The sequence below is a fragment of the Lepisosteus platostomus genome, chromosome 8 (assembly GCF_059453375.1).
Source record: "Lepisosteus platostomus isolate fLepPlt1 chromosome 8, fLepPlt1.hap1, whole genome shotgun sequence".
Taxonomy (NCBI): domain Eukaryota; kingdom Metazoa; phylum Chordata; class Actinopteri; order Semionotiformes; family Lepisosteidae; genus Lepisosteus; species Lepisosteus platostomus.
Genome location: NC_142618.1, coordinates 42,320,211 through 43,473,643, shown reverse-complemented (window position 1 = coordinate 43,473,643; position 1,153,433 = coordinate 42,320,211). Strand labels below are relative to the sequence as shown.

Below are 1,153,433 nucleotides of genomic sequence, written 5' to 3'. Positions count from 1 at the left end.
CAAGTTAATAACACAGGCTCATTCATTTCAGACCTGTTCCATGATGTGCTAACAGTATATTGTTTTTGAGTGGTTATATACTTTGTATACTGATAATGATCAAAAAGGGATTTTGCACAGGACGTTTGAGAAGACTAAATAGTGCAAGATGTGAAGTATACAGTATAACATAAAGTGTATTCAAGTATTAATAGCAGTATATCTTATACCAATAAGATGTGAATTATCAATAGCTTTAGAGTGGTGCATGAGCATTGTTCTTACAGTAGTTAAGAAACATTTTTGCACAACTGATTGTGTACATTGTGTACATGCAGATGTGGACTGTGCAATAGCCTCAGCAGCTGAAGGTGAAAAACAAGTTGTAACAAAGAAGATATTGCATTTTTACAAATAAATATGTGCATATATATATATACACTGTACTGTACATACTGTAGGATACACAATCTCCCAAGATGTTGTAAAGTGAATGCAAGCAGCTTCAGACTTATTGAAAATGTGACTTTGGCCTGGCTTTCTTATGTTGTACAGTATATACGGTTTATATAAGACCTTACAGACATAGGTTCCTTCCATTTCTTATGCAAAACATTATAATTTTCTTTTTTACTCTCAGAAGTTTATGAAGATGGATGCTACAGTATATATATGTGTGTCGATCTCTAAAGGAAATAATATTGTTATGTACCAAAGACCAGCAATAGAAAATATTCATTAAAGATTAAATATTCTTCAAGTCACTTACCATCTGTTGCAGTATTTTACTGCCAGCACATGGCTGGAGCAGACATTGTAAGTTGTTGTGCTTGCATGAAATCTTTGACATTTATTAAAAGCAACATAGAAATTATTCTGCTCTTTGCAATTCATTTTATTTACAAATTCTTTACCTTGGAAGACAAATGTGCTGGATCCATCTTTCACTTGATCACTTGATAGATACAAATAGTAAGTCTCTTTAACAATGATTACCATAATGAAAATCTCTACTCCGTATCTTTAACATATACAGTGCACCTGCTTTTTTAAACATAAAAGAAGAGAACCTTTAAAAGGATAGTGTGATCACTTCCTGATTGTCCAAGAAAAGGAATGGAGGAAAGATCTATACAGAAACGGGTTATGGTTTTAACAAAAAAAAATCAAAAGGGGCAAATCAAAAATGTAAAGGACTCATTAGGGGAAACTTGTCCACCACTAACAAAAATGTAGCGGAAGGCAGTTTGAACTGCATTGTTACCATTATCAGCACAGCAGAGCCAAATGGTGAGTTGCTAATTGGGTTGAGTTCACTGGCGACAGTGCTGGGCTAGAAAATTCCAGCAACTCTGTTACAGAACCTGCTTTGTGTCTGTTGTTTGTTTTTGAATGCTGTGTTAACAGTTATCTCCTGTTTTTTCCCCTCCCTCCATGGACTCCATGAAAGGATTTTTCGCATGAAGCTTCCCAGTTTGCAGCTTAGCTCCCATGATGCTGTGTTCTTACAAAGACAGCATGTGATGATTCCAGACTTCTACGTAGGCTTTCTGGGTACTCTGTGACAATGCTCGTGAACGTTGCCCCTGCTATGTCTAGACATCTTTGAGGAAGAACTGGCCGGACTGAATCTGGAGGAAATGGTGGATAGCTGCTGTGCCGAGGAACTGGAGTGCAAGATCTGCTACTGCCATTACAACCTGGGAAACAGGAGGCCCAAGGTGCTTCAGTGCTGTCACCGCTTATGTGCCAAGTGCCTGGTCAAGATCTTGGACCTGGGGGAGTCCCCCCCAAATGCGATTGTATGTCCTTTTTGTCGGTATCCAACCAGCCTCCCAGAGGAAGCAGAGGGGAGTCTCCCTGACGACTACAACATTGTGCAGGCCCTGACTTTCAGGGTGAAAAACAAGAGGAACGTACATGACGGCTCCACTGAGTTGCTCCTCAGTCCCAAGAGACTCAGCTCTTTTGTCAGCCCCTCATCCTGCAGCTCCTCCAACTGCCTGGTGATCACCATTGTGGATGCACAGCCGGAAGCACCCCTACAGCCTCAGAGCTCCGCCTCTCCCATAGTGGAAGAATACAGGTCCTCTAGTTTTGACTCCATTGCTTCTGTGTCTCGTCGCTGGACCGTATGGAACTGCGCCTCCATGCTGTGCCAGACCTCGGCAAGGATACTTGTGTGGATGCTGGGCCTGTTGTACTTCAGTTCCCTGCCACTGGGGGTTTACCTTCTAATCGCTCAAAGAACCACTGTGGGAGTAATCTTGGTCAGTCTGGTACCTTCCAGTCTTCTCATTGTCATGGTGTATGGCTTATGCCAGTGTGTGTGTCATGAGTTTTGGGATTGCATATCTTCATAGCAAACAGAGCATGATGTCCAGGAAAAAGAACAATTTTCTGTGAGGAACAAAATTATCTTAATGCATAAGAGCTGTAACTTAACTACAATTAGGCTGTTGTGTTCCTGCATGGACCACTAGGCACAAGTGAAGATTTATTTCTCTTTAAAATATCATTGTCCAGGTTCAGAGAGAAGTTTATGCTGTTATGTTTTAAGATATTACACTTAGAAAAAAAATGGCATATTTAAAAAAAAATGTTTAGATAGTGCTGGTACATTGTGATATGTCCATTAACATTTTCAGGTCTTTATTCTGTTTAGTTTATATGCTGTGATAAGTGTCTTATCCAGTAAAAAGACTTCTGAACCTGGTTGTGAAGTCTACAAGGTATACGAATCAGTTATCATGACTTTCGGCCAATTTTGTACACCTAATGTTCTTTCTTAAAATCAGGCTCTTTCTCAGGTATTAGAACTGTGTAATACTATGCATTTCAGACAGCAGTGGGATGTGCACAGAGAGAAGTAGAAAACATAAAAAATGTGGATGATGTGCACAGTTCATTTTAATCTTTAGGAACTGTTTTGGAATAAGGCATGTGAGATTTAAGAACTAAACAACTTCCTGTCTAATTGTGATGAAAGAAAAGCTTTGGGATCTTTCACAATTTTACCTACTTTCAGATTAAAAAAACAATCATCTATAATTATAGAAGGTATTTTTGAGGTTCTCTGCTACTATTATTTGCAAAAATATACTGGTCTCTTCTTGTGCTGTATATTTTCTGAATGGATATGTTTTTGTGAGTCCTTATATGCTTTTTTTACTGATTTTGTTTTCATTTGTTACTCTATATATTTGTTGAACTCAGCAGCTAGGATACTATAAATGATTCAAAACTACCAAAGTAAGAGACTTATTCTTGACTAATTCGTACTTGTTTTGAAGAATATATACATGTGGTTTCAAGGTTTTGCATGTTAATAAATTCAGTGATGCTACCTACACAGTGTAGAGCAATATGAAATGAATATGAATATTATTTTATGAGGAATACCATAAATACATGAGAACAATTTTTGTTGTGTACATGGGGAAGATTATGTTAAAATGCCTTTTTGGGAATAATGACAGCAAATCACAATTTCAAGTTGTATCTGTAGTGCTTTTGTTTTGTCTAGTCCAATGTTTCCTGTCAAAATGCTGCTTCCCTGTGTAACTACACATTGACAAAGTCAAGCCAGTGGATTTCTTCCAACAGTAAATCACGAAGCAGAAAGCAAGTGGAAACTGCATGGAAGTGTATTGAAAACAGGAGGCACTTTTTTACTAAAAGGGTTGTGGGAGTATCGAAAAGCTATGTTGTTGAAAATATTGCTCTGGTTTCTTTCAAGAAATGCGCTTGACGAATCTTTGGATAAATTAACTACTAACTACCAAAATAGGCTGGCTAGACTGAATGCCCTCCTCTTGTTTTCTTCTAACTTTAGCTTCACTTTCTGTGAAGAATCTGCCTGTGTTTCCATGTACAGCACCTTATTTGATTTAGATTAAACAATAATATTAAACACTGTAACTTCAGCTGTTTCAACCTGTCCTTTTTTCATTCAGATCTTGAAGGAGCTATACAGTATGTTATTTTACCAAACACTGAGGCCAAAAAGAAGTCGCTCACCAATAGTCTAAGGTGTAGCTGTTTTTCTGACCTAATAAACCTAATAAATATTTCATGGAATAAAACTGGATGTTAGTATATATACATTCAATATTTTTTAATATGTAAAATTAATGTACATTGTTTTAAAAAATGTCTCTCAATATACTGTAAATAAATTAGTATACATATCAGCATGGACATACTTATTGGTGAGATTCCCGGATGTATTCTTGTTGAAGACAAGAAAACTTTAAGGTGTGATTAACCAGACCTGAGGTGCAATCTGCATAGAGTTTGTGTGGTTTTCCTTCTGGTGCTCCATCTTCCTCCTACAGTCAAACTATGTTATGATAGCTTAATTGGCTTCTGGGAAAACTGGCCCTGGTGTAAGTTTGTGTGTGTCTGTGTCCCATCCAGGGTGTATCCTGCCATGTGCCTGTTGCTTCTCAGGTTAATGAAATGCATAAAACTTTGATGAATAGAATGCTCTGAAGCCACTGTATTCATCAAGTTTGTTTCTAAATAGTGAACTCTTTCTTGGAAAAATATCTCAAGACATGTTTAAGACTAATGGATGAATCAAGAAACTTTTAGGAGAAATCTACAAAAGGTAATTTTGACTAGTGTAAAATTCCCATTTACATTAAACCTGTGCATGGCACACTTCATTTAGTATGATGCAAGATTTTATCTTTGCAGAAATGGTGCTGCTAATGAATACAGAGACAAAGTTACACTGAATTTTTCCCTGTGGTTTTTCATCACCTTTTCTTCCAGGTTGCCTTTTGTAACAAAGTAAAGTGCCGGCACTAGCCAATTCATTGTGGCCATTATTACATAAGGGATATGCATTGAGCAGATAACCTCTGGCATTAATCTAGTAATTATTTGGGCTGCATTTTATTCTGCATAAGGCTTGGCAATTTACCCCCACATCATCTGAAAAGCCAGCTTTTTAATGACTGGGTTAACTAGAGCGTGGTCTAAGCTAGCTCTCAATATTACTGAGCCATCCAAGAAATCGGCAGCAAGAATAAGAGAAAGTTTCCAATAAACTATGCTTGACTGCTGTTTCATAAGAGTAAAAAAGAGCTGCTAGCAGTCTTTCTTTGTGTTTTGGACCATTATGCAGAACTGTTGCTCGTTACATTTACTACAGTAGCTGTGCTGTTGGCAAAGAGGTTATACTGTGAACCCAAGAGCTACTAGGAAACTGAATATATCTACACTGTATGGGGAAACCAATATACTAATGCCTTAGGACCAGGGAAATCAGTACAGTTTTTTTTTAAATATTTTTTAAAAACCTTTTATGTAAATTACAACAACAGTGGGAAAGTAAGATTTGGAACAAATTTGTAAGCCACATTTTTAGAACCCTTTCAAAATACCAATATTTAATCATAATAACTTACACATAAAGAAATATATTTTCATTAGCACTTTTATTAGTATTTCAATTTGTGTTTATCCTGCAGAAAAAGTCTTAAATGCCATTTATTTAAAGAATAAATGAAAAGATAGCAGATTTTGGATGCCTGTCAGTGCCAAATCCCTGATTTGAGCCTATGTTCCTTCAACCATTTACAGATTTCACTGTAATCACAGTTTTTTTTATCTATGTTGTCACATAGAACAAATGTGGGTGCTTATACCACACCCTTAAATCAAAGGAAATATAATGTATATTGTTTTCATTTTAAAATGTATATTGTTCAATTCAGCTTCAGAAAGTACATTTTGAAGCAAATAAGTTTAATGGCAATTGTTTAAAAAGGGTGAATTGTGTCAAAAAGCTGGGAAGTAGTGGATTCCTACATAGCAAGGATAGGGTGATATTTTGCTTTATGAGATTTATCTTCAGATGCTCACAGCACACCAAGAACAAAAACAGCAAGTGCCTGTTGCAGTTAAAAGAAAGCATATGTGACTCAGAGCTGTTGTAATAACACCCTCTACTGGCAAAAACCTTAGAGAAAAAGAATATCTTATACAAGGCAGCAGCACAGACTGTATGTTCAACCCTTTTTGTTTGTTAGCTGTTTCAGGTGTTGCCAGTAATGGCCCTGGAAAGCCACTGACCAGCAGGTTGTATAGGTCACCATCAAATCATTAGTGTCTAAAATTGTGGGTATATCTATTATCTGTTATTTGTATAACAAAGTAATTAAAAAATGCACTGGAGTGAAGACATAAATGCCTTTCTGCCTTCGAATTTCCATGACCAGAGGTGTCCACACCTGCCTTAACAAAGTCCATGCTATCTGAACAAAAACATACTTTCATCACAAGCCTTAAAAAAAAAACGGCCATTTAGGGTGAGTCATTATTACCTGTTGCAATGGGGTTTACCAGAACTAAGATGCCTCCACCTCCAACCCTAACCTTTAGTTTCATTTTTACCTCTGTAGTCATGAGACCCAGCACTCTTTTAAACAATATCCCATAATTGTGCAACGTACAGTACCTGGAAATCTACATATAACTGCTCAAGAAGGAAACACTCATGTCTTCTCCCAGTTCCACAGTTTTTGGTCCTCGGAGTTAGGCATGAATTTCCCCTCTTTTGAAAGTCGCACAGTGATATTCTGGATTTCAGCTATATTTTTTATTTACAGTATAATGATATCCTCTCTGCTACTATTCAATAATGGTTTTCTCCTACTTGACTCTTCATTGCCTACCCATTCTCTAATAGCACCTCATTAACTGAGTTAAAACATTTTATATAATCAGCAGGCAGCTGGACTCTGGTTTCTCGCAGTGACATCAGGTACCCTTTTCCCTGTCTCCTGTTCTCCAAAAAGCATACCTATGCCCACAGAGGACCAAATAAAAATCTTTGTGTTTTTTTAACAACAAACTTGCCCAGTCATTTCCAGGTATAGAAAATGTTTACATACTGTAAATGTTACTTTCTGAAAGTCATCGTCAGGTAAAGGTGAAAATAAGAGGAGTATGGATTTCTTTCTAGTTATAACTGCTACAGTTATTAGTAGTACTAAGGTTTATACATTAACATTACATCCATTTTGTAATGTACTTCTTCAGTACAGGGATGTGAAGGAAGCCAAAAGCAACAGGCACAAAGTGGAATATACCCTGGATAGGATATCCGTCCATTGCAGGGCACAAACAGACACAACATGTACAGTACACACTCACACCAGGGCATTTTTTTTTATAGCTATCAATCTACCAGCAAGTCTTCAGACTGTGGGAGGAAACTGTGCACCCAGAAAAAAAAAACAGATAAACATGGGATGAACATAGAAACACAAATAGAACCCCAGGAATTGAACTCAGGGCCTTAGAACTGCAAACCACTGTGCCACAGTGCCACCATATCATTATAGATCCTTTCTTATACACTTTCAGTTTAAAATAAAATATAAGACATAAGATTTATTTGTTTAAAAATAATTTATTATTTTTACAAAAAAAGTTGACTAAATGGTATTTTCAGAAGAACTTTTCAAATGATCTCATACTAGCAAAACAAACATTTGTAAGGAGATGTGAGAAGTACTCACATGTACTGTATTGTAGGTGGATACTGCAGGTACAATCTGATTGGCTCCAGCCAGTCACTTCAGCAGTGAAATCTAGTCCAATCCTTACTCTATATTTCAGATCACAAGAGGGGATTATTTCACACTGTCCCTAATCAGGATCGACCTCCAGGCACAAGTGTGCTAGATTTACCAGTAAGCCATGTTATATATTGCTGTAGGACAGTAAATGTCTGAGCAAATACAATGGCTTCAGTGTGCAAATGGTGTACACAGCCATTTGTGCATGAAAGTCACTGTGTGACACACCTAAAGAATACAATATAAAGGAATGAAACACTCACTGAATTAGAAAAAATGGATGTCTTCAAAATGTCATTTTATGAGTTAAAAATTAGTTTAATATCATACACATTTAGTTGCTTATTTAGTTGCATTTAGTCAGCTTTCATATGTTTTTATGCTATTTTTTTGTACCAAACTTTTGTGTGCAAAAATGATCAGATAAAGAGAAGCATTGAGGAACTAGAAGTCAGGAAACAAATTACTATACCATCCAGACCTCTGTCTAACCACATTACCTGATATGATCTAATTTAGAAACGGACCAAGGATGTCTGTGTAACACTATTATATTTTCTGCCATCTAGAAGCAACTGTACAGTATATTGCAGTTTTACTTCAGTTAAAATATTGAAAATTAAAAAGCAATCATTAAGGTTAAAATTGTCTAATATACAGGGCCTAGTGAACCATATGAAAATGATTAAAGATCATTAAAATTAAAAATTAGATTAATCTTACTGTAGAATAGTTTAGCAAATGTTTTTGTTCGGAACTGATTTTTCATAATGCAGCTTTCTTCTAAGATACAGTATTTGTGGCACAGACCTTACTCAGTTGTCTTGAAATTGGATATAATTTCAGTATTTTATGACCCATGTGTTGTGAGTCTACGATTTCTAAAATCATTCTGATGTTATCCAAGGCTGCTGTAATGGAAACTGCACTACATCATTAATAGCAGCCTCAAGCACGAAAGGTACAGTTTCATATGCAGTTAGGAGCTTGTCCTTAGAGTTTGTGACATGTTCCTTTGAAAGTGCTTTTTTGAAGAAATCATGGCCTGTGGCATGCAGACTCAGTTCAGACTGTTTATGCTGTTTATAATGGGGCTGTTGGCTATCTGAAGAGAACACTGTGCTTACATAAATAGACACCTAAATCTGTGAGTACACTTCATGGGTACTTTTAAACACTAATTCTGAGGAAGGGAACTACACTTCTTTTTCAATAAATGACTTATTTCAGTACTTTTGACAAGGTTAATATGGATAGGTTATTGATTACTAGTTGCAGTTGTTACTAGTTACTCCTTGTTAAGGTCTTTGAGTATTAAAGTGATCTACACATTTTTTTTCATAGTCATGATAAAAGATGTACCAAGTGTCTATTTGTATACCCCTAGACAGGAATTGATGTTCCTGATACTAAGACTTTCAGAGAAATCTTGGGTTATATTTATCAATCACAAGCACAATCATAACTTAATCCACAATGTTTAGAATATTCACAAGTACAACTTAAAAGTCTGATTTATCACTTTTACATTTATTCAACCATACACACAGTTTTATATAATATACCCTGATGAAACTAGAATTTTTGGGGGCTCTCAAGATGAAATACAAATTCCAAGACTTCTGCTGCTTGAGATAGTGGATAATTCTTCATTATGACTACAAAGAACTTTATAAAGGAGTTTATTATACTCAGCAGAATACAACAACTTAACTTACTAATACAGTGTTGAACTGTTGTTTCTGAGGCAAACTAATGGTGTTTTAACTCCAGCTAAGAAATCTTCAGACTCATATCACAAGTTAGCAACCAGCCAACAAACTTTACAAGCACACACAAAGAGCACTCACTTAAATATGATGGTAAAGGTCAGTACTCGGTCGCATCCAGCAAAATATGTATTTTGCTTGCCTACTCTATTACAGGTACAACAACACTCTCATATGTGTATAGATAACAGTGGTACAAGGGAATGTAGCAATTCACTACAGTATCCCACCCCAGATGTGCTGGATCAATACAACAGCTGAAGGGTAATTTACTCTTAACCATAGAAATTACATATTAAGAAAACAATTTTAACTCAGGCTGTCCCATGCAGGGCAACCCATCCAGTAAGCCTCAGTGAAACAGTACATTGCATATTTATTTTTTTAAGAACAGACAGGGCTAACAATCAGTCAGGAAAGCTAGTTGACTCTTTAGCAGATCATCCTTTCCAGATGTACTGTGTGCTCAGTTCACTGTCCACTAGTCCAGAATAACTTGATGACTATGCAGGTCTTTCCTTAATCTGACAGTTACAACAAACAGTACAGTTGGTTGTATTTTGTTGGTGCTTATTTAGGCAAAGGTCCTTGGACTTCCTGTTGGTTTTTTACAAATGTTCAGATGACCATAATATAGTGCCTTGTGAATGTATTCACACTGAGGGTGGAGTACTTCCTGTACAAGTACCATGCAGTTTGTAGTGACTCCAGTGGCAGTATGTGGTAACTTTGTTATGCTACAGCGTGTAAGAGTCTTTCCATTTATCCATTTTTTAAGAGCTTTATTCAATTCAGGGTCATGGGGGAGCTGGACCCTATCAAACAGCAACAAGGTGTGACACAACCTGGACGGGATGCCAGTCCATTTCATGGCAGACAGAAGCATTCATTCACTTAAACCAGGTTCAATTCTTCCAGAAGCCACTTAAACTACCAGTATGTAAGAGTCAGTGGTTATCCAAATTCTTTTGATGCATCATCATAACACCTGGCCATCTGGAAGAGGGTAATGGTAAATCTCTGTATATGGTGATTTGAAGAGAGGTGATCCAGGTAATTGTTGTTTAGTTTATATATACTGTAACAGGCCTGGGACTTGGGAGAAAACATGACTGGAGTCAGTGAGGTTCTAAAACAGACAACGATCTTACACACCGATTTTTGGCTTTTGTTTCAGAATGGGAAATTAATATAATTATATATGACCTAAAAGAATGTAAAGGGCTGTTGGGTTAAGGGACTATTGTTTTTGTTAAACCAATAACTTGAACATGCTGCATACTGAGTTACAGTTGTACAAAACATAATTTCTATAACTGACCTTTTCTTTTGCCGTTTGCAAAACTTTGTCTGATGAAATTGACGTGACAAAGATTTATTCTGGAGTTTAGTGGAAAAATATTTTTAAATTTAAGTTTGTCACACTTCTAAATGTTTGCTGTGCTCACAGTGACTGTTCTTAATCTTAGTCTCTGAAACTGTGAAGAACTTCAGAATGCACAGAAGACAAGGACAGGAACTGTCTGAATAATGCAACCTCCCTTTGCAGTTCCAGTCCAAAATGACTAGAGATAAAGAGAACATAGTTTCTATGAATGATCCATTAATGTAGAGAGGTTTAAATGGAATTGGGGTGCAAAGGCTTCCCGGTATACAGTATGTATTAGAAACAGAGACGGGAAAGAAAGATCGAAAAGATACATTTCATGATGTTCATCTGTTCAGGCTCGGGAGGAGAATGCTTGCCAAGTAACTGTAAGAGATAAGCCCAAATGCACAATGAAGCCCACACTCGCTCTGTTATAAAAGACGGTGTCTTAGTTGGAGGCGTTTTCATCAAACAATGGGCGCATGTTCTTCAGCTGTAGATAATAAGATTAGCTGCTCCGTTCACCCTGCGTCAGTCATGGCATTGTGATCAGAAGGATTACCTTTATGGCTAAGGACAGTACCGTGGGTCTACCTTATTTACATATTTTAAAAACACATACAGTTTATATGTAGGGTCTTTTTTCGCTGGTCGTTCATTTTAGACAAAGAAAATATTTAAACGATACGCCGTCTTAAACTTTTTTTCTCTTTTTGCGTAATTACTTCACCTTTAGTTGGAGTTAACTCATGCTCACCTAGACAAGCGCATCTTGCCATGGCATTCCGTAAATTCAGGGTGAAGGCAAGCCTGGAATAAGCGGTGTTCGCACCACTCTTCTGTCCGGAAACATTTCTGCGCTGCGAGAGGGGTGAGGATCTCACAACCCCAGAAAGAGCCCCCATGCCAGTATCAAACAACAAGATCGCCAACGATGGGAATGCGGATTCAATCAAGTCTCGGGAAGAGGCGAAGGCTCTTGTTGAGGCATTAATTAAGGTGAGAGATGCTATGGGGCCAATTATAATAAAAAAAGTTACTTAAAAGCAGAATTAGTACTGGTACTTCAATACTTGAAGCGCAGCTAGGAACTGAATTTCCATTACCCACTAATTCATTCTAGCCTGTTTCTCTCTCGTTTAAAATTATTGTTTTATCGCTGAAGCTAGTGCAAGTTTTTTTTTTCATAGAAACAATGTGTACTGTCAGTTTTGTTGCATCCTTTGAGATCAAATTTTGCCAAGTGACAAAAAATAAAAGAAAAGCTTTTGTAGTTAATAAGGTCAGCTTTTTCACTGATGTGAAGCATTTATCCAGTTTTGATTCAAAGCGGAAAAGTAATTGCTAGCAGATTTCACACTAATACTTGGTAAGCTGATGCTTAAATTAAATTGCTCTTTTGTATTGACTCCACTGCTGCTCATACTGTAACACTGACTGATATTGTTAGATCTATGAAAAACCGTTTGAATACAGAATTAGGCGCCATCACATTTAAACCATCTTTATTTAAAGTTTTTTTCTGTTCAAATTTCTAGTCGCTTACCGATGATAAATTCCTTGCGTATTTAAAATGTTTTCTTTTTTTTTATTTCGATCTGGAAACCAATTCTTAGAGAATGGATAATATACCACAAGGAGCTGTTATACATTCTCGTGTCTCACTTATATTTTAATCTTGCTGATATCTCAGCAACAAACTATAACAAAATAAGATGTATTATTTCCTCTATTATGAAGCACACGTGAATGAATAATTAAAAAAATAAATAAGAAAAATGCCTAGACATTTAGATAGCAATAAAATGTTAGCTTAATTTTAGTTATTGGCTGTGAAACTCCAGCAAAAGAATATGAGGCAGTGAAACCATTGAGTCATACATAATATTTTTAAGAAGAACAAAATGTTGTCAGTTTCTCCAATCTTTCAAATATTGGGACTTGTAAGAATGTAGAGATTCTAAGCATGAAAACATGTCAAATGATTTCTTTAATTTAATGCATTCTGCCAAAATGTTCTGTTGTGTAAATGTGCTGGATAAAAAAGAAATTCTTAGTGGAATCCTGTTTTTTTCCCTGTATTACAAAACTCATCACTTAATCAAATTGGTAGAATACTGGCCCCATGGAAAAATACTTATTTTTAATAGGTAATAATTACAACAATTTACACTCAAGGGCGCTCATCACTCATCAGAAGAATATCCTAGTCTTCAAAAGTTCTTTAAATCTCCTTTTCCTAATTCCTGAGTCAATAAGTTATTTATATCTTTATTATCTAAGTTCTTACCTCTTACTCTCCATTATCATTTGAAACTCACTTTGTTACTGTTAACAAAAGTAAATGAGGAGTAAAATTAATCGTTCTATTTCTTCTTTTGTTGATGTTTTGGATGTTTTTGTTTTATGCATTTATGAGATCCTGCTAGACTCATACTGTACCTTGCATGGTATCACATGCTACTGTTAAAGCATTGTTTGGTTTAAACATATGAGCACATTACTCTGAACTATTAATATTCTTTTGTTTCTCATTGTGTAGTCTCAGTCATGCCTACTTTGTTGAACTGATTGCTCATTATTCACTTGTCTATATTCTCATCTTCTTCTGAGAGCAGTGCCTTGAAGTACAACTATTTCTGAAATATTAAAGTGGAGAGTGATGACTTACCTGTTTGGTTTGGCTTTTAGATGGTGTCCTTGACCTCTGTTTCTGTGTTGCATTTTGTAATTTTACCATTGGTTTTATACCATATAGAATTTTTATGAAGAGTTAGTAATTAAGAATAGAATTCTATTATTTAGAGTATGGAAATAAATTCTGAAAGAGAAAATATAAACATATTTTCTGTTATTAAAAGTAAAAGACTTTATATGGGTTGTTTAGAAACATACTAAACATTGAAACTGAGGCAGCACTTCCATAACATTACAGTAGGTTGGATGATTAAGAATCAAGTAGCTTTAGGGCAACTGAAAGTTGCTGGAGAAATTGCTGCCTTTTTTTACCTTTTATTTTTATCAGTTTAAACCTCAACCCTGCGGCAGAGAACACACAGAAGCAAATACAGATCAATCCATATACTGTACACTTCTTCCAGAGTTTCACAATGTGTATTACAGTGTTTTAGCTGAAAAGCAAGGGAGAAATGGGGAAAAAAGAACAGATCCATACTTAGACAAGGGACACGCAACATCATGTCTGAGCTACAGTACTTGATCAATGGCAGTGTCCAAGCCACCAACATAATGACAGAGGCTAAGTGCTGAGCTGAACACCTCCAGAGAAGCAAAACATCTTGACCAAATAAAGAGAAGCAGCCTTGATCCAGGTCTGTTGAATAGTGCCCTTTGCTGCATTCACTGCTGCTTGGAAAAAACACTTGTCGAGCATTGAATTGTTAACTGAAATACATCAAAAAGTACCAGCTTTAGAGGATTATGGGGGAATATTGCTCAATACTGCATTTAGCCCAACACACATCCCACATATTTTCTCAACAAATTAATTTTGGGACACTTCCAAAATATGTAAATAAATGCCCACAATCACAGCTGCACACAGCTGACGAGAGCTTTTGATAACCTCATCTGAACTCTCCCTGTTAAGGACCTATGAATCAACTTGAAATGGACAAGTAGGTCTGTCAAGTTTTTCATAATGCAGAAACATTTTCCTAAATCACCTCCCTGACTGGCGTAAAGTTCCACGTTACCAAATCTCTTTACCAAATTCATATCAAAGGGAGGAGGTTAATATTGTGACAGCCCCTTTTTTCAACCAAACAGGAACCATAGATGTAGCCATAATATACAGTAACCTGTGCCCATAAATATAATATTTTTGTCCTGTTGTCCAGTTGTGCTGAGGTTTGTAATGACTTTGTTTCTCATTGACAAGCATAGGATCTGTATGGGACCTGCCTGTTCCCTGGAGAGTTGTACTCAAATACTGCAGCTAGTGTGTTAAGCAATATTAGGGTCAGAAAAACCCCTAGGATGTTACATGGCATTGAGTGTTTATAGAAGGTCCCACTGGTGTTTTTCCAAGTTTTGACTGAGCTGTGATTAAAGGTTGACTCCCCAACATGGTTAGTGAGGGATTCATGTGTTTAATGTAGAGCTAGTGATGTTCAGTCTGATACACTTTTAGAGTGCACCTTAGTGCATAAACAAGCTAAGAACATTAAAAACATAATGCCTGAGGAAAGGATTCAATACTATTGCATGAGTGAATGTTGGAAAAGAACACTGTATTTGTGTATTGTATTTTTTGCTTTAGTACATCCATCCATTTTCTAACAGCTATATCCAATACAGGGTCACGGGGAAGCCAGAGCCTATCCCACTAAGCAACAGAATGTCATTGGATTTTGGGAAGAAACCATGGCTCCCAGAGGAATCCCATGCATGGGGAGAACATACAAACTCCACAGAGATAGCATCCCAAGAGATGAACCTAAGGCCCCAACACTGTGAGGCAGCAATACTAACTGCTGCGCCACTATGTTGTTAATTTGTTTTATAATAATAATCCTTATACTTATTGTATCTAGGACTTTTATGAACACTCCACTCACAGTGCTTTACAGATAATGGGAACTCCCCTCCACCACCACCAATGTGCAGCCCCAACTGGATGATGCAACAGCAGTCAGTATGCAAAGTTCACCAGTGAACTCACTGCACATCCGCTATCAGTTGGGAGGAGAGTAATGAAGTCAATTAAGAGATAGGGATTATTAAAAGGCCTTTATTGGTAAAGGCCAGGGGAAATTTGGCCAGGACACCAGGGTTTACACCCATACTCATTAAGAGAAACACCCTGGGATTTTTAATGACAACAAAGAATCAGGCCTCCTGGTTTGCATCATATCTGATGGACAGTGCTCTTTTTTACATTATAGTGTCCCCGTCTCTATACTGTGGCATTAGGACTCACACAAACCACAGGGTGAGCGCCCCCTGCTGGCCCCACTGACACCTCTTCCAGAAACCTTCACTTTCCCAGGAGGTCTCCCATCCAGGTACTGGCCACAGGCTCACACCTGCTGAGCTTCAGTGGGTTATTTGCTAGTTGTAGGGTTAAATAGCTTCTACGTGAATATTAACTTCCCAGAGTGAACACACACACATGTTTGGGAAAAACAACATTTGACAGCAGCACCAAGCAATATTTAATATTTAATATTTAATATTTAATATTTAATATTTAATATTTAATAATCATTTTGGTTATTTAAATACAGAGACACTGCATTCCTTATTTCAAATTGTTTAAAACTGCATTTCATGATGAAAAGCTTTCATGTCCTTAGTGTTGAAAGAGTAGTATTTTGCTTCACAGAATGCTGCCTATCACAGTATTCTGTATTAGAGTATTCTCTAATGGCTTGGAAGCCTCTCATGTAAAGCCCTAGAGCTTATCTAAGAATAGCTTTAATACGGCACCAGTTATCATCAATAATTACCAGATTTTACCCACTGATAACCAAAGAAAGAGACCCATAAAATTAGTTGTAGGGGGTAATAAAGATTATATTGAGGTTATAAATGGAATTAGTGTGATCTGTAATCTTATTTTTTATTCTGTTATTTTTATGGATATTCTTATGTCAGAGCCTTTAGTGTTGGCGCCCTAAAATGTACGTTATTGTATTGCTACTATCTAGGAGGTTTTAATTTTCTTGGCTTGTTCTGTGATCTTAGGAATTGTAATTGAATTAAAGAGAATAATATTTTAAGTATATGATTTGTTCGCTTTTAATGTAGCTCCTTTCATTAAGGGGAAATGTCAAGACAATAAATGCAGCATTATTATAATTAAATTGGCCTCAGTTTCTGAATGAATGCATCCTGATAGGAAACACTTTCTTTGCTCTGTTTCTAACAGCTATTTTAACATATGGCTGCGTGTCTAACTCATTTAAGGTATGCATCTTCATTTTGGCTGCATTTAAAAGACTGGCCCTAAGTTTTAAAATAGTAAAAATAAGATAAGATAAGATCACTTTATTAGCCATATACAATTTCTTGCATTAGGAATTTGCCTTCTCGCATACCCCAGCTTGCTCTCCATGAGACACACAGTAATGGACAGTGTCATTCACAGTAAAATATTGCTGTCAAACTGTAAAGAGCCATTGAGATGTCTGTCAATGTGACAGAGACTGACAGTTCTGATTGAATATAATTCCTGGTACTTTCACAATGATAAATGCAAAGATTTGTATAGTGCTTTTTTCCCAAGGGACCAGAAAGGTGCTTCACATACTGTATAGCTGGTAACCCACATCAACCATCACAGATATGCTGTTCTCACCTGGGTGATGTGCAGCAGCCATTGTGCACAAACTGAATAACAGACGAGTTGGAGAAGGAAGGAATGTCACAAATGTATCTCACCCATTGAATTGAGGGTAATTTAGGAAGGTCAGATTGTGCAAATCCAAAGTCTAATTAAGTCAGAATACCAGGATTAATTCTCTACAGTCAGAGCCTTGGTATACTTCCTTTCCTACAGTATGGTTTCAAGGTGGTAACTCTGCTGTCTGTCCATCTCTCTTTAGTTGTGTTAGATTGTACTATGTTCTTCCTGGTTAGAGGGTGGGATTTGGGTCTAGACAAGGGAACTCTGGGGGCTTGCATACAAAAGATTTTTTCATCCTTCAAAAAGCTATTCAATGTCTGGCTCTTGCTGAGCCCTAACAATTCAGACTCACCTGCCTCTCTAACATCAACCAGTAAAGAGCAAAGGAATCATTTCAGGAAAACATGATTATTACATTTTTAAATATAATATTTCAAAGTCCATTGAACTCTTGTTCATTAGGATACACATTTATAAGAAACCAAAGGTCAAATAACGTTGATTGTTTATGAAAACAGCTCCACTTACTGTACACTTACTGTACTTTTAGGCCTCTTTGAGGTGTATTAGTGGTCAGTCCTAGGTGTCTTGGTCAGAAAGGTAGATGTATATTGATGGACTAATATAACTCACTCCCTTAGTAAATAATATAAAATAGTAGTACTGTATGTATTATGTCTTGTGTATGTGTTAGTTTGCATAATATATAATTATTTAAAGAAGTTGTGTTTCTTTAGTATCAAATTGTTCATGAAAATAAGCCATGTGAGCTCGCTAGTGGGGGATAGAATTTAATTTTAACAGATTGTATTTAGCCAAGCTGGTTCAGGATTTCAGTATAATTACTTTAAAAAATTATACAATATCCTTAAAATTAACCTATAAATTAAATTCATGACTGTCAGAAAGGTAAGACTTTCTAAATAATTGTTTTAACAGAATGCATTAGTTGTGAGCTAATATCCTATTTCAGCACCTGTTTCTTACCAGTCTCCTAAACGGCCTGAAACCACGTGGTTACTTCTGTGAACTTTTAAATTTCAGTTGTGCCATAAATATGAAAATACATTTTTTAGGTATAGTAAGATGTGATGCAATTGACTATTCTAGTTAGTATGCATCCAAATTTCAGTTACATTTCTTCTTTTTTTTCAATGAAGCCTTTGCATTAATGCTTTTTTTTTACCCCAAGCAATGTAAAATGCGTATGTTTAGAATTAGGAATCAAGACAAATAATAATAATTCACACTTATATACACTTATATAGCACTTTTCTGGATGCTCCACTCAAAGAGCTGTACAGGTAATGGGGACTCCCCTCCATCACCACCAATGTGCAGCCCCAACTGGATGATGTGACAGCAACCATAGTGCACCAGTATGCTCACCACACATCAGCTATCAGTGGGGAGGAGAACAGGGTGATGAAGCCAGTTCATAGATGGGGATTATTAGGCGCCAATGATTCGCAAAGGCCAATGAGTAATTTGGGTTACACCTTGAAAATTATTTTCGAGAAATGCCCTGGGATTTTTAATGACCACAGAGAGTCAGGACCTCAGTTTTACGTCTCATCTGAAGGATGGTGCCTTTTTATGGTATAGTGTCCCCATTTCTGTGCTTTTCAGAAATCATTTGTCTTTTATCAGTTTGATTGACCATCATGTTAACACACATTTATGCTTATTGTTATATATAAAACTTTAAATATAGAACTAAGTGGGTAAAAAAAGAAATAATCGTTTTAAGTTTTTATTAATTAGGTATAAAATGTGTCACTGGTAGTTTACTATAGTGGTTAGGATGAAATTGTTTTGACAGTCTATGCTGTAGCTAAGAAAAAAATAAAAACTGTGGTTTAGTCCAGTGTCATCAGATTCCTACTTGACAAGTATCGGCAATTGTGTGGTTTTCTAGGTGGTGGCCTGCTACAGGCACTTGGCAGCCAGTGTTGGAGGATCGACAGATTCCTCCAACCTGAGAGATGAGCTCAGGAGGACCAGAGAAAAAGCCCAGGAACTGGCTGTGAAGAACAGGAGCAAGCTGACAGCCAGCCTGAGAGACAAGAGCTTGCTGAAGGAGGAGCGAGCCGAGATGGAGCGCCTCTGGGTGGTCTTCTCCTCCTGTCTGGAGCTGTTCCATTCAGACATGTGTAAAGTCTTTGAGATGGGACAGACCTTCTCTCTGTCTTCCAAATCAGACCCGTTTGTGCAGACTGGGATGTCGGGTGAGTTTGACAGCACCAATTATAGGTTATACTAAACCTGTCTTGTAATTTCCACTTTTACTATTTGGGAACATATTCTTGCCGAGAGTGGCTTTAATAGAACATTATATTTTGTTAGCTAGGCGAGCTGTTTCTAGGGGAAAAGGAAGATAATACAGTTTATTTAATACATGCTAAAGAAATTCTTCACTTTAAATGTTGTCTGAACTGCTGCCTGAACTCTTCTTCAATAAAGGTTAAGGATTCTACACACCATCAAAACAAGGGTTGCCCATTAATGGTTTTCTAGGATTATGGCCTCTTTATCTAAAATAAAACTTAAACTGCATCCTTCTTAAACAATCGCCACTTGTCTCACAATTCAGAAATGAACTCACATAATTTTCTTGCTAAACATTTTTTGAAGAAAAGTCATTGATCAGACCTTAAAGGGAATATAATCTGTACTGTGCCTGTACACCAGAGGTCTCCAATCCTAGTCTTGGAAACCCCCTGGTCAGATTGATTTAGAGATCATGTGAAATCATAAATTTCTCAACACCTGGAACAATTTAACTGTGATCAATAAAACTGATCACAAATTTCTTAAATCTAGCATTACTTTGAATCACAAATCAAAATACTTTCCTGCCTTTAATGGACGAAAGTTCTTTATTTATTTCATAAATCAATAACTTTAAAAGTTGTTGTGACATACTGTGCAAAAATAAGTCAATTTAGAGTGACCTATTGGACTAACCGCACTAGGGCTCTCAAGGGATGTAGCCACTTTTTGCTAAATACAGAAAAATAACAATTATAGACTATTGATAATGAGACATAAATGGAGAAATAAGTGAAAGCTGATGTTTTTATTGTAAATATATGATACATACGTGTACTTATTCACTCATATTTCATATCACATTAGTCATTACAGTGACTAGTGAGCAGGAAGGGCTGCTTCACGTCACAGTTCTCGTGAACTCTTGACAACAAGGTGACTATACAGTACTTTCACAAAATTCATGACTTTGTGTTTAATTTGAACTTTGTAAAATGTTGCGATAACGTTAATTAATTTAATTTGTTATTGAGATTTAATAACCAGTCTGAGAAACTGGGACTGCAGTTCCCCTTTAACAGTTTAACAATTTGCAATTAACAGCCAATAAGTTGCATTATGCTTTTGTCTGGCTGAATGTGTGGAAAGAAAGAAACATTGACCTTAGCTGTCAGGGCACTAGACTGTTGTTTGTTCATGACAGGAGAAACCTCTGATGTAGCAGCTCGAGCCCTGAGCCTGCAGACCCTCACCCACGACGAGAATCTGCCGAGTATAGATCGGCTGGAGCAAAATGACCTCGAGGCAGAGATCGCCAAAGTGGACAAGATGATTGACAACATGGAGATGAAGGTCAACGTGCTCCGCTGGACGGTGGAGGCCAAGAGCCCACTTTATGCTGACCCGCTCAGCACTGAAACCTCCTCTGTCGCTCTCCTCTCCCTGGACGAGGAGGATGGAGGCCGCTGTTGTGATCGGAGCCAGTTTTTTGTATCAGTTGTTCTCTGTGGTATCGCCATGGTCGCAGTGGTGTTGTCTGTGTGTGTGGTGTACCTGACATGAGAGCTCCTCGATGACCCATTGATGAAGGAACTACTTTCTACAAAAAGTAACTGTAACAAAACAGCTACGCTGAAATGATCCTGACAGCCATCTTTTGGGTTCTGGGAGTCTAAACTAGCTTGAGACCACTTACTGTACATTCGCATTGAAGCTGCCAAGCCATTTGAACAAATATTGTAAAAGTATAAAAGATTTTTATTTATTTACCTTTTGTAGGAAATAGTATTGGATGGAAATAAATACAAGTAGAATCCATGTAACCTTTTGGTCTCAAATGATTTTCTGAGAAATTTACAGAGGGGTTGTACCATTCTAGAAACTATAGGGAATTGTTACTCTTTTGGTAAGCAGGTGCTCTGCATATCTTGACATATTGAAGGGAAAACATTCAGATTTCAAATGAGGTCAGCCGCTCCATTGTCGCTATTACGATTTTCAGCATGCACATTGTGTAAAGCTTCATTTAAATAGGGAAAGACATAGAAATATAGACCGTGAATACCCAACAAATCTGAAGTCCTTCATTTTCAGTTTTATCTATAATGAATATTATACATTGTGAAAGCAGAGGCAGGGTGGCAAAATGGTTGTCATTGCTGCCTTAAAGTGCTGGGGAAGTGGGTTCAATTCCTAGGGTGCTATCTGTGTGGAGTTTGGAGGCTCTCCCCATGTTTTTGTGTGTTTCCTCCCATAGTCCAAAGATATACTGGTAGATTCATTGGCTTCTGGGAAAATCGGCCCTGGTCAAAGTTTGTATGTACAGTATCTGTGACTATGTGTGCCCTGTGGTGGACTTTGGTGTATTGAATAAAGCAGTTAGAAAATGGATGATAGATGGATTGTAAGAATAAATGTAATTGTTTAATGCAAAAAGATAGAGACAATAATGTCATTATAGTTTAAGCATGGGGATGACTTTTCCCAAAGAGAGCTGGAAGAATTCCACTGTGACACGTTATCAAGTCACTTATTTCTTTGTGCACTGAGATTCAGAAACAGAACAAAATGTTCTGCTAAAAGAAAAAAACAAAACAAAAGTTTGGTTAATACTGGGTGGATGCACTGGATAGTTCACACTGATGCTTCATAGCACTGCAGGGGGCCAGCCAGGGACAATTCTATGTAAAATCTGAGGATCTTCCTCCTGGTCTTTCTTGCCCAGCTGTACCCTGTGTTCAGGAGCCGTGTTCTATATCTGGGAGCAGCGCTGCCCAAATACCCTCTCTCTGTGAATAATCTGTATTGGTTTATACAGCAGCTTGATTTTTAGCTGCAATCCACTGCATGCAATACAGGACCCACAACACATGATTCACATGCTTATAGTATGTTTAGCATGAACCTGGTTGCAGAATTTACACCTTGTTAAAACAAAAGTCTAAATGCATCTGGCCATGATTAAACAAGCCATTGTGAATACCACCATGTTTCTAATTTCCCTGAACTGTGACTGCACTACATGAAGCGATAGCTAAAAATAAAAGCATAATTTAATAAGGATTATGTCTTCTACCCTTTAGTACTAGGCATGTACTTAACATTACATCACTAACAATCATAGTCTCTTAATTCCTCATATCTGTTATCTCATTGATTTTATGTAAACATTTATGTAAAATTACATAATTACTGTAAGGGTTTGGAATACAGTAGGAAAGCAAAGGGCAGACACAGAACCAGTTAAATGAAGATTTTGAGTATAGATTTGAAAGTGCTAAGGGAAGGTGACTCTCTGATATCCTTAGAGATAAAATTCCAGAGCTTTGGTGCATAGCTAAGCATTTGGGGACTGATAGGAGGCCAAAATTAGATGAGCGAAGGTTGTAAGGTAAAGATAGTAATTCAGACAGGTACTGAAGTGCCAAGCCATATAGAGCCTTATAGGTGAGCGTGAGGATTTTGAAGTCAACAGAAAACCTGACAGGAAGCCAGTGCAAGCTCTCAAGGGTAGGAGTAATGTGATCACTTGCACTAGACCTGGTCAAGATTCTGTCTGCCGAATTCTGGACATACTGAAGTTTCTTCCGTGTGGATTTTGATACCCAGGCAAGTAGGGCATTACAGTAATGAATTTGAGAGAACACGAACGTTTTGACCAGCTTTTCAGCAGCAGTCAGCGACGACATAGGGTGTAGTCTGGCGATATTTCTGAGGTGGAAGCATTAATTTTTCTTATTTTCATCATTTCTACAGAGCACCATCTTTTAAAATAATCCTGCAATGCCTAACATAATTCTTAAAACAGATGCACAAGGGACAGAATTTAATCGTGTGGTCACTATTTAAAGCTTCATAGACATTTCTAGGCTGTGAAAATGTCAAGAGAGGGAAATGAAAACAACTTCCACTTTAAAAATTGTAACATAATTTTAAATAAAAAGGATGTTTTACTTTTGTCTGTGTTGAAACATTGTCTTTTTTATTCATTTTCAATTATCTAATACATTGAACAGTACTAGTTTTTGTGAATTGCCTTAGTTATTTACTGTACTCATATTTTTAAAGCAGACTTTGCATAAACCACTAGATATATCATCATTACCTTTTCCCTTCACTTAAAGTTTTTGTTGTTTGTTGGAGACTCTGATACTATATAATTGTTTTTTGCTTTGTTGAAGTAATAATATTTTTTGTAACATGATCAGGTTTACTATTTCTTTGTTTTGGTATGTTTCATGTACAAATTGCAACCGCCAATCTAAGACACACGAAATAAGTAGGATATGGGACCTAGTCTCCTTAAACAATTTATCTAGGACTTTTCATCATAATGGCACCATGCAAACTCAACACAAAATCCTAACGGCAATAAGTAAAATAAACTCCTACTGGATTCCTACATCCTTACAAAACCTTGTACTTCTCTTTCACATGGGAAGCAACAGAACACCTTTCACACTTGCCTTTAAAGGAGAAATGTGGGGCTCCTATGGGAGATGTGAAGGATAGTTCAGGTGAAGGACACTCACTCAGTTCCAAAAGTGCTTTGGGCCCTCAATACTGCCCATTTTACACCTGCATGCTATCTACAATATTCTTCTCAGGAATCATTTTATTTCTGTGTATCTGTTTGGCTTCTCTCATGCATGGCATGCTGAAACAGTTTTATACTAGTTACATACTATACCAGGTGGAGTTGTAAGCAACCATTAACCTATTAAACTACAGCGAAATGTAAACAGCTCAGCAAGTTTCAGTTGGAAAAATTATTATAACTTGGGCCTGAAAATCATCAGTCAATATGTACTTTGGTCTAGCAGTAGTTCCTTAGCAAGATCTTTGTTTTCTCATGTCACTGCACAGCTAAAGAGTGACTAAAGTACATGTAGTTCAAGTAGGTGGCTGCGTCAGCATGCGTAGGCTGCAAAGGAACAAGTCAAGGTTTATTCCATGCTGAAAAGAGAAGAAAGGAAACACAATGTTTCGGCTGTGGAGCCTTCTTCGGGTGTGGACCAAACCTTTACTTGTTCCTAAAGAGTGACTAGATTCATCAGACAAGAGAATCTGTTAGTGCTCTTTTCTGCAGTTTCTCTAAGGCACCAAACTATAACTTTTACAAATTTAAAATATTGTTTAAAAATGCATTAAATTACAAACACAAATTAAATATAAGGCACTTTTGAATAGATATATTATTTTACATTTCTGAACTTATAGCTAATAAACTTCTATAAGGTATATTTTACAGAATATAATGAGGTTTTAACAGTTTGCTACAATAAGTTTTTAACATTCACAAGCTGTAACACTTTGGAAACGGTTGACCAATCATTCATTACTTTGAAAACAGTTGAGTTGGTGCGTGTTGGAATGTGGATGATGTGGGTTCTTTCCTATATGTACTTTGTGATCCTTCCCAAAACATGAAAAGTGCTATATAAATGCATGAAATAATTAAATAAATGTGTTTTGGGAGCTGTATTCATTACTATAGCATTCAGTTTTGCTATGCTTAATCAATTTATAGTTTTTTATCTCTCAATGAGATACTATTACTTAGAAGAATTTCTCAGTGAAAAGCAAGTGTAAATGTAAAATTTCATAAAGGTAAGCACATGGGAAAGAACAAAATTTTTAAGACCCCAAATTAAGATGGGTAATAGAAATATTTAAAAAATAGTTTACCACAGCATCTGTTAAAGTTGTTAATGATACTGTTTAAAAATAACAGTATATATATATAATATATACTGTATAATAATAGCGGGAAAACCTCACATAATCAGCAGATTATTGTCTCTAAGTGTTTTGATTTTTTTAAACAAATAGTCCTAGAAAAGAATTTGTGAAGAATGTAAGATACAACAAATAATTCTGAAATTGATTTTTCAGAAGCGTGGCAAATAGTAATTATGGAAAAAAAGATAGTGCCATTGATCATTATCAACTATTTTGGAGTATGGATTAAACATTTGTTACAATTAAAAGTTTGAATCTCCACTTTTTGTTTCTTTACTACAGAGGACTGAGGTATAATTCTTTGTCAATAACCGTAAAAATTAGAACACATATTTAACTGTGAGCTCAGGTGTTTGAGACTCCTGATTTATGAGAACATGTCGATGCTACAATTAATTTATTTTTGTTTTTTAAAGAAGTCTATTGCAAAAGAGATGAATCAATTATGCTTTAGAAAATGTACTTTCTAAAGTACACTTTAATCATCTCTTTTGCAATAGACTTCTTTAAAAAACAAAAATAAATTAATTGTAATTTAAATTGTAAATTAATTGTACTTTAAATGTAATCTCTGCTCTCCCACTATCAATCCCAGTTTGAGAGTGTCTACATTTTAAAACATGTCAGAGTTAGGTGGCTGTGGTCACTTAACTTGCTATTATTATTAAATTACATTACATTACATTAATACTTTTAGAGTAGTGAGACTCACTGCTGGACAGCTTCAGTCCAACAGGTTTTATGGGCAATATACTAGACTCAATGAGGAAAGAACTGGAAAAGATAGCAATGCTATTGTGATCATTGAATACCTTGAAATATTGGGTTTGAGTGACAAGTTTTATTTCTTCTCAATTGGGAACACAGTTTTAATATAAAAAACAATAAAATACAAATAGGGAGGTTATAACACAGGGTTTTGTTCCCTCTCCAACTTACATCTTACAAGCTCCCCACTTTTATAATAACAGCTATAGAACCCCACACTACAAACAAAAGAGCAGCACACACACATCCCAGCTTCCAGTCTGAAACTCTCGAAATGGCTGGATGGGTTAATTATTGGAAGCACAGCGAAAACAAAAGCCAGCAAGTGGGGGTTTCAGGAACTGAAGCTGAAATCCTTGGAAAATCTGTGAAAAAACTAGGATATGCAATCCAAAATATGATTCAAACATAAAAACAGAATTATAGATAAATGTTTAAAAAACTGCATTGCTTCCTGTGGTTTTTCCTTTTATGGCAAATAAATCGTTTGTGTAATTTTAAATCTGTAATGGCTGACTTCCATTGCTCTTACAGTATAAACCTTAAATCTGGTTTCTGTAGCTTTCCCATGCTTAGTCTGTGCCTCCTCATGGGTTCATACGTTTAGGTGATAATTATGTCTCTCTTTTTTTTAACACGATTCCAGTGTTCTTTCCTATACTTTTACCAAAAAAATCCCATTACTTTTATAACTTATAATATAAGATTAAAGTTATTTTAGACCAATACAGGTAAGATTTATTTTAAGACTTATCATTATAGTTAGTAATATTCCATCAGTCATTTGCTGAAGAGGGAAAGTTCTTATTTGAAACAAACGGAAGGTAAATACTGAAAACCATACGAAATGAGAAAACCCAACACATCTGGCGTGACGAAAATTATTCGCACTCCTGCAGCGAGCACGCTCTCGACTGCTGCGTGGTGACGTCAAAGTACATCGTAAAAGTTCGGTGCTGCTTCACTGCACAAGCGTGTGCGTTTGGCGGCCACGCGTTTTTTGGAGACATATGTGTGGACGATAAACTGATTTTTGGGGGGTACATAAAGAAGTGCGAGAATGCAACTAAAACGGCATTGGAAGTGTATAATTTTGAATACGCGGAGGGGATATTTGGGAAAGAACTTTGCTCTTACAGCTTCCGACGTTACACCCAGCACTGCTTTCCGGAGGCTGGGGACTGGTCAATGTGTTTTACCGGCTTTTACAAGCGGAGTTGTGTCAGGACGGGGCCGGGGTCACTCTGAATGGTGGACGCTGCCTTGTGTTGGAGTGGATCCCTGGAAAGGCCGGAGTGTGTCCTGTCCCGGGGAAGGGAGTGTGTCTAGATCTGCAGCCACAATGTTGCGGCTGACAAGCACAGGGAGATTGCGCTGCAGCGGTCGCACTGACCGGAGGAACAGACCTTGGCACAAAACGGACATCTTTGCGAGGGTCGAAACTGCTCTCTCGTTTTTTAAACGCACACGATTACTAGTTAGAGGTACGTATTGTCGTAGGACCCCTATGTTAAAAAATGTGCTTAACACGCTCACACTCAAAATCGACAGAAGTGGTGCTTTCCTGATCAGTCCCGGTAGCAATTAAAATGACTTGTCTGACAACTCGAAAGTAGTGTGCATATTAACATGTTGTGAACTAGAAACTAAAAGTAAAATCTACATTGTTAACTCTAGCATTTAATAAAATGTATATATCACGTTAAACGCTGCTAACTTCCTACTTCGCAGGGCGGATAGCAGTGGAAAAGCTGCCCTGGGTCTCTAAGCCCGTAGATTTAAATCTATCTAACGCCATAGATCTGGTAAAATAATGACAACAGTGTTCATTTCCATCATCCAAGTGTTCGGTCTTTTTAGAGCGTGTAACTAAATTGGCCACATTATTTGAATTGCGGGTGCACCATGCATACAATAATTTGAAGGATATACACCAGTGTTTTTACACGGTGACTAGAAGAGACCGGTTTACAGGCAGCACACGCTGCTACTGTACAATTTGGGTTTTCAGAAACGGACACCAGAAATCTTAATCGTAAAAGTGTTTTGATTCTGTATCCAGAAAAAAAATATCTGCTTTTTGTCAAAAATATCTGCTTTAGAAGTAAGTCGCACATACAGTTTGTGCAAGCCATTGAAAACAATAGCAAAGACGTTTTGGCTTATGATGTGGCAAGGTTTGTATTAACAAAGGTGTGCGAACAAGGTGAGGAAAAATTAATCGCACGATGCAGTGATGGCTTTCATAACAATGTGTGAATTAACTGAAAGGGAACAAACACATTGGTAAGAGGCCTTCATATAACAGTGAGAGACTGAAAACAATTCACTGGGTCATTAATTTCAGTATTTATAAATGTAGATGGCAAAGCTTAATTGGGACTGCTGAAGTCTGATGAACCCTCAAACTGTTATTAGCCTACCCCTGCCCAGCATTAAAAAATCACGTTTTCAAGGAAAGTTTTACAGTTTAGATTCATCATGAATACAGTAGCTGGGTGGTCATGGTCTGTTATGTGGAAGTCTGTTTAGGCCAGTGGCAGATAAGAGACAGCTCTGATTCTCAAGCCTGAGGAGAGGCCTGTCATGTGCATTAAATAATTGTATTAAAATAATGTAAGGTGCATCATTTTCTACTGTAAAATAAACATTAATTATAAAATCTTTTTAAACAAAATGCATCATACAATTCAGAAACATTTCTGTTTTCAAGTGTGCAATAATGATTTTATGCAACGTCTTTTTAAATTGTTTACAAGATAATTGAATTATTTTTTTCATATGACTTTAGAGCATTTTGAACCAGGTAATTGTAGATATAGGATATATGGTGAAACAATTACACTCACTGAACTGAGAAACAATACTTTTTACAGAGTATCACTGCAGACCTATTGTGTGTAAATACAAAATTATCCCAGTACACAATCATTTCTGGGCCATTCCCTTTTTGCCCTAGTGTTTATTGGTGATATCATCAGTGACAGGTGCAAACGGGTTCCAAAAGAATAATATCCGGGTGTTATAGGTTAAATTATTCCTGTTATGTTAAATATCCTGTTTCCAATTGGGGATAATGGACATGCACAGCCCAGTAAAGCAGTGATTCTTCTCTCAGTGTAAATATGTAATTAGATTAGATTAGATTAGATTATTCTTTATTGCCACACTACAATAGTTGGTGGAATTTGCTTTTGGTACAGCAAGGAACACAGATGAGACATACATACAACATATACAGTACACATTTAAATAGGACAGGAGATAAACAAACATTGTCACATACATATGTAAACAACTATCCCTAATTATACAATGAAATTCAAAATTCAACGCAAATTCAGAGTTCATATGGCAGTGGGAACGAAGCTGAGGTTGAAGCGAGCAGTCCTTGAGAGGAAGGATTAGAAACGTTTTCCAGAAGGGAGAAACTGAAAGAGATTATGAGCTGGGTGAGAGGGGTCTGAGATGATTTTCTTGGCACGACTGGAGGTGAGAGTTGAATAGAGAGATGAAATGGAAGGGAGTTCACAGCCAACAATATTTGCAGCTTTGGACACAATCCTTTCCAGTTTGCCTTTTGAGTAGTTATCCAAGCTCCCATGCCAGACTGTAATAGAGATTGTCAGAACACTTTGGATTATGGCTGTGTAAAATAAAAGGAGGAGTATCCGGTGTTTTTTGACTTGCCTAAGAAAAAACGTCCTCTTCTTAACTATGTGGTCATTGTTGGTGCTCCATTTAAGATCACTGTTTATGTATGTACCCAGAAATTTAAAGGAGTTTGTGGTCCCTTTAGGAAGATCATCAATGAAGATTTGGAAGTTTTGTGTTCTGGATGCGTCAGATGTCAATGATGATGTCCCTGGTTTTAGAAGCATTGAGTAGAAGTTCATTGTCCAAACACCAGGCTGTTCCCAAGTCAGTCTGTTTTCGGTAACAAGTCTCATCATTATTCCAGATCAGGCCGACAATGGTAGTGTCAGCTGCTTATTTGAAAATCTTGACAGTCATCCCGAGATGTGAGGTTGTTTATGAAAAGGGAAAAGAGCCAAGGAGATAGGACACAGCCTTGGGGATCATATATGCTGTTACCAATTCATACAACTGTGTTCTCTTTCTTCTTTTTTTCAGCATGGAATAAACCTATTACTTGTTCCTTTGTAGGAAAAAGTCATACAACTTGCATTCTTTATTTTTCTAACATCTTCTCCTCTATGTTGGGTGATATTTCCTCATATGTTTTAGTGTTTACTGAATTGTCTGAGTTATTTGGAGATAATGTTGTGCTGAAATAGAGATCTTGGGATGCTTTGACAAAAATGCAGATACAAAATTCTATATGTTTGAGTAAATGAAGATCAAATCTAGTACAAATATTATGAATATAAATTATTCATAAGATACAAGTACATTGTAAACCTTTGTAAAGTAACTATGCTGTAACAGTAAACATTTTGATTTCAGAATCCCAGTCTATGGGATCTGAGTTCATTCTTGATATTCTTGGGCAGTAGGTATGCTGGAATGCCACATAACAACCAGTTGACATTTTTATTTATTTGAATGTTGTGTCTGTGTACAATATGATTCTTCTTTTATGAAGGTGCACATTGCTAAGCAGTCAAATGTAAAGGGAATGTTTTTAAATAGCTTCCAAATGATTTAACCTCTAAGTCCTTCAAATGGTTTATGCTGAATCTGAAATTTCCCTAAGAGGATTATTGTGTTGTAGTGATAGCAGACTATAAATAGGGTCTTTTCCACTGGATTATCACAGGCGAAGTTGCCTGTTCTTCATGGGCCAAAGTGTAAAAGAGTGAAATCACAGTGATATTTTCAGCTCCCATGTGACACTGAATTGGAAGTGATTAGAAAAAGGATAGATGTTGGCATAGTTCACTTTCTCAGCAACATAATGCCCAGTTATAGTTACACTCACAAGACCAGTTTTACATATGTTCCAAAAATGAGTTTAGCTTAACATAAACATTGCATGACCATATCTATAATTAATGACAATTAATGGTAACAGCGACAGTAATACACCCTTTATAACCTTGTTTACCGTTTTGCTTATACTTTGTTGTATTTCAGTGCACGATAACAGACCCCATTTCCCGGTCAAGTTAATGATTTGCATTTTCTTCGCAATGTGAAGAAAAATGAAACATTTGACACCTTACAAAAATTACAAGAAAAGAGCCGAAATTCACGTTCCACTCCAATGGCATGTGGGCCACTTTGTTCTTTTCCAAGGATCCTGGAATTGCAAGTAGCAGCCAGTGGTTACAAGAGGGAGAGCTGATTAGGAGGTTTGCCAATGGGCTACACATCAGAAGTTTACAAGAAGGGTTGTTCATTGTGTATTTCTTGAACACTGGGAGGGTGTTAGTTTGATGATAGCATTTAGCAACATGTTGATTGCATCGTCGGCCAGCAAATGGCCTGAAAAAGGACTCGATAACAGAGCAGCTTTGATTTTACGCCAAGATGGGAATTAATTTTTCAGCTCATTTTTACTCACAGGTGGAAGCAGGTCAAAAATATCACTCTGATAAAGGCACTGCACATTTAGTGATCAAACATTAAACTTCAAAATGGGGAAAATAAGGGTGGGTGTTTCTCCTTAACCCAAATGAAAATGGATGAACATTCTTTTCATATTTCCAAATTATCTGGGTCATATTTCCTTGTCTGCTGTCAGACAAGACTGTAGCAGTTTTATTTGTACTGTATGTTTTTCTGATCCAGTAAATGTTCTGTGTAAATCTGTATCAAATTGAAATTTTCTGATTGTACACCTTTACCCCCCAAGCACAGTACCAAATCATAAAACAGTTCAGACAGATGCATATAATTCAGTATTTTTTTACTTGCATTTCTTAGGGTTTTTCATTTTAGAATTGTGTTTTTCTTTTGTTTCAAAGCAGTCATTTAAAGGTTTGATTGTTAATTTTATTTTTTATAGAAAGCATTCCATCACATTCATACTGGAGAACAACAGCCTCTCTGGATTAATCAAACCTAGTTGAACATTGTCTCATTTTTATGAGACGTTTCTATAACATAAAAATGTTTAATGTTCTCAGTTTTCATTTGTGTTTTATCGTTTTTTCTACACTTACGAATACTGAAGCCCCGCTGTATTAGAATGAGCAGCCTTGGCACAGAAGCCCAGTAATAACAGGTGACAGAAAGGAAGTCAAGCCCAAAAGAGAAGCTTGATGTTAAGCGTGAAAAGGTTTTGATGGACATGAATGTTTTGTACAGGCGTTATGAATTAAAAAATTGACACCTTCCCCCATTTCATGCGTTGTCTGACTTTATTTTTTTATCAGGGAGTTCTGTAAAATTTGAAATGTAATAAAAAAATCTTGATGTCAAATATGCTTTCATCTCTTCTAGCTAACTCATGCATGTCTCTAGTCATAATTATGAACAAGAAACTGAGCATAGTGTGCTCGTATAACACCATAAATGTAGTGAAGAACAGAAAGTTGTTCAAACTCTGATTGGAAACGTGGTCCAGCTGTATTGCAGTTTAGAACCTTTTGCTTTAATACGTATGCACATAGCATGTATTTTATTTCCTTTTTCTTTGGTCTGTTTAGAATTGAACACTTCGATTAAGGTCTTCCAGTATGACTTGAAAAACGTGGAAGCAGCAAAGTCAGAAAGCAGGAAGTTCTATTTTGACACCCATGCAGTGGTTCGTCTTCTGGAAGAAAAAGGTGGGTCATCCCTGAAAACTATTTTTCTTAGTTCATTTGGTGACCAGAATAAAAAAAGACCCCAGCACTTCTACACACAAGTTTCTAATTCTTCAAAATATTTTTATTTCTTACCCTCCTTTTCCAGTTACAAATGTATTGAAGGGTAGCACCACATTTTGTGACGTTTGTAAGATGCAAATTCACTAATGCAGCTGCTCATAAAACATTTAATTTCATGTACATGTAACAAAACGTTCTTCAAGCACTTTGTCACTGACCTGAAAAGTGATAATGTAAAGTAATTAAGCCTGTAGAGATTGTTACATTTGTCAGTCAAGTAGTTTTTAAGGGTTCTCCACCCTTCTTATTAAATAAATAATGACTGACTTCAGTTTACATAAGTAACTTCAGTATTTTTTTTTATCTTATGCTTATAATATGTAGTTACACAAAGTTAATTATTGGGTTTAACAGACACTGACATTACATAAAAAATCTATAGTTAAACCTCAGGACCCTCCATACAGAAACATTTGTACGTCTATATTGTAATTTAATAGGTAGTGTTAACATTCAAGGGTTCTGACACCAGCTTATATGCTAACAAATAATAAAGATAAGCAATTTTACCTCTGTAAAATCTGGAATTGCAGTGTTATAAGGCACATGTCCCTTTTATTCTCCGTCACAGCTGTGAAGATGGATTAATAATTAGGCCCAAACCTAGACAAGACTTTACTATTAGCAATAAATATCTCAACTGTAAAACACAGGATTGTTGTTGCACACAAATGTGACAATAAATCTGTTAAAAATATATAACAACAAATAAACAGGTATTTACAATTGGTGAGTTATACAGTTCTGCTTACTATAGATCTAGAGAACTCCACAATTCTAAGACCATAGAAAACACTAACAGGTCAGCGAGAGAAAACTTTTGTTTTAAGAAAAGAGCATCCTTGCTAGGTCAAAATCTCTAAGACATGGATGCCAGCAACTTTATGAGAACCAATTTCACTATTCTAAAAATCCATCATTAACAAAAAAGAGTACATTTCAGGAAAGAGATCAGAATTTCCTAAATTAAATAAGACAGTAAGCTATCTTATAATAATGTGTAGTGTCAAGTACTCTTTTCAGCCTTCAAATTGGCTGGACAGAATGTGTTTCGTTGTCTGGTTTAAACAAAGGAGGTCTCCCAGTGTTCAGCTTCCTTTCCTGAACATGCCTATTTTGTCTTTATGATGTGATCCATTCCTTGGGAGGCTGGATTAATCATACTGTATATGGTTGTCTTAATGATTTACAGTGAAGTTAATTGACCAGGAAAACCATTAGGAAACACCCTCATCATCTGTGATTTCCTCCATGCTGGCTTGCCTTCAAGTGCAAGGACAGCTAGGTACTGAAAATACCACCAAGCAATAAAATCAATATACAACTTTCTAAGTAAGGAAATGCAAATCTTGCTACCCTGGATGAAACTCCGCTGCTCCTTCCTCAAAGACATCATCACAATATTATACCGTTTCACTGTGAAAGTACAAATGAATAGAGAGAAGAAGAAGAGAATTCTACTTCTAATTCTAAATGAGAAATTCTCATTCTAAATTCTAGCCACTGCGAAGTTCATGGTGTGTTAAATCATGCCTAGTAAAAAATTAACAACATGCTGAGCTTTAGGCTTGTGATGATGAATGTCCTTATTTAACAATGATAACTGATATTTCCACACGGTCTTTTTTATATATTTTTTTCAGGGTTCAGCACTGAACAAGCAGAAGTGCTAGTGACTGCTCTAATAAAAATTACCAATTCCAACATGGACGTCATTTACAAAGACATGGTGACAAAGGTTCAACAGGTGAGATGCCTTTGACTCAAGACAGTCTACATTATATATTTTTACATCATTGTATCCTTAAGGATAAAAGCACTGCTTTTTTGGATCGCAGTGCAGTCAGTACAACTATTTATTTTATGCAGTTAATTGCTATTTATGGATGACGCATAGCATTTTTATGGCTTTCCTTTTGTGAATTAAGGTATACAGTACCTTTATTGGGAGGAATCTTAGTTTTATACTTCTCTAGTCATGACCATATAGAAAACAATGGAACTAAGAAAAAGAAAAGCCTCCTATGAACCATCACCATATGTGTGGTAACTTTTCAGCAAAAACTCAGCTATTCTCACTAATTGACTTTCAAAGAAATTATTATTGATATGATCATTTTATATTTTATATATATTCATATATAATGAATATATAATTATTCATTATATATATATATTTCACACTGCAACTATGAAAATGTATTTTATTTTTCCATCAGTGTTTTATATATCAAGATCCACATATCATCACCTAAGACGTGGCAATTCATTTGAAATGTTATCACTGTAATTGGCAGGAGATCATGCTTCAGAAAGTGATGTCACACATTGCTGCCGTGAAGAAGGACATGATAATCCTGGAGAAGAGTGAGTTCTCTGCGCTGCTGGTTGAAAATGAGGTGAGCTAAAGTATCATAAAGATATAGATGGCATACATTTGAAAATTCAGGAACACTAGAGTCTAACTTTTTTTTTCATTTTAGAAATTAAAGCTTGAGCTACAACAACTGAAGATACAAGCAGCTGTGAGTATTTTTTAATCCTTTTAATATTAAGGATTTAGTTTGTATTTGTAAGGTTTTTCTGTTTTTCCATTACTTCCCGATTTTCCGATAGGCCGATAGAATGAACTTCTTCGTGATTGTAGAGGTTGTTTCAGGCGATCTGCTTGAGTAGCCCAGGTCATTTAATACAGTTGCTTCCCCTGCCACACACACAGACCTCCTTATACTTCGGTATATGTACACAAAATCCAATTAGGAATATTATTTCAATGTATAAATATCTTGGCATAGGGTGTGGTCAGTCAAAGTGAGGTATAACATTTACGTTTGGAATGGCTTTTTAATGGAAGAAAATGTTCATCTTTTGGTAGTATTACTGCTTATCCTGTTTAAAGTTTGTTCAGTATTTATTTTCACAGTTCCTTACTTTGATGTATAAGTTCAATGGATAGGATTTGCCTCTAATCTTAGTCTTAAATGTGATTCAGGAATGTGTCATTTAGAGAGCTCTGCGTGCACCAAGAAAACAACCCAGATTTTGATCAGTCGTACTGCATGTGTCCATTCTGCATTCTGAAATAAGGAATGGATGTGACACATCTGTTCCAGTTCTTAATTTTCTAAGACGTGTGAAATTTTGGCAATTAATAAATGCTGACTTTGCAGGATGAGATGAACAAAATACGTTCAGATGCAATCCTGGAATTGAACATAGAAAAGAGCAGGGTGAAGGAAATGGTAAGTCTACATTTTGTTTGTGCCTTTTACAATTTCAGGCAACTCCTTAAGGAGTTGTTTACAGCTTATAGCCTTTTAGCTAAATAGCACCAACTACAATGTTTGTGATGCTTGCAAGCCCATTAATTCATTTGGCATTTGATTGTTCCGATTTTCTTAATCAGGATGGTTTTATATGTAATACAATACAAATTAAAAGAGCAGTAATCTTCCCATAATTTCTGGGACAATCTTTAAGCACTTCCCATTAAAGGGGACCTGCAGTCCCAGTTTCTCAGACTGGTTATTACCTCTTGTAACAAAATAAAATCATTGACACTAGAGAAAAAGTTTACATATTTCGAATAAAGTTAGAAATCATAAACTTTGTGTAAGCACTGTAAGTCGCCATGTTGTTGTCACGGGCAAGAGCGATAGTTCCTATGAATTGTGACATGATGCGGCCCTGCCTGTGATAACTTCCTGTAGTCACTGTAATAACTAATGTAATGCAATGTACGAGTGAATTAAGTACAGGTTGTGTAGCAGACATTTCACCACAGAAATATTCCAACATGATCTGCATACAGAGTTAAGAAGTATGTAGTATGTCTTGGCAAAACTGTCTCGAAGTCGAGAGCAATATTTCTATTGGATTAAAAGAGATGTATGCACAAGCCTCCTTCTTTACAATGTAATGGGGCTGCTTCCTGTCACTGGAAGTTGTGTTGCCTCGTTCTGAATAGCAGAATATGGCACAGCACATACCTGGAAAGTTTGTCTGTTTTGTGGTGTAAATTGGAGGTTTTATAGGTTACTGTGTACATTTTACTTTCTTTGTGGTTTGAAATGCACTCATCAATGCTGATTCTTTCTAATCCCAAAATATAAAAAATATTGTTGCATTTCCTCTTTAAGTGAAAATGTCAGTGCCTTTCTATTTTTAGTGATAATGCTTAAGGGAGAATAGTACGTAGTGCTGATTTTCATTTTGTTACTTCTTATGCAATAGTGGTTCTAAAAATAAACGAGAGGAGACATTTAGTCGTTTACCTTTCTTATTTAGTCGCTTTCATTAAACAACAGGAAATTCAGTTAAACGAACGTGCCTGAGTAGATTGTTCCACCTAGTACCACTCTTTGTGTAATGAAATATATTTCCATTCTCAGTATTAAGTGCACTTCTTCTTAGTGTGCACTTGTTATTTTATATCCCAAAATAAGTCACTAGGTTATCTTTGCCAGAACATTTAAGAATTTGAAATATTTGTATAAAATTCCTGCGTAATCCAGTGTATTCAGTGATGAAGAGATTTGCTTAATTTAAACTGTGTATGGTATTCCGGTTTAGAGCTTGAATTAATGTTGTGTTTTATGGTACACTTATTACAGGTAAAAAGAGGTAGCATAAGGGAAGCCACCAGAGCCTGAGAAGTCATTTGTTTCAAACCCAGAATAGAATTGAACTTTTGTTTGTATAATAAAGATTGAAAAATCAAATTGAAATGAGTCAATGCTAACGAAAACACTGTTTTCAGTACGCCGATCATGAGAGGAAACTCCTGGAATTGAGGACTGAAACGGTTGAAATGGTAAGCGAGTTTGTAGACTGTATGAAACTATGAAACTACAGTCATTTGAAAAACTAAATATGATGTGACTGTTTTTCAACCTATGACACTTGCTTAAGTAGAAAATGGAAATTTTCATTTTAATTTTAAGGTCATTCTCATCTTTCCACTCCATTCAGTTTTCAAATTGTGCGTGTAAAACATTAGAAATAATCATAAAACATACACTATCTAAAACTCTATATTGTTATCACTGACTGTACTTAAAAAGGCCTCAAGGCAGTGTGGCCACAGTATCGTGTAACCCACCCATCCATTTACGTCTAGTAGCTGTTTAGTCCAATACAGCATTGAAGTGAGCCCGAGTCTATCGCAGAAGGCACTGGGTGTTGTATTCAAGAATTTGCATGCCGCTCCTTCACTTAACATTTAGACCAGTCATGTTTTCTTTTATGTTTAATTACATAATTTATTTCAACAAAATTTCAAATGCGTGATGAATAGAATAAACTTTTTAAACGTACCTAATGATAAGCAATATGACTAGATTAGGGCACATGTTACAGAGATGCTTAAACCTCTATATACGAGATATCTGAAATTGTTGGGATAGTAAATGAATGTTCAGAATGCCCTATTTCCACATAGCCCAATATCTGACAGCCATAGCTTGTGCCTGGGCATGACTAGAGAATAGTATATGCTAGATTCCTCATGAATATGGATCTCGATCAAGCTCATAGGGAGAGACTGGAGCAATGTCTCTGACCCTAAGGTTCTGTTCCATTGTCCTGTTTACTGTGCAAGTCTGTGTGAGTGCTCACATCTGACTTGAGTATGCCTGCATGGTAAAAGTGTTGATCACATTTGCACACCGTGAAGGGCTACCAATAGTTTGCTCCTGCTGAAGATCTTTTATATATTAATTTTTGGGGAATCTGAAAATAAATAATATTGTCCCTGAATTAATTGCATGTCAGGACAAAGCATTTGTGAATATCCTTTGGAACAAGAGGTTAATTTACTGTACTGGTCTTGATGTGCATGTAAATGTTAACTCAATTACATAATCATTCATTTTGCCCAGCATTCAGAGCAGGACCGTGCTGTGACACAGACTATTATGAAAATAGACACTGAAGTTGCAGGCTTGAAAACCATGCTCGAATCTCATAAGCTTGACACCATCAAATATCTTGCGGGTAAGTAGTCTTGTTTTAATTGTTGGAATTCAACTATTTCATATACAAAAATCATGACTGAAATCTTTGATTCATCCTTTTTTCATTTGTGAACTGGAAAGCCAGACACGTCAGCATCTGCATGTCAAGTGATAGGTCTCTAAATCATGAGTTGTCTTAATGAATATCCTTCGTTGTTAAATGCCCATTACCTTGTCATGAAACTGAATTGCAGTTTTAAAATGCAAGCTTCTCCATGACTTACCATTTTTTTTGTTTCAATAGAAAGGTACCTTAATATTTGATGTGAATTACTTATTGATTTGTTTTTGTTTCATCTTAGGTTCAGTCTTCACCTGCTTGACAGTAGCTCTTGGGTTTTACCGAGTCTGGATGTGAATCTATATCTTTGAAAAACATTACCCATGTGTGCAGTTAACTGGAAGCTTCCCACATCTCTGCTCCACTGCTATCCTGAAGAGGCAACAAACCTGTGAATGTGCTTTCTATTGAATTATTTTCACTCTATGTTACTGCAACATTACCACTTTTGAGATGTGCATTTTAAACAGGTGATATGTCTAAGACCGACAGGTTTTTGAGATGGTAAAACATTAAAAGTAATATTTTTAAAATGTTTCCAAAGATCATGCCCACAAAGCTTTATGAATTGAGAAATTGAGATTATTCAAGTCTTAAATAACACTGGAAGTGATTGTGGGTCTTCTGCCACGTAGGTGAGTATGAGACTACTGCATCACACAACCATCAAAAAACTCAAAGGCAGCCCTTTGCATACAAGGCTGATTGTCATCTGTTGCACCACTGCTTATGTCCAGCTGAGGTCACTGTACAACCATGTCCTGCCTGGAGGTCCAATTTGTTAAGTTTCAGGAAACATAAATATTTACTGATAAGAATCAGATGTCTTTTACATGTTTAAGTGATGAATCTATAGAGATGTTTTTCAATAATGGAGCAAGACCAAGGAGACACCAATCAACATGAAAGCATTATACCCTAAAGTGTCTCTCCAGTAAACCAAGCAGATTGAGACACAACATCATATTAATCCTTATTTTTACTTTCTGAACAAACACCCTGAAAACTTGTATGGATTTCTGTAAGTGGGTCCTTTGAAATGTGGTTCACATTACGCATGGTATATGTGTAGTAAGCGCATGGTATGTGCGTATACAGACTTAAACAGTATATGAATATAAATATGTATTCATATACCTATGAACAGGTAAATGTTCAGGCTGAGAGGTAAAGAAAAGAAACATATTGGCTGTGGAGAATGTCTCTGGTTAAGCCATTTGAATAACCCAATGATCAGTTCAGATGGCATTAATTGCATATAAAGGCAAAGCTTTGAGTATAGCCTTTCTATAGCTTGAATATTTTAATCGGGTGCCTGTGTACTGTATGCTTATGTGGTATAAAGAGGTTTGGCTTGTTTAGAATTTTTAAGGATATTTGCTTTTATCCTTGCAGATAAGTCATTGCCACAGCTGCAAGGATAAATCATGCATCTCTGAAAGGTTATCATCTCTCATGCAGAGAATGTACGCTCGTACATCATTCCTGGACAGTTTGTTTCTGTTATCAGAAACACTTCTGTTATCAGCAATACCATTTTTGTGAGGACCACCAGCTGAAATATAGAATTTGGCTGCAGTCTGTCACATGGAGTGACCTTCAATAGCTAAGCCTTTGATTTCTTCATGCTCCTTGTATGATATTTCCTCCCAGAACCCGTAGTTTTAACCATGCATTCACCACAATCCATTTGTATCACGGCCTATTTTAAATTTTCATGGTAATTTTTCTTCTTCCTGTATGGGTGTGGAACTTTCTGATTGCTTACATGACTGCCAGTCACAGTACACTGTCAATATATCACTGTACAATAGTACATTGTGCTTTTACACAAGATGGTATTCTGCTGTGTTATTTGTGTATTACACCCAGTTTCTTCAGTGTTTCTTTAATTAGTAGTAGTATTTTATGTGTAAATATATACATATATATGTGTATAATAATTTCTACAGGTCTCTTCCTGAAAAAGGACCTATTGTCAACAGGCAGTGCTTCTGCTGTAAGCCTGTATTTTTAATTACTTTGACATTTCTTAATTTGACAAAATAACCTATTGATGGTGATATTGTCATTAAGTGCATATTTAAATCATAGATGCCTTGATTTTTCAGTAAGATATTGTATATAACATAATATTACTGAGATGTACAGAAAAAAGTTGTAACTATTATTGCATTATTAAAATATCAGCACAATATTTATATTTATACTGTTACTTTTATATAATTATATTACTTAATATACTGACGGTATGATTAATAAAACATAAAGGAAAATACAGATGGCTTGTGATGAATTTTGCCATGACTTTAAAAAATAGGTCGTTGTAGATTTCTTTGAATGCATTTGTCAAATCAAATAAATTGATAATCGTGAGGAAAGTAACATCTCAAAACTTGAGAGTCCTGAAGTAATGAAACCATTTCATGAGGTTTATCACCAACTCTTTTCTTATGCTTCAAAGTGCAAGTGTCTTAATTCTCTTAGTAAAGAGTTTTGTATTTGTAAATTGATTAAAAAAATGTAATTAATTCCCTCTCTTCCACAACAGTGCATTATTAAACAGAATAATTTGGAGAAGATCACTTATAGTGGATAGCACAGCACTGTCATCAGGTGGGGAAGATGTCTACCATTCAGGGTCACCAAAATGTCTCTAAGGAGATTTGAACCAAGAGAGTTGCAACTTGTTATATGCTTTTCACTTGCAGGAATGACCACAGAGGACACTAGGAGCTTTGGAGTATGGTGGCCCTATGTCCCATGGCAGGTTTCAAAAGGCATACATGACTGACATGTACAGTAATTGCTGGTGCATTGTGTTGCTACCAGTGCTTTAAGAAATATTTTAAATGGAATATTGCATTAGACTGTATACTGTATGTTTGTTGATAAAAGTACCTTTAAATATTTAGGAATGCCATTTAAAGGTCTAAACATTCAAAAGAAGAAATAGCATTCACATAGCAACAGCAGAATCTGGAATAAGCAGTTTTTTAAACTGTCGTGCTTCTAAAGGAGAAACCCTGGCATCTCTCATTGTCTGCAAATTCCTGTCCTATGAATCACAACATATGTGGAATCCCATGGGGCAGTGGTGCAGAATGGCCTATCCAGTTCTTTGTCATCAGCCACAATATCTGTATTCTTGCTCTGAAATGGAGGGGACATGTTAAATGTCTTTTTTAATAAAGCTATTTTTGTAGATGGGCACACAGAGCTCTGAAGAAGGTTTTTTATGACTATTAGAAATAGTTTAATAGTTTTGTATTTATCGTGCGGTTTTGATGGAGCTGACATATGCAATCAATATTTAATCACAGCCCCACCTAAATATTGGAGAAGGGTGTGTTCTGGAAGAGTACATTGAACAATATGTGGTATCTACCATGATACCTGAGGATTTTTTAAAGCATTAGTAGCAGGCATATGCCTGTGGTGTATCACTGGTGGTAACAGCTGACCTGGTTAATGTATTCATTCCAGAAAGCCTGAAGGTACTGCAGGCAGGTATCAACATATACAAAATCCCACAGACAGAAAGCACAACTCATGCTGTAATAAGCCTATTGAACCACATGACAGATGTTAGGTTCTATACGTTATGAGAAGACCCATATCTTTACGGACATCTGGGAACATTAAGTGAAATGAGTACTGTGATCTGTACTCAATGCCAAAGGTGAGCCAGAACACTGTTGTAGGTAAGGGTTAAACTTATGTGGTAGGGTGGTTTTGTATGAGATGTTTTTACACCCATACACACCCATCCATTTTCTAACTGCTTCTTCCAATTTAGGGTCACGGGGTATCGGGTGCTTATCCTGGCAAGTTTGTAAGGAAAAATACTTTTTTTTTTCGAGAAATTGTTGGTATTTAAATAAATAGATGTGTTTTAGTGCAAGTTGAAGAAGCAGAAAATGTCCAAGAAGAAAAACGTTATTAAAACAAGCACAATAAATGTGATTACTGAATTACTTCCTCAGCATTCTTAACAACCCCACGGGTTTGATGTTGGCAAAAGGATGTTTGTGTTGTGTTGTGAAAATTGTTTTCCAAACTTCATAGCCTAAAAAGAGTAACCTCATGTTTAACAGTAATTGTGAATTTGCTACTGTATGTAAACTATTGGAAAGCAAATTGCACCACACAGGAACCCAGCGACCTGAAACTTACGAAACAAGATAATGATCATGACATGACTTGAGTTTCACTCCTTTTTATTAACGATGACATCATTTCACTTAATCAAATTCCTCCTCCTCCAAAACATAGTCTAAACATATACCACAGTACAGCACAAGTAAAAGATGCATTGTTCTGAGAGTTTTTATTTAATGGTTGGATAAAGTATCAGTTTACATTTGATAGAGGTCAAATATGTAGGTTTTAGTTCTTGAGAGTTAATTGGTAAAATTGCATCTAACAGGTAAAGACATTCTATTTCTTACCCAGGCCTAGGCTTTAAGGCACATATAACATACTATCTCCTACAGTATGTCCTGTGTGCTGGTAAGGCAGAATTGTATGTTAATAGAGAAATACTGAAGCAACCCCAAAGACACTTGAGATTTTAACTGCTTTTGGAATGACAGCTCATTTATCTTTGCAATGAAGATAAATTATACTGAAGTGCCCTACAAGAAGGTGATTATTGATGAAAATGGGTGAACCCCAGACAAATCCTTTGGGAACCTGGGAAAAGGATTTATGTGCAATTTGTTATAGCAAAAACTGACTTTTTTCATTGTTTGCTTTAAAAGAGAAAAAGAGTAGCTTTAAATACAGTGAGGCATAATGCTAGTGGGTAGTGCAAACTCATTTTATTTTTCTGTGCGAGGGTTTCAGCACAGATACTCTAATGTGCAATTGGGACTTTAGAGCCATATGTTAGATTTTCAAATAGGAGTTCGGATGGACTGCAAAACAACAAAGCAAGTGTTTGTGTTACTCTGCATTTAATAGTCAGTTTGACAAAACTAAACCAAAATTAAGGAAAATGGCATTGTGTGAGAGCAAATATAAAAAGTCACAAAAGTCATTAAAATTCTCAATAATATCAATAAACTGTATATTAAAAGTGCATTTTATTACTTTTTTAAAATGGACATTTACCAAATATATTTACATCTTAAATTCATGGGAAAAAAATCAATTGAAAAACAAAACAAAATAATGGAACATTTTTTGGAAATTCTCTCATTCAGTCCCTACTGTCTATCAGTGTAGAGAGAATTTCCATGTTTACAGGTGTACTGTTTTTTCTGATTTTCTACCACTTTGCTCACTTGCATATTCAAACAATTCCCTGTGGTTTGTTTCAGATTCTGCTCTCTTCCGGTGAACCCATTATCCCATCCACTGTATTGATCCAGACTTGGCCACACTTGAAATTTGTGATGCTTGGGTTTTAGCCACTTGTCTCTTTATGAATCCACACTATAATCCTTATGAACTCAGTAAAGCAGTTTTCTGTGCTCTGCGTTTACAACAGGATACTGAGAAGTTTAATTACATTTTAAACTGTGAAAAATAAAATGATAAAGTGTGAATGAGGAGCTCATATGGCTATAAGCAGTAAAGTTGTGCAAAAGGTTTGTTAACATAATCTTCAATTCACTATTCTGAAGACTGCGCATTCCAAGTTCAATTTCCTCTTACGTACTCATTGTGACTAGTGTCAATGTTTCAATTTCTTCTTCAAAATTATCACAAAGTTAAATTTCAATTTAAAATGTCAGCAGCTATATCTCCCTACAACTCACAACTAACAAACCACTAAAGCTAAGCATGTGTGAACCTGGCAAGTACCTGGAAGGGGGAGACCTCCTGGGAAAGTTATGGTTGCTGAAAGAGGTGTTAGTGGGGCCAGTAGGAGGTGCTCAACCTGTGGTCTGTGAGTGTCCTAGTATAGTGATGAGGACACTATACTGTAAATAAGGCACTGTCATTCTGACGAGATGTACAGTAAAACTGAGGTCTTGACCCTCCTTGGTCATTACAAATCCCAGGGTGTTTCTCAAAAAGAGCAGGGTTGTTAACCCTGGTGTCCCGGCCAAAATTTGTTTTACCAATCATGGCCTCCTAATAATCCCCATCTATGAATTGGTTTCATTACTTTTTTCTCCTCCCCACTGATAGCTGGGGAGTGTGTGGTGGGTGTTCTGTGAGTATTGTGGCTGCTGTCACATCATCCAGGTGGGGGCTACACATTGGTGGTGGTGGAGTATTTTTTGTATTATTTATTTGTAATGGACTCACTGTATTGCAATATTTAATTTACTTTTTCATGTCAGTTCCTCCACTTTAGTCACCATAGGGCTCTGCAAAAGTCTTCATGTGACAAATGTTTTCTGTGCACAAACCACAGCTGATAATTGTACAAGTTTACCATGACAAGTTTGTATTTTCAACCTAGTTTTGTTTCCATTTCACTTACCCTATGTTTTTACTTATTGTACTTACGCATAGTACAATAACATAGATGCTAACGTTTGCTATTCATTACTGGCAAGATACCATATGTTTGTGCAGAATGTCTACAGAAGAAAACTGTAGCTAAAATTTGAACTTGCTAACTTACCACAGAGTTTCAGAGAAGTTACCCAAAGCAACACCGAATAATGTAGAAATTGAGAAATGGGTTCATTTTACCTTTAAACACTTAATTACAGAAAACCTCTGCAATATGAAGCAAGGAATGTTATGTGTTTAAATGAATGGTTACCATTGTAAATCTAGAAGCTGTCAAGAAGGAGAAAAGGAATTCGAACACCTGATATAACATAAATGTTTATATAATAATATAATTCATATAATTCTATATAATATATAATTAATTCTCTAAAGCAGGGCTGCCACACTCAATTTCCTCAAGGCTGAAGCATCTTCTGGCTTCTGTTATAAACCCTTACTTAGTTGGTAGAATTATTTGAACATTTCTTTTTCAGCTCGGAAAGATGCAGATATATTTTAATAGGAACAAATAAAATAGGAAAACAAAATACAGTGTTTCTCCTGTTGAGCCATCTTCATTTGCGAGTCAAAAGAAAAAGGATCAACAGCCAAAAAGTTGTATTTTGTCTTTCTATTTTTCAGTGTGGATTTGACCTTTATTTGTTCCTTTGCAGCCAACACACACTGATGCAGTTCTCCACTTGATGTATATCATATATATACAGTGCCCCTAACACATAACTTCTGATAGGAAAGAAGGTGTGTGTGTATCATTTGTAATCCAGCAACATTTGAAAAGCTGTAAAGGACATTGGAGCAACATTGGAGTGGCTCAAGAATAAAAAGCTTATGTCCTCGAGTGGCTCAAAGTCCTGACCTACACTCCATGGAAAATCTATGGTATGATTTGAAACTTGTAGTCCACAAGCACTATCCAATAAACCTGAATGAGCTACAACCAATCTGCCAAGAGGAATGGGAGAACATCAGGCCTAACCAGTGTGCAAAGCTGTTAGACATCTACCCCAAATAACTTAAGGTGGCCTATGGTGGCTCCACCAAATATTAATGTGTGGGGTCTGAATACTTATGCAAGCAGCATAGTTCAGTTTTTGTCTTGCTTTGAGATATCGGCTGAAATTTCTAAACAAATTTGAAGTAAATTGTGTTTGAGCATGTGAGTGTGCAATAAAAATGTTGATTGAAGAAGATGTGTATTATTTGTGATCCAGCACTGTTTGAAAAGTTGTTAAGGGTCTGAATACATTTGCAAGCCACTGTACACATACTGTACATTCTGTCAAATCTATTTAAAAATATAAAAATATATGTATGTGTACATAAATCATGCTATACCTTAAGCTGCTTGGAGTAATGGAAGATCTGTTTATGAAAAATAATAAAACTGCATATATACATACAGTTTTGTGATATATCTAATACTGTATATTGAACTGAAACTATTTAGTGTTGCTCTTATACCCAGATGGTGGTCAGTGAAAACAACCTTCAATTATTTCTGTTTCTCCCTAGTGGAGATTGCAGTTGGTGTCAAATGACCCCAACCTGGTACATGTTGGTTTAAAATGCTCACCAGTTCACTCGCTAAATTTTCATTAAATTGCCAGAAGAATGTAAACTGTATCTTTAAAACTGTTGCTGTAATGTATCTCTCCCTGCTGGTTTTGGACTGGAACCTTTTGCCTGAAATTGCAACGACGGTGCTAAGTAGAAGATTTAGTGTAACCACATTTTAGTTTTCAAATCACAGGCATTATACAATAGTGATATAAAATAACCTCCTTGTTATTACAGCCTAATTATGATGAATTATGTGATGTTGATGATGACGACAAAGATTAATATTGTACTGTTAGTAAGCATTCGTTTCAATGTCACTTCTGAATTTATCAATGCACTGTAATTTAATTTGAGGAATAATAATAATATATTTTATTTAAATCTGCTACTTATGTCTGTTCTGCTTCTCGACTATTTTCTTCAAAATTAGGGGGGAGGGGGGGGATCGCGCAGTGGAGCATTGATTAGTCGCGCCTGGCAGAGGGAGAAGTGTGTTTTTTTAGTTTGACCGGAGCTTGTGGGCTCCAATCAGATCTGGGGATCATGCACTAACAACAAACAAAAGAGCTATCTGTCCATGTCTGGTTTTAATTGTGTCCGTCAGATTATTTGCTTTGTTTTAAACTAGTAGCCCTTTTCCCTCCTTCTTGCGGCATTTAGTAAAAATTAATTTATTGTTGTAGTTGTTATTGTAGTTATTTAGTATTTTTTTAATAGACAAAAACAATCCCGATCGCCATGTCCGGGCAGTCATCGGGCTGTGGGTTTCTGATGTCGGTTGTGGTTCATGGGGACTCAGCGCTCAACGAGCAGGAAAGGGAGCTGAACCAGCGGCTCAGGCGGCTGTATCCGGCGGTGAACGAACAGGAGACCCCGCTGCCCCGATCCTGGAGCCCCAAGGACAAGTTCAGCTACATCGGTCTCTCCCAGAACAATCTCCGGGTGCATTACAAAGGTACGGCGGGGAGGGGGGCTGCGAGAGTGACGTGTCTTCCAACAAACGTGTACTTTCCAAACGTACCCCAGGCAAAGATTTAATACCCACCGACAAAGAAAAATGGTAATAAAAAACAAGCAATCCCCGCATCAGGAAGGGGTACAAAGACGCGGCCTCTGTAGTCTATAGCTAACAAGCCGAGACATCTTTGGTGCAGGCCTGAACAGCAGCGAAATAGTGCCTGCGATCGTTGTAAAATAACCCGTGTTATTTTAAATGTCACGGCAGCTTTGGCTCGTTGTTACTGTGCTATGTGTAATATATATAAACAAAATGTGATACGACATTATTTGGTGTTATCATATATTTTTACTTTTTTTCGATCAGTTGTCGAGTGGTGATCTAAAAAAAACCTATAGATCGTGTTTTCCTGTTGCTCATATATTACAATGAACTCTGGGCCGTAGAGGAAAAACAAATACGGGATGGTTCTTTAGCTACCGACTACTGTACTTGCCGTAAGACGCAGAGCAAGATTGCTCAACCCAGTTTTTCAGGATTAGTTACATAAACATGAACAAAGCCAGCGAAACAGCTGGGAGAGGACTGCGCAGAGACTGTATCTAAGTTCAGATGTTCAGAAGGAGTCTGATATTTGTTCTGTTAAAAAAATATATATATATCGTGTCTGCCCTAGAACACGTTATTGTCAAACCGATTATTTTTAAGCATCTTCAGTTGTCCTGCATTTGCCGCAGTTTGCGAGACAGTTGGACAGGCCTGTACACATGTGTAACTACTGTTCGTTCGTAATATACACACATTTCCCGAATAGAAGGATTATCATAATACATGTGTGGTTGATCTGTTCAAAAGTGTCAAACTAGACATTGTGTTCTCATGAGAATTTATTGTCTTGCTTTTAACCAGAAAACCACAGACGATGTACTAAGTGGTTCTCAGGACGGTTTGGAGAGAGTACACACAAGCAGAGCAGTGCTAAGGGTTGTACAATGAACTGTATTGTTAAGGATGTTGGGTGTTACATGAGTGTTAAGAGCTGCACTAGGCCTTGAAACAACAGGAAGAGAGACCAGAGTGTGTGAATTTTCTCATGCATAGTCCTCTGAGATGAATAAAGCTGACCAGAGTGGCTCTTATTGTTACTGTGAACACAAGAAGCAGCCTATCAATTTCACTGAGAGCACACAGATGCTATAAATAACCCCTCTTCTTATAAGTCTTCTGATTGTTAACAGGTGTTGCTTAATTTTCGTTTGTCTTTGATGTAGTTATTTTTTTCTCTAAAAAACACAGATATTCTATATTTTTGACAGACTTGGGGAGGAAGGGGTGATACTATCCCCCAAGGATTTGTGAGAATGTAGATTTTATGGCTAGGGTATCGAACTCGGGGGCTTGCTCCTTCTGTAATCCATTTGAATCCTTTAATTCGGTAATCTGTTTATTTTGTCACATTGAACATTATTCAGTTGTTTTTTTAATACTTATTTTATGCATATTTTAAAATAATACATGGCAAGGACCAGCCTTTAATTTAATATACAGTAGCTATGAAGTGTTTTGAGACTTGAAAATATTTTTAAAAATGACTAGTTAGCAAAATACCTGGGCCATTTAAGTGATAGGAAGTACAGAAGATTGTGTGTTCCTCTGGGATTTGGACACTCATTTATCAAGGTGTTTCGTATGTACAGTATAGTAGAGGGTTGCATACTATACATGAAAAAATGATTGTCATTTTAAAATGTAGAAAACTGTATTAAAACATTTTGTGGCAAGTCCATTTAGGAAGATTGGGGAGGTGGCTTTAACAGATTGGTAAAGACAGATCCACCAATGACAGGTGTTATTCCTCTAACACAATTTTAGCATTTAATTTTTGAATTTGATATGGCATGACACCAGCATGATTCAAGCATTAGACATTTAATGATTTTTTGGAAAAAAAAGGTCTTTCAATTATTTTACTTCTGTTTTTTAACTGCTTTACAGGACTTCATTTGGACATTTTCATTAACAGGGTGTAGTTTCTTAGGGGCCAATTTCCTTAATTTCTTTGAAAATGACGTGAAAACACAGACACATTTCATTTCTTTACATTCTACTTTAGAGATTTTTTAATTTGAATTAAAAAACGATTTGAACTAATTGCCTTAATTGCACAATTTAACAATGTAATGAGCTCTCTACACATTTTAGTACTGAGGAGGAAGTCTTTGATTTTGTATTGCTTTTCAGAAGAAAAAAAAGTATGCCGTATTTTACCTTTAGGGTATGCAAAATATGCAGATGTATTTTTCTAATTTATACCAGGAAATTGGCTAATGTCAAGCTAATTTAAATATATCATTTACAGAATGTCAATGTATATATCCATGCTCTCATTGCTCTGATACATTGGTGTAAAAAAGTTTTCGAAGTGTGACAATCAGAAAACTGAAAAGTGTTGAATTTCCAAATTGAAATCCACAAAAATTGGTGTAGTGTAATTGGATTTTGAATTTTGAAGTCTTGTTTGCCAGTCAGTATTCACATAGTTTAAGACTCCTCAGCATTTCACTTGCCTCCCAACTTCACCAGCTGCTAAAGCGGTGTTGGACTTTAACACTTCAGATTCCTGTCCAGGGTCTCCAAGCTCGCACATCTGTCTGCATCCTCTTGTCTGTTTTAGAAATAGCCTAATGACTGGTCATTTCATTCTTTTCCCCTTCAGGCCGGCTACTTGGTCTGTCGGTTGTATTATTTTTAATTATTTTAAGATTTGGAATGGCTGCTTATTTTTCCATTTTGCTCTCGCCTCAAGTCGGAATGGTTGTGGATCAGCTTGGCTCGGAACTCTGACCCTCGTATTCTTAACTGCATGGGAGGAGTTATGAAATGCAGGCTATGCTCCAAAACATGTGCTGTCGGAGCCACCTGCCATATTTTGCACTGTGAGTGCCCAGAGGACTGTTGCAGCTCTCCCTGACAACACACTCTGTACTGGCAAGCCTTAGAGTTTGCTATGGCACCTCAAGCTATGGGTGTCCTGCTCAGCTCCAGCCCTCTAATTCCCAACAGTACACAGGAGGCATTTCTATGTAACACTTGGCTAATGACATAGTCTGGTGATGGCTGGACTATAGTGCTCAAAATGCACTGCTTTTAAAATTTGAGTGCTGTGTTGGTTTTAAAGTACAGTATCTGAAGGAGTCCTTCCATTTTCAAACCACTTTATCCAATGCAGGCAGCTGGGGCCTATCAGGGCTTGAAATTCATTTTTGAAAATTAGGGGGAATTCCCCCTTTACATGAAGCTCATGGTTGGGGGGGGATTTCAGCAGCTTGGGGGGCAAAAATAGTTGACTAAGGAAACAAATGTATCGAAATAATTCATACACGACACGAGCTTCCTAAGTTCATTGTAAATACAGACCTAGCTTGGCAATCTGTTTTTCATTGCCAGCCACCTCTCCATTAAAGGTACAAGAACATAACTTAGGGGAAGGATGATTATTTTTTTATCCTCTTCCTCATCAAGCAACCCACGTATCTGCTTTTCACGCTGTCAAAGGCAGGCTTTGGTGGTATGGCCATCGTGTATAAATGGCGGATTTGCGGGAATAGCTCGAATTGTGCGGCATACCCGCCACTATCCCGCGCCGAAATTCAAACCCTGGCCTATCCTGGCAAGCGACTGGCTGCGAGGCAGGATACATCCCAGATGGGATGCTGTTTCATTGGAGGGCACACACAGACAGAAACGCCCATGCTCCCACCAGTATGTCCTTGGACTACGGGAGGAAACCTGAGCTCCCAGAGGTAACCCATGTGAACTCTACACTGATGGCACCCAAGGAATTGAACCCAGGGCCCTAGAGCTTTGAAGCAACAATGAGCTGAAAGAATCAGACAATCCAAAACATTAACTGCAGGTTAATTCCATATTGAAAAGTAAAAAGAAGAGGAGTGAATCATCCACAGTTGAATTGTTGTGGGTTTCCCTCGTTCTCTTCAATTTGTACTTATGAATTAACCTTTAGGTGTAGTTTTTTCTCTGCAGCCACTGCATTGTTGCAGTTGCCTACTCGAACCCTTTTCAGAATACAGAAAGAACACGCGGGGGGCCAGAAAGAAAGATGGGAAGCTCTAAAAAGCATAGTAACTTTCAAACGCTTTTGCGGTTAACATTGTCACGTATGCGCTCCTTAAAGTTAATAAATATAATCTGCAGCAAGAAATAAGTAGAATGAGTTAATATATTGTTCTTAATTCAGTGGTAATTAGTGGTTATCAGTGATCAGTGGTATTTCTATACAATTAAAAAGAGTTTTAGTGTTTGTTTTACATTTTATGAAAATGTTTCATTATTTAATGATATATAAGTTAAAGGATTATAAAAGTGACTATACACCTCAACAAAATGGTGACTGGCAAATAATGATTTGTTTTGCTTCAATCATCTGCATCTAGCTTTACTTCATCTCTGCTTATTTTTACAAATCTCTGCTTCTGGAACATGGTATGAATCCTGAAAGCTTATGTTAAGCGGTGGCAGTTGGCCTATGCACTACTGTTCCATATAAGTTGTACATTTCTAGAATGTTTAAACAAGTACACTGTGTTACAGTCCTTGTTTGTTACCTGAAGCCTTGCAGTTGAATTTAACTGCCTAATTATTATGAAATATAGCAGAGAACACTGTGTCTATATTGTCAGAGCACGTGGTTATTGTTGAAGCACTTTGGTACAGCTCCATAAAGACATAGGACCAGTGATCCTCTCTACAAACTTCAACACAATAAGGCTGCAGACGTTTGGAAAGCTATGGAGCCCAGAAAGATTGTTGACAGAATGGGTTGGTACAGTACGTAGAGTGTATAGGTTTTTGGACAAACAAAATGAAAACACCTGGGTACATGAGGTACACCAAGTATATTGGAAGCAAGGGCTTTCACATGGGTATGGCACATTTGTTAATGAAGTAAATAACATCCCAGCATGCTTAGGGTCATGTATAAAAATGATGGACAGGCTTAGTTGCCTATAATGGCTGACATGGCTGCATAGGAGACCTCAGTGACCTTGAAAGAGGTGCTCCTGGGTGGACGTTGGGGGCAATTCTCGAGATGGCTTAACTTGTAATGTCTCATGTGCAAAGTTGTGTAATAATAATAATAATAATAATAATAATAATAATTGCTTACACTTATATAGCGCATTTCTGGACACTCCACTCAAAGCACTTTACAGGTAATGGGGACTCCCCTCCACCACCACCAATGTGCAGCATCCACCTGGTGATGTAATGTGATGTCTTGATGGAAATCCAAGAGAAAGACAATATCAGAAGAGAGCCAACAGTGGGCAGAAGCATAAATTCCAGGACTGTGTTATCTGTGCATTAATTTTAAACGTTGGGGTTAGAAAAGTTGCCACTTTTTTACATGGGACACAAGCAGCTAGTTTTAATCAAAACCAGTCTGCCAAAAACTCCGCAGAGCAGGACACCAGCGTAGAGATCACTCATCACACCTGAGCTTACATGTTTTCCTATCCAGTGCTGTAAAGAGCACAGGCAGTGGACTACAGACCAGTGGAGAAATGTGAGCGGGCCAGGGGAATTGACCTTTTACCGTGTTCTTGTGGCACAGACCTAAAGGCTTCTACAGCCCTGAAGGTTCGCTTCCAACAGTGAAGAGTTCTAGTAGTTCTGTAATGTTGTGTGGCCCAGTTTTGTGGCATGGTGTGGGTGCATCTGTTCTTTTAATAGGTAGAGTTATTGCTAACTGCTACTTTGTGGTACTGAAAGATCATCTCCATCTCATATTGCTTGCCAAGTGCGTCTCCCAGGATGACATGGGCGCTTGTCCACAGAGCACGTGTCACCCAGGGGTTTGATGAACATGATACTGGTGTTATCAATGTGTCATGGCCTTCTCAGTCACTAGATCTCAACCTGATCGGGCGTTTGGGGGATATTCTGAAAACGACGCCTGAGACAACAGCACCTGAGACCTCTGTCAAGTGGGTTAATTGACTTTCTGGTGGACAAATGGTGCTGCATCCCTCCTGCAGAATTCCAGATGCTGGTAGGCTCTATGCCAAGACTGGGCGAATATGAGGGCCCCACACCCTATTAAGTGACTTGACATTGATGGTTCCATTTTTTGTTCACTATCTGTATATATATACAGATCTGTGTATCCATAAATGTCTCCATGTAGGTAAATACACCTAGGACTCGTTCTGCTTATTTGTTTTTATTTCCTCTTTTTCTCTTGCTGGGGGATGCAAAGATCTTTATCTTAGGATGAATGTTCTTTGGTGTACGTGGGTACAAGGATTCTGAAGCCCTGCAACACAAGATGGATCTTTCTCTGTCCTGTTTTCCGGATTGCAGCAGTGGGTCACAGAAGCAATGAAAAAAAACAGATCTCAAAGTTAATGAGCACATGTTGGCATTTATATACCGGTGTGATGTGCATCTACGTGCTTGCAGCTGCTGTACCTAGACGGTTCTCTCATTTGCATTCTGCCCAAAGATTATCCCTGCGCAAAGCCAGCAGTAGAGCCAGCACATCCTGATGCACTCTGTTAGCAAGACTGAAATTCCATTGCTCTAGGCATCATGCTGTCCAAATCTACTTGCACAAAATCTATCCGCTAAAAGAAAAAATGCAAAATGTATGCATTCCTGTGTGGTGCCTGCAGCAGTGTATAATGCTTACCGTAATGTGTTCTGTGACTTTTTTAAAATGATGTAGCAACAAGACACTACTGTGCTGTGCTAATGATAGAAGTCTCATAGCCATGTGATGTCTGCATGGGCTGCTGTGAGGATTAGGCATTAGGCTTTTTCCTATTTTACTGTTGGCTTACTTAAGAAAGCCTTTATAACTATGAGGTCTAAAAACTCTGTATTCTGAACGCGATAGATGTTCGATACTCCCATTGATTTTTTTTTTAATTACTTGTGTTAGTTTGATTTTTATGTGGTGTTGTAAAATAAAGTTAAATTATACAACTCTTCAGAGGGTAGCCACATGGAACATGATTAACAAGTTGTTTCATAAATGATTAAGCTAGACAATGTGGGGAAGCAACAAAAAAGGACAACAGATTGTTTGCTGTTGGTCTGTGGGTAAATGCATAGTATTTAAATGAATTCAATAGTAAGACCTTATTTAGAATGTTGTGTGACAGAAACTGTACCATGATGTCAAAATATATTGCTCCTCTGGAATCATTTGGGAGAAGAGTAACTGTAACTATTCCATTTTCTAAGGAATGGCCTGCTTTGTCACAAGTACATATAAAATGAGAACTACGAGGCTACCTGATTTAAATATTCAGACTCCTGAAAGGCAATGACCAAATTTCGCCACTACACTTAATCCTGCTTTTAACCCTAACATTCTGTGGCAACAGCCCCACATCTAATTCATCAAAGTTGCCTATCTGCTGTTGGTTTGGCCTACAGAAAAAGTTTTGTTGAAGACATACTACAGAGAGCCCGACATTATAACCTTTCATGAAGTCTCTTCAGTATTGTTTTCTGTTCATAATGAAAAGAGTCTGTGATGGACTGGGGTCCTGTCCAGGGTGTATTGCGTCTTGTGCACGTTGTTTGCTGAGATAGGCTCCGGCTCCCCAGCGACCCTGAATTGGACGAAGCATTTAGGAAATGGATGGATAGAAAAAAAAACCTTTAAAGCTAAGGCCATCGTGTCTTCTGGATTAAAATATTTGAACCAAAACAAGTCCGTATGATGTTTTGACAGAGAAGAATTGCAGTGTGAAACTGAAGAAGGCAACGCAACCGAAACGTTGTGCCTGTTTCTCGTTTCCTTTCAGCATGGAAGAAGCCTTTACCCGTTCCACTGTAGCGTGAATACAAATACGTTGGAACACAGGAGCATAAATGCTGTGGTGTGCTCAGCCCATTAACTTCCAAGGTCAACAGGAAATTCTTCATGCCACCTAAAAGGTGCAGTTGACCAGGTCAGAGTTTGAGGATGAAACAGGTTTTGTTTCGAGTTCTCTGATTTGATTGCTTAGGTTGAAGTCTTAGAAAAAAAACTTCTGATCTCACTTTGTTTTGAAATCTGTGATTATAAATAACATTTCAAGCCTTTTGGTTCGTGATGCAAACTTTAAGTACAGCGTTACTTCTGCAACTGATTTTACTAATACAGTGCCATTTCTAAAAACACAGCAGGCAGGAGTGATTCTTATTTCATTCTTTGTGGAAATAATCTTCCAGCCGCCTTTTTTAAAGATTTGTTCAGGTGTGCAAATGTTTTTACGGTATTGACTTTAACCTGGATATTTATGTGTGCTGCGATCCCAGAAATTGACAATTTAATGTACAAAGGGTTATTAAGCTACAGGGTGTGCTATATTGAGGTCAGAAAAGACTTGAGTGAACAGAAAAGATTAACTTGCTGCCTCCTGGTGATTACCTTTTTCTCTAAAATAACTTTATGATGTTATTTTAAAATGTGTTTAGTTGTCCTGATGAGGAAATTAAAACTTTTATGTATGGCATCATACCTTCTATTCCCACAATAAACTGGAATTTCACAAAAATGTTATTTGTAACCAAAATGTCTGTGGCAGGTTTCTGTTCTGTGCAATGTCCAGTGTTCCGAGATCAATCACTAAGTGATCACTGATACCACTTGTATTTAAGCCCCATTTATTAGTGTTTCACTTCATTAGGGAAAGTACCTTGTGAATTCAGAACAACCCAGCTTTCTAAAAAATAATCTTTGCCATTTCATCCTGTAATGGGTTTAATGACAGATGTAGCTCTCACCTCAGCAGAAAAAGAGCCAATTTCCCATCTCTGCTTGCCTGTGATCTGAAGTCAGATTAGTCTGCTTTGAAGGACCTTCTCTTCAGATAATTCAGCAACCTATTAGATGCGCTCTGGAGCTATTTGTATTCATCTAATTGTCACGGAGCCTGTGATTTAATCAGGCACTTTAACACAGTCCCTAGGTAAAATCTGTAATCACTCCTTCTGATGACATATCCTGATTGGAATGAGACATCTTTCAGTCCCATCATGAGCAGGTTTGTACCGAATTGTGTCGGTTACCTTAGGTGTGTGTGGCTGGAGGTGCTGTAAAGGATGTGTGTGATGCACAAGCCATAACCATGTTTCACTGAGTAGTTTCAAGGGGTGAAATAGGCTTGTTTCACTTCCGCGTGTGCATACTTGTGTAATCTCAATCCTGTGACCTCTGGCTGATTGTGTATCTCTGAGAAGTCCTTCTTAGCCCCGTCTCCCACAACAGGTTTTTTTTAAAGCAAATACCTTGTACCCTATATTTGCAGTCTCTCCCTTGTTTTAGTCCCAGTTTATGTAGTTAAAATACCCTGCCATGTCTCTTGAGCGAAATATGAAACTGTCAAATGGCCCTTTTTAATATAGCACTGCATATTTTCAGATTGCTTTGTGTAGTTATGTTGGAGCACATGCAGAGAAAAATAAAAACCTTCCTCACCTAAGCTGTTGTTATGTAAGCAGCTTTTTATTAAATGTGTAAATTAGTAGACGGTGTTCAATAAAACAGACTGTATCACCAGAGGATGTTCTGTTCCTCTTGATATTACGTAGCATTTTTGAAGAGGATTTTGTGGTCAGAAAATGTGCAATTTCTCCTTATAAGATGCAATTTTTACCACACTCTATTAGTATATTTATTATTAGTAAGAGAGCAGTTGAATCAAATAGTGTTCTGAAGTGTATCATTATGTGAAACATTAATTCTAATTTATTGTAGGGTCACTTAAAATTTCTGGTATTGATGTTTACAGTTTGTTTTTTAGGAATAGTGACATGTTACTGCACAAAACTGTCATTTCTCCCTTTTTCCTTGGTGAACTGTCAAAGAGTTTTTCAACTAGGGTTTTCATCTTCTTTTTTTGACATTGCTGTCTATATAACGAAAGTTGTAGTGGAAGTTGATATAAAATTAGAGTAGGCACCCATTCGGTTTCTACTGTAGGTTTACCTTGTGGGTTATGATTGCCATTTCCAAAGATGAGATGCTAGGGTTTGGTGGTGTTAAGCTGGTCAGGCTGTTTCCTGCTTGATGTGCGGCTGTGACCAGTGAACCCCATCTGACCTAGCCGATGTGAACCTTTTGGCACTGCAGGGTCCTGCATGGTTTACGTTCCGCACAACCTTATGTAAGATGAAATTAATGGGAGTGGGAGCTCCAATACAGTCTTACACAGTGTGCGTTTCCCAGCTGTCATTGACATCACCGTTGTTATTATCACCGTACTGTAATATACATTTACATTAGTACAATATCAATACAGTACTTTCACATAAACCAGTACTCCTCCCATTTTCAACAGCTTTGCCAATTTGTGTTCTGCACATCTGCATCTGCAGATCTTCAACCGGAGTGCATCGGTCTCTGTAATAAAGGTGTAACTTGGTTAACAAAGGGTTAACGTGTATATAGCATTGTATAATGGGTTATGCCTTAGTTATTCAGTTTCCCTCAGTAAAGCTTATGATGTGTGCTGTGCGCAGACATTAGTACAGATAAGTGGAAGCTTAACTTCTGAGTGAGCTACACTGACTGAGCTGGTAAACACGTGAACGGTATCTGAATCCTTTTTTTTAATTTAAACAAAAAACAACTGACTAGATATTACAAGGAACCTTGATGTAATCATTCCTTTTGAGGACATATTTAGGCTGGAGGGGTGGCAGTGGAATTTGGCGGGGTCACTCCTTCTCTGAGTTAGCATTTTCCAAAAGCCAAACCAAGTTTTTACGTGGAATAGCGAAAGTGGGGGGGGGGGATGCGTACAAAGTGGAGAGGGAATTAAATTTATTCAGGAGAGTCCCTATATGGCATTTGGGCCCTTCGAGTTCGTTTGGTAGCCACGAAATGAGTCGAGGACCTCATCCAAAGAGAGCCGTGGCAGCTTTCGACCTGCTTCTTGAATGACTCAGTTTTAAATGCATTTCCCCTTAGTTCCAGCTTGTGTCCTCTTCTTCATGGTTCACTGATGCTTCCTACAATTTCTGCTGGCAAATGGCATTTGTCAATGCCTTTGAGGCTTTGAAATGCATGGATCAGGTCCCATCTTGGTCTTCTCTGCTCAAGACTGAATAGGCTCAGTTCCTTCAGTTCAGTTTCTTGTCATATGCACAAGTGCGATGAGATGCTTATAAAAATATTCTTGATCCAATGTCCACATGCACTTGTCGGTCCTAATTCATTGCTGAAAAGACAGATGATACAAAAAGCCCACAACACGAAACGGACAAAGACATACAGATGAGAAGCAACATGCAGCACGTCGCCCCTTTCCGACGCCATGTTGAAGTGGATCAACAGCCCATCGGTGCAGGACGTGTCCTTTAAACCTGGGCACGTATCTCGTCGCAACTCTCTGGACAGATTCCATAAGCAGCAGTGTCTTTTTCTACTGCGTGGTGAGCAGAATTAAACACAGCATTCTATCTCACTAGTGCATTGTGCACTTTTAAAACAACATCCCTTGACGTAAACGTTCTGCTTGCCTTTTTTTTTTTGCTTGCCCACATTGTTTAACAGATGTAAATGATGTGACGACATAAACGGCTCCTTTTCCCCCAAGTAGCCTAATCAAGCTCGGCGTTTCCCATTTTATAGCTGTACTTCCTTTTGGCTGCCTGCAGCTCCTTGCGTTCCACATCAAAGCAGGTCGAGCAGTCCGCTGTTTTGAAGTCCCACGAGATGCAGATGACACGAAAAAACACCGAACTTGGAAGAACAATCCTTTGTCGCTGGCGCCGGCTTCCCAGCCCTCCTCTTTTTAGCGGTGGCCCGTGGTGAAAGTGCACCAAAGCCTTTTGATCACAGACGGAAGCTCCCAGCTCTAACAAGTCGCCTTCCGCTCAAGTGTTCTGCTTGCCACATCTGTTACTGGCAAGAGGAACTCTGTGTTCCAGTGGCGACGGGGAATCAATACCCTCACGCGTCATTCAGATTCTTGCAGGAACTGCTGAAAGAGACAGGGGTAATAAAAATCCATAAACTGCACCTTGGGTCATTATGCAAGTGTGTTTCCTGCTCAGAGGGCTTTGTTTTATACGCAGCGCTTTTTGAGTCACTGGGTGGATATAATACTTCTTTTGATGGAAAGACGTGTGCATTTGGAGAGACCTTTAGGGTATATAATGTCTTTGTTCGCATTTTAGCCACATGCATAAAATGCTATTGAGTGAAACTAGAGAATATGCAACAACCAGCCCCCTGCACATTGAGCAGACGCTGGGTTTTCCATGCGCCGGATGCAAGGCAAGCAACAAAAGGAATGATTCAGAGGCTTTAATATCAGGAGAAAGTGTTACAGAGATGAGATCGATTTTTTTTTTTTTTAGAACTCTGTCGTCCAGGCTTTTTTTTTGGTTTTTGTTGTTTTTTTGCAGTCAGAGAAGAGTTCTTCTCCTGCAAGGGGAAAAGATAAAAAAAAAATGTTTACTGGCACAGTCTGCCTTCCTTCTTCACTTCTTTATTTGTTTATTCATTCGTTACTTCTGGATAAAGGAAAGGGCTATTTTTTTAACGCAGCGTTCTATCAGAAAATCCAGCAGCATTCCCATTAATCATATATTTCTTTCGGTGGAGGACAGCCTGAGTGTTATTACCCACAGGTTTAATCCCCTTTTACCTTTGTTTACCAGTTGAGCTTGGTACAGGCACTTATAGGATCCTTTTATTGTTTTCTAAAATTGGCTTGGGGAGTTGATCATCTGTTAAGCTTGATCACAATGGCCACAGTGGCAAGACAGGGGATTTTTAGTTTCTGTACAGTTTTTAAGATTAAATAGGTATAATGACCTTGATCCCTGGCCTGGGATTTGTTCAACGAACTTTGTTGAAGAAGGATTAATGAGAATGTTTTTATTTCAGTGTGGTGTGCGCCCTCTCTCTAAAGAATATACAGTTGAGACAGAAGTTTGCTATAATCTACCAATGTAAACTGTGTTAGGCTTATACAGCACACTTATCCAGAATGACTTGATTCGGCCTTTTCAGTATTGTTATTAAACTATGAAATATTTTCATGTGAAACGGGGGTATTTTTAAATTGCAAACTGTTGGAGGACAGAGAAATCACTTTATGCATAAATCACGAAGGGTGTTTGCTGTGATAACGTCTTAACTATTTATCACTGTGTGTTTTTAGCACTCCTGTGCCCCGTGATGACATTAGAAAACTCCTCTTTGATATTGTACTATAGCTCAAGTCTTTAAAGCGCAGTACTTTTTAAGAAGGTTTTTTTCTTGGCTGACAAAGCCTATATATTTATCACACACAGTTATTTTCTGTGCTTTTCTTTTTCTAATTCATTTTTAATGGTATTTTGTATGACTATTCCTGTTAAGAATAACAATTTGAATGACCTCTGAAGAAAATGTATTGGAAGGAGACTGGCCATCCTGCCTACTTATGAGCCCATCCTTTTATATAGCATTAAGCAATTCTGACCCAGCGTCAAGCTTAGTTTTGAGAGTTTGTATTTTCTCCATCGTCGCACCACAGCATGGGTTAACCTTGGTGTATACAGCCTTGTATCCATCTATCCATTTTTTAACCACTTTATTCAATACAGGGTCACGGGACAGCTGGAGCCATACCTGGCAAGCAACGGGCACAAGGCAGGGTACACAGGCACAAACACACACACTCACACCAGGGCCAATTTTACAGAAGCCAGGTAACATACCAGCATGTCTTTGATCTGTGGGAGGAAGCCAGAGCATCTGAAGGAATGAGGAAGAACATGCAAACTCCGTTTAGATAGCACCCCAGACATTGAACCCTTGCCTCTGTGCTGCGAGGCTGCAATTCTAGCCAATACACTGCCATACCACCCCTATGTCCTAGTAATCAGTGTGAAATTGAATTGGAAAAAAAACATATCCCGTTGTGTTCCATTGCTGAACTTTAATTTTAAAGACTCTCTGCAGCCTTGGATGTGTTCTTGGCCATTTTGTTCAGAGACTGAACTGGACTTTTGTTTCTCCTGCAGGACATGGGAAGACGCCTAAAGATGCTGCCTCTGTACGCGCAACCCACCCCATCCCTGCTGCCTGTGGAGTGTACTATTTCGAAGTCAAGATAGTCAGTAAAGGACGAGATGGGTGAGACATACAGATTTGTGGGTCCTGTGATGTATTGCTAATTGGGTTTTTGACAGTGTACTTTAAGCCTTCCAGGATAAACATGTAAAAATCTCTCTTTTTAAATTTTTTTGTCCATAGATATTTTGTGATGTTTTGTGTTATAGCTGATATAAAATTAGATCATTAAGCTGTCCACAGCTTGGATTCTTCGAGTCATTGAAAAGATAGTCGTTGGCCATGTAATTTTAAGGATCATTTGACCTTAATTTTAGCAGCTGAGAAATCTCTTGGACGTTTTGGGGAGTGGCTGTCGTTGACAGGGGAAATTCAGTCAGGATCCCCCTTTTTGAGATTCGTTGCAGTTTGTCATAGCCCAAGTTCACAGTCTGTGATCAGAACTGCTGTTTTCGTGCGATCTTGAAGAAAGGTTGGCAACAGAATTAAAAAAAGTTATTTTTTCTAGGTAGTCAGTGGGTTGATATTGTTCTTTAACTGGCCAGTGAGAGAAGAATTAGACGGAAGAGAAGTAAATTGTTTTCTTCCACATCTCGGGTTTTTCTTTAGACTTCTGCAACTCTGGCGTCTTTAGAATATGAAATGCACGTTAACCCTGAATATATACCGGTTCTCTATGTTTGATCAAAGGAAAAAATAACACAATGGTGTCATCAGCAATCCAAGGAATCATACAACACCATTGCATGTTTCACTTATGGCAATAAGGGAACCAGTAACCTCCCAGATGTGGATTCGGGGCGGAGTGGTGGCTCTGTGGCTAAGGATCTGCACCTGTGGCTGGAAGGTTGCCGGTTCAAATCCCACAGCCGGCAGAGGAATCCTACTAAGAGCAAGGCCCTTAACCCCAGCTACTCCAGGGGCGCTGTACAATGGTTGACCCTGCTCTCTGACCCCAGGCTCTCTTCCTATCTGTGTGTCTGTGTCTCTCATGGAGAGCAAGCTGGGGTATGCGAAAAGACGAATTCCTAATGCAAGAAATTGTATAGGGCTAATAAAGTGATGTTATGTTAGATTGCCTCAAGAAATGTATAAAATTTAAATTAAAAAAGTGACAAAGAACTGGATGTAAAATGCCTTCACCTAAACATTCTGTACTTGCAATACATAACAGAGGACATCCCATCAACATCAAAATGAAACTGAAAAATTAAGCATTTTGTTTAACAAGCTCAGAATGGGAGCTCCCCATTTCAATGCGTTTTGTTTCTCAAAGAATATCACTGTCTTGGTGAGATCATAAATTCGTTTTTTTCCTCAGTTTGACATCCCAGAAGTAAGTTTATTTGTGTGAAAAAACGTGAATCGGTTCTCACATCAGTTCTAACAAAAACTCCATAAAAATGCAGGACCTCCAAATGTGGTGTTATTAACATGTGCGTGAATCAGGTTTAAGACAAGTTGAAGTTCAGAAACTAGCAGAAAATGATTCTTTGCTTGTAGAAAAGTAAAAATTGGAAACAATTCTTTATAGTGTTGCATTCCTTTTTCCATGTTTATCACAGATATATCATACCCCAGTGTACCTCTGAAATTGCTCTATTTTAATCTAGCTACTGACTCTAGGATAAATGGTGTGGCTCTGGTGCCAGTATAGTCAACAGCAGTCTTCAGGTTCTGCATAGCTAGCCCGGTATTTTTTCTATACGTCAGTGAAACATGATGGGTAGCTTCATCCCCTAGAAATAATCTATTTGCCTGTTTAATAGCTACAGCTATTTCATGTGTGCTGTCCAACAAAAAGTAATATTGAAAAGCTGAATCTGGATGTATTTATCTTCTCAGGTACATGGGAATTGGTCTTTCTGCTCAAGGTGTCAATATGAATAGACTCCCAGGTAAGCTTTTCTTTATTTTTTCCTTAAACTGTTTTTTTTTCCAGGCATGAGCAAGATTTTAAAGGTGGGTTTCATTTTTGTTCCTTGGGATTAGGGCAAAATATTTTATTGTTTATTAAACTTCTTAAACTACCTTTGAGATAAACCATCTCTTTTATTAGGTGTTCGAGAGAGGTCACAGGATGCAATAGACACTTACTGTATATCCTGTGAGAGTTCTGTAGACAACAGTAGAAAATGCATGAAACTTTTCTGTGATTTCAGTGCACTGACAACAAAGAAGTAAAATGTGCTACGGCAGAGTGTTTATGCATGTTTTGAAAATATTTTGTAAAATATATTTGTTTAGTAGTTATAAATCCAAAATTGTCATCGTCTCATAATGTAAACGACAGAGGATTGAGTTGTGTATACACCAGCTATTTATGGACAGTTCCCCTGTTACCAGCGTGCTGTGGTTAACATCAGTATTCAGCGTGAAGAGCAGCAACTGGTTTGTTCGTGCTTAACGGCTGAGTTGTTGTGGAGCTTAGCGTCTCTGTCTCCGACAGGCAGGAGTGTGAGGAGGCACAGTGCTACGGTGCAGATGTTATCAATCAATTGTAAAAACTAAACTGTGAGGAAAGGCAAAAAAAAATCCTGATGCTGTCAACAGGGAAGGGGGAAGCAAAACTGGGTATGAAGCCCAAGGCTCTTTGGTCTCGTCCGTCATCTGAAATACACAAAAACATTCCATCCTTGTACTGGGAAATGTAGCGTATCGCTTCAAATATATAAGCAGCCTTCTTGTTCACCGTTTCATTTATATTTCTTCTTATTAATGGCATTTCGAATGGGCATGATGTGTTGTCTTTGGTGTTTTAGGTTTTGAATGCGATTCTCCAAGGACAAACAAACCACTGGAGTAAAACAAAATATCTCTGAAGAGGCAAAAAAAAATAGTTACTATTTCTTTAAAATCAGGAGTTAATAGATTTCATTGTTTTTAAAGCGAGGGATAAGCCCTCCCGCTCTCTCTTTAAGGTTTAAATGCTGTTATGTATGACCTGTGAGTTGTTGATTTGGTGATATGAAAATGACCGCTTAATTAATTGCATTAAAAAAACAACTGTCATTTTTATTTTTTAACTTCTTGTTTGTGACAAAAATATGTATGGTTGTAAAGGCGCTGATGCCAAGAGACGTACCTTAAGAGTTCTTGCTTACATTTACAGTACTGTACTAGTACAATAAAGGTATTTGTGATACACTACTACGATATTTCAGACTTTTGCCATTCCTGTGGTTTTTGTATATGGTGGCCATCTGGAATTTCATCTTTTTGATGTTATCCTTCTTTAGGCTGGGACAAACACTCCTATGGTTACCATGGAGACGATGGGCATTCCTTCTGTTCGTCAGGCACTGGGCAGCCCTATGGCCCAACGTTTACAACTGGTGACGTCATCGGCTGCTGTGTGAACTTGATCAACAACACCTGCTTCTACACAAAGAATGGTCACAGTCTAGGTGAGAAAATTAACAAAGGCAGGCTTGGGTGGAGCTGTAACACACAAGCACACCACTCTTTTATACTGTACTTGTGGAGGAATAGTGTTATGGCACAAAGAATACAAATATGCCAGCAGGTTTATTCGAACATTGGAAGTGCCCTGTTTTATTTTTAACAGTTGACAGTGAATACACCTGTTAGATAGCCATTTGGACTGAGGAGTTTAGTAAGGCTGTTAACATATTCTTGTACTAAAGACAGTATTTAGAGTCTCAGTAATGCCTTCTTCATCTCCAGTGCAAAAAAAGTGGGAAATGTTTGGGTAGGGTGTCTTACAAATGTATTCACTGGTGATGTTCTGTTGATGTTGTTCTGTTTTGTTTACAACTGATGCATACACATTTTTTGTAAGTGAATGTTTTTAATCAAAACTTGAATGCTCCAATTGAAACCTGTTATGAGTAAAAGCCATTATATGTCAGCAAAAACTGCAAAGAAAAATCGAAAGCTAAAATATGTTGATTGTATAAGTATCCACCCCTAATGATATGGCAAACGTAAATTAGTGCACAAAATTACTTTGACACGTCACACAATTAGATGCATGGCCCATATATAGTGATTTACATAATGCACCTGTCTCTGTATTGGGTGCCCCAGTAAACTTGTGAATTTCAAACAAGGATGAGGTCCATGAAGACCAAGGAGCTTTCAGAGTAACTCAGGGTTAAAGGTTTAGAAAGGCACAAGTCTGGAAAACGGGATGCAAAAAACCAAAGACACTGGCTATTCCTTTGAGCACAGTGAAGCTGATCATCAAGAAGTGAAAGGCAACGCTGCTTATGTCAAGCTGTCCCTCCGAACTGAGTTACCAGGAAAGGAGAAGACTAGGTAGGGCTGTCACCATGGGGCCAGTGGTGACTGTGAAAAAGCTACATTCAGTGGCTGAGATGGGAGAAAATGTCCATGAGTCACTCCACAAAGCTGCACTGTGTGGCTGAGTGACTAAAAGGAAGTCGTTTCTGAAAAACACCCACCAAAGCATTAAGCTGATGCTGTAAACATGTGGCAAAAGGTTTTGTGGTCAGACGAGACAAAATTGGAACCTTTTGGTCTAAATTCAGAATTATGTCTGGTGGAGCATCCAGTGAACGCCATCCCCGCTGTGGAGCATGGCAGTGGCAGGCTTACATTATGAGGCTGCTTCCCAGCTGGAGGAACTGGGAAACTTGTCAAGTTTGAGGGGAAGTAGATGAATCAAAGTACAAGCAAATCCTAAGAGGAAAACCTGCTAGAGATCTAAAACTGGGAAAAAAAACGTTTCACCAGCACAATGACACAAAGCACAGGACTAAAGCTATACTAGGTTTAGCAAGAAGGAACCACGTCTTTGAGTTATCTTTGCGACAAGACATCAGTAATGCTGTCCAACAGTGATCCCTAAGCACTTTACAGAGCTTGAGGGGGTGAATAATTTTAGTTATGTAAAAAACAAATCACTGTATATGCTGAATACATTCTTTGAATTCTTAACCACCCAATATAGAAAAAGTAAATGAAGGAAATAAAAAAACAAGATGATCAAATTCTTACATATGGCACGCATTAAAATGCACGTATATCTCATCGCTCTGTAAAAGAAGAAAAGACCACATTCTGCAAATGTGTGAGTGCATCAGTTTGTATCTTGAAACAGGTTTTATCTTTTTCCAAAGTAAACTAATTACTGGTGGTTCAGAGCAAACATAATAAATGTTTATCACAAGGACTGGCCATTGAGTTAATTGTAGTTCACTTCTATTCACTTGTGAATGAGAACAAGGCTCAAATCCCCGAGGCTCTTGTACCCTTGAACACGTTACTTCACAAAAATTGCTGCAGTGAAATATACAGCTGTTTAAAAGGGTGCAAAAATAAGTCACTTTGGGTACAAGCATCAGCAAAATAAATTTGTAGCAGTTGCTAAATACTCTCAAAAGCAGTAGTATTTGTCAACTCTCTTAAGAGATTTCACTTCTGAGTGCTACATTTCTGTTTTTCTTGTCTTGCAGGTATTGCTTTTACAGATTTACCGGTAAGTGTAACACTGAAATAGATATCTGGTTGTATGTTACAATGCCCTTGAATACTAAGACATATTGCTTTGCATTATGAAGTCCTTCAGCTGGACAGATTTTAATTAAAAACTAGAAAGACAATACTTGAGCTGCTAAAGCTGAACCCAGCAAAGATTTCCTGTGAGTACACCCTCTCTCATCAGTGTCATCATTGTCATTGTCAAGTGAATAGTGCTCTTGGCAGTATTATAAGCTAGTAAATGCCAAGTGTGTTACCAAGTAAGATTTGTTTTCTCATGTTCATTCCAAAAAATGATAAGTAAACTTGTTTAGATTAATTTGAAATTTCTCTTTGATATAACAGTGTAGGGGATGTCTAATATAACATCAAATTTAATATGGAGAGAGGACTGGCTCAAGATCAGTCTTCCAGTAGAAGTGAACAGTTAGCTCATGTGTTAGACGTGCACAATATCCTTGAAATAAATAAAGAATATTACTGCCATGTCTTTTCTTCTTTTTTCTTTTTATTGATTTTGTTTTGTTCCATTTTGAGATTCTTTGCCCAAATCACAGGTTTCGGCAGAGTCTCCTGCTGAGGCAGTAGTTTGACTATCTATCTGTGGGTTAAAGAACAGTCGAAGATTAAAATTAAAACTTTGACCCACCTTTCAGTCAGGAATTTCCCTACAATTAGTGGTGGCTTCTTGCTTGCTTAGTGGCTACTTGTTCCTGTTCAGTTGAAAACCGTAGTTGAGTATTGGGTAGAAAATGTACTTTGGGGAGGGGGGGAGTTGTTGTGAAGTGTGATTTGTCTCAGGCCTAAATCTGAAACCATTGCAGATAGTTTTGTTTGGAGACTCTTGCAACATGCAGAAAAGTTGTGCTCTTTATCTTCAAAGAGCAAATTGATTTTTAGTATTCCTCAACACATTGTGATATTGTGAGTCAATGTATATATTCTGAACAGCTGGGACACAGGCTTTTGAGTGTTTTTTAAAAAACAGAAATTTCAGTGTTTTTTTTTTTCCTGACAAATTGATGTTTTTTTCCCCAATTAAAATAAGTTTTCTTGCCAGCATTTCTGAAGACTTTCAGCTCTGAAGTAGGTTGTAACATCTGAATCACTTTACCAATTACTTTTTTGGACGAATAGATGCACTGTTAAATGTGGTTTCACCAATGTCCATAAAATATTCTGAATACTTCTTGTTTCGTGGTCTTGGATATTACACTCAAGAATGCCTTTTTTTGCATTGGTGTTGAGTTGATCATAATGTGCATTTAACAAGGAACATCACAGAATGATTGTTTCACCGGAAGATTGCTCAGGAAACTTTTGTTAAGCCGTCTCTGAGCTGTAAACCCGAAAAAGTACAGATTTAGAGCGATTATGAGCACAGAAATCAGTCATGTGGTATCTTTACAAAGAAAGGGAAGGGGTGAAGTGAAAATTCTCAACTGAGTCCCAGACCTTTGAGTCACTTGTTAAATCCTCACTCTTCTTTCACAGCCCAATTTATACCCCACAGTGGGTCTTCAGACACCTGGGGAGGTAGTGGATGCAAATTTTGGTCAGCACCCATTTGTCTTTGACATTGAAGACTATATGCGTGAGTGGCGAACGAAGCTCCAGACCCAGATTGACAGATTTCCCGTTGGAGAGCGGGAGGGCGAGTGGCAGACAATGATTCAGAAGTAAGTTTGAAACGCCTGGGTGCCTTTGTTAAATGGAGAGAGCAAGGTCTGAGGGCAGTGGAGAACCAGATACCCTCACTCTAAATGGGTACTTCCTGTTTTTTCTGTGCGTGCTTAATTGCATTGTTTGCTAGTACGTCTACGTGTCCTGCAGAAACTCATTTAACAGACTGCCATGACTGACTTCAGTCATTTAAATCAAGTCAGGCATGCCGGTTCTGCTTACTTGTTGAGGATATATGAGATTTATGATGAGCAAGAGGTACATATCTGTTTTCCCTCCTCTTCCAGAATGGTTGCGTCTTACCTAGTTCACCATGGTTACTGTGCTACGGCTGAAGCCTTTGCCAAATCCACAGACCAGGCAGTACACGAGGAGCTAGCCTCCATCAAAAACAGACAAAGTAAGTTGGCTTGGATGCGTGTTCATTTACAGAACACTAAAGGCTGTTTTTTTTTCGTCTTTCTATAATTATCTGAGCCAATCCCTGCTGGCATACCCAAGACGTGACATGGAAGGGTATGGTTTATGTGTCATGCTGATTTAATTTAGTAGTGCTGATCAGTCTTTAGTACTGCTAGAGGGTCCTAGAATTTCATGTAGTAGCATGTGCTGTATATGGCAAAGCTGATGTGTCTAGGACAGTTGTGTTTTAGTTTTTGTTGGAGGGTCCCTTGCATTATTATCAAGTCAGAAGTAGTAATACCAAAAATAAATACATTGGCATAAATTTTACATTCGGACTGCTAATCGGCTCATTTTTTACTGTTTGTTTTGCACATTTTAGTCTGTATAATTGATACAGCTGTACATATGTGCTATTGTAACTCATTCTCAAAGAGTCTTTTCAGAAATAAGTGTGGATAGACCAGTTAGATAACAAGGTACAGTAGGAAACATTCTTTGACAAACCAGGAAGTAACACAAAATAAGGAGAACAACAGAGTTTCCCATGGATTCAGCCACTAAAGGCTGAATCTTTTAAAGATTCGTTTGGAGTGTAGGTTGAGCACCATAGTCCAGTTGTGTCATTAATGTGTTGTGACTAGGATTCTCTGAACTCTGCTACTCCCAGCCGCTGCCTGGACTGAGTGGACTGAAAGGGCTCTGATGTGCATGTTATAAAGGAAACTATATGCTGTGCACAGCCTTCTCATCCCAGTACTAGGGCTGTTGAGGCATTGACCAATGTTTAGCCATTTTGGATTGAGGGGTACAAGGGCGGAGCGGTGGCTCTGTGGCCAGGGATCTGCGCCTGTGACTGGAAGGTTGCCGGTTCAAATCATAGCCGGCAGAGGAATCCTACTCCGTTGGGCCCCTGAGCAAGGCCCTTAACCCTACCTGCTCCAGGGGCACCGTACAATGGCTGACCCTGCGGTCTGACCCCAGGCTCTCTCCCTGTCTGTGTGTCTGTGTCTCATGGAGAGCAAGCTGGGGTATGCGAAAAGACAAATTCCTAATGCAAGAAATCGTATAGGGCTAATAAAGCAACATTATTATAAAAAGAAAACAATTGGTAATTGGATTTTACCAGTTTTTAATTGCTAATTCCAAATAAAAAGCAAACAGGAGACAGGTTCATAGCAGTTAAAACATTGAAACAAAACTTTTTAGAAACATTTCTGCTTATGGTAAATTAATATGGTGTTGGGCGATCACACCTGTTTGATGGAGATGGAAAATATGGTCTATGGCATCATTCTTAAAATATCCAATAAATGCTATATTGATGGAAGAAGGCTTCGACATCTGAATAATATCAGTGTTATGTTCATAAAAACATTGGGAGACCACACACCTGATTATTACTTCTGGCTCTGTGGAGCTCACAGTGGACCATTTGTGATGAAACTAGCTGCTCATACCTCATCTTGAAATTTGCAGTCACTTGAGCTGCAGCTGCAGTGTGTCGTGTTTTGACCTGTGTTTAATTTGATTTTAAATTAATTTTAAAGTGTTTTGCACTTTTAATTAATGCATGGAGGTCACAATTCCAGAGTATGCTCTTCTAGCTTCTGTTTCCCTTTGCTGATGATGTCGTCCTTCCCTCAGAGTTGACATCACCTCAGATACCGTTGCTCATGAAGCGTCAGCAAGTTGAGCAGTCTTGATCAATGAAGTTCCTGCCTAACGTGCCCCAGCTGTCACCTCTCTGTTCAAATTCACTGAGGTCTCCTAAACAGCCATGTTAGCTTCTATACTTGACCCTAAGCATGCTGGGATGGCATGACCACACTTTTCAGTATATTTGGTGTCCCTCCTTTATCTAGGTGTTTCTGTTTTTTTACATTACCTTATATGTTACGTCAGATAAAAAAAAATAATTAAAGCAGGCATGGCACACTCAGCTGGGCTTTCTGTATCACGTGTCACTGAATCTCACAGTTTGTTCCTTGAGCTATAATGACCATTTGAAATTGTTAGAAGGCCTTCTGCCATGGGCAGTATGGAATTTAGAGATGTGTTAATTAAGTAATTAGAGCAGTTAGGATGACGAGTGTGTGGGCGGAGCAGAAGCCAGAAGGCACACTGGACCAAAAGTAGCTGCTGGCGTCACCCCTGGTTAGAGAGCTGTGTTTTGCACAAACAAAAACTGTTGCTAAGAGACGGCGATTTCACTGATGCTCACGCTGTGGAACAGCATCGGTGTCTGCTTTGCTTCTGATGTCCCGTTCCAAAGACACAACTGAACTCTACATCAGCCTCCAACAGTAACAGTGTTGCTGTCTTCTGTTCTCTGTGGTCGAAGTCAACGAATGTTAATGTATGATGTGAAAACAATTTTCAGGAAAAGCGAACTTTCATTTCGAATTAAAGGAAGTTGGTGTACACATCTGACATTCAACAACAATGTCAGATCTTGAATAAATCATGTAATAAAAGTAGAGTACAGTCCAACAGATCTGAGTTTTTTTCAATTAAGGCGCATTAATCCTCTTATCATTCTTCTGTTTCATTCCTGCATTAAAAATCTCATAATTGTTGCATCTTTGACAAAAATGTTAACCTAAAGATGTCTGAGAATGTCCTTTTTTTGTTTGAGCAAAATCATGGAGTTATCTGTTGCTTTGAAGCAAGGTTGGTCATTTTGTTGAATTTCATTTCAGGATGTACTCAGCTATGTATCAGCCTTAATAGCCCCATGTCAGGCTACAAAGTCCTTTATGGTTACAGTAAATCACATCCTGTTATTATATGCTGAAGTTATTTATTTCTACCGTTCTTGTTCATTGTCTGTTTTTTGTCTTTCAGAAATTCAGAAGTTGGTTTTAGCAGGAAGAATGGGGGAAGCGATCGATACAACACAACAGCTTTACCCAAGTTTACTAGAAAGAAATCCCAACCTCTTATTCATGTTAAAGTAAGTTCTCTGACTTCCAATGACAGCACATAGCACATAAAGTTTGTAAATAACTGCTTAGGATGAGAACTTTTCTAGTCACCAAGCATAGTGTTGCTGTGCTAAATCCTCTAAAGTTTCAAACAACATTCAAATCATACCATGAGAGACACAACACAGGTTGCAAGTATATGAAGCAAACTGTCCACATTTAAGTAAATGGTGATAGTTTACATTCTTAATTAATGTTATTTCTTATTCTTACTAATTATGTTTTATAGAGTGCTTTCTAATATTGTTTATTGGTCTTAAATATACTTTTTAAATATTTTTGTGAAATAGAAATACCTGTCTGAAAAACAGAGTTGCTATTATTACTACAGCTTGAGTTCTGGCTCTTGTGGAATTATAAACTTTTCTGCTTCTGCTAATGCAGAAACATCTTCAAGGTTGTAAGATGTAAGTTTTTATACAGTATTTTCACAGCCAAGAGTGAAAGTCATCATGTACTGTACTGTACTGTGGTTTATTTCTGAACTGTTATATGTGGTCTGTAAATGACTACTTCATTATAAATTTGTCATTCAAACCATGGATATAACCTGTTTCTGGGCTGCTGGTACAGCCCTTTCTGTGACATTTCAATACATTGTCATTTACATAGAGTTTCACATCCAGATACGTTGGTCAATGAATTAGCCAATGACCAGATATTGCCGCTTTTGGAAATATGGTTTGTTATTTATTAACGCATTTACTGTATCCTTATCAGTTCCACGTGTCTGCCTGCCATCGGATGGCAGCATCCCACAGGGAAATGAGAAGAAGCTGTCACTGATAAATGAAACAGTGATTTAGTATAAGCTCCCGTTAATGCTGTCAAGTGAAGAGGTGGTTTATGTCCACTACAAAAAAGCTCTTCTGATGTATTTATCACTTGTTGAGAGACATTGATCACTTTTTTTGATCCTCATGAAGAGCAGATAGCTGGCGATTACCATAATTGAAGTACAACTTGGAGAACAACCTGGTTTCTAAACGTGGACGTGTATGCCCCGCTTTAACAATAGAAGGGCCCTACGAGAGATGTACAATTAAAGACCTCAAAGGCCAGATTTCCTTTAGGATTTGTAGGTTTTCATTAGCAAAATGAAAAAAGCATGCCTTGATTTTTACGTCCAATTAAGCTTTTAATGTTGTAGTGCAATAAAAACCACAAGATCCAGTGGCCCTTGAGGACTGGGTTGCTATACTTGAAGTTTACTTGAAACAGGATATTACGTAATACCAGACATCAAATTATAAGTTGGCTACAAATTCTGTCAGTAACATCTCTTAAAAAATCTTTTTTGGTGAGGGATCTTTCAGCTAAGACTGCAGCGCACAAGTGTAATTATTGTCCATGCTCTCCTGGTTATGCACCAGCAGCTGATCTCCCATCCAGCCTTTTCTCCCTGTAGAGATACAGATGCTGACGGCATCCTCATTCTGTTGGGTAGCATGAGGCACGGAGGCTGGTGCTCCCGAAGCAGCCCTTTCACCTCTCGGTCTCTCGCAGGGTGCGGCAGTTTATAGAAATGGTGAACGGGACGGACAGCGAAGTGCGGTGCCTGGGGGGCCGCAGCCCGAAGTCCCAGGACAGCTACCCGGGGAGTCCACGGCCCTTCGGCAGCCCCAGCACGAGCCCCAGCCACAGCGCCATCATCCACAGCCTGGCCTCTGTCAAGCCCAGCGGCTCGCACGGGCACCTGGCAGGTAAGCACGAGTCTCCCGCTTCGCCCGCGCACACGGTCCCATACACCTGCCCGCACCAGAGCCTCTCCGTCACTGCTGCTCACCTGTACCCGGGGTCTGACTTCTGTATTACCAGCTCTGACGGAGAAAAGCTGCCCTCTTATTTACCAGTCTCCTCCTAGTCAGTGAATATAATGAAAAAAAAAATTGATAAAATGTGTTTATTAGTAGTAAATCTAAATTTCTAAGCATCAGCAGTAGGGAGACAAGGCCCGACCCTATATGCTGGAGTCTGTACACAGACAGGCAACCGGTGAGAGCTCTGGTTAGGAGCTCAGTTTATGTCAAGCGACAGAGCTGTCCTGATGCTGCTCAGAGCTCACGGGTCTGGAACTGCATGTTCTGCACCTGCGCCAGGAGGATCCCACGCGTGTCAATGAAGCACGGAGCAGTGGCTATTCTGTTTGAGTGGAAATCTTTGCCACCATTTTCAGCTTTCAAATGTTTTTTGTTGTAATGCGTCGAGCGTGCTCAGATTGTCAGACTGTAGGCCCAAGGCTAGTTGAGATTCAGATCAACGTGCCTTCAGTGGGGAAGAAAGTTTAAATCATCTGCATTGTAGAACACTTTATTGTAGACTCTGTGGAGGTCTGCTCAATTGTTGAGTATTGTTCTGGATTTTAACTCGCGTTGAAGTGGCTCATGCCTCAGTTTGTCTGCTTGGCTTTAATGGTCACGGAACTTTTATTCTTTCAGAATAATTAAAGGAAATTGATTTAGGTCTACTTTACTGAATTGTTTCTCTTTCTGAGGGAAGAACAGCTCTAGGTATTTTTTTCTTTTGCACACAAGTTCTTGTCCACTAGCTTCTTACAGGATGTGTCAATGGTTGTGGTTCCAGACTTGAGCTGGAACAAAGCAAAGATCGCTTTATTAGCTGCCTTGAGATATTAATCAAAGTGATCTGTTTCTTTGGTGATTAATGGCAGTTGTCAATAACTTTGTCCCACAAATTGTATTGTAGAAGCCAATAAAGCTTTAAAAAAAAATCTCACCCATGGGAAAAATTATCCTACATTTCATAAAAAGAGAGAAAATATTAGCTTCAATATTAAATTGTTAATTTCAGTTAATTATTGAACAATTACAGATAATAAAACTGTACTGATTGCATATATTATATTGAACTTGTAAATATGTTGCTTAAATTGTTCAGGCCTCTGAGAACTAAATGAATTTAGCAGCATCACATTACAGTATATGACTGTTTTACTCAAAGACATCTCACATATTAAATGCCCCAAATGTTTGGATATATTTTATAGCATAGGTTAATTTAATGTCTAGTGTGTACTAGAACTTTTGTGCAAAGGCATTTGATGAATTCAGTATACACTCATATTTTCAATGTATTAAACATTATATAATGAAATATTAGATACTTTCATATTATAAGATATGAGATACTAGATTATTAGATACTTTTTTATCTAATATTCCAGATTTTTATCATTGCTATTTGAAATAAAGAAGTGGCAAATCATAAGTTTTGTGTTTTTTGATAAGTCAGAAATACTACTAGCAGAGTCTGTCATCATTCATAAATTGTCCAATAGTTATCCCATATGCTTACACGTATGAACGAAATAATTGGGAGACATTAAAGCTGTCAACCTGCCAAAGTATTAAAAGCATTTAAATGCATTTTGCAAATGTTTTTTTCTAAGTATTTAAAAGTTTTCAAGTACAGAATAAATAATGTAGGTTGCAAAGTACTCATAATGTGTCTTTCATGTTGAGAGGTTTCTAAAGGCATTTACTGTATTATACATACAGTATGTATTTTACGAAGTAATGACTGTTATACAAAGACGTAATTGAACAGAGTGGCACAGCACTTAGTGGGCACAGTAAACTTCAGTCAAAGAATGCCATAATAAAGTATTTTAATTGGAGAGATTTGAAGTTATTGTAAGCATTATTTTAACACTAGTAATATTAGAGACTGTAGTTTTGCACTTTATCCATTCTGTTAATTTTTGTGAATAGATTTCAAGTGATTTTTTTTAGCAGCATAGTAGTACAGTGGCTGTTACTTCTTCCCTAGGCGTGCTGCCGGGGTTAATCGGTGTCTTTAAATTGTCCTGGTGTTTGCGTGCACAGAATCAAAGTAACTTCTTGGAAAAAAACCAAAGATGGTATCTTTTGTCAAGACAGCGGCCGTTAGCAGTTGTGTTGCCAGGATAATGAAAGGTGTCTGTGGGGAGTGAATCATTGTACTGCTGATTCTCCTCGAAAGAGCTGCACTGAAAGTTAAGAAATAGCCACCAACTCCTTAAGTTGCCTGAGTGTGTTGTAGAGGGTGACTAAAGAAACAGTTGTTTTGGAGAAATTGCTTTCTGCCTGCCACCAATCACGTCTGCTGTTTTTATTGACAAGTCGGTCAGTTCCTATTGTCATTCCAATCTATTTTAGGCTATAGGCTTCAATAAACCTGAGTTTTGAAACACTAATTTATTTCTGAACTGCATGCCAAGGAAAATGGTTCGAGGTTTTGAAATTGTGCTACACAATTTGAAAATGACCATTTTATTTCATGTACCTAACTGCTGTTTGCAGGCATGGCAGAATAAATTGGGGACTGTTCACAAAAATGTTTTTGGAAATGAACACAAACAAAAAAATATAACTACTGTTTCTCAAAAGTCTTGAATATTTTAAGTTTTGAACTTTGCTTAATGTACCCTACTTATATATATAGAAAAATAAGAACATAATCAAAGACTTGTAAGTATTCACACCCTATGCTAATACGTGTAAGATTAAAAGTAAGTTCAACTGTCATGTTTATAACTACGGCCATAACATGTCCTTATGTTGGGTTATGTTCCTAACACTGGATGTAAAGGTGATGTATGCATGAAGTGAAACATAATTTCTGGCCATTTTTGGTTTGTAGATTTATTGGAAGGAAAAATATTGTGTGCCTTTGGCTGTAATTATGTTTTATTATAAATTATCTTTTTTTTTCTTCTCCTTTAGTAAAATTTTGCTGTGGAGGGCTGTTCCTTATCCAGTGTGTAATTCATTAACAGTGCAAATTGGGCTCTTACTGAGGTGTATGTGCTGTCTATCAACTTCCTTTCAGAGTGTGATTAATCTTGGGTGTGAAGAAGCGGGCCCCAGGGCCTCTTTATTCTCTCTGATCACACATCAGAAGCTTTCGGCAGCGTTGTTAACTTCAGTACACATCACTCTGAGAGCACGGCTGGTAGTTTTGGAACAACAGGCTTTAAGCCCTGAATCATCTTCTTAATCAACTGTTTGCATAACAAACCATCTGCTTAGACCACATTTTGTTTACAGCGTCAATATGTGCATACGTGCACGTTTCGTGTATACCATTGAGTGATAAAGAAGGTAATCGTGGTTAGACTGAATCTGTAGTAAAGCTTCAACGCATGATGAAAACATGGATAGGAAAAAAACAGCAGTTCTCATGCTAAATCTTAGACTGCCTTACCTAAGAGCCTCAAGATTTTCTTCTCCATTTTCTGATGGACTTTTTGGGTGTTCTCTCTCTAAAGTATGAACGACTGTTCTAGGTTACTTGCGTGTGGTGTTTTGCATGTGGTTGCTTTCCAAGGTTTATCATAATCTCCTGCTTTAGTTTATGATAAACAGTGCTCGCTTCACTGTATGTTCTCTTCTGTTGGAGATTTTCTACCCTGTAAATCTACTGCCAAGCTTCTCATATGGGGAAAATCACAGTGCATCCGAATTCCTGTGTCATATGGAAATATTTTATAAGCCACGTCTGCCAGAGTACTGTGTTCCCTGAAGCACTGAAAAACTCAAACGTCTGTGAAATAACGGATCTAACCAGGTGACAAACTTGAACGCAGTGTGCGCTGAAGTCTTTTTCTTTTACTTCCAGTGCCTCTGTGCTTTTTCCAGGTTTCGACAACTGTACTAACGGAGTGATGTCCAGCAAACCACACCAGGGACCCCACTGTCACAAGCACCCGGCCTCCAATCTAAGTAATGCAGAGCTCAACAGTATAAACAGCACCAGATCCCAGCAGTCCAACAGCTACCCAAGGTAAGGCTTAAGCCAAAAATCTCTTTGCTGCTACCCTTAAATCAGCTTCTGATTGGGGGGGAAAAAATGGCTTTGTAAGGTAAGGTAGACTGCAAGTTTAAGAGCCTGGAGATCACTGTTCAGATTCCAGACTGGCACTACCTGCAGACTCCAGCATGGAGTACTGAACAGTGGCAAAGAATCGCCCACCGATCACTGGGGTTGTGTGAAAACATAAGAACCTAGGGGCAGTTACTAAAGAGACACCATTTGGCTCATTTGGCTTTTTGTCTCCTGGTAGCTAATAGATTAGAGTAGAATAGTTCTCAGGGACACTTTGTGACAGAGGAGCCTGTCACATGCATTGAATTGGAGAAATGGTTTGTTCCAGAGGGGGAGGGGCCTGCAAGCTATTTAAGCTGGCTCCTCAGCCTAAGAGGGAGTTGGTTGGTGGTTGTTGGTGTGGTTGGAATGTCAGGTAGTGTGACTGAAAACGGAGAGAGAGCAGTGAGAAAAGGAGGGTTTATCTTTATTTGAAGAATTAGTTTCATTTCTTTTTGGGGTTTTGTTTTCTGGTAAATAAACTGCACTTATTTTACTTGAGTGCCTTTGCGGCGGAGCCGTTCTGTTATAAAACGGACCTACTTTGGCCTTCCTCAGGCCATTGTGTGACACACTTCTTTAAAGAAGCCAGTGTATCTGATTCATTAACATGGCCGTGTTATTGAATCTTGTTCCCTTCCCTCACAAACCCTAGTTTAGCAAATTGTGTTCTCAGTTTTAGATGCACTTTCCAGTATTTTCCACTTGTCTTTGGATTCATTCATTTCAATGTTGAGTCTCAGTAAATCTAATAGCTTTCACTTTTTTTATTGCAAATGAGGTTTTTTTATTGCTTGTATCAGATTTCCTCATGGTTTTCTGTGTTCAAGATTTAGAAAGCTCTGTTTCTCTTAATAGACTGTTGGTTTAGAGTTCAGGGAGGTATATTGTCTGCTCTCTTAAGGAGAGATTCATTTAATACTATGTTTTTTTTGTAATTTGGTGCCGAATATTGTACACAGATTTTATATGAAGTGTTACCAGTGCATTGTACAATTGTTTAACAATGTCCCTTGATTTGAATTCTATACCTTTTTATAGCCTAAAACTGTTTTTGTTGGTTCCTGACTGTGTCTAAAAGATTTAATAATGTATTTACAAGTAATGCAAAGTCTTTCCAAAAGTAACTTCTTCAGGCTGAGTGTTTCCCATTTTATATTTGTAGTTTTTATTTTGTTCAGTATCAGTCAGGTTTTTGCTGAAATTCGGGACTTTGGGTATGATCTATAATCCTGACTAGTTTGCGCACTACACAAGAACCTAGATACTTGGTATAATTTAGAAAGAACGATGGTCCTGGGACAGATGCCCTAGATGCTACAATCATTGCATTGCTTTAGTATGATTCACCCCATATCTGTAATCTTCATTTTGAATTCTTTGATCAGTCTGCATAGCAATTAATGGTTTATGAGGACATTTGTGAAAAATCTTTTTAAAATCGAAATGTGCACTCTGCCTTGATTGACCTGCAGATGTTGCTTGTTTAAAGGCCTATAACAAGTTAAACAAAGCCTACGTTTTCTAAATCCATTTTGACTATCTCTTATATTCTTATTTCTGTACAGATGACGCTCTAGTTAATTATAATTATTGTAGGCACTACATTGGCAATTGTCCAGTCACAGAGCACATTAACCTTGTGTTGAGAGGCTGGTGGGAGGGTTTTTTAATGATCTGTGAATAATATCTCTTGTTACCAAATGCATTTGGCAAAATACATTTGGACCCTAAAGATGTTGTTGATCCAATGTGATACTAGCACTTGTAACCCCCCTTGCCTGTTTAATGTTGTTAATATTTGTAAAGGACTGTGTGTTTGCTCAGCCATGTTGTGTTCCTTCCTTGGTAAATACCTGAGCAATGTTATTAATTTCCTTGTCATCATCTAAAAGTTTAGTTTTTTTTCTCCCGAGACATTTTACTTCATCCTTGTTTTCGTTTAGCTTTTTTTTTTTTGCTTTATTCCTTTCTACTTCTATCTTGGCTTTTCTAATATCCTTTTATCCCAACCTGTAATTGCAGTTAATTCTGCTACATTTCTTTCACAGGATTCATGTTTTTTTTCCTTCTTGTTATACTTAAAAGTGCCAATCAAATGTCTACATACCTTTATTGAAATTTCAGGCATTGTATTTTTCCTGGAAATTATCCATTTGTTGTTCACTTGAATATTGTTTGTTACAAGACCTTGACATGACTGTCTTGATTTCAGCCTTTCAACTGAATTTCAGCTGAAATTTCAATAAGGGTGACGAGACATTTGATAATCATTGTATTTAACTATTTGGGCCACTGCTTTCTTGACTTTGGGGAGTTGTGGCTTGCTGATCCGCAGTGACCCTTGTCACCAGACCAGGTCATGTAATAAGATTCTAAAGCTCATCATCTGATTTTGTGTCAGCTACTGTATTGTAGTACCAAACCTCTTCCTGGAAGTCCACTATATGTGCTTTTTTTAACTCTAAAAACTGTGCTTTGCTTGATTGGAACTTATTTCTGGATTTGTCATGGATGGTGGGTTCGAAATGCAGGAATAATTCCTGCTTTTCTAGCCAATGGCACCACCTAGCAATTTAAAGGGTGGTAGGACTCTTAACAGATTCTTTATCTGCCAGAACCACCAGTGAATCCACAGACCAGTCAGGACAGTTCACCTGCATAATAGCCCTTTTTATTCTCTAGAACTTATCTACCCAGCACACAGAGCCCATGACGCAAAAAAAAACCCTCCAAGAGCCACACATTTTAGACCAACACAAGTACCCCACATACCCCAGTTACCAAACCCAGTGTCCCAGAGGCAAAGTCCAGCAGCGTTATTCTCCGGAACCAGTTCTGGTTGATGATCTAGTGTATCTCTTTCTTCCACTCCAAAGACAGGGACAGAACCCGTAGGTAGGCATCCCCATCAGTCTGCCTGTCCCTAGCAATGTGATCCCTGATGCTCCTCGGCCTACCCTGATCATGTCCGAGTCGAGTTTCTGGGTAAAAGGGGGTAGGAAGACGATACTGGGGGGCCGTCCCCTGCTGTATTCTGTAGATTCCCAGCTCTCTGAGTCCTCTCTTGGATGGTATCATGCAAACTCTGCCTTTTTTTTACAGCTTATTCTCTGTGTGTTTTCTTGTTGGGATTCTTAGATTCTTATAGCCCCCCATGGCTATTGGGGGGTGGAAGGTGAACGTATCCCTTTAATCAGTTCAGTTCACTTTATTGTCATTCTGCACTTATACAGATGTACAAGAGAGAACAAAATATGTTTTTTCCTGGCCCAAGGTGCACAATACACTAGAAACAATTAGCATAATGTCACAGTACAACACAAAAGAACACACATGAGGAGGGGACCGAGAGTCATCAGCAGCTATTGAGGTAGTATTGGTATATAAGCAAAAATAAAAAGATGTAAAAAGTAGATAAATGGGTGTTTACAGTAGTATCTGACAGACAATTAGTGCACTGTTGTTGGTCCCGTGGTAGCGCACTGCCATTTTGGAAAGATTGATGTCTTAGCTGTGGTCAGAGCTAACTGCTCAGGGCTCATTGACTGATTGTAGACAGAGGGCCACATGTGACTGTGCATTATGCATTCGTACCCTGTTCCAGAGCCCCCCTCCCGGTCCCGGCACAGTTAAATCTGTCTCATAACCCCACGTTTCTTCTGAACTGTCAGTTTTAAGAGGGCCTTTGATCAAGGGGAGGAAGCTCAGAAAACAAGGCGCAAACTGCATGAACACTTGGGGCAACACTTGCCCTTCAGTGTCAGCCCCTGACACTTTTTGCCCCACACCATTTTTTGTCTGGGACAAGTTCAGCCCTGACTTCCATATTCAAGGGCAGTTTTTAGCTCCACATTTTTTAGCAGCTTCGTCTCAACTTCCTCACCCTTAATTCTAACTAAACAATTCATGTAGAACACAAACAGGCAGGCACTCCCACAATGAGTCAGACTCTTTTCCCTTCTGTTGTGGTCTATTTAGTTATAATTCAGGCAGCCCACCTCAAGGAGGGCAATTTGGAAACTCAGACATTAATTATAGTCTCGTTTAAACTTTTAAGAGCTAAAGGTTCTTGTGCTCCAATAGAACACTGACATGAATTAACCTGCAATTAAGAACACGGTTAAGCAAAAACCGTGTTCTTAGAAGAGACCGTGCTTCCTCAGGACCAGGGTTGGGAACGTCTGCTCCGTAGTGTACCTCCCTACACTACAGGTATATTGTCCTGTCTGTAATTGTACTGCTGTGCCAATCCAGTGCAATGTGGAGCAGTACAGTAACAAGGAAGGCACATACTCTGTTCAAACAGCCAGGTTCACTTTCGCTTGACGTGTACGAGAGACTCCAAGGATATTCCAGACATCATACAGTCTTGTCGCTGAGAGCTGCTTCACTTCTGTCAGTGCTGATACCGCTGTGTGCACAGAAGCAACTCGGCTCAAACAAGTGGGCTTTTCAGGGGAAACTGTTTGATTGTTCAGGTACCCCTAAAAACAAGTACCCCTAGTTCTTAGGGGTACAGCTTAGGAAAGGGGAGAAACTAAAAGAAAAAACATTACCTAAAAAATGGCATGAACTTCCATACCTCTCTGAAGAAATAGAAGCCACGAAAGAACCAAATTACCCTGCATTTCCATACATTAAATGATGGGTTGATAGTATATGAATGACTTCTGCAAGAAAGGGAAAAGTTCTTTAACTTATTTAGACAGTGGTAAAGTACTTTCAATGTATTACTTCCAGCAATGATGTTGACATGGAGATGGATCACTATAGCAACGGGGTGTCGGAATCCTCATCCAATGGCTTTCTGAACGGCGGCTCCAAACACGATCTCGAAATGGAGGACTGCGAGTCTGAGATGGGTAAGGCAACATTTATCTAGTGTTTATAATGGATACCAGAGGGAGAATTCTGTAAAGGAAGGTCAGTTTCATGTGAGAAATATTGTTAGGTTTTAGGAAAAAGTAGTAGGATCCCTAAATGGTGAAATCCCTCTTGTGAAAGAATTCTTGTTTTGCTCCAGGATATCATCAGATGTGTCAAATCAGGCTGCTAAGATCATTTGTATTCTAAGTATGTATTTATTTGTATTATAAGAATATAATACAAACCTAAGCATAAAAATACTACAATAATTAAGGAAAAACTATTTGTTATTCATCATGTGACTTTTCTTTTACGTGCACATATGTATTCAATGCAACAAGAACTTTCCAATCCTCTGCAGTTTAACAGCTTTAAAAGTGATGCAGCTTAGCCTTCTTATTGGAGAAGTGAACATTCACAACATTCATCAGAAAGAGTTGGCAAAATTACCTGTACGAAAGCAGGGAAACATCAGTGGACTGGTCAAGCTGTAAGGGAACTGCAAAAACATGGGACAGGTTTGTCTGGCATCTTGCACGGCCTTCAGGCTGTTCTGTTTGTAGCAAAAACAGACGTTTGAAAAGAAGAAAGTCTATAGAAAGTGGGGAAACTAGGCCCCTGGCAGCAGTTCTTTACATGGGTACTCAGCTGAGCTCTGCCATATTAACCAACACCCAAAGCGTGCTTCAGTATTAGACAAACTCCCTCGCCAGTGGTCAGTGTGAGATGAGGCGCAGGCCCGTTCGCTAACCGCGGTGCCCTGTCTGGGACAGAGGTGGACTCCACCCAGTTGCGGCGGCAGCTGTGCGGCGGGAGCCAGGCAGCCATCGAGAGGATGATCCACTTCGGCCGGGAGCTGCAGAGCATGAGCGAACGGCTCAGGAGAGAGTGTGGGAAAAACTCTGCCAACAAGAAGATGCTGAAGGTGAGAATCGGGTCGCTTTACAATACCCCTGTAGCACAGCTCCATATGTGGGTACAGCTGGAATGATAATTGGACAGACTCTCAGGTTTCAGCACTCGGGTCTGTTGGATTTAATCTGATGTTTGAAATGTACTGGGCACTCGAGCCGTAGTGAAAAGGGTAAGTCTGGGGGTCAGTGAAGTAAATTTGGTCATTTTTGCTGTGTACTAGAAATTTGTATTTCAGATCAAATGATACCTTTATTTTTTTGTCTTTACCAGATTCTTAGGAAATCTTTGTACTCAAGCAGGGTATAGTCTTATCCTCGTTTTTAGAACCAAGCAATATAATGATACTAGTGTAACATTCTATAACGACCCATGTGCACAAATTGGACAGGTTGGATCTTAGCACTGTGCAACCCGGATTTGGCTGGGTCAGCTGCCACGCCAGTCTCCACCAGCCCCCTTCACCAGACTCCACGGGCACTAGGGAACTAGAAAACCCACTCAAGTTTGGTTTGTTTTATCCATTCAACACTTTTTGGCCGAAAGAATCACAAAACACAACACATACAGCTGGGCCCCCCTTCACCCACCACTGGAGAGTGCATCAGCCAGCTAGGTGGCATACTCCAGTCATTATTTTACTGGTTAAAAAGATAAAAACACAATTTTACAAAAGAATAAATGAATAACTTCTAGTTTCTCTGCTTTTGCCAGCTCCTTGGATGGTCTTCTTAGTGGTTTTGCCTATGGCCTGTTGTCTGGTCTCTGTTTTTCCTGCACTGCCTGACTCTCAGTTCTGGGGGCCCCTGTCACCGAGTCCAGGCATCTGTGGTCCTTTCCTGGCTACCTCACACCCCTGTCAGTGGGAGGACACGTTTTAATAGAAAGGAGTGCAGTCAAGTATCAGGAACGTAAGGACTGACCCCTCCCTACTCTCAGACAGCAGTTTGGCTGACTGCCTGTCACACCCCACTATACCACGTATCAGTGGGAAAAGTGAGAAATTGCTTCACTGTCTGAATAATGGTCTAGCTTTAAGTAGGCCAGATTCTGCAAGCAATTCTACACGTTGTCAGGATGTCATAGGAAGGACGGCATTCCCCGCAGTACAGAGCCCTCTTCCAAAGTGAATGACCCACTAATGTGACAATTCTGGCCCAGGGTGAAGAGTAACGCTTACTAGTCTGCCAACACGTACAGGAACAGCATGGTTTCCCCTGGAGGTCTCACTCCCGGTACTGACCAGCTCTAGCCTCGCTTAGCCTTTTGAGATCTGAGGAAACCAGGCTAGAACAAGCTACCACTCCTATCAGAGGTTGTTTAGGTCTGTGATGATCCAATTCTAAAAAAATAGGGTATAAAAATCTGGAATATAAACCATGTAAGAATTGTGTTATGCTTTTGTTGTCCAAAATGCTTGACTTCTGAAAAAACCTGACTTTTATTTTTGTAGGATGCATTCAGTTTGCTTGCCTACTCAGATCCATGGAATAGCCCAGTAGGATATCAGCTACTCTCAATACAGAGAGAACCAGTGTGTTCCACTCTCAACAGTGCAATATTAGGTAAGTGGGTACTATACTTGTTTTTCTGCAAATAAGGAAAACATTTTAGCCAAGCGCTTCTTCTGCAGTAGTCTAAGTAGTATATTTTGGATTTAGAAAAGATAACAGGGGTTTGGATACTGTTGGACCTATACTAAATATTTTGCGAGTATGTATTTTTTCAAGTATGACGTCTTACAACCTAGGGGTCAGATATGTAAAACTAACAAAAATATAAGTGACAGTTTAGCAGCAATTATACTGTATGTGATCTGTTCTAATGGCATATTGCAGCCTAGAAATTCAACCTGCCAGCAGCCAATGCAGTTAATAGCTTTTTTTTAATGTGGCTAATCACTTTTCAGCATTTTCTTGCATTTCTTAATGTATATGTGCCAAGCTAAACCTCTCGTGCTTTGTGGAATATAGCATGTCAAATACACCACTTGAGTTTACCGGAGACCACAAAGTTTAATGTAAAGAAACTTATTATAAATGAGTAGGCCCAGAATGTCATGGTAGTGTCTGCAGTAGAAATATTACCTTGTGCATCAGGCCCTGCTGGGTTTAAACTGGATATTATGGCGGACATATTGCTTCATCAGTAATCATCAGTGGAGGATGGTGTTTTATGTAAACTTGAAATAAATACAGCTCAGTATGTATTCAATCTGGATTTATTTGATAAAGATTCCTGAATAATTCTGGTGTTGGAGGGTCCTCAACTGTCTGTGGAGAATGAACAGTTGTTCCTTTGGTTTGTTGATGAACCAGACAGTGATCATGCAGACACTGAGGTACCATATTCTATGTAATACGAGGACCATGTAATATCAGACTGTATTGAGAGAAAATGAACTTGCTGTACTCCATGACATTTGAAAGATTAGAGGGTTAGATGGACATATCAGAAGGTGCATCCAGTTGGCTGTATGAATAAATGCCCACATCTCACAAGTTTTCCCTAATCCTGCCGCTTGTCTCTGTGCTCCATCTTTTCCAGAGACTCACAATCTTCCCAAGCAGCCTCCTCTGGCTCAGGCGATCGGCCAGGCCACTCAGTGTCTGGCCCTGATGGCGCGCTCCGGGAGTGGCTCCTGTGCTTTCGCCTCAGTGGAAGACTATCTGCACTAGCTATGCAACCTGGAAGACGTCACAGGCACGCTCCATCGACACGTGTGATTCAACCTTAGGGACATTGAAACCAACAAGACGTCTCACTATTGAGATGCCCTTGTTTTGTTTTTTGTTTTTGTTTTTTAATTACTTACCTACTGGGGATAGGTTCTGATTGTCACTTCTGTTTCCTAGTTTACAAGGCATGGTGCAAATGACAAATATTGTTACTATTCCTATTAATATCATTTGCCTAACTTGCATATGAACGTTTGTTCTCCGTGTGAGAACTGGCAGGTGAGCATTAAAGGGCTCACTGCCCCCTTAAAATCACATCCCTATTAGTCACGTGGTGTTCCAAGAACAATTGTTTTATATGACCATATGCATATATACGTTAAATACGGCATATGCGTATGTGTATATATATATAAATATATATTTAAAAACTTAATTGAATTATATTAACAAGAAAAGTTTAAAATATTTAGCTACCAAAAATAAGAAAACCAAAAAAAAAAAATTTTATTATAGGAAGACGCAGTCTTTTGTGGGGAAAATTTGAATCAATATTCAGTGTAATGCAAGCCTGTATAGGGAGGTAGCACTGATTGATTTAGGACTTTTTTTTTCTCCTGTTTCTGCACCTCCCAAACAGCACAAACACCTGGTACAGGTTTGAAATGTGGCTTTAGATTTTTTGTTTTAAACTTTGTATTCTTTTCAAAGCTTGTCCTCGTACCTTGAATAACTCAGGAGCTGAATGCGATCGTTCATCACTGCTGAAGACTTCCCTGACCTGTCCAGCACCCAGTAGATTTGTTTTCGACATTTCTCCTTTTGATTTTTCCACCCGACTCGGATCTTGGCAGACCATTCCATTGTACACTCACCCTTGTAAAAAGTTAACAGTATTGTCAACAACACTGTGTGGTAATGACATTTACAATAAAAAAACCAAATATTTAGGAAGAAAATGTCTTAAACTTTGTACGTCCTCTGCATTTTTAAAAATGCTTGAACGACTACTTCTACTTGCAATAAAGAAAGTGTATCAAACAATTAACCAGCTATTAAAATTTACTTCCACAGATGAATCTGTAATTACCATACACAACTGTCCCATTTTATTAAACAGCCTTCCTGCAGAGATGTTACCATACCTTGTTTGCACGTCTTCTATATTTTTTTCTTCTGTTTTGGTATGGCACACGATTCATTTTCATAATTAGTTATTAAAAAAGGCCTTATTTCCCCAAATTTGACATCTCTTCTGCTCGCTTTATATGCAGAAAGACTTTTTAGCACATTTTACATTGTATTCTGTTGGTGAAAAGCAGAATCTAATGTGTGGATGCTTTTTCTTTATCTCAGGAAGTTAGGAGTTTGGCTGGATTACTACTGGGTGCCTGTAATGTGGGGCAAGACTCCTTTGAGGAAAGATGTTGTACTGTCTGATGACCCACACTTAAGGCAAGTCAACAGCTACCTCTAGCTCTGAGGCTTATTTCGTGTTATCCCCAGGAAAGGAGAAGGGAAAGTTTTCCTAGGGCTTTCAATGACACCCTTAAAACATTCAGAAATGATATTTTTAGACTTTTCTGACAATTAATCCTGACCACATTGTCTGTACCTGGTTATATAAGTTATATTTAACCATTATATTTGTTGTCTTGCAACATAAAAATGGATATTCAGCACACCCCAGGACCTCGGTGCCTCTCATCATTCTAAAACATGCTGTAGTTGGGACACCGTGAAGTTCAGCCACCACAGAGTTTGTAGTTTGAATCTGGTTTAGAAGTATTACTTTAAAGGGACCTTCACATGGCCTGACTTGACCTCATCAGTGGATTTAATAGTCGCATGTGTTAAGAACCCCGTTTAAAAAAAAAAAACTGCAGTGAGCCTTTTAATGTTCACAGATTCTTGGATGTGATAAGCTTGAGTTTTAAAATAGGCTAGAGCTGCTCATTGACAGTCTCATCCTAGTTCTGCAGGACTCTATTTTACAGCATGGAATTAAAAAAAGAAACTTCAGTGTTTTGTAATAAAGCTTTTGAATACTCTTTTCAGCCCATGTCACTCATTCCATCTCACTGAGCCCTTCTCAAGAAATCTACTTAAACTGGCTAGGTGTTTACTGTCTCATTTACTATGGGTTTGAATATTGACAGATCTGAGTGGTGCATTTATCGCAACACCTTTCGAACTGCATGCCATTTAGATTAAAGCTGATGTTTAAGGGTGGGGTATTTCAGATCAAGTTGTTCTTATATCTGCACTTCAAATGACAAGCTGTAGAAAGTGCATTTAAAACAAATGTAGGATACTGGAATGTAGACCCAGCCCCCATCCCATAAAAATAATAAAATATTTACCCTATCTATTGGAATCTGCATTAACAGTCTTGAGCATGCTCTCCTGTGCCATTTTGCACTCATTTTGATGAATTACTACAGTACATCTGTAATTACCCCAGGTTAAAATAATTACAGGGAGCCCTGCCACAGCAACCCGAATTAAAGGCACCCAGATAGGATTTGAAATAAGGGAAACTTCTTTGTTTATTTTTTCAAGGTTTGGATTCATTAATCATAATGTTGTACCAGTGCTGTCATAATGGGTTTTGGTGTTTAGAGTACAAAGCAATTTCCAGATGTAACATCTTGAAAATGCATGGGCTGCAAAATCATATTTTCCATACTTTTCACTATTGATAATGAAAGTGATAAAACAATGCACAAGGTTTTGCCTGTTCTTATGTGCTACAAGAATGTAATTCATAACCTTCTTAAAGAATTCCATTTAATATCTTTTATTCTGGATATAACCAAAATTCCATAATTTTCCTGGGCTAAAGTACACTAACCCTGAGTTATGTTTAATTTAAATCACACATTTATTGGTTATGGGAAACATGAGGCAGTTAGTTTAATATCACAGTGTCCATCTGCTTTTAGTTTTCAAGGCTGTGAATCATTTTTCTAAAGTTAAACAATTTGCAACCATGCAATGAAGTGTTATACACTCTAATTTGAATTGGCTTCATTACTAAACTATTCTCCTGATAGCTGATGAGTGAGTGTACTGGCAGGCTAAAGCTGTTCTCTCATCATTCATTCCATCCATGTGGTGCTATACCTTGGTGGTGATCGCGAGTCCCCACTGAATGAAGCGCTGTGAATAGGGTGTCCAGGAAAGTGTGATTTAAGTAAGGCATTATTCATCTAAGCATAATGTTCAAACCAGTGTTTGATTTAATAAGTCTGCAACCCATTAAGCTCATCAAATTCTTTGTGGAATCAGGTGAGATGCTTTGCTGTGAGCATATACTTCTACAAAGTTAGTTTTGTTCCAATATGAAAGAGCAGATGAATAGAATCATCCATGAATACAATGCATATTGTATTAATACTAATCTGATACTCACAAATGTAAAATGCATAACTAAAAAAAGTTTTCATTGCAATCACAATAGTTTTTTAGTCACCATAACCAAAACTCTTTAAAAAAAATCCATGCTCTGTGATGCAATCAAAAAAGCCTGCTAAATGTTTTTAATTCTAACTTTGTTGCCTTTTGGTTGATGGGTAAAAAAAATATTTTGTAATTTTTAATTTATGTATTGAACTGTCATATGTGAATCCTCATGTAAAATTCTCACAGTGCTCACTCCTGAATTAAATATTGTATGTATACACTGCTTTCACAGTTGCATTAAAAAAAACTCAATATTTTAACAACCTTACTTGAAAAGAAAGCTTTAAAAGAAATCGGTTGACCCTTTTCAGGTACTGAGAATTCCCATAGATCCTCAAGTCAAGGCTTCAAGTGAGCAGCAGATCTTGGCAGAGTTAGTGAAAAGTCTGTTCAACCCACAGTTCTTCAGCAGATCAGGATGTAAAAAGTGGGAATAGCTCTTCAGTGCAACTTTGTCTTTACTCAGTTGGCTTCTGCTCTCTGCTTGTGAATCCACCTCTTTTTAAACAATTCTGCTTTCCCTTTCTCCTTGGAATCTACAAAGACAAGATGAGACACTTGAGCTCTTTCTTCCATTCCTGCAAGTGACAACAGGACTGCCTCTGCAGTGTAAACCACAAAATGTAAGATTGCTTTTAAGAGCATCAAGGGGTATACACTTTCACAATGCAGATATTCAGGAAAAATCAAGACATCAACGTTTTCAAAAGTTACATAAAACTATGACTCGTCTTACAGTCATTTGTATTACTCTTACTTTATTGCATTTAACATTCATCTAAAACATTAGAATATGTAGGAAACAGTCACATCTGCAGTGCTTTGATACTGTAATTCAAACTTGAATACTGGCTTGTTTTTTTTCATCCCACATTTTCAAAAGTGTTAAAAAAGTACTAACCTCTGTAAAGGTGCAGTCTGCACACTCTTCTACAAAAGCTCACCACAATTCCATTCACACCCAAACATTTTTACCCTTTGGACAGCTGAATTTGCAGTGGCAGTGCAATTATGTGTATCCTAATAACATTCATTTCTGTACTATGAATAGCAAAGTGGTTCATTTTAAACCTAAAGGCTATGAAGGTAAGTTAGGAAGCTTTCAATCTCACAACTAATGCTCAACTTTGTCACTAGCCTGTGTTAAGTGTTCCCCCCTCCCTGTGAGAAGACTCACTGCATACTTCTGCAAGAACCAGCTGAAGAATTACATGCACAAACACCAAGTAAAGATGATTTCTGTATGCCAGTCCTGCAACAGTACTCCATATTTATTAGCTTACCCCACTGCTTGTCGATGAACTGCACAGCTGCCCTTTTGTTCTTCGCAGTCTTATTTTGGAGAGAAAGGAGCTGGTTTGCTATAAGAGTACAAAACAAGCAGGTTGGTCTCAGCAACATGATTAGGGTTTCTAGATTAATTAGCTATCTGATGTTAAATCACATAGCCCAGTGGTTTCAAATCCAAATCATGAAAAAAGCTACTCCTCACCGGAAAGGTTTAGGACTTGCCTGCAAATTATTAAGTTAAATACTTCTTGTGTTACCTTAACATACCCTGTACCAGACTCATTTATGCTAATTAAGCTATTATGACAAGTGCAAAATGCAAAAGCATAAGTTAAAGCAAAATAAGGAGCTAAATTATATAACAGGACTGAAATGGATCTTAAAAAGGTTCAGGGAACACAGTCATTTGTCAAATGCATTCAGATTACAAATCAATCACTATTGTAATAAGAAACTAAAATTGTTTCTTAAATCAACAGATGTGTGTCAATGTTACAAAGTTACTACAAGATAAGTTAAAGGAACAGCAAGGGATCCATTTTAAACACCTGAGAGCAAATAAAGTAAGAAGAACATCCTATTAACATGTTCTTGACCTCGCATCCATGTAATTTTTAAGGCTGTCAACCCAACAACACGGGGCCTCCCACCAGGATGTGTTGCTACAATGTAGTATGGCTTCCTCCCTGCACTTGATTGAGTGGAACTCGTACTTTTGTGCAGAGGAAGGAAAAGCACTGATGCAGAGAAAAAGTCCAACTTACTTGTGGTTCTGTTGCTTCCTGAGCCATACAGCCGGGATGTGATGAAATCACAGGCACTTGTTTGCTGTGCTTTTGCCAGAGAATGATCCTTAACCCTCTGGACTTTGTAGTTTTGTTTCATTCTGAGGTGTCGAAAAGACATTTACAGTTACTAACAGGATAATGGTTGAAAAGCATTCTGCCAGTTATAAGCCTCTAAATTGTAACATGGATTGTATGTTAGACATGCTTTACTCTTCCTTCAACATACAGAAAAACATGAATCGAACAGAAACATTGTTTTAGAATACTACCGTTTCTGTAGCACCCGTGCAAGGGAAAAATGTTTTTTTTTCTGTTTCTTTTACAGTTTGTAAGACAAGCGCATGGTGATTTTATTACCTGCATTGCTCATTTTGCTCCACCTCTGTGTCCTCTTCCTCAAACTGCCCGCTCTCTCCATCCTCTGGGCCGATGTCCTCCTCACCTTCCTCTCCACTTTCGTCATGCTCTAGGAATATGAAATTAATGGAGTTCATTCCATGGGATGTAAAGAGAAACGCAGATTACAGAGAGATACCTCTTATTGTTTTCGGTACTTTCATTTCCGTTCCACACTTGAATGCCCTATCATACTTTAAGTTCTCCCCCATGTTAAAGGGTTAAATGCCAGTAAAGCTTTACTTGTACAATATATCTGGAAGAACAAAAGTCAATCGCCCCTGCGTTAGAGCTTAATTGCTGTGAAATCAAGGTTAATGTGCAGAGCTTCAGCAGAACAGCTCTCAGACAGACAGTAGAGGAACATGTGTGAATATTGCCTTTTGAAACTCAGAATATTAGATTTTCTACTGGCCATGATTAGGAACTCCACCGAAAAACATATTGGAACTCTTCAGGCAGAAACATCATGCAAGACAGGAATACAGCAGTATCGTCACAAGGTTTTGAGATATGTATAAGGGCTGCTTTCAGCTGAAATTGGGAATAGGTAGTTGTGCTTGGGACTGACTTGTGTATTTCACCAGTTCCTCAAGATTTCAAAGGAATTAAAGTCCCTCTTTTGGATGAGAAGGCAATGCAAATCTCGACTCAACCACATGTACTGCCACTGAGACATAAGGTATTCTGGGGGCTCCTAATATTTTGGCCAGTTAGTAAAAGTACTCTGACAGTGTCAGTATTTATACTGAACCATGAAATTAAAAAGTGTTTCCTATTTTTATGGCACACTAGAATTAAAAAAATCTGTTTCATCCACTTGAGATATGAACTCACACATAAACAGATGTAGAGGAAGCAAGTGACACTTAACATACCTTGCACTTCTGATGTCTTGGGCTTTCTAAAGGGAAAGGAAAAAAGGTTTATATTGTAGGCGGGGAAAAAAATGAATTGGATAAGGTTTATTCAGTATTTCATTGACTAGAAAAGATAAAAAGATAAGCTAACTGCTGCTGAATCAGTTTGGTAACTGGCTCCTCAAAAAAAAAAACAAGAGAGAACACTCAGGAGCCAAACAGACTTGTCATTTGATTTTCAGTAACACCAGACTGTTTTCTGTAAGGATTACTGTACGATACTGAATTGCATAGCTTGTTGCAATTCTTTTCATGTGAGGTTCATGAACATTTACATACAGTATACAGCAGTATATATGCAAAAATACTGTTACATTTATATTTGCTGCTATCATTTAGAGGCAGATAAGATTTGTATATTTGCATATGTATATATATAGCATATATATAGTTTATGAAATGATGGTTGTTATCAGCTTACTTAAGTGTTGGTCTATGAATGTACAACGGGAATATTTTCTCACCCAGGGACAGAGGATTCAATTTCTTCTAGCACATCTTCAGGAAGAAGTTTTCTTTTCTATCAGGGGGTTTAAACATAAGAAGGAGTCACCAACAATTACCTGAACATACGTATAATAAAACATCATAGCCAAAGACTTGATAGTTTGGGTGGGTCTGATATAATGTTTAGGGATGTCCATCCCACCACAACACATCCATGGAGAATTGCAGCACCTAATAATTTTGTGTTTCTGTTAAACATCCCTGATATAAATTTAATTAACATTTGAATTCAAATTAAAATTCAGTTCCTTCTCCCACAAAGTAACCTAATTTAACAAGGTTGTGAAGAGAATAAGTATGTAAACAGTTAAAACCCATAATTTTGCAAGAACAAAGTACCTTTCTTTCTCAATTACCTGGATTCTTGGAATGGAATATAGTTAATACTGTATCCCACTACTTTTGTAAATATATATATATGTGTGTGTAAATGTTGCAATGAAAAACCTGATTGTCAAAACCCGATTATTATAAATTTATCAACAAATTAGTTGTTATGGACAACATTTTAAATAAGCTTTGTACTACTGTGCTGCTATATATTGGTCAGAACTTAAATTGTGGAAAATTAAGTCAGAAAGATTGAAACGAAAAAAAAATTTAGAATGTACTGAAACTGTACACAGATAGCAGTGGAAATTCTTATAAATACTGGCATCAATCCTTAAAATTCTCAGATTCACATTTTTTTAATACTGTGTATCAACAATCGGCTCATTGTGGCTTCAAATCCCCAAGTTTAAGATGGGAAAGCATCACTAAAAAAATTCAGGAATATTGAAACACCCCCTGTCAAATATACACTGTACCTTCTGTTCCTTAAAGAGCTCCTGTCTCTCCCTTCGCTTTTGTTTCAGCTTCTCCTTGTCTCTTTAAATGAAATTTAAAGCAGCGTTAACCGACATGAAATAGCGATCTGCAAAGCAAATGTGGCAAATATGCAGGATCTCTTCCCACATTTTCCGTACTTCCAATATATTGTCCCACAACAATCAAGCTAGACCGTAGACGACTTCATAATTAGTCCACTACAGTTAATGACTTATTTTATATCTACATACACTGCTGTACGCATTTGTTTCAATATTATTATCTTTCCTTTAGAACACAGTCTACAATCCTATTTTGTACAACTCGTCTAGGCAGCGTTGTAAATTTTAATTCACACTTTAAAACACACACACATTTAAAAAAATAGTAAAAAAAATCACGTTCTGCCTCTGCTAAGGTTAAACGTTAATTTAGACGGGCAAATGTCAAATTTAATGTGTTGACCAAAAATGTATCATATAATAATAGCACCTCCTGACACTCTCGATAGCATTTCTCACTCTCTGCTCAGCGACGGCTTTGGCTGCTTCAAAGGTTACTTCTTCTGGAGCTTCTTCATCCTCGTCACCACTTGACTCGGCTACCAAATTCAGCATTTCCTTCTCTGAAACCTTTCTAGTCCTCACTTTCGCCGAAGAAGCACCCACCGCTCCATGCTTTTTCTTCGCCATCTTTAAAATTTGAGTTCACAAAGTCACCTTTAACCCCTCAAAAAAGACTATGTAATGCCCCATACAAGGACGCAGAAACGTGTATCGCCCCATGTGGCTTGGATGACTTATAACAAAAACCACTTGATTTAGTTTACTGCACGTTCACATGGAAAATTTCGCGTGTCTCTTGCTGATATACATTACATGACACATTACATGAATTGTTCCAGATAAATATTAATAATATTAATATCTTAATATATTAATATCTTCAGATTAAGAGTACAATAAAAAAAAGAATTTCTCACATTTCGGCACAATTTAAAAACAGGAAAACAATTGTGTGACAAATTAACACAATCTCTCATGATCTCAACATAATAAGTATTAGCATATTTGTTATTTTCTGTTCCCAGGTCCCATGTTTGTGATGACAGATAGCTGTGCAAACATGCACAGGCCTTTACAAGATATCACATTGCTAATGAATTTAGTTAGCTGGGTTGATAAAAATAAAAAAAGAAATGCTATATTTATGAAAAGTGAGCAAAACAGTTTTGTGAGTGGTTAGAAATCTAAGGAGCAGAGTTACACTGAGATCTGTATGACTATTAAAACAGGAAAATTAGAAACTGAGATTGGTCTCAGAATCTAGTACTCTTTGCAAATATGATATTAGAGCTGATGTGCTTGCAAAGTGCCCAGCAAAATCTTCAGTAAGCTGACCAGCTATTTCTGTTCATATATTCATTCATTCAGCTACCTGGCAGACACATTGATCCCACTTAACCCACTTGGTCTATTCTAGGTTTATTTTAAAATAGGGGTATAAAATAATACAACCTTTTTGCATTGTAGAATTCTAAAATAATAATAATATAAATTGTGCTATAAAAAGATAGTTTTATTTTGTTAGTTTTGGAACAACTAGTTAGAACAAAAATTTTAAACAAAATATGAGAAAGTTTCAAAAGGTAAAGGCAACTTGTAAATAAGTGTATGATGGACTGGAATACACATTTCTGTTAGTTTCTCAACACATTCTTTCCAATAACACACAAGTGTCTGGATGTTTTCCTGGTTGAAGATTTTTAATTCTGCCACATGGGCACCAGCTGTTGGATCTTGTGATCACTGCCAAATTCCTAGCTTCAGAGAGTATGTTTAAGGCTACTGAAGTGGTGAAAGTTGGGTTAAGAGAGATCTGGACTTCCGTAAACTTTAAGTACAGAATGTTCAAAGTATCAGAAGGCACAGAAATACAAAGTGGTAGTAGTTCAGGTGGGTAGCTGCGTCAACATGCGTAGGCTGCAAAGGAACAAGTAATAGGTTTATTCCATGCTGAAAAAAAGAAGAAAGAGACAGACTACTGTTCTTTTAAATTTTCTCCATTCATTGGAAGTTTCATTTCACACCTCTCTACACCCATTCTGACTTCACACCTCTTGATTGGCCTCTCTTTCTGTCCCCTGCTCCCGCCTCTCACTCCTCCCCCCTCCCAACCTTTGTTCTCCCGCTACTTTACCTTTGCCTACTGCCCTGTCCCTCTCACACCTGAAGAAGGCACCACGGCCGAAACGTTGTGTTCTCTTTCTTCTTTTTTTCAGCATGGAATAAACCTATTACTTGTTCCTTTGCGAAATACAAAGTGGTCTGTTATTGCTCTGCTGCAGCAGAACACCTCTCTTGACATCCTACTGCTGTTTTCTACACAGGTTAATCAGAACAGCTGGTTTCAGCTGGTTCTCATGCACATCACAGGGTGCTGTTCTGGTGACCATGAGTCCAATCTCCAGAAAAAAAGCGAGGACTGGTGACTGGGTGCCCATCCTCACTCCAAACAAACTGCAACTGCATTCTCTCCACAGGCAGGACTGTCCCACTATATTACACCTTTCTTGGAAACCCTGAGAGATGGTCTCTGGGATAAGGAATTGCAAATAATAATAACAACAATCATAATAATAATAATTCAATAAACGTACATAGGGCTTTTCTGGATACTCCTCTCAAAACAGTTTTCAGGTAATGGGGACTCCCCTCCACTACCACCAAAGTTTAGCACCCACTTGGAAGTGTGCCAGAAAACACACCATACATCAGCTATCAGTGGGGAGAAGAACAGAGTGATGAAGATAATTCTTTGTTGGGGTTTATTAGGAATAGAATAATGTCTCCATTAATATACTGGGGCATTAGGAACCACACAGACCACTGGGTGACTGCCCCCTACTAACCCCACTAACACATCTTCCAGCAGCAAACCTAGTTTTCCCAGGAGGTCTCTCATCCAGGGACTGACCATGCTCACATCTGCTTAGCTTCAGTGGGTTAGCAGTTGCAAGTGCAGGGTAGTATAGCTGTTAGCTTAAAGTGGTTGTGATCACATTTAAGTGGCAAGTGATCATGAAGTCAAATAGTATGTGCTCACGCAGCAGCTAAGAGGTTCCTACTCTGATTCTATCAAGAAATGGGTAAATTGCTTGAAAGCCAGCTTATGCCAGTTTATGCCAGTGTATTGCTTATACCAGCAGCCATATCACTCTGCAACTCACAACTGGCAACCCACTGAAGCTAAGCAGGTGTGAGCCTGATCAGTACCTGGATGAGAGACCTCCTGGGAAAAACAAAGGTTGCTGCTGAAAGAGGTGTTAGTGGGGCCAGCGGGAGGCACTCACCCTGCGGTCCATGTGGGTGCCATGTGGGGGCACTTTGGCTGCCATCGCATCATCCAGGTGGGGGTGCACATTGGTGGTGGTGGTGAGGAGTCCCCATTACCTATAAAGCGCTTTAAGTGTAGTGTCCAGAAAAGCGCTATATAAGTGTAAGTTATTATTATTATAAAGCATTTTCAGCTTGATGCAGTTCGACCCGGTTATTTGCATTAATTATTTTTGTTTTTTGAACATCCATATTCAGTTACTAAATAATTCAATGTAGTACTGCAACAAGTATGGCACTGCTGTGGACAAAAGAGGAAACCAAAGCTGACAACATTTCCAACAAAATCCTGCTGGGGAAAAAATGTTGATCAGATGTTTCTAAGATTAACCTACAAATTCATTATGAATACTGACTGAATTGTCCATTCTTCTGAATTGTCTGTGCTTTTGTAAAGAGTTCTTTATTAACATGTCCAGCATGTATTGCCACCTGTGGTCTGTAGGCCTCAAAACTGCAATGCAATTAGAGTGCAAAGGAGCAATGGTGGGCATTTCCGCAAGCAAGTAAAAGATGGAATGATTGTCTTGCAAATTTTCTTCACTGACAACAGGGTGTTTTTGCAACTTGGAGTAATGCTAAAAAAAGATGTATTGTTAAGCTGTTACTGGGGCTTTGTCTGGTCTAAACTGTTCTTATTGCATGTTGGAAAAGCCTGAGCTATACAAGTGGTCATACTCACTGCTGAGTCAGTTATGCTCATGCTAATAATAAAGTCATGAAGAATATATTTGATTAATTTTTGTTTGTCTGTTACAGTAAAACTGTTGCAGTAAAACCTCCTTAGGACGGCAGTGTGCTTTATTGAATCCTGCTGAACGTCCCTCTTGCACTTTATATTATATGATTATATTAATGAAACCATAACCAAAACTAAGTGAACCTGTGCTAAAAAAGGTTTGAACATCTTTTTACTGTGGCTTTTGTGAGTTCCACAGGAGTTATCAGCTCCACCCCTGTCTACCTCATTATTGAAGCGGCATCTAAAATGAGAATATGTAAACCAACACACTTCCTCCTTTCTGTTGTTGAGTTCATCCACTGAGAAGGACAGACTGGTCTCCACAATTCTCTTGGTTTTTTATCCTCCTTGTAACACTCATTGGATAACATAACTACTAAGGTGAGCTTTTATTCCGTTTTATTTATCTTTGTCTTGTTCTTACACAAAAATAATAACTCCAAGTTTGTACCAGGAAACAGCAGATGGATGTTGCTACTGTGCTCTCAAGATGCTTTGCTGAGGCAAATTAGTTGTCTTTGCTGGTAAATGACACTGCACAATATGAGACCACAATACAATAATTTATAATGTAATGATCAGAAGCATAGGATTCAAAGATGATCATTAAATGACATTAAAAGACAAAACACGAACAGGAAGTTAGAATTTGAATCACAGAATGTCAGTTAAAGCCTGTTTAATAGCTATAATTTAACCATCAGAAGTATGCTTTGTGGTACATTTTAAGTATAGACTCTTTGGACATTTCGGGATATTCGTTTTTTATTTGTTTAGTTATTTAGATATTATTAGTTTAATATTGGGCTGAACAGTGACACAATGGTTAGCATGGCTGCCTGGCTGGGCCCGGGGTTTAATTCCTGGGGTGCTATCTGTGTGAAGGTTGTATGTTCTCCCTGTGTTTGCATGGGTTTTGCTGGGTGCTACAGTTTCCTCCCACAGTCTAAAGATATACTGGTAGGTTAATTGGCTTTCAGGAAAATAGGCCCAGGTGTGAGTCTGTGTGTTTCTGCATGTCTTCCTTGTGATGGAGTGGTGTCCTGTCCAGGGTGTATCCTGCCTTGCGCCCGTTGCTTTCTGGGATAGACTCCGTCTCCCCAGCAACCTTGAAATGAATTGGATAAAATAGTTGAAAAATTGATGGATGGATAGTTTAAATATCAGAAGGATGCTTTGTGGTATATTGTAAGCAGAAACTGTAATAGTTGCCGAAAAAGGTATAATAGGGAATTATCAATTTAAATTTAAACTCTGACCAAATGTTTCAGACAACACGTCAGATCATTGAGCATCAAAAATCTCTCCAAGCTAATAGTTCCATTTTACCTTTCTTGTCTTCGATTCCAGAACTCTTACTAGAGAAACACCAGACCAAAAAACCTATCCTTAAACTAAGTTCACACATTTTCTCACATATCAGTGATGAATGTTTTTTCTTTCTAAATTGCTCCATTCATTTACAGATTTTAAACTTTCAGACTTTACCTAGAATTCACCTCTCAGATTTCTATCTCTTCTGTCTTTCTATCTCTCACCTCCATTTCCCATACTTACATTCTCGGTCCTTATACTGCTTACAAACTCCTTCTTGGGCTCATATCCCTGCTCCCTCCCTCATTCTCCCTCACAGTAGAAAAAGGCTCCTTCTTTCAGTGCGGAACCAGCCTTCTCTTATCCTTGTGCAGCGTACGCAACAACTGTATGTAACTCTGCACTCAAACTGCATATTAGAATTTTGCACACTGACTAAGAAAACAATACGCATGTCTTGTCATCTGCCTCTGTTGCTCACGTTATGTGTAGAAACAAAAGCAGCAGGAACAACTTAACTTTTTTATACAGGAATTAGGGCATGGGGATTTTAAGTTAAGTGGTGTAAAGGCCTGTGGACTTGGAACACTTTTTATTCTTTCCTATGTTTTACATAATGACTCAATGGAAAACTAAAGATCATCCACCCATCCATTTTCTAACCCCATTTATCCAGTTCAGGACTCTACTGCAAGGAACATGGATACACAGGAATACACCCTGGATGAGCTATCAGCCCATCCCAGGTCGGGCACACAAACACACATCCTGGAACACACATCCTAATACCAGGGCCAATTTTCTCAGGGGCCAATTAACCTACCAGGATGTCTTTGGACTGTGGGAAGAAACCAGACCATCCAGAGGTAACTCATGTGCACACAGGGGTTACGAGCACAGCCGGCACCAATTAACTCCAAATGATTCAATCTTCATTCCATATCCTTTCCAAACTATTTCGCAACTATTTAAACCCTCTACTCACTGCTACTGGTGCTTGGTATTAGGATTTCATCTGCCTCCTGAGCTTGCCTTGCCATCCTTTCCTGAAACCCTCTCTACCTTGTCTGGATCTCCTCACCTACCATTCTTTGGCTTTGGACTTCTCGCTACCTCTCTCGTCTCGCCCCTCTAGGATCTGTTTGCCTGACTTCATTCTGACTAACTGGATTTGACCTCGCTTGGAATTACTGACCACTGTCTTCTTTGCCTGCTGTCTTGGATACCTTGGCTTTCAGATTGTGCCTCGAGACCTGCACAGGGTTTGTTAACAGGGAGAACATGCAAGCTCTGTACAGATGGCAGCCCAGGGTCAGAATTGAACCCAGGGTCCCAGTGCTGTATGACAGCAATGCTAACCACTGTGCAGCACACATTAAAAATCAAATGCGTTTTTTTGTACATGTATTACAGTATATCATATTTTGGGTAATTCGCTGTCTTTTGTTCCTGCAGACTACTGAGAAATATTTAGCTATTTTATCCAAGGCTGATTAGAATGGTCAGATTGCCTGAAAAGGCACAAAGAGATGTCATTGTGTCTGTAGTTTAGGACCTCTCTTTTTGTACAAGGTGTAAAGAATACTTTCTTGCCCGCCAATATCTCTGCAATCAAATGGGATCAATTAACCTAATAAAGGCCATTTCTTTTAGTATATGAAGTATTAAAACCATTATATTATCTTTATACTTTTAAATAAAAAGCCCAAAGATAAGAAAAGCAGTGAATCTTTGGCATCTCTTCCAGAATTGTTAAATATAACATAAGACAGCTCTGGACATTTTTGAAAGTCTGCATGCCCACCTCTTTCCCATTTGAGGGATGGTTACCCAGATGCTTTCTGTAACATAATGAATATTATAATGAAGTGGTAAGAGAAATGTCTTCAGCTGTACTAAATGACTGAATTTGATTTAACTGTCTGGCCAGAAAATCACCTTTACTGACAATATGTTCAAAGAATCCCAGTCGGTTCATTAACACCTGATGGACTACATATCTAAGATTCAGTCCAATTAGATTAAGAAACAGAGAAGTGATACAGTTTGTCATATTGACTAATTAGAATAATATACCACTCAGAGCTCATCTTTGTGGTGCAGTATTATTTCCAATTTCAAAAATCTATGAGCTGGGTATTTGTGAAATAGGTAAATTTCCCATATGCATTTAAGTTGATGATATGCAGTTCAAGATATCTATCTGATAACTTCTTCTCTTTCCCAAAACCCATTATGTAGTACAGATCCTGACCAGTAAATTGGAAAGGTTGTCTGTGATTGTGTGTTGGTGGAGGAATTATAGACATGGTCATTCATTTTTTTTTCAGCAAGACAACAAATACATCTGAGGAAGGCTGAAAAACACGGAAGGAAATATATGAATTATTCCGGTAAGCAAAAACACACTGAAGCCAAATTTTATTTTATATCTTTTTACTGTTCAGATAATGTTCATTTTGTGATTTGGAGAGATTACAGAGGGAAGAATACATTTAGCTAAAGATAACTTTTTTTAATTTCTAGGTTGTTCCCAATGGTCCATTTCTTATTTTACCTCTCAAAGTCCAATTCCTATTATAAATCAGAACCTATTTCAAACACAAACCCAAAAGGTGATTAAAAATAATTCAGAGTGAAATCAAACAGCACCACCAATACAAAAGTAAGTGTATAAGTGAAGCATGCCCTTCACTTATTCAGAATAATAAAGGATAACATTACAGTCTAGTTTGTCAAGAAAAGTTAGGATAGAAGTTGTGAGAAGGGCATCTAAATATAATATCTGACTACAAATCATGGGTTATTGTGATATTTTCATGTAATCAAAAATATATACTACAGTATGTAGTCCTGCAGGCAGAACAAAACACAAATAGCTCCATGATAGGCTGCTGCTTCTGCATTTGTTTTTTTTAAATTACTGTACTATCCCCCTGTTCTGCATGTAAGCTCTGAAAAAATGATAATGCCTCACAAATACCTTGAAAGAAAAAAGTAGAAAAACCAAGGCTGAAAGGAACTGATGGAGATTCCATCCTATGCTTCCAAATTTACACACAAATTTAATCGACAAAATGTCAACCTTATCTTATGCTTACAGAGGTGATGATAAAGGATTCTGACGTTGTATTCTCACCGGAATGTTTACAAAGAGAAGACTGTCTCCTTTGTGTACAGTAGGACACAAACGTCTTTAAACGTCTTCTCAAATGGCCCTGCATGGATTACAAACTAGTATCTTAACATTACAATAACTTTAAACACAATAATGTTATTGTACGTCTTACAGTTGATATTAAAGATCCATGCATAAGCAGTAAGATTTTCTACCTAAAAATACATAACTGTTGGAAAATTTTATAGAATAGCTTTCTTACTTCTTATTATATTTTGTTGTAATAAAAATACCGGTAATTGATTTTTTCTAATGCGCTTGTAAAAAAGTTATTTTTTGTTGACTTGAATTCTAACAAACAAATAATATATATAAATATTAAAACTATATATTTTTTAATTTGGTTTTGAACTTTGGCTAACATTGGAACAATCTTGTGCAAAGCAGAATGTATGTTAATGTATGTTATCTGATACTGTATATAGTGAAAGTGGTCTAGTCATGGTTTCAGTGGACACCTTGGGTATTTCTATGGAAACATACACACATTTAACTATGAATTTCACAGGAAGCCAATAAAAAAAAAAACTAAAATAAGTGCATAATCTTATTAGGTTTTCCACTGAATTCTTTAAAGGTTATTGTTGGGATATTGTGAGGTACTGCTACAGTTAATTCAAAATAATGCAAAACAATTATGAGCACAGGAAAAACTGGTAATTTGGTAATACACATTTTACTAAAGAAACACAGCTTTTGATATTACAAACGCAAACAGCAAAGAACACAATTGGATTGAAAGTATTATTTAATTATGTGTTAGACCAAATCTCATTACTATCAATGAGCAAACATAACAAACCCAAAGGTGACTAACATTTTCTCATTCCAGTAAGTAACACTTTAACATTAACAGAACCAGAAAGCATTACCCCAGAAATAGTAGACTTCAACTGTAAAATATTTTGCTATCCATACAAACTTTACAAAACTCCACAAAAAAGAGCATGTCACCCCACTGGACTGTTTTCAGAAGACTGAAACTCAAACCAGAGGACACAACTGGAAGAGTTTTTAAAACTTAGAACAAGAGGCACTTGTTTACACAAAAAGTTGTGGGAGCTTGATACAACCTGAAATCAATATCCTGGCTTCTCTCTTTGGAGTAATTAGCAACTAACAAGCAAATTGCCTCTGCCTATTTGTAACCCTTTTCACATTCTTAAGTCTTAACATGGGAGGTTTTTACTAATATCTTCTTGAGCAACCCATAATATGAGAAAACCACAATGTGTCTCAGAGTGAAATAGGTCTTTTACTGGTTCTGTTTTACAGATGATCAGACTAATGGATAACAGCACTGGAAAGAACAATTCCTTGAACTTCGACAATTCATCCTACATTCTGGTCACCATCTATAGCATCACCCTGCTGGGGGGCATAATTGGCATCTTTTTCATGACCATATTCCTGAAGAACAGCCAGAACAAACTTTCAATCACTACTATCTCCATCATCAATCTCGTCCTAGTGCACGGTAGCTTTCTGTTCTCTGTTCCCTTAATCATGGAGTATTATGCCACTGGCAGTTGGAAGCATCCCTTCATTCTCTGCAAGCTGGTGAGCATCTCCCTACACACCCACTTGTACTTGTCCTTCTTTTTTTACGTGGCCATCCTGGTGGTGCGCTTTCTTTTATTCTTTGGGAGAAAGCCGAGAGACTTCTACAGACCGCTGTATGCTTTCATCGCCAGTGCAGTGGTGTGGATAGTCATCTTTGTCAGCCTGTTCCCACCCCTGCTGATGGAGTACGGAAAACATCAAAACTACAACAAAACCAAATGTTTCCAATTTCAGGCTGAATTTAAGAGAGGATTCGTCATTGTATTCAACATGGTGATTGTGGCTGCCTTCATCTTAGTCTCCTTGCTATTGGTCTTGGCCCAGATATTCATTCTCACAAAAGTGATCATATCAAACAAGACTAATTTGCGGTCGCGTCAAGAGTTCAGGGCTCAGCTGAAAAACCTCAGCTTTATTATGATCTTGATCATTTGTTTTCTGCCTTACCATATTTTCAGAATTCATTACGTAAATAAGATCGCCGTCAACCCTTCTGATACGGGGCTTAGCCAGAAGAATGACATTTATTTGTCCATCACGACTCTGTGCTGTTTAGACCTGTTAACATTGTTAGCCAGAGGCATTAAGTAACCCTTGTCTGCTGCAAGATTGTGGTTTTCTCTTTTGTATTTCCAGTCTAAAATGTAACAAAAAAGCCAAAAATGCACATGTGAGATGGTTGTGAATATTTCTTCTGCACAGATAGATGTTTCATTTAACCTTTTGTGGGCAAAAAAAATGAAAAATCAAAAGGAATGTTAACCAACTTTTGGTATTTTTAGATTTGTGTCTTTTACTAATCAATAATGATATTCAAAATACTAAGGTGGAATCGCATTTGTCAGTGATCCCACTCACCATAGACATTGTTTTGAATCTTGTCTTCCAGGGGAAAGATTGTCATGTACAGCTCAAGAAAAACATATCTCCCTCAGTTATGTCTATTCTGCTTAAGGTGAAACTACATGTAAAAAGAGTTCCAGATCTTGACATCTATTATAAGTTCAAAGCAGAAAGATACAACCTGTAAGGAGGATAATAATAATAATAATAATAATAATAATAATAATAATAATAATAATAATAATAATAATTGATTACACTTATATAGCGCTTTTCTGGACACTCCACTCAAAGCGCTTTACAGGTAATGGGGACTCCCCTCCACCACCACCAATGTGCAGCTATGGCGACGGCAGCCATAGTGCGCCAGAACGCTCACCACACATCAGCTATCAGTGGGGATGCAGAGGTTTTCCCATCTATAGTTGATCAATTCAAGACATTGCTGTCATTACTGTGAAAAAGTCTTAAGACTCGTTAAGGTAATCTTGTGTACCAAAATATGTTTGCCACAGCAGAGGATCTGAATACTTAAGTCATTGTCATGATCAATTTTTATTTCATATCGATCAAATATTTACTTATGTTTGTTTTTTGCTTTCAATATGTGAAGCATGTTGTGTACTGTATATAAGACATCAATTTCTACTTCAAAGTGTCCTGACTGCAGTCTTTAAAGTATCTAAATGTGAAAATGTGTAAGGGCCTGAAAACTTTTGCATAGCACTGTACATCTTGCAATATGTATTTCTTCTCATTTGAGGCGACAGTTAAGTACACAAACTATGTCCCAGATTACATTTCCAAGTAGTAGTTTCCTTGGGATAGATGCATGAGAATCTTGGCAAACAGAAACATGCCATCATGTATTTATAAATTAGCAAGACGTTTAAGTGTTGCGTTTCAGGATTCAATGTGTAGCTGTGGCTAGAAGTTTAGATTTCTTAAATGAAGGGGAGTTCAGATCCTGGGTGGGACACTGTTGTTGTACTTGTGGGTAAGGTGCTTCAGTACAATGTTATGTTGTACAAATGGGTACAAACTTACAACTCTTTGGACAAAAGCTTCAGAACAATAAAAGTAATTGCCTTTTAATATAAAGGACTGGGCTCAAGTATTGAAAATTTGTCACTTTTGTGGAAAATACTGTTCTAGGTTACAGCAAACATTGACAATGATATAAAATGGATTTCTGCATATGTACAGGATGTCGAGAACTATAAATTGATGGAAAAATTTAGCAAAAATCATTGTAATCTATTCACTACACATTATACCACGCTATTTTATTTTGTGGATATCTCATTAAATGTCTATCTACTGTATGCATCTAATTTTTCTTTCTGTATATTGTATGCATCTATGCTCAGTGTAACATGGCATATAACAAGAGATCCTTCAGATGTGTATTAATTCCTCAATAAATGTGAAAAGCTGAACAAAACAGAAACTAAACAAAATTATTCCTAATACTGGACCAAAGTGCTTAAGCAAATGAACACGAATGAGCATGGCCAACATACTACAGTAGATAAGACACAATTACATTCCTTCTTCTTTAGCAGACACAGAAGTAAGCTGTTAACCTATACCTGCTACAGAAAGAAAGTCAAAATACTCAATCATCCATTCATGTCTAATTGCTTTTTCCAATTACAGGGTCTTAACATTTGCTAAATAAGTAAAACAAAATGCTTTGGTACAGTACATGCAACACAATGGTAGCCCACCTGATCTACAGTACATTAACTATAAATTACCCTAGATCAGGAAAGGGTAACTTCAACCTTTAATAATCAAAGTATTTAGTATTATGGTTTTTAGGTATATTTACCAAATAAGATGTAAAAACAAGAAACTTAACCTTTAATTAAAAAAATTAGTTCACTTTATTAATATCAGACATTAAATGGAAATTCAAAAACCTTGCAGTCCTCAAATATTGGAGTTATCCCTAACACAAGATATCTAGTAAGGAATTAATGCCAGACTTAATAGAGTGAAAATGATAGTAAGTTGCACTCAATAGATATCCATTAGTGTTAATAAGATATTATGCTCAATAGACATTCACAAAATGTTCTCTCCCATTTATTTGTATTACTGTATGTCATGTACACTGTATGTGTAGTCTACAGCAAGTATTAGGGAAATTAACAGCTCAAGCTCTTTTAACTATGGCTATTTGTACTTCTAGAAAGTTTTAAATCATTGTTTGCTATATTTATTTTTTTGCATAAAGAAAAACAAATTCCCCATAAGAGCAAGTCAGTCATTTTAAATGAAATTCCTTTACTCCCTTCTTTGATAGGGAAAACAGCAGCCTTCTTTTCTTTTGTTATGTTTTTAACATACATAAGTAATATTACTGAACGTGGGTATACATTTGCAATATTGTGTATTAAACAGAAATGATGAACAGTATATACTATATAAAAAACTGTTATAGCTCTTCAATTTTAAAAACGGTGTACAGTGAGTTTCAAAATTTAAATTAAGTAATGTTTTTAATATATTGCTACAAAAAGAAATGATCTTAAATTCCTATAAATATAGCCATCCTTATTCTAAACATTTTGTCATTACTCTATTAGTGGTGGTGGTGCCAATTGAAGCTTAAAGTCTGGCTGCTCAAAGATTCCAGATTGTCTAAAGATGTCAGCCTCTGGCTTAAAAGAATCCAGGCTGGCCGAGGTATGCCTTGTGAGCTCCATCAAGACGGAAATCTGTTTAATAAAAAGGGAAATGCATTTTAGAGAAGATCATGATGCAAATAAACTGGCCTGAAAAGGTCTGAAATCTTTAAAACTGCCCATGACAAAGAAAACAAACAACACAAAACTGTTTTTGACAACACAATGTGCAACATCTGCACTGTAAGACAGGAGAGGCAACTGTTTTGCAGTAACTGGAAATTTACAGAACGTGTGGTCATGCATTCTCCAGAACACGGCGACTACATGCGGTCAGGCTTGTTTCTTTCTTTTTCTTTTTAAACTGGAAGATAAGTGCTGGTGCCGCTGAAGTTCCCCATCTGTGTCCCTTTGGCTTTTATCAGGTATTAATTAAGCCCATCTCTTCCTGCAGTAAGAAGGATTCTTACCTCACCTTCTCCCACTGAGCCAGTGGGCTCTCCCTTTCACTCTTTTGTCATGTCAAACAACCAGAAAATAAAAATCCAGCCTTTCAATCCAAGACTGACACCATCACTATTCTTGGAGATTCTTCTTAAATATTTAAACACATCAATTTATCAGTGCTAACCTCTCACACTGGCAAATGGTTTAAATACTTCTGTGTGTGAGATGACATTTATGTAGGGAGTTTTGCAGATACTGCAGATTAACTGGTTTCCATACAGTATGTTCTATATAAGATACAGTACACAATTTGGAATATACCCCCATTAACTGCCCTCCGAGACATGAGTAAGAGTTCCATTTCGTTTTTACTTTATTGAAGCCCCCACTTCATTTACAGCAAAACCATTAAAAAGTACATTTGGGCTGTGGTGCAGAATGTAGTCAAATTATTTATAAATTCAGTTTCCTCTATTTTTTTATATTTTAACACTTCAAACTGAGAAGCCTGCTGCCAAAGCAAGAGATATGTACAAGAAACCTGAGTCAATGTGATGAAAACTTGCGGAACAAAAAATACCACAGTCTAAAGATGGATCTGACTATGGTCCAGGGAACTTTCAACACCCAAGATATGTTTTTATATCTCTGAACAGGTCTATGTCTGCTCACAATTCTATCACAGAATTGTACAGACAGCTCCTTGGTCTTCACGGCAAAGTTTCTGCTCTGAAACGCACTGTCAACTGAGAGACATTATACAGATGGGTGTATTAATTATGAAATGACGTCAACCAACAGAACTGGCCACAGTTGGGCTCCATTCAAGTTTCAGAATGATCCCACAGAGAAATGAGATGTGCCTGGGCTCAATTTGGAGTGTCATAGCAAAGGGAGAAAATAATTAAATCTTGAAGTGAGAATAACAGTTCAGCATTTTTTAATTGCATTAAAAAAGTTCCAGAACATTTGGCATTATAGATTCATATTTTGAGCTGTGACAAGAAAAAAAAACAATAATGTATTTTTAATAGAGTCTTCAAATCATAATTTGTGAAAAAAATTGAGGGGGGTGAATACTTTCTAAAGGCACTGCGTTCACTTCCTTGTATTCACCTCCTTTCAGAGTTACAATGTGATCAGAGCTTTATGTGGATCTTTGTGATATATAAAAGGAGCCCGAGTGAAATAATAACATAAACGTTTGTTGGGGCTCTGTGTCCAGTTCAGTGGTAGGTGAAATGAAATTCTTATGTGGAATGAAAAGTCCCATATACTATACATGTACTATTATTAAGCTTTTACAAATGAGACCCTATATGGCACCAGCAAAGCAGTCAAACCAATGACTTAGGCATCTAAAGAAATGAAAAGATTACCAGTGACTGTAAAATATATCACCCCATCTGGCAGTATCAGCACGACCAAACTGTTACCAGTGTCATACACTGGTGTACTTGAAACTAAGGTCAATGAATACTGCTCTTCATACTTAGCCTTTGTAATCACCACTTCTGAATCCTAACATGGACATTACACAAATTAATTTAATTAATAATCATTAATAAACAGAATAGGGAAAGAACAAAACATACCCTTGAAGGATTCTTAAATGTTCTTTTAAAACAGTCAGCTGCTTCGATTTGTCCTGGATCCATTTTAAAGCACTGAGAAGTAAAACCACAAAATTATGTCCGTATGTATTTTCATGGCACTTCACTCTGATAACCAAGAATACTTTCACATGGTCAGTCACAAATACATTTGACAAGGCTGATAGGGTTTTCATTATTGTAAAGAGAAGTAACACCGAAACATGAAGACGATAAGCCTCTAGCAACTAACTTATTTTAAACAAAGCCAGGGATCTCAGCTTTTTGATGCAAGAATTTTTAAATACAAAGTAATGCTAGTGTCAACACGTAGGCTAGCTGGGTTTAGGGTGGTTAAAAAAAAGAATAGTTCCAAACTTGTTCACTACAACTTGTGCTGAAATGAAATGCCATTTTTTTTATTTCAGAAAAAAAAGCAGCTTTGATTGTACAATTGGTCTAACGGTAGTCTAACATTTCTATTCAAGGTTGCTCATGTGGGTTCAGACAACAGCAAGTTTCCATTTCTGGACCACTGACCAGCTTTACTCAAAATTCTATTATGGAGAGACTATAGATACTGTACCTCAGCAGCCAAAATCACCTGAAGCAATAAGAGACCTGTAATGATTCCATCTTTAACCTCTGCCATTGGCGATATTTATTACTGTATATCCTACAGCTGTAGAACAAAATGGTATACCACTCAATTTCTAGAATACAAAACTAAGCACAAAATCACTATCAATTCACATATAAGTGTTCTCTGATCTACGTCAAAGCCAGCCTTCGAATCAAGCTGCCTGTCCCCAAAATCTTTAAGAGGATATTGTATCTAATACTAATGTATCTCTGTGGTCCCTTTACTTACAAACAATATTGACACAGAAAGAAAGAAGCCATAGTGACACCCACACAACACTTACTCAAAAGAAGCCAGAGGTTGTTGAAACGGTCAGAATCTAGTGTGACTACACTTAATGATCTCATTGGTGTTGAATTCTTGTTTTGTTATTCACAAAAAATAGCACAATTAAAAACATTTATGTCTGAATGCACTGTCAGAATTAAGAAGCAGATGACAAGAGAAAATAAATTTAACAGATAAGGATTTAGTGTCCTTGGCTTGGAACTAGTACATACAGAAATAATAAAGACTGCCTATTTACTAATTTTATGGGCATACTGCATATACATCGATTTCACAATTACATGAAACCCAAATAGGGTTTATCAAATTATGTGCAAAAGAAAACTCTCCTAGCAGAATTTTAAAACTGCAATGAAACTAAACTGTTTTTAGCCAGCAGCTATATCACCCTGCAACTCACAACAAGCAACCCACTGAAGCTCAGCAGGTGTGAGCCTGGTCAGTACCTGGATGGGAGACCTCCTGGGGAAAACTGAGGTTGCTGCTGGAAGAGGTATTAGAGGGGCCAATGGGGGGGCACTCACCCTGCAGTCTGTGTGGGTCATAATGCCCCAGTAAAGTAAGCCTTTAACGATCGTGGCCTCTTAATAATCCCCATCTATGAACTGGCTTCATCACCCTGTTCTCCTCCCCACTGATAGCTGATGTGTGGAAAGTGTTCTGGCGCACTATGGCTGCCATCACATCATCCAGGTGGATGCTGCACATTGGTGGTGGAGGGGAGTCCCCATTACCTGTAAAGCGCTTTGAGTGGAGTGTCCAGAAAAGAGCTACTGTATACAAGTGTAAACAATTATTATCAATGCTTGCAGAAGTCTGTACCTGGGAGCCTTGGTTCACACTCCCAGGTGTGATGGAAGTCCACCTCTTGTTAGGAGACAGGCACTTGAAGCAGGCCCACTGTTCTGTCCATCCCTCCTGTTCCCGCAGACTGCTCTGCAGACACGCTGAGTGATACACATGCCCACAACTGTACAGACACACACACAGACAAGGGCTGTTACAAGTGTAAACAGATTTTTGACAATCCTTCTATTCTCATAACATTCTCTAGGTGTTCTTTTGTTCTATTGGGCTCTTTCCACAGCACTAAAATTTGCTAAATTTTAGTTTTTGTGTATGGAGACTGCTCTGAGGCTAATCACATAGAACATCCCAGGGTGATGCTTCTGTTCACTTCTCTTCATGTGCAAAGGAATACCTGTTTGTGACAAGAACCAAGTTTTGCTCTGAAATGCAGGGAGGTGAAAGACGGGAGACCTGAATGGGCATTTGTTCAAAATTCTGTTGGACTGAAATTAAAAGAATTCTATTCCAAATGTATTATTACACAAAAGTATATAAATGGTATATACTATAATGTTAACTCTGTTAACCCAGTTATGCCTTCACTACAGTGACCAATGCAGTTTGGGTTGGGGCTCATGAGATATAGATTCGCAAGTGTATGCCCACATTTACTTCCTTACTTCGCAGACCACAAATACTGTAGGCAACACTGGTCCATTAATGTAGAATCACTAAAGCATTCACATGAATAGGTGAAATGGCAAATGTAGAACTAGTGAAAGTCGAGGTTTGTAAATAAATTAGTTTCATGTTGAACAGAAAAAGTTCATTTTCTGCCACAATTGTAGCTTCAACACAGTGGCACAAAGTTGAGCATTGCTGCCTCATAGGCCTGGGGCCCTGGGTTCAATTCCCTGGGGTGCTATCTGCATGGAGTTTGCATGTTCTACCCATGTTTACAAATGCTTTTCCTCTGGGTGCTCTAGTTTCCCACCCAAAGTCCAAAGACTTAGGTTAATTGGCGTCTGGAAAAAAATGCCAGGTGTGAGTGTGCACATTTACTTCCTTACTTCGCAGACCACAAATACTGTAGGCAACACTGGTCCATTAATGTAGAATCACTAAAGCTTTCACATGAATAGGTGAAATGGCAAATGTAGAACTAGTGAAAGTCGAGGTTTGTACATAAATTAGTTTCATGTTGAACAGAAAAAGTTCATTTTCTGCCACAATTGTAGCTTCAACACAGTGGCACAAAGTTGAGCATTGCTGCCTCATAGGCCTGGGGCCCTGGGTTCAATTCCCTGGGGTGCTGTCTGCATGGAGTTTGCATGTTCTACCCATGTTTACAAATGCTTTTCCTCTGGGTGCTCTAGTTTCCCACCCAAAGTCCAAAGACTTAGGTTAATTGGCGTCTGGAAAAAAATGCCAGGTGTGAGTGTGCACACACTGGCATCTGCTTTGCACCCAGTGCTTCCTGCGATAGGCTCCTTGCTATGGTAAGCCCTGAACTGGATAAGCAGTTATTGAAAGTGATGTGATGTGAAGTAACATATCTGGTCAGACCCAGAGTTTCAAACTACTGTACTAGGCACATCTCTGTGCATCTGATCTGCTCCAGAAACCTCAAAACAAAAGACTTTTGTTTTTGCATATGACATTTGAATACTCCTAGGAAATCCAGGGACTGAGATTACCATAATAATCATGGAGTTTGACCTGGATTAATAGGTATCAAGCAATTTGATCCAGGTCAATGTGATATATGTATTCTGACAATGGACTTAAACTACCAGCACAAACACACGTCTGTGGACCTGTGGGAAAAAAACATATCCTGATATGGGCATCTTCAGAGATCTTCAGAGATCAAGAGAGTAATATCACATTTGGTAAAAGGAGACCTATTTCACAAAAAATGTTCTGAATTGAAACGTTGAGACATTTGGTGTAAAATACCCTCCACTATTGTAATGTCTGCTGAATTACAGTACATGATACACCAGGTGTGAAATAGGATGCTTCAGATCTGCTTATGAGGGCCTTTTTATTTAAGAAGGGTTAATGAATCACCTGAAAACAAGCACCCCGGACCCAGCTGCTCCATGACTGTAGGGCTGTGAACACACCGCGCACTTCTTGTGTGCGGGAGTCAGGCCGCGGCTAACTGTGATCTTCAGGCTACATAGTGACGAATGGAGATCTTGGCTCAGGAGGCTTCTAGTTGTCTCCAACAGGGTCTGTGAAGGCGCATTAAGAAACACAATGTAATCAGAACGAGACTCATGCAGAAAAGTAAACAGCAAGTAAAAAACACTTTCCTTGTGTAGCATTACATTCCGATTTCTCTTTTTTTGCAATTGTTGTTCTTGTTTTAGTTTAAGTCCTCTGACCTAAAAGTCACCTTTTTGTAAGCTTCCCATACTGTGATAAAGTTTAAAATCTTAAGAAGGATAGTTCAAGAATTTAATTTATACGTCTCATTCTATTTGAAGTGTATTGATTTAAATCTTCCCATAGAGGCATTTATCAATCTAAATAAGTGACCTTTTTCACTAAAAAATTACATATTTTCAGGACGAGAGAACAATCTTTTTACATGTCATGTTATCAAAAAGTAATCCATTTAGAGGGAAGATAAAAGACAACTCAGAATCTGCACATTTACAAAACTAGGTTTGTAAAAATAAAACTATTAATTACAAAATAGTTATAGATAGATACCTAAAATTATCTATTGTATCAATTGATATCAGGGGCAAATGGTGATTTATAATAAAGTAATAGAAGTTTAAAATACTTTGTAAGCAATATTAAATATTTCCAATCTGATTACAAAACTAAAATTGTAAACTCAACTTCAAACTAACCTTGAATAGCAGGCAAATGCTGCTTAGGAAAAGCAGTTATTTTTTTCAGAAAGCAAAAAAAACCCAAAGTAACATACTTGGTAAAATAATCTTGAAAATAAAATGGAATCTCTGTAAAAACACAGTACAAAAATATAACCTAATTCATTGCAGTGTGGCTCTGTGTTCAAGAGAAAAAATGTATTTACTTTCTCATAAGTGTAAGCATCAAACATCTTAAAGATTAGGGTCCTTATTTCTCCATAATTATTAAAGGTGTGAACTGTATCCTGCAAAACAAGATAAAAGAAGATGCAGATAAAAGAGATGCCAATACCAAGTTTACCATGGTGATAAAAATGGAACTAAACTGTTATAGATTGCATTAAATCCCTCATGTACACAAAAAAACAAGTTTTTGAATTTTTGTGAATGAAATAATAGTTGAAACTAACTACTTTAGTTTTAATACGTAAAAGAAGTGCTATAGTCTTTATGAATCTTCAAAATTGATAAATTAATTATACAAAGATGATAAGGACAGAAAGCCAATCAAACCCAATATTGTAAACCTTAAGCTTAAACTAGGACCAGAGCCTCAAATTTCTCTTGCTGGCTAGGATGCTAACCCACACAAAAACTAGCAAGATGGAAACCTACAATGCAGGCTGACTCCATGATTGGTATCAACCTATTGATAACAAAAAAAACTTTTCACCAAGAAAGAACAGCAAGAAAATAAACACAACAATTAACACATACAAAACACAGGAGCTCACTAATGAAGAAAGGAAAGGAGAGGGGAAAGGTAACTAAGCAGGTTTTGAAGATTTCAAACTTCTTGCATTAGCAAAACACAACCACACCTTCTGGAGGAACAAAGTCAGTGCGTGAATTCAACCATATGCTTACAGTATCTAAGAGTATCTCAGCCTGTAATTAGACCGGCCAGCAAAAGACTGTGTTCCACTTTATCCGAACAATAAAATAAGAGATCAAATTTGAAAAATAATTCAATCAGAAAGGAATGTGAAGGAAAAGTCTCTCTCATCACAGAAAGTTAAAGAGCCAAAAAAGCCAAAGAAATCCAGTACCTGCATAAGCTTTTGTAGAATATCCATAAGAGGAATGTATGAAGTCATTGCTTCCAAAACCTCTTTAGTCAGATCTTTGATACCTACAGTTGAAAAAAAAAACATTATTGCAATTCACACAAAGGGTGATAATGAATGGTTTTCCAAATAATGTACATCCATAAAATCATACTGTACACAACCTCTTAAAAAGCACCATTTAGAATAGCCATATTCTAAGAAATGCAGATGAATATTTCTTATGAACTTATTTCAACTTAAAAAAATAAGAACAGGTTAATATTTCTAACAAACCTTAATATAAAACAGCTTGGTTATTTCAAAATTAATAATTTTTCTTGACAGAACTAAACTGTTTTACCAGGGAGGGCTGCTTTAAGAGACTGTTATTGGAAATTAGATTTTTAAAGGCTTTCTTATAATTCCTCTTTCAATACATGCAATTCTTAAAAAAAAACATTACACTGAAAGCAAAACATTTTATTTGGATTTTGATATAAGGGCATGAAGTAGGAGCACAGACTATAAAACAATCAGTAAAAGAAAATTTCAGTGACAGCCTTGTGATTAAAAACTTGGAATCATTACTGCACTCAACCAAAGTTCTAGATTCTTCAGTCTACAAAATGCTGCATAAATTTCATGAGTGAGTCTTGATGGTAAATAGCTTAGGACTGGCTGAGGACAGCTGCTTGCTAATTTGCAAGTCTTCCATGGGATTCTGAATCAAGTTAGGAATTGTATCTTCCATATGGAATGGCTCAGTGACTATAAGGCATTTTTTCTTTGGTACTGTTGAACACAATAAATAAATGGCTGCTTCTCTACCACCCTTTTAAAACAAGATTCTACGTAAAAAAAGCCCATCCCACAAAGGGTTGTAAAAGCAACCAGTCACACAGGAAATGCAAATTCATGACACTTCTACTTATGCAGAACTACTTTTTTTAGATGAGGCAAACAGAAGGTTCTAAAATATCACTTCTAAATTAATCCATCCTCTAGTCATCAAACCATTTGTCAAAGCAAATTCAAAGACTTTGACTCTGCTCTCACCTCTAACAAATGCAAGTGGAGGTTTCGACATCAAGTGCATCGTAAAGTCTAAAATGGGAAACCATAACTCCTGCCATTAAAAAAAAACAACAATTTCAGAAAAAGACTGTTCTGAAAGTTTTGCAGAGAAGCTAACACCATTTGACAGTAATGAGAACCTGAGCTCAGAGCTCTCTTCTCTCTACTATTTTTGTGTTTGTATTTGACCTATTGTTTGATTTTTACCGATTTTCCCTCCTGACCTATTTCAAATCATGGGGACCTGGATAAGATAAGGACTCCTCTCCTGCTTCTTCTTTAAGAAGAAACTGAGAAGACTTTATTTTTCCTAAACTGGCTAAAGAGGTCACTGTGCTCCTGGAGCCAATGGATCACCAAACTGCTGGTAAAAACTGAAATCGAGCCAGTGACCAGTTTGCAGCAATTATTGTGTACACACTCAGATGACAACTAATTCAGCAGCTGGTTTCTATCCTGTAATTTGTCTTGGATTAACAATACACTCAAAAATAATATTGAATACTTGTGAAACAAAATTGGGAATTGGGAGCAAAATGTAGCTGAGCTGGAAGATCAAGACAAAACAACTCTTCAGGATCTGAGTGGGATGATCCAGTTGGGAATCCTGAACAATGAAATCCCAACATGGTTTCCAGAGCTGGTACAGAGACACTTAGTCGTGGAGTGGAACCACAGAACATGGAGATTATAGATCTGAAGAAAATGACAGGGCCTCATTTTCAATTTTTTCCAACTTTTGAAAGAAAGCAGGCAGTCTAGTCCTCTGCATTGGTAGGATGGATTCATGTTGTGCTTCTACCAGATTACCCAAAGTCCAGAGGCGATGTGCTTTTGCGATAGAGAGGAAATCACTGAAGCTGGATGGATGCTAATTTTTGAATATATACAATAATTTTTTAGTCATGTGATGTAAGAACTATTTTGATGCTTGTTGACTGGATTGTTTGGGAGAACATCAGTGATATAGGTTCAGATCATAACTGCGTCAATCTCACAGATTTGACAAATGGGGGTTCTGCACCTCCCATGGGGTTTTCTCTTTTACAAGGGGAGACTCTTATTGCCGAGCACTGGGATGGGTACTCTGTAAAAGAGAAAGATTAAAAACTTCTATAGGACACACCTATAGTCTATACAGAGAATATATATATATTCTTTGCTTTTGTGAAACAACTGCTACAATTCTTAAAAGACCTTTATTCCTCATTGATATCAGATTTTGTTACTGCTAGACATGGCTATTGTTTGTATTTGTCCTGAATGGTTGAGGGGTAAATTATCCCCACCAAATTGGGATCCATGGTGATATTGGCAGGGGACTGCACAGACTTGGAATGCTGCAATGGGCTTTCGCTTTAGCTAAATGTCTGTATTTTAGGGGTCCTTAGTTTGAAAGGCAAGAGGTGTCACTGATGGGCTCTCAGTGCTGTATGGACAAGGTAGCACAAAACTTTATCAGCCATAATCCTTTATGTTTCTCAATCCTTAGGTATCTCTGCTTCACATTGTTTTCAGAGCTCACGGTGACAGAGAGCCCTTGCTGTTTCCAGTAACTATACTTAACTATGACCTGCAGTACTGCTTTTCTAACTAAAATAAAAAAAAACTAAAGAAAGTCACCATCAATATTAAAAGCCCTTAGAGCTCCGAAATTATGATTGAAATTGATCTTTCAACTGAAACAAATGCAGTTGACCAATATTATTACCTCATGTACTGCAATACATTTTAAATTGTACTTCCCTTGGAAAAAACATTTTCGCTTACGGCACTGCCATTTTGCAAACTCTGTCCTGGTCCAGAGAGGTATTGATGCAAAGCAGGATACAGCCTTTTGCACAGGTGAGTAACTCAGCTATACAATGACTATCTGGATAATATTCCAGCTTCCACATGTAGGTGAGCACAGCTCAGTAGCAGTCATAGAATAGCAATTCATCAAAGACTATCAAATAATACAATATCTTACCATGAAGAATTCAAAGGCTTCTTCCAGAAGCAAAACTGTTTTTCTTTGGGGACTAAGAATCATGGGCAGCAGTGGTTAGCATTGTTGCCTTGTAGTGCTGGGGTCCTACGTTCAATTCCTGAGATGCTATCTGTGTGGAGTTTGTATGTTCTACTCACATCTGCTCTGGTTTCTTCTCATAATCCAAAGACATACTGGTAGGCTAATTGGCTTCTGAGAAAATTGACCCTGGTGTGACTGTTTGTATCTGTATCTGCCCTGCGATGGACTGGCATCCTGTCCAGTGTGTATCTTGCCATTCTCCCATTGCAGATCTTACCAAGTTAAGTGACTGCACTTGCAACCCTGTACGGGTTAAGTTGAATAGGAAATGGACGGATGGACAAAGAATCCTGCTTGTATTTAGAACTATGTCATTTAGTACAGATGATCACAAGTTAACATTAACAATTAATTTAATCGACACTAAATCAGGAACAGATAAATCATTCCTGAAGTTGAATCTACTGAACTATATGCCATCTCTCCTGCAGATATAGATATAAATAGCTTAATCAATTATATTAACAAGCAGAATCCATGTAAAAAGTGAGGAGAAATTTACAGTACCCTTATATTAAAGGAATTACTGTACCATCCATACTAGAAATGAAAAGCAGCAAAGCAGTGTGACTGAGCATATTGTTCAAATAGAGTTTGGAATACTTTAGTAAGTTTAACCTTTCTTATTTCCTTGAATGTCTCATCTCCCATTATCTATTGCAATTACTGAATGTAACAAATACAACAATATATAACATACATACAAACCACATCAACAACACAGCATTCCTCACCTTTCTCTGTTTGATATCCAGAGTAACAGATGCCCGCTGACAGAAAGCAATAAGGTTCTGCACTAATGTGTGAGCTGTGGACAGCAATCCAGACTCTTCACTGTGGCTCTCTGAAAATGAGAGATCACAAAGTGATTGACTTGAAGATTAAAATATGCCTTCTTTAATTTAATGGGCAAATCAACCTCCCCCAAACAATGCGGAAAATGTACTGTATTTAAAGCCATCAAAAGCATAGACAAAGAAAACTGGATTAGATGGACTAAATGGCCTCCACTCTTTTGTACATTTCAATATGTTCTTACATACTTGAGCCCTCTCCTCCAGAAAAATATACAATTAGATGAATAGGCTAGTATGTTGTGCACACTGACTCATTGCTCACAATGAAGTCATCATCTGATTTAGGATGCAATAAACTATAAAAATTAATTAAATAATGTATAAACTCATCATTATTAAAGCTGCTTTAAGCTGTCCAATTTGGATCAGAACATCTCACTGACCACCTATTTATGTCTTAAGTTCAATAAGTTGCCTCTTAAAGTGTAACATTCTTTAAACTTAATGAAAAATTTACTGTACAGTAGACTATCTGGCAATTTAGAACTCACCTTATATTTAATTCAAAACTTATATTTTAAACTATATTATTTATTTTTTTGGATCAGCAATTGTTTTGAATTTTAATTCACCTAAGATATGGGCATTAACTGAATGAATTATGAATAAATAACTTCTTGTTAAAAGTTCAATGAGCTTTCTTTGCAAGATTTCCAATGGACACCAGTGTTCTCTTTCTTCTTTTTTTTCAGCATGGAATAAACCTATTACTTGTTCCTTTGCAGCCTACGCATGCTGACGCAGCTACCCACCTGAAATATTTACTTTACGTTGCATTGCACAAATATATTGCACACACACAATTCTGGTTTAAACTCAGAGGTATATACTTTACATAACTAACCTGTGCTTGTTTCAGCACATGTGGCAGACTGTGTCAAATTGTTGAGGCTTGATTTCAGGTCCTGAGAATGAGAAAGTAGATATAATCAAAACCACAGTCCTACTTAAATCACATATTTCTTAATATTTGTACTTTAAAGAACTGCTACTGTGCAATAAAGACATGTGACATTAAAGATGCTTACTGTTCACAGACAATTTAAAACCTTTACAGCTCTCATAAAGGATACAGAAAGCCAAACAGTCTTGCTATGACATATTCACAATGTATTATACAATGACTAATAGGCTAAATGTTGAAGTAGTATTAAGATTGCCGTTCTTGGATTTAGGACCTTGTTTTTGTCCTGGAGAAAAATGAATCTTCTATGGGAAGATTGTAATGGACAATCAAAACAACAGTACACTCAGGTTTTATACTGAAGAATTTAAATACACAGTGAAGAAATAAAACCTGATAAATTATTGATATTAAGTGTTTTTTTTAAATAATCATTTATATACAAATTGGGGAAACTAAAGACCCTGTGGCTTTTCAGGTGTATATATCAAAGCTTTATGGGGAGCTAAAAATATTTTGTCTATGTTCTTCAACGAGGTTAAGATTATTTCAGTTAACATTAATGGTTAATCTGCTGTATACAATAAATACAAATAACTATTCCAACTGTAATTTTCAGAACATTTCCTGTTAAATTTGGATGTGAATACTCTTAGTGTTTTGGTCCTGATACCATCTTTCAGCTCCGACTCACAGTGTTTCTTCACCCCATTAATCGCTTACCTCAAAGAGAACTGAAAAAGCTGCCTGTGTATTTCCTTGGCTCTCCAGTAGGTATGCCAGTGAATCATAAACTTTGTATTTGTGGACAATCTAAAAATATAATAAACATAATCTCACAACAATGTTGATTAAACAGCAATACACAAAACAACATATAATAAAAAAACAAATAACAACGGACTAGTACCAGTTCATAAGGAATCTATTAAAAAGCGTAAAATGCAATTGTATTTAAAGAACCCTTTTGATCAGATACACCTGTAACATTCTAGACAAAAGGCATGTATTGTAACTTCTGAACTAATGCTACTCCTAAGAAATTTAGTAGCTTTGATCTGTCTTATTTATTGAAAGGGGATTTTAGCACAGGCACATAATGGTAACACTTTAGGTCAGGGGATGTAAATGTCATTTTAAACACTTTTTACATGTAATATAAAGTATTAATAGATTGACACAAATGTGATTGCAATTACTGACCTTTAAAGCAGATTAATCTGGTTTAATCATAATCCTGAATATGGAGTGAATCATATCCTTAACTTTGGAAATCATAAACAATTCATACATTCCCAATATACAGTAGAGTACCTACAATCAAAATTGTTTGAAAATTGTCTTTATATTTTCCCTATACTGTACTCTGTTTACCTGAGACATTACGGCACCAATTCAGTCTAAATATTTTTTTTTCCATATAAACACTTATTATGCTTAAGCTTTGTCTTGAAGCTGAAATCACAATAGTCAGAACTGAATTTCAATAGTAGAAAATATTCTACAGTAAAAACATGCACTTCAATGTACAGTGCACCAGTTGATGCACAATAAAGAGTCATTCTGGCTCTTGTGATAAAATACATTATACGCCTAGCACCATTCAATTGACTGTTGTTCTTTTTTGCTGCTTTTAATGCTTTGTTTTATATCACTGTTTCAATCTACAGCCCACATCCTTTACCAAATATTGTCTTCTTTCTGTGTCCACAAACCTTACTACCTATACAAGGAGATAAAGTCACATATCACAAGTTGCCCACAAAGGATGGCAATTTAAATCCCCAGTATTTTGGATACCTCTGCTGCCTGCTCAGTCCTGTACGAGTCTGAGAGTTTGAGAAAAAGCAGGGCTTGTTCTGGATGGTTCTGGCACAACAGGTCTAAGTACAGCTCATGCACCTCGTGGTTTAGGAGACTTGAGTCTTTATAAGGCCAGGGATCTGCTCTGGAAGAGATAAACATAATAAAGCTGAATTAAATTGCTATTCTTCTGCCAACAGGCCCATCACTATAGTATAAGTATTATTAAGACTTAATGCTGCCTGCTTTTCAACACTCCTTGATAACTTTTCACAGAAACTGAATTTACACTTCTTAAATGTGTTACATACTAATACTGAAGATGAAATACACCTTAATGTACTCAAACCATTTAAATGTAGTTCATTGATTTCAGACATACAGTAATTAATTTATATTTCCCAATCCAGGTTGATATAATCAACACACCACTTCGATAGGCAAGTGGCAACAATGATCATATTAAATTAAGCAAACTAAACAATTGACCAATATACTGTATATCAACTTACAGAATTTCCAAAAACATATCATGAATGTTTGTAAAAACACTCATAGAAATTACAGTATTTCTCTTTTTGGTTTTACATAAGTTTTTTAGTTTTTTACCTGGGGTTCAATACTCCATGAAGGAAGTCAAAAAGTAACCTAGAATCCTGAGATGACATGAACAGAGATTTTTCTTAAAAAAATATTTTATTTTGCTTTTCATAATGCAAACACAAAAACTGTACTTATCTAATATGGATTCAAATATGGGTTCATAATCTCACTGTACATGTACATTTAACAAAATCAGACATCTGTTTTCAACAATTATCATCAAAAAGCCCTACAGTAGAAAAACCAAAAGCCTAGTGGCAGAAATTACATAGATTTTAATTTACCCATAAATGTTAAATTTCAAACTCAAAATCTGCCACTTCTTCCTACCTGCAAACTCTGATCATACATTTTCTAAATTACTTGTTAAACAAATGCATGACAATAACAACTGCTTCTTTGATATCAATGATTGGGCAGTACACGTAAAGTGAGGGCGTGCTGTCAGGGTGGCAGTGGGGGAATTTACAGACAGAGAAGTCCACAAATACACACTGAAACCCTTCACCAAAGGTCAAATCTTAGCTTGTCTTTTTTTCCCCATCCTCCTACCTCCTAATTTAGTAAAATAATGTTTCTTAAGCAAGACTAGCTCTTTAATAGCAAATTAGAAATCTGACAGACTGTTAACCATTATACCACCTCTTGCAAGGTTTCTATGATGATGGGAACACTGTCTTGATAGTGCCGCAGTATTAACACAGACGTCTGGTCTGGGCTCAGTTCCAGGAGTTCCTGCAATAGAAGAATGAGTGAGAGATCTTGGGTTAAACAGCATGCATACATCCTGTGACTCTAGTATCTATTTTTGGTCTAGCTGTGAGCCTCAGACTTGTCTGAACCCTCAACTCACATTTTTGCTAGTCTGATCATTTACTGGATTTCAGCTATTAAATGTCAGGAAATGTTTGTAAATTCATTTCAAGGAACTTAAAATTTCCATCTGCATTCTGCAAACAATAAAGAAAAGAAGTTAGAATACTATTTAAAGTTAGTTTTATTAGGCTATTGATATGTTACCGCATATGTATCTTTATTATCATATCACAGTCATTTTTATTATAGTATTGTTGATGACCTGGAACATGCCACATCTGTAGGACAGTGTCACTATTTAACCAACAGAAGTAGTCAGCCAAGTACTAAAAATGCAAATAAAACACCAAATAAAGAGCCAAATAAGTGCAGCTTTAATAAATGTAAACAACTCAAGTGCAAACGAAAAAGAAAGGGCAAGACTCAACCACAAAACTGCTATACCACCAAGTACAGGGTATACACCATAAGCCCCACCACTGATCCTCTTGAAGGACAGGTAAATGTCCACTTAGACGGGTGGATCAACAAGCTCTGTAACCTGATACAAGACCATGGAACTGACCAGCTCAAGACAACATCGTTGATCCAGTAACGACAACCAGTAACACACACCAAAAAATTCACGAATACTCAAAAATACACGTAATACAAAAATAGATACTTATAAATACCAAATACATACAAATGTCCTACGTTGGCAGCTGCTCTTTTGACATGTGACAAAGGCCTAGCACAGCCCTTTATCACTTCTCTCTCTTCTGAAAATGAGAAGTCATTTCAAAAGAGTCACACATGACTGACGCCAGACGGCCAAACATTAGTCTCTAACAGTCAGAACGGACAGAACAGTCAGAGCTCCCTTGGTTTCCACAACCCTTCCAACCTTACTTGCTCCTCGGAATGATCATTGTCCAGGGTTGGGTGTTGAGTCAAAAAGTCTGCTACCTGAATGGTAGCACCAGGGTGATGAATAATGTTGAGCTTGTGAGGTTGCAGCAAACGAGTCAAAAAATTAATTGATGTCCTTCACACTTTTTAGCCATTGTAAGGCCCAGTTACCTGTGCCAAGTATGAAAGATCTTTCCAGCATTCCTATTCTTATTCAAAAGATGCAACAGTCAATAAAACTGAAAATACTGAAAAATGCTTGAAATTGATTCCTTGAATTCACAGAACTCTAACGCTAATACCTGAGACTGGAAAATAATTTTTCAGTGTCCATTCAGTACTACTCCATCTTACCTGTATGTTGCAGAACAACTCATTTTGAAACAACACTTTTTCCTTCTCTGTGAGGTCAGCACGTGCTGCAATCTGACGTATGTAACTAAGTACTTGATCCTGTTGACATAAGACAGAATAGGTTGGAAAAGCATAAGTACAACACGCAGTAAGGGAAAAGTGGTTTCTTATTTTCAATTGATTTACCTTTCTTGCAGCATCCTTTAGGTAGCAAGCCAAAATTCTGTGATAAAGACGCTTTTCGTGAAATACAAACTCACACACCTGGTAGCTTTGGGGATAAAAATGGAAAAAAACAGCCCTGAGGTTACAGAATGAAAGAAACATGGTCCAGACTCCTGTTGGTACCAGGAAGATTAAAAAGTGTTATTTATAAATACTGTTACGTACTATCCACACACTAACACATTCAGTATAATGAACTGTTAGGAAAAATTTCATTTCAGATCTATGAACAGGTTTGACTGCACAAAAAGCAGAAAAACATCTTCCACTTACAAGGTAATAAAGAATTAAGGAAAGCAGAAAAACACAGAACAACATGTTCTTCATCTCAACAAAAGACCAGTTTTGTACAGTATGTTATATTACAAATAAATACAAATATTATAATAATAACAAATAAATGTATAAAACCATAAAAGGTCTTAGAAACTAAATGAATAAAACATTGAGAAACATGGGGTGAAGACTGGTCACAAGCAGTAAGGTATACTTGTTAAACAAGGGCCTGATTATAAAATATGACAAATTCAAATTCATGGAATGCTCAACACCAGCAGTTCCATGAGCACAAACACCCAGCTTTCTTCCTTCCTGCAGGTCAGCTTGTGAAATTAAAATAGAGCTGCATGCTTACAATTGTACAGACTCGGCCATAGACAAAAGCTTGCTTTCATCAAAATAAGCGGAACCCCCTGCCTGCAAAAGCTCCAGTAAGGCCTGGAAGAATAAGAAGCAAAAAAAAAAAAGAAATTGGATCACCGATTAGAGGAATAAACTCTTAACACTGCTGCTTCTCACATTGCAATGATCAATTTACAAAGGCAAATTCAAGATCCTACTGTCGTCTGCAAATACATTTCTGTAAAATTCAAAATGATGCACGATTTCTAGGTCACTTAGCCAGTCATGCATTTCTTCTCATTTAAATGATGTACAGTAGCTCTGCATTTCAGACATGCACCTGCACAATTGTGGTGAAGCCTGCATGGTTTATTTCCTCTCTGCTTGCCACTTCATTTAATCACTGAAGCACGTGACATTTTGGGCTTACAGTTTTAGTTATTTATTTATTTCCAAAACTTTGAAAAGGTCCCATTTATGGAAAGAAAACCCACAACGTTGAGGGGCGAAATGTTTGATATCAGCAAGCTCCTCCCTCTTTTGACAATTATTTTTCTGACAATCAACCTGAGCACCTAAATGCGATTTTTCCCAAAAAACATACAGTATACAGTATCTTAGCATCGGATTAAGTGAAATTCCTTCAGGAAATACAGAGTGCTAAACTAAATAATGATATTCTTTTTGTATTAATGGTGAAGACAAAAAAAAAGCAGACAGATGTGTGCCTTACAAGGTCACTATAAAAAGTGTGCATCAAAAGGGGACTGTTTTAATGCAATATAAGCAACTAAATATAAAAAAATACATTTTTTTTTAAGTACAAAAAGTAGATATTCTTGTGTTTATATAAGTTTAATACAGTATTTTAGCCTTACTAGATTCAAGACACCATTCTCCCATTTCTTTGATGTTAAAGATTGTCTAATCAAATCCTTTCCTGATCTTATTCGTTCACAAAGGGTAATCCATTTTTTTTCAGTTTGTGTTTTTATTTTAAAACCATTAAGTAAAATTGTTTATTTAAGCCAAGCAGTCAAACAAGAACCGATGGAAACTTCCACACAGGTGGAAACCACATGGAAGTGCATTAAAACTGGGAATCAGGGGTACTTCTTTACCCAAAGGGTTGTGGGGGTATGGAACAACTTGCCCAGCCATGCTTTTGAAGACAACACCCTGGTTTCTTTCAAGAAATGGCTGCATGAAATCCTTGGATGAATTACCTGCTGGGTCTAAAATGGCTCTGAATGGCCTCTTCTTGTTTGTAACTTTTATTATGTGCTTACATAAGATAAGATAAGATCACTTTGTTAGCCATATACAATTTCTTGCATTAGGAATTAGTCTTCTCACATACCCCAGCTTGCTCTCCATGAGACAGACACACAGAAAGGGAAAGAGGTCAGAGCACAGGGTCAGCCATTGTACAGAGCCCCCGGAGCAGTTGGGGTTAAGGGCCTTGCTCAGGGGCCCAACGGAGCAGGATTCCTCTGCCAGCCGCAGGATTTGAACCGGCAACCTTCCAGCCACAGGCGCAGATCCTTACCCACAGTGCCACCGGTTCGCCTGCATTCTAACAAATGCACTTGCCATAGAAGAAGCAGCTTAACATTGGCAGAGAAGGGTACCTGCTGTCTTTCTGCATGTTGTGTGGTGTCATCTGGATTGCAGAGAAAATCAAGGACCTTTCAAAAAAGGAAATGCAATCATAAAAAAAATCTTGTGATAAAATCTCGGTAACAAAATAAATTAATTAAAACCATCAATGAAGTGTAAAATTGGGAGCTCTGTGAAAGTACTACAGTATATGGTTGCTACAGTATGTTGTCACAGGCAAATGAGAAACTGCTGGTCTTGCCATGGGCGACAGCAAGAGTTCACATGAATTGTGACGTGAAAGCAGCCCTTCCTGCTCACTAGTCACTATAAGCAAATGAGAAACATGGTCTCCTAACAACATTAATTATTATGAGTGTATTTTAGTTTGTTGACAGTTTACAATACTTTAAAGTATCTAAAAAACTTGTCACTTTGTATGCGCCGGTTTTATTAAAATAATTACTATTAACAGAGTAGCAAAATTCGCTTGGTCTGAAGCATGTTTACAATGTAAAAGGGTCGCTTTCATATCATCGGAAGTTGTGTTGCCTCGTCCTGAATCACAGACAATAAAGAGAATATGGTGCTGCACATGCATTAAAATTTCACCTCCTTTGTGATGTTACTGTGTACTAATAGTTTCATTGTGGTTTGAAATGCAAATGCCAATTCACTAAAAGCCCGAATGTAAAAATAGAGTTTCAGTTAACCTTTAAGCCCTTGTTTGAAGCTTTGTTACTCAACTTACAGGAAAAGTGTTACGAATAAAGATAGAATACACAGAAATTAATACCTGAAAATATGGGGTCTTATTTAAACGTGCGTATTATTGAGAGTTTACTTACAAAATAACTGCATTTCATTTGCGCAATGAAAACTCTTTCTGTAACATTCATACAAAATCACAGAAGCGCAATGCATCACATCTCATAACGTCAACAAGAACTAAGACTTTTATGAACTGCTAACAACAAAAACACTGTGTACTGTGTATGGCTGTTCAATAGTTGTGACACTGACCTGGTGAAACAGACGCCTGTTCACAAAGAGGCTGTTCTCTGCTTTGGCTAACTGTCGTGCCAAAAAAGTGAAGAGACTGCCAATCTGGGATGGAGTGAAGTCGGCACTCTCCAGCATTACCTAGAAGAGCAAAGGTAGAACCCTTTTGTGGACCAAGCAATGAATAACATGTTTCAGCACATGGGACATGTTCTTCACTTCCTGGGATAATGGAGGGGACTGGTTCACCTAGCGGTTTACAAAAAAAGCCTGCATACTACCCGTTTTCTCTAGTTTGAATGAGACATAAAATCAAGGGCCTTGTATAAGTAGTAGTTGTTTGATGTTTGTGCTATACCTTCTCTGTCAGTCACTTTAAATAAAGGTGACTGTGAAATACCTAATTATACATTTGGCATTGATTTAATCTACATTTTCTGCTCCTTTGTGTGTATGCCATATTTCCAAATCTAAACTTTTTGCCCATTTAATTTTTCTGACTTCGTTTCCATTCCTATTTACAAAGTAAACAAATAGTTCTAGCAAAACCATAAATAGAGCTTATGCAAAAACTGTGCCTTAGACCACGAAGTTTAATGGGCCACCTGCTAAGCTAATTGCGTTCCACAGACATATCTAAGAAGCTAGGTTTTGGGAGGGCTTTCATAGAGAGATAGCACAGAAAAGCTCAGAAGCAGAAAACAAAATCAAACAAAACATAACAGGATATACAATTATACTTGTTGAAACCACAGAACTGTTTTTCCAAAGCATTCATATTAATTTCACACACACTCACCTGGAGTAAGATGTCTATAATTCTTTGGTGAAACTCAACTGCTTGCTTATCCTGCTGCAGATCTTCAAATGTCTGCAAAATATGTGCAATAAAAAAGTAATTTGACATTCATTTAGAAATAAAGCTTTCATTGTTGGGAAATCTGCTTGTAGGTAAATATCAAGTATAACAGGATGATCTCTCTTTAGAGTTCGTGTTACAAAAAAATGATAGGAGATGCAGCTCACATAAATGCTAAAAATCCCATTTTTAGGTCAAATGAAACAAAGGCTAATTTGTATATTGTTAATCTTTTATAGAACACAAGTAAGGATACTTACATTTCAACTTGTATAATTTCCTTTTGTATAATCAAAGTCTTGAAATCTATGGAGTTTTATTACCTGCAGAACAGGTGTACTATTAATTAAGGCACTGTCTGGCTATGACTGCACGTCACCTGTGTGGCGATACCTTCGGCCACATACTGTATATACACTCGATTTTCGAAGTGCTCGGATTACTGTCACAGTTTGTGCTTTTCAAAGGTTTGACTGTTTTAGTTCACCTGGCATCTTGTACTCAGTAGTTTCTCTTGCTGCTAGTCTTACCAGCGCCAAAACATTGAGGAATTCTCGAGTATTATACTTGAGAAGAATGCGGATGAATGGGTAAGGGTCTTCCACTGGGTCAATGTCTTTGGAATGTACACTTGTAAGACACATGAACACCTGAAAAACAAATACCGGTCAATGAACACGCAAACAATGCTCAGTAAAGGTGTTTGTGGTTTCTGACATTTTTCCAGTAATTGAGTTTGTATAAATTATGTTGGCCATGGCTCTTGAGAGTCTCAACCACACTCGGATTCTGGGAAAAGCTTTTTAGCATGAAGGATGAGAGGATAAATCTGATAGATGAGCAGATAATTCCCACGGTTGTTTCTACAATTGAATTTGTGCCCTTTCCTGAAGATTGTCACAAATGGGACATCCTTAAAAACCATTTGGGATTACCTCTTCATTCCAAGTATGGTAAGAGTTTAGGAGTGTGTAACATTAGTTTCCATCCAATGAGCTTAAACATTTCAAAGAGAATTACATCATTGTTGTTCATCAGTGTGATGCCTTTCATCACCTCATTATTTGTCCAGTTCTAAACTCTCCTTCTCCTGTTGGGTGTTGACGAATTGAACATACTATCATTAACAGCATGTTCTCGATTAAATCAGTCTTAAAAATGATCCTTGTAACAGGCTTTGACAGTCTCCTTATCTTTACTCTGGTCTCCTTACATCTCAGGTTCTTGGGTCACGGGGGCGGTAAGAAACCATTGGTAATATATGTCTGCACGTTGTTGAATTTCCTTAGCTTTCTCTGTCCAGTATCTGTTCTTCCTTTCCAAGTTTTCTTTGGCCCTCTGCCTTTACTGGGCGTAGAACAACACACTTCATCTACCATGTGTAGAAAGCCTTGCACACGTGATCAATAAACTGAACCATAAAAAGAAAATGCTCACGTGATCATTTTCATCAAATCAATCCTGTATTTCCAAATATTAAGAAACATTGTTGTTTTAAACTCTGTTCATGGCTGTTTTAACAACCTAGGTTTTTTGTAGCAACAAAATCCTACAATATATTTAAAACATTGCTCTTGTGGTTGTGGTTGCTCACATAAAAGGCTTCTTTTGTCAATATCAAAACATAAATCTCACCTTGCTCTTCACATCCTGAACCTTGGTTTCAGGTACAACACCAAGAGGATATTCTCTACCAGTCAAGCAGCAACTAAATTAGAGCCAAACAAACATTAAATTCAGTCATTTACCAGTACACATAGCCATGAACTTGATAACCAATTTGTAGAGACAACTATGTGTCCTGCAGGTATCCAGAGATAAGTTAAATTTGAATTAGTTTCAATTCAAACTTTATTGTTCCATTGGGGAAATTGTTTTGCAGCACACTTCCAACATAACACAATGACAGACAATTTTATTAACCAAGGCGTCGGTGCAACAGTGTTAGAGCATATATGTGAACTGTGGAGACCTAAGACTTGACCCCGGCCCTCACCAACCACAGACCAAATCTCTACAAGATGAGCCTCAGTGCTACCTATTACTGGCTTGGTTTGATAAACTTAACATTTTACCCAATTCCTAAAATCAAAGGACAGTACCTACAAAGCCGAGGAGGCCTATATACAGTAGAAATGCAATTAACATTTATATTTAAAATACAACAGAATCATCATCAGAGTATAACTGCCTCTGTGACTTCAGCTATATATTGTTTCAACAGCTGAAATGCTATGCAAAAGAACAGATACAAAAAACAAGTTAAATTAAATATCTTGTAATAAAAACATCTGCTTGAACCAAACTATAATACGGCTCCATCTGTAACATAGAAAATAAAATTAAGGTTTCTTGTTCAAAAATTAAAAAAATTACCTTATGTAGACCAGAATCGTGTTGCCCACAGACACAATATCATCTGTGAAATTCAAAATGTGACATTACTTACTGAATAAATAAACACAGAAATGCATGCTTTTCTTACTGAAAGTTCCAAATAAGTAGTAGCAGAAGGGTTAATTGCAGGTAGAGAGGATCATTTGAAAAGAAAAGCAACTTGAGAATGGTAGTCCCTGTCTTGAGGGGAGCTAAGTGGTTTACCATCTTCAAATGTGTATTTTGTACACATTGTTTTTCTGAAAACTAAAAACAACTGATGTAGACATCAGGAAAGGAAAGTGACAAAAGCAGTACCTGGTTTCTTGCTTCGAAGAGCAACTGACATAACTTGAGTCATTTCCTGTCAAGAAAGTAGAAAGAGAAAAGTACCATGATAAACAGGAGCACATTAATACCAATATGTTTACATTTTCCATTCCATTTTTACAGGAAATATGGGTAGCACCAGCTGTTCTTAATGACGCTGTAAATCACTGAACCATAGTTCTTGCCTTAATTGCTTCCAATGCATACAAATAAAGCCTAAAAAAAAACCCCAGAAAAGCTCAAAGCTACAGCTGGATAACTTTGCTCCTATACAGCAACGTAAGAAGCCTGAGTCTGTTCAACTGTCACACTGGTGAATGCTAAATGCTCATTCTGAGATATCAGCTCATATATACTGCAAGAACCTTAGTAAAAAATCATAGTTTAATAACTTCAGGTGTTTCAGATGTGATGTAACCCACTAGTTTAGTATATACTATGTGAAAAATATGAAAACATTAAAAAAGGGTATACAATTAAACGTAAAACGTAATTCAGAGCTACAGCTTTCTTTATGGTACTAAGTTGTTGACTTAGTTTGGTTAGCATCTGAGAATGGGAGTCAAATAAGATCCTTTATTTGATTTTACACAGTCCCTTCGATTATCAGCTCTTTTGGGAAATGGGAAGTACACCCGTCTTTTTACGAAGGAAATACGCACCCAGAAACCCTTTTGTATAGCTAACATTTGTCAAAAGTAAAAGATATTTCCATTCATTTTAATAGGGTAAAATTAACATTTCAGACCCCAAAAATGTCACCACTACATTTACTTTTTTTCTCCAAGAAATAAGAAAATGAACAACAATACTAACATGCATACTGTGGTTTGTGTTTTTGGTCATTAAAAACTGCTGACCTAGTTAGAAATCATTAATCATACCTCAGTACAGTTCTGTTCCCTTTCATTAGCTTTTTATGTAATTACTGTAATTACTGTTTCATTTTTTCACACCTTTAGGGTCCATGATAAAGTCTAAACAACCAATTTTCTTACACGAAAAGTAAGAGCGTGCACAACAGAGAACAACACGTGAAACAACAAAGCAGTGAACTGTGTCACACATGTCTCTCCTGCCACTGCGCAGGCTCTGTGCTAGCTCTTACCCATACAACTTAGTGGAATGTGATGTGTACACTCGATATAAAAAAAACAAGTCGTATGATGCCTTCCTCCTCACTCTCTGCATTTCGTGGAGGTTTCAACATTTTTTCGCTTCTTTGTAGTTTCAAAGTTCGCTTTCGTTATTCGAAATGTGAGAAGTTCACATTCTTCGTAGTATTGAATTTTCATAAACAGAATATTCGTAAAAAGAGGTACGGGTGTACAAGCTGTGTTATTTTTACATTTGCTTAATAAATAAACAAACCTACCTCAATGGGAGTTGTGTAGTCATTCATTCCTTTGTTATAAACATAGATGAGAGAATCGCACAGTTTGAACGTTCTTGATAAATTAACAATCTGAAAAAAGCAAGCCAAAACTCATTTAATTCTGGTAGACAAACCTACGATTCAGAAATAGCTGTTATTAAAGTATCATTGACAATGTATTTATACAGTCCTCTTTTATGGTTTTATACAAAGCCTCCACCTTGGACTTGGTTGGTCATCAAGAGGCCACCATTTTGGCTCAAAGTCAGGCTATAACTTGGCACGGAGCTGAAGAGGATCAAGCCGAGTACTTGAGAATAGGGGTGTTTTGTTGAGCTAGATAGACCTAGTTTCATAAATGGGGGATAATCATGGAATTCCCTGTGAGGGTGAGAAAGGCTCCCATGGAATGAGCTGCACCCCTGTAATCAATTAGGCGGACTCAGAGTGACGTATAAAACCAAATGCCCTTCATGTCCAGGATTGCCAGTGCTTCTTTAAGGTTTAGTGTATGTGACCAAACAAGAATTTAAAATCCTGTTCCTTCCAAGACCAGATCCAATTACGAATATGGCATAATGTTCTAGTAGAGCAAAGAAAAGGAGAAGAAAAGAAAATTTAAACCAATTTTCTTTTCTGTGCTTTCCCCGTTATGCCACTAGAGGCACGTTCCCACTGCTGTCACCAAATGTAGCAGATCCTCCTACTCATCTAGCATTTCTACTTTACCTGTGGCTATAACACTAATAGAACCAGCTGTCTTGTTGTGCCGCGGACAGGTATTAAACCTGCAGTATTTCTGCCACTTACACAGAAGTAGATGTTATTGAAAGATATTGTTGGACTTCAGTTAAAACATAATATTTTTGCCTCAGAGCCTACAGACAGTTCATATTTTGTTTACAGTGAGCTAAGTCTCATTTATAGCAGAATTTATAATTTAAGTCTCATAGCTCACTCACAGCTGAATCCAATTCCTCCATTATTCTCATGAGGAATGTGAACCCTGACGCATTCCTGCTTCTTGGTCTAGGGGCTGTTTCTACACTTCCCCATTTCAATGTCCTATGTACACCAGGTTCTGGCCCTAGAGAATGTGTTGCTAGAAAACAGAAGGTGTAACGTACTCTATAGTCACCCTCCGTTCACCCTGCTACCTACATGCAGGATCTCTGATTCCAGACTCACTTGATGCAGATCCAAGGTCATGATATCCAGGTGTGGTATGAGTTTGTCCAGGACATGCACCTTCCCCTGCTCCTCATAGTACCCAACCATGTCTTTCATGACCAGTGGTGGTATGTTATTCTGTTTGCTGCTCAGGATATGTGGCTCCAGGCACTCAAACAGGACCCCCAGGGCAACAGCATTGTGGTTCAGTTTTTCATATACCTCCCCAAAAATCAAATCACTGGATCGGAAAAAATAGAACAGAAAAACAAACAAACAATAGATGACCAAAAAAGGTATATATAGACTAGACAGAGGTGAGTTTATTTCAGTCTTGGCAGGAAACAGCAAATGTTTAACTTCTATGCATGAAGGATGTTTTTCAGTTACTAGGTTTGGAAATGGTCCATACCAGAACCACAGGGGCTCACTGAGCCTCATCTTATCCTGGTTTCTGTAGCGTTATGAGGATCAGACATCACTCCTCCACTGGAAGGGACACTAGTAAGGGCAGGGATTACCCCCTCAACAATACTGCTCCCTATTCATACAGCTGGGTAGACTGGTGCAGCTGGGTAAAGTTTCCTGCTCAAGGTACAACAACAGTGTCTGCAGTGCGGACTCGAACCCATAACTTGTCATACCCATACCCAAGACATACCCACTATTCAATGCTGCCACCCCCAGCAGACTTGTGGTAGAACATATTAATTTTCTGGCAATTATTAACACTCTGAATAAAAGAACAACCGTAAGAACGTGCATCGATTATTGACCACTCTGGGAAAACTTGGAAAAAAAGTGAAAGGAACCGTTTCAAATGGTGAGACAACGCAAGAGAAAAATTAAACATTCTCATGTTTTCAGGTGTTGTATGTTAGTCGTAATCATCTCAAAAACAAATTTTAATTAAAACAGCAATTTACAGCACATAGAGGAAAGACTACAAGAGTAATGCATTTGTGAGAAGGAAATGGGGAAAATAACCCCACCCTATTGAGTTCAACCATTATCTGCTTGGCTTGTTATCCAGTTTGTAAACTATCAGCCATAATCATTCCCATAACTTTACAAATAACAGAGGCATGATTATTGGCACTATAGTTTCCTAGTTCAACTTTGATTTATTTTCAGGAATTTTGGTTACATGTGTGTCATTAGTAAGTGCCATATAAAAATATAGTGAAGGTATCATAGTTGTCTATGAATAACCCATTAACTTAAGTACAATTAAGAAAAAAAACATAAGCCACTGACAATTTAATAATTCAAATATACAGCCTAAAATGATGTCATGCAACACAAACACCCTTCTAAGCTGTAGACTATGCAGTTTAAGAATTTGTTATCATCACACATACAAAAATATTGCCTCCATGTCACATCAATATCTGTGATCACATCAATGTCTGTAATATATTTCAAAAGAAGACATAATTAGTTTCAGAAAAGTGCAGATATTAGTAACCTTGCTAGCATTATATGATCAAATATGTATATTATAAAAGAACCTGAGAGAGCAATATTGACAGTGAACAATACTGTTATCTCCTTAAGTCTTTCTATGCATAGTGTGTTTCAAAACTTTTGAACACTTTATATGAACAAAAAGAGTCTAAAAACAAAAACAATGAAATTCTATAGACTGTAATACATATAAATGGCATGCAGAACATAAGGCACTCACATTCTGTTGAATTTAAAACAGCAAGTAGCACAGAGAGGAATCATCCCCTAAATGTAAAAGAAAGAGCATGTTATTTCATGCAAGCAATAAAGGTTGAACATCTAACAACAGTCTTATGGGATTCTGTCTTACTCCTCTTGTGCAGCATGTTCACTGGTCTCTGAACCCTAGATACTTTGTGCTGCAACGTATGTAACAGATGTTCAGCAGAGCTCAGTTCACTCAAGTAGAGTAACCATGTCAAAACAGTCATGTTCTCCTAATGCAAGGCAAGAAAGCCACTTTAGCTTTAGCATGAGAACATACAGTATGTTGTATCCATTGGATATAGTAACACCAGGATGAGGACTGGGCAGAGGAAGTGAGTCACAGAATTCGATGAGTAGTGATCACGGTATGTAGAGCCATGTTGTCAAGCTGCCATCAATCTCTACAAGCAGAGCTCTATCTCGACTAGACACTACTGCTCAGACCATCTCACCTTGATAAGGTGTTGGTTTTGGTGATGGTTTGTGACTTGTGATCTCCCTGGTATAGCCTGTAATTTGTCTTTCTTTACATTTTTGGACAAAAGTATACTTCATCGTCATTTCAACAATACTGATAGATAAAGGCAATGTCATTTTTCAAAGTTATTTTTTTAAATTACATTTTACACTCATTTGTACTACTAAAATCAACAGAAACGCAATATCCTTGTGTGGAAAAAGTTAGTACACCTCTACCTTTATCGTTGCATCAAATGCCTAAAATTAGAATCAGGTGCACCAAAACAGGTGCAAATGATTAGAACATCATTAGAGAGTAATTTGGAGAACACTGCCTTCTATAAACATCAGAAACCTGTGGTCTGGTTTGGTTTTGGCAATTGAGGTGGTCACGCCAAGATCAAAAGAGCTCTCTGAGGCCCTCAGAAGAAAGATTGTTTATGCCTATGAGTCTGGGAAGGGTTTTAAAGCCATTTCCAAGAAAGTTGTAGTCCATCACGCCACTGTCCGAAAGATCAACTATAAATGGAGAAAATTTCAAACCACTGGCAATCTATCCAGGCCAGGTCGTCTCACCAAATTCAGCCAAAGAGCTGATGAAAAGATGCTGCAGGACGTCTCCAAGAACCCCAGGATAACATCAAGGGATTTACAGGCAAGTCTTGCCTTAGTCAATGTCAAAGTGCAGCCAACAATCCAAAAGAGACTGCACAACTTTGTCCTACATGAGAGGTCAGGAGGGAAGGAAGAAGCCTCTGCTCTCAAACAAGAATATAGATGCATGACTGAAGTTTGCCAGTCAACACCTAGGTGAAGATCAGGACTATCGAAACGATGTGCCTGGACAGATGAGACAAAGGTAGAGCTGTTTGGCCACAATGCCAGATGTTATATTTGGCAAAAAAACAAAAACTGCCCTTGACCAAAAGAACCTTATACCAACTGTAAAGCATGGTGGTGGAAGCATTGTGGTTTGGGGCTGCTTTTTTGCTGCAGGGCCTGGCCAGTGTGTTATCACAGAGTCAACCATGAATTCCACATTGTACCAGAGAGTACTTGAGGAGAATTTGAGGCCATCTGTCAAAAAGCTGAAGCGGAAACGTAAGTGGACCTTGCAATAAGACAATCACCCAAAACCCTCAAGCAATTCCACAAAAGAATGGCTCAAAAAGAAGAAATGAAGGCCCAAGTCAAAGCCCAGATCTTAACCCCATATAATGCTGTGGGGGGACATGCAAGAAAGCCCTCAAACATCACACAGTTGAAGGAGTTCTGTAAGGAAGAGTGGGCATAAATTTTGATGTAGGCAACTGACAGAGAATTACAAGAAACACCTACAAGAAGTGATTTCTGCCAAAGGGGGCAACAACAGCTATTCAAGCTAGGGGGTGTACTTATTTTTTCCATAGCACACAATTGCATTTCTGACTTTTTATGTTGAATAAATGATTGCAAAGAATAATTTTCGTTGTTATTTGTTAAATTAGATCAACTTTATCTATCAATATTGTTGAAATGAAGAGCAAATATCCATCCATGCAAATATGTTGAAAAACACACCTTTTCATGGGGTGTACTTACTTTTTCACAACACTGTATGTTGTTTTTTCTATACAGGATGGTATGATCAATTTTGTCAATGTACTACAGTAAGTTACATGTCCGTGTCGTGGATACATGTTCTTTACTGTACGACAAAGAGCTGTGCTGACAACTGAATTTCCTGTGTCGTTCTATCAGTGACTGAATCAAATATTACATGCAGTATACTTATTGTAAGGAGAACATAATTTACTGTTGGATCATTTTGTTAATTATAAATCCAAATTCCCCACGACCATGAATTGGAAGAAACGGTTAGAAATTGATGGATGGACAGACAAACCAAACGATATGTCTTTGTGACGCATCTTTGATCAGGTTATCTTATAATTGGATCTTTGGAAAAATCTTAAGTTATACATCTAAAATACACAAGAATACAGAAAACCTGATGGGTACATAAACCCTTTCGCTGCACTGTAAAGAGATAACTGTTGCCTTTCTAGAGAGGGGAAAATCATCAGTTCCTCTACTCTCGTGGCTAAAAGCTCACAAAGACCCACCTTGAAGTGCTGCTCCATGACCTGGAGTTTGCCTTGCTCAGGGCATCTCCTCAGACACAGTTCCAGGTAGTCCAGCAGTATGTCAGCCACCTGCAGGACCGACACCACAGAGTTTAGCCAACACCATTGCTCTGGATTTATGAGTCTGGGTACAAGAAAAAAGGTTAAGCAGAGGCATAGGACACAATGGGCAAAATCTCTGAATCGGATCTGGAGGACAGCCTGAGATTATCGATATCAAGATTACATTTTGATTAAAGTTAATAACAGAGTTTATAGTGATTCCCTTCCTGCTATGGTTAAAAGTTGATCTTTTTTACAGAAGGGAGCTGCTAGAGTGCAGCGAAAACATGAAAGCGAAACCCCATTGACACATCATATCTACATTATTCTTTTTCAGCTTTCTTCCCTAAGATTTTGGTTTACACAGACCCAATTTGGAATCATCTGTCCCCCCAACACAAGCAGCTTATAATATGTACTTCTCTAACCTACATTGCCAAATAATATTAATATTTTAAGGTTCTACCTGGTTCATTGCCATACACACTTGTTTGGAAGAACAATATGAAATATAATTGAGAAAGTGGTAAGTTTATCTGAGATAAGGTACTGTACCTACTGACTAATATAACCAAGAGCTTATACTGTACAGGCACACAAACACCTCAGGACAACAACATTGAAACCTTGCTATTTTCCAGAACTAACTGACTAAACATTCCATGGTACTCTGACACTATTTGAAACATTTTTTTTTTCATTGTGATCTATTCCTTTGCAGACTAGCCAAAACCGCTATCCGATAGAATGGCTTACATAGAACAAGCTCTGCACACATTTATAATAATGTTCTTCGTTTTCAAATACAATGTGAACATAATCTGGCACATGTCAGCCAAATACTAATTTAAATGATAATAATAGCAACAACATGGGAATATTACATTATATATTTCGTGGAGTGCAAAGTACATGTGACAACGACAGAAAAGCTGCAGGCAGCACAGGAAATTGGCCTGATATTGTGATATACTGTAGAGTGCCTTGCAAAAGTATTCAGAACCTTACACCTTTTTTTGCATTGAAGCTTTCGTTTATGACACCTTGAAGTAGCAATTAATACTTGTTACAGTGTATACTGTACACAACCTAGTAAAAAATTCAAGGCAAAAGACAAAAAGAAAGTAAATATTAATATAAAAGTAAAATGGAAAAGTCATGACTGAATGGATATTTAAACCCTTAGCTGCTAAACATGAATTAATGTAGGTGTACAAAAGTAACTTAACGAGCCATACCATTTATTGAGTCTGTGTGTAATGATGTTCACATAATTTCAGAATAAATCAATGTCTTCTTCAATCACTGTCTTGATTGACTATCAGGTTTATCTAGTTTCCTACTTGTCGTGCTGCTCAGTTTAGTGGGACAGCCTGGCAAGGAGAAATCTGGTTAGGGATCATTAGGTGAAGCCAACAGCCACTTTGAAAGAGTTACAGAGTTCACAGGGGACAGGGGGGAAAATGTTCATGAGTCAAAGCTGGCCCGAAGGAAACTATTACTGAAAACAAACATCTCAATTCATGTTTGCAGTAAATGTTTTTTTGCAAATTTCAGACAGTGCAAGCATGTGTAAAAAAGTTGTTTTGTGGTCAGATAAAGTAAAATTGGAACATTTGGGCCTAAAATCTATTCCAGTACATCTTAAGCAAACAACACAATGCATCACCCAGTCAACAACTCCCAGTAGTGTATGGTTATGGTAACATTATGTTCTAATTTTGCATCTCATCCACAGGGACTTGGAAGCTGGTCAAGATTAAATGGAAAAGTGATGGAGAAAAGTACAAGCTATCCTACAGAAAAACCTGCTTCAGTCTGCTAAACACCTAAAACTGGGACAGAAAAATAATCTTTCAGCAGGACAGTAATTCAAAGCATAAGGTCAAATCTATAATGGAGTAGCTTTGAAATATGAAAGTTAATGTCCTCAACTGGTCCAGTCAAAATCTGCATCTGCATGTTACTGAGAGTATGTGGAAAGATATGAAAACCAACGTTCATAAATGATCCCCTAACAACTGGAGAGGGTTTGAGCATGTCTGCCAAGAAGAACTGGCAAACATTACACCAACCTGGTGTGCAATATTGGTAGAGATTTATTCTATAGACTTGTGGCTGTAATTCCTGCCAAATGTGTTTCCACCAAGTATGTACAGTAATTCACAAATCTTAATATTTATGCAATTGACATATTTACATTTTTCTCTCTAGGCTTACATTTACTGTAATTTACCTTACCTGTAGAAGTCTGTTTGAGCACTCAATATTTTATTTAAAACCTGAACAATTTCACAGATTGACAAAACCATAGGAAGGGTCTGAATACCTTTGCAAAGTACTGTATCAGGGGACTGCCAGCAAGTTTGGGTCAGAGAGTTTTCCGATGCACATTAACATTAAAAGTTCTTCTTTATGTGCTTAGTTTTGATCCTCCACATGAAACCAAAATAGATCCTCTAACATTTCAACAGTGCTTTACCAGTGACTTTCTCTGCAAAGTCAATTATTTGAGCACCACCATTAAACATTATCTTAAATCTCCACTTACCACTGAGCACAAAGGAAACCAGGCAGAAAGTCAGTTCAGCACATTGAGGGCTCAAAAATAGTTTCACAAATTACTTTTTAAAATTAAACGATTTACAATTCTATTGCTTCATTTTTTTCATGGCCTTCATGACAGACTAGATCCACACATGAAGGTTTTACACAATGATGATAATTTACCATAACCATAATTTAAGATAAATGTAACTAAATTGCATTTACCTAAACTAATATTTAAATACTTAAATTTAAATATAAACAAAACACCCAAACATAAAAAGTACTTTTATTCTGTAATATTTACCTTCTTGGCCACCGCAGCTTTCTTTTTCTGTTTGCCCCCAGGAAGACCTTAAAAACATTTTATTAATAAAATACTTTTAACTATAAGACGCAATAAAATAAAGGCTTTAAGCAACAAAAGGCTGTAACTTAGTACTATAGTATTGTATGTAATGTGATATCTGTATACAAAACAGTAGCTACACTAATTCATGAAACTGCCTGTTAACCTGTAGTGCACTACTGTATATTTACTGGACAAAGCTATGGTGGAAGCAGGAACATTTCAGCCAGCCACTTACTAATGGGGGCAACGTGAATTTGAGAATATAGTAGCTTCTGATAATTGAACAGCATTTTAAGGGTTCTAACACATTTTTTTTTGAGAAACAACAATAAACTGTCTCAGCACGTCAAACTCGATTTCTCATCTTTTCATCTTTTAGATTTTTTGGTGTTGTGAGAAATATTTATATGCTTGTTCACCATCAGTGCACATGCGCCGTTTCAGACTTTTGTTTTATTCAGGGATTTCTCACACCCACCACACCTCTCAGTAATGTGCATCCCACCCCTGACAGTGTGCAGTGAAGAGTGGAATGACTCCGGCCCCAAGTTGCTGGAGTGACCTACCAACAACAGCTTTGGCACTTCCTTCCGAGAACTTCCATGCCAGCGCCAAGGCCTCTGCATGCCGCTCCTGCTTCACCAGGGAGTCGAGCCTCTGGACAGACAAATCATCGGCACCAGATGAGCATGAAAACCAACCTGAACCCCAGTAAGTGTCCCTGACTGCAAGCTAGCAGAATCTCACCTCTGCCCAGGTTCTCAGCGAGACAGTTCGCACAGACTGTGGAAACAGAGAAAACAGGGGTTGATTCTGGCCTGGCCACCACCCATTCTCTGCACAGCTGCACAGCCTTTCAAAGCCTCTTATTCTACAGTATGTCACGCTTTGTTTCATAACATTTTAATTTCAAAACCAAATTGAAGAAATAAAGAAAAACAAAGTTCACCTTGACCCCCAGCAAAATTGTTTCTCCTCCGTGACTGCCGACTGACTGATAGGTGATCTTGTTAACCGTTGTAGCCTTCAAAGACATAAAACAGGACTTGGAACTGCTTGCAGGTTAATACCACATTAAAAAAAACATACAATAAACACAATGGTGAAATCATGCACATACTGTACACATTTCATCTTCTCCAAAACATGACATTTATCATTTCTGTGCCATTGCTGGAAGCATAAGCATCACGTTCCTTTTTCTTTATTAATTCATTTTGGGAGGAAAAATAGGCCATGTTTTTTAGGCTCACTTCACTTTCATGTCAAGCCTCCATGTGCTACTGGTACCAAAGGGAATTAAAGTTATGGTTCTGAATGTGAGATTACAGGGAATTAATTACCAAACATTGACAGCTAGCTTCTGTTAGAGGTTGAAGTGGGATATATTGTTTTTTCTTTCACCATGGGAGTTAATTTCATGACCTTAAAAGACTGGGTTATTTCCCCTCACAGAATTCCAAACCTGGTGATTTCAGGCAGGATTTCAAAGACTTTATGGGAGCCACTGGAAAAATCAGGTCCATTGCAGAGGCAATGAGTAGGGGATAGATCCCACACATACATCTGTCCCAACAGCCCAATCCTTGGATGGTGAGCAGGTGTGTACGAGCTGCAGGTCAGGCAGGTCCAGCAGCTGTAGCTCTTTCCCACTCTTCCTGTCTAGAACGTGCAGCTTCTCCACAGAATCAATGAGAAGGAGCGTTTGCGTATTCATCCACTGAAGTACACACATGCAAAGAAACAACAGTGACAGGTAAGGTAAGTACGTATTTGTGTCTTTTTGCTGTAGAACACCAGTAGCAAAAAATGGCATCTGCCATATCATGGAGCAAAACAACAACCAAACAAAGAAAAGCAAATGAAACACTTCCATACAATTACGGAAACACCTATATTAAACCCTTTAAAGGCACTTTTTAGGGAACAAATGAACAGGTAAAGGTTATTCCATGCTGAAAGGAAAAGAAAAGAGACAACATTGTAGAGCCTTCTTCAGGTGTGAGGGAAAGAGGGAAACTGGCAGTTAATAAAGCATGGGAAAACAAAAGACAGGGTAGTTGGGAGGAGGTAGGAGAATCAACACTCTTGGAGAACTGGAAGAGAGGCATGAAGTCAAAACCTGCGAATGAAGAGAGAGGATTAGAAGGAGATGAGTGCGTCGTTGAGAGAAGGGGGAAAGTGTGTTCCTAGTTTCAAGATAATTTTGGTTTCAGATGTCTTTCTGCAATAGTTGTTCCGAAACCCCTCTGTGAGGATGTCCACGGAGAGATCAGTATGATCATAGCCTTTAAAGGTGAAATGGATAAATTATGGGGTTAGAAAGATCTTTGATCCTCACAGACCTGACATGTTCCCTGAAGTGGTCTAATTCCCATTTCACCAATGTAATCAGCTGGGTATTTTCTTCAAGAGATGCAGTAAATAAGGTTGCTGGAAATACATTATGTCATCTGGGTGATCCGAAATTGTCCAGAGGGGCCTTGAATGAGTGTTGTATCGGATATATGTTTACAGTGGATGCAGCAAGTTCTGTTGTAGGGGAAAATGCCTGGTGTGGATGATTGCTGTTGGAGGTCAAGAGAGCTGTGAACAAGAAGGTTACGCAGATTAGGTGGACGGCGAAATTTGATGATGGTTAGAAAAGAGTTTACGAGTGAAGGGTTCATCCTGTAAAATAGAGAAGTCGTCATTAATGGTGCTGGGAAGAGAAAGGGTGTTAGGGTGGTAGGGAAGCATCAATGGAATGCAGTGTCGAATCTGGCAGTTCCTAACTGGGTTGATGATCCGATGGCTATTTTTGGTTTGGAAGAGGGCCCTGTCAATAACATGACCCATATTCATGACTTATGTTAATTTCAGCCTGACAGGAAATGTTCATGAACTTGAAAAAATATTACACATTCTTTTCACAAAGTTTTGCTTATTGAAAAGATGCGAGAAAGATTGTTCCCGGGTTATTTCCCATCATTGAGGAGAAACAGAACCGAAAAAATGAGTGGAGTAAAGTGTTCGTTCTTTAATAATTTTAGGTTATAAAGGTTTTATTGAGCTCCTGAAACATTGAGGTTAGAAAATTATATCAGAAAAACCATTAATTTCATTAATGTGCCAGACCCGTGCTGTCAAAATCGGGTTTATTCTACTTTTTTTTTTTATTCTCACTGTTGCAAATATATATCCTGACTTTATTAAAAAAATGTTCTAAAGACTGCAACTATAGATTATTTAAAGCTCCTTTTTTGATTGTGTCCATAAAGTTATAAAGTGAATGTTTGGCTATACTGTAGGTGAGCTGGAAATATAGTACTGCTCACTAAGATGTACAGTGAACATATTAGAAGTCTACTGTTTGTTTCAAAAAGGATTCCTATTTTGTGCCTAAAAACTGCCAGTTTTATTTATTCAAATCATATATATAAGAGAAACTAAAAAAAACATTTTTGGAACAAACATCCTCAATTAAGAAAGACAGCAATAGTTATTTCACAAAAGAAAGCTATCTAATTTTACTTGATTACGTTTACTTCAGAAAAAAGCAGGCACTCACCTTAAAATTAATAATTTCAAACTGAAGCTTAATTTCCCTTATTTTGACAACTGACAATGTTTCACTTGTACACTTTACCTGGAATGAAAACAGAAATTAAGATACTATTAATATCTATGTCTTTGGACAATTAATCCAAGTCAAATTTTCTGTAAATAAAATAATTCCACCCAGAAATATATTTTGCTTTAAAAACACATATTTCAGCTCCATAACACCAGTGACAGTTTGTCAATGTATTGAATTACCACAAGAAACGCCACCAAACAAAAAAATCACAACTTACATGAAACATTGTCATACAGGAACTTTGGCAAAAAGCTAAAACAGGGTCAACTGATTCCTGAATCCATAAAAAATTCCAAGCCAGACTGGGAATACAGTGAGCATCTGTCTGCAAAACAAATTGTATCACATCAGTCACAACTTTAACAGGTTTATTATAACTTGTAAATAAAGCTTGAAAAACACTGTGTAACTAAACAAGAGAACCCTATCATATGACTAAATTTCTATAAAGATGTTTCCCTTATTGTAACTGTATGGCAGCATGGCCTATGAAAACTACAGCACTTGCATGTATTTTTCACATTGCCCTTAGCTAATTATGATATTTTTCAGTTTAATAACCAACATACTGTATGTTCATGAATTAGTTAGCTGTTGCATATTTTCGGGCATGTTGTACAAACACTTGTCTTCTACCTGGACACCACCCTCAGAGGTCTTGCCTCAGACAGGTTTGTAGCTAACTATAAGCCAAAACACAGAATTGATGATTCTGAATCAGTCGAGTATGTAAAAAAAAAGGGCAATTCTAAACACGTAAAACAATCCGATTTTAATTGAGGTTTACCTTCACAACCGGGGAAGCATAAACAACCTTCAAGTCAGGTTTCAGGGTAATAATCAACACCTGTCAAAAGATGGCAAAATAGAGAAAAGAAGATATGTCAGATAAATCGAAATCGTGTTTAGAATTTAAGGTAGAATTTAAGAACATATTTACCTTACAGCACTCATGAAGTTATTGTGAGCAATAACTTACTGGCAATTACCACAGGCACTTACCTGGTAAAACAAAGGCACAAAAAACCACTCAACCCATTAAAGACTTAAACACAGCACATGCAGCCTATACCTTTCTGAGCGACACCATGGCCACCAGTGAGTGCTGGGCTACAGAGTGGCCTGTGAATGGCTCCCCGACGTTCAGAGGCTCCACACAGTAGACTTTCCCCTTGTCGCTGCTGAACAGACAGTGGACTTCGTGCGCCTTCGCCCCCAGAGATCTCCTGCAACACATGACGAAGGAAACCAGCTGGAACTACAGTCCTACAAAAGTTATCTTAGGCTCCTCTCAAAGCTTCTGTTTGCACACAGCTCTGCCCAACTAAAACCACAAGGAAATGTATATATATATATGCGACTACATCAAGAACAAGAAAGCAGTCTCAACCACAGACTTGTGTCCTGGAGGGATCAAACACATACAGTATGTGGGCGGCTGAGAGGTGCTGTGAAAAAAAAACATTATAAAAGGGCCAGTTCAACTATGTTTAGGAGAGGATGCAGCTTTTAGGCAATGTCTTTATTTCCTGATTGTTACAAATGGCTGTGATGTTGAACTAAGTTCTTAATAAAGTAACTGAGTGCTGAATTTTGAATGGTTTTTGAGAATTGTAAGGCTTTCAGTGAAAAGCCTTACAATTTGTTCTGAGGCCTTAAGAAAACTGAAGTGACAGGAAGGTCAGTGTGTGTTGGTAATTACTGCAACCTATTGATTTTCATGATGTTGAAATATAAATGAAAGAACGGAATAAAAATATGCAAACTTTTAAAACACAATCTGATGTAATGCTCTTGAGTGATAACTGGACAACCAAACATTAGTACTCATCATTTCAATCATGTTTTAGTTGGAGTTATCAGGTTTAACAGTAATGTTACAGTTATGTTAATCATCAGAAGGTCACTTAGTTGGTTGAGAGTTCAGGCAAGCTGGAGCATAAACGTACATAAAATAAATAATTGTAAAGAACAAACGGCAGTCTGACAAAATCACCCAAATCATCTTAGTCATTCACGTACTTGAAATGAAGTTCAAAGACAGAACCAGCACTGTCATTCCACACAGCCAGAGAGGGGTCATCTGTGAACTGAGAAACGGAATAAAGATTCTGAAATCTTTATTTACAAATCCTAAACAGCATTTAAAAAGAATCAAGCTTGTGAAAATCACACAAACTAAGAATAAAGATAATCTTAGTTTCAGCGGTGCTTCATCATTATTCAATTCATGTTGCCACTCCACTATTCGTCCCGGTTGCCTCCAATGGTGCAAAACCTAATGCTGACAATACTTTCCCAACTATTTTACTTACTATTATACATAATTATATACAGCTACCCCACCCTAGTTAAAGGTGGCCCCACAGATGTTTATCAATAACAGACACAGGACCCAAGATTAAATATCTGCACAGGAAAAATGTGCAATGCACTGATTTACTAGATTGCTTTTGTCCAGTGTGTTAATACACGGACATTTTAACATGTCTACAAGCAGTGCAATGAGTGTGATGTTCAAATCCAAGTCCTCTCCGTCTTGCTCAAGTAGAAGGTATTTTTAATGGGTCAGGATGTTCAGAGCTCTCCAAGAGGACTTGTTTTTGAGACTGTTTGAGACAAGTTTTGGAACACATGCTTAATACGTGTTGACATCATACATTCTCAAGTAGTTTTCTATAGCTCATATCCGTTTTTTCACACCAAATTTCCCTTTAATGTGATGACAGATAACAAAAGGTTTAGAGGTCAAAGGAAACATTCGGCTGCTACAGTCGTAGATCTATTTTGATAAGCCTTACCTTGATATTAACAACTGCATTACCAAGCGGAATAGCATTTGCAATGGTCCGTAGCAACTTTCCGGTTTCTAGGTCCCACTGCAAAATCTCAAGATCAAACAGCCTTAAGTGTTTTAATTAATAGAGCAATGACTCAAAAGGCACAAATCACTGAGACAGACATTTTCTAAATCCAAGCATGTCCTAGTTTTAAAAACATATGATCCCCATGTTTAAGCATCCATGAAGGCCTTTTCATAAGCTTCCATAATTAGGTTGTAAATTGTTTTAAAATCTCATTTCCTTTAACTGTATATGAGATATATATGGCTCAGGATGTTGATAGTAGCACATTTGCCTCTTAAAACCAGATCATAAATCAAAAGTTCGCTTCTATATTGAGTTTGGAAACTGCTTGATATTTATTTTTGCCTCTTACTCATTTTGCCAACATTGAAAACACTAGAGCGGTGTAATCCACATTCACTGCCTTCTCAGTACACATCAGTTTACAGTATTCTCAGAATGTGCTCAGAAATGTTTATCCCAACAGAGGAAATCTCAAAACCACGACAATTAGACCCATGTAAACAGTTCTAATAGTGCAGAAGTTACCCCAGAAACTTGACCCTCCGTTCAGATGTACTGAGACAGAAAGAAATTAGCTGGTAATCAATAGTGTTCATTTTGGGCCCTTTTCCTTGAAATAAAGAAAGAAAAAATGCTTTCCATGCTCAAACTGCTTAGAGAATAGAATCGGCAGTAAAACATAATAGTGAAAACAATAAAAGTGAGTGAAAGCCTGAAGAGGGAAGCTTGGATACCCATGCAATAATTCCTTTCAGCCTCTGGATCTTTATTTCACCGAGCCCATCTGCATTCTTTACCTGTCCATTCGCAAATCCACAGAGAACATGAGTGCAGTTGCTGTTAATGGCGAGTGCTGATATCGGGCCTTTCTCTGCACCAATAGCTGTGCTTCCCAAACACAGCTTTAGAACCTGGCCTGGGTCTGAACACAAGTAGACACATCCTATATTAGGCCACCAGAAAAGCTGCATTTCACAAACATACTTCAGATACTGTCCTTCAAAGATAAGGTATTATATTGTGAAGGAGACTAGCTACTCTAGTCAGATTAGCATTTTCTAATGTGTTACTATTATATAAATGTATAGGATCAAAATGCATAACAAGCCCCTGAACTGATCACCTTTTAGATGAATTATTACAAAAACCAAATACTAGGTTTAATTTGAACTCTTTAATTTTAAAGTTTTTAAAAATGAAGGATACTGTCTTCTAACTAGTCAATTTCTTAACTTAAATTCTTCAGTCTTTGACCCAAAACTACACTTATTTTCTTCATAACGAAAACTTTAACCATACAATTTGTTGGTTCCATAAAGGATTCGTTTAAGTAAAGTTCTCTGCTGCAATGAAAACAAGCTGGTGTGTGGATCTCCAGGACTGGAAACCCCTGCTGAATTATCTAATTAAGAGAAACATAAAATCTGATACGAGAGTACAGTATGTGGTTGAAATACAGTACACACTGTAAAAAACTCTTAGTTATTTAACACTGCTTTACTCTTTCCTATCGGTTTTGAAATGCAGAAGCATCTCTGTGCTGATGCTCTGTTGAAATTAGCAAATATGTTTTACACTAACAGTTAATCCTAATTGATATGTATTTTGTAGTACAAAACATATCTGTATAGATTCTTCTTTAACACATTTTGTTAACAACAACATTTGTTAAAGAAGAATCTTAAATACTGTAGCTAGTGCAGGGTTAAGATTTCAAACCACTAGTAGGTTGGTATGCTACTGTATGTATTAAAATGAAAAAGGTCCAATTAACACCATACCATATGTAAATGAAATATCAAACTTTGATGTTAAAAAATCCAGTTTCTGTACTTATCATAACAGAATAATAATGAGAATAATTATCCTTGTCATTATTCTTGTAAAATTCACAAAAATAAGTAAAAAATACTTTAATATGAGAGGATGCAAAGAGGGTGAACTTATCACTTTCTATTTATAAATGTATCTATAAATTAACAAAACATTCTCTTAATGTATAAATAAATCTAGAGATCTATGTATACAGAGCCACACTTTTAAATGAATACTTACCAAAAATCAGTAAGAGACCATTTGATGTTCCAATTGCTATAATGCCACAGACAGCCTGGAAACATAAAAGCACACAGCAGTTATTTTAAGACGCTTGTAACTGAACTCTCTTCTCAAAAGGCATCACTAATGCATCTGCCTGCCTCCCATGCAGAACACACACCTCAGTGAACAGATATATGCACAAACCTGTCCATCAGTTATTCAAGGGAGGAAAAAAGAAGGTACAGATAGAAAGATGGCTGGTAGTAACATAATGGCATTGTTATACTTGCTTACAATTGGTCTATCAAATCAGAATTCAATTTTTAATACATACTGAGCATCAAAAATATTTATCAATTACAACTGCAACACATGCAAAGCTGTCATCAAGAAAATGGCAAATATTTTCTTTAGGCAGTGAACTGACAGTTTACTGAAAAAAAAGAGAAACGGATAATTCCCCATCAACAGGCATCTGGGTTGCAGATGCTGTTGTATCAGCTTCTGTCGTTCCTCTCGAACGAATAAGTATCAATCAGACAATATTACACATTTTCCAACTCAAAGCATTTTTGTTGTTCTGTTAAAAACAAACTGCAGGTAAACGACTAAATAGAGCAATGCCTTTATGAAGAGGTTCCATTTTGCAAAACTGCTGCTGAGGTTCAGGAAGTCTTTGGACGACAGAGTAACTTACCACTGCAGTGGGCAGTCCTGCCGCCACTCGGTCCTAAAAGCAGAAAACAAGGGATATACTACAATTCAGGAATATCTCTCCATCTATTTTCTGAATGCTTCTTCCAATTCAGGGCCACAGGGGAGCCAGAGCCTGTCCCAGCAAGCAACAGGCACAAGGTAAGGTACACCCTAGATGGGATGCCAGTCCATTGAAGGGCAGAAAGACACACACACTCACACCAGGGGCAATTTCCCAAGAAGCCAAACCTACCAGTATTTTTTGCCCCCACAAGAAACCCAAGCAAACAGGGGGAGGACATATGAACTCCAAACAGATAACACCCCAGGTCCAGAACTGAATCGTGGGCCCAAGCACTGCAAGGCAGCAATGCTAACCACTGTGTATTCAAGCTGGCCCAAATCAATAACATACATTTTTCAATTTAATTAGACACAGAGGAGGCATGTTTTTCTTTAAGTGAGAGAGTAGTTATCAGGAGGACAGAACGGAAGGAACCCTAGAACAGCTGCAAACTGTCGTTACCCTTTATTGTTTTCTAGAATTTACAGCTGAATGCTCCGTGACGTCTGTTACAACAAGAAATGGGAACTCCAGAGAAATCCACCCACCGCAGCCGAGACGATCTGCGTAGAGACTCCTCTGAGAGTGACACAGCGCAAAACTGCATCCTGCTCGACATCGGGCAAGGGCGGCTCTTTGATCCTAGGTAGTGGGAAAGAAAAAAAAAAGAACAAATATGGGCTTTGCAGAATTATCTCATCAGACTACTGTATGATGCTTTGACACCCATCTGCAGTGAGCAATAGTGGCGCTGTCCTTGAAGTCTACACACACCAACCAGAAACAGCACAATAAGTAGAAAGAAAAAGACTAATTAAAATTATTCCGATTATCTAACTAAATAATTTTATTTTAATCTGATAAAAACATCAAAGTGCTGATAGCGTCTCAGTACTCTCCCCTGGGTTGAAAGATATGTCCTTGGGATTGAAGGTTTCACAAGTCATAATGCCCTGCTCTCTTTATTTTTCCGATACCCCTGAGAATATAAAAATAACCTGTCTCTGTGAAACCTGTCCATACACTGCTGTTTATGCAATTGGTTTTTACTGCAATTTTCTGCAAGCACCTTTCCCACGTACAAAAATCTTTAGCTTTTTGAGGAATTTTGTTTGCGATGCAGCAATGACTACATCCTATGTGTCAGCAGCTCGCAAAACTGTGGGCGTCCTGTGCATGTCATCAAGTGACACAAATGGTCTTCTCAGTGGTCTCGGAGCAAGAGAGTGCTTCTGGGCATTTCCAACTCCTATAGACCAGCGCAGCACTTAGACTTCCTGAGAAGCAATTTATTAAATCTATATTCAGGCAAGAACAGTAAGGGGGAAAATGTTCAAGTGTTTTTTTGTTGTTTTTACCACGGAGAAGGGGAGGTCTGTCTTCTAATGCTTTCATCAGTCTGTTGAGTACTGTTGTCTTCTTGTCCTGTCTCTTCTGTCGACAAGGTAAACTCATCCAACAAGAAAGGATCAAGATTGTCTTCAATGACAGAATCCTGTAATTGATAGCATTTTTTTAACTCCCTGAATTCATGTAGAATTACCAGTTCAACAAACTAGACTTTTCAAGCTAAGACATCAGGCTATCCTTCTGTATGACTAACATATATTTAAACTCTTCTTAATTGTTCTTCATCTTAAAGAAATTAAAGATATTAAAAAAATCTTCAAATCCTCAGTTTAAAGTAATCCTGCTACCTAACATCACACCAAACAATGATTAAACATTTATTTTCTTTTGATGTGGTCGTAAAGTAACCTTGAAACGTTGGCCCCACCGTAACTAGTATTAGAATATTAATTTTAGAGCCTGCATGTCATGATGGACTACAGAACACACCCAGCGACACTTATGTTATCACATTATATTCCGCTAAAGCTATGAAATTCACATTTGTAAATAGTTCTAAGAAATGCTGTTCTAATAGAAAGCACAGTCAGAAACAATGTCATAAGGAAGATGTTGTAATGTAAACTGCACCTCTGTTAATATGCTCTCCAATGTAGGTGGGATCTCTACAACAGGGATGTTAAACTCCTTGTCATCCAGCTGAAAGTATTAACAATAGAGAAGTCAGGCACTATTAAAACAGAACATCAGAACGGTGTGGTGGCTCTGTGGCTTAGGATCTCCGCCTGTGGCCGGAAGGTTGCCGTTTTGGATGGGATGAAGGCAGGGAGGATTTACCATCTGAAATTTTAACCTTTTTTAACTTTAGGTCTCTACAGTACAAATAATTTCTCCCTTTGCAGTCAATAAACCTTCTCAAACCAGGAAGAACACACACATGTTTTGGCATTCCAAGACAGAAAAAACAGATTACACCAAATAAAAACACAGGATATTACTTAACATTTGATGTGGAGCATTTGCAGTTCTTCTCCAATGCAGTGAAGAAAATTAATTTGGAAAGATCTTACAAGGATTTATTTTCTATATTGGGAAATATAGGAAGAGGTGAGTTGAAGTGGTGAGTGTTAACATTAAGAAATGGGAATTGTTGCATATAGAAGAAATCTGAATGACTGAATATCAAAAAAGTCAAAGAATTATCATAGATACACTTTTGCACAGTACAATACATTGTAGTAAAGGTAGCACTATCACTGTGGCAGTAGGTGTCTTTTGGCTTTGGATGCAAGATCAACAATCAAGGACTTTGAACTTGTTGAGCTTTCAAAATTCCAGGCTGTACAACTGTAAAACCTGCCTCACTATTAATGTTTTCTATCTTCCTGTTCTCTTAATCCTTAACCAGAAAACCCAATGAAAGCTTTATATTTTTCAATGAGTTATGTAATTGTCAGCCTTTAGCAGAATTAATGCGAGCACATGAGCCAAATGGACGTTTTATTATGCAGTTTAGATCTCTCGGATATAAAATGAAGGCTAATTGACTTAAAGGGAATTTATAGTGAATTACCAAAGACTAAAAACACAGTATATGTTATTTGCTAAATTGCTGAGTAGTAAACTAATATGTATACCACAACAGAAATGCTGTGGGAAATACTAGATAGAATTTCACCGTTTTTAGGGGTACTCACCTTAGTGGTGAGGCTCAGTGTATATGAGAGAGAGAAAAATCAGACTAAATTCTGCTAATCACACTTTCTGATCACGAAAGCATTTTTCAGGAGATGTTAATGGAACTTCTTAGTATCACTACTTAACGGATTGTCGGTTCCTGTTACTGGTTCGTAAATATATATAAAAATAAAACATACATTTAAAAACTAACAGACCTTCCGAAAAATAATTTATTTATGGAGGCTGCAGTAGTTGCAAAAAGCCTTTAATTACTTTGCATATCCACCCTCTGTGTTCCGAACGATCACACAATCTTGGTTTACACACTGGAAGCGCACAGCAATGTGATAACATTTCCTGTTTTGCACAGATGTTTTTTTATTAATGTCGTGTAGGACAATCATGCCTGGGTTAACGTTTACAGTGATTCTCTTAGAGATATATATTTTTATGAATTTAAAATTCACAATCATGACGCATTTCACTACGCAAATATGTGCTCAATTACCCTGATGACAGCATCGATCCTTCTCTTTGGAGCTACTGTATTTAAACTTCTGCAAAAGTCTACCGAAAAAAATAATTTTAAAGAATACCTAAAGGTGTTCAATCCTAAATCATGCAATTTTAAAGCCTGACCTCTTCAGCCTCTGGAAGACTGATCCCCAGGAACAGTCCTGAACCGGTCACGGCTTCTCTTTCATTTTCAGACATCCTGAAAATGTGCACCCCAGAGCTGATCTATCATATGACCCCCAGCACGCTCACGTGACATGCCTGCGCCTGTGTGATTTAGCCTGAGACTGAGACGGAACTGTCCGATTTTACTGTTATGGTAGTATACTAACATTAAAAGCTGTACATGCAGGGCACTATGTAGCACTTTCCATAGTGAGTTTATGCTTAGACCTTTCCCGTTTGTATTAACTTATTAAACTCATGTTAATATTTTAAATATGCTTTATTTAATATAACAGTTTTGTGTGAAGTATTGTGTTCCAGCAATAGGTTTTGGTCACTTTGCATTTAAGTATTCCAAAAGTATCAATCAAGTATTACTGTTATAATAAATTAATAATATATTCTTATTTAGTCAACAGCTGTTATTGTTCTAACATCCATTTTGATTTTACAGCGCAGGATGTACACTACAGTATACCATAGTATCTGCTTCACACTATTATTATAATTATATAGCTATAAGGATTAGAGCTACTACTAGGTGGTGCTCTTGGCCCGTGAAAAACACAAAGTACAGTACCAGTATCTCTACAGTCAGTTCTCTGTTCTTCCTGCTTAAAGACATAACTTTGTATTTACCTGTTCACAATCTCGAACTCTGCCTTGATACATTTTGGTATCTGTAGGTATACAGTTTAATTGCAAGTTTAACATCCGCTACACTTACACTGTTAACATAAGCAAAGCGTCATTATCTTTTTGGTCCTGTTTATTTGAGTATTTTATCTGAAAATCATATTTTCAACAGTAAAGATATTACCTATCGATAACGTTTTTGTATCAGTACAATAGTTATGGATGACATGCAGTTTTAAGTACTGTAGTTGGGCTTTAGTTATGCACATCTTATCATTTGTACTAGTTTGTGGTTAATTGATATTTGAATAAACCCCGCGATATCCCATTGTCATTCAAATTTCAGATCCTGAAATCTGGTCGTTGCGGGTATTTAATACAACAAGATCAAATGCCATTTAACGTGCAAATAGTATTTTACCACCATGCTTCGCTGTCAAGACATGAACTGTAAGAGTTCAGACGTTCCAAGCGGAATTCAAACAGTTTTCAAACCGAGTCAGTTAAATTTCGTCACGAAGAGGTTTTGCTCTTATTTTTTACTTTTTCGGATATTACATTCCAGATATACTAGAATAACTTTACGACCCCAGGTACGTTAATATTGAAGTTTGTGCTGCCAAAACAAGGCTTTGAAATAAGTTGAACAAAGCATGACAGCAAAATAAAATGGCAGGCAGAAAGAAGGAGGTTCAGATACAGGTATGTATGTTGCCTAAACAGTTATTGCAAATTGCTGAGCTCTGCAAGAAAGTAGTCTTGAATGTAACTTAATAATAACGATAATAATGATGACAATGACAACAACGAAGTCTTAAATCACAACAGTCTTGAAAATGACCTACTGTATATATTATCATGACTCTACGGTATATCAGAAATATCATAATTAAAATAAATAGCAAATAAATGTTGCCTCACAGCGCTGTGGCCCTGGATTCAGTTATCGGCCTAGGGTGCCTTCTGTGCGGAGTTTGCATGTTCTACCCGTGTTCCTCTGGGTTTCTTCAGTTTCTTCCCCCAGTCCAAAGACATACTGGTAGGTTTATTGGCTTCTGGGAAAACTGGTGTGGGTGAGTGCACATCTGTGTGTGCGTTGTGATGGACTCTCATCCATGGAGTACTCTGCTTTGCACCCAGTTGCTTGTCGGGATAGACTCCAGCACTCCTGCGTCTCTGAATTAGACAAAACAGTTAGAATATGGATGGATATTTAATACAAAGCTTTAGGTCATCAAGCTTACTAATTTTGTCAACATTCTGTCTTCCTTTAAAAGGAAATGGACCCTGAGTTTTCAGACACAAAATCATTCTCTTTCAATGCTTGAAGTTCATTTGATTGTAGTATTTCTGGATGACTTTTAGGGTACAGTCAGAACTAGCTTAAGTGGAAAAGAAATGCAGGTATTATCCATTTTGCTATTTTTCAGTACTAAAGCATGGAAATATAAAAACATTTACTAAGAATACTGAATGGTCTACATAAAAAACAAAAATTCAAATGGGCTAAGGCAATTAGTCATCTCTTGTAAGCTGAAGAGTATAATTGTAATAGTTTATCCTAACATTATCTGTTTCTTAATTCCTACTACTACTTTTTACTTAATTGATCATATACAAAATAGGTTAGTGATATACAGTATGTCCGACTTCCAATTTTTTGTTTTCCATAGGCCGAAATTACAAGCCAGGAACAATGGAATGAGGCAATGTCTGCTCCAGGTCTCACAGGTACTTATTTTACAGAACAAAAGTTGAAGATTTTTGTAGTTAATAGACAGTAGTGTTACCACCTTGTAGTCAGATCTTCTTAGATCTGTTAAGCAAGGCTGAGCCTGGTGAGAAGTAGTTCAAGCAGGTAGCTGCGTCAGCATGCGTAGACTGCAAAGGAAAAAGTAGAGGTTTATTCCATTCTCTTTTCACCATGGAATATGCTGCATGGAATACTTGTTCCTGAGCCTGGTCAGTACCTGGATAGGAGACCATTAATGAAACCATAATTTCTATTCTATTCAAGCCAAAGCTCCTGTATAATGATGGGGGACATTGTGCTGTAAGAGGTGCCATCCTTTGGATGAGATGAACAAAGGTGTTAATCCTGCTGTCATGGCTAAATTCCACTCTAAACATGACAGGTCTTGGTCATGAGTTAGTTTGGTTCCCCTGAAGTTCCCCTTTAATTTCATTGTTCTATAATTTCTAACATTTCAGTTTGGCTAGTTTTGTAGTGACCTGTCACATGTCTCTTATCCCAAAGCAATTTATATGTAGGAGGAGCAATACACAAATCCTAAGAATTGTAACCAATAGTTCTAAAAATTCATGCTTCTGTCTTTAACATTTTCAAATCAACTCACTGAATTTGTTTTGTATGTTTTTTTATTTTAGTTTTATATGAAAATTACTTCTAGGTACAATAACAGAATAGCCCCTGCCCAGCTTCATTCCAGTTTAATAAATACAGTATACATTATCATATAATATAATTAAACAGTGACGTCACATATTTCATTTGCACATTGAGAATTCTAGTCAACGTCATTTTTCTGACTTCTGCACAGATGTTTTAACAAACCACGCCCCAACCTTTTAATTATTACAAAGCTACTGTACAAATGTGCAGTTTATCACAATTCAGTGCTTTATCACTCCTGTGTTCCTTACTATGGTTTGTAAATGGGAGGAGAGAATAAATAATTATCATTATACCCAGGTGTTTTATATTCTACCAGCACAAGAAGTATTCCACTGTGCCAGATTAATAGGCAGTGTTCTGTTTTGGACCTGTCCCCTAAAAGATTGTGCAGCATTTGAAAACAAACACCCCCGTTCCCCTAAGTGTTAAAATCCAGAATTGCAGTTTTTGAATCAGTTAATTAACATGACTGGACCATTCTTCTACTGTTATACTTTGCATGCACTGTAAATTACTTTCCTATGTTTAGTTGTAGATGTCTATCAGAATTGGTGTGGGCCATGCAAAGCAGTCCAAAACCTCTTCAGAAAAATAAAAATGGAATATGGGGATGACCTCCTGCATTTTGCTGTTGTAAGTCAAATATCAGCCACAGGATGTTCAGTTTCAAGCCAGCAGCACCTCCAATGACATACTAGTACAGCTGACAGTTTTTCATTTTAACTTCTCATTTGGGACATTCATTTCGTATTAGTGTACAAACATTTTTTTTTTCTTTTAAGACAACATTGGTGAAACTTTCTCATGTATCAGTTACTACATTTTGTGGTGTGTCTTACCCTTGCGATTTATTGGATGATCATATTATAAAAAAGGGGAAAAACACCAGACACATTTTAGTTTGTGTTGGAGCTGTTTTAATCTGCCATATGTTGAAGATTGTTTTTCCTACTTACATTTTTATAACATTGACAATGTCTAGCTACATTGGAATGGTAAGAAGTTCTAAGCTATGTGGAGCAGCTGTGTAATGTAATGTCTACCTGTTCATTAAATTCAAAGGCTGAAGCTCAAAGTGTCGAAGAGCTATGTCCGTTTGAAGGGAAATGTGAACCTGTCTTCCTCTTTTATTCTGTAAGTGTGGTTCAGAAATGTCATTATCACCATCAGAAACTAGGAATGGTTCAAAATCATAGGAAGCCTTCTTCTCATCTAGCTGATAATTAAGTGCTAATTGTTTAATTCTTCCATTCATCCACAAACGCCTTCATGGAAAAAATGCCTCCCGTTAATCATGTTTCACTATTGTCAATGACTCTCAGGAGTCTGAGTACTCAAATAAGGTTAATTCATAGTCGTCTCTGTTCAAGACTAAAAAGGTTAAGTTCTTTTAGCATATCAGGGTAGGATATCGCATTAAGCCCATTCAAGTATAACTGGCTGTTTTTCCCTGGGCTGATTCTAGAGCAGCAGTATCTTCTATTGAAAACAACATTCAAAATAAGATATTCATAGTACATTTCATTCTTGCTTTCAAAGATTTTTCCACATTCAAGGTAAACAAAAGAAAGAATTAAATACATCATTATTATTAAAGAAAAATGGAAAGTTCTCGATTAGGTAAATATTCAAACCATTTGTTGTGGCATTTCTAAATACATTTAAGTGCACTTAAAAAGACATATACAAATAGTTGCATGGCCACTGATTTTTGTACAAAAATAGTGGAACGCACGGTTTCACAATAAACCCACCCATCTCTGTAAGGTCCCTCAGTTAGGCAGTGAATTCCAAGCAAAGATTCAACCAGGAAGACCAATGAACTTCCAAAACAACTGAAGAATAAAGTTGTAGAAAGGTCTGGATCAGGAGAAAGTATAAAAACAATTAATAGACCTTAAATATCTCTTTGAGCATGGGAAAGCTGATTATTAAAAAGTGAAAGATCTACAGACACTCCCTAGATCAGTCTGTTCCCCAAAACTGCAGCCAGGCAAGGAGGGCTACCTCCTAATGCTAACAGCGACTTTGAAAGAGCTACAGAGTTCAGTGGCTGAGATGAGAGAAAATGCCCATGAGTCAGCAATATCCCAGTGAACCCCCCCTTGGAGTTTGCAACAATGTATTTAAGTGATACTGCAAACCTGAGACAATGTTAAGTATGGCTGTGGCAGTTTTTCTTCATACGTAGAGCATAGATAGAAACCTACAACTTGCTGAAAATACCCCTTCCATCACAACAATGATCCAAAGGACAAGGCCAAAGCTACACTGAAGAGGCTTAAGAACAGGAACGTGAATATCCTTGAATGGCACAATCCAAGTTCTGTCTTGAATTTTATTTGAGAACGTATTGAAAGACTTGAAAACCGTGGTCTTTAAGTGATCCCCAAGCAACTTGAAAGAGCCTGTGAAAATCTGCCAAGATGAATGAGCAAGTATTGTACCATTCCTGTGAGCAATTTTTTTACGGACAAACCCAAAAAGACTTGCGGCTGTCATTGCTAGGTGCTTCCATCACATATTGAGTGGAAGACCCAAATATTGGGTCTGAATATTTATGCAATCAACATATTCCAGTTCATTTGATTTCTTGATATTTACAGTTACTTATCTTATCCTTAGAAGACTTCAGCTTCAACCTCCAGGGTTTGAATATGATAGTAAGTTAAAAATGTGTATGTATGCTTTTGTTATTTAGCAAGATGGTACCATAGGAAGGATGTGAATAGTTTTGCGAGGCAATGTGTAGAAACTACTCTTCAACCCCTTTGTTTATTGCACTCATGCAGGGTGGCAAAGCAGTGGGAATTGTGAGGGGAGTGAAAGGACCTCTTCTGCAAAAGACAATTTTAGATAAACTGGAAGAAGAGAAGAAGAAACAAGAAATGGGTTCAGAATATGTTCCTGAAGTACGTGTATTCATCGTTTTTTTTTCTTCTTTGTAATGAGTATATCAAGAGCTTAAAGTACATACTATTTCAATGGTCTTAAGGTGCATAGCAGCCAGCCTTATCTTTGTCTGTTTGGTATTTTATGCAATCTTTCCATTAGATATACAGTAGCACTGTAAACTAAGAGACGCCATCAATCTGAAGTTGTTTTCTGTATGGTCTGGAAAAAAAAACACAAGAAAGACTGTCAACAAAAGAGAGAAGGCAATTTGGATCAATCTCATTCAGCCATTTTTTGCAGGATATCAGCTTTCACAACATGTCTGGATAGTTTGCTGCAGACGCTCGCAAGACTTTTGTGTGAAGAAATGCATCCTGTTGTTAATGCTCTTCCCCTTAGTCATCTGGGTTGACTTTTTTGGATTCTGAATACTTCAACTAGGTCTCCTGGTACTTTAAAAAGCTGTTAATGCCAATGTCTACAATGAATCAATTAATCTGCCTCTGTCAAGGACCGGGAATAATTATTTTCTGTTTGACCATTATGTGAGGTGAAAACTATCAACTGGAACTTTTCTTAATTTCTCAAGCAATAGGCATAGACTTGTAACTTTAAATATTCATTCTCACCTAAGGTTCAAGATATTTCTTTTGAAGAAGAAACAGGAAAGCTTGAGAAAATGCACTCAGGTGAAACAAATGAAGATCAAAGTGGTGATAGTTCATTTCTTTTTAAAATGGTTTATCTTAAAATGTCATTAAATTCTATGAGTTGTTTATCTGTTCACAACTATTATTAATCTTACAGTCTTACCTTTATTGAAGTTTGTATACTATGGGGCAAAGTCCATAGTGCAAACACATTAAAGTAAAGTAAAGTTGAGTGAAATTGTGTTCAGAGCATAGATATGACTCAGTTCATGGGATACCATAGGAAAGCATGGTACAAGCATGGTTAAACAGTTCAGATTAATTCTGGTAATTCTTTATAATATTCTGTCTTTCTAGATTAGGATTTCACTTCTATAAGTATTAAAATAATCACAGTTCACTAGTTTCTTCAAATTTGTTGTAGCCATATCAGCATATTTTGGTATTAGTTTATTCCCATTTTCTGCATACAGATGATTTACTTGATGTTTTGTATTCCTTTGATGTTTCACCTAGCTTCCTACTATGTAGCTATTATCAAGCCAGATGCTGTAGCAGCTGGTAAAGTGGAGGAAATCAAGAAAACAGTAAGTTTTTTTTTCTTTCATATGTTTTATTCAGAAGTAGCATTTTTCCCAAGTGATCTGTCTTTTGTATGAGCATTAGTTCAACTACAGTACCTGATTACAACCTCAAGGTAACCTCATGACAATATGGGATTATTGGTATTGAAATGATATTCCTGGCTTTGAGATCACTTATTATTGTAATTATTGTGACCATTTTATGACATGCATATATTTCTGCTTCTTTGTTCTTTTTAAGAACAGACAAAATGTCCACTAGTAAAGTAGACAGGATATAAATATGTATAGAATATAACAGTCAACATCATAACCAACTGATTTACATAAATGGAAGGATTCACAAAAAACATTGAGGACAATTAGGATACAGAGCATATGAATAAGATCCCACAGAGTGGCTCAACTGACAGCATATTTTTCATATTTCCAGGCTATAAAAGCAGGATTCTGTCTTGTTGCTGAAGAAGAGAGAATACTTACAGAACAGCAGATCAAGGATTTTTACCAGGCCAAAGCTGATCAAGTGAGTTAAAGCTAAAACTTATCATAGAATTTAGGCTGTGTAATGGTAAATGTAAATGTGACAAAAAATAAATTAATGTGAATCAGCCTTTATCCAAAGTGGGAAACAGAAACATCTTATGGGTATGATCAACCTGGGGCCAGGTTGATGCTAAAAAGCCGCTATTTTAAACAGAGTTTTAAACAAAACAAAGTGTTTTTGAGAATTAAGATTTCCCAATGCTTCTACAGTACAGTATAACTGTCTGATTTGTAGCTTCCCATCTGAGTCTGAGTTTAGAATTAGTCAAATGTTTGTTTAAGTCATATAAAATCTGTGTTAAGTGTTATGATTAAATGCCAAATAAATTACCAAAATGCTTTTTTTTAAGCCACAGTTTGAAGAGCTTGTGCAGTTCATGTCAAGCAAACCCATTCACGTGCTGATATTGAGCAGGAAAAGTGGAAACAGCGAAAAAGATGATTCCGCCTGGGCAGAATTAATTGGTCCTGCAGATGTTGATGTAATTAAGCCACCAAAGCGGTTTGTATCAATTAATTTCTCTAGTTAAGCAAAGCTTAGTTGTTGACACTTGTTAAATAGTTTTTTTGTAAATTCACCACATTTTGTAAATTTAAAAATGCACAAAAATAATGTTATGTGCATGCTTTAATTAAAAAAAGCACGTTTTGAAATATCACTGTATACCAATTTGGGTTGTGATTAAATATCTTGTTTGGGTTTTGGTTGTGAAAACAAATGTTAAAGATTGCTGATTGAGCTCTGTTGCCAGATGCCAACAGTGAATCCTGGGTCATGCCACTTGCCAAATGTGTGCTGTCTAACCATTCCAGAAATCAGTGACTTCTATGACTTGCTGAGAAACTGCAGGCATACAGTGATGTCAGTATGTCACATTGTTGCTCCAATTACTTATTTGTCAGGTTCTGCAGAGGCTGCGCCATGAATCCATGAAAACCATAAATGGCTCTTCAGGTGTGTGTCAAAAAAGCATGCCTATATACTGTACCTTATACTTATTCTCTCCTGATTGGAAAGATACTGCCAGAAAGCTGAGTCTTAAAATGATTTATTCCAAATTTTGTGTGTACATATAAAAATAAGCTATTCCAAATTAAAAATAATACTCTGAAGGTTGTTATAAAGCTGTATCCTAGTTTAAAACAGTCTTACTTAGCATAATAATTTTATTACCTTTTTTAAAACAGTCTTACTTAGCATAATAATTCTATTACCTTTTACCTAAATTCTTTTGCTCTTTTCTACTTTAAATCTGGAAAATAAGATGCTTTCAATTCCAAGTAGATGTGTATTATCATGCTTCCAAATTTCCATGTCTCATCTTTAGACAAAAAAAGGCTTAATCTTATGCCACATATCTTGGAAATGCTGTAAATGTAAAACAGCTTTGGAATCAGATGGGGACATTCTGGAAGCAGATTCCAGAACATACACACCAGCTTGTTTTTATGGATCTGACACAGTGTATTTGACAAGTCAGTTTGTGGTATGCCAGAATCTGATGCATTTTCACCAATGTGTAGGCAGCATTTTGTGCCGTGCGATGCAAAATAGATGCACAGTGGTCTCTAAGTAGAAATGCTCTTCAAAGCACATTACAAAAATAAAAAAAAAACTTTCCAAGGAAATGAATAAGTTACTGGAAGAAAACTCAGTATATTGATAAACAACCTTCTTTAAACCTTCTTTTTGAACTTTTTGTTTTAAATTATGTACCATTACTTGGGTTATTGTAAAGTTTGTTTTGTTTTGGAAAATGTTTTTTTCTAAAAAGCTGTTAAGATCTCCGGTATCCATTGCATACTAAGATCAGTGTTAAGTATGAAAACACCCGAATTAAGTATATTATACATTACAGCTAGTGTAATGTAATACTGGATAATTACATCCTTTTAGTGTTTCAATTAAAATTGATTATAACCCAGAGCTTAGAGTGAAATTCCATCTTTTTCATTGATTCACCGTTATTCAGAAAACAATGTGTTGCAAACATTTTAAGTGGTGGTGGTTATTTAAACTGCCTCAATTATATCACTGTCTGAAAATACTAATCTTGCTTTGGATAATCTGAATAATTTCTAATCCATTGTGGAAGATACCCAGCTTTGGTGACACATATCCAGTAACATTCACACATGAAGCATGGAAAAATAGGCAAACTTTCGAAGTCCAGGAAGTTCCTGGAATTTATTTAAAAATAAAAAAGCCCTCTTAAGATAAGCATAATTCTTCAAAATAAATACCATAAATGGTTTTAGAGTGAATGGCTAACACCGCCTCTCTACTTCTCCAAAAATACTTTATTGAAAATACAAACTAAATATTTCAGGCACTCAAATTCCATTCCTGAAGACCTACAGTACAACAACTTAACTTTACAACCACACTTTAACTCCTAACTGCTCAGTCACACACACTTTTATACACAAGAGCCATTAACTCAATCTACAGTATGTGAAAAAAGCACTCTCTCAAATTGTCACTCTCTTGTGATAATGCATCTTAGTCAATTATTCCATAATACAATTAGAATTTTAGCCCAGGTTAACTAATTACATGCATGCAAAGGCCCTATTAGGCAGCATTTAGTGGTCTGCCCATTAAAATAACAGGCCTTCAATGGGACAACCTGACAAAGTGATACAACATATACTGAATGTATAACTGCCTTTTCCTGCTGAGATATTAGAATGTGCTGTTGCAGTGCAACTAATCCTCTTACTATACAAACATTGCAAACCCATTCAATCTGACAAATATGAAACACTGAAAGTGCTCTTGCTAAAGTTGCTAATAATCTCTTAATGGAAGCAGATTCAGATATACTATCTATCTTAATTCTCTTACAGTATATCCCAGTGCTATTATATATATTTATTTAATTATATGCCAATGCATTTGATGCTGTTCATTATAAGATTTTGCATACCTGTTTCTGGCATTGCTCTTCTGGTGAAATTCTGCTATTGCCCTTGAATGGTTTAATTGTTACCTTGGTGAGTGTCATCATTTTATGTAATACAATTGCAATTGAAATATATGTTTATGAGTGTTATATTTGGCAGAAACAAAGTGAATGTCACGTTGAGAAAACACTCAATACCAACTGTGAAAAATGGCAGGGGGTCTATTACCCTTTTGAGCTTGTTTTGCATCTATGCATTCTTGAGCCTTTGCCTCAGCCAAAGCTCTAACCTACTGTAACTGAAACTGGGCTTTCCAGCATGTCATTGATCAAAAGCCAACATCCAAATAGACAAAGACTTAAAGTAAATGCTCTTGCAGAGCCATCTTAATTTCCAGACCTCAATCCATTTAAACATTTGTGGTTTGAATTAAAAATGCACAAGCAGGTAGCAAATGGAAGCCATAGAGTCTGAAGGACCTAGAGCAATTCTGCCTGAAGAAATTGACCAAAATCCTCCTGCAGAAATGTCAGCACCCTGTAAAACAAGGAGGTGTTTTGTTAGTGGAATTCATGCCAGGGGAGTATTTACAAAATATTAACTACTGGGGTGTGAAAAAATGTAACATTTGTGTTTTCTGTTAATTATTTAAGACAAATATTACTTTGCTCTGTGCAATGCTATTAAGATTGAAGCATAACAGGTTTTGAAGGAGGGCACTTTATTCTATCTATAAATATTCCTGTTTCATTAGGAATTAGAAAACTGAAATTGTGTATTCCATGTCATATTTCCAAGACAAGCAGAAACCTGGCTTTCCCCTCCAAAGATCAGAATGTTTGCCATATTTAAAGCAAATTTTGAAAAGACTGACTCTCAAAGCTTGATTTGCTATCCTGGCCAACAAGCTCAGTTTTAACTGTGGGTATTGTGCATGAAAGCAGATGTGGTTGTGGGAGAACAGCTTTGGATACCACATACTGTATTTGAAGGCTTTTAATTTTGATTGTCAGAGAGCCCAGGAAACTGTGGAAGTTCGTAATTAAGGTAAATTGAGATTTTAAAGAAAGCTGATGTTAATGCCAGATTGTTTTCTTTTGTTTTGCGATTTGGTAAATGGGCCATCAGACTGTTTAGATACTTGTTATTCAAACTTTAGGCAGGACTCCAGACAAAAGGTTTGGAATTTATTTTGATTGTTTTGTTTCTTGAATGTCTTAAATGCATGTTCACTGCCTTGCACCACTGAAACTCTTGGCAACATCATTAAAAGTCTTCCCTTTGTGGACACTCATTCCTTATGCTCAAGTCTAGAAACGCCACCAGATGTGGTGATTGGCAACTCCAAATGCCACAATATATGTATAGTTTTATCCACCAATAAGAGATGTGAGATAGAATTGTTCAATTGAAGCCTCCTCATAACAAGAACACCAATTCAAACTACAAGGTAAACAATACTCATTTCATATAAATATCTTCATAATGTGAAAGTGGAGCTTTTGAAATAATAATAAAAAAACCTTCTGCACAACTATTTTCTTGCCAGGAACTTACAAGAAAAAGCAAATCAGGATTGCACAAAGCTTAAAAATCAATAGCTGCAAATACTTCCTACCTCTGAAAGTATCTTTATAAGGTAAAAATATTAATGCCATGAAAAATAAAGATCTTAATTCTTGTAACAGAGCATTAAACAAGTAATGAATGCATTGGAAAAGTTCAGAAGACAAAGTTAATTGATACAAAAGATTTACCCAATGACTTTAAACTGCAAAACCATCATTCTATAGCAGCATTGTGTTTCCAAGCGTCTTGGTTTGCATCTGAGACATTGACAGCTACTATCTAGAACTGCGTTTGGTATTTGACAGGCATGTCAATATTTGACATGGATGTAATCCATGGATGTAATGGATGTAATCCAAGCTTGGTTGTAATCCAAGTCATTGCAACATTGTATGTTAATTCTGAAAGGGCCAATTAGGCGCACTCATTCTAAAACCATGTTGATGTTTTAGTCCCAGGTCAAGCCGTGACATCCAAGAGAAACTAGAACTGTCAAGTCATGACAGCAAGGAGCTTGCAAGCAGGGAGTTAGCATTCTTCTTTCCATCCTTTGGTGAAGATGAAGGGAAGCAAACCACAGAAGGAGGGTACAAACCCAAAATCCAAAAAACTCTGGCTCTTATTCGCCCTAGTCTCCTCAGAGAAAAGAAAGGTAATCGTAAATGATAGGTATAGCTAAGTATATGAAAAGATAGCTCTGTTGGCACAGAATTTTAGATCTTCCTGCTCATTCTCATAAGATGCTGAGAAGTGATGTAAAGACCAATGACTACAGTTTTATCCCATGGTCCGTGGGGAGACTCTGTTTACAGTTATTAAGTCAAGGCTTTTGAATTGACTGTGTCTGTTAGTAATCAAACTAGACTTTAATTTGCTTAATTGAACCCTTAATGAAACCAGTATTTTTTTTAATAAATCTTTTTGGAACTGCTTCACTCCTTAAAATATGATGTTTTCAGACTACTTGAACAATAAAATATCTGACAGTTGTGGAATTGGAAGCAATTAAAAAGAATGTCTATTTAGGAATGTATCAATTTAATTTGGGGTTCAATAAATAATAAAGAGTTTAGATACATTGTCAGAATGGCCTGAATTGCAAAACACAGTATTAAGTCATTTCAAAAGAAAACATCCAGATTGTGAGGCTACATACTGTATCAGAGATTGAGGGGAATAGGTAAGGAAATCACAATTATTAGGTGATTTTGAGGGAAGACTAACACGTTAAGGACAGTAAACCCATGATTCATAAAATATTAGTTTAATACAAATTTACAAAAAATGATACAATGAAATGTGCTTAGTGTTAAAAATACTAATATACACAAATGCAAATATACAAATTTAATATTGTGCAAGTCCCAATAACAAAACACTTCAATACTGCAATAGAAGCACAAACCCACAGCCTCCCTGATGCTGAGCAAAGCCTGCAGCACATGAAGCCATTTCTAAAAACCTTGAATTTTAGGTCAAATGCAATTAATACACTTAGTCTTCATTTGTTCTAATGCATTGTTATTCTCTACAATATACTGTATATTGTGTGTTTTATATTTGCAGGTTGCATAACTCTGCAGGTTTCTATATTGTACTTTTGCCAATGTTCCGCCTCAGTAGCTCTGTCTCTCAGAGTGAAACAAACAACATGTTTTATGATTCATTAAAATTCACTGTACAGTGAGTAATTATCTCACATTTTAAAGCAGTTATTTGCATTATGAGCAGCTGTGGACATACTGTAAGCAACATTATTCACTTACAACCTTTGTGCTGTAACACTAAAGTTAAACATACAGTGATCCTTTTCTGTCTACCACCAGATGAGATCCTGAAGACAATTCATGAATCTGGCTTCCAAATTGCAATGCAAAAGGAATTGACCCTAACAGAGGAGCAAGCGACAGAGTTCTACAAGGATCATGCCGGCCAAGAGTACTTTCCGAGTCTGATAAAGCATATGATGAGGTGACAGAGAAACACATCAAGAGTTATAATGTGGTCCCTTACTATTGCACTCTTTGTAGGGCCTAACATTCATTCTCTTGCAGTGGTCCTGTTCTGGCATTGGCTTTGACCCGAGAGGATGCAGTGCAACACTGGAGAAAGTTGTTGGGTCCAAAAACGATCAATGAAGCGAAAGGAAAAGCACCTGACAGGTAAACACATTTTGTGGAATCCAGGGTGGGAAGTTGTCAAATGAGATTAGAGTTCAAGCTGTTCTTTTTTCCAGGCTCAACAAATTATTGAAGTATTCACAAAATATTGACTATAAAGTGTTGAAGTCGTTTTAAAATCATTCTATGAGCAGTATTTAGAGCTTTAAAAGCTTTGTATAATGCTAAACCGATGCCTTGTGCACTGTCAAAAGTTTAGAACATTTCTGAACTGACGCTTAGCATTTTTATTTGTGAGTGCATGCTGTGTGACTGGGTCAGTCTTTTGTGGTTTTGCTCACTGGAGTAATTTGCTTGCAGCCTGCGTGCTCAGTTTGCTGTTGACAATGTGCCAATCAACCAGTTGCATGGCAGCTCATCTCCTGAGGAAGCACAGAAAAATCTCAACTTTTTCTTCCCTGTTGAGCACACCCTGGCTGTTATTAAACCAGATGCTGCCAAAGAACACAGAGGTAAAAATGTTTCCCCTGATGAACATGAGTTCGTGTTAAACTGAGAACATTATGGTTTTAGAAAGGCGAAATACATACATATACAATATTGCCAGCAGCATACTGTGATTATTTGTGAAGGTACTGTTCTTGTAGCCGTTTCATATGGTACTTGTGTATTTCAACCAAAAAACTACTGGATTTCAGATATCAGCAGAAATGGAAAATAGTTTAAACAGCAGGAAAGTGGTACATTTTGTTTAAAATATGACAAATGTACATTTTAATTTTGAAAATTAGAGACTACACATTACTGTTGGCCTATATATTTACATTAGTCTAAAGGTAAATCAGTCAGACTTGTCTGAATGCAGGCAGCACGTTGGTGCAGTGGTTAGCATTGCTGAATTGTGGCACTGGGCCCCCTGGTTCAAATCCAGATCTGGGGTGTTATGTGCTTGAGGTGTGTATATTCTCCCCATGTTCACGTGGGTTTCCCCTGGATGCTCCAGTTTTCTCCCACCATCCAAAAACATACTAGGTTCATTGGTTTTGGGAGAAAATCAGCAGTGATTTGAGTGATATCAGCACATCTGTGTCTGTGTGTGTCCTGTGTTGGACACACACAGACACAGTCCAGACAGTTGCTGTCCAGAGTGTACCCTGCCTTGTGCCTGTTGGTTGCTTGGACTGGCTCCAGCTTACCTGTGACCTTGAATTAAAAGAAGCAATTAGAAAATAGAGGGATGTTTAAGTCCCTCTGTGGATGTCTAGAATGTCTGAATAGTCGTATTCAAGTGCAATGGTGGTTGATTTGGTTATGTATGCCTTAATTACAAAGGTGAGAAATTGGGAGAAAATATGAAAAAGAGTAAAAAGCACAAAATAAAGAATCAAAAATTTTTCCAAATTGTGCCCAGACATATTAGATGTTGAGCATGTTTTTTCTTTAAGACAACGTAATCCACTGGTGCATCGGTCATGTTTAAACAGTAATCTACTTCAGACTGACGTCTAGGATTTCAGATTTTCAGTCTGTTTAAAAGGTAGCATGAATATGGTACAGCTTCCATATATCAATCTGAAAGGATATTTATGATAGTATACAATAAAAAAGTTCAGGTGGGTAGCTGCGTCCGCATGCATAGGCTGCAAAGGAACAAGTAATACGTGAAATGCTGAAAAGAAAAGAAAGGAAACACAACATTTCGGCCGTGGAAAAGTTTTTTGCCAAATTCTCAATGTTGAACTTACAACTTTAATTATTAAAAATTCATAGTTTATTTAGAAGAATTTTAAGAGTTGTAGTTTTGTAAATTAATCAAGTCCACATTTTTTATGTTTGGTTAGTTCTTCCCTTAGATGTACTAAAAATAGATGTGTCCTGCATTAATTTAGGCTTACGCTTTAATTTTATTTAAATAAATAGATAAGACTTCATTCAAATGTTTGGATCATATTGGGCAAATATCACAGAACAGTTTTTTTTTTCAGATGATATTATCAACAGTATCAAAGAAGCAGGGTTTTGCATTTCACAAGTAAAAGAGACCAAGTTAACCAAAGAAATGGCTGCAGAGTTTTATAAGGATCACCAAGGAAAAGTGTTTTACGATCAGCTCGTCGATTACATGTCCCAGTGAGTATGTTGCACACTTACTGTATGTGTTAGCTGATTCAGAAGTGTTGAATTTCTAAGTGGTGTGAAGGTGAAGTGTGATTATTTAGTCATTTCCTGATAAACAAATGCCTGTTAACTTGTATGAGCCTCAAACGTGTTCTCACCCAACAAGTGTGCGCACAACCATGTAACATCACATAGGGAAGTATAATTCTATGCATTTTAACGACCTTAATCCATCCATCCATGCATTATTTTAAAGGCTTCATCCAATTTAGGGTTGTGCAGGAGCCAGAGCGAGGAATGGGTACAATGCAGGATACACCCTGGACAAGATGCCTGTCCATTGCAAGACACACACAGACGCACAAACTCACACCAGAGCCAATTAACCTACCAATATGTCTTTGGACCGTGAGAGACCACTGGAGCATCAGGACAAAACCCACATGAACACAGGGAGAACATACAAACTCCACACAGATAGCACCCTATGTCCAGAATTGAACCCAGGGTCTCAGCATTACAAGACAGCAATGGTAGCCACCACACCACCGTGCTGCCTATATCACATTAAATATACAGTGTTTCACTAAAACTGCCTTTTCTCCTTAAATTATTATTATCTCCTATTTTATTGTTCGGTAATCTTTTCAAATGAGAGTCCTATTGGCTATTCCGCTGGGGAAGAGATTTGAATTGGACTTTGAAATAGGCTTCTAATAGAGATCATGTTACTTTTTCTTGCAGGGGTCCATCCGTGATGATGATTCTTAGTAAAGAGAATGCTATTGAGGAATGGAGGAACACGATAGGCCCTGTGGATCCAGATGTAGCCAGGCAAATCGATCCTAACTCCCTTCGAGCTCAGTTCGCCAGAAGCGTGCTGGAGAATGCACTTCATGGATCTTCCAGTGTGGACCATGCTAAGAAAAACATTCGATTCATATTTGGTGATATTGACTTGAAGTGACAGAAAACAATAGATGCCATTAGTAATCAAGGGAATGAAAATGAATTGTATCAAACTATACATTCTTTGACTTTGAAGACAAAATTATCATTCCGCTTGCATAAACTGCAACATAAAGAATATACAATGCATAGTAATAAAAGTTAGCTAACACGTTATTGCTAAGCTCAAACATAAATTCATAAATAAAACAATCGAATACACCAGGTACTCTATATTTATACTGTAGTTGTTTTTTTGTTGTTTTAACTGTTGTTTTCAACACACAACACATTGAATTGTTCAAGTATCATTCATTTTAATAGAAAACTATCATTGAGCTGATTTCCAAGCAAAAATGATTACATAAGCAAACACCTAATACCTTTCACAATAACAAGGATAAAGACAAAGAAATACATATTTAAATATGTTAAAGAGTTCCACAAAGAAAAAAGGATCTATACAGTATTCCTAGAAATACAAGGGCAGCAGTTATTGGGAATTAAAATGGTCAGAGTCTGCTAAGGCAGTGCATGGTTGTTAAGGACAGCCAGCTTCAATGTATTAGAACAAATCTGAATTTCCTTTTATCTCCCTTTCAGTTTGTTACATTTTCACAATTTCCCAAGTTATATGTAATAACGTCAATACTTAAAAAACATTTTCACGATACTGAATGTTTTGTGAGAAATATGGCTTATACAAAGCTTTAAATATGATAAAACTCAATGTCTATAGGTGCAATTGCTGTGCATTCATCTACCCATTTTCAATTACATTGAGTCCATTAGAAGGTGATTGTGACCTGGAACCTAACCTGGAAGCCAATGTTTGCAAAACAGAATACACTCTATGATGGCTCACCTGTCCATTGCAAACTCACAGAGCTGAGGGCTTAGAGACACAAAATAATCAACATATTATGTCTTCGAACTGTGAGAGCAAACCAAGCACCTAGAGTGGTCAAACGTGGTCAAAATGAGGACATACAGACTCCCCACAGAATGTCACCAGACTGGAATCAAACCGAGTTGTAAGACAACAGCACTAATCTCCATGCCATTATGGTCCCCAATTCATGTTAAAGTAAAACCAAATACTGATTCCAAAACATTTTACATTATTTGTAGACAATGTTTCCATTCTATTCACTTACACACATTGATCAATATGTATTCACAATGTTGATAAGTGGCACAGTCCAGATAATATCCCACAACCAGGTCAAAAGCTGTTCAACAAACACAGTAATATGTTCTGACTAGGTACCATTGATTCAGTATTATGCATTTACTGTGTGGCCTTTTAAACTCTTCTGTTCCTAATGGGCTTTCATTAGGAGTTCTTGACCCTTTATATAAGGAAATGTCTTGAGAGGAAAGGAATGTTGTGTTGTGTCATGGCCATACAGAACATACAGCAAACAAATAAACATTTGATATATTTTAGACAGTTCAATAATGTCCCAGTATATTTATTAATCCTAACTTTGAAAAATGTCAGTAGCTAAACCCATATCATAGATCTGCCTAGTTGTACATGATGTAATGTTATTTACTACATAATTATTTGCTTAGCCGTGATGCCTCCAGTCTATTACATCACTGCAGTCTTGAAAAGTCTGCCTCCTGGAGTGGTTTATGCAATGATTTCTGTCACTTGATTTACACTAGCATTTAAGCTCTGCTGAAGTAATAGGCTGTTAATTTGTTTTAATTGGTTTAACATTTTTTGTTGCCAGTGGAGCTGTGAATGCTGAATTTACACATTTCCATATTTTGTGAATATTCCCATTGAGCACATACAGAAGTTATTGTGGCAAAATAGTAATTCCAGTTTTACAGTAACAATAATTGAAATGCACATGTAAATGTTGTACTCATATCATGATTTTATTGATTGCATTGTAAATAGAAATATCTTATTCATGATTTTTTCAATATATCTCAACTACTACGTCATGAGCAGACAGAAATAGGTACAGTATGTCAGCTAGAAGCTTAATTTTCTTTTAGACACATGTGAGATTCATATTTGTGTGCTGACAGAATCTTTGGCTAGTATTCTGCCTACATCAAGAGTCTAAAAAAGTTGCCTTGTTTCACTAGTTTTGCCGAAAACACACTTTTGTCAATGTGGTGTTTGTTAAAAAAAACACGTAAACCTGATTTAGCTTATACAGAATTTTGACCAGATGATTTCACTGACATTTATTGGGTCATAACAATGATTCAAAGTCCACGAGTTTGAACATAAAAATTCATTTTGGAGCCAGAGTAATACATTTTGCAGTGAGCTGTAGCTGACATCTATTTAGTTGTGTTGTTCCACAACTTTGAATCTTCAAAATCTAGAAACATTCCGAAGCAATTCTTATTTAACTAAAGAGGCAGGGAACATTTTCATTACTTTAAAGCCTACAATTCACTTTCAGAATTAGCTTAAATAACTTCAAACACATATTCATCATCAAACAAAAATGACAAAAACATTATTTTACAAAGGCATAGGATAACTAGGGCGGCACAGTGGAGCAGTGGTTAGCATTGCTGCCTTGCAGCTCTGGAGCCTGGATTCAATTCTAGACTTGGGGTCCAATCTGTGTGGAGTTTTCCCCATGTTCTCATGGTATCACGGATGTCAGAAGGGACAAGCCGTGGAATGGCAGGAGAGCGAAAAAAGACCATTGCGTAGCGGCGAGATGGGTTTTAGCCCGGGCTCAGGAGGTCAGACAATGTTGGGTAGAAACCTATGCCACAGACGTAAGGTGACCTGGTGCTAGGCGGGTCTCAAGACATCCGAAACCTCAATGCTGAGTGAGGAGGAAAGCGTGACACCAGTGGGAAAGAAAGAGAGGGATTGGGACCTGTCATCAGCACTGACTGGGCAAGGACCAAGACACTCAAAGAACCAGCAGTGCAGTTAAGGTACCATGGGTAGCGAGGATTGTAAACAAGGACTCGGCATGGACTGGGCAGCATGTTTGGATGTGCGTGGAGGGCTGAATAAGATCAAGAACCAGGCAGGCCCTGGCAGGACAGCAGCACAGGAGAAGGACACAAGACACAGACATTGCAGAGGCTCTACATCGGTGGGTAGGATGCTAAATGATTAGAAGGGAGGATGGAATACAGACAAGAGAAGGGAAGACATATTGGTAGGTTAATTGGCTTCTGGGAAAATCATCCCTGGTGTGAGTGTGTGTGTGTTTGTGTCTGTGTGGACCCTGCGATAGCTCTCCAGGATCTCCCCTGCTTTGCACTCATTGCTTGCCAGGATAAGCTCCAGCTCCCCTTCGACCCTCTATTAGGTAAAACAGTTAGAAGATGGATGGACAGATGAACGACTGAACACTGTGTGAGATGGAAGTGTTAGATATTAATCTACATATTGTGTAGTTCATATGTATTCCTGTACTCTGTTACAAATTTATATTTAGCAAATCAATGCAATGGTGACTAATGCTTATCAGACGTATGATATTGCCATGGAAAAGAGTTCTAGTGATACAGTATATGACACCATCATGCTCATAGAGACAGACATGGGTCTACATGGGTCCTTATAAGTTTGATAGCTGCTGAGAAAGAAGACACAGTGGACATCAGATGTGATATATTTTATTTCAGAGGAGGAATGTTTACCTCTTACATTTTAAAGTGTGAAGGAATGCTGTACATTGTGGGATGGCATAATTTTTTACAATTGTTTTCTATGGATTTACAAAAAAAATTGCTTTAAAAAATCGGTTTAAAAAATGATGTGGCAGACATTTAAAAAGCTGTTCCAGCAGTCTTGTTCACTTGTTATAAAACACCGAAGCATGCAATAAAGCCAGCTTTTAAAAGAACAACAAAAAAACAATAGTTATAACAATAATAAAAGTATTGCACCTTAGGGAAAATAGGCAAAAGGAAAAGAGGTTGCACACAAGTCATCTTGTGGAGATGCAGATTGTGGAAACTTTTGTGATCACGATAAGTCACAAAACTCACTAAAGTGCTTTCCTAAATCCATCTATTACACAGCAAAAATGAAAGACTCTCAATGCTTTGAGACCAATACATGTGTAAGTCTCACAACTGAGTCTTCTTTTGCTATGCAGTAATGTAGCGAAGTGGAAGAAATATTTCAGTGTGTGTAGTCACTTTTGTATCAGAACCTTAGGAAATACTGTATATCAACAACATTAATTTGCTTTTAGGCTTAGAGAGGAAAAAATATAACAAACTTCACATTTACTGACACCTCCACAGATAAGTCTTTGGCAGTGAACTTGGTCAACTTTATGAATTAACAAGAAAGCGCAGTGTTCACAGTCAAAAGACAATGAGCAGTTGTCTGAAGTGATGCACAAATCTATCGCATTTCTTAAATTAAATGAAACGCTAATCACAGGCCCTTTCAGGGCTTTATTTATGTTTAATTTCCCTGCACTCAAGCAGAGACTAATACTGAGAGTGTTAGTTGTCAAGAATTATAATCCTGTGTGCAACACAAGTCACTTTTTGTGTTTTCCTGATCCTGTAGTAGGTTGAGATGTTGAGTTGAGTTAACATACCATAAAACATAAGACAGAATCAGGTTACATACACTGAATGTTCTAGAACAGGGGCCTGCAGTTTTTTTCCGCCAGTGTGTTACCATATTTCCCAGACCTTTTCTTACTGACTATTTCAAATCTCCCACTAAAAAGTGCAGGACTAGGACTGCAGCCCCCTGAAAGAGATTATTATTACATTTCATTCACAAGAGGATTCTGGCCATGCAGATTAAAATTCTCTGTTAAAAAAGAGACACTGCTATAATAGTACAATGTTGCTCTTACATCTATCAAGCAATAAGCTGCATATTCCATTGTGTCCTAATTGCTTTATAATTGCAAGTGATTATATGAATATATGTGCATGGGGGAACCATGTTTGAAAAGCAGGAAGCTGTTGAAACATTACATTTTCGTTGATTTCAGTTTAAATGATTCCCAGGATGGCACCACAAATGGAAAAGATAGGAGTTTTCAGACTGCCACCATTCACATATAAAGAGACATTGCATAATGGTGAAATATAAAAAAATAACTCCTATTTTCCAGCTATCCAGAAGCCTACTAGCAATGCTCATATGGCCTTTCAATGAGTATGAGATAGTCCAGCTCATAGCACTAGCTCTGCCCTGGTTCTGTATGTCAGTCGTGCCGAACTTTGACCATCTTCTGAACTGACAACACCAAAATGCGTGTTTTTTTCAAAGACGCAAAAACTACAGTACATCCTCATGCACACTCAAGTAGTGATCACATGGTAGGATATGCAACAATACGAAAACAGGGAAAGCCATTTAACAATGGAATAGTTCTTATTTTGACAACTGCAGAAAGAAAAATGAATACAACTATTACACATGGTAATATGGCATACAAAATATAAAATCTGAGAGGAAAGTGCAGGTGGGGAACTCCTCTTTTTACTCCACTAACTCACTAAAAGTGCCATAAGAAAAGTAAGTTTATGGGTTCTTAAAAATACAACCTCTTAAGCAGATGCTGTTTTCCAGCTGAAAGCAGAGGCTGGATTTGTGCAACAATTTTTAATAACACACTGCGATAGGGGTGACATTTCTATCACATTCATGCCTGTCACCTCAGTCCTAACCCTTCCCCTATTTGCATTGCATGAACTCTGTGCACAATTCCCTAAGGAACACCACTATTCATCTCTCAATAATTTTTAAATAAGTTGAAAACAACAGAAGCCAGTCTGAAGTATATAATACATTTAAAAAAAAAAGAAAAAAAATCAATATATGTAGAAACAATAAAAAAACGTCAAATCTACTTAGTTGCAAAGTTTTTTTTGCAGCACACAGGAGTGTCACTAACGCATAACCAGATGCAATCATGAAGGGCAACACTAGGTGGTGTCACCCTGGTTAAACACAAAGGAGCTTGAGAAACAAAACACAAATGTAGTGCAAAAATGTTGGCACTGTACGGTGAGAGAACTTGGCAGGTAGCATAATAGCCACACCCCCCCTCCCCCCCAAAAAAGAAAACCATGGAAATATTGTCAACCATTTGCCTGGCTTGTGAAGCCAGACGCCACTAGTCATCATGCAGAACCCTCCACTGTAACATCATGTAATAGAAATTTGGCAGCTTATGATTTTTTGGGTTTCCCATCCCTTTGGGTGTTCTTGCTCGTGGCGGTCTTTTTGGGGGTACCGGAGGCTGAACCTGTGCTTTTAGGGTTCACTTTGGGGCTGCCGGTGTTGGGGTTCCTTTGTTGCTCCTGTAGTCTTTGCTCCCATCGCTAAGGAGAGTAGATTATAAGTGTTAACACACTAATTAAAATATATATTTGTTTTTTATTTTTGCCCATTGTCATGTGCTCTTCTTGTTCGTGTGCTATACATTTCCTCATAGTACCCATCTAAAATATAAAGGTACTGAACATTTAACAAATTGAGATTTTAATAGCATAGTCGCCCATGTTGATTGTGACTTTCTGAAAAGTATTTTTAAGTTGAATCTACAAAGTACACATAAAAGAAAAACATGTTTCAATCACACTGTCAATGACATGAGTTGTCAATGACATGATAATCTTATGAAACCACCTGTGTACAGTTTATGTGTCCTCTGTACTTTCCTGGAAAAAAAAATTAGTCAAAAACTAAATCAGGAATTAAGTTAAATTCTCTTTAGCTGTTTATGATACTGGCCAATTGCCTGTATCTCCAACAGTGTGTCTGTTATATAAGACATTCTCAACCTTGTTAGTTCAATTTTAAGACATGCTTTGTTGTGATGTGATTTATAGTTCCCATTAATGCACAAGCTAACACCCACAGATAATTTATGCCTGGCTAGTGCAAATCAGTCCTATAAATTATCTGTGGTGACCTAATCCTTGGTCTCGTCAACCTTTAATTGTGGCAGAATCTAAAGTTAACCGTTATCTTGGCGTTAACATGACTTTAATCTCTTCATGTTCTTCAATATATCTCTTCATATGTAACATTGTGTTTCACAGCCCTGCCACATTCATTCCCACAGGGAAGAGAAATAGAAACAAAACATCCTGCACAAGTACATTTTAATTTACTGGGAGTAATACAGTATGTTTGAAAAAAAACAATTTAAAGATATTTCAATATGTAAAGAAATAGATTTTAAAATTATACCAGAGTATAACTTATTATAAACATACTGTAGATGCAATTTCAAAATATTTTCCAAATATGATCAATATTACAATATAATGCTTTTTGAAAGCATTTACTCCCTACCAATGTTGTCCTGTTTTGTGGTGACGAATTCAAGTTGACAATTTCAAGCAAAGCTTGACCCATTGAGACAAAGGATCATTCAGAACAAATCAGGGCTAAAGTGGTAAAAAGGTACAGATCAGGAGAAAGGAACAAAAATACTTGAAAAAATCTATGAGCATGGGGAATTAGGAAATTGAAAGTTACACTGATTAGATCAGGCTATTCCTCCAAACTGAGCAGTCAATTAATGGAGGAAACTGGTTTCAATTTAAAACTGGATATAATTAATTTAGACTGGATGTTTTTGGTTTAAATTACAAAATGTCAACACAGAATATTACCCAGTCAACACCATTCCTACTGTCAAGGAGTTTAGTAGCAGAATTGCATTAGAGGGCTGTTTTTCCTCAGTAGGGACCTGGAATCTTGTCATATTTGAGGGTAAAATGTATGCAGGTAAGTACAATCAATATTTGTTAGAGGAAAACTGGGACAAAAACATCTGTATACATCAAAGTGAAGCATCATTGGAAGGGAGTGAATAACTTTGGAAGGCATTGTATATCTAAACCATACTTTAGAATGTGTTTTTGCCAACTTTTTCCTGTACTTTTCTTGAACATTTTCTGCTTTGTCATTCCTGGTGTCTGAAATCAAATATTTTCAAAAAAGTAAATAACACTTTTAATACTATAAAATATGTTCGCAGGGGTGTATTACCCCGTAAATGCCAGTAATGATTCTTGAATTTTAATGTTTTTAGTAAAATAGGAGTACTATACGAAATGAGAAATGAGTACACGTATATAGTTAAAAAGAAAATGGACGTACAGTATTTGTGAAGCCAGTGAACTCACACAGATTGTGTGTTCAAATATTCACTGAAAGAAAATAAGGGTCCAATAGGCATCTCACTTTATAAGAGACCATCATATCACTGTACAGTATATACCATCTACTGTATTAAGGAATGAAGACTGTCATGACAATGAAAATGCATATGAAAAAATATTTAAGCAGTGCTTGTTAATATATTGAGATGATTTAAACTTTCACTAATTCAATGAGACACCTACATCTTCTTCGGTCTGTTTCTTTTGGCAGGGTTACTCCCATACCTTCATATCACATAATGTGCCTAACCTAGTCTGCATCAATATCCCAGGAAATTCCAAAAAAGAACTGTTTTTTTATTTCGGAAAACATATCAGAAAAGGTTACGATGCCCTTCATTTCAAGTAATAACTGATCCTTATTGTAACAAAAGTTCAAGAATTGATTTTATGAATGGGTACAAATTCATAAGACGAGGCCGTTAATCTAGCATATTTCCGTCACATTTCTGTTTTTTTTCTCAAATTTGAATATTTGTTTATTGAAACAAACATGCATTTATCATGACTTCAAATTCCTGTTTGGTATTAACTTTGAGAGCACAAAACTGTTATAGCATCACAGTTGATAAGGCAATAATATGATGAAAGCGAACATCCCATTTTTGGTGATTTGTGTTAGCCAAGGAAGCTTGACATACAGTATCGGCCAACACATTCAAAACTGTGAAACTCTTAAAAAAGAAAGAGACTCTGAAAACAAATTGATAAATAACACCCATCAATTTTCCAAGCTAGAAAAAAAGATGAGCTACAGTATGTGTTTTCTTATGGCTTGTACAAGACTTCAAATTCTTTAACAGATGTTTTACACTTGAGGTCTTGGAAAAATGGGACAGGAGGAGTATGAAGACTGTGTCTGCAGGCACTGCTTACCTTATATCTCTTTACCAACTGGTCTTTCCACCTTTCCACAAGGCACCCCTCAAGCAGCATCAGTCTGAAAGGACAGTGGAGAGCTAAGCGCACTGCTGTTCAAAAGAACAGTTTCGCAAATGTGCAACAGTCAGTGTTTTCACAGAAACATTTAATGATGACTGAGATGTGGTACAGAATGCCCTCCAACTGGACTAAAATTCATGGTTATTATGAACCTCTGCGACACAGGAAGGGAAGGTCTGAATCTAGCCAGTGCTTTGTTAGAAAATCTTAGAAAACTGAATGATTGTCATTCAGGAATTATTTTTTCGCGATGGCTTTGACGATACTCTATGTACAAGCCACACTTGTGTTCCCATTAGTTCTTTAACTCTCTATTAGATGGTTCACATGAACTATTTTCAGCATTCGTGTGGGGACAGAAGCAAGGCTGGGAGTTGGGTTGAATTAAAGTAAACGACACATGACACCACTGGTCCTTTTTTGTGTAAAGAGTTGTGTTTTTCAAATGTGACTCTAGGTATTTTGGATAAAGTAGCTTTCATCATGTTGCTAACTTTAGTGGTAAGGTAAGTGAGCTCTCAGCTCTTACAAAAAGATAGCAAATGTTACAGAAGAGAGGAGGCCATTAGATCTGAGGATCTAATCACATCCACCGTTGTTTCTAAAGAGGTCCTTCCAGCTGATGTTGTCACTGCCTTTCAAGATTTTGAATACTTCAGTCATATTACATCAAAGTCTTTAAAAGATTCAGCTCTTTTAGCCCGTCAGAGTAGAATGTTCCTTTGAGCCCATGAAGGTATCCTGTCACTCTTTTCTGATCTGCTTTCTTTGTGTGGAAAAATGTCTCCTGTTTCACTTGTAAGTGTTGTTCCATGAAGTTTCCAGTTTTGTATTTCAGTGCAGATTCTGAAGACGTCCACTGAGTTGGCTTTATTAAGGCCTTTGGGGGTTTTGAATACATGAATCAGGTCCCCACAGATTTTTCTGTTCTGTTCTGTTAAAAAGGCTTACTTCTTTAAACCTGTCCCTAAATGTGTCTTGAGCAGCAATATTTTTAATAATGTAGGAACAACAATTGCAAACAATATTCCAAAGGTGTTCTTACTGGTGCACTTTTTAATCTTAACATAATATCCTTTGAATTAAATTGAATGTTTTTAGCAATGTAAATGATGCTTAGGTTGACAAATCCACCTATGAAATAGGTTCAATACTATCATAGTTATATTTTTGCCACCTGCGTGCAATATTTCTGCACTTCTCTACATTAAACATCACCTGTCAGATGTATGCCCAATATTCGATTCTGTCTAAATCTTTTTTACTTTCTTTGGCAGCTTCAACAGCATTTGCTTATGAACATCAATACATGATGAAAACAATGAACTGTCATCTGGGCTATTTTGCTATTTGTCAGGGATTTTTTTTATCTTACTCTAAACTGTTAAGGATATATTAGTTTTCAAACATGTGCTTCAAATATTCATTTATTTCTTACATACATAGCTTAAGGTTGTTTTTAAAGTAATAAATTGGATCAGAGATTATTTTTCCATTCTTTAAAATGCTTTTTTTTTTGTATTTATTTCATTACAGATTTTTGGGTATTTCACATATTTTATGTTTTTCCTCCCTTTTCTTCTATAAAAATCTGAATTTTGTCCATATACAGTATATCGTTATAAAACTAGAAATTATTTTGGAAGCAAGATGAATTTTACTTTCAGGACTCCATGAAAATATGATCCAGCCAAAAAAAAAATATTTTGTATTTTAGTCACTAAATGAGCAGAGGCAAATTTTAAAGTTGACCAATTCTAAGAATTTGTTATTTCATTTTCAAAGTTTTAATGAAGTTAAATGTTCTCTATAAGTAAATATTACGTATACATTAAACAATGTAGACTATCTCTGGTTTTTGAATTCCTCAAGTGACAGCTGAAACTGTGGAAGAATAAAATAAATGTGTTCATCAGCCATTTTTGAGTTGTCTGCAATTTCTCTCTGTGTGCTTGAGCTATTTTTATCTGCTAATATCTCATTTGATTAAGGCAACTGCTGATACTTTCATAACATTTTAAGAAAATAAATAACCTCAAAAGAAAATAAAATAAGATCTAGGGCAGATATTAAATCTAAATGCTTATTCATCTGTAAAATACAAATTCCTAACCTGCTACTTGGCAGGCGTTTTCCAATGTCTTGAAATAGGAAATCTCTAGCAAGCTGAATGCCTCTCATGCTATTGACAGGTGAGTCACAGTTTTGATGAAATCTTGGCTTTGGTCTAAATGTGGCTAACAGAGTCCTGACCTGGAAAACTCGTCATACGGCCATGGTCTCAAAGAATAAAAATGTGTAGTTTATAATCAGCTGTTGAAGCTGTATGCTATGCAAATAAAAGGGTTTAATCATATTCATCTGACTTTAAAATGTGATCTGTCACTTAGATATTTGTGAAAATGTCTGGTCCCTGACAAACAAGGAGAAAAAGTTAAATGCTGTCCTCAGCCACAGTCTGGATGAAATAAACTAAAACCCATGTAGGCCTCAGCCAGACCTTCCTCACTAAACTTGAAGGTCTACATTGTCGGGTGGATTTTGTTACCATCCAGCTCTGTCTTACACAGCTGTAACCTTAACTGGTTTGGTAACAGGATTACTTTAAACCCGTGGTTAAATGGAATAATAGGGGCAAAGCAGAGTCCGTTATTTCCAAATGACTGGTAAATCAGTTTTTGCAGCCCAGCAACACACTATTATACCGTATGTGCTTATTGTATACATACTGTATACCATACAGTATGTATGATTCTGGATCGTTTGACTTATTTATAGCAACTGCAATCAAGACAGTCAATGAAATTTATTTCTGTGCAGTTTTATCACAAATATACAAGCTCTTTTTCGTATGTCGTAAATATAATGTATATGAAACACTCATTATAAACTTCTGACCTACGCTTACGGAGCACCATTGATATTCCTGAATTTTAAACAAAACTTCGTCTTGTTATTTGCTTTTCCGCGTTACTGCGGGAAGGTCCTCTATTTCAGATTTTCCAGATAACATTCCTCTTTCGTGGATTTTGGAGTTAAAGGCGGAGTCCATTAAACCGAGCATTTACAGTAATTGCAACTGCTTGGCTGTCTCAGCTGTTTTCAGTATTTTAGAGGTTGCCTTTTTTTTTTTGCATTCCACAATAAAATCCCAAACGTCTGAGTTGAAAAAAAAAACCCCTAACATGATACTCTGTATGTACTTCGATCCAGCAGCTTGTTAATTAAATTCACATTTGTGTTAATGAAGTCCTCGACAGCTACTTGTACTACCGCAGGTGCAGCATGACGTTTCTAGTTTAGAAACTAGGAGCTTGGAGCTTACCTTGAGCGCCACTCGTAGCACATAATGAGCACCTCTTGATTCAGCAGCGGCTGCGGGCACGGGCAGGACGAGTTGGTGATCAAGGGGACGTGAGCGCGCGGGATGGGCTGGGAGGACTTCAGCGCTTCTTTCACCTCCACCACCGTCGTTATCTCATGGCAACCGCTTCGACTCACGGCCTTGACTTTAGCGTGAATAACTGCAAGGCGCGATTATAATGCTGACTTTCTGTACGGTGGCACTCATGAGAAAACCCTCAGCCGAGGAAGTTCTTCATTGCCAATTCTATGTCATGGAAACATACACCAACACACAGGCGTGTCGTTCCTACTGTAATGAGGAATTTACTGTATTTCATCAGTCTAAACGTTATTATCGTTATGATTTAAGAAACAGTTGCTTTTTGGAACTGTACAGCACTTGCGAATACAATGAAAAAACCAAAAGCAAAACCACAATTTAATGACTTACCATAATTGTATTTTTTTTCCATGTATGTTGACAGCGTTGGTTTAATTTTTTTGCACCTGCAGCGATCTGCACAAAAATAAATTGAAAATCTAGTAGTGATGCAATTTATTTACATATATTCACTCCATGCTAAACAAAACACTCCATCCTTTATAAAAGATATTTGTTCCAGAAAATTAGCATTAACACTCACCGGAATTCCAGCTTTTACAATCTGACGCATGTGGTTTTTCTAGCATGACATCTCGGGAAAAATCGACCCACTTCACATCTGGGACAATACAAGCATATTTTAAAATACAACACATAACTTGGGGTGATGGTTGTTTCAGGTTGTTTCTACTAAACCAAAGGTCTCCAAAACTTTCTTCTAAAGAGCCCCATTCAGAAGGATATTTGACATCGCCTTTAAATATCCACTTTCTGACAGTTTTATTGTAATCAATTTAACAAGTGATTTGTTAAATTAAATAAATTAAGATAATTTGGGACCAAATAAACATTAAGTACGATTCAACTCTTTGAATTAGACTGGCTCACTTCATGAATTTACGATTAACTGTTTTGGAGCTATCAAGAATTAGGGTGGGAGAGGCCTTGCTTAGCAATCTAAATACCAGTGGGTTCCATCCACTCTGGTGCGATTCCGAAAATCAAATATCATAAGGTATTTTATCTATGTTAAAATCATAAAGATATGTTAGCAAAAAGTAACAAACCGGAAGTGAAATCCAATTAAGCAAGCTACCTAACAGAACTGACATTACACATGAGATGGTAACATACCTAACTGGAGAATTTGGCGTTCAATACTTCCAGTAACGCGGCGGGGCACTGTACAAATTAAAAGTATTAAAAGTAGAAACTTACCTTCAGGTAGGTCCGTAACTATGGCTTCGGGAGAGATGCAGACTCCCCGGTCGTACACAGGTAACTCGTCACATGCCAGGCTTTCGGGCCAGCTGTGGTTGTACCGCCTCATGATGGGCTCACACCCGTCCCTCGCTCGCTGGCACACCGACTTGCACGGTTTGATGGGGTCGTGGAGGAATTCCAGGGTGCAGATGGGAGCGTACATCGCGCAGAGGAAAAAGCGCAGCACTTCACTGCAGTTGATGTCCACCAGCTCTTGGTACTGCTCGATAGCAAGGATCGCGTTCTCCTGCGTGCTGTGGTGGAGGTGGTTGGGCATTCTGGTTATGTTCCACGGCATGGTCCTACACATGGGGATATTCACCGGCTCGCAGGGGGCACCGCAGACCACCACTGCGGCACCTATCCACAAACCCAGTACTGCAGCAACTACTGCGGGCATGTTCAAACCCTAGTCTTCAGGGATCACCTGTAAAAGAATTCCTTTTATACGCAAGTTTGAAGTTCAAGACCACGTACTGTATGCAGGAATAATTCCTCGGCTGGACTTTGACAATAAATCCCCAAAGTTCTTGTCCAACAAGACTGATGAAGTCACAGTAAAAGGACGCATATAGATTTTTGTCAAAATATGTATTTATCAATATGGGCTGTCCGTTTGTAGACTGAGCCACAGGAACCCGTTCCTTGAAATTATAGGACTTAATTTAACGTGGGATGAATACCAACTCCACAAGTGACGCCGGTTCTTTCCATTTCTTTTTTGGCTGCATCATTTATTATTTTCCAGACTCAGTGACATCATCCTCATCTCCTTTCAATTCCCTCGACAGCTTCACTAAATCCTCTGTCCCTGTAAACGCTTAGCACCGCTCTTCGCTCCTCGTATCGAAGGGCCAATCTACCTGTCTCAATCAATGTGTCAGCCTCAGGGCTACGGTCGAAATTTAAGAGGAGGAAATATGAACGGTCTGAACGCCCCCTCCCTCCCCCTACACCCACACGCTCCTTATCCAATAATTCATGATTTCTTTTCAAGTTTAGTTCTTAATGCAGCCTTCCCCAGCCCTTAGCCTGTATGCACTGATTGTAACCATCCGAGGACTGATTTGCTAACCAAGGTCTGCATTGCTAGTTTAAGACACCAGGAGCAAGAGCTTGTTACTCGCAGGTATTGTAGTTCTTGGTAGTCGATTTCATTTTCCAGCTATCGGTACTGTAGGGTATCTGTAGACCTGAGAAGTTTCCAGCAATTACATTTTTCAAAAGACACGTGCTAAAAATATAGTTAAGATCTGCAGTGCGTATTGCGCTTAATATTCAAAGCTCAAGTCTCTAAGGAAGTTGTATCTACTTCTAGATATCTACTTCTTTTAAATCCGCATTTGTATTTTAAAGTTCTCAAAAAACTCGTTTTATAGAATGCGACAAAATTGCGTAAGCAAAGAACCTGATAAATACTACATTGTCTACATTAATAATATTAGTTGATTTTTATTTATGCGTTTTATTCATTTTGGAGCCACATAATAAGTGACGGAAATGTATTATAGCGCCTGGAAAACACGACGCTTAAATAATTGCTGTCGTTTTTATTTTCATAGTATAAAGTCATATGGAACTTAAATTACCCTTTGCATTTGTCATTTAAATATATTGATTGGTTGCCGTAAATTGTCCAGATTCTAAATTAAAGAAGAAATACGGTCTCATCAAACAATAATAAAATATAGTTTTCAATAAGGCTTCGACAAATGTGTAGTTCTGTCTGATTTGTTGTTTAATTTTCTATGCAATGAATAGAACAGTTGATATTCTGTTTCAGAAAAGAAAGAACCGATGACACGTCGGAAGAGATTGAATCAATCTACAGTACATTCGACAGCAAATCAGTGCTGAAGGTTTCAGATGTATTTGCAGAGAATTTCAAAAAAGTAGAGTCTTGCTGGCGTTTTTTTTCTTTTGAAGAACAGTATGTGCTGAGCAATTCTTCCTTAAGTTTAACTGTCAGACTTGTCATGTAAATACTGATGGACTCGTATGATATGCTGTCCCTAGCAAAGGTTTCTAGCTTATAACAAGGATAACACACTGATACCCTAAGTGTTGTAGAAGTCTTTTGGTTATGTGTTTGTTTTTTGCACCACAAGAGGCTCAAGATCAGCGATTTATGATGTGGAAATTAGTGAATTAGCCTTGGTAAATTTACTTCAACCCTTGCCCAGAATAACATCAATATACAGTGTGGACCATTTCGCTTGATTCGGTATTTTTAAACTGATAGATTTAAGACCTTTAAGAAAAAGACGGATATACCACGCTACAGAGGAAAAATAATGTACATTTTTTCCACATTTTGCCATAATGAATAATTTGACGCACTGAAATTTTCATTCGTCATAATTTATTGGAACTCACAAACGACCCTTCGCAATACACACATCCCCACTAACCGAAGTGAAATAAAAATCCCAATTCTAAATCATTCACAGCATTAGGTTCAATCCACTGCGCCATCAAAAATCACACTTGAAAACCTTTGACCAGTGCAGTTTGACAAATATTGCTATTACGAGAAGACGTAAAAATAAACCTAAATGCAACTGAAAGCCGAGCCAATGATTCAGCATTTTATCGTCCACAGGGCGAATCGATTCCTCTCATCTTAAGTTTCTACGCACCACACCGACTGCATCAGAGAGCTCGGCTGAGATGAATTGCCTACAGTCTGCAGTTCAGTTACAGGACACTGCTTAAAAAACAGTACAAACGTACATTTTAATACACGCAAGCCTATATTTAACAGGATCAGGTGTATTGTAACGATGTGCTTTTATCTGTTCATTGCTGTGCTATGTCTGTCCGCAGCGGTGCGTTCGCTGGGCCGAACTGCGGCTGGCGGGCCCCCGGCTCAGCCGTGCCAGTCACCGGTGCAATGGGAAGGCAGGACGGTGGTGTATGACCACAGCACAGGGAGGAACAGCCGGGCCTTGGTGTCGTATGATGGACAGAACCAGCGCATTAGGGTCTTGGATGAGAAGAAAGGACATATACCTTGTAAGAAGTACGTATCTATATTACTGTTACACCGTGGTGGCACAGTTACAATACGTGTTTACTTTTCTCTTGTGATGCAATTCAGAGAAAGTGAACTGGAGCTCGTTATTGGGCGTTTTACTGGATTAGGAATTTCGCTATACAGTAATAGATCTGTTGACTAAACAAAACGCATTTAAAATAAGCCTATGTTGAGGGTTATATGTAGACTATGCGTTCATTGGTTTGTACTGTATAAGAGATGCCATGTTACAAAAATGATCATGTTGATACACTTGCATTATGGGAATTGTTGTTTTGTCATCTTGTATGACCGCAGTTGCTGTCATGGGAAATCCTCGACTGAGGTGTGGTGGGGTTATGTGGGCTGTCTTTTGTACCCATCGCTTTTGAGTGTGAGCATACACTAACTACTGCTCATGGTAATTGAATTGATGTTATGGAATAAATGACCGTGGACGGTACTATTAAAATGTTTAATTAACTTGAACTGTGGCTTGGACGTGTTTTGAAAATCGCATTCGTTTTTACAAAAAGAATTTAAATCAAGACTGAAAGGCCTTTTTTTCTGAATCTCAGCTCAATGTAGTGAATTTAAATTATAAATTCACTTCTCCCTGCCTCCCTGAAGGTAGCGTAACATGAGCCGCTTGCTGAACACCGTAAAATCTGTTTCTCATGTTATTTTCTATCGGTTTATAAGAGTTAATTTACAAAAAAGCCAGCATTTGATAGCTAGTTCAATGTAGTATATTAACCCTTTTCAGACCTTTTTGAATACATTTTCTGAAATATTACACTGTGTCCACCATCTCAGATATAGTATTGGCAAACGATCAAAGCTGAATGTGGTATGATTTTTAGAGGAACTTGATATGGCCCCCCAAAAAAATATTTGATCACACCTGTACTGTAGCATGACAAATGATCAACTTGCAATTAATTTAGGTGGGTAGCTGCGTCAGCATGCGTAGGCTGCAAAGGAACAAGTAATAGGTTTATTCCATGCTGAAAAGAGAAGAAAAAAACGTTTCGGCCGTGGAGCCTTCTTCAGGCGGTCACGGCCGAAACATTGTGTTTTCTTTCTTCTCTTTTCAGTATGGAATAAATCTATTCGTTTATTTATACTGGCAAATCGATTTGTGTAGGTAAGCAGCAAATACAACCACCAGTAGCCAAACAGAAATAGTCAAGAAAATAAAAAGTTATGAAGGAGAAGGTGAAATGCAGCATACTTTCAGTGGTTTATTTGGTTGCCAGTTGGCAATTGATTTTAAAGATCTCATCAAGCCATTTCTTGAAAGAAGTCAATTTTTTCAACCACATGGTTGGGTCTGGCTTGTTCCAGTCTCTTCTGTCAGATGTTTCAGGTATCACATACAGTATAGAAAGCATCATTCACTACTGCTTCTGTTGCACATACTGTACACAGAATTGCAAAATAGTAGGAATTGTGAGATGAGGGGATGGCAATCTTCTGTAAAGTTAAATTTTTTTTAGAGACTTTTGAAGGAAAAAAGTCACAGCCAGCTGTGAATTCAGAACTGTTCTCAAGGTATGATAAGAACGTAAAATTTGCAGATGGAGATCTGAAGATCTTTCCAGAAAATTCATAAAGTATAATCACTTAAAAGAAGCCATTCTACCTTCTTCAATAACATACCTGTAGCTGGGTCGATTTATACAGTCTCCCCAAACCTTTTTTGACTGTGTACAAACAAACTGTGTACTTTTCCTAGTTTCAATGCACGTCTCTGTAGTTACAATTTGTGTTCTCCGGTTCATGATTAAGAACATAAGAACCAACAAGCAAGGGGCTTTTGGCAGTTTAACCCATTTAGTAGTTATAGTAGCAAAGTGATTGAAGGATCTCATCCAACTGTTTCTTGAAAGAAGCCCATGTTTTGGCTTCAACAAAATGTGAAACAGAACCTTGTTCTTCAGTTGTTTCTGAAGATGTCCTTCCAGTAAACTTGTCTTTCAGGAGTTCAAATATGTAAATCACTTCGTGTCATGGTTTCCTCTGTTTTAAGACTTAAAAGGTTCAGTTCTTTTATCCTGTCAGAGTAGAACGTTCCCATAAGCCCATGAGTGTATCTTGTCACTCTTCTCTGCTTTGGGATAGCACAGTAACAGTAACACATTTGCAATGTGACCAACATTGTGTCCAACATTTTTAGTCTGATATTGAGTTGAATGCACTGAGAAATTTTCATTCAAGATCCCTTTATTTAAATTTTGGACTATATATGCAATACTAACATTGTTTGCCATTTTATTGTTTTACCTTATTTATTGCTTCCCAACATGAAAATGATCTGCCAACATTTACATCTCATTCTTTTTCATTGTTGCAGCCAACCACAAGATATTAAAATACTGTAAACTGAAGCATTTTCCTCTCAGAAAGTGCTGGTAGTCAAGCCAGGATTCGCTACAGATCAGTTTGCTTGATTGGTTTGGTGACAGGCCACAATCCTGATTCACATAAGTACCTCAAGGCTAACATAATGAAGTCCAGTGCAACCAAAAAACTGAAGCTTTGTTACACAGCTCCTCACTTAGTTTTTTATGGAACTCGGAATGTACAAAATACAAAGTTATAAGGCTCTGGGCGGGCTGTGCTTGGAGACTAAACTTTAAAGCATACCGGCAAATATTTTAGTGAAAAACAAGATAAAAGCTGAACAATGTTTTATTGTTAAAATATAATATTTTAGTATTTGTAAATATTGTTTTTAAGACATTTACTAAAACAATACATTTTATTTCTGTTGTACCAAAATATATTTTGGTGCATCCCATGACTTAACTTATTTTGAGTATCAGAGTAAAAGGATTTGTGAATATTTGGCAAGCCCTAAATGCCATAGCATGTTTTTCAACCGCTCATAATCACATGAAAATGTAGTAAATTCTATTTTATATACTATTTAGCTTGCAGGTGAGAATCCCAGTCAGATATTTAACAGTAGATTTTTTTCATTGTTGCTGGGTTTATGTATGTATATATATTTATCAGCCATGGTTGGTCAATCATTAAGATGCTTAACAAATCAATTATAAAGCTTTTAGGTTTTACTTTCTGAGGAGACCAAGAGCCAGCCTTTGGTATATGAAAGCGCCTGAATTGAGAGGTTTTGTAAGTATTAGCTCTAAAAATAATGTGGCCAGGCTTTTGCTCCTATTGTACTGTTTAAAAAACGCATGCTCCATTCTTAGCTATTTTTGATGATAAAGTATGCGTGGGGTTAAGCAGAAGTCGTAAAACCACAATCAAGGGGTAGGTGTCCTACTGTCTGCATACCTGTGTGTCAAGGCTTACACTGGACTGATGAATAGCACCATATGGTCAAAGGCAAATATAACATCCTTTGCTTTAGTGGTGGACAACCTTGTAGTGCCAGAATCAACAAATTGTTACCACTCCTCTGTCTGCATTTTGGACGACTTGGTTAAATGCATTTTTAAGCTAAGATTCATCAATCATTTTTAATTGGGTAAAAATTGTACCCTGAAACACTGTACAGTAATGAAAAATTAGGCTTGATCTGTTTTTCGCTTTTTCAAAGAAAATACTGTATAGGATAGTTTCTAAGAATCTACGTTAATGTAACATGCAAAGATGTAATCTTCACTGTTTAGTCATAATTACTCATGTCTGAAAACCATGTACAAACATTTCAGGTCTGTAGGTTTTGTGAATCATTTCCTTTGCAATTTATTCATGTCCACCAGTGTGTCTTTAGTTTCCCTCAGAAAAACCGATGCAGGCCAGCACCATGTTGTAAAAATAAGCTAGTGTGGGAAAAGTTAAATGTCATGAGCTTGCCCTCTGCCTCATATGCTACAAGTCTAAGTGGAACATTTGCTAGGAATCAAGATTTTTGATGATTGTTTATCATTTTGTTTTCGTAATTGGATGCCTATTTTATCCAGCGGAAATTGTGAATGTTTATAAATCTAGGGGGTGAGCACCCCCTTATAATAGCAAAACTGTGTGAATTCAAAGCCATTACTGAAGTTTTAAAATGCGTGCTTGTTGGCATGTATTGGCAGTGCCTTAATATCTCAGTGGTTAGTCACAGTAAACAGTGTAATGGGAGTTGGGTCCATTCCTGGATAAAACATGCAACGGCCATCCCAGTGCAACCCAAGACAATTCAGGGTTCCAGAACTGTCCATTTCTAACTGCTTTTCTGGCAAACTGCCTTCATTTTCTGACAGCTTTATCCATTCGAGGGTCTCAGGGAAGCCAGTGCCTATCCCAGCAAGCTGCAGATGAAAGGCTGGATACACCCTGCATGGGACGCTAGCACATCACAGGAGACGAACAGAGTCGCACCTGGGCTAATTTTTCCAGAAGCCAATTAACTTACCAGTACTTTTGGAGGAAACAGGAGCACTTGGTGGAAACCCACGTGCAGGGCTTACAAGAGGGGCGGCCAGCAGGGCCACTTGGCCCGGGCCTCAGCTCACAAGGGAGGCCTCACCGCAGCCAAGGGTGCATGGTCCTCCACTTTAACCCTTTGGCTGTGTTTCTCAACTTTAGTCAAATCTGGAACTTTTACCATACAGTATACTGTGATTCTCAACTCACGTCCACGGCTGTGAAAAACACGTCCCCCTTTCAGTGCTGAATCTTTAGGAGTTTCAGAATGCCCGCCTTAATCTTCCCATCATGCCGTGCTTTACCTCAAAAGATTTTTTACCCCTCTTCCCACACAATGAGGGGGCCTCACAATGTGAAATGGATCGGGCCTCATCTGAGCTCTCGGAGGTCCTGCCCACATGAACATGAGAACAAAGTGCAAAGTACACTCTGATAGCATCCTAGGAGTTGACCCCAGGGCTACAGTGTCGCAAGGCAGCACTGCTAACCACTGCGCCACTGTGCTGCTTCCCAGATATCCTTTATAGTAATTTAATCAAATGTTGGGTGTTGGAGAGATCAAAACAAAGAGAATTACAAGAAATATTCTTTAAGTGCTTGTTAAGGAGATTAAAAAAAATCCAGTGACATGACAGTGCTTGGATTTTCAGCATTTTTTACACTGTTATAATGTAAATGTCTATGTGCCCATGCAAACTGCACTATGGATTACAGTGACAGCTCTGTGTGGATACAGTCAGTATGGACTGTAAAATGTTGTAAATTAACTGCGGTTTTCTGGTGTTACCTCTATATTGTTTTAGACAGTGACATTTATTTATTTTTCTAAAATAATTATGAGACAGTATTGAAGATTTACAGTATGGCTTTCACTTACATGAAAAAAAATCTTCATTGTTTGGTATGTCTTTCAGTGCAGTTTCCTTGTGGGCTTAAGACATAATGAACCCTCCTTGATCCAGCATTCTTTGATATATTTGCCAACTGTCTGCTGTTTGTGAGACAGTCCTCTCGGATTCCACCCACTAATCTTATCTGTCTGTTATTTCACCAGCCCTCCTTCCAAATGAGCTTTCAAGTTTAGAATAGCTTTGCAGCACTGTTCTTTCCTTTGATTAGGTGTAAGAGTTGAAGATAACTCATTGTCTTTGATGTTTCACCGTTCATAAAGAGATTGCACCTGATCCTCCAACCCTTGAACAGTAAATCCTACATAGCTACAGTATACAGAAATGTTCAGTTTATATATATTTCTATTTAGTCTCTTCATATCAATGGACCTATTGTTACCAAGTATTATTTCCTGTTTCCTTTACCTTCATGGAAATGATTTGCGTTAGTACTGTTTTCTGATATTGCATAACTTTGTTTGAACCTACACTTCGAGCTTGCTTGTGTTTTATTTCGAGATGGAGTTGAGTTGTCTTCTCTTCATTCTTCTGGTTTGGTCACAAGGGGAATCCAGGTTTGGACGTATAAGAAAGGCATTTTAATCCTGTGTGTTGGTGTAAAAAATAAGACCTGCTGTCGAATTATTATTCCTTGGAGCCATTTCCAAAAGCATCTTAAATCACCTCGTGTTGACATATCAGCTGCACCATGGCCAAACAGTTTGAGTGTGAACGTTTGTATCCGTCTGTCAAGATCACGTGAACGAGTCTGAGAACTGGTGCTCAACAGGTGTGCGAGCATGGAAATATCCACAGGATTATTTCCCTTAATCACTTCCCTGCTGGCTTTCAGCAGGAGGAGATCTGTCCTGAGATGATCTTGAGTGCAGTATTAATAGGTCTGCTTCAAAAAGACTGGCTAAGGACTTGAAGGCCATACTGAGTATATTTTTAAGTCTCAACTCAAAGTCAGTACTAGGGTAGAGGGGGGTAACTTTTTGTTAAAAACTGTTTTAAAACCTTTTAATTTTCTTTCCAGCCAATTGAGATAAGATGCTCCATTTTGTTTCTAATAATTTGTGCTGTCTTATTCCTAATCCTAGACAAGTTTGCTTAAGTAAAATTGAAAAAATCCATGACTAGTTTTAAACTTGATCTGTATAAAACCAGCTCTTTGATTAAACAAATGTTGCTCAGACTGATTTTTGTGTGTGTGTGGCATCACTGGACAATGCTAGCCCACAAGTGAATCACACCCAGCCAGTGTGCCTTCTTAAATGACAGTCGAATGACATCCAGTGTGGATGAACTCTATTGGCCCTAATTCTGGAGTCATACTGTATCTAAACACAGCCAGGACTGAAACCCCCAGTGCCCAGGGCACACAGTGCACAGTGGCAGGTCAAGTTGATTCAAACCTTGGAATCTCCATTGGGATACTTCTCCCTAGCAACAATTGTGCCTTTCATATCCATAAATAAAGCATATTTATTTGCATATTTACAAAAAAGGTCTCAGCTATTTGCTTATCATTTGTGTTTTTTCCTCTTATGTAGCCTTACAGTTCCCAAACAGTCTGTTCTTGGTGCAGAATTTGATGCATTAATATTAATATCAATATTATCAAGAATATTACATTAATATGAATAATACTTATTCAATACTGGGGAATTATATTAACATGTTTGCTTTTGAAACCAAACTTGGAGGTCATGTAGTAGCAAGCATCGATAAGTGCAACTGCAAAAACTGCAACTGCTGCCGATTTCCCTAATAAATTGCTTGAAATATGTTGGGAAATACATGTTCTAGTTTGAAATATTCAGCTCGGTATATTATGCTACAGCAGCATGTCAGTGTTTCACGTGTGATGCTTACAATGCAATATTTTGACTGACAGGACATCTTCGATGCAGCTCGGTCTATAAATAAGCTATTTGTATTTTTCTACCTGTTGGCCCGAGAGTCCTTGGCATGCACTCTTTGTCAGAGGAGAAACCACAAACTTATTCCTGTCAAGCCTTATCAGCATGGGGCCATCTAAACATGTACTGACCTTCTCCTGTGCAATGGAAAACTCTCAAACAGTGACAGAGCTGTATTTTTATACCCGATATTATTTACAGGTCTTGTCCTTCTTGGTAATGATTCTTACAGGGGTCCGTCCTTGACAAATAATGTAACTGTAGTCCTGACAAATCTGTCTGACAGCGACGTTCTTCAGATCTTATGGGGATTCCCTGTTTGACAGGAAATTCAATGTAGGTTTTTTTAAAGATTTAAAGATATGCGTTTTCTTTGGGGTTTCCCTCTGCGTCTCACATCACTGCCTTTAGCTTGCTCCCTGAAGTCATAAAGCAGTCTTGTGGTTTCCTCCACAATGCAAGTTGAACTTTCCTAATTATTTTCAGTATCTTTGCATTTAATCAGGGGATTCACCTGATTTTGAAAAATTACTAAATTGTTCTGAATAAAATCTTTTCAGTTTATAATTAGTTTTATAGGAGAACTCCAGTTTGTGCATTCTACCTGAGATTATTTATTTTCCTGTCCTTTCCCTCTCCCAGTATATTCATAGTGTGGTCTTGCCTTATATTTCCTTTACCCTCCTTAATACTAAAAATGTTCAAGTTTAACTGCTAAAACTTAAAAATTGTGGCATTCCTGCTTAAGGAATAAATGCTGTTTGTACTGAAAACATCTGAATAGTTTCAAATGGCAGATAATACTTGGGCCTTAAAGTTGCTATAATTCTGATACGAACTCTTAAAATCTGTGTTTATTAAAGAGTTATTAAAAATCTTTTTTTTTTGTAACCAAAAACCATGTGTTTCCAGTATTACTGTGGCATATATATTTAACATGATGAGCCACAGTATGATATGAGAACATTTTGAAAATGTTTGAGTTCTGACGAGGCAGTAATCGATCCATCTGCTTTAAATGATTTCTGGGCTCTGATATCTCAGGCAAGTGTTTCGTGCCAGACCTCCCATTGAAGTTTGTGTGAAAAGTACAGCCAGCATTATCTCCAAAGTGGCATTTCTTCTCACAACATCTCACTTAAAAATGATGTGATTTGATTTCTTTGTAAAACAAATTGTTTTACATAAAGCTTAGACATGTGTTTTTGTTTAATAAATATTTTAATAAAGTTTGGAGAGAAAAGAAACTTTTATGTTTTTCCAGGGGAGTCAAAATGTTTTATATTCCTGTAATTGTTTAGGAAATTTATTTTTTAAGTCTTTGCCATTCAGTGGTATGCACATTGTTTTCAGATGTTAGTAGAATTTAAACTATGTAACTAAATATTTCATGAACGGGATGCATTGTTAAATATGAATTTGAAATCCAAAGCTTTATTTTTACCACCATGATCTCTGCAATCTGAGCAGTATGGCAGATTCAATATAAAACATTTCCATCTAAGATGATTTTGCAGCTAAGTAAAATAAAAAGGAACAAGGCTCACACTTGAAGAAGGCTCCACGGCTGAAATGTGTTTTCTTTCTTCTCTTTTCAGCATGGAATAAACCTATTACAGTACTTGTTCCTTTGCAGCCTACGCATTCTGACGCAGCTACCCACCTGAACTAAGTAAAATTAAAGACCTGTAATGTTTTATATCTGATTTTTTTTTTCATTTTGATTTAAAATTATTAAAAAGCAAGATCTCAGCTCAACTCGACATGTTTGCTCTGAGCTTCAGCTACATTGAGGGGACTTAAACCTGTTAGTATTTATTTAAGAATTATGTCAGTATTATTGAAGAATTCAGTGTATAATACCAAAGTAAGTTTGAACACTATTTAAATTATCTGTATTCATTCCAGTAGCAAAATACCTGTCACGAACACGGACTGAGATCCGTGTCAGATCTTGTAGTAGACCCTATGCGATGCAGTAAGAGTTGGAGAAAACAGGAGGCGTGGTAAAAGGGAACACACAGGGGTTTAATAGTGCATAAAATAGGAGTGACAGTCCGTGAGACAGTGAACGGGGGAGACAAAGAACGGCATCCAAATCCAAACGGGTCCAAAGGCAGGTCAGGGCACAGTCCGAGAGTCCATCCTGGGACGCGACAAGATTAAAATCCCCAGGAGGGGGGAACACACAGAGAGACAAAACATGGAGGTCCAAGGGTGACGGGGCGAGATCCTCCAGACCCCGGGCTCAGGAAGCGGGAGGTGTCGGGGATGAGGCCTATGCCCTCAGAAGACAGACTTAGGGTTTCCTGGTGCTAGGCGGGCCTCGCGACATCCTTATCCTAATGATGAGCCCCGAGGACTGGAGGAGCTAGTCTTTAAATAATAAACCTAAAAAGGTACACCTGGGGAGCTTAATCACAGAAACAATAACGGGAGTAGTGGAGCGCCCTCTAGGGAGGGATGTCGGGCGTGACAATACCAGCATAAAACTGCACCTGAATAGTCAAAATCACAAAGGTTTCAGAAGACAGCATGATATCTCATGCCAATTCTCCATACACTCACAGGCCATCTTCTTTTTCACCTGTGACCATACAGCCCTAAGCGTGACAAATCGAGGATACTACAAATCTACCCAATGCCAGTAGTGATTGACCATTTACTCACTGCCACTAGGGCAAACCCAGTCACAGCTTTCTGCCAACACAGAGCCATATTTACAGTATAGCACAACAATCTCTGGACTATAGGACCCTTTAGTGGTGCAGTCAGTTGCAAGATCCTGGTTTTGAATACTTTTGATCATATATGTGTGTCCTATTTTGAACATGTACTTAGGGGACACTACCATTTCTTAGCGTCAAGATGGAAGTCGTTATTTTATATTAAATGTATGTCTTTGGAACTTATAAGACGTAAAAACGTCCGGCATTTTGATGTCCCATGTGTGTCACTCTCGTGTTTTTTTCAGGTTCTTTGAATACATCTACCTGTACCAGAGCTCAGTGCTGTTCCAGATTGAGCAGGTCACCAAGCTGTGTTCCAAGATTACTCTGACAGAGCCGTGGGACGCCTACGATATTCCCGACAACTCCACTTATGAAGACCAGTATTTCATTGGGGGGCCTGGTGACAAGATAGAGGTGCAGGAATGGTCTGACAGAAAACCTGCCCGCAAAAGTAAGTATTACCTGTTGACTTTTACTCAACAACCCACAATTTCACTCACAAAAATTCTACAAATAATGTTCCGCTGTTTTTACATGTAGTCTTTCTTTTGGCATAATTGCTTGTTATCTCCAGGTGAAGATTATTCATTACAGGGAAGAGCAATTGTTTTTGTAAATTTCATTTTCTAAAATCTCATGAACAGGAGCTGCATTGCGTTAGTCAAATGCATCTGCCTTTAATGTTTTAATTAATGTCCAACTCTATATTTCTGTCCCTTATGTCAAAAGCAGTGCCTTTATTAAATACAATAAAGTTCTGGTTCTGCACTGAAGTCTGTGTCTGTTGACACATGTGCTCTACTCTGTTATTGCTTAGACCTAAAGTCATCAGAGACTGAGCATTTGAAGTGTTGGCACCTAAGCAAGTGTCAATGTAATGTAGAGGGTCCAGTTGTTTTAGATATGATTTTAAACAGTGATCCTGTTTGTTTTATAATAGTAGAGGCCCTGCTGTCAACAAATTAAGCAGCTGTCCCTTTTGCCAGGTAGCATCAGGATCATATTCTGCCCTGATCGCTAACATTTCACAAAGCATTGCATAAATGTTATTCTATTTGTTTTATTTTTGTTTTGTTTCCCACAAAATGGGTAATACCATCCCAAAGACTTTTAAGATGGTGTGTATTTACTGTATTTCACTTTCCTTTCTTTCTGTAAAACAGAAAAACGAGCTTTCACTGCAAAGCTTCTCACACACATACCAGACGATTAGTGTTAACAATCATCCAAGTTTTCAGATTCTTTTCAGGACAGTTTTGTGAAAGAAAAAAGCCAGGAGCTAAACGTAAAAGCCAGGAGGTAAACGTATTTGCCAAGGTGTTTACACATGTATCTATGCCACGCTTTCGCTTATGGAAGTTAATCGATTTACAAAAGATTTAATGATGGAAGGAGGCCAGAAATAATCTCCTGTGACAACAGAGCCAGGTCCTGGGGGAGGAAGCTGCCCTTGGTTACCACAGTGTGATGCACCCGTTGCTAACACAAACAAGGCCTGCTCATGTACTTGCAGATTGGGAAGGGCATCCTTAGGGAGTCTCAACGCCTACTTCTGTGGATCGAATTGAAAAAAAAATGGCTCAAAAGCTGGTCAAAATGGACACCCTGGGGTACCAGAGGAGAAGGGATAGCAAGCGTGCCTATCCCAAAACCTGTTCATCGGAGAGAGTATGCAGGAATCCAAGTCAAATGTAGTAGGCTGAGGTTGGCTTTATCATCCATGAGATAAAATCAAAACAATTTGAACAGATTTCTGTAAAGTATACACAGGGGACTGGATGTTTGTTCTCTTCATTGAGGAGAAGACTAAAAACAGCTGTTTGTTTTTTTAAAAATCTGTTTTTTTGCCAAGGAACAAAACATGTAACAGGAGAGTAGTTGCAACCCTTTACTATTCTCTGTTGGCCATTATAGCAGGTATTGATTCACCTTAAACAGGAATGCTTTACTTAGCTTCAATTCACCAGCACCCTTTGAACACATTGATTAGGAATTAGAGTGACATTAACTAGGATCAAGAGATGAATAATCCAGTGTACATTTAAATGTTCATACATAACTTTTGAATTAGAACATAACTAGAATGTTCTAATACCAAGAAAAATGTTTTTAAATGGAGCTAGGTACAGTATAAATGCTGGTATTTTGCAAAAAGATCCAAACAACAACAGACTATTAACAATATTAATATTCTGTACAATTGGAAATATTGAGGCGCAGTGGTTAACATTGCTGCCTTACAGAGCTGTGGCCCCAGGTTCAGGTCCCAGTGCTCTCTGTGTGGATTGTACAGTATGTTACAGTATGTTCCTCGTGTTCCCCCACTGCTTGCGGGGATAGGCTCAGCAATCCTGGCTCCATGACAAGGTATTGGATGAAGCAGTTACAAAGTGGATGAGTGAAAGAAATATTGTATTGTTTTCCAAATAAATATTACAAACATTACTTTTTTCCTTAGAAGTGACATTCTTTCCTACCGTGCTGTAGGGAAAATTTACAAACACAGGGTTTGTAACTGCATACTGTAAAGAGCTTGTAATGCAATAACATGTTCTGATGATCGCTGCACCTGGAGGGGTGCTTGTTCTTAAGCTGCCATTGAAACTCCACTGTTACAGAAAGAAGGGATGGGTATTGGGTATTGATGGTGAGCTTCCCAGAATATGTCTCTTTCCAGATACAGTATGTGTGTTCAGTCAACAAGAGAAAACACAGGCATGACGTTGGGCTGAATATGTTCTAAAAGGCAATTCAGCCCATTTTTTAAAAACAGTATTTTTAGCTCTCTGACGTGTCACAGCTCTAACAGAAATGCTTTGGTCCGTTACAGATGAAGCTTGGGTTGGAGTTTACACAGTCCAGGACTGTTACCCGGTGCAGGAAACGTACACAAGAAACTACAGCGTGACAACCTCCACCCGCTTCTTTGATCTGCAGCTTGGGATCAGTGACCCAGCTGTGTTCACTCCACCCAGCACCTGTCAGACTGCCCGCGCCGAGAGGATGAGCCAGGACTGCTGAGCCCGGTGGACTTCTGGGCTATCCACGTCATCACCGACACGCACTGCAGGAAGAAAAATAACAATCTGAGCAAACAGGACCTGCAGTCATCCACCGCTGACACGCGAACTGACTTTGGAAACCGCTTAACCCGCTTAAAGATTTTCATCTGAGGTTAGGGCTGTTGAGAGAAAGCAACAGACTCCATACTAATTGTATTTCGGGAAAAATGAAAGGCAAAACCTTTAAATTTAACTGCAGGCAGACTTTCATAATATGTGTGCTGCTACAGTAGTTAGAAACCTTTAAATATGCTGCTCAGAAAAAAAATGTTATTTATTATTAATCAATGAATGCATCAGGGGAATATTTTGGGAACTGACAAAGCATAAGAATTTATTAAGTTTGTGATTTGTTTTACTCTTTGAGAAAAAACGTGAACTAAGCTAGAATTATGTCCTGTGGAGTTTTTGCAGACCACTAGTTTTCAAAGCTATTTTGTTTACATATTAAATAGAAGAGACTAGACAGGATTAAAAAATATATTGGAAACATAAGACCACAACTTCTTTGGAAGGTATGTGGTGCTTTATATACATAGAGTTGTACAGTAGGTCATTTAAAAAAACATTCAGGAAATAAAAAGCAAATAAAAGTGTTCATTAAAGGGCATTAAGTCATGTGGTTGCAGGTCATTTTCTGTTTGCTTAGAGACCTGTGGTGGTAGACATTGTTGGGCACTTAGAAACAGTGACTGAGACGAACCTGTCTCAAAAGTAGAAATTAATATTGTGTTGCACTTCTCCTATATGGCAACATTAGTGTCAGTTTAGAGAAACTGCTGTAGGTGATGCAGTGATGAAGAATCTTAGTAAACACCTGGGAAGTAAAGTTACCTAGTTTTGTAACATTGATTAAAAGTGAAGCATTGTAATATGACACAATGTTTAAATCTAATGCTTCAGAGACATAAAATGCAGATCTGATGTTACGGAACTACAGTAGATGCAGATGCTGCAACTTGCTTTCAGTTGTTATTTAATTTAAAATTGTGAGATGTATGCATGTGCATAATTAAAGTGTTTTTTTGAACTTTTCTGTAGTCCGCCTCACTCCAAAGTGAAAATAAAATTAAGTGCACTGTATGTTTGCATTATTTGCACTGGATCTTTGTAATTCTTTTTCTCATACATAACCATACAGTACACTGACACTATGTTTAGCACTGCATTTTGTTTTTTTATTCCTCTATTCCTCTATTCCACCTATTATAGTTTTGTAAATTGTAAATGTGTAGCATAAGCAGCTTTAACCATTTTGTTCAGAAAAGAAAACTAAGTAAGCTTTAGCCACTAGAAGGCTATTGTAATTAATGAATATAGCCAGGATCTTTGTTCTCTCAGTAAACATTTAATCGTATACAGTATAATGAAAATTTTGGAAACCTAGTTCTATTACTCATTTAATGCGTTTGTAATTTCTCTCAGTACATAATGAAACAAATGTAAACTTATAGTAGATCAGTAAATGAAAGATCATTCAGATTTTTGTGTTAAAAAAGTATTTTAAAACATGGCACTTTCAAAGTACGCAAATAAGAATACTTGTTGAGAATGCTTGAAGCAGGGAGTATGAATTTGGAGCACTGATTTCCTGGATCCTACAATGTACACTGAAATGCCTCTGTTCTTTAATTTACAGGAATTGATGCTATTGGTTTAATGCCAAAAAAGCATTGCAAACGTTGAATTTTCAAAATTTCCACATGGCAACATGCAATAACAGTAATGCCTCCCATTGAGTGAGGTATTTGGCTTTTTCTCCCAAAAACAGTTTGTGGTCTTGCAGTACTACCATTTCTGAACACGTTAATACTTAATCAACTTATTAAGCAGATTTTAAAATCAGAAAAAAAGATGGTTTTGTATAAAACATTTTAAGTGGTGCTTTTGTTCATACCACATGGTTTCAGGCATTTCACATAAAGCTAAAGAAAAAAATGATTCAAAAAACAAGATGAAAAACGATTAACATAAAATACTGAATGCAGCTTTAAAATATCAGTGAATCAGAATGAATCGAGATGGTTTACAGAAAAGTTTATAGAGGATCGCCTATATGGAAATATGGAAATTCTAGGAAATAGGATGACTTTAGCAAGGGTTTGTCTTGTCTCATCTACTTGTAGAGTTCTTTGAGCAAACAACATCAGTAACATGAATACAAATACTGTAGGTTATAAGATATTGTACATTTATATTTTTAGAATTTTGTGCTAATGAGCCCCATAAGAAATCAATTGTCACATTATGGGTGGTAGGCATACCTGAGAATTGGGTATTAAATAAAAAACAGAGGGTACAGGTGAGGGGTGAAACTCACAGCAAACTAATGATCCTTCGGAAACATCATTTCAGTCATTAGAGTGGGAAATTGACAAGAAAAGCAGCATGAGGCCGAGAAAAGATTTTTTCAGTGTGAAAATATAAAACCCAGGAAAGTCAATCTGATCTTATTTGTGGTTAAAAAAAAGAGGAGATGAATCTGCAGGAATGCTTAGGGAAATACTGGGACCCAAAACAATGTTTTTGATGAATGTAAGTGTCTGTTTACCCACCCTTAGCTAAACACTTACAGCTGAACAAACTGGCAAAAAAAGTGAAATCTGAATTGAGTGGGATTCACCATTGGATGACCTTTTCCAGCCTCTTCACTCCCAGTGTTGGACATTGCTGACATCTCTTCAAGGCTGGAAGAGAAGATGGAGGATTTGACTGGCTCTATATCTGTATTTCACTAGGGAATCAGATGCTTTGTGAATGTTTGTGTTTTTTAGTGTATTAAGACCTGGCTTAGGGGTATTTTCTTTGATGTGGCTAACTTAAAATGTCCTTCATAATACACAATTCAGATTAAAAAGTGAAAAAGAAAACTTTAAATTAATATACAGATTAGCCATGTGAGTTACATACCTCTACAGACTTCATAAGTAAACAGATAATTAATATAAAAGAAAATTTCATGATTGCTTCAAATTTAAACCCTTTGCTGGTAATTCTAAATAAATTTAGGTGCACAAAAGTACGCTGATGAGCCACACTATTAGTTGAGTGGCCTCTGTCTGTGTGCAGTGATTGATGTTTACATGATTTCAGATTAAACACAGCTGTCTCTGTAAGGTCCCTCAGTTAAGTAGTGAATCTCAATGATTCACTAGTGAAGGTTCAATGATGAAGACCAAGGAGCTTTCAAAACAATTCCGGGATAAAGTTGTAGAAAGGCACAGACTAGGAAAAGGTTATATACAGTACACACTCCAGTGACTCTAATTCTCTTTGGGCAGTGTTACATCAATCATTAAGAAAAAGAAGGCACACAGACACAGCTTAGATCAGGCTGTGCCTCCGAATTGAGCAGCTGGGTAAGGAGGAAACTGGTTAGGATGTCACTGTGAAGCCAACAGGAGTTCAGTAGCTGAGATGGGAGAAAATCTCCATGGGTTAACACTATCTCATGTGTGTTATGGAATAAAAAAAAAAACATCTCAAGTTCTGCATGGTGTTTGCAACAAAGCACCTAATACTTGCAAACGTGGCAAAAGAATCTGGGGTCGGACAAGACACAATTGGGACTTTTTGGTCCTAATGCAAAACATCTCATCTGATGCAAACCCAACAGAGTGTATCACTTAGTTAATGCCATCCCTGCTGTCAGAAACTGTGGTGCCAGCATTATGCTATTGTAATAGTTGAGCATCAGCAGGGACTGGAAAGATCGCCAAGACTAATGGGAACATACTGTAGATGGAACAAACTACAAATCTGAAAGGAAATCCTTCTTCAGACCTAAAACTGGGACAAACATTAGCAAAATACACCATCACAGGAAGGGAAGGGATGCTTTTGCAAGACACTGTATCATAATGCCGCAGAACAGAGGCACCAACTATGAATGTCAGCATTTGGTTGCTTGTCCATCAGAATGTTTGACTGTGAGTGATGCTTGGTCCTGCCCTGCTTTTCTGAGGTTATGGGTATTTATTCTTAAAAAAATCATCTTAAACTATAGACTGTTTTGTATTATTGTGGGACTTTGCTTTTAATATCAGTTTCGTGATGCATGATGGAAAAATATTATTAACCTGGCTCAGTAATTTATGTCTTGGCCTCACAATGTATCTTATCATTTTCTGGTGGACTGGATGCAGCACAACAAATTTCCAACAATCTGCAAGCCTGATAATGTGGTTTAAATTATATCAATTCTCTCAAGCCACTTGGGTGTTCCTGTTTTGACTCAGAACTGGCTGTCTAAATGTTTCTGGATCGAAAGAGGACTTTATCACACATTCCTTTAGCCTGGGAACAGATATGAGATACTGTATGCCCTTGTTTCCCTTTGACACCAAGTTGAAGCTGAACATTTTTTAAAAATCAGTAAATTCCCGTAAATTTTCTTTCAGTTTTTTTTTCTGATTTGGATTAATTGATTCAGCTCTGAAAGCCTTGTGATGATATGGAAAGGATGGTCATGCATGTTTTACCCTAGAGCCTTAGCAGTGTTGCCCACTGTTTTCTACATTGTGAGCCCCACAACAGCTACAGGAAAGGAAGTGATATTTGTGAGAGTGGTGCTGCTCTCAGTTTCAGCAGTGAAAACTACCACGTTCCCCAGGTAACCATGGAGCTCTCTGTGGGATGTCTAGGACAGCCCCATTGGAGGCCAGCAGCAACAGCAATACTGCATGGGAAACCTACCTTGGCCACTGCTGGCTTCTTACTAGGCCCAGATTGAAACCAGGGATGTCTGGATATTGGGGTCCACCACCTGTAAATATGTACTGTACCAGTACAGGTTGAGTCACTTACAGTAGGTAGCCATGCTGAATCAGCAGGTTCTAACTTTGTCGAACACCACACTGCCATTTCCAATTGTTTCACTTGGTAATTTTTAAAAGAAAATATTGTTAGTTCTCTCATTATTTCCACCTCTACATTAACTTCATATATGAATTACAGTGCTGCACAGTCAATGATTTTTCTAGTTTTTCTCAAAGCAGGTGCAGGATGTTTACCATTTTACAGATACCACCCTGTTTTCACTGCAACTTTTATCCTTTGAAATCTGTCTTTAGTCTTTCCATCTGTGGTGATCAAATTGTGCAGGGTTGTTATAGTATGGCTATGAACTGAGTTTTTGCAGCTCTAGCTGATTGAACATGACATGCATAAATCGCAGTTCTAGGGCAACTTGTTTAAAACATAAACCACACAGTTTAAAACAACATAGAACTGAAAACATTCTATTTAAATCAAAACCAGGCCAATTCTTTTTCATTTCTTTCAGTTCTTGCGTGTAGATCTGTAATATTCCAGTGTTGAGATCACTTTAGTTTTAAAAAAATGTTATATTTGGCATTTGAGGAGCAGCTAATAAAGACCACGGCTCATCTAATGCTTAATATATTCCTGTGATCATATTTCTAGCCATGGTCTCTCTATAGTAATTCTGGAAACATCCTCTAGATGGAAATAGTGTTCAGAAGTAGTTCAAGTAGGTGGCTGCATCAGCATGTGTAGGCTGCAAAGGAACAAGTAAAGGTTTATTCCATGCTGAAAAGAGAAGAAAGGAAATGTAACGTTTTGGCTGTGGAGCCTTCTTTGGGTGTCCAGAAGCTTATACTAAGAGTACATGAGAAGGACTTGAAGCGTGTTAATGGTGACACCGCTAACTTTAGATCTGGATTTGAATTCATAAGTATCACACAGGTGCAATTTGTAAATGAAATTGTATCTAAAAAAAACCAGTTTCGATTAATAAGTTGGAATCTGCTTAACAAAAGCTCACAGTGATGAATTGACCATTTTTAGCAATTTTACCATGTTTCTTGCCTTAATTTCCTATGGTGCCCTAACACTGTATTTCATTGATACATGACAGTAAGTTTTCCTTAAAAACCATGCTAGTTTACAATATCTAAACCTTTAATAAATGACAAATTCAGAGATCAGTATGAAATCTGCACAGCCCCATAATAAATGTGTCATGAAGCTGCAATTTAAAAACAAAGGAATAAGTCACATCAGTTTGACACAGCATCCACTCACTCACACTTACTGTGATGAAGTAAGTCCTTACTCAATATCTGTATATTTTCTCTATCTGCCCATTGAGAATAGCTGCGGTTGAGAAGCAATCATGTAAACCATAGATACACTGTTTCTCAGGATCCCCTACTTGAAACTGTTCTTGCCTTAGCGCCAACTAGTAGTTGTGATTACATTCATCGCGGGAGTACTACACCAAGCAGTGATGCTGTAGTGTTGTAAACCAGAAGGAGGTGGGAAACTTCACCTAAAAAACTGTTTTTCAGGGGCCAACGTTCTCACTTAGTGTTTCTCATAGGGGATTACTGCCTGGGAATGCTGTGTGGAGTGAGGCATACTTTGGTCTTTTTGTTTAAAGTTTTTTACTGAGCAATGATCAAAGACACTGGGAGCTATAATGTTTTTATGGGTGGTTTACTATTTCTCAGAGCACGGCTCGGCTTTGGTGTGTGGTGTCTGTATTGTGTGGGATGGGTCATATGACTTAGAATAAAGTTACAATGGGGATTGGTCTTCCAAATTGAGTGGAGACAGTGGTTGAAGAGATTATGAGACTATGCACCCAGAGAGGAAGAAACAGTTTAGTTCAAAGAATAACTGCTACTTAATATGTTCCTTTGTGGCACTGGCTTGCTCAGAGGTTCAGTGAGCCAGAATTCTTATTCTTGTCCTCATTTTAGACTCTGAGGGAATTTAGTTTGCCTTAAGAAGATTGTAAATTAATTGCAGACTAATATCTCTAGCCTGACTAGCGTGCAGTGTGATTAATCGTCATTTTACCCCGTTTCTTTAACAAGTTTATTTTACCCCTTTTAGCTAATTTCAATCAATGGTAAATCTTCTGTGGCTCCAGAGGTCTTCCTTGCTGATGTACATTCTTACAGTTATAATAATTATAATTACCCTTTCAAGGTTTCTTCAAATAGGAAATAAAAATATATTGCCTGCAGTATGCTGTATTCTGTCACAATATATTGCCAATTACACGGTGATACCATACTAATTACAAAGACATGTTGATTAATCCTGATTGGCTACACTAAATTGTTCTCTCAGAGTTAACATCCATGAGGAATACATCTAGACCTCCCAACTGATTACTTGCCCATGAGCATACTGGGACTGCTCATGGGCAAGCAGACAGCATGAGAGACTTTGGTGTTTTTTTCTTTCCCTTACAACCAATCCTAGTTATGGGACCATACAGATTGGTCTTACTCGCATCTTGCCAATGTGAGAGGAAACAGCTGGATGTTTTCAGAACACTTTTTGCTAAACTCTTTAATTGCTTGTGACTGTTTACGTACTGGTTAATTGCATAATTAGTGATTAAGAACAGTTACATTTTTATGGTGTGCTAGGCAGGCATATATTCTACATACAGACCTCTCAAAACATGACATGACTTTTTAATTCCTGCCACTAGGACTTTGCTGAAGGAAGACCATCTCCTGTCTCGACTTTCACCCCCTCTCACTCCTCTCATGTGCAGATTGTAATTTATGGACAAAAAATAACCTTTCCACATATACTGTATATATATATAAGTATTCCCATCCTTCATGTGCTGTGATGTATTGTACCTCACTCCAACTTCTAATATGATTCTTTCAACAAAACTCCTAAAAAGAAACAACAGAACAAAAAATATTAATGCAAAATCTCTTGTCTGTCATTGTCTCAAATATTTTTTCCAACCTGTTTGTGCCATCTCCTCCTTTCTGCCTTTCTACTTGCAGCCTCAACCACTATTTAAACTCAGATTTAAAGAGTGTGTGTTACAGTTCACAACCATTCTTTGTGCTGTTGTGCAGTGATTGTGTAAAAGGTTTGGTATCTTGCATGATGCGTTTTCGTAGTGTTATTTTGTTTGAACATATTGTTTAGAAAATAATACCTTGTTTTATTCTGTTTCTTTGCGTGTCATAAAATACAATGGTCTCTTTTGTTTTATCTTTTTTTATTTTGAATATTTTTGTACAGGAGGGCGAATACTCCTGTTAATCAAATATTTACTGATCAAAAAATGTAACTTGTATTTTTTTAAATGATTAAGTATGAAATTATTCTCTGATATTATAGGATAATTTTTAAATTATTTTATTAACTGTAATAATAAGTATTAAATTATTACTTTCCAAAAGTGAAATGAAATAGTTAAATGAATAAGTCATGAACTCTTTCTTTCTTAAAGAAGATATATAATCATTTTTAGAAATCCTGTATTGCGTCTCACTGTTTTGCCAGCTACTATCTACAGTCTGTAAACAGTATCTACTTTTATTTGTGCCTTGCAATTTCTGTATTATATGGAAAGTGCTCTATTTTCTGGTGCCTTACATAATTACAGATGAAGAATCCAGTATGAAAATACCCAAAGGCTCAATATCGTAATAACCTTTCATTCTCTTCCACACAATTGGAAAAATGTCAATTCATATCACATGGTTTATGACAAAGCAACATTACAGCACTGTGCAACAGTGAGAAAACCCATGAGCCACTAAAAGGATATTCTAACAATAATTCTAGCAAGTAGTGTGCAATTTTTAAAGCTTTGAATCTTTAAAGCTATAGGCATTACTGGAAGAACAGTCTAAAAGAAGAAATGATGGGTACATCTACAGTAGGTTCGTTGTTATCACCCTGTGTTGCACACTGGCCCAGGCTAAGACCATCAGGGGTCAGTGTACCCCACCTTTCCTCTGGTTCGAATTTGCTGATTTCTAAATCTGCTTAGTCAACTCCAGGCCAGTGTCCCTAACTAACCAATTCTCTTTCCCATCACCTGCAGGGTGAACTAAAATAATAAATACTGGGTTTTAATTTAACGGGGCCCTCACTTATCACTTATTACCTGGTAATGTACATTGGTTGCCAAAGTAACACACATGGCTCCTTTAAGGATGAGATCACATCGATCTAAAAATTGTAACTACAGTACGTTATGCATCCAGTTTAATGGACAGGAATAGCAGCAGTAGGACTTTCCATTATATCCTGCAGGGAGATCATCATTAGGCGAGGTGTAGATGTCCATATGGAGGTTTATAAAGAGAAAAAATATGGATTACAAAATATATAATTCTTATGAAACGTACAGTAGTTATATCTATAGGATAAGATCACTCTATTGGCCATATATAATTTCTTGTATTAGGAATTTGTCTTTTTGCATACCCCAGCTTACTCTCCATGAGACACATAGACAGGGAGAGAAGCTTTGGTTCAGAGCGCAGGGTCAGCCATTTATACGGCATCCCTGAAGTTGGGGTTAAGGGCCTTGCTCAGAGGCCCAAGGGAGTAGGATCCCACTGCCGGGAGTGGGATTTGAACCAGAAACTATCCAGCCCAGGCGCAGATCCTTAGCCACAGTACCACCGCTCCACCCAGTTGGAGCTGCGTCTGATACCACTTCCCCTTTGGGAGGAGCACTCAAAGTGTGCTATGCATGCGGAGTGCAAAAGAAGTGTGCCCTTCTGCTATCATCATAGTATCGGAACAAACAACTCCCTGTCAGTGTGACAACTGAGTAATCACACTGTAGATTTTCCACAAGGCCAGCTGTGACTAGTTTGGGTCCCACAAACAGGCACGTCAAAGGCCACTTGTGGTCAAGTAGGTTGCACGTTGGTAAAAAAAGAGGAAAATTCCAGGAATAAAAAGATAAAAACACACTGAAGTGTGTGTTTTTGTAAGTGTCTGCACGACAATGAGTCACCAGTTACAAAAAGGAAAAGTGGGCTATTTGCAATTGTTTGTAAATCAAACATCTCAACTTTAATCTGAGGAAACACCTAACACCAATGTATTATTTAATTTGTTCAATTGAAGGATTTCAGTTTTAATTAAGACATTGTACTGTACACAGGACTGCATTCAGTGGTGGTTAATGTGCTGCAGACACAACATGCTGAGGATCAATCGAGCTGGCCTGGGCTCCAAAAAGATCTATTCATAACAAAAAACAATTTTAGACATCCATCCACATTGTCTAGAGCTGTCTAAAACACATATCAAATGGCATAAAACACAAATCAAAGTATATCTGAGCTGCCAAGGAATTCACATTAATCAGAATGTCAGTTGTTCATTCCGTTTAAAAGTGTAGCAGTATAACTGGATGAACATTCGGGCATAAGAATGACTACAAACCAGACGGGGGCATTTAGCCCATCTAATCCGCTTGGTAGTTAGTAACAAATTGATTCAAGCATCTCATCCAGCTGTTACTTGAAGAAAGCCAGGTTATTGGTATAATGTGGATAAACATAGGACTATGACTGGAAATGACTATTTCATTAGTGTGACTATGAATTAATTGACAAGTATCATGACATGCTGTTTTCTGTATCCTTCTTCCTTTTTTCTTTTTGTCTCTCTAATTCAGGGCCCGATTCCCCTTGTGTGGTATCTCCACACCTCACTGTGTGGTGATTGACAAGTGTGTTGACAACAGGCTGTTATTTAAATTGTGTGAAGGTTGCCAGCAGCCATGCTCAATTCTTGTCCAAAACATCACAGTAACCATGGTCCTTCTAAAGAAAAATCACACAGGGAGATTTTCTTAAAGTAAAGAGGGTGATAATATCTTTCCCAGAGGAACTAAAATTGCATCTGAATCATCATAGACCTAATAAATCATGACAAACTGTCAGTGATCTTAGAATCTAAGAAGTAATGTTCAAAGAATCAGATTGCCAATAAAAATACAATACGTCACCCTCTTATTATGCAATTATATAAAAACATAATTGTATACTATGACCTTTCAGAAAATAAATTAATGATGAAGAGTTCAACACAGTGTAATTTTATTTGGTTTGAGTGTAGACCTGTGTCAGTGTAAGTTGGCAACAAATGAATAAGTAAAGGTTAATTCCACAATGAAAAGTAAAACGAATAGAAAAGAGATTTTTTATTTCTACTTTTCAAAACATTTCAGAGGCGTTAACCTCTGCTTACTCCAGAGTTTTATTTCGGTAGCTGGGTCAAATTCTAGTAAATGTGATGCTGAAATGAAGTTAACGGATTAAAAAATGTCACCTGACTGAGGAAAGGGTAACATAACCACAAGGTTGACAGAACCCCAAAACAGGTCATACTGAGGTTTTTCAGGACAAACTCCATGGCTCACAAGTTTGGATACAGGTGGGATAGGATTTGGAATCCAGGAAAGATGCAGAAGATGCTGCACCACATCTATTGTCAGTGAAGTGGGATTTGCTTTTCCAGGTAGGGGGAGTTGGGGCCAAAAGTGGACGCCAGTGGGAGGTGGGGAGAGGAAACTTGTCACCGCAGCGACCTGGGCCATGGTGAGGGCAGAGAGCTAGGAACCTGGACAGGGCCCAGACTGACACTGTTTGCTTGTTCCTGCTGGGTGGAATGAAAATCACTGACTGGGAAGGCTCCTCTACAGACAGTAGGAAAAAGAGAAGGGGAAGAGACAAGATTATAGGAGATACACTGGGGCTCAAGATGGGTTGGTTTGGACGCTTGACGATGAAGATGAAACGGGACATAAAAAGGAAAGAAAAAGAGAGATCGACTGGGGATTGCAGAGGGAGAGAGGAGGAGAGAGAAAGGGAGGATAGGAAGAAGCCAGAACTTCGGGTGGGGTGACAACATTGGAAAGAGTTAGAAGAAAAGAGTCGACATTGTGGAAAAAAAACAGGAAGATGGATGTTTTCTGCAAAGTGTGCAGGATTAGATGTCAATGTATTGCTTGGCTGAGGTAGGGTGAGAAGGCAAATCCCTGCCTTTGGCCGGGAGAAGGTAACTGCTGGAAAGTCCACCAGGTCTGGCTGTGCTAGAAAACACAACAGGAGCACGGAGATGATGGGGAGGGAGCTGGGCGATGGTGCCAACTGCTGCAGGAACTACAAGATGGAAGGATTGAGCATGGAGAATATGCAGAAACAACACAGGATGGAGATGAGTATACTGGGGGGTGTAAGGTCTGTCTCTGGCTAGAGCAAATGCCAGAAAAGATGCAGACAAAGGCTGCTCAAGACGTGAGACATTTCTATGTAAGAGAGCTGAAGTGAGAATGATTAGACTTTGACCTCCTCCCAAATTTCTGTTTACAAACTCTTTTTGCTTGTTTAAGGTGTTGTGATCAAAGAGATGTGGAAGCATATAAACAGGAGGATGAACAAGCAGACTAACAAAAAGCAGGTTTATGCAATTTTTGTTTGCTAGCTTAATCACCTTGCTTGGGTTTTAAGTTCTAATGTTGGAAATTTATCTCAGCCAAGGCAGTTGTTTATAGTTTTAGCTTCATCACTTGTCTTGGATTTCCAAAATACACATCCCACACCTTGAGCGAATAGATGGGAGACCTCAGGAATTCCCCCTAATAATGCTGGTCCCCATTGATACTGGTGATTGGGGCAAATGGAGTTAAGTACCCTGCTGAGGGGCATGCCAGCGGTCTCTGCTGTAGGTACTTGAAACCATAACCATGAATCCAAAGACCCACTATGCTATCAGATAGGAACAGTGTTTGAAGATCCATCTATCCATTTTCTACTTTATCCAATTTAGGGTCAATGGGGAGCTGGAGCTTGTCTCGGCAAGCTGGGTACACACTGGACAGGAAGCCACTGCATAGCACACACAGACACAGACGTGCAGACTCTCACACCTAGTGTCTAGTGGCCCTAGAGGCCCAGAAGCCAGTGACAGTGGGAGAGAAAAGCATCTGGAGGAAACCCATACAAACACGGGGAACATGCAAACTCCATGCAGATAACACTGCATCAAGGTTACAAGGCTGACTACTGCACAAACATGCTGCCCAGTACTTGCAGATAAATATTTTAAATATTTCTAACCTGGACAACCTGCAAATTCACACTTTTTTTTTCTATTTAGGATTTCTGCCTTAGTTCTCTTGCAGTCTTAAAGCTTACTGTCTTATTTTTCTCCCTTTTCTGTGAGTGTTGCCCGACCACACAATCGCTTGCATTGTAATGTTTTGCTCATTCCTTTAGAAAACGGATGCGCTGGCTTGCCAGTGTGATCAGTAGGACGTGCCTGCCCACTACACGAGCTCGTCACATGTTGATGGTGAAAATGACAAGGTTTTGTTCATTTGCTTAACTAAAAATGATGTGAAAAAGATACCTTGCTAACTCTTATTGCAGACGTATAACCCCAAGATTTTTTACAAAGACACGATTTTTTACAAAGACACATTTCTGTCTTGGTTAAACAGTAATTTTGCTGGCCCTGTTTCAGAAAGCCATCATCTGTACAGTAATTGCCACAGTGCTGCATTATATGACACCACCACAGTGGAACACTTTATGCTGTTATCTGTAACTAAGATATCTACTGTTGAAGTACATCAGATGAAGTAGACTTGCCAGACTACTTTTCTTTGGGATGCACTATGTAATACTTTTTAAATTTTTATTGCTAAATTGTAAAATAGAAATCTCAAAATTTAAAAATAGCAAAATGAAAGTACAGTATATTTTTAATAATAATACAATGGTTAATTGCTGAAGATTAAAATATGTTTTGACACTTAAAACATATCTTAAAATTATTTTCATCTTATGTTCCTGTTGCTTAGTTTTTAAACTCACACCAGGGTCAATTTTCCCAGAAGCCAATTAACCCTACCACTTTATCAAGCTACAGTATATCACCCTGCAACTCACAACACACTGAAGCTCAGCAGGTGTGAGCCTGGTCAGTACCTGGATGGGAGACCTCCTGGGAAAAACTAAGGTTGCAGATGGTAGAGGTGTTAGTGGGTTCAATAGGGAGTGCTCACCCTGCAGTCTGCGTGAGTCATTACTAGCGAAGGCTAGTATGTATGGTGAGACCTCCACTGGATACAGTAAAAGTTGTGCACCTGTGATGCATGCATTGCACCATAAGGCAGATGCTGTCATACAAGAGTCTGTCCCATTTATCTTTTAGAGCCTTGACAGTAATGAACCTGTTCTTGTTCTCTGAGCCCTGGATGCCACATGTCTTTCAAGCTCATCCAGCAAATGAGGAATGGGACTCAACTCTAATAACACAACATACTGTCACCTTCATTACTGCATTCTGTGTTATTCTTAGTCTGTCTCATTACTGCAACATTTTTGCAGAAAGTCTGTTACCTTGATCGCATTCACTGCCAGGGCTCCCATCATGTCCACAATGCAGTTAAATCCTCTGTATCCCAGTGTGAGATACTGTAGTTATTAATTCTTCATTCACAGACGATAATATCCTTTACCTGATTAATAATAAAATCTTACGCAATTAGAAAACATTAGTTTGAGGATGTGAATATTTTCTTCCCTTGCCTTTTTTTAACAAAGGTTAATGGATGTTTTGACATATTTTATTTATAATATTTTTAAATTAAAACATACAAAACATATATAGATTTTATAATTGATTGTAAGCAGTTAACGTACACCTTACCCATTAGCATTAGTTAATAGTAGACATTGCTTAATATCTATTATTTTCTTTTAAAAAAAGGTTGAAGTAGATATCTTATACTTAGTGCTATCTTACTTCTGTCTTTTTCCACCCAGTCCTTATGCATTTTTAATCCCCCCCAGAGGAATGAAGCTGGCCTATTTCACTCTTACAGATGTGGATAAAAAGACAGATGGTGCTTGCAGGAAACACTTTAAATGTTAAGCCCAGTGAGAATGCCATCGAGTTGCAAGGTAAGTTAGATTTTTTTTTCCCAAGACACCTGTCTTGCTCTTCAAAGGTTTTAGAATGAGGTTACTGCATGTACTGACAATAATCTGACATCTCTGGGAACATGAAGGCTCTGTGTTCATGCCAGAGTCATGTTCGTCTTACCCAATGAGCCCTTATGTTGAATGAAGAGCTCTAGGGATTGCTTTTTTAAGAGCAGAAGGAAATGTTGGATCTTTACCTCCATAACATACTGTTACTTAGTCAGCCAAGAGCTGTCCTGGGTTTGCCAAAGAAAATATTTGTCGTTGTGGTCTCCTGCCTAAGGGTGGGTTGTGTTTCCACAGCATCTGCTCAAAGACTAGCTGTTAAATGACTTGCAGGAGGCACAGGGAGGAGAGCAAATGATGTCTGCAAGGACAATATCCATTTAATCAGGTGCCACATAGGTCCACCTGCTTCCCTTACTTCCATTCTGAAAAGTGGGTTTGAATTATAATGTGTTTATCTACAGTATTTTGAAAAATTGTTCAATATTAAGAGGAATTGAGTTAGCTTTGGTGGCTTTATTCTAGTCCATCAACCCATTTTCTAACTGTCTCTTCCATATCAGGGTCGCAGGAGAGCCAAAACCTATCCCAGCAAGCAACAGAGGCAGGGCAGGGTAACAGCCCAGATGGGACACCAGTCCATCACAGGGCAGATGGACACAAACACCAGGGACAGTTTTCCCAGAAGCCAATTACCCTACCAGTATGTTTTGGGGCTGTGCAAGGAGATCGGAGCACCCGGAGGCAATCCATGTGAACAGAGGGAGAACATACAAACTCCAAACAGTTAGCACACCAGGTTCAGAACTAAACCCAGGACATCAGTGCTGCAAGGCAGCAATGCTAACAATTGCACCTCCATGCCACACTTAACTGATTCCAGTGGAGGATATTTTTGTAATACCAGAACATGGATTATTCATACCGTGAATGCAGTATTGAGTGAGCAATTTTACTCCTGGCAGTTCCCAGCATGCCCTTATCCAAACAACATGAAAAAGTGTGAATTGTCAGTGAAACGCTGCACCACAGTTCCCTGGGGTGGTGCAATGCTGGCACTATGATAAAGTTTTGGACAAAGATTTAGTTCTTGTATCAATTGAAAAAGACACATTATGGTTTTTGAGCTGTGCTGTGTTTTTTCTAAGATTAGAGAATTAAAGAAGGAGCTGACTATAAATTTGTTGTTTTAATTAAGAAAAAAATTTGGTCTTTTTTCATCAGGGTCATCTACAGTAGTTCCCCAAGTAGAATTGGCTCAGAAGTGTTGGAGGTAGTCGGCTAGCAAAACAGAGACTGCTGTGATCTGGTTCTTGCAGGTTGACAGTGATGGTGATGAACCTCCTGTCCTCTTGCTGAGGATCCTGTGACATGAAGATCTGGGCATGTTGACCGATAGGTAGGCTAGGGAAAACTGCACTTCCTCATTTTCACCATCTAGGCTCAAAGGTCATTGTCATGACAACACAAAGACACAGTTGATCATTCCAAAATGGACAGTTACTGTATACAATAAAAATGATTTGCAATTCTTTTTTTTAAGATAAGTTATTGTGTTAGAATTCACATTGTGTTTTGCTTGTCATATTACTGTAGTCCAAGATATGTTTTGAGTTCTTTCCATGTTTCAAAGTGTATCTTTAAATTTGATTAATTATGGATGTGGTTTGCATGTTCTAACATCCCACATGACTGAACTAAGCTTTTCTGAAATACTTTAAAGCGCATTGTTTAGTCTTACTTAATGAAGTATTAAAAAGATGCAATCTCACGAAAGCATGAAAAACATATGACAATTGAAAAATACCTTGTGGCAAATTTGGAATGTTTTCCCTTGGGGTTTCCATAACTGGTGTTAATAGGTCAATGAGTGACATCTAAAACTATGCATTGCTTGAGGTAGTTTGCTTAGTTGGCTCTAACAGAATGTCCCATCTGCTTGTGAGCGCTGGTTCTATTTTGATGCTCCTTTGTAATATGTCCTGGATCCAGAATCAGTCACTTGAAATTTCAGTATTATTATTAACATCCCTTTTCAAGACACTCGCTAACAGAGATTTGTCTTTGAACCTGCTCAGCACTGGCAGGGGTTTGGCCAAGTTAAACACTTAATGCATCCCTGGGCGAAGTCTCAGCAGCTGAGTGTGAGCTCATTCGCTTTTTAATCTTACATCCCAGTGCTGTTTCCACAGGCCCTGAAGATGGGCTGAATTTAAGAAAGCAGTGTAACATGTAAGACTTGCTAAAATACAAAGGGTTTTAGTTTCTTTCATTCATTTTTTTTTTCAGCACAGGGATAAATCAGCCTCTTTTCCCAAGAACTCTGATGACTGTAATTGGGTGGCTTCACTCAAAAAGAGACACTGGGGATCCCAGAGTGACTCAGCTAGCAGAGGCACAACTATCCAGGATTAGTTGGTTGAGCCCAAATCCAGACACATCTTTGTGGAGTCCATACTATACCATTATCTGACTTTATCAAGGAGCCTTGAAGCACAAGTTTCGTAACAGTTAAGCTGAACTGGTTAATAACTGCTGATCCTAAAGTGAAAGATGTGGAGTACAATGCAAAGAAAATTATCTATTACCTGTTTAAGAAAAACACTTTTTTGCAGGGGAGAGAAATCCTTACTTTAATCAATAAAATACAGCTTTTTTGTAAAGCTTGCTTATATTTTTAAATTACTGCTCAAGAGCACACTTTGCTTTTCTACCCCAATTGTTTCTTTACAGAACCACATTAACATCACCATAGAATACATTTAGACTTATCTATGCCCAGTATAAAAAATAAGGAGAAAAATTTGATATTGAGATAACCATTGTGAAAGTTAACCTTTGAGTGTACAGGAGTCAAAAAGACAGTGGCAGATTTATTGTAAAGAAATTGCTCTTTCTCTTACAGAAGGGTGCATATGAGCGTAACAGTAATAAAGAGGTCAAGAGTTACATTATTACAGTTAACTGCATCATGTGAGGCAAAATGTGGTTTGAAAGAGACTACAATTTAGCCAATTTCTAAACATATTTCTTCTTATCTCTGAACTTGTTTATAATCACATCAGCACTGTAGTTTGGTATGTCTGTTTTGCAGATTGTAGACATTAGGTGTTACCTAATTTATTGTTGTTGGCACAATCTTCCTTAGAGCAAAGATTCAAACCAAAAAGATAGAGGGAACCTGGTATTGTTTATATGACATGTCAGAGCCAAATTCCAGGCAGCACAATGAGAACAAGGCTGATAATCCTGGTGTGAGAACCAATGTCAATGCCAGATACTTATTGTGAATATTCCAATATTTCCATGAGTTCTCTTATGTACTGCACAGTATTCCTCTGGCTACCTCTATTAATCAAATACTTTGTTTTACTGCACTTTCCAACAACAAACAGCAACATGAGAAAAATAGGCAAATACTAATTCCTCTTAATGTTTTTGCTATTATTTTCTACTTCAAATAAACCCCTTAAGTAAGTTCTCGACCGTTGACAGATCTTGAAATTCTGTAAGACACCCACACAGTCTGCAAATGTTGGCTGTGGGATGAATGGTCATTTTGTGGAAACTCAGAAACCCAACCACTATATACTCAGCATAATTTACTTTTTTTTCTATTTGGGCATAAGAAGAGTATAGATAAATATTTACAGTACAGAAACATTTTAAAATAAGCAGTTTTAATGCACAGAAATTGTTTTATGTGACAAAACTAGGCACAGAAGCCTAGTACAGTACAGTAAACACAGAAGAATAGCAGCTTGGCCCAGCTGGACATAAATGTTCATGCAAAGTGCTGTTACCTCATGGAAATAATCTGTGTAGTCCCTCAATGGAAGCACTCAAATCGATATGGATGGGTCCTGTAGAATTAGGATTTCATTTTTTTTTCTATTTTCTATTATCATTATTCTAACATAATGTTTTGGCATGTGGTCAAGTGTTGAGGGGGTTTCAGCAGACTGGGCACACAGAAAAGTGTAGTCTCATTGTAATCTATCAAAGAGGCAATTAATTTCTGAAAAACACCAAGCAAGGGTTGTCCTTAAGCACATATCACATTAACAAAGTGTAATCATTTGTTAACCTGTGGGATGTCATTGTGTGCATGTTTTTTTATGTGAGTGCAAATTAGCCAAACAAGCTTGTAAAATACTGGTATCTGCACCATATAAGAGGTTTGTAGCTGGAAGAAAGAAACAGATGTGGAACAAAACGCAGTTAAGTATCCTTGCCATTAGGAAAGACTGATTTTTTTGGATGTTGTTCAGTGAGGAAAAATCCAAAAATGATGGATAAAAAAAAGAATTATTCTGGGTAAAATCCTTATAAATTCTAGAGGTATTCAAAATGCAACAAATACTATTATATCCAATACTCGATATCCACATAATTTTGGACTAAGGAACAGGTAAAGGTTTATTCCATGCTGAAGGAAACAGACAACATTTCGGCTATGAAGCCTTCTTCAGGTGAGAGATCTTGGATTAGCCGTTTATGTGGGTTTTTTTCAAGTCTCACCTTGCAGCTACAATAATTATTGCGCCAGAACAGTCACCACACACCAGCTATCAGTGGGGAGGAGAGCAGAGTAATGAATCCAATTCATAGAGGGGGATTATTAGGAGGCCATGATTGGTAAGGGCCAATGGGAAATTTGGCCAGGACACCAGGGTTACACCCCTACTCTTTTCGAGAAACACCCTGGGATTTTTAATGACCACAGAGAGTCAGGACATCGGTTTTACATCTCATCCGAAGGACGGCACCTGTTTACAGTATAGTCCCCGTCACTACACTGGGGCATTAGGACCCACATGGACTGGAGGGTGAGCTCCCCCTGTTGGCCCCACTAACACCTCTTCCAGCAGTAACCTTACTTTTTCCCAGGAGGTCTCCTATCCAGGTACTGACCAGGCTCACACCTGCTTAGCTTCAGTGGGTTGCCAGTTGTGAGTTGCAGGGTGATATGGCTGCTGGCTAGAAGCTAGAAGCTAGAAGATAGAAGATCCAACTACAAAAATGCAGTTTAAATCCAACTGGAGTGAGCCAAAGCAGTTGTGAACAGACATTGACAATCCATCATTGCAGGTCATCGAAAGAGCACTTATTTACTGCATATTATTTGCATGAGTGTAAAACTGCCAGCACAATTCCAACAACAAACACTTTTACAGAACATTTGGGGAATTGGATTAAATTGAACAATCATGTCATCATCTAGCTATTTGTTTTCATTTGGAGCTTCCAGTATTTACCACATTGTTAGGTCTTGCAAAATCAGGTCTATGAATACAAATTCATTTCCTCAATCTATTTTACATTCTCCTGTCAGTGCTATCCAATTTGTCCTGAGGACTCCATAATCCTTTAGAAATCCTCTCTACTAGAGTAGTCTCATTTATGTGTCATTGCTCCTCGGTATAACAGAAACCTTCACTATATGATATCTTATGGGCACAAGGAAGGATGCAGACCTCGATGTTAATGTCATATGCCTTCAAACACCACCAATATTTCTATAGGACTGTATTTTTCCAGAAGCCCAGAAAAAGAACAGAAAAGTAATCCAAGAGCACAATTAAGAACTCCAGATTTGATAACTCTACTCACTACTCACTACTCACTATTCACTATTCATTTTTGGATCACCTTTATTTAATACAAGATACTGTATCTGTTACACAGAGGCATCAATAAACGAGCTGAACCCTATGCGAAGCCAGAGTCCAAGAACGCAAACAAGTCTGTGAGGCATAGTCCAAAAGAACAAAATCCAGGGGTAAAAATCCAAGCAATCGTTCAGGTAAAGCACACCTTAAGAGAAAGCAAGCAGCAAACTGACTAGCCTGACAATCAAAATACCAAGTGAGGAAGTGTGGGGACAAGCAGCTTAAATAGTGAAGAAAAAGGGACGTGATAGGATAATGAGGTAACAAGTGCAATTAGTGTGGACAGGTGTGGTGCATGGTCATAACAATATCTAATACAGGGTCATAAGAGAGCTTGATTCTGTCCCAGATAGCAACAGGTACAACGCAGGATACAATCAATGGACATCAGTCTATTGCTGGGCACGCTCAGACACAAGCACATTTACACTCACACCAGGGCCAATTTCCTCAAAACCCAATAAATCTACAGTATGTACCAGTATGTCTTTGCACTGTGAGAAGAAATCAGAGCATCCGGAGGAAACCCATGTGAACATGGGAAAACATACAAACTCCACACAGAAGGCACCCCAGGAAATTGAACCCAGGGCCCCAAGGTACAAGGCAACAATGTTAACCACCCCTACCAATGAATTTATATTTTTTTCACTATAAAATTGATAACACACGCCTTAAGACAGCTTACTGTAAAGCTTCTTGAGATGATATGTCATACAATAAAAGAAGATTATCGTCATTTTCTCCAGTTGGGTTGTGTTATTGCTAATGAGAGGCACACACATACTGTAGCACACGGTTCCACACACCACCACAATTCTGAGGCTGTGTCAATAATAAAATTAATCTCATTAAGTTGTCAATGAACTGTTGAACCTCGTTACAAATCAGTGTAGAAAATTCATTATTAAAACTGGTCAATAAAGATCAAATTAACAGAGACGAAGTTCAGCCTGCCTTTGTCTCTGCTTTCTAAACAAGATCGTAGACCCGAGTTGCAATTCCTAATCAGGATAGCAAAGCAAAAGATTTTTTCCATTTTCAGTGCACGATACATAGCTCATCACACTCAGTCCTTCCATGGTTCTAATTTAATACACGTGAACACAAATAAAACAAAGGTCATGTTGGGAGAGGAAAATGAAAGGCAAATGCTCGCTGTCAGTGGGGAAAGGGGTTACGTGCAAAAGGAAACCATACACACAGATTAGGGCAGCTGAAGCTTCACTGGACTTGTCATTGCATGATCTGCCTCTTGAACAAATGAAATTGTCAGCGTGACTCCTAGTCCCCCAGACAAAGCACATGTTTTCCTCAGTAATAAGCTACAATAACAGATGTAGAAGTTCTCTCCGTTATTTTTGTTTTGTGAATCATAATAAGATGGTTTGTTCAGGCAGCCAAAATATGGTTTTGGCTCGATGCTCTTTAACAAAAAAAATAAACTGTGGATGTTAGAATTATTGTGAGAGCAACGTATGGTTCCAGTTGGTGCTTATTGTGTGAGAAACATAAATAAAATGGTATATTGTTTCCCCTGGTTCTGATTACCCCAAACCAATGGAGATAGTGTTAATGTATGTGTTAGTTATTAAGAGAAACGATGTGCAAGTTTCAAAAAGCTAAGCAATGGTTAGAAAACTGTCAAGCTCGAACTTCTGAGCTGCTGCTTGGTCTTTTTTTCAAACCCTGTCTTGCCCTTCAGGCACTTTTGTTAGAAAGGGTACACATGTCCATGAAATGCATTGGCTTTCTTTTGGTCTCTTGCCCAGAATCCCAAACTTTGTGAAGAGTAATTATAAATATGGGCGGCATGTGGTAAGCATTACTGCCCCATAGTGTTGGGCCCTGGGGTCAGTTCTGGACTTGGGATGCTGGGTGCTCACTTGGGTTTCCTCTGGGTGGTCCAAAAACATACTGGTTATTGGCTTCTGGAAAAACCTGCATCTGCCTGCTCTGCAATGGACTGGCGTCTCATCCAGGTGTACCTTGCCTTGTGCCCATTGCTTGCCAGGATAGGCACCAACTCCCCCACAATCCTGAATTGGGTGTGATTAGAAAATGAATGAACGGATTTTTAATACATAAAACAATGATTTTGTTCCTTCCTCCAGACCCTCATATTGTGTTTATTTCACATGTCTCTTTTTCTCCCTTTCAGATATCCTCATTTAAAAAAGTTAGTGACTGGCAGGAAATTGAAGTGTCACAGATGCAATGAAGTAAAATGACTGTCTTCACTGGACTCTAATCAATACCCTTAATCTGAAAGTTACATACAGTATTAAGTTATTGAGTGTAATCAAGTTTTGTTAAAATAAATTAGTCAATGATATCTCTGTCTAGTTTAATGAACTCTCACTTAATTTGGGAAATATTTTAGTGGATGCAATTGGAAGACATTTGATTAAAGGAATCAGAAATTTTTTTTTATTAAAAATCAAAGTCAGTTAAAGGTTCTGTTCCAGGGAGTTGTGTGATTCACTATTGTACAATTATATAAATGCAAACATGTAACTCAATATTTTAATAAATACATATTGTAAACCAAGATCTTTCAACAGATCTTTTACACTTCCTGGAATTACCCTAGCACTAGTCCGAATGCCGTGTAGACTAGTATATGTTTTTTGGAAACGAATCTTGTGCTATTTTTATAGTTTTCAAAAAGTTTTATAGTTTTCAAAAAGATTCCACTTTGTGTATATATACATACTACATAGCATAGATTTGTGAATATTTTCAGACACACAGCACCTGTAAGACATCAAACTAATGGTGACTAAGACAATGTCCTTATCTGCACTTTTCAGAACAGCTGCAAAGCTCATCTCCAGAGGTGTCTTAATTCACTCTGACAGAGCCATAATATCTTTGATAAACGACAACGCTGTTTCAATTTGTTAACATGAAACACTGAAACACCAAACCAAGAATAGCACAAATAATCTACAGGAAAAAAATAGTTTCTCTCTGAAGTGTTTAGTTTAAGAGATTTGTCTCGTTTCAGTATGTAAGGTGCCACAGAAACAGAAAAATGTTATTAAACTCTATGGAAACATATGTTTAAATACGAATTTGAATAAGATCTTGATTTATCAATCTATTTTCTAACTTCTTTATGTAAAACAGCATTTCAGGGAGCCAGAGTCTATCTAGACAAGCAATGAGCAGAAGGCAGAGTACACCCTGGACAGGACACCACTCCATCTCAGGGCACAAACAGGCCCTCATACTAGGGCCAATTTTCCCAGAAGCCAATTAACTTACCAGCATGTCCTGTGGGAGGAAACTAGAGAACCCAGTGGAAACCCACAAGAACAGAGAGAGGACATTTAAACTCCACACAGATAGCACCCCAGGAATCAAACCCAGGTCCTCACAGCTGCAAGTTAACAATACTAACCACTGCAGCGTTTCCCCTGGGAATTGGACCCACAACCAGTTATGAGACCAGAATCAGAAATCCTTTTATGAGTTTATCACAACCTTTTCATTTTAATTGATAGTTTTTTTTTCCTTTTGTTGTATAACTAATTACATCATGATTCATTTTAACCTATTGCTGTGGGAGCACACAGGAAGCAAAAGCAAACAATTCCTAAATCATTTTCCTATGTTTCTGAGCAAATCTGTGTTTTGAAGCATTTTAATTTTTAAGCATTTTTTACCTTGTTACTCAATAGCCTTGTAGCTGAATTGTTACAATAACAATTGTGTTTTCATGCTGATCTGTGGAACAATTAGCTGTTTTGAGTATGATGGATAAACAGAGTGATTTAGAGCTATCACCAGCTTTTTCACAAACCAGTATAGGGACAGAAAAAGTTCTCTTTAAGTTATTCATAGAGGTATTCATGGAGGAAAGAAAAAGAAAATAATTTTGCTGTGACAGAGAGAAGAAACTGAGATGCTATCATTACATATTGAATCCTGGGTATACAGAGCACTTTCTGGAGTAGTTTTCTGATTGTATCAATGATGGAGGACTGGCGTTTCTATCCATGAGCACTGTGTGATCTGTAACTTTGGGGATAACTAAGGTATTGAGTGTTCCTGCTGTTGTAAAGGTAGTAACTGAGCACAAAGTTTATTTGATTGCACTTTGGTTGCACCCTGTAAGAATTTATTTACAGAACATGGTTGTAAAAAAGAACATACTGTAACTGAACTACGAGGACTATGTGTCAAATATAAAATAGTGTGTGAACTTCCAATATTTAAGGATAATTTCAGCACTATTTTGGTGTATATTAAAAAGATATTGCATCAAAGTGAAAGCTGCAAATTACTATGGGGATATGTTCTTGGTATAAGCCTTGCAAATCTCACAGACACACTACCACTCCTACACTGACATGGATACTGGTTGTTACTGTACTTTGAATCCAGAAACAAAATCATAAGGAACTTTTCTTCAAAGAACATTCAGATGTTTAAAATTTAGAGACAACAAATGTGAAATTCAATTTTAAAATGGAAGGCTATTTCTTTCCATTGAAATTTACACAGCATTTCTAAAAGTAAGAAGATGATGAACCATTAGCTATTTTATATGTGTAGTGAAAGTTACAGAAATGGAGACAATGGTGTAGCCACGTTTTCCAGTTTTGTCAAAATGCAAAAATGACCAAAAGGCAAAAATAAAAGGTGTGAGATAATACAAAAGTTTCTAGTGAATTGCTATACTTCCCATGGTTTGAATGTAAGCCAGCCCCATCCTCTGTAAAAAATCAAACTAAATGTACTGTTTTGTCTCAACCTTTGCTGCTTTTTTTTTAAAACCAGTTTTAATCAACTACCTCTTTTGCTGTTTGACCACTGGAGACACTGAGACAAAGGTGCCATGTTGTATGTGAAATTTTGTTACATGATTCTTGTGCACAGCTTAATTTGTTCCACAAAAAGGAATATGTAGCCTTTGTGCCCCTAAAATATTACTTGCAGTGCAGATTTTGAAATCTAAGTATTATTCACTGCACATGTGGTAAATGAGGGACTTTGTGTTCTTTTGTCTTCAGAGAGGCTTTGAATATTTTATTTTTTCTTACAAATAGTGGCCAAGATAAATATATCTTACCTCTATGGCTCAAAGTAGAAATGTTCAACAAAGAGTTGCTTTGTTACAATAAAATGACCAAGCGGGACCTGCTTACATTATATAAGATAACTACGGGGTATAAGGGAGACTTCAGCTGGGCCAGTTCACAAATGGAACTATATCTCTGGTAAGCACAGAAAAATGGTAACCACATAATATGGAAAGATTTAGTAGAGGACCCTTGGGTAGCACTTTAAGTCTTTCAAGGGCATATTTTTTCTATAAATGTATAATGTAACATATACATTCACTTACATATACTGTAAATGCAAAGCCCATCATTGCTTAAAAACACTTTTGTTTATCGGTATAATGAGTTCCTGTCACTCCAGGTGTGCCTGCCCTGGGGACTTGAGTGACCAATGTGGTGGATTTGTCATTTCCACGGCTGGTTGGGTAATCAGACCCTGGTGTATGTACCTTAGGATTAGTTACAGTTCTGTGAGCGGAGAGTTTGTTGTGGCCGTTATGTCTGGAACACATTTAGCATTATGAGGAAGGCTTTGACCAGAATTAAGTGTTCTACATTCCCCTTTTATTTTGCAACTGCCCCCAGTCCCCTTCCAGATATTCTTCATGTCAGTAAATGGATTTCAACAAAAAACACAAGTTAAAAGCATAGTTTGTGTGCAAGCATTAAACTTAACATAAGTGCAATGTGATGAATTATGCTCTATCAGCAAAGTTTTCAGGGCTGCACCATACCTTTCTAATACAAAGGTGTTCCTGTCTCATGCCTATTATGTACCATTAATATGTGAACAATGTTTTTTGTGATAGTTTTGTCGTTTTTTGATGAAGTAAACCCTTCCTCTCAAGGGCGCTCCAGCCCTTCCTTGTTTGTTATTCATCCCCCGCACCTGCTCCCTGTTCCAGCCCCTTTTCAGTTCCCCCTTAAAAGCCAGACGCTGACGCTAATCCAGGCTATGCATTGGTTTCCGTGTCAGGCGAGCTTGTATGTTCTCCCCATGTTCGTGTGAGTTTCCCCTGGGTGCTCTAGTTTCCTCCCACTGTAGAAAGACATACTGGTACAGTAGGTGAATTGACTTCTGGGTAAGTTATCTGTGGTGTGTGTACATTGTGAATCCCAATTGCTCTAAGCTATACTACTGTATAAATAAGAGCCAGCAGCCATGTCACCCTGCAACTTACAATTGGCAGCCCACTGAAGCTAAGCAGGTGTGAACCTGGTCAGTACCTCGATGGGAGACCTCCTGGGAAAAACTAAGGTTGCTGCTGGAAGAGGTGTTAGTGAGGCCAGCAGGGGGTGCTCACCCTGCGGTACATGTGGGTCCTAATGCCCCAGTATAGTGACAGGGACACTATACTGTAAACAAGCTCTGTCTTTTGGATGAGACGTAAAACCGAGGTCCTGACTCTCTGTGGTCATTAAAAATCCCAGGGTGTTTCTCGAAAAAAGAGTAGGGGTGTAACCCCGGCGTCCTGGCCAAATTTCCTATGCCTCCTAATAATCCCCCTCTATGAATTGGCTACATTACTTTGTTCTCCTCCCCCCCACTCCGACGGCAGGCGGAGCGACACGCCAGTTGGAGTATTTCTCGGTCGCATTTAATGGCAACTTCAGCTCAAAGATTTGGTTCACACCACCAAATGGAGATGGGCGTGCCGACAAGCGGACCCTGCTGATGCGGGATTAACGCTAGGATGAGAGAGATACGTACTACTGTATAAATAGATGCAACTATTGTCGGGTGTATCTCTGCAACGACCTTCATGAGTCATGCATTTTATATCTTAATACATTAATATTACAAAAACCAGAATAAACTCTGTCAAAATGAACCACTACACTCAACTGCAGATTTAAGAAACACAGACAGAATGCACATTTTCCCGAAAAGTCTCAGATGTGATTCAAAAGATGTATGTTGTCTATTTCAGATGTGGAAACATCGGGAAATCTGTACTTACCGTACAGTATACACTTTTTTAAACATTATCCTTTTGTTGTTGCAGACCACTGGTTCCCACTTCCTACTCAGGCTGGCCTTAACTACACTTCTCTTGAAACTGCTTCTTTTTTCACTTGACGTCTAAGAAATTCCTCTTTTCTCCTGTAGCACCCCTTCTAAAGAGCCTGTGAACAGGATATACAGTTCTGTACTTAATTGAATTGGGCTATAGTCACTGAAATGGGGTGTTAAGGAGCACAGAACTTCAGACACCTCCATTTGGCAGTAGTACTGCTCCTTTTCAGTGGAATTAGTAGGGTGTTGTGGATTTTCTAATGCAGTCCTTTCCTTTTTGTCTTTTTCACCAGCTGTTAATGAAATACTAATAATAACTAAATAATTTGTCTGTATCCTTCACAAAGGAATCTTCTGTGGTCTTCGGATTATCCTTTTGTGCTGTTGTTGACATCTGTTTAAAGCAGTTATTTGGCAGCTGCACAGCTTTGTCAGTCTTATAAGTTACTTTACTGTCTGATTCAGACAAGTTATCACCCACGCTGCCACCTTCAGCCATGTCATTAACATTGCTTTCACCTCCCTTTTTAACCTCAAGTTTCACTAATGATTTGGCCCACAGTCATATCTCATCTTGCTCTTTCTCATAGTCATACTCTGTATCAGGGACAGCACAGTTGTTTTCAGTAAATTCAGCTTAGTATTTACATTTATTTCAAGGTCCTGTACTATCTCTGGACACTCTGTTGACTGAAAGTTTGCATTTGTTGCTGTCTTTATAATAACTATACTTTGTGGTTGTAGTACAGATATCCTAACTGATTCGTACTGATTGTTATTTACAGAATTGGATTCCATATTTTTTCCTTACTTCAGTTCTAGTTCAAAGCATTTTTTCCCTGAGACATACATTCAGTCCTTGTCTCTTTTTTGACATTTTGACTTTTTCGTCAGAGTGACTTTCCAGGTTTACCAGTGGCAAGTTTTCTGGGCTTTCCCTCAACCTTACTAACAAGAGGACAGGCAGGAGCTGCTAGATGCATTTTGATGTTATTTGAAAGCAGGCCTTTGGGGATATCTAGAGGCAGACTAAGTGACTTGAAGGATTCAGGCATGATCCTTTGAATGGTAGATGACAGACCCTACTGTCGTTGGAGCTTTTCCTCTGAATGTGAAACTCCAGTTTCACCCTCATTGTTGTGGAAGGTACTGCAGTATCACCCACTTCAAAAGGCACAGGATGTTTGTTTAGTGTAGCAGGTTGAGAGGTTTTTGGGGTCATTATCTCCACAGACTTTATTTAAGTTTATATTTGCTCCTGCAAATTCAAAATCATAACGGGTTAATGGTGCTTTAACTTCCAAGTATATCATTTGATACATTCACATAATACTGTATACTATACATACTGTACATTACCATTAGCCGCATTTGATGTTTAGGTCTTAGCTACTATTGAAATCTAGCTTAGGGAAGCTGTCTCCAAGGACTGAATCCTGAGATAAAGGAGGAGATTTGGTTAAACACAAGATGCATTTACTGTAATTTCTCCTGTGTTGCCTTCTAAAGATGTACTGACAGGCATGAAGGAATGTACTGTAGATCTGTCTACTCTGAGATAGCAGAATTACATTCTGCAGAAGAATCCTCGGTATGACAAAGATTTCCAGTAAGATATTTTTTCCGCATTAAATATTTTTCCACGCACGAGTTATACAAATTGTCTTTAATTATCTAAACCATTTTTATTCTTCATAAGAATTTCATCCAATGGTTCACTGAGATCACTAAAGCATTCAAACAAGTCAATCATTACAAAAGAGATTTAAAACCTAATATGGAAGAAACAGTCATACATGTAGCTATCAACTTAAAAGGTCCAAATGTGATATTTCTATTTCTATTCTGCTCTGAGAATACAAGGCTTTATGATATTAACTTACTGAATTTTACATCTAACCCTGTGCTTGTTTGCAGAAGAATTATATAACATATAATACCTTAAATACCTTTTATAACATATAATACCCATAAATCTAGTATCAATACACACTATGAAGTGTAATTGTGCAACCCCTAAATTAAAGTGATCAAAATAACTGGAGAAAGCTTATAATGAAAGGTGACAGAGCTTAAAGGTATACTATCTAGCTTCTGTAAATATAATAATAAAATCAGACAGCTATGATTGGTGGCCATACAATGTGTCCCTTAATTGTTAAAAGTTTTGCATTTCATCTTTTAAAAAGGTTATAGTCACAATTTTGGTTTCTTATGTGTATAGTATGTATTCCACTGTAACCATTACTGTATATGCACCCTGTAACGTACTTACTGTATAAGAAGATCTTAGTTACAGAAGATCAAAGCTATAAAAAGTTGCCTGTGACATTTACCACAGGTCAGAGGTTACAGGCAAGGTAATTTTTTCGCAGGAGAACATAAGGGTTCCTATTTCTGTTCCTGACAAATCTTTCCCCTCTTCCAGTTTTACCCACACCTGAGTTCCAGACCATCCGCTTACTTCAAGTAAACCAAGGAATAACTAGAACGATACCACATTTGGAAGTGAAATCCTTTTCAAACAACAGAATTACAGGATGTGTGTCAAAGGCAAAGAAAAAGAAACAGCCCAAAGTGGCCTTTTTATGTAGTCATTCTTTTCGTACTAGTATTATATCTATAAAGTCTGAAATTAATTGGCTCAGCAGTTGTTCACCAAGTTTCTATTCAATCAATGTGGTGGTTCATTAGAGGATTTAGCAAATGTTTTCAAATACACACATCAGACTACCATGTTGTGTGGGAAGAAATGTTTCATGAATTGAATTAAAAGGGGGACTTTAGGACAGATTCTGCTAACCTTTTCTGGAAATTTGCTAGGAGAGCAGAGTTAATACCCCTGTGCTTTTGAAATGTTTTGGGACCTAATTTATACTGAATACAGTACATCCAAAGGATTCCACCACCTACAGTACAATGTCCTCAGTCACCAATTGTTTAAAGAAAAGTGCGCTTAAGTAAGTGCACCACCTACAGGTCCACCAACACCACTTGCATCAGCAAACTGGTTTTCTTTAAAGGCCCCTCATCTCTCCTTGTACTGACAAGGTCCAGCCCAGATGAGCTTCTGAGATCTAATAAGATCAAGTTACAGGAAGATAACATTGCTTCCTTAGACAGGTATTACCCACAATGTACATGGTCTGTTACGACTGATAGCTGGGGTTATTTAATAGCTTTGATAGATTTGGAACCTACTGTAGTTTCCATACAACAGTGATTTAGTGAAAAAGGATTGAAACAAAATACCAAAGTAATTTATCTAAAATAATATAAATGCTCTGACTTACTTCTGGTTGAAATAACAATACTTACTGTAATTATTATAATTTCATAATTTAAAAGCAGAAAAAACGTATGAAATATGATAAAGATGATACAACAAAGATGATACAGCATACAGTTTCAATAAAGGTTCAAAACATGATTTGGTGAGTTAATAATGAAATGGCCAAGGAGGTGTTCTGTAATATAAAACTACTTACAAAAATAGTTAACCAAGCTAAGCCATCTTGGGATGAAAAACAAAATTGTAATCTTTCCTGCACTGTGTGTGTGTCCTCCAAGGACACAGTTTGCTTAATTTCAGATCAAATAACCACAATCAGCAAAGATGTGTTTTTGAGAGATCAGATCTGAGAAGCAGGGAAAGCAGAAATACAGAGAGAGGGAGTTACTGTACAGCTGACCAATGCTGGATTTCTCTTTGATGATCATCTTAACCGATCAGGTTTAGGACAGAGAAATTCACTTTCCGTAGTCCCCTGCAAATTAGACCTTCTTTATCTCACGATGCTTGGTCTACTAGTGTTCTTAGAAGCCGTACCAGTTACAGTCACAGCTACTCAGGAATTCTTTGTCACAAAAAGCCCATTCTAAATTAACTGTACAGCCCACTGCAGGGGTGCCTACAGCAAGTGCTAGTTCTGGCTCTTGGTTTGATGAACTTAGAGGAAGCTGGGGACATCTTTGTCGATGTGGCTTCATGACAAGTGTAAAAGTGGTGAGTATAATGCTGTTGGTGTCTATGTACAGTACATACAGTATTGTACCTGTATTTGTGTTGTTTAATGAGTGTTATCATGATGTTTATATAATTGGATAGAAGTGATTGTGAGCAATGCCACACATCCACACACATCATCTCTGTGTAGAATTTGTATTTGAAATCAAGTGACTGACTCAGAATTGACTAAATAAACAAATGTATTTTTACATGCATAGAATACACAATATATAGAATGCATATTAGAATATGATATAGAATATTAGAAAAAAAATAGCATTTAGCTGAATTGAGTCATGGTACCATCATTATTTAAAGATGATAATTTAATTATCTTTTATCAAGTGCGGTTTTAATAACTGGTCATGCTGGCGTCAGGACCTGACCTGTTTTTAAATTTGAATTTGCATTGTATATTTAATCTATTTACTTGTACTCATTACTTATAGCTATTACAATATTGAATTCCATATCAAACACAATGTAATGTCAATAGGAATTCATTGACCGGAAGTTAGAATTAATGACTAACGGTTATTTAATAAAGATTACCCATCACAGTGATGGGCTGTGCTTAGAACAGCTGTACATTTCAAAAGGCTTGTTTTTGTGTCTTTATCAAGAAAATTTAAGTCTTAAGACGCAAATTTTAAATAAGAGTGGAAGAGCGTGAAGTAATAAACTTCTATAAGCAATGGTGTGTTTTCTACTGTATTATTCTATGGTGGTTGAAATAGTAATAATTTCGGCTGTACCCTTACTTAAAGATACTTTATTGGAGAATACATTCTATTTAGCCTTCAAAAATATCACAGTACATAATTTAAATAAAATAGTGTAACGCTTACGGCGACAGGTACTGTGTAAGAGCCGGCTTACCTGAGCAGGTGACGTCACCGCCCTTCCCTGTGATAGCAGGACTACAGCTACTGGGCTGTGAAGAGATCTCTCTTTGGCTCACCAGGCTGGGTCCCTGTTGAGTGACGCAGGAGTCCCAGGTTCAAGCCCCCGACAGTGTGGGGCTGACCTAATGCAGCAAGGGTGCCCACCTGAACCCCTGTTGTGTTACAATACGTATGTTATGAGATCTCCATATTTGAAAAGTACATCTGTTGATCTTTGAGCCTTATATAAAATAAGTAGAGAATCAAAAGTTTTATGTCTTTTTCTTTGTTTCACCATTCACTGTCTCTTGAAAATGTGTATTGACATAATGACGCATGGCTTATTATCACATAAGAATGCATGTGCTCAACTGCATTCATTTAAGCTCAGTGGTGTGGGCGATGGTTTGGGAGCACTGAGTATAGAAAGAGTTCTGGTAAACAGTATTCAGATGAACATAGAGCTTGTTTATTTTACTTTTTGTCCCAAAATATGAATGGTATAATAATAATATGAATTTAATAATATGAATGATATACTGTAAGTTACAAAACATCTTGTTAAAATGTCTTAATCAGACTGAACTTAAATTGCTTTTCAGAAATATATATTGAGAAATCGTCTTTTCTATTGGTCTAAGCACTTTAAGAACAAAAGTAGATGCTCTCCAAATTTATTAACAGAGGAATCAAAAGGCCCCATTTTGAACTGCCATTTGCTGAGGGAGTATCATCTTTATGTGTCCATTGGCAGGAAATTCCTGCAAGCATCAATACTGGGAATGAAAAGGAGAATGTAATGTGAGGAGGTGCTGCAAGTATGAACTATTAGTGCGAAATTTCTCCAGTTCCCAGAAACAGAAACCACACTGGCTTCGGCTATGAGGGATTTACTGCTCTGGCTCAGGTCAGGCCCGGAGGAAAGATTTTGAAAGTGATACAGCTGTCATGGAGGGGGCACAACATTCTTAAAAATCGTCCTCACTAAAATGTGTGTGTCGCAAACTGTGGTGTAATGGGATTGGTAATGAAATGTAATTTAAAATGTGAAACAAAGTGTGTTCAATGATTCTTCTATGGAGGTTTCCTTTTCTTTTGTTCATATAATCAATAATAATAACTCCTGATATTTATATACTGTAGTGCTTTTCTGGAAAATCCACTCAAAGCGCTTTACAGGTAATGGGTACTCCCCTCCACCTCCACCAATGTGCAGCATCCACCTGAACATTGATGATGCAAAAGCAGCCATAGTGCATACCACACATCAGCTATTAGTGGGGAGGAGAACAGAGTGATGAAGCCAATTCATAGATGGGGATTATTAGGAGGCCATGATTGGTAAAGGCCAATGGGAAATTTGGCCAGGACACTGGGGTAACACTCTGGGATTTTTAACGACCTCAGGGAGTCAGAACCTCAGTTTAAAGTCTCATCTGAAGGACGGCGTCTTTTTACACATCACTATACTGTGTAGGACCCATAGAGACTGCAGGGTGAGCACCACCTACTGGCCCCACCAACACCTCTTCCAGCAGCAAACTTATTTTTTTCTCCCATCCAGGTACTGACCAGGCTCACACCTGCTAAGCTTCAGTAGGTTATCAGTTGTGATATGGCTGCTGTATCATATAGGTACAATTTTACATCTGTTTAAAAGATAATAATAGTAAAAAAGACATGCAAGACATGCAAAGAACAAACTGTGGAGACTAACAACACGATAAAAAATACTGCTATTTTTATTTCTGTTGTTAATAAAGTGGCACACCCCATTTTCACCCATTGCCCAAGTCTCCAACTGCATGGTATAATTGTATAATTATACAAATTGTGATGCTATCAACTTGCCAAACATCAAGAAAATGATTCAAAGATATGTGGTAATATAAACCTGACTTTAAATATCAATTTACCACCCTTTTCTCACGTTTTCCTCATTGGAAAAATTGTGCTGTTCATTTTCTTTTAAGGCATTGAGCAGCATCTTTCCACTCCAGCTACTAAATTCCTTAGATATTAGAGAATAGTCAGTGGAAGCATTAAAATTCAAACTTGTTAATGACCAAAAGTGGCATGGCTACAGCTATTATTTAGTTTCCCGGCCAGACTGCGAACACAAATCAGGAAGTATAGTTTTTAAGAATGTTTGGCTTCTAGGAACCTTCCCCTGCTGGATTACTGCTCTAAAAAAGCTCCACACATGATTAATATTAAACTAAACCTCATCTTTCCATTTTTAATGATAAATATTTTACATTCCATAAGAGCTATTTCTTTTTAAATAGCTCCATAGTGTTGAAACCTGAGATACATTGTAATTAGGAACCCCTGTGGCCTTTCCTGAGGATTTAGTCATCTGTTCTAAATGACATTCTGTAAAGACCAAAGGCAAATTTCCGATCCCCTACAAATTAATAAAAAACATACTCCTTGGCTTTGGAAAATATATTACATGTCCCCATGAACATTTTATGGTGCTCTCAGAAAGCCACAAGTGTGACTCCACTCTAATCTCAGCTCTCTCCAGTACTGCTTTGACTTAGAACTTCCTTAGCCAGTGTGTTTGACCTACAGTAGAGAGGGTAAAGAACGAGACCGAAATTCCTTAACCCCCCCCCATCTCCAACAGCTTAATGTGCCACGGTGCTTCTTTAATGAAGCATTGAGAAAGTGATTTATTTTGTGAGACACTTGCCATCAGAACATTTCCCCTGTCCCTGATCCATCTATTCTCATGGCAGCATTCACCATACAGACACTGACATGGAAAGACGGTGTTGGTAATTTGTGAAGTAGGAAATTGACCTCATGATATTTTATAGGGGGAATTTCCTGTGACGCAGTAAACTTGGGCACTCATCAGCAGCCTACACCCAGAGATTGGTGAGAGGAGCAGTGTGTCTCAACTTTGCTATGCCTTTACCGACTTCATCTAGCATCTAGCCATTCACTGCACCACCTGACTAGGGTTTCTTCCTACAGGAATACCCTACACTAAGGAAAAGGTATCCGTATATACTCCATCTAATATTTACAGAACCACCATACAGGCAGTATGGCAGCCTGTTTATGGACCTAATCTAGGTTTGCTTTTTATATCTGACTGCAACAATGTCCAGGTCAACAGTTGCTTTCTTATGTGGAGTTTGGTTTTGATGAGACTCCTGGCTTTTTTCATGAGACCAAAGCTGCCCTGATACAAGTTACTCTTTTTAACTTCCTTGGAGATATCGCTCTCCTTCTTATTATTCTCAGCAGGTATAGCTGGGTGTGGAGGTTTAAGTTCTTAAAATTGGGTGACCTCAGCATCGTAATGCAATTTTATATCTGTATAATCAGACTCATGGAGGAGTGCAATTGAACCCCTGCATTTCTTCCAACATTTTTCCTGCTGTATGTGCAGATTAAAAATTCAACTATGACATAATCCCTTGCAAAAAGTCACAGCCTTGTAAAGCCAGCTATTGTGATTAGAGGTCATTTGTTAGTTTTATTAAACGGGATAAATCAAAAAGGCAACTAATGCAAAAATCAATCTGAACAGGAACCCTTTTATGGTCATTTGACTTTAGCCTGACTCACAACAATAAATAAAATCTGAGAAAAAATAAGGATTCCAAGAACGATGTGACTTTGTGGTGTTGGCAGGGCTAGGGTTTTGGGCAGATTGTAGATCCACTGTGTCAAGTATATCACTCTAACAGCTCCTCTAATGAGCACCAGGCGCAGGATTTACTGTGCTGATAAGCCAGTGAAGCTTGCAGGCTTCATTATGTCTAACGAGCAATAAATAACTCACTATCAGTGGCACAGGGTCTGCAGCACATAAATCTGCACAGAGCAAAAGCAGTGGTGAAGCGGTTATTTTATTGGCAAATTCGCACACTGAGAACACTCAGGGTAGTGTTTGGGTGGAACTGCAAATCTTGAATGTAGGTCTCCAGGGAACCCTGTACACATTCCAGAGCTCTCAAGGGCTAGAGAGGGATAGCCAGTGGAGATTGACTCTGCTTAATTCACTGTCTCAAAGCTAATCCTGTTGTGCACCCGTCCAGGCAGAGTACAACACACCCTGTTCATTTCAGCATAAAAACACTGCTATACTCAGACGTTTGTGATCACTAGGAGGAAAAGAGTATTTAATGGAGTAAACCAGGAGTTTACCACATTAAACTTTTTAGTTACACAATTGAAACCCTTAATTGATTTAATCATTGGATTAATTACAATGATTTGACTGTTTCCACCTTCTTAAGGCTGTCAGACATTGCCTTTTAACTATAAACGATTTCATTAGTAGAATAAGATCTTAAACTTTGAATAGAAAAAATGTGCAACTTCTCAGATCAACTACAGCTTCAATAAGTTATTTAGGCTCAGACAGAATGAAATAATCAAGTAAATGTGTGCACCTCCACTTGGAACCCCTGTTCTGAACACCAGGATTGGAAAATAATGATTTATTTTTAGAATTATGCTGACAGTTCCTATGCAGATAGTTTTGGTGAAACTTTGATGAAGTGTATTGAACAAGAAAATAATGTATGAAGAGCATTATATTTCCCATTTCAACAAAAGAAATGTTAGCGTCTTTTAAAACTGATAAAAACCCTTCCCTGAAGTCATAATAGTAATGTACTGAATAATGAAGAGACTTTAATAAGTTACAGCCTCATTGTTATTTAGTGCAATGGACTTAAATCAAACATTTCGTTGCTGACATGGCTAAGTGGCTTTGTGGTTACCATTATGGGGTTAGAATGAGAAAATACGATGGGTTCAAACGTATTATTCACTCTGTGCAGATCCAGTAATCACTTCTGGCAGTTCAGGAACTGACTTTATCATCAAACCTATAATGGCTGGCCTGAAGTAAGGATAGGGAGATTGGAATAATATATATAATATAATAGTCAAAATAATATATTTCCAAAAGGTTTATCGAGGCACTTACTGTAGCATTTTTTCAGAAAGTTGTCATCACTATTACATTAATATGTCCCACAAATTAAGTATTATGTAATGACAAGAAACAATGCGGGTGTTAATAAATAGTATAGTAAATCTGATTTGGGACATGTAACATTATCCTGGCAAAACACTGCTGATAATGTTCCAGTGAGTCTAAAATGTCATTTTTAAGCCCAAAATGTGACACCTGTATATTTACTTACTGTACCATCCCTCAAAATCTGACGAGTCTGAAAGGACATATTTTATAGGGTAAAAATGCTGGGTAGCAATTTTTCTCATTAAAGTCTTTAAAAAAATATATTGACATAAATTACAGTTGCTTTTATAGAAACAAGCTACTGCCTAACAGAAATTAAATATAGATGCTAGGGTGAGTCTCCATCACTTTTGTGTTTTTTAAAATACTGTAGTCTCATGTTATCCCAGCACAACACACATTTCCTGTGTCATTTATTATTCCTTAAAGACAGATAAAAATTAATTAAAATATATTTTTATGTGTTTAAAGGAGATAAAAAGTCATTCTTGCCAGAAATGCGGTGTTCTGCAAGATTGTATTGGTTAAAATAAAATACCTTAACAAAATGAAAATTGAAATCTCTTGACTTACACTTTAATATACCTTTATACCTATTTTTTGTTACTCTTAAATCATACAATTTCACTGTAAATGTATGCACACAGCTACCATACATTATAGAATGATATGTTCTATTTGAAATGTGTCTATTTAAACAGCCTCAGGCAGTGGCTAGTACAAGACAAAACACCAGCAGGGAGCACAGTTCAGGGCACAAAAAGCTACTCAACCACTACTTACTGAACATGTGACACTAAGCTGCACCAGTGCCAACTGCTTATGCCTGACAGCTCTCTTATCCAACGAGACATCTGTGTGCATAAAGTTCAAGTATAATCAATACTGTGATGTGCTGTAACTGTACTCACCAATGGAAGCTGTCCAACGTGCTTTACAGTGCCTTCACATTATAAAATGCAAGGCCCTGATTGGGAGCAACATCTGTTTTAGTAGTCTGTAATGTGACAATAATTAAATTGCCCATAGAAATGAATATTTGGTAGCATGGCATCATACAATAAAACAATAATCTAAGTGAATACATGAGATTGTGATTTACTTTGCCCCTGTGTGTAGACACTTTTAATGTAGCTCTTGTGTAGTACATGACAGAGGTCAACTTTTTGGTAGGTCATTATACAGTAGATATATTCCTAGATGAGTCTGATGGTTTCATGTCAATTCCCTGTGGCTTTCGAGGATGAAGACTGAGCTCACTTCTTGGCATGATAGTCAGGAAGGCACCAATACTGACACGCTTCTCTATATGCCATATCTACAGTATAAGCTGAATATGGTCACTGTTAAGAGCACTGAAGATTGTATGAGCCATAGGTATCTGAAACTATAAGAATTTTACCGTATCCAGCAAACAAAAGTATTAGCCTTTCAATAATAATGAAGCTTAATTGAAAACAGGACAAACTGGTGCTAAACCATTGAACATGAAGGGAAGAAAACCAGATGCAAACTTTAACAATGTGCTGAAACAAATACAAGTATAAGACGCTAAGCAAATGTTTGGCAGGATTTCATTCTTGGGGGCTTGGGTTATGGTTGTGACCCCCTCTCACCCTTTATGATGTCACCTTTTTGCTTTGATTTATGTGCTTCTTCAAATTGGGTTTCTAGCTTGTTTTCCATGGAACTGGCATAGAAAATGTGGTTAACCAACAACTATGGTTTCTGCCTACGAGAAAATCCTTTTAAACCTAGTACAATTTTGAATACTCTGAGATAAAGTAAGTGTAATGTAGAAGAGAAGAAGCAGGGTCTCAAACGGAATGAATGGGCCCACATGACAGCGGTTTGGGTTTTTGTGTGCTCACCCTTTTACATTTAAAGCTGTTTAAGATTGTTTTCTTGATAAGTGAAAATACACAAGGGTGGCACAGTGGAGCAGAATTCGATGACTCTTGGAAATTGGATTGTGAGCAGAAAATATTGTTTCTGATAACAAGCAAAGAGCACAATAAAATGGAGTTTGATGTTGAAGGCAGATTACATTTACTCTTTAGGCTAAGTTTATTTTTTATATCATTGTAAATCTCCAAAGGCCTGAGCTTTGTCATTTCTCCCTAACTCACTAACTCCATAACCTCATTTGGGTGGTCTTTGTTGCATCAGTGTTGTTTCTGTATTTGAGAATCTCACCTGTTTTTACATTTACAGAGTCAGCAAACCACTGGAGCTCCATAAACAAATCCCTACAAGATGTTAACTTTGATTTAAAAATGAGCAAAAGGAAGACACATTCATCCAAGGCAGCAGATGACAGAGCAGTCACTTCATCTGGGTGGATGAAAGATTTTTGGGTAGAACATAGTGTGCATTATGCAGTGGAAAAAAGGCATTAACAAAATAACTGTGTTGACCCATAAGGCATCAACATTATAACAAGCATGCCCATTTCATTGCAGAAGCATTTCATGTGAAAGAGCACAAGTGTCATTCAGGTGGCTAGAAAATCAATTTAAATATGAAAATGTGGGAACAATGTGCACTGACAGCAGACCTGTATTTTGGAGTATGAAACAAAATAGTCCCCTCCCTTAAGCACTGTTTGGTTTTCCATGAAACAGGTTGGTTAATTCACATAGCAGATTGTAAAGGGTACAGGCATAGGGCTATTGGTTTGGTGTGATATTTTTTTTGGCATAGGAGAGTACACTACAACACCTGTCAATTACCATACAAACAAAACCATTCAGCATATATAACAAAGTAGGACGTACAGTATAACATGGTAAATGTAACATTTCCTATAGAGTGGAAGATGTGTCTTGTTTAAATCTACATTGTTCTACTTATCAGCCTCGGGTGGGAACATCTAGAAGTAGGTTTTGCTGAATGCTCCTGGGATATGATTGGGGCAGGCTCAGGGTTGGGAAATCTTTAGCTTGTCATGAAATGGAGGACCACCCTGCTAACGTGTATACACCTGCTATCTGCAGACAGTATCGGTGGTGGTTTTGTTGATGTCCCATTAACAAACAGGCAAACTTGTGTCCATAAGAGTTGATGTGGCTGTGTATTTCAATAATTTTTAATTTCTTGCTACATTTTTTTTTTATAAAGTAAGTTACATGTTTTGAAAACAAAAGGTGAGGCAGACTGAACACTTTTATACAAATTATTTATTGAAAGTGTTTTAACAGACAACCTCACTTGTTGGTTTGGCAATACAGTTCAATGGAATGTGCTGGGGAAATTACAGTAGATACGAGATACAATAAGCACAAAATTATTGGGCAAATCAAACCTAAACGCCCTGTACAAATAGAAACTTTTAGAGAAGGCCAAGAGCAATAATCGCTCATCTCCATCCAAATTTAAACTGTTCCTGTCTGACTTAACAGTAATAGACTTTCATCTCCACCACAATCTCACTGTCAAAAAATGTAAAATAACTCTCTTATCTCTAGTAGCACTGTTTTACTTTATTCTTTGTTGTTGATTTGATATTCTATTGTGTTGGGCCCAGCCGTAAAACTAATTTTACTCAGGGGATATATTGAATAAAGTATTTTGCGCTTTTACCTTTGTTCCCCTTCAAGTTTGTGCTCAGAGTTTTATAATAATAATTATTTACATTTACAGTATGTAAGTGCTTTTCTGGACACTCCACTCAAAGCGCTTTACAGGTAATGAGGACTCCCCGAACCTGCAGCACCCACCTGGATGATGCAACAACAGTCATAGTGCGCAAATTAAGCTCACCACACATCAGCTATCAGTGGGGAGGAGAATGGAGTGAAAAAGCCAGTTCATAGGTGGGGATTACTAGGAGGCCACGTTCGTTAAAGGCCATTGAGAAATTTGGCCAGGACGCTGGGGTTACACCCCTACTCTTTTTCAGAAATGCCCTGGGATTTTTAATGACCAGAGAGAATCAGGACCTCGGTTTTATGTCTCATCTTGAGGACAGCGCCTTTTTACAGTATGCAATAATATACAATTAATACAATAATAAGTGAGGGATAGTGCAGCTGTAGAATTTGAACCTATCAGGTAAATTAAATAACTTTCCTTATTATTATAAATATGTTGAAACCTGTTTACTTTCAATGAACTCTGCAGATTCTCTGTAATTGATACGTGTATCTGCCTGGAAGTGTATCAAAATAGGAAATGATTAATACATCTTCAAAAAGTATGTCCTGCCTCTCGTAAAAAGTGTTTATTGCCCAATAACATTAACAAACTAAGTCTGTGCTGCCTAGCACACTGAATGATGGGGTAATGAAAGTGTTTTTTGAATCATCAGCAGTGAACACTGCCATCTAGTGGTCTCAATCATGAATGAAGATAATTCCTATGAAGAACTGTGCAGAAGCAAATAACCATGTATTTTATTCATTAATTTTCCTTAATTATTGTATGCCAGTGACTGTAAAAGTTGTTTATATCTTTATTACACAAATATAATGCTTTATACATATATTGCAGGGCAACAAATGAAATTCACCAAAAACAATTCTACATAAAGCCTCTTTTGATATAAAACTATAATAATCAGGACATCAAACAAAAACGTTTTTTTCAGCAGGTGCACTGACTTAATATCGAACAGACATGACATAAATACGATAAATTAATTGATCTACAGGGTGTCTACTGTGAAACCCACAGGTTAATAGAATGTGTGGCCACTGCTGGAAACATTACAGTCTATAAACATGCTTTGCACCAGGTTGTACAGTAGACCCTGTCTCGTGGGAATCTGTCTCATTTCTCTTGCAATGCCAGAACGAGGATATTGCACAACGTTTCAAAGGGGCTCAAGTCTGACAAGCAGGGCTTTCACAGCATTACTGTCACATTTTGCATCAGAGCTGTTGCTGCAGGGGCAGCTTGATGCTGTGTGCTGTCCTGCTGGAATGCCGAAGCATCAGGGTGAGGCAGCAAGTGAAGTCTCAGGACTTGATCAATGTAGCAGGCTGCCATCAGTCAGTAACAGGTGGAGTTCTGTATCAACCAGACTCTCCTAACCCAGCGTTGTGCTCATCAATGAGCATATCATTCTGCACATCTGTGCCACACTCGCTGAGGATCACCTAGATGGTCGACACAAATCCTTGATTCGTTGCTAAATGAATGGTGAGTGATGAATGGGACTTCTGCAGAGTTCACCAAAGGTTTTTTGCCCACACCTCTGCATTCCGTTGGAGCACTCAGCTTTAGTGAACACCTTGTGTGGCTGTTTGGCCTGAAAACCAGCTGATCTGTTGATCCTACGATTTTTCAGACCGTATGTTTCTGATGTACTCTAAGTGCACAGGCAATTAGAAAGTGAAAGGAATGAATGACGCAGCATGATGATATGTCACTCTTGGCAAGGGGTCCTAATTCAAAAGGTCTGTAGATCACAGAGTGTCAGTGACTGTGATACTGTGGCGGAAGAGTCCTGCCAGGTGAGAAATTGCCAACTTTGAACACCCCAGACTGCAACCAACATAGCAATTTCATGAAAGCTTTGTTCAATTAAGAAGCAGAAAATATCGCTTCCTGTCTGTGATTTTTACCAGGATTGACATTTAATCAGTCCATTGCTTGTGTCCAGTCAGCTCTCTCACTAAGGAGGTGATTTAGCACTCAGGCCTATGAAGCACTCAAGATCATTTGAGTGTATCACAGCCAAGGCACAAATGATCAGTTGATCAAATTGACATCAATATTTTTAATTAATACCATAAAATAATATCCATCTACTATATTTTCTAACAAAAATCAACATATAGTGCATACAGTACAGTACATAAAGTGATATGTTTTTTGAATGCTCAGTATATAAAATATTTGCTAGAGATCAAATAGGATGTCTCTATACTGCTTTATTATGCTAAATGCCCCCCGATTAGGCACATCAGGATGAACACTTATGAGAGATAAGAAAAACTTTCAAATATATGATTTTTATTATAGTACTTGATAAATATATGTACTGTATGTATCTGAAACTAGAATGCTAACATGTTCATTAATTCACTTCACTGAGATCTTACAAGTGAGAAATCTAGCTCTTCATCCTTAGACATTTTGTTGTAATTTTTGTGCCAGTACAAGTCAATGTTTTTTTTTCTATAATATAAATATAATATAATATATTCTATCATAAAGCCTTGCACATTTGAAATATTTTTACATTTGAAATGTCAACGATAGATGGCGATAGACAACTAAAATTGAAAGACGCCAGAGCCTTGAAAATGTTTGAGTGTTTTCTACAGATGGGTATGTAAGGGTTTGAGAATACCAGAATAAGAGAATCAATAAGTAAATTATACATTTGTGTATACATCAACAATTTTCTGTTTACACCTTAATTAACTTTTCCAGCCTGGGTGTGTATGATTTATCTCTTTCATACAGTACATGAACGTAAGGCAATACAAAAACATATCATTATTTTTTTTTGTAATAACGCAATTGTCATTTTGGTGAGAGCTTGATAATAGATTTGGAAGAACTTGAAACAGAACTGTGGTCTGTCGTATCATCAAATATCTCAAATTAGATCATCATTGACGTACTGTACAGATATTTTAATTGGAGAGTCTGTATTTCGTTTTTGACAAATGATACTAGCCTGGTACTGGTATGTTAATATTATTACTTTGGTTTTCCGTTAGATTGCTAATACTATTTTCATAACTACATATCCCATGTTCCCTTGAATCAGATACGAATGTTATTTTTGTTCTCCTGTGTTCCTGCGTTTCCTGTCCGTCAGAAACAAAGTGCTAACCAATGCTTACTCACATTACCCTGTCTTTGCCGTGAACATTACAACTGGGACCTGCAGATAAATTAAAGGACACATCTGGATATTTAATCTTTTATCTGGAGGCAAGGAGTAAGTGATTAATCCCTTTAATTGAACTTTTCCTTACCTATAATGCTAGTCGTGAAATTAATTATTTTAGCCATTTTTACCTGAAGTAAACGGCGTCTTTTCTGTGTTTGCCCCGTAAAACAGCTCGTGTTAACGTTCCCTGCAATACATCACAAGACTTATAATTATAGCAGTGACCGTGTGCTGGATTTGTGGGTTTTGTTAAATTGTTTTATTCAGCTGGCAGAATTTCTCATTTCTGTGTTACAGCAATTGATTCTTCCCGTAAAGGAAATAATAGTGACGTCAGTACAGCAGAGTACAGGCAAAGCTAACTGGCGAGCTGCACCACAATTCAGATCTCTGTGCTTGCTAAAGCATCGGACTTTACATTGTAATTGATGGCATTCTTTTAATTAATCCATACTGTACCTGCTGGCGCGATATCCGTGGTCAAAATGCAATGACCTAGGTTTGTCGAGGGATAAAATGCCACACGTTAATTATTTTTAATGCATTATATTTTTGAGTAGAAAGTACTTTAGTAACCTACAGTATATACAGTAGCAACATGTACTGTACGTATAGTAGACTGGTGGAGGATATCATCTGGAAGAACAGCACTTTTGTCACTGTGTGATTAGAACAGCTGCCATTGGTTAATGCTCTAGCATAAAGGAGACATATCGGTAATAGTAATTATTTTAATCTGATATCCTTGTGATACTGTATATGTTGGTGGAAAAAAGGTTTCAATTACTTAATTACTAACGTCTTGGCTTCTTTCGGAAATGACTAGTTGAGATTCAATCATAACTTGATCAATGAAGCAAGAGGGAATTACTTGTTCTTGTACTTTTTAATAACTTTTTTTTAACATTTGAACTCGCCCCCTTGTTTAAAGACAAAGTGCTAATTAAATTACTTAAACATGTAACATTTAACATTTAATTCAAAGACGTTAATTAAATGTGATATTAAAGTAAAAAAAAATGGAAATAATCTTTAAGGCCTGAAGGTAAAAAACAGGTGGAATACACATTTCCTGAAGTCTTCAAGACGATAAGATCACTTTATTGGCCATATACAATTCCTTGTATTGTAGTGTCTTTTCGCATACCCCAACTTGCTCTGTATGAGACACACTGACAGAGAGAGAAGCATGGGGTCAGAGTGCAGGGTCAGCCATTTACTGTATATGACACCCCCGGAGCAGTTGGGGTTAAGGGTCTTACTCAGGGGCCCAACGGAGTAGTTTTCCTATGCCAGTCGTGGGATACGAACTGGCAACCTTCCAGCCACAGGTGCAGATCCTTAGCCACAGAGCCACCACACCACCCAGTTGTATGTGTGTGTCTCATGGAGAGCAAGTTGGGAACCTCACAAACTACAGTTTGAGACCCCTGCTCAACAATAAAGGGTGTTTTAAATATCTTAGTGAAGCCTCAGTTGAACTAAAGTGTTTCATGGTTGGAATATTTGCATTTTTTTTTCAGATGTTTGGCATCTTATTTAACTTCCACCTGTTCAACACAGTTGTTAAAAGGCCAACTCCAATATGTTGAATTAATCAAATTAGTAAATATGTTAAGGGTTCAAACTGTGAGAGCTCAGCAGGATTGGGAGACCAGGATTGGGAACTCTGTGACATCATACTGAGCACATTTTCAGCTCTCTGAGACATGCAGACCAAACTAAAACGTTGTAGCATGTAGTCAGAATCCTATATCTTCTTTTCTTTACTATTGTGTAATCTTTATGTTCTTTATCTATAGTGCTTGCCCTGAAATATGTCTCCCAAATGCATTTAATCTAGTTTCATCAAGAATTTCAGATGAGACTGGTCCAGAAAAACATTGATTTTGAATCATGCCAAGACTTGCATTACTTTCACACACTACCAGCTACTAGAAGCTAGAAGCCAGTTTAAAGAAGGTACCGTTTTCTGGAACGTAAACTGTGACAATGATGGCTGTTTTCAGAATATTAGCCCTACATGTATAGAAAACTTAGTCCATCATGTATTTGTCCACATGTATAAAACAGGATCCTTTTCATCATCTTGTGGGATGACTTGTCAATTTATGCTTATTAAACTGTCTGGTTTTTGGATTGGCATTAGTAAGCATTTTATTCTGTTTTCAGTACTACTGATTCTTTTCTAGACTCCCCACCCCTCCTCGACTCAGTATGTTTTTTTTAGCACAATTCACACCATAAAAACCATGAACATAGAATGGGATTGCTCCCTCCCTATTTTCCTTTCACACATTTTACTTCTGTGTATCAATGGTGTGTTCTTCTCATAAGCCATGAGAAATAGCAGTTTTTTCTATTTATTGTCTGGCAACAAAATCAATGGCAGACTCACTTTGTGAGTTTGTACCTTCTGCATGTGTAAAATCCTTATCTATTCTGCTTTTCTTGATAGTCAAATATTGTGGTGGCACAGTGGTTAAACTATAATAATGATAATTCCTTATCCTTTTTCACTGGGGTGACACCCCTACACTTTTAGAGAAATGCCCTGGGATTTTTAATGACCACAGAGAGTCAGGACCTCGGTTTTACATTTCATCAGAAGGACGGCACTTTTTTACAGTATAGTGTCCCTGTCCCTGTGGTATTAGGACCCACACAGACAGCAGGGTGAGCACCCCCTGCTGGCCCCACTAACACCTCTTCCAACAGCAACCTTAGTTTTTCCCAGGAGGTCTCCTGTCCAGGTACTGACCAGGCTCACACCTGCTTAGTGTGAGTGTGTTGCCAGTTGTGGGTTGCAGTAGATATGGCAGCCAGCTAATGCCTCCTAACTCATAAGACTTGGCATTCTCATTTGTTTATTATTATGCCTTGTCAGTTACTGTCGTTGTGAAGAAAAAGTTATTTTTTTACTGCTGTTATTATAATGACTTTTGTACCTTTGTATTCCAGGTATATTCCAAGAGAGGTTGGTGTTGTTGTAGAGCTTCAAGCTTATTTGAGCTCAAAAGATAAGGAAGTATTCTTCAGATTGTCCTTTTTAGGATTTTGTAACTGTACTGAATTGTGGTTAGGGCAAAATACCTCTGTTCACTGGGAGTTGTGCTCTGTGCAGTAGATTCTTTGCAAAATGCGATAAAGTTATGCCATATGTGTTTAATCCAAGAGTAAGCAATACTGCAGAGTATTTAGTGGATTATTTTACTTTTTGTAGGCCTTATGTTAAGACAATGCATACAAATGCACTTTGGCCTCTGTAAGAGATGGTGTATCACACTTTACTTAGTTGTATTATTAACCCCAAGCTGCAGGTTGGTGAGAAGCAGAACAGGACTCAATACTTCTTTGGTCCAGTATGGTTAATGGTTCATATAGTCTTTGATACCAGGTTCATAAACAAGGGTTCAAAGAGGAGGTTGTTAAAAAAGTGTTTTATTTCCGGTGTTGTGGCTTGGGTGAAACTGAAGACTGGGGCAAGGGAGGGGTGGAGACAACAACAAGTATTTCTGTTGGCAAAGTTGCAACATTGGTAACTGATATAGTAAAGCATTTTATGTGTTTTTGCAGAACATATTTCATGCGCACTTCTCTGTACATTTGCTCGTGTGCCAGTTATCGAACTCCTGAATAAGGGAGGAGGCTTTTGTGGAATTTCCTGCCATCGGCATTGTGTATTTTAGAAATAATCAGCCAATCTATTAGCAGCCCTTGAAAATGGAAAAGATTATATAACTTTCAATTAATTCCTGTTGTGTTTGATAGTTGTGATATATCCTGCTAAGCTGTATGCTTAGTTACCTTATCGTTTGCTTGCTTTCCATTCTACAGTACAGTCATATCCCAAGGAATGGAAACACAATGGGGGTGTACAGTATGTCCTTGTGACACACATTCTTTTTTCTGTAAACGTTTCGCCTTGGTGTTATCTTGATGATGTGCTTGCCCCACAAAGTTAGTTTAATGTCTTTACAACAGGGTTCAGTTGAGCTGTGGAAACAGTGGTCTCCCATGTGTTCAGCTGGCATCAAACCTGGTGAAATAGCTGGCCAGGGAAAGAGTAAAATTTGCAGTAGTCAAAAACATTACCTGACAATGTGTAGGGCTGACGCTATCCTGTTACAGTTCATGACCCATGATATTGGAGCCATTACCTTGTTTCTTTTAAGAACTAGCACAGTGAGAACCTCAGATCATTTACAGTAACTGCTAAGAAGTGGGCTGAATAGCCTTTTCTCTAATGTTACCCGTCTTATGTTCTTAAATCTCATATAAAGTTTTATAGAAGATGTATGGCTGAAGATGTGGTCACATGAGACAGAAATTAATTTTTAGTCTCAATTCACAAAATCTAGCATGAGTCCAGTACTGCACATCACCTCATCACAGCGATGAATCGTTTGGGTGCAAGAACCATGTCAATAGGATACTCCTCATCAACAGGCACTGGGAAGATTGTCAGGATTGATCCAGAAAGAAAATAGACCAAACCTAGTGGAAAACTAAATCCTAAACGCCTTGTCACCCACGAATCTAAAACTGAGTCAAGGCTTTGCATTATTAGCAGTGACTTTAAAGCATGACGCTGAAGCTAGAGTGTAGAGATCCGACAAGGAAAGAGGGAATATTTTTGAGTGGCCCACTAGGCTTGATGATTGCTGTTCATCAACTATCCCTCAAAAACTTTTCCGGGAAGATGGATGAATTTACACCATTCCAATGTACAAAGCTGGTAGACCACAATCTAGAATAGCTCATGACAATAATTTGCTACCAAATGTGGTTCCACCACGCATTGATTTAGAGTACTAATGCAATCAGTAGATTGGGAGCCTTGAAAACAATTTTTTAAAAACATTTTCAGTTTCAGTATTCATATGATCATCTGAAACAAGGGCACTCAATTATTAAACTTTGGCCACAATGCAGCTTAAATTATTATGCAATATTCTGTCTTCAAAGGGAAGCAGAACAAATATTTGTCCAGTTCAATTCTTGAACTGGTTTCACAGCTTCTAATTTTGATTGGTCACCAGACGTAAGAACTAGATCTAAGATGGATGCTTAAAGCTCATGGGTTAAGAATTGTTAGAGTTTCTTTTCTAGTGTAAAATACAGTATACCCACAACATTTCTTACTCATGTAAATAGGACATTTTAAGTTTAATAAAAATAAAGTTCCCTTTCTTCCAGCAGTAAACCTAAATCTTTTCCATGTTGAAATTTCCCTCTGATATATCTGGATTTATAGGTTTTTCAGATACAGGATTCATTAAACTATTATGTGGCTGAAGTGGTTTTGGTTGAGGAATAGCAGTTTAGGGATTTAAATTTAACTAATGAAGAATGAAACAAGAACACAAAAACCCTTATAGTTTATGTGAATTATGAAAATTAACTAGAGCTTGAATAATGAGCTGCTTCAGAGTCACTGAAACTGGGAGATAGTACTGAAATAGACTGTATCTTGGCTGACGCATTTGTCTTTTTTTGTATATCCCGTATCTGATCAGAATGTAGGCAGGTCATGACTGCAAACTGTTCTTTCCCTTTCCTCTTGTTTCTGCTAATATTGAATTTGTTGTGAAACTGGTTTGAATTTGAGTTGCTTATTAAACATGCTTTTGTTACAGTATGTGGGCTATGGAATGTGGTGATAGGGCAAACTGAGGCACTATTGCATTCATACAATCAATAGACAAACATTTGTCTTCACCCTCATTTCTCCTATGCCCTGTGTGAATTGTTTCCAATCTTGCCTTTTATCATTGGATGTGCTGTGTAGGGCTTTTAAAGCAGCTAGTTTTCTACAAGGATCCATTAATGTGTTCTTAATTCTCCTCATGACCAAGCCTTACCAAAGCAAGACATTGTGTAATAACCCCTGTAGTGTAACAAAAGACTTTTGCATTAACACAACTCCCCAGAATTCTTGGACCACATTACTGGATATTACATAGGCTAATCCTAGGAAGGATTAATCATTGGTTGAGAAAAGATAATACACGAATACACATAGAAGATATACATATATTAATGCAGATACTACAGAGAACTGCAGTCTGTTTTATTGCCTTAGGAATGTACATTTGCCTTTTGCAGGCTAAAAAAATACCCACACCAATTTATATAACTTTGCAGTATTCAAAGTCTTTCATTGCCTGAGGATGGAAGAAAACCTGTTTTGGTGCTACACATCCTATTGTTCTTTTGCAGCATTTGCCTAAAGTGAACCCTTTAAGTAAATGACTGTACTGTACAGGTATATAGGTACTAATGCTGTCTTTTGCTTCTAACATCCGAATTAAAAGGTTATAATTTTGTATGTCCTTGTTTATTGTAATCCTGAGGAAAGTCTTCATCCTGTTGAATCATGCTGGATAGAAAGCCTTAATATAAAATGAGAATAAATACCACCTTGTTACAATATCCCTTCTTATCTCTTTTTCTCAGATTGGAAGTTTCTGTGACTTGGCTGCTTTCTCACTGGCAATGGTTGAAAGACTAGTCTTGTGACTGGCTCTGTAAGCTTCTTCACTTGAAATGGCACGGCTTTAATTCAGGGACCTGATTTTTAACTCGACTTTAGTTGCATAGAAGAAGGTTTTTGTGTTCATAGTTAATAATTTGGCCAGTTCAGATTATCTGCAGCCGTACTGCAAAGGTAAAACTCACTGCTGTGTGCCGAGGGGCTTAACCCTTTGCTGTATTTTGTTTTTTACCTTTAAAATGTGCTAAAGTAGTTGTTTCTCCTTGGTATAATTATCCAAATTCATTCTTGAAAGTAAAATGACATTGTTCAGTCTCTATAGCACCTTCAAATACTGTCAATTCTATGCAGAGGAGTTTCATGTATTTTTATAAAACTGGTATGAAGTTATGATGGTAATTTAGTGGTCTAGACTTCTGGATCCAAATCTGTTTTTCCTCTGGGTTTTCATGAAAGTAGCATAAAAAGTGAACTGAAGCTCTGATTGAGGCTCAGGCATTTCTGATTTTGTTGGCTGTGGCTGGTGAACCCCTGGGGTTCTTGCAAAGCTGGTGAAGATCACCAGTGGCAGGACAGTCTGATGCCCATCGTCCAGGACCTCCTGCTTTGAAACGATCTGATGCTTTACCCATCTGTCCTTTGTCTGGCAGTTTGTACACCGGTTTTCTCTTATAGTTGCAGCTCATCTGTGGGGACAAGTGTATTTTTATACAAGGTCATTTCGGGTTTTGAAGTACAAGTGAAGTTGAATGACAGGAATACTAGCCTAGATCTAGAAGAAGTGTGACAGTCGGCTGCTCAGGGTCAAGTTGGTTTACTCTAACAGATTTACCTGATTTTTTTAAAACCATCCACTCATTTACCTAATCCCCTTAGCTTTTTTTTCTAAATTGTTTCTGTGTATTTCCAGCTGGAATATCTTAATGTTTTATGAAGAAAGTGGTCTGAAGCGATTTAAATCCTTCTAAATCCTCTGTTTTTAAAGAAGCATAGCCAGAAAATTCTTTAAATGTGGGTGCTCATTTCCGGACTTCCATGACGTAGTGAAAGAAATGATGTTACAGTGTTAATTGTCTTTTTAAAGGTGGGGAGAAGGCAGAAATAAAAGCTGTGTATGATTGAGCTGACCAGGTTAGGCAGGGGTCTTCCTGAACCCGTGTGTTGATTCAGGAGCTGTTGTGTGTTGTCAGACATGGCAGCTGTGAGGGGGTGATGAGGCCAGAGGCTGTGAACTGTGACCTGCGCGACCGGGAGTCAAAATGGAGAGTCGTCTGAGTGGCAGCCTGGACTCCAGGGCCTCCCTGCGTGCTATCAGCTCCATCAACACGGCCCAGCTGGCCTCCAGGCTGGACTCCTACGAGACCGGGGAGAAGAAGTGCATCTCTGATGTCAGAAGGACCTTCTGCCTCTTCGTGACCTTCGACCTCCTCTTCATCACACTGCTGTGGATCATTGAGCTGAATGTGGGTGTTTGTTCACAAAGTTTCTTATTTTGCTGATGATTTTCTTTCTATTTTTGCCTTCAGTTTCTGATGGCAGTTGTAAAGGTGTAAAGGCACAGATTTATAGAGTACAAAAATACAGCATACAGTACACTGCACATTAGGGTAAATGTACATTTTTTAAAATATTACTAATAATAATCAACTTTATTTTATAATATCATCCAAAGTGCTGTACAATTAATAAAAAAACACATTTAACAAAATAAAATTAAAGAAAATTACAAGTCAATTAAACATAGAAAATAAAATAACAAAAAGTCTTTATGAAAATGTAAGTTTTAGGCTAGACTGAAAATCTTCCTATATGACAGAGTCCTTGCTTTCTTTTTTGATGGTATTTGCAGTTTGGAGTTTTTGGGCAACAAAAGGGCCTGTCAAAATTACTGTGAGATACTGTAACACCTGGAGGCGATTGCTAATTTACGAGATCATTATGCACTGTTGGTTATGTAATAAAAATAGCAGCAAGTGATTTTTGGAACACTGGAAACATTGCCTCGTAGCAAATATTTCTGAATTTGTCACCCAGACTTATTTAATTATCCTGTTCATAAAGGGTTGATGTGTTTATTAACAAGTTAATGTGCAAAACAGCTTTTTTATGTTGTTGGCCAGCATGTAATAATAGGTAGACATAACTTCTGATTTTACTTTGCAAGGCAAACGATGAAGAGGGTTCTTAATGTCGTCTAAGTATTTAGAAATTTCAGTCATGTGCCTTTTTGTTTGTGTGTTGTTTATATAGGCTAATTTATCTTCTGATATTTTGCAATGCCTTCTGCTTGCTCAGCTTCAGAATCATTGTGGGGAAGGCTGTCACAACAAGTGTGAAGTAGCAAGATTAGAATGTGAATGAAAATATTAAAACTTTAGCTTGGTTTAGAATGCAGCTTTACTTTTAGTAGCAGTATCATATACACCATAGCTCTGGAGTTATTGAAATATTTGACTTGCTCCTGAAGTCATTCACAGCAATTAATTATGTGCTAATTACCCAAATACATTTTAACAGAGATATCCTTTGCATTAAAGCAATGAAACCTCTGTCCCCCTAAATTATAATTTCTCACAGACAGAAATGTTACCCCCCACAAAAAAAAGTTTATTATTATATATTTGTGTTTTTCAAATCTTACTTTTTCAGCCTTGTTTTTTGTTTCACTCCATACAAAATCTAATACACATAATAATGGTTTTATGCCAAGTTGTGTGCAACAGATCCAATATTATTCCAGTGTAAAAAAATATGATTTGATTTTTAAGTTTTAACTGTAGGATGTCTGCACTAGGTAACAGTTGTATTTACCGGTAACTCGCGGTAGACTGCGTACAGCGTACCGGAAAATAATGCGGTATCGCCCGCGCATTTTGAATGGCTGCATCTGTATGTATTAACACAGACAAGAACGTGGACACTTGCGTCTGACTGTTGTGTTGTGTCAAAAGCAGTCTTGTGTTTTTCTTTCATCCATTTTTAGTGACCTCAGGCGTTTGTTTGAAATGTGAACATTGTACTACAGCAAGCTTGGTGGCGGAAAGACTTATTTTAGATAAATCAGAATTAATAACCATTCTACCAGCTTTAGTTTTGAATGGATAATGTTTATCCCAGTTAGGAAGAATTTTTCTCTTGACTGTGTTTAATCCTTTTCCAAGGTCTAGAGCAGATGATATTTAAAGGAGACACAAGAAAATGTTCTGGATTGTGATCCAGAGATGGTAAAAATACCTTTGATGCTTCATTAGCTTCATTGATAGTCTGATGTGAATTATGTTGCACATCTTTCCAATGCACCTTAAGATGCTCTTTTATTATTTTTTCTCCTTTTTTCAGGCATATTAATTGGAGCAAATTTATTTATTAAATTATTCTCAATAGTTTATTATTCTAAATCTAAATCAATCTTTTGTCCCACTTTAGGTAAACGGAGGTATTGCAGAACAGTTAAGCCAGGAAGTTCTTCATTATGATTACCATGCTTCTTTTTTTGATATATTTGTAAGTATTTTTTAATTACCTTTAGTTTTGAGCCCATAGTACAGGAAGATCAAGGAATAAAAAAAAATTGTATTCACATTCACAAGTCCATTCAAAGGTATAGCCATGTTATAATATGCATAAATGTAAAGTTGACTGCAACATTATCTTACTTAAGAAAAAAATGTAGTTCTCTGCATTTTAATAATGCACACAGAGCCTGATTTCTTTTCATTGCTTTATCCATATTTTTATTGTTCATTTCAGTCCACCAGAGGAATGAAAGTCAAGTTTGTATACAGTAGGCTCCAAATAAGCTGGATTTTCTTTTCCTTGGACAGAAGGAAAATCAAACTTCATACTATGAAAATAAGTGTGATACATTTTCCAAATTTTTTGTATGCCTTAGAAAAGTACAAAAGCTCATAATGTCAGAGTCTCAGTTGATGTGCATTTACAAATTTCTGTGATTTCTGTGTGTGCACTTTGACCTCCAGTGCTTAGCAACCCCTTCACAGGATCTTCTAGCCATCATCAGAGCCCACTCATAGAGGATTGAGAAGTGCTGAAGCAGTTTTAGATTATTTTTGTGTTTCACAAGCAGCACAGCAATGAAAGGGTTTCTAGAGAATCGGTCAGTTTAAAAGTAGCCTAGCTTCAGGGACACAGCTTCCTTCGTGCTGTATTTACAGTTTATATGCAGTAGTTCTCTCAGTTGGAGTTTCACATCAGCTGGAAATAGAAGTCAGCAGATGGGGCAGCATACAGCTTTAACCAGGCTGTCTGAACAGCAGGGCTGTCCAGAGTGGGCACAGAGGATCTCATCCTTTTATGTAATTAGTGCTTGAAAAAAGCAAAACATCCTGTACTACAAGGGCTAAAATATTAAATTGTGAGCCAGATAATATAATTCTGTGCTTTGATTCTGTGACTGGAATTATTTCAAGGTATGTTATGCTGAAAACCAGAATGAAACAATTTAAGGATTAAAAAATAACTCGCTTGCACCCAGAGCAGAGCCATAATTGGAAGGTGTTGCAAAGATGAGTGAAACTACTACTAATAAGATACTACCCTGTTAACATTACTATGATAATTCATGATAGCTAGTGTATTCTCTAAGTGAAAGTAACAGTGAACCATTAATGAACTAGCATGGGGACTTTCCAGTATTCTCTCTATTTTCTTCTGGTTGTTAGTTGTTTTTTTTTTCAATTAGGGCTCTTTTTTTTCTGAAGTGTTTCCTATGATTCAGATTTAATAGGCTACCTCTCAATGGGTATTTTTGATGCAGGAAAAAGAGAGGTGTTTAGGAAGATGTTTTTTCTACCTGGAGGAGTAAGTAAAGTCAAAAGGTTAAAAAAACACATTTGTGGTCACCCCTTTCTGCATTTTCTGTCCCATCTTCTCCTAGCAGCCCTGTGTGAGGAAGTGTATATTTTTCACTCCTGACTTAGTCGTTTCCCCTTTTCCTTAGTAGTATTGGAGTTTCCCCTTTTCTTTTCTTCCACACAGATACTCGCAGTGTTTCGCTTCGCCATGCTGATCCTTGCATACGCCGTTTGTAAACTGCAGCACTGGTGGGCAGTAGCGGTAAGCTTACAGTGACACTAGCATGCGAGGCTGTTTCCTGTCACAGTGTAAGAGAAAATTCAGTGACCTCACTTTTGAACCAAATGAGCTGACAAGAAGAAAAATGTCTCGGCTCCAGCAGACGACAACCTCCATGTTGACATTTTTTCTCTCTCTCTTGTCCAAATTCATCTCTCATGAGATTGGATTTATTTTGGCCAAATGTGTTCAGTAATCTGTAATATTCCCTAAACAGCAATGTCTGATTTAATATGATAGAAGCTCATTTTCACATACATTTTGGTTCTTAATTAGATTTTAGTTTGATATCAGATACAGTTATGGGGCTATTTTGCTGTATACAGTATATCTTTTAAAATGCCATTTTGTTCTGCATTCACTTCAGACACAACAAATATTGAAACTTCAAATTGTCACACACTGACTTTGAGAAATGAACAATTTCTTCATTTCCAGATAACAACAGCAGCTACAAGTGCCTTCTTGATAGCGAAAGTCATTATTTCCAAGGTATGTGTCTTGCATTGATCTTCTCTCAGGTCCACTCTTGTTTCAAATGTGTTTTTGAGACCTGGGCCTACATGTTCGCTATTGTTTGCATTGCAGCTTCTCTCCCAGGGTGCATTTGGTTACCTTTTGCCTATTACTTCCTTCATCCTGGCTTGGATTGAAACCTGGTTCCTAGACTTCAAGGTCTTACCTCAAGAAGCAGAGGATGAAAACCGTAAGTCTGTTCATTCGTTCCCTACTAAGCCCTAACACATCTTTGTTTGCTCTCAGAATTAGCTCTCAATCCAAAATTGCAAGTTGAGATGCGTTAAAACTTGTTTTATTTTCCTTTCTGATATGCTAGTAATAAACACCTAGTCTCTTGTGCTGTACTGAAGCACCTGGCGGTTAAGGTTGCGAAGTGCTTGGAGTACAAATTCAGTGTCTGAAATTCTGTTAACATAAAAAGTAGGGTATATTGTGTGTTTGTGCTGTGTTTTCTAGGTTTTGTCTTATTCTGTTGAAATTCTTAAATAGTTCATGAAGACTTTCGAAACAGTTCCACTTACAAATAAAGAGGCTAAAGAAATCTGTGCCATATTAGGACTAGATGTAAAGTTTGTTTTCACAACTTTTGCTGTATTTTACCAACAGTATTATAATTTCAAATATGGAGCTTTCCAACTGTTAAACCCACTGTAGCTCAAAATTCCAGCTTCTTGTCTTTTGGTATGGGTTGAAATGCCAGGAACCTTAGAGAAAGACTCTTTAATTCTTTAAAACCTTTTCCTAGCTTTGTAGCTAGTATTAGTCTTGCAGCGACATGCAGTCTCAGCTGTTTCATACCCATCCTCTTTTATTTTTGAACTGTCGGCGCACTGCAATTTTCATATTATCCCCAAAGTGACACAGAGCGTGCTGTCGGTGTTATAGACCGGACAAGTTAGAATTACCAAGCCTGAATTCAAATAGGAGGTGACAGAAAAAGTTGTAGGCAATTAAATCAGTCTCTTTGTCCAGAAAACATAGGAATTTTGTTTTGCTTTGTTCCTTTATCGATGCTCATGGCTGTGTGGCCTGTTGTCTGCCACAGGGCTTCTGTCTGTGGCGAGTGTGTCAGAAAGAGCACCCCTTATCCTGCCCGGGCCTCTCTCAGATGGCCAGTTCTACTCTCCTCCAGAATCAGTTGCAGGTAAGGGTGGCCATGTCAAAGCTCAGTGTGTGCTGGAGTGGCCCTGATGAGAAACCAGGGCACTAAAACAGTTTCCTCCCATCCGTTAAACTGGCCATTTTCTGAAGATTCGAAAGCGGCAATGGGTTTGTCACTTTCTGAACTAAGAGTAAAATAACTTACATGTGAAGCGTGGGGGCACAGTTAACTTATGAACTTAACTTATGATAGTTTCATTGGTTAGTTAGGATCCCAGGAGTTTTTGTTTAAAGAGTGAAAAGATAAATATAATTTGAGCAGGCCTAGGTTAGGCAGAAAGTGATGCAGTGGTTAGCATTGTTGCCTTGCAGCTCTGGGTCTTTGGGTTCACCTCCTCAGCTGGGGTGCTATCTGTGTGGAGCTTGTATGTTCTGCCTGTGTTTGCTTGGGTTTCCTCCCACAGTCCAAAACATACGGGTGTGCTACTTGGCTTCTGGGCAAATTGGCCCTTGTGTGAGTGTGTGTGTCTGTGTGTGTGTGCCCTGAGATTTATTGGCATCCTGTCCAGGGTTATCCTGACTGACCCCCCCCCCCCACATCTGTAAATAGTTAATATCTGTGAATTAACTATTTACAGATATATCTATTGGAATTTATTGACTGATCGAGCAGGTACTGTTGCTGTCGGCGGTTCCTTCATGTTAAGATTGAGCCACACTCTTGAAGTTTCCTTTCTTTTGTCCGGTTAATTGTAAATATAAAAGGGGTAGTACAAAAGGCCAGTGTCAGTGAGTTCACTTCCTGGTTAAGTAAAAGAAAAACGCTGGCAGTCAAATATTATTAATCTGTTTTAAAAGGTGAAAAATGTGCTAAAAAGAAAGAATGAGGGGAGGAAATCTAACTACAGTAATTGTCCTTATAGAATGTGAAGCAAGATATTTAATAAACTCTGGTCCTGCCTTATTCTGCCTTCTGCCCCATTATTTTATAGCTGTTAAGTCAAAAACATGGGTTGGTTGTATAAGATGTATAAGAGCTGTAAGTTGTTTGTCAGGAAGCCTCCTAAACATTTAAACCGTTTCTGAGAGTGTGGCTCTCCCTGCTGGTCAACTAGGACATTACATCTCACCTTAGATTCTACAGTGTGACACGGTACGGTTTCAAAATTTCCCAAGGTTTGTAGGTCTTTTGAACATTGATTCATATCACTTTGATATTATCAGTGTTTTCTTCATAGTGAGAGACAAACAAAGCAAGCACTTATAATATTATTATAAGAAATTAATTATATCAATTTTGCTATTGCAGCTGGCTGAATAATTGTCCTTGTTCTTACATTAAAGTTTAGGGAATTGTGAGGATATTTTTATTTTTTGCTGTAACATTTAACATTTTATCGTGGAGTTTGAATGTTTTCAGTTTCTGGTGTTGGGATGTTCAGTCATTTTTTTCCTTATAGATGTTTTTTCCCCCGTGAAGTTAATGTAAAAGGGCTTAAATGCTTTACTATTTAGACTCTAAGGTAATCAGTTTTGTATATTTTGAATAAATGCTGTATTTTTAAAATGTTCGTCCTTCAAATTGTATGGTTAAGTGTAGTACTAAAAACAATTCTAAGTACATCCCCAAACCACACTCTTCAAGACATATTCTGTAAGCTAAATTTTTGTATCTTAATACCATATTCTGAAAGAATTAATTACAACTAGAAACCTTCATATTGTCGAGTACCAAAACAAATGGCCAGAATAAAAAATCTGAGCTGACAGTTAATATGGAGAAGGCTGGTTTTGGGGGGTAAATCCCCTGTATTCATGCCTTTTGATTTTTGTGAGCTCTTTAAGGTAGAATAATTTCTACCTTAGATTCTCCCATTTAATATAGTGCTTTTCCTGTATTCCAAGGGTTTTCCCTCTATAGTAGCATTTCTCAGAAACTAGGAAAATGTTTTTTTAAAACGTTTTGATGTCTAGAAATGCAGTTGGTTGTAGAAACCACTTCGTCTTTTAATGCAGGTTTTTCGTACGACACCTGAATATGGCTTTGTGGGTTTTTATTTTTATTAATTGAATGGCAAGCAGTCTGTTGTGGTACATTTGACCAGTTTTCCAGTGCATTGTTTTAGCACTACCAGGTACTCCAACAGTTTTATGGAGCTGTTGAACCACACAAAACCAAACGAATTATCATCTGGAAAATGTGTAAGTTGTACCACCAATGAGTTTCTTATCTGTGGGAAATTCAGCTGCAAATTACTGTGGGACTGGTGTAAACTGAACACCCTACTGCAGTAGATTTCGGTACACAGGTGTGATTGTTTCCATTGAAAACTTTCTCTCAGACAGCATTTTCTGTTTCTTTTTGATTTTGTTTGTGTGTAACTGTCTAAAATAGCCAAGATACTCTCTACATATACATAAATATTTGCACTCTTTTAGGGTTAAAATTAATTCTCTGTAACAAAGTTGTGCAAACATGCAGTACTACACAGTCCAGCCAGAACTAAATAATTTGCAGGTTTTTCAGTGCTGCTAGGAGCTGCATCCAAACTACTACCTTTAATGTCGTTTGTAACACTTAAATTAAAACTTCTAGGATGAATGAACCTTTTTGTTTTTTATTGTTACCCAAATCAATAAAATTAATTTAATTTTATGCTATTATATTAAAACACTTACATTTGTTATGAATCCACTCTGTAAAAAATGGAACGAACAAAACCACTATGCAGATAATCTATACAATTTAATTACAAACATGTATAGTTTTAACTTTTCTGTTTAAAACCAGGTACATTTTGTACTGTATTAATTTGTTTTTTTGTTGATACTGTATATGTCAACATTGTAAGTCAGTATTCTTTTTTGTAGCTTTTACTTATAAATGTAGTACTTTTTAATGAAGACAGACATGCAAAAAGTGACACTTACTGTTCAATGTTTCCTCTGTTACAGAACAAAATCAAATGTGAAAGAAAAAAAAGGAGTTCAGCAAGAAGATTTTGAAAATGAATAACAGATTAAATGAATATTGATCATACTCAGGCAGCAAAAATGTGCACGTGACATGAAGTCTGTCATAGACAGCTTTGAAAGCAGGAAATTAATTTTTAAACTTAAGTTTTTGCCCAGTCCGTAAAACTTTCATTAGTTAGTTAATATTGTTTTTATTTTTGTAGTCCAATATAATGTTTAATTTGTGTACACTTTCCATTTACAGACCTACGGGATTTCTCTATTAGAATTTTGTTGTTTCTTGCGCAGTGAATATAAGACTAGCGCAGTCCTTTTTTCCCTCTGTTTTCAGATTCTGAAGAGGATATAGAAGAAAAACATGACAGTGAGAAACCGGTGATTTAGCAGGTATTGACGGTATTATATGCAATACAGTATTGTAATATAAGTTATTGCTGTTTTAAAAAATCTTTTTTAGCTTTCATTAAGTGCAATTGCAATAATAAGAACCTGCACCCTTTAATAGAATTAATGGTAAATTAACTAAAACAGCATTTTGAGTTAGAACATTTGTGATCCTGCTACCTACAGCTGAGCTCGTATCCAGTCTGATTCATTACAATACAAGAAACATTTATTTACCTGAGTGCAATGGTGTTCTGTTAAACAATGATGGGTTTTTTTCATTGAAAAAGACATGAGCATTATGATAAAATGTTTTTTTTTTTGTTAACAGTGCTTGTTGAAAAGTACCTGTGGTCTGTCAAGGCATGGATAACCAGACTTCCTGAATCTGCTTGGCGATCTGGGTATCGGCTGGTACTAAGCTGAGGTTCTTATCGTTGGGTGCAGGTGTCTTGGCACCCTGCTCCCACTGTTCTTCTGTGGAATATTACACTGCCTTATAACTGCTGAGCTCGCACTCATCGCACTGAATTCAATTAGAGTCGAGTGCGTTTTTTTCTGAACCAGAGAAAATTATTCATCCTACGTTATAATGAAATGACATTTAAAAAATATAACTACGGTATTAGCTGTTCCTGTTTAATTGATGTATTCTTCCTCTTCCAAAGCTGAGGAGCTCTAAGGTGATTGTAGTTTTATATTTCACTGATACTGTATACTGTACACATATGGCACATGGAGAAACGTTCAATACACCATAGAGCAAGAAAGACCCTCATCTAGTCTTACTAAAACACAGTCTGTGCAGGCTTGGTTGCAAGTTACGGCAGTCCAGTCCTTTGCACCGACATGACAATGAGTCATTTTATTTTTATTTTTGTCTTCTTTAATTAAAAATCTGTGTCTTACTTTGCAAGATATCATGATAAATCATAACATTTGTTGTGTGTACATTTCCCATGCACAACATTGCAGCTAACTAATGTGTTATGTATAAAGTGCGAGGGCAATATCCTTCCAAAGAGAATGTAAGAATAATTTTCTCCTGACATTTTGGTGCATAGTTCTTATGATTTCGCCATCTCAGCTTGAGGAAAGTATGCACTAGTGAGTGAAATCCAGTCCAACGTCTCCCTGGTTAACCCACCAGAGTTGGTATAGAGTTGGAAGGACCCATTCACCTTTTTAAGACAATTAGGAACTTAGTCTTAAAACCACTTGGAACTTTGTTATTATGTTGAACATTAGGTTGTGTAAGTCATATATTTTTTAGATAAATTACAGTAATATATTCACATGATATACAAAACTAAAAATGCACTGCAGTGTTCAGAAAGACTGTAACTTCTAATGCAGGTCTGCTGATTTTTATCACTATTACTGAAATTTTGTAAACAAATATTTCCGTGGTTGCTCAGTATTCTATGTATCTACATGTACCAAATATAAGCATATTTATAAACATATACTTCTGTTATATGTATACTTCATGTTACTGTATATATTCAGATACCAGTGAAACAGATCAATCATTTCACATTATTTCATCCAAAATACTTTCTTTAAGCAGTACGATAACAGTTTCCCTCCCTTATTGTTGCCATTTTTTTTAACTCCAGAATTTTAAGATTTTAGATTGTGTTTTATCTGCTAAGGCTAATAAGTCTTCTCTAGGTTGTACAGTGTACATAAAGGTTGCCACCTCTCATTTGGTGATTACTAGACTGTCAATAATTGCCAAATTATTGCTAAACTCAGCAGAGTTGTGTAAGAAGAGCACGAGAGACCAGGAGCGTTGATCTCCTCCAACATCTGCATGCCGGCTAAATTTGTTCTTTCTCCTCTGGATAAATTGATATTTAATGATACTAGTCAAAATGAGTATGAATGAAGCATGAAGAGAATGAAAGAAGATTCTTGTTGAATGGAGAATTTGGATGTACACAGACTTCATAGGCATGGTAATTATCTTCTTTACCACTCAATCCGTAAATATGATTTTGCGTTTGCTTTTTAATTCCCCCTGAAGCGATGGTCTTTTAGATCAATCTCATAGACCTTTCTTAAAATGTACATGTTTCCTGATTTGCCTTGAATTTCCATTAAATAGTTTCATAATAAATGTACAGTGCTATAAACACTTCATCTGCACTCTGTGTACCATTGATTTGACTTTTATTTTTTGTTCTCCTACTGTACTAAATAAAAGAATCCAGAATCTATCATTACTGTATTACTCTGAAATTATTTATGGAAAATATTGTATTATTGTAAACATTACATGAGTAACTAAAGTGATCACTGTTAAATTGAAAACAAAACAGAATAAGTTCTTAATCTGAAAAGACAACTTGTTTTAGCACGAAAGGCGTCACTTTTTTTTAGAACTTAATGGCTTAATTTTAGAAATGAATTGCTCACCCTTATTTGCTACTGAATTTGTAATTTGTATCCCTGTGAAATGTTAATTGCATATGTGTTGGTGAGAAACACATTCGTCAGAACAGTTAGATTTTTTTTTAATGGAGAAGCAAAGCCATTTCTGCCAAATACAGCTTTTTAATTTAGCGGCATAATCTTGGACAAGCTAAATTCGAACAGTCTCTCACATTTTTTTTGTCTGTTAGTATGGAAATGGCAATAATGCAATTGATCAGTTATGCTGGTCAGTGTTAACCAGGTGATTTCACAGCTGACGTCTTTTGCTTTTTATAGCTTTGTCAAAATACAGTTGATAGCATTTCAATCCAATCCATCAATTGCAAAAAACAAATCCTGCCATTAGAATAGCAGTTGTTTTGTAAGCTTAGTCTCTTTGCTTGTACTCACTGGAAAACTACCATAGAAACCTGGATTTCTAAATTACAGTTGGCAAGCAGGTCAGGTTGTATTGCTGGCCTTAAACAGATTCATTGGAACCTCACAATTGTATCACACAAAAGAACCTGCAAAGATTTAGGATTAGAGTGTAAATAACAGAGCACTGTTTTATCTTTTTTTATCTCTTGGCCAATGCTGTGGTAAAAAAAATACTGTACAAGAGGTAAATTGCCTATTCTTTCAGCATGAAAGTATGTGCTGTGTCCAGTGCTTATCCCCAACCAACTTGCCTCTGTTCATTAATAAAGTGTTGCTGCCTTGCTGTTGGTTGTCTGGGTATTTTTTCAGATTTTTGTGTGTAAAAGTGTGTTTCTGTAACTGGAACTGGTGTGTGTCCTACCTAATTGCTCTCTGATGTACGGAAGGAAAAGACCAAATGTTAATTAAACAATGATTACAATATAATTGATGTGTTTTGACTGTTGCTTATGACAATTACTCTCATATTTCAGTTCACATTTCTTCTTTGGGGAAATCTAATTAGCAAGAATCACATCTGTTCACATAATGCTTTCTAACTGGCTTTCTCCTACTGTAGTATAAAAAAATAACTTTTTATTTGCTACTTTTTGGTGTGCTAATTAGGTTTTAATTTCTCCATCAATTATTATTAATTATCATTAATTATAAGTAAATGCTTATATACAGTATATATGCTGTATTGTTCTGGTATAATCTGTTGAGTGTTCATTTTCCAAGTTAATAATGCACCATAGTTGTTCATAAATAAATGCTGTAACTAGTGCCAATATAGGGTAGCAAAAGATGTCATGACTTTGATGAAGCTAATCAAGATTAACACGCTTTTCCGTTACGACATTTTTGGCCCGATTCAAGCGCGTTCTTGTGAACAGACTCCGCAGCCTACCCACAAATAACAGTAATGTGCCAATAAAAAAACATCCGCAAACACATTGCAACGACTAATTAAGCACACCCAGATCAAAGTGTGGTTAAACTGCTGTATTATCTTTCTCATCAAACTCAAGCGATTGTGTGCTGAGCAAATTTACCACATTTTCCACCACCTTGCTTGTTCAATTCGCTTTTGCAATTGAAGCAAGTTAATCGTCTCTTTTAATTTTTATGGGTTTTTTGGGGGGGTGAGGTGGGAGGTGAAGAATGTATTTAGAACACTTTAATAGCAGAGAAAGATTTTCTTCTTCATCTTCAAATAATTCAATATTCTCACAGTCCTAGCACATTTAAAGTTTACAGTATTATTTACACTTACTTTAAAGTACAATGCTCATTGTTCTGATATTTATTATCTTAAAACCTTGGACATAAGTTTTCTATTGTTCACTTTTTTAATATGTATAATCGTATAATTGCTTTTAACTGACTATTGCAGTTAATTTATACAGTAGGTGGAAAAGGCTTAAAATGTGTATATCTGTATTAGGGATTTAAAGTTCTTTGCAAATTAATAATTATTTAGTTGAGTGTTACACAGGGCTGTATAAATTATTATGTGATTATTATTTACATATAATAGAAATTGTATGAAAAGTGTGTCATTTTATCCTGTTACTGTGAAATCAAACCTACTGTTCACTCCCATTCCCATCAAGGTCAGTTTCTCCATAAAACAATTAACCTACTGTACCAGTATTTCTTTGTAAATCGGAGCACCCGTTAAATTTTTTTTTTACAAGTGACACTTTTATGCAGTCTTATGCATTGCAGCCACAGAAATAGTTAAAGCTGACAAGAATGATGATATTACAGGGAGGAAAACGGAAAATATAATGTGTATAGTGTGATTTCCTTGCAGTTCATCATCTGTTCTATTGATTTGCATTTAAGTATTTTTATAAACATTTTTCTATCTTCCTAAACACAATGGTATATAATTAAAACTGAGTTTAATACTTAAGATCTTGTATTTAGATTTTGGCAGGAAATCAAACTGTGGTCGTTATAAAATTAAACTGAGCACATAAAAAAAATGAACGAACATACTTTATGTGGCATGTCTTTCTCTAAGGACTATGTTCATTAATATTTTTTGTAATCACTCAATTTCCATTGTAAACAGATAATACAACACATCCTGGGTGTACTTTGTTACAGTTATGTGATTTACTCTTCTACCATGCTATTGTCAAATCTCGGAAGTTAATGCTAAGCCTGTCAATTACTGGGGTCAAAGGCCTCCAAGGAAGATTAGGTTGGTGCTAGAATTGGAGGACCTGTAGGTATCGCTCTTTCCACTGGACTTCAACTTTGAAACCAACACCCCAGTAAGGTGACTCTCTATGGTGCTGGAAATGACATCCTTCAGATGAGAGGTTAAATCAGTGTTCTGACTACTTCTTCATTAAACGTACTGTTAACAAGAATACCCCTTAACTCAATTGGTGGAGTAAATTCTTACTTCTACACCCCATCTGCTGCATAATGGGGCATCTGGTGCCTAATGGCTGCTGTGTGTCACCCAGGTGCGTTTTAGTGGTGGATAGTCTCCTCCTTTATGCAAAGCTTTTTGGGATGAAAGATGATATAGAACGTAAATGCAAGGAATAATTATTATTATGTATTGTGGATTGAATTTTTCAAGTGCATGGCTTGACGTTTTAAACCAATTCAGCACCTAGAGGTGTTCCAGCTTTTTTCCGGGGTGTATTTTATTATGCTTTCTGCTCAGTTTAGATTCATAAGAGCATAGAAGAGGTTACTGATGAGAGGATGTCATTCAACCAATCCAGGTAGTTTCTTATTGGTCCCAGTTATAATTAGTAGCTGCTTATTGATCCCAGGGTACTGGCTTCAACAACATGATTGGGTAGTTTGTTCCACATTCTCACCACCTACTGTATTAGATAAAGAAGTGTCTTCTGATGTCAGTTTTAAATGCACTACCGTGTATTTTACACTTGTGTCCTGGGGTTCTTGTTTCACGTTTTTGAGGAAGTTCACTGGGAAGACTGTAGATGCCTTTGAAGATTCCAAATACTATTGTCATGTCCCCTCATACTCTGTTTAAAACTCAAAAGGTTTAAACTCCATATACTGTAGGACATTAAGCTTATGAATGTATCTGTGCTTTCTGCTTCAACTTGTACAGTGGAAGTAAACAGCATTATATGTTTTTAATCATTTTTAATGTTTAACCACATTACTGAACTTGAGAATAATGAATTTAACTGTCCAGCCAGTAAGAAACTACAAGTTCATTTTCACATAGTACCTGCTGTAAATTTTACTTGTTCCAAATTTGAGGTTCTTCTGTTTGTTTTTTTCTATAACACATTGTAAGCTCTTTTGTGTGTGTGAGAGACCAGCTAGTTTCAGAAACAGTGAAATTAGGTGTAACAGTAAGTTGGGAAGGCAAATGTTAATTTTGATCAGCTTTGAATTAGCAAATTAGACCTTCACCTAATATAATTTGTAGTGAGTTTCAGCAGTCATATGTTAATAGGACAAAAGCTGGAAAATGAAGTGGAACTTTATATAGTTTATAAACAATTATTGGTTTGAAGCACAATGCCTATTTCTTAACCAGTTAGTTCCTTCATTTCTAAGACCTTTGTGTATTAGAAATGTGTCATTGCTCTTGTAGTGTGAGATGTGCTAATAATGTTTTGTGCAGTTAAAACTATCTAGCCCTAGCTCAATTAAAGAGAACCAGAAGGACAAATGTGAAACAAAATACCAGACTTTATTTGTTTAAATCCATAAACATTAAAATGTTAAATAGAATTCATTTGAAAGCAGTGCATTGTCGCTTGTCAAAGTCAAAGAAATTAAATTGCTCTTTGGAGTAACTGATACTACTACCTTTACATAATAATTCGTCTACATTACATTATGCTATACTAATATATGGTTGCCACAAGATCTGAATAGCAAATATAGCTTCTTTAAAATAAATGTTATTCACAATGTCTGGTGTTTGAAATAAACAAGCTACGTTAGAAAAACAATACCAGATAAGGTATGGAGAACATTCAAAATGTATTTCAAAAAAAGAAATTAATCTATTCTCTGAACATTAAAGACTGTCCAAAATATAAATGAAGCTGGGCACTGCAAAGTTATTTCTAAGCATATAAAGTGAATAAACAAAGTACAGTGGCTTTCTTGTCCTGTCGCTGGCTGTTCAGTGTGGTTTCTGTCTCACGGCACACCCTTCCGCGTGGCCATTCCTGCTGTAGACTTCATCTGATACATGAGGAACGACACTATGCCGCAGTACGCCACACTCTTCAGGATCAAGAGGCTGTAGGTAAGCGTCGCCATGTTAAAATTCCCCGTGAATTGTAAGGAGTCTGAAATAAAGGAAAAGATGAAAAGCAATATTCCTTTAGTTTTTAAACAGAAGTTCAGGAGAAGGTCATATCCTAATCTCCCCATCGTCTGCTCTTCCGCATATAAATATCCTGTATATCATCACTGAAGCTACTGTATTTGCACCCCTCCTGGCACCCATCTTCATCCTTGTAGCAGCTCTCCAGCAAATTCTTCATGAAAAGGGAGGGGGTGGGGGGGGGTTCTGTCAGCCAAATCATTCGAGTTAAGCTGCTTATTCCTCAGCCAGGCAAGATAGAACAACACTGCTTTAATACATTTTTGTCTCAATGTTTCTTTCATTAGGATCTGACCAAACTACTTAAAGAGCTATTTTGAATATACCAGGTAAAAAAATAAGGCCTATCACCAACATAGTCTTTTCTCTTTACTGAATTAAGGCTGTACTTAAAAAAGCAAGACAGCATAAAGCAAGCAGAACAAGAATCAGATATGTGTTGTCATTTTAGATGGTAAATTATGATTGTTTATAACTGCAGAGGGTGGCACAATGACGCAGTTGTTGGCATTGCTGCCTCACAGCACTAGGGCCCCTTGTTTCAGTTGCTGGGGTGTTATCTGCGTGGAGTTTGAATATTCTCGCCCCGTTTATGTGGGTTTCTTCTTGGTGCTTCGGCTTCCTCCCACTGTCCAAAGACGTGTTAGTAGGTGGCTTCCTGGAAAAACTGGCCCTGGTGTGAGTGTGAGTTTGTGTCTGTGTGTGCCCCTGCAATGGACTGGATTCCTGTCCAGAGTGTGTCCCTGCTTGCACCCATTGCATACTGGGATAGGCTCTGGGCCTGGCACCACCCTGTACAAGATAAAGTGGTTAGAAAATAGATGGTTGGAATTACTACAGAGAAAGCTTACCATAGGTTGCAGTGTCTGATGTAGCATTGCTTGGTGGGCATTCATTTTTTGAAGAACCTGAACTTTCAGGTTTTTTATCTTGATCAGGTTTCTTTTCTAGAAGAGAAAAAGAAAAAACATTTTCTCTGAAACACATATTTTTGTTAATTCTATCCATATTCTTCTGTTGGGTCAAATATTTATTTATTCTATAGTAAGATGCTTAGAATGTTTCAACTTTCAGACATACAAGACAGCGTGATGCCAGGGGAGAAAAATAATATTTACAGGTATAGGCAAGATAACTGATCTGAGATGGTTGGAACCTAGCTCTTCCATCTTTACTGTTCACTGGGTCACCAACAGAAAATATTGGAAATGAAAATTAAACTTATATATTAAGTTAAATTAAAGTAAATTAAGTAAAGTTAAATTAAACTTAACTTTCAGAGGGCTTAATATCATCATACAACTCATGCATGCCTGCCCTGAACAGCACAAAGCACATTAACGTCTTTAATGAATTATTAAGTATGTCTTTTATCTGTCTTGCAGAGGCAGTCATGTTTGTTTTCAAAAAACAATTTTATGTATTTTTAGAATCAACAAAAAACAACAGCTAGCCATTCACTGCACTGTAAATGCCCTACAGTATATGTTTTATTTTTTGTGTAAGGCTTAATCAACTACACGTTCGATATAACATTTCTTGAGAAAGTGTGTTAAGCAAATTCTATTGTTCTGAGAAAATGGCCAAAAAATTCTAACCACTCTCAATTCTGGAAAAATATAATAATGGTATACCATACCTGCAGACTTCTTGACTTCTACTTTATCAGTAGGCTGTTCATGTTTGACATTACAATAATATTTAACATTATTATTATTGATACGTTCTTGTTTGACTATCAGCAGACTGATGACAGTTTTATCTTTGATCTTCATTTGCGGTATTACTTCTTCATTGTCGTTGTCTTTCACAGATTGTATGTCGCCTTGACCCTCCTGGTTTTTCCAGTCAAATTCCACAACATCTGGGAACATATTACTTGCCAGACAGAGCATTGCTGTTTTGCCATTTTCCACAGGTGTAGGTGGATAAACCGTGAGGTCTGGTGCTTTTGGCGGATCAGCTGCAATATGTTAATATAACGTTATTAATAATAAAATTATGAACATCAATGTAGTGTAGAAAATGGACACTTTTTGCACTTATCTGATTTGAGACAGTTTGGTTGATTTTAAGTGCTGATCCTGTACAGTATATGCACAACAAAAGAGTTTAAAATATAGGAATACAAATCTAAAATTAAAAATAAATATAAAAGTAAACACTGTGATGTTTACGTTTATCTTTATTTGATACCTGAATGCATGTTGTATTAAATCTTTTTGAGTAGCATGTCATTTTTTTTACTTCATTTTAAAGTAAATGTCAACTAAATCAACAGCAGTAAATTATGTAAAATATAAACACCTACATTATTGAAGTATTGGATATTTAGAATGGATCTTTGATCCAAACACTTGAGCACTTTACACCAAATCACAAAAGGATATTTGAGAAAACGTGTTATCAAGATAGACATAAAATGTTAGGTCTTGGGCGTATAGACCTAAACATGTACTTGATTTTGGTTTTATATTCCAGACAAACACTGAAACAAAAACTAAAGCAGAAGCTAGGGGTAAGTTATTAGACATGTTATATACTATAGTCTATAAGCAGTGGTAATAATATACCAATAGATATTTTAGGAGCCAAATGTTTCCCAATTTTTCCAGACAAAGGAAATGGAAATATTAAGAGGAAAGTTTGACTCTAAATCTGATTCAGGGTTTTATTTTGCTGTGTCTGGCTGTTCTTATTTTTAGATAGCTCATGGAATTTACATTTTAAAGTAAATGTAGTGAGCTTTACCAGATAAGTAAACATTGTGCACAGCAATTCATATTCCAAACAATTATGGTCTTCATTGTTAGGACACTGAATTTCTTTATATTATCAGTTCAATTAATATACTGTATATTGGCACACATACCGTACATGTATACATATTAACCTTCATAATCTGTAACATATTGAGCTTGGTGCTATACAAAGACATGTATTTATTTATTTACTACAATTTGCAAATTCATCTAAGACGAAACCAAGTCACATCTCATTAAAACGCAGTTTAAAGTTTTGTTGCAACAACGTTATTTGTCCTCTTCAGTCAGCTTCTTCCCCAATGGAGTAGAATAACTAACATACATTGGGTGATCCATTAACTGCTAGAAACCGTCCAACCTCTGGAAAGTAAATGACTCAGGCATTGCCATGGTGTTAGCTGTTAGATTTACAAATAAAATGAGCAACACATCCATCCTTGCATTTTCGTCCAGTTCAGGGTCATGGGAGAGCTGGAGCCTATCCAAGCAAGCAAGTGGCGTGAAGTTGGATACACCCTGGATGAGATGCCAGCTCAACAAATGGCATACACTAACACGCACACAGTCACACTAGAGCCACTTTTATCTAGAAACCAATTAACCTCCCAGTATGTTTTTGTATAGTGGTAGGAATCCAGAGCACCTGATTAATTCCACACAACACGGTGAGAACATATACAGTATACTCCATGCAGATACTGTAGCACCCCAGGTGCAGAGCTGAACCCAGTGTCCCGGTGCTGTGAGGCAGCAATGCTAACTACTGCACCACTATGGTGCCCGTAACATATTACAGTTATTATTAAAATTAGAAAATCGTTTGTTATTTGACAGATTTCTAAGTGCCATGTTCAAGAAAGCAACAACTGCAAACTTATGCTATTCTATTAGATTTGCAGGTTAGTTTTTATGTATAGCTCATTATTCCTTAACTATAGTATATATTAACTTAACTTTTAACTAATGTTTATTGACGAATCCCGGAACATATTGCAGGGTGCTCTACTACTCCGTAGTTTCAAACATTTGCGAGCTCCGTCTCTTAAGCAAAATGTTTCTTTGATGTCCTTTGTTTTGACAGCAGTTAGTTTAGAATGCAAAACAGCGTGTGCTGATGTCTGTTATTGTAGTAACATCTTGGAAGACTATTAATTTGGAAAAGGATTCAAAGGCCAGATCTTTACTTAGCAATTAGGAACTAATTTGTGTAACTAATGTGTATGCAAATATGAGAAAATAATTAACTAAATTCTGTGAATACTATAGCATAAATACTGTGGCAAATTTCCCCGATCAGACTTGCAAGGTAAGACTAGTTAAAACATTTGGGTAGTTTAAAAAAATCACAGCAAAATCTGTATCTTTTAATTTGTACAGTTAGGTTGGTTAAAGTTATCACTAACACTAAATATAGGCTATACTATGCCTGATTGCAATTCTTATATTGAAATGGGAATGAAACGCGTCCTTGCTTTTTTTTAAAAAATCTATATTTCACAAATAGGAATATTAATGTATATTCAAAAACATTAAAATTGCACAAACAATAAACATATATATGCATTTTCTTCCAAAAACAATTTATGACTAAATCGCCTTATATGCAAAATAGACTAAATCAAAGTTTATGCAAATTGAAAATAAGGCTACATTTAAAAAGTAACAAAACACTTTAACAAGATGGGTCCTTAACAAGATGTCAATTCAAAAGGACAGAAAACAATAAGCAATGCAGTTTTAATTGTCTGCCTGTGTTTAAACATGGCAAGCAGAGACTTCTAGGTGCATATAATAAATTAATAAATAAAAAACATAACTAAGCATCTATTCTATAAATGTAGTTCAGGTGGGTAGCTGCTTCAGCATGGGAAATATTATATACTGTACTTTGTAAGTTATACTTTCAAAATATATTACACATTTAATACTGACAAAACCTTTATATTTGCTGTCCTTGCGTTAAATGCTAGTTTGTTAATGACAAGAGCAAATGTGTGCTTATGAGGTAAAATAAAGTGTTGCTTATTTGACACTCAAAAGTCTAGCACTTTTGAGAAGGCTAAAGAATTTAAGTTATCCATCAATCACACTCACTCTAATATCATACAAGTTTTACACTGAGTATCTCTATGTTCTAAGGTACTGTACATAATGTGTTATTTATATGTGTGGTGAATAATACCTTTTAGTCTGCACTTGAATATTTCCTACAATTTCAATTCTGAAAAAGAAATGGAGATTTGTTCACTTTTCACTACAGTGAAAATATTAACAGTATTTTGGCATCTGTTATTGTTTTTTTATTTTTCTTTCATCCTATATAAACACAGTAACTGCTAATATTGGAAAATAGTTTCACTAATTTGTACAGACATAAGAATTAGTATAGGGATCAAATTAATATTAAGTGTTAAGTACTGTATTTAATTACAACCTTCCTGGTCCAAAGATTTTCTTCCCTGTTCTCACAAGATTACAATGTCTTTAGTGAGTTCTACTGTATGCACTTAACTGTTGTAAATTCCCAAAGAATTGATCTATTAATGACAATAATCTCTGTCTAGAAAATACAAATATTAAGGGGTGCAGCCCTTAGCTTGATAGCTTGACACTTTTTTTAAGAAGGGATATCAATGCTTTTTGGTAGTGCTCCATTATTCAATAAAACGTGAGAATTGTTATAAATACTCAAAATACTCAAAAATTACTTTCAAACTAGACATAGGTACAGTTTTTATATAAGCTACTGTACGTTGCATTATGTTTGATATGTTTTCATATAAATCGATGATTTCGTTTTCTAATTACATATGGACATTTATTATTTCTAAAAATAACAGTAGGTGAAGGAGGAGTAAACTGTTTTTTACAGTAAATTAATTGGTTTAGATGTACTCTTAATTTGATACATTTATATTTGTTCAGATACAAATAAAACAGTACTGCATTTCCATATTACATCCTAGTAACATGAAAAATCTTGTATAGAAATAAAGTGCACAAAACATATAATTTACATTTTGGAATCTTGTGAAAAAAAACACTATGAAGGGGAAAACATACCTGATACCACTAGCTGAGTTCCTGAGCCGAAAACTTTAACGAATACTCCTTGGATCCCACACTATTTGTTCACTGTACAAAAACCATTGTTTTTGAGTGAAATATCATAATTTTACATTGTTATGGCTTCAAAAACTATAAGATATTGTACATTCAAATTTGATTTCTAGTTACAGAATTTAAAGTACCACCCAGCTTTAATACCTAAATATAAGGAGATTCACAGTTGAACCTATACCTGTGACAATAGGTTTTATGCCAGAGTCAGTGTTTTATTTGTCCTACAGTCTCAACATATAGGGCAAAAACTGAACCCTGCATGTGCACAGTACCCCTGAATATTTGCTTGAGATTCGAGGTCTGGGTTACTGATATACAGTATGGGTACACAGCTTCCCTCTGCCTCCTTAAGTTTAATTAAATAAATTAAGTTTAAAAGTGTTGTCTGCAAGTTCCATTGAGTGGAAAGCATGTGTTTTTTTTATTACAAAGAATATACAAAATCAAAGTCTTTGTCCCTGATATACCTTTGGTATAGTGGTTGTTCAGTGCTTTGGGTGTTACATACTGTACAGTATGTACATGTAGTTTTTAACAGAGATGCACTTTGTTCTAAAAGGATTATTTCAATGGAATGAAGAGATTAGTTCTACACTTCAAACGATCTTCATTAAAATCTCAGAGACTCATTCAGCGTTTCAAAATAAATACTTATATCCACACAATCTCAATTATGATGTTTCTCTGGGACTCTGGGACCAAAGTACTTCAAAGTAATAATAAAGGCAATATGTAGAATCTAATAGTTTCACAAAGGTAGTTCTGCAGCTTACACATTCACTCAGGCACACAATCTTCAAGTGTCTGATTTCATCTACAGTATGTCTAAAGTTCCAGTCCCGGCATAAGGCACATTAATCAGATTGAGATCCATGAACTAGAACTTCCATAGAAATCTAAGTTTCTTAGATTATAAAAAAGAAAACAAAGTTTAGGAAATGCTGCATTTTTCTCACTGGTACTGCAGATACATATGTGATGGCACTGAATCAAATGCATTATAATGCCTTTGTAAGATACTGTATAAGTACATAGATGTCTAGATTTACTATGTTTAGTTTAGATAAACTAAGTCAAATTTCAAGGGCTTAATAATACAGCTGACTAATCAATCAACAAAAAATACGTCACAAGTTTTAAATTGAATTTCTTAAAGATAAATCACATTATTAACAAATGTCCTAAATTTCCAACATCACCGCCTGTTTATATATTGGAACAATTTACGGTGCAAATATACAGTTATCGTCTTTATCCATGATTAAATTTCCATTTTCTAAAAACAAAGCAAAAAAACGTTTCCAGCAACCCAGAGGTTTATCAAAACATGCATCACGTTTGCCTTTTCATATAAACCCTAATTATCACAAAAAGCAGAAACGAAAGACAAAATCCTTAGTCCAATATTTTGTTCTCTAAACTGACACTTACCAGCCACAACAAGCTTTGTACCGCTTCCATAGACTTTTGGATACGGCCAAGCTTTTACACAGTGTTTCACTGCGTTGCAGGAATACCTGACTGCTCCCAGTGTCTTGAGTCTTCCCACAATTTCAGCCTGCTAACTATTTGCAGAAATTGAAGTTAAAAGTAATACTTACAACTAACAATTAGTTTTGTTCCAGATCCAAAGACTTTGATGTTCCCCACAGTGCTGCACTCACTTACAAAAACTATTCAAATAACGTGAATGTTTACGCTGTTCTGAAATTACTGGGACGTAACAGAAGACAGAAGTTGACAATAACGAAGACCCAATTACCCAAATTGTTTTTTCCCTATCCTCTTGAAGTTATTACCAGTAGCCTAAAGTACATGCTACAGTATGTGAACCTTTGTTAATACAAAAGATACCACATAACATCAAACATCAAACATACCAAAAGTGCAACATAGCCTGAAGTTCTTTGTAAAATAGTTTAAGATGTACTATACATAATTATCTTGTGCAAAAAGTCGAAACAATTAGAAACATCTTAATATTTATGTATATCACTTCACTTAATTAAGTACTGTACATCACTTTTAATCACTCCATCCTGTACTTCACTTTCAGTCCCTTTTCATAGATAAGCCTACATCGTACATTCTCTAAGCGAAACGCTATATTCAACGGTGTTTATAATTTTCTCTTTGAGATTTACACCTATTTCTTATGTTTGACTAGGCAGCTTGAAAAGTGCAAGCCTTAAAAATTCTAGCCTACCACCGCATCCATTCGGAATTGTGTTAAATGCAGTAATTTATTTCGGCGACAGACCTCCTGGTCATTCCAAGTTAATCCATCACCGACAATACGGACTGTTGTGAATGTACAGTAAGTGTAACTGGATCAATTATTGAGTATGTTCATATCAAAGATGCGCAGAAAAAGTAAATAAGGCAACTTACCGCTGACAATAAGCCTGGTACCAGATCCAAAAACTTTATAGGTATAGCCACTACTAGCATCACACGCTAGCTAAGACCTTTACAAATACCACCCGATTTTGCTTGCCCTTTTCCCAGTCATTGCAGAACTCGCTATTTCTTCCTTTATTCAACGAGATATGTACAGTACTGTACGTGTAAGTGAATTAAGAACGCAATGTTTCTGTCATCACAACACGCAGCATTACAAAAGTGTTAACGTTTATAGTCCCTTACAAAGTTACGTGCGGATATTTTTGAAGTGTATGTTATAATATTATAGTTCCTTATTCACAGGTACGGTTCAACAGTATAATTTTGGGTTAATTTTTGTCTAAGGAGATCATTTTTAAATAATACTGACCCAATTAAAATAGATACTTCACTTTAACCATCTTAACTAAGGCAGACGCGCATTTTTGGATCTTTCCCAATCAAAATATATTACCTCACTCAATACCGCTGCCTTACTCCTGAAAGATTAATGGATGTACAGTACGTACCTGATACAATAAGTTTTGTCCCAGAGCCGAAGTGCTTTATACCTCCCACAGTACGCGCACGCAGTACAAGAACTCAAGAACGGTATTTGAGCTGAAGGTAGTACAGTATATTCGTTTTGACTGATGCTTATAACTTTCTAGTTGAAGTTGGGTATAACAGTACACCTATTTCTTTCACAAGGACTAAGAAGATTTAAAGTCAAAAGTCAATTTACATGTAAGAGTAATTAAATGTTAAGAATCTGAAAACGCATTCTACAGTTTAAAAGCTTCAAAACTTACCCGATACAATAAGTTTTGTGCCAGAGCCAAAGTGTTTCACCCAGCCTGAGCCTCACGGTACATCAACACTGCACAATAACATACTGTATCAACTCTAAGGTCTAAGGTCATTAATACCTTTGGGCAAGGTGGTTTTATCATAGCACTGATAAATTGTAAGGTATGTTTATTGGGCATAAACGAAATCGAAAAAATAATGTTTCTTCTCCCAGGCACGGAGACGCTGAATAACTACTGTCAATAGTTAATCGCAGATACTGTAGGTAAACTCTCTAGGGCTTCACTGCCTTCAGTCTTTGAGTTGGTTCTGTCTTAATTTTACTGATTTAATTATCAGGATATAATTATTTGTTAATCTGTTAATTATAAGGATATCATTATCTGTTAACCTTTAAGAGTTCAAAAAGTGATTTTATTCTGTGCTGTATTTGCTATTTCAGATATGAAATTTGCATTATCATCCATAGCGGCATTCCAAAATTCCTTTTTATAATACACTACTCCATTCAATAAATCAAAAGCATGTTAAGGTTGAAAATAATATTAAAGGCTACTGTAATTTTACTGATTTTTAATGATTAAAATAAAACTCATCAAACCCAATGTTTTGTTTCTCTGCCAAAACCTTTGGAATTTCGATGAATGCGAGTAGCCATTAACTATAATACATTCATCATGTTTTTAAAATTAATCATATTTGGTTAGGTACAGTACAGTATACGGCTATGATATGGGTGTGTGTGTGGGGGGGCTGCATTGCCTATAGACTATAATTATTTTAGATCACAATGACGTATCAATATTTTAAAATAAATAACTTTTGACATATTTTAGGAGCATAAATGTTTTTTGGGGGGATTCACCGAATAGCATATATGCCACCATGAAACGGATTAACGGATTAATTCACATTTCTCAGTTGTAACGAGTAAATAGAAAAACAGTCTTACCGCTGACTATGAGTTTGGTGCCAGATCCAAACACCTTAATCCAGTAGCCACTGCTGTCACACAGTGACACGAGGCTATACAGAAAAGGGTATCTGGCACAATTCTAAAGGTACTGAAGAGTTTACAATTGAACTCAACAGCTTCGAAACACTGACTGTAGACAGACTTACTGCACGAAATGCAAATTACACGAGAGAACTCATGTCTACCACATCCAAAACCTTAAAAGCATACCCATAATCATGCGGCTGTCAGGACATTTACAATAACAGAAAACGACAGCAAAACAAATACATCCATTTGTCAGTTATTAGAAGGGTATATAAAAGTGTAAACATAGTATTAAAATGGATAGCCAATTAGTCACATCTTGAGGTTTCTTCCCTCTAGATTAGCTGCAAAAACCACTGTACTTACAGCGTTGTTCCTCTGCGTTATTTTACGGTTGTCATTTTTGTCATATTATGTCATATTTTACTGTTGTCCATAGGCAAACATTTTCACTGACAAAAGACGTTTAACAGATTGTGTTCAGATTTAAAGATTCTTATATTTTGTCCCATAAATGGTTTCAGAAATAACATTGCACTAAAACCTGTCTCGTCGTGTTTTGGTTTCGGATCTCAGGATGTTTTCTATTCTAAATTCCTTGTCAAGATGCACTCTTAATATAGATTAATTAAAAATATTTGCGAATATTTTTCAACAATAGAAATTAGCATAGACTAAATATAGATGATACAGTACTGTATGAAGCCTGTTTTCTTTCTGTGATCATTGCAGCCTGTCCACAAGATGGTCTTAAGACAGCGTCGACAACTCAGATAAAACCAAAATATCATTGATTTCTCATTTCTCATAAACTGATAAAGAAACTTACCGCTGACTATTAGTTTGGTGCCAGATCCAAAGACTTTAACCCTGTACCCACTGATATCGCACAGCTACACTTAGCTGTACAAAAAACTGTAGTGCTACATATCTTTTAGTACTAAAGTGCACATTTCTAATACAGAGCATAAGCCAAATTCTAAACTTGGATAATATAGACTCAATAAATGAAACTGACCTGCGACAATAAGTTTTGTACCGGATCCAAAAACCTTGATATCGTATGCACCAACACAGTTGCCAATTCCATTACAAAAAGTACCGCTCGATTCCACGGGTCTAGAACGCCTCAGAAAATCGCACCACTCCGTTATTTTCAATTCAGTTGTTAAGACATTTAACAATTTTGTTGTTGACCAAACGAATATGACAGGTTTATGAAATTTCAACCTATTAAGAATCGAAAATCAGCTGTCTCACTCACAAATGTATTGAAAACAGGCAGGAGAAAATTGTACTGTACAGTATGTAGAGCTATTAGACTTCTTTTCAAATTAAATACAAAGCGCTTAACAAAATATAGTCTTAAACTGATGCTAACAAAAACGCGGATGTACTGATGCGTTTAATTTATAAAGCACTTAGGCTGTTTCAACACAATATGCTACCACAATTAATTACTAAATGTCTAAAACGTAAAATCGTGTTTTAAACATATTCCAATAGTAAAAAAAATATTCTGAAGTTTAACAAATAGCACCAACTCATTATTGCCGCGTTAAAGGATCGTCAAATAGATCGGCGTTTTGCATATTCACGCGGAGTCGGCAACTGTTTCTCAATTTCAGCGTAATCTAACGTCAAAATTCCACAAAGAAGTACTGTGTCGTCGGAATTACGATTTCAATGTGATAAATTACCTGCCACTACCAGTTTGGTCCCAGTTCCGAAGACTTTGCCAGCTCCCACACTGATGTTAAGGCATACAATAACTCTGACTGCACTTCAGAAAAGCTGGTGTCTACTTCACCATATAATAATTACAATAGCTACAGTATAATATTATTCTAGTTATAATAATTCCTCGGGATGTAGAGATGCAACTTTATGGGGCTTTTTTAAATAATAATTGGTAAAAAGCTTAATTTAGATCATGGATAGCAGTTTCCATTGATTCCGGCTCCCACCCTTCTGAATGTCCTTATTTAATCCGTAGTCGTAGTTTATATGTTTTTTTTAAAGTAAAAATAACAAATAATGAGTGTTTGATACAGTACCTGACACCACAAGCTTGGTTCCTCCACCGAAGACCTTTATAAGATAGGTGCTACGGCCCGATTGCACCCCACAGTGAGATAATTTAGGGCAATAACCGTCAGCACCGCTCGAAATTACTTATTTCTAGGTCTATCACCGATTGTAAACATGCAGTACATGCCGTCGTTTTATCCCCGAGTCGATCAAACGATTCGTTCTGATACGCAATGATAAAGTAACTACTCATAATATTAAATGCACTTACTTCATGATTGTCCTGATTTTTTACTAGCAGTGCATCGGTTGTAAAACATGGTAATATGAGAATGTAGTCTAGTTGTGGTCCAAGAGAGACAAATATGATCTTTAAAACAAAAATCCACATCTTTTCTAGTATGACGTGATTTCAAGTTCAAAAATCATATAAATAAACGTCTGTGCCCGAGCCTCTAGGAAGTCTGCAGTGCCATACTGTACCTGTACATTACCAGTTTAGTCCCCCACGAAGACATTGACTTCTCCCGCTCTGACATACAGTAAACGACTACCTAACATGCTGACTGTGTCTGTTGGATATCACTCACATTAACCCCGAACTAGAATGTGTACAGTCTATTTTACAACTAAATTATAATTTAACAAGTTAAGCGGTCACAACCGAAAAAATCCTATTGGACAGAACATACGTCGTGGTATTTCTTTTTCTTTCTTTCGTTAGTTGAAGAATATTTACTAAAATGCACACGGATAATGACAAAACACTTAATACCTGAGACCACCAACTGGGTTCCTTCTCCAAACACTTTTACTCTGTAGCTGATACCTCCAGATGTCAATACACAGTGAAATACCCCAACGCTTTAAACAGCACCCGAAGAACGAACAGATTTGAGTCTTTCATATTTCACTTTTACAACGGAATACATTAAGACGAATATTCATAACTGAAATGTAGAAAATAAATTGTAGCCTGTCAGCAGGTTCCCATATGCTGGTTTTTAAACAATTGACCCATTAAGGTGAATGCAACATTGAGACTATGTTACCGGGATTATTTGTAAACCACTAATTTCGGTTACTTTTAGCTCTATACAGTACTGTACTGTATGTACAGTATCAGTGGTCCAACACATACTGAAATGCTCCCTGCGCAATCTACATTTTACAACACACCGTGTTCTCTTACTTGGAATACTAGCAAGAACTCAAGTTGTGTTTTCAGAAAGCTGATTTGCTCTTTGTGGACTTTAAGTAAGTAGTAGGCTGCAAACATAATTCCATAAATTTTCTTTTTGTAGTTTGCAGATCTTATCGTATCATACAAAACTCAGTTTTCTGTCAATCAATACATTAAACCTTATACTGTAGTTACACGTGCCATTCAGTGATTAAATCAGTTTCTTTTTTCTTTTCAACGATAATTAATATAAAAAATATTTTTTACCTGCAACCACAAGCTTGGTTCCTTGCCCGAAGATTTTTATATAATAGGTATAACCACCCTCTCTCACTCCACAGTGGTATATCCCCGAACAATAATGATGGAAGTTTGTTGAACAGAATCAGAGTCTCAAAGCCCTATGATGATGCTGATGATGATGATGATGATGATGATGATTATTATTATTAATAATAATAATATTCCACATGTTAACTTTATTATTGTTTAGACAACATGTTACTGTATGTACTTGTTCCCCCGTACTAAAGCATTACACACAACGGTTTTAAATTTTGTGCTGAAAATAGAACAACTATTTACAGTACCTTTGTCATAATATCACAATTTCTACAGCACATTAATACGAGTACGTCGTATAGATGTGTAGAAGACCTACCTGATACTATCAGTTTAGTTCCACTTCCAAATAATTTACCATAGTCACACAATGAAAAAGGCCTTTCAATTAACTGCCGATTAAAAGTAAGTCTCTTTTTTCATCAAATGATCAGATTTTAAAACAAATTTGAAATGAAACATATTTTCAGCTGTGATACCAAAACATACTGTAGTTGTGCAGTGTCCTTGAGATGAAATGAAACATATTTTCAGCTGTGATACCAAAACATACTGTAGTTGTGCAGTGTCCTTGAGAAACATAAAATTCAAAATAATTGCTTGTATACCGAAAATTTTGCCCCAAGCCCAAAAAGCCTACTTTTTAACTATCTCTTCCGACATCAAACGTTGTCTTCCAACAAAAACACTTTTAAAACCAACAGCAATGAAAATCCATCTTAATACAGCAGACCACCTCATACTTGATTTTAGCATATAATACATAGACAATGGTATCATGTTAAAATAGTTCACCTAGTTTTTTAGAGGAAAAAAAAGAGGTTGTATTAAATATATACTGTATATATAAAAATACGATAAGAACACGAAATTTACAGCTATTCCCCGCACACAACATAAGGCTGATCAAGCGATTGACTGCAATAAAGACCAGGAAAAGATCGCTGATACAGTACGTAGTGTAGCAGATTCACATAGCCCGACCAACCACCAAACACGAAAATGAAGAGGGGCTGTGAATCAGGCTTTTGACAGTGTATTTTAAAAAGTTATTTTTCCTCGGGGGGCGGGGGGAGGAGTACTTTTTCCCAGCCATTGTTCAAATGAGATTGCGAGGCAACACTATATTTAGTTTGAACTGAAATATTTCTACACTGATCTGCAATGCATTACAACTGCCAGATAATAAAAAGAGGACCGAAGATCAGAGAGGTACTTCCGATCTCTGCAAATACTGCTCATCCACTGATCCAAAGGGTGTCTTCTTCATCATTATAAGATGAAATTCCATTGCATTTCAGAATGTTTTGCTCTGATATTGTGTCATTAGACATTTTTTTAAATGGATTTAAACCAGATTTTGCCTTGAGTGTTTCTGAATTGACACTAACCAGAAAGTATCAGGTAACACAACATGCACTGTAGATTAGGTACTGTATAAGACCACAGGGCACAAGGGAACACTTAACACAGAACAAAGAGGTGTCCACCCATGCCCTCTCAGGTGTTGGAATCAAGCGCTTACAAAGAATTGTTCAACCACGCTGGACAAGTCACATCCCTGTCATAACCAACCCTCCTTCTTTCCACTGCATTCACTCAAGAAAAAGACATATCAAATGTGGCACAGCACTGGCCTGTAAATTAAGACGGCAATTGCCACACATCCAAATCTCTAAATACTGGTGTTTGTAATTAAATACACAAGGAGGAATTACCATACAGTCTTCAGAAACTAGGGATAAAAAATGTAAAAATGTGTGAGTGCATGTACTGTAAGAAGGAAATAGGGTTTTAAGTGCTAGAGCACAAAAAATATTTCTGAAGCCTTTGTGACAGAAACGTTACATGGTTAACAAAGTCTGATATAACGTGGACTCTAAAACCTTCAGAAAATAAATAAATGAACATTTTTATAATTTGCCTTACATGGGATGTTAGCAGAAAGCTGAGGCATTTGATTTCAGAATGCAAGGTGAATTGTTACGACATCATTGCTAAATTTCTTGAAAAACTAGATGCCCAAGAATGAGCGTTAAAATGTGCCTTTAATTTTGGGTATCCATTAAACTCTGTTATAGAATAGACTTGTAGACCTGGGGGAAAAAATGATTTTGTAAGAAGAATTAATGAATTGTGAGAAGAAATCTGTTACAAACCTGTAACAGATGTGTTGGTGGTAAAACCGAGGTTTTTCTCACAGTATTTCCACAAAATTTCCAGGAATCCAGAGGTTATGTTGCTGGTTAAATGGAATGCAATTACAGACAACTGTATTAAATATGAACTGGTCAGAGCATAAAGTGATCTCCTGCGTTAAGGTGTCTGAGCTTCATTCACGTCTCTGTGCTAAGACCCAGTGGCAGGTTTTTGTACAGGCAACCTATGGCATCTATAACACTGTGAGAGTCCCAGTAGGCACAATAATAGGTGGCAGAATGGTCAGTCTGTGTTGGCCGTATGATGAGAGTTGACGTCTGAGCAGTATTGCTTTTTTCTGCACTAAACCCTGAATTTTTGAAATCCTCATCTGTAGCAGGGTTTTCTCCAGCTATGCAAAGAATCCTTTTGAAAGCCTGTCCTTCTTTCTTCTGGTACCAGTGGATGGAAGCACTACTGAGGTCCACGCCTTTGACTCTGCACACAATCCGAGTAGTTCTGCCTTGATTCTTTGTCAGCGATGTGTCCTGTTCCAAGGTCACCGCTGGTTCTGCCACTGGTAACAAGAACAGAGAAATGGCATAGATTGAGTCGTGAAAGAGGAAGGTCAGAAATGTGCCTCCAATCTCTGCAAATACTGTTCACCCACTGATCCTAAGTGCTGTATTCGTTAATTGGCATAAAAATCTTATCTTCACTTACCTAGAAATAGAGAAGACAATGTGATACATGAAGCTAAAAACATGGTTTCGTGTTGGTTTAAGGTTTCTGCATGTAGGGGCAGAACTGAACTTCCTTAGATGCTTCACTATTTTAATGGAGCTCAGAGAGGAAATGACTGATAAAGCAACCAATCTCTGAGCGCCACGGTTTGCTGTTTTTGTCAGTTTAGGACCATAACTCAAATCAGATCTTACTGTGCAGATTCTGAGATGACAGTATGAAAAAATGTTACAGTATTTCAGGGGTCCTGATGTTCAGTGCACGTTAGAAATGCAATTGTTTAGATTGTGCATTATTATTGTACAGTTTTGCCATTTTATGTTTGCATATCATATTGCTCATATCATGTGGGATTCCTTTGGGTTCTCTGGTTTCTTCCCACAGTTGAAAAAAATACTGGTAGGTTAATTGACTTGTTAATTAGCTTCTGGGGAAACCGGGCCTGGTGTGAGTGTGTCTGTGTTTGTTTTTCTGCCCTGCGATGGGCTGGTGTCCTATCCAGGGTGTACTGCACTGTGCCCATTGCATGCTGGGATAGGCTTTGGCTCCCCCACCACCCTGAAATGGATGGATCTTGTGCACATTTTGCATTTAGCTTGAAATCAGAAGGTGGTTTGTAAACGTTGTGGAAGACTGAAAGGAAATATTAATAGAATTCCTGTTGTTACTGGAACTGAAGTTTTAATTACTCTCTGAAGATCATCAATATTTATGCTTTTTTCTTCACTTAAGGGATTATAACTACCACATGGCAACCATTGTCAGCGCTGTGATCAGAGATTCTAAGTTACATTTGACATCTACTTTAAGTCCCATAACTGATTATTTTATAAACTGTTGAAATGTACCAGGTATTGCATTAAGCAGTGATATTATTGATTTCATGTCTCCATATGCATAATACAGTATATACAGTAGGTATGGCTAGTAGCCATATCATATAGCTATAATATATATCATATAGCCATGGTATTTCAACAATATTTGAAAAAGATTGCCCTTGCTTCTTAAAGGAGGTTCACAAAACTTTGGGTGAGGCCCAGCACTGGGACAGAACCACAGCATGTTATAATCCAGGACACAGAAATGCAATGCAAATGTAGCAACTGCCTACCAAGAAAAGCCTCTTGAGGTTTTAGTATAATCAGGCTTCTAAGCATAATGAACTGACTGAATGAATCCCAGTTACTACTATTGATTCACAATTCTAATCAACACTACAGTACCTATTCATCTGGTTATACAGTAGATACTGTATTATCTGATTCTTTAACACATCAGATCTGTGAAAGAATTTCACTATCTAGAAAGCTAAAATCTTCTATTTTCTTGGTTAAGATTTTTTTCCAGTTTCCAGCAAGTTCTAAAAGTATTAATTACAATACTGTACTGCAGTTCTCTGTAGACCTCAGGCAGTTCAAAGAGGGTTTGTGTAAAACAACAGATGAGACATTCTAAGAGAATTGTCCCATCAACTTGTAGTCACTCTTTCAGGAAAGGACAGGTGGTTTGATTAACTTTTCTCTGCTTGCTTTTGTAAAGGGAGACTTGAAAACAAATAGCCTGTTTACTGTATGTTCCCTCTTTGCAATTTTACAGCTGGTTAAAGCAATCATGCAAACTATACGAGAAATGAAAATCTGAAGTTCAAAAACAGATTTTAAAAGAATTAAAATCGCAGAAATGCACCTTTAGTAGGATAATCTCAGGATTAGTCATTTCATTAATAATGAAAGACACGTGAAAGTGTGATAACAGAATGGTTAATGAGTCAGAAAACATTTGTAATGTAGTTTTCACCCTGTGATCTTTTAGAATCTAATGTTTCTGTTGCTGATTCAGTGAGAAATTAATACAGATGTCTGTATTAACAAGCTTTCATAGATTTGAATTTTCTGGAATAACTGCGTTGAGCTTTTTGACTTTGTTTCATATCATATTATTAAAATGGAAGTGCACAGAGCACAGAGTTTTTGTTCAGGCTGCTTATGGCACCTGCGTCACTGTGAGAGTCCCAGTAGGCACAATAGTACGAAGCAGAGTGGTCGGCTTGTGCTCTCTCTATGATGAGGCTGCAGGTGTTATCGTTGCTGTTCTTGTCTGCGCTGAAGCCTAAGTCTGAGAATTCTGGGTCAACCTGGATTTGTCCTTCTCCAGGCACATAGAGAATCCTCTTGAAAGCTGCCCCTTCTTTTCTTTGGTACCAGTGGATATATGCACTCTTGAGCTCTGTTCCTTCCACTTTGCACCCAATGCGGGCGGTTTTGTCTTTTTGTTTTGTCAATGTTAATCTTTCTTGTTTTAAAGTCACCGCTGCCTCTGCCACTGAGAAAAAAAAATGGAGAAAAGGTATTAAAAGCTACGTTGCAGGCTCTGTGCATTTACTAATGTGAGAAGTGTGGTCTTCACTCACCTAGAAAAACAGAAGATAATGTTACACACAATATCGGTATCATTGCTTCTTGCCTGTGTAAAGTCTTTTCTCTAGAGGTAAACATAATTAATTTCCTTACAGGCTCGTATTTTGACTGAACTCAGACAGGAAATGACTACTAATCTGTTAACCAATCTCCAACAGCCACGTTTCGCTGTATTGTTATCAGACCCTGAAGTAGCTCAGATCGCACTGTGGATTCAGGGCAGGCAGCAGGTATTTGAGTGGTATTTGAGGAGCTTTAGTGTTTAACAAACACATCAGTGGGATTGATGATGAAGTTGTTGGCTTTCTGAAGCCACTCTCTTTTGCATTTAAAGTTTATATATATTGCTGTTTTCTCAACATCCAAATTACATTTATTTTAGTACAATAAGGTTTTTCTTAAGATGCTAGACATTGAAGACACATCTGAGGGGAAAACGGTTTTAGGAATTATTGTATCTATGAAAAGTGTCAGTTAATACATTTTATTAATTTAAGACAATAAAATATTACATTTAACTTTATATTAGAAGGAACAACTGTTCATAAACATATGTTGGGGATGACAGGATCACTTATAATGCTAGTGGAAACTCCTTCTAGTGAATGTTTATTTTAAATTTTTACATAGAAATAATTGTTTGCTTACTTGGGTCAATGACCAAGTAAAAACTGTAATAGAGATCATATTCTTATGTTTAATTTGAATGATGTGATTATTATTATATTGATGAAGAATAGCATTTGACTGAGACATTCACAAATCGTATATTTAAAGCACATCATGTGAAATTGGCCTCTGCCACTGAGGAAAAAAACCCAGAAAAAAATAATGGAAATTTTTGGGTTGATCTCAGCATCATTCACAATTTGATTTGCAAGAATTCTGTCTGTTGTGTTCTATAAATTGATGCTGGGATTTACTTGAAATTATAAAATTAAAGAACACCCAAATGCTTGGATGATTACAGTATCTAAAATTTTGAACTTGGAGGTGGAAGTTGGAAAAAAGATGTGTGTAACTACAGTTTTTAATTTACTTTTTGTAGTCTCAGTTTTGAAATAGATTTAGGGCAACTTTACAGTGTTTTCATGTTCTATTAAAAAAAGTAATAAAATAAAAGGAAACTTGTCACATACTGCACTGTATAAAACTTTGATGCAATTTTACATTTAGCAATGTAGGAACTTGGTTTTTCATGTTTCTTTTAAGTGTGTCTTCATTAGTATTTTAGCAGCTTAAAAAGTAACTTTTGATTTGACACCTGCATGAAAAGCGATATTATGTCAGATTATTAGCATAATCTAGATGTATTTTGCTTAATTTAAAGGTAAACTGAGTGAAACTGTAACACTCAAGAAGTGATGATTAATTTGGGTGAATCTGGCAACAGATGGGTTAAGAAGCTACAGTACATTACATCTTGAACAAACCTGTGGTTTCTTCACAGTGTGCTTTCCTGGATTCCAGATGTTTTTATTGTGCAGACACAGGCATTTGATGATTGAGATTTCTCTCAAATGGATGTGTAAGGTCATGGAACAACTGTTAATGATTCATATCATATTATTAAGCTTGAGGTGCACAATGCTTGGGGGTGTTTTATGTGCAGACTGGTTGTGGCATCTGTATTGTTATGAGAGTCCCAGCAGGCACAGTAGTAGGTAGCAGAGGCTGTCATTGAGGTGTCCTGTGATGAGGCTGGAGGTTGTCACAGCGGTATTCTTGTCCTCACTAAGGCCCAAATCCCTGAAATTGGTGTGAAACACAGGTGCTCTTTGGTATATAGAATGCCCTTCAGACCTGTACCTTCTTTTTTCTGGTACCAATGTATAGGAGTTCTACTGACGTCACTGGTGCAGTTTCAAGGTCACTGCTGCCTCTGTCACTGTGAACAAGAGGGAAGGAGAATAAAGCTGTAAACTGAAGTGCTTAGTGAAGCACAAAGTATTTGGAATCTCACCTTTGCTTACTTAAAAAAAGAGAAAGCCATGTCGCCAGAAATATGATTTCTTGTTCATGTAAGGGCTACAGCCAGACTTAAAAGTTAATTTCCTCAGATGAGGTTGCGGTATTTGGTTCAGATGAGGTATTTGGTATGAACTCAGAGAGGAAGTGGCTGATACAGTATGTTAACAAATCCCTAAAGGCCCTGCTTCACACAGATTCAAAGCTAAAAGCACAGTGAAAAGAAGTCTTCTGGAATGTTTTTATTTTTGCCTTGTATTTATTTATTATTTATATCCTACAGTTGCAGTTCCACTGTCATTCAGTGGATTTACTGTGTTTGAAAAGAAAATTGCATTAATCTTTTTCTTTACTTGCTACACACGAAACCTCTTTTTTATTTTGCAATGCTTACAGTTTTTTGACAATTTGAGATATAATGAAAATACATAATACCCACCCAATATCTACACATATATTTGTGAAGTTCCAGATTTAAGAAGGAGATGAAAAGAACAGTGGTAAATATGGGAAAATGAGAGGAAAATGTTATCCCTCAGTCTCAAGACAGTACAGTAATGGTAGGTTAATTGGCATCTGGGAAAATTGTCCCTTGTGAGTGTATATATCCATTTGTGTTTCTCTGCCCTGCGATGGACTGGTGTCCCATCCAGCGTATACCCTGCCTTGGGCCTGTTGCTTGCTGGGATAGGCTCTGGCTCCCCTGCAACCCTGAACTGTTAGCAATTGGATTGATATAATAACTTACATCTATTTTACTGTTGCATCCAAAGCCTATTTATTTTGCACAAAATTATTACAAAAGGATTCGAAGTTCAAGGTATTACTACAGTAGTTTCATATACTGTACAATAAGAACTATTCCAAAAGAGTGGCTACAAGTATAGAGACTTCCTTTAACTTCTCTCGAAATAGGGGTTTAAGTGCTTGAAATCTGTGAATTCTGTGTGGAGATCTTTAATAAAAAACATACTAGCATTAATGTAGCAACAGGCATTGGTGTGATCATAATGCAAACTGTCTTAAAACACCTTTTTAAACACAATGTATTCTTATTTGGAAAATATTACAGAAAGTAACTTCACCAATCTGGCACTGTTGCTAGAACTAGCATTTATAGCTGATTCATAGCATTTAATTCAAGTCAAAATAAAAAAAGAATAATGTGAAATAAGCCTTTTCATCTGCCTTGTTGTGATTAAAGTTAAAAATGTGACTGTAATTGCTAAATGTCTCTTATTGTTTTCAGGAGTAATGTAGCAACATTGTTTAGGAAGACAAGGGGACATCAAAAATAGTTCTGCTGAAACATACTACAGTACGTACAGTATATAAAACAGTCACAAAGCAAAAATGTGGACTTATTATCTTTCTATACAAACTGTTCTATTTGTGTTGCTATAAAGTTATTGGCTGTCTGCTTCTTCTAATGCTCTAATAGTTGTCCTAACAAGTTTACCTGTATGTGATTTGTTAGAATGTAAGAAATACAGTTTAATCTGTATTTGTTCTGAGGAACAAAAAAACTAACTTTCTATGTTCAAAAGCACCTAAAGGACTTCTAACTGGACCAGTATAGCCCATACTGTAGCAAGTACTGGATTAGGAAGCACACTGGATTAGTGAATGTTGGTGTTGGGGAATATTAGGGATTTTTTGTGGTCTGTTGTGGATTTTCTTAGGACCATGATGGAAGCTTGATTCTGAAGGAGGGATAATGGTTCCAAAAGTAGAGAGGGGTTCCAAAGAGAGATATATCGGGGAAAAAAACTAACACCGTGTTGACAGAGTGAGTACTATGGAATATAATAACACCTCAGAAGTTACAAATAGAAAAAGACTGTATCTTTCCTTCAAGATGAAGTAGCCCCATTATCCTGGCAGCTCTTGAGTTAAAACCAGAGAACACCTGTAACTTTAATGCATTGGAAGTCAACAGGGTGTAATAGCAGACGTGTTAATCAATTATTGAGTACTAATAGAGTGTAAACTATTGCTGTTTCCAGCTTTGAGTCAAATCATATTAATACGCACCAGACACACAATTTTTTATAATGATTTTTGTACAGGCTACCTTCAGCATGGCATTTATACAGTATGATTGTGAGAGTTCCAAAAAGCACGGTAGTAATTTCCAAGTTTATGATTTTTGCCTTTATTATTGTTTTTTTTCTAGTGCTGAATCCCAAATGTCGGAAATCTTTGTCAGCCTCAGGTAAATGTAGAATCCTCATGAGTTCTTTGTTTTGTATTTTTTAATACTGTTGGATAAGGGACTTTGCATTTTATCTGAGCATTTTGTCCTTCATTTTCTGTTGATGTACAGTAGTTTGTTTCAGAGTCACTGCTACCTCTGCTGCTGAAAACAACAGAGAGAAGATCAGATGCATTAATCTCTATACTCATGAACACTCTTATCTTCACTCACCCAGAAACAGAGAAAACAAAATTACACATGAAGCCACAAACATGGCTTCTTCTTGAGGTACAGTACAGTAAGGTTTCCACAACCTAGATATTGTTTTCTTTGGAGGCTGAAGTATTTTGATGTGTCAGTCCCTGAGGGTTGTGCTTTGTGATTTTATGGTTAGGATAATAAATTACATCAGATCTTGCTGTGTAAAATCAGATCTGTCAGGATAAGAAAATATCAATGTAGGGGTCTTGGATTTCAGTAGTCCATGTACTATACAGCAACTCTTGTTGGCTTATATTTGTTTCATTCTAACCCAGCAAAAATCTCTTTAAACTGATTTTTCTACATTTTTATATTTGATCAACATTGTTTTTCTTTCCTTGCCACCCACATCTACTGTACATTTTTATTGTTATTCTGATAATTTGAGGGAAAAATGAAAATACGGTATTGTGCACTGGGCATGCAAGTATGAAGCTGCAGGTATTTAAGCTTTGTGTAGTGAGAGCACACTCTAGAACTCACTGTTCCACAATAAAAGCATCAATATTGTGTGCTTGTCCCTATATTGGATTCAATAGGCTACATTTAAGGAGCAGGGTACTAGACCCATTGCACACAAACAATATTGAAACATGCAATTCTGTCCATGTTTTACTGCATGCATTTTTAAGGTTTTACAAAATCTAGAACACAATAAGAGCCATGTAAGCGCTGGACATCTTTTTTTTTTCAAAACTATACATTGGAACATTTAGTTGAGAGATATTTCAATTTGTTCAGGGAGACGCCAAAATGTTGTACTTAATCTTGGTAATAATCTCTTAATAATCTTGAAACTTTTGCTTTGAGGCATCGAGGTACCTGGTTTCTGATTATGCATCCAAGAGTCAGCTGGGTTTTTTGTACAGACCGCCTACAGCATCTGACTTGCTGTGGGTGTCCCAGCAGGCACAGTAATATGTGGCAGAATGATCGCTCTGTACAGCGTTTATTATAAGCTCGCTCTCGGAGTTAGTATTTTTATTCGCCTTGAAAAGCTCTCTGTCACTACCGTCGTCATATCCCGGCTGCGTACCAGCTTTTTGTATATAAAGAATTCGTTTCATTGCTTCGTTTTCTTTCTTCTGGTACCAGTGAATAGCAGCGGACTCAAAGTCTGAAGAGCCTGAGAATTTGCAGGTGAAGCGGGCTGTTCTGCCAATCTTTCTCGTCAGAGTGGGTTTTGCCTGTTCCAAGTACAGCGCTGTCACTGTCGCTGCAAAACATAATATTATTAGTAGTTAGTAGTAGTAGTAGTAGTAGTAGTAGTAGTAGTAGTAATAATTTCTGAAGCGTTTTAGTGATAAAGATATGCATGTGATCTATTCTCACCTAGAAAAAAAGGAAGAATAACAGTGTGTGGCCTCGAGAACATTGTTTCTTCTTGATTTAAGGCTTGTGTGATTAATACTAAGCGCTACTTGGTTATTACTTGGTTTAGGCAGGAAATGATAACGCTGCGTTAGCCAATCTGAAGAGACTACAGTATGTTTCGAAGGATCATAAACGCCACCAGACATCACTGTAATCAGAGAATTTAGCTTGCTGCTGTATCATTTGATTTTAAGATGTATTAAATGAGCCTTTGTAGTTAAGTTTTCATGTGTGGCTTTGTGTTATTCATTAATAATATTTTGTTTTTGCACATTCAGGTGAAGTTTTGTATGAATCCACGTGAGCGGTTTTTTTAAAGATAATGTACAGTAAGTGTAAATCTCTACAACGGAAGTTTTCGTTTATTGGCATTACTTAAGCGAGTTTATTGAGTTGTTAAACATAAGTAACATTTTTATAAATGATCCTTGTACACTGGAAATCTGTGTACTTTAAAAAACGTTGTAAAGAGATAGTAATTGGGTTAGAAATACCCACTTACGAAATGAAAATGTATTGATTATGTTTTATTTACAGTTATTTCCAATTGGTTGTTTTTAGTTGCATTATTTGTATCATTAACAAGATGATGTCTGTTACTTTAATGCGAGCTGTTTCTCTATTCAGGCTAAAAGTGTTTAGGTGACAGATATTTAAATACTTGGTATAAACTAAAGTGGCCATTCTTCTGCTTACAGTATGTTTTCTTACTGGAGACGAGACTCAATCTCTTAGGACAGTGGTTCTCAAACGTTTTGGACCAAGTACCACCCCTAATCCAACCAAAGCATCCAAGTACCACCTAAAAGTCACTATCTCATAGGAACCCCAGAAATTATCAATGACCAACATGAGCGCATGTGCACACACACTCACACATACATATAATAAATATTATAATAATAAACTTTGTTTGATATATTAAAATGTGGCTTCTCAAAGTGTTTTACAGAAAAAAAACAACACATAAAAATAAAAAAGCACCATTTCTGTGAGAGGGGTGAGCCTGTTTAGTCGAGCAAAGCAGATGTGAATGAATTTTTCGAGCCTTGATACAATTCACAACAGTCTAACAGATTTTAAATCGTCAGGCGTTTTCTTGCCGGCAAAGGTCTCGCGGTGGATGTTGCAATGAAACCATTAATTTCTGGAGCAACCTCTCTAATTCGTGCAACTACACCCCTGTGTCGGCTTGTCATTGCTCTACCACCGTCTGTACAAACTCCGACACATTTTATCCAGTCGATGCCATTCTCTCCGATAAATTCATTCAGAAGCTGAAATACGTGCTCTCCTGTAGTTCCTGTTGGCAGCGGCTTACAGAACAGAAAGTCCTCACGGGACGTACCCTCAAACTCGTATCTAACGTAAGCGAGCAAATTGGCCAAATCGACTACAGACTCATCTAATTGCAGTGAAAAACATCTGCTCATCTTAACGCGCGCTGTCAGCGTACTTTTGATATAATCCTTCATTTCAACAATTCTATGAATGACTGTGTCTTTCGGGAGAGGGGGGGGCAGCAGGTCGAGCTGTTCAGCAGCTTTTTCTCCACACACAATATTGTGGGGCTTACCTGCTTTAGCAATCCGCAAGCTTGCATTTTTCCACGTTTCCGTTTTTATTTCAGTGTTTAAGTATTTATTTCATGCGCATGGGAGAGAAACACAGAGACGCTCGGTGTATTTTTCTCAAATTAACTTCGAACAGTTCTTAAATATTTTTCTGTTATTTTTCACGCTTTCCTGTGCTCACAAGATTACCAGCGTTCGTTGCACGCATTTCTATGCATTCCTGTGTTTGCAATCTTGGCATTGTTCCAAAATCACGCAGATTCTCCTTTCTCCCTATTTGCTGGAGATACAGTAGCTTTTTTAAATACAATTGGTCACTTGCGTCCGTAGCACGCATTCCTATAGAGTGGTATAGAATTACAGAGTATCTCTTGTGTCCACTGAAGTATTAGCGCGCACTGTATCGTAGTACGTAGGCTGCGTATTCGACACGTATAAAAATACAAAATATGAAAACCCGTCCCGATGTTTTCAGCGCACACAACACAGTTCCAGGGTCATTTGGCGTACTACCTGGCGGCACGCCACGTACCACTGCCGGTACGCGTACCACAGTTTGAGAACCACTGTTTAATTGAATCAGAGGGACAGCGTGACTCACCTACGGCACTTCAGAGCTCTTGAAACTATTCTTTGGAACTCCACTACTCACTTTTAGTAGGACGGAGGTGGGTTTTCTTTACAGGGGTTAGAGATTTCATTGCTCATCGCTCACACGAAGACCTAAACCAAGGAGTCAGTGAAAAATATCTACAGTATGTGGGACAACTGCTCATTCAACTCAAGTATTCTCCTATTAAAATTATATTAATGTATTTTCTAATTTGTTACATTTTATTACAAACTGAAATTTGTTTTTCAGGTCCTTTCTGAATACTCTACATTTAGAGATTCACAATAATAAAGGCAAGCAAACTGCGGGCCAGAAGCCTTTTTAGAATCCACTGCAACGAAATTAAATGTTGAACCATCAAAATTTTTTAATTGTATAAAATCCAGAATTCTGCTATTGCTTTTAAATGTTATTTGTAATACCTTTGGAGCTGTTCTCCAACTAAAAGACACCTTTAAAATAGCATATCACAAATGTATTAATATTCACCTGCATTACCACATTATACTTACTGTATGTACTGTTCAAGCACAAAGCAGAAAGCAGTAAACAGAGCATGTGATTACTCGGAACCAAGACAGGGTCACAGAGAGAACCCATGTAAAACATGGGGAGAATATGCCCTCTGCACACAGATACAGTACAGGCCAGTGCAAGAATCTCACCTTGGACCTGTAAGCTGTGAGGCAATAACACTAATCACCATGCTACTGTGCCAACACAACCTTAATCACTGAATTTTTTATAATACTGTACATACTGTATATATGGATATGGATGAAGCATAGTGTTCATGTTCAGCATTACCATCTCATAGGTTGATCTTGTTAGACGTCAGAAGCTCAGCAAGGTAGGGCCTTGTCAGTAATGGGATGGGAAACCTTCAAGGAAAGTTAAGTTTCTCCTGCAAATGGTGCTGGTGGACCAGTAGGTGGCGCTCTTCCCTCTTTGAATGTCCAAACCAAGGCCCCAGGGTGGTGCCAACAGAGGTCCTGTGCTTTGCCAATAATCAACATCCCTTGGCACTGATTGTTTGATTCTTTTTTTTTTTTTAAATAAAAAAGGCAAACCCAATATTAGGCCACATTGTTAAATGTGTAGAATTCAAAACAAGGGATGTTATGTTGTCAAAATTCTCAAAGACATTGACAACGTCAAGCCAGAGGACTTCTTCACAATGAAGGGCACCAGAGGGCACAAGTGGAAACCATGTGGAAGTCTATTTAAAACCAAGTAGAGAAGACAAGGGATGTGATAGTATGGAATAAGCTATCCAGCCTTATGCTTGAAGGCAGTACTTTGGTTTCATGCAAGTAATGGCTTGATGAGATCTTTGGATCCATTAGCTACTAAGAAATGGGTTAGATGGGCCAAATGGCCTACTCTCATTTGTAACCTTTCTTATATTCTGATGTGAAATCGATTGTAAATACTGTATGCTTTAGTGCTGTGTGCAATAACCAAAGGGTAGCTCTGATAAGACTGCAGTCAAGGGCATTGTAACAAGTGAGGGTAATCAGTTGAGGTTATCAAGGGGCAGTCTGTTACCTGATCTATAAAAATCATCAAATACTGACTTTATGTACAGTAATTCCATGAAGAGCTGGTCTGAAAAATTGTGCCTAAGACTGAATGGGGAGAGTGTTGGTAAGAATTTTGCACTGATATGTGTATCAAATATCAATCTTAATAGAAATGAATTAAATATATGAATTTGTCAGCTTCTTGGAAGAGTTTGCTTTATTGCATTTCAAAATGGCTTTCTTTCTAGCGAAAATTAATGAAACTAGGTATAATACATTTGTCCTTATAGAACTGTAGATTACATGCTTAGTGTTCTGTCATGTTACTCTTAACGAATTTCTAATTCCGATTTCTTCTTATTGCAGAACAAAAAAACTTTGTGTTTCCAACAAAATGATACATTAGGGAAATGGTTTCAGTTTCAAAGCAATTTGTTCCAAAATCTCTTCAAAATAAAAAGAAATCCTAGAAGAAAATGAACATTTTATAAGAAATTAAAAAGAATCGGAAATCATATTTTATGTCACATATCATATGTGTCTTGGAACAGGAGGGTTAAATTGCCTCAGGAAGAGATCAGTCACACACAGTTGGTTGTTTTTGTAGAGACCGTCTGTGGTGCCTGTGTCACTGTGAGTGTCCCAGCAGGCACAATAGTAGGTGGCAGAATGGCGGTCTGCCACACTTGCTACAATGAGATTGGACTCTTCTTTAGCAGTAATTTTGTCTGCGCTGAAACCTGCTTTTTTGAACTCTTCTTCAATTGTGGGGTTTCCAGTTCCAGCTATATAAAGAATCCTTTTCAGAGCTTCACCTTCTTTCTGCTGATACCAGTGGATATACTCTCTTCCAAACTTTTCTGCATTTACTTTACAGCTGATCCTTGCAGTTTTGGTTGTACCTTTAGTTAGTGTTACTTGGTCCTGTTTCAAGGTTATTGCTGTTTCTGCCACTGAAATACAGTAGAAATAGTAGAAACATGAAAATCATTAACTTGAACCTTCATACAGTAGCTTTCAAAGTAAAGAAACTATCACTTACCAAACCAAAAAGTTAAAAAACCAGTGCAGGTCACCAGAAACATGATTGATAGTTTCTACCGTAGGTAAGTGTGTACAGCAGTGACAATGCTTTGTCACTGGTGTAGTTTGTAGTTTTATGTGACTGTGAGAGGGTTTAACTGTGATGTTGACGACCAATCACAGGGCCCCCGCAGCTTCCTGTTGTATAACAAAGTGGTTAACTAAAAAAAAGACTTCACTGTGGCTAAGGGAAAAGACACACGGATAAACATTATGTAAATCTGGGTACCCGAGAAAATGAAAATAACTATGGAAATACTATATTATTATTATTGTTGTTGCTTAACAGCAGTATGATTCTGCATAAGAAGGACGTTCTGTACATGCTTCATAATATAATAATTTTGTGTCTAATATGTCTTATATCATTGTCAGTTGTATGTCCAATATAAGACAGAGGAAGATGAGCAAAAAATCAATGAACATTTGTCATGAGGGAAAAACAAAGTTGACTGATCAGTGAGGAAACATTGTTAATCAAATCGTTTCCCAGGTTCTACAATAAGACTTCTTTCATCTGCAAGGAGGCAGACAAAGAGAACTAACACAGAAGGTTCTATATTAGATACTTTAATAAAATGAAAATAGTAAACAGGTTCTTAGAACGTACTGTATCAGTGACTTTTAACCCATCACAGCAAATAAATAACTAAAGAAAATCAGTAAATGGAAAGATATGTAGATTGCATTGGCTGTTTTCAACTGCAAAAGTAGTGTCACATACAGTACATGTGGTGCCATTTCCTGGAAAACAACTATTGATGTTTCTGGAATTGATTTAATATACTGCCTCTAAGAGTCAGGCTGGAGTTTTTGTACAGACGATCTATGGCACATTTTTCACTGTGGGTATCCCAGCAGGCACAGTAATAGGTGGCAGAATGGCTGCTCTGTGCATTAACTATAGTAAGCTCACTCTCAGAGTTGCTGCTTTTGCTTACTCTGAATACTTTTTTGTCTTCATCATTGTCATAAGTAGGTGTCCCACCAACGCTTTGGATATAAAGAATCCGTCTCATCGCTTCGTTTTCTTTTTTCTGGTACCAGTGGATAACGGCAGAGTCAAAGCCCGAGTCTTTGTATTTGCAGTTGATGCGAGCAGTTTTGCCAGAGCCTTTTGTAACGGTTATTTTATCCTGTTCCAGAGAAAACGATGTAACTGGCACTGCAATGAAAAACAGAAAAAGTAGAAAAGGAATACATTTAGATTTTTAATCGGTGCAGCCTCAAACAACTTTATTACACCAAAGATCACTTACCCAGAAAAAAGGAAATAATAGCAATGCTTCGACCCTGCAGCATGGTTCCAACTCATTGAAAGAGTTACTGTCTCACTTGTATGTCCTGCTGTACAGTATCATAGCTTTAAATTATTTTAGCTGAGCTCTGACAGGAAATGACTGTGACGCAGAAACCAGTCTCAAAAGAATGTGATTTGCTGTCATTTTCCGAGCTATTAGAAATGTCATCCTTGATATGATCAGAGAGCACTTTGACCCAGAGTTGCAAACATTTGGAATTTATGTTACAGAAAATGAACAGGAATGTTTCCACCTACCAGTTTTGTTCATCATACAGACTGTTATCATATTTTAATCCTTCACATACAGTTCTGTTCATGATCATCAATACTGTCTTTCAATCCATTGCTGATGCTTCACCAACTACACTTAGATGCTAAAAAGCATTTGTAACTTTTTTAACTTCCTAATAAAATCAATAAATTAGAAATTATGCTTCAAAAGCGAAATCTTGTAGGAAGGTGCTGGTGGAAGTGTTGTTTAAACTAAGGTCCTGCATACTTACTGTTATATACTTCTGTCAAGTGTCCAAAATCCTAATGCGTGAGATTTTCTTTAAAAAATTGTATTTACATACTATTTGTATTTAAGGTTGATTTTATTCAGATACAAAAAAAAACACATCAAATTATTAAGAGAATTTATGGCACAATGACTATTGTGGTTACTATTTACCTGTAGTTTATCTTGAAAAGCTGTGAATGAAACTATGAAAAATATACAGTAAGAACCATGTCCCTTGAATCTAAGAATTCTAAGAAGTATTTGTGTATAGACATGGTGAATGGTAATTAAGCTGTTCATGAACATGGTTTGTGTTCTGGTAGTTAGAGTTATGGTTTCATATAGATGTTAAACGTCTGAGGTCATTACTTTGATTTGAAATTCCTTACTAGTGATGGAATGAATCATTGTTTTGAACAATTGTCTTATGTTGCCACATTTGTAAAAAAAAATACTTGAAACACCATTTTATCCATTTTATTGAAAAAGTGTAATATCAGTTGCACGTAAACCAAATTATCCTTAGATATAACTGTCAAAAATAAAACCTTAGAAAAAGCAAAGAATAGAAAGACGTGTCGTCAGAAAAGTTTGGATTGTTGGCTGTGGTCTGTAATGATTATCAGGTGCTAAGACGTTATAATTTCCTGGAACGTTAGAATTTACTGTATAGTGGTTTCAGTTGATCCAAAGCTTTGATTAATGCTGTGATATAGAAATTGTTGTTAGGGTTTTTGTACCAGCTGCCCCAGGCATCTGTATCACTGCGGGAAACCCAACGGGCAAAGGAACATGTGGCAGAATGACTGTCCCTCACAGCGGATATTTTAAGATAATCCTTTCCGTCAGCCTCAAAATCCGAAGAAGCAAAGTCACGAGCAGCTGCACCACTTCCAGTACTCACATAAAGAAGTGTCTTAAAAGGTTTGTTTTCTTTTTTGTGGTACCAGTGGACGCAGCTCTCACCAGGCTTCATGTCAGTGAGTTTACAGTTAATATTTGTGGTTTTGCCTCCCTTTTTCTCACCTGTGTCTATTCCTTCAGAGGGTGTGACTGACTGCAATAAAGAACAAAAAAAAGAAAGTTGGCTTGCGTGATCTGTTCACTCACGTGGTTTCAGAAAATAATTCTGTTGCCCCTCTCCTTTGGGGACCTTGTTTTGGTAACTGTGGTCCAGGGGGTTCTAGAACAGTATTGTGAGTGTGTCCCACATGGATAATTTGTCTCATGTGTCCTGTGGGTCAGGTGGGCACTGATGACAATTGCAGTGTTATGGTGATAACTTTTGTGTGAGGGGGAGAAGGAAACACTGTCATGAAATGGGACATTTCTTAGGATGACTGTCTTGATTTGTCTGGCCTGCGGGTGCACTCATGGATCTGGGAGTTAAAAAGAGCCTGTTGTGAGGAATAAGGACCCTTTAAAAGTGCTCGGTGCCGTAGTATTCTAAAAAAAGTCCAAATTGTCCTGAATTTAGATGTTACTAAACAGTTACCAAATGTTTCATTTTTGGTGCCACTGATTTGGTCCAATGTGGAGACCAAATTTGTAATCCCTAATGGCAGGGGCCCCGTAGCTTTCTGTTGTGTAAAAAAAGTAGATAAATAAAAATAAAATATATAATATGGCTATGGGAAAAGACACATGAATAAATATAATGTAAATCTGGGTATCCATTGAAATGAAAAGAAGGATGCAAATATTATTATTATTGTTGTTGTTATCTGATTTTTATTTTGAGCTGTCCTGGCACCTTCATTATCTGGGCCAAGAATTCCTTATAAGCTTTATTATTAATATGTGAGCTTAACCAATTTTTATGTTCTTGACATCTTAACCAATAGACCAATGACCAGAATGGTGGTGTGTATATTTGTACATCCATTGATTTTGGTTGTATGTACTGTAGGTGTTAAGACAAGGTCAGACACAAGTGTGCATAAAAGAGTTGTGCTTACCACTTCATAGTCTGCCCTAATAATATTTTTCTAACATTTCTGAAAGATAGAAAAATGTATTCTGCACAATAAATGGAGAGCCCTCTGTACATGCTTCATATAATAATCATTTTATATAAGTCTGATATAATTGTATGTTGTATGTCCAATATATGACAGATAAAGATGAGCAGCAAATCAATGAACATTTGACATGAGGGATTAACAAAGCTGACAGATAGAAAACACCACTGAGGAAACATTGTTAATCAATTCTTCCCAGCTTCTCAGTAAGACTTATATAACCAGCAAGTGTGCAGAGAAAGACATATAAAACATGGGATTCTACATTATATTCTTAAATAAAATAAAAATTGTAAAGGGGTTCTTAGACTGGATCACAGAGTTTTCAGCCCATCACTGCAAATAAATAAGAAAATCAATACACTGGAAAGGCATGTGAATTGCATTGGCTCTTATCATCTGCAACAATAGTATAATATTCATGTAATAATATTTTCTGGAAAAAAAGTATTGATGTTTCTAGAACTTATTAAAAGTACTGCCTCTGAGAGTCAGGCTGGAGTTTTTGTACAGACAGTCTACAGCACATTTTTCACTGTGGGTGTCCCAGCAGGCACAGTAATAAGTGGCAGAATGGCTGCTCTTTACACCACCTATCATGAGTTCACTCTCAGAGTTGCCTTTGCTTGCTGTGAAAACATTTTTGTCGCTGTCACTGTCATAAGTAGGTGTCCCACCAACACTTTGGATATAAAGAATCCGTCTCATTGCTTCGTTTTCTTTTTTCTGGTACCAGTGGATAACGGCAGAGTCAAAGCCCGAGCCTTTGTATTTGCAGTTGATGCGAGCAGTTTTGCCAGAGCCTTTTGTAACGGTTATTTTATCCTGTTCCAGAGAAAACGATGTAACTGGCACTGCAATGAAAAACAGAAAAAGTAGAAAAGGAATGAATTAAACTTTTTAATCGGTGCAGCCTCAAACATCTTTATTACACAGAAGTTCACTTACCCAGAAAAAAGGAAATAATCGCAATGCTTGAACCCTGCAGCATGGTTCCAACACGATGAAAGAGTTACCCCCTCACTTGTATGTCCTATTGTACAATATCATAGTTCTAAATGATTTTAGCTGAGCTCTGACAGGAAGTGACTGTGACGCAGAAACCAATCTCAAAAGAATCTGATTTGCTGTTGTTTTTTGAGCCATTATAAATGTCATCCTTGATACAATCAGACACCACTTTGATTCAGAGTTACAGACTTTTGAATTTAGATCCTAGAAGAACAGGCATGTTCTTCAAGAATAGAAAGTTTAGAGTTTTTTACTTTATACATACTGTACTGTCTTCATATTTTTATGCTTTACATACAGTTTCGTTCTTGATCATCAATATTGTCTTTCAATCCATTTTTGATGCTTCACATTTGTACACTAACTAGAATTCTTAATGCAACAAGTAATAGGTTTATTCCATGCTGATAAAAAGAAGAAAGAAAACACAACGTTTCAGCTGTGGAGCCTTCTTCAGGTGTGAGCTGAAGAAGGCTCACACTTCAAGAAGAATTCACGGCCGAAACATGTTTTCTTTCTTCTTTTTGTCAGCATGGAATAAACCTATTACTTGTTCCTTTGCAGCCTACCCATGCTGACGCAGCTACCCACCTGAACTACTAGAATTCTTAATGTTGAAAAACATGGACTACAAAACTTTTAAGCATCCAATGAAATCAATAAATTGAAAAAGTGTACTATAGGTTTATCATGAACAATATTTTCCTAAAATATATCTTTCAAAACTTAAAACCTTTAAAAAAAAGAATTGTAGAATTAATTGACTCATATAGAAGTCGTCAGAAAGGTTTGGAGTGTTGGATGTGGTTTATAATGATTATCAAGTGCTTAGACGTTATAGTTTCCTGGAACTGTTATACAGTGTACTGTAGTGTGGTTTCAGCTGATCCAAAGCTTTGTTTAGAGCTGTGATACAGTAATTATTGTTGAGGTTTTTGTACGAGCTGCCTATAGCATCTGTATCACTGTGGGAGACCCAACAGGCACAGTAATATGTGGCAGAATGACTGTCCTTCGCAGCGGTTATTTTAAGAAATTCCTTTCCATCAGACTCAAAACCTGAAGAAGGGATGTCCGGAGTAGCTGCACCACTTGCAATAGTCACAATTAGAACTCTCTTAAAAGGTTCGTTCTCTTTTTTCTGGTACCAGTGGATGTAGCTGTTACAAGAGGTCATGTCATTGAGTTTGCACTTAATACGTGCAGTTTTGCCATCCTTTTTCGTGACTGTTTCTAGTCCATCAGAGGGTGTGACTGACACTGCAATGAAGAACAGAAAGAAAGAGAGGTGACTCGAGTAATCTGTTCACTGACAAAGAAACATGTGTAACAAAATCTTCACTTACTGAGGAGGAGTACGGAAAGAAATGTGATGACTGAACCCAGAACCATGGTTTATTCTCTCAGTTAATGCCTTCATGTGTGTGAGCACTCGACTTTTTTCTTTACTGCCTGGTTACTTTTACTGAGCATCAAGAGGAAATGACTGTGACGTTAACCAATCTCGGAGGTCCACACTCCTACTGTGGATTCTTTGAGGGGGTATGAGTTGTATATGAGTCCTCTATGATCAGGGGATTATAAACTGTCACAGTGAATGAAAATAGATGGACTGTTGTTAAATGATTAGATTCTTTGCAAAAGCATTTAAAACTAGTGGAAAGGAGGACAGGTGATTATTGCTAAATTTAAAGAAAGTCTAAGTAGTCCAACTTTTGCAAACTCATCTGCATTTATTATCAGCTCCCTTAGTCTCAGTTTTGTTCTGGAACATTTCTTTGCATTTTACATTCTTAAGTGATGAAAGATCATGTTACAGTTTTCTTTTTTAAAAGGCCATATATATTGAAAACATAGTGTGATATCAAATTTTATTTGAATTAACAGAAACTTGTCAGAGTAATGAAAAAAATGGATGTAAAATACCTTATATATCTGTATTTCACTGTAAACTGTAAAAGTTGAACAAGAGGAGAAAATACAACGTTTTGGGTTTGATTATCATACCAATGAATGATCCAGGGCTTTTTTTCAGTTCAAGGTTTAGGGCCAAGATTTTCTCAACCCTTATTCTCACAAGAGGTGCCTTTTGAGACTTATACAGTGATGACTGAAGAGTATTGTATTATGTCACACACAGCGTCCATTTTACGATGCTGTTGCGCTTATGTTTTGGGGCTACTGTGTTACAGCAGTTAGGTGCCTTGGTGGGTTTTTGCCTGGCTTTGTCAGTTCCAAGACATGCAAAGTAAAGAGCAGATGTCTGCGGAACCTGTCCGTCTCAGTTCCTCTTTTTCTGTGGTGCAACATATTGCTTTATTTTGCTTTTATTTTATTATAATTGAAAATGGCACAGCCTATAAAAAAACTTTTTCAGCTCCTCTTAGTACTCTGTCGATGTTCTACAATTTAAATGAGATGCGTCTTGTGAAAATATTCTGAATATTAGTTTATGGTGGTGTTTTAAAAGCCACTTCCCCTGTACAACTGAAGCTGGTACATGATTAACTTTATTTTGAATTAACATACAGTACACTTGTTGTTTATAGTGTTTTTCTGGACACTCCACACAAAGCGCTTTACAAGTAACGGGGATGTTTAGAACCCACCTGGATGATGCAATGGCAGCCAAGGCGCACCAGTACACTAAGCACAAAACAGCTGTCATTAGAGAAGGAGAAAAGAGTAGTGAAACCAATCCAAGATGTGGATTATTAGGAGGCCATGATTGGGATTTTTGATGATTATGGATTGTCACGACCTCAACTGAAGAATGGTGCCAATTCCAACATGTATTGAGATTTCTGACGTTGATTTAAAGTACTGCCTCTGAGAGTCAGGCTGGAGGTTTTGTACAGACAGTCTGTGACACATTTTTCACTGTGGGTGTCCCAGCAGGCACAGTAATAGGTAGCAGAATGGCTGCTCTGTACATCAGCTATTGTAAGTTCACTCTCAGAGTTGCTGTTTCTGCCTGCTGTGAAAACTTCATCATTGTTTTGGATGTAAAGAATCCGTCTCATCCCTTCTTTATCTTTTTTCTGGTACCAGTGGATAATAGCAGAGTCAAAGCCCGAGCCTACGTACTTGCAGGTGATGCGGGCAGTTTTGCCAGCTTCTTTTGTAAGTGTTATTTTATCCTGCTCCAAATAAAACGTTGTAACTGGAACTGCAATGAAAAAAAAACGAAGGAATGAATTGATCTTTTTTAATCGGTGCAGCCTCAAACATTTTTCTTAGACCAAAGTTCACTTACCCAGAAAAAAGGAAATAATAGCAATGCTTGAACCCTGCAGCATTGTTCCAACTTGTTGAAACACTTAACACCTCACTTGTACAGTATGTCTTACATTATAGTATCATACATAGAAATTGTTTTAGCTGAGCTCTGACAGGAAGTGACTGTGACATAGAAACCAATCTCAAAAGTCTCCACTTTGCTGTCATTTTCCGAGGCATTATAAATGTTATCTGTGGTATGATCAGATACCAATTTGTTTCAGAGTTGCAAACAGTTGAATTTACATTTTTATGCTTTACTTACATATCTGTTCATGATCATCAATATTCTCTTTCCATCCATTGCTGATGCTTCACAAATGTACTATGCAGAATTCTAAATGCTCAAAAACATTGACTAGAGGACTTTAAGAATCCAATAAATTTAATAAATTAGAAATTACACTTCAAAAGCCAAATCCTGTAGGATTGTGCTAAAGGAAGCACTGTTTAAACTGAGGTCCTGAATACTTACAGTATGGTTATATACTGTACTTCTCTCCGTGGTCCAAAATACTAATGTTAGTGTGAGGTTTTCTGTCAAAAATTGTGATCACATACTATTTGTATTGATTTGATTCAATTACTATTGAATTACTCAGTAACTATTTACCTGTAGTCTGTCTTGAAAAACTGTGAATAAAACATAAAAATATAAGAGTCATGCCACTTGAATCAAATAAGTCTAAGAAGTATTTGTGTATTGATATGGTGAAAGGTATTTAAAAGAGAACTGCAGTCCCAATTTCTAAGATCAGTATTAAATCTTGTTAACAAAATAAATTCATTGATGGTATAGAAACATTTTCAAACTAAGCACAAAATTGTGAATTTTGTGAAAGTACTGTAAGTCGCCACATTGTCGCAAACTAGCATTTGAGTTCCCACAAATTGCAACATGATGCTGCCCTTCCTGCTCACTAGTCACAGTAATGACTAATTTAATTTAATGTATGAGTGAATAAGTACAGCAAACATTTAATTGCATAAATGTTCCAATGTGATCTGCATACAGAGTAAACAAGCAAGTAGCATTTCTTGGTCAAACTGTCTCAAAGTTTACAGCAATATTTCTATTGGATTAAAAGAGATGTACTGTATTCACAAGCCTGCCTCTTTACAATGTAAAGAAGAATAGAATAGAATAGAATAGAGTAGAGTAGAGTAGAGTAGAACAGAATAGAATAGAATAGAATAGAATAGAATAATAACATTGCAGTTCCCCTTTAACAAAGTGTTGAAAGGACATGCTTTGGGTTCTGGTATTTAGAGATGGTCTTATGTTCTCAGGGTAAGGTCTTCAGTTTCCTATAGATGTTAAACTTCCAAGGTCATTACTTTGATTTCAAATTCCTTACTAGTGATGGAAAGAATGGTTGTTTCTAACAATTGTCATTTGTTGTCACATAGGTGAAAAAGTGACTTGACACACCATTTTATTGAAAACAAATATCTGTTCCTTACAGACAAAATCATCCTAAGATATAACTTTCAAACAATTAAAAAAGAATAGAGTTCAGCAAAGAATAGAAAGAGTCTCACAGAAATGTCGTTAGAGAGGTTTGGATCGTTGGATGTGGTCTGTGACGATCATCAGGCACTTAGACGTTTCCTGGAACTGATATACTGTACTGTGCTATTTCAGCTGTTTCAATACTTTGACAGTTACCTATATTATTGTGGGACACCCAACAAGCACAGTGATATTAGTAACTGTGGTCCAGGGTGTTTGGTACAGTATCGTGAGTGTGTGTCCCTTGTGGATAATTTGTCTCATGCGTTTTGTGGGTCAGATGGCCACTAATGGAAATTGCAGTGTTATGGTGATACTTTTGTATTATGGGTAGAAGGAAATATTGTCATAAAATGGGATATTACTTAGGCTGACTGTCTTGATTTGTCTGGTCGGTGGCAGGAAAGGGCAAAAGGGTCCTAGGATAGTTGGCATAGACTTCTACAAAAGCTAAAATCTTCCTACATTTAGAGGACAATAAACATTTACCACACGTTTCATTTTTTGTTGCCACAGATTTGGTTCAGTGTAGAGACCATATTGATAATGACCTGTTGTGTTGTAAAATAATTGAAAGATGTAGCATGGTGGGACAGTGGTTAGCCACATCTGTCCTGTTGCACTGAGGTCCTAATTTCTCCTTATTGCGTAACATAAAACCTCTGTCTTTCCAACAAAAAAAGAAAACGGTACCTTTTTCTGAAATGATACATTATGGAAAAGTTTCCTAGCAATTTCTTTTCATAATATCTTAAAAATAAAAAAAACTAGAATCAAACTAACATTCTATAAGTAATGAAATATTAAACATCAGAAACACCAGCTTTGATTGTGTCATACTTTTGCAAAAAAAGTTTGCATCACATTAAAGTCTTGTGTGTTGGAACAGGAGATCAGTCACATATTTTTGTAGAGACTGTCTATGGTAACTGTGTCACTGTGAGTGTCCCAGCAGGCACAATAGTAGGTGGCAGAATGGCTGTCTGAAACACTTGCTATGAAAAGATTGGACTCTTCTTTAGCAGTAATTTTGTCTGCGCTGAAACCTGCTTTTTTGTACTCTTCTTCAATTGTGGGGTTTCCAGCTCCAGCTATATAAAGAATCCTTTTCAGAGCTTCGCCTTCTTTCTGCTGATACCAGTGGATATACTCTCTTCCAAAGTTTTCTGCATTTACTTTACAGCTGATCCTTGCAGTTTTGGTTGTACCTTTAGTCAGTGTTACTTGGTCCTGTTTCAAGGTTATTGCTGTTTCTGCCACTGAAATATAGTAGAAACATGAAAAGCATTAACTTGATAAAATAAAGATTAATAAAACCTTTCAAGGTAGAGAAAATATTAATTACTTACCAAACCCATAACTTAAAAAAACAATGCAGGTCACCAGACACATGATTGATAGTTTCTACCAGGACTCTGTAGGTAAGTGCGTACAGTAGTGACAATGCTTTGTCGCTGGAGTAGTTTGTAGTTTTATGTGACTGTGAGAGGATATACAGGATATACAGTAACTGTGATGTTGACGACCAATCGCAGAGCCCTGCAGCTTCCTGTTGTATAACAAAGTGGGTAACTAAAAAAAAGACTTCACTGTGGCTAAGGAAAAAGACACATGGATAAACATTATGTGAATTTGGGTATCCATAGATATAAAAAGAACAATTAAAATACTATTCTTCTTCTGCTGAGCTGTTCTGGTATCTTCATCATGTTCATTCTTTAAGACCAAGAATTGATTATACTGTAAGCTTTATTGTTCATATGTGAGCTTAACCAATTTTTATGTTCTTGACATCTTGGATGTGCAACATACAATTATATCAGACTTATATAAAATGAGTATATTATAAAGCAAGTTCAGAGGGCTCTCCATATCTTGTGCAATATACATATGTCTGTCTTGAAAATGATATGAAATGATAGAAAATGATAGAAAACTATTATTACTCCAGACTATGAACTCTTTTATGCCCACTTGTGTCTGACCTTGTCTTAACACCTACAGTGCCTTGCGAAAGTATTCGGCCCCCTTGAACTTTTCAACCTTTTGCCACATTTCAGGCTTCAAACATAAAGATATAAATTTTTTATTTTATGTGAAGAATCACCAACAAGTGGGACACAATTGTGAAGTGGAACGAAATCTATTGGATTTTTGAAACTTTTTTAACTAATAAAAAAATGAAAAGTGGGGCGTGCAAAATTATTCGTCCCCCTTGCGTTAATACTTTGTAGAGCCACCTTTTGCTGCGATTACAGCTGCAAGTCGCTTGGGGTATGTCTCTATCAGTTTTGCACATCGAGAGACTGAAATTCTTGCCCATTCTTCCTTGCAAAACAGCTCGAGCTCAGTGAGGTTGGATGGAGAGCGTTTGTGAACAGCAGTTTTCAGCTCTTTCCACAGATTCTCGATTGGATTCAGGTCTGGACTTTGACTTGGCCATTCAAACACCTGGATACGTTTATTTGTGAACCATTCCTTTGTAGATTTTGCTGTATGTTTGGGATCATTGTCTTGTTGGAAGATAAATCTCCGTCCCAGTTTCAGGTCTTTTGCAGACTCCAACAGGTTTTCATCCAGAATGGTCCTGTATTTGGCTGCATCCATCTTCCCCTCAATTTTAACCATCTTCCCTGTCCCTGCTGAAGAAAAGGAGGCCCAAACCATGATGCTGCCACCACCATGTTTGACAGTGGGGATGGTGTGTTGAGGGTGATGAGCTGTGTTGCTTTTACGCCAAACATATCGTTTTGCATTGTGGCCAAAAAGTTCGATTTTGGTTTCATCTGACCAGAGCACCTTCTTCCACATGTTTGGGGTGTCTCCCAGGTGGCTTGTGGCAAACTTTAGACGAGACTTTTTATGGATATCTTTGAGAAATGGCTTTCTTCTTGCCACTCTTCCATAAAGGCCAGATTTGTGCAGTGTAAGACTGATTGTTGTCCTATGGACAGACTCTCCCACCTCAGCTGTAGTTCTCTGCAGTTCATCCAGAGTGATCATGGGCCTCTTGGCTGCATCTCTGATCAGTCTTCTCCTTGTCTGAGCTGAAAGTTTAGAGGGACGGCCAGGTCTTGGTAGATTTGCAGTGGTCTGATACTCCTTCCATTTCAAGATGATCGCTTGCACAGTGCTCCTTGGGATGTTTGAAGCTTGGGAAATCTTTTTGTATCCAAATCCGGCTTTAAACTTCTCCACAACAGTATTACGGACCTGCCTGGTGTGTTCCTTGGTCTTCATGATGCTCTCTGCGCTTTCAACAGAACCTTGAGATTATCACAGAGCAGGTGCATTTATACAGAGACTTGATTACACACAGGTGGATTCTATTTATCACCATCAGTCATTTAGGACAACATTGGATCATTCAGAGATCCTCGCTGAACTTCTGGAGTGAGTTTGCTGCACTGAAAGTAAAGGGGCCGAATAATTTTGCACGCCCCACTTTTCATTTTTTTATTAGTTAAAAAAGTTTCAAAAATCCAATAGATTTCGTTCCACTTCACAATTGTGTCCCACTTGTTGGTGATTCTTCACATAAAATAAAAAAATTATATCTTTATGTTTGAAGCCTGAAATGTGGCAAAAGGTTGAAAAGTTCAAGGGGGCCGAATACTTTCGCAAGGCACTGTACATATAACTAAAAGACCAATGACCAGAATGGTGGTGTGTATATTTGTACATCCATTGATTTTGGTTGTATGTACTGTAGGTGTTAAGACAAGGTCAGACACAAGTGTGCATAAAAGAGTTGTGCTTACCACTTCATAGTCTGCCGTAATAATAGTTTTCTATCATTTCTGAAAGATACACATACAGTATGTATTCTGCACAAGATATGGAGAGCCCTCTGTACATGCTTCATAATATTATCATTTTATATAAGTATTATTGTATGTTGCACATCCAATGTACAATGGATGAAGATGAGCAGCAAATCAATGAACATTTGACATGAGGGAATAACAAAACTGACAGATAGAAAACGCCTCTGAGGAAACATTGTTAATCAAATTGCTTCCCAGCTTCTTAGCATTATTATTATTATTATTATTATTATTATTATTATTATTATTATTATTATTATTATTATTATAACTGGTCTTTATTCTAAAATTTATAGAGAATTCCCTCAGCATTATAAATGAGATTAACTCACTTTCTTATCACTTATATGTGAGTGTAAAGTAATGACATGCAATGATTATATTTTTCTAACATTTCTGAAAGATAGAAATATGCATTCTGCACAAGATATGGAGGGCTCTCTGTATGTGCTGCATAATATAATAATTTATATAGGGCTAATAGAATAGTATATTCTTTTTCCAATGTAAGATGGAGAAAGATGGACAGCAAATCAATCAACATTAGACATGAGGGAATTAAAAAGCTGTCAGATAGAAAAAGCCGCTGAGGAAACTGTTCCCTTCCCAGCTTCTCTAGTAGGACTTCTTTCACCAGCAAGAGGCTGAAAAAGAGAACGAACACAAACGATTCTATAGTACACTGTATACTGTACAGTACTTAAATGAAATAACAATAGAAAAGAACCCCTTTTCAAACCATCACTGCAAAAAATCAATCAATGGAAAGACATGTTAATCGCATTGGTTTTGTTCGAATGCAACAATAGTGTCATACTCAAGTGGTGCCATTTCCTGGAAAACAAGTATTGACGTTTCTGGCTTTGAATGTAAAGTACTGCCTCTGAGAGTCAGGCTGGAGTTTTTGTGCAGACAGTCTATGGCACATTTTCACTGTGGGTGTCCCAGCAGGCACAATAATAGGTAGCAGAATGGCTGTTCTGTAAGTTTTCTATCCTAAGTTCACTCTCAGAGTTGCTGCTTTTGCTAGCTTTGAAAATGCTTTTGTCCTTGTCATTGTCATAAGCAGCTGTCCCACCAATGCTTTGGATATAAAGAATCCGTCTCATCGCTTCATTTTCTTTTTTCTGGTACCAGTGAATATAAGCAGATTCAAAGCCCGAGCCTACGTACTTGCAGTTGATGCGAGCAGTTTTGCCAGAGCCTTTTGTGACTGTTATTTTATCCTGTTCCAGTGTAAACGTTGTAACTGGCACTGCAATGAAGAACAGAAAAATAATGAAAGGAATGAACTGACCTGTCTAATCAGTGCAAATTTATCAAACAAATGTGTTACATCAAAATTCACTTACCCAATAAAAAGGAAATAATAGCAATGCTTGAAAGCTGCAGCATGGTTCCACCGTAGTGAGACTTACTACCACACCTGTATGTCCTATTGTAAAGTATCATAGTTATAAGTTGTTTCAGCTGATCATTCACAGGAAATGACTGTGACACAGAAACAATCTGATTTGCTGTAATTTCTGAGCCAATATAAATGTCATTCTTGATATGATCAGATTTTTGAGAGTTGCAAACGTCTGAATTTAGATTCTATAAGAAAGAACAGGCATGTGCTTCATGAATAAAAAGTTTCAAGTTTTTTACTTCATACAGTTATCATATTCTTATGCTTTACATATATTTCTGTTGATGATTATCAATACTATCTTTCAACCTATTGTTGGTGCTTCACGTATTGTACTGTATGTACTAACTAGAATCCTTAATCCTAAATAAAATAAATTAGAATACTTCTTCAAAACCACAATACTTCCTATTTGTGGCATAGTTTGCAGTTACTATTTACTTATAAAAGTTTTCAAACAGAGAATATCTCCAGTTTCAGGTAGGATTGTCATTCCTGTAAAACAGTGAATAAATTATACTGTATATCTAAGAAACATGTTTCTTGAATCCTCTTATTTTTTGGCTTTTTCCCCAGGGCTCAAGCCTCACTCTTTTCTAATAATTTCTCAAGTGTTCAAAGACATGCATTGTGTTGCTTAGAGTTAACTTCCAAGGGCATTACTTTGAGATTCCTCATAAATGATCGAATGAATGGTTGTTTTCTACACTTGTCAAATGTTGTTACAAAAAAGGTTTGACCCACCACTTCACTGAAAAAGTATACTGTGAGCTTGTCGTGAACAATAGTTTACTATGACATAACTTTAAAAGTTAAAACCTTAAAAAAAAGAATTGTTGAATTAATTGACGCACAGAGAAGTCGTTAGGAAAGGTTGGAGTTTTAGATGTGGTGTGTAATGTTTATCAGGCACAGACATTGTCATTTCCTGGAACTGATATACCTGTACACTGTACTGTGGTTTCAGCTGATCCAAACTTTGTTTAGGGCTGTGATACAGTAATTATTGTTGAGGTTTTTGTACGAGCTGCCTATGGCATCTGTATCACTGTGGGAGACCCAACAGGCACAGTAATATGTGGCAGAATGACTTTCCTTCGCAGCAGTTATTTTAAGAATGTTCATTCCTTCAGCCTCAAAACCTGAAGAAGGGATGTCCAGAGTAGCTGCACCACTTGCAATACTCACATAAAGAACTCTCTTAAAAGGTTCGCTCTCTTTTTTCTGGTACCAGTGGATGTAGTCGTTACAAGAGTTCATATTAGTGAGTTTGCACTTAATACGTGCAGTTTTGCCTTTCCTTTTCATGACTATTTCTGTTCCATCAGAGGGTGTGACTGACACTGCAATGAAGAGAAAAAAAGAGAGTTGACTTGAGTGATCTGTTCACTGACAAAGAAACATGTGTTACAAAATCTTCACTTACTTAGGAGAAGGACAGAAAGAACTGTGAAGATTGAACCCAGAACCATCGTTTAGTCTCTCAGTAATGCCTTCATGTGTCTGAGCATTTGATTTCTTTGATTTTCTTTACTACTTGGTTACGTCGACTTATCATCAAGAGGAAATGATTGTGATGTTAACCAATCTCAGAGGACTGCACTCTACTATGAATTCTTTGAAGGTATATATAAATGGTATTTGAACCCACTATGATCAGTGGATTGAGAAATGTCACAGTGAATGAAAATAGATGAACTGTTGTCAAATAATTCAATTTTTTTGCAAAAGCTTTCAAAGTTAGTAGGAAGGAGGAGAGCTAATTATTGTTGAGTTTAAAGAAAGTCTAACTAGTTTTGCAAGCCCATCTGCATTTATTATCAGCTTTCTTAGTTGGAGCATTCATTTGTGTATCATTTGTTTTGCATTTTACACTCTTAAGCAATGATTTCAAAAGATGTATATTTAAAACATGGTACAAGATTAAATTGTATTTGAATCAACATAGATGTGTCAGAGCAATGAACAAAGATGGATCTAAAAAACTTTTATTGAGTAATGAAATACTGAGTGTCTGAGCTGCTGCATCTGTATTTCATTGTAAACTGAAGTTGAACATGAGGAAGCATAAGGTTTTTAAGTTTGATTATCATACCAATGAGGGATCCAGGGGTTTATTCAGTTCCTGTTTTAGGGTCAAGAGTTCTTTCAACCCTTATTCTCGCAATGTCTTTTGTGTCTTTTGGGATTTTTTATTGGAATTGAAAATGGTGCAGACTATAAAAAATATTTTTTGTTCATATTAGTACTATGTTGATGTTCTTAAATATAAATCAGGTGATTATTGTGAAAATATACAGAAGTATTAGTTTTATGGTGATACTTCAAAAGCAATGTCCCCCCTATACAACTGAAGTTGTTTTTATCATTATTATTATGAGTAAGAGCATTAACAGCAACTGCTTCTAATGTGTTTACCTACTATTCCCCTGTATTCAGGACACTTTATACTTTACATAATGAATGTCCATCCACTATTAAAGAACAATTTTGTGCTTGACTTCTGCTTTTTAAAACCCATAATAATACATGTACAGTATTTTCAAGAGAATTAAAGTTAACTGACTGTCTCTTTCAACTCACTGCAGATGCTTCTCATATGACACTGCACATTCTCCCATTCCATACTTTTTGGCTGTAATTCACAACATATTTCCAATCATGTGTTTATTTCCTGAGTTATTATCAAAGAGTGATATAAAGGGTTGTTAGACCACAGGTGTCGTGGGCTGTGTTGACTTCAGGTTTCCAACTGATGGCAAGTGTCTCCACAAGGGTGGTGTATTTACCTCCCCTTGTTCTGGGGCTTCCATTTGATCAAAGGTCCTCCTTGTGTAGACACTTGTTAATTAGCATACAATTCAGAGATGACATGTGGGATTGCGAGATAGGTCTAACTGGGCCACAGAGTGGGAGGAGGTAACTAGCTCAAGGTTTAAATAAATAATGAATAATTCTTACACATTTATAGTGTTTTTCTGCTCACTCCACTCAAAGTGCTTTACAAGGAATGGGGGCTCCCCTCCACAAACATCAATTTGTAGAACTGACATGATGACGGCAGCAACAGTGCACCAGTATGCTCACCACACATCAGCTATCAGTGCGGAGGAGAACAGAGTAGTGAAGCTAATTCAAGATAGGGATTTTTAGGAGGTCATGATTGATAATGACCAAGGGGAATTTGGCCAGGACAACAAGGTAACACACCTACTCTTTTTGTGAAACATGTTGGGATCTTTAATGACCATGGAGAATCAGAACCACGGATTTAAGTCTCATCTGAAGGTTGGTGCCTTTTAACAATATAGTGTCCCCACCTCCATCTGCCCCATACTGGGGCATTAGAACCGATACAGTCTGTAGTGTGAGGGCTCTTTACTTGTCCCACTAACACCTCTTCCAGCAGCAACCTTAGCTTTCCCAAGAGGTCTCCCATCCAGGTACTGGCCAGGCTCTCACCTGCTTGTGAATTGCAGGATGATACTGTATAGCTGCTGAATTAAATACACTGTGCATCGACTGACCACACCCAAGACATCAAAGAAACACTTTTACCCCCCCCCCACTCCCATCGAGAATGAGTCCCAAGCCATGGTAACTGGGAAATTGAAAACCCCAGTGATGAGAACTCAATGAGACACAGAGTGAAGGAACTGGAGGAAACACAGTTTGCACCACAGCACCCCTCCTGGTTTCTTTCTTTTTGTTGAGATCCAGAACATCCTGAACAAATGCTATAGCTTAGTTCACTTTTTGCCTACCTTATGAATCTCAGGAAGACAAACTATGCACAGACTGTTTTAAAGACCAGAGTAACCAAGACGCAGAGCTGCCCCACCCCCTTTAACCCAAGCTGCTACAGAAACCCAGCCCAGCTTGTTTCTACCAGCACAAAGTCAGGGACGGTTGGACAATGGATTGTTGAGTATAACTTCATTAATCACATAAGCCTCGAGAACTGTTATTGCAAACGCACGTTTGATGATAAGTTCATGATAGTAAATTTATATTTACTTGTGTCAGAGAATATAAATGTAATTGACTTATATGAGACTGATAGAGCTTATCAGCTAGGCTGTACCATGTTATACAGTAGCCGATGTGTGTTTTACTCTGAAGCAATTAAATCCGATCTTTGTAATCCCTGAGTGAACAGTCAGCAGGCCGTGTTCACAGCAGATCGTTTCACAGATATATATTCTGTTATGTTTTTGTTGGTTATGCATGTCTTGAGTATATCAATGAACTGTACAATGTATATTTAGAATCTGTTTGTGAGATTGTAAATTATTATGTTTGATTGGCTCCTAAAAGTCAAGTAGTCTCACAATTTCCTCTTATAATTTCTGATTGTTTACAGCAAATTAAAACCCCCCGTCTCCTACAGGTTTTTAGACAGCATAAATGACTTTTCAACCTATCACTGCAAATAATTAACTAAATAAAATCTACAGTGTATTAATGGAAAGGCATGTGAATTACACTGACTCTGATCATCTGCAACAATAGGGTAATATTCATGTGCTGCCATTTCCTGGAAAACAACTAATGGGGTTAATGATGTTGATTTCAAGTACTGCCTCTGAGAGTCAGGCTGGAGTTTTTGTACAGACAGTCTATGGCACATTTTTCACTGTGGGTGTCCCAGCAGGCACAGTAATAGGTGGCAGAATGGCTGCTCTGTGCACCAACTATCATGAGTTCGCTCTCAGAGTTGCTGTTTTTGCTAGCTTTGAAAACTTCTTTGTCGTTGACATTATCATAAGTAGGTGTACCACCAACACTTTGGATATAAAGAATCCGTCTCATCGCTTCGTTTTCTTTTTTCTGGTACCAGTGGATAATAGCAGAGTCAAAGCCTGAGCCTTCGTACTTGCAGGCGATACGAGCAGTTTTGCCAGAGCCTTTTGTAAGTGTTGCTTTATCCTGTTCCAAAGAAAACGATGTAACTGGCACTGCAATGAAAAACAGAAAAATAATTAAAGTAATTAACATGTCTAATTAGTACAACCTCAAAAACCTTTATTACACCAAAATTCACTCACCCAGTAAAAAGGAAATAATAGCAATGCTTAAACCCTGCAGCATGGTTCCAACCGGGTGAGACTTACTACCACATCTGTATGTTCTATTGTACAGTATCATAGTTCTAAATTCTTTTAACTGAGTTCACAGGAAATGACTGTGACACAGAAACCAATCTCAAAATAATCTGATTTGCTGTCATTTTCTGAGCCAATATAAATGTCATCCTTGATATGATCAGATTTTTTATTCAGAGTTGAGATTGTCTGCGATTGATTCTAGAAAAAAGAACAGGCATGTTCTTCATGAATTAAAAGTTTCAAGTTTTTTACTTCATACAGACTGTTAGCATATTTTTATGCTGTACATACATTTCTGTTAATGAATATCAATATTCTCTTTCAATCCACGGTTGAAATGATTAAGAAACTATTACTAATAACATGTTTTATTGTAAAGGAGTTCAGAGAAGAATTTTGATTAGCCGAAATCTATAACCATAAGCACCTGAAAAGATAATAAATTACACCTTTAAACTAGAATACCAACTCAGTATAGAACAATGAATATTGATGCTAACCTTTTCTTGTTAATTAATTCAAAACAGAACATTTCATATTTCATATAGGACTTCTGCACGCCTACAGTATGTACAGTATAAAAGTCTCGAACCCAGGAATACCCTTCACATATCTCCCTCACATCTCCTTCACTTTCCTATCTTCTCTTGCAGCAAACTCCTTAGCTCACTCCTCACAATAGTGAAAGGAGGTTTGGGCAGCGTATCCAGGCTTGGATAGGTTGCCATTCCCTTAGTTAGGTGCACCTCTCCAGACATTTTTCATTCATCTCTCTCTCTCGCATTCATTAAGATCCACTGAAACCACTGAAGACATATTTGTGTATTAATATGGTGAAGGGTATTTATGGACTCGGGGTGAGGCCTTCAGCTTCCACCCATCCATTTTCTAACCACATTATCCAATACAGGGTCACAGGGGAGCCAGAGACTTTTTTACAGGAAACATTTTTTACAGGAGCAAATTAATGTAGCAGTATGTCTTTGGACTGTGGGAGGAAGCTTGAGCACCCAGCAATAACACATGCATACAGGATGAAAACATACAAACTCCATGCAGATAGCACTTCAAGTCTGGACCTGAACCCAGAGCCTCAGCACTGCAAGGCAGCAATGCTAATCACTGAGCCACCATGCTAGTCTCTTATATTGAGTTAAACAGCAATAAAGGATGTCTCAAACATCTCCTTTCTCAGCCCGTTGCTGCTTTTAAAAAAATCAGAAAAATTAGTGTTGAATGTGGTCTGTAACGATCATCAGGTGTTCAGACACTGTAATTTCTTGGAACTGAAGTACTGTGGTATTTGATCTGATACAATGCTTTGATTACTGCTGTGAAACAAAAGTTCATGTTGAGGCTTTTGCACCAGCTGCCTATGGCTTCTGTATCACTGTGGGAGACCCAACAGGCGCAGTAATACATGGCAGAATGACTGTCCTTCACTTTAGGTATTTGAAGATAGCGTTCATTCCCATTTTGCCTTGCCTGAAAGTCTGCACCACCATGATTGGTGTCAGAAACTCCATCTCCACCACTAAGACTCACATAAAGAATCCTCTTTGAAGCTTCTCCTTTTTTCTGGTACCAGTGGATGTAGTTCTGGCATGAGCCGACATTGCTAATTTTGCAGTTAATACGTGCAGTTTTGCCTTCTCTTTTTGTGAATGTTTCTGTTCCATCAGAGGGTGTGACTAACACTGCAATGAAGAACGGAAAGAAAGAGAGGTGACTCGAGTGATCTGTTCACTGACAAAGAAACATGTACAACAAAACCTTCACTTACTGAGCAGGAGTACAGACAGAAATGCGATGACTGAACCCAGACCCATGGTTTATTCTCTCAGTTAATGCCTTCATGTGTGTGAGCACCTTACTTCTTTTCTTTACTGCTTTGTTACTTAGACCATCAAGAGGAAATGACTGTGACCAATCTCAGAGGACCACACTTTTACTGTGGATTCTTTGAAGGGATATACAGTAAATGGCATTTAAACCCACTACAGTCAGTGGGTTGAGAACAATCACAGTATATGAGAAAGTATCATTATGTGGAATTGTTCTGATTCTTCGGGAAAGCTTTTTAAGTCGAAAGGAGGTGAGGTGTTTATCATTGCACTTGCAGTGTGTCTAAGTTTGGTAGTTTTTTTGTCTAATCTCCATTAGTAATCAGCTTTCTCAGCTTGAGTATATCCAGTGATCTTACAGTTTGTCACTCCTGACATTAAAGTGAAAAAAGCGTTGATTATCTGAACTGTTCAGTTATGAACATTTGTATCCAAGCACAGAATTACATAGAAGAGAATATGTGTTCTGTGACCTGAGTCACGGTTGGTATGACATTTATAACTAAGTCTGGCCTAGAAAAAAACTGTGTCCTTTCTCTTGGAGCTTCCTTTCATTACATTTTGTGATCAGTAGACTAAGTGTGCTTAAAAGACAAAAAGAACACAATTCACCTTCAGGTTTCGTAAAAAGCCTGACATCCATGGTAGAAACAATTCTTTTTATAGTGCAATTGGAAGACTGCAGTTTTGGATTCAAATTTGTGTTAGCCTACATTTGTCGTTTCCATGTGACTTTTGTTCTCTTGCTTTGCAATGTTCTAAGTTTATTATACCCTGTCATTTTGTGGGGGGGCATTCTTCAAGGATTCGTGAAGTTTCGGATTTTATTTAACACAGCACTGGAAAAATGTAAAACTGTTTGAGACACAGTGGGGGTTTTTGGATTTTGTTTATCTATCAAATTAATTTAAATATTTAATTTGTTTTGCTGACCTGTTCGAGTTTTGATTGTTGGTGTCACATGAGGAGCTCCTCATATACTGTATGATATCTTCCTATCACTCTCACTTTCTGTCAATCATTTTTTAAAATGTTCTACCTTATTCCACCTGACATCCCTGTGATCCACAATTTCAAAATTGCAAATATTTCAATCCAAAAATGTAACATATCCCAGATAACTGAATTTAACATGTTTTACACTTTATACTTTATTTTACATGAATATCTTCATTGGACTGCGCCTGTTGAAAAATATGTTCACGTTTAACCTATCAACAATGTCAGGTTAAAAAAATAATTATTAGAAAATGTAAAACAATATTACATAAATCAGATTATAAAAAGGATCATTGCTGGTGCAACAACTGCAAACAATACAATTAGCTTTTCTAGCTTTCCTGCTGTAGAAGTTTTACACAGTCCTTCAATTATTTGATACCCTACAATGCAGGACAAAATAATAGCTGCAGCTCATTGAAGAGATGTTACAGTGCCCAGTCCTCAGCTGCCTAGTGATTTTCACATGCAGAAGGTACCCACTGAAGGTCATCATCAAGTCTTCCTTTTTGAAATGATGCTTCCTTGCTACCAACTGTATGAAGGGAAGATTTGTTTCCTGAAATCATGGAAATTTCATAGAAAGCTTTGATGCAGAAATTCTCATTGTGGTTTTTGTGCGAGCTGCCTATGGCATCTGTATCACCGTGGTAGACCCAACAGGCACAATAATATGTGCCAGAATGGCTGTCCTTTAGTGTGGGTACTTTAAGGTTGTACTCAGAGCCCTTTTTCTCAGCTAGGAAATCTGAAGTTTCAGGGTCCCGATTGACTACCCCAGAATCTATGCTTATATAAAGAAGTCTCTTAAAAGCTTCTCCTTCTTTTTTCTGGTACCAGTGGATGTAGCTCTGGCAAGAGCCGATATTCGTTATTTTGCATTTAAGACGTGCGGTTTTGCCTGCCTGTTTTGTGAGTGTTGGTGGTTCATCGGAGGCTGTGACTGACACTGCAATGAAGAACAGAAAGAAAGTTGACTTGAGTGATCTGCTCACGGAGAAGAATACAGTACATACAGTATCTAATAAAATTGTCACTTACCTAAGAAGATAGAAAACAATGTAATAGCTGAACCGAGAACCATGGTTTATTCTTGAGGTAAGGCTTTTTCATATGAAAGTGCTTGATTTTGTTTCATTACGACTTGGTTATTTCATCTGAGCCCTGAGAGGAAATGACCGCAAAATGTTAACCAATCTCAGAGGGGCAAGCTGTGCAGCTCCTCCTTTTATACAGTAGATTTTTCTATCCTCTCTGCCACGAGTGACCCAGTACAGTAATAATAAATGAAATGAGGTAATTATTTGACACCCTAGATGCACCATGAACCATTTTAAATCTCAGGGAGAAAAAAAAACATCGTTTTATTTAGCAGATATACTAACAATTTTCACATTGAATTATTGCCATCTGTTTATGTGGAACTGAACATGAGGTGAGAGCATGTTTTTGTTTGTCAATGATTGTGAGGATCAGACGACAACATTTATTCAGACGGGCTACTGTGTATTCTGTTTCTTGTTACATTTTGTCTGCATTAGTTGCTTGTTCTACAGTAACTCCTATGCCATTCCAGTGCCCTTGTTTTGTACTCTCCTGCAATATAGGGTAAAGCTTATCCTTAAAGATGTATTTTACTCTCCCATTTATAGTGCATGCCACATTTTTATCTGTTTAGTAACTCTTTGCTTATTTTAAATAGCAGTAAACGTCAATGAATATGAACACTTTCAAGAGGAAAACTAAATTTAGGTGACTGTGTAATACATCTCCTTTCTCATGTTAAGCTACAAATGTCTTTAGTATAAATAAGGTTGGTGTCAACATTTGTGTAGTTAAGAATTTAATATTGTTTACTCTACCTTTGAAAGGATTGGACCATGATTCCTTGTTTTGTGTAGTCTGAATAATACCTTTTTTAGAGTTAGATAAGATGTGTTAACAACATTCATAAGATTTGATAGCTGTTCTTCCAAACATACAAGATAAAATGAGTTCAAACTCTACCCTGACTTCAATTCCATCGGTAATATTACTCATAACTGTAAGCATGAGTCTAAAACACAATGCAGTATGTGCATGTTTGTCACTCTAGAAAAATCCAATAATGGTAAACATTGCTACAGTTCCTCGCAGTGCTAAGGCCCTGGTTTCAATTCCAGACCTGGGGTGCTGTCTACATGGACTTCTTATGTTCTACCTGTGTTTAGGTTTCCTCTAGGTGCTCTGGTTTTATACCACAGTCCAGAGACATATTGGCAGAGTTCAGAGACACATAATTATCTTCTGGGAAAACCTTCCCTGGTATGAGTGTGCATGTCTGTCTGCCCTCTGCTGAACTCTGCTGGGCTGGTGTTCTGTCTAGGGCATAACCTGCCTTGTGCCCGTTGTGTCCCAGGTCAGGCTCTGGCTCTCCAGTGTCCCTGAATTGAAGGAAACTGTTTAGGAAATGAATGGATGTATAATACAACAAAAGTGCTGTAGCACAATAGTAAATATTAACAGATTTAATTTAAAAAAATGGATGACTTGGGTGCTTTACAGGAAGTTCAAAAACATCCAGGGATTTAACAGGCAGAGAAAGTTTTTTCCCTGCCAGGGGCTTATCGGCACAGTGCAGCTGAGAACATCGTGTGTGACTGTTTTTTCCTGTTCATGGCGTGACTCTTTATTCTAGGGGTTGAAAATCATATTTTACAAGGGCATAACAAACACAGTTGGTAAATACTAAAATAACCTTTAATAAAGTATTCCTAAATGGCAAATATCTCACTCCTATTAACTCCTATTAGCAATTATGCAATGTACATTCTAAATGTAATCCTAATATCATGTTTACTTTTTTATTGCTTCCCCAAATCATTTGGGAGATGTACATATACAGTATATCAACATTTAAAGCTGGGACATTTTCATTAACAGCTTAAACCTATTTTTGAGGAATTGTAACCATCATCAAAATTGTAATTTCCTGGAACAAAACTCTTGTGGGCTTGGTGTCTGATTTAATCAAAGATGTGCTGCAGACATTCTTATTAAGGTTTTTGTACGAGCCACCTATAGCATCTGTATCACTGTGGGAAACCCAACAGGCACAGTAATATTTGGCAGAATGATTGTCGTTCACTGAGAGTATTTTAAGTTTGTACACATTTTCCAGTTTCTCAACCTGGAAATCCGAAGCGCCGGGGTCCCGAGTAACTGCACCATTATCCTTTTGTATGTAAAGAAGTCTCTTAAGAGCTTCATTTTCTTTTTTCTGGTACCAGTGGATGTAAGTATTGCATGAATTTAGATCAGCAATTTTGCATCCAATACGTGCAGTTTTGCCTGTAAGTTTTGTGAGTGTTTGTATTTCATCAGGTGAAACAGCCCCTGAAAGAAAAAAATAAAACAGTAAGAAAGAGTTCATTTCTGTGATCTTGTTCATGAGCAAACATATCCAACAAATTGTTCCTTTACCTGTGAAGAAGACCACAAAAAGTGCAATTGCTGAACACGAAAACATGCTTTCTTCTCAATATGTGTGGGGACACTTGATTTCTCTTCTTTACTGCTTGGTTATTTTGACTGACTCCCAAAAAGGAAATGACAGTTACATGGTAACCAATCTTGGAGGACCTTGTTCTGCTGGCTTTCCTTTGAAAGGACATAAATATCTTCTGAATGTCTCTGTGAACAGTACATTCATCACTGTGAAATTAAGTCAAAGTAGAAGCAGAAGGTCATAGTTCAGGTTAGAGACAAGCATATTTTTATTCAAGATTTGCACTATAAACAGCTTCATCAAACTGGATGTATTGCGAGGCATCGAGCAATTCAAAGAAAGAAAACATCTATTTTATTTAAACAATATGCTGATGCTTCTTCTAAACAGCAGTGAACAAAAATGAATATGAATTCTGAGTCCCCATGGGCTTTCAGAGAGCTTACATTTTGAATAAATTGCCACCTGGGTACTCTGAGGTATCTTCATTGAAGATTTAACCTGAGGAGTCTCAATTACAGTTCAAATGGTCTATAGATGCTGAATAGTTTAAATAAAAAAAAAAAAGGATCTTATATATTTATTGTATGTATTTACTTGTTTTCATGCATATACAATATGTAGAGAGAAAGAGAGTGAATCAGCTAAGAGTCATTATTGATGGATTTTGTAAGCAGTCACTTACTGTATATGGTGCTTTTCTGGAAACTCCATTCAAAGTGCTTTACAGGCAATGGCGGCTCCGCTCCACAATCACCAATGTGTACCACCACCTGGATGATGCGATGGCAGACAAATTGCATCAGTACACTCACCACACACCAGCTATCAGTGGGGAGGAGAACAGAGTAATTAAGCCAGTTCATAGATTTGGATTATGAGGAGGCCATGATTGGTAAAGGCCAGTGAGGAAATTTGCCAGGATGCCGGGGTAACACCCCTTCTCTTTTCAAGAAACGCCCTGAGATTTTTAATGACCATGGAGGGTTGTATGTCTCTTCTGAAGGACATCACCTTTTTTACCATATAGTGTCCACATCCTTATATTATTAGGACCCACACAGGCTGCAGGGTGAGCACTAACTGCACTAACTACTTGTCCCATAAATACCTTTCCCAGCATCCACCTTTGTCTTTCCTAGGAGGTCTACATCCAGGTATTGTCTGGGCTCACACCTGCTTAGCTTCAGTGGGCTGCCAGGAGTCAGTTTCAAGGTGATATAATTGCTGGCTAATACCTGCAAAATATAAATGTTAGAGATGATTACTATGCTGTTAACACTGACATATCAAAGCCATTTGATTTTTGATTTTACATGTGCATGTTTTAGTAATGATGTAAAATTAGTCTCTTTCTTTCTCAGCCACTGGCCTTTCCATATTTCAAATTACAACAAAAAGTGCAAAACATTTCTCTTAAACAAAGGAATTAAGGTTTCATTTTAAAACCATATACTGTACAAACTGTAGCTTTCATAACGCAAAATGCTTTAATCTGCTAGGAAAACAACATTTGGTTTACCGATTTGGTCTTTAACGATCATCATCATGTAATTTCCTGCAAACAGAATTTTGCGGTGTGTTTTCTTCCCATGTTTGATTAAAGCTGTGATATGAAAAATATGTCAATGTTTTTATAACAGCTGCCTATGGCATCTGTACCACACATCAGGCACAGCAATATGTGACAAAACAACTGTCATTAATTTTAGGTACTTTGATATTGTGCTCATTCCATAGTTTTTCTGAGTTGAAGCGTGGATTTGAGCAGTGTGGAGTCACACACATCTCTCTACCACCAAGACTAATATAATGAGTCTAACATATAATATATATAGTAATTCCTCTTTAGGACTTTTGCTGCTAATACTCAGAGTGTTGCCTGCCAATTTTGTGAATGTTTCCATTCCCTTAGATGCTGTGACTTCAGGAGAAATGCAGCTGAAATTAAGGAAATTTTAACAGTTTAACAGGGATTTTTTTCCCTGACTAACAAACATGTCCATCTTGTCCCTCATTTACCTAGGAAGACAGAAAGGGTTGCAACCTCTGAAAGTAGAGCCATAGCCTTTATGTGCAGGTGGGTTTGTACTGGATTTCAGTTTTATTCCATTGTTGTTGTGATGGATCTGAAAAGGAAATTACAGTGACAACCAATCTTAGAAAACCATGTTCTTCTGTGTCTCCTTTAAAAAAATATCAATGTCCAATTACATTTTGAAATTAAATCAGAAGAAATAAATATGTGTTATCTTTGCATTTGAGTTTTAGTTTAGAATGAAGTAATTACAGTATATTTCATGTCATTCTTTTATTTGGATTTCACATTTATGAGCACTGAGAAAGAAACAAATGGATTTGTTTTCTGAAAAAATGATCACGTATCTCTGAAGCCTTGGAAAAGATTACTTTTTTTAGCAAACAGGGAGAAAATATTTTAGATTTTGATCTTGTCTTACCAATAAAAGGAGCGTGATAAAGATGACCTGTAGATGACCTACACAGTTCTAATTTTTATTATTATTTTTCCACAATCTTTACTACACATTGGCTAAACCCAGAGTGAAAGTAATGCTCTCAGTTGTGTGAGTATTTTATATCTTGTGTGAATCAGTTTGTTATTTTGATTGAACATTATGAGGGGTATTAACTAAGCATGTCGATTCAAATGTTTAGCCTCATTCAGATCAGAGAGTTCTGAATTGTTCGAATGTACAAATGGTTCAAATGGAAGGCCATTTGGCCTTGACATGCTTTGCCTTGTCATTTAGCACCCGTGAATATACAGTAAACATAATATGGAGGCAGTGGAAGCTGAGCAAACTGTTTATATCTGAAACTCCTCCGTTTTGCTTATTGCACCCACATTAGATAATGTTAAGAAATTAATAACTTGAGTAAAGATAACAATATTTCTGAGCATTTATTTTGCATTCATTAGTAATTACAAGGAAAGCTAATGTAATATTTAATATTTAATAATATTAAATGTGATTTCCAATGATAAGTATGAAGAAGTAAAGTGTTATCATTTGTACTCTTTGCTAATTTCCTTTTGGGGGGAGGGGGTATGATTCCAGTGTTGGAGTGTGTTGTTTTATTCAAACAATCATAAAATGACTGCTTTAATGGAAATATAGCCTTTAGGTATGAGATGGTTTAGGATAGACTGTCATCATGTTTAGGATTTCCAATTTTCAAACATTCAAAATTGTCTGAAATTCCTAAAGGAAAAAAAATCTTCGACGTGTTACTCATACAGTGAATAACAAAATTGAAGTTTTAGATAAAATATGTCATTTACAGTATGTTAATTGTGAGATGGTATGGAAAAGACTGTTATCACTGAACACCCTATACTGTAAAAGTGCAACAATCATGTTCATAATATACAGTATAGTGATGTAAAGACAATGAATCAGATGTCTGCAGAAAGAAGAGTTTTTGATAGACTACAATATTGTGTTTTCAGAGTTTATTCTAACCTTTCATTGAAACTGTGATACAGAAATTAGGTTATGGGTTTTGTAACAGCTGTCTGGGCCATCTGCATTGCTGTGAGAGTCCCAGCAGGCACAGTAGTAAGTGGCAGTGTGACTTTCTTGTGTACCAATTACTGTAAGATCACTCTCAAAATTGGATTTTTTGTTCGCTTTGAACACATCTTTGTCATTGGCATTGTCATGTGTGGCGTCTGTTCCAATTTTTTGAATATAAAGAATCCGTTTCATCGCTTCATTTTCTTTTTTCTGGTACCAATGGATAATAGCAGAGTCAAAGCCCGGGCCTTCATACTTGCAGGTGATGCGAGCAGTCTTTCTTATGCCTTTTGTAAGCGTTCTTCTTGGCTGGTCCAGGGACAGCGATGTCACTGCCACTGCAATTGAAAACAAAAAAAATAATCAATTTTAAGATGAATTATTCATTCTGTCTTAAAAAGCATTTGGTGCACCAAACTTTACATACCTAGGTAAACTGAAAAAATAGCAACCTTCAAATGCAGGAGCATGGCTTCTTGTTATTGAAAAACGTTTCCTTGAATGTTCTCTGGTACAGCAGTGTGCTTCCTAAACATTTTAACTGAGCCTTGACAGGAAATGACACTGATACAGTATTCTCAAAATTAACTAACCTCAAAAGGCTCTGATTTGCTGTTGCTATGGGGGGGGTTATGGGGTTATACCCATAAGTGCAGACATCATTTTGATCTGTCATTTTGAAGCTGCAACTATTTTAATTTAGCTTGCATGATAAAAACAGTCTCATCTTCAGTTATTGGGAAGCATAATATTTTTCACCACTTACACCACAAAATATTTGAATGGTTCTCTTGAAAATCATGCACCAAAATAAATTAATGTAGATTTATACTGACTCCAGAAAGATGTTTCTCATGTAAATAGACTCACATGCTGCTCAAGAATTTAGTTACTGGAATTAAATACTCTGTGCTATTTTGATTAATTCAAAGTTTTGATTAAAACTTTGACACAAAACTTCTCATTATTTTTTTCGTCTATGGACCTCCTACGGTATTTGTGCCCCAGAAAACACAGGACTGACTAGACACATGCATGTCTTTCACGTTAGCTGCTGTCACATTGTACAGATCAGACCTACAATTCTCAGTCTTAAGATTTTGGACTCCTGTGAGTGGGGGTCAGTGGCTATCAAGACTCCTGCAATTTGTTTTTTAATCTTCACCTCCCTTTTTTTGTTATGGGCACCTCTGCGATTTGTGCTCAAGAATATTATTGCAGTTTTGTCTGTTTTTTCTCCCCATATCTAGAGTTCTTGCTAAAACAGCAGTGAAAATTAGAAACAAAATCGACAATGAGTTGAGCACCGCATGAGGATTCATTTCCAAGCATTGAATTTCCCAGGAACAAAAACAGCAATGCCTGAACCGAGTCATACTGTACATACAGTCCAGTTAACATGTAGTCTGTTACAGGCATGCAGAAACATTGTGTTTGTTCTTCTCTCTATTATTTAACATGAAATAAATCTCTACTTCTTTTCTGTTGAAATAATATTGTAATTTGGTTATTTTGGTAGAGCTCTGAGAGGAAATGACTGTAATGTGGTGTTTTTGCATTTAAGGGAAATATATTAGGGCGGAGTGGTGGCTCTGTGGCTAAGGATCTGCGCCTGTGACTGGAAGGTTGCCGGTTCAAATCCAGCGGCCGGCAGAGGAATCCTACTCCATTGGGCCCCTGAGCAAGGCCCTTAACCCTAACTGCTCCAGGGGCACTGTACAATGGCAGACCCTGTGCTCTGACCCCAAGCTTCTCTCCCTGTCTCTGTGTCTGTGTCTCCATGGAGAAAAGCTGGGGTATGTGAAAAGACGCATTCCTAATGCAAGAAATTGTATAGGGCTAATAAAGAAATATTAATTAAAAATTAGTAACCTTTCTGAAAACAGTAGATTGAGATGTGCCTAAATGAATATATATATATGTATCATAATTTGGCATTGCATTCAGGTTCCATAAAACATTTGTATGACTGTAATAAAACAGTGTTTACAGTTCATCTGTGTGACTGTCCATTTTCTGTATTCACTTTGATAGCTTTTACTACATTTGCAATAACATCCATTTCTTTTTATCTTTATCTTGTTCTAATTTTATTTTACTCGACCACTGCTCTGGCTTTGTTAGTTTGCTTGCTCTGCTTGCTATTTCGCTGAATAGCAGTTGAAAAATCCAATTTGATATTTCATTTTCAAGTAAGTACAAAAGTCCCCAGAAATATGGAACATATTTTAAATAGAGAAGGCCATTATTAATTTAAAGGAGAATATAGTTTACAAAATACAGTTTTTAATTAATTGAATAATTAAAGAGAAAGAATCCTTAGGATAATTCAGAAAATACATTTTATTTTACAGAATAAAATATGAATCTTGCCTGGGGTCTAAAATGTGGTTTATGTCATCACCGGGAGCCACAATACACGTCTGTTCCTGAGTTTTATCAAAAGCTTTCATATGAGCTGTGACATAGAAACTTAGGGTTTTATGCCAGCTGCCTGTTGCACCTTTCTCACTGTGAGAGTCCCAGCAGGCACAGTAATATGTGGCATCAAAGCCAGAGTTTACTTTAGGTATCACAAGGTTGTATTCATTCTCCTGCTTTTCAGCCTTGAAATCAGAAGCTGTGGGGTCCTGAGTAACAATTCCTTTGTCAACAGTTATGTAAAGAAGTCTCTTAAGAGCTTCGCCATCTTTTTTCTGATACCAGTGGATGTAATTACTTGAACCCACATTGGAGACTTTGCAACTGATGCGTGCAGTTTTGCCTGGCATTTTGGCCAGGGTGACCTTCTGATCCAGTGTCACTCCTGCTGCAGTCACTGGCAAGAACAAAAAAGGAAAGTTAACCTGTGTCGTCTTTTCACTGACAAACAAGTAAATATGACAGAATCTTCCTTACCTAGGAAAACAGACCAAACTGCAATTAGAGAACACAAAATCATGCTTGCTTCTCTGTGTAAAGCTTGTATTCGTGTGAGCCATTCATTTCTTTTCTTTGCTGCTCGGTACAGTAATTTTGATAGAGCCACAAGAGGAAATGACAAGAATATGTTAACCAATCTCAGCGCTCTGTTCTTCCTTCTTTCAAGGGGTATAAATACCATCTGGCTTCCCTGTGATCAGTTAATTAAGAACTGTCAATACAAAATCATCATTTCTGCAATTTGAAATTTTGTCAAATAGAAAAAGGGTCTTCCATGAAAAATTTAATATTGAGGTTTTATAAAACTCAGCCTTTTGAACATCAACCTACAATTAAGTCATTTTTTGTATGACCATGAAACCTCAAGGGATGCTTTAATCCCATATTCAGATTAAAACTCAAAGTTACCAAGAAATATACAGCTACAGTATTCCATGGTATTTAAAAAAAATATTTCAGATCCATTTTCATTGGGGATACTTTTACAGGTGTGCACTTGATTTCTTTTCTATACAACTGGTTTATTTTAACTGAAAGAAAATGATTGTTTAATTCTAAGTGATTTCTCTTTCTGCTGCAGTTCTACTCCATTATCATTAGCCAGCAGCCCTGCAACTCACAACTGGCAACTGACTGAAGCTCAGCAGCTGTGAGCCTGGTCAGTACCTGGATGGAGACCTCCTGGGTAAAAACTAAGGTTGCTTCTGGAAGAGGTGTTAGAAGGGCCAGTAGGGGGTGGTCACCCTGTCTGAGTTGGTCCTAGTGCCCCCAGAATAGTGACTCAGACACTATACTGTAAAAAAGAAGCGGTCCTTCTTATGAGACGTAAAACTGAGGTCCTGACTCTCATTGGTCATTAAAAATCCCAGGGTGTTTCTTGAAAAGAGTAGGAGTGTTACCCTGACATCCTGGCCAAACTTCCCATTGGCCTTTCATTGACCAATCATGGTCTCCTAATAATCGCCATATTTGAATTGGCTTTATCACTCTGCTCTCCTCCCCAAGCACTTTGAGTGGAGTGTCCAGAAAAAATGACAAAACACTGTATAAGGAATTATTATTATTGCTTACACTTACATTATATAGCACTCCTCTCAAAGTGCTTTACAGGTAATGGGGACTCCCCTCCAGCACCACCAATGCGCAGCCACACCTGGATGATGCAACGGCACCCATAGTGCGCCAGTACACTCACCACACATCAGCTATCAGGGAGGAGGAGAACAGAGTGATGATGCCAATTCACAGATGGTGATGGGCATCATCACTCATAGGAGGCCATAGGAGGGCAGGATTGGTAAAGGCCAGGGGGGAAATTTGGACAGGATACCAGGGTAACACCAGATTTTTAATGAACACAGAGAGTCAGGACCTAGTTTTACATCTCATCTGAAGGATGGAGCTTTTTTACAGTATAGTATCCCCGTCACTATACTGGGGCATTAGGACCCATACAGACCACAGGGTGAGCACCCCCTACTGACTCAACTAATACCACTTCCAGCAGCAACCTTAGTTTTTCCAAGGAGGTCCCCGTCCAGGTACTGACCAGGCTCACACCTGCTGAGCTTCAGTGGGTTGCCAGTTGTGAGCTGCAGGGTGATATGGCTGCTGGCCATATACTAAACTAGGGGCAGTAGAATCAGAATTGTCAGCCTGAGATGGAGGAAGTCCTTAAATTCTCTTAAAATCTTAAATTACATAAAAATAAAGCAATAGATGCAAAAAATTGGAAAATATCCTATCTTATAATTCAGGGTATAATCTTATGATTTATTCCTTAATCGATCTGATCTGCACTGTTGGTAATTTACAGTATATCAGTTTTAGATTTAATGTTGCTGACATTATTCTTATTCATTTTTCAGCAATTTCAAGAGAAGCAACTGAAATGAGTTTGTAATTAATATATAATTTGAGCATAGCGCTTGTTCAAATTCTCAGGAAACGGCAAACTCACACTTTATTGAATACGTTGCCTGGTGAGTGTGGTTAGTGAAGGTCTAATAGGATCAAGCAATCCTAGAAAGACACCAAACCTTTTTATGATATTGATTCATGAATCTCTCCCATATACTGCAGATGCTGCTTGTGCAGAATTGACAATTCTTATTACTTCTTATTCTAACTTACTGTATTTAGGATATTCAGGTTCTTCTAAAGTTCTTACAGTACAATGTATTATATATAATGCAATATAAAAGGTACAAATTTTTAAAGCAAATGTAAGACTACGGTAAGCAATGAGGAAAGAAATATTTAAATTTGGATTTAATCTTTATGTTAAATTGTGTAATTTAACAGAAATTCGGGAGTACGTCAAATTCAAATCTCACACTTATGCTCTCCTACTGTATGTATGCTCACTGGCTGCCCATAACTCTTGTCTAGTGCTCCTCCTTTAACTCCAGCTTCACCCTTGCAGCTGCCCCTCTGGTTCATTCCTCACAAGTGAAGAGTGGTGTGACAGTGCTGACATTCAGCCATTTCCTTAGGCAGGTGAGTTAACAAAGTATTAACTATGCTTTTAATATGCTGTCCCTTTTTGTTCAGTATCTTGATTTGTTGTTATTAGAATCTGACCAAATTACTGAAGTGTGATTTGCATAAAGTGTGTTGGTATTTCCATTAAGACCATCGAAAGAGTTTCTGCTGGAGAGAGCTTATCCAGGTGTCCAGATGTGAAGTAATTAGAAAATACTAAACTTCCACCTCCAGCTGAACAGGACACAAGTCTGTCACAGGGCAATGTTAGCTCCCATTTACAAAGCTGGGTGGACTGGAGCAACTGGGGTAAAGTACAGTACCTCATTCTAGACACTACAGCAGTTTATATAGTAGGAAATTGAACCCACAACCCACTACTTATAATGATCTTATAAAGTGACCTACCCACTACTATTTTACTGCAGCCAGGGTGATTGGGGCAGACAAAAATATTACAAAAAATCACAATGCTGAGACAGAGGCAAATCCATTGGGATTGTATTTATTACTTGAAATGGTTTTGATTCATTCACTTACTGTATCAACACTTTCAGTTCTTTTAATTTGTTTTACAGAATTCACATACATAAGAAAAAAACATTTGCTAGAAGAAAATATAGTCACATCAGATATGGGTTCTCAGACATTTCTGACTGCTTTAACCCATTTCAGTGCTTGTCTTCTCCAAATGATCTTGAAGTTCAACATACTGTAAAAGCAGTTGAAATTAACTAGAAATCATGGCTGAATATCTTGATTCTCATGCAGGTTTCACATACGGTCCTTTAATTTCCTGTAAAGTAAGTATTGAGTTTTCTGATTTTTTTGTGTTAAATTTGTGGTTTTTGTTACAACTGCCTCTCACACCTGTGTCACTGTGGGTGTCCCAGCAGCCACAGTAATATGTGGCAGAATGGCTTTCTTTTATTCCATTTATTATAAGATCCACCTCAGAGCTAGATTTTCTGTTTGCTTTGAAAACTCCTTCATCGTCCCTGTTGTCGTAAAAGGCTTGCGAGCCAACTTTTTCAATGTAGAGAATGCGTTTCATGGCTGTGCCGTCTTTTTGCTGGTACCAGTGAATAAGAGTAGAGTCAAATCCCCACCCTGTATACTTGCAGGTAATACGAGCAGTGCTGTCAATTCTTTTCAGCATTATTTGTTTTGGCTGTTCCAAAGACAGGGCTGACACTGCCACTGCAATGGAGAAAAAAAAGGAAAGGGCTGAGTTGAGATGGTTAAATTCTCATAAACACACAATATAGACCATGTTTCACTTACCTAATAAAAATGAAAATTCAGCAATGTACACGCACAACAACATTATTTCTTCTTCAGTAAGGTGAAGAATTGCAGTAACCAATCTCAAGAGACTAGAACTTCCTGGACTTCGTGAGGTGTTATAAATACTGTGTAAGGTACTACTAGACACTACTGGGTCAAATGCAACGAACTTCCTGAATTAGTACGCAGCTGCATACAAAGTTGCGGCTTAGTTAGTACGGTACTTTCTGGAGATCGTCTCCAGCTCGGAGTTCAATTGCACGTTCAAAAAACATGCGGAACAAAGTTGGAGTTCAGCTGAATTTGTGCTTAATCTGGTTCCCAGGGCTCGGTGTTGTTGTTGTACTAATTAATGCAAAGGACTGTGCATCAGAACATTTCAATTAATTTGATTAGTGGATTAATACGTAGGCCACGTTAATATACAATTATTACTTTGTTTGGTTCTTGTTTTATATTTAAACTAAATTTCCCGATAAATTAATGTCAGTTTTTAATTTAAGATTTGCATTTAGTCTACAATTCACCGGATGGGGGTACTGTATGTAGTTATTAATTAGATACTCAATTGCAATTAGTCACGAAACAAATGAGAGCCGCGGCTGCGCATTTTAAACAGATCGCTACGGTATTAATTCGACACGCCAGATGAACAAGTGGACAAATCGCTATTGCTAAATCATTACAAAAGACATCAACTAAATATAGCTGTCCTACTAAAATGTTAGAGATGTACATTCCATAAAAATGGCATCATCTATAGGAATGACCCACTCTATCCAAAACAGTGGTGCATCAGGTTTGGTTCCCAAGTTAACCTGTGAGCAACCTGAGAACTGGTTCTTTATTTTATTTTGGTGAAGACATAGATTCCTGTGTTCCCTCACACCTGAAGAAGGCTCCACGGCTGAAACGTTGTGTTTTCTTTCTACTTTTTTTTCAGCATGGAATAAACCTATGGAAGCCCGTTTCCGCCAGGGAGTAAAAAAAAACGCGCTATGGTATCTCAGAATTCCGACTTAGTATCTCAGAATTGCGACTTATCAACTCAGAATTCCGACTTAGTATCTCAGAATTGCGACTTAGTAAGTCAGAATTCCGACTTCGAAATAGCCATAGCACGAACGCGAGGCACGAACTAGGGTGGGAGCGGCGAGGGCACAAGCCCTAGAACCCAAATCCGTTACAATAACAAAAGGACAGACAATGAAATATGGCTATTTCGAAGTCACAAATGTGAGATATAAAGTCGGAATTCTGAGTTACTAAGTCGGAATTCTAAGTTGCTAAGTCGCAATTCTGAGATACTAAGTCGGAATTCTGAGTTGCTAAGTTGCAATTCTGAGATACTAAGTGGGAATTCTGACTTACTAAGTCGCAAATCTGAGATACTAAGTCGGAATTCTGACTTACTAAGTCGCAATTCTGAGATACTAAGTCGGAATTCTGAGTTGCTAAGTCGGAATTCTGAGTTGCTAAGTCGCAATTCTGACTTACTAAGTCGGAATTCTGACTTACTAAGTCGCAATTCTGAGATACTAAGTCGGAATTCTGAGTTGCTAAGTCGGAATTCTGACTTACTAAGTCGGAATTCTGACTTACTAAGTCGGAATTCTGAGTTACTAAGTCGCAATTCTGAGATACTAAGTCGGAATTCTGACTTACTAAGTCGGAATTCTGAGATACCATAGCGTGTTTTTTTTTACTCTCTGGCGGAAACGGGCTTCCATATAAACCTATTACTTGTTCCTTATAATGAAATCTGCATATTTCAGCTCTGCAATTTTTTTTCACAGGAGTTATAAATGTAAATTCTAAATTACAAATAACAGCTTAAAAGAGTTTAAAGAGTTACATTATTTCATTGGATAAAAAATAATTGGCGACTTAAATGCATTCCTTTAAATTTTCAAGAATGCGTTTACATAGTTTCTTTTTTATATTGAGTACTAAAAAATTCAGGTACTGGGTCTAATAGCATTTGTTGCATTTTTAATTCCTGATATTGTAATTTGTTTATTCTGTTTTTAATTTATTAAGTTAGTTATGATTAAGAAAAATATTTTCTGAAAAAAGTAATTTAATTTTTAACCCCCAAGGATTTGTTGTAGTATTAATACGCTGTAGGTTTCCCCTAAGCTTTTTATACTAGTATACTGCATAATATGATAATGAGGTCAATAATAGTTTAATGGTGGAATGTCCTACACGTTATCATCACTAAAGAGACCTAGGTGATTGAACACCACAGAGAATAACCTTTATGTTCTTGAAAATAATAATACAACTGCATCTACAGTATTTATATATTTTTTTCACAGTGAAGTCTCCTATTATGTATCGTTCCTTACCTATTGCAATTATATTATTTTAATGTTGTGAAGGATACAAGTAACTTGGGGATTTAGCAGCTACATAAGATGATATGCTAATGAGGATTTACTAGTTAGAGGGAATTGCTTTATTTTGGATTGCACTTTTGTGTTTTTGAGTGCTCTCTAGTGAAGGGGTTTTCAATATCTCTGTCATGTATTTAAAATTGTAGTAAAAGTCACACATATCCAATCCCTCCCTACAACATAACAACAAAATTATCCCTAAAACAATTCTGAAAAATGTAAAATGTTCAAAATATGAAATTCTGGATAGTCTCAAAGAAATGGAATCTACCAAGCTTTAATCATTGGATGTTGGTGTGTAATGAGTTTTTGCAGAACTTGTACTAAAAACATTTGAAACTTTTTAGTCTAAAAGGCAGGAAAGCAACCTCCCCATGAGTGCTATGACTACTTGCAGAGTGTGGACAAACCCTTCTCCAATAATGTAATTAACAAACTGACACCCACTAAGTCTATTTACAATAGTTACAGGAGTTTTGGCGGCCTCTGGGGGTAGATCAGTTGCTACTCTAGTCCCTTCAACTACAGGCCTCACACTATTGCAGAGAAATTTTCACTAAGGTTTAAGTATCACCTGCTAAGGAAGTCTTTATCACTGTGGTTGTCCCAGCAGGCACAATAATATATTGCAGAATGATCGACGTTCACGTCTGATATTCTGAGGTTGTACAGGTCAGACTCAGGTTTCTCAGCCTTGAATTCGGAACTTCCATAAGTGGGGTCAGCAGTGTTTTTTGAACCATCCTGGGTCATGTAAAGTATTCTCTTGAAGGGCTCGCCCTCTTTTTTTTTATACCAATGAATGTAGTTATTGCCATAAGGTATATTGGAGGCTTTACAACTTATAAGCACAGTTTTCCCTGCTGTTTTTGTCAGTGTTGTCCTCTTCTGCTCCAGTGTCACTGCTGTCACAGCTGCTACTGCTGCTGCAATGAAGAACAAAAAGAAAAGCAGTTAAAGCAATCTATTAATTCTTAAGGAAATACATTTGAGAAAAACGTCCCTCACCTAGAAAAATTGAAAAAATGGTCATGGCCGAAGGCACAACCATGGTCATGCTCTTGCATGTGTAAGACTCTACTTCCTTTAGTTTACTGCTGAGTTATTTTAATTGAGCCCTGAGAGGAAATGACAGTGACACCTGAACCAATGACTGTTGTAGTGATCAGCTTTAGAACAAATATAAATATCTTTTGACTTAACTGTGAAGAGTAGGTTCAGAAATGCTCAAATGAGAATGACACATTTATTTGTATACATACAGTATGTTACCAGTAGTCTGTAGTATTTGGGAAGGTTAATTTTAAAAAGCAATCCGTTTAAGTAACATGCTACTTGCATAAGGGATTATGTTATAAAACTTAAAATTACATTTCGGAAAAATATTTTTTTAAAGTCATCAGATACAATAATCTATGTTATGTGTTAATAACAAAAAAATTAAAAGCTATTTCTAGAAACATTTTGTTAGTTTAAAAAGTAACATTTTACCCATATAACTTATAACTGTGATTAAGTTACTTTTTAAAACTAACTTTCCCCCCCAAATAGGCTGCTTTATTTGTTAGCTGGCTTATAGTTCAGATGTCGCCCAGTTTTACATTTCATTTTAGATAATTTTAGTCTCCTCTACATTTGTCATTAGGTCGACCTGATTGGGGCTTATCAGCTGTTCATTTCCTTAAAATAATGTGTATTTGAAACAGAATCCTTTTAACTTGTATCTAAATATTAACCTTAGTTGTGATCATATCATAATTACCCAAAATGGAAATGGCAGTCCTGGCTTTTAGTGAAATATATATTTTAAATATATGGTCTGTTGAGTGCTTTAGTTTTACAGTATTTGTGATACAATGAAAAGCTAACCTGAAGATGAAGTTAGCACATGATACATTTTTGATTCAGTGTAGGCTGTCTGAGATGATGAAATGAAGATTTCTGATTAAGCAGTCACATTACAGCAATTGAGTGATGTAAGGGTTATCCAACGAGGATGCAACAATATCATCACTGTTGCAATAGTTGAAAAAAACATGACATTGTGAAGATGTTCAATTTGGAAGTGATTAAGATCATTGAGAGGTCCAATAAATGACTCCCACATACTGTAGTGCTTTGTAGAATTTTATACAGGAAAATGACAGCATACAGTATGTGATTTTGTTTCAGGTTATTTTTTAAGTGAATACATGGAACACTGAGACATTTCATAGTAGTTTTTTATTTGGTGTATTTTTCTTTTTTGTTCTGTTTGCTAAGTCAACAAAATAATCTAAAAATTTCTTTTAAAAAAACATCCTAATTATTGGAGTCTGCTATACTGTAGTTTATTCTGCATTTACCATGATGGATATACATTAGTAAAACTTCATGGAGAGACAGACTAAACTTGTGGGAGAGGAACGGTATCTTTAAAAATGTATATACCATATAGACCAAGTCATATAACATATAGAGCAAGGACTTAAAAAATCGATCTAAATCAAACCATTTCTAGAAAAAAAGGCTAAATAGGCTAAATCCTATTGGTGATAACTGCAACTGTTTCAGCATTTCAGATCTTCTCTGCAAAGTTCATCTTCTGCAGAGTTACTGTAATTTCCTGAAAATGCTTTGTTGAGGTTTCTGCTTTTTTGTTCAAAACTGTAAGGTACACAAGTCTGTCTGCTGTTTTTGAACATGCTGTTCATGACTGAGGCATCACTGTGGAAATCCCAGCAAGCACAGTAATATGTTGCAGAATGGCTGGGTTTCACAGAATTCACTGCCAAATATCCCTCAACAAAACCACCTGCAGGGACAATGCCAGCCATGAAATCTTTTGCATCATTTTTGTTGTCATACTCAGCTCCCTTCTCTGAAACATAAAGAATCCTCTTCATGCCTTCGCCTTCTTTTTTCTGGTACCAGTGGATAGTAGTTTTGGCAGGATTTGTTCCAGAGACTTTGCATTTAATCTGGGCTAAATTGTTCATCACTAGGGTGAGTGAGATTTGTTCCTGTTTCAAAGTAACTGCCGCCTCTGCCACTGTGAAAAAGAAAAGAGAAGGGATTAAAGTTCAGATGCTTGATTGATTCCCGGTTTCACAAGCTTCATATAATTAATCTGTTCTTACCTAGAAGAAAAGAAGAAAAAGCAAGGAGAGAGGGCGGAAACATGGTTGTTCTTGATCTAAATCTTCTTAAGGTAAGTGGATCTTTGTTACTTGGATATTATACTCGGTCTTAGAGAGGAAATGACTGCAATAGAGGGACCAATCTGTGAAGACCATATCTTTTGTTTTTGGTATCATGAATTTCACCAGTTCTATATGTGGCTGCATAGTGTTCACACTATGAAAAAAGTACTGATTGTTGATACATTATTCTGAAGTTTTAGTAATGCATATTTAGTGTGTGTGGAAAGTATTCAACTCTGTTTTCTTGTTCAAGCGGTGTTGTTGTCTACTCTTTTTTCACAAAGCTGTGAGAATAAGGAAAGTAAAGTGTGAGAAATGTGCTGCTGGTGACTATACTTTAGTGTGTTACATGTAGACAATGAGAGCTGTCTTTTTTTCTTTTTCTTAAATTAGTGTAGCAAATTCTGTCTCCTTTTTGCTTCAGTATGGATTGTGTCTGAACTGGACTCGTCACTGCAGGGTATCAGCTACCAACAGAGCTGTAACTAGCAGATGATGGGAAATATTGTCAATGATGTTGATTCATCGTATCAGACCTCTGAGGAGGTCAAAATAAAGAATTAAATGAAATAATTTAATATAAATTATTTTTCCTTTCTGTTTTCCATTGTAATAGCAAAATTTCTGACATTGCTAGCAACAACCAACATTTTATTTGTCTTTGCTGAATGTTTAAATCCATTAAAAATTATTTATGTTGTTATTTTATTCTATTATTTCAATTTTGTAAGATGCTATGTGAGAATTTGACTATGGGGCATATTCAGTATGCTTTAGATGAAGAGTTTCTGATTTCTTTTTATACATTTTTATATCCTTTAACATGTTAGCAGAATATTAACTCATTACAGAATATCTAGAACCCAGTATGAACTGACCTGTGCTAGTAACTAATTGCATATTTATTTCAATTTTTTATTTACTACTGTGCACTTAGACATTTTAGACATAATCAGGATTTAAAATACTGTACGTGAGCTATGATTATCAAAAACGTACTCAAACTTTTTACTTACCACTCATGTTTTTTACTATTATGACCATTTTCGTCATTCCTAATACATCTTAGGTTAGTTGCCATATCACAATCTTTACACTCTTTACAACTCTCAAAACTTGATCACAACAACTTAAGGTAAACTGTATATAGGGACTGTATGTGCAGCCAACACATAACACAGCTCAGCCAACATCCTGAGTAAAGATGTAATATCTTAGCTCAGGATTGTCCATTTCTGGTCATGGAGGGGAACTGTGTCTGTGAGTTTTCATCCCGAAGCTGTTAATGAACTAGACCATCTGATTACTTGCTTATTTGAAGCAATCTAACAGTTTCTCCTAGCCTTTCGGGTACTGCTGCTTTAAAGAGACCTTAAAAACCAACAGAAACCCTTTCCCTCCAGAACCAGGACTGGATAGCCCTGTAGTAGCTAATTTATCAATATAATAGCTAACATTTACCAATCAAGTGTGATGCCCATCATTAACTTGTTTTTTTTTCTCTCCACACATCTGTAAAACTACAAGGTTACTTTTTGTACTATAAAATACAAATCTACAGAGCTTAAATAGAAATAAAAACAACTAATATGTCAGTAGAAGACCGTAAAATAAGACTTTGTACATAAAGCAGAAAATCGGTGAGTGAAAAGAGTAGAACAATTCGAAATGCCATAGATATTTTTATTTTCTTTGCAGCGTACTTTTAACAAAGTGTGGCTTGCAATACAAAACATACCAGATTACCTCTTATTCCTTCATTTCTACAGTTTTTGAAAAAAGGGCATTTGGATTGAGTTTTAATTAATTGGATTGCTCAAACATCAGAAGTTTAATCAAGTTCAATCAACAGATGACCCAAAACCGGTCTTGTTTTATCAAAACCTTTGAGGTGTATTTTGAGACAAAGATTTTTATAATCTCTAGTTAGAAAGATTATAACTTTATAACTGAAGTACCCATCAAGGCCTAAGAAAAACAAATAAATGCAGTGTTAGCCTGTATCTTTAAAAAAATAACTCTAAGTTAGTCTAAATAACACCTTAATATATGAATAACACATTTATAAAAGAATAGCAATTTTAGCACATGCCAAAACAATATCAAAATAACAATCCAGGTGATTAATTCAAAAGTGCAGAAAGCCTCTTCATAAGACATTATGTGTTGATGACAAAAACAATTACCTTTAGATTACCTTCCAAAGGTGAGTTTGCAAAGGAACAGCACAGAGAGACCCCAAAACAACCCTTTAGCAAAAAAGAAAGGGCTCCAAGCAGCACCATAAGAATATTTGTTCTCAGAAATATTTTTTAAGGCTCATTAATGCTGTTCTTAGATTAGATTAGGTTGAAATAGAAAAGGCTTTCAAAAGACATTTTTATAGTTTCTCAAAGAAAGAATCAGAGGCAGGGAAACTCTGCTGTGAGTCAGTTTAGAAACTCCTCAGTGCGTCTGACTGAGAGGAAAATTATGCACTTACTCTGCCTAACATTCACAGCTGCAGACAGACTACACTGAAAAATAGCTCATCTTGAAGGGAAAGTTTACAAAGTGGTGTAAATTCAATTAAATTTCTGTCCCTTTTGAATATTTTGATAAAAAATATTATGTACAGTAGGTACTGTAGATAATGTCCATCATCTAGCCACACTGACTCCTGATTTCCATGGCATTAAGTGGAGTAGAGAGCATGTGACTCCTCTATGCCGAACAGGATGAACTAATTTTTAGAGCTGTGTTCCTGAGTAATCTAAATGAAAATATGTCTAATCTCATCATAAGAGGTCTTACATTTCGGGACAGGTGCCAAAATGAAATGCATTGTTATACTGTAAATCATGGCCCTAGAGTACATTTGTATTACTGTATGTGCTTCAGCCAAAAAAAACAACATTTTGAACGACCACAGTATCTTTACATACTGTATACTGTACAGTATTTGCACAGGATTGTTCAGCATTACCCAGTTTTTATCCTGCTTGTAACTCACATTAATTTTCTTCACAGACCTATGATTTGTCTCATTCTTCCAAAACATTTTTTTCTGCGAGTCTTGTGGTCTTTATTACATTTGAACGGATTTTTCAATGTGACATACTACAGTAAAAATCTTTATATGGAAAAAGACAAATCCTACTGTATTTTGTGTTTTATTTTTGTTATTTGGAATTAGCTTTAAAAATCTGTTATGAAAAAAATGTACATGATTTAAAAGCATTAAAATAAAGTCCTATATTATCGAAAACATTAATTGTCACAATGAGCAAAAAGCAATTTGTAACATCCTATTATCACAAAATTCTGAATGAGGTTTCTGAAGTTTGTTGGAAACTGTACAGTGCATTATCTGTAAATCTTTTTGAACAGGTTGTCTATAGGGTTTAATTTACTGTGGGCGTCCCAGCACGTGCAGTAATATGTTGCAGAGTAGCTGGATTTCACAGATCGTATTGCTAAGTATCTCTCGGTGAAATGTTCTGCAGGAATGTTGCCCACCACAAACACATCTGCATCTCTTTTGTTGTCGTACTGAGCCGTTTTATCAGCTACATAAAGAATCCTCTTCATGACTTCACCATCTTGTCTCTGGTACCAGTGGATTGTTGCTGTGGCAAAGCTTGTTCCAGAGACTCTGCATCGGATCTGGGCTATTTGGCCATCAGTTTTTGTAAGTGTTATTTTTTCCTGTTGCAAAGTCACCGCTGCCTCTGCCACTGCAAGGAAGAAAAGAAAAAAAAAGGCTAAACTTCAGACACACGCTTTGTACAATCACAAGCATAAAATAACTGGTCTTCCCTTACCTAGAAAAAAAGAAAAATAAGCAATGATGGAGGCTGGTAACATGATTTGATCTCAGACTTCTTAAGGTAAGTTGAGCTATACAGGCTGGGTATTATAATTGAGCTCAAAGAGCAGTAAGAGTTCAAAGATACATGATATGATGCAGCAGCCAATCTCTGGAGACGAGTCTTTTCAGTTTCATTTTAGAGAGCTTAAATACTTAAGGTCTCGGTGTGGATATGCGCAGTGTACATGGTCTGACTCCATCAACACTCTGCCTCAAGCACACCTCCGCTTTCCTGACCCCTGTAGCCCAGACATGCACCAAACACACTGTGCCAAAAGGCCACCCCCCTGCCAAGGAGGAGTTTGGACTCCCTAGGGAGTGCTGTGAAGTGAAGACACTGTGTAACAGTCTCATCTTACAAACTAAGACCTTTCAGACTCTCTCATTCTTCACGCTGCAGTAGCCCACAAGATCACGGGTCTGTGGATGCAGTCAGGTGACCATCCCAATTGTCCCAACCTGCTCCCAACCTGGAAAATGAGTAATGACTAACACGTTTTAGAGTGCTTGCCACTATACTCTCTCGTTTTATGACATTAAACAACAAGAATGTAATGAATTTCCACTGCATTTGTTAGAATTTTCACTGTTTTGAAAGGAATTTGTACACTGAAGTCTCTGACTCCTAATTAATGGGAACAAAAAGATATTCAAAGTACAGCAAGAGACTGTATTTTGTGCAGAGGGCAAAATGAAACAGATGTCTTCCTTTTAGAAAGAGCTCTAAGCACTATGTGACGCTTTATTACAATACAGTAGTGTTTAACCAATTTGTAACAGTAACTGACCTAAACAAATAATACTGTGGCATATTCTCTGTTTATCTGGCTATGTAAAAGGAATATTTTGCTCCATAAAATATTATACATACAAGAATAATTCATTAAGGCGTTCCAGAAGGTAATGTGAATGTATGAATATCCTAATTCGCTTTTGTATTTTTTGTCTGTAAATTAATCTCTAAATTAGTATTTCTTTCAGGCTTAACGTCACCACCAGGAATCCTCCACACTGTTCATAACCCAATGGAAACAAGCCAAGTGCTAGAAGCCCTCATTGCCTCACAGGTAATAGTACAAAAACATTTCAATGGCCCATGACATCACAGTAACAGTATGCTACAATATGCTATACAATATACAATATTGCCTTTATACAGTACAAAGCAAATTATCCAGCTTTAAAAATAACTCAAAAAGAATATTGAGTATTAAACAATAGAGGATCGATTTGAGAGGAATGCTGTGCCAAAGATTGTCATTTATTAAATCTATATAGTGCCTTTGTTACCAAAACATTATTTTAGTGCCTTTTGATCAATTTCATGTTGGTTATAAGGATTGTGTTAGTGAGTGCTGCTGTTATTTAAAAAAAGAGCTGGGTTTCCAAAGAACCTATCCATGGTGATTGTCACATCACAGGGTTTTATGACAGACATTATTCCAATAGGTCTAGCTAAAAGCCTATTCAAAGGCTGAAACAGACATATCAAACATATATCGAACAAAACACACAAAAACATATTTTAAAAATTTCCAGATTTATTTAATACTCAGTACAGTTCAAGAATTTGTGCATCATCACCACCATTGCAATTGTTTTGTTGCAGATATTTCTGTGGAACAACATTCTTCCTGATTAATGTACAGACGAAAACAAAGCACTGTTTCAATGATAACCTGCTATGACAACTAAGGTAATCACTAATGATGGTCTAATATTAAGATATGATGTTATGTTACAGTAAAAACACAAAAGCTCACTACTACTTATTTTTTCTTAATTTCATTCCATGCTGTTTTTAAAGTTCTGCACACACCTGGGTTTTCAACAGCCTTCCTGTTGATAGCCTCTCACTGTGAGAATCCCAGCAGCCACAGTAGTATGTGGCAGAATGGTCGACCTTCAGGGAGTTGATTATGAAATCGCTCTCAGCAATGTCCTCATTTTGACTGGCTTTGAAAATTTCTTTATCGTTCTCATCATCATAATGAAGCACTCCATCCTCTGCACGTATGTAAAGAAGGTGTTTCAGAGCTTTGCCTGCTTTTTTCTGGTACCAGTGGATATAAGCTTTATTAAAGTCTGTTCCAGTGACCTTACAGCTAAAATACACGGTTTTGCCAATATTTTTTGTCTGGGATATTTTTACTTGTTCCAAAGTGATTATTGCCTTTGTCACTGCAAGGGAGAATAAAACATATATTGAGCTGAAATCTGAAGGTATTACTGTGAATAGAGACTCATGATATATTCACTCACAAACACCAGAAAAATTAATACTCACTTACCTAGAAAAAGAGAAGAAACAGAGATACATGAAACCAAAAACATTGTTGTAGAGGAAAGGTTGTATAAAATTAGTAAACAAAATCCAGTTGTACAGTGCTGCAGTCTTTTAATTCAGATCTGAGGGGGGAATGACTACAAAGTTAACCAATGTTAGAGAAGTGGGTGATGGGTAGGTTTATGGGTAAAATTCACAGCTGTGTGTTAAGACAACTGTTAGTCATATTGTCAGGTTGCACATATTATACTGAGTTATTTTGTACTATTCACATGTAGACATACTGTAGCTACAATAATGAAAATGTACATATTCGTATTTTCTAGGCTTTATTTTTTATCAAAATCTACTAATAGCATCAATGCAAATATTTCTTCTTCTTTTTATGTGTATACATACTGTACGTACATAAGGTATGTGCACAGAGGTCAATTCAACTGAAAGAAAAATGAATGATAATGTAAGAACTGAGGGCTGGGGGAAAGTGTGAATCTTGTTTAATTTTGAATTTTGGAGTCTGATATAATTCTGAGTAGGATTATCAGAATGCTTGCTAAAGTAATGTTAGAAGGGAGAATGAAAGAACGGGGACATTATTAAACATAGTTACGCTGCAATGTATAATCTAAATGTTCAAAGTTGTAATACCTACAGTATCAAAATACTTTCACTGTAAATAAATACATCCTTAGATTAATAGTATTTTAAATTCAAGAGTAAGATCATAGCCCAATCTCGCACACTTCTGCTTGCAGCTTGCCTGCAGAAGTATATCTTGCCTCCTGAACTTCCCTTCTTCCTTCTTGCAGTGTTTTGCTTTATAGAGAGACATCTCTCTGAAAGTTGGCATTGTTAGACCTTTACTGCTCCTGCACCTTTCCCATGCTCCTCAGCTGGCTCTTGCCTCATCATATGCTCATGCTTGCTGGTCTTTCTAGTACATCCAGACTTGATCTGACCACTGTACATCTCTTCCAAGCTGTAAAAGGATCGTCACTCTCTCTGTACTGTACTGTACCTGTTTAAAATGAAAGATGAAAATCATTGCTTATGTCAATCATCCTGCTGTCCTTAAATCAAGGTTTGTCATCTTTAGACCTCAGGCACCAGCATGATAAATATCATTTCCCATTCCAGCTCATTTTCAACTACTGAACCCATCCAAAGCTTTTGTACACTTGCAGATCTCCTCTGCTGCACCTTCCTTCATTGAGAGGTTGCTCTGACTATCATTGTTGTTTATTCCGCTATAGCTCTTTCAACCTTGACTGGGTTTCCAAACAGCCAAGTTCTCACCAGCATGAAAAAAAAAATCCTGCGTCCATCTCTAGGGATCATCCTTGACTCTTCTCTTTGTTTGCATCTCCTTTTCACAAGCCACAAGCCTATTTTTCTCTTTGACTTATTCATTGTGACATTTTATATTAAACCTGCTACTGTTGTCTCCCATGGTCCAATGTCTGTCTTTTCGGTATTGCTCCTTATGCAATACCTCTGCAACACTACTGTATATATTTACCTGGATACCAACTGCAATGCAATTTGAGGTGATAAAGAAATCGTTGGTGAATCCGGTGAATCTCTGGCCCCATTAAATTCAGATTCCTCTGTAGCATTTTGTGATCTTGATCCAATTATCAAACTATTATTCTCTCATTGGGGGTTCTTCTTGCGCTGATCCACCCAGGCATATCTGTACAGTATTTTATTGTGGAGTAAATATTTATTTGCCAAATATTAGATCTTGGAGCCAACAATTTGATTGGTCTTTTTTAACAAAAACAAAACTTTTAATTGAAATATTAGGGGGTTAAGGGTGTAAGAGAGGTGTGAATTAGGGCACATGGATACTGTAAATGACAGAGAGAGTGTGCAGGCCAGATTGACTCAAGAAGAGCTGAAAAGTTGCTAATTGTAGGCGGGAAGGCTGACCATATTTAAATACCAGAGTTTAAATAAGAAACTGCTAGCTTCCTATAGCAAGATTTAGGGGGTTGCAAAGACATAATGAGAACAGTCAGGGAATTCCTTTAAGGCACAGAATGTACTGTATCTTTTTGCTCTTTTTGAGCTGATTCCTGAGAGGTTATATACAGTATCTGGGGCTGTCTATCTCTGTAAGTGAGATAGTATTTTCCTGAATCGTTTTCTTCACGTGATTCGACAGTAAGAAACAGAATTGTTGTTTTTCAGAGGAGAAAATGTTCTTGCTGAGGCCCTGGTCAGTGTATTTGTTTTTATCATCTTTATTATCCTGGTACTGTATATACCCCCTGAACATAGAATCTCTTCAGCCCTTTATTGAAGATGTTATGGTTGAGTACAACCCTCTTGAGACGGTTTCTTGTCAGCGTGAGCTCCGATTGTTCTAATGTAAGACAGCACCCCATTTGGTGAAGAAGATGAGGATGAAGGTGCTGATTATACTACCAGTTGGAAAACAATGCAGCCGTCACAAACAAGTGCTGCAATTAAAAATGACAGGATACCAAGTCATGTTAATACAGAGATGAAAATTAAAAGCAGTAACTTGTACTCTCCTATTGACGAACCATTACACATGCGATTTACTGTAGATACCAGTTCCTGTCTTATTAAGTCTCCTAAAGATAAGCGGCGGCTCTACGGCGTGGTAGAATTCAGTGTACTTTTTTTAGCATGCCGGTGTGTTTGATGAGCTTTTTTTCTCTTTTTTCTGCAAATGGGAAACTACAGTGTAGCCATCTCCATGCATTATACTGCATGTTTGGCATATATAATTAACAGCTGTTTTTGAAAAAGATGAAGGAAAAGACTGTTCCGTGCACGTACTGTAAGTACTTTATTTAAAACTTAACTTATTCTCTTTTGGCGGTAATATCGCAGTGCATTACGCAAAAACTAGAACTTGCTGTATATTTAAAGGGTTGGCATAGCAGAATAAGAATTGCACAGTATACTGTAAAAGCCATTACCGATTTTAAGAGACTGAAACATTGCTCGATATTAAAATAAAGATATTTTGAAACATTGCACTCTTGAAATAACATAATATTACTTACAGGAATAATAACTGTTAAAAAGCCGCTCAAAAAGTAAAATGAGCTGAACACAAACAACACTGTATTTTTAACAAAATGTTTGCAAACAAATGGTGCAATATTGGTATATATTTTTGTAACTTTCTTTGTCCCCGTCTGGGTACCTGTGGTACCCGAGTATTCAAATAAGTATGCTTACTATATCGAATTTAAATAATGATCAAACTATACATTCAAATCTGGATATCATTTTAATTACAGAGAAGCTGAAGCTGAGACGAGTTTATTGGTTTTTATCGAACTGTTAGACATTTACAAAGCAGATTCTTTGGTAGTATGTAAGATTACTGAACTGCAAGAGGTCGACAGAAAACTAAACTAAAATAAAAGAATTAGGCACTCGGCAAAATTATTTTTGGTATTTCTAAATGTAACGTTAAACATGAAACATTAGAAATGGGTTACACTTTATGTTCATGTGAAAATATATACTGTGTATTATATATACAGTATTTATACATTCTGCACTGCAGTAAAATAATATTGGAGTATGCAACAATGCGAGAAAGAGGCTCAGTTTTTCAATTCAACGAGCTTTAATAGTATGTCCAAATAATTAGATTGTTGTCAAAGCAATAAGAATAAGCAAAATATTTACGAAAAATACATTTAATATTCAGGGACGTTTACATGTTTTTTACAGTATAAACGTTTGTCTAGGTCTTTCTTTAAACGCTTATTGCGAGGATGCGTTTTGTCGTCATTCTAATCACCTGCAATTAACTTTTAGAAAGGTTTTGGGAAATGTTTAGCAACACCAAGCAAATATAATATGATGAAACGAAAGTTTTAGAGAATGGGAAAGAAAATAATATCCAAAATATTTAATCTGATTTTAATTTTAGTGCCTATGTTGAACTAGATTCACTTTCACTCAGTATTGTAATATATTTAATCGGTTTGGTACTTGGATTGCGTTATGCTGAATCCGCGTTTACAGTAATAATTTAAATAACACTGTATTTGCCAGTATTCAAACGGATGAATATTTATATAAAATGTTTACAGTATATGTAACTTGAAAATACTCTAAATGCTATAAAGTACTTGTTCTAGAAGAATGGAAAACAAAAAAAATAAATTATTAGTTTGGTAAGTTTGTTTTAATTTAATCACAGACAGCCCCTGTTGGAACTTAAGCCAGAAGACATCCTATCCTCATCCACTTTTAAAGTTTTAAAGGTTTCGTCTTTGTGGCCCATCCAAACAAATACTTATTTTTAGAACGTGATACTCTGAAAAACATTTGAATTAAAATATCACCTTTTAGTATCTATCATATAAGAATGTCGGGATGTGAGAGGAGCTCGGGAGGAGAACAGAGAAGAGGAACATGTTTACAAGCAACCAGGTCGTGAAATTTTAATAAGACAATGATTAGAAGACGTTTTTGTTTCGATTTCCGCTAAATATCAAAAACTGTGTGCATCCCAATACGCACAATAATACATTGCGCTGTCTTCCTTTTGTGCGCTAGCTATCGTTAGAATACTTATTTTGTTGCCTTTTCTTCCAGCAACAAATCTTTCCTTGAAATCTGGATCGTTTTCAGAGGTCTGACTTCCAGCTGGCAGATATAAAATCCGTTCAATAGTTAACTCGTCTTTCTGTCTGTACCAGTGGAGGACTGTGGAATCGAGCGACAATGATCCGCCAAGTTCACATTCAATTCGAGCACTTTTTCTCGGTTTAGCTATCTTCAGCGGGTGAGGGTGATTTATTTGCGTCAGAGCGCAACCTGAAAAAAGAACAATGGAAAAAAAATAATTATTGGAATACGTATGATTTGAAAACATGAAATCGTTTCTACAAATAAGACTCACTTATCATTAGCGAGAACACTGATGTTAAGAGTGCAAAATACAACATATTTCCCGTCGGTAACCAAATAAGTTGGTGTGTTTCTCTTTATGCCAATGCTTTATGGCAAACTGCAGGCTGAACGCCTTTAATATCAAACTAGGTGGAGCCTAAAGATGCAGTACCCAAGTACAGAGGCGTTTTCTTCTGGTCTTTCATTATGGGGTGCTTTGCGGGAAGTGAATGGACAAAGCTACCATGAACAAGATTGATTATTAATTATTGTATATAACTATAAGTAGTAATTAATATAATTAATAAATAATAGCTCTCCCCCAAAACCTTGCAACCTTTTACCTGGAGAGTTTCAACATTAATTAACTTCGTTTGCCTCTTTCGTTGCAGATGCTGTACTTGGTGCTGGAGAATGGACATCTTGCAGATTTTATAAATGACCTGAAGTACAGTACTCTTCCACTGGTAATGAGCAGAAATCTTATTAATTTAGACTTAGTCTGGCATAATTGATTCAACTATTTCTTAGAAGTGTTCGGGTTTATATTGTTGCTCTGATAATAAAAGCATTAAGAGATCAAATGGATCCAAACCACATTATGCTGGATTATCAAGACCAATGGTGTCTCTACTCTAGTAAAAAAAGTTTTGTTTGCCTAATTTGATTAGCCTCACACAGAAAAAAAAATCATCTTTTACAGCAATACACAGTACATATTTTTCTGCATTATTCTGTAAGCTGAAAAACAAAACAAAAACAGTAAATCAAGTCTTGTTTAATAAAGGGGCCCAAATGTTTCACTTGTCTTTATATATTTGCGATCTCTTTTTGTTGCATCACATATCTTTTCGTGAGAGGTCGCGAGGTCGGAGAAATTAGTAACAAACATAAAACTGAATAGGTTTTAATTGCCAAGATATAAATTATATGTAGCATAAAAGCTCTTTAATTCTATGCTCAGTTTGTATGCAGTGAAACAGATCATACTGATCTACAGTAGATATACAGTATGAAGGCTACTCATTAAAGCAATATTGGTAACATTAGTAAGATTAAGTTTTCTGTTACTTATGTATTTATTTCTGTTTTACAGATTTTTGGACGTTAGACTTTTCTCTCAACCAGGGACAGATTTTGGTGTTCGTAGGCTCTAGGCACTTTCACGCCGAAATGTGCAAAAAGAAGGGCAAAAACCAAATAAGGGCAAACGCCGAAGAGTATTTTTAAACTATTCTAAAGCTAAACTACCTGATTAATGAAGCCAGTCAAGCAACCATCCCTTGACACTTCTAGTTTGTAGAATAGCCGCTAGATAGAGTATGATTATTGATTTGGAGCACCTAGAGTTGATCGCAAGCATGTTGTTTCAGCTCGGTTTTCATTAGTCACTAGTGTTTCCCTCCTTCGTAGGCCCTAAGACTAAAAAAATCGTAGGTTCTAGGCACTGCTCTCAACGTTAAGTCATACTTCCAATTGCCAATTTAATGATCACTGGATGCTAGTATTGATTTACAGTAAGTGGAGTAAACCCAATTCCCTGTGTATGAGCTGGGGAAGCCAGGCGCGATAAGGTTCTTGGTTGACAGGCGCTTTTGAGCAAGATTTCCTAATATACTGTAGGTCCCCCTGAAACAAGTACTGTATATACTGTACAGTGTAGACTTTTTCTTCTGCATCAGCTCTTGAATGTTAAATCATTGTTAATAAGCAACTCATTTTTTAAATTTGTTTTCAGTACTGTTTGTGTAAATGAAATGATTTGAAAGCTTTAACTTTCCAGGAACAAAAACAAATACAAGCTCTAATTAATCAGATTATTAGTTTAACTGTAGTTTAAGTGTCAAAAGCCCAATTGTGCAAAAGACAATCCCTTTGAGTATGCTGAAGTCCCTTGGAGCAAAACAGTCTTTAAGTGGACTATTTTTCAAACTAATGACTGAGTGCAGAAGCCGGTAAATCAAAACCTGCAAATACCTAGATCAAGCGTGAGCCAGCACCAGACATCTTCGTGTCCCTCGGAATGTTTTCATTTGATGTATAATTTTTATTCCTTAATTAAACTGGATGAATAACTTAAGGTTTTATGTCTTAAATGATTGAGAATAGAAAAATAAAGGACATGGAAAGTCTTCTGGAGTTTGGCACTGGAGAACTAGCCTTTTAATTTAAGAACATAACTCAAAACACAACCTCCTCCCTTCAGTGTCTTGAGTTATTAATAAAAGAGTTGAAAAAATATTTTTGTTGATCAATTTAAAAAATAAAATGAAATGAATTTTGAATTTACTTTCTCTCTTTGGTCTTCTATTTGATATATATACTTAAATAGCATGTGGCACTAAAATGGTATTTATGTAAAACTGTGGTATTATACTGGTGTTACAATTTGATGGATATATCCATCCATCCATTTTCTAAGCGCTTTAACCTCTTCAGGGTTGTGGGCAGACTGGAGCATATCCTGGCAAGCAACTGGCAGAAGGCAGGATAAACCCTAAATGTGTGCCAGTCCATTGCAGACCAGACAGAAACAAACACAGACACACAGAAACACTCTCACAACAGGTCCAACTTTTCCCAGAAGCCAGTGAACCTGCCAGTATGTGTTTGGACTGTGGGAGGAAACCAGAGCACCCAGTGGAAACCCACGCGAACACAGAGGGAACATACTAACTCCACACAGATAACACCCCATTTCCGGAATTGAACAAAGGGCCCCAGCACTGCAAGGCAGCATTGCTAACTGTTGAGATTCTCCACAACATTATTTTGATACCTTTTTCAGATCATCGTTGATGTAAAAAATCTGATCAATATCACTGTGAATCAATTACAAACTTAATATTTGGTTTGAATTGTAAGATAACCTATGGAAATACAATACTCATTTATTTGTTTACTGATATGTGACTGGTACACCTCCTGCTGATATGTATGTCTAGGTATAGTACAAACTAGTTCACATGAAGACATCTGGCGACCATTGTGGCTTCCTATTAGTAACTAACTACCGTATGTACACATACCATTCAACCAGTTTTTCATTGTGTTTATCTGTTTCACTGCCAACAGCTTCATCTGATTATTTTTGACATTGCAATGATATGATCATAGCAATCGGGTGCCCATGGGTCCACAGATTATCACACACAAGATTACACTGTACCAGAAATTAGTTTTGTGTACATTCCACACTGCCACTCAATCCCCAACTTGATGTCTTAATTAAATACCTGACTTCTTTAAACCTCTTACCACCAGGTGACCTGACCATACTTCACCTTTTCCAATATATTAGTCAAGTCATTACAATATGGTATGTAGGGTAGCCAAAACTGCCCTTTCTGATCACACACATACTGCTGGGGTTGTGTGGTGGCTCTGTGACTAAGGATCTGTGCCTGTGGCTGGAAGGTTGCTGGTTTGTATTCCGTGGACGGCAGAGGAATCCTACTCCATTGGGCCCCTGAGCAAGGCCCTTAACCCCAACTGCTCCAGAGGCGCCGTATAAATGGCTGACCCTGCGCTCTGACCCCAAGCTTCTCTCCCTGTCTGTGTGACTCATGGAGAGCAAGTTGGGGTACAGTATGTGAAAAGACAAATTCCTAATACAAGAAATTGTACAGTATGTGGCCAATAAACTGATCTTATTTTATCTCTGTATGTATAATCTCACACATTTTGAAAAAATATATATTTTCTATGATCTTAAAGTTCATGTTTGTCAAGCTCTACACATGTAAGGGAAGGAAGCTACAGTTTCAAAGGACCTACAATGTTTGGTACCTACTTTATTCAGTGCCTATATGTTTATCATCCTATCATGTGGAATAAGGAATTAACTGCATTTTTCACATAGATGACTTTTTCAACAACACTGATGTAAAACTGTATTATCATAGATACAATCACAGTTTATTGTGTTCTAGATTATTAATAACAACATTGATTGCACATGGAATGCACAGTAACTTTAAATATCACTCCCCAAACAAAAGATAGCCTGACATTAATTTACAACAGATAACTCTCTTCGGTTCACTTTTCTCCACATAACGTACTGTAAGTGTTGGAATTTATTTGGTAGCTTGTCTGGACATACGGTCTGACGTGAACAATAGCCTGGTAACAAGTTTTTTAGTCTGTGTTTGTGTGGAAACCTTAAATGATACACTTTAGCAGAGCCCTGTCCTGTCAGCACATCACACTCCGTCTTCAGTGTAATGTCATCATGGCCTGCCATTCACTTTGTACAAAAAAGGTTTTCATCGGGTGATCAGTCCATGCTGCAAAAACAAAATATTGTTTTACAGAACATTGTGGTTACATTTTTAATAGTTATACACTTATTGCTGTGCTTGACAACATAATTGATAGATTTGCATATCCACTGCACATTTTAGGTGCCTAGAGCACAACCATGTGTTCAATGTTCTGAGGTACAGCTTCATGGATCTAAAGTACAGTACATTTCTGTGTCTGGTTTTACTCAGCTCTCTATGTACAGTAGGTATGATGTTAAAACCCTTTGACAGGAGATACAGTATATGGACAAAGGGAATATATTGTTGTACTGTAGCTGTGCCTACAATCTTCCATTTTTAAGTAATGATGATGTTTGGGATGAAACACATGAAGATGTTTGTATTAACTATTTTAAGAGCTGTTTGATAGCCAAGAAAATAATTGTAAGTTTAACAAACTGGGAGCACTTAAATCTTGGACCCGTTTTGAAAATAGCACAATAATAGCATAGTTCATGCACATATTTAGAGGTAGCCATAAACGCATTTGTAAATGTAAAAATAAAAAGGTTCCAAGATCTAAAACATTCCGCTTTTATTTTAATTAAAAACAGTTCAGCTAACACATGAATGAGCTTGAGAATCTTGTATGAAAAACAACAAGCTACTGTAAATAGCCAGTATTAATAAATTATGGAAAGCATACAGTAGAACATACAGTATCTTAAAAGAATCAAGAGGATAGCCCTACCAATAGGGAACGTAATTTCTGAAGCTTGGATGTATTGTCAATGATTTTTTCTTGGTAACTTACAACAGATATTGTGTTTTTAATCCAATGATCAGATCCTTTGACCCTTTATAAAAGCTACATACTGTACAGTACATGCTTTAGACTGCACAGTGTGAAAACCTACTATTTTGTATTTCAATGTGTGTGTTCTTCAGTTTTAGGCATATTATTATTATTTTCATCAGCTGTCAGCACTGAAAACCCCTTCACACGATATTCAAAATTTGCCCACTTATCCACTTGATTTCTTGCCTTATGGAGAACCTCTGAATGGGAGCTGTGTGGAAGAAAGGTTAGATTTGAACACAGACAGCAAGATTAGACTCTCTAGAGCAGGGGATTCAAAAGGCTTGTCTTGCAGGCCCAGACACTTGCTGGCTTTTATCCCCATGCCACAGTTAGATAATTGAAGCCTTACTTGATCTTAGAAGCTGCTTCATTGGAATACAGTATCTTCATTTTGTTTCACAAGCTTGGGATTGTACTTCACTTACAATGAAAACTCCAACATATTTAAGAGCTGGGAACAGACAGTTCAAAATAATCTAATTATTATTAAGTCAATGAAGGGTTTGACTGTGTAACTGAGGGCTCAGTTTAAATAAAAAAACAGCAGGTGTGTGAGTCACCAGGATCAGGACTGGGAACCACAGCTGTGGATTGCAACCTTTAGGCAGCTGTGTGGAACAGTCTGGCCACTTTATCTGCTTACATTGTACATTTCCTAATCACCACTGCTGCTGTACCATTGAGCAACATACTCCGCTTAAATTACTCAAGTGATTTATAATGCCCTGCTATATAAATTGGTTTCAAGTTCACAATTGTTGATGTTAATCTATCCTCATGTTACTTAATTTACCAAATAAATATCAGATCAAGAAAGTAAACTACATGATTTACAATAGGGAACATAAAATGTTTGATTTGTCTATTGTTTTTTTTTAATCACGGCAGACATCCACCAGATACAAATTCATCAGACTTCACCAACAAGATGAGTTTTTGCATTAGACTACAAAAAGGGAGTCTCACTCAAACCGTAAGCATGTGAACTCTTGATTCATTGCTTTTGGAAAAATTGTAGAATCCATTTGGTCAACAACTGCAGACCGAAAAATGAGAGAAAACAAGAGACAGGAGGCCTCATTTTCTGTGTTGGCAAAAAGTGGGAAATAGCCCATTTCATTTGCACTCTTTTAGGCTGGCAGTGCCTGCAACTTCCATGCCAGAAAAAACAAGAACCAGAAAAAAAGTTATTGAAATAAAATTGCATAAAATTACATCACCCACAATATACAGTAGTAAAAGACTGACTGAATTGCAAAGGTACAGTATATGAAATTTACAAGGGCTTGATGTAGTTATAGATAAGTAGACCTGGGTGCTTGGTACTGTTTGAAGGATTCAGTAGAGTTAGGGAAGTATCTTCTTTCAATTTAAATATTTATCTTATTTCGCTATTTTAAATCACACAAGTTAATTTCTGGAAGTCTAGATACTCCATCTTCGTAACAAGATTTTTAATATTGTCAAAAATAAGGGGATATGCTGTTACTTTGTTAACAACAGACTAAATTCCGAGTTCCTTTGCAGTTTGCAAATTACAACAGATATACAGTATACCTTTAGACTCTTAGATGTGCAATTATACAAGAACATGAACGTTTTAGAGATTTTTGTCTAAAGGAGATAATACTTGCTCCCACCGTGAGACTGGTACTGTAGTCAGCACAGAAGTAAGTACCTCCATCTGTTTCTCTGATGTTAATTATGGTAAGCGAGCAGGAGTTGGACTGGCTCGATTTCGAGGCTGCAAATCTGTTTCCGAAGTTGTCTGCTGTTCTCCTTTCACTTTTCGAAGCAAAGTAAAGAATCCACTCAATCGTGGAGCCCTGTTGTCGGTACCAGTGAATACTTTCACGGTCGATGTTCGTTCCTTCAAGTTTACAATTCAGAATTGCGGTCTTTCTTAGCTGTTTAGTCATCAAATACGGAGACTGGACAATCACTTTTCCTTTGCATTCATCTGAAAAACAATATTAGAATGGAAACTTATTTTCAGCTAGCCAGTGAAGAAGCTAAAAAATATTTAATGTTATAATATTAAACGTTGTACTGTAAATTATAGATTAAAAGAGGACAAACCTGTCCTTTAAATGTTAACTTTGTTAATGTTTGTTAAGTTACAAGCCTATATTAGCCTTTATAAGCTTTTAATTGACTTTATATTAAAAAAGATTAAAGCGATGTGTTTTAACGTCAATGATTTCCGTGTTCTATATGGTAGAAAATGCTAGAGAATGCGGCTGTAAACTCGGATTAAAGAAACAAAATAATAAATTGCGCACTCACAAACGTGAAACTGTGTCAACAGATTAAATCGAAGCAATTGAGTGTGAAAAGTTATGAGAAAATGTATCTTTAATTTTATTTAGTGAATGGACAGTACAAACAGTTAATTGTTACTGTACCTACCTGGCCAAAATATCACCACCAACAAAAGGTAAAGAAGCATGATGTACAGTACCAGACTGTCATACAGTGCGGCCTCCAAAACTAATGCTTCTCAGAACGCTATGCATATTGTACTGTATATTGCAGTCAGTGTTTCATACACATCCCGTTTGTGGTTTACTTCACGCACTCACTGCACTATTAATATCCAGTTGTAAAAGGGAAGATAAATATGCATTGATAGTTTTCAGGAAACGGTGTTTTAATAAAGGGACCCCTTAAGTTTTTCATAAAAGTCACTCTTGTATGAGCTTTACGCTGTCCAGTGCGACGCGTTAGATAATACAAGTTTAATTACTTCGGACTCCAATTCATTAGAGGATTAAAAAAAAAAAGCCCGGTGTGGAAAGATATCGGAACTCTTCTTGCGGCACCGAGATACACTATGTGAGTTGTCGAAGGTCTTTTTGGAGAAACTACGAGTCTGCTGCTTTGTGTGTCTGTATGTACTGTAAATCAGCCTAGATCTTTTATTATGTGCACCACGGTTACAGTTTTATTTGTAATAAACCTCGGTCCAGGTCATGGTGTCGTACTTGCCTTGTTACCAACGGGTTTGGATCAAACTGTTATGGTGGTAATTAAGGTTGTTAATGGTCCAGGCGCTCTGTGGCAGGATATAAACTCAAACACTTTAACATATTTTTTTTTTCGCTTTTTTGGAGAAGAGTTGATGAGATGTAAAGCCGTTAATGTAATCTATGGGATTAGGAAGGTCAAAAGGATAAAGTCAAAGACGTACTGGAGAGAATTCTAAATCCGGGCATAGTAAAAAGACACTAAAGCTACAGGCTATCTGTGTTGTACAAAGACAAACATGCATCTGTATACACGAACTTTCGAACTCTCCTGAATTCTTTTTTTAATGATCTGAAACGAATTGAAAATCACACACCTTTACTACGTTAGGTTTCACATTCGTGGGTAAAATGACTACAATATGTTTTGAGAGGATTACATTTGCAGGGACTCTTGGATAAGTGAGGTTTTGACCTCACTTATGGCCCACACTTTCTAAGACAGGAAAAAGAGACCAGAATCCATAATATCATACAGTATAATAATAAATCCCAGAGTAGGTGATAGGTTATTAAATACTTGCAACGCGCAAGGTAAATCTACTGTAAGTCTACGTTAGCGTTTTGTGCTACTGTACCTACTGTATGTAATACAGGTTTTATACAGTACTTCCAACCACTTGGTACCTGTATGCTAACGTTTTCCTGTAAATTAATTTTGATTTTGCGTCGCATTTGGCCTTGTATCCTAAATATCAACTTCTACAGTCCAAATTCGTTTTTTTTTTGTTTAGTTTGCACTTTCTTGACTGACGTGGCCAATACATATGAACAATGTGCGATCCCAAGAGGCGCAGAAATAAAAGCCCGCATCTTGGTCTGTAACGCTGTTTATTCTAAGAGTGCACAAATTCTTGTCATTCCATTTCTTGGCAAAGAATCTCGCTTTTCCGTCGGTGTTCGTCTCCTGTTTTGCCTCCGAAGCGATATAGAGCAGCCACTCCATTTTGCCACCGCTTTGCGTTTGACGGTACCAGTGAATGGGTTCGTCTTTAAACGACTCTTTTTCCACTTTACATGTCAGAGACACAAGCTGATCCCTGGAAACACTGACAGATATTTCAGTGTTTGTGATAGAAAACCCGGAGCACCTACCTGTGAAAGTAATGAGAGCATTAAGTTACGCAGCGTTGTTTTATTTAGTGAACTCTTTTTTTTTTTGTTACTTACCGCACCAAAATATTGCCAACAAGAAAAGGTGAGGAATCATTCTGTAGCCTACCAGGCCGCAGTAAAAACCGTCCTCAAACCCGTAATGCCTCTGAGATCTTTTTGCATATTTCTGCCAGTCTTACAGACTAAGCAGAGCGTCTGCGGTTAACAGCTGACACAGTCACTTTTTTCCGCATTGCGACATCTACAGTATTTACAATCAGAAGCATTGTAGGGATTTTTATAAACGAATTTTCATATACAACACAGGGATATTAAATCTGACTACAAATAACATCCAAATAGATAATATTGTAAATACCCCCTGTGAAATACTGTAGTTTGCTGCATGTACAAGTACACTGTATCTTTGAAAGTTCATTACCACACTACCAGTAAACAATACTGTATACTCTACCCACGCTAAATATTAGAACCTATCCCATTAACACAGCACAAATGAAAAATAGCAAAAAGATTGGTGCATCTGGTGTATTTGAATATTTAGAAGGAGCAAGCAACATTACTTGGTTTTGGCGCAACTTGTGGGCAGTCAACAGAACATGCAATTGTTTAGGTTTGCTATTTGCAAAGACACAGAAAATGTGAAATTATACAAGGAGGAGTAAAGGTGAATATAACCTAGTCACACAGTAACTATACTGTAACTCAACTCCCAGTCATGTTTTGGCACTTCTGAATGCGCTCGTTATTAATCGTATAGCTTTAAAGCCGTTCAGTTGAACTTGAACCTGAATTCTGTTTCAACTGGGTAAGTTTTTAAGTTGCTCTATGATGTACTGTATGTGGTGTGAACTTTTAAAATTGGTGCATATAGTTTGTCCCCTTTTTACGCCTGCCTTTGTTTATTATTAAGGCTAGATCATGTCAATTTCATGCTATTTGTACTATTTATTTTATTTACTTCTTCTTATTATTGTAATAGAAACACGTTCGCTTCTTTTCGAACTACAACCGGGGAAAAATATTCCCTTGAACTGTGTTAATATTTTTTTTAACAGATACAGTATGAGTAAGCTTGGAAAAAAAAACACGGATAAGATACACAAGCAAAGCTTCTTTTATACTGTATATACTGTATACTGTAGCATTTAATGTAGCATGGGTTTATGAACTATCTGAGACTCAGATGATAAGAGCTACCGATAGTTACCCACAAAAACGCATTTCAATCTTTGACATACACTGCTGTACTGCATTATACTACATTCTACACTTAATTCTTCTGGGATATTTTATTGACCTTTCACCCATTTTGTTATAAACCAACAGTTAATCCCGATAAAGATTGTAGTACTAAAAGTAACCTTTTAGCGCTTTAAGCGAGTAGCGAGGAATTAATGATGATGGCAAGGAAAACTTGATTTGACTGCTAAATGTGATGAATTAGGTAACACAACACTTAATGATATTTAAGTAAAGTTTACCTTGAGTTGCTTGTAACGAAGCCTTTGCAGACTCTGATTAATGTAAAAAATGATTAATAACGATTAGAAGGATTATCAAAAAAATTAAAGAAGATCTTTGTATATATATTGGAGAATGGTGATGTACTGTATCCTAAAAACGTCAATCACAAACTACAGTATGTGGAAAAGCAAAGTTTAATTTAAAATCTGAACCTAAACAATGGGAATTTTGTTCGTCGTGAGCAAATACATTTCCAAGCAAATTAGAGAAGCCGCGGTTATTTTAGTTTATTTTTGTTCTGTAATCATGAATACGCGTATTTCTTTTGGATACTTGACGATATTTCAATGGTTTTGTTAGAAACACCGCATTTCCTGTGAGAAGTAATAAAAATCGTTATTAAATTGTACTCACCTTATGCAATTGAGCTAGTTTAACGTTTATAATCTTATTTTGCCTTCTGATATCTGTAACCGCCTCAAGTGAAAATCCGAATAAAAAAATAATTTTCTCAAATTACAGCACATGTACAGTAAGTAAAACAAAATTTATATTAGATACGATTAATCATTCGTTTGTATTTTATTATTTTTCCAGATTGAATTTACAATTAATTCAAAAATTATTTAAAATAAATTATGGTTTTGATTGAGAAAACAACAAAAGTAGTTAATAGTTACTTACTAGTAAAACTGTAGTTAATAGTAGGTAGTGTATTTTAACATTTGTCAGCGGAAGACTAATATTTTTACTCGTATTAGGTGGTTTCCGGTTTATTTGCAAGAGAAAAAAGGTTTTGAGTTTAATAAGCTAAACATTAAAATGGCATCGTTAACAACGGTTTATGTAAAAACGGTCTATCCCAGTTTCTTTTATATATATATATTTAGATTAATATGTATATACACCCGTAATTTATAGTAAAACCAAAATCTTACTGTTTCTGGATGATAAGCGCAAAACATTTAGATGAATAAAAAATCATAGTGCTATACTGTAGGCTTTTATTATATTTCTATTTTGCTCATGTGAGGGTGCATATACTGTTTACTGTAGTTTTTATGGTTTTGCAGTCAATACTAGTTTCCGTTAATCACACTCGATGATTTTAGGGATTGTTCAATTATTTTAAATGATGTTAACGAAATTATCTCGTCTATATACTAAAAATGAAGTGTATAATTTAAAGAAGGTACAGTACCACACTTTGTTTTATACAGTAATTTTACTTTTTAAGGTGAGCCCTGAAACTGGATTTCTGAAGCCCAGTTGATCAGCACCATGGACAGTTCTTCACTGATAATGGCGTAATTTCCGCTTCAGTAAAGCCGGATAACACTGGGCTTGTCACTTGGTCCCACGGTTTTAACGTTAATTTAATATTAACATGTATTAAGTGGTTTTTAGCCTTCACAAAATCAATATCTGTCTTAAAAGTTTAGGTATAACTGTATCTAGAATTCCTCAGGAAGGAACACTTATGAAATGAATTGGAATGCGATCTTTGTTGAAACGATTACCATTTCTGAAGAAATCTGCAAATCAATTTGCATATCTTTTTGACACTATGTAACGGACAGAGTATTCAGTGAAAAGTAAAGAGTAACGAAAAAACGTTAAACTATATTGAACATGTTTTATGATGATAATATGTTGCAACGAGATTCAAATGCTGCTGTTTCTACGTCTGAATCTTAAATTGTTTTATCCAAGATTAGTTTCCTCCTATTAAGCAGTCTTGTTTTCTGTAATGTAATTCTGCTTAAATGTTTAATAAGATTCGGACATCTCTTAGAAATGTAAAGACCTACAGTATGAATTCAGTCTTGAATAGATGGTCTGTCAAAGTTAGGTTTCTGATTCTATATTTTACATCATTTTAAGGGTATAGGCATTCTAAGTGTTCCGGAGGTAATTTGGAGCAATTGTATTAATAAAGTAATTTCAGGCCTAATTAGAAAACCATATTTATGATTTCACGATTTACTGAAAACGTATTCAGCACAGTAGCAGTAATGGTTGTGAATTAACTCGGGCGCCAATACTTACAGTAGGTCAGCGAGTGTGTATTAATTATTTATCATGGCAAACCTTACCATTACATTTATGATACTTTTAAGGCTGTTATTACTAACAGGATGTTACATTTTTTTTTCACACTGCATTTATATATATATAAACTATTCATAGCTATATCACTTGAGAATTTGAGAACGAATTTGCGTTACTATAACCTGCTTAATATTAAAACTAATAGCCGTTAATCGCCTTCTAGCGTAAGATTTATATTACTTTAATTATAAAGAGTAATTTATATCACTTTTTTCTTTAATGGTCTACGTTTGGCAAACAAAAACTGATGACAACTGTCATAGGACAGATTAATTCTAATTTAATATACATTCTATTGTTATTAACTTAATTTAAGGTCAAGCTTCAGGCTAAATTATACTAAGGATCATATTGTAGCGAAGATCGTTTCCAAAGTTCTAGTAGTTCAGGAGAAAAACATGTGACTATTCTTGCTTTAGAAAACAAATTATCGCTGATGTTGCCAGAAGGTGGCGCCAACGACAACGAATAAAACCGAATTTCTGTATGTCGATCCTACCATTTGAAAACAACAAACGCAGATGGAAGCATGCCTACGGAATGAACTGGATGTTTGTGACTGATGTGTTTAAGAACTATTCTTTATTCACTTTTAAATAAATAAACATGAACATGTACATCACAAAAAGATTTATGAGACTACGTACACTAGAATGGAAATTCATCTGTAAGTGAACAGATAAGACAAAGGAAACTATATTAACAGTTAAACGTATTGCATAACCAATTTCTAACCCCATCACCTCTCCAATAGTCTGACAATTAAAAAAAATAAATACATAAAATGTAACGGAACACACAACTCAAGAAGTTTGTATACTTTTCCAGCATGACTTTGATTGAAGATTATATTTGGATGTTAGGAAAATACCTTTCCAGTTCTATTCTGTGATTTTATGACTGGGGAGTCACTGCTGTATAGATTGCTACATTTGCTTAGTTTGTGTTTTGTTTCTTTCAAACAATAGTCCATTTTACACTATGTTAGAATTGTATTATACACCCAGTATCTTAATTGATATATTTGTTTTGGCAAAAGAGCAGCAAGTCTTGCTCATGAGTAAAATCAACCAAATGTCATCTTAGCCACACATTCAGCCTTAAAACTACAGAGAACACTAACAACAATGCAAGATAACATTTATGTCTGAAATAAAACATTTAAAAGTCTGTGTAACACTTAAGTTTTAAATAGGATATACCACCACAGATTACTGATAAAATCTGCTGCAGAGCAACAAAATTAATACAATACACTTAGTGCAGAAAAGATAAGGTCATTTTTTCTTAAGGAGGAATTTCATTTGTCTTCACAGTTAGGGGTTACATGTGGGATCACCATAGCTCCAACAAAGCACAAATAAATGTGTTGCTGCTTTACAGGTAAACAAACAAAAACATACTCATTTATTGATTTCAGAAGAATGTTAGACCACAGCCTTGCATCATGCTCTGCTATTTTCTTTGCTAATTTATCTATTCTCTTACTGTGTCCACACTTTAGGGTCGTTTCAAAAATCACCCACTTTCAACTGTCTGATAAAGGATTCCCCACAACATCACAGACAGCAGTCTGAGCTGGTTTTGTTCTGAAGTCATTCTGACTGGTTACGCCTCCTGTAGGTTCTGTGGAACAGTGCTTTACTCTAGGTGCTGAGTGAAGTTCTCTGGAAAGAGTCCCTTCTGAGTAATGTCCCCATTCTGTAACCAGTCGGGTTCTTTGATTCCTGTCAGCCATCCGGCATCCTGAAAAGACAGAAGCACGCATTTCTGAAACTGAGTAAGGAAGTCTAAGAATGTTGCCTCTAGGCTAGACATGGGGAGCTGGGTTATGTTATAAATGCTGGGTTATGTATGATGAGGTTGAGGTCTACCAATATGTTTTAAACAAATATACAGTAGCAATCTACAATCTACAATATACTGTACAGTAGCAATCACACGTCAACAGCTAGGGGGAAGGCTGCTGGTTTTGTAACTTCACAGATGTTTGTACAATGTCTTTGAAAGGCTATAAAGGCAATAAAAACAAGTTCAATGAGAAAAAAAATGCTGTCCTACAAGTTAAAAAATGTTAGAACTTGCACCTCCTTTTTTACTATCTGACTCTCTTAGCAATGTAATTGCCAAGACTTTGTAGCATTGAAAGACATCACACCTCAACATAATTGGTGATACCTGAGTTAATTCATTTCAAAGATATTTGAAAAATAAACTGGGACTCACATAAAAGACACATTACATTCGGAGCCCACAAAAACAATTCTAGCCCTGTAATCATATTGACAAACTGTTGTTTAACAGATCTCAAACTAAATTTCAGGTGAACCAGGTGTCTTTTGGCTTTTTGCTCCACTTAAGCTCACAGTTACACAACTATTTTAATTGTTTAATTAACTGCACACATGTAATACAGCAATACAGACTCTTTCATAGGAAACAGTACCTTTAAAGCTGTTAATCTGGAGCAATGGTTTTTGAGTCATCAACTGCAAAAGACTTCTGTATAAGTAAATAATTAGGTTGATTGTTTAATTTGTTTACTCAGGCTGAAGCAAAAAGCAGAAGACACCAGACTCTCTAAGCTTAGACCCCATTTTTAGAAACAAGAAAATAAGAAACAACAAATGACTGAAAAATAAAATGAGTGAAAACAATGAATACATTTATTAAATGTTAGTGTGTTGAGTATTTGAACTGGTTAAGAGATGCTAGACAAAAGGTATTTATTAATGGAAAACCACCAAAGAAGGTGTAATTGCAGTATTTTTATCTATGTGACAGCATAGATGTATGATGTTAAGTGCAGTTCATCTAGTGCATTAACACATGGATTTGATCTCTCTTACCTGGTCTTCCACAGTTTCAGAAGGGATAACTAATACAACATCTCCCTTCTTCAAGTTCAGCTCATCTGTGTTTGCAGCTTCAAAGTCATGCAATGCTTCCACCTGCAACAGGAATTTGTAAGTTTGTAAATTGTTGTATTCCAGTTCTGAGTTATAGTATCACACACATGTACGTCTTCTATGGGATCCCATAGAAAGCCTTCATATCAAAGTGCAACAACATAATTCTGTAACTCAGTTACTCATCATTTCAAAAGTATAAATTGAAATGTTACAATACTTCGTTGGTTTCAATTACCATGAATCCCTTGAAACCTGAAACACATAAAGTATTATATAACTACAGTATGGGTAGTGGTATTCTAGCTGTGGTATTCAATCAAAACTACAGTACATCTGTATCATAAGCTTGTGAGATACTGTAAACCTATACTTGTATATGTATAAGCTGTATGCACTCTACGATTCATGTACTGTACATTGAATAAGTTCTTTATATATACAGTAGCATGTTAACTTGAATTATTCAAAAAAATTGTCGATATCTGACAAGTCCACCTGAGGTGTTGCTCAAAATGTTGAATTCTGTTGTACAATGTTCAAGTCGATGAAAATTAGTAAGAAATGGGGTGAACTGCAAATAATGACTGTTTAGTTGCTTCCTCAATCAAACTACCAATACACAGTGTACTGGGACCTGTCATCTGTTGTAAATGAATCATGATGATGTACTGATGACGATGTGCTGTGACTACACACAAAAGCATACAGAGTGATTCATTTCTTTTGATGCCCAGTATATAATCTACACAATATACTTTTCTTTTTTAATGATGTATGATATAGCTGAAACTCTTATCTGAAAACATAAATTATCCTCTTATCTATTCAGTGTGCAACGTCAAGACAAAGTGCTATGATTGGATTAAGAGTCAGCTATCAAATTAATTTTTTTTCATACTATGTTAATGTACTTTTCACACATCTTCAGTGATGTGACCGTTGAATGAAGGCTAATACCCAGTTGAAATTATTATTTTACTCAACTATAGTAAACTACTGTAGGTGACAAAGACATTTGTGTGACAAAGTTGAGTCAAAAAGAACACACTGAAAAGAAGACAGAGCTGCATGAGGGAGATTATTTGGATTGTGTGATCTGGGAGGTGGTTTGGATGGCACTGAGTGATACCACCAGGCATGAGAAATTCGATATTTTTCAAATTTTCACCATGTGTATCATCAGGTTTTATAGGGTGGCTCTAATTACATGTGAAATGGTTTTTAATCAAAGTTGTATTTTAATGAAGAGTATTTTTGTTTTCTGAAGAACCTAAAAGCAACAGTAATTACCAAGTAATTGGTAACCATCTTGAGTTTTTTATTGATTGTGTGCACATAATAACTGTACCTTTACACACAGTGCAGTAGATGCTGAAAAATCAAAGCTTTATTGACTGCCAGTCCATTCTTTTGAAGTCCATGCCTTATTCCAGACACATCTTTTTTCAGCTCTTGTGCAGTACAAAAGAAGGAATTTAATATGTAGCAGGAATTACTTACCTTGAAGAGGAATCCTGGAGGCAGGCTTTGGGCAGAAGCAGGCTCAGTCTTTGTCTCTGCAGAGGGCTGCATGGCTCCAGGAGCTTCCATATCAACAGTTTTGTTAACCTGCTGGCTGTCCTCGGCAGGTGGTGAAGAAGCTCCTGTTTCTTGAACAGCGCTGTTGACACTGGCCTCGCCATCAGCTGCGGCCTCTTCCTTGGACACCTCTTCCTTGGACACCCCTTCCACCCCTGTCTGCAGGTCCTCCTCCTCCCCTTCATTGTTGGATGCTGGTTCAATGACCACTGAGGGTATAGGCATCTTCTCCTTGAGAAGGAACCACAAAAGACTTATAACCAGCCAAACACAGGCAGCCATGCCATAGTTAAAAGAATCCAGATGCATGTCTGACTTACTCAAAACATACCCCGAAAGGATTATCTTTTGCATGACACTGCTTCTCTTTCACTTCTCATTTATTACCCAGAACAAACTGGTCCAGCATTTTGGGTGCTTTGAAGCCAGAGATGTATGCTTGAATAAATTAGAAACCTGCAATAATAGTTCATATACCAGAGATCTGAAGCCTCCTTCTTGTATCATTGCAGAATTTATAAGAAATAATTGACCAAAAGTTAATAACAAGGTCCACAACAGCAGCCATTAGATGAAGCAGTAGATGGCTAAGAGCTCAATTTCCAGACTTGTGTTTTTGAAAGGAAAAAGCGTTAGTACTTGCAGCCTTGAAAATGTAAGGCCTTTTCTACTCAGGTCAGTGATGTTCAGCTGTGGCTGTCTCACAGCCACATTACACTGCCATCATATCATGCCATCTGAATCCAGTCATTAGACATACTGTAAATATATTCCATTCCCACATCTGCTAATGTTGGAACAATACTGGATCAATATAAAAAGTTTGGAATTTACCCATAGTATGTCATTAGTAGCACACTAAGACTCCACTGCAGATTTGAGATTTGACTGCATGACACATTCACGGTACACATGCATTTGTTGAAGAATAGATCACTTTTTATCTATTAATATCCATCTGTCACTTGTCAGTAAGTTGCCTGTCTGCTAATGTTTGGAGCAACCTAGAGCCTTTTCCAGATGCATATGGTACAAGAGGACAAGACTACTCTCCTTCTAGATGAAATGTCACTCAATCATGGGGGCACAGTGTGATGGAAAAAAAATTGAATAACCAACCAAATCTAGCCAGCATGTCCTTGTGAATTTGAAGGAAACCAGATCACCTGGAGGTAATCCACATGAGCACAGAAAGAACATACTACAACCACCAATATTCAAGGAAAAAAATCAAACCAAGGACCATGGTGTTATTTATTAGTATTACATTTTTTCAAGTGGATCATGTTTCAAGTGAATGTTTGAGGGACAGTAATCACTTTTTTCTTCAAAAGACTTGATTATCCTGTCCATGTTATTAAAGACCTCTAAGTGCTGGATTCTAAAGCTTCTTTATTAAAACTATTACTATTATTACTCATATTTGGTCCTAATATTCCTTTGATTTCTAAATTGAGGCTCAAATAATTAACTGACCCAGGGTAGTGAAATATTTAAGGAATAGCTGGTACATGGATTTGAAATGGAAAGGAATGACTGAGTTGAGGTTCACAAATCCTTACAGCAGTGGATTCTTGTCACTGGGGCATGTGAGACTGTGCAGGATGCATTAGTGATCTGTGTGAGGTCATAAACTGAGACTGAAGCTCTGTTGCAGCTGGTTTGAGAAACAGTTGACTGGAAGAACCTGAGCATCACATCAATAGCAGGCAACAGTGTCTGGTACTGTCCAGAGGCCAGCGTAAATGGCAAAGGCTTATTCCAGTGAAACGTGGGAGGAAAGAAAATAATCCTGAATTTCTAAAATTATCATAAAATACAGAAATGGCAAATAAATGACAAAACAAGATTAAGCCCAAAAGCAAAAATTAGGACCTTTAACCCTGACGATGTACTAAAGGAACAACAGAAAGATCATCTAAAGCTATAAATCATGAAACTGAATTTGATATCTACCTGGTTGGTTTCAGTGTCTTCAGTAACCTCTTTTTTATTTTCATCTTCTAGTTCAGGCACTATACTCTAAAAGATTTTTAAAACATTAAAACCAATATTCAATCATGATGCTTAACAGCAAAAGGGAATAATACCCAAAGAGTTAGGAACATCTGGGAGAGGGCTGGAGTTGGCTTGAGGAAGTGGTTAGGGAGGACTAGGGTTGAGGGGAGGTTAGTAGGATTTATTGTTCCACGCATTAATGATAGAAGTATTGTAATTCAGCTTTGACTTTACTGGTACTTACATTCTATGTACTGTACGTAATCTTTCCAGCGAGTTAAAATGGCCGCCGTGAGGACTACTTTCAATGCAGTTTCCCCTTATAAAATCTTCAGTAAAATGTTGTGGTATCAGTCACAAAATGCAACTAGAAATTCTCAAGGATGTTTCCAAAACATGACCCAAGAGTAACCAAAATTAACTGGGCCAACACAATAGTGCACACCAATTAAAGAGAAAAGCTCTTTTTGCTGCTTGCTGTAAACAGTATTGGTTGTGTTTCTATACTGTACCTCTTTTTTAATCTGGTAGTATCTGTGTTGATATGAACAGCAGAATGTCATGAATAGTTTCGTTTCCCATCCTGACTAGTGACAAAAAATGACAATCAGAAAAAAAACAAATATCTTTAATGTACGGATGTCTTCTGTGATTAATGAGCGCCACCATATACAGTACAACATCTGCCTTACAGATTAATCTGTTTTGATTTTAATACAAAAATTAAAATATATGAAATAAATAGTACTGTATATCTATTCATGTCTCAAATAAAAACTCTTTCTTCCATGAATTTCCAATGGTTAGGGTTTTTTGTTGCTGCATTTAGTTTTCAATAGTACAGAAATTGTGGCATCCTCAGAAACCAAAGAATGAATCCTGAAAGGATACAATTACACACCTTACCAAGTGTTTTTGCTTTGATTGTAAGATGGGAGATATGTTTAGTACTTTATAAGGGGGAAGCTTGAAAGAAATTTAAGTGGAAAGATTCTTGGGACTAGAGACACAAGTTCAACAGCAGCAGTGTTGCTGACATGGGCTGTAAGTACAGATTCCCATTCACAGCAGCTGAACTCCGTTACCATTCATTAAAATAAAAACTTATTTTTTGATCTAATGTGATCTGTCATCAACAGCAATGATTAGACAAAGCTTTCTTAGCATAGATGAGGAGTGATTGTTGTGAAGTCCAGATGCCTTCTGACAAATTCCTTCGTTACTGTTTAAAACGAGAATTTTAATATCATTAAAAACTGTCCTATAACCAATAACATTGTGATGGAAAATATTAAAGACAATTAAATAAGGAATCATCGAGGGTTAACGGCACCAGAGGACTGTGTCTGAAAAGTGTAAAAAAATCAGGGGGATACACTGAATGATTGAAAAGCTGCGGTTGATCTTGAGGAAACATTACATTTAAAAAACAGCCTAGCAATGTAATTTCTCATTTTACACAATGACTAGATGAATGACAGGAAAGCGCAAAAAAGCTGTACAATGAGAGCTTACCAACCTCCAGTTTCAAAGAGGCCCTCCACACATTAATGTGTTAAAGTTTTGCCTTTACATAGCAGCCAAAAGCTATACATTATTTCAATGTGCTAAAAATTATTCCAATGTAAGCTTTTTGAAAGATCTCCATTATTACTGATTGCAATTTTTGATTTGGAATCCTTTAACTGTTGATCAGTTCACAGATCTCATCATATATTCTTTTTTAATTTAAAATACTGATATAGAGTATATACTGTATATTCTCTCTATATAGTGTAAATATAGACAGGCATTGCATTCATATACTGTATACTCTGTAAATATAGGCACATAATGATCTTACACACTAAAAATACCTAGAAAGCCTCCTAAAGTATGCATGATGCTTGAATTTTTAAAATTGCCGTCCAAGACAGAAACAGAGCCCACAGTGAATGTGTGGGACTATAAAAGTAAGAATTAAACATATTTTGCAGTATATGTAAAGTACAGTAGGCTTAATATCTACTTTGAAATACCTATGAAGTAGAATACAAGTTTTTTGCACAGCCCGTGAAGATGATGATGTGATGGGATGATGAAAAAGTAGAATTACTTTATGACAAGTATTTCTACAGCAGGAAAATATTGTTTCCAGGACTTAAAAGTGTTGAAAAAAACCTTTCTGTGCTCTCAGTATTCTGATAATGATATGGATCTACAGTATATTTAAGCCACATGTTCATTGTAAATCCCACAAAATAAAAATGTGGGTTCAATAGGTCACAGCAACATGCTGTGTATGTATCTTAATTCTACCAATTTACTACCAATTTATCAATTAAATTTACTAACAGTAGCTTTTATAGTAGTGAATAGACTACAATAGACAATGTAATTCCTTTAGAAGCATCTCACAAATATCCGTTATATTATGCAGGTATAAACAAAGCCTGGAAACAAATGTCATCCTGTTTTTTCTGTTCTATTTTGAGCAAAGATGGCTTTCACTTATAAGAAAAAAAAAAGATTTAGACACAAAATAAATGCAGCCCCTGCTTGGCCTTTCTTGTTAATTAAGAATAATTACCGGAGCCTGTTCTTTCAGAGACTCTGCATCCATTGCTGAAGCCTATATTCAACAAGATATGAAGAATGTTATTGAAACAGATGTGAACAGACAGGTTTCAAACTCATTGGTGGGTTGCTAGGCACCTGCAGTCAGGAAAGGAAAGATTTGTGCAAGTGGTTTAGTTTGTGTTCTCCCCACAGGTTATGCAGAAGTGGGTGACTATATTACACAGTGTTACAGTACATTGTCTGTTATATTTCCCATAAATAAACAGCATATTGAAGGCAACAGCCGTTTAGCACACAATGATGATACTGTATATAAGCAAAGCTTTAACCATTGCATTCATGTCTTGTTTCCAAAGAAACAAGGATATTTTGTCATGCTTATTTAAGGAACAGTATTTAACATAACTCACACCTGAAGAAGGCTCCACGGTCGAAACGTTGTGTTTTTTCTCTCTTCTTTTTTTCAGCATTGAACAAACCTATTACTTGTTCCTTTGCAGCCTACGCATGCTGACACAGCTACCCACCCTAACATAGAACTTATACAGCTGTGTCATTAAGTGTGAAAAAAGAGGGCAAGTTCATGTATAGACAATGAAAGAAAAGTTAAAGAACTTATTATTTTATTAAATTCTTGATATCTCAACCCTGTGTGATTTTGATGCCCTTTGCAGCTCATCTTTCACGAACACAAAACAAAATTCCTGTATCTGTGTGGCAGGATTCAAACTAGAAAACCCTGCCAAACAATTGTTGCCACCAAGACCTGGGTCAAGTCATCTGTGATTGGCAGGTAGATAGAAGTCCTGATGGAACAATGCTGTTGTCTAACTCTGGTTTGGGGTAAGACATTCTAGGACATTTCACAAATTCTATACCATTTTTTCTCTTCTGAATAAGAAAAATATATTAACACAAGGAAGTCAAAATTAGTGCCAAATCCATCATCGTCTTTGTCAAAATGTTACTGTTCTGATTTGTAGAAAGACAAAAGAAAAACGAAAGATTGGTGACATTAAAAAAAACTATTGCTTAACAGAAGCGAATGCAAAAGCACACGGTTTTTTGCAATCAATCATTTTGCTTCCAATCTATGTAAGTGGTGTAAAGCTCAATAACTGTGCCCAGTAACACATTTAAGGAGTGCCAGGAGGGCAGTGATTTCATCTGTAATGCAGCTTTGTAATAATTACCACAGCTGGTGTTGGGGGAGATTCCTTTTCTGCATCCTCTGTGGTATCAGTTTCCTACACGCAGAAAGAAGTCATTCAGACTGTCAGTCAGTCAGTCAAAGATGAAGAAATTAAACCCAGTGGGGATCTGGAAAACTATGCCAAAAAATGAGAAACAGAATTTTCCTTTCCCCAAAAAACTATTACAGATTACATCTTCTACAGCTGCAAAATCTTTAATTGAACATCAAGGGTGATTCATTGCATGATTCTTTTGTTCCTCATTTCCTTTCTTTCCTTCATGTGTTTCAATATTTGACTTCTTAATATTTTTGAAAAAGTAAAGGACTGGTACACTTATTTTGAAAAGAAAGTTTGATGTAAACTAAGCGCATTTCACAATAAAATGGAATACAGACACCTGCTGTGTGGATCTGATATTGTATTCCTGCAATCCAATATGCACAAGCAGAACATTTTCATAACTGTGAACATCTGCATCAGCACAGTGTTTGGCTTTATGCTATGTTTTTTTAAATAATAAGTATTGTGGTACAGTAGATATACAGTATCTATCACTTTATATCTGGGTATTTGTACAGCTGTGATTACCACTACAGTTAATCTCATATCATAGATTAGAAATATTTGCAAAGGAAAAGAAGAGACAACATTTTTCTGCTGTTATTTTTCTTTTTGCTACAAATGTGAAGCACATATAAGCTTTTCTTTTGTAGAGTACTGTATATGGCTTCAGCTTCACTTATGCCAGGCAGACATAAGCAATAATTACCGGAGCAACTGCAGAAGGAGAATCACTTTGAACATCGTCTGCTGAAATCTAAGTGTGAAGAAACATGGCTATCATTATTTGCACTTTTAAAACACTGGAGTTAGCACATGAAGGTTGAAAAAAGATGGAATTATTTCAAGACTTGAGGGCACTAAACAAGGAACTGGAGTGGCTAATTTTCTGTTGGTGATGGCCTCTTCGCACTTTAAAAACACAACTGTTCTTTGTTTAGTTCTTAAGATGACAATAAAAGGTTTATCTTCTGGTTTAGCTGAATGAAATGATAAAAATAGCAGACACATTTGCCACCTTGTCATTTTAATTTAGAGATAATTGATGACTAATTGTGAGGCCCAATCTATAGTAGCTGTGCAATTAATTTGGATACTAACATTTTTATTTTTCTGTGAGCTAAGGTTTATTGAGTTTTTTCCCCATGTGATCCTTGTAAATTTAGAGGTTGAGGTTGGTGGCATATTAGGCAATGGGTCAATTCAAATGAGTTATCCACAGCAAGTATTTCTCATCTTATAATATAATGTCACTCAGCTGTTGGACTGAATTCACTGTTTCAGGTTCTCAGTTAGGGCCACACTGTATTGAAGTCATTGGATCTATATGCTATAAGTACCTGGACTTTGGACATGAGCTACAAGTTCTGAGTTCATTATCATTATGACCCTGGCTTCATTTTAATCTTAAGACTTCAGAAGGGAAAGGGATTGTACATACTGATCTACACCACACACGATCTAATTTATTTCAAAATCTGGAATGTATTAACTTTATTAAGTCTGGAGTGGGTGAGAGGAGTTAGCATTCTTCCCTTAAGGAACACAAATAAGTGACACAAGCCATAATTCAAGCATGTGAACTGTATTACACCATATATTATTCTCTATGACTCACTAACAAAACACCAATGTTTATGCCCCAAAATATACAACTGCCTTATTTTGGAAATCATATACAGTACTGTGCATTGCCTATATTAAATGTGCAGAAACATGCTTCTTATGTACATTACATTTTGGACATTTTTACTATAAATCTGTGACACAGACATAACCATCAGTCTGCAATTAATTACACTCTGTAGGGTAAAACTCTGTTGTTGGTGTGACAACATATTAAATTTCCAGTGTGTGTGTGTAATTGTTGGTTTAGGTTTTTCCACTTTTCTAAGTAATAGGAACCTGGCTATCACAACTAACAGGATAAGTGATAGAGCTTTCAAAGTCCCCCATTGTTTGTTTAAAACTGAAAAGAAAGACAAGAGTACACATCTTACACTAACAAAAGGAGAGAAATATGGATGAAGGTATCATAGAGGCATACCCACACATGCACACATGAATAACTGCAATATAATACCAGGAATAAAGAGGTTCACAAACACGTTTTGCCATACCTGGCCTCTTATAACAATGTAATTTTAAATTATCTTGTTATATGTATGTTTATATATTAGTTTATATATGTACATATGTGTACTAGCAACTAATACATGAAATTAAACAACTTTATAAAATTTACTTTTTAAAAACCACAAGGAGTCTTCCCAAATAGTCAGAAAAGTGACACTGAAGCTATAAATACTAGTATTCTATTCAGCAGATGTGTGTTAAGCAGATTTACAGAGAAAAGTTAACACATCTTGTACGCTGTCCTTGGAGGGAATATAAAATGCTTGTAAATTTACAAAGACCAAACTTCAGGTCAATATACTGTACATTCTGGCAATTCTAAAGTTAACAGTGAAAGTAAAACAAATAAACTGCATAGAACTGTAGAACCGTTATACTGTAAGGCAAATACAGTATAGACCAGAAAGAGGATTCTGGTCTTCTTTCTGTGAAATGTGAACACTTAAAAAAAACGACAGCAGCAAAAATATATATTGTTGTACAAAAATCCCAGTTTTACAACACAAGGTCAAATTATATACTGAATAGATAAACCTGTTTTCAGTGGAGACATCAGGATGTATGAAGTATGAGGCTCTCTATGATTATTCTTACAAATTACAGTAATTTTTAAACTCAGAATAGAAAGGAGGCAGCAGTGTTTTAGGAAACAGTGTTTTTATCAGGAGTTTTCCACTGAAACACACTAGTTTAAAGTGTGTTACCCTGAAAAAGCTGAAGCAGCTGTTGAAGATAATGTACTGTACCTCCTTACATTTCAAAGATGTCTCTGTATTTAATTTTGAATAAAAGGCTGCTAACAGTTTCTACGAGACTGCTAACAAATAATGTGTGTTTGTTTTGAAATACCTCAGACCTCAGAAAACAGTGCAGTCATTACTTTGCCTCTCGGTTTAGATACAAAAATAACAATTTTGGGAAATAAATCACCTATTTCAAAAATAAATACAGTGCACCTTATGGCTTTTAACATTCTATCACTTCTTCAGTAAAAAAAAGTATAACCATTACAGCACACAAAGTACCACACAAATAAATCACAGTATAAATATATTCTAATAAATTAAAAATAATTTAAATTAAATAAAGGGACATTGCATGCCAACAAATGTATACTTTTAATTTGTGATGAAACAAACCTTTGGGACTTCATTACTTAAAGGAAAGTGAATAAACCATGTTTGCATAAGTAGACAACCAGAGCTGAGGTACAAAATGATGTTAATCCACTAAAATCTGAAGAAACCAGAAGGAAATTGCACAGCTAATATACTCCATACTGGTCCAATTTTGCAGTGAAGAAAGCACTAAATTAATACTTTCAACAGTACAGTACTGTACATCACCAATCCCACAGTACAGAAACAAGTACAGTGCATCCTAATTATTGTTAACATTTTTGTGTTGTCTTGAGGCGATGGGTAATTGCTAATACATATACAAGTGCTTTTTCCATTTTATAAAATTACTTTTAGATTAAATGCATGTAATGTTCTTATAATTATAATGATTAGAGGATGTGGAACTCTTGACAGAAGTGAACGGACTCTCACTGTATAGACTGATTATTTTTTAAAAACTCATTATAGATTAATTATTATGTTTGAAATTGATTCAAAAGTTTTTTTTCCAGTATTAAGAATTCCTTTCTACCATCTTCAGTTTTCACTCATAAAACAAATGCTCATAGCATTAAAAAAGGTTGTGTGCACTGCCCTCATTTGAGACATTGTAATGTATATTTTTTATTTTTCAACTTGGGGAAACCATGCATTTTACCCCCATGTTTAATCTGCTCCTATTAAATCTGCACACATAACATGCACACTAGCACATGTACAGTAGTTGCACTAAAAACCAAACTTTCACAGGCCATTTAAAATCTACACACCAAGTTAAGCAAACTCGTATATGAAAATGACAAGGTGGACAATGATACAGTGAAAGGTATGTGCTTGTTTTCCACCTGCATTACTTGGTGCTAAAGACAGAGAAGCTAAAGAACTCTTGCTGGTTTTCACGCTGAATGAATGATGGAGCTCAATTCATACTCTGTGGTTCCATTCTAAGTGGACATAAACCATCCATTTCACCTATTTATGAAATAAACCACTAAAACATAAAGATATATGTACAGTATGCAATGTATTTACATATAGAAGCATACATACTGTATGCTGTACATACTGTATACACAAAGTCCCTAATCACATGCATCTCTCATGCACATCAGAGCAGAAAGGTATTTTCTGTTGGTAGCAGATGTGATCTTTGTAGTACAGATGGTGATGATGGAACTATTGACTGGGTGGAAGCCCATGGCTGCTTATACATACCTCAGCAGGCTGCACATCAGAGCTCACTGCAGACTCTTTGACTTCAGCCTCAGTGACATCCTTCACAGGGAGGGAACAACAGGGTACCATTAACATTGGGCTCCCCAGGCAGCACCAGAAGAGCACTGGAGATCTATTGCAGCAGTGCAAACTGCTGTCCAGGGTGTGAATTCTTAGTTTAGTTAATAAACTAAGTGTGTCTTACAGGTAGGTGTGGTCCCTGGTGACAATACATTATGAGCACTATGGCAGAAACTGATGAGCAGCATTATACAGTACATATAAAGCAGGTTTGTCTTCTGAATGCCAGGAAAATTGTGAGTTTCGGTGCTACTGCACATTGCTGCTATTTAAGCACGAGGCTTTCATTTCTTATTTCAAAAATCAATTTTGGTTTGATTTGTGCTGTGTGATTTTGTGACCAATAGAAAAGATTTGGATTTCAAGTCTTATTTTATTTTTTATTTACACAGCATGCTGGACAGCTGATTCCCAAACATTTTCAGTCCAGGTTTCAAAATTTCATTGGTGTGACAGCAAAATATAAGAAATAGCCTTTTTCCCAAGTCATGTTTTGATCTGTATGTATGGTCTTTTTAACAAAACCAAGTTATTAAGAGCCTTCCCCATAACTCTTTCTGAAAGCCGCCATGATTCATATACAGTATGATCCGAGACTAAGAGCATTATAGAAAAAGTATTATTATTATTCACTGCACTGTCTGAAACAAAGACAGCAAAGCAACATTTCCAAACATTTCTGTATGTATGGATTGTGAACATACAGTACATATTACTGAAATTAAAACACATCCATTCATGTATCTCTTGAATGCACTTGTGATGTTTTAAATTGCTTGCAACCGTGAAGGACAGTTAGGGCATTTTGCTGCTCCGAGCTCGTTTTGCACCAGTCTCTTGCTGGTGTAGGACTATAGTTAAAAGGGCTTCTCAAAAGATTCATCATTTATATTGCAGAGATGCTGTGGGCTAATATATAGTATCTCAAAAGAAAAAGAATGGCTCAAAAGCTTCAAATGCATAGCAACCAGAGAAGAACCAGCATGATATGACAGGCTGACAAGGTCTTATTATGTTAAAGTAATCCAGACGGCTCTAAAAGATCACCAGTTAGAGTTCTGATAGATCACTACTTAGACTTCAGCCATAAGCTTAATCATTAGTGTTGATGGAATAACTACTTTTTTATATTGATATATACTGTATATACTGTAACAGATATAAATTATCACCTGAGGTACTTGGGTTCAAAGAGGTATTACAAATGTTGACGATTTTCCCATTTGAGATAAGCGAACAAACTTTGTTTTATTGTCAAAGTGTTTGTCCTTTTGTCTTAAAACATCTGAGTTGCTCAAACCAGTAAAGCCAGGTGACATACTGTAACTGAAGTAGCCAGGGTTGGAACCATGGAAACTTGGAGGAAAAAAAAAATTGTCTAATCTGTTTCAGACCACAACAAATTATCTGTAGATCTGTCTCACAGAAAAAGAAAAATTCAGTCAAACTAAACTTTCAATTGGTATAAAAATAAACCATGCTGGGTCAGACTGCCAGGTTAATTGGTTGGTGCATTTTGCCAGTTTGATTTAAAAACAATTACCTGTGTGGAAGAAATTTATTTTGCAAAGATTGTACACCACTGCCGTTCATTTTAAATATATTGTATAAAGAAGACAGTTAGTCTGGAAGAGGCTGGTTTATCCATATACAAATATTGGATTATTTCAAAGACTTTACATTTTGATATCTGCAAAGAATAAAATGTTAGAAACTGTAATAATACACAAATTAATGGTAATGACTAATAGTAACTGACTTTTAGTCTTTTCTGAAAATGCCTGAAGTAGAATAAGACAGTTTGTAAAAGGATAATCATGCTACTGTCTTTGTCGTGACTCACTCTTGTCTTTGTGACATGGAGGTCAATGAAATGTGCATTTTAAATGATAAAGTTAATTTTCTGTGGCTTTTCTCCTAATGGATTATTCCCCAAAGGCCAAATTGCGTCATTCATCAATTGGTTTTGAAAAAAAAAAACTTTTCCACAGAGAACAGCCGTTTTAGGCCTCATTCCAAAGTGAAGCACCCAATCCTTAGTCAGACAAGAAAATCTTCCATTTGGCTGATTATCCAGGAGTCAGCATTCAGATAAGCTTTGAACTCTACCCATTATAATAAAAGTACACCACTGAGTGAGGCATTCATCTCTGGTTCTTACTGATATTCCATTTCTAGGGTCCAGTCTGCATGCTGAGTCCCCTATAATTCTGCTTATGATGTGGTCAAATGGTTTTCTTGCTGATGAAATATTATCATTCTTTCAATACCATTTTATTATATCCCTTTGACAAGCTTACTGGGAGCTCTTAGTTAAATATCCACTTACATTGCTTAAGTAGCAATTGGTCCCCAACCCCCCAACCTGGGTGCCCAGGTGGAAAGTATTTCATAAAAAATATGTTTATTACTCAAATTAACATAACATACAAATATTACATAATAAATACATAATATTATTTTTTATTTTCCATTTCTGACATTTTCTGGCACATTTTCACACAAAGATTTATGAAAGCCTGGAGCAATCTACCCACATACCCCAGTTAAAGTTCATACACAACAAGAAGCATCTGGATGAGATCCTCAAGATCAATAAATCTTGCACTTGCACATTTGTCAATTAACACAGCACATGAGAGGAAAACCCTCTTGCAGTCTGGTTTTATCCCAGCTCTTTAACGAATAGAGCAAATCTCTCACCTGAGATAAAAAAGATGAGCCTATGAGTTTAACTGTGCTCTTTGTCAAAACTGAAGGTGCTGACATGAATGGCAAACATTTCTGATCTTAAAATCATACGTTGGCAATTAGTAAAAAAAAAGAATGTTATCATTCAATACGTCTGCCATGAATACATTTTATTAAGTAATTGGAAAAAAACAGTTTCAAGTTTGCAAAAATAATTTAGAGCATCACTGGTTTACACATTTTCTGTATTTGACCATATAATAACTGTATAATCTCTGTATTTTACTGTCATTACTGTAGAATTACTTGCTGTACATTCTTTTTTTTTAATGTGACATAAGACGCATTCTATTTGAGTCTTGTGAGCTGTTCGGTTTTGCAAAAGTTAACGTTTACGTGAGTCCACTGTGACATGACCATCACAGACACCTGACAGCAGTGGTTCTAAACAAGGGGTACGCATGCCCCTGGGGGTACCCCGGGAGGTACCAGGGGGCACCTCGGGTGCTGCATCCAAAATGGCGGATTTTCATGTGCCTAGTTTTCGGTAAAATATTGATCAGCTAATTCTGAAATCATTTAGGTTCTAAATGATATATGCATATTAACGATATTCCTATTTCTATTGTTATGAGGAGAAAGGGCGGGATCGCGATTACAGAGCTTGAGCCCCAATCCGCTGAAATCTGTACGCAGGCGCAGCGGAGCGCTTTGCAATGACTGTACTGCGGCTGTCTAGAGCGAAACTTACGAAAACCTGCGCTTCATCGCGAAACTTGACGCTTCCGCAGACATTCGCTGTCAACTATCCGCTTTGACACCTAATTTCAGCAAAACCGCTGAAAATCTGTCGCAGCAGGTCTCTCACTCCTGAAGAAGGCTTCACAGCCAAAATGTTGTATTTTCTCTCTTCACTTTTCAGCATGGAATAAACCTATTACTATTACTTGTTCCTTTGCAGGTCTTTCATTAGATTCACTGAGTAAGTCTGGTTTTTATTTTTTAATTTGGATTAAAAATTAAAATTTTTAATTTTAATAATACATTTTTTTAGTTTAAAATTTTAAAAGTAGAGATTATTTTTCGATTACACTATAATATACAGTAGCACATACAGTACCCGCAATAGAATGAAAAACACCCCTTTCTTAGTGTTCTATGCCTATGATAATCTTAGGGGGTACCTGAGGACCTGGCCAACCTTCCAGGGGGTACAGTGCCTTGCGAAAGTATTCGGCCCCCTTGAACTTTTCAACCTTTTGCCACATTTCAGGCTTCAAACATAAAGATATAAATTTTTTATTTTATGTGAAGAATCACCAACAAGTGGGACACAATTGTGAAGTGGAACGAAATCTATTGGATTTTTGAAACTTTTTTAACTAATAAAAAAATGAAAAGTGGGGCGTGCAAAATTATTCGGCCCCTTTACTTTCAGTGCAGCAAACTCACTCCAGAAGTTCAGCGAGGATCTCTGAATGATCCAATGTTGTCCTAAATGACTGATGGTGATAAATAGAATCCACCTGTGTGTAATCAAGTCTCTGTATAAATGCACCTGCTCTGTGATAGTCTCAAGGTTCTGTTGAAAGCGCAGAGAGCATCATGAAGACCAAGGAACACACCAGGCAGGTCCGTAATACTGTTGTGGAGAAGTTTAAAGCCGGATTTGGATACAAAAAGATTTCCCAAGCTTCAAACATCCCAAGGAGCACTGTGCAAGCGATCATCTTGAAATGGAAGGAGTATCAGACCACTGCAAATCTACCAAGACCTGGCCGTCCCTCTAAACTTTCAGCTCAGAAAAGGAGAAGACTGATCAGAGATGCACCCAAGAGGCCCATGATCACTCTGGATGAACTGCAGAGAACTACAGCTGAGGTGGGAGAGTCTGTCCATAGGACAACAATCAGTCTTACACTGCACAAATCTGGCCTTTATGGAAGAGTGGCAAGAAGAAAGCCATTTCTCAAAGATATCCATAAAAAGTCTCGTCTAAAGTTTGCCACAAGCCACCTGGGAGACACCCCAAACATGTGGAAGAAGGTGCTCTGGTCAGATGAAACCAAAATCGAACTTTTTGGCCACAATGCAAAACGATATGTTTGGCGTAAAAGCAACACAGCTCATCACCCTCAACACACCATCCCCACTGTCAAACATGGTGGTGGCAGCATCATGGTTTGGGCCTGCTTTTCTTCAGCAGGGACAGGGAAGATGGTTAAAATTGAGGGGAAGATGGATGCAGCCAAATACAGGACCATTCTGGATGAAAACCTGTTGGAGTCTGCAAAAGACCTGAAACTGGGACGGAGATTTATCTTCCAACAAGACAATGATCCCAAACATACAGCAAAATCTACAAAGGAATGGTTCACAAATAAACGTATCCAGGTGTTTGAATGGCCAAGTCAAAGTCCAGACCTGAATCCAATCGAGAATCTGTGGAAAGAGCTGAAAACTGCTGTTCACAAACGCTCTCCATCCAACCTCACTGAGCTCGAGCTGTTTTGCAAGGAAGAATGGGCAAGAATTTCAGTCTCTCGATGTGCAAAACTGATAGAGACATACCCCAAGCGACTTGCAGCTGTAATCGCAGCAAAAGGTGGCTCTACAAAGTATTAACGCAAGGGGGCCGAATAATTTTGCACGCCCCACTTTTCATTTTTTTATTAGTTAAAAAAGTTTCAAAAATCCAATAGATTTCGTTCCACTTCACAATTGTGTCCCACTTGTTGGTGATTCTTCACATAAAATAAAAAATTTATATCTTTATGTTTGAAGCCTGAAATGTGGCAAAAGGTTGAAAAGTTCAAGGGGGCCGAATACTTTCGCAAGGCACTGTACCTCAGCCAAAAAGGTTGAGAACCATTGCCTTACAGCTTACAGCAGTCTAGATGAATATTTTAGCCAGCTACATGCAGCTTTGAACACATTTAAATTATAAAATGAAATCTAGCATTAAAATTCATTGCCAACAGTTGGAGGAAACGGGCCATAATGGAGAACGCAACACTGCTGCAGGGTTGTGGTGCTTGATGTGACGATTGGTGTGTAATTATCCCTTCGCCAGTTCCGCACAATCTTTTATTATTGATTCAGCTGTGCCATTGGACAGTATTTGCAGCTGTTTTTAGTGTTTCTAACCTGCAGCCAAGTACTAAGGGGAAGCTATGGAAAATGGCAAGCATTAAATGGTTCTGATCATCTCTAAAATCCATTCAGAAAGGATTGTAGACCGCAGTCTGCTCTTAAGAGAAAAAAATAATTGACAGCAAGAAACAGTTTTCAATTAGACACAGTTTCAAAGTTTAATTCTTTTAGTTTGAAAGGTTAAAGTCTAATTTTGAGCTTTAACTACAGTTTTTACTTAGCACTAAAATGATGACCTACAGTAACTGTGAATTATCAAGTGCACAAGAAAAGTCATCATGTGGTCTTTGCTATTGTCACAGGAAAGGCATACTGTTACAGTAAAAGAAAACATTTTAAAAATTGACAGTAAGAATTATGAATCCAACTGGCTATTTGAAATGGCTCCCTTCTCCTGTCCTTATTTCCTTTGTTTCTTTAATCCAAAATGAACATAAACTGGAGACAGAAAAATGAATAAAGATATTGAAGATACTGTCAGACTGAAAGGTTCAGCATTCACCTAAAATCATCTCCTCTTCTCTATCAGGAGTTTCTTTCGGAAGAACAACAGAGAGGTTCATACTTCTTACAAGTTGAAGCTATTCCTTATTTTAAGTGATGCTGAATGGACAGGGGTTGTTATTAAGTTATCTCCTGTATAAGATCTGCCTGTCTGAAGGCTGTCTGTGGAGTGTTACTTTTTGATAAAATGTTATCAGCATTTTATAATGGGGAACAAAATCTAATTAAACATGCTTTTTTTTTCTTCTGTGCAAAACTGCAAGATAAAGCTTGTCTAGATAGCCATGGGCAAAGAAAAAAAGAACCATTGTTAAAGACGATGCTACGAAGAGTAGAAGTTTTTAAATGTATCACAGACAAATGTGATAAAACAAAAGTAATGAAGTGCTTATTTTCACACTTGGCAGAGCAACATTCCTTAGCAGATGGCTCAAAACCTGAAGGCAGACCGCAATGCCTGAAGCAAACACAAACATACCCAAAGCTGTGGATGGATGAATGAATGAATGAATGAATGAAAGGGAGGGGGTAGCAGCTGGCACTGGGGGGGGGGGGGGAGCAAAGAGCATGACTATCACGATGGCAAATACGATGATGATGATGATGATGATTCCGATGAGCTTTGAGACTCACCGCTGCCTTCTCCGCTGGCTCAGCGAGCTCAGCAGGGAGAGGCTCCTGACTGGGCTCGGGGACAGGCTCTGGGGCCACAGTGTCCACAGCAGGGGCAGCAGCCTCAGCTGCAGGCTTTTTAGAAGACAGGGATGGAAGAACACCATTAAACACGCCACACACACACAGCTCCTCTCAGCCTAATACTAGTGTAGCCACACCTAAAACACCAGGCTTTATATGAGGTCTCTTGGATGTTCTGGATTTAGTCTGAAGAGTTCATAAGAAGCACTCTGTGACAGAATGAAATCATGTATTTTGTGGGGAAAAAAGCTGTATGTGATATACTGTACAAACACCCACGCACAGACACATCCTTCACAAATTATTTTACCAAAAACGGAAGCATTATCAAACCGGAAAACTATCAAGAAAGTATACAGCATGTATGCAGAAAAACAAATGTTTACTGTTTCTACCAACAAAGGCTATAGGCATATAAACAATGACATTTCTGCCACTTTGGTGATTTGTTTGTGTTACAGCTTTCAATGAAATACCGAGTCAAAAACATATAAAAAATACACTGAAATGCTAACAACATGTAAAAACTCTGTAAAATGTACAGATAATAACACTAGGAAAAACTAAATATTATTTAGGTTTAAAATTCAGGAATATCAATTTTCCCATATAGGGGTAGGTCAATTGCTTATGATTGGGTGTTTGTGTTCTGTATGCTTTTATACAGTATATTTTTGACATGAAATAAAGAACTTGTACTGTATATTTATGAAAAATAAGGCAAAGGAACAATTTTCATTGACCATGTTAATTGAATTGTTGAAAAAATTAGTCAAAAGTTCCAGAAGGTGTATAAGCAATATCCAGTAAGCAATAAAAAATGCAAATCAGAATTAAAACACATTTTGTTACGAGTCTAGGTTTGACATCTGTAAGACTATTGTCATTGTAAAACCACAAATATAGTAAATACCTGAAATTTAGTCATCTTCTTAATATAATGACATACGTATCACTGCAAATATACTGAGCCATATTTATATCCATCCATCCCCTTTATCTATAACCTCTTTATCTAATAAAGGGTCACAGAGGACCTGGAGCCTATCCCAGCAAGCCATGTACTTTACGTTATGATAATGTACTTTAAAAATAAACTTCACCTACAGCAATGTTTCTTTTTACCCAGGAAGTGCCAAACATACTTACTCAAAGAAGCCTCTACTAAATCTTTAAAGATCCATTCAGACTGGAATTATGACCAGGGTAACATTATGAAACGATTACTACCCTCACAAGACAGTTTGATACACTTGCTCAGTCCATGTATTTTTCCCTAGAGCAACCCCGGTCTTGAGTTCCAATCCAGGTAGTTTTATAGTTCTCTTATAGTCATAGATCTTATAGTTTCACATGTTTAACAACACTTGTAAGCTACTGATGCATCAAACAAGTAAAATGTTCAATTAAGTGAACTCAGGTCTTTGAGGGCTGAAGAGTACAGTACTTACAATTTACTCATTTTAGAAATTGGTGATTTAGTAGGGATCTTCAAAACCAGGAGATTCCTGATCTAGAGCAATAATATAAACTTGGAACTGAAAGCTTGATGAACTGTGGGCGAATTATCCTTTAATTCCTTTTAAAGCTACTGTTTTGAATCTCTGAGAAGTAACATGACCAGATGCAGTCTCTGCTCATGTCCTCAAGTCTCTCATTCAGTCTGAATGCCTTTGACCCATCTCTTTTTTTAATGTTAGAAACCCACATCAGAAAACAATTAAGAAAAAGTAATTAATAAAATTTTCCTCAAAAATCAGGCATACAGTACCTGATACACATACAACACATACAGAAGTAGTAATAAATATATAAACATTTTAAAATTCATTACTTATTACAGGCGGGGTTACAAAATATATTTTAGTTCAGATCAAGCACTTTTAAGCATTAAGAATTTTTTTTAAAAATTTCCAGCACTGAAATGGGTGACTCACCATTGCATCAAAAACACTCTGGTTGGAATCAGAGGTAAACACGGAAACCCCAGTGTCCAGCTTAGTCGTGAGAGAGAGAATTTAAACAAAAACAAGATTGTGTCACAAACATCATCCTAGCAATACAAGATTCATGCAATTTATAATTATTATGACTATGAGGTTGTCTAAGTAGTTTAAAGTGCAGCTGAGGAATCCACTTCAATTGTTATTTGAATAAGCCCTAGGTAACACTATATACAATCAAAGATATTGAATGTGTTTGTGGTGTAAAAAAAAACAATGCATGCCCATCTGTTGTGTTTTGTGGCTTGTTAGGTGAGTAATTATTGTAAAAGTCAAGGCAGACCTCTCACTGTCCCTAGATATTAGAATAAATTCCCCAGCGCATTTTAATTAGTGTCTAAGTTTCTTTTATTAAGCTTGCGGAGCACCACTGCATATTGAGTTGTAAATGTCAGAAGCCCTTTCAAGCGTTGCTGAAATTACTTCTTTGCCATTAATTTGTTTTCAGTGTGGAAGCAGGATTATTAGCTGTTCTAAGGCATTTAAGATGAAGTTCATGCCCTGTGGCTAATTCTGTAGTAACAGTAGGTGCCACATATAAAACTGATCCCAGTAATACTAGTTATACTCTAAATCTGAAGTCTTACAGTACATCCTGATTACAGGGCATAGGAGAGGGAGGCACCCATAGCTCTCTACTCATGGCCATGAATGAGATGGGAGTAGCTGCCTCCCTCATGGGTAGAAACACCCCACAGCAGACAATTAGTCTAAACGAATCTAACCCTAAATCATCAGACCTAAGTTGCATGTCTTTGGGAAACAGGATGAAACCAGAACAGCTGGCAAAACTTATGCAGGTACTGTAGAACATGTAAGACTGACCCTTAGGTCCCAGAATCAGACCCAGGACCCTGGAGCTGTGAGGCAGAAATGATAACCTCCATACCACCAAACCATCTCATTGGTATAGTCCTAGGCCACAATATTAGGAACCTTCACTAAAAAATAGGTTTGAACACAGCATGACATGCAGGCTAATCTTTGCAGTTCTCAAACATTTCTAGGTGACTTCCTTTTCATCCCTCTAGCCTTCTGATGATTGTGTGATGTGAGTAATATCATGATGGACTGAACTGCAGGTTGTACCAGTTCTTTCCAATTTTCCAGCTGTCCGAGTTTTTTTCTGGCCTGGAAAGGTGATGGCAGTCAGTTTCATGCTCCTCTAGCATTAATTATTAATAAACTATCATTAAAATTTTAACTAGAGAATGTATTTTAACTCCAGAAAGAGTATGTTTCCTGAGGGGAGGGGGGTAAAGACAATGCACTCTTTAAATTTCACGCCAATAATAGGGACTCTTTAGATCCTCTGCGAAAACTAACAAGACACAAAATAAATAACAAGAACATTGCATTGTACTGTATAAGCAGGTCGTACATGTTGCAGAGACACTCTTCTGTCTTGTAGTGACATTTAATGTTATGTAACAAATTAAAAAGATTACCAAAAGAAGAAGACTCCTGAATGCTGCCCTGAGATGACCAAAATGCGTCTCATACTCTTCTTTTCAGCTATATTTCAAACAATAATCTTTTTATGTCAGTGGTTTTATATTTTCACCGTAATTCAGAAATAACTGGCATACTGTAATTCTTTACATTTATCCTTGCGTGTTAAATATGTTTAAGGATATGGAATGTCTCTTGGCACATATGCTTACACATATGTCTAGCAATGACTGCTGTGTGTGATGGATTGTATTTTGCCCTTTAAGGTCAATAGGAAGTCAAATACATATCCATGTTTGTGTGAATCTTTCAGAAATGTTGGACTGTGATGATAGTACAAGGGAGACTTCCACATGAAAGATCCTGATAAACAATCAGAAGCAGCCATTGATTTTGTTACACAATTGTTTTTTCCTGCATAAATAAATACATTTGACACCCTCTTTCACTACCATTTCCAAGACATCAGTAGCACAGTCATTCTTAATAAATGCAGGTCTCTCAGGATCAAAATATTTCTGCATAAAATCACCAGCTTCAAGTTTCAGATATATTTTCATACAGACGATTTGGTATCCATTGTGGCACTACGTCATATATACAGTACATAAATATATAAAAACATAAGTCATAATGGTCTTATAACAATTCTGTTAGTTATTATCACTCATGAAGTTCACTTCTGATAAGTGAAAACTTTAGGGTAATGTTAGTAGAAGGAAAAATATGTTTTTGTATAATAATTATAAGACCATATGGTACTTAATTCAGAATAGAGAACACCAAACATGAACATTTGATTGTTCGTTGGTACTAGCCAGTAGGTGTGAAGGAATTAAGTAAAAACAGACTGTCTTAACATGAATGAGCACCAAGGACTGGAGTCTCCTTATGTCCAATCCATGTATTCTGCTGCTTGGCAGCATTTGGTAATTTGTAGATTAACAACTGAAGCATATTAACGTTTCAGAGTGTTTTTTACCTGGGAGAATCCGTTAAAAGCATTGTTGGACACCTATATTGAATCAGAAAGAAAGAAAATTACATTTCTATATGACTTGGAAATAAGATAGAATTGTGTAACAATGGTAATGGTGAATGATTATGACTTTTTTTTAAAACGTAATAGGCAGAGATACGGGAAAGGAGACTGGATACTGTAGGAAAGATCAGGGAGGAATGTTGTGAAACACTCGGTTCTGTGTCACATCTTGGGGAAGGGGGCTGTTGCTCTGAACTATTCTACGCTACGCACGGGTAGAAAATTAAGTACCTCTTCCTTCTCAGCATCTATTTCTTGGTATAACAATCCGAATCTCCGGTTTGCAACCTCATCTTCTGACAAGTCAGAGCTGTTGGTTTCATTATCTTTATGGCTGGACGAGCTCTCGATGCTAGCATTCCTGGAGTTCTCAGTTTCAAAGAGACCTGGCGCCTTGGACCGGTCTTTACCCGGCTCACCTGAGAAGTTACCTTCTTTCTCAGCATTTGCACTTCGTGTTGCGAGAAAGTCCTCTTTCTGGTCAGCATCTCCCCAGCTAGTGCCAGTGTCCCCCAGCCCATCAGTGGACCAAAAGCCACTGCTGTCGCTAATCTCTTGCCAGGGGTTGCTGCTGGTGCCTTCTTTATCAGCAGATGTGTCAGGGAATGATGGCCACTGTTCAAAGCCATTGGCTTGACTTTCAGAGGGGCTGGGGAAGCCCCAGTCCTCATTGCTTACCGTGGGTTCCCAGTTTTCTGGCCATATTGGGTTCTTATTAGCAGCCCAGGGGTCTGATACCCACCCTTCTGAATTTTCCGTGAACTGATCATGAACAATTTCGGCCACGTGACTACTATCCAACCTGTTGTCACTGTCCTGCATGTGAAGTGCATCTGGCTGGCAGGTGGCATCGTCTTTAAAGGGCTCAGCTAAACTCTCATTTTCAAAGGGATCATGTAAGCTCGAACATTTCTCCATAGGCACTATGACACTGGACACATCCTCAAACGTAGACCCATTGGACAAGGGAGTTTCTTTCTGTTCTTCCAAATCTCTCCTTGTAGACGCAGTTAGAAAACCAATGCTACCTGCTGCATTGCTGTCCTGGTTCTCAGGCTCCATAAGGATGGGTTCAGCTTGGCTTGTGCTACCCTGGTTTTCTGAGGTCTCCTCCACAACATTTTCTGGACTGTGCCTCTCTGCTTCCCCTTCTGTCAGTGTGTCAATGTCTTCTACAGCTGGAGGTTCGGTAGTGTCACATTCCCATTGCGTAGTCTGCTCTTCACTAGTCCAGTCTCCTGCTGTCTCATAATCAGGTCCTAGCCCACCTATAGGATCGTGCCCTGATAACCCAAACTCATAGGTGTATTGTGTGTCAGTGCTGTTGAAGCCCTGCACTAGCCTGAGTCCTGCCTCACTCCCCAGAGTGATGTCCTCTATCTCCTGCCCATATTCATTGGTAAATATAATCCCTGGCATCTTGAGCTCACTGCCATCCCAACTCTGCCTAAGAGATTCGGTACAAGTCTGCTCAACACCACTAGCCTCAGCCCCCTTGGTGTCCGTCAAGCCATGACCTACAGCACAGGGAACACAGTCTAGGTTCGGATCTGGACACTCAGTGGTTTCCCAGCTCCTAACCTCTGCTCCTGCAGCATCTCCCTCCTTCTCCTCCTGGGTTGCCTCTTCCCAGCTGTCCGCTGGTGGCCAGGCATGCCCTTTCTCTCCCTGGCCCTCTACAGCCTCCCCAGAGTGTGTAAATAACTGGCTAACATCTTCCATGGTCTCTTGCTCCCCCTGGGAAGATGGAAGTGGAGGAGGCAGCTCGGATTCTCCATACTCCAGGGAGGCCACCCCTCCATCACTTGGAACACTAAACTCTGTGGCCCAGTTTGTGGCAAAGCTGCTGCTCGAACCCTGGTCCAAATGTGACCGGGTAATGTCTTCTGCATTGTGACCTTGAGCACTGTCATCCATAGCGAGGTTACAGAGAGAAAGACTTTTTGAAGAGTCAGGCTTTGGATCAGCAAGACAAAGTAAAGAAAGAACAGAAAGCCATTTAAAATGAGAAAGAAATCCAAAAATTGATCAGATAAATTTAAAAAGAAACAAAAAAGGACAAAGCATGATATATAATTGTTTAAATATATTGGAAATGTCTAAAGCATAGCCAATGACATGCACTTGGAAGCAAAGGACACTGAATAAGATGACGCGCACATTTTTATGAGCAGAACAATTGTGTAAAAAATGTTTCTACGAACTAACATTACTGTACGTATACTGTAGCAAAGCAAAAGTCTTGTTTGAATCATCTAATCGTGATATCTAAATTCAGCTGTTCAGCTGACACCAATTTCCATGTCCTTCAAGTTTTTTTTAACTGCTTATAAGTTAATATAAACTCGATTAGAATTATATAATTGAAATTCATTAAATTTGACAAAATAACAATGTCTATGGTCAGAACTAATTCTTTTTCTAATGACTACTTACAGGTTGGGGAGGACCCGAACTTGCCTAAAAATAAACAAATAGAAACAAATAGATGGGTTTGTAACAATTTCATAAGCAGATAATTTTCAAATCTTAGCAATTGCTTTGCATCCTACTGTACTACACTTCATTATGTCATGCCTTTAGTGAGCTTAACAAGACAGAAGTCAGACATTAGCTCTGAATTAGAAACATAATACCATTCAGCAATATCAGTGTATGTTAATGGGCATATAGACATTGGCAGTATTGTATTGTATGTACAGGAAAACAATTAGAAATGATAAATTGTGACAATTGAGCATTACTGTAAATAAGGAATCTTTTGGGATAAAAGTGCTATCCCAAAGAGATGCAAATAATTATTCTCATAATTTATATAATGTTGTTTCCAATTATTCAGTCACGTGGATAGAAGCATCTTTCCTGTGTTTTAACTTGTGTTCAAACAAACCTGACCTACAGTAGTTAACTCTATTTGCAGAGACAAAGCTAAAACAAAACCCCTTCATACCTGTGAAGCACTTTCCTTGCTTCATCAAGCTTGTAAGAAACATGGTAACCTATAGGATTATTGTGCACCCTACTTTGATCATTCCAAAGTTGAAATCTACAGACTACAGAAAACATTGAAAACCTTTTTTTTCAGCTTTTTATCATTCCATCTTGGGATCAAAGACGGACGATTACTCCTTCCTTTAACACATTTAACATTATATGTGCAATGCAAACTGCAAGTCATTTCATTTTTACAATCATCCGCTATTCAGACTTGCTTGCATTGGAAAATCAGGCAAGTTCGTGTATTATGTTTATAGCAACAACAAAAACTAGAATAGTGTACTACATTTATTAAGACCAATCAAAACATTAAAAATTCATGAAAATAAAACCTTACCGTCCACAAATCCCATGGTAATGTCTACAAAACAGAACAACATGAGTAATTTACAGTATGTAGGCAATAACAGGCTACTTAATACATCTCACTTGTATTCCTCTGTTGGGTAACGATTACAGTTTGGTTCCAAATCCTTACTTAGAAAACAAAGAGCTGAATAATTTGTCATATCATTAAATAGCAACATGCATCATTATTTTTTCATGACTCCTGACTGAGGATTTCTTCACATTTTTGGTAATGAAATGAAACCAGATCAATCACAAAATGCAAATGTTTTCACAAAACGGGAGGAGAAGGCTTTGCCTAGAACAAAAAAGCCATCAAGTACTGTGATTTTAATCTGCAGTTATCCACTGTTGCTTTTGATGTTGTTTTATTTTCATGTAAACATGTTTTATTCTTTTTTTTTCAATTCCAGCCTCAGCATACTTAAATTAACAGATGACTACTGTACCTGTAAGAGCTTAACTGTTTTTCTACTTGTCAGTCCTTTAGCAAGAAAAGAATGCTCACTGCCTTTAAACCATGAAACTGATATATGAACTGAAAGCAATACTCATTAAAATATTTCAAGCAGGTAGCTGTGTCAACATGCTGAAGCTGCAAAGGAACAGGTAAAGGTTTATTTCATGCTGAAAAGGGAAGAAAAACACAACGTTTGGGCTATGGAGCCTTCTTCGGGTGTGACACGTTGTGTTTCTTTTCTTCTCTTTTCAGCATGGAATAAACCTTTACTTGTTATTCATTAAAATATGTTTATATGATTTATGTTAAATGGTGGTAAATGCTGTAATTTGGATGTGGCATATTTACTGCTGTTAATGTAAAGTCAAGGTAGTTGGCTTTCCTCTGATCAGTAAGGGGACATGAATGCACAAACACATGACAAAGTTTAACTAAATAGTTCCATTTCTCTGTGTGCATTCTAAATGCTTCTAAACCATGAAGAAAGTACCTCTGAGATGGCAGACTGCATCCTTCCAACTGGTGTTGTTGAGTCTGGTTTGAATGGGTCGAAGTCCAGATCTAGCAGAGATTCCTCTTTCACAGGCTCTGGCGCTACGTTCTACCAGGGAAAATAAAATTAGACAATTGATCTGATTTCCTCTCTCTGTTTGCTGGAAGAAATGAACGTAAAACTAATTTAAAAAAAATACTTATTTCCTAGCTGGTGAACTGTTTAAAACATGTATCCCCTTACAAATAACTTCTAAAAAACAATGAAGGTGACGAAGCTAAGCAAAAAGAATATCAGTGTTAAAACAACTTGGCAAAAACATGTGGTGTAACAGAATTGTGGTTCCCCCGAATTCTTCAGCTTTTTGTACAGTATATTTTAATGATTTTTAACATTTCAGTTGACCAATGCCTTTTCTGTTTGTGACTGAGTTGTTTAATTTATTTACAACAAGCTGAGGTGATTAAATATAAAGGGCAGCCTACTAAAATAAAGATTTGTTTGTATACACAAACACTTTACTAAACTATAAGCCTTACAGTATATATAGTAGTTAGTGTATACAAATACACAAACTTATATTTGCCTGTGTCTCCAAAATGATACATATTAAGCTGAGTTGGGGTTTGCATTTTTTTTTAAATTCCCGTTAGTTCTAAATACAGGCTGGGGAGGAGAGTTTTTCTGAAAGATGTGTAATAGCATAAAGACTGACTCCGAACTAAAGGAGCTCTTAAAGAAAAGGATGACTCATGGGGACATAAAAGCTGCTCTGGAGCTTGTTCTTTTCATGTCTGATCAAAAGGCAACTTGTCTCAGAGGCTCTAATAACCTGCTAAACCTCAGCAGCATGTTAGTTGTCAGAGAAGTAACAGGCACTGCATTTCCAGATACGTGCCCAAACCTCGCTCATAAAGCACCTTACTGTTTTCAGAGTGCCTTTCAAGAGACAGCTATCACGTCAAATACCACACAGGCCTGCTGCTCTTTCAATAATTCAAACATCCAAATTATCTTTTGTGCTATTTTTTGTCCTAGTGGGGGGGAGGGGGGAGCGTTAATTGACACTGTCATCAAATGTAATTTTGATCTTACATTCATCATCATGCTGGGTCACTCTTTGAATCGCTGCAGTAACGGGGCAAATCTTAGGATTTATGCCCCCAGAGCCTTGCCTTCAAAACAAGGATAATGATCTTCTTATTTGATTCTTTTATCTCCTCACATTCATTAACTCTAAAAGCCATTAAACAAAAACCTAAAAACAATAACACAAATGAAAATAGTAAAACAGGAAACTGTATATAGTACATACACTGTCTGAGCTCACATTACCCCTGTCTAGAAGGAGAAGATGGATACAATTTTTATTCCTTTAACATTCGTTATACTCTAAAGTTCACAACAAACAACGAATAGGGGGTTCCTGGTTTAAGGACTAATGTTGCCCAGATATTGGGAATGAGACAGAATAATAATAAGTTAAAGTGAGCTTGAGAGACAAACAGGAGACCACAATCAGGTGAACAAGGATTCTATGGTGGGGAGTAGTAGGATAAAAAGACAGATAGGTACGGAGGTGGCAAACCACGTCGAGCCTTTTATGTGAGGTGTCCCTAAATAGACTCCAGTTAGTTCAAAATGCGGCAGCTAGAGTACTCACAAGAACTAGAAAATATGAACATATTACTCCTGTTCTGTCATCTCTACATTGGCTTCCTGTTAAATTCCACATTGATTATAAATTGTTGTTGCTCACTTATAAAGCTCTGCATGGTCTTGGCCCACAATATTTGAGTGATCTTTTAGCCCCTTATAATCCCTCTTGTACACTTCGATCACAAGGAGCAGGTTACCTACAGTAGTTGTTCCTAAAATTAAAAAAGTCAAAGCTGGCAACAAAGCATTTTCTTATAGAGCTCCCCAATTATGAAATAGCCTTCCCACAGATGTACAGGATTCAGACACACTCTCAATGTTCAAATCTAGGCTAAAAACACATTTGTTTAGTCAAGCCTACAGATAAATACTTAGAAAAAACAGACCATGCAATACCAATTTCTGCTTTCATTGTCATTCACTAATACTTTGTTATCTTTTTTTTATCCATTCCTTCTGAGGTGGACTGTTTGGAGGCCCAGGTCCAGAATCCAGCTCCTTCTACCAGTCATAAAATCAATAGCCGATGCTCTACAAAGCCCTTCCTTACCTACTGTATCTGCTGAAGCCGATCATGCAGTCCTGCTCACTTGATCACCTGCCAGGCTTGGCTCTACAAGGCTACCGGACTGAATGACCCTGGCGTACTCTCCTGCCCCCCACCCCCGAACTCAACTTCTCTGTGAAAATCACAACTGAAGGAAACTAACTAAACATTCTGGACACTGTTAGACATCACCGTACATGAGCTGAAAAAACTACTTTGCTTTTCCCACCATGTAATACAAAATTTCATAGCTGTGCATTTTAATGAACCTGGTGTGGGCCAGAGAAGGATAGGCTCACCCTTTTGTGAGTCTTGGTTTGTCTCAAGGTTTCTTCCTACTTTAATCTGAGGGAGTTTTTCTGGCCATTGTCACCTTAGGCTTGCTCACTGGGGGTTCAGGCCAGGAAATCTGTAAAGCTGCTATGTGACAATGTCCATTGTAAAACGCGCTATACAAATAAAACTGAATTGAATTTAATTGAATTGAGGTGAGCATGAGGATTTTTGACACAGAACCTGATAGGGAGCACAAGGACTCCAGAAAATGAGTAATAGTATCACCTGTGACCTGGTCAGGATTCTGGCTGATGAATTCTGGACATACTGAAGTTTGTTTAGTGTGGATTTAGATATCCCAGCAAGTAGGGGCTTGCAGTAATACATTCTGGAAAAGATGAATGTGTTGACAAGCCTTTCTACTACAGTCAGAGACAACACAGGACATGTTGTTTCTGAGATGGAAGAATGATATTTCTTTGGCAATATTTTGCACATGTGGATCACCTGTCAAGCCTGGGTCAAATATTTCCCTGGATTTTTAAATTTAGATTAAAATTCAAGTGTCATGCACAGATAGGGCTACTGCATTGGCTTAAGGTACAGTCGTAGATGGGAAAGGCCAAGAAGCATGACCTCAATCTTGTTGCGGTTTAAATGAAGGAACTTGTTAGTCATCCAGGATTTTATATCAGAGATGCAGTTAGAGAGTGCAGAAACAGCTACTTCAAGTTTAGTATGGATGTAAACTTGAGCATCAACAGGACATAAATCATCATTCAGACTACGTGATTTTAATAACTGACCAAGCGGGAACATATAAATGCTAAATAGTAGGGGCCCCAGTATTGAGCCCCGAGGAACACTAGACTTAACAAATCCTTTTAGAACTTAAGAACTGAAAACCCCCAGAGAGGCAAAGTGTCGGTGGTCAGTAAAGTAAGAGATGAACCATTTAAAAGCAATGTCTCAAACTCCAGTCTCAAAATGAGAAAATAAGCTGTTATGATTAACTATCAAAACATGTGATATCAAAAGCAGCACTGAGGTCAAGGCGAATAAGGATAGATAGAGAACTGGAATCGGCAGCCATTACAAGATCGTTATTAACTTTAATAAGGTACTTTCAGTGCTGTGGAAAAGTCTGAAACCAGATTGGAGGGTTTGGAAGAGGCTATTTGCAATGAGATGGTTATTTAGTTGAATTGCAACAGCATGTTCTAAACTTTTTCTGAGATGTGGTAGGTTGGATATAGGACAAAAAGTGTTTAGATTGTCCAGGACCATGGTTGTTTATTTAGGCACTTGGGTAACTGAAGCCATTTTAAAGGCCGTTGGTACCACTTCAGTGGTCAAAGACTCATTTGAGGGCAGAAATAAAACAGTAAGAATGGGATCTAATAAACAGGTTACAGTAAAAAAAATCAGTTGCCCAGATATTTTTGAAAATAGCTATTTCTATGGTGTTCACTTCTTTGCTGTACATCCTGTTCATCCAAAGTAGTGCAGAAGATGATAAGAGAGAACCAGCATGTGAAGCTGATCAAGGATAAAACTGATAGCTGATAGTTCTCCTCTGATCAAAATACCCAAGTTTCCCCCATCCAAAAAAAAAGGTTATATTTAATTGGTCATTTGAACATTATTTTGGAGCATCCAAAAACATAGAAACGTGCATCACAACATTAAGAAAACTAGTGCAATACCTCAGATTTTACCAGAAGATTGATCCCTTACAGAGTGACTCCTCTGTTGGCTGGAGGCCATTATACATTACTTTAATATAACATGTGATTTGCTCTTATATGAACCTCTCAATTAGTGACTGATACTAACACGCTAATGGTTAAATTAGGGATTTGTTCCTTCTTGTAGCTGATAGTGAAATGACTTTGCTGAGAAACCGGTACAGTTTATTTTAAATTAAATATTCATTATGCTAAGGCTGTAAATGACTCATTAAGAATGGATTTGTTCAAGATGTTCTGTTTGCTAATGTGAAGGCAGAAACATTTAGAATCTTTTGTGACAGCACTAATCTTTTGTTTAACTATATAAAAGACCCTTCCAGTAAATACTGCTGCAAGTGTTTCATTTTTTATATATAATTAGATTAAGTATAAGTACCTTGCTACAATTAAAATAAAGCTGTCACCAGACAGAGCAAAAAAACCTGAATATTAAAACGCAATGCTGAAATGACACATAATTATAATAAATATAGAACTGAAAATACAAATTCATGATAACAACATTAAAGGAAGATCCTTATTCAGATTGCCAAAGGAATTAGACTTCATTTGGTGTGTATCAGAATTTTTAAATGAAGGAAAAGGGAATTCAAGCTGTATTACATTTTAGATTAGAGTTCCTAGATTCTAGAAAATTTTCATTTAAAAACGTGTTTTTAGTGAAATTAACCAAAAGCAATATTCCTGAAATTGCCTCATAACTTTTGGGCCCTAGATTCTGGACTGGCAGCCCTCTATGTGGACTTTGCTTGAATACATATATGTTTTCATTAGATGTTCTAGTTTTCTCCTACCTCCAAGAGACATGCTGGCTAAGTTAATTGCTGTTTTTTAATTGTCCCAGTGTGTCTGTGGGCTCTGTGATGGACTGACATCCCAGTCAGGGTGTAGTTCTGCCTTGTGCCCTATACTTCTGAGATGCCCAGTGTTTGGTCATGGATGGATGCATCTTCCAAAATGTGATTAATTTTTTTTTATAAATATACAGTTTATGAGTATTGCATGTAATATTGATCTGGTACATTGAACTGAATTTTCAAAGAAGCTTGGTTATTCATTAATGTTTTGGGATCTGTCTCTTTTTTTATTTACTGACAGTTTCAAAAGAGTAACAAATTTGGTACAGATTGACAACAAATCCCTGAAAGGAACATTTTCTCAAGAAGGACATTTTAAATAAATAAAATCATTATTGATTTTAACTTATTACAATGTTGCAGAGATTATTTGCATATTTTAAAGCATGTTCAATATTTTTTGTCCACTGAAAGATTATGTCAATAAAGTGACTAACTCGCTCTGTAGGTGGTCAGGCTTTTGCAATGTGACAGATTTGGGTTACGTGTGTGGGTCTTTTAAGGCTAGTAAAGAAAAAAACCAAAGCCTTTGTAAAAACAATGCCAAAGCATGACAATTTATGGTGGATCGACAGTAGGCATCTGAATTCAGAAAGTTACATTAAAAAATTGACAGTAGTGGGTGTTAAAGCAACATTTTTGTAAGCCAATTAACCATGTCCAAAACATCCAATGCCAATTTTATTCCACTCTGTTACTGGTAAAATAATTGTGTAGTTTGGTCAAATTCTGTTTACGATAGCACAACAAATATAAGCGGATAGCAATGCTTATTGTAGTGTTTGGCCCCAGCAGTAAGGACTAAGTAAGGACTGCAAAAACTCTCCTCACTTAAGAGGAATGAACAAGGGAGGCTGATACAAGGGTGAAGATGGGGTGAAGGGAGGAGTGCAAGAAAATACTGTATGTGCACAAAGTTGTACAGCAGGTGAGTATTTACAGTATACTGTACATAAGAGAGCAAAAGTGTGAAATTACAATTTGACTCCTTCTGAACTTGTGTCTAACTCCATTTCAGTAGGTAAGTCAAATTCTAAACACAACGAGACAGACATAAAGAACTTTTAACAAAACATTTTATAAAGGGGTGCTGAAGCATGCTGACGCAGCTACCCACCTGAACTAATTTTATAAAGGGGCATAATATTACAGTGTTTAGTATTACTTTGCCTAACTGAGGGAATGACAGCACTCGCTATAAGGTCAAGAATGTCAAAACCCCCAGACACGACTAAAGGGGTCCCCAAACCACAAACGCAGATATCTTCACAGTGAGGTTGGGGTTGAAGAGCTGCCTTTTGGATTTTAAAAAAAGTCGATAAAATGACTAGCCCCATAAAAATTATGCCATTTCCACCGTTTTTTTCTTTTTACAGTAATGACTTTTCCAGAAAAGATCATGTATTTCGTTCATTTTTTTCAACAGATCTTTAAATTTAACACACGAAGAAAAACATAGGAAAATGTCTATGAAGGACAATTAATGGATACAATGAATGAATGAGGAGCAGCAAATAGTCAGAAACTCTCAAACATAATGAAATCTGTATTTAATGAGAAGCACACAGCTGTGTGGTCAGCAGCACAATATTTTAAAATAAATATTAGGACTTGGTAATAGAACTGAAACACATCTGAGCTCTACAGCTAATATATCAGATAGATGGGTACCCAGAGTAAAGAGGTGATTTATTATATTCATTAAGGAAGATACAGGGTTGAAATACTCTGAGATTTCCCAGGAGGAAGTAGAGAACATCTGTAATATATCAAGACTAATCACAATGCCTGTGCTAAACAACCTTTTACCCACATGCATTTTCATTTAGAATGACTCTGCAGTGCTTCCAAACATAAGAGGCATGAACAGAAGCTGCTTTTGTGACACAAATTCTATTTCATAAAAAGAAAGATCATGTCAAAGGAGGCAAACCTTCCATGCACAATTGATTCAAGTCAGTAGGAAACAATTTTAAATTAATCAAACGTCAATGAGAACTCCACTCCACCTTAACTGCAGTAGAAGTCTTGATTCATACTGCAGATACATGTTTTGCAACACACTCGGTAGAAAAAAAATCTATACATCATAGAGAGACTAGAACACAAAGGATTGGAAGAGAAAGGCTTTACTGTAAATTCTGTTAAAATGCTGATTTTCTCTGAATATTTCTATGTACACTGAAATTTTGAATAAGAATACTGATGACAAACATGGCTAATGATAAATGTTATACTTTCCATCTTTTGAAGTGAGGACACTGGGAGTGAAAGTTTTAATATGGATTTTGTATTCCTTAAACCAGCAGAAAGTGTTGCACCACGATGAAGTTTTTGATGAGTAGACTTAAATCATGACTATATTAATCACTGAGTTCATAAATAAGTTATACAACAAGTAGGGTCTGCTGTATTTATACTGTAAAAATATTTTTAATTTGCCATGAATGCAATGTAAAATACATTCTGTATACAAAGTCAACTTTGCATATTATTGTGCACATATTTTCCAAATACTGATAATGTCCCCCAGACTGTTGCAAAAAATGTTGAGCAAATACATGTGCATAGTATAAACATAGAAAACCACAAAAAAATAAATGCTGAGGAAAGTTAACATAATAAAAGGGGAGGCAGGAGGTGAAACTGACCTGTGAAGGTGTGGTAACACTAATCTCAGGGACAAAGTTGTCATCAAACAGGCTGATGATCTGCTCCTGGTGCAGCTCCTTGGTTGGGGTGATCTTTGGAGGAGGGGGCACCGGAGGCCCCTTCCTGAGCTGGAAACCAGAGATAAATATTATTAAGTTCCCAAAACCTGGAATAATCAGCTTTGGTCCATAAGAGCCATACAACATCCAGAGGAAAATTACATTCATAACTAGTTCACCCATCCTTCAGCTTAGATATGTAGACTGCTACTGATGAATAGGACCATAGTTTAATTAAACACAGTAAGCTTTTCTCCAAGGTGCCAGGCCAAGAGAGTGAATCAGTAAAGTACATAATTCTGCCCAAGATATTCTTTCTGAAAAGAAGAAATCTTGTGTTTGATTCACAAACACACTGTTATTTTTGCCCGATCAACAAGATAATACAGTTGGATTTTTTTTCATCATTCAGAATATCCAAGGCTATCGTAAGTCTCAACATAAGGAAAAGCTCGTTTTCTCTCTTCTGTTTGCACTAGGACCCTCCCAGCACAGAGTAGAGCAAGCTGCCACGGCCTAATCCAGCCAGCACAAAGTTTAACTCATCAAGGACATGTGGCAATGGATCTTTGAGTGTAAAACTTCATTATTCACATTATAATTCTCGAGAGTTGAATTAGTATTCCAAACACTTGTTTGAAGTTTAGTTCATGATGGTAAATGCATATTTACTTGTACTGTATATGAGAATAAATGATCTAATTTTATCTAATAAGTTATCTAATTATAAGACCTATGAGCTAGACTATAAATGGCAGATTGTTTCACAGATATTTTCTATCACATTTTTGCTTATTATACATGTTTTAGTTATATTAATAAATTGTATATTGTATATTTAGAATCTGTGTGTGAGACTGTTATAATGTTTCGGTTCCTAAAAGTCATCAAGTACTCCCACAATTTACTATTCTATTTCAATTTACAAAGTTACAATTTCTGATTGTTGTAGCAGATTACAACCCCCACCACCTTCACCACGAATAATGTCTGCATTGTTATACAAAACATTTCAAAATGCCCAAATTACAATTTATCTCACAACCTCCACAAATCTGATATGAAAGGTCAAGACCCACAGAGAGTGTATCTTGTGACCTCAACATAATATTTTTTCACCCATGTCTGCAATGAGCCATCATGTGTTTGATGTATTTGATCACAGCACCCTTAATTGAACCTTATATGAAAGCAGAGTTTTATGGCTTCCTTTCTGTGAATCGGACAGCCCTGTGTGAGTGCCCTTCAATAATGGGATTCTTCTTTCAAGGTGTCCTGTACTACCTGTGATGGAGATTTGGGTCGCGCGGGTGCAGGCGAGGCGGGGGCCAGCATGTGGTTGGGGCTAGCTTCAGGGCTGCCAGGAGGCGACACTTGCTCTGGGGGCGATGGAGTCTTGGCAAGCCGTAGTGGGCCCGAATCACTGTGACAGTTGGAAGAGATGGATAGTTATTCATCAGGATGCAGATTCTTAACAACTAGCTGGATTGTTGAAGTGGTCAACTGCCTTGTTTGGAAAAATATGCTCAACTGTTTTATAATTGATAATACCACATACGTTACATTCTTGTTCTGACTAAACCAATAAATGAAAATGTTATATTTGAGCTAGTTTGATTATGGATTTTTCTGTATGAAAAAGAAGGTTGTTTAAAGAATAAACTGCATTGTCTCAGAATTATTATAATTATTATACTTAAAAAAACATTAATGATGCATTGTACTGGATAGCATTCAAAGTGCTGCTACAGTTCTGACACCTCTTTATCTTAAAAAATGATCAGTCCATGTTGCTGTCCAACCAATGAACATGCACTTCTTTTCAAAATCCAGACAACTTTTAATTATATTTTCCTGCAGGGATAAGGAAACCACACTTCACACAGGAAACACTGCAAACTTAGCATAAAGAATGTACTCCTTTTTCCTATTATAATTTTCAGAATTAATACTTAGATTTATATTAAAAAACATGTTAAGTGACATAGATCAAAGCGATTACATTGAGAAAATCCAGAGAATACAATGCTATGAGTTTGGACAGAGGTGTTAGATTGGATTTACATGTTCACATGAGAACAGCAGCAGAATGGAAATGGAGGTCTCGCAGTTAACAGATTTTGAAATTGTTGAGTCTGCTTGATCAGAAACATACATAGAAAAACTAGAGTCAGTTTAACTGTTGCCATATGTTATGACAGTTTAATTGAATTTAAGGTCAAGAACTATTTGACCAAGAAAACAAACTATGGCATGTCATGGATTAGAAGATGTTAGAAGAAACTCTTCATACTGTACTGTATACTGTATTATAGTTTTTATTGTTTCTGAGATAAACTACAACAGAATTAATATTGAAACTACTGTAAATTATATTTTTGTATTCCAAATATACAGTACTAAAATCCTTAAACATAATTTTGAAAATAACATATTTGCATTTTGACTTTATGTCAAGTAAAGGAGAAAAAGTGGTGGATTTACACCACAATTTATCAGGTGTTTAATTTTACATTTTATAGCTTATGAGAAAACCACTGGGACACAAGGAATTTTTGCTTTCCATTAGTTCCTGCTCTATCTCAGATTTCCCCTTTTCTGTTGTTTATCAAAGGTAAATAACGTACAGTAAGTGAATAAACTGTTCATTATGTAGATCTACACTAACACTGTCTTACTAAGGCTAAACTCAGTCCTTTTCTCTATAGTATTGCTGAAGCTTAGGAAGATTACCTTAGCAGCCTTCCCAATGCCACACTTAAGTCCAATACAAACTTCATGTGACACTCTTTTGACTCCAGCAAAAAGTATTTGTATGAATTCTCCAACAAGAGGTCCATCTTAATTACAATGTTCCTTTTAGGTCTTATTATTTCTATTTAGGAGTAATATCTTCCCATCATTTTGTTTGCTTTTTAACAGGTTCATTTACTACAGCATTGATTACAATTCTATAAATACTTAGCAATGATTAAATTGCTCAATTTTTAGTGAGGTCATTAATCTAGCTTCTTGGAGATGGAACAAAGAAGAAATGAGCCTCTAAGGCAGGAGAAAAAGAGGCATACAGAGAATCAGAAGAGAAAAAACAGTAGGATACTGAGAAAGAAAGACAGGAGGAGGCTAAATAGGACAGCGAGAGGGCTACTTTTACTTTTAAGATCTCAGTCTATGAAACACGTCTAGGTAATTTGAGCACTAAAGAGACCGGCCTTTTAACTAAAGTAAGGGACTGTTTGTTTATGGTTGTTGGAATATTTATTGCCGTTTCCGTGTTATTTTTAAGGCGAAAGAAACCTGTCGCTGGTTTACTGATGGCTATTTGCAATAAAGAAAAAGGTTTAGCAGGGAGAGATTTAGTCCTGCATTGGAAATTTTATTTTATCAGGCCTGCACAGGACCCTTGTTACTATAAGGGAAAGGTGAAAATACACACAACTTACAGCTAAACTGTATCTAACTAATAATACGTTGTTTTACTTTTCAAATTAAAAATCACACATGATTCTAGTATTCTACATTAGTACACCACGTTGAGCAGTACAGGCAGTCTGAATAAAATAAACCCTTATGTCTCAGTCAGTCATTAGGAATTTGGGTTGGTTCAGCACCCAGTCCTTACTTTTTGAATTTTTTTTTCAGAAAAAATAAAGTTTCATTTCCCTCAAATGAAAAACTATGAACTCATTTTTAGAAGTCCACGAAGCTTCATAGGTTTGGTGGATCCAGAAATTTAGCAACCACAGAGACAAAAAGAATGACAATAAGAATGAAACAAATGCGTCCTGCAGCATTATTTACTGTACAGTAGGTTGCATACTACTTCAATTGTTGTTACATCTGATATAAGCTAACAATGGAAGTGAAACACAGGACTGAGAGTTGGACCAATGCTAATGTATAACCCCATTTCAACAGAACACACAGACTGCATGATTAAAAACTTTGCATCCAATCATGACTCTGCGACAGAACCAAGATGTGCAAGCATCTAACACCAAATCATCTGTCTACTTACCGCCGGTTTCTTTGACATGCAAAAGAGAAACAGGAGGAGTAATTACAGCTCATATTGCTGCAGGGTAAAGTATGTTTTGCATGGCTCACTTCAGCCTTTCTGAAAATCCCTTTCTGTGGGATCTCTTTATTTATACAGTATATTCCCCCCTGAGAGTCATGGTCAGCAACATGAAGGGAACTCATGTGCTCTGTTAGAAGCTCCAGTGCAGTTAGGCCTGCAAATTCTATAAGCTACTGAGCTGCACAGTAGAATGGTGATGGCTCAGTGTTTCTATGGACTTTGCTTCAAATTTACCATCAAATGTGTGTCTTATACTGTACGTCTTTCATTAAATTACTGCAATGATTTTGTTAATTCTTGATCTTTATTGTCTTAAGGTAATCACCTTGAGTTGATTACTTTACATCAAAAAGCTGAAGATGAAGAACTCACTGGCCTTTTGATCCTTTGTTTGAATGTTATAACAGATTGTTTTGGATGTCTCAACTTTATTCTTTCTGGACATTAGTTACAAATATGTCCCTATATAGCTTGTTTAATGTGAACAAATTTGCAAATAGTTTGGGGACAGGTTTAGAGGATGAATTTATTTTTAGAATTTTAAAGAGAACAATACTGATCCAGATTCACAGAAAGGTTCTGAGGAACACAGACAGGTTTATATTAACCTTTGCACCAGTCTTGCATTTGGACAGCAGCTAGAACTTTCCAATGCTGCCTTTTGCAGGCAAAAACCACATGAAAAGTTCAGAAAAACAAAACACATGGGGAGATATTAATTTATTAGTCTGCCAACTACTGTATGATGCTGTTAGGTAAAGTATAACCCTGTCTGCATACTACCTGTCTCATTGAAATCATGTACTGTATGAATCTGGGGACACTACTCTCAGGATGTGAGCCTTTCTCTCTGCCTGTTCATATTTAGACTTCAGTGCTCTCCCAATGTAGTACCTTGGTGCTCCTTGGATGGTGAAGGCTTTGTCTGCGTGCTGTTCTCCCAACTTGGTCATCACTTCGTAAAGCTTATGGCACAGCTATAGAAAAGAAAAAGAAAGTAATTAAAAAATGAAAAATAGGTCATTAACATGTGCAGAACATGGACAAATGAGTATCTATAGAGTCAAAGTTTGTAATGTTGTAAATGTCAGAACATAAGAAAGGTGGGTAGCTGTGTCAGCATGCGTAGGCTGCAAAGGAACAAGTAATAGGTTTATTCCATGCTGAAAAAAAGAAGAAAGAAAACAAAACGTTCCGGCCGTGGAGCCTTCTTCAGGTGTGAGGTTGTTCAGGTGTCACCTGAAGAAGGCTCCATGGCCGAAACGTTGTGTTTTTTTTCTTCTTTTTTTCAGGATGGAATAAACCTATTACTTGTTCCTCTAGAACATAAGAAAGTCTAGAATGAGAAAAGGCCTCTCACAACACCTACAGTATGCTTCTGCTTCCAAGTTCTCTTTTTTCAGCCTGGCTAACTGCTGTTCCAATTGGGTAAAGAAAAGATTAAAGAAAATACTGAGGAAAAGACAATGAATTAACTTTGTATTTAAGTAAAGTAACAATTTTTCAAATTCAATTCCTTCTTGATTCTTTATTAAAACTGAGAGGAAGTTTAGTGCTCAGTATTAAATGCAGCACAATGTATAAAAGTCTTACAGAAATGAATCAGTTACTGAGACATACAGTACTAGCTTTGGCATGTTAGGATCAAGTGCCGAAATTTTGTTTTAATTTCTAAATGTACAGTACAATTTTATAACTAGGATTTAAGAACAAAATACCAAAATCTTTGAAAATGGATTAGATTAAAGGTCATTGCAGACATTAAAAACATCGACCCTTCAAAATGTGCCTCTGGTGTTCCTACTACCTACTGTACACATACTACAGTACTTGTTAGAGAAACTATTTTCCAAACATTTTATGATAATATTTTAAAGATGTGCTCTGCAGTCTAAATTACATGTGCATGCATCATCTGCACTGAAACACGCAACAGTGTTAAGTGTTTCTGAGTCATGTCATTTTTAATGAAAATCACAATTTTCAGAAATCCTGTATGCAATTACCCAGTTTAGAGAAAGCATCCCGCTGCTCACTCACTCTATGTGCTGAAGACATTAATTTTCTTTTTGATAAACTCACTGGGCCTGTTTTAGATGGTAACTCACATGGTATCCACTCCAACTACATTGGTAACTGAAAGCTGTCAAAATGCAGTATGAGATTAGTTTGACAGGGATTTTGTCCCAACTTTGTTTGTTACAACTTTTCTAAACTGACAAACATAACGTCTCTTTTTCTTTACAATAAACATTACATACAGTAGTGGATCAGATTTTTGTGGCGGAAAGGAGCTTTTACAGTTCTGTACTGTGGCTGATACTCCATTAAGATAATGAATACTACTTCTGATATAACATTGCTTCTCATAAGAACTACTGTATATGGATGAATACATATTTCCGCTGAGAACACTGATAGATTGTCATTGCTATGGCAACTTATCCTAGCATCACATCTGCTTCGTAAGTCTATTTATTAAGGGGGTTCTTTTGCTATGAGAGGCTTGCAGTTGTCCCAATATCACAAGCACCTATAAAAACCAACTGAAAAAAAACACTTCAACCTTTTGTGCTTGAACATACCAATCGAATACCTTTTCATATAAGGTTTGCTTTGTCATCTTATACTACAGTACATTATATACGAGAATTTATACTGAAAGCTCTACAGCTTTTCAGATATTGGTAAATCCTGATAATGCGCACACACCCATAAATTCCACAATCTGTGAATTCATTAGTTTGGTCAAATTCTAATTATGCCAAGATTTAGAAGACTTTAAAGGCATATTGTACTTAATATTAACTCTCCTGAGGAAAAGGCCATAAAGTTAGACCTGCCAAACCCCTTCTCACTTGCAGGGAATGTAACAGGAAGGCTGTTGTATAGCAGACATGTTTTTATACATAAAAAGTGCAAGATTACAATTTGACCTCCTCCTGAACTTCTGTTTAACAATTCCATTTCAGTAGTTCACTTAAATTCTTATTATAACAAGACAAGATTAACATAAAGTTGTTGTGTAGTTAGTATTTGAGTGTTTCACATTAACTCATCTGGCTGATGTTTACCACATGCAGACATGTGGTACAATGTAAAAGATGAAGACAGATTCTATGAGCGAACCCCCAAAGGAAGAAGAAATATCAGCTAAAGTGATGGCCCTGAGGAGAAACATGTGTCCTGTGCGCTTGAGAGGCCACAGGTGGAAGCTTGAAGGGTTATGTCGAGGGCAGACACCACACTAGTTGGACGCCAGTATAAGGTGCATAAGATTGTTGAGACCCTTAGGCTTTATTGCCAGGGCCATGATTGGCGAAGGCAATGGGGGTATCAATGATTGAGAATGAGGATCCAGTACAAAGTACAAAATGACCTGCAACTCACAACTGGCAACCCACTGAAGTTCAGCAGGTGTGAGCCTGGTCAGTACCTGGATGGGAGACCTGAGAAAAACTAAGGTTGCTACTGGAAGAGGTGTTAGTGGGGTCAGCAGGGGACGCTCACCCTGCGGTCTAAAATATGTGGGTTCTAATGCCCCAGTATAGTGACGGGGACACTATACTGTAAAAAGATGCCATCCTTCGGATGAGATGGAAAACTGAGGTCTTAACTCTCTGTGCTCATTAAAAATCCCAGAGTGTTTCTCAGAAACAGTAGGGGTATAACCCCAACGTCCTGGCTAAATTTCCCATTGGCCCTTACCAATCATAGCCTCCTTATAATCTTCATCTATGAATTGGCTTTATTACTCTGCTCTCCTATCCACTGATAGCTGATGTGTGGTGAGTGTACTGGTGCACTATGGCTGCTGTCGCATCATCCAGGTGGATGCTGCACATTGGTGGTCGTGGAAGGGAGTCCCTATTACCTGTAAAGTGCTTTGAGTGGAGTGTCCAGAAAAGCACTATATATGTGTAAGCAATTATTAATTATAATCATATATTATATACATGAAGTGGTTATTAGTAACTTGGGGGGTGGGCTCTTATGGAGACTGTATAAAATAGGACTGTGGAAGGAGTAGAGGAGTAAGTGGACTTAGAAAAAAGACTGAAGAGCTTCTTGTTCAAGAAGAGGTGGGACAGCAACTCCAGTCATGTCATGGAAGTGGAAAACACTGATGAGGAGGTGAGGAGACGATGAGGCACAGGATGAACAAAGGTAAGGTTACAATTGCAAGAGGTCAAGACACAAAGTGCTAGGGAAGACGCTTGTAAAGTTTAATAGCAGAAAAATATTTCTACCTAAGGGTGCAGAAGACATAAAAATTTGACCTCTTCTCTCAAACTATATTAATTATACATCCCCATATCAACATAAAAATGACAGGACACCCAAGAAGCTCTTAGAATTAAAAAAAAAGATCAATCAGTATCTATTCAATTGTTTGAAAATTCCTGAACAGACTGTGACAATATTTATGAACTTATGTTATTTTTCAGCAAAAAATTCCAAAAGAAATTGAGATTTTGGATGGAATATAATGAAAGCTTACACAAGAGTGAGTAGTCTATTGCTGTCTAATTAAGCTATGCAGGGCTTTCTTGGTAACAGTCGGTATGTAGTTCTGGGGTTAAATATTTCTTCAGCACTTACTACAGAAATGCCAAATGGCAGTCTCTTCTACATTTTCCAAAGGTCTGATATTCAGAAACAGTATGACAGCTGGCAAATTAATTTCATATTTACAAATTTATCAATGTGTTAAACACAAAGGGATTGGCAGAAATATGAACCTCAGAATTTGGAAATCTACAGAAAAAAAACTATTTGCTTTAGTGATTAAACCACTGTGTTAGCTCATCAAATGAGAAAGAAACATACCAGTCCCCATTCCTTCCAATTTATCTACATGTATACTGATCTGAGTTAATGTTTGGCCATTAAAAAATACACAACAACTGCAAATAACTACACAAAACCTTTTATCTTAATAATGATGTTAAAAATGCTTCACAATAACATTCTAGTTAAACCAAAACACATTCAAGTAGTCAACGGGGATGGACTACTGCAGTCATTTCTGTGTGAGTAAGGCTCTAAAGTTCGACTACAGAAACACTTCAAAGGGTAAGGCAAGAGAGGAAACAATTAGCTCTAATTACTGTAATATTCAAATCTAGATTAAAACAAAATAAAACTTATAAATATAGAAAGCTCATAAATCATATAGAAAGCCCTGCCACAATGAAAAATGAATGGAGAATATACAGTACAGTACAGTATCTTGCAAACATATTCAGACCCTTTAAACATTATCAAATGTTGCTGGGTTACAAATGATACCATTTTTATTTCAATCTGTATTTTTATTGAAAACTAACATGCTCAAACAGAACATTTTTAAAGACAAAATTAGTTATTTGTCAGCAGATACAGTATCTTAAAGAAAGTCAAAAACTGAAATAAATTTCCCTAACAAGGAATAAATTGTCTGTTTGTTGGCCTCTGCCTGTGTACCATTGAAGTGACTGTCACATTTACTGAATGAAAACCCCAGTCTGTTGAGGGATCATTGATCAGGCAGTGAATCTGAAGGAAAGGCATGAAAATGAAGACTAAAGAGCATTCTCAGAAAGTCAGAGATAAAGTGGTTAAAAAGGAAAAAGGTCCAAAACATATCAGAGTGGTTGTGAGTGGAGTAAAGTGTCTGCATCAGTAAACTACAGTATATCAAGTTTACTGCATAACACTAGCCTGTATGGGAAGGAAGTTGTTACTCAGAAAATACCATCTCAAAGCCTGTCTGCCAGACAGCACGATCAATAATCCAGCTAAGATTTGGGAAAAGGTTTTGTGGTAGATGAGACCAAGATAGAGCTTTTTGTCCACAATTCAAAGCAATATGTGTAGCACAAACCTACCCCTGCCCATGCCCCAAGAAACAATGTCCCTACTGTGAAGTATGGTGTAGGCAGCATCATGTTGTGGGGATGCTTCAGCGACTGGGAATCTTGTTTGGATTGAAGGTAAAATGGATAGAGCAAAGTACAGGGAAATTGTTGAACTCTGCTAAAACGCTGATGTTTTGGAGAATATTCACCTTTCAGCAGGACAATGATCCCAAGCGCAGAGCCAAAGCAACACTGGAATGGCTCAAGAATAAAAAGGTGAATGTCCTTGAGTGGCCCAGTCACACTCCTGACCTCAAACCCATCAGGAATCAGTGGCACAATTTGAAAGTTGGGATCCACAAGCGCTGTCCAAGGAACTTGAATGAGCTGGAGCAAATCTACCAAGAGGAATGGGCAAACATCACTCCTAACCAGTGTGCAAAGCTGGTAGACACATACTGTACCCCAAAGACTGAAATCTGTTATTACAGCAAAAGGTGGCTCTACTAAATATTAATATGTTTTCTGAATACTTAAGCAAGCAGCATATTTCAGTTTTAGACTTTCTTTAAGCTATTTGCTGGCAACTGATTTTGTCTTTAAAAATGTTCTGTTCTTTGGCAATTGGCAATAAAAATACTGACTGGAAATAGATGTCAAATAGATGAAGTATCATTTGTAATCCAGCAGTATTGGATTTTTTTGTAAAGGGTCTGATTACTGTTTGAAAGCACTGTACCAGAGACAGAGATATGGCAACTCTCTATATTGTTCTATTTGTCCACCAGAGTGTAGTTCAGGTGCAAGAAGGATGAAGACTACATTTTTCTAATAGGACATTAAAAATAATATGAATCTGAATCTATATTTGATAAACCAAAGAAGAAAGAGCAGTGTTACCACCAAGTACAGAACTGTAGCTTGTTATTATCAGATCTCAGATGTTAATGTCACGATTGTAGTCCCTCCCCCTTAAGGCTGCTCCGGCTCTTTCACTTCTGACTTGCTTTTGTGTACCTGCCCCTTTTTCCAGCCTCCTGTCCAACCCACCTTAAAAGCCAGATGCTCACTCTGTTCTGAGCTCTGAATTGGTTCCTGTACCAGGTGAGTCCGGGACCTGTAGCGCCTGGTCCCATTCCCCCCTTTTCCCCCCCGACCCTCCACTGGATCCTGTCCTGGTTTTAAATCTCGTCTGTCCTCGTCTCGGATGGACCGCCTGGCTCTGGACATTTGCCTCGTCTTGGACTTCCCTTTGGACTCCCTATTGGACTGGTTGCCTTGGATTCACCCCCCAGAACACCTGTGTACCATGGACATGCCCCCTGTTTTCATTCCTGACTCCTACATGCTTTTTTCCCAGTGTTTTCCTCACTCTTCCCCAGATTGTGTTGTCTGCATAGAGTCCTGAAAGAACGCTTTCGTTACAGTTAAGCAAAGCCGGGCCTGGTCAGCACCATAGACCTACAAGTAAAACCAGATTGCTGTAGCCTGATGTTGGTACAAGAGTAGGCAACACTCTTCTGAACCCAAGTTTTCAAAATACCACTACAGTATCCTGTAGGGGGTGCTTTATTTGAATGAAATGTTAAACCATGGTCCTAGTGTAATCATTAAAGTTGCCATGGGTCTTTTTTAAAGAGCAGGGGTGTTAGTCACAGGGTCATAGTTAAATTCTGCTCTGGGTTTGTAAGTTTGGTTCCTACAGAACCTCCTTTTATTGAATTGGTAAAGCAATTTTTTACCTCTCCGCCTTAAGGAATGTGTTATTATATTGAAGAGAAAAGGGGACAATGAAAAACAAATGTGCTATAAATGACATCTTGCCAAGGTGTGGCACGTCTTCAAAGTCAATCTTAATTAAGCAATGCATTGACAGACTAATGGATAGACAGACCACATGTCACAATTGTCATCCCTCCTCTAGAGGGCGCTCCAACCCTTTTGTGTTTTAGTTACTTTATCACGTACACCTGTCCCGGGATTCGCTGTATTATTTAAACCCGGTGCTCCGGAAGCTCAGGGCTCTGCTCTGGAAGACGGATGCCTGGAGGCCCGCTTAGCATTAAAATCGCCATACTGTACATCCGCGGCTTGAGGGCTTAGGCTTCTGATCGGCGTCCTGACCCAGCTGAGTCCAGGGCCCGGAGCGCCTGGCCTCGTCATTCTGTTTTTAACCCCCTGTTCCAGATCCCGTTCCCGATTTTAACCTTGTCTCGTCTTGGATGGATCACCCGGTTTTGGATTTTGGACTGCGCCCAGATTTACCCCGTGGACAGTTTTGGACTTGTTTGCCTGCGCTCCCCACTTGCACCTGATAACTGTCGGCATTGCCCCCTTTTCACTATCCGTTCTATTCCTCATCGTCTTTTCCCTGTAGACCTTCTCCAGTCACTTCCGGATTATACTGTCTGCATAAGGTCCTTAATATGCGCTACACGGGAGTCAGGACCGGCTCCCGTTACAACACATCCCATTCCACAACCTCCATGGCGCAAGGTCTCATGCTCCTTGGCCTTTTTTTTCTCCACTGGGGAAATGTGAATTCATTGGCATAATGCTATTCTGGTTTCCAAGGAGATCTAATTTGTGCTTTTCCACTGCAGAGAAGTGGGAAGCTGACTGGTGAATTTCAAGATTTCAGAGCTTCAAGATGCAGAACTGCCAAATGTCAGACATGCACTAGAGGCCATTTTGATGAGCGTATCCAATGATTTTTCTTAATCTAGTATCACCAGTTATCTTTTTTTTTTATTTACCCACCCAATTTGGAATGGCCAGTTGTGTATTTTACATGATTTGGCTCATGGTTATCAACCGTACAACCCCACATGGGGGAGAAAGAAGAAGGCAGATTCCTTCATTCCACCCACCATCAAGCCACTCGTCTTTTAACATGTTTCAGGCAATACAGCCCCATACCAGAGGTTCAGTGCCAGATGCAAGAGAGACGTATCCCTCAGCATCACGTGCCTGCAAGTGCCCAGGGACCTGAAAATGTTGTTGTGGCCCTGGGAGTCGAGATAGCCCTAGGAACTTATCCCAGCCTCCACATACTGTAAGAGTTCTCAGCTGGGTATTGACATGACCCAGTTCAAACCCATAATGCCTGGATAATAGAGCTCAATCTACACCTGACCAGGAACCTTTACTTGCTGAGCCATACAGGAGCCTCTGCTACTTTTCATGATGATGAAATTTAATCAGCATTTGTTATTGCACTTCTTTATAATTTTTCAAGAGATGTAAATCTATTAATTATGGGCCTACAATCTATTTACGACCTGCTTCTTACAAGCTTACCTACAGTATATGTAATCCACCAACCAGCTCACACAGTGACATCTATTTTTTTACACGTATTTCTGTGATACACTCCTACACTGAATACTCTAAAAGCATTGAGTTCTTTGTGATAACCATGCTACTCTACTGTTCCCTTTCCTACAGGCACTGTTCCATATTCATCATAAGTGAAAGATCTGAAAGCTATACTGGGTAGTTTCAGTGTATTGTAAGTGCGAGTAGGAGGCTTTAACACATTCTAAAAAAAAAAACATGTTTTATTCTAGAGTAGAGAAACATCCCAGCAGCATCTGTGTGTTCATTTGCTGTGAAATACTGCTGACTGGAGGGATGTGAAAAAAACACATTTTGCTGATGCCCCCCGAAATGTGTCACAGCACTTCTCAGAGTGAGGCAGCTTACATACTGTATACGAAAAATCTCAGACCCTTCCAAGCACACATTCCTGCTGAGTTTTCAGCAGTTAAGCACTAACAAAAGAGAAGGCAAATGTGTGGCATGGTCACTCTTTTAAGCAAAATACTGAGGGGGCTTTTCAACAGGCAAATGAATTTGCATTTTAAGGCTAAACTTATTCTTACTTTGGTCATTAAAATTTTAAAAACAGTCTTATAGACTAAGATATTCAAAGAACACTCCTAAAGTGGGCTTGCAAGACTTGCAATTAGCAGAAATTATCAAATCCACAAACAGGGCAATATTAATCATAGTCACTTACAAACCCAGAAGGTTTTTCCTTCACAAATGAAAAATCTGAGGGTTGATATACAGTATCTAGCCCAAATGACGGTTTATCTTGTCTCCAGATACATTTTATGTTGATCACTATGTATCACATAACGATTATCCATTATTTATAGAAATAGATGAGAACATAAACATCAGAAGGGTGAGAAAAAAGAAGCAACTATTTTGCTCACCTTGACTTTTTTTGTATCTTATCGAACCTAAATATGTCCCTCTTAGGACCTCATTTAATTACTGAGTTTGTGGTCCATTGGATAACTCCACTGACATTTTTCAGAATTTGCTGTTTGAGTAAACTTTTCTTATAATGTCAAGACAAATAAGATTGGTTCCTTTAACCTCTTTGTACATAAAATCTGTTTTTTGAGACCGGATCTGGTCTACCTTCTTTGTACTGGCTTTAGAGAAACAACATCCTTATTTTAACATGATGACCAGAATGATTAAATTAAATACTTCTTAAAGGCAAACCTGAGTACTATTCTGGTGTCAATGCTTTTAACTACAATATTATAGAGGAGGAGATTCACACATTTTGTGTTAACATTCTAGTACTCAATATACCAGATCCTGTATTTACAGAGCATCAGACAACATTTAGACTAATGCAGCCAACAAAAAAAAGATCTGAAGAAACAAACTTAAGAACTTTGGGGGATCTTGAGTTAGAAACAGACTCCGCACAGTTTTTTGGGATATAGTGTGACTATTTGTTGTTTTTTTTAGATGCTTAGGTTTGTTAATGTGTTCATGTGAAAGAGCGTTATATGTTGTTTTTGTATAAAATAAAAGAAAGGGAAAAAGAGAAATGTTTCATTCAAAGCAGATGCTCTGCACAATTTTCTGTTCAAGGCCAAACATCCAAACATCAAGATGCCTACTCTCATAATACACAAATAATGTCTTTTCTAATCCAGGTAAAACTACAGTATATGACTGAAACAGTGAAAAACTACAATAGAAAACCAAGGAATGAACCTAAATAACCATTGAAATTTGCTATCAATTAAAGCAGTTATTAAGTCTTTACTCACCACTGCGATTTCCCTGTGGAACTTTGACTCCAGGTTTGTAACATTTTTGAAAGTGTTCACATAGAAACCAACTCGACTGAAGAGAAGAGAAAAAAAAAAAAATTCAGAACAGTTTAGTCTCAACAGTGTCTCCAGTAAAATGCAAGTGCTCTTTTATAGTCTTAAAGTGGTGTTACCTTTTGTTTTTAGATTATGTCTGCATTACTTAGCTTGATATCAGTTCCTAAACACATTCATGGGCACAGATTATTGAAAGAATGCTATTATTCCTATGAATAGTAATAAGGATTTCGATACATCACTTGTGAGAAGACACAACGGAAAGGTTTACATGATTACTGTACATCTGCTTTCTTCCAATTTGTTACACAGCATGTTAAGAAAATCTGATATACTTTTATGTAAAGATGCTTAAAATATATGTAACTGCACTATAACTATGAACCATGTTCACCAAGAGATATTACACAAAAAAGTGCTTGAAGCAGTGTGTGAGCGAAAGTGTGCAACAATGGTTATGTAATTATGCTTTAAGCCTTAAAATACACAGTTTCTCCTTATTTGTTTACAGACTTCTTTACTGTGGTTGACAAAAACAGCTTCACTGGAACATTATTTCTTCCAATCTTTCTTCTTTTGCAAGCTGTTTGTACTGGATATACTATTTTTCACAATGTGTTTGGACTCGAGCCCTCAGCGACAAACTGAACAAAACATCAAATGGTCCCTGTTTGCAACCACCAGATTGTGTTTTCTTCAGACTACACCCACGTTAGAAACATTTTGATTCAAAAGATTCAAAAGTGTCTTAAAGTAAATGCGTCTTAAAGGTATTCATAATTCAAAATGTGTTAAACTCAATAGTCTATTAATGATCGTTGATACAAGTACCTTTAAATAATAACTTCATATAGAGTTTTTGTTCAAGAAAAATATTCCAAAAATGCTATTTTTAATGTAACATTAAATGTTTTGTAACAGACAGGAAGTAGCAAAACAGAGCATGTGATGCAATGAAGAACAGTTTGAATACACTTATGGCACAAGATACACATTTTAATAAATTATAAATCAATAAAGACTAATACACATTAACAAAAACTATCTGAGATGGTTATATGGTACGTGTTATGAGTCAGTCATCGCAGCAGGACTCAAGGCTGTTCATGGAACCACATATATCCCACTGTCAGATTTACTATTTTGTAAAATCGGCAAAACCTTTTTAACAATAAAAAATGTTTTTGGCACTGACCATAGCTCTTTATTTCCTAGATCGAACAGCAGAATGTCTCTCGGCTGCTGCCATGGCAATTAAAAAAAAATGCTCTTATTCAAGCTGTTACAGCTTGTGCTATTATTACGTATAAATACGAGGTCACAGCAAGTTTCCTAAAACTACTTGCCATGATCATATCCCTTTTTTCCTGGAAGTTTTTATCAAGCAAAGAGCCATACACAAGTCTATTTTGTTGCTTATAATAAATACCAAAGACAAATCACTACTCGAAAGGTGCGCATTCTATTGTCATATTCATGACAAAGGTCAAATTAACTACTATGACGAACATGCATGCATGGTGCTGTATTACTGATCAGTGATATAATAATGGAGATGGCTATCACAGTAAAAAGCCACTGCACTATTCCTTGTATAATTCAGTGAGAAGCTGAAAATGGAGTAGTCTAGGCATTTCATTTTGATTAATTAATAAATGATTTCAGGCGTAAGAGAGAGGTCCTGTTTAAGGATACTGGGAGTCATTTTTAGATTCCCAATGCTTTAAATAATACAATAAATTTGGTTAGCAAACATTGGGTCCGGTACATTAAGTTGTACTATTGTGTCAACAGTCCGGAATTCGTGCTATCCTCCTACACCTCTGCAGTTGGGCCTACAAAGTACTGCCCTTGCTTCATGAGCATGTCAGACTCTGGAGCTGCAACTGTGCAATGTCCGTCACTGTCACACAGATTCATACCTGTCCCAGAGAGATGGCAGCTCCTCTTGTAAATCATTGTTAAACTCTTCAAATACCTTCTGTGCCTTGTTGAACTCTTCTTCTGCCTGAAATGACAGAGTGGCTGAATTTAAAAGGCAAAAACCTCTGCCATGAAAAGAGAAAGGCAGCGTCAGAAGGACAGTGAAATTTGAGAGGTGCATTCCTATTTGCAAACACTGAATTTTCCCCGCATTTGAAGGAGAATGCTAGTATTTCAAGATACCATCTGTTGTCTTTTTGTCCTTTGGTAAAAAAGACTTACCTTTGTGATTTTACCTTCATCTCTGCGTTTGGAATTCTGCATGGTCTCTAAGTGATGCCTGGCGCTGTCATAATCAATTAATTTCCGGCTCCTCTTTGCAATACGTGTCTATTGAGAAAAAAAGGTGCACCCAATATTAGCAAACTGGCTCCTATATGCGGCACAGAGACAGCTTTTCCTGAGTGTAGTTTCCATAGCAATGGAGTCTCAGGAAAAAAAGTAACTCAAGTACAACTAATGGGCATGTAGTACTAAGTGACACACTCAGGTTTAGAATACAATTATTTACCATGTGCTGTGTCAACAACAGACAATGGTCAACAAGGGAATATTGCAGAGGGCCAATACACTTGCCAGAATGTCCGTAATTAAATCTAGTCTCCATTTTATGAGAGCACAGCTGTCTTCCAGACAGTCTCTCTAAGAAATGACACAGAAATACAAAAACAAATACAGTACCTTGACTATTCTGGTCTCTGCTAAATGTCTGAAATTAAACCAAACCACTGAAAATTGCTGTACTTTTATATCTGGGAACTGTCCAAGGTAGGTGTCCAGGGTGATAAGTGCTCCATCCACCAGTCTTTGATGGAAATCTTCCCAGAGGGCATCACAGTTCTGCAAAACAAAAAAAATTACAAACTACTCTCAAGAAAACAGTAATCAAATAAGGGCTATGATTCGTGGCCATGTTGTTTTTTTACAATGGATGTTCAGCCACAAAAGAAAATACAGAAGACACAATAATATTTTAAGATACAAAGGGTTTCTTTTTAAAGAGTTCTAAGTGTGGAAGGTTGATACAAACCTGAACAAAATGTTCATGCAAGTTTGAGGTTTGTGTATATTTATGGGGAGTGGTGCAAGTGATCTACAAGTAACTGTGAAAGCACTTTGTCTGACTCAAAACTGTATTTTTTAAAAAATATTAATTTCTCAAGCAACACTAAATTTCAAATTTAGTTTTCAGTGCTGTCAGGAAGTAGAAAATTACTGAGAATGACTAGTTCTGAAACATTTTGAAGTCTTCGGTAGACATGTACTGGATGACAGTTTTGTTAACAACTACTGTATAAGATGTATATTTGGACTGTCAGGCAGTCCATGTATTGGCAGAACAATTATGACAGAAGATTCAGGATCAAGATGTGAACAAAGGCCACCCTTTGCTTGAGAAGCAAGACAGTGAGACTCAAAATACCACAAGCATGCATTTTCTTCAAAAGGAGCTTTTTTTGAAAATTGGGGACAATTCTACAAGTATGTTAACAGTCAGGGGTCCCCTTTCCAAAGAGAGCATGAGCACAATGCACTCTGTAGCGTCTGAATGGAAAAAGATGGCTAGTAAGGCACTGGATACTAACACAATCAGGTTGCACTATGCTACAAGCATACACAATACAGAAAACACAAAGACTGGTCCACTTATTTCCCCATCTTAATGCAAGATTTCAAATTAAGATTTCACATAATCCAGGATGCTAGAAAACTGGCAACCTAGAGATCCATTTATCACTGAAGTGAAACAGAAGGACATTGTAAATGCTTATATTTTTTTGAAAATTCAGACATTTTCTGAATCAGCTCATTTTTTGAAAGTATACTTACTTTCAGTTTTTAGACTTGCTTCATAACTCTATTAAATCTTTTTTGGACTCATTCCACAGAGTGAATCACATTCTGTCCTGGCAAATCTATGGACTTTGGTTTAAGTGAGAATAAGGATACGGTAAGTAATAGCTACCAAGCAGTGGAACTAGTGGACCACAATTTCGCAACATAATAAGGAAAACGTACATAGAAAGATTTTTTATATTATTCTTAGCAGGAACAAGACAATAACAGCAATGTCATTGTCAGACTCCACAATGCCAAAAATATTTTGAATGGTTTATATGTTTTTAATTCACTTTTATTTTTCCTTTCAATACGGCATGTGCCATTTTGAAAAATTGCATTTTTGTCATTAACGACCAAATACAACTGTAAAACTACTTATGAAACATGACTAATCATGCAATGTGTGAAAACACATCCTTCAGCTCTACACTGATAAGGGTCAACTCATATTTCTTCAGTGAAGCGCAACCGAAACAGCACAGCGATACTCAAGTGTCCATTGAGCCTTTTGTTTCAAGTCATGCTCATTGCTAGGCCATACTTGTAGTCTGTTTGTAAACTAAAGTTAGATACATCTTGATGTTGATATTTTAACGACGTAGGGGACAAGTGAATTTTTGTAACGAGCATTGCCGGAGACGATGTAGCGGTGTCCCCCATAAAGACAATGCAGTACTTTTGACAAGACAGTCAGGCACCCAACAGGGGAGCTGAGCAGCGCCATTTTGTCGACAGACAAGGGGAAGTGAGTCAAACTGCTTGTGAACTTGATGTATTGCTGTTATTTGTTATAAATATTTTAATTTATTTTTTATTAATTTTTTATTATTTTTTTCATTTTGAATGTTCAATTTTTCTGTTTGGCTGTGCCATTCGACGTGACTGTTATTGCCACTCAGCTGCCTGTAAAATGGGAATGCTGGGTGCACTGTGCTTTAAATAAGAGCCTAAAGTCCATTCTATCAGTCTGTTTTATTGCTAGGGCCTTGCCAATCACTTGCAAGTCATACATTATTATCAGTGACAAAGATGCTCAAATGGACAACACTTGTTCACAATACAGTATATTACTGTGATTGCAAACTACCAGTCTGCAAGGCAAATAAAACGGATCTATCATTGAGCTCTGAGACAGAATTCTACGGGCTAAATGCAGATATACTGACAAAGAATGTATTATAGCTAGCACTATACAGCAATAGACAATTTAAGTGTTTCACTAGTCTCTTGACAATAAAGATAATAACTGTGTTTTATTGATGCATTCTTCTGAAAACAAAGGCCCATTTTAGACTCCACAGAGAAAAATAACCTCCCTAGACTAACTTCATTCTGCAATCCACAGGGGACAGATTTCAATTCCAATAAGAAAATGTTACTTCTCCGTCACAAATAGTTTATTGTACAGTATGTCCTCACAGTAACAGCACATTCTGTATGCACTTCAGTCTATTAACCTGCCCTTAATAAAAGGGATATATACCAGGATTTCATGTACAGATCAATTGCCTGAAACTACTGTACAGTATATACTGTATGTTTAAATATATCTACATTCAAAAACAACTAGACACAGTGAAAACAAGAAAATACAGTGTAAACATTTTTGTCAACTCAGCTCCTGAAATATCTCTTATGCCACTTTGACAATGCTGCATTACACTACATATTCACAAAACAAAAACTTATTAAAATGACTTTTCTAAATGAAAACACATCAAAATGTGGAGGTATCTGGAGACCAACATTTTGAAGCATGACTGAGGCGATCAGTACCAACTTGAATAAAACAACACAGCTCCAGGCACTGTGCAATGAGAATAGAAAAACAGTATATTTCTTTGAAATAAATGTTCCCTGACGATGGAATAAAAATGATATAGGTCATTTAATGTAGTTTAATCATTTAATGTACTGTAATGTAGGTCATTTTCTCTATATCACATTTCAGGCTGCGAGAATAACATACTGTAGGCTAACAGCAGAAAACCGTAGCCAAAGAAAACTGAAGTAGCAGTTTTGCCGGTCTCTGATTAGCATTAAATTTACACTACTATAAGTCCAAGACTAGTGTTAATGTGATGTTATTTTGGGAGAGTATAAGCATAAAGAGTCTAATGCAGGGTTAGAATAAGGCCCTTCCTCCCCTCCTGCAGGTTTATGGAGGAGTTCTGCATTGCAGTGTAAATGGTCTCTTAGAGAAAACTGTTAACATCACTACATGTCTTCTATACTGTGCACTCTGCTTGAAGCAGGCTAAGCTTTGTGAAAATGGTGTTTTCAATCATTTGGCAGTTCAGAAATTAAAAGTTTAGAAGTCTCTAAATCACACTCAGTGGTTTTGGGTGTATTTGAGTGAGAACTGCTCATAGGTCAAGACTATTCCTCACTCTCATTCTAGGATGAATTAATTTCAAGGTGTTGTAATATTATCTGAATTTCACACTCCATTTCTTCCTCAATTTCTTCCTCCTTAAAACTTATTAATCCAAAATACTTTACTTTTTGTAAATTTGTGTTACAATGTAGGTACAGTATGCTCATGGTAACCTCATGGTTACACTATGTTAAAAAATGCTTGATTATTTTTCACTTGGGGGATACATGAAGAGAAGCCACAACAGTCAACTTCTGTCTTTTCTAAACATAATACTACAAGTGCTGGCGTAGATTTACAATACTCCTTATTTATGATGTGTTTTGGACTCCTGAAATTGATTAATATCAATCAGAGGTTGCAAAGAGACGACCTTATAATAGTTTCCATGAAGATCTAGGACAGGCAATGAAATTAGTTGAGTGAGTTGTTGTGCTTGACCTCTTACTGTCCCATGAACATCTCTTACTCAGATAATTCCATTAAGAAGCAACTGTCACATTATTTTCTGACACATACTATATGATAGACAACATACGGTCTTAGCACATACACTGTACATACCCTGAGAGTGGCAACATGTGTGAACAACTTTGGATATGAACCATGTACTGTAGCTCTCATTAATAAAAAGCAATTTTTCTTCAAGGAATCTTTGCAACTTACTAATAACATGTGATGAAAATTGTTGTTGATACCAAATACATTTTTTAGATTGTTTTATTTTTTTTAAATGCATCCTAATTTCTACTTTTCCAGAAATTGAACACAAACAGTTTAGATTTACAGAACAGCCTTACAACTGAGTTCAAATGCAAACAATTAATAAAAAGGTCCAATAGTGATGTTCTGTTTATCCACAAAACATCAAAAATGGGTTTGAAAATTAGCATGGAGCCAAACCAAACACAAACAGCTTCACTTACAGTATTAGCGCAGAGTATATTTAACTGTTCTTCATTTCCAGTTGATAAATATTGTATTCTATGCTGTAAATCATCTTCAAAAGAAGACTCCCTTCTCAGACATTATCCTTACCTTCCCAATGGTCATAACATCATCCTTCCCATACCATTCTGGCTCATACACCTCATGAAGGGACTCCGTTAACTTCATTGAGGCCTCCTGCATCCCTGTAAGTCAGAAAACAGAGGAACACATCTTTGAACCTCTACTACCTCTACCTCTCAAGACCCACCTGTTTAGACTCTTCTATCAGGTTGTATGATTAATTGTTGAATTGTTATCTTTGTCTTGTATCGTAATGCTTTTGTTCAGTTACAGCTGACCTCAGTTTAAAGCCTTGCATTCAGTTTCAACCTTGTTTTTTTTGTTTTATGTGAGACGGTATTAAGCATTTCCACTTCATCGGACTGCTCTATCACTTTGCCTCAGTACAACTTTATATTATAAAATGCATTTTGCACTATTAATACCTGCTAACTAGATTTACGTTTAAATATAATGTAATAATAATGTTTCATGTCTTTAAATGAACAGTTAACATGCTTTAAGGTTGCTCTTTCCCAACCATGAAAGTAGGCCATTTGAGTAGGTTCCTCTGTTATCAATGTTATTCAAAAATTACATTTTTCACATGGGAGACTCCAGCACCATCATGGGAAGGTTTATATTGTACTCAACAGAGAAGCAATCACCCACAGTAGAAACAGTTGCTGATATGGTATGCTACAATTCACATATACTGTTTTGTAAAGGATGTCCAAGGATGATGAATTACAAATAATGTAATTTAAAAAAATGGCATATCATTGGTAGAGGATGAAAAGTTTAGTAAGGCCCTGTACCAGCATGCAGAAGTCAGATAATACACTGGTTACTGGATTACTCAAAATGAGTATTATCCATCTGACCACATTCATATTTCAGAGTCACAGGGGAGCCAGAGTCCAAGTACACCCTGGACAGGACACCAATCTCAGGGTACAAACACCCACAGCAAGGGCCAGTTTTCCCAAAAGCCAGTCAACAGACCAGTATGTTTTTGGACTGTGAGAGGAAACCCAACATGAACACAGGGAGAACATGCAATCTCCACACAGATAGCACCCCAGGTCTGGAATTGAACCCAGGGCACCAGTTCTGCAAGGCAGCCATGCTAACCACTGCATCACAGTGCCATTCTAGACACAATAGCCACAATGGTAAATACACTTCCATGCAGAGCACTGAAAGGGGAAAATTAAATGGCAACTCGGCAACTGGAAGACACATCAGTCTGGCAGCTTATTGATTTACACCCTGCTGGTCATCAGGTCAAGCCACTGAAAAAAGGAGGAGCAACTACACCTCTGATTTTAGGGGCAGGTTAAAATGCTGACCAGAATAGTCTCCATGTTACACAGGTAGCATTAAAAAAATAGTGAATAATGATGAATTTTAGGCATCTATCTCGGAGAACATGCTAGTCTTTTGAATAATATTGTGAGCAAGTTTGGAGAGTATTTGGAGTAGGCATTTTAAGTTTGAACACTCAAAGTTTTGTTTCTTTTTACATAAGGTAATAGATAAGGTAAATGTCATGGTAACAGAGAAACTGACAAAAATAGACATGTTATTTGTTTTTTGCCTCAATTGTTAAACCTGAGGATCTGAGGAGAGGAAACTGGAAGTAATCTTTTATTCTAAAATGTGCTTTGAATCATATACTGTATTAAACATGTTATTTCACAGTCCATCTGCATATTACTGCTACAATTTGATCATTCAATTTATTTTATCATTTTGACAAAACAAATGTATGCCTTTATACCAGATTAGACTAATAAGACAAGTTATGCTTTATTTGTAATTAAAATATAATAAAGCATTATTTGGCTTGCAGTTACTGCAGAATGCAGCTGCTAAAATACTATTGAATAACAGATGGAAGAATGTTATTACTAGGTTGGCATGAAAGCATTATTGGTAAGCATATTGTGAACCTGATTTCAAAATTTGAATTTACAGCACTTAAAATTCTAACACTTGGTCTTTTTAGTGAACACTAAGACAGTGCGATCTGCTGCTGCTGGCTTGCTTTATAGTCCAATCAGCTTTCTGATATACAGTCGGTTGCAATGCACAGTACATACAGTATAATATAGCCTTACCTTAATGAAGTTTGTTCTAAGTCTAACGGTTGTAGTTAACTTTTAATAAAATTTGTATTTTATTACGTTATCTCTTTTGTTAGTTTTTAGTAAATCTTTGTAAAACATATTTTCTGAAACAGCCTGTCTATTCTTCCTTATTCACCCATGTGGGTTGTTGATGTGAGATATTGATTCTAAACTATGTAGGTACTGTATACTGTAACATAAAATTATTAATAGAAATACTGTTACACAAAAGAAGCCAAGACAGCTCAGACATCTTTGTGGACTCAACTATTTTTGGGTGTTTAAAATCATTGTAGCTATCTTGCAAACTAGATGCAATGAACCCATGTCTTCAAAGCTTATTCGAACCTTAGCTCTGTATGACATAGACTTCAAAGCAGAAGCTTTTTTGGGGAAAGAGTCTCATATTTCTCCACCATCCAGTCATGCTTTAAGTTGCCTTTAACTCTGATGAATTTCAAAAAATCCCGAGAGGCTGCCCTTTACTGGTCACTATTTCTGTATTCTGAGGACACAAATCTCATAGTGGTTCTTTAACAAGAATGCTTGTGAAAAGCATTCCATTAACTATGCAGCAACTTTATGTGACCAGTGTGACAGAACTTATTATTCTGTAATCTTGCCAAATGGCATCAGGCATTAGCTCTTGAAGTTCTTCCGCTTTTTGTCCTTCAGACTGAAAAGTTAAATAATACTTTAGTTAAAGCGGTAAAAATAGGGCCGGTTTAAAATTTAATAAGCACTTCAGAATTGGCAGTGCTGATGTGATAATAAGAAAATAACCTTGACAGATTCCCAAGATGCATTCCTTCTCAGAATTTTTGGAATACTGTAAGTCCTCTGTTTCCCCACCAGCTACAATGGCTTTAGCTTTTCAATCATTTCCATGAACCATTTTTTTTTTTCAATTTGCTCACCTTTGACAGCAGTTAAGTAAGCTCGCATTTCCCTCTGTAGCCTGCTTCCTTCAGCCTGTTAAAAAAAGACAAACAGCATCATCAAGTTGGAGCAACATGGGTCAGATGTGCTCACACGATTATATACAGTAGGTGTTGCTGACACACCCTTCCCCTTGCATAGGTGGCAGTGTATTAAGAGGGGCAGGAAACTGGAACTTTCAGGTCCACTCAGGAAGGAGAGGCAGGAAGGAGGCAAGAGGGGGAAGAAAGAGAGTAATGACTGCAACTGCTCAGCCTGGGGTTCGGCGCAGTAGAGGGAGAAAGGGAAAGGAGGCCCCTAATTAAGGTGGTGGGGGGAGGGGTAATGAGTCTGCAAAACCAAAGGAAAGACGTCAGTGCCCAGGACTCCCAGACTGGCCACTTCCAGGGACAGGACACTACAGAAGTTGTGAATGACTGACATTCAATAGATTAGTATTTGAACTGTAATAAAGCAATGGATGACATGGTGGTACAGTGGTTAGCACTGTTGCCTCTCCATGGTGGGGCCCTGGGTCCAGTTCTGGACATGGGGTTCAATATGTGTGGAGTTTGCATGGTCTCCCCATGTTCACTTAGGTTTCCTAAGGGAGTGCTGGTTTCCTCACACATTCCAAAAACATACCTGCAGGTTAATTGTTTTGTGGGAAAACTGGCTCTTATGTGGGTGTGTGCTTGTTTGTGTTTGTCTCTGTTCGCTCTGTGATGGTCCGATGTCCTGTCCAAGGCATATCCTGCCCGGTGCCCTTTGCATAAGTACTGTACACCATCATAAGAACAAATAAAAAGAAGCTATTTGGCCCATCTAGTTTTACTCAACTATTAAAGAAAGCTAATGATCTGGACAATAATAATTTTACCTCACCTGTCCCTGACCTTCTGGATTTGTCCTTGCCCCTTGTTACCTTTTAATCTCTGTATTTCCTTTATCTTGGTGCATTCTTCTTGCTTTTGCATTTACTTGTTCTTGCACATATTTAATTTCTCTAGGAAATCCTCCATTTGGCCCTTTTTTATCTCATACAGTCCATCTAGATTAGTTTTAAAAGACCCCTCTGGCACATTATGTTGAATTGAAACTACCTATATTACAGGAATTATACAGGACCTACAATTTTGTGGTCAGAGAGGACACAAGTCAAAAGGTTTGTTAAGATACCAGGGCCTGCATTATAGAAAACGGATCCACTACCCAATCACAAATCTAGCAAATAACAGTGTCTTTCCATTTGCCGGAGATTGACTGGTAGGTCAGTGTGGATTTAAAATCAGCCTGGGTTTCATTTAATTTCTGCAGAATTGATCAAGCTGCTTAATCCACGCTCAACCTTTCTTTCAAAACTTTAATCCCTAAGGTGTACGTATAAGAAACTCCGGGTGAGAAAAATATTCAAGCTGATTTAAAAGGACAGGTAATTTCAGTGGTGTATTGCGGTGTTTCTTTTAGGATGCAAAAATTATTTTTACAAATTTTATTTGATTTTTTTTTCTTTCTGTGGCACTACATTTTTCATCATTGGTAGTTGTGAGTCATAGGTTACAGCTCTCTCTGGGAATTGCTACTGACACTCATATTATTAATGCGAGATCCTAAAGCTCTGTTTAAAGATTCAAAGCAGGCAATTAAATCGGCATGAGTCACGGCCTGGAGCTGTATATCTCTTCTGCTGCTACAGGATTTCTATCGTTATATTTCACTTATCTGAATCCCTAACACAGTACATCCCATCATGTTTGAATTAGTATGGAAGCTTGGTACCAGGGATTAGGTATAGCAGTCCAGTATAGACCTTTAGGCAGTTCTGACTAATTGGTTTGAACTACTGCTGGGATGCGCAAGAAAGCAGGGATGGAGGGGATATATGCTGTGTATTCTATAATGTATACACTGTAAAGTTTTAAAAAAATTGTAGTAACACAGAAAGTTAAAAAAATATAAGGTTTCACATGCATTTTACAACACTATTCCATAACAGAACTCTATTATCTTAAGGAAATGGCTTGTGTAATGTTATCTTTTGATATATCAATTATAAATATACACTGGCATAGCATGTATGGCCAAATGACTTCCTCTTATATGTAACCTTCCCTAATTTCTTATGTAAGCTGTTGTTAAGTTCAGTAGATCTTCTATAAGAGATAGTAGTTGCCTACAGAAAGGATCCATTCCATAGCTCTAATGTTGTGAGAGTGAGAAAGTTATACAGTACAGTCACTGTGCAGACTAAAGAGCACAAATGCGTTAGGGCATTCCAGAAGTCAGATAAAGCTGTTAACAAAGTGACACTTCAGTAAAAGCTGTGGGCTTCATGAATGCTCTATGCTAACAGTGATTTAAAAGGTACATTTATCGCTGTGAGTTTCATAAATGTCCCATTAACATCTCTAAGATTTTATTTTACCCTGTACTCTCACCTTCAGACACCTCTGGCAAACTCAAATACTGTATGTCAAAAACAACAATATGATCCCTTAGTATTTCACTGACACTTAAGTTTTTTCCAAATATAACTCATATAATTCCTTTGAAATTGAAGCTAATATATAATAATGCTTTAAACATTCCTGGGCAGCAGACCTATCTAAAACATATTATTTTATATATTATATAATATTATATATTATATATATATACTGATGGAAAAAAGAAACACAACACCTCTTCTTCCACACTCTGGCCCTCCCATCTGCATGGAAAAGGCTGGAGAGTGACTCATCCGTGAAGAGAACCTGATGCCACTGCTGACGAGTTCATCACAGCCTTTGTCTGGCCCAAGCAAGTCGGGTGTGACATCTAGGAGGTGTGAACAGAGGGCCTCTGACAGGTCACCTTCCTCTAAGGCCAGCAGCATGGAGGCTCACTGTCCTGTCACTGATGCGGGCATTGTGTCTGCTGGCAGCTGATATGAGTGGTAGATCTGAAACAATCTCTCAGATGGACCAGTCTGATGTGTCGGTCCTGCTCTAATGTGGTCACTCGAGGGCAACTGGATCTTGGAGGTCATCTGTCCTGCTAGTCTGCTGAAACTTTCTCTGCAGTTGGGACACAGTGAAACGGCTTACTCCATAGTGTCTGGCAACGCTGGCACATGGCATGCCTGACTGCAGCATGCCAATGGCCCTCTTCCTTGCTCCTGGTGACATTTGAGGCATTTGGAATGCATAGAAACCTGACTAACTGTGGTCTTTTTCTTGCAGTGACCTAAGCTTTGAATTAAGACCTTTTTAAAGGTGACCTGATCAGGCATTGTTCCACCTGGACCTCGTTGGGTAAAAGTGCACATAACGAGCTTTTATGTGATTGGCAAGTTGCAATGCTTCACTGCACAAGCTGTACTGCTGGTCAGAAGGCATAAAACAAATTGACAACTTCTTGTGAAAGTACATAAGCTATAACTAAAGTATTCTCATTCCAGAAAATGTTGCATTTCTTTTTTCCATCAGTATATTTTGAAATGTGAGTGAGGCCGGGGAGCATAACAGCTGTTAGCATTACTGGTGGATATGAAGGGGGTAACCTACTACTGTATTACTATAACTAAAGAGCTTTGAGATCCTTGGATAAAAAAGTGTTCTATAAATCCAATGAATTGTGAATTAAAACATATTTTGCCTATTACAGTAAATGTAATTTACTAAGCAGTGACAAGAAAAGGTGTAAAATATTGATGTAATGTAACATACTGTACCATAGCTATCATTTAACAACATGAATTGTTGACTGAAAAGACCCTTATCCTAATATCAAAATAAAGTAGTTTCAGGGCAGAAAACAACAAATGAAGTTTATCTTTTTAAAGGACTAAAAAACATCAAATTATTTTTTTTCAATTTTTAATATATTACTGTTTAAAGTTTCATGAGTATGTAATAAGTCATACTCAGTATGCTCAGATTTAAAGACTGAAAACTAAACCATGTAATAAAATGTGACCTTGTGAACACTAGCTCAAAGATCCAAACCAAAACCAAACCAAAGCAAGAGCAACAGATTGGCAACCTGCACAAGGAGGTAGATGGACTGTTATAAATAGCTTGTCCACGTTTCATCTCTGTTAACTCAATCACTGAATGTACTTCAACATTGAAGTGACAGAATTTGGTTATTTCAGAAAAATCAAGTGTGTTTCACCTCTGAATTGAACAGTGCATGTTTTGATTCACAATTGCTCTCCTGAATTTTGTTCTGAAAAAATATGAAAAATCGTGTTGAATAATTTTTCTAATTAAGGAATGGGATTTAATATTGCATTGATAGGCATGCACTGTATACACAACCCTTAATCACATCTAACAAACAGTATTTCCATACAGGAATGGAAGTGTGCCACCTACTGGACCACCAACACCACATCTAGAAACTGTAAGTCACCAGTCCAGTCTTGCTTATCTTAATGAAAGGGATGCAAAGAATTTAAACTAAGTATCGTGTCCAGCATTTGTCTAATACCCAAAACACCGTCCAGCACATTGACTCCTTGCAAAAAAGAAATTTTATAAAAAATGTTATAATGCAACCCCAGGAATTGAGAATTACACAGCAATGCAATAAATACAAAATACAAACTGACATTTTCTCAGTGGAAACAAAGTTAAGCTATGTTATCATGTGCAGCCAGCAAAGTGCTTCAACAAGCACTTTCCATAGTTTTAACAAGCTCAAGGATTCTGAGGGGATTTAAAGGTGTGTTAAAACAGTAATTTTACTGTCTGAATGTACACTGTTTTAAAAGTGAACATCGGTATTACTGGAGAAATCTCTTTGATTAGCTGCTTCATTATGTGTGAAAATCTCTACCCCCTCTGCACAAACATTGTAATTTGCCTTAATCACAACAGAGCCTTGAAACTACACAATTTAATCCCATAGCTACCACAAACTAAAAACAAATTATCTCATAAACCTTGGGAATGGGTTTCAGTTAAGGAAAATTAGATGATAAAACTACCCCCTGGATATTTCTATCAAACTGAAAGTAAATACATTTGTAGTTTTCACCCACCAAATATTCTTACATTTGCAACACAAGAGAAAACAGGCCCAAAGATAGGAATGCAGAGCATCAATTATGACAGTTAATAATAAACATGCAATAATCAAAGTAAGAGAAATCTGATATAGTTGCTGCCCTCTTACCTGATTGAGCAGCAATATTTTTTTGTAATGTGGTGACCAAAATTGTACACAATGTTCTAAATAAATCTTCCTAGTTTATTGCACGAATCTAATCTTTAACGGGCACAATGTAGAGTTGCCCATCAAACCTAGAATGCATGTCTTTGAGAAATGGGAGGAAACGGAGCATCTGGAGAAAATCCATGGGAACACAGATAGACCAACACAAACTCTGAACAGAAGGAATTCTGCCCACAAGTTAGAATCGAAAACCAATATCTGTAATGGAGCAGCACCAGCTACTGTATGTTGCTCATAAGAATGGTAAAAGTGCAAAAATAGCACACAATTATATTGTCCTACACTTTCTTTAGATAAGATTTTATTGTCCCCTGAGGGAAATCTTTTATGGACAGACAGCACTCCTGTATATTTAAATAGAATTCAAACAAAAAAAGAAGAAAATAGAAACATTGCACATTATTCTATTACACAAAATAAGAAAAGCATTGCACATCACTCTATTGCACATGTACAGTACACTCAAGTGGGTTGTAAGAGTCAATTGTGTTTATCCTTGACATTTGCAGCGACAGCTTTAATGGATAGTGGAAGAAACGAATGTCTGTATCTGTTTGACTTACATTTGGGAACCCTAAAACGTTTGCCAGAAGGAAGAAGTTGATATTCAGAGTTGAGAGTTGAATCCAGAAATCCAGAGTTTAGGGTGAATTTCTAATCATTTTACTAACAAATCACATTCTAAGCCTTTCATCACATCTGCAAAGGCTTGTGTTTTAGTTCAGATCCCTTCTTCCTATACCACTGACGTTATTTTTCTGATTCCCCTGCTGTTCGGGCTCCTGTATTACAGAAGGCCTGGTTAAGATTTTTATTTCCAAAATCTTATAACATAAGGAGGTGATATAAAAATAATACAGCCTTTATAGCTATTCCATGGTTATCTAATTGCATGAATATAATGAGTACTCTGATGGAGCTAGTCCAAACTCCTGCAAGGCCAACATTCTTTATATTTTTCAAGGAGATTTCACAAACGAATTTGTGTAACAATTACAAAGGATGACATAATAATCATTATTACAACAGAAACAGAATGGAGCCTCATGCTAGTTTCCCTTAATCTATTTCTTCGCACAAAATAACAGTCATGTCCTTAATCAAGACAACAGAAATGTACTGTACATGCATTACTTTACTTTACTGTAGTAATTGTAAAGTACGGAAGCTTATTAACGCCACCGAGAAAAAAAGATTAACTTGTTTATGCAAGATAGTATCTCGTTTATACAAGAAAAGTATCTTGTTTATATGAGAAAATTATTCAGTTTAAACACAATAGTTAATTTGTGAACAATGTTGCCCACTATATTAAACACTGTATATTGCATTGTTACAATATATGTGATAATATTTCCCAAGCAAAGTAGCATTGACTTTAACAACAGTAGAATATTGTCACACTCCTCTTTTTTGGAAAAAATGCATGTTCTTTTTTTTGTATACATGAAGTACAACACCATGTGTTGTTGCAATAGTAATCCTGCTCAGTATGAGAGGAACCGCAGGTTCAGACATGTGGTGCGTGTGCTTGGCTGAGGAGCCAATGGTGTGAAGCTACCATCTGTGGGATTATGACTGAACACCTCTAAGTCAGAATCCCGCCTAAACGCTTTTTCAACACCTTTTAAAAAAATCTTTTTAACAGCATTAAGCATTCCCAGGTTAACCGTGTATTGTTTTCGCTGTTTCTGTGACAGGTAGAAATGACGCGGCTTTCTAAACGTATGCTCTTCCGGAGTTTGTCATCAGCTGATGGTAACTGCAGCCCTTTTTCAGATACGGAGAAGAAAGAATCCCAGTCTGTCCTTACTAGCCCCAGTTGTAGCAAAGGTCCATTCTACCACATCGGAAGACCTGACACAGCAGGAACAATGTCTGTTACTACCTTTATTCTACCCCATCTCCTATAATTCTAAGGCCTAAGCCAATGACGCTAGCATTGCTTTCCACTAAGAGCTGTATCTTTCACTGAGCTCAGCTGAAGGGTCCCAACTTCCTGCTCCAGCCACACTTGATACTCCTCTACTCACAGCCCACCAGCTCCAAATAGACAGCCCTCTGACTCACCCTTACCAGTTTATTTCTATCCCCAGGACCAGTTTTTTTCCCCTCCTTTTAGGTACTGCATACAACTGCCTATTGGCATTTCTCTCACCCTCTCAGGTACTGTGTGATTTTTATCTTTACCCACACAGATGTGAACCCTTTTGGTGCTCATGTCTCCAGGTTTTGAGGAAGTTATTTAAGCTACCGCAGCAGCCTGCTGCTGTGCTGTTTGCACGTGAATTGCTCTCACAGGAGAAATCTGCGTAAGAGCGTGTGAATGCACATTCCTTTGATCTTACTAAAAATCTTAATAGCCTGGATTCTCTGTCATAGGCTGTTTTCTTGATCCATGTGCACTGCTCTGCTCTCACGTGAAAATGTGTGCTTGTCTTCCTCTCCCACACATTTTCTCCATCTCTCTATACAGGCGATTCACTAACTGGTTGTTCTCACACACATTTTATTTATTTCTCTATCTTTATCCCTTACTGATGTGCTCTGAACGCAAACTATTGCTAATCCATTTTTATCATTAAAAAGAAGGGTATTTACAGTCAAAAAATCATCTACATTATCTTAACACATTCTGAATGAAGTAAAAAAAAGATTTCTAGCTTTACAAATTTGAATGTTTGACATGAAAATGAAATAAGTACTTTATACATTAGTGTGATTATCAAAATTGAAAGGCAAAGCCCAGGCGCTGTAGATACTGTATGTTTGTTTATACTGACGGTAAGCACAGAAGCATTGAGATTAAGTTCTGCAACCTATGCATCCAAAATGATATATTTTTTCAGTCCTTAAATATTTATATATGGATGTTTACCTGTTATGCCTTCTGGCACATAGGGGCAGGAACATCCTGTTTCCATGACATTAGTTTTTTAATGGGACAGGGTTGTTAGCCTTGTGCCCAGCCTCCAACATGGAGGACCTGGCGCCCAATATGGGACACGAACCCACTACCCTGATAATATGAGTCTCATGCTCTACCAACAGAGCTAGCCGCAGCCCTAAATATTTATATTTATCCTTATATATTTCTTACATATTGAAGAAAGCAGACTTAATCTGTTTCTATGAAATTAGAAATCATTATTTAAGCTGACCAGAGAAGACCTCAGAGAGCTATATGAATTTTTCATTAGTTGGGCATTCTATGTAGCTAATCATTCAAATTTCTTTCTGACACACAATTCTGTTCTTTCTATGATATATCCAGTATATACTGTATATACTGTATAAATGAAGCACTTGGTAACTTGAGAGTTAAGCACCTCTGCTTGATTCTCCAGAGGCCCTAATAAGCTTATTTCAAACCTACAGACTGTACTCTCATTTCTTATATCCAAACACCTCAAATATTGAAAAAACCTTTTAAGATTTGGATTCACCAGATTTGTTTATATGCATCTGATGTGGAATAACCAGTTGTGGGGTTTTTTCACATCTCGGCAAGTAGCTATAAACTGGGAAACCCAGAGGGTAGAAAAAGAGGATGTGCAGGCAGACTCTTCCTACATGCTCCACAACAGAGGTTTGTCACCAAGTGGAGGACAAACAAGGCCACAGGGGTTGCTGTGCTGTAGACAGACCTGGCTGACTAATCTTACCCTACCCTCAGCAGCACTCAGCCAATCACCAGCTTCTGCTTTTGGGAATCCTGGTCAAGAGTTGGTTAGTGACATAACCCAGGCTCAAACCTGTGACCACAGAGCTCAACCTGCACTCAGTCAAGTGCCTTTAATGATTGAGCCACTTAGGAGTGGCTCACTTAGCAGATAATTAGTGGTGGGTGTATCAAAAGTGATCTTGCAGTATTCAATCACTACACTGCCAAAATTAAGATTAGAAAAAATGACAAGTCCTATGGTTTTTGAGTTAAATGTACTATCTAGTAATACACTTGAAAACAATTCCCATACTTTGTGCATAAGATACTTTTCTTAATGAATGTCAAATAAGCATCAAGAACTTTCGGATTAGTACTGTAGATTAAAATTAAGAACAACCTGAAAGAGCACATAAATCAAGAATGTCAAGCAGATTTTGGCCTGACAGGTTGAACTGTTCAGCCCTTGTGGTAGCTGTCATCAGAGTCATCAGCTGGGATTCAGTTTTTATCTTATCTGAGCCGGCACAGCCACAGAGCCGCTCTTGGTGATGTTACTGTAACAGTCCCACATACACAGTGCTCCCTGTGGTTCTCTACCTCTATCCAATAGCAGAGCTCCTGTTTGATGATGTCACAGATACAGTATAGCCTTACATGAGTGTGTCCTTGTATGAGAAAATAATTGATATCGCCAGAACTGTTCACTTACTTCTCTTAACCCCTCCTCCAAATTTTGGAGCAAGCTAAAACATCACCAATCTTGTTGAGACTATACCAGTTTTTTTTATTATATCAATAAGATACAATAAGGAACTAAGGAACATCTTAGTAAGGACCTCGCAATTATGGAAGAAAGAACTAAAAAGAGAATGTTGTGTGATTCAAGAGAAGTGGAGAAATGCATATACTGTACTGTAAGTTGGCATAATTGATTTGTAAAGCAGGAACCACCAAAGAGCTATACTGTAGGATCACTTTAGCTATAGGAACACTGATATCTAGCAAATAGTATTCTGTATTCTCTGTATTTATTTTTTGTGATATTTGTCCCTTTAACCTTGTCTTTTTTTTCTTCTACAGTTTCCTAGATGAAAACACTAAGCCTCTGCTTGTTGTGAGAAAAGATTATCATTTTCCTTTATACCACAGTAGCTGAATAGTACAGTATGTGTCCCTTGATCAAGGTTAGGTGAAGCTGATCTCAAATCTTAAAGCCTGTATAACTTACATTTCATGAATCCTGCAGTTTGCCAATTGATTTATTAATGAAAATCTAACCCTCAGTTTCCAGTGGTAATTTGCTTCTCAGAATTGGTTTGTAATGTAAAGTTTCACATAAGGAAAATTACATTTCAATCATTTAATAATAATAAGAAGAATATATGTAAAGAGCAGCTCACTCATCTTTTTCAACACTTTCTGTCACTGCATATAAAACATTTTGTTTCAAATTTTTCTTTGTTTTTATAATGACTTAAGCTCGTGCAACATTTGTTTTTAAAAAATGTTTTCTGTCATGACATAAAAAATAAAAAGGATGTTCAACGCTTAAAATCACTATGCAATATCAAAAAGGAAGGCTCTTCATTGTAGTAAAAATGGCTGTGCACTGGAATTAAAATACATGCTTTATTGTAGCAAAAATTATTTAATTGAGAATCTCTGCACCTTGGGGTTGGTGTATATATTTAATTTATTAACTTCAGTTATTGAAGTGATATCCAGACAATATTCCTTTCTAACAGAACAGAGATTTACAGACATAATGATTAAGCACAACTATTTTAACTTCAACATAATAATAATAATTTTCAATAATTATGTTTAATAATGTTACAAAACATCCTGTTCTCAGAGGGTAATGAGTACATTTTGTAAATTGGCATCTATTGAAGAAATACTAAGAATACAAATATACTTCTTTTTAAAATAAACAACAAAAAAGCTAAATACTACAAATAAATACTACTATTTGATAGCTGTACCTAGTATTTTTAATTTATAGTATAGGTCTTATATTTACAGTACATTTACATCAAATCTGGCCTGCCACAGCAAATAAGTTTGACAACCCTGCCCTAAATAATTAAATGGTATAAAAAGTTAGAATAATCTTCTACAAAGGAATTCAATTGACCAAGCTTGGCCTCACTTTCTTGTTCTTGAAAGGCTAATTTAAATACTGTTCCCCAGCATTATTACATTATTGAGTTCAAGCTGTCACCAATTTATTTCATCTGTCAAAACCTCGGAAAAGCTCAGAAAAATCCATGCAATCTGTACATAGTAAATTGTATCCTGGCTTCAGACTTCCATGGCATGATGAGGAACACAATTTCAATGAGAAAAACAGAACAATGTTTAGCATTAAACATATTAATCAGAGACGTCTGATAAAAACAATTATAAAGCATCAACAAAAAACAGAAAAAGGGCTGCATTGGAGTTTAATCACCAACCAGGTGTTCATCTACTATGCTTGTTGTTCACACCAAGGGATGTCCTGGAAACTTCATGTTGTAAGACTAGCTATTAATATACCCAGAATAATTATACAGTACCGACTGCCAAAGCCAACATATTTTACAATAAGACATGGTCACATTTTAAACAAGCCAGGAGATTTCGTACATCAGAACATACAGCAGGTGCAGGTTTTTGATCTATAAACCTAGAAAGACTGAAACAAAATTAGATTTATCAGGGCAATTGTCAGAAACTCCTGACAGCTGTATACTGATGGTATCTGTGGAATTAAAAAAATGCAGGCAAAATGCTTCTTTAAACCACTGATAATTCAACTCTCAAAATGCAACCATGTAATGCGAAAAACCTTTTTGTGAGCTTCCAAACATGAATGATCTGCCTATACAAAACACACTAAACAGACTAAAACAGACAGTTCAGTCTGTCCCCTTAAGCAAGCCCCTGGGTTGATGTAGTTATTAGTAGTGAAGTGTTCAGATGATGCCTCTTCAGTACCTGAGGGACACCAAGTAGCCAACACCATTCTGTTGTTACAGTCCTCATGTATAAATAACAAATCACCTACATAAACTTTTTGTTACTCAACTCTGATAAAAACTGAGGTTCTGTTGTTTGGAGGCAACAATACTGATAGTCCTACTATTACTTCAGCACTTAACTCAGAAGATTTAAATATTTGCCTCAAACACTCAGCACGTAACCTAGGCATCATATTAGAAACAAAGCTCTCGTTTAACTCTCATGTTAAAACAGTATCGAAAACATGCTTCCTACAGTTAAGAAATATTGCAAAACTAAGGCAGTTTCTCCCCACTCAAGACAGAGAAATTAATACATGCTCTTGTATACAGCAGGTTAGACTACTGCAATGCCCTAATATCTGGGAGCACCCATCACTCTTTCAACACCTAACAGAGAATTCAGAATGCAGCAGCTAGAATTGTTACTAGGAACAGAAAGTACGACCATATAATCCCTATACTAAGCTCTCTTCGTTGGCTTCCTGTCAGGTACAGTGCAGACTTCAAAATCCTTCTACTTACTTATAAGGCTCTCAGAAGTCAGACACCTGTCTATCTAATGGAACTTATTAATGTATACAATCCAAGTTGCCCGCTTAGATCACAGAATGCAGGTCTTCTTCATATTGCACGCATTAATAAAAAAACAGTTGGTGGTAAAGCCTTTAGTTACAGGGCCCCTAGTTTATGGAACAGTCTCCAACCCCATATTCGGGATGCCGAGTCAATCTCAGTATTAAAATCCAGACGGAAGACCTATTACTTCAGCCGAGCCTACTCACACCTTACAGTACATCATAGCCTGCTGCAACCATGGCTGCTGGTGCTGCTGTACATGCCATTGTGTGTCTCTATGTTGGCCCACCAGGTAGATACATCTGTTCTGACCAAACTATCCTATTCTCCTCCCTACATGTCCGGATGGCGCCCAGGCTGGGCACCATCTGAGTTGGATACTGCATCACTGCCATGGATCCAAGAGGGACATCGTGGATATAGCTATCGTTTAGGAGGATTTTGTTGGTGTACAGAGATCTGCATGGAGTACTGACATACAGAAGACATGATGGATGAATAAATACCCTTACTCATTTATTCCTTTTTTAATTGTATAATGTTAGTATAATGTCCAAAGGGGATGGGCAGCCAGTTGACTTTGGACCCCTGGAGGATTTTTTTCTCCTTACTAAGGAGTTTTTGGTTTCTTTCCTCCACTGTCTTCTGGTCTTTTCTGTTCTGTATTCACAACATGTATGGTCACTTCACAACCTTGTTGTGAAAGGTGTTATATACAAATAAATGGAACTGAATAATTTTCTTTCACATACAGTACTATCGTGAGAAGCATATTTCTTCACTGTTGTGTTTGTCCATATTTGTTTTTGTTTGCTTGAATACTCATTAGGCTACTCACGGTGGTGCAGTGGTTAATGTGGTGGCCTCTTATTGGAGGGGCCCTGGGTTCAATTCCAGACCTGGAGTGCTATGTGTGTGGAGTTTGTGGGTTTCCCCCAGGTGCTCTGGTTTTCTCCCACAGTCCAAAGACATTTTGTTTGGTTTATAGGCTTCTGGTGAAATTGGTCGGGTTGTGAGTGTTTGTGTCTGTGTGTCTGCCCTGCGATGGACTGGCGTCTCGTCCAGGATGTGTTCTGCCTTGAGCCTGTTGCTTAGCAAGACATACTACAGCACCCTCACAGCCCTGAAATGGATGAAGTGGTTAGAAACTGAATGGATAGATGAATATTCATTAATGTGGCATTTGGAACTCTTATTAATTCTGTTAAGCAGAATGTCTTATGAGATTACAGACTACTACTGGTTAAACATCTGTTCTGTCCCTCTCTTGCTGAAGGATGTAACCCAAATGCTTCACAACTGACAGGTTTATACACCTCTTCAAAGTGGCACATACTGTACTGGAAAGAGCTGACTACAGTATACATTGTTAGCAAGTCATGGATAACCAAAGGTTTTTGTATAGCATTTGAGAAATAATGCTCAATGATAACTATAATGAAGTTCATATAAGAAACAAATATCCAGCAATGGTAATATTTGAAAAACTTAAATTTAGAATCCAGCCTAGCAGTGCTAAGTAACCTTGATTTTTTTGTTAAGTTTTAATAAGAATTTTAGATTTAGAAATAGGTTTTTCTCAGGATGAAAGTTTTGAATTAACAATATTAGGTCTGAATATTTAAATTAACAAGTCATTTTGTGGTTGAGGCCATTAAAAGTCGCAAACCCTGTATGTGAAAACAAGACAAATTTGTACAACTCAATTAGGGATGTATTTTTTAGGCAAAGCACCAGTGGATTCAGGAGTGGGAACAACATTTACAAAATAGATTATTCAATTCCCTCCTGACACCAAACATTCAAACGCATACTGCTGAAATAACAGGTTGTGGTAACAGCAAAGTCCCTCAGTCCCAGTCATCTCCAGTTCCCTAATCACCCATGTAATACTCATTTCCATACAGGACTGTGCTCTGGGATACCCCTCTGTTTGACATCCCATGTTAGTATGAGACTCAAAACCCAAAATGCAGGGGGATAAGAAACAGAAATAACCAGCACTTCCAAATTTACAGACAAAATACATACTGTATCATGCAGTCTTTATCTTGGGAGGTGTCATAGCATAGTGGGTAAGCCTATGGATTAATGACCAACAAGTTGGGAGCTCAAGTCCCTGCTGCAGACACTTGAACAAAGTACATTATGCTAGTTGCTCCAGTCCACCCAGCTGACTAAGTGGGGCCAGAACTGCTGGAGTGGAATCTCTGCAATAGAATAATGCCCCATCCAGGAATGGAGTCACATGGTCTCTAGTAAGATTAACACTACAGGAACTGGTATGAGCTTTGACACTTTGGCGCTGGTATGGACTTCATCTTTCCTCATTTTTAAGGCTTTCCTACATCATACAATCCATCCATTTTCTTTCCTGCTTTTTTTCACAACAGGGGGCAGCGAAGCCTAACTCGGCAAGCAACAGGTACGAAGCAAGATATACCTTGGACGGGATGCCAGTCCATCGCAGGACACTCACAGACACAAACACACCAGGGATGATTTTACTGGTGCCACGATTGTAATCCATTCTCTTAAGGGCGCTCCGGCCCTTTCATATTTTAGTTGACTACATGCACCTGCCCCCTGTTTTGTCTCCTTATTTAATCCTGGCACTCTCATATTCCCGGGTCTGCATTAGAAGACGGACGCCAGGAAAGCCCACCTACCAGCGGGTCCTGGAGAGACCCGACGGCATAGGCTTCATCACGGCGTCCTGACCTGCTGAGTCCAGGGCTTGGAGCGCCTGACCTCGTTACTGTTTTTATCCTCCTGGTTCCCTGTCCCTGTTCCTGTTCCGGATCCTTTTCCAGTTTGAATTTTGTCTGTCTCGGATTGGATCTCCCGGCTACTGGACCCTGGACTGAGCCCCGGTTTCCCTACCTTAGGACTTGTTCACCTGCGCCACACCCCCTGAGCACCAGATCACAGCCATCACACCCCCTGTCAGTCATCACATCCTGTTCCTGCCGTGTTTCCCTTGAAGTCTTATTCCAGTCACTTCTGGATTATACTGTCTGGATAGGGTCCCGAACTACGCTTCACGGGAGCTCTCGTGACACCTGGAAGCCAGTTAATCTACCAGTATGTGTCTTTGGACTGTGTGAGGAAAGTGGAGCACCTGGAATAAACCCAAGTGAATATGTCCGCAAAACTGGGAGGCAGCAATGCTAACCACTATGCCACCGAGTCGCCCAACTATACAATCAGCCTGGTTTATTCTCCTAATCTAAAATGATACCAAATGCTATAGGGCTTTAATTAACCAGTCAAGCAATATAGTATATTTTCAGTCATCTATTTTTTTCAGTGAAAAAAAGAAAAGTAATACATGCAAAATGAAAATGTGTTAAGCAAATTCTGTTTTGTCTCCCGTCAGGTATCTGTCAGATGAACTTAAGCCCCACAGAGTAAACCAGCTTTTTAATTAATCCCAATTGCAAATACTGTTTCTCTGTCTGCACACCTGGACAATGAATTAATCTGCATGATAATTATGGTCATACCAGAGTTTCAGGTTATCCAAGTCTGTCACACAATCGTGTGATCTCAGTCTGTATTTAAATATTATGAAGCTTTTCCATCTGAAAGAAAATTAAATTGTTCTCTACAGTACAATATACAGCGGACTGTTACATAACTCCAACCAATCAGTGTCTGAATACCATACTGTAAAAACTTAAAGAGTGGATGAATTTCAGAAATTTGTTGAAAGAATTGTGTTCTAAAGGAAATGGATGGTAAAGCTTACAGAAACATTTTATGTCCTATAAATGAGATAATATTGAGTTTAAACACAATACTCACTGTATTTAATGCAATGTAAGCAAGCTAAATAGTTCCTAAACAATACTGCATAATACAGTATATTATAATTTTGCAGTTTACAGTATCAGCAATTATATTGTACCATGCAAAATAGCATTGTCACTAACAACAGAAAAATATCTTCACTGTCCTCTATGGCAAATTAATTATTCTAAAAGAGCACATGTAATGTCTTTTGTTTACATGAAATAGACCACCTTGTGATTGAGCATTTATGGGTTAAACAGATGTGTTTTCACCATTTTTGTGTAAAGCAGAAATGACACAACTTTACAAATGTATTTTATTTTTCATGTGAAACAGAAGAAACATGTACTATCAATAAGCTTTTGTCTAATGTTAAAACATTGAACAAAAACATTAACTTACTGTATATGATGTGTAGCTGTATGTTGATTTAACAGCAAGACTACAGTATATTACAGTATACCTAGTGTTGGTCAATTGTTGAATATTTAAGTACTATAATCTCAAAAACTTTAAGCCGATACTTACATCAAAGACATTTGATTTGTGATTACACAGAAAAATACAGGAAACGTTATTTGAAAGGAAAAGGCACAGGATTTCTGTTTCAGTTTGCATATACTGTACATGAATATGTAGACATACAGCAGGGGATTGTCAAACAAAAAAACAATTCATGCTGGCAAAGAAGCCATAGCCAAAAGAGTAATACATTTATGTTATGCAATATTAAGAGTCCTGTTGCTGGAGATGTATCAGCAGCACTATCTCGTTAAAAAGCAATTTTATCTTGTTTAAACAATGATTTTTCCCCATGGTGCTGACAGGTTTTTGTACAAATACTCCTATTCATTCTATGTAATTAAAGAACAACAACTGGTGAGGGCTAAAATTCTGTAAAAACACTTCCATCTGATATTTCTTCAACCAAAACATCAAGTTACAGTACTAAAAATTGTTATTCAGCATTGATTTCATTGGTTTTAATAGGTTATCATGCATATTCATTGTACAAATTTTGTTATTACAAAATTGTGCTAATCCCATTTACATTTTTTGATTATGTGACATGTCTGCATGGGATTTTAAAAGAAAAAAATGTTATTTCTAATTTTCTCCAAAAGCTAACTTGCTTCTGGAAAAGGGTGGTTTAAATTAACAAAGGGTTTGTAATCAGTGCTGTAATCAGTGCTGTAAAGTACTTTACATTGGTTTAAAAGAACAGCTTCAGGAAATTCAGACTGAGTAGAACCGGTAGAAATGACAATACAAAGACAGGGTGTACAGAAATGGACATATCTATTTTTAAAGATTAACCGGGGAACTTGATTGTACCAGGACTATTGTCAACCTTTGTCAAAGTTTTTGAAAGGATTCTGAATCTCCTACAAAAAGGTGTCATTATGTTCTCCTCTCATTTATTGGAAGCACTGTACTTCTGCAATTCCTTATCATTTCTGGGGGTTATGTAATAAGAGCTACCATTGCTAATGCTATACATTTGGTTATGGCATTGGCAATAAATATATCAATGTCCACTTTGATCAGAACTATCAACAAGCACAACACTTTAGAAGCCATTTTTAATATATATGGAGTTTCTAGATTTCACATGGAATAACGACACCCAAGAAGCACTTTATGATTTTTTATTGAGTATTGGCTTAACGAAGCTTCTGATTACTCAGTCGTTAAGTACCCCATGACACATCGTAAGATCATCATAACATCGTAAGAACAGTGGTGTTAAATCCTGGTGTTCTGGATAAATTCCACTTTCCTTCACAAACTTACCACCACCCCCCCCCCCCCTCCTCAATTCAAGTGGTCACAGTATTTAAGAACAAAAGAATGGTTACTAAGGAGAGGGTCCACTTAGCCCCTCTAGCACCTTTGGTTTTTTAGTGGTTGATCTAAGAATCTAAGAATCTTAATCAGCCATTCCTGCAACAGAACTTGCTCGTACAGTAGTTTACACCTCCGTCCCCTGGCTTGTGTCCATAGCAGTGACTGTACTCAATTGGCTGTTTATAATTTGTGATCTTCTTTTTTTTCTATTAACACTTAACATTGAGTCTCATAAGGTCTCATAAGTCTCATTAACCTCAGTAAAATGAATTGAGCCTGCCACATGGCACTGTGCATACGGAGTCAAGTGGATCCACCGTCTGTTCAGTGCACAACACATTGATCTGTCATGTCAGTGAAATTTACTGATACCAACCACAAATACAGCAGAGCTGGACCAGAAAACTGTAAGCTAGAAACTATGAGCAAACCAGTATTTCTGCTATTGACATTTAACCAAATGTATCTGTTAGGTTAGTTTCAAGCTTAGTCTGAAAACAGTCAAAATATTATAACATAATCAATTTATGATGTTATATAATAAATTAAAAAATGCCTTTCTCTTAATTCAGGAACTCACAGAATTTTGTGAGTTTCCATAAACCGAAAATTGTGGTTAGATAAAAATAAGGCCTTTATCATGTCATTAGCCAAACTGCTTTATAGCATACGGTGTCACGGGAAGCCAGAGCCTACCCGCCAAGCAACAAGCACAAGGCAGGGTACACCCTGGACAGGGTGTCAGTACATCACAGTAAGGCCTTTATCATCTTACAAAAAACAATCTCACTACCATTGTGACACCGTGCCCAATCAACTAAGAAAACCTTAAACTGGAAATACAATGTTAACTCCTTCGGTCAATCTTTACTCATTGACTCCAGGATGTTCAACCAATGTCAGCTGCAGCTCGGATCCCTTCTAAAAGACTTTCTCAAACACATAGAAGCTGTGTATATGCGCTTGGTCAAAAGCTGTTTTTCACTAATTCATATGTTCAGAGGATTTTCATTTTTGAAAAGGTTTCATTGTAATTAAAACATAGCAATATTTCAGACAGGCCTTGACTTATAAACCAGAGGAATCTTCTGTGATTCCATTCATTAGAGACTAAGTTACAAGTGTTACAGTTTATAATCTAGGCAGAAATATTTGTGCAAGGTCAATTTAAAACTGACTGTTTTGGGGGGAAAAAAAAACAATTTTCTAAAATGAACTGAGCAAAACAGTAAAACCGTGACTTGATATTTGTTCTCCATCTGACAAAGCATGTGACAAAGCATCATTGCAATATCTGAACAAAAAGAGGAGGAATAATCATGATAGCAAGTATTCTTTTTTCATAAAAGTGTATTTATAAATGTTAATTGTAAATTAACAAAAATTATTACTACATTTTTCATTATTGACAGAGAATTCTAGAAATCAAAACAGCTACCTTTTTATTCATATTGAATTTATCTTGAGTTGTTCATTTAAAGAAAATCCACCAACAAAGGTTGTACAGAATAAAAAAACAACAGGTTTGAAATCTGAAAATAATTCTGCTAGTTTTTGCTCTAAGCCACTGGTTATTTTCAACACTATTCTTCTATTTGAGAAAAAAACTCTATATTACTGTTTTCCTAATGAGACAACATTTGATGATAAATTCTGGGACAGCTTAACCATTAAGTTATCTTCTCAAGCTTTATAACAAGCTGTTTGTTATTAAATATCAAAATACTGTATACACAGCCAAACTTTGAAATGACTCTGTGAGATCTGAGAAGAGTTATACAGCACAAAGACCTGGCTCTTTGAAGACTGCTGGATGCAGAATCTCAAGGGAAATCGAGACCACTGGGTCTCATTCATCTTAACAAGACCCCAATAAGGAAGAAAATAAACTAATTTTTTGGCTAAAATACCTGGGAGAGTAAATAGATTACTGGCAAATACTAGAACTCTGTTCCATGAGCTGCAGTAGTAAATTGTTAGACTCTTGGGGACTCAACCACATTATCAAACAAACATGCTGATATTCTCTAAAACAGTGCCTTACAGAAGTGCATTCATCTTTCACTTTCGTGTTATTGGTTGTTTTTTTTTTCCCAGACACATTGCTGGCCAATTGGATTATCATGCTTGGTGCTGCCAGACAGCAATCATATAGCCTGTGATTGCTAACTATTGTGCTGTAGGCATGCCCCCAAAATATCACCATTTCCTAACCTATAATCCAACACAGGTTCATGGGGGAGCCAGAGCCTAACCCGGCAAGCAACTGGCACAAATCAGACTACAGCCTGGATGGGATGGCAGTCTATCACATAGTAGACACAGAGACAGATGTGCACACACTCACACCAGGACCAATATTCCCAAAAGCCAATGAACCTAAAGTACAAATATGTTTTTGGACTGTGAGGGGAAACCCACTCGAACAAGGAAGAACATGCAAACTCCACACAGATAGCACTCCAAGAACTGAAAGCAGGCTCCAGCGCTGCAAGGCTGTTAGCGGATTAATTTCTTATATTTTGTATCATAACTCAACTGACAAATGAAGACAAATTCCAAATGAACACAATGCATAACTTAAAACCAGTTTAACAAAACACGGCTATTTTTCATGACATACTTCATTGCTTCAAATCATTTCTATGCTGGGAACAAGGAGGAGAAATCACATTCTCTTTGCATAGCCCAAATCAGATAAACTCACTGTTTCAAGACAGAAACATCATGTACTGCTACTGGGATCACATTTCTGGAATTAGGCATGCCAAACAGACAGTCTTGCTGTTTACAGTTTGCCTACAACTACCTACCTAAGAGAACATCCAAGGACATTCACGTGAAGATGGTTCTCATCAGTCTGAGGAATTTATCAAACGTTTGCGATTTGACATTTCACCTGCCTACATTCCACATTCCATACTGCTGTCCTTGACTCCTCTGTGTTTGTATTCCTGACCACCATCATTTTAAAATTTTTAAGTCTTATGTACTGTTCATACACACTGTTTCTCTTGTCTCAATCTGATTGTTCTCTACTGAGAGATTCTCCATCTCAAACGTTGTAACTTGTCTACCCTCGGTTCAGTAGCTTCTGTAAAGCTCTACGAGGAAGCTAAACCTTCAGGGCCTTTGCTGAGTCACACCTTATCTGGCGAACTGTAAATACTCTGTGCACCATAAACCATGATACATTTCAATGAGAGAGACCCACTGCTGCATATTCTGTCCATGCTGGAGGTTTCCAGTCATTATGATACCATCACCTTTACCAATAAATACAATTTAACGTGGATTCTTAGCAGCATAAAAATATATAGGTGAGACAGTCAGTATAATTTTGCATCTAACACCATTCTTTGGTCTAACTGGTGACAACATTTTAAACAAATATACCAATATATTTGGAACATTAAATAAGAGTCAAAAACAAAGCGCAGTGGTCAACTTCCAGGGGTTATAAGTGAAAGCACAACTTATTGTAAGTGTAGATTGATTTGAAAACCAATTGTCTTACCATTTTTTAATTTATACATATTACAAATAGTAAATATAAGTAAGGACGTAAAAATATGAATGATAAAATATGAAATAAATACAATAAATAAGAATAACTTAAAAATTCAATGTGTTCAGCCAACCTGATCAAGTCACACGCAAACGATCACACTGCACTTATCCTGGAGTTCTTGCACTGGCGTCTTTTAGGGTTCTGAGTAGATTTCAAAATCCTGATGTTCACCTACACTGTATAAGGCTCTACATGGCTTGGGACCTCAGTACCTACATTACGTATGCAATTATCTGTAAACTCCCCACCTTGCAGCCTTCGCTCATCTCAATCTGGTCTTCTGCATATCCCCCAAACTCGTTTACACTCCATGGATGACAGTGCCTTCCCCTGCTACACCCCAGAGCTCTGTAATTCTATCCCCAGGGATATCAGAGAACACGTGCCCTGAGTGCCTTTAAATCTAGACTCAAACCCTTTCTTTTTAGAAAGGCTTTTATTTAATTGGTGTCTGTGTCTGCATCATTTTCTAATAATCATGCATATTCTATTGTACTGGACATCTAACGGCTTGTGTTTCTTTTATGTACTTATTTTATAATTGGCTAATTTTATAAATTGTGTTATTTTGTTTGAACTGTCAAGCACTTTGAGATGCTTCCCTTAAAGGTGATATATAAAATAACAGATTAAGAAAATTATATTAAGAAAACCAGCCATTCATTGCTCGATTCTCTGACACACCACTGGAACCTCAAGAAAGATTAAGAATGTAGAAATTGAAAAATTTTATAATTTTCACACACAGCAGGCCAAATGCTATTTTAGTTTCTTCTTCTCCCAGGCGATACCCAGTGACTAACCCCTCTGACTCCAGGGGACCTCAGCTTCACTGCCTTAGCAATGCTGTCACCAAATCTCCAACTGCCTCTACTGATTTAATGCTTGTTATTCTGTTTGTGCTGTATGCTCATACTGTATATTAACAGGGTTCTTACATTTACAGAGCATCTGAGTACTGAATTCAGAAAGCTAAAAATAGCAGGGCAATTCTGGTTGAGAAAGCTAAATTAGATTTAACAGATATTGTGGCTGAGACTGGCATACTGTATTTATGTTGGACTCGATGTATAAAAGAACAAAAACCAAAAGGATGAACCACAAATTTAGGAGGATTTTGAGGGTTCACTGTTTTGTCTTAAATATAATCCCGGGTCTGCCAGAAATTGCCATTGTAATTGTTTCCTTCTGTTGCTTCTGACACCATGCTGTAGATATTGAAGTCTTTATTTCTGCATTCATTACAATTTCTCATGGTTTCAGAGATCTACTGGCTTTCCTGACAACTTCCTCAAGGAACTGCAAGCTAAAGTGCCATGGCAAATACACACCATTTAATGCCTGCAACGCCACAAAGTTTTATTAATGAAAAAGCAGTAGGACAGTAAGTAGAGCTTCCCTTAATGCATAACAAACCCTTGCATTAAACAGTAAATAGGAATCCTATGAATCCTTTAATAGTATTATTATCTCTAAGTTTGTTTAAAAACAAATAATAAGGATAAAAAGAATAAATAAAGGATAATAAGGACCTACTCTTTTTACATTTCAGAAAATATGATTCTGGATTTTCATTAAAGCAACCGTTTTAACGTTTAATTATTAGGTCTTTATTTGTATAAAGACTCACAGGACACTGTGGCCAACATATTATGATATTACATATACAACATCCTCAGTAAAACCTCCACCTATCTCATATCCTTATACTGTTAAGAATGTCATGTTTTTGAAGGTTTGGCTCTGAAAACACCTCCAGTTTTGACTCTATAATGATGTTTTTTTAATAAACATTTTTTTACGAGTAAGCATAAACTAATAATGTCAGAATGAAGTATTAGATGTCAATTTGTACAGAAAGCATCCGTCTGTTCAGCATTCCATAAAGTTTCGACACAAGCCGTGAAATCCATAAAACATGTTTTAAAAGGTTTAGCAAACAAAAAACAATATTGATGTTAAAAATGCAAAATCAAATATTGTAACTGCATCAAAGGCTTTTAAACTTAAAATTCCAAAATACTTCATTAATACTGTACCATGTTGTTGTGTTGTTTTTTTAATTTAAACAAATTTCTGAATAGCGTGATGGCATATAAATGCTTCATATGATTTTGTAGTGGTCTGTTGCCAAAAACTGAATCTAGAACAATCAGTAATTTATTTGATAAAAAATGAAACACCAGGGGCTGCAAGGCAAATTAATGTTAATTTTTGTAAATGTGATCAAAGTCTGGGATGCCTGTTTGCCTTCTTCTCATGCAATGCAATGCAATTTTGCAAGGTATTCACTTTTCCAAGGAAAATGCAGTAAGCACTGTAAATCATGGGGCACAATTTCTAACAAAAAGTACCTATGTTAAACATACACTAATATTTCATGAACAGGCCAGCTGAAAAAATATTTATAGTCTCATCTGAAACTATAAACTGTCCATAACTTTATTGAAACACAGATCCTTCTTGGATTAATCCTCCCTTAAGTTTTTTGTAACTTTGGGAAATATGAGCCATAAGCCAGGCTTAAATGTTGGTTCTAAATAGAATCGGATACTGTCTGCACAGTGTTGCATTATGGGATTAGAAAGTGGTGAATAGTAGTTCATCAGTCAAAATGTCACCCATTAAAAATGCTCACTTCTAATTATGGTACAATGACAACTACTGTATTGCTATAAATCCTTCCCTCAAAAAAGCAAACATTTGTTTTAGATCTTTCACTTTATTACATGCACAATAGTCTCCAAAATGATGCTTGACACAAAACGTCCTACCTCCTGTTTTTTAAAGTTCTGGACAAACTGTTCAAACTGTTCATCTTTCGTTTCATCAGCTTTCCCCAACTTTTGCAGCACCTGAAAAAAAAGAAAGAAATTGTGTCTTTATGTTCTCCTTTCAAGATGAACTGCACAACAACAATGCCTAAACATAGTTACAACGTTTTGGGGTATTTTTTTCAGGCAAATCTGCTAGGCTTGCTGTAGATCTGTGGGAACTACAACGAAAGGGTGTTATGAAACTCCAAAGGAGAGAAATTAAGAAACAATCAATACAATTATTAATTGAACACCATATTACCAAATAAAATTGATGCATCCTTTTGAAACTTTCAGATGTTAGCTACTAACTACAGTGATGTAACTGCACAATCTGGAGTGATAAGCTCTGTTCAGACTGCTGAGAATAGTGAGTAAACACTAAAGAAACAAAATAACATTCAGCCTCTGGCAGTTAGATAAATAAACTGCATCTGCAGTGAAGTGATTTCTCACACTAAAAAAAAGAGAACAGGACTAGACAGAATCTACTCCCAGGGAGTTAGAATGATAAAGTCTCTGGGAGTGAGACACAAAGTAGGTAAATTACCCAAAAGAATGGATAATTCTTAATTATTCTGATAAGGCACTTAAAATACAGTAACTGTGTCCAATCATCTACAAACTCTTGCTTCAGTCTCAGCCTCAGGCCAAACAGGATCTGCCAGTGTTTTGAGAAAGATCAAATCTAAGATAAAAAAGTCAAGTGTAACATTGCAGGTAAAGGACCAAACTCAGCCAGGTACCGTAAAAAGTTGGATTGGTCCAACCTCAGCTCAATAATTGCTATCCTTACACTAGAAAACCTACTTTGTATGTACATTGGTGCTCCAAAATAACATTACCTGACAGGAGGATCTGCTACACTACCAGACAGGCTACATGGGCTAATTATATTTCAAGTTTATATTTCCCTTATAAGTGTTTAAAAATCAGATCATTATGAGACAATAACTACAAAACTAAACTACACTAAAGATAAAATGTTTGCTATGTCTTGTTTTAAGATCTCCTTTTGTAGCCCTCAAGTAAAATATGCTCATAAACCTTGGAACTGGCCATGAAGAACCTGTTTTGGGAAAAGCAGGAATCATTTTAAAACAACCTTCAAAAGTATGAGGACTTCAAAGTCGAAGCTATTTGTACAGTGAAACAATTTGAAGCATATTATATTGTGATAAGTTTAATTTGAATTATGAAGTAAAATATTACATACTGTACATTGTATTCTGGGGTAATTCCACTTATGTATAACATTATATTAGAACAAAAAGTTTTTTTTCACCCCATTTCAATCTCATTCAAAATGTCTGCAATAAAGCATCACAAAGAGTTTGGAGACCTTGGTTTGCAGACTTCTCTCCTGTCCACCACAGTATCTGCATATATAGAGACAGAGATTTATTAAAATAAGATTATTAAGTGACTGCAGCCTCACTGTAATTATACTGAAATCCTTATACTTGCCAAAGCTATATTGGTAAGTGTTAGCATGACTGAATTTGTGGACATATACCATGTATTAACTGGCCTGGGAGCAGCACTAATGGAATTTAGCTTGATTGCTGTGCTTTATTTAGTTTTTTTCTGGCTCTACAATCTGAGCATGACGACCAGGATGGGCTTGCAATCAGCAGCCTAGAGCTCCCTTCATTTATGCTTGACAGCTTCTTCGGGATGTAAATGAAAAGTTAATAAGGAAAACCAGATGAACTGAATGAAAAAAAAAAACTAAATCTGAGTGCAGTCAACGACTTGAGAAGCACATCTCCTCTGTTCAATAATGTTCAATAAAGTTGTATTTGTCAAGGCTGAAAGACTTAAAAAACATAAGACTTTCAGAATTGAGATCATTAACAATAACAGACAATTCGATTTTTTCCTATAGTCTCAACACAGAAACAAATAGCAAATACAGTCATTAAAAATCATGTCTAATGTTCATCCTGAAATTATCTTTTACTTTAAACATTCTTGGATGTGTTCCATTTCAGATTTAGATTTACTTGAACTAGGGTGGTTGTTCTGTGACTTTACTTTAATTTTTACATTGCAAGAATGCGGTACTCCATCAACAACATCTGTAAAATAATGAAATCAAGTAGAATAGATGTCCATTAATCCATTATCTAACCTCTTTATCCAATACCAGGTCATGGGGAAGCCAGAACCCATCCCAGTAAGCAACAGACACAAGACACAGATTACAGACAGAAACAAACACCATTGCTCCTAGACTGGAAAAAAGACATGAGGATGCAAAAATGATATTTGTATTAAAAAACTGTCATATCCCTTAAAACCCCACCTATAAAAGATGCCTGCACAAATAGCCAGCCCCCCGGTGTTATAAAAATAAAAACCTGAGATTTTCTGCTGTTAGAAACTACAAAAATACATTTCAGTTTCTGTGGAACGTACATGATGTCATCAGGTTATTCTTGGGTAATTCTAATTAGAATCGTAATTGCGTGAAAATGCTATGAAAATGCTTTAGAAGCTCTCACAGAATTATTTAGACTTAATAGCAGAGGAAACATCATGAAAAAGACACTCAAGCCAAAGAATCATTCTTCTGCTGAAGAGATCTGACCCGAGAAACCACAGCTGCAGACAGTGAAGCACAGTACTTCACGAAGCAAAATCCAACAGAAGTATATTGTCAGGTAAGAACTGGAGGCATAATAAGGAATAATGGGCTCGATTACAAAGGGCATGGTGTCTTTCATCTTCCTTCCCATTTGCTCCACAGGACTATATTTATTGCCGGATGCCGCTTTTTTGCAGATTTTTCAAGCTGTGAAGGTATCTTAAAAAAGGAATTAACCACACAGTTCACAAAAACAATTACCATTGAGTCTCACACACTTTCGCTTGCCTATGTGTATAGCAGCAGCTACAGTACCCAGCTCTTTCCTCACAAGAGAGAGGTTGGTTTGGGCAGCCTTATCCTCACAAATAGGCTGCTACTCCCTCAGCTAGGTAAATATTGTAATCTCTCTATATATTTAATCTGTTTATTGGATTCATTAGAAACTAGATGAAAGAGATGAAGGACTCTCGGATTATTAAGTAATATTCTGTCTTCACACATTAGATATACATATTCTTCCACCAGGTTAAGCATAACAAAAATATTTTTAGCTATTCAACATCCATTTTCTTGCTCTTAAATATGGCAAATTATACTGTACTTCGGATACACCCATCACTGAGGTAAGCCTCTGTTCTTATACTGAAAAAACTAATTTATACCTTGCCTAGAAAAAGTATTTCCCCCGTCAACAAGGTCTCATTTTGTTGAATTACAAATGCTGTTTAAACATTTTTTGAAAGTTAATATTTTTTAATCAAAACAAATACTCAGACTGAACACTTACTGTATGGATAAAACAAGTCAAATGTCAAATTTCCACTTTAAAAAGCCAAAAATTTACATAAAAATGTAGAATTCAGTGACAATGCACTATGATGAATATTCCTCCATAAGTACTCTCTTGACAACAGAAACCTTTGAGGCTGATGTCTCAAATTAAAATGTTGCACTATAAAATGAATTGTGAAAAACATGGGCTCCCATTATAGGAATGCTTTTTGTTCCTTATTCCATGAGATATAATAGTTGTCACATAGAGAAAGCATTCGTTGTGAGACAGCTCTCCAACTCAAGGCTACTGAAAATAAATGCTACTGAGTTCTATTTCACTACGGTCTCTTTGTTAGCATTGCGACTGACAGTTGCCAGCTTTTGCTGAGGTCTAGCTCAAAAAAGTATCAGCTGTTTCTGTCTCAAGGCTAGGATCTGAAGTGATAGTTCACACCTTCAGCAACAGAACTAACAAAGGTGTATTGCATGTCCTTTCCACCATTGTGATAGTTTTGCTGGTGTCTGTATTACAAGTGGTTAAAAATTACTTCAATGACAATCCCTTCATTCAAATGGCTTTTTTTCATTTCCAACGAGCTTTAAATAAAGGACAACCACCTACAGCAAGTGGTGACACAGGTGACATGCAGCAGCCATTAGGAATAACTAGCCCCACTGCCCTGATGCATAGCAGGTGTGCCAATAGATTTACGAACAGATCAAGATGTTGGGACCTTGGTTGAATATCTTATCTGCATTATGGTACCTTATACAGCAAAGTTCCCCTGTCTCCATACTTGGATAATTAGTTTAGCAATTCTTGTCCAGAGGGAGTCCACCAAACCACTTAAAGCAGCATTGTGGTTTTTGAGTCCCAGTACTGATCAGGCCCAGCCTTGTTTAGCTACAAGGTCATAATGCTGTTATCAAACTACCCAGCAGACCTCACAATGTGACACGTTATTTGTATTGTTTCTATTTTTGCCTTGTTCTTCAGCAGTGAAGCAAAATTGAGTGTTGGTACATGTCTTGCATGAGGAGTTAATTAATTTAGTTAACTTAATTAAGTTAAGTTAATTTGCCAAAACACTTTTGGAAGTCTACAGTTATTAAATAAAGTACAATTTTTCTGCAAGCTTTTTTACAAGGTTGAAACAAAGTGTTAAACTGCATGGTATTGTGTGCAAGCCTAGACACAAGCCTCTGCAAATAATTGACTATGCAAGTCTATTTAAAATAATATTTAAATGCACCCTTTATCTTTTTAGAAATTATATTTCAAGTCTTAAAGATAAAAGTTTAACAGTGATTGTTGGGGGCACAATTTTGTTTTTTGAAAAATGGATACATCGATGCAAAAGCCTTTTTAGCTTTCAGAATTTTTGTTCCTGATGAATTAACTACTATGTTGTACAGTACAACCGTCACCAATTAGAAAAACTGCCAAAACACTTTTGCAAACACTAAAACTTTCCCTGAGCTGTCACGGATGTCGGAAAGGACAAACCGTAGAATGGCAGGAGAGCAAAAAGACGCTATGCGTAGCGGCGCGACGGGGGTTAGCCTGGGCTCAGCTGTTCAGGGAGTGCCGTATAGAAACCTATGCCCTCAGGTAGCGGACGTGGAGCGACCAGGTGCTAGGCGGGTTTCAGGACATCCGAACGTCAATGCTGAGCAAAGACAAATGAAAGACCCAGAAATATATAGCCCCAGAGAGAGAGAAACACCGGAAGGACAGCAAAGCACCGGAAACAAGAGACAGGACAGAGAAGGAGCGCCCTCTGGCTGCAGAGGGCACGACATGAGCTATTCGTTGTAATGCAGATTAAAGACAAAAGTGACCCAAGGATTTACTGATTCCCATTAGGAAGATGGCATTCTCTTTTTTTGTCTTTCAGTGTGTTTCCAAGGATCATATAGAAGGCGGCAGAATTTACCATTATTTAATGCAGACTAATACTAATGTTTTTTAGAAAAATGTTACATTTTGTACAGCATTTTTGCAGTGATCTGGCCTACAAATTAGCTGATGAACCCAGAAAGTATGAAAATCTTTTCCTCCATTCTAGGGTGAGTTTCCCAAAGTAGGTGGGAACATTGTCTAAAGTTAACTTCTCCCAGAGATTGGAATTACTATGAAGGAAGAGTGACTGTTATTCTTGCTCATACTCTCAAGCCAGCAGCTCCCTGCTCTGTTTCAGGTCTCCTCAACGATCAATATAACCAGCTCAGTCAATTCTGATTAAATGAGAAACATGCGCAATTCCTTAAAACCATTCACCTTCCAAATCGACGTTAAAGTATTTTCCTCTCAAGCTGATACTCTACTATACTGTATTTTCTGTTCACAAATGAATGTCGGATGTCATTATAACAGAAGGATAGGGTTTAGAGGATTTAAGGAAAATAATGGGGAAATTGTTCTAAGGAAACAGCTTTCTTGTTGTGCCTTCCTGTGGACTGGCTAGATCAGAAGGCTGCATCAACTCTTTCAGGAATGGCAATTTTAGGTTTTAAAAAAATTGCAAGTTGAAAAAATAACTAAAAATAAAAAATATGTGGGTTTTGGCTCTTAAGGACCAGAGATGTCCAATCTTGCCCTAAAAACGATTTACAAATCACATAGCAATCACCTAACTTAATAGTCTGGTTCATTCCCGGTAACAAACCAACTAACCATACATTAAGTAAATACTTTGTGAAGGGCCTTGCTGATTCCTGATTCCTTCCATCCATTTTCTAACTGCTTCTTCCAGTTGTTTCCACCGGCTCGGGGTTGCAGGGTAGCTGAAACCTATCCCAGTAAACAACAGGCACAAGGCAGGGTACACCCTGGACAGGGTACCAGTCTATTGAAGGGCCGACACACAGGCATACACCTAGGCCAAATTTTTCCAGAAGCCTATCAACCCACCATTATGTTTTTGGACTGTGTGAGAGGAAACAGGAAGAACATACAAACTTCACACAGATAGCACCCCAGGTCTGGATTTCAATCCAGGGTCCCAGCAATGCAAGGCAGTCATGCTAACCACTGCACCTAAAATAGAAGTAGAGAGAATGATTTATAGTGAAAAGCATAATTAAGGGACTACAAAATAATGTAACAGCATGGACGCCCTACATTAAAAATCCTCTATTTTGTATGACAGAAAAACTGTCACCTTTTGCTAATATCATAATAGAGATTTTGGAAGAAGTCCCAGGGTTTTTAATAACACTTTTGATATCTGGTACTTAATAGAAGGTGACATTTGTTTAAAGCAGTTCCATCTTAAGAGGTGGAAACAACATTTTGCTGCCTGGTGATAAATAACAGGAATAAAACAGCAACAATAAAAACTTAGTTATTCAAAATATTTCAATTCTCAGGTTTATTTTTTAAACATACTCACTAGGCATAGAGAATTTCAAATTGCAAAAACATATTTATTGCTACTGTCTGGTATACTGGTCTACAGGACTCAGACCAATAACCTTAATGAAAAACATAAATATATAATGACTGCAATACACATTCATCAACATTCAGCATTTATTACTGAGCCATTTTTTCAGTCGGATGGAAAAAAAATATCCTTAAACTGTTCCCAGAACGGGCTCTTAAATCATCAGAAAAGAAAGAATGTTAACAATAATACAATAAAATATGATTAAATAAATGGTTCTGTAAAATCATTTATGTTCGATTCCACAGGGTGTCCCACAGTTAAAAATAGGATACTCAACCAAAGGTGTGATTTCTTTCTCCATCAATGTAACATGGGTCACCAGCCTCTATCAACCAAATCCTAACAACTTGATTTGGAGTTAAACAATAAACCCAAATGCCAACAAGCCTGACTAGATTATGCCCTAATTGGCTCGTGCTGATATACCATTGTTATGCTAAACATTTTGTTAAAATGAACAAATGTCAAATGTCAAAAACCATAGGCAGTGCTACAAATAAAAAGGCATTACCAAGTTTGCAAATGCACAGTATCATTCATCTATACCACCTGGGCATCAGAATGTTGAGACCAAAAAACCATTTAAAATAAAATCAACATCTGTCTACAGGAGTTTGATTGCTTTTATCATCAGCATTAGATCTGCGAGGAAGTACATCAACTGGATCAAGCAGATTCATTAGGAGGTACAAGTGATTTTTACAGGGCAACTAGTGGTAGCTAAACTTAGCCAATTAGAAAGAAATCAATACAGTCTTTTAACTGGTTAAAGGAGAATCATGAGAATATCTTGATTCGTATTGTAACAGTGTCTAAAGAACCCTTGTTTTAAGGGGTTTACTGATTCAGGAGTTTAAACAGTGAAAATCAAGCAGGGTGTATCCCTTACTTCATAAAGAAGATTGGTAAGTGCAATAAAATGTGAGTTCAAATACAGTAGTCTGTGAGGAATGAGTTTGTAGGTTTTGTGTGCTTTTTGAATATATATATATTGCTTCAGGAACCTGTTTTCACTCAACTCCTAATAGATGAACCAGATAGTACCAGATTAAGTCAACATGCTGGGCTTCTCTGTTCCAGTTACATGGTCCATCAAAGGAGTGAAAGTCTGTTTGATGTTTGATACTTCTGCTGCGATTTAGAAAAAATGTTCTTATCAGAGATTTGAGTTTTGTCTTTAGTATCACATATTTTATCCTTATACCTATCATTCAGAAGAAATTTCACGGAAACCCTAGAGTGAGACCTTGGTGAGTGCAATATTCTGACTGCAACAATATGCTTGTTGAATACTTAAAAAGGTTCAAGAAAGGATGTTTATAAGCAATCCCTCCAGGTTTGCAAACATAAACCAGTGAAACCGTATGGGATATAAAAGTACTATACATACTGTACTGTATGTGTTTTGACCTACATAATGAACAACTGTCATGTCTTACTTTAAAATAATCATACTTTAATATTGATTCCCCACAGTCCACAATAAAAAGAGTATTAATTTGACTAAAAATACAAAACCGCAAAGTCTTAAACAAGCTTGTATCCTACATTATATTTATATTTGCATTTTCTAAACACCAAAGCACTGCAGTGTCATAAGAAATACAATTTCTTTGAAGAAGCTCAGCAAGTTAAATTCCTTTTTTTATTTAGCGTAATCTTTTACACCATGGTCCACCTTGCAAATAAGTTCTCGGAAGGCTATGTGAGTGCTTGCATTTTTGTCAATTATCAAGAAACTCTAACTCTATAGAGTAAAATTAAACTGAATATACTTCTGCAACAGAAATGACCAGGCATTTACAGCACATTTAAGAAAGTGCAATTAAGTGTGATCCTCTATGTTCTGAAGCTGGCAGATTTTTAAGCAATTGCAGTACTTAGATGTAAGTAAAATATGGCTTTATAGTGGCAGGTACGTTTGAAATTCAAAATACAGAAATATCCTGACACACTCCGGGTCTGTTTAGTGATTCAGAGGATATTTGGCTTCAGGGTTTTTATACAGTACATGTAAGGAAGTCTTTTCCCTAACGTCAATATCTCAATGCATTCTTCTAGGCCAGCACAGTGTGCAATATTAAACTCATTCTGTGACACCAAAATAAAGGCTTTATATTTTAAACAAAATCCAATCCCCAATGGTTTTGCACAGTTCATCTAAAAAATGTTCTTAAGTAATCCTGAATTAGATTTATCTAAAAGCAGAGAAAGAAAATAGAAAGGAAAGATTTAGAAGTTTGATGTACTGTAAATGAAACAGAGAACAAACCAGTTATTTTGCAATATTTGACCCTCCAGAGGTTCAGAGTCCTAGTTTGAGAGGTATTTGCCTATTGTTTGCAAAACAATAAAATAAAACCGCAAACAGGAGCACAAATCATCATCAAGCTTAGCATAAAAGTCTCAGAGGCATCAATGTTTAAAATGTCTAGAAGCTAGACTAGGATATGAGATGGAGGAAATGTATCTGAAATTGAATGTAACCAAGCAAACACAAAAAGAAAACCCACAAATATGAAAAAAAAAATATAATGCTCTGATAGTATTCCCATATTCCCTGTTGCTGAAAGGAGGGCAGGCCAACACAATGTTGCTCCAGTCAAAACAATTTCATCCCTTGTGGAATGCATCCTCCTACATTAAGACTGAGGAAAATGCAAAGTTCAGGATCATTATATCCTGATGATTGTGCATAAGGCAGCATCTTAGGTCATTAGCTATACTTTTTCAGTACTTTTGCTTTTTTTATCAGGGTCAAAGGAAATCTTCATAAAAAGCATACATTTGGCAAAGTATATCTCTTTATACAGTACATACAGTACTTGTATACATACTTACATCAAAGTATACAGTACATTCTTTCGTAACTATAAACTAATAACTGGAGGAAGATTAACTCCCTTTAATGTTTTCTCTTGGTGTTCTGAAATTTAATTTAATGAAGATTTTTTATTGCAAGAAAAGTCCAGACGGAATCTGTATTTATTTTCAAAAATATTTTAAATATATATACATATATATAGTAATAAAGAACTGCAAACAATCTGTAAACTAATGTATCCACAGTATGCTCTTCCAAGATCACAAAAGCAATCATTTTGTCTTCGAGAACACAACCTGTGTTTATGTTATTGAAACAGCAATTTACCCTCAGGAAACAAAAGGCATAATTAAAAAAAAGAAATTGAAAATGTCTGCTTAACCATACAATTCCTACACAGATAAGTATAAAACAGATAACTCCTGATCTCATTAGCTATTGATAGCTTGTGCACTCTCACAAGACAGACTTTTCTTTCCTGATCAGCAACAAAAATCACTACAGTACTTCAGCTTAATATTTAAAATTACAATTTTTTTTTTACAATTGTATAACCTTAAAACGGAAATGCAGTAAACACTGGTACTAATAATCTATTGGATTTAGGTTCTGCTTCGAGAGGCTGGTCATGAAGCACATTAAGGACACCATTTCAAACACACTGGACCCGTACCAATTTGCCTACCGGCCCAACAGATCCACAGATGACGCAATCTCCATTGCCATACACACTGCCCTATGTCATCTGGATAAAAAGAACACATATGCAAGACTACTATTCATCAACTTCAGCTCAGCTTTTAACACTATCATTCCAGAGAAACTAGTCAACTGGATTCGGGACTTTCTGACAGGCAGACCTCAGCCTGTCAGGCTTGGAAACCACACCTCCAGCACACTAACTCTGAACACTGGGGTCCCCCAGGGGTGTGTGCTTAGTCCATTACTCTACTCCCTCTACACCCACGACTGTAAAGCCAAACACAACACCAACCCCATCATCAAGTTTGCCGATGACACCACAGTTGTAGGTCTGATCACAGACAATGATGAGAGGACCTACAGGGAGGAGGTCAATCTCCTTACAACGTGGTGTGAAGACAACAACCTCACCCTCAACGTCAGCAAAACCAAAGAACTGATCGTTGATTTCAGGAAACTGCAAAATGGACATGCCCCTATCCACATCAACGGGACTGAAGTGGAAAGGGTCAGTAATTTTAAATTCCTTGGCATCCATATCACCGAGGACATGGTCTCTCAATGCCACCTGACTGATCTAGAAAGCACAACAGCGACCGGTACTTCCTAAGATGGTTGAAGAAGGCTAAGATATGTCCCCAGATCCTCACTAACTTTTACACATGCACAACAGAAAGCACACTGACAGGTTGCATCACAGTGTGGTATGGCAACTGCAGTATTGCTAACCACAAAGCCCTACAGCGGGTGTTGAAAACTGCCCAGTCCATCACTGGGGTTGCCCTCCCATCTATACAGGACATTTATGACAGACGGTGCTTGAGGAAAGCTCCAAGCATCATCAAAGACTCCACACATCCCAGCTACAGACTGTATGACCCTCTACCATCTGGAAAACGGTACCGGAGCATTCGGGCCCGGACTACCAGACTCAAAGACAGTTTTTACCCCCGCACTATCAAACTATTAAACTCCCAGCCACTCTCACTCTCACCTCACCTCTCACCTATGATCTGAACCTCACAGTGCCTTCTTTCTTTCTTACCAAAAACTCACATATTGAAATCTACCTCCAACTTACATGTCAAAAAGCTCACTCCCCATAATTTCTATCCTTTTATTTCAATCTGTTGATGCATGTTTTTGCACATATGATGTTGTTTCTGCACATTACCTGTTACCTTTATGTTGTTTTGCACACTGCCTGTTGTTTTGCACATTGCCTGTTGTTGGTTTTTGCACACTGCCTGTTGTCTCTGTCTTTCTTTTATTATACAATTGTATTGTTGTTTTTTTGTACTATGTATCGTCTGAGAGCTAGCTAAATAGCATTTTGTTATAATAATAATAATAATAATAATAATAATAATAATAATAATAATAATAATTGCTTACACTTATATAGTGCTTTTCTGGACACTCCACTCAAAGCGCTTTACAGGTAATGGGGACTCCCCTCCACCACCACCAATGTGCAGCATCCACCTGGATGATGCGACGGCAGCCATAGTGCGCCATATTGCTCACCACACATCAGATATCAGTGGGGAGGAGAGCAGAGAGTAATGAAGCCAATTCATAGATGGGGATTATTAGGAGGCCATGATTGGTGAGGGCCAATGGGAAATTTGGCCAGGACGCTGGGGTAACACCCCGATATTCACTATTATGGATGACAGAGCACCTGTTTTATTGAAAGAGTGAGAATGTCACACACATCCTGTGGACACCACTGCCAAATGCTACACACTTGGAGACTTGCACACTTCTTCTACCCTCAGTGTAAGAAGGAGAAGAATCACTGTGTTTTAAATGAAAGTGCGACATTTAGGAGTACATTTTTTTCTCCTTGCTAATCACCAGCAACTCCAATCCTCAACATAAGGATATTAACAAAATCCCTTTCAAAGGAATGGGACAGAAACCAACCATGCACACGGAAATAACAGTTATGATATTTATAACCATTATTTAAATTCACACTCAGAACATTACATAAGCTTGGCATGGGAGATTTCTGTGTTTATTTTTAGCTCCATTGTGTGCGTTCTACGCCTAAGCCAGCACAAAACAGTAATCCTAATTCTTCTAACTTTGTAGCAGAAACCACAAATATGCACACTAACATGCAGTTTGTGCTACCAAGACCTTGGATCAAGTTTCAGTGCTACTAACTATCGTAACCAGTGCTACTAACTATCGTAACCTGTCCTTCATCTGGAAACCCACCTCCCAGAGCAGATACAGGACAGCATGTTGATTTTACAATTTTCAGACAGCTGTGAATATTACTGTAATACAGACCTAAAATAGTCAAATATACTGAATACGAACCCATCCTTAACCCTGAGATAATTACAAAAATATCAAATACCCTGTACATGTACTGTATAACTGCAGTAAATTTCAATTTTTGTAAATGTTCAAGAGTGTTGGTTTACTACTGTATGACTTGATACATAAAACTTACATTTGATCTCATTTGATTCTCAAAGCATCTTGCTTGTGCCACAGCATACTGCAAAGGATTACTGCTTGCACAACAATTGACTGCCACTGTATCTAAATATAATTTGTTTCAATACATGTTTTACAGAATAAATCAGAATGTGAGCTGCATCAGCATATGGGCTATAAAGGAGGAAGTAGATGTTATTTCTACAATGAAAAGCGAAAGGAAAAAATCTAGTTTTGGCTATAGTTCTATTGGCTATAGTATATTAGTCTACTTCAAGTGTGACTTGCCTGTTTATTTTACTTTTCAGTGTAGACTTAACCTTTACATGTTAGTTACTTAAAAAATATTTACCTATTTAATAGATCCTTTACCAGATTCATATTACACCTTATACAAAATGTATACAGTAGTTATGTAAATGCATTGTGTATACGTACAAGCAAAACAATCATACAATAAAATAAATTCACAAATTGTTACTGTATATACTGTAATATTCCATTAATCAGCTGCCTCAGAATCATATTAAACAAGTATTGCTATAGAAAGTTAGAAGAAACTTCATGTTGGGGAGAGCATCACAATTATTCATTCAGTAGGGTTTTTTTTTGTCTCCCTGTAAAAATTCTACACATTCTTCAGATTACTTTTTACTGCTCTTGCATTTCACAAAATTATTGGTTTAACAATTCACAAAGCAATTGCACCTTAAAGCTGGTCCACCTAACAGAACATCTGGTTAAACGTTTAACATTCATGAATTGTAAAGACTATGTTTGAATACAGTTCGCCTGTCCTGGAGTCCCAGAATCTGCAGGTTTAACAAATTTCTGTAATGAATCATCTGTAGCTATAGCCCAGTAGAAAATGGTAACATTCAATGAAGTACAATGATGAACAATGAAGTACATTAAATAATTAAAATAGTTTAAAACTAAAGATAAAGAAGATCTACCCAGAGAAAAAAGTAAAACACAACACCACATCCTGAAAGACAAGCAAATCAAGGAATTTAGAAAGTATGTGCTAATGAGTGAAATAGCAGTCATCAGCAACACAGGAAAATCACTCCCTTCCTTGACGTTTATCTTTACACAGGAATCACAACTTCCTACAAATGTTGTAATTAAAAGATAAAAATATTAAGCCCAACCTCAAAGGCCAGAGTTAGTCTTCCTGCACAATTCTCTGTTGCTCTACCAAACAAGAAACCCAGGGAATGTGATCCAGCAGTTACTGCATACCAATTAAATATTTATAGCAGAGGAGATCAGTCTAGGAATAGGCTGAAGACCAGACACAAACTCTGCCATACCCCATAGAACAGGATGGTGCACTTTGTGACTGGATTGTTTAGAAAGCAAAAAATGTGATATCAGATACCTGTTATTTTTTAATTTTCATAGCTATCCTTAAGTATATCAAAGGCACATAAAAAATGAGAAACATAATCCAGAATACACCTGCAAATATATCCTGTAAATAACTACAGAGCTCAGTATAAATAACATAAATGTACGGTATATATTATATTGAGTATCATGGAGATATTAGACAAAGGACAGCTGTGAAGTAGTGGTACAGTAGATTGCATACAGTAATCCTAAGTGGGAGGCATGAATAGGCAGACACCATGTGTAGACCATGTTTACCATCTCTAAAAGATCCTCTGATACAGTAATGAAATCACAAGGTAAGAGATGAATGGCTGGTCCAGGAAATTAACTACTGTGAGTTTATCAAAAGTTCAGCCATGAACATTCTCTCCGTCCCCGATGACAAAAATAGCACCACTCTGTTAGAGGAGCCTCCTCTTTGAAAGACAGAACCTCTTTAGGTCCATAAACCCTTAGTCCCAAACTCTCCTGGCTCATCTTTGAACTTCCAAGAAAATTCCAAACCATGGTATAGGTAATGTCATGAACTGTGTATATATGGGCACCCATGGAACTGGCTCATTATCTCAACAGCTATTATAACTAACGATAGCAACAGCAGACTGAATTCTGAAGTTGACATGAACCTTTTTTTTGCTGAGGTAGAAGAAATGCTTCCTTAAACTTACTTAATGGCTCTTAATTTGCAGAGTGACAACGACCAAAACATATAGCCAATGCACTAAAACATTCACCAGGAGAACAAAGTGGAAAATAAAAAAATTGCCAGTAATCTTATTGAGATAAATTCAACAGAAGAGCAGGAGTCAGTCTTGTACGGGTTCAGCCTTTATTGAGCTCAATAAATACAGCAACCAGTGTTTGGTCTGCCACACAGAGCAAAGAAACTGCTAATACTTTTCATACATTATAGTCTCGTAAAAGTACATGACAGTTTGGTTTGTTTCCAGACCAGTTTGCACAAATGGTTTACTGTACATCCTGTTGTTTAGCTTTCTCTTGACAACATTGTAGGAATAGATGAATTACTGTTTTTTGACAAAATTAGTTCTTATTAAACTTTGTAGCCACAAGTCACAATATACACTTAAAATTAAGTGTAATTAAATATTTCTAATCAGGCTTACTTTTGCCTTGACCAAGCAGCTTGGACCTCTGCATAAAAGCAAGGGAAATGCAGGTAAAGGGGTCTGACTGCAAACAGTCAGTAAAGAACAGAATCCTGCCTAAGATATTATTTCTGCAACAGAAGAAATCTTGTGTTTTGTAAACCAATTGTTACTTTCACCTGATCAGCAAAATTAAGGCTCTTTCTGTCGACATTCCAAATATCCATGCATATTCAGTAAAAAGCTACCACAGGGGCAAACTGAGTTTCTTCTTCCTGCCTCGCTTGCGCCTGGGCCCAAGCAAATGAAAGATTTATGTTCAGCAAGATGCTGACTTTCATGCAGAGATGCATCAGCTTCTCTCTCTCCTCTCTGCTCCAGGACACTCCCAGAACAGGGCAAGCAGCTAAAGAAACTGAATCACAGCCAACTCAGCCAACTCCTTCTTTAGTAGGAATTCCAACTCATCAGAACTTAATCAGGAAACGTTTAGCCAACGGATTTCTGAGTATAGACATTCTATATTCACATGAGACTGATATAACCTACGAGGTACACCGTAACGCATGTTGTAGTTCGGATGTTTTAACTCTGATGTTATTACAGTAACTCTTATCTTTGTAGCTCCAGAGTGAACAATTAACCATTTGTATGACAGCAGGTTAATTCACAAATATATTCTATTACTGTACTCTTGTTGGTTTATTGTGTATGTTTTGGTGTATTAATAAACAGTGTATTGCATAATTAGAATACGCAAGTAAAACTGCAAATTGTGTCTGACTGATTCTTAACAGTTGACACAGTGTTCTCAAAATTTACTGTTCCCGTGCCTAATTCCTAATTGCTTCAGTAAATTAAAACCCTCACATTGCTAGAACTTTTAAAGATCTTAAGGCAGTTTGGTGACCAGTAAAGAGCTGTATAGCTAATATAATATATTCCAGTAATTATTTCATACATATTAAGAATTAACACTATAACCTTGAGTATTTGCTGATTCCATTTCAATCTCTAAATTAAAGCCCAATTGAGAATGCATTTATATACTAAAGAAAAGTCAGTAAAGCTTCTTAAATGATTACACAAAGAGTTTGGTGAGCTTAATGGGTTGCAGACTCCATGCAGTTTTGCCTCGGAAGTATACACATCCAAAGACTAAAATTACCTTTTAATAAGTGACGTTTACACTACATTCACTAGTGAATGGTTCACAGTACTTCTTATCACTTGAAATTACTTATTTAAACACAAAGTATTTTTGCTCTATTGCGATCAGGTTCATACACGTAATCACCTAAAAATCTGACATCTAAAATATATAATACATTACAGTATATACTGTACAAATATATTAAGTTTGATTTATTCTTCATAATCTTATAATCTTATCATTGCAAATTCTAACATACATCCATCAGGATATAGCCATTTAATCTACCAGCAGATCTGTGGACTGTGGAAAGAAACCTGGGAAACACCGAGGAAACTCATGTACAGTAAACATGGGGAGGATATGTAAACTCTGAGAGGCAACAATGCTACCCACTGTGCCACCATGCCACTCCACTGTATACTGTTCATCTACATTTTTATAAATGGTACACACTGAAGAAGAAAAACAAAAAGTAATTTGGAAACCAGTTAACCTACATTCCACCAAAATTACAGTCATTATGAAAACACATCCAGGTAAATCTCCATGGTAATCTTGTTCATTTGTCATGGTTTTCCGCTACACTTGTAATTTCCTTTGGGTTCATTGTTTGCTTCTAGATTTTTAAGATTATTTCATTATGATTTACACTACAAACATTTGTGGTTTTTTTTATTCAACCACGTTACATCCCAGTACTCGTACAAACCTCTCAATTCTAACTATATATGTTTAAAAGTCCATAATAATAATAATAATAATAATAATAATAATAATAATAATTATTATTATTATTATTATTATTATTATTATTATTATAGTTTTGTTATTATTATTATTATTATTATTATTATTATTATTATTATTATTATTATTATTATTATTATTACACAGGGGCAACACATTTAGCTAATCTAGATAAAACCATGGCACATGTGCAAAGCTACTATGGAAAACTTACCAAAGTAAGCTGTCACAAGCAGACAGTGATGCTGGCAATACTGAAGCACTAGCTTTTCTTTTTTGGCTGCTTCTGAAGTAAAGATCCAACCACTGCAGAAATGTTCATTTCAGTAGTTCAGCTAGGTGCTAATGAACGTGGTAGAGAGACACATCTTTTAGAGGTTATTTGGCATCTTGCCTAGCTGGGAGAACAACAGCCTGACTGTAAGGACAAGGCTGACTGAACCCCCGCCCCTCACTTTTGCAAGGAATGGGCCAGGGAGCTGCTGCAAGGGTTTACATGTGGCGTCAGGAGGAATGAGAGAGAAAGGCACAAAGGGAAGTTAAAAGGCAAGATATATACTGTTTGTGCAGGAAATTAAGAGATAACCTTCCTCCCGAAGCTGTTATAAACTCCATCTAACAAAATATTTATTAGGAAAGGAATGAAAGTTTATTGCCATGTCCAAAAGGACAGAAAATCCTACAGGACAGAAAATATTAACCATTTATTTAGAAACACAGAATTTTTGGAAAAGAGATAATAAATACATAAGTGAGGAAGTAAAATAAAATTGTTATTTACACATTAATCTTATTTTGGATTTTTTTTTATTTTAGAATTTGCATTAACTACTTGCAGACAAATGGATGCAATAGGCTCAGTGGCCTTTTCCACTTTGTAACTTTTGTGTAGCAGCTTTTGTGTAGCATTTCTAGTGCAGCTAGAAATGGTCCAGTGTTCTTGATTCTTTCCTGTTATACACTTTGTTTAGTGTGTTTTAAAAGGTAGTCATTTATATAAGTGGGTCTTTGCAATGGTTAATATAGTAATGGGACATGATCTCAATAAACCCTGAATTCTTTACAACTCTCTTTCAAACTCCTAAACCTCTTTGTAAATTTTCTAAATGATTTGAAGAGCTCCAAAGGGCAAAAAGATAAATGATGTATCCTTACTTTAATCCTTATTTTAAGAAAACAAACATGATCAACTGAAGACATACCAAAACACTCCAATGTCAACATCTTAAGCCTGCTTTAAGTGTTAAGATGATAAACTATTAAATTATTCATTTAAACTCTGACTAAATAAGAACAATATTTTGGTAACCAATGCTTGTTTTTGTAGACTGCTACAGTATACTGCGTATAGTATAAAGTATACTGTACCTAGTTTTTAACAGTATATCAGTGTTACAACACTCTTTAAAGTATCACATATAATTACACTGTATATTTAATATGCAAGAAAACTGCTGTGGTCTTGTTTTCTTCTATGGTATGACAGAATACAAAGCACCCAATTAACAAGGGCTAATTTTTTAATATGATAATAAATTGCCCCTAAAGGACATCACAAGCTGTTGATAACGATAAACTTTTAAATACTGATTGCTGGTTGTCCATGTACACACAATAATACAGTTCAACTGCACCATTATAAGAATTCAGTCTGCTAAAATACAAATACAGTATCATTTTTTGTAAAGTAATAAACATTGTATAAAGCTCTCTGTATAATAATGTTTTACACGGAGATATATTCAATGCCATGAACCAAGCTAACAGTGCATCATATCAAACTCCCATTATTTATATGTGACATGTCAAAGCAAAAGCATTTTGTAACAGTAACAACACTGCAGATTGTGTCCAGCAGATTTATTACACCCTAAGTTATCGCCACTTGAACTCAATTCCACCATGGATACAAAATCCCTTACACACTCTTTTGAGCCAAGGTGAGATCTCTCTCACTCCCTCACTTGCTTTCAGCACATAGGCACCTTTCATTCCTCTCATAGCACAACGTGATCCATAACCTGATCTCTCACACTCCTCAGATTAATGACTCTCAATCGCTGCCCTCAGTAATAGTGATCTCACTGCTACCCTCGATCTCTTTGCTTTGCAGCTGAACTGGATCACCTTGGCTGTTGAGAAACCAGATGAGAAGAATGGGTCTCCTGATGTACAGAACCTGTCTTATGTTCTAATATCACAGAATGCAAAATATTTTTCAGAATAGGCTTCGAATATTGACAATATTGTAAAACATAATGCATCATAAATTAAAGATATGTTCCAAGGAAATATGGCTATTGATTTAGAAATATAACTCAAGCCACAGTACTGCACATGCAGAAACATACAACAAATCATAATATATACTTTATATGTACTGTATACGATTTAATATATGTCAATGTGTGCAGGTACAGTGTCTTCAGAAAGTATTACATTTTTTTCTCACAATTTGTTATAAACTTAAATATTCCAAATTAGATTTCATAATTGAAAAATCAAGAAGATTTTTTTTTTTTGGTTACTGATCTACACGTACACCAAGTATCTACACCTATAATGTAAGTCTTTATATGTAATTTAAAATAAAACACAGAAATGTCTGGATTTGATAAGTATTTACCCTCTTTCCTGTGACTCTCCAAATCTGGGGAGGGATATAAAAGTATATCTAGTGTGTTGAAAGTTCCCAGGAGCACAGCCAAGAAATGGACTCAAGAAATTAAGAAATGGAAACACCAGACTCTGCCTGGGACAGGCCATCCTCCCAGAGTGACTTACCGGGCTAGGAAGACCTTGGTCTGAGGAGTGACCAACAATCCCAAGTCCACCCTGACAGAACTACAGAGACTGCAGAGCTCCGTGGCTGAGATGGAAATACCTGTCCAGAGGACTAGAGTATCTGCAGAATTATACAGATTTGAAAACTGTGACAGAGTGACTGGAAGGAAGCCACTCTTGAGGAAAGGCCACATAATAGCACGTTGATGGTTTGCAGAAATTCCCGTGGCAGAAGGTTCTCTGGTCTGATGAAACACAAATTGAACTTTTCAAATGTTCACCACTCATGTAACACCATGAAGCATGGTGTTGACAGCACCATCTTATTGGGGATGGTTTCCAGTGGCAGGACAGTGGCACTTGTCAGGATAGAGGGGACAATGAACAGAGCCAAATACAGGTGTTCTTATGAAAAGAACCTGGGTCAGTCAGCCAGACCTCAAGATGTCGCCAAAGACGGGGACAAAGATTCGCATTCCAACAGGACAATGATCCCCAGTATATACTGGAGTGGCTTTAGTACAAGAAGGTGAAAAATCTTTTCAAGGTATTAAAAATTCTGGTTGTAAAACCACAATATGTGCAGCTATTAAGGAAGGGTCAATACTTTAATAAAGCAGAGTTTATATATGTAAAGCCATATCAAATAGGTTCAAATGGACATTTCTTTAAATACAGATGTTTAAATACAGTTAATTATATTTCACTGCCATTTTAAATACTGTTACACCTATTCCTGAAATATCGTCATGTATTTCTCTTCTATATAAGCAGATAAATACTGTCCTGTACTTGCTAGCATTCACCACTGCAGAACAGCTATCTACTCAAGGCTCTTTCAGCACATATTATTGTACGAAAATCTAAAGGTAATGATCTTTTTATGTGTAGTCATACACTACACTTAACTAAAACTAAAATTTAATTTGCATTATAATTAGAAACAAGACATTTTTCTTGAAGAAGAGACACTCTATAAAAATGTGTTTTGCTTCCCACACAATGATTTGCCAACACGGATTGTTTTTTAACAGTTTGTAACAGTTTAGTAACTTTATTTTCTCAAAGTAAGCTAAAGTTAAAGCTTTAGAGGGTGAGGTACAGTACAGTATGTATTAAAAATAGCTGATGAAGCATCACTAACATCAGACTCTTTGTTGAAAAACCTATCCATGTAACACAGCATAAGGAGGTATGATGTCACCACTGGACCATTTATTCTGGAACACTTAGCATCAACTAAATAATTGAAGTTGAAATTGAAGCTGTGTCAGCGTAGATTGGCAGTAAAGGAACAAGTAAAGGTTAATTCCATACTGACAAACAGGAAGGAAAAACACAATGTTTTGAGCCTTCTTCAGGTGTCTGTTCATTCATAAATAGTGTACATTTAGATGGTACACAGGCGAGCTAATCTGGCCCATTTTCCAAGACTGGGCTCCTCCACCAATACCGTAGCTCTATTGCATGCTAAGTGTTTTCCTGCACTATCTCTCTCCGCAGAAAATAACCTTGCACAGATAGACATGGGAACACACTGCAAAGCTGAAGGCTCTTAATGACATCATGTTGCAGAAGGCTTGATGACTGACATTCAGACTGATGAGAAGAGTGGGCAATCATGCATCAACTGTGTGACGTTTTGAGACCTCTGAGCTATAAATGCCTGGCACAGTAGTGGCAAAAGAAGGCAAGAGCAAAACATTGTGTGCCATGAGAGACAGAGAGACTGTAATTCTAGGGCTTGCACTGGTGACTGAAATATATTTCTAATATACTAAAAAGGCCTAGGTAGGCACTGAAATAGGCAACAACAGGTTTTGGAATTAGAAAAGAGGAAAATGAGAAATACACATTCACTCACAAGGATTCAAAAATTAAATAGGTAAGTGTAGAGTTAAATGGTTTAAATGTGGTGTGGCTGTAAGTATATTCCTAATGTATTTGTTTACATTGTATAATCTTAGTGTTTATTTCTATATAAAAAAATGCATTTTGTGAAAAACAATTACGGTGCCTTGTGGCTCAGTGTTTTAAAGCTTAACTATATTTTCTATCTCATTTTTGTTCTCTTGGCAAAAAGCAATTTATTTAACATGACATCACTCTGCAGGGTTTGTGCTAATTGTCAAACAATTACGCAGGGGAAAAGGTTATCTTCTGTGTAAGACCATTAAGGAATGCACAAGAAGACACAAAACCCCAAGTGCTTCTCTGTTTCTTTCCACTACATGCAGAGGTAATGAAATCAGCACTTAACTTTTACACATCAAACCAGTAAACCACTTCAGTTTGTCTGTCTAATGTATTGTTGTGTTTATTTGCAAAGTAAAATATTTCAGATACTGTACACATATGATAAAAAAAATGTTTTTATTATTTTAATTGACTTTAATGGTAATAACAATTCACTGCCAGAGGTGATACCCTTCATGACATTTTTAATAAAAACAAATTGATCTCTAGTTCATGCCTGACAAACAGACACATTAACTGAAATTACTCAGTTCCTTGGTAAAAGTTCACTCAATAATAGGCTTGGTAGAAGTCAGGCAGGGAAAGAGATTAGAGTCATTGACATTACTGGCAGCCAAGAAAATACATTTGACCTTTACTAGGAGTCTCTTTTCAATTACAATCTTTCTTTACAATTCAATATTTCTGAGCACAATTCCTGCAAAAACAACATCTACGGAAATTTTATTTAACGAGACACTGTGTATCACGTCAATCATCAGAACATAAGTCGACAATATCTTCAGTTACAATTAAGTTATCTAATCTACTCCTTTTATAACTTTTAAAATGACCCAAAACATTACCTGCTACTTACATGTGACATACTGTGCCAGGCAGGGATAAGCACCCTATCGCCCCTTACTAAACTAATAAAACAACTATAGTAAATGTAGTTTTCATATGAAAAAAAGTTGAAAAAGGGTATCAGTATTGATTGTGTAGCTGGGTAGCTCATTCCAGACCTCCATACTCCATTTGTACCAGTGGTCAAAGTTCTGGCATAAAATGCCGCCATAGACACCTCTCCAACAGCATGCACGTCTTTACACACTGCAGTCTGGAAGTCTGGAACAAGCTACCCAGCTACACAATCAATACTAATACTCTGGCTTCTTTCATGAAAATTGGAGGTGATATTTTGTGATCAATTACAGAAGCTACTAAACACCAACCAAGCAAGATGGTTGAATAGCCTCCTCTATTTTGTAATAGAATGTCAGGCACACTACTCCTAGGAACTGGTTCCCAGACACGAGGGATTCAAACTTAGTGAAGTTAAAGAACAGCAACAGTTCATTAAATACATTTACACAAGACAGACAGACTTCAAAGAGCAGAAGAGGTTTTACAGGCTCAAATTGCAAAGTAATGCATACGAACCACAAAAGAATCTCTTTTTACACTCAAACCTAGTAGATGCAATGCCATACTAGAGCTGATGAACAATTTTCTCAAGAGATTAAAAAGAAATGAAATTATTTAAGTCATTATCACAGTAACAGGAGCCGAACAGGAAATGCTACACTCATGCCAGAATTGACTAGATCTGTTTACTTGCCAGTTTAAAAGAAACTCAATTATTGACAGCTAAGGAAAATAAACAGTACTGCGGTAATGAGTTCCATCTCCGGTGAAAATAACAACAGACCCCTTTTGAAATTAATTAAATTGACACTTATGTGTTTCCAGGTTGGTCAAACCAAGTGTCAATACCGTGGGCTGCAGAGAGAGAAAATGAATGCTGTTCAGATACAGCAGGTTCCTCTGTCAAACACTGCAAATGAAAAAGAAAGACAGTGACTGTTGTCATTTTTCATGGCACAAGATTGTGCGCAGGGTGGCACAGTGGCTAGCATTGGTGCCATACAGCACTGGGGCCCTGGGTTCAATTCTGGACCTGGGATGCTGTGTGGAGTTTGTATGTTCTCCCTGTATTTATGTGGGTTTCCTCCCACAGTCCAAAGACATACAGTACTGGTAGGTAAATTGGCCCTGGTGTGAGTGTGTGCATCTGTGTCTGTGTGTGCCCTGTGATGAACTGGCAGCCCATTCAGGGTGTACCTTGCCTTGTGCCTGTAGCTTGCTGGGATAGGCTCTGGCTCCCCTTGCGACCCTGAATTGGATGAAGTGGTTAGGAACAGGATGGATGGATAGTTCATTTTTACCCCTCCTTGTGGCTTGGACAAATACCAAATTCCAATCAGTGGCATTTGCTTTGCCACATTCCAACTCAAATATAAAAACAACTCAGAAAAAGAAAGAAATGTACCACTACCACCTTTTGGAATAATGTACCAGAAAACATCTAAAATTAGCACAGTTCAAATCCAGTACCTCACTAAATGCACAATTTCTGTTCAAATGGAAACAGCAGCTGTTCCATCACTTTCACATGAATTTCTGTGTGTTGGCGATTTAGGTTGATGGCAGTATCTATTCATACGGAAGAAAACAGTAACTACTGTGCTGTATTATTGCTGTTGCATGATGTTTGAAATCTTTATGTAGTTTAAATCAATTATAAGTCTCAAGCCTTTATAGAAACGCAACACTTCCCTGTGACTTGGTTACAGTTACGGTATTGTATCATAAATGTTTTATAACAAAAGGAAATATTCAGTGACAGGTGGTAAATAATACAGTAAGGCAGGCAAGTTAGAAAAGCAATGCCTCTGAAAAGCATTGACAATGCCCATCAAGCAGTGAATGATGTATAAGTAAGGTTTTACTGATTTCAGTAAAGAACAAAAGTCACTGAACAGAGTTCAGTGGCAACAATGTGACAGAGTTTGCATATGTTCTCTCAACAGGTCAGTCTTGAGGAGACACCACATGGTAGCAAGACACTGAGAAGCTCTGATATCGAGGAGTAGTACATTCCGCCACTGTGGAACCAGGGATGAGAAGGAACAGCCCTGAAGGTGGGGGAACAGAGAGGAAAAATGGGCTGTCGGGAACAGGGTGGTTAAGACAGCTGTAGGTACGTACTGTACAAGTGTTTTAAAAAGGATGTGAGCTTCTACAGGGAGCCAATGTAGAGACTGGAGTAACAGTGGGGCAGGAGAGAAACAAGGTAAAGAAAAGACTTGGTGAGAGAGAGACCTGTGAATGAGCTGAAGGCGGTGAAAATAGTCCTGACTGTGAGGTCAGGCTGAAGGCAGAGAACCAGGGCCTGATCTAGACATTGCAGACTAGACAGTTAGGAAGGGGTAAATACTGTGGATCCCGCTCAGCATAATGCAGCAGGAGTTGACAAGAATGGAAATGTGATATGAACGGCAGAGAGGGGAGTCAAGTACGACACTGAGGCAGAGGAGTAGAGGGAGAGGGTGGTGGAGTCAAGAACAATAGCGAAGGAGAGGCTGACAGAAGGGGAAGAGGAAAAGGAGGCCAGACTTAAAGAGAAGAAAGAAAACACAACGTATCGACCATGTCATATGTCAGCATGGAATAAACTTATTCCACCCAGGAGGAGAGGGATAAAAGACAGACATTGCTAGGGGAGAAGATAGAGCACAGAAGGGTATAAGACTAAGGAAAAGAAAACAGGTCTGATCATCATTGCAATACTTCCTTGTGGATATTACAGTAAGTGTGAACTTTCACAATTCCATAAATGTTCAAGATGTTCAAAAACTATGCCCATTACTGTATTTAAAAAAAAAACCACACACTTCTCCACTTTTTAAGAAGAACATAGGAAAGGTTACAAACAAGAGGAGACCAGCTCAGCGAGCTTGTCTGGTAGTTGGTAGTTAATCGATCCAAAGATCTCATCCAGCTGTTTGTTGAGAGAAACCAGAAAACCAGCTTCAACAACATAGCTGGGTAGTTTGTTTCATACTCACTCAACCCTTTCCATGAAGAAGGGCCTCCTATCCTCTGTTTTTAAATAAACTTCCACTTGTGCCCTCTGAAACCAATTTTTCCCTTAAATTGCCTTGAATTCTGGATTTAGATTCCATTCCCAATAGGAAGTGAATTCATTGTGAGCAGCAAACTTTTATTTATTTTCATTTCACCCAATCACAGAAACGTAATCAACATTTTTCACAGATGCTTTATTGTTACGAATATTTAAAGCTTGAAATTTGTTCAGGACAGCATATCAGACGTGATCAAGACGGATAAATACACCAGGAATGCTTATCTGCGATGGTCTTGATACACCCGGCTGGGCATGCAGACGGGATTAAATGTTAAAAGCCGAGTTATTTCTAACCTTGGTTCAGACTGGGATGTAAAAGGCCGTTCCTCTGCCTAGTGCAGCGGTGTCGCTCTTGAACAGGTTCAGGATCAGAGTAAAATATTGCATCACGTAAAGCCTTTGCCTTGAAGCGGAATGTCCCTGTCATCGACTTACAGTACTTGAATCAATACAAAAAAAAAAACAAGCAAATCTACTAAGACGCATTCGGCAGCAGTTGAAATTTTAAACGGATTTTAATTCCTTCTAATTTTTTCACTTTCACCTACAAAAAAAGAATTTCTGCAGGACATAACTGTGCGACCACAGTTCACTTAATAATAACTGTTATGCGACCCACTGTTGTTTTTCACTTGTTTTATATCAAATTTCTACATTTTTGCTGCTAGTGAATTACATAATTCACTATTAAAGCCACATCTGTTGACTAAACAAGATTTTTTTTTTGCAAATAAGAAGAGAGAAATGTGTCTTTTCTCCAAATATAGTTACTTTCCGCCCAAAACATACGTATCCTAATAACATATGACATGTTGCACAAAACGTAAATTTGCAACAGCTCCAATCTCAGGGCTTAGGAGCCATTCAGATGAAGTGTGCTGTTCCCTCATGGATTCTCCATTAGGCCAGATGAGCTTGGGACGGTGGATATTAAAAGAAAAGCAATCCTCTTACAACAGTTCATGTGTGCGGACTGTGTGAGAGGAGGCGGAGCCGGGAAGACGGGACCTCGCTCTATCCTTCTGGTTATCCGCCTGCCAGCGTTATACTGTTACACTCTTCTGCTACATGATGAAGTATTTGTTTCGTAATATTGACCGGTGATGGCAAACGGCAGTACACCATAGCTAAGAACACAAGAGTAGAAGGATCTACAGTACGACATAAAAAGACTATTACTGTTCTTTGAGATATAATATTTTAAAACCATTATTGTTCTCTGTAATATACTATTTTGAAAGCTTTAAAAATGCAACGCATTTGTTGTCGTTGTAGTGGCAGCTATAGGTTTGTTATTGGTAATTATGTTATTTTATTAAGCAATCCAAAAAATATTGCAAGAGTTGAAAAGATTGGTCTAAATGCGTCTCCGAAGTGTCAGAGACGGCCTTCAGATTCACCACAATACATGCTACACGTTTAGAAAGGGCCGATGCTCTGGTAAGACTACGTTGCTCCTCAAGAGAGTACGGCAGCGGTACTCGAGACACTGAACGAGTAAGACTGCCAAATGTGAAACTGCGCCTCACTTAAAATCCAGATGAAAGCAACATGGGTAGATGGGTCCCTCTAAGGGAACTTGTGTGGTTTATGCAGAGGGAAGCTGATCAGTAATAATTCACAGCACTAATTTCATGGTTTTCAAAATCCTTTTATCCATTCACAGGTAGTCCCAAGCCTATTTCTAACATTTTATACAGTAGTTGGTTTTTCAACGCGTTATCGCTCCAGTTTATGCGTGCTCACCATCCCTCTGACAGCAGGACACTATTAAAACAGTAAAAATTGCATTGCTCGAATGCAAGACCATTCTCACAATCATTAATGCTGCATAGGAGCAAGGATATCCCCCCACCTCCCCTTCTACTGACCTTGTACGAGAAGAAAGCGTTTCTTTAAAGACAATCCTTAACAAATGTTAATTGCTTTATCAGAATTTTTACAACAGCAAAATAAAAAAAAACGCGACGCCGCAATTTTTCTTTGTTTCATCACATGGAGATATAATTAAACTGGTGTTACAGTATTAATCGCGTAAAATGCGTTGCATGCTTGAATAATACGGTCCGAAGTATGTTATTGCAGCATTAAATTTTAACCAATACTGGTGGTCATGTTTTATTCATGAGCAAAATATTTTTAAATAATACAAATAATAGTTCACTACATTTGTAATGGACGTGCACATATTTCTTTTTAAACAGCATGTTGTATATATCCCAAGTTTACTTAATAATGTAATGTCACAGGGTACCTTTCCCAGGACCACAGTCCAATGGCAGTGTCAGATAAGATTACATTTTGTCATTGAACATTAAAATAAAAATGCTACCGATAATAAAAAAAAACAACAACAATAGAAATACCAAAATTACCAAAAGTAAAAATGTAATATACAACACTACCGTTTAAATCACCAGTGTTTAATAATTTCTGCCCTATCCCGCTGTCAAATTACACCTGCTCCTCCCTGTGCACTGGCCAAGCATCCTCTGCCTGGCATATTGTACCGTCCAAGACTTCCCGACGAAAAACGGACGCTTTGTTTTCATTTGTTTTGTTTTCTCAAAGATCAAGCTGAACTCCAAGAGCTCTCCCCTACCTTTTCCTGCGCCCTGCTGAGCCTTTTCTGGACATTTTTGGCGAAGATGCCTGTTTTAATGTCGGCCATGGCTGCTGGTGCTGAAGTGATACGAGAGCGAAGCTCCAGTACTCGGAGAAGCTGTGATGAACAAAGCAGCCAGGAGGGGGAGGAGCAGGCCCTTAAAGTCACAGTTGTGTTTATCGGTGTCCTTTTTTAACTGCAGCTCTGCAGTCCGGTCCTGTTCAATTAGACCTTTTGGGGGTACAATCTGGAAATAGATTAACGCACGGTGATAATATCGCTACCTTAGTAGAACGTCAAACTTTTTACTTCGTCGTTCTGATTTTTAATTTCTGAAAGTGCCAGTGTTGTTAAACACAGTTAATGAAAATACCCTTGACAATATGTAAAGCACTTTCAGATGTCTCTTTCAACTCTTTACAGCAAAGAAGGTAGCATTTTTTATTCAATCCTTCATTTAATCATCTTGTTTACTTGGTTTCTTTGTGTCAACTTGGCAAATAAGGTTTTTCTAATGTTTCATAGTTCTAATGTACAGTACATTAGAACAATTGGCCCTAACTATACAATACCCATTTTTCAGCTTCAGTTTTCTTCAGCTAGGGAAGGTTTTACAAATTGTAAATTTTACCCTCATTGAAGAAGTCCAGCCTGTGAGAATTACATTTTACCAGTTATCTTCAACTTCATCTGAATGAATAGAGATGGAGAACTGTAAAGTGTAATCTAACAGATTCCTCTCAGTGCTGTAAAGAATGGACATGGTTGTGTTTACATGAATCTATGAAGTTTCTAAAAATTGCTGATTCAGACTTAGTGAATCGAGGACAAGGACACACAGTGAGTCAGCTGCTGTACTAACAGGATATTTTGGCACCTGGAATTCTGTCTTTAAGCAATGCATGCTTAAACGTTACATAACAAGGGGGATAAAAAAAAACTCTCCATAAATACTGGACAGCAGCTGGAGACATTAACATCTGTATTGTTAGAGAATAGTTTAGACTATCAACATGATCTACATCATATCAGTCAGGTTTCACTGACTGACTTTAAAAGTACTGGGAAGTAGCAACTTTTGATTGAGATTTTCAAGAATTCAACTCAATGGGGGAACTCTACGTTAGAAGGTTAGATATTTTTTAACTCGTCTCTTATAGCCATTTCTTGAATGAAGTCAGCTTTCATCTTTGACAACATGGCAGGGTAAATTGTTCCAGTTTCTGTGTAAAAAAATAATCTCTCTTGTAGTTGGTTTTAAATGTGCTTCCTTATACTCCCCATCTGTGTTCAGGTCCCAGATCATGGTCGAAGGAATCAAGATACCTGCTGGTTTTCCTTCCAGACAAGCGCTGTACATACTGTATCCGAATCCTTCACTGAGCTAATACTGTACTTTGCTTGATTATTTTTTTTCTTTGCCGAGTAAGTTTTTTTTCTTCTACTCCTCTGTAAAGGAGTTGTGAAATGTAAACAACCTCCAAGATCTGTAAATACAATTAAAAAGTTCCAATTCATTCCAAAATCAGGTCATTTAAGAGTTGTAGTTGAGCGATCAGGATTAACATCAGGAGGTCTCTGGGCCTCTGGGTGCAGGACTGGGGACCCTCTTTCTACAAGCACTTTCTATTTCTTTCCCCATACCTGATCCAAACGGATGTTTTAGTGAAAGGATCTCAGAGCAGACAACCACTCACACACCCACCCATCCATCCAGTTTAAAAACAACTCTAGGTGAGGGTTACCGTAACCTGGACCCTACTGTAATCCGGTAGCACAGGGCACAAGGTAATGATGAGAGTAGAGCCCCGATAAAGGGACAATATACAGTACATATATATAGCCAATGAGACCTAGCTACAGTAGTTATCTTTGGTATTATCTTTTTTGCACTACAGTATATACTGTATTTCATACTTTATTAAATATTTAATTTTACTTCATTGTTCCCGTATTCTTTAAGGCAGGACAATGGATATTCTTTTTAGTGTTTGTTCAGCTGCCCCTTGTCCTGTCCTGTGCTTGGGGTAGTCAAAATGGCCAGGCAATTGTATGAATTTCGAACTAAGACTAAACTGTTGTTGATAAATCATTTAGTCAGCCTTCTTGAGGGTGGGGTACAAGAAAACTTGGCTCCAAGGCAATATAAAAGACAATACAGGAAACTAGAGAATCTAAGAGGAAGACAAGAGATGAGTGAGAAGAGGAGACTGCTCCATTAATGCACACTAAACTAACAGAACATGCCCAATTAATCTGAGAACTGAAAAAAAATATTGTGAGTTTTAACGTACATAAGATACTGTAGGTTTAGAATTTCTGGAAATATTTATTTCCTATTTGTGGTATCCACCAGCCTAATGAAATCTCTCACTTTGTGTAATGAAACTGTAATTTCAATAAATAATGCTTTTTCTGTAACAGATACACCTGCAATTTGGCCTCCAACCATTTGACCTCTTTCAAAATCTGTTAGATCTCTCATTTTATTTTAGAAACTTACATATTGAAGTGTTGATTTTAAGCCATCTTTTATAGTGGAAACATATTACCAATCAGCATTGAAATTAATATGAAACACGTGTAGAATCTTTTTAATTGTGACTGTAAAATAAAACAAATTTCAAATAATAAAATTGTAATTTTAAAACTTTACAATTTCAGAATACAAATTGTTTTTCATCAGGTGTTTCCATTATTTTGTCCATCCCTTGTAAATATCTGTACCTACAGTAAGTACTGTACATAATAGTGGATAATATTGTGATAGGGCTTGAAAATAAACATGGTCTTTTTACAATGCTTGCTGTCTGGTTATTAATTTGGTACCTCATTGTGCTGAGCACTTAAGAAAGCATATTCCTGTATATGTTCTGTTCAGCATTTCCTGACATTAAGGGGGGTGTACAGCAATTGTTAACTTATAACAACTTGCTTGGAAGGCAAGCTGATGTCAGGATTGATTTACTATTTCATAATTTTTATTCTCCTTCATCCAATTAGTTACACACCCTTGCACAAAACATTATTTTGTTACAATGGTCAAAATATACTGGCAGACAGTATATTAGGAGAAAAAGACTGCATGACTCATAGACTAGTTTATCCATTTTTCATAGAGGCTTCATAGAGACTTCAAGCGTTTAAAGGAAACCTAAGAAGAAGCAGTAGCCTCAGACCTTCTGCGTTGCAGGGTCTATCAGCTCATTCTAAGCTTAAGTTAAAACCTTTGAAAGTGAAAAGAATGATGCAAAGATTAATTTGAATGATGAGTTGATATATTCAGTCAATATTTTCTGCTAAGGTTGACAAGCTCTCCGCAGTTAATGGAGTTTCAATTGTTTTCAGAAACTCTATTCAATGATACACACATTTCATGCATGTCCTTGACTTTCTTTTAATTATTTTAAACCCTTTGTGTATGGAGAGAAGTTAATAAAATAATACTTGTGAGACAATGACGTTTCAAGAACTGGTCAAAAGTCACCAGGGTGTTCATTTATGTCAATTATGAAACTAATGCTTTTTCTGCCTATTATTGAATTGGGCAGAAATAAAAAAATAAAGAAAATGCTGTTTCTTCACCATGTGTTTCCCAGCTTTTGAATATCCATGGCAATAAATATTGGTCAGCCAAAGATCCAAACAAAAAGTAGCCAGCAGCTACAGTACTGTACATCACCCAGCAATTCACAACATGCAGCACTCACCTGCAGTCTGTGTGGGTCCTAATGCCATAGTATAGTGATGGAGACACCACACTACAAAAAAAGGCACCATCCTTCAGATGAGATGTAAATCTGAGTTCACAATCTCCGTGGTCATTAAAAATCCCAGGGTATTTCTCGAAAGGTGTCCTGACCCATTTTTCCCCTGGCCTGCTAACAATTCCCACTATCAATAGGCTTAATTAGTCTGTTCCCTCCCCACTGATACAATAGCTCATGTGTGGTGAGTGTACAGGCATACTATGGCTGCTGTCGCATCATCCAGGTGGATGCTGCACATTGGTGGTGGTGGAGGGGAGTCCCCATTACCTGTGAAGCACTTTGAGTGGAGTGTCCAGAAAAGCGCTATATACTGTAAGTGTAAGGAATTATTATTACAGTATTAATAGTATGGATTTCCATACATGGGACTACTCAGAAGCTATACTACAGTAAGTTTCTAGGTGACTGATTGCTATCCACAGCACTTCAAACATCTACAGTACCTACGGCCTTTTTTTTACAGTTAAAGACTTTTGTACAAAACATCATGTTTGTCTGCATATTTAGTTATGAACATATTTTTACATATTTCTAACAGTAAATTAAGATAAAATTTCATACCATTAACTTTTTCATGAATGTTTCAGACCAGGCTTATTTTTTTCATCCCAAACCATAATGCACAGGTCTTTCACTGGACAGTAGTGAATCAAACATTTACTATTGTTCTCATGACGAACTCTGACTTTTCAGCAACATTATACACTGATAGAAAATTAATGGGTAAAAATCCATGTTTACAACTGTAACACGTCATCAGCTGATGTTTGTCTGGAAGGTTACAGCTGCAGGGAGTTGGTGTTGATGGGCTACAGCTGTGAATTGTCCTATTTTAACATCCCACTCTTGAAGCAAAAACATATAGTTAGAAACCTCTCCTAAACCCGTGCAGTGTGTGGTTGCAATCACCACAGAGGTGGCATGGCTAGGCAGACAAGAGCTGTCAGCCACAGACACTGTGGAGGTTCTGGAAAACAGCTTGATTGAGCAGCAGAGGCTGCCGGAGAAGTGACCTATTAACGGGGTTAGTAACTGTGCAGTGGGAATGTTGTGGTTGCCCAGGAGGGGGCATGGCTGAGCGATCAACTGGAAGTCCCATGGAGGTGCAGGAAGGAAGGACAGAGGGTTTGGTGAAAACGTACTGTATGGGCATCCAGAGGCTGAGCAGCAGACTCCCTGTAGGTTGCAGCCTCCATAGGTATTCTATGTGTGTTTGTGAAGAGAGAATGGTGGGATTGAGCACCTGTGAGCAGAGAGGGCCAAACTAGAATCCTGGGAGGGGGGGGGGTTCAATAGAAAAGGACTTCAATTGATAGACCACTGTAAAGGGATATTAAGTGGGTCTGGTGTATGATGCACAGTGGAGCAAAAAATGAGTAGTGCATTCTCAAATGGTCATTTTGATGGCAGTGTATCTAACTCGTGTTTATACAGTATATGTTATTGTGGGTGTTGATCTTATTGGGTATTATGGGAGAATTATACAAAATACAAATTAAACTGTAGTTGTGGAAACATTATGTGCAGCAGGTCCAGAAGAGCTCACTTGGTAGAGGGAGGGCCTGTATGTCAGTGTTCACTTTGAGCCTTCTGTCTGCTTTCATTCTGTATTCAGTGGCTCTTGTCAGGCTGTTTCTGCTGCTCTACACCTGGGGTCAAGTTTTCTTTTCTCAACTGTTTTCTAATCTGCCTCCTGAAGACAGACAGTAGCAGAATGCAGGAACACTGACAGGATAACTACCTGTCAATGCTGTCCACGCAGTTTAATTCTCTTGCCACTCAGAGAAGCTGGGATGCACAGTTCCCTGGCGCTCTCTGTGCAATACATAGCAATAAAACAATTTTCCTTGACAAAAGACAAATAGGATATCTTTCAACTGGCAAATTTTAGTAATTTCACTTGTAGAAGCTCATATTTTTGAGGGCCCTTTGTGCTGTAGCTCATAAAACTAAAAAGCTCAGAAAGTATTGGTATCAGTGAGTTAACAGTCCCAAGAAGGGGATGCTGGAAAGTATAGATGTCAACTGCACTGACATTGTCTGACTTCACTTAATTCACTTAGAATCATTAAAGATACAGTATTTGCTAGAAGCAATTAGTGTTTCACTTCAAAATGTTTACAATTGACAAGTTTATTGTGATTAATCAATAATAAATTAAATGATTTTGTGAACCTTATGCCCAGATTCCAAAAACACACTGGTAGGTTAATGGGCTTCTGTGTAAACTGGCGCTGTAGTGTGTACATGCGTGTCTTATGTTTTTGTGTGCATTGTGATGTGTATCTTAAGGTACCCGTGCCTTGTGCTCATTACGTGCTGAGAAAGGCATCCCCTGCCACTCTGTATTAGAAGAAGTGATTCGAAAATGGATAGATGGATTTTTTGAATCACTACACAGTGTTCAAAGGGTGCCAAGATTTCATTAACTGTGCTTAACAACATACTGTAAAAGAGCAGTGGCTCTATCTTAATAATTCATCCTAATGATTGTAATGAGGACCTACCCTAAGGAATTCTAGGGAATCAGCTTCATCTTCAGTTCTGGGTAAAAAAGTGCCTCATATTCCCTTTTCCAATTGAACATCTCTTGATTTGTATTACAGATTTTTACTACAGCACTTGTATCAAGTTCTGTAATCTTCCCTTCTAGGGACTAAATCGATTCTTTTCCTCTAACTTTTCCTGAGTACAATATTCCTTGTGGATTTAGAACTATTTTAATTATTTCCAGAGATGCAGTCTCCATGTGGTAACATACTGACCACAATTGCACACGATATTCTACTTGAGGCCTCACTGCAGAACCTTATTGTAAGAACGTTAACCTTCTCATACAGTTTTGATAAATGGTATTGCACAGAAGTCCATTTTCATGTAGCCAAAGCTACAGTAAATACTAGAACTTTGCCATCCATTTTTATAAAATGGGACAGCACACTATTTTGGCACAGGCAGAATGACATATGGGAAATGCATAAGCAGGTGATAATGACTAAGGAGCCTGAGCTATAATCAGATTAATTTTTCATCTAGAATGGAGTGATGAAAATCTTCACCTTAATCTTCAGTTAAAACTCTCACACTGTAACAATATCTCACATTTCAGACAGGCTTTGAAAGCAGACTAGCAAAACTCATTAGCACTTTCAAAAAGCTGCATAAATACAATAGTTATTTTATTAATTGCACAGTTTTTAGGATGCAGGGTATAATAATCAATACCCCTTTAAAAGCCTTCAAAGACATTTACTGTACCATATCCTTAGTGCGAACACACAATTTATTTTCAACCAAACAAGGAATGTACAGTATGTAAAAAGTGTTGCATTTAGAGAAAACCAGTAACAATTACAATAACCTTTAGTTTTTCTTTGAAATTAGAACTGGGACTGGAAAAGAGGGATCCTAGATACCTTAAAATCCAACTTTATATATGGACTCTCTGCTTGTAAGATTTAAATTGTTATCATTTGATTGTTAAGCTCACACAATATTTACTAAAGGATAACATCTGGAGGGAGGTGATCTCAGATATGACAAAATATTAAAATATCCTTAAAGTACTGTACTGTTCCTGTGGAAACAGTGGATGCACTTTCTTTAGAACTACAGAAGTACTATATTTTGACTATATAAGATAGTTTAAGATAGTTTTACAGTGGTAGCCTGGAACAAGATACCCAGGCATGCTGTCCAAGCACTCCCTGGCATCTTTCAAAAAAGACCTGGATGAGATTCTCACATCAATTTGTCACTAGCAGTTAAACAAAAGGTCTTGATGGCCTCCTCTTATTTGCCACCTTTCCTATGTAGATACAGTATATTTATTTTTATTATAAATAATACTACACATTTTGTGTGACTGATAAGCATGTTAGCTAATTACATTGTCTTTAAAGAGAGATTTAAAAATTGTCTAATATTTCACTAACTCTCTAGTAAATAAAAATATGTTGGTAAATGTGTTGAATTATATGCTCAATTTATTGTTACGTGATTTGTTTCAGACACCTTTACACAGAGTTCAAAGCAGTGTTGCAGAACTTCTGTACACAGAATAGCAGACCTGTTACATAAATTAAGTTTAATGTTGGAAGGGCATGAGTATACAATGTATTATTTCAAAGCCGTTATTTCCATTGTGAGCAGAGAGGGCCATAGCTGAGGACATGCCAAGAAAACAGTTAAGTGACAGAAAGACACGAACACATTTTAACGAAAGAAAAAAAGACACAACGTGAAGTCTCTTTTCATCGTGAACACAGTCTATTTCTTCATCTCTATAAATCCACTGCCAGGACCTCTACATTTTGCACTGCAGATGTTACAAAACTGAACTGCGGGAATCTGGAATAATAAAAGAAAGATGTTTTTATTTTAGTTTGTAAACACTTCTAAGAAATCAACATAATTATAACAGTCGCACTATTTTGTTTTGACCCATAAAATTTAGAATGCTAGAAATGCTTTCATTGCTGGTACATACTTAGCCTTCCATCTATAAATATCCCATATTATCACACTCCATAAAACAACACTTGTATAGTACAATGAGATCAGTTTGTTGATTACTGTGTACTTAATTACAGATCTTAATGCAGAACAATAGGATTTTTAGATTTTTCAGCAAGTTACTCAGACACCAGTTTACTCCACAGTGTTCATCATTATCATCTACACATGTTTTTACATTCGACTTCTTGCTTTTGCAAAATAATGTGCTCCACAGCATTGTTCTGCATATTTTGGAGATACACACATACAGTATGTCTGACTGCTCAATATAACCTATTAGTGAGTGCTTGTGCTGAAGTGACCCTGTCTCAGTAGTGCTGCTCCTTCTTATGCACAGTACTTTTTCAGACAGAATATTTCTGCATTTTCACAAATCATTTAAACATTTGCCTCAAAACAATATTTTTAAAAAGTGACTTGAGACAATAAGGAGATCGAGTTGCCTTTAATGATTATTTTGTGATCTTTCTTTGTACAGTATGTGAAGACTTGGGTGGTGGCATCCAGGCTTAAATATCCACAAAGCAAGGGTGAATGTGACAAGAATGTCTACAATACTTGTAGATTTAGAAAGAGGGGGAGAGGTGGATAGAGGGAGGGAAAAGGGGAAAGGGAGGAAGAAGAGGAAGACGTTCTTACAGTTCCCGGGGAGGGTAAGCACTCCTTGTGAAACATGTGTCTGCAGTGAAACACCACCACGTTGAAGGTCTTGGCTGTATCTGAAATGAGCACAAATCCAGTCACGCCTGCTGCAGCAACACACAGAAGTAAGAAGAGTCCCCTACACTAGTATATCAACTACTCTTAAATGCTGTAAATGTGTGGTTTAGCTCTTCTCCCAATAAGAAGAATTACATGTACTGTACCCTTAAAGAGAGAGTGGAGTTCTATAAAAATAACTGTCTTACACTTTACTTTACTTTAACTGTTTAAGTAATGTGCCTGCATTTTATTCTTCTCATTGTTTACTTCCTGAGAAATCTTATGCACTATTGTGTAAGTCGACTGTAGTCACTTTCAAGGTTACTTAATGCAGCCAGGGTGTGTCCTGAACACTGCTGTCTGACTGCTGGTAACAGCTAGAAAACAGTTTTCTTAACCTTGATGTTGTTGGAAGCTCGTCTGTTTGGCATTTCTCCAGTAAATGCAATTCATTTCAGAAAGCACCTTCCAGTGAATATTAATATGATTAGAATATTAGCTGACATTTGCAAAATAACCACCAGACAAATAATATGTATCTGTAATATCACTTTGGGTTTTATACAATGTAAAGACAAATTCCAGACACACCATGGGACAAATCACAGGGTTATGAAAATGTAATTAAGTAGCAAAAATGTAATAAATTTTATAACAGGGTTATGAGAATGTAATTAAGTTCTTTATGGTTTAATATTTTTTTATCCTTTTAGGTCACTTATAGTTTATAGTTTAAATTAAGTTATAAGTTCCCTAATGTACATTAGGACACTGACAACTAATACCTTTTTTAATATAAGTAACAGAAACGAAGAAAGGACACTAGTCCATCACAGGGCGCGCACACACACACACACAACATGGTCAATTTTTCCAGAACCTAGTTGACCCACCAGTATGTTTATGCACTGTGGGAAGAATCCGGAGCACCGAGAGGAAATCTACATGAATATGGGGAGAATTGAACCCAGGGCCCAAGCATGGTCAGGCACCAATGCTGACCGCTGTGCCACTTTCTTTTTGTTATCCTGACCCAATCAGGAATAGCCAGTTTGTGTTTTTCGTGGCTCAGTTTTGCCATTTCCTCTGTACATTACAATACTCCATTTTGCCTACCTCTGAACTGTTTGCTATTCAACCTGTCATAGGCAACACCACCCCATACCAGAGCCTCAGTGGAGGAGAGCTCCGTACTTCACAAGCATCACATGCCTGCAAGCACCCAGGAGACTGTAGAAGTTCCTGTTCCAGTTCAGCTGTTTCAACCCATCCTGCTCTTGGCAGTTTACCCGAACTGTGCGTGGCCACTTGGGGAATCCATTTCACAACTGGCTAGGGTCATCACCCAGGATGAAACCCAGAATCTCATACAGTAGCTCAACCTGCACTCAGGAAAACGTCTTGAGCTAATTAGGGATGCTATTATAATTATTTTTAGGTGCTCATAGTGAGTCATATACAGCAGTAGAAATAAAACACTTAATTTATTTCTACATGTTTTAACAGTCCATCTGGCTAAGCAAAAAAATAAACATTTTTAACAGCATTTTTGTGTGGCATGGGGTTGCACATTATCTGTGTAGTTGAAAACATACCTAGGTTACCTCTCTTTTTTTTGAGGAGGGCTAAGTAGGTTACGGTTTATGTTACATGTTCATTCTCTCTTGCGATCCTTAACGTCTGTTTGTTTTTGTGCCTAAATGCCAATTCAAGCACACTCACTTCACAGTTTTCTATTCAGCAGGGAATGTTTTAGAATTGCTGTAGTGTGCTAATGTCTTAATTATACATTGAATCAATTTTTAATATGTCAACTTGACCCAATTAATTGTATGGATCAGTTCCCAACACGCAGCTCTGCAGGCTGTGGCAACAAACTGAGGCTGACTCAGCTCCATCACACTTTACTAAGAGTAGCAGTGGGAGAGCTGGTATGAAAGCTGCAATCACTCAAGACTGGTAGCTTTGGGAATCAGCTACAATTCTGAAAGTATGACCAAACAAGCATACAAAAGCACATAGTTTCTATTGATCTTCCAACATATTCTTCTAAGATTCTTCTAGGATTGTCAACCTCATTATTGCACTATTTAACAGGTAAGTCCACTGGGCAAAAACATGTTTAAGAGTAGAATTAAGGTAGTCAATTAGATATATATTTACATAAAATATAACACCTTCATATAAAAAAAACTTTTTTAAATACATAAACTACTGTTTGCTTTGATAGTTGGGCCCTCACAGTGGAAATGTAGCAGAGTTTTGAGTCATGTGCACGTCATCACCTGGTTATCTTGGTAGAGTAGAAAAACTGGTCACAAGCGATCAGTCCATTGCTTAGAATGATCATTAACAATTTCTGAGTCTTTGTTTTTTCACTAGGACAAGGCATGTTGCCCTACCAGGCATACCTTTATAAATATCCACCAGTGAATAATTTATTTCCAATTAAAAAGTGCCATCTATCTAATTGAGAAATGAGTGCTATTTCCTTAAGGTCCCCCTTCTTTTAATTGGTGAAGTAATTTCTCACTTCTTAGCCTGGTCTAGTGTACAACTGCTTTTTTTACATACCGTACATACCACATATTTTCTTCCATTAAGCAGATGTGCACATCACTAAAACATTTAATATTTAAGATCTGGTCTTTTTACAAATCCTAGGATAACCTTCTTCTGGTGTGACATAGTAAGAAGAGAATAACAGTACTGAATTGGGTCTTTGCTGAGATGTTTTATATTGTGGAAAGTAGCCTGTGTTTTTAACTTGAAAAAACACACCCTTTTTGAACTAAAAAAAATCTAGAAAATGACAAAGAGATTTTTGCAATATGGATAAAAAATGTAGGTGAAGTACATTTTCATAGTTTATCTTATTAGCTTTATGCTAATCTTAGAGCAGCTACTGGAAGCAACCAATTACTCTCAGTCAACAGTGAACTTACCTGATGGCAATATTGGAGCGTGACATGATTCACAAATATTCTCTTCTGTGGGAAAGCCAAAAATGACAGAGCATTATAGTGGGAGTAATTTGGTTTGATAAAAAGAATAGGCAGCATTGCTATCAACAACAAACCCTTAAAGAATCAGTAAAAAATAACTGGAATAGAGTTCTTAGACAGACGTAAGGGAACATTTAGAAAGGATTTCACAGGGAAGAGCGCACAGGTTTCATGAACAGCTCAAAATCCAATTCTGTGTTATGAAATAATACAAATCTCCACGGGCTGAACAGCAGATTTCTTTCTCTTTTATTTCCCCTTAAGTCCTTCATGACTCAATCTTAACAGTGTTTACCAAAGCAAATTCCAGCAGTGTACCTTTTCTATACTAAGAGATCACATGCTGTCCAAGGTAATTTCTGTTTCTGGTGTCTTGGTTTTAGGCAAGGATGAGACGGCAGGCGTTTCTTTAACGTGCAGGAGGACAAAATCAGATAGTGGTCAATCAGCATTACTGCACCGAGGACAGGTGTAGTGAGAAAAAGCCAGTGAAATCATCTTCTATGCTGGCCCCCATGTAATTGCTGCCTACTGCTTAGACACAGCAGCAGCTGATTAATTTAATTTGGGTGGGTGGTGACCTGGTGTGACTGTGAGATCATAGATCTGTTGTCTTGCCTTGCTCAGAAAAGACCAGGAGGAATGAATAACATACATACATAACAAGCATAAGAAGGTGAATACAAATAAATAAGGGGGAGAAAGCTACTGTATTTGAAACCAAACAACCAAACCAAACAAACAAACAAGCTATCTAGGAACCAAACAAACTACAGTAGAAGGCTCAACTGGCCTCCTCTCATTTGTACCTCATAATATAAAACAAGAAAGAAAATGTCTGGTCAGAGCTGCTTTTATGACTGACGTACTCCACACTGTAAATCCGTTCATTTTTATTACAAATTGACAGGACCTCAATCCCAAATTGTGTAGCTGCTTATTAAAACATACCGTCCACCCGGACACCTCTCATCTGAGTTCTCTGCATTTTCTTTAGCAGTGATAATGAGTCTGCAACCAGTATCTTCTTACAGCCTTCTCGAAGTAAAATCTGTGGAAAAGAGAAACAGCTGATGGGGAATTATGTCACCTGCTTTTGGCAATGTTAAACTTCTGAATTCTGCCACATTTATTTAAAGAACAGTCATGGTTTGTTTTTGAAATTGGTCACAGAGCTCAGTTTCCTAACTCTTCTTCACAATATGTAATCTCTGTTTTGTTGGCTTTAACAACACAAATTGTTATATTTTTGCTTTATTAAAATGCTGTTACCAATAGATAACAGAATATTAATTTCTTCAAACATTTTCTGTTCCCTTAAACCAATATCTCTTTTGTCAAACATGTGCTGCCTATCAAAGTTAATCAGTTTACACAAACAGTTCACAGCACACCAGACGCGTGGTGCAACCTGTTCTTATAGCCTACAGCCATGATCTAAGCGTTAAGACTAAAATGGCCTTTTTTGGGCTTCAGGCTTATATTTTTACTGCTGTCAAGTCTCCCTGTGTTAAACCAATTCTGCTGCTGACTTCAACAATTTTGCCTATACTAAGGAAGGCAGACAGCTGTTTTTTCCTTATAAAAGCCATGGTATAAAGAAGAGATCTTTCAGTAATACTGTACCTTTCCAACCTCACACCCTGCATGATCAACCCTGATGCTCAAGTATCTGTTCATGCGGTGTCAACATGCAGTGAAAACAAATGCCTGGATAAGGCACACAGACTCAGCTTCATTTGGACTCTAATGGAAAAGGTGGAAATTATTCTCCTGCGTTTCCTGCCTTTCATTACGTCTGAGTAGCTTAATACTTATTTTTTCATCAAGGTGCAGTAAAGAAGGACTCTTGGTTAAATTATACTGCAATTTTACTGCAATTTTCCCTATAAAGCTGAGTAATAAAATTGTACTTCTAGGAAACCTGTAACTTGAGACTACAGTATATACAGTATATTTATATATTGAAAAATACCTACTATAACCTCACAATTGCCATGCAGTAAATAGTGTAAGTGATGCTGCTTGATAAATTGGGTGGGTCTCATCACATCAGGCAAATACAGGCTTATCTATTTTTGTCAAAGTGCCTGGGCTCCTCACTGCCTAGTATGCTGCAGACAGCTGCTGACACTGCACTGCCACTGCGTATCATAGCACCGCACAGTTCAAGAGAGCACATGAATAAACCATGAATCTGTTGAGCAGGGACAGCAACAGCAACAACAACATTAATGTTAATGCTAATTCAATAAAGAAACTGTTACAAAAAAATAAACTGACCAAATAATATGGAGTTCTGAGGGGCACAATACAGATGTATGGTCACCATTGGTTAAAACAGCACAGTGAAAAAGTTTGTTAACCCCAAAGATAAGTATGGAATTTTTTTTAGTTTTAAGATGATATGAATCAAAACCAGTGTTTACACAATATCCTGTAGGGATTACAGCAACCAATTCTAAGTCTCTTGAAACAAAATGATGTATGAATTAACCAATGGGTAATTAAGGTAAAGGGGATGTGAAAAAGTAAGTGAACAGTTCATTAGAATCAGGTGTTTAAATAATTAGGTAGATCCTGGGTGCTGCATTTGGAACATAAACAGATCAGAAACATTGTGATTTTGATCCTCACCATAGAGTTGTGGTTAAAAATAGAAACAAGTCATGTCAGGATCGTAGGAAATCTCTGAGCTCCTCAGAAGACCTGTTACTGATGCTCACCATTCGGGAAAGGGTATAAAACTATATCTAAGAGCTTTTCTAAGAAGTTCCACCAGACCACTATCAGACTACAGAAAGTTTAAGACCAGTCACTCTACCGAGGAGTGGCTGTCCTACTAAAATCTCTCTTAGAACAAACCAGAAAGCAAGGAAGTTACACAAAATATCAGAGTAAATCCAAGGAGCTGCAGGCCACTCTAGCCTTTGCTAATGTGACTGTTCATGACTCAACAATGAGAAAAAAGACTGATCAAGTATGGTGTTCATGGCATCATAGCCAAGGAGAAAACCACTGCACTCCAAATAGAGCACTGCTGCCCATCTGATGTTTACCAAAGAGCACCTGCTCTCTGGACAGATGAGTCAAAGATAGAACTCTTTAGTCTCAATGAGAAATGTTACAGTATGTTTGGTGGAAATCAAGCACTGTTTTCAAACAGAAAAACATAATCGCAACCGTCAAGCACGGTGGGGTGGTAGTGTGATAACTTTGACCCCTGATGGCTTGCCATCATTAACGCAAGCATGAATTCTGCATTGTATCACAGGACTCAACAGAAAGTGGGTCAATCACCCAAAACAGAAAAGCAGATCTAACAACCAATGGCTGCAGAAGAAATTCCACATTTTCGATGGCCCAGTCAAACTCTGCACCTAAATCCCATCAAAATGTTGTGGCAGGACCTGAAGCAAACTGTCCATGCAAGGCTGCCCTCAAAAACCTGATCAATAATAGACTGATCAATGGTAACAAAAACATTTAGTTGTAGTTATTGCTGCTCAAGGAAGTGTACCAGTTAGTATACCAAAAGGTTCACATACTGTATCACACACTGATACAGAATGTTACATCAATTTTGGACAGATCAATGTCAAAGCAGTATCATAATTTGTTTCATTTGGTGAATTTTATTATTAGGACTTAGATGGGGATCTAATAACATTTTAGATTTAAAATGTGAAATATGTGAAAATCCTGAGGGTTTCTCAAACCTTTCGCTTTGTACATTACACCAGAACTGTTAGGAAGACTGCTGATATCAAAACTCAGTATTACTACACAATGCTTTCTATTTGTGAGACTGCAGCAATGTTTGAAGAACATTAACCGATACATTAAGAAAAAAAACATTCTTGTTTTGCTCTGTTTTGTTCCAAAAGGTCACAAAATACTTCTCAGACATTTTAATATACCCTACCCCATCACCTCAAAACACAGTTTGGAATCGGCTATTGCTGATCATCTCAGCTCACTGTTACCAGCTCAATGAGGATGTAGCAATCCAGCCCCTGAAACACGCAGCTGTCAGAGTTCTCATTTCTGCCATTTTCACATTGCGAGCCCCAAAGGACTCAAAGGACAGTAACAGTAACTTAGACTGGGGCGATGCAGATCTCACGACAGCACTAGCACTCTAGCTGTCTCAAGCCCATCCGACTCTGATAGTGCTTGACCAGTTGTGCATCACACATGGCAAATCCCAGCCACAGTCAGCTAACAGCATCTACCAGTGTTAAAAAAGTAATGTCTGGACTAAACCTGCACTCCAAAGGAAACAAAAACATTCCCATATCGTGCAACACCTACAGATATACTGTATATACAGTATAAAGTATTGGTTATTCTTGTGATTCTTGTGATTAGAATTATTCATCACAGTAAAAGTTACATTCAAAACACACAGCATGCATTTCCAATAATTTTGCTGAAGAGCTTCAAACAATCATAATGACCGATAAGACTGTGGAAGGCAGAGCTCTTCCCATACTTGCAAGTTGTAGTCCTGAAGGATCTTGACTAATGAATCTCTCAGGTTCGGGATTTCCATGCCTTCCTTGATGCGGTGAATCAGGAGGATAGGATCAACATGGGTTCCAATGTTATTCAGCAGGCCTGTGATAAAGGCTGTACAGAAGAAAGTGATCTTGTTTGAAGAATACATCATCATTAGTTGGAAGAGTTAATAAACCCTCATCAGTTTTGGTGCATTTCTGTTTAGTATTTCAATTGTCTTTGCATATTTCATAACTTTTTAATTTTATTGTCTGACACGTTTTTTCTCTACAATTTTGAAAATCTGTTATTTTGCTCAAATCCACTATATAAATGTGATATAGTTGCTAAGCTCTGATCCTCTTGTACAAGAAAAAACTAGCTAAGATTAATTTAAATTAGCTGAAAAAAAGACCTAAACATAAGTACATCCATGAGTGCTGTATTTTAACTATTTTAACATACCCAGATACACAGAAAGTATAAGTATTTATGTGTGCTAAATTTAATATGGAAGTATTATTGGCATGAATGGACATTACATACCCTGGACATAAAATACAGTACACATTTCAAACAAAGATTCGGTTATTGCAAATTTATCAGTTAGTGCTGGTATGATTTTAATATTTAAGTCAGGCAAACTAACTTTCAACTTAAAGTTCCTGACTGACTGACTTTTATGGTCAGCTTGGGGTGTGACAGAAAATACTCTTTTAGCTGTTAAGTTCACAGTTTTAATGGAGCATCATCATGTTATGAAACAAAGACAAACACAACAATTGTACATGACTAGCCTTCACAACTGGCTTTCCTGTAACCTGAAATACTACTGTTGAATAAAATGGCACTGACATTTTTGTTATGTTAACAAAAAAAACAGCTAGTTATCCACAGCAGCCTATGATTGTGAGACTCACGAGGCTTGTCAATGGAATAGGAGATCAAGTCTTCCCACAGCTCAGCGTCATCCTGCTCCTTGGCAAACTCAATGGCCTTGTCTACATCGTGGAGCTCTTCCATTATCATCTGTAGAGCCCGTCGACTGTTGCCCATCCTGCCTGCAGGGGTAATTACAGTTATTGTACAGAGGCAGTTTCTGAAGGTAAATCCACTTCAAATGATCTGCGCTTGGGATCTCAAGCTCTCTTCTATTACCTTTGGAGGCAAGCAATTCTTTCAAGTCTTCCCCTTTCATTCAAATGTGAAGATTTATTATTTCATTACTGATTAATTTCTCTTTATATGACACCTCAAACAGCTTCCAACCTACCTGAAACTCCTGTCCATGACTCTTAATAGATTCTATAATCAATAGTACAGTTTTCAGACAACTGTGTAATAAGATAAAAAGTCCAAGCTATTGAATAACTCATTTCACTTTAATTGGGTAATTATTGTCAAACAGAGAGCCTTCGTAAATGTCATGAAGATGTAAATCCATCATTTAAGCTGCTCTTGCACATGAAAAAGAAAGGCAGGGATGAGTTACGAAGAGACCCAAAGTGCAGCAGACACCAAAACTTACAACACAGGTCTCTGCTGTCTCAGAACAGTTTCTCTGAGGATTTTAAAATGGCATGCTTGTGTTCAAGGACTGTATACCCAAACATCTGAGGAGAGGAGAATAGTCTATGAGGGTAATGCCAATAAAGCAAATGAAATTAATAAGAATGAACCCTGAAAATGAATACTGTACAACTTCAACAATTAAATAAACAGTTCTTAAAGATTTTTTTTTCTGGAGACTTCATCTTCCTTTCCCATTCCTTCTAAGTGATAGATGTTCTGAGGTGATAGATTTTCTCTTTACATTGCTCAAATCCATTATATCCACTATATAAATGCTATATCACAAACCTGCACGGGACATCCCTACAATTTCCTATTACACAATGAAGCACTTTTTAAATTTCCTCAATAAATAATCCTGTCACCTGTTCCTAATAAAAATTCTCCTGGAGAGTGTCTTGGAGACATTACATTGGCATTGGCATGATACTTCCACAGAAATACATAAAACCTTATGGACATTTTTGCACAGTTTACAAGCTCTGAACTCTGTGTATCAACAGTAATAATAATTCCTACTAGTGGGACCTAAAACAAAGATTTTAATCCTATATTGTGGGAGCTGGAAAAATAATAGGAGCCTCTTTGCTGGCAACAGTGGGTGCATACTATAGCTCCTTGTTATTGTTTCAGTTAATCTCAAAGAGGCTTTTTAAAGCCTTCCTGTAGAGCTATAAATATAACCCCTATAATTTTCCCTTAGTACAGGGGTGTCCAGTCCTGGTTCTGGAGGCCTTCAAGGTTTCTTTGAAGCTGCATCGCCAGAAGAGCTGTGACGAAGTCTTTAATTTGTACAGTTAAGCAAGTAAACAGCTTTAACTTGTTAAGAACAGAGCTGGAATGAAACCCTGCAGACTCAACATCCAGGACCAGGACTGGACAGCCCAGCCCGACTATAACAGATGCAATCTATATTCTAATGCAATACCGTATATAAATATACTCACTTAGCAAAAACACAGTCTCCTCCACAAAGTTTCTTTGTTGACAAATTTCAAGTGCCTGAAACACACAAAAATAATTATGCTTTTCAATATCACGCTTGCTTTCTTTGCTGAACTATGATACTTTCATAATCCATTTATACAATTAAAGGAATTCTAGATTTCCATTTCACTAAATAGTAAGACTATGCTTTAAAAGCATACCTTGACAATGGTAGAAATGTATTAATCCTAATACCCTTACAGATTAACAATGAACTTCCATTTCAGTTAAAATAACTGAAAAGGGCAAAAGTTAATGAATTCCTCCATCAGGGTGGATCTATGGATTAGCATGTGGATGTCAAACTCTGCAAGGAATTATAGGCAGCCTAAAAAGGTGAATGAGGAGACAGGTGAAATTTATGTCAACTTCCAATTAAGCATCTGTTTGATGTAAAGAAGTCATTTAGACTTCAACTGACAAGAAAACCAGAATAAAGTATGTTGAATTTGGGCAGCACACGAGGTGGACACCCCTAGATAATTACATTTGCGGGAAAAAGAGACTTTGCTGACTTGTGGTGACTGCCATCTGGTGGTTATACTGTATATAACCAGACAAGCTTTCTTCATGTACTGTACATGCCATGGTAAGAGATTTATCTTTTAGCAAAGGCTGTCTGGAAATATTCACGCTATGAGTATACAGATACATTTATCATCCTTTTCGTTTCAGCTTTTTTAATCTTCCAGAATTCCAAGTTATAAAGAAATAAAATAAGGTTATTAAAGAGAATAACAGTGTGGACATCAGATTAATAAGATAAGATCACTTTGTTAGCCATATACAATTTCTTTTTTCTTTTCCCATACCCCAGCTTGCTCTCCATGAGACACACAGGCACACAGATGGGGAGAGAGAAGCTTGGGATCAGAGGGCAGGGTCAGACATTTATTCTTTCATAACGCTGTATTTTAACTATACCTACTCACTATTCAATGTATATGAATATAAGAACAGAAATGTTACAAACAGTAGGAGACAATTCATCCAACCTGGCCCATTTGGTAGTCAGCAGCTAATTTATCTCATCCTGCTGTTTCTTGAAGGAAACCAAAGTATTTGCTTTAGCCAAATGACTGGGTAGCTTGCTCCATACTCCCACAACCCTTTGAATAAGTTTCATGTTTCACTATTCATTTGGACGAAGTTCACTGTGTTAACTGTATTGGGAACTCTGTAACTCTTCTCTATTCAGGACTAGAAAGGTTCAGTTTTTTTGGCTTTTCAGTGTAGAACAAGTCCCAGACTAAATCCGGTTGTTCTGCTCTAGAAGAGTCCAGGGCAGAAATATATATTTTTACAATGTGGTGACCAAAATTGTACAAAATATTTTAAATGAGACCTTGCTTATTTTTTGTTTTTAACGATACTCTACTGTACATCCTAACATTTTTTGTCTTCTTAATTGCTTCCCCACATTGTATAGAAGATGTAAATGATGTGTCAATATAAACACCCAAATGTATTTCATGAGTAGCCCATTCTAGCTCATTTTGTATTTATAGTTATGTTTATACCACCTGGGACATTCTGCACTTGATTTACATTAAACGGCATCTGCCAGGCGTTTGCACAGTCTTGGATGTTTTCTAAAACATTTTGATTTAATTTGTTTCTTCCAAGGTTTTAGCTAGTCCTCCTAATTTACTATCATCTAAAACTACACTAGTAGTTTGTTGTCTATGTTGGAATGCAGACCATTGATATAAATAAGTTATCCCATTAATTATATTGTCCCAATTTAGGTACTCACCTATTTTCTGTACCCTCTGCTTTCTATTTAAAACCAATCCTCAACTGAAACATCCATGTTTCCCTGAACACCTGCTGCCTGCAATTTGTGAATTAATCTTATATGATTATACTTTAACAAAAGCCTTCTGGAAACCTAAATTCACTATTTCATCAGCCTTGCTTATATCAATTACTATTGTTGCTTGATAAAGGAAATCTAACAAGTTGATTAGGCAAGACCTACTTGTAAATCTGTGTTGACTGTTTCCTAGGACATTACTTTCATAAAGAAGGTCCCCTAGTTTTGTTGTAATAATTATTTCCATAACCTTGTTCTGTCCAGGAAAAAAGAGCAACTGTTAGTCCCACCTTGCGTCCTGTGCTTTCAGGATAGACATTTGCTTTCTACAACCCTTAACAGGATAAGCAGCTTTCTGATAATGGATGGACAGATGGATTTATGCAGGGAGAGGGGGCAAGGTGGGGTGCTCATGGGTTAAGAACAGATTTCTGAAAATAGATTTCTGAGGCAGAAAATGGTGCTCAGGACCATTGCACTGCCATTCATGTTACTGCATACACTTTGAAGAGGAGAATGAAATGTTCACATTTGCCAAACACCTCATACATAAGTTATAACTCATACATAAGTTATAAATGTATAACTGATGAGATAATAAATGCAAATAAAAAGAGACACAGATGTAATGGGAAGGGTACATGAGGTCAGAATTTTCATAAATGTATTTTTGTGAAAGAAAAAAAATCAACTAAGGTTACAACAAATGCCTGCTTTATATTACCATTCATTTGTATGACGTCTTCTGACTTAATACATTGTGAAATGTCTTTGAACAAACAGCAGCAGTAATGGATGCAAAGAGAGCATATACTACAGCAATCATAATAATAAAATCATATTTTTAAATTATAAGCAGTAAGAATTAAAATTATTCACTTATTATGCAGTTGGAATTAGAACATCTCAGAAAGTCTCCCAATTGTAAAACAAGTGTAAAAAACAAAACAAAGTGCAAACAGTGCATCAAGACAATATACAAACAGTAGACAATGTGCAAGTAAACATGTAGACAGTTTGAATTTAAACAATACAGACGTGTAAACAATGACTGGAGATCTTTAGTTAATCAAACTAGTCACCAATTTGGCAAACGATACCAATATAAAAGGATCAGCAAAAATTGTAGAAGCTGCAAAGGAAATTCATAAAGGCTTAATGAAATGAATCACCAGCAACCATATCACCATGAAGCTCACAACTGGCAACCCACTGAAGCTAAGGTGGTGTGAGTTATTGCTGGAAGTGGTGTTAGTGGGACCAGTAAGGGGTGCTCATCCTGTGGTCTGTGTGGGTCCTGATGCTCCAGTATAGTGACAGGAACACTATACTGTAAAAAGGCGCCGTCCTTCGGGTGAGACATAAAACCAAGGTCCTGACTCTCTGTGGTCATTAAAAATCCCAGGGTGTCTTTCGAAAGGAGTAGGGGTGTTACCCTGGCATCCTGGCCAAAAATTCCTATTGGTCTGTATGAATCATGGCCTCTGAATATCTATGAACTGGCTTCATCCCTCTGTTCTCCTCCCCACTGATAGCTGGGCAGTGGTGAGTGTACTGGTGCACTATGGCTGCTGTCACATCATCCAGGTGGGGCTGCAAACTAGTGGTGGTGGAGGGGAATCCCCATTAAAGTGCTTTGAATGGATTGTTCAGTTATATAAGTGTAAGCAAAATATTATTATTAATAAAAAATAAAGAATGGACAAACAGCCAGCACATAACATTTAATGTAGACGGATGCAGAGTTTAACCTCCAGAACCTCGAACTATAGATATGAAATTGGGAAATACTGAATTTAGGAGTTAAAGATTTAGGTGTTTATATTACATTATTTAGATCTTGTAGAAGTGGTGAAGCAAAATGGCAAATAATAAATAATAATAATAATAATAATAATAATAATTGCTTACACTTATATAGGGCTTTTTTGGACACTCCACTCAAAGCGCTTTACAGGTAATGGGGACTCCCCTCCACCACCACCAATGTGCAGCATCCACCTGGATGATGCGACGGCAGCCATAGTGCACCAGAACGCTCACCACACAGCAGCTATCAGTGGGGAGGAGAGCAGAGTAATGAAGCCAATTCATAGATGGGGATAATTAGGAGGCCATGATTGGTAAGGGCCAATGGAAAATTTGGCCAGGACGCCGGGGTTACACCCCTAATCTTTTCGAGAAACGCCCTGGGATTTTTAATGACCACAGAGAGTCAGGACCTTGGTTTTATGTCTCATTCGAAGGACGGCGCCTGTTTACAGTATAGTGTCCCCGTCACTATACTGGGGCATTAGGACCCACACGGACCGCAGGGTGAGCTCCCCCTGCTGGCCCCACTAACACCTCTTCCAGCAGCAACCTTAGTTTTTCCCAGAAGGTCTCCTATCCAAGTACTGACCAGGCTCACACCTGCTTAGCTTCAGTGGGCTGCTAGTTGTGAGTTGCAGGGTGAAATGGCTGCTGGCTAAATGAACATTAGGATAGTTAAAAGTATAGAATTTAACATTAAGTCACAATTGTGCAATACACTGATTTTGGTCACTGTCCAAAGAAAAACAACTAGATAAATACTAGATAAATAGTCTTCTGATCTGATTTGTTGTAAGAACTGAATATTGTTAGTCTTGAACAGTCCCAGTGGAATAACAGTGACACATGAGCCAAAGAACACAAATGTAAACTATAGGGAAGTGAGTTTAAAACAAGGAAGAGGAGACACGTCTTTTCACAAAGGTCTGTGGGAGTATGGAATAAACTACACAGCCACAATTTTAAAGGTGATACCCTGGTTTCTTTTTAAGATTCATTTTGTGGAGTTTTCATGAGATGATCTGTACCTTCTCCAATGGGCAGTGAATGCTGTCTCTCAGGAAGGGCAGCAGGTTAGGGCGATCATATTCCGCGTACAATCCTATCTGCTTCTCATGGTACTTCTGTCCCTTGTGATGGTCTCTTTTGAACAGCTTATGCAGGTACTGGCAAAAGAATTATATACAGGAATTCAGCATCACAGAATAATGGTGACATTTCATATTTAGATATGGTTGTTTAAAAAATGGAGGCCCCATTCATAAATGTCTGGCTAGCTTTGACTTTATATTTTTTAAATGTATTTTGCATGATTAAGAGTCTCAATAATGTGCTTCAATGTACAAACCCTGGGGCCAAAATGAACTGATACATTTGAGTATATTACAAGTATCTGAGTGTATCATGTATTCTTCACATGTTTCATTTTTCTTTTACCAAAAATTACACAAATGATAAAAATAAAATACCTAACAACTTAAATTAAAATATCAAGGAAATCTCTATTTCATATTACAATAATGTCATTTTTACAGTAGCTATCGAAAACACATGACTGGATTGAAGGGACAAAGACATTTCCATTGCCAGTACTCACTACATGCAGTAATTCAGGACGATTCTTCAACTCCTCCACCACCCTGTCTATCTGTAGGAATGGAAAAATCAACATTCACAAATGGAAACTTAAGCTGCACTCTGCTCTCCTTTATCATTCCTATTACAGAAATTCTAATCAGGGTTGAACTCACCGAGATTTTGTCTTCATTGTCCAGCAACATATCAACAGCTTTCTGAGAAATACAAAAAAGGTCAATTTCATTGTTCTGGTAAAAAACACTGTACCACAACTAGAAGCAGAGACTGCTTCTACTTAATGTGTGAATTAGGCCACTTTTAAACTAGCAGCTGTACTCTGAAATGTGTTACACTTGAAGTGAGCACCCTTACGCTCGCACAGCCCAAAGTGAAGACTGAAGTAGTTCTCATCTCTTCACTTTCCCACGTCTAATCCTGTATTTGAAGGTGTTTGACAGTAACACTGTACACCACAAGGAAAAATATTGGCCAGTTTCAAAGTGTTCAAAAAGTGAACTGCAAAAAATAAATCTAAAAGTACGCTATTTCCATTGCTCACTTTTATATGGTTTACCAATTCTGCTTAAGTTGAACAATAGTTGATTTAGATGATCACAGTTGAAACAAGTTGTATATTATTAACATCTTAGCTCCTTAAGCCGTGAGCATGAACACTACTGTACAATAACTGTTATCATTACTATCCAGAACACATTTTTATAGGAATATCCCTACACTTACCTCTTTGTCAAATTCCATCAAAAGAACGATTTTATCTTCAATTGAGGAAAACAGGTTGTGTCTATGAATAAGCTGATAGACATCTTTATGTCTCAGTCTCAAGTAGATCTCCAAAGCTTTGTCGTAACGCTGGTCATATGTAAACCTGGATAAAACATAGCAATTTATACAACAGCATACAGTATTTTAAAAAAATATATGGCTTGACTTCTGGGAAAGTTGGCCCTGGTGTGAGTGTGTGCATGTACTGTATGTGTCTGTCCGCCATGTGACGGACTGATGTCCCATTTAGGGGGTACCCTGCCCTGAATCTGTTGCTTTCTGTGATAGGCTCTGGTGTTATCTACATTCAGAGACAGACTGTTGTTTAAGCACCTGTCCGCTAATTGCTCCACCTCCTCTCTGTATGGTGCCTCAAAGTTGTTACTAATGAGGCCCACCACTGTTGTGTCATCGGCAAACTTGATGTAATTTCCGCTGTGTTTAACAGTGCAGTCATGAGTCATCAGCGTGAACAGGAGCGGGCTAAGGACACAGCCCTGGGGGGTTCTGTTGTTCAGTATGGTTGTACTAGAGATGTTGTTTTCAATCTGGACTGTCTGAGGTCTCTCGGTCAGAAAGTCCAGAATCCAGTTGCAGGGCGAGGCATTGAGATTCAGCAAGCTCAGTTTTTCTATCAGATTTTGAGGGATGATTGTGTTGAAAGTCAATGAACAGCATTCTTAAATAAGTGTCCCTCTTATCGTGATGGGACAGGGCAAGGTGAAGGGCGAGGGATACGGCATCATCGGTAGACTGGTTGGGACAATATGCAAACTGGAGAGGGTCCAGAGAGGTGGGGAGTCTGGACTTAATGTGGCCCATGACTAGCCTTTCGAAGCACTTAATGATAATTGGTGTGAGTGCCACGGGGCGATAGTAATTGAGACAGGACACAGTAGTCTTCTACTGTAATAGACACAAAGTAATTTTGTGCAGCTTGATAAATTTAGGTTTGCTGTATCAAAGGGAGTTAATAGTAATGCCTTCAACTTATTTTATTTTTCTTGAGAGTTTGTTCTGACATTTAACTTCTTTCATCTTCTGTATTTGCAATTCTACTTAAATGTGATGTCACTGGAAGTTAAGGTTTAAGGTAAAGGTACTATAACTATCCAAACCATGTGTGTGATTAGCAGTTTAAAATACAGTACATCCTTCAGCTTTTAAAAATTAACCCCTGACAAAATAATCCTTCAAAACTACACATTTTCTTAAAACGTAAGCATCCAATTTAAAATAAATTCTTGTTCCATTTTTCCAGTCAAAAGATGGCTCTACAGCCGAAACATTGTGTTTCCTTTCTTCTCTTTGAGCACGGAATAAACCTTTAACTTGTTCCTTTGCAGCATATGCATGCTGACGCAGCTACCTACTTGAACTACAGCTCTACGATGGTGACTAGATTAAGACATTCGAGGTTACTTCAGTTTTAAGGATAAAATTATAAAAAATAACTACTAAATTAACAGTAATTTCTCCCAGATGACTGGTCAGCCTGAGAAGGCAAGCATTATGGAAACTGTATTAAAGTGTGTAGAAACCTTTTTTTACAAGTAGCACTTACTACCTCAAAGGAGTATAGTGTACAGTGTTGTTTCTGTACTGATATATTAAGAGCTGGTATCCAGTCTTATATAATTATGATAAAACATATACTGTATACAATTGCTAAAACTTTTTTCACCTGAAAAGATGCAAATCAAATACGATATGTCCTAGCCTACAGCCCATTGTAATTTTAAAGTTGTTTGATTATCACAACACAGACTACCGTATACCACAAGTTAAGAATGCATCATAATAATGTACTTGAAGAAAGGTACTTCGCAGATGACACTTCCAGTGTCGGATAGTCGAGAAAAATGGAGGCCTTTGCCCCCCCATTCTCCATGGGCCTCTATGGCCTGAAAAGGGACCTACCTATGTCATAGTAAAAATGTCAGATAACATTTAACTTTCCCAATACTTTCACTGTACACTGTACATGAAATGTGGTAAAATAATGGAGAAGAGCTTTTGGACAGACTGTGTCAAATATTTAAGCCTTGCTTGGAGAGTAGCTGCTGCTCAGGGGTACTCACAGTTCAGCCAGAGTTGTCAGCAGTATCCTGTTTTCAGGGTCTTTCTTCAGGCGGTCCCTCACAGCCTGGACAATGGTCATGTTGTTATACAGCTCCCCTGGCCACTCTCGGATCAGCATAGCAAAGCCCTTGAATGTGAGACAGTGACATTGTCGCTTCTAGGTTACAACATTCGAAAAACAAAACCTGGTGCTATCAAAGTACATACAGGATTTGCTCATTTTGTAAGACAGTCTTTGACCTACAGTACAATGAAGTCTTCATACTGGGACCAGAAATCTCTAAGGGGCTTAAGAGTTGGGTTACAGCAAGAATTTGTTTTTCATCAGTGATGGGAAACCGGCGTTTGCATTGTTGTCTGGTGGTCGCTGGGGCCCTCGGTTCAATTCCAGAGCTGGGGTGCTATCTACGTGGAGTTCGCATGATTTCCCCGTGTTTGTGTGTGTACCATACTGGTAGGTTAATTGCCTTCTGGGAAAACTGGCCCTGGTGTGAGTGTGTTCTTGTCTGTGTTTGTGTCTGTGTGTGCCCTGCGATAGACTGGCGTCACTTCCAGGGTGTACCCTGCCGGCACTAGTTGCTTGCTGAGATGGGCTCCAGCTCCCCCATGACACTGATTTGGAAGAGGTTAGAAAATGGATGGATGGATGGATGCATGATGGGAAAACCATACCTGGCCCAAACAATCCAATTTTTAATTGACTAGCTGTAAATCTGCTAATTTTCCTAATATTTTATCAACAACATTAATCTTGAATTTTAGAAGTTAAATTGTGGGTTTTATCAAATGCTAGTCCCTCCCTTCAGGAAAATTTAAGAGTACCTAAAAATAAGTTATAGTGTCAAATATGAAATGTTTTCACTGCTTATTATTATATTTAATACAGGTATGTTCGATGTCTTAAACCGGCATTTTTTGCAATAATTTGTTTTTGTCAAAGGTGAGATGGATTTTGGTTTCAGTTAGTATGGAACACCAAGATTCACAGTGGAAGATTCTTCATTCACTCTTTTACCCACTACCATTTTACCCTTTTTGTGAATGCCGGTTTAACTTTCTTACAGTCTGTAAGCACTACTGGAGAAACATTTCAGCAGAAATCGACTACAATTTCCCATGTACAGTCCTTGGAAAGCCGTCCTTAGAACAGCCTTTTTCTAAGGACTGACATTTTTTGAGAGAAACAATTTCCTCAAAGTGTGGCAGTTAATGTCTAGTTGGGTTCTAAACTAATAAAACGAATGTCTCGAAACCATCATCTGGGAGATGCGAGCAGTGAATGATGACAGCGTACCTCAATATCACTCTTCAGGAAGTCGTGGAGTATCATTTCATAAATGGCTGGTCTCAACCGCAGGTCCCCTCTAGGTAAGTACTGACTGATGGCCTGTAAGTACAGGGAAGTGTGGTTCTCAATAAAGCAAAGGATCTGCATCAGCTTCTGATGAATAAATATGTAACCTTACAACACAAAAATATAAGAACAGATATGCATTGCTTTTATAGTTTCATAGAAGAGTGAACATAACACTTTGAGCTCACAAATCACAGGTCTGAAACATATTTAATTCCCTGTTGCAACAATGCGTTTAACCTCAGTGTCTCTGCACCACATTTTCCTTTTAGTGCAAAATTAGTAAGAACAAAATCATACTTAGGGTTACCAGAGTGTGGCAGATCTAAATCAGTTTTAAAAGCTGTGAAAATCATAAATATTTTGGTATGTGTAAGATATTTTGCTAAGTAAAAAACTGCAATCTAGCCTTGAAATTCTCATTAATTCTCTCTCCTGGGTTTTTCAATGATGCTTACCTTAAGCTGTCCAATAGTCTTGAACCTGTACACTTCATTTTCCCAAAGGTCCATGTTTTTCCCCAGCACCTTCTGACATTTTCTAAACAGGAAGATAAATATGTCCTATCAGATACCCGTCACTGCAACCCCTCTGTATTTCACACAAGAATAAAGGAACGTGTACCTTGCAGCCATCTCATACTCCTTTTTCTCCACCAAGTGATTGATGTAGGAGATGCCGATTTTCTGCGCAAATAAATAAATTGACATATAAACTATATACAAAGGAGACTGGCTATAAAACTGGACAACACTCCAAGAAGAGCGAACAGACACATTACCAAAGAAAACATTGAATATTTCTGAAAAGGGATCCACTTAATGGTGAGAGCTTTCCATGATTACAATTTAGTTACAACAAACGTTTGCCCAAATTAAGCAAAAATTCATCATTTCTTTAAAATTGAAAGTGCATTTCCCTTAAGTAATGAGAAAAATGAATCGCCAAACCATACCTGAACATCGTGCCGTTTTATATTTTTGTAGCTTATTTCAGCTGCCATCAGAGCTTCCTGCAAAAGGCAACCTGAGCTTCAGTTTCAAAACATAAACAGAATACTTCAGATACTAAAGGATCTGGGAACATCTGCTTTGAAGAAAATACGAAAGCATGTGTGGCACACTGATTCAAACCACAGTCTTAGGAACAAGGGACAGCCTCTGTGGCACAACCCACAGAAGTGTCAGGCTCGAGCTGTTAACAGTCTTCCCCCAGGCTGAGGAAACCTCAACCTTAAAGATCCTCTATACTGTAGTACACAAAGAAGAACGCAATCGCACTCAAAAGTTCTCCAAGCAGAATGAAAAGCTTAAACACAAAATCCAAACTGCAGTTTAGACCTGATAAAAAAAAGGGTGAGGCTAATATTGATTACTATTGAGAACTGGTTGTTAAACTTATGGGGAAGGGTTTCAACAAAGAGATGGAACATACGTGTTTGGAAGAACACCTTTTAAGATCTAATAATATCAGTTTTAAGGAGAACAAAAATATTTAAAAAGACTTCTCCAGGACCCTGACCACACGGTCTCCCCAGAAGTGTTGTGTTTGTCTCAAATACGAAACGTAAGAATCCATTTCTTTCATCCAAGCTATAGGCCTAACAAACGGCAGAACAAAATGTCATTGAAGGCTTGGCTGAATAATAAACTGAAGCGGCAAAGTAGCACTGAAGCTTACATCGTATTTCTTCTTTTCAAGGAGCCAGTCAATGTGGTCATCCTGGTCCCGCTCCTTGGCGACCACTATATCTTTAGGACTGATGATGTAGAACAAAGACTCGCCTTCGGAATGTTCTGTAAGGATAAAGGGTCCAGTTAAACAACAGGGCGGCCAAGTTGACTTAAAGTGTCCTTAACAAATCGACACTATGACTGAGGTTGAAGAAGAACAAAATTCCATATACGATAATATCAGCAGAGGCAGAAATGTTATATTTTAGGTATTAAAATCATTTATGATTAACACGCTTATATGCCCTAATGGTATTCTATCAACAGTACAGATGTTATCTGTACCCAATTACAGTAATACAACTTTTCAGTCACTCAAGGCAAATACCGTTTATTAGGCAAGAGCTTTAACCAATTAAGTCACAGTGCTCTCATAGACATTTCAAACGTCTAGTAAATCTTTATTTTAAAGATTGCACTATCCATAAAGCTAATTTTATTTTTTACAATTTCTCTATCTGTAGCGTTGGCTGTGAATTTGTAGCTGTTCATTTCTGGAGAAATGTGCTTGACCAGTGACCCCCAACCACAAAGATAAACCAGAATCAACGAAAATATGTAAATAATGTTTAATTCTGTCATTTCCTTCTTGTTGCCTCTTGCCTATGCCCAAACATAGCTATTTTAGCAGTCCAATTAGGTAGCTGCGTCAGCATGCACAGGCTGCAAAGGAACAAGCAAAGGTTTATTCCATGCTGAAAAGAAATAGACACAATGTTTCAGATGTGGAGCCAATCGTCTCTTTTCTTTTCAGCATGGAATAAATCTTTACTTGTTCAATTTTAGCAGTCTGCCCTTTTTGCTGTTTTAAACTGATTATAGACGGAAGCAGAAAGACAAAATTCAGCAGTTTTTATTAAAACATTGTTTTGAGACTTTTGCAGGGAGCAGGGAAACCTGTTCAAGTAAACAGGTTAACCGGAACACTTGTGTTTTGTTTACCCAGCCGGTAATCCCTGCACTCATTCTCTTGGAAGTTCCTGACGGTCAGTGCATCGGAGGAGATCTCCTCAAAGCTCTCTGAATGTGGCTGGATGATGTCCAGTCGAGGCCGAGCCCTGAATTCCTCCTCCTGCTGAAGAAGGACAGGTAGCTGCACAAACTTTCTTCAGGAAATGGCTGGGAGAAACCCTCAGATCAATCACCTCATAGCAGCCAAACAAGAGAGAGGACCTCCTTACGTTAACAAAAAACGTTAGTTTCTTGTGCTCTAAACCACAACATACTAGAACATGAAGAATCTCTGCTTTGATCCCACAGATATATTTTGCTAAAACATTTAAGACCCTCATAAAGAGCTACTTATACTATAGGATTATACTGTATAGACTGTTTAACCCACGTACTATAGCCTCTACGTTTTAACATGTCCATTTTTGCAAGATAGAGATGTCAATATGTCTGTAAGGAAAAAAAACTCAATTATTTATTCATAAAGTGAAACATTTTTTTTTTCTTTCTACATAAAAGATGTCACTTCAGCAGACAGCACAATTATAATTTGTGAGTAAAGTGGCTATTCTGCCAGCCGGCTGAAAGGGTGTTCACCATTAGAGCACTGCAAGTGTAAAAGCGATATAATAGGTTTATTTTCCTATTTATTATGAATAGAGAAACAACCTTCAGCACAGGCTTTTAGCTGGTCAACATGATAGCAAAGCAATTGTGCAGCTGTGTCACCTAACTATAGGATTGACATATCCTACTTAAGCAGCAAAGTCAAGTCTTCCTAAAAACAGACCAGCTATCTGCATCAAAGAAATAGCAGAGCAGATATGCCAGTGATTTTGTTCTGCTTCTGGAGGGTCAATACGGAGAACATATAGACAGTGTAAATCACTCAGGTGTTTTTCAATGAAATACTGTGATCACTTAGCGAAATACAAAGACCTGTTCTTTCTTTCATAGCGAACAAAAGTGGCTTGACACCTCCACAATGAGGCACCAATGCAAAGAATACCATTGACAAAGTAATACATCACTGAGTACTTACTTCAACGGTCTCTTTTTGCTTTATTTTGGCTGAACGTTCACAACAAATGCTCAAAAGAACGACCAACGTGGACATTAGAATAGCTTCCTACCTGGTCATCCAAGATCTCCTTCACATAGTAGAGAACAACCACCTGGTCTGCAAGAGGCGCCAGCCCACTGATGAAGAACTCTGTCTCGAACGCAGACACTAGAAGAGGAAGACATGCACATTACAGCACAGACATGCATTTTAACAGGAGGCAACAGGGCACAACAAGCTGTATTCACACCAACCGCTGCACGCACACAATCCCATCCCAGTCTTGCTCGTTAATATTTGAAGACGGAACACAATGCTGCTTTATCTGTGTACAAAGGATTCCAGATTGAAACCTATTAGAACACAGTCATGACCCTGCTGTTTTTTTTTTATTCTCTCAGGTCTGTGTGGCAGCACCAGCTGGATACATAATGTTGGAAATCTCCACCGTTTACTGACCTTTTAAAAAACGGGATTGGAAAAGGTCTGGTCAAGTGTTAATAGCACACGTCTAGTGAAATTCGGGTGTCAAAAGCAGCGCTCAAGCTGCTCCGGCTGCCAAGGCGACTTTTCACACTCGATGTCTAAGAGTCTAGAACATTTGATTTTCACTGTTGGCACCGCAAGGCATGTCACTGCTAATAGATCCACAAGCAAGAGGAGGGCCTGACTGATGCCTGCTTCTGTGAAAGCAGCAGATGTGCTTTCACGGAAGGAAAAAAAAAAGGAAAATGTTTCCTTTTCCTAATCATGGCATGAAAACTAACCTTTTACAACAGTGTGTCAGAAACCATTTACCCTGTCTGGATCTGAAACACAAGAGCATTTTTTTTTCTGCTGAGCCCACAGACTGCTCTCTATGTCTTGGCTCTTCAGTGGGTAAAGCTCTAAGGTCACAAATTCCCACTGCAAGCCTGCACATCTTCACAGCAGGTTTGTTTTGTGTGCCAACCACTCGCCCTCTCCCTTCTGCATGCCAACACTGTAACGTCAAGAGAAAATGCTGCGATTACCAATTTCAACGTAGCGGCTGGGTAAGTCTCTCATTTCTGTTGGGTCCCGTTCTTTCACTGCACAGATCTGGAAAATCAAAACGATAACAAAACGGATTTTAAAAACATATGTGTACCCCTCCATTTTAAAATCACATTATGGGTAGAAGACACAGGATCAATCTCATGACATTAAGACAAGGTCATAGCATCACTGGGGGGGGTATGATTCTAGATCAGCATGTCTCCATGTTAGTGGAAGCAATATCTTATGACTAAATTGTATTCAATCTTGTTCAGATGCCTAGAGAGGTTTCCAGCAACCCCTTGATTGCATGATTAACCCCCAAAAAAACTTATCATCACTGACCTTATAGATCCAAAAAATATATATATTTGATAACTTCTCTTATAGGGGAATCATTCAGCCTTGATGTTGGTGAAAAGGACTTCAGGCCTAAGGACAGTGTGAAATACAGGTCATAGAGCACAGAGCAGAGTAGATAAAACTGACCCCAGTGTTGTGCGCGACTCACCCAAAAATGCAGACATTCAGCACAATAGAAAGATTAAACACATTTTTGGACATAATGTTAAAATCCAGGTACAACCGAAAAGATGGTGCAGTGTGTTAAAAGCTGAATAATTATCAAATAAGACGACCTTCTGCAGTACTGGATTCAGACTGGGTTTTGCGCTATAAAAAATGAGATTACGGCAGGTCTTCTTTTTATGGAAGGCCAAGCAGGCTGGTCTCAGGTGTAAAGGATATGAATTATTTAGCCGAGTTAAAGGAACTGAACCAGTTTAGCCTTGAACAAAGAACAAAGAAGACTTTGGGGATATTAAAAAATGACATCTTCAAACTCCTGGAAGGTCAGCAAAGCCAGCCTTGGTTAGGCCTTCCGCTTCACAGAGCAGAACCAAGATGGACCCTTGACGTGAAATGGGGTGAAAGAGGAGAGATTTCCAAATAATGCATTGAGCTCTTTGAAATAAAAAAATTCCAAGCTGTTTTAGTCTCTTACTGTTCATGATTCATTGAGATCCATCTTAATAAGGTTCATTGCATGCCCAATGACAAGAATTCAGGATACGCACAATTACAACAAAGATTTTTTTTTTACTGTGCACTCTGATAAACAATGTGTTTTAACATGTTGGAATAGCAGATTCTGAGCAAACAAAGAATCGTTTTGTGAATAACAGCTGTACTAAAGAAATGTTAATTCTAAACAAAGTTAAGAATAAAAAGGAGCACAAGCATCTATCCCAGGCCTAAGGCACCCAGTTTCACCAACTGAACAAAGCCTGCATGCAGTACTTTGTGACATTTAAATTCAATCAGCCCTCGTCATTCAAAGATCTAGCAACCACAGAATTTGAGAATAAATGGTTTTCCCTGTGAAACCAGATCTGGCAACTGCGGGCAAAAGAGTTTTTAGTGAGTGGCAACACTTTAAGTGGTGGTTTCCATGTAGCTTGTCCACCACTGTGTGTTTTCTTCCATGCTTGGTCCATGATCTACACCTAGAGCAGAAAGGATGCTGCTGTCTCAGTAGTTGTCTGCGTTAGTAATCCATCTATGGACGTTTATAGAACTTGTGCAAATACCGAAAATAATGCTGAGAATAACCAGAGATTAGAATATTATTTTGCACACAGTGTATCAGCGATAAATGATGATATCTAATATAAAATGATGTACTGTATGTTATATTAGAGCTATGGAACTCAAAATCAGATAATGACTTGGGTAAAGAACTCTAATACTTCCATTCACACACACACATGACCAAATGAAAATACAGTATATGGAATTTAATGGAACTTACTAAACATTAAGGCACAACAATTCTGTTCTTCACAGTCACTTACACACTGTTTACTTGAAGAAATAAGTTGTGAATAGAGAATATCAGCTAAATATTAATAAACAGACACAACAGAATTATTACTGGATATTTGCAAATATGCATAAAACCTCCAAAATTTGCACAAATAAGAAGTCTGGGGTAAGCAATCGGTACAAACAAATGGTTTTTAAGCTGGATGACTTTTCTAAACTGGGGGGGTCAAGACCAGAGCATCCCTATAAATCTAAAACTCAAAAGACATTCATGATTTGGATTATGAACATAAGGATTTATGTTTCTGATCTACAAGAAAGCTTATAACTCATTATTTATACTGTATATTTACAGAGTGAAGATTGTTTTACATTGAATCAGCACTGATACACGTTTCCATTTGTTTTGCTTTTGTCTTTTCCCTTGATTTTTTCCTCTGATTCTGTAATGATCGTATCATAAAATGTAAATGACATGCCCCGTACTTAATATAATCAGCAACATTCACTACCTCCTTCAGGAGCAATCTCTGGTGAAATGCAAACTGTTTGTTCAATATACTGGTAACTAGGCACAAAACATCTTTAAGAAAAATGGGACGTTTGCTTCTCTTTAAAGATCGGATGCCAAATTTGTTTGCATGTGGGTGTAGTTTTGGGCTGCACAGCCCCTGCATCCAATAATTCAGTTTTTTTGTAGACCTTGCTTTTTTCACCCTGCAGATAAAAGGTCTCGGGTACCTTAACAGATGTTCCCCAGCCAATAATAAGAGTGGTATTGTCCTTCCAGCACAGGCTGCAGGGATACATATCTGGACGCAGGCTGGTATTGTCCCTCAGCACAGTGGTGATTCGCTGCTTGGTGCTGAAGTCGTAAATCCTGACACCCTGCAAAACAGCGGGTAACACAAGAAAACAGACTCTGCCTGTAGTTATAGCAGACCTCTAATGCATTCTTTGAAGAGTGCTTAAAGACAATACTAATAAAGACTCTTATTCCATGGTTAGTTGCTAAAATTCACATTTTCTTGGATAACCTCAGATGTGAAAAAAAATGAATTTTTGTATGTGACATATATGATTAACTAAACCCAAACCCCCAGAAACCTAAAGAAACAAATTAAATTAATTATATAAATATATTAAAGTCACTTCCCACTTTTTACATACTGTATATGATCTTTGTTTTTGTCAATAAGTATTATACAGTATACATATTTATAATTACTGTCAGAATGTGTGTTAACATCTCTTTACATCATAAGTTCCTTTTCTGACAGGAACATCAAATGGATTTGATCATAAAAACTATTTTTTAAATGCATTTTGCATTGCGATTATGATTGGATTCTAATTATTTAACGTAATTTCATATATCTCTGCAAATGCAGATTTATTTCAGCAACTAGATCAAGGAAAAGATGCACAAAGATGAAAAATGAAAGTTTTGTTTTTCATGTAAACAGAAATGTTCTGCTAGAAGACAGTAAGATATTAAAACCATATGTTTTAAAAGAAATTAACAAGCAGGGCTGCATCTAAAAAAAATCACATCTTATGAATCCAAAAGCACCGTGTCCCTTTTGTAGGAGTCCTCAAATGTAACAAGAAATAAAATGAAAAAGAAATCCATCAGACCTATGTTCACTTCTCCCTACTTCAAACAAAACAAGAATGCATACTGTACAGTATATCCTTTACATAATTAATAGCCAATTTTCTCAACCAATTTTAGGCAAATGCCTTAAAACACCATTGGCAACTTTTAATGTGAGTAAGGCATTACACATCCTATAAAATATTTGTTCAGATAATAAAACAAATATTGTAAATACAACCCTAATTTTTATTAATTTTACCACATTGTTTGCCCAAGCGATCAAATTTGCTCTCCATTTGATGCTGGTAATGGTGCCTTCTCCTTCGTGTAAAGTGACAGTCTTCCAGCGGTTCAGCCAGTTTCTCTCATACAACATGAGCTGGAAGAATAGAAAACACTCTGTGTTATAAAGTGGATGTTACATTAATGACGGGTCTACCCCTGGTCAATGTTGGAAGATTGTAATTTTATCAGTCCTTCGACTTAAGTTCAAGACACCTACAGCTTTGTCTCTGGGCTGATGAGTAGTTACACTAGAGACTCAGTATAACAGTGTTTGCACATTAAGAAAATTCTAATAGGTACAGTATGTGAGATGTATATTAAGATCATTTTGCAAATATCGTTTTTCACACACAGCTGCAGAAAAGTGGTATAAGAAAAAGACAAGGAATGGGAGATGTTTTGTTTTCATTAAATCTACAAAAAAATATTTGTGTTAGCAAAAATGTTTAAGATCACTTCAAAGGCAAAAGTATTCCTCCTTCTTAATTAATTATTTAGAAATGAGTATTATGTGTAACAAAGTTCAACCATCAACAATAAAAACAGCAGATTAACAGTACATATCATAGTAAACACTCAACACACACTCATTTTCATGCCCGAACAAAATAATTTACAAGCTCCATGCAGTGTCCCCTCCTTTGCATTTTACAAGCATTTGCAGTGTATGATGACATGTCTATCATTGATACCACTTACAGGAAAGTCTAACTGCACAGAAAAGTTGATTCAATTGAAGAATTGTGAGAAAACAAAATGCTTTTGCATTGAGTTATACTTTCTAATTTACTTTACTGCATTTAGCATCAAGTCTGACTTCTATAATGCAAACAATTAAACTACTGGTTTTCGTGGCAGTGACACATCTTCTCTCAGTTCCGCCTTCAGAACCGTTCTTCAGAATGGTTCATGCAAGTGAAGAGAATGAACTGGCGACATATATCTGATTATAGATATATCGTAACAATTTGAGAACAGTGGAAAGAAAGCCCTGGCGTAAACACACAAAGAGAGTTCAACAACTGAAGATTTGTGTAGTTTCTTTATATTTTTCAGTGTGGAACTGAACTTTACTTGCTCTTTTGCAGCCAACGCACAACATGATAAATGGCACCACATGATAAATCTTGTGAAAAGGAACAAACCAACAAATAAACAACAGTCCAACTCCAGTCTCCCAGCATGTTAGGTAAATGGGTCCTTGAGCTCAGGAGAAGGCCGAGGACTTGTAAGTGTAATTGGCATCTACACCACAAGAGGACAGCTGAACACAGTACATCTACTTTCAGTTCCCTTTCTCTCTCGCAACATTTCTGTAGCAGAGTGACGGACGTTCCTCTGTGTATCAGTCCTCGAACAGCTCCAAAAACTACCATTGTTCATGATCTAAATATCTCTGTGTATACACCAAATGTAGTGTAAAAATAATGATAGCATATCACGTTTCATTGCTTTGATTCCTGACCTAACTTGCAGTAATTCACAGATAGTTTTTGCAGATTTTATTTTCATGGATCCAGACCTGAGCAGTAAAAATAACTAGGGTGAAGACCAGAAGTGATGCTGTTAGCAATATTACTGACTGAACTTGGTGTCCTCACCAGCAACGACTGCTGCATTGTGAAACCTAAGCCTAAATACCTGCTCTACAACCAAGAGGGCACTTTATAATTTGCCTGAGACAGCCAGTACAGGTACTGTCAAAAAATGCATACAGTACCAGGTGGGAAGTCTGTGTACTCAATATTCTTAGAAAGGGAAAACAATGGAAAATCACACTAAAATATGGTTTTAATTAAGGAATCAAAAAAATGCACCTCAGAGAAATTGCAGAATGTAAATGCGAATGGGATAAACAATGTGTTCTGGCCCACTTTTGGATGTACTGTTTTTAGGTTAAATGTCTTTGGCTTAGTCAGAACCCTGTGACCCAGTGCTGTGTTCAATTTGTTCCTACTGGCTAAAGCTTACTAAGCTCTACTGCTTCTCACTGTATATCCAATCAGGGAAAACTAGCCACCTACTCCTTCCTAGCTGTCAGGGAGCAGACATCTGGCTCTGTGCTCAGCTCATAGGGCCTGCCTTGTCCCTGAGGACATGCCATCTGCCACACACTCCAATCAATAACTCTCAGCCAACTGGCATAACAAGAAATTTAGAAATTTGTCTTCATTCAGAATAGATAAGCCCACCCCAAATGACTATTTATGTTATATATATGTAACACGAAACAAACAAAAAACCACAATCTCTTGGAAGTATACCAAACCTTATTTTAGCACCAGGAAGGAACTCTATTTTAACTGAAATACATTCAGCAACTTAATTTCACGAATTAAGGAAAACAAATCTAGAAATCTCAAAATAATACAGTGAAAAGCTTATAAGCACAGTGAAGTGTAATGTGTAATTTTTGCCATGATTGCCATAATTAAAATTTGCATTTCAGATTAAAAGACAAATATAAGGCAAAAGTGCAAATGAAAGCTTTTATTTCTGGCATTTTTGTGCAAGCATATTTATCTATGTTAGAACAAGTCACCACCTCTACAATTCTCTATTAATAAAACTCGTCCTTCATAAGACAGCAGAAAAGAGTTCAGTTAAACTACACTAAAGTTAAACTCAAGCTGCTGAATCTCTTCTCAGGTTTTTATGATCATTATCATTGTTTAATAGTTATGATAATCTTTGTTTTAAACTATAACTGCTTTCATAATGCATCATTTCAAGGGTCAGTGCAATAAAAGCCAAAACACACTAATTAAAATAATACATAAATCATAATTAAATGCTAGTGCATAAGTTTTAAGATGGGATGTAAAAATGTGCAGACTGACGTGTCCAGAATATTCACTTTATGATATTCTGCATCAGGGCTTCTCAACCTTTAGGTCATACTTAGGTCAGTGTCACAAAGATCAGTGCCCAATAAAAGCATAAGTAGTTTATTTTTGGCAGAGCGGTGGCACTGTGGCTAAGGATCTGCGCCTGTGGCTGGAAGGATGCTGGTTCAAATCCCGTGGCCGGCAGAGGAATCCTTTTCTTTGGAGCTGGTTCCCCCAATATCTCAGCGCACATCCACTAGCTAGGTAAAATGAGCTCATCTGCAGTACTAAACACTTTTTTACCGCGAGTTAAATGAGAGAACACAAGGTAGCATACTTTCAGGGCATTTTTATACAGCGAAGTGTAGCTTTGAACACCCTGAACTCTAGGACCTCAGAACAACCACTAGGAATTGCATTCCAAAAACAGCAGTACATTTTGTTTGTGAAAAGTTACCAAGGAATTTCAGATTAACAAAACTCATACTGTTTTTACTTTGCTTTACCACACCTTTCCCTTTTCACTATCACGGTCTCAGTATACTTTACTTTGGTTTCCAATACATGCAGTATATCTAATGTTTTCAATAAACTAGAGTCTTGTATACTCAGCAAACTTGACTAGTTTAAAGAGAACAGCAAAGGAAGGGGATTAGCAAACTCTGCAGAAGTAGAAAAAGAAAGACAAAAAATTATTATAATTGTAAAATGGGAACCACAGAACTCAAAAAGGCTACACAGTAAGATGTAGGTGTTTATAAACAGTTAGGTTAGACACATAACATCAATAATTCAAAAGGCAAATAAATTGAGGTATTTGATTTAAAGTGTAGAGTTTAAATCAAGGGACGTAATGCTACTAGTACACTGCCCTAGTAAGACCTCATTTAGAATAATGAGTACACAGTCACAGTGTTACAAAAAATATGTATTTAACATTCCTGGTCTTAAAAGAACGTCCTACACTGACTGGTTAAAGGACCTATATATACTGTATATATTTTAGGCTTAAAGAAGAAGAGAAGATTATGAGACAACCTGATTAAATTATTTAAAATCTTCAAAGTCAAACCGGTGGATTTCTTCAGAATAAACAGTGACACATGAACTGGAGGGCACAAGGAAGCTGCATGCAAAACTGAGGACAAGCGGCTCAAAGTGTTATGGAGGACCGGAACAAGCTACACCTGGCCTTAATGTTGAATCTGATGACGTCACTTCTTTCAAAACATGACTGGATGAGATACACAAAATCAATTAGCCACTGGCATTGAAATTAACCAGACAGTGTAAATAGCCTCCTCTTGTTAGAACCTGTCCTTATGCATCATGTAATCCAACAAAGTTCTAAAAGGATTTTCTGGAGAAGACAGCTACCATGGCTAAACACTGGTCTCAGAAGATGCGAACTAAAGATACAGCAAGTTGATACGTAAAAATTAAAATTTTAGAAAATATATTTAGCATAACTAACTTCTTGAGGTGGATGTGTTCGTTTTCAAGTTCACTTGATTTCCCTTAGCTTTATGTTAGACACTTCAAAGGTTCTTTCAGTTTCAATGTAATTTATTCAATTTTTCACCTGCCCCTGGTGTTGCACTATAAGTGTACTTTCTCAATTAAAACAATCTTTAATGTGCAGATTACAGTGACATTTATGCAAGCTGCAGATCTAAAGATGCCTTCATGTACAGCATGTCCTCTTTTTATATCCACATGATTTTGTGTTAAAACAAACAAAAATGTAATTTCTTTTCGTCTATAAGTGAGAGTCCAGGTCATCGCATGTGAAAATAATACAGCAGTAGCTACAGTGATTTCTGCACAGTATTGAATTCCCTGCAACAACATTTGACTCCTGTTGAAGTTTATTGATTTTCATCACTTTGCTCCCTTTGCTTTTTGAAGTATTATTAACAAAAAGGAGGAGGAAAAAATCCGTAATAATTGAGTAAAATGGCTGAATAACACTCACTGTTAATCTTTAATAAGGATCAAATGTGTATTAAAAATTGTAAGCTCAAGAAGACCTCAAGAAAGTGATGTCAGCTTGTGGGAAATCACCTTGTGCTGGAATGCTGTATTTTTTTGTAACAATTTAATACACTTCTGATGCTACTTTTTAGATGTTGTTGAATGTACAGTTTTGTTGTACACACTGCTGTTCCCAAGAGAACAATCCTGCTAAAGTTATTTATATTGCATGCATTTCTTGCTCATAAAACCTTCAGCACAGAAATTAAAAACCCCAATCCCACATGGCTGAGACAGAGAAATTTTAAAACAATCACCCCCCGTGGCCAGTTTTCTGTGCCACTGTGAATATAACAGCTTTGGTCAAAAATAAATTCAAAACTTTTGGTCAAAATGTAGAATCTCTTACCTCCCAATGTGTATTGTTTGCAATTTTGCAGCTCTCAAACCTTGTGGGTATATGTGGCCTGTTCTGTATTGTATTTAACCACACTACTTTATGTTTCATTTGCAAAAACAAGCACTGCAACAAGGGCAGAACATGCAAACAATTCTTGCATGAGGACTCTACAGTACCTGTTAGTGGATCTATAAAACAGGACTACTTTTAACTTTTACATACAATCCAACATCGTCATCAGTCTGATGGCACTGAAAGGATGATGGAGACAATGGCATTGCATTGCCACCTTTCATCTGGCCTACATGACCTCATGGTCTTCAGTCTGTGCTGTGGCTCTTCATCAGTGTCCTTCCAGCACTCAGGAGCAATTATAATCAGAACCAAGCTTAAAGACGAACATGTACTGTACTGTATGAGCAATCTGTGGACTTGCACTGGCTCCCTTCAAAATCAAATTTAGCTTTAAACGGTATACAATAACTTACGGCCACATAATAGATTTTGACTTACAGGGCAAAATGTATTAAATCCTATCAAAAAAAAATCTAACTACAAGTCTCACCTAGTATTTGTGGAATGGCACACACTGTATACCGCATTGTTTCACTGTGTGCAGTCTTGATCCAGAACTTACAACCTTACAACTCACAGCCAGCAGGCATATCACCCTGCAAATCACAACTGGCAATCCACTGAAGCTACGCAGCTATGAGCCTGGTCAGTACCTGGATGGGAGACCTCCTGGGAAAAAAAACTATGGCTGCTGCTGGAAGTGGTGCTAGTGGGACCAGCAGGGGGCGCTCACCCTGTAGTCTTTGTGAGTCCTAATGCCCCAATATAGTAACGGGGAAACTATACTGTAAAAAGGCGCCGTCCTACAGATGAGACGCAAAACCGAGGTCTTGACTTTCTGTGGTCATTAAAAATATCTGTTCTCCTCCCTTCTCTCTGTACTCTGTTCTCCTCCTCACTGATACAGTAGCTGGTGAGTGATGAATGTACTGGGTGCACTATGGCTGCTGTCGCATCATCCATATGGGGGCTGCACATTGGTAATGATGGAGGGGTGTCCCCATTACCTCTTTGGGCTAATTCCTGTTCCCTAAAACAAATGACTGGTGTTTTTCAAGAGCTACAGAATACACTATCAAATCATATTCACAAAGCAAGAGGATTTCAACCTGTGGTTTTAAAAATCTATGCACTGGGCACTTGTGTTATTATTATATCATAGTACTTTGCATGTTTGAAGTCTTTTGCAATACTGAAATGTGCAGCCCTGTAAATTCATAACATAATAAGAAGGGGCCATTCAACCCATCTTGCATGCTTGATTAGCAGGAGAACATCCCATTTTAACTGCAAACACATCAAACAATTTGAACAAACCGTAGCAAAAATCAGTTCTTAAAAAATGTTTAATGAAACTTGCATTTTTCTCAGGCTTTTGTTTGAATTGTTTGAACCACCAAGTGTGCATTTGATTTTCCTTTTTATCCCTCAATCATAACGTTTGTCAAATGACAACAGACCATTAGGCACGTGAAAAAAAGTCACTGGGTTTAAAGATGTTGATTGGTCCAAGAATTTCTTTAAGGCTGACATTTCTTGAATGCCACGAGGCTATTGGCTTTGGCAACATAACTGGTTAACTTGTTCCATACTATCAGAACCCTAAGTCATACTATTCTTTTTCCTGGTTCACATAAAACTCATCTGTGATGTTTCAAATCCTAAAACTCCTCCCAATGAATCAATAAAAGAGATGTACATGAATGAAGGTTCCAAAACAATTTACTTTATTTTTTATAAATATACCAGAAATAGCGTGATTAAAATATTAATGTTTAAAACATATTTTGAAAACAATCCTAAAACATATTTTGAAACAAAAGAAAGTGGGCAATAATCCATTTTTTTCTACTTTTGCTTTACTTTCAACGGTCGCACTCGACTTCAGATATTGAAGTCTTGAGTGTAAGAAAACATTTTGTGGATCACCCTTCTGTGCAATAAAGTCTAAGGTCACTTAATGTTCTCAGCTCTCCTAGTGCTAAGCTGAGCTCATGAGGAGGAGTGTTGAGTCGCTTCAGAGGGGATGAAATCTGCAAGCACCTTTTTGTAACTGAATGATATTAGTTCTAACTTACCTTATTCCCTCCAGTGACAAACTGCTTACTGTTTGATTTTCCAAACTGAGGATGAAGTGCCACTACCTGCAGGGTACAGAGATAGAACCGTTTTAGTGACTATATCTGACCATATTTGGTGTGCATATCAGCCTATACATGTAGTTCCACTTTGAATTGGAACTTACATTCAAAACAGGTTTCACGATTACGTCCACCAATTATTTTGGTTAAATAAAAATGTATCAGATGCGTAATAAACTGTTTTCTAAACACCTAATATTTTAGAATGATTAATTTCCTACAAATCTGTAAAGTTCTACAACACAAAATTCATTCAATTTCAAAAGCTTTAGTTTTAACTCTTGGCATTATAAAAACAGAGGTTAAAATAAATAGTTTTAATGATATTCAGATTTGCTCAAATACATGACAGCCTAAATCTGCATAATCTGCATCTTTCTATTACAGGTCAATGGGTAAGATCTTTAGAAAAAATTGTCATAAGTGATTTGTTTAAAAGAATGTTACAGTTCGGTGTCAATAAAAGTTTTGAAATACTTCTTGTATCTATAATGATACACTGTCTGTAGTAAGGTGTGATTATATTTCTGAAATGGATGGGGATCTATGACTAAATCTCAGGAAAGAAAAACACTTTAAATAAATGATCTTATTTATAAAAAAGAAATTTCTTAAAGAAAAAAAATATAAAATAAAGGAATATGTGACAAGACACTTCTGAAAGAAGTCTGGAAATTTCAAGGATTTTCTGAGCAAAGGCAACTGTATATAAAAAGCAAGACTTATGTTGTTTAGAAAACACTTTTGCAGGGACACAGTTAAGCTCTGTTTCCTTTTGCTTTCATGAGATTTTTAATACAATTGAACTTAAATAGGTACTTTGTGCTTTTAAACTTCACAATTACCAGTTCACCACTTTTTTGTGAATTTGAACCTCTAAAACAAAGATATTTCATTTAATTTGGTCACTGTTTATGAAAGCAAGCAAACTGAGCCAATACAATTATTCCATTTTGATTCTGAGGTCCGTGAGGGAAATGTAACTGGTAATGAGATTTGTCCCAGAAACAATGATTTCAATGGCCAAAATATGATTTTTGCCTATAAAAAAATGTGAAATGTGAAGATACAGAGAATAAGGCAAAAAGGAAAGAAATAAAGACTTCTGGGGTGTGTAGCTGTCAAACTTGTATAATCCAAGTATGTTCAAAATAATTGCTGGCTGTGCTGGAACAAACTACAAAACAATGAATGAGAAGTTTTGAAAACCAGAACCAAATCTAATAAATAATGTTAAAAGATGTGACCTCTGAAGGTATTAAATGAATGATGTTGGAATGAAACACTGGCGCAGTGCACTTGGTCTGCTGTGTCAGCACAGACAACCAGCCTCCCAAAGCAAGGCGTCTATTTTTGTGTTCTAAATGGATTTAACTTTATTTTATTACTTGTTCCCTCTTAAATCTCTGCCACAAAATTATTTCATATTTTATTTATGTGCACCTCAGTCTGCTTCAGTGACTCATTGTGGACAATTATCTGTAGTGTCCACTCCCTCCAATAACATCCCCACCGGCAGAAGAGTGGCTTTATAGAAACCATCTCTGTCGGCCGCAGAAAAACAGCCCCCCCACCCCCTCACCCTCTCCCAGAAGCACCCTTGAAGCTCCATCGCCACACACATTCAAATTACCACCGCCTTTTTAGCTCAGATTGTATTACAAGTACTCCTGTATGGATTAGTTCCCCAGGCCTCTCATAACCTTCACTAATAGTCTTCTGTTTTTTTCTGTTTATGCCATTAAAAACAGAAGGAATGACAACAACAAGCTGAGAATAAGTCACGCAACAGGAAAGTAATACAAAACAACAGGACAAACGTTAAAGGATGAGGAAGATAGGTCTCATTTATTTAAAAAAAAAAGACATTTTGCTTACTCTTGATGTTAGTGAAAGACCCCAGATAGACAGACTGGATAAGGTCAGAAGGATAAGTCTGGAGATATGTTCTCTCAAGTTAAAAGCGTTGTGCAAGAATCATAGAAGAGATGAGTGGACTTTTCAGTCCTCTTAGACACAACATACAGTAGGCAAAGGGTAAAGAGGTGATGGGCTTAATACAAACCTCCCAGCTGACCTTGATGGCTTAAAAGTTCACAATGTTTAAAAGTCTAAACGGCCAGAAGATTTAACCCCTCCTCCCTCTCCCTCACTACACCCTCATTGGTTAAAAACAGTAATTCTAACACTGAATGTGATGAACATGATGTAAAGTGAGCATTCTTAATGCAGACCTTGGCTAGTGATCTGAACTGGACATGGCCTAGAAAGGAGAGAGGTGTGGTGATGTTGGCTGCGTTCATTGTGCCTCAGTGACTATGACAGTGGCAGAACTTGACAATCGCGGGCCCTTATCACACGCTAGTGGGACCACAATGGGCTCTCCCTTTGATAAGTTATGCTTCTTTACTGCCAATAATAGGACAGGGTTCTCTCAGGTTTCTGACAGTGACCCTCAAAACTTCCTCGGAGAGGTCTGCACATCTCCAGTCGGATCTGTACGGGGTACCTCCCAGAAGTTACTAGAGAGCCAGTAGCACACCAAAAGACCTAAAAGGCTAGGCAGGTCAGAGGATCTGAGGGACTTAGGGTGGAACTGGATTTCTAGTTTGTGGTAAGGATTAACACAGTTACATAAAGTTTTTATATAATTAGAATTGATAAATTTACATTTAAATAACTACAACACCTCCCCCCAGCACAAAAAAAAAAGCTGACTGCTGTTTTGTTTCCTTCAGTATATGTGACATCACTCTTAAAGACCCTCAAATAGATCAACAGAAAGCACTGCTACCATAAACTGAAGCAAAGACAGAGGTTTACCATTGTATTCCCATTTAACCTGCCAGGCCAAAATTGCTTTTAAGTCTTTTGCAGAAAAATGTAAGAGCCATAAACACCAAAATTACAGCATTTCAAAACATATTATTCTGAGTTCCAATCACAGTCAAAACAGAATAGTTTACTTTCTGCAGTGGCCCTTATTGGACAGAAATAACTTCTCAGAAAACATTAAAAAAACAGATATTCTGACTAGAGTAAGGCTTTTTAATGCAAATATTTTAAACATAATGTATATAATGCAACATTAAAGCACTGTACCCGTCTAGATCTCTCCAGACACATATGTTGGTTACTTTTATTACACATAACTAGAGCTACAGACAATGGGATCAATGGCAGAACCGTTTCAGCACACCACCAGAGAAGTAAGATCATGATAGACAAATTCAGCAGTATCACTGGTGGATAATAAAAAAAAAACTTAAAAAATATGGTTTGACATGTTAGAAATTACTCTACCAGCTTACAAATTAAGGTGCACTGTGGTCAAAAAATAGAATTTCTGCTAAGTGATTTTGCATTTGATTTATTTGGCATAATCTCTGTATTTCAGTTTAACAAGCTTTGAAGTCTCATGGACAGAAGCAGAAGCTGTTGCTTAGCTAAGGCCTCAGCTGTTGTCTTACCTTGATGGGACAGTCAAAGTTATCATGGAATCCCTCCCTGGTGTATAGTCCGAATACCTGGACCTGCCAAACGAAATAAGACAAGGGGTTGAATATTGCATTTCTAAGTGCACTTCCTGACAGTTATATTGCATTTTAGTTAACAGACCATCATGTAATGAGAAAATAGAAACTCTTTAGCAGGAATAACTAGGGAAAAAACAACAAGATATGAAGCAGTGAGGGGGCTATTACAGCTGTCATAACATGTTGGTCTGGGAGGATATCAGGCATTAAACTGCAGTTTCCCAATTTCTCATTTGAGCGTGTGTTTTGCTTATCATTTAGCCCTTGTTTGATTAAACAAGAACTTCCTTGCAGTTTGAAATTTCCGTGTGTGAAGTCTGCTTGGCTTTTTACAGGCCTTTTAGCAATACAATGAGAATAAGGGCAGTACACACTCGGCTCTGAAGCCTGTTTTACGTGCGAGTAGCAGATGGAAGGATGGTTATTCTCTCTGCAAGTCCCTAGGGATTGCTGACAGTGTGGTAGGCCCAAGGTGGGTCACTGACTCCCACCCAGCCCCGAAAACAGTCAGGTAAGCTTGTGACATAGCTTGAGACCTGAACCAGCAAAGTCCTGGGAACGGACTGGATACAGACACTATGGCCTCCTCCACTTGTTGAGTCACTTGCACCCCCAGCCCCCATTTGAGGCCAGGTAAAGCCAAAGAGCAGCCGATACAAATGCTCTATGAAGTCTGTCCGATTAAATCAACACACTGTATTGAGAACCTTTGGAAAAGGATCAAAATACTGTACCCAAATGATTGCGTAAATGTATCAAAACTACATAAAAAAACAAAAGCAATTCCTTTTATAAAAGAGTAAAAAGGAACATAACAATAACTTCTTTGGTTTATTGTTCTAAGATCTGATGTTGATCAAAAAACAGGAGTGTAAATACTGCAGTAATTTAGTCTAGCATGTAATTAACTCTAGGAAGAGGCCAGCTTGGCAGAATTATATATTCCAAGAAGATAATTACTCCAAACATGCTTCCAATAAATTCCAGACTGTACTTCTAATTAACTGAATTAAAGATGAGTTTGCAAAAACAATTACTGTACATGGAACAAATTACATTTTGTGTGATTGTGTACAAAATGCAATAGAGGATGAATCCTGAGGTGCTCTAATAAATTACCCTTATGGTAAATTATGTTTACAACTTGTCTTGTCACACAACATGAACTGAACAGACCAAACAGTAACTATTTCTATTTTCCCCCTATTTATGCTCTGTATTACTTCCTATTTATGTTCATTGCAAAATGTTTGTTTCATTTTGCTGGGATAAATGAATAATATGGTTGTCACAAAACATTTAATTTATCTACAGTATGTTAGACAGGATTTACAAAGAGCAGCTTCTTAATGTTCAAATAATTGCAATATTCTGCAGCAAAAAAAACATAGGACAATTATGTAGTCTTAAACTAAACTATACAACCAATTCAGATATCTCTGAGAACTTGTCTTCTTTGCCACCTGATGAACAAGACGGTTTTTGCCCCCACGACTGTTTTTTTCTCTGTTTTCTGGGGTTAGCATCTGACAACTTAGGTTAAAGTTGAAGCCAGATAAAATGACAAAAACTGCTTTATCTGAATATCTGCTTTATCTACCGTAGGAATCACCCCAAACTGGACAATGTGCCGTGTGTTTATTCCACTAGGGTAGGGCTCGGACACATTGATTGCACAGTGAGAAGCTCTTTCTGGGAATGTCTGTTTTTCAGCTGCTCTTTGTCCATTGGAACTTTAGCTTCAGGCTCTTGTCTCAACAACGGAAAACTCAATGCAGTCTTTTTTTTTATTTGTTCTGGCTCATCCTCCCAAAAAGCAGAAAATGGGTCTCTTTTCATTTTCATAATGGCATTTTGAAATTGTTTTCTAAGCAGCAATGGTGCTTCCAAAGTGCCATTGTACTTACACTGCATAGTGTAAGTCAGGACTGCACTCTGTTGCAACCATTGGCTGATTGCCCTACACAAGCTCACACCACATTGCATAGTTATTTTGTTTCACACTGTTATAATATCCAGATACTTAACATGAAAGGCCAGCTTTTGTAGATGGTTCACTTCTAGCAATATCTAATGTCTCAAATGCATCATTTTAGCAGCACTCCCTAAAACATGAATTCATAGGAAAGCAGTGCCGCAAAAAGGCTTTTTGGTGACTCTTGATAAGAAAAACTGGCAATTATAATTTTGGGGCTATTTACTTTCAAAAAAGTATTTTGTTTCCCTAACACCCACCTTTTCATCCTTCCTGCTACAGAAAAGTAGTATGAGTATGAAAAAAAAATCAAGAACCTTCATTTCACCCTAGTGGCAACAGTGAAAGAAATAGTTACTTTTATATTGCAGTAAATTCCTCCCTCAAGGACTCCTGAAAACTTAAAAAATGAAGCTGTCTACAGGAGAGTGAACATGAATCACATTTCCTGTTTTAACTTATTTTTGAATAAAACAATGGCATACAGTATTCCCATTAGCATGGAACAAGAATGGATATTTTCATGTTTAAATTAAACCTATTAAAACCTATAGGAATCTCATCAGAATGGCAATCACTTTTGTTTGACAAACCGAAATTAATTTTTCCCCCTCTTATCCGCTGACTATCAACCTGGAACACTCATTCAGAACTTAGGTCCATTTAATGTCCTCTGTTGGTCATTGAAGATGCTCAGTGAACAAAGAACAGCTGCAGGTTCAACTCTCAAGAGTTGCCTATGTATTACACTACATCATGACTTCTGAGCTCTTTGATTTACTCTTCCCTCACACCCAGACAGGCAAGATCTGTGTTCCATGCAGTGTGTGGTGTTCTTCCATCGTAGGGGATGAGAGTTACCTTTCTTAAAATGGGTCAGAGACAGAATACCGATGGTAAAGGGAGCTTAGCGGATTAATTTTAACACCAGAAATATTACTCTGATGGACACTTAAAATTTCTCTGACATTATATAGTATTCTGGCAATGCAAAAAATATTAAAAGCCGAAGAAAATAAATTCTGTTTTGTAGGATTAATTGACAGTGTACAAAACTCTTTCAATAATTTTGTTTTACAGAGAAAGCTATCCTTGTTTTTGAATTTCTGTATCTATACCAGTGGATCACATTCAGGCCATTAATATAAGACACCTGTTTAAATTGAGAAAACGTACTTCATTTTCACTAGCATTGGCAATATTTCAATTTCACCTTCAGCTATTACCAATCCAAACTGAATACTTAATCACAGATGTTTATTACAAAACAACTTAAACTATTAGCCACCTTGACAGACAAAATCCTACACAGTGTATTTCCATAGCAAGAAAAAAAATCTTGAAATTAAATACTGCGAAAAAGAAAGTGACAACTAATGTTAACCACAAAATATATAAAGCAATACAAAGACACACAAACACTTTTCATCTTTATTTCAGAAATGAGGACTTACCTTTAAGGCTACAAACACAAATGCTAAGATCTTTTATTCTACTACAGAAAGCTACACAGAATACAATAGAAAATGTATTTCTATCTCATTGTGCTTGGAGTCACGCTGAAATTGAAAAGTTCATAGTTCAGTTTCAGTGAATGATTAGTTTACGAGGCGCTGTTAAGAGATGCAGAAAAATCCCATCTCCCTACCTCTGTACAGTCATCTACGGCTCTCTCTGTTACCTCTGTGAGCTCATGAAGGTCTCTGTTCTAGCAAGAGCAAACAAAGCCCCTCCATGCAGAGCATTCTGTGGAATTTCTCTCATTCCCCGAAAAGAATCAAAATTGTTACAATGTTTGCACATACGCAAGCCATACCAGTTAATAACAGATTTGCCCATGAAAATATGGGAGCCCCAAATGGAATCAAAATCATAGTAAATACAGTCTGTTTCAACCACATGATCAAACACAAACATGCAGATTGAACTAGCTGTGTTAAAACAATTCTGTTACTGCAGCACTTGCATTACACTTAATTCACCAACATATAACATTACACTTATATTGTATTTATTCATGTAAAATTCAACATTGGTACTGTAAATCACATTTAGGAATTGGAGCAGACTGTAGTCTATGAGCATGTAATGAAAAGGGAAGGCTTTCAATCTGATTAGAAAACAGTGCTTTTTATTATCATTATTCTTAGGAATAGGACAGCAGAGTATGAAAGTATTCAAGCTTTGAGTGATGGGGTCAATATATTGATATTTCTTTTTTTCCTGAGTTAAAGCAGCATTTTTAATTAAAAAATTAATATAACAATATTTTCATTCAACCACTGCTGCCCTTGATAGAAATTGCAATGAGATCACGTTACCTGGTGATATTGGAAGAATATTGGAGCAAAAAACCACAAAGGTGTGAATGTTATATGAAACAATTAAATTCAATTTTTAGAAAGAAATTAAAAGGCCAATATTAGCACAATATTGGAATTAGATTTATGTTAAATATCTCAAATAAACCATTTTAGAAGTCAGCTGTCCCAAGTGTCATGATGTTTGTGATCACAACTTGCAATGAATGATTCTGTTAAGAGACAGGAGTTCCTGGAATTACAAATTTGCAAAAAAAAAACCAACAAATTCACGTTACAAATGTGTAGATGGAAATCTTGTAGATATCTGCATTGTGTGTTAGAAGCCTTAAATGTAGAGCATTTCTACAGAGCTTTGGTATCACCTTTCACCACTGGACTAAATACTGTACTGTACATCCTTAACAATTAAGAAAATAAGCATTGTTCACATACTGTATGTGTGACAATTAAAATTATTTGCAGTATCAGGACCCTGCTTCCACAGTAACTAATATGAGTGCTTTATTCTAACCTGTTAATTTGTAGATTTAGTTATCAATTTGTTTTCAGATTTCCCTATTAGAAGGCATTAAATAATGTGGGCTGAAGTAGTTCAAGTAGGCAGCTGCGTCACACATTAAATAATGTGCTTGAAAATGACTGAGTTTAGGGTGTATATACAATATTATATTGTATGTTATATTTTCCCTTTTATAAATTATGAATTTTATAAATGAACATTGAACATGAACAATTTTATAAACCTACATAGGTAGGTTTAATCAAAAACAACTACCAATTTTCAGACGCTCAAAATTCCAACTTGTGGAATATTTGCAGTTTTTACCTTTGTTTTCCTTGTAACACTGGTAATAGTCTGTTGGTTTACAATAAAAGGTGGGTTTTCTTCAATTTTGTAGTTGATTGGTGCCTGAATTCCACTTTAATTTTAATTTTCATTGTTACAAGATTTGAAAAAGCAAATGATAGAGTCTCCAAATAACACTAATAAAAACTCCTGACAAGAAACACTCCAGTACCCACCTTATTGAACTGCTTAAATGCTTCACAACTATCTGTAAAATCAAAAAATCAAACTTTCACCACAGGGATTTACAAGAGAATGAGATTGGTATAGAGGAACACCAAGTTCGCATTGATTTTAATTGGAACCGCCACTTTAAAGATTACAAGATTTTCTTTTCAACAGAGCATGAGTTTTAAGAGATATCACCGTACATATCTGCTTTTGCAAACCACCCAACACTGATAATCACCTTGAACAGGAAGATAACAGCCAAGTGGAAATCAATACAAGGATATCAATGGGAGACAGATGCATCCTGATCGCAAATGATGCTGTATTTTTAATCAGGCTTCACACGGATCCATTCCACTGTCTCAGCTTTCCAAAACGCATCTTTGTCAGGACAGGGGAAGCTTTAAAGTGCTACCCCTCTTGAGAAAGCAGCTTGCTTTGTGAACAAGTACTCAAAATTAATCTGCTCTGCACCCTGTTTTTCTCAAAATGATTGCAGTGACCAATTATGCTTTTTCCCTTCTGCCACTTCCAGCCATCACTTGGGTAACGTGACTCAAAATAAGCCAACACCACCTACCCCTCCTTCTCACAATCTGTCCAGACATTGTGATGCTTTTCAGATGCTCAGCCACTGCCTTGTCTTACTGCTGTTTTGCTTTATTTATTAAGTCATATTACTAGAAAACACTCTGTCTTAGAAGTAATATGACCTTCCAAAATTTTAAAATCATTCAAGCTAAATATGTGCTAAATGTTAGCCCACGGTTAGGCTTTAGGCCACCAAAATAAGTGCTGGAAGAAACCAGTCCTGCTGTATAAGAACACTAATAATCTACTGCATACTCTCCTGCTAGTGTAAAGTGTGCCTTTCAGGCTGTGTCTGTGGTGACTGCCAGCTCTCAGACCAAGTTATAGCAGAGCTATGATATCCTGATGTTTTCCAATCTTGGTTTTGCGCTGGCAGGCTACTGAATCCTTAAATGTGAGAAGATGCCTGCTTGCTTTTGGGCTGATGACTACTGACAGAAGTTCCTTCTCAAAAATTGTGATTCATCAGGCAGAAGTTACAGTTTTATTACAGACCACCAGTTCTGTCTCCCAGATCACATTCCACATCAGACCTGAGAGTCTGAGCTCTACTGCGCTGTGGGCATGACACAGTTTGGCTCTTTCCTCGAGCAGCAGACCTACTTCCAAGGAATTCTTCATTCAGGCTGAAGGCTGGGAATAGTCTGCAACCCAAGACACCAGAACTTCTGAACTTGTCTGCAGAACATGGTACAATTTGGTTCTAGAGCTATGCATCCACTTGTGCATACCTACTCTCTGTTGACTGATGTATATAAAGAGGACATTTTGTGACTGTGTGACACACAAGGCTTTATGAGAACTAAGATTAAGCTAAAAAAAGATGGATGTTATATTTGAAATAAATTATTCTATATAGCTGTGTTCATCAAAAATTATTAGTGTGATGAGCATATATTGTATTTGCTCCAATCCTGAATGTGAAAGCATTAGTTTTAATCTTAATGTAAATGTTCAAATAAGAATCTAACCCCTTACAGGAGTACTACTTTCTTACTCTTTTTGTTGTATCTAATAGTTTTTTTAAAGCCATAGAAAATCCAAGGATGTTAAGGAAAAAATACTAAGAAGAGCTTTTTCTAAGTCCACTAGAGGGAACCAGAAATCCACTGATTGCTCAGAGGTGCAGCACCTAAAGCTGCTGTATGAGGGAAGTCAGGCAAAAAATTAAGTTAGTTGCTCTTATTAGACAGTGCTGATCAAAAGTAAACGGTAATCTCCTTAATGCCCCCAACACTGGCAGTATTTATAAAGACACAATTTACCTTGCCGTCTTCTGAGCAGATGCCAACATGCTCCCCGCCTTCATCCAGACTGATCTGATTTATTTTCACCGGACTCTGGGAAAGCAAAACACATAAACTAATCAGGACTGCAAACTGTGACACCTAAGACTGAGACAAAAGAAGGGTTTATAATCCATTTAGTGTAGGAACAGTAGGGAAGAGAAAAACATACACACACTTGCACACATACTCATATCTGGGATTAGCACTCAGCTTTGATATACTGTTTTATTTCATCCTGGCAGTCTGGGCTTTCATTAATCTAGCCCCCCCCCAAACCCATTGACTGGAGGACAGTCACAAAAGTTCATGTTGAAAATGAGCCCCATCTTTCTGGTGGATGGTACTGGTAAAGAACCCTGTGGCAACTGTTGCAAAGATGAGCCACAGACATATTTTGGAGAGAACTGTCTTTGGACACCTTTTAGTTGTGTACCACACTGTGCTGATTTTAACTGTCCTACCTCTTACCTAATTTAGAAAACAGTGTTGAAACATTCAAGCACTGCCACATTTCTTATTTTCGTTCAGTCTTTCACACTGGGTGCAAATGTTTCAAGGGAAAAAGCCATGCATTTATTTAGTCTTTAATGAAAAGCTGCTTGCAAAAACAATTTTTAAAGTAAACTTGTGATATGTTGTCAACCATCCTGATCTTTTTATGATGAAAAACATTTCTATCTTAATTTCTTTACATTTAAATTCCTGATTGACTGCTTCAGATTCAGTATAGATTCTCCAACACCCCCCAAATAATCTATCATCCTTGGAGGATCTATAATGATGCCTTAATGTTTCATAGTGTGCTGCTTAACACACCTCTTTAATTCCTCCCAGTAGTTCCTTCCAAACTAACTTCCACCTACTTAAGACAAGTAACATGTCACCCAATGGTTATTTCTGTGTCTTTTGCATTTAATTTTATAAACAAAGACCTGCAGTTCAGAAGCACAATTTCTAGAATCAGAATCTCAACTGACCAAATAATTTTGGTATTCTATTATTTGTTAACAACATGTCCACATTTTCTTTTTGTTTTCACTTATAAAGGACTTCTTTGTAGAAAACCAATCAGAGAATTCTCTCTCTCTCATTCTATTCTGACTATTCAGGTTGACACCTTAGCCCCATATTCTTCAGCAAGCTCCTTCATATGTGACTACGAAGACCTCAGTTCCTGGTTGAATACCTGTTTGAGCCGGTCACACAATAACAAATCTTTATTATAGAAGAAAATGTTTTAAGTCTCTAGTAATACACTTAAAATAATTTTTCCTACACAAATAGCAAACTGGGCCGCACCGTAGTGCAGTGGTTAACTGCTGCCTTGCAGTACTGGGGCCATGGATTCAATTCCGGAATTAGGGTGCTATGTGCATGGAGTTTGTACAGTATGTTCCCCTTCGCTTAACTGTGTTTTCTCCGGGTTCTCCAGTTTCCTCCCACAGTCCGTAGTCCTACATACTGGTAGGCTATTTGGCTTCAGGGAAAACTGGCCCTGGTGTGAGTGCGTGCATGCGTCTGTGTGTGCCCTGCAATGGACTGGCATCCTGTCCAGGGTGTATACTTGCCCTGCTTTCCGGGATAGGCTCTGGTTCCCCTACGACCCTGAACTGGATGAAGGGATAGATGGAAACAGTAAACTGATCATTTTTCTTAACCAGAATGACTTTCTGTTAATGACCTTTCCTTTCAATCTCAACAATGAACTGCAAATAAGACCTTCAAACGTGAGTTCTCAGTTAACTTTTTACATATCCACAAGAGGACCTAGATTGAAATCACTATAATATCATTCAGCTTTAACAATATACTTCAGTTTTCAGCTTCACCTTTCAAAATGAGACCTATTAAGAGTCAGATGGACAATCATAATAGTCATAGTGAGCAACAGAGCAAGTGCATTGGTTATGAAAAGCTCTAGACTGAAATCAGGAAGCACTCTTCTACACAAAGAGCTGTGGGGGTCTGAAATTTAAGTGCTTATGTGTTGTGTAACTGTATGTATCCCATGTTGCAATTCTACAAGAAATGGATGGATGAGATTGTTTACTTAAGTTTCTAGCAACTAGATAAGCAAGATGGTCCAAATGCCCTCTTCTCATTTGTAACCCTTATGTTATTATATCCGCTCTTATCTCCGAAGTGGTCAAACAGCAGTAAAAACAAAAGTACCCTTTGAATTACTTTAGAAATTACATTTCTGGAATGGGTTAAACAGCATGGCAGTGAGGACACTCCTGACCAAAACTAAGGTTATATGAGAGAAGATGAGAAAAGGGAGTCTGTTTCACTTATTAAATAGTTCCAGTTTAGGAAGTTTAACACTCAATTTTTTTCAAAAATATTCTGTGAAAATGGATAAATGAAACCTAAAACAAAAGTCACTTTAGCCAGACTTCACCAGCTGCTGCTGACATTAACAGAAAGAAGTAGACTCTTTCAAAAGTCTTGTGCTACTTTAAAAATGTTTCTAGGACTAGAAACAGCTGGTTCTGTAGAAATCTTTTATTTGTCACATAAAACAACGGAAAGGTAACAATCCACAGCAGACTGAGTTCTATCAAGAGAAATGTAGACAGGAGCACTCAATAGCATAGCTCAAAATAACTTTACTTCTTGAGACAGGACGCACTCCTGTGGAATGACTATTGTCCAAAGACTATTTTTATGTCATAATCTTTCTTTTAAGAACTGATAAATAAGGACTTGGATCTGCTGTTTGGTGTCATGATTTCCAACATTAGAAGCATTGACATTTTAGATGACAATAAGGCATTTTAAAGCTGTTATAAATAGTTATGATGTCAGAATCATGAGCAGAAGCTTTATATATAATGTACAAAACATTGCAATAACAAATTATACCAACACTTGCTATGTATTAAATCATAATACTATCAGTTATTCAAATTACAGAAAAATAACATTTCTAAACATCCACCTGCCCATCCATTTTCTAAACACTTCATCCAATAAATGTTCATGGAGGAGCCAGAGCCTATCCCAGCAAGCAATGGGCACAAGGTAGGATACACCCTGTATGGGACAACAGTCCATCACGGGGCACACAAAGTCACGCACACACTCACACCAGGGCCAATTGTCCCAAATGACAATTAATGTATCAGTATATTTGGGACTTGAAAGAATATTGGAGAACCAGGCGAAAAGTCAGGCAAAAACAGAGAGAACATACAGTACAAACTCCACACAGATAGCTCCCCAAGGTCCCAGTGCTGTGAGGCAGCAATGCTAACCACTGCGCCACAATGCTGCCCTCATTCTGAACAAATACACAAAAAAAACACATTTCCAGCAAATTTGTATAAATGGTTTCTCTAGCGATCCATAGGTATTTTTTTTCACCAAGGCATAGATACATATTGCAAAGGAACAAGTAACAGGTTTATTCCGTGCTGAAAAGAGAAGAGAGAAAACACAACGTTTCGGCCGTGGAGCCTTCTTCAGGTGTGAGGGAATACAGGAAGAAGGCTCCACGGCCGAAACGTTGTGTTTTCTCTCTTCTCTTTTCAGCATGAAATAAACCTATTACTTGTTCCTTTGCAGCCTACACATGCTGACGCAGCTACCCACCTGAACTACTGTAGATACATATTGTTTCCTTTCTGTGAAAATACAGGACTTATAAAAAAGAACCAGAAAAAGAAAAACTCTGCTCAATGATAAAAAACTTTTTTTAATAATTGGAGCAGAACACTTGAACAGTTCCTAAAGCAAATTAACAATACAAATGGCATATTTCAGAAATAAAAGGTTTATCAGGGTCCACGTTTTGAGCCATTCACACTGAACAGCTGAACTGGAAGGGAACCTTGGCTACAAAGCTGGATTTACATTCTAAACCACAGATCTGTGTTGCACCCATTCATTCTCACAGGCAAGTGGCAAGTGAATATGATGATCAGTAGGAATAAATAAAATATTAATCTCAGAAAAGTACCAGTTAACTGCTGCAGCTTCTGAACTAAATAACCAAGATGGTATGGGGCTTTACTGATTAATCTCTGAAGCTCATGACATATAAGTTATGTGATCTTATTTACAAAGGGGTGATTCAAAGGGGTGTAAAATATAAAATAAAGCTCAAAAGTAATGCAAACTTAGACTGCCATTCAATAACCTAACAGGCAGTGAGAGGAAGGTGGAGTTTTAGGTTGGAGGTAGGCTGAGTCAGTCAGCCTTTTCAATAAAGGAGTAAAAACCATAATGATATGGACAGAAGCGATTAATTGTGTTCTTTGTGGTGAAATGCCTCCCAGGATGCTCATCATCATCCCACCTTTTACTCACAGCCCCTTAACAGGAAAGAGGAGAAATCAATCAGCTAATGTATAATTTGCAAAGGCTCTCTGTCCAACAAATGGATAATTGATTTGTCTACCAAATGCTGCCCACTCGAAGGAAATAAGGTCTAGACCGTGACAAGAAAGGGGAAACAAAAGTGAAATACAGTTTAAAATTAACAAATGTACAAATAATTAAATAAAAGCCTACACACTTGGAGGCCCAATTCCATTACTGGCAGGACATGGTATCTGAAAAGCACGAAAGGTGAGAGTCTTATAAAAACAGATACAAAGCCTTTCAAACCACAGATTTAGCCCTGATTATTCTCTGCATTAAAAGAGGAAAAAGTGGTCTCCAAGGTCACCTGGGGTCATGTTAGTTCAAAGATTCACTCAAATGCATTATCAATCAGTGCTCTGAATATCAGACAGATAACAGGAGACAAGGCCATTACACATAACTGACATACTATCATGGAAGAGGGGAGAAATATGGTATTAACCATTCCCGTCAAAGTCAATTAAGGAATAGAAAAATCAATTCTCACCTCAAGAAATTTGTGCACATTATTTTTTTCTGTATATCACAGTTAATGTTTTATCCAGCAATTACCTCTTCTTTCCATTAATACATTTATTTAGGACTGTATCATGAATTAATGTTTCCTTTTAAAACACAGATATTAATAGAAATAAATCATAATTGTGGTATTGGAGTGCAGGAAAGCACCTGAGAAAGACTTTTATTACAGAGTAGCTGTAATGAATTTTACCTGCACTTAAAGTAATCAAGACTTTATGAAATATTTTATTACATACTCAAATTGAATATGTTTTATGGACAAGCAGCAGAAAAAATGATCTAGTTACATTACATTGTTCAATGTACTACACACAGTATTTAAAAATCATCCATCCATTTTCTAACTGCTTCATCCAATTCAGGATCTTGGGAGAACCAAGTCTTGGCAAGCAATGGGAGCAAGGCAGGATACAAAACAGTTAACCAACAGTATGTATTGGGACTTTCCTCCTGGAGCACCCATGCAAACACGGAGAGAACATACAAACTCCAGATAGCACTCTAGGTGCTGGCAAAGCGCTATTGTGCTGCCCTTCTTTTAATAAAGCTAGAATAGTTTAGATGGTATGAAAATGAATTTCTTTTTACTTAAGAAAATCTAAGACAACACAAATTACTTCAGAATATCGCTGAACAACAAGTTTTTTTTTATAGGACAGCAATTCTATTACGTTGTGAAATTATACACCTAAACTATGATGCAGCTATTTGACCACTTGTTCAGCATAAAAAATGCAACAATGGATGTTTTCTGTAGTTAATGGAGATGTTATGCTGGTACGAACTCAATTAGCATTAATGTGAAAGTGGCAGTGTGCAGTGTCAGCATAATCCATAACACAATCAATTTAATTAAATAAGTTGTTAAAATGAAATGTTGATCAGCATTTGACGATTAGCCTGGCTATGTTTATGCTGACTGCAATGTCAGCTCTAGTGCCATCATAGCAAAACAGCTAGGTTACCAAAAAAGAAAATACTGTACATAGCAATGTCCAGTTACAATGGAAAAGGCCATTCTATCCATCAGACAAATAATACAGAAAGATAATTATTAGAGAATAGTAGCCATTTCCAAAACAATCAGAGGTAGGGCAGCACAATGGCATGGTGTTTAATGATCCTGCCTCACAGTTCAGTACTGTCATGGGGTGCCTTCTAATGTAGAGTTTACGTGTTCTCAGCATGCTTGGCTTTCTCTCACCTTCCAAACACATGCAGACTGAGAAAACTGCGACCTCCACAGTCCCTCTGTGCTTGTGTGTTTATGTTCATCCCACGTCTTGTTCCACCCTGTCTCTGGTGGTGTCCTAATAATGGATGGATAGGTGAAGAATCTCATCCATTTTTCTCTTGAATATTCCAGTGGAATCTCCATCTAACCTTGGCTGGGCTGTTTCTTCCCAATTTCTTCTGGGCAGTTTTTTCAGCTATGGCTAAAACGGATTTGAAATTGCATAACTTTACGCCTGCTGGAAAGTCAGTACTGTATTTGCTACTTCACACACAATACAGTACATGTCTGGACAGATTGCTGGCGGCCTCAACTAAAGTGCAGTGAGTTACATTTGCTATAAGATAGGAAATGCAGAGCTAGAATAAGATACTGACGAAAAAATGCTTAGGTGTTATTGTAGACATTTACATCCTATAACCCATGTGGGGAAGCAATAAACTGGCAAACAATGTTGCACTGTGTAATGAAAAGTAAAAGAGTACAATATAAATTTCTATATAAATAAAAATAAAAATATAAAAGACTACTTGCAAGTCTTTATTTAGAATGTTGTGTATACTTTTGGTTACCATGTTACAATAAATGTTGCTTCTCTGGAATTAGTACATCAAGAGCATGTATCTGTGGCTCTGGCTTACAGGACAGTCCTGCTCTACAGAGATGACAATGAGAGTTCGGAATCTGTCTTTAAGTATTCCAAACTGACAAATTTAGCCCATATGACCGCTTCGAAATAAAAAAAAACCCTAACCAGAAGAGAGAAGAAGTGGAAAATCCACCATTTCTTACATATATTGAAAACTACCATGTGCACTTTTCTCCAGGGAAAAAGAATGGATCTCTTCAGGGAAAAAAGAGCACACACCAATGACGCCATTGAACTGTAAATTACAGCATGCGTTTTGGGCTTGCACAATCTGGCTCCCATATCCCCCCCTGAACTTGACTGGTGAAGTAATTTCTCACTTCTCCACTTGACCTACTGTGCTGTGGGGCTCGTGGCACATAACTGTTCTCACGTGGGTGCAAACATAAGTGGTGGATGAAGTAAGTGTGTTCTATATGTGAAGTGCTTTGAATTCCTTTTGGATGAAAAGTGTTATGTGAATATTCCTACATAATATTTATATTTTCAGTGCAAGACACAACAAAATACAATATTTGTTCAGATATGTATGTTTCCAGAGGGCAGTAAAACCTTAATAATAATAAATCATTGCTCATTATATAGCACTTTTCTGGACACTCCACTCAAAGCTCTTTACAGGTAATGTAAACATTACATTACCAATGTGCAGCACCACCTGGATGCCATAGTACGCCAGAACGCTCACCACACATCAGCTATTGGTGGGGAGGAGAACAGAGTAATGAAGCCAATTCAAAGATGGGGATTATTAGGAGGCCATGATTGGTAAGAGCCAATGGGAAATTTGGCCAGGATGCCGGGGCTACACCCCTTCTCTTTTCAAGAAATGCCCTGGGATTTTGAATGACCACAGAGAGTCAGGACCTCGGTTTTACGTCTCATCCGAAGGATGGCCCCTTTTCCACAGTATAGTGTCCCTGTCACTATACTTGGGCTTTAGAACCCACATAGTCCATAGGGTGATCGCCCCCAGCTGGCCCAACTGACACCTCTTCCAGCAGAAACCTTAGTTTTTCCCAGGAGGTCTCCCATCCAGGTACTGACCAGGCTCACACCTGCTGAGTTTCAGTGGGTTGCCCGCTGTGAGTTGCAGGGTGACATGGCAGCCAAAACCTTTCTTTTATTACCCACTTCTGTCCATAAAAACACAGAAAAGGTTACAAATGAAAGGAGACTCTTGTGCCCATCTTGTCTGGCTATAAAGTAGTCAACAAAAGAAACCAATGGATGTGATGCAAAAATAGCAGCACTTAATTCAGAAAGCCATGTCAAAGGAGTACCTAGGGTACCACACAGTCTAAGCACAAGGAGCATACTAAAAAAACTGGAGAGTGCTGGAGAGTTGCTAGTGCTTATGGAATATGAAGTTGTGAAAATCCTTAATCCAGCGTTGAATGGCTTTATTCTGTTCCTGTTTCCCTTCTTCAGCTCACTGGGGTCACCGTGCTGCGTCAGGTAGTTTGTCGCGTTCTTCTTCATCCCACTTGCCCTCCAGGTCCTCCTCACACCTTCCATTATTGAAGACGTGCAGTACGCAAAACCACACCCATTTTACACCCTCATACTACAGGACACCGAGTGAGATTGCCGGGGGTATGCCCATTTATATATTGACATGTATCTTACCGGGGGTATGCCCATTGACATGTGCCTGCGTACAATTGTGCCATGCAGGTGAGATCAGGTTTATTACAGTGTTAGGATCCAAAGATGCAGGGGATAACCACTGTCAAAAAATAATACAACCTCACTCATAATAAATCTGAAGCTTATGCAAAGAAATTGAATGTTGTGAATTTATGTTGAAGCTATTACCTAGCCAACAAGCATATCCTAAGCAGTAGCCCATACTGCTCATTGTCCAGCAGTTGCATCTATTCCATGTCCACTTTGCACCAGTAGAGGATGTGGCACGGTTATTTCCTCTTAAGGCACAATAATAGTTTAACTACTGAACATATATCTGTGTATTATATTATATCTGTGTATTATTTTATCTTTCTCATGCAGGAAAAGGCTGATGCTTGGAGAAAAAACCCTTTCAGCTCATCTTCTGTCTGGTGAATCTGTGATCCTGGTGTCTCCTCCTTGCTGAAACTACAACTGCCATTGTCAGTACAGACCTCTTCTGCACCATATTGCCTTTACTAGGCTGAAATGATCAACAAGATCGGTTATGCCTCTGGAGTCACACAAATTCTCATGCTACTGTGATGACACAGTTGCCAAATGTAAAAAAATTCCAGATTCTTGTGTGATCTTCCCTTATGTACATTAAAATTTACATATATATGAAGGCCAATGGTGTACAGTATCTTTGCTTTAGTTCATCAGCTTGTGACTCAATGACTCAAAGATGAATTGCAACTTTGAGTCATTCTACCTGTTTATATGTACTTAAGAGTATATTCTTCTGGCCTAGTAAAGTACTTTTACATTTGAAGAACTGATACACACACATCTGAAAAAATCTGGCCCACTTTGCTTTAAAAATCTGAAAACGTTTGAAACAGGTATGAAAAAGCTATCAGAACCTATTGATAAGACAGACCCATATTTGCAGGACATTTTTTTTTCCAATTAGGTTAAAGAAAAAAGCAACAGCCACAAACAGGGCACTATAAATTATTTAAATGTCCGAAGCTTTTCATAAAGCAGCAGACATTCAAGATCATATGTGTTCTGATTAAGAATGTTTCATCGATAAGAAGACGGTACAGATAAACAGTGAATTCTCAGGATGGGGGAATATTATTAGTAGCAGCACTAAAGGGATCTACATTAGGACTTATGCTTTTCGTAATTTATGTCAATAACTCAGATTCTGGTCTTGTTAGCTAACTAGTAGATTTAGCAGTGATACGAAAATACAGAGGAAGGCTTTGCAAACAGTATAGCTGATGTGAAGGAAATAAAAAAAAATGAATTCAAGACTGAGTAAAGAAACATAACGGGAACCACTAGAAGAATTTGGGGGTGCTACTTATGAAAAAGACATGCTTATGCTGAAAAAAATGTTTACATCTTTTACATGATGTGGGGAAGCAAAATAGGGACCGAAAATTTTAGGATATATACTCAAAAGTGAAGAATTTAAATATAGGAAATGCTTCTTTGTTAGAATTGTTCCATTATTGACTAAGGTGACATCTACAATACAGTCTACAATTTTAGGTCACAGGATATAAAAAACAACTTCTGCTGCTATGAAATCAGTCCAGTGAAGAATAACCAGATACATTCCCAAGTTAAAAGGATGGTTAATCTAAGTTTCACAGGCCAGATACACCTATTGGGCCCCTGACGCCCTCCTCAAAATAGCACAAAAACTGACGTTTCTGCCACAGTTTGTATCGATAAAAGCTGTCCTTATGTTGCTTTCATTTGTGAGATATAAGAGATTCCTTTTTAGGGTGCAATGTCACTTAGTGCCCCTACAATGGCACAGGTGAATCAAGCTCACTTATGCTATGTTTGTGTCAGTCTGTACCATTTAGACCAGTGTATGTGCTGCCTTCTGTTCTGAGATGTTAGCTGTGTTCTATAATTACTCTCACAGGCCTAAATTACCAATCCCAGTGCTATATGTCACACTTGATATGCACATTCCTATTACATCTGATTGGAGTAAGAGAACAGAAGAAACATTAGCAGCTCTGGTGATTTAAGGACACCTTTTCAAGAGGAAACTCCTCAACTGTGAAATTGTGATTATCTAAAACATTTGAAAATGACTTCAACTATTCAAGATTTAATTATTGAATCAAGATAAACAGGAATGAGACATAAAGCAGCACTTAAACCTAAATATTAATTATTTAAAATGTAGCTGGTAATGTAACATAATGTTTTTGCCATATAATCATTCATATTTCAGGAGTTGTAAAACATCCCCAAATTAAGCTTTCTTCAGGATTAGATCAATGTGACTCCCTTGGGTTCAAATTTCAATTTAGCAGCCTCATCTTTTTATTACCCAAATGACACTGTTAAACCCCAGTGACCCACTGAGCTCTTATTTATCCATATGAAGTGTGTTTTTTTAAATTACTTTGATATGGCTTGCAGATACTATGACTAAAATCTACTGTATACATGTGTGAATGTGGTCAAGTTATAGATTGTGAAAGCACCACAGTTTATTCAAAATTGAAAAAAGCTGGTACCTCTCCTAGGTGTAAACAGTCATATCTCAGGATTAATTAGGAGCTGATCACTTAAATTTAAGATTTTTCCACATACTGTATTGCTTTCACTAACATGATCATTTTAACCCACATGTATGACACGAGATGACATTTTTCAAAAACGTTTTCTTGATTCATAACATGCAACTCTAATAAGAGAAATCTTCACTAATTTTAATACAAATTTCACAAATAATAAAGGAATCTGTATTTAAAATCATGTTTGAGACCCTGTTTTTGAGCTTCCTTAAGGACTGGATTCAATAACATTGAGAAATACCCACAAACATAAAAATCAAGTCAACTCAGAATTTATATATTTGTTTAGAACACAAAGATCTACATGGTTTTCATAATACCTCAGGTATGTCATGTCACTGTTTGAGGTGGCATGGTGACATGTTTTTTTTTTCTCTGCTGCCTCACAACTGTGTCTTTGTTTGTGTGGGTGGGCTTTCTTTGGCTGGGTTTGACTAGCGTCCTCTCCAGGGAGACAGCAGTAATGTGCTCTGAGCCTCACCTTGTACCCTGTGATTGGATGGGCTCCTGTTTGTGATCCTCATCTGAATAAGCTGCTTTCAGATAATAGACAGACATCCATTTTCATTTAGGAAAAAAAAACTTGAAAATCTGAATTCTTTCCTCACAACAAACAGCGAATATCAAATAACTGTTTTTGTTTTCTGTTGTAGAGTCATGATCCATTATATTATTGTGCACATAAATACTTTAAGGCTGCTTTTAGCTAAAAAATAAAATTGGCTTTTTCCTTCTCAAAATTAATTTCTTACTCCTAACCGGCAAAAAGAAAAAAAAATGGGGAAGAGAGACAGCAAAAAAATAAAACAGCACAAGACCACACAGGTTAAAACACCCAAGGACAGAGCCCTTCACAAAACACCAAACATATACAGTACATTATGCAAACATTCAAATTAACCAAAACCTTGGAAAAAATAAAAGAAAAAAAACAGAAACTATTTTACATAGTTGAAATGGTAATTATTTGTGTCTATTTAAAAAACTATATAAACCATAAGCTGATTAAAGATTAATGCAAGTCACACATGGGGTGAGTACTGTCAGGATGTCATTCAAGGGCAAATGTGCTCCTGTACAAAAATTGTTCCATTTCTTATATCTCTAATATCCAAAAGTATGCTTAAATAAGAAACATGTATTGTGTATGTCTTCACATTCGAAATTGTCTCTCTAGAATAACACTTAAGAGTATATATTGATTTTCATAGAAGGGGAATCGAAAAGCCCTGAATAACACTTTGCATGCTAGTTTTGCGTGGAGTACTTACAATTTCAAACTTCTGGGTGACATTTCCTTGAATGTCCAGCAGGTACACCTTGCCAAAGTGAGTGCCAAGTGCCAGAAACTGAAATTAAGAGAATGAACACTATGAAGGATCACTGTGGAAAAAGACAACTCAAACGGCAAGCACACTTCTTCATCTCGCTAAAAGTGGACAAAGACAGTTCATCTGCAGAAAGAACAGTTTTTTTTTAATTTCACATTTTCCAAAAACATAACACAAGAATAAAATTTCTCCCCACTCTGGCATCGCTAATACAGCCCCTTCATGTTTCTACCAAAGGACTCTTAAATAAAGCCATAAACCTACACAAGAAAAGACCTCCATCATCCCCCACTGGCACCATGGACCTGTGCCACACAGGGCCAAATCTGACCAATGTCGGGACAGGGCAGAGAACTCGGAGGATCCCACAGCAACACCCATGGATTTTGGGCTACAGAGAGACCACACCACCAGATCCATTTCTGCATCTGTGAGATGCCCAGACAGGAGTTATCATTTAACGGGAGTACTAGATGATAGCAGGGAATATCCTTCATAAGAATGGTGCACAAAGAAGAGGAAACCGGTTTCTGAGACACACTGTACACCCATCCGGACTCACCCACAACGTGCAGAAACATGTGCCTATAGCATCCCATGGACGGCACGTACTAGAGGGACTAGGGACAAGTCTCATATAGTAGCATCTATGGAAGATTGTGTGAATAAACCATTCAAAGTTTAGGATTTTTTAAATGATTTGGTTAGGAATTTCTGGAAGCCAAATTTATTGTCCCAGGTATTGATTTTCAGAGTCTTTATGTGAAATGTTTCAATTCCCATTCCAGACAGTAATGGCTGCTAATGGTTTGTATGAGACCTCTAACAGAAAAACATAATTGTCAGAAGCCACAACTAAAAGAGTCCAGACTGGTGACCTGGCACCCCAAACTGTCACAAGATGAATATACTTCTACCCATTAACTGTATCAGAAATTTAATGTATTTACCCCCTCCTAATGGGTATTGGGACAAAGTTAATTTATTTGTTTTATAGGACAAAATGTTTGACAGCACAAACAACCTTGTCTTATGCTTTCTACTGTATGTTGCACTACACAGAATCTAATGGTAGTCTGGCCCTGCCAAATTTTAAACCCTAAACTTGGCCATTCATGAGACCATTGCATGGCTCAATCATGACAATCCTGTTGCATGGCATCAGCATTAGTTTTTTCTCTCAAATTTCGTCTGTCCTCATAGGTTGCAGGAGCTGCTTTTTTACAAGGTGCCTATCAGACACTTAAAATTCTAAAAATTATAGAACTGTCATATCTAGTCATGATCCTGGCAGAGAATCATATCCAATTGGAATTGAAATGGTTTCTACAGCCCCACCCTTTCAGAATGCTTGCCTTTTAAGCGGTGATTACCCATTTGTGTCCCCACAATGGTCGTGGATGTCTTTCAAAGCAAAATATTGCAGAATATTCAATACTTGTACGATATTTTGGGCGCTTCCACTTTATTTTCATCTATCTATTTTTGCTATGAGAGGAGAGTTCTCTGTGGTACAAAATTCACTTCCTATCCACCAATAATAATGATAATATTGCTTTATTAGCCCTATACAATTTCTTGCATTATGAATTTGTCTTTTCGCATACCCCAGCTTGCTCTCCATGAGACACAGACACACAGACTGGCTGGCTGCGGGATTTGAACCAGCAACCTTCCAGTCACAGGCACAGATTCTTAGCCACAGAGCCACCGCTCCGCCCATATAATATTGAAGTAATTTCTAAGATTTCTTTTCTTCCCCTTATTTTTCTTATGAAGATATCTCATAAACTATTACGTCTATTTGGTGAAGGTACCTCTCCCTAGAGGATAAAAATATTTAATGGTGACATATCTGAAATAGTTCAAAGAATGCCTCTATAAACAATTTACTAATAGGATGTACTTAAAATATTTTTATTGCTGACTAAACTGGTTCTCCTCAATTCAGGGAATAGTGGTAACTTTTTCTTTCGGTTTGGCAAAGTCCAGAGATTCATTTGGTTTGGAAAAAACAATTTTCTACTTCTTTTCCATCTATAGTACTTGAGAGAAATCAGCTGTTGTCCACCATTACTTGTATTGAAGACTATTCAGTGCAAATAGGTCACAAAAACAGTTTGGTTTGCAGAAACAACAGCCAGAAAGACAATCGTTGTGTGCTGGTAATCTTCCCTGGTGGCAATGGTCCTTTTCCTTTTAAATGTGTTTCTTCTGGAGCTTTCCACAGCCTACAGACATGGGACTAGAAACTCGACAGTTCACTTCTGGAAGTCTGCAATAAAAATTACAAAGCCTCTGAACTTTTTAGTTTGATTCTCTTTCGTTAACGTTTGGTGATATAACAGAATGGGGCTGGCTGCCATCTTAGATTGGAGTCGGAGGAATGGAGACTGGGATCTGAGGTTTTCCATTTCTTGTATTCTGATAGGATGTTCATACTGTATTCTAGTATAGTAATAATCCTTAAAAACAGTCTAACCTAAAAAACATTTAAGATTAAAAATAGCAAATAACCTTGTTTCATTTTTAGTGTTAAAACTTAATGTTTGCATTTTCCCATATGTGATACTGGAGGACTGGATGAAGGTTTTGTTTTACATTTTCAGATTTAGGGGCAATCTTGTGAAAATCCTTTTAAGTTACAATGCAGCAGCAGTGTGAAGTCAGATGTCAAAATGAGGCATGGGGAGCATTTTCCTGCTGACAACAAATGGTGTGTCTGCAGACTGTACACATTGGCTGATGGACTGTAGCAGGGAATTAAAAATGCAGTCTGTGAGACGCAGGGCAAAACAGCCTCTGGAGCAAAAACTGTGAAATTGATGGGGAAACCCTATTTATTAAAAACACAGCACTGTGAAATGGTGTTTTATACTATTCAGAATACTTAAACATAATAAATGCAATTCAAGACAGCTCAACACATGCCCAAAAGGTTTTCCAATTTCCCTACATCTGGTGCTACTGTCGTGACTGCTATAAATTTGTACTCCATCATTTTACATTCCATACTGCATCTCACGTTGTACTTTTTCTTTTCCGGGAAAAAATAATAAGACTGCCAACTGATCAATATCTTGCTCAGATGTACAGTAACTGCCGAGTGAATTCTGCCTGTTAAATGTGTAGTTTTCTTAAAAGCTGGTGATTGAAAAAAAGATATGAATAAAAAAATGGAAATGGCTTACTTTTTAGCCTCAGCATTGCTAATTTTCTTATTCGGGACAGAGAACTTGACAAGTTCTGATATCAAGTCTGATATAGAGATCCAATGATAAAAATGTCCATATACTGTACTGTATATTCATAATAAGAGACAGAAACAAAGATGGAAGCAAAATCTAGTGAAACCATAACAAAATAATTCTCCATCATGACAAGACCATAATTTATAAGGAGTGTCCCTGTGTACTACCAACATCAGCACTCCAGTTGATCAGCTAACTTATGCATAAACAATACACAATAGATACGTTTATACCTTGCTTCCACAAGGATAGGTATAACATAAAAATTGAAGAAGCTGAAGTGTAAGCCCAAGGTATAGCCAGTACTAGAAGGATGATGTCAAATGTCTTTGCTCCTTCCTTGGCTTATTTGGAGTAGCTTGTAGTACTATATATGTTATATACAGTGCTTGTATGAGCTTAACATGTAATTTCCCTAACAGAAAAAGCTTTATGCTCTCTCCTCGCTCACTAAATGCCACCTGCTGAGTCAAGCTGCTACTCGTTTCTGAAAATAAGTCGTGCCTCTGCGTATCACATTTGCTGGAATCCCTGGTCCTGTGACGGAAAAGGCTCCTTAGATACAGATGGTGAAGAAAACAATTTCCATCTTAGACTTAAGTTTAACTGTCAAGACAGAAGTCTAACTTACTGACAGGTGCTCTCACCATACAGTGCGCCTGTTAGCACACTTCTTATTTAAATTTCCAAAAGGAAACAAAATTCATCAGGTGTGGTGTTTTAATCAGCTAATTGGCATTATTTCTAGTATGAATTCTAACATAACATACAGTGGTAGGATTTGTGGATATTGATCTTAAATATACTACTTCTCAAGCTACACCGCATGAAATTAAGATTATAACTGCTCAGTATAGGTGAATCAAAGACGTACATTGCTCAGCAAGAGATATATACAATTGTCTTGAAAAACAGCAACAGAAACAGAAAAATGAAGGATTACAAAGGAAATCTGATAGTTCCGGTCAGCTTTAGAAAAACAACAAGAACCCAAACATCTATGCAGCCAGAAATAGAGATTTGTGGACATGTTTATGCTGGCAGCTGCATTAGCCTTGGGTAAACCACCATATTGTAACACAATTCAATTTAAGTATAAATACGTGGGGGTGTTCCAAATATAAATTAAAAAGCGGCAGGGTGAGGCTTTTGGCATTAGTCAAACTGCACCTCTAAACCCCTCCGATCTGTGTTATACCAGAGAACATGCTTCAGTGCAGTCTATAATGAAATGCTTATATTTACAGGCACAACTGAGCATGTCAGACAGGGCCCCACAATCTTCGAAATAAAATAAATAAATAAGCAACCTTCCAAGATCAGGTTTAAAAGGATTTATCAAAATGGAATTGCTAAAATGAAATTCCAGTTGGAGCACTTATAATATGGAAGCAGCATTAGGCAGGAACTGGGTGTTTAGAATTGGCAGTCGTGGTTGGAGGTGGTGTGAGGGACGCGCACAGACACAAAAAAAAAGAGGAAAGAAGTGACTCATTACAAATTCAGCCCTGCAATGTCTTTCACTCCTGCAAGGTTGCCTTTTTTCAGGACGGAAAAAAAAATCCCCCGGGTAAAAAAATCAATACTGGTTAATAAAACATCAGGTGAGGAGACATAACTAGGTATGACTATTCCACCGCACAGGCCTGCTTGAATGCACCAGGTGCCAAGACGATTAGTCATCCAGTGCAGACAGGCCCTGGTGAAAATATGATGCTTTAAAATGAAGAACAAAAAAAGATTACAATGAAATCCAATGGAAAAAATATATATTTTGACTGGAGAAATGCAGATCACCAAAACATCAAAACAAAAGATACGGGATTATGGTGCTTCTTTCCATACAGCTCTTCTGGACAGACCTCCAAAACAAACTGGTTAGCTCATTTAGATTTCCTGTTCTCCAATCAAAACTAACTTTAAACACCGGGTTTTAATATAATGGATAAGCATAGTTATCTGGATTTTCAGGGGTTTTCACACCCATCCATTCATATTCTAACCACTTCTTCCAGATCAGGGTCATAGCGGAGCAGGAGCCTATCCTGGCAAGCAATGGGCAGGATACCCCTTGGATGGGACACCAGTCCATTGTGAGACACACACAAACACAAACACACTCATTCACCCCTAGTGTGAATTTTTTCCCAGAAGCCAGGTTTTCACATATTTAACCATAAGGATATTTCATAGCATAATAAATGAAATATGGGAAATCATTTTGAAACCTTTTAAGCATGCACTCAGCTCTTAGTACCGATTTAGTAAAAAAGTCTTTCTTTATTTGATCAGATCAGAGAGGAAGCGAACCGGGGATCCAACACACCTTGTCATGAACTGTCATACAGCTGGCTGCATCCTTCTGTAGGATCTCAGTCACCCCATTGGCCAAGCGCTCATATTTCAGCTTTGGCTCCTCTTCACTTTCCTCCTCCTGCAAGAGAAAAAGAAAAACGTGTGTGAGATTCACACCCATAAATCTGAAAAAATTAACAAGCTCTTAGGGAGACAGAGAGAGCAGAAAGAGAACAGGGAAATGCACAAAGGCTGTACGGTAACAGTTGATGGGAAATCCAGGGATAAATCTGTTTTTTTCCAAAGGATTACTACAATGCATGTCTTTCGTAATAACTTTCCAAAATGACTCATAAAGAAAAGAATACACATGAAAGAGGAAAAGAAATACCGCCACTGTGATTTACATCCACTAATGCTCTAAATCTTTTATTTCTAATCAGAGAAGACAAATCTAGGTACCAGCTGAAACAACATTAAAATGAATATCATGTACCACAAACAGCCAGTACTCTTGCACTTTGCATTCCAATATGAACTTGGAGTAAGAGAATACACCTGTTAGTGAATATGACCCAAGGCTAACAACCATAGCATCAATCTTCATTTTAGACTCCCAAAAAACCCTGTTTCAACACTAACATGTATTTGCAAATAACTGAAATGCCAATGACATATGTTATGGTAAAGGCATTTTTCATAAATGGACAGCTTGTTCAAGCAGGGTTATAGCCACAAAGGGGCTATATTTCAGTCCTGGTTGTACATGTGTTTAAATTCACGGTATTAACTTAGTAATTACATGGCAAAGTTCCACAAAGTGGATGTGTACAACTTTGAAAGTTTAAACTCATCTCTCAACTCTTTCTACACTATGGTATTATTCATTCTGTGCAGTAGACAGTTTGTAGTGATAGATTTATCATTACTTTACATAATGCACTGTGTAATTTTCTGCATGTTGTTATTTTTTCAGATAACCTGAATAATGTTGTAAAGCTCATAAGAGCTAAAAAGTAACATTTAAATTCAAAAGCATGCACTCCAGTTACATCTCCACAAATGGCAAGACAAACTGCAAGTGAGACATTACACATACATTTATCAAACAAAAGTGAATCAAAAGCTTCTGAGTAAGTATAACAAATTCTACTTTCTAAACTTATGTGTCAGTTACATCTACTCTTGGTTTAAACATTCATAAGTAACATAACTAATTTAGGATAAAGCACCCTAATGTCTAAGCCAACAACAAGCCTAGAGATATACAGGCATTGTACAGGGAGAGTACAGACAGTGTTAATATGGGACCTTCTGTATTCTGCATTATTATTTCATGTCAGTATATATTAACATTGTGGGCAAAGATGAAAGCTGTTTGAAACAGAGTAATTTGTGTTAAGACTATTATAGCACAACTATGACTTCAGTGAGAAACTGAGCTTTTTATATTGTTCGGTTCTAGCCCTTATTGTGGGTGATAGACCCTTCAAATGTAAAGCGGAATATGATGTTTTAAATCAGAAAATAAAATGGCTTCCTCGATGGTGTGATCAATATATTGCTGATGATTAAAAATTGTGGTCTAAGTAAATAACTTTAAAAATGAGGAATCTGTCATTTAAACATTTATGTTTTAGACTGATTTACACATGTAAGGCTATTCAGTTTCCTAATGTGCGAAACAAATGACTGTATGACTACTTTGCTTGGCTTAAAGAAGATACAGTATAGGTTCTGTTTTTAAAAAAATGTTGACATGTATTCATATTAGACTGATATAAAACTGAATAAAATAATCAAATAATGAACAGGGCAAATATGGCAATTCCATAAAAGCTATTGACTAATGTGGGACTGGTGGTATCACTTAAACTGTCAATGGGTGAAGTGGATGGCTTTTTTCATCAGCAGCAAAGAACTCATTATACATACAGAATAAAAGCACTTGAACTCATCCAACAGCTAAGAGCTTTCTCTTGAGTTTAAAGAAGCTGTGTTAACATGATCCACTTTCGCATCATTATAACCTCATCTGTATAATATCCGACTGCATCTTCTGTTACATTCTTATCGCTGCTGGTGCAGTGCTTGTCCTTTTCCTGAGCTTTATCAGATCCTCCAGTGCACAATTGCTCTTTCCTACAGAAACTCAAACGGGCTTGCAGTGGCATTTCTCAACAGAAATCAGGCTGCGGTGTCGAGAAAACAGAAATTTCTCGATTGCACTCTCCCATTTTCCCCACAAGGGGTCACATCAGGTTAGGCCGTGAGTGACTAAATAATTATTAGCCTGAAAAAGAATTTTGTGCCAACAATGCCATTGGGTCTGTAATGACTAAGAAGTCAGGACCACCAGAAGAACACCTCCCCGCAGGGTCCCCAGGCAGCATGCTGGTACACCGACGTCTTGCCCAGATGAAAGAGCGCCACCTACTGGTCAAAAAATAGCATTATAGTGCTCTCCAAAGGAAAAATCACAGCAGTCAAAACGTAATTTTTCAAGACATTCGATTAGGTAGCTGTGTCACCTGAAGGAAGGCTTCACAGTAGAAACACTTTCATTTCTTTCTCTTTCAGCATGGAATACACTGTTAGCTGTTCCTTTAAAACTCATTTTTGTTTTACAGTCCAGCAATTTGTATTTGTGGCCATTAGAATGAGAAGCACATCTCACACATTTTATTTTTTTGCAATTTCCATGCTCCCGCGTATTCATACTGGAACAAAACCAAATTTTGCGTACAACCCAATGATTTCACATGCCCACACGTATTGGGACACATGAATGCTGATGCGCCATACAGTACAGTAAGCATGAAAGCATTTTCTTCTATGCAAGCAGATAAAATGCTTCACTAAACTTTAGAGTTAATTCTGTTGCTGCCATCATTGGTTACATTGCCAATAAAGATGCATGAAGCTGTTTCAGTGGTGGCCATGTATACTCAGATCATGATATTGCTGGTATCACTACATTATGACAGGTTGTGTACCTTGTAGTACGTTTGTTTTTCTATATTTTCTATATTTTGTTCACTGCTGTGGTAACCTTTGTTAAAGGTTTATCTTGGTCTCATCTATCCACAAAACCTCTGGCTCACCTATATACTTCAAAGCAAATTCTAATCTGGCTTTTATGTTCCTGGTGCTGATGAGGAGTTTGCATCAAGCTTTCTCAGTCTTGTGTGAACTAATTTGAGACCCATGGCCGATTCTTCCTTCTTCAGTAAATTCCAAATTGTGGATTTTCATTCAGCTTTAGAATGGCCTCTTTTTCATGAGCAAAGATCAAAGTTCTGGGTTTTCAGTTTGAGTTTTGATACCAGACTCCACACACTGAAGTCAAAGTGAGACAGGTTGAAAGGATGTTCACAGTGATTTCATGAGGTTAATTACTCAACAACAAAGAGCTGACCAGATAGAGGCATTAGTCAACCAGTTGTCCCAATATTTCTGCTACCTCAAAATAAAGAGGTTTAACACTATCAACTTGCTTAGTTGACCCAAGTGGGTGGAAACGAATTGGCATCATTAAAAGTAAAATACTTAGGAGATGTGATATTTGTTTTTCTTTTTTTAATTTTTAATGTAAAAACCATTTTACATATAAACCACCATTATTCAGCCTTACTTTTACAATACACTTTCGACTATACATCACAAGCAAAAATTGTCTATTCCTGTTTGTTCCCCTAGTATTTTACAATTATATAACTTTTAAACAAAAGTGATATTTATTTTTCATGAATCATCAATAGTACAGTAGAGTTCATATCCCAGTTTAGACTTAGGTGTCTCCGTTCTTCTAGACCAGAGACTTTGTTATTCCTTAGCGGTCTCTCATCCCAGCAAGAACTAGATCTAGCCTAACCTAGCTTCTGAGATCTGACTAGATCAGGCTATAAGGTAAGAAGGCTGCTGTCAGTTAAGCATCATCTTTTCCATAGTATTTCAGTCCATTTCAATTCTTATTTCAATTTTGCCACACATGTTAGGTATCACATTTAGTAATAAGGGAACCAGATCTTTATTTCCAAGAAAAGTAACACTTGAGATGTTTCCGTTGGCTGACCGAATTATTATTACAAGGCTTACTCTTTTCAGGTCAATCGAAGCTTGGATATGAAACCACAGCTGTGAGTGTGGTGCTATTACAGAAATGAAACCAGTCAAATTAAGCAGAGGAAAGGATCAAAATCTTCAGAAAACAGCTCTCCTCCCCCTACTGGACCCCATATCTATTTCCTGTTATCTTCCACACATGAAATTTCTAATGCTTGGATATTTGTCACGGTCTACAAAGCTATTACAAGAAAAACTTTCCCCTTATAAAAAGGATCAGTATTTCATATCCCTTAATTCCAGACCTCACTTCTCTTCTCAGCCACCATTTGGGCTATTTCTGATACTAGTATACTGTCTTGTGCCGTTTCTTAGTTCCTAACGGCTTTAATTAGAGCCCAAGGGACACCAATATTCTAAAGCTCATCCCTTTCTGCTGCTGGTGTGGGTGACTGACAAAATCGAAATCTCTGCCTATTAACTCTACAACCTAACATTTATACTCCAAAAATGTTGTCTGGGATTAGTGCAGAATAATTTTCAAGGCGCAAGAGGTAAAATACAGTATATACAGACAGAAAGTCACCCATAAAGACAAACAAATAGATTTGATGTACATCTTATAAAGGTAATCTTGTACAATATAAGCTTATTTTAATTAACAGAGCTTCAACTGTTTTATTTTATAATATGCAAAAGTACTGAAGAGTAAAAATATGTTTTAATTCCACGGCTGCAGTGTAACTGAAGCAGCGGGAGATGAAGATGAAGGCTCACAAACTCTACTTCCTGCTTGCTGATTCATCGGTGTGAAGACCACAACCAATACAAAGTCATTAACCAAAATGTAAATATATTAGTGAACACTAAACAGCCCAGCAATACAGTTGCTTCTTTACAACAGAAGGTGAGACCAGTCTGGTATGAGAGTGGATTGTGTCATTAGCATACTGCAACCAGGATTCCCCAAGTGACTATAAAAGCCACCCAGTGTGTCACCAGGTTGACAGGTCGGAGTCTGCCAGGGCTTTCTGAGCCTGCAGCAAAGAAGAACCATGTGACCTGATGGATAAAGAGCTCAGCAGACAAGCACAGAGCGGTGGAAAGGACAATAAGAAATCATCAGGTTCAGAAACATAATCAAGCAATCTCCATGGCCCTTATAAATACCCATCAAGACACCAACACAGACTCCTTATAGCTGAGCTACCGCTACGCAATATTCAGAAACAACCAAAACAAATACTAGGACATATTCTGAAAACAAAAAAATGTGCTTCAGGAGTAAGAGTGTTTAAATTATACAATGTTAGACTTAACTCTCCATAAGAATAACATACAGTCTTGGTCACCACACTAAAAGGCAGATTTGCTGGAGAGAAAAGGTTCAAAGATAAAAAACCAAGATCATTGCCAGACAACCAAATATACTTGGAACCCAATCTTTATATTTTTGATCGTGTAAGATTACTACAGGCCTTAACAAAAGTATTCAACATATAGAAACACATTGTCAAAATCAGTCCAAAGGACTACTTCAAGATTGACAATGAAATAAAATGAAATGACAATGAGTTCACCAGGAGGAGTTAAGAGGAAGTGCATCTGACACTGAAAACAATAGGCACCTCTTCCTACAAAATGTAGTGTGTGTCTAGGGCATCGTACCCAGCCATGTTCTTGAAACCAATATCAGCCTGGCATGACTGCTTAAAAAATCATGCTTCAATTATGCATTTTTCTTGCACTGATACAGGCTTAGCCTTCCAGGCTATTAAAAGATGACATCACATATAATTAAGACTATACAATTAAGAAGACAAAGCCCACAGCTGAAGGAAATGTTTTCCTTAACAAGAGTCTCATCTTCAATGGCATCAAATCGCCCAGTTGTTTCACTATGTCCATCTACTGACAACACAAGAGCTGTGGGGAGGAATAAAAAAAAAACGGTCATGTAGTAATTCCACAGGAACAAATAATCATGTACTTGAAGGCATGTGTGAAGGCAGGACTGTTTATGGATTTCTGATATGAAATACGCCTCGTCTGACTATGCCTGGCAGAATTTGATTTATAAAGCAAGAAGATATTGTTTTCTGTGGTTGTTTTTTTCTGTTTCTTCTGTGGGGTTTATTATAGGATCTTCATTTTCTTGACAGTTCATTCACTGTGTAACTTAAGATTTCCTATCAGATGACATATCACAGTTTATTAACTGATTAATATATACTATCTGAAAAAGAGCAGTGATGCTAGAAAGAGAAACACTATCCACAACAATATTTTGCAGGTGCCATATCTTGGGTTATGTCGTATCCACTGGTAATACCCAACACTCTCTGATCACAAGCCACTTCACACACGACTAGGGCAAACGGAAGGAAAGTTAATTAACATACCCTAGGTTCTAGAAGAAACGAAATTTCAAAAGACAGAAGAAATATGCGTTCTTTGATACTTCGCTTTTCAAAACAATATTCAACACAGAAATGGACTAAATGTATATTGAAAGGTACAGTCCTCTTATGTTGAACTGAGATGACAAAACAAACAGTTTAACTTCAATGTTTCTTAATGTTTGTGTTTCAGGAAGTTATGCTGTGAAATTGGAGAGAAGAACCAAGTAAACAGTAGGATCAAACACCATAATCTTCTACTTGAGAAACATGTAATGAGGCACTTATCATACAAAACAGACCTTATTTTAAATGATCAAAATAAGCTTTACCATGTCACAATTAAATGTATTCATCACTAATCCTTCTGTAACACTGATACTCAGCAGGATCTTATAAACACCAGCATACTTGAATTTCCTGCATGACGATACAAAGATACATAAAGATTATGGCTAGACTAACCAATTTTCCTGTCATGCTTAGATGGCATAATTTGCAGTTGGTATCAAAACACTTGCATCAGCATGTAGTACAAAGCTAGTGCATGCAGAGACTAATACATACATTTGCTTCTGGCAGCAATAGAAGTAATAGTTCTTAGATGAGCTTTAACGTCTGCTCATACGCCTCCTTTTCATTAAATTTTAAATGAAACCATGTGTTTTTCTTGTTTATCATTATGAATATGACTTTAAAGTAGATATAAATATGTATAAAAGAAAATCAAATACGTGAATAACACTTCTACCTCTCATACAGTTGGAACTACCTAGGGTAAACACTCCAGGCATGAATAAGATGAAAATCAATAATTTTAGTTAAATTTTAATAATCCTGCAAACCTACAAATATAACCATCAACAGACTGAGTTGAGATGACAGTTAGCTACGTTTCTATGACAACCTGGCAAAATGTGCACAAGTCTAGACTTGCAGCAAGACTTAGATATGAACAGAGTGACATTTAGACCCTTCTTATTTATAAAAGCTTGGAGAAAAATCCATTTTTTTCCCCTTCCATTAAAAATCGTGTCTTACATTAAGGGTAAACACCACAGACACTTGAAGAAGTGCTATGATCCAAAATGCTTTAAAGTTGGATGGATTCTCTTTAACAAATGAGGGATGCCAGGGATATTCTTCCCTTATTTCACAATGAGCAGTGGTCTACATGCCCTGCTACAGTAGCACTCAATGCTAAAAGAAGAGGGTAGGTATAAGGAGCTTCTCCACATCCTATAATAAAATTGGATTAATTAATTTTCTCTTTAAAAAAATGTATTCTATCTTCTACTTAATCTTACTGCAACACTGTTTCATTGACTTCTTGGTTGGAAAATGTTTGTCTGTCATTGTGTTGTTATGTTGGGCGTGTGCTGAAAAACACAATTTCCCCAATGGGACAATTCTTATTCCATTGAGACATAATCCCAAAATATGTAGAATAAAAAACGAGAGCACTATAAACTACTTGTGTACTTCATCGTATGTGAGAATGGCTAGGAAAAAATACACCAAGATTCACTCTGTCAGAATTCTTATTCTTAATTTCCAAATGCTGGCAATTGTATTTGAAATTCATTACTTCTTGGCATGGGCAATACTGTATTTACATCTGACTACAGACTGATGTTATAGTTCTGTTGCAGTTACATAAGAGAACAATTGATTTTTGCAGCAGGCTGCTCCAAAACTGGCATGACCTTGGATTTGGTTGCTAAACACTGACCTGCTCAAGTATTCCACCAATACACCAGAGGACAACAGAGGCTTGTGTACCCAGGAAAAAAAGAAAATGGATACATAAATTCTTTAACACAGAAAAATAGGTTTGAAAATCTCTTGATATTATTTTTTACTGAATACAGATGCATGGGATGTTTGTGTGGGCATGTGAAAATGTATGAGAATTTGTCATTTGTCAAATGTATGTAATGTCATTTTGAGTGATTATTAGGAATTATTTATCATTATCCATTCAAACTTTTTACCACATAAAATTATTCCTCTCTCAGGATACACGGTATGCAAGTCTTATACCCTTATACCTCATCTTTCCTTGTGGAAGGAGTTTCATATATATTCTGTCTGATGGAAAAAGTAGGCTAATTAAATTTGCTGATCATACTGCGCAAAAGTCTTAAGATATAGGTGAACTCCCAGCCCAGCTGGATACAGGAACCACGAATGCTAAAATTGGTCAAGGATAGGTACAGGAATATCGGTGATTTCTCACTATATCGTCTCTTACATGCACCGTTGTGCAAACGTCTTGACATTCTAGAAACCATAAGAGTAACAATTTATGTACTGTATGATATAGTATCACCAACTTACTCAAAACTTCCACGAGAGTTTTCACCTATCATAAACAACTTTGATTATTATTAATACAGCTTTAGATGACAAAAAACAGGCTCGTTATTTATCAACCTTTGCTTCACATTGATCAGCTAATCCATCCCATTTATCAATAAAATCTAACTGATTGTCAAGTCTTCCTTGTCATTAGCATCACGTTCCTCTCTACACATCCATAAAGCCATGGAAATGCAATTTTATATATTACAAAATATAGATTTTTTCAAAACGATCTGTTAACAGAAAACAAAATGGCTAAACTTTCAGTTAGCTACTGTGAATAAAGAAGAAAAAAATGTTGAGTGCAAACAACACAACAGTGCAAAATGTTTAAATGTTTAATAAAATACATAAATAACAAGTATTACCAAAATGCTTGTTCTTTAAAATATCTGTTGTTTCAATAAAATAAATGATAAGCATATACAGCAAGTCTGTGAGATGATTAAAAAGGTGTTCCCTAACATTATTCAAGAACAGTCTTGTTCCTATCTAAGAACAGCCACAAACAACACCGGATGCAATTTAGGAAATAACACATTCAGAGCTGTGAAGTTTCTAAAACATGCCCTTACTATGCTGTTAACTTAAAACAAAAAAGCACACTTTTTTGTTCAATGGCACAAACTCCAAAATGATGTTTGATTTCAGGACCTGTGAAAGCTTTAAAGTTTTTTTCAAGGTTTGAGACATAAAGTACATTTTGAAAGTAAAAGAAAATTGAAAGCACTGTGAGAACAGCTGTTCTGAAATATTATTATTAAGTGCACTCGTCCTGTGTAAACTGCATTGACTGGCATTTGAAAAGGCAGTCCATCCTTTTGCAGGTACAGTAAATAAAGAAACCTTTCTTTTTACACTAAGAATACAATTAAGCTGCAGTTAAAGGAAATAAGTGCTGTCAGCACCAGCAAGTGTTTTGAATGTCACAGTACCATGTTTTCTGACTCGTACAGTTTATGCCATGCGTGAAAAGTGCTCGTCTACTGAGCTCTACTGAAAGACAAGGACAGGGACAGAACTTTCTTGTTGCACAGAACAGTAGAGAAAAGCACAGATTACATTCACCTTGTATTTAAAAAAGAGTTTTACTTCTTCTAATTCCCCTGCGGAATATTTTGGATTCAAAATAAAAGTCTTAGCTGCTGAACGGAATTTCAGTATTTTAGTCTTGACCACTCCTTTTACATTTTGCCTGTGAGTCATAATTTCACTACCAGCAACCTTTCATGTGAACACTACCAGCCCCCTGAAATGCAGGGACACAAAAGTATTTCTGAGTTACTGCACATTCACTGAAATTCCATGGTCTGGTACAGAACGGCTGTCTGACAGCCAAACAGTAATGATCTATAAGTGCAAGTGCATGCAATCTAGGTGATGGAGACCTGTCCACTGTACCTTCAATACCCTGACAACATGACCTGCCGGCTGTTTTGCTGTTAATTGGTCTTGGGGGGCTTAACTTTTTTCACAAGCACAAGCAGGAATCCATCTGCTTCCTGGGATGATGCATCGGATGAGGTATGTATCTGTATCCTTCCTTCCATTCTCTAACCAAGGCAGGACACCCCCTGGACAGCACACCTGTCCAAACACGCGCACACACTCACACCAGGGCCAATTTTTACAGAAGCCAGTTAATCAACCAGTGTGTCTTTGGACTGTGGGAAGACGCCAGAGCTCCATGGGAAACCCATGTGAATGTGGGGAGTGCATTCAAAATCCACACAGACGGCACCCCAGAAATTAAACTCAGGACACCAGTGTTGTGAGGCAGCAATGCTAAGCACTGTGCCACCATGCTGCCCTTCAGTATCTGTAGTTTTAATATAATTAAATATGATGCATTACATAGCTGTATTTCCTGTAGGACTTCCCCCCTTATGAACAGTCACTCATTGTCAAGTGTTACCAAAGGATATTTAGTCACAAAAAAACACAGTATGATGAGATTCTGGAAAATAAATTGTGGCCATGCATGTCATATCTATACAAGGTCTGTTTGCAAGAATATTTTATCATGTTTCAGTGGTATTATGTTTTGTCATTAATCCTCTTAACAAAGGTATTCTCAAACTGTTTTATTTTTTTACTGTACATAAAGAGCCCCTACATTCTACATACAGAATATGTTAAATGTAATTATCATAGGTTAACTGGGATACTGCTAAAGCATTAGTACTGGGACAGTGAAGTGAAAATAACCATTTTTGCTACATACTACTGACATTTGTATTTCACATTTACAGATAAATGAGGTAAAAGCACAAAATGTCAGTTATTTCTGGAAAGTTTTGTGCGTGCATGTCAAACCATGTTTGCAAAATGTTTTGTGTTCAATATCCCCTAGTTACAGATCAGCATAAGCATTGGTATAAATAACTTAAAGTCAACTGAACTAGTGTAATGGTAGTATTTGGCCACATACCCCCTACAGATAATGACTGTTTCAAGCTTGTAATCCATCAATATCATCAGATGCCTATCCCCAGACTGTCACCAGCTAGGAACTGCGGTTACTTTGAGATGCTTTGCCAAGCCTCAACTACGACCACAGTTTTAGTTGTTCCTTGTTTCTGATATTTTCTGACTTTAGTTTTCTGTTCACAAAGTATACTATATGCTCACTAGCATTCAGATCAGGAGACCCATTTGGCCAGTTCAATAGTTTCCACTTCTTCTTCCTGACGAACCCTTTGGTTAAGTGTGCAGTATGTTTTGGGCCCAACAACCTGCTGCAGGGTAAACTGCTACCCAACAGATTTGGGCGAACAAGTTGTTTCTGCCCACGTCAGAATTCAGCCGGATGCTGCCATCATCAGTTACACCATCAATAAAGACGAGTGAGGCAGTCCCAGAGGCAGCGATGGGAGCCCAAGCCATGACGCCCCCATCATGCCTCACAGATGACGTGGTGCGCTTAGGATAATTTGCATTGTAGTCTTTGTAACCCTTATTCAAATCTTCTGAATTGAGATATTTTCACACCCGGCACTCTGGAGATTGTCTGCCATCTCTCTGGCTTTTATTCTAGGGCTTTTCTTGTGATCTTTTTGTCAACAAGCGCTTACTCCAGTAGTTTCCTTTTCAAGACATGGATCTAATTGGTTGCTTGGTTTTCCATCATAGACCCTTCAGTTCCATCAACCCTCTAGTTTTCATTTTGGTTTATGCCTTCTAAATCAAGAGGCAGTCCCAAAAAGCAAAATCCAAAAGCTAAAACCAAGGCTATACACTCAATGCAACTGGAGACAGCTGAGAAATTAGTGAAATCTGTCTGCCATGTGTCTTTATACTTATGCTCACTTGAAATGGAGGGATTAAACACAACAAATTACATTGTCTAAAATGGCTAAATACATATGCAAAGAAATACACAGCAACAAAGCCTGACATTCTATACCTTCTAAAATAATACTCATATTAGTAATACACCAAAATGTTTCACATCGCTGTGCCAATACTTACACTTTTCACTGTACCTCAGACGTTCTATAATTTTTAGCCATTTAGTTCCCAGAATTTCAGGATGTGTTGAGACATTCACAACTCTTAAACATATTTTTTTTCCATGTATTCAAATCACATCACACTGTGAATTCGATACAAGGCTCTAAGCAAAGTTTCATCTTGATCAGTCTTTATAAGAGGCTGTAGTACAGTACAAAATACACTTTAAAGCCACTGCACGCTTCTAGCAATGATCAATTGCAATTATCAAGTGCAATATATTTATAATGTAAAATACAACTTTTTGTGTACTGTACTTTCAGGTCTGTTTTTGTATATTTTGCACTGTGAGCAACTCTGCATTATTCATTTTTTACTTTTTACTGCACTTCTCACTGACTGTACTGTATGTATTGTATTGTTGTATTAGTGTATCATTTCGTTACACTGTGCTAAGCTGCTGTTGCACTGCAATTTCCCTCACGGGATCAATAAAGTATCTATCTATCAATCCCATAATCACTACTCACTGCATCAGAGCTACTTATCTCTTGAGCATTCACGAAGGTAGGGTGCCCAGCTCCTTGGCCTATTGAGATCACACAGGAATCAAATCCCAGGTTCTGGCACTATAGTCACTATTCTCACACTAACGAAGCCACCCAGACCTCCTAGTGAAATGTAGCAATAGTATTTAGTAACATAACACAAGTCTGACTTTCCATATTTTACCCATCCCATAAGTTTTTCCAGGTAATTTGAGCCGAACTACACCAGCTCCTCACATCACAACCGAGTCAGAACATGAACCAAAAAAAAAGAAAAAAAAAGCATCAATGCATTGATTGAGATTAAGTCACTCACTTTCCCAAGTAACACCTTTAATGGTACACCTATAAAAATCTGTTTTTTCCATCTGCACCTTCCCAGAGAAAGTAAGAAAGATTGAAATTAATTTCAGTCGTACTTCCTGAACAAGCCTCACACAATCTTATTCATCTTCTTTAAATCAAATGGCTAGATGCTTTACTGCCAACCTTGCAACTCATTATATACTGTTTATAAAATCACATATTAAAACCTGTTAGGCTCAATTATCTTTTTAATTTAAATGGTATATAATTTTCCCAAGAAACATCAAGTTTTGAGAAAACAGAAGGCTTACTGACCAATAATTCTGCAGCAAGTACAGTTGTTTTTGAAGTAATATATAATCTATAAACATGTTTAAATTAGAGATAAATTAACTCAGATTGGATAACTGAGAATTTTTGCTTGGTTATTCTCCATGCTATTGAATTATATATGAGAGAATATGGAAGCTCTGTGTTTTGAGAAATAATTATTTTGGTAAAAATACCACTGCTCCTGACTTATTAGAATAAATGCTATAGTGTGTTTTTTTTTCAAAGGTTGTGTCCAGAGAACTACACACTGAGGACATGGCTCAACAGCAACAGACTGTCTTTCACAATAATTCACTGGTAACAGTGGACAATGTCATATTTACAGTATGTGCCAAAACAAATTACTGGAACAGAAGCAGTGACTTAAAAGTGACAAATTGTTGCTAAAAGGTTGCGCCAGATAACACAAATGTCACTTGCTGCAAGAGTAACATGTAGAGAAAGTTTAGCATTAATAAAACAGGTTGATGGTTCAGGTATCCCCATGGGATATCATACAACTCAGATTATAATGTGGTTAGGAATAATAGCCTAGGTGCAGCTACATCAACAAACTTTAGGCCAATTCCATTCTAAGACATATAACTTTTGCAAAGTCACATCACAACCTAAGAGCTTTATATTTCTTTGAAGCACTCTCCTAATTAAGTCACTGATAACCAGCTGAAGTCTCGGCTCCTAATAGGAAGCCTCCTTCTCCTTCAAATATCTGATGTTTTGGGAGGGCCCTCAGCATGTAATTAGAATTTATAGTTAGCTTGGAAGACTGCATTCAGCAGGAAAGATCAAATGCACACTGCTTTTTTTGTGATTTCGGCAATTACACTCCTCAAGTAAACTTGTAGAAGACGCATAATGCTGACTTCTTAGTAGCTCAACCTACAGAGTACAAACTGAGCCCTATACCCTGGTGTAGCTGGTTCACACCTAAGTCATGTTCTTATTCTACTGTGACTTTTATTCTCCAAGCAGAGCTCCTCTCCTGTGTGATGCTGCTGAACGTGCATGAAACAAAAGACAAACATCGCAGATAGGTGGTGGTGCTATGTCTGCAGGTCCTCATTTTACCTACAGGCCTACAGGACGACAGATATAGCCATAAGCAACTCCAAACTGTGTGGGTATGTAGTAAAAAATGACTGGCAACTCCAAATTATGAATATAAAAAAACAAGTGAAAAATTATTCAAACTTATTATGGATGAATGGATGATTTTATGGGTGGCATGATGGTGCAGTGGTTAAGTCTGCTGCCTAGCAGTGCTGGGGCCCTGGGTTCAATTCCAGACCTGGGGTGCTATTTGTGTGGACTTTGTATGTTCTCCCCATTTTTGCATAGGTTTTCGCCGGGTTCCTCTCACAGTCCAGAGATATACTGGTAGGTTATTTTGTTTCTAATCATCTCCTAAGGGGCGAGTGTGTCTGTGTCTGTGTGTGCCCTGCAATGGACTGGCAATGTGTCCATTGCTTGCTGGGATAGGCTCCAGCTCACCTGCTTGGAAGAAGTGATTAGAAAACAGATGGGTGGATTTTTTGTTGTTGTTATGGTTTACTAGAACTTAGTAAACCATTACAAAAAAAATCATCCATTCATCACCGGAAAATGGCTTATTCCTGATAAGGGTAGGGAGAACTTGGAATCAGCCCCAAAACAGTGGGGGAAAGTCCATCACAAGGCACATTTACACAAGTTACTAGCAAACAAGGATATTTTACAATTACCAATCAACCTAGGGGTGGATTTTAGCACTGAAAGTTTATTTTAAGGATCTTTCGATGGAAACAGAATTACTCGATTTGAAATTATAACATATTTTAAAAGAAGAGACTATATCTGTGGAAATATGCCATCTACATAAATCCACTGAAGCACAGAATAAAAGTAAAAAAAATGGAACTTAGTACAGTACTCACTTACAATAATTAATAATAATCACTTACACTTATATAGCGCTTTTCTGGATACTCCACTCAAAGCGCTTTACAGGTAATGGGGATCCCCTCCACCACCACCAATGTGCAGCATCCACCTGGATGATGCGACGGCAGCCATAGTGCGCCAGAACGCTCACCACACATCAGCTATCAGTGGGGAGGAGAGCAGAGTAATGTAGCCAGTTCATAGAGGGGGATTATTAGGAGGCCATGATTGGTAAGGGCCAATGGGAAATTTGGCCAGGACGCCGGGGTTACACTCCTACTCTTTTCGAGAAACGCCCTGGGATTTTAAATGACCACAGAGAGTCAGGACCTGCCAGTTGTGAGTTGCAGGGTGATATGGCTTCTGGCTATATACAGCTTATGCAGTTGCTGCTTTGATGTTTCAATTTTTCTTAATTGAAAATATGTTACTGCACTGGAACATTAATCTGTTGTAACTTGCCGGAAAGGCAGAGCTGCACATGCAAAAGTCAGTGTGTAATAAAGATTTCTTTTTTGGGGGGGGGGGGGGTTCACTGTTCCTCTAAAAAACATCATTCAGTATAAATATAAGTCTGTAGATAACTCACATATATGTATTAAAAACTATACATATTAATAACATTATTATCACCCTGTTATTCAATAAGGAAGGAGCTTTGTATCTTGAACAAATACCAAATCCTAGCTGGAGACCAATGACAGTGATGTAATTTGGACAGTGCTTCAACGGTAAGTTGCACATATATTTGCATATTTTTAAATTATCCAATACTGAGCTCCAGATTGTTAATAACAGATAACAGATTTCGTATCACATAAGATATGGTCTCTGCTTTTTTAGAAACTGAAAAGTAACTCAATTGTGTTATTTTTTTCTTCATTAGCAGTCACACATTCCTCTGTAAAGTTTTCACACATACACTGCAGGATCAGAGCAAGAGATTGATGCTGTAGACACAGTTTGATGTCTTTTAAACTGCTGTTAGATCAGATCTTGTCTTTCCACATTTCAGAAGACATTTTGCAGTTGAACTGCTCCAAAAGCTTCATAACACTGCTGGAATCAAATGTCACAGCACATTATCATGCTGGTTTGCATTCTTACTTCAGGGTAATGTCAAGTCCAATAGCACAGATCATCTAAGTCCATATAAAGCAGACCGACCAGCGAGACTGACAATGAATTCTTCTCTTTAAAGAAGATAGTCCATATGAAGTTTGAATAAAATATTTCACTCCTCCTTTAAAGAGCCTGATATTCACACAACCTTTCAAGACTGACTGTTTCTCAGGTTGTCAGAAGCAGTTCAGGAAACGTGAGTAGGCCTACCTCTGAGTCATCTGTGGAGTCTTCACATGATTTTCTTCCCTGAAAGAAAAACAGTAAATAAGAACCAGTTTCCCTTTTTAAAGAACAGGGGCATTCAAGTGTAATAAAGCTGAGAGGGGCCCTGTTTCATCCTATCCCACAGTGACCTGCACAGAAATGTTCATTTCCACTTACAATTCAGTTTCTAAATGTAGTATTACTGTATAATGATAATAATAATATTATTATATTAATTAACATTAATGTAATATTATCATCCAGGTGGATGCTGCACATTGGTGGTGGTGGAGGGGAGTCCCCATTACCTGTAAAGCGCTTTGAGTGGTGTGTCCAGAAAAGCACTATATAAATGTAAGCAAGTATTATTATTATTATTATTATTATTATTATTATTATTATTATTATTATTATTATTATTATTACAAACTAAAAATTAAATACTACCCAATACCAACATATAGTATATACTTTATAAAAATGCCTTTGGCATTTCAGGCTGTGAAAAATATGCTACACAAACATTCAATATTTGATTGCAGAATATTCGATACATTTATATTGAGTTAATACTAAGAATAATTCCTTGCAATTATATAGAGCTTTTCAACTCAGAAGGAGGAACTATAGGCAGGCCAGACTGAAGCAAGTACAGAGCGGAATGTAGGTAGGATATGGGCTAACACTCCTACTCATACAGACTGTGCTTTGGGATCACCAATGACCAGGCAGTCAGGATCTCGGTTTCACATCCCATCCAAAGGACAGCACCTCCAGTAGCACAGGGTCCCAATGGGACACTGGTGTGGAAATTCTGGTGCAGAGGGAAGAGCGCCACCTACTGGTCCATACGTACAGCAGCAAGTAAGGTCACCCATTGCTGTACTGACCGAGCTCAAGCCCAACTTTGCTTTGGCTCTCAAATCTGACAAGACTGGCATTGCTGGTCACAAATTTTAAATGGGATGTCATAAAAACAAGACAATTTATAACTTATTTATTTATGAACTATCTAGCTCTGTTGAAGATAACTTAGAGATTTAAGATAACCCTTCAAAACATTAACTAGAGAAATACCAAAACTATATTTTGGGCATTTATTTAGTGGTGCTAGAAGTGAAAAACAAAAAGGAACTGAAAACATTCTGACTGCAGTCTCGTATGATTTTCATCATAGTCCATAAATGAAAGTTCAGACATACTGTTACTAATAACTGTTACATTACTGTAACTAATGCTTCAAAAATGTTTTATTTTTTAGCTTATATATGAATCTAGAAGCAAGGAATATTTAAAAATTAAGACATGTTACTCCTCTCTTTTAGAGACACAGTGTCAAAATTTACCTTTTATATTTCTGTTTAAATCAGGAAATTGGGAAGTTTAAAAATGAGAGGAAGACATTTGGCCTGCCCACATCATTTAGTAGTTAGTAGTTAATTTATCCCTAAGTCCCATCCAGCTGTGTCTTGAAAGAAGCCATGGTACTGGCTTCAAGTAGAAAGTGGCTGGCCAGCTTGTTCCATACTCTCACAAAGCTTTGTATAAAGAAATGCCTCCTGTTCTTGGTTTAACATACACTTCCACTTGTGTTCCCTGATTTGTGTTTCACTTAGGTCTTATGCTTCATAATATATTAAATAAAATGCAATATGAAAAATAAAATAACTAGAAGGATGCTTCCTGCTAATCCCTGTATCTTGATTTTACCTTAAATGTGTTAAATGTAATGGTGAAATAATAAAAAAATAAAGATTTCATCCATCCATCCATTTTCTAATACAGGGTGACAGGGGATATCCTGGCAAGCAAAGGACACAAGGCACGATACACCCTGGCTGGGACGCCAGTCCATAGCAGGGCACACATCAGGGCAAATTTTCCTGCCGGTATGTCTTTGGACTGTAGGAGGAAACTGGAGCACCAGGAACAAAAACTCACATGAACAACTGTAACAAATCTGGAAGCTAATTAACAAACCTCAGGTACTGTACGCATGTGCAGAATTGGGCATGGAAAAACTGACTTCCTGTGAGAACATGAGTTAATTGGGTAGTTCACATTAATTTGCCTTTTCCTTTCACCTCATTGAGTCTTTTCTTCATCCCTGTGATTTGTATTGCTGACAATTCGCTGATTATGGTTAACATTAGGCATGTCCATTCTATCTTATTATTCCATCCAAACAATTAAGTACGACTGATGATGACAAACACTAGTTTGTGCAGGTTTCGATTTCCGATTATCATTACATCCTCAAGCAGCCCTTATCTAAATCAGTTCTACAAAGAATTCTAGCTTCTATATTTCACCTGAATTCATCATTACACGGTAGAGCACAGGTCTAATGAGCCTTTCTCCAGTGAAATGTGAAATATACAGTATTATGCTGTTTGTCTGAGGTTGTATAACTATATTAGTCCTGTAACACAAGTAGGAAAGCCAGAAATTTGTAAACACCCAGTGGCTGATGTATCTAGGACATTTCCGGTCCCCCTACAGCAGTATGACAACAGATAGGTCTTACATAAAAAGACAGGCCACTGCACGTTTACACATCTTGAACTGTCAAGAACTGTAGCGCGCTAATTCTTCGTTCAGCTACGCCATCTCGTAATTTACGTCAATTAATGTTCAGTGACTGACACAGTAAATGTGAGCTAGGAAAAAAATGATTGTACAACATGCATTACATTGTCTCATTCGTGGAAAAAAGCTCAGTCACTGGCTTAAGTAAATCGGGAATAAACTAATGTGTTATAAAATTATTAGATTGGTCCTAGTTTCTTCGAAAACCTCAGTGCATTTCAAATAGAAAATCAGAATAGACATCCTTGCTTCCTTCGAAAGTCTACCCTCTTTTATATGTCTGACTTGTTTTTGTTTCACCTTAAATACTCATCTTGTAAAAGCACACTTAATAGCCCAATCTACTTTCCAAAAGCTGACAGCTGTACACTGCATTTATATATTTGCTGTTTTACAGTACTCAGCACCAGATACCTACCTGCTCTTCTGCTTCCGCCATGATGCAGCTCTGTATCACATGACAAAAACAGGAAGCAGGTTGCGAAGCTCTCTGGGATGTGTAGTTTTCTCAGAGCGCGCACCGTGCCGTCTCGCTTTTACATCCTGACATTTAAACATGTTTCAGCGCGATGTCTTCTGAGTGGTTCGCTGGCATCACCAGTGTAAGCAACTATTGAGAAAGAAACTTATTCGTTTTATTCACGAACAAAATCAAATAACAAGTCACAATTTCTGATTTCAATTAGTTATTTTTTTTATCACGGGAAAATTGATTAATACGTAGACCACCCTTACGTTTTTAAAATAAATTGTCAACGCAAATCACAATTAAAATATACGTTTACTATTTTGTTTATATTGGTCAATAATAATAGTACTAAGAATAATAACCTGGGTAGGCTTGAAACTAGGAAGAGAACAGTGGTTAATGAGCCATAAGAACTTGACTCGGGCTCCTTGCTCGCTACTCGAATATGTCAAATCATCTGGCGATAGACCTCTTCGATAGTATTCAAGTAAATAAAAGCATAAATATAGACATGTATCTATTGAACCGGTATACGTTTTGCAGATAATTTTAAGAAAATATTATGCATTTACTATCTTATAACAGTTGCAGAGGTCAGTATTGCTACATTCCTCTCCTGAGATGTCCGAGGCTGTAGAAAAAATAGCAGAACAACAATATCGCTGCCTTGAATTTATTTCACCACAAATCCAAAATAAAAAAATGTCGTTATTAAATAAGAGTCATAGAATAAACTACGTAGATTTTCAGGCATTGTTCTCATGTTTCTTAGGTGCGTTTTTTATTTCAATGCAAATATTTGTCATAAAATAACTGCAATTGATAAACATTTATGATTCTTTGAATTGTGTTGATCTCGATTTCTTGGTCGTTGTTTGATAGCGTGTTCTTACATCATGATGATGATGATGATGATGATGATGATGATGATGATGATGATTATAATTATTATTATTATTATTATTATTATTATTATTATTATTATTATTTATAAATCGGTGCTATTGGCTGGTAGACAATATCCCACACCCGAAGACAGAGGTCGCTACTGGGTAGCTACATGAACATGTTCCTTCTGCTTCAAAGCGAATGTGCGTTTCCAAACTTCAGGGACTATGCGCGTTTAGGATATATTGGAATTGCGAATATATTGGAATTTCTTGTTTCTAAAACGTACTTAATTTAAAAGATTGCTGTCCGGTGAATGCTAATTAGGCATAGGTAAACGCTGTGTGAAACTATTCGAGCTTAACCTCAAATAAAATAAATGCTGAAACGAATCGGGGGGTTTCCTTGCTGTGTCGCTTTTTTGAATACTGACAGACGATCTAACTGAACAGCTTGTCACCAGTTCATCATCCGCAAACGAAGAGCTGAGCTGTATTCATGAGAAATTGGAGTATTAGAAAATTAAGTATGTTATTCCAGTTGGTTCGAGAAAATGAGTTTCAATTAGCGATATGCGATTGTAACTTGAAAGGTATCCTCATTGATAGCTAAACATGAATTTTCACTGAGGATAGCGAATGTATAAATCTACTTTTTATGGTATTTACAGTTAATAAAATAAACACATTTTTGCAGATAGAGAGGCTAATTAAGGAATCGAGTAAATGCTTAATTTTTATTCCCCGGTGAAGGTAACTAGCTATCACAAAGTGTAAGCACTGGCAGATTTTATTTTTGCGTATTATTTTAAAATGAGGTAATTACTGTATAAATGTGAACAATAGTATAAAAGTTGAGGAAAATCACACTGGCCCTTGTAAAAGCTGGCGGACTGTTCAGCTGATTTGTTTTGCTTGCACTTGTATTAATGCAAGGTAGAGATACTAATATAAATAATAACGTATGATTGGTATTAGATAATACTGTAAATAAAATTGCACTATATCTGTTAAAATAACCTAAACGTGTTTTCCTTTAAAATGAAAGTTTCTGAAATCCAGTAATAGCAGAAGCTGCAACAAAAACAAAAAATATAAAACAGTGATAAAAATACTTCACATTGCCTAGAGATATACATATAGAGAGAGGAATACTTTATATTTCCCCTGTTGAAAAATAAAGCCAGACACACAGAACGTACAGGTACAGTATTTCAAAAACCTTCTAAATTGCTTGCATGGATGATGCTGCATGATGTTAACGAACGACTTCGAATTAAACTCAATATAATCAAGGACATTTTTATAATATATTCCCTTAATCAAATCACTTTAACATTTTTGGAATAATGTGCCTTCTTCCATAACGATGCACTGTTTATATATGCTACCATTTCCCCGTAGTTTTATACAGGATGTATTAAGCATCCTCGTTTTTTTATCGGATCTAGGTTTACTGGTCAATAAGACGATTAAGTATTTCAGATAGAATATTATTGAGTACACGCGGGCTTTTTAATAAACCTATAATATGTTCAGATATATCCGGAGTATCCACCCGGGAAGTCCCCTGGGAGGGCCTGTCCATCTGCAAAAGAGATATGCAAAGTTGATCTTTAAATCTTTTTAATGCAGGTTGAAGGAGCATGTCAAGGATCAAATTATATCTTCGATTATTTATTCGTAATCCATTGTATTCACACAAACATTAGAAAAGTGACCACAGCCGCAATGAAGTCAAAGCGTAAATTACAAAAAAAACTGCCACATCGCGCTAAAATAGATCCAGAAATTCCTGGTTCTGCAATAATTCAGGAAAAACTCTTCATTCATTTAGAATATTACAGCTAATATTTTATTGTTGATACACTGTCGACTTGATAATTGAGAGAAAAAGAAGTAAACAAACATCTGCGCTAGCTGTCGAAATAAACGAAACAGCGTATAATTTAACACGTTATTATTCTTTGAATATGGTGTAATTTTCTGGATGTTTCTTTGATATGCAGGGTAAATAATTATGATTAAAACTAAGTAAGAGCTCTTAATAGTAAGTTGCTAAGTAAAGACAAAGTATCCTTTGGTAAAGTATACACTAACACGTGTAATAATCAAAACCTACACAACATTTGTTGCAGTCTTTATCTGAGTCGGAGACTATTCTTTGCCAGTGGTGCCAATTAATGTATTACTGATGGTCCTGGACCCAGCAGAAAGCTATTTAATTCCTACTTGGTCTCTTGGCATCAGCAAATAGCTGACTATTTTACAATACACCAGGTAGTGAATACAGGTAGTGAGTATTCCTTTTAAAAACTCATACAATGCATGGGAGTACAGTATGTGTTTTGGGTCTGAGAGCATTTACAGGGTGGGTTGGGAGTGGTATAAGAGTGTGTGTCTTTGTGGACTGAAGGGGGTCACATGACTTTTTTCATCCTATTTGGTAGAGCTGCTTGACTTTTTCTGCTTTTGGTGATAGCCGTGACTCTACGAGCAGGCATTGATTGACAGATGCATACCAGAAAGCCCCTGTTTGCCTTTCACAGACTCCATATGATGGATTGTGATCTCCCAGGCCAGCTGGACACAGAGACCATGAATGCTGTAATTGGTCAGGTACGGAGTCAGCCATTTCTCAATACGTTGTCTTTCATATATTGTTCACTGCTGTGTAAAATCCTTCACATCTTAGATACAATCAGGAGTTGCACTATATGCTTTTATGGGGATCAATAATTTACACAAAACCTCCATTAGTTTTCTCTTACTTTAGTGCCTTTGATATTAATACAGATAAATATAAGTGAGACAAGAAGAAAACAACCTTGTCATTTAGCAATTTTTAATTTACCTTGATCAGAGTTTTCAAGAACTTTATCACAACACCTGTGGGTAGAGTACAGTATATATGAGCAACCAATACACAGTGTTGTAGTAACAAATTCTCCACATATACTAATCATTTCTAATTGACTAATTTTCTTGTTATGTGTTCCTTTCTACACAAACATTAAGCTAGTAGTGTACAAGGCTACATTGTTGTACTACAAAATTCAGATGAGGATTAAGTGTTAGCATTGTACAAAAGAGCTATAATATTGATAGCATTCTGACAATTTGTTCTTCATGAAGAAGGAAAAACTCAGTGATAAGAGTAGACAATGTCAAATGTCTAAGACTTTTGCACAGCAGTCTATATTTTAGAATGTTAGAGGTTATATATGTATGTATACTATAAGTGTGAGTAGTCAGGGGTTGCAATAAATCCTATGACAGGAGCTTTCTGCTGTTAAGAGACTTGTGCACTAGGAACACTCTCAGGTTTGACTGGGAATCTGGTTCCCCTGCTGTTTTCCTAGGTTTGTAATTTAAAGTGACCTTTGATAACATTTTTTTCACAGCCTGCTTGCACATAATGACAGTGCTTAATATAAGTGTGCCTGGAGGGTATAAATTGTGCACGTGCGCATGTGTGAGGCTGAGAGTGTTTTCTGTTGATTGCCTGAAGATTAGAACCAACGCATGAATCTGAACTAAACTGTTTTTTTTTTATTCAGTACCGGGTCAACACAGAGTGTACGGTGCTCTCCATACTCAGCTCCCCATCTTCTTTTACTCCTCAGCAATGTGATGTTCAATTCGGCTCTGTAAATGTACTGATCCCCTGTCGTGGCACTACAGGGCTCTGTAAATGAGACACTGCCACAGTTATAAAAGTCCAGGTGCTTCACTACTGCTCCTAATGCAATCATGCAACAACAGCTGTAAGAGACAGGATTGTCTTGCTTTTCCAACAGGCGCCAGTGATATTATATACAGTATATATACGTGAATCCTTTTTGCCTTTTCATTTAGATAACTATGCTAGGAATTCCCATGTTGTAAAGAATAATAATCAGGTTTCTCCCATTTGAGGCTTCTGGGTTATTTTGTCTCACTGTCTTGACAAAAGAAGGTTTCCTGTGGGTTTTGAATTTTTGCCACTATGGCTTTGTAGTGATCTGCTACTGAAATATCTTATCTTCCACCAATTTCTTCTAAAATGGCAAAGTGTTATCTGGGCTTGTAGAGCTCTGAAGGCTGGCTATTAAACACTCCTTTAGAAACTCAATTGATATTAAAGCAAAATAACAGAAGATCACATACTGTACACATCTCTGTTTTTTTTGCTTATCTCAAACTTATATTGACAATGCAGGTTTAAGAGCAGCACATTTTGAATATTTAAATATGTTTCTATATCTTTATGGAAGGACAAACATATTCAGCTGGTAATAGTGGTGTGTCATAGACATTTTATTGTTGTTAATGCACACTTATTGTATTTTATTGCAGCAATTTGCTTAAGAGTATAAATTGTTTTGTTTGTATTTAATAGGTTACTTTAACCTGTGAATATTTTTTGCATGATCTATTCTTGGACATTAATTAGTACCTAATAGAGTTGTATGGTTGACTTAACAAGAAATTCTTATACTATCATTTAAATTGTAAATTGCTTTCACATTATGTCACTGCAATGTAAGGCAGTGAATATAAAAGGCAAAACATGAAGCAAGGGAATTCATTTAATTTTGTGAACCATTTATAAGCATGGAACAACAGGAAGAAAAAAAGTGCAGAATGTTATTTCATAATGTCTTTAAAAAAACTTTTTTACCTTCATAAAAAAACAAATGCATAAAAACCACATATACTGTAGAAAATCTATTTTTACAAGACAATACTAAACATTTCAGCCATGCACTGTAACTTGATAGCCTTGGATGGTTTAAGTGGTTAGTTACCCAGTGTCCATCATATGACACATGTGTGTTTTTAAGTATATAGAACAGCTTACTTATTTTCTTATTTATTTTGATTCTCTTTAGCTGCTTATATATTTTGAATGACAGGACAGAAGACCTACAGTGCATGAACCTTATCAAAGTGTAAGAATAATCAATACAATGCTTTTCTTTGGAGAACATTCTAAATAAATGCACTTAACACACAGAGAAAAACCATTTAGAAACTTTAATGGTTATGAGCATTCGTATGGCGGGTTATACTAACAAACTATTTTATCTAAAAGGAAAAAAATACACCCAAGGTCTGAATCTTTTAAAATCCTTTCTCTTTATACTGTTACTGACTGTTATACTTTATTGTTTTAATATTTTCCTGGCCTCTCAATTTCTTCAATTAATGCACTATAAAACCTCAGAAGTTTGCCTTGTTTAACAAAAACATTCATGTAATAGGGATCTTTTTAATATGTGGAATATTGGATACAGGGGAACTGCAACACTATTTCTATATTTCGGGATTAGAAAGCATCAGCATTGATGAGTGCATTTCAAACCACAATGAAAGTAAAATGTTAACAGTAACTTATTAAACATCCAATTTGCATTACAAAATAGACGAGATTTCCTAGTATGTGCAGCACCATATTCTGCGATTCAGTACAAGGCAACAAAACGTGAAGCAGCCCCATTACATTATAAACAAGTTGTCTTCTGATTATGTCTCTTTAAATCCAATAGAAATGTTGCTCTCAACTTCAAGATGGGTTTGCAGATAAATGAAACTTACTTGTTAACTCTGCATGCAGATCATGTTGGAAACTTTCTGCGGTGAAATATCTGCTGCTACTTAATTCTCTCGTACATCTCATTACATTTGGTTATTACAGGGACTAGCGAGCAGGAAGGGCCACATCACATCACAATTCGTAGGAACTCTCGCTCTTGACCCTGGCGAGACTAGGGGCTAGCAACAACATGGTGCCTCACTGTACAGTACTTTCACAAAGTTCAGGATTTTGTGCTTAATTTGAAATTTGTAATTTGTTTTCTAAACCATCAATGAATTTATTTTGTTACCCAGATTTAATGACTTGTATGATAAATTAAGACTGCAGTTCCACACGACACTTGCTGGTTGTACTGTAAGTTGAGTTTAAGGACAGCTGCTCCAAAAGGCGTTTTCTAATATTTTTCAATCATAATCACGGCTGTGGAAGTGCTCTGAATCTAGAAATTTCTCTTACTGTGATCCTTAAATAGGTTAACATCATCGGCATTCTAATTTTTGTGTTAATTGTTCTTCCCTCTGTTATCAGAAAACCATTTGTTTCTGGTAAGAGTTATTGAGGCAGCACAGAGTCTATTCCAGTATCAGAGGATGCAAAACTGGGCTTCACCTGAACAAGATGCTAGTCTATCACGGGCAAGCACACACAAGCCCACAGGGAACATTTCAAGACACCAGTTTGTCCAAGGCAACAATCCCAGAGAAGGTAGAAGGAAACCTGAACAGGGATATGAAGACAGCGGGAACATACAGGCTCCACACAGACAACACCCCACTACATAACCAAAACTCCTGACCCAGGAGCTGTGAAGCTGAAACACAGAAGCTTTTGTATTAGTAAGTCTTATACAGCACATCTTTTGTGAGTTGTATGGAATGCAAAACGCTGGCCACTAATTAAAAAAATATATTTTTTTGAATTATGAAATATCAAATTGAGGAAGCTCCGTGTGTCTGGTGTTTCGTACCATATTCCACTGTCGAAATGAGACAATGTGTTTCTTGAGGATCCCCTCTCTGTTGGCCCATGAAAACATGAAGACATCTAAAACACTTAACCCCTAGTAGTAGGCTTCAGATCTGAATGATGTTGTAATAATCCATATCCTGTAAGCATGCACAGAGGGTTTTTGCATTTTTATATAATCTCAGTGACAGATACATGTATTTCATAATCACAAATAACAGCTCCGTTGACAAATTGTTAATGTTGACATTATTATGCAAAAAAAGCTTTGTCACAATATATAGTGCTGTACATACTGTATGCTCCTCAATAAGCCAATGACATCAATGACTTTTGTCTATTGATATAACGCGTTTTCAATACGAAGCCATCCAGTACCAGAGACAGTGGTTCAAACCTGCTTGTTACATGTTTGTAAATGATAAACATAGATACCATTTTACACAATATATAATATGCTTGTGGGGTGGTAACCATTTCCATGGGAAGGTAGGCTTGTGTTCTACATGTGCTTTAACCCGTCTGCTCTGCTGTCAGAAGGAAATAGTAAGAAGTGCTCAGTAAGCTTGGATCTGTGACTGACAGTTTGGTTCATCAACATTACAGCCCTCTTATTTCTGGCTCATATCACGCAGACAGGTCACTGTGTCCAATTGGCCTTCTGGCATCACCACCCCCTGGGGAAACTGAACCGAGCTCGCCACCTTTATCCCAAGGCCTGAGGGCCCAGCCCTGCTGTACATTTGTGTGCTCATTTGCTCTGCTTGATGACCACCTTGGAAATAGGTTTTGGAGCGAAGCACAGAGGAAAAACAAAGGGAAACACATATCAGGGCCTGCTTTGAGGATACAGCAATGGCTTGGACGAGGAGTTAAATCCCTGACTGCTGTTCTCACGCTCTAGATACTGGACATTTTGAGTGTCGTTTAGTTTGTAATTGTTGCTATGTAAAACGTGCTATGTAACAAGCAAGTTACTGCCTTTAGATGAAACACGGAAGATTTTGAACACTTTCAGCTGAATGATGTGTTGAACAAAATCAGTGGAATGTTCATGCTGTGAGCTGAAGAAAGGAGATCACAATTTTCTTAACCTCTCAACCTAAAGCAGCTGGCATAATTCTACAGGGAGGCGTGGCCAAAAATCCTTTCTGAAATAGAGGCTCACCACATAAAAGGGCTAAAAGAAATACCATCTCAAGGTTATCAAAGCTAAAAGAAGACATAACAATACTAGTGGACAGGGTGTGAAACATTTGATTGATATGCTAGTGATACAGTAAATACAATCCTAACAGTACACTTTTTCTAAAAAATCCACCATGCAGTATATACCCTGCAGTTTCTTTGATACTGTAAATCCACATTTAACAACATTTTATCAATAATGTGTTTAAGTTTGGAGGAAACTGCATAAAAATATGCAGTTAGGTGTGGTATGTGTATAAAAACATGCAATTACCTAAGGAATATATTGTATAGCATGGGATGCAGTAATCTACATCATAAATGGACTGTGAACCACACAGAGTTTCAGAAAAAAATGAAATGTTTCAACGACACTGTAAGGTTAGGGAGGTCTTGAATAAGGATTTTGTTCTCTTTAGTGTCACTTTGCTACTGTGACATGGCGTTTATGTGGCAGAGATTGAGAGAACAGCTTATAAAATTCTCATGAAAAGTAATAGAATTCTCTGAAAGTGAAAGCAACACGAAGGGTAACATTTAGAAGCACTCAGTTGTTTGACCCTCTGTGATCTTGTAGATGTCGTTTCAGTGCAGCTCAAACAACTAGATGTGTGGCTACCAGTTAAAGAGGCTTTTTTTATGACGTGAGATATCTTGAATGGCTCCACAGCACTGCAAAAGACTAAAGATTTGTACAGCAGGAAGGCCACAATGTAAATTGCTGATAAAAAGCTGACAACTTTGAGAAGAGGCATCATTTCAGAGGTCTTCATCTAGAGTACGGTCTGCAGGTTCCCTTCTTAAGTGACAGAAAAATAGCTGAGATCTCCTGTAGCTGTTGTGCCACTTGTTTCATCAATTACTTTGGTAAACCTATTCAATACTCTTATCTCTCTCATTACAGTTGCTAATGCAAGAACAAAAACTGAGAGGAAGTACTTAGAATTTGAACCCTAGAATATGAAAAATAATTCACCAATGAAACAAAAGAGGAGTGTTTCAGTTCCAAAGCACGTCTGTGTTATTACAAAAGAGGCTGCTGTAAGAGAATGCACTATTTCAGGCATATTTCAGTAAGTCATTCCGTTCTTGTTTTGAATTTTTATGGATGAAACTGAACCTTTGAACATCATGCATCCAATCAATAAGGGGACAGCATGGGGAGCAGCAGTAAAGCATTTGCTGGGAACTTTTGTTTTCTCATAAAGCAGTGTGTGTAGTTGGTGTCTTGATGAGATTTAGTAAGACATGTTACATTTTGATTAGCAACAACAACAGAAACATCTACTGAGGAGATTTTTTTCAAGGCATTGCTGTCAATCTGTTTCTTATTTTGAGGCAAATGCACAATGGCAGGGCATGCCTGTGATGGCGAGTACACATGAATTGGAGAATAAAGTTCGGGGGTTTTTTTTAACATCATTGGCTTGTTTTCATATCACAAAAAAAGACACTGGTGACAGTGGTCCTGCAGTCTTATCAGGGGATTTCAAACTAGACCAAAACACTCCCCCTTGTAAAAAGCCTGGTGACCATTCATATATGTTTTACCTTTGAAGTAATTCCACCTTGAAAGTATTATATTAAATTATTTATTATTTAATATTAAAATATTTAGATATAAATAAATTTAGTTTCCATGTATTGGAATTATTTATAGCTTCAACTTTGCATGCATGCAGTTCATTTCTGAGCTAGAGATTTTCACTTCTTAAATGTTACACTGACCTTACTGTAGTAATTGCAAGTTAGTTTATTCTTTCAATTGTTTAACAAGTTTCTCAATGTGTCAGGACCTTCTGGCACAGCATAGATCCTAATGAATGAATGATTTTGACCTTAAAATGTCAAATGTCTGATGTTGTTTGGTGCTTGATTTGAGGATACCCCTAACAAGACATACTGTACTGTACTGCATAACATACAGTACTGTGCATCACATATAACTATGACAACATACAGTATATGACAACTACACATTCTTTATATTCATCAGACTAATCAGGAAATTACACTGTTTTGGGCTACAACATGCCAACATACTCTATATGCATATGTCTGTAAATATAGTATACAGAATGTCATAAGGGAACACTGTAAAAAGTTCAATACACCTCAGGTAGCTTACAAGAGAAATTCGCTATATCCATTTACTTATGGTAACTATCTAATTATTAATGAGACCTTCTTTAATATTCAACTGCATACTGACTGATTGACTTCTATGAATGTGCCTTAAGGCACTTCTTCAATTATTAACATTCCCTCTTAATAAAAATTCCATTTTATTTTATTTTGCCCTTTTGGTTTCCACAACATCCCCTTAAGCCTATTAAAGCTGCATCACGGTTTGTCCTTGGACATCTATCCAAATCTGTACATAAAACAGGACTCTTGTTATGTGTCTGTTGTAAAAATGCTACAATATAATTCTCATAAACTCAAATTAACAACACAATGCCTTTGTTTCTTGTTTCAAATGATTAAGTTGAATTGGAAAGTTTATGCTGACAAATCACACTCTCTGTAATTATTGTAGTTAAAACTTTCAGTAATGTGCTGTTTTACATTGTAACAAGAGAATGGGGAATGGGGTGGGTGGGGGGCAAGGGCCATTTCTCTTTGACCACCCAACACTGGAGGTGGAGGTAGTGTGGTCAGCATCACACTCCAGCTGGCCTATTACCCCCAGAAGGATTAACCCCTGGTACTCATTTGGAAAGCAGGGTGAATGGACATGGGAGCTGTTATGAAGGAATTAGAGCAACATCACTTGGCCCTACCTGGGATTGAACCCAGGACCTTCCAGTCAGGAGCTAGACACTCTTGCCGTCTGAGCTACCATGGCTCCGAATACATAATGTAGTGGTGGGTTAATTAGCTTCTGACAAAATTAGCCCTGGTATGAGTGTGTGGATGTCTGTATGTGCCCTGTGATGCACTGATGTCCCATCCAAGATGTATTCAGCCTTGCACCCATTGCTTGCCGGAACAGGCTCCGGCTCCGATGTAGCCGCGTCTGGATAAAGCTGTTTGAAAATGGATGGATGAACTTAGATACTAAGAATATACCAAGTGATTTATGCTCAATAGATCAAATTGATCAACCTTAAAATGTGTACAAGCCAGCAGGGGTGTATGAATGATATTACATCTCCCAGAACTTGATGTGACTATGCACAATGCAATCTTTGCTCGCTGTGGCAAGAACATGCCCATAAAAGTAACTGGAAAAAGACTGGCCTCCAATTTCATTCACATTGTGTTTTCCATAGCATTATCTTTCACTTTCTGTACATTTCCAGAAGCAATGCTAAAGCCTATGCATACAATTATTTTAAACAATTATTTTAATATTTTTCCTATATATATAACATGTAACATATAACATATAACATATAACATATAACATATAGAACATATAATGTTCAATCATTTTATATACTGTACTGTAGGCTACAGGTGATTCAGACAATTTCTGAAATATTTAAAGAATTATTGTGCAGTGATTAATGGGAATCTATCACTGTATATACTGTACATACTGTATACAGTACAGTTTGCATACGGTAATATGTTTATGTTCCTAAATCAATCTCTTTTATGAGCATGTGAAAGGCATGGTAAATCGATTCTCAAAAATTACTGTACTTTGCATGATTGGAAACAAATGCGTGATTGCGAAATGCTTTGGTGTTACTTTTACAAAGACGGTCAATGGAAAAAAGAATGTGGACCAGGGCAATACTTTGGGTTTACAGCTTGTCCAAGGTCATTCATTATTAATACTATTTGTAATATCTTCGTTAAAGACTTCGATGGCGACTGCTCAAACATGAGAGGTTGAACTTTATTACCTCCACCTTGCGGAAATTCTGGATACTATTATTTTGCTTGCAGTATTATAGGAGAATTTACGGTAACTAGCGGTATTTACCGGTAACTCGCGGTAGACTGCGTAAAGCGCACTGCAAAATAATGTGGTATCGCCCGCGCATTTTGAATGGCTGCATCTGTAAATTCATTTGAATTGATGCGACAGCCCCTCAAAAGATTTTCTTTATAAACTATATTGAGAATTTTGGGGATTCAAAATTTCTTTTTAACTTTAGGAGTTCATACACATGAACATGGTGCCAAAGTAAGTAACTGGTGATATCCCATTATTTAAATATCTTATCGTTTGTGGAATATTCATTTTTTTTCATTTATTGTCATTTTTTTAGCAAGATTATTCCAAGGCTAACATTTGCTTTTGTGGGTTTCCTAGAGCTCAGAGGAAGATCTCAATACCACCAGAAAGTGAAACAATTACAAACTGATCTAAAGAAAGCTGCACCTGACAAAGAAATAAGGTATAACCAATATGAGAGAGAAAGAAAGAGTCTTTATTATCCTGAAGGGGCAATTTGTTTTACAGCTGCAGACAATATATTAACACACAAACAACACACATGTACTGTACAGTACATACGCAAAAGAATAATTTGTTTAACAAGGTTATGGCCGCAAGCTATTAAGTTATAAATGAGAATTTAAACGTTAATTTTTAAATTGGGAAATCCGTATCTGCATTCGGAGGAGAGTAATTAGATTTCTTTAAACAAGGTGTGTGAAGGGTCCTTTAGAATAGAATATGGTTTATGCAAGTTTTCTTTCCGACAGAGTTTGAAAGTACTTCATAGTTTGTTCTTACTTCTCAGGTTCAGCTTCCCAAACCAGCAAATCATGGTAAAAGTTAAAACACATTCAATAAAAGACTGATTAAACACAGTCAGCAACTAATTATCAGTCTTTAAATGTTCAAGGTTCCTTAAGATAAATAGTCAGTGTTGCCCTTTTTTTGAAAATAGAATCGACTTTTGCCTCAAAATTTTGTGCAGTCCAGAACAGTCCCTAAATACTTATATTTATCTACCATCTCCACTGATTCACCCCTGATGCAGTTTACTATATGTGTGGGGGTCTGAGGGTCCTTCCTGGAATCAATTGCCATGTGTTTGGTCTTAGAGACATTCAACTTCAAATAGCTTTGTTCACAGCAAGTGACAAACACATGTACGATTGGCCCATGACCCCACTCATCTGCTTGCAACAGACTAACAATAACAGAGTTTTCTACAGATTTAATTTAATGTGATTTGAGTGCTGAGGTCTTGAGCTCATCTGTATACAGTACAAAGAGTTAGGAAGACAATCCACACCCTTGGGGGAACCAGTGGAAGAATACAGGTTTGTAGACAAAACATTGGTGGCTCTTACCCTCTATCTGCAGTTCTACAGTATCTGTAAAGAAATCAGTAACCAAGCTGACAAGATTAGACAATAGTAGTCCAGATGGGTAGCTGCGTCAGGTGAGCACACCTGAAGAAGGCTCCACAGCTGAAACGTTGTGTTTTCTTTTTTCTTTTTTTCTGCATGGAATAAACCTATTGCTTGTTCCTTTGAAGATTAGACAATATACAGTACTGTGTTAGTTGCCAGTAAATAAGGTTGAATACAATTAAATGCAGAAAATAAATCCACAAACAGCAACCTAGTAAGAGTCTTTTTTTTCTCAAGGTGCTGGAGGACAAGGTTAAGAAGGTATATTGTAGCACCTTCCACACCCCTACCTGTCCTATAAGCAAATTAAATGGATCTAATTGATCCTGTACCTTTGCTACAATCTTGTTTTTTACAATCTGTTCAAAAGTTTTAACCAATGAGGTTAGAGCTACTGGTCTATAAGCACTGAGTGCACTAGGAGATTTGACCTTTGCCATTGTGACCACAACTGATTGTTTCCAGATCCTAGGAACCTATTGCTGATTTAATGACATTTTTAAAAAATACCACACAGCTGTCTAGCACAGCTTTTCAATACCCTACTTGTAACATCCAGGCCGGCAGCGGCTCATAGCTCACGGTTGCCCCTGGAGACCGCAATATTCTCCCGAGCGAACACATTTCTCCCAGGGCTCGTATTCGAACACACCTGGGATGCCTGCCCATTTATCCATCCTCCTATCAGGAAGGCACCATACCATCTAATTAATCAATCCTGGTTCTCCCTATAAAAGCTCTGAAATGCCACTGGAAAGCTGCTCTGTCAGTGAGCTTCTTGATTCAGTTCTGTGCTCCAAGCAATGTGAACCTCAAAGCCTAAAAACCATGACATGTTTCCCTGCCTGCTCCTGTCTGTCTCCAGTTCCCATCTGTTTTCTCCTGGTCAGCCATTGTTATCTTGATTCTCCAGTTCTCCTTTGGCTAACTCTACCAGCCTGAGCTCCAGCTATTGAATTTCCAGCCTGTCTGGGAGACAATCAGCAACAGCGATGTGTGTCATAACTTAACCCCCGGCCCAATTAGGACCTGGACTCTTCCTCTCCTTAAACATGACTGAACTATTTACGAACCTTAAAATCATCAATGTTAATGGCACAGTCAGAGATCCTAAAAACATTGACATTACTAGGAAAATTGTGTACGATAAACTGAAGATAATATTGGTTCAATTCATCAGCAAACTCAGCATCTGATTTTCCACCCATGCTAATGCTCCTGCCCCTTTTCTTTATACCTTGAGTTAGCCAACTTAATCTCTGTTTTAACATACTGTACATTTGAGCCTCCCTACTCAAAACAGCATCTCCTTGGTGATTTATGTTTCCTATTTAGAGCCCTGTTGAGAGTCATAGTCATTATGAGTATAGTCATAGTCATTATATGAGTCATACTGCTTTATCTAGTACAGGGCTATGGGGGAGTCAGAGCCTCCAGCAAGCAACATGTGTAAGGGGGACACACCCAGGACAGGACACACATAGAAACAAACACTCACATCAAGGTCGAATTTCCCACTTGCCAATTAACCTACCCATATGTCTTTGGACTGTGGGGTAACTCACACCCAGAGGAAACGCACAAACACACAAACTCCATTTAGATCGCACCCCAGAAACTGAACACAGGGCCCCAGCACTGGGAAGCAGCAATATTAATTGCTGTCCCTCTGTGATGCCTATTTAATGTAACACAGAGTATGCAACTCTGTGTGACTTTTTTCATGGCTGACAATGAATTGATGGGATTTGTATATTGATAGTTTATTTAACCACCTTGACTTTACAATAAACATTAAATACAATCTAACAGAGTTTTACTAGCAGTAATAGGTTCTGTTGGAGTTTCCTATTTATAAATTATCTTCTTGTTCCGCATAATTGAAGAGTAGAAATGTGAAGCTTCATCCGATTAACTCATGACCACTAGGTGTCAATTCAGTCATTGTGCAGCAGGTACTGTATTAGTACTTTGAAGAGATTTTGTTTGTTACAATCATAAATCCAGCCATTTCCAGTCTTTGAAGAGCTGGGTGGTTCCACAATATGGTGAAATTGTTAGCATACAGTACTTGCTAACAGGCACAATGAAAATGTCAATGTAGTGTTTTATCTTGTGGCCCTATGTGAAACATACTCCCTGCTTTATACCAGATTTATTTTCTAACCACATCATAGGATGTTATCAAAGATGATATCAGGTTTATTTATGTAAATTGTTCTTTGCTGTATGTATTTAAAGTTGTTCCCTCACGAAGAGTCTTGTACTGCTTTGATTTATGCCCTGCTTGTTAATCAGCAGTGATCCAAAATTATGACAATTATGACAATTCAATCATTTGTTGACCACTAGTCTAGAGTGTTTATGTACTTTACAAATAATTATTACAGAGTATTACCTGAGGTGAAAGGAGGTCCAGAACTGAGCAAATTGGAAGGTACAGTAGTTCATTCCAGCACCAAGAAGCAAGGGTGGAGAATGAAGGGGCTCTATAAGGGAGAAATACAGTATACGCTGTATTAACAAGATACTGAGATGGACTGGCATCCTGCCTTGCACCTGTTGTTTGTCAGGGCAGGCGCTGGCACCCCTGCGACCCTATGTTGAGTAAAGTGGTTAGAAATGGATGGATCAATTAATAAGATAACTTTGCTTATTAATTAGTATATTAGCATATTCATTTTGATTATTATTTAGGATTAATAAGATTGCTGCATGACTCTTTGTGGTCATTAAAAATCCCAGGGTGTTTCCCCGGCGTCCTGGCCAAATTTCCCATTGGCCCTTACCAATAATGGCCTCCTTATAATCCCCATCTATGAACTGGCTTCATTGCTCTGCTCTCCTCCCCACTGATAGCTGATGTGTGGTGAGCGTTCTGGCGCACTATGGCTGCCGTCGCATAAACCAGGTGGATGCTGCACATTGGTGGTGGTGGAGGGGAGTCCCCATTACCTGTAAAGCCCTTTGAGTGGCATGTCCAGAAAAGCGCTATATAAGTGTAAGAAAGTATTATTATTATTATTATTATTATTATTATTATTATTATTATTTGTGTCTTTCCTGAAAGACAAGAAACTTTCACAAATAATTGTCATCATTACATTATGATGTACAGTAGTTGGACATTATTAATCTCCTAGCCAGTTTATTCGCCCTTTCCCACTCATTCAGAATTCTGCTGCTCACCTGATTGTTTCCCTAGCTCCGTTTTCTTTCGTTATGCCACTACTTTGGTCCTGCCATTGGCTCCCTGTAAGTGCACACATCCATTTCAAATCACTCGTTCTTGCCTACTGCTGTCTTGTTCTTTTTCGTTCCTGGCTCCACAGTGGTGGAATGAACTATCCATTGACTGAAATCAGTACTGCTTAGTCTCTGGCCATCTTTCAGCATTTGCCCAAGGCACATCTGTTTAGACAGCACCTGTGATTTCCTTCACACTGTTGTGAGCATTTACCACCATATAATGAGATGGGTAAAATGAAAAGCTCCTCTGTTAATCATTTAACTGTCCTGAACAAAAGTTATTCAGAAATTCAAGTTCACTTTAATATGTTGGTATAAAAATGGTAATAAAAAGTGTTTTTTTCTCTCTTTTTTCTGTGATATTAACTATGGGCTAATCACCATATGATTTTGTCTGAAAAGTAGAATCAGTTGTATTTTAATTTATACATATTTAAAAAATAAGTAATTTAAATTAAATCTTGTTATGTGGTAATTGAACAGTTTGTCAGCCACACTACAGCAAATAAAAGTAATTGATGTACTGTTGTTTTCATTTCTGGTCAGCTGTATACAGTACTTAACGACTAGAAAAAGAAGAAAGACTTTTTGCTGATATGTTCATTAGTGCTATACTCTATATAGTACACCAACCAGGTACTTATTTGATTTTTTTATAACAGTTCTTCAGTCATCTATTTTTAGTGTTTATTCGTGTATTTGTTAAGAACTAAGCTAAACATCCCCCATGGTAGTTCTCAGTAAACATTTTAATTAGTGCAGCTTTACCTAACTTGTGATTTAGTTAGGGTTGCACATAGAGGACTGCATTTCTCCCTGTTTCCAGAGAAAATGCATTTAACCTGGAATTGATTTTTTCTCCATCTGGTATAAGAATGCTTGTTTTAAATGGAATGCATCCACACTGGACATGATTTCTAAATTAAATAGTTCTAATCAGAGTGCCAGAGTGGCTCAGCCAGTAAAAGCACGTGCCCAAATGCTGGTTGAGCTCAATGATCACAGCTCTGACCCTGGATCATGACACTGGACATTTCTGGCCGGGATTCCCCTTGGAGATGGGCACAATTGGCTATGCACAGTTGGCCTACTGGGTGCTTGCTGGATAGCAGTGCTGTTGGTGGAAGATAAACCAATTGGTGATGAATCTGTGGTACAAGACTGTGTTGCCTGTGGCATGTTAAAAGATTAATGACTTGAAAATGAGTGTGTTGAAGGATCCTGCTTACACATCTTAGTTCTTCCCTGTGTGTGGTTCATAGCTGTGAGTCCAACATGTGAAAAACACAAAGGTGACAATTACAAAGGTGCCTTTTAACTGCCCAGACAAACACCATCAAGAGCTAGAGAAGGACAAACTAAGGAAGAGAGAAGTATTTTATAGTAAACATGTGAGCTTGGGTTTTCCATACAGAATGAAATAATCAATTTAAATAATCAACTTTAATGAGTTTCTTCTTGTACTCCATCAGCACCTTACAGATGATTTCCACATATGGAACTACTCTATGTTCAGATGACAAAATTAAGCAACATTTATGTCAGTTTTCACCAAATTGTGTATGGCATCCTGAAGTAGGACTTCCTCTACTGGGAGACCTTAACGCCAAAGTGGGAAGAGATGTTGGTCTCTGAAATGGAACGATTGGCAAATAAAGAGCTGGAAATGTCAACTCCAGTGGCCTTCTTCATCTTAAACAGTGCACAGTTTATGGGTTTGTCATCAAATTGCAAGACAATGGCAAAACATCATAGTTGTATCCAGTATCCAAACACTGGGTACTGATTAACTATTGTTCCAAAACTCCCACATCACCAATGCTGTGATCATTTACCATTATCTCTGTTGTATTGGTCATTTTGCCTAGATATCACATTCCAGGCCCCCCCAAAAATGTTGTTTTCTGTTTTTCTGTTTTTGTCAAGATAATCACACAAGGACACCACATGTTTTTCAAAGATTCACAAATTTGGTAAAATATTGTTAAATTTGAACAATACACTAGTAAGAATTAATTTAAAGAACACTGTGTGCAATTTTAACTGCTTAGGAATCATTCCAGGTAAGACCAACTTGATACAGATGCTCCTGTGTTGTTCTCCTACTAAGACCTTACTCTCATGTGCAGTGTGCAACACAAATACAATTCAAAGAGACATAAAAGGCGTTTGAATCTTTCAGATTATTAAAACCCCTTCAATCACAACTGAAACAATTATCAGCCATTAAAGAGTTTGTTTTCTTTCCTTTTCATGCATTTCTACAGCACATCTGTGGAAAAACACAGTCACTAACTAGAACAGAGGTCACTGAGACGCAGCCTGGAGCGCTCCTGTAGCCCAGAAGCTTTTTTCTGGTGGCCCAACAACCCAGTTAATGGACTCATTTGCATACATTGCAGGAGTTCGATCATTAAAATACACTTTCATACCTCTGACTGATGAAAGTAGAAGGCTGTGAACATTTAACTGCTGTTCCATGGTTTGCACTTACAACATGTTACAACATTTCAGATTCCTTGGGACGACTTCAATGAATGAGTATAAGTTGTTGTGGGGAAGCTCCTTGGTTGTTTTTGTGTTTAGATTTTGCACTAGTGATGGTGTTGATTTACTCATATGACACTCCCATGGCAATATACATACAGTACATTATTTGAGCACGACTTAATGGAAATTCTTAAAGACATCCAGTAGAACAACGTTTCCAGCTGACAGCCACAGCACCATTTAACAGGTCACCACGGTTGCCATTGTTACTTTCATGTTCATGGCCACTGAACTAGAGTAACCATGTATCAGTGCTCAGTTAGCCACCAGACTTATTGTATACTTCACACATTGTTAATTGATTTATTGCACCAATTTTACTTGCATACCAGGCTGATTTGTTTTTGAAACAACTGAAGTCATCTACTGTAGCTTTGTGTTTTTTTTTTATTTTAACCATAGTATTTTCATTTACTGTTTCTTAAAAATGACAATAACACATCTCCTTTCTGATAAGAAACAAGTACTTTATGGCACTCCACCCCCATTAAGATATAGCACAGTGTAAAGTAAATTGTGTTTCTTGTTTTATACCAGTTGTAGGGGAACAGTTTGCATAAGACTCCACGTACACAGCGCTGTGAGTCTGAAGCCAATGTGTAGGCTGTCTGTTTGAATGTATGCCAGAAATAGCACTCCTCGACAGAGTACTACCTCACTCTTCTGCAGCAGTGTCTCATATTCGAGCACTACCTTATCATATATCACTGGACTTCCCTATCCCTCAGGGAAATCCTTGCTATAAGCAAGAGCTCCAATAGGTTTCTCTTCTTCGTCCTTGGGAGGTGACCGTTAAGTTTCATTTGGCACAGATGTCATTGGGAGCTTCAGACAGACACACGCCCTGTATTTCATACCTCAAGTTACTGTTACTGGTTTACACGCACTTCTGAATCGTACAGCATCTCCAAAATGATCAGTTGCCTTTTAGATTGATTTATTGTGTATGTGACTTGCTATTATTATTGCTGTCATTGGTGTTGGTATTGTTGCTCTTGCTGGTGCTGTCTTTAAACTTTTGAGAAATTGCTGAAGAGACCATTTAATTGAAAAAAAAATGCTTTCGAATACCTTCTGGGGGCACAATTTGTTTTTTAGAGGTCCATTTTGAAGAGCCTGGTTTTTCTGTTTTCTCCCACGTTAAAGAGACTGAGAAAAGAGAATGTCACCCAGTTGTACTATTCACTGATATCAAGTTAAAATCTACACCAAACAATGAAAAAGGTGTAATGTAGGACTGAAAAATCTGCCCCAATTAATACCTTGAAAAAAAAGCATCACTCTACTTAAAGTGATATGAAAGAAAGGTTCAAAGTATGTTTAAATCTACCTTACACCGAAAAGCAGATTAATCTAAAAAGGACAAAAGTAGAACACCTAGCATGCCATTTAATTATGAATAGATCTGTCTGAGACATCTGCCACAATCACCACTTTGTCTTGTATCTTCTTATTATTATTCCATACACTGTAAATTGCTTGAGTGTTATTTGCCTTCTTTGGCCACAGGTTTTGTTTTTTTTTGTCTGAGCCCAAAGAGATTCAAGGTGAGTGAGAGAACAAATCCAGTGAGGTAATGCTGCCACTCACCTCATCATCATAATCTTCCCTTGGCTTCCTCTGTCTGCTAACCTCCCGATCGATCATGTCACAGGCTACAGCAAGCCAAGGTGGGGGGCTGAAAGCCCAGCCTAACTGGAGCTCCTCGGCGTGCCTGTTGCTGCTTGAAAAAGAAGAGCCTGCTGAGAAAACAATCAGTGCATTTACTTTAGATCTAAGTGATTCCAACCAGGTCGATACTTCATGTGGTTGTGTTGAAAACATTTAAAAATTCTTGGGGGTTTGATTTTTTATGAGCTCGGGAGGCATGTGTTTCTCTCTTCTGCTCCCTTTCTTTCCCTTTTTATTTGACTAGTTTGATGTCTCTCTTCTTTGATGCCGGCAACCAAAAAGTCATTAGGAAAATTACTGGCTTTCCTTCTGCCTGTCTATCCACATCTCTCTGTGTGTCAGTCTAAGTCAGGGCTGCACAACTCCAGTCCTGAAGGCCCAGAAGTTGGGTTTCATTCCAGTTGAGCCCTTAATGACTTAATTGAACTCGGTAATTGCTTAATTGGTGGTGTGGTGGTTCTGTGGCTAAGGATCTGCGCCTGTGGCTGTACGGTTGCTGGTTCAAATCCCGCGGCCGGCAGAGGAATCCTACTCTGTTGGGCTGCTGAGCAAGGCCCTTCACCCCAACTGCTCCAGGGGCACCGTATAAATGGCTGACCCTGCGCTCTGACCCCAAGCTTCTCTCCTGTCTGCGTGTCTCATGGAGAGCAAGCTGGGGTATGCCAAAAGACACATTTCTAATACAAGAAATTGTATATGGCCAATAAAGTGATCTGTCTATCTAATTGGACAGGTTGAATCTTTGAGGACCAGAGTCGACACCCCTGTTTTAAATGAATATGTTTGGAGTGGTTCCAAACGGAAAAAGTAGGTTTTGGAAGGCCTCGAGATCTACATGAAATATCAGAACATTTGAATTAGCATGAAAAATAAAATGAAATTTTCAAGCTAAACTATTGTTCTGTACAATAAACATGTGTTCCCTGAGAATAATCTTTGTATCAGCAATAATGAGAATATGTAGTAGGAACAGCTGCAAACAACAGGAGGCCAATTAGACCTTCTAGTTCATTTAGTTGCTAGTAGCTAATTCATCTGAGGATCTCCTCCTCCTATTACTTGAAAGAAGTGAAAGGATTAACTTCAAGAGCATGGCTGATCATAATTCCAGACACTAACAACAATTTGACTCATGTTTTAAATGCATTATCCCATAGTTTGTACAGTACTGTAGGTTCTCTGTTTTGTGCTTCTTTTTGCCTTGCAGAGCAATCCTTTTTTAAGTCTGACAATGTATCTGATCACGTCTCTGAACAGATTCCAAAGCAGCCATATATTTCTCCTAGCAAAAATTGTACACAATATTCAAATTGATAAGTTAGTAGTAAATTGTACAAGTTTGACTTGTACATCTATTTATTTCAATTCTGTGCTTGTAATATAGTTGTGTATTAGGATTTATGTAGTTTAAGACTGAAGCTTCTTAATTTTGGTAAGTTCCCATGGGCACTCCTGGAACATTCTGAAGATGCTTTGCTTCTGGGGAGGTGTTGGTGTTCTCTCCACCTCAAACCTTGCAATTATCACAGCAAGATAGAGACCCATTTCTCAGTCCTTGCTAGTATCTACTAGAATCCTGTTTGCCTCACTGTGTACCAAACTGTACTGTATGTAATATTCAATTAGTGCATGAACCACCTCAATTCATTATCTAAAACTTTCCCAGTTATTACTTTCCCAGTTATTATCTCAGGGAAACTTTGCTTCACCCACCCCTCACTGTTCGTTTTTGTTGCAATCCTGAACAAAACGTTTTATTATTTCTCTCTGCCTTTCTGATATCATTTATTTTACCTGCTTACAACTCATATTCCTTTTCTTTTACTGGACCATTTCTTTTTTAATACATTCATAAAATACCTTTGCCCTTCTTATGTACTGTACAGCAAAAGAAATATATCATTTCTAACTTCACAAAATTCACACCGTTATTAGAAAAATGAAAAAAAAAATCTGATTTATAGCTGGTACAATGACACTGTATTGAACAGAACTGACACAGGTAAATTTGTTGTGCTGATTAATATTTCTCATCCATAGGGCTCATCAGCAGGGGGTCTCCTGTGAAAATTTACAGGCTGGTAGAGTGTTTGGCTAACAATAGAAACAATACAAGCTGTACATCTCTTGTACAAGCTCACACCAGGTAGCAGATGCTATCTTTTGGGATTCTGTCCCATTCCTTTCGTAGAGCCTGAAAAAGCATGTGTCTGTTCACTGGTCTCTGATCCCTAGATGCTACACATTGTCCCATTTCATCTCTTAAATGTTCAGTGGGGTTCCTTCTCATCTGTCAAGAAAGCCATTGTCATAAGCAGCATAAGGATGTGTACTGTGCTCCAGGAATGTTGTCATATCGGCATGAGTCTGCATGAAGATCAAGTGAGGTCCCAGGGCTTGATCAATGTAGCTTAGTACAGTCAGATTGTACATAAAACAATAAGTAATAAATCACTATGTGGTTGTATGTAATTAATCACAACAAGATACAGTACATTCATACTTAAACCACGGCACTTGGTCTTTCATTCTATTGATCTGTTGTACACGAGAATTAGTACATCAGACTGCGCCTCATGCTCCAAAGTCTGTGAGAGTGGTCTGCAGAAAACCTTGATTCATTACCAATGAGGATTTAGTCCTGCTTCTGGCTTGTCCACCTGAGGTGTAACTTCAACAATATTGCAGGCATAACTCTCTTGGCCAGAAGGGCATATTCAATCCTTTCTGCTTGTATTGTTTTTTTTTATCACTAGGCCTGACATTTAACAGGTTAAATCACCCATGTCCCTGTGCTCCAGCAATGAAGTTATTTAGTGCTTATGCAACAATGCAAGTTACTCTAGTTACCCAAAAATGTAGTCAATATCCAAAAACCCCACACTTTATTTTTCTAGAAGCATATATTTATAATTAAATCATGCACATTTCTTTCCTACTCTATATGTTCCATTCTGCTTCTTTAAAACTATCTCATTCTTTCTCAGTCTATTTTCCTGAAATTGCAAATGCTTTGTTTTGGATGTGATCTGTTTCAAATTACTCTTCAATGCATGTCATAATATGATTAGAGTTCCCAAGCTGTTTTCTTTTCTCCGATTTCCTTACTCCATCTTGACTCTTTGAAAAGATTGCATTAATAAAAGTGTGCTCTTTAGTAGGTGGTCAGGTGATCAACAAAGTAAAAAAGTAGATATTATTAATGTCCGCCATTTCAGTTTTGGGTTCTGACACTTTTGTACAGTATGCGAGGAAAATTAAAATCTTACATGAAAACCATTTCTTTCTTTCCAATATATGCTTAATTTCATTTAAAACCCTTTTTTATTATTATTATTGGAATTTGATGGTATGTACCATCAAGTTACAGATGAAGAATACTCCTAAAGTTGTGTCTGTTGGATGCTTTTAATAGGTGCTTAGCTCACCAAGTTTCTAAGACTCTTGCTACTCCTCCATCTCCCCTCTCTCCTCTGTTTGGTCCTCACTAATGTCATATTCATCACCATCTCTCTTTGTAAATCATTCCAATTACATCATAATTACATGCTAATGCTTTCTCTTCTATCTGCAAACTTTATGCTCCTAGAATTTAGTTATGAGCACTTATTATCCAGTCCTTTGAACTCTTGTTTTTGTCCAGGATTTTCTTTAACTTTTTCCTGACCCCAGCAGACCTGAAAACCTCCAAATCAGATGTAATTCATCACGTCTGTATAGACATTGTTTGCCATAGATAGCTTTTCAGTGGCCAAGATGACCAAAGTTTTCTTCATCACACTATGTCCACCGTCTCTTAATGCAGAAATGCACTGTTTATACAAATGTAATCTGTCCCAAGATGAACAACAAAATGGGTTTCCACCTGCCCTTACTTAAAACCTCTCTGCTTTTGTTTGGTCATCCGCTGTGGTTTTTGGGAGACAACAGAATCAGCTTTTGTTTTTTTAGTGTCCCAGCTGCATACTTACCTAGTCGTTGCTACCTCCAGCTGTCACCCCTTCTCTTTTTCTTGTGGTGTTTATGTCTCTAGTACTGATTAAGGTTATTGTTACAGGTGTCTGGGCTTCAGCATCTGTTATGGTGGGTGCCCTGGTAGCCGATTCTGTGTTTCTTCTTTGGTGAAGTGATGTTAGATGGGGATGTCAAGATAAAACGCTGTCTTTTATTTCCTTTGGCAATCTGGTACCAGCTGAAGCTGGTCCCCTGAAAATGTGGGTTTTAGGTCTCTATGAATGTGGGAGTGGCCAGCTCTTTCATCATATGGCAATCTGTCCTTTCCTGCAACTCCAGCTCCAGTGCATTCACTCTTTAAAGGAGAAACTGGATTGTGTGACAGTTTCCATAGATGTAGTTTCAGTTGCTAGGAGTCCTCCAGAAATACAGTACTGATTGTGTTTACAGTATTGCAGCCACTGCAGGTATCTAATGTAGGTGTGTACTGTATATAGAAATATTGGCATTCATAATAGGGAAATGCAGTAAAATATTGTTTGCTTTGAGAGCAAATCCTTTGGTATTCCCTGAGATGAGGTTTTGGTTGCAAGTGTAAGTTTTAAACTAGTTGCTGCTTAATAGCTGATGGTTGTGAGTTCCATGTCAGATGAAGGAGTGTTTGGTGGCATTCTTATCAGTGTATTTAGCATCAAAAACATTCATAATGTCAACTTAAAATAACAGCTTATTACTGAATGATATATGTCACAGAATTCTAACGCCGTTTGTGTCTCTTCTTAAATGGAAAATGGATTTTGCCATTTTTAACCAAAGAATGATGATTATACTGCATGTGTATTATCAAAAGAGAAAGCCTATTTGAGAAGAGCTTTCCGTACAAAGGAAAGAAGGGTCATTTGGTTATTTGAAAAAAACATACTGGGACAAGAGTCAATGACAAAGGTGTATTCTAAATGCAATTGCTTCAATAAATAATTTAGCTCTGTTCTCCGACATGCCATAGACCTGCTTTGCTTTCTCTCATCCAGGAAATTAAATATAAATTATGTTGCCTGATTTTTATTTGTTATGGGTTTACAATCCATATTATGGTTATGTATGTCCAGTATAAATATGTGTTAATACTGTTTTGCTAATTTGCTAATGCTGTTTTGTTAATGCTTTTTTAATCCAAAGTTTTTCTATAAAATATCATTTATTTCAGCACTCTCTTCCATTCAGTCTTTAAAAAGCCTACTTTGCTTTACAGTATCAATCAGGTTTGTTTTTACAGTATAGACTAAAGCCACAGCTGACAGAATATCCTGGTTTAATGCAAAGAATTAAAACACAGGCTGTCAGTCATTGCCTAACAAAGAGGTGCCCGTGGCTGAAACAAGAAATGGCTTGTTACTCTCTGAGTTTCTTTTTATTGTTTGTGGTAGCAAACCTACAATTCCAAATCGTATTTATGACACAGACCGCACATTTCCAAATATCATTTTCCAGTCATCCGTTTTCTAAGCACTTCATCCAATTCAGGATCGCAGAGGTGCTGGACCCTATCTTGGCAAGCAGTGGCAACAAGGCAGGATACACCCTGAGTGGAACACCAGTCCATTGCAGACACGCATTCACTAGGGACAATTTTCCCCAGAATCCAGTTAACCTACTGGTCGGTCTTTGGGGTGTGGGAGGAAACCAGAGCACCTGGAGGAAACTCACACAAACAGGGGGAGAACATAAGAACTCTACACAGATAGCACTCCAGATCCTGAATTGAACCCAGGGCCCAACACTGTAAGCCAGCAATGCAAACCACTGTGCCAGTTTGCCGCCCAAGTGTTATTTTATTTTGCCTATAACTGATTAGCTTGAATAGATCAAAAAGTATGAACTGTAACATATCATGTACAATATTTGGGTTTTCCCTTGTATAAACATTTTCAATAATTCATTGTAAAACCAATAGTTCTTCTGTAAGGCCCTTTGGGATTGTGAAATATTTAACTTTTGGGGTCTTCAGCTACAGGCGGGAAAATTCTGGACATATTTGGCCTTAAGGTGCCAGGACACACACATCACAGTGATTCAAGCCTGGCAAGATCTGTCATGTCCAAAGCATCCAGTTTTTAAATATGTTGATGCTGCCATCTGGACAATTTACAACTGACATTTAACAGGAGAGTGGACACAAATCCTTGTTTTGATCAGCCCTGATCACTCCAGATCTTTACTCATGGACCACAAATATAGATCTCTAATTTAAACACATTGTTGTAGTCATACGTGTAGGCTGTTTCCTCTCTAATTTTTACTCAACTGCTCCTATCACTATAACTCCTGTAAGCAGCCAGTGCATTTTATTGTAATATTTGGCCTCATACAGCGCAGCTTTTGAGTTACTTATAAGACAAATATCTTAAAATAGTCTTCTAGCTACCAAGTGAGATTCTACCTCATTCATCCTTGATAAAGGTATGTAGTTAGGTGGACATAGGTTTTACCATTGTAGCCAATCTGAACTCGAGAGAGCTAACAATCTAAGCAGGGATATGTGGCAAATATGATTCAACATTGATTACACGTGTTTGGCTTTAAACTAAATTCTGTTTATGATGCTATGGAAAAGTACAAAACAAAAGTATTTTTCCTTACAGTATGTGGTTAATAGGTAATTACTAATAGGTAACTAATAGGTAATGCATGAGTTTGTAACGTAGTAGAATGGTTTATAATTTCAATGTTCAAATAAAATCCGACATTGCATCTAACAACTAATCCCATGAACAGCAGCCATTTGGTGAAGATACACTTGCTTTAGTGAGGGTATTATGGATGATTCTAGCCTTGGTCCTGCAGATTTGTTTAAATGAAATTTAAATACAATGCATAATAATAAGTTGGTTTTTTTTTCATGACAGGCATTAGGCATTTAATTTGTCTTAGAGGGTGTGATAATGTTTTATTTTACTTGCTGTGGAGGATATCAATTCCTTTCTAATTATGTGCAGTATACAGTAGATCCATCCCAACTGCTTTCCTGACAATTAGTGTATATTTCACACTTAGTGACTAATGCTCTCTGTTGCCGTAAAAGCCAATGAAGTGATAAATTTAAGTAATTTGAGTAATTCGGTGACTGAGTGTTAAATGTAGGTATATGACCTGGCAACGCAGTCTGTGCTTCTGAGCCCATTTTCTGTACAGCAGTGATGTGAAACCTGGCTCAGACATGATATACATTTTATTAGTCGTATTTATTTTTAAATAGGTCACAAGAGACTACCAAATTTCCCTGTCTGCAGCCCAAAGGCGATCATGTTGCAGTCAAGTCAGGCAAGTTGCTAGTGCGGTGAAACAGTTGCTTGGCCTTAAATCGGCGTGATATTTATTAAGGCTGATTTTATTGTGACAATAATGTGGCTTTAGTCAGAGTGGCTGCTAAAGAGATGATATGTCTTTAGTTTATTGAGATTGTTTGGAGGTTCCTAATGCACTGTCACTGAAAGAATAATTTTTCCTTTACAATCTACTTAGCAAAGATTTATTGATCCTCCTTCCTCCTTCATACAGAATTACTGATCCATTTGAGAAAATCAGATTTTCACACCTTTCATGAGAATGTGCACAGCGCAGTTCCCAGGAGGTTGCCAGGGAAGTTGACTTTGACAAGAAGCCCCATGGCGATCGCGCGCATGTGTCTCTATAGGCTCATCACTAATCTGTAATGTGTGGATGGTAAAAATAGTTTCATACAGTGTATTACTCGGAGAGTCACCGTGCTTCTAACAGCATCTTTTCTGAAAAAGCAGTCAAGGATATATTTTATTTTTTATTTTTTAAGAGTGGCTTTTTTACCTTCTCTAAGGCACCATTTTCAGGATGGCAGTATTGATTTTGAATAATCCTCTGACTGGGGGATGTCAAAATGGATACCCTAGCATTGTGCTGTTAGAATTAAGAAATCCTGCCTAACTCAGGGGGAAATGGCAGTGTGTCAGTTCTGACCTCCTTTGTCCCTGGTTCAAGAGAGTTTGGGGAGGGAAGAGGCACTTGAAGTGCATATCTGTAAAAATGTACTGTAAGCTACATTTGTATCCTGCTATAATGTCACTTTTAAATGTTTGTAGAATACTCTTATGTAGTGGAAAAGATTACAGATGACCCACTATTCACTATGAGGCAACTCCATAAAACAAACATAAAAAGGTTTCTTTTAAGACAGAAATATCATGTAGAATTGACCTGGGGTTGGGATTTCACACTTTATTCTTACGTATATCATGCAGTAACTCATTAATTTAATTAGTGCTTAATGTACTGTATATGAACTGCATTTTTCCAAGTAAAAGTGAAACAATAATAGGATAAAGTAACATCCTGCCTGAGAGTCAAAGAATTTAGAACTGTTATTTCACTTTATTTAAAAAGTGTGTTTTTTTTATTTAAACTAATTCGTTTCTATGACAAGTATCACCACATGAGACGAGTAATAACAGAATTTGGCATTCTTTACTCTGTTTTTCTCTATAAGTCCTGTAAAATGTCTGTGTTTCATGATGAATATGTACTGTATGGTGAACTTCACTGTGAAATAATCTGATATTATCCAACTAATATTCTAATTTGCTGTGGTCATCGGTAGTGTGGGTTTGGTTAATAAGTTTACCTTCAGCAGCACAGGCAATATAGCAGTTGGTTAATAACTCTCAATCTTGGGGATCATATTAGGCTGCTGGTTTTGCTGTGTGTGGGACTCAATCAATCAAAGGTGATAGAAGGTCATTTATTTCTGTGAGTATCCACAACAAAGACATTACTGAATAGCATGCACAGGGTAAACAACATGGCTGAATTACTGTAAATACCAAGTCCTAGACACAGAATAACTCCTGAAATAATAATACAGAAAGCACCTGGCATTGACAATTACAGCTAGAGTACAGTTTTAAATTTGGTGCACAACGAATATTGCAAACAGCTTCTCATACACTCTATGATTTGGATTCATCATTAATTATTTTGATTAATTATTCTGCAAGAAGTATTCTCTGTGACTAAGTAAATACTAAATAATAAAAAATAATAAAATACTAAATACATAAAATAATAAAAAAGAATAACGGATTTAAAAATATATGTACACTTGCAATATTTAAAATTAAACTTAATTCTGGCTATTGACTGGAGTTCATATCTATTTACATCTACATCTAGTGTAATAAAATTATACTGAGTCAATATTTATTTGTCTACCCATTGGAAAACAACTGCACACAAAAATCATTATATACTGTATACACAAATAAATACATTAGAGCCAGGCAATGCATGTATAGTTTTTATTCAGTATATATGGACTGTATCTCATTCCTGACGTAATGTATGACCTAGTCTAGGCATTGAATGGTGCACAGCCTAGGTATTAAAAATAATTTGTCTGTCTTGGGCTTTAGATCACTGCTTGAACTCATGTGTATGTCCAATAGACAGGCACCTATCTGAGCTGAGGGCGGAATTTTGTGAGCAGAGCGTGGTGAGGAAATGCCAGCAGCATGAAGTGTTCTCACCAGGAGCAGTTTGAGAATACTTTATTATATATCAAGAAGGGGATGGCGTGGACCGTAAGTAGCTTGTATCTTTCTTTAGCTTACCTAATGCCAGGGTCAGATTAGTTCGCCGTAGGCTTTGATGCTACAGAAGGTCAGTTGGGGGATCGATGGACAAAGACGAACCCTCACTTTCCTCCGATCGATGTTTTTTTTTATATTTATCTGAAGTGGACCTGCTGGGTTTTATGGCTTCCCAGCTTCAAAGGGCTTTTTTTAAAGCAGAGCTTTAATACAATGAGGGAAGGGTGCAGTTTTCAAGGCACTGCTGATATTTCATATCGCTTATAGTATGACAACAGTAGGCACGTTTTGTTTCAGGTACTGAAAGGAGGCAGAAATTGTGTTGTTCATTGCTGTTTATGTTCACCATTTGATGATGGGTCCAGAACTAAATATGCTGCAATAGGACATACCCCTTTTTAACATATTTGCTCACACTGATCTGTGATCCATAGGTTGTAAGGACTCCTGCTGTTTGCTTACATGTCTTGTACATACAGTACACAAGAGTAATTGTCCAAGACTTGGTTGTATTTTGTGCTGTGTACCAAGATTTTGGCAACACAACACCCACGCACAATTCTGGGACTCTGTGATTTTTAATGACTATTTTGGTTGTGCAGAGTTATTTATTTAATTTGTTTGTCTGTCTGTTTTAGATAACTCGCAAAATCTAATGATGTTTTGAACCATAAGCGTAAAAAGAAGTACATTGATGTACTTCTAGGCAGGTGCAGAATCTGAAGGAATAGTATGGCAGGATAGGAAGAAAGCGGTTATAAACTGTATAATGTATCTATAGTGTTTTCCCCCTACTTTTTGCCCTTTTGTTTTTAGCAGCTAAGTAGAATAGATTTTGAAGCTTAACAATAAAAGAACATCCGTTTACTATATACTGTATATATACTGTACCTTTTTATATATACTGTATACAGTATACCTTAAAAGTTTTGTAGTCTGTGTATAAAGGCAAATCTGTTTAGTTTGTATAACGCATGCTTGGTTATCTAATGATACAGAGTTTGTAGTAGGGTTCATAGCAAATGTTCGGAAGGGAAGACAACAACCAAGTTCAATCTGCCTCAGCTGTCCTAAATCACAGTCTTTCCTGGAGTCATTTCCTCGCATTAAAAATACTATTTGTAAGCCTCTTCTCTTCCTCACATTCATCATTGGTATCCCTCCTCCACCCCATGTCCAGCATTGCTGCACGTACTGCTTGGCCACTAATCACTCCGCATGAAGTACTGTTTATTATTTATTACAATTAATTACTTATCATCAATTTACTATGACTAAAACACTCAGTAAACATTCTAATTATACCCAGTTACTAGTGAACTGTAACTTGTTGTGAATACAGTAGAAATGATACACTTTGCATGTAATAAATGCTCTTAGAACTCAAAACTTTACACTCTCTGAATCTTTTGTGTAATCAGCATACAAAACTACTGTAATACCTTAGATCATCAAAGGTACTAAATAGACTGTCATATTGTATATCAAGCCCTCTGTGGCTTATGTTCTAACTAAAATTACTCTGCATAAGAACGCACTCAACTCCCATCCTCTGTAAGTTGCACTGGCTTCCTGTGTAATTTTTAAAGTTAACCATCTTGGGTATAACACACTGAATTATGTTGCTTCAATTTGTCTCAAGGCTTTTTTTTTGCCTCAGTGTAGTCCAGCACTTAATCAGCCTTCTGTTTGTGCTAAAACTTGGCTCCACACAATGGCCAAAGGAGCTTCCTGATATAAGTACTGAATTTATGGAACTCATTGCCCTGTTCCACTAGAGACTCTGTTGATATTTTTTATATCTCGCTTAAAGACCTATTTTTTTTCTCTTAAGTCTTTAATGTATAATTTAAGATTTACTCCTGGTTTTGACCAGGTCAGTTTGTTTGCTTTTTTACTTTAGTATATTGTACTGTATGTGTGCTATTGTGCAGTGCCGAGAGATTATCCCGATTATTATGGGCATAATTCAGCAATAATGTCAACTTCCTTTTGCCTTCATGTAGCGACATTCACAAAAACATCATTCCAACATCACCCTTGCACATACCTGTATCGAAATCAGTTAGTGTTTATGAAGCAGTACTTTCAAGTGATACCGTTTTTAAATGACAAAACTTAAATTATTACATTTATGTAGCACTTTTCATCCAATAGCATGCCAAAGCACTTTACGTACACTTTATGGAGAGACCCACTGCATTGAAACACCCACATGGGAGACATATGGCAACAATTACAGGCATGTGCCAGCTGCCCTGGGGAACAGCAGATCAGGGTAAGAACTGAGAAACCGCATTACCAGCTCAATTCAGATCACCAGTTTTAGGAAGGCTCAGCATGGAATCTAGCCATGAAGCCTGCTCTATTAAGAGTATGCTGCCAAGGGATGTGATAATCTTGATTTATGGCTTCACCCAAAGCATGGCACCTCTTACTGCACAAAGTCCCCTGTCACCATGCTGGGATATTGATTTTTGACATTTCTGATCCAGAAGGAACCCATCTACTGACATCTACTCTTCTACCAATACCACTTACTGTATCACAGTAAGTGTTGGAGGTTTCCTATCCCTTACTGACCACACAGTATGTAGCGTCTGAGGTCAGGATAGAGGGTTGTAATTGTTATCAACTGTGTCACAAAAGACAGATGTGTGACAAAATCTTCCTTTTATTATATTCCAGCTTTTTGTGCTACTGTGTTTCTTATTCAGGATTTGCGAATTAGAGGATACAGTGATATCAGGAACGGGAGTTCGAGTCATAGTAGGTATTAGGCCTTTCTGAGTGCAGTGGCTCCATCTGTTAGTCAGAGAGTTTCTTTTTTATTTCTCCAATCTTTTATTCTGCTAATTTTCTACTAAGCAGACCAACTCCACTATTTATTTTCCTAGAAGACCCACAAATAATTAAAGCAATTGCAACTTGTTGTGAATGATGGAATATGCTACTGTATACTATCTATTCTTTGCAAAGTTTGCATGCATCAGGCAAACACTTTGTCCCCAGTGTGAAAAAAAGCTTTGAATGTATTTGGTTTTCTTACATATGTCAGTTGGAAAAAAGCTCTCAAATTTGACAGGTTCAAAATTGCTTTCTTATTGTAATTATTGTGTTATGAAACAGAAAATCTCACAATACAATGTCAACATAAACTATTTTTTCACAATTTTAGACTTATTTAAGCACATTTAAACACACTGTTAGACATGTTCTTAATTACACTGTAGATTAGGCTAGTACAAAGTATTTACAGCTAGAATTATCATTTTTTCTATATACTTTGATCCTTATAATAAATATTCCCATCCTCTTAAACATACTTAAGAGAAAACGCACAAAATTCACTTCTTATGAGTTCACACTATGCTATTTCATTTTTGTTGCTTACATTCTACATCAAGTGAATTTGAAAAAAAAAAAACAACAAATAAAAATTCAGTTTAGAAGTGGTATAAATTCAGTAAGGTTTTTTTTTAACAATAGCACTCTAAACTAGTGTCTGCGGTTGCCTACCTGTCATGTAGTACCCTGTACATTCTAATAGAAACTGGACTCTGTTCCTCAACTGCTGTGTAATATTACTTTTGCAACATGGGTTGTTTGGTTGGAAGGTAACAAACAGCGAAAAATAAAGTTAGCAGTGACCACATGATTTAAGTGTTTCATGGACAACTTACAGTAAGATAAGATTCCCCAAGCACTGTGATGAAGATGTGGCCCCAATACATGTAGAGAACTCACTCTGTATCCTCAGACAATAAGCCATTTGTAATAACTGTGACCTTAAAGGGAATGTATTTTACTCCACGCTGAATCTAAATTACTGTCAATCACTTTTTAGCCAGTGCTGACTGAATGTTTTCTTATTTATTGGCATTCTTCAACTTTTTGGTTTTACATTTATACAATGACATAAAACATGAGTACTGTACATCTCACCACAGCCTTTCACATTTTGGCTAAGATGCCGTTGGATTTCTTTCACAGTGTAGTGATGGTATCTTAGATTTCCAAAGGGGGGAAATACAGAATTCAGACTCATTACCTTTAAAAAAAAGGCGAAATTGATTACTCAACCAAATTTGACAATAAGACCTTCAAATGAAGGACAGAAAGGGAACTGGGTGGAAGTAATAAGATGTTGGAGCAAACATGATGTACTAAAATGAGTACCGATGCCCCAGACAAAAGCTTAGTGCTTCTCATCACTGAATAAAAAAGATTAAATAACCCACCAAGATGAGTTTAATTGATTTACCACATCCCCTTTCACTGTTGTGTCATGACCCTTGATTCTCAGCCTTAACCTCATAGAGTGTACATGGGATCCTCCTGACAGGGCCGGTACACCAGCCAAAATCCTAACATTACAGGACCTTTGAAGTTCCTGGACGAACTTCAAAGAAACTCACTGCAGGAACCTGAGGGTAGACTGCTAAGATATGTTTATGTACAGTATCTGTATTTTGGAGGGAGTTTTAGCATTAATACACACCAATGTTTTGGCAGGTTTTATTTTTATAACACTTTTGTTTTCATGGATTGAAATGTTCTTTTATAAATTCATTATAACTTGTAACAGATGAACAGGAAATTAATGTGTGGTTACTTGGTAGGGACTGACCCCTATAAGGGATCAGCTGCATCGCAAATAAGAAGTCGAACAGTTCTCGTACTATATATCGATGCTTTATTACTTTGGTGTTGTTTTCTTTGTTTTGGTGATTTGCACATCAGACAAAAGTACCTTCAAGGTCCGCAATTCAAGAATTCAGGCGGCATGAATTGGATCTTATGTACAGTATGAATGTATCTTCATTCCATTTCAATGATTGGCTTTTGTTTCTAAACTGCTGTTGAATATTGAGTATATGTTGGATAGTAAGTCTGTTGCTGTGATCTAAAAGCTTTTGTGGCTTAATGTATATCACACGTGGGATGGGCTTTGTGTGCCATGGGGTTGAAAGTCCCCAGGGCATTTTGACAATGACAAAACTGCACAGCATGAAAAGTGAGGTGTGTCAAGCTAACACTAGGGGCTTAGACAAACAGAGCCCATCACTGCTTCTGCAGAGCCTGGAGAAGAGAAGAAGACATTATAAAAAAATATCAGTCCTCCTTCAAAAGGTGTTAAAATTCATTTAATTTGTCCAGTGCATCGCTACCTTACAATACTTTTTTTACTTGATGTCCTGCTTCAGAAGAATTGATAGTAATTGATTTATAGTACACTTTATTTTTTAAAGGCGCTGAGCAGGCCAATTAAGCACCTGCGATCTAAGATGAGGATCTAAGATGATTCAAGCTGCTGAGATCTTCATGCAGCAGAGAAACAGTAGCTCCTCGGCTTCACCTTTCGATATGAAGCCTTTATCTCCGGTCTGCTATCCGATGGACTCTTGGTATAACAAAAGACTAAATTAGTAAATGTGGAAAAAAATGTAGCTCGAGGCTTGAAGTACCTTTCTCTTGGGAATTTGAAATTTTCAAATTGAATACACATTTCTGGTAGATGTCCTAGGAAAAACTGTGTAAACACAGTCAAAGAAAGTCCAGGATTCTCCATCAATGAAAACATCAATGTGCCGATTGTCAAAGCCGTTACATGCTGCACAAAAAAAATCAATACAATGAAGATATAGTTTCCATATGAGGCAAAAAGGAATCAAACTTCAAAATGCATGTACTGTACGGTACCAACTTTGTCACAAAAAACATAAATGAGCTTTATCCAGTAAAGAACACGGTTTGAAAAATTCCACATAAAGCTGCATTGTTATCTGACTCAGTTACCAAATTTAATGTGAGAGTTTTAATAATATAGATAAAGCATATATAGTATATGTATATGTACAGAAATTATCGAGTTGATACTTCAGGAGTGAAAATTAAAATTTTAAACCATATAATGCTAGTTTTTGAAATTACTGTTTTCTTTAAAAAAAAACTAAATCCAATTGATTGTTTTGTTTTATGTGTATTTCACTAGTCCCTTTTACGAATAGCTTTACATTGTACAACAGAAAACCCCAAAAGTGTGAGATCCATTCACATGTTTTCACATCCAGTTGTAAAAATGGTTTGTTTTTGTGCACACATGTATGAGGTGAATAATCTGGTCATTTCAGACCTGCCTGGGAGAAAGTATGCTCCATTTCATTTCAGAGTGCATGCATTTTTTTTCGTAGTCATGACATCACTTGGCAGAAACCAGAACCAGTCACTGGAAGACTGCACAGCTCTCAAGAACAGGCGGATCTGAATTCTTATTTGGGAGAACTCGCTAGGTTCTTAAGTATGGAACTTCAGTTTGTTTCAAACATTCTTTTTCACAATAATATGGTATTTGTGAGGCAGATAAATTCTGAACAGCTTCAGATAGCTACCATATGATTTAATAGATGCAAAACCAAATCTAGACCATCTAGAACACATTTAGGAGTATGATGGGCTTCATTAATGCTCTCTTGTGCTTTCATAATCTGTGTGTTTTGAAAGGGAAAAAAAAGGAGCAGTTTTGTGGACATGAAGGTATTGGTTGCTGACACTGTCATATGACTGTAAAATGCCATAGAAAAGGCTGACCACATTGGTGGTTATTGTATCATTATTTTTTATTTTAACACAATTATTATAGTTTCCCCGGTCTTGTACCTGCACCTGTTCGTAGATACCATTAGCTCCTGTTATACAAATATTTTGAAGTCCTCAGTGAAAATCTAGGTTTACACTGATGTTTCCTTTCTTTTCTGTATTATTATTGTCAGCAATCCATTCTGCATCATATACATCTGTCTGGAGGAGCAGGCATACTCAACATGAGGTGCACTTCCATTAGAGCTTGGTCGATTCCAGTGTGAGTTTTAGATAACGAGGCTCACTGTATTCTTCATTCCTTTTGTCAAACGCTATAAGTCAGCTAGAACAGCAGGGTGAAAAACTCATATTGTCATTTGACTGTCCTTTCAAGGCTATATTGTGAGTGATTTAAGGATTAACCCTTCATTGAAGCCACATTTGTCAGCATGCCCTAGAAATGCGTGGACATTTTTAATGTACAATTTTGTTGCCCTGCCATTCCAGTTCAAGATTTAGTATTTGAAAATAAGCAGAATGAACAGATACTGTATCACATTTAAAATACAACATGTTATTAGGAAACACTAATAATGAAGCACAATATGTAATTGTTTATTATATTTTTATTAAAATATTAAGAGTAACTAACTATAAAAATGAAAAACTAAAATAGATAAACTAACTAACTTCACACCACAAGTCACAAAACTACATTAATAAGCATAAAAGCAAAAAAAATGTAAGTCACAGAGAAACCTAGTGAACAGCTAATCTACTAAACTGTGAGTTACTGCAGGGATGCACTGTAGCAGGATAAACCTGTGTTGGAATAAAATCAGCATACTTGGTAAAATGTGGTTCAAGCCATTAGCAATTAGCACTGATATCTGATGACCGCTGTGTGCAGCAGAGCCAGACTGCATGGTTTTTGAATTAAGGGAGTACATTACCTTGTACTTACACAGCGGTGATAATGAAGTAAGCCAGAGTAAGGCAATCCCTCTCTAGAGCCCAACACTTGTGCTGAAATATACATATTGGCCTTGGTTTAATGTTGCTCAGAGATTAGTATTTTATTTAAGTAATTAACAGTGTAAGAGGGGAGAGGAGCTGTCATGTTGTTTCTTAAACTTGAGAGGGTGATGAAAGATGATATCAGGGATCTCATCCTTTCCACTTGTTTAGGGTTGTCAGGAAGAGAAATGTCAGCATTATGAAAGCACTGCTCTGCTCTTGATATGATAAAACCTTCAAAAAAGGCAAAGAAAAAGGGGGGAGAGAGAGAGAGAGAGATGGGTTGGGGGTTGGGGTGGGGGCTGCCCTTCCGTTAGATGTGTTTGCCGCAGTTGCTTTTTTATTTGTCCCTCTCTTTTTGTTACAGATGGCAGAAAAATATAATTCCATTTTCCGTTTCTTCCCTTATTTGCCAGCTTCAGCCTGATTTTTTTTTGTTTTATTATATGTTTCGTAAGCCCTAATGCCCCGGTTGAAAATTACATTGTTAAATGACAGTATTTCAACACCATGAATGCTTTCCACCATTCCTCTGAGGTTTCAAACAGTCAACAGACTGTAAAGAATAAATAATAAAAAAGTATTGATTATTTTGATGACTGCGAGATTCAATTAAGTATTAATTTTGCCCTCCAGTGGTCCTATCAAACTATTCAAAGGGGAGGATTTGGCTCAGCTAAATGCATGTAGAGTGCGGCAGGCTTAAATAGAGAGAAAATGTGTTTACCTATCTCAGAGCGGAGTGCATTGATGCACAGAGTCCAATATTTAAGTGCTGTGCAAATTAAGCCCCGATGACAGTGACATTGTTTGCAGCGATATGAGTATTGACCACTGTGGCGCATTTGATGACAGCTTAAACTATTTTTATTGATTAACATTTTCATAGATTATCATGTGTCATATCAAATCCCTGATTTCAGAGATGAATACATTAAAAAGCCCCCACAGGCGTCAGAACATCGACCAATGTGAGGATGAGTGGACAGCGGAAAGGCAGCTCCGCTCCTGGCCGAATGCACGCGCTGGTCACCTGTTCCCAGCCCAGATCCATTTAGGCATAAACGTGGCAATAAATAGCCGACCATGCCCTTGCAGAGTTTTGTCTCTCTCCCCATTATTGTCGTTTATTGCCGTGCTCTTTAGCCGAAGTTAGACACTTAAGTCTGAGGACTGTCGGAAAAAGAAAGCTGAGACTTCCAAATTTGCATGGACAGGGGTCTGCTGCTGATTTTGTTTTTGAACTTGGAATCGTCTTCACTGTTGAGGAAAGTAACTTTATTGTTATTGTAGTAGGAGCCCACGATCACAGTGTGGAATAATGTTTTCAGTAAGTACAATCTGAAATTCATAGTCCTTTGCTCTTGAATGTTGGAAGGCTGTTTCTGTTGGTTTAATTGAAGTGCCACACTGGTTTTCCTGAGTCCTGGATATACAGGTATAGCATGAAAAGACTGGTGTGCTGTCAGAGCACTAAAAAAATACTGCTGCTGCAACAAATTTTTATTTTAGCAGTTTTTTGTTTTTGGCTCGATCTACAAGTACCAATATAAGTTCAAACTGATGTGTTATTGGAAAGCAGGGCTGTCTGAATGAGTCCCAGTATGTGGTGTGGAGCCCAATGTACTTTGTGTTTGTGCAGCATTATTTTAAACTGTGTTGTACTGATATCAATGTGAGTGAATCATTGGAATTTAAAGCACCATTCAGTGTGTTTCATATCAATACACATTACTTTGTCTTCTCGCTACTTCTCAGAGTGGTGTGAGTTCAGGAAACATCACACTAACAAATTAAACAGATAATTACAGTGCTTAATTGGTCTTAAGTGCACAGTAAATATGTTTCTGTTATCTATCAATACTGTATATAAATATGCTATAGAAAATATATTCATGCATACTTAAGCATATGTATATTTTTAGAAATGTACGTGTTTCCATACATATGCGTGCGTTAAAGTAGCTATAGCCTCTTCAATGGTATGGACCTTTAATAGGGTGGGGAGTAATGGAAAACTCATGCGATCTGTAATAGCTCTTCACTTGACTGCAGCCAGCAATAACAGCAGGAGCAGCATCAGACTCAGATAAGGGAGAAGGAGAGAGAGAGAGAGCGCGCAAAAGGGAAAGAGAGAGAGGGGAGAAGGAGAGAGAGTGAAAGCACACACCAAAGCTAACCACGTTTTACCTGGGTCTCTTGCTCATTCTAGGATCCAATGATTACTGGGCAGCTCAGTAAGCCTTTGCTATCGCTCCGGAGTGAAATGAGCGCAGAGCTGAGGGGTGAGGACAAAGCGGCCACTTCAGACAGCGAGCTGAATGAGTCTCTGCTTGTGCCTGCAGAATCAAATGACAGTGAGGACACTCCCGGCAAGCTCTTTGGTAAGTCTGTTGAGATGTTCTGACTGAACGTTTATCGGACTGGGGTGCAGAGGAGCAGTCCAGAGATGTGGTCAGGTGGGAGTTCCAGGCAAAGTTTGGAGTTTTGGCAAAAGAAAGTTGTTCCTTAGACAGAACTGGTGTGAGCGAATAGGAGTCTCGATGGTCTTTCTTTTCTTTTTTGTGTCTTTCTACAACACAACTAGAAGATCAGCTTATGTTGCACCAGAAAGTTGTGGCACGTGTTCCTCCTTTCACCACTGTGAGGAAGCAGTAGATTGTGTGAAGGACGCAGCTATCTGAATGAAATGAATAACTTGCTCTATTTTAATGCTCTTATTGGCATCCTTATTTGGTTGCTAGAGCATTCCAAAAAAAATTTGAAAGTCACTTTTAATTTAAAAAAGATGTATATATTGTATCTGAGCCCTCGAATTTGTGCTTTTCTTTTACCTTCGAGTCCTTTGACTCAGTTGCAGTCATTAATGTGAATTATCTTTCAAGCTGCTGTCAAGCAGCATATTTCTGACTGTTGGCAATTTATCAATGTCATGGTCTCCAGAAAAGCTGGGTGTCCTGGTAACTAAACTCATGCTACTTTTCCTCAAATTCCTAAAAATGTCTTATTAGGGGGTTGTGCTTTTAAAATTTAAAATAACCTGTTTCACTTCTTTTTGCCTGAAGCTGCTTCATCAATGTACAAAAATAAACAGGGTTTATGGAAGCTTTCATTATGTAAACTGGATTATTTTTACTTTTATTATTTTGTCAGTGAGATTAATTTATTTTGTTTTGGGGGGGCTGCTCAGGAATCGTAATTAGAACGGAGTGTTCAGAGCAGGTGGGGAAGTGTATTTTGTTACTCTGAGAAACACATTGCGAAAGCATGTCAGAAACTAGGGCACGCTGGTTGCAAGGGATACGTACACCCAGCCATTCATCAGTGAATCTGACATTTTTGAACATCTGAGTTATTCTTTTCCAGTTGTTTATCCTTCTTATATCTAGTTTTAGTTAAAAAAGGGAAGAAAAATGCTTTCTGTTGCTGGCAGCTTGCACACAGAATTCATTTTGTGCACAAGAAAGAAAAATAAGGACACATATTTATGTAATACAAGTTGAAAAATAGGCCCAGCAAGTAAACAATGTGTGCGTGCTGTAGTTCAGCTCATTTAAAATAGGGTTTTGTAGAGTGACCGTTTTATTAACTTTTTTAGTTAATTATTTGTACAGTTTTAACAAAAAATGTATTTTCTTTTTCATGATAAATCCAATTTAAAGTAATAGAAAAGTACATATTTGTATGGATTTATATATATATACAGTATGTATTTTAAAATAATTAAATATTGCCTCTATTCTGAATTTCAAATTACATCCTTCTTTAATGTTGTAACATTAACAAGAAACATTACTGCTTTGTTTTGTAAAGTTATTTTAAGTAATAATATGTAAAGAACAGTGTTTATTATTTCCACAATTTACAATGATTTCTTAAACAGTATACGAAATGAAAAATAACTAATAATATTTCTATTGTTAAACTCCTAAAGTTATCCATACAGATACTATTTGAAAGCAGTATATACTAATAAATTACATTTTATTCATGATGTACCAGATTTAATATTCCCTGCTTGGCTATTAAGATTTGTTTTTTTCTTTGGGGATTTCAATGAAGACAAAATTATTTCTGTTTTTATATATCAAGACCAAAGAGACGTGGTATGTTTTATTTCAGACACAATTCCATTATTTTGTTTTTTTAAGTGTTTGATAGTTAATAAACCAAAATGTTAAGTGCACACAAAACATTTTTTATGATGTGCATTCAAATTTCCTTTCTTTTAAATTTGTTTTTTGTGTGTTTCAGTTCATACATTATGCTTGTATTATTATGCTGTACATAATTCTTGCAAAGCCTGTAAGAAGCTATCGTATGTTCCTCATTGATATGAAGCTGCTTACTATAGTTGACTGTTGCAAGAAAACAGCTTTTCCTATCTTAATCACAAAACTATTACAGCTTCTAAAACATGAGATTAAATATCCCAGTAATATGGGCTTTCAAAAAGTATTCTGCTACTTTGGTGATAAAATCAGCTATTATCACAGTCTTACTTGCTTTCATGCATATCTGTTAAATTGTAATATTGCACAGCATGGTTCCTTTTCCATTTTTAGCTAAGGTGATATTTACACTAAATGTTTTCTAAAACATTTCAGTTGTATTTAGTGCTTTCAAAATCTAAAAAAAACATACTGCATTTCTGTGCAAACCACTTTCTCTATGTGAAAGTACGAGGAAATTGTATATATGCTGTACATATATAAAAACTACATAGAATACAATAATAAAAGAAGAAACACAGGTGAAAGTACTGTAAAAAGCAGTAATAATATGAAGAATAAAACAGAAGTGTGGTTGCTTTGGCATTTTATAGTTGATTTCGATACTTTATCACCAAAAGTGATTTTTCTCTTGAATAAACTAAATGGAGACATAAGTGTGGTGCAGCTTGTCCTATGGCCTACATGTAATGAAATCCTGAAGAGGACTGAAACAAGCATGACCTAATTGGGCAAACTCACCAGGTTCCCTTTTGTGGGAAGAGCCAAATACTGTATATACACAAGACAGGTTACCTGGCCTCTAACGCCAATGAAATTACAGCAAACTAAAAAACATAAAATCTCTATCAGGTCTGGTTTGTACAGTCTGAAGGTTGGTGTTTAATAAAAATAATCAAAGAAAGTAATTGTTATTTGTAAAAATACACTTCCCTCAGTATACTGTACACCCGGAAATAAAACTTAACCGAGTTTGCCTTTAATGAGAACACATCTACTACAGGCAAAGATGTTTAGACATAAAGTGCAAGCCACCGTTATGAATTAGAAATCTTTGAAAAATGTTTTCTATTTCTATGAAAAGTCTGAAAATGACACGTAATTTAATTGATTAATTAATATGGTCTCCCTGTAATAGGGGAAAGGAAACACCAGGTTGTGTATGTACTGAGAAACCAAGTTAGAGCACATGTTCAAACAAGAGCAGACATGAATGGGAGGCTGATTTTACGGCCGTGTGGGGCTGTTTGATTTATAGTTGTCATAGGCCCCCTGTTCTTAGGTTGCTTAGGGTACAGGACTGCCATTAGCACAATGAGTTTTAGTTCTGCAAGATTGTGTTTTTCAGATTAAACTGTCTATTCTGCCTCTTTGCTTGGTTTTGTGAATGATATAATATTCTATATAATAAAGTATGAGCACAATTTTAATCCTTGAAATAAAGACCAAAGACAGACTAACAACGCTTCCATACAATTGCTGACTTTGTACAATGTGTGAAATGGAATATGTTGTCATAACAACCCAAACTAAGATGTGTCCTTGTGACATCTTTTAAGAATGTAATGTTTCATTTTTTCTCTGACGTCTGTATTTCAATATCAGTATTTAGATATTTTAAATTGAATCACTTTCATCAAACTTTTTACTTTCATTTAATTCACGTTCTCGCCAATCTCAGGTCTTACTCCCCCGAGCAACTTGTTATTGGAGCATGCAGAAGCAGTCATATTTTTAGCTGTTTTTAAAATAATCATGTACAGTCCTGTGCTACACTTCATAAATGAGATTCCTCATTATCACTTTATAATTCATAAAATTTTAATAAATAATGGAAAGTTTACCCATTTGCTGTTTTTGGTTTATATTCAGAAATGTAATGAAAACGTGATTTATTTTAAAAGTAAACTAGCAAAAACATAGTCAGGTTTTGTTTTATTTTTTACAGGCTTAGTGTTTTAGCTTTGGTTTCAACCACTTTGAGCAACGTGAGCTCGTTGCTCTTTCTAAATCGCTACGAGTGAAATAAAGGAGTTTATCAAGCATTAAGAAAAGAACTTTACATTGGTCTGGAGTGCAGAGTATTTATGGTAATGCATTCAATTATAATTATATTATCATCAATATTAACAAAACAACATATATTATCATGGTAACAATAACATTATGATAATAATCCAGCATTCAATGTATACAACACAAGTTATATTAATATTTTTTATATTAATGTTTATTACTTTTTCTCATTGTCTCAGAGGAAAAGTGCATGTTAAACAGAAAGCTTGCCACAGACCAGAATATTTCGCTTTCCCATTCTATGGCCTTTTGTGACTGTTAACAGCAGTGCAGTAAAAATGCTACTTAGCTGCGTTAATTGGAGTGACCCCTGTGTGTTGGTGAAAATCACAGTGTTGTCAGGCAAACCTCTCACAACATGAGCTCAGCACTAAAATAAAAACATAGAGTTCTTGCCATATAACAAGAGGATGCAGCTCACTGGGAGTGTAGGTTGTGCTAGATGAAATGTAATGAATTAAAATAAGGGTGCAGGTGTGTCGGCAAAATTCCTAATATATACTGTAATGAATAAAATAGACGAGTTTGCGTGTAATTTTTTTTTCATTTTGTTGTTGCTTTTCTGCGTGTGGGCACTTTGCCTTTGGTGTGGAAACTCAGTAAGTTACATTACTGTGAAATGAAATGTAATGCCACAGCTCTGATACAAAAGGGGAGACTTCGCTGCTTCCTTTCAGACGCGCTGTAGCTGTAGCTTTTGCAGTCTTTCATATGGCCGTCTAGAGAGAAAATCACCTCTCTGCAGTGCTGTGGTGACTTTGGTCTTCTTGCCCTTCAGAGTATCACACAGGCTAAGGAAACCCCTCGGTCGTGGGGTTGCCTGTGGTTTTCACCTCTTCAATGACCGAGGCAAAAAATAAAAGGAACAGCAACACAGTAATGCATATTAAGAAGTTCCAAAACAGAGAAGCTTTCTGATTTCACGGCTTCAGGCTAGTTATTACCTCTACTATATCAGAGTCAAGAAAAGAAAGACCAGTACACAGGCGACAGCGCACTCTATGTAATTCACAGCTGGAAGATACATAAAATCCACGTGAAACAAAGAATTACAAGGTTCCTCAACTTTTTGTGCCATTCTTTTGACTGATATCATTCATGTTGACTAATGAGCTAAGTCATCACAAATAATATCAATAATATTTTTTAATTACAGTATATCACTATAGTGAATTGATACCATACATTTGCTCTCTAAGGCACTGCTTCCCCTGTGAAGGTATTGTGTCAGTGAGTCTGTTTACTTATTTGGCCATTTCCCCGTTAGTAAAAAATAGAAAGATGTACATTCTAAAAGAAATTGATAGTGCTGCCTACTGTGTATGTTAACTGAAGCTTCAGCTATTCATGGTCTAGCTGAAAGTCTGATTATTCCCTGGTACATTTCCTGCACTTCCTGTACATGTGGATTCTGAAGCAGTGGCTGAGCCGTAACTTTCGTAATTTCATTAACTGGCACAGTGTCTGCTGAGCAACTTTAGCCGGTAGATTAATGATGTCGAAGCGTACCTACCTGTCAGCAACCAGTAAACACAGATAATTTGAAACTGTCAAAAACTGAAGCTGCCTTCGATTAAAAACCCTGCTGCTTGGTGTTTTGAGATAAATAATACATCAGAAACTTCATATATAGGAGAAGAAAATAGATGAGAGTAACAAAGGGGAGTCTGTGAGGAAGAAAATAACGGGGGGAAAAGGGGGAAGGGGGACCCTTTCCATGATTTAGTGGCTCTGCCTGCTTCTGTGGTAAAACTTGAAGGTGACAAAAAGGTGAAGCCTAGTTGTAGGTACATTGTGTCTGTGCCACCACTTACAGTAGCTTCTCTCTCCTGATTTGAATACTAAAGAGAGAGGGGAGTTACCCAGTGATTCCAGCCTGCCACGCTGTCAGGGAGCATTCTGTGTAAAGTTTCCTGCTGTCAGGTTAATAAATTTTTAAGAATATCCCAAGGCTAGAATCACTAAAGAATGCTCACAGTAACGGTTTCATAACACTAGCGTAACAATTTTCTTTAATAACCATTGAGTTTGTTTGTTTTTTTCTCTTTTTTCTCTTTGAATCTCAGATGTCCAGCTCTTTCTCCCTCTTTGTGATTGTTCTCCAGCATTGTTTGTCTGTTTCTGTTTGTGTACTTGAGATAATGCTGATTTTTTTTCATTTTTTTTGCAAATGGCCTGATGTGCCAAATTATTATATTTCGTCTGCTCTGTCTGTTTCAAGAGTAATTGTACAAGTGTTTGTGCTGCTAGAGAAGTGGTGGTATTAGATCTACTAGACTCTTTTTTTCAAACACTTAAGAAACTTTTACAGCAGCAACAATAGCAAATGACCACAAGCGATAACATCAATGGCATTCACTCCCAGTAAATTTAAAGTTCAATTTTTCACAAAATTTTTAAAACGGATGATAAAATTAGACATAATAAAATGGAGCTCACAAGGAAGAGAGGAAAGGGAGACATAAGTGGGCTAATCATATGAATTTTGAAAGCAAGAGATCCGGCCGTTTTGTCACGGTTTATACCGCTAGCAAAATGTAATCTACCTCTTCCCATAAGAGTCATTTCTGTAAACAAAGTGTGGTTTGACAGTATCTCTATCTCTATCCAGACTTGTAGAATGGATTTTTTAGTTGCATTTAGAGCCATAAACAAAAGGCGTCATGCCTGAAGATCGATAGTAACTTCGAATTATCATTGAAAGGGAGCCGTCAAAAGATTAATGGAAAAGTCATAAAGATCGCATCCAATCACATCACCGACACTCCTGAAATATATTTAACATAGTACCAGGTAGACCCTGAATATAGTATAGTACACGTGTAATGGAGAGAGTCATGAGAAAATTCAAGAATGTCTGGAATGGAATGGATTTACCTAAAGGTGGCACAGTGATTCAGTGGTGGCATTGCTGCCACACAGTCCTGGCATCCTGGATTCAATTTCTAAGATGCTATCTGATTGGCATTTGTACTGTATGTTGTCCTGTTGTTCATGTGAGTTTCTTCCAGAGGCTCTAATTTCTTCCCAAAAATCCTACCCTAGAACATACTAGTACAGTAGTTTCATTAGCTTCTGGTTAAAGTGGCCCCGGTGTGTGTGTTTGTGATTGTGTGTCCCCTGCCATGGACTAGCATCCTGTCCTGGGTGTATCCTGCCTTGCGCGTCTTGCTTTTTCAAGGATAGGCTTTGGCTCCTCTATGCCCCTGTATTACAGTAGATAAAGCGGTTAGAAAACAGATGGATGGAGTTACTTAAAATGGGTTATCTGTTGTGCAAAGTGGTAGAGAAAGTTTTATCCCAGACTACTGTACTTCCTAATTAGACTTACCAACCAGCTTGAAATGTGTTCTGGCTGCTGAAATCAAAGATGTCAGTGACTGTATTTGTTTCCCAGAGTGAGCAGGTATAGTTGTGACAATCTGTCAAGAAGAGGAAATTATTCCAAAAAAAAGAAAGGTAATGATCTTCTGTGCCCAATAATTCACTAATTATATATACAGGAGTTAAATTGGTTTAACTCTTAGAACTTCCTGAGTTTGTTAGCATGAAGTTTATAACCCCCTAACAATCCACATTTTAAACACACTCAACTGAAAACTCCACTATAATAATTAACATTTCTTACAATGAGGCTTTCAGAGCTTTTGAATGATTGAATGATTCCTTTGATCTCCTCTCAATAACTTTTATGTCATTTTTTACTGTGATTTAATTCAAATCTTCCTTTTCCCACACAACCTTGTGTTTGAATCTGTGTTTCCTTCTGCCACCCTGCAGCCATCTCCTCCTGTATGCTTTCCTATTTTCTTAAACTCTTCTTTACTTCCCCTGACTTCCTTTATTTCCAAAGACCTTTCATGTCATTTCCTGTTGACTCCATCACCACCACATCCCCCTACAATTCAGAACTTCAGTAACACTCTTGATTTCTCCCTTCCTAACCCCAACAAGTATCCTCCCTGATACATATTATATCTGCCTCATCTCATTAGTAACATTTATAGAATCTATCTCTTCATACCCAACTATTCTACCCAGTATCCATACTACCTACTGTATCTACTGTATATACAGTACAGGTATAGCAATTTAAATGGCCACCAAGCATGGGACTCCTAAACTATGCCACCATCTAGGTCAGATGCCAATTGAAGACATTAAGCTACATTATAAATAATGCAGAAAACAGACAATATTTGTCCATGACCAGTACATAGTTTTAGCATCACATCTGCTGTAGCTACATGTTGTATTGAAAGCAGATTGTGGTAACTGAACAAAGTAGACCTGTTCTTGCATGAAATTAAAAACAGTTTCAAAATGTTTGTAGTCTAAAAGGTACTGTACATCTTCATCCTAAACATAATCAAGATTGTGTTTAGAGAGCGGGAAATAGCAGTTTTTCAGGCTTTGCCTATAGTCTTCAGCCGATGCCACGTTTTACAGTAATGTTCCTTCTTCCACTGTTGTTTGTTCAGTAGTGTTTCTTTGCCTTTCCTGCTCCATCCAATGAGGATGTGTTCTCCTACAACCAAAGCAGGTGGAATGGATGTGAATCACTACTCAGAAACAGACACTGCAAATCATCAATGCTGTTGCCCATAAACTACAGCCTGTAAAACACAGCATGGTGTGCTGTCATGCTAGTAGACTGAACTTCACAGTGCTGTTCTAAGCAGACAGTGCAATGGGGTCCTGAGAATAATAATGCATTTATATAATGGGGATGTTTTTTTTTCCAAAGTGGGAATTGTTTCCAGTGTTTTGGTTAGTAAGATATGTCTACCGATGGCAAATGTGACGAACATTTTGCAGCCAGAAAAAAAATAATCTTTTTCCCACAATCTAAGACCGAGACCTGGTGTAGGTAAGGAAGGATGGTTTTCTTTGTTCTGGTTTAAAAGTGTTGGAGGAGCAGTATTTGTGTTTGATGATAGACATGCAGTATGGTGGCAGGCAGCACAACACTACTCACAGTCGGGTGTGAGGATTATCTGACTGGTCGCCGGCAGGTCTTGTGCCTGAGCGGTTTAGCTAGTGTGACAAGCAGAAGAGATCTTAGAGGATGAGCAGGTTGTAGCATGAGTTACACTGGTCTCGGTCTTCATATTCTGACTCAGATGTGAAGCATTGCTTCATAGCTACTGTATGTGCTTCTTCAAAGTACAAGTAAACTTAAACGCTTCTGTAAGACTTGTAATCTTGTAGTTGTGTTAGAGCCTCTGCTTTGTCTGTTTTGTTGTATTTTGTTTTGTTACACTTGGAGCTAGGCCCAGGGTGTCTGTAAGACTTATTTGATCTATGCTTAGGTTCAGTTCCTGGTTCCTGTTAAACTAGAATATTAATTTTATGCTTGTTTATTCAGAGAATTTGACACTACTTCTTTTCAGTTGCTAGGCATTCCCCAGATTACATACAGTACAGTATGTTTAATTTATGTAATTTATGTAAAAACTATCATAAACTGCTAATGTCCCAAACAAATACTTCTGCTATTCAATCAGTAGTTTTTATTTTTTTTATTTCTACAGAGATTCTCTTTTTCTTACTTTACAGAGATCTATTTAATTGTGTATTCATTATATTACAAAATGTGTTCATGTGAGCTAAGCAGTATGTACTGTAAGATAGGATAGGGTAAGAATCTTATGCCATACTACCATCACAGTATGAAATAGTAAGTGTGCACAAGGCTTCAAGGGTGACATCAGCCTTAACATAAAATTTGATTCATGGAAATGTTTCCAGACTCTTACATATGTTAAAGACCGTACCTCAAAAAGCACATGCTTTGAGAATTACTTTATGTATACTGTTCAGAAAATATGATATGTTCTGTGATCGGTTCTGCATGTTAAATTAAAAGTCCATAACAAGGAGATTGTTCATAAATTTGGAAGAACTGTGATGAAGTTCTGCATTTGTGAAAAAGTAAAGGGCAACAAAACACAAGACCAAAATAAATGTGACAAAATGTGACCAAAAGATCCTTAGAACAAATGTGTTGAAATGAACTGTTTGAGTTAATGTTTAAAACAAAACATACATTTATTAACTTAAATATATAAAAACACTATATTAAAATACAGTACTTGATTTTCATATTTTTAAAGTCTTGAATTTTTGGGTGTTCACCAGAAATCTTTAAATAAATTGCTCCCGTCTTAAATATTAATGAGCAAGACTCCAAACTGGTGAAGATAATAACAAAATGAAGGTCTAAATGTCATAAAATAATTGCCCTAGTTACTAACACTTACTGCAGAACTTGAATTATTTTAAAAATGTTATTTTAAAAGGCAATTTACACTTACACAGCTGATCACATATTCCTAATGTCTTTTAGACCATGAGTGACAGAAGGGATTTTTAAAGCAGCTCTCAGGAAGAAGGAAATTAACTTTATCATTTTTCATTTTTAGGTTTTAATAGAATTAATTAAGATTAATTAATCTTAAATAACTGATTAATTCATCAGGTACAGTATTTATCCATTAGTTACTCTCTTTTGTACCAGATTAAATGTTTACTCAGTTTACTCTTCTTTGATCTAGAAGAGGTTAGTAAGGAGATGCATTAATTAACACCTGACTGTTAACTAATATGATGAATGATAACTGAAAAGTTTAATTATTGCTATAAAAATAATTTTTTTTTATAAAAATAAAAATAATTTTTATCTTTAAAATGCAAGTACATGAAAATGTATTGCTATTATAACTTGCAATTTAGGCTTAAGGAATCTTTAATGTGCAATTTTCAGTTTTTGGCAAAGAGCCAATTCTGTCAAAATCAAAATATCACTAAAGTAATGTGGCCATCTGTTCATTTTAAACATTTGTCAATCAAATAAATTAAATTTGTTGAAAGGAACTGAGGAACTTTAACTTAACTTTGCAATATGAGGTAAAGGGCTACTTTAACTAGATTTCCAAAACTTGTATTGTAAATAAAAGGCGACCAGTACCTGTCAGTTTTTCAAATCTGTTTAAAATATTATTTTTAAAAAGAAATGCCTTAAAATGTAAAAACTACAGCAGCGTCAGCAAAACCTTTGTACTGTACTATGGAACAGTATAGAAACACTTTTCTGTGACAGAAGCAGCAGTAAATCCAAAAAATAAAATTTGCTCAGAAATAACCAAAACAGTTGACTGAATTAAAAAACAAATTCAATTAAATGTATATCCAAAAACTGAAATATTGTTAATTACATTGAAGAAACGACGAGTATAATCTATAAATCACATCAAAACTGGCCTTGCTTTACTTTCAGTGACTTACTTATTCATCAGGGGTGTTTTTAGTTAAAAGCAGGCTTTCAGAGCTGTGTATTGTGGTAAAGTTAGTATATTTTTATAAAAACATATTTTTAATGAAGTGTCTAATCCCACTCTTACTATTATCCCTTGATTACTAACTTTTTTTTTCTACAATACAAACTTAACATTAAAAAAACAGGTGCAGACTTCAGAAGTTTTATCACCTGTTCAGTGTGGCTTAGCAAATTTGATGATTCAGATTGCTCACTTAATCCATATACTGTAGATGTACAAAACTGCGTCAGAACCTAACATTTTCATCCACCCCAACACGCACACATCAAATGAAATTGCTCTCTCCAATGTCCAAAAATGGGGGAACAGATTAATTTAGCTTGTTTCATTTACAGAAAAATCATTGAATGAGATGAAAATCAATAGAGAAAGCCAACACATTGCATCTCAACAGACAAAAATATACAAGCATGATCCCCCAACAAAGGGATCTCATTTTCTCACACATTTTAGGGCTACAAAAACTGGAATTGCTGGTTCAATAGCAAAGGGCAGATAGACATGAGAATGGATTTGTTTTTAATTTTCATACGTTTGTAGAATGGATTGGTATCATTACATCTGTTCTTGTGTGAGGTGAGAAGCTAGGGTTGCAATAATACAGTGTACTTTACAGGTATAACAAGAAAGAGAGACAATAGAAGTTACCATATAATAAAATCTAAAAGAGTCGGTCACCCACAATATTTTGTATTGTATGTACTGTATGAAACACAATTTTAGAAAACAAAATGTCCGTGGCAAGTCTTTGTTTGAAATGTTTCACTCTTAACTGATTCACAACATTTTAATTTAAGCTTTCGTAATCAAGAAATTTGATGTTAGTGACATTTTTTTCTATTTTAAAAGAAAATAATAGTAATTAATTTTACCTTTCTATGACTTGTTAGCTATAGAATAAGACATTTAAAGCTTTAGTCAAGGGGTGGAAGAAAAAGGATCATGTTTGCGTGATACGCCTGTCTATTTCAGAACTGCAGGCTTTCATCGTACGTTAAAAACACAGAATATGTAGCTTTCATGCCAGACCCAGATGTCTCAGAAAAAGTCACCTTTAAAGGAAAAAGACAGCAGCATCTTCAGACAGTAATTCCAGATGGCACAAACTAAACCCACAGATAAAGTACTTTGGCACATCTCTCAGTGTCTTTGCAGTTGAATTTTTTACTAGTTCCAATCCAGTATTGTCACAAACCCCTTCAGTTTTCATAAATGCAAATCTTAAGTGTATGAGAAGGTTCTTTCTTTCCCCTGTGTTAAAAAGCAGTTGAATTGTAAAGGAATAAAAACAATCGTGATGAGTGTTACTCAATTTGACTGTTGTATGGAAAGTTAAGCACTTTGGCATTATTGAAAGAACAACCATTAGTTAGAATTTTCTCTTCATTCTTTTCATTCACTTCCTTTACAGTGCTTATTCTCAATTTTCTTAATTATACAACAATTGTGTCACGGACAAAGGCTATTTTCTATCGCTAATAATTCACAATAACAACAATACAGTCTATTTGGTGTAGACTTTTACAACAACTTAATAAATTGAAACAAAATATATACAGGATGATTTCCAAAGGAGACAGAATAAGGACAAGGTTCCAAAATGTTTGGTAAAACCTAGCTGGACACCTACTGTATATTTACTTTTATATTAAATAAGTTTAATTTAATTTTGTAATAAAAACTGCTGCTACCCACTTGCTTTATATCCAGCTCTAAACTCTCTGTAAAAAATAGGCATTTGAAATTTGTGGTCATAATGTTAAAATAAACCTGGGCACTGCAGACAACAGAAAGTGAAGTCACATGATTAAACTCTCATGTAAGCAACACAACTAAATACTGTAGATGACCCTTCAAAAGCAGTTTATAAAAATGCTGCAACCTGACCGTGATGACCTTAATAGTGAAATAAATTCTAAATCTACAACATCACCGAATGCGAGCGGTATTGTATTCTACGTTATAACAATATCTACAGTACCTGCTTGGACCTCACTGTTGCTTTTCACATATTTTCCCTTTCATTTCACACCTAAAGCTTTGGAACCTTCCTTTTCTATGAAACATTCCTTCTCTTTTGGAACATTGTGTTTCATTATTGTGGCTCTTTGAATGTGTTTTTTATTCCTTGATTGTGAAGTAAAGTGGCAATCTTTTCTACGTGTCCTTCACATTCCAAAGTCAAAGTCTTTTTTTTTCTGTCACTCCCCAGAAAAGGTTCAGCTCAGATGGGAAGTTTACATGTTGTCTCTCGGTGTGCTTGGATGCGTAGGGAGAGGGTAGGGCAGCTGTGTGCACCTGTCGACAAGTAGAACAGAACAATAAGAGCCGTCTCCCCCAACACCAGCGCCTCCTCCTTCAACATTAAGAAAAGACTTCTCTTGGGCTGATGAAGTGTGCTCTTTTTTCTTCTTAAATGCTCATTTTTTAGGGTATTTAAAATAATCTTCCACTCCAGCTATCAGAAGCCATAAAGCCTGTCATGTAAAGTAAATTGTTTGTCACTTCCTGCCGACCTGCCATATTTATTGTCAAGGAAAAATGGACATTAGTTGGAAAAGCAGTTGTTAAAGGCCAAACAATTTTTTTTTAGATGGCAAGGATGTGTACAGTTTCTACTTTTCCCCCCCAATGAACCACCCCTTCAAACATCAAAAGACAAGATAATAAGACACTTCAAGCACAATTCGGTATTATATTCAACATCTAAAGGCTCATCTCTTGTCAGTTTGCATTTACTCTCCCAAGGATGTGATGCTTCTATCATCATTCTGTCAAGGGGAGTCTGGCAGAAACGACAAGGGCACTTATTTCACACACTTAGCGTCTGCATGAAATAGCCTGTACTTATTCCGATTCAGCCAAAATGGAGGAATAATTTGAGAAAGGTCACAGGCAGCTGGAAAAACTTTCATTGATTTGTCTGATCAGAGGCCATTCAAATCGCAACTCTGCTCTGGGCTGAGGTGGGAGGGGGAGTGGATACTATTTGTAATATCATCTGCAGCTTTGTTCATTTTGAGTCAAGATGCTTACATTTGTTTTATGTTTTTTTTTAAGGTGAGAAATGGGGATGTTTTGTCATTTGAAATTGCTTGTAGGCAGTAATTGCCAACGTGTTTCCAAGCAACATGCCAGAGAATGGGGATTTAAAACCTTTTCTTTTCTTATTTTTATATCACAACGTTTAGAGAATCTCCGTTGTGCTAATTAACTTCATACAGTACCTTGCTTTCAAAATACCAGACAAAATTTGCAAGTTGGTAAAACATTTTTTGCGGATTTATACCCAATTGTATCTAAAGGCATTATATAAAATACATTTTATTGTTTTATTGTCCATCTAAATACATGTAATAGGTCACTTTAAATGTCATACAGTATTACGTGACTGATCTACACATTGATACTTTCAAGGTAAAGTGCATTAAGTTTTCATTTTTTTTAAATGCTTTTCTTTTAATGAATTGTGAAAGACTCCAATGTCATACTGTATGTCACTTTTTTAATGAAGAAGTAGTATTGTTGTTTTTCATTTGTGTAAGCTTGAGAACAGCCTGATCAGAATTGATATTGTGATTTTTTTTTTACTTTAGTGTAAGCGCATCATCAAGCTTGTCTCTAGGCTTTGCTCCAGGTCCCTTTGCAAATGTTAGAGGTTGAAGTTCATGGGTAGAGTCACCGAGGTAACCTTGCAGAAATTACAACATGGTAGAGGAGAAATGGTAGTTTAAAAAACCGCAGGTGAAACTGTGGAGCTTATAAATGACAAAGGGATAGATGAGCTGAAGTATATGAAGGCGACTGTTAGTCTCAGCTTTTTGAAAGCGCGAGAAAGACTGCAATTGAAGTTTGTCAAACAAGCCATTTTTATAACCATCTAGAACCGAATGCCCTGTGATGTCTTCCCTGGGAGTTAAACTCTGAGAAGAGTTTTGAAAGGTGTAGAAGAGAAAAAGACTTGGTGGGGCTGACACTCAGTTTCTCCCTCAGCGCAGCTTTTTTTTTCTCTTTCCAGACTGCACTCCAGCTGGTTTTTCAGGACATTATGTTTGTGTAATCAGCTTAGCTATAAATGGGGAGCACCACATTCAGCTGTCATGTAAATAGAAGTGCTTTAATGTAGCTTGGTTAGGGTAAGTAATAAAGTAGAGCAAAATACAATTTTGAATAAAGTTCATACACAGAAAAAAGCATGCCTGCAGTGTCATTTCCCAGCCTCTTCTCTGTGGTACATATTATTAGAGTTGTGCATTCTACTTAAATCTAAAAATACTTAATGCACTCTGCACAAAGCATTCGTAATACATTCTCTGAAGCTTTCTGTTTGCCTGTAGCTACATTTTTTAAGATACTCTTCAAGCTGAAAAGAAATGAAAGACATATATTGACGTAGCTAGACTGTTACTAAGGTGGGCTACAGCACCGATACAATTTGTACATTTTAATTAGTGCAATATAGAAATAATTTAATGCAATAGGTTTGCAGTGGTAGGTAAAAAGGATGTAAAAAGGATTTTATAGCCCTATCCAAAAAAATATCATCATTTTGGCTGGTTTAAGGGAGTTGGCAATTCTTTGAGTTGAAAAGACCCTTTGGGTTTGTCTTAGAGGAATATTATAAGAAAAATAAGTTTAGAGTATAGCATTTTAAAACACTGAGATTTTGTTTTTGTAGTTAGAAACTTATATGAAAGAAACTATTATAAGAAATAACCTGTTTGCAGCATTAATTTCCTATTATTTTTGTATTGAAAATATAAGCAATTGTACTGTAGCATACTGTATGCTTAGGGATGGCCAAAGTATTATATCGAAGACTATTTAAATATACTGAAGTCTGAAATGGTTATTTTCAATAGAGTAGTTGTGTATTTACTGGAGTAGTAGTGATTTTACTGAGTAGTTATATTTTTACCAGAGAAGTGGGGATTTTATTGTAGGAGTAGTGATTTAATTGAAGTAGTAGTGAATTTATTGGAGTAGTAGTGATTTCACAGGAGTAGTGCTGGTTTTATTTGAGTAGTGGTTCAGTTTTGCAGTGGAGAAACTTCTCAGCCAGTGCCATAGGAAAAGAGGAAGCATGTGATTCAGAGGATGTGAGCTTCTCACCTCTTTTGTTGATTTGTATTTGTGTTCTTTGGTCTTTGATCTTCAAAAGATCTAATTTGAGTTGATTACACTTATAATCAAAACATTTTAACATACTAAGAATTAAAAGACCCTATATTCAAAACCCTAGAGGGATTTAACTACCTAAGTCTAAGGAATATAAGATAAGATCACTTTATTGGCCATGTACAATTTCTTGTACAGTATTAGGAATTTGTCTTTTCGCATACCCCAACTTGCTCTCCATGAGACACACAGACAGGGAGAGAAGCTTGGGGTCAGAGTGCAGGGTCAGCCATTTCTACGGCGCCCCTGGAGCAGTTGGGGTTAAGGGCCTCGCTCAGGGGCCCAACGGAGTAGGAGTCCTCTGCCGGCCGCGGGATACAAACCGTCTTTGATTATTTATTTCGATGTCGGAAATCATCAAAACAATAAATGTTTGAAAATGAATTAATTACGAAATGAAATTGTTTAGAATTACACATGATATCTGTGTTTAATAATGAGATAAAAGACCATTAAGCGTAAACCTGTGACTTTCTTGGGTCACCATTTCACTGGTTGCAGTCCTATTATATTTCTTTCTAACAGAGTCAATGAAACAGAATAAATGGAACTACCTGTATATTACACAGTTTTGATTTGAGGACAAGCAAATTATAAATGTTGCCCAGTTTATTTTTTTTGCATAAATCACTTCTTTAAAACGAATTTCATTTTCTTTCAGTTTTGGTTTGATTAAATAAATGTAGTGGTGGGAAAATGTTTTGTAATGTACTTCCAGTTTTATTATCTTCCCTTCAATTTTTATATCACGTTTATGTCCCTTAAAAGACCCCTTTTAAAATATTTCTGTCAGTAAAACCAAAGGAATTTGTTAAGAGGCTAAATTAAAATAGGAATGCAGGATGGATAGAGAGAAAAAAAAGGAAAATGCTCAATTCTGCTAGAAACCTCTGAAACCCGTTTAAAGGGAATATGAATAGTAGTGACATAAATATGGCTTTTGTATTTTAGTCTCAGGCATGTACAATAAACAGACTTAACTAAGACGTATTTCAATACACTCTATTGATGGAGCAGGTGCTGAATTAAAATAGAACCAGCCACCTAATCATAGCAATGGTACACTGGTGTTTTTTAAGTTGAAATTAGATTCTCCACTTTGACTAGTCTGCTGTGGTCCTGAGGTATATTTTAGTGCCCTCTGTCCTTCTCCTTCCTTTATTATTTATAACTCTCACTCTTTGAGCAATGACCAGTACTAATACATAACCTTTTGTCCTTCTTGCTGATTCACTCTTTTGAAACTGAAGATTGAAAGAATAAAATAAAGAATCAAGGAGAAAAAATTCTGGACTATCCAGGGAAGTTATTATGTTTTTCATATTTCAGGAACCTGGAATAAGATTGGGTTCTTTAATTCTTTCTCTGGAATGGAAAAATTGCTTCAAAGCTGCTGAGGAAAAACCTTTAAAACGACAGGATCTCCAGATATTGCTGCCTTTCATTGTATGATAACACACCTTTTCCCCCCTTTGTGAGTGTATGTGTGACTGAACATAACAGAGAACTATTTTTTATTGTTTATTATGATGCTTATTGATTTTGCCAAACAACCTTCATTGAGAGATAGGAGGGAAATGTAACAATCTGTATGGAAAGTATTCAGCGTTTGGAAATATGCTGAGAAGAAAAGGGGAGCATAAAAACAGCATTAGTGACAAATGCCCTGGAGGATAGGCCAATTTGACCAGAGTGCTGCATGGGAGTCTGGTCTATGGAATGGTTCTTGTTACTACCTAGTATCTAATGAATGAAAGTAGATGCATAGCCATTGGGAGCTTTTAATTTGCCTACATTGTACCAGATTGCCCAGATGCAATGTAAGCTGACAGCTACCATGTCTGCATGGGTAATTTGCTGCTTTTCCAGACAAAATGTTCTCATGCTCTGCCTTCTTACTTGTTAGCTAAGACTAGTCTGAGCAGGATGGCTGGAAGATGGATGTGGTAAACACATAAAAAATATTACGAAAAGGAGAAATTTAAATTATGGAAGAATTATTTTTTTTCCCTGCAGACACAGCATTCTTAATGTAAAAAATAAAACAAAAAAATGGTTAAAACAAATGATCACAGGAAAAAAAAACTATGAATAAATGATCAGAGCTCATAAATTTATAATATCAAATCAGGAACCATCGACCTCCAACACATTGTGACAAAAGGGGGAACTGAGTGATTTCATATTACGAAAGCACAAGGAAATTGATCAGTCCGTTCAATTTCTCAAGAAGCTAAATGAGTGTGCATGGCCTTTTTTAATCAAAGAATTTTTTTTTTATTTTTAGAATTTTAATTTGCTGGTGATTAAGATTCATGGATAATGGTTGCCTTCATTTTTTGAAATTTTAGTAAGGATCTGTAATTTATCAATGTGATGTGTTAGTATTTGAGTCGCTTATGGCTTCTGTCAGCTATCTCAAGGAGCAAAAGAGAGACCTCTCACCCGCTGGGGACAGTGGGTTATGTAGCAGGTGGAATCCTATTTGCTGCAAATGCAATAAAAGCAATTTAAGCATAGGCTATCTTGAAGAGTGAAGATAGAGTCCTAACATTTTCCTTCCCTTAAATGGCTTATAGTCCCTTCTCAGAATACCAACTGGGGACATTTGTGCTTTAATGCAAATAAATACATATATAATACAATAATACAATATATAATACATTAAATACAATACACATAAATGGATAAGATTTCAATGGAGTTCCATTAGAGAGAGATCAGCCTGTTATATTTCTCTCCGTTTTGATTAAGCCAGCATGGCAGCAGTCTACTTGCTGGTGTAAACACCAACAATACAGTCCGCAAAAGTGCTCCAGTTCTCTAGATGTTCTCTTTCTCCAACTGCCTACTTCAGTGAGGTTCCAGTCCCTCTGTCTCGACAGTGGAGAGAGCGGAGGAGACAGGTGAAGCCGAGGCTGTAGCACTTTCACAGTCCAGAAAGCATGACATTCCTTGTTACCGGTAGGAGGAAAGGCTAATTGAGAAGTGTGTATAAAAGCTGTAATGAGTAGCATTAACATGTATTGATTAGAATCCGGGCCACCGGTTCTCATCTATCACCAGCGGCAGCTGTGAAATTTTCCCCATGTCGATTGGCATGGCTCATATTCCCTCTTCCCTAGTTATTTATCGCTCTCTCTTTTTCTCTCTCTCTCTCGTTTTCTGGCTCCCACTACAGCTCCCCCTCCCTCTTCCTCCTCTGCCTCTCTCTCCTTCTTGTTCCAATCTGGCATTCTCAGCCAGCAGCTGGAGTGGTATGCCACAGTCGGCAAACCGATGGAGTGAAAAATTCCATCCTGCGCTTCCGATTTTCGCATTACGGCCCGCATAATCATATTTGACGAATAATTAACCTGGGTTAATACTTCAGGGAGCGGTTTGTAAGTAAATTGATAAGCCCGGCTGCTATAAAACACTGACAAGAGTCCAGGGCTTTGGGCCTGCCTCAAGTACTCTGCCTAGGGCCTGAGAGACCAGTCAGGCATCCACAGAACACCTCCTTATAGGACTCTTAATTATGAAATGATTGTTCTGGAACTGTCTAAGTGATAATCTGGCTGATGGAATTCCAGTGAGCCCCCTCCAGCTTAAAAACTGAAAGTGATATTGACCTATAACCAAACGGCCTCTTTCCATTATTTTAAATGTCGTATTACTTTTCTCCTCATACAAAACTGGCCGAGGGGAACGGTCTGACAAAAAGGGCCCTGAGGTATTGGCAATAGATAATGCTTTAGGATATTGTTGAGCCTTCAGCATAGCGAATGAAAAAAAACATGCAGGCTGTATTTGTTCTGTGGCCTTCTGCCTTAGCACATGTTGCATTCAGGAAACTTTCAGCACTCTGTAGTCCACAATGAATCCTAGCACAAAGCCTACCTTTATACTCGAAAACCCAGGGTGAAAAGAAAAAGACTTATTTCTAAATTACTGACCTTGATGTACTGTAGCATCTCTAATATCCTGCACAACTTTGCATAATGGGGTAATGTTGTGATATTTATGAAGGTAACGGTTCTTCTGTGCTTTGGAGAAAAAGTAGGAGAATTAAAAAAAAAATCACTGTAAATAAATGAATTTGAAAGGAAAAAAAACACACTGAATCACACTGAAACTGGTGAACACCAGGTAGAGGTTATCTTGAATCTTAATCTGGGATAAAGCACATTGCAAATTTCTCATTTGGCCTGTTTACCAGGGTCAGTTGTTGATACCTCTGAACTATCTTATTAAGATACACACTTATTAGGTAGATGTGAATGACAGCAATAGGAAAGCACAGGGATACTAGTTCAGTATAAGTGCCCTGTTTCAAAAAATCCTTTGTGGCTTAGAGCTTTCTTGAATGTGCACTGTAGCGCTGTACCTTTTTAATGCTTAAGCAGTCCGCATGGTCAATAAGTCTTCTGTCTTTGAGTATTTTCTCTTTTACAACAAAACTTAAGTTGTGCTCAAAGATGAGTATTAAACCTCCTAAAGGCCTACGGCTTAAAAAAAAAAAGATCGGGTTGTAATAAATTATTCATTAGGATCTTTAGGCACTGGTAATTTACGTCATTAAATCATTAGAATGCTCAAAGCTTATATAATGAGTGTCTCCTTCAGCGAAGGTACCTGTTTTTCAGAGATTAATATTGTTAAGGGGCTAATGTTTGTAGATTGCCTGTTTTTATTGACATTATCAATCTTGAGCCATATTCTGACTGAACTGGAATGCCTTTGTGTACTGTAAGTCCTTTTGATGCTCTTGGATTTTAATTATGCGATTTTAATTTTGTACTGCAAAAAAAAACAAGGGTACTACTCAATTCTAAGAGAAAATAAAGATCCAAACCAAATACCACCAAGGGCCTCTTTATGAAAGTTTTATAGGCACTTCTCAAGGTTTAGTAAATATTGTGGGATCATCAGGATCATGTGATGGACATCTTTCATTAAGAGATAAGTGGGGTTTTGAAAATTGGATTAACCTTCCAAGCAAATAACAAACTGAGTTAGAATCTGAGGCAGCATTTGTCATCTCTTCAATAGCATTTTTTTATTGTTTGCTTATTCACATATAAATGCATTTATTGATATTTCTTTATTTGAAAGGAAACATTTTAAAATATGTAGCAAAGTTTAATAAGCTTTTCTTTGAATCTTTTTTTATTTCATTTTAAAATAAAACCCTTACAATAGATTCTGTACGGGCAAAAATTATTGCAGTTTCTATTATTTTACATACTGTATGAATGTGTTCCTATTTTTTTTTTACTTTTACCACTGTGTAGCATACTGCTTTATGAACTGTATTAACCTACAAAGCCTACAAAGGGTTTTACCCTAAAAATAATCTATTCTGTAGATACATTAATTCTGGAAAATATTGAAGGGTGAGTTTTAAATATACAGGTACAGCATGTATTTGAAAGGTTATTTCAAAATATGATTTTCAAAATATTGAAATAAAGAATTTCGAAAACAACTTAAATTTGTTATTAAATACTTAAATATATTGTTTGATATTGTTCTTGGTTTTTGAATTTCCCTTTGGTTTGACATTTTTTTTTGTTTCAGGAAATTTGTTTTAAAAAGCATAGCAGAGAAATTACTTGCTAGTATTTAATGCAAACAAAATGGTCTTTCTTGTATAGCATCGTGTCTGACTTTATGCAACATTTATGGCAAATCTTCATAGAAATAAGATTTTTTCCACGGTGCTTTAATGTTATGTCTGTTGTCTTTTTTCAGATCAAAGGGAGATCATTACAGCTTTCCTTTCATGCAGTTACAGTGTTACAGTGTCGAGCTGACTTATAGCCGAGCTGTATTATGCCTACAAGAAAAGGAGAAAGAGAGATGTATAGCTGAGATATACAGTTTAGTTAAGAGCAAGACGGAAGGCCAGGGCAAGGCCTGTGTCACTGTGTGTGGTAACACAGCAAATGCACTCCCTCGCAGAGCTATTCAGCAGCACTAAGTGAAATCAATGGCCAAACAATCTAACACAATTGGTCACATATTGATAGAATTAAACACTGCTGTTAACATGACTTGTCATTGATCTGGCCAAAACTGAGTCCCTGGCACACGCTGCCTGGAGCTTTTCACTATTGTATTGCTCATGTGGGAAAGAAAGAAAAGAAAACTCTGTACCTTTCAGTTCGACGATTCACCGTTTAGCACGTCATGTTTGCAAGTAACGCCTTCCTTTTCTGAAATAAAGAATTTGCTTTAAATGAAGAAAGGGCATACCATGTTTAAAAAATAAGCTAGATTCTACATGTTTTAGTATCTCCGCAATTACATGTTTATAGTGATTTGCTAGCATGATGAGAAACATCTTTAAATCTACCTGAAAGAGACTCCTTTCTTTCTACCTGTAATTGCTATTTTCACTAATCAAAACCTATTGCAATATTTGCTATAAGAATGTGAGGCTAGTTTTATGAACGGATAAAAATCTGCTTACTTCTGACCTTGGGTAGAGACTACAGAAAGAATGATTACTTCTAATTACTGTACTTGACTTATATTACCGTAAAACAAGCCTATTGCAAGAGTGTCCCTCCCTTTTCCTCACATTTCATTTTTTGAATTTGAGGATGGTAAGTTAAACATATATCAAATAAATTCCTTAGTTCTTCCAATCAGTATTTTTCAACTCCAAAATAAAAAAAATACAGTAGAAAGCTATGAATGTAATTGAAACAAAAACTTAGCTGGCACACATTAACGATGGGGGTGGATAGTGTATTTTCAAAGGACTAAAACACAAAAAGAATCTAAATGTAACTCTCAGGCGTGCAGTAATTCATTGCTGTCAAAGAAAGAAAAAGCGGATTCTTTGCTTTTTTCAGCAGCTGTTTTAATCCAATAAAGATGTGACATTTATGTTGCAAGAAAAATAAAATCTCTCTGACCTTAGGATGAATCATCCTTTACCTGTGTCAGTTATAGGGAGCAGTAACCCTCTCATTTTTTTTACAGACCAGATAGTTAAGAGACCATTTTCTTTAAGTAGCCCCAGTGTGGTGCATTATTATCCCATCTGGAAATTGTCCAGAGGATTTAGGATTTGAACTGAGGACTGAAAAATGCAATCTTGCAATCTGAAATCTGTGATTTTATCTTTCAAACACATCACTCAAAAAATATCAGCAATATTTATGCCTGAAATTATAATTTAGCAATGCAAACACTGACATTTATGCCCAAGCCAGAATGATTTTACATTCTGTTTTAAGATGCCTATATCAGATTCCAGAGCTGCATCATTATATACTCTCCCCCAGGTAAAATAGAGAGACTCAGCCATATCATGTATTTTTGCATGCTGTACAAATTACTCTTCATTTTAAAACACCCATTGTCTAAACATGTTTTAAATGTCCTTTCATCTATAACAGGACTAAAATTGAAAACAGATCTGAAATAGCATCTTTTGTTTATAATTCTGCGGGTGATTTATATTTGTTCGTATTTGAAAATTTGCAGAAACCTTTTTTTGAATATTTTAATATATATGCAGCACTTTTGGGTTATGTTGTTGTCACTGACTAAGACAAATATGGAAATAGTTGTGGTAAAATTTACTATTTTGTACTGTCCTTTTTTTAATCTATCTAAGGGAAATAAATAATGGGCAAAGATTTTGTGTTAATGAGAACTATGAAGAAGAGATGTTTTGTTCTAGAAACAGAACATGTGGCAAAACCCAGAAACCGGGATGGCATGAACAGTACTGTACACCATGCACATTTTTTCGTGGTGGCCTGAGCAGAAATTACCAAATAGACACATACTGTAATAAATGAATTCATTAGTAAATTAAAAAGCTCTGCATGCCTAAGTGAATTTGTTATTTAAAATCTAAACCCGTTTCAGACACTTCTATAAAAATGACCTGGTTCACATTTTGTGATTCCTGTGTCCGTCTCTTCCTAAGAGTGCTGACAATATTGAGACATGCTAGACCCTCTGCAGATCACGCTGTTCCAAACAGATTTCCAGTTACTCCTTGGGGGAACCCAGAGACTTGGCTGCACTGCAACAAGAGAACCCTCTATTTTTAGTGTGTAAAATCAAGGGTCTACCTTGAATGTATGATATCCTGTGGTTACGCTTCAGATTAATAGACATTTCCTCGGATTAATGGAGGTTTATTTGTAATGATTCTGGATTTCAGTTTAATAATAATTTTAAAATGAGAGTTCTTAATGAAAGAAAAGGGGGCTCTTGAAATGGGGTTATTCAATCAGAAAATAAGTCTGTTCTAGGGACTTCAAGCCTGTGTTCTGAAGTGACCAAGTACCTGAATGGCATCATTTTTGCTCAAAATTTCTCATCTAAGAATCTATAGTTTAACTGCAAAAGCTCAGATTAACACATTACTGAATTTAGGATTTATTTTTGCAGAAGGGTTTCTTATTTAATGTCAGTATATAATGTTTAAATTAGCCCAGAAGTAAACTATTATTACAGTATACAGTATTTGCTCTAGAATCCCTTAAAGACTTACAGTAATTGATTCAGTGAAGTACTGTGGCATGGGGCGCTTAAATGAATTTAAACAAGGATCTAGTGTCCAAAAGATCTGTATTTATTTCATGTATCTTTGAATTAGTGCGTTATTTAGACATGTTTGTTTCGTTAGTGGAGAACAGTTATTAGCACTTTCAGCAATGAAATGAAAAGAGCAGAACCCTTCTATTGAGTAGAGGGATCAGTTTCAGTTAAGAGGCATAATTAGAAGGAGCTGTGAGGAGTCAGAAATGATTGTTAGAAGTTATCCACCTGGTAGTCACTATAGAGAGTGGATATTATAGCTGTTCGATCTAGCCTTCCTACACACATTTTAAAAACAAAAAAACTTTAACCATCGATCATAAATATATATTTTTTCTTCCTACCTGTCTTTCAAACTGTTGTTAAGGAAACCATGGTTGATATACAGGTACAGTAGTGTAGATATTATTTTTAAATATACTGCGGTACAAACGACATTTTAGAAATAACCAGGAGTTCATGACTCTCAACAAATTATTGAAAGCCTCCACGATGTTTTCTCCTATTCTAAGAAATTTGACTTTAATTCACATTGATCAGATTCTTTAGACTCATGACCAAAACAGCACAAAGGTAAGCTATACATTGAACATGAAACATTGTAGTGCATAATTTACGCCACTTACCAATTTTGTCATTAATGTTGTTTGTTTTTCTGTACATATTCATAAAGCAACAAAGCTACAGTATGTTAGTCTGTATTAAGTGTTAACCTAAATCAAAATGATGAAAATTTCAGTTTGATGAGCTCCATCTAAAATGCAGTGAACACCATCTAAAAAAGATCTGCATGATACAAATTGTACATTTGTAGTGTTTTAGGTCCCTGATCAAATTAACCAATTCAAAGGCAGAGCATCAAACTCAATACCTTTAAGGTCATAGACTTTTTTTCTATTCACTCTGGTGAAAACTTAATTGACTCTTAATTGAATCGATCTAAGTATTGATTCAGCTGGACATACTAACTTTTAAAGTTCATAATTTAGGCACACTGGATTCTAGCTACAAAACGCAGATTCAACTCTTTCAGACCTTCCTGTATTTGGTGCGGTTCATCTTTACCAGTTAACCCACTAAAATCATTATCTGTAACTTGGACTACAGACAAAAGATCTCCTCAGTTCACCAGGATCCCTGTAATTAAGAAATTTACTGCTTCGTCTGATGGAACATGAACCAGTATGACACTCAACAACAGTTTCAGCAGAAGTGGGAAGAACTCCATCATTTATGCTAAAATAAACAATTTCCATAGAATTTGGTCAGTGCAGTGGGCTGAAGTGGGCAGTATATGCAGGAAGAACCCAGATTTGCATATCCTAGAGGTCTTAGCCTATTCTGCAGGTTGCCTTCTGACATCAGGGATTTGTAGGCACATTATGTAGGATATTATGGTGGTGACATTCCCATAGCACAACACAGATAGCATGGTTACAAAGAGAAAATAATGTTGATTAGAGCTACAAATAGGTACTGTAGAACTTCCAGCCCACTGCAAACCAGACCAATGCATCAACAATGCTGGCATATTGGAGGACCTGTACTGTGAGGGATTCTGCCTGCATAGAAAGCTTCCCCACAGTTTTGAGTGCATGGTCGCATCCAGACCAATGCATCAACAATGCTGGCATATTGGAGGACCTCTACTGTGAGGGATTCTGCCTGCATAGAAAGCTTTCCCACAGTTTTGAGTGCGACCATGCACTCAAAACTGTGGGGAAGCTTTCTATGCAGGCAGAATCCCTCACAGTACAGGTCCTCCAATATGCCAGCATTGTTGATGCATTGGTCTGGTTTGCAGTGGGCTGGAAGTTCTACCTATTTGTAGCTCGAATCAACATTATTTTCTCTTTGTAACCATGCTATCTGTGTTGTGCTATGGCAATGTCACCACCATAATATCCTGCATAATGTGCCTACAAATCCCTGATGTCAGAAGGCAACCTGCACAATCTGGCCACCTAATCGTTTAAATAGGCTAAGACCTCTAGGATATGCAAATCTGGGTTCTTTCTGCATATACTGCCCACTTCAGCCCACTGCACTGACCAAATTCTATGGAAATTGTTTATTTTAGCATAAATGATGGAGTTGCATATACTGCATATACTGTACTGTGTTGAAACTACAACTTCTGATTTTTTTTTCGTTTCCTAGGCCAAAGCATTGCCAAGCAGTTCAAGCCTACCTTAGCTTCTGAGATCAGGAAAAATCGGAATCAATAGTGGCAGAAATGTAACTGTGCCCAGATAAACAATTTGTATGTATCAAGGAAAATAAGACATTTTAATATCTAGCAATATCAAAACTGGAGAAGCAAACATTTATTATACATTAGCACATTTCTTTAAAATATCCAGTTCTTTTTAATATTATGGAATGAGCAAAATAAGGTTTTTAACCATTTCAGCAAAAAACATTCAATAAACATACTGTATGTAATAATAATTCCTTACATTATATAGTGCTTTTCTAGACACTCACTGTATCAGTACTTAGGGAGAAGGTACTGTATGCTAGTGGCAGGCCTGGGCAATTTATTTCAAATTTAGCGCTAATTGTTTCTTCATGTCTATTCGTCTATTCGTCCTTGGACTATGCTCTGCTTTGCTATGTATTTAACAGTGCAGACTCATAGACATTGAAAATATCTCTCTTCCCATCACTTAATTGATCCGTGCAGGAAGTATGTGTAATGGCAGTTATTGGTGTGATTTTCAGAGTGCAAGAAGCTTCAAACATCTATTGATGGTTTAATCAACATTTTATGGAAAAAGGAGGCTATCCCTCCTGCAGCCATCCCAGGGGAGAGCTGCAGGGACCTGCCTCATATCTGGAAAGGGAATATTTCTGTCACAACAGCTTTTGTTTTCAATTTTGACATGATGGGAATCTTGGGTTATTTTCACGCATTTTTTAATTTACAAAAAGGAGTAATAGAGTACGAATTAGAAAAGCAAGAAGAATGACACACAGATGAAGTGTAATTATTGTGAGGCACTCCATGGTTTCACACTGAGGCCAAAGGTTTGACCATAATGAAATCCCTTTTTGGATTAGTCACTGTTTTATTTTTTAATTTGGAGACAGGTTAACCTCTGATGATATCATTTTAATCCTCAGTCCTAATGCTTTTTTTTACAGACACTATTTAAACTATTCCATTTAGGTATGCTTCAATTAAATTTCCGTTTTAAATTTTCTGAAATAATTTTGAAGACAGTATTCTACAACTCTGCAAGAGCTAATTTCCCAAATATTTTTAAATGTCATCAGTAAAAAGTGTTTTGTTTTTATAACAAGTAAATTAGTCGTGGAATAGTCATATTGTAAGCATACCTGTATATTATGTAGGTATTGACAACTAGCAATCAGTTTACCAGAATAGGATTGCTGATTCTACTCTCTCTCCATTATCTACTGTAGCTTTCCTATCTCTGATACACCAAATATTTAATATCTCACTTTTATCTCTTGATACCTTAGCTCTTCTTAAAATTTGATCCGTCTCCTATGCATGCAGTGCCCCATGAAAGAAGTGTCCTGCATCCTAGAATATAGGTGATGTCTTTCTGGCTTGAATGGAATACTTGATTGCATACAGAGATACAATGGGGTGTGCTACTGTAGATCCATCAACTTCTGCCATATCATTGTGAATAATCAAAACAATCTTAGATACCTGTTCTGCAGCATTAGTCAACTTCTAAAGCCTAACTGCCCTACTACATTACCTGCCTTATCCAAACTTTGCAACACTTTTTTTAGAGTTTTTTTACAACCCAGATTGACAATATCTGGCAACACCTGCAAGTACTAAGCCTTCTCCAAGCGTGCCTGTTTCTGGCGGCTCTCGTCTTTCTTTATAAACTGGTTTTGCATATGAACCCACCATCTGTCTACTAGATCTCATTCCTTCTGTTTTATTTCAGCCCTTTTCTGCAGCCCTCTGCCCTCCTGTCCTCGACATTAGAAATGAGTCCTTGAACCTGGAGTGGTACCAGCAGCCTTTAAAATGGCTTCAGTTATGCTTGTATCTAAAAAAGCAGCCATAGCCCTGAACAACATAAAACCTAACAACCGACTTGTTTTGTGAAAATTTTAGGATGTGCTGTTGCACTACAATTTAAAAATCACCATATTACAAATAAATAGATCAACTCCTATCTTACTGGTTGCTGACACTTTGTTTCTCTTTGGAGTTTTTGTTCTGACATTGGGTTTGTAAAGTTTGGTATTTCCCGTGACTCAAAATTGGAAACCCTGCTATTAAGCATTTAGAAGTTCCCACTTGGTCAGATATTAAATCACATTCTGAATTACTACTTGTATGCTTTCATCCTCATGTGCAGAATATCATGAAAACATCATTCTTCCATTGCCAAACTATGTCCTGTGTTGTCTTTGACTATATCAGAAAAGCTGGTCTACGCTTTCGTCTTTTTTAGAATTAATTACTGCAAAGCCTTATTTCCTGGGGTATGTAAATTCACATTAAATAAACAGTTATATGTACAGAATTCGGCAGCCATAATCCTGACCAGGTCACATGCATGTGATCACATTACACCAGTCTTGGAGTACTTGCATTGGCTGCCTATAAAGTTTCGACTAATCCTCATGCTCACCTATAGGGCTATACTGAACATGGCGTGGCACCTTTGCTCCAATCTGATTTATGATCTGTGCACTCCCCACCTCACAATCTTCATTCTTCTCACTCTGGTCTTCAATACGTCTCCAAGGCATGTTTACATGGGTGACAGGGTGAGCCTGAGCGCATTAAAATCTGCAAATCTTTATTTAGTGTCTGTGTCTGCTCCATTTTCTTATGACCATGTACAACAGCTTCTTCTGCATCTCTAACCATTTTTATTATATGCTTATTTTGTAATCTTCTCTTCTTCTTCTTCTTCTTCTTCTTCTTCTTCTTCTTCTTCTTCTTCTTCTAAATCCTTGAGTATAAACCGTTTATCAAAAGCCTCCAAAATCTGTGCCCGACAGGTTTAAGATTGCCGAAGATAATGCTCATGTCAGGTTCAGTTTGTAATTAAACCATATTAGAGTAAAAGGTTATTTCAGTAATTTATGTAATAAGATGTATCATGGTAGAAAAGAAGTTACCTTTGCACTGGGATTAGGAACATTTCTGCCACAACCAAAGCCACTGTACTCCCATATGTTTGCAGATCTGCACACATGAGGTTCTGTCTGCCGGACCTTTACATTAGGCCCGTCAGGTTTTTACAGTATATGGATGGAAGGTTCTGGACCTACTATACCTCATAGACTACATCCAATCATTTACAACTCTTCAGTCCCTTACAGAAACACTTATGGATGGTTTGCATTTGACAGCAAAGTGCACCAAACAGTAAAATCTTTCCTTAGGAGCTTGACATGGATTTCCAGTCCAGTAAAACACACACATATTATTGGTCTTGCCTTCAGCACCAACTCTTTTGAAGTGGTGTATAAAAGCTTAGGTTGGTTTAAAATTTAACTTTGAGATATGTAGAGGTAGAGGACTCACAAAAAGTTATTATTTCATATTTTGATGCTGTAGAATGTCTTTTATACTGTAGCCAGGCCTCCTCTCTTTTTTTTTGAGAACCAGAAGTAAGTTTTAAAAATGTGCTGAATATTTTTCATTCAGTACTTCAAGAGTAAAAGCATAAGGTCAGGTAAGCAGGAAAGGTCAGAAGGTTATTACTGAATTTATTAGACAAATATTTACTCTATCGTGCAGTATTTCAAATTTCTACAGAATCTTTACTTTTGTTAAAAGGCAGTGTTCTCTGAACAGTTGTACATAATGATAGTCAGACATCTGTAAAGAAAATTAAATATAACATAAAACTCCAAAGGAGAAAAATATATTCCCTTGGAAGGCTGATGTAAATAATTTTGATAGAGCTTCTGTTATTGCAGCAGATGCTTATTGCTCATGTCTTTGGGGAGATCCACTTTGAAAAGATTTCAATTTTAATAAACAGATTATGTGCACTCACAATATAAAATTAAGGTTTAAGTAATGAAATGCAGGTAAACCCCCTAGATATTTTCTTATTCATTTTTTTTCTAATTTTGTAAACCATATCACATTCAGACCTTGGGAAAAGTGCTTATGCATTTATTTATTGATTTTTTTCTCTTAAATATGTTAACATAACAGTTATTGCCAAGCCAATCAAAGTGTCTGCTGATATGTTATTTCTTAATAACAAAACAAACACAAAGGGACTTTTATTGTTCAGTCTTACAGCTTATCCAGCATGGAATGTATTATTAACACAGTGGTAAGGTTAAATAAAAAGCATTGATGCTTGTGGGTGTATTATTTCTAAATTCCATTGTTGCGAATGCTGTAAACACAGATGATTTAATTCCTTTAAAAATAATATAGCAGGGGTTTCTTCAGAAGGCTTCAGGACTCCTAAATGTCTGCTTTATTGTCAGATCTATGATATTTGCTTTCTTACTTGATGCAGAGAAAAAAATGACAAAAACTCATTCTGAAGGTATTTTGTCTAATAGGCAACCAAAATCCAGAACCATGACGTTTATGTGTTTATTAACACACGTCAGTCTCATACATAGATTTACAGCATCTGTCTATCTATGGGTTAAGTGTATAATCTGTCCAGCTATAAAGTTATACCTTCATTCAATTGCTGAAACAACTTCTCACTTCTCTACATGATCTGCTACAGTATGTATTGGAGATGCTGGGATGTAATGCCTGCCATTTATGACCCTGTGATGGGTGAAGTAGGTACCTTCAAAAGGCAAAACATTTTGGGGTGAAACATGATATATTAATGCAAGGAATTATTATTTCTGAGTGCAGTTCTTAAGGCATATGTTATACACATCCAGTTATTTGCCCACCATTTGAGATCGCCAATAGACTTCTTGCCATGTATAAGACTCTATTGTTATTCCTTATTCATTTAGCTAATGTCTTTATCCAGGGTGACTTATTTTGGAAGTGCAATGATGAAACCATAGTGTTTATATAGGGGGCAACCTGAGAGTCACAGAAAGATAGTTTAAAAAGCACTGAAAAGAGCACCAGTTTAGCACTCCACTGAGTATACAGTAGATAGCAGATCCTTACAGCTTTGAAAAAGAGGCAGAGGCTGAATGTCTGCAGGGCTTAACCAGTTGCATTCTCCAAGAGGGCAATCAGTACACATCGCCTCTCTATCCACCCAAAACTCTTGGCAAAGATGGGTGAATCATTTAGTTAGTGCCCTGTCTTGGCAGCATTGTCTAATGAAACTAGTATCTTTAATTTTAGACAAATCAATTTAAATATCCCAAGATGTACCACTTTATCGAGACCAATCCGCATGAGGACCCTCTTGCTGGTTTATTGCATTCAGACTAATTTATTTTCTACTCATAATTATGAATATCAACTAATTATCCATGCAGTTCCGAGCCCACTTGGGAAATATTGCAAATGAGAATTGCCATAGTAACCTTGTAAGTGCATATTTTGCTAATGGCATATAAGGATGTTTATGATTTATGACAATGCTCAGAAACCAAAAAAAGTAATATCTGCAGCCTGGAAAATGAAGAGTTAGTATTCCAAAGATTACATTTTTCAGTTTTAATGGGAAACAAAACAGCTGCACCTGTTTCTAATAATCACTGACACAGTAGCAAAAGTAACTTAAGGATATCTTATGGTTCTGAGAGCAGCCTCCTCATAATGCGTCATTTATCTTTTGAATACGTGCCGGTCCAGGCTCCCGTGAAGCGTAGTTCTGGACCCTATGCAGACGGTATAATCTGGAAGTGAGTGGAGTAGGACAACGGGGAGGAGATGACAAGGATCAGGGCAAGTTGACAAACAGGGGGGTGTGATGACAGTGAACTGGTGCGCGGGGGGTGTGGCCATAGCAAACAAGTCAAAGGGAGTCCAGGGGGAAATCAGGGGCGGTTACAAACCGGAACGGGATATGGTACAGTGACAGGGAAATAAAAACAGGATGACGAGGCCAGGCGCTCTGAGCCCCGGACTCGGCTGGGTCAGGACACTGATCGCAGGTCTATGTCCTCAAGCTGCCAGATTGTGCCACAGTGGTATATAGTCACAACCATAGTCATATAGTGGTATATAGTCACGAACTATAATTTCCTACTCATCGTAGGTTCCTACAGTACTCTTATGATCAATGCTATGGAATGTTTAATTATCAAGTACACAAGACCACATTATAATGTCTCATCTAAAAATGTCTCATCTAAAAAGAAGGTATTATAGTATAAAATCTCTCTATAAACTTGTGCCTCTTAGAAATAGTTTCCTGAAAAAGTAATGAAGGACTGTATGGATTCTTCTGTGAAGGACTGTGTTTTCCATTCTGCTTTTTAATTCTCAAAATTTTTCATTGCTCCCAGTACACCATTTTAGTAATGTCTTTTCCATTGTTCAACCCCAGCTCTCTTATTTGCTACCACAAAAAAGAAGATTAATCTTTTTTAAAGATTATTTTTATTACTGTGATGTAAATTCAAAGCACGGCGGTGAATTCATTGAACTCAATTTCTGTCAGCAAGCTAAGGGTGATACTGTGAAATCTACAGATCCAAAGATTGATGTGTAGATGACAGACTGACACAAGTCTTATGAAGCAGACACACCAGAGTGTGTGTGAGGAAGACATCTCTCCAGCAAGAATGTTGTGAAATATAGTCTGCAGGCGATCTAGAAAGCACATTGTACCCTGCTACCACAGGTTAACAATCCACCATTCATCACACAATGGAAATGTGAATTACTGCACTATACTGTATGCAAAGCAGGAGAATACAGGACAAATGAAACTATGTGTGGGGAGAAGGCTTTAGATATATTAGAAAGAAAATGTGAGTTATTGATTTTATAGACTGGACTGTTAGCCTATGACATTGTCACGAAACATTATTTATTTGTATACAAAGGACTCAATTACCTTGAAACACATCATTTTAACAGCCGGTGTATTTACCACAAAATTACAGCTTCCTGCGTAAATAACAGATGTCAGGGACTAGGGAGGGTTACTATGATAGATTACCTGATAGGTTTTGTAAGATTGGACTGGTTACCTTAGCATCTGCAGGTAGAGACAACTCAGAGAAAGAGAAATGCAATCTGTAGTTAGCATGAATGATTACCAGGAATGCTTTCACGGTTGTGATGTTCCTATTTCCTCCCTCTCTCTTTTACCCCAGCCTTCCTGTCTATCCTCAGTATTCCCCACTTACAGTACCTTTATCTCTCTCTTCACTCTCTGATTTCTGCTGTGTCTTCACCCTCTGCAGGTGAGGTTAGATAATATAACCTTTTGCAAGTAGAACAGGTGATTATTGTTTGTATCTTTATTATTGTATTTTTGATAGAACAATTTCCGTTAATTTAGTCGTATGTGGTGGAAAAATAAGGACTAAAACTATTTTGTTATGCTCATCATTAACTAGACAAACTCATTATATAACTAGTGTTGTGTTTTTGCATTCCTTAGTTCCTAGTTACTGTAGGTACTGGAGTTAAAACAGACAGGAAGATCTCATTTTGCATTTAGCTCTTTAATTTAAGTTATTTTTTAAACCATTTCCCAGATGATGTGTATGAGATGAGCAATATTTTAGTAAAATCATTAGAAAATTCCCAACAAGAAAGCAGATTCTGATACAACATTTAGTTATCATAGTAAACTGGTAATGGGAATAGGGAAGACAAATTGGCATACAGTATTAAAAGAACACAAATAACACCATACATTGAAAAGAACATTTGTACTGAAAGTATTGTGTCCTTGGTAATGTTTCCCATTCATAAACTCATCTAATTCAGAGTAACCTTTGTCTTTGTGTTTCTAGGGAAGGCATCAGCTGGTCACCATGAAATAATAATATGGTTTGACGGTCCTTTTAATAAGTGACCTTTATCACAGGATTTTAAAGGGCTGACCAGATGCAAAGGGCAATGAAAAGACTTCATTCGTGGTGTAATTCACAGTTAATAAGGCAGGCTGGTGATGGCGGTGAGGCTCATTGAAATGTAGTGATCTAATTTAAGCAGATTTTCAAGTGATAGTTGTTCTCAATACTCAGATTATAGCTTCAAGTTTTCTACTTTTGATAAGACTAAGTATATGAAAAAAAAAATCTGACTTTTACTTTCAGGGTTAAAATATTGAGACAACTATTTGATTGATTCTGCAAATTAACCTCCCACAAAGATTTATTTCTAAATACTTTCTTGTTCAAGAGGCAGTGCTGCCTCAGCTCTGAAATATTTTGAGAGATCAGAAACCTGTTTGTGACTCTAGATGTTTAATTTACATTCATAACATTAATTGTTTCATTGGCTGAAGTTTTGACTACAAATAGGATACATTCAATAAAATAGGTTTTGAAACACCCCAAATGCAAAAACATACTTTATTGATACTTTATTGATAGTTATTGTAATGCTTCATCTCATTCGTTATAATTGTTATATACTGTATTTGCGTAATGTGTCTCAAATATACTGTACTCTCAGATTTTCATGTTGTCATTTTCAGTATTTGTTATTATGTTACTGCAAGAAAACTTTGATAACCATGTACACTTCATACATAAAAATGTGAAGCACTTACGGTTCAAGACAATATAAATTAGTGGTTTCCAATTATTTGATGCTCTTATGTATTCCGGAGAATTCATTATAATTTGTATACAGAGAGGGTTCATCTGTCATAGTTGTAATCATAGACAGAAGCCCTTTTGTTGCCTCCACTATAATACTAAAAGCTGATGCCATCTAATGTTTGTGTTAATAATTTCTTACTTATAACATAGCTTTTGAATAATGTTTGCTGTATCCTGTGTGTGTAGCAGTAGTAAAATTATTTATTTAGCTAATAAAAAATTCCAAGAAATCAAAACCAAATGCACCGTAAAAGGCAATTTGAACTTCTTGTTTCTGTGGTTCGACATGTACATCTCTTTGCCTGTTGTATTTCATGGTAAAATGTATATTAATTTTCAACTAAGAGAGCCCATTTCCAGTGATTCAAAGAGACAGCAGGATACAATAGGCCACATTCAGACTGAACTCATTTATAATCATCATGATGAATTACTATAAGGCTTAGAGTCATTTCAATTGGAAGTACTAGGCCGATCTTAACACATTGGTTCACATCTCTGTCTTAAATGAAATCACAGCAGAACAATGAAGATGTTAAGCACCAGTCACATTTTAAACATATTACTATTTAACAAAGCTTAAAAATCTCACAGAAATTGAATAACGAAAGAACAGACAATGGCTAAAGCTATTTAACAAAAGGGTAACAGATTTGTGAATATGTATTTATACACTACATATACAAGTATTTACAAATATTTTATGTACAATATGATTATTTTTAAATAACCATCAAATAAGGACCGACAATATAATGAGAAGAACTGTCACCATTTTTCTATAATTAACTTATAATTAACTTAATTCTTTAATAAATGACATCAATCTATCCGATCCAGGTTTCAGATGGACCCAGAGCCAATGCCAGCAAGCAAAGGGCATAAGGTGGTATACAAGGGAGTGGAAAGGGACAGCACTCCATTGCAGGGAACACACACTAACATCAGGGCCAGGTTTCCCAGAAGCAAATTAACCTACAAGTATGTCTTTTGACTGCAGGAGGAAAGAGGAAACCTATGAGAACACACAGGTACACACTCCCTGTAGATACAGTAGTACCTCAGGAATTGAACCCAGGCCCCCGGTGCTGTAAGGCAGCAATCCTAACCACCGTATCACTGTGCCATCCTGATTAATACTGGTATTCATAAAAAGGAATTGGATATGTGTGCCTCTTTATGTAAAAAACCTTTGGTCTTCTGCAATATACATCATGCAGTTAATCACTTTATAGGGGGTTGAGGTGAACCTACAATTTAGTAAGAGTTTCCTGCTCACCTTAACTACTGCGTGCAACTCACATCTCAGACACAGTGAAGAAGGAAGAAAAGAAAAATCCACTGTAATTACCTTTACAGTATATCTTAATAGAAGTGCTGTAACTGCTGGCTCTTAATAGGCCAACCTTCGGAAGAGAATGATACTTTAGCATTTTTCTTAATCAAATGTTCAATCAGTGGTTCTCAAACAGGGGTCTGGTAACCCTCCCAGGGCCCCTTATAGACTGAACTAGAGGGTCCTTGGAAACAAAGGGCCACATTTTCTCTCACAATCCCATAAAATATTGGGTATGATTAACTCAATGGGGTGCAATTAACCGGGTCAGCTCTGACAGCTCCAACAGAACACAGGTCAGACTGTTTCCGACGTTAATATTTTATGATTATAGTAGAGCATCATAAACTATAATTATTTAATCAATCTGATGGATTTAAATTGGAGGTCTTTCTTGACAGTAGTTTCTTGAAAACTATGTCCCCAATAAAAAAAAAAATCCTGAAAACTCTTGTGTTGTGACATTTAGCAGTATATTTCTGAAAACTAATGGTGCAAGAGCTACTGCTAATATTACTTATATTACTGATTATAATCTTTATCCTACTGTATCTACTCTCAAATTCCGATTCAGTTCAAGGAGACCAAATAGTTAAGCAACATAATGTTGCAACCTCAAAACATTAACGCAGATCACATTCTAACCAAGTCCGTGACTGCAGTCCCACAAAAAACTTTTTTGCTTCTCAATTCCCCCAGAAATGCTAAAATATCCAAATATTTTTCCTCCTGTTTGTTGCATGTAAGAACTCTGTAACTGGCTGAATGGCTCCCAAAACTATTTCCAAACAACTGATTGTCCTGAAATTTGAAATTAAAATTGGGCATCCTCAGAGCTTCAAGGACAGGGATCAACCTTTTACAGTATGCATGTCAACATGGTGTCACAGTGCCATTTTAATGCCTAAACAGTCTTTTGCAATCTTACATCATATCTTTACATATAATCTGAATAATTGGTTGAAGCCGTAACACCTTATCTAAATGTCCAATTTCAAAACTCAGACACTCCTTCCCTTGTGGAAGGCTTAACTTCTAATTTCATCGCTTGTGTCTAGACTCTCTGATTATTGATACATTGGATTCAGGTCACAAAGAAATGAGTGGCTTGTCTCATTGCCCTCTTCCTTTCACCAGCAATGACTGAGCCCAGCAGTAAAGGATTGGTTTAACAGAGGAAGGCAGTCATAGGCTTTTAAGATGAAGCATTTAAGATTATATTAGGAGCATTATTCTTTATTTTAGCTGGTAAGTCGCTGGTCCAGAATCCAGAACCTTAAACACTGCTCCATCCTACTACCTAATCCTTGAGCCCACTTTTTACATATAAAATCACAGAAACCCTCCATCTAATATACTGTATATAGGCAATATGGTTCATAAACAGAATACATAAATGAAATTGCTTACTAATAAATCCAAATAAATCTGAGTCCTCCACAATGTTCAGTTTATGGCTGTAGCCACAACTGCACATCAATCATAATACCATTGCACAAGCCAATTAATGGGAAAAAAAATTGCTGAGCAGTTACGCATATATTTCCAAATCTGATTAATTTGTAATATTCTCCCCTTTAGTCACTCACTCATGACTGACTCATTGGGAATTTTTATTTTTTATTTTTTTCTTTTATTGAAGGGGCTAAATTGATTTGAAACCAAAATAATAAAACTTCCCAACCTGCTGACATTTCATAAAACAAATTATAGAGCCGAGGGATTTACACGGGTTTAGCGCGTGCTTTCCTTCTACCAGAGTTATCAATGCAGGGAAGGATCGTTAGAGCCCTGCTAAATTAATAATCTTAGATCATTGCTGTTCATCTCTGACTGCAATTGATCAGAATTAAAGCAGCATGAGGTAGTAGTGTTGAATAAGCTGAAGGAAAGTTCTCAGATTCCCTTTAGCAATAACAAAATTTATGGGTAATTTTGAAAATTTAGTGTGCTGTTTCTACTAAGGGATCATACATGATTCTGCTTAGTATTTCATATTTACACATTTAATCTCACATCTGAGTTTTGTGCGTAATTATTCAATTTGATATCTGTCTTTCTTGGTATTAACATTAACATTTCACTCACATTGGCTTTCTTTTATGTTCAACTTAGATCCTATCCATGCATTTTCAATACTATCCATCCATTTAAACTAATACTATTATTATTGTTTAGAATTCCATTATATTTCAAAGTATTCAAATATTGTTGTAACCCTGTCTGTGTTATAAAACAGTGAATGTCAAAAAAAATAAACTGGTCTGTGAAAGGTAAGTGAGAAAAAAAAAACATGTCTATGACATTCTGTAGGTTTAATCACAATTAAGCAGAGGAGGAGCAGAGTTCTATTTTTTCCAGAAATATTTTGAAAAACACATCCGATAGGTACTGTAGATAACACAGGAATTACGGAATCTGAGAGAATAAATATTATTTCATGCAGTACATGTCATTTGGTAGGTTGAACTACATAACACCAGATGTTTCCAGTTACAATTGAAGGTGTTGAAACACTTGCTGCTACACCTTCCAGGTGGTAAAGTGGCTTTGTATTCCCAGGGCTGAACCATTTCAGCAAAAGTATCTTTTGAAGGAGCATTTTATAGCTTGTAGGAATTATACAGGAGAAGGAGGGTGAAACCATTATACTGTTGTAGCGGAGGGATTAAAGTGTGACGCTGCCTTGTTTCTTCATGTCATTTTCTCTCTTTGAGCTCATAGAACTCCTCTGATAAGTTCTTTCTCCTACAATAATTATCAGTCTAAGAGAAAAGTCAGTACAATAGAGAGTTAATAAGAGCATGGTGGCGTAGTGGTTAACATTGCTGTCTCGCATTACAGGGGCTCTGGGTTCAATTCCTAGAGTGTTTTTGCATAAAGTTTGTATGTTCTCCCTGTGTTTGTGTGGGTTTTCTCTGGTTTCCTCCTACAGTATAAAGAAATATTGTCACGTTTATTAGCTTCTGGGAACATTGGCCCTGTTATGAGTGTGTGTGTTCCCTGCGATGGACTGGAGTCCTGTCCAGGGTGTATCCTGTCTTCTGCCGGTTGCTTGCCAGGATAAGCTCTATCTCTCCCTTGACCCTGTAGTGGTTTAAGAGGAAATAGATGGATAGATGGAAGGAAAGATGCACACGCCTATTAAAAAAAATGACTGCTGCCCTGCTGCAAGGTGTTTATAAAGCCAAGCTGCATGTAGTATTTCTTCTGCTACTTGTTGAGCCGCCAAATAGTGTCTGTCACAAACTGAGCCCAGTCGCAGGAGACCTGCGTGTGATTAACCAGTTGATTTTGCCCTCTGAACTCACTCTGTAACAGAAAATATATATATATATATCCAGAAATAATAGAAAGAAGCAAAACTATCAATATAATCAAACAGGCTTCTGAAATATAAAGGTGTCTTGGCCTTTCTGATCCATGAAGAGAAGCTCGTGATTCAGCTCACATGACCATAATGCACAGATTTTCTTTGTTGTAACCGCTGTGTCTTGTATTGGTTAGTCATCTGTAATTTACTCAATGTAAAATTTGCAGAATGTACGTTTTTACAATTCACCAGTTGTTCCAATTAGAATTAGCTTTGGATGAATGTGTCAACTAAATAAATATAACCTTTATTGATGTATGTAGTATTTGGGTAAAACACAAACCTATACAAGCGGTAGGAAACAGACCAGTTCTTTTACATTTTATGCGTGACAGTCCTCACTAAATACAGTATGTTATGTACTATATCTACTGTACTTACAAAATGCAACAGACTTACAGATATTTTGAGCCAGGTTTATGTATGTAACCCTTTTGCTCAAGATTCACAGTAATCTATTAGCATTGCCACTAATGGGCATTGTGTCTTGGCAAAAATTAAAGACACAATCAATTAAACATTGTATTATTTTTACACAGATTGAAGGCAGTGTTGCCAACTTCTCACTGAGTCAATAACTGACTGTCAACAGCAGCAGGTACTGTTTACACCCTGCATCTCATTGATTGGCAGAGTGACTCACTGTCAGCGCTGGACACAAAGTTACTAGTTGCCTCAATTTCAGGCTCCTGGAAGCCTGACCACTATCAAATGTCTTAAGTGAGGGCAGCTCTTACACTGAGGCAGTTCTACCTGGGAATTAACACTTATTCCCAGTGCTCAATTGCTCATTCTCCTCACCACAGCTGAGCTCAAAAAAGCAAACTGGGGATTTAAATGCACCCAATATTGTTGTCAGGAAATACCATGAGGCAAACGAAGTGAAGAAAAAGGTAGGGTTTTCTCCCAACATTTTGGGAGATTTGCAGATTACAGCCTGAAATGTATTACAGATTTCACAGTATCTGAAAAAAAGTTCTAAGGCGTATTCCAAATGCTCTCCCTCTAGCAACTAGGCCATAAGGCACCAGTGTATGTTCATTTGGCAATGATGAGAAATAGTGGCATTTACAAATGACTACCCCCCCCCTTTCAAATGCAAAGAGCTGTCTTTGCATGTGCGAAGCCTTCCAGCGGATCCCCCCTGAGGCGGCGTGTTGTCGTTCTTGTAATCGCCACGCTCATTACTGTTTCAATATTTAAAATATACCCTGTCATCCTTCACAGCGTTGTGGGTTTAACAAATTTGAATAATTGTTGCTCATGATACCAGCCAGAACTACTACTAGCCCGGGCGCATGAAGCACTCATGTATGTAAATTGATGTATAATGTGCCCTACATTTGTTCCGGTGATATTATTCAGCTTCAGTTTCAGCGCTGTCACTTTGTCATACATCTCCTTCAATGAGCTGGACCAGCTGAATGAAGTGGTAATTTATGCAGCTTGATGAGTGATTCTGAGCGCTTGAGTTATTGATAAAGCACTTAGGCATATCATTTCCAGCTTGATGTTATGTGACATCACGGTGTGGCGATGTGCAGCTCTCCCCAGGCTGTAGCTATTAAACCTAAACCTTTTCTTTTTTTTTCCTTCCTTGTGCTCAGGAAACAGAGGAAGTGTGGTGCAGCCTGACACAGGCAGTGGCACAGCCGACCAGACCCAGCATAACCAGAGCCACCCTGCTTACCCTGTTGGACCACAGGTGGGTTACTGCTCTTTCTTTACTTCCTGACACGGCAGAGGGTGTTGGCATTCGCGAACAGGGTCGGAAACTGAGATGAGATAAAATAAGTTTTCTTCGGCTGCTTCTGCTTTCTTTCCTTCTTGCTCGCTAATGTTTTAACAAGACCAAGTGCTCATTGAGAGTTGATGCCTCTCCTTTTCACCAGGGAGTGGTAACATAAAAAATGTGCAAGATATTAGTGAATTTTCTATGTTTTGGTTCATATATCTAAAAAACAGTCTGACTGTATGTATTTACTTTATAACCAACAGTAGGAACTGTAATGCAGTAGACAATGTACCTAAGCTAGGCAGTGTTTAATGCATGGAATTCTAAAAGTATACTAATGTATTTGTTTTATTATGACAATTAATGTACTGGATACGAACTGTATGTACAGTAAGTATACAGAAAATAATTATTTTGTCTGAATTTTCACTGTATATAAATGTATACAGTTTGAGATATTATTTGAAGTATTACAAAGGCTTATTTTGCCTTTTATTTTTACTTGAATGTTTTTCATTGATATAATTCCGATAAAAACATGACTATTAAAATAAAAAGGACTTTCAGGGTTCAGAATCAACAAAACACAGTTGCCTCACAAGGGTATTGCAGAAATTCAGTGTCAACATTTTTTTCTATAGGGCCCAGACACCCAAATTCATGGTTACCCAACAAAAATAAACCATGCGTGGTGGGATTCACTGAATATTTAACTTTCATGTGGAGTTTCTGCCTTTTTGAAAAAGTGTCTAGTGATATCCAATGTGTTAAACCCTCTGTGAATATAGGCCAGCATGTTACAGAAACAATATGAAACCAATCCCTAGATATTTCACCAGGAGCTTTTCATATTCACTGAAATGTTTAAGGTTTTTGTAAATTCCCTAGTGAAATATTTAGTGATTGAGTGAAATCCCCAGTTTCGCTTTGTTACTATAATACATACAGTACTGTATATACAAGGAAGACACTGTAAAGTTACAGAATTGAATAATTTACATAGTCTAGTTCAAAAGCTTGTGTATGGGGTTATCAGAATTGTATAATAAGAATTGTTATAAGAATATACAGTAGTATAATCCTAGCTACAGTATGTTTTAGGAACTCCACAGAATACTTCAGGGAATGTATTAATCACTATAGGTTTTTGACTGAAATTCACAACTCTGACAATAAGTATGTGCAAAATGGTGTTATTGGTTTTCTGTTCCTGTGAGATAATAAAATTGACTAAATATTTAAAAGTGAATCTATTTACTAATAATTAGCATATACAGGTCTTATGTCTTGAATGAGGCAAATGTTGCAGTTTCGACTGGAATTGATTTTATGATTGGTATCTGCAGGGATTGTTCAATCATGTCCTCTTACTGTACTTTCTGTCTTCCTGCTTTAGAGTCAAGAGCTACTAGAATGTGCTAGTGAGAGCTACTGTATAAACTCCAGCACAGAAACAGGGATGAGGGTAAATTATTGCTGCCTTGCAGAAGAGCCTAAAGAGCTCAGAACAGGGTACTGCGTAATTATAGTAATTATTTATTTTTTGATGGTGGAGGCAAAATCTCAAAGGACAGCTTTTAAAGTTACATTGCAAAATCTCCTCAACTTTATAGGACTCCACATAAACTTAAAATGTGCTTACTTAAGTCATTTTGCTTCTGTTTCTTGAACCTCCTTTGTCTTCTCTTAAAAAAGTAATGTTTTTTTTTTAATTTTTTCCATTATCATCATGGTTAGCACTGTGAATAGAACTCTGGGCTTAATTACAAAAGACTGTCAGCTTATCTTCCAAGGCAAGATCCATTTTGTTGTCAAATTTCACGCTGAGTAACGGGTCTCCATGGCCCAGTCCTCAAGTGAACCTTCTGTCTCTGTTATTGCTCTTTTTGTTGTGTTGACAGTTTTATATTCATTTTACTGGTTCACAGGAGTAAACAGCTCGATAAAGAGGAACCTCGCACTTAATTGGATTTATTGGTTTGATGGCATGGGGAGATTTAATGAACTACAGGCCTATTAGCACAGCACTCGATTGCCTTTGATCACACATTATCACAGCATTGAAGTGTTCCTAATGGTGTCTTTCTGAGGGCTTTATACAATTAAGGTGTTTATGGTATTTAAGTGACCGACCACACCTCTGACAGGGCTCATTTGAAAACTTGGCCTGTGATTTGTATACATATTTTAATTAAGAGAGTTGTGTAGATTTTTAATAAAAAACAAGAAAAATGTTATGTTTCTCCTTTCTCACATTTAGCATCCAGGGGCCTGACTAGTGACTTATAGTTTGACAGATTACTTTTTTCATTAGCATAATAATTAGAATATTAGCCGTAGGTTCCTTTCTCTATTGAAAGTGACACTTTTTTGTGATCATAAAACACAGATTTTAAAGATCAAAAGGCTATGCACTTTTTCACCTGGACAGTCCCCTGATAAGTTAATGCTTAGTAGCACCTTATCAATAAATAGAATTAATAATGAAAGTCAGGAAAGTTTTAAAAAGACACCAATTCCTGTGAGTCCTATAGATAAATGCAGGTCTAGTCCAATCTATCCCGCATTCACTGGGATAGCACTTATCACTGTGTCAGCAAGTCACACTGCATCTTTCTTACTGATGTCTTTCTATCCAGTTGTGCTCATTCCTGCCTCCTACTGCTTGCTCCTGCTCTCTGCCACTTCCGGCTGAACCTGCAATCGTTTTGGTACATTTAAAAATGTGTGTATGGTGTTTGAGCTACTCCCTGTTCAAACGCCATCTAACCTCTGCTTCATTGACAAATGACACTCTTACCTCTGCCAAGGATCTAATCTTCAACAACTCTGACGATCTCCTTCATGAAATCAAACCGCTTCCCTCCCACCTTCAATTGGCATCCAGTGGTCAGTCTGGCAGTTACCAAGGAAACAGCCACTCTCTCCAGGACTCAGCCTCCCAAAGAAGAATATTTGACCACGTGGTTAAGCATTTGGCTTGCTGACTCTGTGCCCAATATGACATCAAAGACTTACTTACTTAAACACTTAACAGTATATGCTCAGCATTTACTCAGGCCTGCTCAAGTTAGTCTTAGGGGTTCTGACGACTTTGTCCGTGTGAACAAGCTGTTAGCCCTCAAACCAATGTAGCTCAAAACCAACACATTCCTCTAGTCTAGGTGATCTGTTTTAGTTGCAATTGCATGACTGCGATTATCTGACTTTATGGGATGAAGTACACTATATGAGATATGATACACATGTCTAAAGTAGCTGATCTTATTATTTTTTATTTATAATAATCTTATTATTTTAAGCATTTTATAGCATTTTTTATTCTGCGTACTTTTGTGTACAGAGCACATTTGACTCCCTCCCTTTTGGGATTCTGGCATACAGGAAGTCATAAGGGGTTCCTCATCCTAATGACTTACCTTGTTCCTCACATAAAGCAGACTGAACATAAAGTACCTGCAGTTAAAGTGCTGTGTCTCCTTCTAATTACATGGTTGGTTCCTCAACATTGTACCTAACCATTGTCCTTTAAACAAAAAATTGTTTTGCTAAAGCTGTGACTTGATATCCCTTTGTAATCTTAGCATTTATGTTCTCCTGCAGTGTGGGCAAAACACAGCTTGGTTCACTCCCATGCATTTCATGGCCAGACTGAATTGCAGTCCCCTCCAAGTTGGCAACAGCAGCCACACTACAGAGCACATCAGATGGAGAAGTCAGAATCTGTTTCACCAGTTGAATTAAGTGGGAGCTTTATGAAGGCGTACTAACCCAGACTGGAATTCAGCCAGCACATTAGGATTAGGAACATTGCACTTTCATAACCTGCCATGGGATTTTTAATGACCAAATACTCAGCATCTTGGCTTAATGTCTCATTCAAAGGATGTACCACTAAGGGCACAATAGCCTTGGTCAGCATGGTAATGCACGCTCAGTGTGTATGTGGAAATGATTTGGAAATTCTGGTCCAGATAGAAGATCATCAACTACTGGTCCAGCAGCACCACTTACTGCAGCAATCAAGGCATCTTTGGAGGTTTCCCTCTCTGTACTGACCAGACTCAGCTTTATTTAGCCTCTGGGGCCTGACGAAATCCAAGGTTTCAAAAGTAGTAAAGCTGCTGCCTTAAAGAGACAAGTAATGCCTTTAAGGTAAAGCCAAATACCTGAGCTGCTATTACCTCCAAAATGATCAAACCCAACAAGAATTCTACTATTCTTTTTTGGTTATTGTTAGATTTTTAGATATTGTTTTAGATATCACTCTTCTCCACAGCTCCACTTACTGTGTTTTATTGTATTGGATCTGTTATCTTGTGTATTAATGCAATATCTTGAATCCTTAAGCTCTGTATTCTCATACTCTGTACTGTATGTGGGGCTTATTCGGTCATTTCTGCCTCATCCCTTGGCCAGGCAGCCAACACTCACACATCACAGTCATCTTATCAATACACACTTTGACGGTTTTGCATCCCAACTGAACAAAGTGGTTTTGATTGTTGTGACTAATGCCTCCTATTAAAGGATCAATATGGTTAGACACATTGCTCTCAAAGCCTTATATTATACAGTAACTGCAGTGAAGTTAAAGCAATAGGAAGGCATTTATCTTAATGCTAATCCGTCTTTGCCCTTTTTCATCAGCATGGTAATACACGCTCAGTGCGTATTGGGAAGCTATTATGTATTATTTCTCTGTACGGCAAGTGGAATCCACTTTGCTGTTGACTTGCAAAAGGATTGTACAGTAAGTCCTGTGCTCCTGTGATAGACGTGACTCGGTGCAGTTCTGAAGAGCAGAGCGGAGGCATCACTAATGGAATCACAGCACAGCACAGTCTTCCTGAGAGTAAATCCGTTCTAAGCCTGGCATTGTGTTTTCCAAAAATTCCTACGCTAGTCGTATTTGTAAAACTATATTTTTGCCTCATTACTAAAGGTTGAAAAATGGGCTGGACTAGAATACGAGCAAAAGAGGTAGGATAGTTATGTTAAAGACAACAAAAGTCACAGTCTTGTTTATGGTTTGGCAATACTGTGTTGCTATACTGTATCTGTATTGTAATGTGAAATAAGTTGATTGTACAGCAATTGTTATTTTTGTGTTGTCACACAAGTGCAATGTTTGAAGGGAAATATTTTCCCAGTGTCTTTTACCCCCAAAAGCTAAGAGTACCATTATCAATCAAAAGAAAGGTGGAAACACAACATCCACCCATAAGTTTTCCTACTGTTTCTTCCAATTCGGAAGCTGGAGTCTGACTGGCTTGCAATGGGCACAAGACAGGATACACACTGAACAGGATGCCAGTCCATCACAGACACATTGACACAAACTCACACCAGAGACCATTTTACCTTAAGATAATTAACCCACCAAAATGTCTTGGTTGTCCACTATCAGGGAGAACATTACCTCCATACAAATAGCAACTCAGGATGGAACTCAGGGCCCCAGTGCTGCAAGGCAGCCATGCTAACCACTGCACCACCATGCCACCCAAAAACACAACACCACCAAAAATATCATCTCAGTCTATACCTCTGAAAGGTTCCCATTAAAAACACCTCTATGGTATGACTGTGCAACTGGACAGCTGGTCTGCTGGTCAGGATTGCTGATCTTGTCCCATATGTTTCAGATTATATAGTTGCAGCCAGGTTGTGTCACTTCTATGTCATGTTTCTAAACTTGCATGTGTCTTATTTTCATATTTCAAGTCTTCCTATATACACATTTAAATAAATGTGTACAATATCTGTACTGTATCTTTACTTATCTATACTTCTAGAACATGTTCAATATGTATACATATGAACATCTCTTTTTTCATGCCAGTATATGAATGCATAGCATGTACTGTATACTGTATGCATGTTTAGGTATGCAAGCTGTATATATATTACAGTGTATGCTACAGTACATATATAAATGATAAATCTAAAGTATGTTTCAGTTTTTTTAATTACTATTCCATATGTAGTGTGACAAGATTTATTAATGAACTAGTTTTCCCTTTCAGGTAGTTGTTGAAAAGTACATTATTATTTATTGAAAACCCAAAGCCCATCCTGAGAAGGCAGAAGCCCTTTAAAAGAAGATCTCTACAGGGGAGAGAAGGTCTTTGTGCCTCTAGTCTTTTGGTCCTACAGTAGCTTCCTTGATCATGCTGCAACAATCCTCTTAGATAAAGCTCGGGATCGTCAATCAGATCACAGGTCACATAATCACATCACAGGGGGTTTCATTGGATTGCTACAACAAATGCACTGCCACCGAAGCAACTGCCATGGAAACAGTGAAACTAAAGAGCCGCTTATTCAGGCCTTCAGCAAATTATGAATGCTGGAATCCAAAGGTGTGCATTAAAGAAGGGGCTCTAAACATTAATTAATGATTTTAAATTAAATTATCCCTATTTTATATCCACTGTCTTGCAAAAGTATTGAAACCCTTGCACAGTTTTAAAGCTTTAAAGCTTGCAGTCAAAACACTTTGATGCAGCAATTAATATTTATTGTACAGTGTATACACACCCAACTACACATATTCAAAGGACAAACCAAAAGGAAAAAATAAATAGATAATTCATTTGAAAGAAAAATGTAAAAGTCTTGATTGCTAAAGGTCTGGCAAAACTAAATTAACTAGTAAAGGTTAATTCCACACTGAAAAGTAATAGATTAAACATAACATTACAAAACAATTGTTTCTTCTATCTCATGGTACTTTAATTTAGCATGGAATTACCTTTCCTAGTTCCTTTGCAGCCAGCACACGCTGATGTGGTTCCCCACTCCAACATCTAAATTATTTTAGATACCAAATATGAGCGTAATGAGCCAAACAGTTCAGTGGCCTCTGCTTGTGAGAAATATTTGTGGTTCACAAGATCTCCAAATCAATACACCTGTCTGTGTAAGATCAGGTAGTGAATTTCAAGCAAAGATTCTACCATTAAGATCAAGAAAATTTCAGATCAGCTTGTAAATAAAGTTGCACAAAAGCACAGATCAAGAGAAGGGTATAGAACATTTTAGAAGATCCTTAATATCTCTTGTAGCCTGGAGAAGGCTCCCAGACACTGTTGTCTGTACAAAAGTTGCAACTGAGCCAGGATGAAACTGGTTTGGGATGCCACTGTGAGACCATTGGCAAGTTGGAAAGAGCTACAGAGTTTAGTCCATGGGTCAACAGTATTGTGGTCACTCTCTGTAGGGCCTCTACCAAACTAAAATAAAAGATCTGAAATCCTCCATTTGATTTACAGCATGGCACTTATGTGATATGCAAACTTACACTGTAATATTCATGTGATCTGCAAACATATGGTAAATGGTTTTGTTGTCAGACAACACAAACTTAGAAATGCTTTTAAGACTAAAGCAAACATAGATGGAGCAAATTGTTGAACAATTTTGGGAGAAACCCAGCTTCAGACTTAAAACTGGAACATAAATTCACCTTTCTGCAAGGACAGTGATCCAAAAGCAAGGCTAGACTGGAGTAGCTTAAAAGTAAGAGCATGAATGTCCTTGAGTGGCCCAGTGAAAGAGACCTGGTGTAAATCCTATTATGAATCTGTGAGAAGACTTGAAAACTGCTGTCCATAACTGATCCCCAAGCAACGTGAGACCGTTTGAATAAATCCACCAGGAAGAGTGGGGAAAAATTGCACTAAGCTTGTGTGCAAAGCTGGTAGAGACTTACCCCAAAACAGTGGCTATATACCAAATATTGAGTTCAGTATTCAATACTGAATACTGAACACTTATAGCAATTGATATATTTTATTTTTCCTCTTCAGTTCTTGAAAGAAAATATTACATTTTAACAAATTCGTATTTACCATTTTGTAATTTTGCAAAATGGGACACCATAGGAAAGGTCTGAATACTTTTCCATGGTACTGTTTGTAACTACAGTAAATGAATTGCTCTGTGCAAATGTCATGTTCATTTTAACAGATTTAACTATTAATCTGGTATGAAACCACTTCAATTGGAGAAAAAAGGACAAGCCTTTAAAATGCCGACTTTTTCTCATTCCATTCTCCTTAATGTTGTGACTGACAAGCTCATATACAGTAATTGCAGGAAGGTACAGTATATTGAATAACGTATACAGTATGTATGTCTACCTATCAAAGATATTATCCATAACATTTGTTAAAAACAAACTCTTTATTGTCTTTATTAATGAATCAGTCTTCCATAAATGCCTTTGGTGATTGATTGCAAGTATAATGTCATTCTTTGTTCTTCTACTGCTTTTAATAGTGTTTGCTTTAGATTTAGTAAAATTTCTATATGGATTTGGATTTAATTACATATTATATTTTCACAACATATCTGTCCCATAACTGTCCCTGAAACAAACACTGTCTGCTCCAAAAACTATGGGTACATATACTAATAATGAAAGTAATACTGTTTGTCTGATCATAAGATACTAATAACACAAAGAACAGAATCTCAAAAATTAGTCTCATTTTAAAACAAGGGTATGTTGTTCAAAATGTAAATAGTGTATTTGGTTACAGTCAAACTTATAATGCACTCAATGCTAAGCAATTAACATTCTATCTTAGGAACAAATATTTTGACATTTAAAAATCAATCTAAATGAATTGTCCCAGTCCATAATGTCTTCACATTGTTGTGTCTTATAGAGTATGTTCTGCAGGTATCGCTGAAACTGAAAGGTTCTGTCCTCATACATTCTTACACTTACACATCAGTCCTTCCATAGTTATCACATCTTCAACCCACCATGCAAAATACAAGCACATACAATAGCTGACAAGTGCAGTTAAAGATTTTTCAAGTTCATCCCCTCTCTTGGGGACCCTACAGCTGGTTCTTTGGGTCTCATGTTTAGCATGGACAGGAACAAAAATAATAAACTGTTCTGTGTGCGGTGACACCAACTGTGGAAAATATTAAGTGGAAAATAATGTTCTACTTTTTAATTTTTCAGGTTCATAATAGTAAGTCAAAAGCTTTAAGGTGCTGTAATTGCATATTTAACTTAAATATATAATTAAGAATTAACATGACTGTTCTTTAAAAAATAAATAGGAGATATACTAATCAGACTTTGAACTGGAAGTCTTTTAGTCCGTCTTTTTGGTATTATGTACCTTTTTTGTGCTTTAGATAACACCTGTAAATTAATTGTGTTTCTGTATTATAAATAAATGAAAAGTTCTGTAAAAAAGAGGGAGTCTTTAAAATAATGGAGAAGTTTACTGAATTTCAGGTTGGGGATACCTTTTAGGATTTTGAATACTTGTATAAGGTCCCCTCATAGGCATATTGTGCAATTCTGTAATACACGAGCACTGTTCCGGTTTTGAGAGACAAAGTTAGTGTTATATCTCTTGTTTCCTTAGGTACATCTGGTAAGATACCATGGGGCCCCTTAAAATGTATTAATCTTGAGTGATTCTATTAACCAAAACACTTCTGACTCTTCAATGCTAAAACTACTTAGTATAGAACTTTGTTTTGCTGCCTAAGGCATGTTGAGCACCTAACTGAAATATTAATTTGCAGCATTAGCCATTTCCCTTTCATTTGTCTAAAAGTTTTCAGTTATCATTCCAGATACTGTAAATTTTACTTAATCTTTAATGGTTCTTTAATGGTTGTAGTATTACTTAAAATAACTTTCACTTTCTCTTTTGGCCTTTCTATTTGATCTTTTTTTTTTACCAGTGCTTGTAATTCATTGTACTTTTTTGACGAGATTTTATTTTTTAATTCATTTGAAAGTTTTCTCTTCCCTTATATTTGCTTTGTTGAACCACTTTGAGTTCGGCTTTAAACGGAATCTGTTAAAACTATTGCCATCAGTTCTCTTCTGATTCGGCATGCATCCTTTCCCATTCAACTTCTCAAAGCCTGGTCTCTTTTTTTTAAAAGTCTGCTTTACTGAATTCTGGACATTTTCAACAAATATTTTAAGCATGCCTTGTTATGTTCACAGTCGCCGAATGTTTCTCTCACCTCCATTTGCCCCACTCTGTCTCCATTGTTTGTAAAGTCAAGATTACAAGAGTTTCCATTTGCATGAGCTCTGTCATACTTAACAATATCTGCCTCTTTCATTCTTTTGCTGTATTTATGAAGAAAGTTGAAGTCTCCCGCAAAAAACACTTCTTACTTTGCACAAAAATTCTTTGTTTCATTACACAGTGTTAAACTGTAATTAATATCATCATTTGGTGGTAATTAGAGAACTCTTAAGTCCTAAGGAACCAAAGATTTCTGTGACAAAACAGAAAAATGAGGCCACATTTAATGCCAGCATGTGGCTACCTAATTATTTAAGGCTATAAAATACAAGGATTAAATATTATTAATCACCCAGATCATTTAGATGTGTGTATGTAAAATATTTAATGTTATAGAATATTATTGTTTTCGAATATTCATTGTGAATATAAACACAAACTTTTGCCTGGAAACAAAAATGTTTTCACAATGTCTGAATGATATTGAATATTGTTCATTGCTCCCTAGTGTCTGTTCAAGTGTTACATCTTGGCAGATGGTCAAGAAGAGATCTAATGACGTTCACATTTGCCTGGGAACATTTGTTAAGGCACTGTACATTATTGTACAAAAATAAAATGCTAAAACATATACTGTATCTATAGTCACTATAAGCCATGAGAATAATTTTTATACCAAAGCAATAAAAATAGGATAGTATTAGTTTCTGCTGAAAAATAGACCCCAATTATTAAACACAGCTCTGCCAGTATCATAGATGTGTACTGGGGAATTCATTCAGATTTTCCACTGAGCCTGTGATAAAAAGATGAAGACTCTCCATGCAATGGCAGGTGATGCTAAGAGCATTCTCCTACATGGAGGTGCCATTACACATTGACTACTTGTCTACATCAGAACAATGGTGAGAACAATGTTGTGTATTTGAAGCAAATTAAGTAGGATGTTCCACTCTTTCCTGGTCCTGGTTGGTCAACCGTGGTTCCATTTCTCAGTGACTTAGAGGACCAGTCTTCTAGGCGAACTGAGTCTCAATTTCTCAGACCGGTTATTAAATCTCGGTAACAAAATAAATTCATTGACATTATAGAAATTTCTTTTACTAATTTCAATTGAAGCAGATAATCATGAACTTTGTGAAAATACTGTGAGTAACTATGTTGTCGCAAACTCACATTTGAGTTCCCACAAATTGCGACATAATGCAGCCCTTCCTGCTCACTAGTCACTGTAATAACTAATGTAATGTGATGTACAAGCAAAAAAGTACAGGTTGTGTAGCAGACATTTCACCGCAGAAATGTGATCTGCACGCAGAGTTAACAAGTACTGTAAGTAGTATTTGTCGACAAAACCGACAATCATTAGAAATGAAGAGCAAAATTTCAATTGAATTAAAAGAGATATGTTAACAAACCTGCTTGTTTACAATGTAATGAGGCCACAACATGTCACTGGACATTTTGTTGGCTCGTTCTGAATCACTGAACATGACATTGCACATACCTGGAAATGTAATCTATTTTGAGATGTAAATTGGAGATTTTACTGTTACTGGAGTTACTGTGAAATACACTCATCAATGCTGATTCTTTCTAACCCTGAAATATGAAAATAGCATTGCAGTTACCATTTAACAGATAGAAACAAACACGTTTTACAGAGTGTCTATGAGATCTAAAATAATTTAACTGGTTTATACTATTTTGCACCATATTGCTCATAGATGTACAAATCATTAACACAGTCACGCTATGTTAAAAAGATATTTTGCATTTCAAGGTGTTAAATGTGATGTGGCTTTTGAAGAGACTGGTCCTCGAGTGTGCCGCTGCCTGTTAACAGTCCATGTGTTTGTATTCTAGCCTTTGTTGGCAGCACAGCAGCTGGCATCGGCGGTGGCAGGGGTGATGCCCGGGGGCACTCCAGGCCTCAATCAGCCAATCCTCATTCCTTTCAACATGGCCGGGCAGCTGGGTGGACAGCAGGGCCTGGTCTTGACTCTCCCCACTGCCAATCTGACCAACATTCAAGGCCTGGTCGCAGCGGCAGCAGCAGGAGGCATTATGACGCTACCATTACAAAACCTTCAAGGTAAGGACACACCGGACAATCACACATGACTGGTTTATAGTCAGGGCCCATGCGGCTCTTGATAGGCGATTTTGAAAAAACAACAATCAAGAAAGTTTTCCTTAAGTTATACGCTAAGAACAAGACTAAAGTCTGTGGACTCCACAACTCTACAATATACTGTAGGTCACCACTGTCAACACATTTTTACCCCTCTAAGTCTCTTAACTGCCTAACAAAACCCCTATTCTCACATGAGGAATAGATCACCACTGATGTAAAAGAAGAAAAGAGTCCTTCACATACAACATGTTCATGAAGAATTGATAATACTATTTATCATTCAAACCAATCTATTGTCCAGTCATTATCTAAACTACGGTAAATCCAAAGGAAACCAGGCATTAAACACAAAGCTATATAAGTTCTGTATTTTTTTCACAACAATACGTTGCCAGATCTGAAATATTGTAATGTCTTTTTAAATAACATTATTTAATTATCCCTTCAATTATCACATGGATACATTCACAATCATTCGTCTAAGAACATTTTCCACTTTCTTATAAACAAGAGCCAAAGAAGTACCAGTGCAGTGCTTAATCTTTTTAGCATAGTTATGTAAAGAAAAAAATAGAAACAAGACATATTTCTAAAAGGCAGATAACAGTATTTTGGGGATAAAATGTCTTTACATATTATACAGTGAAGAGAAAATGAAACCAAAGAATTATAAGCAGCACCCTTCTTTGAGCATGATACAGTTTTCCTCTTAGCACAAAAACAGCAGTGGGTAGTTTCTGTTTCCAGTACACCTTCCCACTACTGTAAGCATGATCAAAATACAGTAAATACTACTTATTCAGGCTTTTATTAAATAATATTTTGTGGTACTGCATTATCTGCCTAGTAATTTTGTCCATGTCTGGTATATACATTATATTGTGAAGCAGCTTCTTCTATTATAAACCGCTAAACCGATTTCACAATAATGATGAGGCAAAGGAGGCAATAATCTGTCTGCATCTTGAGTAATGGGAGGGACACAGAAGAGAGTTTTTTTAAATAAAAAATCAGGGTGAATAAAAGGTCATCTGTGGAAAAAAAGTATTTCTTTCTCCTGTAGGCTAGATTCCTTACCTGTATGCTGAGGTTTTTTAATTATAGGTCAGTGTCGTGCGCAAGCTTGCAACAGCACTTTAAGCTTCTCTTAAGCATAAAGTGTGCTCTCTTCTTTCTCTCCACTTGCCTGTCTGTCCACATGGCTTTACTTAACTTTGCTTTTTAAACTTTAATGCCAAATGTTCTCTTTTGATCATAGTTGTAAATGGTTTTCATTTTAATGTTTAAAATATTGTCTCTTTTATACCATTAGATTGAGCTGAGGAACCTGTCGGTCATAAATCTTAGATGAGGAGGACACGCTAATGCAAAAAAATGTGCTTGTATAAATTTGAAGAGTGTAAAGCAGGAGGTTGAAGATTAAAATAATGCCAGACCAGCATAAAGTAGAAGTCTAACAAAGTGAGGAAAGGAGGCCATTCAAAGCAGATGGGTGAAAAAAACGTAATGGACAAACATGCATAAATAACAACATGCTCAAGAATAGGCACCAATCGGTAGCTGTAATAAATTCTATCATATATTTAGAGTTACTCTTCTACTGTACATGCATCAAGCAGTACTTATCCTTCATAATGTGTCTTCAAGGCCTCGACTGTATGTTCAAAATATTTTATTCAAGACAACACTAGTAGAATATGAGAACACAAGCCTTTTTCTCCTGTTTTTATCCTGAATGTGAAAGTCACAATAAATGTAATCTTTTAAAAGATATGTCAAAGGGCCATTTCAAAACCACACATAATTGCACTTTTCTCTCCCAGTTTTAACTTTTCTGATATAAAGGTAACAGCAATAATAACAATTTCTTGTATTTTTACATTGTTTTTCATTCCAGGTATCCCATAGTGCTTCATATACCCATCTGGGTGACAAGCAGTAGCTATTATACCCTACTAGTCCCAGTAAACAGTAGTTCAGGTGGAGAAATGAGAAATTGCTCATAATTTGTATTAAGGAGGAATTTAGGCTAGCCAGATTATTCAAAACCAGCCTGGAATTTAATCAGGACACCAGGGTTAACACCCCTAATTCTGCCATGGAATCCTTGATGATCAAGTATTCAGGACCTTGGTTGCACATTAGTTGAACAATATTTAGAGGATGGAAGTTACTGTACATCACATTGTCCTCTGTCATCATATCAGGACACTGGTTTAGAAATTGTGGTCCACTGGGAAGAGTGCCATCTACAGTATAATGAAAGGGAACATGGAACTTCTTCACACCCGATGAAGGCTCCACCACCGAAACATTATGTTTCTTTTCTTCTCTTGTCAGCATGAAATAAACTTTTACTTGTTCCTTTGCAGTCTATGCAGGCTGACACAGCTACTGTACCTACCTGTACCCTTCTATAATATAGTTTTATTCACATTAACCAAACTTTTGGTTTATTTAGAATCATTCTGGTTTGTAAAGTACTATGTACATGAAGTACATGATGTAACTAAGAAGCCTGTTCAAAGATTGCTGTTACCCCCAATTTGGTCTTGGATGCTCTCAGAACAAATGTTTTTATTTGACGGACTCACCTGAGTCAAGGAATCTGTGCATTCGGAATGCACCTTGTCTTGAAAGAGATTTACTTACATTACTTCCTTTTCAGAGTAGATATTTCAATCTCTTCATCCTAAAGTGCTACTAAGAGAAAACCTGGATTATAATAGAGAGAGGGAGTGACATCAGTCACAAATGATTCTAAATGCCTTGACTCAATCCAACCCCACTGGCCACGTCATGAATTTTTCTATTACCTTGTCCTATGTTATCAGACTGTAGTAAACTGAAGGCTGCTGGCACAGCACTTCAGCACAGATCCCAGTTGTGCTTAGATTTGGCCTTTGGTCTTAATAACCAGGAGTTTAATGCAGTCCAATACCACTGCGTGAAAGAAATGAGCTGATTACAAGACCCAGGAGCAAGTGTGTTTTACAGACTGGCTGCTTTCATCTAATTAGTGTCAGATCACATTGAAAAAAAAAACATTTGCCCCAGTAATGAGTGAAAGATTAAGGCAGGGTTTTCAAACAGCTGCATTTACGACCCATCCAATAACTACAAAATAAGGGGGGTTATTTATAAAAGCCAGTGGAACTAAGTTCCTCGGACTTCGTAGTCCCGAACATACAATATGCACTTCAAATCCTAGTCCTATAGGAATTTGAATAGCTGCTGACTAAACATTGTGATCAAAGTGTTCTTTTTTTTCTTGAATTTTATGGAGGAGTCATTTAATTATCATTTATTTAAACTGATATGAACTACAGAAAATATTTTAAATGTATCTAGAAAACAATTAAATTTAAGTAAGGGATGTTTTCCCCTGTATTAAAGCTGTATGTTATTTTGGAACTAATCTTTTATTTACACTCTCTTAAAAAAACATAGACTTAAAACATTTAATACTAAAGCTAATTGTATTGGCTGTGATAAGTGCAGGGTTAGCCCCTAATATAAAGTTAAGGCAGTGCCTAAATAACACCTTCCATCTTGGAGTAGAATGCACGTGACAAACACCACTGCTGACATTGCTTGTTATTTGTCAAAAAGATTAATGCTGGGACACGTCTAGGGCTCCTGTAAAAATATTTCCAGTTGAAAATAAAAAGAAAAGGTCAAACAAAGATATGCTGCGTGTTGCAGTGGACATTCCATCTAAAACCTATGGAAAAAAACACATTTCTAACAACACTTGGTTTTGCTGGGAAGTAAAACACAATCCTTTATTTATTTCTCATCACATGATGTATGTTGCTGTAACACCTTTTCCATGAGTGATGTCATTTACATTTTGACAGTAATGTGCTTGGGAGTGCTGCTGTATAAGACAGTAAGGCACTTGTGAATGAGAGTAAGTCATTTGGAAATTTGGAGCTGGTCTGTTTTCCAATAAAGCTAATGATGACAGTAGTACTCTCTGGACGACTCCAAAAGATTATCCCCATGAAACAACAGCAGGTACTCTGAAAACTGAGAATTATCTGATACAAACACTGCTCTTAGTTAAAGTGCTTTAAGATTTATTCAGTTTGACTTTGACTGTGGCAATTCAATGAATTAGTTTCAATTCAGTGAATTAACATTATCAAGGCAAGGTTTGAAAAGACATAACCAAAAATCATCTTGATATCTGGAAATTAAAATGAAGAATTTTACCACTTGACACTGCTCTCTCATAATGGCATTTGCACACATTTTTGTCCAACGTCTTCTGTTCCAAAGCATGAAAAGTGCTTACGGGCTTATATGTTGGCATAACATGTTAATTCAATGAGTACAAATATGTAATTTTGATATCGAATGAAAAAAATAATATTGGCTAAGAAAACATAGATACTGGACTCCGATTCAATATACTGTACAAGAACAATTGTTTTAAAATTCAGTTGTTAAATTGTATTAAGTACTGTACATACAGTAGGTACTAGTACATTGAGAATGACTTACCGTAAGAAAAATCAGAATATTCAGGGACATGCAAACATGGAAACAAACATGGCTTAAAGAGAGGCTACAGTATGAAGCCACCCTCTGGTTGAAACGAAAATGGTAGAGGGTTTTATCACACAGATAAAATATAAATTTGATTTATTTTGAAAACAAAAGGCACGATTAAGACCACTTCTGCCAAGTGCTGGCTGCTAATACTAGCTAGCTAACACCATTTAGTTCCCTTTATACGGCTAAAATGGACATTTTGAAAAACCGTCCTGACAGCAGAACCCCCAGAGCTTGTGATAATATGCTTGTGTTCTACGTGCACTAAGGAAAGAATCCACTACTTTTAAGGCTGCCATTTGTTTCTTTTAAACATTAGTAACCTCTGAATGTGTTCTCTACATTGATGTAAACAGTACCAGGGCTACTCTTTTCATGTGATGTGCTGGCACCATGATAAAAATGGATTGTGGTCCCTCTATTTCCTTCTGTGTGGATGCTTAAGCATTTTCAGAGCCCTGCCATATTACATTGAGCACAACTAAAAGCTATTTTCCTCAGTGTTTCCTCAAAGGACAAGCACTTTGTCATAGTTATCTTTATTTCTTTGTTAAGGCTGCTCCGAGTTTAGTAAGGTCAGACTAAATAAACCGTGTGATTGTTATAATGTTGCTACATCATTGGTATTTGAAATACTGTAGACTTACGGTGTTCCAGTGCAAATAATTGTCTTCACAGAAAAAAAAAATGAACCTCGACCTTTGACACATCAATCCGCTTTTGAGTTGTCATTTTTTTCCGTTCTTTCTTTTCTGAAAATGAAAAACTGAAGAAAGTCTTTTGTTCACTGTCCGACTTGGTCTAGCATGAAGAGGTTGGAAGCGAATAAATCTTCTCAGCGTTGTAACTACTTGCTTACTTCTATAATCCAACATTGTGCATAATTTTGTTTAACTGGGAGATGATTGTAGGTGAAAGTCTTTTTCCTTTGTATTCATCTTCAAGAAACATGAAATAGCTTTCAGAATCTACATAACAGCCATACCCCACTTATGTATTGTAATGAGTACCGATGTCAGTAATAATCAAAATGATGTTTCTGTTAAAGAATGCTTTTCAGAGCATTGTACGTGTGTTATGGGTTTAGGTATGACAAAGATTATGGAAATCATTCTCCTCATTACAACACCAGAGAATAGGCTTCTGAGGGAAGATCAAAATATTTCTGTGCTACCTAATAGATGTCTGGCTGAATCGTTTTTCATCTGCTCTTGCCATCATGAATAGGTCTTTGAGAGGCTACTTTATACAGCATGTGAGCTTTCAATGTTGCATGTTCCACAATTCCTTCACAGAGAGCAAGCTGTAAAATGCCACTGTTCAGTGTCACATTTTCACTCCTGAATAGCCTGCACTCTTTCACATAACAATAAATACAAAAACCTACAGGATTTGATGGTAAATATACCACAATGTTCCTTCAGGAATGAATCGGTAAAAATTATGCTGGACCCCTGTTTCAGATATGAACCATACAGATGTAGGATACCTGTATGATTTTTAAGTTGATGCTTTTATCTTACAGTACTCTTTTTTATCATGAATCATATAAATGAAATTTGTGTGTGTTGTAATGACTATTCTAACCTTGTCAACTGAGAGAACACAAGACATATGATCAAAAACAAAGGCACAATCAAGACCTTTTTTAGTAGAATTTTTGTAAATAAAGAATTGGAAAAACTCGTAGTTTAGTGATTAAACTTTTCAACTTTGCATTTAGTGCGACCAAAGACGGTTACTCCACCTAATCCAAGTGAAGATTCTGCAATAAGGTTTTATGTAATTGGTGACAGATTTGTGAGTCTGTGTTCTCCTTATTCTATTTGTGAGTTTGTGTTCTCCTTATTCTATTGTGCAGTAAACTAGTTATGAGTCTGAACTATTTAAGCGTATTGAAAAAAGTTTGTAGTTGTTGATTAGCATTGAGCTTTGGATGAAGAAAAAGCACACTGAAATTTTCTTATCTCTTTTTGCTTGAATTTCTCTCCTAAATTCCAAAGGACACTTAGCTAAAAGGAGAGAAAAAAGGAGAGAAAAAAACGTGTATTATAAAAAATCATTGGCCCATGAGGGTTTATTAAGAACAATAGTGTTTCTGTATTCCCCAAATAAACAGCTTCAGTCCTATATCAGCACATTAAAGAGCCGTCTCTTTGTGGTTTAATTGGAAATGTTCTCCGCAATATGTATTCAACATCGGCATTTAATGATTTAAGCTCGCTGTGTTTGTAAGATAAGTCACTGGGGAGAAAGTTGTATTAAATAAATAATAGAGATAAAATTTATACCTCCATACATTTCAAAGCTAATGCAACTAGCAGTACAATGGGACTTCGCAGCACAAAGACTCTGAGCAGTAATTTGATTGATTTGTTGTGACAGCAGCCAAATAATTGAGAGTGAAAGGTGCCAACAGAGATGAAATATAGGATGAACCAGATTCACAAGGCAAACCCAGCAGCAAAAGAGACTGGATTTTCATTTTCTCCTCTTATTCCACTGATATCTAGTACTAGTATAATGTTTGTGTTCAGTAAGCGCTCTTTACTAGTAAGACACACATTTAGGCAGATAGAATGAATAAGTGTGAGATCAATTAAAGTCAAAGCCAACGCATTATTCAGGAGCCATTAAATATTTTGCATGCCAAGAGATATTATGAAAAGAAATTCCGAGACACGTTTGAAAGATTAATTTCAGCTAAAAACTGAAGGGAATGTTTTCCAAGCTTTTCAATCTGAAAGGACTGCCAAGAGACAAACAGTGGGATTTTCTAAGCTTTTTACTCTGGAGTAGAATTTTCCCTGCTTTTATTGAAAGCAATTATAGAAGTATGAAGCTGCCGATCAAGCTAGAGGTAATATAGGTATGAGAAACACAAAATAAAATGTACACTTATAAAGAATAATGGGATCTTAAATAGGGATCACCTAGAGTGAAAACAATGACGATCAAATTTTGGACTATAGCTAAATCTTTGTGCACAACCCATGATATAGAAAGGTATCTTTTCATTTCTTATGACAGATTTGGATATTGATATAAATGTATGCTTTTGAGTAAAGCTGCATTTCTCAGTGAAAAGCAATTGGGTAGAAAAATAGAAGACTAAATGCTCTTGACACACAGTCTGATTAGGTGGAGGGTTTAACAGACCAAATCCCCACATGTTGCAGTGATACGCTCACCATAAAATTCGACCCTTGTCCCCTATGTAAAGCTTCTTTAGCGCTGTTTAGTGAAATATAATAGACAAATGGAACTGTTACTGTACAGTACATGTATGTCTAAATAAGTGTATGGAAGTGGATTAAACATTAAAAGACTTAAAAGCCTTACGATCTTGCAGAAAAAAAAATCTTAAGTGAAAAATGAGCCTCCAAACTGGTTTTAAATTTCTTGCCACTTTCTCAGATTTTTGCTTCACGGTAGTGAAGTTTTGACTGATTAATAATAACACACATTCTTCCATTTTACCCACTGCACTATAAAACTGCCCCATGGCAATGTACAGATGTCAACAACCTTGATCTCCAGTACTGGCTTACAATCGAATGTCGAACGAATACCATTTGTTTTGAAATGCTGCTACTTTCATTTTACAAGGTAAGGAACAGAGTGAAAGAAATTCTGCCAAGCATGGTAGACATGACAAAGACATTTATTGTAGATTACAAGAAAGGCAGGGAAATAGGATAAACATTTATTCACAAGCACTTGTTCACAACAACCTAATTTCAGCTGCTTAACGTTCCACCATATGTTGTTAAGCACATTTGCTAAAGTGCTGGGATAACCTTTCATACTGATGGCAACATTTATACATTGAAACCTAGCACACAGGCAACAGTGCATACAGTATGTTTTTTAGGATATACATGCATCTAGAACATATTTTCGTTCAATAATGTGTTTTAAATTGATACTCTTTTACATGTTTGACATTTTTGACATTTTTGAAAATAAAAAGTCTGCAATTATTATTTCCAGTCCTAAACAAGCGCTCTTAGTGTTAATGAGGTATCGTATAAAATAGTTAATTGAATTTACCTCGTAAAGACCCTCGTAAAGATTTTAATTTTATCTAGATGATAACTGTCTTTTGTAAAGTAGCCCTGAAACCTTACAACATTTATTCTGGTTATGTTCCGTTGTTAAAACATTCTGGTCTGATTTTTTAAAGTTATATAAAGAAAGATAATAGTATAGTAAAATATAGAAATGTCTATTATTGACATTAATTTAAAAAAAATAGATTTTATGTTAAGTTTTAATCCCATTGAAAATAATGTGAAAATATATTTTGTAATTGACTTAATTATTATACTTAAACGTTATTATATACAGTACATACAGTGAAATGGCGGTGCAAACAAGCAGACCCCACATAAGAAGAAGAAAGTGAAATGGTCTGGGAAGAGTCCTGTGTTTGAACAGTTTTAAATAGACGTACTGTATAGGTGTATTTACAGACTGTATCAAACCTGTGAGGACCATACATTTATTTGCATTTATTTATCATAAAGTGTAATTGTATTATAGTATGTACCCCTGACAATGTTATTGATATGTTATATGTACTCTTGTTTGTATTGTATGTATTTCTGTTGTAATATTAAAAAAAGGTTTAAAAATAGCATGTAGAAGTGCTGCAGGCAAGAACAAATACCCATTGCAGTGGAGCTTCTTATAGAAAGCTTGAATCAAATGAACAGGGCAGCAGATGCAATTCAGAACCGCACACAAACATTATCCAGCTGAGACTCTTAACAGTTTTAATTGCACTGTCTTTAATTCTGTATTATGTTACTTTTTGATGCTGCAGAGGGTCCTTAGACTGTTTTGTTTTATTTAGGTCAAGCCTCCACCCCTTTCCCAGCCATTTCCCTGAGCCTAACAGAACAGCTGTAAGTAAGCGGTACCTGAGTCTAAGGAAATATTAACTCACAAGTGCTCAGGTGCGACAGACATTCAAAAGGAGATAATCATAATGTTAGGAACTATTTTATAGATTAAAGAAAATACCAATCAGTTGGGCGGAGAGCACTCTGTAACCTCCTACTTCTTACACATGAAATGTTATAAACCATAATGGTTTACCGAAACAGCTGGTGTTGAATGTATGACTGGGATTGAAATTTGGAATCCTTTCTCTAACGACAAGCCATTACCAAACACCCTCTTTCATAGGTTTGCAGGATATTCTCCTTGTTTTGTCCAATGGAGGTCTGGCCCCCTTCCTTCTGTCAAAAAGATAATGTATTCAGTGAGTTCCCCATCCTGGGTCCCCATGACAAGAGGGCTCAGCTGGTTTTAAGTCACAGGACTCCCAGGACAGCTCTGCACTTGGACAGAAGGAGACCCTAGGCGAAATCCACCATGCTGGTTCCCCTATTGTTTATTGTTTATTGTTTATTGTTTATTAATAATCACAGTTGTTTTCCCCTATTTCCACTTTCCAGTACATAAATACATTTTGTATTATTATGCATGCCATATACATACATGCACACATATACAGTATTTATATATACAGGCTAATTCACTGCATATATAATAATTTTTACTCACTGTCTTCATTTGTTTTGTACCACTGCCTTAGTTGTGCATTTGAACATTCAGCTTTTCTTAACCAATATTTTTTTTAAAACAAAGGAGTATACTGTGTACGTTTCTGAAGGTAACCCATGTCACTTAGGTTCCAGTTTTTCCAATACCTCAAATGTTTCTTAAATTCTGACTTTCATTGCATTAAGAAGGTGATAATGAATAAATCAGTGGGTGTCTGTGGACACTGGAGAGCTACATCTTCATTCCAAAGCCCACAGTGTCAAACTGTCATAGGCTAAGGAAAACAGGAAGATTATTAGAGGGATTTCTTTTGACTGCTGCATGACTGCTCATAAGCTTCTGCTTATGTGTTGAGAAATATATTATATTAAGGAATGAGAGTCTAGAGCTTAGCCAGGAGGTGTAAAACTTGTAAAACCTTCACTATATGGGAAAACCCAGGATCTTAGTGTTTGCGTACTGTATCTCAGATAAGGCCATTCTGTAGTTTATTAAGAGCACTGAATTATATGCACTTGTCATTGATATGTTATTTTCCTTTTTGTTTAAGATTTGTGTATCCATCCTAGAAAGTGGTCTTGTTAATGAACTAATAAGGTGCAAGGTACCAGTACTTGTTATTGGAAATTTAGATGGGACTGGGGATGCAGCTATACAGTAAGTGCTATAAACCTAGTTTTACATTAACGTATGAGATCATCTTAACGAGAAGACCACTGAGACACTGGTTTTCATGCAATAAGTCATTGGCTACAATGGGGGAACACAGAGTCTACCATGTGCTTTTCCCATTTAGAACACTGCTACTGGTCATCATGAGCCACATGTACTGTACATTTACCTGGAGTATCTCCAATCTTATGGCAGTGGTTTTGTCATGGAATGAGTTGGGATTTGGGACAGTCTGGGTTCACAGTTGGAAAGGGAGTTGTAACTGCAGCAATAATGGATTGACTTTATCTGGGGACGGGGAGGAGGTCTGTGTTTTTATTCAATGTGGCACGATAGAGTGCACTGGCCACACAGGGAAATATATAGAAATATGGAAGGAGAGTCAAGGTGCCCCACTCCTGCTTCAGTATGGCCAATCGCTAGCACTGAACACAGCAGACCCCCATATAAAGATTCCCCAATGTCCACTGAATGCCAGGAATTGAAGTGTAGCCCCTCAGGACATGCGTATTGATCTTCCCCGCAAAACACATAGGAGTGTTGCTTCTTTCAATATACAGGTGCACTGAAGCCCCACCGAATGTTGTTTTCCTTATTCAAAAGCAAGCTTGTAATGTCTGATGATTATGTGTTCTGTAGGTAGTGTTGGTAAGATGTCACACTGCACATTTTTAAAACACTAATATCTGGAAAGGCATGATAAAAATAGAGCCCTTCCTCAGAGCCTCACAGCATGTGCCATATCATATTATTTTATTTCATTTATGTGTGTATGTGTGTGAGTGTTTTTAAGGGAACTAGCTAAATCCCAGTACAGTCACATTTATACTTGTCTGTCTCTTGTGCTGGTGGAATTGTCAGCCTAGTTAAACTGTGAGAGCAGTGTAGCTAGGGGAAAGTAAATTGTCTGACCATGTCCCTTGGTAAAGAAAAAGGATAGTCTTGTGGTCATGGGGGAAGGAAGTATTAATAGGAAATGGCTGTGTCTGCTTCAATAAAAAAAGACTATGGCAACTTGATGTAAATTCACATTTCGGGTATATATACAGTGTATTGGTTAGATTTTCATCTAAGCACCACTTGTTTAGCTTTGTTAAAGCCAGTATTCATGTTTGCAGGAGAAATGTAATTATTTCATTTGATAAAAAATTCTCAAAGTGGGATGCACAATGGCTTGAAAGCAGGTATTAAATTAAATGAACAAGTAATAGGTTTATTCCATGCTGAAAAAAAGGGATAAGGAAAACACAATGTTTCGGCCGTGAAGCCTTCTTCAGGTGTGAGAAAGACAAGGAAGTAAGTGCCTTGATTTACTGCCAAGACTTACTACCTTGTCTTTCTCACACCTGAAGAAGGCTTCATGGCCGAAATGTTGTGTTTTCTTTCTCCCTTTTTTTCAGCATGGAATAAACCTATTACTTGTTCCTTTGCAGCCTACGCATGCTGATGCAGCTACCCACTTAAATTAAATGAGCCAACAGCTTTCTTGTATTTTATTTTCTTGTCCCAAATTCAACCCTGTCAATTCTCATTAGGTAAATTCCTTAGCTGTTTTTAGAAATGATTCAAAATTTGGCTTTCATTTTCTCAGCATCACTTTTGTTCTGTGAATTAAATAATGACAAAATCTTTCTAGGTTTTTATTCTTCTTGTACCAAAAAAACTGCAGCAACCAATGTAATGAAAAATACTTGGCATACTGTAGCATTGTGATACAACGAATACATTTACAAAAGGAATGAAATAATGTTATACCATGCCACTGAAATTGTCTATTGCATGTCTCAGTTTGTATTACCTGTTTCATGCAGGATCTGAACAGAATATAGAGTCTGATTACATCTCAAGGTCAACATTATTTAATTCTATTTAGAGATTGACTACCATTGTATTTTGCTACACTAAGTCTTTGCTTATACAGTATATCCTTTTTAGAACCACACTTTATAGTTGTTTGAAAATGAAGTTATTTGCCAAAAGGTAATGCTTACAGACATTGCTTTCAGAATCTTAATTTGTGCCTTAATTTTATAATGGAGTAAATATATTTTCCTTAGATCAACTTACTGTATATCTTTGATGTTGAGAATAGCAGGCATGAGACTTACCTAATGGGCAGTAATGATCATTTCACAAGAGAACCTGTATCTAAACGAGCTGCTTATGGCAGGGAAGCATGCAGCCTGTCCTTTTATCTTTTTTTCTTTATATCGTTTGACACATTTGTCCTTATAATGATTCATTTACTTTTAAGGCTAATTTTATTTATTATATTTTTGTAAAAGTGTAAAAACCCACTATGAACATTCCAAACTAGATTTAGAAAGTCAAATGCTTTTTTATTATTTACAATATGTGTTTTTTTGCTTTTGAGGCATATAAATGTACAACCCACATCATAGTATCATGAGGTCTTCTAATAGCAACCCTTTTTCATTGCCTGTGAAACCAATGGTTAGATTATTTTTCAAAGGATGTAAATCAAATAAAGGAACTACCATCCATTCTGGTGATGCAGAAGAAAACAGTAGGGGAGTGCAAAAATGATAGAGGTGCACAATATGTCTATGATAGTATTTAGTTTATAGTGTAATTTAGTAAGATTGTTGTATTTCAATGTAGTAAAAAATTGAAAATATATAGACAAATATTCATCAGCATTATAATACATGTTTATAGTAATAACTTTCAGTTGTATCATCATGCACATTATTAATTGAAAATGGTGTAGACAACATTACTCAGTCTATAGTTTGTAGATCTCAAAATGCCTTTGAAATGAATTGCATATCATGTTAAAAAGTCCAACTGTGAAAGGAGCTTTTTGTGGCCAGGTGAATAGCATTAATGCTAATGGTTTGGCTGTCAACGTCTGGTCAAAACAACACGTTTCCACTCCTCATTGGAATCCCATGGAGAGCATCTCTCAGAACACTTAACGCCAAGAACCTCTGAACAGAGACATGTTAAGTTTAATCAACTCCATGAGCTCATTTGCATCGCTATGTTTTAATGGCTACCTCCTAACCTTCTCTCGGAGAGATGTCTGTTTTGAAATGGCTACACGTTTATTATATTTTTTACATAAACCCATCACAAAATATGTTAGTGAAATTTGTATCACCTCAGATGTAACTACTTTGAACATCTCTCAGTAATGCTGATAGACTATATGGCTTTAGATTTTGTCTTCTAGTTAAGTAGCTAAAGTATATATGATGAACAGATAGTGCAGCAGGCTTGTGCATCCTCTCTTGCAATTAAAGCAGTTATAGGGATTATGTTTTTTGTGTAGATTAGGAATGTGCCGGGAGTTATGTGAACCCACATGCATGATAGCCTGAAACTCGTCAGATAAAGTGGCATCCCAGTTTGCATCAGACGAGCGGTAGACCGCTGTCTTAGGTTCAAGCTTGGCCTTTCATTAAAAGCTGAATTGCTTTTTTTTTCTGAAAAGGTTTCCAAAAGATTTGCGCTCCCTACATTAAGAAGGTTGCCGAGCTTGCTGAGGCATATTCTATAAGCTTTCAGGAACAATCTGTAGTCAAGCATTTTAAATGAAAATTGATTTGTGATTTACATGGTCAGTGGAAAGAAAATTAACTTACGAAATGTTGTAAATGAAATATTAGACAAGGAGACAAAAAAGAGAGATGGTGATCTGGTGGAACTGAAATTCCCATCTGGAAGAATTCTGTGACATTTTTACATTTATCTGTGTTCTGCATGAGTTGTAATGTTAATGGTAATTTTATGGGACTGAACTGAAATGAAAATGGTGTTATCGCAGATTGCCTACAATATAGGATTGTGTTCACTGGAGAGTCCTGTATCCTTTTCTCCATTTTCCTATAATATGACTCATTGCACTATTCTGCTTCTGTTGTTGAATGCAATCAGCCTTTTACTCCAGGTTGTTAAAGGAAGAGCATCAAATTCTTTTGGACACAAACATGCTCCTTCCTTAAAGCAACACCACAGCACTTTGAATTGACAGTGTGGCCTTTTTCACTTTATTGTGATAAAAATGATTATACATATGTGAAAGATTGAAGAAGAGAAGTAGGGAAGAGGGTCAGTCTTTCTGAGTAAATTGTGTAGATGAGGGAGTGTCCCACAGTACAGTATATGAAGTGCAGCAGTGTATAGTATAAGTGTAAGTAACAGTTTATACTGTACAATCTTTTTCTATCTGAAGTTTGAGAGGAAATGCTGGATGTTGAACCGCTTAAGCAGATATGTTTTCTTTAAATTTAATTTAAGATTAAAGTAGGATTCCCTCACCCTCCCCTTCCATAAGATTTAAATTGTGTTGTCTTAGTTTGAATGAAAAACTCTTATTTACCAGAAAATAGAGAATTGTGCTACTGTTTATGAGGTACTTAATTAAGCAATAGTGAGAGAAAAATCTGATTTTTGCTGTCAGTCTCTCAGTGAACAGCAACGTGGAAATAAAGCAAATAAATAAATCTCTGAGAATACTCAGTCATCAAGTTCTTGACATGAAACAATATCTTTTATACAGATTAAAACATTCATTCTGAGTTCTACTAATAAAATGCAACCTTTTTTTAAGAATTACTGGAGATATGTGCACTCTGTTATTGACAGCACAGAAAGTGTTACCAGATGGTCTCACACAACAACACAAGAAAGTGAGGGGAAACCAAGCAGAACTCCTTCTTGCAAAGTGTCATTGCAAATATAATCTATATAAAGAGGGGCATTTATTTTCTTAGGTTGCTGAAAAGGTCGGTTGTAAGTATTGGTTTCCTGCTTGGTTCCACTGAAACTGTAGAATGTGGTCCATTTAATCATTAAATGGTTTGAAAATGAACCTTGAAGAAACATTAGCATTGCAGAAGTGCAGGATTTGAGAAGTGAAGCTGCTAAATGGAGTCTGTGGTTTGTAATTGTAGGCTTAGGCATAATTACCCTAATTAATAGCCCAGGTCTCTCTTGGCTGGATTAATGATTGCTGCTCTGCTGCTGTATTTTTGTCTGTAGCAGGGAGGGTGTCAGCAGAGTAAAAAGCCCCTCGGGAGGAGTCCCTGGCACTAATGATCCTTGGAGACCCCCATTTGACTAACCACAAGTACATCACAGATAGATTAGATAACATCTCCACAGACCTCAAAGAGGCTCACAGCAGTCGCAGATGTGAGGAAGGAAGAGATCCATTTCACCCTGATCAAGGGAGCAGGCATTAAGTACATTTCAGCTGAAAAAAAAGATCTACCCCCCACTCGTGAAGCAGGCTTTATCTCTGTGCGCGTACTGTACTGTATGTGTGTTTCTCCCGGGCATTGGCTTACCAGATCAATTTGTACGTTAGGGAGTTTGCGTTTGCTGACAAGACCATGCTTTATGAAATTTGTCTGTTTTACTATCTTAACGATACTGTTGACCTAATGGGTGCTCCGTTGCACTGCTTTGGTTTCACCGGCTGATGATCACAGCTGTTTTACACTTCTAAACTCAGGGTTCCTCTCTCGGGCTGAATGTTGGAATTGTGTGTCGAAGTGTTCCCCTCAGTGATGTACAGTACTACCTGGATATGCCCGTGACATACAGTACATCACAGATAGATTAGAGAGCATCTCCACAGACCTTTTGGACCTTGTCCACTTCTGTTTAATATAGAATAATAAGTCAGTAGAATTATGGGACTGACATTGAGGAATGTTCTTGAGTAACAGCATACTGTAGGGCCTTTCAGCCAAGTATAATGTATCTCTGAAATATTTCTAGCTGTGGACATTGAAGAAGAAACCTACTGTATGTACAATGGCGAGCCATTTATACACCATGCAGATGCATCTAGGCCCAGGCAGGACAAATTCTCTGATGTATTAGGGATGGTCAAGTCTGACAAATGTGACATAAATTGTGTGGACTACAGTTTTATAGACTATACACTTTTTTCATTTTCAGCTGTGTTGTACTGTAGAGGTAGTGTGCCGCAGATGATATTCACAAATGCATCTTGAAATTGCTCATCAAAAACACAATGTCATTGTTCAAAATGACACCACAGTGTATTTTTATGGCCTAAATGACAAAGCATATACACAGATAAGAAAAACATGGAATGATGAGATCTGGCTGTTTGAATACCTCCAGTGTGGATTTTAAGACACTGCAGAAGCACTGTCTCAGAACCTATTGTAAAGTTCTAAAAATATGAAAATAGCAGAGAAAATAAATAATTTTAACCATTGAAATATGTAGTTTACAATATTTATAATGTAGAAATCATTTCAATATTAATGAAAAATCACATGTTTGATGACTGAAACATTATATCACAATATTCAATAAAGGAAATATTAAATTCTAGATCAAAAATAAAAAAAGCTGGGGAAAGACTGATCCCACAGTAAATGAAAAATTATTTTGTGTATACACATATTCACCTATCCATTTATGTAGATAAATATATATAAAAACATTCCACAGTGAAAACAGCAATGCAATATCACTTACAGTGGCTAAAATAAGGTATAGCTTAGTTGATATGAAAATGGGACTGGTTTTAACAAATCTGCTTCCTTTCCCTGAATTTTTTCTTGGAGCTTGTCCGCATCTGGAGAGAGCTTGTAAGTTTCGAGTGCATACATTTCTTGTGATGATATATTGTCCTGGTGGAAAATTTCATTTACTGGCTGTGCCCTTTGCTGAACCTGTTGCTAGTCAGCGAACATGATAAGCGTATAAGTAGCATGCTACTTCATTTATCATACATCGTTTTAGACACTCAAATATCTCATATACAATTCAGTAGGAAACCACTAAACTGGCAAAAACCATCTATCTAGTAAATAGTTATGCGTGTGTGTACTATACTGTATATGTGTAGTTTATATATGTATATACATATGTATGCTTATGAGTCAAAGTAAGGCTGCTTCATAAAAAAGGTGTGCATGTTCACATTTTTTACATTTGTTACATTTTTTTAGAATCGAATAAACCAACAAAAAGCTACCACATCCCCCTCACCCACTCACATTTTTTCTGTAATAACTATTAATGAAGGCCAGCGTTACATACTTCTGTCCATATTTTAAATATACAACAACATGTTCTTCTGTGGTTCATTAACAGGGAAGAGAGTTTGTGTTGATAGATTTGATCATAATTGAAGGGAACATTTAAAGAGGAAAGAGACCAAAAGGAATCAAAAGAAGCTTTGGTAATTTATGTCATGGCATGGAATTCATTTTTTTTTCCTTTTAGAAAGTATTCAGAATGCTTGTGAAGTGTTTTCAAAGGGATGTGTTGATGAACCTAGCGAAAACACTGCAGGGAAACAAAGGGCCTCGACCACTCTGCATATCCCCGCATTGTCTTTTCATTAATTTAAAATCATTACTGTAAATACTGACTCGTTCACTTTAGTGATCTCCTGAAAAGACCTGAGTCGAGGCCAATTTCTTTCCTTCAATGTGCAAACTTGCTAAATAATTGTATAATGCAACGGACAGGATATGAAATGCGGAGATGGCATCTTTAAGGGACTTAAAAATAAAAAAAAAGCCAGCAGCTTTCATCTTTTCCCCTCTCACTCTCTCGCTTTTTATAATGGCATAATTGCTTTAAACCCCCACAATCATAATTGTTATCAAAAATAATCCCAAGGAAAGGCTAATATAAGGTGAGCAGACTATTATAAGAGCTCTAATACACTCGATTTCTTGAGCAGCAAATGTAGCCTCTCAATCTCCTGGTGCTTTTAGTGTCAGTCAGAGAGCACTCAGTCATTTCTGTGCATCAAGCCTGCAGTATTGATTTTTCCACTGACTGAAACAGCCATATAAGCATAAATTTTGCATGAGGCTTTCACTTTGTAGACTCTCCTTTGGTCCGACGACACATGATGTGAACATGAAGAGTGTATAATAACCATGCATGGTCAACCTACAGGCATTAAAGCACACTTTTTCACAGGCTTGAAGGACAAAAGGCTGGATGCTGCTAAAGATTGCCGCATCAACAGCAGAAGCAGCAAATATCATTTCCATCTTGGCAGCGCCTCCCCCCCCCCCCCCAACCAGCACCCCCACCCATCCAATTTCTTTTCTTGTCCCCCAAACCTTATCGCTGATATTGAGAAGAGATAGGAGTCGGCTTTGTTGAAGGGAGAGCTGAGATAATCAATGACCAAACATCAAACACATAAGGCCGTGCTTTCTCTCTTCTTTTTTTCTTTTTTCCCCTCTCAGTATAGTGCTACCACTCCTTTCAAATCTACCCCTGGGACTAAAAATTGTAGAACACTGTTTGATAACATCGTGTATCGCACAGCCGACGGTTTATCCTGAGATGCCGGCTCGTGATAGGCCTGGGTGTTTAAGCCCACGCTATATTTGACACTGTGCTCTGCCTCCTTCATTTGTTACTCTACAGCATTTTCCTCACATTGATAGTGCATACAAGATGCCCAACCATTAGGTTAAGAACCTTGCATTCTTAGTTTTCTAGATGTTTTATTTTGTGTTTTCCCTGCATCATTTTTGAAAAGGAGGGGTACTTGACTAATGGTCTGACATTATTACTAATGGCCTTGCTTATCTTCAAGCAATCATCCTTGTTTTATATTTAGTCTCATACAGCCTAATGTTCTTTGGAATATTGAAATTAAAGTAGTAATTAGGATCACGAGATTCCAATTAAAATAATTCTGTACAATGTAAGAAAGTATATACAATAATTAAATTAGCTCTGGTCAGGTCAAAATGTGACTGTTCTTATGGACTGTGATTAAGCAGGCATTAAGGCATTAACAGCTCTCATAAACAAAATATAATAATAGCCCAAAAAAGTACAGTAGTTGTGATATTATTGAATTCCAACAACAATCCTTTTAAGAAACAGAGATATGTGATTTGGAATGAATTTACTGTGTATTCCACAGTGAACCAGTTTAAAGAGAAATTCTGTAACTGAGCTCATAGTGCATAATGAGCCTGTTCTGATGACTTTGCTCTCCTGGGATGGTAAGAGTATTTTAGTCCACACTAAGGCAGGTCATTTGCTGTGGTGGGTTTGACACTGAGGTCGCACCTGTGCTGGTGGTTCAAAACTGAGATCCGACCATTTAAGAACATGATAGTGTAGCACAAATTATCCAGACTTTATTTAAACTTTTAGATCCAGGTATATCTGGCAGTACAAGGTTACACTGGACATGGGATTAATGTGTTTGGCAGGGTGGAGCAAGTTTAAGAAATGCAAGCTGTAGCTGACACACACAGAAATTCCCCGGCAGCTACTCTGGTGCTACTGGTTATATTCAACTAATGACAAACTCCAAACTCAAACTATTGATGTGTTAGGGCTTTACCTATGTTTTTCTTTAACATTTCTTAAGGCATTGTGATTATGTCCCCAAAACATCAAGTTTTAAGAGACTAAATTATTTACTTCCCACAGGTACCAGTTTAAATTCTAATATAGTGAGTTTTGTTTTGTGAGTATTAGTATAAATTGACATACTGTATACAGTATGTACGTTGGGTCTTTTTAATTGACTGACTCCAGAGTGAAGCATCAAGAAGGGTGGTGTCTACAATAGAAGAGATAAAAAAAGGATGGTTCTTTTCAACAAACTTTTCACTGTAATGGTGCCAAAGAAAAATACCAGGATTTTTTTTCAATTACAGGTTATAATCTTGGCATATGTCAATGCATTGCAATTAAATCATATTTAATGAGTGTATTTTTTATTTATCTATCCTGCCCTGGTAGACTTAAAGTGCATAATGCATTTTAGGATAATTATTCTACCTATGCTTTTTCTTCCTCAAATATGCATATTTAACTTAAATGTCAAGTAAAAGTGATGAAAACAATAACAATCTATTTTTATTGTAATATCAATGAAACCAATGTAAAATATTGCAGATTTTTTCTTGAATTGGAACAGGAAACAAAACTGTATTCCAGTATGATGTCCATAATTCGTAATTCTCTGGAGTGTTTATACTTGTCATCATGACGTTACTGTACATTCACAAGAACTGCATACCGATTCTTTTCAAGTTAAAAATATTTTTTGGTACTATGCCTATTTTAAGCAATTCTGAAAAAAGCACAATATTGTCATTGAAAATGACAAGTAAAAAATTAGAAATTCAGATGTTTGTGCAAGGTATTTTTTGTTTTGTTTTCAAGATTCTGGTAAGTCAGTTTAAAGCAGCTTAAAAGCTGACTTAACATCTTCTTAGCAAAGCTGCTACCAAATAGACATCTAAGGCAATGTTCTGAAAAATAAGAGCAAGTAGTAGCAATTATTAGGTGGCCCCAGAGCCCTGCTATAAGGAGGATAACATTTGAGATCATACCAATTGAAATATCATCCTTCTTGGCCTACAGCACCTTGTAATTATATCCATATTTAACGAGTGAAGTAAGTTTGGAACAGACGCTTGTACTCCAGGATCCAAGTGACTTAATGTAAAGGTCCAGAGTCTGTTCCAGCTTTTATTGCAGTGGTATCCAATCCTGGTCCTGTCTGGCGCTAATTGGTATCTGTAGCTGATCTGTATACTAGTTTAGGCTTTTTCACTCAGTCCTTGGTTTAAAAAATACCCTAGTTGAAGCATATAATTTCCAAGTCCCTCATCCTCTTGCTAATTAAAAAATAAATTATTTCTGACTAAACAGTTCGTAACAGATAGTCAATTGATGATGAATTGACACAGGTGATAGAGATGGAATGACTCTGTGTCAGAGAACTACAGTACAGTGAAGCTGTGTTTTTTTTTTCTTCTGTGTAAATCCAATTGGTTTTACAGTATTTCAGAAGGCACACTTTAATGGGGGCTGTCCAGTAACTCACTAACTCACTTAAGAGCAACCCACTGAAGCTAAGCAGGTGTGAGCCTGATCAGTACCTGGGTGGGAGACCTCCTGGGAAAAACTAAGGTTGCTGCTGGAAGAGGTGTTAGTGGGGCCAGCGGGGGGTGCTCACCCTGCGGTCCATGTGGGTCCTAATGCCCCAGTATAGTGATGGGGACACTATACTGTAAACAGGCGCCGTCCTTCGGATGAGACGTAAAACCGAGGTCCTGACTCTCTGTGGTCATTAAAAATCCCAGGGCGCTTTTCGAAAAGAGTAGGGGTGTAACCCCGGTGTCCTGGCCAAATTTCCAATTGGCCCTTACTAATCATGGCCTCCTAATAATCCCCCTCTATGAATTGGCTACATTACTCTGCTCTCCTCCCCACTGATAGCTGATGTGTGGTGAGCGTTCTGGCGCACTATGGCTGCCGTCGCATCATCCAGGTGGATGCTGCACATTGGTGGTGGTGGAGGGGAGTCCCCATTACCTGTAAAGCGCTTTGAGTGGAGTGTCCAGAAAAGCGCTATATAAGTGTAAGCAATTATTATTATTATTATATACTGTAGAAAACTAAAAAAGGCTGAGATGGACAATTGATATGAATTAACCTGGGTTCCCAGCCCTGGTCCTGAATCCCACGTACAGTACCTGCTGGGTTTCGTTCCAGCTTAGCTTAAATATCTTACCGAAGCCTTTATTGAATTAATAATTTGTGCTTGTTTGCAAGTGTTTTTTTTTCTACTCACTTGTTTGCAAAATTATGGCACTTATGAAATGCAATAGTTATGAGGAGATCCACAACATGCTGAAGAGCTGACAACAATCAAACAGTTTGAATTGAGCCTATTACTACCTTAGTTAACTGTGCAAGTGACGGAACAAAACCCAGCTGGTATATGGGCCTCTGGATCCAAGACTGGAAACCCCTGCTCTAGGGAAGTTTTTAAACAAAGGCCTGAGAGCAGAAAAAAGCAAGTACTGTAGATCAAGAACTACAAACAATCAGCACAGGTGACCTCAATACTAGTCTGAATAAAAACCAGCAGACACGGAGATCTATCCTGAGAGGACAAGGTGACCCTGTGAATGAGACACAAGACGGTTACAGATCAACCCACTAGCCATGGGGGTACATGGGCGACCCCCCTATATATACTGTAGCTGGGAGGAGAAGAAGTATCAGGATCTTGTTCCCGGCTGCAACATCACAGTCTACAGTGAGGTTTGGGCGGTGTTTCTCGAAGGGTAATGGGTTGACAGTTCTTATTACTACTTCATGCTGCCCCTGCACTGCTGTTTCAAAGGAGGATAAAAAATATAAGTTTGAAAAATAAGTTGTTTGGAGTAGTAAATGATTAGTTTTTTATGACAAAAACTCATCTTCAAACTTCTATTCCTCATTACTTTAAGGCTTCCTTTATGAATATGCTGATACAGTATATACAGTACTGTAGCATGGTAAAGTTATCATAGCTAAGCTTAGATCGTTAACAAGCAATTATATAATGATGTAAAGGAACAAGTAATAGGTTTATTCCATGCTGAAATAAAGAAGAAAGAAAACACAACGTTTTGGCCATGGAGCCTTCTTCACGTGTGTTATATTATGATGTAACTGAATTTACACCAATAGTAGCTGGACATCTTGTTACTTTGTAAATTATTGTCTTTGTGAACTTGTTTGACATTTTATAAATGAGTTGATCCACGTGATCAGTGTTTTCATCTTTATAGTGTATGCTAATGAGTGTGGGAAGTGTAATATTCACATGTATCCGGGTATTTCAAGTATAAGATTACCTATTTTATTTGTATCACCTTCCAAACTTTTTTGTTTTCGAGTTTTTTGTTCTGGTGAACAAAGTCCTCACACTAGAGCTGTTTCACCAAGAAAACTTCAAATGTCACAAATGGACATACAGTATAAGCAAGTGTGTTATAAAAGCCATGCAAGCACTGTCTTTAGCTATAACAACTAAGGAATAATCAGAAAATTTCAGGTTTTAATCACACTATAAATCCTTTACATTAAGCTTGCATAAACTGTCATCAAGTACAGCCCTTTTAAGGGCTTAAAAAAGTAATCTTACTGTGCAGTGCACTTCTAAATGAACTGAGGGAAGGGATCTCCTGTGAATTAATGAGGCACTGTGAAAGGGGTATACACTATGGACTATGGTTAATGACTGAAAATGATCAAATTAATTACAGGTGTCCCAAAGGGTTAGAGGGAAGAACTATTTTTATTGACTTAGCTTTGATTACTCATAAATATTAACCCATTGGGACAGATGCTTGTCTGTGTTCAACACACACAAGAAATCATCGTGTGGATTGCATACTCAATGCAATGCAATATCTTCAGAGAAAATTAATTAAATGAGCACCCTGTTGATATAGGCTCAGGCAAAAAAAAAAATACCACTGTGGATTTGTATGGATATTCAATGGCAGTAAATAAAAAAAGTCTGCACAAAGAATATATAAAACCTTGAGCGGATATCATCAACTCTCTTAGGCCAATCAGATCCAAGGCAAATTATTTTAAAGTGCCTCTAATAATGAAACATTCCAAATCATGATGACAGTGAGCGGTGATAAACAAAATAGCCAAAAACACCATGTTTTCAGCTTTGAAGAAAAGATCTTGCTTGGTCTAAGTAATGTTACAGTCTTACGTACTTAAATTTATTAGAAGCAATCTCATTACATACTGTATTGTTTATATAAGAGGTATGAGAATGTCATTGTTCTGTCAAACATAAAAATATGGTCATATCTCTTCCTTCACAGAAATGAAAGACAGTTTAATTGAATATGTACAGTATGTGTATTTCTTCAAAGTAATTTTATGGAACCAGATTTATCTAACCACAGTGAGAAAAGAAATGCCATTCTTTGTGGCCTGATAAAGTAAAGCTGTTTGCAATTGTGTTGTGGCTGGAGGTGGTTCTCATGTGTTGTCTTGCACTTCTATTGCTGTTTCAGCACTGCCTAAAGTAAAAGCAGAGGTTGATTAAGTATTATTTATTAATGTTATCCAATTTGTCCAGGTGCTACCGTAATAAGAGGTAAGAATACCCATGGTAAACAAATGCATGAAATGTATTACACACTTTCCTGTTTAAAGAGAGTCACTTCAGCATCTAAATTTTCCTGTTGTTTCAGCAAAGTCCTCGTACACATCAGCAGTTCAGATTTTCCATCCTGCCTGATCATTTCTTTTGAATGAATTTGCCATGTATAAAACACTTGCATGCTCTAGGTTTTAATACACACAAGGACATGTAGACAGAGTATTTTGAAGCCCATTGCGAGGGAGTGTAGAATAAATTGTTTGAGGCTGGTTGAATCAGAAACCAGGCCCGGTGGGTGGATCTCTGTGCAGGAGATACAATACCCTGGTACAGTACAGTATATGTCATTATTCTTTTATATATTACTGGATATGTAATTCTCTGTTGGTGGCTATGCCAAGAAATGGCTGGTTGTTTACAGTTTTGTTAAAATATAACAGTGAGTAGAGCTTCATGAAAACACTCCTCACAGCTCATTGCTAGGGAGTACTGTACATTTTCTGCCAATTGGCAAAACATTATGATACAACACTAAAGTGTTTCCCAAGTCTTTGGGCCCTTTTCCACTGGTGGACAATAGCAGTGTTAACCCTCTGTTTGTAATGTCTTGCTATGTCTTTAAGTCACTGGCTCAGAAGTGTTTCTGTTTAATCTGTAATGAAATTTGGAATGCCCGAATTATATAAAACGCTTGAAAAGAGCAACAACATGCTTTCTACAATTTTAAGTGCCTAAGAGAGTAATTACCATGGGTAATTCGAATAGTTTTTGTCCAGATATTACCTACTGTATAATAGGAACAGATTATTCAAAAAAATTACTTGGCATAAGATAAAGTGTGGATTTGTCGTGTGGCAAATGGGTCTGACTGAACAAAAGTTCATAGAAACTGTTTGATTTTTTGCAATCAGTTTTGGACTCTCCTTATCTGTCCATAGTATTTCCCTTTGTGTCAAATTGATGTCAAAGGATCAGCTGTGATCAGCTAACGTTTATCAGATGAGTTTCTTTTGCATGTTATGATCACTTTATTGGCCATATACAATATCTAGTATTAGGAATTTGTCACATTAATTTAAGGATTTCGTAGAGAAATTACCATCATTTGGATTCAAAACAAAAGTCTTGAGTGGATTAGGAACCAGAAATCAGGGAGGTCTGCTTTTTTCCCATTGGTGAAGAAAGGAAAAGTGATGATCATGCTTTGTGTATAGATGTCTTACCTTGCAAGGGTTTCTGATTATGTCCAATGGCTTTCAGTAATGAAACATCTGATTTAGGTTTATTGCACAAAACCCCAGGCCTAAAGCCTTGTAACACAGACAACATGGTGACAATGTGTGCAGTTATAATGTCGTTTCTTATTCTCTAGGGTATGTAATTAATTTAGGTATTATGTTGTACATAGAAAAATAGTAGAGTCGGCATTCTGGTTTATGTGGATGATATGTTTTGTATTTTTAAAAATATTTTAATTTATATTAATCTTTTCCACCTTGTCTTGATACATATAGTATCCCATACTGTACTGTAAAATGTATGTAATGACGTGAAGAATAGATGTAAATGTATTTCCTATCTTAGAATGAAACGTATTATATTATATGTATTTAATATCATAGAAAAATATAAAAGTTTACTTCAGTTTCATATTATATTACTATAGTACAGAAGATACAGGTTATTACAACAGTGTAACACACTCCATGTTATAAACATGTTTATATCCGTGTGCATTGTTGAACTTGTTTTAGCCGAATCAAAACATTTTGGTGATTTTATTGTTTTAGGGAGCTAAAAAGTGCCAAAAGTTTATTAAAAAAATCTACTGATGTATCTTTTGGATTCACAAAGCATCCTCTTTATTTTTAGGGGTAGTGTACTTTTGAGATGGAATCCCGCAAATAAAGTATTCTCAAACTGTCGTCTTTTCCCCACATGGCTGTGTAACTCCAGGGCTCTCACCTACCTGATTCTGTGCAATGACTGTGCAATGAAATGGACAATTTCTTTAGCAGGGACATCCATTTTTGTCTAGTTGAGTGAATCAAGACTCAAGTTGTTTTTTTCATGAATGCAGTGGGACATATGAGCACCAGATATTCTGATGTGGAAATTGCTATTTGGATTTCCCCTTTTAAATGCAATAGAAATAACAACAATATAGTGTGCTGTTGACTTATCTGACTAATCTAGTCTGGAACTCTATTTCAAAGCCACCACGAAATAAATGTAATAATCACCTTGACACTAAGATACAACTTCACTTAGTTGAAATTGCTTAAATCGTGTGAGCTAACTGGTGCTGTTTGTGAAGCTGTGTAAGGATTTTTTTTGTCTTTGTTTGATCGCCTTGGATGTTTTCCCTTGGATATACAGGTGATTGAGCAGCTGGAGAAAGAACTGTACTCTTAATGTGTCCTGCTCTGACAGGGCTTGAAAAAGCCTGTGAACAGTCTGTACACGATACAAGACACAAGAAAATCTTCTTTGGAGCAAGACAAAATTATGAGAACAGGTTTGTACATGTATGGCTCAGCCCCTGCATAATAAACTAAAGCATAAAAAAAACAATCAAGGATAGAAACGCAGACCCAAAGAAAAGCCCAACATAAGCAATATAAGAGACAAAAGACAGACATGAGGCAGAGTTCCATTAATACAAGATGGCAGGGAAGGAGTCAGGTCCTGGATAATGAGGAAGGAGTTGCTATTTTTTAGAGCTTTCTGGTGACAGAGAAAACCAAAATGACATTCATCTGACGAATGAGCTGAGCTTGACCTAGCCTTTTGACCCCTGACAATCAATCTTACCTACTACTTCATAAAGAATTATAGCTGTGCCATTCACATTTGACTCAGGATTTTTACAATTCCAACATATTAAAATACAAGGGTCGGGAAGATGAATGGGTAGGGTAGGATAACATATGTAGTGCGTTTTCAGCACCGGATACCCATGTGAGAGATGGCTTCCTGGGTAATTTGTATCACATTGGCTCCATACTTATTATGGTAGTATTAACCAGCAAAGTCAACAGTAGAAGCCTTCTTCACATTTCTTCCATGAACAAGACAAACGAGGGACATACTTATGACTAAATAATTGAGTTACTCACAGTAGATGGTTGAATGTTTTCATTAGCAATGTGCAAATTAGTGAAGCATGATCAGTACTCGATCGTATGAGTTTTTTAATTAAGACAGACGCTGCCTAGTCTTAAATTATAGTACTTGCTGGCTTTTGTGCCAATTCTCACAGATTAGTAATTCAAGGGCAAATCCTATTCTGCTGTAATTTGAAATAGCAGGTCAGGATTTAAACAAATAATTTAAATAGACCCAGTCAATCTGGATTTCACGATGGCTTCACCAATTCAGGTGGTGGCTCACTGTTACAGTTTACCTCTTATGAATGGTCTTGTTTGCCATTGGACTGAAGCCCTAATGTGTTTAACTGACCGCTGTTTAACTCGATAGGGAGTGTAAAATAACGAGCATTGAGAAGCCCATAATGCCTTCTCCCTTGTCGATTATTTTTAAACTCTTTTTTTTCTGCTTCTTGCAGAAGGTGGAAAAACAATTAGTTTAGAGAGAGCTGCCAAATTCCTTATATTGCTGTGGCGTAGAAAGAACATTGGTCAAAGAAATACGTGTGATAAAGCTGGCTGCCTTGTTAGTGGGGAAAGGAAGGTCAGTGGTCTTGACAGTCTTAACAAGATGACAGAATTTATGAAGCACCGTAGTTAAAGAATGTAGTTACCTGCAGTGTAGTCATATAATAAGCCCACTTGGGGCTTATAGTTATTCCCCTTGAATTTGTTTTCCTTTCTTCATTTTCTTTTGTTGTTGTTCTTTTTCTTTGGCCTTGCATTCGGTGCTGGAGGAAACACTCAAATCAACTTTGATCTTTCTCTGGTTTAGATAATTTTCTGACAGAACTTTCTTTTTTTTTTCTTGAACACTATTCCGTATCTTCTTTTTGGTCCACTCGTAAGAAAAATGAGCTGCTAGTCCTGTCAGAGCGTGTGAGACGGCTTGCCCTAGTATTTCAAGTCAGAATTGGACTCTTGGCTTTATAGCTGGGATTATATATAATTCATGGTATGGTATAACGGTGGTGTCAAAGTGTCAGGAGGCAGGAGAAATGTAAAAGTGTGGTGTTTACAGGCTAACAGGCTCGTTTTTTTGTGATTTTCACTATTACAATTTGGAAGGAGCTTGGCCTGAGCTTCAGATACTCTAAGGAAGTGTTCTAAAGTAGCATCCACAACTACAACCACAGCCATTGGTACCAAGTCACAAACATTGTAATTATTAGTTTTTAACCACAATTTTAAAAACACCCAATCTTTTTTTAAACTCAATTATGGGGTTGAAAAAGAAAATGAACAGAGTATTGAAAAATGATATATAGCTTCCAAATGCCTACATGTCATGCAGTACATTTACACAGGACATTTTTGCAAAGTTGCAGAAAAGATGTCCCAAATGATAGACAATCTCTTCTGTAGATGCCATGCTGAAATTTATTAATGAAAAAAGAGGCAGCATTTACATAGTCTGAAAGAAAGAAATGGTAAACAAAACATTTTTGAAAATCAAATGTTTAAATTGTGCATTATTCCATATTTATGTGACATAATTATATTTTCTTAAGCTTCTTAATATTTTTTTTAAAAGAGACAAAAGTTCTTAGAGAAAGATGAAAACTGAACAAATTAATAATCATGAAATTATCAATTTTAGGTCCAATAAATACAGTATATATTTCAGAAGAAAAGACTACTGTTAAACAGACTCAAATTTGAGCACTGGATATTCTTCTTGGATATGCATTCTGCTTACAAGAACAGAAATTAGTAGAAATAATGCTTTACATTAAGAGTGGCACTATATTGTGCTTAATAGCAAAGGGTAGCCTAATGGTTTTGCTTAATTTGAACCTGTTTTTTGACTGAGGTTCAGCTGGTACAGTATATGTATAAACGTATTTGAGAGCATCATAATATTAAGGAATGAGAAGAGATCCTTATAATACAATAGGTAATTCTACGCTAAAAAAAGAAGAAAATACACAACAACAAATTTTAGCTATTGAGTCCTCCTCATGTATCTCAAACTGAGTATGAAAAAAAAATAGTCCTTGGATAACTTGTTCATAAAAGACAATAGTAATCAAAAACTGTTAACAACAACCAAAAATCATAGTATTTAGTACCACCACCTCTCCTACTTCTGAACAAACTGCTCCTGTCTGTAGATTTCCTGAACTGCAAAAGTAACCCAGTCTTGCAGAATTATTGTATTTTCTTCCCTCAGATCCAGAATGTGGTTTAAGATATTGCTATGAGATGCTATGTTCCAAGACTCTTCTAATCATATTCGAAGAGGTTGAGAAGTCTGAGAGTCTCTTCTTTTTGAGTGGTAATTCATTAACATTCAGGGAACTCGTTGTTCCAATATGCTCAATTACTGTATCTCCTGTTGAATACCAATATGGATTTGACTAAATACAAATGAAGAGTGCGTAGAGGATTGCCTTTGGTCTGTGTGTTACAATCTATCCCCTTTAATATTGAAGAAGATGGTGATGTACAGTATGTTGCCATCCCTAATAATATCTCCAGGAATGACAATTGACTCTCTACTTTGAGAAACCAGAGTCCCAGAAATAGCCCTTTCCTCAAAAGAGAATCTAGCAAAATTGTTGATTGCTGTTATGGTCTGAATTGTTTTAGGAAGCTCCAGATCTCAGTGGCACTGGTGTCATGTCAATTTTTACGCCTCCTCCAATACTCTTGCCATAAAGTCATGAGAATAACCTGTCATCTAGTGTAGAGTCCTCCTTTGTGCAGCAGATACACATTCAACCAGAACGTGTTGTGACTGACATGAGGCCCTACAAAAGCCCCTCAGTGGCTGACTGAAGATTTTAAATAAGTGTGAGAGCCACAACTCAGTCATGTGCTTCTGGGATTCATGACATTGCTCTGGTGAAACACCTGGTTAACAGGTGAAAGACTCTTTTTTTCTTAAAAATATTGCCAGACTTCCATGACCAGCTTTCAGCTGGTATGACGTAGCTACCCATGTTGTTTTAAAGTAGTTAACACCCTCTTCTCTTTCAAGAAATTAACATGATAGCACCATGCTTATCTAGTAGATTAAGTGCAATTGTAATTTGTATAATATGGACACCAGAAAGGAAAACAGTTCTTTAACAACAGTACATTTTATTCATAGTAGCTTATTGAAAAAATCAACACTGTATAATGATACAGACATAAAACACAAAGAACTCAAATAAAATCACAAAGCACACTGACCAAACATGAAAACTAAACATTAAAATAAGCTTTTAAGTGTGAATTACAAATGTCCTATCTCAAAGTGTGGAATGAGTTCCAAAATCATGGTACTGCCTGGGCTTAGGTAGAATAAAGCAACCTGAATCAGCAGATTTCGGATAAGGTTTGGACTATACTGTACTTATCCATAAGCTGTCCTTGAACTAGAATATTTGGTGCTTCATACTGTATGTAAGCTTAAAAAATCTTAAATCTTAAAATCACACATTTCACAGGGAGCCAGTACGTTTTAGGATGGAATGTTTTTTATCAGCACAGAATTCTGGGCCTATTCAGTATCCTAGAAGAATACACAAGTAAGTAAAGCTTTACAGTCATCTAATCTTGAAATTAAGCTGTGTATCATTTCTTCAGCGTCAGATTGACAAAGGAAGGATCTTAGCTTGGCAAAGCTTTACAGAAAAGATACCATTACTAAAAGTAAAAAGATGCCAGTGTGACCTGTCTGATATGTGCTTGAAATGACAGCACAGAGTGAAAAATAACACTGAGGTATCTAACTTTAGTCCAACAGCTATTACCTAAATTAGCAGCCATTGTCAGATATGCATCAACAACAAAAGACAAGCCTGCATGAGAAAACAAAGAACTTGCACAGGTATCATAAACAAAAAGCCTTAGGAAACTCCAGTATAAGTTGTCTGTAGATCTATCTGATTCTTAAGTTTGTCTGTTTCTAGCTTATTTCAAAGAGTTCCAGCTCTCCTCAATTTGCCTTAAGAAAAATCAACTTCTGCTCTAAGGAAAGACATTTCTGTGTTTGGTGTTACATTTATTATGAAAAGAAATCTGTGGTATGGGGTTCCTTTTCTGATACTCTTCTGCTGCAGAAAATGTTGGAATTAGTTTTCACAGTGGACCTGAAATACCTGAAAAGACTCCTTGAGTAACTTATGGTTCTGTGACAGCATTAAGACACCTTCTCCCTAAGACACCTGTGTCTCCCTAAGCTGATTTTCCAGTTAAAAGAGTTTCTTAACCTCTTCCAATCATTGGAATTAGGTTCCTAGTGTCTTCAAAGAAAATGAACTGCACCCTTGAGATGCAAATATCCAAAGTGAAACCACCAGAGAGTATTGGGGTTATGGTGAGGGTATGGGGGCAATATGTATCTGTTAAATCTTTCCACCTAGCACAAATTACTTTATACAGTACAGTATATATATGTAATAACCCTTTTTTATGTACCTCTGTGTTAATTGTTGGATTCTTTTTGAGAACTTGTGAACACTGCAAGTGCTATTGGTTTTGCTTGTAATTATGATCTTATACATATACAGTATTTCTTCCAGTTTTTGAACCATTCAGTTTTTAAAACTCTAATACAGTAGCTACAGTTTCAGGTGGTAGGAAAGACCGATTAAAAGCAATACCCAATGTTCCAGAAGTTTCAAACAAGAGGCTCATGAGTCCAGTTGGCTCATGTAGCCTATTTAGTAGTTAATAGTTAATTTATCCAAGAACCTCATTGAGCAGTTTCTTTTTCAGAAGCCAGTGAATTGGCTTCAGCAAAAATGGACGAGTAGCTCGTTCCCTCAAACACTAGTCTATTCCTTTGTCATTATGATCTTGGACTTTCAGATTTTTTTTTGGGGGGGGGGGTAAAGGGTCAAGGTTGTCTTCTTGAACAAAGTATTTTCTATATGCAGTTGTAAACAAATGCAACTTTTAAATTTCAGCAAAAATTATTTGAATACAGGGCTTTTTGAATTCCTTTCTACTGTAATATATAGATTATATTATGTGTCATATATACTGTACAAAGGGCTGATGTGTCTGCTGGTTTCCAATCTAACTCATCACTGAATTAACTTAACTAGCTGGATACCAGCTTAATTAGACCAAATTGACAGTTTCTTCCAGCTCTTGAGGTTCTACTGCTTTATAAAACACCTTGAAGGTCCTTGCAGGACCAGGGTTGGATACTCTACCTCTTAAGTTTTTCCTTTTCTTTATTTTCTAGTTTCATGCCTTTCGGATAACCTTGTGGTACAGTACAACTCCTTTAACTGAACTAAATATTCTGGGACATCATTCTTCATTATGTACTGTAAGGCATAAAGGGAATGATCTGTTGAAATTCATCAGCATTACTCTAGCTTCTTTATGCAGGATGAATAACACCATGCTGATTACCAGCAGCTTCCTGAAGACTTTGGAGAAGCCGTTATGACAGGAAAAGATACAACATCAGATGACAGCAAAATCTGAAATTGAAAACTTAGTTTAGTTTAACATTTTGTAAATTAAAGTTTAACATGTAGAAGATCCCCACTTCTGGTAGCATGGCTCAGCCTGTCACACCTTCACTATAAAGTAAATGCGTCAGGCATTCTTACAACAAACACTCACAACTGTTCATCCTTCCATTTTGTAACCTCCATTTTCAAACCAAGTCCATCGCAGGGCACACATTTTGTTGTACCGTTGACACGAACATGCACACTGACACCAGGGCCAGTTTTCCCAGAAGCCAATTAACCTACCAGTAAGTCTTTGGACAGTGAGAGGAAACCAGAAAACACAGGGAGAACATCCTAACCACTGTGCAACCTTAACCATTCAGTCACAAAGTACACTAATTCAACCCACATTCAAACCTATATCCTCCCCAATTAAGCCTGTCTGTGAGTGCTTACTGGACAATTATACAATAGTAGTTCAGGAAGGTAGCTGTGTCAGCATGCGTAGGCTGCAAAGGAACAGGTAATAGGTTTATTCCATTCTGAAAAAAAGAAGAAAGAAAAAACACAACGTTTCAGCCGTGGAGCCTTCTTCAGGTGTGAGAAAGACAGGGCAGTAGGCAAAGATAAAGTAGCGGGAGAACAAAGGCTGGGAGAGAGGAGGAGCGAGAGGCGGGAGCAGGGGACAGAAAGAGAGGCCAATCAAGAGGTGTGAAGTCAGAATAGGTGTAGAGAGGTGTAAAATGAAACCTCCAATGAATGGAGAAAATTTAGAAGAAAAGTAGTCTGTCATTAAGAGAAGGGGGAAGGTGTGATCCTAGCTGCAGGATATTATACAATAGTACCACTCAAGTGAACTAATAAACGAATCACATGTCTTCGGGGTCCTATTAGGTGGCCTCTTGTGGCAGGCCCATGGAAATAACAGTCCTTCCATGGGAATACCTGCAAAGCATAATATTGAAAATGGGGCATTATTAAGCACAGAAATCTGCAAACTTGCATTCACCTGTTGAACCTTGGTCACTAACAAAACAGCTGGTTAAACCCTTAGTAGTATCTGCTGTAAACAGCAGACAGAAAGTAGTTAAAGGTTCTGGCAAACACTACCATTTAGAAAAAAAAACTGCTTCTTTATTTTCTTGGAAAGTACTGTAGCTGGGATTCAAACATCCATCAAACAGACCTGAAAATGTTGCTTAAGGTTTGAATCCTTCCTAGCTGCTTGTGAAATCCTGTGCAGCATAATTCAGTAGGAGCCTTCCACAGATCACGCAGCTGGGCTGGTTGTTTTTGCAGCAGATAACTGCTGTCAAGGCTGGCGATTTTTAATGTGTTGCTGCAGAGAGATGACACTACAAACTTTCCACTGCAGACAGAATTTTTGATCATTTGTTCCATAACTTAACCTTCAAGTAACATTCAGATTTTCTCAGTTTTATTATTATTATTATTATTATTATTATTATTATTATTATTATTATTATTATTATTATTATTATTACATGTGCTTGGACCAATGCTAATATGCTAACACCACAGGGTTTAAATTATTTGAGATGTTTTAAACATTTCTAATAAATAAACAACATCTAATTGGTTAAAACATATGTTGCAGAATTGTTGGGCTTCATATGTGTTGTTACGTATGAAGGCATTAAAAACCAGTTGGAACCATAAAGATAAATGTCCTATTGACAGTGGCTTACTGACACTATCTTAAGCTTATTAAATCCTTTTACACTTTGCTGACATGCACAGTAGGTGATCGTACAATTTGATTGGTAACACACATTTCAGGCCAAATGAATGAACTCCCTCAGTGACAACTTTTTCTGTAATGTGGATTTTCAGACTGAAAGGAGTATTCATGTGTATGTTATTGTGCAGGAAGTGAACATACAGTAGGAGTTCTAGTAATCTACACTATACAGTACCGTATACATTTCAGAAATACTTTTTTCATCTTTCACCTTTGATAGCTAAAAGTCTTGTTTTATGTTTTGATGTAGACTATGCAAGACTCTTAAAAATTCAATTCACCAAAGACATTAAACCTCCAACAGCAGCAATCCTATGCCTCCATGTTTAAGCTACCATTACAGAGCGCAACTTTATTTGTGGATTTCTTTTTTTTCTTTCCTTCTATAGCTACCTCATCCCTGAACTCACAGCTCCAGCACTTGCAACAGTTGCAGCAGCTGCAGCACCAGCAACACCAACAGCAGCAGCAGCAGCAACAGCCGCCACAACAGCAACAGCAGCACCAAGGTCAGACACACCAGCCGTCCCAGAGCCAACAGCCGTCGCAGCATCAGCAGTCTCCCCCAAGCCAGCAGTCGTCCCACAGCCAGGCACAGCCGCCACAGACCCAGCCGGCTGCTGTGTCACCGCCCCAGAAACAGAACCAGTCGCCAGGACAAGGCCTGCCCTCACCTCTCACCCCGCCCACCCCTCTCCAGGTAATAACAATAAGGCTCTCTTGCATTTACACTTTTCACCCCGAAGGATTTCAAAGAATTGTACCTGTAGGAGGGGATCCCCTGCATCTGCCACTCACTGTAAAAGTGAATCTCCAATCTCCAATCTCCAATCTTGAAGTGCAGCGCTCACTTTGGTGATGCTACTCAGCCGTTCAGGTAAAGAACTGAGTAATTGCTTCACCAGTTGAGGGGGGACTTTGGGAGGACAGATTGTATAAACATATGATTTAATTTAACCAGGATACCAGGTTAATACTCCTACTCTTGCAGACAGTACCATCAGGTCTTTAATGACCCAGTAATCAGGATCTTGGTTTAATATCTGGGGGATGATACCTATTGCAGTGTCTGCAGCCATCATACTGGAGCATCTGGAAAATCTGGGCTCAGGGGAAGAGTGCCACCTACTGATCCGTCGTTTGTCAGAGCTCTCAACTCTGGGTGCTCATTAGAAAGCAAAAAAATATAATAGCACCTTGTGTGTCGGTCTGCTCTCACCCAGTACACTTTAACGCCTGTTAGCATCTGGCTCTGTGCTTTTTTATGCCTGGGCTGGTTAAGCAGGTGGACACACATCGATCACAGAGCATGGTCCTAGTGATTTTGAAAAGTGGAATTTCTCTTTGCCATTGCCCTGTAGTTCGAACTGCACAGGTTCCTGCTGAGACAAGGTGCTGATTTCCCACATTTGCAGTAGGTGCTCCCTGCAGTGAGTTTGCATCTTCCACCAGGCAAATCAGATTGTAAGATCAGAGATCTCTCTTCAGACTTTTCTTCTTGCCCTATAAAATCTATGTTGTGAGGTGCAGCAAAACACCCTGTGGTCAAAATGGTTACTTATCCTATGCAAAACAAGTATTACTATACTTTACAGTACCTCTACTTGACTATTTTATCCAAAGCTGCAGAATAGTTAATAATGCAAATTGTATTATATTTAAGAAAACCTTTACATTTTCAGGTATGATATCCCACAAAGCCAAAATGCTATCTGGCAGCATCAGGACATTGTTTTCCTTTTATTCAACTTTATTCAACTTTATTGTCATTAAACTTACACAGGTGCATAGTATAATGAAAAGTGTTTCTCATTAGTCACTCAGGTGCAGTATATAAATAGGAGAGAAGATAAGACAATAGACAGTTACACAATAGCAATAACAGTAACATGTAATAACATAACATAAATAACATGTAATCAAGTAATCAAAACTGTGCAAAATTCCGCAAACAGAGAAAATATAACAGGACAAAAACAGTGCAAGGTAATTCTTAGAACAGTGCAAAAAATAGTATGGTTAAAAGTAGTATGGTTAATTAATAAATATTAAATATTATTATGCCTGTTACAGTTTTACTGGGCTATCGAGGGGACAGTACAATTTCGGCTTACATGTGTGTGTGGTGGTGTAGGAGTACAGTAGTTGTGGGTACAGGAGGACGTTAGGAGAGATCATAATAAGGTGGAAGGGAGTGGGGGCATCACCAACTTGACAGCTCTGGGGAAGAAGCTATTTTGGAGTCTAGTTGTGTGCGACTGGAGTGACCGGAACCTTCTGCCAGATGGTAGGGGAATAAACAAGTTATGACTGGGGTGAGTGGGGTCAGACATAATTTTGGTGGCTTTTTTCAGACTCCTGGTGTTGTATATTTCCTGGATGGATGGTAAGGCACTGCCGATGATGTGTTGGGCAGTTTTGACCACCCGCTGTAGTGCCTTACGGTCGGATGCGGTGCAGTTGCTGTACCAGACTGTGATACAGCTGGTCAGTATGCTCTCCACCGTACATCTGTAGAAGTTGGTGAGGATCAGTGGATGTATGTGTATTTTCTTCAGCCTTCTCAGGAAGTACAGCCGCTGTTGTGCCTTCTTGATGAGACTGGAGGTGTTCAGTGTCCATGTAAGGTCCTTAGAGATGTGAACGCCTAGGAATTTGAAGTTATTCACCATCTCCACCGCAGACCCTTCTATGTAGATGGGGGAGTGAACTTTTCCTTTTGGGAACATTATTCATTATAATTTATTAATTACTGTACTATACATTCTGATCACAGCTTCTGTGAATGCTTCTACAATTTGAGGTCTGTAAATTCTGGTTTATTGTAAAACTTAATCATAAGTGCAGTCCAATGCCTCACATGATTTACAGAAGTGCTTCCTAATTTTAAGGAGGGAATTGTAGGGATAGCTGTGCTCATTTTCATAGTGCTTCTGAATCCTGCTTCTCTCCTGTTACTTCAGTAAAATAAAAATTTAAATATCAAGACTGTTTTGTATGTCTGAAATCACTCTTCTTTCTCTTTAGTATTAGTAGAATGTAAAATTGACTGTTCAGAATTGGACAGCTACTTGTCATCTTATTATTAGAGAAAACCTCAGGGATGAATGAGGACAAGGTGACCAACCTGCTTTTCAGTCTTAAAGGTCAAGCCACTCCAGTGATCTAAAGGATAATAAAGTAATCAAGACATCAGCTGCTGGATAAGTATAAAATATCCCCTCTATCAGAGAGGTAGCTATGCACTGAAAGACAGTGCCTAACTAAGTTAACATGCAATAACCTAAAATCATGAAAATCAAAACAGAAGCAAGATAGGCATAAAATCAGAGTTTGTCAAAAGCTGTATTATCAGTGAATTTTTAGATATTTACAATATCTAGCATTGGCTCAGTATTTGCAAAGCGCCAAAACAATTAAACTGTCTAAATTCAAAACGGACTTCTTAGAATCAGCAGTGGAACATGAGGTAGATGCTCAAGTGGAAAATAAGAGGAGCTGAGAACAGGAGTCACTTCTTTACACAAAGGGTTGTTGGGATATGGAACAAACTTCCCAACCAGGTTGTTTGAAGCTGACTGGTTTAAAAAATGTCTGGAAGAGATTCTCAGATCAATTGACTAGCAGCTATCAAATGAGCTAATTACAAAAGTGCAATTTTTTGCAAACGGCTTTAATGTTTTAGCACACTATTTCAAATTAATGTTTAACATTACAGACATTCATTAAAAGCTAAAGATTGAAGGTCACCAAAGGTAATTGCCTTTATAAATTGTAAGTGGGTGGAGGGTGGGAGAAATTAAGGCAAATATCAGAAAGGTCTCAAAACCCTAAATCTCGTCTTGATTTGAAATGGAATTTATTTCTATAATTGAGGCCACTTCTTCTGAACATTCGTTTAAATCAATCATGACTTCATAGATCTAAAGCTTTAGTGTAACATTAATATAAAAGAAAGGCACATCCAATTTTTAAATGTTTCCTAGACATTTTAGCACATTATTTGGGATATTTGTGTTGAACACTGGGTATATGCTGTCTGTAATGAAGATTCAAAAGAGACATGATTCCAATTCAATTTGAAGCATACAGAGAAGGCAGACAGGTAGGCAGTCTAAGGTAGAGAGAGATACATATCTGCATACAGTGTGCTGTATGTACTGTATAGTATGTATATCAATCAAATTGAGTTAAGGACATTGAAAATTAATAAGTAAGATCAGAAAACAAACAAGAAAACTGAGAGTGATGGCATTTAAAATGTTTTTGAAAGGTCTTTAAGGAACCTCACCTTAAGAAAATAAGGCTTCCATTACTTACAGTACGTAATGAGAGTTCTGTATTAAAGAACCTCCTTTAATCTAATAAAATGAAAAAGATGTGGCTGTCTGGAAGTACTCCAAGAGATGCTGTGAAGTTCAATATCCATCTCTTTCAAACTATGAAGCAAAATGAAGATCAAAACCAGTAATGAATTTCATGTACACTTTAGTTCGGGTTGAAGGGGAGTAGTGGCAGTGGTTGTGGTATTGGTGACAATGTTGGGAGGGGGAGGGTTTTGTGATCGTTGAAACTGACAGACTGAATTTGATTGCTGAATATTTTCAAGCTTTTGGTAAGGGCTCATCCTTTTACATTATTCACAGTCTGTCTGGGAAATATTAGTTTAGAACAAGCCAGCCCTGAAATGATTGTCAAAAAAGGACAATAATTCAAAATGATGATTGAATTTGTTTTGAGAAATCCGAAAGATAACAAATATTGTTTCTGGAAAATGCTCATCTGCTGTCATGTCCTCCGAAACAATTGAAATAAAAAATAAGTAGTTTAGGCTTTCTCCTGCTTGAGATTGCTTCAGTGGCATAAGGAAAATTAATAGCCACAGTATATTGCATTGTGGATTATAATGTCCTGAATGCCCCTTTGTACAATAAAGGCATGATCCGACAGGAAGAAAACCTAATTAGGATCTATTTCATTATAATTTCTGAAAGACGTTCCACGTCCAAATAGATTATGTCTATACAGTAGAAGTTACACTGAGGCTGTCAGGCCCCATTAATATATAAAAGAGGTACAGTTCTAGGGTTAAACCCTTTCAGATGAGCATTGCTGCTAAATCTGATTTGTTCTGTACATTTTTTTTTTGCTTTAATACTCAGAAAGGGAGATAAATGGTCCTGCAGTAGATAAATAATGACTTTTTATAGAAAAACACTAAATCAATCTATCACAGCACACACATTTTCAGAAAAAAATATAATATAGCCAAAGACATCATAGCAAAACTGAAAAAAATATTTCAGAATTGACATAGTGTACACTTGATATTTTTCCTTGAAAGATTAGTTCTAACTATTCAGTGCCATTACAGCATTTAACCTTGTTAATGTTATGTTTCTACATAAATCTCTGGTTATTTTCAACCCACTGATGCAAAATCACTTTTATTTGGCTTGCAAAACTGGACACATAGCTCCCCAGAGGCTGCCTGATTGCCAGAGGACACACATGACCAAGACTTCTAGCTATAGCTTCCAAACCCAAAGTACAACAGCGCTCAATCTGTCACAGGAATCACTGAAAACTGGCAGAGGGATAACATAAGACTGGCACTGGGATCACTCAACACTTCGCCAAACTCTGGCATGTAGAGTGAACAGTGATTCAGACGGTATTCAACCTATTTCCAGGCTATTGTTTCTCTACAAACCTTTTTTTTCCATCCTATGCTTCCCTCACAATCCCAAAATATGATCACAATCTGAACTTAAAGGTCTTTCTTTATTCCAATTCACCTGCGATATGGTATGAAAACTCAAAGTTTAAATAAAATAATTTCAATTAGAAATAGAAACCTGAGTGTCATATGATCACTGTTATGTGGCTTGCGCTTGTATCAGTATGTTATGAAAATATCTTGTAATCAGTTCATTACAATTAATAATGCGAATTAGCATGTGCTACCAACTGTTTTCCGAGTGATTTAGTTTTGCATTAAAGTTGAAATAAATCAGCAGGGCATGTTCATGCGTATGAGACAAAACCTGAATATGAGGGGAAACTAGCATAATGTAGAATTGTAGATTTTCTACTTTGCAGAATATGAGATATGATAGATACTGTATGATTTTCATTAGCGCTTGCTAGCTGCAGTACATCTCACATTTAATTCCTTCCCAAATATGCCAATCTTTTTTTTTTATTACCAGCAGACTGAGCCTCAGATACTCTTTTGAAAAAACCTGTATTGTGAAACAATGTTGAGTTTTATGGAGTGATACACTGCTGTGACTTGTACGGCTGACCTTTGTTGGTAAAAACAGATTCTCTGTAGCTGTTTTTCCCAAGGAGCCTTGGTCTTTGAGTTGAGTAACTAAGACCATTCTTTGGGGAACCTGTGTCTGTGCTCTAGTTCAAAGTCTGGGCGATGTCCGCTGATTGGGTTCATCAGGATTATAATAGGCTCTCGCTAGCTGTAGGGTGAAATATAAATTGCCATTCAAAATGTCATAGAACAACAGGAGTGAGAACAAAGAAAACTAGTCACTCTTACTCTAAGAGGATAAAGTGGAAGAATGTCATTTCTGTTATTGAAAAAGTTCATATGTGTTCAACATGGCTTCCGTGAGTTTCCTTTTTTTGTCATCTCACAACAAACATGATGAATGTTGGCAAGCAATTAGGAACATTGACTCTGTATAACATTACCCACAAATTAATTTCTCTCCAAATCAAGCACTGATGAAAGGTTAAAAATATACAATTTTGCTCTAAGTGATTTGCAAGTGAAGTACACGCTTGTAAAATAATGGTATTCTCCATTTTACCTCTTTCCTCATGTATTTATAAAATAATTTTACTATCTAATAAGAAACACTTTTCAAGTTTATGGAATAATGAAGTTCATGCAGCTTCCTTCCCTTTCTTTTCTACAACTTCCCTTTCTAAATCCATGTTGATTACCTTTTAAAACGCTGTTGTTTAGTTCGAATATTTATATTTTAGTATGGCCTATTATTTCCATAGTTTTGCATAATTACACAAGAGTGTTTGTAAATGAAAGGAGGCCATTAGACACATCTCTTCCATTTACTTGTCTGAGATCTGAGGATGTCATCCAAGTATTTTTAAAAGAAACCGGGATTCTAAAATATAGCTGGTTAGCTTGTTCCACTTGCTTCAAAATTAGGTCCAAATATTAATTAATCCTTATTATTTAATATTAATTCACCATTGTCATTTCACAGCGCTGAGGGAGAATGAGACTGTTGTGATATGCCAAGAGCTACTTAATATTCATGATCATAGTTCACATCTGGCTTTCTATCTCTCTGGCTCTTTAATCTAACTGACCACCATTGTCTGATTGACATCCCTACTGCGATTTTTTATCATTTTTATATAAAACCATGTTCATTTCTTGAACAGCCTGTGTGGGGCCACATCCCTCGGCCAACCACATTCATCAGTGTCACATCCTAATTGGCAAGAAGAGAGTCATTCTTGATGGGGAGGATGAGTTTTTCCCTTTGTTCTCTGTGCCCTTTTCTACCCTATTACAGCCCAGCAGTGATTTAACAAAATCACGTCCAGCTTTACGGCTCCCAATGCAAAGCTGGATCAGAGCAGTTCACACTCCAGTACACAACCATGTGCCGACCCCTGCATTATAGCGCCAGAAAATATGGATAGTACAGCATTATATTTCGGACAGAAATCTCTTTACCATCTCAGCGGATTCACGTGAAAATTGGAGCCATGTGAAAATCCCTGGATTTAACAGGGTGAAAAAAGGAGCTGTAAAATAACGTGAGATCCCCCATGTGTGCTGTCATAAATATCACTTCAGTAGTGTGTGTACAATACCCTCTGAGGTGATGCTTTAAGAACATCTGTGTTCTCTCGAATTGACTACTGTAATGCTCTACTCGCCAGGATAGCTAAATCTACTTTGAACAAACTGCAGTATGTCCAAAATTCACCAGCCAAAATCCTGACCAGGTCTAGTGCAAATAATCACATTACTCCTATCCTGGAGTCCTTGCACTGGCTTACTGTCAAATTCCGTGTGGACTTTAAAATCCTCATGCTCACCTACAAGGCTCTGCATGGCGTGGCACTTCAGTACCTGTCTGAAGTATTATCGCCCTACTCCCCACCTCGCAACCTTCGCTCTTTTAATTCTGGTCTCCTTACTGTTCCCTAAGCCCGTCTACATTCTATGGGTGACAGGGCCTTCTCCTGTTATGCCCCCAAGCTCTGGAACTCTCTGCCCAAGGATATCAGTCACCTTCTCTAAACTCCTTCAAATCCAGACTCAAAACCTTGTTCTTTAGAAAAGCCTTTCCTTAACTGGTTCCATTCTTCACCCTTCTGCTTTTCTCAGTACCACCATCTCCTCTGTATTTTGTAATTGTGTTTTATCTTGTGTATTCTTTTTATTTATTGTTGTTGTCATTCTGTAAAGCACTTTGAGAAGCCACCTTAAAGGCACTATATAAAATAAAGTTTATTATTATTATTATTATTATTATTATTATTATTATTATTATTATTATTATTATTATTATAAAAATCCAAGAAATATTGTAGATGAGAGGAAGCCATTAGGCCTATTTCATTCATTTGGTATGCACATGTAAAAAAGTATAATGTTTTTGGTAATGGTGACCTAAACACAATTCAGTACTGTATATCTGCTGCATCATAAAGTTTGAGGATTTTATTTTTTTCCTGCTATTGGATTTGTTTACTGCTATGGTCTTGATAAACACATAGTCGTTTTACATAAAGATCCAGATACCTTTTGTGCATAGCTTCTTGTATCTCTGCAATTTAGTTTATCTACTTACTACCCATGTGGATCACTTTACACTTGTCCAAACTATAATATAGCCTAAATCTTTTTATAAATCCCTCACCACTGTTACAGTGACTGTCACTTCTCCTGTGTTTGCATAATCTGGAATTGTATCTAGTTCACTAACTGTACCAGAATGTAGATCAGGAACAGCACCAGACCTAAAAAAGACTCCTGTTGTTAACCTGTGGTTACATCCATGCAATTAGAGAATATACCCCTTAAAATTATGCTTCTTTTTTGCTAACCATTTGCCATAACCATGTGTATGAATGACCTTGTAATTCCATACCTTTTAATTTAAATATATCATGTCATGTGCTATAGTTTTATCAACTAAACTACTTTTAAAAAAGACTAGTAATCTAGTTAAAATGGCCTTCCCTTTCTAAATCCATATTGATTACCTTTTAAAATGCCATTGTTTGGTTAGAATATTTATATTTTAGTACTACCTATTATTTCCATAGTTTTGTTTGTAAATGAAAGGGGGTCGTTAGACACATCTATCCCATTTACTTGTTGGTGGCTAACTGATTTGAGGATGTCTCCAAGTATTTTTAAAAGAAACCAGGGTATCACCTTCTACAATATGGCTGGTTAGCTTGTTCCAGACTCCCTCAATTCTCTGTGTAAGACGTGCCTCCTGCTCTCAGGTTTAAAGACACTTCCCTTTAATTTACATTTGTCTGCTCTGGTTTCTGTTTCACCATTGATTCTAATTAAGCTTGTGGTAATCACCAGCTGAAAAAGTAAGAGCAGTAGTACATTACTTGATTCAGTTTTGTCTCCCTTTTATGGAGTTATATTTGCAATTCTCCAATCTAAAAACACATTATCATTCTTAGTGAGAGATGATATATACTGTATGAATAGCATCCTAATCCTAATGATCAATAATTTGTTTAAATCTTGTCTTGGGCCTGTGGGATCCCACTTTCATTTATAGTAAAATTATACAATACTAAGTCATAAAGCTCTTTCCACAGCTTGGGGCACGTCTTCTATTGTAAAAACGTACACAGAATTTCAATTAGGCAAATGTACTTTTTTGTTGTTGTTTAACTTTAATTCTCTAATATCTCTACAACTCTAAATTTCAACATTAACAGTACTTTTAACATTTTAAAAATTGAAATACTATGCCTGTAGTTCAAAATACTCTTTTCTATCTTGGAATCTTGGCCCTTTTAACATGTGGAGATCTCTCTTCCTTTGTTTTTCTCTTCTTTTTATTTTCCTTAATACTGTATATAATATGTATTAAAATACTCAGTCTTTATTTTCTTAGACCCGGCCTTGGATTGATTTAGCGTTGAATTCTTTTTTAAGCGTTTAACTTTGGATTTTTGAAGAATTGTCATTTATATGTCTATTGACTCTTGTATCCATCTGTTCTCAGTTCACTGCCTGTAATTTCATTGCCCACTAAAAGCAGAAATCAAAAGATACCACATTATAGTCACAACTGTTCAGTGGCTTTATTACATCTGTTTTTAATTATATTATCTTCTGACTATTTCTTTAACATCTATATATCTGTGAAATAAACGAAGGCCATGCCTTAAAGGTGAGGTGGTGTTCTTTGAAACATTTGCAGGTCCTACTGTATCTTTCTCCATTCTTTAAATTTTCCGTCAAAGGTTTGTCTTGGTGTCATCTGTCCATAAAACGTTGTTCCAAAACTCCCCCCGCTCATTTTTGTACTTCCAAGAAGATTCTGAAGCGTAGTGGAGGTAATCTTGGCTTGGCCATGCCTAGTTGTCTTGGAAGCTGTCTGTCTGTCTTAATTCTTGATGCAACTAATGATGGCAACAAAATAATTAATTCTAAAATATTAATTCTTACAGAAATATTTACAGACATATTTTGTCTGCTTATGCTTCCTTGCTTAAAGGGTCGAACTTCACAATACAGCATGACAAAACATGAACAAACCATGTTTCAACCAACAGGTTTTTCAGGAAAAAAATACATGGGAAATCTTAGACTGGCCATATCATTCTTCAGATTTACTTCCGACAGTGCATTTGTTTCCCATAGTAAAGAAAACATTGAAGTCAGAACACCTCTAGAATAGGCAGGAACTCCAAATGGCTGAAGTAAAGCATTTTGAATAATTGCACAAGGTTTGGTGAGCTCAATAGGTCATACATTTCAAGCCTCAGAACATGAAATGAGGAAATGCAATGAATTCCTGACTTTTACACTCTGAAATTGACTTACAATGAGTCTTATAACTTGTGTTTTGCCTTTTACAAGATCTCATTAATAATATAAATTTTAGGCCTGCTAATGAAACTAATGCTGTCCAGAGAGTAGTCATTGCAATTACTATGGTTGATAGAGAATTGTATGATTGTTGACACAATATTAAGAAGTGTAAAGTATATACAGTATTTCACTGTCAAATGCTGAAATAACAAGTGCTTTTACAGCTTTTTCAGTAGCTAATTCAAATTAATATTCATACTCTTTGCAAAGTATATAGTATGGATATACAGTATGTGTGTGGAAATATTCACGTACAGTATGGTAAAGTACTGGATGGATCAGAGACTCGAGCTGTTAGCTTTTCTTCCCGGATTGGAGTTAAGAGACACGGATGCAAAGGCATTGAGCTTTTCAAATGAATTACCCATTATCTTACAGTGTCAGTTCATATCACCTTCATGTCTGAAATAAATCTATTTCCTTTAACTGCTTCTGATGTGCAGTGTGTCACACTAGACTACAGGGATGACCCCTAAGCTTGCATTCACAGGTTTAGTTCTTTATGTTGCTTTTTGGGAGCTTTCTTCTGTGCTTTTACACTGGTAAGGCTCACGTCAATTTCTCTGTTGTTGGCCTTCTGTGTCTTTACAATTTTGATGTTGCATCTTCATTCGATTCCTAAATGTTCTTTTAACATATACATACTGTACAGTTCAGTGTTTTGAAAGTGCAATAATAAAATATTAAAAGAAAAGCCAAATCATAGATGGGGATTATTAGGAGACCATGATTACACCAGGGTTACACCCCTCTCTCTTTTCGAGAAATGCCCTGAGATTTTTAATAACCACAGAGAGTCAGGATGCCTGTTTTGCATCTCATCTGAAGGACGGCACCTTTTTACAGTATAGCATTCCCATCACTATAATGGGGCATAAGGACCCACATAGACCGCAGGGTGAACACCCCATGCTGGCCCAACTAACACCTCTTCCAGCAGCAACCTTTCCCAAGAGGTCTCTCATCCAGGTACTGCTAAGTCTCATACCTGCTTAGCTTCAGTGAGTTGCCAGTTGCGAGTTGCAGGATGATATGGCTGCTGGCCTTATCGTTAAACTTCATCAGGAAATTGCTTTGCCCAGCTCAATAAAGACCAGTGCCAGGTGTGAGGTCTTTAAAGGGGTATGTCTCTAAAGTGAAAAAAGTCATTGCTGTGTCTCCAGAGATATGATTTTGAACATGCAGGCTCCTCCAAAATGGCAGATGTTGGATGTTTGCTTGTGGGCTATTAAAATGTTCACAGGGATCTGTGGCACTCTATACTGGCAATGAGATTTGGAGACTTTCACCCCCTGGCTCTCTGATTGGATTTCCAGATGAAATTCATTTTATATCTGATAGGATAATCTGAAGTGTTTTTATTTTAGGTCTCCGCTGACAAAACCGGACACCCGGACAAAACCGACTACAGACAGGGTGTGTTTTCTCACAGTAGCAGAAATTGTCAATTAATTGGCCATATGTGAATCCAACATGGTAGAATACGAGGGCGGTCGTCAAGAAGCAGCATTTGAAAAGATATCCAAAAGCATTTCATTATGTAGTACTTAAGTCAGCTTTTTATAAAGAGACTAGGAGAGTTCAACCACTCCTAATACCAGGAAAAGACACAGAGCTCAGATTATCTCATATTAATTAATTTACCATAAAGCATCTTTCATTTCTCCTGGACTATTATATCAGACCTCTGGTATTAATGACATAATGTAGATAGAGATTGTATGTTTTTCAATACTGGGACACATGAAGCACTTAACCAAAGATGTAATTGCAAATACTGTATGTATTAATTTGAAGTTGTATAAATTGGTAGTTTTTGTATAAATGATTTGCCTCGGTTAAAACGAAGAATGAAGATGAAAAGTAAATCAGTAAAGACTGTGCTTTACTTTAAATGTACTTTGAGGAGCAGATTATGTTCAGATACAGTATATTATTATTATTCTTTGATCAGTAGTGGACTGGTGCTTTATTGCACCGCAGGCAGGATATAAAGTAATACCTTTTTGATAATGAAAACAACATTTTTAAAACAAATCTTGCTTCTCACAACCATAATAAGACTAGTGAATAAGTACAAACACTTGATGTTTGGAAATGGCATTAAATGCATCTGACCAAATGGAATATCTCAGTAAGTGATGAATTTCTTGATTTTAATTGGTTCAGAGCTGAGAAAGATTTAAGTGAACTAATTAACTTCCTAAGGGGATCGATTTAACATCCCTCTGGGTCTTAGCAGCTGTTAGAAACTGTCAATATAACATTCATGACCCAAGGGATTAATATTGGGCACCATTGTATTACAGCAAAATGTGGATGCACAGTTCTCTAAATGTAAAAGTTGACAGTTTGATTTACTAACACGTTTGTTCTTTTCTAGATGTTCACACGTATGTCAGACTTGTGAATCAAAGGCATCCTGCCCTGTTTTATTTGGGGAATTTTGGAGATTAAGCACCTTCTTCTTTAAGACACATTTGCTTTCTTTCAGGGAGTGAATCTTAAAACTGACACTTGGCTTCCAGAAACAGGTGGACTTTCAAGCAGGTTTTTGTGTCTCCTGCTCTCCAAACTCCTGCAGCCACCGTTAAGAAGCCTGTTCTGTTGGAGTAGAGGAGAGAGAAGCTGAAGCTGGTCGTTCTTGATAGCCCGCAGCAAGAGAATGATGAAAACAGTCGAGGAGATTATGAAATTTGCTTAAGTGTGTTAATAGGTTGATTGCTGAGCTGGAGCCCAGTGGATTTTCTGGAAGTTGATTGATTAGAGCTGCAGGTTCTTTGCGCCCAAAGTGCTAGGGGATTTGACTCGAAAATGCTGCCAAGTCTGTTACACTGAAATTTATCTTAATTAGATCTGAAAGACCTGCCACAGCAGAATGGTCACACCGATTAAAATGAAAAACAGGAGAAATTACTGATCAAATTAATCATAATGTCGGGCTACAGCTGTAGGTCTGGTGTAATTTGCCACTCCAGTGAGTTACATCGGCCCAGGCAGAAGAAAGGGAGCTGGTACATGCTGATCCGTAACACCAGCCAGCTTAGGGCAGCCCATCAAGGCTCTTATTCCATTCATTCTCCCTGCTCTGGCTGACCCTGGAGCACCAGTGTGTGGAGCAGAGGAAGGTATAAACAAATGCTCTGGCCAGAGCTCAGAGCCTTCTTTCTCCCCCTCACACAGTACTGCATTAACCAGCCAGCAAGCTGCTACTACGAATGGAACTCCAAAACTTTTCCTTGGTTTTTGGAAAGGCTGCATGATCTTTCTTTCCTACATGCACTTGCCTGTAATACCACCCAAGCTCCGAAACTGAAGCTGTTTGCGTCACTTTCCTCCCTCTCCTCGGCAGACAGGGAGAAAGTATCTGACAATATACAAGTTCATCAGATTCTTCTCTTCTCTTCTCCTTCCCTGGCCTCCTGCTCTCAGTTTCTGTCAGGAGATTCTTGCTTCAGGACGCATAAAATCCCAAACATTTAAAAGTCCACACTGAGCCGACAGACTCAAACGGTAATTACTGCTGAAGGTGCTCCTTCCTTTGGTCTTGGTGTGAGGCAGGAATGGCAAACTTCACTCTCTAGCTTCCCGCAAGACATCTTTGATTTCATTTCATTGTACGCCACAGACCAATTTACAACCAACTTGACTAGAGGCGTGTGTCCAGATAGCACCTGAATCTAATTCGAGCATTGAGGCAAGGGCTATAAACACAGAAGTGCTGCAATTACTCTCTGTGTTTCACATCTCTCCCATGCATTCAACAGCAATCAGCCATTATTGTAGCTTCTTGTGAAATACCATGGCCACAAGGGTCAGGGTTGTGAATGACAACACACTTTGAGGTTTTTGCCTCCTGTCTGTCCATTTTCTATTTTCCACCCACACAAACTACAGGCATTTAAAAAATCCTGAGAGAAATTGTCAGTCTTTTTTTGTATTGTTCTGTTTTTACCATTTCTGCTTATGTAAGCTTCAGAACTATGGTAAAGCCAACAGCTCTGCATTCCTGCATGGTATGGCTCTTTTTTATATTGTGAGATTTAACGGAATGTCACTGAAAGTGTAGTTAAAATGGATTGCAGGTGAAAAAGAGAAGAATATGTACATTACTCCTTTGGAAGTGTAGCTCCTCCAGGGATGTGGAAATATCCATTGTACCACACAGCAGTTTTCTTCAAGACATATTCATAGGGTCCAGGACACAAGTGTTCAGCAATTTTTGTAACTTTGTTAAAGATAAAAAAGGCATGTTGCTGGGCATTCATGCTGGGAGGCATTTGCTTTGAACATTTCATTGCTCATGTCTATTTTGTGAAATCTATTGCTGTCCAAAATGCTCTCCAATACGAATTGAGTTATATTTCATTATTCTTTTCACATTAGATATAATGATATTGCAGATTCTCACCAGAGAGCGATTGATTTACGGAAAAACAGTTTATTAATATTTTATTCATTAATATTTTACAGGTCAGCTGAAAGACAAGAGGGTGCCAAATGCAATCAAATTTCTGTGATACAGAGCTCTAGTATGATGTTTAGTGAAATAGTTGGGATAAAATATTCCATGAAAACTTTATGTAAAATAGGAATACACTTCCATGTAAGAGATATCCTCTAAGGATTCATGAAGGAAACACTTCTACGATCATTTACAATCATTCATAATAACTAGATAATGAGACCAGACTTTTTATGAATAATTTCTATATTCTTCCAGAGTGTCTTGATATCTCCGTCTTGAAGAGTGCTGGTACTACGATCATGCTTGTTGATAATAATACTTCACAAGCGACAGAAACAGTATGGTACTTTTCTGCAATGTCCCTTCTTTACACCTTCTTACATGGTCAACAAAACAATGACAAATGCCCTGTTACTGTAGTATAAGTTTTATGAAAAGCCAAATTCAGCCATATTAACTAGAGTTAAGGGCTCACGTAGTGTGTTGACTGATTTAAACATTATTTAAAATCATTTAAATGGGTCTGTGATAGTCGATGTGGAGGATGGTTGTTAAAATACATTCTTTACTAATGCCTGTTGCCCTTGAGGTCTGCAGGGTAGGTTGATTTTCATCTCAGTTTCATCTCTGCTGAGAAAAATGGCACTTTGGAGAAAAAGACCTCTGGCATGAGAGGTGGTATACCTGGAGATTTTGGAGTGCTTAAGGGGGAATGAAAATACCAAAGTGTCAAAGACAGTCCAGAAAAAATGGATTTGAAATGTAACAATACTTTTGGTTCTTAAATTAAGCCAAGTTGCATTGTTATTCTTATTGTACTGTATATTTGGGTTTATTTTATTTCTGCTGTCATCTTATCTCCTCTATTTATGTTTTTCTTAGGCTTTTATTTTGCTTAAATTTAAACATCTTTTTAAGTAAACAAAAAAATCTTTTGCTTCCTTGGTGTGCTGCAGTGACTGTTGCCCAGCCCTTGCTGTGTTGTTTGTGAGAGCCACACCACTCTTTTGTTTGAGGCTAAGCCTGCTGCAAGTGTTCTGGGCTCTTTTTGTGAAAAACAGCAGACTTCCATGTGTGTTTGGAGCAAATCATGCAGAGTCCTCATCACTTTCTGCCGGCTCATCATTGTTAAAGTTATTTAAGAATTTGGGCATGTTATGTCACTGTAAAACAAGAGTATATCATAATCAATAAATTATCAAACCATATATACTGTACGTTATATTTATCCTCTTCTATTCCCATTTACACTTTAGACTTGTTTAATAGCATGAGAAGTTATGGCGCAAAAATATCAGCCTGGCCCGGAAAAAGGCTAAGATACTGAAAATATCCCTTACTTGATCTGTTTTAATAAAACTGGATGTATTACAGCATGTTCTCATGCTGCAATAACAGATCTCTTGTAACAAAAGAATGTGAAGGTTGTTCACTGGTACAGTATGGATGCCCGACGATTCAATATTTGTGATATGAGCTGAGGCGATGTGTAGTGAACAGACACGTGCTTGTCTAGGATCAAGGCAAGGAATAGGATAGCATGCATCACAGATGTATCGATTTTATTGCTTCTCATTGTGAACACACAAACTACCATCTTTTGACCCCCTGTTGATCAAACCTGATGATATGTCAAGTCACTTCAATAAAATATTAGTGCCCTTTCTACTAAATGTTTGTCATTTGCCTAATAATAACTTTATTAGTCTGAATCCAATTTAAATATGACATTAACCACAAAATGCTAAATGTTTATGACAGCACAAGTGAGTTCCTGCATAGTAAGGCTTCAAAACAGATCTACTGTAGCCCTCACACCAACAGCAGTACCCTTTCTAATTCTGCTTTGTAAACTCCAGTTCCTGTTACCTGTTTCCAGTTAATTTCTGCACAAACTGTTTTTTAAACAAAAATTAGCTCAGAATTCAGAGCTAATTGCTTGTCTGAGATGGCATTGTGAATTGTACATGGTAATGTCATTGGCTCTCAGCAAGCAGAGAGCTTCATTAATGCGCTGCTTCTGCAGGAGAAGAAAGCTCTTAAGAAGGCATAAAATTGCCTTATGTAACAATTGTCACTGCAATATGAAAATACGAATGTGTGCTGTTGACTGAACCAGAAAATAAGACTGTTGCCCATCAACACTGTTTCATTTCAAATGAATAATTATAAAGCATGTAAAGCAGCAATTGCATAAGGAAATAACTTTAAAATGAAACAGGATGGAAATCAAAAAGTAAAATCTGAAAGTCAAAGCCTTTTATATTTAATTCCAAATACTGGCTTTTTCAGAAGCCCTGCTTTTCATGCTTCACATGATCAGGGTTTTGGTGAAGATTTCACATGAGAAAACGGAAAAGATTGGAAGATGGAATATCAAATGTAAATAAATGCTAAGCTAATTTTTGATAATTCCTCATAACTTTTGCTTGTACTTAATGTGGCTTTGATATGATTTTGCTATCATTTGAATAACAGCCCCCTCAGTCTCTGGAGGGTATTTTCCCTAAGCTTTTCTGTGAGGCCCAAAGATGCAGTGTTGTCTAATAGTGAATCTGCATTTACAATTTAGAAGAACACTGTATATTGTATAAGTGACATGGCTGTTTTAATTTACTTTTTCATATTTCGCCATATGTTATCCCATGTAAATTAGTTTACCAGAAATAGTGTAATATTTGTATTTAGAGTTTTTATTATTCTAAATAATAAATAGATTAGCTTTTAGGACCTTAACTCTTGTAAAAAGCAAAATGTAAATAAAAGCCATAAACGTAAAAAAGTTTTATTTATTCATCTCTGACAAGATGGGACCATCATTTGCAATATTTTCCAAATTCAGAGGAATCGTTTGGCTCAATTTATAATTTATCATCTTTATAACTAAACGACCTCTTGATACTTCTGTCTTCATGCATAAAACTCTATAATTTATGATTAAGTAAAATACAACAACTTTTTGGTAATAAACCATTTTGGATGGTCATTTTACTTTTACTAGTAGTACTAGAACATAAGTATAGTAAGTATTGCTAAGAAATGTTATAAAGGTGCATTAGTATCATTTTTTCTTCTCCAATTGGCACACTATTCCTGATCATTCTACGACATCATTATTTAAATGTTTGCCTCACTGTTTTTCCACTCTTTAATTGTTATTTTTTGGATGACATTCTCGCTGGTGTTCAAATTTGTATAAACACAGATCCTCTGTCTACAATAACTGCACATGCTGTACACTAGTCTTGCATGTGATCAGTGTACTGTTTTGTAACTGGGCAACAAGCTAGAGTTGTAGCAAGTTACACCGCAGGTAGAGTGCATTGGAAGATGGGTCACTCTCATAACCACCTTAAAAGCTTCAAGATTTTTTTTAAATGTCAAATTTGGCTTTTTTGGGCAAAAAACATTTTTACAAAAAAAACACCCTTCAGTTTTCTCTGATTGCAGAAGCTCTTTCCTTGTTGTGGTTTGTTGTGTTATAGAGTTTATAAGCATTTATTTGAGGTTCCAGTTTCCAGCTGTGTTCTGGCTTGTGCTGTGCTGCCGTTGCTCTCCAGCTGCGAGTTAAAACTGCCTCACAAGGAAGGAATAGATGTAGACACTCTCTGGAAACATGGCTGCGCTCAGATAAATAGTCATCTAAAATCTTATAGAGGTCTTGAAGTGTGCAGTACTTCCCTGACACCAGGGAATCATAATACTCTGAGCACACGTCAAGATGACTGTTTTACAAGTGTAATAATGTTCCCCTTAATTGAAAGTGTGGTTATTACATGCAAAGCTTGTTTCAGTCAAGAGATGGACACATTTTAAGTGGACCACTCATTTAAAAAGCAAGTTTTCAAGGCATTTGTTCTGATTTAGCCTTGCTAATTTCTCAGGTCCATCGGAGGACATAAGCAGAGATACAGTATGTTCAGTGTCAGCACCACGATGCACTAGGACCCTTTTTTATTTTTTCTGCCTCTGCAGATATTGAAATTTTCCCCTGGGTAGCACAATTCTTAAAATTCTTACTAAGTGTCCGATAACTCACTAGACAAACACTGTCTTCTAGATGTCACACTTGTGGTAATAAATAAAAAAGATTTTGGAAAACATAGGACTGACATAGGACATAGGACTTTTGGACAAAATGCAACCTCATAAATCTGTAAAATAATGGTTTTATGTAGAACAAATGTGTAAAAAAAAATACGATGCCAAGTACAGTACAGATTGCACCTGTAAACTGTGACTAGTTTCACCTAAAGAACGGATTTTTGGATGTAAAAGTGTAGGTAGGGGGATGTCAGTTATAGACTTGTTTAAGAGGTTTAGCTCATGAGTGCGCAGAGTAGTTTATCTCTTCAACATATTTGTTTCTATTTGAAATCAGTTGTCAGACACAGTACGTCAGATCAAGAGTAAAAGATGTGTGGAGCTCCAATGCTCTGTATTACGTTTAAAAGTCAAATTTACAGTGACTTTTGCTCTGTACAAGATGCTGAACAAAACGTGCAGCAGACACACATTTTAGGGTTTTTTTGCAGTTGCTGCTGACAGATTTTAAAACATGTACTCTTTGAATTTCTTTCTCATTTTCAATGCTCTGAAGTGGAGATGTGAATCCTTTTTGAGAAAATGAAGGGAAATTTTCAACACTTCACCATGATTTTTTTCTGCTCTTTTAACACGTCATTCTCACAATTTAAACAATTTTCAAAGATTTGTTGTCCCTTAGTTTCTCTGCTTTCAAGCACCAGATGACATCTCAGTCTAATTTGCATTGCGGTGCAGTGTTGAGAGTGTTTTTCCTTCTTCGTGAAACGACAAAAAGAGGCTAGCATGCCAACATAATTCTTATTTTTTAGAAATTTCCTTAAAATCCAACTTTGCCAGTTTAGACTGCTTTTAAAACAAAGAAATACATCAAAACGGAATTTGCAAAGGCCTTTGGGCAAAGAAGATGATCAATTTTAAACTCTCCAAATGTCATCTATTCATCATTCTACTTAGCATTAATAAAACATTACTTTTGGAGAGATGGTTGCATTGAAGAACAGTGATGAAAGGAAAGTGGTGGGTCTAATACTATACAATTAATCAGTGTGTTGAAGGGAACCAATGACACAAGACAACAATCCCCTTAAATTTCAGATTTTTCTTCATTATAACTCGATTTTTGATGTTAGGAAGGCAGTAATAATTTACCTTTATTGGGTTTATAAAGCTTTGGCATTGATGACCCTTTATATATTGAATTTAGGCTATTGAAAGATCACTTCGCATTGATCAGATGGATATTAAAGTCAGCCCAATGCTGAATTTATATGTCACACAATCATAAAATAAAAATGCTTCTGCCTAAGAATAGAAAGGAGGTAATAATGTTCATGGCAAATTATCACTTTACTCTCAATTTTGAGAAGAAAAAAAAGCTTCCTAAAATTCAGTTGGGGGTGTGTTGTTTTTAGTAAATGAGTTGTACATTTATTTTCATTATGTCTTTCAACTTTGACCCCGTAAAAGTGTTGATTGATTAGTTATTATGACTACACTGTAACAGACATGCCTCATCATTAGATATGAGTACAGTCTGACCCTATGTGAGTCTTTTTTGACAAAATATATAATTATGTCTTAATGATTTAAAATACCAATAAACCCAGGAGTGTTTTCTTGCCCTTAATAATTAAATTAGTCTTGTTACGTGGGACTGGATATTAATTATTGTATTTACTTATGATTGATGTGTATTGTAAAATATAGGTAAATTACTTAATTGAATGGAAATGTGGGTTACACAGGTCTCATACTGTAGGGTAAGCGGACCATATCATCACACCCCAGGACTCTTGTGTTCAAAGGGGTTAACCTGTTGATCCAATGGGATTGCTGCTTCTCTGGACTGTGCTGTTCATGTGCTTGACAGTGACTGAGATAATGGTTTGGACCCCAGGGTCTGTATAATGCTGTTGAATAGAAAACAAAATAGGGGTGGTTCAAAAATGCAACAAAACAGTACCAAAAAGTATATGTTTGAAATTTTTGTAAACTGAGCCATCTTCCACAATATACAAAAACTTAAAAATGTTAAAAAATAATTCAAAATAAGTCAAAGAAAAAAACGTGACAGGCCCATTTTGCTCACTTTTCTTTATATTTTCCTAATCCTAGAGTCTTATCCAACTGTTTGTGTATGGATTGCAGATAGTTCATCTGAACAGCACAGCAAGGAAGTTTATTACAGATGCTCACAGCTCTTTGTGCAAAGAATTGCTTCCCCTTCTTAGTCTTAAATTCAACTTCTTTTCCACTTTTTCTTTGCTTTACTGTTAAGCCTGACGTAGTCCATGGGGCTGAATTTTTCATTACCTTGAACACTTGTATCAAATGCCCTTCTAAATTTCCTCTGTTCGTGGAAAAAAAAATCAAGGAAAATTCTATTAAACTTTCTATCCCTTTTTTTGTATTACGTGCACACCCGGTGTGGAATCACTCTGACTTAACTCTTGGTGAAAACCCCCGGTACCCATACAGAGAGAAAGATGAGGTGCAGACAGGATCTTTTCTCCCTCCTACCCATTGAGCCAGTCAGCTTTTGATTAGCTCTAATTTAAGGAGTGGTACATCCCTTTCTAACAAGAGCATGAATCTACTGGTGACCAGGAATCGCTGAGTTCACTGAGAAAACAGTTTTGTAAAGCAGTGTTTGATAATCCTTTGTACATACTCCTTCTTGGATTTTCAATTGCTGTACATTACCAAATTTGTACAACTTAACAATGGTCTTGCTATATCATCATATATTATTACTTCTTAATATTTAAATAATTACTCTTATGTAACAGCTTTATTTTCAAGATTATGATATTTTAGGTTTTTAAACTGCTTTTTCTGTTGCTTGAATATCATATTGATATCAGGAACTAGAAAAAAGTTCTCAATTCCAATGTAGCAGGGTTGTCTCTTGTTGCTATGACTTTTTGTGTGTACTGACACTCAGTCACAATGAGGAAAGTATTATGAACTGTTAGTTACTACACTACAGTACATATTGTACAGTACACTTCACTACATTTCACTACACTACAGTACATACAGTACACCAGTGTCTGAATGGCTGCACCTGTATATCTGGTACCTGTGTGCCATTTTGACTTTGAACTGAAGAGAAATAGAGACCAGTTAACTACATTTTCCTGACAGCAATTTTATTAAATAAAATATCAATTTAAGTACTTACAGTATATCTTGTTAAGTCATGTGATTTCTTAAAAATGGGTGCTCAGTATTTTTTCTTTTAGAGTGTAGTTAAAACTGGCAATCATAATTCTAATAACTGTAAGAACAGTAAAATGTATGGCTTGCCAAGTCTGAAAAATAACTGGATGCTGTTAGAATGACTGAAGATAGGCTGTTTCAAAGAGAAGTTCTCTGATGAATAAAATGTTCTTCTTCAAGAATCAGCAGATTAGTATGGAGAGACCACAGGCTGGATCTATGAAGGACAGAGGATCCAGACCAGACATGGACAGTCACAACCATCTGATTACTCTTCATTATGGCTTTCAGACTCCTGCTCCAACCACACGAGAACATCCAGGAAGAAATAACCCTCACTTTAACAAAATAGTTGTAACTAATAAATGTTCTTGATATTCATGTTCTGTGTCCATATAAAGGTAATACATTGAGAGCTGGGAGATTCAATCTTTGTTTTCCATGGGCCAGCATCTGAGGTGTTGGCAGAGATACAGTAGTAGTGTTTTATTCACCAGTGGAGCCATTTTCCCCTTGACAGGCCTAATGGAAGAGGGTGTGTGGAGACATTATGGAGAGCAATACTGTACGTTAACTGTCCCCTTTTGGAAGTGCGATGACGTGGGAAAGGATTTGAGGTTAACCTTAGTGCTCAGATGACATTTCCAGTAGGACAGCACAAGACCACACAGGGAAATCAATGTCAATCTTGCCATCTATGCCTCCTGAACTGTGTGATGCCATCACCAGGAGGCAACTGTGATTTACCAACCTGTGCCAGCTGGCCGTAGCCACACAGGAAGATTGTCAGAACATCCTACAGCAATCAGTGCAGAGGCTGATTAGGTCCATACTTCAACACTGCCAGGATTATATTTAAGCTCAGGTAGAACAAGCCCAATATTAACTTGTGGTTTTATGATTTCATTTTGACAGTGCATCTATTTCATACTGAATACTTATAATAACTCTTCTATCTGTATTTTTGTTTGCATTATTGGTGATTTTGTTTGATATATTTGTTTAAAATATATATAGATATATGTATTTAAATCGTACTGTATACTGAGAGGAATTTTAAAATGCAACCAATTATGTTGATTGATATTAATAATCTTCCAATATAGTATACTTATTTTATTTGCTTGCTTCAGTTTCATTAAATATGACTGCTTTCATTGACATTAGCAACTTCCTAAGATGAGCGCTGGCGAACGCCCCTCACAGAAGCACATTGGAGATTCTGAAATAGCCAGTGCGGTCGACCTTGAGCCCAATCATGTGCTGCAAGATAACTTGTCATGCTAGTTTGTCATCCAGCGCTTTTCATTCTCTTTCAGTGAGCTATCTGATACTTTATTTCTACTCAGAATGTTCGAAAATGCGGGGACCCGTCATTGAGATGGGTTTTTTTTGTCATCTTTTTTTTGGATTCTCCATCTTCACCCCCCTCCTCAAGATGCCGCTTCTGCAGCCAAAAGCTTTCAAATGAGTAATCGAAAAGAAAAAAAACAAACTCTTTTGCCGATCGCTGGGGAGTCTTTAGAGGCAAGCTCTCGGCTGGAGCGGCCAAGCGAGGGGGCCCTGCGAGTCAGAGGGGTTTGTAAGCATTTCTAATGGCATTTTGATGTACATGTGCAAAATTGATGTCGGAAGGATCATTGTAGAGTCTCAAGCAGTGGACTGCTGAGGACATTTTTAGGTGGCAGGAGGATTCCTGCTGGCCGAGCCCAGTGTATTTTCTCATGTCACAGTTGATTAAGTTCACAGAGAAGTGGAAAAGACTAGGGAGGGAGAAACAGAAGAAGAAAAAAACTTCCATCACCACGTTCCCTGTATTTTTAAATGTAATTTTTTTTTTCTGAGTTTGGTCCGCCTTTCTCCAGTTTAGAGGTTAGAAGAAGAGCCACTGCACCCTGGTAATTATGGAGAAAACAAATTCTTGAAGGCACTTTCTGTTTGCATTTCCGTGGCGTCTACTGGATTTATTTTGGAAGACCTCTATTATGGCAGTTAAACTGACAGTTCTGTCAATTCTGACAGTTTTTTTTGTTGTGACCCCTGTAAGGAAATTAGAAAATGGGCTAAAATTTCAAGTAAGCCCTGAATATTATTCAGTTAATGCTGAACGTAAAGACTATGCTGTACTCAGGTTTATAATGTACCATGTCTTATTGAATGTCTTGATATCTATTTCAACATACACTAACAGTCTACTACATGCTTAATAGTTCTTAATTTCCCTGAAGCTGAGTAAAACACTGCCAGTGAAAGCTGATTCTGACGGTTGATGACGGTTAGTTAAAGAATAATTATGAAGTATTCTCTATGCCAAGTAAAGTAGTACAAATCAACAGCAGCAAGTTGCAACATGGCAGATACAATCTACCTGCAAGAGAATTGATGTAGACATTGCATAGCTCATTTAAAAATACATGGAAGGAAGTGGCATTTTTGAAAACGGGGATTATGTTTGAACACGATAGATTTTTTTATTTCATTGTCTCACATTCTTTTCTGTGTTCAGTCATCTCGGATGTTCCATTGCCCTCAAATAAGCGAATCCAGGGCAAGGAATGACCTGCTTTTTCATTTAATAAAATTGTGTCCTCTGTGAAATATATTATGTTCTGCCCACCAGGACACCTGTAAACAGCACAGATTCAAATACAGTGCCCCTGTACTTGGCATAATGTTCTAAGTATATAATTGTTTATTCTAATTCTATGTGAATACAATACCTACACCTTTTAAGGCAACATAAGTACTTTGCCATCACAATCTAGGGTGACCATGAGATAGGGTCACCAATCCTTTAAAAAAACAGAAACAGACCTCATTGATATAAACTGTCCAGGTAATAAAATAAGAAAGCATAAGGGTTGTACAGATGTTTTCCATGAGTGGTACACACTGACAATTTTTCAACTTTCCAAAAACAACATTTCGCACACTTATGAACAAATGTCACCCCCATGTTTCTTCTTGAGACTCTGTTGTAACACAAGGATAAAGCCTCTATTTACTCCTGTGTTTGTCTCTGCTCTGGCTTGTGTTTGATTTTGTGTTGCTTAGGTATTATTATAGTGCCATGGTAATGCATGTTATCATACTGTGCGTCTTTAAGATCTTTAAGTGCTTATAGTTTCTGACTGTATTTTTGTAAATTTGGTTTTTGGCAAATTCTATAGGCCTCTCGTGGATGTGATCTAACTAGAAACAAGTTAAATGTTTGACTCAAGAGACCTGCATGCAAACTCAGTTGAAGAAATACTGTAGTGGGAGTCATACAGATAAACAAAGGGGATCACATTTATTGCATTGTGTGTGTTTGTACTGTACTGTAGATGCCCAAAATGGCTAAAGAGACACACAAAGGAACAGGCACAACACAAGCTTTTTTATATGAAGCATTTGTTTTCAGGAGCCTGTATGGTAGCGCCGAGCCCAATTTTTCTCTCCCGTTCAGGAGATTACATGGGCTATTGCACTTGCTGACCCCAGTGGTCAAATGGTAAGTATGTCGGACGATGAATGTAATGCAGTTAAAGTTTTTTTGGGGGGGCAAAAGATGGATTTTTTTAAAGTGCAGTGCTAGTGGTGACAATAAAACATTCCTCACATTTTTCTTTCTTTTTAGTGTTGCAATTTGTCTCTACTGACCCATGTTTATTCAATATTAACTCTGGGAGAATGAGGAGTATAAGAATGTGACAGTGGATTAATGTGTCTCTTCGAAGGGGGGAGCCTTTTACCTCTCCAACTGGATCAAGGTTAAATCGGTGTTGAAGACAAATTTAGAGACCAGAAAATTTAATGCAAATGTATCCATCAATTTTTCCATGAGTTAGCACTCCTTTCTCAGAAACAGCTGGGTGTATCACCCTGTAACTTTATTGGCCTTAACATGGACAGCTTTTTCTTACAGCGATGTTGAGGAGTTATCATTAATGTTGTGGGATCTGCTATAAAAGTGACTACTTTTGAGTTGTTTAACTGAAAGGGACATCCTTTGATGCTTTTATTCATAAAACATGTGTGACACAAGCTCATATGGAAACAGAATCATTGAAACTGATGTTCTTTTGTATTACTGTGTATCACAATCTTATTATTTATTCATCGTTCTGTTTTAAATGGAATGATCACAGGGAGAGCATGATGACCCACTAGTTAGCATTGCTGCCTCATAGTGCTGTGGCCCTCGGTTCAATTCATGGGGTGCTCTTTGCAAGGAGTTTTTTTATGTCCGTGTGAGTTTTCTCTGGATTCTCCAGTTTCTTCTCACAGTTCAAAGACGTACTGGCAAGTTAATTGGCTTCTGTATGAGTGTGTGCATACTGTATGTCCATGTTTGTGTCTGTCACTGGCATTCCATCTAGGGTGAATCCTACCTTGCTCCCATTGACTGCTGGGATAGGCTCTGGCTCCCCACATCCCAGAATTGGAAGGTAGAAAATGAACAGATTGAAGTAATGACTACTGTCAAGTTTTTGGAGAGCTTCTCACTGAAAACACAAACTCAGTAGAATGTCTAAGTTGTCTTTATGATCTTACATGTATCACCAAGTTATTGTGGCCTGACAACCTGAACTCTCTCCTATAAACACCGGCTCTGTTCATAGATAAAGTCAGGGCTGCTCAGCTCTTGGACAGTCACTGTTTTGCAGTTTTCTACAGACTTCAAGTGATTAAATGTTAGTACTTAAGTGGGTAATTTGATCATTTAAAAAATAGAGTGAGCATTACCTATACCTTAACTCTCCCCAGCTCTCATGAAGTATAATACACTTGATTTAATTGAATAGACTACAAGATAATAATCCTAAACTTCTTTTTTTCCAAGTAACTAGAAAATTTATTGTTTTGATAAACCCCCAAATTATGCTGGATTGTGGCTGTTTGATACCAGTATGTTCCTCCCCCAGTAAGGTAAATAGCTGGGTAGACTGGGTAGCTCAAACAGAAAACCAATGGGAAAATGCTGGTATAATCTACAATACGTGTGTTACTAGTATACATGAAATAGAAAAAAAAAACATATAAAATGCATTTTATGTGCAGTTTGCAAACAGAAAAATCATTGTTTATCTACAGAAACACATGCAATCACTTTAAATCATGGGGTTAGCTGTGATCATGCAGGTCTGTTATTTTCTGCTTCCCTTGGTAGCAGTGTGACAAATCACTGCTGTAGAAAATCGCCTGTTTAGAAGTCAAACCCGGCTCTCCCCTCCTCATGTGTGTTTAAAGCTCCATGGTGCGGGCTCCACCATCAACATTATTGAGAAAAAAAGCAAAAGCGATGCTTTGCTGGAGTGGGTTTTTGAAAAGGCTTACTGGATGGCATTAGCCCGAAAGGAGGGAATTACGCAGACAATCATAAAGCGATTCACACTGTGTAAAGGATGTTCTGAGTGCTACTGTAAGCTCCCACCATTCCCTTCAAATGGATCATCAAGTTATTGATGCTGTCTTTTTTTCCCCCTCCCTCTTTTGCCTGGCGCTCTCACCTTCCCTCCAGAGCCTTTTCTTGTGGGGCTCCTGCAGAGACTCCAGAACAGAGAGCTGATCTTCAAAAAGTCAGATCTTCAAAACAAGCCTTCTTCTCCAGCTTTAGCACTTTTAGGTTACTTCATAAAAAAAAGAGATACTTTCCTGGCCTTCCTCAATGCTCTGCTGATGTTTCTTAAAAAAAAAACATGTTCTTTATATATACATTATATTTGTCAGATTTTCAGTACCAAAAATTCACCTAATGGAGTAGCACTGTAACGAACAGTTCTTTCCGGACCCTATGCGGACGACACAATCCGAAGAAGTGGGAAACACTAGGAAAAGGTCATGCAGGGATACGGGGCTGAAAACAGGGGGGCGTGTCCAAAGTGCGCTGGTGCACGGGGGAGGTATGGCCGAGGCAAACAATCCAAAAGTAATCCATAGAGGGTATCCAAAAACACAAGAATAAGTCCATAGCCAGGAGATCCATCCAAATAAGGAATTAAAACCATGAATCAGGTTGGAACCGGCGGACAGGGAACGGGAACAGAGATTAAAACCTTAACGGGACCAGGCGCTTCCAGGTCCCGGACTCGCACGGTGCAGAAGCCAGATGCAGAGCCAGGATGAACGTCAGCGCCTGGCTTTTAAGGTTGGCAGGGAAAAGGGGTCAGATGCACAGATTTAAGTCTAAAGTGAAAGGGCTGGAGCACCCTTAAGGAGGGGGGACTATAATCGTGATAGCACGAATTCTGTATGGCATGAGAGGGATGATTACTTTGTGAATACCACAAGCAGAAACATTGTCTATATTTCTAAGAGGATTAATAAGTACGGATACACAGGAAGGAAATATAGTGAATATTTTTTTTATATTGCATTCACAACACAAAGCCATTAGAAAATTTTTAGATCATACAATGTGTTTTGTTTACAAAAGCTATTTCTTTTGTGTTGCCTGTGTGTTGCTTAGACATGTCTGAATAACTATTGTCTGATTGGATTGTCCTAAGCATACATATCCCTAGGAATTCATAGGCTCATGCATTGATGGCCATTCTTACTCCCTGTTTACAGTTACAAAATTATGTGTTTAATTTGAGGGGATTTAGCTTTAAAAATAGCTTTGCTGAAATGCTGAAATTAAATGTCTCAAGGCAGCACTGACAAACTGAGTTAAAATTTTATAGGTCGCAGAAATGAAATACTACTGTTGTCAGGTTAGAAAACTTCATTTTTTATTTTAACCTCCAGACACTTGCCAGTATATTGTCTGATGTCAGACCACACTAAATATATAATTGAGACAGCATGTCATGCCCATAATGTAGATGGAAGAGCTCCAACTTGAAGACACCTAGAGGAAAGTGCTGTGTTATCCACCTGGAGCCTTGTTCCAAAAAAAGACTGCCCACAGCTCTCCGAAAATTAGAAACGTTTTTTGAGAAATTAAATATGGTAAGGTATGAAAAGTGGGGGGGTGTTGAATTTAAACCTGTGGGGAGAAACCAATAGAATTGTTGCTGTTTCTCTTGGCTGGAGGTAGGAGCCTGTGGTCGTGGTCCCTCCTCAGGCTACCTGGCCCTGTTTTGATTTTATGCAGCTTGCTGGAGCTGCAAAAATGGTTTGATCCAGAGCTGTAATACCTACCAATAAAGTACAAACTGCTTGGGGTTCACAGCCCTCTGTGTACAGTAGCTATCATCTCTGATAAAAAATGACAGGCACGGTTGTCTAGGCTAGCCTTTTGCCCACTTCCTAGGGGCTTCAATATGTTTCCTTCACAAGCAACATGTATCCCACTTACCCAATATCCCCAAAGGCAAGAGCAGGCCCTGCTGGACCTCCTTAGAGGGAGTTCTTTTGATAAAGTAATTCACTGCTAAGCATAACTGCAGCAGGAAGAGCAGCTTATCACACATCAAATGATCAAACTTCACTGCATAAGGATCTATACAGGAAGACTTGAATGGAGGGTTATCATTTAATGCAATCACTCAGGATATTGTAAGATGTGCCTGGATTTGCCTCACTGGTAGCACTTCAGCAGCTTTCGCCATCCAGTCCCTAAGTTTCATAAAGTAATATTTATTCGAAGATATTTATGAGAGATAAATTCACTCGGATGCAATGCCTCTTATCCGGTGGTATCATGTCTCCATTTGCAGAATTTAGCAGAGGAAGGCTTTTGAATTAAAATTTTCTCTTCAGTAAGGATGAGTTGGGGGTGAGGCTGAGCCCAGCATATCAGAATCGGTGTATAAAGTTATACAGTATGAGGCTGTAGACCTCTTAGGAACACATGTTCAGAGTGAAGTGTCATCACAAGACTGTGCTTAACACATAAAGACACATCTTGATTAAGATAATTGTGATTCACAGTGTTATTAGTTGCTTAAATGTATTTTTGATGTCTTTAATCTTAAATCAGAATGATTCAAGGAATTAACAAGAACATCTTAAATGTTGTCTTAAACCTTAAATGTTAAACATCTGAAATGCTATGACTGCTCATGCCTGACTCAGTATACAGTAGATTTTGCTATGGGTTTATTAACTGTACCACTGTATGTGGTAAGTGGCATGGTGGTGCATTCGTTAACACTGCTGATACACAACCCTGGAATCCTGCGTTCACTTCTGGACCTTGGGTGCTGTCTGCATGGAGTTTGCATGTTCTCCCCAAGTTTGAGTGGGTTTCCTCCTGGTCCTCTGGTTCTTCCTCCTACAGTCCAAAAACATACAGTACAAGTACAGTAGGTCAATTGAAAATTATCCCTGGTGTGACTGTGAGTCTTATGTCTGCCTTACAATCAGCTGACATCCTGTCTAGGGTGTATTCCCTCTTGTTTCTGTTGCTTGCCAGGATAGTCTCATTCTCCCGCATACCTTTTATTGGATACAGCATTTTGAAAATGGATGGAAGGATGGACTACTTTAAGTGGTAATGTACTGAATGTATTGTGAGATGAGAGTGTGAATGGGAAATGTATGATTAAGTGTGAAATACAGTTTGGTAGTGCATACAGTACGTACTGTACACTCAACATACAAAGAATGCCTTCTCACGGTGCACACCAACAAATAGTGAAGACACACCACAGGACCTAGTAAATCAATATTTAATGTCAAGCTTCGGAAATCAACATAAAGCTTCTGGCAATGCTACTGTTTTACTGTTATTACCCTTAAAGTTTAATATCAAATGATGTGACTGCTTTTAAATTCAGTGCCTTGAGATTAAATACAGGATAGGCCAATATGCCTTTGTCTGGGAATAATCTCATTTCTTGAGCTCATTGAAATTGAATGGTGGCAAAGGTTTAAGCACTTTGCAAAGGTTTGTCTTACATCAGACCATGGTGGGGCTCCATGGTGATTTGACAAGTAAAGGTGCTTATGTGGGTTAGTGTTTGAGTTTTATAGTTCTTGCATTTCCAGTTTTGTGATGGGGAGCTGTTTTCACAAAGCTGTGGCCTTGATTTTCCAAGACACTATGTGCAACTTGCCAAGCACATCCAGGGCTAGGGATGTCCTCAGTTTGCTACAAATCAGCAGCATCTCTGCAAGCAGTTCCCTCTTCAAGCCCAAAGGTCTGGAATTCATGTCTGAGCAGTATTTTCTCTGTGGTTGTACTGATTACTTCGAAAAACCAAAATAGTGCAGCAGAGTAGGTGGGATCGGTTTATTTTATTAGCTTGTATTTTCTTTAAGAAGTCAGGTGATTTTATATTTATCTCAGCAAATTTCCTACACATACAAAGTGAGATTTTTCAGATACTAAAAAAGAGCAACCTGCCAAACAACTAAAAAACACTCATATTCATTTCAAGTTTTGCAGAGGTGCTCTATCATTTACATTGGAGGTTATGAAAAGTCTAGCAGGACTTAGCTCTTATCTACACCCAAACAGCTGATATGAATGAGTGCAATTGAGATGAATTCAACATATCGACCATGAGACATTTTTGCCAACAAATACTTACCTGTTAACTCAGGGTGCAGATCACATTTAAATATTTCTGTGGTAAAATGTCTGCTGCACAACCTACAATTATTGTACATCACACGGAATCTCATCGAGAAACTTGGGATGTGTAATAAACATCAGTGCCCATGTTTATTACACATCTTGGCTAGCTGAATATCCCTTGGAAAAGGAAACAGTTTGACTTTCTGCTGATCAGGTCCTTTGTAATGTGTGTGTCCACTATATTCTGAACAGACAAATGCTCGACAGTGAGGCATAATTTGAAATATATGTTCTGTATGTAGTTTTCAAAAAGTCAAAAAAAGGATTAGTATTGTTAGTAAACCATGTTTTTCATTTACTTATTGCAACTAGTGAGCACAAAGGGACAGTTTCACATCACAATCCTTGCAAATTCTTGCTCCCACCTGTGGTGAGACCAGAGGTTTCTGTTCTGCCAGTGGCAACATGGCAACCATACAGTACTTTGACAAAGTTCACGATTTTGCACTTAATTCAAAATTTGTTAGATAGTACATTCTTTGGTTAAAAAAAATCACAACTGTCTTTATTATCCAAGATTCACATAATGAATCATTTTATTTAATCCATGGCAAGCATATTTGGAAAAAAAGGAAATTAGCATTCTAGCAGACAAAACTGAAAAATCCCTAAACAGCGTGACAAGTAGTGATTGGTTAACAACTTTGAAACAGATAAAAGCTGTTGTCAAAAGACTTTTATTATTTCATTAAAACACATTTTTCTAACTAGATTTATTTTTTTCCATTATTGTGATCCCAATATAGTAAGTCTGGAAAATATTTCGAATCAGTTGCTTTAGATGTGTAAAATTCTTATTAGATTTATAAAGTAGTGAAATCGCTCTACCAGTTTGATAAGGGAGGAACTTAAGAATGGCCAGATTGTGAAAGTCCAGAGTGGAATTTAAGCCAGGAATCTGTGGTTAACTTCCCAATACTTTTAAAAAGTACCATGGACACTCCCTTTCTGGTCGGTCAGGACCTGCTTTAACGTCTGGTTTAACGTCTCATCCTAAGGAAGGCACAGCCCTACCGTTCTCTGTCCCCGGTCAATTATTGGACAGCAGCCAGTCACAATGTCAATGCTAATGCTAATGAAAGATAATTCTCTTAGTCTAATGCCACATGTAATACAATAAGTTAAATCTGCGCATTGCAAAACATAGACAGCTATGCAAATGGAATCATATTCCTATACGATTTCTTTCATGCTAATCACCCAAATATCAAAACACAGCATCTTTATTTGAAGGATATTCATCACATATTATTGGTTACACACTCTTAGATGGAATAAAATCTGAATTTAGGGCATTTTTCTGCTGTTTCTAAATCCACATTGAAGGCGATGGCAATAAATAAAAATAGAGTAGAGGTCTCAGGTTGAGCTCCAATGTAACTGTAAACAATTTGTCCTGTGAGCAAGACATAAAACAATGGAATTTGCAAGACTGCCATCATGTTACTACACTCTGAACTATGGTTTAAAACCATCTTTAAATTTAAGCCATTCTCATGACTGGGAAAGACTGGTGAGATGAGACAGAACCTGGATGGTGAATGACTGTTACCATATCCACACATTTTATTAAGGAGACACACTTTCCACTGAAGCTTAAAAAACAAAAAATAATAATGTGAATGAATGACTCAGTGACAATATTTCATCAGCCCTTGGAAATGTAAATTCTGCAAAAACCTGTTTTTTTAAATAAAGAAATGTAGTATCGTATTTATTGTGATTAACCTTTACTATCAATGTAAAAGTATTGATTGTAGATGTCACTTTTTCCATTAGATTTCAGAAAATGGTAATAAAATATGGCCATGGATTGTAATAAAAAGAAATGGTGAGTGTGATGGTCTCAATGTAAAAGAGATATTATCCTTAAATGAGGCTGCTATCAAATTTGTCATTTTTAAACATTAAGCTAGGTTAGATTGTGGGGGTGGGTGAGGAAAAGGCTGTTATTCAGTTTATCTAAGCTTCTATATGTGTTTTGTCAGTTTTTTCATTTTTCATCTTTTACGTAAAAACAACGCATGATTAGAAACCACTATCAATGAAGATGCTAGCGAATGTATTTAGACTAGAATGTTTCTAGTCTTCTGTGAGAGAATGTAATTGCATTAGTGCTACGTTTTTACAAAATTATTCATGAGCAAACCGCACTACACTTGGTGGTTTCTTTAGAAGTCTCTCTGTTAAAAATGACATTTGACAGAGATATACTGTATATATTTGCATAGGTGCAAAGGCAGCCAGAGAACTGCTTAACTAATAGATCCCTGTCACGCGCTCTGTACATTTCAGGTTTCTCTGTAGTTTTCCAAGGTATCAGGTAGCAACTTCGGTGATCTACTTCGACTGTGTAATATGGGTTTTCCCTTTCTTGCATTACAACTAAATCAGCTTTTTCCAAACGAATGTGTCAGTTTTACATGTGTTCTGCCTCCAACAGAGTAGTGTTGAATTAGGCTGTCCTGTAGGAGCAACAAACCATCAGTGTGAGAAGGCACTCAATATTCATTTCTGGGACCAGATGAGTTTATTACAAGAGAATGTAGTGGGTATGATGGTGCAAAGATAAAGACTGTCATTTTTAAAAACCCTACGAAAGGAGCAGGGAATAGGCAATAGTTCTTAGTCAAAGTGGTTGGTGAGGGTGACAGGACAGGTTACTGTGATGCATTGCCACGCTTCTTCCCTCTATTGTTAAATGTACGTGGTCTGAACAGACAGTGTCTCTCTGAAACCACAAGCAAACTGAACACATCCATACAGTAGGTGCTACAGAAACAGTGCATGCTGCATGCAGACCACTTTTTCATTTGCTTAATTGTTGGAGCTGGTCGTCATAAGAGAGATCTCTGAAAAAATAAAGCAATTTAAAATGAAAATGAATGGCTTCACATGCATGTTTCCTGGTGGAAAACATAATTTCTTGTGTGAATGGGTGTTAAATGTGAAAGAACATTTTTTTTGCAATACACTCAAATGTTTGGACCTATTTCCAGTCTTTAAATTTGTACAGAATTGATCAATCCTCTTTGCAAATGACAGGTAATGAAAGGACCGATAAAGACAAATGAAGTCTTTTACACTTTTACTTATATAAATGGCCTATAAAAATGACAGCTTTTTGGTCCAGCAATTACAAAGATAAGAAGCGATCAAAGATGCGATTTGTAAGAGCTGGAAATATGTTGTACTTCTAAATAATAATGAGAAAATATGAGTAAAAAAGTTTGTTATATGAACTTAAACAAAAGATACATTTTACAAGCATCCCAGATATTTCATTTCATTTCAGAATATCCATAATTAAGACAGGTAGGTTAATCTAGAATGTGTCTGGACATTATTCATGTAATGTGTTGAAAAAGGCGTTGCAAACGACTCCCCTCAGGACTCTTTGAACAGGAATGTGAACTGATTTATGAAAAGTACAAATGCACAAGTAAGCATCAAAATATTTTTCAGTTTCAGTGGAAGCTTTCTTGTAAATTGAGGACACTACGACAAAACAAATAATTAGTCAGGAAACAAAAGAAGAAGAAAATATTTTTGCTAGTCTGATCTGGAGGCTAAGTAAGCATTAATATACAGTACTGTTCAGAAATAGATGAATAGTCATTTAAAAGAGAAAAATAATCTTGAAAGGTACAGGACAGAAGGGATACTGCATCTATTGAATGATTTGTTGTTTCAGACAAGATTTACAATGGAACAATGGTACTAACCTAACAGTCCATGCACCAGTAGAGACACATGCTGTTACCATCCATACATTTTCTAACCGGTACATCCACTTAAGGATCGCAGGGGAACCGGAGCCTATCCCAGCAAGCAAGAGGCACAAGGCAGGATGGGACGCCAGTACACACACTCACACCCAGGTCAAGTTTCCAAGAAGCCAATTAACCTACGAGTACGACTTTGGACTGTCGGAGGAAACCAGAACACTCGCAGGAAACCCACGCGAACACAGGGAGAACATACAAACTCCACACAGATAGCACCCCAGGTCTGGATTTGAACCCGGGCCATCAGCAATGCTAACTATTGCGCCATGTGCTGTTCCCCAAGTGCTAAATTGTCGCACAGTGCAGCAACTAGCTCAAGGTATGTGGCAGCTCTTTGATCTCTCACCAGTTTGCCAACCTGTTGTCTTTCTTTTTCAGCTCAATCCACTAGCCAGCCAGGCAGCAGCAGCGGCCGCAGCAGCAGCTATGGGATCCATAGCCAGCTCACAAGCCTTCGGCAGTGCCCTGTCTGGGCTTCAAGGAGTCACAGGGCAGCTCGTCACCAATGCACAAGGACAGGTGGGTGGGAGCAGCACTCCTGACACAACCTTGCCCATCTGTGTGTGGATTCCATGTGCCAATCATCACCCCTCTCATCCTGGCTCATTTCTTTGACCGCAGATTGTCATCAGAACCCGAGCTTGAAAAGTGCACTTCAGGATTTGAAATTTAAATCACGTGTTCTTTTGCACCGGCTGGAATCTCTGTTACACTTTGTGTTTCAGGAGTGGAGGAGCAGAAATTGGTTAAGCTGCTTTAAAATCATAAAGCTTGTCTGCTGTATGTTAGGTGCCCATTGACACTAATCAGATATCACTATGTTACCTAGTAACCATGTGGATGTTGTTGGCAGTAACTGGTTCTCAGCAGCAGTGCCTAAAAAATCATCATAAGCTAACACTGGTATTTCTTTTTCCCAAAAGTGAAACATATAATGTCCTGTTGTGACCAAACCGTGCTGCTCAAGAGGAAGAAATATAACTGGCTTTTTAAAAATTCTGCTAAATTAGAGCCTGCAATGTGACACAATTAACAACATGAAAGTGTTTCATGTTTGCAGATGTTTAGCCCAGATTCAGCCGTTCGAGAGAGTTCGATAGTCCAACTATGTTGGACAGTGTTAGTCTTATCCTTAGCCCTCTTGAGTTTATCAGGATCCATTCCTGTACTCGCTTCAGAACTGTGTTCATATATGAAGACTAGAAAACTTCTAGTCACTTCTTTCAGTCATTTTTTTTTTAATTTGCAAAACTATCTGTTCCTTCCTGTGTTATATCATGGTTAAAGTAAAAATATAGTAAAGAATATTACAATATGGTAGAAACACAAGTCAAGGATGATAAAGCATCACCAAGAAAAAAGTGCAAAAATAGCACAGTAATGTACAATGTAAGGGAATACTTCCAGTTACTTTCTGGTTCTGGCTGCATTTTAGAACCTTCGCAAAATTGTATTGGTGAAGATGATTGAACTGCTACCCGAATTTGACAAACTTTATTCTGTTTAGTTCTGATTTTTCTCTTAGTGTTGTGACAAAAATGCATTTACACTTCTTGTCTCACTGTACATTACAAGCGAGTATCCTTTATATGAGAAAGGGGACAGTTTTGAATATTGTCTCCTAAGCTAGCTGAGCAAACACGTTTTACTGGGGCGCATTAGTTCATGGACCACTTAACAGATGGCTTACCAAAATGTATGTTACAGAGACAAAGACCAAGTTTCGTAGACAACAATTTTGAAAAACTTGAACTGATAGCATGGGCTCACAATGGTTGAAAAAGAATTAATGTTCAGGGTTGTTGATTTTTTATTCACACACTTTAATTTGAAAGCAGGAGTGGCAATTCAAGGAATGCAGCAGTTATATTTGGAGCATGTTAAACTCCACAAGAATAAACAAAACCTTACTTCCTCCTAACTCTGTGAGGCTCAGTAAAACGCTGACCTTGTCATATTTACAGGGTGGGTGCAGAATTGTTCCATCAGTACCCAGAGGCTTGAACGATGATGCTTGTCAGAGTGAGGCCTTATCTAATGAATCATCTTATCGCAGGTGCACACAACACATATTAAAGGAAGATTGTATGGACAATGTGCCCTCTACACCAACCCCTATGCTATTTACCTTAACCCTTGTTTCATCACAGTTTCATCAAGAGTATCTTCTTTATAACAATCTTCAAATAATGGTGTGAGAAATAGGTTCAGCTGCTCTCTATTTACAGAAAAAGAAACATATATACAGTTTACATATCACATTGTATATTTCATAATTCTAAAAACATTTTTATCATACCAGTAAATTTTGTGCAATTCCAATTTATTACAGTAGCGTTTTTAACAGTCTACTTCTATTAAAAAATATTTATACTATGTATACATGTTTTTTAATTATTTGATACCTGACATAGTATTATAATGTCACATTACAATTTCATGATTAAAATAAGAAAGCCTAAAATGCCTAAAATTAAATTTTAAAATAATAGTAAACCTTAGTGTTGTATCAAAATATATTTAACTAGATATATCTTAACACAATAACTGATTAAAATATCAATTCATATTTAGATTAATTTAGAGCTGGCCATTTAGATCTGATATAATCTATAGTCAATTTGATGCATTTTTAAATTGTTATTCTGATTGCTTTGATTTGCATTATATAATTCTCCATATCTCCATATCATGTAATTCAAAAGTAAACCAAAGCCAATTACTTGTAAATTCAACTGCACATCTCAGTATGAATATTTTTATGTTTAGATAATGTACAACAACAACAATAGAAGATATTCCAGTCACATTTTAAAAATCCCAAAGGGTTATCTTCTGGGAAAAGCAAATGTAAGAAGGAACATCTATTCATTTGCGATGTTTGGAAGTGTCAAAACATTGCCAGAGAATAAAGGAAGAATTTTACCCTTGCTTCAAAAAGCAATAGGATGTTCTCAACTATGATAACAAACTAAATTAGGGGAACTTTCTGAATTTTGCCTGACCTTGTAAATAATGACTCACACCTTGATGTTTGCTGCATGAAAATTCACTGAATTTAAAGCTGTTTACCTAATGTACTCAATAGTATCTATTAGTCATGAAAATAAAAACCCCATAGGCATGGGGAAGCACAACATACCAGCTATTACATAAAGGTGGCTTTAGATATCTACTTGTGATACGTGATATTATGCACAAGTACCAAAGGACTCTAAGTGTCTGCTGATCCACTTAAGCAATAAAATGTACATGTTCACTGCTGTGGTTGGTGCATAATTCAAGACAAAGAGCTTGTGTGTTTGGCCCTTTGAGCTTCTTGAAGCTAAATGGTGCTAATGAGGCTAGATGGATCCTGTGCTTTCAACAACCCTGCAGCAGTAAGAATGATTATTCTGGAGATGGATGTGATGGGATGCTCTTGCTTTTGTAGTGTCTTGGCGGCTGACACTCTCTGACATAATCAGGTCACTGAGACGGTCAAAGCCTACAGCGAAAGCCTTTGCTCCATTCCTCATTATTAGGGTACATTATTCAATCTCAGGCCTTCAGAAATACATATCACATTAAAAGATACATCATGCAATAAGTAAATAAATGAAACTCAGGAAGATGTGTATGAAAGAAACTGCCGCGAAAGGCGAAATAATCCAGTAATCTTTAATTTCCCTACATTTATTTTATATCTAGTGTCTAGGAGGAGTGGCCACAGTCATATAAAATAAAATGGAAATTTGGGGGAAAAACAAAAACTGAATTTAGTCCCTAAAATATCACCAAGTCATTTATAGTATATTTCAACAGGAGCAATACACAAAACTCACATTCACCACTTTGGGTTTTATTTAAGTTAGTAGAATATTGTAGCACTTGTATTGTATTTGATAACCTTATAGCTTATATAGATTGATTGGCTTTTTTTACCTTTTGCAAAATGAATCTAAGTATGAAAGAAAAAATTGTGTCTTAAGCTCCATGATTAGAACTTTTTAAAATGCCTTCTTCGGCATTTCTTAGTGCTTCTTGCTTAACTTCCTCTGGAACCTGTCTGAATTCAGAGTGCATCTGATAAGTGGTATAAATCAATTACAGTACTTATGCCACCAAAACACTAATATTTAATGTATCTGTAACTTTCCTATAAAGGCTGATTGCTTATAATTTTGCATTTTATCAGAAGAACGACCTCCCTCCTGATACTCCTTGTATTCTCCTGTCCTGAAAATTAGCCCTGTGTAAACTATGAACATTCTTTGCATAAAAAGTCAAACATCACATGCCAAAGTTTGTTCTGGAGACTTTTTTAGATGTCAGAAATCTGCAATAGCTTTAATGAGAATTTTTTTTTCTTAAAAAGTGTTAGCCATCAGTAGTTGCCAGTACCAAATTTCTATATTTTCTATTTTTACATGCTGTAGATTAAAAGGCACAAAAGCACTGTATATTGCTACAAATAAGAAAACAGAGAAATAAAGAAAAAAAGACTGAGAGGGTTAATCAATTATTAAAATAAATAATCGTAACCCCCAAGCTTTTGCCAAGAATATACAGAGCGATTAGTATAACTACTACAAACTAAACACAAAATAAACATACAACATACAAGGTACACTACTCACTAACAAGGTGTCTTGTCTGCTTCCTGGCCGACCAGAAAAACGCAAACTGCTATCGAGCATTCAAATCTTATAACACCTCACAGGCCCAAAAATAGAGACAAACCTGCCTTCTGCATCCAACACAATACAACCTAGAGTTAAATCTCTCTCTCTCGATAAACCGATACAAACTGAATGGGTAATCTACAGTAATCTACAGTAATCTACAGTATCTCCTTAATCCACAAATGCATCCAATAACTAGGAGAGGCCGTTTTTAACCTAGGGATTCTCTATGCAGCAGAACGGAAAGTTCTCTTAATGTGGTCCAAATACCTCACTTGAATTTGGTCTTCAAGGCTGATCGGAAGAAGGACCTCCCACCTCCACTGTCTCTTCTCTTCTCTCCTTTCCTTCCATCTCTCTGCTACTTCTATTCTCTGTCTTTCTGTCAGCTACCTGATTGTTTTTATTCTCTGTTCCTCAACTGTTGATGCCTCTCAATCATTTACCCAGAACTTAATCAACCAACGTAGACTAGGTGATTCCTTTAAACAGTGTGCCTCTTTGAACAGTGTGTCTTCCACTCAGCAAACACCCCAGTTCCAGTTTTTGAGACACTTCAAATAGCCACTTTCAAAAACCGTAACAATATCATATTAGATTCCTTTTTAGAGAATTTACCAGAATTATTTTAGTGAAATAATGGCCTAAGCATAATTGTAAGCATAACTGTATCTCAGTACAGAGATACTGTACAATGGAGGTCCATGTTTAAGATGTTGGCTATTTAACGAGACCAAGATGTCAGAGTGGTGATTTTGCCCTTTTCAGTTATGAGAACATTATAAAATCATGTTGTAGAAGTCTAAAAAACACATTCTTTCTGTATACGTTTTAAGAAAAAGAAACAACTTTATTCTGATGTTGCTTTATGTTAGAGAAGTGAGGGATTGGTGATAGTACTGTACAGTACGTGCTGTACATGCTGTGAAAAATTTGGTTTACTTTAAACTTGGTTGACCTTAAAGAGGTTTACATCTTTGATCTGGTCACCCTCTTTAGACATAATTAATGATCTGTATTCCTACACATGGAGCAGGACTGTTGAATGTATGACATTAAGATTTTTGAATTACACAACTTTGTGTGTTCTTGTCTAGTATGTCAGGTTCGGGTATTTCCTTGTATTTCCTAGGCATTTTACTAACACCCCTGTCAGAAATAAAGAAGTACAATTTAGATCACAGAACAAAAAGATAAATGTATAAATGGACAGCTTAAAGCACCAAAAACCACACAACTGTAAACCTTGACTATGAGAGATATCGGGTAAACAAAACCTGGTCTTTATAGTACAAGAAGTTATAGTCTATAAAGCAATTGTCTGTTGTGATACCAATAAGTGGGGCTCTTCCCTCCAATCTGAAAAAAATCATGCAGGTAGTACTATAATATGGGAGTTTCTATGTTTATGATGAGATGTTCAATTAATGTTGTTTTTCACTTTGTCAAAAGATTTCCTCATAATTTCCCTTTCACTATAACATGAGCCATGATGATATAGACAGTTCCAACACAGATCTGTCTAAGGTAATTTGGATTAAAAGTCTTATTGTCACCCTGTACTGCTTTCATAATGTAGCTGGGGTTCGGGTGTTTTTAGGTGATCTACAGAACTGTGAGGGATGTGGTCAACCCCTTCAGTCACAGAATTCTGTTATGAGATTGTTGATCTAGATCAGAGTGTAACACTAAGGCCTTTTGATATGGATTGAGTTATATGAAGCAGGCACATGTACTGTATGTTGTTGTTTTTTGTTCTTGAATTCGTTTTACTTCAAGATAAAGAAAACAACATTTGGATTTTTAGGTAAAAGCATTGTGTGGAACAGCTTGTACAGTCATTCCTTGCTATACTGTACAAGCACAGACATATTTGCTCATAGGCATAAATTCATAAAAGTGACACAGAAATTCCCATTAAAATACATGTAAAAGTCTTTAGGTGCTTGTAACATAAAACTTTTCAGATGTATTTTAATAGTTTGACACCATTATCATTATAATATTATTAATATTATGGCATGGATATGTAACATATTGCTAAGTATATGTAACAACAAGTAGAACTTACCAACACTTAATTACCAATTAATGCAAGCTGTTTAAATGTATTACAGTATGAAGCAGTTATGTGGAGAAATAAAATTTGCAAATCTTTGAGCAATAAATAATACAAATTAATAAAACAATACATAACACAAACTAAGAACAAATTCTTACTAAATAAAAATGTTTACTATGTTAGATAAATATTGTGCAGTCAAAGAAGTCAAAAAATAAAATTCAGAATTATGCAAGTAAGATAGAGTACCAAGCAGTCTGGTGACATTGATACTACTGTATGCATTAATGGGGTGCATAATCAAAATAAAATCAAACTTTCATTGTATAAAGTGTTAAAATTTTGTGATTTTTTAAATTTTTACAAATAATGCATTCTAATATCACACATTTGAGCAAGTACTCGTAAGTAAAGTTTGTCATACAACAAAGGATGAGTGTAAACTGAATGAAGAGTGCAAGCGAATGAACAATGAAGTGCATTTAATGTTATTACTGCAGACTCATTTTTACAGGCTAGAACAAGCATATCACAAAACTGGTTGGAAATGACTAATGGGAGTTTACTTGTCCTTTACTTCTTGCTGGTATTCACTTAATGTAAACAGAGTTCTTAAAGCCTTGTGCAAAACACACTTCTGGCTAAGTTTGGTTTTATTATGCCTCCAGATTTCTACCTAAGCAGACTATTTTTCTACTTACCTTTTTAAAAAAATGGTCTTGAGATATTTTCATTCTCTTTTTTTTTTTCTGGCATCACACTCGCATTGCACATGAAAACCCATTTGACAGATTCTGTTCAATACCCAGTGGGGTATTGTCCACAGCACAAAGCCTCCACACACAACTGTGGCCTGTACTGAATGGAGTCAGAATGTTTTAATGTCCATAGAAATGACATTTCCTCTCACCTTAGATGATTTTGTAGCTTTTTCTGTGCTCTGACAAGAGTCTAGATTCACTTGTGTCTGCCTTCATTCAAAGATTCACTTGTGTCTATCTTTGCCAGTTTTTTTTTCTATCTCACTTTTTTTTCTTGAAATGTACAGATCCTGAATCTTTTCAGGGCCTCCAGAAGTGTACACACTGGGAGGCACAAATATTTTAGAATCGAGTTGTCATTCAGATGTTGTATACTGTATAAAGACAGGTAACCCTCAAAATGTGCATTAAGAAATTCTAATGCTTTTATTCCTCTTGCATCTGAATTCCCATTCATCCATTTGTGTGTGTGAGACGTGTGTGTGTGAGAGACTCACTGTAGAGTTTCCTTTGATGTACGCCTCACTTCATTAAAAAAAAGGAATTGTTAGAAGCACATTCTGCAAAGGGCAGGCATAAAAATAAATATCACTGAATACACAATAGTAGAAGAAAAACAATATATGTTACCAAATGTTAAAAATTAATTGCAAAAATATATACCCAATTACTGAAATACTTCATTTTTCTCTTAAATTATTCCCCTCGCTCTTCTTGAATCTTTTGAGACTGACTTTTGCACTTGCCCTTCAAACCGGTCATATTTGCAGTATTTCAAAAGAGATGCCTTTTCTTTTTTCAAGTGTCTCAGAAATATGGGAAATATACCTCCTGCACACACCTCAGTTACCCATCTTCCCCGACAAAACCAAGCCAAAATAAAAATCAGCCAAGAAAATTGTCTGTCAAACCATGGATAACGGGCCTGATTGTTCAGGTTTGAGAAACGTGATGACATTTCTACGGAAACAAACCAGCATAATTCTAATGAGTTATGGTCCAAGGAAAGGAAAATGAGAAATCCTAGGATCACAGCACAGGAGATGTAGAATAAATAGAAGAAAAAAATCTAAGAAAGATGTTGTGAAAAGGGATAATTCCTTCACTGGTGACAAACTACAAAAACTACTCTCTTCTGCTTTTTATTTGAGTTTGTACAGTAGCCACATTTATGCTGTAGACATAAATAATAGAGAGGCACAGCTTTGCTGTACATGTATGCAAAGTGGATGTCAGTATTTGTGATCATCAGTGAGGCTAATAAAATATGCTAAGTGGCACGGCAACCTACGAAGACAGCAAAGCAGTGGAGAGCAATAAATTATCTGTTGCTTAACATGAAGCAGCATAACCAAATGAGCCGTAGCTGAGATGAATTACAAACTACCACTCTCCCATTTTCCAGGCATCTTTCCTCATTATGTCACACAGCTGGTAGTGGTTAGGGCATACTGGGAGGGGATTTTAAATCATCTTAAATTAGTAACACTTAAAGAAAAAACTTCCACTGGACCTGCTGGGCTGTTGGCAAATGGAAAGGTTCCCTTGGCAGATTATTCCATCAGCATAGAACTCCACTCCAGCTTCTTATACAGCAAGTCTGAGTGCTACACATTTAACATGGGAACATTCGCCACTAATGATCCTTCATGAAGTAAACTCTCAAGCCAAAGTTCAGCTACATATTTATGCTGCCTGTATCTTTGTAGTCTCCTCTTACACAGCAGGACTCACTTATGCCCTATTAACATTTACTTAACTGAGTAAGAATACAGCTGAGAGATACAGCAGCTGAGTGACAAGTTTTCTACATTTAGCTGTTACGAGCACTTAAACGATTGCCCAGTCTCTTAGGACAGAATTCTTTTTCGGCCCAGTTAGCCTGACCAAGTTTTGTTGTTGTCGTTGGGTGTCCACAGAACGGGTGTAGCTCACAACAAAGGTGAAATAAGCATTGAACACAAGAGGATTTTGCCCTTTTCTCTGTAATATGCTTTTTTTAGAGTTGAAATGTGGCCTCCTTCCTTTGTTCTTTTTTTGTCGCCGTTGCTTGGTGTACTCCAGTGCATATGCAAAGGCTGGGCTGCTTCCATAAGAAACATCAGAAAGGTAACAAATGACAGTGGGTTGTTCAGCCCTCTATTCCATTTGGCTGTGAGTAGTTAATTGATCCAAGAATCCAGTTTCTTCAATGAAACCAATATTTACAGTAGGCTTATAAAATAGCCGGGTAGCATGTTTTATACTTCCACAACTATTGGTGTAAAGAAATGCCTTCTATTCTTGGTTTTAAATGCACTTCCACACAGATGACCCTTGTGTTCTCTGCTTTGTGTTTCCCCATTCATTTTGGGTTGACTGTGTCATTTGATTTTCAATATCTAGAACAGGTTCCCTCAGTCTTTCATCCTGTCAATGTAGAACATTCCTTTATGCCCCAGAACATTTCTAGTCTGTTCTTTTCTGGAAGAGTCTGGAACAGCAACATCCTGTCACAAACATCTTCATGTCACAAAAGATGTTTCTGGGGCACATCCCAGAGCATGCATCACATTTATTGGCATCGTGCTACTGTACCTATTGACAGTTTGTGCATTTCTTACACAATAATTAAATTATCACTGCTGTCGATTTTGACATTTTCCACATCTATGGCTTTGCTTCTGTTTTCACTTGTATTTCTTTATTAAGAGGGAATGCTAAAGAAAAGCAGGAGTTTACAAATGTAGATGCAGACTATGTACAGTTCTCAGAAGTAATATTGCCAAAAATCAATGAAGGTTTAGAGATAACTTTCCTTTAGCTAAATTAAATGAGTATTTAGTGATGTTTAGAACTACTGACTTTAACTTTTTGAAGTATTCTATTAATAAACTCAAGTATAGTGCGTACCTCATTGGTATCATTGTATCATTGGTACCTGAATATCATCTAAAATTTTACTGTAAGTAGCAGGTGTATATTTCTAAAGGGTGACTTACTTCTAAACCACATGCTCTTTTGTCTTACACATTTTTATATGCCTTCTTTTTATCCCATTACGGTATATTATTATAATTTCACTCTATAAATGTATAAAATGTATAAAACAATATTAATTATAAGCGTGTATTTCATCATTTTTATTGTAAATTAATGGATTTGAGCTTTTTACTTTAAGATGTGTTTAGCTGATCACAATCTTAATAGAGGTACAATTTTTTCATAATAAGAAAATATTTTTAGCTATCTATTGCTTCCAAACTTGACAGAAAATGTATTTCTTCAGTGAAAAAAAATAACTAGTTTAACTAACACTGAAAATACTGTAAATACACAAGTGATTTTATTGATGTACTTATTCAAAAAGTGATCTGTGTGCTGTTCAGTGTATGGGTTCAGCACCACCTAGCACAAAGATTGTGCAATAACATGTTTGACAAATGACCACATGTGATGGGATAATATTGTTCTATCATTATGGTTACTGTACTCAACCATATTTTGTAATGAATAGCAAGAATGCACAATTGATTGCTATAGAAGTTCAGAGCAAAAAGCTTATTTTTGGGCCTACAAACACAGCTTACATGCCTTTGCATTTAAATGTTTCCCCATGAATTCAAAATAATTCTATGCAGCATATGTGTTTCTTGTTAAAGATCTTTCCATAAAAGTTCTCTTGAAGCCTTGGTACTAAAACTCAGACCTACATGCTGGTGTTATTACTATATTTATAATTCATAATAGTACATGTGGTAGTAATGGTGATGGTGCTAATGGCTGTATTAATATTTCATATTTCTAACTTGTCGTATTTTCATTTTTTAAACGTCATTAATCAGTAGACATCAAATTTAAAGAGAATATCTCATACAGAATTGTATATTGTGAGCACAACACTTGTATTAATTCAATTTAATAAACAAAACTAATTGACATGTTTGCAATACTTGTAGACAGGTGAGTGTGATAGATTGAGAGGAGGCAGATAAATAAACAGAAAAACAGCAAACAGCACAGAAAGACACTGCTATTAGTAATATCCGACATCACCAGACTATTAATCATCCTTTCTCAGTGCTTCTCAAGGGTTTTCAGTCACTTTTTCTGATTGAATGAATCTGAATAATTGAAATTAAATTATTTGGATGACACTTGTTGTTTTTCATAGTACTGTAAATACACATTGTTAAGTGTATACAGACATAGCAGATATTTAAACATAAAGTTTTCCTCATTGTATCCCAAATTTGACTAAATTAAGCTAAGAAGCATCGATGAAGGGTGAAGATAATGATTCAATGTGGTGAAGAAAGCAAACCATGATGCAAAGGAGAAAGTCCTTTTTCTTGGCTAAATACTTGTCCCTCTTCAGCTACAATTCTTTCTAGTCTCACAGTTTACATCACTATGACAATATACACCTGCCATGATCTGTACAGTTCTCAACAAAAGCAGGGAATTAAACAGACACTTGGATAACCAGAGCTGAAGAGCTGAGTTAAGACAGATTAAGAAGGCTGAAAGAGGGGATTCCTCTACTCAGAATAAATAATGGCTTTGCAGTGGAGAAGCTCTCAGCTGGCACCTTATCACCTACTCACTTGTCAATATTGACAATAGGTTGCTCAGCACAGACACACTGGTATTATGGGCTGCTCTTTGAAACGAAGGGTTAGGACAGACTTTTACTGATCTGACTAAACTGAGGAGACTAGTCCATTGGACGGGGCTCTGTGGCAGAAGTGCACAGTAATGCGAGTTGTCAGGTGCAGAATGTTGAAACCAAATCTTGGACATTTGGGTAATTACTCACTCCTTGTCATCTAAATGGACCATATTGGATCATATTCATCTTTGTTCTCTTTCTCACCAGCATATCACTGGAGCTTAGAACCTTAGAACCTTTTTCATAGAGAGGTGCTTCTAGAATATTACAGAAAGGTCTAAAAAAACAATGAAAGAAGTGAAATAATTACAGCTTTAAATCTTGAAACATTTTTAAAGGATCAATAGGTCAATAGTTTATTTTTCTATTACAGCAGCGATTCCAATCGTGAGCATGGTGCTGTTTTTAGTTGAGCACCTCATTTGTTTGGTGCTGTTTATTGTAGTATTAAACTTGGTGACATTTGGTTTGTTAAGTTCATGTAAGAATTACATATAATCCAGCGGGGGAATTAGTGTGTGTATTCCTTTAAGAATAAAAATTGTGTACTGTGATTTTAATAAAGTAATGTCATGTACTGTTCATATGGTATTGTTATCTTCTGGTGGACCGTAATTTTGCTTTGTACCTCTTAATTTCATGTGGTAATTTAGGATTACACACACTGTGCACTCAGCATACTGTATAAGATCATTTTCTCTCTTCTATATATTCTGAGGAAATCCCACATCTTTATTTGTCACTTTCTCTGTTCTAGATTATTGGAACTATCCCACTGATGCCAAACTCCGCTGTGCCATCCAGCCAAGCAGGAGGAGGAACACAGGGGCTCCAGGTTCAGCCGATCACACCTCAGCTTTTGACCAATGCCCAGGGCCAGATCATCGCAACTGTCATTGGGAACCAGATCTTGCCAGTCATCAACACCCAGGGAATCACACTCTCGCCAATCAAGCCCGGACAGCAGGTACTGTCTCTCAGATTAATCTCTGAGGCCCAGTGGCAGTCTCCAGACCCGGTGGCAGTCTCCAGACTCAAACCGGTCGACCCAAGACTGGATGGTTCTAATGATAATCATGATACTGATGTTGCAAGTAGCTAGCATTCTGTCATTGCTCTGTAATGACCTGTAAAGTGGTCCTTTAAAGAAAAGGTAGCTGAACAGCATCACTTTATTACCTGCCCCTGACTGGAGTACCTTTCGTTGACCTACAGTAGTAATGGCCCTGCATATAGACAGTATATATAACTGAATATAACTGCTTAACCTGTACCAGCAAGTCTTTGGTAGGTCATTTGGGAGGAACCAACGGCGCCCAGAGAAAACCCACACAAACACAGGGAACACATACTGTGTAAACTCCTTATACAGTAGATAGCATGCCAGGTCCAGAATTGAACACAGAGCCCCCAGCACTGTGAGGCAGCAATGTCACCGTGGCACCCGATATATTGATTATGTTTAGGACAAAACAGCTCAGAAGAAAATCATTAATGTATAGCTGACCACACTCTGAGCACATTCATTTTGAATTAAATGTTTTATGTATGTTAATGTATTTTGGTGAGTGTAATTAAAGCACTGTGAGTATTTTTTGAACCCGACATAGAAGTTACATTAACATGTCAGGCTTCCCATTTAATCATTTCGATGCCACTAATTTCAAAACACATTACTCTCTGATGTGGGAAGTCCCAATTACAGAAACAAAGAAAAACAGCATACTAAGGATTTGCCAACATCCTGATGTTGGAACCTTATGATATTTTTCTTCATATCCACTTTTTTAGTTCACAATATCCAAAATGTTTCATGGATCGTAAATGTGCTCTCTTTAGCATTCACTCTAAGCACCTGTCAAAATATCTTTCAGAGCTCCAGGCACTTTTACAGACCCCCTGCAGTGCAGTGCAAAAACATTGCTTTTCATTAGTGCACTTAAGTTGAAAACCCTCAGCCATTTTTTACTATACAAAAAGCCACCTAATCAGGCATTTAAAAAGAAAGAGTCTCATGTTCCACACTGTGATGCAGTATTAAGCGAAATTTTGTGTGGCATATTGGCCTGCAGCAATCATAAAGCATAGTATTACCTTAATACTTTGAGAAAGGGAAATTCTACCATCTACTCTGCTTCTGTCACAGAGATCCTTTGTGCTAAAAGGACACTCAGAGTCAAACCAGCTCAGGTGGTATACTGCATGGTTTTGGAAGTGTAAATGAGCCCTGCCAAGACAGATCAAGAACTGGATGAAAATCAGACTCTCAATAGCAACTGTATCAGGGCATGCTTTGTTTTTAGTAGCCTTTGTGGCACATACTTGGTAAAGAGCTATCTTCATATGAGCCTATGGGATTGAAAACATCTTAATTTCTTTGGTCACAATTTTGACACACCTACCAGTTGCAATGTATAAGCAAAGTGTGTATCGTGCATCTTGGTAATTAAGCAATAATTGATCAATTAAGATTCAATAATTAATATTAATTTAATTATTAATATTAATAAAAAATAATAATTCAGCCATGAAGTACCAGGAATTAAGTCTGGGACTTTTATTTTACAATGCTTTTCTTTGCCAAACTAATGTCTAAAAATGTCTGTATTACCAAGGAAAATAACATCAAATAGTATTTCATAAAACCAGTAGTAATCTAATACATATTCTTATCATCTTTTGTGCACACACTGCATAATAAGTTATAAGCACAACCAACCAGCCCTACAACACATCATTCCAGACAGCTTTTCCCAGATTAATACCATCATTGTACATTGATGTGAACTTTCACAAATTAGCATTTTTTTCTAGTGTTGCCCAATAGGTTTCCTATTTAGGATTGTTAAAAGGTATTGCTAGTTCAAAATAGAACTAACAGTAATTGCTCAGTCATATGCTTTGTCTTGTAAGCCACAACCTTCTAAATATTACACATTTAGTATCAGTTTCCCCTCAAAAATGTAACTAGTAATAAATAATCGAAATTTATTTTCACCTAACAATGGCCGCCTGATTATTTCAGTCATTCCCCCCCGACATAGGACTAAAGGTTGTGCTTACAGTATCATAGCAGATAATTTTCTCTAAAGGATATTTCTGACTTAAGACTTAAAAAGCAACCCTCTTTAAAAAGAATCAGTACATCCCTCACCAAATAAAGTAAATAAAGCTGATTTCTTGTACTCGTGCTTTTTATGCACAAAACACGACAAAGGCTCACTATTTAAGTATCATGCAGCAAAGTGATGGTAAGCACAGTTCATATGAAGTATAAATGGCTTGTTTCCATGTCTCCACGAAGCTTCCATCAGTGAGCCTAAGTAATGGTTATCCCGCAATCTAATGACATACACATTTAATAGGTACTAGTTTCTATAAATGAAAATAGAAACAGGCAGATGATCTTAAAGCTACAAAGAGAAAATGTACTTAATACAGACATGATGACAACTCATACTGATGTTATCCTGTAACAAGCCGCCGTCATCAGTATATAGCATTACCAAGAGCCCTATGAGAGATGCATTAGTAAGCCTAAAGTACCCATTGCCAGAGCATTAAATTGGAAATAAATTGTCCTAAATAATGTAAGAAGACATGATGCTTTTGAAATTCTTTTAAGCCCTTTTTTAACATCAGTGAATAGTGTCTAAGTACTTCTTGTGGAAGCATAGCTTGGTACTATGTGCTCTAGTTTACCACTAGTTGACTGGCTAGCTTCCCTCCCTCCTAGGTCTTCTCAATTGGACATTTTCTCAAATTGGGCTGAAATTGTTGCATTATTTGGAAAAGGTTTTAGTGGAACACATGGTGATGAAGAAGATTACCATCTTGTGATCTCATGTTTTCCATCATTAAATATCCATGTGCTTGGCCAACATTTTATCATCATTGGTGCTGTTTATGGCTCAAATGATTACAATATAAATATTGCCACTTTTTAGTCCTAAAACGGATTACAAAATAATTTTAAAGAATACATAACTGTGCTTTTATCCAGGACAACAAAATTGGTCACTGCGTGGCATTCAATAGGCCTTAAATTTGCAGCTTTGGGAGTAATTGTAAATTACGGAAAATAATTTGCAGGACAATGAGAAAATCATTTGAAGGATGACACTGTGTGCTGTGGTCCTCTGCAAGTAACATGTGGCTCTTACTGTGACTCTGAGGAGTAAAACCCATTTTGTAATCAAAAGAGTACACTAACTATTATATGCTTTTGTGTAGCTTGTGTACTTTCAAAAGCTGCTACAGCCGCAGACAATCATCACATATTTATAGCATATCATGTAAAATATATTATACAAGGCATTAGATAAGTCGGATATTGTCCTTGTCTTTGTTGGAAATGGATGACGTGGGATGATCCCTGCTGAGCAAGATTTCTTTTGTTGCACACAGCTGTCCCAGAGCCAGCAGGGGCAGGTAGGCCCGGCATCCTCCCAGGCCAGCCTCCTCCACCTTCCTCACAGCCAAGCCTCGCTGTCCCAGAGCCCGGTGCGTCAGGCCTCCTCCTCTTCCTCAACATCTTCTTCTTCATCAGCCCTCAGCGTGGGACAGTTGGTCAGCAGTGAGTAGTCACAGCAAGCACAAAGCTCTCCTCTACCCCCCCCCCCAAATCTGGTGAAGCTAAGCTAGACCGCACATGTTGAAGTTTCCATGATGAAAAGAATTCTCTCTACTCTTCTTCCTGCTGCACACATGGTCATAAAGTGAGAAAATGAAAAGGCAGCAGAGATATATACTGTATACACATATTACTGCAGCAATCTGTATGATGTATTATGCTTAAGGCTACAATAGTAGTGAGCACAGCCAGGATTTGAACCGATAGTCCTTTAGGAATGGGTATAGAACCCAACAACTCCTCCCCACTGCTGACAATCAGGCAAATCAAAGCTACTTCAAATCACCCACTTTAGTTATGGTGGAAGAGATGTAACTTTAACCTCTGAAAAAAATTGTGGTGCTTATTGCGTGCTCTTATTTTTGCAAAAAAAATATTTAATTTGCAAGTCTCAGTGTTTTGTGGCTGTATTATTATTTTGTAGAGGTGATACATATTTTATATTGTTAAGCACTCGTGTGGTGAATAGAGAACAGGCTGACGTGAGCAAATTAATTTCGAAAGCCATGTTCTGTTAAACTCTTTTGTGTGCAGTAAAAATATAAATGGAGAAAAGTAACAAGCATTATGTATTGTATTTAAAAGCAATGTTAAGAAAAACAGAAATGCAGAAAAACACTTTCAGAATCTTACATTCTTTGTTATTAATAAATATGTAAAGTTCTTGTTCCAAGTGGCATTTCTGATGACAAGTGATGCTTACAGTTGACCCACTGTAGCAAAGCTTTTGTTTGGGTGGAAAATCAGGAAGAATTTGTCTGGCATGAGTCACAGTTATTTAACTTACTGTCCTGGACAGGGAAGCTCAGTGCAGTTCTGTGAAGCCTTTATTAGTGATGAGATTCAGGGCAGTCACTAGGAGTAGTGTCAAGTGTTGGTTAAATCTCTAAACTCATTACCAGAGGGATGTGGGTTCTATTGTAGGTCCCAATAGTGGTTCAACATCGTACTTTTATTTTGTTTGGCTCAATCATCGCATTTGCATAAATAGATCTGTATCAACTTTTCTGGGAGTTTGACCCATTCTAATTGTTTTGTTGTTGACATGATGGTAGCTAGGATAAGCTCTGGTGTTATGCCATTCTTAGAATGCAAAGAAGTCAACAACAGATCATATTTTTATGAACATAAGAAAAGTTACAAAAGAGAGGAGGCAATTTTTGGCCCATCTAACCCATGTGGTGTTTAATAGGTAAGTGATCTCATTCAACTGTTCCTTGAAAGAAATGAGTATAACAGCATGTAAATGCACTTTAGTTTAGTATCCACTTGTGTTCTCTGGTTAACTTTGTCAATGCCTTTCAGGACATTTAATACCTGTATCAGGTCCCCTTGTAATATTCTCTGTTAAAGGCTAAAAAGTTTCAGTTCCTTCAATTATCTGTTTAAGACATTCCATTAAGTACTGGAATGTATCTGTTTGCTGTTCTCTGGTGTTTCCAAAACAGCAATATCTTTTCTATAACATGGTGACCAAAGTTGTACACAATATTCTAAATGAGGCCTTACTAGTGCATTATACATTTTTAATATCTCTCATCCTAGCATTAGTCCCACATCAGCAGGGTCTGCTTGTCGGCACGCCCATCTCCATTTGGTGGTTTGAACTAAATCTTTGAGCTGACGTTGCCATTAAATGCGACCGAGAATACTCCAACCGGCGCGTCGCTCCGCCTGCCGTCAGAGTGGGGGGGGAGGAGAACAAAGTAATGTAGTCAATTCATAGAGGGGGATTATTAGGAGGCGTAGGAAATTTGGGCTCACACCTGCTTAGCTTCAGTGGGTTGCCAATTGTAAGTTGCAGGGTGACATGGCTGCTGGCTCACATTATACATTTTTAATATAACATTATTTAATTCAATTCTATGCTTTAATCTATATATCCTAACATTTTGCCTTTAAATTGCTTTATAACATTGTCTAAGATTTTTGACATCAACATAAGAAACTTCTTCTATCTTAGTGTATCTCAGCCATATCACTCTGCAACTCACAACTGGCAACCCACTGAACCTAAGCAGGTGTGAGCCTCTTCATTACCTGGATGGAAGACCTCATGGGAAAAACTAAGGTTGCTGCTGGAAGAGGTGTTAATGGGGCCAGCAGGGGGCGCTCACCCTGCGGTCCATGTGGGTCCTAATGCCCCAGTATAGTGACGGGGACACTATACTGTAAACACGCGCCGTCCTTTAGATGAGATGTAAAACTAAGATCCTGACTCTCTGTGATCACAGGCGTTTCTCCCCGGTGTAACCCCGGCATCCTGGCCAAATTTCCAAAGGGCCATTGGCCCTTACCAATCATGGCCTCCTAATAATCCCCATCTATGAATTGGCTTCATTACTCTGCTCTCCTCCACACTGATAGCTGGTGTGTGGTGAGCGTTCTGGCGCACTATGGCTGCCGTCGCATCATCCAGGTGGATGCTGCACATTGGCATTACCTGTAAAGCGCTTTGAGTGGAGTGTCCAGAAATTATTATTATTATTATTATTATTATTATTACATTGAAAGTAATCTGCAAGGTGTTTATCCTGTTTTGAATTGTATCTCAAACTTTTTTAATTTGCTGCTCCTACAGTATTTGCTTATTCTCCTGATTTGGTATCCCCTCCAAACTTCACTCTTGAAGTCTCATGTACTCTGCATTTTCTCTTTATTAACCTGCTCTGAATCCAAACATGCACATTTCCCTGAATGTCTGTCTGCAAGGAACTTTATCAAAAGCCTACTGAAACTAAATATACCATATATTATGCTCTGTGTGTATCCATTGTTGCTTGCTCAAAGAACTCTAACAGGAAGGTTTGGCAAGACTACCTTTCCTAAATCTAACTACCTTTTTCTTGTATCTAATTTGCATTATGGTAATCTTTTCGTTTAGTTCTAATAATTGTTTCCATATCTTTACATGTAATAGAAGTCAGATTTATTGGTAAATAATTAATTAGTTCATTTATATCATCCTTCTTATGGATGGATACTACAGCCGCAGTTGTCAAGCTAATGGGTACTGCTCCTGTCTTGAGTGACTGTTGGAAAGGTTGGGTCAATGGCTTCCAACTAATAGTTCCATGCTTCAGGCAGAATCTGTTTTGTTTAGTATTGTTATCCACTAATTTCATATCTTAATCCTTCTATTAAACTCTGTCTTATTCCTTTAAAGACTTCTTTCTGCAAAATTGCTTTGGACCTATACAGTTTCAAAATATACTCCAAAACACACCATATTATGATTACGGTTTCCTAGTCGTTCATTTGTCTGTTTGCCTCACTTTTTATTTCTTAAAAAAACCTGAGATCTAAGTGAGCATTTTTCTTATAGGTGCTCTGACTAACTGTCTAGCATTTTAGTTTCTGCTGCTAATATTCCTGTAGGTTTTTCCCAGTCTTCGTGGTGAAAGTTAAAGTCTCCCATTAAAACTACTTCTTAATAAATTCTTAATTCCATCGTACATGGTTGTATTATAATCAACATCCGCCTTTGGTGGTCTAAACGTAACACTAATCCTTTAGAATTTTTTAACAATTCTGACCCAAATAGATATAGATTCCGTACATTCCTTACATTCATGAGCACGAATACTCTTTTTCATATATAGTGCTTCTTATTGCCAATGAAAAATTAAAACAGTGTCATTAAGACATATAGCTAATGTTGTTATGTACCGCTGCTTAAGGTGGCATAAAGCAGTGGTCTGGGTGGGCAAAATGTCTGGAAAAAGTTCAGTGGAACCATCACCGAACTTCAGATTTGGCATGGAGTCACATACATTCTGAACATCTTGTTCATCTGTGCTTGCTTGCTGATCAAGGGTGAGCTCAGCTGTAGCTTCAGTAGGTAATATAAAGATGTACTGTTTGGAGCTAGAAAACCTCATCCTGGCCCGCTGGCCATATCGGAATATGGCTCTGTTATACTGTAAGAGCACCCCCTGGGGGTCCTTAGATGAACCCAGGCTGGGCCAAAAAGCCAGAACAGGAAACCACAGGTGGTGGGTGTGAGAGATAAAAGGCAGACAAACACACTCCTGATCCGTGGCTGTAGCAGGCAGGATCCAAAGCCAGGTGACACAAAATGAAAACACAAGAGGGAAATACTGTACAAATGCCAAGGTTTGGACGAAGCAGAAAGGGCCGTAGCAGATGTAAGTCACAAGTCACCAAGGGAAAAATGAGGTAAAAAATGTTCCAGTGTCCAGAATCCATGCAAAGCACATGTAACTGTTCTTGGGGTTTCTGCCCTCACCGTTCCTGCCCTGCTAGTTTGTCCCTCAGTGCCTGGGCGTGAACCTGGGTCTCCGGCGTCACACAACAGGGAACTTGCCAGCTGAGCTAAAGGAGAACTCCCCCAGCCCGGGCTGAGATCCCTGTTATACACAAGGGCATATTCGTTTCCCACAAGACAGGGAACTAGGGATACAGAGAAGTGAGGACTAGAAAGGCGCAGAGTGAAATTTGTATAACAGAGCGCAGAGGACTGCTCAGTCCGACCTTCAATACTTGCTTTGCTTGAGGAGGAGATTACCCACAGGTGAAGCCAGTTTCCTGTCTGATTGTGTTCACATAGCAACTGGCCCTGACTGACAGGTGGAAGAGGTGTGGCCGTCTGCTGAGGCTGAACTAGCCTATTACACAGCGGAAGGACATGACAAGCGTTGCTTTGGAACTCGTTCCCATTCTCTAGCTCTGTTTTAAATGAGCTACAAGAGAAACATTTCAACACCTAAACCCCAGCTGGGCTCATAAATGTCACATCTGCAGACATGTTCAGCAGAAAACAGTAAAACCGCAGGTGAAAGCGGTACAGTAGTTTCACCCTGAGACAATCTTTGATGGAAAACTCAGTCCTCTCCAAAGAAAGACTAACTTTAAATTTTCAAATTGTCTAAAATTGAGCTCTTAAAATATGAAGCATTCCACTCGTGGGAAATGATCAATCTGGACAAATATTAACCACAATGATATTTATGATATTTATTCATGTGTGCAGGTGGAGAGAGGGTTGTTACAATGAGGTATTTAACAAATGGTTACTGTTCTAGTTTTACTTGTGACATTTTGCATGAGCTAAACAACAACTGGCCCTGACGATTTAAATATGATCTAGTGATTTACTTGAGAGGACCAGCTGCCCACCTGCAGCCCTCCTTTCTGCTTCTTGTAGATAGAGTGGGTTGGTAGTAATGAGCAGATTTCAAATTGTTTTCTAGGAAAGTATGGTCTCCATGAAAAGAAAACATTACTCGGTAAAGTCTTCCTATGAAATTCATGGTTGTCAGATAGTTTGGTATTTGAGCTGAACCGTATGCCTTCCTGGATAATAAATTGTGCCGTTGCTGTTGCTTATTTTTAGCTTTCACTTTGTTGTCTTTCAACAAATCTAAGTGAAGAAAGATAATGATTCAAGTGGAGGAGTTTAATATATGCCCTGAGATGGACTGTCATCCTGTCTAGGCTGTATCATGCCCTTCACCTGTTGTTTGCCAGGATAGACTTCAGCTCCTCTGTGAGCCTGCATTGGATAAAGCAGTTAGAAAATGGATGTATAATGCAGTAATAATCACAGTTTGTGTTGTATAAAACTGGCAGGTTTTGCCAGACTTCCTCCATGTATAGTATATGCTTTCAATGCTGTCATAGATGTGTGACGTGATCCTTTCAATAGTAGATTTCCTTCTTTTTGTTTTTTCTTTTCTGGAATTTATTTTTCATAATAGTAAGATTTACCTTTTACCTTCTCTGTGGCATTTCTTTGCCTTGAGCCTGATTCTCTCGAGCTCTGATTTTTCTCCAACAGGGACATCAGATTAAAAATAAAAATTGCCACACATTGAAACTTTCTCATAGATCCTTGTGGACACCAGCCAGGCGGGTGGTTGTCGGTCAGAACCAAGCCTGTTATCAAAGGTCCAGTGTTTTCTTCAGTTGTACAGTGTTAAGAGTCTCAAGAAGTGATTTAGAGAGCACAAAGTTGTCAATGAAAATAGAATAGTTAAACTAAACTGTAAACAGGGGAAAGATTGCTGTACACACCAATGACCAAAAATATGTGGCCCATCAGTAAATGTTCAGTCCTTCTATAAAATTAAGCCTTTCAACAAACTATTGTCATTGAAAAAGAATAATGTCCATCTCAAAAGTTAAACAACAGATATAATTATGCATTTCTCTCTCAGTCAGAAGGCTGCAGTTTCAGAATTTGAACTACAGTAACTGAGAAAAAAGCCATGTGAAAACAATGAGGAGTCATTTCTTTTAAACAGTAAGCCCTAAAGTAAGATAAGCAGTAGTGTACAGTAAGTCAATAAAGTGTAATCATTGCAGTCCAAAATTACCCTGTAAGAAGGGAGACATTTTTACTGTTTCACAGAGAGTACAGTAACATGTAGTCTACAGGAAACACAAGTGGCACTATGAGAGATACAAAAATCTTTCTGAGCCTGGAATGATGAAAAGACCCCCAGCCAGAGAACATTAACTCATCAAAATTAGTAATTTAAAATGATGACTCATTGAAATATCCAATCCAATGGTAAAAGCAATTCTGTTGTGACTGAAAGAGAGCACAAACAACACAACCTGACCCACTGAGACACACACACAAACAAAACACAAGGTATTAAAATGACAATACACACAAGTTCTTAAAAAATGTATCCAGAGAAGACAGGCAGAGATTCAGTTTCTGTTACACTGCATAAATGGGATAAGACAAACATTCTTTTTTGAAAATAACAAACCCAATCCCAGATATCCCACACCTGCCAGAATCACAACAGCTATCAATCTTACTGGGGGAGGGGAAGGAAGCTCAAAAGAGCTGGCAGTCCAGTATGTGATCTCGTGTCACAGCCTGATGAACACAGTCCCTCAATAGTAATTTATTGATCATGGCATTAAAGCTCTTTGAATTTGAGAGAATTTTAAAGAGTGACTACAGTCAAAATGGGAGATTTCGTAGTCAACAGTTGGCAAATAGAAGACATTTCTCAAGAACCACTTTTGCTCTATTCTTTAACTTTGCTTTTTGCCATCTTGCGGATGCTGAGTTTTTAAAAGGGTCTTTTTAACATACTTCAACAATATTTGGATTTTAAGATTGTCAGAATAAATGTAAATGGTAACATCTGAAATAAGAATGTTAGGAGGTTTTCACACTGATACTGTCAACTTAACAGTAGCTTGACTTGAGCTGTCCAAGTTTTGTGGCAGAATATTCTGAGGAGGAAATGCAACTGTGATGTGCTTGCAGGAAACTGATACACCAACATGTTTTCTGCTGCATGGTCTTTTGAGAAGGTCTGTACAATATTATTAATGTGTAGTGTCCATGAGTGTTCTTATCTTTAATTATATATGCATATAAGTAGTATATGTTTGGTGCAAATAGTAAGATCTATTAATACAGAACTTAATCTGAATAAATATTTACACATTAAGAACTGTATCACCTTTGGTGCTACATGCAGCATTTAATTTTAAAATGCAATAGTTATACGTAAATGCAAAATTCAAAGAAATATAATGCAGATGGAATGTGTCAATACTATCTTCAATATGAGGATAAAAAAGACTGTAAAAGTTATGTACAATTTATTCTTAAATTATTGTCATATTCTCAATATTTTTAACGTCAACTGATGTTTTTATTATTAAGCCCTTTAATTAAATAGAAAATTAATTATATTTAGGGCATATTTTGTCACTAATAAACGATACACTTGTTTTACAAAAGATAGCACAAAAATAACAGCTCCCCTTTTCCCTTTTTAAAAAAGTTAATTTTGCCATCACAATTTACTAGTAATACACTACCATCTGCCACTGCTAATTCAATTATCAAAACAGTAATAGACAAAGCTATACAATTATGATCAATATACAACTAGCCTTACAAAGCAAGAGCACAAATTTAATAAATAATTCTGTGAAACTGAACAATGTCAGACCACAGAATTTTCAGATGGCAAAGGGAAACGACCCTTTTTGACTCTTTCTGATAGATCGTATGCAATGGTGTTCCACAGAAAAAAACGCTGCTTTGATAAGCTCATAGGTTCTGCCAATGGGCTACTTTCTTAAGTCACAACATACATAATACTTACAACCACTCTATGTATTCAGTTAAATTAATTCTATAGCACATCTTTGTAACTTGGAATAACATTGTTATCCAAGTTCATAACACATTGCTCCCACATGACAAACCCTTAGAAACAAGAGAAGGAACAGTAAAAAGGTGTGAAACCAGATGCATTCAGTATTAAAACAAAAATGCATTTTCTAACAGACCACATATTGATTAATCATGTCTGCAAAATATGCAGTGCTGAGATGTGTAGACATCCATGGGAGAGTGTGAATGAGCATGGCATTCTGTATGAGCCCATGTTTCTTCCACACAGGATGGAAAGAGAGCATCAGTCATTTAAGGAGATGGTCGGCAGTAGCAATGATTTCCAATTGATTTTATGTTAAATACAGATGAATACAGATTTCTTTAAAAATGTACTAACATGAATGTTATATGTGTGTACTTCTACAACTTTACGTGAAAAAGATTTGAATCTAAGATAAGGTCAAACAATGTTTTAACTAAAAATGTCTTAGGAAATGTAAAATACTGTAAATTACTGCCAGTGTAACATCGGCATTTGTGTATTATAAGCATTAGTAGTGTAACTTGATTTTACACTGGGTCACCATCCTAGCTTTTGAAAGACATGATTTTGGCAGATGGCAAACACAGATTAATTTTTGCATGGTTTGCATCTGAAGAAAACAGAAAACAGAAAATCTGACCAGAAACAACTCAGGTTGAATTACTGACATATACATTTAAGTGGATTATTTATTTTGAGGGGGTTAGAAAGGAGACATTGATAAAAGCAGCATAGCAATATAGCAATTTCTCACAAGAATAACCCACATTGCATGTTATTAAGGCTCCATTAGAGTTTTTCAATGATGGATTCTTCCAAAATCTTATGAATGATGTGTGGTAGCACTTTAATGGTTTCATTCAATGACAAACTACCTTTATGTTAGGTGGTTTCTATTTAACCACTGTATTAGCTCAATTGCAAAAATATTTATTCCAGATTGTACTCCTTCGTTTCTGAAGATAGCACGATAAGGCAACCATTTTTTTTTCGAATCTGAGGTGCTCACATTGAAACAAATGCCAAGAAGCATGTTTTTTCTTTCCTTTAAACTTATTTCTTTATTTGAATAGATTCCCTAAGAGAATATTTATAGCACTTGGTTGGACATTTGCTGTAATTAAAATTTAACAATATATTGCTAATTACAATAGTCACACTACAGTATATAGTGTAGTGTGATTAATGAATTATGTAAGGATAATAATTATATTATTGTTGCAAATTTTAATTCATTTGTGAATGATTTTAAACATAAGATCTGTCTGTATCTTGGATGTGTAGAGATACAGAACAATTAATCAGTTTACTTGAAAGCAACATTTGTTGATCATGTTCTGATACTGGTTCATGCTGCAGACAAAAGAAAACAGAGCCGGAAAAGGCAATTATGAATATTTCTTTTAACCTCCATTTAGAAATAATTTGTGAAACATTGCTGAGGTTACAGACAGGGAGGCCAGTTTTGCAGGTCTGATAAAAGTCTTAAAAGTTGTTATGTTCTGGCTCAGCTCCAGAGTTATTGATGTGATCTTTGTGTTGCAGATCCCCAGACAGCTCCCAGTGAAGTGGACGGGGTGAATCTGGAGGAGATCCGAGAGTTTGCCAAAGCTTTTAAAATCCGCCGCCTGTCGCTGGGGCTGACACAGACTCAGGTGGGACAGGCTCTCAGTGCCACAGAAGGCCCGGCATACAGTCAGTCAGCCATCTGCAGGTAAACTGGGCTCACACCAAACACACATGTCCTGTGCTAATCTCTCCTTCTCGTGCAGAGCGTCAGAAAACTGCAGCCCCTTCAGCAGCTCCAATACCAGAACCAAGCGCGTCTGTGTTGTTTTTAAAGTTGCATCGTGGGTTTTTTTTAATTTAAAATGAGCTTTTTGTCCGTTTTTACAGTCTAGAGGTCGGCTAAATGTTATTTATGGATAAACGATCTGTGAATCTTTGAAATAATGTTGTGGAACACCTTGACTGAAGGGTTCTACAGGCAACCCGATGGATGTTTCATGTCAATAGTAACTCTCACAGCAAATCTGCCACAGCAATGTGCTAACAATTGCGTACTGTACTCTATGTGCCAGTATACTTTCCAGTTATTTTTAATCACATTATTTGAACAAGTGGTTCAGTTTTAAACTCCTGGTTAAGTCACATTTTTACACGAAAATACCTGTACATGGGCTTTCTTTAAAGCACTGGTGTGTTTTATTTTTTTGGCTTCCATTTCCATCATTTACTAATTGACCCTAGACTGACCACAGTCTTATAATAAACATGAAGCATGAAATAAGCATGAAGGTTTATCATCTTGGTTTAGCAAAGAACAAGTCTTTAATAATTTGAATAAATTAAGACTGATGACTTACATTTCTCTTTCTAAAACAACATTCAAACATAAAGTACCAATATTAGAACAGCATGGTTATAATATTGTAGCTTCTAATGCTTTGTTTATGATGCTGCAACATTTAAGCACACACTTTTGTAGGATTGCAGTCATGGATAAAATAAAATAATTATACAAACAGCATATAATAGAAATCTTAAATCAAACTGAGTAAGCCCTTATTTATTTACCATATAGTTAATATGTCAAATTAATATTAGTCAAATTCTTTCATGGGAAAGTAATGAAAAAGTAAACCAAAATAAATGCAAATATCCATGGCTATTGCTAAAATTGTACTCACCTTTCTTATGATAAATGTTCAATTTTAATTTAGTATTAGGTTATTTTTATTAGAAATATGGGTAGATGGAATGAAAGTTACACACTCAGTTTTATACTGTACATTAAGACTGTCATTGAAGATCTCTCATTATTGAGGTTTTTTTTCAGTTTTCATTCACTTGTGCTCTGTGTGATTGTTGTAGAACATTTCAGCTGAGTTTAAAAACGGAAGAAGCCATTCTGTTACCAAGCTAAAAAATATGTTATTTAATTTGAAATTGAAAATAGTAGTGGGGTGACACAGTGGTGGTTAGCATTTCTGCTTTGCAGTGCTCGGGCCCTGGATTCAATTTCTGGGGTACCACAGGTATCTCCATAGAATTTGTATGTTCACCCAGTGTTCCTGTGGGTGACCGGTTTCCTCCTACAATCCAAAGGCCCAGTAGATTAATTGGCTTTTGGGGAAATTGTTCCTGTTGTGAGTGTCTGTGTTCCTATTGATGGACTGGCATCCTGCCCAGGGTGTATCCTGCCCTGTGCCCATTGCTTGCTCGGATAGGCTCCAGGTTCCCATGACCCATGACAAAAAAAAAAAGCAGTCAGAAAAGTGAGTTAGTTAAGTAACAATTGGGTTACATGCAGAAGAGTGGAAAAAACAATTTGGTAGTCATGGAGCTTTCTTCAGGTACAGATACCTTCTTCCTTTACAGTTTACATACTGGTGCAGAATACTTGGAAGACCAGCCTCTGTAATCTCATAATAAAGACAAGTACTAAATGTGATACTACAAACCTAATCTTTTATCACACTACCTTTCCTATGTAATGGGAAAGGGCAAACTAAAACAAGCAGTGGTTGTTAACAGTTTTTTTTTCGATTTAGTCTTTTATGTAAATGCATGTTTGTTTGTTTTTTAAATACACTTTCTCTGCTGGTAACCTGCCCTATTTATTTGACATAATGTAATGTGCTGTTAAAATTTTTAGTACATCAACATCAACGAGTATATAAAATTTGAAACTGCTTGGAGGAGTTGACCATTTTCTTATGAGGCAGGCCAAGAACTAGTGCAGAAGTCTTAAAATCACACATAAAATATTAAAAGTGTAATGTCATTCAAATATTTATAACATACATTAAAATATCATAATGGAAGCATAAGCTTGGAACAGCAAATGTTTTTGCATCTGGCCTTTTGCTGCAATTTTTGTCTGTTTTGCCAGGACAGAGTAGTGTTATTTAACTGTTAGGATATCAGACTGTTTTAGTTATTGGTTGTACAGTTAAGTGGTTTTGGATTTCTGAAAGTCACAAGGTTTCCTGTTTGTAAAATGGCTTTAAAGCATACTATAAAATTTTGCAATTAGAGCCAGTAATAACACATCTACTGTATTAAACAAATTGCAAAAACTCATATAAAGCTGTTAGGCAATAAACTGTTCACAGATTTACCTTTAAATGTGCCTTTTTAAACCTAATATTATATTCATACCGGAGATCAAACCCTTGAGTTCATTTTTTTAAATTGTGTCAGTCCCTTTAGGCCGATTAGATGTAATGAGGGATGATTGATTCGGTGATGCTTCACATATTTCAGGAGTCATATTTAAGGAGCTGAAAATGTAGTGAAGCATTTAATGCCATTAATGTTTAATGTCTTATTCTATGTTAGGATCCTCTCATTAGATTAATCATCACAAGGGAAGGACCAGTGAATACATTTAGCAAATAATTTATTGTTGTCTTTTAAGAGGCAGAACTGAAGCAAATCATTCTAACCACCAAGAACATGAAATTTAATTTATAACAACAGAGTCGCAATTGTACATTTTACAAATGATAGATTATTTGTGTTGTTAAGCTTTTATCTCTTAAATTATGTTATGCTTTTAATTTATTTTTGAACACAACCTTTATTTAATTTAATTTGCTCCTGATCATTTATCCGTTCTTTACATTCTATCTGTTCGGCCATGTTAGTCATGGTTGCCATACAAGTCTGACTTTGTTTTGCTGTGCTGTGCCTATACTTTCTCTTCTGCAGGATGCCTTTTTAAGCAGCACAATAAAATGCACATGCAGTAATAATGTACTATATATGGAGATGCAATAAAAATGCAACAAAGACAATTGTTTCCAATACTCTTTTATTGTTTTAAATTATTCTCCATTCATTTTTTGTTTGTTACAATGTTATCATTTTTATTTTATGTTATCAATTTCATTTTTCAGATCAAACTGCAGCATTGCACAGTTTTATATTCAGTCACATATACTTTACCATAAAAACTTTGTGAGCTCTTGGTATGCTTCATTAAGGCTGGTTGTCTTCTCAGTGCCTATGGTAATGAAAGCATACAGTATCATAACGAATAAGCATAATAACTCTTTAATGTTAAGAGACCATGTCGGTGCTTCAGTGCTTAAAAGGTTAAACAGTTATAACTAAGCTCCATCAACACAGGCTACACTTAATGCATGTTTATGCATGAGCTGGCAAGTGCACTTTTAAGAGCATAGGGAGAGGAGAAAAAAGGAGAGTTTCTCTTATTTTTCCTCCTGGGTACTGGCTTCTAGCTTTGCCTCATCACAGAGAAGCCGGGAAAACAACTTCTAACTCATTGAAGTGGATTTCACTCTTGTTGATCCATGAAATGTCCTGTCTTTTTACCGACTCTTTATGTTTGTTAATGTATTCCCTCCAGAACGGCAGAGTACTTTCCCTGCCGTTTAAGATGGGGGTTATAAATAATACCAGCAAGGGGTACAGAGTTCGTGGCTTCTGTTTCAGTGATGATTTCCCATAAAATGCTTCGATTGTTTTAAGATAGAGAAAGGCACTATAGGATCCCCTTCCTGCGTTCTCCACCCCGCTGTTTTGCAACAGTTGCAACAAGCAATTTCACTATTAAAAAATGTCCTTCACCTGCTTTTGTTGTTCTCCGACAGTTGATGTGCTGCACGTAAATCGATCTCCTCATTTGCTTGCTTTCATTAATAGAAGTGTTTCCTATCTAGGAAGAAACTATAAGTTATTGTGCAGCAGTAGTTAGCTGCATTAGGAAAACAACATTTCTCTATGATGTGCATTGATTTATTTAGTACCTCTCTGTTTTTAAGTGCTCTATCTAGGAAACATGTCTTGTAAATGTAAAAATAAAGAAAACATTTTAATGAATATGCTATACCGTATAAGCTTTATAACGTATTTAAAACGAAACAAATCAAATTCTTAAAAAACAGAAATCAGATCAATTTTTTTTATAAACGAAGTCTTTGAATTAAAGGACAGCCTTTTAATGTTCTGGGGTCTGTCTACAAAGCTGAACTGATTTAGGGTCTTGTTTGTCACCAAAAGAAAATGTGACAATTTAAAAGGTCCCCCCCTTCTGAAAATGTTCCAGAATTCATTCATAAAACACAACAATTTCTAACAAGTCATAGACCCCAAAATAAATTTTAAAAATAGGATTCATATACATTTTGGGCTAATGGTAGTCATTAACTGATTATCAACATGTTTTACAAGAATGTCTTACAAATGAAAAGGAAATGCTTCCAGTGTTATTCCCATGATTTTCAATCATCTTTAACAGAAATGTGCAGCCATCACTACTGAGTATCCAGTGTTACTAATATTATTAATCATTATCAATAAATCCTAAACTATAAAAAACGTTATATTATTTGCTTTAAATGCACTGAGAATTTATTCTTACATGTATTCTGAATGTCTGAGCTGATACCTCGGCTGTTAGCTCATTTTCAGATGTTTTATTGTACTTCTCATTCATCTTCTCTGTGCGAACACACTGCTTCGGTTTCTCCCCTCAGGTACCAATGGTAGCTAATTCTTTTACACTTGCAAACTCCAGCTGCTGGTTATTGAATTAGGACCACCTCTGTACTAGTACTCACCCTGGGTACAGAAAGGCATGTGGCAGAACTAGATTAAGCAAACACAGTCTGACACTGCCAGTTATTACCCTCCGGAAGCGTGTCCAATATAGTCTTACCCCCTGTCCATCAGTGTTCAATTGGTTTGGTTGGTTCGATAGAACTTTATCCACATGGCTTATGAACTGCTGCTGTTGATAGGCACTGAAAACCGATACTGGAAAAAACAAAACACTAGTGTCCAACATACTGAAAATTAGTACTGAAAAATGCTCTAATTTCTTTATCCCATCTGATATTTGAAAGTCTTTAAGTTCAACTGAATTGTGACTGATCATGCTCAACTATTAAGATGAATACAATTTAACCATTGACATCACAAATGCAAAAAAAAAGCCACTTGTGAATTTCTGTAATGCTCCATATTTCACTCATACAGTATAGAGTTTTTAAGCTTTGCCATGTGTAGCAATCATACATTATGCACTCAAGATTTCCATCACAATGCAGTTTCAAGTGTTTGCATTTTTATTATTTATGGTAATTTTGTCAATTTTGTTTTAAATACAGAAAAGTTTATAGACTAAATTTGCTGAGCATTAGTTTTAGAAAGATACAAGAAGAAAGGAAAAAATGAGGACATTGCTCCTGTAGCAGGCACATTTTGCAAACCTGCAGTATTTACAGTACAGTAAAACTGAATTAATTGTATTATTTAACCGATACTGATAGACTTCACTTGAATTAATGGAATACATTCATTCGAAATATTATTTAATATAAAAGTTATTCAGGGACACAAAAATATTACAAAATATGTTAAAAAGTGATTTGAATAAATAACTGAAGGAGCTATATCATAGATACATTATCATTTACAGATTCTATCTATTGTGATGAGAATGTACCTTGTGCTCCACTAATGACAGTCGGAATTATATGAATTCAAAGTGTCTTTATTCAACTTGGCTTTGAATGGAATGTGACTTTTTCAGAAGGGCATAGTTCTTCTGGCTCATGTGTGCTGAGGGGTTTCAGGGGCAGGGTGGGGGTATAGAATGTTTTCAATGTGATTTTTGTTGAAATAAAATGTTTTATGTGTGTGAGAATATATTTGGGATATTTATGCCTTCTTTGATATTGTTTAATTGGTTAGTGCTTGTGTTTTGTGTGTTTTGGATAACTTGTAATGCACTGTTTGTTGTGAACAGGAATAATAATGAAGTTTGTCTGTTTAAATGCTGAAGTAAAAACCAGCTCTATGTTTGTTCCTTAGTCCATTTTACATATCTCTGCCAGTCTATAGAAGGGTTTCCTTATGCATAGGCTGCCCGAAGGCAAAAAAAAACAGTTTGACTTGATATATAGTCATGTATCCATTGTTGGACAGGAAATATCATACCAATTGGTGTTTTGAGTGATTTAATCATCAGATGGATGTCCTCCTCAAACTTACCAAAGATGGCATCATCCTCAAATAGCCATATTTCAATCTGTAAGTGTGCTACCTCAGTTTTTCCTACTTGAGGTTGATGATGAGGTTTGGTTTTCAAATGCTTTCAATTGCTGAAAGGATTGAACCTGATCACCTTTTATCTCTGCTGGCAGCTTGTAAGGAAACCCCTCTCCGTATCTAAGGCAGGCAGGAAGTCCCCGCCTGGCAGAGCACCTGAGTAAGATTCTTCTCTCTCAATTTTCCCCAGACACACCATCCTGAGAAGCCACTTTTTCCTACCACAGGAAGCCCAAGAGAACACTATAGCTAGCAGTCTGACAGCCAAACTGAACCCTGGCCTTTTATATCCTGCCAGGTTCGAGAAGTTGGACATCACCCCAAAAAGCGCCCAGAAGATAAAGCCAGTTCTGGAGCGATGGATGGCCGAGGCAGAGGCCCGCCACCGCTCCGGAATGCAGAACCTGACAGAATTTATCGGCAGTGAGCCCTCTAAAAAACGCAAGAGGAGGACATCTTTCACCCCCCAAGCGCTGGAGATTTTGAACGCCCACTTTGAGAAGAACACGCACCCTTCTGGGCAAGAAATGACAGAAATTGCCGAAAAACTGAACTATGATCGGGAAGTTGTCCGTGTCTGGTTTTGCAACAAGAGGCAAGCGCTGAAAAACACAATAAAGCGTTTAAAACAACACGAATCTGGAACGCCTGTCCCAGTGGATCCTCTGACAGACTCGCTAGAAGAGCATTCCTAAACAAAACGCAACAGAAGCTGAAACAAATGAAGTTCTGGACTTAAAAAGGTTCCAAATGAGGTCACTAGTAAGTAAAGACAGAAAGCCGTTCATGGGCAGTAGGATTCCCCACTGACCATGATCTATTTTTCAACCAACCAACCAGTCAACCAACCAACCAATGACAAGAAACACAGCACTTATTGTGTCAGAGTGTGATTGTTAAAACCAACCCTTGAAAGGACCTTAACCAAAACCAAAAAATAAAAAAGTGTACTATTTCTGTGAACAAACGTGTAAAAATATTTAAAAAACCCTGTTTTGAAAAGATTTCTGAAAAGTCTGCCATGTGGAGTGGAAACTGGATTCTTTTCAGGCACCTGATTCTGTACTGAAATTTCAGTATGCGAAAGAAAATAGACAAACAAAAACTACTAACCAAAGTATGAAATGTTGCATTGAATTTAGATTGTTAGCCTATTTTCTTTTTTTTTCTTTGGGTGTAAAAGTGTTAAACAATTTTTACATTTGTACTGATAGAAAATCAAATGATTACCTTTGGAACAGGGATTACAGTATATCATTTTTTAATGTTTATTTTAGTTTGGTCTTATGCCAGCACTTCACTTGGAACACTAGTTTTTTGCTTGTCTTAATTTATACGTAGGTGAGTAATTAGAGTGCCATATAGAGAGATATACTGTATATATACTTTTTTGTACTTATTTACATCTAAAACACAACCTCAAACTGGCTGTATTCATCCTGTGGGTGCTATTATTTTATGCCACTTATTTATGATAACAAAATGTCACATTTTTATTTTGTCCTCAGTTGTTATTCACTGTGCTTTTTAATTTGCTATTCAAATTTGTAAAAATTGTACAGGTATTTATTATTTTTTATAAGAGTGATTATGTGTTTGAGACAGCAAATGAAAAAGAGCCCAGTCTTAAATATGTAGGAAATTCTAGAAATGGAGCCACAGACAGAAAGGCTTTGCATCCACTTATCCTCCAGACTGCGATTTACCCGGAGTAATGCAACACTACTGCTATGGCTGTATGCAGAGCAATTATATTTTGTTGCCAAAGCCTGATAGCCAAAGAATTGAATGCTGGGCCCAAGGACATCAGAGATTCACAACGAAGATCATACTTGGGTCATGAACCCTATCCAGGACATTTTTTTACTGTTTGCTCCTATTTATTTAATAGAGCGACTTATTGATTGATTGTGTTTGTGCTCTAAAGTCACTTCAAGTGTGTGTGTGATACCAGGTCTCTGCAGAAAGAGGTCATTAGAATGCCGATTTATCTATTTTTTCCCCAAAACTCCAGCATTCCTGTTTTGTAATGTACAGCGTTAACAAGGATCATAAAAACATCATCGTCACTGAAGTTGTTGACATGCAATCTAACTGCCTTCAACCAACTTTGTGCTTCTCATGCCTCAGTGTTTAGTTTTATATACATTTATGATTTTACAGATCCCTCTTTTTTAAATATAAAATAAGATACCCTACATTTATCAAGGACAAGAGGAAAAATTGAAAGATTTAAATGACAAGCATTTTCAAAATATGAGGAGGTTCCATGCTTTCCTGATTTCATTTTAATCTGAAAATACTTCAGTGATTTTCCTGCCAATTACATTACTGCATCATTGAAAAACCCTTATGTTAAAATAAGTCCTTATGTTCATGCCACCAACTAATGCAGTACAATGTCTTCAAACCATCGAAGTCAGCTTTAGAGTTTGCTTTGATCAATATTTCAAGAGGATTTATCTTGTACATCTCAGACTGGACAGTTCTTTACTATATTATACAGATTTTGAAGGATTTATTAATGCTAAGTACAGATTCAGAGGAAATATATTCTTCAATACACAACTTGATGAATATTGATCCCATGTAAGTACCCATTATGTAGAACTATATATTTTTTCACAGAAAAGTACAATAAAAATGTTGTTCATCCTCAGTGCATGTCAGTTAATTTAAAAAGACATTTCATTAACTAGTTTTCTAAAGCAGAAAGATTCTTGTTGATAGGCTAGTAAACAAATGCTGACAAAGTTCATTTATCAAAGATTGCTCATAGCAATTATACATCTGTCACTTTTTTATAGGTGCCCCAGTTCTTCTCTTAGTCATAATAAGGGTATGGAAATCTCAAAAGAAAAAGTCTGTTTCAACATTTATGCCTGTTAAATCCCAGTATGAGCTTACCGTACCTTTTCTTGGGGTTTTTTCCCAATAATTGAAAAAGCTTCAAACAAATTACATTGTCACATAAACACATCAAATGTGTTTATGTTGGATACAAAATCACTTTGAAACACATCCCACTCGATACTAAATCATATAAGAACAAAGCCCATAAACACTGGTTTAATTCACATAATGCTATACAGTACATTATCCTGTCCTAATGATTTTCCATATTATTTATACTAAAAATGTATTACACAAATATTAGGGCGACACTTCCAAACACATTCGCTACAGTGTTCATTTATTTTTCAAGATGTTTTGACACAACAGCTGTCTGCACCTAGAGTCGAGTCTTATTGAGAGCCTCATCTAAAATGATGTTAAAGGTCACACATTTGAAACTTACTGTATGACTTTTTTTTCTTGATTGTGAAGAACAAAGACAAAAAACTTGAATCAATCCAAATAATATTACACTGTAGAAAATGTGTGAAGGTTTGTGAAAAAACGATTCCGGTGGTGTAACTGCTGTCAGTACTTCTTCCAGGATGACCACCCTGTGAGATGACAGTAAAATGTATTACTCATTTTTCTGGGGAATATAACTGACAGTAAAAACAATGCTTTTAATTTTGCCTTTTATGTTTTCATCAATTGTGAATCTTAAAAGGAAGGTGGATGGGACAAGCCTGGGTCAAAAACTTTGGGAAATATCATTTCCATTTACACTTCAAAAGAAATTAAAGTAAATCAAGATTTGAAGACTTTTAGGTGATTTTCATGTTCATTTCTCTTTATGTACTGTATAGTGATTTGGAATTTAAAACAGCCTTCTTGACCACATGTGCTGCTGAAAAGGGGCAAGCCTCATGTCACTGTGGGAGCACAGCTGCTATTAGCACCAACACTGACCTGATTTCCTTCAGCTGGGTAGCCTAGCAAGTCTTACTCCATTGCCACGCTATCTGGGAAAGAGGTATAGCATAGATTCAAGCCAGTGACCTCCAGGAAGTCCACACAGTAACATATCCTCCACACATTTTGGAGGTCTCCACTAGACATCCAAACAATCCAGAAGAGCACATCTGGTATTTTCTGTTCAGTCAAGTAAAACATATAATGGGTTCATCCCTTTTGTATTTGGGCCCTATTATAAGATAAGTAAAGTATCATTTTCCCCTCAAAGAAGTTTTCTGTTGCAGATGAAGTGACCTACAGTATGTAAGACAACAGCCCTGCATGAGCTGCATTTGAAACTGAATTTGAGCTAGACAGAAAAATGCCCGTACAATCATCATCCCTTTACAAGTCATTTACAGTGACTCATCCAGCAAAGAATTCATTCTCATTCTGTGTGCAGACTGAGCCCTGTAATCTAGAGGTGACCAGTTCATATCTAGAGATGTCATTATCTGTGACCTGGAATCCCACAACTGACCGCCCAGCTCTGTTGGTTGGGTCTGAGTCATCTAAAGTAGGTCTTCAGTGACACCTAGTATTTTCTAGATACTGTTGTCAGAGAGATCCACATCACTCATTCCACTCAATTCCCACTTTCTTGTAAAGTGCTGTGAATCTCTCAAGTTTAAAAATGGTGGATGGCTCAGACAAGTGCATGTTTCTGGAGGAGAACATGAGGTTGCCCAGTTTCACCCGCGCTGCAGATTCCAGGTTAGGTGGGAGGGGTTCAAAAACTATGTTTTTAAATGCAAGTCATTTTGAAAGCACTGTTACTTATGTTTCCAGTACCCCCAAAACATTTACAAAATTAACTGAATTCCTGTCATGAAGTGCTAAAATGAAATGACAAAACCAAAACAAAGTGCCAAGACTGAAACTCAATGCCATATGTAATTGTGATTTCGATTTGCGTCTGCCGTCTATGATATTCGACAACAGAGAACTGCAGGTATGAGATTGAGTGTTTAATTTCAGTATCTGTCTTTTTCAAAACTATGATATGCAGCAATATTCTATTGCCACATCAATAATTTCAGTTTCTGAATAGCAAAAAACGTTGTGTAAATACTCAGAAGTCAGAAAATTGCTGTCAGCATTATTTCCTAAGTATCAGGTTGCTCCTTTTGTAGTACATTGGGGAGAGTGGGAAAGTTACTCATTTTCTGTAAAGCTACACAAAATTGCTGTAAATTGTGACCAATGCTCCCACTTTTATTCCCAATTCATGGTTTTGGTTCCTTTTGTTATGATGAACACATTTAAACAGCATTATGTTGTTACGGTAAATATTCTCCCTTAGCAACCCAGCTTTCATGTACTGCAGCTGTCTTTCAAATGAAGGCATTTGCAAAAAGGTTGTGTTTTTTGTTTTGTATATATTTTTGTTCTGCCCCCCTTTCTTTCTCTGCTCTATTCCACAATTTACTAAAAAAAGATACACTGGTCTGGATTATATGGTGGACAAGTAGAGGCTCAACAATGAAGCTATTACCAAAAAAAAAGAAAAAAACTCTATAAAAATGCCTTTGCTCATCTTATCAATGCTGGACCAAAGCTCAATGTATTGTAGGTATATGCACATTGTACAGAGTAATGGCTTAATGTTGCTGACAATCTTTCAGTATTAAACTGTTATTTAAAAAAATCAATTAAAAATGATAAAATCACATAAATTTTACCTCAACACTCTACTTGTACCCCTTGAACAATGCCATCAAAGAAAAAAAAACATTATTAGAAAGGAAAATGTGACTTACCTTCTGTCGTTTTTTGTAAGTAGCATTATTTGTCATTTTGGGGCTTGTTTCTGAATTGAGATTACATATGGCGCACTAATTTTATTACTTTACTTTGTGAAATGGTAGCCAGGGTCACTTGTAAAGAGCTGTTCAGAGCTGTGTTGTTTTTTCAATGCTATGTGTGGTTAAACTTTTCGTCACTGGGATTGTCCCATTTTATTGGGGACATAGAAGGCTTTGTGACCTGAAATGATGATAAACGTTTTAAAACACATACACAAACACATTTCAAATACGCAAAATAAACAGATTAAAGTAATGAAAATCTTGCTTTTAACTCAAGACCTTGAAACCAAAGCTGATTAACCTGCACAGGTTGCTTTAAATTTTATAGACTGAAAACTGTAATTAATCTCTAGAGCAATATCTGTATGGTCAGTGAAGCTGCACTTTGTGTATTTCTAAACAGCTTAAAACCTGTCACTTTCCTTTGTATCATAAATAATAAACAATTGTTTGACATGAAAGGTTTTACTTTCATTATTTTCACTGAATGTTGAAGCCCTTCAGTGGTTCGTAGCCAGTAGCCTTTTCTCACATGACAGAAATATAGGTAAGTTAAAATTGAAGTACCCTAAAGCACTTTATAAGAACATTATTTCACCAGTATTAAGCATGGGCCTTTGTAAACTGATCGAGTTGAGTGTTTGCATATTTGACGATAATCAATAAGGCACTGTGCCAGAACATTCCCGCCAAGGAAGTTATCGACAAACAGGAGTCATTAGAATTAAATAGCTGTTTCTAAAGAAGAGTGTGCAAACCAGACAAATTATTTGAGATTGAGATTTCAGAAATAACTGTTAATTGGTTATGAATTATATTTGGTGTGAAGACAAAACTTTAAAGTTTCTGGTGGAAACCTTTCAGTGAAAGAAAACTATAGGCTCTTGAAACCCTGTGCTAAAATAACAATTTTACAAGCTCTGTAAACTACACTAAATTGCCTCTACTTATAAAAATGTATATTAGTGAATACAAATATTTTATTGATTATCCTAAATAATTTTTCATTTGTCTTTACTATGTGATGTGATTGTGGCAGGGAATATTTGGAGCATATTTCAAGAGGAGAAGCAGAGGTTAGTAAAGTAGGGAAAGGGGCACCCGGACCACATGGGGGAGCCCAGGTGGCCGACTGGGTTGGCTGACTCAGCAGCCTCTGGGGCATGAAAACATGAAAACCCCTGACTCGCGGAGAGTCACTTTGAGAGGAGCTGCCTCACGACTGGGAGCTAGGCCATCAGGGGTAGGGAAGGAAGAGGAAGACTCCCCTGACTCGCGGAGAGTCACTTTGAGAGGAGCGGCCTCACAACTGGGAGCTAGGCCCTCAGGGATAGAAAGGGAAGTGGAAGACTCCCCTAACTCCTTGAGGGTCACTTGAGACCTTGCGCTGCCCTCAGGGGATAGAAAGGAGGAGATAGCCCCTTGACTCGTTGAGAGTTGCTGCCTAAAGACTGAATGGGAACGAATCCCTCAAGGGGGAAGAGAAAGAACCACTGACTGGAGGAAACACTTTGAGAGATGCTGCTCGGGGGGGTTGAGAATGAAGAGAAAGCTGCTCAAGAAGGAAGCAAATTGTTCTCACCTTTGAGAACCTCCCCAGAAAGGGTCAAGGTGGTGCTGCCATCCTGTGGTCGGGGAAGTGAGTCTGGATACAAAGGCAACACGAAAGAGGAAGAGGAAGGAGGAGGAGGGAATTCAAAAACTGTTATCAGGGTTAGGGTTTAAATAGGAAAGAGATAATTGGATCCCCTAGAACTCCACCTATCGGTGTCCATCAACGTTACTGCCTGCATCACAAGATGACAGAGTAAGGCTTTATCATACTGTGACATTTACATATATAGGTTTAGGAATAGTACAGCACTTGCCAATAAACACACTGTTCATCATTTGGACTATGCCTTCATCATTAGTTTCCAGGGGTTATTTAAACCCTGTTTGAAGGTAAGCATTCTCTTCAAGACTGGACTTAATAAGATAGTCAGCTTGTAAAACACGGACTGTATTTATATGTTTTCTTTTGTAGTTCTATACCAGGAAATCACTGTACACTTCATATCAGATATTCGATGATGGGCCTTACAAGAAAGGTCTCATTCTCAGGCCTACGTGAGCAAAATTTATTGAAGGGAGGATTCTAGGCATGTAGGTAGTTTGGGATCAACTTGGTATGACCAGTGTCTTCTACACTGACCCATATTACTATAGTATGTGCAGTTCCACTTTAGGATTCCAATACACTGTAAGCTTGTAAGCTTGCGTTGATGTGTACAAACATAAATTGCTTATTACCCTTAACAAAAGAATGTTTCTATCATTAGCTTTAAAGGTTGGATTTTATCACCCACGTGGAGGTATTTGACTTCACTTTCAGTTGCTTTCAATTTCCATGTCCCTCAAGCCTCATCCATTTTATTAATCTGCCTTGTGCCCTTTTCTTTCAGTAATCAGTCTTTCTAACACAGAGACCACCTCTTTCAAACCCTTTTAGTGGTTTCTGTTTTTGTAATTGCATGTTTTGCAAGCTCTCTGCTCAGAGTAAACCTCAGCTGATAATCAAGGAGTGTGTGCAAATTACTGTTACTCAATCCACAGAGATAACTGCTGTGGAAAAGGTGATTCCATCTTATTTTGTAATATTACTGCCAACAATATATACTTGTTTCAGTCCTAAAATTACCCATTATTGTCAATTGCATTTCCCTATTTAATTTCCAAACAAAACTGCTAATTCCAAAATCAGTTTGCACTTCAAGATAATCACGTACAATCACTGCCAGAAGCAGAACAACCTGTTTCAACTGTGCTTTATAGTTTGACTCAAAAGATATTGTCCTCCACAAGGCTAATTCAAGGACTGTTTCACATTTGTCATCTCAATTACAAATAACTCTCCAGTTAATTATTTATTTTCTCTGCCACCCACCTTCACTGTCTTGGTGAATCTGGTTTACTGTTTCACAAATATCCCAGCAGCATCTGCTGAAATGTCCTTCCCCTGCCACTGGAGATGTTGTGAGAGACACCAGCCAATGTGTGAAAGCACCTGTCATTTGCCGGCATAAAACTATTTTTTTTTACTTCTCATTTTTTATTAATCTGCAGTGTACTGTATAGTTGTGTTTCTCTCAACTCAAGGTCAGTGCTTTTGCTGGATCAACTGTTTATTTATCCTGCCCAACACTCCAAAAAATGGGTGAACCAAAAGCAAGGCCTAACCTCACCCAAGATTTTGCTCTGAATTTCAATTTTGTTACTTTGACAGTAGTTTACCTGAGCTTGTTTCGTTTGGAAAAATAGAAAAAACACATTTAATTCAAGCCTTGTTTTTCTTTCAAGCAACGACCTTGGCGAATCTGTCAGACACCAATGAACTGTTCTAAGTTGCATTTTTAAAACTACATTTGAAATATTTACTTATATTACACTGTGAAAACCAAATGTTTAAAAAAGCATTACATTGTAAAGTCATCTATTGCCTGATATTTGTCTTTTTATGTGATTTATGTGACTGCTTTGAACCTACAATTATTGAAAATTGTAGATGCAAAATTGAACCGAGGTCGTCATTAAAAATCCCAGGGCATTTCCCAAAAAGAGTACTGTAGGGGTGTAAACCTGGCATCCTGCCCAAATTTCCCATTGGCTCTTAGCAATCATGACCTCCCAATAATTCCCATCTATAAATGGCTTAATCACTCTATTCTCCTCCCCACTGATACCTGGTGTGTGGTGAGTGTTCTGGTACACTATGGCTGCCCTCCCATCATCCAGGTGTAGCTGCACACTGGAGTGGAGTCCCCATTACCTGTAAAGCGTTTGAGTGGAGTGTCCAGTGTAAGTTGTTATTATTATTGATAGACACTTAAAAAATATATATTTTTTCGCTGTTATGTACTGCCATTTGTAGAACAGTTAGATACGGTAGTTACCAGTTACAAACACTGTACAAACACAACCAGGTCTAATTATTTCTTTAGAATACCTGCACTGATGATCTGTTTCACATATTCATACAGATTTATGATTTATTTCAGCAGCTTTCAAGTTGATTCCTTTTACTTTTCATTGGAGAACAATGAAATTTGCCTTATAGTCCTTCATTAAAGATTATGGCTATAATAATTGCAAATCAAGAAAAATGCAGCCTATTTTTCAAGTTAATATAAAGAATACATGATTGAAAAAAACATTCCTTTCAGCATATTTAGCAGAGTTATTTTTCAATCAGCAATGACATTCTCTGATTTTCAAAGACTGACATTTTTTGAAGCCATTTTCTTTGTGTGTAATGTTTTTTTTTTTCTTTGGGAAGAAAAATAAGAAATATCTTAACAATGTATGTTTGGTTTTATATTCTTCAACAATGTGAGTGATTGAAAGTGAAAAAGAAATCACAAAAGCCTTTTCCACCACCTTTCAATATAGTGTTTGCACCTCAAAACGAAATGACGGCCTAAAGCCTCAGGGGTCAGTAGCAATTCATTTAGATTTCCATAGGGTCGATAGAGAGGAATATATGTCAGGGTTATTTCACATCAATGTTTCATTTCTTTTTGTTACCAGATAACAATCTCAGGACAAGTGAACTTAACAAAATGTGCTCATGAAAAGCATTAAAGCTAAACTTGAGTTCTGAAAACTGCTTTGTAGTCCCAAGTCCTTTAGAACAGACTGGAATAAACCATATGCGCTGAACTATTATTAGTTACTAGAAAATTCAAATCGAATTATTTCTTTTTTCATTTACCATATTCAATTTCTGTATAACATTGTGAAAGAGTCCAACTGTTTTTGCTTAGTTTGTTTCATTCAACTTTTGCTGATACTGTATATCACTAAACCTTAGTTTTATAAATTTGGAATAGACATGATTTTTGATCTGATTCCACACATTCTGGAATCGGCTTTAGTGCTGTAACTTCTGTATTGTTAGGGAAGGGATAAGATAAGTAGATGTACTGTTGGGCATGTCTACCAACAGAGTCTTCATTGGTCTCATTGCAGTCTCCACTGTATCCTACAAGTGAGTTAGATTTGACTGGATGTGTGGCATGTCTCTCACTGCCACTTACGCCTCCAGACATCCAGCAAGTAGTAGGAGCTGTTGTGGGCTGGAGAGCTGAAAGACCTGACTGACTAATCCCAATCCTTATTAATGGTGCGCTCAAGCAATTCAGTGGTGCCACTTGGATAATCCTTCTCACAGCCAGCTATTGACATGACTCAAACTGGTGCTCTGAGTGACAACGATAATGATTCTAGACTTAAACTCCGACATCAATCACAAACTCCATATCTCATGATCATTAGCGCTTCTTGAGTGTACCCAATTTGCCATTGAGCAGTAGGTTTAGAATTTATGATTATTAGGTAGGCTGAAGTGATAGTCAGGCCCGGCTTTATTGCATTTCTTTCTCTTTAAAGGATTTCAAGTTAAAATTCAAAACTCAGCTACTTACATATAAGGTTTGCCTGAACTGTGTGGTTCCAGACCTTACCAAGTGAATTCCCTATCAACATATCATTTGTGTTCTTTAGACTCTTTCCATTCCCTGTATTGTGCAATGAACACCAGAAAACCATGCTTTCTGTTCTGTTGCCCCCAAATTATGGGGTGATCTCCTAGTCACATTTTAAAGGTCAGCCAACATTTTCAAATCCCATCTTAAAACTTACTTTTATACTCGATCTTTTAATTCTGTTATGCTCACACCCGCTGAAGCCCTGCAGAGCAAGCTAGCAGTACCACAGCAGCCGGGCCTCCCTCTACTCACCTGTCTGTCAGTCGGTTGCATTAATTATGCAATCGGACAGGAAGCTTGTTCTTTACAACAATTACAACCACTCCCCATCTTACAGTAGGTGGATCAGGCTCTGTTATAGAGTTTACTCGGGAGCACTCTAGTTTTGATTTCTATACCTTGTGCTTCACTTTGGATTCCTGACCTTGCTTGTCTCAGCTTCGTTCCAGGATCACCCCTGTGCTTGCTACTGTACATTCTTCTGTGACTACTTGGTTTGGACCCTGCTTGCTCACCTTTGGATTCTTCCTGTGCTTCACTGCAGTGTCTTCCTGGATTTTAGTCTCACTTCACTGGACCACAGCTCTAGGTTGTGTTTTGTCTTCTACCTGTTCCCCTTGCCTCTGTCCCCTGTGCCTGTTCTTGGGTTCATCTCACAACCTCAGAGTGGGGCTTCACTCCAGCATGAGCAGTAGCTATTACAGAATAACAGATCCTACAGCACTAGCAGAGACGATTTTAAGTACCCTGATCCACCTGAGCCGGAGAGTGGATGCACATTGCCCTCAGCTGAAACAGGCTTCCTGTCGAATGTGTTATCATGGCATCTGACTGACTGGTGAGTAGAGGTGTGGCTGGCTGATATGGTAACACTAGCTTGCTCCTCAGCACTTCAGTGGGGACAAGCATAACAAGTTCTGTGGAAAAATTACTGGTGCATTATTCAGTCTTTTGAAATGATAATAAAGTCATTTTGTGCACCTGAACTAGTTGAGATGTAATAAGTATGCTTACACAATCAACATATTTTAGCTTTTGACTTACTTTGATAACATGTAACTTCTTTCAGCCTTAAAAGTATTCAAGATTGGATACTTGAAATGAATGTGCATGCATCATTTTTAAATCACCAGAATGGTACTTCATTAGAGCATGCTGAATACTTTTGCAAGTATGCTGTCCAAATTACTAAGAATCAAAAACATATAGCGGAGGAATCTGAAAATGATGGCCTTCTGTCTGTTTAAAAAAAAAATGTAACACATAAACTTAATGAGATCTTCTGACAACGTTGAGTTGTTCAACGTTTTTAGAGATGGTCAACTGCACTGTATTTCTGACGCCCATTTGTCTGTTCATGTATCACAAATGGTTTCTTCTGATAGATCATCAGAAGTTCCTGTTACGCATTCGTTACGCGTCTCTGACTCATCTCACATTCCCACGGGCACTGTGTATAACAAACGCTCACGCCGCAAGTAATGTACCTATCACCATTCACTGCCGTCACTAGTTCAGTTCCCCTTTTTCCTCACTTTCTCGCTCACTATTGCGGATTCTCCTCGAGCTCCCAATTCCGTGTTATTAACTACTACAATCTACTCTGTATCAAACCTTCTTGCCTGCTCTCTCGTTTACGATTTAGTCTTGTGTTGCTCTCCTGCTGTCTCAACCGTTATCAGACCTTCTTGCTTGTTTCCTGGATTTCGTTTTTGCCTTGCGATTTTTGGATTGGAATTCTCTCTCCAGAGTCCTGTCTCCTGTTACAGTTCCTGCCCTTCTAAATGTAACAGAGCTTGTGCACTGAGCCAGCTGCAGGAGTGATGTAACCCCCCTCTGAAAGCTAAAGAGTGTAGATCTTTGGCTTGGAAGAGAACCCTGTCTTTTGGTGTGACGGAGCCTTCTGCTGTCCAGGGAGTAGTGTTATGAGTGCTTGGACCCCACAAGTCACCGGGATTGAGTCCCAGCAGGAGCAGGGATAGCTGTCACACAGACTGCTCAGAAATATAGAAGGATATGGAGTATAAGACCATCATCCAGTTCTTTAGCCTCTGTGATTTGTTATAAAAACCTGCAGAGTCCCCATATTGTTCAATCCTGACACCTTGTAAGTTTCAGGTTCCAACAGTCCGAAAGGATCTGTATAGGAAAGCAATAAGATTTTCTTAGGCAGAAAAAGCTATGGTTAATTACATGTAAAATAACTTGTTTTCTGGGATAGGGTTCCGTTGATGTAACAACACATTAGTCATGATGGAAAATCTATCAACCAGCCTCTAAAGAGAGCAATATTGCACATTTGTTTCTGAAACTCATATTTACTACAGTCTACATTGACTAGAGCAACCTGGCTCTGCTTGTTGTCCTACCTAGACAAAGCCCTCAAGAGGAATGGAAGAGACCTTCATATCATGTCTTGACTGGGACAGAATGGGCAGCTTCCATCCTTTTACAGCTTCTCTCTTAGTGACCCGGGCTCTTTCCTGTCGCCTCAAACATCATTTTCTTTGACAGCTCTTTTTCATGACCTATTCTCCCATTAAAAGGACTTCGCTTACCCCTAAGGCTCTGCCTACTGAGAATACTCTGCTTGCAATGCACTCGGTAGAGAGTTTATATAACACAGATGTTTGAGGATATTGAAGTTATAAAATGTAGTTTTACGTTTAAAAACTTTTAAAATTTTTGAGTAGCACTGCTATCCATGTATATATTCATGCTGGTGTCTTAATTTTGTTGTGTATGTAATAATAATTAATTGCATTTACTGTGCATAGCACCTTTCATCCCAAAGGATTCAAAAGCACTCTGTATATACTGTAGGAGGCAGCCAGACTGTATAAGCCAGTTGGCCCCACTGCGCAGCAGATCAGGGTTAGAAGGGAGAATTTGCTTTATTGATCAAGGAGAAACTTTTAAGAAGACTATACTTTACAAACCTAGAGTGCAACTTAGCCAGGACATCAGGGTTTAATACCCTTGATCTTTTGAACAGTGCCATGGGATTTTTAATGGCCTTTATCATTTCATCGAAAGGATTACACCTCCAACAGCACAGAGTGACCACAAAAACAGGGTCTAGAAGGAAGAATTTAATCTACTGGCACACGAATTCCAATTCCTGTTTTCTTTAGCAGCCTTAGAAGTCTCTTATTCCAATAATGACCAGACCCAGTCTTATATTTTTGTTCATCAAGCAGACATTTTAATTATAATTGCATCCCATCAGCAGCATAACCACACAATCAGTAATCACAGCAATAATTAACATTAATTAAGTGCTTGGATTTTGCACAGTGCTAAGAAGTGTCACCGCTGGATGACAGAAGCTCTGCCTCATTTTCAGAGATCTGATGAGATGAGGCTACAAGGTGGCAATGCTACTATCAAATACAGTATGTCACCATTAATTATTCATTTTGTGCATTAATTAAGCCTTAAGACTCCTACTTTTATGGTGACTTTTCTCCCATGTTTTAGAAGAACAAAGAAGAAAAAATAATTCCACTTGAATTCAGCTTTTATTCAGATACAGTTACAAGGCTGAAAAATAGTAACAAGTTGTGTGCAAAAAAAGGACTTTGCTTAGGGTTTGCTGCAAGTTTGCATTGCTTTTTGGTTCCTACATATCTCCATAATACCAACATATGCACAGCCTTTTTGCCCTATCAGGCTTAAAAGAGGTTCTGTATGTCTCTTGAATCTTTTTAAACAAAAATAAGAAAACTTTCCATTTGAATGGATTCTGATCAGGGTTGGTGGTGGATGGGCAAGGAAATAATTTATAATAGACCTTCACAAGTTCACATAAATTAGAACATGCAAGAACAAACACAGTAAATTAATAGAAATGCAAGGCTAGGAAGTAGACCATGTGTTTCTTCACCTGAACATCTGAATGATTAAATTAAAACATTCTCTCTGTTCCTTTTACTTTATACAACATATCAAGTTCAAGTTTATTGTCATTATACTCATACACAGGTATATGGTATAATGAAATGCTATTTAGCTAGCTCTCAGACGGTAAGTAGTACAAAAAACAACAATACAATTGTATAAGAAAAGAAAGACAGAGACAACAGCCAATGTGCAAAACAACAACAGGCAATTTGCAAAACAACAACAGATAATGTGCAAAACAACAACAGGTAACAGGTAATGTGCAAAACAACAACAGTTGTGCACAATCATACGTCAACAGAATTAAGAAAAGGATGCAGAATTATGGGGAATGAACTTCATGTGTGGTAGAGGTAGATTTCAATGTGTGTTTGAGTTTTGATGAAGAGAAAAGGCAAGGGTTCAGATCGTAGGTGAGAGAGGCTGGGAGTTTAATAGTTAGATAGTACGGGGGGCAAAAACTGTCTCTGAGTCTGGTAGTCCAGGCCCGAATGCTCCGGTACTGTTTTCCAGATGGTAGAGAGTCAAACAGTCTGTAGCTGGGGTGTGTGGGGTCTTTGATGATGCTTAGAGCTTTCCTCAAGCACCGTCTGTCAAAAATGTCCTGGATGGATGAGAGAGCAACAGCAGTGATGGACTGGGCAGTTTTCATCACCCACTGTAAGGCTTAGCGGTCACCAATAATGCAGTTGCCATGCCACATTGTGATGCAACCTGATAGTATGCTTTCTGTAGTGCATCTGTAAAAGTTAGTGAGGATCTGAGGAGATATCTTATCCTTCTTCAACCGTCTTAGGAAGTACAGGCGCTGTTGTGCTTTCTTATTCAGACAAGTGGCGTTGAGAGACCATGTGAGGTCCTCGGTGATATGGACACCAAGGAATTTGAAGTTACTGACCCTTTCCACTTCAGTCCCGTTGATGTGGACAGGGGCATGACTGTTTTACAGTTTTCCGCAATCAATGATCAGCTCCTTGGTTTTGCTGTCGTTGAGGGTGAGGTTGTTGTCTTCACACCACATTGTAAGGAGATTGACCTCCTCCCTGTAGGTCATCTACATATAATATACTGTATATATATACAGTGCCTTGCGAAAGTATTCGGCCCCCTTGAACTTTTCAACCTTTTGCCACATTTCAGGCTTCAAACATAAAGATATAAATTTTTTATTTTATGTGAAGAATCACCAACAAGTGGGACACAATTGTGAAATGGAACGAAATCTATTGGATTTTTGAAACTTTTTTAACTAATAAAAAAATGAAAAGTGGGGCGTGCAAAATTATTCGGCCCCCTTGCGTTAATACTTTGTAGAGCCACCTTTTGCTGCGATTACAGCTGCAAGTCGCTTGGGGTATGTCTCTATCAGTTTTGCACATCGAGAGACTGAAATTCTTACCCATTCTTCCTTGCAAAACAGCTCGAGCTCAGTGAGGTTGGATGGAGAGCGTTTGTGAACAGCAGTTTTCAGCTCTTTCCACAGATTCTCGATTGGATTCAGGTCTGGACTTTGACTTGGCCATTCAAACACCTGGATACGTTTATTTGTGAACCATTCCTTTGTAGATTTTGCTGTATGTTTGGGATCATTGTCTTGTTGGAAGATAAATCTCCGTCCCAGTTTCAGGTCTTTTGCAGACTCCAACAGGTTTTCATCCAGAATGGTCCTGTATTTGGCTGCATCCATCTTCCCCTCAATTTTAACCATCTTCCCTGTCCCTGCTGAAGAAAAGCAGGCCCAAACCATGATGCTGCCACCACCATGTTTGACAGTGGGGATGGTGTGTTGAGGGTGATGAGCTGTGTTGCTTTTACGCCAAACATATCGTTTTGCATTGTGGCCAAAAAGTTCGATTTTGGTTTCATCTGACCAGAGCACCTTCTTCCACATGTTTGGGGTGTCTCCCAGGTGGCTTGTGGCAAACTTTAGACGAGACTTTTTATGGATATCTTTGAGAAATGGCTTTCTTCTTGCCACTCTTCCATAAAGGCCAGATTTGTGCAGTGTAAGACTGATTGTTGTCCTATGGACAGACTCTCCCACCTCAGCTGTAGTTCTCTGCAGTTCATCCAGAGTGATCATGGGCCTCTTGGCTGCATCTCTGATCAGTCTTCTCCTTGTCTGAGCTGAAAGTTTAGAGGGACGGCCAGGTCTTGGTAGATTTGCAGTGGTCTGATACTCCTTCCATTTCAAGATGATCGCTTGCACAGTGCTCCTTGGGATGTTTGAAGCTTGGGAAATCTTTTTGTATCCAAATCCGGCTTTAAACTTCTCCACAACAGTATTACGGACCTGCCTGGTGTGTTCCTTGGTCTTCATGATGCTCTCTGCGCTTTCAACAGAACCTTGAGACTATCACAGAGCAGGTGCATTTATACAGAGACTTGATTACACACAGGTGGATTCTATTTATCACCATCAGTCATTTAGGACAACATTGGATCATTCAGAGATCCTCGCTGAACTTCTGGAGTGAGTTTGCTGCACTGAAAGTAAAGGGGCCGAATAATTTTGCACGCCCCACTTTTCATTTTTTTATTAGTTAAAAAAGTTTCAAAAATCCAATAGATTTCGTTCCACTTCACAATTGTGTCCCACTTGTTGGTGATTCTTCACATAAAATAAAAAATTTATATCTTTATGTTTGAAGCCTGAAATGTGGCAAAAGGTTGAAAAGTTCAAGGGGGCCGAATACTTTCGCAAGGCACTGTATGTATATCATGGAATCTCATTGTAAAGGATATCATCAAATGTCTTATTTTATCATTCATGTATTTTTACTTAAAAAGACCACACATTTTTTTAGAGATAAGATGGAGAAATCCCCTTTTCTGCTGTTTCTTGTGTTTTTAGCATTACTTGGCGAACATGGATAATAAAACATGGAAATAAAGAAGGGCAGCACAGTGGCACAGTGTTTAGCATTGCCGTCTCACAGAGCTGGGGCCCTGGGTTTAATTCTGGACCTGGGAAGTTACAGTATCTCCATGGAGTTTGTAAGCTCTGACATCTGGGAAAACTGGTCCAAAGTGTGCATGTGTGCCTGCCTGCGTGTGCCCTGTAATGGACTGATGTCCCATCCAGGTTGGACCCTGCCTTGCACCTGTTCGTTGTTGTGATGCAGCTCCCCAGCAACACCGAATTGGATGAAGGGGTTAGAAAATGGATGAAAACAAAGGCTAACCTAAACTTTGCAAGGGGCTCCAGTACTCCATTACTGCCACATTTTAGTTTAATTTTGCAAAATAAGAACTAGCATAATAAACAGAAGAGAGAAGTGTATTGTACACATTATTTTACTGATTACTGGAAATATAAAGATGAAAGCTGGATTAAATATCATAATATATGTATAAGGTTTTTTTTAACAAATATTTCCCCTATATTACTGTACTTTATTATTTCTCATTACTTTTGCAAAATATTACCCTCTGGAGTGCAATTTTGATTTTTGTAATATTCAAAAAATATTACTGTGAAGCTGCAATACAGGACTCTTAATCTTATCATAATAGAGTTTGGCCTCCAGGGCTGACTCACAAGTTCTGACACAAAGCCCAAAAGGTTAATATATATCCTTAATAAAGAAAACAGTCAAAAATGACAGAGCACTATCTTGCCTCCATTACCTGATAAGCAGTAAAAAGGATATTTCTTCTTTATCTACCCTTTACTCCACTGCTGAATGGATGTTACGCCATCTTACTTTAATTAGAAAGACCACAAAACTGTCCAAAACCCTGGATATTGAGCATACCTTATTATTATATATTAGTACTGAAAGGAAAGGGTGATCATTAGTGCCTTGTGAGACAGTTTTGAGATTAAGTTTGGTGACATTTGTAGATCAGTGATATTGTGTAACAGTATATTACAGTCAAATTTCCACTTTTCATTTACAAAGGTAATGCAAACGCATGAAGGGACATTAAAACAAATATGGAGCTCAGAATGTGACTAAATTTGCTTCATCGTGATGCTCTTTACATAAGTGGTAAATTATATTTTGGTCCTTACAATTGCATAGAAACGATCTGACAAAATCATGGTGGAAAAAAATGTCACAGTTACTAGCAAAGAATATCAGGGACGGTCAGAGTAATGCAACAGAGATCATTAAAACCATCTGTGATCTATGAAGGCAGTCTCCCACAAACATGAGCGTAGGTGGCGTCTTTCTGGCCTAAATTTTCAGGCTTGGAGAGATTACCTGTCTGAATATAAGGTTACAATAGAGTCTGCTAGATCCACCTACTTCTCTCACAACATTGAAAATTACCATAACAACTCCAGACATCTTTTCTCCACCATCAACAGTTTGCTAAAGCCAAACTGCCCCACCACATTACCTGCCTCATCGCAACTTTGCAGTGCATTCTTAGATTTCTTTACCTCCAAGATCGACAATATCCAGCATCACATTCTCTCCACTACGCATATAATTTCCATACCTCCTCCCTCCTTATCCAACTTTTCTGGTTCCCTTCTCTCCAGCTTCTTTCTTCTTGACTCAGCATCCCTCAATAATTTAGTTACACTCCTGAAACCCACTACATCTATTTTAGATCCCATTCCCACCACTTTCTTTCAGTCCTGTTTCTCTTCTCTCTGTCCCATTGTCCTCAATATTATAAATAAATCCTTGAGCACTGGCGTAGTACCAACAGTCCTCAAAACTGCTGCCATTACCCCCATGCCAAAAAAGCCTAACATGGCTCTCGACAGTCTAAACATTTTTTGCCCCATCTCCAACTTACCCTTTCTTGCAAAAATTCAAGAACGTGCTGTCACATTTCAGTTATATAACCACTTCATGGCAAATAACCTTTTCGAACCCCTCCAATCTGGCTTCCGTCAACTTCACAGCACAGAAACTGCCCTGGTCAAATTCACAAACGATCTTCTAATAGCTTCTGATTCTGGTTCTCTTTCTATACTCATCCTTCTTCATCTCAGTGCTGGAGTTTCTGACACTGCTCTCAAATGGTTCAAGTCTAACCGCACTGATCACTCTCACTTGTCTCTTTTAATGGGTATAGGTCTGAAATTGGTCTTGTTAAGTCTGGTGTTCCTCAGGGCTCAATACTGGGCCCCTTGCTCTTCAACATTTACAGGTTTCCACTTGGACAGCTTTTAAGCTGAGATGGCCTCAGCTATCATTTCTACGCTGATGATACTCAAATATACATCCATACCAAACCTGACACTGATGCACTGTCTCTGTTCTATCTAATTGCATCTCTGACATAAAAACTTGGATGACACTTCATCTTAACTGCAACAAGACTGAAGTCATGCTTATTGGCACTCCCCATCAACTTTGTAAAGCCAATCCTGTAACCCTATCTGTAGATGGTTCTGTTCTTGAGCTTCAGTCTAAATTGAAAAACCTTGGGGTGATATTCGATTCTGGATTAACATTCGACCTACATGTGCAGCATATTGGCAAAATATATTTTTTTCACCTCAGAAATATCGCTGGACTATGCCCTATGTTATCACTTACTGTGGTTAAAAAGCTGATTTGTGTTCTCCCAAACTTACTATTGTAATGCTGTACTAGCTGGGGTATCTAAATCTATATTAAACAAACTGCAGTATGTCCAAAATGCAGCTGCCAGTATCCTGACCAGGTCTAGTGCAAGTGTTCACATTACTCCTATCCTGGAGTCCTTGCGCTGGCTTCCTGTCAAATTCTGTCTGGACTTTAAAATACTCATGCTCACTTATAAGGCTCTGCATGGCTTGGCACCTCAGTACCTGTCTGAACTAGAGTATCACCCTACTCCCCACCTCGCAACCTTTGCTCTTCTAATTCTGGTCTCCTAACTGTCCCCAAGCCCATCTACATTCTATGGGTCACAGGACCTTCTCCTGTTATGCCCCAAGCTCTGGAACTCTCTCCCCAAGGATATCAGAGAGTCACCTTCTCTATGGTCACTCCTTCAAATCCAGACTCAAAACCTTCTTCTTTAGAACAGCCTTTACTTAAGTGGTTCCATTCTTTACCAATCTGCTCCTACTAAACTTAGTACCAGCATCCACTGTCTCCTCTGTGTTTTGTAATTGTATTTTATCTTGTGTATTCTTCTTATTTATTGTGGTTGTCATTCTGTAAAGCGCTTTGAGAAGCCACCTTTAAAGGCACTATATAAAATAAAGTTTATTATTATTATATAAAAGCAACAGCAAGGATCAAGTATTGAAATCAGCGACCAGCTCAGTTTGAAATCCATATCATGCAAACTGCTGTAACATCTACACACATTCTGCCATTTTGACATGTTTAGTACAAACTAGATCTTCCAGCAGAAATACACAATAGACCCTTGTAATCTATGGGGTCATGCATGTGTGGAGAACAGAAGCATTGCAGGCTATGAGCTCAATCTGTCGCTACCCAGTGTCTGCGGGAGTTTAATGAAAATGACTTGAATTACAAATTGCAATTGCAGGTGGTTCAGAGGCACCCCTGTAGCTCTGCTGTGAGGAGGGCTCATAGCCCTTAGGAAGTATTCAAAGATACTTTTTGTGATTGATACATGTTTTTTTATTATCTTCTCAATAATCAATAGCTACAGTATGTGACCCACTTGGACAAATCAATAAATTACAGAGAAAAGAGACTCTTAAATATGCAGTGTGCTAGAGTGTTTTTTTCTAGTCAATGAGTTTACAGTTCATAAGTACAAATCACCATTCCCTGTTGGGAGAGTATAAAACAGGGACATTTTCCACCTCAGTTATTTCCATGGTAACATGATAAGCAATCATTATTTACCAATATGTGCTGAAATGAGAGTTTGATAGACGTCACATCCAACACTATATAAGCTGTAGAAAGGGATGTAAAAAAGCACACTTAGATTGATGCCTTGAAATTCCCTTGGGAATATTTGTGTGTGACCTGTAGAAACCCTTTTCCAGTTGATGTTGGCAAGTAAGCATGCTTTATTATGTTCCAATTAAAAAAACTGTCCAAATGAGTCACTTGACAGTCACTTGATTCTGCATTCATGTATTCACTCTCGTAGAGATACTGTATTTCTACTCATATCTGACCTGCACTCCCAAACTAAGGTTCTTCGAAGTTAATTACATTAACTAGATGTAGATTTGTCCTTCTGAATATCTTGAATTCATAAGCCTACATTGACAAATTAGTAAAACCTTTATGATGGCTGTGCCTCTCCTGAAAGTCTCTTTTAGCTTCTAAAGGAGTAATAACCTTTATACTGAGAATTAGCAAGAAAACAGGTCTTGTTGGCAGGGTCGGATTTTGGTGTTCATAGGCCCTAGGCACTTTCAATCCAAAATATGCAAAAAGAGGGGTAAACGCCAATTGAACTATGTCAATTGACACAATGCACTTTAAATGCTAAACCACATGATTGATGGAGCGAGTCAAGGGACCATCACTTCGATACTTCTAGTTTGTAGAATAGCCGCTAGATAGAGTATGATTATTGATTTGGAGCACCTAGAGTCGATCACAAACATGTTGTTTCAGCTCATTTTTTGTTAGTCACTACTGTTTCCCTCCTTCGCAGGCCCTAAAATTTCATAGGTCCTAGGCACTGTAGGCATGGGAAATCCGGCACTACTTGATGGACTATATTTGTAGCTTTATCATTTTCTCTATATAGCTGGCTGCACGTGCATTATACAGATATCCTGTAGCATTTACTGTAAATTTGTCCATAAACTATTGTAATCTCTAAAACTGGATCTGAAATTGTAATCATTTATTATAATAATATGCTTTTTATTCTTTTGCAATAGATTTAGAACTATGGTAGGCTTAAGTTACTGAAATATTTAACTTTTTATTATAATAATTTTGTAATTTGCATTCAATTATCATCTTTTTATTATGCGAGTCTAAATATAGACTATAGTCTAACTCACCCAAGAAAAAAGGGCCTGCCTTCGTCATCACAACAATTACTTGCACTACAAAATATCCAGGAGTAAACCAATACTCTCTCTATTAAAATATCTTTCTTATTAAAAGGGTAATTCTTCCTTTCAAGAAAGATGAAAGAGCATTTAATGTTTCATAGAATTCCAAAGAAGCAGACTATATGAGATAACTGACACTGGATGCTTGAATAGCATTGTGTCAGATCCTCCTAACCCGATAGCATGTCAGCATTTCGTGGAGGAACTACACACATAAATGCTTTTCCCTGTTCGATACGGGAAAGTGTGGAACTGGGGCTGAGGCCAAGGCCGAACTAACCCTAATATGAATAACTTCATCCGTATATCAGATGGGTAGCTGCGTCAACATGCGTGGGCTGCAAAGGAACAAGTTAAAGGTAAATAGTAATAGAAAACACAACATTTTGGCTGTGGAGCCTTCTTCAGGTGTGAGCACGCACACCCTCACACCCGAAGAAGACTCCACAACCGAAACGTTGCGTTTTCCTTCTTCTCTTTTCAGCATGGAATAAACCTATTACTTGTTCCTCCTCATCCGTATATGACCCATAACCTACTTGCCTTTCCATTTACCCTGCTAAATAAAACCTAACCTAACAGGCTGATCCTGTTTGGCCAGGCACGCTTCTTGAACAAGCGGTATTAGCGCCCCTGACGCAGCAACAGTCGGTTTGTTCATTATACTAGTGTCTCATCACGAGACTTTATCTGCCTATCCTAAACCAGAATAGACAAGCTTTGCTCAACCTTTTCACAGAGGGATCCCTTTCATAAATGAATATGAGGACAATCAGCTGGTTTCAGTCCATTTAACTAGCTCATGCTAATTTTGACATTTTTATTAGTTTCTGGAGTGTAAGCCTCCCTCTAGTGGCCTACATCTGTATGTACACTCTCAGATCCAGCTTCTCTGTTAAAAGCATTAAAAAGCAAGAAATCCATTAAAATCAATCCATTGCTTAGAAAGCTCCAAGAGGAAATATGGTACTGCTGAATTTTGCATAACAATGACACTATTAACAACACACTGAATTTTAAAAGGATGATGGAGACATCTTGCACCACTAAGCCAGAGATATTTAGATGACAGAGACAAAAATAATAATTCCTTATGTGACCGCCACAGTTCTGTGCGGGCTCATGCCCTCACCGCTCCATCCTGCCGGCTCGTCCCGCAACACCTGAGTGCAAACCCAGGTCTCCGGCATAACGCAACAGGGAACCAGCCGAGTGAGCTAAAGGAGACCTCCCTCAGCTCAGGCGTCACCATGTCCAAACTAGCCAGAGTGCGCCAATATGCTCACTACACATCGGCTAACAGTGGAGGGAGAACAGAGTGATGAAGCCAATTCATAGATGAGAGATTATTAGGAGGTCATGATTGGTAAAGGCCAATAGGAAATTTGGCCAGAATGCCAGGGTTACACCTCTACTTTTTTCGAGAGACACCCTGGGATTTTTAATGACCACAGAGAGTCAGGACCTCGTGTTTATGTCTCATCCGAAAGACAACGCCTTTTTACATCATAGTTCCCCGTCACTATTCAGGGCAATAGGACCCACATAGACAGCAGGGTAGGCGCCCCCTGCTGGACTCACTAACACCACTTCCAGCAGAAACCTTAGTTTTTCCCAGGAGGTCACCCATCCAGGTACAGACCTTCACACCTATCTGTAGCTTAAAAGGGATGCCAGTTGTGAGTTGTAGGGTGATATGAATGAATAATGAACAATGAACAATGCAAGAAAAAAACTATAGCTTATTACTGTACATATTAATGTTTTTGAAAAAATATTATATTACTACTCCCTTAATTCCTAAAGAAAATACTTTCTTTTAAAAATACATTAATATTATCAGAATTAGGCATCAAAGTGTTAATTATACCTTATTTTCATTTAAAATGACATCCAAATAATTGTTCATTAAAGATCTTAAAGCTGAAAAAAAGTCTTCAGTTTTCAACATCTTATGTTGCTGGTGCTGTCTGTTGAAAAAAAAATCAGATCAGAGGATCATCTCTTTGTCATTCTGGGAAAATGTGAAATTTGATTGTAAAACAAATGTGTACAAAGCAACAAAAGAAACATATAACATATAATATAAAAGTAACAACATTAAAATATAATATAAGTAAAATAAAAATGCTTTCTTGTAGAAGATGCACTATAATTTTTATTGAAGAGATTACATTGTAAGTATATTCATAATGCTGATTAACATTTGTCAGCAACAGGGCTGATTAGAAGCAGGTCTACAGCTGAAGTTGCAGCCTAGCGCAGTTTGTGGCCTCCATTGGAACCAATAAAAATTGTACATCTGTGACTCATGTTTGCATCATGTTATAGCTGCTGTCTTCCTGGATGCTGTCCTATTCCTCTTGTTCAGTCTAGGCAATCATTTGTTCATTGGTCAGTGATTTCTGAGTCCAATACTATATGTCACACTTCCACCCGTCTCATCCCCACAGAATTCAGAGTGGTTCAAGCCGGACACTGGCACAGCATAACTGTCACTATTCATCTCCCAACAAAACTGTTGTTGTTACAGGAGTATGAGGACATGCATTGTCCTGCTTGAACGTTGTTACATTAGAAGGAGCCTCACAAAAAGGATAGGAAATGAGGTCCTAGAACTTGATCAACTTGCACCATGTGTCGCAGATATAGCTGACAGATGTAGCCGACTACTCTGACTAGCAATTTTGAAAGCACAAGAACCCTTCTATCTTTTTCTTGACTATCCAACGCTGGAAGTGGAGATGATGTGGTCAGCATCACGCTCTGGCCAGCCTATCACCCCCAGAGGGATTAACCCCTGGTACTCATTTGGAAAGCAGGCTGAGTGGACCTGGAAGCCATCTGGAAGGAACTATAGCAAGCTACATGGCTTGCCCCTACCTGGGATAATAATAATAATAATTGCTTACACTTATATAGCGCTTTTCTGGACACTCCACTCAAAGCGCTTTACAGGTAATGGGGACTCCCCTCCACCACCACCAATGTGCAGCATCCACCTGGATGATGCGACGGCAGCCATAGTGCGCCAGAACACTCACCACACATCAGCTATCAGTGGGGAGGAGAGCAGAGTAATGTAGCCAATTCATAGAAGGACCCGGGACCTTCTGGTCAGGAGCTAGACACCCTTGCCCTCTGAGCTACCACGCCTCTATAGGACAAAGTAACCCAAGGCAACTGGCCCAGAAAAAGAAATCCAACAGCACCACTTTAATAAATAATCCCAATCCCATATCCTGGGATGCCTTCTTCCACCACACCAAAGAAAGAGACGAAACTCTGCATGGTCCATCAGTTCCACCCATCCAAAACAATACTTCCCATTATGCTCCCCTCCTACCCTGTCTCCCCACAACAAATACAGGATGGAGGGTAGATGGGGGAAGACGTTGCCTGTGCCTTCCTCTCTGGCTCTCTGTCAATTAGTCCCCTTGTCTCCTCTCCTGTATCCAGTGGTGGCATCTGGGCATCTGTGTGCTGTTCAATTTCTTTTTTGATTGGCACCTGCTCCACAGTGTGCCAAGAAGGCTCGGAGACCTTAATTAAAGGGAGGAAGCCAACAAAGACACAGGCCATTAGTCAGTATAGCCCCCAAAATCTGCTGCTATACGCCCACCTTTGTCACTCCATGACACATGCAGTCAGAGTGCCATCAGTCAATCAATCACTACGAGCTAAGTTCTGTAGCAGCTAGCCACTCAAACTTTCACAATTTGACCATGGATTGGGCAGCTGTACACAACAATGTCATTTGACACTTCTCTGTCACACTGGCTAATGTCTATCAGTCGGTGTGCACAAAATCTTGACTCCATCTTGACTGCTCCTAAAGAGGACTTGGCTCCACTGCTGGAGAACCTGCTCTAACATACCTGGGACACAAAGGTGATTTAATGCCTTTGCAACAGTCGAATGAATCAAAGTCAATCATGAACAATCAGTTAATCAAAATTATGCCAAAAACATTCTGTCAATATCCTAAATCAGTGTACATCATGTACATCATTTCTCAAATAATATACATGCATAGATAAAGTGTCTAAGTTGCTTTTGATGCTCAGTATATCAACAGATGCCACAGTGTAATTGCTAACACATCTGGCTCAGAAAAAAAAATTTGAATAGCCTCACATGCCCTTTTTCCAGCTATACTGAAATTGTAAACTTGTAATATGGGTACCCACAATCATTCTGAGCACATGGAAAAATATTATGACATGTCAGCAATCAAAATGGATTACAAATTCCTATCAATCACAAAATGCGGAATGCAGATGCTTTTAAATTGCTCTCTTTGTTTCACATGAGGAACTAGGTATTCAATTCCCTTATCTTTCAAATGACGTACAGCGCTGCCGATGTACTCTGCAAATGAACTGTCTCCCGCATTTTTCACTGCACTTTCAGGCTCCTTCAAGGTTGAGACATTTGTACACGGTTCACATCGGCTACCTTGTGAAGCATAGTTTGTTTTCTCTTTGTGCTCATGACTGATTCTGGAAGGGCAATTATAGATGCTTGGATGCAATTGGGTGTGTCCATGCATGTGAACTTATGTGTTTTTATTTTGGTTTATTTTCTGTTATAAATGATGCTAAAATGACTTCTTGGAAATGGTTTCAGGTTATTTTCAGGTACATTACTGAAGTGTAGAATCCCCAACACATTAAGCCTGGTTCATGGCATATGCTGCATGCCATCTAGCAAAATATTGTACTTTGAAAGTATTCTTTGCAGCAAAAAAAATCTGGAAAATGTTAGCATTGTTTGCATTATCCTACAACATGCCTCAATTATTTCAAGCCCATGTGAGTCAAGGTACAAATCTGATGATTGCAGTTCAAATAAATGCACAGCTGCTGAACTGAAACCAATGTGGAGCGTACTTTATCAGCTCAAACATATGTCTTATACGGTTCTTAGATGATCAATTATATTCTTGAAACACTCAATTATATTCTTGAAACAAGTTATGGTTTTTTTTTTAACCGTGCAATGAGTCCCACGGATTTGCCTCCAACATGTCTAAACGCTTCCTGAGTGTAGTGCATTTTCTAAAATGAATGACACTTGTCTAAATGGCATATAGATTCTTGAGGTTATGAGACCTAACCATGCAGTTGCCTTTTTGATTTTGTCTATTTTTATAGACAGAAGTCAACATACAAGACTACAAACTCAAAATAAAAAAGGGAGCCGGTGTATTTTTAATGTCCTTATTTTTGAAGCCACTATGTGGTGAGTTTTTAATAAAGCTATGATAAGACCCCCATTGCATCAAACATTACTTTGGGATAACACAGACACGAACACTCAAAGACAGATTTCTGCAGTCCCATAATAACAGCTGATGGCCTCCTCTTCTCTGTGCTTTTCCCTACTTTCTGAAACTCAGAAGGCGAAGCTGTACTCTGCTTGAAAACATAATTAGAGGTAAAACAGTAGGAATGAAGCTATATCCCTTGTGATCAGCGACCAAAGCTCTTTGTTTTGTTTTTTTCTTTCACTTTGCTAGAAAAAAAGAGACAGTGTAAGTTCCTTCTGTGAGTTTCCAAGGTGCTCCTAGTCCATTGTGCAGCATCCTGTCAGGTTAAATTAGGGAGTACAGACTCCATGAGTGTAAAAAAATCAATACTTGATGGAAGATTGCTCCCCGGAAAATCTGTTTTGATTCCAGGATTAATTCTTGACCAAAGGCTCCTGCAAAATGACATGCCATTAGGCTGAAAATGAACACATTCTGCTCTGGAAATTGGATGGAAATGTGTCAGGTGATTGACCTGTTCAGTTGTTTTGCTCTCTGAGCGGGGACGGTAGGTGTGGTTGTTATGAATTAGGGCTCAAGACCGAGTCCATTTCCTGAGCTCAAAAAACTCCAATGTGGATTTAAAGTATTCTCTTGGCCATTGTCGTACAGCTGTTGCAAATGCATTTCATCAAGGTAAATGCATTTGTCTGCAGTGTTTTTATCTCTCCTGTGTTTTCTAAATCATGGCATGAACTATACCAAATCTTAAAATAAAGCAGGGATTTTGCACTGCAAAAGAAAGGGGATGCAATATTAATGAACAAGTAATGTGTTTGTCATCCAAAATAACCTATATTTCTCACTGAAACTTTCACAAGATACGAGCAAATGGTAACATCATTCTCAGAGATGCATGCTTGACAAGGAATCAGTTGTTAGCTAAAGATAGGTAGTTACTTTAGATGGTGCCAAGAGGAATTTACAGTGGTCATCTTTAAAACTCAATATGATAAGACCACAAAGTTCTTATTGCCTTTATTTTCACTTCTTCTTTTGTCAGATAAAGTAATCCAGTGTGTCCTTAGAATTGTATTGTCTGTTTGTGGTGTCAGTGAACTTCCCCATTCAAAAACAATGTGAAATCCATTCCTTTGTGATTGGCATCCTTCAGAAAGAAATTCTTTTGACACATGTTAAGAAACCTTTTTCCTCATCTGTAAGGTGAAATTTTGATGTCTTCATTTCTGTGCATAATGGTTTTAATTCAGCCAGAGAGAATGTTGCTCTTTAACGTCGCTTTTACATTTTCCTTCTCTAACCTTGTATAAAACATTAACCTTTAACTCTGTTTCAACCATTCTAATTATGACTTTAGAAAGCAATGTACTGTAATACACTATTCATAAAACCAGGAATAATTCCTTCGTTACAATAAGTTTACAGTTTAGCTGTCTACTTGGAAATTGCAGTGATCTTCTTACCACTTTCACAAAACCTAAATCAATAATTTTTGAATTACTGCTTTACAAACATGCGAACAATATGACACGAAGAAGCTATTCAGATCTTGGTGTTAATAATTATACAGAGATTGTTTCATTGCCCTGTGTCCTCCCAGTAAAAGTTTGTAGAGAATTATGTTGTATTTTCTATATTAATAATGCTGCTTGGAATTAATTTTTTTTGTTGGTATTTATTTTTGAAAGCTTGGTTTTCTATATATTGTAAACAGTCTGGCCCTCTATTTCATTTTCTCAACAATTTAATCACCAAATGTAAATCTATATGTGCACTGTACAGCACAGTCTGTGATATCAACTTCAGTCATAAATGTGAGATGCGACTGCTTCATTGTAGTATTTAAAAGTCATTTAACTAGCAAGCTTATTCCATTTCAATGTGACCATATGATGGCTTTATAATTCTTGTACTTTCACTTGGAATTTTGTCAAACTAAACACGTGGAATAAATTTCAAATTAAACTTATATTTTTAAAATGAAACTTATAAACTCTCAAATCTATGTTTCTGTTAGCAGCAAGTATTCTTTTTCTTTTTGCTTTTAGACACAAATATTTAAAATTAATATTTATAATTTTACAAAACTTAATTAATTATTTATTGCATGCTGTAAAAAATTTGTTTGAATGAAATGTTTTAAAGAAAATGAAATACGAAATAATATTAAAGGAATCAAAGCAAGGCAAAAGCAAGAAAATTGTTTACTAACCAGACCTACTGCATATTAAAAGATCAAAACCATACATGTGTAGAAGTGCATAAGAAAATGGTTAGGAATAAAGAGTTTAGGAATAGATGAATGCGAAGGGAATTAAAATTTAAAGTCAATATAGTCTATAGTCTATGAACCAAACTCAGTTTGTAGAGATACACATAAAATCAAAGCAGTAACGGTGGACATGTAATATTTGATTTCTAATTGATTTCCCATGTTAAATGAAGGACAGAAAGGCAACTATTTTACATATCTATTGTGAACACATTTTTCAAATTATAACAGGCAGTGTGCCAGATTAGTGTTCTTAAACTCTTCTGCTACCCTGCTCTTTTTACAGACTGATATACGTACACTGGGGATTTATTTTTAGTTATTGGGACAAATGCCCTCATACATGTCTTTTCCCTTGGGACTAGCAGAAAGTTCAAATTCAAGGACTTGTATAATTTTTTAATGGAAATCAGGTGTTGACAAAACCGCCTTTCACTCATTCCAATACCTTGGGATACAGTGGGAATGGGTGTCTATTTTTTCAAGACATGATAACACAGTCACGGTGTAAAGCATTTGCCTTAACACTCTAATTGCTAACCAGTTTTTACAGCATTTAATCAAAGCTTCCTTTGCCACCAAATGGACTCCACTTAATGCTGGGTTAGGACACGGTGAAAAAACAGCAATCTCCCACAGGTCAAATAAAAATACCTTGTGACTAGTATCCTATTCACATAAAAACCAATTACAAATTTCAGATTTTACACAAAGATTTTTCAATAAAACCTTTTGCTTCAAACCAAACTCACTGCAAACAGTGCTCTTCATTAATACAAAGATATACAAATTGACAGATTGTATGCATTATTTTTAAAGCTTATGAAACCAACACAATATTTATAACCATTAAGATAGTCCGTCCTCACTGTGCCTGACACAGAACAGTATAATATGCATCCTATAAAATAATTGAATGCATTTAAGGTTTATGTTACACCAGTCTGACATACAGTCTGACATTACAGCAATACAACATTCTCAAAGAGAACACCCAAACACTTGTTCACAGAACTAAGTGAATACTATCACGGTTCTAACCAGAAGACCTAGATAAAAAAGCTCCATCACACTCTGCTTATTACTGTTTATTTTCCTCATAACAAAACAATAGAAAAAACACCATTGTCCTATGTCATACAAATCTTTTAGGATTTTCTTTTAAGAATCCTTGTAAGAGTGTATAATTTCAATTTTACAACTCTGTAAGATTGTTTTCTAAAAGGAAAAACTCCACCAGGTCTGAAAATGTTTAATGGATGAGCCCTGCAGTTTTTAGTATATCACAACTAGTATATCTTCCAAAATTTGCACGAATTTTTGCTTAACAAAGTTCTGAAAGATCCTGAAAGAGATGTGGAGCACTGAAACAAAACTGTTGGACAATCCTATTGTCCAATGATGCTACACAGTGATCAGTGGCCCACGTGCCAATCACAAACTAATAAAGCAGAAGGAAGAAGACTTCTGGCAATACAAAGCCGACATCAAGTACCAGGTTTGTACCAGGTGATTGACAGATGAGGTTTTTGATTTAATCTGAGTTGAAGTCAAGAATACAAGTATTTAGGATTAGGATATGATGTGTTACTTTAAATGAATTTCTTTGTACAAAAATGAAGGTGTTTCTCAAAGACACTGATTGCTTGGGATAAGCATCTCACCATTGACTAGACCAGGTATTGTATTCAAAACATTTTTCGGACAGAAAATTTAAATAATATGTTACACAGATGACCTCACTAGTAAATTAGCAAGAGTAACAAACTCCCGTAGAACCCTATAGAAATGATGTAGCAAATATACTGTAGATGCTATAGAATTAGTATGTTACAAACTAATCAAATAAAGAAGACTTACCACTTCTGGTTCACAGTGACCCTGAGTCTATCCTGGGAAGCAGAGTCACAAGATGGGATACACGCTGGTAGGGATCCCTCGTTCAACACTGGGTGCACTCAGACACACAGACTGCACCCACTCTTACCTGGGAAATTGTTTACAGAATTTATTTTTCTGTAAAGAAGCTAATTGACCTACAAGCATGTTCATGGATTTTGGGATAAAACCAGAGCGGCCAGAAGAAACCCACACAAAGACAGAGAGAACATGCATACTCCAAGCAGATAACTCCCCAGAAAATTGAACCTGGGGCCCATGCGGTGCAAAGCAGATCCCTGTATTCTTGCGAGTGTTTTGCTGTTGTCAGGCAGCTGATCGAAAAGAAGCTGATTCACTTCTTCATAAAACCTCTTCCTTTGGGCATAAGACTGTTAAAGTCTTTGACAGGAGGAGATTGCATGGGTATTTAGCTGTTATCAACTCCCTCTGGTATTTTTGTAAATTTGCATAAAACGTAAGACGCACTTTCCCTCCTTTCTCCTGTTGCAATTAAGTGAACTCATTAATTTGTGTTGAAAAATGTAACAAAGCACTAGATAATACAATTGAGTGTTTTTGTACAGTACAGGACAATTTCCAACCACCAACTGAGAAATTCCACTTGCATAAAATCAGATTTATCATGTATATTGCACAATAATGTAGTTAGTGCTTGCAATGACATAAAAGCAATGGATGTCACCTTGTTTTCAGCCTTGTCTTTGGTACGGATCAAATAAATCACACAGATTTGTTATTTCTAACCCAAGCAGCCTGTACTTTACTATCATCTCTGAACTGTTGTTCAGTGGGTTTGACATATACTTAACATTTATATTATATTCCATTCTGTAAAGAGAAGTAAAACACAACGTTTCAGCTGTGGAGCCTTCTTCTGGTGTGAGAAAGACAGGGCAGAAAGCAAAGAAAAAAAGTAGCACAGGAGAACAAAAGCTGGGAGAGTGGAAGAGGCAGGAGAGGGGAGAGGCATTTACACCCCTCTCCACTTTGCACCACCTGAGTGGCCTCTCTGCCTCTCCCCTCTCTCGCCTTCTCCTCTCTCCCAGCTTTTGTTCTCCTGTGCTATTTAGTCTTTGCTGTCTGCCCTGTCTTTCTCACACCAGAAGAAACACAGCAGAAACGTTGCGTTTCTTTTCTTCTCTTTTCAGCATGGAATAAACCCTTTACTTGTTCCTTTGCAGCCTACACATGCTGACGCAGCTACCCACTTGAACTACTTCATTCATATTATATTGTAGCACTACAGGGTAAAATGGTGGAGCAGAGTTCAACACTGCTGCCTTGTGGTGCCAGGGCCCTGAATTCAATTCCGGACCTGAACTGCTGCAGTATCTGCATGGAGTTTGTTGTTCTCGCTGTGTTCACGTGTATTTACTCCAGATGCTCCAGTTTCTTCCCATAGTCCAAAAACATCAGGTCAGGTTTATTGGCTTCTGAGAAAACTAGCACATCTGTGTTTGTGACTGGTGTCCCGTTCAGGTTGCACCCTGCCTTGTGCTCGTTGCTTGCCAGGATAGGCTCTGGCTACTCTGTGACCCTGAATTGGATGAAGCTGTAAAAATTGGATAGATTTAGCATTCTGACCCCAGAGCTGGAGTGCTGGGACTACTTCCCTGACATTTTTCAACCCTAAGTATAAACGCACACTGTCCACCCCCCATCTCCTCCTATGAAAGGTGAGGTGGACATTTTGACCTTGTTATTGCCTCTGGGTGCTACCTTCTCCACACGGCTGACACTTTCTAAGACCAATACATTGGTGTCAGTCAGAATAAGTGGGATACTCATAGCCTCAGACCTGGCTGGGCTTAAGAGAAATGCCTTTCACCAACAGGAGCATGACAGTGTTCACACTGGAACCGGGCCAGAACAGCCCACTCAGTGTTACACTCAGGTAAGCCCAGAATAGTGGACCCCATACAAGATATTTTCAGCATAGTCACTTGAAGTTAACAAGGCCATGAGGGAGATATCCAACTGTTGTTCAAGCCATTTAACAGATAAATCCTGAATAAATTCTGGCCTGTCTATATCTGAATGGTGATCAATATATTAATGCAAATGAGGGGAGGCTAGTCTGGTACAGCTCAGACATTCCTGGACCAGGAACCTGTGCTTAAGGCAGAAAAAAGCTCAGAAGAGGTGAGTGTACACCACCATCTCCTGAGACGGCCCAATGCATAGGGCCCTACAGCTACCAGACCAGGCTCCTAGTTGCTAACTCTGAGCCCCATGTACAGTCTGTAGCTGCCCCACAGGGAGCTGTGACACAATTGCAAGTACAGTACATGTCAGCACATTACATGGCTGGGCAGCTTGTTTTAAACTCCCTCAACCCTTTGTGCAAATAAGTACCAAGATGTAAAAAGAGAAGGAAATTTAAATTTCAGTTTCACCAAAAATTAATAAAGATTGAATACAAGTATTATACACAAACATATCCATGTCCTGTGCCATAAAGTATTTATTATTTCTGTATTTAGAGCTACATCTGGAAGTATAAAAGGCTGACTAGGTACTGTTCATGCATACAGTATAACCTGGGATGAACTCTGCAACTGAAATGAAAGGTACAGTTCTATGAACTAAGCAACAGTTTAATGTACTTTGGAAAATGTAATACATGAATAGATACAGGTCAATTTTGGAAGTACAGAGACTGCACAATTCCACAATGCTCACTCTTTCTGTGTTCAACCCCTGACAAAGATTTTAAGTTTTGTTTTTGTTTTTGTCTGTTGAGCTGAAGCCTTTGTCTTGTGTCATAATCAGAAACAGAAGAATAACCATTGTGTAGTTTAAAGGTAGTGGCTGAGAAAATCAGCTTCAAAGATTTGATAGGTCCCTTTTCTCCTGACAACAGCTTTTATTCAGCCAAGTTGGCTTGTACTGTACCTGCATTACCATCAGACATGACAATCGCTCCCAAAGTTCACTGCAATACTTCACAAACACAACAACATATCTGTATATTAGACCAACATTGATTAAAAAAATGTCTAACACCAACACATCAATCATGTTTACATGGAACAAAACTACTTTTTTATTATTTTCTCCCATTGACAAGCCTATTGTATTGTAATGCATACGGCCTCCATTGCTTGTGAGAGCCGGCTTACCAGAGCGGTGACGTCACCGCCCTCCCCTGTGAATAGCAGGGACCGCAGCCGCTGGGTTGATGGGAGATTTCCCTTTGGCTGGGTCCCTGTTGAATGATACCGGAGGCCCGGGTTCGAGGTCCCTGGCGGTGGGGGGCTGACCTGATGTGGCAGCGGCGAGGGTGCCCACGTGAACCCCGAAGCATTACAGTATATTGTTACTTCCAACTGCTGACATCACAGTATTTTTCACGCCAGTAAAAAGTATTTATCATCATCAATTTTCAGGAATCATTTTCAGTGAATTAAAATAAGTAGGAAGCAGCATTTCAATTGTATGGCCTTCCATCACGGTACTGCAGCTACAGTGCCAATATACCTTTACCAATCAGAAAAAAAACAGGCCGTAGGTTACGTAATGAACTGCCATTCGGTGACAAAAGTGGGAGTAGGAAGGTGGCTTGGACACTATGTTTACCTCAGTTTTTGTAAATAACGGGCAATGGTTTTGCCAAATATGGTATTTTTATTTCTGTTTTATGTCTTTTTTCCACCTCCTTTAAGGTCTCCCTGCCCTGGAGCACATACTGCACAGTGGAGGCCAGGGGTAAAACACACTCTCCTTGCCCTGTGACTGCTGCTCTGCCAGCTGCGTAAAGGAGGGGCAGTGGAAAATCTTTTGGGACTATTGGGACAAGACGAAACTAGAGAGACAACCAAAGTACTAAGCACCGAGTTTTCTTTCTTTCTTCTGTGTAGCAAAAGGTGGAACGCCGGGATGAAGCTTTTTATACAGGAACATGATTGAGAGATAAAGGAATGTACTTACCTCAAGGAGTGCTCTATGGGATCTTTGTCTTCTGTTTGTTTGGGACTGGGTTGTTAAATTGTATTGTTTTTGATCGGTGTACAAGTGATACCTTATGCTGGTTGCAAATAGCACGTTAGAATAAAACTGCAATTTGCAAAGTGCTTGTATTGTGCTGGATTGTGGGAACACAGGTGGCTCTGGGGCTCTGACTGTCTCTGTGTGGAGAAGGGTGTTAGCACTTTTAAAATTGCTAGGTGGTGTAGTCAGCTAAGTACCTGCAGAGTGGCCACTATTCCTGTGACAAAACGCTGTCATGTACAAACATCTACAGTTTTTATGTAACCCAAAATAGTTCTGGCTTAGTCAATTTGTCAAACTACAGTACATGCACAATACTACCTTAAACTTACAATTGCAAATGATTTCGAAATAAAAAAGTACAACCTGTAGAAGGGCAAAAAAAAGCTATTTTTTTTCGATATTTATGGGTCTCATTCTATATCTACTACTCCATACGCCTCCTGAATGAAAGTCCGCACTAGATGAAAACGGATTCCAATATTTTTGACAATAGTAAACTCGTAAGAAGACGCCGTTTCCTGTATTAAAAAAAGATCATTTCGAAAAAGCTCCCCCCCAGTACAGTAATAGAAGCCCCCACACACGTGTACATTAACAAAATGTATATAGTTGCACTGTTAAAGAGCTGTGTTTGGAAGATGCATTTAAATGTAAAACCAATTTTGGTTTCAAAGCTATTCAAATATAAGTATGGCTTTTAGAAATAACAGTGTCTCAAATGCCCTGACAATGCTGCATTAGATTTAAAAATGTGGTCCCCCTACGTGCCTGCAAATTTGCGGGTGTCTACACCAACCCGACGCCGTTAGATCACAGCAGTTAATTCTTGTCCTTGTTTTATACCTGTTATTATAATAACCATGAGGCTAATTATAATAAGACGGGTCTTGTGGGGACTTAGTTGAATTGGGTGAAATTGGTTACATTTCCGCATTTTAATAAAACATAACTTTTCATTTAGAAATGCGTAAGGGGTGCGGATAAAAGGAATCGTCGAGGTTCAAAATCAAGTACAGTAATCATTTCGAGAAACCCCAAATCCTCAAATCAAGATAATTTGTTCTGTGGGATTTCCGATGATGTCCTTGAAATAAAGCATTCTTCGAGGTTATCATTTAAAAAAATCGAAATTATACTTTTTTATTGAGACTTTAATCTGTTTCACTTCCTCATACAAAAATCCACATGAAATAATAATATAAGCAAAAGAAACGGATTTTAACACAAAGAACTGCACGTGTGAGGGCCTTAGAAGAACTGATACAAATCAAAGCAGGACGCTCGCAGTCTTAAAGCAAAACAGAAGCTTTATTTTCGAAAGACGTGCCCAAGTAGCTCAGGAAAGAAGGAGAAGTACACCTTTGGCGCCACCTTCTGATACGTTTTGCAACGGTTCTCCCTTTTTAGGGTTTAGTGAGCGCAGGAGAGACTGGAACAGCGGCCTGGAAGGTTAACTCGGGTTTATTGATCTACTGTAATTGACGACAGGTGTAGAGAAAGAGCACAGCATCTGCTTGCAGTGCGTTTCCCTGTACGGTCGGAAAGGAAAGCAGATGGCGAACTTGCAGTAAAGGTAAGAGGTGAGCAGTCAGAGAGAACACAGTATGCAATCAAATTAAAAAGAAAGCTGAGAGGATATGGTTTGATTAACCCTATATCTACCCATCACTGCCTCATTACCTGCCCAGTGGTTCCAGCACCTCTCTGCCTACTACCGGAAGCAGTGATGGGATCACACCTGCTCACACGGCACCATACTGTATATAGCTGCTGCTAGCTTAGTTTCTTAGTAGAAATTAGTAGCTGCTACAAGCGCTTTGAGAAGCCTTTAAAGGTGCTATATAAAATAAAGTTTTTATTATTATTATTATTATTATTATTATTATTATTATTATTATTACTACAGGCTGGTTTTAAATGCCTTGATGTGAAACTTCTCAATGTATTTTACTAATCTGTAGCAAATCATTTACAGCTCTTCTCATATTTCACCCCAAACCTTAAAGAAAAAACAATGTCAAGTCTTAAACCAGTATTTTCCTTATTTTCTACATAAGCCTAGTAGTATGAAACTCCCAAAATTCTGTATAAATGGCAAAGGATATAACTATGAAATAGTCAAATTACTGTATATAATATATCCCCTGTCAGCAGGGCATTGCTGTTCACCGTGTAATAGATTATTGGAGTCTGTATGCAGAAAAAACTAACACAAAAAATTCTGGAATTTAGATTTCAAAATATAGAAACTCCCTGACATGGACTTTTTGCATTTCACACACACTGTGTCCCTTGACTAGATTGGTTTCCTCAAGAAAAGGTGAAACTGTTAAGGCAAGTATCACTTTTGGGTTCAAAGCTCCTAGGAAAGGTAGAAGAATGCAAATGTGGAGTACAGATCAAATTTGCAAGCAAAATATAACAAATATATAATATTTGTTCGCTTGACAATTATACTTCGAACAAGAGCAAAAGTATAGATTTACCTGCATTACTGATCATTAAAAGGCATTATAGATCTTTTTCTTATACGTAGGTACCTTGATTGAAAGGTAGATTCAACAAGAAACAAATAAAGGTTCAAGTAAATTGATCCTGAAATCCATGCTATTTAATACCTCACAACCTTTAAAACAGGCAGCTAAACTGCTGTAGTGTATTGCTGCCATCTGTTGGCGCATCAGATTGTGGAAGGTGATCTCCTACCCACAAACCCCAAATTAACATGTATTGTATGTATATTACAAAGACCGAGGAAATTGTTCTATAATAAAGACACTTTATGACTGTCAGTATTTTTAATACCTTAATGGTAAACTACATATAGCTGTAATGAAACAAATGCCCTGAATGATATTTATTTGAACTGCAGAGAATTTAGGAAGCATCTCGTATTGTCCCAGAATACTGATGATGATGATGATTGTTATTATTATTGTTAAATGACAAATTATAATTGTCAGAACTGTCGACATTAGCAAAAGATGATTATTTAGTGTAGACTACCTTTAAATGAAAAACAATGTAGGCCTAATTGCTGTACAAACATGCAATTAATACTACTTTGACTCAATTCAGCAAAAATCTGAAACTGGTGGTTGCATTTCAATTATAATCACTTTTTGCATCTACTATATTAAACTGTTTGAGGGTGGCATTGTGGCGCAGTGGTTCACAAGCATCTCCTCACTTTATACAGCACATGATGGGAGTTATGTGCTTATACATTTTCTTAGTAGAAAGTGAATGAATTCTGGATGATCTAAAGCCTGTTTATCTATCAATAGATAAGCACCTTAATTCTTGGGGCTATCTCTGTGGAGTTTGTATTGTAGTGAAACTGGGTGGACAGGATGCAGACAGGAATTCAGGCTCTTTTAGAATGCAAACTGCTCTTTATTGCCGGCACAGCAGCAAAGACAACGGGAGACAAAGACAGTGTAATCAGGGTATAATACACTAGGTCCACCTGGGGTACAGGTACATAGGTAGAGGTGGTTGTCGCGGACATGGACTGAGATCTGTGTCAGGTCTTGTAGTAGACCCTATGCGATGTGGTAAGAGCCGGAGAAAACAGGAGGCGTGGAAAAAGGAAACACACAGGGGTTTAATAGTGCACAAAATAATAGTGACAGTCCGTGAGACAGTGAACGGGGGAGACAAAGAACAGCATCCAAATCCAAACGGGTCCAAAGGCAGGTCAGGGCACAGTCCGAGAGTCCATCCTGGGACATGACAAGGTTAAAGTCCCTGGGAGGGGGGAACACACGGACAGACAAAACATGGAGGTCCAAGGGTGACGGGGCGAGATCCTCCAGACCCCGGGCTCAGGAAGCGGGAGGTGTCGGGGATGAGGCCTATCAGGAGGCGGACGTAGGTTTTCCTGGTGCCAGGCGGGGCCTCCCGACATCCTTACCCTAATGATGAGCCCCGAGGACTGGAGGAGCTAATCTTTAAATAAAACACCTAAGAAGGTACACCTGGGGAGGTTAATCACAAGAACAATAACAGGAGTAGTGGAGCGCCCTCTAGGGAGGGATGTCAGGCGTGACAGTGGTTACAGGTATAAAAGGGTGTAAACCGGGGATAAGTATTTATATGGCAGCCCAACAGCCCGCAACAATATGCAACCGCATCAGATGGTCAACCTGCGCTGGCCGGTAGCCCCCAGTTCCCCCTTTGGCTCCTCCTCCCATCCGGTGCCACAGTATGTTCTCCCTGTGCTCGCATGGGGTTCTTTGGGGTGCTCTGGTTTAACTGGCTCCTGGAAAATTTCACCCTTGTGTGAGTGTGTGTGTTTGTGTCTGTATGTGCCCTCTGATGGTTTGCATCCCTTCCAGATGGATGCATGAGCTCTTTGAAGCCTTTCTGAGTTTATTAAACAAGTTTGAATGTTTTCAGAGTTTAGGCAATGACACAGCACTAAGACATTTATTGTTAAGTTTATCTAGTTATTTGCTGATGGCTTCTGGCTCTAGGTAATTTAATATTCTTCTTCTGGATGTACGTTCAGTTTTTTATACTGTCAATCATGGTATCCTACTGGATTGCTTGGAATATTATCTAGAGACCACTGGTACTTCCTTTGACTTTGGTTCTATTTGGCTTTTATTAAAACTACCTAATTTGCAGATCTTGTTTGTTTTAAATCTGATGCAGTCCCACATACTCAGGGTGTACTGTATGTCATCACAGGGTACTGTGATGAGACTGCTTATTTACAATGTTGCCTCTTGGACAGATAATTCATCATCATGAACATGGGTTTGACTGCTCTTCTGAGACTATCCAATCTAATTGCAGACTAAATCAGATATTATTGTGGCATCTTCTGCACTTTACAGATGTCTGTCTGACTTTATAAATAACTTTATAAATGCAACAGACTTTCTTAAATTAACTGGGGCAAAACTGAAGTTATGCTCATAGACTACCAGATCAGCTTCGTAATGTTGCTGATGGTACTGAAATCAAACCTTTGATGGTATAAACCTTAGTGTCACTTAAACCCTGTACTATTATTTAATTTGCACCTCTCAACTTCACAAGGGCATGTTTTTTTTCCACCTATGTAATTCTAGTAGGACCCATGCACTACCTATCTGACTCTGAAATACTAATCCATGCTTTAATTTAATCAGAATAGGCTATTGTAATGCCTTATATACTAGGGTCCCTTCTAAGGTACTAAACAGGCTTCAGTTCATTCAGAATTCATTCAGCGGCTTACTAAACAACGATATTAGCACATAACTCCCATCCTGTGTATCAAGAATCTGTATTGCAAAAACTTCTGAAGTGTTGATTTGGTTATTGTACTATTCTGAATTGTTGATTGATTTCTTTCCACTACAATACTTGTATTTTTTACAAATAATGGATTCCTCAGAAAGCAAACTGGCTTGGCTGAACAAGTACAATGCCGATGATAACAGGCAATAACCGAATGCCTAAGCATTGTATTCTAGTTTTGGTGTAAAAATAGCTTGAACAATTGTCATTTTCTGTTGTATGATTTTGCTTATTGAACTGAATTTGAAATAAGTACTACAGTCACCCATACCTATTGTATTTTGAAAACCAACAAAAATCTGCTACTAGCCTGGGGTTACCGGGATTGAGAAGAAATAGAAAATCTGTAATTAAAATGTTCTTAATATCAATAATTCAGGTCTCTTTTCTCCTTACAACCCATTGTCTCTGTTCCTTCTTTTTCACCAGATTCTCACCTTATCGGTTCTTCCAGAGACTGTTCACTGTCCACCCTCAACCCCCTGTGGTGGAATGAACTATCCACAAAAATCAGAACTGTCCCTGATCACCCCTCAACACGTACTCAAGACAATCACAGCTTGTGCCTCCTCTTTAGACACAATCTGTGATCTCTCATCTCTACAGATCTCACACAGTACTGCGCTCAGTTTTTTACCTTTTCAAGCAGGTAAAGTTACCTGTAGGGAGGTGATGTAACCTACAGTATACGCTTTCAGGCTTATGACTGACAGGTTGTGGGTTCAAATAAATGCTGCAGACACTGCTCTTGTCCTCTAGAGAGAGGTGTTTTACCCCCATTTGTTTCAAGCTCTATAAATGAGGACTATCATTACTGGGAGGCAATCCCTGTAGTTGTGGAGTGATGTCTAATCTTCTTAACACTACAGGAACTTGGATAAGCTTTGGCCTGATGAGCTGCTGTGGCTCTGGTTTAAATTCACCTCTTATTTGGTAACAGTACTTACTGTAATTCACTTTCATACAGTACTAACGGGTTATTTATACGTATCCAGTTTATTTGTATAAGCTTAAGATGTTTTAGTACTTTGATTTCATTATGGTTTGTGTAAGATCTGCGCTACCCTTCCAGCTCAGTCGACTCCTGCAGTTGTTAACGCAGGATACATTGGGCAGGGTGTCTGCAGCAAGATGGCGTAGTGAACAGGACAGGGTGCTGTTAAGGTACCAATCTAGTTCACGTAAGATATCGATGGGACAAAAGCTTGCGCATACTGATGTCGTCACACTAAAAAGCAGAAATCGCTAAACATGATGAGGAGGAGTACGTGTGATTTCGTTTGATGTAGAATTGGTACAACATCACTTTACATCGTTTGGCAACAGTGTAGTATCTTAAATTACAGCAATGGCTTGGGTGAAGGCAATTCCATCCGGTGGGGAAGATGTATTTGATGAAGATGTGGACGATCTGAATCTTGAACAGAAGGAATGGAAGTGTAACATGGAGAAACGTGTGAAGGTAACGTCTTGTTTCCTAGGTTTAGATAAAAACAACTAACCTTTTACTTTATTGTATGTTACACTAAAGGAACAGCCGTAAAAATGCTTAGTTGTTTGTGTTGTAGTGTTTTTTCCTTTATTTTACCAGATACTGTAAGTTAGTTGAGAACAAATGATAATTTACTGTTATGACCTGGAGACAAATCTATTCAACAGGATGAATTATGCTTCATTAGTGTAGTTTTTGTGTTTGTTTACCTTTTTTTAGTGCTAGAAATCTTAATTTCCAGGTTTATGGTCCTATGTTTAACTTTCTTCTTTAATTAAATGTTTTTTATATAGGTTGTGTTCCCTGAGGCGCTTGATTGGCGCATAACTGCTGATTCAGCCTGTGTTAAAGCGTACTTTTACGGCATTTGTTTTTTTTTTTTTATATTATGTATGTTCCTGCCAGGACGGGTACCGCGATGGCGTAGATACTGGCAAAGGGTCTTCCCTACAGCGTGGCTTCAATATTGGCTATAGAGAAGGAGCAACACGCATGGTAGCTATTGGACAGCTGAAAGGAGTTATGAGGTAAAAAAACGCGAGCTTATAAAGAAATTGTTTTGAAATGGGCAGTGCCAGGAAGGCCCGATTCTCAGCACAGACCGTGCCCACTTTTAAGTTACAGTAATTAAGCACAGTGCGGTGCAAGGGATTTATTAAAATAACCTGTTACGTAGGCTGTTTCTCGATGGCTTGAGAAATGCCATGATTCACGTGAAATTATCATTTAATTTAATGGTATCTGAAATCAGTAGCCACGCCTGTAAACAATTTAAATATCATATGTAAGCAATATTAGATAATAACCTACCGATGTTCGGACGTGTGTCTGATTTTGCAGTTTTCAACCGCGGCACGCTTGCTTACAATTTAACACCAAGAAACTTGTGTGTGTGAACGTTTTGTTGGTTGTTTTGATCTTGTTTACAGATCACCCGTGTTTGGTCCAAATGCTTTTGAATGATATGTATAAACCTCTCTAGAACTATATCTGCACTGGGCCTGAGAGTACATTTAAATCTATAATTGTGTAATTATCATAATTTTAGTAAAACGTTTTCTGTAATATGTCTCAACTCCAAATAAAAAAATAGATTTTTTTTTTAGTGTGGGGTTTTTAATTACTAACCTACGCATAAGAAAGAAAAGATCAAGAAAAACACCAAAAATGAACCAATCTTTTGTGTATTTCCATATTAATTTATTGGGTGACATTAGGTACATTTTGCGTGTTTTTTTTGTAAAAGAAGTACGAAGTTTATTAAGCCGATCATACCCCTTATACATACAGTGTGTGTAACTCCTTCCGAAGCTGCACTGCTGTGACACGATTCCTTGCTTGTCTATTTGTGCAGCGCCCTGCAGTGGTGGTGCCAGCTGAAACCCTCGGACCCTAACAGGCTGACCTCAGTGCGCCAGCTGCTCCAGTCCGTGATAAAGCAGGAGGAGTCCATGCTGGAGGGGCTGAGCATGGTTGAGCAGCCCGCCAACGTCGGGGACATCACAGAAATCATTGAGGACATGGGTATGGGCCAGCCCAAGTCTGGGTGTAGTGACAGTTTTGGCGACACTGGCTGCAGCGGGACTGGGGAGCAGCAGGGAGACTCTGGCACACGGAAGAGTTGCGGCCTTCTTTCTTCAGCGCCTTCTAGCACAGCAGAACAGACCCTGGCACAGCTAGTAAAGAGCTGTGCGGATTTAGTTGAGGAACTGGGACTTCCAGAAGAGCTGCTGCATCACCTACATCAGCTGGGAAGCACCTAGCACAGGCATTGTTTCAAAGAAACGCATTTATAGCTTTGCACTGAGGCCCACTTACATCAAACGTTTGTTTTCATCACAGGCTGTTGTTGATGTAAAACTCTTTAACGAAGTCTTAATTAAGATACCTAAGGCTCCCCTTTCTACTGTATTCTATTTTGACTATAAACATTTTAGCACATTGTAACAATCCGACTTGATAACTACTGCCCAAATTTGTTTACAGCCAATAAGGATTTTGGGGTAAGCTGGCTTATGAAAAGTATTTCTTTAAGTTTATACATTTTGGCAGGATGAATTCAGAAGGCAAAACTGATTTTATTACAAAGAAACACAGTATTATCCAATATTCAAAACAACCATGAAACAAGTAGGGCAATAGGAGTCTTTTTCCAAAACAATTAGAACAGTTCGTGCTTTGCACAACTATGGCACAGTCTGGAATACTGTTTTTTGTCTGTCGGCAGATGTTGCTGTGGCTCAGGCAGTCTTCCAGGTTTCTCTGGCTAGTTGACTTCTACTGATTTCTTCCTTCCGCTCTCTCCTCTTTTTTCTTTACCCTAAGAGGAACTGCCTTTTTAAAACCCTAAGCTCCTCCCCTAGACTCGCACAGGTATTACATATGATAGGACCAATTATCCAATTAAACAAATCAATCAACTCCTGGTGAGGCTTCAATCATTGAAGAATAGTTGAATTATCTAAAAAGAGACTTTTTTGTGCCTTTTATTCATTTGTAGCCACTGCTACAGTGTGTAGAACAAATTTAATTGGTGTTCCATCTAGATATCTTGGAATCATAATTGAGTGTATCATAGGAAATGTTTGTCATAAATGTTTTAAATAATGCAGGATATTATTGAAAACATGAATTTGATAAACTTCAAATAAACATTTCCAAAGGATCATTCTTAAAACTTATTCCTTCATAAGTTACTGTTGCTGGAATTTCAGATATTCAAGGTAGGTTTTCTTGGCTGGAGTATTCAGTGGACTATCCAGTGGAAGATCCCCATTTGTGGTAGTGTGGTTTTATGGACCTTTGCACATTTAGCAGATTTTATATAAGATTTAGGATGGATCCTGGCTTTATTAAAGTTTTTGATTCTTCACACAAGCCAAACAAAAGATATATCAGGGACATGAAAAAGACTTATCTTTTTCAAACTGAATCTGAGAAAGTATCTTGGCTGTATTCCAGTTTCTTTGTTACAAACACAACAATATACAGACTTTCACAAGGTGTTTCTATCACCATCTACAAATCTCTCCAGTCACCAGTGAGGCACTGATACACCTTATACGGTATACAGTATGTGTTCAGATGGCTATACCAACTGGCTATATTTCCCAATAATTACTTCCCATGTTCACATTCCAACATGCCAGTCAATTAAACTATTAACATGGACTTGAAGCAGCTGTTTTATAAGTTGATCACAGTTTTGTTTCTATGAAAAGCAAACTCGCTGTGAAAATCTGTGTAAAGGCACAAAACTACAGGAGAAATTTCATTTGTAGTGCTTCCATGTCTTTGTTGCAATATATTGAGTGCATCACTGTCATGTGTTTATGACACTTTATGGTATTGTTGAAAATGTGACTGATATCAACAGCCTTTAATGGCAGTGTTTCTGTCTCCTGACAGCTCAACCCTAGGGACCATCTGTCACAGCTGGTGAAAGATTCTCTTAAAGGGTTCTGGGGATCCACTGGTGTCATCAGAACTAATCCAGGGGAAAGCAAGAAATCTGGAAGGATTTCTGCATTCTTGTTCAATCATATGGCACTCAGTGGATGGTCTGCACTAGCAAAACAACTAAAATGAGGAATTTCACATTGGTTGCAGTTTTCTCCCCCAACTTCTTCATATAGTTGTAAACCCACCTGGGACTTACATGCAGCATTGTGTGTAATGTGATGTTGTGCTACAAAATTGAAAGGAGCAGTCTTTGTTATCTAAAACATTTCTATACCCTTGTCGGATGAGATTTTCTGCTCAGTAGCAATAAAGTGTACCATACGCAGTGCCTATAGAAAGTTCATATACCCTTTCTGATAACATGTCGTGGCCTAACAGCATGAAATCAAGACACAATAAATCCTAATTTATTTTACTTTTATTTACACATTGTAACACACAACCCCCAAGAGAAAAATGAATGCTTAAACATTGTGAAAAGAATTTGAAAACCTAGAAAAATTGATTGGATAAATGTACCAAAGTTTATCGGACTTACTTAAAATTAAATAATGGTTCCTATATCTGTAATTACACAGGCCTTGAGTGTGTTTGGCACTTTGTCTGATGGGTTGCCTTAGTACCAGTCACACTGTAGTCAATACAATATTGTATTGGGTAATGTTTCGTTTTTATATGAGAGCTCTTAATCTACAATGTCTCATTTACGAAAGTATTTTGACCCTTGTTATGGTGTTATCCCATTTTAGGACGTTACAAAAAACTTTGAAATCTTTAGTCATTTGATCAAAGATGTTTGAATCGAATGAAGACGTATAAGTGTAAGACAAGTTACAGTAAATGTCAGCAAAAACTAAAGGGAAAAAAGAGAAATAGTCTCCTGAGTTCAATTTTCGGTGAGGGACCATTGGGTGTCTTTTTGGGTAAGTCTACCAATGTTGTACACCATCAACTGCAATTTTTGCCTCTTCTTTGCAGATTTGTTCAAACTCTCAAGTGGTTGGCGATCCTTTTTAAAATATGGTAAAGACTTTGTTTTGTTTTCCTTATTCAGTAGTGCCCCCAAGATTTCGTTCTGAGGAGTTCAATCTCCAATCCATAAGAAAATTATGAGACCTGTGTTTTCCAGGCCGTGACATTTTTGCAACATTATTCATTTAACACGATCTACTCTGCATGATCTAGGAGGTTAATTGATGACATCTATGACAATTTAAACTTTTCAAAAACACGGAATCTGCCCTTCAGTGCAGGGCAAGAGGAGTACGTCATACTGTTAGCATAAAAGCAACAGGTTGATCAACAGCTCCGTGTGCATTACGAATATTGTGTAGCGCATCTGTGTTCCTTATCTGTTTGCCTGGCTGCTGCGTTCAGCTTCGTTGTAGAGGGGGGCCAACTTCACGGATCTGCTGCGTTCACTGACGACCACTTTGTAATGGGAAACAAATCATAGCAGATGCCAGAATAGAGGACAGTTATACTTAAACTCATCAGGTCTTGGGAGTTTAGGACTAAGACGTATCACGAACAGCTGAAAGAAGAGATTTTGTTTGGTCCACGCGAGAATGCACACCCTCCGGGTTACGTGCGTCAAGTTGTATCGCCTATGACATTTGAGCGACATTCCGAAAATAGGGGATAGCTCCTCCATGTCTGTTCAAAATAGGGTTATAAAAATCAAATACTAATCAATTCACTACATTGAGAGTTGTTTTGCGAACTGCTCAAAAAGATATTATAATACACATTATAAGTTACGAATGAAAGGGTAACTTGTTTTTGGACATGTGGTTAGCTCATCACGGTCTGGGACCACAGTTAAATAGCCTGAAATTAAAGCGGGTAATAACAGAAGTGAAACTAGATATCTAAATGCTGATGTACTTCCTGGTGATCCGCTTCAGGACGAACAGCACTCATAAAGAAACAGTTCATTTCAGGTATTTCAGGACTCTTTTTACCAGTGCAATCTGCTGTCGTAATCGTTTTTTAAGAATAATTATGTTAAGCTGAAAGTCTACTTAGAAGTGTAAAAAAGACAGGTCTTTGAAGAAATCCAGTCATTGTGTGAAGTAATGTCTAAAAAAGGCGTATCAATTTGATTATATTTTGCTTTTGTGAACAGCATAGGCGACGCTTAAAATCTGATTATATTACTGCTCCTATTGAAGAAATTTCTTAAGGACTTATTACTGTGATTGGATCCTAAACACGAGCTTAAAGAAATTATGTTTTGAAATGGGCAGTGCCAGAAAGGCCCGATTTTCAGCACAGACCGTGCTCACTTTTAAGTTACAGTAAGTAGGCACAGTGCAGTGGAAGGGATTTATTAAAATAACCTGTAACGTACTGTAGGGTGTTACAAAGCACAGAAAGAAATCCTTGACAAATGCCATGACTCACGTGAGATTATAACTTTTTCTATCGACAAATCATACAGTAAAAGTATAATATTGACTCAGAACACGTATAAGGGTTATTGATGTGTGTCGTGTTGCGGGAATGTAATGGTATCTGAAATCGGTAGCCACGCATGTCAACAATTTAAATATAATATGTAAACAATATTAGATAATGACCTGCCGGTGTTCGAACATGTGTTTGATTTTGATCGGCACGCTTGCTAACAATTTAACACCAAGAAACGTTCGTGTGTAAACGTTTTGTTGTTGGTTATATTTGTCATACATGTCTGTGAGACAGTTTGGTACGTTATGATGGGAGCTCACACTGTGAGTTCTGTAAACTGTTTTAAAGATACTTCTGTTCTTGGTATTCTACAATCCTACTATTAAACCTAATTTGTCATTGTTGCACATATTTAGGGGAGGTCACCGAAGTTAAATGCAATATTCTAAATTACAGCTGTGATTTATTATTTTTATGTTTATACCCACTTAAATAAGGTAACATGTCCAAACAAATGCAAACACATAAACACATAAACTTATTTCATAATGAAGATAGCTGCAGTGTTTAAGAACAAATTAAAGAATAGTACTATTTTCATTGTGTGTTGCAATAAACTGACCTAATTTCCCATAACTAGGTTTTCCAACATTATTTTTGTAATAGTTGTTTATTACTTTTATTGAGAAACTCAGAAAGAGAACTTTAAAGGAGGGATTGCCCAAATTTCTATCTTTTTCACCTTTGGAGGAGCAGCCTTGTCACTACTAAAGTCTGTGTCTAAGCATAGATACATTTCCCAGAATCAGTGAATTGATCTTGCAAGTGGGTCATAATTTTACTGTTAACATTAACAAGGGGGTAGAAGAGGGTGGCTAATTTAGAAAGTTGCATGGATTCTCTTGCACTCACTGCTACCCACTCCTCTCCTTGTAGGCATTCCCCTCCGTTATATCTGGTATTTTTCTTTCATTTTACAGACTCTTTCCTAACCAGGCCATGATCTGTCTTTACTCAGAACGAGAAGAGCTTGGTGTGAGGTGATGTCCGTGCTACTTTTCCTGCTGATGTTTTAAACACCATTAAATGAAGAGGAACTACAAGGGACAAATAAAAGCTCTTTCAGAAAATGGGGAACTGCTGTCAGGCCGGGTCTTGCAGTGTGGATGAGAGCAAAGGGTTGCTTCAAGAACAGACAAGAGGTTCCTCAAGTAAGGGAGTTCTAGTGGAGACTCCGTATAAGGATGACAGGAACTACAGAGACTGTCCAGACCACTGTGAAGAGAAAGAAGAAACTGGCTCAAACAATTCAGAGACAAAATGGTATGTGTTTTTCCTTCACACCAAGCAGGAGGTGTGTGTTCCAATGGCATGTCATATGCTACACTTACTGTACATATTTTATTTGGAGGAAAGGTAGTCTCATACTTTATTGTTGAAAAATGCATTGTATATTTTTTAACTGTATAAAGTAAAGGTATAATATTCTTACTATGTACCCATAATATATATACACTGTATATACAGTACATATATCACTTTCTCTAACATATATACATCAATATATATTAAAAATTATATTTGATTTTATGATCAAATTACATTTATATACAATTGTATACAGAATATTTGTTTTGTGCATCGCCTGCATTTTCAGCATTTGCATATTTTGAAGTAATAATGTATTTTATTTTATTACCAATTAATTATTAATTATTGAAATTCTTTACTATTTAATTAGGGATTGTTGCTTTGTAACACAATACCGTTATTGAAAAGCTAGGTAGTTGATTTTGTCAAATATAATTAGTTGTAAAACAATGGTGTGTATACTTTTCCCCTGTAGTTTCTAATACAATCTTAGATGCACCAGGCCTCGTTGCCTTTTAAATTATAACCACATTAATCGGGTTTATTGATTGAAAAACATGAGGTTCCAAATAGAATTCATGTGATTTTGATTTTGTTTCCCAGCCTGTCTGTCTGATAAACTCAGATGGGAAATAAAGATTGTAAGCATTCAGGTAGAAACCTAAATCTATTACATAAAACATATTAAGACTTGAATGCAATTGATATCAATACTCTATTGTCAATTCTTTACTGACACTCATATCAGATCCACTACATATAAGGTGCAGCTTGAATTTAAGATATTCAGATGGAGAGGGGCAGGTGGAAGGGGTAAGAGAGTACAGGGTGGTCACAGTGAAATTTACCTTTCACTAATGTGGGTTCATTATCCGGGTGGCGGTACTCAAGGATGGAGAAGGCAGAGTCTTGATTAAACAAGAACAGATCAAGCAAAGATGGCTGGAGTACTTCAAAAATCTGTTAAATGTAGAAAATGAGAGGGAGAACCTAGTGGAGGCAGACGTAGTGTGTGGACCAATCCAAGAAATTTCAGTAAAGGAAGTGACAGAAGCTATCAAAGAGATGAAAGTGGGCAAAGCAACTGGACCATCAGGAATAGCAGCAGAACACTTTAAGAACCTCGATGAAGAGGGGATTCAGTGGCTGACGAGATTGCTAAACAATATTGCAAAGGAAGAGAGAATTCCAGAAGAATGGACAAAAAGCAGTATGGTTACCATCTACAAGGAGAAAGGAGACCCAATGGAGTGTAAAAACTATAGAGGAATAAAACTTCTGGAACATGGATTGAAAATCCTGGAAAAAATTCTGGACAAGAGACTCAGGAAGATAATCAGGATCCACAACTCACAATTTGGATTCTCAGCGGGGAAAAGCACAACAGATGCCATTTTTGTGATGAGACAGTTACAGGAGAAGACACTAGAGAAAGGGAAAAAGCTGTATGTGGCCTTTCTGGACTTGGAGAAGGCATATGACCGTGTGCCCAGAGAGGTGGTGTATTGGTGCTTGAGGAAGAAAGGAGTACCAGAAAGCATGGTGAAGTTAGTTCAAGCAACCTATAGAGATACAACTACAAAGATGATAACACAACAGGGAGAGACAAAAGAGTTTGAAATCACAGTTGGAGTACACCAAGGATCAGCACTAAGTCCTTTCCTTTTCATAAACATTATTGACACACTGACAGAGGAGGTAAGAACAGAAGTGCCTTGGGAACTCATCTTTGCTGATGATGTGGCACTGATGGCAGACTCAGAAGTAGAACTACAGGAGAAAGTGTTCAAATGGCAGAGGAGTCTGGAAAAGGGTGGACTGAAAATGAATGCAGAAAAATCTGAAATAATGGTAATGGAGAGAAGAGGAGATACTATGACCAATGTTGAGGAGACAAATGGAGGAAAACTGAAACAAGTTGATGACTTTAAATACCTTGGATCAAAACTGGTAAAGGGAGGAGAAACACTGGAGGCAGTAAAACAAAGAGTGAAAGCTGGATGGAACAAGTGGAGAGAAATAACTGGAATAATCTGTGACAGGAAAATTCCCAGAAAGTTAAAGTGCAAAATGTACAAGACTGTGATTAGACCTGTATTACTATATGGAGCTGAATGCTTGGCAGTTGGAAAGAGGGAAGAGAACTTGATGAGAAGAACTGAAATGAGGATGTTGAGATGGATTCTGCAGATTTCAATGAAGGATAAGATCAGAAATGAAGAAATCCGTAGACGATGTAGGGTGGTGGATGTGGTTGAGAAGATGCGAGAAGCGAGGTTACGGTGGTATGGACATATCATGAGGAGGGACGTTGAGGAAGTAACAAAGAGGGTAATGGAATTTGAGGTGGAAGGTAACAGAGGAAGAGGCAGGCCTAGAAAGAGATGGATAGATTGTGTGAGAAAAGATATGGAGGTATGTGAAGTGAGTGAGGAAGATGTGCTCGACAGAGACAAATGGAGAAGAGCAACCAAAGCAGCTGACCCCAGGACAGTCTGGGACTAAGGCTGTGAAAAAGAAGAAGAAGACTAATGTGGGTTCATGCACTGTATGTTCATTTGTTCATGCTGTGTGATATGTTAAATAAATACCCAACATTCATAACCTGGAGATATAATTTACACAGGAATGCAATTATTAAGATTGTAGTCAACCATTAAAAAAACAGTCCAGTATTGTAGGTACCAGGCTTCTTTATAGTAATAGATAAATAAAAAAAACTGCTAGGTTTGCAATAGGAGACAAAGTAAAATAATTAGCTTTGATAAAAAAGTGTACTCTTTACTCATAACAGCAAATAAAGCTGTTGTAAAGCTGTTGTGTGGGATGTCTCTTATTTTTAAAGTGTTTATACGACCAGTAAAAAATTGATCTCACACTTCCCATTCTGTTTCTAAAATAGGGCCCTAGCCATGTAAATTAAACCAAAGCTCATTCAAACACTGCAGTCTTTCCCAGTTTGACTAAGCAAGGTTTTCCCTTGTCAATTGCCTTCCTAGATAGAAGTCTTCTGACAAAAAAAAAACAAGTTATTGCTTATATATTATATTGTATATTGAAAGTAGAACTATTTATGTTGTCAAGAGTGGTATTTTTTCTTTGGAAAAGAAGTTACAGACCAAAATATATGCCAGCATAGCTCTGTATTTTAGGTGAAGTACTGTCTATGCTTTGGGCATTGGAAATCCCATAGTGTCTTTTGTGAGTGCATGGGTATTAATTCCAATGCCTAAAGAATAATCTAACTTGAGTGAAGTCTTCTGTACCTTCTGTTATGTTTCCAGGTTTAAAACAGACTTCCTCTTTTCACAACAAGAGGTATTACAGTGTGAAATTGTTAAGCTCAGGCTTTTTATGAAGTGATTTTGGTAACCTGAAAAATGTTCTATATACTTTGAGCATCTTTAAATATGGGTTCAGACATCCCATCTTGCTCAGGATTCTGCTTCTTTCATCAGAAGGGCCAGGGATACCAGTTAGTTTGGTTACACTTAAAAGTGTCCAGGTGGGCTGAAACAATTGAGGAGACAGAATTGTTTCTCTAATGTAGAATTGGCACATTTATTAAAATGGCTAGTGTTAGCTCACTGCTCTGTCAGATGGCAGGGCACACCATAAGGAAAAGAACAGACACACCCAAAGAGCAATGTGCCCCAACTACCTTCTCATGTCCACTCACCATGGACCCCCCTATTACTCTGTACACTCAGCATTTTCGTCAGTATATACATAGAACAGTATCAGTATTGCAAACAACAAGAACAGAAAAATCTGGATGTTGAAGTCTCTGTACAGCCTGGGTTCACAGCATGCATTTTTTAATTTTAACGATCAAGACGATCAAAGCCCAAGCTTGCTTTGCATATTGCGGAACCATATTTTCATCTTCCTTGGTTTCCAGGGGAATATATTAGAAAATGTACCTATGTATGAGGAACTGTAGTTCCTGTGGGCTAAGCTTAACTACGATGTCCAGAAACCTAAGCGGACAGCATGACAAGAGGTTAGTGTGTTATGAAAATCCCCGGAAATTATTTTGTTCACATTTCAAAGATGGATTAAATACTGTACTTTCCGAGGCAAACACACATTTCAACATACGGTATGTCCGCCTTAATAGACATCTTGAAAGATGCTGCTAAGAAAATGACTACTTTGCAATAAAAAAAAAGTTCCGTGCTTTTTTAAAAATATTTTCATTCCAAAGTAAAACTTGAGTTACCCTGCAGATGTGGTGCGAGTGCGCTAGATTGTCTCTATGTAGGCTGTATTTCGTCCAACTTGTTTAGAATTCAAAATGTTCTAAGTGCCTTTTAAATGTGTGAACGAAGTTTCTGTTTCTTTTTTGACTTGGTGAATTGGCACCGTGCACAGTTTCAATATGGGCCTGATTTTACAGACATGGTAAGTGTCTCTTGAGTTGGCATGCGGTCTATCTGCCCCCTTAGCGCTTTCTTAAGGATTTAATTTTTACTGGCGTTTTGGCAGCTGCGTTTTAAGTTTGCATCGAACTTAGTACATTTTTATCGTTCATTTGAAAACTTGGAAAGTTTAAATATGGCCCTTTGTTTTATTACAATCGAAACTGTGAACCGCTATGTAGGTCATGTTAATCAGAACATTAAGATGTTGTTAAATAGCTGCAGTTCCCTTACGAACTTGGCCATTACAAATCTCCAAAGCGATCTTTTCACGTAGAAATAAGCCTGTTTTTGTGAAACTGAACAAATACTTTACTTTGGTGTAGTTAAAATGCAAACAGTTGTTTGCATTAACATGGTACTCCAGGTAAAAGCACAAGCTCAGCGTCAATCACGTTTTTGTATGACAGGTTTGAAATCTTTTTTTTATATATATATAATTATTATGGACTTTCCGTAAAGTCTCACAGGTGACACAAGACTGGGCGGCTTTATTACACGCAAATAATAACTTTTCACACATACTGAGTGTATAAGTAGCTCTGTCAAAATCAGTTCTGACACCGCGACAATAAATTCCGCTCCTGAGCGTGTTTACCTGCCTCCGTCTCTGTGACTCCTATTATTTAAGCTTTCAATTCGTTTATCCCTCAGAAGGTCTCTCAGCACCTAGGCTATATTAGCATATACCCATAATGAACATTCTGATATAATGAGGTGTTCAAATTATTTTTTAAATAAAAGGTATGCATATATTATTCATCTATCCATTTTCTAATGCTTTATCCAAATCAGGTTTGCGAGAGTAGCAGGAATCTGTTCTGTCAAGCAGTTGGCCTAAGGCAGGATACACTGTGGTCGGGACACCAGTCAATAACAGGGCAGACACACACACCAGGGCCATTTTCCCAGAAGCCAGTTAACCTACCAGTATATCTTGGGACTGTGGGAGGAAACCCCCTTGAACACAATGAAAACTTACAAACTGTTTAGTTCAATGGAAAAAAAAAACTAAATGGAATTTAATTTCTGTGTAGTTATACTTATAAAAACAACTATATGTTTTTATTCACTAAAAAGAAAGCTTTACCTGGTGTGTACCTTGAAGTTGACTCTGATTCTGTTTCTTTTTGTGGCACACAGTTCTCATGTGGCTCTTTGGGAGACAGACTCTTGCCGGTGTCTGCCTCGGGTCTGCAGTCTACTGTCTTTTGACTTGACTTTGGAGTCCTTCCCCAGATTTAGAGTTCATAGACGTTTTCTACTGATTGGACTTTCTAGTCCCCAGAGGACATATAGGGCTCAAAACAAATCCGCTGACCTATTGTGTAAACGTAACAAATGTAAGGAGGAGCATGTACTGTAGGCCTCATGCTTGCAAATATGATGGAACTGAAAGGCACAAGTTCACTCTATCAGTGGCGAATTGTTTGGGCAGCAGAATTGCAATGGAAGGAGATCACAGGAAATCACTAATGTGGGTGTGTATGTAGTCGTAGTTATATAAGATATAAATACTTGTGCTATTGTTTATCACGAGTGCAATTGTAGTACATACAGTAGTTGACATATCTCTGGTCATGCTCTGTCGTGTATGCTTCATATACAGTGTGGTGTGGCAGCCAGGCCAGCAGTTCAATCAGAGGGAGAATTTGATTTGTACACCTGTCTGTTCTGACTTCCTTTGCAGCTAAGAATTACCTCTGAAGTTCCAAATTTGAAGCATCTTTCAAATTGTTTGATATTCAGATGTTTTATTACTTGAAAGAACATCTTAGCCTTAAACTTAAGGGTTGAACACTTTTTCAGACAGAGCTGTTCAGGTCTCAAATTTAGTTTGTGTGTTTTTAGTTTTAGACCAGCCACATTATATTGAGTGCCTCTAAATACAAGCAAATTGTCTAGTTTTCCAACAGCATGGAAAGGTCAGCCTTCTGCATCAGTGGAAGGTCAGGCAGCTACTGGCCTGTGTTTGTTTCTGCTATGTTTTGCGCTTGGTGATCTTATTTTTTATAAACCTTTCTATACACAGGCTGCACCTTTTAAAATACATATTCTGTGTTTGCTTTTCATTTGAAAGTTTTAGTGGTGGCTCAATAAAGATGATAATTTCATACACTTTATATGTTCATATCTAAGATGCTATTTAGATGTTTTTCGTATCTGTGAGTGCAGTTGTCATGTTTTTTTACTACTTTATTATCAGTGTTTCCTTCTTAGAAAAAGAGCAGTAAAACCCTAAATGTTGTCTATTATCTAAATATAATTGTTTTTTCTATCTTAAAAATTTAAATATCTTATCTCTTTAAATCTGATCATATTATCCATGTAATTATTAATAATCAAATAAGAATTAATATATTTAATATTCATAATTTTTTTAAAGATTTGATAGTCATTGGGTTATGCGTTGTGTTTTGGTTTCCAAGTGCTGAACAGGACTTTTCCCAATCGTTATCTTGACACAGCAAGAAAGCAGACGATGCTGTGCCAGAAGCTGAGACATTAGACGGTGGTGCTGGACAGGATGTGCACTGTGAACACCACGTAGAAGAACTGCAGGAGGACCTCCCAGAGAAAACCGAGTTCACCCATGAGGACGAGGAAGTTGTAGCCCCAGTGGAAAGTGCCACTGAAGCTCAGCAAGGCCATGAACTCATGGCAGTAAATCACAATGGGTACGGCCATGGAAGGAAACATTTTCTTTTTGCTTTACCGCCTATGGGAATCTCAAGAAGTTGGTTGCATTCCAGAGCTCTTCAGAATCTGCATTATGGGCAAAGACTGTGATCCCCTGAGAGAGAGCTCTCAGACAGTGGTTGGGTTTGGCAAGTTTGGGTTGTCGAGAGCATTCTTGATTTGTGATGCAGCAGCAGGCAGATCAGTTTTCAGTTTCATCGGTCCATGCTAACGATGCTAACTCAGCCTACTAGGCACTATTGGGCACAAGTAGCTTGTGCAAGTTGGTTAACAGTTGGCCTTTACATATTGTAAAAAGTGTTGTAATAAGATTGTAAGAGGGTTGTAGCTTCCAAATTAAAATAAAAACTACATGATTTGAAAGTTAAGAGAAGTATTGTCAAAAGAGGAAAAAAAGAACAGAGTATGTTAAATAAGGCACACAAACTCATAATAATTTGCCGATAATTAAAGTTTGTGATATTTCTTTTGAAAGGTCTTAAATCAAACTCTTGATAGTTATTGGTTCAAAAGCCCACAAGGCTGAAATTGTATAGTGTCCGGATGTCGCTGTACATTTGACATTTTATAACCAGATTTCATACTAATACTGTCAGGAGCCAACAATAATTTTAAGTGACTTGTTTGCCAGTGATTCTAAAGAGAATTGCTCGAATCTCCAGCATTAATAGTAACCCATGACCAAACTCGCCAATGTGATTAAAAGCTTCAAGATTCAGAAGTTGAAAAAAATATTGCTGCTCAAGGCCAGATGATTAGGCTTGGCATAATTTGCTACTGAGGCAGCAGTATAGTAAATTCATGTTTTTTATGATAGAAGCCAAATCTTTTTCAGAATTTGATTATGAAGCCTTGGTTTCAATCACAGTACAGCCCTGGGATGTCTTTATAAAACATGTCATAACATCAGTTGTGTTTTCAATAACTCAACATCTAAAAAGCAGAGGAAACTGGATGGATGATGACGCTGCACAGGACTGTAATGGAATTGTTCTGCATTGCAACTGATTGTGTCTATGCCCTGATAATAATTAGATGATGCTTTATAAAAATATTATTTTATTACTGCTCATACTATATTTTTCATACATTCTGTGTGTGATCTTAATTATGATTATGATTTCAACTTAGAATTTGATATAACTTTATAGTGTACCTCTCATAAATGTTGAAATGTTGAAATGTTGAAATGATCAGTCAGCCCAAATCACTTTTGCAACATCCTGTTCACAAGCACAGAAGAAATTAACAGATACATACAGTCTCTAAGAAAGGACTATTGTCTTGCCATCTTGAAGCTTGAAGTGTAAAGCGCAGGCATTCTGATGGAGAACTGATACTGGCCTCATGGTTAACACACAACCACCAGGAAAATCCCTGGGCTTTCTGGCACAGAGTGGGCTTAGGATCTACTTCCATTTGCACTCTTCCAGCCTCCTCTCACTCTGTGTCTGTGTTACTGTTGTAAAGTGATAGATTGAGAAGAAATAGACGTAACAAGTATTTCCAGTGGAGCGGCATGGTGGTGCAGTGGTTCGCATGAATGCCTCGCAGTGCTGTGTGGGGCCCTGGGTTCAGTTCTGGACCTGGAGCGCCATCTGTGTGGAGTCTGTATGTTCTCACATACTTGGGTTTCCTCCAAGTGCTCTGCTTTCCTCCCACAGTCCAAACGTTAATTGGCTTCTGGGAAAATTGGTCCTCGGTGTGAGTGTGTGCCTGTCTGTGTGAGTCCAGTGATGGATTGTCTTCCCCGTCCAGGGTGTCTCCTGTCTTGTGCCCTTTGTTTGCCAGGATAGGCTCCGGCTCCCCTGCGACCCTGAACTGGGTGAGGCAATTCGGAAATGGATGGGTGGATAAAATGTTTCCTGTGCTCATTTTTTTTTGCATTTTGAATGTTTCTCAGCTTATGTGCAAGGGGGCGCTTAAAATTTTAGGGAGCTTGAGTCTGTTAATTTCTGCATTTTTCAGGACAGCCGCCGAGGAAGCTACAGAGGCTGAGGAACTAAAGGGGACAATGCAGGATAGCAAAGAAGATGAAATGGGAAATATCATCAATGGTGCCGCAGCTCCAGGTGAAACGGGTCTCGGAACAGATCCCACGAACACGGATCTCGAGAGCTGCGTCCCCTCGTGTAACAGTGAAGTGAAAAGGGTCAAGCTTGAGGAGGAACCTGTGAGAAGTGAAAAGTAAGTTCCGCAGCCCCTGTGTTTCCACTAGAGGGTGCCAAAACACCACCAATTTGAGTTTTAGTGACGGGAGGTTTTTACGTATTAGGATTAGAGAGAAAAACTAGTGATGGGTATAGAAGCATTTCAGCAGCTTATGTAATCCATTTTTATTGCCGTTTTAAGCCATTTGTATATGTAGTGAATGCATTGAATTAATATTGCTTGATCTATTTTGCCTGTTTTTTAATCCTCTTTAAATGTGGTGCGACTCAGTATTGGTATTGAAGGTGATAACTAAACGAAGGGGTTTTTTAGGACAGCTTTCACTTAGTTATTTCAAGCTCAAACAGTGAAATCTCCTTTGAAACATAATCACGAACAACAGCATCAGATTGCAATCGTATCTGCAGCCAGCGGTGTTTTCAATGCAAATGCTGTTGGAAAGAAATGCAAATGCAGCAAAAAGCGTGTGCTCACAGCGTAGGGTGGAACTGTGGTGTAAAAAGACATTAAAACTCAGAACAGAGCTGCTGGGGATGCAGTTTTAAAGTCTGTAATCCTGGTTGAAAAAAGTTTTCAGATCCATACTTTTGCTACTATATGATGTAACACTGAAACTAGGATTAACCTGCCTTAAAGGGGTCAGACAACATGCCCTTTTAATATAGAGGAATTCATTTTGTCCAGATAGACCTTTATTCAAGACCATAAAACAGCTGGAAACTGTTTATTTTGTGGAGAAGAGCTGACAGTAGAATCAGTTAATCTTTAACCATTAAAAAAAGGCTTATACGAAATGTTGGCAAAATAGACAGACATGACCTTGATTTAACTAAAGTAAGGAGGTCTGTTCAGTTTGTTGTTTTTGCTATTGGCAGATGAGAAACTAGCTCTGTAATGAGTGAAATAAAACAGAGCTATGTTCTTCAAAATGAGCTTAATCGGTGCCGGTTGTGCTACCACAAGGTCCTTAAAACCTGTTATACACAAATAGGTGCTGTTTTGTGGTGTTTACAAAAAGAATTGAGTTAAAGGTAGCAAGTAAATGTTATCTTGTTTTCATCTTCTTAAAGTTTTAAATATGAAATACTTTTAAAATATATCTTCTGGTTAAACTTCTAAGATTATCCCAAAAGGCTTTGTGTGTATTATATTCAATGTGAAATTGCTAAACTCCTTGAGAGGAGCTGGCTGTTAAAATCCATTTAATTTGCTGCATGTAGGCCATACGTCACAATTCCAAATCAGACCACTAAGAGACAAGTTCCTTCTGGATACATGTCTTCACATGTCTCTATCTGGAGAGACATGTTCCTTCTGGACCTGGACCTGGAGTGCCATCTGTGTGGAGTTTGTATGGTCTCACCCTGTATGTACTGTATGGTTTTCCTCCAAGTCTTCCACTTTCCTCCCACAGTCCAAAGACATGCTGGCACAGTAGGTTAATTGGCTTCTGGGCAAATGGTCCTAGTTGTCAGTGTGTGTCTGTCTGTGTGTGCCCAGTGATGGACTGGCTTCCCTGTCCTCTAAGAAAGGACTATTGTTTTGCCATCTTGAAGCTTGAAGTGTAAAGCGCAGGCATTGTGATGGAGAACTGATACTGGCCTCATGATTAACACACAACCACCAGAAAAATCCCTTGGCTTTCTGGCACAGAGTGAGCTGAGGATCTGCTTCCATTTGCACTCTTCCAGCCTCCTCTCACTCTGTGTCTGTGTTACTGTTGTAAAGTGATAGACTGAGAAGAAATAGACGCAACAAGTATTTCCAGTGGGGCGGCATGGTGGTGCAGTGGTTCGCATGAATGCCTCGCAGTGCTGTGTGGGGCCCTGGGTTCAGTTCTGGACCTGGAGCGCCATCTGTGTGGAGTCTGTATGTTCTCACATACTTGGGTTTCCTCCAAGTGCTCTGCTTTCCTCCCACAGTCCAAAAGTTAATTGGCTTCTGGGAAAATTGGTCCTCGGTGTGAGTGTGTGCCTGTCTGTGTGAGTCCAGTGATGGATTGTCTTCCCCGTCCAGGGTGTCTCCTGTCTTGTGCCCTTTGTTTGCCAGGATAGGCTCCGGCTCCCCTGCGACCCTGAACTGGATGAAGCATTTAGAAGATGGATGAATAGATAAAATTCTGTGCTCATTTTTTGCATTTTTAATGTTTCTCAGCTTATGCGCAAGGGGTGCTTAAAATGGTAGGGAGTTTCTTAATTTCCGCATTTTTCAGGACAACAGCTGAGGATGTTTGGAAGTTTATAAGTCTGTTTATAACGCAGGAATGCTGTCAGTCCGTTTGATGGCAGCTGTGTTCCTTGTCCTATCCCTTTGACCAGGACCTTTGAAGAGAAGAAGGCTGGTGTACCGATAAGTGAAGTCACATCTCTGGAGGAGATTGGACAGGAGGTTTCGGGGGACGCTGGAGAAGATGAGAAAGAAGAGAGTTTTTCTCCGGAGGTGAAAAAATCAGCAGCCTGTAGCTCGTCGCAGGATGAGGATGGGTATGTTTCTACTCCTGCTGTTCGAAACTAAATTTGACACTTTGTTTAGTGAAACATTTTCCAAAGATAGTTGTTACCTAGAGATGATAAACTGCCAATGTGCTCACAAATCGAATAGTATACTGATGGTTTGGCACACAGCATTTTTTGTTTTGTTGAGGGTGATCTCATGGAAGCAGTTGTAGATAACTGTGTGTAAAAGATCTGTAGATGTTAAAAGTTGTTTTGTTTTTTTTAATTTGTCTCTCCCTCTTTACAGATCATAGGCTGTATCACAATCTGTCCATCATAGCAAGGAGCTAAAGAGATGATGGCTGACTTTCTTAATAATAAGCCTTAGGGACCTTTAAAAAACACAGAAAATGCAAACAAAGCACACATCTCAGTATATTCAGACTCCATCTCCCTTGAGAAGCATCACTTTCAATGACCCACAATTTTGCAGATGAAGTGTGCTAATGTACTAGTCTACTTAAAGGCCTCCAGAAGGATAACCTAATCTCCTGTCTCTGTTCCTATCTCCTCACATCATTTCTAAAAGCACTTTTAATATTTTTTCAAATTAAGCTTGTCATATTAAATGAGAAGCCGCATAGAAATTTAAATAGATTTTAAGTGAATGGGTTGGTAGTGCTTCATTGTTTGAGTTTTGCAAGGACAACACTTGAAAGGGTAGGATAAATGTTCTGTTACCAAGTGTTAAAAGATATAAGCACCTTCAGGTCATATGATGGTAAGCATTGAACGTGTATCAACGTAGATGTCTGTTAGATGAGCTATAGATGTCATGTACCTATTAGTTCAGCCGTAAGGGTATATAATACTTAAGGTTGTCATTCAGTTGTATTTTAGAATTCATTAGTTTACTTGCTTTAAAATAAACTGAAGACTGACCAAATACAACTGTATGTAAAGCTAAATTATAAGCTCAGTTTGACAGGCTATATAGATGTTTAATTTCTTCAGCAAGTCTGTAAAACTGCCATTAGTCCTGTCTAGTCTCACATTGTTATTGTGTTTGGAATTCTTCTTGTATACCTATTGGGATTTCTTTTCAGAGCTTGTCACCCTGAAACATTTGTTATTCTTTGTGTATGTGTGTGTTTTTTGCCCTTTATAATGCTATACTTATTTTGTTGTGTTTGTGCAAACATTCTCCACATTCTGCGAGGACAAGTTCACTAAAGATTCCTGTCACGGTTAAGCCTTTCCATCTAAGATGTAATATTTGTTCATTGCTTATCAGAGTTTTTTTTGTATAATTCTTTTCTCAGGGGAATTTACCTGTTTCTCCCAGCATTGCAGTGTGTGTACAGTATTGATTTGCAATAAGGGGGAGCTTACTGATTGATTTAATGAATTATACATTCATGCTCTTCTTAGTTTAAAGCTTTCTTGCATTACTTTTTTAGGATGGGGAGGAACTATATTAATGTAATCTTAATATACATGCAGTTCTTGATTAACACTGCAGTTGCATTCCTAAAGAAGTTAGGAATTAACACTAAAGAAGTGTAAATTAAAAACAAATTTCCAAAATTTACAAAGAGTGCATACTGTACAAATTGACAAATTCTTTGCATTGCATTTTATTTTTAACTTTTTTTGTCCACATAGTAGCTTATTATGTTTTATGGTTTTATTGATTGCATCTATGATTTGATCAAAAATAAACATAAGGTACAGACTAAGATGATAAAGACTTGCAGGTGGTTTATTTAGCAAGTGTAGGGTGATGGGAGATGAACAGTGGCTGGAAGAGCGCTGAAGAAAAGACCTGGCTCTCTGTGTGTCACTTGATTTCTCCTGGCTCGTAACTGGGTTCACACAGCATACATTGTCAGGAACACGTCAAGACCCGCACCAAGGCATGTTAAACCGAGAACTAATTTGTTCTAAATTAAGAATAAGTATATAATTCTAAGGCACGTTAAACCAAAAACACAAAAATTGAAGTCGTAAATTGAGAAGTACTGGTAAGGTGCCAGGTGTATACAATATATATAGTATTCAATAACTGACAATAGTTGAAGCTCATTTTAAAGATCGCTGACTGTTAATAGGGAATGAAATTGAAGTTGTCCGAAAACTACAAAATTGAAACGCAGTACAGAACAAAAGATCAGTGAGGTATGCCTGTCCATTGCCATGTTGTTTGAAGACGTGAACAGTAGTAACGGTAGGACTAGTCTACTCCAGAGACTTGCATTTCTTCCACTCACATCTGTCTTCGGGTGTTTGCTGGGCTGAACAGCACTGGGTGTACAAAGACTGCTGTAGATAGTGGTGAGAAATGATGAAGTACAGCTTCCTTTCCTCTTGTAAGTTTTCCTTTCCTTTTGATTTACTTCCCAGAGAACTTGATCTGTATCGTGCCGAAGAGGAGATAGAAGAGAGTAAGTTTGAGAAAACAGCCCAGTCTAAGGCGGAGCTAGCAGGTACTGTAGGTGCATGTCATTGCATTCATTTCTGTTGTTTTTCCTGAGCTTGCCTAATTTGCCAGACACATATTTGGCTGCTGTTTTTGGAATATTTGTTTGCACCCATTTATTTTGTGTTTTTATTTGTGTTTTACTTCCTGCATACTAATATAAAAAAAAATTGTGTTGTATAATTTATACACTAAGAAAATTTCTTTGGATCAACTATTTTAGTGATTTATTTGGCTGGCTCTTTGATCCAAAGTGGCTTATATTTGCACCCATTTATACAAATGGACATTAGACTTGCACTGTGTGAGTAGAAATCCCCAGTTGAGCTGACTGGAATCCACAGCCTTACAGTTCTGAACCCAGACTCCTTCTCCACACTGCTGGTTAATATTTCCTCATTTACATCATTGTTGTCATTTATTTTCTTAGTTTAATTGTCTGACACAAAAAGTGTCGTGAATAAATTTCACTCATTGAATGTGCAAAAAGCATATATTTGTAGTATGACTTCTTGTGTTTATTCAGGAATATAAAAGGATATAATAGAAATCATAGCCTTTTAGTATATGCATTGCAGTATGACTATTGAAATCTCTGTCATGATGTGAGTTGAAGAGTAAGGGTGTTCTGGTCTTTTTCTGTAGAAGTGAGCTGCTTTAACGTGCCTGCACCACGTATCCATGCAGTACCAGGTTCTCAGACAGGCATCTACCAATGACATTTCTCCAGCTTTAAGCACTGTTTTTTGACATACAGTACAAAGCACTTACAGTGACAGAAAGTGAACAAAGATCTCAACATGCTTCTCTGGTTTTGACTGCTTTCATTGTTTTTGAGCTGTAGGGCTAATTTCAGTGACATTATGCAGAGCCAGTAGACTTTCACAGCATAAGCAAAGTCTTATTTGACAGCACATTAATCCCCGTGTTACTGAATATCCTGTAAAAGGCTGTCATGGAAATATACCTATCAAGGAAGCCACGAGAGAGTTCTCACCTGAGTAAGGTCTTTATTTCAATATTGCAATATTGGGAGCCCTGCTCTCACTCTGCAGAGTGCGTCAGAGACTCAACTTGCTAAAGGCAGCACAGGCTTTTTATAAAGATGTTGTAATGCAGTGGAAAAATACAGCACTCCCTTTCTAATACTTACCCTTTCCTTAGGACGAGAAAGATAACAACATAGAAATAATCATAGAGACAAAAAGGAAGTGCCAGTACATATTTTTGCAAAGCTCAGTAATTGCATTCGGCTAATTTGGTAATCTAGACAGTACGTCCTGCCTTGACAAACTGTCTTCTGACAATCTGCATATAGCATAGCAGTTACATTTTTGTTATATATTTTCCTAAGGCTCTTTACATTTTAAGAATCAATTTACTTATTAGATTTCCATTTCAAGGCTTATATAAACCTCAGTTTCTATAAAATACTTACCTCCTGATCAGTATGAACACTTGTTTTAATATCAGTGTTAACTAAATATGAAATTGTATTCTGTAGTTTAATTTGTGATGATGAGTAGTTCTGACAAACTCTCCCTGTAAGACTGAACCATTTTCTTCTGAGCAAACACATGGAGACACTACAGAAGTCCGTTGTATTGTAAGATAGAAATGTTTTGATTTAATTCTGTAAATAAAATGAACAGTCATAATGAGAGTTATTTACAGTGTGATGTGATAAAATCACAATACTAGAACTAGGATTTCTTGCAGAAACTGGGTATCAGACAAGAAGATGAATAACCACGAACTGAAAACTAGAGATTGAAAACTCGCACTGAGGGAAGCCCTCACTTGCTTATCTCCCCTCTGGGTTCAGTTACAAGAGAAGCAGCCGACCCTCATTTGTCCAAGCAGAATCACCCCGCTGGGGGGTGTCTCGACTCGCTTTCCGTGCTCTAGGTGCTGTGTGATTACTGCATGCCCCCTTCAACTCACAGTGCAGGGCCCATACCCTGAAAGCACGTCTCAAAGGTCATGTCCCGTGTACTGACTCAGCCATCACGGGCTTGCAGAATTAGAGAGGAATGGGGAACCACTCAATCTAACCAATTAGACTGAAAAATTTTCAGGCTCTGTGATCTTTACAGTAACATTTATTCATATTACAGTAAATCTCAGCCATACATCAAATCAGAAATCGTATTCTAAGAAATTAAGATGTCTGCCGATTATTAGAATTACTGTTCTGTAATGGATTTGTTTGGGGGCGAGTATTTTAAATGGGATTGGCTGTTCAGTAGATGCTGGGTTGCCAACTGCAAGTTTATTCAATAGTCTGTGAAAAAGGTCCAGTTTTAAGACCTTCATCTGCATGATGGAAAGCAAAAACGGAGCACAGATGCTATGAACCAGCATCATCCTATTCCGTTGTGTTGTGACTACCCCATCCTCCTCACCAGAAACTGTATCTTTTAAAACTTGAGATTTTCTGTTGTTAAGACAGTAGCAAGAAATCTGCAAAGTTGGCAGCCCTAAGCGGTAGAAATATCAGACAGCAGGATGAATAGCATATTGGCCAGCTGACGATGATGACTAGTGGCAACCTGATCAGAAGGTAATGATATGTTATATAAACTGTGATCCCTGTCAAGTGACTTAATAGCTATGGAATTGGTTTGCTGATGAATTAACCACAGTTAGGCTTAAAGTCTGATTGTCGTATTTTGTTTTGGGTTTTTTTCTGTTTTATCCTTGCCTTTATGTAACTTTTTTTTTTCTCCCAATATATGTACTCAGTTCCTCAAGACAAGTGTAGTGTTTCCCCAGAGGTGGATATATTAACATACAGTGAGAAAGAGTGGAAGGGAAACACAGCGAAAAGCGCTCTGATTAAGAAGGTTGGTTGGTCTTTCGTTAGGTTTTCTAACATTAAAATAAATCACACTTCTCCCAAATCTCCCAATCCTACTTTTTGGCACAAATGACCCAAAATACATAGGGAATGAAAAACCACAATCTTTTTGATTCAGATAGGGTTGGTACTTTTTGTTTTTCTTCTTACAATTACAATTAGATACAATTAAGTGAACCCAACAAAAGTTATTTGTTTTAGTAACAAAAATCCAAACTTAAGAGATAGCATAGTGTCTTAGTGAAATGCCATGTGAATTTTAAGAAACAGTTTAGTTAGTTATGTTCTGTCAGTTTTTAGGTAGTGAGGTTTATTACAGTATTCAACAATTTTGTGATTTGTTCTTGCCAGTGTTGGTGTGCAGTGCAAACTACCAAGCCATACAGTGCATAAGGACATACTGACTCTTCAAGAAATGGCTTGATCAGATACTTTTCTATGTAGTTCATGTAGGTAGCTGCGTCAGCATGGGTAGGCTGCATAGAAACAAGTAAGGTTTATTCCAAGCTGAAAAGAGAAGAAAGGATTGCTCACATCCGAAGAAGGCTCCACAGCTGAAATGTTGTTTCCTTTCTTTCTCTTTTCAGCATGGAATAGACATTTACTTGTTAATTTTCTTTATGACCTACTAGGATGAGCAAGATGGCTCTTCATGCTCTTTCAAGGTTGAAGTTTTCTTTTTCCATCTCCCTATGTCCTCTTCCAGGGTTATGAAGAGGTCTCCAAATGTTTCAGTGGCCTACGCCGAGTGAGGGGAGATAATTACTGTGCACTGCGAGCAACTCTTTTTCAGGCAATGTCTCAAAGCACTGAGGTCCCCGACTGGCTTCAGAAAGAAGACACAACACAGGTACGAGTGTCTCTCATTCTCATTCTCATTTTTTGCATGGCCCAGGACAAGGAGTTGTTTTGTGTGTGACTGAAGCAAGATCTCAGACAGCTGGCTCTTTAAGGGTCTTTCACTGTTCAGTCTTTTTTCTTCATAGTCTCAAGGTTGTTGACCAGGCCTAGGCCTTTCATACTGGAAAGCACCCTGATCAGTATCATTCTTAGGGCTTTTAACTTTCCCCCTCTGTAAGTTTTTAAATACACTTCCTTCTGTTCCTAAGGTTCTTCATTTCTGTTTCATGTACTTTTCTTGCTGGCAAGTTGTGCTTTATTTCAAATTTACACTGAATGATCACAAGGCCTATAATGGAGTGTAATAGGTTGATTAAAATATAATTCCCCATCATTTTACAAAATGTTTTTTTTTAATCCCCATGAGCAGTCTGTGCTGTGTTTTTTCTGTGCTGAGATAATTTTAAAGATTGCAGCTGCAATTGAAAGGAATCAAGTGCTTGTTTACAGCAGTTCCCCGACAGGCTTGTGTGGAGCTGATCTACTTTCCTTGCACAAATCCCAACAGCCAGAGTTCAGAAGTCTTTTCATGGGCTGTTCTTGCTGTAATGGTTGAAAATTGAAACTGAAACAATGCAGTGGGACAGTTCACATGAAAGGGAAAACACAAAAGATTGAAACTGTGCCGTTTTCTCACATGAGTCTTAATCAAGTTTCCTCACTCCTGCAAATAATCTGTTTTTAGATTATACCGAGGCAGTAGAAAAGCAAAGCGTTTTTGTATAATTTGGTACAATTTAAAGATTTTTCTTTGCTCACATTTTTTAAATGACTATAAAATAAGCTTAAAATGAACTATTTCGGTAAGTGAGCTGCGGGCCCCTACATATTCCATATCTGATATCCACATTCCTTTCTTGTGTGTTTATGTGTGATACACAAGCAAAGAGGGATGTTAGAGATGATGAAGATTGTAGGCCTCATTTGTATTCCCCCTTCACCCCTTTCAAAATCCATTCGACTGCTTTGCTCTATCACCTTGGTGACCAAACCTCTGACCGGTTCACTTTTAAAAATGGTATTCCTAATGATTTCTGATTGTCTGTGTGCTACAGTTGCCTGTGAAGCTAGCTGCAGATCATGAGTGGATTGCACAGTGGAGGTTTCCCCAGGGCTGTGGGAGTGAAACCAAAAGCGCGACAGAGCTGCTGACACAGAACCTGGAACTGCTGAAGGAAAAGGTACACAGTCCTTGTTTTATAATCACATCATGGTAGGTCGTGGGTCTGATTTAGTAAAACTATATATCAGCTGTATAGTTATATATTAATGTACAGTACCAGTCAAAAGTTTGAGTACACCTCCTTGAAACCATTCCTGATGATTTTTGCTTTAAACTGTATAAACCTGTCTATAAACACTTAATATTTAATTACATGATATGTGTACTTATAATCTTAAGTGGACAGCATTAAAAAAAGGTTAATTTTTCTTTTTTCAATCAAATGAACACCCCAAAGCAAGCGGATTTCAGTCTGAAGCTCAGGTTAGTTAAAAGTCAGAAATGTCTATTACATGGTGTTAGTACACTAAACAAAGTTTCAAATTTTTTGTTAGATGTTCTCGCAGTTAACTAGCATGTTACCTCATTTACCTTTTGTCACCAATTATTGGTAAACAGGTGAGGGTCCACGATTACTATAAATATAGGGAGTATGGGCAAAAGTTTGTAATTCCTGAATGAACAAGGCAAAAATGTGCTCAGTTAAGCAAGGAAAAAAGAAGGTCTATAATTACTTTAAGAAATGAAGGTTAACCTTTAAGACAAATTGCAAAAACTTTGCAAGTGTCAGTAACTGCTGTGGCCAAGACTATCAAACGATATGAAGAAATTGGAACTTATGAGGACCGAAAAAGGTCAGGCAGGCCAAACCTGACCTCAGAATCAGAGAATACGTTCATAAGAGTCACACGTCTGTGAAACCGGCAACTAAGGGCCTGTGAAATATAAGCTGAGCTCAGTGCAACTAGAAGTACAGATGTTTCAACATCAACTGTTCAGAGGAGGTTACGTGAAGCTGGCCTACCAGGAGGAATTGCAGCAAAGAAACCATTGTTAAGAGTGCAGGATAAGAGGAAGAGACTCGCCTAGAAACACAGAAACTGGACCTTTGAGGCAACAGTGTCAACATGGAACAAGCAGACAAAGACATTATCAGCAAAGGAAGACAGTGGGCTAAAGCACATACTCCAGGATTATGATATCCATGCAGTAATTTAAAAGGCAAGGCAAAACAGGCTAGCAACTTTGGACCATTTGACTGCAAATTTCAAGCTGAGGCACAAGCAGCCAGTTTAATTAAAAGGGGAACTGCAATGCTATTTTTATATCTTGGTGTTAGAAAGAATCGACATTGATGAGTGCATTTCAAACCACAGTAAAAGTAAAATGGATGCAGTAATGTGTAAAACCACCAATTTCCATCACAAACTAGACACAATTACCAGGTATGCGCGGCGCCGTATTGCCATCATCAGTGATTAAGAATGAGGCAACAAAACTTCCGGTGAGGTGAAGGTGCCTTATTACATTGTAAACAAGCAGGTTTGTGAATATATCTCTTTTAATCCAATTGAAATATTGAGAAGGTTTCATCAACAAATACTGCTTGTTAACTCTGCATGCAGATCACATTGGAACATTTCTGCGGTGAAATGGTTGCGTGTACAACCCACACTTGTTCGCTCGTACATCGCGTTACATTAGTCATTACAGTAACTAGTGAACACGAAGGGCCGCCGCTTCACAGCAGAATTCTCACGAACACTCGCTCTCGCCTGTGGTGAGATCAACAATGTGCCACAACATGGTGACAATAAAGTACTTTCACAAAGTTTTGTTTAATTTGGAATTTGTCAGATTCTGCGAGAAGGTTTTGTTTTGTTACAGATATTTAATAACCAGTCTGAGAAATTGGGACTATAGTTCCCCTTCAAAACAGGGTGCTGACAACTCCACAGTGTGGGATGGCAGAGTCGGCTTCCACTGCAAAGAACACCCATCGCACCTGATAGTGCACATGAACAAGTCCGGTGGTGCCAGATGCAAGGTGCACATGTGGTGCCAACCTAAAGAAATCTACAGCCCTGAGTGCTTGCTTCCAACAGTGTAGGGTTATGGTGTTTCCATAATGTTCGTGCCATGGTTTGGGTGCTTATATTTGCTTCATATCAATGTAATCCGTATGTCATGGCCTTTTCAATCACCAGATCTTACTCCAATCAAGTAATTACGCTATATTCTGGAAGAGCACCTGAGACCGAATTTTCCATCTCCTTCAGGCAGACATGAAGGAGCGAACAGGACCCCTCTGTGTGAACAATGAAGCTGTATCCCTCCTACAGAATTCCAGACATTCGTAGACTCTTACACTATGACACATATAGGCCGTACTAGTATCTTCTGAAGATACTGAGATTTTTCATCTGTCCTTGCCTGCTGATGTTTATGGAGATTACAGGGCATGGTGTCTACAGACCGGCAATGTTTGCGTCGCTGAAAGAAATTCCAAAAACCGTACAAGAGGAGTACTGGTCAGTGTTATGAGGGTTATTAAGTGTTGGCCTTCATCTTCTTAAAAAGGGATACAGTGCTAGCTAAAAATGAAGATCTTTCTCTTGCATACTTTCCTATCTGTTGTAGTAATTGCAATATCTTTCTTTAAAAGATAAGGTGCCTGACCTGTTTATCATAAAGAAACTCACCAAAATATAGGCTGTATGGTTAAGGCCTTGTCAGCCTATATGGGAATTTATGTGAGGCTTTAACCTGCCATCAGGAAGGTTTTCATTGGTCTGAATATGTGAAGACGCTTAGCTCAGCTGCACAGTTACTGTGTTTGTGATTTGTCTTTTCTTTTTTATTTTGTCGTTCCTTGTTTGAGGCATTCCTCCTGTTCTTTAGGAGCAAATCCTGTTTATTTAAACCAGCTTTTCGAAAGAGAATTCCAGAACGAAGGGGTGTGTTTTGTTTTAACAAGTGATTTTAATCCATAAAGACTTCTGCTTTTATGTTTTATTTAGCTTAAGCCTATTAAGTTGGATTAAATATCAACATGTTCTCTCTCACATTCATAAGGGCTGGAAAGTATTGGTCTAGTTCCTTTGTGCAAAATGCCAGCCAACCATCAATTTCTCCAGCTCAGTCAAAGGCTTGCAGGCTGTATTTGCTCTGGAGTTAGAGAAAAAAAATAAACTGACAGCTTTTGCTTGGAGATGTTTGTACTTTGTCTGCTTAATCACTTATTTGTCCTTTGTGAGAATTGAAAATTCTTAAAATGAAGTAACAGTGTTAAGTGAATATGACAAGTAGACTGAACAGTGGGAGAATTATGAAATGAGCTTAAGACCCCACTACACAGGCTACAGTCCTAACCAGACCTTCTACTTAAGTTATTATTTTCCCTATATTGAAAGAAATCTAAAATTATATTTATTTACAGTGCGAATTCCTAGAGTGTCTGCTTCTTGAATCCTTTTATTTTCCCACAAGAATATTTAAATCATTAAATAATCATTAAACTCATTGCCTATGAAGTTGAAGGGGGGGTGATTTTCAGAGGAGCACTGTGTGCACTGACCTCCGAGGTCTCCAGACCTACTGTACCAGCAGGGTCACGGAGCGGCATGTCTTGTGTGTGGCAGTGGCAGGTGGTGGCGCAGGCTGGCGGCGTGGCCGAGAGATGGGACGCGTGCAGCGGAGTGTTCCGGAACGAGGAGGAGGAGTACCGCCTGATGGAGGCGCTCAAGTTCCTGATGCTGAGCACCGCCGTTGAGCTGCACGGCCTGATGGAGGAGGAGAGGGACGTGCCTGTGTTTTGCTGGCTGCTGTTCGCCCGGGACACCTCCAGCTCCCCTTGCACATTCCTCACCAACCACCTGAATCAAGTGGGCTTCACCGGTGGGCTCGAGCAGGTCAGCCAGGCTCCTTGGGGTTTCTCCTTTATCCTGTGGCACTTTGATTTCACAGTCACGGAGAGCAGACATACTCCACCAATAAGACTGAATTGTATAACAGTTTTGTGTATACAGTGCACTGCATGTATACTTATGTTGTCAGTGTATCCCAGTGCAAAGAGCCATTATTAAATTTGTAAAGACTTTTCTGATATTATATACTGTATATATATATTTTTTTTTACTTTTATGAATAAGTGGCTACCAGCCCTGCCTCACTCTTGGACTATCCCAACTTCCCTGTTACCTGCAGCTTTCGTGTTTTCTGAAGTGTGGCAGATTTTCATAGTTTTTGAGTGGTACCATTTACAGTTCTTCTTATAAAAAAAGGGTTTCCAGCCCTGGTGCCAGTGAACCGCAATCCAGCCTTGTAGGTCACACCCCTACAATTTTTTAGGTAAAGATTAGGTAAATTGTGTAACTGATTAATGAAGCAAGTAATCTGTTCACTTAAGGGGGAATTATACTTATTTAGTGCTAAATGGTATTCTGATTTTGCTCCAGATGACCTCTGAAGAAAAAAAAAAAGCAGGTTTAATTGCTTACATTAAATTGTCCGAGCTGTTTTGCAATTAATAAATTAGAAGTTACATTTACAAGACTGTCTGGATTGGGGCTCTCTAGGGTCTGTGTTGTGAACCCCAGCTTTATAACAATTCAGAATTGAAATTCATGACAAATTATGCAGACTAGTACTTGAAGGTATTGTGTGCCACGGTGGACTCACTACTGATTTTATGCTGTTTGCTGTTGAGACAGTGCCTTTATTTTTAATTAGAATGACATCTGCATCCCTGAGTTAATTGAATGCAGTGCACTGAATTAAGATCCACGAGTGCCAACTGATTCAACTGATACCCTTTTTTTCAATTTTTCCCGACCTTATTGACAATTGATCTTTTTGACTTTTTTACCTGAGTATTTTCTAGCTTTTGTTACTTTATATCATAGTTGCAAATGTTTCCTGCTCTGCTAACAGTGTTTTGTTTTTATACCTTAACCAACAAGACAGCTAGATGCTTTCGCCCCATTGCTTCACTGGTTTAACCCTTACGAGGAAACTAGTGTACTAGATTTTATTATTATTATTAATTTCAGATGCTGTTTGCATTGCTGGATGTTAATTAACTTGCAGTTGATGAAATATGGTAGAAATGATAAATGATTCTACGGTACTCAAATCGAGTTGCACAATGACCCTGAAATAATGTTTTGTCTTTCAGGTGGAGATGTTCCTGCTTGGTTATGCTCTGAAGCAGACAATACAGGTGTACAGACTGTACAAATCAGAGACTGATGAGTTTATGACCTATTACCCTGATGATCACAAGGAAGAATGGCCAAGGGTGTTCCTGGTCACAGAGGATGACCGACACTACAACGTGCTTGTGTCGAAGCAGGGAAGAACGATGCCATAGCAGAAAAGGACATCTGAGGCTCTTTATACTTTCAGAACCTGCAGAGGTTTGAGGCAATCCAAGATGGCTGAATGTTTATTGAATTGTCCTGCCTGTCCAGAATAATGGATATTCAGAGAGGCTCATGCCTAAGTGTAATTCAGGGAATTATTAGAGCCCCGTGGTAAATGTTTGAGGATTTGAAAGCTGACTCAAATTTATTTCTTCTTATTGAAGAAGATAACCTAACAGCACTTGAATATTTTTTTTTTATCTGACAGAGTTAAATGTTTAATTTATAAAGCTAATGTATCATGGATACTGGAGTAAATTTAGACACGATAGCTAATTAATGGTAGAGAGCAGAATTTTTTTTTTAACCGTTACTCCTTTGTACTTGATGACTACAACTTTACACCATAATGAGAAGTTTTTTCTGTGATGCTAAAAAAGTGTAATTTTTTGTATTTGAAGATTAATTTTCAGGGATTTCTTCAGAAGCCAGAATCATTTTAAATCTCATGGGTCTACGTGCTCCCTTATGCTATGGGTTGTAATATGTTTACTGCAGACTTTTAAAAGCATTGCCCTTCTTAAAACAAATCGGACAAAGACAAAACGGAAAACACTAATTTTGACAAGCAGAAAACAAATCAAGAATAGGTGCTTTACAGATGCTGTGCATCAGGAAAGCTCATATCTCTGAGGCCACAATCACAGTCAAAGTGGCTAGCTGGGATTGCCAACTCCAGTTCATGAGATCCACAACCCTAGAACTTTTTCTCCAAGGGTTGAGGTGGTGACTTTCAATAGTTTTTTTCTGTTCGGTAGGGAAGTAAGGAAAGCAGAAATACCTACCCCCCTGTGAACTAGCCATCCCAGCTTCATAGACACATCCCCACGTTCCAGGTCACGGGATCCCTTTATCAAATAATCAGGCTTGCATTTTTCTGACTGTACACAATTACTCATAAGTAGACCCTTCTAACTCCAGTTAAGTGCTGGCTTAACTGAAAAGTTTGAAATAACTTTTTTGCTTTCTGACAGTTTTTAGCTTGCTTAAAATCTCAAAAATGGCGGATAATTCGTTTTATTTATTAGTTTATTTAATTGGAGTGAAAATAAGCTAGCACTGGGATCACATTGACTAGGACTGGGAAGCCCCAGCAGAAGGGACTTTTCTTACTAGTATTTTACACTTGGTACCGTCATGGTTCAAAGCTTCCCAAATAACAGTAGGATGTACTGTATTTTGTTTTCCTTCTAAATAAATTGTTGATCTCAACAATTGTTGATGCATATATTTTTCAATGTACTTACCAATTACTGTACTTATTAATGAAAAAGCTTTCAGTGATCATGTGCTATGATGACACCATGACAGGTGCTATTTGTGTGCACTTGGTTATACAGCAGACAAGGTATACAGTAACTGGTCTGGATATGATTTTCTCATCTAGAGCTAAGTAGTCCCCCTAGAGGAGTGCTTTCCCTTCCCTTGTTAACCTCATTTCATTTGGTTCTCCCAGGCTGGAATTTAATTGGATCCCAAAAAACAATAGTTACAGTAGACTATGCTGAAGGAAAACCAACCCATTACACCTTGTTGAAATGATCATCTTGGGACAGTTCATCATTTAAATTACAATTTAAGTGATTGATCTTGGAAGGCTCTTGAAATTGTATGATCACTAGAAAATGATGGTTTCCATTAAAAGCAGGTTTGCATTTAAAACCTTATCCTTTATTAACATACAAAGTCAATAGTGAGACTAAGCCTGCAAGCATCTGCAAGCACTCCACAGCAGTAGCAGTCACTGTAGGTGCAGTCACTTGTGAGGAGATGAGACCGTAATTTGGAATTATTTTGGGAATAGGTTCATTTTCTGTTCCCTTTCCAAAAAATCCTTTTGCAATAAAAGGCTTTTTTCCGTACACAGAGAAGCAATCGTTATACCATCGTTAACAGGAGGTCCTGCCTCCCCCCTGTCTTCTGCTCCAGTTGAGTTCATAATCGCTGACGCACCCTGAGTTACGACCCACCACTGCTTGAGCTTACAGTTTTGTTTCAGCAAAACTACTGATTTGTAGATTTGACAAAAAAAAATTCTAATCTGTGTGTGTTGACAAAAAATGTTTCTGGATATCAGTGTTTTTTACAGTTTCACACATGATCACAAAGGACTGTTACATTAGTGGAAGATACTAATGGTTTTATCCTCCACAATAAGTAAAACTATGAAAAATACAACTAAAAAAAATGAAGACCACATAAAATCTGTAGCATTAAATCACCCTTTAATTATTGAGGAATACTTAAATTTTGTTCTTTTTCAGTAAAGGAAAATTGTTTTTTTTTTCCTCCCTTCTTACTCGTGGTTCAGCTACTTTCAATGGAACCACAAAGGTCCAGAAAGTTGTCTGATAAAGGGTTATCAACTACAGTAAACTACAGAAGCTCAGGTGCCTTTAAATACTTGTCGTTCACTTGTTAATGGGGCCTGTGTATGATGAGAGCTTGAACCACAGCTGGAAATCTGTCCTGAGATTTAAAAAAAAATGAATTCCCAGATTCAAGAAACAACAGGTATGGCAAAAAGTCTTTAGTAGTCAACCAGACTACAGACTACTGTTCCAGCCCCTGCCATTTCATTTATACAGGATGCCGCCATTACAAAATAAACTGCTAACAATATTTGTACACCAACACCATTATATTTTTAAAAATTCCCTTAAATGGCACTAAAGCACCAAGCCTGCACACGCACGTCAAGAAACAGTTACCTCTATTTGATACTCCAATATAAATCTGTAGATACAGTGACTCTAACAACTCTGCCAGTATAAAAGCCAAGCATTTTGATTTTTGACCAAAGCTTTGCTGCAAATTAGAAATTCAATGGCAAAAGAAAGCTGTCAATATGGTGACGTCAGTGTAGTTCTTTTTTTATCTTGTCCATTCAAGATATGAAAGTTCCCCCCCCCCCAAGCGATGAAGGTTTGTCTTGTAGCAGTTCAAGAATGAAAAGGACGGCAGCACAAAATTCAGCAGAAAAGAAAATACGAATGCGCAGTGTTGCTTTGGTACAAATGGCGCCTTTGCTGTCCTGCGATTGCGGAACCCGGTGAAGACTGGAAGACTCTTTCCGAGAGTGATGGCCCTGTGCTACCAAACGCAGCCGCTGCAGGCAAGCAAAGGCCCTCTTTACCCCCTGACGGACATGATCTCTGTACACTGTGGAGATGGCAGAGGTCCACAGTTGGTCCGGACTGTGGCGCTGTTGGCAACAGGAGACCAGGTGGGGGCAGCAGCAAGTCTAGCCTGTCCACGCAGTAGGACTGGCCCCGCCTCCTGAGTCCACAGCCCGCCCAGCGCCTCACTCGTCCTCCTCCCTCATCTCCACCATGTCATCCATTTGTCTCCTGGGCCCGACTTCGTTCATCGGCGCAGAGTCCTCCCCCTCGACTGCTGCCTCGTCGTCAGGGTCTTTATTTTTTTTCTAAAATGATAACGGTTCCAGAGAAAGTATTAATCGACACTCATGGAAACAAAGCACTGGTGGCCAACTCCTCTAAAGGAGACTTGCATCTCTGCATGTTTTTAGCCATCTTTAATTCCTCAGTTCCTAAAACACCAACATCTTTCATTAGCCTGAATAAGAAATTGAAACAAGTGAGGTGAAACAAAAAAGGAGAAAAACCTGAGGACTCAGGGATTCAATTCACAACCCTGCCACTGATGCCAACACCTGACTTCAAGAATCAACTGGCTGGTTTCTTTTTTCCAGCTCTGATGTGTTAGAGAGTAGCGGGACACGTGCTTGAATGTGGAATAAATTGGTCACCTATGCAATCTTTTTCTTCTGACCCTAAGTGTGCTGGAGTCAGTCTTCCTATAAACTCCATATAGAAGGTACCCCAAAATCAAACCCAGGACTTTAGAGCTTTGAAGCAGCTGCCCAGTGGCTACTGTTACAATAAAGAAATGCAAATCCATACTGAAGTAATACGGAACCATACATGTGTATCCCTAAATTAGCATTAAAAGGATTACACTAATTAGTAAACACAATCACCAGATAATACATTTAAGTTTTCTAAAATCCAGTATATAAATATATAATTACATACAGTATATGTGTCTGGCAATCAGACCACATGAAAAGTCAGAAGTGTTTGTAGTTTTCCCATATGGAGCAAAGAACCAACATTCCAAAACCTAATTTCCAATCACCTGTGAGATCTATTCTTGTAATTCAGCTCCAATAACATCATTGCTTATACATCTTTTAGTCAGCCTGTCTGAAACACACAGATTTAGGTTGGCAAATGTTTAATGTTTTTGGTATGTGAATGAATTGAACTCTGCATAAAGTCTCATATTCCATCTTTATCCTAATTATCTAAATTATGCAACACTTCAAGACATTTCCAATATTGACAAAAAGATTATTCTGACTCAACTGAACTAGTCTATTACCAAATATTTTTGGAATTTTCCAATATCCTAGGATTCTATGTAACTAAGCATGAATAAATGTATAAAAAACTTCAATCATGATAAATGTGTAATATTTCACTAGCGTAACTGTAATTACAATGCACTTAAAACAGACTTTGACGCATATGGTACAATCATTGGGGGGGGGCATAAGTGTCTAGTCAGTTGAGGAATTACAGATATTTAAAAATGACATTTGAGGGTGAGAAGATTCTGAATCTGACATTGTTTCCGCGGCCCACACTAGTGTTCAGACCGCATCTGTTGAAAAAAAGCAGCAAAGGAAACTTACAGATGATCTATCCACATACGTGGGCAATGTCGAGTCTGGCTAGACTGCCTAACATTCAGAAAATGTTTTTCGTATTGTACCCTTTCAGCGCTGGTGCCACTTTGCATGTCTACACCTACACTTGACCACTCCAGTCTTTGCAATAGTGTAACTTTTCACGCATTCACCTTGGGAACATGAATTTAATTAATGTGATAAATTAATGGTTAATGAAAACATTAACAGCATAAGTGCAACCCTCATAAACAAAAGATTAAAATACAAGTGAAATTATCTAGCAGGAAATTGTCCATGTGCATGTGTGCAGTGAATCAATAAGAAATCTCAAAAACTCAAAGCATAATCAAGAATTTTTGCCACAAACTTGCTTCTAAGTTTCAACTCTCCTTTAGTCAACAAAGAATAATGTATTCAATTATTCTCAAAGACAAAACAGTACACTAGTTGAGAATGTGTAACACATACTAATGTACATTCTCTTGGTAGCTATGAAAAGGAATTTCCCTTTTCATTAAGTGGGTGGAAAGGCAGTAGTTTGGGGCTGTATTATTATTTTACCTATCACTAATTAGAACTTGAAAATGAAACTCTATATAATATTTGACCTAAAAAGATATAAATTTGTAGATATATTTTAATCTATTACTTAGGCAACTTATTTTTCTAATGCTTGTGTAAGACAATATTGATTTATTCTACAGAATATTTGTGTATGTTATTCTGGAAATTATTACTGAAGAAAACTATATCTCAAGGAAACAATGCTCATTTCTCAGGAGATGCTGTTTTTTTGTTTGTTCATTGTTCTGTTAATTATGGGAAGTACAGCCTACAGTTTTCATACCTGTTTTCTATACACATAGCAGGCAGCAATTGCAACCATAGTGGATTCTCCAAGGAAACCGGCCAGCAGAGAGCCCACCCCTAGTGTGGCACCATGGACCCTGAAAAACACAGAACAGAACTGAAAAATAAACAGCCTCAAAAAGAGTGGATTGAACTCGTCTACTAAGTTTTGGAAATAATTGGTTTGGCACATACAGATGTGTATATTTGTCTCTTCCTAAGCGAATTTATCTTAAGTCATAAGAATGAAAAAATTGCAGTTTCAGTATTACATATGTATTCCTTTACAAGCTAATAAAACAGCAGCAGAATAAGGCACACTTAAAACATTACCTCAGCTCAGAAAGAAATGAAAGCCAAACGCATTTGTAAGAACAACTACCTCTGGGTGTGTTATGAAACAGCAAGTGTTATCCTTCAGGGCTAATAGTAAAATGGACAAGTGCTACTGCTGTTGGCAGCAATTTCAAAAGTTCTGCAATATGCTGACGCAGCAGGTAAATACAATCAATTAAAACGGATTCTTTATTTCAAGTGTGAAGTCGTTTCTAACCAAATCGACATATATTCAGACAAACACTGGCAACCTATTTTCAGAATAGTATAATATAAAAAGTATATTGTTATTAATGTTTTTGCTACCTCTTAACTATACCTCCAAGTACATTGTGTTCTCATATTATACTGAGTCATAACAAAGGTATTCATGTGAACTTGCTAATTTCAATATTTTGGTCAGCAATGGAATCCACACACATACATAGGTTTTTGAGATTGTTTTTATTTTAAATGTTTAATTAAAAAATTATTAAATTTTAATACTGAATTTTTAATTGGGATTTTTTTGTTATTTAACATTATCTAACAATGATATCTTCAGTGTTCAATTTATCTTAGCTAGCTATAGTTGAGATATCTAGTCAATTACCCAATTTAATGTAATGAAAACTTCCAAAACTCCAAAGGCTTCTACAGAATGTGGATTGTTCATACAGTACTTTATATACCCATATGTACCTAAGGTCTCCTGCAAAATGTACTACAGCTGAGTTTCATTTTGAACTAGCACAGCATGTAAGATATACTTTATACTCTTTATCTCTTTAACAGTTTACAGTTAATCTTTCTTTGTCATATCACACATTAGTGACAAAAGTGTTATCACCCGTCACTGTAAACGGAAAGGCTTTTATTAATTTAGTTTTACATTCTTTAGGAAACCATACTCATTCCACAATAACAAAAAAAACATCTGTGTTTTCTAGGCCTGCAAACTTCTAGAAGAAAGAATTGATTACTATAAGTAGTTAATGGATAATATATAAAGCGATATCACGGCCTACAATGAAACATTACAATAGTTCCGCTTGCTGCTGTGCAGGTGTTTCAACACAGAAGGCATCACAGAGGGTTAAATACAACCAGCAAAATCTCTCGGATGACTGTTCTAAATGGGGTGCATCGTCTCACGAAAATGAGCTGTGCCAGGCCTCTGTGCAAGAATAAAATGTTGTCAACACCACACACATCTTCCAGGATTCTCTGCCTAACGGGGTGGGCTGTTTCTCAAATCGCCCAAGACTCCTGACTTATACACTAATTGCAGCTGGACTGGTTCAAACAAGTCTGCTAATTGCAGGTAGCATACCACATGTTTATCCAGGACCTCAGATGCACTTGTTACAGCTCTTTATTTTTCTCTGACTCTCCCATCCAGCATTGCTTATCTACATCAAGTTCCTTATGTTCCTTCAGGCGCTGGCATGGGAAACTATGGATTTATTTTATATTAAAAAAAACAGGAAAGGTTTTCCAAAGAAATTCCCCAAAAAGTTTATTACTGACAAGATGCCCTATATAAAGTATAAATCATAGTTTTACACAGTACTTAAGCATCTATTATGAAATACTCCAAACTAGCATTAACAATAATGTTTTGTTTTCAAACATCTACAGTTAAAAAAATATATATATGGCATAGAACTAGAAGGGAAATTTATACAGTTTCACAAACAGTTGAAAACCCTTCTTTTTTATGGCTCAAAACAATTCAATATACTTAATCTGTTTTTTAATGTCACTTCTGCCTATCAGCAGATTTTTTATTTGTTTTCAATGCCCTGCTACAATGTTTTTTTTTGTAAATTCGCAAACAGAAATGAACATTGTTTTTGGAGGCTTGCCAATGTACAATTGTCCCCTGACCTCTCACTTAAAAGACTAATTCAAGCACTGAGCTTTTTGCTATTTTTAGCTTTGTTGATCAATTTTAGACATTGACCTTTACAGCTCTTTCCAAAGAAGAGTGCCAAATTAAAAGATCATAAGATATGTTGCATAGAAGAGGAGGTCATTCAGCTCATCTATCCCATGGCAATAAGTAGCTAATTGATCTGAGGATCTCTTCCATTTTGTAAAAAAAACAGGATACTGATTTCGAAAACATTTTAAGGTACTGTAGCTTGTTCCATTCTCCCAATGTGCCTCCTGTTTGCAGTTTTAAATGTGTTTCCACATCGTGTCAACTTGTGACCTCTGGTTTGTGTTTCACTGTTCATTCTGAAGACCAGTTTTGACTTTGTCACGGCCTTTCAGAATGTTAAATACTTAAATCAAGTCTGTTTATAGCCTTCATAGTTCATAAATGATAATTGCTCAGATTCTTTAGTTTGCAAGTGTACAGTACGACATTCACGTTTTATGAGGTAAGCGTCAATTCTATTTTTTTTTAGAAAAGGGCAATGGCCTCAATTCGTTGTTGATCTTGTCTTATCAGACTTTTATTGAATATGCTTTAACTTTTACCCTAGTCTGCTAGTTTGGGAATCTGAATCTAAGGATTATTGTCCAAATTCAGTATGTCAGAAAGTCTTGGTGCTGATCTTTCGGCTCTGTCCTACATGTATATTTTACGAGTCTTGCAAAAAGCATATTCTGTCCTACTGGACCCTTCATACACTTTGTGTAATGAATTCCAATTACTCTCTGCAGAAGGCAGATACCAATTCCCCAATTAAAAAACAAACAGGTTTAAGTTCTCCTTTATACTTGTGGCCATAATCGTGCTTAACAGATGATTGTCTTGTGCATGTACTGTTTGTTTTTGTTATATTGACTACTACTGTAAAATTGCCCCTTGGGGATAATAAAGACTGTGACCTGAGGATACCCCACCAAAACATTGTATGCCTCTGCACGCTGCACTAATATTTCTTTAAACTGGATGTAGAGTATGCTGCACATGGTTATGAAGTGCCGGCCAGTCCTTTCCTGTTCCTCAGAGAGGATCATTTTCAGCTAAGACTACAATAAGGATAATAATGTGCACAACGGATCTCTGTGTTCCCCTCGGTTCACCAGTTTTCAATAAGACTGAGACCCCTCGGTTCACCAGTTTTCAATAACATTGAGATTGGGGGATTGTTCTGACTGAGTACGATTGTACAAGTCTGTCTCATTCTCCAAAGACCATGATTTCACCACCTATTAAAGCTTAAAAATATGACCAGGGGGTCGTGGTATTTTGGTTTATTTTCAGTATAATTCCACACTTAGCCAGAAACCATATTCATACAGACAAGGACAAAGACTCCAAATAGGATCTTAGATTTTCTTTTTGTTTTTTACCTACTTCATGCTTCACTATTGTTGCATAAGAAACCTTTCCTCACAGGCGGTCATAGAGAGGAGTAGAGGAGCAACAAGTCCCATCAAGAGAATGAAGCCAGGAATGAGACTTCAAGTGCAAAGTTTAAAGTGTTCCCTAGCTTTCCTGAGTTCAAACATACAGTAGGCTTGTTTACAGAGAGTCGTTCTTCCTCTACCTTATGTGTAAGGCTCCTTTTTAAATAAACAGTAAAAAAGAAAAAGTAAAGTTTGGTGTCACTGTTGAAAGCAGTGTCTAGTACTCCAGACATGGGAGTCTTTGAGAGAAAGAATGAATCCGAAACATTTCAACAACTGAACTCTGATCCATTCAGCACTTACGATTTTGAACTGTCTAACATGGAGTTCATTTGTTCCGATTTTAATTCATCTTAGTCATCTCAGCCCTGTTGAGAATGTGGAATTGCAGAATGAGAAACGTAAGAGTTTGTGTATCTGAAGAGCTTGTAATGTGTGCTGTCTCTAAAAAGATAGTAGTAACAAGTCAATGGGTACCTTCTGTTTTGTATCAAGGACAGGAGTGTCTGTGTCAGGTGCGTTAATGAATGTGAACGTTTGGAACTATTGAAACTCTGATGTCAAAACCATATAAAGCAGCTATATGACCTTTGCCCTCAACCAAAACAGCTTTTTGTGTGCTTTAAGTTAGATAGGAGGAACCTCCCTTAAAATCCTCATGGATCACCTAGAAGATCTGCAACCTTAACAACCATATCCTCATATAAAAATGCCCAAGAACTGCAAGCAGACATCAGCTATAATTAGGGCTTCCAATTTTAGGAATTTATTTTTTTCATATAGTCCTGGATTTTGGATGCCAAATTATTAAAATTTAAATGACGTGTTTCCAATTTATACTGTAACTGCTGTATACAGCAATGTGTGCTAAAGTACTCTTTTCCAGCTAACAGCAAAAGGTACAAAAGCATAACCTAATAATGTAAATATACTGAAATCTAAATAAAATAAGATTTTATTATGTGAATTCAACAGGTCTAAGAGAGGCTGATTAACACTGCTTATTTGTGTGCCAGATATGCTGTCAAGACAAGAAATATCAATTTGTTCAATTTAGGATAAAATTCATTGTGGTTTATTTAGCTTAAAATGGATTGGCACAACATGTTTAAAGGGATGTCACACTATTAAAAGTAAATACCAACATTTGGAAGGCCTTACTAATATGTTCCCCTTATCTTTCGGCACACAGTCACACGGCAGTTACAGCTGGTGAAACAGATTAGACTAACGAACATAAAGTGAACCTTTGACAGGAGAGTTTGTGGATATGGTTTTGTGATATTTAGTCTGGGTGAGGTCGATAGCCCACAAAACAAACAGTATATCATCTTCTAAGCCTCAACATTCAGTTTAAGCCAGGGCACTGAATCAGGAATTGTCATCCCAGCCCACTAATTTGATACCAAAGTGAGGGGTTACATCTTGCCAGTCCTAAGCCACCCTGATAAATGCCAGGTCTATGTCACCACAAGCAATTCAGCACTAAGCTACCTCATCAGTTCTGTGGAATTATAGTTTCAAAAGAATGAGAGATAAGGATCAGTGTGAACCGACCAACTGATGTGTCACTATAACGTGTCACTGTTGAGCATCACAACCCCTCATTTGCTCTCTCACACTCCGCTCTTGAGGGAAGCAGGCATCAGTACAGAAAACGAAAAAAGGCCAACAGTGATGTCCAACCTACCCCAAGTAAGGAAGCACAATGAGGCTGGTGATGAGGACAATAATTCGCAGAACGGAGCTGGGAGCCAAAACAAAGGTCTTCTTCAGGGTCATAAGCCAGCCAGTGAGGTGTGCTCGGATTGTTACTGAAAGAGAGCGGAGAAAGAGGTCAGGGGTTACACATTCCCGAAGGCCAGCATACAGAATAGCAAGTACAATATAGAGTAGCCATTACAAAAGGAAGATTGTACAGTAGCTTATGAAGGAAAAACCAGATCTCTGAGATGAAAAAGTAAAGGCATTTCCAATTGAATAGCATCAGTGTCCTCTAGATTGCATTGCTCCCCAGTATATCTCCTTGACTCATTGTTGCAATAATTCAGTAACATAGAGGATGTGTAAGTTAAAAGTAACCGGAATACAGTAATAAAACTGGAGTCAGTTTTCGCTGAAACAAGGCAATGTGCTCTGTTTGAGCATACCAAATAATTGTCAAGGTGTAAAAGGTGGTCCATTGACAGCTTTCAAAGTATATTCTTTTTTAAAAACTAAAGGAAGACATTCATTTCAATTCAAATCACTGTTACTAGGACAACACCTAACTTTACAGGTCTCTCAAGTCAAGGACAGTAATGTAAACTGGGTGGTGAAAAAGACCATGATAAGAAAGATTTAATCTTTGATATCTGAGTTACATACAAACAAGAAAACACTGAACCCCTAAGCAAGGTAAATTAACCATATTGGTCCAGTAAATGCCCTTCTATATGAGAGGGTACTCCATAGGTCATTCTTTATTTAACTCTGTTTAAATGAAAAACTAAAAAAAAAAAAAACAGATAATGCTTGAAAGAGTCAGCATGCTGGTGTGGTAAGAAAAAAAGAAATTGAAAAACTTGCAGAAGCACTGTCGAACACTTGCAAAATATTTTTTCTGCCCAACATGACATTGTCACCCCAGGTGTGTTGCCTCTGAAATGTTTCAAAACTGAATAAAAATATTCATGCTCATGTTCCTCCGAAGCTAAAAAGAAGTATCAGAGTCTTCTATACCTGGCAGTGGAAAAAAAGAAAAAATGCGCAGTGGAGCCACACAAAGTTCTGCAAAGGCGTAGTCAACACCGATGATATCCACCAAGATCTTCTCTGAAATGTGTGGGGTCCAGAAAACCACAAAGCACAACTAGGAAAAAGGAAACAAAAAAATATGTTGGTTGTTTAAAGAAGTAAAATGAATTAGGATTAAAAGTGATAAATGCTTCAGGCTCCAATACTCATTTATTGCATTTTCCGTAAAGAAAACTGTTTGAATTTTTTTTTTCCCCCAACAGAAAATTATTGTAAAAAATTATAAAATGCATCCTCCAGCCAAGAGTCTAAAAATATAAAATCCTGTACAAACCCAATACAGCCTAAAAGACCAGCCATCTCAAAAACAGTCCTACTAAATTAAAGAATTAAAACTTTATTTAGTGTGAAAAACATTTAATCTAGCACACGTCTGCAATAATAAATATATTAATATAACTTATGTATATTTTAAGTTTCCACTTTGTGAAAACAGTACCGTACCTATAACTTATCAAACTGGTGATGGTGGGGTTATGTTTTGGGAATGTACTTACTGGAAATGTGTTATGCTGTTGCTTGGAATATTATATAACTTTATAATCCAGGCCATTGTGCTAAATACCTCAAGGAAAATCTTTTAGGTGGGATTCTGACTTAAAGGCATTCAGTCATAATTCCACAGATGGCAGCTTTGCATTCTTGATATGCATGGGTATTTTCCATCCATTTATTTTCTAAACACTTTATCCAACACGGGGTCGCAAGGGAAACTTCCAGAACTTTCCAGAAACAACGAGGAGAAAGAACTCTGCAGTAATACATATACTGCAGAAACACCCTGGACAGGAACCCAGTCCATCTCAAGGCATAAATACACACACAGTCACACCAGGGCTAATTTTCCCAGAAGCCAATGAACCTACCAGTAGGTTTTTGGACTGTGGGAGGAAACCAGAGCACCTGGAGGAAACCCATGCGAACACTGGGAGAACATATGAACACCACACAGACACCCCAGGAAACGAACCCAGGGCCCCACCACTGCGAGGCAACACTGCTACCCTGCCACCCTGTATGGGTAGTTTGACATTTAAAAACAAAAAAAAATAAAAATACTGAAATAGGTTTAGTAAAGGGCCCCAGAATTATGTTCCAAAATTATTGTATCTTGTATTAAGTAAAGTGTTTTTGTTTTAAGCTTCATTTGTGAAGTACATTAGGAGAAGAAAGTATGACCATATAACCCCATACTTAGCTCTCTTCACTAGCTTCCTGTCAGGTACAGTGCAGACTTCAAAATCCTTCTATTTACTTATAAGGCTCTCAGAGGTCAGGCACCTGTCTAGCTAATGGAACGTACTGATGTATACCATCCAAGTCGCCCACTTACAGTAGATCACAGAATGCAGGTCTTCTTCATATTCCACGCATTAACAAAAAAAACAGCTGGCGGTAAAGCCTTTAGTTACAGGGCCCCTACCTTATGGAACAGTCTCCCACCCCATATTCGGGATGCCGAGTCAATCTCAGTATTCAAATCCAGACGGAAGACCTAATACTTCAGCCAAGCCTACTCACACCTTACATCATAGCCTGCTGCAACCATGGCTGCTGGTGCTGCTGTACATGCCATTGTGTGTCTCTATGTTGGCCCACCAGGTAGATACATCTGTTCTGACAAAACTATCCTATTCTCCTCCCCACATGTCCGGATGGCACCCAGGCTGGGCACCATCCGAGTTGGATACTGCATCACTGCCATGGATCCAAAAGGGACAGCGTGGATATAGCTATCGTTTAGGAGGATTTTGCTGGTGCACAGAGATCTGCATGGAGTACTGGCACACAGAAGACATGATGGATGGATTAATACCCTCATTCATTTATTCCTTTTTTTAAATTGTATAATGTTAGCATGCCCAAAGGGGTTGGGCAGCCAGTTGACCTTGGACCTCTAGAGGTTTTTTTCTCCTTTCTAAGGCATTTTTGGTTCCTCTCCTCTGTTGTCTGGTTTTTCTGTTCTGTATTCACAACATGTATGGTCATTTGCATTGTTAAGCTCCTTGGGGCAACTAAAGGCTTGTTGTGAAAGGTGCTATATAAAAATAACTTGAATTGAATACATCCATTGTCAAATAAATTGTTCAATGTCCCAAGTGGTTTGCTTGATGGTCCTCTTATTATCAGCCTGCTTTCCAGGATTTATTTGTCAGGAAAGATTTCTGAACAGATCAATCATGCTGATGTATTAAAATAGCTGTAGTGCCAGAAAGTAGCAACACATACTTAATCTCTTTCAAGATATTTTTACTTATATTTATACTTTAACCTGTGCCACGTAGCTTCACTTAGGTAAAAGAAGGTAAGAGAAACACTGAAGGAACACTAGAGCCAACTAGCTAATTTAACTATGGATCTTATGAAAAATAATTCACATTTTCAGACTACAATTCAACATATTTAGATGACTCATCTAAACCTTTTTCCTAAATTTGGACTACAAGTCGCTGGGATAATCTGAAACGCAGATCTTGCTTATCCAAAATTGCAAACATTTTTCTTTGATCTATTCTCACTGACCGGGCCCATAATTTTTTTATATTATGTGTATCTTTGTGACTTTGTAGTTTGTGAAACTGCCGGTCACACCTAAATTTAATTAAAAACTGTAAGTACCTCAAAATACAGTCTTTAGAGTGTAAGTGATCAAAATTACAGTTAATCCTCCAGGGATTTAAAAAGCTGTACATCTAGATGCTTATCCATCAACCAGTACTGCTACCCCACAGGTCATGAAGAAATCTGGTTGAGATGCTTTTTACAGTTTGACAATGAATACTTAAGCCTTTCGTTGTCTGCTTCTACATCTCATGCTATCTGTGCAAATATGGTGCTTTAAGTAGTAATTGCTAAGGTTTTGTAAACTGTGAAAACTGTTTTGCTGTTAAGAGAAACTGGAACATTTGCTATCACTTCTGCTCTGGCCTGTGATGTTATCACACTGAGACTATGTCAGTGAGTGTGTGCCCTATTAGAAAAGGTTTTATCTGGTTTTCTAATGCCTTCTATTTGCTCCTATGTGAAGTTGCAGAGCCTGGTAAATACCTGGATGGGAGACCTCCTGGGAAAAACTAAGGTTGCTGCTGGAAGAAGAATCAGTGGGGCAAGCAGGGGGTGCTCACCCTGCAATCTATGTGGGTCCTAATGTCCCAGTATAGTGACGGGGACACTATACTGTAAAAAGGTGCCGTCCTTCGGATTAGATGTAAAACCAAGGTCCTGACTCTCTGTGGTCATTAAGAATCCCAGGGTGTAACCTGGTGTCCTGGCCAAATTTCCCATTGGCCCTTCTAATAATGCCCATCTATGAATTTGCTTCATTACTCTGCTCTCCTCCCCACTGATAGCTGATGTGTGGCGAGTGTCCTGGCGCACTATGGCTGCCGTCGAATCATCCAGGTAGGGCTGCACATTGGTGGTGGAGGAGGGGAGTCCCCATCACCTGTAAAGCGTTTTGAGTGGAGTGTCCAAAAAAGCACTATATAAGCGTAAGCAATTATTATTATTACTCACTACAACAGGAGCAGAAATGCAATATAAAATTTTCCAGTGGTGTCTAAGAACCAATGTGCTTGTCAATTAGTTTTAGGGAAAAAGCACTGGATTATGTACAATTCCCTAGAGAGTGAGATACCGTATAGAACAATATTTTAGAAACAATGCAAGATACATTAATAGATGCAGCAACTTACGTGCAAATCACCTTAGGTATTATTATTTAACTGTTTGCATTAGGTAGTATTCTCCTCTTAAACTTAGTCCTTATATAGTATAAATCTGCAGTCTTTTAAGCCACTAGGTATAACAGGTAACATTACTCATTCCTGAAGAAGGCTGAAGAACCAAAACATTGCATTTCTTCTTTCAATTTTTCAGACTGAAATTAACCTTAACTGCTTCCTGTATCTAGGTAAGTTCATTGATGAGTCTTGCAGCTTGGAAAACCTCTGGTTTAAAAACAGACGATGCCGATCATAATGCTGAGATACAGACGTTGAAAACTAATTGCTAAGACACTTCGCTCTTAGAAGCAGCAATGAAACTACCCTGTTTTCAATCTGGGCCACTGAGATAGAAGATTCAGTGTCTGCTGCTTTGAGTAATACAAAATGTTGCAAAAAGGACACTTTCTCCAGCAGAAAGAGAAAGCCTACTGGTATCTATCAGTAAGTAGCTGAGTTACCTGGTTTTGCCTAGGAAAGGAAATTAACAAAAATGATATTTCAATAAAGGCAGCTGTGCACTAAATCCAAGTCCAATATTTTTAAAGTGAAGTCCTACTCTGACTTTTATTTATTGTGATTTATTGTGACAGCTGCAGAACATTTTAGTAGAAATCTATTAGGGAATCTTAACACAATTAGAAACACATAATACAGTATAGGGAGTTTTCGATTCATATGCCAGAAGCGTTTCTGAAAAACTTTGTGCAATAAAAAAGGCATAAGAAAACAACTAATTTCCCTTTAGAACGCTGCAAATAGGAAGGTTGCATGTCAAGATCATTCCTAAGGGGACTGAAATTTTTAAAAAATATATGTAAATATAATTAGGTAATATGTTTACATCATTACGGTAATAAAGTCAGAACTTTAGGACTGATTTTTTATCCTATTTTCTCTTATTATTCATCCATGTGGGACTTTTTGGTAGATAATGTTTTTAGTTTCAAGTCAAGTTTTAATACTGATGAGTCCAGCTTAACACTGACAGGGTTGTACTGTATATGCATTTTTAATTTCTTTTTCCTGTTCGTGGCAAAGGAAAAGCCCCCCAGATGTATTAAAAACAACTGCCTTCCTTAAAGCCTTTGCCACTGACCACATTTACTGCCTGTTGGTTGAAAATAATGGTAAGACCATTAAGGTGAATATTTTCCCCCAAAAAAGTATGTGCAATAATGTTGGCATTTAGTATCCAAGGAAAATCAAAATCCTTTAAATAAACAGAATGTAACAAGGCCCAGGTGCTGCGAGACAGTAATACTATCCACCGCAGGACTGTTCCTAACCATACATATACACACATCCAGAACAAAGTATGGGTTTTAATGTTTTTCTAATCTAATGTGTTGTTGATCAGTTGAGTGGCTTTTAAATGCATATAGGGTAGATAAAACAAACACACAGACTTTATATGAGCTTTATATACAGTATAAGATTTAAAGTTAGTAATTTAAGACTAGAGATGAATCTAAAAAAAGAAAAAGGATATAAAATAAAAATTGGTTTAGTGTTTAGGATGTGCATGTACAGTATGCTTACAATCATACAATGCTACATGTAATGTAGATTTTCAGTTTTACGTTAAAAGTTTTTTTCCTCCCCATGTTTTCCAAACCAAAACCTGCTTTTCCACCTCGGTATTCTTCCACTACTGGAAAAAAAATAACCCTGCATTTTCCACTGCCAGACACCTGATGGAGTCGCCCTTCCCAAAGCCATTCTGTTATGCCTGAAGACTGAAAGGTGTGTTGCAAAACAAACGCTGATTGAATGATGTGGCGATGTGCCGTGCGAGCACAAAGCCCTCACTGTTATTACAATGAATAGCTTCCACACAAACAAAAAAACAAAATTCATTCAGTAGCTGCAGTGGCACTGTATTTATGCGAAAGCTTTTTAGTGACTGTGCTGTGCCAATAAACTGTGCATCTGTACAGATAAAACGATCTTATTGTTTGTTGCGAATGCATTGCATACTCCGTAATATAACGAGATGACTCCAATTGCGGACTTTCTCTTTGCCGTCTTGATTGAAAGCTCGTCTCGTGGATCTGCACCACAGCCCTTTTAACACACTATGGCGACAAGCCAGATGAAATACCTTACGCTCTGCTTTTATTCATTTTGTTCCTTACTTTCGCAGACGGCGACGTTAACAGTATTCCTCTAGGGCTTTTCCTCGCGTGACACCGCAGCGCTCTTTGAAGCGCCTGCCACTGCTCTTAACTTGGCTGCTCCCTGAGCCCATCTGGGTCACAGCCTCAACCTACCCCTGGCCTCTTTACCAGACAGAGATCCCACATCTGGCAAATCCAGCCGCCGCCCGATGCCACACTTTCAGCACTCTTCCTGTTTTTAAAGCAATAAAAGCCACGGGCAGATCTAAGCCTGTTCACATCAAACCCTTTCATTTATGCATTGTTTTTTCACGGTATCTAGCCTATTAAATTAAAGGCACAACCCCGTGGAATGGGAAAAATGTACCTTACCTGAGGGGGGAAAAACGAGTCGAGACTCGCTCACCGCCTAAAAGTCAAACTGCTGCTCAAGATATCGGGTTTTGGGTGCACACCATGTTTTTCTGCTTTAATCCCATTTATTATCAGCTGCTTCTCAATATCTTGACCTGGAGGAGCCACCAGCACCAGTATTCTGAGATCTTAAAACTAAACTTAGTATGTCAGATCTCCAGCAAAACCAAACGATTTAAAAGGTTATAAATGAGCAAGTTATTAATGTCTACATTAACAGGAATGTAACTTTTGAGTTCCTGATTTATTACGGATAACCCGTTAAGTGAATCAATTACTATGAATTTATACATAGCATAGCCATTAAAAACTGACCAGAAATATTATGAGAGGCACAGAAAAACAGCACATGTTTGGGACTGAGTACGAGTATGAAAGGGTGAAAAAAAGCACAAGCAAAATGCTTCTTTATAAGGGTACTTCTTAATTTTGGCCTTCACGGACACCCGTTTGTTTAGGCTTATAAAAGAAAATAAAAGGAGTGTTCTTTTAATGCATTTTGGTATGTTTTCACCTGAACAACAGGTTTTGTGATGAAGACTTTAAGGAGCGCCTTTTTTATACAAAACAAGCATTTGTAATTTCTGGGTGAAGCTAATTGCTCAAAGCTGACCGACAGCTTGACTACACGCAGAAAGCCCTCATTTGGTATTGTAACGCTACGGGGTTCAGGTGGGCGCCCTCGCCTCCTGCCTACACAGGTCGGCCCTGCACTGTCGGGGACGCGGACCCGGACCTCCAGCATCACTCAAGGGACCCAGCCTGGTGAGCTAAAGAGAGATCTCCTCCCAGCCCAGCGGCTGTGGTCCTGCTATTATAGGGAAGGGCGGTGACGTCACCTGCTCTGGTAAGCCGGTTCTTACACAGTCACTGTCGGCCATAAGCGTTACAGTATATATAGTAGAATCGCCTACTCCACCTCTTCCCAGCCACACCTTTCTATGTTTTCGATCTTCAGAGAGAACGGGAGAGCTCAACTTCTATATCTCCCCATTTCAGCAGCCCCATCTCAACATTTCTGTTTCCATTAAAAATTACATGTCCCACGAGTAAAAACATTTTATGTTGCTCTGTTCCCTGAAATTGACATTACACTAGAAGATGAACAAGAAAGATTACAAATACAAAGGAGCCATTTGGACCATCAGCTGTTAAGTACCCTTATAAGCTATCCCAGAGCCCCCCTGGTCTGCTTCATCCACATGTCTTGGGAGCTGGTCACAGGCTCCACCATTCCCTGTGAAAAGTAGTGTTTTCTGTCTGATGACTCTTAACAGTTGTAAACTCAATATCCAATTTTGCTCCTGGGCCCTTTCGTTGCTGCTTGAAGAGATTCTGTGAGCCACCTTGGTCAAAGTCTTTACCCAAATCGCATTAACTACTAACTACCAAAGCCTCCTTTCATCTGGGACCTTTCTTATGTTCTCTTGAGAAAACGAATTCATGCATTAATTAACTAATTTAGGACTAATTTGTGCATTGTTTAATTTTAACTAATTTCCCTAGATCTAAATTCTATGCTCATAACAATACTTTATATCCAAGCATTCTGTTGGCCAGAAAGTGAGCATGAACTACCAGGTTGTTTGCATACTGTACAGTACATTGCTTCTTCCTGTTTTTCAGGTTAAAAAGACTTGGTTACTTCGTCACTGTAGTGTGTCAGAGTATGATAGCCCCTTCAAAACAGGATTGCTCTCCTTTAAATTGCCTTTTGTGCAGCAATGTCTCTCTTGTTCTATGGTGACCACACGTCTTATTTAGTGTTGTGAAGGTTAAAGCAACATATTTTCTATTACATGGTGAGCAATATTTTATACAGTTGTGGTAATCACATTATAGATAAAATTGCAGCTATGCAATCAGTCCAGAGAAAGAGCAACCTGATGCATCCTGGTATTTAAGGGGATGTCCTACACTTTCAGGATGTAGGAACTGAACTTCTTTAATCTTGAACAGGGATTATAGGGGACCAGACACAAAAATGCCTAATCCTCAAAGGCACTGACAAAGAAAACCCAGCAGATTTCTTCAAAACAAACAGTGAAACACAAACCGCATGGCACGTGAATCTACGTGGAAGAGCTTTTAAAACCAAGACAAAACCAAGAACAGGAGGCATTCCTGTACCCAAAGGTTGTGAAAGTGTGGAACAAGCAGCCCAGTCATTCTGTTGAAGCTGAAAACTTGGCTTCTTTCAAAACAAATGGCTGGATAAGATCTTTGATTCAATTAACTACTAACTACCAAAGCCTCCTATCATTAAACGTCTAAACGTTCCAATGACCAAAACTGAACGCAAAATTCCACCTGAGGTCTAACTCGTGCATTGTTTAATATTAACAAATTTATCTTAATACTACGCTCATAATATTCCCAAGCAATTTGTCGGTCAGAAAGTGAACACAAACTATCAGGGTGTTTGCTTCTTCCAGTTTGTGAATAAAAATACGGAAGAAGAAACTGTACAAAACTTGCAGAGGAAGAGTATATCAAAGAGACTATGGCATTGGTTGTGAAAAATACAGTAGATATTTATCATAGCTTGTCTTTTGTTTTTGTTCATGTTTTAATGCACTCAAACTCTGGCACATATTCTCACGGAAAATTTTGTTAACTTAAATCAGTGTTAACAGCAATTAAATATAGCAATGGAGCCCAACCATCATGTGATTGCAAAGCTGCTAAGCAAACAGGGGTAGCACCTAGATATCACTGTTCTGATCAAAGAATTAACATGTGTGTCAGCCAAGGGCTTAATGATTAAGAAAAGAAAAGAGACTTTCTGTGAACAGAATGTAACATATACAATTGAAGGAAATACATTAAAATAATATAAATTACTTTTGTGCTTTTCATCAAAGGACATTCTTGCAATATGGATGAATATTGGAAAACATGGTCTTCTATATTTTATAAGGTGGTTTTGCAGTCTCGTTTAACAGAACACTAAACAACAGCCCAAATGAAAACATGTGGCCACATGCAAAACACATCTATTTAGGAGCCACTTGTAAATTACATTTGTCAAAGAGTCCTTCACAGCTGTTGCCAATTACACAGTGTGCTGCAGCAGATGGTATGATTTACCAATACAGGACAGCAAAGGTCTTATCCTGCAGTTTAAAAACTGCAAGGCCACTGACCTGCAGAGAATTTAACAGGTTCTACAACAATACACACCCTAAAAGTATAATAAAACCTTCTTAAAAATCTAACATGTCACACATATATATAATTAAGATGCCCACATTTGCCCAGTATCAAGTGTAACTTCCAAAAACTGTGTATTGAAATTTATACAATGCTTAAACATTTTAAGCTATTGATCTATTGATAATGCTTTCTTGCAGCACCTACAGTAGGTCAATGAAATTTGCTCTTCCTGATAAACACACCAAAGGTCTGTTAGAATGACAAGACCCTGTCATATTTACAGCTCCTTACATCAGAGAAAAAAATTAGCATTACTCAAACAAGAGGAATGCTAATTTCTAATGCAGCATTTTTAAAATTATTTTAATTATTTTGACTCTCCTACTTAAGACTTCATGACTTGAATCAGGCAGATTAAATTTGTGAAAGTTTGTGAGGTGTACTTCAAATGACTGCATTTTGAATCTTGTTTCAGCACACGCAAAACACTGCTGACCCTGACAATACTCTTGATGTTTATTTGATTGTGTTCTATTAAAATTATCTCATCCGAAACTGTGAAGCTTCTCAGGAGCTACAAATATTATGTTAAAAATGCTTTTTAAATTAAATTTAAACAACATTTAAAAAATAATAATTACATTTTTCTTAAATTTCAATCTGTACTGTGTTGATTGTCAGTACCGTGTTGACAGTCATAGTACAGCTTTGCATTACTGCAAGGTCTCCCAATTAGCATTAGAGAAAAGCTATATTTTCATGAGATAGCATAACCACTAGGGGAAGCTATTTGCATCTACAATGCATTTACATTTATGATATTTTTGTATGATATTTGAATGTTTTTTGTAAATTACTGCTTAACATTCATGTATAGTTGCATAACAAATGATTCAAGCTGCTGTGTTCCTAGGGCTTATGAAAAAGAGGTGGTATGTCTTATGAGGTTATCTCAGTTAACATTTGAAAATTAAATTTATGGGCTATGGTTTTATCTCTATCAACATCATACATTGAAATAGTTATTTTTCGTCTGACAGTGTTTATTTTATTGTTCTTGTATATCGAAGTCCAACCTTCTGATAATTTTTTACTGCTTAGATTGTAATTTCACATTCTAAACATGACAAAACAGTTTCAATAAACCAGAAGCCTGCTCTCTGGAATTGTGAGCAACAGCCCTTTACACGCTAGATTCTAGTATCAGCTGAAGCCACAGAAACAACGTCCCTGGGACAGAAGGAGTAGGAATGACAATCTAATCATCATAATTAACATCCAGGTGTTAATGTTGCACAACTGTGTTTTGCCAGTGGATAAAATACTTTGCAAATGTGTAAAGGTTTTTTGCAGCGCTCTCCGTGGAAACAAACCTCAACAAGCTTTAGGAAAGATCTTGAAAGCTGTAGTTGCGGAGTTGTTTAATTAGAACAAAACAACTGGAAGTAGAAAAAAACGGGTTAGCCACAAAAACAGAAAGAAGAATAAAGCCTACTCACTTTGTTAAATGTTCATTTGATTTAATAAGCCTTGTCTGATTGTAACTGAAACTACTAGATTTGACTCTCAGTCACCAAGGAAAAAAACTTGCTGCTAAGATCCTTGGTAAGAATCTTAGTGATAATTGTTTCAGAGAAGCAGACTGAAAGAGAAGGTTTAGGGTTAAAAAACAAAATTGTCCTTGGTTTAGCCCCGAGCTGTCTACTTTAATTAAGCACAGTCTAACTTGGCAAAATGGCAAAATACTAAGGTGTCCATAAATGCCACTGGCTAGTTTTCATTCAGACAAACTAGATATAAATGTACACAGTGAAGCAACCAAATGCCTTCAATTTTGCAATGAAGTTCATTACTGAATCGGAAGCACTAGCTGAGCTTTTCAAAAGTAAGAGCAATTAGTCTGCTGGTTACAATGTTATTGAATTTTTTTTTTTATAAAACTTGCTGTACTTTTAACATATGCACCACTGAACCACTGATTAAATCTCTTTTTTTAAAAAAAAACAACTTACTTCCCAGCAGATTTGAAATCTGCTCTTGTTCTGTCTCTTTCCAAAGGAAATAACAAAAGAGATGCTAACTGATATAGACCTGCATCCATTTTGCCTTGCCTTTCTAAGGTTGTGAAAAAGTTCTTCACAAGCAGGTAAGCTCTTTTTAGACAGTAGTTATATTTGATTTCATATGCAGTCTGGTTTTCATTACACTTGTCCAGCTATCTTAATAGTTTAAGGCTTTTGATATTGTACTGTAGATTATTCTTTTGAAAAAGCTGCATTGTATTGGTATTGATAAAAGTCTAACACAGGGTTTCAGAATTCCTAAAGCCTATACTACAGTATATAGAGTAGGTGGTTTAGTCTGGTAAAATTGTTCTCATCTCTTCCAGGTATTAATCCAGTCTCAGGAGTTTCCTTCCCGAACAGTATATTTTTCTCAGTCTGTACTGCCACCCTCATACAGTACATTGTACACCTATTATACAGACAATACTACCTTATACTTAGCTGGACCCACTTTATTATCAGTGATGACTAATTACAGTAGCACTTTCGTTTCAATAATAAAAAATTAGTGATAAAACCTAATAAAACTCAATTTAAAATATTCAATAAAATGAAATGGCTTCACTCCCTTAGTAATACTCACAACTTTTTCACTTGACAAAAAAATAAGGCAGGATCAGTTTATGGCTTATAAAAACCAAGGCGGTTGGTTGATTAATGTTTTACTTTTCAAAATTCAAAGTTCATATTTTTTTTAATTTATTTTTATTTTTTAATTCCAGGCTAAGACTTGTATTATGGTTTCCTTTATTGCAATAAATCTAGTTTTACACATTTCTATAGGTATATACAGTACAAGTCAAATGTGTTTTCCATCTTTGACCAAGGTGACATAGCCTGAAAAGCTGTTTTAGTGAACTTGATGTCTTACAGTATACTTTTCCAGAAACATGGGTTTAATAAAGTATTGCTTAACATTTACATATGGCAACATGACTAATGGTTCACACTGCTGAATCACTGAGATCTTTAATTGAGATAATACCTTTACATTTTCATATTTTACTTAAATTCTCTGTACCATCTTATCAGCTAAGATGTCGTTCCTTGATCAGATTGAACCTCTGAACAAGTCTTTTCAATTTACCACTACCCATGACTAGAGCAATCTGCAGTATAAACTGTGGTGTCAGAGGGCATTTTCAGCCATGTGATTAAATCCTTTCTGTCTGACACTCGCACTTACTAACTTTGCCACATCCTGTTATGCTGTGGTTCGAGCAGGGAGCTGCAATCAGTGTGCGTTGACTACAGGGGAACAAGCTAATTCCACACTGAAAGGAAGAGAAGTACCTGTTATGCCATGTCCTGTTATGTTACTTAAATTGGATTGATCGTTCTTTTCGGTCCCTGCTTTGTGCTCTGTGCAATGATGCTGTCCAGCCTTTTGGCCAGATTGTCACTGTAAATGAGAATTTGATCTTAACTGACATTTTTGGTTAAGTAAAGGATTATTTTTACCATACAGAAAATGAACTCAATCTCCTTTAAATTAAATCATCTGGCTACTGCTTTTATCCAAGGTGACTTACATTTGTATCCATTTAACCAGCTGGGAATTGTACCATACCTATAGGAGTGAGAGCACAACAGCAATGGTTCAACAATACTCCAAACTGCCTCCTTAATTCAATAGCGATCAGTCCTGTAAATGTTTATAAATGACACAAATTCTCCTATTCAAAAAATACTTTCTAAAAAAGTTATTTCATTAATACAGGACAGTATGAAACTTCACAAATTAGTCCTTTTCCAAAGCAATGTAATATAGTCTTCACCATATACCTTAGTATAAGGATTTAGCTATTATTTTCCATATGGCTAAAGTCTCTAAACTATGCATAAGGTCTCCTCAGGACAGTGACCATTCTAACAGCACCAAAAAAGGAAAAAAGTAACGGCTTTTGTCTGAAGATACAAAGTCACCCACTAACACAGCTTTGAGTGACTGTCTCAGAAACAGGAGGTTTAACAGCCTGTCCAGGGAGGAAGAGCTAATTCTCTAGCTCTGCCTTTTTCACTGTACCACAACACGTTTGACAAGCTTAAACCCAAGGAATGTACACCCACATTCACTTGTTACACAAGAGGGACAAAAAAAAACACCTTATTCACCAAGAGCCGACATAAGACTGATTCCAAGAGCATCCAAAGTAAATAATGCCCGTTAACTCTATCAACAAAGTTCTAGAGTCATAATGTACAGACCTTCTCTGGCATTAGACTACAGCCTGTTCCCTGCACTGGCCTTTAACAGAGGCTCAAACCTGACCTTGAACTTTATCTTTCCATGCTACTGTCTATCTTTGATACAGCATTCCCGTCCCACAAGGTCTTTAATAGACATTCCTGAAGTTAATGGTTCATACTCTATACAAAGCAAAATAACTAAAGAGGTGCACAAAGAAAAAAATATATGTTGCAAGAAAGGCTTCTCAGGCCGTATTTTTATAATTGAAGGATCAGCAAGTATGCATATCTCAAATTGACTAGGATTCAATGAAAAACTCATTATTTTAAAAGAACAATTAAAGGACGCATAGGAATAATAATAGTAACAGTAATAAGGAACAGTAAATTATTTGTAAGGCATTAAGGGTGAGCTGCCTAAAGTTTCTGGTGACACGGTATTGCAGTTGACTCAAACAGCTGGGGCCTGGGTTCAATCCCTGGGGTGCTATCCGTATGGAGTTCACATGTTCTCCCTGTGTTTGTGTGGGTTTCTTCCAGGCCCTCTGGTTTCCTCCTTCAGTCCAAAGACATACAGTACTTGCAAGTTAACTGGCTTCTGGGAAAACAGGCCCTGAGAGTGTGCGCGTCTGTGTCTCTGTGTGCTGTGTGATGTACTGGCGTCGTGTCTAGGGTGTATCTTGCCTTGTGCCCATTACTTGCCGGGATAGGCTCTGGCTCCCCCATGAGCCAGTATTGGATAAAGCGGTTAGAAAATTGTAATTCTTCTTTTAGATGGGCTCAGAGTGAGCCCCTGCAGTAGAAGAACTACTTGTTGAGTTCTATAGCCCGGACATCACAAGACTGAGTCCAGACCAGCAAATTACTGGACCAGGACTCTCTCAGTGAAAACCAGTCCTGCAATGTCCTGGATACCTGCAGGCTACCAGACTCAGGAACTGTTGCTGTGAGATGAAATGTCAAGCAACAATTAGTGATTCCAAAAGACTTTTTATGCCTTTCATTTCTAAATCAGTCATCGGCAATTTGTGTGGCTCACTGATTCAACATACAGTAAGTGCAACAGAAATAAAATACACAACTAGAGAGACAGTTCTATTTTAGGTAATTTACTTTCCACAGTATGGACTTTCAGACAAGAGTCTATGTTGGACAACAAGCTTCGGGAATCCTGTCTGACTTCAAGCCTATTCAGCCCTGAGGTCACCTGACCATCTTAATGTCTGTCATCCTTAAAGAAAAAAAAACTTCACCCTCTTTATCCCAATCGAAATGTAATCATAAGCACTATTCACAACTTAACGTCTCAGTACACTCTTCCTATTCCATGGCCTTGAATTGCTGAAGCAACAAGTAAGCTGTTAATTAGAGTGGATACTGGAGGCATTAACAGTCGCCTGCCAACATCTATTAACAGTTCTTCAGCAGTGTGTTTACCAGATTAAACACAAAAGAAAGGCCTGCTGCTGCCTGCTTGTTCTGATCATGGGGATCTGGAAATTGTAGCCATACTGTAGATTAACAGGACCATTATAATCCACAGTTACCAGAACCTCTTTAACAAAGCAGTGAAGTGTCTAAAAGTAATGGATGACTCATTGCCTGGCCTATCTCCCTTTATGCAATATGTATGCAATGTATGCAATTCACTTCATTTGAAGTCAAAAGAGATCAGCTGAAGCCCCAAACCAGTTGTTCTACTGAAATTTGAAATTCCCATCTGACCAACAGATATGCCAAGGGTGCAAACAAAAACAGCTTTCTTCTGCAATATAAACTGCGTAAGACTGCATTTTTTGTCTGACTAATTGGCTGAGGAAGATGGGATCCAAACTGAAGTAAAATAATACATTTTACTCTTCACATGATCTGTGTCGACCGTAGGAAGAATGTTCATTTATTTAGCAGATGCTGTTATCCAAAGCATTGCACGTTCAGATACACTGCACTAAACTGTATTATCCATAAATCACCCATAGATGTTGAGAAATACCAAAAACATACACAATTGGAGAAATTCTCTTACCGTTGCCGACAGCGCCAGACAGACAAAAGTGAACTTTTTGATGTGTGATTTGGTCACTGTTGTCCCACTGTTGGTCAGTTTATTGCTCGGATTATTCTAGGGGAAAGAGGAGATTTTGTTAATTGTCATTTAGACTAGGATTTCTCAATTGGTATGGTTAGCTAATTTCATAGGCAAGGGGAATAATTAAGATCATTATCATCATATTACTCTGGAGTGGGGGAAAAAAAAACACCTTCCTTCTGGGTGGTAATTTAAGTAAAGCCTGGCTTTCATCCCAAATCATTTTAACAAAAGTGCAGAGACCAAAAGGCTCAGATGAAAAGGGATGATGACCCCATAATTAATTACTCTGAAGAACAAATAGCAGTTATTTTTTACTGTTGATATTTGTCATTCAGTGGTCTTCACATACAGTACAGCTTACCAGAAATTACATACAGCAATGAAAGGCATTCTCCGTTTGTTCCAACCACAAAGTAAGACAAGTTACCTACATTTATCATGTGTCAGTGATGTAGTGTAACACAGCCTGTGATTCACATCAAATTATACCTGTAGTTTTCAGCAATTATTACAGTATCCAGGTTTCTTTACACAAGACTACCGTGTTATTTTAGGTCACTACTAAAACTATACTGTAGTCATTCTTTCTTTTTCTACTGAGTAATAACTGTGACGTATGTCAAAGAAAACCCTTTGATTTATTTATTAAAAGCAATTGCAACATACTGCATCATCTAAAAAAACATTAAGAACAGCATACTCTGAAGGCACGTGAGGTCGTGACCTCCCTCAATCATTTTAACTTGCAGCTCTGTGGTTGAAGACGCATGTTTTCTAGTCCTTTAACTCGAGATTATAATAAACATTGGAGGTGGGGGTTCAAAAAGCAGCATTACGGCAATAAAGGTGATAAAGCAACTACTGCTGCAGCACTGAGGGAAGTTCAATGAAAATTAACAGTTCAGTAATGCTTTGAGAATGAGTCATGGAGGTCATTGCAGAACACACTGTATGGAAAAAAGCTTGATTGTCACAAGACACTTACATCACACCCTTTGTTAATGACTACATAGCAAGAATTTGTTACGGGGAAACAATTAGCTACTAGCAAGTACTGTAAGTTATCTAGATGTTTGAGTAGGGAGCTGTATCAGCATGCGTAGGCTGCAAGGAAACAGGTAAAGGTTCATTCCATGCTGGAACGTAAAGAAAAGAAATCAACAACACATCAGGATATCATTCAACCACAACAAAACTTCAACCAAATGTATGAATTATTGATGTGCAATTTTTTAGAAACTGTGATACGTCTAAAGCATTTATTGGACAAGTATGTACAGTCTTTTAGCCATGAGCAAAAGTGCTAAACACCATCTTCAAGGACTAGATTGCTTCCTTAGCATATATACTGTACCAAGCTTCTGGTATAAGGTGAAAACACCAGTTAAGAGAATGAAAAAGTGTTTTAATTTCACACATAATGACACCTTCAGATCACAGTAATTTGGGAAGGTCAAACAATATTTGTTTAGTATTAGAAGAGTACCCCTGACCCTTCTCAGTGATAAACAAGTAGGTTTTGCACTGCATTACAGATAATAACCTACTACAAAAATAAATAACAATTAGCAGGAAATAAGAAATGAATAAGAGGTTTATTCAGCACTTGGCTACATTAAATTCTAATATAGTTTATTACACTCTATTCCTGTTTCTCCATTTCAAATTGCTCAGATGTCTTTTCTTACTGTGAATGTAAAAAAAATTCTCTTCACATTATTATAAAGACTTAATAGGGAAATGTTTTTTTTTATCCAATTTGCCAAATATTGTAAATGAACAACATTATGTACATTGGTGAAAAACAGGACTTGGAAACACAGCAATCAACAACAGCAGGTTGCAGACATTATACATGTACCATCAAGACCCGTAGGAGTAGATTTTGATAAACCGGTAATCTTGACATGCTTTACACATCTGTAATTAAAATATCTCCAAAAACATTTATTTTCTTTTCATTTCCACCATGTAAAATGCTTGGGGTACACCTATAAATTGTGTACATATAAAATCCCATACGGTACATGCAACAAACATTGATTAAGATAATCATTTGTTAGGTTTTTAAAGCCTCTCAGTGTATATATAAAATACGGCTTGGAATTTCTAGTGCAACTTAAACATTATTAAAGTGTCACTATAATTAAAAATACTACTAATTAAATATACTTCTGCATATATTTATTGCAATATGATTGCCATATCAAACAATGAACCACTAATAGCTTATATCCACAAATAATGAATGTTTGAAACCCCTCACTCCCAGGTCTAGATCTTGCTGTTTTTACGGTTTTGTATGTTTTTTTATGTTTTTAATCATCAGAGCTACTAATTGTTTGCAGCCTCTATTTTGCTGCTGTGAACATTTCATAATATTTACAGCTAAATACAGCTCCTGCTGAACTAGAAACAAACATTTGCTGTAACAGCCACCTCAAAGGCTGTTATTACCAAACCCATGATTTACCTTGGAGACACCTATAAACGTTTGTTTTCAAGAAAACCTGGAAGGGCTCTTCCATACTTCTGAAAGCCACAGAAAACAAAACCTTTGCAGAAAAGGTGTATCATACCTTAAATGTAGGCACAAATTAAGCGAACAGGCAGCCTCGGTTTTGTTTCCCGTTCTTTATTTTTGCAATAACACTTATAAAGTGTTGCATGCAGACATTGACAAGTGGTGTTCTAGCAACTCTTCAAATATTTTAAGAACTTTTTGATTTGCATTTTATTACTATCTCTGCAGACTCAGCTAGGTCTCTTATGAAGAGCGTATTCTGTCACACAAACACAAACCTAATAAAATAACTGAAATGCTCCCAACTGCATTTGTTGCAGGGAGGTAAAAATGTGCTTGTCAAACAGAGCACAGCTGCAGTCTGTAGCAGGCAGTTCCCCATCCTTAGAGAATTAGAAAGTACTGGCCTTTGTAATAAAATAGAGAAACAGCATTCACAGTTTCAATATGCTCTATATTTTTTAAAACAAAAACTGGAAGAAGCTGACTTTGCAGCCGAAGTTTTTTTCACTTTAAGATTAAAGTTTCATTACATCTTATTTATTTCAAGAAATAAATGTCTTTGCAGCTTTCCTCAAGTAAACGCAAAGGATGTACAGTATTTGTGCTTTAGTACAAGAGCAGGTGTAAATCTATTTGAGTCCCAAGATGTTTCTTAATCATTCTCATCCAAAACCTGTAAAAGGTGCACATTCACCATAAGACAAGCACACAAACAGGTTTTTCTTTTACTTGTCAAAACCCTGTTTGCATCTTTCTAAGCTGCTTTTGTTGAGGTTCTTTTGTTGTGGTAACCAGAAAGCTTCATCATATCCAATAAGGTTCCAAAATCGATTAAAAGACAGACAGAATCTACTATTAAAAGATATTTTTGTACAATGTACAATTGTACAATGTACAAAGAGAGGTTAAAGGTTTCAGCCATTTTGGGTATAAAATAGAACAATAATAAATCTACCAAAATGAACCCGACCTTGTGGAAAATGACCATGTTCCTTACCTTGTCAAACGCAGGATAGACTGCTCTCAGTTCAGTCAGCCAGCCATAAGGCATGTGACCCACAGGGTATGTTGCAGTCAGAACCGCGACTGCCTACACATTCATAAAACACACAAAGAGAGGTCAGGAAAACAGTTTTGGCTGTTTTACAGCTTTTTTTTGAGTGAATTTTCTGCTTAGTTAAAACATCTAAGTTTTTCATTTGGTCCATGACAGTATTGCAAATAATGGAACTTAACATTAATCATGTGTATTATACGGCGCTGTGGCCACAGGGGACGTGGTGGCCTGCACTCACCTCCATCCCACTGTAGGATGGAGGTGGTGTAGAAGATAAACAAAATCAAGGTTGCTTTTGTTGCCGCTAAGGTAAGTCAATGGACAGAAATCCATGACATTAAGAAATAAGGGAGATCAGGTCATAAGAATGTGAAACTGCTGCAATTCAATAAGCAGCAAAAAAATCTGTTAAGAGTGACAATTTCAGCCTCAGACCTTTGATATATATGCAGCACCACGCTTAACTTGGCGTCAATGTTACAAAAAAGCTTTTGCTTCAATCAGCATTTTTGTAGACAAGAAATATAATGCAACTGAAGTTCAATGTCCACATGTTTCACCTGCATTTCACCTACATGCTGTTAAAGCAGGGCTGTATAAAAATTACCAATTATTTTATAGCTCCGAGGACACAATGTACAGATCTGTCTATCCATGTTAATACCTTTAGGTACAACAGCATTAAAGATCATACATATTAGGGGCTATAAAAGTGTCTTTCTTATCTAATAAAGGAAGCAGTCAGTCATCAATGCACATATAGTGGCTAACTGAGCCACAATGTATTCTTAATTGTTCAATTTCCTTCTTGTTGTGGCATTCATTTTCTTTAAACCATCTAATTATGTGCAATATGATTACCATTAAATTATAACAAGGAAAAGAGCTTTGACAAAAGATAGCAAGATCTGAAACATTTCTTCAATCATAAAGATCTTAATAATCTTCCTTAAAGGCACCACATTAAACAAAGTGGCAAACAAAATGCTGAAAAGTATCCAAGCAAAGGGCAACACTATAGTTAAAACATGTTTTTTTATAGAGGTTAGCACTTGTTTACAGGCAAAATACTTCTGTGAAGCAGGTGGTACAGTCATGGGGGGAATTCAGGCTGCAGACGATACACTGTGTGAATATAAAGTAGCCTGACCAGCTGATTCATATCAGATAAATGGTCCTGTTTCGGCAGGTCAAAACTAGACTGTTCTACAGTAAATGAGCAAATTCTCAAAACCTAAAACAGAAGAGAGCACTCTGGTACTGGATAGTTATATTTTATTCTGCAGGTTATGCTATGGAGCAACATTAATCTTCACATTAATATCTGCCTTCCACTGACTCTGTAAGGAAAAATAAAATACAAAAATATGTCTGAATGATGGCGCTTAATCTAATCTTGAAAAATGAACTCAAGAACTCCTCCCCAGTGATAGCTGTGTGAGGTCTGAGGTGGGCATTCTGGCACGTTATGGCTGCTGTCACATCATCCAGGTAGGGCTGCACACTGGTGGTGGTGGAGGGGAGTCCCCATTACCTGTAAAGTGCTTTGAGTGGAGTCTCCATAAAAGTGCTATATAAGTGTAAGCAATTATTATTATAATTATTTTCTGGTTCTTCAGCTATATGTTAGGCCATTCTTCATGTTATACAAGTGTAAGCAATCATTATTATTATTATTATTATTAACAAAAGTATGTTTCCAGTGTCCTAACTAAGCCTTTCCAGCAAAAAAATAAACTGCAACAAAATCATCATCATACCTTGTAGAGTGTCCCAAGAAAATTGCTCCAATGAGCCCTTGGGAGCTCATTGAAAAGAAAAGGGCAATGCATACCAGGGTGTGGTATGAGAGACTCACCTCAGTGGCTGCTGAGCTACCTTTGAGATCTCGGGAGACAAAGAGATTGACAATCGGCCGACTTATACGCTGGGTGGCAAGAATCAGGGCCAGGGGCCACCAGAAGCTCAACATTTTTTTGATCGTGGCGTCTCCCTAAAACACAGAAATGTCGGCGTCAGTGATTTCTGTTGGTGTAGGACAAAAAAAAGAGTGTGATGGAGAGAACAATTGCATCAGCCAGCTACTCACTGGCTCAGTGCTTTGCGTGACATGACTAGCACACCATGTTTTCACAAAAGAAAGCTCACGTTCACTTAAAAAGCAGCTGCAAAAAGATTTACAGGTATACTCATCCTCTACTGACTGATGCTTAATTTTCTTTTCTGTAAAAATGGTACACAAAATGTCATTAAACAAAGCCAATTTTCCATTAAGCATTCTGTCCTAGTAACTATTCATTGACATGCATGATTTAGGAATCATATTAATGCTAAGGTTGTTCAGTTCAAGACATTGAATATTACATTCACTTACTGTTTTGTTTGCAAGATCAATTTGCCATGTATTTCTCAATTACAGACAGCGTTACTCAAGTTAACTCAGTAACCATGGAGACTATAACACCAACGGGAAACATAAAGAACCTAAGAACACTGGCAAACACAAACTGGCAACCCGGCTCATTTAGTCCAGTTGGTTTTTAGTAGCCAATTGATCTAAGCGTTTCCTCCAGCTCCTTCCAGGGTACTGGCTTCAACAACATGGCTGGGTAGCCGTGACATGAATAAGAAATACAGTGCCTTGCGAAAGTATTCGGCCCCCTTGAACTTTTCAACCTTTTGCCACATTTCAGGCTTCAAACATAAAGATATAAATTTTTTATTTTATGTGAAGAATCACCAACAAGTGGGACACAATTGTGAAGTGGAACGAAATCTATTGGATTTTTGAAACTTTTTTAACTAATAAAAAAATGAAAAGTGGGGCGTGCAAAATTATTCGGCCCCTTTACTTTCAGTGCAGCAAACTCACTCCAGAAGTTCAGCGAGGATCTCTGAATGATCCAATGTTGTCCTAAATGACTGATGGTGATAAATAGAATCCACCTGTGTGTAATCAAGTCTCTGTATAAATGCACCTGCTCTGTGATAGTCTCAAGGTTCTGTTGAAAGCGCAGAGAGCATCATGAAGACCAAGGAACACACCAGGCAGGTCCGTAATACTGTTGTGGAGAAGTTTAAAGCCGGATTTGGATACAAAAAGATTTCCCAAGCTTCAAACATCCCAAGGAGCACTGTGCAAGCGATCATCTTGAAATGGAAGGAGTATCAGACCACTGCAAATCTACCAAGACCTGGCCGTCCCTCTAAACTTTCAGCTCAGACAAGGAGAAGACTGATCAGAGATGCAGCCAAGAGGCCCATGATCACTCTGGATGAACTGCAGAGAACTACAGCTGAGGTGGGAGAGTCTGTCCATAGGACAACAATCAGTCTTACACTGCACAAATCTGGCCTTTATGGAAGAGTGGCAAGAAGAAAGCCATTTCTCAAAGATATCCATAAAAAGTCTCGTCTAAAGTTTGCCACAAGCCACCTGGGAGACACCCCAAACATGTGGAAGAAGGTGCTCTGGTCAGATGAAACCAAAATCGAACTTTTTGGCCACAATGCAAAACGATATGTTTGGCGTAAAAGCAACACAGCTCATCACCCTCAACACACCATCCCCACTGTCAAACATGGTGGCGGCAGCATCATGGTTTGGGCCTGCTTTTCTTCAGCAGGGACAGGGAAGATGGTTAAAATTGAGGGGAAGATGGATGCAGCCAAATACAGGACCATTCTGGATGAAAACCTGTTGGAGTCTGCAAAAGACCTGAAACTGGGACGGAGATTTATCTTCCAACAAGACAATGATCCCAAACATACAGCAAAATCTACAAAGGAATGGTTCACAAATAAACGTATCCAGGTGTTTGAATGGCCAAGTCAAAGTCCAGACCTGAATCCAATCGAGAATCTGTGGAAAGAGCTGAAAACTGCTGTTCACAAACGCTCTCCATCCAACCTCACTGAGCTCGAGCTGTTTTGCAAGGAAGAATGGGCAAGAATTTCAGTCTCTCGATGTGCAAAACTGATAGAGACATACCCCAAGCGACTTGCAGCTGTAATCGCAGCAAAAGGTGGCTCTACAAAGTATTAACGCAAGGGGGCCGAATAATTTTGCACGCCCCACTTTTCATTTTTTTATTAGTTAAAAAAGTTTCAAAAATCCAATAGATTTCGTTCCACTTCACAATTGTGTCCCACTTGTTGGTGATTCTTCACATAAAATAAAAAATTTATATCTTTATGTTTGAAGCCTGAAAAGTGGCAAAAGGTTGAAAAGTTCAAGGGGGCCGAATACTTTCGCAAGGCACTGTAAGTTCCAGGTTAAGAGGCTTTCAAGGACAAGTTTGTCCAGGAGTATATGAAGCTTAATGAAAAAGCAAACAGAGGCACTAAAATAAAGAAACTTGCCTTGTTTTCACTGTGGTGGGTTAGGCCACAATGCTTCCCATCCTGTAGAGCAATAATTAAAGCCACACCAGACTGTTTCCTCATTAGTGGTGTTTTGCTTTATAAGAATGGGAGGTAGACCAACCAAAAATAAACACTCAAGGCTTTATGCAACGACTATAAATTTCAGAAAATGGTAAACAAGTGGTTATAATCATCCACTTTTCATGTTATTAGATTTCTGGCTTTTTGAAAATCCTAAAATTATATGAGATTTATCATTCCACAGTAATTTTCCACACCAACTCTTCTGATTCAGTACAAAACTGGGATAATTTGAGAAGCTAAGTGAGAGTGACAGAGGGAAGGATACAAAAGCCACAGACTTTAAAACCGTGAGGCCTTAAATGACTTTAAGGCTTGATTCCAAATTGCTTCTCCCATCACAATTCCAACAAGTAAGACATGAGACATTTCTAGGCATTGATTATGGTTAAATGTTAGTGGTAACTTCTATATAGACAACAGAACACCAAAGAAAAACAATGAAATATGCAATATCTACTACACTTTCACTATAATCCAGGTCGATTGACTAAAAAATGTGATCCCAAAACTTCTTAACTGGGACAGTAATACAGTACTGGAATATTATTATTGTATTTTAAACATAATGACATTCCAGGAAAGTGTGAAATAACAATAAGAATAAAAACATTATCAGCATACAGATGGATGCTGGGGGGATTAGGAAACCATCAATTCATCCATCAGCAATCTGTTCCTGGTAGAGCCTATCCTGAAGACACAGGGATACACAGGATACTTCTCAGGATACACAAACACACGGTGGCAATTTAGAGACTCCAGGTAACCAATTCTCCAATTAAGAACATGTCTTTGGAAGGTGGGAGGAAATCTAATCTGGTGAGAACATGCAAACTCCACACAGAAAGTGCCCAGATCAGAAACACATTCTGCTCCCAAGAGCTGTGAGGCAGCCACCACCACACCCCCCTGCAGTCCCGCATTCAGCTACAGCAGTGAAAGAAACCCCCCATCAATGCATCCTAGAAATCCCTGCCCTTGCAATAATTTCATTTCACATATACAGAGGTTTCACAAACTTTATGCCAGCACAAAGCTGTGTAACTTATACATGACTTAGTACGAATAGGAGATTACTATGATTACTATTCAGCTGCTTAAGATGCTCTGATTTATAGAACTTGTCTGCAAAAAAATAATAAGTCTAATGTCTCACTGAAAGTCAGAAGAACTTTCCAGTCAGACCACTGAAGGAGAGTCCAGTGATTTTAGAGGACCTACCCCCACTTCGGGTCCACTGGAGTCAGGGATGATATCATGAATGTTCCTGTAGTATCCCAGGCCCACGATGGTGAAACGCACCAGTGCTCCCATGTACAGAGACAGGATAGGGATGAGTAACGGCTCTATGCACTCCAGGTGACTGTGAAGCAGGATGGCAACGAACACGATCTGGAACAGCAGAAACAGAGCTAAACAAAGCTGAGCCAATGGAAACCATACCCATTTCTACATCATAGGCATCTGCTTCCCTCAAGTCCGTGTAACAAATAACATTGATGAAAGATTATCACAGCATACAGCATCTGTGACCTGCTCTCTGAAAGACTTCTTCTGAGAAGGTTTTTTTATTAACATTAGTATCACACACGGCATTGTTTGAGCTCACAAGTACATAAACGTCCCAACGGAGACCCTATGCATATTTCAGAGTAGCGTTGACTTGTTTTTCCAATTTAGGTCGCTCTCTAAATCAGTGGAAAGACTTCACAGAAACACCTTTGTTTCTTTCATTCTGTACAGTGGAGGAGTCAGAAATATATTTATGTATCAAAAGGTTAGAAAGGGGATGCATATGAGCTTGAGAACGGCAACGGGACGCAAGAAGAGGTTCTGCCCTGTACAGCACGAAAAAAACTAACAAATATTTCATCAGTGGAGCCTCTTTCATGTCACATACTGTATCTAATACCTGATTTTCCTTTTTTCAACTATTTTTTACTTAGAATATATTATGTGAACCTAGTAGACACATATTTTTGTATCATAGTACTACTGTATATATAAGAGAGATTGGGGTTAAATGTATGTGCTATCATGTAATATTCTTTAGGCTTGTCTTAAAATCCAGTTAACTAATTGAACCTAAAATGTGATGTACAGCATCCTTAAAATTCCCTTTCCCACATATTCTCTGATCTTTCTCATTTCCCTCAAAATGCCTGAAGACAGCCAAAACGTTGTGTTTTTCAATGTAGAATTAACCTTTCCTACTTCCAGATTTAAAACTTAGCTCCAATATTTAATATAGCTCTGAGCAGAAGGTAATATCACTAAGGAACTGGAACAATTAGTATAACATAGTATATAGTTTTAGCTATACCTGAGCTACGACATCAGATATGGATGCACAACCCACTAGCAAGCTGTATTTGTGTTTCAGAAGGATGCCAGCATGGGTCCAGGCCTGCAACAACACAGATTAAACATTACTGAAGGGCCTACAGACCATCATAAACCGCTCAAGGTGTTGAATCCCAAAACAGATGACCCACCCAACTCTTAAGGTTACACAGAAAATTCTTTTTTCATAATTTACAAATAAAATCCATAATACAAGACAGACAAAAACGACCATATACTGTAGTACTGTATATAGACAAAGTTTAGCTCTGCAGCAAACAGTATCAGGAATTAATTCAGAGAAAGTTGACATTTGTGGTGTGACATTACTTTATCTATAAATTCTTGTCATTTTTTGCCTGTCAGTATGAGGCTAAAACCTACTTAAGAACCGTAGGAATACCTGTCACTTTAAAATGACACTGCCAAATAGGTTACTTGGAAACAAAATGTGAATATTCAGTGAGATATCTTACACCATGTTTTGACAGCCTAGTGCACTTTATCTTTCATTTATATAAAATAAAAAAACAACAAAAAATTATCTTATCTGTTGTTGTGAAGACTAAACACAGGTTTTCTTGGAATAAAAGGATTTAAAAAAGGTGTTTTATGGTATTTTTGCAAATATGAATATACATTTATGAAGAACCACATGCATAATTTCTTTACAGCTTGGCACAACTTTAAGGTTTGCATTAGATCAGACGATGTCTTGAACGTGCTTATTAGAATAATATCCAAACACTGAATCACACGGGAACACCAGGAATATTAAGTCAACCTGGGGTTCGGAATGCTAAAAGATTAAAAGTGTTACAATTACTTGGAATTTGCACATACAGGTTTAACCCACATTCACCTGCTCTTGAAAAAGGAAATAAAAATGCTCACCATTGCATCCAGTAATGGGAAGGCAGCCAGGTAAAGAAAAGCTTTTCTGGTCTTACTACCCACAGAATCATCCACATGATGAAGCTTGTTGATGATGTAGTACCCCAGGTCTGTGTAGGCTGCAATAACACACAGGAGAGATGCACTCACATCACATAAACAAGAAGGAAGAGGTTTATTTGGAAGGGCACTTTCCTAAACAATGAAAAGCTGAAAAAACAAACAGAGGCATACACAGTGGTTTTTCCCAATTACTTGAGATTCAATGTTTCAATTTGCAGCTATTTCAAGATGGGGAAAACTAGTGACCACCTAAAACAAAATACTGCCTTGAGAGCACAGAGCCCAGGAGTCATGTAAGGTTAAAGTTGTAACAAAATACTTTCTTCTATAAACCTTTAGCAGACTATACGTTTTCTGTTCAAAAATATCATTTGCATAGGTGCTTATAGAGTTAGCTGGTCTATTCAAATACTGTAACTATACTTTGAACTTTGTGCACCGTGGTTACAACGGCACCTGAAAATGGCCACATGGCAACCACTTTTTAAGAATAAAAAGACATTACATACCAGTAGGCGTGATATAGTTCAACGTGACTAAGTTTTGTCTTGTGGGACAAGTTGCCCTGCCAACTCACTGAAGCTGATCCTTGGATCAATTAACCACTGAAAACAGAATGAGCTATATGGGTCAAATCACCGTCTTTTACTCCTAACTGTTCATATGTTCTTATGACTATTATTTGTGTCCAAGATGGCTTGCAGACTTGCAACCGCTCATTGATACCACCTTTGTAAATACTTTCTATTGAGTATTGTTGCTGTCCACTGAAATGTGTTTCTCTTGGGCCCATTTGTCTGTGCACCAAATGTCACTCTTCCATAGCAGTTTTCCCCCAACAGAGTTATTTGAATAGGCAAGCCAACTTTAAAAGCACCCTAGGATTCACCAGAAGTTGTCATTCGAAATCTTACAATGCAGTACAATGAACAACACACAGTGCCTTGCAAAAGCATTCAGAGTCTTTCATAGTTTTCGCATTTTGTTGCCTCAAAGCTTGCAGTCATGACATTTTGACACTCCAGAAATTCAAAGCAAAAATTAAACAGATATACAATATACAATCATGACTTTTCAATTTGTTTTCATGGATTCAAACCCTTCACTGTGGCAATCCGAAATTAATTTAGGATTAATTCATTGATTCAGGGGAAAGGAGGAAACTGTTGAGGGATTCTACTGCGAGGCCAACGCCTACTTTGAAAGAGCTATTGTGTTCAATGGCGGAAACAGGAGCAAATATGTATCAGTCAACAATATTCTGGTCACTCCACAAAGCTAGCCTATATGGTGGTGTGAAAAACCCAGCTCATATCCTGCAAGGAGTTTGCAACAAAGCACTTGACTGACATTGGAAAAAATGTCAAGTGTGATGATGTGTTAGGGGGATGTTTCTTTTAAGCAGGTTCTGGAAAGATTTAAGGAAAAATGGATGAATCAAAGTACAGGCTAGTAGCAGAGGAAAACACGTTTCAGTCTTCTAAAGACATAAAACTGGGGAAAAAGTCATGTTTGACTGTACAATGTTCCACAGCACAAGGCCAAAGTTAACCTGGAGTGACGCAAGTACTGTAAAAGAATGTGAATGTCCTTGAGTGGGCCAGTTAAAATCCTGCCTTAAACCCTATTGAGAATCTGTGGAAAAACCTGAGATTGTTGTCAATAAGTGATCCCAAAGCATTATGAAAGAGCTTAAACAAATCTGTCAAGAAAAATTGCACCAAGCTTCTGTGAGACTTGTATCTAACATTTTCATTTTCCCAAATGTACTACCACCTACAATTGAGCTTAGGAGTGAATATTCATGCAATCAACATATTTCAGTTCTCTCTTTAGTTTGTACTGATATTTACTGTAACTTACCTTACCCTTCTAAATATTCAGTTTGAGTATTCACGTTCTAATCAAATATTATGTTTAAAAGAACATGTATGCAGGATTTTGTCATTTCAGAAAATGGGTTTGCAGAACTTCACATAGTCTGAATACTTTTTCAAGGCACTGCCCTTTAGACAGGAATAACCCACTAGGCAGCTCTGCCAGTAGGCACAAAGATGACAGTTTACACTCTTGAGATGGGCCTTAGAAAACAGATATGGGTGCTGACTCCCCGACATAATATGGGAGTCATGTCCACATCAAGGGTACCTGAGAAGTAAAAGACCAGCCACTACAAAGTTACAAATACATTTCTCCCTGAATCAGTATACAGACTTAAATTATGTCACACAACAGAAATAAGGAAGGATGTGTCATTTTCTTAATGTTTTATATAATATGTTTTAACATGAAAGAAAATAAAATTAAAGCTGTTGGCAAAGGAAAGCAATGCAGTGAACATTTCAGTTGTGTGTAATGTCTACATGCAGCACTGAAACCACATATTTTCAGTGCAGTAAGTATTTTTGCTTTTCCAGTAGCAAAACTACTGCAGAGAAACAATGTTGTACCTTATATTACTTCACCAAAAAACAGGCAACATTAATGGAACCAATAGAAATGTAAATGGATAATTCTGCAAAGGTGTCTACTGGAACAGAACTGCCTTCTGATATACTTCTCCCTCAGAAGTATAAGGCCCCCACTATCCATTGGAAAATGATCTCCCACTTAAGTTTAAATCTACCTGGAGCAGTCTTGAAGTAGTCAGGTAAGTAAACCAGAAGAAAGATGATAATATCTTGCAATTTTCATCCCAAACCAGTTAACATATAGGAGGGGACCCACTTCATCCACCAGTGAAGTGCAGTACCAACCTCGGTGATACACAGATACTGTAGCACCATGCAGTAGTATTCTCAATACCCAGCAGACCAGGCAGAGAAGAAAGAAATTACATCACCAGTTGAAGAGACTGGGAACTTTAGGGCAGTCATATTGAGCGAGCCCTCTGGTCATTGTACTAAGCATTGATTTTGTCAGTTCATGTAGCTGTTTATTAAGAGTCTATTTGAGGAAAGGGGTTTTTAGCATTTTTATTTACTTTTTTCTCTGGGATTAAGGTAAATGCTGCCCTTGCATATATGCATTCAGTACACTGACTATTAAACAGCTTTGTAAACTTAATATTGCTTGATCCGGTTGTCCTTGTCAACATGGAGATTGGATAAGAGTCCCTTTAAAAAGTTTTTTTTTTAAATATGTGGCCTTAAAAATGTAGTGTAGAAATCACAGCGTATTAAAATAGACTAATAAACCCAGCGCAAAAAACAAGGAGTCCTTTCTCCCTTAACTGTATTGCAGTGGTTTGTTCTTTGACATTTTATAACATCTACTCTGAGCATTGCACATTTCAAACGCATGTTGGGAAAATTGGTAGCAATGTGGATTTTGCCAGAACATGAACAGTAGAGTAGGTAGCTAAGGTACGACAGTCATTTCCAGCAAACAAAATAACTTCATGTATTTGTTAGCTCAGGAGACTGGAAAAAAAATAAAGATGAAGGTGGAATCAAGTAAAATTCCATTCCAGATGGATTAAGACATCTTCCAGTGTCCGCAACTCAAGCCCAGTCACATCACTGTTTCTCAAACCGTCCAACTTCTAGAAGGTGTTTGTTTTTTTCTGACTTAAGTCACTTTCCTTTTTTAATCGCTGACCCATGCTGTTCCCTCCTCAACATGTGCCCCCTCTGCCAGTACCAGGGTTCCCACTCATTTTAACCAACAAAATTCCAAAACTTTTCCATAAGTTCTTTTCCTGCATAATTTACATTTCGCACGTCCTGGGTCTTCATCTTTTTGGAGCCATAGCTTGTCTTTTTCATCTGCTAACCAGAAGTCACTGAAAACACATTTACCCGGCATTTTGACATGGGCGCTGGGCTAGCTTACGGCTCACTCTAAAATTCCCACGAGAGGGTCCGACGCGACACTTTAATGCCGCAGCCTCTTTTTTAAAGGTTTGCTAACTTCTGAACAAAATTACATGATACAGTCATGATAATATTGGGTCAATTAAAAAACAAATACCCATGACTTTTCCAAAACTTAATGGATATTTTATCATTTTTCAAAACTTTTCCAGGTCTGGAAAATGAAATCTCACTATTCCAGGATTTCCATGACCGTGGGGACCCTGCAGTACGTACTGTACCTATGAGCGTGTGGAAGATCACAGCCACAGTGCCAGCCGCGACCATGCACAGCACAGCCTTGGTGCGGTCCCGCTTGCTGTTCACAAACACCAGGCCCACGTTCTTGAAGTCACTCATCGGCCCCGTGAAGAACTTCATCAGCGAGTAGGCCAGGCCATAGCTGGCCAGCATCTCCACTGCATCATCTTTGACTGCCGCTATGCCCCTGTTCAAAGCCTGTGGGTGAAACAAGAAAACCACACCAGCAAACATGAGAAATATCACCTCACAGATGAGCAATTTCATTTCTGAATTCTAATTTATTTTTCCACGGGTGAAATTCAGTGGCAGACAATGTACAGTACCAGCAAAGAGAAACTGACTTTATAAAAAAAATGCAAATTTAATTTTGTATTAGTGTTATATTAATATATATGCAAAACATTTTACTAGTCTTCTCATTTTGATTAACAAGCTCAGGATGGGCACTGGCCACATCTGAAAGTTATTTTAGTTTATTTTTTTACTTTTTCTTTCATATATAAGTCAGCCTAGAAAAGGGAATTTTGTAACTATTTGAAATGAGTGTGAAAAATGGAAGATGCTATGGAATAAAAATAATTATGAAAAAAAGAGATTTCACATTATTTCACAGATTTAAATTTAGGGTACTAAAATATGATTTTTTTAAATTAAGGTCAGTTTGATGTGGGGGGGGTGAGGTGACAACAAACACCTCTTACAGCAGGTCTGACAAACAAACTCAGATCAGCACACTCAGGAAAAATAATCACTGTGTCTCTACCTCCTTTCTTGCAGAATAAAATACTATTTAGGAACACCGGTAAACAAACCTCATGATGAGTGACTGTCCTTTCCGTGTGCAATTTTCTAAGGATCCTTTTATGAAAAAAAAGTGCCTTTTTCACATCAGCTAATGCTCGACTTAAGCATCCCTCCAAAACAAAAAATATAGTCAAACGGCTGAGCAATGCAATTTCTCAAAATAAGTATGATGGGCTTCCTGCTTAACAGACAAATTTTCCAAAACAGAGTAACTACAGGTGCCCATCATGCAGCATGTGTCATTCCTGCATTCCAATTTTTCTCTCCGCTGTTTATACAAGGCTGGGGGTTATTTACTGAAATTTTGGATAATTAAGTGGAAAAAAGTGGGATCTAATTGCATTACAAATGCCACTTCCAGTATGAATGTATACTTTTGTCCACACCCACACTGAAAGGTTGTGGGTTTAAACAAATTGAAGCAATTAAGCCAGACTTCCTTCGGGGCAAGAATAGTGCTGCGTTCATCTGTCCACTGCATGCTGGAATTAGTGACAAGGGCAGAAACTGTAGTCTCATTTCCTGCAGGAGGAGGGCAATTCACCAATGAATGTCCATATGAAATTCCTGTGCTAAAAGTAAACCTAACCAATGCCACATAGTGGCATCCAGCTGAGCTCATTATCCCTCTTTCAGACTGTGCTTGTCAGATGAATCACTTCTCATTAACCTGACCTTGCATCCAATAAAACACACAAGCAAGTGAACTGAGGCTAAGCTTTAGTAGCAAGAAACACAGATAACAGGGCTTGTCTTTTTATTATACAGTATTTATGACCTTGCTGTTGTTTTTTTGCCATGAGTGACACATGTTTTCCAGACTAAACAGTGCAGTGTAGCACTTTCTAGATACACACCCTGGAAAAGTGAGAATAGCTGCAAAAAATGCTGCAAAACAACTTTCCCCTAAATTTTTTATTGTTCACCTTCTTCCTCCTTTTCCATTCATATTAAACTTCTCCCTATAAAGTATACTTGAGACTGATATGAAGAGGCTGCAGTCTTTAATCCGGTCCCTTGAGTTTTGTCATCTTCCTTGTAATTTCAATTGTTTCTGATCTACTCTAAATTCCCTTCAATGCAAGTACACATACTGTTCACAATGAACCAACTGTCCTACTCATTGTAGTTTTGCAATTTTATTACAAAAAATTCCAAGACAAATAAAATCAAAACTCCAACTTCAACAAGTTTTTGCAGCTTAAACGAAACATGTTATAAAGCAATTTTAGACATTTTGGGATACTGCAAATGCATGATAAATAAGTCAGAGTCTTCTGATTAAAATATTAAATTAAACAAAACCTTCACAAGTACAATTGCTCTGTTTACAAAAGTCAGATTCCAAGCAAAAAGACAAATGTATTGAAAAACAGAAAGTTACAAGTGGCTATGTATGCAGATTAATTCTGTGTAAAAATGGCAACTCTTTCATTGACATGAATATTGCCAAATGTTAACTTTAATGTCCTCTAGCAACATTATTAAAAATGTTACATGTAAAAAATGGCCAGCTCAAAGCAAACTAATTTAAGATCAGATAAATGTCCATATATTACACATTGTATGTACAGTACAATATTATAGACTTATGAAGGGTTCCAAAGTAATCATAGTCTTATGCAAATATTCCATATTAGTGAAGCCAATTTATTTCATACATGGCAGCCATGTTGTATTTTATGGTTCTTCATAATCTCTACAACAGCGGAACCGATTTCACTGAAATTCTCGAATTGTCAAATTGTTAAAGGCAACGAATCTTAAGTTGATCCAATAAAACCTGATGGCCACCACCTAGTCCATCAACAAATCAAAAAGCACCCTTTTTGAAAGGCGATACGAAGAAAAAAAGAGTACTGCAGCTAATTAGATTTTCTGGATTCCCTTAACCTGAATTTGCTGGTAGACAGCAAACAGTGTCAACTTACAAATAGTCTGACGTAGTATGCGAGATACAATCACATGCAAAAGCAGAAGAAATGTTATGCAGACAAGCTTGAAATTTTGCATTGTCAGTTTAAGTCAACTGAAGTGCTGTCACCTAGAACTCAAATGGATGAAGTTTGGAAGGCAGACGTTTTGTTTTGGAAACCAAGCCTTGCAAAAGTAAAAAAAATCTTGGAAGGGCGTGGCTATGCACTAAGAAGAGAAGGATCTGTCGAGCTCCTCGCCGAATTTAGCAAAATAGGCATAAAAATACAGTATTTTAACACAAAATACCAACATAGCATTTTTACAGTGTAATAATGTCACTTGCTGACTATTTCGGACAAACCCCTCTCACCCAAAACCAAACAAAAGCGTCAAGAAAGACACGAAGACAACAGAAAGAAGGCGAGCAAGATGGCAAATTCACTGGGGGAGACGGTACAGTTGAGACCAACCTAATCATAGAAAAAAACAAATCTTGGATTCTTGTTAGAATGCTTTGAAAGATATTGTATATGTATCACTGCCAATCATGACAAACATTTTTGTGCTTTTACATAAGACAATGAGTTACAGAACCATTAAAACTTGAAAATAAAAATGTGTTGGTTCTTCGAGGCAAGGATTCAAAAACCCTCTGGTTGCTCAAAAACTGTTCAGGGGCATCCCAGAAACAAAAGGAAAACCCCAAAGTCTGATCCAGTTGTGTGTAAAATCAACATTCACAGCGCTCTGACATTGCGTCGTAGTGGATCTGGCGACCTAAAGTGCGACTGTTTAATAAAAAACGAGCATATACTGTATAATATATTTGAAGTTATTATACTTCAATTCTCTCTTGATCTGCTCACAGAACTCCACTGCCATTGGCATATGAAATACTCAATCAATAACCTGACTAACAATGATTCTGATGTTTCTGAGTGAAGTTTGCATTAACTATGGTTTGCCTCATCTAAAAGTTTTGCTGTCTTGGTTTCCAGACTGTAAAGCAGCCTGGGATGTCATTAATATCATACTATGATATGCATCTCAATTAACTGTTGGGAATATAAGACTGGAGTCATCAGACAACTCCATAGTAATACTAATGTTTGTTAAAGCCTACAATAAGTTAACATACCCAAGCCCCAGGATAAATGGCTTGCAGTGAGGTCTAAGTGACAGCACTGTCTGACACAGAAAAAAACAACAAAGCACAATTCTACCACTTAATGAGATTGTAGTGTTTTCAGTTACTGCAAAGGGAAAACTTTTTTTAAAATGCGTGCCTTTGAAGGGGCTCTGCAAGGCAGATTTTTTTTCTGTTCTAAATAACAAAATGATTAAGATACATATTAAGCTGAGAAAAAAAATCATTTAAAACAATCGGGTTTCTTTTCCAACATGTCATGACAATCCTAGGTAGCTGTTTTTTTAACTAACTGCAACTGTACTGATCCTAACCTGCCCCAAGCATTATTTTCTTTTAGTCTTTTTATCTCTTGCCATAGTAAGGATCCAAATTGGAAAGTCTAGCACTGAGGTGCTCAGATTCCAGTGGTAACAGTATCCTGAGGACGTAATTAACACGTACTATAGCATGCGGCTGGGGTCTTACAGCTCTAATTGAGAGAAAAGATACTGAGATCACATGAGTATGGGGCTCACGTGACAAAACACTCCACAAAACAACAGAGCTTTGACCTCACCATGCCACACTAAGCACAACTTGCCTTATTTTAATGTCATGGAACAGCATGACTATTTATAGTGCCCACACAGCCATTACGTAAATATAATCTTGTTTTCTTAGTGCTTCACACCCACGATTTGGAAAGGATCTCCTAGACAGAGTGCACGATTATGACAAATATTCAGGGCTGGTGAAGCGAAAGTGGAGCTCTAAACAAACAGAGATCACAGAGAAAACACTGCAATTCAAAGGGGCAGATAAGACGTTCGACGGATCTCAAAAGGGCAGCTTTGTAAGAGAAGAGCACTCAAAGACCTCTTCTTGAGGAACACTCCAAACTAAAAAACGGCTGCATATGCTCAAGCTGAAAAGACACACCAAGTGTATCTAGAGAATTGTGAAGACATTGAAAATGGAGCATGGTAAAAACATTTTTTACAGGATCCAGCACAGTGTTTTAATGGATGGATAAAGACGAACTGGCTGGAAGCTAAAAAAATAGAAAATGCTAGTGGAGAACTGTAAATCTGAATGAAGAAGCTCAGTGTTAACCACAGCAAAATTACAAAATTCAGAAGGAGTGGATATATACAGAGCATCAAAAGAATCTCTACACATGTATGCTTTTAAAAAAATAGATTTGGGATATTAAACTGTATATCCAATGTTTTTTACATTATTTTGATTAGCTATTTTGAGAGCTCATTTGGCCCAGGTGATGGGGCGAATTCATCAGTTCAACGCCAGGCCTTATTGAAAATAAAAATTAAAAGCACAGGAGGGAAGCCATATGCCCCACTTATCAACAGAATAATGCCTTTGTACTACTGGTGTGTTGAAGCTGGACTAGATCAGTAATGTGTCACTTGCCATCTGGGATGTTCACAGCCAGCAATTACTAACTTGGCAGGACGTTACACCCAAGCACCTTTTGTCAAAGACAGGCCGTGATCTGGGAGATCATGACACATTGCCATGATGGGGAGTTTCTAGATGCTACAGAACTCCATTTCTATGGATTGCTGGAGTCCCAGCTGCATGGTGCAACAATGATCAAATCCTGGGACCTCACCTGCTGCCCGCTCTTTCTTCATAACATTCCACCTGGGAAACACACACCCTCAAGTGGCTCATGTCACAACCGCTTTCTTACTAAATGAGAATACGACAGCTGTGCTACGGATGTCCTCCTCAACATTGATGATCTGTGAGATGAGCCAGGAGGACATGAGGCACCTAGATCTCAGGGACCAGTGAACAGGTACATGCTTGTCTGGACTCTACAAAGACAATGGGACAGAGTCCTTGTGACAGCATCTTCTGCCTGGTACAAAACATGCGTCTCCGAAGCACAGCTTGCATTACTTCCAACAGTGGCATCCCACTACTAGCCCTCAACATCGCCACAGCAGACACGTAGTTGGTGACAAATATTGATTCGATGTTTTAGCACTGTCACATATGTTCAACAATATGCCAGTAAGCCTGCTATAAATAATGACGTTTTCTGCATAAGAATGTTATGTAAATTATGTTAAAAATGTCTTTAAGCAAATAATTTGTACCAATTAAGACGTAACTAATTAAAGGTTTAGTGACATCCCTCACTTTTGCATACTACACTGTTTGATGAAAGCCCAGGGACATGGATAGGGTGGAGCAAAATACATAAGGTCCTTGGGGTTTATCTGCATTACAATCCCTATACTTTTATATGTGTATTTTATGGAAAATAAGTTATGGCACAAGAAGATAAGCTTCTTGTGACATCCTTCCTGTGATGAACACATTCTTCCTGTTATGCGCAATATATACTCAAGTAATAACCATTGCATTGTGCACAGTTGCTTAGGTGGTGTCATAGCAATAACCTGGACTTGAACATAAAGAAAACGAAAGAGCTAATAGTGGACTTTCGGAGACACAGGCCACACACTCACAGCCCACTCAGTATTGATGGAACGGAAGTGGAAACAGTCACCAGCTTTAGGTTTTTGGGAATTCACATCTCTAAAGATCTAACCTGGACTGTGAACACTGACTCAATTACAAAGAAGGCTCAGCAGTGCCTTTATTTCTTGAGGTGCCTCAAGCGATGGGGGATGCCAATACATGTGTTGGTGAACTTCTACCGCTGCACTATCGAGAGCGTCCTCACCAACGGGATCACCGTGTGGTATGGCAACACCTCTTCGCGAGAAAGAAAGGCACTGCAGAGAATGGTCAATATGGCCCAGAAGATCATCGGCTGCGGTCTCACCGAGATTAAACAGCTCTATGAGGACCGCTGCCGTGGTAGAATTCTGGCCATCACAGAGGACAGTCACCACCCCGGGCATGAGGTCTTCACCCCACTGCCCTCAGGCAAGAGATATAAGAGCATACGGACACTTACCACTAGATTCTTCAATAGCTTCTATCCACAAGCAGTGAGACTGGCGAACACATTTAGCCATCCCCCTCGGACCACACCTACACCATCACCATCTACCTCATTGTAATTTATTTATTGTACGTCTCCAGTCATTGTTTACACGTCTGTATTGTTTACATTCAAACTGTCTGCATGTTTACTTGCACATTGTCTATTGTTTGTTTGTACATTGTCTTGATGCACTGTTTGCACTTTGTTTTGTTTTTTTTACACTTGTTTTACAATCGAGAGACTTTCTGTAAGCAAGAATTCCATTGTACCAGCACCGGTTACATATGGCAATAAAGTTCAAGTCAAGTCAAGATAAATAAATACCTAACATCTTAAACATCAGTGCAAGTGAGACACCACTCTTCTCAATGATGTGTTGTCCCCATCTTGAGCACTGAACAGACGAGGAACTGAAAAGCTGCTTTTTCTAAGGGACATCCAGATGTCTCACTGGAAAGAAGAACACTCAGGACTCAAATCCTAAATGGTCTACGAAGGGCTTCCTCAACTTTGTTGAGGCTTCTAGTAAATTAATAGCTATTAATAGTCAGTATAAACCAAAGATTAGAAGATATACAATCCAATGAACTTCTGGTTATAAATCTAAAAGTCTCACGTCTTCTACTAGTAAAGCAACTATCATAGTCCCTATTCTTAGGACTTATTCTTAGTGTAATATGGATGGAATCAGCATTTAATACAACACTGTTCCAAATTGCACTAAACTATGCCTCTATGAACAACCACTGATTTCAAGACTTAAATCATCAATTTAAAATTCTTTAAAAATAACCCAATATTAAAATTAGGTCCTTAGAAATCTGTCTACCAAACTTCAAGAACATTAAATTTTATGCCTTGAATATTTGGCAAGTATTAATTAAAGTTAAATAAGTATTTAATTAGTGCGAAAAAGATGAGTGCAAAAATTCCTCCTTTGAAACCATCAGGGTGTCCAGCCTTAATCCATGCCTGCATGACTTATTAACACCTCTTTGAACTGCTGACTTGTACAGCCTCATTGACAAATTCCAGTCACAGGTCCAACAGACCCAAAGAATCTCACAACAATTCCCAAAGTTATCTTTGGTTTGCTTTTCCTTAAACAGGTCTCCACATGCTTATGATGAGTTGTCTTCTATGTGTTCTTGAAGACTGCTTTCTACTTTGGTTCCTGAGGTATACACAGTTCAAGGTGTCCAGTGAGAAAGTTAGAAAGTTTACACAGGCTAAAGTAAGCGTGTCAACTATACGAAAAAGGGACGTTGTTATCTGATCATGAAAATTAAGCTGAAAAATGTATTGTATTTACTCTAAACACTGGAGAACAGCATATAACACTGAGATAACAATTAAATAGTTCATAATAACAGAGACAGTTACAATATTAATTTACTAAAACACGAACCACTATGTTCCTAAATAGGCTGCCGAGTAACACTTACTGTATCTTTTCAGCCACACCCCAGTGCCAGGCACCCCTTGAAAAACTATTGATAATAACAATGACATCCTCAGGAAAAGAAAACAGCTTCTCCAGGAACAGACGAATACACTTGCAACAAAAGGTCATGTGCATCTTTGCAGGAACAAAATCACTGCAGTAACAGACCTGCCAAGATGAAAACATGGCTGTCTGAAATCTAATTACATTTTCCATGGTATTATGAATCATTCAACCAAAACCTGGTTAATGGAATCACAGCTTTAGAATAAACCTCTTGGATTTGTTTTAGTCCTTTTTACACCTGTAGTCAATATCATTGTGATTATTATTCTTAGACTGTAAAAAGTTTAATCCCATTGCCATCATTCAGGGCAGAATGGTGGCACAGTGGTTAGCAGTGCTGTCTCATAGCACTGGGCCCTGGGTTCTGCTCCTGGGTGCTATCCACATGGAGTCTCTCTGTCCTCCGTCTTCGCATGGGTTCCCCCCACAGTGCAAAAACATATTGGTAGATTAACTGGCTACTGGGAGAAGCCTGGGTGTAAGCATGGCTGTATTTGTGCCTGCCATGCGATGGACTGGCGCCCCTGTCTTGTTCCTGTTGCTTGCTGGGATAGGCCCCGGCTCCTGTGCGGCCCTGTATCAGATAAAGCAGCTCGAAAAGGGATGAATGCTGTCATACACAGCCACACAATGATTCTGAAGTGACGGCGTGTGTGTCCTTACTATTACGTCCCTATTATAAAATCACACAATATTAAAAGATAGGACCTTTCCAGTCTTGTACCTCTTCAAATCAAACTGGGAAATGATTGGAATCCACTTTTCTTGCATCCCTCCTAGTTTTTAATCTGTTCAAAAAGGAAAGGGGCTGCTCTGAAATAGATGTAATTGGGGACAACATCATGTCGTGTGCTTCTAAGGGAAAACATGGGACTACAGTAGCTGATCACGTTTTTAAGGAAAATGGTTAGCAGACCTGATCGGGATTCTTTTCCTCCACTAACCCCATCACACAAGCTAAACCATTTTAAACTTTCACACAACAATGCACCTGCAATTCTACATCACGATTGCTCCACTGCTCTGTCACTAGTATACTAATAGTGTACCAAGCATCTCCGTAAACATGTTTAGGGCTTGGGAAAAATGTTCAAACAGAAACCCAGTCTTCCATAAATATCTCCATGACAACCAAGTCACAAGAGTTTAAATAGTGACAAGAATTCCTCAAGTCACATTTTGTCTCCATTATCTGTAACAGTATCAAATCCAAACCAAGAGCAAGTCAGTAAAACTTAATTTAATAAAAAGAGGTGAGAAAATGAAGACTGTTGATCTCCTACAGAGTCTAACAGGTCTATAAAACAGACAAAGCCACTGACTGTTGCTTGGCAAAGAAGACACATGTACTGTATGTGACTGAAGTGTTTTTTGATCAAACTGATGTGACTCCAGATTATTTTTTCTTATGAGCTCGTATTTATTGTTTTTTTTTCTGTACTTGTTGTCTGGTCTTGTTCCGTTTCAAAACTTCAGCAAACGTTTGTTTTTAAAAAAAGGATTTTATGGAAAGGTTCTTGTCAGCAGGAGACTTTTCAATTCAGACCAATATTGACTCTGCTCATCTGGTACAAATCATTTGTCATGTGCTATGTCAAGTTACCCCATCTTCTCCAAAATGTGGTGTTCACTGAACCAAAGGCTTGTAAAAGATTTAAATAATATGCAACAGCATCTGTCCCAAAAGCTACAATCCTCAATTACATTATTAAAAGAGACCAGCAAAAGGCTTCACCCCGATTCCTGCTCTGGTTTGCATTGCATTTTTGGAGTCTTTTTTTCCAGAATATTGAAACATATTAGGTGTGCATGTGAAAACTGTGATTATAAAGATTTTTATACATGCATTGATTTTTATACATGCATTGAGTAAAAGGTAAAATCCTGGATGGGTGCAATATCAAATGACAAACAGAACACTATTAAACATAAGATATAACTGTACCCTTACAGGCTTATAACAGCTGAAGAAATTAAGTGTAATAAAGTAATAAAGAAATTAAGTGTATAAAAACATTGTATTGTCTTTCTGTTGAAAAAAATTCAGTACCTTGGACAGCTCAAAAGTAAAATTTTGACAGCCATTTATTTATAATTTATCAATTTATCAGAGCCTTTTGTGTTAAAATATAAAAACATAAGCTATTTTAGCATTAACCAGGAGGTGTAGCCTGTATCGTTGATCAAGACTTCTGTTTTACTTCCATATAAAACAATAGCAAATACTATAACACTTAGGCCACATACACAGTAATTTATTTCAAATTAATGACATCTGGAGGTCAGAGGAAATAAGACTAGACTTAGTAATGTAAATGGTAAATGGATATACTTCCATGTGTAAAGTCAAGAGGGATGAAAACATATAAGGAGTTGACCAATCAGTGGTACGAGCAGTTTCAGCCCATTTCTATTAGGAGTTACAAAGCTTTATGGTACCAGCATACTTATCAATGCTACTGTATACCCTCTATTGGATTCTATTAACAAGCCTCCTGAATAAGTCACATATCCAAGGCAAGCCTGTTGATCTCTTGTAATATGGGTGCTGTAATTACCACTGGAGTCACGTGGGGTTATCTCAGCATGATTGCACAAGTATTTTAGTTGCATTTTCTGGATCATTGTCATGATGGAAAAAATGAATCCCTTCCGCAATGCTTCTTTGAGCATTTAGTTTGTCGACGTGCCTTGACTTTTCTCAGGCTCTCAGAGGTCAAGTGGAAATAGTCTCCAATATTTCACATTTTAATTAATCATTGGTTATTAAGATTAAGACATGCCAACCAGCCTCGTTGGAACAGTATGAGGAAAGAAACTGACATTAGCATCAGCTGCTGTCACAGGTGACAGCTGTTGTTTGGGTTTCTACATTTTCTGTAAACACAGTGACTGGAACGTTTCTGCATTATTCCCACTTACTTTCATCTCAAAGTTTGCAGGTGCCTCCAGTGAATTTGCAACTGGACAACTGGAAGTTCCAGTTATCAGGTAGTGCACTCAGATACTTGTTGCATCCTTAAGCAAGGTGTTTCACCCAGACCGCTCCAGTAACACATCCCACTGTATAAACGGCAGTCACTGACTCATCTGGTTAAATAGAGATTTATGTAATGCCATTTAAGTCAGTTCAATTTTTGCACAGCCATTAGGCTAATTCATAATACATCCATTTTAAATGGATTCGTTTTATGACTGTATTTTAGTTGTTTGTATGTTTGTATTTTATTATTAAATCAGTGGGTATGTGTTGCAAATTAATGTAAAAAGACAACATTTGAAACAAGAATTTAGAATTATTTTATTTGTTTTTCAACCAGCCTTGAATAGTATTAAATGCATATAATTATGAAGGGACCTTAAGTGCGACATATTTGTTGATCTTTCTTGCTATACCACAACAAAAGTTCGCAATATTTTAATACTAATTATATTAGAAAATATGTGTGTATATACAGTATACACCTACATATGTTTGTGAAAGTTTTTAAAACAAGGGCGATCATTACTGTCAAAGATGTATTCAAAAACTGAAACGACGCATTGAGTCTATTCAGACTGTCCACAATGGATGTAAAAATTTAATTTAAATATAAAATAAAAAACAATTTAACTGCGTCCGGAGTGCGTTTGGGATTAACTAAATAATAAATTTGCCAAGATTTAAAGTGTGTAGGCTTTAGGGATAGCAATCCATTGATATTATTATCGTCTTGCTTGTCAAGATCATACATGTAAAGTGCTGTTAGCTGCTCATATTCAGATACCTTGCAGAGCTCAACATCAAGAGCTATGAGATAATGCGGATTTAAACCTGAACCGTCACTCCATCCTGGCGTTTACAGTATACATCTCTCACCACAATCCGTTTTAATCGTTTCCAGGGATGTTTTTTTTCTTCCATATTGTACCGGTTAGTCTTTTAGAAAGGATTAGCCACCCGGCCTGCCAACACGGCTGAACACAAAACCGCAACAGAAACGATATTTTGCTTCTTTTTTTGCATTTTTTGTAAATAAACCAAGACGAACATATCAAGACGCCCATTTAAAGAAAAAAAAAACAGCTGACTGGCTGCGGTTTTGTGAAAATAAATAATTTATTGAAAAATAATCCGGCCGCTGCGTGGTGTCGGCTTTTCCCTGACCTGTAACCGGGGCGCCTGTATGGGGTAAAACGGTGACCTGCCCGAAACTGCACAATCATTGGAATTGAACGCACATTGCTTCTGTCCAGAAAACAGACCCGACCTATTTTACTAACGAGCGAGTAATGTAGATACTAACTCACGCATACGCAGGTGCTTTGGACCTGTTATTGTTTATTGCGTTTTAAATAAAAAGCACGTTTTGTTTCCACTCCGGGGTTGAAGCAGTGAATTGGTACCTCAATGACATTTGATTCACCAGAACCCTAACGGACGGGTACGCTTGACAAGAGGGGAAATTTACAACCTATGTCATGTGATAGGCCATCCTCAACTAATCGTTTATCGTTAACGTAAAGGTGCAGGGAATTTTATAATATTTAACTTATAAAATAAGGGGAAAAACATTTTTAAACGGTGCATAAGAGATTCTTTTCATGGCAAAGCATCAATCTGCAATCGTCTGCGTAACGGATTCAGTTACGTCATTTTCTAGGATAAATGAATACAGTTATTTTTGTAGGTAGTATAAACAAATATACCGTTAATAATTATAAAAAAAGAATACCGATGATGATACTCACCTGTTCCCCGAGGTCGATGGCTATATTTGTAATTGCCAGAGGCACCAGAAAGCGGATGAGAGGCCAGTAAGGTGTAAGTGCTGGGATGTTCACCATAATATCGGTGGAATGACAGCACCACGAACATCTGCTGCTGGGAACGGGAAAAAATAACAAATAACAACAACACCAATGTTATCGGCGTTTTCTAGCAGAAATCCAAAAAGATGAGGTCCGTCCCTACCCTCCTACACAACAACAGCATCAAAAACAATGATCTACCGCAGGGAAAAAGAGGAGGGTCACCAGAATTTTCTGCTGACAGCTTCTCCATTGTTCATCAGTGGGGAAAAAATAAATAAATGAATGAAATCAGGCTGGGAAAACAACAGTATTTAGCCTCAAAGTCTTTCTTCTAAAAGAGAGTGAGAGAGATGCAATGATCAGGACAGCTGACAGCAATTTCAGCCTCAGCTTTATTCCGCAGCAAGCGGCTCCATGACTACTTTAATCATCTCTCTGTACAACACGTGGGGGTCGGCAAATTCAAACTCCTCCTCTCCTGGACGTCAGTGCTGCGCACAGAGAAGAACACCACCCACACAGCGCCAAAGGAGAAGAGAAAGCGAAGAGCAATTGTCACAGACAAGCGTCCCATGTCCGTCTTATTTTTCCAAAAGGTTTCGTGTGGTTTTCCAGTAGTATTACCCGCAGTACTTAACTGTTCATGCTGTGCCGAAAAACATGTTTGCAGGTTCTGTTTTTCACCATCCTGTTGTGCAGAAACGGAATAGGTACTCATGGCACCTGACCGGCCGGCTTCCTTCAACTTCAAACTCTAGGAAATATTTTTCAGGCTTTCTCGTCATATGATTGACGGTAGTGAAATGTCAGTGTCATAAGCACTCGTTATGGAGTTAAGGGTTTCGTTTCCTTTCTCTTACGTAAAAAATATATTTATTTTTTTAATTTGACTGACAAACGCTCGGTCAGTGTTGGTGTCGCGCATGTGTAGCCCCAATAGAAGTGTCTAGGGCATATAAATCTTACACATATTATTTCATCCATCCCCGAGGACTAACGTACAGTACATTGTTCTTTGTAAATAAATTGGTAAATTGGTGTTGTCGATTCTAAATTCATTTGAAATGGCAATTTCGTGCTTATGATTTCTCGTTCATCTTTGCTCAAATCCTTCCCACTCAGTATCAAGATGGTTACATGTTCTAAATTTTTTTTTTTCAAAATGCAAATACAAAAGGGAACAACACAATCTTGAAGCATCAACAAATGATAACACAACGATGTGTTTGTTTTACCGTAACGAGCAACGAGCACAAATCCTCATTTTAGCTCTGGGGTTGAATGGATGGTGATTGGAGAGGCGCGTTTCCGTGTATGTAACTATACAGAATTCTGTATCAGAATGTAGAAATATACAAGGTTGCACAGATTCTTTAAATAAAATGAGGTAGTTGATTAAGATATTTAAAACTTTTTGGAGCAATGGTGATTAAGTCTTGTAAGGAGTGATTAAGTAATTTAAGTGGATATTTTGGGTGTTGTGTGAGTAATAAGGTATAAAACAGCTTTGTGTAGCTGAAGAACTGAAATTGAAAGTGTCTGAATTGCACGGATAGACTGTATTTTATACCACATGCACAAGTCTGGTCGGAGACACGCATACTTGTCTTAAAGTGATACTGTATTCAGATATTTCCAAAGCAGACATATTCTGTGCAGGAGGTTTTCTATAAAAATACAAGGTTGGTCATGACACATTGAAATAAAAGTAAGGAAACACACCTTTTTGGTTCTGTAGCTAAATTGACAGATGTTATAAACAGCGTAAGCATTCCTGGTTCAAGTCCTGATGATGTAATTTTCTGTGTTTGGCTCAAAACTCCTGGAAATTGTGCAAGGTTTCCAGATGTTTTTGACGATAGGATAAGGATCAGCCATCAGTCTGCCGCACAACATTCTTGTCACAGGCTGGGCACTGCAGAACCAGACATGATAAGTGGCAGCAAAGTTTGTTCTCTAGATGTTTTTCCCAGGATTACAGTTTCTTTAACCAAGTTCTGTATTGAGATGTCTGGTCTACCTCTTTGCAATGTCATGAGAATGTGACCATGAAGTATTTGGTATCAGGTGATGACTTGCTGAATTGAACATGGGAATTTCCGTTTGTCTGCAACTAAGCAAATGAATAATCGTTTCTGACAGACAAAGACCATTAATACATAGCGCCTGGGGTTAGGGAGGGAAGCTCACTGACGTGAATATATTCCATCGCTCTGGTCAATTTTGCTTAGCAGGTAGCCAACAGGGATTTGTGCAACATTCTCAGAAGGTTTCCATCAATGACAGGGTTGACTAACTGGAAAACATTTGCTGATGAGACCCACATTAAAAACTGTGAACAGGTCACGGTGGTGCAGTTGCTCTTTTGACTTTATTGCTGTTCTGAGATCAACAGGTTTGGCTGGAAAAAAAAACACACACACAAGGCTGTGCAAAAGATACATTTGCAAAAGTATTTGTGCATTTGGCTGTTACTAATATAAAGGGTGAAGAGTCGTTTACCTCATTAAAAACCTAAAATTTCCTTTACCAGTGGACAGTATGCAAAAGAGTGACCATTTTGTAGATTGTAAATTGATTGGAGATTCTATATAAATACAAATTTGTGAAGCTTAGGAGGAATTGTATTGAACTTACTGCATGGTTTTCTGTCCAAAACCAACCAACCAGAATAACTACAGTATCTCATCTCACCTCGTTTTCTACCTGCTTACTCCTGGTGAGTATCATGGTGGTAGCAGGCTGAGCTGGACAGACCAGACCTTCCTTTCCCCAACAACAGCCTCTAGCTCCTCCTTTCCTGTCCTGAGAGACTCCCAGGCCAGCTGAGAGACATAATCCATCCAGCGCGTTCTGGGTCTGTGGGAGGGGCCTCCAGCCAAAGGTGTTGTGAGGACATCCTCACTAGATGACAGAACCACCTCAACTGGTTCCTCTGGATCACGAGATCCAGAGGAGAAGTGTCTCTACTCTATAGTCCTCCTGGACTGCTTAGCTCCTCAGAATAATTAAGTCTTTGATATTTCAGGGGTGAACACTCTAACTGGGGTGATATAAATAGTGGAGTACCGGAGCGTTCTGTAACAGTACCACTGTTCTTCTCAACTTACATGAATGATCTAGATTCTGGTATAGCAAATGGAATAGTCAAGTTTGCAGATGACAGCATAACAGGAGGATTGACATACACTACAGAAGAAGCAGATTAAAAATCTTCTTAAAAATTAATTATTTCAAATATTTTAAAAAGTTAAAAAATTGAAATTTAAGAATGGACAAACAACTGATGGTGATGGTGTTGAATGTTTACGAGCAAGGTTTTGCCTGCAGGTGGCAAAAAATGAATTAGAAATACAGTACAATATGGGAAACACTAAGGTTAAAGTTTTTATTAAAAATACCTAGGTGTTTGTATTAACACATCATTTACATCATCTAGACAATATACAGAAACAATAAAATGCAATCAAAAGGTCAGACAATAGAGAATGTGAATCAGGGAGTACAATTTAAGTGTCTTGTTAAAGTTGTATAATGTACTAGTAAGGCATCAGGATAGTGTGGACATTTTTGTTCACTACTTTATAGAAAATATATTAACGTTCTAGACTCTGCCCAGATAATACAGTAGCAACTAGATTTGTTCTGGAGTTTAAGGAAATCTCCTTCACCGACAGTCTGAAAGAAATGAACTTTTTAATCTTGAACAAGTATTCAAAATCCACAAAAACAACTGGCTTCTTCAGAATGAACAGTGAAACATGTACCAAAGGACACAAGTGAAAACATTGTGGAAGTGCACTTACAGCTGAGAACAAGACGTGTTTCTTTACACAAAAGGTTGCGAGGGTGTGAACCAAGCTTTTCAGTTACTGTATGTTGTTAAAGATGAAACCCTGATTTTGTTTCAAGAAAAGACTGGAAGAAGTTCTCAGTCAATTAACTTCTAAATACCAGACAGGCTAGATGTCCTGAACGGCTTCTATTTGTAACCATTCTTAACAACTACTGCCTATTAGAGAAATTGCTATAATAAGAAATATCAGCTCTGGCCATTCTGTAATGTACTGCAGATTGGTAAAAATAAGGCCTATGTATAACTGACCAACAATGTTCATGATGAAACTAATAAATAAAAGAGGAATGAATAACAAAGAATAAAGATGCTTGCGATCTAACAATTAAACGTATTTATAAGATTAGAAAAGTACAATCTGGCCTCCCTAAAGTATCATCTTAATTCAATTGGTGAAACATTTTTTTTGTCCACCTGGTTGTCAGTGTAGTGGGCCTAAATCATATAGTATTGGATCCCACTTGTCCCTACCAGTGGATGAAGCAAGTCTCATTCTACAGTATATGTATAATGCTTTAGCATCACAAGAGTTGAAAATATTTACATATGTGCTATTAATAAATCCGTCTTTTAATTTATTTTAAATGCTTCAATTTTGCAATGCTTCAAATGGACTCTCATTTTAGAGCATAATTTACATTTACCGAAAATATGCTATACATACAGTGCATCCTTCTTCTGTCTTTGGAAAACAGAGTATTTAGAACAAAGGGAATGTGATGGAGAAAAGGCTTTTTTTCCATTCAGGAAATGATGTCAGAAATGAACAAGTTACAGAAGCAGGGATAAGATTGAACCTGGCTGCTGTCCCAATATTTCTCTGTGAACTGTGTAAGTGGTATAGACGCCTAGTGGTATAGATAGGGTTAATCCAGGGGACTATTTCACACACAGTAGTAAAATAAAGACAAGTGGGCACGAAGAGTGGCGGGTGACTGGAACTGGATTCCCCATCAAGTTCTTGAGTCCCAAACATGTGGACACATGTTAGAAACAGCTAGCTGAAATGTTACTTTCACTTACTGTAGCTACAGAACTAGATGGCTTCATCTCCTAAACATAATTTCTTATGCTCTTCTGAGTGAAACAATCATTTGAGGGCGTTTAAATCTCCAGCAGACTATGAAATTTACAATTCAAAAATAAAGAGTGTCAACGAGTGCATGATGATTCACTGAATGAATCAAAGCTAATAATACACCCTGTTTTCGAGGTTCATGCGCCCTCTTGTGTAATGCCTTAGTCGTTGCAGCCCTCGTGACGATGAATGGTTGTATTACAACCCAGGAGCTTCTCAATAATGAAGATTTTAATTTTACTCCATTCTATTTCAAATGGACGATGAAAATAAACGGATATGTCTTAATATACCTAAAATAATAGATATTCTGAAAATTCAAGAGATCTGTTGATGTCCTACTGGTAGAATCTTCCTCAATGAAAACCAATGTGAGAAATATTAAGGAACAGGAGAAGAAAATCCCTGCATGTTTGAAACACAATTTTGTAAACAATAATCTACAAAAACAATAGATGGACCACACTCCTTTACCGCTTGCTTAGAAACACTCAAAATGTGTGAAGTGTTGTTTCATTTGAATTATTATTTATTTAGTTTTATATGACTGGGCACATCAGTTGGTAAATTTAAATTAAACTATTTAAGATATATATACAGTAAACTGATCTTTAATCTGTAATTAAACTGAGGTCAACACAAGAGTCGCAAGAAAAACTAGAATCTGTGAGCTGATAACTGGGTCGACACACCAGGGATATCAGATTAGAGTTTAAGGGAGTTTATGGAGTTTATATTCCCCGTGGAAGCAATTAAAATGTTCAAGAAGTAGGAAAAGATGCTGAAAAAGAGTAAGAGGCAAAGCATTTGGCCTACTAATCTGGATTTATTCTGTTTTAGCCATTTGTTGTTGTTTTGCCATTTGTTGTTGTTTTTTTCGGCGAGACCTGCTTCATGTGCTTTTGTAGTCAATCTTTCAAGACGAAAGAAAGTGAAAGCTGTTATACTTTCTTCCCAAGGAAGGGGAATAAAAATGTGTTATTTTCTCTCAGTTTGTATCTGAGTCGAACCTTTTCATCAGAACAGAAGAACATAAGCACGAAAGGAGGATATTCATTTAACCCCCTTTCTTCTGGGCTTGATAGAGGCCAGGGTTTCAACTTCAACAACCTGACTGCTTAGCTTGTGCTATACTGCCACAACCTTAAGTGTAAAGCGATGTCTCCTGTTATCACGCACGTCATCTAGCTCACTCTTTCTTCTGAGGAGGTCTTCTGGGTTGGTGTTGTCGATACCTTTGAGGCTTTTGAAAGCTTCAGTCAGGTTCCCGTGTGGGGCTCTCTGTTCAAGATTAAAAGGATTCAGCTCCTTGTGCCTGTCAATGTAGGCCATGCCTTAGTGCTTGGGGACCTATCTGCTTGCTATTATAGACTGAATCTAGTGCATTATACAATTTTAATGCCTGACTCCTTGATTTAAATTCATTGTTTTAACTATATATCCTAACAAACTTTTTTGATTACTTCATACACATTGTTTAGAAGATGTAAGGGATCGAGTTAAACAGTTTTTTTTTGTGAGTAGCCTCTCCAGCTGTTTCTTATTTTACATTAATAATTTATTTTTCTACCTGAATGTCATTTTGCACTCATCTACATTAAAGATTATCTGCTAGGTGTTTGCCCACCTGGCACTTTTTTGTAGCTATTACACTTTCCTGAACTTTTAATGAACCTTAATTTCAATATCACACCAATATTGGCATACTGGGGTAGAGGTTAGGGCTGTGGCCTCCATGCTCTTATGTCCTAGGTTTGCTTACAGTACATCTTGTGTTTCCTTCTGTGTGGAGTCTTTGGGGGGTTTCTACTGGTGCTCTGGTTACTCCACAATGATATGTTGGCAAGATCAATCTATTCTAATGATGGCTAGAGAACAATATTCATTTTGATCCAGGGGAAGCTCATCAAGGAAGCAAGTAAGAACGTTCCTGTCAATTAAAGCCAGGACAACATGTTTATCTGATATGGTGCTAAGGAAGGAGTCCATTTGATGTACAAAACAAAACAATATACAGCAGCTATATCCCTCGCAGTATGGAAAGAAAATATTTGAGAAAGATTCCAGTTGGTGGCATGGTGGTTAGCATCGATGTCTCGCAGCGCTGGAGCTCTGATTTCACTTCCTGGGGTGCTATCTGAGTGGAGTTTGTATGTTCTTCCTGTGTTAAGATGGGTTTCCTCCAAGTTCTTCAGTTTCCTCCCACAGTCCAAAGACACACTTGTAGGTTAATCGGCTTGTGGAAAATGCGGGTGTATGTGTCTGTACCTGCGCTTGTGTGTGCCCTGAGATGGACTGACCCATTGCTTGGTTGGTTAGGCTCCAGTGTCCTTCACATCCCTGTGCTGAAAGATGTTTAGGAAATGGATAGATAGCACCTTGGGTCCAGAACTGAGGCCAGCATTCCAGCATTGCAAAACCACTGCACCACTGTACTGCCCCTCGAGACATTTTGGTTTAAATATTTTGTCTCTGTGCCAATGTTGCATTTTTCCTCTTGACAAGTTTCCAGGTTTTAATCTACAGTATTTGTGTAAAGGTGTAAGGCGCACCCTGCACGTTTTAGAGAACTTGATGTTCTGGGGGAAAACCACACAAGTCAGTGTGTTCTGCTGGTTTCATCAAACAGGATGGAAGGTTTGCGTGCAGAGAAATTGAATCACACAGCGTTGGCCAAATGAGTATTAACCCCATCAAAGCTAAACTTAAAACTGTGCAATTCAAGGGTAATTCCATCTACCCAGTGCCAAAGGTTTGCTCTCAATCAGAAAGATGAAACGAGAAAATATAGCATAACCTAACCTGCACAATGTCAAAACTGAGTCATGTAGCTTTTTAAAAAGAGAGCACAGAGTGTGACATCTTGCACTTTTACTATATCTGTATAAGGTCATGACTTACTTGTTTATATTGTAACAATTTGGCATGTCTGGAAGAGATTAACTAATTACACTTTTCAGAATCTTAGCAATGTCTTATAATACTATGCACATTAAAGGTGTGGTGTACATACTGTAACATTATCTAATTTATAATTTCTGTAAGTGGGTATAGAGCACATCCTTAATTACATGACTCAGAAGAAGAGTGTTAGATTTGTAAAAATTACATTATACAACACTTTTGATCTTATGAACCTCTTTGGGTGATCTTGCTTATTGATCAAGAGGTTGCTCTGTTAGATTTATTTAATCTTATAATGTCTACTGTTTTATTTGTTATAAGATTATGTGTATAACATTATGGACTCATATAGGCCTACCTAAGAATTTTATTATATGATGGTAGCCTTTGTTTTAATGTCTTTATCAGATTTAAAACACTCCATCTTGCCAACCAACTGGGTACACTAAAACATTAAAGGTCGTCTTGTTTTTTGTCAGACTGTGGTTAAAATAACTGTCTAGGAAAAAATTAAAAACCCTGAATCATGAATCATATCTGTTTTTTTCTGTAATTGTCAGCAGTCAGAATTACATTAATCATCAAAAGAGAAAAAAATACAGCAACATTTTCCCTTCTCTAGAGTTTTATAAAAAAGTTAGCTTTTCTACTTTGGAAACAAGATCAATTGCCGCCCTGTGGACGGTCACAGTCAAGTTCAACTCTGTATTTCACAACAATATCTGGACTATTTTTGAAGAAACTTTACTTAATTTTAATCTGCTACAATGGCTTGCAAAAGTATTTAGACCCTTTAAGGGTTTCAGATTATATTTACACTTATTTTTCCAATCAGTATTTATACTACAAATTCATGTGCTAAAATATAAGTTTATATATAAAATATAAAATTAGTTATTTGTCAGCCGACCCCTTAAAGAAAGTCAAAAACTGAAATATGTCGCTTGCATAAGTATATAGACCCCTCTGCTCTGGTAGCTCTAAGTTTATGCAAGTGAAAGAAATTGCCCTGAAACGGATATAACTGGGATAAGGATCCCAGTCTGTTTAGGGATCTTTGGTCATTAATCAAGAAGTGGAAGCTGCAGCACATTACCAAGACACTGCCTAGAAGAGGCAGTTCCTCAAAACTCAGGATCAGAGTTGTTATCCTTGTTATTAGTTGTTATCAGAACAAGAAGAAGACTTGTGAGGGAAAACAGTGAGAGGCCAACAATCTCTTTGAAAATCAGTGGCTGAGAGTGGAGTGAAGGTGCATCGTCAACTATATCAAGAGCTCTGCATAACACTGGCCTGTATGGGAGGGTGTTAAGAAAGAAGCCTTCACTCAAAAAGAATCATGTCAAAGCCCATCTGGATTTTGGCCAGAGAGCACAAGTGTGATCCAACTAAGATTTGGAAAAAGGGTTTTATGGTCAGATGAGACCAAGATGGAGCTTTTTGGCCAAAAGTCAAAGCACTATGTGAGGCAAAAAAGGTAACACTCACGATCCCCCAAGAAACACTACCCATATAGTAAACTTTGGTGGTGGCAGCATCATGTAGAGGCCTGGGAATTTAGTTAAAACTGAACAAAAAAGTAGATTGAGCAACGTACAGGGAAAAACTGCAAGGGAACTTGTTTCAGTCTAATAAAAAAAACTGAAGCGAATATTCACCTTTCAACAAGACAACGATCTCAAGCACAGAGCCAAAGCAGCATTGGAGTAGCTCAAGAATAAAGCTCAAGAATAAAAAGTTGAATGTCCTTGAGAGGCCCATCAAAGTCCTGATCTCTATTGAGAATCTATGGCGTCCATAAGCACACACAATTGTGGTCCACAAGCACTGTCCAAGAAACTTAAATGAACTGAAGCAAATCTGCCAAGAGGAACGGGCAAACAGTGTGCATATCTGTAACACATCTACCACAAAATATTTAAACTGTGATGGGGGCAAAAGGTGGCTCTACCACACATTAATGTGTGTCTACCACACATTAATTAATGTGTCTGAATACTTATGCAAGCAATATATTTCAGTTTGTTACTTTCTTTAAGATATCTAGATATCTAAAGAACTAACTTTGCCTTTAAAGAATTCCTGTTTGAGCGTATGAATCTTCAAAAAAATATTGTTTGGAAAAAGATGTGTATCATTTGTATTCCAGCAACTTTTGAAAACTTTACAGGGTCTGAATACTTTTGCAAGCCTCTGTAAGCAATATTCAGACAATCGTATGTGTAAATTGTTAAAATAAAGCCCCTTTAAATCCATCTGTGCTACTGTTTCTTCCAGTTCAGGGTCGAGGGTAGCTGGAGCCTATCCTGGAAAACAACAGGTACGAGACAGGGTATGTCCTGTACGGGACACTAGCTCATTGCAAGGCCGACAGACACTAGTATTGCTGCCTTGCAGTGCTAGGGCTCTATGGTTAATTCCTAGGGTGCTATATGCGTGTCTGTATGTTCTCTCTGTGTTTGCGTGGGTGCCTCAGTTTCCTCCAAAGACATGCTAGTGGGTTAATTGGCTTCTGGGAAAATTGGCTATGGTGTGAGTGTGTGTGTGTCTGTCTGTCTGTGTCTGCCTGCCACGAAGCTGGCCCCCTTGTAAATTAATTTGTTTTCTAACCACTTTTTCCAATACAGGATCATGGGAGAGCTGGAGCCTATCTCTGCAAACAACAAATGCAGGGCAGGATACACTCTGGATGGAACACTAATCCATCACAGAGCACACACAGACACACATATAGTCACACCAGTTCACAACTCTGGGTCAGTTTTTCCAGAAGGCAATTAACCTACCAGTATATCTTTGGACTGTGGGAGGAAACTGAAGTACCTGGAGGAAACCCACAAGAACACAGGGAGAACATATAAGCTTTACACAGAGAGCACTCCAGGAACTGAACTCAGGGTTCTAGTACTGTGAGGCAGCAATGTTAAACCACTGTACCACTGTGCTGCCCAAGCTTGAAAATTTCATTGGCAATTGAATAACATGAACACATTCTTTTTTCTAATAAGAATGACCTAACATATACTGTAGCTGAATAACCAGAAAATAATAATAATAATAATAATAATAATAATAATAATAATAATAATAATTGCTTACACTTATATAGCACTTTTCTGGACACTCCACTCAAAGCGCTTTACAGGTAATGGGGACTCCCCTCCACCACCACGAATGTGTAACATCCACCTGGATGATGCGACGGCAGCCATAGTGCGCCAGAACGCTCACCACACATCACACATATTCAGCTACACTTAAATAGAAAATATCTCCAAAAATTGGGATAATGAGGATTATCATACTCAGGGTTAAGTGAATGAAAATAGGTCTGTTTCAATTTGAACACACTCTGAAGAAGCATGCTATCCCAATCTTCAATATTAAAAATAGGTAAGCCCACACCAAAATATTTTACCGAATGTTTTATTTTTTTACTAATCAGTCATTGATTATGTATACCAATAAAAAAAACAACTTGGTCAGGACTATGTTGATCTCAGAACCTTAAGTCTTATTTTTGTTGCATACTTTTTTAGTTTGTTTTTTTGTGGCACAGCGTTTCAGAGTATGTGACCTGGAATTAAATGAACGCCACCTGCCACTGAAAGAGTTTGGTAATTTAACAGCAATTTCTTAATACTTTGACCAGTGAAGTCTCCTTGAAAGTTAACATTTAAGAAGTCAACAGAGTTCAGTTTGAATTGATGTTTTGTATGCTGCTTGTGAACTCTTACAAAACATTTTAATAGTCACTGATTCTGAATGGACTGATCCAGAGGACATACTGTGACTTTATAAAGGCAGGTGAGACTGCTTTCATTAATTAATTATCTGAGGGAGAATTAGCCCTCTGCATTTACAACGTTTAAAGACAAGATTCAGAGATGTTGAATATGTTACAGTGCCGTGAATATTCATTCTTATACTCCACAATATACAGTGCATGAAACAAAACAGCAAGCTCACCTACAGCCTCTTAATGCATGCATTTTGTACTAAAACATCTCTGAACACATCATCCTTGAATGCTACTGCTAACTATAGTCTATAAAGGTAAGTATCAGTAAAGGGCTGTGGTGTCATGACTATACGCGGTAGAGTGTTATGATCTCATCCATAAGAGCTTGCCTGAACAGTTTCTAAAAGCTACAGTCACACAGTAACTTGCTATTGACTATTACGTATTTCTTTATTATGAGATGTGAGGATATGTGAAATGAAAGTCAAAGTTGTTCTAGTCTAGTCTTTAATCATGAACTATAGTTTACCATTAAATTATGGCATGCACTCTAGCATACTTACAATAGTGATTCCGTGTTTCTTGCCCTACGATCCTATACTGGGTGAAGCAGTTGGGAAATGGATGGATGTTTCAGAAGTGGTAATACTGAACTGTGAGGTGTGTTAGAAAATAGGGTTTTGAGGGAGAGGGGTGTGTGATGTTTATTATAACTAGAGGGGGTTATTGTGCAGAGATTCATGGGCTATGTGCTCTATTCATACTGGTGATGTTATACTGTAGGTGCAATTTGTGGATTTGTGTAACTCATGTACTGTGGCAATCCTGTAGAAGGGACATGTCTTGCTGATAGAGATTTTTTAGATGTGTTGAATGATTAATTACAATTGTAATTGCAGAGGCAGTCTGGAATCGTGTGCCTGTGGCATTTTTATTTCTCTGATCATATCCCCACCAAGGCACATCAGATTTCACTTAGAGTATCGGCAATTGCATTGCACTGCTGTCACCCATTCCCCTTCCTGCTTTTAGAAGTGCCCGTCTTGTTCTGAGCTTTACACTGCTTGTGTGTCGCTGTTAGACCAGGAGATGGTGCTCTCACACCAGGAAGAAGATCTCCCAGTGATTCTGTCTCAACCATACCAGTGTGCTTTGCAGCATGTGTGCCTTTATATTTAAACAGCTCTGTCAGCTGTCAGGTATTGAAATACTTATTAAGGCTAGAATATGCTTAAAAAAGAAGGCAATTTATATTCCCCTCTTTATAATAATAATAATATTTTAGCATTACTAATAGTTTCAGAAAGTTCAGAAACTTGTGGTATATTGGCAAAAGTTTACAGTATATCTGGGGAAAATATTTATATATATAATTATGGTTACAGTAACCAGTGAGCCTGTATTACACAAAAATATATGACAACATCCACCACCTTAGAGTCCAGAAAACTTGCCATATTGTATCATAAGTAACAGTGCTAAATATGACACCTGACCTGAACTCGCTGACTGTATTGCAGCGGTTACGTCAGGTGTCATACACAGCACTGTTTCTAATGGTATGCTGTTACAGTTTTACATCTCTCAAAACCTTGAAATGTGTCATTCAGTATACTGTGCCAGTGTGTATTCAGTGCATGTAACACTATACTTAAAGCTGTTTTTTACCTTTCAACAAATTCACTTTTTCTGCCAAAATTATATACATTAATAGTACTCGTAAATAGTCCACTCCATATTGAACTAAAAAAATAAACAGAAAATCTGGTGATCAGGATTAAAACACAATATTAAGATGTACATCTTCTTTTCTTGATTAACTCCTCTGCTGTCGTAAGTTTTCACTTTCACACTTCCAGCAGCTGTTTCTTTCCCAATATATTAATCTATTATTGAACAGCATGGAGCCTAAAATATCTCCTAATAAAAAGTGCTACACTTTCTGTTTCCCAGAGTCTCAGTGTGGTCTTGTAGTTCATAGTGTGCTTTCAGTGTATATTAAGTTTCACTTCAACTCGAGTGCTAGGATTCCCTGCCTGAGTTCAGTCTTTGGCTTGGCAAGGGACCGAACTCCATTTATAGTTCAAAATTTCAGCCAAGTGGGAGCTCTACCATTGCTAATGTATTTCATTACTAAACATGGGTCTTCTGTCGGTCAGCACGTGTCTGAAAGTGGATCCATGAAGCACTTTAACTCACGGAATGGACACTTGTTCAGAATCCGGTACCACTTAAACTGGTATGTTTTCAAGGTGTCAAATTAGGGTTTATACTATACAATGTACTCCAAAAGCATTAGAACAGCAAAGTCAAAGCTGTTACTTTGCTTTGCTGTCCAGCAATTTCTAATTGTGATCATGAGACTGATATGAATGACAAGGGCCATATAATCTACATTCTGTTTCTGAAACTGGTGAGCTCAACAGATCACAAATTTCACAGATTTCTCTCCTGAAAGAGACACTGACATTTACGCTCTGAAATTTGCATTTCAGGTGTAAAACTACACATTTGTGTTAAGATCCCCAAATCCAAGGTCACACGAAATCACTGGGCTAAACCCAAGAAAACAATTTTGTGTTCTAATAATGACCAAGTGATTGCATACAAACATATTGAATTCTTTTTATCATGTATATTGATCACATGAGCAAAAATACAACTTGTTGGACTGCACAAAATAACTGTTTTGATTTCATCAGATCTGTCCCATTAAAATTACTATTTGAAAAGGGAAGATCACGGGATCACAGCTGGCTCAATCTTAGTGAACAGTGCAAAGCACTTAATCCTTCAAGACATTCCCATGATTTTACAAAGAGAATTGTTTGTTCAGTGATTGTACCAACAGCTTCCAGAACTGTGATGCAAAGGCTGTTTTTTTAGCTGATCGAAGCCTAAAAATCAAAATGTTCCCTCATACAGCTTTTACTGTAATGTTCCTGGCGATAGTCTGTACAAGTTGTGCTACACATCTGAAAAACAATTAGAATTGCGCAAGTAAAAGATCGGATAATGTGGACATTTATTTTGCATATTTTTGATAATATTATGCAAATGTTTTTTGCCGATTTTTAATCACTTTTGTGCATATCAACACTACTTTGGAGGAACAGGTAACGGGTTTATTCCACGCTGAAAAGAAAAGAAAGGAAACACAATGTTTCGGCTGTGGAGCCTTCTTCAACACTACTTTGTTTGATAAGCAACTGTATTGCAAAGCAGCAATTCTTTACTTGTACATATCTATACTGTACAGACACATTTAGCTAGTGGTTTGAAATTTTTTTGGGGATTTCACACTAAAATAATTTTATTTCTTAACATTCAATTATTACACAGCTTGATTACACACTAAAGATATGCATACTATAGAACCGTGTTGTAAATACCTTCTTTTGCAATGCGTTTTAGCTTCAATAAAAGTGGCAGTTTAAAACCAATCGGGAATTTAATGCATCCGGGTTGCTATTTGACTCATGTGCCTTTCCTGTTATAAATGTCAATTAAATACACATAATTGAAAAGTCAGTCTTGCCAAAACCTCAAACAAGACTTTGATTTTCTTTCTTTGATCTCACATATTCTGTAACCAATGTGAAATTGAGCCCATCTGGGTGAAAAAGCTTTAGCCTGAGCTGTTTGGGAAATGGGCAATTAATGCAGCCAACACACAATACTACAAGTGGTTTTGACTGAAACCAAACAGGAGCAATAGCTGAGATTGCATTTCTTTACAACTGTATGTTTCACTTTGCGGTTAGACGTAAAACTGCTTGATGGTATTTTTCACCAGCCAAAAAGGTGTAGAAGAAATTGTAAAATTATTGGAGGATATGCATTAAAAGTTCCTGCTGGCAAAACTTTGCTCCTGCTTCCAATATTATTTCCTCTAATGCAAGGTTGAGGACGCCTTTCCATTGCTACAGTGGAAAAGTACAGTATGATGGCAAATGCTTCTAATCTGTGATGCAGCACAGAAATCTGGAGTGATGAGCTCGGTTCAGACTGCAGAGGGCAGCAAGTAAATACTCCGAAAACAAAAGTAATATCAAATAAGTGTGCTTTCTGCACAGGGTGATTAGATAAATCAGAGGCACCTGCACTGAGCTGGTTTCTTTCACTCTTAAAGAGAACTGGACTCTCCCTAGGTGAACAGAGGGTTAACATACTGTACTGTACAATCTCCACACATATATTACCCCAGGAATTGAAATCAGAGCCCCCAGTGCTGCAATTTAGCAATGCTAATCTACTGTAAGTGCCTCCCATGTTCATACTAATCCTGCTTTTTTAAGTGAAGTGTACAAAACTTATCATATAATTTGGTTTTCCAATGAACCTATTTTCCTTTTTAAGAATGTTCCAAAGCTGAAAAGCAGATCTGTCCCAAATCGGACATTACAGGAAACGTTGATTTTGTAATAAGGGTCAATAGTAACAGTACCTCATTCTCTGCTACACAGAATAGTAGACAATTGAGAAATTCGGTGTGTCCTATACCCTATTTTTAAATGAAGGTAAATGTAACACTCAGGGCAGACGTTTTAGAATGTAGACTTGGGTTTTTAATAAGTAGAATCTGAGATCTATAAAAAGTCAGAATTACAAATGTTTTTCAAGCAAAGGTAAAAAAAAACTCAAGCTTACTCTTTTGTTCATTTATGTTTGACTCTTTATTAAAAGGAAAGGGAGGACAACAGTTATTTGAAAACATGACAGATATGAATCTTCGCTCTCATCGGAAACTGGAAGTTTTTTATTATTACTCAGCATCAACAGCTGCAATGTAATAGTCATTCAGGCTTTATAGAAAGAGAACCTTTTGTTATCTTGTGATCTTGTGATATTTTGGGGGTATATTTCTTGTGGTTGTTTTTCAGAAGATGCTCCTTTTGAAAGTTATCATTCACTGGCCTGTTTTATTTTTCTCACTCTCCCCAAATTCCCCAGGAAGTGGGCTGGGGACACCACTAGGAAATGAATACATTGCAGAAATATGTTCAGGGAAAGCAGAAAATGACTGGTTTGGGAACTGTAAGATACACATAGAAACAAAGTCAGAGAAAGAGAGAGGGAAATCAAAGCACCAAAATCCGACATATCTTCAAGTTTCCTCTTACAGCTGACTGTTGTGTCTGAAATTCCAGCAGTGGGCGTTGGGCAGTGATGGCATAACTCAAAGAAAAGGCAGCTGATAGGGTCTGTGGGAAAAAGCAAACTTCAAGAAAAGACAGCAAAATACCACCTCTGTCTTGTGTGTCTCACTCTCGGCAACTGTTAATAGTTTTCTCAAACCTCAGACAGCTCCTAACAAAGGGGATGTCGAGTTTCATTCCTGGAGGGCTTTCCTTTTTCTCCTGACTTTTTACTGACTTTTTAGTAAGTCTTAGCTTACTGGATAAATTTAATGCTTCTCTCCAAGCTCCAAAAAGTTAGGTACTGTAAATACTGAAACTCACCGCCACATCATTTATAACCATTTTCATGTAAAAAAAAAATCCCCCAAATCATTAGATTAATGAGGTACTCTATTTGGAATGACAATTTGTAGACATGGAGGCTATCCTGATAATGGATTTGACAGGCCTGTATGAGTATTGCACTCACACAAAGCTATGCATACCACATTATGCACACATATATTTATTCTCCTGGACCATTTTACGTGCAGAGGTGTGGATAACATTCAATAGCATGCATGCTACTGTATCACACACTTAGACACCTAAAGCTCTACGCAACTGGCATTATGCAGACACAGCCAAAAACCATCAACATACCATCAACATTAGAAGTACTTTGCTTTGGACTTCTGGTGGCTATGAAAATCTCATAAAATTGGTAAAAGAACTTTATAAAGCATGAAATTTAATAGAAGCTTTAAACATCTATTTTTAAGATATTAAGAGTGGCGACCCTGAAATTCAACTGATGACCATTCAGTTATATCGACACCTCAGTGAATGCTAACGTTACCGGTAACGGGCACATTAATAGTTTAAATGTCTATATTTATTTAACAATATAAAACTCACTAACACTGTCAAATACGCCTGATACACTCTACCTGTGGAATTGTACATGTATGATTTTGTTCTGTTTTTGGATAAATGAATAAAACTGTTTCACTAAGTTATTATTTATATGTTGTAAAATTCAGTAAAGGTATGAAAGTAAAGCATTTTCACCCACATTACAAGGAAAAATTTCACTGCAGGAGATTATGAGCCATGGATGTTTATGTTATAAAACAGACAACACAGAAAATGAGCCCTTATACACACGTTCTATTCTTCAAAGTATTAATGGATAAACAGCAAGATATTTTTTTCAAAACAAAACAAACACAAAACATTTTGGCTACTGAATTATGAGAAATACTTCCAGTAACTGTTTTGGTTCAAATTCCACAGCATTTTTTGTCAGTTTATTTTATCAACAATAAACTAACCTTGTATTAAAAATAGGATTTTCAGTTTAGACCAAACATTTTGCTTATAATACCGTAATAACATTTACTGTAGCAAACGTCAATGGAAATGCATGTGATCAATTGAAATAAACGTAAAATAAATTAAGGCAGTAGAAAACTTAGTATTTGGCTGCAAATCCTTTGCACACAACAACTGCGTCAAGCCTAGGAGACATTATGAAAGGTATTCTCACGTCTGCGTGAGAGAACAACATCATTTTGGTGATGGGAATGTAATTATTCGAGTGGCAATTGCATCTTTTGGAGTTTCATTCTTTAATTTTTGCATCAGCAGCAGCGTAGTCAACATAATCTCTCAATCCCTTAACCTGAAGCGATTCATTCCCATACAGTAAGGGTCACTTAAAATGTTAAGGTTTTGTCTAGTGTCAACGATTTAAAAGTGTAAGCTATAGCACCAGATTTGAAAATGGGTCAAGTCTCCATGGAATGACTTAGCCAAACAATGCTTTTGATCCAGCAGAGATTTAACAGGTACAATGGAGAAACACCTCTGTGGTGAATGTGCATCATATTTGCCACAATGTTTGAGTTCTAGCTAATGGTGAACTAGCCAACTGTTTATTCTCATTTTCCTAGAGGCACCTCTCAGAAACGTATCATGTGGCCTGTTCTTCAGCTCACGCAGAAATATGAGAACAAAGGATATAATCGTCTATCATCTTCAAAACGTAATTAAATAAACATAACTTACTTTATGCTTTTTTTGTTTATCTTGAATAAATCTGGGGAGAGCATGTTTCAATATCTTAATCTCTTCAAATGAGTGTGGATTACGGACATGACAAAATGTTTTTCTCTACATTCTCCCTTAAATCCCATAGCTGCACAATTGAACAGTTTTGGCCCAAAACACTTTCACGCCTGTGATATGAAAGTTATGCCCTTGTTTGGGTGTCTGGTGTTCATGCACAAAGCCAAGCTATGAGATTCAGTTTTGTTTGTGTCTGCTCCATTTTGTGCTTGGTATTGTCGCACATATATTTCAACTCAGCTCTTACAAACGGTTCCATGTGAACTTTACTGACTAAGTACTCTGCACCTACTGTAAGTAAAATGTCTTATCATTAAAATCTGGTCCAGGGAGAACAGTGCCACCTACTGGTCCGCCATCTGCATTTACAGCAGCATCATGCTTAATTTTTACTTAGACCTTTCCTATTCCAGTAAGGGCTGGGCCCAAGACCTTTCCTATTCCAGTAAGGGCTGGGCCCACCTTTACTAAGCTTTCTGACATCTGATCATGCTAAAAGCCGTGGTCTAGCCAGGATTTTATATTTGGGGTGGCAAAGGGCTGGCAGAGATACCTTTGATGGTTATTTGCCTCTTAAAATAGGATATACTATTAAAACTCGAATTCTTTGCCCAGTTACACTGTTAATCTCCGTTTTACACCACGGGTGAGGCAGTAATGACATAAAATCAGAGCAGATTTGTGCAGAGCTTGTATTCACACCGGACACGACTCTGAAGTGCATTCTGCACGAGGAAAGGCACTCAAAGCCCGTTATTTCCCACTGTATTTTGAGAAATTCTTAAAGTACAAAAAAACTCACAATTCTCAATATAACATAAGGTCATGGTGACAGTTTCTGTTTATTCATTTCACAACAATCTGCCACATTTTTGCAAAAACTAACTTTTTATAACATTGGCTACACATACACTCTAAAAAAAACTATTTTAAGATGCGTTGTCATTGTTTTCTTCTTCTTTGTTGGTTAATTTAAGTCAATATGGGATTTTAGGTAACAGGGTGGCAGCTATGGTGGCAAAGCCATATTTAGAAGTAACAGCTGCCACCTTGTGCCCCCACCTCTGGCTACGCCCCTGTTTGAAAGGTGGTAATATTGCTTTGAGCAGGAGAAACACATTTATATAGCTATATCCCACAATTCCAAGCAGCATATTCCTTTCAAATGTTTATGGTTCCCAGAGCTGCTTTCGGTTGCCTGGATATTGTAGATTCCTGTTTGTTAAGAACCAGCACAACAGGTCTTCATGGTTATTGGAACATTAAAAAATCAAAAGAGCACACACGTAACAGTCTCATGGAAATCAATCAAAATGATGTCCAAATGAACGCTTTCATGCACCAAAATATTGACAGCATGTAGTAAATGACTATGGAGCAGAGAGTGTGCGCCCTTCTCTTTTATCATTTTGATGTTGGCTGTAATACATCTGCGGCAGAGGATTTCCAAATATACCGGTCATGATCATGTTTCAGTTTCCACCCAAATTCACTTTCCTTATGTGTCCTCCCTGTGTTAAACACTACGGTAAGTGACAGATGCCGCATGCTTTTCAGCACCCTAGCAGCACTCTAGCACTAAATCTATCAGCTCATTTCATCACACATTGCTCCACTGCAGAGCTCTGTGAAGTACACAACAATGATCCTCACATTACTGCCATTACTACTTATACTATGAATTTCACCACTGCTGGCAACAACATGAGGTGCAGTAGCAATAAGAAGAATTTTAACAAATTATTGGACAAAAGATGGATGACAGGTAGGCTTTTGAAATGTAGCTTTCTTTCACCGGTTAATTCAATAAAACGCAGTGAATTTTAATTACAAAACTGGGGATAGTATCGTCAATTCGTCCTTATTTAATCTGAGAAGACGAATGAGAAACTACCTGGGTGATTGACAGATGACCCAGAGAGACACCCAACAAAAATCTCACAGCCTGGAAAACAATCATTTTCCTACAATTATTCTTGATGAATCTATAAATCTAGATGCCTGAAATGTATTTTTACACACGTCAGAGTTTACAAAGGGCAAACAGAGCCTGGTTTGGGGTCATGGCTTGGGATGAGAATGCTTTCTCCTGTAAATCTGAATCAGTGGACACTAATAAAAAAATGCAGATTCTCCCCCGGGTGTGACAATTATAAATGCACATGCCTGAGTTCAAGTTATTTTAATGTAGGCATGCTGTATATAGTACATATTCAGATATTCCACATGGAAGAGAGACAGTTTTCAAAAGCACACATCCCCAGCTACAGTATATATTACTCCTCATATGACACAACTTCTAAACAAATATGAGGGTAGCAATTGCTAATATTATTTGGTGCAGTTGTAAGTTGTTGCTAGACAGGTTTGCACCTTAAAGTACTGTAAATACTATTGTAGCGATTGTGTGCTTAGGCCTACACCTTTGGGATGGGGACTCTGGACCACGGTGGTTGTTATTTATATCAGGTGGTGTGAACAGGAGACAGTGGAAATAAAGGCACGGTCTGTTTTCCGGCTCCTGTCAGAATATACTCTGATGTCATATTTCACAGCTGTCCCCGAGGGGGTCTTATACAGAGAGAGGGCACCTCTATGTGGGCTTTTTGTAAGAGCAGTAGTCTTTTAACAGTGAGTTTCATCACTGCACAAACCTGTTATAGTGCTTTGTGATATGCCAATACTTTATTTTCTTGCTAATAAACACTGTCAAAGAGGCTGTTATCCTTTTCTTAAAGGTTGCTTAAAATATATACAGAGAACTCTCTGTAACTACTTGATACACTACACTGCCTTGAATTCTCATACCATTTTCAAAAATAAAAAAAGCATTTTTCTTTCTAACTGTCTTGTCTCTGACTCGTTTAATCTTTTTGCAGACTACTGTATTCATAGTTTTTCCTGCTGTCACAAACTACTCCTACAGAATGGTCTGCAAAGAATATTGCTTTGACACATTCACATTCACACAGGCTTTTGTTTTATACAGAACATTTATGGAGAAAGTGTGGAGCTTATTCTTCTCAGACGGCTAGCTTTTGTCCTGCAGACAAAATAAATTTGGGACAAGAAAAGGTTAATCCCATGCTGAGAAGTAAAAACACTGTTCAGCTGTTGAGCCATTGTCAGGTGTGAGTCGAAAGAGAGGAAGGTAGGCTTGATACAGTTGTTGTGTGCAAAGTATTTGCAGCCAAATACTAAGTTTTATACTGCCTTAATTTATTTTACACTTATTTGTCCCAATACTTATGCTCACCTGAAATTGAGGGATTGAACCCAAAAAGTGCTATTATTCTAAAACAGTACAACGTACTGTACGAACACAGAAACATCCAGAAATAAAAGATGACATTCTGTACTTTTGTCTCCTATTCATCTTTTCATCTCAAATCTGAATTTTCTGAGTATACCGCAAAAAGAACAATTTTGGATCCCCTGTCCCAGTACTTATGGAGGACACTGTATGGTCAGGATCATCTTTGAACTTGTATTTCACCTTCCTCCTTCTCTCAGTGATAGACTATCCGTCCATCCATTTTCTTACCTCTTAATCCAATACACAGGGTAACAGGGAGCCAGGGCCTATCCCAGCAAGCCACAGGAGTAAGGCAGGATACACCCCGGATGGGACGCCAGCTCTTTGCAGGATAGAGAGAAACACAAACACAAGCACACAGTCACACCAGGACCACGTTTCCCAGAAGCCATTGACAGACTATTTTTTCTAAAAATCTCTCCATTCAGTCACAAATCTCAATGTTTCGCCCCCTCTCTGTTTCGAAACCAGAGCAAATCCACGCAAACTCAGAAGAACGTGCAACCTCCTCACAGAAGGCACCCCAGCCAAGATGGGACCCAGGAGCTGTAAGACAGCAGTGTTAACTGCCAAACCACTGTGCCACCATGCTCCAATTTATATGCATTAAAACTTGACCACCAAATATTATCTTTCTTTTGTTTTGTGTATTCGTATAGTACAGGGGAGCAAAGCACTTTTTTACCTGCCCATAACTCTGTTTGGAAGTCTATTTGTGTGTATCATGGGTGTTGATGCTGCACACAACAGGACTGATCCAATCCTTCTTATCCAGCCCTGTGCAGCTCACAGGTTAGTGAGAAAAACGTGGAGGTGCCCTAATTCCTCCTTGCTTCAAACAGGGAGCAAATCGCGATTTTGGTTTTTCAAAGATGGACATGAACGAAAGCCGATGTTGTCTTATCGATACGAGATAACGGCTCTTGGCAGCCAACTGCAAATCCAATGCAAAAAAGACTAAATTGACTTACTGGCCAGCTTTAAACGCGCAACTTTTATTTACTTTCAATAATTCGTTTGTTAAAAAAATAATACTATGTTACACTGACACCCTGTTATGTATCTGTTATTTAGAAAATACAGTGATCACAGTTACAGATGCACATTCCACCTCTCAGTTCAGACATGGCTCTCCGCAAGTTGCGTGTCTCGGTTTAGAGAAACACATCCCATGTCTCCGAAGAATGTTTTCCCATGTGCTGGAGTCACTGAGTATCTGCCCTGCTGCGCCACGTCTGTTGATACAGAGGACGGAGGCGACAGCGGAGCGGGAAAGGGGCGGGAGCTGGACCTCTGGCACGTGAGGTCGGAATGCATGGACTCTCTCCCCCCCAAGCTAGTCTTACAACAAGCTTTAGGGCCTCTTTCGTCACCTTTAAGGTTTGGTCCTCAGTTTGTCTCCATTTGTTTTAGTTTGTTTTTTTATGAACTTCAGCAAACTTTGCAAACTTCACATAAATGCCTCCCATTGCTTTGAAAAACAAATGAGAAGGCTCCATCATGCTGAATACGTTTACGGGATTTCCCTTTGAAGGATTTGTGTTACGTAAAAACGAACGGCAGCAAGATGTTTTCTTGAGTTTCTGATGGCCAGCTCCATTTCTTAAGAAGAGTAGGGGGTCTTCAGGTAGTCACAACAAGAGAGCTCGCAGTAACATAACTGGCGCAGTCAGCGGCTCAGAGGGACAAAATGGAACCTTTCCCCCTGGGTTAAACCCAGTGCGCGGTCCTCAGCTGACGGCCAAGAGTCTCATGCCGTACCGGAGCTCCAACGTGTCTCTGCACACCAGTGGACAACCAGTACAGAAGGACACGAGCAACATGGCTACACTCAATACAACCTACAGCAATACATCACAGAAGCTAAAATCAAACTATACAAGTCTTTTCAAATCAAATCAAAAATCAAATCAAAGTTTATTTATCAAATGCTGCACGCTGTATTGTTGTGCATTTGATAAATAATCTTTGATTTGATTTGAAAAGACTTGTATAGTTTAAGCACACACCTTTTACACCTAAATAATAAAAAAAAATATGAAAAAAGTAATTTGGTTAAGGGATTTATAATCATCGGGCTACTATTTCTTCTTCTTATTGTTGCTTTTATTAATAAGCCTTCATGAAATGTATATAGTATTTAACCATATAGATAGCAACGTGATTTAACCATACAGGTGTATACAGTATACTGTATATAATCATGATTTCTGGATTTATTTTTCATTCATAGCTCTCCCTGAGGTCTTGGGATGAATCTGCGCTGCTTATCATGAGATTAATTAATTTTAAAAAATGATACTGAAGAAGTCCAAAGATAGTTAATTTATAAAGACCAACAAGTTATGCATACATATGCATGTACAGTATGTTACCATGTATTGTATGTTTTAGCTCTGCCATCGTTAATCTTTGGCTACATTATAATTGATACCTATTAAAACTATTACAAATCAAAAAATACTTTTTTATGACTTAAAACAGGGGTGTCCAACACAGGACATTTTGCATTCTATTTGAAAAACAGTACCGCAGTGCATAATACAAATTTATGAGGCTGAGCTCCAGTAATCAAAGCGCTTATTTTGTTTGGTTTCCAGTTTTATCACCAGAGGGCGCAATTACATTATTTTATTAAAATATTCGGGAGCGTTTTAATGTTGGGCGGACCTAAGCAAAGTACGGCGGGGTTTTTTTTTCTTTCACCTAGTACCATAAGACTGAATGAATCTGACGTCGGATTAAAACAAATTGCTGACATTGGTAACGATGTGTTTTATGATTGCAGCTCCATATCGGATAAGTGTTTGATTAAGCAATGTTTAATGGTGTTACCTGAACAAATAGGAAACTACTCTGTGTACCCAATGTCATTAAAGAGTGGAAATTGTTAAGGTTTCAAATAAAGGTTCCGGTTGTGATAAGCGCGTTAATGGTTGTTGTTGTTATTATTAAATGATTCATAGGTGAACATGCTAGTGTTTTCCTAACTTCAAAGGATCACATCCGAAGCAGGGCTTTGTGCTGTCTTTAAGGAAGGCTGCAGCCCGGTGATTTAACGGCATTTAAAAGGACTTGGTAACTGCACGAGACATCACTTTAATAACATAAAATGTTCCAAATAAATTGCCAGCAGGTGTTAACAAAAATGTTCAGTAATACTTGGTCACCAGGTCTCACCAAATATATGCTAAAAATAAACGCATTAAATTCCAATGCACCAAATGCACATTTTGCTTCTGTTGACTGAATTGTTAGACTGGAGTATAGCAAACGTGCAATGCAGGTAACGGGGGGTGCGGAGACTTCTGGAGAACTACTGTACGAATGACATTTTGACGCATCGTGAACAATATTTAATGACAGTAAAACGGGTGAATTTAAGAGGCGTAACGTATCACACCGTTTTCTTATTGGTTCGTTTTTTAAATATTTTAATGACTGCTGTCTTCAATATAACATAGAATACAGTGCACCGCAAATGTGTTTAATGTTAAAACGTGCGCAATGCAGTTGCATGTTGGTGCAGGTTACGATCAAGAAATATCAGGTATTTTGCTAAAAATGCTCTGGATTGAAAGGCGCTATATACATCCAGCCAATAAATAACACGTCAAATTCAATCCTTTAATTCACAATTCAGAATGAAATTGGTAGAACGTACACGTGAAGATGTGTAAGCAGTTGAAATATGTCTTAATTTCTACAATAGATATTCTTAAATTGTATTGGGAGGAACCTATAACCCTAAAATGTAAAAAACACAGTTCACTCCACCACTTTTCACACAGAACTGCTACCAGCAGCCCGACTTATTTATGCCTGCGGTGTGTGCAGCCATTCGTAGCGTTTCTACAACTCCCGTAAAGTAGTCCCAGGAAAAACTCACGACCCCGTTTTAAAAACGAACCCCGGGGGCTCGGAAAGTCAGAAGCCCCTTCACGCCGCCTCTGCCTCGCCTGTGATTTTAGGGGTACCCCGCCAAAAGAGAGGGGCGAGAACCCGTCCTTTCTGCGTACGTCTAATTTGGCGCGAAAGCGGTGAGCGGCGGAGGGATACTGGCCGTGGTGAGGCAGCGGCAGTATTAAAACTCGCGGGAGCAGCCGCTCGTTATCGTAGAGTGAGTGAATGACGAGCTGTGGCGCAGAGCCCCCTGCCCGCGTGCGGCTGACCCACTGACAGAGCCAGACAGACAGGAGCGAGCGCTTGCGGAGCCGCGCGGCTGGAGACTCCCACTCTGGAATACCGCTTTCACTTGCATTTGGCGCATACCGGCTGGGCTCAGACACTTTTAGCTGGTCCCGGTTGCTTTTTTTTGTTGGTCTCCCCCCCTCCTCCCCGTTTTCGTTCCCGGTAAGCAGCGTCTTAGGGTTTTTGTTTCTTTTTAAGGCGCATTGAACGGCGATTTAGAAAACTTTTGCGTCCCCACCCCCTTATCGATATACGTGCTATAATAATCTTGCATCTGATAATGCGGTTGTGCTTCTTGCTACATCGTGGGATCGCTTTTTAAAAAGGGGACGTCTGAGTAGCTTGTCAGTGTGACTTTTTTTTTTAAATGCCGGCTGACTTCTTAGCTGAGGAATCAGCTGCTTTTTTGGCATGCCGTCTTGCGCAGCTAGAGGGGTTTCTCCTTGCAACTTGGCACTTTAACATCACATCTGGGTGACTTGTAGTATTTAACTGTTGCCTATTATATCTTAAGGCTCGTACTTTTAATAACTTGAGTGGTATTTTAGGACGGCAACCTCTGCTTTAGACTGGGAGCCTATAGGGATAGATCGAATCGCTTTTTATATACATTTTTTTCACATTTTTTTTCTTCCTTCGCAGGCAGCCACGATGCCGCTGAATTCCAGCCTATCGAGTAAAAATTACGACTACGACTACGACTCCATCCAGCCTTATTTCTACATTGACAACGATGACGAGGATTTCTACCAGCAGCAGCACAGCCAGCTTCAGCCCCCGGCTCCCAGCGAAGACATCTGGAAGAAATTTGAGCTGCTCCCCACTCCTCCCCTCTCCCCGAGCCGGCGACCCTCTCTCTCCAGCCTCGTCCCTTCCACCGCCGACCAGCTGGAGATGGTGACCGAGTTTCTGGGGGACGACGTGGTCAGCCAGAGTTTCATCTGCGACGCGGACTACTCCCAGTCCTTCCTCAAGTCCATCATCATCCAGGACTGCATGTGGAGCGGCTTCTCGGCGGCCGCCAAGCTGGAGAAGGTGGTGTCGGAGCGGCTGGCGTCCCTGCAGGCTGCTCGGAAGGAGGCAGCCTGCGAGATTCCGGGCAATAAATTGAACGCCACCTACTTGCAGGACCTCAATACCTCCGCGTCGGAATGCATTGACCCCTCCGTTGTGTTCCCGTATCATATGAGCGAGAGCCCCAAAGCCGGCGGCACCTTGACGCTGCCCTCGTCTCTGGACACGCCGCCGGGCACGAGCAGCTCGAGCGGCAGCAGCAGCAGCGGCAGCGACTCAGGTGAGACGCGCTGGGCGTCGATCATTTTGAATTTGTAAATGACCGGTGAAAAGACGTTTAGAAAAGGCTGTCTTCTCGGGGAGTGGAGGCAGGGGGGATTTAAACCTGTAGTGACGAAGTCGTGATAGGCAGCCTGCGGGGTGTACCGTATGAAGCCGCTATGTAGCCGGGGTAGTGAAGTGAAACGAGGCATTTTTCTATCGGGTGACGGGGTGTAGGTGCTTCGTTGTGAACGGGGACACCCGAATTTGATCCTTGCAGGCGTACCACGCTCTCCAGAGAAGCCGGTGCCCTTTGTGCTAAAGAAATACAACGTGTTACATTTGCAAACGGTTTGCCCTGTCATGGGTAGTTGCATAAGATGTTGTTTTTAGCCATAACGCTGAAGTGCAGGGTAGAGTTCAGTGTTGGGGAGTATCAGCTGATGAGGAGGAGGGGCGGAGGGGAGGAATGCCGACTTCAAAGCGTGTTTAAAGGTGTGATCGTAATCCTCATGAAAATGGGCTGGTGGCCGGAGTCTCCCTGTGGTTAAAAACCCTTTTGTTCGTTCATTTGCAGAAGACAACGAGGAAGATGACGAAGAAATCGACGTGGTGACGGTGGAGAAGAGGCACAGCATCAAGCGATCGGAAAGCAGCGAGTCCGGCGTGTCCCACAGACCTCACCACAGTCCCTTGGTGCTGAAGAGGTGTCACGTCCCCATTCACCAACACAATTACGCGGCCCCCCCCTCGACCAGGCACGAGCAACCGGCTGTGAAGAGGATAAAGCTGGAAACCAGTACCAGGGTCCTCAAACAAATCAGCAACAACCGCAAGTGCACGAGTCCCAGGACATCGGATACAGAAGACAATGACAAGAGGCGGACTCACAATGTTCTGGAGCGGCAGAGGCGGAATGAGCTCAAACTGAGCTTCTTTGCATTGAGGGACGAGATACCCGAGGTAGCGAACAATGAAAAGGCACCCAAAGTTGTGATCCTCAAAAAGGCAACTGAATGCATCTTCAGCATGCAAGCAGATGAACAGAGACTCATTTCCCTGAAGGAACAATTAAGGAGAAAAAGTGAACAGTTGAAACACAGGCTTGCACAGCTCAGAAGCCCTCATATATAAGACCTTATAAAAGGACTCAGGACAGTTTAGTGTTTTATATGTTAGAAGGACTGCTGTGTATTATCTATTGCATGTAAATGCAACAATTCAAGACTTTGGGGGGGGCGGGAGGAGGGGAATAGAGGAGGGAGTCCAAACTACACAACCTTGGTGGAGATCTTTGAAGAGGTTCTGCCAAAAGTTAAACTGCCTCAGCTGATGTGGAGAGGAGGTTTTTTTTTTTTAATTACAAATTGTTTTTAAGTAATATTTTTCTTAAAAAAAATAAAATCATGTAAAAAAAATTTCTATATAAATAAACATTTTCTTGAAATGTTTTTTTTTATGTAAGCCATCTGCAAAATTTGCAGACTAGAATACTTGGGGTTGGTTTCATTAGACAGCATGTGGCTTGTGCCATAATTGTTCTTTTGATTCTGAATCTTATTTAAATACATGTCTTTATGAACCTTGAAGTGATTTGCTTGGTTTTAATTGTACACCTTTTTGGTTTTCCAAGTTTCCCTTTGCCTTTTCCACTGCTTAGAAATCTTTCCCTTCACTGACTGGTTTGGGACGTCCTGCTTCGGAAGGTTGCAGCGCTTTGCAATGTAGATCAAACGGTAAAACTGCTTTATAGTCCAGGAGCAAAAGTCGTACTGTACATAATCCACTTGAGCGCAAGTATCGGTATTCACGGGATTTGTAGCCGTCATGAATAGTTTTAAGAATATGATCTCCTGGCACTGCTGCATCATCCTGCCTCCCTTTCCCTCCTTTTACAAAGTTCAAGTTCCTGAAGGGATGTAGTTTCATCTCTAGTTACCTGCAACCTTTTTAAGGTGGTAGATTCTACTATAAGTAGGGACACTAACCTTAATTTCAAAGCTTCTGCACTGATTTTATTGACACGTACCTCAAAACCATTGTAAAGCCATAAACTGAACTCATAAGGGTCGAGAGCAGTCCAGTCCTCTGGGAACGGCCTTGAAGAGCCCTCCCTTACATTCAAATCGGCAGACTTCCATGTGTTTTAGGAATGCAAGTGTCCTCTGTAGCGTAGCTCACACTCATACGCACACACACTTTAGTTGTGTCTCAGCAACTGGATGTGCTCCTCTCTTCCTGGTGCCTTTTGTATTGGAAAAGCATTTTAAATTTAGGCTTTCCGAGATGTCCAGCATTAAATTCACTATAACAGTGGAAAGTGCCGCAATCGTTTTTTAGCTTACTGAATGCATTTTCTTCAGGTATTTCACAGTAAGTACGTTTAGTTTAAGGGGCGCTACCAAGTTGGCATTACTCTCTGATTTTGAAAGTCAGTTTTTAATGTTTTATCTGTCTTGTGAATTGCAGGCTTGTTTCTAAGGTTATTGAAAGCACTGTAATATCACCTTGTAGGCTGCCTTTGAAGTATTATGCAATAATGCATAGTTGGTAACGTTCCTTGGATGTATTTGCTTTGCAATGCGTATGAAGGAATTGTCTTCTATAGGTTTAAAGAAACGTGTGGCACTTCACAAAGCAGTGAATGTATACTTTGATTTATGCTTTGAATTAAGGTCATTGAGATTAAAATGTGGCATTATTCAGTGGCTACTTGGAATTGCAGGTCTCGTGCAGATTGTCTCATGACTGCTAGTGACTTACTAAAAATGAATGTTTATGGCTTTTATAACCTTAACTTGAGGCAAAGATGTGGCCTGTTGATACAGTGGCTGTTTATTTTGGGACATTCCTCAGTCTGGGTGTGGTACAACATCACAGTGTGCGGCATCACCGTTAGGCTTTTACCCATCAGTAACTTTGTTTTGGAAATAGTCTTATAAAGGTTTTTAAAGGTCAAGTACTGGTTAGAGTGAGATGTTGAAAAGTGCTTCTGGTAAAATACCTTCCATCGTTCTGACTAGTCTGAAGCTTTAGAAGGTTTTTTTTTTTTAAAAGCCTATGGAAATGGTCTCCTCAATCTTACCAAATACAGTTTTTTGTTTATTCCTTCTATGAAACCTTCACTTTCCTGGAAGTGAAAACTGGTTAGCAAATTTCCTCAGTGAAATTAGGTAAAAAGGAAAAAGTGTAGGTTCCTTGTGAATCACTTGTAGCTTAATCTTTGGATATTTACTGGTGCAAACAGTGGAATTATGTAGTGAAATTGTTTCAACGCCTTGTGAAACAATACGTTCATGTAGCCTCCTTTTGTCATTTTTTCACTTTTGGGACCAGGGATTGCAGAATGTCAGAATTCTACATCAGGTGAATCTTGACAGTTTGTTAAAATCCTAGAAAATTTAGGGGTTCATTTTTTTTTCTAGTTAACGTGAGCAGTGCTCTAAACTAAACTATAATGTGAGAAACAATTATTTAAGAATTCCGCAATGTTCTGCAAAAAAGAGTTTTGTCTTTCTGGTTAATAAATATGATATCCAAAACAATTAATGTCCTGAGAAGAAAATGAAAATGATTGCTACACTTTGAAATCTGTAGCTTGCTTGCGGTTTTTAATCATAATTTGGAAAGTCATTAGGCAGTGTTGCGGCATACCATTTTCTCTGAGGTATAAATATATGTTGAAATGACCTTGCTGTAGACCATAAGAAGTCTGAAACCTATGGTCTCTTCATGATGATTTATTTCTGCTTTGTACTGAGCCTTCCTTTCGTGTATTCATCTGAGCTGGCTCCTAAAATTATTAGATCATAGTGTCTTCAGACTTTTATTTGTCAAATGAAATGACAATTCACTGTCTCCACAGTCCGTAAAAAGGGTGTAAAGATTAGACTTTGGGTTTGTGAAGTCTGTGGTTTTTTTAAACTAACATTTCCAAAAACTGTTTGGTCAGGGATTTAACCCTTTAAGTTACTAATTTGTAAAGTGCCAGGCAATAGTGTTTTATAGAGCAACCTCCATGGTCTCCTAGACCCCATTTTAATTGTTTCATGAAAAGGAAGGCAGAAATACTGCTGCTTTTGTTTCTTATCCTCTGGCATTTCTTGCTAATTCAGTGACTACCCTTATACAAGTGAGCTCAGGGCCATTTTCTTTTTGGAAAGGAAGCTTTCTTACTTTGTGGTCCAGTATTTCATAATACCTTAATCTACAATACCACCTGTAAAATTACCCTAATTTCAAGTTCATTTTGTCACTTTCATATGTAATGGTTGAGAATGTCTGCGGGTGGAATACAATGTAGTAAAAGGTTTCCATGCCCAATAAAATAGTTGATTCTACTTCTTGTTGATAGTGTTTTCATTTGTGTAACAATGCAAGAGTCACAAATCTCCAATCTGTGTTGTGGTTATTCAGTGCTATGTTAGTTTCAGTGGTATCTGCTCTTCTTCAGATCAGTGCAATGAGAAAATCAATTCTTTCATCTTTTTTTTTCTCTGAATTGCTACCTCTGTTAATTATGCCATTGGTTTATAAATTCTTTACAATTTAGAGTATCTCAGCATCAAAAACCTTTAGAAGCTTGCCTCAAGCTTATTTTCTCTGCAATAAATATTTCACAATGTGTTTCCTAAGATCAACTGATAGGTTTTTTTTTAGACATACTGGTTCTGTCCTTTTCAGGCTAATTGTTATATCAAAACCATTGGTTATAATTTAAAATGAGTTAACTGGGAAGGATCAATATGCTATGAACTATGAAAAGGGACAGATGGGTGGAAATTTCCACCTGTTTGTAACCCTTTTTATACTCTTAACTGGAACAGGGTACTTATAGAATAATTCCACAAGTAAATAGTGGAGGATGTGTAATGGCTTTTCAAGGTAAACAATGAAAAGACAATGAAACAGCCGCTGACAATAAATCTTGCTTGCAGTATACATTAGGGCTGCTTTCTTTTCTATGTGATAGGTGCACCTTTTCTTTTGAGAAGTTAATGTATTTAATATATACAAACTGATGTAGCTTGGGCTGTATTCCATTTTACTCTCCCTTGAATGCCTGAGGCCTACTGTACTTCAGTATCTTCAAAGAACAAACTGCAGGGTATTTATGAGGGGACTGTTTGTAGGCAGGCCGCCTGAGGGAAGATCCAACGTTCCCTTGTTATACAACTCAGGTAATATTCATTACATTCCAATTCTCTACATACTTTTTGCTTCTACTGTACGTAGATTTTGCTTTTTCCCCCTCCCCCTTTTTTATCTTGGCATTATTTGTTTTCTCTTCAGTGTTCGAAAATGTCAGACCCAGCCTGGGCTGTTGTCCAATCTTATAGCGTTACCTACTTTTTTACAGTGGAAGAACGGTATTTGTTTATTACACCCATTTCACGCACACTTACTACACCTCGGTTGAATTAAGTAATTTCTTCCACTGAAGAAATGGGAAGTTAGGGAGTAAAATTGTCTTTCCATTCTTCAAACACTTTTTCTGAAAGTTTCGCTCAGGTGTCTTGTTCTGATATGAGTGTGCTGTCATAGGAAGCGTACTTTCCCTCTCAGCCACCACAACATTATTACGTAACCTCAAAATCGTGAGGAAAGTTTTTCCCTCTCTACATTACCAGCGAGGGGTTGTGATGATAACTTGAATAGCGTTGAAAACAAATTGCTAGTTTCCCCTAAGTTAATTGCTGAAAGGCATTTGGAAAAACCTTATGTCTTTCATTTCCAGCCAGGCTGCTTTTCCACTCCCTCCTTTGAGGAACACGTGTTGAAACCTTATAGTAACAGATACTGTACCAATGAAGACATAGTTGTTCGTAATGTCTTGTTTTAGTGACTGATTGGTTTAAAATGAAATAAGTAAAAATACTACACCCTGCGCCCAAAGTAGGGCTTCCAGAATGGCATCTATGCATTTCACAAAGGTTCTTATTGACCAAGAGAGGCTGAAAGGTTGGACTTGAGATCTCCAGAGCCATTCTGAAAAATACCCTACGCTGTTACACAACAGGGATGTGAAAATAAACGTCCATCAAACTGACAGATGCTAACCTGTTCCTAGGTTGAACAGTCTGGAACACTTGGTGATCAGTCAGCATACAGAATTTGAGAAACCACATGCACGGAAAATAAAAAAGATTTAAAGTTTCAAAAGCTAGAATGGACAGCAAAAATGACACACAACATGACAATTTTGTATTTTTTTGCAAACTGAACAGTTCTATATACATATAATACTGGAAAATATAATTTTATAATGAGTAAATACATGGAATAAAACCCTACACCTTAATTGCATGGCCATCACAAGGACAACTAATCTATAAACTAACAGCCTGCCCAGTATATTTGACCAGTTATAGCCAGTAAGTGTCAGAGCACTGGAGAGGCTGCCTTGGACACCCTGCAGCCTTGTTAAGATGAAATTCTGGAGCAATTCAGAAGCAGAGTCCATTACCAATAGAAAACCACGAAGTCCCCTCGTTCTCTGCACCAAATGTAACTGAGAGGTGACCCCGTTCTGTACTGCTGTAAGACTGTAATGCAATGACATTTTTAAAAACAGTTGCAGCATAGTACATAAATATGAATTTAATGAGACATTCTTTGCATTGTTGTCACGGCCAAAATATAACGTTAACATTTTGCTGCTGCAACATTAATTTTGTCAATTTGGGATTCTGTGGTATTCTTATGTCTTTAATGCATACAATCTAAGCTTAGTTTTGAATTGGAGCTAAAATTTAGGTTTCCAAATATCTGACGGATTCTCTCAGCAACGTTGTACAAACACTGCTATCTTTGTGTAATATAACCAAAACAAAACCATGATTGTGAGTGTTATTACAATATTTTGCGTTGGATGCGTTACATTTTGTAAAATACGTACTGTAATCGTTGAACTGCTCTGGATCTGCATTCAGTGGTTATCTTTAAACACCATAAGTTTCAAACTACGGCTGTTTTGAGATTTACAAAACTGGATGAATCGAGACTGTAAATAAACAAGACATGTTTACATAAATAGTTTGGACCAAGGCAAGTTTAAGTTTCCCACTTCGCAGACGGACTGCACAAGTAATGTCTCTGTTGTCTGCAACGAGTCAAAACTTCGCCAAGAGACTCTTCAGTATGCGTGCTCTTTGGCTACAGCCTCTTCATTACCCATTTCCTACACAGAAACTGGACCTCCCTGAGTATTATTTAAATGAACGTGTCCATTGAGTTTAACTGATACCAGTGAATGTCGAGAATGTCTTTTTTTACACATGAATTTCTTATTCTAAACACTGTTCTGTGCTGAATGTGTTCACGATGTATCCTTTTATTTCGCCTGCTATTCAGGGAGGAGGTCGCGATGGAATTTTAAGAAGACGGGCTCAACGACAAGAACAAAAAAAAAAACGCTGCGATTCCCCTCCCTCTGAAAAAAATAAAGGTCAGCGACTATACTAAGTTTTTTTGTATAGATTGTTCAATTATACATGGCATTATTGTGATAAATTAGACGCCCCTCCTGCATACGCACAGACCGTAACCTACTGTAGTTCAAAGCGCAAGGTGATTGTGCACAATCCTCTCTCTGCACTGACAGACTTGATGGCGCATTCCGAGTGTGTAATTTGTGGATTGCGCGCTTTGGATCACAGTAATTGAGATACAGCAGTTAGATGTTAGGTTTGTAATTCTAAAGGACTGGGAGGGTTTAACTTTCTGGGTGGTTTGGAATAGTTTCTCAAGTGATTAAGAAACTATTTCAAACCACTTTAGTTCTAGTCTTTTTTTTTTAGTTCTCCCTTAGCACATGTTGAAATATACATGAACAATACACACGACGTGTAGTGTGTGTCGATTCTTGGCAGTATCACGTCGCTTTCAACAACCGCATATTCAATACAGGGTCACTGTGGCCCGGAGTACCGGCTTACACTCAGGTCAGGGCACATTTAACGGAAGCCAATCAACCTACCAGTGTGTCGGTTGACTGAGGGAGGAAACTGGAGCAGCCGGAGAAAACCCACAGGAACACGGGGAGAGCATACAAACCCCACGCAGATAGCACCCCGGGTCCAGAATTTAACTTGGGGCCCCTATGCTGCGAGTCAGGGACAGGCTGCTAACCAACAAGGATTCAGTCTCAATTCTCAAGAAGTACAGTACAATATGTAAGAGCTTTTTTTTTAAAGTAGAGTTCATGTACAAGTTACACGCGTAAGGTGTAGAGGTAAAACGATGGGAAACGTACAGTAATATGAGTAAAACTAAATTATACATTTTAGGTCATTAAGCGAATGTTAATTACTGTATGTTGAGAGCCGCGACGTGTGTACACAGATGCACAAGAGAAGGCTTCATCGCCCGTTGTGTGGAGTAGGGTTCTAGCAGAGTAAAACCCGTATCAGGAGATCGTAGATTAAGATCGGGACTACACGGATGCAATAAACCCTTGAGAAAAATGAGCCAGACCGTTCAGTGCCTAATACCTGAACACGTGAGATTTACATTGCACTCTAATAGGACTATACAAAACGCTAGCCACCCTGAATTAAACGGATTCCTAATTGTAAAACGATGGTTAAATTCGCCCATAACCTAAAGCGATAAATGCTGCATATGCACCGATAATGGTAGTGCATACCCTCCAGACGTAAAATCCCAGCTATTCTATTTCAAACTTTCACGCTCTGTGGGATTTGTATTACACGCGTTTCAGCTCCCCTGTGGCAGCTCGGCGAAACCATGACGTCACTCACTGTATCTGACTGTATGCAGAACGTTCCACTGAGCGCGTGCTCTGAGCACATGGAAAAGAGGTTGAGATTTAGCTGCTTGCAAAGTGTGGTATTGTGAGCTGCGGAGACATTTCCACGTCAGAAATGGAATATAAATGTTCACGCAATATGTGGGAATATCCGAAGAGAGGGTAAGGCCTTGCGTTCTTTAATCCCCTTCCCCCATTCTTCGATGTTTTGTTTTCTAATTAGCGTAAAGATGCAGAAGGGAATGTTAAGAAGTCAAGCGAGAGTTGCAGGGTTCCGTTATTCTTCATAAAATATGTGGGCATTCTAGAAAATGTGTCCATTTTTGTAAGTTTTATAACTTACGGAGCTACACGCTTTGAGACCGCCAGGGTGCCGTTGCTTTAAAACAAGAAATATATAAACATTCGAAAATAAAACTGGTATTGTTGGATAATCATATAAAGGTTATAGAGGCTTTGATTTGAGCAACACGCTTCGGATAGTTTCCATTCTGCCCATCCCCCATGTCGATGCAGACAACTGCAACCTGTCACGTCTTACCAGCTATCACGGTTATGATTGACTATTTGGAAGACAGGTAGTTGCTGTTCCGCTATTTCTAATCTTCACCTGCTTCCTATAGTCTAATTGATATTTAAGGTATTTTACCCACTGGAATCCAGGTATATTCTAAACTCCAATGAATGCTAAAACTTGAAATGCAGCTCGCAGATCTTTGTCAAATTACTGCTCTTTTCCTTCTTTGTTTAATTATCACCAGGAAGTATTTTATGCCTGACTTTTTAAGCGCACTACTACTTACACAAGTTTTACATCCCTTTGGAACATTCAGGTGCTTTTAACTTATCATGGAAAAAAAGAAGATGACAGATCTGACTTTGTGAGTAACTTCCGAGAGTTTCAGGAGTGTGATTTGCACTGAAAGAGGAATTAATTAATCTTTTAAACAATGATGCCAACTATGATGATAACAATAGCGACGAAACCCTTGTTTTAAGAGCGCTCCACTGACTGGTTATTCCATGAAACCCACAATCTACGCAGGTGTTATTTTTTATGACACTATTAAAATTACTTGTCTTCCGATTTGGTGGCAGCGTTGTTAGGTTTTTGGAGTCCACTTACCTTTGTATTAAGGCTTTAAACAACGGAGGTCTTTTGAATAAAAGCGCATAATATACAGTACTCTTGGTTAAGCTACATAGAGGTTTAGAAAGGTAAATTGATCCTTTTGATATGTGTAGTTATCAAAAGACTAACTTGTTGGATCGGTTTGGTTAAACATCGTAAATCCCACTTGCTTCATTAAATGTCTAAGCTACTGTCTGAATGGGAGCACTGAAAACAAAGTTTTTACCATTAAAATATTAAACAAAAAAAAAAGCCTTTTAATTGAAAAGACTACCAAATCATATTCAGTATCCAACTGGATGTGCGACAGATTCTGAATGAGAAAACATAAAGGGTTTCTTCTACTAATCTCCCAATTAATATTAATACAGCTGATGATATGTGTGGATGTTGCAGATCTCCGAGTCGCTTGCACTTTCCGAAAGTGAAACGACGGACGTGAGAATTGCTATGCCGCCCTGCTACATTCTGCCTAAAAACTAGTGGAGGGCAATGCATTTTGGGAGGTTGGCAGAAACTGTTTTTGTTTCCGAATGATTTTGTTTTGCAGTTATCTTTGTGAAAACTCCGAAATAGCAGACTCATCAAGACCAGAGTGATCCTAATTATTTGTTTTTATTTTTAATGTGAGTTTCAATCTTGTAAAGGCCTATCCTTCCCTAGATGTGCATAAAACACACAGTACCCTTTGCTGCTACAGTATGTGAGACAGTGGCATAGTACAATAAAGAAGAACTAAATAATCTGATGCAGTTATATCTGATTGCAATTCCTTTTTTTTTTCCTTTGAGCAATAGTCTGATTTTAATGTCTCAATGCAACAGTATGGTGTCCTTTCTAAGAAAATAATTAAAAATGTGAAATACTACTTTTGGGGTTTGATCTCTGTAAGATATCAGTATAAAACCTGTAGATACCACTCAGCTCTTGACAGGTGTGTTTTCTTCAGTTGGAATTCAAATCTTTTCTCCCCCCCAGTTGTTCACTGTTTTTTAATTTCAAAAGTAAGCACAAGACATCTGTGTAAATGTACTTTTTTGTTTGGTGTGGTAAAATACAGATTTTAAAATAACAAGTAAAAAAAAAGTTTGTTTTTCATTTTACATGGAAACATCTTCCAGAATACTAGTGTTAAATGTAGACGTTAATTTGTTACCTTTACTTATATCTTCTCACAAGTGTAATTCTGTTTATACTGTAACTTATGGACAAAAGGGATTCATAGAATAAGGGGATGGAAATGTATTATTTTCGTTATCATTTACCTTATTTCTGCACAATAGGAGTAAAGAAACATGTTTTGTTTACTGACTTATCTCCCCATTTTTTATAGTAAAAGTTTATAGTATAGTAAAAGTTTTAAAGCGACAACACAGCTGTAGAATTTGGAATACCTTATTCACAATTTTAGAATGTAAACTGGGGATTATTAGTAACTGTCTGAAGCAAATGATGTACTAATGCAAAAATATGTGAATGTTATGTATACATTTGTGAATGAATCAGCTCATTTGGCTTCATGTACAACTGGGGCTGTTACTGATACTGGTGTGGTCCTAGGCTCAAACATAAAGTAAAGAATATCTGAGGACTGAAATATCAGCCTTAATTGCAGGGTCATCTTATCTAGATGTAAGGGGCAAGTAAGGATAAAAAAAGAGTCTGTTGTCATGTTTAAAATGATTTACAACACATGTAAGAAGTAATATTAAAAACAAATATTGAATTGCAATTATCCCATTAAGTGCTGAATGTCTGGAAGTGCTTCTTACAACACTCTGGACAGAAAGCCCAGTACAAAACCAGAAGAAGCTAGCATACAGATGTGACTTTAGCTATATACTGTAAATTGTACAGAGTGAAAACTTCCTCCACAAAAGTAAGTTTAAACGGTGTAGGGCCAATCATACATCTTTATTGTGGGCCACTTTTTAAATGTTTTTCTTTTCTTTTATTTGTAAATATTGCCTCAACAATGGCAAAAAAAACAACGTTTAGGCTTAAAACGTGATTCCATTCAGATGAAGGATTTCTCTTGACGTTCTCTTTACATCGTGGGCAGGTGTGTTCTTTGCAGTACTCGGAATACAGAAATGAACAACACATTGAGAAGAAAACATCGGTTTAATTTATCTCAGTTGAAAATAAAGTGCTCAGATGCACCTTGATGATGATATACTGAATAAGAGGTTTGCTTCACATTTCCTGCAGCTATTAATAACATGGACTGTTTTTGGAAAATAATAAGTAAAATGCCAACCCTGAAAACGTAGCATTATTGAGTATTTATGTTTTAATGCATGTTACTAACTTCACGAGCAAACCGAGACAATAAAGGAAGAGTGAAATAAGGTAAAAATATGTACATAGATGTACACACTGACATATGTAATATGGCAGAAAAAGAACATAATAATTTAAGCTGGCAAAACAAACAATAATAATGATTATATCCACATGTACAGTATGGATGCTCACACACATCTATGTACAAAAAAAAGAAACATGTCCACAGAGATATTCCCACTCAGATACATATTAAATTACTTATTAGAGCAGGGAAAGTAGACAGTAGGGAAGGTGTTTCTGCAGAGAGCAGCCTTGACCACCAGTGATGTTGTCTAGTATCGGTGTCCATCTTATCAGTCACGTAAATAGTATCTCAAACCCTAACTGACCTCTTTTCATAATTGTTATAATCCTGTTGCCACGGAAATATCTCTCTCACTCTTTCCCAGGCCCTTGACCTTCTGTCCTTATTGTAAGACCGGAACTGGGACTGAAGTGATCCCACCTCCAATCCTGTGTGGATCATGTGATGCTTTTTGCATGGTTCAGCCTCTCTTATAAATGACCTTGAATGAGAAGCCTGTATTTAAGCAGCCTTCTTGGCCCTCATCCTGCTTCATAAGTCCAGTTACAAATCATTTGCATGGAGACACACTTGTAGTTTTGTTTAGGCATAATGTAGTGTTAATTTCTCAGTTGAGCAGTAGTATGAACGTGATCCATATTTGTGAATGATCCTCATTCACAAGCTTTGTTCGTAAGCTTTCTTGCAGTATGCTGTTGTGACTGGGATGATGTTGAGGCTGGACCACCTCACACTCATCCAGCCTGCCCCGTGTTTCCTATAGTCAATGTCAGTGGTTTAAATATTGCCTAAATAATAAATATATTTTTGAAATGGTGGTTCTCCATGGTCCTGTGTGCCTCCACATTCCAAGACACCAGGGCCTGTGTTCATCATTCTTGCACTAAGATATCAACAAAATGGTTATTCCTGCATGTTTCATCATTTTAAACTTATAAGTCAGATTAATTGCCTTGAATATGACAGTGTTTGAGATGACTAGAGGCATGGGACATACCAGCAATTGTGCTCTTACAACTTGTAAGCTCTTGGTAGATTTGCCATAAAACAACCACATGTGATGTGGGATTGTCAACCAAAAATTAACTCAGTATAGGAATGTTTGGGGCTCGTTAGAGACATACTTGAATGGCACTGGATGTTAAGAATATCATTAGGAGGTTTTTGAATTAATCTTTTTTTTCTTGTTGTGTTTTATTTTTTGTGAATGTAAGATTTTTTTTGTATATTAAAGAAAATAAAAACAGAGAGTGAGAAAAAGAGAAAGAAAGAAAATTAAGAAGTCCTTCAAAGTTGGGGGAGGTGGGGGGGGTGTAGTTGGGTTGAAAAAAAAAAGAGAAATAAAAATTAACAACCATTGTGTTAGTTTAGATGATCATGGCCTCTTACTAGAAAATTATTTATATATCATTTCCTATACAGTATATATAGGGATGTATCTATCTAGGTATAGATATTTCCCTAGAAAATGTTGAGAAGTGTATACAGTATATACTGTACAAATATCCTTTCTGAGCATATCTGAACACACAAAAAAACATGCCACACAGCTTTATTGAGAAACACAGTACTGTTTTAGCAACTTATAGAGTAAGTGGAGTTTCAAGTGTTGACTAAATTTTAGGCATTATTTCAGACATGTGGATCTTGCAAAAATATTGATAAAAACCATGTGTGAAAAGAATGTATTGATAGTAATTTCTCGGCCAGCCTAAAACTGTATAAGCAACTAAAACTTTTATAGTTGTATACCTCAAAGAGTTTGTGGGTAATGTTTAATAGATGAGTGCAGCAGGGATTGATTATTATCTTTAATAGTATTACAGAGCAGGATTTTGGTTGAGAAACCTCTTTTTTTTTGCATTTAAAACTAACACCAGTCAAGATTTATTTTTATCTATAAAATATAAATGATTAAAAGCAGCTGCAAGTCAAAACTGAGCATTGTGTAACAAGATTGATTTTATATATTTAGAGTAAAAGGTTTTACCATTGTTTTAAGGGACACTCTCTTGGCACGGCCTGAGATCTGAGGATACTGGGTTTTAGAGTCAGTGCTCTAAAGTGATTTTAGGAATCACAATAATATTTTGCAAATTTAATAAAAATTCTATAATATAATAGTGTATAACAAAAGTTGATCAGTGGGCATAGAGGTGGGGAAAACTTTAATGGGCACAAATAAATCTTTCCAGATCTCAGGCCCAACCTCCAGGCAGTAGGCTTGATGTACATGAATTGTGATGGATCATGAGCAGATTCTGTAAAGTCCATGGCTGCTGTCGTGCCCTCCTGGGTCTGTCACCATGTTCATACAGGAGAAGTAGCTGACGTGGCGTGGGTCTGCCATTTTGGGTCTGGCTTCAGTTATTTCAGTTATCACAGGCATCCTGAAGGTCCTGAAAGGCTGGTGTGTGCAGGAATTCAGAAGTCTAGCTGAACTTCTTAGTGCTGTGAATCAGCTCAGTTTTGGCTAACTTGATCAGTTTAACAGCTTTTTCTTCAGGTGCTGCTTCTCTAAAGAGACTTTTGCAGAAAATTATGACAACTAGTAGGTTGCCTGCCCAGACATAAAGGTTTGTAAAATTATATTTTGGTTCTGTTTAAAATATATGAATGGAGTTTAAATTGACATCTGAGAGGAACTTGGAGCTTGGCTTCATACAGTATATCGATCTCACACCCAAGACTTCGGCTTCTTCTGCCAAGCTTAGTCCTCGCAGTAGTGAGAGGAGGTTGGGCAGCCTGTCCTTACAGCCATATCACTCTGCAACTCACAACTGGCAACCCACTGAAGCTCAGCAGGTGTGAGCCTGGTCAGTACTTGGATGGGAGACCTCCAACCAAAACTAAGGTTGCTGCTGGAAGAGGTGTTAGTGGGACTAGAAGGGGGCGCTCACCCTGAGGTCTGCGTGGGTCCTAATGCCCCAGTATGGTGACGGGGACACTATAGTGTAAAAAGGTCCTTCAGATGAGATGTAAAAATGAGGTCCTGACTCTCTGTGGTCATTAAAAATCCCAGGGCATTTCTTGAAAAGAGTAGGGGTGTAACCCCAGCGTCCTGGCCAAATTTTCCATTTGCCTTTATCAGTCATGGCCTCCTAATAATCCCTCATCTGTGAATTGGCTTCATTACTCTCTTCTCCTCCCCACTGATATCTGATGTGTGGGTGGACACTCCACCTGGATGATGCGGTACACTCACCACACATCCGCTATTAGTGGGGAGGAGAGCAGAGTTATGAAGCCAATTCATAGATTATTATATGGGGATAATTAGGAGGCCATGATTGGTAAATGCCAGGGGGACATTTGGCCAGGACAAATATTTGCAGGATTAAGATTGTGTATACAGTATATTACTATCTTTTATATATTATATTGTGTCTATTACTGTTAAATGTTTCTGATTGTTTATAGCTAGAATACAGTAAATTGTTACATATATACAGTTCCATATTTGTTAAATTCTCCTTTCCTGGGCAAAAAAAGTAAGCTTCACTGTGGGGGTGGAGGTGGGGTTTGGGTGGGGTGTGAAATTTAACTCTTTGGGGAGGAGGAAGCAAGTGACAAATGTTTGGGAGCCTTTTACAACAGGCTCAGAATTCAGTTTAGGCTGTGCTACTTTGTAACTAACACTTGAAGATTGAAGCCATGATTTTCAAACATCTGACTACTGATGTAAATAAATGTCAGTTAACGTTTACATTCCTTTCCATTTAATTGCTGTAATGTTTAATAATTAATAGAAATTCTGTCCTTCCTTTTATTTTTAAAATAGTTTCAAGTGAAAATAAAATGTATAAATTCAATGTTACTGGATTTATGTCACTATGATGTCACCACCATATTAACAATAACTCACCAGGAAAGGTTTCAATGTGTTTGTGTCTCTGAGGTGGGGGTTGAATAATTAACATGAATTCTCACTTACTGTAGGTGGATTGTGAACTGAAGTGTTGAATCCTAAGTGTAAAATCTGCAAAAGTTAGAGTGCTGAAAGTATTCTAGCCCCTTGAGACTCCGTTTTCATTGCTAGCATAATATCAAGACCAACTGAACTTCATCCATTCTTATATTTAATTATTTTATCTTCAGTTGATGTGTAGCACTGCGTTTTATGGGCTTATGTGCTATTATAAGGAAAAATGAATCATTATTTTTTGTGCCATGTTCACATTAATCTTCAAGAAGCAAACGTCCTTTATCAAAACTTATCATTCCTTGATAGTTGCACTGAAGCACCCTGTGATGTATACCAGATGAATAGTACTGTAACCCAATTGTGACATCCCAAGATCTACTCTTGTCTTTTCGCTTGATGGAACAGAAAATCCTCAGGAGCAGTAACATGTGTCAGGAATGCAGCTTTAGTTGATAGCCCCTTCTTGACAACATTGCAGTTCAGACGACCCAGACTGACACCTCTCGTGTGTTGTCCATACAGAACTAAAAGGCTTTTGGAAGGCACTGTTTGTGCAGTGCTGAGGCAAAGACAGGGAGGGAAGACTACAGTATGTGACTGAAAAGCCCACTACGTGTGTCTTCTATCTGTGGCAACACTGTTTTCCATTTGCCTTTCTTATCACTAGTTCCTTACTTCCTTTACATAGAACTTCTCAACGTGTATGGTAGGTGGTAGAGCTTTTCCTCTGCAGAAGAATGGTTTTGTTGTGTTTTGTTTTACTTAGAAGGGTTTAGATTATTGTTATCAGAGCAATCAGGAGAGTTTAGAGAAAATGTCTGCCAGTAATGTCTACCCTGTTGTTTTTAAGTGTGTTAATCTTTACATCTTTATGAATTACAAATGACCTCATTTCTGCTTTCCTGCTCATGTAGCATATTCTTATTTGCTCACAATTTTATGGTTGTGTCTATTTAGAGAAGGGTTTTGAATTCAAACATGTAAGACATTAGTCTGTTTGAATTCATGCGTATTTCTGTTTACTAGTATGGATTATTAATATGATGATTATGTGTGTCTTTCATCACCTAGCCAGCTTAGTTTTCCAAAGTAAGTTAAAATCACTGAGTACCTTGAGAATAACCCAGGAGCATTTCTCCTTCAGAGATTTATATTTGGGTATACAAATCTTGAAATCCCAGCACAAGCACACCATAATACAGTATTCATCATCCGGAAGTGGAGGAGTGCTTCACTTAAGCATTTTTCAGAGCTGCTGGCTGACATCCCTCTGTTACTCATCTTCCAAAGTCCTCAGCCTCTCCAGTTTAAACTTTGAAGGTAGAAGTGCACAAGCCCTAACCACGATCCACTGCGTCTTCAAGACTTGGACACGGTCTGTGAGCTTCTCAGCTATACTGGACTGGTCCACTACTAATTGACTATGTTTTTGAAGTGTATTTAAATGATACTACTATTGTAATGTAAAACTTGTATTGTAATTGTAATATTGTATTGCTGCATTGATCTATGTTTTTTTTTAACCTTTGTAACTTGCCTTTGGTAAGTCCATCAGCTAAGCAAGATAATAATAAGTAGTGTTATCATTGTACTGTAGTATTATTTAGCTAAGGAAGCAGAGCAATATGAGTACTTAAACATTTGTGTTGATACATGTGCTGATACTGGCAGTACACAGACTTGAAAGTGGCATACCCACCTTTGAACAGAAATTAATCATGACTTAAAGGATACTATCCAGAAAGGTTTGTATTTAGCACAGCCACACTGTTTATGGGAAATGGTGGGACACATATATATAAAGATTTGGACGGTGTTATATTAATGGTATTTATTTCTTTTTTAAACGTTTACATTGAAGTGTGTCCTCAGCTGACAGGCATAGGCAGTCCTATAATAAAGAGCTTTCAGCAGATAACATACAGTAGAAGGAGACAAGGAGCAATCAGAGAGATTTTACACAGACCATACTACACTGCCTTATACAGTAAATGCCCTGTGTTTTGCAGTTCTCTCACCATTGCAGTCTGTTTTTACAACTGCATAATTTCCTGGTGACATCAATTTTCCTACCTTACAGTGCTCATGCTTCCATACGCGGCTCTCATTTCTAAAGAATCCAGGGTATTTTTTTTTTCTGGCATTGTACACTGCTGGTGCTCACATTATCAATGTGGGAAATGGGCCAGGGAAGCACCAACAAATTCTTTGGAAAACGGGGAGTGGTTCTGATAAAAAAATAGAAAGATAAGCTTGACCTGTTATGGACCTTTTGACCGCAGAAAGAGACGCGTCACCCAGGCCTTATCAGGCAGGAGTGGGAATCGACTGCTACTTGAGCCACCCGCAAGATTCCATCCCACATATTTGCTCAACAGCTGTTCGGGATGCTTGCGCTTTGTGGAATTGCTTGCGAATGGAAAGAAAAGTGGATTTGATAGTCGTCCAACAGCACTGTCTTGAGATTTAGATGAAGAAAAAACTTTTTTAAGCATTAAGACTTAATGTCAATGTGTTCTACTTAACGAAATGTCTCATTTTTTATCCAAACAAAATATATTTACTGTCTGTTTCTTGGTCAGGCGAAGTGTAATTATTGCTGACATTAGCCTCCTTGGACACATTGGAGAGTTCTGTGCAGTTAAGGCTTCATTCACAGAAAATGACAAACAGAAGTGATATTTTAGAGAAGTGTTTCTTTATCTTCCCTCTGTGCTTTAAATGTTACTGAATAAATGTTTGCAGTGTGCTGTCTGTTTGAATATCCCTTAACTGTTTTAGCCAGATTTAATTATTCCTTTTGGAACTTGAATTTTGCTCATTAGTATCAGCTCCAAATGAGACTCAGAAAAAGAAATATGGCAATCAGGATAAGAGCACAAAAGAATACTGAACAATATTGACACTAAAGTTTCCGCTGTGACTGTTCATCAGTGAAAATGCACTACTGTTTTTGCTGAACACATTTTATTAAAGATTACCTTTTAAAAATGGAGGCAGAAGTGACTGATTCCATCATTGTTTCAATTCCATAATTCATTCCGAAATTCAGAGAAAGGTGTTCTTTATTTCTGTTTTAAGTAATCATCTGTCTTTGGTCATCGGCTCCAAAGAGAACATGTTCTGTAAACTAAAGCTAGTTTGTTTGCAGTTTCATTTTAGAGAGCACGTATAACAGCTAAACCTTATAACCATAAGAGGTAAAGTGTTTTAACAGACTTATGAGCAGGACTATCATATATAGCGATCTTATCCAAAGCTTTAAGACCAATATATAGTTTTTTTTACCAACTAAGCTAATTCATAATTTAATTCAACCACTGTTCCTTTGAATTTGTACTGTGGATAGACAAAGGGTGTAAATGGCTGGTACAACAAAAAAAAGTGTGTGTGCTTTGTTAGAGCTCTTTTGGTTGTTTTCAAAATGGAAGTTTCTCAAGGGCATTTTTTTATTCTTGTTTTCAGACGGCGACGAAGGCAGACTAGACGACGATTTGAGCTAGGAAGGCTCACATTCTGTGGAGGCTTTCATGGTTGCATACAGAATAAAAATCCACATGTTCCAAGTGGAAGGGATTTCCAAAACCTCCAAGGGATTAGTGGGAGTACAGTGAGCACTCAGAAGATGGCTTTGAAAACCCAGAGATGGAAACCTCTAGAAAGCGTTGCTCCACTGAAGGAATTTTGCTAGGGGTGTGAAGCAGCTTTGATTTTAGCACTGTTCACCTCCCAGTCCAGCACCATGGGGATACCACTAACAAACGGCCCTTGGAACAAGCACGTGCCATTGTATTTCCTTGCTGGGGGATTTACAACAGAACTGTGGGCTTTCAAGCCTTTTGGGGCAGGTATGGATGACTTCTTATTGTTTCCTGGATTTTTACAATCTCTGGCCATGTTACCAAATACCGTATGTCTTGAAACAGGAACTGCAACCAAAAGAGTTTTCTTATTTTCAGATAATAAAAATGGAAGAAACATAAAGAACTTGTCTATATGCATTGTGCTACACTGAACCCTCTCTTACCCAAATTACTGTCAAATGCTATTTAAACGCATTGGATCATATTTTTATGGGATCTCAATAGCTCACACTGAGGTATAATGAAAGTAATTTATTTATGTGGTGGTTTGTGGGCAAAGAGACTGAAACTAAGCTGGTACTTGAGCATAAAACTCTAGAATATTTTTTCACAGTATTTTGTAAGAAGAACCACAAGTATCAGCAACTGGTAACGAAGCATCCTGTGGCATAGCTTTTTTACCTATATTTCTATAGCTGTTTACCTAGTAGTGGCAGATAATATTCAACAGAGACAAGTTAAGAATACTCTACTGGGGCGTCTAGTCCTGTTCTCAAAGAGAATCCAGCAGATTTTCTAGGTCACTAGTAAATCAATGATTTCTGAAAGTTTGAAACAATTAGTGATCAGCTAAACACAGGATCTGGTAAGTCAAGTAATTTAGAGATAATTTAGGACCACAGTTCTTTTCATATAACACATTACTTGCTTAATTCTTAAATATTAAACAGGTTTTCCCAATCTTAAGACACAGGTGACCTGTATTTGAACTATATAGTGACCTAACTGGACTAGGGCTCCTCAGGACCAGGGTAGGACACCTCTCACTTAGGATGTAAGAATCAAATAAACAGAACCTTTATGATCCTGAATATCTAACAGAAGTGTTCATGATGCAAATGAAAAATAAAATAACCTCGCCAATCTAGCTGGGTCTGGACAGTCTCAGATGTGTTTATTTCTTGCTGCTATGCAGCATGGAAACTCATGTCCTGCAGCTTGAAGGTCAAGTAAGGGAGCCATTTCTTGATGGGTGGTCTGCACAAGACCCTTCAGCCGAGGCAGATGAGAAGGCAAAAGAATAGAACCTTAACTTCTTAGATATTGGAGCGTTCTGTGAACCTAGAGTGAGTGCATGTGCTGAACTGGGAACATAAAAAGAGTCTGGCTGATCTTCAAGAATCTTGGCCTGCACTCCTGAATGGATCCCACACGCTGAATTCCCCCCATCGTAACACTCTCAGCTGCAAAGTGCCTGTGTTGTGGTTTGTTGTTCTGGCATTATCGTTCCCTGAAACATTGACAGGATTTGCTGGGAGTGTCCCCTATAGCCACCATCGGTTTATACAAAAAAACACAGCAATTCATATTTTATTAGTATAACCTTAATGCAAAAAGAGAAATAAAAAACGCACCCCCAAAAATCATGAAGGTGCTGTCCGGAAAGATATAAATGGTAGAGCCAACTGTAGGGTAAAAAGAGATCCACTATAGATGAGTTGATGTCTGGATTTATATTTATCTGTATTTATTTGCTACATGGATCTTAATTGTTAATTTTATATCCAGACAGATGAAAGAAAGAGGAACTTTTTGTTCATGGACTGCCAGTGATTGGGGAGCTCTTATATATAATGGATCTTTGTTGAGCTAAGCATATTTGTCCTGATGAAGGCTTGTTTTATGAAATTTTGACATTAGCACCTATCTATTTTCTAACTGCTTCTTCCATTAGCAGGAGAGCTGGAACCTGTCTCAGCAAGCAGCAGGCACAGGGTGGGATACACCCTGGATGGGATGCCAGTCCATCGCAGGGCACACACAGACACCAACATGCAAAAACTCACACCAGGGCCAGTCTTCATAGAAGCCAATTGACCTACCAGAATCTTTTTGGACTTCGGGAGGAAACTGGAGATGCCAGAAGGTCTCCCCACACAAACCTGGGGAGAACATACAAACTCCACACAGATAGGACCCAAGGTCCAGAATTGAACAGCAATACTAACCATTGTACCACCGTGCCACTCATTTTAACAATTGTTAAATATAATTTAGTTTGGAGTATAGAGCATGCATCCAGTTGACTCTTATATGAAAATAATTTTAAACACATAAAATTACTGAAGTAATGCATAAACAAAAAATGATGTTTTTGTAAACACACAAAATAAATGGAAGCTGTTTTCCTGTGTTAAGATCTTTGACCAAAACATCTTAATAGATCAAACCCACAATTCTGCTATTTCTTGATAGCTCTTCAGCATTTTCTGTTGTATTAAGGCAATTTTTAATTGACTTCAGAAGTGCTCTCAACAGAAAATGGTTTATGGCTAAACATAAATAATAGTGCTCAATAGAAATCTTGATACTTGGTGAGTTAAAAACAGTCTTCTGTAAATCCCTAACTGCACAGACTGGGGCGACTGGCTCCTACCACTGTCTTTGGCTGCTTTTTAAAATACTTTAGCAGACTGTTATTTTCAGGATACTAGAAGGCTGTTTTACTGTTCCACTTCTCTAAAAGTATTCTAAGAATATGAAAACATCACAATATACTATAACACTTAGAATGTCACTCCATTTTCCTATATTCAGTGGTCCAGTTGATTTTTTTCTTAAATAAGTAGCAGTTATTCAAGATACATGGTTATGCTGCTAATTATAAAAGCTTTCAGCTTCTTAATAATATACTATAGTATTTTAAAATGTTACAATTTGATACATACTACAAAATGTAACTTAAAAATCTAAAAAAAAGTTGCATTAACCTCTTAACATCTAATTAATTTTTAAATACGTTTGGTCTATGACGTTTTTGAGCACTAAAAACATAGGCTATTATTAGATAATTATATATTCCGTTCAGCTGTGTGGTTTTAACCAATCAATGTAGGAGGAAAATAATTCCTTGTTAGAAACATGGGAGGCACAGTGGTGCAGTGGTGAGCATTGTTGCTTTGCTGCATTGGGGCCCTGTGTTAAGTTCCTTGGGTGCTATCTGTGTGGAGTTTGCATGTTCTCCACCCTTCTCATGGGTTTCCTCCAGCTGCTGTGTTTTCCCTTCCACAGTCCACAGGCGTACTGGTAAGTTAATTGGCATCTGGGAAAGTTGGCCCAGCTGTGAGTGTTGGTGAGTTTGTTTCTGCGTGTGTGCCCTGTGATGGACAGGTAGGTGCCTTGTGCCCATTGCATGTTGCATGTAGGCTCTGTCTCCCCCAGTGACCCTGTACTGGATAAAGCAATGGGTGAATGTTAGAAATGTGACCCTGTGCCTGATTGTCTTTAATAGTTATATGTGATGTTAAACATTATTGAGGTGAACAACAATTGTGTAATAAAATAAAAGTTGCATAATAGTGAGTGAAAAAAATGTGTGGGTGGGGAAGAGTTTATAACTGGCTCCCACTGTGCTCAACATAAGTGGGCCTGTGCCCTTTGGGTAGACACCGGTGTTTACTTACTTTGCCATTGTGAAATTAAAGTTGTGTGCTGCCTTTGCATGTTTTCGTGTTAGTACTGACTTCATGACAGTATTAACTCGCTTTCAATGAATGCACAAAACAGCAGCTACACACAGAAGATAGAACTGAACTGGTGAGCGTGTGGGAGTCAGGAATGCGCAATTGGTTGTTCAGTAGCTTCTGCACAATGGGCACTCTGCTAAATGCTGGGATATTAAATAATTGACTTGAGATGAAAGCATATTTTTATCTGCATGCATTCTTTCAATACTTTTTTCATTCTAGAGAGTTGGCTGTAATATTCACTCCAAGGTTTTTGTAGTTACAATATTACAGCTTTATTGAAAAAGAAAAAAAAACGTCAAGGAGTGTAAAGTAAGGAATTTTAACAATGTTCCCATTCCTTGGGTAGTCACTCACTACCCGTGTCCAGATTCAACATTTCTTTAGGAGGATTTCTTCCCTTGAGGGGGTAAATACACACATACATACCCCTGATGAAATAGGAACAGAAACGCTAAAATTAGATGAGCTCTTCTGAAACAAGAAAATTTAACTTTGCTCAGTGACTGCACAGTGGTACAGTGGTAAGCATTGCTGCCTTTCATCGCAATACACTTTAGAATACTTTTAGATGGGTTTAATTCTGGGCCTGGGATGCTATCTGTGTGCAGTTTGTACATTCTCCCCATGTTTGTGTGGGTTTCCTCTGGTGCGCCCATCTCTTCCCACAGTCCAGAATCCTACCGTTAGTTTAATAGGCTTTCGAGAAAATTGACCCTTGGTGTGAGTTGCTGTGTTTGTGTCTCTGTGTGCCCTGCAATGGACTGGCGTCCTGCCTAGGGTGTATCCAGGCTTTGTGCCAGTTGCTTGCCTGAGTAGGCACAGCTCCCCTGTGGCCCTGTATTGAACAAATTTCGAAAATGGATGAATGGATTTTGCTCTGTGAAATGTTATTACAATTACATTTAATTTTTTTTAAGCAAGACATATTGTGTTATATGAGGTTATTGTTCCTATTTCATTCCGGGTGAATACAGTAAATGTAGTATGAGGTATATAATACTGTGGGTATTCTCTTGGCTTCTTGTATATTTCTAATTTTTCTAATTTAGTGTGAAAAAAAAGGAATAGTATGTGCGGATTACAGGCTCTCATTTCATCCTTCAAGAGAGATTTTGGGATGAAAGAAAACGGTTCCTCAAGGGATGATCAACAGGTTCCTGAGTACGAAACAGCCCACAGTGCTTGCAGTATAATTAAAATGGCAGTGGGTTTTTTAGAATTTTCTTCACAGTGTGTGGGGCTCTGAAAGGCAAGAAAGTAGCCATCAGTCCTTCTCAGTGTGTCATTTCTCTGCTTCCTGACACCGCAGTGGGCTGGTCACCATAAGTAAGAGTGGCTTGTGATGCCTGTGGTTGACTTGATGACTAGCTCTGGACTGTTTAGATTGCTATTTGAAATAGCTACTGAGAGAAAGGCATTTGTGTTCTGTGGCTGCCTGAAACATAGGTGTCACTGAGCAGGCTGCTTCTGATGACCTTAGCGAATGTGCTTTGTATTCAGTGGATTAAAGGCAACTCTCCGCTGAGATTATAACTACAACGCTGAAAGCCCTGTTGCTGGTGGTTGATAACTACATGATGTTTACGTGAAAGACAGGCTTCAGAAAATCACAACGTGTCGGCACATTGCAGGAATAATACCACGGTGACGAACGGCTTTTCCTCAGAGACTACCTCTAATCTGCTGGCGGCCTGCACAAACACATAGAGGCTGTGGGGAAGCCGACTCTCACTCCGGCGTTTCTGTTGTTCAGCCTGAATCCAAGTTAAAAGAAAAAAAAACTCAGCAGCTAAAAGATAAATAGCAGAAAAAAAGGTACAGGGTCTTTAAAATAAAAAACCCCACTATGTCTCTGTTGTCTGGACTGTCTGAACTTTGTGCCAGACTGAGCGGTGTGTGTGGACAGTGTATTTGTTAATGATCAGGTGAGATTCTGTTATAGGCAGGCAGTACATCAAGAGGGACACCGAGAGAACTGACTGAAAAAAATCTGCTTTACTTGAGTAGTCTTGTCAAATTCTACTTTCGTCAGTTAACTTGTGATAGGATAAACACTAAAAGCTGTACACCTTGTCCATCTAGATTTTGAGGAAACATCAGTACCTTTGATTCTATAATGTTTCAATATGTTGCAAATATAGTATGTTAACGCTCATTTAAAGTAAATAAAAATAAACCAGGTATTATATAGATGTTAAATTTAAACTAGGCTGCTTGGAAGAATTTGGGAAAAATGTATTTTTGTCCAAGAAAACTTTCTTTTTGATTGTGAACAGTTACAGTATGAAAACATATCAGGAAGTTTGGAATAGTAGCACGGCAAGAACAGCACTCTAGCTACTGGTTGGTTGACTCATGATGTAGTTCTGAGTATCAATGTATCTATAAACTGCAGGTAATAAAACTTCTGAGGTTGTGGGTTTTTTAACTGGTTGTCTTGGCTGCTCCTTACCTAAGAGACAGGGAGCAGAGGAAAAGTCAGTGTGGGCTTTGGTGGCTAAAATCTCTTTTATTTTCCTAGCCCAGAGAGGGAGATATGCCTTCAGACATTGTCTTAAAATACGGATTTATCCATTTAACTCTCTGTCAATGAGTCTCTATCTATCCAGTCATCCGTTTAAGGCCAAACCCAGGCAGAACTGCACTTTTGGAGTTTGTTTCGGTAACACAGGTATGGATTGATAGTTGGATATATTAATATTTCATTCAATGGCAAAGCAAGGCCCTACTGAAAACAAAACCATATATTTTATACATTTCCAAAAGAAGGCTGATGATGAAATCTAAATCTGTATTAAAAGTGTTTTTTTTTTCCATTCGCCATTGAAAATTCAGTTGCTGGTTGCAGTATCACACCAGCACACTTTCCTCTATGAAAACAGGTCATATCAAAATCACTTAGTTTTAATGAAATATATATCAGAAGTACTTATAGGCTTACTGTACAGGCCTAATGCTGACAGCCCTCAGTAAGTTATGCATACAGATATTCCTCTTTGCTTTGTAGGAACTGGACAGGATCCCGTCATCAAGAAATATTTTGAAAAGGCCAACAAGCATTTATTCTGAGTGTCTCTGCAGCTGACATAATTTAAGTTTAAAAAATGTCTGAGTTTAGTTTAGTTGTGTTTACACATAATTTTCCTCTTTCCATCTGGCTGTGGCAACAATGGAGACACCAGAAAATTGAAATGTTTATTGCCCCTTTGATACCTGCCTTTTTAAAATTTCTGGCTTATGTCTGATTGTATTGTATGTGATAGTGGGTAATAAATCAAGGCTGTATCGTGCTTATTTGTAACAGCTGTGTAAAAAAATTATAGCAATGGTCCCATTCCACGTCTGTCTTTTTATTTAAGCTTTAGAACAAGAAACAGTTGGATAAAAGAGGTGATTTAAAAAATATCAGAATAGATTTACATCCTTAATACATGAATAGCCTGCCTCTCTATTTATTAAATGCACAAGTTGTACGGAACAAGTATTTACTGGAGCCACCATGTGGTTCATGTGTAGATTCCTATGACAAATATGTTGATCAGCAAAAATGTCTCATGAAATGGCATCTGGTTTGGCCGCTCTCACTGAAAACCGAAAGGAATTAAGCTGGGGTAATAAGCAATAGAGGTGAGCTGTCAAGACATTAGAAGTTATTGTGCACTGCATCCATAGCCTCCAGTAGAGTTAAATTAAATCTGTGTAACCTTGTGGGTGGTGACTGGGTGCCACGTACTGCCTGAGTCAGTCTGTGGTTCACTGACCAGACGCCGTTGCGGTTCTGCGTTGTGAACTGCTGCTCTGCTTGGCTCGCACATGGATGCAATTACTCATCGTATCAAGCTGTTTTCTCAGCTGCGGTATATCAGTCCGGCTACAGTGGATGGCATACTGCGTACAGTATTCAACTACAATGCGACTGAGTTTACTGGTTTACCAGCCGGGGCTGAGCAGGCTGGAATCGAATATAAGGCAGTAGGAAGACGAAAGTGTGCTGGAGCCCCTTTTGAGGCTAAATAAAAAAAAATCATGAAAATGTCAAATAACTCCAAACAGAATGGAACAATAAATACACTTTATGGTTCGAAATAATATGAAGTCCAGTACTTCTGCTTCTGAATGTGTTTTGAGTCTGGCGTGGAGGTCTTGATGGGACAGACTCAAACCTTCAGATGATGCAACATGAGGTTCTTCTTTATGCAAAGAGTGGTGGGAGTATGGAACAACTACTATACGTGTAGAGTTGCCCAATATTATTAATAATATTAAATGTTTTCTGTTGATTATCCCTGTAGTTTGTTGAGTCTATCTTGAATATGCATGCGGTTAAAGTGGAACTGGAATGCTAATTTAATAATTTGGGATTAGAATCAGCATTTCAAACCACAGTAAAAGTAAAATGTACACAAGTTTTACAACCTGTAAAACCTCCAGTTTACATCATGAAATAGACTAAATTTCCAGCTATGCGTAGCACCATTTTCTGCGATCTGCAACAAGGCAATGTATGGCTGAATGACATTGTTAACAAGCAATTTTGTTTTGCTTATAACCTCTTCTTTCAGTAGTAGCTCGTCAATACAGGATAGTATTTAATATCTTGAACTTGGAAGTGTGCTTTATGATTAAACAAACCCCTCACGAGCAACAGCCACTTCCTGTATGTCTAGTGCTTCTCTTCTAGGCAAGTACTGTGGTTGCCCTACTGTACATCCAGGTAGATCTGGTTTAAAGTTGAGTATGATATTTAGCTTTTTGGGGATGTTGTATTTAAAATTGTGAAAATATCACGAGACACATAATCTAGGCATGTGGTTAGTTATCCTTTGGCAGGTTTCCCAAGTCACTTAAGTACCCAGAGTGTCCTCCAGTTGCATGAAGCTTTTCTTTGGTAGGCTTGTTGAAACCCCAGAGGCATGTCAGTATGTGTGACCTTATTAAAAGCAGCCTCTAGTGACAGTCAGATGTCAAAACTGCTGAAGATGTGCCGTCTCTTCGAAGGAGAAAATGAATGAACTATTTTTTTTGTTTCGGTGATAATGATGGGGATTCTAACTGAAGTCAGGCGCAGTATCAGTGCATGGTGTGAGGGCCTCTTCTTTTACCTCTGCAAGCTCTCATCAGTCCTCGGTCCTCTCCTGTCACCCAGGCCCCGATCATCTGTCAGAACAGATTGGAGAAGTGTGCCGAGAGCTGCAGTGATGTTGTGATGTGCTCTTCGTTTCCCTGAGGGATGAACCTTTAGCTCTGGCTGCACACTAATCAAAAGCCCACATTTCAAATCATCCTGGAGGTTCTCACATGGAAGCCAGATTTGTAATGAAGGACAGTGACTGCTTTTCGGTATAGTGATAAATGCCCAATGAGGGCATACACCGAAAATGCTACTCATTTTGCTTGCACTAGGAGACCTCACCAAGGGTGAAAGTCTGTCAAGATTAGTATGTCATGTTTGTGTGGCAAATCGAATAACTTGTGTCATTTTTTTCCACCATTCTAGTGTTAAGGGGTTAAAAAGCATCCAGTGTTCCCCATTTCAGACCACATTCCCTATTCATGGTCTAATGCTTTTACAGTGTATAAGTGACTTGACTCCCTTTCGCTCTTCACTTTGATGGTGTGCAGGGGACACAATGGCTGGCTGCTAGCTGCTCTTCAGAAGCGCCGCGTGTCCCCAGGGAGGTTTTGATTGCCTCGCCGTTTCAATGTAAAGGAATAGGAGATTGCTTGCCATCTGGTGAAAATGATACTGGCACTGCTGATTCATATTGTTAAAAAGTGTTCTGTCCCACCGCCCCCCGCCCCCCCTCCCTTCACCCATAAAGACGATGATGGCCACAGGGTGTTTCTCCTGATAACTGTAACGCTAGCCTTTTTAAGAGCTCCATGTGTTCAGTCTGACAAGGAAAAAAAAACTGTAACCAAGCAAGACCTGTAAACTCCCACACACACGTATAGATTTTTGCTCTCTTTTCATCAGCTCCCCATTCACTCCTAAAATGTTATTTGTGTCTGCATAGATTTTCTGGTACAGTTTTTGGAAGTGTGTGGAAAATGATGAAGACTTGGTTTAAGAACACGCATCGAAAATCCTAGTATCAAAAAGATAATGTTATCCGCTATTGTTGTGCTATACTGTAGTTCAGTATGGTGAGGCTGCTTCAGTCATAGTTGTAACATGGATGAGTGTTGTGACACCTAGAGCAGTTAATGGTGAAAGTAAAGGGAAACTTACTAGAAAGTATAAACTTAACATTCAGATTTAGTGTGATTTTTTCAAGTGTGATGACACGTTTCAGACAGCAAGCTTAACCCTTGTATGTTTGTAATCAAGACACATTGTCTTGAAAGAATGAAAAAAAGATAAGCGCTCTGGATTTTATTTCTGGCTCAACATTTGTTCTCGCTATGTACAGTAACAGTAACATTTATGGTGTTGTAGCAGCAAAAATAAACTATAGTGGAATAACACTCAGTAATCTCTTTAAACTAATCATAGACATTGATAGCTGGCTCTGACATTAGGAAGTGAATGCAAAACAAGTCTAAAAGAAAAATCTTAACATCTTTCAGTCTACTTTTTATCTCTCTTGTACTAATATACAGTGTTTTGAGGTTCACTCGCAGTATATTATTCACAACCCTATGGAAATGTGACATTGTAAATCAAGTTCTAAAGCCTCACCTCCTTTAGGATATGATTTACTAGGTGTCCAAATGAAGTGTAGTTTTAATGAAGAGGGTTTGACACACTTGCTGGAAGAAGGGTTGGAGGGGATCTGGGCTTCTCAATGACCAGTATTCACTTATTCACAGGAACAGATGGACACAGAAGGTTAGTTCTTCTGTTCTCTTCCCAACCTTTGACATGTCACAGGCCTTTATGCAGTAACTGACTAGCTGCAATGTTGTTTGACATATGTGCAAATATTTTCTTTTTTTTTTTTTTTTAAACCGGACCAATGTGAGAGTAAATGACTCATTCACAAAAGAAGCAAGAGAAATGAGAAACTTTTATTTAATTTTAAAAGGGATTGTGCTTTGAATTTGAAGAGAAATCCAAAATCGAGTCCCAAAGTTTTTTTATTTTATTTGAAGTGTAGGTCCTGAAACTAGTCTCTGCTTGAGACAACAGGGTTCAAATTGGTTCACGTTCCCTCTGAGACACAAAATGCATGGTTGCCCAGTCCTACTGAGTACAGGAATATTCCACCAGCATGAATGGCCTGCAAATTGAGGACTGCTGTACAATCTGTAAAATCTTGTCATCAGTAAAGATATGCAGATACAAGACAAGCGAAGAGGCAGGGTAATGCTCAGTGATCTGAATAACCACACTGTCTGCCTCCGAGTCCAGCTGGATATCATTAGTTTTTCAGGCGGCTATATAATATTGTGCAGCTTTGGTAGAGAAATCGTATCACATAATACCATATTGATAACACGTCATGCTGTAAATCTCCCTAACGAGTGGATCTGCAGTTAAGTGAAAGTCTAGTGTGGTTATTATCATTAGTAGTGCAGGTAATAACACAGTAGTACTGGTATTGTAGTTAATGCTCTGGTTGGATACAAAAGCAGTTACAAGAGACATAAAAGTGTTGCTGTTTATGCAATTAAAGTGACGCGGCACCAAGACGACAGCGCTACTGGAGATGGTATTAAATCCACATGTGCAAGTCTACAGCAGCGCAGGAAGCAGATCGCTGTGTTCTCGGAGCCAGGGAAAGCAGAAACTGTAAAAAAAGAAAAAATGAATTCTGTGGCTTTACTATGTCTAAAGATGTGTTGAACTCACTGGAAAAGCTCCCGGTCCCTCAGACTTCCAGGGTTGCCAGTTTGTCAATGGACTCATAGTTCCTGTTGTCAGAAGGTGCATAAAAAAGTGATTTAAGGACATCAGGCAGGTCTGTGTGATACTGTAGAGAAGCTGCTGCTTTCTAGTACTGCCTTGTGGCATGCTATGCATAATGCACATTTCTGTTTGTTGGCAGAGTGGGATTTTTCTTTTGGTTTTCTGCTCTTCAGGTGTTTGACACTTATTTATTAGTATTTTTCTTTTGCCGAGAAGAGATTTCTGTAATCCAGGGTCAATTCTAAATAGTTCCATATTCCACTAAAAGACTTGTTGTAACTTGTCTTTAAGATTCAGCACATTGACTGTTTGGCATTGGAGCCCATTTCTTTTCTGTTATTGCTTGTCAGCAATACACCAAACTAAATAAAGGCAGCTTTTTATCAGTACAAAATAAAACAAATATGATGACCCAGTTGCTGATTTATATATATTGCTTACAATTTATTTAAGTCTAGGGCAGTATAAATACATAAAAGGAATATTAAACAATTCCACATTTGTCATCCTCTACAATACATTTTAAATTACTTTTGCTTTGGATGGATGTGCTTTAAACTCCTGCTGTTTTTTGATGAGCATAGTAGTAATTATTGGCAGTTCATGAAATAATATGGAATCTAATCATTTTTTATCCATTTGTATTAACTCCTCCATATTCTCTTAAATTTAATGAATTGTTATTTATTTAAAACTTTTCACTGTTACTAGTGATTGTTAAATGCAACATTCCCTGAACAAAAGTAACTGCTTGAGGTCTCAATGCATTAATGTAGTTCTTGCTCTGATGCTTAGGAAAAGCAGCAAAAGAGAAGCAACAAATAGTCATTAGCGCTAAGTCTTGTTAATTATATATGTTGCTCTCAGATTAAGTGACTCAAGGGTGGCTAAAGTTTTTTTTTTAATAACGATAATGGAGGAGTTTCACAATGTGTTTAACCCACAGGTCTGACAGTGCCATTTTCTAACTTAATGAAAAACCTGGAATCCACACATCTAAGAAACTTAATATAGGTGTGTGCTTTAGTGAGCATTTTGGTTGTGTAAAATTAAAAGGTATTGTTTCTCTCCCGAGAGACGTTGTTAGTGATGTCAGTTCCCCACTGAATTTTGGAAGACAGTAAAAAAGCTGTATAACGTGCAAATACTGAGTCAGACTTTTTTAAAATGGGAACAGAAAGATTTACCTTAAGGTAGAGTATCAGTAACACAGTTTGAGTTTCTGTTTTGCCTTGTACTTTTCATCAAAAAAAAATTCTGTTGACAGAAAGAGTGAATAACTATCCCTGACTTGTTCAGGGAAGTGTGGAAACATTTTTCTGTGAAATCCTTGTTGTTGTATGTGAAACTTCTGTCTATGTAGGGCTTTCTAGAAAAAATGTTTGGAAAGATTAGTACCCTGCCAATATAAAGTAGCAGCAAACAAGGTCAGATTCAGTGGAGGAACTGACCTTGAATTTTCTTTTTGCTTGTTTTTACAGTGCAAAGAACTTTCTATAATAAGTAGTAATATGAAATAGTGACATTTAAAATAATAATAAGCAGTTCAGTAGTTCAGTCCAACCCTCTTAAAGGTGGAGGCATGATTCATATAGCACGCTTTATTGAGTTAACTCACCTGGCTACGGAGAACGTTGGAGTTGTTGAAAACTCTACTTTAATGAAAGGTTATCATAGAGCTGTTGAAATGATGAAGATGTGATGGAGTAAGGGATGTGAAAACGAAACACACAAGAAGTAAGCAAGAAGAGTCCTATTTACATGTAGGCAGGCGGAAGTGGGCTAGATTTAGGTTTGGCCTCCTCCTGAACTTCTGTTTAAAACTCCCATTAGTTTTGTGGGATGAAAGGACAGGTTGTTGCTTTACTAAAAAAGCCAAGCAATTAATTATTTAGACTGGTCAGCCTTGGTACTTAGTAATCAATACTACCTTTTATCTATGTCTTCTTTCAGAAAGTTAAAGGGATTTTTCAATATATTGTCTTCAATAAACAAATAAAGACAAACAAATGCTTTTAAAGAAGCATACAGAATAAATTCTGCAGCACTTTTCTGTGAAAACATTTGATATAAAAGGCATACAATTACTCTTATTGTATTTTGTACACTGTTTTAAAATTCAAGAAGTGTCATAAGTATTTTTCCTGGTCCTTCATGAATGGCTGATAGAGAAAAAGTCCCTCATTACTAATGTCTTTAGGAACTTGAACTATGTCTGACTGAGCCAAGCAGTGAGGCCTTTCTTTTCAATTAGTCATGAAGCACAAGCTGTCACTGCCTTTCGGCAGCTTTAAGTAAAACGAACAACTGAGATCAGTTATGCCAGAGGACTCTTTTAGGGGATTTAAACTGATTAGAAATGTAATGGGAAGCATTAGCTTTTAGTGGATGATTTGCATGGTCACGCTAAGAAAACAGTTATACATTGTGTCATACAATTTGAAATTTAAAGGGACCCACCTGGTGAATACTAATTATGGAAAATGATTTACACCAATAGATTCAATTCATTTTGAATCACAGTGTGGTTTCAAATGCCCACCCTTTCCATAAAAAGTATCATCTCAGTCAGTAGATCTCCTGCACATTTTTGTATATCATAACTCCCTCCCCTTTCATTGGCACGGAAATCAATACAGGCTAAAAAATTCTCCAAGTGTTAAAACAAGTGTATCATTGCATCAGCAACAAGTGTGTAAGATAGTTTTGTTTGCTAACCAAAGTTTTTAACAGCATCCTTTTCTCATTTAAATGTGAACTTTCATGAAAAAGGAAAAAAACTGAATGAAAAAAAAGATTGAAACACTTATTAGACTTTTGAAGATGATCTTTAGATATTGTTAAATAGTATTTACATTAACATTATAATACATTTTGAGAAGGCATTGAAGCAGATGATTGATGTCAAACAATGCCTTACTGTAATAAGCTGAATTTCCAAATACTATAAATCCTCTGGCATTCAGGTTCTTCTTATTTTTGCCAAGGTAAGCTGATTGACAGCAATGCCCCTCCAGGTCTGGATTTTTATACAGCTGTGTTAAAAGCTTTTGAAGCATGAAAGGTTTTGTTTACAGGCTAGAATGCAGAGCTACTCATGAGGGGCAACATCATGACACCTTTGAGGGTTCATCCTATATTTCCGCGTCGGTAGAAATAAAGGTAGGTGATGGCTAATTATTCTACTTGCCTACCAGCTCTGTGGAGTATGAAATGACTTTGCAGATGCAGCACCTGCATTGAGAGTAGTTTCTGTAAAGCAGTGAGCCACAAGTCACTCTTTAAATTGCCCCCGGCAGCTCTTTGCAGCACGGAACATCAAAGAGCGTGCCTTGGGGTAATGACTGTCATGTGTTGTGTAAAACAAGATTTAAACTACTTTTGTTCAGCACTGCAAACCAGTTACATACACAGGTGCATTAGCTAGACGGACACATTTACCGTGATGCCATTTGTTTAATTAGAGGCACGTTTCAGGTAGTATAGGTAAGATGGTATCCTAACACTTGTTAGCCTTTCTGGCAGTAAAGAGGTTACTAGCATCTGCTTTTCATGTTAGCAAGTAGCCAATAAGGGGAAAGCATGTCTCCCACTGGGCTGAATCTTTCCTAGTCCAGTTCTTTATGCCAATATGGAGCAAATTATATAAACGATTTTATATAATTACTAAAGTGTTTGGCGGTTGCTTTTATCCAAAAGCTTTTATCCAACGCACCTTACATTTACAGCCACTTGTATAGCTGGAACAATACAGGTGGAGAATTGCTCAAGGGTACATGGTCTAGCTACTGTTCCACTCTGTTTCCCAAACTGGCATTATGTAATGTGAACTTGCATGCTATCGGTTCACAGCTTCATACAGATAGAAGGGCACAAGATTTGTGACAGTGAGTCATACGAGGGGAGGTAATGGCAGATTAAGCACAGTAAGTTATGTAATTCCAATGGTCAATCACACATACAATAGCGAGGGATCCTGCCCGATCGGGTTACCTAGAGTACCTTTTCCCCGCGGGCTGCTTGCTGTTACAAATGGAAAATGCTACCAGCCAAGCCAGTGAGTAGAAGGGTGTCAAGCAAAGCAACAATGACTCGGGGAGTATGGTCTTCAAATCAGATGGAAGATGAATGTCTTGGAAGAAGCAATTTGAGAACCAGATCGCAGAAGAAGCAAAGTGAGACCAATGATTTGATTGTGTGTTAATCATCTTCAACCAGAAGGGATCACCCATAATGACTCCACTAGATCAGTCATATGCTTTCATGGCATATAATTGGCCTTCCGAATCACGTGGGTTTTAAAATGGGTATGTTTTCAGGATGCAGGTGTATAACCTCTTAACCTGTCCTGAGACATGGTTGGGGTCGCTAATTATCTTTTTAAAAGCATGAGAGTTTAGTAATTTAAAATATCGCCTTTGCTTTTTAAATCCAATTCATCCTCAAAGCATTTAGGTTGACAGACAATATACCCACCCCTCCTTGATTTGGAGAGTACATCTATGTAGAAGGGGAAACGGAAAAGGAAGTTTAATACGAAACACTAAATTCCAAATAAAGAATGCAGAAACAGAAATTAAAAAAATCAAGGAGTGCAGAATGAGTGAACAATGTATATTTCTCAAGGCTTATAGCACTGGTGAAATGAAACCAACTTTTAGAAATTAGTCAGTGATCTCCTACACATACCACTTCTGCTCTGACTTTTTTTCTGGGTTTCTGTCTACAGATGTGAAACATCCTTCTCTGAACTTTTTACACAATAAAACTATAGGCAAACTCAACTCATCAAAATGCACAAATTCAAATAGCAGTCTGCAGAATAAAACCTGATTTCAAAGGGCTAGTGTGAGAAAGGGAGTGCCAGTTATCCAACAATTACAGCATTTAGCTGTGAGAAAACAAAAAAAAACCTTCCTGTCATATTGTCTGGGTTAGGTGAAAACGTTTCTCTGTGTAGTTTGTTTGATGTTGTTCACCTGGGCCTTTCGCTAATTCTGAACACTATCAGAATTAGAACCACTGAGGTCTGAGGTACACTACTTTGAAGTGACGCTCAAATCTCAAAGCAGTCCTGCCTCCGACTTTGTTACAGCCACCTGTCTCTTTTATAGTAAGCCCCACTTTAGTGGTGACGATGAATCATTTCAGGATCTGACACCCTCAGGAGTGTGGTGGCCTTTAAGGCGTTCTTACTATTTGAGTCAGGCTATGAAATACAGCAAGGCAGCAGTCACACAAGTTCATTGGTAACTGAACCCATAGAAGGTTTAAATATATTCTGACAGAGCAGTCATCACGTTTTAGTCCCTTGTGAGCTGGAAATCCCTTGAATTTTACTGACCAGGTGTGGTAGAGATTTCAATGATTTACATGGCTGAGAGAGCTCTGCCTTTGAGTACCAAATATTAAGAACAGAAGCACATTTATTTCTGTATTAATGATTCTGTGTACTTTTAAGCTCAATATGGCTCATGGTTCCTGTCATTTATTTTCTACTTTGTGTGTTAGATGTCAAATGGCCAAATTGCCTGTAGAATGTTCTAAAGAGCTAATTGATCATTGACACATGCCCCAGCCAAAGTGTACAAATTTTACACTTAAGCTGAACCTTTAAACACTCTTTTGTATGTAAACATAACTGTTCAGAAAACAAATATTCTACATTCTGGAGACAGTGTAGTGACAAACGAATAAACTCATTGAAACAAACACATTTCCCCACTCTTCATCTTCACAAAGGGCTGAAAATGTGCCCTACCTGTGTTTCTCAAAGGTTTGATCCACACCTTTATTAGGACGGAACAATTGCATGAGCAAATTGCAGTGCTTTCTCAGCGTGGATAAGCAATTTGGCTTTGGCAGTGGTATATCATCCGTGAACTAATGCAATTATAGAGCTCACAAATACACTCACAGGCACACTCAGAGGAGCTGCTTTTGGATGGAGCTCATTTCCAGTCTCCAGCCAAGTTCAAAACAGCATCAATCCACTCAACGAGCCCAGGGCGGAGCTGTCACCGTATCCTGTTACTCAGCTCTTTGCAGCAGATGGCTATTGTGTTTAGTTATGTTTGTCTGAACAGAAAGGCATGTGTTTTTCTGACAGCTGATCTATCCCAGAAGGGAAGGGAGAAGCTGTTGGGGAGTGTTAGCTGCTGTTCACGGGCTTTGAAAGACCTACGTTGCCTTACCAGGCTGCTGGTGCAGGAAGAATTCGGACTTCTGGTTCTGACTGTGAGTGGTACAGACAGCTAAGAATGTTCAGGGGGAAAGCAAAAGGAAGTGACAAAGTGTGAAAGTGTTTTAGATTCGATCTTATTCAATATGTTATCAAAGGGCTTTAATAAGCACCAGAGCATCAGGTATCCAAACTGAAACTGCTACTATAAATGTGCTTCAAAAGTCACAGCATAACATATATAATTATATATTGTACAAGCGTCGCTTTGAATTTGAGTTTTCTGTGCTGTACTTTAGTTCCTCTTTTCAATGTTTTCAACAAGTGACTTTTCTTCTAGATTGTATTTACTGAAGATCCCTGACTGCTGTACTTGTATATTCAGTGAATATACTGTCTACAGTACATATACTCATTGAGAGTATGCCTCCTTTCATATCAGTGGTCACAGACTGTTGCCAGCAAATGAGTTTCCTTGAAGGCTACTGTATGTGTAGCGAAGTCTACGCCAAACACGCCCGAGTACTTCCGAGATTCCGTGATTCAGAAAACAGGAAGAAGGAAAAACAGCTGGAGAGGAGATCAGAAAGGAGAGAGAGAAATACAGAGAGGGAACCGATGGAAAGGTGGAAATATACATTAAGACGGGTGCGGTAAAATCATTTTTCGTCTGTCCTGTCGTTTGCGCGGTTGTTTTTCCACTCCACTCTTGTGGGGTACCGACGGCATGGCTGTCGTGCCCCTCCTTTTGAATCAGGTTCTAGTCCAGTCTCAGAAATGTCAGGAAGTTTGCTGTGCCTTCTCTTCCCTCCGCAATCCTGGCAGAGCCGACCCTGCCTGATGCAGCTCCTGGGAGCGTTTGGATATTGCTGGTAAATTACACATCCTGTATTTCTGCCAGCATCCTCCAAGGTGTGGGCACACCCAGTCCTGTGGGAGGAGGCTTTAACTGGACCAGCCTGTTGGCAGACCCTGCGAGCCTATTTTGAAGTAAAGAAATGGGAATGCATGTGGATTTAACCAGACTAGAATTTGTATTGTAGGAAATCTATTTCTTGTGCTGTGGGCACATTGTAACCCATTCTCATTATGATTCAGACATGTTGTGGCTCTCCTCTTCTCATTTTTTAATTCCTGAAACAATTTGAAAACCTATCTTTGATCAGCAAAGATGTAAGAAATGCAGTGCAAGTTTTAACCTACTTTGTTCTCTGAGGAGCTTTGGAGACAAAATTCTGGCTTAATTCAGAGCAGGTATAAGCCATGTCTTTGGCAGATGTTGTAATGTAGTGTGTGTATATACATAGACATCATGAATAGGATTTAGACTAGGATGGGGCACTCAGCAGTTATTTTGACATTATTAATTCATTCATCCTCATTTTACATAAATGTCTTGGCAGAATTCTTTGAGGTTTGCTCTGTGTGCCCGCAGGTTCGCATAAACTGCATGGAACATCTCATTCATCAATGTACGCTCACAGTGGTTTTTAATCTAATAATTGGGTTGCTGACAGCTCTCAAATTCAATGGCAAATCAGTGATTTGCATTATACTGCAATGACGAGGAAAGCTTTGCTCGTTATGCCCTCAAAAGGAGCTCAGAGAGAGAAGTGCATTACTGTATAACAGGAGGGGGGAGGTCTGGCAATCATCAGAGATTTAAAGGCCTTTTGTCCAAACTGTTTTCTAATTTGCTTTCTACTGTGTATTCAACTTCACAAGTGCGTTTCAAACATTAAACAAACACTGACTGCTGTGTAAATATTTACCCCTCCCTGTTTGAGACATTCAAAAGAAATCTGACAAAATGAATGGAAGATTTTTTTGGTGCCCTATAAACACTGCATGTTATCTAAGTTTAAACAATTGCAAGCTTGAAAAAGGACCTTGGACAGTCCTAATTGAACCCAGGCACTTAAAAAATACAAGGCAGTGTAGGAAACCCACCAAGAGACTAGTCAGAAGTATCATTAGAAAAATGTGTCTGAAAAAAAAAACACTAGATGTTAAATTCATAATCCCACTATAATTCATAATTACATCTTTACGTTAACTGACCTTCTGGCTTTTTAAATTAGTTTGTTTTTTTACTTGAAAGAAAACAAAAACAGTTAAGGAACTTATTTCATATTTAGCACATTTCATATTCATGCATATTTAGTAATATTTCTACTTTAATTCGAAAGACTGCTACAGAGCTTTTTGTGGTAAAAAATAGTTCAATTCTTTAGAGGTGATTGTATACAAAATGAGTTGCATTTTTTCCAATTTTGATTTTATCTCTCTTTTTCCCATGAAACATTAGGGTTCTTGTAATGGTAGAATCAGCCCTGTAGATTCAGTGTTGATAAAAGCGCACTAATTTTTAATACATAAAAATTTGTTTCACTTAATGTAATGTATTTTTTTTATCTTTTTATTATATTTTTAGGTTTTTCTGTCTGTTGTAAAAGTGTTTTTTTAATTTGAAAGATTTTCATTTTGATGCTCCAAAACATTTGTCTGCAGGGCAATTTAATGATTAGAAGAAACAAAGACAAATCACACTTCTTGCGAAAGACCATTTAGTGACTCAGCAAATATTACAGAAAGAAAGCAAAATACTCTTTATCACCATCCATCTAGTCGTGTGTACAGATTTTTAGTCTGTTGTTGCTTGTTTTCTGCATTGAGATGTGTATTTTTCTGAATGACTGTATAAATGAATTGAATGCATCTGTACTAGAATCACTGGGGCCCATCCTATGATGATATTTATGTTTTTTGTAAAAGAACAGATCTATTTGGCTTCAGAAACGGAAGCATGTTTAAATTTTGAAATTGCTTAAAATTGCCCTCAAAATCTCAACTTTGTTGACAACGGTCAAATCATATGGAATGATTTGGGGATACTGACAAGAAAGTAAAGACATTTAATATCATATTGATACTGTAGGTGTAGAAGAGCCCTTTAATTTGATAATACCATGATCTTTTATTATGTTTTACCTGATCTGGGTTACATTTCAGATCTCCTAGTAATGAATGACCAGAGAAGCAGTTGTCTAAACTGCCTTTAAGATTCTTTATGTTAACAGCAATAAACGTGTGGAGTTGTTTATTATTTGAAATGCAGTAGCATCTACTATGAAGAGGGATTCATAAACAAAGTGCTTGAGTTTTTTTTTCTCAGAATCACATGAATTGGCAGGATGTTTAGGAAATTAGTATGGATTTTTTAAATTTAATCATGAGTTCTTCAACTAACTGCACCATCATCCCTGAGCAACTGTTTATCTAAGTTTGTCAGTAAGCCAGTGGTACCAGTTTTTCAGAGAAAGCAATAGGGGTATGAACGAGTCACTTAGCTTCCTTGCATTTGGATGCTAACAGTTGTCAGAAAGTGATAAGAGCTGTTTTCTTGCTCCCCCACTGAAATAAGTAAATGCTGTCGGGACTTTTGGGATGCTGGGCAGTCTAGTTTGTTCTATGAAGAGACATTTGAGCTGTTCTTCATGAGAAGGCCTTGAAGAATGTATTCAGTTGTTTAAAAGGAGACAACTGAATGAGATTAAATTGTCATGATTGAGTTGATTTACTGTAGCTTTTCAACTGGGTATAAACTGCCATTAAACTTGTTTGTACCTGTCTTTGAGGAGTACATTTAAAGTGAGGGTTTGAGCTGTGCTTTCATAACTTTTCTTTTTGGTCATAGCAGCCCTAATTAAACTTAAAATTATGCGTATTGCAAAATTATATTTTTATATTTAGTTATCACAAAGCTGATTCTAAATAATAGCTCTGAATCTTCAGCCACCCAGGATATTAATTAGGGACATTTTTTGTGTTCAAGGACGAACATTGTTGAAAACCAACAATTGTAAGAAAGTTAAAATGAGAGATTGCAAACTTTAAAAAAATTATAAGGGGCCTATTAAAAGGTTATGAAGATAGGAAAAACATCTGAACATAATTTCTTGTATTAGCAAAATGTAACATAGCCACACTAAATATCTGTAAAAACAATTTCTAGAAATGAATTCAACCAAGTGAGATCTAAGGGTATCTCATCCTCTACCGATTCTCATAACATAGAGGTTAGACCCTCCAGCTAAAGACACATGTTAATAATGACTTGAGAGTCATCATTGAGAAGGAGCAGCTGTTGGTTCATTGGCACAGTCACAGCAGTTAGATGTAAAAGCACATTAGTCACACGCAGGCAAAAGTGCTCCATCACAATATATTCCCAAATGTACCGTAGGTGTTGGGTATACCCTGAGCACATCTTTGACCAAAAGGGTCAGAATCTTCATCTGGAAATGTGGTGTTGCGTATACCCTCTAATCCATGCTTAAAATGGATTGGAGGAAGGAATTTCCGGACCTTTCTGGAGGAAGAGCTCCTAATGTATTTTGATGTGAGAGACTTAATCATTTCTTGCTTCTTTTTCCATAAACATTATGGCTTGTGGTTGAAATGATGCACAGATCACAAGCTCAGGGAGTCTGACAGTTAAAGCTCTGATATTGTCAGCACTTCAAGTGCAGTCAATACTCCTGAGCTGTTTCTTTTTTGTTAGTGTTTCCATTGTGTAGGAACAGTTTGAACTTTTTCTGTTTTCCCAGATATTACTTGATATCATAGAAAAGGTAAAAACTGAAATACTTCTACATACTTTTGTTGCTACACCAGAATGTCTCCCTCAGTTTTTTTTATGCCTGGACTTAGTGCTCAGGTTCAGGAAGAAAAGGGTTAAAGTACATTCAGAAAATGATTCTAAAATGAGCAGCAGGCGTCGTCTGTCATTATTTTTTAGACATTATCATGTTGACTCTTTTTACGGAAAAAAAAATCCCAAAACAAACAAAACATAGAATGAGCTGTTCATTGTGTTTTGCCAGCCTTAATAACTCCTTTTTCCTGTGCTTGTGATTGTATAGATAATAAAAACTTTAATGTGCTTTTCCTCTGGAAAAATGGATAAAAAGTGTTTTTCCTTTCTTCATGTTTCTGCTTCCTGTGGATGTATTGGCTTGTAAAGTCAGGTGAGGTCTCATTTTTCTGTTTTATGAGTAGCTTGGAAAACAATAGCTCATCAAATAAAAAGCAGAAGATGCATTTCCTAAAATTCAGGCTATTTCAGACTGCTCTTTGCTGCAATTAAATCAAACACAAGACCTCAGTTACCTTACCCAAAGTGAAAATGAAAAAACAAAATTGACAAAATGACTGGGCTAACAAATTTACTCCAAATATTAATACACTATTAATAAATTGCTAATCCAATTATGTAAACTACAACATGTTGTTATAAAATCAGAAAGCTAATTTGGAAGAATGGGTCAGAAAGTAAGTCACTTAACAGTCTAGACTTCTAATCCACACTACACAAAAAGTTTTTTTTCCCTCAGGTTCATGCTCAGAATACAGTGGAGGCCAAAGTCAGTTGACCTCAAGGCACATAGTGACTGATAGAGCAACAACATTGACAGGAACTCTGTTCCTATTGTTCACAATTAAAACACAATTAGTGTTTTAAATGTGAATAATAGGGCTTTAAAATAAATTTTGGATCTGCCTGAGAACTAACACATGGGAGTACTATGTGTTCACTTACTTATTCTAGTAAGAATCATTGAAACTGAATTTTATTGGAACTGTAGCACAGGCCTGGCTTGGAAGCCAGCAAAGACAGCACTTTATTAGTGAATTTTAGATGAAATAAAGGCATTCAGTAAGAATTAGCAGATGCGAGCAGGCCATTTGGTCTAGCTACTGTAGCGTGTTTGGTTTTAAGTACTGTAGCTAAGTTGCCTTAGGCTATCATCAAGCCATTTCCTGAAAGTACAGTAGCTATAGTATTAGATTTGACAAATTTGGATGGGTAGCTCATTCCAGACATCCCACAGACCTCTGCATAAACACATCAACTTTTTTACGGTTGAAAGATAAATTACGTGCCTTTTAACAATGTGAGCTACAGGTATAATAGCCTTGAAGAAACTGCAAATGTAATTAATGATATTCTGATCTGTAGTGGATGTAATATGAGCGCCTAGACCTTGATCAATAAAAAGAAATAAAGTGTGATTAGAGTTATAGATTACAAGTGAGCCCCGCAACGTGTTGGATCAAGGGTCAAGTCTAGCCTTCGAATCTACTTCTGCTCCCTAGCACCTTTGAACTTATTCTACAGATTTTCATTCTATTTTGATGATGATGCTCAGATCCACTTATCGTCTTGCCCTTTTGAAAACCTTGGCATCTCATCCTGGATGCACTCCCACCATCTCAAACTGAAACTCTTTATGTCTGGCCTCCATGTCAGCTTCTCCTTCTCTATTCCTCTTGACTCCACCACCCTCTCCCTTTCTTCCTCAGTCAAGAGCCTCAGTGTCATTCTTGACCCCTCTTTCTCTCCTATATCCTTCACATGTCTACTCTGGCTGGCTCCTGACACTTCTTACTGAGGGATATCCACAGTTTTTACACCTTTCTCTCTATCTTTTCTAGACAATATCTAGGTCAATTTCTAGTTCAGGCCTTGGCCTGGTCTGTTAAGCTCCCACTCAGCTAACTTCACAACCAGGATTACTCACCCTTTCCAACTCATCCAGAATTCTGCTGCTCACCCGTTCTCTTCTCTATCATGTTTCTATTATGCCACGCCATTTCTGAGGACCCTCCATTGGCTTCCTGTAGTGACATGCATCCATTTAAAAACCATCGTTCTGGCCAGCTGCTTTCTTAACCACCCTGCTCCTGTCTGTTTCCAGTCATTCAACTTTAAGCTTTTCTCACCACTCCTCCTCTGACAAACAGCCTGTTTGTTCTCTCTGTTCTGAATGAACTAGCTCTTGATATCTGAACTGTTCAGTCCCCGGCTACCTCTCACATTGCTGTGGACTTTAACTACATTGACCAATACTCCACTCTGCTCTGTGGCTTTTCTTTTCAGAGGGTCCGGTGATGCCAGGGAAGGAATGTGGGGACCTCCAGGACTGAGAAACCATCCTCTTAGCAGCAGGCACATCCAGCTCTGCTCCATGTATTGGTGTCGTTCAACAAAAAAAATGTTTTCCCCAAAAGGGAAGTTGAAGAGTTGAAGGGACCCACTTCCAAAACACAGGCAAGAACTGTCTCCCACCATGTGGTAGAAAGAGCTGCCACAAGACAAGAGGTGTCAATAGGATCTATTAGGACACAGTTCACATTAGTTCTATGAATAAAGTCATAATGGATGAGCTGATGGTCAGGGTTTTAAGAGGCCAGCTTCAATTTTGTTTTAAACAGTATCCCAAGAGGTGATTGAATTTAAAAGTTACAGTATGTTTTTACGATAATATCAGATAATCTGACAACACTCATTACCTGTGGTAAGAGGAAGTCAATGTATAGAATCTTAATCAGCTCATTTTTACTCAACACATATGTACCAAATACTGAGCACCTGGCGATTTCTTTACTCACATGATTTGGGTATTTGTTTTCACAAGGAATAGTACTACTTGAACAATGAAGAAACCTCATTGTTGTCTATTTAACATGTAAATATCACTGTTGTGTGTGCCCAGTGAGCTGCAGTGTAGACTGTTACACTTAAACACACTTAAAATCAAGCAAACTTTCCACTGTACTGCACTTTCAAAATCACAAATAAACCACCAGTTCAGAAAAAAATATTATTTTAATGCTAAATTATCATTAAGTAGACTGGAAAAAAAGGTCTACTGGGCAAGAAATGGTATATGCTGCACATTAAGGCTAGAACTGTATGTGAAGACTAAAGATGTCAACAACACAGTCCCAGCCATAGTTCACATTCCTTTTCTGATTCAAAGGTAAAATTGTATTGTATATTCTTTAAGTAGATTATGAGTCAAAGCCTCATGATCAGGTTTAGTTTAGTTATAGAGATGCTAGAGTTATGATACAATATCTTAGGGGTGCTCTTGACAATAGTGGTCATATCATGTAATTGTCCAGTTTATCTGGTTCACTCCCCCTCTCAGCAGATGGAAACAATGTGGGCCCTAGTCTTTTGTCTAACCACTGAAATGGAGACAGTTTGACTTTGCAAGACAGTTGTGAGTGGGTGCATCAATAGAGGCCTAAGTATTGTATGGAGTACCAGTCCTTTGTTCCATTTCAGACCAAATCTGCCAGCTTTGAAACTGACTTTTTTCTTGTACATTTATTTTTATAATTTTTCATGAATGTTCTATGTTATCCTAAACACAAAAATTCAGTTGTAAGCACTTCATGTACTGGGTGAAACGTCCGTAGTGAATTAACTTAATTTTGGATTTCAAGAATCAAATGCTATTAATACTGTATACTGATGACAAAAAAAGTTGTTTACAAGGATAATTCGAATGATAAAGAACGGTACTTGTTGTGGTAACACATGATGGTCAGAAGTGGTGTGATCATGTCATTTTCAAGAGTTGAATTTCACTACATGACTTTTTAGTCACACCGGGAAAGTGTCACAGGTGATGACTGCTACTGTATATAAGCAGTACTTGAGTTGTAAACTATAACAAGGGAGATAGTGCCATTTGTGGTTGAGGTGAGTATTGTGTTGTCTGGGAGTTTGGCTTAAATAATTAAATTTTTTTTTTTTCCTGCAGCCTTCCTCAACGTCTCGTACATTTTTGTCTTTTTTGAAAAGGGGGCTGGGTGGTGACTTCGTATTTCCGGGCAATGTTGTTTTTAAACAAGAGGAATGATGTATTTGTAGTTCTTTAAACAAGGGGTGCAATTCATTGGTAGTTCCTTTCAGGAGCGGGACGATTTATTGGTAGTACTTTCCACCAGGAGAATGATTTGTCAGTAGTTCGTTCAACAAGGGGCTGATTTATTGATACCTCTTTGAAGATGGACTCATCCCCATCCTCCCTCAATTCAAACACTGGTAATAAAGTGTGAACATAATAAAGTGACTAGGCCTCAACTAGTATACATGAAAATAGTCCAGATTGAATGATCTGTATTATAATGTAATCAAACTGTAAGCACTTGGATTTTTTAAACAAACCAAAGTGTAAAATGGGTGGACTTTAACAGAAAGTTAAAACTCAATAATATTTCTTATCAAATTGTACTGAGCGTAGCATGCCATATAATCTGTGAGCAAATTTATACTTTTATCTGGCCTAAGCATGTCTCTGTCTTGATACGTGTTTTACGATGTGTTTTTTGGTTGTAAAGGACTGTCAGAAATATGATCGGAGCTAGTGATGTCAGTATTCAAAAATGTTGGTCACTGGGAGCCAAGCAGCCTATAGCTGAATAGGGTTTATAGTAGTGTCTTCAAGCCACAACTACTGCGTGGCTTCCTGTACAGAAAAGTAACTTGCTGGACAGGAGGGGCTTTCACTGGCTGGCTGTAGTGAAACAGTTAAGAGAGTCATCCCTGAATTATAGTGAGGAGGGAACAGCAGCACATGTATCATCTGTTCTGTTCAGCTCAGTAGAATGAGACATCAATTAAATATGAAAAGATTCATGCATCTTTCTCCACGCAGTTCCATTTTACTGGCATTTAATGTGATTGTTTCCCACATCCTCCCTCCTCCCTGATTTTATGTCCTCGACTTTTACTAGACAGTTCCTTGAGGTCAGTCTCTGTTTGCGGTCAGCATCACGTCATGGTCTCTACAATACGTGTGACTGCTGTTTTTTTTTTGTCTTCCCAAATGCTTCAGTCATTTTTGGATTGTTCTGGACCTGAGCCTAGAATACTCTGTGAATGCCAAAATTCCGGAGAGCTGGGAAGCCCCCACCCCTCATAAAAAAAACAGGAATAATATAGTAAGAAATGTAATCGATTTCTTAAACCTTTGTCAAGATGGAGTTTTATTGTGTCTTGTGGTCCCCGGAAACAGCTGAAAGTGAGGGTGTAGAAGCTGTGGGCTTAGCCAGCATTTACGGTAAGCAGAGTGATCCTGGTCGTATTCCAGCTATGTGCTCACTTCCCTGCCAGAGTTATTGCTGTGTCACTGAAGATCCACTTCTCCTGAGTAAAGCACTCGGAAAAAACAAATGTTGAGTAATGGATGATTTTTATACGGCTGAGTTTCAAACCGCACTCACCCCTTTTAAATGGGGCCCTCAGCATAAAAGCTTAATTGTTCAAAAACCAATGAAAAAAAAATGCTGGGTGTAGTTTCTGGTTCAGACTTTTCTCAGAAATGAAGACAATCGGTTTGTAGCTAAAAGTGGATTTTCCATTGCTGACTGTTTGTGTGCAAGCACAGATATAAAGTGCTGCTTAGGCGTTGTGACCTCCAGCATTTACTGCAGTTTGAGCTGTGACAGCATTCTAGTCGTTTTACTGAAAGAAATGTAAAACATTACTTAATAAAAGTCACTTTGTGGGTCCGAAAAAAATCACCCACTACCTGTGAAAAATGTCAAAGGGCATTTGGTGAAATGTACTGATTGCGATTGATCAGGAAGGTCAAGAGTGTATTTTGCCAACAAACAGTGGTCATATACTTTTAAACAAAGAAAACTGTAGAGGTGGAAATGCTAAACAAACAGTCAAGTCTCATGTTTAATTACATTGTAAAGGTGCAGATAATTTCACATTTTAGTGCACTTACCTTTTACTGACATACAGAAAGACAACGAATGAAAAAATGTGAACATAAGGATGTCAATTGCACAGTCAAAACTGAAACAAAGATGTCACGACAAATGAAAAGTCAGAAGAGGTTATTTTGGCCAATGTATCCTTATCAGACAAGAGTAAGAACATAGCTGATGCAGAAAAAAAACATTGATGCATTGATTACCCTTTAGAAATTATATGATTAATAAAGTCTGTAATGTCAGATCTCACTCTGGATGATGTGAAGTGGGCAGATTTTGAAATTCTGTGAAATGTGCTAATCTTATGACAAGTCCTTTATTTGTCTTGAAATGCAAAATAAGAATGTTTAGAAGGAGCCAAACGTATAATAGAGGTAGGTGCAGGTTTTCAAATGATTGCCAGGGTTAAGTAACCAAATGCTTAATTTGGTCTCGTTTGCACTCTCAGGTGACTAGTGCCCAGGTCATACTGTGAAAGGCTCTAGAGTTTAGTGGCACAGTTGAAGAGAACAAGAGAAACAGACTGAGTAAGAATCTAGTTTCTGAAAAAGAGTGCTTTATGTGAGAAGGCAGGAGAAATACAGATTCAAGAGGAAGAGATGAAAAGAGGCAGAGACGGGGGACAGCATTAAGGTAGAAATAAGTGTTAATTTGGTTTTTAAAGTAAGCTACTGTATAGTAATGTACAGGTTGAATCTAGCCGAGCCTAATATATGCAATTTTAGCTACTGTACGTCCAGAAAACAGGGAGTCGTATTTACTCACACCCCTGTTGCAAATAGTACTCTAGCATATATTATAGAACCAAGATATGATTTTAGTGTGCTGTGAGACTGTGGCACTTGTAAGGTACCACCCAATCATATACAGTATCAGAGAGGGTGTGAGGACCTTCACAATAAGAGCTTCATATTTTTTCAACAACATGATAAGCTTGTCCAAAAAACTCAGCTCATTCTGGCTGAGACATGGTTCCAAATATCATTCAGACTTAGTTTGGTAAATTCCTTTCAGCCTGGTCATTAAGACCACGGTCATGCTAGCAATACTGAATGGTAGTTTTAAAACCTTTGTATCCTGAAAATAGAAGTTTGTGTAGGAGAATGCCTTAAATATTGGCTTTGAATTTATGGTTACGGTTGCCTCCCCAACCACTTGTCTCACAGCCTGTGCTGGCAAGATGATTTTGTGTCTTCTTTTTATAACCACTATGCCAGTAGCCTAACATTTCAAAATAATGGACACTACAGGAAAGTGGTCAGTTTTTCTTGCATTCCTTTTGTGGATTCATTGATAGCCATTCCCCAACTTGTGGAGATCATGATCATTTTCCTGCAGACTTCAGGCCAACTTCTATCCTTGTCTATGATGACAGATACTACAACTGAATTTTTACCTCCTTTTAAGATATACAGCATACAGTTTCTTGCATTATGAATTTGTCTTTTCACATACCCCAGCTTGCTCTCCATGAGAAACACAGGCAGGGAGAGAGAGAAGGTTGGGGTCAGAGTGCAGGGTCAGCCATTTATATGGCGCCCCTGGAGCACCTGGGGTTAAGGGCCTTACTCAGGAGCCCAATGGCTTAGGAGTCCTCTGCCGGCCACGAGATTTGAACTGGCAACCTTCCAGCTACAGGCGTAGATCCTATTCACAGTGCCTCCACTCTGCCTTTTATACCCCCCCAGGGAAACAGGAAACCCCTAATCACTTAGTTGTTGACTTATTTCTCATTATACAGGTGCTGTATTTGCAATTTGTTGAAGTAATGTGTACTGTAAACATGTATGTAGTCTATTTGTATGTTTTGCATACTCTGTTCTTTATGACATTTTTACACAGTAGAAGACTTTGAAACACTAAATAGCATATACTGTACACAACACTACAAAACACAACACTACAAAACACAATGCTATAAAAGACTGTGCAAAATAATCTACTATATAAACTTCGATTAATTATCTGGCATTTTCAAAGTCTGCCAACCCTTTCCTTCATAGGTTGCAAGATTATTGCTGATCTGCTCTGTGATGCTTTTTATTCCTGTTGCAGCTGAGGTATGAATAAATCTGGAGGGCACTCAACAGTTGTATATTGAGGTCTGCTGTAGAACTTCAAGAAGTATTTTCTTAGAAACGCTAGGGATTTATACATAAATCGGTACATATTTCTGCAAACATCATGTTCTAACCACAGTTCAGCAGAGTTTGAGCCATAGCCAGTAGACAAACATGTTCTGAAGAACCTTGTCCAAATTGGCAGCATAGCTGAAGTTGCTATTTCAGTACTCTTTTTTAGTTTGCGTATTTGAAGCAAATGTATTGCTCTGAGGGGAAAGTTGTGACACTAAACTGTGTCAGAACAGCAAATTTATTGCAAAAGACTGATAAAATATTGCATTCCTGTGGAAATTTGTAGATTAATTGAGATGTGAAGAATTTCAGAGGTTTTCTGCAGTATAAATGAAGGGAAATTGAAAGTGCCATTAACTACTAAAACGTAGGGAGACAGAGTACTGATGTTGAAATACAAGAACAAGACTAATCATTCCTTACACGACACTTTTCTGGACACTCCTCTCAAAGTGCTTCATAGGTAATAGGGACTCCCTTCCACCACCATAAATGTGTAGCACCCACCTTGATGATGTGACGGCAGCCAAAGTGCACCAATACGCTAACAGCACATCAGTGTTGGAGGAGAACAGAGTAATGAAGACAGTACTGTACATAGAAGGGGGTTTTAGGAAGCCGTGACTCATAAAGGTCAGGGGAAAATTTGGCCAAGTAAGGTTAACACCCCTACTCTTTTTGAGAACAGCCCTGGGATTTTTAATGACCACGAAGAATCAGGAACTCATTTTTACATCTAATCTAGAGGAGTGTTCCCCATCACTATAGTGGGGCATTAGAACCAACACAGACAGCAGGGTGAGCACTCCCTATGGGCCCCACTAACACCTCTTCCAATAGCAGCCTTAACTCTCCCAGGAGGCCTCCCATCCAGGTACTGGCTAGGCTCACGTGGGTTGCCAGTTGTGAGTTGCAGGGTGACATATTAGCTGACATTTTCCTACAAATGTTTATCAAGGTGTGAATGAATAAGCAGTGAGGGTTTACTTCAGTTGAAATCCTTTACCTTCTGTGAGGAAAATGTTCATGCATCTTGCCTGATCTTGAGAATCATAGTCTTTTAATAAATTCATCTTCAAGAGCCTGAAGAACAAAGGTGTTAGTGATGTTGATTAATTGTCACTCATAAACCAACTCATTACTGTTTGCAGAGGTTCAGTGAGCAGTGACACTTAATAAACTGCAGTCCTGACTCCAGAGGAAAGGGACTGTAAGGAGCATGTTGGGATGTAGGAGGAGAAACTGATTGGTATTATTGGTTATAACAAATTCCACACTTCTGGCAAAGCTCAGTATAGGTTTTGAACCATACTTGAGATAACCTCTTGAGCAGGTGTTGAATACAGCTTTTAAAAATTTGGCAATTTGTATCTTTTCTGCAACAACTGATGCTGTTAAACAGTATGGGCAGTCCTGAACAGTAAATACAACATTCTTTGTGAGCCGGGGTCTGCTTGATCTATGAACAAAAGTTTTACGTGTTTAAGTGAACAAAATTCTGTTTTAAAGAAATGACAGTGGGGTTTATTTTTTAGTGGTGCAGTGCGTGAACTCTGTTTTTCTAGTTTTTGACAGATTTCGACGACACGTGACCCTTGACTTTTTCTGAAGTCTTTATCAATATTGCATTTGTTTCCACAGTACATACTGGTAAAAAGCCACATGCCCTAGATATCACTGCCCTGTTGATAAGGTTACCATTTTTGTAATAGGAAGATAATAGTCCATGAAGTATTTGATTCATTCTTTCCTTTCCGGAATGTTTTTAAAGAAAGATTACTGGAAGGGGTGTGATACAGTAAACGATTAAAAAAAAGCAAAATATTTCATATGTAACTTCAACATAGTACTGGCTAGTACAGGACTAAAAGATTTTCACTGTGGTGCTTCCACAGGGAAAAAAATACTCTTTTTACATTAAAAAAATGAGAGCAAGCAGTGGAGAATTTTACTTTGTGGAGTCTCTCAAGCATGTACTGTACAGTATAAAAAGCCTGTCTATAAATAACTTCTCCAGCATACTGCCGAATCTCTTTCCAGTTGTGAAACAACTTGGCAGAGTCCTGATTCTATGGCCGGCATACAGGATTCCTCTGTAACTATGCAGGCAGGAGGATATCTTTTGAATGTGCTGTCAGGGGAGGGAGAGAGCCTTAGAAATTTTGTCTCAGTGTTCCAGAATGCCAGTCAAGAAAGAAAAAGTGCCGCCTATGACCTGTTTGCTTTCTGTGAGGATAATGCACTGTATTCCTGCCTGTGTGAGGAAAACACTGCCCTGCGCGTTCTCTACTTACCTTGGGAGGATTTTGACAAGCAACAGAGAACTGCCAACATTGATCTTGAGTCCTATGTGTATCATGTGTCCATTTTAGCCTATGATAAAACAGTCATCCAGGTTTTCATTTTTCTTTGGTGTGTACTCTGATTTTTAATTTCTTTATTCCGATAATTTGGGAAAATGTTCTCTGGTGATAACGTCAAATGTAGGCTAAACTACTGAAAAAGCAATTTTACAAATGTTGTGTCTATAAATATTCAGTTCAGTTTATTGTCAAAAGCACAAATGCAATGAAATGCTTTATTTACATGTATACTCCCATACAAAGACATTAAGGAATCAACAAAACATAAACACAGAATAGCAGCAGCAACAACAAGTTAAATAACATAGAACTTTATAAAAAAAACAAGTCAGGACAAGCAGTGTGAGAAGAGGAAAAAACAGTTGGATGAACACTATGTCTACTGTCTACTTTTTTAAAAAGTGTACTTTTTGTATTAATGGGTGGCTTGGTAGCACAGTGGTTATCATTGTCATCTCTCTCATTGCTGGAGCCCCGGGGTCAGTTTCAGACCTGGGCTGCTGCAGTATCTGCATGGAGTTTATATTTATACGTGTTTGTGTGGGTTTCCTCTGAACACCCCAGTTTCCTCCCACTGTCCAAAAAACATACCGATAGGCTAATTAGCGTTTGGGAAAACTGGCCATTATGTGTGCATGTTTGAGTTTGTACTGTGAAGAACTGGTGTCTCATCCAGGGCGTACCCTTATTTGTGCCAGTTGCTTGCCAGATTAGGCCCCAGCTCCCCTGCGACCCTGAATTGGATGAAACAGAAAATGGATGGTTTACATTAACAGTCTTGTTATAAGACTGAAACACACTTGATATAAGAATAATGAGCAGACAAGCTTACAGGATAGCTGATGAGTACATTATGAATATTATGCTCATTTTTGATGAGCTAGAGGGATCTACAGAGTTCTGATTTTCCATCAGCTTTTTTTTTTGTTGTTTGGTTGCCAATTTCCATTTTTTTCATGATGAATCATCCTGGCTTCTGCCGCTTGCAGGTGCATGCTTTCCTCTGATGTGCTCATTTACACGAGCCATCCATCATACTCATATTTGTCATACTGCAGGCCTTGTAATACCAATTGGAAAGGGCAGCATCAATTGAACAAATGATGCAGCTCCTTTGCTGTCAGCTAACAAGTGTTACTGTTGTGTGGAAAGCAGAAGACACTTTTGTCAACTTAAGCCCTCCCAGCACAGGCAGCTGTTGATATACAGTATTGTGTGGGAAATACAGGTCAAAGTCAGCTAATTATACAGACAAGAGTCAAATCTGCAGTGGCTGGGATTGCACAGGTTAACTTGACCTCCAAATGCTTCCTCATAGACCGAACCAGCTGGGCTCCCCTTTCCTAAGCTATTTTTGCCTGCGGAGCTAGAAGACTGCAAATATTTAAAACCATATACTGTACGAAACTATTGTCCCTGTAACACATAACAAAATAACAAGAAAATAAAAATGGGAAAGAAATTCTCCTTTCGCCATGTCTTGACTGTCCACAATTGCTCTTTTCTTGTGTGAAATGAAGGAAAAGCTTCAGTCTAGTTTTGGTAAGGGTGCACTGAAAGAATCAAATAAAAATTCTCATGTCATCACTTGATGTTCCTATTCCCTACGGACTTCCCGATTCCCCCTTCTGTCAAACGAACCACCTGTTTTTGTGGAGTCTGTGTTCAAAGCTAAATGTCAGGTGTTTTATATCTTTAATTTATAAGGCACAGCTGTAGCCTGAAGTCAGTTAACATCTTGTGAGGTGACCTTTCAACTTCTCCCCACTGCTTATCTATGGATACGGTAACTCTGCAGTGTTTCTCATAAAACTTGTCCTGTAATTATTTGCTCTGCATACACTTTGTAGTTCGTGTATGCTATTTTGTAAGTGTTTTGAATTCCATTTGGGTGGCAGAATTTCTTTGTATAATTCATAATCAAGACTACGCCACTGACAGGGAATCCTAAGAGTCAGTGCACCACTGGGGGAGGGATGGGCTGGGTGTCACCGGGGGGATCTTAACCTTTCCATTTTAGACAACACTGGGTCTAAAGACCTTTAAGTCATGAGTGTTATCAGTGAGGGATATGTCAGACCTTTGCCCACCCAGAAAGCGACGCTGTTAATGTTGGCTTGCAGTATCAGTTAAAGCATTTTTTTTGGGACAAGAGTTGTTGTACTTTAACGCCACGACCTCCACACCCATTCAGAAGAGATGGAGCCAACGCATACAAGGTGTACAGAACAATATGAAGAGGCAATGGGCTGTGTGTCACGCCATAGCAGGCAGGAGTAGGTGGACCCCATGTGTAGCAGTCTCCGGTGGAGTCGGGTCAGGTGATGGAAAGGGATCCGAGGGGATAGCTAAACCAAAACGAGAGGCAAGGTCGAGGTCGAGTACGGGAGCAGGGAGTCAAAAACCAGTGAGGACATAAACAAGAAAAGGGCTGTCTTCAGGAGAAGGCAGTCGAAGAGCAGCTCGGTGAGGAAAACTCAATTGTGAGCGAGGTCCAAGAGGTCCAAGAGGAGAGTGAAGGCTTCAATAAGGACGAGTGCGGCATTAATTGGTTACGAAGAGTAGTGCCCGTGAGAATGCGGGAGCGCTTACGTGTTTGTGTGCGATCTGTGACACTGTGCTTTTTCAAATTGCTAGAATTTCAAAGGAGATCAATCAAATGAGCTAGATGGGGCAAATGGTCTTCTCTCATCTGTAACCTGTTTTGTTTGCTTTGGTCTCATTTACATGTGGTTAGGTTTAGGCCATTTGATTTTCATCATGCAGTTGTTTGTTTAAATGAGATTCACTCTCAAACAATGGAAACGTGTAGAGATGTTCTCATTCCACATACAAGGCATCATTCTGTTTAGACTCCATGTCACACAGAGCCATGGGTGAGTGAGTCTAGTTTAACGGGAATAAAATTCACTACAAAGAAAAGAAAATGCCACTTTCTGTTGATAGCGGAAAATGTCAAGAAGTGGGCAGCAAAAGAGATGGTGTAGGCTTGTTAGCATTCAGATCAGCGTTTATGTAAAAGGGAACATGTCAGAGAGCCACCGTCTTAATAAAAGGCTGTGACGCATTTAAAACAGTGGCAGACACAAGTGTGTCTGTGTTCAGCTTTTGCTAAAGTAGACTGTTAAGTGATTTCTGGAAAACTGAATGGTTTTCAAACAGGCTAGTACAATTTGTCAATAGAATGAGCTAAAAACATTTTTTTTAATCATTAACATTAATGTCAGTCCTTGTGACAGACCACACTTCAGGTTTGTGTTTTGTTCAAATCTGGCCTGCTATTCAAGAACTAGAAAGGTGTCTCCTCCTATCTTCAGAAGACAAATTAACATATAAATACTTCACAACGGGCAGTCTGGTGGTTAGCTCTTCATAGCAATTGGGTCCTGGGTTTAGTTCCAGTCTGCAGAGCCTCCTGTGTGCAGTTTGCTTGTTCGTGTGGGGTTTCACCAGCTGCTCCAAAGACAGGCTTGCTGAGGTTTATTGCAATCTCTAAATGTTTGTCTGGCCTTGACCGGGATCCTGTGCCACTCTATGTAATGGACAGGCATCCCATTCAGAGTCCCACCTTGTACCCCTAGGTTGTCCATTACTGTGACCCTTATCAGGAATAAGCAGCATGCTGATAAATTGGATGAATTGAAACATCAAAACATTGTGGAAACAGCAGTACATATTGTAGCTTTAAACTCACATTTGGACAGCTTTGAAACATTTCATATGACAAGAGTTATGGTTTATTTAATTTTTTATTATCAACTTAGAACTTGTGAGGTTTAGTGAATGTCTCAATTCCCTTTGAACAAGAAAGAGTGCCTTGTTTATGCTCGACACTGATGAGTCCAGTAATGGATGATGTGTGTTAACCTTATTCCCACTGTGTTCTTGGAAGCGAAGTGACGGGCTGTTGGAAATGCTGTGAGAAGGCAATGCTTAAAACAGAAGCTGATAATAATCACAGCAGGAAGGGTTTCCCTTGCAGCCCACTCAAGACAGTTTTTAAAGAAATAGTTTTTTCTGATTTAAAGTGACAACGTATCCCTGCTGCCCTCAGGTACAGAGGTGATTAGCCTTAACCAGCAGAGCACTTTAGTACAGGGCTATTAAGATGTCTACCAAGAGTCATGAAACAGCAGTATTCAGCCAGCTGCCCGACCTGAACATTGTTCTATTGCAGTGTTTATAGACCCAAGTGTGAATAGACCTGGTGTGGTGGACCATGCTAACTTAGCTGTTTCCTATATGTTGTGACATCCCTTATATATCGTATGTATATTGTATTGGTGGTGGTGGAGGGGAGTCCCCATTACCTGTAAATGCATGACTTGTATATAATCAGTAAAAAACAATTCCTAAGAAATGCAATGTCATCTTTCTCCGGTTCAGATAATAATAATAATAATAATAATAATAATAATAATAATAATAATAATAATAATAATAATGCATGTTGTATCTGACTGAACAGCTGAGAATAAATCTTACACAGTAAGTAGATTGTTGATCAAAGGATCTCATTCAGCCATTTCTCTCAATAACACAATGTTTGTGCAGCAAAAGGGCAAAGCATTGCAGGAGGTGACAATTACCAGGCAGTGAACGTTCGGCTCTCATAAAGCAAGGCACTGTATGAAAAGGTTTTCAAAGTTCTTCCGAAAATGCTTTAGTCAAACAGATTTTTTGTGATCAAGAACACGTTGATCAACTCCAGAGCTCTACACACTTGACACTTATTGAAGGGCAATTGGCAAGAAATAATAGATCTATAAAAATGGCAGAACTATTTTAAGAACTGAAACTGTTGCTTTTTTTGTTATGCACCCACCCCCCTTGTTATACACACCTCAACCTTCACAGGCACAGGAAGGGGGATGAAAGAGTTTTTCAGACTTTTCTCCAGACATGGATCCTGCTTTCCACAGTGCCTACAGCGGAGTTGGATTGGAGGAGCGATGCAGACCTCACTGTACAGTGTTCTCACTCCTGTGATGTAGTGATAGCACTGCCATGTCACTGACACATGGCCACATGGATTTGCTTATGTGTTTGCTGTTCGGTCCTCTCTTATTTGTAAGCTTTCACTCTGTAATATGCCTGTTTTACGACAGGGTATGTGAAGTGAAGTTAAATACAAATGATTGCTCCCAGCTTTCCAGCCGTCTGATTCCTGTATTGTATAATACGGATCAGAAGTGGTGTATAAGAGACATCTGCCTACTTTAATATTGTTTAAAATCAATAGCATAAAGTCTTTCTGGCTGGTAGAAATTGTCAAAAACCTATACAAGGCTATTATTTAAACAGTAACGAGATCATCTATTTTGTGCCAGGGAGGGGCCAGATGTGAGGCTATGTCATGCATGAGCACAGCTTATTTCGCAGAAGTGAAAGTTTAGCAAGAGCAAGGGAATAGGAAAAGCATGTGCAATTTTTGGTTGAGTTTTTGTCCTGTTTATATTTTGATTCCTTTCTACACAGTGTCAACATTTAAATTGTGCAATGCCTTTTCCTATGTGCACTTTCGATAAATGCTCATATTTCCTGCTCTCGGGCTGGCCATGCTGACTCTTCTGGGCTGAGAGGAAGTGGCCATCCAGCGTCCATCCAACTGGGATTCAGTTGATGGGCCTTCTGTACTATTACTGTATTCTTTTGGTATGATGTTTGCCTGTGACAAAAAGAAAACATTCTACTGCTCTGTCTGATCTTTGAATTCTCTGATTTCTCCCACCATCCCATGAAAAAGCTCTCATTCACGGCTTAGTCTAAGCTCTATTATACAATCCTGTCCTGATGAAGGCTGAATGTGCACCCAGTTCATTTTGCTCCTTTTTATAACTTTTTTACTAGATAGCACCTTAATAACATTTGGGTGTGCTTGTGTTTCTCTCTATTATAACACCATGTCACTGCGAAGAGCGATCCTGTTTAATTAAAAAAATATCTTAAAAACATACCTTTTCAACTTTCTTACCAAAACAGGCCTAAATGCTTTTGGAAGGAACCACTAGCATGTTTTTGGACTTTCCTTCCCCAATTAGACAAAATTAAGGAGCTTAGGGTCCTCTCTTTCTGCTCTACTACAGTGGTGTTAAGAGAAATGTGAACCCTTTTTTTAACAGTTAACCAGGATGTTCTTCTAAGAAAAAAGGGATTCAGAAGTAGCTCAGCTGTTTTTTTTCATAGTGTTGGTGGAGCCATGCAATTCATGCATTGCCAGTTGCAGTTTCCATCATGGTGGTACAGAAAATGTGATGCTTGGATTCCGATGGTTTCAACTGGCCTGGGTGTCATCAAGCCTGTCATTACCAGAAAGAACTGAATATATACAGTATGTACATTTAACATTTTTGACTTTATAATATGGAGCTCAAAAACACAAACAAGAGCCTCGACACTCACATACAAAGAGTACAGTGGAACATGGATTTTTGTAACCTCTACGAGTGTAATGCGTGATCTTGGTGTTCTGAAAGTATATTTTTGAAGAAAATGTTCTTGGCCAGGAGCTCCTGAGGGCTTATCCAGCAAAAGTTCTTGTTCTAGCACAAGCTCAGCCTTATCATCTTGATGTTGATGGCTGAAGAGCCATTATTTGCCAGGTTGTTTGCTGTCTGTGACTGAGACATGAAGCAGAACTGGCCAGCGAAGGGCTGGAGTTGCCTGTGGTGTTGCTGCTGCCTGTGGCCAAATAACAGTGATCATTCTGTGATGGTCTGTGATTCCTATGATGGATGGCTCTGAAAAGTACACATTTTCCAGGGAGCACATTGGCTGTTTTCTTCCCCACTGTGGCTGTATGATGGCCCTGTAAGTTATATAACTGTTGCCAGTTCCAAACTGTCTGAGCATAAAAGAAAATTGATAACTCCATATTTGAACAAAACTTGGGAAGTATGAATTGAGACTTTAAGCTTTTGCTTTCCTTTTTTAAAGTAATTAATTCACAACTGCTTACCAATTTCAAACTAAATATTATTTTGGCTGATTTTGTCTGTAAAGGATTGTAATGCATGCCACTTTCATAGTATAGTTACACCTTAAATGTGTTTAAGAAAATGTACTTGTTGTTTTCCTGCAGTGGTTTCCTGTCCTAAAACACACCCTTTTGTACAAATCTTACTACATAAACAGCAGCTGATCTGCGGGTTTGAATCTCAGTGACACTGTTGTATGCAAAGCCTGCTTATGACAGTGTGAGTTTCTGTTGATTTTATTTTTTCTTTCTATTTAGTACATATTTTATTATTATTCCTTTATATTGCCAGTTAAGTCACTAAGAGAGTGCAGAGTACTCCTTCATGCGTCTGAGCATTCACTGGAGCAGTTTGAGTGAAGTATCTTACTTCGGTGTACAAGAGCAGAATCCTCCCTGGAATCAGATTTATACACATTTCTGCAGGGTTTTTTTGATTTCCTAAAATTTAGGATCACCAATTAGTTTTTGGTGATTCTAAATACAAACTGGTGTTGTATTTACCAGTTGTGTACTGTTCAAGCAATGACTACGAACCACACAACAGCACACGGGAGAATGAGAAGTGCAGGCAGACTCTGCCCATGCCTTCATGCCCTTCAATCCCCTGTCAGATGTTCAGTGCCAATTGGAAGACAGGCAGGTCCCTCACGGACAGCGCTGCAAACCACTGTTCAGTAGCCCAAAGGGGTCGCTATGTTTGCAGAGAGCTGAGACATCTTTGACTGACTTTCCACACCTCATCCTTGGCATTTCAGCCAATTGTCTGCTGCCGCTAGGGAAGTCCCAGACACACTCAGCCAGTGACGTGACCCAGGATCTAACCCACAATGTCAAGGATTATACAGCTTAATTTGCATTTCGGCGAGCGCTTTTACCGGTTGAGTCACTCGAGACACCTTAAGATTTGTACTTTTATTTGATAAAGAAAACGACAGATGTACGTGTGCAAGGTGTGCACGTTTTATACTTTTCCAATTTGGTCTGATACGTCTCCAGTGTAACTAATAATTTCATTCTTGGCTACTCACTTGACATGTGTACCTGTCATTTTCTGCCTAATGATACTGGACAGGAAGCCAGCGGTCCAGTGTTGTCTGAGATATATAAGTTTAGAAGATCTTTTGATGACGCCTTTCACTGTGCCTTAATTAGAGTGGGTTCCTGGAAGAACATGGGTTATAAAAGGCTGTGTATAGTATAAGAGTTACACTGAGGAAATTATTTTGAGAGTTTGAATCAAAAGCCTTTTATTCTTTGCAGCTAGGCTTTAAAGTTGAGTGCCTCACACAAAGAGTAAAGGAAATGCTTTTCCTTCCAGTTATATTAAAATCAGCTGATCATCAGCTGTCTACCCCTGAACCCACAGACGCGCAGAACAGCAAGTACTTTTTGTGCTTCGGTAGTGATTTGTTTTACTGATAGGAATGGAAAGAAAGGCAGTACTTTTAACGCCACAATGGTTGCATGAGATTTCCTTTTGATAACACGCTGTAGTTAACCTTTTACTGAGTATGCAGGCTCTCTGTATAGAGGATAGAGATGAGCACTTATGTTCAGACCATTTCAGAGAAACAAAGCCAAACACAACAGTGAGAGGCCAAAGCTAGGGGAGAGCAAAATGCTACATCTGCACTTGTGAGTGAAATTCACAGGAAACATTGAGCAATACAGGTGTGGTGTTTGAATACATTATACTGAACGTCTTAGAAAGAAACCTCAGTGTTGACTGTCTGCTGCCAAACGAGCCCACTGTCGTAAAAGGCCTCATTTTCTTTTACATCATAGAAAATTTAGATACATAACATACTTGAGTAGTGCATTCAGTACATTAGTTTCCTCTTTTCAGTAAGTAATTTAAAAAAGTAAAATAAAATTACCATGTATATTTCTGTATTTTTAATCCCTAAATTTACACATTTTTTAAAAAGAGATAGAGTGATATAGGGTATATAGGATAGGAGTTAGACTTTTGAACACCACAATGAAAGAAGATATCCAAGTGAGGTTCTTTAATAGTCGCCCTTTTCAACCTTGTTCGAGCAGTTCATCGTTCAGTAAAACTCCACATGAATTTGACAGGTACAGATATCCATAACGCTGATACTATGCTGGAAAACATTGTATGTTCTCTATTGCTCTTATTTGTGTCTTTGATGTATATCTATGGCTTAGGGTACTGTAGTTCACTGACTGCTGTCATTGCACTCATGTGACTCAGAAACCCTTCCGTTCTTTTGACACTGCAGGCTAGTACACTAGGTGAGCTGAATAAGTGCACATCAGTGCAATCCCATTTTATCAGTCGCACAGAGTAAATGTAAGGTGATGTGCAAAACAAAGGCATTTCCAGTTTACGAGGAATATCATATATTTTCCTATAATATAATATTGGACGGCATGGTGGTGCAGTGGTTAGCACTGATGCCTCGCATTACTGAGGCCCTGAATTCAGTTCCGGGGGTGCTATCTGCATGGAGTTTGTATGGTCTCCCTGTGTTCTCATGGGCTTCCTTTGGGTGCTCCTCCAAAGACATCCTGGTAGGTTACGTGACTTTACGACTTTACTATTATGGTGTATGATGACATTATGAAGTGCACATACTGTATCAAACATCATTACAAAAATGGAGCGACAAAATTAAAAATGATAGTCATCAAAAGGTAAAATTTAAGCTGAATTCTTTTCAATTAAAGGAGTTTGAGCAGGGCAGTATGGTGGTGCAGTGGTTAGCTTCCTGCGACCCTGAATTGGACAAAGTGGTTAAAAATTTGGATGGATAGGTAATATATTATGAATCTTTTACAAGTACAAGTTGTAAAGAGGTATTTGGATATTTGCCAACAATGGTACCAGACAGCTGGAACAGAATAGAAGGGGCAGACAGAGACCGTGGAACCACTTAACCTGCACTCTGTTTACTTTGCTCTTGCAAAGTTATGAAACACAGACCTTTCAAGCCACATTCTTGCTGCCCACATAAGGTGAGGATCCTTAGAATGGAGGGTCCAAGGGTGGCATTGTACTGCCGTTCCAGTAATGAATCAAGATATTGCTTCTTTCTATCCTGCAAGAAAACCTTTGCTTTCTCACCATACTTGGTACTTAGTACAATTCATAGTACAAGGCTGAGTCCCCTTGTCGAATGATTCACTGGTATGAAGTCTACCAAGAGAAGAATGTTGGTAAAAAGGGGCTCTCCAGTCACTCATTCAGAATCTGCTCAGACTTTGCTGTTTGTTCGGCTGTGATCTATATCATTAGCTGGTTGAGTTACCCTTTAACATAAAGATAGAGACTTACAACTGAGTAGCAGCAATTCAGGATCTGTCATGTTCTATGTTGTGAAGAGATCATAGAGCCCTGAAAATCATAGGTAAACAAAACCTCATTCATTTCTTAGAAACATACAGTACACAAAGTGAGCTTATTACTTATGCGTTGCAAGTCATTTTCTATTGTGAAATTACGTGTGGACCACACTAATTTCTTAATGTTACATTTGATCATGCATTTCCCATTCCAGGAGTTTATTGCGGAATACTTATGGTTATTTTTAAATATACTGTCAAAATTCTAATACAGTACATTTAAATGAAAAATTTATAAATCTTTGTGTTTAAAGACATATACACTATATAATATACAGGTGAAATATACAGTACAATATGCATCTGACCCATAAACCATTATTTTTCTGACGTTCAGCAGTGGTTTGTTAGTTGTTCTTGAATATATACAGTATGCAGTTTTCTGGGGGCATATAATTTTAATATCATTATTGTAATGGTGTATATCCACAGATTAAATTAATCGCTTGCCCCTGTAGATCTGAAATGATTTGGAAAAGATGGGTAAGGACTATCCGAAATATCATTTAAGTAAAAACTACTGTTGTGGTAAATTGTAGGACACTTTATTGTTTCTCTACAAAAAGAAATATACAGATAATAAAATCTGGGAAACTAGGTTCAAAAAGTATAGTTTTAGGAATAGGTTCAATGTTCATAATTAATTAGAAAAATATATTGAAGTATATTTAAAAACACGGTATAATGAAATATATTAAAATGTATAATCATTTAAGTATGTGATAATATTTAAATTGTTTGATAAATGTTTAAATTTTGTTTTTAATTTTTATATGTGTTTAAAATGTATCATCAATGAACAAGTATTTTTTGTTTGTTTTTAACATCTAAACAAAGACAATTACATGATAGATGAACACATCAGGATGCTAATTACAGTAGCTAAAAGATATTTAACCCCAATCTTGCTTAAGTGACAAATATTTAAATTTCCTTCCTGCCTCCTCTTTGATCTGTAGTTTAGTGAGACATGATCCGTATTTAACCTTGCGCTGAAGTTTTGCCTCAACTTTAGAGATCACTGCAAATAGCCTTGCAGCTATTTATACCTTGTTGTGATTATTATTACAATTATAATATGGTGACAATGAGGCAATATATTTCAAAACAGCATTGGATTCCTTCAGAAAATATGTTTCCTTGGTTTCTGAAGCTGAGATGTATGTGCACAAGCCTCACTTTTGTTGAAACAGTCCCCTTCTTCTGCAGTGGTGCCTGTTCCCTTTGTCACAACATTTACGACTTACGATTAAGTTCTCATGTTTAAAAATAATATTTGCCATCTTTTTTAAAACAAGACAACTTAAGGTTTGAAAGCCGATGGGCTTGCTTGTTTTGATATTGTTTCTTTTATTGGTTGATCAAAAGCCCTCATCCAGCTGCTTTGTGATGGGTTGAACAATGTAGTTTCGCCCGCCACCCATTCTATAAAGTATTGCCTTCTATTACGGTCCTAAATGCACCTTCTCATTATTCCTGAGCACTTTGCGTCTTTGTTTCTTTCACCTTTGGTTTTGAGCTACTACACTTTTCTCTTGCTGTTAACCAAATATTGGGGTATCTAAATCCACACCGAACTAACTTCAGTATGTTCAGTATTTGGCAGCCAGAATCTTGAACAGGTCTAGTGCAAATGATCACATTACTCCTATCCTGGAGTCCTTGCACTGGCTTCCTGTCAGGTTTCGTGTCGACTTCAAAGTCCTCACGCTCCCCTGTAAGGCTCTGCATGGCTTGGCACCTCATTCTATAATTGTGATTTATTCTATGAGTGATGGGGCCTTCTCTTGCTATGTCCCAAAGCTCTAGAATTATATCCTTAAGGATCTCAGAGAGTCACCTTCCCTGAGCACTTTCAACTCTCAAAACCTTCTTCTTTTATTTAATTGCTTTGCTTTCCTGCTGTATTCCAAAAATATTTTTTTTAAGGTTAATTGACGGTATTCAGACCTTAGATTGAGAGAAGCACACATAATCAGGACACTTTTTTTCCTGGGACAGGACAAATGAGAAGGGTGAAAGAGGACTTCTTCCTCGGCCGGGAATTGTATGTTATGTGCAAGTATGGAAAAGAGAATCCGGCGGTTGTTCCCAGGAGTTTCTCACAGTAGCTGATTCCTTTAGCCTTTTTCAAAAAATCCTGTATCCTGTTAAAGCACGTGTCAAGAAGCAGGTCATTACCCAAGGGAAGAGCTCCTGATTTTTTTTCAATGGGGATTACCCAGCGATGGCAGTACAACACTCCACATTCCAGAGATCTGTTACTTCAACACTCAGAGTTATTGGAGGACCCCTGTGCTGCAGCTTAGCAAAGGTTTGCTTAGGAAATAAAAAAAAAAGTAGTTGATGTCTAGGTTTAATTCATTAATTTTTCCAACTAGTAATGATATTTGGTTCCACATCAGGTAAAAAGTTATTGCCTTGTGGTATTTTATCCCTGAAGACATGGAGGACATGTGTGATGACCTTTTCATAGATAATCATGCTTCTATTAGAATAAGGGACTGATTGGTAAAGTAATGCTGTCTGAAGAGCATAGCCTGCTCCTTTAACTTCAAATCACTAGTCTTTCACTTAGACTGCATGGTAGGGGCTACCCTCTTAGACTGAAACAGGGGAATACAGAGTACTACTCCAGACTGTAGGATGCAACAACAAGTCCAGTGGAGGAGTATTTAGAGCAGAATTTAGGAGGAACGTATTTTGTTATCTAACTTATTTTGATCTGTGGTGGTGGTAGGGGGTGGAGTTGGAACAAATATCAAAGTGTGTTTTGGAGAATAACTCCTTGGTATTTTTCGAGAAGCAGCTGCATATGGTCATGGGAAGAGCAAAATAGGAATACGGGTCAAAAAGGCTTTCTGTTATCTGTGGCTTTTTTATGGTCCTGTTTTGTGATTTACTCAATGAAGAGATGAGGCACTCAAATTCCAGTGAAAGCATTTAGTGTCAGTTACACTGGTTATGGTTCTGATGAATGTGCTGTACTTCAGAAGACAGCATAATTTGGTTTTGGACCACCCCATTACGTAATCCGATATAATCAAACAGTTAAGATGCTGTGGCAGTTGAAATTTGCAATGCAAATCATCTCCATTTGTTTTTCATAAATGCGTAGATCTTTTTTTTTATTCTTTTCCCTTTGCTGCCAAAAACATAGTCTGGCTTGCCAAAAAGGAAAAAAAAAGAGGAATTAAAATCAATAAACACCCAGGGCAGATATGAAAAACCTATGTGTACTCGAGGATTAGAGGTGAATAGAGTTTTTGAAATGTGGGAAGTGAAGTAGAAATACAATCTTTTGTTCTTATTTTTAAGTGACTGGACATAAAAACCCGTGATGTGCAGCATGTGACGAGAGATTTAAATTTTTATCTTTGGGGTATCATAATGATGATACTGTAACAAAAAAAATGTTACAGTAAAAAAGGACAAAACACCCATTAAATTGTTTTGCAGATGGCACCCATTGAAAAATGAAAAATATATTTTTTTAATTCATTTTTTTCTTGTGTAGCCCATTTTGAAAAGAAAAAAAATAGTTGTTAGTTTGCTCTAATTTCAGGTCATGAGTGTGGTATGGTGTAATCACAGAGCTTTGGCCAACCAGAAGATGAACAGAGCCTTCACTGTATGGCCTGCTGTTGCTCAACCAGAGACAAGAGGTGCAGGTATTTTCTGAAGTCAGAATGTCACAACAGACTCCTACATATGACAGCATTACCAGTGGTGGTTTCTGGGCATGATCATAAAACCCTCCCTATACGGGAGAGAAAATATTATCCAATGGGAAATACACTAAGAAAGGAGTTGGGGATTTATAGGTGATTTGGCTTTCCATGTTAAGAACAAGTCATTTGCTTCATTTTACTGATAAACCTTTGTTTCCCAATGCCTTTCATAATAGCAGAAGCTCAAAATGAGCCAGGGAACATTGTTAAACTGTCTGGGTGAAACAGTTTTATAAAACTCAATGTGAGTTTCAAATTATATGCAAATGCAGTGTTTGAGTAATACAGATAAAACAAGCAGCATTAGAGCAAAACTTCAAGAGCTTTAAACAATTCTTTTTTCAAACTGTATTTTATCTCGGTAATAATAAAATTGTGGTGTTACTACAGGCTGTTTTATTAATGTTTTGTGACAGTTCTCTTTTCATTGCTTGCAAAACCTGCTCTGATGTGCTCTTGAATTTTGTAGGAGGTATGTCACACGAACCGTAACATGTACATGTAGATTTCATTCTGGGATCTGCAACTATAATAAAAATAATAGTAATAATAATATAGCACTTTTTTGGGTACTCCACCTTAAGCATTTTACAGGCAATGAGGACTCAGAGTAATGAAGCCAATTTATAGATGGTGCTTATTAAGAGGCCATGATTGGTAAAGGCCAGGGGGCAAATTTCTCCAAGACACCAGGGTTACATTTACATCCCTACCCTTCTCGAGAAACAGAGGATTTGTAATGACAATGGGCAGTCAGGACCTCGGTTTTAAATCTCATCCAAAGGATGGGATGTTATTTTGTGACACCTGAATAAGACCTAGACCAAACATATAATTGAGTATCATTCATCTGTGTTTCTGTATTTCATTCACTGTATATGTCCTATTGTGACCAAAACATTATTTACTGATTTTGTTATTGTTGTTTTTTTTAAAGGGAAGTGACAGTTATTTGCATGTGTAAAGTAAAAAGTCGAAAAACTGCCTTTTGTCTGTTCCCATGAAATTAAAATATTCCATTAGATAAAATAATGCAGGCAAGCTTTCAAATGACATACAGTGCCTTGCGAAAGTATTCGGCCCCCTTGAACTTTTCAACCTTTTGCCACATTTCAGGCTTCAAACATAAAGATATAAATTTTTTATTTTATGTGAAGAATCACCAACAAGTGGGACACAATTGTGAAGTGGAACGAAATCTATGGATTTTTGAAACATTTTTAAACTAATAAAAAAATGAAAAGTGGGGCGTGCAAAATTATTCGGCCCCTTTACTTTCAGTGCAGCAAACTCACTCCAGAAGTTCAGCGAGGATCTCTGAATGATCCAATGTTGTCCTAAATGACTGATGGTGATAAATAGAATCCACCTGTGTGTAATCAAGTCTCTGTATAAATGCACCTGCTCTGTGATAGTCTCAAGGTTCTGTTGAAAGCGCAGAGAGCATCATGAAGACCAAGGAACACACCAGGCAGGTCCGTAATACTGTTGTGGAGAAGTTTAAAGCCGGATTTGGATACAAAAAGATTTCCCAAGCTTCAAACATCCCAAGGAGCACTGTGCAAGCGATCATCTTGAAATGGAAGGAGTATCAGACCACTGCAAATCTACCAAGACCTGGCCGTCCCTCTAAACTTTCAGCTCAGACAAGGAGAAGACTGATCAGAGATGCAGCCAAGAGGCCCATGATCACTCTGGATGAACTGCAGAGAACTACAGCTGAGGTGGGAGAGTCTGTCCATAGGACAACAATCAGTCTTACACTGCACAAATCTGGCCCTTATGGAAGAGTGGCAAGAAGAAAGCCATTTCTCAAAGATATCCATAAAAAGTCTTGTCTAAAGTTTGCCACAAGCCACCTGGGAGACACCCCAAACATGTGGAAGAAGGTGCTCTGGTCAGATGAAACCAAAATCGAACTTTTTGGCCACAATGCAAAACGATATGTTTGGCGTAAAAGCAACACAGCTCAACACCCTCAACACACCATCCCCACTGTCAAACATGGTGGTGGCAGCATCATGGTTTGGGCCTGCTTTTCTTCAGCAGGGACAGGGAAGATGGTTAAAATTGAGGGGAAGATGGATGCAGCCAAATACATGACCATTCTGGATGAAAACCTGTTGGAGTCTGCAAAAGACCTGAAACTGGGACGGAGATTTATCTTCCAACAAGACAATGATCCCAAACATACAGCAAAATCTACAAAGGAATGGTTCACAAATAAGGTGTTTGAATGGCCAAGTCAAAGTCCAGACCTGAATCCAATCGAGAATCTGTGGAAAGAGCTGAAAACTGCTGTTCACAAACGCTCTCCATCCAACCTCACTGAGCTCGAGCTGTTTTGCAAGGAAGAATGGGCAAGAATTTCAGTCTCTCGATGTGCAAAACTGATAGAGACATACCCCAAGCGACTTGCAGCTGTAATCGCAGCAAAAGGTGGCTCTACAAAGTATTAACGCAAGGGGGCCGAATAATTTTGCACGCCCCACTTTTCATTTTTTTATTAGTTAAAAAAGTTTCAAAAATCCAATAGATTTCGTTCCACTTCACAATTGTGTCCCACTTGTTGGTGATTCTTCACATAAAATAAAAAATTTATATCTTTATGTTTGAAGCCTGAAATGTGGCAAAAGGTTGAAAAGTTCAAGGGGGCCGAATACTTTCGCAAGGCACTGTATATCTATCACACTATCTTTTATTGGAAGCTTTTTAACAATTTGGACTCCTTTGTTTAGTTCAGATCTTTTAGTTCATGTATAACTGTGGTTTTGGTGAGGATTAATGGCTGAATCACAGTATTGTGATGTGAAGGGCGGAACCTGACTTTACTATTTGCCCTTACAGAAACACCCTTAACATGTACATGCTCGGGTTTTAAACCTGGACTTGTGACATAACAAATTTTGTTATTGACCAACTAGAAATGTACAGTATGAGTGCTGTGCTTTGTTAAATGAATGAGTTAAACAGCTTAAGGATATGGGCTGTTTTGGACAGTCAACAGTAGAATAATCAACTGATGACATCTAGGATGAACTTGAGTTTAACTTTGCCTACATCTGCTCAATCTGTGGGAAACATTAAAAAGGCTTATAGTTTCAAATTTCTTCATACTCCTGTCAACAGCTTATGAAATTTGTGCCCCACTGTTTGTAGGCATTTGTAAGGGCATGTGGCTACCAAATCTCCATATGTGATCAGGACCTGATGCAGAGTGGTTGACATTCAGTGTCAGTGTGTTATTAAATGGTTCCGTTTGAGCTAGGAGGGAAGGCTGAACTTTATTTTCAGTGTTTACTGTTAAGAGAACATGAATAAGCATAATACATGTGTGCAGACTATTAAACAACGATATAGTGTTACATGTTATTTGTAAAGTGTTTTGTTAGTATTGTTTTTAATAAAAAAATATTTTCCTAATTAAATAATCCAATTATCCACAACATAAATACTTGCTGCAGTATTTTCCATTTAAAATGAATCTGTTCTATCATCCTATTAAAAATGTAAAATATCCTACTGTTTAGTATCTGGTATTTAGTATCTCTAGTATCTGATTTATATAATATTTTTGGCTAAACATTTTACTCTCCCAGTTTCTTGTATAGCTTTCATTACTTTATTATCCTAAAGTAAATACAGTGCATGTACACTGTAGGTGGTAATCCTATACAATGTTGATACAAGAAAATTATTAATATTAAAAAGAATGAAATCTGCTTTTCAGTGTGTCCTTTAATTACAACTATTGTTTTCTTCATTTTTCTTTATTTGTTTTGTTACTGTTAACTGTCAGTATTTTGAAAGGAGAACTCTTCTGAGCATATCAGGGCTCCTTCAATATTTAAGACACTTAATAACAGTAACAATGGGGCTTGAAAGTGCTCAACCTGCTCATTTTTATTTTATCAGCAGATGTGTTGTTAGCTGAAGGAATGCTGAGGAAATGAGGTAGTGTAACTTTATTAGTCTCTTATGCTGTTTTTTAAATTTTTCATATTGAACATCCGTGAGCACTGGTTCGCTAGCCATTGGATGGTGTGGGAAAATGTCCTGTTTACTTCCCTGCATCACAGAAGCCACTATGTTCTGTTTATTGACTAAGCAGACACATCCTCTAGTCCAAGACCTAACGTCCTTTGAAGAGGTTCATCAGTAGGAAGGCATTTGGATGGCAGGATTCCTTTCAACTGCTCACTGATGACTGCGGTACTTGGCAAACTTACAGCTCATTAGACCACCACCCCGAATGGGATTGCGAAAGGAATAAAAAAAAGTCTTGGCACACTTAACTTCTTTTTTTCCATTCTTTTCAGGAGCTTGGGCGTATCCGCAGTTGTTTTACTGACTCTGATACTTAGTACCGTTGACAGACACGCATGACAGAGCTCTGTTTTTTTATTTGTCTTTCCTTCTGTAGCCACATTTTTTTAATCATGGGAATTTCAACAGGTGCTTTAGCCCGGTGTCATTTTTTCCTTTCCTGGTCTTCGGTGGTTAGAAAAAAAAAAAGCGTATGTCTTGATAACTTATAAATTTGTTGTGTAAATTGTAGCCAAAGTAAAATTTTCTACAGCATTTTTTTTTCTGTGATATGTTATAAAACTTATTTGAAGAGTAAGTCAGAATAACAGACAAGACTACAAGGGGACTTGAGGACGCAAGAAAAGACACTGGCAAAGTCATCTTATTGGACAAAATGAATAGTCAAACAAGGACCACAGGACACAAATGGAAAGTACATGGAAGGGGTTTAAAAAACTAGGAATAGGACATACTTTACTCAAAGAGATGTTGGAGTGTGGACCAAACTACTCGCCATGTATTTATAGCCAGTTCTTAGGTTTCCTTCATGAAATGGCTGGATGAGATCCCTGAGTCGCTCGGAAGCTACTAACCATCGAACGTACCAGATGGGCTAAATGGCCTTCTCTCATTTCAAAGCTTTCTTATGTTCTTATGCATAACGTCACACTCACTGACATCCACCAGGGTGGTCCACACAAAACCTTGATTCAGCGCTAAAGATGACTTGGCTCTGCTGTGGGGTCTGACTCCTTGCCTCCAATATACTAAAGGCATGATAGCATCGCTTTCTTGACAAGTGGGTCACATTGGTTCCCCGATGTTACTTTGACTTTCAACAGGTTAAATCATCACATCATCTGTGTCCAGTCATCTGCCTCAGAAATTAGGTGCTGCGGTGTTTACATAGCAGTCAAAGTCCCTCAGTTGTGAAATCCACAAAATGCATTGAGTGTTAAAATATCTTTTGCTACTCAGTATAGATATAGTATTTATTACGTTTTATTCTCGATAAACTTTTTAATGTTTGGTCCTCCAGCCCTCATTTGTTTGTGTTCCAGGACGATGAATTAAATAAAGCAAATATATAAATGACTTTTTTTTCTGTTATTTTAAGGAATAATAGTCTTGTTGTTACAATATTTTCCTGTCCCAGAACTGTTCTTTGACATCCTGACTGAGTCACTCTTCCACACTTGAATGCGAAGTTGAGGATGGAGAATGTTGCAATGTTCATGCCTTATTTACAGCTGCTTCCTCTTTCCATCTGGTTTTGTGTATAAGGTTCTATATCAGTCTCTCCAACCAATTCCTCAGAGCAATAACCAGAGTCTGCAAGCTTTTTCAATCAGTTTTCTGATTGATGTTTGTTGTTAAAAAAAAACGCCTGAAGTGATGCTGTGTTAGGGGGCACCAGAGAACAAAAGTGAAAAAAGGGGAAAACAAACTGGAAGAGAATTTTTGGCTGCGATATAATATTGGAAGAAATAGTACACTGTACCCATTTACTCACAGTTAGGTAACATCTCTTCTCTGACAAGCAGATTCCTGTGGCTCAGCTGGAGTTCTGCAGCATAAACTGAGCAACAGTGGATATTGATTCTCTTGCTTATTATCCATTACCTTTGTCATAGGCAGGCTGCAGTGACACACTGCTCTCCCACTGACACAACATGAATTTCACAGGTCCTGAACAGTACATATTTGTATGAAAGTTCATGATTAGAGAGAACGCTGTTTTTCATCTTCTGCAATGTAGGACTGGCCCAGATCAAACTATGATCCCCTACTGAATGAAAATTGCAAGCTCTTTCTCAATGGAATGCAAAAAGAAACCTTGAACAAGTCAGGAGACTGCTGTCAAGCACTGAGTTTTACTCTTTAAAAATGATGGAGTATGTAAAAAAATGTTCAAGTGAAAAGGAATGGTTTGCTTGGGAAAAATGGTTTTCCTTTTCATGTGTTTAAAGGGGGGCAATAATTGTACAAGTATAAAGACAAAGTTCATCCATCTCACATCCTGCATAATAACATCCAAAGGTATTTAGAATATCTGCCCTATAGTTGATTTATTTGGGTGGGGTTCTTTTTGAATTTTAAACACTGTTTTTTGTGACATATTTGTCTTACCAACACTATTTTAAACATTATGCCAATGCATGGGTTTTTAGTCTTTTGTACAAATTGCCTTTAGTTAAATGGATGAGTTTACTTCTTATTCTTAAAAGATGCAGCCTGAGTTAACATCCCCCAGAAAAGGGTAAGAGTATGAAACAAATAAATCAATCAAAAACCTGAAAAGGATACAAATCAAGTGCTATAGTCAGGTGTGCTGCAGTAATTCTGTATTGAAGGATCAAAACTCTTGAGATATTTGAGAAAATGGCTCAATTTATCGTGAACTGCACACCGATTAACAATTATCCTTAAGTATGAAACTTACAGGGACATCCTCTTTAGACAAGTTACTAAACCAGTTATTTTTAAAAAATAGTTCCTAAAGTTCACATGCATTCAGTTCACCACTTTGTCATCCTTACATACATACCGTATACTGCAGTACAAACGTACCTGTAAATCAAGACAGGTCATACTGTATATACAGTATACCCAGCAGCCGTATCACCCTGCAACTCACAACTGGCAACCCACTGAAGCTAAGCAGGTGTGAGCCTGGTCAGTACCGGGATGGGAGACCTCCTGGGAAAAACTAAGGTTGCTGCTGGAGTGGGGCCAGCAGGGGGTGCTCAACCTGTGGTCCATGTGGGTCCTAATGCCCCAGTATAGTGATGGGGACACTATACTGTAAACAGGCGCCGTCCTTCGGATGAGACGTAAAACCGAGGTCCTGACTCTCTGTGGTCATTAAAAATCCCAGGGCGCTTTTCGAAAAGAGTAGGGGTGTAACCCCGGTGTCCTGGCCAAATTTCCAATTGGCCCTTACCAATCATGGCCTCCTAATAATCCCCTTCTATGAATTGGCTACATTACTCTGCTCTCCTCCCCACTGATAGCTGATGTGTGGTGAGCGTTCTGGCGCACTATGGCTGCCGTCGCATCATCCAGGTGGATGCTGCACATTGGTGGTGGTGGAGGGGAGTCCCCATTACCTGTAAAGCGCTTTGAGTGGAGTGTCCAGAAAAGCGCTATATAAGTGTAAGCAATTATTATTATTAATTATTACAGTAAATTTACTTCAGGTGAGTAGCTGCATCAGTATGCAGCTGCAGCTGCAAAGGAACAAGTAAACGTTACTTCCATGCTGAAAAGAGAAGAAAGAAAACACAAAGTTTCAGCTGTGGAGCCTTCTTCAGGTGTGAGGCTCCACAGCCGAAACGTTGTGCTTTCTTTCTTCTCTTTTCAGCATAGAGATATTTTAGCTTAGTTGCTGTTTTGCAGACTCCAAATAAGGAAGTGAGGATGAGGGTCCTAACAAGGAGATTACCTCACACCATGGGCTAGATTTGAGCAAGGGGAAAGGCTGGACACTTTCACCCTGGCCCAAGCCCAGTCAGGCTGGCAGTAATTACAGTAGGTGTCTGTAGGGTCACAGGGGTGACAGTCTTGTTACTGGGCAACATTGCAATGGAATGCTGCTGCCAATATTACGAGTGCCAGGAAAGGCTGTTCAAAACTGCTGCTATTCATCCCAGCTCCAGGGAAAAAGGGGTGAAATACTGCCCCCTCAGAGAAAGGGGGTAAGAGTCACTAGGACCCCAGTGTCACAAGGTTTGGACCAGGAAACATGCCTGTGCAGGCCCAAGAGGTTGACAGGATACCTGTTTCTATTGACATTGGTATGGTTGTTCCTTGGTCAGGCATTGTGAGTGGTGTGAGGAGAAGACAGTATGGACAAGTTCTGTCATCTTACTTCCCCTTTGGCTAAGGGGATGACCTGTGGGCCTCTATTACATGACCTGACCAGCGATACTGATCGGCTAGGTGGTAGTTTTAAACCAGGAAGTGAAGGTGCACCAACTATCTATTTGCTGGGAGTAGATTTTTATCAGGGGAGCTCACAGAAGGGAGAAAAGTTACAATTTGGTCTGTGACTGTGTGTCTGTTATGCAGCTTAGCCACCAACCAGTCATAGAGAAGAAAGTTTAGAGCAGAGACAGAACTAGCTTTTTGTCGTTATTTATTGTTATTTTCTTCCCACTGTACATAATTACTGTTTTGTGCCATATTACTGCCTTTGTGCAACTATTTTCATGAAGGCACATCTCCTTTGATAATCCCAGACCATGCCTCCCAGTTTGGTATCACAGTATACTGTATACTGCTTATTGTGGCATGCAGGATTTTATGTTTTATATACAGGAAGAAGTCTCAAATTGCTCGTTTAAGTCAGCCTATAACTATTTCTTCTTTTTTCCTTCAAAAGCCATCACATGTCAGTTGAGTCAGACATTAAGTGACGTCTGAAGGTTTAAATTTAGAGTGCACTGTTCATTCAGATTTACATACATGCTCTCTTCTAATTACTTATATTCTTTGAGGCAGCTCTTTAAAACAACCTTTGTCTGGTAATGCACATTTTATGCACTTTGCATGGAATACTTGCTGTATACTTTTACATTTTACAGAGGCATATGGAACTGAGCAACTGTTTCTGTCATCTTATAGGGTTTTAAAGTTTAAAATGAAGTAGGAAACTCAGGCTTTGGGAGTGATGCTACATATTGGGCAAAGCTGATATTTTATCCATTCTTCTTAAACTTATCCCACTTATACTATTCAATATTAATAGTTTATTATGTGAGCTTGATTTATCTTTAGGTGTTTTTGTTTCCTGTTTACAGAAGAGTTGTACATCCAGTATAAAACCTGCATGAAGTAGTGGAAAACCATTGCATAGATTTTGGGTAGATTTTGCTGAATTACACTGGTGGAAATACTGTACTCGGTCTGAAGACTGCAAAAAGCTAAATTCCCCTTGAATCTTTTTGCATGTTACACCAGAGTGGAGATGCATTTGCACAGAGGTACAGCTGTGGTCTCACAGATTTCCCCTGACGTCAGTATTAACTTGACATGTGAAGTGGCTCCACTGACGAGAAAGACCCTTTGGGAGTCCCAAACTACTGAAGGGGTTGCTCCTCTTGAGATTAGCTAATGGGTTTTTAAACTTGGGTCCCAGGCATGGAGTTTTCTGCATGTCTTGATGTTCCTGAGGTTTATACTCCTCGAAGTGCTCTTCTGGAAGTAAATCTATGCGCTATTGAAAAGTTACAATTCAGCTTGTGTTTCTGTATTTTCGTGTATTTCGTGAGGCAATATTCACAACATAATCCCTGCCATGAGACACAACACAATGTGATAAAAATGTGATGTCCTACACTGGTCTTGTATCAACAGAAGTGAAAAATAAAAAAAATATAATCATTTGCCACTGTTTTCCATTATCATGTCCAGTCTAGTACAGTACAAAATAGATAATAGGTTTCTTGAGCGCAGTTTGGTTTGTGTGCACAGAGATTTTCCACTGTTTGTTTCACACTGGGGGAGGATTGATTAAGCTCTGGCCTCTGAAATGAAGGGCTGTAGGTTCACGTTCTAGAGGGGTTTTTGCTGTGGTCCCCTTTAGCAAGATGACTAATTCAGATTGCTTCAGGCAATACTCTGTTGAATCAATATGTATTTTCCAGATCGCTGTTTCAATTACGGTTTTTTCATAATTGATGTATGTTGTTAATGGCTTTTAAAACAAGCTTTAAAATATTATACTTAGTTTCTCTGTTGTATTCAGGCTCTGTACTTGTCTCTTGCCTCATCCTTGGTTTAAAATGAAGGATCTTCTTGAGATATTCATCTCTGTCGGATGAACATATCTAAAATACTAAAATGATTTTCTTTTCAGAATTCGCACAGGTTACATCCTAAAATCTGGAGGTTGCTTCAAGTTATCGAAAAGGTATTATTTTTCTCAGGATAAAAGATGTTTAGGGTGGCGTGGTAGTGCAGCGGTTAACATTGCTGCCTGGGTGTGATTCCGGACCTGTGGTGCTGTCTGCATGGAATTTGTATGGTTTCCTCCTGCAGTCCAAAGACAACTGGGTAGGTCACTGGTAGGTTAATTGGTTTCTGAGAACACTGGCCCTGGTGTGAGTGTGTGTTTGAATCTGTCAGCCCTGTGATAGACTGGCATCCCATCCAGGGTACAGTGTACCCTGCCTCGCACCCGCTTCTTGCTGAGATCCAGCTCCAGCTTCCCTGTGTCCCTGAATTGTAGGAAGATGTTAGAAAAAGGATGGATGAATGGAAAGGTTGTTTAAAACTTTTAATACTGAATAACACATTTTAATTAATTGCAATACTTTGTATGTTATGTCATCAGTTCGTACATTCTCCTAGTTGAGACGTAAGAATCTCAGCATGATGTGGGCTCCATGTTTTCTCGAGATGTATTTTTAATGGTTCTTGTTCCTTTAATTGACAACAATTCATTCCTCTCTGGCTACAAATAACCTGTTAATAGTTCATTGAGTTCGAGTATTTATGGTACTTGTCTTACGAAGGATGTCAGACAGCTGCATAAACTATCTGAACATAAATGTCTAAAACTGATCATTTAACACAACACCAAGCTACCAAGCAAACCTCTTACCCTGACCTTAAACCTAACCCTATATAAAAATATACACTCATGTGAAAATATGTTTTTGTGTCTACTGGTCACCTTCTTTCACAGATTATTTATAGCAAAATGCACATTATAGCTGTGCAGTTACAATAGCTTAGGTGAGCCTGTACATGACTGCTTCATTTTCAGAATGGCTACGAAGGTCTCATGAATAAGAGGTGAAAGTTTGCTGTATACAGTATATCACATCTTATAACAATGACACTGGTAGTACAGTTTTCTTTCACATTTTGGAGAGATGCTTTTATTCTCACAACTCACACAAATAGTCTTTTAAACGGCGGAAGACTGGCTTACTGACATTTTTTTGGGGCTTATGATATTCTAGGACAGTACTGTGAGATTCTGGCCATTGAAGTTGTCCAGCCCAGCAGAATGTTAAATATAAAAGCCTGTCTGAAACTTATATTTTCTTTGAAGAAAGAGCGTATGAGGAATTGAACCAAGGACGAGGAACAAGGTAAAATCTATTAAAAAATTAACATGAAAAATAGTTTTCTGATTTTGTTTTGAGCAAATATTTTTAGCATCAGAATAAGGAACTGAATTAACCTAAGTTTTGTTTTAGTTGTTGCCAGAAAAGAAAAAAAAACCTTGAACGTAATGGAAAGGGAGAGATTTCTTCCTGTCTTTTTTTCGATTAAAACAAAATAGAATTTAAAGAGTTTTTCCAGGCTTCAAAGCGCTTTTGACTGAAGGTTAAAGTGGAACTGGCTGCAAGCATCCATCACATAGAACCTCAGGGCTGAGCAAGTATGTGCTACAGCCATCTATATGTTGGAGTCTGATAGACATCTTTCACTGTGGAAGAATTGAATTACACTACGAAGGATGACATATGTTATCAAAGGTAATGCACATTCAGCTGGGGATGAAGGGCTGTTCTGCAAGGTGGTGTACCATCAGCAGGGATGCAATTTCCCTAATGGAGATGGTGTTATCTCTTTTTCCGAGTATAACGGGGGCTTTGAGAATGCAGGGTGAATGAAAAAGAAAAAAGGGAACGACAATAAAGAACAAAGAGCTTACAAGTACCATAGTATCGGGTTTCTATTTCCCCTTTTTATTTCTGCTGGTGGGCGATTGTGTAGTGTTTTGCCGGAGAACGCTGAGATCCATACAGCAAGAGGTCTGATAAAGTACAGTGTGCTTTTTCAATGTGGGATCATTGACTAATAAATATGGTTCATTGCTGCTATATTAATATGGCATTTTGATAATATGTGTACAGGTATAAGATTTTTTTTCATTCATGAAGGAGCCATTGTTTCACAAAGCTTTCCACTACTATAGATTTGGAACAGGGGATATTGTTGGCTGTTTTTCAGACAGAAACACAGTTAATTGGTCACCACCTCACTTTGCGAACTCTGTTCTCAAGAGGATTTCATGGAAATAGTTTCTTTTTTTAGTACTGGAGAAGTACTACATCTACTACGCAATTGTAATTTTTTACATTTTTTGTAATTGTGATTTTCTTAATTTTTCCTCAGGTACTGAGGAACATTGTTATATTTTCCTCAGTACCTGATTCTGTGATTGGTATCTATTTCTCTCTGGTAATATTGAGGCTGCAGAGTTTGAACAAACCAGGGCTTTCTTGTTACACTTCCTTGTGGAAGATTTAAAGAGCTGTAGAAGAACTTCTTTTAGCAGAAGTTAGTTTATTGGGATAAAGCAAACTGCAAAGGAGTTATTTTCTACTCAATAACTAAGGGGAAACAGAAATGAAATAAGGAAATTTTAGGTACCATATTTTCTCTTTGTGAAAAAGCACATAATTCTTTTAAGGTTACTGCATAAGCATAAAATCTTTCCAAACTAGGCAGGAGGACACTGCTGACTCTAAGCCTGGCAGACCTTTTTTGCTTAAGCTCTTAACATGTGTTAATTAAGAGCCTTTAGTTGAAATGCAGCCAACTATGTGCCTGTGGAAAACGAGAAGTAAAACCAAAAACCCATTAATTACACGTGTGTAACTAGGTGTGATGGGGAACTACAATAAAAGAGTTGACACTAGTATGGGAAAATCATTTCAAATTTGAGCACGTTTAAATTATTCACTTGCTAATCAACAGGAACCTTTAAACAATTTTGGTTATATTAAAGTACTGTAATGGAGTGGTGTGGAAGGACCAAATGGCCGTAACTTCTGTTGACATCTCCCTAATACACTCCCAGCAACTCTAGTGCCAGTCTTTCTTTTCTGCTAAAGACAGGTACAGCCTGAATCCATCCTTTATGTTTTCTTCTTTTTCTTTTAAGGTGCCGACCTATAAGATGTTGAAGATGTGTAACTCCTCTTCTTCTAAATCAATTGTATGGTGACATTCAATTTAGTACATTCAGAAAGGTGTCATTGCTGTTACTTCAACACGCTAAATGTCAGCATTCTGCCTATAGTATCTATTGTGGTAGCAGAGAAACTGATCATTGAATGTCTAGTGAGTCAATGCATTTCTTTTACTTGTTGTGGTACAAAAAAACTAAATACAAGTCACACAAAAATCCCCCTCTTCATTTTCAATTATTTTTCAATTAGACTTTACTTGTGTTTCCTGTCATCATAAGGCATCATAAACAACTGTTCATATCCATTTTTGTGCTCATGAAACAGAAGTTGGAGACTTGTTCTTAGTTCTATATTTCCCAGCTTCTTAAGATAATAAAACTGGGGGCGAGGTTGACACTTCAGTTACTTTCAGTTAGGGAGAATCTCTTTATTAAGAAAATGATACCTTTATCTTGGAGATGCGAAGATACGAGCGCAAACTATAGGTCACTGTCCAAAAAAGTGACTCACTTGGACTTTGTGGTAGGCATCGCATACCGCATATTTAAATGCTGCTGTTTAATCAAAAGACACAGACACATTTGAATCGTTTATTACACCATACCAAGTACGTCATTTACATTGTTATGACAAAATCAAGCACAACTGATTAAACTGCCTTTTGGAGTCTTAAAATCAGTGTCCTGAAAAAAATATTTAAATTCACTTCCTATCTTTAGCTGTGTTCTTATTTGGAAAAAGAGGAGGTGTAAACTGAGGAGGTGTACTTGAAGACCTGTGAAGTGAACACTGAATAAGACGTTATAGTTTTTTAAGTAAAATGAAAAACATGGTTCTTCTGATACTGTTTATACTGAAGGGAAGTCTGATCTACAAGACACACTGAAAAAATGTAAAAAAAATAACCAAGACTTAAAAGACCGTTTTTCTTAACTGTAAAGCTTGCCATCCAAAATTACACAGAAACCTGAATAACCTCACCTTTTGTAACTTAGCACACATGATGGACACCTTAGGACCCAATAACAAAAATAAAGGTAACTGTAAGCAAAGGAATGGACAAACTACTTCACAAAACGTAGAGGGAAAAGTGGCAGTGATCAGATAAAGATGTTTTTTGTAGGTCTGATGAAATAGAGTTTCACTGACCAACATGATTGGCATGAGAATGTCAGGAATGCAGAATCACTCAATTGGATGCTGAGGGCAGCTAACCATGTAGAGAAGGGTTACAGGCTTTTTTTTGTTAGCTCAGCTTTGGATCCAGTCTGTAAGACTAGTCGACTGAAGAAAAGCCTTGTCTTCCACAAAGAAGAATGTAGTTCTTTTTCCCTTTTAACACAAGAGGAATAAATCTGATAAATCTGACCATGAAGACAAAGCTTGACCTGCTGCCATGACTTTTAAGAGACTGTTACACAAACCTTTAATTATACTTTTATGTTTGGGTTGTTATGCAGCTTGCATAAAAACTTTACATGTAATAAGTGTGCCTAATGCTATCTTCCCAATAGGTGATGAACATTAAAATATGAATGGCTGGTGTGAAACGTCTTTAATCACTTATGATGGTTTAGAAGATAGTTTTGAAACAAATGACTAGTGCCGTTACCTACATTTTCATAGTGCAGGCTAGACATATTTACTTATACTGTATGTGTTGTTGATGATGAGGTTTGAATTAATTATCTTTACCATGTGTGCAGAATTGTGGGGTGCCACAGCAATAGTACTGGTGATCATTGCAGTTTTCATAGAGAAGTGTTGCCATTTTATTAAACATTTTATCATGTTTCCTACCTTTCAGGATGAAGCTTTGGGGGCTGTACTGCAGATACCAAGGGGATTTTGGGCCAAGAAAGACTGCACTGACAAAAAAACTATTACTCACATTTCCCCTTTAGTCTGGGGACAACCCCTGCTTGATCCCCTCCCAGGACTTCAAGGTTAGCTAATACACACTTTGCAGTTTTCAGTTTTCAATAATTTCCAACCACAGTGAACCATGTGTGTCATATAAGAACATTTATCGTTCTCAGAGTAATCTCAGGAAACTGAAACTGAATCATCCTGATTTCAGCAAGTAGGATCACACAGGCCTCTTGCAAACTCCAGTAGATCTTTTTAACATTGCTGTAGAAGTTAAAACTGACAAATAAATATGTGCATTTTCCTGTGAACACTCATTCAGACCCCCTGCTGACAAGACAGTATAAACAGGATGTTGTTTAGCTGTGGGGATGGTGAGTTTTTCAGATGTGTTGATGTTTTTAAATGAAAAAGTAACAACAAACTAAGCAATGAATGCAGAACCTGTCAGGTGAGTGACCTCAGGTATGACTGAAAATGTCTCAGGGCTTGCCATTAAGAGGGGACTTGAGCAACCAGGAGACCACAATTGAGTGAAGTTTAAAAAACTCTGTTGTGACACTCACACTGTTTTGTTTCACACAGGTCTGAAACTGCACATGAACCTTCACCTTGCACACAGAGTGGTATTTGTCAGGATGAGGTACTGTATGTTCAATCATTTTGCAATGAACATTTGATTCCCAATTAAAAAGCTTAGGTACTTTGAAACCAAACAATAAAAAAGAAACCCCAGTAAGACTGAACTGTGATACTAGATACAAGTCTGCAATTTCCCTCACGGGATCAATAAAGTATCTATCTATCTAGAACAACCAAATCAGACTTGTCCATTGAGTAATAAATGGAAGTAATCTTTTATCAAATAGCTACCAATGTCTTTATATCCATTATTTTTATATGCTAACAACTGCTCTTAAATCAAGTTGACTTTTATTTTGCATCCTATTGGAGCAACAGGCCAATCCAAATGTACTTTTTTCTAAGTTTGTTTTAACCTTAATTTTTCTATTTCTGTGTATTAGATGAGTTAGCATTCCTGGGGTTCAAATGGGTTTCTTCCAGGTGCTCCAGTTTCCTCCCACAGTCCAATTGGCTTCTGGGAGAACTGACTGTGGTGTGTGTGTTGGTGTCTGTGTGTGCACTGCAATGGATAATGTATTGCATAAAATGGTTATAAAATGGATAGATGGATGTTTATTGGGTTATTCTGAGTATGAGGCCTAACACATAGTATGTAGCATTACAGCTTTGCACCTCAACAGCACTAAAGTTGTCATTGTTTTCCACAAGGTCTTTGTAACTGACTGAGCCTGAATGTGAACAATTTATCAAAGCTACTTCTCGGTAACCACAGACCTTGAATGTTAAACATTTTCACTAGTGTGCTTAATTTCTTAATTTCCTGTCCAAGTCTAGCTTTTGTGAAATATCACTGATTTTGATTAGCAACTTCAGTTTAGATTCAATTTCTCAGCTTCGTGCTTCCATCAGATATGTGATTTTTTCTTCCAGTGCTCGCTCAAACCAGTTTTGAAAACGGTTTGCTTGCCAGTCTCTCTAGTTTTTGACAGACACCTTTTCCTACAAAAGCCACATAGAATTTGCTAAAACATTAATACAAATGAACAAAATTAAGAGCTCAATGGCATAGCAGCAGGATGGTGTTGAGGGACTTCACACTCATATCTAGACAGAGGTGGTGTATGCTTAAGCGAGGTACTTTACTCATGTTGCTTTAGTCAAATAAAAGAAAGAACCTATCTAAATATATTAAAAAATGAAGTCATTAACAAAATGTGTAATGCACAGTACTGTTTCACAGATACTCCATACTCCAGATACACCCACTTGCTTTCTTCACCATCTGTCCAATACATGTATTTTCCTCTGATTTGTCAAATTGTGATTGTCACTGAAGTGAGCAATATAATATCAGAATAAGCTTGTTTGTGTTTTAGCTATGTTACCTCTCTTGCATCATTGTTGGAGTTGTACTTTTAATCCTGACCTGCTAGGATTTGGCCTACTGCGGAGATGGTTAATTTACAGTTTTAGGTCTTTCAGAATTTGCTGGACAGTTACAGTAAACAAATGACACTTTGCATATATTTTCCCTTTGCCTGCTCTGTACCTAACATTCACTGCACCTGTATTTTTATATTATCCTTTACTTTCACATCTTGTCGCACAGTAGTACGAACAATTAAGTGATTTATTACACAGTCAGAGCAGGAAGATAATCATCTGGTATAAAAAAGAAACTTCTGTGTGATCCCAATAAGAATCCCATTCAGAATCCGATAGGGATTATTCATCTATTATTCAGGGTTTGATTGATCTAGTTAAAATAAGGGTTCACTCATGACCTTTTCATTTCTCTGACTCCACACTGACAAGCCCCAAAATTCATTTACTGCAGGTGCCACTTCTTACTGTAGCAACACCACCTCATGACAACCTTCATAATGGCGTCTGCACAAATTCTTGAAATTTAAAGACATTTAAATTATGTAAGCAAATCCATTATTTTTTTTAAAACTTTGCTCCTTATTTTGTGGGGATGTTTAACATTTTGCCAGTGATCAATATATGGTTTACTGCATTGTCGTTTTGATCTATGCCTTTTGGGTTTCTTGGTCAGCAGCTTGTGGCAGTGTTCGGAAATGCAGATTGGGAAGGTTTATCTGATTCACCAGTAATTGTCATTAAGGCGCACTTAATACAAAATTACAATTGCAAGCTACCTTGTAACCTTTTTATAGTTTTGTAATACGTTTGTCTACACATGAGCCATGTGTACTGAGCCAGTGCCTGCATTTTTGAATCACCACCTCTGTTCCTCATATATGATAGAGGAGCACCAGAAGATGTGAATCTTGGGTCCAGTGATTCACTTTTAAAATCCAGACACTGGTATTTTTATCCAAGTCTTTAGCAACCCATGAAGCAGCACTCACTGATGTCTCACAGGATAACATTAAGAAATGTTAAGCATTGTCTGGGCAGTTACGGGTTCAGATTTAGAAGTATTAAGCAAGACTTTCTTCCTGCCTTAAAAGTTGTCCAGGGAAGGATGAGAGTACATTGCATGAATTTAACGTTGGACTCATGTTCACAGGGCCTTGTGGCGCAGGAAAGGGGGAAGTGACCACGTTTATTGTGCAAAAGGAGGCAAGACTAAGCCAACTATTTATATATAGTGTCCTACAAAGGTATTCAGATCCTTCCTATGGTGTCCAAATTTATAAAATTACCAAATGATGCCTACACATTTTTTAAAACTCAGTTTTATTCATAACCTGAAGGCAGAAACTGATCACGTCTAAGATAAATTATGATAGATGCCGGCGAACACTAAAGCTAAAAATAATTAAATATGTTGATTGTTTAATTATTATGAACCGTGAAGTGCTTGGTAGAAACACCTTTGGCAGCAGTTACAGCTTCAGATCTTTTTTAATAAGTGTCTACTGACTTTGCACGTAGGCCTGGTGCAATTTTTCCCACTCTTCTTGGCAGATTTTGCTCAGGCTCTCTCAAGTTGATTGGGACTTACTTATGAACAGCAGTTTTTTTCCTTCTTAACAGGATTCAAGCCAGTATTTTGACCGGGCCACTCAAGCACTTTCAGTTCCATTATTCTCAAGCCACTACAGTGTATCTTTGGCCTTTTGCTTTGGATCATTGCCCTGGTTGTCCTGCTTTTAGATCAGAAGCAGGTTTTCCTGTAGGATTTGCCAGTGCTTTGCTTCATCTATGTGTTGATTAGTCTTGACAAGCTTCTCCTTGGCACAGTAGGCCACTCAGTTTGGGTGGACAGGCTGATTTAGTCCTTATCCACTTATAAATGATTGTCTTTACCATTCTCAAAGAGATGCTAAGAGTCAGTGAAATGTGTGTATAGTCTTCTCCTGATTCGTGCTTTTTTGCAGCTTTATCCCTGAGTTTTTTTTTAAGTTCTTTGGTCTTCATGTTTGAGTCTTTGCTTGTAATTCACTACCTGATTGAAGGACATTACAAAGGGAGATATATTTATTCTGAAATCATATGAACTATTATTGTATAAAGAGACCACTCACATAATTGTGTGGTTCTTTGATGTAACTGTGTGCACCTAAATTGATTCAAGATTATTTTTTCTTAGATATTAATTATCAATTTAGTTCTTTCTTTTTGTTTTTTACTTAGAATGTGTGTAGTAGTATTAACCTCTACTTCAAATTGTCATAGCAGCAAGCGTTAAAGCAACAAAACAAAAATGTGAAAACTGCACAAAGGTCTGAATGTTTTTACAAGGCACTGTATTTAATTGACTGCTTTTTGTTCTTTTTTAAACAGCATTTAAAATGAATGTCATAATTTGTTAACAGTCTTTTGAAATTATTTTAGTAATATTAGTACCTAGACTGGGTATATACAAAATATTAGTCTGAAAGGAGATCTAATTTGACTTTATTCATCTAGGAATTAATAGAATCAGAATTAACAAAAACAACAATAATAATGTTGATGCAGTCTGTAAATTCTGCAGAATGAGCTGTTAACATCCCTTAGGATTCACAAGTCTTAGACTTCAATTAGGTGTCCCTGTAATACATCCTGTAATTCTGCACAGACTGGAGATTGATTGCTCAAAGGTTAAAAAGCTAGTACATATCTCATAGCTGCACATTCAGTTTGACACTAAGTAGACCTGGTTTTTAATCTAAAGAAGGAAATAAATATATGTTTTGAGTGATAGGTCCACTGATTGCACTAAGATTCATTCTTGGCACTTTTGAAACCCCCCAAAAAAACATCGGTTATTGGTGTAATAATTTTTGTGAAACTCGGGTTGCAGTGCTGCTGCTAATGTCGATGATATTAAAATGAAACGAGTCACAGGTGATTTGAAAATATTCTGAACTGCTGTAGTTGATGAAAAGAAAACATACTCTGTCCAAAACAGCAGCCCAAGCTAAAATAGGCTTTTTTCTCATTGCTCTACAGTATGAAACTAAAAGTTGCAGCTGATGGGATGCAGAGATAAAGAGGTTTCATTTGGTTCTGTGTGAAGCTTTGGAAAGTACACACTGCCTCCTAGCCTCCCTGCTGTCTGTAACGAGAACAGCACTCATGCTCTGCTTCAGAGAAAGAAGATCGCAGATTTCCATTGGCATTCCCCATTGAGCTATCAGGCAGACATACTTATGATGATAAAAACAGATTATGAATAACTGGGCTTAAAATATCTTAAAGGCAACCAAGTGCTGGAAATTGGCCCCTTTGGCCAATACTGACAGCAAACTTTCTTCTATTGTCATTTAGCAAAATATGTAGCCACAAAGATACAGCCAGACTGCCAAATTGAGTGCGCCCAGCTCTCTTTTAAACAAAACAGAAAATTAATGCAGACACAACTAGTAAAGCAAAGAAACAAAAACAGGAGTCATTGCTATTGAATCATTTCACAAAGTAACCATTCAGGAGGAGTATTTTATAAACATATAGAATTATAGAATGGTCCTGAAGCATTTTAGTTGCTTATGTACTTGAAATAAGTGAATACTTGAAATAAAGTTAAAATATACAGACAATGTAGTTAAGCCATCAGACTTTTAGTACAACCGTCTAGTTTTTTAGAGAATTTCATCTTTGCTTGAAGAGATCTAACAGCTCGCATTGTAAGATTTTATTTACAGGTTCTCTGTAAGGTGAAAGGACATTTTACCTCATTGTTATGTTGTTGTTATGCTGGAATGCAATTGGTATGAGGACTAACTGGTATACTGTATCTGTACAAGTGTGGTGTGTGTTACTGTAGGAATGAAAAATACACTTACATTTTCATGATACTGTAAATAGAGGTTTGACACTCTTGTTTGTAGGGTTTGTTTTCTCTTCAAGACATTTATCCTACAGAAAATATGCATTTATATTGCTCTGGTTTTATAGTAACACTGGCTATGTGACTGTCTTAGATTAAGAAAGAAAAGTGCAGGTTAGAAAAATATATCAGAAATCTACTATATTTGATACATGCCCATATCCTCCTTTAAAGTTACAACTAAAACAATAAAGACCTGGAAGCAGTAATAAGCGTTTATACCAAGAACATGTTTTTTTTACTTCAAATGAAATAAAATAATGTCATTTTTATTAACAAAGAAAAAAGTACAATAGTATAAAATATGAAATGTTGTGCACGTGCAGTTATTTAACGCAGCCAGTTTTACCACCCACAGACAACAAGGTTCAACAAACATTAAACATCATAAGAGAATAGGTCTCCAAGTATAGTCGTTGAGCAAACTTTGTATAACATTTGCAAATTACAATAAAATGTAGCTCATTCACCCATTTGCTAACTGCTTATCCAGCCCAGGGCTGCAGGGGAGCCTGTCCCCTATCCTGGCAAGCAAGAGGCACAAGGCAAGATACACCCTGGATGGGACGCCAGTCCAACGTGGGGCACACATAGACACAGACATGCACACGTTCACACCTTGTTTCTGAGAAGCCAGTTAACCTATGTCTTTGGACTCCAGGAAACTGGAGCACCCAAAGAAAACCTGAATGAACACAGGAAGTGCATACAAACCTCAGGCAGATAGCATCACAGGAATTGAACCCAGGGCCCCAGCGCTGAAAGACAGCAATGCTAACTAATGTGCCACTGTATCACCATGCCTCCCTTAACTGTGATCGTCACAGAAAATTTGTTATTTGGTTTTAGCTACTGAAAGTTCAAGCACAAATATTATTTTATTGCTATATAATGCGATTTACTGTATATAGAATATCAAAATTGCCTTTTTATCATCCAGAAAAGTCTCCATTGCAGTCAGCTATGGAACGGCCTGCCATGCATACACTGAATTTTTTTTGCAAGCATGTGAATAACTAAAATTCAGCACGAGACTATTATAGCATTTCTTTTGCTGCCAGTTTGGAAGGACAACACCAGAAGACATGCTGATGCCTGACTAGGGTGGCATGTGAGATTCACAGAATATTATTTCGCTGCTTCAAGACTGTTTGAGTTCCACCAGTTGACAAGTTCCTGACTAGGGAATGGTCCAGTCTTTAAACAGAAGGGATTAAGGGACAATGAAATGTTATTATCATCACTTCTTCATTCCCTCCAGATATTGTGCTAATGGGAACACTTACCTTCCCGATTTAAACTGGTAGTTTGTCGCAATTTTTCAGACGTGTGCTTGTTTCTTTGCCTTGTGCTTCAGAAATGCAAACTGCAAAATGTCAGCCTCAGTCACAGGCTGAATGCAGCCCTAATGGATAAAGGTCAGTTGTGTAAGACCCACAGTAGCTGCGGGGCTTTTTGCTCAAGTCAGTTTCCTTCAGCTGGCTTTGCTTCCCATCACTGAAGAGCTGATTTCAGACTAATAACCTCCAGGCTGCAGAGCTCACCCACCTTACCCAAGTTCCTGTGTGTAAACTTTAACTAGGCTATACATCTTTACTATTAGTCAGCATTCAGATCAGCAGTGTTCTAAGCAGTATGGGGGTCCCTGGTTCATCAATTTCTGTGACCCTTATGCCTAAATTAAGTGTTGAGACTGGAACTTAATTGATCGACCATTATGATTTTAGGGATGCAGTGTTTGCCAGGGAAGAGAATACAACTTCCCTGCTTTGCTTTCTTGTAAAGAACAGTAGAGGAGGACTATGTACAGTACATTAATCTAACCAGACCTCCCTACATGTTTACCCCACAAAGTAAGAGCAGTCATCCATTTATCACTCTTAGATCTGTGCAGTTGGTACCATTTCTTTTGTTATTACTGTGTGTTTTCAACAAATGATTTTTTCTGCCTGTGTCATTTTTAACGGCAGCTGCCGTTATTGTTTTGGGGGATCAATCAAACCTTAGTTATATATAGATTAACATATTAATTTTGAAAATGCACAGCCTACATTCCTCACCGCTGTTGCTTATAGTTTTCACTTGGAAACTTTTTTTTTAGAATGAAGTATGAGTATAAGCCGTGAATACAATAACTTTGTATCTGTTCGATATGAAACCAATTCTGTCACAGGTCTCAGTCTTAAAAAAATATAATTAGTTCAAAGGCTTGTTTCACTACTGCTTCTGTTAGAGGGCTTGTGTTGGTTCTTCACAGAGAGGGCGTGATAAACAGACACCCAAACAGAAGAAGCTTATGAATGGCTGTTGCCTTCCCAAGAAAAAGCCACCAGTTGTGATTTTCATCTAAGATCACGTTAATGTGGAAAGAGGGTGTTGACCGAAAGTAACACAAATTCCAGCTTCACCTGCGTGCATATGGTAGCTGAATTATTATCAATAATAATTTATATATCAGTTTTCCTCCATCAAAGATCCTGAAGTATGTTACATACTGTACAAGGGGTCATCCACCACTGAAACAGCCCCCCAGAGTGACAGAAGGCTGGCATTCTGACAACAGCAGGCCTACTACACAGGAAATTAGGTGGAAAAGTTGAATTGATTACTTAAGTAGACAAGACCCCAGTTTAATCCAAAGTGTCCCTGGTCTCCATACGAGGACATTGATACACTTACCACATACAGCAGCAACCAGGTTTTCCTTGGAAGTCTCTCAGCTCAGCCCTGCTGAGCAGGTGATATTGCTGCTGTCAGATTGTCTGGTATGAGACATCTTCATAAAACCATATGTCAATATGCAGAGCTATAAATTCTCAGCGCACTTGTTAGGTGTCAGATGTCTTAACCTCCGGATGCTTCTTTTCATCTAACGATGTGTTCCAATGTACACTCAATACAGCTTCCATGTAAACATGACAAACTCTCAGCTGTGGCTAGTTTAGACTTTTTACACAATAGTACATCACTGCTGTGTTAGTGACAGCAGGAATAGAAATAAAGATGGAATATAATTCTTCCCAAGGGTAAAGATTCTGTAACAGCGCATTTTTCTGTGACCTGACAGTAACAATGACAAGCTACTAGATGGTGATGATAAGTAATACTGAATATTGTGAATAGTTCTGAAACCAAACAATATAAGATGAACAGTAACATAGTGATGAAATCAATGCCATACCGATGAGATGGAACTAGAATGTAAATTGCTTTTGTTTTAGAGTTACCTGAAATGCGGTGTTTAAGAGTTCAAGTTGGACATAAGATCTTGAAATTAAAGCAGGACAAAAAGCCACCACAGAGAACCCTAACTATATACCTCAGATCAAGTTCTTCAGATGGTGTTTAGATTTCTTGTTTTTGGTCAGTATGATCTAAAATGAGGTCCAGTGTGCTGAATTTAAATACAAACCAGTACAGTACATACAAAAACAATGTCACTGAGCAGTATTTTCTTTACATCTTTGTTTTTCTAGCAAAGCATGGATTCAATATCCAAATGTTATGTAGCCCAGCTACCTATAGTAACTGTAGGGCCAATTTGAAATAACTGTACTGGTGAAGGGTGCTTCCCCAGACAGTATGGATGCAGTACAGTTATTCAAATCGCTCTTTACACTTCACTACACCAGTCTAATTTCTACACATCTTTGAGGGGGAATTCCATCATCAAATGAGCATTATTAGTAACTGAAAAACAGACTTTCCAGACAGGTTTCATCCTCCGTACAGCTGCTTTTCTCCCTTGAAGTCAATGGAACAGAAACAAAAAATGGACAGATGGACCTTTTTACTATTAAAACAAATATGCAGCTTTTTTAGATTTTATAAACCTAGACCATCTTCACAGTACAGATGTGGTTATGCGGTTTTCTTAGCATGGTACAGTACATTGAATGGCTGTAGAAAAATGGTCTGGAGCCTGTGAAACATGCATCACCAAGAGAAATTCAATTTCCTTCCACTTACTTAATGCCTTACATGCCCAGTCAGTGTCTTGAAAAAAATCAGATCCCATTCAAGTGTTCAACAAAAAGCAATGCACATGTGACACGACACATAAAGCATTCTGACATTGCATTTCTTGGGTGTTACATACCTTTTACCGCCTTGTTTACTAAAGAACGCACCTGCTTTTGTGGAGATTAAATCTGAAATTTCTACTGACAGATTAAGAAATAGCCATTCACAATTCACAACAATAGGTTTTGGGAGTTAAGTAATTGAGGTCTTCACAAGTCCAAAAGGGCTGGAGGCAATGTTCCTTCTAAGCTTTGAGCGTGTGTGCGTGCGTGCACACAGGTTATGAATTGTGCACATACTGTAGGAAATTGAACTGCACACAAAAAATTTAAATGAAAAAAATATAGTAATAATAAAACAAACATGGTTGTCAACTGAAAAATGACCACATGAGACTGGCTGTGAGAGGCCCAACTTGACTGTGTGCATTACTATTGCTACTCGATAATCGATATCTATGCTCTCGTAATCGCGTACCTCACTGGTCATGCTCCCTCAACACCCAGTCTCTATGACTGGGCTCATTGAATCACTGTCCCGGTCTTTTGGATCTCTATGCTCTTATGAGAATGACTGTATTACCAAAAAATAATTTCAGGTTTACAATTTTTACGTACACTCAATTTAGTACGCACAAGTTTTTGTCACTGGGGAAAAATCTGCACAACTTGAAATTTTTGTGCACACAGGCCATTAAAATTAGAGGGGACATTGGCTGGAGGCCAGAGGAAACAGCCTTTGGTATAAAATTGGCTTTGCAACATAATAGTCTTGTCACTGTTGTACCTTAGCATGCCATGATAGATCTTTTCTTTGCTAACTTTTTCTATTGTACTGATAAAGCAAATACCTCACTGGTCCTCCAGCAGCATGGCCCTGTGGAAACACTCTGCAATGCATTGGGAAACACTGGTTAGGCTTCATTTGTTATGCTGTTAAGTTTCAGGACCGTGACGAATGATAAGCCAAGCTCCAAGCGTAGGTTTTCAGAGAAGCCTCGGGAGTCTTCGGAAAAGGCTGGGTGGGAGCGAGGTTTAACTAATGATGAATGAGAAGATGAAAATGACGCAGGTTGTTTGAAAGAGGGAGAGGAGATAAATGAACGAGCAGGCGAAGAGAGAAGGGTGCAGTGGAGAGGCTGGCTAGAAAAAGAGCTATCAGATAGGAGGAGACTCTCCACGTCTCCCCGATGTAAATGACTGTCAGGTACTGTAGCAGCAGTGGACAAGACGGGGGGGTCCAGAAAAGAAAACAGAGGGAGAGAAAGTCACAAGACAGAAGAAAAGTGCAGCAAGAGCAGTAGACTTTGTTGATTCAACGCTTGGAGAGTTGGAAAAAATAGGTAACAATAGGCCTTTACTGAGATGAAATAAGTAATTAATGACTGTGCACAGTAAATGTGTAAAACTATCGAGTTTTCACTGTTCCTATCAAGGACAGTGCGAACAGTTGAATAATGTTACTACTTTGTTCAAAAGTGTTATCTCAGTCATGGATTTATACTGAACAGCTGACCAGTATTACTGTGAGTATTTATTGGTCACAGACATTAATCATCTCATCTCAGCAAAGGCATACTGCTAAATTTACAAACAGATCTTTCAGGTTAAGGTCAGTTTTAAACTTCTGTGTGGTCTCAAAGTGTTCCAGGGAATACAGGAGTCTTCTGCTCACCCTAACTGGCTGAACTTTGGAATGAGATCAATGTTTATACAGTATGTGCCTTTGACACTTCAATGTATAGAATGAACAGTATTTAAGTCTTCCATGTAAGCAATCGCTTAGCCTACCTTTTAAAATCCATAAGGACACTGTAAATATTTACTCATGATATGGAGACAAACAGGAATTAATTCTGGCTGGCAGTGAGTGTGAAAACTATTCAGTTTGGGTTCATTGTAGTATGTTTAACTGTGGTTCAGGTAGAAATGATATTGTTTCGAATCATAGCTCGTTATACTGATATAATGGAAGAAGACAGCCACTGCATGTGCTTAATTGCAAAATGTAAACATTTATTATGATGTTCACGTGTCTTTGATCTAACATGGAATTTACCTGGGTGCAGGGTAATAAAACAACTGTCTCAGTTCCACTAGAACCAAAACATGTTATTGACAAATAAGTTTAGTTTAATAAACAAGAGTGGGGTTCGAGGGGGGAAGCTGCTTCTGTGAGCAAGCTGCAATGGAACAGGGGTCAATTACAAGCAGAGAAGTAATAAAGAATAATAATATTTACTTAACAGATAATTGTTTTATATTATGGCTGCCAGTATTTTTGTGAATGACTGTATGTATGGGTAAGGTCTAAAAAGAGCTGGGTAAGCCCTTCAAGGTTAAATGCAGGGTTGTTTTGGAGTGTAATACACCCAATACAGTATATTTTCTTGCTGCTTTCCTTAGTTTGCGTTAATTCCACACAAACTGTCTCGGAGCCTGTTCATATTTCTTGTCAGTAATTTTTAAAAGAAAAATCGGGGAGTTTGTAGAATTGTTGTTGTTGTTTTTATAGTTTTGGGGTAGGAAAACCCTACAGGTACTGTATGTGTAATCTGGAGTTTTTCATCTTCAGTATATTTAGTCAGAGAGATATCATTTACAGAAATAGTCTTCAGTAGTAGCAATTCATATGTGGGGGAGGTGGGGGTTGAGAGTGACTAACAGAAGGTATATAGGTTAGGGAATTCAGTTTAATTTCCTCACATTCATGTACAATAGTTTACTGATCAAATGTGCCAGTTTTAATTGGAAATAGCAAGTATTAAATGCCAGTACACTTTGTAGCACAGACATTGTGTGCACTTTGATTATATTGTTAACAACATCCATTTCAGCCCTGTTTTTCTAGTCAGGGTCTAAAATCATTTAACTGATTTTTAAAAATTAATTAAATGAACATAATTTATTTTCTGTATTTTGTTTGGATGCCTGACATCACTACACCAGTATACTGAATATGTTATATGTGTTAAGGAAGAGTACATTCGAACCATATATATTTAATCTGCCACTGAGTTCATCTTAATGGGTCATGAATGTTTAGCACAGTTCATTTTAAGGTTTGCAGTCACATGAGTAGAACAAGAATTCAGCTAACTATTTACATGGTACAGTATTCAATTTTATTCTTGATGAGACACCAGCGTAGCCTTCGATTTTAATATTAGTGATCCCACAAAATAATGTGAGCTAACTGACATTAACAAAACAAAAAAAGAAGAAAATAAAATCTTGTCAGTTACATCTTAATGATACTTTTTTCATGCCAGACTAAAGCATGACTGGCTACTTGGCCTCTTGATGTTTGTAAACTTTCTAATTGCTTGTTTCAGCACTAAATGCATTTAAATCTAACACTTAAAGTCCAGCAGTCAGGAGCTCGTTTTCTCTTACTCTGATTAGCTTTATTCTATACAGCTGGAATAAGAAATACAGTGTCCTTTGATGTACAGACATCTCTTGTTCTTTTATCAAGTCTCATTTTTAAATATTGTCAAGTGTAATCTTTGTTTTCAGGACTTATGATTTATCCATATCTCAGTCATTCCTTTTTTTATATATATTTGTATTTGTTTTTACAAATTTCCATCTTACAAATTTCCATTTTCAGGCATGTTTTAAAAGAATAAGATGGGGGCTCTCCGATGATAGCTGAGAAAGAGAAGCCACTTCATAGTTGGGGATTATTAGGAGGCCATGATTGGTAAAGGCCAGGGGGAAATTTGTGTGGTGAGCGTACAGGTGCACTTTGGTTGCCGTCGCATCATCCAGGTGGGGCTGTGCATTGGTGGTGATGGAGGGGAGTTCCCATTACCTGTAAAACACTTTGAGTGGAGTGTCTGGAAAAGCGCCATGTAAGTGTAAGGACTTATTATTATATGCGCTAGAATTGACTAGAATGGGTTTGCATAACTGTCCACGTAAGGGGCTCAGGGAACTCGTGTGGTGCCTGTAACATTGCGGGACTGTTGCAATGAAGGATGCTCTGCTGCTTCAGTTTGGGCTCTTGTGTGGTGGGCATGTTGGAGGAGGGCTCCCACAGGTCCTCATTCTCCCCCTGGGGACAGAGGATGGAGTGGTGTTCGGAGCTGATTGAATGAAATAGAACTCATTAGTTATTCCCCCAAAAATAAAATAATAAAATAGAACTACAGTAGGTTTATAAGTGTGGCAATACGTAATTCTTTTATGGCAATACATAATTCTTTATGCAATAATATCAATGGTTTTATTTTTGTTTTATTGAGTACATTTCCTGTTATTCATACCTCTGTAACACTTTTTACAGACCCCCATAATTCAAGTGGAAGCTGCAGAACACAAGGGAGAATTGCAGGTGTGTGGACAGAGCAATAACTCAAAACATTCTCTATTATACCCTACTAGATCTAATCTTTTTTTCTGTGTTAAGATAAGCTTATAGTGGTCTAGCAATGATTGTCTGGATGCAAAAGAAAATATTTCGCAGAACTAATATGCCATTTATTAGAAATGGTTTTCAAGTGAAGTTCACTGTTCACTGAAAATCAGATTGATTACTTTTGACTGAGACATTCGGCAATTCTTAAAAATTAGGTAAAATAGCACTGTATCAGGAATGTGGTGACATCTGAGATTGGGCAGAACAGCTTTTCACTTTTCCAGATATCTATTTTTAATTCCTTTTGGGATCAAATATTTTGTGAACTCAGTACCTTTTTTTCAAGCAGTGGTTAACATTACTGCCTCGCAGTGCTGGGGCCCTGTATTCAATTCTGTACCTTGGAGTGCTGTCTGCTTGGAGTATGTGTGTGCTCCCATTGTTTGCTTGAGTTTCCTCCAACAGTCCAAAAACATACTGGTAGTTTAACTGGCTTCTAGGAAAACTGGCCCTGGTGTGAGTGTGTTTTGTGATGGACTGATGCACTTTCCAGGGTGTATCCTACCTTGTGCCCCAGACAGGCTTTTGGCTCCTCAATGTCCCTGAATTGGAAGAAGCGATTAGAGAATGGATGGATGGATACCTTTATTCAAAATCTATCAAGATTTGATTCCACACAATCCCAAAGCATACATGATTAAATTATACAGGGAAAAAACTGATGAGTCTACTGGGAGATTACGAATACCACCTCGGAATGTTATAATCTGCTTTTGACATGCTTTCAAGGATACTCGGCTTCTGTGGTATTTCATAAATGTATGATGTAAAGCAGCTTGGAATCCCAGGAGTGTTTGCTATGATATAATATTTTTATTTTTGTATTTCAAGGCTACATTTCACAGTCTAATCAAACTGTTTTGCTTGGGCACTCATGAAACATTAGCTGTTAACACACTTCACACACTGCGTGGCAGAAATGCATTTGACATAATGAAAAGCATAATGACTTTTTACTTTCTGGTGTAATTGTTGCTATTGGGCTCAAAATGGGTTTAAACAGAAAAGACAGAGTTTGCTTTGGTTTAGCTCACTGACTGAGGGGAAATTAATTTCTCTTTGGGGCATGTCTGACACTTTCTTTGTTGTTTTTCAGGACTTGGATGGTGGTAGCCAAGCAAGAAAACAGAAGCTACTTCCTTGTCTGTAACAGCAGGTCAATGTTTGTATTACTGTTTTATCTTCAGGAAAGAATGAAAATATACTGAGAGGCTAAAAAAATACAACTAATACAATTGGTTCCAATAACTGGTCTCTGGTATTTACTGTAAACGTTTACTGTAACAGATCCGAAACTTGTTTCTGTTTTTTTAGATAAATATGTTTGTTTCAAATGAGCTTCTGGTAATGAAGCATTTGCTGGTCCTTCTGATTCAGATGTTATCCAAAATAAATGAATCACTCTGTACATTTCTCAGAATTATACTATATTACTTAGCATTTAAAAGTGGTACTAAGAAAATACACAACAGGAAAGCAAAGCCCAACAGAATGTAAATTCTTATGGTGTTGATTAAATAGTAATTTAACCTGTTAAGTGCAACAAAAAAAAAATCCGGGTTTATCACAATTAAAAAAAAACATTTGATTACTAAGTACAGTGGTTTTAGGACTGATGAAAAAGGTCATTGCTTAGCTACTAAGTAAATATGATAAAGTAATCAGAAAAGCCAGTTTTCAATTGAGGTTTTGTAATATGACAGCCTAATGGTGGCTATAATAAAACAAAACCTTCAATGATAATGATAACACTTAACCAAGTCGTAGTTTAACCTTCATGGATCAAAAAAAGGTTACTTTCTTAAAGCCTGTGATCATAAGTGCTATGATTTTGTCAAGGAGGAGTGTGGGTACTTTACTTAAAATAAATGTCAACTCTCATCACAACCATTTAGATCTCTTTAGAGGAGGCCTAATACACAGTCTTGCGCTAGTAGAATTATGTACAGTTTATACGGTATGTACTGTATTTATTTATGAATTATTGTATGTTTGTTTAAAATAGTAAATGGAAATGAAATCTCTTGAAGCAAGTAGAAACAAGACAATGAAATTTTCTAACAATTGACCTGACTGTTACCTTGCTTTGCCCTGTTTTTCAGAGCATAATTTCCAATACCTTGCCAATTGTGAACATTGTCTTATGTTATACTTCGTAACAGCCATAACATGAGTAATACCTGGACTGAACAAATATAACAGTAAATGATTTGTTGACAAAACATTACTACACTTTCCTAACATGTTTGTGAGAAAATAAGAAAGGTTACAAAAACGAGGAGGCCATTTAGACCATATAGCCTGTTTGGTAGTTAGCAAATGATCTCAGAATCACATCCAGCCTCTTCTTGAATTTTTGTTCTTTCACTGCTGATAGCAAATGCCTTACTCCACTTCTCTTAAACTTCCTTTATAGTCCACGTTCTTGAAATTGTAAAATTTTGTTTTGGACTCTGCCTGTTCAGTTTCAAACTTATTTTAAACAAAGCATAATATGCAATGTCATGATCATATGTCAATAATTGTTCGTTCACTTCTATTGACAGTAACTCTATCTAGTTCTAAAAGACTAGACAAATATAGGTATTGCAGTCTTTCTAGGTAAACAGTAGTTAGCTAAGTCTATGACAACAATGTCCTAGACTTTGATGTCAGTTTCACTTGATAATGTCAATAATAATTTTTCCCACCGAAATTAAAATTGTCAATGGTATGTGCTTCTTCCATCATAAATAGATTAGTGATTTATTTATAATTAGACTGCATTTTAATTAATAATTGGTTGTTTTATAGCATACCCCTTACACTATCCCCCTGAATGTTTGTTTATACAGATCTGGAGATCTTAGAATGCCCATATTGATGTGTAGTGCTACACCTCCATCTGTTATATTGTTCCTGTGTCTTCAAAATGGTTTGTATCAACTTGTTCATACTTCATGTTAGCAATGTTTCTGTGATTGTAGTTGAATCAAAATCTTCTGTTAATGTTGTAACTCCTTCTACTTTAATTTAACTATTTTATTGTCTCTGTCTCTGGATTGTCAGATTGCTCTTGGTACATTAAGTTTGTTGTTAAACTCCTATTACAGTTGTGTTCCCATTAAAAGTGGGTTGTGTGATAGGACATCAGTTAAATGGAGAGAACAGAAAAAAAAATCATAATCCTGGAAAAGTGGATGTATCTTTAAAGAATACATGTGAAACTTTCTCACATGTATGCTGTTGATTTTGACAGTTGGTAGAATGGAGCTGAAAGTGAACAGAGTCATTCCAAGAGCTGTCTGACCAGTTTTGTTACTGAAGAAGTACTCATTGCGTTTTGCTGTTTCTGTACTTTGGGGACAAACTGAAAATGAGAGTGTGAATTACCAGTTGATTTTAAAGAAAGAATAATACTACAAGGAAAGAACAGAACAGTTATTTTTGGCTACAGTTATGGAATAAAAGGGTTTTAATAAACAAAAAGTATATAGAATGATACAGTAAATATAGTTTTATAGGTTTATAGAAGCCTTTTTGTTTTTGCTTTTTGCCCAGTCTTTATATAAAGCATTATATTTTCATGGACATACATTGTAGTGTAAGTTAAATGAAATTTATATGACTCACAGAAAAAAAAAAAACGGTGTATATGACTAACTAGTGAATCAGACAATTCACCCACTTTTCCAGCCCTGTTAAAAGAAATTAGAGCTTTAAAGAATGAGCTGCAGGCATTAACTTTAGGACACAAATGAAGCAAGACAGCTGATTTTCGTCAGTAAGAGGGGTTATTTGAGTTTATTCTTTAGCTTCATATGCAGAATTCCACGAAAGGAGCATAACAGGTTCTTCAGCTCAAAACTTCAAGGATTAGTTTTTTTTTTCTAAAAGAAAGCAGCAGCTCATATGCTTGGGATTTAATATGTAGGATTCTTGTTTCTTTGTAAATTAAAGATTAAAATGACAATTACTTTTAAAGGCACTTTTATACATTTTTTTTGTTAAAACCAAGATAGCTTTGCTTTACCTCTAATTATTTAATGATGTCTTTTTGTATTCATTCAAAAATGGGTTATTGTGAAGCTGATGCCTTTCCACAGCTCAAACAGCTTTTCGCACTGTTATACATTCTTGTATTTTTAAATTTCTTTAATTAAAAATGTTAGAGATCTGAAGTGTCTGAACCAATTATTTGCTCTCTAGTCCTCCAGCCATTGATATTTTGGTTCTCATTGAATGTGAAGCATTGATTCATTCAGAAGAAAAGTCTGACACAATTATGTTATGCATAAGTAGGCCTTTGTTTACAAGATGTAAAAAGAGCTCAAAGATCAGCAATCACAATAATTTGTGCTATGAGAGGAATGTTGTGTACACAGTTTAAGTGAAATTAATATCCTTAGTTGTGAACACAGAGATTACAAAAGAACATACAGCAAAATAAAGATAAAATCAGCCCAGTGGAACATTTATGGATTACTTCATTCAACAGTTAAAAAATAACAATGTAGAAAACATGAGGAAGTGTATTGTGTTCTGCAAAAAGGAAGCAGAGTCACTGACTGTTTCTAATTGTGCGTACTGTACATTCAATTTGGAATCACCAGATATTTTAAAGTTCAGCCCTGGGAATAACTCGCCTACTCACTTGTGAAAGAATGAGACGTATAGACATACAGTACTCCTTCTAAATGTCCAGCTGCAGGGATATTCGTCTTCGGACATGCTGTGAGCTTCATATTACCTAGAGAAGGCACTGATTGGAGGAGTGGAATGTCTCTCACTGACATCACTGGAAGGCCTGCATTTTTTTCAGAAAATCAGGTCCAAATGATTGTCAGCCCAACCCAGTGGTCAACTGTGCAACAATTGGCTCCGACATTACTCAGACTTCAGCCATTACCTTCTTGCTAACTGTGCTTCTTTACATTCCAACCACATGGCTGTAGCAGGATACCTGGGATCCTAGCAATAAATGGCTTGACAAGAACCTCTAATCAATTGCTCAAGCAATCAGATGTGCAAGATAGAAGAGATGATCTCTTGTTTGCAGAATCGGTGATGGGAAAGATCAAGTATTTTATAGATTCACTCACTTAGTGTGATGAATGGATGGATGTTTGCCCATTATGCCTTCCGGCATTTAGGGGCAGCAACATCTTGTTGCTGTTTCCATAACATTAGTTTTTTACAGGACAGGGTTGTTAGCCTTGTGCCCAGCCTCCAACGTGGAGGACCTGGCGCCCAACAGGGGACACGAACCCACTACCCTGAGATTATGAGTCTCATGCTCTACCAACAGAGCTAGTCGGAGGGCCCTTTCACTGAGTCTGAGAGAACATAATATTCAATTAATAAGACTTTTGATCTTCTTAAGATGATTGGCTCAAATTAGTCTTAAACTGGCATAGAAGTAATCCTAAAACCTCTGTGAAACATGAACAGTACCAGATAAATCGGAGTGAGCATGGGTAAACTGGTGATAAGATGGACAAATGACTACATACAGTAAGTCTGTCCTGAATTACCTTTGATTTGTGCAACAGCATTGTTGTCAAAGGTAATTGAGTCCAGAGTACACATACAGTTGGTTATTAGATATTACATGCAAAATTGCACTTTTGGCTTTTGGCCTTGCCCTTTTTGATGCCCCAACACACAGATGTTGCAGTGGTTTATAGAAAGTGGGATGTATCATAAAAGTGTTGTGGTGTACTCATAGTAGTACAGTAATCCCTTGTTGTACGAGCAACTATACAAGTTTTAGTTTATACGTGATGTGGGAATTTCTACCCGTTTTTTCATTTAAAGAGCGAGGTTTCACTGTTACAAGATGGGCATTCATACAGCATTGCCAAGATTCTTCTTTTCTCACATTTTCTCGGATGTTGTCAGTAGTATTCCTCTGAGTCTGTGTGAAAAGTCCCAATGTCCCAGCATGCCAGCATCTCTGAGCACGATTGTTGTTGATTTCCTATCCACTGTTTATGCACTGCCCCATGCCTTTAAGCATGTTACTGGAATAATAATCTAGGAATGTTATTAATGTTCATACCTAGGTACCGTTCTGTGTTGTATTAAGGTGAAGTTTAGGTAGCTGAAGGAATATTTTTAAGTTCCAGAACCAATCAGAGATTATACAACTCATAACAGTATGATCAGTTTTTAAGGAATAAATTAATCTTGTATAACAAGGCATTAGTGTATTGAATAGCACAAAGTTAGATTTGTTGTAATTAGTTATTAAATCCCAGAAAAAACAAGGGTCAAATTTATAGAAGATTTAAAGAAAATCCTCAAAAAACTTCATAATTCACTTTCTAATGAACTAATGTTTATTTTAAGACATGTAAGACTACTGGTATATTTTCCACCCTGGCAGTAACAGCCCAAGCAAATGGTTTGGGAGGCAACTGTAAATTCAAAAACAGCAGTTGGCAATATATCCCCAGTACACATTGGCATCTTCACAATACAGTGTCCAAAACTGCCATTCGAGTTGTGAATAAATGTGAATTGCAAGGAACCAGCCTCTTCTGAAAGTGAAACATACAAAGAAGCAACTTAATTCCAAACATCATTTCAATAACAATTGAAAGATTGCCTAAGGGGCCGATTCAATGAGAAAAATGACTTCTTCATAAGTGTTGTGTTTGATGAAAACCTTGTTAAGATCAGAGAAATCATAAAACTCTTCCATGTACCAGGGCATGTTGGCGAAACCCCTGTTTGTTTCTGCCAAGACACTCAAGTTTGGTCACAAAAATTGACATTGCAACATGACAATGATCCAATCCAAATCAATTGAACCTGTAAGACTTACTGTTATTTTAGTTTTATTCCATTTCATCAGGGCTTTGAATACATTGGAGGGCACTGTGTAGGCCATTTAATGAATTTCTTTTTCAAAATATGACAACAATGAGAACACATTGAATGATTACTGCAATTATTGAAAAAGAAGACAAATCTGGAAACACACAAGGGCTATGGGAGTCAGGAACAAGCTGTCCAGCCATTATATTGAAGCCAATACCCTGACGTCTACAGAAAAGGATTGGATAAATTAGCTACTTAAATCCAAGAGAGCTAAAAAAAACTGAATAGCCACCTTTTAGTTGTAACTTCTCTTAAGTTCTTATTAAAGAGCAGTAAGTATCACTTTAGTGGTAAATATTGTTTTGGTTTTGTGTCTCTCTCTAAGACTACGTCCTGTGGGCCATAGGCAGTAAGAAATAGATTTTCTGCAACTGTATACAGAAAAATAAAAGGGGAAATGCTTCTTCCCAACAGTTTTACAAGATTCAAATGAGATTTAACAAATTCAAATTATTTAAATGATTAAAGTAACACCTCTCCAATTTTTTTAAACATTTTTTTTTAAAAATTACACTGACGTTAGGTTATTAAAAGCTAAATGAATTATCACTTATTTACAGTTTTCCTTATTCAGGTATCCCTGTAATATTTTCAAATTCCCAGAATCTGACCTACAGTACAGTATATATAAACAGAAACTAAATCACCTGAACCTTAAAATTGTAAACCTAGTAGAAAAACTTAAATATGGGGTAAATCTCAACTGCCTTACGTAATGCATTGTTTTTAAAAACATCTGGTTCCCTGTTTTGCCTTTAATGTACACTATTAAATAAACACTGTTATATAATAGTAATGGTTTTGCAGCCCATGCACTTTGCACAGACGTTTCGTTTTCTGAAATGAGCTACTGATTAGCAAGAGAGCTCAAACTGGCCTCATTCTGCAGAACACACCACTCATGCACAACGGAGAGCTCTGTGTAAGAGATGAAAGGAAATAACTGTGTAATACTGTGTTAAATGGGCAATTAATTTCTCAGTTCAACATTTACTTAATTTGCCCTCTTTTGGTGAAGATGTCATCATTATATTACCTTTCATGTCCGGTCAACTATTGGAAATTGAAAAATTGTCGATTGCTTATTGTGTTTTACAGGGCAGGGCGAGAGCTGTCTTTGGGGCAGGCTCATTATACAGCAGCAGAAACCTTCAGTCCCTTCCTCTACCTGCAATAAAAGCCAAAAAATGACATCTTGGAACACAGAGAAAAAGAACAGAGGAGGCTGTGGCTCATTTTTCATCCTCTAGCAAGAGGAAATTGAAAATTTCTCCCAGTGTCCTTCTGGGCTCAGCTGGTTATTTGACAAGAAATAAGAAATAAGAGGTGTTGTCCTTCCAGATCAAGGCCTAGTTGTGTTCAGAAGTGCAAGGTCTTTTTGTGAGGTGGTTGCTAAAGACCATGAAAACAATCAAACTCATCAAGCACTTTAATCATCCTCCTGCTCCTGCATAAATACATACATATACATGTGTCTTGCAAAAGTATGCACTCTTTAATAATAATATTAATTGCTTACACTTATATAGCGCTTTTCTGGACACTCCACTCAAAGTGCTTTACAGGTAATGGGGACTCCCCTCCACCACCACCAATGTGCAGCATCCACCTGGATGATGCGACGGCAGCCATAGTGCGCCAGAACGCTCACCACACATCAGCTATCAGTGGGGAGGAGAGCAGAGTAATGAAGCCAATTCATAGATGGGGATTATAAGGAGGCCATGATTGATAAGGGCCAATGGGAAATTACACCCCTACACCCCTTTACCAATAATATCACATTTGATGATTTAGAAATAATGTATTGCAATGATCAAGTTGAACACTGTTACTTGTAAAGGAGATGGAAAAAGAAACAAGTCAGTAATACCTGCTAGGACATTATACAAAGGAGAATGTAATGATTGCCCCATAAAATGCTGGTGCTACTACAATGCTTGACACATGGGAAGATGCTAACTGAGTGATGTGCATCATGGGAAGATGATGGGCTTGTCTCTGTAGGAAAATCCTCTTTTGATCATTTAGCAAATAACTGTTAACCAGATTATGCTGTTAAGGGGAAGAAGGAATTCTTTATCTCCACAGACCACCTTTATACTAGTAGACTACAAAGGAATGTGGACAGCCACTGGCACTAACACCCATAGAGAAGCCGGACAATCTTTCCTCGTGGGTTCCAGCAACCCAGTACACAAACATCACTTTGTCCTGTGGAACGGGAGAATTGACCAGACCCAACAAGAACATAAACCATCATAAACCAACTAAAAATCACCAGTATCCCAGAACAATTCATTGATTAGAACAGGCCTATGATAACCGCCAATCTGAAAGGCTCCATGAGCTGTGTGATATTCTCCCTAAAACGCTGGTGTTTCAGCTTCTAACAAGATTCCCCAGAATGCAAGGTGGTACACTTGGCAAGATGGTCAGGGCCTGATGTATGACTGACCAATGGGACAAATATCACTACAGTATTTGTTTCAGCAGCTGCTGTGCTTACAGAAAGTCAGCTGTGCAGTAAAACAAATCCCAGAAAAGACATTGTACATGCCAGCATGTAGCCCTATTTGAGTAAACCCTAAACAGGTGGACCTACAGGTACAGTAGATGTTTGTTCAATATCTGTGGAGACCTCTATCACCTCTGGTGAAGTCCCTGAAACAAACGGGACAAATAGATGCCCATTTGATGAGAGCTTGTTTAACAGATACAGAGCCTGAGACCAGTCAACTTCAGGGGACTCTGGATAAGTGTTGGATATTCAGCACTGTCATTTAGTGAACCAGAGGGCTGGTGTTCAGATATTATTGCTGTTACTTACTGTGAATGAATGTAATAGGTGAAACTTTATATCACTGAAAGTGTTTTGCTTTTGTGTTTATTGCCCTGAGACTAGAATCAATGTTGCACATAGAACCCTAAAGTTATAGCAGAACTAAGGGTATCCATAGGAAAAATTATAACTTGCATTAACTGAATTATAAAAATTGTTTATATGAATATACATGCAGAACAAAGTTATAACTACTTGTTTCGGTCTTGTCATATTTCTTATAGATGGTCACAGCATTAGTCTCTAGGTAATCTCTGTCTCTGGGTAATACCCTTGTCTTAAGCAACTGTTGTTGGAGAGAGTGTAGCATCAATGGGTTCTAAAATAACACCTCATGATTCTTTGAGTAAAATTAAGCTTAAGTCACTAGACACCAAAACATGAGTGGTGATTTTGTACATAATCAAGTGTGCGTTTTTACAAAAAGGATCTGTTGAAACTGATGCGTAATTTTAGCATGCAAAAAGTAAGTAATTACTCTGTGTTCATTTTGTTTTTAGATTTGCGTTGTTTTATTTATTTACCTCAAAACAATAAATGTGTTGTTAAGTGCAAGGCACCACTTGTCAGTTGCCGTCTATCACTGGTAAAGATATGACTATACTGCATACACCCTTTTTTGCACAAACGGTATATTTTCTCCATGGCGTGTCTCAGTCTGCCAGCTTTCTATTTTTTCCTCTCAAAGTGAGAAATGATTTCCCTGCCTTATGTCTGTGGGATTGTAACAGCTCCTTGGAGTGATTTCACACCAGCCGCCAGACAGGCATCAGCCTAAAAATGCTGAAAGACGTAAGTAAGAATGACGTCCGCTTAATTTCTGTGAATTGCAGCCTCACAACTGTATGTATACCATAAAGAGGTTCTGTCCATCACATTGCAGGGTTTGTGTTTGACCAAATTGTGAAGGGCAAAAAATGCAAAAGTTAAAAATGATCAATGGTGTAATTACTTGCCTCATTGGGTTTTTTTTTCAGCCAGAATGAAATCATAGCACATTATCATATTGCCAGCCTCATAGTGAAGAAAAGTGTTTAGGATTCTGGCCTTGTAACTTGGACAGTTGTGGATTGAAATCCCAGGGGAAATGCTGTAACCTTGAGCCAAGCACTTCACCCAAATTGATCCACTAAAATATCCGACTGGATAAATGTGCTTCGGATAAACATATCAGAAATAATCTTGTAATATTATGTATAAACATTTTAAGGTTATTGAATGCTGATTTAAATATGAGATAAAATAAAAATTCAGTTTTTTTTACAAAAAGTAACAGTGGTTAGTTGAGGACTAAATACTGCATCACATCATTATTATTTGAATAAAAGTGCTTTGAAATCATCATTTACTGAGTTTAGTCTCACAAGGTACTGATATGAATGTATATAAAAACATTCCTAACCGGGTGAAGGTGGAAGTCTTAAGCTGCACCCCTGCTGAACTGGGTAAGAAACGTTTAATTTTATCTGAGAGGTCTTGTCTCTTAATGATTTATTTTAACTAAAATGTTGTTTTTAGCTGCCAATTTATAATCTAAAGCAATGATAATGACTTCAAAGAAACAGAACAGTTTCACATCCAAACAGACCAGAAAAACCTTCTAATAAATGATACAATTTATTTGATTGCATGAATATTCAGCCAGGGTGGCTTGGTGGTGCAGTGCCTTGCAGGGCTGGGGCCCTGGATTTATTTCCAGACCTGGGGTGCCATCTGTGTGGAGTTTATTTCTTCACCCTGTGTTTGCATGGATTTACTCCGGGTACTCTGGTTTCCTCCCACAGTCCAAAGACATACTGGTAGGTTACCTGGCTTTTGGGAAAATTGGCCCTTGCGTGTGAAGTTTTTGTTGTTTGTGATTGTGTGTGTCCTATGATGGACTGGTGAAGTGGAGCTTTGAAACTTTTGGGGAAAAAATTGCCTAAAATAGCATGAGGTTCCTTTTGTCCCTTTTCTGTACAATTCCATTAGAGAAACTAGTTGAATTAAGTCAAACATTTCTCTCTGGTCCTGGATTTGGTTCTACCCTGGGACATCTTCCAGTGAGGACTTCTTAAGTTAGCATGTTCTCCCCCTAACCTAATGGGTTTAATAATAATAATAATAATAATAATAATAATAATAATAATAATAATAATAATAATAATAATAAACTTTATTTTATGTAGCACCTTTAAAGGGGGCTTCTCAAAGCTCTTTACAGAATGACAACAACAATAAATAAAAAGAATACACAAGATAAAACACAATTACAATACAAATAGGAGACCGTAGATGATGGTACTAAGTAAAGTAGGAACAGATGGGTAAAGAAGGGAATGAGTTAAGTAAAGGCTCTTCTAAAGAAGAAGGTTTTGAGTCTGGATTTGAAGGAGTTTAGAGAAGTTGACTCTCTGATATCCTTGGGCAGAGAGTTCCAGAGCTTGGGGGCATAACAGGAGAAGGCCCTGTCACCCATACAATGTAGACGGGCTTGGGGGACAGCTAGGAGACCAGAATTAAAAGAGCGAAGGTTGCGAGGTGGGGAGTAGGGTGGGGTGATAAAAGTTCAGAGGTACTGAGGTGCCAAGCCATCCAGAGCCTTATATGTGAGCATGAGGATTTTAAAGTCCACATGGCATTTGGCAGGAAGCCAGTGCAAGGACTCCAAGATAGGAGTAATGTGATCACTTGCACTAGACCTGGTCAGGATTCTGGCTGATGAATTTTGGACATACTGCAGTTTGTTCAAAGTAGATTTAGATACCCCAGCGAGTAGAGTTTACCCTGGCTTATCAACTTCCCTCTGCAATCAAATGACATGCTGTCGTAGTTAGTAGGCATCTCTAAGAATTATCCTCTGTATCTGTGCGTGGATTGGTATTCATTCAGGGTGTATCCTGTCAGGAACCTGTTGTCGGACAATTTTGGTATCCGGATTACTGCTACAGTACACTGTGTAGGATGAAGGAGCAGTTGAAAATGGATGGATGGTTTTGTACCTACATCACTTTATTAAGTACTTGAGCTTCTTCTGCAATTGCCATTGCATAAATGTAAACTCAATCTATCAAGTAGTTTAAGTTGGTATGTCACCCTTTACAACACTTTACAGAGAGCCACAGAGCATTTTACAGATTTCTGTAGCCGGATATATAATAAAGGTACAGAGAAGAGGAAAACAAAAACTCCCACTGGGAGAAATAAACCTTTGGGCATCCCAGACAGTGGGTTTATGGTACAGTCATTGTAATGGATTATGAAGGGCTGATGTCCTACCCTCCTGGGTCTACCATCATATTTCCCTGGCCAGCAGCCATATCACCCTGTTGACTCAAAGCTAGCAACCCACAGAAGCTAACCAGGTGTGAGTCTGGTCACTACCTGGATGACCTGGGAAAAACCAAGGTTGCAGCTGGAAGAGATATTAAAAGGGCCAGTACAGGGCGCTCACCTTAAGGTCTGTGCAGGTCCTAATGCCCCAGTATAGTCATGGGGACACTATATTGTAAAAAGGCGCCGTCCTTCAGATGAGACGTAAAACAGAGGTCCTGACTTGCTGTGGTCATTAAAAATACCAGGGTGTTTCCCTGGGATAGAGTAGGAGCGTTACCCCGGCATCCTGGCCAAATTTCCCATTGGACTTCACCATTAGCTTCATCACCCTGTTCTCCTCCCCACTGATAGCTGGTGTGTGGTGAGTGTACTGGTGCACTATGGCTGCCATCGCATCATCCATGTGAGGCTGCACATTGGTGGTGGTGGAGGGGAGTCCCCATTACCTGTAAAGTGCTTTGAGTGGAGTGTCCAGAAAAGCACTATATAAGTGTAAGCTATTATTATTATTATTCCCTTAGCTAAAGGGTGCTGTATGTTGGTGGTGATGGAGGGGAGTCCCCATTATCTGTAAAGCGCTTTGAGTGGACTGTCCAGAAAAGCTCTAAATACTGTTAGTGTAAGAAATTATTATTATTATTGTTGTTGTTGTTGTTGTTGTTATTATTAATCATAGTTATCTGATTGTGGTAGCTTAGGTTTCCTTGGTCTGCCATCCTGGGTCTGCCGTTTCAGGTTCTGATGTCATCCAGAGTATCAGAAACAGCCTGGTGCTTGATGGCAACAGTCCAACAGGTTTTCTAGGTCTCTTTACAAGATGAACGGCACAAGACCTCAGTCAGAAGGCTCACATTTCTCTGTTAAGACACGGACTAAGGCAAGGAGCTGATGCTGGTGACACTGATGAAGAAGATCTGCAAAGCCTGCTGGATACTTGCCCTCAAGGACTGGACCTAGGGAGCCCTGCTGGTGGCTAAAACTTCCCAATCCTGGTACTTATGTTTTTCATTCCAGCTGAACGTTTGGTTACTAAATTGATCTAATAATTGACTAAATAACTTTCTAAACTGATGTTTATAATTCTTAAACAAATTTTCAAAATTGGGTAGGATGGTGGCATTTCCACAAAATGCAATGACATAAATGGTAGCGTGGTCTTTTAGGGTGACATTCCAGAAAATAAGGCCCTGGTGTACAGTAACTATAGGGCCATAAGGGTCTACATCTCTGTAATATTTGTGTGGTGATGGGACTGTATCCATGAACCGATTTTAGTCTGACGAGGCCTATTCTCATTTCTCTGCCATAAACCTTGGCACCCTTGTGATTTTCCTCCATATCATTACAACAGGAATGTCTCAACCTGGAGATCTTATAAAACTCTCTACTCAAAACCTGGATTCTGTATACAGTATGTTTTAAAAAGAGTCTCACAGTATCCTCCGCAGCAGGAATGAGATATGATTGTTTTGCAATTAAATTATAATAGATATATTTTAAGTGTAAGCTGGTATGTGTTTAGTAAGAATTAGTGTACATTCCCATTAAGTTGTTTGCACTTGTGACAGTGGAACACACCTCCCACTGCACTTCCTACTCACCGGCACGTGGGAATGTGCATCTTCCACACCTGATGCCAATCAGTGCTGCGATTTAAGATCCCCACACGCCCGCAGACGGCGTTCACGATAGAACGGAATGTGTTCCCCTCACCAGCGACACAAACTAATTTCTCTGCTTAGAGAAAGATTTCTCTCCTGTATCAGAGAATCGAAATCTCTGCAGATGACTACACACCGGCACACCGCGGGGAAGACATCACGCGCTCTGCCGGTGCTCAGGCAGCCTCCTAACACTAACACTCCTAACACTCCGACACTCTCACACAGTGTAAAGATCAGTTAAAAACAACAAACAACAAATAACTGCCTTTGTCTCAAAGACTGTTGGAGTTTGGATCCAGTTTACTGTGTGACCCGGGTGGATGCGAGGTAGCACCGTTATAATACGGCCTTTTAACTGCTGACACGGACTTTACTATTGAAGCATCTTATGCAAGAGATTGTTTTGAGAAACCTGCTTTTTTTGCACACAATGTTTTGGACTAGATCATCTTAGTTTACACTCCTCACTGAAAAAGCCTTGTTTTCAAATCTTTCTCTTGACCCACTTAACAGTCCAAAAAGATCGCATGATAATAAAATATGAAATAGCCTCAACAGGAATGAAAAAGGATTGTTTGATTTTTTTTTAAATTGATTTAAATATGTTTATCTCAAAAACTGCATCTTAGATGGCTTTGTGCAATTGTTTGGGGAAATAGTGAATTTAAAGCTAGGATAGCAACATTTATATCCTCTTTCTTCTTCTTTTCCTTAAGTTGTGTGTTTTAGGCATCTAACACTGGAATGGTTTTGCTTCTGTATTAATTCATTCCAGAGTATCAGAAACAGCTAAAGGTTGGTGCTTTTCAGGTCCTCATTCACGCTATTGGTCTTGTTAAACTGCTTTACCTTCATTTGACATCTGCCTGCAAGGGAAGTCCTGTAATGACTAGGGGAGTTAAACATGTGCTTTGCTTTCTGCATGAATCACCCTCTGATTAGTGATTTATTACTGATTACTAATTCATTTTTTCAATCTGAGTAAGAATTATATACATAAATGAATCTTGTTTTTTTAAATCTGTATCAGTCTCCCCCCCCGGGTAATATTAACCCTAGTGATCATGGCATGTATTTAAATTTAACTCAGACGTTAAGCATCTACTGTATGACACTTCATTTTTAGTTTTTCTATTGCCCTCACTGGTAATGCCAGTTTTGTTTTGGGATTGTATCGGCTGGCAAGTGAAATGGCCACAGCCCGTGCCCCATTGTCATGTTATGTTCAGTGTCACCCTTTGTGACACGCTTGAATGACCGACTCATTGTTGGCTCGGGTCCTGCCCAGATTTGCTTACTTCCTTTTGATGTCTGTTAATGTTTGTCTATGAGCGCCAGTGGTCTGTGTGGAAGCCTGGAGTCTGGGCTCTGTTAAATCCCATTCATTTTCCATTCCCCAGCTCTTTTCACAAGGGCAGCGACTTGATAACAGTCAGTGGTGTTAGCTTTCACACAGTGAGACGTCAAACATCAATCTCATTTCACACCTTCTCACTACAGCCTCAGTCAGAAGGTCTCTCAGAATTGTTTGCCGCACTGATGGATCACATCTATGAGTAGAGGCTGATTCATATGAAGAACAAATTAAGAACCTTTATTTCAGATTCAAAATGACACCCTTCTGAATTAAGTTTTCTTTTGTTGCTGTTCATGAAACTAAGCTAATGTCTGTTTTATATCAAGCTGTAGGTTCATAGCAGTGCTTACTTTAACAAAATAGTGCTGGGCAGTTTTTTGCTTGTGGTCTCCAGCCTTTGTAGTGGAGGTTTTAAAGCCTACATTTTGTGGACCACAGTTGAAAATGTGTGTTTTGGAAAAAAAACTATGCCTGCAGATGTTACAGTAAAACTGAGCCTACCCCTTCGTTTTTTAGAGAACTTATTTCCCTTGCCTCTCTCTATATGCCATTGCTGTAACAAAGAAACTCTTTGCAGCCATTCTTAAACTTAGTTAAATAAAGGATTTCAGTGATTGAACATGTCAGAGGGTTGCAATCTAAGCCTGTCAGAATACAGGCTAATTGCATGTCAAATATTTACCAAAGGTTCTAAAACCACACCCAAAACTGAACAAAAAGATAGAGTGTTAGAATGATGATAATAATAATACTGCTTCCTGTGATCTTGCAGGCATACCATTTTAAAGCCCTTGATCCTTCAGAACTATATTTATATAAAACCAATAAAGAGAGGTAAATTTTTATGTTGTACACAAGGTTTAATAGATCAAAAACCTCTTTAGCATATACACTGTATTTAATGCATTTAAAGCTGCGTCTCTTATAGACCAGCTGTTTTCCAAGAATTTGGATTGCACTTGCCCAATACCAACAACAAGTTGTAACCCATCCATTAAACTGAACTCATTAACCTTTAATTTGCTTAAGAGAATAAGTTGATTGATAAAATTGTGTTCCAAAATATTTGATGCAAGACCCTAAGCAAGAGGAAAAAGGGTTTACCAATACAGTATTTCAATCAGGTTATCCAGAAAGGAAACAGTATATGAACTATTTATTTTGCTTAATGTTGCTGGCTCATGTTTTTTTTTGTCTTAGGTTATATGCATTTTTGCTACTTTAGAGATTTGAATTTGTTATGTTGTCTTACTTTTGCCCTTGAGTTCTGTGACAGCATTGTCCTAAATGTTTTTTTTTTATGTGGGTTATGTATTTACTATCACAGAAAAATAGTCAGGTAGCAGTAAGACCCATACAATATGTTTTTTGACAGAAGAATTTACACCTTTATGTACAAAAAAGAAAGATCTTTTCATTGGTATATTTAGTATATTTTGTAACTCTGAACATGATCACCATTCCTTTATTTCAAAAAGGCAAGAATGTTTTCCCATTCCTATTGCTGTGAAAATACATACATTACAGACATTACTAACATAATTGATACAACTAATACTTTCTGGACGTCGTCAGCTAGGGAGCAGATTTATTGTGTGAAGATGAGGAGTTTAACAGTTTAGGTCTGCTGAATGATGTGCAGTGCAAAAAAAAAAGGGGTTGGGTGTGTGGAATGCACTGCTGTAGGACATGCCCTGTGTTATTTATCCACTGCTCTCTGAAGAGGAAATCTGCTGGCTACAAGGCGTCCGTGACTCCGATCGCCGCCAGCGTGGAGGTGACGGTGCATTGCAAGCCTGCCCTTGAGCCATGGCAGCCAACAGAGATCAGCTTCCTCAGCCCTGTATCAAAACCTGAGAGCAAGCTGTTCCTGGGAAGAGCTATCACCTCTGTTCTATTAGTGACATTACAGAAATGGTATACTGCTGTGTACAATCCATTTGTGTATAGAACTTGAAAAAAGAAAACAAGTGCAGGTTCAAGAAAATACAAAAAAAAAAGATTTAAATCCAATGTTCAATCTGTCCATCGATCCATCCATGTAGCATGTAAGATTTTTGAGATATTATTTTACCAGTAGGATTGGCACTTCATTACTGCCTCACAGTACTGGGGCCCTGTGTCCAGTTCCTGAGCTGGGGTGCTATCTGTGTGGAGTTTGTATATTCCCTGTACCAGGAGCTCTGGTTTCTTCCCATAGTCCAAAGACCTACTTTTAGGTTAATTGGCTTCTGGGAACATTGGTGTGAGGGTGCCTGCGTCTGTGTGTGCCCTGAGATGGACTGTAGTCCAGTTGAGGGCGTACCCTGCCTTGCACTCTCTATTTGCCTGGATAGGCTCCGGCTCCTCCACACCCCCAAATGGGATAAAGCAATTAAAAATGGATGGATGGAATTTCCAGTATCTAAAACATACATCCTATTAATTAAGTACTTGAACATAATTAAATTGAGACAGCAAATTGAACTACTGCTAAAGGGCATTTCACTTCATTTCTAGAAAGGGTTTTACAAACACTAAAGATTAGAATACAAATTACATTTAATTGCTTTAGGTATAATGAGTAATTATTTCAACAATAAGAGATATACTGTAATGCCTAAACACAGCCCTTGTGTAGCATTTTATTGGATCTGAAAGATAATTACAAGCCTCTCACACATAATAAAGAGGTTACTGGGTAAGGGGCTGTTCTTTTATAAAATTAACGAGTTATTCAAATGTAAAAAAAAAATCACTGTCTTCTTAAAGAACCATTACCTTTATTTTTTAATCATCTGTGGTGCTTTCTTATTTAAAACCATTCTTAATGTGCTCGTGAGTTTTCTGATGCCATAGTTTATTGTAGAACACGTGGTGAATAGCAACACTTCTTCTAGGCGATAAGTGGATAATAGCTTTTCCTATTAGCAAGTGGTGTGATAAGGAGATTGCAGATTCTGTTTAGGATTGCCACACAGAGATGAGTCATGTAGGTTTGTAATATCAGCCCACACAGAGATACCTGATACTGCTCTTACAGAAAGAAAGTGTAATAGGCTTTCAGCAGAGAGAGACTCAAAAAGAGGTTAAAGTAGGGATCAGGGGGGGATTCAGCACTTAACTGTTTTATCATCAGTTGAGTAGCTACTGTAGGCTTAGACTGATTGCTCTGAGGTAATAACATTTCTTTTGGGACTCAAAATGAAAAATGCTCTTTGGAATGCAACAGGATGTTAAGAGAAAGGAATTGGATAAAACTAGTCATACAATGCATTGGCTAATCCAAGATTTCTCAGGCTGGACCATATGTTTGCTGGGGTCACACTCCACTGTTGGCATTCTACTAAATGTTCAGGCAGTTATGCTCATTGCGTGTATTAGGCATTTTCTGTTCGTTTAAAACCCTACTGTTGCTCAATATATGTTCTGGATATTATAAACATCAGTAGAGCCTTATTATATTGTTTCCACATGATTCATCCATTCATTTTCTAGCCACTTTATCAAGTACAAGGTTGTGGGGCAGCCAGAGCTTATCCTGGCAACCAATGAGCACGAGGCAGGATGTTTCCACATAATGCAAATTGATACAGTAAGTCATTCTGAGGTGACCTTTCATAGACTGGTTTTTGTGAATTCTACACAAAAGTGTGATCTTGGTGTGATCTCTTAGTGTTTCTCTTTTTTTCATAGGTTAGAATTTCTTATTTTACTGATGCTGCTTGTGAGTTGGTAGAAATGAGAACTGCTACTTGTGCTTTGCACCTGATTTCAATGCTCCTACTGAAAGCTAGTTTTCCTGCTCTTTGCCCATCTGTAATAATCTCATCAGTCAGTCACTGAAATCTGGTCATGTTCCTGCAGGCTTAAATTAGAGGCCTGTGAGAAGGGGCTGTTGCTTTACATGACATGACCTTTGATGTGGTGGCTCATAATTTCCTTTAACTGTGTAATCTTTGTCGTCATTCTGAACATTCAGGAAAGAAAATTTAGATTTAAGTGTATCCACTCTTACACAATTGTTGTTGTCATGATTAATGCGAATGTTTTCATTGGTGTGTTGATTATTTGTGTTTGTCTTATATGTTGTGGACGCAGTGTTGTCCTTGTTGTTTTGTGATGGGTTTCAGACCCTGATTCACCACTGGTTTGAGTGGAGGTTTACGGTACCTGTCCACTAAGAGCAGCTGGATATGGAGTTTAGGGTATATACAGTAACCTGGCACTCATCGTATAGCAGGACAGTTTTATCATAGTTTTTGTGTTTTGTTAGTAATATAGTCTGTGTGTTGTTTCACAGTTGGATTTATAGTAGCCCGCTATCTTTAAAATGGTAGGATGACATTTTCTAGAGAAATTGCACTTGATTATCTTAGTTTTATGTTTCGGTTTGCTCTTTTGTAAATATTTTTTATTGCACAAGAGCACTTCACTAAACAGATACTGTTTTTGAACTTTATTTTTGGGTCTGTCCTTTTTTTTCAATCACCCCTGCCTGGCTGTTAAGTCACATGATCACACCAATGTACGAAACTAGCCTGGACACTCAAATACTCGACAACTACTCTCCTATTTTCACTATGTCTTTTCTCACATGAATTCTGGAATGTGCAGTGGCATCTTGCATTTAATGAGCTCTTTGAAACATTTACACAAAGGGTATATACAGAGACACAGCACTGAAAAGGTTCTTGTTTTAGTGGTCATCTAATTTTCTTTTTCTTTTAGACTTACTGTAAGTACAGTTTTTGATGCTCTCAGTTGCAACATCTGTCTGGAAAATTATCGTGGGATCAAGGGGACTTCTTTTCATTGATTTGGATCTCATTTAGTTCTTATTACAGGAGCCAATTTGTAGATATTATTTACCTCCATTTACTTAGGGTATTCAACAAGGTTCTGTGATGGGACAGATTTACTTATTTACTTGTGGCCTTTTGGTCAGGTTATTTGTTACTATGGACCTGTTGGTTCACTGATGGCACTCTGATCTATTTGGAAATATGGCATAAGTTTTAGTTTATTTCCTTTATTTTTATTTTTTAAAAACTAAGCACTCTGCAATTAGCTGAGTCTGATAGCTTGAAAAAAACACTAGGATTTACAACTCTTCATGAAAATGTTATTTTTTTGCTTCCATGGCAGCCAGTGGTCCTTTTGACTTGAAAGGGAATACTGTGCATGTTTTTCAACCTTTGTGCCCCATGTACAGTACCATTACATGCAGAATAGAAATGTACCTGAAAAGTGATTGTTGAGTCATTGTTCTGGCCAACAAAAATCAGCTGGTGTTTGCAGGCTGCCTTGGTGGAACCTTTTGACAAATGGTGGTCTAGTGTCTGGTTATCTTAGAGCTTATAGCAGGAGCATAGTCCAACTACTAAACAGTGATCGTTTGATTCAGACTTTCTTATTCTGCCAAAAACCAGGCTCCATACATTGTGCAATCTTTTTTTGTGCTGCATCGTGACTGTGGAGCTCACTATGAATTCCCCTCAGTCATGCTCTTGCTGTGGCTACTGATCAAGGGCATTTTAAAAGGGGAGTTACTAACTGACTAGTAAGAGACTACAGTTTTGTGACTAACTGTACCGTAAGCAATAAAGAAGTCAAACATACTGTATGTGCAAACACTGAAGCACATTAGTTGAAAAAAAGAATCAAGTGAGGGTAGGATAGAATAACAGAACCTGGGCTGTTTTTTAGACAGATCCTAAAATAATTTATCACACTTTTATTCTTTTTATTTTTATTAAGTATTCAAACAAATTAATGGCATAAAATTAAGATTACATAGGTATGTATATCATTTAAATTAATTTAATTGCATATTGTTTTTTTTTTAAACAGTTATGTAAAATGTTTTTGGAGCAAAGAGCAAACTGCTAAAAAGTAGCTAAATCTTTATGGAGAAAACAGCAAAATGTGAGTAGATTTTGTGTCTTTTGTCAGTTATTTTGTTCTCCAAGGCCTCACTCCTTCAGCTGCTGAGTGATGTTTACTAAGGGTGTAACAGCAGAGAGAAATTTTTAACCATGTTTTGAAAAATGATAATTGTGTCTTTTAACACTGAAGAAAACCCCCATTAAAGGTTTTTCTTTTTTCAAGTTTCCTTTCTCAGTCATTTTTCTTTTAAATGGGGACATTTGTCATTCACAGTTTGCACTAGGTGGAAACCCAGGATGATCTTGTTACTTGCAATGATCTAATAAAAAAGAACAATATAAAACAGAGAAGACATATTTAAACTTCAGTGTTGTATCATTTAACACATTAGTTTCCCTGTTGGATTTGATAGTAAGCAACTGTTTATATAATTAATCTTTCAACATTTAGGCGTTATCAGGTACCATTGTTTTACTGCATACTTGATTTCTCATGAAAAGGTAGCCTTCTTTGATGATGTTTAGGAATTTAAAAAACAGCTTTTATACTGAAGTGTTTAATGCAATTTAGTGTTAGTTTTATCCATCAGTCAAGTTAATCTCCTTTCTCCCATGAAATACTCTTTTCTTTTATATTTTAAATATTCCATGATTTATTGAAGAAGAATCATGTCCAATATTCTATCAGTGTGGTTATTAGTGAGAAATTACAGTTTGAAAGCATTCCAAGAGTTATTTAAAGTGACACTCATTGACTCTGTGGTACTGCTACAATTTGGGCATTCTAGTTTCAACCCTCACATGTCCCAATGGCCAGCCAAAGCAAGGTTATAAACTTTAATTGTACAGCTAGATATTAAGTAGCACTTTTGCGGCATCGTTCTTGAAGTCTTTGTTATGTGATGCAGCAGGCACCTGTCATTTCTGTAGTTCTGTAACTTAGAAAGGATTAACCAGTGGTTAACTGTGGTTTCCGTGATAGTAAAAACGGACACTTATCAATAGTTTTTTTTATAATTTTGAATCATAACAAGATCAGATCTGACCAATGATATCCTGAGTCTGGGCATAGAATTCAGTGTGTTTTAACAGAGAAGGTCCAAATGTTAAACAAAACCTTTTAACAGAACTCAAGTTAGTAAATATCTAAACTAATGAGGCCTTTAAGATCTGTGGTGGTAGCCACAAAACCTGGATTAAAATAACTATTTTTATTCCAAATTTCACTATCATTTGCAGGAGATAGCCTTCCTGAGCACATGTACTGTAAGTAGATTCTGCAAGGCTATTGAAGTTCCAAGTCACAGTTGTGGAATGAATGGATCTGCAGTGCAGCTGTTGAGTTTAAGGTAGATGTAAGTAGATGTCATCCTTTTTCTCAGGTTGAAGGTGATCATGGGATGAGCCATTGAGGACCCGCATGTCCTTACCAATTCCAGGATTCAACAAGGCCAACCTGTGTCCCATCTTGTGTACCAACAGAGCAGCCCATTGGTACAGCGTACTTGCCAATAGGGGTTCTGTCTAGGCGATCCGAGTTCACTACCTGCTTCGAGGCACAAGTTTTAGGGGCAGAGGATTAGCACCTGTGGCTGGAAGGTTGCCGGTTCAAATTTTTGACTGACCCTAAATGGCTGGCCCTGTGCTCTGACCCCAAGCTTCTCTCTTCCCATATGTGTGCCTGTTTCTCTTATGGAGAGCAAGCTGGGGTATGCGAAAAGACAAATTCCTAATGCAAGAAATTGTATATTGCTAATAAAGTGATCTTTATTTTTCAAATTGTCTTGCTTGTACACTCAGGTATGGGATCTCTCTCCTGCTTTCTTTCTTTTTTATATGAGGTTTTGTGCTAGCTTTCAACAAACTAATGTATTTTTGGTGAGAGTCCTTACACTTTTCAAATTTTGCTGCTTTTCCAGTGGCTGATCTGAGTCAGGATCAAAAGAGAATAGACATTTTGTTGCCTTCGTTTTTGAAAAATATTTAGTTTAACAGCAGGCTATTGTCTGTTTGAATTGAGTGCTGTAGGGGTAATACGAACTACATTGCCTTTGGGTTTATAGGTTCCATATTTTTTAATAACTGTTCCTCATCTTTCTCATCTCTCTCAGAGACCCAAGCTTCAGAAGTTATTGTCTTTCAGCAGAGTTTAATGGCTCAGCAAAATGTTTAGTTTTCCTAATTTCCAGTCCTAAACTCCAACAGTGAGCATTAGAACTTTTCATTCACAATCATTTAAAAAGTGTCTCACAGTATTTAAAAATATATTGTTTACTTATTTTATTAAAATGGAAGGCTACATTAAATGTGATAAATGGGCTATATACAGTATAAATCATAAATTGTTTCCACTTGTAGGGTAAGGAACCATTTAGATCTAATCTGATCTAATCATTTATCTGAAGCCTAGCAAGGCTGGTACTAGTTAGTACTGGGATGGAAAAATTCAGGGGAAAAACCATATTGATGGTAAGCGATCTTCCTTTCATCCCCTTGTTCCATAATTTTGTAAATGACCCTGTACAGTGACCAGGGACACTCCTATAAGAGGTTCAGTCCAGCACACCAGACATTAAACCAAGGTCCTGAGTGTTTGTGATCATTAAACATTCCTAAGAGGGGTTTTAACTTTGGTGTACTGGCTGAATTCCATTCTAGGCAGGTTGATGCTGTAGTTCAGTGTTGGATTAGTGGGGGTCCTCTTATACAGTATGTAAAAAAGCTTTGGTATCCTTTGTGTTAAGAAGTGCTACATAAAATGCACTCAATTATTGGATTAGTTATCCAATACAAAATTAGTTATCGTTATACAAAAATCCTTGCTCCTTAATTTGATAACAGCTGTTCTTCAATTACAGATAGACAATGATTTTGAAAGATTTTATGGAAAGTTGTTTTTTTTTTTCAGCTATCTACTTACTGCAATGTCAGCATTGTTTAGTATTTCTGCAGCAGTAAAAATTTAATTGTTTAAAAAGGGCTACAGGTGATCTTCATTTACATCATTAAACCGAAAGTGTATTGAGTGTTTTGCAAATTTATTGCACTATTAAAACAACGTGGGTGAGAACTGAATGTATTAACAAGCATTCTGATGCTTTGGCTTTTTTTCTGAAACTAGTGGTGTTCTTTCAAGTCTTTCTACATTTCCCCCGCCTTAAATTATCTTACGATATGAGTTACAAAGTGCCTGCAGATGATGAGATGAGAATATTTACCCCCTCGCTGAAGAGCATTTGTTAATTTAAACACCTGTAAGCCGCAGCCAAATTGACACAGTTTTTACTTTGCCTTATCTAACTTACCAAGCACAATTAATCATATACTTTTGTTGTTTAAATATACATTCTAAAGGACATAGAAATTAATATTCTATATGCTTTAGAAGGTTTGTCAAATAACCACTCTACAACCACAATAAGTATCCATAACCTCAGCTTTCCACACTCTTCTAATTTGCAAACCTTGACTTTGCACCTCGGGTCTGCGGTCAACAGTTAATGGCTAAGTACAAGGGCTGCAACTGCAAGTCGGAGGTTTCTGCAAGGTGCCCCTTAGCTGATCTATGAAGATCATTTCGAAATAAATATGAAGCGTCCTCGTTTTTTGTTTTAACCATCTTTGCTCAAGTTCACAACTCTCTCTGTTCAGCATCCTGCTTCTGAGCTGCGGTTTCTGTTTTACATTTCTTTCTTATTATGAGGAATCAGCTGCTTGGTTTGCATAAAAATATCCTTGAAAGCTAGATTATTTTTACACTGCTATTTTAACATTCCTTAGAGCACTTGAGACCATGAAACTGAGTTGGTTTTTTTATACTAACCCTAGCCACTGGTATTTCAAGTACTGTATTTTTTGCCGGATGAAAGCTTTCCCTGTATGCTACAGTATGTGATTTCGCTTCCTTTATTTATTTTTTAGGCCACAATAAGCATGAAACAAACTGAGAGGCATGTTACTCAAGCAGTTTATCTTCAGTAAAAAATGACCAAAATGTAACAGCTTTCTTTACTTATCAGGACAGGTCATATCTGTGGAGGACCTGATCCTCTTGAAACTCTAAATATTTTTCTCTCCTTCTCACTCTTATAATTGGGTGTTGACACTGTCAAATGGGAGCCATTTTTCACCCAGATAATTAAGTTCTAGACAGTGGTGGTCCAACCACTGCTATTAAAGATCTTTTTCTCCTTTTTGTTTATAACATGGTGTATTATGATACAGTCTTTTTAACAAGCACCAGACTTGCAGGCATAGGCAAAATGTCCTCTTTGGAGATACGTTAAAGATTAAAAAGGCATAAGATAACAATGTTGTTTAAGCTCTTGTCTCTAAGGGTATTTTGAAAAATGTTTTGATAGAGTACACTGGAAGAGTTTAAAGTGAAAACCAATACATCAATTTATAAACTGAAATATTTTACTCAATGTATGTATTGATAACTCAACAAAAACATAAACCCTATCCTTTCAAACACAATCAGCTACTGTTAACTCCTGTAGTGCCCATGATCACTGCTGGAAACCAAATTCAACACACTGTCTTCATGTATTTGTTCTTGTATGCAATTCCAATACTAGTTATTAGAAGCACTCTTCATTGGTATAAATATTCTGTCTAGTGTCCTAATTAACATTTTGTTTCCTTCAATAATAGTTTAATATTTAAATTGGTTCATGCAAACGTATACATACTGTATGAAATGGTGTATATTAAGGAAAAATTAATATTATTGCTAACATTTTTACATTATATACAAAGTCCCATAATTAATACATTAATTGGTCTTTATGAAAAAAAAAATATTGAAAGACATGATCCCATTTGTTTTACTTGAAACTCCTTTGCTTCCTAAAACCATTAATATGTTGCAAAAATAGAAGATATTTTAATGCCCACTGCTTTTGGTTTCCTGTTAAATGTGTGCTGTTACAGTATTAAAGATGAACATTGTCAATAAGATCAAATTATACTGTAAGCTTTATTTTTCAAACTCTTTTTTTAGTGCTTGTCCTCATTCTTACACATGTAATTAGGAATTTTTGATTAACCAGGTGTGAAACTAGATGCTAAAATCCAGATGTAAAGACTAAAAGAATGACTGGGATTATGAACTTTATTGGCGAGTGACTTAGATTGGTTTTACAGATGGATACATTTGATACTTTTTTAAATTCACAATACCTTTTTCCTTAGGATGCCAACAGCACTTGGCTTCTCTAAAGTTAGCACTATAATCTTACAGCTCTTGGACCCTGGGTTCAAACTCTTGACCAACTGTCAGGGAACCGATCGGTAGAATAGGAGGATCCTTATGTGTAACCGTGAATCCTGCAGAATGTGGAGTAGCACAGGTACAATATCCAAAACACATAATCCAGGGGCATGGTCAATTCAAGAAGCAATGAGTCCGGTAAGCAGGGAAATCCAAGAAAGACAATCTGAAAAACAAAATCCAAAGAGCATGGTCAAAAAAGGCAGGAGCAAAAAACTGGGAGATCAGTCAAAAAAAAAAAAAAAGGTTAGAAGCACACACAAGAGAATACTTCAAGAGGCTTCTCAATTGTGAGTATGGGTTGGTGTGTGAGGGAACTTTAAATACTGAGGGGAAAGGGACGTGGTTGGGTAATTGGTCCGGGAGTGAGAATTTGTGGAATCTGGTGCATGTGGGAATGTGATGAGTTCAATTAGGAGTGAGATTGTGAAACAGTGGTTTTGGGAATGTAACGGCGTTTGTGAGGGAGAGTATGGGGCGTGACACCAATGTGCCTTCTGTTTTAGAGTTTCAGTGTTCTCTCTCATAAACATATGGTTTTTCACCAGTGTGATGAAACCACTTGAAAGTACATCCAGAGGTGGTCAAAGAAGTCATTACACACCCTCAGAAACGATTGTACAATAAGATAGCTTTTTACTAGAAGTGCACAATGCAGAAAAATATTTACAAAAGGAGAAAAAAAGACATTTAACAACATTAACTTTCCAAGAAACATCCAGTGAGCAGTTTCAAGGATTTGCAAACACCAGGCTATGTTTTGTTCATAGAGACAAGGTAAAAAACATTCAGGACAGACTAGAATAATACTAAGCAAAGACTAACTTGATACACTATGAATGCCGTAGGTTAAATACTCTAAGCTACACCCCCCATTGGTGGACAGGAAATTCTCAATTTAAACTAGGGGTGATAGAGGCTCAATCCTGACATAACATGAGGGAACAAATAGACAAGGACAAGACTGTGGATCCACAACAGGTAAGACAGATACAAAACAATCAATACATACTGTACAATAATTGCAATAATTTACACCAAAGCACAAAGCTAATGGGTTTTTGTTTCTGGATGAGGAAAGTAGGTGAACAAGTGAAGAAAAGACTTGTGACAGTCCTCAAACAAGAACATGTGACAAGAGTGTTCCCCAGCTCTTCATCAGAAGCAGGTGCTCAGGTTTACTTGTGAGCTAGGTTGCAGAAAAGGGGTTTACTTGTGGGCTAGGTTTTATTTTTAGGAATACGTAGCTTCTGATAACTGATGGATAGAAGTGCTATTTTGAGATTGGATTAAATTATTTTTTGAAGCCAGCAAAGCACAGTCTGTGACAGGCCAAGGCAAGTTAATTTCTTGCATAAACAGTCTGAGCTTTTTAACTGTACTCAACCCAGGCAGATATAATAGACTTTATATCTAGACGAGGTTAACAGATGCAGGTTTTTTAATGGCAGATATTTATCTTTTTCTGTTACTGGTTTTGATGCATTTTGGTGATAGATGTGACTTTGAACAGGCTGTCAAAGGAAGTCAGATAAACTCTTTTCTCTTGCGTGTTATCTTGCAGACTTGCCTTGATATGAGCATTATCCTGCATGGCTTAATCTGATAGAAGTTTTTCTCAGTCTAGGATGAATCATACAGTATGTCAAGGCGGCAGCTGGTTCAGATACTATGTATGCCACTCCTCAGCTGTGGTTATGGGTCCCACAAACTTGCTCAGCATTAAGATGGAGAAAATTGACAAGGATATTCTCATGTTTCCTTCAGCCTTTGAAACATTTTGTTTGGGATGGCAAAATTCCTATATGTTTCTACTAAGTATTTGTAAGCACTGTATTTTTCAGAGTTTTAGTATGTTCAAATTAGCATTTAGATGTCCTTCTTTGTTTTGTAGTCTGTGATAAAAGCATTACTGTTCCTATATTGGAAATGTTGGGATTTATCTTTTTTGCATGTAATCATGATTTTGTTTTATATCTACACAAGAACCTTCAGGGTCTGGCAGCAATGAATTTCAATCAAAGACACAGCGTTGAGCTTGAGCTGGGTAGGCACACGCAACAGCTACAGAAGATGTGAAGGGTACGTTAATCATGCCCAGGTTTGCGTTAAATGGAGAAAATGTAATTTGTCTGAGGTTGATAAGCAGAACTGGCTGTAAAAATAAATGAAAGCAGGAACAATTTTCGGTACATTTTCAATCAGCTGTAATCTCACACTAAATGCACTTCAGAAACCATTTCAATTTGGGCAACATGACATTTGTATCTGCTTTCTTTTTATATTTTCTTATTTATATATGTTTTTTTTAATTCTGTGTCTGACATTTATCTTTTAGGTAGCCAGTGGCTTTCGACATCCTCTGCCTTTTGATTTTCATTTCACCAAAATCAGAAAGAAAAGAATCTCATTGTTCTAGCATGTAAAATCGTAGGGAAGTAAAAAAACAAAAAACAGCTTTTAAAATTGGAAAAACCTTACCTATCACTTGTGTATCTTTAAACATAATACAAATACATGTAAATGGAAGAGTATAACGGGGCCAAGCCTAGGCTGGGTCTGCATGTAGAAGACAGAAGCAGCTGTAGATCCAAAGTAAAGATTTTTAGGGAGAAAAAAAGACAAATACAAATGGAAAAATTCAACAAAGTGCCCAACCACATGAGTCTCTTTACCCACATTGCTGGCTAGAGGGCTGCAGATGAGCTCCAGAGCCTAACAGGCTGGCCCTGCACTGAAATGTGACAACGCATCTGCATTCTCATGAGAGTCACTCAGCCTCTCTTACAGCTACCCTTTCCTGTCCAGCAGCACTCCCATGGCACCCCCTAATCCTGCCAAAGGGTTTCAGTCACTTATTATTCATGTTTTTAGAAATGCTTTTTGAGGGACTAAGTGACCTGTTGGGCAGGTTAACTGTTGATATCTGACAGGAGTCGGTTATTTTTGTCTCATGGAAGCTTATGTTTCAGCTGTTTGTATCCATCCATCCATTTTCTAACTGCTGCTTCCAGTTCAGGATCGCGTGGGAGCCAGAACATATCCCGACAAGCAACGGGCCCAAGACAGATAACCCCTGGACAGGACGCCAATCCGTCACAGGGCAGGCACTCAGACACCAATACAGACACACACTCTCACCTATGGCCAGCTTTCCCAGAAGCCACTTAAGATACTAGTATGTTTTTGGACTGTGGGAGGAAACTTGACCACCTGGACAAAACCCACAGGAACATGTACAGAACATATAAACTCCATGCAGATAGCGCCCCAGATCCAAAATTGAACACAGAGCCCCAGCAGTATAAAGGCAGCAATGCTACCCACTGCACCACAGTGCTGCTTCTAGGAACCTAATAATACAGAGTTTTTAAATGATAAGACAATACCTGTTTTTCCTTACCTGATACTTTGTTCCAGTTAAGCTAATTTATTCCTTTAATTGATCTGTTTGTTTGATTTTTTGTTCGCCTTGCACTCAGTCCCTGGTTTTAAAAATGACATTTCAACCTCATTGTTTTTATGCAATTCTGCATTGCTTTGGTAAATATCAGTACACAGATCCTCATGTAACTTCTCCTCAGTAGTTCAGTAGTGACCATATTATGGTAAACAGACACATTTCTTTCTATAGACCTCCGGTTGGTTACATTCCAGCTAGCACATCAGATTGAGGGAATTTTGAAACTCAAAATTTCAAATGCCACCTTACTTTTTAAAAAAGCTGAATGCCAGCTTTAAAAATATATTAATCAAATGGAAAGTTGAAATCAATTACCCTGCGATTAAGAAGTCAGTATGAGTAAAAACCAGAAAACACTGGAATCCCCCAGGACCAGGGCTGGGAACCGCTTCAGTAACTGCCTGTTTGATGGATGGTCTTTCTTCCTCAGTAATTTCAGTTCTGCTGTCAGATATGCACACTCTAGGATCTGAGCATTTGAATGGGTTAAAGTATGCAGAGCATGTTTGTGAATTGCTGTGATCATTAAAAAAGATGGTTTTAAGACCTTTGGAGAATAAATATTCTAATAGCAAGATGCTATGCTTCTCTATTGTTAAATATTTTCTACTTGAAGGGAAAGAATACATATGTAGGTAGCTCTAAGTTTATTTAAGTCCTTGATAGAATGTAATGTAGTCACTAAGTGCAAGTTGATTTTATGATAGCTAATGCAGGTGTGTATTAGTTTTTGTGGCATGAATAAGTGAAAGACTGTCAGTATTACAAATAGCCAAAAATGTTTTTTTTCCAAATATATGATCCTCAAACTTATTCACACTTCAGAGATCAGTATTTCATTGATCCACCTGTGGCTTTGATAACTGAGAAGACACTTCATCTAGCTTGATAGGATCAGGCACTTCTCAGGAGTGATTTTGACCATCCCTCTTTGTAGGACTACACGTCTTTCATATTATGTGTCTGCTTTCTTTAATTCCTACCAAAAATGTTCTAGTCTAAAAAGAAAAAAGTGATTGGGCTGATCAATCGAGAATAATTCCTTAATCACATGACAGGAGATCTGGAGGGCTGTTTTATTGTCAGAAATTCTTTTTGTTATCAGGTTTGAGTGTCTGAGCAGAGGGAGCAGTTTTTAGATGATATATCATATCATGTAAAGGTATTTTAAAATTCAGCCATCCCTCAAATTCGACAAGGGCACGAGGACTTCAGGAAGTAAACCAGTCCCAAAGAACAAGATAGCCATTTCCATTCTTCTCAGAGGGGGCGACAATGGATGACCTTTTCAAACTGAGCTTCATTTTTCTTTGCTAATCATACTCTTGGTCAGACCATCATGTGATCTTTGGAGTCAATTATTTGCTGATTGGCAAATATATGTCTTTTCTTTTTATGTTGCCATGGAACTCTGCCATGATCCCCAGATTTATGAGGTCAACCTCAAGTGGTAGTCATGGAGACAGAGTATTCGAATAAGATTATAGTCAGGAAAAGCATCAGCAAAGGAGCTGCAAAGAGCATGTACTGTACATAACGCTTAATTCCCTACTGAAAAGTAAAAAAAAAAGAAAAAAACATTTGTTTCACCCACAGTCTTCTTCACGCACCTGTTGACACTCCTGAGGAAGAATTAAACGTCACAGTGTTTTTTTCTTAATCTTTATTATTATTTTTCAGTCTGGAAGTAAGGTCTACTTGTTCCACTATACAGTATGTAGGAAGCTGGAGTTTTTGTATACTCTCAATTATGTACCCTGGTTCATGAAACTTGACTTTTTAGATGTTTTGACAATTTTCTGATTTTCCACATGATGTACTGAGTCAGTCCTTCTTCAGTAACCTTTTACAATCAATGTGACTTCCAGGTGTTTGTATAATGTTTGAAAAGCAATATTCCTTTATATACATTTGTATTACAGCTTAGTTCATGTACACCTGCATTTCCTTTAAATTAGCTTCTATTTGCAATTCATTATGGGAATGACAAAATTCGTATGTTATTGTATAATTTCATGAGAAGGTACAGGTGTGTATTTTACAATGTAGGCTAGTGCCAACATTATGAAATTCTTCTTAGAAAATGTGGTACTGCGCACCATTTAAAACTTCAGTCTCTCTCAACCACATATCAAATTTAAACACCTTCCAGTAATTGAATACAGGGCTACAAAGTGCAAAAAAAAGGTGCAGTAACAATTTTGCTCGATGAAGCCCAGATCACTGGTGGAATGGAATTTCAGTAACTGAATCGTTTTTTTCCCATTTCCCCTGACAGGAAAGACTGCTAAATCTTGTAAGTTTTGTGCAGGATATCGAAGAGAGTGAGAATGAAAGAAATGTGATTTAAATATACCAGACACCGGTTGGTATGAATCAACATATGAGAAGCTGTCTCTTGGAAGTAATAATAGGAGAGCACCAGGGGAACATCCCCTGCTTCCATTCAAAAAAGTCACTGACTATTATACTATTATACGCGTCAGGATATTCACTTTATTCACTGTGCTCTTCCAGTCTGCATACTGCATATCTTTGCTTGAAAAGGGAAGGGCTGGTTATATCCATTTGTCATCAAAGAATATTCTGCTAGAATATTCTATTATGTAGAAGAGTTTTATACATAATTATTGCTAATAAACTAGTAATTCCCTTAATGTCAAGGAAAGAATTCCTACTGACTGTTGCAACTACTATTCTATAGAAAAGATTTTGTTCCAGCACATGCCAGCTTTGGTGTTTTTTTTGTTGTTGTTATTCAGGCATTTTCTGATATTCATCCGTTTTGATTTATGTTCTAGCATCCTACTGTAATTCTAGCAATTTCTGTAAATCAACGGGCATCAGCTGTCTGTGCTGCATTAAGTCATAACGTATTGTGATGTCTTAATGCTCTTGTCTGTCAAAATGGAAGTAATAAAGTGGCGCTTAACAGCCTACATCAATAAAGAAGTATTCAGCCACACTGTTTTTGAATAATGAATTACAAATTGTTAATGTTAGAAAATGAAAAAAAACCAACAACAATTTAACTTCCAATGGGCTCAAGTTAGCTTCCTGAAGGATTAACATAACCTTTTGGCCTTTCTTATGTAATTTTCAAGTATAATTCCATAATACATTAGTTTCAAAATATGTTATCTAAAAAAAAATATGAGATCTTACAAGTTAATTTGAAAATATTAATATAAAAGATATTGTATATTTAAGTGTGGCAAAGTATTTTATTTAACTTTAGACTGGAAGAACAACAACCATTTATGGTGATAGCTGAAGTAGAAACATGCATAAGTAGTTGTGGCTGTAGCTGTTGTAGAATAATGCATGTACATTAGGTTGCAGTTTTGAAAATGAAATTTGAAAAATAAATTGAAAAAAGTATTATTAACCTCATCATTAACCTTTTCAGATGCTTAAAAAAGATAAGATTCAAGATATGGGATTTTTTTAAATTTCCTGGAACTTCCACTTCAAAATCCTGCATTAGATGTGACCTTCGTTAGCAGCATCACCAGACAATTGTAATCTGCTGCTGGCCAAAGACCTAAAGGGTTCTTTCCTTAGCTCCTGCAACACACTTCTTAAATTCATCTCCCCACTTTCCACAGGAGATCTCTGGTTTATACTTTATTCCTGTTATAAGGCTTAATTTGCTTTGTCTGACATTCTTTCTTCTTTCTACTGTACAGTATGTGTTCAGATCACTGCCATTTTAGGTGCTTCACTATAAAATGATCAAACAGGCTATTCCTAACCTACAGTATACGTTTTCATTTCGGGGGATTTTTTAAACAGACATTTGGGAGGAGGTCAAATTGTAATCTTGTACTTCTACTCACTTACTGTACTGCCTGCCTGCTAAGCACCCCCATTGCGCACATCTTCTTTCTCCACTAGTCTTGTAACCCCATCTACACCCTTGCAACTGCCTTCCTGGTTCATTCCTGGAAAGTGAGGGGGATTTTGTCTGCCTTACAGCCAGGACTGTTATTGCCTCTGCCAAGTGAGTTAACGTCAAACATTAAAATATGAACCCCTGGTATGTGACAAGGCTGCTGCTTCCCATATGGCAGAACTGTGTATTTTCTCATCTGAAAGCACCTCACAATTTTAGTAAATCATGTATAACCCAAAGCATTTCTGAGACAGCAAGTAGACTGGCAGAGCTTCGTGTATTATTTACCGGGCTTGCAGATGTTTCTCTCTCCTTCCCTCCTGCTACACTCTAAAGGATATATGTTTAGCTTTTTTCTTTTGTTTCTAATAATACCTCAGTCTATGTGGAAGAACCATTCATAAAAAGGAAGTGGCTGCTGCCCGTGTCTGACATCCTCTAAACTGAAGTCAGGCTCTATGATACAGAAGGCCAGCCGGAGAGAAGGCATGATGAAGTTTCCATGTGGGCCTATTGAGGAAGGTGGCTGGGACTGAGGGGATGTTTACATTTATAAAACAAATGCTTACACAGATGTTTATACAGATGTTAAAAACTCTAGATAAAAGTGAGAAGGAAAAATAAGGGCAGGCGGTTCAAGTGACAGAGAATTGAGCGGAGAACATAAACAGACAAACTGGGTGGAAGGGATCACACGACTTTGTTTTGAAAGAGACTTTGATGGATTTTAACAGCCCTACCTCACTGCTTGACTGGAGAAATATCAAGCACATGTGAACGGTAATGACCGTAGACAGACACTTACACATCCCTGGGAATGTTCAGCTACTGATTTCCTACAGTACAGTCTGATACTACTACTGATATACTACAGTTCCATCTACTCTGAACTTACAGACTCCTGATCTTTTCCTACCCTTTTATTATTTAATGTCAGTCACCATTTTAGATATTTTACAGTAAGACTTTACATGACAGAGGCTAAAAACTGCCATCCATTAACTTCATTTCCTAGCTGCTTCATCCAATTCAGTGTCACAGGGGAGCTGGAGTCCAGGCAAGCAACAGGCAGATGGTTAGGTAGCGTAAACCAGTCCATCGCAGGGCAAACACAAACATGCACACACTCACACCAGGCCCAAATTTCACTGAAGCCATTTAACCAGTATGTCTTTGGACTGTGGGTGGAAAATGAAGCACCCACAGGAAACTCACACTAACACCGGGAGAACATACATACACCACACAGATAGCACCCCACGTCTGGGCCCCAGTACTGTGAGGTAACAATGTTAACCATTGTGCCGCATTGTCTCCATTAAAAACTTCCATCATATCCATTTCATGACATACAAAACACAATAAACCAATATGCATTAAAATCATATAGAAAAATACAATTTCACATGAAACATTGTATATGCTTTTAATGCCTCATGTTTTATCATGTTGTGTATGTTCTGGAATAGCACTGTTACTGAACTGCATCCATGGAAAGCCCTTGTAAGCTCTCAAGTTTTTAATGATGTCTTCTATCATTTTCACTTGACTTCTTTCTACTTGGAGTTCAGCTTCTAGCTGAAAGCATGTCCTGAACTTTTGAAATAATTGCATACTGTACTTATAATGCTGTTTTCACAAAAGGTCGTAAAAGATTTTGCATGTTTTATTTTAACACATAGTGTTTATGCAGGAACTCCATTCAAGTAAAGTGTTAACAGTGTTGCTGCTTAAACATACAAGGGACATTAATCTTACTCTTTAAGGCTGTACTCAGGCCGATATCGTGATATGAATGTACAAGACATGCTCTGGTTTGATCACAGTCTCTTAAGCCCCCTTTAATGTTAAGAGAACCACCTGAGCAAATATAAATGTTTAGGAAAAAAGACAAATGAGACAGCAGTAGGAGGACAAATTTATGACCTTGCTTCTGTCAGCACTGCACGACTGAGACAGTGAGCCTTGACTGAGCATTTTACTGTTCCTATCACTGCTTTTATCTACAGCATTGAAGAGCCTCTTTTTTAGAAGCATAAATCCTACCTAATCCTAATGGATGACATTTGTTTTCAATATTTCAATTCTCTCATTGATTTGATTACTGTTCATATTGATATTGTGTGCATTCCGTAAATACAATAAATGTAAGTAAAATGTTCTTTCAAGTTGAATCATAATAATGAAATGCAGTATCTCATACCTCTTTGCTGTTATGGACTGTATTATATTTTTAGAAAGGATTGGCAACTGACAAATATACAAAAACTACTGTGCATTATTTAACAAGATAGTTCTACTGTTACTCGTCTGCTTCATATTTCAAATATTACTATTATGGAAAGTTTGGTGCTCACAATGGTGCACCTCTTACAAAACCTCTTACAAACATTAACACTAATTTATTATTATTATTATTATTATTATTATTATTATTATTATTATTATTATTATTATTATTATTATGTGTCTATAAGTGTGCTCACAGTGGCTCTTACAGCATCTGTAAGTCTTTTGTTTTTTTAACATTGAACACATTTTTAATCATGTTCATCTCTTGGGGCTTTTTTCCTTAATCTGGAACACGTCTGTAGAGTGTGCAGACATCAGAACATCAAAACACAAGCTTCCTGTCCCTTTCTGTTTCTGTTTATCACTGCGGTTATCATTCATTTCTAAGAACTCGTGGTGGTTCCTCTGTACGTGTAAATAGTCAAAATAGTATTTTAATTACTGTGGTTTACAAGATGCTTAAGCCGTATTCATTGACTATTTCAACAATATCACTAGTGCTAAAATATAGTGTAGTGGTTTTTGCACATAGTTTGAGTTGCTTTCTTTACTGTAATTTTACTCTGAGCAACTAAAATTATTGTGCTGTACAGGACACCACTAAGAGAACATGTAACACTGGTATATCACTAAATAATGGAAAAAGAATAATGCAGTGTGCTGGTGATGGTTATAAAATGTGAATATCTACCTCTTTTTCAGATAGGTGGAACATTGAAGATGGTTGGATTCACAATAAACTAGCCCGAAATGTGATCTGGATAAATCATGATCAGAATCTAATATCGATAAAGATTATTACCAATTACAGTTGTACAGTTGGATGAGTTTCATGCATAATTGGAAACCACAACTAGATTCTTCATTAAATCATGAAAGGTCTCAGTCAACAGTCCACTCTTTCCGTCTCAGTACTGTATTTGGAAGCTATGCAATACAAAGATGCCTCTGTTTTTTATGTTTTATTGTGTATTGTATGCGCACAAATATAAGTAAAGTAAATATACTCTATCATTTGTTGCTGAAGTGATTCATTGACACGGATATCCCCTCCACCTAGCTGTTATGAGGAGAAGACGGTTGCATTTTCAGTAAGTAAGACCACAAGCTTAAGAAGAAGACAGAAGATGCAGGACATATTTTTTATCTGTGGAAGACTAAGGCATTGCATTTGAAAAATTTTACCTTGCAGTTTTTCCTGTGAAAGTGAAATTAAAAAATAATAATTTGTCATAGACTGCTGCTACAACTCTTTTTCCACAGGCCAAACTATATTTGTGTGCTGTCAAACGAATCATTTGACACAATTTGACAATATTAAATGAAACTTCATTTTGTTAAAGCAACGGTCCACAGAAGACTGATAAATTCATTTCGGAGGTGTGAAAGCACCTGTTTTGTTGCTACCAAAAAATATATAAAAATGACCAACTGTGGTAATCAGCAATCATCTCTGTAGTGCTTATAAGCTCTGGCTTGCAGGCAGGTAGGAAAGGGGATTTGATCATACAGTCTAAGCATTTTATTGCTACCAGAGAGCTAAATAAATCCTTAAGCATGGTCAAGTGAAATGTACTGAATTCTTTTTTCAATATATTCATTGTTTGCCCATGACAAAATGTAATATTTTTAATTATATATTTTTTTTTGAAGCAAAACAGTACAATATGTAAATTATTAAGTGCCAAAGTGTCACATCTGATTATGAATATCTGCTTCTGATCATGAGATTGTTCATGTTTAAACCTGATGGATTCTAAAGTTGATATAATGTTATATTGTTTGCGAGTATATTGTATGGATTAAATCCAAACCTTTTGTTTCACCACTCCATTCTACACTATGCAACTCTAGCAGGGCAAGATTTGAAAGTAGGAACATTTTCTATAAACTATTTTAATTCTTTATTAAGGAAAATATGTGAATAAAGTGGAATAAACACAAAAAAATACATTTTACACAATAATTGCTTGTATTTTAAGAAATCTGATCAAACACATTCAATATGAATAAATACTGTATGAGTAACAATATTTATAATGGAGCTTTTAAAACTTAAAAGTGTTGAATTAAAGTTAAATGGCGTGTCACTTTGATAAGTATATTGTTTTGCCTTGCCTTGCATTTAAATGCAACTTGACTTTTTTATGTAATTTCTGGTTTGAGCAAATTATAGAAAATAAAACTTTTTAAACATTTTAAATTGGTGCCTGATTAAAGATTTCAGTCTTTAACTTGAGATGATATCTCCAAGGAAACAATTAATTTTTTTCTTAAAATGAAAATAATCAGCATTACATGTAGGTATAAAATGTCTCTTGCTGATAAAAGCAATGCATTTTTATAGTTCAGTCACATGAAGTTGAATAATTACTCATTATGTCGTGTAAATTATTCATTTTTAGAATTCCTATTTTGACTTTTTGTGTACGGACGGTTTTTGATCGAGATGGGAAGCACTGATTCCTGACCCAGGAATATAGCTCCCTCATCTGTAATCCAATCAATACCATGATTAGATTGCTCTGGGTGAAGAAACTGCACAGGGTCCCATCCATCTCACTATCTGATAGTCATTGTGGAAATTTCATCTGCTGGCTGACAGTCTTTGTGGAAATTTCATCTGCCTACTGTCAAAATATGCACCAATCTTGAAAACTCTTCTTTTTTAAAAGTGAAAATAATTGAAAACACTATACATAAAGTCCATTTAAGCCTGGAAGTACTGTCAGTAGTAATAAAGGTATTAATCTTTGAGAAAGACCTTGGTTAGTCAAATTTAGATTGTGTCTTACAACAGGATATTTTTTTCTACAAATATCTTTAGTAAACTCCATGAATATAATCCATTTCATTTACTGTAAAACTTAAGTATTTGAAAACTACACTTTTTGAAGAATGCCTCAAAAACAATTGAATATTTAGGCTGATTTTTTTTATTGTCCGACCTGCAGTTGTTTGGCAAAAATTCTGAAATTGAAGCCTTTTACTTCTCTTTATTTTTATCAGTGTTTAATTTTTTGTCGAGCAATCCTTAGCAATCCGATTAAGAACATACAAACATAAGAAGACTGTGAAAGACTATTTGACCCATCCAGGGTCTCTGTGGCATCTTATTGATCCACAAATGTTATCCAGAGGGAATTGCCTTCAACACCATGGCTTGGTGGCTCGTCCCATCAACCCTTATGTAACAAAAGTGCTTCCTGTTCTCAGTCCTAAATATACTGTACTTGTAAAATCAAATTGTGGCTTCATGTTCTAGTTTCACATTTGTGACTAAAAAATACAAAAGAAGAAAGAATATTTGATTTCACATTTCGAAAGTTATAAAAGGAAAGATTTTTAATTAAAAGGTGAGAAAATGAACTGCACACTGAAGCAAAAATAGATATGTTTTTTTTGTGTTGAGATCACACCAGGTTACAAATGCCTCTAAAGTTAAGGAACCAATTTGTAAAAGATAAAAAATAATGTATGTTGGGTCTAGATTGTTTTGACTTTGAGCTTCTCAAGACATTCAATACCAAAACTATGATCATACACAGAGATTACTTAATTCTACATACTGAAGTTAAGCATTTCTGAGTCTCAACTAAACTGTTTCAACAAGTGTGAAACTTAATGTGGACACACATTCAGAAGCTGACTTCTCACACTGACTTTCCTTGTGTTTGAAAACCCCTAAAATTTACATCTGCCAAAAAATACAACCCAAAGAAATTGAAAGGGAAACATCATTGAAGCAGTTTTTTAGACTTCCTCAAAGCACTAAATTGTGCAGCGAAATATCAACGATGGAAAAAACAGTAAATGTGTTGGATTTTTTTAGAAAAAAATGAGATGACAAATATTACAACATAGTAACTCTTTTGTCAGCATAGGAATATGGCAATATGCATATTATTGCTTCTCCACATATATAAATTCATGTACTATAAAGCTATATACAGTATGTATAACTATATATGTGAGCACAATAGTCTCAATGTGAATTAATTCTAAGATTGGTCATAAAACAAATCCTTATATTTATACGTAATTCTTAAATCATTGAAGGAATGGGTTAAGATCTAGCTCCCTCTGTAGAGCACTGGTAATTTTTGTAATACGTTTACAATCAGGTCACCTTAATCTCATATTGGTACAATTGAATTCTTTGCGCAATTTGTGGACAAATGGTACATGATGATCCTTTTAGGTATTTAGTAGCATACTAGAATTGCAACAGGATGTGAAACAAGCATTAATGTAATTCCCTTGGGATGCACCATCTCCTTGACAGCATACTGTATCTTTCTTGTGCCTGGATCATACAGCACTATAAAACAGGAGGCTGATTATCAGCCAGCCTAGACACAGTGATTGGCTCAGGATCTTCTTTTGAAAACCCTCCTGTATAATGAAACAAAAAAAAAAATTCTGTCAAAGCTGTGTCCCACCAGCATACTTTTTCTAGCTCCTGATCAAATTGAATTATCTTTGCTATGTGGCCTACTGCATTTTCAATAAACTCTTCTTTGTTCCCCCGATAAACTGCCCAAAGTATTTTAACTAGACAGAAAAAATGACAAAAATCTGACCACTTTAGACTATGATGTGAAGCTTTACTCCAGTGATTGATACTCCAGGTTTGTTTTTTGCCAAGGAAAGGGCTGGTCCTGCTATACTACAAGACAAAGTCATTTGAAATTTTGAAAATTCCCTTTAAGGTAATGCTACTGGAACCATTTTTCTTAGTGCAATTTGATTAAAAATAACTAGTTAAGGACTTACATTTTAAAGTTTTTCAAGATGCATTTCTAGAATTTTGTTGGGAGGGCAATGGCAGATTATATAGGTGCTTGTAGTGGTGTACTGTAGATATAGTCCCAGATTCTGTTATGCAGTCACATAAAGCAGAATTTAGCCTTTTTCACAAATGATGAACAGTACTGTATGTATTGCACACCACGACAAAGTTACTTCTAACTGTTCTATTATGATTTGAAGAAAGACATAATTTTGTTAACAAATTTGATCATACAAAAAGGTTAATAACAAGGAGACCAGCTCTGTGGGTGTTAAACCATGGTCTGGTAGGCAAAGGGACTCCAACACTGGCTCAGGACATACATACTGTAAGCATGAGAAAAAACAGAAAGAAATAACGCAGACAGCATCTTTCTGGTTCACCATCTGCACGCTTGGAGGCCATCCAGGGGTGACGCAGACTGCTGTGTGACAAAATCATCCTCTTCGGTAGGACAGGGAACATCTGAGGTGGTATCAGAAAGAGTTGTGGAGTTTGTTATTCACTGATGGAGGTATTTTAGCTTTATACAGGCCTGACCAATGATAACATGAATGGAGACATCACATTGAGTATTATGCTGTCTGATGCTTAATTCTAGCCTACTGGTGGTGTGATAATGTGGAAGGAATCTCCTTTATTGCTAAAATGTCTATGATATAGATTGTGGGCAACTTACTGCTCAGTTATACATTGACAATTCCTTGAGCCCACACTTATTCCATTCCTGCAAGCCAAACCACGGTGACGGTTTTCCAGCAGGACAATGCGAGACCACCCAGCACTAGGATTAAAATGGCACTATTTCAAAAACAATATTTGAATATTACCATGGGCAGCTTCTCTGCTCATCTGAGTCCCATACAACATTTGCAGTACCAATGTATTAATGCAATAGGAGAGAACAGCCTGGTTGCAGCTACATGAGAGAAATGATCAGGTCTAATTCTAACCGTAACCCTCACACTACCAGCATAGTATTAATGCTCAGGATGATCATACCTGACACTAACTTTTTGAATTATTTCATTTTAACAGTATGCCATGTTTCATACTGTAAACATGCCAGTATCACGATTATTTGATTTGCAGTTTTTGTCAAATTTTCTAAATTTTTTTTAGAGATATGCATTCATTTATTTTATCAGACGAATTATGCTTGTGTTGCAATTAAAAGTAAACATTTATCAAAATTAAAGTATATTACTTTTTAAGAAATTGCATGTTGCTTATCTCACAGTTTATACTGGGGACTGAATACTGTACATTTTGTGTTTAATGGTAAATCAGCAAGTAAGTATGATGTTCTCCTGCCTGATCAATCAGAGTCATTTCTTCTTTGCTAAGTACAGTAACTCAACATACTAAACATACTAAAATCCAATTTTAATGTGAATTCCCCAATCCCTGGAGTTATTGTCCTTTAACTAAAGTAGTTGTGAGCCTGGTTTAAGTGAAATACTTTAAAATAGAACACTAGCTCCCCATACCGCTGAGCACCCTTCACTATTTCTTTTTTGGCCAACCCATTCTTCAGCTGGGCTCTGTTGCTTTTTTAAATTCATCCAGTTTCCATGGAAACTAGTACAAACCCAGTCTTGAGAAAGATAACCCAGGGACATGATGTGCATGTGAGCTACAGAAGAAAGCAATCTGAAGCCTGATGCAGCCTTATTTTGAACAAATAAGATTTTAATTTTGGTGAATAACAGCATTTTAGTTCTCAGTGTGCCTAAGTAAATTTGTCCTTATGCGTAGGAAATAATTCTAATAATTGTACAAATGTGAAAATTTCATAACACCTATTAAGAGTTAGAAATCAACCTTCTGTAAAATACACGCAATTCAGTTAGTACAGTATATTAAATAGCACAGGATATGTTTTCTTTTTTTTTACACCAATATATCTGCCTGAATTCACAAACTACATTAAGGCTATATGGCTGTTTTTTAATTCATCAAGTCCCTTTGTCACAACAGTTTTCCTTTCAGATTTTTTTAGCATGATTGATCTGGAGATTTTCTTGGAATTAATGATAAGTATTCTCTGCTTCTCTTCTTACAGTACACTCGATAGTTATGTGGTAATTCAGCTGAGCATGAGCTGTTTATTTAGTTCTAATAAGATGGGCCTTTGTAAGGAAAGAGCTGTCGTAAACACTCAAGTGGATGTCAGCAGTTTGTAGATTTATTCATAAGTAATTGGGGAAAAAATTCTCCTGCTGTTTATTGCAAGTGTTAATGAGAAATGGATTTGAATTGCAAATTGCAACTGCAGAGGTTTTTAAGCAGAAATATTAATGTTTAAGCATGTTAACATACATTTTTTTATTCCTTGGTTAAAACTTTTCTAGGACTCCTGCAGTAGGATAATGACATTTTCTACCAAAAATGCTGTTCATGAGGTTTTTTTTCTCCCACTGTTCCCTTATCAGCATCATGTTCCGAATCTGAACTGCATATGAAGCTGGAGTTCTAGCTTTTTTATTCACTTTGAAGAAATAAGGTAACAGCATGTGGCAAGGCATAATTTGACAAAATAAAACAGTTATTTATGTAATTAGTATTGATTACTCTGCTTTTACTTGAATATATGATTTTATGGACTGCACAGTGGTGCAATAGTAGCATTAATTCCCGGGGTGTAATGCTTGAGGTTGTATGTTTTCCAGGTTCCTCACAAAGTCCAAAGACATACTGGTAGGTTAATTACCTTCTGGGACAATACCCCCTGTTATGAATGTGTGATCTATGGCCTAGTGTCCTGTCCAGGGTGTATTCTGCCTTGCATTCTGTGGTAGGATATTTGCTCCTCCATGATCCTGTTTCAGATGTTTCAATTGGGAAATGGAAGGATGGATAATGCAGTTATATAAAAATGTTGAATGTCTTCCTGAATTCATGTGGCTTTTACCACCTTTAGCTATCCTGATCCTACAGTATTATATGAAAGAAACTTGGTATGATTGCTATCGTATCATTCCTTTTTTCTTTGCCTGTTTGCTGGTTGTACATAATGGACATTTGTTTATTTACGAAATGAATTAAATGCTTTAAGAGGCAGCATCAGTGCGTCATGTGCTGCATGACGCACTGTGTGTGAATAGAATGTCCCTGAATGAATAGTTTTTTTTATGTGAGTGCATGTGAGGGCTGCATGGGTTTCACTTCCAAGAGGAGGCCTCTCTGTTCTAGTTATGTGCAGAGGTATGTGTTTCATGTCTGCCCTGTGCTGGAAATAGCTTGTTGGCCCTGGCTCTGGGACAACCACAGCTGGCAAAGACCTTTTGGCAAAATTCTTTATGCTGCTCAAGTGATAAAACGGACGCTACTTCTAATAACAACTTCTGAAGACTTCTCACACTTAAAGAAAGATGGGAAGTTCACATGATGGTTAAAAATTAAGGGAAAAGCCTTTTCTTTTTTGTTTAAAAGCTACTGAATCATACTGAACCCAAACTTTGACTGATCAAACACAAAAATGCTTTACAAATTTATTTTACATACAGTATACTTAGAAACATAATTAAAAGGTTAAACATTCTCACGTTTAAGATTTTATTATATATATACTGTATACTGATGTGCAGAAGAAATAAAACACTCTTTTTTATTGATTTAATCAAACATATTTTATAACAGGTGTCAAAAGAATTGTGATACATTTTCAGAATAAAAGGTGCACACAGCATTAACGCCCAAGCCAAACTGACCTCTGCATAGGGGACAGATACCAAAGGTTGACTGGTCTTATTTGTCTCCTATGGTACCTGTGAGTTGGTCCACAAGTTTTCTTTTGGATTCAAGTGAAATAACTAGGCATGGCAAGACCTTGACATTGTTTATACTGTACCTGAGAGAGGGTGCTAGGTTGAGATTAAATGAAGATTCTCGTATGAACTAAATTTCCCAGTTGTGTCTATGACGTACTGTCCTCTGTCACCTGACCAGTCATTTGGTCTGATGACCGAGGACTGCATTCTTAATTAAAATCCATTTTCTAATTAAAATCATTCATTTTTTGAATTTATACAAAAATGTATACTTATACAGACTCTTAATAAACTTATTTTAGCAATTTTAACATTAGCTACAGTACCTGGTATTTTTCCAGTACCTTATATTTTGTCATGCCATGGAACAATACTACTTAAAATGTAAACAAATCTATCTGCTCACAATAAAAAAATGAAAATTATACACCACGCGTTTAATAAACAATACATGTAAAGCATGGTATTTTGCTACACCAGAATGGTGAAATTAAGCACAATCTTGCAGTGGTATGCCATAGGGATAATCACACAACAAAGACTAGGATCGCCATGATTTATTCTGACTTCATTGTTGGATATATGCCACCAGAATAGAGCTGAAAAGTCAAACAGCATGGTTTTTATTATTTTCGACATTCTTATCGACATTCAAAATGTTTTCAGTCTTGAGCAGTATAATACATGAAGCATTAAATCTACACTAAAAAAATCAGTTCAATTTCTCACAGAAGCAGTCAAATCGCAGCCTCTGGGTCATACTGTGCCTGCATCAGTCAGCTGTCTTGTTAACTCAACATTGTCAAAGACAGCTGCTTTCTAAGGCTGGAGTCAGCAGCTGTTTCATCTGTGTCATACAGGATTTCCTATTTACAGTATACACACACTATTCTCTTTCATCCAAATGAAAATTGTGAACTGCATTGCCTCTTCTTTTATATATTTTTTTCTTTTTTCATGCACTGTAAATTGTTAAGTCGTATATAAAATTTCTGAACATGTACAGTATGTTCACTTTACGAAATCAACCCCCAAAATATAAGGGGATAGATACCTAATACTTTGGCTTTAAGATGCTTGGCAGAGAGAATGACAGCACACCAAAGATCAATACTGTCAAAACCTCCCTCACTTCCAAGGAAAGAACCAGTGAGCTGCTGTAACAATGACGTTTGGGTGGAGGGAGGTGTGGTGGTAAAGATCTGCACATACTCTACGTACATAGAATTTGAACTCTACCATCTGATAAATAACACTATTTCAGTAGTTCAGTCTAATTATAATAATGATGGACAGAACTAAAGGAATAGCTAATTTAATACTTTGGCTTTTACTCACAAACAGCACCATTTGTTTTTGAGGGATGAATCAGGGGACTGGATGAATTAGGATTTATTCCGTGGAAGAAATACCAGCTATGTAGGTAAAGAGTAGAGGACCAACACTGCATCAGTTGGACACCAATATAGGGAAGAACTCTTCAACTTTGAATCCAGGGCTACAAGAGCTGTGAAGAAGGAAGCCCAGACCCGGTGCTGACTGACGCTGTGTGCACCCTCACAGGGTGAAGGGAGCATCAGAGACCATGAGGTCTCGTACGGGGACAGTAAAAATGCGGGTGGGGGATAGTGGAGACACAAAACAACAAAAACAGGCTATGGCAGCAGGTGCAGGGGTTTGATGCTCAACCAGAAACAGAGAAAATGGGGGAGAGAGAGGATTAGGAGAAGACAGAAGGGGAAGCAAGGGAGACAAATTGACAGCAGTGTATTGGAATTCTAAGGAGGGTTGACGATTTCAGGAGAACTGAAAGAAAAGAGCAGAAAGTGTGGCAGGAGCACAGTAGTTTTTTTTTTTTTCAGGGACCATGTGAGTAACTCTGGTCATGGTTTGGAGGTGAATGTCATTAGGTTAGGTATCAGCAGTGCCGAATGTGACATCTCTCTCTGACATGACCAAAACAGTGTCAGAGAAAATGTATGCATAGTTGTTGGCAAACTGTGAGCATTTATGCATAGGAGATTGATGTTAGATTAAAATTTAATCTCCTCCCTAATGTCTAATAAATAACAACATTTAACGAAAAACCAATTTCCACTTATTACCTATGCCTAATTATGATGCCTTTGCTTGTTAGCTTTTATATAACAATGCAGGTTTGGTTTGTTCTACAGCTAGCCTTAAATCAATTCAATGCTTGTCAACAATACCCAGACTTCTCAATAAAAATGGCATAATGCCCCCGGAGCTAACAAATGACTGTTGTACTGATTTTTTTTAACCTCACTTCAATTTGATTTTTTTCCATTTTTTGGGCTTTGAATAGTTTGGTATGAGCTCTGCAATTTTGAGAGTTCTGATACAACTTAATTCTGATATCATATTTTTTGTATCTAAAACAGAGAGCACCTGTCCAAACAATGGTGTTGCAGGGACCGGAAGACTTGCACAAGACAAAGGTACACCTTGTTCTTTGTGAACAGTGTACAGCTATAAACACTCAAACTGATTCACAAACATTTCTTGTAAAATGTAAAGGCATGTGAACAAATTACTCACCGACAAATTGCTTTTAGTTTGCACACAATCTATGGAGTCTGTGTTATCTTATCTCAGACCAGATAAGCCTGTAAAAATGGACTGTTTGTACACAACTGTGGTAATTCAGGTCATACTGTGGTCCTTTTTTACAATCAGAATTGTTCAGCAGTCTAATGCAACATATGATTAGATAGATTATTTTACGAGTTTCCAGTGGTAGTTTAATTCTTCCCAAGAACAAGTTGGGTTCATCTGGGTCTGGAAAGGGTGGAAAAGCTCAAGGTACAGTAGCTATTAATTCTCTTATAATTTCAACCTTCTTACTTTGATCCCTTCCATGAGCCTGAATTCTCAGAGTAAACTTGTTTTTCTTACGTTATTTCTTTGTATGCATGCATTGTTATTTTTTCTATTATCCCTTCTTCAAAAGTTTTTCCAGTGTTGGTCCCCACATACAGTTCCTCCACATCTTCTTGTTTTCCTATCTACTGAGTTCCTATATACTTAATTAAGCTGTTATTTAAAATCACTTATCTAGACCCTTTTGTAATTGCCTTTTTGTTTCAATTGCCTGAATTGCATACAGTAATTGTTCGGGAGCTGAAAATAACTAAAGCAAAAAGGGGTAATCAAAAGATCATTAGTTACTTTCAACTAAGTGAAAACTCATCTGGGGCAAACAATTATCACAGAATTAAATCTTCAGTGGCAAAGTAGTGAGTAAAGTATTAGCTCCATTGCAGTCCAAAATACTGTATAGTAGATAAACAAATGTAATATATGACTCTGCTTTGTGGCTTTCAGTTCAGAATGCAAGGTGGAAATAAAAACAATGAAGAGTTCAGTCATTTCCAGTTAGAAAATGAATGTTTAAATAATTTACCAAAGTGTTTTAAGAACAGAATAATCAATCCTTAAAATTAGTAAAGGATTTAACTGTTTATGTACTGTATGTAAGTTGCTATTTTATTTTGTTTCTGTGGAGTTGTGGAGAAAAGAGGTGGATTAGATCTGTATTACTGTCAAGTGCATTAAGACCACTGTGGACTTGGTGAAGTGATTATTCTTTTCTAATTCATTCTGAACACTGAAAGAATCAGAAGTATTTCGTATGTTCATCCGTTGCACTGCATTCTAACAGGTAACAAAAACTGTTTTCTCCAGGTTAACCATGTGCTGCTCTTAAATATGAACAACCTGCTCTTGACTTTACGAGTTCTCTAGCATGATCATAATACACACCACCCTTTGAACTTGGGAGGAGGCCATTGGAAATTGGCTTCAGTGTCTGTTATTTTGCTTAAGTTAATGTTCAAACCCTTTGATCTGAACTGCAGCTGCATTCCAAGAATTCCTGGCAAGCATTTCAAAAGGCTCAGTTTTGAATGTACAGTAAGCAATTAACAAACTGTTCTCTTTTTTTTTCAAAGCATTACTAAGCAAGTCATACTTATCATTTAGCATTCTATATACTTCTATATACTTAAAAGACAGAAAAAAATAATCCCAGAACGTTTGTTATTATGAAGTGGTTAATAGTTTCAGAATTGCTTCTTGGAATCATTCTATTGTTTTAGTTTCCATTTTTGACCTGTGAATTTTCAAGACTTCCTTTTGCTCAATAAATAAGGAAATAGCCCATTTTAATTTTTCCCTTCCCTCATATCTACAGTATACTATATAATAGAGATGACAGTGCTGCAATTCTGAATTAGCCTTTTATCTCAATACTTCCAAACACAAGTTTAACAGAGAAAAACACAGCATAAAAAATATGTTTAAAAGTTTTAAATTTCAAAAGACACACTGATCATAAAATGTATGGAAAGACTGCAAATTTTGTGTATGTATGGAAATATTTTTTTTCTGGAATTGATCCAGCTGTTCCAGATATAAAAGGTTTAAATTGTCAGTTGAGACTTTCAGTCAATGATTGGAAAAAAATGCAAATGTTATAATTTTCTGATAAATAGGCAAGTACACCTCAGATAATCACACGACACAGAAAGTTTTTGTTCTAGCTTTACTTATAATGTGTTATTAAGTGTCAGTTCTGTTATGTGGGTGTGCACACAACAATAGTATCTCTTACTCATCTTTCCATTAATCATTCTTCAATGACCTGAACTAATCTTAAACAAATATAACAATTCCGCTTAATTTTTTTTATTTCTTACAGTTTCCCCTCCCTTCATTATTTGCTCTTCCGTCACTATGTTTGCGCATTTTCAAATGTCCTAACTGAGGCTTTGTCTCTCTCAACAGCATTTGAACTACTGGGAATGTTCAGTACAGCAGTGACATATCCTGCTTTTGAGTACTGATAAGAGAATGAGATAAGAGATCTCTGGTCAAGATGATCCATGGTGCTATGAACTTTGACAAAGAGCGAGAAAGAGGGGAACTAAAATAGGCCTTTACTGTGTTTGCAGAGCAGTGTGACCACAGACCAAGTAAGTCAATATCTGATTCAATTAAGTTACAGTATGAGCTTAAGAGCTGCTGTAGAATAAAATCCAGAACACCCTAAGGCTCGTCAGAATTGGGAGTCACAGTCACCGCCAAAGAGTATAAACATTGCAATCATTAAGCTACAGGCAGATTTGAATGCACTATGCTAAATGAGAGTTGAGAATTGAAATAGAATAGCATCTATACATATCTTAAACATACTTCCTTATTTGAGCATTATTCTGAATGTCCTGTATTTGAATCTAAACAATAATGTTTTTTGCTTCCTCAGAGTTGATTTCCCTTATGTGTTTGTGGTTCAGAATGCCTGATTGGGACAGACCCAGGTTAAATGGTAGATGAATCCGTGTTTTTGTGGGTGGGTCACTATTAAAATGTCTACCACCACGTGAGATAATGTATTCACAAAAGCTGCAGCAAAACTAAGATTTTGTGTGTGACTTCTAAGAATGAATGAAGACTGGAAACACTAGTGGTCCAAGTACAGTGAGCACATTCAATATAATAAAAGAAAATACAGCTCAGAAAGAGCAGGAACACCAGCAATGTGAGACAGCACATTCCTCAACACAAAAACACGCTTTATAGCAGCAACTATTAGCTCTTTGCCAGGAGTGGTGAGACTGGGGGAAAGATACTTTTCTAATGCAGTCACTGAAGCCCAACAGCCCACCAGGGACCCTTCAGCCTGCATTATCCCAGCTATACGCACCTCAGCTCAGGTCCATGCACTAGTAGCATGATGCCTTGGCCATCAATCAGTCACACCCAAAAAGAACAGAGGGGGAAAAGGAAACACAGAAATACGGGGAATGGTTTACAATAAATAGTCCCGGAGTCCTTGAGGGCTCTATTTCTTATTACAGAGTTTGTCTCTGCACAACCTGCTGTTTTAAAGATAGTGTCCTCCAAACAACTCAAGGAATAGCCCTGCACTATGTAGTCAGTATTGAAAATCCTTGTCAGCACCAAGGACAGATACTTTCAATGAATTCATCAGCTTCCCTAATTTGCTGTGTATGAGCTGAGCCAACATTGGCAATTGCTCAGAAGAAAAGAAGAGGTTTCAGTCCTGTGCCATAAGTGTTAGCATTTTGAAGAGCATAATCCACAAGCAACAAAGGATTCTGTAGATGTGGCTTACTGTCTGTTTCAAATTATGCTCTTTTACTGTATATCCATTGTTGTCTCATTAGATGTGGTGGTTTTGGTTTAAACATAATAAAAGGTTTTGATTTTGCTTTGCTTCATTGTTCATTTACACACTTCACAAAATACAGTAGCTGTTTGAGGTTATCAGATAATCCTAACTTCACTTTAGGAGGTTCATGATTGTTCAGCATTTTCTGCTCATAATTATTTTCTACTACAGTATATTTTAGTGGATCACTATATGGAGCTGACCTGAATCTCCCAATCACATTTCGGTTTAATGTTGAATTCAGCTCTATTGCTTAATAGAGCTGATCAGACTATAAATTGAGGGTTTAGACTCAAGAAGGTGGTTCATTTCAGTTGTTCAGATTCAGATATTCAGATGTTAAGGTGCTATTGATTGCATTTCTTGATTACATGTGCTGCTTGTGTGTAAGATTAATTCTCTTGTTCTAGTGCATTATACTGTAATAATGCATAGCCCATTCCTTGTAACACACCTAAATAATGAACATCAATATTGCACAAAACCCCAGGCCAGGCCCCACATTTTCTGAAAACAAGAAAATTAAAGCTGTACTTCACAAATTATGTTTGATCTGAACTTTATCTTGCCATTGGCTGCTGTAAGAGAGTCTGCTGAGACTGACAGGTCTTTCCTCACTATGACACAGACTACCGAAGGATCCTTGCAACTTTATTGCTTGATTTCTGTAACAAGTAAAGGAAACTGCAAAGCATGGCTGAATGGCTTCATTGTGGGGCACAGAAGACCTTCCTAGAGGATGACATCACAATATGCACCCTAATCCTCTTTTCTTATACGGAATACCAATATGTAAGTTGACATCTGTCTGAGGCAGTCCACATTACAGCATGTGTGTGTCTCAATTAGTACCAGGGATGTTTTCCAATCGCAGAACTGTTGGCATTTATACAAAGATCGGTTGCTTATTGCAATGCTGTAGTAAATATGATAACTTATTAACTTATTAACTCATTAACAATACAGAATAAGAGGGGTTTTTCCTTCTCTTAAAATCTCCTTAAAACAAGGCATTATTTATCAACATGCATATGAGGAATCCTGATGGTTTTGTTGAGCCAGGTAGTAACCAAGTAGTGCATACAGAGTACTGCAGACGACAGTGAGCTTGCATCTTAGAAATCATTCAAAGCGTACAGTATGTGTTGAGGAGTGATGTCACGCCTTTGTCACAAGACCTCATATTCATTATTCACTTACCTGTTTCATATTTGTCATCATCCCCAAAAATATGTAAAGAAAGGACATTTAATTTTTGTATATCCACACCTATTTTTGTTATTATTAATATTAGCATTTTTAATTTGTACGTTTAATATTGTCATCATTTTAATTTAAGTAACCTTCCTTTTGGGCTGCCAGTTCTTGCCTCTATTTTGTGTCAGATTAGAGACTCTGACTCATTTCTGTTTTAAACATAGGCTTAACCGACCACCAAAAAGAGGTTTGGGTGGTGCAATAATATATTAAACCTAATCTTGCATTAGACTGGGTATGTAATCTGGCACTTTGTGTTTGAATATAACCTTGTGCGTGCACCATAATACGGCTTGGTTAGTTGAAGGCCTGATATTCTAAAAAGCTGTTAATGGGAAATTCTCTGTAGGAAAGTTTCCATGTGTTATAGAACTTCAAGGAAACTATTACTGGTTTTGCATATTATTTTTGCATATGACCTATTGTTATGACACTTGTGACAACACCTGACTTTACTGCCAAGTGGTTTAGTCACAATGTACTACACAGTGAGAGCCAGGTGAAATACTCTAAGCTCTATCCTTGGCTCCTTTTGATAGATGGGTAAACATCCATGTAATCAAGAGATGACACAGAGTGTTTACCCGAATTGTGTAGGTGTAATGGTGTACGAATACAAAAGAAAGGAAATGTTGTTTAAAGTTATTTGTATATAAAAACCTTGGGCAAAGTAGTAGGTCATGCCTAAATCCTTTGGTTGAACAGTTAAAAAAATCACGAACTGTGTGCTGACTCATTGCTTAACAGATATTCATATTTATTTCTTATCAGATTTCAGGTTGTACATTAAACTGTAGACACCTTTTTCATGTTGCTAGTTAAAATAACTCCCCCGCAAGTCTCTAAATATGGTGAATACAACTTCTAAGAATTTCACTGAATTATTAAATTGCGATTCCTCTCCACCTGTTCACCCAAGTACTAACCTCCAACTAAACATCCAACCTTCAAAAATGGCACAGGTAAACTTTTGAACAAAAACTTTCTACCACTTGTTCAGGTTTATCAAATTATAGATACACTTGTTGCCATTTAAACCTGATGCAAGGGAAGGTCTGTAATATCAACAACACACATGACTCACTAACGGTCCTGATCACAGCTAAGACAAAGCATGACAATTGCAATATTTACACTGAATAAGGATGTGTGTTCATGTAAAACATCTGTGTCAGTTTTGTTTTTTTGTCAATCATATCCTAATTCCTTCATCAACACACCTCAGATGCCGGAGATGAATCATGGTAAGATAAGGTGGGATTTAGGATTCAGATGAGTGTGATTTTGTAACCATCTGTCTTGTAAGGCGTCCATGACACTAGTGAGGATAACATGGCTCACAATGTGTGGAACAAGAAGGTTACAATACAATTAAATGTCCATAGGATATATGAATATCTATTTCTACTGTATATTATTATTGTGATTATAACCTATGTAATATACAGATGTACAGTATACAAACTGTTATAATGCAATCACTTAATAAACCTAATAAAGTTTAATTTTCAATGCTGAAACAAGGATTCATGATTTACTGTAACGCTATTCAACATGTAGATCTTGTACTATACTTAACTGTAGCACTTTTGCTGGGCTACAGCTTTAATTGTTGATCCTGCCAATTTTCTAGTTAAAATAATTAAGAGGATACTGCTAATCAAATTCATATTGAAGTGGGACCAAAGAGTTCAAACTGACTAGTCTTGACTAAATGGTCACATTTTGCTTATGAATCCTTGACTGCTTTATTGTCCTTTATTGTCGAAGATTCTTCTACAAAACCTACACGAGTGTTTAAATTAGACAAACTAAATAAAGAGTCGGGATTTGATCCAGTGTGGATTGATGTGAATGTGTGTAATCTCTTGGAGCTTTAATATTGTGGTATTTGATCACATAAATTGACAATCTTTATTATTCATCATAGGAGCTCTCCCAGGACATTTATTCCCTTTTTTCTCTACAACAACATCATTCTTGTTTTACTGACCTCTGCTATTGATTCCTTAAAATTCAGATTTTTCAGTGTGCAATTTCAATTTCAATTGCAAGTCAGTAGCATTTCAGCAGTTTTCAAATAAGCAACATTGCGATCCCTGAGATGTTTTTAATATTACATCCGATCACATACTGTAAGCAGGCCATCTGTTTAGTGAGAGATACCTTGAAATGAACCAGTTGTCCATTGCTGTGCTCATGTTGGAATAAAACCAACATCTGATACAAGGCCTTATAAATTCATGAAGAATGACCTTTAACTAGGAGTATTCTTCATTGTGGCTATATACTAGTTCTTAGTCAGCCACCTTAGTCAGCCAATATATGAGGGGAATATACAAGTGACAAGGTGTTTTTTACCCTTTGCACCACAACTAGTTCCTTGTCTTGGTCTGTGTTGACATGTCATGTCGTTTACCAAACCAGTTAATACCATACGGTGTCACGGGAAGCCTACCCTGCAAACAACGAGCACAAGGCAGGGTACACCCTGGATGGGGCGCCAAACCATCGCAGGGCAAGTGCAAGCCAATCATACATGGGGACAATTTGGAGGCCACGGTAAAGGCCAAGGGGGGGAATTTTGCCCGGACACCGCAGGACCTGTATTGTTATTGAAAATGAATTGTTAACACTTTGTCTGTTTTAAATTTTCTGAAAATTAAAAAATAATGATGAAATAATATGATCCTCCTGATAGAATGGAAAGGTATAAAATGTTAGATTTTATAGAGAGCCCCCCAAAATTCTCTATATTTTGCAAAGCTGTATCCACAAGGTTATTTAGGTGGATATCAAGTCGTATTAGAGGATGAGCCACACAAGCTTCTCTGTGTTGTAGGTTGTTTTTGACCATTTTCCTTTTTTATTACAGTTCATACAGTTTTATCTTCCACAGTTTAGGTAGTAGGACAGGAGAAAAGATTATTTTACTTGCTGAAGCTAATAGCATGCCTACCAGCATTTTTGTCCGCTGTATTTTTGTAAACAACAATCATCAGCCAACTGAATGAATACAAGTCCCATAGCTTTGAAAATGTGACGTGCTAAGTGAGTCATCAATGAACACAGATGGTAAACTTAATTAGTCAAACTGCAGTAGAAATATTTACCACTACAGTTTACTATTATTACTACAGTTAGTCACTGTTTCTGCTTATATAGTTATTACCAGAGCTTTTGAGATCTTGAGCTATTTGAACAATTTCATGAATGAAATCTGCTTTGTATGTTAATATGTGATTTATGTATTAATGGTTTTTTGTACCAGGCAGCATGGTGCTACAGTGGTTTGTATAGCTGCCTCACAATGCTGGAGCTTTGGGTTCAATTCTGGACCTTGGGGTGCCGTCTGCTCTGGAGTTTGTATGTTCTCCCCATGTTCACTTGGGGAGTTTACATCAAGAGTTCGTTTTCTCCCACAGTCCAAAAACATGTTGGTAAGTTAATTGGCTTCTGTGAAACTGGCCCTGGTGTGAGTGTGTCTGTGTGTGCCCTGTGATTGACTGATGTCATGTTCAGCGTGTACACCACCTTGCTGGGATATGTTGTGACTCCATCTTGACCCTGTATTGGATAAAGAAGTTAGATAATAGATGGATGAAGGTTCTGTAGTGGCAATCCTTATTAGTAAGACAGAATTAAGTGTTGCTGTGCTTACAGTTTCTGATTTAAAGTGTTTTCTCTCTGATAAGGAGCAGCTCCCAAATGGGGATCTGCCCAGCCATGCCTGGCTATCATAATCAATGGCCATTCCTGGCGCCTATCTGTCCATGGAATTCCTGGGAACATCTGGATTGCAGTCCTAGATGTCAGTAGTCATTGTTGCTCATCTCTCTCCTTGATTAACCAATCAGGAACCTGCAGGACATGGTAACCCCACGTAGGTCTCAAATTCGTGCTAATCTTTCCAATCAAATCATCACCTGTCTTGGATCTGGTTTAAAGGACACTGCAGAGCTCCAAGCTTCTCTGGCCATTTCCACGCACCAACAGAGGCAATCACGTGATGGCCAGTGTTGTCTGTATAGGGACTGGAACCTTGTTTCAGCAAAGCATTGGCCCGGGAATGCCCGTACGTATGAATAAATGTTGCTTGCTGCCAACGTGGACGCTTCGTTTGATCACCAAAGTATAAGTTTGGACTCTCGTCGACAATCTGAATAAGATTTTATTCAGCAGTAGTGCTACGCTGGAAGCAAACCAAGAGTGACTTGCTTGGAACGGTGGTCACTCTCTGTGCATAGAGACTCTCTACTAGTCAGCCAGACTACTAGTACAATAGATCCCTGGGAGAGCGACGACTGCCCTGTGCAGACAGATTTCTCCCTCCTCCCTTTTCCCGACTCGACCTGCACCAGGGCTAGTTGGCCAGGAGCCAGAGGATGCTGGGACAATGCCTATTGGACGCCGCTTTGACAGAGTTTGCAACAGAGCCTGCCAGCTGGTCTCTGGTGTCCGTGCCAGGAAACCCAAATCCAGTTCCAGTGGGTAAGTAAATGTTCTACATTGCGTCTCGAGAATTCAATTGTAGCAGAGCTGGTGGAGTGGTGCCACAACAACAACCTCACACTTAACTTCGTCAAAACAAAAACGATTATAGTGGACTTCAGGAGGCACAGTGGACGTCACACACCCACCATCATTCACGGGGCTCCAGTCAAAACTGTCAGCACCTTCAGGTTCCCCGGCCTTCAGATCTCTGAGAGGCTGAGCGGGTCAGAGAACACTGCTGCCATCCTCACTAAAGCCCACCAGCGCCTTCACTTCCTGAGACAGTTTAGGAAGTGGGGGATGAGCAAGATAACACTCACCAATTTTGACCATAATACGATTGAGAGTGTCCTGACCGGTGGTATTACGGCTTGGTAAGCCACAGTACAGGACAGAAAAGCCATACAGAGGGTTGTGAGGTCCACGCAGAAAATCACTGGGACTCTCCATCAACCGGATATACTGTATCTCGACTGTTGTCACAACAAAACAAATTTATTGTCCATGTCTGTTTGTCCTTTGTGCCTTTTTTTTCCTCTAATGTTACTGGGTACAGCTGAATGAGTAAGCATTCCAATAACATGTTGTATATGGGAAATAAAGAAATCTTGAATCTTGAATCTCAAATCTTGAATTGTTACCTCAACCCAAGTTGATATCAATTTAATTCATATGAGTAATGTATTTACTTTTGAGTGTCTAATGTAGAAGTTGTATTAATGAGACTGATTAACGATATAGTATAGCCAAATTGTATACTGAAGTTCATTCTTTGTTTTGCATCTCTTTGTGATTATATATCTTACATTTTGATAATCCTCACAGTAAGATCTGCCATCTGTATCCAGGCAGACTGTTATATGTTTTATATTCACAATTTATGCATTAATACAATTAATCTCATGTATTTGAAACAGAGTGTGTGAGTCTCTGATCGATTGATTTTCTAATAGCCATAAAAGAATCACCTCCTGGTTACTGCTACAATTAATAAATTGTCCCAGTAAATTCACAAAACTTCTACAGTTCTTTGTACAAATTTTTTACCTCTGTTTGAATGATGCAAACAACTGCTCAGAGGGAAATATTTTATTGAAAGTGTAGTTCGAAGCACAGAAGAGCTTCATATTGTTTTGCCACTTGGCAACCTAGAATAGTCTCTATCCCCAGACTCACAAAAAAGAAAGAGTACATTCTCGACTGTAAGGGATGCCTGTAAGAGAGAGTAATCTGAGGAGGACTACACCTTACTACTGAGAGTTCAAGAAACCTTTTTTTGTAGCTCTGTACACTTAATTCTGTCAGTGACGATACCTATATTATCATATAAAGTCAACATTCCTGCTTTTGTTTGAATCACTGGAGTCCAAATGGAAGACTTGGCACTCAAGCTCTTTTTCCCAGTCATTAAGTCTTTCTGTGAATCTGCTGCCAGTGCTGCTAGCAATAAACTGGAGTGTAAATTAAAAAACCTGCTAAAGACAATGACTAGTAGCAATAATTACCAAGTGCAAACCCACCCGTACATGATACCCCTTCTGTACTGTACTTCTGGACTTCAGTTTGTATGCTGTTGTGCATGACTAATGCTAGATTTGGAGGCCTTGTGCAACATCTGCCTTTTAACTGCAGGTTGGGAACATATAGATCTTGAAGTTATAAGACTGGTAAGTACTTGGTAAGAAATAGGCAAATTGATGCATTTCTTCTAATGTGGAAACAAAATCAGGAGTAAGGCAGGTGGTTTTATGTATTAATCTGCTTCGGTTACTTTAAGAAGGAGGCATTAAACTAAGTAATGAGAAAATGTTCGTAAAGCAAATAAACCCAGTATTCTAATTTTCTACAGATCTATTGAAGGGCAAAATTTATCAACATTTCAGAAATTAACTGCTAACAAAGTGAACCTTTGCTTTTTTATTTTGGTACTTTTATCGTTTTATACTTGTTTTCCTGTACAAAGGTCACATTCTTCAGAGGTTCTTTCTCTGCCAGTGATGGACTTGCCTGTGTGAAAATGCAGTCTGTTAACATGTGCCCCCTCCTATGGCTTTGGTGGCCTTGTGCCTCTTTCTTCTTTCCGCCTTATCAGTGGCCTTTCTGCCAGGAACACATGTATCAGTCTCTCCAGCTTGCATGTCTGTTTTAAAAGCATGTGCAAATAAAGAACAAAGGCAGAAAAAAGGCAAGGGTCAGCAAATATTTGGCTTTGACCGCTGAAGGTGACAGTGCGGTTTATAGTTAATGAGACAAAAACTGATAATTTAGAATAGGCGTGTTATTTCCTTACAAAAATCTCCCATATCTTTTACTATAAGATACAGCGTGTCTGGTGTTTAGCATAGAAGCATAAGGCTATTTAGATAAATATGTCTGTAAATTACCTCTAAATGGAGGGAGGGTCAAATGTCAGTTGGAACTGAAATACTTTACTGCTACTACCCTTCGTTTACATGGTACTTTTTGAATGAAAGAATGCCAAATGTGCCCTGTAGGAAGAAGTGTGGCTTCACCCATCAATGAGATCACTCCCTGCCATCTCTGCTACAGTATGTGAGCGAATGAATCAGAGGGCAAAAGAAGGGACAACGTAGACCAGGGGAAACAAACAAAGCTGAGAAAACCTGGAAAGGGAAAAAGGCAGGGCCCTGGCCAGAAAGCTCTGCTGTAATGGGATCTTTTATAACCATGAGTAGTTAAGATCATGGTTGACATCTCACCAAAACACAGCACTTCCCAGCAATTCAGGAGAGTGTCGCTGGGACCTTGGTTTGGAACATTCTGGCCCAGATGGAAGATTGATCCCTACCGGTCCACATGTCCTACTAACCAGCAGCAGTTCTTTTTCCCTTTGGATGTCTCTGGTGCTACCACAGACAAGGAGCAACCTTGATAGCTTACGAAATCTGACAAGATCAGACTACAAGGCAGTATGACAGCAAAATTAACCTTGCAGCTGTAACCTTCACATGGGTGAAGAAGAAAGATGATTAGTAAACATCCTGTGAGCGGGACTGTTTTATCAGAAAAAGTGCTGAGATTGACCTATCTCTGCCCTGTTTCTCTGGAATCCTGCTCTGTTCAATAATGCCCTGCTGAGGAGAATGCAGCCAATGTTTCACTTTCATGTTGATTTCACGGAACATGCTTGGAACTCCCTGGGAAACACCAATATATTTTATACTGTGGACCATTAAAGACAACTGTAGCTTGCAGACGTTTGGTTTCCTATTTCTGAAATTAGATTCACTTGAGTAAACCTTTAAGCTTCAAAGGGCGTGAGATACATAAGAATGTAACGACATACTAAACCTTCAGAGTACTAGGCTGCTGAACATGATTTGGAAGTCCACTATATCTAGGATGCGTAACTTACTGTAGAAGCCAGTCACACTGAGATCACAGAAATAGACAATCATTGGCAAGACTGAAGGAATTAACACTGGTGAGAGACACCTTGGCTTTCCATGCAACAACACCCCCTATTTGCTGAATTAGGGCCCTGTGGGGTGGCACAGTACCAGTTGCAGTCTACGTCATTCAGCTAGTGTGTAAAACGGTGAAAAAACAAATCAGGCTGACAAAATGTGCTGGAGGTGATGTATTTCAGGGTTAGGCAGTTTCCAAAGTGGAGTGGATGAAGTATAAAAAGCTTTGGCCAGCACAACAAGTCAGAGTAAATTTAAGATCTACAGATCTACCTCCTCAGAAGAGCACAGAAGGCTGTATGTCAGGTTTAAGGGGACTGGCGTATGGACCACAATGAGAAGACGCAATCATGACCTGGAAAGGGCTGTGACAGGACATTGCCTCCTCTCTCACATCAGTGTGGTGTGAAATACACTGTAGCCTGAAACTCTGTTCTTTCCTGTTTTCAGGGAGGAGCACCTGTCTCAGAATGAGAAGGCAGAAGGCCACTGCCTTTGTTTGTTGTGACAGTTTGTATTAGAATCTGTATTTCACTTAGAGCTGTTGAAAGTTTTCTTTTCACATCTGGCACAGGTCAAAAAGACTCATTCTAAGCACTAGGAGAGTGGGGGCTGAAGAATTTGGGTATCAATGAGCTTTCATGAAAATATTTTGTACCTGTGAATTTGATTGGCTTGAGTAGCAGTGATTAGTACGACAAACAATGTTTGAAGGCTTTAAATTAGGTCATTCAGATTTCATAGTATAGATTAATGTACTTAATCAGGGGTAACTTCTGTTGTAATTATATAATAGATATGATTTATTTTAGTTTAACAATTCTTTATTCATATGGGTATTTAAAACTCAATTTATGGTAGCTAGCAATACAATTCTTCTATACAAAATGAACACTGTAAATTTACAGGTAAACTATATTTAATGAATAGATTAATAAACATTTCTTTTTATGTTTAACAACACTTTCAAAACAGAAAAGGAAAAGTTATTTGTTGTTAGTCAGATTACTGTGCTTTAACCATTTTCTGAAAATGTTTTTAAGTTGTTCTAGTATAATATATAAAGAGTCTCAAAAATGTGTTTGGCAACTTAATCTGTGTATTCCATGTTTTCCAATGAAAATAGCAAAGCATGGATATTCTGGGTAATATGGAATGCCTGATTTCCAGTTACGTTTGTTTTAATGATCTCTGAGGCTGTGTACAGTGAATCAATAGTGCCACTGTTTTATTTCTTGTCGATTGTTGTGAGTAATTCCTTTGAATGGAATTTGATTAAATTTAATTTGCCGAGTTTGAGTACTGCTTGATGAGAAATAATGGCAATGTCGGTGTGTGAAAACAAGCAGCTTGCTTTCAGCATGACCCAGAGTCCTTAAATGCCCTTGCAAATAAACCCTACCAAATGGTGGTGCGCAGCTCCCTCTGCTTTTACAAGCTGGCTTTAGGGGGGGGGGGGAAGCTTATCTTGTTTGTCCATCTGATGCAACGGGCTGTAAAAAATGACAAAAGGGGACTTGTGCAGATTTAAACCAAAATACAGTTCGCTACAGCACAGCCATTTCACTTGGGCTGCTTCCAGAAGCAGCAGCAAAGCAGTGTAATCCAGTATTGCATGACATTGCATCATTCACTAGCAATGCTTTAAAGATGCTGGAGTTAAAAGATGATCCCTGCCTGGAAATCCCCTTCCGCCACACATTAACAGGATACAGTTCCTCATAAACGTCAAGGAATTTTGCCATGGCCTGGTTGTACGGTACTGATACTGTATTTTCAAGAATCCATCCATTCAGATGACCAATGGGGAATAGTCAGAGAAAAATTCTGGATTCCCAGTGCTGTGTTACAAAGGAAATACTTATGCTGACAATCTTTCAGCAACTATCGCCATTGCAAGCCTGGCAGATTTTTCTCTCTCACTCTGCTCGTATGTTTAACACTTGCCAGAGCATTACATTACATTATCCCGATTTAATTGACATAAAATGATGGAACAGTGATATTAAAATATTCATTACTCAATATATTGTTTTCTTTGATTTTTTTATTCATCTGCCATCTGTTTTCACCGCTGCATTCATTAAAAATTGGTTGAACACTGTTCTTGTTCCCAGAATTGAAAACATAGGCATCTCTTCCACATGCAGGGTTGTTATACTGAGCTCCAAAGGCACACACTCCCTCACAATCTAGTCTAACTTTAAATCGACCTGAAGGTTAAAAGACCTAGTATATGTTTTAGTCCTTTAATATATGTACAGTTTCCTCCCTGTGAGATGATTGAGACTTTGTGTGTCATATTTAAAGATCCTCCATTTACACAGTCCTGTCAGTGCCTTGTGAAAGAAAGAAAGAAGAGGATCAAATGAAAGCAGACAAAAGTGCATGTATTTGCAGGTACATACAGTATTTGTATGTGAAAAGCTGAAATTGGAGGATACAGATAATGCTTATTTGGCTTGCAAGGCTTAATTAAATGTTATGTGATACCACAGTAAAAGCCTTTACAGAGACAGTAAAGTAGGACACTGAAATTATCACATAGACTGTTGGTGATGCTCCTTCTTTCTCAGTCTTGCAACATCTTAAACAATAAGAGTAATTCAGTTAATAGCAGACAAGCAATTTTTTGGAGAAAGGGATTGGCAGACACTAGATATCTTTGGGACACATTTTGATGATAATGCAGTGGCAGGTGTAGACAGGAAAAATAATGTATTTATGGGCTTAAGAACCTGAGAAAACTTACTGTAATTTGCTAAAGGAGCTAAATTTAATGGAGACGTCTTCAAGTAGATGGTTCCCAAGCCAAATAAACCTATTTCAATTTTATATTTAATTGAAGCACAAAGAAATGACAATGCACGAAACTGACTTTATTCTAGAGCTTTGCTGTGCTCAGCTCAACATATGGAGGGAAATGACAGGGTTGTAGTATCGTCTCAAGCTATTTAGTGACTGATTAAAATGCGATGAGATAATCTTTGAATCCACTCACTCTGTTGTGCCACAAGATAGGTTAGAGTAATGTTTATAAATACAATGAACTGTCATTAATATAGATATAGTACGACAATTTTGCATGTGTGTGCCAGCCATCTTTATAGGACGCCTTATCAAAGACATAATTATGTTATAAGCCTTGAAAGCATTGTGGCAACTACTTAAAGATCAAGTTTATTTGAAGTCATTTTGAAGGCAAGCAGTTAAACCAATTATTGCTCTGAATTAACTCAGTTATCTTCAACAGTCATGCTTTCGTATGCCTACAGGAGGCTGCAGAAAATTTCAGTAAATGTAAAAATACACCACAAAAACATAACATTTTGAAGTTTAAACCGCAAACATAAAAAATCTGTGAAAAATGTATTTTCTTTAAGATGATACAGGTTTAATTTTTCTTTCCAGAACAGACCGCTAATAAGTCTTCTTGATGTACAGTATTTTCCCTGTCGGCCCCTGCAGTTTTTTTTTCTATCACAAATTAATTTTATTTCCAATACGGTAGCATGGCGCACTGAGGTGGAGATCAATGCATTTCCCAGCAGTGTCAGGGTTCATATAAACATTATCCTGCTACAAATATTCCTTATAGAGGCATGAAGTCAGCCATTACAAACAGACTCTTGGTATGAATAATATATGTTGAAGTGCTTCTTTAAGCCATTAAAATTGACCTTGGTAAATAATTGATTGAAGGATTATACCATGCCCCCCTGTGAAACTGCATCAAGGAAGTCTGCTCTGCTTCATGTTGGGCTCAGCTTTCATTTTTTATAGTCATAAAATCATAGATTTTTTTGTTCCTGGTGGAATTTAAAGATTGTTAAGAGAGTGCACCACTAATGGGGTTTAATCACCATGGCCACTTGCCAGACTGATATTTGAGATGCCTGTGGTAGGAGAAGAGGAAGTACATATTTCTCTTTGGGGCTAATGCCACCCAGTAAAAATTAGTCTGTAAGCGGAACTGGGTGCATTGATTTTGAATGTGCGTGTTCCAGCTCCATGCCGAAAGGAATGGGCACCAGATGCACATTTTACTGGCATTCAGGGAAAAAGAAGGAAACTAAACAGATAAAGTAGAAACAAATCAAAATGTCTGCAGCTTACTTCTTCTTTTTTATTGATAAGGCATAAGTGAAATTTGATGCTTACCACAGCTCTCAGATGAAATCATTGATCCAGGTTGGTCCTCAATATCCTGGAAATAATGTCACCTTCATCATCATTATTATTCCAAAACTGAGCCATAGACTGAAATACACATTCAAGGCATTTCATAATATATGGTTTTGAATAATATGAAGAAATATAACATATAAAATATGAATTCCTATAGAATTCACCATGGTAATCTTTTTGTACAGTATGTCAGTCTGAATTAAATTACCCCAAAAGAATGCAATGAAGTTAATGCAATATCTATAAAAATATTGGGACATCAAAGTCAGAGCTGTAATTTTTGCTTTATAGCCAAGGAATTCGTATTTGTGATTATGAGATTAATATGAATGTACAATATATTTTGATCATATTAGAACACAAATAGTTTTTGTTCAATCAGTAATTCCAAAGAGAACATAGATATGAGAACACGTTTACTATAAGTTTTAGATTGTAGATATCAGCTTACACTTATATAGCGCTTTTCTGGACACTCCACTCAAAGCGCTTTACAGGTAATGGGGACTCCCCTCCACCACCACCAATTTCTTCAGAACAGTGAAATAGACTAATTCAACTAAAGGAGATTGTTTAAATATTTGTATGTCAAGGACTGTAAAGCATTTTATGTTTTGTTTGTGGTGGATGGTGATATACACAAAGAATCTTAAATATGTTTACCTCCCCACCGTTATCCTGTTCTTTCAAGGGCTGCCAGTAAGCATGATAGTGAGAACATGTTATACATCTAGCGAGAGAGAGAGTGAAGGATGTTATTCTGTGTAAGTTTTACAAAAGCTAAATAAAACCAGCCTCTCATGCAGGTATTTCTTTTTCCATTTTCATTTCATTCTGCAAAGTAATCTCCACTGGATGTTTGCTATGACATTTCATGTGCAGCGTAATCCCTGATTCACTGTTTGTTTGGGTTTTATTGAACCTGATGAGTCATTTTTTCCATTTTCATCTAAGAAACGGATGCCTGCCTGGGCCCATGGTTTAAGACAGAATTGATTAAAGTTGATTGTGACGTTAGGCAGCAGAATAAAATAAAGAGATGGTGAGTGATGACAGAATATTGTCACTCTCATAATAGTATAACTGAGGTTATAAATGGAAAGTGGACATCACTCAGCCCATCTAGCCCATTTGTTTATTAGTGACTAATTGATCCAAGGATCTCACCCAGTAGTTTCTTAAAGAAAGTGAGATTATTGGATTCAAAAACAACCCTGGGTTGTACAACAAGAGTTTGTTCCATACTCCCACAACCCTTTGTGAAAATAAGTGCCTCCTTTTCTCGGTTATAAATGCACATCTTTATAATTTCCACTTGGTCCTTTGTCCTTTTGGTTTGTGCTTCACTGTTTATTCTAAGAAATGCACTGGGTTGACTGTCAATGCCTTTGAGGATTCTAAATACTAGTGTCATGTCCACTCACAGTCTTCTCTGACCAAGGACTAAAAATATTCAATTCTTTCAGTCTATAGGTGTTGGACAAATCTTTAAATCCTCAACTGTATCTGGTTAGTCTTTCCTGGACTGATTCAAGAGCAGCAATATCTTTTCTATAACGTGGTGACCTACTGTATGTTGTATACAATATTCTAAATAGGGTCTTTCTCCCATAACCCTTATTATGACATTTATAACCCATACTCCAATCTCGATGGCCTCTAGTGCATGCATTTTGTGCATGCCTTCTTTCATTTTTTTCCAAGTTCTGATATTGATCTCTGAATCATATTGGTCCCTGACTGTGATTGTTTATTCCAGATATAGCTTGCAAGGAGGAGCTTGATGAAAAGTAGTTACATGTAGTTAATAAACACACAGCACAATGAGGGAGAGCCACATTAAACTGTTGACATTCCTGGGCTCAGTAACTTTAAGTCTACTGAAAACATGTTTATTTAACCAGAAAGAACAGTTTCAAACAACATTGATGAGGCAGGAACATTTAAAAAACAAACAAAACCAGGGTAATTTCTTAACTTATTCCCTTCATAATGATGACATACATTATTATTTTAAGGAATGTTCAGAAAGAGGAATTGTGCCATTTATATGAATGTGTTAGTAAACAGTCTGTAGGAAAATATTGTAACATAAAAAGCTAGTAATATAACGTTAGAGTGTGATAATGGAACGATCTATTCTCAGTTTCATACATTATCCCACAGTGCCTAGACTTTCCACTGTTTATCTGCCATATTGACTACATGTGCCATGTGATGCATTTCTTCCATTTATAACTCAGATTAAAATAATTTATGCTTGCTCTTTGCCAGGAATTTGGTGGAAAGGTGTAGGGAGCATTTTCCTAAAGAAGAGTCTGAGTATATTCACTTTAAATCTCTTCACTTAAAGAACGGGTCATATTATGGTGTATGATGACATTATGAAGTTCACATACTGTATAAAACATCATTATAAAAATGGAGTATAAAGTTTGAGTAATAATAATAATAATAATAATAATAATAATAATAATAATAATAATAATAATAATAATAATAATAATAATTGCTTACACTTATATAGCGCTTTTCTGGACACTCCACTCAAAGCGCTTTACAGGTAATGGGGACTCCCCTCCACCACCACCAATGTGTAGCATCCACCTGGATGATGCGACGGCAGCCATAGTGCGCCAGAACGCTCACCACACATCAGCTATCAGTGGGGAGGAGAGCAGAGTGATGTAGCCAATTCATAGAGGGGGATTATTAGGAGGCCATGATTGGTAAGGGCCAATTGGACATGTCCTGTGTCACTACCACTAAGATTAAGATTTTCTCCATTTTTTTGATACTTTAAATACACCTTTAATTTTGTGAGTTGCATTCATTCTTGGATGAAAGTTTCCTGCAGCCCCTGCAAACCCATGTACTGTACAGTATATGTATGCTAATAGACATCTGCTATAAGTATGTGTTCATTAAACTTTAATAGCTATAGAAAAGTAATTTCCCTGAAGTTCATTGAGGACATCATTTCCCAGAGGTCCAAAGCACATTTCGAGCTCCCTGTCTATGAGGGTGTCTATTCCTTGAAAACCAGTTTTCATATGCATATGTTTAAAAAATTGATAAAGTGATCAGTTATATCATGTGCTTTATTGAAATATACACTTGAACTAGGGATGCAAGAAAAAGCTGCTTTCCTCAGAGTGACATTATAATTGGCTGAAAATGGAAGGGACTCATTGTTTGACCTTAACACCATGTCTGACAGAATGCGCTGACGTGTCAACAGCAGAGAGATTCTGCATGACAGTCATGCCTCCCTGCAGAGTGGACAAACAAAACAAATTCTTTTAGAGCTTCATAACACCTCAGTGAACATGAAAAGACAGTTAATTATCTGTTTAATTATTACCGATTAATCTCTACCTGAGTATGAATTTGACAAAGTTCTTGATTCTTATAAAGATTTTGGGAGATTTATAACTAATATGCACTCTGCTATCATTTTCTTCAGGCACAGGTCAATTGAGTTACTACATGAATTATCAATGAATGTTAGAATGATCAATTAATGTATGTCAATGTACTGATAATGTCAAGAAACCTACATACAACACAGAACCACACCAATTCTCTGACACACTACAGTGTTCTCTACTTCACACTAGTTATTCACACTACTGAATTCCTCTGAATTATTACTATTACTTTTTAATGACAAAATGCTTACATAAAGTTAAACTCAAATATGGTGTGTTAAGGAGAAAACACGTAACATCAGAATAGCTGAAGTTAAGACAATGTAGATTAACGGGGTAAAGTGAAAGAATGTTATGTCCCACTTTGCCATAGAGCTGGCAGGATGAATAAAAAGATTTAATGGAATAATATATGCATGAATATATTTAAAGGAGAGCTTTAGAAGCCTTTCTGAAAATCTTAAGATGATAGTGATATTTAGAAGAAGGAATTATGTCTTTACTAAGGCTGATAATCTCTTTAAAAATGCTGGGAAAGTAGCATTTCCTGAAGACTTTAAGGATTATATAATGGAAGTTCAAACTTAATTTAGAGCAATTCATTTATTCAATGTAATGAGAGTTTAGTTCCACTGGTTCACACACCACAGAGAAAAACAAAATGACATGATTTTCTTTCAAGGTTGTGTGTATCCTCTATGTGATTTATACTGCACAAGGCACTGAGATGAACTAAACTAATCGGATATATTGCGGGTGAAGCTGCCTTTTTGATGTAGGAAACACTAGGTTGTTGTTATAACCCGGATTCACTGAAAAGACGTGAAATATAAATCACAAGGTCACACAACTGAACATTGCCGCATTTGCCGCACCCTCCCTGCTGCATTATTTGCTGAACAGATCCCCGTCTAAAGCTGACTGTGGATTGACCATGAATAGTAATGACCACAAATAATAATGAATAGTAATGAGTAGTGACATGGTGAAGGGCACCAGGCAGAGCACCCTTGCTTTGCTGCGGTCAGCAGTGACAGACAAGGTGAGAGGGGCATGCAAAACTCTTAGCCTGGTTAAGGGATGACAAGGGAGTGCTTAACTGTGAGGATGTACAGTACAGTACTAATTCAAAAGGTCCTTTTTTCCAAGGGATGAGAGCTCTTTTGTGAGGTCCCAATCACTCAGGGAGTAGGTAGGTTAGACTCAGGAGTGCACAACCCCAACATCAAGTAAGGCATCCCCAAAGCCCTTTACCTTCGAGACTGTCAGGGGAAGGTTGTAATGCTGTTCAGGTGATATCAAAGAAGAGAATGAAGGTGGAGTAGGTAAGTAGGTCCATGTTCTGTAGGGAAAGGACCTTATCATTTTGTAGCTGTACTGTATGCTCATCTTTTCCTGCCTGAAAACTGGCCAAGACAATTTTTCCACCAGCATCCCATATCTGGTGTCTAGAGATCAGACAGGTAACAAACACCAGGGGATAGGAGAACAATGTCTGTTTCACTTCTAAGATTTTTAGGGGAGTATCAATGAGGGGACTACCTAGTCTGGAGATTTTGTTTTTGGGAGAACCGGCCTCAACCCTTTTGGCTCAACCAGTCAGAAGTTTTACCTTGAAGAGTTGACTGGCTTGAGAAGGACAGACAGCAAAGAGAGAGGCCCCCAAAACACCATGGCAAAGTGTCTTGCTAGCAGTGGTGGTGCCCCCATATTGAAGAGGTTTACCCCAAATCTGCGATTTGGCAGTGGGTCCAGATTAAGATTGCAACTTAAGGGTTTTCTTAAATTTTTCTTTTTTTTTTTCAAAATTCTCTTGAAAATTCAGTGATGCGAAAGAATTCCTATCAGAGTGGCAATGAAACAAAACATGGCACCTAGTCGCTGTCTCAACCCAGCCTTTCAGGAGAAGAAGCGTGGGGCTGAGTTATTCAGAAGCTAATATGACATATTCCACAGAAGGGGAATAATGAAGGCGCTTCTTTCAGATAGAATGATGACATTGAGCATTAAAGGGAATCAGTGCTTAAAAGGTAAATTTTGTTCAAGTCCCTTCTTATTTTCATGTCAGCTCTATAAATTACAGTTTCTACTCAGTTTGGCTTCTTGTACAGCACAGCTGGTTTACAACTATAAGCATTAAGAACAGAAAGTTATTCTTGGACCCATTAAATTAATTATTGGTTTGTGGCTACCACATCTGCCAAACAGAAATTCGGTCAGTATTAAATGTGTCTTTACTGGCAGGCTGTGCTCATGGTTGGAGAAAGCAGCACAGCGCCTGTATCTTTTGTGTGTCTGGCATTCTTGTCTGGGACGTTAATGGCTTAGATATCCTATGAGGCAGATCAATGTCAAGGACTGAAGAAGAATAGCGCCAAACATAGTTTATAGCTGCAGGTTTTTTGGATGTACAACATATTGTCTTGAATAAATGAGAAGAAGACTCATTCATTGGAGGACATATTATACATACTGTACCTTTGTATTCCTTCTGTTCTCTTAGACTTGATTCCTCTTTTTCAACTTCAGTTGCTTTTCAGTCCTATTATAATTTGTTTTTGTTTTTTTACAATTGCCCATTTAACTACCCTGTTGAAAAAAATATTAAAGCAACAAATTCTTGTGAATCCATTTTGCAAGAAAACAACAGCACTAAGGAGGCATATGCTGATAAAAAGTAAATTAAAGAAAAGATTATTACAATTTAAGGGCCTCTTTCCTGTTCAGCTATCAGGCTAAAACTGTAAATGAGCAATGCTGGGACACATTATTAGTAGAATATAAGAGGAACAAATAATTATAGTAATAATAATAATAATAATAATAATAATAATAATAATAAAAACTGTTGTTTTAGGCCAGCTACAGCATTCTGTCAGGCTGGAGTCACTCTCACATCCCTGAGCTTCAGAGAGGGTGTGTTTCAGACAATTGCTATTATGCAGCATGCATGCAGAATGACATGCTGTTAGAAGACACAGCTAAGGCATTTTACACACTTAACCTGATGACTGGTAGTTGGTCTCATACCTCAATACCGAGATCTGATCTTTTTCATTTTGAATATCGTCTGATATACAGTAACAAAATTATAAACTGTATACGGTAGATAAAATACTAGAATTGAAACCTATGCAGGGGATTAAATTAACTTCTAGCACCTGTACAATTTGCTGAAGTTTGCAGGATGTTGCAGCATTTCTGATTTACAAAGCAAGCGGTCCGATCAATAGTCCAGTCTAGACCTGAATGGCTGTGGAATATGACTGCTGTTTAATTTCCCAGAAGGAAGGTCTGGGATGCAAAGGTGTGTGTAACTGCTAGTCAAAGCCCAGTGAAGACATGTGTCCTTGTACTCTAGTTAGACTTTGTAATGAACAATGAGGATGAGACCATCTGCAGAAACAGCATAGAACACCTTGGGGGTATACTGGCCTACTCCTTTTCAAGGTTTAATGTCTTATATTATTTTTTTCAATATTACCAAGTTATCTGGAGATAAAAAAAGATAAATAGATAAACTGATAAATAGAATTGTGAGTACAAATCTTTGTCGCTAAAGGAGACAGAACTGAGTGAGGACTTCTCTTTCTGTTCTTAACTTACACTCTAACCTGGAAGGATGTTCCTTGTAACACATATATACATCCACATTGTTGATCAAGGTTAGCTACTGTATGTCACACTAATAAGAACCAAAAAGGGAAAAGAAGGTGTCTGTGGCTGCTAACTTAAATTATTTAAGCTCAAAAAGTGTAATGAGAACTTATGAAAAACTAATTTTCTGTAGCCTTGTGATCGGAGAAAGACCAGATTCATATTCATACTCATCATTCATTGCAACCCTCCTCACTGCTTAATAAGCTTTATTTGCATTTTTGTTATTTTTTATGTTTTTTCTCTCCTTGTATTTGGACAGTACATTTCAAAATCTTGCTTTTTTACAGCAACCGTGAATGACTTTTATTATAAGCTCATTTAAAATCTAATCAAATATCAAATCTTTTTTTTTTTAATGAGGGTCTACTTTCTGCCCGTGTTTGAGTTTCACTTTGGTGGGGGCAGAGAATGATAAAAAATAGAATGGGAGTCAATGGTCCCCATAAATGTAGAAAAACAGACGTTTATGTTCCCGTGTTCTCATCTCTGGGGCCTGTACACAAAATGTATATAATTGTTTTAAGCACATAAATACAAAGGCACTGGATTTATAACATTGAGAACAAATCTTTGGTTTTTGAGTAGTTTGTCGTGTCATTGCGTCTTACAATCTCAAACTCACCACAGGGAAGTTTAATAGAAACTTTAATAGAAGTTTAATAATCAGAACCCACCTCAGCCCTAGCAGTTGCTTCTTTTAATCTCAACTGTTGAAAAGGGGCAGTGTAGGATACATGAAAGAGTCACTTATTAGGAAAACTCCCTTGAAAGTCTCCTTTCAAGATCTGGAAATGTCTAATTGACCCTTTGGGTCATCTAATTTTTCTCCACCTTAGTTTCTTCTGTGCTTCATGGCCCTTTGTATTCTAATTAATTTCTTTGAAGAAGAAGATTTTTAGCTAGAGGATTTAGCTAACATTTCAACGCACAATATGAGTTTGTTGCAAACATATTTGGTTTAATGGTGAAATGCTTTTAATTACAATTACAATTGGTCATATTCAAGATATTCAAGCTTGAGGGTATGATGGAAATGCCCTTTTAACTGTAAAGGTCTACAATTGTTTTCATAACTTAATTTAACATAACTAATTTGTCTCTGGCTTGTCTGAATACATATTTATTTAGCTGAAAACCTGATTACATCTTAATTGCATTTGACAATTCCTTGTGTATTTGATATTCTTCTTCTGGTTCAATGGACACTATGGCTCTGTAGTTAAAAAAAACTAAGTGAAAAGGAGGTATATTTTTTTGCAAACACATTCTTATGCTTATTTATAAAGGTGGTAGTAAGTTCCAATCACTGTGTTATCAAAGAGAAGCAAACTTCTGTTGAGTTAAAGCTAACTGTAAGTAAAGACAGTATACTGTGCAAGTCTACAACTAAAGTTGAAAAAGGTTTTCAAGAGAAGGGACACGTTTCTAATCGTAAAGATAAGAAAATAATGAACATCACAAATTATTGTTACAATGACTTTCTTTTCTGGCAGCTGCGAGAATTTTGCTTGGCTGAGAAAGCAAGTGTGCAGGACAAGAGGAACGGCTGGAGCTCACACCCGATTCCTAACCCCCCCTACCCACCCCCTGATAAGAGACAGTATTGATGCGTGACATATGACACCGGAGCCAAGGAGTGCCAGAGTTTGATGAATTGCCCCTTCTTGCCTCTCCAGCTGTTTCCCACTGTCCTGTGCAATTGGCCTAGGGCCTCCTCTGCAAACTGGAGTCTTCATGTGTAGCCATTCTTTTTCTCTCTAAGAAACTCCAAAAGCTAAGTACCTCTTTGGTTCAATTAAATTATATTTTTCACAAACCTGAGAATCCTCCATCACACTGACCCTTGTAAATATGTCTCTGAATCTGCAGCATTTGTGTGGTTTTGCACATGTAGTTTTTTTTTTCTTGTGTGCATGTAAAGGTGATCTGTTCATTAGTTGTTGTTTTTTTTTGCTGTGTGATTTGTTGTTGTCTAACATCTTGTGGACCTTGACAGTTGGCAGCTGTAAAGTACAGCAGATGGCTAAACAAACCTTTAACTGCTTGATTGTTGCAAAGATTAAATGATTATAAATATATTATGTGTTTATACTTCATGTGCTTTTCTGTTTATTACCCAAATAAAGCAAGTGCACATGGGTAAGAGAATTACTACAATGATGGCAGCTTCCCTGTTGTTGTTTTTTTAAATGTTCTCGTTTTGCCATCTATTGAACACAAAACAGGAATTATTATTGTTGCTGCAACAACAACAACATTCTGTATTTGAGTGATCCTAGTCACAAGCACAGGTGCAATACCTGTAAATCCTCTCTTTATGAAAATAGTTTCTAGCTTAGGTTAGATTTTAGATCTTTATCAGCTTTAGATTAAATGTAAAACAGAAAACAACTGATACAGTATAAATATGTTTTTCTGACAGTTTCAGTGAGTTACCTACTGTAACTCGAGGGTTGAAAAGGTGTAAAATGTAGCATGAATGGTTCCATTTACAGCGGAAGACTGGAGTCATCTTATTGAAAAGTGTCTCTATCCAGCTTTCTAGTGCATGATTAAGAAACCTCAGAGTCTACAGAAGGAATCAAAGAGAGGATTTCTTGATCATTTTGTGACTTAAATTGCAGCAACACAGCACTCTGCTTCAATACCTTCACAATGATATCTGAAGTGATCTTGTGAGACAAACAGTATATATTGTCATCAAGATGGCAGCTTTCTGGTTAGCAAGCAACCCCCATTCCCAGATTAGTGCATGTTTCACACCAATTTCAAACAGGTAAGGCTTAACACGAAAACATTCCTGAGGGTCGGCAACCTAATTTCTGTGGAACAAGAATTGGATTTTTCAAGATGAACAGGAGAGTTGCATTTACAGCAAGGACAGTATGCCCTGAAAGCAATAATTTGCACAGACATTTGTTGGGGGTTTTTGTTTAGGTTTAACAAGCAGTGATCGAACTGAATCATGTTACTGAGCTACTCCATCCCCCTAAATCTAGCCCCCAACCAAGGTGATTAATCCGTAACCTCTGACAATTTTTTGGCATCACAATGCTCCTATTTTGACAGCTTGGCTTCACTGACAAAGGCGCAAGCTTAGGGTAACTAACTATGGCATGGTGGTGTTTCGGCACTCAGCCGTATTTATCTCTCCTTCACATGGCTGTGCCAATGGGAAGCACAGCTTAGTAGACTGATGAGGTGTCATGGCCACAGACGCAGCTAATGTGAGGGAAATGTCAGTTGCAGTAAAATATGAAGGTCCTTTTCTCTTTCACCGCCTGCCCTTACAGGGAAGCACGCTGTCTGTGTCTGTCTTTAATAGAGCTAAGCAAACAGGCTTTTCTTCTATAGCATGAGTAGTAAAAAAACCAAACCCTGCAAACCTTTTTTTATGGTTTAATTTACCAGCCTAGTCAACCTGTCAAAGTTTCTCATTTCTGGAAAAAGCAAAAAGTACGTCTCTGAACTGCAAGCATGAAACCAATCACAGTTACAAATAACTCTGAAAGCAGCCTTTTTGTTGAACCATGTCTCATAATGGTTTTATATTGTTTTTTTGCACACCTGCTTAAACAGTCAGTCATCCATTTATTATTTAAGTAGCAATACACAGTACATGTAAAAGGTGTTTCTGTATTTGATTTATAAAATGCGTTAAAAGGCAATATTTTCTACCTGACATACAAGTTTAAAGCACTATTTGTACATCAATTGTGTGTCATTAAACTACTGTAAATCTATATTTACAAATAAAATGTGTCTCATTGAATACAAATAAATCTGTATGTATAATGCATTTATTGAAGACAAACTACTCTCCAGAGAGAAATAAACAATGTTCCTTTGGCTATTGAGGATAAATCTAAAGTATGCCATTCAGGTGGGCATAGATAATGCAAAGAGGATTCATGCAAATATATATTTCATTTCAAATGGAAATGGAAACATGCTTCAAGTATAATTTTAAATTGTAATAATCCCTTCATTTTAGGTACATTCCTGGCGGTTTTAAGAAATTATTTTTCTAACCTCACTGTCAAAAGACATTAAGCAGTAATTCAATGGCAGGCCATTAGCTTCCAAAATGCATTACAGCAAAAAATGGGACCATGTTAGGAGAGATTATTATTCCTGGAACAGAACAAAATATAGGGCAGTATGACAGCAGTGCCCTTTAGGAAACTGTGATGATTCTGCCTACAGAACAGTGATGATAAAACCGACTGAATATCCAAATAATGTGTAGAGATTTACAACAGAAGAAGCAATGGGAGAGAAAGGAGCAGAAATAAGTTTGGAAATAAAACATAAACACATAAAACAACCAGCAAAATTCACCTACCAGGAGGCTACATCTGTGATCCTCAGTTAAACGAAGTAATGTGTTTGAGGTATGCTGACACTGTAATTAGGGATCCCTGACAATTATCTGTGACCGAGCATTCTGGAATTGGTCATTCATACAGTATATACTTCAGGGTAAGACCTTAACTACAGTGTTTTGATATTCCTGCATAGGTTATACTGTACATACAGACACAGTTTTAGAGCTAGAATGATCTAATGGTAAGATTCAACCTCAATTAACTTTGTCACTCTGTCTACTAAATCAAGTAATTTAAGCAACTTCTTTTCAGTGGAGCAGCAGCCAAATGTAGTTCTGGTGATCCAAAATTTTACAGGCTTTCTGGGTCTTCTTGATTCTTTTTCATTGTTTAAGATGTTAAAAACACAGCCACATGATCAGGCAATTGGATCAATTAAGACTCTGTGGTCACCAAAGAGATTAAAACCAGAAACACCCTGCAGTTTTTGAAGACCAGTCAGGAATCACTCTCAGCTGATTTATTCTGTTCAGTAAATGTTCAGCTCCTGGCCTTGACTTTTATTTGATCGATTCCCAACATCCAACTTTAAAAAAAAGTAAATTAAATCATTGATGTGCCTAAACAGAACTAGAAGTCTGGTGGCACATGGATATAATTAATTATCTAAACATTAAAAAATATATATTACTGATCATTACTGAGTTGTAATTGTTCCTTCATTACTATCAAGATGCTTATTACTGGGAAGGGTCTCAATCCTACCCCAGGAGTAGTCCATTACAAGGGCACATTCATACACCAGCTAAACTAGTCAGTACATGTAATCTAGTCAGTACCAATTAACCTAGGTGGGTAGCTGCGTCAGCATGCGTAGGCTGCAAAGGAATAAGTAATAGGTTTATTCCATGCTGAAAAAAAGAAAAGAAGAAAGAGAACACACTAGGACCAATTAACCTAGTTTCTTGGGAGAGAGGGAAAAAAGCTCCACACAGAAGGCACAGCAATCCAAACTGAATCCAGGGTCCAGGTATGTGAAGTATCAGCAGCAACTGCCATGCTATAATGGCACCTTGCAAGGAAGTAGTGTTCAAATCTAAGGAATTACTACTGTCTGATATTCATTTTGATCTGTTAGCTATCCATCAAATGAACCTGATTGGAATATAGGATAATTGAAGTATTGAAAGATTTAAAAAATATCTTTCTTTATGACTTCTTAACCTTTAAATAATATTACATTATTAGATGACACTTCAGGGCACAAGCCACCTACTGTAAGTGATACAATACCTCATAAAACCACACAGACTGCATTACAATTGACCAGCTAATAAACACCTCACCAAGAGTTGCAAGATACTGTATGTAACAAGTTGTTACTTTGAAAAAAAAACAGAACATTTGCATTTGCTTCGGTCACATGAGCGGAAAATTGGAAGTGTTACCTCAATATGGCAAAAAAAGAAAAATATTTAAAATAATTCCTGAACATCATATACAGTACAGTATGTAATGTTAGGTTTGGAGATAAAGATATTCAAACTACTGTATATTGTTTGCATACTGAAGAACAAATCAACTGGCATAGAAAATCTCACTTAAAGAAAGAAAGAAAGCATTCATTTAACAACATTTGGAAACATTGACATAATGGCTGTACAGAACTGATGCTCAGTTAGTATTGTGTAAACAATGTAGATAGAAAGTGTGCCAACCAGTATCTCTGGACTAACTTGTCAGTTTAGCTGGTTTGTTGAAAGATATACACTTATCTCATTTTCTGACAAACTCATTTCCTTATTTAGGTGCTGCTGTCTGAGGGACAGCTTGTGTAATTCAGGGAAATTGGAATGTAGGTCAAGAAAGATGCATGATTTCCTGATAAACAGTGTTTTTTAGAACAAACTGAAAACAAAGTAGTTTCAAAAGGCATGTTTGTGTTATTGGGGATAATTTTTCTAGATATTTATGTTATAAAGAAAGGTATTCAGGAGACAAGAAAAATTAATCAAAATTATATATTATACGGATATTGCATTATAAAGAGGATTTTGTAGATGCAAGCATCTTTTACTAAGTATAACCTTAAAATACTACAAATATTATTCCTTTAATGTTCCTTCAATGCGCTATTAGTTTTGATTACTCTCAATAACAATACATTATATATAGCAGCATATCACATTAATCTCCAGTTGAGTTTTATGTAATATATGTAATTTATGTAATATGTAAAATATGTTTTCATATTTTAAGCCAATATATTTTACATGACACACCAGCTGCTTGTTCAAATCAGGGAATTTTATACACGCATGAAGGAGAAAGCTATAATAGAAATGTTTGTTAAAGTGTATTATCTGCATTATATTGGAGCAAATGTAAAATTAGAAATACAGTATGTTTGATTTTTTTATTTGATTTTTCAAAATTCAAAAGAATATTAAAAATGCTGTTTTCCAGAAACTACTGTTAATGCCTCTAAACATCTTGCTTTGCCTCAGGTTTTCATTCAGCTGTGCCATGTTCGACCTATTTCGTTAGATTCAGGTTACTTCTGAATATCATTAGAAAAGCTTAGAGGCACACTTTACCATGGTTTTGACTGTCATTACATCTGTCATTTGTAGAGATGTGAATGGTTATGCAGTGAAACTTGCAAGGCCATTTGGTTTAATAAAGGTGAAAGATTTTGCTATCATGCTGATAGAAGTAAAACAAGAAAACTGTTTAATTTATTTACTCAGTAGTAAGTATCAATAAAATTGATTGCTTATTATATCCATGAAAGTATGTTGAACTTTTTGGATGCATTAGCAAATCTTAAATTTATTCACAATTAAAGACAGTTCATCTTCTCAGAAATATGATAAAACCATATTTTTAAAAAATAATTTCACTAGTACAGTACAAGAGGATGCCTGAAATAAACTGATAACTTGGACAGGTAGGAACTGTAATGGAATGTGTGTGATTGTATGTAAAAGGGATAGCTTCTATTTATTTTAATACCTAAGCGAAGTAAGAGATGCTTAATATAAGTGAAATCAGGTTAACAGAATAAATTAAAACTTACTTAAGATCTCAGAGTGGGTGATGTCTGGCAGTTCCCAGGTGTTTATGAACATTTCAGATGTCAATGGAGAATCTGAGAGATCAGTGTGGTCTTCTCCCACATTTCTTCTTGCATGCAATGCAGTCAGAGATGAGTTCCATCACAGGAAGAACACCTAAAACTGATCAGCCATAGATTGATTCACCTCCTTCTTTAGGCAAGAAATAAACCCAGTTTTATTGAAAGAACATCTACACTATTAAGGATTCATCTCTTCACAGAAAATCTTTTTTTTTTCTTTAGCGCTTCCAGAGTAACAGAGGACTAGTCAAATCTGATTAACATGACTCCCAGTTCAATAACTACTATTTACAGGTTGAAATGTTTTGAAAGTTTACAGGCTGAAATTTTAATTAATCAAAAGCAAAAACTCTGGATACATAGATTTCTACATTGAGTTGTTCATGTAAAAAATATAGGATCTTTCTGCAGAAACCAACCATGGCATATACAAGTTTTCCAAAATCAGCTTATGAGTGCCTGACAATTTATTTAAAAGTGTACTTTTTACTCTTAAAAAAGAGAATAAGAGTCAAGATGAGAACTTGCATGTGTAAATGGTGAGTAGTAAGCAGTGGTTCAATGTTCTATTTTAGTCTATTTAGAAAGACAGGAAAGGGAAATTCCCCCATTTTGAAGGCTTGCATAATGCAGCAACCACAATGCTCAATTAAAGTACCTTCTTAATGAAGGATGCAGCTTCTGGGAAGAGCACTGATGTGTTTTTCAATTAGATGGGCAGAACTTAGTCATTGTGATTACAATGCAAAGGAGGTTTAGATTCTAAAATAGCCTGAGCAATAAAACCTGATTTCCACCATTGACATTCAGCATGCATGCTCTCTTTCTAAGTGCCAAGAGTGGTGATAAACTTTATGGACAGAAATTATAGTTCGGTGGGCACTGTCTCAGTAAAGAAAAAAGACAAAACACATTTTAGAATGTTAAGTATAGTTTTCACAACTCTTATCAACTGTTTCATCACAGCCTTTTGACAGATGATGAAAAACATTTTTTTCTCTATGCTATAATAAGTAATCACTTAGCATAGCTGTTCTGCTGTCTAACTACTTTAAGAAACTAGCATGCCTTTCACTCACGGTGAGCAAGCTAGTGTATGTCAGGATGATCCAATCAAACCCAAGTGAATGACTGTGTTGCTATCTACCAATGAACCATTGCTGACCTCTTGAATATTTGTTTTTCTTTTTTTATAGATTCATTACGTATACCATTTTTGGTTCATTACTTGCAGTTTCTTATTCTATCTCAGAATTCTATGAACCCACATTTCTATGCTATAAAACAGAGTACATTTGTATGACTACTGCTATAATTTGGAAATACTGTGCAGACTCCTGCATCATGACAGGGAAGCTTTAATATAATAATACCTCTAACTACAACATTACTGCTGTCTTGTCCCATTGGTATCAATATCAGCTGAGGGCCCTTGTAATGAACATAGCTGTTTGCACTGTCTCCCCCAAACCACAATGTGCTGTCTTTAAATCTGAGCTCCCTTTGGTAGGGAACTCTAATGGATTATCACTCTTTAATACTGTATTGTGTAATAACAAGGTCCTGATACTCAATGAGTCTGTTACTGATCAGAAATTTATTTTGTCTAACTGAAATGTGGCACATACTGTATCAAATGACTATTTTCCTTTGCACGAGGTTATACCAATACTGGTTATAACTGTTTTGAAAAATCTGCTTCGTCTACCTTATTCAAGTATTTCATATTTTGGTGATTTCAATATACAGTACGCTGTACATGTTGATTCTCATAACTGCTCAGCTGCTGCTTATTTTTCAGCTGCTTTGGCTTGTTTAGGCATAACTATTCAGACCAGTTTCTGAATATATAACCTTGGCCATACATTAGTCAAAGCCACTTCTTGTGGTGTGGATATTTCGATCCTACAGTACAAACACTTGAACTTGGCATTTTTGCTCACAAGGCTGTCTTATTGGACCCGGTCATTTTTCTTCTTCATATTAACTGCAAATGACTCCTAAAGACTGAATTAGATGATCTATTATGTATAGTACAATTATGATATAACATTACTTTATTAACCTTTACAATTTCTTGCATTAGGAATTATCTTTTCGCATACCCCAGCTTACTCTCCATGAGACACACAGATAGGGAGAGAGCCTGGGGTCATATTGTACAGGACTTTGAGTTTCAGCCCTCATCCTCACTATGTGTGAGCTGATAACGTTTGTATTAGTATGTCCAGCTTCAGGCTGTAGGGTCTTCTGTGTTTTGTCCCAGGTTTTGCTGTTATGAACTTTATTAATTGAACCAGTTTAACCCCTTGACTCCTAAGCAGGTAATTACTTAAAAAACACTTAGAAAACCTGCTGGACTGCAATCCTCAAGGTCTTGCACGTTGTTTTAATTTATTCTGACCTATGTAATCTCTTGCATCACTGAAAGAGATGCAAGGGAAGCTAATGGTAACTATAAATCTGAGTTCAAAGTTCAAAAAGCCTAAGACAACCCTTAATAATCTGCTGATGGTGATTGCCTCATCAATATTTAATTAACCTTGCAATGAAGATAGTAATTAACTGAGCGCTATATTTTAAGTCTGTAACATAAAGTTTAGTTTTATCTTTACGTTCACAGGACATTCAGTCTGCCATGCAATTACTTGAGCAGTAAAATGTCAGCTGTGTAAGATGGAAAATGCTCAGTTTGTATTTGATATACTTTGGAATTCTTCAGAAACAGAAAAGGACATTTTTTTCATACTTTGAAAATCTGTATTTTCCTGTGAGTAAGTATCCTTTAATATGAGAATATGAGCCTTTTGTGACAGATATGCTTAGTAAGCCCAGCTGATTATTGTCCTTATTAAGCTTAACAGCAGTATTTGCCTCACCACAGCAACTTTCTAGCTCAAGAAGGAATCGTGAATCGAGTTTATTACTGACAAATAAAGATCCTGGATTCATAATCTAACTTGTATATTGCCTGCACATTTTGAAAATCATCTGTTATTTCTAAGCAATCTTCATCATTCTCCTTGTGAGATCTCCCTGTTCAATACAAATCTGACAGATTCCTAATTATCACATAAAAACTGCCTGCTAATTGTGCAATGTGTCTGGCTGTCTTAACCGCTAATGGTTAACTGCTGTGATAATTGGTTCTTCGCTGAGTTGCAGCCATCAGACGTAGATTATTCCGTATTTGAACATTTGGCAAAGGCATGAAAGGCTTCCATCTGAACATTGTGCAGGGCAAAATCTGTCCATGAGAGTTGATGGGTCTGCTTTTGAAATACAGTATGTACTTGTATATTCTTTTTGTTAAGTAATATAAAATACAGAGAGACCAAGAGTCAGCACAATATTAACAAATTAGAAACTCCACCATGCTTCTGAAAATAAACCACTTTCCTCTTTGTTCTACTAAAGGCATTGAGACAGATGTTATCTTATTTACTAGGAAAGCTGTAAAATTCGTCTTTGCCATTTATCCCAGCCCAAAATTATTCTCATAGTGGTACTGTACCTCAAACACAACTCAAATAAGGAAGATCAAGGGCTCTGAGTTATATATTTGTCTTTGGGGGGGGGGCTATTGTAGAGTATGTAACAAATCCGGGCTAATTATAATCAACTATTTTATTTATAGAAAATAATGAAACCATTTTATTTAGCTTATTCAGTTGGTAAGCCAATGTCTTTGTAATAGTTTTTTTATTGTAAAGTATTCTGGAATACCTGGCCTTACATACAGGGTGGTACTGTATGTAAGTGCACGTTGTGTATTACTGTACCTTATAAAAGGTAGTTGCACATAAAACTATATTCTTCTTCTGTTTGCTTTACTTTAGAATTAGTTATTGCATTTTTTTCTATTGCAGCTGTAAAATTTGCCACCCTGTGTTTGAAACTATATTTACTAATTATTTAATTAATTGTAATGTGTTTCTTAATGGAAATTAGTATTTGCTTAACTGTTCACATTGGCCTGTAGAAATGCTTGAGTAGTGAATTAATTACTTTAAGAACACAGTCCTACTTACCGTATGTCTACAATGCTCTGGATGTTTCAAGAGTTGAATTGTTGACCGACTGTACTCTGTGTCTATAAATGGAAGTGTTGTGCTTCTTTTAGTCAGTACAACTAAGCATTCAACCATTTTGAAAAGGTGTTTCTCTTAGTGTGTATACTGTAGCTGAATCTAATACTCACCCTACAAAAATAACACAAAATATATTTATGTTATAGTCTGTCTAAATCAATCTTACATTGTAAAGAGATTATGAGATAATCTATACATACGCGTATTTGGAAGGAGATCAATGTGGTAACATAGCCACTATTACTATTTTTTTTATTGCACATCAATAACAATCATCCTTTCTATTAATGGACCAAAATTGTTTGCGTAATCATTGCAGATAGTTCCCATTACAAACATAATAATGTCCAATAACATACTATACAGTGGGAGTCAATAAAAACACATAAATGTGAAAATGAATGTTATAGTTTTTCCAATATTATTTGTTGTATTCAGTATGTATCAGTATAAAATCTTAAATTATTTTTTTTCAATTTAATAAGATAAATAAAGAGTTCAGCTAAATAATTCAGAGCTCATCTGGAATAAAAACCAGTAGATAGTGGAACCCAGGACCAGCATTTGCCTAAACATGTCTGGTGTAAGGCAGTAACAATAAAAGAAACAACCGGAAAAGTGCCAAACAGTTTCAAAAGTAACAGAAAAATAAAGAGAAAAGAAACTGCAGTATAAAAATAGGGTATATGTGAAGCCCATTACATTAATAATAATTCCACTAATTTAAATATTATTTTAACCATACACACAAATAGGAAAGAATGTTCTTTTCTTCCGGATGACTCAGTCTGATCTCCCTCTTTCTCTCACATAAACAATGGCAAAGAGCTAACAAAGGAGTAACAAGAATAAAGCCAGCATCACAGAGCAACTCAAACAGACCTCTGAGGACGTGTGAAAGTGTTCTTGAAGTGTGCAGGAAACGCATGGTGGTCGGTTCCTGCCGTAGCATAATACTTTAATGAACAAACTCCATCTATGATAACCATGTCATAAACACTGCTTAACATTCAAATCGATTTTTTATCACTTACAACTTAGTGATTTGGTATAAGATATCACCAAATGTATGTTGTAATGAGACGTAACACAACAGAAATAAAACAAAAGTATAGTATATACCCTATACTTTAGGAAGATGAAAGACAGTATGTGTACTGTATATATCATAGTCTTCCTCAGCCCATTTAAATCCACTTCTTTGTGTGTACATATACACAATGTCTGCATATTCAGGGTTCACTGTACTACAGTATAGAGTATGAGACACCAAAGAAAGAGTGTGGAAGACAGGTGTGAGAGCTGCACTGCGTGAACAGGTGAAAGGCTTTCACTCACAAGAGAAGAATTATAAAACACAAGCTGGCAGGTGCAACTCAGCTGTACTCATTGATCATGATGCAATCAATCACTGCTCTGGCTCGAAACAAAAACAAACCAAAAAATCAGACCAAATAACTGAAACAGGGAGAAGAGAAGGAGAGTTTTAAAAGCATTACATTAGGGGGAAAAGGAGTCGGCTGCACTGATATCAGAGAACAGCTGGTGCCAATAACAGGACCTGAGGACAGAGAGTATTCTGTTGTCACTGGACCAGAGCCAAGACTGGCTGAGACTGCAGAAGAGCTGCCAGAGACAAGGGCCTGTACCAACATTATATAACTCCACAGCAAAAGAAAGACGCTGTGGAGCCAGAAACGTGCATGCTTTGAATTATACACAGATGGTTTAGTATGAAGAGAGCCCCAATCCTAGAGACTAAGACCCATTCATGATTTTTTATGTATATCCATTAATTGTCATTCTGATTGAAAAAGAAAAAGTACAAATCCCAGTCACATTTAGCATTCAGAACACATCTGGTATGTTTAAAATATTTGTATTCACCTTTTATTACATTTGAGGACTCATACACAATTATTACCCTTTGATGGGCCACTTAAACCATGGACTATAATTAAGTCAGTTTCATTTTTGAGGTGCAAAATGGGAGTAGGTCATTTGCAACCTCCTAAATTGAGGATAAAGGCTTTTTACAGTCCAAAAACACTTTCTGGTGCATTATTTTATTTTTCTTTAACTTTAGTGTTTAAGGGGATTAAACACTTGTCACAGGAACAAAGTCAAATGCAGACAAAAATAGTAATTCCTCTCGGGTAAATATTGGAGTAACATTGTTTGGTTCTTAAGGGGATACATCTGTTAATTTAGTTTTTTTGTTTTTGTTTGTTTAGAAGGAGACCATAGCTTTAGGTTTATTACAACACAAACTAGTGCTTATGAGGGCTGGGGCAAAAAGTAATAGGCTTGCTTCAAAACATGTGTCCTGTGGATTCTACGAAGATTAAAGATAAAGGAAATAAAGGAAGAAAATGACTAAAGGCCCGTTAAAGTATATTTTTGTGGGTTGTGTTAGTTTGTGGTTTGGATTCAAGCAGTAGCTTGTGTCTGAGTTAGTGGCAGAATGCTCTGTTTAAATTAGAGACGTCTGTGTTTTCACCTTGAATGTTCTTGAACAGAGCAAGAGAAAAATGTTCCAGATGACCCTGTGGCCAGAGATTGGTAACGTATGAAAGCACTGACCAAGGTTATTTTTAATCTCCATGCCACATTGTTTCACTGCCAAAATATGCTATTCAGGGCCTTTGCCAAGTGTTTTTTTTTACATAAGAAGAAATACGTTTATTATGTTTTGGTTTACAAAGCACTTTCATGTTCAAAGGCACTTTGGGAAAAGAACTCAGAATCTTCATGTGTAGCATTTTATTTGTCTCTTTTTAACAAAGAAATTAATTAATGTGTTGATCTAATGTCTTTCAGGTTTTGGCCACAAGAAAACTTCATTGCCGTTGTCAGTGCAGTGGTAGGACCTTTCTTCCATAGATGCTGTATCCTTTCATCTGTTGCACCTTTTTGAAAACAGCACTGCTCTGTATTATCTATATTATAATATCCTTTGAAGCTGGAAATACAGTCCAGTCAGTAATTAATTTCTCCTTGTATTTTAGGTTGGTAAAGAACATAAGTGTATGATTTGTTTTATCCTGTAGTTTTGTAGTACTTTATCTGTCTGTGACAAGTTACAGTACTATATGTTTACCAATTCTTGTAGTATTTTTTTCATTCTAAGCATATACTGTACAATTTTGCATCCTATGAAGCATGTATTATAACTACCATAGAACAAGTAATAGGTTTATTCCATGCTGAAAAAAAGAAGAAAGAGAACACAACGTTTCGGCCGTGGAGCCTTCTTCAGGTGTGAGAGAGACAGGGCAGTAGGCAAAGGTAAAGTAGCGGGAGAACAAAGGTTGGGAGGGGGAGGAGTGAGAGCTCTCTCTACAGCTCTCAGCTCCACAAAATGTCACTGCTAATTATGCAATCAGTATCTTGACTTAAAATCATCTTTTAATAAACCTTCATAGGCTCTTTCAAGATAATGACACCACTAAGAGCTAGAGTCTATGTGCGTTAGTCTACAAATGACCGCTTAAAATTCAATACTTGTTTTCATCTGGGGGAGAAGTACAAGTGGAATCAGTTAATGTAAACCATACTTGGAGTGAAAGCGATTTATAGTACCACCCAAAACAAATATATTTTCTGGTTATAACAAGACAGATTGAAAACATACTGCATGTACAATGATCTTCACAGTTCCAAGGGCGCCTATAGAAAGTCTACATCGCCCATGATTTTTTTCACATTTTTTTGTGTCAGTGCCTTAGAGTTCCATTTACATGATCTATGCAGGGTTTTGATGATGTCATACACCTTTCACTTAATCATCTTGATTCTGCTTCAAGGGATTTTCAAGGCCTTTGAAATTGTTTAATACACACTTTTGTCTTTCGAAAGCTCCTTGGTGCTCATGGCTAAGTCTTTGCTTTGTATTGTACTACCCAGCAGAGGGAACCTACAGGTATTGCTGAGGTTATCCTGTGTATCTTGTGAATCACTACAATTTAACACCAATGGAGGGCAATTAACTTAGTGTGAGATTCTGAAGGTGATTGGTTACCCCTGAGCTAATTTAAGACAAGGCTGTAATGGTCGACGACATTTCTAGAACTTTTTTCAATTGGAAACTGTGTGCTAAGAGTTTTAGATAAATGGGGAAAAAAATAATTCCATTAACAACAAAAAATGTGAAAATGTTGAAATTGGATGTACATTTTCTATAAGCACTGTATGTACAGTATCATCTATAAGGATATTTAACAGAACCAATGTAAAGTATATACTGTGCACACCTTTTTCAAAAGTCTCCATATTATGTAAAGTTCAGTGTGTGTGTGCTTATCAGCATAATATACATAATGTATACATCGTGTAGACATGTGTATGTGCGCTTATCAGCATATTGTCTGCAGGAGCAGAACGGAAGATGGAAATTGAAAAAAAGTATACAAACCCCAACCCTAACGTGAGTTTTCACTGTTTCGCAACACAGCAGGTGCATTGGGGTTACAAAACGTGCAGCAAAACCTGAAGAGAAATGCAGATGCCCCATTTTGATGAGAGCCGAATCGTATCAGTTTCTACAGGTATTTACTTGAGAAACTAATGCTAACAGTGGTGTGGCCCATAGAATGTAAAGGCTCAGTCTATGCAAATGTACTACAATTAAAGCTGTGACCAGCACAGATGAGATGCAGAAAGTAAATGAGTTACTGTGGGAAAGTGCTGACCACTCCTGATTCAAGACATCATTGCACTTTGATATTATCTTTGCTTGTCCAGCACAGAGATTTGTTTTCCACTTGACAAAAAAGAAGCAAATTACCACAGCAACATTAAGTCAAATTACAAATCGTTCTCTTTGGTCTACTTTAATGTGTGCAATCACATTGTGAATCCGGTTATATTAACTTGTTCTTCCATGTGTTTTAACAATGTAACATGTTTTTTACGTATGGTGCCTTTAAAACAACACACGATTGGAATTTAATAAAAAGTAACACTTTGGCAAAGACGTCCAGGGCAAAATACTGTAGGAGCAAAGCGCATTCAAAGGAAAAAATACCAAGAAAAAAAAATAAAGAGAAAAAAGATAGCTCAATAGGAGAAATGTGTAAATGGCCAGCTGTGAAATATCCTGGGTGTTATTATTTTTGTAAATTACATCCAAGATGGTTTTGTTAGAGCTGTGAAAAAATGGTAATTTTAAAAATCACTTTCAAGAGCGTGTCTTTCTGTTACCACCCGCACTGGCTTTAACTTGGACAAATTAACCTCCTTGAAGGAAGATAATGTTTATAAATACTGTATCTTGCTGGGGGCTAAAAGGTACAGATCTGCTGCAAAGTATCAAGGGAAAGCATTAAACTGCAGTTCCCAGGCATTAGAAACTTCAACATTACCTCTAGGCTGACTTATGAGTGGAAGTATATGAACGGCACTCAAATTCCACAGCCTATTAAAATGACCAGTGATGTCTGAATAAATACATTTGTCTCTGTAAGGTCCCTCAATGAGTTGGTAAGTTTCAAGCAAAGATGAAACCATGAAAATCACGGAGCTTTCAAAACACGTCAGGTACTAATTTGCAGAAAGACAAGGTTCAGGAGAAAGATATGGAAACATTTAGAGCACCTTAATGTCTTCTTGAGTCTGAAAAAGTCAAATCATTAAGAAGTGTAAGACATGCAGGTACTGACTAGATCAGGCTGTCCCTCCCAGCTGAGCAACTGGGCAGGGAGTTGTCTTGGTAGGGATGACACCATGAGGCCAATGACAACTTTGAAAGAGCTACAGAGTCCAGTGGCTGAGATGGGAGAAAATGTCCATGGATCAACATCATCTTGGTCGCCACTTGTCTGGAACTGAATAAAGATTTTGTGGTCAGACAAGACAAAATTGCATGCAAAGCAAACATAGTGCATCACTCAGTCATCATCCCTACTGTCAATGATGGTGGTTGTTATACTTTTGTTTCTCATCAGCAGTGACTGGGGAATTTGTCAAGACTAATGGAAACATGAATGGTGCAAAGTATTAACAAATCTTAGAAAAAACTTGCTTGAGACATAAATCTGGAAAACAAAATCACCTTTTAACAGGGCAATGATCTAAAGAATAAGCCCAAAGCAACCCTAGAGTGGATTAAGACAAATGTTCTTGAGTGGCCCAATCAAAGTCCTGACTTGAATCCTAGTGAGAATCTGTGGAAAGACATGAAAACTGCTGTCAATAAGAGATCCTCAAGCAACATAAGAGAGAGCTTGAGCAAATCTGTCTCATGAACAGTAAGCTGAGATATGTGAAAAGACAAATTCCCAATGCAAGAAATTGTATATGGCTAATAAAGTGATCTTATATTTTCTATTATACCATTAGAAGCCTTTAATTTATTCCTTTGAGGTTTTGAATAAAATATTCTAAAAATATAATATAAATCTAAAAATATTTATGCCTCACTTTGTAATTATACAAAATGGGATGACATAGGAACAGTTTGGATTCATGTACAATCTCTGAATATAATATAATATAATATAATATAATATAATATAATATAATATAATATAATATAATATAATTTTATATAATATAATATAATATAATATAATATAATATAATATAATATAATATAATATAATATAATATAATATAATATAATATAATAGCTAAGTTGCAATAGAGGTTGTCTTGTTTTCAAGCCAAAAATGCTGATGGTGTTTGACTACATCTGTAGAATAAGGGTGCCATTTTTTTATATTTTCTTGTCACTAGATCAGGGACTGATTACAAATGATTTGTTCAGCAGCTGAGAAGAGTTTTAGATGCATGTTTAGGCTTGTATCTCAGCTTGTCCCTTAGTGGGTTCTAAATCCTTGGACTTGCAATTTAATGATTTGTTAGCCCTCAGGGAATACCATCAAAATTGAATGTTGAACACCGAGGGGGTTTTCAATGCTTGTCATTAAACTTGTGTTTGCTAAACCAATTACAATTTTGCTTTAATGAATCAATACTCTATACATAAATTAAGCTGATCGAGCATTTAAATGCAGAATGCATAATGTTTCACACATATAGTTAACACACAGGATCATTTAATGTAGCTGCCAGTGAAATGTCATATATATACAGTATAGACAATTAAATTCAAATAAGCAAAATAAACTAGATGATAAACTATTTCATCCATTAATAAGAAACTTAAAATTTAAATTTAAAATCAATTTATAAAATCAGGAAAAATAATTTAGTCGGCCATACAGCACACTTCTTTATATTAATGCCACACTGCTTTTATTAAGACATAGCAATATGGCATTTCCCTCTCAGAGCTGCATTTCACCCCAATCAAACTGAGTTCATTTTCAAGCATTTATAGCCAGAAAATAATTTAAAACCTCAAAAATAACCCAGTTCAGACTCCCAGTTTGGCTGCTGCAAAAACTAAAATCATCCAATAAAATGTAGTGCTGGGCATCTGTGTGCAATTCCATGAATGGATTGACTTGGTTAGACAAATGTGACACCCCTTCAGATGGAAATGAAAGATTTTGCTAATTGAAAATAACAAGGAGCTTCGGTGGGCACTTTTTTTTAATTCCCTCTAGATTAACGGTCTGAGTCTTTGTGCCACCGATGATTGAATTGATTGTACCTGCAAGGCGGAAAGGTGTGCCAGGACAATAAATCACACCTCCTCAGCCTCATGCTGATTTTGTGAGGCAGAAACCCTATTGCTGGGATGGCAGGAGACCTGTTCGTTGGAGCACCACTACACACAGCGGGGAACTGAATTAAAAAATTGGGAACGAGGTAAGCAGAAGCGCAATTATTTTTAAAAAACACACTTTTAATATTATTGTTATATATAAAAATTAGATTACATACATTGTGTATATACTGTATATATATATACCAATACCAAGTACCAAGAGTTATTAAATATATATTTTTTTGTTCTGTTGATTTGCTAGCAAAATAATTTTCCACAGTTTTAATGAAACGGTTATTTGATCCAGGATCCAGTTAAACTCTGGCATAAATGAATCCCTGAGTTTAGCACTTTAATTGTTTAAAAGACCTTGTGAATTTCACAAGGGGAGCTGAAAGTGTGGGATTTTTTCTACACATCTATCTTATATACAGTATATTACGTGACAGTCCATAAGGAAGATAAGATATAATCACTTTATTAGCTATATACAACTTCTTGCATTAGGAATTTGTCTTTTTGCATACCCCAGCTTACTGTTCATGAGACACAGAGGCTCACAGAAGCTTGGGGTCAGAGACAGAGTCAGAGTCAGACCTTTAGACAGCACCCCTGGAGCAACTGGGGTTAAGGGCCTTGCTCAGGGGTCCAATAGAGTAGGATTCCTCTACTAGCTGCAGGATTTGAACCAGCAACCTTCCAGCCATAAGCACAGATCCTTAACCACAGTGCCACCACTCCGCCCAAGAAAAGACAAGACCAAAAAATTAAAGGAACTTGAGAATATTCATTAGGTAGTTAGGTTTAGTGAGATTTTCCTTAACCCGCTTTGCAGTTCATAGGACAAAGGAGGCTAGGAACCACAAAAGAACCAAGCAGGACCCAAAAAGCAAGGCAGAAAATAAGAAAGAGACCAAAAGACACTGGGAGGAATAACACACCAGGATGACAGAACTGAGTTTTTGCACTCCTGCAGATGATTAGATATCCATGTTATCAATAAAGCAATATCATTTTCCCAGCTTATTAAATTCCTTCATTGTCTCATATGGCACTGTTTTACCTATTAGTTTCTAATTGTTGCAGCTCAAGGAGCGTCTTCCATTGATCGTCTTTTCATTAACTATAAGGACCACATTGTACCTAGCACAGATCTTCTTCAGCCCCCACAGTTGAAGCTTTATGTCACTTTTTCTTTTCCTTTCAGCATGGAATAAACCTTTACCAGTTCCTTTTCAGCCTACACGCGCTGACGCAGCTCCCTCAATTAACTTCTTCAACCCATTTCCACTTTGCCTTCTCCTAGATCTTTTCCTCGATCTCTTCATCGTTCCTTCTCCATCTCCTTGCGCTCACTTGCTCCCTTCTCTTAGTAAACTGGCGTTCCATCTCTTGTGATAAGTTCCGAGACCAGACTTTCTAACCACCTCCTATTCCTCTACAGATGTCGTCATTATAGTATCTAGTACCGTAGCTGGTTCCTTTTCACCTGCCTGAAATTTTTAGCAAAATCAGGATGTTCCACAGAACAATTCATAAACAATTCATATGTTTATAGCCTCCTCAGCAGCTCGTCGAGGTATTCCCAACTGCTGTACCTCATTGAACAATTTGTCATTAGATACTTTACATACAGTACAATGTGAACATCAGAGCCAATACCCATGTCCTGATACAGGCATTCCAACTGTAACGGAACAGTTCTTTCCAGACCCTATCCAGACGACACAATCCGGGTTAGAGTGAGAAACACAGGGGAAAAAGCCATGCAGGAAACGGGGATCAAAACAGGGGGCGTGTCCTTGGTGTGCTGGTGTTCGGGGGAGGTGTGGCCGAGGCAAACAATCCTAGAAGTCCAAAGGAGAATCCAAAACAGCGCAAAAGTCCATGGCCAGGTGATGCATCCAAAACAAAGGATTAAAAACTGGAACCGGGTCGGAACCGGCAGGAGGAGAACAGGAACAGAGAATAAAACCTTAACGGGACCAGGCGCTTCCAGGTCCCGGACTCGCACGATAAGGAGATCAGGTGCAGAGCCCGGATTAATGTCAGTGCCTGGCTTTTAAGGAGGACTGGGAACAGGCTGAAACAGGGGACAGGTGCACAAAATCAAGTCCGAAGTGAAAGGGCTGGAGCGCCCTTAAGGGGGAGGGACTACAGTCGTGACACCAACAACATTCTTCTGTATCTGATACAATACCAAAGGAGTCCTTGTCCTATGGCCAGGGGTCAGCCCTAGGTCAAGCAATATCTGTACACTCAGACATGTTTTATTATTTAGGGTTCTTATTCCCCTCAAACCTCTGTTAGTTTTATTTTTTATTTCATTATAGCTAAATCTGTTGGAGGCAGCACTTTTTTAACCTTTGTTTCCATGTTCTCCCAGTGCTTGTTTGAGATTTCTCCTCCCACCTTTCTATGACATGGCGGCTAGATTCATTTCTGAACTGTCTGTGTGTGCTTGTGTGTGCCCTGTGACAGGTGGATGGGCTGATATCCTGTCCAGGGTGTAGTCACATTTCATTTTTCTGGGGTGGACTCATCTGTGATGTCTAAAACTGTATTGTTTTTTCTTTAAAATATCTTTATTTTCAAAGCATAATACAATTAAAATAATATTGCAATTAATATTGCTATTCAGGGTTTCACCATGGTTAGCATTGCTGCCTTGCAATGGTGGAGACCTGGGTTCAATTCCTGGGCTTCTACCTATGTGGAACTTTTATATTTTCCCCTGGTTTTCTCACATAGTCCAAAAACATACTGGTACGTAGGTTAATCGGGATCTTGGTAAACTATCCCTGGTGTGAGTGTGTCTGTGTATCCCCTGTGATGTACTGGTGTCAAGGGTGTATTGTATCTTGCACTCTTTGTTTGCCAAGATACAGCAGGCTCCCCAAAACCCTGTAATGCATAAAGGTTAGAAAATGGATGGATGGATTATTATTTTTCACTGACTGGATGTCATATTACAGATGAGTATAAATACAATGGGTGTAGATGTGTGAGAGGAAACTATAAGGACATTAACTGCAGAAAAGTATAATATTGCCTTATAACTGGTATGAACATTTTACATGAGATACTTTTTGTTTGGGTGTGAAACTGAAAGGATTTATGTTTACTAATGTGTATGAAACATATCAATAACTTCTGGAACTTAAATATTTTGGTCAGCATATTTTTATGCATTCTCAGAACATTTTAGAGGAATTATTATTATTTTACTAACTTATCAGTACTCTATTAAAGAAAACAATACAGGCCAGCTTGGTGTCAAAGGCTAAGGTGAGACCACCCACTCTGATTCACAACTACCAGTCTGAAATCTTTTCAAAGCCAGCGTTATTAACAGCTTGAATTATGACAAGACAAATGCATATTACCCCCTCTCAGCTGAGAAACATGGATGAAGAGTCAGAATTCCTTGGTCTTTAAAATGTACTATTTCTACAAAGGAATCGAAAATAACAATTTCTGGTCAAATACAGGCTATTCCTCTCTCTTTCTCTTTCTCTTTCTTTTTGCTCAGGGTTTTAGTGCCAGTCTGGCCTCTGCCAGGTGCAAGACCCATCAATTAACACGCTCTCTGTGTGGCAAGCTGCACAACAACAATGCACTAAATTGCTCTTTTGGATTGGTGCCCACAAAAGTGGTTCTGTCCAACAGAAAGCGTGCAGCAGAGGGGGAGATTGAAAGGAATTAAACACTGAATACAATAACTTGGTCAGTTCTGTGGTTTCAGCTTCCTGCTTGGCAGTTTACCCACATTCTTCAGTATGTGTGAGATTTGGGCGCCCTGTAATACAGAGAACCACCTGAGTAGGTCACTTGTTAACTGCAGCATTTGATTCATAATCTGTATCAAGGTTAAAGCTTTTGTAACTGCTTTAAATAAGAAGCAGTCTGCACTGAAAGACATGCTTTTCATACTGAGAAGGGGACAAATGTGTATAACTTAATCGCTGTGTTTATTTTTATAAAGACTGAAGTCAAAGCTTGGCTATTGAAACTATGTTTTCCCTCCAAATGAATGCATTTGCAATGCATAATTTTTTTTTGTATTAGAATGTCCACAACTAACCTTTTAGACAACATGTAATTCATTGTCAGAAGATTAAGTTTTGGTGATTAAATTACTTTTGGCATCCATCTGACTGATGATGCTTAATTCACTGAGGTTTCAAACTATAATACAGCACAGACAAGTCACTCTTTACTGTTGGTTTTTGCTGTTTGAAATACAGCAACACACAGGAACATTTCCGGATGATATGAAGAAACATTAAGCATTTATACAGCATGGAGAAAGAAGCTCCTTTCAGATTCCATTAGCCTCATTCCTGTGGGCCTCTCAGTGGCGTGATAAAATCAATGAATCCCAGTCAGTAGGAAATCTATTGCAACACTCCCTGTGTGCAACAAACTTAGGTCTTCAATACCCAATCCATCTGCTTTGTGATACCTTGAAACATTGCTTTTTTAAGAAGGTACTAAAAGAATAATCACATTACACATCCACTACCATCCCACACCAGTCTTATTGAACTTCCCTGCAGAAAAAAATAGCCTGTATTTTTTTCATGAGCAGGGGCTATAAAAACAACAGATAGTGGTTCCAATTCACAGTCTGCACATCAAAAGACCCTCCATCACACTTCCCTAATGCCTTTGGAGAGGATGCAATAACGCACAATAAATCACTGAAAGGGTGCATGTAATATCCCTCAGTGGAGAACCCTTGGAGATACAGTAGTTGTCTGTGTTAATATTTGCAATTACAAGAGTGTCACATTGGAAAAAATAGGTTGGCACATGCCTGAAAGTTCCATTTATTTACATGCACAAACATCAATTTCCTTCTTACAGATGGAATATGTTTATATACAGTATAACATTATTTCGGAAGGGCAGTGTGGTAGCTCAGTGGTTATCCTTGAAGCAGTTAGGCCCTCTGTTCAATTCTGGATCTGGAATGCTATCTACTGTATGTGGAGTTTACATGTTTTGCTTGTACTTGCCAGTTGAGTTGCTCTGGTTTCCTCCCACTATCCAAAGACATACTGGTACTGTAGGTTAATAGGCGTCAGGGAAAATTGGTCCTAATGCGAGTGTGTGCATGTCTGTGTAAGCGTTGTGATAGACTGACTTCCCATTGAGGGTGTGCCCATTGCTTGCTGTGATAGGTTCTGGCTCCCTCACAACCCAGTACTGGATTTGTTTCCCACAAAGATGTAACCACACAAACATGCTCTACTTTCTTTAGATGATTTTTTAAAAGATCGTTTAAAGGGCAGCAATTTTTAGAAGACAGGAAAAAGTTGTAAATGGCATCTAGTTTGTACTTGGAAATACTAATTTACAGTTCATTGTAAATAAACATCCCATCCAGGGTGTACAGTATTCCGCCTTGCGCCTGTTACTTGCTGGGATATACTCCAGCTCCCTCTCATTGATGGATCGGATAAAGTGCTTTGAAAATGGACGTATGTAAGTAAACAATTCTCAGTTACAAAATGCACTAGAAGTCCATCAGATGTACTGTAAGTATGGTGTTTCAGTAAATTATTACCTCTTAGTTTTAAGTGATTTGCTGACACGACTTTGGCTTGAGAAGGTTCTACAGTACATGAGAACAGCAATGCCATAAATCTAGAACTGGAAAAAAGCCTGAACAATTTAAGACATACTTTTATCCCCAATTAGCCGATGAGTGAGCAGATAAATTACAGTGGCACAGCTACTTAAAAATGTTTGTGCTTGCCAGCTTTAAATAAGGGATCGTCTAGTTTCACAAATCATTCATCACAATTACCCACTGTCATGCGATGTATTTATTAATTGTTAGAAGTTCAGAAGATGGTCAAATTCTAATTTTGAACTTCCGCTCTCCTGTGTATACTCACTGGCTGCCCACAACCATGCACACTTTGCCTGTAACACTCTCTGTGTTTTGGTGTCATTGAAGACAGACGTCACTCACACTTGACTTTGCTAAGACCTTACATTTATCCCATTCTCTTCCTCCAAGCCAGGACTGGAACTGCTTTCTTGCTTCTTCACATGCTCTACTGTGTTATTTTTATCCGTTTCCTGCAGTCAAACTGTCTTTCAGCTGACTTATTGTCAGCAAGGATGACCATGTTTTGTCTTTTATTGAAAAGAAAAGAGACACAACGTTTCAGCTGTAAAGCCTTCTTCGGGTGGGGAGAAGAAACCTGAAGAAGACTCCACAGCATAGAATAAACCTTTACCTGTTCCTTTGCAGCTTACACATGCTGACGCAGCTACCTACATACAGTATACTATGGAATACAGGTACATAGTCAGGCAAAGTTACAGTATGTAGGAGATTAAGCATTGCTTAAGTCCAGCGAAGATGAATGGCAAGACCTGCTTCTGGTGATACCTTGTTGTGATAATCCAGTATTTCCTCGTCCTGTTAACTGGGCAATGGCATCATTACACAGTATTTAAAACCAGAAAACCTTTGTGCCTTTTAGGTGTGAAATATCCCATTGTAGAATGCAAATTTAAGTGTACACACTTCTCACCATGAATGTGTTGTCAATCATTTTGAGAACATTTTGCTCAATCATTTGACAGTAGTTAACAAGAAGCAGAGATGTGGCATTTTTTATTGGCGTATCTCAATATTTTAGAATGTAACTGAAGTAGGTTAATGGGCTAGCATTGCATAAATAAAAAGTTACTAAATTGTTTCAGTGTGCACACATTTAATATTTCTCATTCCTTTTGCTTGTGTGGAGATATTTCTCTTTTAGAAAAAATTCATTTTGTCATTCCATACCTTCATCAAATGGAAATTCATCCTTCATTCTGTTGACATTTGCTGCACTGTATATTTGTATACACAACCACAGTTCAATCAACCCTGTTTTCCAATCAGTTGTACATTGCCAAGGGGGGAACATCTGTTTAGCAAAAATGTCTTTTTAATCTTTAAAAATAAATCTATAAAACATGAAATCAAAGTAAGAAGTATTGAGCACTCAAGAGAAGAAACATGAGCAGGTATCTAAGATTAATTCTGAATATGAGACTGTATTTCACTGGTACTGTATGTTAGCCATCATAGTGTGTTACACATGTCTTCAAATGTCTTCCAGTGCAATAACAATTTGTTTTATTTAACTTTTTGACCAAACCTTCATGTTTGTTTATTACTCCTCTTCTTAGTCTTCAGCAATGGGTGAACTTTATTAGGTTTAAAATGACCTTTCAGACAATGTTATATATCCCCTTTAATTTAATTAATACTAAGTATTTTGTAGTTTCAAAAAAATATACCACAGAATCATGGCTTTCATTCCTGGAGGACAAGTCTAGATTAAAATGTGAAACTGAAGATGTCTGATGTTGCTACAAAGTAATGATAGTGCATTATCCGTCTAAACAGCCTTAGGAAACAGTATCTATTCCCTCAATCATTTTCTAAGCTCTAAAGTACTCATGGTCTTAAAAGTGCTGCAAAAATTGGATTGTTAGATATCTTATTGGCTCTTAATTCCTCTTTTGCTGACCATGGAAGAATCTTATGCCTGCTTCTCAGATTTAGTACTAAGACTGTTACCTAAAACTGCCTTTAGGCTCATGAAAAACTTAAATTCTTGCAATTTAAGTGAACTGGATGTTCTTTCAGGTCACCAGATTCTTCTAGGAAGATTGCTGGAATATAGAACAAGCCATCTAGCCATCTTGTTGAAGCTGATACCCTGATTTCTTTCAACAAATGACAGTATGAGATCCTTGGATTAATGAACTAGAAAATACCAAATGGACTAGATGGGTTAAATCTCCTCTTCTCATTTGTAACCTTTCTAATGTAGTGTAATGTGTAAGAAATTCTAATCTTAGTCCAACAAAATGCAATCCTGGTTTAGTCATTTATATTGCTAAATATCCCCTTTATTAATTCCACCCAAATGTACTTACATGTTGCTGTTCAGTCAGCAAACTGTCTTTATCAGGTTTAAGAAAATGGGATCCTAATATGCAGAAGTATACAGAAGTAAATTCTGTTGGGAAACAAATGTTGTCATCTGTCAAAACCATGAAGCAATCTATGTATTTGCAAATAAAAGAACAATTTCCTTAATTCAGGAACATCCATTTTAAATCCCTTAAGTTAAGCTCCTTTGAAATGACATTTAGGGAAAAGATAACTGTGACGTGGAACTGATTGGTAACAGTTGTAAAGCATTTCAGTGGGCATACATTTTTTCTGTATATGCTTTAAAAAGTCGAATTCTTTTTTTTCCCCCGACTACAAAGAGAAACCTTAACAGCCCCTACAGACAGATGGACTGTTAGAAGTTTCCTTGCTGGTGGAAAGAAAGAAAAACCCTCTTTTTTTCTAACTCATCAGAAGGGCATGCAGCACTTGACTGCCTGTAAATCTGTTTGGCGGGTAATCTACCACCCATCCGCCAGCTGCTCTCCTGGCACATCTAGCATTCCTGTTGCTATGGACACGATCAGGCAGGCGAGCGACATGTAGCACCTGGCCGAATGCCAAGGTAATCGGATGGTGCAAGGGCTTTTTGTGTTAATAGAAAGAGGAAAGCAAGGCCTTGCAGCCTGCCCTGAGTTGCCAATAAAGGAGAGGTTTAGCTCTGAGCCAAGTGCAGGCCCAATTAACTGCCTTGACCAGCTGTTAGTTAGTTTGTGCCAGATCTGACAAGTGGCCAGTCTGCTTGTAGAACCCCTTTCACTGGCCCCTGGAAAAAATATTACATTTATGCTGGATATACTGGCTGCCTTATGATGGAGAAAATTTATTTTCTATTGTCCCATTTCACTGTATTAACATTTGTGGTCTTTAAAAGCGAGTCTACAAAATCATTGCAAAAGGTTTGTTGCTATATTGAACTGAAAATAACTACTGTATACAGTATATTTCCACAATACTTTTTTTGAAGAGGAGGAGGTCATTGTCAAGGATTTCATATGGAAAACATTGGATGGTTACCTTTTACGAAATACAGTGCCTTGAAAAAGTCTTGAGGCCTATGCACAGTTTTCACATTTTGTTGCTTTAAAGCCTGTAGTCACTTCACACATTCAAAGAAAAAACAAAAGGAAGAAGAATGGAGTAATGAATTACAGTGGTGCATGTGATTTTCACAGTAAATACACAAATAAATTGTAATGCCTTTCTGTAATAAGGATGGTGAATTCGGTCATTAAGAAGTGGAAGGCACCAAGACATGTCCTAGATCAGAGTGTACCTCAAAACTGAGTAACTGGGCAAGTTGGAAACTGGTTAGGAAAGCCACAGTGAGGCCAACAACAATTTTGAAAGAGCTACAGACTTCAATGGCTGTGATTGGAGAAGATGTCTATGGGTCAATAATATCCTGAACACTCCAGTCCCAGCTACAAGGCTGTCCTGTACAGTATGTCAGAGTTGAAAACCCATCTCAGATCTCTCTTAGAGTATTCATCATAGGATTTAAGTGATACTATAAGCATACTGCAAATTTGTTTTGTAGCTAGATGAGACAAAATCAGAAACATTTAGTCTAACTATAGTGTATTACATTCAACGCAAACACAACATATTGCACGGCTCAGTCAACACCATCCCTACTGTCAAGCTTGGCGGTGGCAGTATTATGTTATAGTTCTGCTTTTCATCAGCAGGAAGTGAGAGGCTTATCAAGAATGATGGGAACATAGATGAAGCAAAGAACTGGCAGATCTTAGATGCAAATCTGTTTCAGATCTGAAACCGGGACAAAAACAAATCACCTTTCAGTAGGACTATGACACAAAGCTTAAGGCTGAAAAAACACTGCGAAAAAATACACATCAAGAAATGCTTCCATATGTTGGAACAAGTGAAAGAACTTTCACACACAAAAGATGCAAGGCATCATCGATGTTTTTTTGCTGTTTTTATATCATTTTGAAACATACCCTCACTGATTTTAGTTTTTAAGAAAACCGGTTTCAGAAAAAAAAACAATTTAATACAATTCACAGTTTTAATTATGTAAGAAGGCTTTCCAAATATCTGCATTTCAGAAATGTATTCTTTGGAAGCCTTGAAATCATACCTGTTTAAAGATCAGACCCCTCACTTTCCAATATTGATTCCTTTTAATGGTTCTCAATACAGTTTGTTTTCTAAAGTTTATTTTTTTGTCCCTTTAATGGTCTTGAAGAAACTTTCACCCTCTGTCTCTTAGTTCATTCAACACATCAGCTGTATTGCTTAGAGACTTGTTCATACTCAAGATTATTTAAATTGTACATTTAATTTGACAAACAAATGTTATTCTAGTCAAGATTTAACCTTTACTAATCTATAGTAATACATGCAGATGCATGCCCTACTAGAGATAACAAGACTTTGGACTTGCTGTATGCTAATGTCAAGAATGCCTACAGCTCCACATCACTTCCCCCCCTTGGCAGATCTGACCACAACCTTGTTCACCTCCTATCTCTGTACAAGCCTCTTGTACTACGGCAACCAGTAACCACCAGGACAGTGAAGAGATGGTCAGCTGAGGCTAATGATGCACTGATGGACTGTTTTGAAACAACGGACTGGGAGATACTCTGTGAGCCTTATGGAGATGACATTGATGGTCTTACCTACTGCATCACTGACTACATAAACTTCTGTGTTGACAGTGCAGTGCCCACCAGGAAAGTGCGCTGCTTCTCCAATAATAAACCCTGGGTCACCAGTGATCTGAAGGCCATCCTAAATAGGAAAAAGAGGGCTTTCCAGGAAGGTGACAAGGAGGAGCTGAAGCGAGCACAGAAAGAGCTGAAAGTGAGAGTTAGGGAGAGCAAGGTGGCTTAAGGGAGGAAAATGGAGGACAGGCTGAGGGAGAGCAATGTGAGAGAAGTGTGGAATGGCATGAGGAAGATCTCAGGATACAAGTTGTCCGGCGGCCAACAGAGTGAGGGAGGCCTGGAGAGGGCCAATGAGATGAATCTTTTCTTCAACAGATTCGATACAGGGTCCACTGTCCATTCACCTCACAGGCCTTCACCCCAGTACCCTCTTCATGTCCTCAGTCACCCCATCATGTGATCCCTCCTACTCCTACTCCTACTCCATCTTCCCCTGCCCTTCGCGGCCTATCCATCACAGCTGACCAGGTCAGAAGGGAGTTGAGGAGACTCCATGCAGGGAAGGCAGCGGGTCCTGACGGTGTCAGCTCCAGGGTGCTAAAGATCTATGCGGACCAACTGGGTTCAGTGCTGCAGTACATCTTCAACCTCAGCCTGAGATTAGAAAAGGTTTCGATGCTCTGGAAGACATCTTGCCTGGTGTCAGTACCCAAAAAGGGGCACCCTAAAGTTTTGAATGACTACAGACCAGTGGCACTTACATCACATCTAATGAAAACTCTGGAAAGGCTTGTACTGGACCACCTCAGAACCCTGGTGAGTACAGCACTGGACCCCCTGCAGTTCGCCTACCGGTCACACCTGGGAGTGGAGGATGCAGTCATCTATCTGCTACACAGAGCTAACTCTCACCTGGAGAAGATGGGGAGCATTGTGAGAGTTATGTCCTTTGACTTCTCCAGTGCCTTTAACACCATCCATCCACCTTTACTGAGAGATAAGCTAAGGGCGGCGCAGGTGGACACTCCCCTGCTGTCCTGGATTATAGACTATCTGACCTGCAGGCCACAGTATGTACAGTATGTAGAGCTGTGTGTCCGAACAGATTGTTAGCAGTACTGGGGCTCCACAGGGGACTGTCCTTGCTCCATTCCTGTTCACCTTTTACACCTCTGACTTCAGGTACAACTCTGAGACATGTCATCTGCAGAAGTTTTCAGATGACTCTGCAATTGTGGGGTGTATTAGAGAGGGGAGGGAGGAGGAATATAGGAGCTTGATTACCAATTTTGTGGAGTGGTGTCATCTTAACCATCTCCAGCTTAACACCAGCAAGGCCAAAGAAATGATTTTGACTTTCGAAGGAATAAGTCTCCGCTGAACCCTGTTTCCATCCAGGGTGAGGACATAGAGGGCGTACATCCCTACAAGTACTTAGGGGTACACCTGGATGATAAGCTGGAGTGGTCTGGTAACACTGATGCCCTGTACAAGAAAGGTCAGAGCCAACTCTATTTTCTTATTTTCTTAGGAGACGCAGGTCCTTTGGTGTGTGTGGAACACTGCTACACATTTTTTATGAATCAGTGGTGGTGGCCATCTTCTACGCTGTGGTGTGCTGGGGCAGCAGCATCATGACAAAAGATGCAAACAGGCTCAATAAACTCATCAAGAAGGCTGGCACTGTGCTGGGGATGAGCCTTTACCCCATGGAGGTGGTGGCTGAAAGGAGAATGCTGAACAAGCTCACAGCCATCATGAACAACACCTCTCATCAGCTTCATGGGACTGTTACTGGGCAGCGGAGCACATTTAGCAATAGACTGCTCCAGCTACGGTGTTCAAGGGAACGTTTCCACAGGTCTTTCCTCCCGGCGGCTGTCAGGGTGTATAACGCTGCCCTAGGCTAGGACTTTTAGCCCTTAATTTGCTTCTCTATGGACAGCATGTTTACTCCATTGTACTTTTTGGACAATCAGTCTGTATAAACCTATGCACATTTTGCACATAATCTATTGTTTTTACAGCGACTATGATCAGCACATTTTCCACACACCTATATATTTATTTATTTTTATTTATTTTGTTTGTCTTTTGTTTTATAACTATTCTGATGTCTGTTTTGCTTGTCTTGGGCTGGACTGCTGTAACACATCAATTTCCCTACGGGATTAATAAAGTATTATCTATCTATCTATAATAATAGTTTTTGACCTTGTCCTTTGATTTATCCTACTGTACCCTCTTAGTAGCTCATTTATTAGTTTGCTTGACCACCAGCAGGTGCTGAGTATTAGGGCGGTGTGCTGAAAATACTGTATATCATCTTCTAGCATATTACCGATATGTTTCTGTCAGAAAAAGTCTAAAAAGCAGGTGGAAGCTGTGGAGAAGATGAATCCAAACACATAGCATGAAGGGATACTGTAGCTTGAGGTCATTCCAAGCTTTTCTGAAATTGCTTGAGCTCATTTGATATTTTTTTAGTAGTAATTGAATAATACAATTGACAGATAATGGACTTATGGTGTGTACAGTATGTGGTACTGTATGTACATGTTGACATATTTGATGTAATGCTCTTCTGCTGTATGTTCATAAGTAAGTTCCCTGCCTGAAGTCATTGTGTTGCTTCAAAGATGGACATCTTTTATGCTGTTCATAACTCATGTTATGATTAAATTACTTTTCTTTGTCAGACAACATGGCAGAGGTACCATACATAGTCAAGCTTGTTCAACAATGACTTTACAGACCTTTCCAGTTCCTTTAAACACTATGTCATTCACCAGTAAATGTTATTGCTTGCAGTTGTTTAGGTTAAATCATATGTAATTTACAGAACAAGGATCAAATTAATCAGCCCAATTATTGTTTGAGTGCATGCATGGAAAAGCATTGTTTGGTCTGTCATACACAATTAACTCCTTAAATTGGGAAGATGCATACATTGTGTACGCTCAGTATTTAATCAATTGTTCTGCATAATGAATAGATTTTTTTCTAACCATTGTTCAGACTGTGATTAATACTATTCAAGTAGTGTTTCTTGATTACAGAGGGATTATTATACAGTATTTGAAGGTGGACAAATGGCTTTTAGGTCTGGTCTAGTATTAATCTAGTATCATAATATAAGTGAGTAAAATTGGAAAATGTAAGTCATTAAAGGTTATGCTGAATAATAAAATACCCTGGAAAATTGCATACAATACAAAAAGGCAATAGAAGCCTAAATGAAAACCAAGAGAAAAACACTAGGCACCATTCAAGCTCTTAAAAAATATGAAGCTTGAGGAAAGACTATGGATTTTATTGATTGGGGAGATATAATTGAGGTTTAATAAATGCAGTTGAGCATGAAAACAGAATTGAAATGCCAATTTAATAATGTGATGCCTCACAAGGTGTTTCACAACTAGGCTCTTAGAATAGGTGGATCTTGGACAACAGACAGCACACAGCTGTAAGGTTCAAGACTAGTGTGCTTTATTTTACACAGTGAGGAAACAAAAGTCCAGCCACCATAAAACAATATAAAAAACTAGTTGAGCTACTAACTAAACTTATTCCAGCCTTACTATCACACTGGGCAGCTAATCTGCTTACCAGCTTGAAAACAAAAGTCACCCACACTTCTCCATAGAGAAAGACTGGTCTTTCCACAAGACCTTTCACAAATACAGTCCAAAACAAAATACTCAAAATTTAATTGTTCACAATTCTAGAGTTCAATTCCTTGGTGAGTCCTGCTTTGTCTGCTTCAATGCTCACACAAGTGTCAGCCTTCTTGCCTTCTACTCACAGATTTTTCAGCTGATTCCCCTGGACTGAGGGAAGTTTCCTGCTGTTAAATGTTCACCTGACCAGTCACCTTTCTGTGACTGGCAGCAGCACTCATTTCCCAAAAGGCCTCTGGGAAATGTGGCACATACAAGGAAACCATTTGGTCTGGACTGGTTATGCCATTCCAATAACAAGACTTATTTTTTTAGAATTAGCATGAGGATGCAATGGAATACCAAAAAACATCATGGAGGCAGAGGAGTTCAGATCTTTCAGGACTAAGCTTGACTTAAAAACAGGAAATATGAACCTTTAGTGGACCAAAAAGAGGTACAATTTTTAATTACAATTGTCTCTGTTTCTAAGAAAATGCATTCTTTTTTTCCATCCATTCATCCATCCATTTTTAACCACATTGAATTCAGGGTCTATTTGTCTATTTCTTGAATTCTTTATATAACAGATAAGGCAACTTAGAATAAGGTCTCTTTTCAATGACTGAGAGTGTTTGGAAAATACTGTACTCATTTTATACTGCAGGGCATTTACAGCAACAATTTGAGTGAAGTTCTTCAGCCACCTTCTTGTATTTGAACCTGTGACCCACTGAACCTTTAATAGTAATCTTCTTTGCTTTCTATTTATATATTTCTGTGTCTTATATATGTGCTTCACTGTTCTCTTTACACCTGCTTTACACAAAATCCACAAAGAGGGAGGGGTCTTTTTCTTATTAAGTGTAAAACTGTTCACTACAACCAAAATGTCAAAAATGCTCATGAGACTTACAAGAACTTAGTCATATTTACAGCAACGTAGTGCAGCTACTGTATGACACCTTTAACCACAAGATTTAGCATGAACTCAGAAGTTGGGCGCTTTTCAATTCAATGGTATAGGCTAAATTCGGATTTGTAAGAAACACATGTGTGAAAAAGACAAGATGGAAATGCATATTTTTACAGTTTTGAATTATTTTGAAATGCTTTCTTTAGGATTTGTGTATGTATTTTTAAAATAAATCTGAAGAAATAAAGATACATCTGTTTCAGTGAACATTGTATATATTGTATGCTTCATTTAAAGATAAATCAGTTTACCCCACAAGATACTTAAATGTTTAAAAAGGGTTATGTACTAGGCATATGATACAGTGTCCTCCAGATATCCAGATGTACTGGGACAATAAAGTTTAAACTGTGATTTTCACTCATTACAGTATGATTTTCATTATTTCATTATTAGAATAATTGCCTGCAAACAGCAAAGATTGAAAATAGATGACTGCTAAATAAAGTCAATTCAGTACTAGCCTCTGGGTCAGTTAAAGAAACAGTGAAGAAAAACCTCTTTATTTTGAAAGAGCAAATGAATTAGGACAAATGCCTAATAGGTTTTTCCTGGTTGGTCAGGTGATCATTATTGGGATATCAGGCACTCACAGTTATGAAAGAGCTGTGAACCTGTAGTATGAACCTGTCCTTCTTTGACCTAGATGAGAGGAGTCTGTAGTTGAAAGTCGAAATGAAAATCAAAGGCCTTTTCGTTACAGAAAAGCAAGTGATTTTGAAGCTTAAAGCAATAGAAGATAAATTGGGCATATCAAAATTAACAATTTCGAATATACTCAAGAACAGAGAAAAGCAAGCCAAAACAATCGGTTGCAGCTGATGACAGGACAATTAACAAAGCTGTAGAGGAAAACCCCAAACTAACTTTCAGGGAAATTGACAATCTCCACAGAGCAGGAGTAAGGGTATTAAAATCTATAGTTTGCAGAAGGCTGGTGCGAAAGAGCAGGTAGATTATAAAAATTAAAATTTGGTCAAAAGAACATACTGTACAGCAGATGAGACCAATCTAAGCTACCTATTTAAGGCAATAAAAAGTTAGTCTGGCAACAGAAAGGAACATCAGATGCAAATGTCTTATAACTTATATCTTATAACATTCTCTTAACATTTAATAAATGACCAGATTTAGGGTAAAAATAACTATAATAAGAGAAATCTTAATGATTATACTTCCTATACATTTGTGTCAGTGGTAGCTGATTCTGGTAAAGTTTGTCTCTTCAGTTATATAAAGACATTTAGCATTTAAACAAAGTTAAGGAAGATGGAATACTACAGTACACCCTCAGTTTATCAGACTTTGCTTTTATGGACTTCAGGTTTAACAGACAAAATCTGCTAAAGATTTTTAAAGATCCATAACATCAGAAATGCTGGACTATGTCTATTAATAGTAAAATATTCTGAAATATCAGGTGTGTCCTTTAGTTAGGAAGGAAGCTTTATATACTGTAGTATTTATGATATATAATTAAATAAACAGCTTGGATATTTAACATATCATATATGATAAAAAGGCACAGGGACAGTTGTCACTGACTGTTTTGAATGCAATTGTCAAAAGATCAAGACAATATATACACACATTTTCTGAAAATAATAGTGCGTTTTGGGCTTGAAAAAAGTGTGATTTAATGGTCATTCGGCAATAAGAGACACCACTTCCCCCCTATTAGTCTGATAAAACTGAGGTTTACTCTATTTCACATTGTTTATACAGTATGTCCTTATTGTGACAGTGGAGCACATCTCCCACTGCACTCCCCACTGCGTGGCACGTGGGAATGCGCAGCTACCCCACCTGACACTCATCAGGTTTGCCATTTAAGATCCCCATGCTTTGGCGGACGTTGTTCAAGCTCAGAACCCGAACAATTGCACACCAGCTGCAGAAGAGTTGTTCTTTACTGAAAAATCCCGTATCGTTTATGACGAAGAAGAGTCGCCTCACAAGACGACTACATACCGCTCACTCCCTTGCTCAGGATAAGAAGCGCTCTTCCGGTGTTCAGGCTGTTCTTGATAACCTGACACTATTACATTATTTTTTAAACAGTAATTTAAATGAATGTCATAATTTAAATTTCATGATTGTAAGTGATTTCATGCAAAATGAAGTGTTTCTCATCTCTGTTAAATAAGATTTTAAGTTAACCTTACAGCAGAGTCACTACAGTCCCCGCACGCCGTTTACTTGCAGAAATGTGCCTTTTTGACATTTACATGTCTGCTGCACTCAAAACACTAATCATTTAAAGTAAATAGTTTTAATTAAGGTCGAATTCGTTGTCCACAGATTGCTTTCACTATATGGAGTTGTTAAACCAGAATTCAGGAGGAGGTCAAATTGTCCTTCTGCAGCACCTCTTATCTAACACCCCTCCCTCCACTTTCATTACACACTTGTAGCTGCCTCCCTGGTTCATTCCTCAGGTGAGGATGGTTGTAACAGTTTGACTTTCAGCCAGGCTTGTCATTTCCTCATCTAGAAGAATTAGCACCAAACAATAAGGTGTGAAGCACTCTTTCCTTTACAGGCCAATTAGCTATAACAACTTGACTAAATTACAGAAGTGGAATTTGGTCAGCTTCTCCATTTAAACCAATATCTATAGACTTTTATTTATTGTGTATGAGTGTATAGGTTGTACCATTTAAGTTGCCTTGAACCAGTTAGGTCTCACGTGTCTTTTTGGCCTATGGAAAGAGATGGGGGAGGGGCTGGTAGGATAACATTAATATTTTCAGAATGAATGATTAATTTCCAAGTATTTGTGTGTAAATATTTTTAGAAGGTGGAAAACATTTAAATTGCTCATGATTTGGAGAGGTTAAACGGGTCTGTGTTTCATCACAATGTTTTTTGTGCAGTTAATATATAAAAGAACAAACCTTTTTGTATCCTGTTTTTTCATAGGATTTGGGTAATGATATTTTCTCCATTTTTGTTACATGGAATGTTGGTGTCACATGATTTATTGATGGTTTATATATACAGTATACACACAATTATACTGTTTTTTACATTCACACTCTGATAACATCTGCAGCATATTCTACATGGGGTACCAGGGATCAACATTTATCTCTACCAGACCTTCTTAATTTCAAATCTCATTTGTGCTGACCAAAAAAATGTATGAAAATGAAAACAAAATCCAAAAGTACTTCAAAGGTCACTTTATACAGAAAAACAATGCACACTGCTTCTTTCATTGGCTGAACGCTGCTGTACACTAAAGGCCCTTTGTGGTTCAAAAAGCATCACTTTCTTAATGGAAACACATACTGTAATTAATCATCTTGGCTGTGTCTCTGCTGTATTTCTGTTATTTTCTACAGGTAACAAAGTGTGCCATCAGGCTGAATGGTTTATGAAACAACCACAGTGTGTACACCATTGTGTTTTCTTAAATATACATATAACTTAAAATATATACATTTGTTTAGTCAATATCAGCAATTATTTCATAAAATGGACTCACAATTCTAATTAAAGTTTTAAATGCAGATACTAAAGGCATACTAAAGGCATTTAAAGGCATAGTACTGCATATGTACAGAGATGTTAGACCTATTTTTAAACTTAATTATTCTTGTTATTGTGTTTCAATTTAATGTACTGTATATACTTATTTATATAAATGATATTTTATGATCCTAACATTTATTTGGTTTTCTTATTATGTAACTATGTCTTTTTGCCGAGTGTGTTAAAGCATAGTCAAATGTCTGGTTGGGATTTTGTTTTAATTTCTCCAGCAACACTCATGTTCTTGAATGATAAATAAATTATGGAGCATCATCACCTTAGTATAGAATTATACATTTACAAGTTCAAATTTGTAGTGTTATTTACTATTTTGGGGCCAGTAAAACAGCAATTTAACCAACACTTTAGAGCAAATGAGGCAGGAAACCAGCATCAAGATAATCTAGATATAAATACAAGACCTGGAGGGAATCTGTTCTCAAAATATGCTAGTTTGAGAGAAATACGTTTAATACACAGACGTCCATCTGGATTAATTGTCTTTAACAGTTAATGTGGCTGACTTTGTTTTTTTTAAGAATACACTGGCAGTACACAAAATTGGCGATTGTAACTGCTTGTGAATGAGAGGTACAGTAAGATATTCAGTGGGTTTTTTTGCCACCAAAATGTGCATTCCAAATTGAGCTCACAAGAAACTGTGGAGAGAAAGGAAGAAATCATCTTATAATTGCTAATCCATGCTGCACTGAGATAGAGGGAGCTTTGTGCCCAATGGGCAAGTTTGATTTCTGTTTGGCATGTTCCTAAGGACACCATGTGGCAGTCCTTGGTACACACTACCATTACCAACAACTCCATTAATATTAAAAATAAAAAAATCAATTATACAACTGCTAATTTCCAAACAATAATTTAGACCTCAATGTATTATCCGTTACATTGACCCTCACCATGAATAACATAATGAAAATGATTGGATGCACTATATATACAGTAAATATATATTTATTTCATCTTACCTAACTTATGCCAAGACTGTAGTCTCCATATTATAGGCAGATAATTACAACACTTTATTTGTACAGCCTGCAGTTTACAGAAATTTGAATGTCTGTGAACTGCCATGTAAAAAAAAATGGGAATATAAATGTGTATGTTAACAAGGCATTTAAGAAAAACTAAAGTTCGAAAGTGAGAGGCACAGGTGTTTACATTTGGAATTCTGTTTATTTAATCTGTTATAATATAATCTTTGTTTTTGCTTTTATCCTTGTTCCAAATGGTTACTTTTCGTTTTAACTGCCAATATTTTAAAATGCTGTAATCTCTGCGGGTTTGATAAAAACATTATCAAAAGTTTGATGTATTGAGTGAAATCACACTCAATTGAAATATTATTCTGGTGTTATCCAAAACCACAAGAAAGGGTTTACTTTTATCAGTGAGATTTCATACTGTATTAATAACAGTATACAGTATCTAGAATACAATTAATGTCTGAAGCTTTAGCTTCAAAACCTTTATCTTAACTGAAAACACATAAAAACAGTGTACTGTATGTTACAGTGAAATACGTTTAAGAACTGGATTTTGTCTCTTTTTGAATGAAATAGTCTGGAGGTTATCATGTACTGTAATTGGTAATCTTGGAAAACTGTAAACTGTAAAATCCTTGCCTTTAAACCTGCTTCAAAAGCTTCTTAGAATAAAAAAATACATTTTAGCTGTGTTAAAAAGTCTTATTAAGTTTTATATTTGTTTTACTTTTTTACAATTTATTTTTGTTTGTATAGCTCTTACTGTAAATATATGCTTTCTGGATATTTGTGCTGCTAGCTTTCTGTCACCTAATATTTAACACTGTGATGTGTTCTACAATGGTCTTTTAGCACTGATTTATTGATTAGATGAGAACCAAACATTCTTTTTAAGTGAGTCAGCTGTTTAAAGCTTACCTTTTATTTCTGGTTAATTTTCAAATGGACATTTTTGCTTTTCAGAATACTTGGATAGTATTGTAGATTCCTACAGCACTGAGGCAGGCTCAGGCTCTCTTTGCTGCTAATAGAGACAAAACTTCTACCACTTGACAGAAATGCTAGTGTATTTCTATCGAACTGATAAAAGGGTTCATTACACTGTCAGCCAGAAGGGTCAATTGAAAGAAAGCAATAATTACCACTGGATGTGAGGTTTTGCCCATAATTGTGTCTCCTCTAGCATCACACTCACTGAAACACCGAGTGGAAAGAAGGGCGATGTGGAGTAAACAAATGACAAAAGTTAAAAATCCTAAATCTAAAAAAAATAGTTCAGAAATGTCTTCACCAAAACCGGGAGCTGTTTGAAGAGCTGAAAATAACTGACATTTGAAGAAAACAAAAAAATGTGACACTTTACATTACAACTCTAATGTGCTTGCCCATTCTGACATACAGCACGTCCAGCAGTCAGTAAGGTAGCAACAATCTAAGGTACTGTGGCGTAGACAACAGTGAGGCCTCGAGTTTGACAAAGGTCACTGGTGACTGTATACACATATATTTGTACCACAAGCTATAGCTGTGTCTGCTTGTCTGCTGTTGCCTTTTAAGTCTCCTCTTTGGGGTACTCTGAAATCGACAGGGTGGTAACAGGTCTGTGGTTGGAAACAGAGTATAAATACTTCACTTGAAGAAGAAAAAGAGGGCAGGTACCTTCAGTGGCACACGCCGGAAGGAAACAAATGATGTGGTTTCTGTGCTCCGGGAAACCAGGTGAAAGTACATTTCGTGAAGGCGGTGACATGATAAATTCCATGAAGTGTCATCAGCCTAGACTTGTAGTGGAGCCTTGAAGTTGTGGCTGTGACTCAAAATAGAAAATGAAACTGATTAATATAGTTTGAGGGAAGGATGTGACCAGATTTGGAGTCTTCTCCAAATAAATAGGAAGTAAACTAAACTGACTATAAGCTTTGCTTTATTTTTCAGTAAAGTCTTTTAAAATAATATAAATATTTAGAGGCTAAAGTGTAGCTTTATCCATTTGAACACGTTCTTTCTCAATAGTTCATTTCTTTTCTTCACCCTTGATTTGTTTAAAAACAACAACAACACTTTTTTTTTTATTTTCAGCTGACAAGTGTCTAATCTGGAGATATTCAGAGTATTCAAATGGTTAAAACTGCCTGTGTACTGTATGTCTTGACTTTAAGTTAGTCATTAAGGATTTCAACCCTGCTACAGTATGACTTTGAAATGACTCATCTTACAACTTGTAAAAATGCCCTCATTTCCTATTTTCTTTTTCAGTATAACCACCTAAACTGAGTAAAAGTGAAGATACAAATACATTCTTTTTTGAGGGAGGAAATCTAAAGTGCCAAACCACATTTCATTTAATTTTGTAGAGGTTTCTGTTTCACTTATAATATTTCCTCCTACACGCTCAGCCATGTACCACCTAGTCATGGATTTTGCTCGTGTAATATCTGTAGATTTTGAAGAGCTCAAAAAGAATGTTTTTTTTTTACAATTCCAAAGTGCCTGCACACACATCATCAGAAAACAGGAGAACAGGCAAGAGAATTGGGGTTTCACAAGTAAAGCATGAAGATTTCTTTTAATGTCACACTAATTCTACAATTGTCAAACTGAGAGTTTACAGATAACACAACTCCTGCATTTAACAGGAAGCAGGAAGCTTAGATCACACAGTTCAATGTTTTCTAATGCCTGTCAAAAATAGTGCAAGCAATCACACTAGATTTATTATTTATTTATATATTATCAGTCAAAGAATGGAAAACATATTTGCATAAAATAATTGTATATTGTTATAATACAAAAAGTTCAAATTGTTATACATTTATAACATTATATACATCATATAATTATACTATAACTTAATATAATGTAGACATTGCTCATTTATTCATACATAATAATAATTCACTGACGATTTTAATTACAGTGCCTTGCGAAAGTATTCGGCCCCCTTGAACTTTTCAACCTTTTGCCACATTTCAGGCTTCAAACATAAAGATATAAATTTTTTATTTTATGTGAAGAATCACCAACAAGTGGGACACAATTGTGAAGTGGAACGAAATCTATTGGATTTTTGAAACTTTTTTAACTAATAAAAAAATGAAAAGTGGGGCGTGCAAAATTATTCGGCCCCCTTGCGTTAATACTTTGTAGAGACACCTTTTGCTGCGATTACAGCTGCAAGTCGCTTGGGGTATGTCTCTATCAGTTTTGCACATCGAGAGACTGAAATTCTTGCCCATTCTTCCTTGCAAAACAGCTCGAGCTCAGTGAGGTTGGATGGAGAGCGTTTGTGAACAGCAGTTTTCAGCTCTTTCCACAGATTCTCGATTGGATTCAGGTCTGGACTTTGACTTGGCCATTCAAACACCTGGATACGTTTATTTGTGAACCATTCCTTTGTAGATTTTGCTGTATGTTCGGGATCATTGTCTTGTTGGAAGATAAATCTCCGTCCCAGTTTCAGGTCTTTTGCAGACTCCAACAGGTTTTCATCCAGAATGGTCCTGTATTTGGCTGCATCCATCTTCCCCTCAATTTTAACCATCTTCCCTGTCCCTGCTGAAGAAAAGCAGGCCCAAACCATGATGCTGCCACCACCATGTTTGACAGTGGGGATGGTGTGTTGAGGGTGATGAGCTGTGTTGCTTTTACGCCAAACATATCGTTTTGCATTGTGGCCAAAAAGTTCGATTTTGGTTTCATCTGACCAGAGCACCTTCTTCCACATGTTTGGGGTGTCTCCCAGGTGGCTTGTGGCAAACTTTAGACGAGACTTTTTATGGATATCTTTGAGAAATGGCTTTCTTCTTGCCACTCTTCCATAAAGGCCAGATTTGTGCAGTGTAAGACTGATTGTTGTCCTATGGACAGACTCTCCCACCTCAGCTGTAGTTCTCTGCAGTTCATCCAGAGTGATCATGGGCCTCTTGGCTGCATCTCTGATCAGTCTTCTCCTTGTCTGAGCTGAAAGTTTAGAGGGACGGCCAGGTCTTGGTAGATTTGCAGTGGTCTGATACTCCTTCCATTTCAAGATGATCGCTTGCACAGTGCTCCTTGGGATGTTTGAAGCTTGGGAAATCTTTTTGTATCCAAATCTGGCTTTAAACTTCTCCACAACAGTATTACGGACCTGCCTGGTGTGTTCCTTGGTCTTCAGCTCTCTGCGCTTTCAACAGAACCTTGAGACTATCACAGAGCAGGTGCATTTATACAGAGACTTGATTACACACAGGTGGATTCTATTTATCACCATCAGTCATTTAGGACAACATTGGATCATTCAGAGATCCTCGCTGAACTTCTGGAGTGAGTTTGCTGCACTGAAAGTAAAGGGGCCGAATAATTTTGCACGCCCCACTTTTCATTTTTTTATTAGTTAAAAAAGTTTCAAAAATCCAATAGATTTCGTTCCACTTCACAATTGTGTCCCACTTGTTGGTGATTCTTCACATAAAATAAAAAATTTATATCTTTATGTTTGAAGCCTGAAATGTGGCAAAAGGTTGAAAAGTTCAAGGGGGCCGAATACTTTCGCAAGGCACTGTATGTGGTTTAATAAAGCTTCATAATTTTTATAGACATTTCTGGAAGTCATCTTGATAGTCACTGGTTATTAAAGGACACTGATCACAGAAGCAAAATACTCAATACCACAAAATCTAAAGAAAAGGATTATTGATCTGAGCAGCTTTACAACAGTATAAAAATGTATAAGACATACAGTAAGACGGTTTTGCTTTTGTTGTTCTTTATCAAGACATTTAAGTATAATGGCATGGTTGCTACCACACTAGGAAGAGGATATAAGAAACTTGCACACAAATGCTCAGTCAGAAAAGAAGTTTGGAAGGCTAACTTGCACCCAAGGGTAGCAATTTGGAATCTTCAAAAAAACTCTGGCATCGTCAGGATACAACGTCTCCATGGCTACCACTTGAGGTTGACCTCATGAAGAGCTTCTTCCAATTCATGGTCATCAGAGAGAAGGAGCTCATCCCAGCAAGCAACGGGCACAAAATGTGGTACGCCTTGGACAGGGAGCCAGTCCATTGCAGACAGACACAAACACAGTCATGCACACACATTCTTGCCACTGCCAGTTGTGGGAAGACACCCACATAAACACGTGGAGAACATACAAAATGCACACAGATAGCACCTCGGGTCTGCAATTGAATCCAGAGACCCAGTGGTGTGAGGCAGCCAACCACTGTGCTGTGGTAAATACAGGATCAGCAAAATAATCATAGTTGAAGAGGGAGTTATGTTAAATATATTTATCATATTCCTAATACCATTATGTTATTGTTCACAAGTAATTAATATTGTTGTTTTATCTTAGTAATAATTAAATACAAAATGTACTCTTGCATTATTGCTAAATGTAACTTTCAGTTACAGTCATAGTTATACTGTATCTGTATGAATGTAGAGCTAATTGTATTAATAATTGTTGTTGGATTTTTTTTATGTACAACATTATAAACACTTAATACATGCATTTCGAATCAGGTTTTTGGAGTTTAAGTGCACAATCTCTTTAAGAACCTTAAAAACATTGGACAACTAATACAGTACATTTTAAAATTCTAATATGCATTTCTCATGTGGAGCACTTACAGTATTTTTGTGAGATATGAAAATTGATTCTAAAATGAAAATTTTGCACAGGTTGTGAAGGACTGTTAGGCATTACAAAACATCAATTTTCTCAATAATTAGGCGTTTAGCAGTAGTTAATACAATTTATAATGATTAGTAACTCAAGCCCATTTCACATCATATTAACATGATTGACGGGGACTTGTGCTGATTGCAAGTGACTCATCTTTACTTAGGATTATATAAAAACTAAAGGGCGTGGTTTTCAGAATCATCATATGTCAACACAATCCATAATCTTCATCCTCCTTGATGGAATGTGTATCTATTGCTACCACCTGTCCAGCCCAGTGACAGCTGAATGATAACACTGCAATCTTTCTATGCCTTGCAAACAGCCCAGTCTTCTCCATCTCTGGTTCTGGACAACTTCAGTACTTAATGTTTTATTAATTTATATTATTTATTAACTAATTGTCAATTTTGATTAGTAAAGTCACAAAATAGTTGAATGGTGTTATTTAGAGATAAACCAAAATGCAATCCAGAAGATACTTAAGATGAACAGGAACAGGTTTGCAGACCCCTCCTATAATTCTCTCCCTAATAGTTTCCTTTGAAAGTGTGTTTGTTTTTCTGCTTGTTTTACTGTTGTATTGTGACTAGTCTCATGGGAAAATCTCCTGACCACTTCCCTTATACAAAGTTTAATCCAAAATCCCACAATTCAGTTTTCAGTTTCATCTTTTTTTAGTTTGGATATACTGTATATAAATGGTTATGTAAATATATAGGAAAACGCAGACTTAAATGAAAGAAACAAGTCATCTCATTTTTTTTTTCACTTCATATAAAATGTTTTGTATATTCCATAATTTAGAAGTGCAAACTTCAAAGTGCAACCCTCTGAATTTGTCATCTTTAATTTAAATCAATGTTCTGGCATAGAATGTACACAAATGCATGACTTCTGCAACTTATGCAGTTAAAACCTTGGCTTGACCCCTACCAAACCATGTAGGTTCAACATGGAAAAGACAGTCTTTTAGGGGCTTAGTAGTTTTGTCTGACAGACAGAAAACATGAGAAACAGGAAGATATTGAGGACTTGTTGCTACTTCTTTGATGAGTAGGAATTCAAAACAGCAGAGATTATGTGCAGTATTAAGGGCTCTAGTGAGTACCCGTATTGTACTGCATGACAAAATGTGAATAGTTTAGATACAATCGATTTCTAACCTGTTCAAGACATTATTGTCAAAGACTGTATGAAAATTATAAGCCATGATCTGGGAGACCAAAAACAGCTCATCAAGCCATACACATCATCATGGTACTGTATATGATCTTTTTTCAGCTCCATTGCATCAGAACAGCCAGGAGGCAGTTAAACAGTCATTGCCTGCTGGCCAGATGATCACAAAAGGGCTTGGTGCTCACTAATGTTCATACAGTAAATCCAATAGATCTAACAGAGTGAGCTGTAAAGCCAGGTCCTTGTGAGAAATGAATCAAGATTTCGTGTAGACCATCCTGATGGTCATCAGCAAGTGTAGCACAGACATGTACAGTGATATGCCAATGTACAATGCCAAGACTATCAATTTGCAAAGGAGCTGCATGAAGTGATTGAAGGCAACCTGGATACAAACCCTAATACCTCACTTGTAACCAGTCCTTTAGAATCATCCAAATGTGACAACATTCCACTAGGACAATGAATGTTCTGCATTGGTACATTCTTTTTGTGTAATAACAGTATCTTTGCAAGTAGAGAATTGGACAGTTCTATCTATTAAATAAAATATCATTGTACACGATAATAGAAAAATACACCTTTTGTACAATATCTTTCTTAAGTGGCAGCAATAAATAATAACTGATATAGTGATAGTACTATTTAGAGTTATACAGCGCCTTACAAACATACAGTATTCAGCCCCTTGCACAGGTTTCCCATTTTGTTGCTTTAAAGCATGTAGTCATGACACTTTGAAGTAGCAATTGATGTTTGTTAAATACACAGCCTGCTCCACACATGATTTCACAACAAATATACCTATCTCTGCAATGTCCCTCAGTCAGGTGACAAATTTCAAACAAAGATATAACCATAAAGACCAACAACTTTCAGAACAACTCTGAAGGATATAAAGAAGGATATTAAAGGAGAAGGATAGCAAACACAATTCATAGAACCTTCATATCTCTTTGAGAATAGTGAAATCAGTCATTAAGAAGTGAAAAGCATGCAGACACGTCCTAGATCAGACTGTCCCTCAAAACTGAGCAACCAGGTAAGGCAGAAGCTGGGTACAGATGCCACCATGAGTCCAACAACAACTTTGAAAAGGCTACAGAGTTCAATGGCTAACATGGGAGAAGATGTCCATGGGTCAATAATATCCAGATCACTTGTCACATGGCTGTTCTGCATGTCAGAGTGGAAAACTCATCTCAGTTCCCACTTGGAGTGTTCATCAAAGCATTTAAGTGCTACTATAAGCATACGGCAAATTTGTTAAGCAGTCAGATGAGACAAACCTGCTTTAGACCTAAGACTGGTCTTTCAGCAGCACAATGACCCAATGCTATACTCATAATAGCAGCAGCTTGCAGTCCACGGCATAGTATCATTTTATCCAACCATTTAGCCAACCAAATATTATATTTGGATAGGGCAATGATCTTTGAATGAAAATCTCTGGAGAAAGCAGAAAATAGTAGATTATTCCCAGTGAAGCCATATGTTGAGAGACCCGTTTTATATTAGGGCCTTTGAGCATATCATGCTTAGTACTATAATTGTACAATGATCCATATGGTACAAAGAAATGTGATCTACTGTAGGCTGTGGGCTGACAGCCAGTGTGCATCCAAGTAATGATAGGATGCTGATGAAACATGAATTCAGTATTTATGGAAAGGCAGGGTGTCAGTGAACCTTTAAAAACAGTTTAGAGTTTGAAAATCCAGGGCGTAACAAAGTGAACAAGTCCAAATGGTTCTATATATGCAAGGTAATTGCAAAGTCTAACCCTCTGTCCTTAACATTTGCAGTACTGTGGTCCAAAGCATTGCAGCACAGTTTGTACTAACCTCATTCTGTTCTTATGTTTTTTTGGAAAAGCTGTATATACAATTATATTTAGACCATTCTCCATGTGGGTGTATTTACAGTATGTGTACACATGTGAGTTTCATAATTATGAAACGAAAAGAATGAAAAGTAGATTCGTTATATTTACTATGGCATATATTACGAAATATTTCATACAGGTCTGAAGTAGGAAACACTTGTGTTGCAGAAAATGTAATAATATAGTGAATATTAGATAATGGATACAATGAGTGATGAGGAATTTACCCCCCTGACACTGCTTGCTCACTAAGTCAGAGTGTATTTCTAGCCTATATGAAGCAAACAATGAGCTACCTCTGTCACATTTTCACTAACATCCCAAATAAGTGTCCCGTGTTATTTTCTCATCTGATTCTGCTAATGCATTGAATAAAAACTGAATTGGATCTTAAATGAACCATTTCTTCCTATGAATAAGTACTTATTTTGTTGTTAACTTTAGTACCTTCTTAATCGCTACTTGATTATTTCTCTTAGAAAACAATAAATGACTAATACAAGTTTCCTATGGTTCAGGGGATTTTCTCAACACAAACTGAAATGCAGCTCTCTTTGTATATCCATTTTCTTGTTAATATGACTAAATAGTCATTGAAAGCAACTCATTGAAGGATTATTTACTATTTACTGTAAATTGAAGATGAACTTGAAAATACATAGCTCCATTGGACTTAATGACAAACCCATCATCAGGTTCTGAGTTTTGAATTTGTAATTGAGAGGTGGGTAGATTTGGTTTAATTTAGACCTGATTTGATATCTTAACTTAGGATTTTTTCTTATCCTTTTTTGAGTCTTATGAGCCTGAGCAAATTTAATGTCAATAAAGAAATGAACATACTCCTTTGTAATTGTTTTGATGTCTACAGTAGCATTTATTCTGATGAGCTCTTATGTCCCTATATAAGTACATACGACATACATTTTTCTTAATTTACAGAATCTATACAATACAGTATAAACCACATATCAGCCATAATGGGCAATAATGGGCATTGCGATTTGTAAGATTAACTCTTAGTCTCCCTAATTGAGTGCAATGGATAATTAGCCTGATATGTTTCTTCACTGAAACACATGTCCCACATCACTGCGAAAAATAAATAAAAAGGAGACATATTGTCATTAAAGGATAATGATAATAAGTGAACATCCTTAAAGTTGTAATAAGTATTATAAGAATAAGAATGAAAAAGTGCTGGTAAGAAATAAAGCAAATGTTATGAATGTATTGATATACTGTATGCAATACCGTTTGTATTTCTAATTGCGATGTGAAAAACAAAGTCATAGAGGAAGGAGCCTTTTTTCAAGTAAATGATGCCTCACTTTTCCATCCCAAGAATACAGTATACTGTATGTGGCCTATTTTTTCCAGACACAACCTCTGACATGGTCTTCAAGACTGAGTACCTTCATTTGAATGGCAACCATGTCTCCATTTTTCTTTTTATGACCAAACATTTATTTACAATTTGACTATTTTCATGGAAGAAAATCTTCTATTGCAGGTGACTTTGTAGAGATACAGTATATCGTACTTCAGCACCTCTGAAAAATGGTCAGGTAAAACGTAGCTGTCACACAGCCTTGACCTTGTATAGAACTGAAATCTGAAACTTATTTCACAAATGAACAATCTTTATTTCTTTACTTCATTTTAGTAAAACTTGAGAGAGCAGCATCTGTTAAGGTTCTTCATATAATTTCAATTTTATTTTTATTTTATAAGGTATTCTTTTAAATAATATAGCCTTAGTGTAACTCTCAGAAATATCTTATATCCCTATGAATACAGTAAATCAGTTCCAGTCTAGAGATGGTATGTGTCTTAATCCTGCAATAGGACATACATCTATACTGTAGATCTAAACATTTTGGTTTAGGCCACCCAGAACTAGGTCGGTAGTGTTTATGCCTTTTGATCTCTCTAGTAGAATTTCTAAGAATCTATTTAAAAAAATCAAATAAATGAATCTGAGGTCCAAATCTTTAGAAAGGAGACCTCAGCAGTGCCTAAGTCACAAAAAGTTCAGGGCTCTTTAATCAGATTCATGACCATGAATTTACATAAGTAGCTTTAGAATAAACAAAGCAGCAATGCTATCAGCCAAATATTGCTGTTATTCATGTGTTCTGTTCTCCTAATTGTAATAATGGCCCTTAACTGTACTAAAACATTTTTTTATCTGTGCCATTTCAAACCATTATAGTATTAGATCTTAATCTGTTTTGTTTTTTTTACAATGCTAGTATAATGAAACACTAAATGAAGAGCTGTTTTTTTTCTAAACTGTGGTGTTTAGGCGATGTAAAAGGAATACAGAAGTACTTTTAGAAATTTGTTGTAAAAAACAGCAGTCCTTTACATAGCAATAACAAATATTTTTTTTGTCATTAATCAGATTGCACAAACTGGAGAGTGTGGATTACAGATCTAAGACTGACTGTAGTAAATTTAAAAAAGGGCTTCAGTTTACCATTCTTTTTCAGATCTAAATTACTACTATTAAGTATGAAATATCCTAAGCACAATGAAATAATAATGTCTCTGCACTGTGTCCATTCATGCATTTTCTAACTGCTTAATCCCATACAAGGTCGCAGTGGAGCTGTGAGTTTTGGCTCAGCAGGCAACGGATGCAGGGCTTTATACTTCTTGAGTAGAAAGCCAGTCCATCGCAGGACACTCTACTGTACTGTACTGTATCTCAGGCTAAATACAATAAAGGGAGATGCTGATAGAAAGGATACTACTACAGTACTCCAAAAGCTAAAACGATCTCTTTGACATGTCTACTAACTTTAAATAGCCTAGAGTAAGAGAATATCCATTTACAGTTTATACAAAACAGACTAACGTTATTTTTCCACCAGACATAATATGTTGGACACGTGAATAATTAGCTTGCTGAAGCTTGTAAACATTGATCCTCTAGTTGGGTGTGGGGGACTTTTCCTTGAAAACCTGCTCCTCCATTAATACATTCCAGCTGTTTTATCCTGAGATTTGAAAGGGAAATACAATGGAGAGAAAAGAGGATTCATCAAAGCAAGTTCCCACTGAAGCTTCAGCAATTCTTTTTTTGTTTCCTGGTAAGAAAGCTGAGAGTAGGGTTTAACTACTACATCAGGAAGGCATTGACAAGTGCAGAAGGAATGTGGATAAATGCCCATAGATTTAGATTCATCCT

At 37.4% G+C, this 1,153,433-nt stretch overlaps 20 protein-coding genes and 8 long non-coding RNA genes across 121 annotated transcripts in view; 17 read left to right on the top strand and 11 right to left on the bottom strand.

Annotated features, from left to right (window-relative positions):
- The window catches only part of rnf182 (ring finger protein 182), a 4,938-nt gene extending 766 nt beyond the window's left edge, over window positions 1-4,172 (top strand). The window contains exon 2 of the mRNA XM_088643613.1: window positions 1,430-4,172. Coding sequence (XP_088499739.1) covers window positions 1,620-2,342 — 723 coding nt within the window. The 5' untranslated portion in view covers window positions 1,430-1,619 and the 3' untranslated portion in view covers window positions 2,343-4,172. The remainder of the gene's footprint in view (window positions 1-1,429) is intronic.
- Window positions 4,173-11,191: 7,019 nt separating this feature from the next.
- On the top strand, window positions 11,192-23,310 carry rgs9bp (regulator of G protein signaling 9 binding protein). The gene is made up of 3 exons (XM_088643612.1): window positions 11,192-11,711; window positions 19,001-19,310; window positions 20,558-23,310. The coding sequence occupies exons 1-3, from the start codon at window positions 11,616-11,618 to the stop codon at window positions 20,914-20,916; spliced, it is 765 nt and encodes a 254-aa protein (XP_088499738.1). The 5' UTR covers window positions 11,192-11,615; the 3' UTR covers window positions 20,917-23,310.
- A 3,471-nt stretch (window positions 23,311-26,781) lies between these two features.
- Window positions 26,782-41,054, top strand: mcur1 (mitochondrial calcium uniporter regulator 1). The gene is made up of 9 exons (XM_088643611.1): window positions 26,782-27,347; window positions 32,478-32,597; window positions 34,343-34,446; window positions 34,997-35,098; window positions 35,183-35,224; window positions 35,870-35,941; window positions 37,459-37,512; window positions 38,579-38,693; window positions 39,016-41,054. The coding sequence occupies exons 1-9, from the start codon at window positions 26,924-26,926 to the stop codon at window positions 39,069-39,071; spliced, it is 1,089 nt and encodes a 362-aa protein (XP_088499737.1). The 5' UTR covers window positions 26,782-26,923; the 3' UTR covers window positions 39,072-41,054.
- A 6,241-nt stretch (window positions 41,055-47,295) lies between these two features.
- ranbp9 (RAN binding protein 9) lies at window positions 47,296-87,679 on the top strand. The gene is made up of 14 exons (XM_088643609.1): window positions 47,296-47,766; window positions 61,810-61,921; window positions 63,704-63,756; window positions 65,098-65,265; window positions 67,300-67,322; window positions 68,819-69,003; window positions 69,295-69,407; window positions 72,257-72,365; window positions 73,903-74,099; window positions 78,036-78,180; window positions 83,005-83,126; window positions 83,904-84,055; window positions 85,496-85,607; window positions 86,590-87,679. The coding sequence occupies exons 1-14, from the start codon at window positions 47,550-47,552 to the stop codon at window positions 86,718-86,720; spliced, it is 1,839 nt and encodes a 612-aa protein (XP_088499735.1). The 5' UTR covers window positions 47,296-47,549; the 3' UTR covers window positions 86,721-87,679.
- A 913-nt stretch (window positions 87,680-88,592) lies between these two features.
- On the bottom strand, window positions 88,593-95,624 carry nol7 (nucleolar protein 7). Its single transcript, XM_088643610.1, has 8 exons — window positions 95,389-95,624; window positions 94,896-94,956; window positions 94,044-94,099; window positions 93,538-93,563; window positions 92,621-92,729; window positions 92,240-92,361; window positions 91,469-91,546; window positions 88,593-90,721 (listed from the first exon to the last, which is right to left on the bottom strand). Exons 1-8 carry the CDS (start codon window positions 95,586-95,588, stop codon window positions 90,648-90,650), a joined length of 726 nt encoding a protein of 241 aa, XP_088499736.1. The 5' UTR covers window positions 95,589-95,624; the 3' UTR covers window positions 88,593-90,647.
- On the top strand, window positions 91,540-93,723 carry LOC148657382 (uncharacterized). Its single transcript, XR_015940959.1, has 2 exons — window positions 91,540-92,038; window positions 92,589-93,723. It is a non-coding gene; the product is annotated as an uncharacterized LOC148657382 (long non-coding RNA).
- A 2,663-nt stretch (window positions 95,625-98,287) lies between the features above and the next one.
- On the top strand, window positions 98,288-105,753 carry LOC148657380 (putative G protein-coupled receptor 141). Of its 2 annotated transcripts, none has more exons than XM_088643608.1 (3): window positions 98,288-99,414; window positions 102,682-102,740; window positions 104,801-105,753. In XM_088643608.1, the coding sequence occupies exon 3, from the start codon at window positions 104,801-104,803 to the stop codon at window positions 105,677-105,679; it is 879 nt and encodes a 292-aa protein (XP_088499734.1). In that variant the 5' UTR covers window positions 98,288-99,414; window positions 102,682-102,740; the 3' UTR covers window positions 105,680-105,753. The 2 variants fall into 2 exon arrangements, with proteins under 2 accessions (XP_088499734.1, XP_088499732.1); XM_088643606.1 differs by having other exon boundaries at window positions 102,678-102,740.
- Window positions 105,754-106,996: 1,243 nt separating this feature from the next.
- On the bottom strand, window positions 106,997-155,535 carry LOC148657379 (vacuolar protein sorting-associated protein 8 homolog). The gene is made up of 45 exons (XM_088643605.1): window positions 155,400-155,535; window positions 153,711-153,779; window positions 153,089-153,225; window positions 152,279-152,372; window positions 151,668-151,700; window positions 150,986-151,040; window positions 149,728-149,852; window positions 148,862-148,948; window positions 148,083-148,150; window positions 147,133-147,286; window positions 146,848-146,907; window positions 146,278-146,385; window positions 145,992-146,069; window positions 144,006-144,161; window positions 143,391-143,465; window positions 143,189-143,224; window positions 143,008-143,098; window positions 142,397-142,443; window positions 139,480-139,569; window positions 136,887-136,933; window positions 135,218-135,440; window positions 134,030-134,119; window positions 132,643-132,688; window positions 132,325-132,367; window positions 131,584-131,656; window positions 130,479-130,598; window positions 129,889-129,960; window positions 129,111-129,230; window positions 128,120-128,176; window positions 126,502-126,584; window positions 125,829-125,913; window positions 125,643-125,741; window positions 124,224-124,316; window positions 123,588-123,634; window positions 122,976-123,123; window positions 121,899-121,988; window positions 121,116-121,176; window positions 120,149-120,258; window positions 117,323-117,392; window positions 116,267-116,349; window positions 115,382-115,462; window positions 114,397-114,563; window positions 112,357-112,504; window positions 110,607-110,678; window positions 106,997-108,657 (listed from the first exon to the last, which is right to left on the bottom strand). Exons 1-45 carry the CDS (start codon window positions 155,472-155,474, stop codon window positions 108,514-108,516), a joined length of 4,110 nt encoding a protein of 1,369 aa, XP_088499731.1. The 5' UTR covers window positions 155,475-155,535; the 3' UTR covers window positions 106,997-108,513.
- A 1,142-nt stretch (window positions 155,536-156,677) lies between these two features.
- Window positions 156,678-174,292, top strand: LOC148657378 (thioredoxin domain-containing protein 6-like). 6 transcript variants are annotated; one of them, XM_088643596.1, is made up of 15 exons: window positions 156,678-156,779; window positions 157,751-157,808; window positions 159,023-159,126; window positions 159,556-159,627; window positions 161,286-161,405; window positions 162,023-162,101; window positions 162,555-162,625; window positions 163,056-163,148; window positions 163,525-163,670; window positions 168,097-168,296; window positions 169,471-169,615; window positions 169,699-169,806; window positions 170,125-170,276; window positions 171,750-171,894; window positions 172,627-174,292. In XM_088643596.1, the coding sequence occupies exons 1-15, from the start codon at window positions 156,747-156,749 to the stop codon at window positions 172,847-172,849; spliced, it is 1,749 nt and encodes a 582-aa protein (XP_088499722.1). In that variant the 5' UTR covers window positions 156,678-156,746; the 3' UTR covers window positions 172,850-174,292. The 6 variants fall into 6 exon arrangements, with proteins under 6 accessions (XP_088499722.1, XP_088499721.1, XP_088499723.1 ...); XM_088643595.1 differs by having other exon boundaries at window positions 163,519-163,670; XM_088643597.1 differs by having other exon boundaries at window positions 162,023-162,077; window positions 163,519-163,670; window positions 172,627-173,064.
- A 2,143-nt stretch (window positions 174,293-176,435) lies between these two features.
- LOC148657377 (secreted frizzled-related sequence protein 4-like) lies at window positions 176,436-187,570 on the bottom strand. Its single transcript, XM_088643602.1, has 6 exons — window positions 186,602-187,570; window positions 185,925-186,002; window positions 185,732-185,797; window positions 185,261-185,459; window positions 181,870-181,933; window positions 176,436-179,139 (listed from the first exon to the last, which is right to left on the bottom strand). Exons 1-6 carry the CDS (start codon window positions 187,044-187,046, stop codon window positions 178,987-178,989), a joined length of 1,005 nt encoding a protein of 334 aa, XP_088499728.1. The 5' UTR covers window positions 187,047-187,570; the 3' UTR covers window positions 176,436-178,986.
- Window positions 187,571-189,081: 1,511 nt separating this feature from the next.
- epdr1 (ependymin related 1) lies at window positions 189,082-203,746 on the top strand. Of its 2 annotated transcripts, XM_088643604.1 has the most exons (4): window positions 189,082-189,668; window positions 199,844-200,052; window positions 201,845-201,968; window positions 202,432-202,569. In XM_088643604.1, the coding sequence occupies exons 1-4, from the start codon at window positions 189,430-189,432 to the stop codon at window positions 202,433-202,435; spliced, it is 576 nt and encodes a 191-aa protein (XP_088499730.1). In that variant the 5' UTR covers window positions 189,082-189,429; the 3' UTR covers window positions 202,436-202,569. The 2 variants fall into 2 exon arrangements, with proteins under 2 accessions (XP_088499730.1, XP_088499729.1); XM_088643603.1 differs by lacking the exon at window positions 201,845-201,968 and having other exon boundaries at window positions 189,099-189,668; window positions 202,432-203,746.
- A 43,087-nt stretch (window positions 203,747-246,833) lies between these two features.
- stard3nl (STARD3 N-terminal like) lies at window positions 246,834-266,795 on the top strand. The gene is made up of 9 exons (XM_088643594.1): window positions 246,834-246,988; window positions 254,627-254,899; window positions 256,863-256,940; window positions 258,435-258,512; window positions 258,969-259,022; window positions 259,119-259,236; window positions 260,095-260,193; window positions 263,458-263,513; window positions 263,842-266,795. The coding sequence occupies exons 2-8, from the start codon at window positions 254,696-254,698 to the stop codon at window positions 263,508-263,510; spliced, it is 684 nt and encodes a 227-aa protein (XP_088499720.1). The 5' UTR covers window positions 246,834-246,988; window positions 254,627-254,695; the 3' UTR covers window positions 263,511-263,513; window positions 263,842-266,795.
- A 3,240-nt stretch (window positions 266,796-270,035) lies between these two features.
- LOC148657372 (immunoglobulin kappa light chain-like) lies at window positions 270,036-353,517 on the bottom strand. Of its 44 annotated transcripts, none has more exons than XM_088643549.1 (6): window positions 353,396-353,517; window positions 352,993-353,310; window positions 284,267-284,326; window positions 272,342-272,665; window positions 271,554-271,649; window positions 270,036-270,664 (listed from the first exon to the last, which is right to left on the bottom strand). In XM_088643549.1, the coding sequence occupies exons 1-6, from the start codon at window positions 353,439-353,441 to the stop codon at window positions 270,513-270,515; spliced, it is 996 nt and encodes a 331-aa protein (XP_088499675.1). In that variant the 5' UTR covers window positions 353,442-353,517; the 3' UTR covers window positions 270,036-270,512. The 44 variants fall into 44 exon arrangements, with proteins under 44 accessions (XP_088499675.1, XP_088499687.1, XP_088499682.1 ...); XM_088643561.1 differs by lacking the exon at window positions 284,267-284,326 and adding an exon at window positions 282,486-282,527; XM_088643556.1 differs by lacking the exon at window positions 284,267-284,326 and adding an exon at window positions 279,785-279,829.
- LOC148657374 (uncharacterized) lies at window positions 330,003-330,629 on the bottom strand. The gene is made up of 2 exons (XR_015941095.1): window positions 330,509-330,629; window positions 330,003-330,419 (listed from the first exon to the last, which is right to left on the bottom strand). It is a non-coding gene; the product is annotated as an uncharacterized LOC148657374 (long non-coding RNA).
- Window positions 342,245-348,388, top strand: LOC148657373 (uncharacterized). Its single transcript, XR_015940958.1, has 3 exons — window positions 342,245-342,363; window positions 347,187-347,272; window positions 347,815-348,388. It is a non-coding gene; the product is annotated as an uncharacterized LOC148657373 (long non-coding RNA).
- LOC148657371 (uncharacterized) lies at window positions 350,288-355,674 on the top strand. Its single transcript, XR_015940957.1, has 3 exons — window positions 350,288-351,304; window positions 353,778-353,852; window positions 354,482-355,674. It is a non-coding gene; the product is annotated as an uncharacterized LOC148657371 (long non-coding RNA).
- A 1,607-nt stretch (window positions 355,675-357,281) lies between these two features.
- LOC148657370 (uncharacterized) lies at window positions 357,282-363,750 on the bottom strand. 2 transcript variants are annotated; one of them, XR_015940954.1, is made up of 3 exons: window positions 362,691-363,750; window positions 358,550-360,454; window positions 357,282-357,674 (listed from the first exon to the last, which is right to left on the bottom strand). It is a non-coding gene; the product is annotated as an uncharacterized LOC148657370 (long non-coding RNA). The 2 variants fall into 2 exon arrangements; XR_015940955.1 differs by having other exon boundaries at window positions 357,282-358,702; window positions 360,173-360,454; window positions 362,691-363,733.
- A 1,650-nt stretch (window positions 363,751-365,400) lies between these two features.
- Window positions 365,401-367,343, top strand: LOC148657369 (uncharacterized). Its single transcript, XR_015940956.1, has 2 exons — window positions 365,401-365,718; window positions 365,840-367,343. It is a non-coding gene; the product is annotated as an uncharacterized LOC148657369 (long non-coding RNA).
- Window positions 366,779-483,210, bottom strand: amph (amphiphysin). Of its 17 annotated transcripts, none has more exons than XM_088643527.1 (26): window positions 483,065-483,210; window positions 454,478-454,558; window positions 430,018-430,072; window positions 427,017-427,111; window positions 422,504-422,599; window positions 421,982-422,089; window positions 421,699-421,784; window positions 419,717-419,792; window positions 409,687-409,769; window positions 405,996-406,134; window positions 404,652-404,780; window positions 396,908-397,018; window positions 395,947-395,970; window positions 395,049-395,072; window positions 394,194-394,568; window positions 392,553-392,585; window positions 390,053-390,112; window positions 388,053-388,166; window positions 380,991-381,050; window positions 377,228-377,275; window positions 376,456-376,509; window positions 375,273-375,314; window positions 373,216-373,290; window positions 370,628-370,936; window positions 369,065-369,166; window positions 366,779-367,961 (listed from the first exon to the last, which is right to left on the bottom strand). In XM_088643527.1, exons 1-26 carry the CDS (start codon window positions 483,131-483,133, stop codon window positions 367,857-367,859), a joined length of 2,553 nt encoding a protein of 850 aa, XP_088499653.1. In that variant the 5' UTR covers window positions 483,134-483,210; the 3' UTR covers window positions 366,779-367,856. The 17 variants fall into 17 exon arrangements, with proteins under 17 accessions (XP_088499653.1, XP_088499654.1, XP_088499658.1 ...); XM_088643528.1 differs by lacking the exon at window positions 373,216-373,290 and adding an exon at window positions 372,662-372,727; XM_088643532.1 differs by lacking the exon at window positions 373,216-373,290.
- A 7,699-nt stretch (window positions 483,211-490,909) lies between these two features.
- On the bottom strand, window positions 490,910-575,858 carry vps41 (VPS41 subunit of HOPS complex). 2 transcript variants are annotated; one of them, XM_088643525.1, is made up of 29 exons: window positions 575,774-575,858; window positions 572,770-572,808; window positions 556,081-556,188; window positions 550,444-550,521; window positions 538,147-538,221; window positions 530,908-530,970; window positions 527,375-527,440; window positions 519,994-520,113; window positions 518,876-519,022; window positions 516,307-516,373; window positions 515,364-515,461; window positions 514,222-514,354; window positions 513,227-513,342; window positions 512,502-512,558; window positions 512,171-512,232; window positions 512,005-512,086; window positions 511,487-511,579; window positions 510,192-510,319; window positions 508,069-508,213; window positions 507,501-507,542; window positions 507,347-507,397; window positions 506,778-506,915; window positions 502,082-502,136; window positions 500,483-500,623; window positions 499,558-499,694; window positions 496,014-496,113; window positions 495,003-495,047; window positions 491,995-492,074; window positions 490,910-491,187 (listed from the first exon to the last, which is right to left on the bottom strand). In XM_088643525.1, the coding sequence occupies exons 1-29, from the start codon at window positions 575,792-575,794 to the stop codon at window positions 491,107-491,109; spliced, it is 2,568 nt and encodes an 855-aa protein (XP_088499651.1). In that variant the 5' UTR covers window positions 575,795-575,858; the 3' UTR covers window positions 490,910-491,106. The 2 variants fall into 2 exon arrangements, with proteins under 2 accessions (XP_088499651.1, XP_088499652.1); XM_088643526.1 differs by having other exon boundaries at window positions 514,222-514,351.
- LOC148657367 (uncharacterized) lies at window positions 504,635-506,771 on the bottom strand. Its single transcript, XR_015940953.1, has 2 exons — window positions 506,350-506,771; window positions 504,635-505,436 (listed from the first exon to the last, which is right to left on the bottom strand). It is a non-coding gene; the product is annotated as an uncharacterized LOC148657367 (long non-coding RNA).
- Window positions 575,859-579,262: 3,404 nt separating the features above from the next.
- pou6f2 (POU class 6 homeobox 2) lies at window positions 579,263-781,450 on the top strand. The gene is made up of 10 exons (XM_088643523.1): window positions 579,263-579,330; window positions 616,625-616,796; window positions 658,806-658,903; window positions 670,825-671,053; window positions 706,531-706,841; window positions 742,693-742,833; window positions 755,210-755,419; window positions 758,860-759,028; window positions 768,796-768,964; window positions 775,523-781,450. The coding sequence occupies exons 1-10, from the start codon at window positions 579,268-579,270 to the stop codon at window positions 776,025-776,027; spliced, it is 2,067 nt and encodes a 688-aa protein (XP_088499649.1). The 5' UTR covers window positions 579,263-579,267; the 3' UTR covers window positions 776,028-781,450.
- Window positions 781,451-818,289: 36,839 nt separating this feature from the next.
- LOC148657364 (protein YAE1 homolog) lies at window positions 818,290-821,280 on the top strand. Its single transcript, XM_088643522.1, has 3 exons — window positions 818,290-818,573; window positions 819,009-819,130; window positions 819,958-821,280. Exons 1-3 carry the CDS (start codon window positions 818,460-818,462, stop codon window positions 820,364-820,366), a joined length of 645 nt encoding a protein of 214 aa, XP_088499648.1. The 5' UTR covers window positions 818,290-818,459; the 3' UTR covers window positions 820,367-821,280.
- A 2,137-nt stretch (window positions 821,281-823,417) lies between these two features.
- otulinb (OTU deubiquitinase with linear linkage specificity b) lies at window positions 823,418-851,456 on the top strand. 11 transcript variants are annotated; one of them, XM_088643508.1, is made up of 11 exons: window positions 823,418-823,653; window positions 825,496-825,800; window positions 832,738-832,947; window positions 834,938-835,156; window positions 837,460-837,624; window positions 839,980-840,062; window positions 842,801-842,901; window positions 843,622-843,765; window positions 844,871-844,996; window positions 848,460-848,729; window positions 849,995-851,456. In XM_088643508.1, exons 2-11 carry the CDS (start codon window positions 825,607-825,609, stop codon window positions 850,187-850,189), a joined length of 1,707 nt encoding a protein of 568 aa, XP_088499634.1. In that variant the 5' UTR covers window positions 823,418-823,653; window positions 825,496-825,606; the 3' UTR covers window positions 850,190-851,456. The 11 variants fall into 11 exon arrangements, with proteins under 11 accessions (XP_088499634.1, XP_088499635.1, XP_088499637.1 ...); XM_088643509.1 differs by having other exon boundaries at window positions 825,458-825,800; XM_088643511.1 differs by having other exon boundaries at window positions 823,419-823,562.
- Window positions 851,457-851,890: 434 nt separating this feature from the next.
- Window positions 851,891-907,415, bottom strand: ankhb (ANKH inorganic pyrophosphate transport regulator b). Of its 3 annotated transcripts, none has more exons than XM_088643519.1 (13): window positions 907,280-907,415; window positions 906,579-906,711; window positions 893,480-893,696; window positions 889,321-889,439; window positions 888,407-888,490; window positions 887,305-887,475; window positions 883,493-883,627; window positions 881,575-881,667; window positions 877,985-878,080; window positions 862,213-862,342; window positions 861,182-861,305; window positions 855,806-855,905; window positions 851,891-853,668 (listed from the first exon to the last, which is right to left on the bottom strand). In XM_088643519.1, the coding sequence occupies exons 1-13, from the start codon at window positions 907,357-907,359 to the stop codon at window positions 853,546-853,548; spliced, it is 1,605 nt and encodes a 534-aa protein (XP_088499645.1). In that variant the 5' UTR covers window positions 907,360-907,415; the 3' UTR covers window positions 851,891-853,545. The 3 variants fall into 3 exon arrangements, with proteins under 3 accessions (XP_088499645.1, XP_088499646.1, XP_088499647.1); XM_088643520.1 differs by having other exon boundaries at window positions 906,579-906,708; window positions 907,280-907,391; XM_088643521.1 differs by lacking the exon at window positions 907,280-907,415 and having other exon boundaries at window positions 906,579-907,094.
- Window positions 907,416-922,873: 15,458 nt separating this feature from the next.
- Window positions 922,874-929,219, bottom strand: LOC148657361 (uncharacterized). The gene is made up of 3 exons (XR_015941094.1): window positions 929,016-929,219; window positions 923,345-923,425; window positions 922,874-923,194 (listed from the first exon to the last, which is right to left on the bottom strand). It is a non-coding gene; the product is annotated as an uncharacterized LOC148657361 (long non-coding RNA).
- A 3,674-nt stretch (window positions 929,220-932,893) lies between these two features.
- mycb (MYC proto-oncogene, bHLH transcription factor b) lies at window positions 932,894-938,593 on the top strand. The gene is made up of 3 exons (XM_088643506.1): window positions 932,894-933,140; window positions 933,621-934,272; window positions 934,831-938,593. Exons 2-3 carry the CDS (start codon window positions 933,630-933,632, stop codon window positions 935,385-935,387), a joined length of 1,200 nt encoding a protein of 399 aa, XP_088499632.1. The 5' UTR covers window positions 932,894-933,140; window positions 933,621-933,629; the 3' UTR covers window positions 935,388-938,593.
- A 4,363-nt stretch (window positions 938,594-942,956) lies between these two features.
- Window positions 942,957-1,040,671, top strand: LOC148657359 (uncharacterized). 14 transcript variants are annotated; one of them, XR_015940947.1, is made up of 8 exons: window positions 942,990-943,185; window positions 953,920-954,302; window positions 978,764-978,934; window positions 1,016,033-1,016,171; window positions 1,016,680-1,016,737; window positions 1,030,277-1,030,324; window positions 1,031,505-1,031,564; window positions 1,033,243-1,034,568. XR_015940947.1 is itself a non-coding variant. In XM_088643503.1 (7 exons), exons 3-7 carry the CDS (start codon window positions 954,197-954,199, stop codon window positions 1,038,520-1,038,522), a joined length of 456 nt encoding a protein of 151 aa, XP_088499629.1. In that variant the 5' UTR covers window positions 942,981-943,185; window positions 943,857-943,904; window positions 953,920-954,196; the 3' UTR covers window positions 1,038,523-1,040,671. The 14 variants fall into 14 exon arrangements, 4 of the variants coding, with proteins under 4 accessions (XP_088499627.1, XP_088499629.1, XP_088499628.1 ...); XM_088643503.1 differs by lacking the exons at window positions 978,764-978,934; window positions 1,016,033-1,016,171; window positions 1,030,277-1,030,324 and adding exons at window positions 943,857-943,904; window positions 1,038,371-1,040,671 and having other exon boundaries at window positions 942,981-943,185; window positions 1,033,243-1,033,322; XR_015940946.1 differs by having other exon boundaries at window positions 942,991-943,185; window positions 1,031,505-1,034,568.
- The last annotated feature ends 112,762 nt before the right edge of the window (window positions 1,040,672-1,153,433 follow it).

Excerpts from the sequence above, each read along its gene's own strand:
- LOC148657379 (XM_088643605.1), bottom strand. The coding sequence starts at position 155,474 with ATGTCTGAAAATGAAAGAGAAGCCGTGACCGGTTCAGGACTGTTCCTG. Across the intron at positions 135,441-136,886 it reads TGTTTTAAATTCAACAGAAT|TGATTTGATTTTTGGGGAGG; the intron begins GTGAGTGCCTTA and ends TTTCCGATCCAG. Across the intron at positions 116,350-117,322 it reads TCCACTTGCATTTGTTAGAG|GTATCAAAGATCTGACTAAA; the intron begins GTGAGAGCAGAG and ends TTTCAACTGTAG.
- rgs9bp (XM_088643612.1), top strand. The coding sequence starts at position 11,616 with ATGCCAGTATCAAACAACAAGATCGCCAACGATGGGAATGCGGATTCA. Across the intron at positions 11,712-19,000 it reads TTGTTGAGGCATTAATTAAG|GTGGTGGCCTGCTACAGGCA; the intron begins GTGAGAGATGCT and ends GTGGTTTTCTAG. Across the intron at positions 19,311-20,557 it reads TGTGCAGACTGGGATGTCGG|GAGAAACCTCTGATGTAGCA; the intron begins GTGAGTTTGACA and ends TGTTCATGACAG.
- stard3nl (XM_088643594.1), top strand. The coding sequence starts at position 254,696 with ATGGAGAGTCGTCTGAGTGGCAGCCTGGACTCCAGGGCCTCCCTGCGT. Across the intron at positions 256,941-258,434 it reads CTTCTTTTTTTGATATATTT|ATACTCGCAGTGTTTCGCTT; the intron begins GTAAGTATTTTT and ends TCTTCCACACAG. Across the intron at positions 259,023-259,118 it reads CGAAAGTCATTATTTCCAAG|CTTCTCTCCCAGGGTGCATT; the intron begins GTATGTGTCTTG and ends TTTGCATTGCAG.
- LOC148657372 (XM_088643546.1), bottom strand. The coding sequence starts at position 342,335 with ATGTTTCCGCCCTCTCTCCTTGCTTTTTCTTCTTTTCTTCTAG. Across the intron at positions 342,205-342,292 it reads TTTTTCTTCTTTTCTTCTAG|TGGCAGAGGCGGCAGTTACT; the intron begins GTAAGAACAGAT and ends TCTTTTTCACAG. Across the intron at positions 270,665-271,553 it reads ATCAGACACTGCAACCTATG|ACTCCTTACAATTCACGGGG; the intron begins GTAAGCTTTCTC and ends CCTTTATTTCAG.
- ankhb (XM_088643519.1), bottom strand. The coding sequence starts at position 907,359 with ATGAGTACCTATTCCGTTTCTGCACAACAGGATGGTGAAAAACAGAAC. Across the intron at positions 862,343-877,984 it reads GTCTGGCGCTGTCGGCAACG|TTGTGCTTTGTGGTTTTCTG; the intron begins GTAAGAGAATTT and ends CCTTTTTCCTAG. Across the intron at positions 861,306-862,212 it reads TTCTTTTTTTCCACTGCCAG|TAACAATCCGAGCACACCTC; the intron begins GTATAGAAGACT and ends GCTCTCTTTCAG.
- ranbp9 (XM_088643609.1), top strand. The coding sequence starts at position 47,550 with ATGTCCGGGCAGTCATCGGGCTGTGGGTTTCTGATGTCGGTTGTGGTT. Across the intron at positions 65,266-67,299 it reads AAAGAATGGTCACAGTCTAG|GTATTGCTTTTACAGATTTA; the intron begins GTGAGAAAATTA and ends CTTGTCTTGCAG. Across the intron at positions 67,323-68,818 it reads TTGCTTTTACAGATTTACCG|CCCAATTTATACCCCACAGT; the intron begins GTAAGTGTAACA and ends CTTCTTTCACAG.
- amph (XM_088643527.1), bottom strand. The coding sequence starts at position 483,133 with ATGGCCGACATTAAAACAGGCATCTTCGCCAAAAATGTCCAGAAAAGG. Across the intron at positions 430,073-454,477 it reads AGAACTTTAAAAAACAGGAG|GCTGAAGGAAGCAGGCTACA; the intron begins GTAGGACGTTTT and ends TTTTTTTAACAG. Across the intron at positions 395,971-396,907 it reads TGCAGTCTGCCATCTCAGAG|ACATTACCATGGGATTTGTG; the intron begins GTACTTTCTTCA and ends TCTGTTTTGTAG.
- pou6f2 (XM_088643523.1), top strand. The coding sequence starts at position 579,268 with ATGATGGATTGTGATCTCCCAGGCCAGCTGGACACAGAGACCATGAAT. Across the intron at positions 671,054-706,530 it reads ACCATTACAAAACCTTCAAG|CTACCTCATCCCTGAACTCA; the intron begins GTAAGGACACAC and ends TTCCTTCTATAG. Across the intron at positions 768,965-775,522 it reads AGTCAGTCAGCCATCTGCAG|ACACACCATCCTGAGAAGCC; the intron begins GTAAACTGGGCT and ends AATTTTCCCCAG.
- LOC148657359 (XM_088643500.1), top strand. The coding sequence starts at position 996,207 with ATGTGCAAAACAAAGGCATTTCCAGTTTACGAGGAATATCATATATTT. Across the intron at positions 996,420-1,016,032 it reads GCTCCTCCAAAGACATCCTG|GATGAAGCTTTGGGGGCTGT; the intron begins GTAGGTTACGTG and ends CCTACCTTTCAG. Across the intron at positions 1,016,738-1,031,504 it reads GTGGTATTTGTCAGGATGAG|GACTTGGATGGTGGTAGCCA; the intron begins GTACTGTATGTT and ends GTTGTTTTTCAG.
- nol7 (XM_088643610.1), bottom strand. The coding sequence starts at position 95,588 with ATGGCGAAGAAAAAGCATGGAGCGGTGGGTGCTTCTTCGGCGAAAGTG. Across the intron at positions 94,100-94,895 it reads AGCTCTTTAAGGAACAGAAG|AAAAGAAAACTTCTTCCTGA; the intron begins GTACAGTGTATA and ends ACCCCCTGATAG. Across the intron at positions 90,722-91,468 it reads GTTCATCGACAAGCAGTGGG|ATTCCAAGGAGAAAGGGAAA; the intron begins GTAAGCTAATAA and ends TTGTCTTTGTAG.
- vps41 (XM_088643525.1), bottom strand. The coding sequence starts at position 575,794 with ATGGCGGAAGCAGAAGAGCAG. Across the intron at positions 538,222-550,443 it reads TCACCCAGAAGTTTGAAATT|AGTCCGGTGAAAATAAATCA; the intron begins GTAAGTACTCCA and ends TTGCTTTCCCAG. Across the intron at positions 507,398-507,500 it reads ACAATGAAGACAAAATCTCG|ATAGACAGGGTGGTGGAGGA; the intron begins GTGAGTTCAACC and ends CCATTCCTACAG.
- LOC148657364 (XM_088643522.1), top strand. The coding sequence starts at position 818,460 with ATGGCTTGGGTGAAGGCAATTCCATCCGGTGGGGAAGATGTATTTGAT. Across the intron at positions 818,574-819,008 it reads ACATGGAGAAACGTGTGAAG|GACGGGTACCGCGATGGCGT; the intron begins GTAACGTCTTGT and ends TGTTCCTGCCAG. Across the intron at positions 819,131-819,957 it reads CAGCTGAAAGGAGTTATGAG|CGCCCTGCAGTGGTGGTGCC; the intron begins GTAAAAAAACGC and ends CTATTTGTGCAG.
- LOC148657378 (XM_088643595.1), top strand. The coding sequence starts at position 156,747 with ATGGCAGGCAGAAAGAAGGAGGTTCAGATACAG. Across the intron at positions 156,780-157,750 it reads AGAAGGAGGTTCAGATACAG|GCCGAAATTACAAGCCAGGA; the intron begins GTATGTATGTTG and ends TGTTTTCCATAG. Across the intron at positions 159,127-159,555 it reads ACCTCCTGCATTTTGCTGTT|GCTGAAGCTCAAAGTGTCGA; the intron begins GTAAGTCAAATA and ends TTAAATTCAAAG.
- epdr1 (XM_088643603.1), top strand. The coding sequence starts at position 189,430 with ATGTGCTTTTATCTGTTCATTGCTGTGCTATGTCTGTCCGCAGCGGTG. Across the intron at positions 189,669-199,843 it reads GGACATATACCTTGTAAGAA|GTTCTTTGAATACATCTACC; the intron begins GTACGTATCTAT and ends TGTTTTTTTCAG. Across the intron at positions 200,053-202,431 it reads CAGAAAACCTGCCCGCAAAA|ATGAAGCTTGGGTTGGAGTT; the intron begins GTAAGTATTACC and ends GGTCCGTTACAG.
- LOC148657377 (XM_088643602.1), bottom strand. The coding sequence starts at position 187,046 with ATGCCCGCAGTAGTTGCTGCAGTACTGGGTTTGTGGATAGGTGCCGCA. Across the intron at positions 186,003-186,601 it reads AGTTACGGACCTACCTGAAG|ATGTGAAGTGGGTCGATTTT; the intron begins GTAAGTTTCTAC and ends GTATTGTCCCAG. Across the intron at positions 181,934-185,260 it reads TGCTACGAGTGGCGCTCAAG|ACTGATGCTGCTTGAGGGGT; the intron begins GTAAGCTCCAAG and ends CTGTCCTTTCAG.
- LOC148657380 (XM_088643608.1), top strand. The coding sequence starts at position 104,801 with ATGATCAGACTAATGGATAACAGCACTGGAAAGAACAATTCCTTGAAC.
- mcur1 (XM_088643611.1), top strand. The coding sequence starts at position 26,924 with ATGCAACTAAAACGGCATTGGAAGTGTATAATTTTGAATACGCGGAGG. Across the intron at positions 27,348-32,477 it reads CACACGATTACTAGTTAGAG|AATTGAACACTTCGATTAAG; the intron begins GTACGTATTGTC and ends TGGTCTGTTTAG. Across the intron at positions 35,942-37,458 it reads AGAGCAGGGTGAAGGAAATG|TACGCCGATCATGAGAGGAA; the intron begins GTAAGTCTACAT and ends CACTGTTTTCAG.
- otulinb (XM_088643508.1), top strand. The coding sequence starts at position 825,607 with ATGGGGAACTGCTGTCAGGCCGGGTCTTGCAGTGTGGATGAGAGCAAA. Across the intron at positions 835,157-837,459 it reads GAACCTGTGAGAAGTGAAAA|GACCTTTGAAGAGAAGAAGG; the intron begins GTAAGTTCCGCA and ends CCCTTTGACCAG. Across the intron at positions 844,997-848,459 it reads TGGAACTGCTGAAGGAAAAG|TGGCAGGTGGTGGCGCAGGC; the intron begins GTACACAGTCCT and ends TGTGTGTGGCAG.
- mycb (XM_088643506.1), top strand. The coding sequence starts at position 933,630 with ATGCCGCTGAATTCCAGCCTATCGAGTAAAAATTACGACTACGACTAC. Across the intron at positions 934,273-934,830 it reads CAGCAGCGGCAGCGACTCAG|AAGACAACGAGGAAGATGAC; the intron begins GTGAGACGCGCT and ends GTTCATTTGCAG.